The sequence below is a fragment of the Lagenorhynchus albirostris genome, chromosome 3 (genome assembly GCF_949774975.1).
Source record: "Lagenorhynchus albirostris chromosome 3, mLagAlb1.1, whole genome shotgun sequence".
Classification (NCBI taxonomy): Eukaryota; Metazoa; Chordata; class Mammalia; order Artiodactyla; family Delphinidae; genus Lagenorhynchus; species Lagenorhynchus albirostris.
In genome coordinates, this window is record NC_083097.1 from 39,870,737 (window position 1) to 41,024,169 (window position 1,153,433).

The window sequence follows — 1,153,433 nt, forward strand, 5'->3', positions numbered from 1 at the left end:
TTTAATATATGCTTAAATCAATTTTCCTTGATTTGTAGTAATGAACAAAGTTTTATTTACCAACATTAGCTAATAACCTCTATTTTCTTCCAGTTTTGTTTGTATCCATTTTACATATACTTCTATAATCCACCTATTTTAGATGATGAAATGAGCTCTGAGAAGTTAAGTGATTTGTGCGGATATAAGTAATAATTTATTAACTTGCAAACCCAGCAAATTCATATGCTATGAAGTAGGAATCTACCTGTTGTTATCATTTTTTATACAGCTGGTTATTTCAGTATAATTTATTAAGTAATTATTTCCACTGATTATGTAGTCATACTCCATGGTCATATACACTAGTTCAAGGCTGTTCTGTTCTTCTGATTTATCTTCTAATTTAACTACTAGTTGTAAACTGTGTTAAATATTTTAGGTTTCATAGCATATTTTTGTATTATGATAAAACCCCCTTGTTTGTCAAATTTATCTGGAATAGTCTTACTTAGTCACTCATATAAATTTACAATTAAATTATCATCATCCTAGCCTTCTCCCTAGACTATCCCCCAAAAAACTGGTTTTATGATCTAAACCTCTACATCTGAAGACATCCAAAGTTAATACATTTACCTCCCTTCCTTTGTAAATCATTTTAGGAGGAACTGACATCTTAAATACAGTCAGCTTTCCAAATATAAATATAATATATATTTCTAGTATATGTTGTTGAAGTTGGGGTCTTAATATATTTTTTAAAAATTAGATATTTAAGGAATTTAAATTGTGATATGAATCATTGTGATAATAATATTTTTGCTTGTATTGCTATAGTTTGCTATATTTCTGCCTATGTTATTTTAATCAACCCTCATAAAACCCTCAGGGGGTTTTGCCCTATTTTAGATGATGAAATGAGCTCTGAGAAGTTAAGTGACTTGTGCAGATACAAGTAATAATTTATTAAATTGCAAACCCAGCAATTCTGACTTCAAACTTTATTTTCATTGAGTATAGTCTGCTAAAGAGATATAAAGTTACTAAGTGTCCCCCTACTTCAAACAAGACTCTCCAATAAACACTAACTTTCTGTTTTATCCATAGTTTTCATTTAATAGGATGGGAAATATATACATGAGAGCTGGATAGAACTGCATTCAAGTTTAATGGAAGTAAACATAAAAACTTGAAAACCACATCAGCTTTTGCAGAAATGTTTGGCTTGACAAGTTAAGAATCGTAAACAACCTTTTTTTTTTAAACATCTATATTGGAGCATAATTGCTTTGCAATGGTGTGTTAGTTTCTGCTTTATAACAAAGTGAATCAGCTATTCGTATACATATATCCGCATATCTCCTCCCTCTTGCATCTCCCTGTCTCCCTCCCACCCCTATAGGTGGTCACAAAGCACTGAGCTGATCTCCCTGTGCTGTGCGGCTACTTCCCACTAGCTACCTATTTTACATTTGGTAGCGTATATATGTCCATGCCACTCTCTCACTTCGTCCCAGCTTACCCTTCCCCCTCCCCATGTCCTCAAATCCATTCTCTACGTCTGTGACTTTATTCCTGTCCTGACCCTAGGTTCTTCAGAACCATTTTTTTTTTTTTTTTAGATTCCATTATATGTGTTAGCATACGGTATTTGTTTTTCTCTTTCCGACTTTCTTCACACTTCACTCTGTATGACAGACTCTGGGTCCATCCACCTCACTACAAATAACTCAATTTTGTTTCTTTTATGGCTACTCAGCCATAAAATATTACTCAATATTCCACTGTATATATGTGCCACATCTTCTTTATCCATTCATCTGTCAGTGGACACTTAGGTTGCTTCCATGTCCTGGCTATTGTAAATAGAGCTGCAATGAACATTGTGGTACATGACTCTTTTTGAATTATGGTTTTCTCAAGGTATATGCCCAGTAGTGGGATTGCTGGGTCGTATGGTAGTTCTATTTTTAGCTTTTTAAGGAACTCCATACTGTTCTCCATAGTGGCTGTATCAATTTACATTCCCACCAACAGTGCAGGAGGGTTCCCTTTTTTCCACTCCCTCTCCAGCATTTATTGTTTGTAGATTTTTTGATGACAGCCATTCTGACTGGTGTGAGGTGATACCTCATTGTAGTTTTGATTTGCATTTCTCTAATGGTTAGTGATGTTGAGCATTCTTTCATGTGTTTGTTGGCAATCTGTATATCTTCTTTGGAGAAATGTCTATTTAGGTCTTCTGTCCATTTTTGGATTGGCTTGTTTGTTTTTTTGATACTGAGCTGCTTGTAAATTTTGGAGATTAATCCTTTGTCAGTTGCTTCATTTGAAAATATTTTCTCCCATTCTGAGGGTTGTCTTTTGGTCTTGTTTACGGTTTCCTTTGCTGTGCAAAAGCTTTTAAGTTTCATTAGGTCCCATTTGTTTATTTTTGTTTTCATTTCCATTTCTCTAGGAGGTGGGTCAAAAAGGATCTTGCTGTGATTTATGTCATAGAGTGTTCTGCCTATGTTTTCCTCTAAGAGTTTTATAGTGTCTGGCCTTATGTTTAGGTCTTTAATCCATTTTGAGTTTATTTTTGTGTATGGGAAACAACGTTTTTATTACTAGAATTAAATTTAACATATTGATTTCAGCTGTCCCCAAACAAATAATTTGATAAAATATCATTTAACTGCTCTTATTATTAATTTACTTTTAAGGTCCCTCTGCCATGTGGCATGGAGGAGCACAACAGATCTCTCCAATTATAAAAAAGTTTATTGGTGCATTGCAAGTGTAAGCCACTGGGATCCCTGGCAACAGTAAAATGGCATATTAAACCAAACCCATATGCAAGTCCAGGTGATTCACTGGTCAATGAGCATTTAAGAAGGGATGCCAAGCAAATAAACAGTCAGTCCATTAGTTAGTTATTGCCAGCCCTAAATGAATAAAACTCTTGAGAAAAAATCATGGCAGTGTGGCGACAATCTGTGTTAGGTTTGTCAAGTCCTATGGAGGTGGCTGAAATGTTCACATGGCTGCTGTGAAACAGAGGAATGTAGGTACAGTGGCCAGGCTTAAAGATGCCTCTTATTTGAGATCCGCTGATGAACTCCAGTCACTTAACGGCATCCTGAAAACAGCTGGCACCTAACCCTCAAATATTGATTTAGTATTTACAAATCTGGTGCCGTTTCTAGGCAACAGCTTATATAAACATAGTGTGCCATCTGGTTTTATGGCTCAAGTGTTTCAACGACACTTTTCCCCAGGTGTGAGGATCATGATTAATTTGAGCAATTTATACTATCCCTCCACTTCTTGTAAGGTAGTTAAGGACTGGCCTATGTTAGATACAAACTTTGTATTATGGAAGCATGAGTTTTCAGTTAATGGCTATTAGCAAGAAAAGAAATCACTGCCAGTTATTTACATGGCTCCAGTAAGAAGGTGATAGGTCTAAACCCTCTTGAGCATAAATTTGCAGGGCAAGAAGGAAGTGGATTTTACAGGCAGTGTGTACGTTTGTTATGCCACATTTACCACACATTATCAAAGGCAAACACGGGGAAAGGAGAGGTTTTGAAGAGACAAACAAGTTTTGCACCTTCTGCAAACAGCCATAGTGGTTCTAAGGATGGTAGCCAAGCAGAGACTAAAAGTAGAGTTGGGGTGGACCTCAAAGTGTGTGGAATTCAGGCAGTAAAAAGCACTGTCATTAACTTTGCATTCCTCCCTCACCAATCTGACTTACCTACAACACCGTCCTCCCAAGGTGGTTTGAGGGACTACAATTCAACAAGCTGTGTTTTTGCTTAACTGAGCCATGAGGTTCCTCTGTTATTAAGCTGTTAGGAGACATAATGGCTAAGTAGATGAAGCAGTTTTACCCTTTTTTCTCATATGACCTTCTACTCAAAAACACATTCATACTTAGTGTAAGCAAAAGAGTACAACCTACTTGTGCTACTGGAGTTTAGGTGTGTTTCTTACATAATCATATCACTCCTAGCTTCATCGTGCTTTTTTACTTTGTTCTTCAGTCATTTTTTCTACTTCAATGTAATTTATTATGCTCTATTATTAATCCATTTAAATTCTTTTTTTGGTAAACAATATGTATTATAAATAAATATTGCATGAATAACTTCATTCCAATACTTCCCCTCAAATCACTTCATCTTTCTTCCTGACTACACTGTGTATTGATGTATTTTCAGTATTTGATGGTTTGTGTTTACTAGTTTGTAGTAACAGTAAATAAACTGAGGGGAAGTTCTGAGTCAAGTTAATTTGTCTACCGTATCTTTGACTTTATACCATGAGACCAGCTTGGGCCAACCGGGTCATCAAAAATATTTCAGTTATAGTCTCTTTGAAGAGGACAAATATGAATATTTTATTTAGTTTGGCCATCTATCATCAGAATTACTTACTAAATAAGCAGGAAGGAGTTTATAATTTCTAAGGTAGAATTTAATTGCATTACTCTTAATATTTCTAGTGAATTGCTTTTTCCTTTTAAAACTACATTAGGAAAACTGGGATAAAATTAAGCAACCATACACTGGTAGTCCTTCTCTCCAAGCACTGTGTACTTCCAAAAACGGACTTTTATACATGGACACTATCAACAAAGAAGACAGTTCTCCAACTGTCGATCCACACACAGAAAATAGCTATTAATAAAAATGAAATCATGTAGTATAACTTTTTCACCATATATCCTAAGAAATGTGTTTGATTTATGCAAATTAATCATAACACCACAAGTATAATGATGCAGTCAGTCACTCAAACATTTGTTCAAGGCCAACAGTGTGCCAGAATCTTGGAATTGAAATGTTACTAAGACACAGTCTCGAGGACCTTAGAGTAGAATTGGCAGGTAAGGAGGCAGTTATAAAATGGTGTGATAAGTGAGAAGGCAGGTAAATCCAGAGGGTTAAGGCTTCCTAACTCAGCTTTGCAGGAGGGAGGTCACCTTCACAGAGAGGTGATAGTGCCAATCACATAGGAAACGTGAGCATTAACTAAGAGAAGAAGTGGAGATGTGCTTCCCAGGCAGAAGGAGCAGTGCATGGAACAGCCTGGAGAGCTGAGGAGTTCAAGGGGTTAAAGGTGAGTGAGTGGGATCCAGCATGGTCAGAGTTGAGACTGGAGAGGAACCCGGGGCCTGAAAAGCCAATGCTGTGCTTTAAACAGGATATAATCGAATTTGTGCTTCAGAAAGCACATTTTAGATGAGTAGAAGTAGCAAGCCTGGAAGCAAAGAGACCAATTAGGAAGTGATTACAGTAATCAAAGTGACCTAGTCTTTATACTGTATAAAATTCACCAGAGTCCAAAAAAAATATTTTAGATTGTTATTTTGCAATGCTCTACTAGAACTTTCATGTTGGTATCTGAGTTGAGACAAGAGGAGAAAATCAGTGAAGGAAAGAACCAGGCCAAAAAGGACACTGCATGTTCAAGTGTCCTGACTCTACTTACTCTGTGTCTACATCCTGGCTGATACTCGTCCATTATCTCTTCCAAGCCCTAAGATTACTCAGTTAACACAAATCTCTACATACACCCCCAAACAAGCACCATCTTCCTATGTATCCTTGGACACAGCTTGGAAAACCCAAGCAAAATGGGATTTTCAGAAAGAAAACCTGAGGAGAATCCAATAAACGATAATGATAAAATAAAAGCTACAGCACTTACACATTAAAGAGATTGCAAAGTACAAGGTTTGGATCCTATCTTTGATGTCTAGCCAAATATTAATTGCCTTGGCTGTAACACCTTTCAGGGCATCCTCTCTCCAATACCTTTACCTTGTGTCTACATTATAATGGCAAGGGTCTAAATATATACTTTATTTCAAATATCTTGGTTCTGAAAAAAATCACTTCAGTTGGTAAAATTCAGATAACTGGAAACAATTCCTCCCAGACTGTGATTTATGGACTATTCTTGTTTTCTTTCTGGCCATACCTCCTCTACCAGACTGCATCGTCCACCACCACTGCCGCCTACACACCAGTACATAAATGATGTCCTAAGCTGTCATACGTTCCCCCTCTTTTTCAGCAACGATTGGCCTCTGTTCATCCACCCAATCCTATATTATCTGGGTGAGACCACTGTTACATCAGCTCTTCTAACATGATATTCACAGATTACAGGGAATCCCTTCCTGACATTGTAATCACCTCCATCATCACACCCCTGCCATTCTCTATGCCCACTGGGTGCTAATTCAGGCTCCTGAATCTCTTTTTTTTTACTACTACAATTTTTTTTCATGGATTATGAATTTATTTTTCCTTCCAGTTTTATTGAGATACAATTGGCATATAGCACTGTGTACGTTTAAAATGTACAGCATAATAATCTGACTTACATACATCATGAAATGATTACGACAGTAAGTTTAGGGAACATCCATCACCTCATAGAGATATGAAAGAAAAATAAAACAACATTTTTTCCTTGTGATGAGAACTCTTAGGATTTACTCTCTGAATAACTTTTATATATAACATATAGCAGTGTTAATTATATTTATCATATTGTACATTACATCCCTAGTATTTATTTTATAACTGGGAGTTTGTAGCTTTCAACCACCTTCGTCCAATTCGCCCTCCTCCCACCACCCCCCCACCTCTGGTAACGACAAATCTGATCTGTTTTCCCCTGAGTTTGTTTTTGAAGTATAATTGACCTACAACACTATGTTAGTTCCCAGTACACAACATAGTGATTGGATATTTCTATACATTACTAAATGATGACCACCATAAGTCTAGCTACCACTGCAATTTCTTGAGTAATATTCAGTAGCTTCCTCTGGTAGGGACTGTTGTTGCCCTCCTATATCTCTCTTCCTCAGTTTCACTCATCCAGCAGCTGTGGGGCGCTTACACCTTACCTCCTCAGGAGAACTGCCCTCAGCTGAGGGGAGCTATCTCAACCAGGATGCCTACCTAGTAGCCAAGTACTACCCCTACCCCTTCCCTACCCACAGTAGCCAAGGACAGATGCATATGGGGCTACAAAATCCTAAATAATGCAATGTATGTATTAGCTAGAGGACAGACTTTACTTGAGGCCACATCTCTGTGAGAAGGTTTGTTCTCCTTCTCTATTAGGCTTCTCTTATTTTCTCTAAAGAGCCCTCGCTCCGAAAATCATGCACCAAAACTCTGTCTCAGTCTGCTTCTAAGGAACCTGATCCAAGGCATCTCATATCTGGGGAGTCCTTATCATTGCCATCTTCTCTTATTGTTCTAGGAAGTTCTCTTCAGCAGGTGTCTGTGTCCATGACAGAAATCTCAATGTTTCTAGAAACCCCTGTACCACATAAATAATTTTAGATGTTGAGAACCAGGCTGCCTACCTCTTTGTGTTCTATAAAGTATGTCCGGGGCTTCCCTGGTGGCGCAGTGGTTGAAAGTCTGCCTGACGATGCATGGGACACGGGTTCGTGCCCCGGTCCGGGAGGATCCCACATGCCGTGGAGCGCCTGGGCCCGTGAGCCATGGCCGCTGAGCCTGCGCGTCCGGAGCCTGTGCTCCGCAGCGGCAGAGGCCACAACAGTGAGAGGCCCGCGTACCGCAAAAAAAAAAAAAAAAGATCTCCTTGTCTGTGATTGGCTCACTATTACACCAAAACCACAGCTATCTGTAGAACAACCATGGATGAAAAAGACCGGAACCTACCAGAAAAGATCTTCTACAACTAAAGACAGAACCACGACAAAATAGCGGGGTTGGACTCTCGATGTAGTCAAGTTCCACACCCCCGAGTGGGCGACCCACAAACTGGAGAATAATTATAGTGCAGAGCTTCTCCCACAGGAGTGAGAGCTCTGAGCCCCACGCCGGGCTGCCTGGCCCAGGGGTCCTGCACCTAAAAGATGAGCCCCAAGCATTTGGCTTTGAAGGCCAGCCGGGCTTAATTTCAGGAGGCCCACGGGACTGTGGGAAATAGAGACGCCACTCTTAAAGGGCTCGCACAAAATCTCACATGCACCAGGACCCAGAGCAAATGCAGTAATTTGAAAGAAGCCTGGGCCAGACCTACCTGCTGCTCCTGGAGAGTCTCCCGCAGAGGCAAGGGATGGCTGCAGCTCGCCCTGTGGACCTGACAGCTCGTTCTCCCGCACGGACGCTGGTGCTGCTGGAAGCCTCTACCGGGACGCCATTTAACAGCTGACGACTTCGCCCCACCCCGTAGCCTGCAGGAGCCAGTGCTAGAACACCTCAGGCCAAACAACTGTTTGGGGAGACAACCCCAGGCATCGGCAGACAGTCTGCTAAACATCTCCAGAGCCTGCAGCTGCCCCTGCAGCTACCCCAGTGCACCAGCGCTGATCCCAGAATGCCCTGCTCCCCGGCCCTGCCCCCAGGAAGCCCGCTCTAGCCTCCGCACCAGCCTCTCCCACCAGGGGGCAGAAAGCACAATTCTGCCCCCTGCAGGCCCGGCCCACACACAGCAGGCCGGACCCTACTCTAGGACGGGCTGAGCCCCAGCCCTGCCCACTAGCAGGCCAACATAAGCTTTGGGACACCCCAGACCCTGGACCCAACTGTGTCAGGAACCAGCTCCCCCTCCCTGCCCCCAACCAACGTGATACCAGCTCTGGGGTCCCAGGGTCCTGCAACCAACTCTAGGACCCAGCTCTGCCTTCCAGTAGTCCAGCACTAACCCCAAGACCTGGCTCCACCCACCAGTGGGCAGGCAACAGTCCTGGAGTCTTCTAGACCCTGACTCCATCCACCAGTGAACCCCCCGTAGCCCTGGGGCCCCTTAGGGTTCTGCAGTCAGCCACCCTGTGACCTGGCCCCACCAACCAGCAGCCTGGCAAACAACCCCATCACGGACCAACCAAGCCTACTAGACCACCCACATAGTCAACCCAGCCCCAACAGAAGGACCCACGCAGCCCTCATAGGGGGAACCCCAGAGCGTGTAGCTTGGGTGACGAGAGGGGAGTGCACTGCTGGGATACATAGGACATCTCCTACACAAGGTCACTTTTCCAAGGTCAGAAAGTGTAACTAACCTACCAGATATATAAAATTACAAACAACTTAGGCAAACTGAGGCAACAGAGGGACATGTTCCAAAAGGAACAAGGTAAAACCCCAGAAGAACTAGGTGAAGTGGAGCTAGGCAGTCAACCCAAGAAGAGTGATCATAACGATGATCAAAGAACTCAGTAGAAGAATGGATGCACAGAGCGAGAAGTTAGAAGTTTTTAACGAAGTTAGAAAATACAAAGAACAATCGAATAGAGATGAAGAAAACGATAACTAAAGTGAAAACTACACTAGGAGGAATCAACAGTAGACTACATGATACAGAGGAGTGGATCAGTGAACTGAAAGAGTAGTGGAAATCACCGATGCTGAATAGAAAAAAAAAAAAGAAAAGAAATGAGGACAGTTAAGAGACCTCTGGGACAACATCAAACACACAAATATTCACATTATAGAGGTACCAGAAGGAAAGAGAAAGGGGCTGAGAACATATTTGGAGACATAATGGCTGAAAACTTATCTAACATGGGAAAGGAAATACATCCAAGTCCAGGAAATGCAGAGAGTCCCATATGGGAGTAACCCAAAAGGGAACACACCAAGGCACATTGTAATTAAAATGGCAAAAATTAAATAAAAAGAGGGAATATTAAAAGCAGCAAGGGAAAAGCAACAAATAACATACAAGGGAACTCCCATAAAGCAATGAGCTGACTTTTCAGCAGAAACTCTTCAGGCCAGAAGGGAGTGGCACCATATATTTAAAGTGAGGAAATGGAAAAACCTACAACCAAGAATATTCTACCCAACATGGCTATGCATGGAGAAATCAAAAGCTTTACAGACAAGCAAAAGCTAAAAGAGTTCAGCACCACCAAACCAGCTTTACAAGAAATGTTAAAGGAGCTTCTCCAAGTGAAAAAGAAAAGGCTACAACTAGAAAAGTTAAGTGATATTGCTCACAAGTATATGTAGAAGTCAGGATTCCAGAGCCCAGACTCTTCACCCATGGGCTGGCCTAAGTCTTTTCTAACCCAACTATCTGCTTCACCCACTAATTTCTGGTAAAAAAAAAAAAAAAAAAAAAAAAAAAAAGAGTGGGCTTCCCTGGTGGCGCAGTGGTTGAGAGTCCGCCTGCTGATGCAGGGGACGCGGGTTCGTGCCCTGGTGCGGGAGGATCCCACATGCCGCGGAGCGGTTGGGCCCGTGAGCCACGGCCACTGAGCCTGCGCGTCCGGAGCCTGTGCTCCGCAACGGGAGAGGCCACAACAGTGAGAGGCCCGCGTACCGCAAAAAGAAAAAAAAAAAGAGTATTATTACTCTATCATGAATATAAGTCCCGATTCTGCCATAACAAATGGCATGTGATATTCATTCACTTAACATCTCTGAGGCTCAGTTTTCTCATCTCTAAAATGGGATAATAGCAATACCTATCTCAGCAGCTGTCAGGACAATTAAATGAATTGATGCATCCGAAGTTCTTAGGCCAGTGTTTGGCATGTAACAAGCATTCAATATATGTTAGCCATTATTATTTCTCTTTATAAACTCCATTTCAGCTATTTTTTGGTTATAATGTTATTTCCTAGATAAATAATTTCCTACTGTTCATTTCCTACATCAACAGTAATGGATTCTACTTACAAATTTGGTTTACATTTCACTTTTACTCTTTCCCTCTCCCAGGTATCATGAGTATGATGTTCATTCCACCTGGAGTAAGACGTACTCCCCCATCCCCTACCCCACCACCATGATTCAATTCTTCAGTATCCTTCTTCAGATTGAGACTAACTCCAAACAGATTTCTTCCTTGAACTTTCCTATCCCACAGCTTCCAGCTGAGGCAGTGAGGGTATCAAGACTTCCATTATCTTGCCTGCAATTGGGTTGCCAGCCCAGCCTTGCTCTCAACATGGAACTATCTCTGTACACGTCCTCTGCCCCACAGCACTGATAATATGCTTCCAAAATCCATATAGAAACTATTAAAAAGAGAAACAGTAAGTTTCCCATGAAAGTCCAAAATTTCCATGGCTTCTTTTTGGTACGCGGACCTCTCACTGTTGTGGCCTCTCCCGTTGCAGAGCACAGGCTCCGGACGCGCAGGCCCAGCGGCCATGGCCCACGGGCCCAGCCGCTCTGCGGCATGCGGGATCCCCCCGGACCGGGCCACGAACCCGCGTCCCCTGCATCAGCAGGCGGACTCCCAACCACTGCGCCACCAGGGAAGCTCCCACGGCTTCTTTTTTAAACCACATTCTCTGCTCGACTTCAGAGCCAACTCCTCTCTATTGCCAGTGCTTAGCAGGTGTGGTTGGTTCCCTTGCTCACTAGGTGGGAAGAATTAAGCTTCTGGCCAAGTGATGCAGGAGTAATCTCTATTTACTCTTTGATTTCCCAAGCCCTCTCTTCTCAGGCTAAGTCTTTTGGTTTAGTAAAGCAAAAGTGATTTTTCAGGCTTGGCCAAATCTTCTTTCTTTGTGTCTGTGCTGTGAAAAGTAAACATCTTTAACTTATGGCCAAAGAAATAAGAGTCACTTTGAATTGTTTTCACTTTGAGATCTGTTGTTTGATGAGGTCCGCTTGCAGAAAAAAGAATATAAATTTACCTGGAGAGTTCTTAAGGGAAGTTCGGGCACAGTGCAGACTTGATTCTTCTTGTCCTGCAGAGTCAACAATTATTTGTTTCTCTCTTGAAGTTCCAGTAAAACACCATACAAGAGTCACAGGGTGCTTGTGTTTTTTTTTCCTCAGGCATCATATCTACTTTATACCTAAGTAAATTGTCCTTTTAGCTTTCCCTGTTACATAATTCCCTGATTCTTTTCATATGGTAAAAGCAGTAGACCGTGGAATAAAGGGAACCACAATTTCAGCATTTGTGCTTGGAATTCCCCAAAGCAGCCCTGCAGTAACCTTAAGCTATTCCCACCTGTAAGTATTCTCTAGTTGGACAACATGATATTGCTTTCCTCTCTCCAGTGACACTTTAAAATCTCCTTTAGGAGCTCAAGTTTACATTTTATTGTCATCTGCCTGGCAGCAGACAGTGCCGGTGGCAAATGGTGTCAGAAGGAAAATCTGACAGCGGAGTTAATTAGTAGATGGCACTGTGGAGTGTTGTCAAGCTGCCAGTGGGGATGGGAGGTGCTTTGGGTAGAAGTATGCAAAGATATTCTCCAAGGATCAAATATTTGTATTTCTCATATTACTTTTTCTTTTTGTTGGCATCCATACCTTCGGGAAATGCATTAAATTAATCAGTAGATGTTATTTCTAGTCATAGATGACTGGTGTTTTCACAATATCCACACAGTGTTTCATTGCCTTAACAACTTTTTCATGTGTGATCACCTGTTGGAATAGAATTCAAATAGTGCTTCAAGGATTTTCATATTATTTAACAGATCTTTTAAGAGAGAAAGGGCCCTTCATTTTCTGCTGGCTTATTTGGAGCTATACTTTTGAGCCAGGAAATAGTTTTCTATTTTGTCTAGAATTTTTTTTTCTCTCTTTGAAGTCTTTTCCCCTGAGGCTTTTCAATACAATTTTCCCATTAGATACTATTGCTAAAAAAAAAAAGAAGAAAACAATATTAATTTTCATACATCTCTTTAAATTTCCTAAGCTCATTATAGATGGATGGATGACTAGATAGATAGACTATAGCTAGATATACTTTATAGATAGATCATAGATTCCCGGTGTTTCTTGCTCTTTGTGAATAAATGAAAACATTATGGAAGAAATTGACCATTTTAACAATTTTAAAAGTTATTTCATACATATAGTTGATTTTGATACTTGTCTACATTGGCAATAAAGAGGCTATTTAGGATAAACTAAAAAGACCATTTTCTTCATTACTTCCAGAGATGTAAAATCTACATTAACCCTCAAACTATTTAAATAGTCTTTATACTCTTTTGGTAACATTTTCTGATAGATCATGGGTTTAAATTCTTCAAGCTATTAACTTGGCAGCATTATAAGACAAATCCATCCTATAATCATTCATTTGAAATATTTTACACAATATCATACAATGCATAACTTTGGCCATTACTATGTATTTTACTATACCAAATATTTTAAAATTAATGTCAATTGTCCAAGATAGAGATAATTACAATTAAAATTAAATAATGTTATTATTAATATTTTCATTTCATATACCAAGGTAGTAGCTAACATAAAATTTAAATAACACACTTTTTGGGAAAAAAGTTCATTTATCCCCAAATTATGTATTTTATGTTTTAGAATTCAATCAGTTCTTTACTAAATCATTGTATAACACGTTTGAGGCTTTAAGATCTTTTGGGATGGGGTATACAGCTTATACACATAAATGACAATATGGAATCATCAATATTTATTAAGTGTCTATTCTAGGGTAGTACTATACTGAGCTTTGGCCTTGAGAAATGACAGGCACAGTCATCTCAAGTAGTTCAGTTTGTTTAAGGGGAATCAGAAAACAGACTACTAAAAACACTGCAATAAATATTATGATAGAGGTGTGCTCCAGAAACTATGGGAACTCTAATTTAGATTGAAAGAAAAGGAAATTTCCCAAAGGATATGATACCGGAGCTGAATGTTAGACAGTAATAATAATAACAATAATGATGCTACCAAAATATATTGAATGCTTATTATAGAAAGCAATTTATTTACATCATCTCATGCTGTCTTTACATACTATCATATTGTAAAGATAAATGTAATGAGATACATTATTATCCTCACTTTATAAATGAAAATTAATAAACTGGCCTCGGCCATACAACTAGTCAGTGTCAGTGCTTGCTGGGGGAGGATCCAGGTCTGGCTGACTCTGTTATTTCTACTCTGCAGCAGAATCGGTATGACTAAAGCACAGAGGAGTGGAAAAGCGTGGAGTATGGGGGAACTTCAAGTAACTTAGAATGTGTGGACTCTTGGATAGGTGAAGGAACAGGGCAGAGAAATGAGGAGAGAGGGCCAGGGCAGTTCCAAGACCGTCATATGGGCCATGGTCAGGAATTTTATCCCACCAGCTGTGAAGAACCAGGGAAGATATTAAGCCATGGAGTGTTAAGATCAGAGGTGCTCTTTTGAACAATCATTTATTCAACAAGGAGTAATCAAGGAGTAGAGAGTAAAGAATCTAAACTGATCTTCAGATGTTTGGATTGGGGCAGGGGGCTGGGAAGTGGTGGTGTCCGAGAGACAGGAAGTACGTTAAGGAAAAATGTGGAGAGGAGGCAAAGAGCACTGCTTTGGAGACTTTGCTACTTATTTAGGTGGAGGTGGATATAGAGCTCATTTGCCATAATGTAAGTGCTGAGAGTGTATTAAGTGTATTAAGAATAAATGTTTAAAACAGGAAATGTTGGAATTATTTTAATACAAAAATGACAAACTTTGGAATCTGAATCTTCTCCAATTGAGCAGAAAAGATATTGGAGGTTTGAGATTACATATGTTTGGGAGATAATACCCATAGGAAAAGAATCAAGAGGGTAGTTTGACAAATCACCCCACTATTTGAAGTCCCTTTATTAACCTAACAATTTTCTCACATTGATTACTTTCTTTCTATGCTATTCTAAGCTATAGACTCGGAAGAACATTCTATAGATGAGCAGAAATAAGTAAAGCAGGAAATCATTTGAAACTCTGTTGAGCTCTCTTTAGTACATTTTATTTCCTTTATTTATTATACTTTACATATTATTGACATTAAATTGAGCAAATTGAGCATTTTGCTAAATTATCTCCTACAAATTCTAATTCCATATATATATGTGTGTGTGTGTGTGTGTGTGTGTGTGTGTGTGTGTGTGTATATATATATATATATATATATATATATATCAGCAAATGCTTTGTTTTTAAATCCAGAAACTGGGGTTTATGACTTTGCAGAAGCTATGTGGCTTGGGTATTAAGCTGCAACTCAACTGATACTTATTGAGAGTATATTGTGGGCTGTCTTCAAGGAGGTGACAATATTTTAGAACACTCTATTAAACTTTAATGTGATATAATTTACTTGGAGAGCTTGTTAGAATGTTTCCTTATTCAGTTAAGTCTGAGGTGGGGCCTGAGAGTCTTCTTCACTATCATAATCCAGGTTATTTCCACAGCTGTTGATTCGTTGCTCCTTCAACAGAAAAGTTTTAGAGAAAATCAACATGTATTTAACTTAGCACAATGTAATCTGAAGTCAGTATTAGAATGAATAAAACACTATGAAAGCTCCGAATTACAGATTATACTTCTTAGGTTTAGACGCATGCTTTGAAATGGGAGATGTGCACTTCTGCAGAAACCAGTGAATGGCTATGGACAGACTGTCCAATTATCTTCTGTATATGTTTCAAATCTTTAGCAAGAGGAATCTTCTTAAAAATTCCTCTTTAAGAATCAGAGTCTTAGTAAATACAGCCTTAAAAGTAACAGTTTCACAACCTTCTGCAGAAGGAGGTAACAGTTATAAAATGTAAACCTGAACTAAGTAAATTATTTTGGTGCTATATCACTAAAAACAATGGAACTAAATTTAGGAATAAATGACCACCCAAGAAAGGATGACAGAGAGTCTTAGACGTTTATTAATCCAAGCAATGTACCTTAATTTCAAATTGAGGATAAAAGTATTTTAGGACAAATCTAAGAATTGCCACGTAGCAAAGATTTCATTCTTTTTTCCCCATAATGAACATGGAAAGAAGCAAGGAGAGAGGGGTATGCTGTGTTTTTAAAGGCCGGCTGCAGTGTGGAAGAAAGCCTGGTGAGAGAGCCTCTGAGGTCTTCGGCCTGTGTTGGCTGGGGGTTGCAAGAAAATGAATTAAATGAAATTAACCCAGCAGCAGCTTTCACATAAAGCATAATTCAAGCAAACTGGAAATACCTGGAAGTGGAGCCAGCTTTGATAAACTATGTGTAGGTCTCTAGCATGCCAGCGCAAAGGAGACGTAAGATGAACTGAAGCAGCAACTGTGGTGAAACAGAGCTATGGAATCACCTCCAAAACATAATCTTTACTAACAGCCTTCTAATCGGATTCTCCGTTTCTCTTCATTTAAAGATATACAGTAATCATTCTTTAATCAGTCTTAGCAAAATCATATATATATATATATATATTTATACACACACACGTATACACACATACACACACATGGTTTATTCTACTTTTGTTTCTTCTAAATCAATTTTTTTTTTTAACTGCTACATGGAGGGTCAGAAGCACAGATGCTGAGTCTGTTTTAAATGGCCTAGAAAGCAAAGCACATGCTTTAATCTGATGTCTAGGATGCATTTTTAAAAATTGGATTGAAAAGGATTAGATTAGATTAGACCTTCTGGATTTAAAAATGTTAAAGCTCCATTTATGCTTTAACATAATCTCTTTCTACTCTCTGGAGCCATCAAGCAGAATGCAGTCTTGGGTAGCTTTTTTATTATTATTAAATTTTAGACTTTTTTTTAAACATTCCACTTTCATATTTGTAATAGAAAGAAATCCTCAGAGACTGAGCTAAAAATTCTTTTGACTTGCTGCTAGAGGGAAGGATGGGTACGTATGCCTTCCATTTTTTACAGTGAGTTTTGTGTATTTGTACATACACACAGACACGCATGTGAATATGAATAAGTAGCTTTTATATCCAAATAACAATGCATGCTTTTGAAAACTGTGCATTTTTATGAATTTATAGTGGCTAGTACAAAAATTCATTATAAAGCTTAAATGGAAAACATTTATAAGACTTTGTACACTGTACCCCAATTTGACATACTCAACCCCAATCTCTGTAAATAAAAAAGACAAATAACTCTACAACATTTTCAGACTACTGAGATTCTGGAATCAGACTTGCTGCCGTTTTCATGAATCATATAATAGAAAATACAATTATATTTGAAATTATACAAAGTATTCTGAGGTGGAAATTTGAAAAATCTTCTCTGCATGAGCAAGACAAAACTTGTTGGGCAGATATATGTTTATTTAATATTTAATTATTGCTTCTCTAAAACGCCTACACAAGCTAAGATTGACTTGTAAGCACTTGTAAGTTTTGTTACCACTGCACTTGGGTTATACATCTCACAATAACTGCAATTACAAATGATCAATTATATTCATGTAGCTTCAAAGATTTAAGATTTATGGCTTACCCCAAGTAAAGAAGTGCTATCATTTATCTAAGACGTAAACAACATATGTCTGAGATATTAACACACTTTTTAAACTAAACTTACTTTTAACTATATTTTTAAAATTGGAACATGGGCGGTCTTAGCAAAAGGAATATTAGTTTCCTTACTGTCCTCCATGTGAAGTTTGATAACCATGTGGTGTAGGCACCCTAGGGCTGCCTTATAGCCGGACTCAAAGGGTTCACATTCAGAGAACAGAATCTTCTAGAACAGTATAATTGACAAAGAAAGTGAGTTTTTTCTTTTAGAAGATTCTAAAATACACTTGGCTTCACCTTCTGAGGTCTGCTTTTGGGATTTTGGTAAAAACTTTAATCTTGATTTGGAGGAAAAGGAGAGTCATAAATTCTATATTTCCTTTTTCTCAGTTTAAAAAGGATCCCCTGGTGTTTAAATCAGTTACACTTTAATTTTTGTAACTATGAGACAGAATCTAGCTCTTATCTTTCCTTTTCCATAAAAACCGTGCCAATGGGTAACTAAATAGTTGATGAGAGAAAGTTTCTCTTAACAAGAATATTCCAGCTAATAAATAGAGAAGAAATTATAGAATTAGTATATCTCTATTTTGCAGCCCTTAATGAAAAAAAGGTGTCGGGGGGAGTGAGGCATGTAATGATCCCCAATGGCTGCTAGCAACACAAAATGAGAAATATCTAGTTATGGTGTTTCTCCTGATAAAATCCACAACACCACAAATGAAGATTTTGTCTTTTAAAAACTCAAATCTGAATCTGATCAAGCACTACCTACCACTTTGCAGAAAAGGTATGGAGCATGTTGAACAGAACATGTTAAATAATATAATTGGATGGAGTCAGCAAAACTCTGACTCTAGGAAACTCCACATTACAAACAACCCAGTTTTTTCAACAAATAAATTGCACAGAAGAGAGGGAGAGGGGGTGGGGGAAAGGGTAAAGGAGAATGAGGTCAGGACAGAAAGAAAGAGGGAAAGAGGGAGAGAGAAAGGGAACACATAGATTAGAAGAACTTAAAAGCTATATCAACCAATTGCAAAATATGAACCTTATCTTCTCCAACAAATACCCTGTAAAATTCTCAACCAGATGTGACAGTTGTCAAATTTTTGAAAGTTGCAATAATTGTTCTATTCTGAGAAGTACTTATTCTCACAAGACAATTTCACAAAGCTGCAAGTAAGTTTTCAGAAGTCCTTTTGCCTCTAGAGAAACAAAAATGGTGATGCGTTTAGTGAGGCCTTAAATTCAGCCAGGTTTCAATAGATCTTACAAGTAAGTCAGTATGTGACTGCCACTGTCACAAACCAAACCCTGACAAGTTAGTAAGCTTGGGCCAACAAAAAACATTATGCTAGATATTAGTAATATTTCATCTAGTAGCTAAGTATGGCCAGAAATAGGGTTTTTTTCCTGAGATAGCCAATTAGCCTTCCATATAGTAAACTTCATTATTTTATATTTATAGAAGAATGAAGACTTAATATTTAAAACTATAGCCAAGTTCTAACTCTTGAAAAGAAAAAACAGTAAGAATTAAGAAAGAAAATGAAAGCACTAAAATATAAATCTAAACAAAGGATATATGAAAGCTTTAATAAAGAAATATATTGTAAAAGGAAAATAAAGTATTAAAAAGATACAATTTGTACAAGGTGGAAAAAAAATCTTACAACAAAAACAAGGAAGAGAAATCCCAGTGCAATGGGAAATGAAATACTCCCACAACACATTATTCTAAAAGGTACTTATTTCATTTGCAACTGGTATTTATACCTTTTAATGTTGAAAAAGACCAGCAAGCAACACATTATGTTAAAAGGTACTTATTTATTTGTTATTTCTATTTAAAGAAGTAATAGCCATACTGTTACATATAGACTGAATGTGAATCTATATTATTAAATTGTACTTTTTTTTTTTTAGCTCAGTGATATACACTTAAAAAAAACTTAGGTAAAAGGAACTGTAATTATTTTGTGTATTTTTTTTTTATTTCTAAAATGTTGAGATCTAAGTCTTTAAAATAAAAATCAAATCCTTAAACCCCTGCTTCCAAGAAGGTCTCTGAGTAGCTAATTAGTTCTTTGTCATAGGGACTTAGACTGCTTTCTCCATTTGACCACAGTGAAATAGGCTGATGTTGTAAATCTCTTAAACATCCTAGGGATAGAACATATTGTTATATAACTGATATATAAAATTTTCTCTTCATCAGTATTAGAATGCATCTAAATGCTGGGGAGTTGTCAGCCTGAGATCATACCTACCAATCAGCAAGTTAGGACGGCAAAGTCACTCTGAAGAGCAATTTCAAATGTCCTGAATTGGAAAACAGTAGCAACAATGTGTTCTTGGCACCCCATACATTTTAAAAGATCATTTTCATACTGTAAAAATCACTATTTATTGATATATATAGTATTACCTAATATTGTGGGCTCTAAATGCTAACAATATTTTCTCAGCTTGAACTTCTTATTTCTAGAAACTAAATTAGACCAACAAAATTGAACATTTCTTTCAGTTTGAGATGGAGTATTGTTTTAAGCGATAACTATTCCTTTGCAAAAATCCTCATTCTCCTTTTGTTCATAGATTAGCACAATTTTAAGTCTGTTCTTTCTGCTGGATTTCTTCTGTATGCTAGATGTAGATATTTTACAAAAAGGAGCCCTACCATTACCAGTGCATCCCTTAATTTTCTTCACATTAAGTAAAGCTTCATGTCCCTGTTCAAATGTTTTTCAGTCAGTATACAATATTTAATATTTTGATTTGTATTATCCTTTATTCATGCAGACTACCTAATTATATTTTGAGATGGGCAAATTTTTACTATATTTCTCTGACTTTATTTCTTTTCTTACTAAAAGATAATAAAGCAGTAATTATATATTTCTAGAAAGAGAAACCCATAGGAATTTTCAAGCTATATTTGAAATTTCTTGTAGACGGCACGTAGTTGAGTCATTTTGTGTTTTGGTTTGTTTTTAATCCACTTTGCCAATGTCTGGCTTTTAATTGGTCTATTTAGAAAATGTACAATTAATGTAATTATTATTTGTTAAGACTTAAGTGTGCCATTTTATTTTTTTTCTCTTTTTTTCCTCTGCTTTGTTTTTACTGCCTTTCTGGGGACTACTGGAACATTTCTTTGTATTTCATTTTGATTTATCTATAGTGTTTTTGAGTGTATTTCTTCAGATTTTTTTCAGAGATCGTACTAGGTATTATATTACATATAGATAACACAGTCCTGTGGTATCAACATTTTATGGTTTCAAATGAAGTGCAGGATCTTTAACTCCCTTTAATTTCCTTTGCCCTCTCTTATTTATAATATAATTGCCTTGAATATTCCTCCTCATAGGGAACCACATCAGACAGTGTTATAACTTTTCCTTCAACCATCAAACATAATCTATAAAGCTAAAGAGATGAAGGAAGTTCTATTGTATTAACTCGTGTTTTTGTTCTTACCATTGTTCTTTCTTCCTTTATAATGTTCAAGATTCCTTCCTTTAGTCATTATTTTAGGGTAGCAATAAATTCTCTTAGTTTTCCTTCATCTAAGAATGTCTTGATTTCCCCTTCATTTAAGGATATTTCCTTTAGATACAGATTTCCAGCTTGACAATTCTTTTATATCAGTACTTGAAAAAGGCTGTGCCGCTGCCTTCTGAGCCTCTTTTCTGATGAGAAATCCAGTCATTTAAATTGTTTTTCCCCTATAGGTAAAGTGTCCTTTCTCTCTTGTTGCTTTCAAATTTTTTTCCTTGTTTTTAGTTGTCGGAAGTTTGACTATGCTGCGTCTTGGCATAGATTTACTTGGGTTTATTTTTTTATTATTATTATTTTTTTGCGGCACACGGGCCTCTCACTGCTGTGGCCTCTCCCGTTGTGCGTAGGCTCAGCGGCCATGGCTCACGGGCCCAGCCGCTCCGCGGCATGAGGGATCCTCCCGGACCGGGGCACGAACCCGTGTTCCCTGCATTGGCAGGCGGACTCCCAACCACTGCGCCACCAGGGAAGCCCTATTTGGGTTTATTTTGTTCGGGGTTCAACCACTTCTTGAATCTTTAGATTTCTATTACTTGCAATTTGGGGAAGTTTTCAGCCTTTTTTTTTTTTTTTCTTTTTGAGTACTTTTTCATTCCCTCTCTCTCTTCCTCTTCTCCTTCCAGGACTCCAAGACATGAATGTGATCTTTGCTTAGAGGCCCACAGGTCCCTGGGGCTCCATTTAATTTCTTTTCAGTCTATTTTCCCTCTGTTGTTCATACTAAGTTCTATTGTTCTATCTTGAAGTTCATTGATTTCTTTTCTCTGTCCTCTCTACTCTGCTGTCGAGCACATCCTTTTTTTTTTTTGGTTATTGCATTTTCCAATTCTAAAACTTTCCCTTGTTTCTTCTTTGAATCTAATTATTTGCTGAGATTTAAATTTTCATTTGTTTCCAACTTGTTTATAACTGCTCACTGAGACATTCTGATGACTGACCCTTTAAAATCCTTGTCAGATAATTATAATATCTGTGTCATTTCAATTTTGGCACCTGTTGTTTGTATTGTTACATTCAAGTTGAGATTTTCCTGGTTGTTGATATGACAAGTAATTTTCCATTGAAATCTTTTGATAAATGAACGTTTTGATAAATGAAACTCTGAATCTCCTTTCAGTACCCTGTTAGAGCAGAACTTCCCTGACAATGCTCCTATTGGGGGAGTGGTATACTGCCTTGTTACTATCTGCTGAGATGGAAGCCCAGTTTTCCCACTAGTACTCCACTAACACTACCTTGTCTGAGAGGGGCAGGAGTGTCTCATTACTGCTTTCTGAATGGCCTCCAGTGACCCAAGGGAGGGTGGTCTCCTTACTGCTGACATCACCCTATCAGGAAGTGTAAATAATGCTTCATTACTACTGGTTGAGGTAAAAGTTCAAGCTACTCACCTGATCTTCACTGACACCATGGGGTACAGGGCCTCCTTACCACCTGGCTAAGGTGAAAGTCCAGCTCCCCACTTGGACTGCTCTAAGGGTTTGGGGTATTTCATTACAGAGTGGCAAAAGTGGAAGTATAGGTTCCCCTATGGCCTTTGTTGCTGGGAATGGGAATAGCACTGTGGCGTTTTCTATGGTGTTTAGCTAAAGTAGAATAGTTATTATCTACAAGTTTTCTGTATTGCCAGGTTGCCCCTTTCCTGGCCGTTTTACTAGGGAGAGCTGAACTTTTCTTGAATTTTTTCCCTACTCTTGTTGGCATTTCTGGGTTGTCAGCTTCTCTAGCACCCAATCTAAAACGTTGACATTTTGCGGAATAAGGGCAAAAGAAAACCCACCAAACTCACTGTCATTCCATCGCTCACAATCCAAGTTCCTTAGTCAGTCTTACCTCTTTCCATCTTTCAGAGTCTTCCAACTTCTGTTATAGTACTTTAATACCATATCAAGGTGGTGACCAACGAAACTGAACTACCTAGAATAGTGTTTGTTTTGATTAGTTCTTGACTGATAAATAACCAGATGCTATGAAGGACTGTAAGTCAGGATAGTGAAGTGCAGACTTCTGAGACAAGGCTCTCTGAGTTTGAACCCTTGATCTGTATCTTAAAAGATGTATGGCATCCATAAAATTACTTAACACTTCTAGAACTAATTTTTCACACCTACAAAATAGAAATAATAATAGCTGCCTAATATGGAGGGTGTTCAATGCAACAACATATTCAACATAACAATACAAATGGATAGCGCCTGGTACAGTAAATGAGCGCTATTATAATCTTGGCATGTGCGTTTCTTTTTTAAGGCATCCTTATAGAAAATGATAAATAACTCCTTCCCAGAGTACTAACTGGTACTTTGCTGCCTTGAAATGGTGAAGAGGAATAAAGTTTCTTTGAAAAATATTTTCTTTTCTCTGATGCATCATAGGATCAGGTTACAGAAAGCATCTGAATTGTTTAACAACCAGGGTTTGCCACCGATGAGCACACTATAAGCTCTGAAAACACATTTGAAAGTATCTTATATTTTGGTCCATGACTCACTCCTTGACATTAATTCCTCTCTATAAGGGATTAATGTACTCAAGAATCAATATGCTTTCAGACAGATCCTACTTCAGTGAGTTCCTTTGCTGGTCAGTATTTTCATTATTAACAACTTATGTCAGCAATATTCCCTGTTCGTCTAACGGTATTTGAATTTATTCTCTCATTTTAGTCCTGATTGTTGAGCATTACTCTAAAGGTCTTTTATAACTTGATTTACCAAGAAAGCAGAGTAGAAATCTATATGAAAACTCATAGTGGCCTGCAAAGTGGAGCAATTAGGAAAAGTGTACGATTCAGCTCTACTTTCCAAATACATAGGATGAATATTTTAAGTTAGTTTGTATGTCTTGAGGTTTGCATTTAAAGAACTATATCCCGCAAAAATCCCCAAGTTATTCTACCCACATTTATTTTTTAGTGTTTTTTCATCACAGTGGACTTCTGTTATCATTTGCCCACCTGGATCCCATGTTTGGTTTATTTATTTAAACAGTATTTAATTATATTTGCACTAATCCTATGTTTTGACATTGTTTTTATGTAATGCTTAAGAATGTATGTTCTAGCCCAGATCTGGGTTTCTAAATGCCATTACCCACTAAAAGGAATCAGGATTCCTTGGAGAAGTAGCTGATTCTATGGCTAGGGCAGGGAAACCTGAGATGTGTCTAGAATATATTTTTGTTCCAGAAGGTAAGGAAGAGCTCAACACATTAGAGGGTTATGTAAAAATGACACTAGAGTCCACTTGAAAGTTTTCCTACAGGCCAAACCTGGAACAATTAAAGCATGACAATGAATAAAAACAATAATGAATTACAATCTACTAATTTAAAAAGAATCCATGTGTCTACACTGAGAGAATATACATGTATACATACATGTGTAATATATATATATATATATATATATATATATATACACACACATAAATGGGGGACCATTTGGGTACCCCAGTACCCCAAAATGTCACTGTATTTTGAGATAGGACCTTTAAAGAGGTAATTAAGTTACAATGGGGTCTTTTTTTTTTAACTTTGTATTATATTTAATAAAAGTTTAGGGAGATCTTTGTGATACATTAGTGATCATATTTGGGGAAACTTTAGCCATGTACATTGTGTTGGAGAGGCACCAAGAGTTCAAGAATTCTCACAATTTGAGTACACAACTGCTTTACATGTAGGCATGTTGACGCCATGTACATAACAATGATTTGGAGGATGTTGTATTAGTCAGCTCTTGCTGTGATAATGCTTTGGAACAAATTGTCCCAAAACTCAGTTACATAAACAAGAATTTATTTTTCTTGGACCTATGGGCTAGCTGCAGTGACTCTCTTTTACACCTCTAGATGGCTGGTTTTGCTCCATGTTTTGGGTCAGTTTGACATCTTTCCCACACATCTTACTCTGGAGCCCAACTGTGAGGCCGCAGCTCCCAAGCCCTGTGTTCTCACAAATTTCACTGAAATATAAGAGGTGAGCCCAACCACACAAGCCCATTTAAGGCCTCTGCTGCTCATTTAAGGCCATCATGTCTGCTTACACTTCATTGGCCAAAATATGTCACAAATCTAAGGTGTATTTAAAATATGAGTATTTGTTTAAAGTTGGGTGCTTTCACAGAAGAATATTGCATTTTGGACAGTGTTACCTTAGCATTTTCATTGTCATTTGCAAACGTGATAAACCTTGTGTGAACTTTTTCACCTTTGAGAACTTTTTGAAATTGTGGGACAATTTCTATGGGAAAAGAGGAAGGTACACTTTAGAACTCAACTCTCGTTATAGCATTGCTGGGAGAAGAGTTAATGATGATAAGGTCAATACAAATGAAAGGTTTGGGATTCACATATTCATTATTAACATCAGCATTCTACAGAACACTCCTGGAGGATTGCGATGCTAGCTTTAGGTGATTTCTATCATAAAGCATTAGAATTTGACAAAGTCACTTCAGTAAAACATACATTATACAGTACATCACATTTTAGTTTTTCCTACCCCTCCACCACTTATCATCAATACTGTACCATAACACAGAAACAGAAAGGGAAACGGAGTGAATTCATTGTTAGCAGACTGGCTTCACAAGAAATACTAGCGGAAGTTCTTCAAATGATAGCAGGAGTAACTCAAGCCATGAAAACAAAACAAAGAATGCTGACTAGAGCAGTTGTGTAGGGAATTATAAAAGATAATGTAATTTCAAATTTCTTCTCCTTTCATCTCTTAACTAATTTAAAAATTAGTCATAAACAATATGACTATATTTGGATTGTTCTGTATATAACATAAAGAAATATCATATATTTGATGATATGGCACAAAGAAGGCAGTGAAAACGAAGCTGTATTAGAATAAAAATGACATTAGATCATAACCTGAATCCACAGGAAGAAAGGAGGAGAACCAGAAATGGTAAATAAATAGATTAACCCAACAAACTCTATAAATATTTATTTGCTCCACTTTCTTCTCTAAGCTCCTTTAAAAGATAAGGTTGTGTGAAGTAATAATTATAATAATATGTTGTTAAGTCCGTAACATACATAACTGTAATAAAAACAAAAAAGAGGGGAAGAAATACAGCTCTATAAAAGTACAGTTTCTGTTTCTCACTGGAATGAAGCTAGTATAAATATGAAGAGATTCTGAGAAGATGTATTACATAAGCCCTAGTGCAGCCATTACTCAAAAAATGTGGTTAAAGATCATTAAAGGAATTAAATGTTACAGTAGAAAATATCCACTTAATATAAAAGGAAAATGGAAGAACAACAACAATAACAAAAAACCAAAAACATGAGACGTGGAAAACCAAAGGTAAAATGATAGACATAAATAAATCCTACCATATCAATAATAAAAACTAAATGTAAATGAATTAAACAATACAATCAAAAGGCAGATATTGTCAAACTGGGTTTAAAAAAATGTTTTCTATAGGCAATACCTTCCTTTGATTCAAAGGTCTAATGTGTACAAAGTAAAAGGATGAAAAAATACACATCATGCAAATAGCAACCATAAGTATGCTGAAGTGGCTATACTAATATCAGAAAAAATAGACTTTAAAACAAACAAAAAAGTTACTAGATATGAAAAGGGACTTTTTATGGTAAAAAAAGGGAAGATACAAAAATTATTAACATATGTGCCCTAAATAAGATAAAACCAGAATACATGAAGAAGAAAATACCAAAATACATGAAGAATTGAAGGAAGAAATAGATAATTTCACAACATAAGGTGGAGGCGTCAGAACTCCATGGTCAATAATGGATAGAACAATTAGGCAGAAGATCAACAAGCTTACTGAAGACTTGGACAACCCTATGAATTAACAAGACCTAATAAATGTCTATAGAACACTCAACCGAACAGTAAAATACACATCCTTGTTAACTACATGTGAAACGTTTTCCAGCATAGATGACATGATAGGCTGTAAGACAAGAGATTGAAACCCCCATACATTGATGGTGGGAATGTAAAATGGTGCGGCCAGTTTACAAAACAGCTTGACAGTTCCTCCAAGTGTTAAACATAGAGTTACCCTGTGACCCAGCAGTTCCACTACTAAATATATACCTAAGAGAAATAAAAACTTATGTCTGCACAAAACTTGTACGTGAATGTTCATAGAAGTATATTTATAAAAACAAAAGGTGGAAATAATTCAAATGTCAATCTGACAAATGAATAAACAAAATGTGGAATATCTGTACAATAGAATAGCGTTCAGCTATAGAAAGGAATGAAATATTGATCCATGTTATAACATGGATGAACCATGAAAGCATTATGTAAAGAAAAGCAGCCACCCACAAAAGATCACATATTGTACGGTCCCATTTATGTGAAATGCCCAGAATAGCAAATCTGTAGAGACAGGAAGTAGATGAGTGGTTGCCTAGGGCTGAGAGGGTTGAGGAGATTGAAAAAAGCTTGTTAATGTGTAATGGGTTGTTTTGTGGGGGGACAAAAATCTAAAATTGGATTGTTGTGATGGTGACACAAGTCTTTTAGTGGTTACACTAAGAACCACTGAATTATATATATTAAAGGGTTAAATTATGGTATGTAAATTACATCCCAATAAAGCTGTTACAATTATGATAATTTTATATTTATGAATTTGAAAATTCATCCAAAATTACAAATTCTTAAAACATGCAACCTAACAAGACTAACCCAAGAAAAAAAAAGGTAATTAAGTTTCAGTGGGGTCTTTAGGGTGGGCCTAAATCCAATATGACTGGTGTCCTTATAAGAAGAGAAGATTAGGACACAGACAACATAGACAGAAGGACAACCATGTGAGGATATGGTGGCCATCTGCAAGCCAAGGATTGAGACCTCAGGAAAAAACAAACCTGCCTCTGGAACTGTGAGAAAACAGATTTCTGTTGTTTAAGTCACCAACCCTGTGGAATTTTGTTATGGCAGTCCTAGGAAACAAATACAATAAATTTTTTAAATTACCATTATACAATAATAATTAATTCAGGCAAGAATTATCAGTGGACTCACTGGATTAAAGTTTGATGTGAACAATATAACTATATGGTATCATTGTATATCCTGCATATTACTTATTAGTTCCAAAGGGAAAAAATCATAACTCTACAGTGGAGAAACCTGGCAGATACCTCAACCAAATGATCAATGTTGACATCAGCAGCAATAAGACAAACTAAGTCCAGGTCCTTAAGCAGTAATAAGACAAACTAAGTCCAGCTTCCTGATGTTATTCACTGAGAAGGATACAGTTGTTAGGCATTCAGCGCTCTTAAAACCATATAACTTGAATTGAGTCATAAGGAAACAAACAGTTAAACCCAAATTGAGGAACAGTGTGCAAACTACTATCGTGTGTTCTCCAAAATGACAATGTCATAAGAGAAACAGAAAGCCTAAAATCTCCTTGCGGATAAAGGATTAATCTAGAGGCTATAAAAACTTTTATGGATAATTGGTAAAATAGTAGTTTGGACTATACATTAGATGTAATGTATGTAAAGTTCCTGAATTGATAATTGTACAGTGATCACAAAAAGAAAAGAAAATGTTCTTCTTAAGAGACATCTGCTGAAATATTTGGGGGTAAAGGAGCATAATATGTTCAACAATAAATATTATATATAATATACATAAATACAAATGGAGAATCTAGCTGAAAGATATTTGTGAGTTTACTGCATTATCCTTACCTGTATGTTTTGTCACTTTTTCCCCAAATTCCAAAGTTAAAATGTATGTTCTGGATAGAGACAGATTGAGTCTACTTGTTGGTTTTGTTACTTATGGTGTGACATTGGGCAATTTATTTAAATTACTTAAACCTCATATTTCTAATACATAAAACAAAGTAATATAGTACTATTCTTGCAGTATTGTGAGGTTTAGAGACACTACCAATAAGTCTCTCATCTTGATATCTGGAATTGAATAACCTCTCAAAAATATTAGTTATTAGCGCCATCTTGGTCCATTATAAAATAGTAACCCATCAACTTCAACTATTTAAAAAGTGAAGTTTCAGGCTTCCCTGGTGGCGCAGTGGTTGAGAGTCCGCCTGCCGATGCAGCGGACACGGGTTCGTGCCCCGGTCTGGGAGGATCCCAAATGCCGCGTGAGCGGCTGGGCCCGTGAGCCATGGCCGCTGAGCCTGCGCGTCCGGAGCCTGTGCTCCGCAATGGGAGAGGCCACAGCAGTGAGAGGCCCGCGTACCGCAAAAAAAAAAAAAAAAAAAAAAAAAAATGGAAGTTTCTTAAATTTTTCTAGTAACTATCATATATGCAAGCATCAAAGTACTGTTTATTGTTACTAGTTGATCAGCCTGCACTATTACCAAGGACAAGTCAGATAGTATAGTAGGCATATCAAGCTCTGTAACTCCTTAACATGGGGCTCCAGTCAGTATCTGGGTTTCCCAGTGAAGTACTAGAATTTTCTATTCTCAACAAATAAACTGCAGATATTCAGTGTTTCAAATAAGCCTTTCCTCAAGGTGTTGACATAATATCAAACTAGGGAAAAAGGAAAAGAAACTTTGTACTTTGAGCGGTTAGTTTATCACAGGTTATTCTGTGATTTGCCATGAGTTCTCTCATAATCCTAATTACAACCTTCACAGACTCCAGCATTAGTGTCCTAAGAACAAGTAAGGTATTTTGGACTGCATTAATGAAACAAGAATAGTAATGCATCAAATGGTACAAATAACAAGGAAGAATTCTTGCACTTGATATGAGTAACAAAGCTGAGTGTGTTTCCTTTTTCCATTGGTGATGAAGAAAATATTTTGGCAGGAGGCAATGCGCACATTTGTACGTAGAGGTATATAAACGGTTTGACCTTAAAGAGTGAGACTCTGGGTAAAACAGGCTTGTTTAGACAGGTGTGAAGTGGCAGCACAGATTGACATCTCTGGATTAGTCCCTTAACTGGAAGAATTTATAATTTAATGGAAAGATAGACCATATTAATAACCATAAACAGCAGCATTTAGAGCTATTTTAAGGAAAGCAAGTATGAAATTAATCTATACTAATATATAAACGACTGACTGTCTCTAGTCCATCTCCAAGAGGAACATGACCTTCCTTCCCACTGAAAGTTAACTTTCTGGCGTCAGAGGCACGTGTCAGAGTCATCTTTTTATCATTTGCAGCACTTAGTAGAGTGCCTTACACATATTAGGCACTCAATAAATACAGTTGGAATGAGCAACAATCATGGTTGGAATTTTGGAATATATAACAAAGTGAGGTGAGAAATTTACAGAAATATGAGAAAATTTCTGTGGTGACAGAGGTTGACTGGGATGACAAGTTCTGACAAAGTTCTGCTCTTCTAATTTTAACTTTATTTCATCATTCTATTCTTTTCTCCATTCATGAATGTGGAACTATAATCTCAACAACACATACAATGTGTACCTTGTCCTATGCACTTCTGACTTAGGAAGGCCTGTTTTCACACTCCAGTGATACTTCCAATGAGTGCAGTTCACAAAAGAAGACCTACACCACAAAACCAATGGAAAAATTGTACTGATGGAGCACTGAACACATCATTAACAATAGAAATACATTCCTGTTACCATTGCTAGTAGTATGTGAATAATGTATTTATAACTGCAGCTTTGAAATACTAAAGTGAGTATTCTTTCTCTTTATATTAAAAAATATGCCATAGTCATTCCAAGAATGCTCTTAAATTTAGTGGTATTTGACACATATATTTTAAACATCAGAATCCTTTTTCCAATTTAAACAAGCCACTTTGTATTTTTTAATTTTTCTTATTTTGATAAGAGCCATATCAATTTATGACTTTTTTTCTGCATTTGAAGACTAGTTCATTATTTTATACATGGTAACTTTCAAATAAATGTAGATTATTTATTTATTGTGTCCAATTGATCTAGTTTTAATGGTTTTTAGTTTTCCATTTATACAGTGTTTTAAAAGCTAAGCAGCTACTCTGTATTAATTCACATTGTCTTTGCATATATACATGCAAATGAGGAAATGATGTATGTGTGTGTATGTATACATATATATGAATTAATATTTATGAATATATTTCCAATGATTCAACACATTAGTCAATCCCAGAAAAAAAAAATGATCCTATTTTCTACTCACCATAACAGGGATTCATTTCTGTTCTTATTTTGTAACTTGTATCACTAATTCCCGTGGACATTGTTTTATTAATTGTCTTGAAAAAAGTTTAAATATCCAGCAGGTGATCATAAGCTTATATTTCTGCTATTGAATGGCATATAGCACTATTAGAAACATAAAATAAGAAGTCCTAATTTTCACTGGGTTGGCCAAAATAGAGGAAAGTATTGAATCACTGAAGTTCGCTTTTTTGAGCTGCCAAATTTTCAGCCTTAAGAAGTCTTTGACAAAATGTTTGCAGATGGCCTTGTTGATATTTTAGCATTTTCATTCCCCTGACAATAATGTCTTAAAATGTGGTGAAGTATCATGTTCATTTTTATCTTCTGTTTAACTGCCATTCTCCTATGGCAACTGGTAACTAGCTTTCAAAAAGTGTTTCTACGCCACACAATAAATCATGAACTACCTACTTGTTTTCTGTTTCATTTGTCTTCTTCCAATGTCCATTATTATTACATTTATTATACTTAGAAATCAACATACCTAATTGTTTCTCCTCTGCTTCTGGCATTTAATGAGCAATGGTGACACAGACTGTTGCATTTGTAAAATACAGATTACTGCATCACAAACATGTCAAACATAATATGTTCTTGAATTGATGTGTTGCCAGACACAGTCCAGCCCTCTTCTTGATTCCCTTGGCCTTGAGGAGCCCTGGTCTTTGCCCGTATTGCCTCATGTCCTAATACTATCAGCTGTTTCAGGTTCCCTGTGGGCAAGGGCCCCACTTTGTGGAAGCCTCCATCTCAGCCAGCATCACAGGAGCTGCAGCAATTCCAGGGCCAGGCAAGTTCAACCTTAGCTGACTTTCACTGCAACTGGAGGAGTAGGGGGTTGGGGGGAGTTGGGGGCTTGGGGTGGGGTTTGGGCAGGAATGGAGTGAGGGAGAGCTGGGTGACACAACCCCTGTGCAGGAGAGTTAACTTTGACCAAAGGAAAACAAGATGCAAGGAGAGGGACTATTCAAAGTTGTAGGGATTCCATAAGGACTTTCTAAAGATCTAGCAGCAGGTCTTTCTACTTGTGGAATTCTGGCCAGCTAGGTACGCACTGTCTTGTATTTGCTCTCCCTCCTTTCCTGCCTCTCTTCCTTTTATTCTCCACAAAGCACTGACTTGTGAGCTTTCTCTCCATTTTTATGCAGAATACAGGCTGATACCTAGATATTTCTAAAACAAGGAGTTCAAGTGACTAAAGTAAGATTTCTAAAATCTTTGAACATTTGTAAGCTTGTTGACCAATGTCACTCTTAACCACTTCATTAGATGCATGATGTGGAGGTAGTGATTTTTTTCTTTCATACAGCTAGTAAGTGGTATTACAGGGATTGATAGTAAATCTGACAACCAGTTAGATGTAAGTATAGTGTCTGCGGGAGTAAAAAGTTAAAATGGCACTGAAGTTTCCAGAGTGGCTACAAAATGATGGTTACATCAAAAACTTTGTCCAGAAAAAGATTTCTAGAATTGAGGTAACCTAGGATACCCTTTATAGTCTGGAAGCCCCATTAATCCTCATCGTATCTTAATAATGTTTCCTGTTCTTGGGCAATTAAAAAGATAGAAACATCAAATTATAATTGTAAATTCTTCTTGATTAACCCCAGTCTCTGTGCCCATTTTTGGAAATTCAATGCTACAGATGGAAATTCTTGCTACCAATGGAAATCGTCTGTAATTTACCTATGAATTACCCTGTAACAAAGTTCTTTTAAAACACTGTCAGCTTGCTTATTAATATTACCAGAAGAAGAGTGAAAGATTATCCCATTAAACTAGGCTGAAGGGCAGTCACTTCCACCTCAGGGAGTGACCTGCTAGCACGAAGTCTTCTTCAGGCTCTTCAAAGTGAACTTCTGACGGTGAGCAAAACTCTTTGATCAATACCCATCCTCCAAAGTGGGGAATCCAGTCTGCTCAGACTTCTAAAAGAATTAATAATATCCAAGAGAATGCATGATAAGAAAGATAAAACAAGTAGGTTAGCACCTCAATGTTGTATAATATTGTTTTGACTAGTAATTAAGTGGAATTAGAAGAAATCTTTTGCTTGGTCTATAGATCTAAAATTGCTGCCTTCTTGTTTAGAGAATCACCTCTGATTCTGGCAAGTGCCCATGGCAGATGACCAGTTCTATTTTGGACACAGTGAATTTGAGTTACCTAGTATAGTCTTTTGGTACGCTAACATTTTTAACATACCATGTAAATATTATTATTCACCAGGAGATTGATGCTTACTAAGAGTAATTAGCTGTAAATTACTATAGACAATAAGAGTCAGAGATAAGAATTAAAACTAAATCTATCTAAATTCTCTTTTCTCTACACCACACTAAATCCTTACCTTTTTGTTAAGTATCCAAACTCATTAGCTGTTTAAATAATGAGTATAAGGGTCATCTAGTTATGATGGGAAAACTGAGTGTAATCTTTTAGTAGTGTACAAAAATGGAAACATAACATAAGCAATTATTTTAATTGCAGACTTGATATGAACATATTGATAGGTTATTGTTCAAATGATTACTCCTCGTGGCTTCAGTCTGTATTTATTTTTTAAAAATACTATACATTTATTCTAATGCTACCATTTGTCTGTGAAAACTACCTTCATTCAAATTCAGCCACCATTAAAAATGTTTGCTAGGGAATTGTTTCCCTAGCAACAGTTACCATGTGCATAGACAGTTCCTCTCTGTTCATTCTCCAATCCAACAACTGGCATAAATGTTCATGTACAGCAGTAAGGTTGAAAATTCAAATTCAACACAAAGTGACAAGCTCAAAGTGAAAATATAATCGGAATTAAATCAAATGTTTACACCAACACACTGACCAGGGCAATTGAATAGACCATAAGACAAAATTAGGAAAGCATGCAACTGCCACTTAGGGGAGTTGAAAATGACAAGAGAGGATTTATAAAAGCTATCCTCCAGACCTCTGTGAGTCCACTGTTGTAGAAAATGTGGAATTTTTCTGATGATAAAGAAACTAATTCTAAAGAAATACATATAAGAACAGTTTAAGAGATAGAGGGGTCTGATTCATGTACACTTTAAAAATATACAAAGTCCTCTTTAACAATTTAGCAGATTTGTTAACACAGCTAAAATGAGACTACAACTGCAAACCACTTTGGCATTTACAGTGTATTGATCCTCATAAGATATTGGGCTCCTAAAACGAAGCATACAAATATCTCAAAAAAAAGAAAGCAAAATAATAGTAATCTGCAACCGAGTGCTTGTAAAATCATAGAACAAAAGAGGCCAAGTTAGGTCTAGATTACCATCTTCAAGAGGAAAACTTGGTGTGTCCATTGTGTTAGTGCAAAAAGAAGGGTGCTAAATGTGACCGCCCACTCAGACCCAGGGATGTGGAACACGGACTCACACATTCATTTGTCTGTTATTTATTCATCCAGTCACTTACTCGTTCAACATGCATTTATGGACCTCCTACTATGTGCCACACTGTACTAAGTATTGGATCAAATGTGTTAAATAGATCTGGAAAGAATGACAGCTTGGTGAAAAGGAAGACAGGTAGTCAGAAGAGGCAGCTAATTGAAGCAGAGAGATTGCCCAGGAGTCAGACATTTGAGCTCCTCTTGCATTTCCTATGTAAAGCCTGTGGGACTTTGGACAAACACTAAGTCTTTGCAGGTCTGTCCTATTTATCTTATAAGTGTCTATAAGAGACACAAAAGAATATAAAGTTTACATTCTCATGCAAAGTTTTATACATTGTAAAATGCTCCACACATATAAGTATAACCTTCCCACTGCAAAACAGCACTCCCTGGGAGCAGCTCCAATCTTATCCTTTTCCTCAATTGCACCTTCCAACCTGCTCTGTCCAGCTAGTTCTTCTCTGCCCCTTGTTTGAAATCTAGAATAGGTCTTAAACTTTGCTATACTCTGTGAGTTTCTCCAGTAACATTTAGTCATTTAGTCAACATTTAGCTTCTCATTTCACTAATTTTTAAATGCCCAGTTTTCTATGGTAAGAAATGATTAGCATGTCATTCAAATCCTGTCATGGGAAAGGGGGTGTGATTTGATTCTTGTCTATTCCATCCTGTCTCAAGTCTGTTCTCCTTTCTCTTTTCCACCAGACTACACCTTGTGCTTACTGAGTTGTAACTGGGGAAGGAGAGATAACAAGAAAGGTCTCAGTTGACAATGCTATTGGGTTCTAGCATTGGTGGTCTGAGGACATCCAGCAAGGGATCTTCCACACCCAGGGTGTTCTATCCATTCTTCAGGACCCCACTCATTTATGGAGATCTCTCAACTGAAGATCTCTTCTTGAGCAGGCACTTAGCTTATCCTCAGCCTCTGGTTTTGAAAGTCTAGCCCACAAAGAAGCTCCCGTTTGGGTCCCATCACCCCTCCAAGTGTTCCCTTTTGTCTGCATGACCTAATTCTGGTCCACAGAAAATCTCGGGCTCCCTTTGCTACAACAAATTCTAGGAGTGTAAGGCATTCCCAACACAGCTTTCTCTCATCTACCTAATGTCAGGCCAGCCCACTGGGTAGGATATTCACATTCATTTTGTCTTTCTTTTAGATTGTGCTGAACTTTACTAAAAACAATGGTAGGTAATGACCTGAACCCATAGGCTCACTAAAGTCATAGTTACTGAACCAGGTCAAGAATAATGATTTCAGTCAGCCACTCTTGTCAAAGTACCACAGATGGATTTAAAATTTTTCTTCCAAAAATATAATCTGAGTTATTTTCAGAATAATGAGTGCCAATGGGTAATATTGATAAATGAAATAGTAAGTTTCTAAATTTTTAAGACAGCATTGTATAAGAAATACAATGAGCCCTCATGGCTTGCCTGATTCCACGTTGAGGCAAGGATTGAAAGAGATGGGCTTTGTTTCAAACTAGTGTAAGCTCATTATTAAAAAAAAAAAAAAAAAGAAAGAAAGAAAAAAGTCTAATTTTCAGTAGCAATTTTGCTTGGCTTAACTAGTACATAAAAGCTGGAACTATAATGACATTGAAATTCAATATTGCACCACTAAAACTAAAGGCAGCCTTTTCTAATTGCAGGATGGATTCTATGTTGTCAACTCTAGTTTAATAAAATGAAGGCATCAAGGCAGATTTTTCCTCTATCTGAAATGTTAATCTTAGTTCAGCCCAACCAGAAAAGCTAAAGTGGATTTGATTCATGAAATAAAATCCACTGCTTTTATAGAGCTTTCACAAGGGTTTTTAATATCAGTTTTTCAAAAATAGTAGTTTGCTCTCTCTGGTGCATATACTATAAACACAGAGCCATTTTTGACAAGAAAACTAAAATTTGGAAATTTATCACTCTATTTCAGGGTGCCAATTATAGAACAAAAGTAAGTATGTGAAAAAAGCAAAAAGTTCACAAAGTGAGAGAGTGGCATGGACATATATACACTACCAAATGTAAAATAGATAGCTAGTGGGAAGCAGCCGCATAGCACAGCGAGGTCAGCTCAGTGCTTTGTGACCGCCTGGAGGGGTGGGATAGGGAGGGTGGGAGGGACGGAGACACAAGAGGGAAGAGATATGGGAACATATGTATATGTATAACTGATTCACTTTGTTATAAAGCAGAAACTAACACAACATTGTAAAGCAATTATACTCCAATAAAGATGTTAAAATAAATTTTTAAAAAAGCAAAAAGTTCTATGAATCTTTCATACAAACCAAAATAAATAGATGTAACCTCATTACACATGTACCTCTCCAAAAGATGAGAGCATTTAATGCTATCTCAGATTATCAAAAGTTGTTCTTTAAAACTGTGTTCTGCCTTCTTTATAATAAAAAGGTATCATCTTATTCAGACATAAGGATGACAGTAAATGTGCCACAGATGCATTTTTTTTTCAAAACATAACCTTCTACATAGGCCTGTGTACCCCAGTCTGACTGTATGTGATGTAGATTAGCAGGAATTAAACATGAAAACCTTAGTTTTCCCATGTTAGGTGACTAAACACAGGATATCTCTACATTTCCCTTGAAAGAGTATGTTCTAACTGAAGAATCGTCTTGCCAATAATAACATGCATTCCACGTTGAATATAGCTAAAACCATATCTTGCAAAGGAGTCATCATTCTTCAATAAAGTATTTACTGATCTGATTTTTTATTCTAAAAATTAATCTAAATCTGGAATTCATTCACTTTGCCTCTAAAATATGACTGGATTAGGAACATGCCTGTCATTTTTTTTTCCTTCAGTGTATATAAAATCATGGTCAGAAGTCCTCTTATTCTAATAAGAAATTATAAAGGTAAGGGCCCTGGTAGGTAATAAATGTTTCAATTCTATCAGTGCAATTTATGTAGTAGAAACGAGAAGGAGTGTAACCTCCTGTAGGATAATCGATTTCTCAGATGATCAGGACCTAGACATTCTTAAGTCAGGCTCATAACATCCCATCAGTTTATTTACTTGTGCTCAAGTCCATTATCTTATAAATGGAGAAAGGAGGAAGAAAAAGTCATAAACACATGTAGGTAAAAAAAAAAAAGTCATCCAAATAATCTTAAATAAGTTATCCAAATAATCTCAGTAGTTATCCAAATAATCTCAGTAAAAAAAGTCATCCAAATAATCTTAAATAAGTTATCCAAATAATCTCAGTAGAATCTCAGTAGAATCTCAGTAGAATCTCAGTTTCAACAAGAAAATTTTACTCATTTTTTTCCCAAATCAAGCTCATTTTTTGTGGTTCCTTAGAATCCCTGCTGTTCCCAGACCACAACTGTAACTAATAAAAGATTCTAAGGAATCACAAATAAATAATACAGAGTCTCTGCCCTCAAGATGTTCACAGTCTTAGTAGAAGATACAGATGCATAAAAAAGCAATTATACTGCAAAGTGAAGAATTCTGTCAGAGAAATAGAATGTGCTGTGGCACACATGAAGAAGCTAGCCCTTCAAAAGCCCTGTTTTGCTATTAAAAATGAAACTATATAGGAAAAGAATCTGAAAAAGAATATATATGTGTTTGTATTACTGAATCATTTTGCTGTACACCTGAAACTAACACAAGATTGTAAATCTATTATACTTCAATTAAAAAAACCTTACTTGCTAATCTTAAAAAAGAAACTATATAACTGATTTTATAAAAATTACAGAATATATAATAAAAAACAATTTATAAAATATTTATTACAAGCAAGTATTAACTAAACAACCTAGAAATCAGACAAAACTTTTCATTAGGAAAACAACCATTATTGGCAGCCTGTTTTCAAATGTTCATTTTGTGACTTCTTAATATAAATTCACCGCGATGAAGAGTGGCCCCCGCTTGCCACAACTAGAGAAAGCCCTCGCAGAGAAACGAAGACCCAACACAGCCAAAAATAAATATATAAATAAATTTATTTAATATAAATTCAAAGCCATAATGGAAAGTTCATATTTGAAAATCAACAGTTTACATTTGCATTGATTCGTAAATAAATCAAAGAAGAAAAAGAAAAATAGAAAACAGAATCAGTATCATTTTGCCTGGCTCAATTCTCAGGTCACAGAGAAATACCTGGAGGAATCAGAGACCTCCATAGTCCTCTGACAGCTACTGCTCCAAGAGAAAAGTCAGCACAAAACAATATGTATAAGACACCCAATAATAGAAATATATTGTAATAGATTGGCCTGTGGGCACTACCACTCCCACCTTTTTTTGGAATTTAAAACCAAACACCTATCTAAACAGAGGAATGAATAAAAACATTTAACCAAACCAAATCTAGACTATCATCATCAGAAAGAAAAACACTTCAGTGTTTGTTCATGATAAAAACGAGTCAGCATAATGATCTGGAGGGTAGAATAGATATATTCTGTATATGTGACTCATATAATCTATATGCTGGATTATTTTTGACTCTAATGCAAACTGGCATATGTGAAAACTCTTTACAAACCATAAGGTACAATGTAGCATGAGCTTATAATGATCAGCTTTAAGCAAAATGAAAGTTTCGCTGGAGTTAACTTAGTCTTAAAAAATTGGTTTTCTATTTAAGAACTAAGAAAGATGTAGAAGAGTGGACCTGAGTCTTAAGGAAAGGGGGGAAAAGGGTGTTGAACAACAGACAAGCATCAACTTGGTAAAACTTGGTAAACCTCTCAGATGGGGACAACTAACTTAGATCAAACCCAGAGCCCACTGGTCCCATGGGAAAGTCTTTCTGACTTTGGCCAACGATAACTATGTTCAATTTGAATCAGGTAGGCAGAGCAGAAAGGCACTGATCCTACCACTGCGGGAGGATGCCCCGTCTTCAATCACAAGGCAGAAATTTGAAGGTCAATGAAGCCTTTGCCGCATCTGTGCCTCTCCTATCAAACTCAAGAAGGTTGTTCTACATACAGTAGAATTTCCACATGAGGTGATTTCCTTTAGCAAATGATTCTGATCTGTCACCAGTTTCACACGGAGCTCTCCCCTCTATGCTTATTAGACTTCTCTTTATTAAAAAACTTAAGTGTATTACTCCCTGATAAATAATTCCTCCCTAAATTTGCATATGTTAGTGCAAATTTAGCAAGCATATCGGTCACACTGTCATGTTGAGTTTAACCTGCAACTTTGCAGAAGAAGAAGGAATGAAATTACACCTAAGTCTACTCTGCAGTTATCCTTAAAATGAAGTGACCCCTTGGAAAAAAAAAATAATGTCAATGTCATTCTGAAAAGCTGCATGATTCTGAGCACATCACTGAAGACTGATTTTGTACTTAAAGCTGAAAGAAAAAAGGAACAAACTTTGTGGCATAAAACTCATTACCTTGATGAGGTATAGCTTTTGATCAAAGAAAATGATTCACAGAATTTTGCTGTCTGAAACTCCTACAATACATACCGTATGGAAATATAAACTTTGACTTGTAAACAAGATTTAAAGAGGTTGAGCTGATACTGAGCAGTAAGTTTCTAGACGTCCTTTAGTCTTTTTAAATAATACTGTAGCGGGGTCTTTTCTAGCCCCTCCCCACCCCTCCTTCTGATTTGCTCTTAATTCTTTTAGTTGCTGAATAAATTACTGTTTATACATGCTTCATCGAGACTTGGAGGGGAATTTAATGTAATTGTTCTTGTCTATGATGAAACTCAGAATCCAGAAACCTAGGAGTACAATGTTAAGGGTACATGTCCACAATTTACAGTTGCTCGGCATACTGCAGTATCATACAGAACTTAGGTGAAAAAGAATAAAAGTAATCGGGCTTCCCTGGTGGCACAGTGGATGAGAGTCCGCCTGCCGATGCGGGGGACGCGGGTTCATGCCCCGGTCCGGGAAGATCCCCCATGCCTCGGAGCGGCTAGGCCCGTGAGCCATGGCCGCTGAGCCTGCGCGTCCGGAGCCTGTGCTCCACAGCGCGAGAGGCCACAGCAGTGAGAGGCCTGCGTACCGGAAAAAAAAAAAGAAAAAGAAAAGAATAAAAGTAACCAAATGCCAAAATAAGATGTTTTTACCTAGGCATCTCAGGATGAGAACATTTCAACATGCCCTCCTGATAGACAGGGAGAAGGAACAGGCATCTGATTCTGTTGAAGGTATCCGGTAACAAATCAGTCAAATTGAGAATAAAATTATATGAAGGAAAACGTCATGATTAAATACACAAGAGACTTTGAAAATAGAGAAATAAACAAAAACCACACAGCTGTGTGAAAACCTAACAGGACATACTGAGTTATAAAATTCTCTCTTGGTGAATGATTATAATTGCCGTATTGTGCAAAAGTGAAACTGACCCTAGAACACTTCAATAGAGATTCAGTTCTTATGGTGGAGCACTTATCAATATTAGTTCATAAAAGTAAAACGAATTGTTTTTATTCTGAGATAATCCACCTGCTCTTTTGCTTTATTTGAGGCTGCAAATATTCATTTAATAACAGAAACTGGTATGCAGACTCGAGTTTTAGTAAGCTAAGGATTTTCCAAAACTTCAATTTCATTCAGATCTCAGTAGATAAAATTCTGATCAGGCTATATTTTAAAGAGCAAAGCAACCACATTTCCATTCCTTAAAAACAAAACAAACAAAAAAAATCCCTAAACAAAAAAACTATTCGAGAGTTTTAAATAGCACAATGAAATTTTTTTCATCCTTTCCAACCTCTACATTCATTTAAATCCAATTATCCATCCACTTCACTCTAGATGGAGAACTGGGTATTTAAGGGAAACACTTGTTTTAAAAAAAGGTATTTTTTTCTATGTCAGAAATAGATTGGAAGCTTTTCATGCTTGATGAACATTCTGGGCTCCTTGAAGGAAAAAAGTGACGGCGCCGAGTATGGGGCCAGAGGACGCTTCTCTCACATCCACCTGTTCCAGTTTTTGATGCACTGGCCCACAAATCACCTCTTCGTCTTTGTCATCCTCAAAGCCTCTATTCATTTCCAGTGACCTGAGGCTGATACAACAAAAGGAGGCAATTCCAAAGCAATGTCAGAAGCCCTTTGCCACCAGAAATAACACCCTGCTAAAACCGGATAGCTAAAAATCTGAAAGGTAATGTTTGTGTTGTTTTTTTAGGTAAAGCATCTTAAAAATAAGACAACTGAAGCATCGTTAATTCAAATTCCGAGCTGCTAATCCAAGGAATGGGGCTATAAGTATTAAGTTCTATAGATAAAGCAGAAGAGAAACAGAATTATGAAGCTTATGGCTCCAGCAAGCAGCCTCAGAATCTCTGGCGCAGAAAAGCAGCACTGCCTCGCTAGCTGTCATTAACCCCATCAGCACGCCTGATTCCTGCTTCTTGGACAGCAGCCAGTTCATGTATCCTCACGTATCTATCTTTTCCTGTCTTTACAAAAAGTAGAGTTCCCTTCTACAGCATTTACACACATGCTGCTGCTGCCAAGTTTATTTGTGAGTATTAAAAATGAAATTTAAATTCCAAGTATTTAAATATATCCACATATAAATTAAAATATATATACAAAAAAGGAACTTGAAAATGCATTTCGATAATTACTTTGTTGATATAATTTCAAAAAGTAGGGGAAGAGCTCCCTGATTAGAAACAGTCAAATACTACTCATGGCCTCATAGTTCCAGATTTAAACGTTTTCTGATTTGTACAATTCGGTCCGCTGTGATTTTCACATAGCTCTATTTAATATTATTATAGTAATGTGGTTTTTTGCCTCCTATTTCTAAAGATACTGTGGAGATATAGAAAATCGCAAATCATTTCTAATTATTTTAAACCTATTAAGCACACAAAAGACTTGGCAATCTTTAGGAAGCTCTAAAGGTAGGCACAGAGGAATTATACCTATAACAACAGAAATCTACATATTTATTATTAACTATGTTCCAGGAATCGGGCTATACCCTTTCCATGCAATATCTCATTAAATCTTCCCAACTACCCCATGAAAAAGTTAGAATAACCATTGCAATCTGAGAAATGAGAAACAGGTTTAGGGAGTTCAGTAGCACACCGAATTTCTTATACCTGGTAAGGAGAGGAGTTGGATTGAAACTCCTCTAGTCTGAACACTTTTAAGTTTACAATTCAAAATAGAAAAGTGTGCACCTCTTTCCCATTTCTCCTCTTGCTATTTGCCAAGATATGTCTCCCCCTAGTTTTCTTTTTGCACCAGCTTCTGTCAAACACTGGAAAAGATCAAATAACAAAGGAACAAATAGCATCAAAGCCCAGCAACAGGTCACCCGGCCAGGTTTCCTTGTTATGGGAACAGCAAAGTCCTTTCAGCAAAACCATCGCAGATGGTTGCCAAAGCAGCCTGTCTAGACAACTTAAAAATCAAGTACAGAAACAGATAATAAATGGGATTTGTTTGGAGAATGAAAGTACCCACATAAAGAGCAGCCTTGTAGTAAACTTTAATCATTTATACCTGCTAAGAGCACAGTCCAAGGATCCCTGTAATCTTGCCATCATGGATGGTCTTTATCAACTGTACTATGAATTCCTTGAGGGCAAGAAGGAGTTCTTGTATATGAATGACCTGTGTATTCCCACTGGTGTCCAGCATTTATTGAATTAAACTAATTAATTTAATTTAATTTATCAGGGAGGATAGTAAGGCGAGATTGTTGTTAAATTCTAAATAGTTGTCTCAAGTTTCAGGTGATGCAAAAGGTAGCATTTCCCTGTAATTAATAACAAGATATTTCAGCTGAGAGAAAGATCAGCTATCATTCAGCTCAACCTTCTTCTTCTACTCTTCCTAAATGTTTAATCTTAAAAATGCTCTTTTTTCAGCTAGAAGACTACTTTTGCCACTTTTAGTATTTCTGAAATTTACCTAGGTTAACAGGTGGAAGCCTTTCAATTAGGTACTCATTTACACAGGGAGCTGGGATCAGTAAATTTAAATTAAGGAAATGGAAGTAGAGTGACCAGCTGACACAGTGTGCTCAGGACTTTCCTGGTTTCGCAACTGAAAGCCTATATCCCAAGAAACCCCTCAACCCTGAGCAAACTAGGATGGTTGGTCACCCAGAAAATTAAAAACAATTTCTATAAAATAAGAGTAATTTCGTTTGAAGGAACCAATGGACAGTAAATATTTTATGAGCCCCCAATTGTTGCTTAAGCTTTTGTCTTTGTATTTGTTTGCTTATATCTTTGTTTATTTGTGTGAGAACTAGGTGGATTTCTTAATCTCAAGACCTCTACAGTCTGTAGGCAAATAAATTCATGCTAAAATCAAATATTTATATGCTCAGAGGGACTTGGTGAGTTAAAGTTTGAACATCAACTGGCTGCATGCAAGCAGTGTATTCTAGTGCAGAGAAGAGACATATCTGGTTAATCAGAAGAAACATGATTGAAATTAAGCAAGGGAAAATTCAAAGAGGGTACCTAATGCACTGGTTTTCAGACTGGGGAACTGTGAAAAAGTACTCCTGCCTGGACCCCACCCCAGAGATTCTGATCCCATTGTTCTGGGATGGAGCCCAGGCAGGGGTATTTTTGCAGGTTCTCCAGGTAAATGTGATATCTATTCTGTTCTCTTCCCTTGAATTACTATATTCTTGTAGAAATAAATAAATTTAAGAGCAGAGCCAGAGTTGAAATTGGCCTTTTGATTAATAATTAATAATTTATATTTTCATATTATTATAAACATGAAATGTCTGCATATAGTTAGTTCTTCTTTTAGTCTGGTTAGGAGTTGAGAATTTTTAACACGTTGTTGATAGAAAGCTTGCATGTTGGCAGATTACTCGGGTGGCAATAATAACAAATGGAGGAAATGCCTCCATTCCATGTGTTGTGCAAAACGTATACCATAACCTATCTATGTATACATATGCATGCGTGCATGAAAGAGTGCATCCGAATTGATTTTTTAATCAGATAAGGAAAGGGAACAAAATATCATCAGTAAAAGTCCTTCTCTATAATGAAACCCAAGGACATGTATAAAGAGAAATGGACATTTGGAATCGGTAATAGGATATGAAGACAATGACCTCTTAAATGCTATTTTTAATTTTTTTCAGGTCAATAATAGACAAATGTTCTAATATACTGATTTCCCAGTGACCCATGTCAGTTGACTAGATAATGTCAGTCTTACTAGTGAAAAAATTAGAGACAAAATTGCATCAATGATGAGATATTTAAAAACTCAAATTGAGAAATACTTGTTTACATTCTGAACAATTTCTACTCTAAGTCTAAAACCCATCAGATCTAGAAACTCTAAAAATGTACATTGTTAATAAGAGGTTGCTTAAATTGATTTGTTCAGTAAGAAATACACACACAATAGCATAAAATTTAAGGCTTTAGAGATTTAAAGAGGAGTGGTAAACTGCGAATCTGTTCAGTGTAAATGGCAAAAGGAAAAGGAAAATTCAAGCCAGTTTTGGAACAAGAAATTGAAAGCAAACTGTGATTCTATTATAATGACTAGATCAGGGATAGGAATTTAAAGACTTATACCATGCTCTGTTAGACATTTCATTTTGCTGCCTGTGACCTAATTTTACATTAGAAATATTGACTTAAAAAAGAAAACCACAAAACTTGCTGTTAGTACTGTCTACAATGGTTTATATCGATCAGGTAATTAGAGGAAGGCTACTCGTTTGATTATCATATTGATCAATCAACTTAAAACTCTGAAATCAAAGGCTGAATTTACAAATTTGAAGAGCCATTTCTCAAATTTGTACTATTTATCATAATGAAGATGGCATACATCCTTCTATGGTCCATCCACAGCAATATCTTCATCCAAAGATTATACAATAATATGGGGTTTAAAATGACAAGTACTTTTCACATAAAATATCTTTTCAGAAAGAAAACCCAATACTTGTGTTTTTATAGTTGAAAAAAAAAGTACTTCAATAGAAAACATTTCCAAATAACCTTTCCTTCCATCTTTGCAGCTGAAATAAATATTTGGTTTAATGTTATTAAAATACCCAAATGCCCAGCAACTAATTCCAATTAACAATTGCTCTGTCACCAGGTGGAAATGGTTCAGCTGTTTTAGAAGAGTTCCTGAGCTGCAAACAGGTTTAGCCCTGATTAAGCAGTAAGAAAAGTAAATTTTTAAGATATTAATATATCTTGCTCTTTCTCAACCAACTTAAGGTTTTCAAAGAATATTATTCCTTTTCCACTTAGGTAATAATGATGTCATCAAATGTTGCAGGAAAACACATAATTCTATGTCCCCAGTCTTGACAGGTAAAGCCCTCTTATTTAACTTCTGTCAATTTTTTTTTCTCCCTAGAAATATGAAAGTTTCCAGCTGTCACATGAAAACTTTAGACAGAACAAATAGCTAGAGTTGCCAACCTTACTCGGTAAGAACTTTAGCAAACCATGAAACTCTTACTCAGAAAAGTATTTCGGGGAAGAAAAGGGAATGGTTTCCATCCGTTATTGGTATATTAGATATTACAGGTGTATGATATAAAGTAGCAATCCATGTTGCTCTTAGCAGTACAGGAAAGCCCAGATGGGCCTGCTAGGTCTTGAGCCAAGTGAAAATGCATGCTGCTCATACAAAAATGTACTGGATGTAAAAAAAAAAAATGGTGTAATATGCTCTGTTTTTCCCATCATATTGTGATTAGGTGACAGTCTTTGTAAGTTTTTATGAAAGACTTGGAGTGAAATATATATGGAAAAGAATGACAGGAGCTCAGCTTTGCTATTCTAAGAGACCCATTACTCCTAATGAAATGATCATTATGACTTAACAGCAGTAAAGCCAAATGAAAAAATATTGTCCCGCTGTTTGATCATAATTCAGAAGATGAAGTTAAACACTCCAACAAGGTACCTAGATTCCCAACTACTGCCAAGGAGATAGCTGACAATACAACACTGTAACACTTGTCCTATGTGCTAAAAAAGAAAAGAGAAAAGGAAGCATTTACCTGAGCTAATCCATGGTGCGATTCAGACAGAACACTTCACAGAGAAGTTCGAGGAAAGAAAGATTCTGTCTTTTTTTTTTTTTTTTTGCTGTACTTGGGCCTCTCACTGTTGTGGCCTCTCCCGTTGCGGAGCACAAGCTCCGGACGCGCAGGCTCAGCGGCTATGGCTCACGGGCCCAGCCGCTCCGCGGCATGTGGAATCTTCCCGGACCGGGGCACGAACCCGTATCCCCTGCATCGGCAGGCGGACTCTCAACCACTGCACCACCAGGGAAGCCCCAAGATTCTGTCTTTTGCAGCAGCTAATTCTACTCACCAATGTCCAAACTGCAGATCTTTGGTGATTGGCTGTTGGCTTACAATGTCTTGGGTTAGACAGCAAGATCCTTAATTTCTTTAGTATTTCAAATCTACCAAATTAATCGAATAGACAGTATTTTTTTATGGCAATGAAGCATTGGGACAAAAAGATTAATTTCGTTCCCAACAACAGCATTGATAAGAAGGCACAGAGGCATAAAGTTTTTCTAGTCTTCCTACACTTTACCTATTCAATGTATTCCAAGCATAATTCTTTTATTCTGTTCTTAACTTTAACCCCAATAAAAGAGGGGGATGTTAGGTAAATCATTGTCTCATTATTCATGTAAGTAAAAATCACTCACATCTGGTTCTACCCACTGTCACCTGAGAAAATACATATGCATACGTATATGTTAAAGATACTTCATATATAATATGCATTTTTGAAATACAAGTAATTTATTTTTTAAATAATTGTTCAGAGCTTTCACTTTTAAAAGCACACACTGTCATCTTCTTTAATCTACTGCATAATCTTAATTGAAACTAAACCAGGTAGTTATGAGATTAAAGAAATAAGCAAACAAAAAACAGAGGAACAGAGAGATTACAATTTGCCTAATGTCTCAAAAACAGTTAGTGACTGAGGCAAGTGATCTAGAGTCTGGGTAGCAAGAGATTAACTAGGTTGAGAGCAAATACTATTTTTCAGGATTTATTCCAAAATATCAAAGATGCTGATTTAGTAGAAATTTAAAAACAAAACAAACAAACAAAACAACATACAGATACAGAGAACAAACTAGTAGAGGCAAGGAGAGTGAGAAGACAGACAAAATAGGTGAAGGGGATTAAGAGGTACAAACTTCCAGCGGTAAAACAAGTCAAGGGGATGTAATGTGCATATAGGGAATATAGTCAATAATATTGTAATAACTTTGTAGGGTGATGGGTGGTAACGGGCCTTACTGCAATGATCATTTCATAATGTATAAAAATATCGAATTACAGGGCTTTCCTGGTGGCGCAGTGGTTGAGAGTCTGCCTGCCAATGCAGGGGACACGGGTTCGTGCCCCAGTCTGGGAAGATCCCACATGCCGCGGAGCAGCTGGGCCTGTGAGCCATGGCCACTGAGCCTGCGCGTCCAGAGCCTGTGCTCCGCAACGGGAGAGGCCACAACAGTGAGAAGCCTGCGTACCGCCAAAAAAAAAAAAAATCGAATTACTATCTTGTATACCTGAAACTAACATAAGATTAAATGTTACTTATAACTAAATAAAAAGTAAGGTGTTTACTAACAATATTGTTTAAAACTTCTCTGAAGAGGAAATTCAGACTCCAAAGAAATCCAAGTTAAGTGTTGGAATTTTATTTGAACTGAATTTTTTACTAATCTTGCTTGTACAGTACTATCATTTAAATTTTTAAAATCAAATATTATATCTTCTTCACTAGATTGTAAGCTCATGAAAGTCATGAAGAATAATCTTATTCAGGATCTCACTCTCCCAAGAAATATGCATACACTCAACAAGCACAGTTCCTCACACATAGTGGCAAACTCAGTAAATATTTGTTGAATGAGTGTATGGGTTTCTCAAATAATTGACCTAATAATTCCAATAAACATCTAGAATAACAGCTGACAATTATGTACTATTTCTGAGTTTATTCAGGATTTGGTTCATTTTCATCACTAGTTTATTCATAAATTCATATTTAGATTATTGGGAAACTTCTTATCTAATTGCCAAAACATGTATCCTATACATTCATATGACTTTTGATTATAAGCATCATTCACTAAACCAACTAAGATATGTCATGGACCACACAGGGTAATGGCTTCTCTCTGCCATAATAGTCCATGTTTCTTCCTCATTACTTCTCCTCTTACTCTCCACAGGGAAGTCAGATTGGGATTGGGATACAAAGGACTCTATACTGGTTTAAATTTTGTTAGAGGATATGAGAATCCCCTCTGATTCACCCAGTCTCTTCACCAAGAGTCATCATCAGCCTAATCTCAGAGAAACAACTGGGCAACTCAGACCCAATCAAAGAGTACACAATGACTAAAATAGCAACAAAGTATCACTGCATTATCAACAAATTCCTCAGTTTCATCACTGATATATCTGCCAAACCCATCTACTTCGTGCTATTTCAACCATCTCCATTGTCTGCACTCAAAATTATATAATCTCTCACCTAGACAATTAAAATACCCTCATAACTGATCTCCATAGATCCACTCTTATTCTTTCACCATGATGTTTCCAATCCATTCATCATAGTGCAGTCACAACAACCTTTGGAAAATTCAAATCACTCCTTTGACACTGTCAAGGCTTCCCTTTGCTGTTTGAATCAAAACAAAAATTCCTAACATGGCTTTGAAAGGCCTGCATTACCTGAAACCCACCTCTACGTGTCATCTCCCACGGTTTCAGTTATCTATTGTTGTGTAACAAGACACTGAAAACCTTAGTGGCTGAAATAACATGATCATTTATTTGCTCATAATATTGCAATGTGGGCAGGGCTTGCAGAGGACAGCTCATCTCTGCTGCATGTGGCATCAGCTGGGGTCACTCAATCAGGGCTGGAGGATGCACTTCCAAGAAGGCTCATACACGTCTGGAAAGTTGATTTTGTCTGGGAGCTCAGCTGGGGCTGTCAGCAAGGGGCTTCAATTATACTTCATATGGTTCCCCTCCTTGCTACTGATTGGGCTTCCTCACAGCATGGCAGCTAGGTTTCAAGAAGAAAATTGAAATTGCCTGTCTTTTTAAATTCTAGGATCAGAACCAGTACGGTATTACCGCCACCATACTTTATTCACCAAGGTAGTCACAGGCCCAGCTCAGATTCAAGTTGAGCAATATCTGGACTCACCTGTGGCAGCGAAGAATTTGTAACAATATTTAACCCCTCAAACCCATCATCTTCCTTCTTTCTTTCTTTGTTCCAGTCTCTTAGCACCTATCAGCATCATGGTAGAATTTGATATGGATAAACAAATATAAGAAAAATAGATCTAAATTTACATCTGTTCTCCATAATATTTAGTTCTCCAATTTTACATTGATGCCATGGCCATATATCCTAGATGAAAGGGTTTGTAAATTGTCCCTTAGTTTAAATTATCAATTATTGCTAATGATTTATTGCAAATATCAATTTACTGCAAATATCAATATATTGCTAATGAAGATTTACCTGAAAATACAGGCCTGAAGCATAACTTAAGTTTGCTCTTCCTGCCCTTTTTCTAAGCTTTCACACCCTGATACTCAGTTTGTGATGTACCTGGCCTCACTAGATCATCAGCCAGAGAATGAGAGAGGAAAGATAAGATACAAATAGAGAGAGGTGGAGGGTTGGGGGGGAGAAAAAGACAGTGAGGGAGAGAAAGAGGATACAGAGCCCTTAATGAAACGTAATTAATTCTGCAAAATCTCTTTAGCTCTACATTCACTTCAACTCAAATATATTAAATCAAACATAGTTATTTTGTAAAATTTCTTCTTCAGAGAAAACCACTAGCAATGTTTATATATGTAAAATAAATTATAATAGATATTTTTAAAAAATAAAGCCAACAAATACGACCATAAAAAATTATAAACATTTGGAAATTATTTGACAATATTTTTATTAAGAAATAATTTGTATCCAATTAATTTCTTTGAAAGCAGACATTACCAGAGAAATTAGATAGGGATTTGAGAACTATGTTATACTAAAAAGAAATTCAATTTGTCTTTTTTTCACTTAAGAGGGATTCAAGACTCACAGTATATGAAACTTTATCATGAATCAACATTGTACTTAGTAAAAATGTATGTGGGCTGTTCAAGACTATATATATTCTTGCAGCAAATTTCATACTGAATTAATAATCATCTAAGCCATTAAAATGCTTTATGAAACGTTATAAGCTGGTTCTCAATAAAACTGCACCAACTATGAGAGCCCAGTACAGAATATGAAGTAAATACAACATCGAGTTTTATTTACTATACAGGTTTTCTTATCCTAGATAGATAACTTTCCATATCATATTTCACGCGTATAACTTACATGTTACATAAAGAAGAACTAGAATCTTGTTGTGACACATAAAGATGCGCAATGAGGATATGGAGAACTTACAAGAAGAGCCAAACAGTCACAAAATTGGTTTCAGGGCTTCCGTGGTGGTGCAGTGGTTGAGAGTCTGCCTGCCGACGCAGGGGACACAGCTTCGTGCCCCGGTCCGGGAGGATCCCACATGCCGCGGAGCGGCTAGGCCCGTGAGCCATGGCCGCTGAGCCTGCGCGTCCGGAGCCTGTGCTCCGCAACGGGAGAGGCCATAACAGTGAGAGGCCCGCGTATCGCAAAAAAAAAAAAAAAAAAAAAAAAATTGGTTTCAGCTCAATTTTTTTTTTATTTTATTGGAGTACAGGTGCTTTACACTGGTGTGTCAATTTCTGCTTCACCTCAAGTTTTATACATCCTATGAAAGGACTGTAGGAACTAGGGCTCTGACCAGTCTTAAAGAGAACGAGTGAGGTCGCCTGTATAGGATTATTTTCTGGTCATTGGAAAGTCATCTGATCTTAAATAATTTAGCCAACATGATAGCACAATATGCAGAATTCACTAGAAAACCATTCCTTACGCTTTTCTATACAGTTTACACATTAGATTAATCTTCCTAAAACACGAATGATTTGCCACTTGCCTTTTTTTTAACCAGGGAGACTGAAGAGCATGAGGTTAGTGATCCTATAGTTGATCACGAGGAGGAAGAGACCAGGAGGGAAATGAGAGTATTTTACAAAGATGTGGAACACCTGTGAGAAAACCTTTATCTTTGTCACCACATTGCCTAAAACAAATCTATAAGACACAACCAATGAAAAACCATGTCTTTAGATGCTGCGAGGTTAAACTACAAGAAGTAACAGGGAAGGATAAAACCAAATGGCTAGTAATAAAGTGATGATTACATTATTAAACAGTTTACTAGATGGAATATTTTGGACTTGAAAATTAAGACATGAAAAGCATGAAATGAAGTTCAGTGAAAAAATATACATTCATAAATTCATTCTGCAACCATTCATACAACTATTACATATATATATTTATATATCACATGTATACACACATAAATATGATTATATAAATATATATTATTTATATGATGACAAGTGAGAATAGATGAACTTTTTACTTCCCATAATTTAAATTGTTTCAAAGCTAAATTAAGAAGTTGTGAATACCCAAATGACCATTTTTAGAGAAAATATAAACACTAAGAAGGAACTCGGGGTAAAATAGAGCATAAAACTGTAAACATAGGCAGCACTCATTCTTGTTCCATTCTAAGGAATAATAAGCAAGCTCTAGAAGGAAAAGGAAGCAAAAGGCTATGCAAATCGTTGGTCGAAGAGTTGGTCCAGGATACAGCCTATTAAGAAACTAAAACCTGATTTTAGCCATGATTGTCTGCATTAGTTGGTTTTCTTCAATATTTCCAAACTACTGTTGATCAAAATATCACATGACGTTTCCCATTGCGCTAGTATGAAACCATGTCAGCTTTCTTCTTCTTTTATCAGTCTACCCCTTATCTGAGTCTCAATTTCATGCCAAGGTGCTGACTTAGCAGAAACGCCATGCATAGTGACATGGTGACTTCTGCCCCAAACTATGAGACACTTTTCATTTATATTCATCAAGGAAGTACTCCACAGGCATCAAACCATGTACCCAGATCTCAGTTTGTTATTTGATTATCCAACTTAATCCCATTAGACACTGATCTTTTAAATAGCACAAAAACTGCTGACAAAAATGCCTCTGCAACTATTAAAAATTCCCTGTGTGCAGAGTATCCAATTCTACACTTAGCCTTCGTAAAAGCTGATGTTTACATTTTTTAAAATATTAATCAGGGATAATTTCAAGTAAACATGAAAAGAATCGAGTGTCTTAAGAAAAGAAAATCTTGCAGGACACAGTGAGACTTGGTGAGATAAGCTGACTACTTTCTCGTTTATAAACCTGGAAATTCTCAGGAGCACTTTCTCCATAAAAGGACAAATGGTTTACTTTCTTCAAAAACCTAGATTTAAAGTCTATTCCCTCTATTTAACTCACAGCATGAGTTTAGGAAAATATCATATTAATAATATGAGTATACAAGTGTACTTGTGGAAAGCAAAGCTCTATAAATGCTGAATTCTTTTTTAAATATATACCCTTTAACAAAATGATCAGGAAACACGGTAAAAGGAAAATTAAAAAGCACACTTCTACATAAAAGTTTTCCACAAACTTAACAGAATCTTTTTTCTAAAGACAATGTGAAGATGAAAAGTTTCTAAAATCAAAATAGTATATCAACAAATGGTATAAAATATTGACAATGTTGAGGAATTTTTCCATGTAAATTAGTAAATATTAACAATCCTCCTGAAAAGACAAATCCAAATTTTAGTTCTGGCCAAACGGTTTTGCCACTATTTCAGGGAGGGAAGAAAAGAAAAGACGTTTGGGGCTAAATTGAAGACATGCCCTAAATTGAATAAGAAATAATTTCTTCTCTTGCCCTTACTTCGTATCTGTATTTTTTTTTTTTTTTTTTTTTTTTTTTCCGATACGCAGGCCTCTCACTGTTGAGGCCTCTCCCGTTGCGGAGCACAGGCTCCGGACGCGCAGGCTCAGCGGCCATGGCTCACGGGCCCAGCCACTCCGCGGCATGCGGGATCCTCTCGGACCGGGACACAAACCCGCGTCCCCTGCATTGGCAAGCAGACTCTCAACCACTGCGCCACCATGGAAGCCCTGTATCTGTATTTTCTTGATGTTTGTCTTAACTGATACTTAAGCTGCTGTATATTTAATCATTTAACATTCACTGTGCACCTACCATGTACTAAGCTCTGAGGTAGGCATTTAAGATATAGTCCCTGACCTTGACGGTTCACTGCTCATTGGAGAACACCAGCAGATAAATTCTGTACAATAAAGTAGAAATACCCACTGTTGATGGGAGTGCAGATTGACACATACATTTTGGAAACAATTTGCCTTTTTCTTCTAAAGTTAAACAGGCATATATTCTACCACCCAATAATTCCAACCCTAGGTATACACACTAAAGTGATTCTTGCCCATGTTTATTCATGGAATGTTCAAGTGTGCTCTTAGCAACCTAATATTTAAAAAAATTGAGAAAACCCAAACATGCATCTTTAAGAGAATATATAAACAAATGTAAAATTGTCTCACAATGCAATACAATACAGTCGTGAAAATAAATTATCCTCAGCCCACAGGGAATAACAGGGAAGAATATTAGAAATAAAGCATTGAAACAAACTGGCAAAAGACTACATAGAGTATGATGCCATTTTAATAAAATTCAAAAACAAGAAGATATGTCCATTACATTTTTAGAGATACATGCATACATGGTTGCATTATTTTAGAACAAAAAAGAAACATAAGCCCCAAATTCAGCATAGTGGCTACCTTCAATTGCAGGCAGGATGGAGGCAGTGGGGACGCGCATCTGGGAGCTTCAACGGAATCGCCATAACCTAGTTCATAAGTTGTTCCATGGCCTCACAGTTAAATTTACTATCATGCTTCTTAATTTGTTATATGTTAGAAATATGTTTGTTTGCATCAAATTTCTCAAAATAAATATCAATTAATTAAAAGAAAACTTGATGTCAAGATATTGCACTAAGTCTTCTTGAAGGTGTTAGGGAAGGAGGCATGTAATTTCAACAGGGCTAGAAAGATGAATGAATTTTCCCGGAGAAGGGCAATCCAAAGACAGGAAACCTTATGAGCAAGGACCCAGAGATGTGAAAGAGCAGTGTATTGGGAAAAATGAGAAATATGTTGGGGCTGGAGCACAGGACACATGGGAGAAGACACAGAAGATGATATGACGAAGGACCTCATCACTTCGGTGGAGAGCCGAAGCTCTTGTAAGCAAAGAATGATGCTGATGTCCTGTTATCAGCATCTTGTAAGCAAAGAATCTTGTAATTATCTTGTAAGCAAAGAATGATGCTGATGTCCTGTTTTAAAACAGATAAGTTACACAAGATCATAATTTTTTAGAAGGATAATGATGGTGGCAGGACTATGGAAAAGAATTAGTGGAGGTAAGAAAAGTGTCAGTAATAGCAATGAAAAGCGTGATGCAATAGTCTATCTAGGACACATACATGAAGATTTCAATAAAGGTTTTAGCAGTAGAGGAGAAGAAAGGAGATGGGCTTAAAGACATTTAAGGGTCAATTGTACCTCAATAAAGCTGAAATTTTTAAAAAAGACATTTAAGGGGTAGATTTGGTAATTAAACAGATATGAAGCATTAGGAATAATTAAGAGACACAAACAACCCTAATTTCTGATATTTAATAGGCTGATGGATGATGAAGCTTTCAAGCAATTAATATGAGAGAAGAAATGACTTAGCAGGAAGATAAATTCAATTTGGGACTTGTTGGGGTTGAGAAGGTTTGGGAGATCTATGTGGATGTGCTGGTAGACACTTGAAAATACAGTAGCAAGTTGGTATAGAAAATCAAATTTAGGCACCCTAACTAGTAGTTGTGACCAAGGAATCCAATGGTGTCCTTTATAGAGTAAGTAGAGAGAAAGACTTGAGTACTAAAGATGGATGAAATTTTGGAAAATAGAAATAAAAAAAAAAAGAGATTAGAAAAAAAAGAGGTGGCTGAGAGCTCTAGACTCTAAAGCCAGAGTGCCAAGGTTCATAATAGTCCTCTACCATCCTTGAGCAAATTACCTAACTCCTTTCTGCTTCAGTTTTCTCCAACTGTAAAATGGGTGTAAGAACAGTATTTACTTCACAGGATTGTTTTGTGGATTAAATTAGCCAATGTGTGTAAAATGTCTGGTGTGTATTTCTTCTCCATTCAACAATTTATTAAAAGCATGTACTGTAGACTAGGCAGCTAGGTCTGGTTGTGCAGGACTGTAATTATCTGTTACCTGAGAAGTAATTGTACAGATGTTGTGATTTGAAAATCCAGAAAGGATATTTTGCTGCTGCTACCCACCACACTCCTAAAACCACCCAGTATATCTCCCATCTATGGATTAATTTTAAAACACTCTTACTGATGGCAAGACTTTTAAACCACAATACTAAGTAAGATTTAAGATGCAGCTATGGGAAAAGTAACATAATAGCTTAAATTTACAGTAGAAGGCTAAAAGACTAAACTCTGATACTGTCCTAAGAATGTATGTCGAAAATGGTGAGAAAAAAGTAATAAGGCACTGACCACCAGAAATGGAGTGAGAGAACCAGGCAGGGAGACAGGCTCTAGAAAGATGAGCCTGGGGGGAACCTTCAACTCCCTTATCTTGCACTAAACTAATTCCTCTTGACCTAAAAGTTTTGATGAGCAGTGCTTTTTTGGGATAACAAGGAGACGTTCTATCACTGAACTACCGTTTTCTTTTTATGGGTTAAGTGATAAAATCCACATAGCATACTTAGCATAGTGCCTGTCATATAATATGTGATCAATAAATGTTGTCTATGGCTATCTATGCTTCAGGCTGTACCAAACTCCGGCTGGCTCACGGGAATCCTATCCCATTCTCTCCCAGGGGTGTGCCACAATTGTCAAGACACACTCTGAAGGGATCTCTGCCTGGGAAAGAGATGATAGTTATAAAGGAATAACAACAACAATAATAATGTTAATAAAAAGTGTTTAGAGTGGGCCAGATACTATGCGATCACATTCCACGCAATACTTAGTACATGAAATATTTAGTCTTTGGATTTCCTCTTTCATTAACAATTATTACTACCCAATTTGGCTAAGGACATAGTTATCAATGAAAGATAAGATGTTCTAAAAATTTGTCAAGGTACCAAATTTAAAAATTAACTCAATAATAGAAAGAGTTAATATGGAAGAAATGTTTCATTTCATCAACATTACGATGAACAGCTGCACAGGATACCACTGTAATGAAGAGAGTAAGCTTCCATACTCTCCCTTTTTCCTCTTTATTTCCTTCTGTCCCTCTTGAAAGCACTAGTTATTGACCATAAAATTCATGTTGCTTCTCAGAAAGTCAAGTAGACATTTTCAGATATTTTGTAGCTCTCCTCTTACTTCTCATGAGTTTCAACCCCAAGATTTGTAAGCTATCTAATTGCGTGCTTGATATTTTTAAGATTAAACACTCTATACTAAGATGAAAGGAGAATTTTTCAAATGGCTGAAGGATAGAAATTCGAGTCAAAAAAAAATGTGTGTAAGAAAAAATATGAAGGAAAAAGCAGTCAGCTGCTTCCTCTGTTGGTACCAGTTCAGGACTGGATTTTTCTTGAAGGAGGAACTCAGCAAAATGAAGATGAACACACAGAAGCATGCTTCAACTTATCACCATTAGACCAGTTATTTAATGCACCTATACAAGGTTAGCCTAAAATCATACGTGATCTCTCAGTCAAAAGGTTTTCTCCATTTTTAGTGCCAAAATTTTATTAAAAATTATATTCCTCTTTTAAATCATTTTATCATAGAAGCATATTAATGCTTTATGTACAACTGGATGAAATTTTTTCAGTGATTACATACTCTAAGAAAAGAAACATAGAATAAATGAAAGACAAAACCATTTTTTATTCTGGTTTTAATTGATAAGAGAGAGACAAGAAAACCATAGCACTGAAGAGACTTTTCTCCTTTTGATAAATTACCTGCTTCCAGTAAAATCATGGGTTTTTAAATTTTTCTTCTAAATATTTTTCACATTAAACTTGTTTTTATTTATCAGATATTTATTTTCATTTACTATTTTGAGTAGAGGAATAGAATATCTGACTTTAAAATAAGAATGAATTACTCAAAAACAACCACTGACCAGGAGACATCAGCACACAGCAGAGGATTTATATAAAATAGACTTTTGCTGCCCTCTTTTGGAATAAATAAGTAAACAATATCAATTTGAGTCTATGCATTTTACTATTGTCTGTTTCCTACCACTGCCACGTTGCTTAGGAAACAAAGAGCCAGTACTCAATTATCAAATGCCCTGTTATTAAAAAATTGGAGATTTAATTTAATTTTATGGATGCAAAAATGTTATTTAGCAGAGGATTATTTAACAGCATACTGAATAAAAGTATAATTGTTTTGAATACAACATATCCAGATTAGATGATAACCGCACAAGCTAAAATAGTAATCTTATAATCAATATTTAGGGCTTCATGTAGCCTTATGAATAGTTATAATAACTTAAGTGTTAATTTCTAGTGTAAAATAAAAAAGTAAACAATTTAATTAGAAAAACATTAGAAAAGTTTTTAGTCTAGCATAATTCAGGAGAAGCACTGAGTATATCTTAGTTTCTAATACATTGATACCCATTTTGGCAATAATGTTGAAACTTGCTGGTTACACTACTATCATTCAAAGGTAGTACTCAAATCTTTGATGAGCCTGTAGAGATTTTAAAAATTAGATAAGTTCAGACAAAGCTTAGGTGTGATCCTACTATTCATCACCCTTCCCTTCTTTTACCAGAAAAACTACCAATAAAAATGTATGATCTCAAATATTAAACTTCAATAATAACTGTAAATTATATCTGACACCAAACTGAACAAAACAAAATCAACAAAATTAAATATATGCATGTGCTTTTGCTAAGATGGACCAACAAAACATCAAGTACAGTGTGTATCAAAAGTCATAAGAACGTTGAAATCTGGTTATGTTCTTTGGCAGCAGGAGCCCCTTTGGAGGGATGAACCTTGAAAATAGGACAAAACAAACATGACAAAATTACTGCATGTGATAATTCTAGGTAGGAAAAACCTAATATTTCAGCATCCTAGAATATAACACCAACACACGGAATGCAAAACAAAAGCAAACAAAACAATTTAGTGGACTTGGGACAAGACAAACGTGTGGCCAAAATCCTCATGATAAAGAACTATTGTTTTCTTGAGAAAAACTTGTTTTCGAGCATATAAAAACGTGGAGTTTTAGAAAACCTTATTCTTAAAATTAAATCCTTCCACTACAGTGTACAAATTACTGACAGCAGTTTCGCGTGTGGATAAAAGCCTTGCTATAATCATTCCATCTAAAGAGAAAATCAGAAAATTCTTGGCTACGATATAACACATCAAGGGCTAGGGTCAACAGTTTCAGGTGTTAGCCGGGATTAGTGCATTTTAGTATATTAATTTATTTTATGTACCTAAACTTTAATCAATAAAATATGTAATATATGGAATCATAATTAGTAATCTTCATTTCCTTTTAGGTATTTTTGCAACCCTACTCACAATTATTCCGTATTTAGATATCTAAATCAAAATACTTATTAACTGAATTAATATTTTATATTATAAACATGTATCATCATTCAAACCCCTATCTTATTTGAAAATTGCATAAATTTCACTTCAGTTATTACTATTCAAAAGTGACAAGATATTTCAACACAGATAACAAAAAAAATCATCAACCGATTGACAAATATTACATTATTAGAAGTAAGTAAAACTGGATAACCTTTGGGCTAGAAGGTCCCCCTGGATATGAGGTATAAATGAAGCTAAACTGTAGGAGTCAAAACATCCAGGTGCAACTAACCATATTGGATATTGTAGGGTAAGCCTAGATCTATAGATAAGTAATTTGTTTGATTTGGGATAAGAAAATTAAATAGACTTTGTCTAGACAGAATGACCTCACTGCATTCATTTGTTCCCACAGAAGCCAGAATCTAATGAAAATTCCAAATTACTTTATTAAATAAATGTCTTTAGCTATGCATGTATGTTGTTTTCTAGTGAGGCCCTGGCAATTCTACTGTGGCAGTAGCAAATTTTATACTGCATTAAAAATTGTAGAAAAGTCCTGACATGAACATAAAAAATTGACCACACTCTTATTTTTTACTTTTTTGTACTTACTGATTCCTGTTTAAATTCACTGCTATCAATGAATGATCATGCAGTCTCATAAGATCCTGCAGACTAAATCTGGTGATTTCAGGACATATTGTATAATTGTTAAACAAATAAGAATTGGCAAAAGCAAGAACATAAGGAAAATCCTAATTTGCTTTTATTGTCTATTTCTAAAATGGTGTGTGTGCATGCCTGCCTGTGTGAGTGTGTGCACATGTGTGTGTTACTTCGTTTTAAATTTCATGTAGTTTTTTTGGTTGTTCTTTTGACTGCTGTTTGCTAAGTTGGGGAAATGGAATATTTAATTGAAGAAATATATAAGAAGAGGTATGGATGGAGCTTTACAGTTAGGATTGAAACCCTTCCTTGATTGGCTTAAATTATTACTAACATAGCTGTCAGGAGAAGTTAGTAGTGGGAGGTATGCTGGCATCAAAGTTATATTTGGGCTACTCATATTATCTTTTTATATAACCAATATTTACTGATTCATGTCAAAATGGGGGGATGGGATGCTTACAAAACAAGTTAAAGTGCGGACAATTATTTGAGCTACTCTAAAATACAAACAAGCACAGCAATGAACAAATGGTCAGGGTGAATAATTTAAGGACGAGACAATGATTAATGTTGCTATTGGAAGACTGAAAAAGGTGTGTTGGTGTAAGTAAATGTCCTGTGATTTTACAGATTGTATAGATTAGCAGGTATCATGTTTATGAAGTGATTGCAGATTCTTAGAGCAACAGTAAATCAGTATCCATTGCTTCACAGTTTGTAAACTAAGGACAAAAGGTGAAATATAGCTGGTGAGATATAAGTACGTAGAAGGTGCCTTCATTTACAAACAAAATTTCTGCTGATTTTGCTATTTCCAGCAGAGCTGAAAAGTCTGTGGGTGGTCAGCATTTCAACATTCCTCAATATTATAGCTACTTAGTCTTTTTCCTTTCTTTCTTTCTTTCCTTTTTTTTTTTTTTTGTTGTTGTTATTGGCTGCTTCCTACAATCAATTCCTATTGCCACTGGCAAATGAACTTCCAACACATCCGTCTTTCAAGGCTTGGCATAAAAACCGAAATCTGACTTGGCACAGAGTGATTTACCAAATCCTGTTCTTTGTTGGGTGTAGGGGAAGAAGTGCAGAGACAAGCACAGGGGACCAGAGGCAGGCGGGGGATGAGGCAGGAGAAGGCTGTCTCTTACAAGTTCATGTGCATGGTGCCACAGGAAATATCATGATCAACCCCAAGGGAAATATGTGAACAAATGAAATGGGATAAATATTATATACCTTGATTCCCGCACCAATCCATACAGGAGGCTGCCACAATTTAACTCCTTTTCTGTGAGAGCTTGGGTTCCCTGTCTTGGGGCATCAGATTGATTACAGGAGTTCATGATGGAAGGTAGGGTTTTAGTGGGAAGAATGAGTGTTTAAAAGAGAGGGTATAATGCATGTAGGGCAGCAGCCGTAGAGAAGAAGGTAGTAAAAGTCAAAAGGTGCTCATGGAGCCCACCATGTGAAGGAGTTAAGGCAAGAGCCCTTCTGGTCCCAGCATGAACCACTGGTGTCTTTGAGTCAGTCTTAACATTTAAATGCAGTCCGTGCACCTATCTTGGTGTGGGCTGAGTTTCTTGGGTTTGTACTGGATGTCTAATTTCTGATGTTCTGAGCACCCAGTTACTTGGGTTACGTTTGAGAATATTGGACACTACCATTTACTTAATGTACTCTTCTGTTTTCCATCTAGATGGAGGTGGTTTCTTGAATGACACGGTCTCCAAGAGAGGTCTTAAGTGGGAAGTCTCCACTGCCTTAATGACGAATATTGTATAGCATGGACACTGGAGTCCATTGAGTGTGGCTTTGTCATATTTATCATCAAATAATAATCAATTAACCTCTATTACTTATTATTAGTTAATTATTAATTTTAATAGAAAAATGAAACACTATTAATGGTGACCAAGAACGCACTATTAACTATTGGTATGAAAAACACCAATAACTAATCATTATTAGCTACTTAATGTGAAATATGTTTAATATAATTGCTGACAAATGTTTCCTGGAACAATCATGCTGTCTTTGATTTCTTTACAGCAAAACTTGCTTCCTTATGGCATAGTATGTCTTCATAAAATTATTATTTTATTCTGAGGGAAAACTGTCCTAAGCATCAAATAGTAATTAATCAGTCACTTTTTCACTGAGTATACACTGTGTGTGCCCTGAGTTTACTTACTAGATTAGTGCTAGCTTTTGGTCGACTTAAAGATTTTAGGCAGATTTTTATCTACAAAAAGACTAGTTGAAGCCCTCTGATTCAGAATTGCTGAGAATGGGAACTTCAATAACAATTTCTAGCTCCATAAAGTTATGAGGTGGCCTAACCCATTTATTCATCATGAGTTGAGGAATTACTCTTTTCTAATGGACTTGAATTCATGTAATAACACTGCTTGAGCAATCAGTAATGCTTTTATTCTAAATTGAACAATATTTATTAAGAACGTTCTATGTACCAGACACTGTACTAGATCCTGGATGTATAAGGACAAATCATGGAGATCTGGAGACAGAGGTCTGATGTTTAGCAGCAGATATTTTAAAGTAATTTTTTGAAATTAAGTATAAAGTACATATAAAAAAATGTGAAACTCATAGGTATAGCTCAATTAATTTTTACAAAGTGAACCTACTCATATAACCAGCACTGGGAACACAAAATGGATCACTACCAACACCAGACACACCTCTCATGTTTCCTTTCACTCACTGTACCTTCAAGGGTGAATCCTATTCTGACTTTTCACACCCTAGGTTGATTTCACCTCATTTTAAACTTTTTATAACTGAAATCATATATGTTTCGGACTTTTTTTAACATCTTGTTTTTAAGATTCATCACGTTCTTGCGTGTAGTTGTAATTCAGTTATTCTTACTGCTGTATAGTATTTCACTAAATGAATACACCATAGTTTATATGTTTTACTATAGACAGAAATTTGGGTTGTTTCAATTGGGGGGTTATTATGATTATAAGGCTATGAACATTTTTGCTTGTGTCTTTTGAGAACATTATTATATATATTGGATATACATCTAAAAGTGGATTTACTAGATCGTAAAGTCCACATATGTTTAGCTTTAGTAAATATTGCCAAACACTTTTCCAAAGTGATTGTATCAATTTACGATCCCACCAATAGTTTATGGGAGTTCCACTAACTTCAGATCCTCAGTAATTGTTATTATTGATCATTTCCATTTTAGGCATTCTGGTATACAGTGGCAACTTAACTGAGGTTTTAATTTGCATTTTCCAGGTGATTGATGAGGTTGAACACTTTTTCATATGTTAATGGGTCATCTGGTTAGCCCCTTTTATAATACCTGTTCAAGTCCTTTGCCCAAGTTTTGTCCTACTTTCTTCTCTGGCCTTATTCCTACTGGTTTTTAGGAGTTCCTTATATTTTGTGGATATGAGTTTACCATCAAATATGTACTTTAGATACACCCTTAAACTCGGTAACTTGCTTTTTTACTCTCTTAATGGTGCCTTGTGATGATAAATTGTTAATTAAGAAATTCTCAATTTTATAATAGTTTGATTTTTCAAGACTTCTTTTATGGTTAGCACTCTTTGAATTTTATTTAATAAATATTTGTCTATCCCCTAGGTCATGAAGATATTTTATTTCTCTTCTAAAAGATTTATTTAAAAAAATTTTATATTTATACCTGGAATGGATTTTGAATATAGTTTAAGGTCAGGTTTCATTTACTTATTATGGATAGTAAATCAGCAAATACCATTTGTTGAAAATACTATTTTTTCTCCTTTGCCCTGCAGTGTCACCTTTGGCATAAACTAGATGCCCAATTCTGTGGGTGTGTTTCTACACTCCATAATTGTTCCATTTGTCTATTCATTTAACCTTAGATCAATACATCACTGAATCTTAATCACTATAACTTTGTAACAGCTTTTGATGTCTGCTGGTGTCAAGTATAGGAATTCAAGGTTTGTTAGTCTTCAAGATATTCTCAGCAATTCTTGGCATATTATATAGCAGACATTTCTTTGTAATACTCTGAGAGCAGGGTAGAGGGACTAATGAACTACCTTTAGGTAACATGAAGGTGACACAAAGGTGATATCTGAGATGGGACTTGAAGGCTGAGTAACATTTTGATAGGTATGGATATATTTTTTAAAGTACAAATGCATGATTATGAATTTGAAGCAACTCAGGATTCAGAGAGAACTTCCATTCATTTTTAAATAACATTCCCTAACAGATTTTGCCCTGTAGGTCTCTTCTAATATTACTCAAGCTAAAAAACTAGAATAAAAATGATCATTACAAATATGCAAAATGATACATCCTGCAAATGTTGAAGAGAAAATATTTCCTCTAACTTCATTCTTCCTTGGAATTGATAGCCATTGAACATTCAGATTCACTAACTTCCTAAAATTGAGATAATCCAGAAAAATGTGGGTGAAACAACAGTTTCTTAGTGACTAAGAGAAGACGTTTTATCCAGTCCTATACTTTCCTTGATTTGCTTAGAAATAAAGGAGGTGATCACTGAGTGTAAAAGGTGCAGAGCCTAGATAGTTACTGTTTGTTCCTACATACACAAAGAGTTTAACAAAGGCATGTGAGATTACAAAAGCATTAATCTGAGTTTTCACCTTATTTGTAGATGGGATGATAAATCAGGAGAGGTGTGATAAAGCCAAAAACAAAACCTTTACTGGAAAATATGCTGTAAATATTATTCCATTGCCAAGACCTGCCTTATAATATTAACCAGTCTTCTCATATAGGTTCTATATGGAAAGAGTCATTAGATTTTGATTTGGGCTCTGAGCACAGCACCAACTGTCCTTTCAGATTATATGCCCAGGCCCTGATTTTCATCATAGCTCTTGTCCAAGACAGGTTCTAAGAGTTGATGGGAAGATGATCAGTATATAATCTACCATTCAGTCAACACATTTCAATTATCTACAACTCTGGGATTGGAGGGTCACTTGAATACACATCAAATTCTGTACAATTTAGAAACTCTCAGAAAGTCTATTAAGAGCTTTGGAGAGGAAAGTTCAGATGTACACATAAGTCTGAAAGCTGAAGTTGTTTGTAATACCAACACTATTTACAGAATGTATTAAACTTTTGTAAATAAAGTTTTAATTTTCTTCACCAACCTAATCATAAATTACACAATTCATTTATCTAAAGTTATTCCACTTTAAATATACTATCAAATGAGGGACTGGGGAAAGTGATTTAATATACTATATAATTAAAAATTGGAACAAGGTTGTTATAAACTCTTTATAAGTAAGAAGATGAAAACTTTCCATGTTATTTATTTACAAGAAGGCTCTTCAACTGGATAAATCACACAGCTTAGATAACTGGTGTGTTCATATGCAACAATAACACGTAGAACTGGTATTAACATTTTTGAGCGTAGGAATAGAACTGTACTTAATTTATCACAAATTTAATCATCTTTAGAATTTGAATCCCATTTCCATGATAAAAATATTAGTAAACAAGCATAAAATAGGTTCAAAGCCTAGAAAATATATACATAAATAAGGAAAAGGTTGTCAGAGTTATTTTCTATGTTGTGAAAATCCAGTATTTTAATGCTTTACTATAATCTTGCTGAAATGTCTTTTAAAAAGTTGATTGGTGGGTGTGAAGCAGTAATAATATCACATTTACACTGTCCAATTAGAAGTTTAAATTTCCACACTGCAGATATATTTTAAAAGTAAAAGCATGCACACACACTCACACTCACACACACACACACACACACACACACATATACTGCACTCTGCTAGAATTAGTAAATAAATAGCTTTACAGATATCCGTATGCTGAATAAGGTACACATAATTACTAGAGATCAAAAAAATGATGTATATGGGTCGTGACTGTATAAAGCAGAAGTTTAAGGCCTGGGATTTTGAATATTCTTTTGTCATGGACTCACTTCATAGATATTATCCTAGCTGTGGTATTAAGCATTGAAGTATTTAGAAATGAATATAGCATAGTCTCTAACTTCAAAAACTCTCAAGTAAGTAAGCAAGAAAGATAAATAGAGATAAATCACTAGGCCAAGTGGCAAGTGATTTAATGGAATATAAACCAAGTTTTGCAACGACAAAGATAGAACTACTAATTAAACTTGGAGAGGGAACACTTCACAGAAATGTCATGTGAGCCATAAAGGGTGAGTAGTATTTGCAAAATAAAAAAAGAGGTGATAATTCCTGGTTCATAACAGAGGTTTGAGGATATAAGTTTGCTGTACTTACCTCCCAATATCTTATCCAAATGACAGTAAAATTATTTTTTTAAATCAGCAGACCAGAAATTTTTACATATTTCTGAATGATGGAAAGTTACTCCACTTATATTTCAGAGCAACATAGAATAAAGGAAACAACATTAGGGACTATGCTTGGCGAAAGATTTCTCCATAAGTAGGTTCTACCCTGGACTGACCTAGAAAATATCCACATCTTCTTGGGTTGGCAAGCATGGTGCAAAAAATTGGTTGTCAGGCATCAATGATGGTGGTTAATTAGAGAAGTGTTTAGAGAAGAGCTAGGTTGGCTACTCTTCCTCTTCTGCTGACAGATAAATTGACTGCAGTATTTATTCTTATTGGGAAATAGGAAGCAGGGATCTCTTTGGATAAGTGGCTGATGAGAGAGACAGAGTAGAGCCTAAGACAACTTTAGACTTCTACAATGTACCCAGGGGAACAAAAGGAAAGACATATCCAATTAGGAGTGGGAAACTCTTAGGTACTCTAACCCCAGAGTGAAGTCTTCCTTATTTTGAACTAGACTGCCTCTGTTTTATCATCAACAGTAACCATCCGTGTCATAGATTCTACCTCCTCTTTGGAAGAATGATATTTTTAGTAAACAGATCTCTCAACTGCTACTAAGGCTAATTAGCAAAGCCCGCCTACATTATTTTCTTTTAGATTAAAAATAAGAAAAATAAATAAATGAAAAGGAAATAATTTTTTAAAGGAAAAAAAGACAATAAATTTACAAATCACATATGAGAAAAAATCGATAATGAAAGAAATTAACAATAAAAACTGCTGACACCGGAAGAAATAGATTTAATGCAAGAAGGAAACAGAGATATTTTCAACTGATATCCTCAAAGAGATGTAAAAGGATAATGTATACAAAAAGAATAATAAGCTCTATGGGAAAGAAAGCAATCAGAGAAAAAAATTAGAAAAAAGGAAGCATTCCTAGATAATTTTAAAAGCACTTGTCATTTTTTTTTAAAGTTGAATTATAGCTTGTTCACTATTGGAAAATCCCTCTCAGAAAGTAAATCTAATTCTTGTTAAATGCCACAAAAAAGTTAGTGATGGGAATTTTTTTTTAGACATAAACTCTCAAGAGATGATAAAAGAAGATATCAACAAAAAATATTAGAAGTCTATAAATGGGTTGTGACAGATTTAAAAGATCTGATCCCTAAGCAAGGAATATGGGGAACCCAGAAGTAACCCTTTTGTACTCCAGAACCGCCCCCAGAAACTTAAGAATGGGTAGCAGAGTGGGGTTGTAGGTGAGGCTGACATATGAGCATTTGTTGTATATCTATTTAAAGAGCAGGTAATAGCTCAGATTTTCAATCCCATGCAGCTGTGAGATTGTCTTTACCTACTCAAAGTCTGAAAGTTTACTTCCTAGAGAGGGTGAAGCAGAGGAATTCTGAACTAGTGATACAGGGGCAACTGGTATCACTGCCCCAGGCAGCAGAGATGTTAACAATTGTCACTGATTATTTTCACCAAATTCCCTGGGCATATATTTCTTACTGAGGGAATTCTGAGTCTGGTCAGATAAGGACAATCCCAGAAAATGAGACTTTCCAGACTGCTACCAGAAGGGTCAAATAGTGGCAACTGTCTCTGTATGGGGTTTTGAGGAGACCAAATCCATTTTGCCCTCTCCAGTGGCAGACAGGCTAAACGTAAGGGTTCCCAGTCAAACAAACAGAACAGGATACCTACTTTAACTGGTATGCAGAAGCCTCTAAAAGGCTTCAAGATTACAAAATAGATTCAATGAAAGATTCATTGCAAAAGGCTAATGAAAAATTAAAGAAGCAAAAGGTACCCAAAACAAAAACTATAAGATTGACATGATTCCTACGACTCCCCTCTATCCTCCTTTGCGTGACTACTCACAGCCTATTAATCCTCTATCTGAATTGCTTTTCCACTCTGAAGAGACCACGAGGAATGGTTATTGCCTCATTTGTCTCGTTGTGTGCCCTGAGAACTTGTGTAGCTTTCTGTCTGTCAGGGCAGGCAAGTTTTAAGTTCTTGCATATTCAGGCAGCTCAGCTCTGGTTGGGGACACAAACATATGGTTACACAGAAACGTGGGTTTCACACCATTTGCAGCTAGGGCCCTAGGGACTGTTGCCAGCTCTCAGGGGAATCCTCTTTCTTACTTTTGGCTATCTTTGGGAGTGGCTCTGGATCTTGGGAGGATAGTATCTTTTGCACCCTCTTTGGGGAGCCTCTCTTATACATGGTGTCATTTAATACTGCCTACTTTAATGCAATCCAGTTCTCCTCCCTTAACAGGCATTTCTCAAACAACCTGCACTTCAGCAAGGTCACAAGACTAGGTCCAGGCAATAAGCTGTGGGTGGAAGTGACTTTGAATTCCAGGCTAAAGCACAGAAAAGCAGAGGCAAGACCATCAGCTGATTCTTCTGACATACATATATCTACAATGTGTCATCAAAGCATTTAATGGTATTTTTATGCCAACATTTAACAGAGGAGCAAATGATCAGTATTTTTAACTTTCTAAATCATTTCTTATGTGGGAAATATTTCCTGCATAAAGAAAAGAATGAATAATAAGAGTGATATTTGTCATACTGAATAGCATTATAGGTCTTTTCTCTGGGCAGATTCCAAGTTTGGACTAGGACTTGTTTGGTGTCAGTGGCAAAGTAAAAGCAGAACATAAGCCTGTAACTTTCTGCACAGGGTTTCCAAAGCCTGCCACCTTGCCCCAGTGTGTGGGAATACGCTCTGTTTCTCTCCAATTACGCTCAAGGGCTCAAGGGGTTAGCATAATGGGAAGGTGAGAGTCAAAGGCCACGAGTGGGGGAAGTGATCCCTGGCCATCAGCTATTTTACTATCAATTCTAGTTTCCTTAAGGGGTTTAACTGTCACTCTGTTCAAAGGTTTAAGTACTTACGAAAGCCTTGGGCAGCAAAAAGGTAGTCGATTTTCCACTATAATATTATAATAGCACTTGTGCTGTACTAAGCTCTACTCACATAAATTTCTGGGTCTAGTGGGATATAATTTCCAGTGCGGCAACTTTACGGTGACTGTTCCTAGCCTTAGCAGTCTTGTGAAATGTGAGATTCAATGTTTAGAAATGGTCTTTTCCTCACCCATCACAGTGATGGCCTTATTTTTTTGTTTCTTTTCATTTTAAATAAAAGCACGTAGAATACAGTTGCATCTATGAAATGTTTTAACACTGCTTAAGAAAACTGGTGAATAATGAAGGTCTATTATCTTCATAATAAATCACACGTCCTAAGATGCTGTGAAAGTTTATATATTCTATAATTTTCTTTTTTGTTTTAAAAGTTATTCATTCTGAGTTTTCATTAAAATATAAGAATGTCTTTATGAATTGACTGAATAAAATATACCTATCTAAATATCTGCATTTGCATTCATGGAGTTTTATTATTGAAATACAAATTATTATATACTTAAAGCTTATAAGCAATAGGCATTATTAACAATAGGCATTATTATATATTTAAAGCTTATAAACGATAAATATAGATGAACACATCTATATATCCCTGATAAATATCAAAGTGAAAAAGGAAAACAGGTATTTCTGGAATTAAATGTAGCTCATCTTAAAACAAAGGTGAAATATAATGCCAATTGGAAAAATTTAGCTTTCTCTAATAATTGGTGTAATCTGCATAAATAATTACAAATTACAAATTACTGTGATATTACAGTAATTAGTAATTTGTGATATAATTACAAATTACTGTGATATTACAAAACTGTCTGATAGTCTATTAAATATGTATGGTTTATAGTCACAGAAATGTTTGCAGGCAAAACAAGAAACAAAAAACATGTAAGAAATAATGATGTCATTATAAGAAGTTATAGCTTTCAGTTATAACATGAATAAATTCTGGGATCTAATGCACAGTATGGTAATAGTTAATAATACTGCATTGTATACACGAAATTTGCTGAGAGTAAATCTTAAATGTTTTCACCACAACACATTCACAAATGGTAACTGTGTGAGGTGACGAATGTGTTAATTAGCTTGATTGTGGTAATTATTTCACAGCATATACGTATATTAAATCATCACTGTTGTACACCTTAAAACAATCCCGTTGTATAATCTAAACATATACGCTTTTTATTTGTCAATCATACCTCAATAAAGCTGAAAAAAAACTATAATAAAAGAAGCTATGCATAATAAACATTCATGAAGGTTCCTGTGTGTTTTGAAAAGTAAGTCCTCCATATTAAAAAAAAACTTATTTACCCTGATTTGATAGTTACTAGAATAAAAAAATAAAAGCATACTAACTTTCCTTTGTCTAACTTTAGTCAACATTGCCTTCATTCTAATATACTTTTATAAGACCATATTTTAAAAAAACCAAAAACTAGTTATCCTAAATATCTGCATTTCATTTACATAAGAGTGCAAATCTATGGAATAGGTAGGTGGGCTGTTTTGTCAAAACTTTTATTTCATAAACTTTTCTAAAATGCTTATCTATTTAGATCAGACTACTTGACAGTAGTAGTAGTATCTGGGCAGGCTTTGTAAAGGCATTTACTAAAAGTAAATATATGTGAATAAATGCATACCACAACTATGCTTATCCAATCAGGGAAGTTGAAAGAAGGACTGAAAAGTGAACTGTGGCTCACAGAAAGTACAGAAATTATTAAAGCTACTTTTTCGAGCACGTAATTAGTTCCCAGACACTAGGCAAAGCCCTTTATTTTTATTTTTTGAATTTTATTTATTTTTTTATACAACAAGCTCTTATTAGTATCAATTTTATCCATATCAGTGTATACATGTCAATCCCAATTGCCCAATTCATCACACCACCACCCACCCCCCCAGCCACTTTCCCCCCTTGGTGACCATACGTTTGTTCTCTACATCTTTTTCTCAATTTCTGCCCTGCAAACCAGTTCATCTGTACCATTTTTCTAGGTTCCACATATATGCATTAATATACGATATTTGTTGTTCTCTTTCTGACTTACTTCACTCTGTATGACAGTCTCTAGGTCCATCCATGACTCTATAAATGACCCAGTTTCGTTCCTTTTTATGGCTGAGTAATATTCCATTGTATATATGTACCACTTTTACTTTGACTATTTGTCTGTCCATGGGCATTTAGGCTGTTACCATGACCTGACTACTGTAAATAGTGCTGCAATGAACATTGGGGTGCATGTGCCTTTTTGAATTATGGTTTTCTCTGGGTATATGCCCAGTAGTGGGATTGCTGGGTCATACGGTAATTCTATTTTTAGTTTTTAAGGAACATCCATACTGTTCTCCATAGTGGCTGTATCAATTTACATTCCCACCAGCAGTGCAAGAGTGTTCCCTTTTCTCCACACCCTCTCCAGCATTTATTGTTTCTAGATTTTTTGATGATGACAATTCTGACCGGTGTGAGATGATATCTCACTGTAGTTTTGATTTGCATTTCTCTAATGATTAGTGATGTTGAGCATCCTTTCATGTGTTTGTTGGCAATCTGTATATCTTCTTTGGAGAAATGTCTATTTAGGTCTTCTGCCCATTTTTGGATTGGGTTGTTTGATTTTTTAATATTGAGCTCATGAGCTGTTTATATATTTTGGAGATTAATCCTTTGTCCGTTGATTCATTTGCAAATATTTTCTCCCACTTTGAGGGTTGTCTTTTCGTCTTGTTTATGGTTTCCTTTGCTTTGCAAAAGCTTTTAAGTTTCATTAGGTCCCATTTGTTTATTTTTGTTTTTATTTCCATTACTCTAGGAGGTGGATCAAAAAAGATCTTGCTGTGATTTATGTCAAAGAGTGTTCTTCCTATGATTTCCTCTAGGAGTTTTATAGGGTCTGGTCTTACATTTAGGTGTCTAATCCATTTTGAGCCTATTTTTGTGTATGGTGTTAGGGAGTGTTCTAATTTCATTCTTTTACAGGTAGCTGTCCAGTTTTCCCATCACCACTTATTGAAGAGACTGTCTTTTCTCCATTGTATATCTTTGCCTCCTTTCTCATAGATTAGTTGACCATAGGAGCGTGGGTTTATCTCTGGGCTTTCTATCCTGTTCCATTGATCTATATTTCTGTTTTTGTGCCAGTACCATACTGTCTTGATTACTGTAGCTTTGTAGTATAGCCTGAAGTCAGGGAGTCTGATTCCTCCAGCTCTGTTTTTTTCCCTCAAGATTGCTTTGGCTATTTGGGGTCTTTCCTGTCTCCACAAAAATTTTAAGATTTTTTGTTCTAGTTCTGTAGAAAATGCCATTGGTAATTTGATAGGGATTGCATTGAATCTGTCAATTGCTTTGGGCAGTATAGTCATTTTCAAATATTGATTCTTCCAATCCAAGAACATGATATATATCTCCATCTGTTGGCATCATCTTTAATTTCTTTCATCAGTGTCTTAGAGTTTTCTGCATACAGATGTTTTGTCTCCCTAGGTAGGTTTATTCCTAGGTATTTTATTCTTTTTGTTGCAGTGGTAAATGGAAGTGTTTCCTTAATTTCTCTTTCAGATTTTTCATCTTTAGTGTATAGGAATGCAAGAGATTTCTGTGCATTAATTTTCTATCCTACAACTTTACCAAATTCATTGATCAGCTCTTGTAGTTTTCTGGTGGCATTTTTAGGATTCTCTATGTATAGTATCATGTCATCTGAAAACAGTGACCGTTTTATTTCTTCTTTTCCAATTTGTATTCTTTTTATTTATTTTTCTTCTCTGATTTCCATGCCTAGGACTTCCAAAACTATGTTGAATTATAGTTGCGAGAGTGGACATCCTTGTCTTGTTCCTGATCTTAGAGGAAATGCTTTCAGTTTTTCACCATTGAGAAGATAGTTGCTGTGGGTTTGTCGTATATGGCCTTTATTATGTTGAGGTAGGTTCCCTCTACGCCCACTTACTGGAGAGTTTTTTTTATCATAAATGGGTGTTGAATTTTGTCAAAAGCTTTTTCCACATCTATTGATATGATCATATGGTTTTTATTCTTCAATTTGTTAATATGGTGTATCACATTGATTGATTTATGTATACTGAAGAATCCTTGCATCCCTGGGATAAATCCCACTTGTTCATGGTGTATGATCCTTTTAATGTGATGTTGGATTCTGTTTGCTAGTATTTTGTTGAGGATTTTTGCATCTATATTCATCAGTGATATTGGCCTGTAATTTTCTTTTTTTGTAGTATCTTTGTCTGGTTTTGGTATCAGGGTGATGGTGGCCTCATAGGATGAGTCTGGGAGTGTTCCTTCCTCTGCAATTTTTTGGAAGAGTTTGAGACGGATGGGTGTTAGCTCTTCTCTAAATGTTTCATAGAATTCACCTGTGAAGCCATCTGGTCCTGGACTTTTGTTTCTTTGAAGATTTTTATCACAGTTTCAATTTCACTACTTGTGATTGGTCTGTTCATATTTTCTATTTCTTCCTGGTTCAGTCTTGGAAGGTTATAGCTTTCTAAGAATTTGTCCATTTCTTCCAGGTTGTCCATTTTATTGGCATAGAGTTGCTTGTAGTAGTCTCTTAGGATGCTTTGTATTTCTGTGGTGTCTGTTGTAACTTCTCCTTTTTCATTTCTAATTTTATTGATTTTAGTCCTCTCCCTCTTTTTCTTGATGAGTCTGGCTAATAGTTTATCAATTTTATCTTCTCAGAGAACCAGCTTATAATTTTATTGATCTTTGCTATGGTTTTCTTTGTTTCTATTTCATTTATTTCTGCTCTGATCATTATGATATCTTTCCTTCTGCTAACTTTGGGTTTTGTTTGTTCTTCTTTCTCTAGTTCCTTTAGGTGTAAGGTCAGATTGTTTATTTGAGAAGTTTTCTTGTTTCTTGAGGTAGGCTTGTATTGCTATAAACTTCCCTCTTAGAACTGCTCTTGCTGCATCCCATATGTTTTGGATTGTCGTGTTTTCATTGTCATTTGTCTCTAGGTATTTTTTGATTTCTTCAGTGATCTCTTGGTTACTTAGTAACGTATTGTTTAGCCTCCATGTGTGTGTGTTTTTTATGTTTTTTTCCCTGTAACTGATTTCTAATCTCATAGTATCGTGGTCAGAAAAGATGCTTGATATGATTTCAATTTTCTTAAATTTACTTAAGTTTGATTTGTGACCCAAGATGTGATCTATCCTGGAGAATGTTCCATGTACACTTGAGAAGAAAGTGTAATCTGCTGTTTTTGGATGGAATGTCCTATAAATATCAATTAAATCTACCTGGTCTACTGTGTCATTTAAAGCTTTGGTTTCCTTATTACTTTTCTGTTTGTATGATCTGTCCATTGGTGTAAGTGAGATGTTAAAGTCCCCTGCTATTATTGTGTTATTAGCAATTTCCTCTTTTATAGCTGTTAGCAGTTGCCTTATGTATTGAGGCGCTCCTATGTTAGGTGCATATATATTTATAATTGTTCTATCTTCTTCTTGGATTGATCCCTTGATCATTATGTAGTGTCCTTCCTTGTCTCTTGTAACATTCTTTATTTTAAAGTCTGTTTTATCTGATATGAGTATTGCTACTCCAGCTTTCTTTAGATTTCCATTTGCATGTAATATCTTTTTCCATCCCCTCACTTTCAGTCTGTATGTGTCCCTAGGTCTAAAGTGGGTCTCTTGTAGACAGCATATATATGGGTTTTGTTTTTGTGTCCATTCAGCGAGCCTGTGTCTTTTGGTTGGAGCATTTAATCCATTCATGTTTAAGGTAATTATCGATATGTATGTTCCTATTACCATTTTCTTAATTGTTATGGGTTTGTTTTTGTAGGTCCTTTTCTTCTTTTGTGTTTCCCACTTAGAGAAGTTCCTTTAGCATTTGTTGTAGAGCTGGTTTGGTGGTGCTGAATTCTCTTAGCTTTTGCTTGTCTGTAAAGCTTTTGATTTCTCTGTCAAATCTGAATGAGATCCTTGCCGGGTAGAGTAATCTTGGTTGTAGGTTCTTCCCTTTCATCACTTTAAATATATCATGCCACTCCCTTCTGGCTTGTAGAGTTTCTGCTGAGAAATCAGCTGTTAACTTTATGGGAGTTCCCTTGTATTTTATTTATCATTTTTCCCTTGTTGCTTTCAATAATTTTTCTTTGTCTTTAATTTTTGTCAATTTGATTACGATGTGTCTCGGTGTGTTTCTTCTTGGGCTGATCCTGCCTGGGACTCTCTGCACTTCCTGGACTTGGGTGACTATTTCCTTTCCCATGTTAGGGAAGTTTTCGACTATAATATCTTCCAAGATTTTCTTGGGTCTTTCTCTCTTCTCCTTCTCGGACTCCTATGATGCGAATGTTGTTGCATTTAATGTTGTCCCAGAGGTCTCTTAGGCTGTATTCATTTCTTTTCATTCTTTTTTCTTTATTCTGTTCTGTGGCAGTGAATTCCACCATTCTGTCTTCCAGGTCACTTATCCGTTCTTCTACCTCAGTTATTCTGCTATTGATTCCTTCTAGTGTATTTTTCATTTCTGTTATTGTATTGTTCATCTCTGTTTTTTTTGTTTTTTAATTTTTCTAGGTTTTGTTCTTTAATTCTTCTAGGTGTTTGTTCTTTAATTCTTCTGGGTGTTTGTTCTTTAATTTTTCTAGGTCTTTGTTAAACATTTCTTGCATCTTCTCGATCTTTGCCTCCATTCTTTTTCCGAGGTCCTGGATCATCTTCACTCTCATTATTTTGAATTCTTTTTTCTGGAAGGTTGCCTATCTCCACTTCATTTAGTTGTTTTTCTGGGGTTTTATCTTGTTCCTTCATCTGGTACATAGCCCTCTGCCTTTTCATCTTATCTATCTTTCTGTGAATGTGGTTTTTGTTCCACAGGCTGCAGGATTATAGTTCTTGCTTCTGCTGTCTGCCCTCTGGTGGATGAGGCTATCTAAGAGGCTTGTGCAAGTTTCCTGATGGCAGGGACTGGTGGTGGGTAGAGCTGGGTGTTGCTCTGGTGGGCAGAGCTCAGTAAAACTTTAATTCACTTATCTGCTGATGGGTGGGGCTGGGTTCCCTCCCTGTTGGTTGTTTGGCCTGAGGCAACCTAACACTGGAAACTTCCCGGGCTCTTTGGTGGGGCTAATGGCAGACTGTGGTAGGGCTCACGCCAAGGAATACTTCCCAGAACTTTTGCTGCCAGTGTTCTTGTCCCCACAGTGAGGCACAGCCAACCCCGCCTCTGCAGGAGACCCTCCAACACTGTCATGTAGGTCTGATTCAGTCTCCTATGAGGTCACTGCTCCTTCCCCTGGGTCCTGATGCGTGCACTACTTTGTGTGTGCCCTCCACGTGTGGAGTCTCTATTTCCCCCAGTCCTGTCAAAGTCCTGCAATCAAATCCTGCTAGGCTTCAAAGTCTGATTCTCTAGAAATTCCTCCTCCCGTTGCCGGACCCCCAGGTTGGGAAGCCTGACATGGGGCTCAGAACCTTCACTCCAGTGGGTGGACTTCTGTGGTATAAGTGTTCTCCAGTCTGTGAATCACCCACCCAGCAGTTATGGGATTTGATTTTATTGCGATTGTGCCCCTCCTAGCATCTCATTTTGGCTTCTCCTTTGTCTTTGGATGTGGGGTAAATTTTTTGGTGAGTTCCAGTGTCTTCCTGTTGATGACTGTTCAGCAGTTAGTTGTGACTCCAGTGCGCTCGCAAGAGGGAGTCCAAACCCCTTTACATAAACCATCTAATTTAATCCTTACCTGATAATAACGTACTATTAATCATATTTTACAGCTGATATTTATTAAGCATGATACATTTTTATTAACATCTGTTACTTATTTCTCAAAATCATACTATGGAACAGGTTCAATCACTTCATGAGGAATCAGAGAGCCATTTAGCCAGGTTCATTTACCCATGACTGCTGCTCTCCAAGAGAAGGACTTTGCTCCAACATTTCACATTGTTATTGCCAACAAAGAAAAAATGATCTGAAAGCTGAAACCCTGGTGACCAAACAGGTCCTTGTACTTACTCATCACTTTGAATTTAGTGGTAATTCAATTTCTGGTTCTAATTCCCACAAGACTGAAATTTTATTTTATTTTTTTGAGTCTGAAGACTATATGATAATATAAAAAAAATCATTAGTAAATAAGCAGAAAAGTACATATTTTCATGCTCTGATTCTAATGATCTCCAGGGAAATATACTAATTAAGGGCAGAGCAGCATGGGGATCCAGGGCCTGGGCCAGAGTCAGAACCCCCGTCTTCCTACTTTCCCCATGTGACCTTGGGAGTAAGTTGCTTTACTGAACTTTAGTTTTAATAGTATCTATATCATAGGACTCCTGTAAGGAATAAGGGATTAATCCATTCAAAGAACTTGGAATGGTGCTTAACCCAAGTGGGTCCTCAATAATTCTTCATGAGCATTGCGCAAGCAGGCAGACATACCAATACATGTGCCCAGCTTCTGGTCTCAAAAATATTGGGTTGGCCAAAGAGTTCATTCAGGTTTTTCCGTAAGATGTTATGGAACATTCCAAACTTTCTGGCCAACCCAATATTAGCAGGAATGATTGACTTATGAAACAACTTTTTTCTTTTAAACAATGTGATTAAATTTTAATGCTTCAAAAGACACCATAAAGAAAATAAGGACTTCCCTGCTGGTGCAGTGGTTAAGAATCTGCCTGCCAATGCAGGGGACTAGGGTTTGAGCCCTGGTCTAGGAAGAGCCCACATGCCACAGAGCAACTAAGCCCGTGAGCTACATCTATGGAGCCCACTCACCACAACTACTGAAGCCCGTGCACCTAGAGCCCGTGCTCCACAACAAGAGAAGCCACTGCAATGAGAAGCCTGTGAACCACAACAAAGATTTACCCCCGCTCGCCACAACTAGAGAAAGCCCCTGGGCAGCAACAAAGAACCAACACAGCCAAAAGTAAATAATTAATTAATTTTTTAATAAAGATAATAAAAAGATAATCCACAGACTGGGGAAAAATATTTCAAATTATATATCTGATGAATAATTTGTATTTGGAATATATAAAGAATCCTTGCAATTCTATAATAAGACAACCTCAAGATAAATAACTCAAGACAAGTAACTCAAAAAATGAGCAAATGATATAAACAGCCATTTTACCAAGAATGCCTAAGAAGAACATTAAAATCATGTTCAACAACATTAGTCATTAGGGAAATGCATATTTAAAACACAATGAGAGACCACTTCACACCCATTAGGATGGTTATACTGAAAAGACAAACAATAGCAAATGTCCAGGATACAAAGAAACTGGAACCCTCCTGCCTTGTTTGTGGGAATGTAAAATGATACAGCCACTGTGCAAAATAGTTTGACAGTTTCTTACAAAGTTAAATATAAATTTACCACACAATTCAACACTTCCACTCCTAGGTATCCACCCAAAGATTTTATGTGAACATTCATAGCAGCATTTTCACAGTAGCCCCAAAGTGAAATCAAATGTCCACCATCTGGTGAATTTATAAACAAAATGTGGTATATTTATACAATGGGACACTCTACAACAATAAAAAGGAATAGATTACTGATACTTACTAGAGTATGAGTGAACATGCAAAAAATGCTAAGTGAAAGAAGACAGATGAAAAAGGCTTCATATTGTATGGTTTCATGTATATGAAATGCAGGGGGGGAAAAAGTCAAATCTATGGAGACAGAAAGAGATCAATCTAGGCCTGGATGCGGGAGCAGAAACTGACAGATGAGACAAAGAAACTTTATGGGGTGATAGAAATGTTCTAAACTGGGTGATGGTGAGAGTTGTACAACTCTATATAATCTACTAAAATCATTGAACTATATACTTACAATGGGTGAATTTTACAGAATGTAAAAAAAATCTGTAAGAAATGTGGTAAGTACAAAGTTATACAAGGATATTATGAAAACACTGAGGCATATCATCTCACTGTATCCAGCTTCTGCACCAGATGGTGCCTGAAATGACTATTAGTGAACAAAAATCAGCAGCTGAATTGGAAGAAGGAAATCTAGGCAAGGAGGCAGGCTGAGCCACGGCACGAGGGTGAGAAATGGACACGCTGAGACACACAGAGGAGACTGGAGGAATCTCCAGGACATTGTGTGAACGCTGCCTATTGGGACTTTGCATCAGTTTGTCAGGTGAATGGAGGGATGAGGAAGAGTTATTTTTCTCTGTCTTTTGAAAGTAGGTATATTAATAATGGGACAAAAAAAAGAAGACTGCTTTCAGATGGTCCCATGTTGGAAAGTTTAGTACTACGCAGCTTAGGGTACTGAGGAGTCACAGGCACGCTGCTTTGAGCCGTGATACTTGTGGAATCCTAATCACAAATTAATAAAGAGCCAAGGCCCTCTCCTTGGCTTTTATGACTTTATTTTCCGTGTTGCAAGAATAACCCAATCAAAATGGCCTTATTTATATACCAAAGAGTGAGAAATGACTACCAACATGTTGACAGTATACGAATTTTTTTCTTGTTTTTTAATAGGAGTTTGGAATCTCTCAAGGAATACATTAGTGGTCTTTCAAATAATACTTTCTTGATGCATATATTACCTGAAATAATAATTCAAAAATATTTAGAGATATGCCAAAAAGAACTTTCTGTGGAGAAGCCTAGAGCACATTTTCCTTGGATCTAACCTACCCTGCAATGTTTTGATCACTATTATTTCACCAAACACCTCATGAGAACTGGCAGACCACCAAGAACCTTGGAGAATATTTGTTTTTACTTTTGTTGCTAACTGTGTGTCTCGTTCACTAGAATACATCTGTCAAACAAATATGGTCCACTCAATGCAGTGGGTTTTTATTAGAAACATGCTTAAATTAGAATGTATAGGAAATATCCTGCCTTCTTTTTGATAAGATATAAGCATTTTGAAAAGATATAAGACAACTGAAAAATTTATTTCAATAATACGGTAAACAAGCCTCAGGCATCTTGTGTGTCACTTCTCAAGCCTTAGGTTAGGCTCCAGTACGTAAATTAAAAAAGTCTATAAGACATGGTCAGTCTATTTCCCTACTGGGGTTTGGATAAAGAGGAGGGGGTCAGGGGATAGGCAGACTGACACTAAACTATGGCAACATGTGATAAGACACTCAGTGCTTTAGACACATTTTAGAATATCATGGATTACATGGACTAATTTTGCTTAGAGAGGTCAAAGAAAGTATCTAGGGATATAAGCTATCTGAGTTGGGCCTTGAGTAATTAAGTCCCTAGGAGTGGGGAATAAAAATGATTATACGCCTGCAATCATTTCTATATTTGGCAGAAAAATCAGGCTCAAGAAGCAACAGGGGTATCCTTTCCCTAAAACTGCTTTTGAAGACCATACGTGCTGTAGAAGACTCGGCCAGTCCCACCCTTCCCCTTGGTACTCAGCAAACCCTCTGCTTCTTGCTGCACCCACTGGACTCTTGTCTGAAGGCTTTCTCTAGGCTCAGGAGCACATTAGGCCTGTGAGTAGAACAGGCTGGAATGCTGAGTCTTAGCCCAGCAACAGCCCTCAACCCTGAGCTGCATTCCACTTGGCATCCAGAGGTCCCAGGGGAACAGAGGCTGACTTACCCACAGCACCTGCCTGTTAATGGAGTCTATATATTAACTCCTTCCTCTTCCTGTCCCACTTCCCCACTCTCCCACCAGTACTTCCTTTCATAACCATCTATGAGTTACCCGTCACTGTGTAACAGCTACCCTAAAATATAGTGGCTTGAAATGACACCCATTTTATTTCACTCACAATTTTGTAAATCAAGAATTCAAGCAGACCCCGTTGGGTGATTCTTCTGTTCGGCACTGACTGAGGACAGGCGGTAGTATAGTCAATTGGTGGACTGCCGGCTCTATAGTGTACAGGACTGTTTCACTTTCATGCTAGATGACTCAGCAAGAATGGCTAAAAGGCTGCACTCAGCTGGAACCATCAACCAAAATACCTAATTTTGGCCTCTCCAGCACGGTGGTCTCAGGGTGGTCTGGCTTCTTACCTGTCATTGTAGGACCTCCAGAGGGAGTGCTCTGAATGTCAGCTAGTGGAAACTGCCATGCTCTTAAGGCCCAGAAATTGCACGGTTACATCTGCAGTACTGATTTGACACAGAACACCCTGACAAAGAAAACACTACAGACCCCACCTAGGAATGGCAGGAATAGCAGAGTCAAGATCACCTCCAGAGAAATCAACCTAAAACACGTGTTCCAGATTAAGCACCGTAACGAAGCACCACCCCTCAGGGGTCACAATTCACCTAGCTATTAGAAAAGCACGTGCGGAGGCATGGAGATGGAAATTCCAGCCCTTCCTGAGGAGTCCAGCTCAGTGGGGCACACCCTGCTCCTATATAATCCCACCCAACGCTCTGGAGAAGAGCAAGCACACCTGTTTCCTAGTACACCCACCTGCATACAGTGCTTCCCCAGCCACGGGCCGGGCGTGTCGTGATGTCACTTCTCTCATTAGCCTACTGGTGGCTCTGAGAGACTCAATTCCCACTCCTACCGCAACTCTAAAGCTGATATTGTCACCTCATTTGAGGAGGCCCTTTAGTACTGCTTGTGGTTGCTCTTGATGTGGGTGATCTGGGTGTGTGGAAGTGGACAGAGTGCAGGCACCAGTGTTCACAGCTCACCCAGGCAGAGCTCAGCTGAGTATGGTTATTGAGGATGGGTAATAATGTTTTAACTTAATTTTTCTTCTTTTCTTTTTCTCTACTTCCTGTGTTTTTATGGGAACAAAGAGTGATTTCCCACAAAGGGATCTAATAGCTGACAAAGACTGACATGCTATACCATTTTAGGGGTATTGTATATATCACCCGAGCAAAACTTGTCAGTAGTTTTAAGCTAGATTCTTTTATTTTTTCCTACCTAACATTTTATTTATTTTTTTAACATTCTTATTGGAGTATGATTGCTTTACGATGGTGTGTTAGTTTCTGCTTTATAACAAAGTAGATCACCTATACATATCTATATATCCCCATATCCCCTCATCCCCTCCCTCTTGCGTCTCCCTCCCACCCTCCCTATCCCACCCCTCTAGGTGGTCACAAAGCACCGAGCTGATCTCCCTGTGCTATGTGGCTGCTTCCCACTAGCTATCTATTTTACATTTGGTAGTGTATATATGTCCATGCCACTCTCTCACCTCGTCCCAGTTTACCCTTCCCCCTCCCCATGTCCTTAAGTCCATTCTCTATATCTGCATCTTTACTCCTGTCCTGCCCCTAGGTACTTCAGAATCTTTTTTTTTTTTTTTAGATTCCATATATATATATTAGCATACGGTATTTGTTTTTCTCTTTCTGACTTACTGCACTCTGTATGACAGTCTCTAGGTCCATCCACCTCACTAGAAATAACTCAGTTTCATTTCTTTTTATGGCTGAGTAATATTCCATTGTATATATACACCACATCTTCTTTATCCATTCATCTGTTGATGGACACTCAGGTTGCTTTTGTGTCCTGGCTATTGTAAATAGAGCTGCAATGAACATTGTGGTACATGACTCTTTTTGAATTATGGTTTTCTCAGGGTATATGCCCAGTGGTGGGATTGCTGGGTCATATGGTAGTTCTATTTGTAGCTTTTTAAGGAAACTCCATACTGTTCTCCATAGTGGCTCTATCAATTTACATTCACATCAACAGTGCAAGAGTGTTCCCTTTTCTCCACACCCTCTCCAGCATTTATTGTTTGTAGATTTTTTGATGATGGCCATTCTGACTGGTATGAGGTGATACCTTGTTGTAGTTTTGATTTGCATTTCTCTAATGATTAGTGATGTTGAGCATCCTTTCATGTGTTTGTTGGCAATCTGTATATCTTCTTTGCAGAAATGTCTATTTAGGTCTTCTGCCCATTTTTGGATTGGGTTGTTTGGTTTTTTGATATTGAGCTGCATGAGCTGCTTGTATATTTTGGAGATTAATCCTTTGTCAATTGCTTTGTTTGAAAATATTTTCTCCCATTCTGAGGGTTGTCTTTTTGTCTTGTTTATGGTTTCCTTTGCTTTGCAAAAGCTTTTAAGTTTCATTAGGTCCCATTTGTTTATTTTTGTTTTTATGTCCATTTCTCTAGGAGATAGGTCAAAAAGGATCTTGCTGTGATTTATTTCATAGAGTGTTCTGCCTAGTGTCTGGCCTTACACTTAGGTCTTTAATCCATTTTGAGTTTATTTTTGTGTATGGTGTTAGGGAGTGTTCTAATTTCATTCTTTTACATGTAGCTGTCCAGTTTTCCCAGCACCACTTATTGAAGAGGCTGTCTTTTCTCCACTGTATATTCTTGCCTCCTTTGTCAAAGATAAGGTGACCATATGTGGGTGGGTTTATCTCTGGGCTTTCTATCCTGTTCCATTGACCTATATTTCTGTTTTTGTGTCAGTACCATACTGTCTTGATTACTGTTCAAGCTAGATTCTGAAGACCTAGAAATTCTGTATTCTGTTTCCAAGTTATTTGCTAAATGAGTGACCTTTGAAAGAAATAAGCCTTACATGATTTAGTTTCTCCTAACTGACACATTGCAATAATAATCCTTCTCTGACTCACTTCACAGGGTGTGAAAGCATTAAATAGAGGAAGAGACGTAGAAGTGATATGAAAACCAGAAAAGACCAAAATCTTGATTAAATGTCTCAATTCCTTGATAGCAAAGATTGTTACTATGCCTGGGTCATACTAAACATGTAATAATTACTGAAATGAATAAAAGCATTATCGTTAGTTCTGCAAAAAATTAATAGTAGTTTGTTAATTATACAGAAAAGATGCTTTGATCCCACAGAATAAGAACCAGCAAATAATTAGAACCAGTCAGTAATTAGCCTCTAGCAAGAAGTATTATGAATTGTCCCAAACGTACAAGTTCAAGGAAACTGCAACTTTTGCAACTTTGAAAAATACAAAGAATCCTGGCCTAATGCAATTCTAAGAAGAAAAATTTTGGTTGCATTGGAAAGAGTAAATAGTGAGGAGACAGAATTTTTCTATGAAGCAGATGGATTATTTTTTAGCTCTTAGGAAATATTGTAACCAGCCACCATAAAAGCCTCCAGCTGAGATGTTTAAAGGTGGGCAGTTCCAGCCTTCAACCAGGCAGTCTGGGGGAGTGGTGAGTCGCTGTGCAAAAGAACAGGGAGTCATGTGGTCCAACTGTAAAATAGAAAAATTGCATGTAATTATTTTACGAGCAGAGTGCGACGATGTGAAAGGAAGAACTAATGATGGTGCTCTCAGCTTGTTAGAGGCTTTTCGTTCTGGGGACCTCAAGGTTACAAGAAGTATTGCTCACTGGAATTTTTTTCTTCCTTTTCCCTGAATACAAAATGTTACAATAAACCCTGCACCGAGGGGGTTAATGCTGCAAAGGATGTTTTTAAATAATTTCTGTGACTAAAGCCGGAGATACAAGCCTGGCAATAATTCTCCCTGACTTCAAGCATCCTGTATTGATTGATTAATTATTCCACCAATGAACTAACAGGTATTGACCTTATCTGGTTGAGTAGCATTTAGCCAAAAGTCAGTAATCTAAATCGATCACTTAATGGAACATCAAAGCTCAGCATTCTGACAGGTTTATGTCATTCAGCAAAAATCTGTCTATGTTTTGCTGATACCTTGACCTTTTGTATCAAACAGTCTTTACAGAAAATGAAAAGCAATGAGAAAATTAAATCTTGGAAATAATGCTTTGTTATGTAAAAGGAAGTTCTTCTTGGACTATTACAAATAGCTTCTGCTAAGATTCCATTGAGCGGTTTCTTTGCAAACTGAAAAGAAGTTTTCTGCATGCTTGCAATTCATGATATTCTGCCGAAGCAAGAAATTATCAAAACAATGAATCCTGGACTAATTAACACTGCAGCAGAGCTTCACAGAGATAACACTGAACAAATTGGATTCTCTAGGGAGGGGTCCATATAAGGAGGACTTGGGCCAATGATTCAGAATGGGCAGACCCAGCTGCTGTCTTTGCCCATTCTAAGTTCCAGAATCCTGATTAAATATTCAGACAAATCCACTGATCCAATCCAATAACTATCTAGCTACCTCAAAAACTGGAAGAGTTTTTCACAACAGAAGGCTCAGTTGACAATACCTAAGCCCACCTTTACAGTGATCATTATATACTTTGGTATCAGATTTATGGACAGTGAATAGGAAAAATACACAGTAGATTCTTACTATCTATCTCCTCCTCATTAAGGAACTGGTGATGAAACCCTTAACAAACATGGCTCAGGCAATGGTCTCTAGAGCAGTCCTTCCAGAATACTCTTCTGTGGCTCCAGTACTACTGTTGTCCCATGAGGTCCGGCTGCATAAGGATGCTCACTTCTTACTTGAGAACTCTTATTTTTACGTCTTAATTAGTTCTCACGCACTTGACTCAAGTACAGTTACCGAGGACAAAGCCTTGTCTTCTAGGAAGATTCTGCTACCTTCCATCATGTGAAGACGGTGGTTCTACCCATGCAGCACTGTATCACAGTGCACTATGCTCTCTCTCTGTATCTCTGCTCCTAAAGGCTGCTTTTGGTCTGGAGGATGCAGCTTCTAATACGCTGGAGTGCTAAGTGGTAAGCCTATTCAGTTTAAAGCTCTTTTAGTTTGAAGCAGCTATTTCTGCTTGGAGCCTTACTTAAAATGCTTCTAACAATTGCCAAGCACCATTTCAGTTCATCACATGCAGTGCTCTCCATTTGAAGACAAGCCATGAGCTGTGTCTCCCTTACATTTTGATAAGCTTGTACACTCCATGTCACTCTAAAATCTAGGTCTATGTCTATGACTTGTTTATTAATTAAAACTAAAATTTATCTTTACCAACAATGCTTTCCAATAAATGTTGAGTATTTTCCACAGCTAATCTAATAATCACTGTTTAGAATAAAAATGGTAAACAGATTTCAGCCTGGATTCTACTCCTTCTATGCTTATTAATTATTTCTGTGGCTCTGGGTAAGTCACGTGTCATCAGTTTCCTTACCTGCAAAATACGGGTGTTGGCCTAGGAGAAACTTAAGATCAACTCTATCACTTACATTCTGTTATGCTCTACTGAGTAGTTATCAATCAGTTATTTCAGAATATGTTGATAGGAAAGCTCACACACACAAAAAATAATAACAATATGCTGGAGTAACTTTTCCTCCAAGCTAAAATGAAATCAGAAAAGGCATGAAATAGGAAAAATACATTAACCTTAAATGACCACATGGGGCAATTTGACTGATTAGTAGATAAAGTTCAATGCTTTTGAACTGAAAGTTGGTTTCATTAAGAACCTGACCTAACAGGCACAGCTCATATGGTATCACAGTCACCAAATGAAAAAATGCTGTAAAACATTTAGGATCTCTGAGGAAGGAAGGAGAACTCAGACTCTCATCTGGGCCTTCTGTGCTCTTGTGGTTCATTAACAATAAAGAGAAAATCTTAAATGGATAGTTTTCACATTAGAATTATTTTCCCTTTAACTCTAGAGTGATTAAATTGAATCAAGGCGGCTAGAAAAAAAATGTACATCTTTTATTATGATTCTGTAGAATGCATGATGTACTTTGTCTAAAAATAGTCCTTACTTTTGGTCAGAACATACATATTAATACTGACTGTGACTGACATATTAGTCACTTGTTTAGATTTTGTGCTCATTTTGTATAAACTGTAGAATTTTGTCTCCTTATATATTGTGCTCCATGATATAAACTAGTCAACTGAATTTACATTAATGCTTATTTATCTTCATAATATGCACAGAGACCCTATATACTAAGTAGAAGATACAAGTAGGAGATACATCGTCCTTCTGGAGACATAAAAATAAGATTTACTTTTCCAAAAGCACTAACCTTTGGATTTCATAATTTGAAGAAGGATACACATACCTTCTTGGTAGAAAAAGTTAGCAGAATAAACAGCCATACAATTGGACAGAACTTATTCCAGGCAGCTTGGGAAACAAGTGTATAAAACATTGGTGGGTATAACTAAATTAGGCAAACTAATACCAACTGTTAAATTTCTAGAAGTCCAAGTCATTGAGAGAATGAGGAACCAGGAATCTAGATATATGAAGTCCAGTGATTAAAATACAGACTCTGATTCATATAAGAGGCATTACTCACTCTACTGCAGTTCAGGGTTCCCAAATGTTTTGGCCTCAGGACACTTTTATACTCTTAATAACTATTGAGGACCTCAAAGAGCTTTGGTTCATGTGGGTTCTACCAACTGATATTTAACCACATTAAGAATTAATTTATTTTTAAAAGACAATAACAAACATCTTACATGTAAAACAAATAACAGTTTTAAGAAAAATAGCTACACTTTTCAAAACAAATTAATGGAAAGAATGACATTGTTTTACTTTTTTTTTTTCAAATTTAACATGCGTCTTATATGAAGGTAGCTAGACTCTCACATCTGCACTTACATTTAATCTGTTGCAGTATGTTATTTTGGTTGAAGTAATAAAGAAAATCAGACCTCACACAGATCTGTTGTTGTAAAAATATTTTAATAAATTTTTCATATAATTGTGGATATTCTTTTTGCTACTACAACAAAACTCACTAAGTGGTAGTTTCCTAAAAATCAGTTGCAATGCAGAATCTATAACCATATCAAGGAATTTTTGCATCTTAATTCATTAAAATTCTTTATTCTATCTTTTGTATGCAATTTTTTATTATGTATGGCATTTTGTATGGAATTTTCACCCATAAGTGATTTTTAATAGATTTTATTTTGGGGGAGAGTTTTAGGTTCACAGCAGAATTGAGCAGAAAGTACAGAGAGTCACTATATACCTCCTGCTCCCACACACGCATACCTTCCCCCCACAATCAACATCCTGCACCACAATGGTACAATCGTTAAAATCGATGAACCTACATTGACACGTCATTATCACCCAAAGTCCATTGTTTACATTAGGGTTGTTCTTGGTGTTGTACTTTGTATGGATTTTGACAAATGTATAATGACATGTAGCTATTATTATAGTATCATACAGAATACTTTTACTGTCCTAAAAGTTTTCTGTGCTTCACCCATTTATCCCTACCTCCCTCCAACCCCTGACAAACACTGATCTTTTTACTGTCTCCATAGTTTTATCTTTTCCAGAATGTCATAAGGTTGGAATTACATAGTATGTAGCTTTTTCAGGTTGGCTTCTTTCATTTAGTAATATGCATTTAAGATTCCTTCACGTCTTCTCATGGCTTCATAGGTCATTTCTTTCTAGTGATGAATAATATTCCATCTAGATGTACCACAGGTTATCCATTCAGCTACTGAAGGACATCTTGGTTGCTTTCATATTTTGACAATTGAATAAAGCTTATATAAACATGCATGTGCAGGTTTTTGTGTGGATATAAGTTTTCAACTCCTTTGGGTAAATACTAAAAGGCATGACTGCTGGATCATATGGTAAGAGTATGTTTAGTTTTGTAAAAAATCTGCCAACCTGTCTTCCAAACTGGCTGCACCATCTTGCATTTCCACAGCAATGAATGAGAGTTCACCAGAATTTGGTGCTGTCGGTATTTTGGATTTTCACCATTCTAATAGGTGTGTAGTAGTATCTCATTGTTTTAATTTGCGATTCCCCAATGACATATGATTTTGAGCATCTTTCTATATGCTCAAATTTTATCACTGGCTACATATACTTCCAGTCATTTTTTTTTTTTTGACAGGATCATTTCATTCGCTTTTCAGAAAGTATGTCTCAAATACAAAAATCTGAATAACTATAAGTTTGTCATCCATTCTTTAAAGAAAAAAAATGGTGCTTTGGGGGGAAAAAGGGCAACTCATTAAGCTCCTTTCTATTTTCAAATAACTGCACAAATGTTTTTCTTTGAGACAGCCATCATACTTCCATATCACCACAAATGATACCTTCTTCTCATTTTATCGCCCAGAATATTCAGAAGACATATACTCAGTGGTCAAGATTGAATAAAATTAACTTTTATGCTTCATCATCTGTAAGTTGAATTAGCTTTTTTTTTTAAACTGTGAGTGCATGGCCGTGAAAAATACACAGACTACAGTATAATTTCATGTAAGTGGTTTGATTTTGTGCTAAGGGGCCATCAGTTTTACCCACCCTCAAACTTGCACCATGCCACAGTGAAAGGCAAATAATGACTTAGCATTATTACATAAACAGTTTTGAACTTTGGACTCCTTAGGAGGGTCTTAAGGATCCCCAGGGTTTCATGAACCAGCCTTTAAAATCTGTGACAGCTGTGCAGTTTTACCTGCCAGGTACAGAAGTCTTGAGGAATTGTTGAAACTTGTACACCCCCATTCTAGACAAATGTACACATGCAAAAAGTTTTACACATGATTTTAGGGGTTCATAGACAACCAAGAGGCCACCCCTGGGTAACCAGACAATAGGTAATGAACTCTACTTAAGAGCCATGGGCTTTATTAGTTACCCATGTAGAATTTTCTACCACAAAATTCTGAGAAGCCTTAATGTTTAAGTGTCTACTTTCAAATAAAAATACACCATGTTTCCTACACACAATGTCATAAATAATTAAGAATAGAGTCACTTAAATAATAACAATGATGTTTCTATAACCAAGGTTTAGAAATGTGATTTCTGAGAATCCCTAGCTCTGTCCCTTTAATTTCTTCCCTATTAAGGAAACTAAAATAAATTATCTATAAAGATTGTTTAAATTTTGATGTAGTTGACCTTAAACGAACTGGTTAGATGTTTACTTTCTGATTATTTCAGTTTCATTTTGTTTTTCCCACCATTTGGACCTCTTGCTGCCAATGAACTCAGGAGAGTATCCCCTTTAACAGCCAGCCTCAAGTCAGTTTCAAAGGTATTCACAGAAGAATAGCCATACTGATGCTATACCCCTGGACCAGTGATATAGTAGACCATTACTGGTATCTGCAATTTTTAGAAACTATCAGTTTGGCACTATTTTACTCATACAAATAGAAACATACACCTTAATAGAAGCATTTTCTGGGAAAAGAGCAAGTATCTTTTTAGTACCTCATTGCCTATGAGCTGGGCTTTATGTACAGAAAGTTACTTTACACGGATAATAAACCTAACAAAAAACAGTTACTTCAGGCAGCTAATTTATCTTTATAGTTTATAGAGGTGTCTTCTTCACAATGGTACCTTCTGATTTTACTTTCCCCGAGTTCAGCAATCAGTGTATATTACTGCCGGTTTCCACAGAAATGAGACAACTAACGGTTTTTAAATCTTCATTCGTGGACTAGTTTTACAAACAATGTAGAGTTTAGAATGACTTCTTACTAAAGACATCATGATTGAGACAGATGCCAAAAATTTTCACCCTTCGAATGATGTTTAAAGTATTTTTGTGTAGTTTTTGCTAACAATAGACCCACATATTTAAACACAATGATCTATAGATCCAACACTAAGGGGATTAAGTGACCCTCCCCTAAAGGGATTTTGAATGAATTGTATAATATGGAAGCAGCTGTTGAGCAGTCGTGAAATTTGAGTTGTTAGTACACATTGGCTACAATTTGTCAGGAGCTTATTGTTCTTATCAATATTAAGGAATATCCAGATTTTCCTTAAAAAATTTTTTTTTGACATTTAGAAAAACTTTCTACACCCCTCCAAAAATTGCGAAAAAAATGCGAATCAGGTTAAGTTAATATTGTAAATTACTCGGCTTTAAAATGCATTCATGTTCTTAAGTAGTGATGCCAATTGTTGGTCCTTGATAAGTAATTGCTTATTATGCTGTCTTTGAACTTTCTGTATTTGTAATATAAATTTAATGTGTGTACCTTTTATAGTAGTCATTTTCTTTATGCATGCTACTGTGGATAATGCATTTCTAATCCATTTATAGTACTTATCAATTAATTTAGTAATTAAAATACAATTACTAAAAGCAACACAAATCAGAGTTCCTTCAATTAGTGTGGCTCATTAAAGCTGGGATCTTTTTCCAGCTCTGTAACTTCCCTCAAACCACTTGCCGGGTTCTAATTTTGTTTTGTGAGCATCGTGGAGATTACAGCTATAATGTGAGGCTTCCTATCATCTCTCCCATTAATAAGATACAAAGCACTAAACTTCATCTCAAACTGTCCAAGGGACTATGGGATAAAGTATTATCTGGTCTTAAAGAGCACTAGAAAGGTGAAACAGTACTGGGTTTCTGAGTCTTTGAACTCCATATCCATTTTGACTTGAGTTACCAATCAAGCTTCATATTCCTCCTTTTTTCTTAAGCACACTGTGTCACCTTTCCCATTTCTGAACCAAATCTGCTGGGGGCCCTCTAATATGGCGGCTCCTCACACTTCGTTGCAGGATATAACTTACAGTCATCATCAAGGGTGCTTTATCTGTGACACTAAAGTTAATCCAAACCTCACTTACCCTCAGAGCAGATTATGCCTCCATTTGCAGGTTTGGTCTCAAGCAGAGTGTTTGCATGACTGTTATGTGCCTCGGTGGGGTACTTGTCCCACATTTGTTGATGTCAGAAGTCTGCCATGGCTGGAGCTCACTTTTATCTAGCATTTCAAAGGCAAGTTAAAGAAACCCAGCAGGGCCCAGCTGAAATATGTTCTCTCAATATGCCCAAGCTGCAGGCATAAAACACAATAGCAAAATATACAATGGAACAAAGTAAAAGGCCTTTATAACAGATCTTTGTCATGCCACAGTGTGTACTTTATAACATCAGCTACTGTTTTTCTCAATTGACATCATATAGGTCTTAGTTAATGAAAAGAGACACGGAGCATATTGCATCAAATAGATGCTGGACAGGAAACAGAAAATGGATCATGAATCCAGGCCCCCTAGCTAAAGCAGTCAAACCTCTGAATAGCGAAAGGACTAATGTGTTTTAGCTGTTCTCCCTTCCAGCCATAAACTCAAGAGCAACATTGAAAGTATTTTTTTTCTAGGTTGCTCACCAACCCCCTAGCCACCACACCTCACCGTGAAAGCCAGTCAGCAAGGATGAAAAACATTTCCTTTTAAATGAATCATGGCAATCCAATAAAGATGCAACACGCAGATTATGTTCAAATCAATGACAGAACCATAGCCAGTATCAGCAGGCCTCAAGGAACAAAAATTGCTCACAGTCAGGGGGTGTCTGTCCAATAATGAGCTGTGGGGTTAAACACAGAGCCCATGCTATGCTCTGGGCACAATCCCTTGAGCTTCTACTGTTCTGGCTTCTTTAAGCAACACTGGACTGCTGTAGTATTGTCCTCTTTTGTACCTCCCCAGATGGGTCGTGATGGCTTAGCTTAGCTTTCCAAAGAGGGCCTTCAGTGACACAGTTACATCCGGGAAACAGGCAAACAACTGTAATGCTAATATCTAGAAATAAATGTTCATGTAAATAGGGGACAGGATGGATTTAAGAGAGTCAATTACTATGCATGATTATTCAAGAATCCTGAAAAATAAATACAAAGAAGATTCTTAAGTGTTCAGTGAGCTTGCCAGCAACTGCCTGTCAACTGTTTTTTGATTGCTGGAGATATTTTTCTATTTGAAAAGCAAAGGGAATAAACACATATTGCTATGTGTCTACCACACTTTCATTTTTTAAAAGTATTTAATAGCATCAACCAATCTGCAGACCTCTCTAATCTCCTTATACCTCTCTTCCCTGATACTCGCTATTGTTCTTTTCATGTAACACTGGAAGTTCATTTTCACATTGGCACAAGGAAAGCATGATGACACTCAGTTCAATAGGCTAAGGTATGAATGAAAAGATAAAAAGATAATCAAGGATCAAACAGTAAAAACACAGAATATATTTCAGAGACCCAAGTTTTCACTCCAGAGTAACATCAATGAGGTATAAGACTTCAGACAGGCCACTCACTCTCCCAGAGCTTTAGTTTCTTCATCAGCCACATCTTTTCAGCTCTAAATTTTCATTTGCAGATCTAAGAGTGTGCTTCCAATTAAGAGAAAAGAAACTCAGAGTCTTTCACATTTAATCAAAAGAAAGTTTATGGCCTTCAGTCTCTTTCAAGAGCATTTCATGTACTACATAGAGATTTGACAACAGTTGATCTACCATAGGCAATTTTTCTTCTTTCATGTTAAAGAAACTATTAATATGAGTTAATCCATTACCTGCTAATAGCCTCCTCTAGGATTAGCCCAAAGGTCTAAAATAATAACTAATAATCATCTGCTCATTAAAAAACTATCTCCTTCGAGGACGCTTCTACTTCCTCTAAATTCAATAGCCCATTGTATTTCACATTCATATTCCCAGGGTTTACTGATCTCTGAGATCAGTCAGAGCATATGGCACAGTTATCCTCTCTGGGAGGAGAGAATCAATTTATTCCAAACAGAAAGAACTTATCAGATCTAGACAGATTTCTAAAACACCTGTAAGATAATTTGGAATCACAGCAGTAATAAAATAACAAACAAATTTCCCTCTCCTGAAAATGATAAATTACTGTATTTCATTGAGCAGACTTCTCTTTATCTGATTTGTTTTAAAAATGATAAATATGTCTCCATAAATCTGAAGGCAACCCAGGAGTCACCATCTACCTAATTGAATCAGAGCTTATATGATTCAAAGAGATAAGAACACATTAAACAAATGAGGATATTTCACATTGCAAAGGTGGATATAAAATTCACCTTTGAAGAATACAAGGTGAAACATAAACACTCAAAACAGATGAAATATGAGAACTGAAGGATAATTAGTGGGAGCTGCCTCCATTTATGAATGGAGGCAGCTTGAAATCTCAATTTTACTTTTGCAAATATTCTGACCAGTTTTATTATGATTTCCTTATACGTTTACTCATTGATTACCCAGTTCCTTGCAGTTTATAATGAAATCTTTTGTCAGTAAATTTTCCTTTCTGTTCATGACCTTAGTGTTTCCATTATCAATGATTAAGTGTTCTGTGGTTTTGATTTTCATCTTTTCAGGAAAAAAATCCTCTTTCCGATACACATTTCTTTTGCAATTCTTGTTGTCAGCATTTAGCTTGCTTCCTGTCTCATTTTGCTCTCCTCTTGGGCTCTGCCTTCTCCCACCTTCTGGCTACCCTTAATTGAGACCTCTGCTTCATTTCCTCTTAATTCTTTGTCATTACTTTTGATTTTCTACTTTCTCTTCAATTCTTCTCAAAGTAAGGCTCTCACTCCTTCTCTGACTACTTCTGGGCAAATGTTTGGCTTTGGAACTCTGCTTCAGGGTCATTATTTCGGCCACACAGCAGGAGGATATCTGAAAACTCATGGTGACTTAAAGGAGAAGAGCTTGGTCTCCCTAGACAAGTAAAGAATGAGTTTTCCATTGATTTTTATGAACTACGACACTAATACCATTTAGAATCAGGAATCCTTGACACAGTCTCTCAAGATAGAAAAATAAAATCTGTCTTTGACATGAGAGTGGTAGGTAATTCATTTCATAACTGGAGACCTTTCAAAACACAAAAAAATTCTTTCTTTTCAGATGGCTTAAGTGAATACTAGATGAAATCAGTGAATCCTTTCCAGTTTATAAACATATGCATATATCTCTTTATTTTACTGTAAGTAAGAGAAAGACAAGAAAAAATAATGGGGTGAAGGAGTGCACGTCTGGACAAACTAAGGCATATGGGATACTGGAAAGGGGAGTTAGCCAGAGAAGGCTTTTGAGATCACAATACTCCCCAGATCAAAATCTCCAAGGGCTTCCTATCATATCTGAAATAAAATACAAACATCTTGTTATCATCTACAAGACCCTACCTTATCGGTCCTTGACAATATCTCCAGCCTTACACTTTATCACTCTCTCCACCCCCTAACCCAAACCCTGCCCCCAAATGATCCACTGGAGCTTCATATGCATTCTCTCAGTTTCTGGAGCAAAACAAGCTCATTTCCACCTCAGTATGGTAGCACTTCTTGTTCCTCTTTCTGGAATACTCTACCTCCAAATCTACTCAAGGGTCACTCTCTCACTCCTGCTGGTATATGACCTCCCCAGAGACATCTTCCCCAATTCTTCTGTTAAAAAAAGATCACTTTTCCTTACCGTTTTGCCCTAGACTCTTTTATGCTATATATTTTTTTCTAAAACACGATGGAAAATAGTGCCTAGCACAAAATAATAAAAAAGTATTTGTTAAATAAATGAATGGAACTATTAAGTTTAAGAGTAAAATGAAATAATGTATGAAGAGTACTTAGTACAGTGCCTGGCACATAATAAATGTTCAAAAATTATCTTCTACTATTATAACTTATTATTTCTACCGTTTCCCACCAGATTACCAAGTTCCTCAGAGCAATGACCATATTTTTTTTTCCCCTTACGACTCTATTCTCAGGACCTAGGACAGTTCCCGGCTCATAAGAAGTGACCACTGAATCTTTTTCTTTGAATGGATGGAAGAAAGAATATTATATGCTGGGCAACACATTCTAACATAGTTACTAATCAAACCAATAGTAATTCTCCCAACTCAATAACCTAAAGTATTAAATTAAGCAAACATTTAAATTTCCTTTGTTCAATTATATTTATTGAGAACCTACTATACACAAAACTTGATGCTAAATGCAGCAGAAGAAGCAAAGATAAACAACAATATATATGGAATCTAAAAAAAAAAATGGTTCTGATGAACCAAGGGGCAGGACAGGAATAAAGATGCAGATGTAGAGAATGCACTTGAGGACACGGGGAGGGGTAAGCTGGGACGAAGTGAGAGAGTGGCATGGACATATATATACTACCAGATGTAAAACAGATAGCTAGTGGGGGGCAGCTGCATGGTGCAGGGAGATCAGCTCAGTGCTTTGTGACCACCTAGAGGGGTGGGATAGGGAGGGTGGGAGGGAGACGCAGGAGGGCTATATGTATATGTATACGTATAGCTGATTCACTTTGTTATACAGCAGAAGCTAACACAACATTGTAAAGCAATTATACTCCAATAAAGATGTTAAAAAAAAAATAGATGCAGCCCCCACGAAGCTAAAGATAAGACTAAGAACAACTTACTTGATGTGGAAATGAGGGAGTTCAGTTAGACAATGATGTCACAACTTTAAATTTGTATATCTTGGAAAATTATGTATCAATAATTGAATGGAGAAAGAAAAATGAAGCAAGTGAATATTGAGTTATAATGTAAATAAGGGAGAAATGATTCACAGTCCATAGATCACATTTAATCTCATGGTTTTTTTTTTAATCTCAGGGTTTAATGGAGACATAGCTACAGTTTTAACAATTTCTTGATGAGTTACTACCACACAGCAAGGAAAATATACTCATGGCATTTTCTCTAAACTATTGTCTCCAAGAGGGTAACACTTTCGTGAAAATCCTCTAAATAATTAAGTTTAAATACAAATTTCCAGGTCATAAAAAACTGAGAGATAAAATATTTTCACTAAAAAAGTCTAAAGCTACAATTCACAATGTAAGAGACACAAATATATGAAAAATAATGATGATTTTTAGGGCACCAGGAATGAAATCTTCATACAGATATTATAACCTACTTAAAGACAGAGAGAAGAATTTTAAAACATTTTGTATGTTTTATTTTTAAAAGGTTGCCACATCAGTTTATAGCACAATAATGAATCCTAGTTCTCAAAATGTATGTGCTGAACTCCTGATTTTGAAGCAAGCTACAGCTGCAAAATTATATCAGAAACATGCACAAATTTTCCCTTTAACTACAATAAAAACACATAATTTTTGTCTTATACTCATCAATCTTTTCTAAATGTGCAAAAGCTTGAGGAAGCCTTTTCACAATAATGATCAACTCTTAAACACAAGAATCATTTTCTCATAAAATCAAGATAAATTAACTTTTTAAACTGCCTTTCTAAAATATGCCTCCCAGCTGATTACTACAATAGTTTCTTTTCAACTAGTTCTCTTTGAATTATCATATTAAATTATGTTCACTTGATAAATATGATGTAACTTTTAAATGTATTCACTGAACCTAAATTGAAAAGCTTCTTTAATTAGCTTAGAATTGGTATCTTTCTGTAGACGAGCAGCTAACTTGCAGCACTCCACTCTCTATAGTTCTAATTTAGTAAGGATTTAAAGTCATTAATATAAAACAGCTCTTTTTACAAAAAAAAAAAAAGAATTGCATACTTCTGCTTCTACAGAGTTCACTTACTTTATGGATGACTCTTACATCTGATATTATGCTCCTGTAACCAGTTCCACCAAAAATGTATTAGATAAACTAAAAAGAGAGAAAACATCTTATTCTAGTGTGATTAAGTATGTTTATTCTCATGTGATCTAGTATGTTTCACGCTAACTTTAAAGTATACAAAAGTCTTACTCCTTTGTCATGCTGATCGTGATAGTGAAAGAAGCAGAGTGCAGGTTACGGGGCTGCTCAGATGCGCAAGGGCTGCCGCGTACTGCTAGTTTCATTCTCACAGAGTATACCACTAGTTAAAGTACTTGAACTGGAATAAATCATTTCTCTTTTCATTATCTGAACTTCACCAAGACTTCACTGCACTAAAATAAAGAGGAAGATATCTTAATGGGAATAATTCATTTTTATATGTAAATTCAACTTTTTTATTGAAGTATAGTTGATTTACAATGTTGTGTTCATTTCTGCTGTACAGCAAAGCGATTCAGTTATACATATATATATATATACATATATATATACATATATATATATATACATATATATATATACATATATATATATATATATATACATTCTTTTCATATTCTTGTTCACTACGTTTTATCACAGGATATTGAATATAGTTCCCTGGGCTATACAGTAGGACCTTGTCGTTTATCCATTCTATATATAATAGTTTGCATCTGATTCACTTTTTTAAAAAAGAAACAAAACTCCTGCAGACTCACTTAAGGAACCAACACTTATATTAATAAAAATTAAAGATTTACAAATATGCCAGCTGGTGAAAATAATTGGCATGTTCCAAACGAGAGAAACACCTTCTAAACTGATACGACTGATATGTGCAAATACAGGCTAGTCCCTCATGGTGGACCATGTCATTAACCTGCAATTCCTCTTTGACAATGGTCCTTCTGGCCTCATAAATGACATAGAACAGAAAGAACTTGAGTATAAATACTGTACATATTAGCATATATTTTATGACTCATTTGAAGATTTATATTGTCAGAATACTAAAACACTTCATTTAATGTTATGTATTAATAAGATTACTGTATGATCTTATTACTTCTCAAAAAACTTTTTTTACTTGAATGTCACAAAAAATTAAAGAAAATGAATTTACAATGATTCAAATCCCAGAATTCTATCTATGGAAAATATTTCAATAATGAAGTGTAACCAATAGGTTAAGTAAGTATGACACGGACCTGTGATCAAAATGCATCTCTAATTCTCTCTCCAAGCATCACTTTAAACATTTCTACTCTTCCTCTGCCCCTGTATGAAAACTTTTGAAGGTCTGTGAATCTTCCACTCACTCTCAGGTAACAGACAATTCTACAGCCGCAATGGACTGCCAGCAGCCTCAAGGCAAAATTTAGGTTTTTCACTTCTCTGCAATAATGAAAAATCTAATCTCAGTTTAAACCTTCTCTTCTGCTGAGGTCTGAAACCTGAAGTGGGAATAGAATGCTTGCTTGTCTTCTCTCATCTCCCTGCTCGCTGTCTCCCCCTGCCTCTAACTGCTCTTGCATTCTCCCTAGAATGAACAGTAGGAAAGATAAGGATAGAACAGGTCTTGCTGAGTTTGACAAGTTCTTCCCTTCTGGTTCTGAAGATGTTACAGCTGAGTACATTTCATGGGGTGCTCTTGAGTCTCCTTGGAGATTCCTCTCTGCATTTCCTTGGACTAAGATAGACGTTTTCTCAGATCCTGGGCATCCAGGAAATCCAGCCTCTTTCCGCTGAGACTTTCTTGCTTTTTGCAGACTTTATGGAAGAGAATCCAAGTTGATCCCTTTCTGGCTACCTCTGCAGTGTGGTCCACATCTGCATGGGAAATACTCACGCATCGTTTGACACAACAAACTCTTGGACTGTTCTCAACACTACATCACTGACTGTCCTGGCTCTTCCAACAAAGCAGCTAAGTCAACCCTGCCCTTGCTTTTGGGTTTTTCAAGAAGATAGCATCCTCTCTGCCTCCCAATGCTCCCCAGGAGGCCTCTGAAAGCCCTTCTCACTGCACTGGGAGTTAGTGTAACTCCACCCTACCCTTTCCCAAAGATGGGTCAGGAGCCTCACAGTAGCACAACTACTCTCACCAAAAAATCTACTTGTCAGTCTCCCTTTCAATCCTCTGTTTGAGCCTCTTTTTAAATTTTTCTGATCTTGTAAAGAGTTTAAGAGTGATGGAACAGTCTCTCTCCTTTCCTGTTGTAAACTCTGCATATTTGGGCCAGCAGGGGTGGGGAGGAGACCTTGTCTCACAATACTTTGGTTTCTTGACATCTGTCACACTGTCACCTCAAATGAAACTGAAGCTAGTCCATATTGTGAGTTACGGTAATAGCTTACTTACTCCATATATGGGCAAATGGAAAAAAATAAGCAAGAAAATAATGAACTCTGATATCTGTATATAAATTGTTTTTACTCCTGAGCTTTTGTGCTATCTTAGCTTTTTAACATGAAATAAGTCTCCATGGTATTAACACCTCTGTACAGTCCATATAACATTGAATCAATTTTTCAGCTCTTTCCTTAGTGATTTGCATTAGAAGGGAAAGGATATCAAGCTTTCTGACATCTAAGCTTTGGGGCTGCCACTGAGGTTATTTTCAATTATGTATCAAGTAACAGCAACAATGCTGTGTTGCCAATTAAATGGCTTTGATTCCCCATTTAGTGTGAATTCAAAGCTCAAATACAGATATAACCAGGCATGATAGAGCTGAAATCCAACAGGGGTCCTGCGAATCATGGGATTTAGTTTAAATAGCTATGTTTTGAACTCTCCCTTCATTCTATTCAGCAATTAGTGACCATTAAAACCAAGAATCAAAATGTGCTAATACCAGGGAGTACAGGAAAATAAATGGAGACGTCACCAACATTTATTACAGCCTGGAATTATTTACTTATTTGATTAATTGTTTATTTCCTGTCTAGATCACCAAAATGTATATGCAAAGAGGGCAGATACCTTGTCTTTCTTATTCATCATGTATTTCCAAGTAATTAGAAGAATAATGTCTAGCACAGAGTAGGCATGTGGTAAATATTTCATTTGATTGAAATGGGTTGAATAATGAATAAATTAATGAAAAATAATTTTTTGAGTGAATACTGCAGTTAATTCTAGAATGGAGATTTAATTTTTTATGTTTTCCAGTTAATGACCAACTCTAAATCATCTAGACACTGATTTCTTTTTTTACTATAACCATAGAACTTTAATTTTTAATTCATTCCCAGAGCTTAAAAAAAATAGATTTTACTGTGAACAAAAGAGGAAAGAGAAATGAAAGGTGATTAAAACAAATACTTCTTTCACAATTAGCTGGAAAACAACAGCTAGAGAATAATAATGTCAGAGGTCAGGCACGGTAGCTGTATTAGTTTCCTAGGGCTACTGTAACAAGTACTACAAACCATCTGGCTTAAAACAACAGATTCTTATTGTCTCACACTTCTGGAGACTAGAAATCCAAAATCGAGGCATTGGCAGGGTTTGTGCCCTCTGGAGGCTCTGAATCTGTTCCATGCCTCTCTCCTAGGTTCTGTTGTGTAAGTAGCTCCTGGTGTTACTTGGCTTGAAGCTACTTAACTCTAATCTCTGCCTCCATCTTCATGTGTCTTTCTTTTCTCTGTGTCTCAAATTTTCTTTCCTTTCTCTTTTTTTTTTTTTTTTTTGCGGTATGCTGGCCTCTCACCGCTGTGGCCTCTCCCGTTGCGGAGCACAGGCTCTGGACGCGCAGGCCCAGCGTCCATGGCCCACAGGCCCAGGCACTCCGCGGCATGCGGGATCCTCCCGGACCGGGGCACGAACCCATGTCCCCTGCATCGGCAGGCAGACTCTCAACCACTGCGCCACCAGGGAAGCCCCCTTTCTCTTATAAGGACATCAATCATTGGATTTGGAGCCCACTCTAAATCCAGGATCATCTTATTCAAGATCCTTAGTTTAATAACATCTGCAAAAACCTTATTTCCAAATAAGGTCATAATCATAGTTACCGGGATTTAAGAAGAACATCTCTCTTGGGAAGACACAATTCAATCCTCTACAGTAACTTTCAGGTATTGGCCAATGGAAGCCAATACTAATCCTCTTCAGAACTATAAATCCAGTTAAGTTCACCTTTTTTCCCAGTCTTGGTCTCTGAACCAAGTACTCTGATTTCTCCACATATAGGTTCAGGTGCGTTCCAAATCCCTGACTAATCGAGGCATGATTTGGTCCTTCCTGTGAGACCGAATCCTGCCTGTGAATGCCTGACACACTGGGACAATGACCACTTGCCTTTCCAGCCGCCAAGTGTCAATTCCTGTCCTCTGGGTGCCATAACACTTCCTTTAGCATCCTGCCTAAATCATGACAGAGGTACGCTGAGCTTTGCTCACCTGTAGATTTTTTCCCTGCTCACCATCCCAGCCTGTGGTTCAACACAGAGGACACATTTCCTATGAGGTATGCAAACCCCACCTGCCCTGTGTTGTCAGGAAAAACCATGATGTCTTGTATATTCAACTGCCTTTAAAGCAACACACTGCCCTGATGTTTCTTCTTCATTGAGCTAAGAAGCTGCCTGAAATTCAACATTAAAGTGTTTGAGCCTCAAATGTGTTCTTAGAGAATATGTCTGCCAGAAGAGAGAGAAGAGTGCCGTGAGGAATCAGGGATAACACAAACCTGGGAACTAACTAGTGGACTCTAGAGGAGGATCTGCCTTTCTTAAGTGTTTTCCTACACCTGACCCGCCTTCAGTCCAGCCATTATCACTAGTAATTTTTAATGCCTTTTCCCTCAGTTATCTCAATGTGATGGTGAGCATGGAAGAGGAAGAATGGCAGTTTCCCCAAAGTTCAGTTAGTATTATTTTACTTCATGTATAATATTGCAGGCCCTATAGAAATTTTAGGATGAAAAATTGATCTAGCACATGTTCTTTGAGGTTTGTGGAAAAAGAGCCTAACAGATGTGAAATTCAGCTGGATGTGGATAGGCACCATGTTCTTCTGGTTAACACGCTGACCGGGGCAGGGGAGACTGGTCACTCTGTTCCGAGTAAGACACTAAACAGTTTTGTGAGTTCAGACTATTGGAAACTTAGCTTCCTCCATCAGTATAAACCAGCACAGAGATTAGATTCCTCTGAACTCTAAAAGGTATAGTTATAATTGTTAGACAGGATTCAACACAACAGAAAGATTCATCACAAAAAGAAAAGAGAATTGAAGTAGAGATTTGCTGACTCTACACAGTAGCAGTCATTAGTTACACTTCCCTATATGTTGACACTTGATGCTGGAATGGCCATTCTGTCACCAAATTGAAACTAGAACCTTGTATTCATTAAAGTGAGAGCTGAGATCTCAAATGCTGGTAGTCTGTCAGATCTTAAAAATTAATAATTTCACATCAAATTCCAGCTGTTCTTGAAAAATTAGTAAGTCCCCATTACTGAGCATGCAGTTTCATGAGGCATTAAACCACTGAAGCTGAATGCAACTGCCCGCATTAGACAGAGCACAGGATTTCTAGTTTGCCACAGTCCTCACCACTCCCTCTTGTTTCCCTGAGGCTGTAGCTGAAAATCAATTGCTATGCCTGTGCTATTTTTCCCACACTAGGCCTGTTTCAGGCAGTTACAATACAAACCTGGCCCCTAGAAATTTGCAAATTTGAAATTTGCAGCTGTGGTGTAACATCCCCAGAGTCCCCCTAAATGAAGGTATGTCCGTATTGGTGGTCAAGCATTTTCTGTGGAAGGATGGATCCTTTAGAACCTAGACTTCTAGAAGGAGGATAGACCTTGATTGTAAGCCTCTGCCCACAGCTCTAGATACTGAATTGTGGACTTCCATTCAGCAAGCACTTGGCCCATGTATGGAGCACTTCCTAGGTGCCAGGAACTGTGCGAATCCAGAATTTCTGTGTCAAAAAATTCCATCCATGAAGACTTTGATAATGCTCTGGAAACAACAATATGGGGCTAGGTAACAACAGGAATTTAGGCTTACCTTCCTCATACAGCTTCCTCTTCAACCTGAGCCTCTCCCCATCTTTTGCTCAAGACTGCCACAAGAGTAGAGGGCCTCTAGAGCACTTTGGAAATACACTTTGTTGCATATACTTACTTTTGTCTCAACTTAAGATTGGATCTCTTCTTCTGTGTTGTAGACGACGAAGCCCACGTCCTTTGGGCAGACTGTGTAACAACAGGTCACTTAGGCTTTTGCAGACTTTGAAAGATCAGGCAGGATTGATTGGTTTGCAATGCAATACCTCAAGCTGACCAAGGATAAAGTTTCACCTATGAAACAAATATCAAATCAATTTTTAGATGTTCCTTAGCTAAATCTTGCTTATAGCAGGCTTTTCATATTCTTTCAGCTCCCTCAGTTGCTTTTGAGATTTTTCCATACCAGGGTAGGAGAGAAGTAAAAACAATTCCAAAATCATGACTCAGAATGAAGCCCAGTTCTGCCCCCACATGAGGGGAGAAAGAAGGGAGGGGGCAATGAAGATGCAACATGCTGGGATAACTGGATACAATATAATCAGTTTTTTAAGAATTTACCAAGTTATTATCCAAGGAATGATGTTCCCCTTCCCTTGTGTGAACATTCCCCTTCCCTTGTGGGATGTTTCCCTTCCCTTGTGTGTCTACCATTAGTAGACACTTAAAATGGTGTACATATTGTATAAGTTATGAAGTTTTTGAGGTGAGAGCAATAGTTAGAACCACAAGACCTTGTTTGCACAGACAAATTATATGATGAAGTAAGACAGTTGTCTAAATGTACCATTTTAATGATTTGTATAGCTTGTTCAACTGATGGAGAGAATATTAGCTTCATAACCTGATAGAAGCATAGGTCAAAAAACTGAGAGTTTTAAAACAGCTGAAATGATCTCTGGCTTCATCAATATTCCTTTAACCTTTGCTGGGAAAGCTATATGATTCATCACAATCTAGAGAGTTTCCATTAGAATCAGCCTTTACCTTGAGACCTCAGACTCCTGGAATGTATCTGACTTTCTCTCCTATTTATTCTAAATAAACTTTGCTGATGAGAGAGATTATTAAGAGGACCTCTATTTGCTATTGTAATCAAAATTTCATCTTGGTCTACAAATTCCTAACTCAGCTATCAATTGTTCACAGTAGGCTTCTATTGGTCAAGCTATCATTGTGCTAATCTTAATTACCCCATGTGTCAAACTCCAAATACAAAATATATGTTCAGCCTGGGTCTTATTTAAAAAAAAAAAACAAACAAGCAGTAAACAAATATCAAACTCTAAATCAATGGTGCATGTGCAGAGGTGCTTACGGATGAAGTCTGAAACCTACTTTTAAGAACATCAAAAAAGATAATAAGATGGTCTGATGGATGGCTAGAGGAATGATGGACATATGTGTGATAAAGCAAATATAGCAAAAGATGAACTGCAGAATCTAGGTAGTGAGGATATGCAATGCACAATTCTTTCAACTCTTCTGTATGTTAAAAAATTATCATAATAAAATGTGAAAGGAAAAATTCACTTGAGGTATGATATTAGAATACTGAATAATTGGATAATATGGGCACTGACCAACCAGAACAAATGTTGGCAGGAACAGGCCAGTTATCTGCATTGAATCACCCCTATTATTTGTGCTGAAATCTAGGAATTCTGGGGAATACAAGAGATATAATTTTAAGATACTAGGCCCTGATCTCTGAGAACTGACACTTTTATGGGGGATAAAGGTGTAGACAGTAGCACAGTCACAAATAAAATTCACACAACATGAGTGCATTAGTCAGGGTTCTCCAGAGAAACAGAACCAATAGGATATATACAGATATATTTATGAGAGAAGATTTTTTTTACAGGAATTGGCTCACGTGGTTATGGAGACCAGGAAGTCCTACAATCTGTCGTCTGCAAGCTGGAGAGCCAGGAAAGCTAGTGGTGTAATTCAGTCTGAGTTCAAAGGCCTGAGAATTGAGAAGCTGATGGTGTTACGTCTGGTATGAGTCCAAAAGCCAAGAATCAGGAGCACTGATGTCCAAGAGCAGGGAAAGATGGATGCCCCAGTTCAAGCAAAGAGAGCAAATTCACCCTTCCTCCACATGTTTGCTCTAATCAGGCCCTCAGCCAACTGGATGATGCCCACCTGCACTGGTGAGGGTGGATCTTCCTTACTCAGTCTATAGATTCCATTGCTAATCTCTTCCTGAGACATCCTCACAGACTCACCCAGAAATATTTTATCCACTATCTGGGCATCTCGTAAACCAGTCCGGTTGACACATCCATCATCATGAGAAAAGGAAATTCTTTTGTTTTTAATTAATTTGTCTTTCCTCCTGAGCCCCTAAAATCGGTAGCAGGATAGAAACAATTTTCATCAGGTTTTTAACTTTATTGTCATCTGATTATCTTAATGCTTCCTTTATGATGGTAAAGCTCTTTCTTAGAAAAATAATAAGTTTTGTCCTAGACTTCTTGGTCTTCTGTCCATCTCTCTGGCTCCTCTACAAAATTATGTTTGAATGTATGTGCCAGTGGAAGGGAGGTGTGTGTCTCCCACCACCTCACAGTGGAGAGAATGAGCCAGTCTCTCTCCGGGCACTGCATCTCTGGCCCTCTGGTCTCCAAGGCAATGCTGTTATTTTAGTGCTGCCTGCTTTATTTGCATTTACAACTGAATCCAACAACTATGACAGCTTAGAAAATCTGCTCTACTTAGGGCTCCAAAGAGCTCCCTGTGCCAGTGGACCCCACACTGGCTTTCAGCTTCCCCTCAAACCCTGCGGTGGAGCCTGCAGTGACTACGTGGATTCACCCATGCACAGTGGAACCAACTGCTGCCCAGGAAGGTTCAACTTCAAGGCCTCCTGTCGCCTAAGCAAGTGACACTGCCAAGTTGCCTTTACCAAGAGATGATGCCCTGGCACCCAGGTAGGTAGAACATCCTGTGCAGAGACCTCCTTCGGGAGGCCCACCCTTTTCCAGCACGTGTCCCCTTCTGCCATCTGCAGCCTCTGAGGATCTGAAAGAGCGAGGAGACCAGGTATTGGAGCCACATGCTTTATTACCTCCCTCAAGCTTTTTTTTTCTCCTAGCAATGAGGGTGTATTAGTTTCCTATCACTGCTGTAACAAATTACCACAAACATAGTGGCTTTAAACAACATCCATTAATCATTTCATAGTTCTATAGATCAGAAGTCTGGGCACAGTGTGGCTTAGTGAAGACTTCCACTTAGAGTGGACTAAATACAGGTATCATCATACTGTGTTCTGTTCTGGAGGCTCTAGGGAAAAACCACCTTCCAAGCTCTTTCAGGTCATCGGTTAAATGCAGTTCCTGCTGTTGTAGGACTGAGGTCCTGGCTGGCTGTCAGCAGGGATGGTCCTTTGCTTCCACACGCTGCCTGCATTCCTTCTCATGGGTTCCACGTGACTTCCCTCCAGCAACAGCAGAGGGAGAGTTGCTCTCACACTTCAGATCTCTCCCCTTCTGCTGCATCTCTCTGCCTTCCTCTTCTGCTTCTAGCCAGGGAAAAGTTCTCTGCTTTTACAGGCTCGTGTGATGAAACTGAACCACCTGATAATCCTGGATAATCTCCCGATTTAAGATCTATAACATATTCACATTTCCAGGGATTAGTGGTTGGACATCTTTGGCAGGGAGAGGGTATTCTGACTACTATGGTGAGGGGTTATTAATGATTTCCTCTTCCTGGATGAACCTCTGTTAGGTAAAACACTTTGATCTAATTACCTAGCCTATTATTGATATATTATATGAAAACCAAAAAAAGATATTGGTACAACAGTTTTGACCTATTGCACATATAAGAAAAATGAGGCTCACAGAATTTAACTGTCTTGCTCTCACAATCTGAATATTCAGTGTCTGCCTGTGATGAGTCACATAAACAATATTCAGACCATTGTTTTTCCACATTCTCCCTCTTTTGGTATGTGGAGTCATTTTTTCAGTTCTGATGACATCCTGAAGACAGCCCCTAGGAACTAATGATGTCTCTTTTTAACACCATGGTACAAGATCAATCCAGTTAAGCAATATGGGCCTCTGGCAGGCACTGGCTTCTTAGGTTCCCACTTTACCTATGGTGCTGAAGTACTTGGGGACCTGGAAGATCTCTATCTATGATGAACATAAACATCAAAAAGTAAAGAGAAGAAAAAGAAGTCGTTTTAGCCAAGGCAGGAAAGTTTGTCACAAATCCAACTGTTTTCTTCCTGAGCTTCCTCTTATTTTAATAGAGAGGCATGCTATCCACAAGAGGCTGAATTCTAGAGCGTGAGTCCTGGTTTACATAATTTATCTCCTAACCTATTTTATAATTTTAGAGGAGTCAGGCAATATATAGAAAAATGTGACCAATTTAGACAATATGGCAAAACATGCCATTTGGTCTCATTTATCATAATAGGAATTTAAAAGGATACTCACGAGCCACTTAGAACCCATGAGTTAGCGAAGCAGAACAAGTGGCTTTGAATAAGACCTACCCTTAAATCATTTAGTGCCTTGCTGCACCATAAAAAGCAAATACTGAAAAAAAGAAAAACCTCTGAGAGTCATAACAATCAACTTCTCAGCAAAACAATTTCACCCCTGCTTAAAGGGCTTACAACGTCCAGAGGACCACCTTTATTCTAAGTTCCAATCCCTCTGCGATAGAAGGTGCATTTCTCCCCTGGCTCTATGACAGGGGAATGGAACCTGCTTGGCCACCTTCATCCTCCAGTGTAACAGTCTCCAGCTAGTGTGTTAACTAACTCTGGGCACTCTGTCCAGCAGAAGAAAGAAGATATCCACAGTCAATTTTGAGGCAAGAACACTGAACACAGAGTAAGAGCAAAAGGAGAGGGTCAGGTTTGTGCAGTGGGCGGGTCTGCACATTCGGACGCGTTCAAGCCCGATCTAGCCTTCTGCCCATGGGCTTCAAGCCCCTTTCATGGAAGAATACAGTGGAAAGGGAGTCACATCCCCCAACACGCCCCTCACAGTAGACAATGGAACTACAGACTGGGATCTCTTAATGGTTTATGAATCATTGTTCTTCTGTGAACAAAGGAGACTGAGACCTATAGTGAAGAGACTGTTTTGAACACCAAACGCAGCCGGCAGAACCTCTCCTAAGAGGCAGAGACTCTACTAATGGAATCTCTCAAAACCACTAAAGACACTGCCAGCATCCTACTTCAGGATCCCTGTGCTCACATTATGAACCAAGGGTACAGAAGGTATCAGTGGTACATGTGATTTCCACTGCACCACATCATCACGGCTACCATAACATCATTTTTGCTGACCACTGATACAGCTCTTGTCACAATACATCAAAATTATCCATTTAAATAATAATTATAATAAGTTAAACTTTATATATGTTATCTCAGTTGATCCACACAGTAACCTGAAGAAGTAGACACCATGATTGTCCTATGTGATAGGTGAGGAAACTGAGCACTGGTGAGGTTAAGTCATTCGCCTCAGATCACACAGCATCTGCTAATCCGGATCCACCTCCGGATCCAGCCCTTGAATTCTGTGCTAATAATACCTGCAGTGGCCTGCTTTTCCTGCCGGGCAGCAAGCTCACTGAGGGTGTAGGCTGCTTACTACACATCTCTGCATCCCCCATGACTGACATATAATAGCTGCTTAGAAAATGATAAATAAATGTCACATGAATAGTCCCACGTCTTGTCCAACACAGTTCACTGATCCTTCTGGCTAAAACATACTTTCTTTAAGGTCATGAACAAAGACTCATTCATAGGAAGAACAGACTGAGGAGATGGTAAGCAGAGTCTGGTCAAGTGGCCAATAACATTCCTTGATTTGGCTATATTACTGGCTACTTGCCCTTATAAGCTATTGGAGGTCAGGGTGACAAACTCATTTGGCAAAGTTTCCTTGACTCGGTATTATTTTATTATATATAACATACGAGTTATTAATCAATCTATAATTTACTTACATTTATACTGAATCAGGTAAGACCTACATAATCATTGTCTAACAAGTATTACTGTTTTCTTCATTACTCAATTGGGAGATGAAGTTGGGGGGAAAAAAATTCAAATATAGAAGTACACACAGGAAAAGATCAAATCCTCTACATTTTCTATGTTTTCCTCCCAGAGGTAATGACTATAAACAACTGACTATGTATCTTGCTTTGCATTTGTATACAACTTTTCTCCCAAATAAATGAGATTACATAAACTGTTGCACTGAAACTAGATTAAGTTCTGTAACAAAGTAAGAAAGAGGATGGAAGTATAACCCTGTGTCTCAGCAAAGACTGCTTATAGAGTAGGTGGAGCTCACACTCCCACCCTCCACTCCCACCTGTTCTGAGGGATTCCCCACTTCTCATAGACTTGGGGGACCTCCAAGCTTTGTGAGTCTTTGTAAGTCTCTATTAGGAAATTAGGAGCAGATTCGTTTGCTAATAAGCTCAAAATCTGGTGCATCCTTCATACTGATCAGTTATTGCTTAAGTAGTGAAAGTGACAGTAATTTTAATTGAGTGAGTCCACACTTTCCATTTTCAGACCAAGCCTTAAAGACGGGTGTTGCTTGGGATTGCTTGTTGATTTTTATTCAAAATAAATCTTGGACATCTTTCTATTCTTCTTAAAAATTGAGTAATATTCTCAAGTATGACTGTTCCATACTATAATTAGTATTTCCCTTTTGATGAAGGAGATTTAGGCTCTTCCAAGATTTTTCCTATTAGAAACAGTACTGTGATACATTTCTTATAAAAGTAGTAGGACTTACTGTAGAAAAAACGTTCAAAATGTGTATTAAAATACCTTAAAAAGGTAACTGTTATGTATGGACGGCGTGGTTGCATCCCCCCCAAATTCGTATGTTGAAACACCTCAAATGAGATGGTGTGTTAGTAGATGGAGCCTTTGGAGATAATTAGATTTAGATGAGGTTGGAAGGGTGAAGCCCCCACAAGGAATTAGTGTCCTTATTAGAAGAGAAAGATTAGAGCTCTCACGCATTCTCTGCCATGTGAGAATACAGCAAGAAGGCATTGTCTGCAAACCAGGAAGAGTGATTTTACCGGGAACAGAATGGACTGGCACCTGGATCTTTGCCTTCCCAGTCTCTAGAACTGTGAGAAATAAATTTCTGTTGTTTAAGTCACCTAGTCAATGGTATTTTTGTTTTAGCAACCTGAAATAAGACAAAAATCCCATCTGAAAAATATAATTGCTGAAACTATCTTAAAATATTTACTTATTTTGAATCATTTTCCCAAGTATATAAAATATTAGTTTATATGTTTGGCTAATGCTGTATATTTGATTGTGTATTGTGCTTTGTATTACACTTAACATTCTATCATAACATTATTTATTGTTAGATTTGATTTTTAAAGGTTGATTTTAAGACATGATTTTTAAAGGTTGCCCACTGCATCACATGTATGTAACAAAATTTATCTACCCTTTCTTCTATTTTGGCCATTTACACTGTTTCCAATTTTCAGTTATAAACAACGGTCAAATGAATATTGTAGTAAGTCAACCTGTAAGGTAGGTAATGTTTTAATGAACATTTTATAAATAGAGACCATGAGCCACAGGAAGGCTAAGAAGCTTGCTAAATAGAACAAGTATATGGAATAGAGAAAAAGAGGAAAGAATGATAACTGTTATTTCACACTATTTACCCTCTCTGCCTCAATTATTTTACTATCTCACAACAGGATTATTAGGATCAAATGAAAAAATGTTGAAATTACTTTGAAAGAGAATATTATCATGGAGCACTTATGATATCCAGATGTAATAGGGAATAACAAATCTGACTCCATATTAGATCTGCTTCTTTTACCTTAACCTTTGTTTTCTTTCGTTACAAGTTAATTGTAACGTTGCTTTCGTTACAAGTTAATCACTAAAGGGATGTTGTCTATAGCTTAAAGTACACATAAGCCTGTCTCCAACCCCCATGCCTGAACGTAAAACTAATATACCTTTGTTCAGCTCACAGGAAGCATCCTGACCCAGCCCACCTGTGAAGGGCTGCAGGAAAGGAGAAATTAACATATCCCCTCCTGGAGACAGGCCAAAACCAGGAGATATTTGCAACAACTTATGGCCTTTTTACTTTACCTCCTCACCTTCCCCTTTCTTTGTTCTATAAAAGAAACTAGCATTCAGACCTCAGGAAGATGGTTCTCTAGGACATTAGTCCACCATCTTCTTGGACTCCCAGCTTTTCAAATAAAGTCGTTATTCTTTGCTCCAACACCTCATCTCCTGATTTATTGGTCTGTCATGTGGCAAGCAGGATGAGCTTGGACTCAATAACACAGATATTAAGTTAAAAATGAAGGTGAAGCTCTACTCGGGGAAAAGAGTCAAATATAATGTAATGTAAATATTGTAAATATGTACATTATGTAAATATTACTTGTAATGTAATATTGTAAATGTAAATATTACATTTACAATAATGTAAATATTACTTAATGTAAATATAATGTAAATATTACTTAATGTAAATAATGTAAATATTACTTAATAATGTAAATAATGTAAATATTACTTAATAGCTACATAAACAAATTTGCATTGGATAGTTAGAAAATTGTGTGAAAATAAACAAATTTGCATTGGATAGTTAGAAAATTGCCTGTTCTTATTCTTATTTTATACTTCCTTGGTAATTCCTTTTTATATGTGAGTTGATTCCCTAGGGGGAAAAATTGTGTGCTAGAGCTCTTATCTGATTTATTAACAGTTTACTTTTTAAAGTGGAATTCATATTTGTATAATTGTGAATGACCTTTATGATTTTTAAATCTTTTTGCATCATTCATGAAAGATAAGTCTACGGCTGCATATGGTTTTGGTGGCTTAGGTTCAATAAGCTGTTGAACCTCATGAAACTGTTTCTTGTAAATAAAAAATATATCATGGAATTAATACAGAGTTCAACTTATTAACTATTAATACTAGGGGTAATACCAGGTAATACCTTTGGACTGCTACCTAGGGGCACTATTGTCTCATAAATTCAAAGAAACAGAACAAAAGGGAAAGGGAAGGAGAAAAATATAAGTTGAATAGAAAAAAAAACAAAACAGAATGAACAGTAAGGAGGATTAAAGAGGTAGACATAAATGAGACATTGCCAAAAATTTGCAGCAACTTACACTTAATGTAGCAAGGTTTATATGTTACCTATGTTTTTCAGTAAAGATTTCAAGAAAAATTTAAATTTGGGGTTGGATATTATAAAGCAGTACACTCAATACAAGCTGTATATTATATCTCTTCAACAAGTAAATCATGATCAATAGAAGATCTTACACATGTTTTATAATCAATATGTCAGCCCCACCTACCATAGCCATGAAAGCTATCTTTTCTCCATTCTACGGAGAGGAACTTTAGCAGAAAATTGATTCTGTTTAGAAGTGGTAACTCCACCCATTCCCCCAAATGGTGCTAGAGTCAGTACTTCTGAGGCTGAATATTCCACCTACCATAATTTGATTCTAACTCCTTATTCCAATTTCCACCCCCTTTCAACCATCATTCTCCTAATCAGAAATATCGTAAGAAATCAAAGCATTGCTGATGCCTTCAGAAATCCTGACATATCAAGTGGATTTTCTTCAGTTCCAAGGTACAGAAATCCCCGCTCAAACTAGCGTAAAACTGTAAAAGAAATCATTGTCCCATATTACTGAAGATCCAAAGGAAGTTCTGAATCCAGGAGAGGCTTGATCCAGGAGTTCCAAGGAAGCCACAAAAACTCAGTTCTCTGCACCTTTGTTCTACTATCAACGGTACCCACTTCATCCCTGAACTCTCCAAAGAGGCCTAGCAGTTTCTCTGGGCTCTGCTCTGGTGATAGCAAGTTTCCAGAGTTCCAAACCATGTGTCCTCACATTATACCAAGCATGGGGAGAGAGAAAACATCTATGCTCCAGAAATATCAGTAAACATCTCCTTGCGTCTCATGAACTCTGACTGGGTTGTTGCCAACTTCAGAACTGGCCAGAAGAATGAGATTTGTTGATTGCATTTAGTCACTTAGGACTCAAAGCCATAATTTGGAGTGGAGTGGACACTAGTCAAACACGTGACTGTTACTGGGACGTATTCGGTATCCCAAACCAAAGTTGAGCTTCTCTTATATAAAAGGGGGATTGGATACTAGGCAATAATAGCAACAACATTCCCACAGTAGCTGCTGTACATAATGGTTTAGAAGAGGGAAGACAGTAAAGGGAAAAAGGGTAATGATATCATGATAGCACATAAGATCCAGGAGTTGTTCTAAGGTCTGTACAACAGAACAGACCGAGAAAGAGTTAAATCATAAAACCTCACACATCAACAAATACAATCTTAGAAAAAGCACCCTAACTTTCACTTACCTGGGTTGCATATACCCATGAAAAATGTGTAATGCCATTTTCATCATCCTTACTGAAGTTAATCAATTTTGAAAGAGCAATGATTAAAAGTTACAAAAATTGGAAGAAAGATATGATCTTCAGAAAACATTTCAAACATACATTAATATAGCAACAAACCTCCTAAAAAACAGATAGTGATACATAATGCAGACATTCTTAGTCCTATGAAACATGAGAGGAAAAAAATTCAGGCCCACTCTAAATGGAATACAAATTTATTGTAGGAGGCAGATTTTACTACTACTTTGAGAGAGCTGTTATTGTCTATCATGTCAGCTCTCCCATCTACCACAACACATCTTTGTCACTGCACTGTCACTCAAAATATGAAAAGTCATAGACCTCAAAATAATTAGAAATCTGTAGTTTGTTGGCAGTGCATTAGAAGACAACATATTTAATAAGATCAGAAAATCCAACAAAAGTCAGTACTCCTCCGAATCAGAAAGCAGCAAGGTTTTCTCTGCAGGTACTGAGAGAGAGGTTGGCATCACACCAATCAACCCTTAGGCTCAGGTTCCCCCAAGAATTGACTTTCAACAATTCCAATCTATTACACTTCTCAGCTTCTATCATACCTTAGAAATCCGCCATCTAACCCAAGGGCCTGAAGGGTTCATGATACAAGTGCATAGGACTTAGCCTGCTGCCTCAGGGCACATTGACACAAGAAATTATGGACTAAAAAATATGTGACATTGACTGCAAAAGATATTTCAACTAACTTATTTATTTAATAGACAATTACTGAGTATATATTTGTGCCAGGTATTATGATATGCAATAGAAATATAAACCATGAGTAATAAAGTTTAGTGAAGGACAGTGACAAAACTACTGTGTGATACAGTCTAGATTTGTGATTGAGAATTGAGACAGGAGCTAGGTTTATGGGATCAGAGAGAAAGAGAAGCAATCTAGAATGGCCAGGTCTAGGGTCAAAGGAAGGAAGGAATGCAAAGAATGGGGGAGGCTGGAAAAAATACATTTTGATGAGCATGAACTTAAGATGAGTACTTCAAGCAAGTGTATTCAAGGGTCTTTGCAGTGTGGGTGGGGGTGAGGGATAAGTTAGGAGTTTGGGATTAACACATCCACACTACTAGATAAAAAAATGGATAACCAACAAGGACCTACTGTATAGCACAGGGAACTCCACTCAGTACTCTGTAATGACCTATATGGGAAAAGAATCTGAAAAAGAATGGATATATGTATATGTAGAACTGAATCACTTTGCTGTACACCTGAAACTAACACAACATTGTAAATCAACTATACTCCAATATAGAATAAAAATTATAATAATTTTTTTACAAAAACAGTCTTTGTAACTAGCTAATGTAAATAGGTATTTCCTAAAAGTGCACTTACAAACCTTTATGCCAATAATTGGAAACTATTAAGTACTATACCTAGGGCAATCATTTGTCAGTACGATATATACCTGCTGTTACAACAATATTTATTAATGGTACCCCCTTTCATCCTCAGAAGCATCCTGGTTTAGACGATAACTTGTATAGTTACCTTACTTTAACAAAATATCAGTGGGACCTTTTGTCACTCCATGATTTAAGTAAATTTGCCTAGAAGCCTCTCCCTTCCCTCACACTGTCTTGGCCTTTGGAAGCCCAAATCTCTCCCTGAGATTTTGACAAATTCCCTGGGTCTTACATTAACCCAGACTTCTGGGCTCCCATGATCCTGCATTCTCCCTGTGGGCTGCCCTCATGGCCCCAGGCAGAAAACGCATCCCTATACATTCCACAAAAAAATACACTCCCGCAATTAGCATCGAAATTCTTTTTTAGTGATGACAAGTGGAAAACAGAGCAGAGGTGTGCAACACTCATCACCCAGAAAACTAATTTCATCTGTAAAGTATGTAGCTGTCTTCTAATGGCAGTGGTTCAGCAGTTTCCATCTTACCTCTTCTCCCAGGTCATGTCCAGTCTCACGTTTGTTTTTTTTTAAAATAAATTTATTTATTTATTTTATTTTTGGCTGCCTTGGGTCTTCGTTGCTGCCGATGGGCTTCCTCTAGTTGCAGAGAGCAGGAGCTACTCTTCTGGTGGTGTGTGGGCTTCTCATTGCGGTGGCTTCTCTTGTTGCAGAGCACGGGCTCTAGGCACGTGGGCTTCAGTAGTTGTGGCTCGCGGGCTCTAGAGCACAGGCTCAGTAGTTGTGGTGCACGGGCTTAGTTGCTCCACAGCATGTGGGACCTTCCCAGACCAGGGCTCGAACCCATGTCCCCTACATTGGCAGGCAGATTCTTTTCTTTTCTTTTCTTCTCTTTTCTCATCTCGGCAGGCAGACTCTTAACCACTGCGCCACCAGGGTAGCCCCCAGTCTCACATTTTTCCAAATCCTCTCTCTACGCGTTTTCTTTTCTCCCCCCTTCTTTATCTTTTCCCCTTATCTCAAGGAGTCAAGTTAACCATTTTTCCCTTTATCTGATATACGTTCAACATGAGATCTTGGGATCTACTAACATCTGTTCTAACCCCCTGTGAGGGGAGAGAGGCAAGTTCTCTCTCTAGTTATAGTTCTAGTGCCAGAGGAAGCAGAGCTGGGAGTATGCGGGAAAAGGAATGGAGAATTAGAAGTAGTATGTCTTGGGGAAGAGTGGGACAAGAAAGATCACAGAGATCCAGGCAAATATGCAGGTGACTATTCTTATAGGTACTTTAAAAAAATAATTACCCTAAATACACCTAAAAGTCTCCTGCGCTTGATTTTCCTTTTATGCAAATTATATTATTCTGGGGAAAAAATCCATGACTTCTCAAAATACAAACAGTAAGATAAAGTACATAAAAGGGAAATATAGAGGAAGGAGGAAAATTTGGTTAGTACATTTTTAAAAAAACGCATTTCACGTGTGCTAGGAACAGGCTGCAAATTTGACTCAGTGCTTCCTAGAAATGAAAGCAAAGACAGAGAGAAAACCAGTAAAAAGATTCTTGATAGCTATGAGAATTCAAAAAAAAAAAAAAAAAAAAAAACCTCAGAAAGAGATGACTTTCTTATTACTAAGACCTGAGAAGAACTTCTCCCATGAGTTTTCTTTAAAAGTGTACTCTGAGATGTAATGAACCTCTTCCTCAGCCATGTTCCCTTAAGAACTTCAAGTTTCCTTCACATGGCTCCTTCTTCTTCCATGCAAGTTAATGGCATATGCCCAATGTAATTGATTAAAAACATTTTTAGAAGAGGCTAAAACTACATGGTAAAATTTGTAACATGGTAAAGACTTGTAACATTTTGATGGCTTGATATACATTTTTTTAAGCCATCTACAGCATTTGAGAGTTTGCCTAGCTTTCGGTCAATCCTCCTTGATTATAATTTCTCAAAACCAAGATTTTGATAGGAATTGAAAAGCAAAGAGTTCAAAATTGTATTCTTTGGCAAGAACTTATAGTGTTGATACTGTGTGCTGCTGATTAAGGGCAAATCCATGTTCCTTGGCAATCAGCTGAGCAGGTTTCCTATAGCAATTAAACAGCCTAATCGAGACTTGCTGCTGAATAGATGGCTACCCCATCTACACATGAGGTGGGTCAAGAAACTCCTATTGGCAGAGCGAAGGATTCCTCAGAACATAGCTCTGGGTCTGCTCCAACGCTTGGACAAATAAGCAATCAACACCCAAGAATTCTTTGCCATAGAGCATGGACATAATACAGCACCAAGAGAAGTCTTACGTTGAGCAGTATAACTTCCCACTGCAATCCAGTTCTAGTTTGCAGAATGCAGTATATGATATTTGATCTGCTAAATAGAATTTGGTGGTCTCAAGCTATTAAATATTGGGTGACATTTCCTGAAAATAGCAATTTAGGTTTTGAATCAGATTATCTTGAACCATTCTCTATAATAATCATTAGCTGACAGAACTTGCTTTAAGCCATTCACTACTTAGGACAGAAGAATAAGTTCCTATTTTCTATTATGAAAATAATAGAAATATTATTCCTATTTTCTCATAATGAGATGAAAGAAAACGAGATGTTCTTCCATAGGCTGAAGAAGAAGTGGGAGAGCCATGCTTGAAACACAGAGAGGTAGTGGCCTAATTCCACTGTAGACAGTGCAAGGCCTGGTTGGGGAAGCACAAAGCCACAACCTGGAGGCCGGGATCTGGGGTTCTAGTTGGAGTTCTACTATTTACATGGTGTGACCTGAGTCCATCACTTAACCTCTGTGGATCTTTGTCCTTCTTTTATAAAGAGGAAAAGGGAAGGCCCAGAACAGATTATGGTTCTTAAGTATTTAAAGATATAGAATTTCTTCAAATAATAAAAAATTTGTTTCTACATTGTGTAGTATAGGTGATTGCACTGTTGGCCTGAAACAAATAGACTGCCAGATATTTCTCCAGCAAAGACGAGTTTATTCAGGATCAGCAGAGAATTGCAATTTGAGGTCTACAACCATGGCAAGCCACATGCAAGTCCCTGCACGGCAAGGGAAGGAGAATGCTTTTATAGAGGAGAAAAGGAAATTGAGAGGGCTGGAATAAACAAAGAGTTCATGGCTCTTCATTGGCTGAGTCCTTGCCAGGAAAGGAGAGGAATCTTTCTTCTTCCTGCTGGGCTCTACTATCATCAAAGGGTGTGAAAGTGTCCCCTCCTGGTTTTCCAACTCTATTTAACTGAGGTTTCTGTTTATCAAATGTTTTTGCAGCACCAATATGCCTTCATCAGAGTGTTAAAGCAATTTTTCTGCTCCAAAATTAATGTCTTCCAATTTAGAATAATATGCATAATATACCTTCATCAAAAGAGGGCAATGAGGAGCTATAGATAATATATACAGTATCCTTACCTTTATACATGATACTCCAACAAAGGTATATGTTTTTCCTTTTCTTGTATATAGATTCTGTGGAATACAAATACGAGGAAAACTACCAAAATGGAGTTTCTAAGTTCTCAATAGGGGAAAATGTCAATCCAGAGTTTCTTCATTTATATATTCCTATTTTAATGAAAACCATTTTCTTTAATGTTATCTATGAATAAACTTAATTGTAAAACATCTGCATTGTTTTAGTTCCACACAGATCAATTTATACAAATAGCCTTCACAGGAAAGAAAAGTTGAGCTCATTTTTTCACCAAAGTGGACATCTGCCAACCAATAAGGCTATAGGGCTTCACTGGTGGTGCAGTGGTTGAGAGTCCACCTGCCGATGCAAGGGACACGGGTTCGTGCCCCGGTCCGGGAAGATCCCACACGCCACGGAGTGGCTGGGCCCGTGAGCCATGGCCGCTGAGCCTGCGCGTCCGGAACCTGTGCTCCGCAACGGGAGAGGCCACAACAGTGAGAGGCCCGCCTACCGCAAAAAAATAAAAATAAAAATAAGGCTATATATGCATGTGGCTTCCACATATTTCACTGGCAAATGGTTCCCTCTGAACGAAAGTGGATCCTTCAAATGCAAAGGAATCCGCCATAGATAAGGAGTCTATTTTTAAATAATGCAGGAATGAATGTGTGAGTTCCAATTCTTCTTAGTAAGACCGGACACTCCCATGTTAATATTCTTGAACAAAGTACGTGCAATATTCCAATATGCACAATGACAGGAAAAACACAATGATGATGATCATTTATAGATCTTAAATAACTTTACTCTTTTAAGTAGAGTTCCTCTTTCACAACTCTTTGAGTATATTTTCCAGCTAGTTAGCCTTCAATTCATAAAAAAAAAAGATAATTATTTAAAAAGTCAACCTAAAGTCTTAGATTTGATCATATACAATTCAAATCATGCCCAGTATTTCACCAGCCAAAGTGCAAATTTTAAACTATAATTTCTTTCTTGCTTCTATCCTCATAGATAAATATGGAGACTGAAGAGGAAATCCATCACCTAGAGAAGCATCATGACCACACAGAAGAGGATCAAAACTGATTCTGAATTTTTCAGAAGAAAACCTAGTTAGATTACAAATTCCCCAAGACATGTAACATTTAGCATCATTACAACTGATGTGTATTAAACCAATATGTGGTAAAACCACTCTGGTTACAGGTGAACACTTCTTATGTTCTACAAGGAAGTAGCTAAGGCAAAATACCCAATTCCTTCAGCAGTGTAACTAGAAAAGAAAAAAGAAAAAACTTAACTATAAAGGTAAATACTCCCATCTTGTGGCTGCTGTTGAAATAACATGTTTTAAATGAAGATTGTTTACTGTAGAAAATTTAATTCAAGAAATCATCACAAACATCACTGCTGTTTGTTGATCCTTCCTAAGTGCCAAGCACCATATTAGGTACTCTATGTACACCATCTTATTAAATGCTCATAGCAACACAAAATTTGAATGTGCCATTTACATTTTTCAGTAAGTCATGTCATTTTATAATATGAAAGTTACTTTTTGCTACTATAATTTCACTTTTTTATTTAGTTGTTGAGAATAACTGAAATCCTGGCTGGACTCATATTCATTGATTAGTCATTTTTTTCTAACAGAGCTTGTACCTCTTGGTTCTCAGTCTTGTGCTAAAATATCCCATTCCCTCTTGTAGTATATTATTCTCAGTCATATGTGAATGGCTCACATTCCATTCACACAGACCTCAAATTTAAAACTATAGTCATTATGATTGTCAAGTAGTTTTTTTTAATCAAAATAAAGAATATTAATTTCTTTTTTTTTTTTTTGGCAACTGAATACACTGTTACAATTGATCTCTTACAGGAAAGGGATTTTACTTTTAATGACCTAATGTTGGATCAGGTCAAAATACTATTTCTGATTGGTCAAAGGCCACCGAAAAACTTCCAGAAGAAAGAACAAGTACAATTAGTCTTCAAGTGCCAATTCACAAGAGAACATGACATGAAATTTCATGCCTAGGAATATATATTATTAACAAACTAATTTTATAAAAAGGAATTCTCAAACCTCCATGCCATGGAGCCCATTTTACGGTATCATCTAATTCTAGCGAAACTGATGAGAGGCAGAGAGAGAAACAAAGAGAGACACAGACAGAGTTTCAGAGATAGAGACAAAAAGAGATACCCATTACAGTCACATCTCTTTTCAAAATAAAGTTACACTTTTCTGGAATATTTGTTAAGTTTACTCTAAAGACTTCCTGGCAGATGCAGGAGACAGAAAACACAACATTACTGTAAGAAGTTATCCACTTCAGAGACCCTAGTTATTGGTTGCTGGTTTCGAGTCCTCTGCAATTAGATCATGGCAGTGAGCTAAGCTTAAATAAAGATTTCCAGTTTTTAAAAGCTTGCTTAAGCTTGGAAAAGATACGATTGGCCAGATAAAAGTTATCTTCTTAATCACTGTTGTTTGGTTATTTCCAGCCTGTTAACAATGTGTAAATTCTATTTTATGCCAGGAGTGGGAAACGGTTGCTACCTTACCCCCTGGCTCCACCCCACACTCTTTTATCATAAATTATTGGATCTATGGAAACTGAAGAGAACTTTCTTCCATAAACTTTTATAGGCCAGAAGGATGAAGTTTTCTGGTCTATTTTTATATTATTATTGGGAATATATACCTTTCCTTAGTTTAACTAATTTGAATAAGGTAAAACAAACATTTAAGTTAATTAAGAAACTAGTAGGACTACATGTTCTTATTCAAAAGAGACAAGAACTATACAAATGGCACATACTAAGTCTTAGGTGATAAAATTTGGTTTTTGAGTAAGAGTAGTGTTAAAAAAAGTATACCTGAATCAAAGTTTTAAAATTATTTAAAAAAATAATCTAAATAAAGTTTAATCTTTTTATATTAAAAAACTTTAAACATTAGGGCAGAGTTTCCAGTTCAGCAAAATATAGTCCCATTCTCCAAATACATGTAATACTATATACCATACCAAAATAAATAACCTGTTTTCATATTTTTTAAATAAGCCCAATTTTTAAAGTGAGCTCTCATTCTTGCATATTTCAAATGTGTAACTGAATCTCCAACTATTCATACAATATGAACGTAGTTTTATACCCATGTTATAGCTCCCCAAATTGCCGTCTTATGACTTCTGAAATAAGTTATATCCGGAGACTAGTATTGCAAGTTGAAAGCTTGCCTTAGAAATTGTGTGTATTCTGTCTGGTTGGCCAATAAGCAGAAGATCATGAGTGCTGTATAAATTAGCTGCCTACTAGAGGGAGAAGCATGTCAGCAACAAAGTACAGATGGTATAATGGTCTTCACATTAAGGAGCCCCTGAGGTCATACTTCAACATCTGTATGCAGTGACTTAGCACTTGAGCTACTGTTAAAATTGAGATACCAAGCTGGGATATGTACAATGACCAAATTAGCGCACCACTGCTTCTTGCTAATGTCAAATTCCAGGAGGTTTTCTTTCTCCTGAATTATGTCATTAACTCCTTCCAATAAGAACAGCAATCGAATAAAATGGAAACACAAGCAGATGGTATCAAATCCTAAAGTACCATTTAGATAAAGTTCTCTAAAATAACAGGATGTCTATAGGACAGTTTGAAAACAATATGGAGAGTAGTGAGGATTAGACTTAGAAAGGGTATATCCATCAATAAAGCCTGTGGATTCTTGCTCACCTCAGGGGAGAGACAGAATTCCCCTAGTTCTCCATTGCCCCCACACTTTGGAAAAAGAACGAAAGTAGCTAAGATATAACAGCGCTCTTACTCATCCCCCAGGGCCCTTCCTCTGAGAAAAGAACCTTCTTCTTCCCAGTGGAAATATAAACTCTACAACCTAGCCTCTGTAAACTTGACGGTGCTTGGGGCAAGCTGGGCGCAAAGAGAGAAGAGACATCACAGCATACATAGGACAAGAATGGTCTAGATAAAATATGTGGTCACACATATAATCTGATTCGAGGAACACCAAAGTGTCCTCAGAAGGATCATCCTTTCTCTTTGAAGACACTGAATTGCCAGCATTCTAGATTCATTTCTTTCATTTTAAAGCCAGAGAACTGTTTGACTTTCAGGAATTCTTTATTCAACGGCAATTTTCCGTGTGCAGGGTAAAACCCCTCTGCAGTTAACATTTAAGTGAGGATTAGTTGACTTTTTGCTGAAAAGCAGTTGAAGGAGAAGATAGCTGCTGGTTACCTACCAGCACAGAAACAGCAAAAGAAGAAAGCATGATTCTTATAAAAACATACTTTGTCTAGCATCTAACTTTTCCCAGCGCTGATTCTCTGCTCAAAATATCTGCTTTTGGTGGCTTCTCTAGTCATAAATAGCTATGAATTGTGCCTCTCAAAATAAATACGAAGGCTGTGGGAACATCTCACAGCCTCTCTAATTCACAGGCATAGGTTGTGTTTTGCATTTGGCAAACCTATATTCTGATTTCTATCACTGAGATGTCTACTAATCTGGTTCTCAAGAATATCACATAGGGATTTCCCTGGCGGTCCAGTGGTTAAGACTTCACCTTCTAATGCAGGGGGTGTGGGTTCTATCCCTAAGATCCCACATGCCTTGAGGCCAAAAAACCACAACATAAAACAGAAGCAACACTGTAACAAATTCAATAAAAACTTTACAAATAGTCTACATCAAAAAAAAATCTCTAAAAAAAAAAATCACACGGCTGAGTTGTTTTACTATAAAAGGGAAGTGCATCAAAAAGCAAGGGAGAAGTTACTGACAGGTCTGGAGCTCTTGGTTCCTACTGTAAGCTCTTGCTTCCGTTTTATCAATATATTTCTTAAATATGCATATTTTCATTCATCAGTAAACCTTTGTTCTCGAGGATTAATATGTAACATCTCCTAGTTGTCTGCATTCTAATTAAGTTGTCTGTCTTCTACAAATGTGGGAAGAGACCATTTGAAGTAATAGAAGGAATGCCAAATCTGGAGAAATGCACATGAAAGGTGAAACTAAGCCATCACTGGAGACTCCCTGTCTCCAAGGCCCCAAGTTTTCTAGGTTTGCCCCAGTTTCCAGTGACAACATAGTGCACTATCCTTAAAACCTTTCCCTCTAGGAAAAGCCTGACACTTAGCCAATTTCGAGGAGATAATCTATCAGACCTAACCAGGGCCCTAAAGTGAGAACAACCATTGGTGAAGCAAGTATTTTTTTTTAATATAAAGTTATTTATTTATTTATTTTTGGCTGTGTTGGGTCTTCATTGCTGCACGTGGGCTTTCTCTAGCTGTGGCACGTGGGCTCGGTAGTTGTGGCGCATGGGCTTAGTTGCTCCGCAGCATGTGGGATCTTCCCAGACCAGGGCTCGAACCTGTGTCCCCTGCATTGGCAGGTGGATTCTTAACCTCTGTGCCGCCAGGGAAGTCCAAGCAAGTACTTTTAATAAAAAGAAGAACAACTGCTCTCATCTGATTGGAGTATAAATTTCTTTTGGTATTAGCACCTCTGTACCAAATTACCTTTAATATCTTACTGTTCTCTTTGGGGAGTAGGTGTCATTGAACAAGTTTCTCTCTTCTCATAAAACTCCTAAATTTGATTTTAACATATCAACTTCCTTCATCTAATCCAAGTAAGAAAAAAAAGGGAAAAATATATATATATCTCTAACTCCTGAAATTCAGTTCATATTTCTTTCTTTTCCACTTTAGGTTAAAATATTTCCACTCTTCTTCAAACAGACTAAACCAGTTTCTTGCTGTGCCTTTTGGTGGCAGATAAATCCTGGACTGTATTCTTCAGGTTAAGAATGAAGGCCATAAACACTAATGTCCCATGTGTTAAATTTATAGAACTTTTTAAATAGGATGCTATTCAGATTAAGGAAAAACGCTGGACACTTCAAAGTTTGAAGCGTTTTGTAGATTCTTCCCGAAAGATAAACAAGAAACAGATAGTGAACATTAGACTGAGTTGATAAACATGTCTTCAAATAATGTAAAACGTATTTATCAAATTAATTTCACTCTGGCTGTGTGATGCTAAATTTGCAACGTTTTAAATTGTGGGTTCCTAGTTACAAAAGCACCCCACACACACCTTTGGTGCTCACTTTTGTTTACATTTGGCAAATGGTGTCTGCCTGCTTTTAGCAAAGGAAGGCTTAAGGAGGTTTATGACCACCTACACATCAAATAGTAGCTACAGACATTTTCCTTCTTAAACACAAGTTAGATACGTATGTAATAATTATAAAGTTGAACTAAAATGGTCAGAACAAAATGCAGGAGACCTGTTCAATAAACTCTTAGCTATTTGAAAGCTCTCTTGAAGTATTCATGAAATCAGAACTACAGCTGAATGCCCACTGCCTTCACATAAAACCATCTTGGCTATAAAAACTTGGCTTACCTCCAGGAGAGGATATTTAGTGGACCAACCCCAGAAATACATAGTGAACAAGCCCTGAACTTCATTCTCAAGGATTTTTGAAAGCCAGAGAGCATGCAAATCAGACTTCCTAAAACTTAAAATGATTTTAGTTGTTAAAAATGTATATACAAATCCATATAAACATTTAAATTATAATTATATGTACATATAAGCATTATATGGGAGTAATTTCTTATAAAGCTTGATAACAATTAACTCTATGCTTAAAATACGTTAAAACCTTTCATCTTTAACCCCCTTTTATTTCTTTAAAGTCTTTATTGAATTTGTTACAATATTGCTTCTATGTTTTAGTTTTTTGGCTGTGAGGCATGTGGGATCTTACATCCCTGACCAGGGATTAAACCCTCACCCCCTGCATTGGAAGGCAAAGTCTTAACCACTGGACCACCAGGGAATTCCTTCATCTTTAACCCTTTAATCTTCTGTCCTTCAGTTCAATACGCTTTTTAAACATCTCACAACGTATAGGTGGTTTCTGAAGTAAAAAATCCAAGACCTAACACCTATTCACTTAGGTCCACTTGGCTTTCCGCAGGCAAGTATCCTATAAAAAGGAAAAAAAAAATTAAATCAGATACTGTTAAGAACCAATAAACCAACTAAGTCTCAGGAGTAAGACTGTCACCTCTCCTACAGACAGTAAGATTGCCATCATTCAAACCCTGCACCAAGATGCTTTTAAAAATTAAACCAGGGCTTCCCTGGTGGCTCAGTGGTTAAGAATCCGCCTGCCAATGCAGGGGACACGGGTTCGAGCCGTGGTCCGGGAAGATCCCACATGCCGTGGAGCAACTAAGCCCATGCGCCACAACTACTGAGCCTGCACTCTAGAGCCCACGAGCCACAACTACTGAGCCCGAGCACCACAATTACTGAAGCCTGCACACCTAGAGCCCGTGCTCCGCAACAAGAGAAACCACTACAGTGAGAAGCCCGCGCACCGCAACGGAGACACAACACAGCCAAAAACCATTTATTTAATAAATAAATAAATAGGGCTTCCCTGGTGGTGCAGTGGTTGGGAGTCCGCCTGCCGATGCAGAGGACGCGGGTTCGTGCCCCGGTCCGGGGGGATCCCACGTGCTGCGGAGCGGCTGGGCTCGTGAGCCATGGCCGCTGAGCCTGCGCGTCCGGAGCCTGTGCTCTGCAGCGGGAGAGGCCACAGCAGTGAGAGGCCCGCGTACCGCAAAAAATAAATAAATAAATAAAATTTAAAAAATTAAACCAGGAAATTATGTCTGTGGGAATTGCAAACATTTCCATCAATCCCAACAGAAATGCAGAGGTCTGAGAAAATCTGAATAAATGAAAAAATTCAATCAAGCATGAGTTCAAGAAGCTCTGAGCATAGTGGGAGAGAAATTAATTCCAGGAAGGTCAATAGTAAAATCTAAAATCTATTCTCAACCAAAGAATTCATCCTACATCAATGCAATGAATTCTAGAACCTACAGTCATTTGGATTCAGCCTTAAGATGAAAAACTACCATGCATCCAAAAAGATGTTTTTCTCATTAATCTCATAACAGAACATCAAACACAGCAATCTAAAATGGACCAGCTCCAATCCATCTGCAGCAATCAGACTGTGGGAAAGGTTTCCAATCATACAGTGAAAATCAGAAATGAAAGCTTTATCAAAAAATATAGTCATCTCACAAGAGGAAGGAAGCCTCTCTCCCCCCTCCCCCTCCCTTCCACCCACTACCTCACCCCATGACTTCAAATAATCCCCAAATCTGGGCAACATTAGTAGAGCTGCTCCAGCTGATTCCCACCACTGTCTGCAGTAGATGAAGGTAGTCTCTGCGGTAGCAAATGTTAAGGTTTAGTGTAAAGTGTAACGTTCATTTCAGTCACAGAGATATTCCATATGAAATAAAGAGGCCATTGATAGAGAACTGCATAAATGTCTTACATAGAACAATAGCATAGAACAAAACAAGCACAGAACAATATCCTGGGTGAGGAAGTGATAAATAATAAGGCATTCTGACCACACCTGCTACTCGTTAAGAGACAGAAGCCTCTTAGACACCATTAATACTTTCAGCATCTGCCAGGGGAAATAGAGGGCTTTATAAAGGACAAGATGTTTTTAAAAGGTGGTGTTAGGATTGAGCAGATGTGTGTCTATTCGTTGATTACACTATAGCGGGATTTACTGAATAAAGATTTAATAATTAAAGCTGAGGCATAAACAACGTAGATCAAACGATTTATCTAAGGAAGTGAGGAGATTCAATTCAACTCAGAAAGACTTGGTTCCAGTACCGACTTTGCAGCTAACACTGTGTAATTAAAAGTTGTTTCTTAACTATTAGGACATCCCTCAGAATTTCCTTAAAATGAGACTTCTTCGAGATAGTTTTCAGATTTTTGGATTAAGGAGGAAATGAAGACTATAAACAGAAGCCAATCCTCTCTTCACAAGATGAGAAGTAAGTTGCCTTAAGGATCCATCGTAGTGACCTGAAGTGGCCTCTGGCACTTTGGCAAGGCCCACTGTCACTGGGGATGAAGGCAGCAGCTTGCAAACAAGTCCTTGCATTTTCTAAGCCCAAACACGGGAGCGACCCCAGGAACGGTCTCACAGTGCTTAGGGATGGGGGTACAGGAACCAGCAGAACTACAGACCTCTGGAAACACTGAAAACTGTATTTTTTCTACTACCGCCTCTCTCTTACTGGACCCAAAATAATGGAAGCTGCACTTGCAAATATCCACAAGGTTGGAGTTCTTTTATCCTTGGACACCTGCACCTAGAGAGTCTACCTCTAACCCTGGCTTGAGTGTGAAAAGGAAAAGGAGATTTGGTAGACCTACAGCAAGTTAATTTCTCTATTAGAAAAGCATTTGTTTTGAGTCCTCAGAGCCTGAGTTTCTGGGAGAAAATCAGTAGGAGCTATAATTCTTTAGCACCACTACGGGATAATTTAAACCATGACTGCTAAGCCGCTCTCTGGCCCGGAATCCATTTCTAGCAGCTTTGCAATGGGACTGACTTCTTCCCAGAGTCCGCCTGGGCACTGAGGGAAAGTGATTTGATAACTATTGAAACGTTGATTAAGATCAAATGTTCTCTCAGGGGACTTAGCCCTCTCTCAGCCATCTGATTTTTTTTTTTTTTTTCCTATCTCAATAGCTAAACTTGAAGTCTAACTCTTGAATGTAGTTTTTGCTATTTCAAGTTGCAACCACAAGATAGCAGAATAACTTAATTTGAGCTCCATCCGGTGAGGTAATGGATTCCAAAACTGATAAGAGCAACTCAGGAAACATGAGAAATATGATTATGATGTGGTACAGGACAATATAAAATTAAGTTAAATACATGTAAAATTTTTAAATAATTTTAAGAATTTAATGTATAAATATATTATATGTAATAATCAATCATAAAGGAATATTATAGAGAAGTTTACAAGTTGCACAACAAACCTAGTACTTATTAATATAATGATGGCCATTTATATTAGGACCCCACTTTCAAGTCATTACAGATTAAAATGATACATATGAATATATATATATCTGTGTGTTTCTAAATGATTCTCAGCCCTTATTATTTTGAATGTGTATCCATAAAATTCATAGATTAATTACAGAAAGAACATAAAAAGGAAAAGAATTTTGCATTAGCTTTTTTTAAACTACCACAGTAATAAAATATTCTCTAAGAATATTTAAATAGACTAAAATGTCTCAGCTTAATAGTCATGGATGATTCTTCACAGAGCTAAACTATAAACATGTCTCAAAAATCCTCGCCAGTCTCCAGAGATTTCGCAGAGCTTCTTTCACATCTCTCCCCAAGCGCAGAGCCTGAGAAAACAGATGGGTATTCCTCTGTGGCCCTGAGGCCAGCAGTCTCAGCCTCTGGGAATGGTCAAGGGGAAGAGTTTCAGGGCCAAGGGCCCTTCTCAAAAAACATTCCCCTTCCTTTTCCCCAGAATTCAAAGTGAGACTGTAATTCATCGTTGGATATGTTGCCTCTCAACAAATTACTAGATGTCACACCAGATTCAGTATAAAAGAAGAAAAGGAAAAGATAAACAGATATTGGAGAGTAAGCAAACCACTTACAGGATACGTTTGTTAGCAGAAGTAGTCAAATACTTCATAAGATACAGTGGTGCTATATGCTGTAATTATGGAATGAAGTAAAATAAGTATAAATCAAGCAACTTAGCCTTCAGAGAGAAAGTACTAAACTTTAAGTATGCTTGTAAGAATGAATAGTTAAGTACCACATTGAGGGCATAAGTATAAAAAATACACAACTCATGGGAAATGATGCAAAATATTAGTCTAGGGATTTTTGAAAAGTACTTGTGAGGATAGGTAAATCTCAACACCTAAGATGGAAACAAAGTAGGAACTCAGAAAATCACTTCTGGAAAGACTGTACCCATCTTAATTTCTGCCTCTGAAAAGACTTGATTTCCCAAAAATAAAACAAGAAAAGTTTGTGGCTATACAACATCTACACAACAGAATTACAGTCAAGAATAAGATGCCAAAAGATCTTATTCTGTTTCCATTAAAAAGGTCCCAAAATTATCACTATTTTTTAATACATTAATCCCCAGATATACACTGACACAGATTGTCTTCAGTTTTCAAATCATAATTAGAAAAGATTAGCATTTATTATGCTTACTCTAATAAATATTGCAATAACTGTCTTCCTTCAAAACTCTTCCTTCCTTTCCTATTTAGCCTAGAGCAGGAGAGATGAAATTAGTTTCTTTAAGCATGAATCTTTTTCTTCACAACATAGAAAAAAAATGACAAATCACTGAAAAGACCTGTTAGGCCTGTTTGTCCTTGCATTCTGTCCCAAAGAAGAGTCTGGAAAAATGTTTGTTTTCACCTGAAAGCTGATGAACTGCAAATTATATCTCCATCTCAGACGGCTCTCCTGACACCCATATTTCTGTGTTCAGCTGCCTTATGGACACGTCAGCCTGGATGGTCTAGAAATCCCATAAATTCAGAGAGTCCAAAACTTTAAGGAATGAATGAGTTCATACCCTTTCTTGCCAAAGGATTTCCTCTTTAGAACACCTTTTCTTCATTAATTCCATTACCATCCATCCACCAATCATTTATTGGATTCTTTATCCTCATCCTCTCTGCCACTGCCTTAATTTAGGACTTTATCTCTCTTGCCTGAAATATTGCAACAGATTTTTGAACCACCTGCTGCCTCCAATACTGAATCCTTCCATTGTCCTACCAAAGAGAAATAGCTGAAAAGCAAATCTAAAAATGTTACCCTCCGCCCCCAATTAAAACTCTTAATGGCTCCCCTCCAGTGGAAAGCTGAAACTTCTCAGGATGACTTACAAGGTCCTCCATGTATGCTTGAAGTTAAGGCTTCATGTCTACATCCTCCCTTTCTACTCCCCTCACTTCTTTATGTATTAATCACCTTGTGTTCTAGATACTCAGAAATGCTTGTAAGTTTCCAATAAATGTCATTCCATTTCACACTTCTTGGCCACCGCTCAAACTCTCCATGCTCCTTGGTTACTCTATTATCTTCACACTTTTGGGTAAACTCTTCCTTCAAGTACTTTAACATCCAGATCTCTCATGATATCTTGGCCTGCTAAAATTTCCTTAAGTCACCCACTCATTTGATTACTCCTTCCTTTGTGCTGGACTGTACCTAGAACATAAGAACATAATTCTAATACTATACGCATAACACTTTATTTTAAAATAACTTTCAGAATGTCTTTTCTACTAGACTTTGAAATCCTTATAAGAGAGAAGCATGTCCTTTCTTACCTTGTGTTCACAAAGCCTTAAAGAGTGTTTCGTATGAAAGAAGTAATAAAAATTAAATTAAAAAATAGCTAAGAACTGAATTAAAATTAAGTTCTATGATTTGGAAGTCATCATTCTAGGTATTGTGCGGGTTACAGCTACAAATAAAACAATGTTTTATACTTAAGGAGCTAATGGAAGTCGCAAGATGTGCATATAAATAAAAATATAGCAGGATAGAAAGCAATATAGCTGTGAGAAATTTAAAAAGAAGAGACTTTTTTTTTTTTTGAACCAAAAGGACTGGAAAGTTTTCATGGGGAAGAGAAAATGGATGTGAGACTTGAGAGTCATGAAACCAAAATTCAGACTGAAGTCCATGAGATTTAACTGGAGTAAATCAGAAGCCCTCAAAGTTTTGCAAGCATGAAAACGAATGTTCAGAGCAAGACTTCAAAATGATTAATTTGATAGCAGTATAGAGGATAAATTGGATCAATGAAGGCTAGATTCAGAGAGGCCAGTTAGAGAATTATTATAATATTCCAGGGAAACCATTCTGAAAGACTTTAGACTTGAATCTCAGAAATGAAACTGCGGCTGGGAAAGTAAAGAGGTGGGAATAAACTTGGGATGTTTGCAAGAAAGGATCAATGAAACTTAGCAAATGATTTCAGGGCCAAATAAAAAAGATACCCAGGAAAAATTAGAATTTTTAAATCTGATGGATTTGAAAGGATGGTGGTACCATTAACAGAAACAGGGAATATATTAAGAACAACTCTGAAAAGGAAGATTACTTCTGTTTTTGTCACATACTTGGAGACAGTGACACATCCAAGTAGGGATGTTTAGAACAAAACTGGAAAGTTGTCTAAAAAATCTGAGAAGGATTGTGACTGAAAGTAAAGATTTTGATCTTTCATCTAAAGAAAGTATTTAAAGATACAAGAATGAGTATTAATGACAAGGGATAAAAATACAGGAAAAGAAGAGGCTTGAGAAAGAAACTTGGGAACAACTTACAGACAGGAAACTGGAGGAAGAAAAGAACCCAAAAAGAGAGTAGAAAACAACAAAACAATCATGAGATCACAGTCATTGAAACTGAGGAAAAGCAAAGTGTAAATATGAAGAAGTTATTGACCAGATCTAATGACTTAAAGTATTGAAGTTGTGCTGTCCAGGAGGGTGGCCACCAGCTACATGTGCCTATTTAAATTTAAATAAATAAAATTTAAAATGTAGTTCCTTAGTTGCATTAGTCACGTTTCAAGTGCTTAACACCACGTGTGGCAAGTGGCTTCCATAAAAAATAGTGCAGATATAGAATGAATCCATCATGACAAAAAGTTCTTTTAGATGGTGTTGGATTGAGGGATATAAAGAGTGGAAGAAAAGTGAGTAAATAAGAGTGGTCTTTCAAGGCATTCAAAGACATTGGTATTACAATTAGATCAGAGTTAATTCCTCCTTATTCCACTTGGTGTGTCCTTCCATAACTCTTTATACCCAGTTTCTAGCGCTTACCCTTAGAGTTCTTTTCTAAGTGATTAAATGGTGACATATGATATTTACCACAATTCCTTGACCACTGTGAGTCCTAAATAAAGGAGAAATAGCAGCTGCATCAGCAGTGCAGTGCAGAGGGATGGAAGTCAGACTGCTGATGATTAAGAAAATAGGTGGTCAGTATGTGGATGAAGCAGGTCTGGATCAGAGCTTCAGGAGACAGAAAAATAGGAGGGCAGATTATGCAAGTAATAGTTTGGAGAGAAGTTATTATAAAGTAAGTGCCCTAGAGGATGCATGAGCATAAGGGGATGACAGAATACTTGAAGAGGGGACAGGAGCAAAGCTGGAAGGATATGTAAGTATCAATATATACTTTCTAATGGTTGAGAAAATGATTTTGTTTCCTGTCAATGATAATATCACATATCTGTGCAGAGACTGGATAGGGGAATCTTATTGGGGAAGTATAAGAGCAAGTCAAAATAGGAGCGAGAGGTGTTTCCCATTGTCACTGAAATGACCTATTATTAGGTCAGGGATTGGTTTTATTTCTAAAATCCAAGTCTGACTTCTTGGATAGTTACTGCCTCGAGTCCTAGGTTGAAAAAAGATTCTGAGGCTGTATTTGAATTCATTGGGAAAGAGAGCATGAATGAAGAGCATTTCTACAGGGACACAGAAGTCAACTCTGCACTTGACCCTGCTTCACATGGTTACAGGTGATTAAATGGTCACAGTCATAAAGAACCACCCTGGGCTTTTTTCCCCAGAAGGTCTCCTGCTTCTGGGACACGTGGACTAGAAGGGCTTAGATTCTGCCCCTGGAGAACTGTGCTCTAGGGTCCACATCCATGTATACAAAAAGCCATGTCCTATTCCTTCCTTCACCAAACACAGGATAAATTCTCCACCCCAGTCCTTCCTGTGCTCCAAGACTTCCTCAACACAAAATTCATCCCCACTTGCTCTCCAAGATCCCCTGAAGCACAACTGGTCCCCACGCCTGGTGAATGTTGACATTCTTTCCGCATTCCATTCACAGCCACTTGAACCTTGAAAGGCAGAGAGCAGTTACTTGAACTAGTTAAGGACACAGGTCATAAAAGATGAAGTTTGGGTGATACTGAGACAAACAAAAAGGGTGATACTGAGAACTTAACCTAGGTCCTTTTTTGTTTTGTTTTGTTTCCATGCAGGATTGAAGGTGATGAGCGCTGACCTGTTAGGAGGAAATGCATCACTAAACGTGATGACACAAACTGTGAACCTAAAACGGAAGTAGCTTAAAGATTCTTTGTAACAGGCTCCAAACACTATTCATTTTTGTCTGAACTTTGCGTATCGACCAATCATTAGTCGGTGTATCTGACACTGGTGATAAAATAATGAACAAGATGTCACTCCTGACTTCAAGGCAATTAAGGGCTTGCACATAGTAGGCACACAATTATTTCTGTTGTTTCTGAGTGAGTTGAGAAAGATAATGAGGTTTCTATTTGACTATTTGTAAGGGACATTAATTTCAGCCATTATGTGCTCTTTTATATATATTGGGCCTAAAAGTTTCCTAGAACAACAGCGAATATGCTCATCATTAAATGTATCAGAATAACTTAGAGATGTATTTGATTAGATAAATGAATGAATTTTTCAGATTCCCTTCATAATTTTTAACCATAGTCCAATACCATCCATACTTGAAAAAAAAGAGGAGAATATTGCTCACACCCTAGTTTTCAATCAATTAAAATCCCAGCAAGGCTCCTTATATCCTACCCCTTCTCACCCTCCCCCAACAAAAAAACCTAATTTGGGGAGAGAGGCAAATTCCTGGATTAGGTCAAGTTTTGCCAGAAATATAGTAGCCAGACATTACCACATGTTTAGTTGTTTTGCTTTAATATATTTTTCTTCATTAAATTGAATCATTTATGACAGGTTTATGGAGAAATCAGAGAAAAATGGAAGAATCACTTTGAATGATCGTGTTCAGTGTGGCGGGGTGAGGAACAATTGCAATGAAGCCTTTTTCCCCTTTACCTGAAGTATGGCTAATCCTTAAGGTTTTATTCTCCATGATCAAAATGACTTTGAAAAATTAAAGAATTGGGGAAGTGAGACAAGGAGTGTTTAAGCTAAAACAGAGACCTCTCAGAAGTGTGTTGAGCTATACCAAAAATATAGGGCAACGTGAAACTGAAAGAGGGCTTGCTCTTTGAGTCTCAGTGCCATCATACAGGAGCTCTGTGGCTATTGGAGCCCCAAAGAGCCTTTCATTTCTCTCTGAGGCAAAACGTTTCTATGTAGATACAAGAGCTCTGTAAATCAACCAAGCCCTCCAAATCAGTGTCTCAACTCTCTCTCTGTTTATATACACTAAGCATATGCTTCCTGTGACCACTTCAAAAGAAATATAACTTTCTTAAATATTATTTAAGTGCAGCTCTATGGCTGTGAAAGAGAGAAAGTATAAATGACTGAATCTTTTACTACATGGGTGGAGAAAGAAGGAAGGAGTGATTGAAATGTTACGCTGACCAGTCTAGGAAATGGGTAATAACTTGTGATTAAATGCAGATGTTAACCTGAAAAATTCAATTAATCACAGATATTAAACATGCCTGGAAGCTATAAAAAAAGCAGAATGTGAACCAATGAATAACCTTTCATTGAAATAGTATAGTGACACACACTTCACACTGGAAAAAAAAATAATGGACTAAATTTAAATGACTTTAACTTTTCCATCTTGTATAAATGTTTATGTACAAATGAACAGACCATTACATGGACTAGTAACCAGGGAACATTGGCCAATTGAATAAATCAAAATCAGAGTGGAAAGAGCCATGAATGACAGGGGTGTAAGTAGCACTTGGAAAAGAACAAGCTGAAAAATATTCCATTTGAGTAAGCATAAACCTCACTAGAAACAGTACAAATAGGTTTTAAAATACAGAATGACTGTTATATCTAAAGATAGTGCAGTAATTTAGAAAGCAGATCATAATTTGCCATGAAGTGGTGCTTGGAGATCACAACTAAGCATTTCATAGCTAATGCTCCCCAGCCTAGCACCGGGCTTGGCACTTAATTGACACTCCATAAATACTGGTTCTGATTTATTGTTAGCAGTGCTCCTCAAAATAAAATACCTGAATGTTATAGTAATAAGAGGACTTCAAATAGAATTCAAATAAGTCAGTATAATTGCTACTATAATATATATATTCACACATTGGACCAGCAGCCACCACTCTTTGCCATGTCCAGTAACCAATCTAACCTTGTTGAAAAGCACCTATATTTCACTTTGAGCTACAATGAGTCTCTCATTCATCATTTTCAGCTGCTGACTTATCACTTTCAGCAGCTGGTTCTTCAAAGCTCGGTTGAAAATGCAGTCACGAGTTTGGGGATCAAAGAGGAGAACCACAGGTTACAGACTGGCTTTTTTGAAAACAAAACAAAACTATTTCTTACCATATTTGCTTTCCAAAGCAGCTTCCAAGATACATTTTCACAAAATGTGGGGATATGCCATATCCCTTCATCAAATAAACATAGTCCTGAGAGCTGTGATACTGGTCAAATCACATTAGGAAGATTGGAAGAGAATTCCAAATTTGCAAATAGTAGAAAAGTGAAATGAAAGAGTTTGGTGTTGAGGAAACCACACGAGGTCAAAGTCATGGCTGTGTAAGTTAGAGCAGGTCAACTCAGAGTCTCTTGCCATGAGACATATTCAATACGAACTAGTCTACAGTTTCTGTGGCAGAAAGGGAGAGATGGAGAATGTGAGAGCTGAGAAGACATCTCAAGTCTCATACTTAACAGTGCTTAATAGTAATTAAGGAAGAAACTTCTAATGAATGAGGCTCATAGAGGTTCCATCAAATGTCATTTCTTGCCTTTTCTAGCATATGCAAAATCCCACATTTTCAATGGACCAATGTTTGCAAAGTTAGTAATCATTCTATTTCTACAGGTCAGTTTTCCTTACCACAGGAAAAATGCTCTACAGAACAGAGGCTGAAAAAACTGCAAAACAAATCCCAGCTCTTTGAGAAAATCTTAATATCAAAGAGCAAAGAGTCATTGTCACAACTGGAACTACACTATAACTTCTGAAGTTTCAGTTTCTCATTCAGTGATACATGCCGACAAACATGGAAATACAAGTAAATTTGTTCAGTTAGAGAAAAGCTATTTTGACATTGTCCTTCCTTTTTATTCCCCCAAGCACACTACTGAAATAAAAATAGAATTAAACTTATCTTCCATGATCCAGTTTAAGTTTAACATATAGTTGGATATATCCAGGGATGAACTAGTGAGAGTATTTAAGGTTAGAGATAGAGTCAGCGATCTCTTAAGAGTTTAGTGAAATTCCATCTCTTGTCAGTTGTGGTTCAGCCAAGCAGTTTTGCTTGAAGATCTCCAGTCCGTTTGATAAGGTGAGTCACTTGGTTTATCACAGGCCTTTTTACTTGTTTTTTGTTTTTTTGGGTTTTTTTTGCGGTACGTGGGCCTCTCACTGTTGTGGCCTCTCCCGTTACGGAGCACAGGCTCCGGACGCGCAGGCTCAGTGGCCATGGCTCACGGGCCCAGCCGCTCCGCGGCATGTGGGATCTTCCCGGACTGGGACACGAACCCATGTCCCCTGCATCGGCAGGCGGACTCTCAACCAGTGCGCCACCAGGGAAGCCCACACAGGCCTTTTTAAATGGAACATGTTTCCTGGTTCGTCAATACTCTGGTTCTATCACAAGATAGCTCACCATGTTCCTTCACCTTCTGAAATCTTTGTGGGTTTTGATACATATATATATGTGTGTGTGTATATGTATATATATATATATATATATGTACACATATATATATAGATTTTGGGGGGTGCTGCTCTGTACCACTTACGGGATCTTAATTCCCCAACCAGGGATGGAACCTGGGCCCCCTGCAGGGGAAACGCTGAGTTTTAACCACTGGATTACCAGGGAATTCCCTTTGCTATTTATTTTTAACCTTGAGGTTTCTTTACCTGAAAACAATGACTTTTTTGAAAGAATTGGAGTCCATTTAGATGCATCATGGCAAAAAATAAGAAGATACCCATGAAGCAGCCTACAGATATGAGCCAACAGAAACTGTAAACTCAGCAGCTCCTAGTAAACCAGAAATACTTTTCACTCAGGAAAATAAACTTCATTAAAGCTGGGAAAAATTTCATTGCCTGTAACTCCAGTGCCTACAGGGTGCCTGATTCATAATAGGTGTTTGATAAAGATTTATTGACTGGCAAAGTGAATGAATGAATGAGTGAAAAATAACTTAAGAATTATAAATGGATTTAGTTGAAGGATCCTAACGGATATAACATTTAATTTGCTGTACTCAAAAGCGGGGAGGCTATGCAGGTGCTGATGATTATTTGTGGTTTCGCCCAAGATTACTTAGTAGAAGATACAAAGTGAAACTCAAAATAGTCAATGATGTTTCTACTTAATGTCTTTTTTAAAAAAAACTTTTCATTTTAAAATAATTGTAGACTCACATGCAGTTGTGAGAAAAAATACAGAGAGATTCTGTGGACCTTTACCCAGTATCCTCCAATGGTAACATCTTGTATAATTGTAGCACAATAACACAACCAGGAAAGTTACAATGATACAGTCCATCAACCTTATAAATATATGCACTTATATAATATGCACTTATAAAATACTGACTGATTTGCACATATGTGTGTATTTAGTTCTATGCAATTTGATCACATATGTAATTCATGTGACCCACTTGGATGTCTCATTGTTTTTTTTTAATTTATTGGAGTATAATTGCTTTACAACGTTGTGTTAGTTTCTGCCTCACAGCAAAGTGAATCAGCCATGTGCATACACATATCCCCTCCCTCTTGGACCTCAGTTTCCTGCCCCCCGTCCCACCCAACTAGGCCATCACAGAGCACCGAGCTGAGCTCCTTTACACCAGGTTCCCACTAGCTATCTATTTTACACATGGTAGTGTATTTATGTCAAACCTAATCTCCCAATTCATCCCACCCTCCCCTTCCCCGCCCCATGTCCATATCCATTCTCTACATCTGCCTTTCTATTCCTGCCCTGCAAATAGGTTCATCTGTACCATTTTTCTAGATTCTACATATATGCACTAATACATGACATTTGGGGGTTTTTTTCTGACTTTATATGATAGACTCAAGGTCCATCCACATCTCTACAAATGACCCAATTTTTTATGGCTGAGTAATATTCCATTGTATATATGTACCACATCTTCTTTATCCATTCATCTGTCAATGGAAATTTAGGTTGCTTCCATGTAATGGCTATTGTAAATGGTGCTGTAATGAACAATGGGGTACATGTGTCTTTTTGAATTATTGTTTTCTTTCTTTTTTTTATTTTCAACATCTTTATTGAAGAATAATTGCTTTCCATTCTTGTGTTAGTTGCTAATATATAACAAAGTGAATCAGCTATACATATACATATATCCCCATATCCCCTCCCTCTTGTGTCTCCCTCCCACCCTCCCTCTCCCACCCCTCTAGGTGGTCACAAAGCACCAAGCTGATCTGCCTGTGCTATGCGGCTGCTTCCCACTAGCTAGCTATTTTACATTTGGTAGTGTATATATGTCAATGCCACTCTCTCACTTCATCTCAGTTTACCCTTCCCCCCACCCTGTGTCCTCAAGTCCATTCTTTATGTCTGCGTCTTTATTCCTGTCCTGCCCCTAGGTTCTTCAGAACCATTTTTTTTTTTTTAGATTCCATATATATGTGTTAGCATACGGTATTTGTTTTTCTCTTTCTGACTTACTGCACTCTGTATGACAGACTCCAGGTCCATCCACCTCACTACAAATAACTCAATTTCGTTTCTTTCTATGGCTGAGTAATATTCCATTGTATATATGTGCCACATCTTCTTTATCTATTCATCTGTCGATGGACACTTAGGTTGCTTCCATGTCCTGGCTATTGTAAATAGAGCTGCAGTGAAAATTGTGGTACATGACTCTTTTTGAATTATGGTTTTCTCAGGGTATATGCCCAGTAGTGGGACTTCTGGGTCGTATGGTAGTTCTATTTTTAGTTTTTTAACGAACCTCCATACTGTTCTCCATAGTGGCTGTATCAATTTACATTCCTACCAACAGTGCAAGAGGGTTCCCTTTTCTCCACATACTCTCCAGCATTTATTGTTTGTAGATTTTTTGATGATGGCCATTCTGACTGGTGTGAGGTGATACCTCATTGTAGTTTTGATTTGCATTTCTCTAATAATTAGTGATGTTGAGCATCCTTTCATGTGTTTGTTGGCAATCTGTATATCTTCTTTGGAGAAATGTCTCTTTAGGTCTTCTGCCCATTTTTGGACTGGGTTGTTTGTTTTTTTGCTATTGAACTACATGAGCTGCTTGTATATTTTGGAGATTAATCCTTTATCAGTTGCTTCATTTGTAAATATTTTCTCCCAGTCTGAGGGTAGTCTTTTCATCTTGTTTATGCTTTCCTTTGCTGTGAAAAAGCTTTTAAGTTTCATTAGGTCCCATTTGTTTATTTTTGTTTTTATTTCCATTTCTCTAGGAGGTGGGTCAAAAAGGATCTTGCTGTGATTTATGTCATAGAGTGTTCTGCCTACGTTTTCTTCTAAGAGTTTTATAGTGTCTGGCCTTAATGAATTATGGTTTTCTAATTCAATTTTATTTCAAGGAATTTCTGCCAGAGAGTAGATGAAGTGGGCTTAAGAAGAAGGGAAATGACTGAAATCAGAGAGGCTACTACAGAATCTGGGTATGTGAGTAAACATAAAAGACAAAGTGTAAATTGAGAAAGATACAAACAAGAAGAAGATGAGATCTTCCTGGAGTTACCTAATAAATTAGTAAGGGACACTTGAAGGAATCAGGTAAATGGCAGAATATGAGAGGGTAAGCACTGGAAATCTGCTTACATGAAAAAGGTAGGACAGATAGGAACAAATTCCAGATGTTGGTCAACATGGGAAAATATCCAGTGAAAGAAGGCTATGCATTTTTTTTCTGTAATATACATGTGTAAATTTTTATTTCTGTTTTTCAAGGTTATCATCTTCCTTGTCTCTAATAGTCCTTACTAATTTCATACCACATTCACTACCTGGTTAGGAAAACCACTGGGCATATTAAAATGTTAAGAATAGCATTTTATAAACTATGTGAGATATGAGCTATGGTTTTTTTTTTTAAGTTTTCTTTCACATACACACATCTACAAACTTGGAATGACATCTACTCTCCCAGGTAGAAAATAAACACGTCAGGTCAATGTCCTAAAGTTGACAAGTCTTATTAACATCTCTTTCCTTTATTTTCACATGCTTGAGAGGTAATAAGACAACTGCTATCACCCATAAAAAGGCTACAAGAACTGGAAGAGTGGTGTGTTTATAGAAAAACACTCTAAAACATACCTGTTCCCCATACTAAATTTGAAACTAAATAGTAGTGATGCCTCTTGAAATCTAAGCAAAATAAACATTTATCCTTTTGAGCTACATTTTTCTTTTTCATGAAATTACAGATTTATCTCTAAAGATTTGCCTATCTTGTTAATCACTTCAATTAAAGCTCTGAAACCATGCCATTCCTTAGAGTTTTTACAGTGTTCAGACATGACTTCCTTTTTAATCGTGCTCACTTGCTGTGTAAGAACTTCTGATATCCTTTCCCAGGAAATCTACTGGATTTCTGCCGACCCACCATCCTCCATGGTAACTGATGTAAAGAATTTATTAACATTTCATCAATTTCTTCATTCTTTTCTTTAATATTCTTTCCCTTTTTAAACAGCTCTATCACATACATACTTCTGATCTCCAACCATATTTATAATTAACTGTTCACATTCTTGAGGGATTAGGCATACAGATTCTTTGGAAGCTAGTAAACAGTGCTCTCTTTCTATTTCTGAGCTATGAATAAAGAATTCTTACGAAAATAAGATTTGGGACTGGATTCAGAAGAAACTAAGAGAGACAAAATGACATTCCAGGAGTGGTCCCAACAAAAAATAGTATATGTGTGTCCTCTTGATAACTTTGACTCTCCTGACTCTATACACCAACAGATTGCACCTATATATGCATAACAATACACACACACACATATATATATAAAACCTATGTATGTATAACAGCTTTCAACACAAAAGAAAAAGGGAGGAAAGTTGGCACTAAAACAAGATGCCGTTCAATTAATATAGGAAAATTAGAAATGAATCATAAACATTCATTTCAAAAACTATATCAGACAAGTAAATGTTCTTATGATTCAAGACAGCTGAACATAGGATAAAGTGGCTTACAGAAGAGTTATTTCAGTACATTAAACACTAAAACAGTGTGATTAAACATAGAAGGAAGCGACAAAATTGTATACACCCTTTCCCAACTTTCATTAAACCCATGAAACAAAGATTAGTTAAAACTTTAAATGTTATACACTAGCCTGGAAAAGCAGTGAGAATGCCTGCTGAAACCCAGAGCAGTAAAGAGGGGAAAAGATTTTAACAAAAAGATATCAGAACCCCAGTCTTATTCTCTATGTGAGTTTAAAATCTAATTTACACCAAGCAGAAAATTTATTATAAAAACTGGCCCACAATCAGAGAAACTCATGGGGATCTAGTGTAGATAAGTTTAAATCTACCCCTTAGAAATATTTCTACAGACCTGGGTACCAGTAACCATGGAATCAACTGGAGCTGAAGACGTAGCTAACTGCTAAATGCCTGCATTCTAGGCAAACATGGGGGAGCATCAGTGGGCTTAACAAGAAGGAAATTTTTTTTTAAGGATTTATTGATTTTTTTTAACATCTTTATTGGAGTATAATTGTTTCACAACGGTGTATTAGTTTCTGCTGTATAACAAAGTGAATCAGCTATACATATACATATATACCCATATCTCCTCCCTCTTGCGTCTCCCTCCCACCCACCCTCCCTATCCCACCCCTCTAGGTGGTCACAAAGCACCTGAACAAGAGGGAAATTTTGCACCCAAAAGACAAAAAGTACTTTTAAAAATCAGAAAAAAGCTTCAAATAAGTAAGTTTAAAATATTCCGGAAAATAAAGGAATAAAAACAGTAAGGTTCCTCCATACTAATAGAAGAATGTGAAAAAAGAGACTATTTGAAAATTACTAAAATGGAATATTTGGAAAGAGAAATACAGTTGACTCTTGAAGAAGATGGATTTGAACTCTGCAATCTGCTTAGATGAGGATTTTTTTCAATGGTATCTGCAGTTGTGCGAGTGCACCACATATGCAGAACCCTGGGTACAGAGGAACTAGGGATAGAGAGGGTTGATTATAAGTTATATGTGGATTTTCAACTGCTCAGAGGGTCAGCCCAGCCAGTCCCATGTTGTTCAAGTGTCAGCTGTATATTTTGTGTGTCAGGACTCCCCAAGACCACTCTCAGGCTCCAGGTTTCACTTGGAGGATTCACAGGACTCAGAAAGCTTTTAAATTCATAGTTACAGTTTGTTACAGTAAAAGGATACAAATTAAAGGGAAAGGCACTGGGGGTGAAGTCCAGGAGAAACTAGACTCAAGCCTCCATGTGTCCTCTCCCAGCAGAGTCACACAGATGTACTTAATTATACTAACAATGATGTGCGATAACACACGTGAACTGTTCTCACCCAGGGAAGCTCACCTGAGCCTTGAGTTCAGGGTTTTTATTGGCAGTCAATCACGTAGGCATGCAGCACTACAGTAAGCATGCTATAGGACTTAGCTTCTCAGACTCCAGCCCCACAGAACAAAAACAGAGGTTTACCATAAATTACATTCATTAGCATAAACTATCTGATTAAATTGGTACTGTGTTGGCCTCAGGCACACAAAAATGCTCTTATCAGAAAGAATATTCTGGCCTTTCTCACCTTCTGAGGCGGTCCACTCTGTCTGTGGATTGTGTGCCTCTCTAAATAAATCCACTTCTTACCTAAAAAAAAAAAAAAAATTCCAACGACTCAAAGAGCTCAACTTCCAGGAGCTGTCCAAGAGCTAGTTCTGAAAACAGGCCTTTCTTGGGAATGTGAAAGGTTTGAGCAACTCACACCTGAAGAGTTAACCCTTGCCTGTACATATTTATAAAATTAAAAGGAAAACAATCAGTTAGTGAGTGGTACACAATAACAGACACAAGGAAAACATAAATGAATATAAGTTGAAAGACTGATCCAAGGACATCTCTTAGAATTCAATACAAATTAACAAAGATAAATATAGAGACATGAAGGATGGAATGGGAAGGTCCAGTGGCCAAGTAGGAGGAGTTACTGAAGGAGAAAATAGAATTAGAGAAGGGCTCTCATTGTTCACAGACATGTAGAAGAATATGATCTCAACTTAAAGGAGCCCACCAAGTTAGCAGCAGGATAAGAAAAACAAATACAGACCCATCAAAATGTATCTGCAGGGCTTCCCTGGTGGTGTAGTGGTTGAGAGTCTGCCTGCCGATGCAGGGGATACGAGTTTGTGCCCCAGTCTGGGAAGATCCCACATGCCGCGGAGCAGCTGGGCCCATGAGCCATGGCCACTGAGCCTGCGTGTCTGGAGCCTGTGCTCCGCAACGGGAGAGGCCGCAACGGTGAGAGGCCCGCGTACCGCAAAAAAAAAAAAAAAAAAATGTATCTGCAGAATATCAAATAAAAATCTTTAAACTTACCAGAAAGAGATTTATTATAAAAGAAAATTAGATGATTAGACAATATATTTTGTGTCACTGGATGTCAGCTAAGGATAGAATTTTAGAGAAGCAGTTATTTTCCCTACAATGTATATTTTTCCATTACCTCTGGCATTCACTGTTGGTAGCTCTTGAGAATTTTCCAGTCTGAGAAACGTATTTATCCAATCAGTGACTCAGTTCATTTATGAAATGAAGATTAAAATTATAGTGTTTACTTTAGAAAATAAAGTCCAGACATTTTTAAATATACATAGATAAGGAGTTTATGAGTTGGTGATCCTTTGTTAAAAGATATACTAAAAGAGGTGATTCAACAAGAAAGAAATTGAAACAACAAAAAAAGAACTCAGGAAATAAAGACATTCTTAAGCTTGTTGGTAAGTATAAAAATAAGTATTGGCTATAAAATATGTTAATGATGAAACTGAGGGGCAATGTTAAAATAAGTTGGAATTAAAATACCAGACAACAGTAACATGGGGTAAATCAGAGTTAATTTTTCTAAGATCCTTGCATTATATAGGTATTCTGTAGGAAGGGGGCATAAAGATGCCGAACAACACTAAACATCTTTCTGTTAATATACAAGTTAAAATTTAAGATAAATCATTATTTTAAAAGTCAGGTGAAATGTATACCCTCTGAACCAGAAAACAAGAGAAAAGAGAGAAATTCTGTCAAAATAAAAAAGCAAGAAAGGAGTAAAATCAGAAAAAAAAAAAAGGAAGCAAGGAAGAATAATTATACTGTTAAATAAATTATATTGAAAATACAAATTAAGTTGTAATAACTATCCAAATATGGCAGTAATTACAAAGAATGTGAATGAATTAAATCTATCCTCAAAGATAGAATATCAGATTTGACTATAAATAAAATCCAGTTATATTCTGTTTATATGTAAGTTCACATGTCCCAGTTTGCTCAGGACCATGCTGGATTCACCTATTGTCCTAGCTTAATTATTAATAACATCCCTTTTACTCTCAAAAGTTCTGGCTTGGATAATAAATGACACATTAAAAACAATAATATACAAGTAAATTGAAAACAAATGGGTTAAAGCATAGACTGAACAAATATTTACCAAAAGAATGTTGGTATAGAAATATCAATAGCAAATAAAAAGGAATTTAAGATAAAAGTCATTAATAATGACAGAGGGGCATCTCATAAAACTAAAAGGAACAATCCACCAAGGAGATTAAACAATCATTAACTTGTAAGCCTTCTACATCATCCTAAAATATGGAAAGCAAAAAATGACATAAGTACAAGCAAGATGGAGAGCCTCATAATAATGGTGGGATCTTTCAATACAGTTCTCTGAGAAACTAATTGATAAATTAGAAAAAATAGTAAATACAAAAAGAATTTATACAACAAACTTAATCTTGGTTTCTACAGAAAATACATGTTGTTATCAAGTAACTAAAACAGTTATAGAAATTACCCATGTACTAGACCGTAAAGTCTGTGCTCCTCGATTTGGGGGCTACCTTGAGACTACTTTTGGCTGCACTAACTAGCTCTGTCCATTCCAAGCCCCACCTGTCTGTGCCAAGAGCTGAAGAAATCAACTCATTGACATACCTATAATCTATTCGTGGTTGACGCTCTATTCAACAAGTCCTGAAGAATCAGTGTTATATTAATATTCTCTGCCCAGTATGCAACCCATACTCCTAAAAAATGGATTGGAGAAAACCACAATAAAAATTATGAAATATTTAAACTGAATGACAATAGAAATAACATTTTGAAACTTGTGTGACGGAACTAATGTAGTAACTAGAATGTTATTTCCTTGAATGCCTTTTTGAAAAAGTAAAACTTTAAATAAATAAAAAGGACAGAAAAAGAAAATAGAATAAATAAAATGGGGAGAAAGATAATAATAAAGACAAGAGTAGAAATTAATAATATAAAAAAGCAGCCAAACAAAAAGAAAAATAATGATTATGAAACAATAGCTGGTTTTTGAAAAGACTAATAAAGTACAAAAACATGTAAAAGACTACTCCAGAAATGGAACACACAGACACACCCACATATATACACACAAATGCATCTTTTACATATTTACTAAGGGGTGTGTGTGTGTGTGTGTGTGTGTCTGTGTGTATGTGTATTAAGGATATTTATCCTTTAAAAGGTGAAGATTTGAAAAACTGTGGTAGATTGGTAGAATGAAATAATGCACAGATGTTTGAATAAATGGAGCAAATCTGTAAATATCATGAGTGAATCTTCATAACATAATAGAATGGAAAAAGCAAATTGCAGAATGTTATCTAGAGCATGGTATTATTTAAGTAAATATGAAAATCACATGAAACTATTGTTTATGAATGCATATATATATATATAAAATGTATAACCACTTGGGTTGACACCTAATTTATGATACACACCTAATTTATGATACACACCTAATTTATATACACACCTAATTTATATACACACCTAATTTATACACATCTAATTTATGATAATACTTTCCTCTGGAGAAAGAAAGCAAGAAAGAGGAAAAGAGGATTTCAGAGAAAAAAAAGACAGCTTCCACTAATTTGTAGGTTCTGTTTCTTTTGTTTTAAAAATCGGAAGAAATATGACAATCCTTTTTTTTTCCTTTTAAGTATGGGTGGTGGCTCAGTTTGTAAGGTATTAATGTCCTTTTCTAGATTCAAATGCTTCTCTATCAGCTCTTCTGGTACAAGGGATATCATCAGAAATCTGGGATTCAGATATATTCTGAGGTCAATTTGGTGATCTAGGGTATCTCCAATATTCCCTACACTATCTTTATGGGTTGTCATGAATCTCCTACAACAGCAATTCTCAATCCCACTATATGTAATACTCTACCATCTTCTAAACAAATAATTGTATAATATACTATCCTAAAATAAAATCATTAAATAACATAGCACGACTTCATGCAGTTTTTAAAAATCAATGCAGGGCTTCCCTGGTGGCGCAGTGGTTAAGAACCTGTCTGCCAATGCAGGGGACATGGGTTCAAGCCCTGGTCTGGGAAGATCCCACACACCGCGGAGCAACTAAGCCCATACGCCACAACTACTGAAGCCTGCGCAGCTACAGCCCGTGCTCCACAATAAGAGAAGCCACCGCAGTGAGAAGCTCGCACACCGCAACGAAGAGTAGCCCCTGCTCGCCACAACTAGAGAAAGCCCACTTGCAGCAACTAAGACCCAATGCACCCAAAAATAAATAAAATAAATAAATTTATAAGAGAAAAAATCAATGTATACCTAACTATAAACTGAAGAAGAAATAAAAGTAATTTAAAATAAAACAATATATATTTAAATATGTAAATGTTCAGGCACTATTGTATTTGAAATTATAATAAAATATTCAGTTACTTAAGCCTATCAAGCTATCAAACAGGTGGATACAAAAGGAGACCAATATATGTGTGTTACATAATACAGTCTAACACCATAAACAATGTGATTTTCTAAAATGATTAACATCTCTTGATAAAGACCTCAGCAAGGTATTGGACAATCTTCCCTCAACTTATACAGCATTGGCATCCTCAGAAAATTAGGTGTATACTATAAACTTTCAGCTCTAAGCCGAGATCAGTGGTTCTCAGCATTAATGTGCAACAGAAGGCTCAATAAATCATGGATTTCTTGGTCTCACCCGTGAGTTTTTGATTCAGTATGTCTGGAGAGGAGCCCCCAAATCTGCATTTAAAACAATTTCTCATATGATGATGGTGCTGCTGGTCTGGAGGCCGAACTTTAAGAACCACAACTTAAAAAATTTTAAATGTTCTTTTTACATATATGAATGCCTTATAGAAGAGTTGAAAGACATGTGTAACCATTTTTAGTTAGGCGTGACTACCCCATTGTTGCAGGAGGTATAGCATCCCTGGTACCCATGCACTAAATGCCAAGGTAGTTCACCTTCTTGCATGGTAGTTCAGAGTTCCAAGAACAAGCATTCTAAGAGTAGGAATATGGAAGCTATCAATCTTTTACAGCCTGAGCCAGAAACTGGCACTTTCATTGTATTCTATTATTCATGGAGTCAAAGACATTGCTCAAGGCCTAAGATCTTGTCACCTCCACCGGTTCCAGGTGCAGAAAAGGTTCCTCAGATACCTATTCCAGGTACAGCTCCTCAAGTGTCATTCTTCTCTATCTGCCCCTCACACATCCACCATACAATGTTGGGACAGAGATAAGATAACTTCAGCAGATACTACCATTCAAACAGAAAAGAATGGGAGACACACAGCAGATTTTGGTCCACAGAAATTCTGAAATCAATTGGTCATATGCTGCCAGTTTACCAAAGATTGAATTGTGTCCCCCACCCCCAAATTCATATGTTGAAGCCCTAACCACCAAAGCAATGAAATTTGGAGATGGGGCCCTTGGGAGATATGTAGGCCATGAGGCAGAAGCCCTCATCATGGGATTAGATATGATAGAATTTTCTCTCTCTCTCTCTGTGGCATGTGAAGTTACAGCAAGAAGACAGCCACCTGCCAGCCAGGAAAAGGCCTCTCACCAGAAACTCAATCTGCCTGTACCTTAATCTTCGACTTGCCAGGCTCTAGAACTGTGAGAAATCTTTGTTGTTTAAGCCACCCAGTTTATGATATTCTGTTACGGTAGCCCAAGGAAAGTAAGACACTGTTCCATGATTAGTGCCCAGCCCTGCCTGCAGGTAAAGGCTGTCTGCAGCTCTTGCTCTACTTTTCGAGTTCTTTATTTCAGTCATCCTTCCTTTTCCATAAAAAAATTAACTTATGTTTGCAGCCAGGTAACCCATGTCTCCAGCTAGGTTTGAGGTCTAAAGAGCTCTTTCTATTTTGCATTGTTCTGTTCCTTTAGTCCAAGCTGATGCTACTTCTTTTAAAACATTGTGGGTTTTTTAATATATCAGTTTATAATCAACTCCATTCAACAAAAGTCACACCCACATTTCCTTCCAAGACAAGTCTTTTTATACCTATTCCTAAGAAATCACTGTGGGATAATGCACTTAATATTCTTAAACATACTATCGTATAGTTGAGAAGGTCTAAAAAGTATGCCTTTAAAATAAGTAGAAGGTGTATGAGGTCCTGCCTTAAATCTTTCTGAGGCCTTAACAAATGGTCTTATAGCCACTTACATCTTAATTTGATCCTTGCCTTAAAGGAATTTCTTTGATTTTGCTTAGAGAAACTTGGATTAAAAACATCCCATTAAAACATGCTTGTTGGGCTTCCCTGGTGGCGCAGTGGTTGAGAGTCCGCCTGCCGATGCAGGGGACACGGGTTCGTGCCCCGGTCCGGGAAGATCCCACATGCCGCAGAGCGGCTGGGCCCATGAGCCATGGCTGCTGAGCCTGCGTGTCCGGAGCCTGTGCTCTGCAATGCAAGAGGCTACAACAGTGAGAGGCCCGCGTACCGGAAAAAAAAAAAAAAAAAAAAAATGCTTGTTTTAACTCAGCAAATCCTAATTCTTTATATTTTCTCTAAATTTTGCTCAAAATGTGACCAGTTCTGTTTAGCTTAGCTTATCTTTCTCTTTTTCCTATTTTATCTTATGCAGCTAAAATATACAAGTTGATGTTTTTGAGATTCCACTTAAAAACTTTATCTGATACACCAGTTCATTTGATACATTTTCTATTTTCCACATGAATGCAAGCAACGGCTTCACGAAACTTCCTGCCACTACATAACAACAGACTATTTCTCTAGCCTCTGGTAACATTTTTTTCATTTCCTTTAAGCCTCATCAACAGTCTCCTAAAGGCCCTTCCAACTTTAACTAATAGCCTCCTTGAGGCCCTTACAGCTTCTACTCACTGCCTCACCCTAGAGGCATGTGACTGAGACAGTCACTACCCCCAAATCTTGCATATAGCCTTAGCCAGGATAGCTAGAATGCTGAGCTCATGTGGGCATCTCTTCTCCATACATTCTGAGTCTTCTCACCTGGTCTCTCATGAGGTTTAGGCAGACTTCTTGTATGCTGGAGGAGGGCTCCACAAGTAAATACTCTGAGAGAGAAAAAGGGAAAGCCACTATTCTCCTAAGTCCAGGCCCCAGAGTCAGGTACACCTGCTCTTCTGGCAAACACTTACAAAGCCCACCCAGGGACGTCCCTGGTGGTCCAGTGGTTAAGACTCCGGCTTCCAATGCGGGGGTGTGGGTTCGATCCCTGGCTGGGGAATTAAGATCCCACATACTGTGGACTGCAGCCAAAAATTTTTTTTAAACAAGAAAAAACAAAGCCCACCCGGATTCCAGGGGGAGGAAACAGATCTCACCTTTCAATGGACAGAGTAGCAAAGAATCTGTGTCTATCTTTAATGTACCACACCTCCTATCACTATAGCAACCAAAAATGTCCTTTCCTTTTTCAAAAATTCTTCCCAGGGAAGAGGAGCACACTCTGTGAAATTTTTATTGAGAAGACTTGAATTTTTCAACTTGACTTTAGGAGAACTGCTATTCCCAAGAACCTGAGTTGTAATGTTCAGTTTCAGTGAAGAAGCTGATTTCTCTGGGGAACTGACCACATCCACAGAATTTCTTGATCATACTAGGGACACCTATGTGGGCTAGAAAGGACATTACAAGACTAGCAAGTGCTCTTTTCCTTGGGATTAATTTTGACTGTTTTCAAGGTGTTTCAAGGCAATCACCAAGTGCCTCTATTTTGGCCAACAAATGCAACCCTGGTTTGTCTCCAGGGAATTCCCAAAGTCAGTTTCCAATTTATAAGTAGAGAGCCTAGACTTAGAAATCTTTTTAGATTTCTTCTGGAAGAGGTAGGAACGAGATTCTCTAGGCTCTTACTGGCCTGGTCTGCTACTACAAACTTCCTTACACAGACTGTGTTTAAGTCCTTATCACTCTGCTCAGCTGGAGCTGCCTGCACAGTGTTAGGGCAGAAGAAAATAATTAAAAGGCTCAGGATTCAGACAAAAAGGTGCTGAGGGCCTAAACTTCTGTGGAGCCAGAGCTAATGCCATGGCCCAGGACTGAAGAGGCCATCTATAACCTATGGGTGCAAAAAATCTTCAGAGGAAGGACTCTGTGGTATTCTTCTGTGCAGTCTTTCAAAACTTCTGCTAAAACACAGACTTTCTAAACTACAAAGTGTGATGACAGACATTTGTGTAAAGCCAGAATCTTCAGAACTGAGGGCTTTCCCCAATGCAATCGCCTTTATAAACCACCTGTGACTAATGCTTCCTTCCCTAGCAATGAGCTGGAAGGATTTTCGAAGCCTCTTGCCTTTGTGTAAGTGAATAATTTCTTTCAACTTGGGGTTTGCACCTCTCCTACTGCTTAGAATTTCTTTACTCTGCTATTTTCAGTGAGCCATGAATAAATACCGAGGTCATCTACGGGGTCTCGGGTCATGAAGTTAAATGCTGTCGACCTTGCAATTTCCACTCCAGTTACATATAAATGATGCTTGCGAATAGTAAGCACTAAATAAATTTTCTAAGTTGCTTGTCAGTCTAGGATTCTATGCTACTTTGTAGATCTATTTCTCCTTTTTTGAAACTTACTAATTTCACATTAGTGCGCTGGTCAATATATTTCAAACCATCTCAAACCTATGTAGCCCCTCTGTACTCCTGATTTAGGAAACTGAGACATATAGAAACAACCCAAAGTATTAACATGTTGTCCGTTTTTGTCAGAGCTTTTTTTACATCCAGAAGAATTCAGCTGAATCACACATGTGGTCTATAAAAACAAACATAGGAAAACTATTGCTGATTTTAAATTAGTTAGAAGTGGAGAGAAGTTTCTTTTTTCCTTTTATCAAAGAAAAACCTTTGGTTTCCTTTCATAAATGCTTAATCATGTTCTAAGCAATTCCAAGCATGAGTTTATCACTGATGAATACAAACTACAATGGCTAATTTTCTTAGATTTGTTTGGGTTTTATAAACTAATTGATAGATTAACTGCATGAAAAGTGGAATGTTAAGTTATTTCTACTTTTTTTGGTAAAAGATCAGATTAATTTTTTAAGCCAAACCCCAATGAGGAATTTTCCAGAAAGTCACAGACTATAATTGTAATTTTGTAATGCATGGGAATTTTATCTGTGCTAATTGGAACTTGGAAGGAAATAGTATACAGTTACTTGTCTCTTTCTGCAGATCATGTTACAATGCTTCTCAAAGACTAAGCCAATATGCAGTGTGTGTTGTACAGTAACATCTACAGTGAGAGAAAGGGGGAAGAAAAGCTGAGCTGGTCAAAAGCAATGTCCTCTTTCATGAGGTCAGCCAATAGGAATTGTAACAGCTAATATCCTAGACAGTGGGAATGCAGTAAAGGATTTTTTCCCTTCTTTCCCAAGAGAAAAAATAAATATCAAGGCAGTCATTTTGAAATCCAGAAAAATCACAGCTGGAAACCCGAAATAAACCATCTTCAACTCTAAGATTCTGACATTTGATCTGTTACTTCTTTGGGAGTCCAGCTAAAGTAGGGATATTAACTTTACAAGGAGTTTCATCCTGATTTCTATTAGGGGATCCCAATTAGAGGTAACTTGCTACTTGGATTAAGGTTTATGTACACCTTTAAAGTTTAATACCACTTACAACTATTTAATATAAATAATTCCTATCCTTTTACACTCTCTTTCAGCAACCTGACGTTTATCATCTTCTTCACCAAGTCAGATAAGCCTTTATGAAGTCGAACCTGGATGCTTTCCTGAATCACAGATCTCACTCCCTTACACGTCTTTACATACCTGTCAGTCCCCATCCTTCCTACTTTGAAAGGTTCCATCCCAACTCTCATCCTCTTGCCTGATGAAGTGGGGATGGGATGTAGGATTCTTCAAAATCATTGCACAATCAACCAACTTCTCGCCACGAGCTGCATCTACTGCCCTAGCTACTTTATTTCTATTTGGAAACAAAAGGACAGCAAAACAAAACAAAACAAAAATGAGGGACCAAAGGATGGATATGTCCAGCCTTTTGTATTACTACTGGCTTCAGAGTAATTGATTGTGCATTTTATCCACATGGATCTTGGCCGTATACTGTGTCCAGTGAGGTTGGCCTCAGTGTAAAATAGATAAGGTAAAGACCAAATGGTAAAGCCAAACCATGTCCGTTGCCCATCTCACACCTTTTCTCAGCAACACCTGAAATTCCTCTTTAGCATATTCCTGTAAATTCTGTTAGATTAACATTTGTTAAAACTCTTCCTCTTCTAAACTATTGATGAAAGCTTATAGACAACGTTATAAACTCATTTTAATAAAATATTCTCTCCATAAAAATAGTACACAATTATATGGCACTTTCCATGTAACATGGCACCGTTCTAATATCTCACGTACACAGACTCAGCTAAGCCTCACCAGATCCCTGTGTGGTAGGTATGATTACATCCTCATATTACGGTATAGATGGGGAAACTGAGAGACACACAGGCTAAGTAACTTTCCTGAGGTTTCAGAGGCAGTAAACAGCAAGCAGGCCATGGGTTTGAACTCAGGAAGTCTTGATTCCATGCCCTTAACTACGATGGTATGCTGCCTCTCTGGCCGCCAGAGGTCAGCTTCCCTGAAGGAATCAAGATTGACTGAGGTGCGATGCTTTGCCAAGAGAAGCATAGAAGAGTCTGGGGATTCCCATCGTGTTTATAGCATGGGGCTTCTACACAAAAGAACGCTGGCAACAGATGAGAGATAACAAATATGCCTTGACTCAGAAATCTCCTGATGCAGTTCTTCTGAGGCTTGTTTGAAAGAAACATAAAACACTTCTGGGAAAAATGTACATTTAGAGGCATTACAGGGTACCCAGAGTATAGAGGACCAGAGATGTACATATATCATTTTTCTGCTGCTCGTCAAGTTAATTCTCCAAACATTTATTAAGCATCTATTATTCATAAGACCGTAGACTAACAGGGCAATGCAAAGATGAGTTCTGTTTGTTTGGAGTCTGGAATGAATGATCCTTGTTATTAAACCCAACTTGTAGAGCAAATGTTCTTGAACTTTGCTACATACTAAAACCACCTGGGGAGTTCTAATTAAAAATCCCACGAGAAAAATTCCAAAGACCCCAGACCAATAAATTCAGAATCTCTAGGGTGGGACAAAGACATGAAGATCTTTTTAAAGCTCCTCAGTTATTCCATTATGAAGCCGAGGTTGACAATATTGAGAACCACCGCTTTAGGGTATCCTTTGTGTCAGAGACTACTTGTCCTTAGTAAGCACTATGGAAAACAGTATGGAGGTTCTTTACAAAACTAAAAATAGAAAAAGGATCTCTCTTGTCCTTGCATTTTCTTTTCTTTTTTTTTCTTCCTGAACAGATAGGTAATAGGCTGTAGTTTCGTTATTGCATTTTATTTAACCTATTTAGAGTGCCTTTATCTGGAGCATTCATTTGCTTCTAATTCAACAGTGGCATCAGGAGGTGTGGTGTAGGGTAGGGGTGGCCACTGCTATTTGCTTTCCATTTTGGACTATGGAAGATTGTATGGGCAGTTAGATGGGAAGCAATATAATGTTGTGAAAAGGTCTGAGCTCTAAAGATCTTGGCTCACATCTCAGTTTTTCTATTCCGTGTTATGACCTTGGGTGAGTTGCTTAACTCTTAAGTCTTGGTTTCCCTTTTTGTAAAATAGTGATAATAATGTCTGTTTGTGAGAACTAAACCAAATAACTAATATAAAGTGACCGGTACAGAGTATGTGCTCAATGAACAGCATCTTCTCTGCTATAATTATCTTTCTAATTAAAATGAACTCTGTCCCTTTTAGATGGCTTCTTGCTAGTTTCTTTTATAACTTCCATGCTGTGTGATGGAGTCAAGGGGCTACTCTCCCCCATTCAGACAGATGTCTTTGAAACTGTCCATTTCCTTTAGCAGCAATTTCCCACGCTGGACTGCTAAAGTCACATCTTGGCTTCGCCTTAACAGTTTTTGATTCTTCGGATTCTTTTGTCTCTTTCATTTTTTTCCCATATCCTCAGACTTCCGCTTTAAAAGTGGTCTTTGCTCTCAAGATCTTTCTGTATAGTTCCTTCCTGTTAGCTTTCTCCTCCCTGTGATGAATCCCATTTTATCCCCTCCCCATGATGTTAGATATATAAAATAGACACTAAAACTCTTTTTATTCCAGCTTTTTACTTCAGCTTTTACTTTTAAGATTAAGGTTATAAACCCAATGAATATTTCATGTGGAACACTTCTCAGCCTTCATTTGCTGAGGTAGATGTAATAACCAGCAAAAAAGCTGTAATAAAATAAACTCAATAAAGATCACCAGACAGTACATATTAAGAGACCCAAATTTATGACTGTTTGATGAGTTGAATGTTCTAAAAGAAAATTTCCAAGTTCCCTTTTTATCTCACCTTCTTTAATCGCTTTTCTCAGTTTTCTCTGTTTAGCATCATCCTTTGCAATTAACCCCTACCAGCTTCCTTTTTAAATCCGTGAGCACTTTTTATTCCCTATTCTAAGTACTTTGCTTTCACTTTTACCAATTGTGAAACAGACTGAAAGCAATGATCCACTATGTCCCTCTTAGACATCCCTGAATATCACAACACTGGTCCCATTTTATGCTCCAGGTCAGCTTTCTTCTCATTTCTCATCTTTTCCACAAGTCTAGCCTAATGATAGATGGCTCTGTTCTATGCCTCCTTTCAATACATAGAGCAGAGTCTTCTGTGGAAGACTGACTTAATCCTGGTGCCTTCCTCTTTCCACCAACCCACCCATTGACTAAAGATGACAAACATGGATTTGTGCGGTGCCATGAGTGACAGGCAGCAATGAGCTCATATTCACTATTTTAAAGAAAGGTACATCATCAGCCTGCCTAATGCTAGTTGTTTTATCAATCTTCTCATTTCTAATTTAACAATTTTTTGCTACCTTCTGAACCTTTTTTTTTTTTTTTTTTTTTTTTTTTGCGGTACGCGGGCCTCTCACTGCTGTGGCCTCTCCCGTTGTGGAGCACAGGCTCCGGACGCACAGGCTCAGCGGCCATGGCTCACGGGCCCAGCCTCTCTGCGGCATGTGGGATCTTCCCGGACCGGGGCACGAACCCGTGTCCCCTGCATCGGCAGGCGGACTCTCAACCACTGCGCCACCAGGGAAGCCCTGAACCTTTAAATGTAGTTTGTCGCCTTCCTCTGACCACTTATATCTGTGCCTTTTATCCACTGTTGTTCTGCTAAATTAGCTTTTCATCAAGGCTGTGAGGTAACATCTTCAATTCTATTTGTCATAAATAAATATTAGAAGGGCTTTATTTTGTAGATGATTATTTTTAAAGAATCTTTCTGTCTTATCCATACTATCACTTAATAATTCAAAATCTTCTGAATTTTGCTGTATGATTTTTGGCCTTTTTCTCTTTTTTTGGAGGATTGAAATATGTATAAATATGACTTAAAAACAGACTTTCTTCAAGGTAATGCCTATTGCTCATTGATAACTGTGAGTCTTTCAAATAGGTACCAGTCTGTCGATGTTCTTTAAGTTTTTAAAGACTGTGAATCTTCCTAGTACAAAATTTGAATTATTTTTGAAACAGCTGCAATAATATTGACAAAATACAATCTCTAAAATCCAGAGATTAATTTACCCAAGGTTACTTGTTCTCTCAAAAAATTTTATAAATTGCACTGCTCCTTATACACCTAAGACTAAATATATTCTCTATATCTATGTGACACCAAAATTATGTGCTATACAGAGGAACAATAAAAGGTCTCTGAACAAGAAATCCCAATGTATTCAAGGAAAAAAATTCCAGTTGGGAAATCATTGCATCAAATAGTTGAATGTAGAAAAAAAAATGCCACCTTCTTAATTTATCCTAAATATTATGTTATCAAGCACAGAGCTAGATACACAATAGAATCTGCAAAAGTATGTAGTAACTTGTCAAATTTAGACAATAATATTTTAGCCTAAATAATATTTATCATCTAATCAGTTAAGTTGTGATATTAATATAAATATAGAATCAGGATTACTTACAAATAATACTTTTTTAAAAAATAACATTTGGGGCTTCCTCGGTGACGCAGTGGTTGAGAGTCCGCCTGCCAATGCAGGGGACGCAGGTTCGTGCTCCGGTCCAGGAAGATCCCACATGCCGCGGAACGGTTGGGCCCGTGAGCCATGGCCACTGTGCCTGTGCGTCCGGAGCCTGTGCTCCACAACGGGAGAGGCCACAGCAGTGAGAGGCCCGCGTACCGCAAAAAAAAAATAAAATAAAATAAAATGACATTTGAAGTCATCAAGCTCAGTCATTGAAAAACTTAAGTAAACAAAACAAGAGAGCCCTTTCTCCTAAAAAAGTCTTAGGAGATAAAAACAGTTTCTGGCTTGGAAAATGGGTGGAGTCCCACTGTCTAGGCTCATCTCATCCTCCTCATCCCATAAAGACTTGTATGAAGATATCTGATCTAGTTTAATATGTTTATCTATAAGTGGGGACACTAAGGCCTAGACAGGCTAAATATCTTATCCAAGATCATAGACCTCATTAGCAATACAGCATAAACAAGAACTGAACTCTCCCAATTTCTGGTCTAGAGGGCTCTGTGGTATGTCATGATGTCTCCTCCTCAAAGAAGTCCATTTTGAAAATCATACTATGACCAAAAAAGTTGTAATGGTGGAACATCTTGAGATTCTGCTCAAAATTGTGAAGTGCACATTTGAAGAAAACAAGCACACAGGCCCACCACTGTGTCTACATATGTCCTGTGCTTTCTGTACTCTTGCATTTATGTTTTTGAACTTATCATTAACAAATGGGTTGTACAGCAGCTTATAACTGAGAATTCTGAGGTTTCACATAGTATATGGGAACCTGTGACTACAGCTATGACAACGAAGATAGAATTCTATAAATATTTGTTATGGTACCATTCAGTTGTGTTTAAATTTAGGCAAGTTTTAATGAGTTTGAGTAAGAAATATTTTCAGCTATCTTCTATACTGATCACTTCCCTATAGTTATGACTCAGCCAGTGACATAAAGCAGCCAATGAACAAACAAATTTCTACAAACTGGATTTGTCTTGAGAGTGAGATGTCATCACAAAGCCTCAGGGAAACATTAATGGGACAAATCATGTTTATAAAAGACTATGAAAACTTCTGTATATTCTTTATTCATAATGAATAAAAATAATCTAATTAATGAGGCCCACTGAATTCAGAACCTATGATATTTATAATCAATATGCATTTTCTCAGTCAACTTGAGCCATAATAAAATACCATAGACTGGGTGGTTTAAACAACAGAAATGTGTTTTCTCACAGTTCTGGAGGCTGGAAATCCAACATCAGTATGCCAGCATGGTTGGGTTCAGGTGAAAGGTTTCTTCCTGACTCTGTAGACACTGCCTTTTCACAGTGTCCTTATGTGGCAGAGAGAGGGAGAGAGAGAGAGGGAGAAAACCACTCTCTGGTGTCTCTTCTTAAAAGGATGCTAATCCTATCAGATAAGGGTCCCACCCTTATGACCTCATTTAACCTTAATTCCTTCCATAAAGGTCCTATCTCCAAATACAGTCACATTGTTATGGCCTCAACATATAAATTTGGGGGAGACAAAATTCAGCTTATAGTATGCATAATTCTCATTTAATAAAAAACTTGGAATACATACCATAACATGGGCCTTTGATATTTACAGCATATATTATAAAATATTTTCTGTATTACATAATTATATTGAAATCCATATTGTATCTATTACTGTAGAGGGAAAACCATTTTTCAAACATCATGTGGGAATAAAATATTTAGTACATATAAATATTTAGTACATATGAATTTTCCAGATAAGTAAAAATTCCCATTACACCACCTTTAGCAAAATCATTAAGTACCATTGTCAAGAGAAAAAAAAAAAAAAAGTAAAAATTACCATTATAAGTAATGACTCCTTAATATTATAACAATTTCATGGAATCATCTGCAGTATGTTCATAAGTCTCCCTCTTATAGACAGCATATTTTAAAGACAATTCAAAAATATTTTCTTGACAATGCAAGGTCATCATTTAGAAGATCAAGCTTTATACTCTAACAGTGAACAATACAAGATGTGCAAAAATGTTTCCTTCTACTATAAGATACCCCAGATTTAACATCTCCATACTCAAAAAAAAAAAACAAAGCCAGAAAAATCACAATCCCAAATATCTCAGGTAAAGACCTTCTATTAGGCTGTTCTACACTGCTATTTATTGGGTAAACTGGTATATTAAATTGCAAATCTTCCTTTTACATTTAATTCTGAATTAATAGGAGGTAGCCTAAGGGCCTGCAATTTCATCCCTAGGAAAAGAATATGAACTCTGTAACTTTTACGTTTGTTGCTACATGTTCCTTATTTATTTGTGTGTGTGTGTGTGTTTTAGTTTATCTTAAGAATCAAAGTTATTAAAAATCCAGTGATATGTAAAGACTCATTATTTGAAAGAAATCAAGTTGCATTTAATTTAAATATCCTATAATTCAGGCTTTTCACTAAATGTATTTATAAGTATAAATTTGGATTAATTTAGCATTAAAGAAATGAATGGGAAATATTATACTGGCATGATGACTGCTACTGAAATATAATCATGTAAATACTTTTCAGCTCCATTGGGAGTAGCCTAAGTACTATTTTTAATGTATACACTTCCTTTTCTCATAGACTCTCCATATTTAAATAATTTAAACTAAATAAAAACAAATGTTTTTGTATAGTCACAAGAATTTAACTCAGCTTTCTCATTACAATAATACCATTTTATACACTTTCAATCTTGATTTCAATTCTACTGAGCTGAATCATAATTTTGTTAACAATGTTTCTAGTTATTTTGATAGATTTTTATTACTATTAGTGAAACTAAGCCCTAAATTTTATTTTGTATATACAATTTCATTTCTTTAAGTAACAGTCAAGTATATATTAAACATATAGCATGTCCCTGCACATTTTGGTGTTTTAGAACATATTTGTTCTCTTTCAAAATTCAATATGTACAGTTCCAGGGAGAATTAAAGCTATTGGTTATTAATATTAATGAAGAGATCAATTCTAGATAAGAATCTGGTTTTTTTTAAAAGAGAGGTTTTGCAAATATTCTATGTAGACATTTGACTAAAACTTCTGATTTCTTTTTTTTGTAAGATTACACTAGTGCTTCATTAAATGTTACTCTTGTTGAATAGAATTTGGCCTTGGTTTTTTCACTGCCAACCTAAGCATTCCAAGAAAATCACAAAGTAAGCTGTTACATAAACTTCATGGACAGTGATTTAAATAATAAAGTAGTTCTTTTAAAAGTCCTTCATTGTCACAATCACTGGCAAAAACAATGTGGTACAATAGAAAATTTAAACTTAGATGTTTTGTTGCAAAGGAATTTGGGAATATGTATCAAGAAACTAAAGTATTCATATACTTTGACTTAGTATTTTTCTCTAGGGGACCTATCATTTATTTATTTATTTTTAAACATCTTTATTGGAGCATAATTGCTTTACAATGGTGTGTTAGTTTCTGCTTTAAAACAAAGTGAATCAGCTATACATATACATATATCCCCATATCTCCTCCCTTCTGCATCTCCCTCCCACCCCTCTAGGTGGTCACAAAGCACCAAGCTGATCTCCCTGTGCTATGCAGCTGCTTCCCACTATCTATTTTACGTTTGGTAGTGTATATATTCCATGCCACTCTCTCACTTCGTCCCAGCTTACCCTTCCCCCTCCCCATGTCCTCAAGTCCATTCTCTACATCTGAGACTTTATTTCTGTCTTGCCCCTAGGTTCTTCAGAACCCTATTTTTTTTTTTTTTTTAGATTCTACATGTATGTGTTAGCATACGGTATTTGTTTTATTTGTTTTTCTCTTTCTGACTTACTTCACTCTGTATGACTGACTCTAGGTCCATCCACTTCACTACAAATAATTCAATTTCATTTCTTTTTATGGCTGAGTAATATTCCATTGTATATATGTGCCACATCTTCTTTATCCATTCATCTGTTGATGGACACTTAGGTTGCTTCCATTTCCTGGCTATTATAAATAGTGCTGCAATGAACATTGTGGTACGTGATTCTTTTTTTTTTTTTTTAACATCTTTATTGGGGTATAATTGCTTTACAATGGTGTGTTAGTTTCTGCTTTATAACAAAGTGAATCAGTTATACATATACATATGTTCCCATATCTCTTCCCTCTTGCATCTCCCTCCCTCCCACCCTCCCTATCCCACCCCTCCAGGCTGTCACAAAGCACCAAGCCAATATCCCTGTGCCATGCGGCTGCTTCCAACTAGCTATCTACCTTACTACGTTTGTTAGTGTGTATATGTCCATGACTCTCTCTCGCCCTGTCACAGCTCACCCTTCCCCCTCCCCATAACCTCAAGTCTGTTCTCTAGGAGGTCTGCGTCTTTATTCCTGCCTTACTCCTAGGTTCTTCATGACATTTTTTTTTTCTTAAATTCCATATATATGTGTTAGCATACGGTATTTGTCTTTTTCTTTCTGACTTACTTCACTCTGTATGACAGACTCTAGGTCTATCCACCTCATTACAAATAGCTCAATTTCGTTTCTTTTTATGGCTGAGTAATATTCCATTGTATATATGTGCCACATCTTCTTTATCCATTCATCCGATGATGGGCACTTAGGTTGTTTCCATCTCCGGGCTATTGTAAATAGAGCTGCAATGAACATTTTGGTACATGACTCTTTTTGAATTTCGGTTTTCTCAGGGTATATGCCCAGTAGTGGGATTGCTGGGTCATATGGTAGTTCTATTTGTAGCTTTTTAAGGAACCTCCATACTGTTCTCCACAGTGGCTGTATCAATTTACATTCCCACCAGCAGTGCAAGAGGGTTCCCTTTTCTCCACACCCTCTCCAGCATTTATTGTTTGTAGATTTTTTTGATGATGGCCATTCTGACTGGTGTGAGGTGATGACTTCATTGTAGTTTTGATTTGCATTTCTCTAATGATTAGTGATGTTGAGCATCCTTTCATGTGTTTGTTGGCAATCTGTATATCTTCTTTGGAGAAATGTCTATTTAGGTCTTTTGCCCATTTTTGGATTGGGTTGTTTTTTTTTTTTTGATATTGAGCTGCATGAGCTGCTTGTAAATTTTGGAGATTAATCCTTTGTCAATTGTTTCGTTTGCAAATATTTTCTCCCAGTCTGAGGGTTGTCTTTTCATCTTGTTTATGCTTTCCTTTGCTGTGCAAAAGCTTTTAAGTTTCATTAGGTCCCATTTGTTTATTTTTGTTTTTATTTCCATTTCTCTAGGAGGTGGGTCAAAAAGGATCTTGCTGTGATATGTGTCATAGAGTGTTCTGCCTATGTTTTCCTCTAAGAGTTTGATAGTGTCTGGCCTTACATTTAGGTCTTTAATCCATTCTGAGTTTATTTTTATGTATGGTGTTAGGGAGTGTTCTAATTTCATTCTTTTACATGTAGTTGTCCAGTTTTCCCAGCACCACTTATTGAAGAAGCTGTCTTTTCTGCATTGTATATTCGTGCCTCGAAAGGACTACTTTTAATGAGCTCTGGCCCAGCATTGCTATATCATTTGTCACAACTACAAAACTCAGAAAATTGTTACTTCAGCCTCTACTCGCCACTCTTTGTTTCTGTTCTATTTCTCATCCACATAGATATCTATCCTATATCTGAGTCTAGTTGTGGTGTTTGTGTGCTTGTGTCTGTGTGTTTAAAACTTTACCCATCATTGCTATGTGTTGGAAAGATTTTTGAAGCATAAATTCTCAGCATCATGTTAGCCTGAAAGCCTCCTTCTTTTTTCAAGCTTCTTGAAAAAGCAGTCCATTTTCAGCATCTCTATTCCTTCCTCACCAATTAAGTCCTTCACTTGTAATCAGGTATCTGCTCGCACAACATCAATGAAATTGCTCTTGCCAAAGTCACAGAGGACACCCAGTATCTCTCCATATTATCTGTTTGATTGTTGTCAGAAATTTCCCTTGTTTCCTGCTAGAGTTAACTAACTACACAGAGACAATTTCCTGTCTTCTAGCTCTGATAGCTCTGCAAAAATCCCCATAGTTAGCTGACCAGCATTTCACTCCTTTCCCCACTCCTCAGTGCTATGCACTGGATGTCCAGGGCCCCCAGACTGCTCTGAGACAAACCACAAAGAACCTCACCCTATGATGTGGTTTTGCCCTTCTCCCTCCTTCTTCCCATCTTTTGTCAAAATAGACTGAGTTGTTTTCAAGATTCTCTAGTTTCTCCTTTCTGCTTTTCATGATAATAATCAACTAAACCATCTCCATAATGGGTTAAAAATCTGTCAATGGCTTATCTATCCTGGGTAAGATGTGTGTATTTTAACAATGACTTCTTATAGCCTTAACCTAAAGAAGTAACTCAAATGGAAGTCATTTACTTTAATCTAAAATTATCATTCTATTATGTCCCTGATTACATGACAGACAGGGATTTATGGCGCCAAAGCTGATCAATGGGTCAAACAATTAAAGGTAGGAGGAACCTCCTATATGGCCTCTGCCCAACTATTACAAAGTCCCTCAAGGAGAAAGTGAGGATGGATGTGTGAAGAAACGGTGTGTCCAGGATTAGGTCCACAACCTGCCTGAGACACTGTGAAGTAAGGGTTTAAAGTGGCCAAACTTCTAAAATTATTACTTAGTTTCCATTTTCCAGGTAAGTTCAGGCAAACACACTGGGGAAGGGAGTTTAAAAAAAAAAAAAAAAAAAAGCTCTCTGTGAATTTAGTCACATACAAAAATATACCCTTAGAAATGAATGTAATTTATATTCTCATTTTCTTTTTTTTTTTTTTTTTTTTTTTTTTGCGGTACGCGGGTCCCTCACTGTCGTGGCCTCTCCCGTTGTGGAGCACAGGCCCTGGACGTGCAGGCTCAGCGGCCATGGCGCACGGGCCCAGCCGGCTCCGCGGCACGTGGGATCTTCCCGGACCGGGGCACGAACCCGTGTCCCCTGCATCGGCAGGCGGACCCTCAACCACTGTGCCACCAGGGAAGCCCTCATTTTCATTTTTACTTGTTAGTTCTTCATCTGGATGGATGTCAGGGAAGCTGCAATCGCGTCAGAACTTGAGCATACACTGTGATTACATACTCCAGGGTTGATAGCCGAAACACTGAATGGCCCTTTCTAACTGTATCAGCAGCACTGTTTCTCCCTTTGCGCCTGGAATCCAGGTGCTTGTGTTCTCCCATACTTATTACTTGACATTTGGAATGGGCTGGGGGGGTGAGCTATTTTTTTTTAAACTACTGATCATCAAAAGATTGCATCAATGCTCTGAACATCTTAGGAGGCCTGTTCCCATCTAAACTATTTGATCTTATGTAATTATAGGTTAATGCTCTATTTCAAAAGGCCTCGACAACTACCATTCGAGGCATTCACAGATGTACATGATTCATCATGCAGCACAGACAGTGTAGTCCTGGAAAAGCAGGGCTAATGAAGATAGACGGTGGACCGGAATATGGTTTGAGGGATAATAAGGTGCTGAGTGAAACTAAATGAGCTGAGGAAAAAACAAATAAACAAAAAACTTCCAGGACCTATTCTGCAGTAAGCTATCATTAAATTAATCATTTCCTTCACTTGAAAATAAAAAATAAATAAATTTAAAATAAATAAATTATTTAAAATATTTATTTAAAATAATTTATATTATATATATTATATATAATATATTATATTAAATATTTTAAATAATTTATTTAAAAAATAAATTTTATTTATTTAAAATAAATAAATTATTTAAAATATTTAAAATAAATTTTAAAAAATGAAAAGGCATATCAGAACTGAGGGAAATACATGCCATCAGATATGACTTCTTTCTGATTGTCTCTCCTGAATGGGTGTTTGCTTTCATCCAGAGACTGTAAATTAGTTCCTATCTGTCTTTATAGCTGTGGATTAGGGATAACGAGTCTCTCTTCCCCACATACACATCACCAATTATAACTTACATAGGCAAAGAGTCCAGCTATTTTTAAGAATATTTTGGCTGATTTTCTTTTGTAAAATATTAAGGAATGTATCTTAAAATCCACAGAAGAATTCTGGCAGGCATGCAAATATTTAACTCTGACTTAAAAAGAGTTCTCAGGGATAGGGCCCAACTCCAGATGTCCTGCATAATCTGATTAACAGGCGACAAGGCAGTCCTCTGAACTCTTCATCGTTTGGTTCAAAACAGCAAGCTCACCACTTAGCTTTGCAGGAAAAGGCTTTAGAGTCAAGTGTCCCTAATATTAGTGATATAAAGCTTTATCTGCAGATGCTTTGGGAAGAATTATAATATGTACCCTTGAGTAGGACTTTCAACTTACAACAGAAGTTCAGGAGGAAGGAAAGAGTCCCTTGAAAGGAAAAGGATTGGGGGCCTAGGGGTGAAAGAGATTTACTGTATCATTTACTTTGCAAAAGTATCAATATCTTTTGTATAAGTTCAGAAATAAAACTACACACACACACACACACACACACACATACACAAATATTTTTGACATTAATTCAACAGATAGTTCCTCATCACTAAGACCATTCACTTCAACATCTAATTATAGACGCTCATTAGAATTCAGCTCTAGGCACAATATTATCAATATTAAGGCACAAAGAACTATTCATCTTTTCCTGTCTCAGGAACTGGGACTAATGTTAAAATTTTATCACAGACAAAAATCAGTCAACTTTCAACTCATGCATTAAACAAACCAACCAATACATTTGAACAATTCTTTCCTTGTAATTTTCTTAGACCTGCCACAGCAATGAGATTTGCTTTTGCTTCCTTAGTTATGTGTAGGTGCAGCTAGCTAAATATTTCTTGAGGAAACTACCAATAGCATCCTTTTGCCATAACATGACTTGTTCAATATTCTTATAAAAATCATCAGTACTGCCATATATCTTGAGATAGACAAGCCCTAGAGAAACTTTAAGTCTCTGTGTACATGAATTTACTAGTTTCCAATAAATTAACACTAAAATCTAGAGGAGAAGCTCTCAGTGGATCTACATGAAAGTTTGAGTATTAATGGCAAAGCCCAAAGTTTACACAAATCTCAAATCATACCTTCATTTAATGCTCATTACGGAAATCCTACATTTTTCTCACACCTCTGTACTTCTATTTGTCTTTAAGACTGAACATGGAAGCGTTCAAATACCAAAGGCATTACTCTTTTATGTTATTTATGGCCTGACCAGGGCAGGAAGTATCACAAACCTCATGAGGATTCCCTCCCTTGCGTTATTTTCAGCAAAACATGTTTCATGTTTTTAAAGGTCTACATAGTTCAGAGGGCCTTCTCAAAAGCAAATGAACCTGAAACTTTTTCCAAAGCAAGTCCAAGACGTCCTCATAGTTGTATTCTAAAATTTTTGTAAGAGCTAGGAGAAATGTTTCCCAGACAGCTATTTCCTGACCTGTAAACTAGATTCCATAAAAAGCAAGAGGTTCATATATATATATCCCATATCTACGAATAAGCCCACGGACCCAGTTGAATACAGAGCATACAATATACTTATCCCTACTGCTATTTGACTAATAGCAAGTTTCTTTGATTCCATTAAAAACACCAAGTCATAAAGTTTCCACTGAAAGGAGCCTATGGAAGAGTGGAACCAGGTTTCACCACCAGAAATCATAAAGGCACAACAACAACTCAGCAAATGGATAATAAGGTGCAGTAATTCTAACCAAGACCACTGCTAGCGTCTATCTCCCCCTCTGGAGAGATGTAATTGAAAAGGCACCTCCACCAGAAAAGACACATTGGAAAGAGGATGCCTTTCCTACCAGAAAAGGCATTTGCATCCCAGGGTACATGACGTGGGGGGGTAGAACACAGGCTGAAGAATTGCCCCCACCTCCCCCTCTGATACAGCCTTTGTACCCAAATGCACAACCATAAAGCATGCTCTGCTTTGAATACACAGCCCTGACTACTGTCATAGTTCACAAGGCGCAAAGCCTAGAACCATCAGCAGGTGCTGGATTTAAATATTGCTCTCATTTAAGTCTTCCATCTTATGTTCATTGGGAGATCAGGAACTCTAAAGGTATGTCCTACTGGTAGGATCTGTATTCTCATTCTTCTGAGGTAGGAAGCATTAGAAAGAAGAGAGTAAAGGAACAGAATAGCACTTGTTTGTATAGGATTAGTTGAGCCTGCGTGAATTTTGTGGAGCAAATACCACTTTTTCAGGCATGTTGAATTTCATAAACGATTTACAAGGCTGACAAACGTTCAACACAAAAATCTCTCTTGACAAAAAGGCCTTTGTCAAAAAAACGGAGACAGAAATATTTTTGTCACATACATTATCGATGACAGAATCACACTGAATTATGTAAGAATTTCCCATCATTGTAGCCCCGCCAGAGTTATCATGTTTGTTCTGTTCTCTGTTCTAATTCAGGTGGTTGATGGGTAGATAGTTTGACAACTACTGAATGTTGAAAGACAAGTAAACAATCATGTCAAACCTCTCCAAAACAGGCTGACAGATGACATGGTGCACTACGTTGGAGAATACAGTATTTTGTGACCAGAATGCAAATTTAAAAGATTTAAGGCAACTCCTCTCATATGATATTCTTAGGTTGCCCATGGGGTGGACCACTGCCATTCATGTTCAGAGGGGAAGCACTGCCTAACACATTCAGGCTACAAGGCTCACTCGGTTTCAAGAGCACTTAATTTATAAACTCAGTGAACAGAGTTATGTTTAGACTTCTAGTTCCATTCTTTACTCAATGTGTCTTTGTTTTGGCCTTACCATATCCTAGGTACTAGAGTAAATGTTGCTAGGTAAAATGCAGAAGAAGATTAATTCTCTGTAGAGTTTATTAGTAACTTTGATAGGATGTGATATGTGTTACAGCATGCTTCAGTGGCACAAGAAATGAATCCCAGTCTTGCGGAGTTGGGGGAGGCTGCCCAGAGGGTGTGACATCTAAGGAAGATCTGAAGAAGGCATGCACGTTGGCCAGACAAGAAGAGGGGAGAATGAGGCATGGTGGGAGGGTTTCAGGAAATTGTAAGCATTTCAATGTGGTTGAAGTGTAAAGAGATGAAGCTGACAGATAAGCACAGCCAGATCATAATGAGGTTGGTATCACATATTTGATGTTTGGACATTGTCCTAAGGACAATTGGAACAACTGACAGGGATTAAAGAGAGAGACATGATCTGGTGTGCACTTTGGCAAGATTATTCTTTGAAAGATAGGAAAAAAAATTAACATGGACACTGGCAGATGAAGAGAAACTTTGTATACCCAAATAGGAGGCAGTTGCAAGAAAGCTACTGAACGAAGAGTGTGACTTAGAGTAAGGTGGTGAAAGAGGGGGATGGAGATAAATAGGAGATTTGGGAGATACTTTGGAGGTAAAACGGACGTGAATTGATCGTTGACTTTGATATAGTGAGTGGGGCCAGTATTCAAGGATGATGTCATTTTCCGGCTTAGGCAAGTGAGTGGAAGGAGGCACAGATAATGAGTATAATTTTGGGCACATTTTGAAGTCACCGTGAGACAGTCTCCTTTGATAGGAGGTTAAATATGGGCTTCCCCCTGCTCCTCTCTGCCCTCAGCCTAAGTCCAGACTGATCCCTCTCCATTAGCATTTGACTCGAACTATTTGGAATAAATAAGAAGTGGAAGAAGAGAATGAGCTAACATACATAACTACAGTGCAGCATATTCAGTTTTTCTCTCACCATCTTTTATGCCTCATCCAGGAGGAGGGTTTAGCTACACAGAACCAGGAGAAGAGGGAGTTATGCACTGGCTAAGAAAAGCATCTGCTCTAACAGGAGCCCTTTTGTTAAGAAGGGAGAAAATTTATGCGAAGAAATGTTTTTATTATTTATATGTGAACGTGATATTTAATTGTAGGCAGCATATTACACAGCATTCCAGTGGCTGGTTATGGAGTGCCATTTCAGCCCATATAATTTTAGAAGGTTCTGAGAATTATGTTTCTGGACATTTTCCCCCAAGAAAAAGTTAAATTCTGAGACTTGTGGCTCATTACTAGAGAACTTCCTCTGGACGGGTTGACATTAACCCACAAATGACTTTTTTATAAGGGGGGTGTTTAACCAGTTATGAATTCCCTAACAATAATACCAAGCGGTTCACACTTGTGCACAAGGATATCATGATGTATTTTTTAAATCCTTCCTCCAAATCAAGAGATACAGTGGCAATGCCTTCCTCATCTTTGCCTGTCCTAGTGCCCTATCAAATAAAGGAAGTGACATTTATTTAGCATGACTTGGTTGTTTCTGAAACTATGGGGCTTATGATAATTAACATTTTGTTTTTAGAGTGTGTGCAGACCATTGATTTATTTGTCCTGTCTAGAATTTTGTCTTGAACTATCTAGTTATTCCCTAACTTCCAGCAACCTCTGTTTTTCCCACTGGCAGATTATCTGCTAGTAACTCAGCATCATTTTCTCCCCCGGGTGCCCTCAACTGAATCAGAAGGCTGGAAAACCTGGGAACTATTTCCCAGAATCCCTGCCAGCAGTTTCCACTCTAGACATGAGTCACTCAGGTGAAAAGTAGAAGGGGAAAAAAAAAAAAGGCAAAAGCCTTATTTTTGGTCCTCTGAAGGCTAAGGTAGAAGACTCCCAGACTTCAGTAGACATGAAGTTATAGCAGCCTCTGCATATTTCCCTGAAAAGCACCTTTCTTCGTGCTGGAAGCAGCTGTGATCATTTGTCAGCCACTCAATTTACTGACTTCCCCAGAGCAGCAAACCTGAGATCTAGTGGTAAGCTTTCCTCCTGCCTTTCCAAAAGTCTTATAAGCACCTATCTTCTGTCTCGGGTTCTTTAATGTCTGAAAAACATAGAGTGGCTTCTGTTTTCCTGACTGATAAATTTCCCATGGAAAACAATGGAAGAGGCAGTACTGAATGGTAACTAGCAGTGTGGGCTTCTTTCTTTTAGCTTTTTCCATCAGAAACTTATTTTGCAGTGAATCAAGTAAAGTTATCTTTATCTACTATGTTCGTATGTTAGGCCTAAAGCTGGAAATATATCAGACATGGAAAAGGCACTCAGGACTGGTCAAGAGTGGATGAGAATAGGTATTTATATAAGAAAGGGGGGAAATGTCACGAAATAATTTTATTAGCAGTAATGGTGAAGATATTTAGTCTTTCAAAGGCAAAAAGAAACATGACATTTAAGAAAAGTCACTTTTTCTCAAAACATGGACATTTTTGACACAGACGTAGATGAACTACTGCCAGTCTCTTCTTAAAATGCCAAATTCGTCCAGAGAATTGTTAGCTGAACATTTCCGCGTCACTCTAATGAAAGTAACATTCTTCTCTGGAGTGTCAGACTTACGTCTTCATTCAGTGCATGGAAAAACAAAAATGGGAAGTTTCAGAGGAAACAGGGCAGACAAAATGACGATTCTCTGCTCTTTAATTTTACTTTCCATTCTCATATTCCCATTTTAAAAAGCAAAACCTAAGGGAGACTTTTTCTTCCCAACATTTATCTGCTTTTTCACATTAAGAAAAACTGCAAAATATGAAGGCAAATGGCTTACTAAGATAGCTGAGCAAGGTCACGTATTAAAAAAGCCCATAGTATGTTCTGTGGTTTTGGTTAACTCTGTTAATTTCCTCCCTAACCATCATTTTCTACTACTCTTCTTGCATCTTCTGTAAAGAAAATTTTTTTTCAGAAGAGAAAGCGAATACTAAGAATCAAAGACACCAAGAAGTGAACTTTAATTCTTGCTATTTGGTTATTTTTATTCTACTCTCGGATTAAATGAAAGATAATCTAGCATTTAGATTTGCTTGCTTATTTTAAAATAAAAGTTGAAGTTGTTGAACTTTATGTTTGTTTGGGCTAAGAGGCTTGGTATCTTTGTGTGTCCATTATTTCTAAAATAGCCATGTGGAAGAACCACATGTATTCAACTTGTAACAGATATTTATTGCCCACCTACAAGATTCAAGTCATGGTTATGGGGATAGCTTCTGGGTTGGATAAAAATATGAATAAGCCATAATTTTTGCCCTCACATTGCTCAGAGTTCATCAATCTAGGCAATAGATCTTACTGTCCCATGGTTCCTATGCCTTTTCTTCAGCAGCAAGGAGGGAAAGTAAAGCTAAGGGTGGGAAATTTTCTGGCCTAAAGTCACATATATGTAAAGAAAGGGAAGAAAAAAGCACTAGACTCTTCAAAGCTTTAGAGTTTTGTGGGGGAAACCTCTCAGCAGAAGATAACTGATGGAGGTAGTTAGCAAAACACGGGATATCCTGTCAGATCTTCCTTGCTGGCAAGGTTCCTACACACCTCACAAGAATGCATACGCTATTTGTTGGAGAGATGCCTGGCATTTCCTCAGGAGCCACTGACTGGCCTGAAATGTCCACTTCCTCCGGCCACACTGGCCAGAAGCAGGTGGCCTATTCTTCCCACACTTAGTCCAGCTGGAAGCACACAGCAACCAAGGGCTTTGGCCTTTAGGACGGATGAACAATTCCAGGACTGCACGTTGCACTTATTTTTATTTTCACATTCTGCTTAACCCATTACTTCCATGCCCATTTAAGCTATGGGGGCTATGGGGTTAAAGTAGCAACTTGTACTGCTCTTTGGTGTTTCTCCAAGATTCCCAGGAATCTCCATGCGGAGCTGATGGAAAATTCAACTTCACATGGATCAAAGGAGGAACCCCCCCCACCACCACCTCTCAAATATTGCCTTTCAATGGGACTTCTCCTACCTCCCAATTTCAAGCTGCTTCCCCAGCATTTCCTACCCCCTTTCCTACTACGTTTATAGTACTGACTGCTTTCTAACTGACTATAAAATGTCCTTCTTGTATATTAACTGTTTCTCTCCACTGGCATGTAAGTGGCACTTCTGTGTCTATTTTGCTCATTGCTATATCCCCAACCCTAGACTAATGCCTGGCCTGTTAAGAGTGCTCTATCAGTATTGCTCAATGACTTATAAGTAACCTTTACTGAACATCATTGTGGACATATAACATATGGCCCATGAACCTGGAAAAGACTAAATAACACTGTGGACCTCTTTCAAGAACACATTTGTTGGAGGTAGTGGCCTAGTGTAATGAACTGCATGGCCTATAGACTCAGACTATTGAGTTCAAGTTCCAGGTCTACTACTACTTGCCATATTACCTTATCCATACCTGTATTTTCCTTCTGTGAAATGAGGATGATGATGTCATCAGTGCCTCCGCTGTAGGGCTGTAGTGAAGATTAAATGAAATATGCATTGTGTGTATGATAATATTGCTACTTATTTCTACTTATTTCCACTTAATGCAGTCTCAGTGTCTGGCCAGGCTATATTTACGATAGCTCCTTTCATTCTGTAGGGCAAACATTTTACTAGGGAATCTGTCAGTTTTCACAGTGAGTGACAACTGCCAGACTGACACTTACATTCTGGGATTAGTGACCAAGCAGGAGGCCTCTTTCATGTTGTCTTTATAACTTCAGAAAAGACTATACTCTCTTTCTAGTAACCACTTCTCCTAAGCCACTTCTCCCACACCAAAAATCTAGAGTTATAGAGTCTCAGGGACAAAAGAAACTTCCTTTAGATTTCATCAAGTCCTCTCTCTCACCAACCACTGTTCTCACTCCCACCCCCAAACTGGATCCCTTCCAAAATCTCCCTGGCAAGGTGGTCATGCAGCCTCTTCTTCATCTCTTGCCTTCTACTGCTTTACAAAAAAGTGCATCTCATATTTGTACACTGTTGTTAGAAAGCCCTTCCTTATGCTGAATTAAATCTAGCCACTGGCTTAGTTCCAACCTCTAGAGTTACCCAGAGTAAGATGGCTCTACTTTCCATGTCCAGAAACCTCGATTTCTCTTCCCTGATGACACAGTGATGAAATACTCCTCGTCTTCGTGACCATTCCTCATATGGCAAAGTTTCCAGATCCTTCTTCATCCTGCCCCCCTCCTTTAAATTTTTTTTCACTCCAACAATGACCCATTGAATTATGATCCCCATGACATGCCTCTAAATTGTAAATATATCATGTCCTGGGCCCTGGAATTTGACCGTCCAGGATTTGAAAATTCAAGTTCTTTAAAGGCTTCAGGGGCTGGTACAGACAATTTTGGAAACTATGTCACACTGTTGCCTCAAAGTGAGGTTGTGGTCAAGTAAAATCCCCAAGTCTGTTCTGTGTGAGCTGCTATCAGGTCCGATTTTCTGGCTTCTTTGTAAACGTGGGTCAGTGCTCTGTTTTCTCCAGATGCTCCAGAGATGTGTGGACTCACACACGTGATTTTCTCTTAGCAGGCTGTGCACTAAGCTCCAGCTGCAACATCCTTCTTAAGAAGCCCAAGCCACAGGTTTGGTGTCAGGAACAGACAAAGAGCTCATTAATATGTTCTAATTATTAATAAGTACTCATGATCAAAAGGTGATTTGAGGAATCCTATCATACAGAAATATAAAGTTCAAAACTTGTTCTGTCTAGCTATTCTTATCCTTAAATCCATGTATGTACTTCAGGAAGTCAATGACCTTCCTCAAAGGCGTACAAAATTTAGTGCCAATATGCATTCATGAATTTTTCTAGGGAGAGTATCTATAGATTTTATCAGTCTTATATAGGAGCTCATAACCAAAAGAAAGATTAAGAACCTCTGTCAACCCCCTTATTTTAGAAAGGGTGCATTTGAGCCCTGGAGGTGTTAAGAAAATTACCCAAGGTCACATAGCTAATAGGTAATATAGTCTGAACTATAACCAAGATCCTTGAAATCCCAGCCCAAGCTCCCTCCATTGCCACATGTAATTGCGAGAAAGTGTTACTAAATAAAGGAAAAAAATATGTGTATGTATATTCATATATATGTAAATGAATATGTATATTCAATACATACTTGTCTTACATCTGAAAACATATATTGCTCTATTTTATATTAGTATATTCACATCTCTTATTGAGAAGGCTCTCAGGCATTGCTAAATTGACCGCAGATAAAGCTAAAAACGTGGCAAGTGATACAGTTAGGAAATAATGTCTTCTCATGGATGCTACGCAATAGCTTTCTCTGTGCTTTGTAACTCATGCTTTGAATGCTGTCAACTTCAAAGTAAAATCTGTACTTCAAAAAATCAAAGGAATTCACACCAAAAGAGTATTTAAAAATAATCAGCTCTGTTTCACTGTGTACATGGTACACAGTGCTGAAAACTATGAGAATAGATGTCACATTGTTTTAAGTCAAGGGTGGGTGCCTTTTCTACTAGGGAGGAGTGCATCACAATCGAGTAGTATTTGCAATTTATTACTTTAACAACCGTTGCTCTAAGAGAGGGTAAATTTTGTGTGTCTTGATTTTATTCTCATGCTGGGTTGAGTTTTTAAGTAACATATTAAGTTCCTTTGAAAACCTCATGTTTCCTAGTCCCCACTACTGATTCTGACTCCACTCCCCACTACACTTCTGTTCAGAGGAAACCGCCTTTCAACAGTCATCCTGGTTAGCATAAGAAAAGTACTAAATGCAGTTTTTCTGATACCCAGGCAAGTCAATACAAAGCCCTTTTCGTTTTATGATTTCTCTAAATTGAATCTGAAATCTGGAATTTTGTGACCATGCATACAACAGGAGGCTCCTCATGGCACAACTTTATCAGTGGTCAGACAGATGTATGTTCAACATACTGCTGATCGCCCCTAGTTGAGAAAAAGTGCAGTGGAGGAGCCTATGTATCGGTGATGAGGTGTTATCAGGAGGCAAGCAGCAAGCAGATGAGGACATCTGCATGGAGCAAATAACCCTAAATCATCCCCTTTTAAATGATGGAAATTTGATTGAAATTGACAAAGTTAAAGGATCTACTCACAAATAAGTCGATCCAAAAATCTTCAGGTAAAGTGCTTAATTTCCTAATGAATATGTTTCTTCTGACGTTCAATTAAAATACACACACACCAAAATGTCTTGAGCATACATTGGTAGTATTACTTTCACTTATTCTGGACAAAAATGTGTCTTAATCTAACACAGGAATCAAAGTATCTGAGATGTTAGAGATTCATCTTTTTAAAGCATTTCCTCTGATAAAAGTCCTATGGCTAATATGTGGAAGCATGTAACATTTGATGCTTAGTTCAACAGGGCTCTTTTGATAATAACATGGTGACTACTTCCAGTAAATTGTTGACCTGTTTTATTTCTCTTCATGAGATATAAGAACAAAGTGAGATGTTTTTTCATAAAGAATAGTAACCTTAACCTTTCTGCATACTCAACAGCAACTCTCCACTCCTCCAACTAACATTTTTTGCTCTCAGTGACAAGGCCCTGGACCCACTGGACAATTAATTAGTATTTGAGAACATATTTAGAAATGATCAATGTTTCTTCTTTTCCAACATCTTCTCTTGCAAACAGGTCCATTAAGTTTTGGGAGATGAACTGGTTGAAATCCAGAGATAAATGTAAAGAACATTAAACTATTAATTAAACTATTACTCCTTTTTCACTTAAGATAGAAAAGTAAAACACAGAATTGAAATATTTTCTCTTTCATTCATGGAATGAGTCAGGATTCTGAGGGTCCCAGACACAACAGCACACTGATGGAGACAAGATGTAGCTGACTGAAAACGCCAAGCATTTCAATCCTATTCAATATCAGTCCTTACAGACACATGTTTCTTCTGTGTGGGGAATTCTCTTGTCCCTAAGTAAGATCACTGTCCGTCGAAACATTAAACTAGGAGGAAAGAGGCTGGTAATATAATATGCAGGCATGAGAAGAAAAGGAATAGAATAAAGGTGGAGTCTGTGTAACAATATAAATATACAGCCTGGAACACTTTTAAACTTTAATGTAAGTCAGTGGAGCTTATCATCAGCCTGCATAATATGAGTACTCAAATACTGCAAAAGGATAAGTAGAAAGTTTTAAAGTTAGTGTTTACTCAGGGTAGAAGTGTAAGCAAAGTGTCTGACTTATGTACACATATGTTTGGGGCAGAGGGGTGGCTTATCAGAAGGAAATGGAATGCAAAGGCTAAAGAAAAAAGTACAAGCATAGGCAACAGCCATTTAAAGAACTGGCTGAGTATGACGGTTAATTTTATTTGTCCACCTGTCCACACTGTGCCCAAATATTTGGTTAAACATTATTCTAGGGGAAGGTGTTTCTGGATGAATTAGCAACTGAACTGGTAGACTGAGTAAAAGAGGTTGTCCTCCCCAAGGTGGGTGGGCCCCATCTTATCCTTTTTGGACCTAAATACAACAAAAAAGGAGTAAGGAAGAATTCACTCTCTCTCTACCTCACTGTCTTTCAGCTGAGACATCAGTCTTCTCCTGCCCTTGGACTCAGACTTGGACTGGAAATTACACCATCAGCTCTTCTGCCTCTCAGGCCTGGGACTGGAACAATACCATTGGCTCTCCTGGGTCACACCTCCCTAATTGTGTGAACCACCAATTCCTTACAACAAATCTGTACATCTGCATCTGTATCCATATATCCATATATACAAATAGAACTGCTTGTATAAATATATATATACATGCATATTGTAGTTGTATATGTATATGTAAATTATATATATATGTATATATATATACACACACACACACATATATATATATATATATATATATATATACACACAATGTGTGTATATATGTCTCCTATTGGTTCTGTTTTTCTGGAGAATCCTGACATACATGAGGGGACAAGAAGGAGAGATAAACAGGTGATCCGGGATAGAGGGTCTGAAATACAAGAGATAGGGAACCTGTTAGAATAAAAGCTAGTACCCAAGAATCACATCACAGGCTCCTCAGCAAACTGTTGAGCTGGTGCACCTAAGCTCACAGGAGTGTAATCCTATTCAAACCAAAATCCATGTGGTCCAGGCCAAGAGAGTTGTTTTCTTTAAAATGCATGAGGAAAATGGGAATTCCAATCTTTATTTTTAGCTCTCAAAAACATTTAAAGAGATGCTAGTGCACTGTACATTCACAGCAGTTTCTGTTAAATGTCTGGTCCTCACCTTTCTTTAGTCCCCAGAGACTCTCAGCTGCTTCACATCCTTCCCAGACAAAGTCAATGTATCTTACAATCATCTCTGAACAGCATCTTCACCCATAAAATAGTCACCCAACTTATTCAACATGAAGGGTTATTTTTCTTAAGAGAATCTACTGAGTTTTATTTGTCCTTTCTCTCCTCAAGGCCAGTTGTGTATGGGGTAGGGAGGGTGTTACGAATCTCCTAATCCCTATTAATGTCTGCTCGTTACTAGTTTTGACCAAGGTTGTAGCGGGGACTTTTTTTTTTTTTCTTTTTGGTACGCGGGCCTCTCACTGCTGTGGCCTCTCCCGTTGCAGAGCACAGTCTCCGGACGCGCAGGCTCAGCGGCCATGGCTCACGGGCCCAGCCACTCTGCGGCATGTGGGATCCTCCCGGACCGGGGCACGAACCCATGTCCCCTGCATCGGCAGGCGGACTCCCAATCACTGCGCCACCAGGGAAGCCCGCGGGGGCTTTAAGAAGCTAGGACCTGTTCCTTTTGAGAAACACTCATCAACCAGCGTCCATTTAGCCATAGTGGCTTAAGGCATGCATTGTAGGTGATGAATGAATTTATCTCCAATGCATCTGGAATGATACCAACTACTTCCATCCTTAGAAGAGTTGAGAAAATAGTCACTCAAATCATTTTCTGTACAGTTTAATTCTCTTATGGAACTGCTTGAGAAAGGCCGCTTTAGAAAGTAGATTAAGGTTAAAAGCAATAGATTCTCTACAAGATCCATGTCATCAGGAGTTACAACTATCAGATTCTCAGGGTCCTGAGTGCCCAGCACAGTGCACAGCATTCAATGAAGATTTGTTGAACTGAGGAATGAATGATTCAGTACTGGTGGATCTATCCAGATAAATCTAAGCCCTGAAACTCAGGGTTCTAAAGTAAACTAGAACAGCAGAGAGCACCTGACAAGGATTCAGTTGTACTTTAACTGAGCCTAGAAATTTATGAGTGATAACTTGCTTGTATTAAACTACATTGTAGCTACACTGTACTCCATCATTCCCTCTCTCTGTAGAAGGGTTTAGCTGTACATCTGGACAGTATGAGCTGGAACATCGTGTACCATATCAGACAAGGGATGCTTCCCAGAGAACAAAACACTTCCCCAAAGCCAGTGGTTTGCTTTTTTTTTTTTTTTTTTTTTGCGGTACGCGGGCCTCTCACTGCTGCGGCCCCTCCTGCCGTGGAGCACAGGCTCCGGACACGCAGGCCCAGCGGCCACGGATCCTCCCGGACCGGGGCACGAACCCGCGTCCCCTGCATCGGCAGGTGGACTCCCAACCACTGCGCCACCAGAGAAGCCCCAGTGGTTTGCTTTTGACATATACTCATCTTATTTTTAACACGGACCCCAACACATTGCAGTGGGGGCAAGGTCAGTGCTTGGCCTCATGATATTTATAAACCATTCGCTGCTTGCTGTGTAACCCCCCAACCATCAACTTCTTCCAGCAAAATTTCCTGTTGATTCATTTGTCACATGCAGCTTGATAAGAGCAAGGTGGGAAGTCAGGGTGGGCCTTGTTCTGCTTCTCATCTCTGCTAGATATGGATCTGTCTTCATACAGCAAACAGCATTACGTAAAACAAACCACAATCAAACTATCAAGAAGCTGCTGCAATCTTTTAACCTTCTGTATGTTGCAAAGTTCTCTCACCATATTTTTGAGTCAAGGCAATTAATATTTCCTTCCTTCTTCCTTTACTCCTTTTTTCCAAGTAGACTATGGATTCCTGAACCTTCAAGATGACATGGATCTGCAAGAGGGTGGACACCTGGGTTCTTGATCAGATTCAGCAACATCAGTAAGTACAGAAACAGAACATTCAATACAAGAAAGGGCATAAACAATGGGATCCTGGAAGGCAGCCAGTCCCTCAGCCTTGAATCAGTACTTATCACAGCATAACTCTCATAGCAGGACACAGGTGGAGGACAAAAGGCCCAAGCTGCCCAGCAGGGTCCCCAGGCAGCTGTTATCGTATCAGTTCAAGTAGGGCAATGTGTTCAGACTTTCTGGAAAGTTCCATTTCTGTACGGGACAAAAAACATATCAGTCTTTTCAAAGAGTAGAATAGACTACAGCTTAACAAATGAGTCCCAGCTGTTTAAAATTAGACTGCTAAGGGGAACTCCATATAAAAATATTCCCTAGGACTGTAGTATTTTCACTAAATTAGGACTTGAATGATTCATTCACTGAAGATACTGGCCTCTCCTTATTGAAGCCTGACATACTTAAAAAAGCGTTCCTAAGCATGCTGGTTGTGACCATGCTATCTCCATCACCTAAAGCGCTTACATTACTTACTTTTAAAGTTGTATATTTTTAAAAAACAAACTGCTTGAATCACCACCCAGAAGACACCGACCACACTGTTTGACTCATGGGAAAGCAAAAGAGTGTAAGCTGAAAGAATTCTGCCCTAGCCACAGGAAACCTGGGTGATGATCTCTGTTTTACCACTGTGAACCACATGAACTTGGGCAACTGTCTTCACCTCAGTTGTCCAACTGTAATATGGAGATGATGTGAATGTTGATGGAACATCATGGTTGCTTGAAGTCCATTCTAGCTCTCTAATGGACAATTCCATGACTTTCCTGGTTTGGATTGTATTTTTAATATATGTCTTTAAGTCAAACATGGGCACATAAAACTTGGCCCCTTAAATTGGTGTGGGTTTTCTCCAGGATGTGCCTTCTACATCTTTCCAGGCCTTCTTCATGCCTCCTTAGGATAAAGATCCTAATGTGATGAGATACTTTCTGGTTTCTCTTTCCCTGGTCTTCGAGTCTGCTCTTACGGCAATACTGGTCCCTTCAAATGACAAAACCTACCACTCTTCTATCATTCTTTGACATAGCAGTTCAGCTTATGATAATTCAGATTAACTCAGAGGATAATTCAAGCATGTTTAGTATTTTTGTAAGTTCTAATTATTTGTCAGATATTGTACAACATTATGCAAATATTATTTGTTAAATACTTGTACTTAGATATTCAGTACATAAAATTTCCATAAAATATGTATAATGCACATGGCTTCTCCTGAACAGAGTGACTAAAACATACTTCTTCTTCAAAAGATTTCCATGTCAAATGACTTGGGCCTGCCTACAAACCTAGACACCCGGGGTGAATCTAGAAACCACAAATAATTTCTTGTTATTCTTTTGCCTCTGTTTATCCTTAAAAAAAAAAAAAAAGCTCTCCCTCATCTAAGGCCATGTTTCTTCAACAGAAATAAACAGAAATGCATATAGGTACTACACATTGACAAAGGTGGTTCAAGCCAAATAGTAAGTCTGATACATCTCCTAGAACATCTCTTTTAAGATTTTTTTTAAGCTTATATGATTTTAAAAAATAAAACAGGAGACACAAAATAATTTTAAAATTTCCTATACACTGCTTGAGAATATGCTCCCAAACCCAACTTCTCTACAGATTGAAGATATCCATCTTACTCCTCTGCCATTTAGGGATACTTCAATGGACACTTCAGGTGAATAGTCCTAAGAAGATATGAAAGTGTCTCTTCTTTGAAATACAAAAAGACCTGTGTAATAGAAAATATACATATCCATTTTCTTCAACTATATAGATAAGTTACATTCAAGTTTATGTTTGAGGGTATATTTTGCAGTCCTTGGAGATTTCTTTGCCATCAACCTTTTTGCTGCCTACTCGCTTGTGCTGTTTCTCACCCTCTGACACCTTCCCCAATGCACCACCTCAGAGCCTTACAGGGCACGCTGATTCTGGAAAGAGGCTAAATGTTTCTCATCCGATATTTTCCATCTTTGCCAACTCCATCATCCTTATTTTATGGAAAATGCTACCCAAGTTTTGCCCGGCATTATCAGCAACATCAATTAACACTAGTTATAAAATGTATGTTTTACTTCAGGTTTAATTTTGTGAAAATGAAATAGGCAAAAATTTCAAACCTTTCTCTAGTTGTAACAATAAAAAAGAAAATAATATATCTCTTGCTCACACAAACACACACACACATTTCCGCACACAAAATAATTCTTAGAACAAACAAAAATGATCCTGAGGTAGAGATAGTTTCTGAACGGACGGGAGTAAGAAGACAGACATCACACTAGGAATTTAGCCCCTCCCTCACTGTCTACGTTTCATCATAAAAGAACTAGCTTCCTCTAAAATATGTTTTGTTCACAGAATGCTGGAAGAGGTCTGGTTTCCTTTTCACTCATCTGTCTTCCATATCAATAAAGCTTGGGTCACAGACTTTACATGGCCTGTTCTTTGTTTGGAAAACAACTTTAGGACACGAGGTATGGAGAGGAAAGAGGAGACCAGAAAACAGAGCCAGCTTCACTCTGAGTCAGAGACTGAGGAAAAGACTGTGGGAAAAACAGCTGGCCCCCAGGGCCTTCCAATCCAACCACTCTTCCAAGCCTCTCCTTTATCCCCGCAGGAAGGAGGGGGCAGAGCCCTGTTGCCACCAGAGAAGATCAATCAGGATCCCTTTGGACAGAGACAGCCACATCCCCTGGCCTACTAAAGAGAAAGGATAGATTTCAAAGGTATAGATATGGCAAGTCATCAACCAATCAAACCACATGTTGCTTTTTTACAGGGAAAATAGCTTAATTTTTTTACTAAAAAAATACCACATTTATCATATAAAACTCAGACAACACATAAAAGCACAAGGAAGAAAGAATGAGAAAACTCATCTGAAACAGGCATAAAATTTCTTGAGAATCTACTATGTGCCCAGCATTGTGTACAGTACTGCTAGGAGTAATGAAGACACATAAAATGCTCTTGAGCAGTTTATAATCTGGTGGAACCCTGGTATTTGAAGCAGTCTCAAACAGGATGACAAAAGAGACCACTAGATTTCCATATTTAAGCCCTCAGGGCATTTGTCCTGTCACAGAGGGTTGGCCAAACGCCAATGAAGAGAGGGCACTCTGGGCAGATCCGGAGGACAAAGACTTGTAAACACCGTGTTGCGGAGAGAGGGCACACCAGGCCCTCCCCCATCTACCTATTTTATTTTAATGACTTTGAGAAACACTGAAGTACTGACTCTGAGTTCAGATAATGACTCTGCCACATATAGCAGTGTGACTTTAGACAAATCTGTTAAAGTGTCTGATTATTTAAAACAAACCTAATAATGTCCACCTCACAGGACTGCTGTAACATGTATTAGCTCATTTAATCCTCATAACAACTCTGTGAGGTAGCTAGTTTATCATCACCATTCTATGTATGAGGAAAACAAGGCCCAGAAAAACCTGTGTAACTGGCCCAAGGCTACATACATAGTAAGTGGTGGAGCCAGGATTTGAACTCAGGCAGCCAAGCCCCAGAGTACATACTCTGTAGTCTGTAGCAGTAGTTGGTCACTACTGCCTCTGCATTTTACTAAATTTAGTAAAAGTCCAATCATGCCATTCGAATCAGAGTCTGGTGAAGACAGGAGGAGTGAATTTTTAGAGCCTGGGGACATGGGACCAAAGAACAGGCTTAATAAAATTTTAAACAGAGTAATAATAACAATAACTGATGTGCTTATCAGGTGAAAGGCATTATACCAAGTAATGTGGGGGGCACACCTGTGTGTGTGTGTGTGTGTGTGTGTGTGTGTGTGTGTGTGTATGTAAATGATCTCATTTAATCCTCACAATAATTTGTCAGTTATGACTTATATCACTCTACAAATGTGGCTACTGGGGCCATGAGGGTTTCTGCAATTTCCTGAAGTCGCAAAGCTAAAACATTACAATGCTCATGTCAGGGTTGAGGTCTCTGTGACCAGATTCTCAACTCTTGGCATGAATTTGTTGAGTCAAAATGGTATGCAGGTCCCGTGAAAATGAAAATAAATACAGAAAAGGGATGAAAAATCATAGATCACCTCCCCTACAGTGTGCAATAGTGACAGATAGTGAAACAGGACACCTGGGTGATGATTCTAAGTCAGCCATTAATGAACCACATGGCAATGAGCAAATCCCTCCGCGCCTGTGCTCTGGGTTTTCCATCTATCAAATGAGGAGGGTGAAATAGGTTTCTGATTCTCAATCCCTTGGTGATCATAAACCACTCTCATGAATTCAATGAACTCTCCCTCCAGAAAATTGCATACATGAACATAGGACATACAAGTCTGCATTCAATTCAGTAGTGACATCATGCATTATGTATTAGTTGCTAGGCTTTCCCACTGAAATGTAATATCCACGAGGGCAAGGGGCTTAGTCTTCCCCACATGCGTATCCCCAGTTACCATCATAGTACTTGGCACATCATAAGCTTCCCCACGCTATCAGTTGAATTAATAAATGGATTAGGGCTACTGGTCTCCTTGAGGTCAGTCCATATTAACCCCAGGTTAAGAAAACTTGGATTAAAGTATATCCAAGGTCCTTTTTCGTTCTGAAAGATCTAAGGTTGATCACATGAAATAGCCAATACTCCACTGCTTCTGATCCCAAAATGGCAATTTCATGTGCGTCAAGCTAATACGTTAATTTACAATTTCCCTGACTCACCTGGTAGTGACTCTGTGCATGTGCCCTTTGATACCTGGTGCTAATCTTTTAGTACTAATCGTGTTTATCTGTGACAGCTGTTACTCACCTTGCATTTATCACATGATGAAAGCGAGGCAAGCAGGTAATTGTGTAGTATTTCCTGCTTCTTGTAAATTGCCCATGAATGCAAGAAGAGCCCATTTCTGTTTAAAGTACAATTCAGTGGTAGTTTCTCCTTAAATTACATAATTTGAAATTGATCAGCACTTACATAATTCCAAATGCTTCCTTAATAAGGTAGCTACTGGATAGGTTAAGACTGGATTTAATATAAATAGGGCAGACTTCTGGAATAATTGTTCAAACAAGAAAACTGTTCAACCAGAAACTAAACTTTTTAAAATGCGTGCCAAGTATAAACTTCAGGTTGGTTAAAATGTAGTATAGCTATTCCATTCTATGACTTCTGTATTTGATCATAAAACATTGTGTTTAGCATTTATTCAGCATTCCAGGTAACCTATAACATCCAGTATCCACTATTCAAGCATTGTGCACTGTGAATTTTTAAGTCTGTGGATACTTACTTGTAGAAGGCTTTTGACATGAAACATTTTAAAAAGATTGCTGAAACAAATATTATAGAATACACTTTTATGAGTTAACTTGATGCAGTTTAACTATTGTGACAATGTTTCTGAAATACTCTACGGAATATGTTGCCTAGTTTAGTCTTGCCAACTCTCTACTATTGGCAATGGCAATTTATTTGGATTTGTGAGAAAAATGACAATATATGGTAGTTCTGTGTGTACTAAGACCACTCCGGCCTCTTCTTAACCATAAAGATTTAACAAGAGGTGTTTCAATGAAACCTCAACCAGCCTCTAGCTAAGCTGCCTTTTTTCTTCTCTAAAGAATGTTTCCATTAAGATGGGTTGAGGTCCAGTCAGGTAGAATTAAGATTAAAAGAATAAACCAGGGGCTTCCCTGGTGGTGCAGTGGTTTAGAATCCTCCTGCCAATGCAAGGGACACAGGTTCGATCCCTGGCCCGGGAAGATCCCACATGCCATGGAGCAACTAAGCCCGTGCACCACAACTACTGAGCTTGCACTCTAGAGCCCGGGTGCCACAACTACTGAGCCTGCGCTCTAGAGCCCGTGCTCCGCAACAAGAGAAGCCACGACAATGAGAAGCCACGACAATGAGAAGCCCGCGCACCACAACAAAGAGTAGCCCGCTTGCCGCAACTAGAGAAAGCCCGCGCGCAGCAATGAAGACCCAACACAGCCAAAAATAAAACACACAAACAAATAAATAAATAAATTTATATATTTTTAAAAAAGAATAAACCAAAGAAATTTCCTGCAAAAAAGGCAAAAGCTAAGAGGAGTCGAGGGCATGGTAATGCCTGCCAAATACCAAGGAAACAGAAATAACATGATAGGGATATAACGTTTAGCATGTATTCCCCTAAAGCATTCCTACTGTCTGTTATATTCATTAGGAAATCCAAAGTCGGGAAAAAACAAGTAAAAGGTTTTTTTGTCTTACTTTAATGGCTGCATTTTTTAAATATTTGACTTGCCCATTGCTAGTTGGAGGTGTCCAAAAAAATTATAGAATTGGATGAAAGAAATGAACATCTGAACCTTAATGTAATCCAAATTCCAGAATGTGTGTGTGTGTGTGTGTGTGTGTGTGTGTGTGTGTGTGTGTGTGTGTGTGTGTGTGTGTGTGTGTGTGTGTGTGTGTGTGTGTGTGTGTGTGTGTGTGTGTGTGTGTGTGTGTACCGGAGGGGGTACTAAACTAAAAGCAACATTGTAGGCAAAAAATTTAAAAATTAAATATATTGATTCTTGGGCTTCCCCGGTGGCGCAGTGGTTGAGAGTCCGCCTGCCGATGCAGGGGACACGGCTTTGTGCCCCGGTCCAGGAAGATCCCACATGCCGCGGAGCGGCTGGGCCCGTGAGTCATGGCCGCTGAGCCTGCGCGTCCGGAGCCTGTGCTCCGCAACGGGAGAGGTCACAACAGTGAGAAGCCCACGTAGTACCGAAAAAAAAAAATAATAATAATAATATTGATTCTTCAATCGAACTAGTAAGTAGCAAATTTATCACTGTTATGAAAAGGTACTAAATAAAAAGGAAACAAAAACAACGAGATTGGATCACCTAACCCAGAATTACCAAAAACTGTATCCTCCCTTATCATTCAGTCATAGGGAAGCAAACCTGAATCTATTTTCTAGAAAACGGATCTTATTGGCACACCACATAACTCTTCATGGTTATCTCTTTCTAAAAACAATATTATCACCCTATAGACTTAAGCACTCATGTTCTGAACTTTTAGAGGGAAATAAATTATAGAGGGGGAAAAAAGATGTAAATCAGATCTACTTATAAACTGTACTTGTAAAAAAAAAAAAACAACAGTAGAGAGAAACTTGAAAATATTGGATACAATGAAGTTTGAGAATTCTTTGTTAATTTTAATTTATTAAATCTATATTTACCCCCTTTTATCCCTGATAAGGTAGTTGTCAAACCCAATAAGGGTAAATGTAAGCATTATGTTCAGAGTGTAAAACTAAGGAAATGCCTTTCATAGTAGTGAGTAGAGTTCAGATTGTAAAATTATTAACTACTTTTATGGGTATGTGTTACCAAGTGTTTTGAAAACCAGTGGCCCAGAATTCCTTTCTAACCTCTATTCCTACTTTTCTCTGAACTCCTTAAGTCATCAGAAATTCTGGAAAAATACAATAAAATTTATTTTTTTCTTTTTGAGCATATCAACATTAAAGTAAGCTTAAAAAGAAGAAGAAGTAAGAGGAGAAAGAGAAAACTAGGAGAGAAAAGATATTTTTTTCCTTCCTGGAAAGGGCCACAAGGACCACGGAAGTTCTGCTTTTGTGAGGTCTTGTGTGAGAAAAGAAAGGGTGAGAAAATCCAGCATTTGCAAAATCAGGAGCCAGAGCCAGAGCCCATCTGGGACAGTGATGTCCCTCCTCATTATCTTATCTTTCAGTCTGAAAGGAAGCAGAAACCAGGCCAGGGTCCCTCCCTAACCAGTACCCAGAAAACCAGATGTAAAGGAGAAAAGACACAATTACCCTGAAGGAAGATTTTTTAAAAGATATTGCCCTGAGAGAAAGGTTACTTAACATTAAAAAAAAAAAAGTCTCAAAAGTATCAAAGAAAACAAGGGAGAGAAAAGAGGGTACTAAAACATAGAAAGCAATCATCATAAGCAAAAAAGTAAAAATTAAGTATGCTTATTTCTCAGTTGAACAAATGTATAGTGAAATTACAAAGAGGTCCTGAATAAAAGGGGAAAGAAAACACAGAAATAAAAAAAAATTAAAACAAAAAGCACATTAAGTCTTTTCCTCACAGTTGGATGGGAAAAGCTATAAAGTGGAAAACTGTAAAGTCTTAAAACAGCAAAAAATCTTCCACTTGAAATTGCAAAACTCCATGAGAGAGAGCATCTCAGGTTACACTAGGAGGCCTTCGCTGGTTGCCTGCAATTGTTCCAAGCTCAGATTGCCAGAAGGATTCGTAGGAAAAGGTTGCTCCTTGCCCCCAGATCCTGATAATCAAGGTAAGCAATAAAACACCTTTGTATTTGTCCAAAGAATGAGCAAAAGAGCCATTAACAGGAGCTCTCTGATTTACAGTGCATTAGAATCACTTAGGGAGCTGCTTAGGAATTCTGATTCCCATAATAGTTATCTGAGAATGAGGCCCAGGGATCCACACTTTTAATTAGCACCTACGGTGATTCCAAAACACATGGCCCTTGAACCTCACCTTGAGAAGCACTGCATTAGACATTGCTATAGGAATCTCTCTGCCCATATGCTGTCTATGTAGGTTGTGTTGGTGAAACGTAAGACATCTTGTTGGCTCCCTCATAAAAAGGGACTAGCACAAGTCTAGTTGCTCTCATATTTGGGTATGAGATGAAATTCAAGATATTTTCCAGCAACCTGTACAATTACGAGCAGGCCTTCTACTAAACCCAAAAATTTTGCTAAATTTATCAGACTACTGTCTTCATAGATACAAAGGCAGGCTGTGTTTGTAAGCCATTTTCAGATTATTAAGATTCCATAAAAACAACCTAAGTATATATTAAAGTACATTTTAGAGGAGAAATATATGCTACTTCTCCAGGTCACTAGATGGGGTTTTAAGTACAATTACTGACTTAATTTGAATGGAAAATTTTACAAATAGGATTTTAGAAGTTATCTCCAAATAATTAAGATCACAAAGAAAAAAAATGGACAGTCCTGTATTTCATTTCTTATAATGCTCACTTTTCTAAAGTTTCTTACTGCTCAATGACCCCAGACTTGGCTAGTAAAACACCCTTGAATCACAGTGGGTTGCCTACAAGTATTTATATTTGAGAGACTCTCAGTACATTTTTGACTGCAAATCAAACCCCCCAGAAAGTCTTCTTGCTTCACTGTCTTCAAAGGAGCTTCGAATAGAATGTTCCTTTTCAAAAGGGGCCTCAGGAGTTACTTTGCTCCTCCAGCAGAGTTAGGTTGTTTTATTTTGCCTGATACTAATCTACCTTTTTAAGGCTCAAAAATGACTTTATTATCACTCTTCTATGTTTTTTCAATTGTGGAATCTTACAGGGTTTTTTTTGAAGTATAGTTGATGAACAATATTATGTTAGTTGCAGGTGTACAACATAGTGATTCAACATTGAAATACATTAGGAAATGATCACCCCAGTAATCCTAATAACTATCTGTCTTCATACAAATTTATTGATATTACAGTATTATTGACCATATTCCTTATGCTGTATTTTATCAATATATCATTTTTCAGTACTCTATGATCCTTTGAGAACTCAATGATAGATATTTTCTATAAAATAAAATATAAACATTAGCAGATTAAAGTCTTTGTTTTTTATGACCACAGTGGCCTATCCAAGCATTTCAGTTTTTGTCTAACAGAAGATGTGTTACTTTTTTTTTTAATGTGGTCGTTGGAGCCATGAATCACATTAGTCCCTTTTGTGGGGGACTGAGGCTTCTATTTGTAAGTTAATTCTTAATGCTACACAAAATCACTCTTCTTGTCTTTTTTTCCACTCCAGAGTAACCGCAGCAACTGTTTGGCCTGGATATTCTGAGAGAGCCCTAATATTAAATACTTTTCTCCCATTGTCAGACTCTATATCATAATATCAAGCCACCCATGACAAATTTTTCTTTGGAAAATATAATTACAAAGTCAACACATGCCTTTAAAATGACTGACTTAATTTGAGCATCTCAGAAGGACCCTCTGCACCACTTACTCCCTCTCCTGCTCTTGATATCTGTTAGGATGGTGACTTGTTGAGGATGGCATTGATCTTAACCCTCAAGGCCTCTGGATGCTTTTGGTCCTGCTTCAGCAGGAAATAGACTTGTGGGGTTGACTGAATTTAGTTTTAAAGCTCTCTTATTTCTTGGACCTGTGTCTGCCGCTGCTCTCCTGGTAATTTTTCTAACTGCGACCTCATCTTGACCTCTAGTTTTCACTTATTCGCTTATCCTTCTTACTCAGTGACAATCTCCTGTTTTTGATCATCGGTTTCATCTATCCCCAGTACTCTGGCTCTTCTGGTCCAGGCTTTTAGTCTTAAATACCAACTATAGCATCCTTATCTGTGACTCAGCCTAACTCTACCATCTGCTTTCAAATTCTTCTCCCAGGCCTTCTCATGCCCTCTCTTTCCAGCTCGACAATATCTATTCCCTTCCTCGTAGCTCCTGTTCTAAACTTTAGTCTCCTCTTCCCTGCCACTTTCCCAGTATTGCCCTGGTAAATTTCTGACCATTGAAGCTACTAGTAACAGAAGCAGAGGTCCAGTAAGGAACAAGGGTCCCAGGAGGAATACATGTAAACCTGGGAGGAATACTGACATTGAACTTTGAGAGAAGTTAGAGTTCAACTTCCAAAAAAATGAAGGCTATACACATAGAGTTTTTTCATACACAAACCAGTTTAATTATTTTGATTTATTCTTTAGTAAAAAGAAATATCAAGTTAGTAAAAAAAAACATTAAAATTAATTATTCACTGACTTGAGGGGTTTTTAAACCAATGTTTTACAGGCAATTCGATCAGAACAGGCAAACTTGTTTGTACATATAGCCCAGTCTCAAAAATACATAGATAGAATAACCAAGAGTCTAATATAAGGGCGCTTTGGGTTTTTTTAAATAATTGCTTCTCTATTTTTTTTTATATACCTTTATTTACTTATTTTTGGCTGCATTGGGTCTTCCGTGCGGCGTGCGGGCTTTCTCTAGCTGCGACGAGCGAGGGCTACTCTTCCTTGTGGTGCGTGGGCTACTAATTGCAGTGGCTTCTCTTGTTACGGAGCACGGGCTCTAGGTTTGAGGGCTCCAGTTGTTGTGGCTCGTGGGCTCTAGAGCGCAGGCTCAGTAGTTGTGGCACACGGCCTTAGTTGCTCTGCAGCATGTGGGATCTTCCCAGACCAGGGCTCGAACCCGTGTCCCCTGCATTGGCAGGCGGATTCTTAACCACTGTGCCACCAAGGAAGTCCAAGGGTGTTTTTTGTTGTTGTTGTTGTTTTGTTTTTTGTTTGTTTGTTTTCGGTAGGTGGGCCTCTCACTGTTGTGGCCTCTCCCGTTGCGGAGCACAGGCTCCGGACGCGCAGGCTCAGCGGCCATGGCTCACGGGCCTAGCCGCTCCGCGGCATGTGGGATCTTCCCGGACGGGGGTATGAACCCGTGTCCCCTGCATCAGCAGGCAGACTCTCAACCACTGCGCCACCAGGGAAGCCCCCGCAAGGGTGTTTTTTAAACTATCAAATGTTAGGCAAAATTACCAGCCAGCAGTAATAATACAGGTACTTTCCAACTTTTCTAATTATAAATGCATTCCTATGTGCATATCCTGCTTATTTTACTAGTTTCATTCCCTAACAATGTCTAGCCTGACCTGCAATTCATGCTAAAAATACTAGTGCCAACCCCCATTACTTCACATACCACCATAGTTTTCTACAAGCCGTCTGTCAGAACAAAAAGTGACTGTTGAAGTAAGACGCATTACCAATGAGATAAACGACTCGTAACAATAAGGAAGCAAATTGCACTCAGAACAAATGAAAAGGAATCAATCACCTTGCCTTATTAGCAGTGTGCTGAATACACTGGTTTCATCTGAAATACATGTTTTTGGACTCGAGCTTTCTCTGAAGAGCTAGAACTACTTGGGAGGGGGTGGAGTTACAATATTAAGGTGGTAGTTGAAGTCATGGGGTTTGATAATATTTAAAGAGACACACAATATGGGACATTAAAAGAAGAATCCATGTTGGATTAGTAGGACATACATTTGGAACAGGCAGGGCCTTTAATATTCTTCATAAAATCTGGGCCAGCCTTTGAAGTCAAAGGGTCTGTCTCTAGTGCACACACACACACCAATTACACCAACCACTTGAATTACTTATTCACATAAAAAAAATATGGCAGGTTTCCTCAAGACTGCGAGACTGTTGAGGAAAGAGGCAAAGTCAAGCCATCATCAATATGGGTGGAGTTAGGAGTAAGCTCTTCTCAAAATCCCCATGGTGATCATGACTAAAATTTTTGAACAACATAAAAACCAAAAATAAATATTCTCGAATATGGATCTTTTTATGTACTCTGTTGGTACCACATATACACACACAAGACTATACAACTGTGTTCTTAGCTGTACACAGATTCTTTTTTAACATCTTTATTGGAGTATAATTGCTTTACATTGTTGTGTTAGTTGCTGCTGTATAACAAAGTGAATCAGCTATACGTATCCATATATCCCCATACTCCCTCCCTCTTGCGTCTCCCTCCTACCCTCCCTATCCCACCCGCTAGGCCTTAGCCCTTAGTAAAACTGTAATGTGGTTAAAACACATCCCTGGTACTTTAGAAACATGGAACTAAAACTATATGGAAGTCACTTAATCTAAAATATTAATTTTACAGATGAGGAAACTAAGAATCAGTAAGAGGAAAAAATATCACATCAACTATACCTCAATTAAAGAAAAACACACATGGGCTTCCCTGGTGGCACAGTGGTTGAGAGTCCACCTGCCGATGCAGGGCACACGGGTTCGTGCCCCGGTCCAGGAAGATTCCACATGCCACGGAGCGGCTGGGCCTGTGAGCCATGGCCGCTGAGCCTGCGCGTCTGGGGCCTGTGCTCCGCAACGGGAGAGGCCACAACAGTGAGAGGCCCACATACCGCAAAAAAAAAAAAGAAAAAAAGAAAAACACACAATATCTCAAATCTGTCACACAGACAATTGCTTCCTCAATCTCTGTGACATTTTCTTCTTGATGACAGGAAGTAGCTGTCTTTTGGGATTTTCTCCAGAGTGAAGGCCACATCTGCATGTGATTTGCATACGCTCCTCTAGCCTGGAGTGCTGGCTAATTTTAACATTCAGACTTGGTTTTCTAATGATAAGATGCCAAAGGTTAACATTTTTCTCACGAATGTAGCAGCATCTGCCATTTATTGAGCATTAAATGTGCCGCGCGTTGTGCTAGGCACTTCATTCATATTCCCTCATTTCATCCTTTCAACAGTCTTGTATATTGGATAGTGTTACCCTGTCTTACAAGTGAGGACAATGAAGCTGAGAAAATAAACATTATGCCCTAGATATTTTACTGAGTAGATAATAAAATCAAGATTGAAACCCAGGTCCATCTGATTACCAAGCATTTTCTGTGCTTCTTCCATCACTGGAACTCTATTACCAGGGCCCAGGGGGAAATAGAGGGGAGACAGAGAGCCAAAGAAAGTCAGAGTAGTCACAAGCACTGCTCTAGGAGGAAACACTGGAGGAGCCAGTCTGGCACTGATGCACAGATGGTTTTCACTGTCAGGAGAGCAACAGGCAATGCTGTTCCAGCACTAATAAACATGAGCTTGATGGGAAAGAGTGGGGAGACACTGGAACGAAGATTATTATTATCTTTATTATCATTATTATCTCATGATAATCAGTTTTACCAGAGTAGACTTCAGTGGCCTCCTCCAACAACCTGATGGGTGGAACAAAATAGGCTACCACAAAGTTCTGGTGATCTTGGAAAAGAATAAATATCAACTTGGGATATTGCCTTAGTGAAATGATATATCCTGATTTGAGTATTAAATCTAGTCCAGCTTGCGTTTCTGTAACAAATTCTCAAACCCCACAAGATTAGGAAATGTTATCTGCAAGGAGTTAGGGACAGCTGGAGAGAAATATCTGGGGCTTGAGCAAGTTCTTTGATATGGCCTGACTTCCAGGAGCCTTGAGAAGTAGATTCCACCTTAATAAATACCAGGTGTCAATTTTACACGGACTCTGGAAAGTAATTAAGACTAGGCAGGATCAGATCCAAGGAGTTATTTTACTTTCAGTAGGAGTTATGAATTTTAGTTTGCCAATATTCAAAAATAGACCCTGGAATATGGCCAAGGAAAGAGATGATGTTTGCCCTTCAGCCTTTCCACGGAAGTTCAAGAATCCAAGTCCCTGTGAGAACAGCCTGCCAGCTTTCATGGAAGGTTCTGTCACTCCTTGGCTTAAAACCCTTCAAGAGTTACCCATGGCATTTAGAATAAAACCCAAACTCTTAAATGCAGATTTTATGACTCTCCCTTATTGCCTCCTCTTTATTTTTAGACATCCACTCCTTCTATTGTCCAGTTACAGTCAATTTCTTTCTAAATTCTGTCCCTTCTCCAAGCCTTGGCTCGTGCTACTCCCTCTTGCTGGAACATTCCCTGCTGCAATGGTCCCCTCCTCCCACAGTCTCTCTATTACCCGCCCAGCCACTGCTGGTTGGCTGAGTCCCACTCATCCTTCACTCCAACATCACTTTCTCCGGGAGCTCTTCACTGACTCCCCACTTTCCTCTGTACTTATCATAGTTCACTATAATTTCTTATTACATGGTTTCTTTGCCAGCTGGACTGTAAATTCTATGATGGAAAAGACGTGTTGCCAGCTAGCAAATATTTGTTGAGTGTCCACTCTCTGCTAGACATTGGAGATAATGTGGTCCGCTAGATGTATAAGGTCCTATGTCTGCCTCACCCAGTGTTACAACCTAACATGAAGCAGATCCTTTTCCTCTCACGTAAGATGTATTTATGATATAGGTTGCCTGTAGGAATATCAAGGATCTTTTTATTCCCTGCATATATATGAGGCAGGACAACTTCCAGATGATGGAATCTTGCTCTCCTAGAAAATGGAATCAGAGTGATCCAGAGGGTAGCCATTAGAGACGGCCTCCTGCCTGGGCTAAATCAGGAAGTGCCAATGGTGGAATACTTTGGAGGATCTTTGGAACACTGTGTGGCAAGCCCTATTCTAGAAACAAGAAAGATGCTGCCTTTGTCCTCTTAAAGCCAACATGTCTCAAAATAGTCTGAGCAAGAATCCTGGTCATCTTGATTAATAATGAAATTATTAGCTAGCACTAACCCATCACAAAGTTACTTTGCTGTATGAGAGCTAATTTATTTACAGAACTCCTGGAATGTGACATGCCAAGCAATCAATACAATTACAAATAAAGCAGTGTGAGAATATCAACTATAGAAGGCTGCCATTTCCACCCAGAAAGTTTAAATTTTGCTGAAGATTCCCAGTTTAGACTCCATCTCTCTGGTCTTTTAGCATCCAGACTAAAGTAGGCATCTCATTTAATTACACAAATATATTGATCTGTAAATTCAGGCCATCAGTGAGAATGAATTCAGATAATAAATTAATCCCTCAGCATTCTGGACTTTGAAAGCCCTTTCTCTCCCTAGTATAATTTGTGCTGCTTTATCAATTCAGAAACTATTTCATTTGTCATAGATGTACTGAGGTGAGGGAAGTTATTAGAATTTAGATTATTGACTTTAATTTTCTATTACAGTAAGTGCAATTCATATATGTAAGAATCTTCACCCACTGAGAACATTATATCATTTTACATTTTTCCTTCAATCTAAGAACCACTTGTAAAATGGAAAAGGTTGGAAGAGAGGGAGAGATAGAAGCTGAAGAAAGAAAATTGTAAATTATTATATCACATGCTTGAGATGAGAATGAATGAGCCTACACTGGGGACGGCTTGGACAGAGATGCCTCTTGGTCTTGAGTCCACTAGAGAGAAATGAATGATTTATTAAGAGAGGAATTTTGGACTTCTGAATATGCATATTAAATTTCTTTTCTTTCCCAAATCTTTTTAAAATTCCAATGTAAGAAAAAAGTATTGATGCTATTAAGTAGATATAAGTCTGGTTACTGACTGAGTAAAGCAGAGGAAGTGACACCTTAAGTATCTGCATGGGAGAAGCCCCCCCACCAAGTGAATCATTTCACTCAGCAGAAACCTTGAGGGGCTCTGAGGTAGGGTCACCAAGCATCAGGGCAGGCAAGGCTTTGGGGGAGACACCAGGTTGAAAACAGGGGGATTATTCAAAGTCTACACACTAAACAGAGGTATCTTTCAAACAGGCAATTATTAATCATAGGAAAAGCCAAAAGTTGTCTGAGAAAGAAACTTAGAATAGCAATGGTTATTATTTACATAACCATAACAGTGTTGACATGCCTGTTTAACCAAAATGTGCTGTAGAACTCTAAGGGCAGGCTGATGAGAAGGGATGTTGGAATGTGGTGATGACAAGGGGGTGCTGGGAAGGATGAAATTTTTATCTATGACAATAGGAACTCAATAAATTATATCTAAAATGGATATATCAAGAAATATCAGGAATATTATTTATAAATATGGAAGAAGCAGCAGGGGGGAAAAAGTTCTAAGAGTTGAAAGTTGTTGCCTCTGGAGCATGGGCTAGAGTAGGGTAGGAGAAGGGACAGTTTTTCAGCAAGAAAACTTAGTTTTCTATGATTTCTTATATTCTCTGCATGTATTACTTGGATAAAAAAATTTTTTTAATAAGAGAAGGTCCTTTGGGTTGCCAGGATATTATGATTATTAGCCTGGAAGAAACCTTGATTCCATAATTTTACACACCCAGGATGTTGTGATCTCCTTGGTATGTATATAGGAGATACATAATCATGTCTGAATTGGTGCATCATTAAAGCCACTATAATTATTTACACTAAAAAGAAGATAGCACAAAAATTTAGGCCACAAAATGTCATACTGTGATTCTTTTGTAAACCTCAACACAGTGCCCAAGGGTTCTTTCCAAAGGACCATTTTGTGTCTTGTGAACTGCTATATTCCCAGTGCCTAGCACAGTGCCTGCTTAACATGGATCCCTTAGAAGTAGTTGTTGAAAAAAATGTACAGAGATTGCAGCAATGGTAGTTAATAAACCACTGTTGAATTAACTGGACTGGGTGGGAGGGAAGAGAGGAAGGAAGTTCTAAGGAAGACAAATTGCAAAAGGCCAAATATAATTGGGAGCCACGCCAAATTTTCTCCCCTTTTTAAGGAATCAAAACCAGGGTGAAGTCAAGGTCAAACCACTAATAAAGGGAGATGAGTAAAATAAGTTCAAGGTGGTATATTTGTGAATTTCATTTGCTTGGTAAGCACTTTGTGTATGAACGGGGTGGAGCTTATGAACTGAGAGGGCAATTCCATATCCTATATATGCCATTCAGGTTGATATTTTAAAATATGGAAAAATAGTATTTATCATTCAACTTGGATGGCTAAGAAAATGTGTAGAAGTCTATGTCATACACGACACAACCAATCAAGTTCAAAATACAATTTTGAAAAAGAAGAGAGGTCGTCTAAGTAGAAAAACAAATTTTATGTTTAAGATCATGTATTAGTTTGCTAGGGTTGCCATAACAAACTGTCACAAATTGGTGGCTTAAACAACAGAAATGTATTGTCCCAGTTGTGGAGGCTTGAAGTCTGAGATCAAGGTCTTGGCAGGGCTGGTTCTTTCTGAGGACAGTGAGAAAGACTCTTCCAGGCCTCTCCCCTGGCTTCTGGTGGTTCCTTGGTTTGTAGATGCACCACCCTAACCTCTGCCTTCATATTCACATGGCATTCTTTCTATACTCACTCTGTGAGTATCTGTGTCCAAATTTACCCTTTTTATAAGGATACCAGTCATATTAAATTAGGCGCCCACTATACTCCAGTATGACCTGATATTAATTATACCTGCAACAGCCCTATTTCCAAATGAGGTCACATTCTGAGGTACTGGGGTTAGGACTCCAACATATGAATTTGGGGGGACACAATTCAATCTATAGCTTTTTCCAGTCTAGGTTTTCTAGAATAATAATCTTTTTTTTCTCCCTACTACTTTGATTCTAAGTATAGCCTTTGTACATTTCATTATACCTCCCCAAATCTACCTTGCAAAGAGGCAGACTGCACAGAAGGGTGGATGGCTGGATAAACAGATGTATCTGATTGTGACTGTTAGGCCGGAGCCAGCCCGGAAGATGGTATGCATACTTGAGAACCAAAACTAATAGACCAAATGTCTCTTCTTGATGAAAGCTCCCCTAAGATGAAAGAGCAAAAAAGCCTACCTGCTCCCTGGGAATTGGGGAGGAAAAAATATCCCTAGAATTAAGCACAAGTTAATATCTCAATAGATTATCACTATAATTTTCAACTTCCATTAAGAAAGTAACATTATTATATTATAATTACATTCACTTCTTTTAATAAAGTAGTAATGATCTTCAGAAAATACCACCACGAGAGCATTCCTTGAATGCAATTCTGAAACAAGAGGTTCAATAAATTATCTGAGCAATAGCAGTATTATCATTGAATTTAATTCTCAAGAGTGATTTTGTAAAAGACATAGTTGTTGGTTCAAGAAAAAGTTAATTTCAAGTAGTTGATGTTGTCATGAATTATTTATTCATTAACTACTTCAGTCATTCCAATCATAAGTAGAATTCCTTTTCCTATCTCTTGGTTTTTATCTGAAATTTCCTTTTCCTTTCACCATTTCTCTGCTCAGCCCCTCAACGCCTGCACTTCTTCCAACACTACTTCTAGACCCGAAGACTGATTACTCCAATGAATGAATAATTATTACATTCCCCAAACAAGTAGCAGCAGGTTCCAAAGTTGGCCATATGGACAAAGGTAAAGAGGAATTATAGAAATAGAAACTATAAAACATTGTTGAAAGTAATGGAAGAAGATCTAAAAACTGGAAAGACAGCCAGTGTTGAAGACTTTATATTCCTAAGATGGCAGTACTTCCCAAATTGATCTATAAATTCAATAAATCGATATCAAAATTCCAACTGCTTTTCTTGCAGAAACAAGCAAGCTGATCCTAAAATTAATGTGGAAAGGCAAGGTCCAATATGTGGCCTTGGATTAGCAGTTTCTTACACATGACACCAAAAACCCAACAACCAAATGAACATAGATAAAGCAGTCTTCATCAAAATTATAAATTTTTGTGCTTCAAAAGACACTATCAAGAAAGTGAAAAGACAACTCACAGAATGGGAGAAAATAATTGAAAATAATGTATATGATAAGGGTCTAATATCCAGAATATATAAAGAATTCTCACAACTCAACAGTAAAATGACAAATAATCCAATATTAAAATGGGCAAAAGATTTAAATAGACATTTCTCCAAAGAAGATACACAAGTGACCAATAAGCACAATATGTCCACCATCATTAGTCATTAGGAGCTTGCTAATCAAAACTGCAATGAGATACTACTTTACACCCACTAGGATGGCTATAACCAAAAGAGAAAATAACAATAATTAACCTCTTTGGGAGTTTATCAAGATATTAAGATGTCCAGGTAAAAACAAAGTCAGAGAATAATAAAGCGTCAGAGAAAACTCTTGGGACATCTTGAGGCCAGACATACCCAGACATGTAAATGTAGACCATGCAAACTGTTAACCTGTGTGTGGTTGCCACAGGCCCCAGCACTGGATTTTACAGCCAGTGAAGCAGCTGCCTAAAGAAGCATTCAATAGAAGATCACTAGAAAGGGAGCATGAGTCAAAACTCAGAGCTGGGCTTCCCTGCTGGCGCAGTGGTTGAGAGTCCGCCTGCCGACGCAGGGGACACGGGTTCGTGTCCTGGTTCGGGAAGATGTCACATGCCGCGGAGCGGCTGGGCCCGTGAGCCATGGCTGCTGAGCCTGCGCGTCCGGAGCCTGTGCTCCGCAGCGGGAGAGGCCACAGCAGTGAGAGGCCCGCGTACTGCAAAAAAAAAAACACCTCAGAGTACAACTTCTATCTTTAACCTAGTTTTCTAAAAGCGTTGGTGGGGGAGTTAGACTGTATGGAAACAGTCTTGTCTCTGTATGGACTGTGCTCAGTGTACTTAATTTCAGTGTGAAGAAGTGAATTAATATCAATGTAGAATCCATTCTCTGATCAGTTTTATGTGTTAATATCTTAAAATATACAGGATCAGAAAACCATAGAAGACTTATTTAACACTTCCTTATCATTCTTGTTTGTTCCAGAAATGTTTGATATAGTTGTTCGGCTATTTTTGCTCTCCTCATTACAATATTTATTTCATCAAATAGATGTTCATTCCTTTCCATTCTCTGAAAGGCACTAGTGTAGTTTGTGCTCTTATGTTCTGACCTTTGAAATAATTCATAATTAGACTAGTGAATGCTTTTCCCTCACTTTCCAACCTCAAAGCTAGCAAGTAACTGCTAGAATAGTCTGTGACTTATAAGAAAGAATGCTAAAAAGCTTATAATTATTAGAGAACGGTACTGTTTTCTGCAAAGCAACTAAACACTGAATGTCTTGTTCCTGAGAAAGTAAATAATAGGAATAAAAAATGATTTCTCTATAAATTTCCCTATAATCCATGACTAAAGTTACACTTTAACTCAATCAGAAAATAGTTCCTCATTTTTCATATTTAATATATTCCTACTATCTGCCACATAATCTGATTAAGACAGAGATACAGAAATGAGTAAGCACCTCACAGTTTAGGGGTGAAGACAGACATATAAACAAAGTTAAAATCATTTTGATAATTTTAACAACAGAATCATGAACACAATATCAGAGAAAGGAGAGTTTAGTTCTGTAGAAATTTCAAGGAAATCTCCTCCTCAATGTCAAATTTCCTAATTACAGGCTCAGATAGTACCACAACTTTATCTTTGATAGAAGTTCTATCACGAATGCAATTTTCCATTTATCCAGTAAGCATCTGATTAATCCCTCTCTCCTCCATTAGTATGTTAAGTTTTAAATATTTGAGCATGGAGCATGTCTGTTCCTGCCCACTTTAAATTCTCAACACATAGATAATATGTTGATACTATAAATTAGTAACTCGTAAATATTGTTGAATATACGTAGGGAAAGTATTCATAAAGGAATACATTAGGATTCTTTACCTGGCTGTTGGAATTAGATTAGGAGTTTGCCAGGAGAACAGGCAAAAAGAGAAGGACATTGCAGGCAAGGGGTATAGCACTGTGTGCAAAGAGATGAAGGCACGTGTGCTTGATGCTGGGGTATAAAATCTGAGATGGGGTTTAGAGGAACATGTGATAGAGGACAAAAGAAGAAGGAGTGTGCAGAACATAAGACATGTCAGGCTGAGCAATTTTAGCTTTTATCTCAGAGGTATGAGACAGGGGTCACTAAAGCATTTTAGGCAAGTGAGAAACATGACTGGACTTTCTTTTAAATCTTAGGAAGACCAATTTTTACAGTTCTATGTTCATTAGGATTTTTAGGTGGCAAAGAACAGAAGTTCCCTTGGGTTCTATAGGAGAGTTTATTATAAGAATAAGCAGGGGGCTACCCTGGTGGCGCAGTGGTTGAGAGTCCACCTGCCGATGCAGGGGACACGGGTTCGTGCCCCGGTCCGGGAAGATCCCACATGCCGCGGAGCGGCTGGGCCCGTGAACCATGGCCGCTGAGCCTGTGTGTCCAGAGCCTGTGCTCTGCAACAGGAAAGGCCACAACAGTGAGAGGCCCGCGTACCGCAAAAAAAAAAAAGAATAAGCAGGAAAGCAAGGGAAATTTCTGACAACAATCAAACAGATAATATGGAGAAATACTGGGTGTCCTCTGTGACTTTGGCAAGAGCAATTTCATTGATGTTGTGCGAGCAGATACCTGATTACAAGTGAAGGACTTAATTGCTGAGGAAGAAATAGAGATGCTGAAAATGGACTGCTTTTTCAAGAAGCTTGAAAAAAGAAGGAGGCTTTCAGGCTAACATGATGCTGAGAATTTATGCTTCAAAAATCTTTCCAACACATAGAAATGATGGATAAAATGTTAAACACACACACACACACACACACACACACACACACCCCGCAACTGGACTCAGCTATAAGATAGATATCTATGTGGATGAGAAATAGAACAGAAACAAAGAGTGGCGAGTAGAGGCTGAAGTCACAATTTTCTGAGTTTTGTAGTTGTAACAAATGATATAGCAATGCTGGGCCAGAGCTCATTAAAAGTAGTCCTTTCGAGGCACAAATATACAATGGAGAAAAGACAGCTTCTTCAATAAGTGATGCTGGGAAAACTGGACAGCTACATGTAAAAGAATGAAATTAGAACACTCCCTAACAGCACATACAAAAATAAACTCAAAATGGATTAAAGACCTAAATGTAAGGCCAAATACTATCAAACTCTTAGAGGAAAACATAAGCAGAACACTCTATGACATAAATCACAGCAAGATCCTTTTCGACCCACCTCCTAGAGAAATGGAAATAAAAACAACAATAAACAAATGGGACCTAATGAAACTTAAAAGCTTTTGCACAGCAAAGGAAAGCATAAACAAGATGAAAAGACAACCCTCAGAATGGGAGAAAATATTTGCAAATGAAGCAATTGACAAAGGATTAATCTCCAAAATTTACAAGCAGCTCATGCAGCTCAATATTAAAAAAACAAACAACCCAATCCAAAAATGGGCAGAAGACCTAAATAGACATTTCTCCAAAGAAGATATACAGATTGCCAACAAACACATGAAAGGATGCGCAACATCACTAATCATTAGAGAAATGCAAATCAAAACTACAGTGAGGTATCACCTCACACCAGTCAGAATGGCCATCATCAAAAAATCTACAAACAATAAATGCTGGAGAGTATGTGGAGAAAAGGGAACACTCTTGCACTGCAGGTGGGAATGTAAATTGTTAGAGCCACTATGGAGAACAGTATAGAGGTTCCTTAAAAAACTAAAAATAGAACTACCATACGACCCAGCAATCCCACTACTGTGCATATACCCTGAGAAAACCATAATTCAAAAAGAGTCATGTAGCACAATGTTCACTGCAGCTCCGTTTACAATAGCCAGGACATGGAAGCAACCTAGTGTCCACCAACAGATGAATGGATAAAGAAGATGTGGCACATATATACAATGGAATATTACTCAGCCATAAAAAGAAATGAAATTGAGTTATTTGTAGTGAGCTGGATGGACCCAGAGTCTGTCATACAGAGTGAAGTAAGTCAGAAAGAGAAAAACAAATACCGTATGCTAACACATACATATGGAATCTTAAAAAAAAAAATGCCTCTGAAGAACCTAGGGGCAGGACAGGAATAAAGATGCAGATATAGAGAATGGACTTGAGGACACAGGGAGGGGGAAGGGTAAGCTGGGATGAAGTGAGAAAGTGGCATGGACATATATACACTACCAAATGTAAAACAGATAGCTAGTGGGAAGCAGCCACATAGCACAGGGAGATCAGCTTGGTGCTTTGTGACCACTTACAGGGGTGGGATAGGGAGGGTGGGAGGGAGACACAGGAGGGAGGAGAAATGGGGATATATGTATGTGTAGACCTGATTCACTTTGTTATAAAGCAGAAACTAACATACCATTGTAAAGCAATTATACTCCAATAAAGATGTTAAAAAAAAAACAAAGAAAAATACAACAACAAAAAAATGTAGTCCTTTCTTCATGGGGGAGGACTTGAGTTTCACTTTCTGCTTAGAATCATGGATTTGGTGAAACTCCCCCACTTGCAAAAAGAAGTAGGGGAACTCTAAGATCTATCAGCTTGCTGATTAGAGCTAAGAACATATAGAAATTGTGGGTTCAAGAAGGCATTGGGGGAAAAAAACATTTTCATTCTCTAAAACTGAGTCAAGCTGCCTTCAAGCTTCAACCTAGATTTGTCATATTTTCAACCAGTCCACAGAGGCAGTAACTTCAAACTGTGATTATAAAATCTAGCCCTACATTGGAGATTCAAAAGGTACAGAGGCAACTACAAAACCTAGACCAAGAGGGATGAGCAGTGTGTGTATACAGGGGCAGGGGGAAGGAGTGCATGTATGTGTATAAGAGGTGTGTGTGTGTGTCTGTGTGTGTGTGTGTGTGTGAGAGAGACAAAGACAGAGAGAGAATCAGAGAGACTGAAAGACAGAGAAATAGAGAGAGACAGAGACAGAGAGAGAAATAAAGTAGCATCAAAAATTCCAAAAAAAAAATTCCAAAACATATGAAGAAAATCTAATACTAAAAAACATGATCAATAATAAAAACATGATCCAATACTAAAAAATAAGATCAGTAATCGGTTAGTGGAGCTTTTCCATATGATATTTATTTTATAAAACAGTCTGATAAAGACTTTCTTAAAACATCAAGGATGTGAAAGATATAACTGAAGACAATTTTCATTTAAATAGAATAGAAAAACTGTTGAGCAAAAACAAACACTAACACATGTAGACCAGAGACAGATAGATAGATAGATATGCCAATTATAAATCTTGGAAATGTAAAATACAGTAATGAATTTGAAAATGCAATAGATGGGATAATCTCTAGACAAACCAACCCAAGAATGAATTAATGAGCTAACACATAAAACTGACGAATTCCAGCATGAAGAAACAAAGATAAATAGAAAAACATAGTTAAGAATCTAGACTGAAAGGCTCCAACATTTACAAAATAGGAGTTCTTAAGAAGAAAAGTAACTAGTGGAGATGCAGTACTTAAAGAAATAATTAATGAGACGTTTCCAGACATACAGAAGGACTAGGTTCTCAGGTTTAAGGGATTCCAAGAATCAAGAGAATTAAATAAAAATAAATCTACACTTGAAAACATTATAATAATTGACAGAGAGAGAGAGATGATCTTAAAAGCCAGCAGAGAGGGCTTCCCTGGTGGCGCAGTGGTTGAGAGTCCATCTGCCGATGCAGGGGACACGGGTTTGTGCCCTGGTCCGGGAAGATCCCACATGCCGCAGAGCGGCTGGGCCCTTGAGCCATGGTCGCTGAGCCTGCGTGTCCAGAGCCTGTGTTCCACAACGGGAGAGGCCACAACAGTGAGAGGCCCGCGTACCGTAAAAAAAAAAAAAAAAAAAAAAAAAAAATCCAGCAGAGAAAAAGAGTGATTACTTACAGGTAATGACAGTAAATCTAAGAGTAGATTATTTATCAGCATTATAGAGGCCAGAGGAAACGAGGTAAAACCTTTAAGTAGGCAAGGGAAAATAAGTGCCAACCCATAATTTTTTGCCCAGCCTAAAAGTCATGCAAGACTAAGAGCAAAATAAAGATATTTTCACATAGTCTACCCACACACCCACACATGCACACGCTTACACGCACAAACCCCACTCACACAGCCATGCTTATATACACTCACTCCCATTCACAAACACACTTGTACTAACACTTACACATACTACCCACAGTTCTTATTCATGACGTGTTTTAGCTGGCAGACAAATGAATCTGGAGGAAGGGCAAAAAAATGTGAAAAACTGATAAAAATAAGTTAATCAAATTAATTGACTATGAAAAACATTTTAAATGTTTTTTAAAAAGCATAAAATTCAAAACAAATATAATGACGTGACAGGGGTGGAGGGCTATTTAATGAGTAATTAAAACCTGTGAGAGATCTCATCATGATTGAGAGAGGATAGAAATATTGCATAGCAATAAAGTCTTTAGATAGTTTTATATTTAAATAAGCATCCTCAAATTGTAAGTGTAATTACTAAAAGAAAAAATAGAAATTCAATCATGACCCAGAAGAGATTTAGCTGAGATGGACCATTACCACCCATCAGCAAGATTTCTCAAGGTGGGCGTGAGGTTTCCTAAGGGCAAAGGGGTGGTTGGATAGTCCTCAACAAAACACTGGGTTACCTGCAGGGTGATGAGTAAATGTTTTTGTCAGAAGATAACAACCTTCAAGGGAGTGAATTTCTGTCTTCACCAGTGAATATATCCCTGGAACTTGGCCCTGGAGTGCTGTGATTGATACTGGATTCTTTGCAAAGACTGTACTATAAGTGCTAGAGTGGAATCTTTTATGGAGGTTTTTTGGGAGATAGGAATTCCTCTCCAGGCCCAAAGTTCACAGCTCCTTGGGATGAGCTCTTGGCTTTTCTTTTAAAGTCTATCAGTGCCCCCTGACAGTCTCAGAACACTAGGTCAGGACAGGACCAACACCTGCCACTGCACTAAGAAAAATTGTTCCCTACCATTCACCTGAAAGTCCATTTTCTCAGTAGAGTCAGGCTAAAATGGGTCTTTCTACAGCTTTCCTATCCCCAGACCCTCACATCCACTGTTCCTTTATTTCCCTTACTGGAGTCTACCCCGTGATTCCAGAGTGACATTCTGTCCCTGCCCATGCTGTGGTAGAGGGTCATACAGAGTGCTACAGAGGAGAGAAGAGCACAGCACGTCCCCAGCCAGGCTCAGGGAACCCCCTCCCTAATGGCACTGCTGGATCCAGCTGGTCCCAGGCACTGTCAGGAGACCTAGAACATTTTGACAAGTGCATGGGCTCCCTAAGGCACAGGGCCCCTGCTTTCCCAGGTCTAAGGTATGCAATGAGGACCCTGCTACAAGAATAATATTTAGGAATGAATTTGGTCCAAGTTCCGGATTCTGGTTGGGCTAACTGCCTCTAAGGCTCAGGCCTCAGGTTGGACAGGACAGCAGTACATCTGCTCCTCCTTGAGCCCCAGAAGATAGGAGATGATAAACAAAGCTGAGGGTTCGTCATGAAAAAAGAAAGAGGACACTTCTCCATTAAACTCATTGTCCTTATTCTGCATAATCAAAGGATGTTGATTATTTCAGTATTCATGTCCAAGACTCTACTGAATATAAAATAATTATTACCACCTCAATAGCTGCTATTTGGTTTCAAGAAATTTACAGGAAGATTTAATTAAGTAAGAAGGCTTGACAAGGCAAGGTATTTTGAGAAGCTGTAGCATGCTACAAATGGTGACATGAGGGAAAATACCAATGGTTTTATTCTCGAATGAACTGTAATAACTTCCCTGAAATGCACTGTTTGGAATTTGCAATTGTTATAAAATGGAATTTATAATTAAAGGAAGAAACTAACACAGTGTACTGGACTAGAATGGAAGTCTGGAAAATTCCAACTTGTTTTTAAGTATAAATAAACACAAAGAAGGGAATAGAAGAGAACCAACATTATCCTAAAGTCTGTTGAGAGCTTATTATAGATCAGACAGTATATTAGACAATTATACTTTCAGCATTTAAGTTAGCACTCACAATGGCATAATGAAGAATGTTCATTAAACAGGTAGGAGATTTCAGTATTAAAGGCACAGCAGCACTGTTTGCCAGTGAATGGATTTATCAAAAGGGGATATGGGGATAAATAACAGCAAGTACTTTCAACAGCCTCTGGCCAGACATTGGAAGACGTATCAAGGACACAGCTACTTATTTATAATCAGGCCTCAGGGATTACTATAACTCTTCCAGGTACCCTGTCAGCTTGTCCACTTTTGCAGCAGGTTCTATTTGCTCTTCCATTATGATGACTCAGATACACCTGGCCCGTTTCTAAGTCTCCTTTACAATAATTCAAATAACATTTTGTATGGGTTTTAAATTCAAAATCAAGGAAAAATTGGGGAACATTATAATCTATTAAAAAAGAGATCTGGCATCAAAATCAGAAAATTCCATGTGATCCTGCTTCTATGTATTATTTCTGATAAACCGAGCTTCAACTAAAAAATGAGAGTATATTACTATCTACCATGAAGAGTTGTTATACACGTTAGGCATAACTTTGTTAAATTTTTGCACAGTACTTGGTATAAGGCAAGATCACAACGTATGGTATCACTTATTTTTATTATTATTTTTTGGATCTGGTATTCTTGGCCAAATAACATCTAATACAAGGGGTGAATGTATATGCCTGGATTATTGGCCAACTTTTGGGCCAGTGTAGACCTATCAATGGTGACCAGAATAGTAGGGTCCTGGGATACACTACACTAGCAATGCCTATCTAGCTGCACTACTCCACAAAGTTCTGGAAGGCTTCAGATGTTATCCTAAAGTGAGTTGGCATGAGCTTGTAGTTTTGCCAGTTCACTGCGGCATCTTCAAAAGGACAACTGGTGGCAGGCTTGGCGAGCTACAGTTATTCCTTTGTAAAGAGTCTCAACAGTATATGTGGTCCCTAGTTAGCATAATAATTCACAATTAAATGTTTTAATGTAAATCTTTTAGCACTGCCCTTTCTCTTTTGAAAATAATTAGTCCATTAATTAATGGACTAATTAATTATTAGTCCCATGAATGAAAGAATACCCCTTGCCAAGTTTGACACCCTCTCCAAACCGACAAATCTGAGGTTTGAAGGCTAACTAAAACATGCAGGATTTTGTTATCATTTACCCACGACCAAACCTAACTTCCTATTTTGCAGGGGATAATTAATATAAACCCTCATTTGAAAATCCCCCAAGATTTTTCAGACACCGCAAGACTTCTTCAAATCAAAAGCTGGATGAACAAGCATAAATAAACCAAAACATGTGGGATTTGTTTCCTTTAAAATGTACATTATTATTTTTTTTAAGTTCAGGCAAAGGCCATTTGAAAAATTCTAAGAGTTGTACCAAGCTAAAGACATGTGAACCTCATGGGACTGTGGTCAGAGGGTTTTGATTTCTAGTGTGCACGTAAGTACACAACATTGTAATCGTACTCATCGTCTTTAAAAGATGCATTAAGGAATGAAGGTAATCGGAAAGCCCTTAGAGACCTAGGGTATGGTCATTAGTACAAGAAATCCCCATATATTTCCAAGTTGGTTAAGAAGGACAATTCACCTAGGGTGAAACCTAGGTCATCTGAATGGTACCTCTAACTTCTCACTTCCTCTCCTCTGTAATTAGTAATAAGATAGGAGACATTCTCTAGAGCTGTACTCTCCAATAGAACTGTCTGCAATAATGTACATATTCCCCATTCTGTGGTGTTCAATACAGTAGCCACTAGCCACACATGGCTATTGAGTAATTAAAACATAGCTGAGTCTGAGGAACTGAGTTTGTATTTTCTTTAATTTAAATTTACATAACTTCATGTCACTAGTGGCTATTATAATGAACAGTGCAGCTCTACAGAACAGGAATATACTACTCTTTGAATAAATCTCTATAATAATAATAGTAATTAGTAATAAAAACAATAAATACCTAACATTTGTGAAACACCTAGGGTTTTACGTGTTTATTCCTCACAGAGCCAGTTTCCCACCATCATCCATGCCCTGGGTGTTTGTAGACTTACTCTTGATAAGATCCTATCCTAATAGCTAGAAGCAATGACTCAGGTGATAACTATACTAAGCATTTGACTCAGGGGTATAGAGCACACCAGTTGGTAGAAATACTAGTGAATGGGCTCAGTAGACCAGATGGGGAACCCCATTCGAGGATAGTATAAAGCAGAGATAATTTTATGGACCAAATGGGGATGGTGGGCTCATTCCAGTCAGTAGACTCCTTATGAGATAACAGGCTGTAGGTCATCTTGATGTGGCTGTCAGTCCTTGCTCTAATGATCTTTGTGTCCTCTAAAAGGGAGGGAAGAAAATGAGCAATTCACAATGAACTCCAAGGAGTATATTATAATCACAGGCTCAGCAAGCTGTTGGGACTGGTATAGGAATATTTGCAAGTGAGGAAGTACTTGCCTTTGGTGATGCAGTGACTTTGGAGTCCTATCTGACTCCTCTCTTTCTCTCACACCACACATCTGATCTCTTCAGCAAATGCCACTGGCTTATCTTTTTTTTTTTTAACATCTTTATTGGGGTATAATTGCTTTACAATGGTGTGTTAGTTTCTGCTTTATAACAAAGTGAATCAGTTATACATATGTTCCCATATCTCTTCCCTCTTGCGTCTTCCTCCCTCCCACCCTCCCTATCCCACCCCTCCAGGCGGTCACAAAGCACCGAGCTGATATCCCTGTGCTATGCGGCTGCTTCCCACTAGCTATCTACCTTATGTTTGTTAGTGTATATATGTCCATGCCTCTCTCTCACTTTGTCACAGCTCACCCTTCCCCCTCCCCATATCCTCAAGTCCGTTCTCCAGTAGGTCTGTGTCTTTATTCCTGTCTTACCCCTAGGTTCTTCATGACATTTTTTTTCCTTAAATTCCATATATATGTGTTAGCATACGGTATTTGTCTTTCTCTTTCTGACTTACTTCACTCTGTATGACAGAAACCCTGCAGAAAGTAGGCATAGAGGGAACTTTCCTCAACATAATAAAGGCCATATATGACAAGCCCACAGCCAACATCATCCTCAATGGTGAAAAACTGGCTTATCTTTAAAATACATCCAGACTCTAACCACCTCCCACCACCTTCATGTTTGTCTGAGCCACTATCATCTCACAATAAAGGATTATTGCAATTGCCTTCTCACTACTCATTTTGCTTCCACGCTCCATTACAGTCTTATCTCAGAAAATCATACAGAGTGATTCTTTAAAATAAGTCAGATAATGCCACCCTCTGTCCAAAATCCTCCATTGGCTTCCATCTCTGTATAAAAGCCAAATCCTCTAAATAACCTGCAAGTCCCTACATGACTTGATCCCATCTTCTACCAATCTCAGCCTCGGTCAATCTACTCCAAACAGACTGGTTTCCTGAACATCCTAGGGATGCTCCTTCCTCAGGGCCCTTCTACTATAATTCTCTTACCTTGGATTCCAACATAGACCTTCTTCCCATCTTTGCTCAAACGGCATCTTTGCGGTGAAGCCTTGTCTGATTACCCTATCTTAAATTCACCACCCACAACCCCTACACACACTTCTCCCTCTATTCCTGCTTTATTTTTCTCCATAAAACTTATCACAATCTAACATAATATTTTTTGTGTTTTATTTATTTTATATTTCTCTCAATTAATATAGCTTCATTATGATGGGAATTTTCTTCTGTTTTGTTCATTGCTGTATCCCCAACACATAGAGATTTCCTAACCAAGAGTAGCCACCGAAATAAATGAATATAATGAATTAATGAAGCTTTCTGGATGAAGATATGATTAAACAGAAGTTTGATAAACGCTTAAAGTTTATGGCTGGGAAAAAAATGTGCATTCATTTAAACTGTTTTACTTGTCCTCAAATGTCTGTTTTTTTCCATTTCAATTAACAGAAAGTGACCCACAGCTATATTTCTTTTTTAAGAGAATTTCTCTGCAACTACAAGTTCATGGATCTTGCTTGACCACACTTGAAAAATAGAGATGCATTGAATGTTACAGCTGGAAGGGGCCTTCGGGAACCTACTCCAGTGGTCCGAAACTATGTTCCCACAATGGCTAAGCCAAGATTTCCCACTATAAAATTGAATAATGCAATATTTTTTCTAATTTGCAGAAACAGAAAGTTAATAGAAAAATTTTTCTCAATAAAATTTTTTCTTTCATAAATTTCTCTTAAGATGTTGGCACTGCAATCACTTAACAACTAACAAGTACAAACAGACATCAAAAATCAATAAACTAGAAGCAAACAGATGAAAATAGAAAAACCCAGAAATATTTATTGCAACAACTTGATTTATCATGTATGCATGGAAATGGTTGATTATATTTTGCCTCTATATAACCATATTTTCTACTAGTACAATTTCTCCTAGTTCGTCTGAAAATTAAAGATCACATATACATAGTACTCAACTAAAAATGTATATCTGGAAACAGAATTCCAACTGCAGGTTCTAATGTCAAACAAGTTTCAGAATTTCTGACCTTCCTCAGCCCCTTGTTTCCACAGATTCAGCAACTTACACCCAAGAGAAATGACTTGTCCAAAGTCACATAGTTAGTGAAAAAAATATATACTTGACAAATACTTTGTTTACCTCCTTTTCCCTTATTTCAATTCTCAAGGTTTCAATCCACTCTTTAAAAGTTCTCGGACTTCCCTGGTGGTGCAGTGGTTATGAATCCAATGCAGGGGACACAGTTTCAGTCCCTGGTCTGGGAAGATCCCACACGCTGCAGAGCAACTAAGCCCATGCACCCAACTACTGAGCCTGTGCTCTAGGGCCTGCGGTCCGCAACTACTGAGCCCGCATGCTGCAACTGCTGAAACCTACATGCCCTAGAGTCCACGCACCACAATTACTGAAGCCCACGCATTGTAGGGCCCGCGGGCTGCAACTGCTGAGCCTGTGTGCTGCAACTACTGAAGCCCACGTGCCTAGAGCCCGTGCTCTGCAACAAGAGAAGCCACCGCAATGAGAAGCCCACGCACTGCAACAAAGAGTAGCCCCCGCTTGCCTCAGCTAGAGAAAGCCCGAGCGCAGCAATGAAGACCCAACGCAGCCAAGAAAAAAAAAAGTTCTCAACACTTACTTTATTATGTGTTGTCAGATTATGTCAAAAGTCTGTCTATTAAGTAGGGTGGAGGTTTCCTTGCATCTAACTAACTCCCTTTCCATCCTCCAAACAATCCCATTTTTTAATCATTACATAAGCAATAAAAATTTTTTAAAAGATAGAAAGTTACAAAACTACTCAAAAATATAAAAAGAAAGGGAAATTTTTAACTTATCTTCTGCCAGACATAGTCACAAACTAGAGACCTTTGGACTGTTTGCAGTCCCCAAATAGGTATTCCTGGAAGAATTTCCATTGAAGAATTGGAAGAGAAGAGGAAAAAGTCAACATATAAAAGTTAGATGACTTCTAATTTTTAAACTTTCTAAATTTTTGACTTCTTTTAAAGCACTGGAAGATATCACTACATGAAGCCCATATTCTTGAGTGGTAACAATTATCAGGATCTATGTAGCTGCTAATCGCTTTATACAAAGCCTAGAGCTTCCTGTTCACCCCAATTCTCTCCACCTTTTTAACCAACAAGTGTCAGTTCCATTTATTATCTAATTTGACCTGCATTTTTATTTTATTATAGTAAAATATTTTTCTGTCCCCATGTCCCCATCAAACTTGAGGGAAAAAACCTGAGATGGTAATGAATCTAAGAAAACAATAAGAATCACATTTATTTTGTGGAAATGAAGAACACTCCTATCTATTTTAATATGCATATGATGTGTATCTCTATGAAAACAACTGAAGATGGATATTTTCATACTCCATGGCATGGCTTTATTTGAGTTTGTGATTTCTTACAGTCATGATTACTAACTCACTTCATAGATAGTAACTGAAAGCCTCTAGCTTCCTGTTTGCTTTTTCTTCTGAAGAATATTTATTACTTAGACTGCCACCCCATAGTAGACATGTGTGTCATGCCTGTCTCGGAAACTTCCTTGTTTATCACCTCACAAACACACACAAACACGCACAAACACCCATAAACTACATGCCCAGTGAAATAGCTCTAAGCTGTCCATTGCAGAAGAGTAGTCATTCTTTGTGACATTCCTGGGCACTTAACTGAAAGTCAATGCAACTTAGATTAGCTTGTGAGCCATAAAGTGGCCTATGTTTTCACTAAGGCAACCAGACTTGCTCCCTTTTGAATTTCTGCTTTTATAAGATTTTCATTTTTATATTTGTAAAATTTTAATTTTTAATTTTATGAGATTGGCCAGATAATAGTGAGAACAGAAGAGACAGCCTAGAGAAGCAGAGAAGTAAGATGAGACCACATAGGCCATAAGAAAAGGGATTAGTGATCCTTAAAGCTGCCTCTGTGGCCAAGTGATTGTTCCCTTTCAGAATATATTAGACTATGTTGTTATAATCAAAAGAGTCTTATTTACTTTTTTACATCTTAGGGACATCTCAGTAACTGTCTTATGCTGAACGGCTCCTACCTGGATCGGTGGCCCCTTATTCCATGTTTTTCTATTTTAAGTCATGTGGCCAGAAATTCCCACGAGTGGGCTGCATGACTCTTTTATTGATAACATTGGTAAAATATAACCCAATAAATGGGCAAACATGCCAAAGTAATCCAAACGTAGTTTCACCAATTTACTAAATATATATATTTAATTGACCAACTGCTACTAACTGATCAATTTTGATCAAGTAAAGAGAATGCAGTGTCAGCATATAAAGAAAGCCTAAAGAAATTTTTTCAGGGCTCATCCTAATTTTTAATCTAGGTTAACAACATCAGTAGTGACTTTCAGATATATTTTGGTAGGTTCTGCTAGGTGTTTGCCCAGTTTGGTCACAGAGCTGAATATTTCATTAGTTTTAAGATTTATATACACATCTCCAGAATACTTGGGTTCATATGTTAACTTGTTGAGAAAAGTTTACTTACAGTTTCATTAGTTTCTTTGGATATTGAGGCATGCAGGTATACCAGATTTGTGATTATCTAGAATGATCTTGAAGTTTATCTTGCAAGGATTTCTGCCAAAACTTAAAGTGTGTTTCATATTTCTTGTAACTTGAGAATTTCCTCTGAAATTGGACCTTCATTTACACCAACATATTTGTAAATATGGGCAATCTATGACTCTTTCCAAGCTCAGGGCAGATCAGAAAAAGGAAATGAATCTCCAATTACTCAACTCACAAGTCTGGTTTGAATCTGAATATTTCACTTCTTTAAAGAAAGAAGAGCTATCCTTATCTAGTTTGACTTTTCCTTATGATTAAGTTCAATCTGTGGTGCTATCTCCTAATATCTGTAAGGAAACACCATACCACGATCCCTGAGGGGTCTGACAAGTTGGTTCTTACAGATCTCCTTAACTCCAAACATTCCTTGATAGCAACTTGTAGTTCAAATTCTCTCCAACATCCTTTCACCTCCTATCCAGATGGCAGCACAAAAATAAGCAAATTGTCCATATTTTGTTTGTAATTTCTGCATACACTGGTAAGGTATGGTCATGAGTATAAAAACAATTTATAATGTTGATAATTTTCTTTGTCATGTCATGAAATGAACCCAACTTGGTAAGCTCACAGCAATACTTGCCTGACGAATCTGAACACTAGGTACACTAACATTCTTTTGGAACATGAATAAACTGTTGAAAGCTTTCCTGATCCTTTTCATCATAGTGCTCCATCCAAAGGAAGTAAAAACAATTTTCTAAAGTTTGATCAAACCTCTCAGCTTTTTTTCTGGCAAATATTTATATCATTATCCTATTTTTAAAATATTGCTAAAACTTTCAGGACAGTCTGCACTGGGAGTCAGGTGGCCACAGTTGATCTGCCTGAGAATATTTCTTTCCAACCTATTATTTCTCCCAAGCTTGTGTGGAACAGTTTCTTGCAGGCTGCCGTTCTTATGTGCCACAATATAATGTCACCCACCTACCTCATTCAAAATAGAAGCAACAGACAAAAGTGATACCTCATATGCAAATAATTTCCTATAACCTACACAAACCAGTTCCGAGAATTCTAGGCAACATAAAATAAACAGACATTAATACAACTTTGCCCACAATCTCTATTTGACTCATGACTGAAGTGACAGTTGGCGGAAACACTATTTTAAAATCAGCTCAGCTGGTAGGTTGCTCTGTGTGATCTAGGAGTTCTAAGCTCTTTCTTTGTATTTTCTCTGGGTCATGGATAGGACATGGGTCCTCTCCACACTATATTATAATGTAGAAATTTATCTCCTATGTTGGATCCTTACTTAATCTCTACTTTTTTTTTTCCTGTCTCTAGCTTAAATAATAATGTTTAATTCTCATTTCGTGAGTTTCTTTATCTTCTGGTCTTTACTATTCTTGGGTTCTCCTAACCACTGGACTCAACTCAAGGGGCATAGTTTTTAATTTCTATAATGGTCACTTCTAGAGACTCTATGGAGAAGATGACATTGGAAATGGACCTTAAGGATGGTTAAGATTCTAATGAGCAAAGATGGAGTGAATGCAGGTTGACTTTTCTGTTTTCAAGATCCCCCAAATCTGCACGGTTCCTGGGCTGCCAGGAAATGACCTTTTTTATCACCTATAAGTTTAACCTTGTAAACCATAGAACAGATATCTGACCAGTTTCCTGGTAGGGCCTTGTAGGCATTGGTTCTACATATGAAGTGCAATCCTTATTCATTAATGATGGACCTCTTGTACGTGATTAAATGAGACTATGCACTCCAGAAAATACAAGCAATTTGGTTGTATAATATTTGTTCAATTATATCATGAAAAAAAGGAGGATAATTATTATACGTATACAAATAACTACATTGTTATTAATATGGAAAAAAGGAAGCAAAAGAAAGAAAAGAGTAAGAGGGTTTATTTCTGAATTCTGAGGGTCAGTGAGAACAAGAAAGCATTGAAAGAATGTTCTACTAAATTAATGATTAAAGATTAAGAATAAAGAAAAAGGATGTTAAACTTAGGTCGTATCTTCCTTCATCATTTACAGATGGGCTTCTTAGGTCTCAGCTTTTACGTGTCAGCTTAGAGGTTTTAAGCTTCTGAGAAACTTTCACTGACCTGGACTGGGTAAGTGTCCATCACATGTGCTTTTATTGCACTGTTTACCCCTGATTAGGTCCATTAAAATATTGTTTTTAATAACGAAAATTGGAAATTACTTAAGTGACCAACAGAAGAGGACATGGTAAATCTATGTAATAAAATGTAATAATTAAAAATGATGATGTCAGTGTATAATCAATGGCATAAAAATGTGTTCATAATAAAAAACAGACTACATGGTGAAATTAGATAATGGAAAGATAGATGACAAGAACATAGTATGCACAGTATGATGATATTTTAATAAATATCTATGTATTCATGTATGTATCAAAAAAGTTTTAAAGCTTCTAAATGTTAGTAACAAGTTGTCACTTGATAGCAAGACTATGTATTACTTTATTTTTATTTATTGTCTAATTTGTATTTGTATAGATTTCTTTTTCATGAGGGGAACAATAAGGATTATTAAAGTAAACATTTCCTGAGCAAATAATTGGTGATTTAAACAACAAAACATGATTTATTCAACAAAAGCACACAAAGATGCTTTACTATCCATCACTCTAGATGTAGCACAGAGTTCTAAAATGGATTATTACAAGATTTATTTTTTTATGTCTAAGATAATGAAATGTCTTTCCCTTCCCCCTTTCTTCTGGAGTAGGCTAGACTAAAGGTAATCCTCATAAACAGACATTTTAAATTGAACCCACAAGTTCTCAAATTATTAATGAACTCTGCACTCCACTTCTGAAGGCCAGATATTTTTTTTCTGGACACTTCACATTAGTGTTCTGGATTCTGTCTGGAGCTGCTAAACTCAACTTCACTTGGCTGATTTTTCTGTAACTTAAGTTTATGTACCACAAACAAGAAATTAGAAACCAGTTGGCTCATAGATTTTCTTACTTGAGTCTTAGGCATTCCGTTTAATGACCAAATTTGTTTATGCGATTTTATTTTCTCCAATTTTAAAGAGCCACTTAGACACAACTCTGAGATGGAAAGTGTATCCTGACAAGCCTTGGGGATCCACGCTGAGATTTATCCAAAGGATAAAGGAGACACAATTTGGAAGAGAAACTGGTATTTTCATACCAGTACACTAACATTCTCCCAAAAAAATCAGTTGTAAAGGAAAAGACTCAGGATGTATACAACTAGATTGTTACCCATTCTTGTGGTTTAAAGAATATTTAACTCTTAGATACATATACCTATTATGATCTTTAAAAGTTACTTTCTATAATGTAGAATATAGTGCCAAATTCTGAATAAAATGATGCTACTAACTGTGGATGAAAATGACTTGAATTTTTTAGCCGTTCCCTCCTACGCCTACAAATAGCCCTTGCTACTTGGCCAAATTATCCTCTTGTTAATCCTTTGCATCCACGTACCCAGTGAGTAGAGAGATGAGAAATAAAAGGGAATTGTTGTTTAATTTTCTTGTTTGTCTCATGTTCTTCTTCCTACAACTTCAATGTATTCATGCCATGGTTCACTCTTACTTTACATTCACCTCTGCAATAACTCACCTGCAATGCAACTTAACTCCTGGATTTATTTTTCCAATGTCACTTTTGTTCCATATCTATCATCAGTCTTCTTAGCCAAAGATATACACATTTAAGTTAAAGTTTACTTTTGTCTTTTCATATAACTTAGGTTTACACTGTGCGAACTTCACAAGGCTGGCTTCTTGTCCTTCAAAAGACACATCAAATTTCATTTCCTCAGACAGGTCTTTTCTGACTACCCAAATGAAAGTAGTCACCAGCCACTCTATTATAATTATCTGTGTAACATTTATTCCTATGTGACATATTTCCTCATTTATTCATTTACTGTTTATTGTTTATCTCCTCCCAACAAATGATATGCTTCATGAGGGCATGGACTATGTCTACCCTATCTTCTACTTGAGAATGGCCTAGGATCTAGTAGGTGCTCAGTGAGTTCTGAAGACTGAATGAAGGAATGAATGAATGAATATAGGTACAAACCCTCCTACCTGAGAGCAGCAGTAACTTAACTAGCAGAATAGTCCTCAATGAATACAGCACATAAAGATAAATAATCTTAAATCTGTACCCAATCTTGCCCCACAATTATGGACTCAGTCAAGGACAACAAGAAAATAGGTATGATTAATCACTCGTATTAACTTAAGATCCAAAAAGCAAAACTCCATTGCAACATAGAATACAGTAGATAAAATCATGAACAGCATATAAAATCTTGGTTCTGAAAATGAAATTCAATAAAATAACAATACAATGTGACTTGAGGAAGCTATTAGGTTAAAATCTATTATTGCACTCCCACTGTCATCAACATCCTAAAGAAGTTCCTCTGTTAAATGGCAGCTCATTCTAGCAAAAATTATATTAGGAGGTAGTGATTAAGTGAGGCAGGATCATGGTCTTAATTCCAAATCACAGAAAGTGATTAAATATGCACCTAAATTATGAATGCAGATTTTTAAGCATAAAACTATCCTTGGCATGTATGAAATATTAATCTCTATGTTTGAATAGTTCCATAACAAAACCTTAACTTGTTTTTTATTTGACATCAATACATTCTATCTAGTTAAGGTCATTTGATTTCCTGTAAATGCATCTCTGTAGAGTAATCCAAATAATGAGCAACACATTCAGTGACTGCCAGTTATTTAGTGTCACACTGCATTGCAACAAAAGCCATTACATCCTGTGTGACAGGAAAATGGGGGGAGAACCTTGTATATCAAACTTCCAGAAGTCCTTGTTTACAAGGCTGATTTTTTGTGTTGGCTGTCCGAAACTTTTTCAGCAGGTCATGGCTTTTTTCTAGGGAAGTTATCTTTATAAAACACATTGATAATCCTTTCCTTTTGTATATAACAAAATACCTAGACACACACACACGCACACACACCCCAGCATGAAAGACTCTTATTCAATTAAAGGTTCTGAACTAGAGAAAAAATTGATACTAAATGATAAATATTTTTATAGCGGCTTATAATACTCGGCATATAGTAGGCATTCCGTTGGGTGTTTATTAAACCACTGAATCAGAAAGTGAAGCACAAGCGTCCCATATACTCTCTGCTGTTTAAGTTCTGAAGACTTCTTGTAGGTTCTTGAATAACAAATATCTTTCTAACAGAAGTAGCAGATCCTACTTATAACGACAGTTAAAGGAGATATATATATATATATATATATATATATATATATATATATATATATATATATATATTTAAACAAAGAAGTCCTTCTGCTCTCAGCTGCTCTGTGACCCTCTGACCTGTTCTGTGTTCCTCCCCTGGTAGTTCAGCTCTTTATCAACTTCATCCAAATGAAATGAAAGCACTAATTTGTCTTCTCCTTGCCCTCTAGATTTTTCACAATTGAAATAAAAGCTCCAGATTCCTACTCCTGAATGTGAACATTTCATAACCCCTCTTGTTCAGATACTTAGAAAACATACTCATTGTTCCTTACTTGTGTTCTCACAGCAGGTGGTGGGACATTTAGGCAGCACTGATCTCCATCTACTTCCTTGATTTGTCTGCTAAACATCCAGACCTCCCCTTAACATGCCCCCGCCTTACCCTGTATGTCCCTGTCCCTATTCCTACTCCAGCACTTAAAAGAGGGCCTCATTAGTATCTGTTGATAAATGAACCGAAACAATTTGAATTTAAAGACAAGAGCATTTCAGATATTTTGTGATCCTCCCCTATATAAATCTTGACAGACAAGATAATTTGGGGTACACTGAGCCATCAAGTACACCAAAATCTCAAGGGCAGCTCATTAAACAGCAGAATAATCTAATATCCTTATTTCCTCTATTTGTAAGTTTCAAATTTTCTTTTTACATATTCTCTTATTGTATTTTCTTCAACGTTAACACTGTATTTTTTGACATAAGAGGAAAACTATGGAAGGGCATTCTGCAGTAATAGCAATCATAGTGCTGGTCATAATTTTCTCCATATTTTGAAAGTCTTTAATTCCTAGAAGAACTGGATCTCATTGAATTAATGGTGTCATTCAGTAGAATGTAGCAGTTAATTGCCATGCATTGGCTACAGTTTTCTCCCTGACATCCTAGAGAGGTGAATTTAAGCAATCTTCAAAACATGAGAAAGTAAGATTCATTAATAATGTTCAATAATATTTAATTATCTTCATATTAGTCCACGTTTATACGATACCAAACAGATGCATTTTAAGGGCAACTTCAGTGCCTTTTGGCAAGTTTTCTTTCCTAAAATAAGAACCAGAGCGGCACGCAAATGTAACATAGGACACTTAATTCAAAGATATTTTTTCACCATACTGAGGAGTGTATATGGTCTGAACCTCCAGTGTTAATTAAGGTTGAATATTAAATTTGGGTTCAAAATATTTTCTCTTTATAGACACATAAAGTTTCAGAAGGACAAGGGCCCTTCTGGGCTGGTAAATTATCTGTCTGCCTGGAATATGCCTGCCAGCCCTTTGAGCACAACCAGAGTCCCTGGGCACCTCTGAGAAGCTACTATCAGCCTCAAGGTTTGGGCCAATATGATAATCAAAGTCCTGATCTAATTGAAGTCAGCTGAGAGGGCTGTAGCCTCCCAGAGCACATCAATACCAAGCTCTGTACAAGAACCCCCAGGATTCTCCTCCAAGATTATGGCCCAACTGTGATTCGTCCTCATAATTAATTCAGGATATGGAAAGCCTAAAATCAGACGGACTTGTTAGAAAACACTCACAACCCCCAATCACCATCACCAATAATGTGGAGTCTAGGGGTTGAGAACAGGGACAGAGAGAGGTCTTGTCTGCTTAAGTCAGGTGGTCCCACTGGTAACGCAGCATCCTCACCTTTTGGGAAGGAATGCTCACTTATGTAAGTATACAGTCAAAGCAGTGAGAGGTCAATTCACCTGGCAAGTTAGTAAGCCAGACTAAGAAAATGAAGCACTGGAGATGGAGGTTGGTTATTTTCCAGTTGCTCCCCCTGTTCCCCAGATACATTTTCTGCCCTTTTTCACTCTGCTCTGTGTTCCAGGGAGCCTAACCCCTATAGATGGCATCACCCAGGTCCCCTTGCCCTCTGAGAGTTAGGCCAACAGGAGCCTTTGGCAGGATACTCAGAGCAGAAGAAGGGAGAAGGCAGATGTTTCCTGGTGCCCTCCCTGGTTCCTTCTCACCCTAGGTTCTATCTCCATCTCCATCTCCACCCCACCCCACTGGCTGCCTCCTTCTATTGGACACCCACCCCTTTCCAAGACTCCAGCTCTCACTGGTAATGCCATCTCCTTCATTTGTACCTGGAGGACTAGGGGTGGGAATAATTTGTGATCAGACATGCCTTGCTGGTTTCCTCAGCCCTAACCACACATCTCTGCAAACTGCCCCTTTATTGATTTCTATTTGAACTCCTACCTAGTTGTAGCTTCTATTACCTGCTGGGTGATGGCTGACAGAGATAAATACATTCATATGTACATACAAACATACATGCATACACACACACACGTACGTTTATGTGTGTGACCAGAAAGACCTCATTCCTCGTGAGTGAGGGATCTTTGATTTCTACAGAAAGAACCAGAAAAATTCCCTTGAAGGAGGTGAGACGGGGAAGGAAGGGATAGAAAAGGAGATAGAGGCAATTTCTTCTTTGTCTTAGTACACTTTTTTTTAGTTCTTCATGTTTGATGTGTGTTTAAATAATAAGCAGATTCCACTTCAAATAAGGTAGACGTTTTCTCATCAAAGGAATTCTAATTCTCAAATCCTTCATTTAGATTAAGATCTAAACTAAATTACTTAATGTAGCAAATTAATATCAAAGGGCAAACCTCAATAAATTTTCTTCCAAGTCAAAAGTTTGTAACCTGCCCCAAATATAAGATTATTTAAAAGCTGTGCATCTATTTAGGTAGAACATGTGTTCTGGTGCTTCAACCACCTGTGTTACCCAAAAGGTAGAATAATATGTATTGCACACATACAGGCATCAATTTTTCACAGCATCATAAAATTTAAAAAACAGCCTGGGCAAGTATTTAAGAAATGTTAATATTTTTAAAAATCACTGAGTTCTTTGTTGAAACTCTTATTTATTGCTATTAGAAACCATATAATGTCAAGGTTTATTTCCTATCTGAATATATTCTAAGGTTTGCTTTATTTTATAAAAGCTTTCAGGAAAAATAATCAGTTCCCACATTACCAGTGAGAACTGAAAAATCTCATCACTGCTGCTATCGTCATTTCTTGAGGTTTTCAAATGCCACTTTTCATTCCAAAAGCTTATAATCTGATGTGCACAATGAACAGGAAACAGATGTGTCCTAGAGATTTACTCTAAATTGTGTATTTACTACAAACAGACAAAAATTAAAATACCAACTTAAAGCAAATTTTCTTTAAAAATTCTCTTTAAAATGTTCCCAGACTGTGAGTACACAGAATTAAAACAAAACAAAACAAAACGGAGTTAGTTTTCAGTCTTGGCATGTCCATTTATTGTGTGGCTCCAAATTTCTGAAAACTAAAGTAAATTAGAGATATCTAGTCAGCCTTCCTAATCGGAAAATTGTGAAATTCAAGTAAAAGACTAAATGGGAAAAAATATAATAATAAATGGACAATTCTCAATAATTATAAAACCATACGAACGATAACTGTTAAGATTTCCTTCTGTGAATGTTTATGAAGTGTCATAACTCCTCTTAAATTTCAAAAGAAACTAAATCTTTGCAAACAATGATGAAAGACAGTTATCACTTAGAAGTCTGTGAAGCTGAAATGTAAAGGCAATAAAGGAGCAAAAGTATAAAATAGTGCAAAGAGCCACATATATAACTAAGTAGGTAAGCAGTCTTAACCTCAGCTTGTGTTTCTGCAGAGACCAGTGTCATATTTGGATGATGTGCTAGGATGTGTGTGTTTGCATGTGGGTGCATGTGTGATTGCACACATGCTTATGGTTATACATGTGTTTTATATGTTAGGACACAATCATTCTCACTTAATTTACTCATTATTAGTTTTTGACTGGAGAACAGTCATCTTCCTTTTTTTTTTATTGTAAGAAAATCTTGAAATTCCCCCAGATATAGTAATTTCGAGTCTCTCTTTTATTTTTCAACTTTGAGTATCATTTAATTGCTTTATAAATAAGGGTTGAAAAAATTATTAAAATAAGCAACTGGAGTTAATTACAAACTACAGTTGCTTATTATTTCCAGTATTTCTTCCTGTTTTCAATTTTAGGACATCTGACTTCATTAAGATAGTTATAAGCACAGATTCAATGACAGGGCTGAGAGCAAGTGGACAGCATTTCCCTGTAATGCCCGCTTTGCCCATGGTTTCATGTTGATATCTAGAGCATTTTCTCAATGAATATGCTCTATACCTTTTGTTTTCTACTTCATGGAAGCATGTATATTCTTTTTGTGATCAACAGAAATATTCTGGGTGAATTTTATATTGCCTACCACTTTGTTCTAATGAGTAGACACTGTTGAATCAGTGCCTCAACCAAATAGGAAACCAATCATGATCATTTAAACGAACAAACAGTATTTATTTTGAAGAAGTCTGGTGGTTTGTTTTTTCTGTTTTGTAATCATTGCCAGTATAGTACTTCACGTTGTTCTCTAAAACTCTTACATGCATCAGGTTGAGTACTGAAAAAGAACATAATATTTTTCACTTGTTCTTGCATCTATATGTACAGCAGCCAAATTGCTACAGAATATTTTGGACTACAATTTATAATCAAGCTTTTCTGCTGTAAAATCTCTACACATTACCAAAGAGCATAACAGGCAGCAACTGTGAATCATTGATTATTCCTGATATGCCAGTGTAGATACCTGGCCTAATCAGTTCTATCAAAAGGTAAAAAGAATCCATTTTTCATTAATCCTACTACTGTGCACGCAGACTAGGCCTCTGGGTATCTCCTCACTCACTGTGGTTTATTAGCAGGGTATTATTTTTTAATAGCTTTATTGAGATAACATAAAATTAACCCTTTTAAAGCATACAATTCCAGTGGTTTCTAGTATATTCACAGAGTTGTGCAACCATCCCCACTATCTAATTTTAGAACATTTTTGTCAACCTAAAAAAAGAATTCCCTTACTTATTAGCAGTCATTCCTGATTCCTTTCTCCCTTCAGCCCCTGGAAACCACTTTCTTTCTTTACGGATTTGTCTATTCTGGACATTTCGTATAAATGGAATCAAACAGTATGTGGCATTTTGTGTCTGGCTTCTTTCACTTAGCATGTTTTCAAGGTTCACCCATGTTGAAGTATATATTAGTACTTTATTCCTTTTTATGGCTCAGCAATATCATAATATTTATCCACATTTTATTTATCCATTAATCAACACATGGGCATTTGGGTTGTTACCACTGTTTGGTTATTCTGAATAATGCTACTATGAACATTTGTGTGTAAGTTTTTGTGTGGATATATCTTTTCAATTCTCTTGGGTATTCTTAAACTGGCTGCACCATTTTGCAATCTATTGAGAGAGTTAATTTTTCCACATTCTTGCCAACACTTGTTATTGTCATAGCCTTCTTAGTGGGTGTGAAGTACTATCTCACTGTGGTTTTGATTTGAATTTCCCAATAACTAATGATGCTTAGCATCTTTTCATGTGCTTATTGGTTATGTTTATCTCTTCTTTATACAAATGTGTATTTATAGCCTTTGTCCATTTTTAAATTGGGTTATTTGTGGGGTTTTTTAATTGTTGAATTGTAAGAATTCTTTACGTATTCTGGGTACTAGACTCTTATCAGATTTATGATTTTCAAATATTTTCTCCCATCACGTAGGTTGTCTTTTTACATTCTTGATGGTGTCATTTGAAGCACTAAAGTTTTATGTTTTAATAAAGTCCAACTTATCTATTTTTTCTTTTATTACTTATGCTATTGGTGTTGTATCTAAGAAACCTTTGCCTAATTCAAGGTCATGAAGATTTGCTACTATATTTCTAAGAAGTGTTTTATAGTTTTAGCTCTTACATTTAGGTTTCTGACACATTTTAAGTTAATTTTTGTGTATGGTGTAAGGAAACTTCCTTCACTCCCTCATGACTGTCTCCTGTTTCGTTAAATAGATATTTTTATAATATACCATGGTAATTCCCTTGTTATTTCTCTTACATATTTTTTAGTTATTTTCTTCACGTTATCTGGTGATTACAATCAACATCTTAAAACAATCTAGTTGGGATTAATTTCAATAGTATACAAAAACTTTGCTCCAATATAGCCCCATTCCCTCTCTGCTTTTGTACTACAATTGTTATACAAATTACATCTTATTAATTGTAAGCTCAACAACACAGTTTTTACAATTATTATTCTACAAAGCTACTTTTAAATATGATAAAAGAAACAAAATGCATTTGTATTCTCTTTCACAGTTACAAATGTAATTACCTTTACTGGTGTTCTTTATTTCTTCAGGTGAATTTGAGTTACTGTCTAGTGTCTTCATGTAAAATGAAGGACTCCTTTAGTATTTCTTGTAGGGAAGGTCTGCTAGCAATAACTCATCTCAGTATTTCTGTATTAGGGAATATCTAAATTTCTCTATATTTTTTGAAGGATAGTTTTGCTGGACATGGTTAATAGCCTTTTTCTTTCAGAAATTTGAAAATGTCATCCTACTCTATTCTGGCCTTCATGATTTCTGAAAAGAAGTAAGTAATATTATTAAGAATCCCTTGTATATGATGAATACAGTAAGTCCCCTACATACGAACCTTCAAGTTGTGAACTTTCAAAGATGTAAACGTGCATTTGCATGTCCAATCACGTAAGTTAGTTCAGGTGTCTGGCGTACATTGTCACGTGAGTGCATCCTCTACAAGTGGTTGTGTACTTTACTGTACAGTACTGTATGGAGTACAGTAGTACAGTATCTTTATTTCAAGCCCAGGATGTCCAGAAGCAAGCATAAAAGCAGTGGTGATGTAGCTGGTACTACTTAAGAAGCACCAAGCAATAATGATGGAAACAAAAGTGAAAATAATTGAGAGTGGAGCGAGGCAAAAAGATGGTAGACATCGCTCATCCTCATAACATGAATTGTGCAACCATTGGCACGATTCTAAAGAACAAGGACAAGATCATGGAACATGTGAAGCCTGCTATGCCGGTGATGTTGACAATAACATCAAAGAAGCGTTGAAAAGTGATGGAGGAGATGGAGAAACTTCTCAGTGTGTGGATGCAGGATCAGCATCAGCGTTGAGTCCCGCTCAGCTTAATGCTGACTCAAGAGAAAGCTAAAAGCCTTTATGAAGCTGTGAAGAAGAAACACGGCAAAGAATCAGAGGACTCATCTTTTAATGCCAGCCATGGCTGGTTTCACCGGTTCAAGGCCAGAACCTTGAACCTTCACAATGAAAAGTAAGTGGTGAGGCAGCGGGTGCTGATACAGTATTGGCCTGGGAATTTCCTGAAACACTTTGAGAAATTATTGATGAAGGAGTGTATTTACCCGAGCAGGTTTTTAATGTGATTGAGACAGGACTGTACTAGAAGAGGATGCCAGACTGAAGTTACATCAGTAAGGAGGAAAAGTTGATGCCAGGCTATAAAGCAACAAAGGATAGGCTAACTCTGTTGTTTGGTGGCAATGCTTCCAGTGATATGAAGCTAAGCCTCTCTTAGTTTATCATTCAGAGAACCCAAGAGCCCTTAAAAACACAGCCAGGGGCTCTCTTCCTGTTGTGTGGAAGATTAACCCCAAAGCCTGGGTTGTTACATGGGCCATTTTCCAGGACTGGTTTTTCCACCACTTTATCCAGGAGATAGAGAAATATTGCTTGGAAAAGACGTCCCATTCAACATTCTTCTGCTGCTTGACAATGCTCTGGGCCACTCCCCTTTCATGGACGACTTTCATCCCAATGTCAAAGCAGTGCATCTGCCACTGAATATTATGTCGCTCATCCAACCTATATACCAGGGAGTTATAGGGACCTTTAAGAAAAGTTATTTACGTCACACTTTTCGTCAGGCGGTAAAGGCGAGTGATGAATCAGGAACCTTGTGACAATTTTGAAAGGACTATTACACCTACAAGGACATAAAAAACATTGACTTTGCTTGGCGTGAGGTTACGGCCGTCACCATTGATGGGGTTTGGAAGAACATTTGCCTGCAGTTTGTTTATTATTTTTGTGGATTTGAGAAGGTGGATGAGGAGTCCAAAGAGGTCTTTGGCCACTTAGTGACCCTCAGTGAGAAGTTGGAGCTAGATCTGCAAGAGGATGACTTCATTGAACTCCTTGCTGCACAACACAAGGAACTTACTAATGAAGACCTGATGGAATTGGAAGCCCAGAGAAAGGACAAAGAGAGAAAAGAGGAAGAAGAAGTAACTGAAGAACCAAAGAGATTCACAACACAGGAAATGGCAAGGGGATTTTCTTTATTTGAGGAGGCACTGTTAGTTTTTGACGCACAGGACCTGAACGTAGAACAGTACACGAAGGTTGCAGCAGCCATTCAGAACGTAATCCAATGTTACCGTGTCATCTATGACAAGAAAAAAAGAGCTACTACCCAGATATCACTGGATTGTTTTTTCAAGAGGGTAGATAGAATTGATTCCACCAAGAAATCAGAATCTGGGCCGTTAATGTCAGGCATGAGTGAAATGGCAGCTTGCCCTCCATCTCCTATTGCTAATGATCCTTCAGCTCTACCATCTCCCACCTCCTCTCCCTCCTCCAGTCAGTAACTCTTCTTGCCTGTTCACTCGATGCCAGCCCCTGGATGCCAGCTGTTGTACTGTACTACTGTACTTTTCAAGGTACTGTACTGTAAGATTAAAAGTGTTTTCTTTATTTTGTGCATTTGTTTACTATATATTATGTTTGAAAAGTATTATAAACTGATTGCAGTACAGTACTATGTAGCCAATTGTGTTAGTTGGGAACCTTGGCTAACTTTGTTGGACTTATGAACACACTCTCAGAATGGATCTCGTTCGTATGTAGGGGACTTACTGTACTTTTATTTGCTGCTTTCTTTATTCTCTCTTTTTCTTTGGCATTGAACAGTTTGACTATGATGAATCAAGGTGTAGATCTCTGGATTTTTTCCTAGTTTGACTCATCAAGCTTTTTGAATATGAATATTAATATTTTTCACCAAATATTGAAAGTTTTCAGGCATTATTTCTTCAGATATGCTCTCTAGACTCTCTTCTTGTCTCCTCCTTCTGGGACTTCCATCATGAGTATGTTGGCACACTTGGTGTTGTCCCACAGGTCTCTGAGGCTCTATTTATTTTTCTTTATTTTATATTTGTTGTCATTGTTCTGTTCCTCAGATTGGATAATCTCTTTAAGTTCACTGATTCTTTCTTCTGCCAGTTCAAATCTGCTATTGAGCCCTTTTAGTGAATGTTTTATTTCAGCTATTATATTTTTCAATTTCATAATTCCTAATTTTTAATAATATCTATCCTTTATTGATCCTCTATATTTAATGAGACATCATTCTCATACTTTAATTCTTTAGACATGGTTTCTTTGATTCTTTGAATAATACATTTTATAGCTGATTTAAAGGTTTTTTCTAGGAAGTCCAACATTTAGGATTCCTAAGGGATGGTTTCTATTGTTGCTTTTTTCCTGTGTTTTTGTGTCACTTTTGGTTGAAACTGGACATTTAAAATATTATAATATGGCGGTTCTGCAAACTACCTCACTTTCTAGGGTCTGTTGTTATTGTTGCTGCTGCTGCTGTTGCTGCTACTGCTGCTGTGTGTATTTGCTGAGTGATTTTCCTAGACTAATTCTGTAAAGTCTTTGTTTTTTATGGCTACTGAAGTCTCTGGTTGGTTAGCTTACTAGTCACTTAATGATTAAATACAGATTTCTGTTTAATACCTTGAAACATCAAGTCTCCCAGCCTTTGCTGAAGGGCTCTCTCTGCATGTTAGGGTGCATCTTCAACGCTCCACTGGGCAGTTTACAATTCTGCCTTAGCCTTTGCTTCCTGACTGCACAGATTCAAGGTCAGCCAGAGGTGAGAGATTAGAGTCTTCTCAGGTGTTTCTGGAGCATACAAATAGACCTGCACAAGCACATGTCCCATATTCTCAGAAATACGTAGAACTTTTTCAAAGTTCTCTATGAACATCTTATTCTCTAGTTTTTTCTTTTGCATTTTCATCAGCCTCTTGTTAGCCCTGACTGGTATTGCTGCTTCAAGCCACTGTTGTGTGAAACGATGGCCAATGATTTTTTTTTTTTTAACAAATGCCTTTGGAATAGGTTTACTTTCACAGAGCTAGCTCTGAATCAAGGCAAATAAAGGCAAATCTTGAGAATGGAACTTTTCAGGAAATTGCCATTCAGGTCAAATAGTAATGATTCTCTTGGGTTAGGGATTTTGGGGAGGTCCAAACCTGTTCTGCCACATACAGTGGCTGCTAGACTGCCAATTTTCAGTTACTCTAGTTATGAGGCCATTTGCTTTCAGAATACCACAGAGCTGGGAAGAAGGGGATGGAAATAGGGAAAATTAACATGCCACAGAGTTTGCTGTTTTTTTATGGTTCAGTTGTTTTTCTTAATTAAAAAAAAAATTGCAACTCTTTGTTTAATTCCAGAATGTGGAATAAGTTGATTTTGACAATTTTTGCCAAAGTTCTCATGGTCTTTATGAAGGAGCAGAATTTCTGAGATACTCTATAATTCCAGAAATACTTCTCCCTTCTTGTTTGTTTGAATATTGCACAAACATGCCTATTACTATAGTTCACACAAAATGAGTTTTTCATTAAGACATTTTCATGGAATAAAAATACCATTTTTACTCAGAAGAGTTAACTTTGATCACCACAAAGTAGAAAATTCTGATTCACTTTCCGTAACTTCTAGTGTTATAAAATACAACAATCTCAAAACTAAGTATTATGGAGATGATAAGGAAAATCTAAATATTGTTACTCTAGGTAGATTGAATTTATATCAAAATATCTTATTCTACTTGTATTTGTATGTTTTTGGCAGGGTGGTTATTGTAAAAATGAGTTATAAGATCGTAAGAGATTAACATTCTTTGTAGTCGTTCTAGGCCCTGTTCCACCACCTCAGGATCCACCAATTTCTCTGCATTCTTATATCCTTTACAACTCTTTTTTCATCCAAGGAGTTCAACACTTTCTGTAGATCTTATTTAAAGGAAAATTCATTCTTTTGGTCATATATTCTTCTTTTTTTTTTTTCTCAGCAAGCATTAAATTTAAAAAACTTTCAAAAGTCACTCCCAGGAAAAAATAAAAGAGAAGAAAACACTGAATTACTTCTCTATATATTAGGGGCTTGAGAGAGAAATTTAGTCTCATAAAAATAGTTTCCTCATTTCAGTGATTATGGAATTCTCCCCTGCAATATACACATATAATTGTTTAATTAACCTTATCATTTCTTTTTTAGCCTTACTAATACACTTAATATTACAATAACTTGTCCCATTACATTTTACGGCTCAGATACATTTAGCCGTAAGTCCATAGTAGGTACCTTTGTAGCACATTTGGACCAAAATGAAAGAAAAATCAGGGCAGATCCTGGTATTTATGGCCTTAGTTTTGAATTTTCTAAGCCTTCTGGTTCCAACCTTGCTCCACAATGCTTCTGTCTTCATTGCTTACTCACACTTAGCTGTTCCTTCTTGCTCTACCCCGGCAACTTTAGTGTCTTTTAACTCAAAATCTCTGGCTCCATCCTCTTGGCTGCCCACAGTTTCCTTTCCTGGAGGGGGATCAACTAGTCATGGCTATCTTTCATGAAAAGCCCCACACCTCCTCTTTCAGGGCAGGGCCTTTAAAAGCAGTCCTCACCCCACAGAACAAAGACTTGGATGATTAGGAGTTCATGGCTGCCTTCATTCCATTGATCTACTTTGGGACCAAAAAGATTAAAATGGCCAATATTGGTAGTATATCTTTACTAATATTTAAATGCGTATTATATGGTGTCCAACTGGAGTATTTAAAACTTCTTTTAGGCATCATGATAAGTGGCTTCATTTTCATCTTCTTCAAACTTTAAAAGAACCACCGAATATTACTCTTCTAGGCTATCCGTGTTGTTTTGTCAGACAAATGTCCACCTTTATCCTAATAGTGCATGTAATTGTATTTATCGATAATAAATAACAATAAATTTCCTTAAGGAAGGCACTGCATAAAAATTTAGGGGATAAAAGTTTCACAGTGTGCTTCATGGCTTTCATATATTTCATCTCCTCTAATATATTTCAAAATTAGATCAAATGAAGCCACTTCAGGAAACAAATAAGAGAAGAAAATTAGAGTAAAAAACATGTTTGAATATGTCACTCAGAACTATGAAAATATTCTATGCTTATAAGAATTCCATATTCCTTGGCATCCTTCCAAGATTCTTTCACATCTGGTCACAACCTCACTTGCCTTTCCTAACTTCTATTCCATTCTATTCATCCATTTCATGCTGCCTGTGTCTAGAATGACCATGACCCTTCTTCCATCTATGAAACCTTTGCCCATTTCCTGCAAGGCTAAATTCCAGTGCCACCATCTCTTTGAAACTCTGTCTTTTTCCTCCCGTTGACTTTACCCTCTATTCTAGGGTTCATCAGATGCAATTAGAAATATCTTTCTATGCATATATTTAGGTAGCTTGTGAATTTTCTTGAGGGTAGGGCCACACACTTCAACATCTCTGAATCTGCAGAACCCAGAAGACTTCCTGCTGCACAGAACTAATTCCATAAATGTTGGAATGAATGTATTACATGAGGGCAGATGTTTGCAGGCAATAAAAATGACTAATTGACTGTCTTGATATAGATTATAGTCTAGTAAAGCAGATGAAAAATAGCCACATAATTTGTAAAATAATTTACTTATTATTTCAGAGCCAAATAATAGACACTCTTTCTCTTGATGTATTTATTTTTATACATACATATCTAGTGACCCAGTCCTATTATAAGAAACACCTATCTTCCTGGTTTGATGACTAACTTATCATTTACTTGCTATAATCCTGGGACTTTAGAGTCCATCTCTGATTTAACTTTTTAGAAACTGGCTAAAGAAAAATATTTAAATCAAGTTGCTCAAATAATTCTAGAATTGCCTAATATCTTAAAATATAATTAACTCACATTTCAAATTAAGGGATCCAGCAACACAGCTAAAATGTTACTGCTCCTGAGTACTGGTTATTCTGAGTCAGAGAGTGCCACAAAGTGAATATTCCTGCCAGGGCACCACCCCGGCACTCCCTCTCCCACTGTAGTCTTACTGTCTCACTTATGTTGAAGTCTGCCAAGAAGTTTTAGAGAAGTTTCCTACAGTGTTAAGATCTGTCCCTCACCAGGATTCTGAAGTCAGACTTTTTTCGTAAGTACCCATTGCCCAAATGTCTTTGGACCAGGTTTCTGGCACAGACTTATCCAGGAAATAGAGCGGGAGGAACACCTATTTTATATTTTAAGTGAAAAAACATTCACACAAGAACATTGCACAATAACAACAAAAAAGACTGGTTGGTGATGAAGTTCAAGCCCCACATCATTGTCATCATACATACAACTTTATTTTGGCCAGAGAAGAAGCAATCATGGGTTCTTAAGTTGAAGCAGCAACAACTAATGTGGTAATTTCACAAGACTGCTTAATTTAACAGGCTTAAAATGAAACACATGAATGTTAGAATTGAGAACAAAACTGCCTATTTTCTGTTCCTACCTACAAGTGAAAAAAATTAATGGACAGCAGATTTTCAGTAGAAAAACAACCGTTCTACCCATTTTTGCCTCTGCAGAACATAGCCCTGGAGTCTGATACATAGCAGGAACTCAAAAATTATTGAACTAGATTAAGCTGCCCATATGGGTTAGCGCCGTGAGTTAGTATCATTGTCTTGGAGTACATTACCCTGAATACATACATAGTAAATTTTAAAATCTGAATCATCATGAAATCTTTGTAAAAACAGAAGCAGCTCAGGACAATACCACCTACCCTAGAATCCTCAGAGTCAAAGAGGGAGAATGAAAGCACACTTTGAGGATACCTTAAAATGTATTTAAGACCTCACATTTAACTTTTCAAAACACATCATTTTGTATTTTTCTTGTAAAAATGTTATTTTAACATACAGTAGTTTAAAAATTATTTATTATTAAGTAAAAGTGACACCACCCTCCTACCCAGATGGGGATACCTTATTTATGCTGTGGCCTTGGGAATCCATGATTTTACTACCAAAGAACCCTGGCTTACACCAGAAGCAGAACTCTAGACTCTCTTTTATTCCCAACCCCTTAATGAATTTTTTCTTCTCTTGTTAAAAAAATAATAAGAATAATCTTTTGACAGCCAGCTAATTTGAAAAGCAAATCCTTGCTAATGTCATAAAAGTTTCTGATATCTTAACGTATACCCATTTTATAGGGGTATCTTCAAGATAATTTCCTAATCCAAAGTAAATATTCTGAAGGTGAAGATTCTAGAAACAATAATAGGAATTGATGGAAATGTTTTTAGCCAATCACTAAAGTTCCCTTTCTGATGCTCATCCAATTACATCACTTCCTATAGAGCCCACCACACAGAGGCCCCACCCTATGTTTCCACTGTCAATCTAACACTAATTCTCCTACTACTGGGAAGAATGATTCATTTCTACTAAGCATTTACTGTACTTTAGGCATTGTGCTAAATGCTTTGTAGGCTTCTCTCACTTAATCTTCACAACAATCTTCAGAAAAAGGCAATATTTTCATCCTCATTTTCCTTCTGAGAAAACTGAGGCTTAGAGACACTAGATAATTCTTCCCAAATCACACAGCTACCACCTGGAACTATGGTGGTTCCAGGACTTGAATCCATGCAGTCTAACTCCAGAACCTACCATAATCTTTCTCATTATATTAGATTAGCTCCAAGGAGAATACTTTGGAATGAAGTATCTGTTTCTGTTTTTGAGATTATTGGTCAGTAACCCCAATTACTTTTGCCTCATTTCATAGACTCTACTTTCCAAATTCTTAATCAGTTCAGCCTCTAACCTCTCAGTGTACTTTTAATTTTCACCCATATTTCCAAACTCTAAAAGAGATCTGATCAGATTAGGTCTCACTTAAAATCGAAAAGTATACAGTATAAAGTCTAGAGCTTAGCATTAGCCATCAAGTGACCTTATTTAATTACTAGTTTGTGACCACAGCTTTTATCTTCTCTAAGTCTCAGTTCACTCAATGGCATGTCTTTCTGTTAGTCAGGATAAAACTGGTTAAGAAAATAGGTTTCCTGACACTGATTTGTGTTTAGATTTATTGAAATTCAGAAAATGAACACTTATTCTAAATTTACTTCTCCAGCAATACTTTTCTACATCTGCATTGATTTGACATGAAGAAGATCAATAAATATAGCCATAAGATTCATAACACATATGAAAATTAACTTCAGCCATATGTAAATCTGAGAGGAGATTTTTAAAATATTTAAATTCAAAGTATTTATTAACGCTCCCAAAGAAAGGTAAAGTTCACTGTAGTGAACTACAGTAACTACAGCCTTGATTATAAGTATGTTTTAATCCTACTTTATTTCAATAAGATATAATTTTACAATTTCTCTTTTCATTTTTTATAATTTAATATACTGCAATTTTCTATAATTCCATATACATACATGCATGTGTATATATGTGTACATATATGTATATGCACACATAGACACACACATACACTATTACCTGTTTTTGAAAACTCTGAGCAATTTGGAGAAATATTTTTAGGAAAATATGATTTTTTAACGTCTAAGCGTAAGTCAATTAATCAGAATTTACTGATTATTGTGCAAAGCCCTTTGGGTCATACTGAGAAGCATAAGACATAAATGAAACTAGAGACAGAGAGGTGAGATATACACAGGAAAGGCATTCTGTGGCAGAGCTTTCCCAGACAGGGGAGCAGCAGGAAGCACATTGATGATATCAAGTTAATGAAGATGGAGAGACTGGAAAGCCAAACTGGGGTACTGAGAGCACTGAATGCAGGCAAAGGAGCCCAAGTAAAGCCAAGTGGGACTGAACAGTGTCCCAACACAAGGCAATTTTTCTAGAGACTTATTTCTGCAATTTTGAAGACAGGACTAAGAAATGAAAATATGAGAGCTAGAAACAGGCGGAAACAGGGTTTTTAATATACTTACTAAGTAGTGAATCACTTCAAATTCATAAATTAGAAGAACAGTTCTTTGGCGGATAGGTCCTTTTCTGAGATTTGATGGCCTTCAACCTTTCACCTCTGCCCACCCTACTTCTGATCTTCATTAAACTTTTAAAATTTTGTCTTCTCCAACTTTTAGTCCCTGCAATCTTCTATTTGGCAATCTATTCAATCATCCTTGTGGTTTTCCTCTCTGCCCTTCCCTTGGATTCTCTGTACTGTGTCACCTGTACTGTGTTCCAGGCAATGAGTCCTCCTTTGGGTGGCACTCTTGTCCTGCCTAGCCCTAGACCTGCTAGACAGAAACTTTCAGTTAGTAATTAGTTGAATTGAATTGAATCGAATCGAGTTGCATAGAATTGAGTCCCTCCACCACCTGTAAACACAAATCCACTCATCCACTCCTTCCCCTTCTTTGAAATTCTCAAAACCACTAAAACACAGCTGATTTTATTAAAAACAGCAAGTATTCGGTCAAGCTAACATGTAGTTGTGGCTCTTGACTCAAAGGATGTACAACTCACAAGACAAGGGAAGCATTGCAAACTCCTAAGTGGCCTGGGTCTCCCAGCGTTTTGATGGGCCAACTTATCTTCCCAATTCTCAGTTCCCCAGAGTAGTGGGAGCGAGGAAGGAGGGAGTAACATGCAACCGACTTAATGCACTCTTACTTATAAAAGTCTGTAGCAACAAGAAATAAAACAGTGCCCTACATTCTTTATTAGATTCAACTTCCAGTGTACAAACATCCTAATTCAGATTAAACAAAATTGCCCACACACATTCCATTTCTAACGAGACTGTTTTCCTCCCTTCCTTCCCCTCCCGCTTCCCTCTTGCATTTCTTTCTTTCTTGTTTTCCCCCAGTCTTGGTTCTCCTTTCCCCCAGCTGATCACAGCCTTCCCAAAGAAAAGCCTCCCTGTGACCACGAATCGCCATAAAGGAAGGAAACCCTCCATAAGTGAAAGCCAAGCCCTCAGCGGGGCGTGTCGGGGTGGACGCCCCCACCCACTATTAGTGTGAGAAGGCTGGACAGCGAAGTTCAAGTGTCCACAGGAGAGGCACGGGGGTTACCAGATCTGCTCACTTGCATAAACGGACCTATCCCTTCTGCGCAATCGGACCCCAGGAAAGCAGCCTCCCTTTAAGGGCCTAGGAGCACGGCACTTTGAAAGTGCCCTCCTTGCCCAGACCCCGGGAGAAGTGAGGGGTGCGAAGGCGGAGCCACTGGGCTGGAGACACCCTCCGAAGGTCCGGCCCTCGGCTGCGTTCCTACTACCTTAGGGAGTTGGCGCGGGGAGCGGAATCACCCTGTCAATGAAAGGCAGATGTCCCTTTAAGGTTTGCTTCGCAGCTCGTGGACTTTAGCCTAAACAAGGACCCGCGAAGCTGGCTTTATTTGTCCATGTCTCGGACAGAGCCTGGGAGGCTGCCAGTGGGATTTCAGAGACCAAGAGTGCGAACGGCGGGGAGATGTGGCAATCCCTCTGGGATGCGAGAAGCGTGAATCGAACTTAGAGGGGCTGGTCGAAAACACAGGAAATCGCTGTACTGCTCCCAGGCGCCGGGGCCAACGGGGCCAGCGACTGAGACCCACGGCGGCGGGCGGAGTGGCCCAGAGCAACGCGGCTCCAGCGCGTGGTTTCGCCGAGTCCTTCCCTCCGATCCAGTGCGTCCCCCGGGCGCTGCAGCCGCTCCAGCTATGGACCCCCGGCGCCGCGCCAGCCCAGGGATCGCTGTCGCCTGCTGCTGGCTCCTCACCGGTGAGTGACCCTGCTTTTCTCTGAGCATATCCTGAGCTCGAGACTCGAGACTAGGGGCTTAAAGTGGGGAGGGAGGCATGCAGAGCTTCGGCCCGGAGGGGAGAACGGAGCGCGGATCCACTTTCCGGCGCTCCAGGTACTCTGGGCAGGTTGGAGTACAGAAAGCAGTTTCTGCGTTTGGGTTTTGTTATGAATTACGTTTGATGTCGTTTCAAAACCTTCCACCCCAATGTTAGGCGGGAGCTGTGCTGAAAACTTTACAAGGTGGAACTGACTTTTCAAATTAAAGTTGTTTTGACAATATACGTGGTATTTTAGGACTTTGCTGATAGCTTCTACCTTCCTTTTCTTTTCTTTTTTTTTTTTTTTGAGGGAGGTAACTATCGGACACCTGATTTATAATATGCAAAGTTCCTACCCTCAGGTTGCTCAAGAGTGGGTATTATTCATTTTCTTGCTGTCAGATACTCAAGATATTTTCTGCTACAAAATGAGGAAAGGGAAGAATGCAAGGTGAAGTTGCCTCTTGTCTCGAAATGATGTTTCTGTGTTAAGACCCAGGAGAAGGAACCTATTGAAATTGAGGAAGGAATAGTGAACATTTACTTTGTAAATATCACACAGCCGACTAAATTTTTAAATGCAAAATATCGTATTGTTACTTGTGCATAAATAGATATCTTTCAGGAGAGACAAACACAGTGGAGATGCAAAGTTACGTTCAATTTAGAAAAAAGGTTGAATCGTAGCATTTTCTAAGATTTTCCAAATGATTAACCCGTGGTCAGATCTTTTTTACCAGTTACTGACTGAGAGGGAAAAGTTGCAAGGGTGAAAGAAAGAGAAGGCAGATAGGGTGAAGCTTTGTGTGAAAAGGGCCAATAATCCAAACAGTGGCAACTTCTGAACCACTTTACAGCCAGTGAATGGTTGACCTTATCAGCCACCGTCACTACCCTTTACATGTGTTTGACCTATGACTCCTCTCCAGCTCAAATTTTTTGGAGGTTGTTTGCATTATTTTCTTGTTGTTGTGCAAAATATGAATGGTTTACTAACTACTCAAGTTGTACCTTTTTCATTTTACTAAATAAGCAGTCACTAATGCAGAAATGATCAAACGAGGTCTGCATATCCTCTAAAAAGACAATGAAACTTGAAAAAACAGAAACAAATTATAATTTCTTATACATATATATATATATATATTTTTAATTCAACTACTTTATTTCCCCATGCCTAAAACAGCCACAAGTTGTATACTGTGGGTTTTCTGCAATTGTTGGGGGGTAATAAACCTTGCTAAATCCAAGAAGGAACTTAAAGGAAAATAATGCATACACATTAAATTACATTTAATTCTCTTTTGTGTGTGTATATATGTATTATATCTATATCTATACACATATTATTCAATCATATTGAAATTTAGAGTTTAAAGTTATCTCAGAATCAACAGGTTCCTTATATGTGCTATATTTATGCCCATTTCACAACACAATAAGGATCTGAAATTTGACTTCTTCCTTTCCTTTGTTGGTTACCCTGTCAGTCATCATGTTGTCAGCTTCCTAACAAACTTCTCATCAATTCATAGAGTCCACAACTAATCTGGGGTCTTATCACCATACCCACCCTTGCACAGTACTGCAGAACTCATCATCTTGTCTTCATTCTGAACTTAACCTCTAATTCATCTTCCTAATACATAATTTTCATTATACCTTAGTCTTTAGTCAAAAATCTTTGGCGGTTCTTTGTTATCTTTCAGATAAAATCGAACATTCTCAACTGACCTTTCAGGGTCTGCCCTAATCCAGCACCCTCTGTCTCCTACTATGCCTCTATCAGTTTCCTATTACTGTTGTAAAAAATTGCCACAGATTTACTGGCTTAAAACAAGACAAATTTACTATCTCACAGTTATGTGGGTCAGAAGCCTCACTAGGCTAAAATCAAGATGCAAGCAGGGCTGCATCTCTTCTGGAGGCTCTAGGGGAGAATCCATTTCCAGGCCTTTTCCAGATTCTAGAGGCAACATGCATTCCTTGGCTTGCAGCTCCACTTTTCATCTTCAAAGCCACCAAAGTAGCTTCTTCAAATCTTTTCCTGTGACTCTGCTTCATCATCACATCTCCTTCTTCTCTGACTCTGACCTTATTTCCTTCCTCCTATTAAAATCCTAATTACTTTGGGCTCACCTGAATAATCCAGGATAACCTCCCCATATCAAGATTCTTAATATAATCATATCTGCCAAATCCCTTTTGCCATATAAGGTAATATATTTGCAGGTCCAGGGATTAGGAAATGAAGATATTTGAGAGACCATTATTCTGCCTACCAAAACCTCTGAACACAAACTGCCCCTGATAGGCAGTCCCACTTCCTTATTTCCCCCTAATCCTCATGCTCATCTTACTACTGCACACGTAATCTTGTTTTCTGCATCTAGAAGAGCACTCCACCCTTCTTTCTTACCACCCCCTGCCATCTAAACAAACTCCCCCCAGTCTTCAAAGCTGGGTTTACATCCCTACAACCACCTACCCAACAAACCATCCCAGTAAACTTCCCATTATATTTAGAACTGCCTTGTATTAGCTTTTCCCAACATTTAAAAATGATTCATCAAGAAAGATGCCCTTCTCTAAGTCCAAATGAAGTCTTTATTGTTAATTTTTAAGCTTTTTTAAAATTAATTTATTTTATTTATTTTTGGTTGTGTTGGGTCTTTGTTGCTGTGTGAGGGCTTTCTCTAGTTGTGGTGAGCAGGGGCTACTCTTCGCTGCGGTGCACAGGCTTCTCATTGCGGTGGCTTCTCTTGTCGCAGAGCACAGGCTTCAGGTGTGTGGGCTTCAGTAGTTGTGGATCTCGGGCTCAGTAGTTGTGGCTTGCAGGCTGTAGAGCACAGGCTCAGTAGCTGTGGTGCACAGGCTTAGTTGCTCCACAGCATGTGGGATCTTCCCGGACCAGGGCTCGAACCCGTGTCCCCTGCATTGGCAGGTGAATTATTAACCACGGCACCACCAGGGAAGCCCTTTATTGTTATTTTATATATGTCAAAGTCCCAGCAAAAAAACTAGTGGCATATATAAAGGATTTAACTGAAAAAAATTAAATCAAGGGACTGCTGGCAGAAGCATATAAAGGAACTGACAAAAGATGGCTGGAGCATGCAGAATGAGCAATAGTAGAAAGAAAGTACCTGAAGCAACATGAGAAGAAAAGCCACTGCCGTTCCTAGGCCTGAGAAGGCAGCGGTGTCAGCTTGACTGTGAACTCTGGCTATGGGAGGGGGACCACTGGACAGGAGCTGTGGCCATAAGAAGAAGAATGCAGCTAGTGCCAAAGTTGAAGCACAGCAGGGAGAAAGCAGGGGAAATGAATACCCCTGCTTTTCCTTCTACCCCCTAATGCCTTGCCTGGCCATCCCATTGGCCATGTCCAAATGGCAGAATTCAAACTCTCAGGGGACAAGGGTCAAGACAAACAATAACAGAGAAATACTAGCACAACTTATTGCTGAAAGGCACATATTTTCTGAGAATGTATTAGGTAAGAGGCCCTGTGCCAAGAATTTTGGACATATTACATTTTAATCTCAAAAAAGGGAAAATTCTGGAACTATTATCTGTATTTTAGAGATGAACAAACCAAAATACTAAGAGGCTAATTTGACCAAAGTCACCCAATTAATAAACCGCAAAGCCTGTTCAGATCTCTCATGCTCTGAAATAATATACCAGGCTGTCTAAATGTTAAGTCCATTTCTCTCTTGCTCAGCCCTCTAAATGTTAAATCCAAGCATAATTGTCTAAAAGACTTTGATAAAGATCTAATTAATGGTGAAGTGAGTCTGTTATTTCCATGACTTTTAGGTATATAGTGAAATTAGATGATGTCCCTCCCTACATTAATTGTAAGTCAAATAAGACTACTATCTCTGGTTATTAAGAATACAAATATAGAATTATCCCTAATTGAGTTATATATCTTTCCTCCCTAGAAACATTTTAGTTAGCCTGAAAGCAGGAGTCTTCTTTTGTGACTTTTTTCACAGGCAAGATTTCCTATTCTAAAAGAAGTGAGCTAATGGCTGGATATGGAAGGAAGTCAGCCACCTACCCATAACAAAGAAATGACCTCCAATGACACACAATGGAAGACAGTGAATATATTTAAGTCAATATATGATGTCTGTAAAGGCAGCAATAAATTCATAGGAATTTTGTTTGTTTAATAAATAGGCAGTGACAGTAGCAATAAAATATACATGCCAAACTAGTTTGCCTATTTTTCTTCCCTGCTGTCATGATGCTATTTTGATGCATGAGCTCTTGGACCACCACTTATAACTGTGGATCTTACTTCCTTAGATGGATGTTCCTCTACCTGTGTTCCAACACCTAAACCCAACAAACTTCCCACTGGATTAGAACTTGCTGAATTTTAATATGCCCCTTAAGTATTTCATAAAATAAAGGAGCTCATGTTTTAAATATATTCAGAAAATTAGGCATCAAAATGCTATTCTTTACCTACACTGCTCTTCTGTGGTATGAAATACAAAATAGTGTATCTGAATTCATGTTAGGAAATTGAGATGAAAGATATTTGGAACTGTTGTCACAATGCTAAAGTCAGAATACGTTGCCTATTCAGAGTGGTCTGTGACTGGAGAATTGTATTCGCTCTCAAAGCAAGTACAGTAGAGTATCAACAGATGTAAATGAGCTGAATATATTCTCATCCTCATGATTATTAAGCTTCTTTCAGCTCCTCTATTGTGCCAGCTCCTCTGCAGCCTCCAGGCTTTTGCATAAGCAGTTACACTGCTACTGGTCCTCAAGTCCCCATATGAATGTGATTTCCAAGAAGCCACTGGAGTAGATTGGACCCCTCCCCCAGAGATTTGTAGGCCCTTAGCACTTTTGCTTCTACAATATACCACATATTAAAATTAAACATCTAACTGTCTGTTTTCCCAGCTCCCTGTATGCTCTGTGAGGATAGGGTCTTTGTTCATTATCTCTACCATCTTAGAATAATAGTCACTTGAAAATTTGTTATTGAACGAGTCACAAAAGACTAGACTACAGACAAACTCATAAAATACTTAAGGGGTCAGGTTGTCTCTTTTAATTATATCCCCACCTGGAATATTTCCATCTACCCATATTTATATCTAACTGAATGGAAGACACCATCAACTGAATGCTGCACCGTTATTTTATGTACTATTAAGAAAGAAAAGTACTGCCAATCCAATTATAATTGCTAAATGGTTAGATGCCTCCAAGTTTCAAGAGATGTTGAAATGTGGGAAAATATACATCTGAAAATTATAATAAATAACATGCAGTATATCTACATGCAATTTTCTATCACGTTTCTTTGTACTTTTAAAACATGCATCATAAGATTTCAGACACACTCCTTCTAGGTACAAAGATATGAACATTGTCCCCCTTCTCAGTTCTCTTCCAGAGCCAAATCTGTATCTAATTGAGGGGATAATTGCTCCTCTGGCACCAGCAACCTCACCAGATCCCAAGAGCAGACCTTCCTCTAAATACTCTCCCTTTAAAAAGGAAGCTTCAGGAGGAGAAAGGTGACAGTAAAAGTAATAAAAAAATGTTCCAGGTCACAGGATCAATAACGCTAGTTTTGGCAAGCTTAACGTCTCTAATATTCTATCATATTGGTGGTTAGAGCTAGGGCCATGTATATTTGAAGGGACCTAATTTTTATCTAACGTCTTCTATAACTTAAAAGGAAGATGAAAAAGTCAACTAAATCTTAAAAGGAGATTACAATATATGTACTGGTTAGTATTAAGAATTCATTTTATGTGCAAAAGCATTAATATTGTTTTATCCAAATGTAGAGCTCTATAAACAAATTAAGTGAGAAATCTGATTTGAAAAATCATAATTCAAATATTAAAAGGAGTGAAGACATATGCTTTTTTCTATGAACTATCTGAGATCTGCTGAAATAAATGTAAATTCTTAAATTTAAATAGGACACTTAAATCAATCACATTAGAACCTCAAATGATTAAGATGAATGGTCTGCATATTTTATTATAAATCCTATACTATTAATACAAATTACAATGTACTTTCAAAATTTTCTTATTAACTATATACTTTTAGTTTGCCAAGTACTACAGTTTGAAAATGCATGGGTATTGACCAGTTCCTAAAATTATATATTTTATTGTAATATTTTTAATAAAATGATCCGGTACTGTACAGAGATTCATACAAACAGGAACATCCCCACACACACACTTTTGTTGATAAAATTATTTATTTGGTAGGAGCTTTGTATTGTTCTGTGACAGTTGCAAGTAAGTAGTTTTAATTACAGGAATTTAGATAGTAAGTGAGTACAGCAAGTTCCTTTAAAAAAGAAAAAAAAAAAAACCTTTCCCTTTTCCCTTTCACCATTTTGCCTGAATTCGCTGAATAGCCCTCCCTGTTGACCACTAACTTTGCCTGTGGAGGTCACATAGGCACCTTTGTACAATCTAAGGTTAGCACATTCTCTCTAAATAAACTATTGCTATTTTCACTAGATATTTATAATCAGAGTGCTAGCTATTTATTTTGTAAAGATCATTTTCCAAACCAAGTATAATAAAACTAATTGTCATCATACATTATTTTTGAACATTTTAAGACCTTTTCCTCGTTAAGATGTGTTTAAAAATTAATCATTTTCTTATCTATGCATGGATTATCTCAAAAAACTGAAAAAGGTTTACAGAAACTTACTTTAAGAGTAATCTTTTTAAATTGTTAGTAACATTATAAAACAGAATGTGATTTCTTAATTTTAGGATATCAGTGAGAGACAAATCAAAAACTCTGAATTAAAGGAGAAATAAAGCTTGTAAAGCCATGTCTTGGAAGCCTTGAATGCCAGGGAATTTGGATTTTAATTAATAGGGAATGAGAACCCCAAATAACTCGAAAGTGTAATGACTGATCTAGAAAGACTAAGTTATAACACAAAATCTAGGAGAAAAACAACTGATCATTCAACAAGCTCAAGTTACTAAAAAGAAAATTCTATTACAGACGTTTCATATTAAATGATAATTCTGTGAAAAGTTTTGTAGTATGTTCAATCACTGAAGCACATTTATATTTAAAAAGACAGCCCAAAGCAGTGTGCCTCATAATTAAAACAAACAAACAAAAGAACCACAGAATCAACAGTCTATGGGGGTTTCCCATAGATTCTCAATGTAGAAATATGTGTGTATTTTTCTAAAGTAGAATATTAGATCTTTCTCAAGAATTACAACGGTGACCTAGGCTGAGCAAAAGGAATATTACATTGAAAAGAATATAAGGACTGTTTTAAAGTAATAAAAGAGCAAGGAAGGGACCTTCCTTTCAAATGCCCTAGGTTGGTTCCTAAGCTGTGAGTCTTTGTTTAACTGGCAAAGGTGAGAGTTAAGGGGAAATGGCAGTGGGTAATAGCACATAATCTTTGGGGTTGCAGAGATGATTTCAAGCATCCATAAATGTAGAATTGTGTCAGTGGAAAGAGAAAGTGTGGAATTAAGCAGACCTGGATTTGAATGCTGGTTGTGTGATCTTGAATACATTTCTTAACTTCTCTGTAATTCATTTTCTTCATCTATGTATGAGGATAACAAATATTTACCTTACAGGTGAGGACCAGAAAAAGCATAGGAAAGTACCAGGTGAATATTCAGTAAGTGATAGCTCTTCAGTAAAAACCTAACATTTATTAAGGTCCCTGGGTGCCTATCACTGTGATTCTGTGGTTTTCGATCCTTGGCAGATTTTTCAAGAGGGGGATGATTATACTTAGAAAGGTGATCAAGGAGTATCTCAAAGCATCTCCTCCTTTCCCTCTCTCCCTCTCTCCCTCTCTCTCTGTCACACACACACACACACACACACACATTCACTCTACCAGTTAAGAATTCTTGTAGCTTAACAAGCACCTTTTAAAAAGATACATGTCCTTTGGAGACACAAGCCATACTCACACTTTAGTGTGATCAGTTCCTTGCTCAGTGAAAAGCTGCTGGGTTCTCCTGGAAGTAGAAGAAGGCAGTCTGAGTTAGGAACTTTGGAAGGGCACTCAGTATGATAGGAAGGTGGGGAAGGAAGGAGGTACAGAAAGAGAAGGAGGGAGAAGAGAGGCCACAAAATATTGGTTCTAATTTACACTAGAGTTTTGGAGGGGACCTATGTATCCCCTGACAATCTCTGAGGAAGTTAATTGAGATCTGAGTATCAAGACTTGTGCCAACATCATATTGCTCCCTTTCATCCCTGTCTCACCAGTTCAGGATGGTAAGCTTCCCTTTAAATGCCATACGCAATAAGATAGGAAGGCGAATGGGGAAGATTTGTGCCCTCTTCTCTCCAACCCATCTTAACTCTCAAGAAAACTTTGGTAGGCTTTTTCTATTCACTGGTCCTTTTAAGAAGAAAGCCCCACTTCCCAAACTCCCCCGCCTCTCCTTCCCCCCGAAAATGTTAAGTGACGTAAGGTTTTTCTTAGCAATGAATTCTGTAGCTATTCAATCAAGGTCGGTCATAGTAGAACAGTCCTTCCCTACTTCCCCAATCCTCAGCTCTCAGCTCAGCTTTGACAGTGAAGATCCCGTCCTAAACTACCGAGACCCAATTCCCCCCCGTAAACATTTCACAGGCTACTGAGCTGCGGAAAGCTGAGTCTGCCAACCTTGGATTCTGGGATTCTCAGGACATCAGATCAAGCAACTGAGAGGTCCATCCAGGGGTAAATTCCACAGATGGTTTCTTCTTTCTCTGGGATCAATGTTCTAACATCTGGGTTAATCAGATCATGCAGACTTGGTTAATTAAGCGCAGAAAACAGCTGGGCACGTTACTCACGGCCCAGACGCACCATGACCAGTCGTTCTTAAGAAACAGCTTCTGGACAGACCAGCTCCAAAAAGCGTGTGGCGTCTGAGTGCGGATAAGGCAGGAGCAAAGCGGGCCGTAGTTTGGACCTTGGGGCCAAATCCGCACTTTTCTGAGTTCCTTTTACTTTTCCGTAAGTTTTGAAATTGCATTTACCCGGCAGGAGAAGGTGTACCGTGGCAACCGCACACAGCTGAAAAAAATATATATGTTTGCACTCACAAACTCCCCAGATTCTTCACAAACAGGGGTGGAAGAGAAAACTTAGGACGTCCAAGTTCAGCATTAATACGAATGACTCGCCAGCAAAGATTCCGTACACTTCCCTCGGGTGGTTTATTCTCCGAGAAACAACTCCCAGCTTAGTGCGCCTGCGCACGCGCAAGCTGCGGCCCCGCCTCCCCGTTGCGGACGTAATACGTGCGCCGGGAGGCAGGACGTGGGCTGCGCATGCGCCCTTACTGCATCGGCCTCTTGATCTGTACGGCGGCTGGAACCGGGGAGAAGGTGTTCGTCGGTGTCTCTTGCGCCGGTCCGACGCGGCGCGCCCCGAGACCACGAAAAGGAAGGGCTAAAGTAAGTGTTCCCCCCAGCCGCTAGAGTCATATAGAAAGTGTTTCCTTCCCGCCAGGCAAGTGCCTGTAGGAACCGGACCCCGTCCCCTTCACGGCCTAAACTTTCCCCTCCCTACCCCTTTCCTTGTGGCGATCCCCTCGGTTCCTCTTGTTCTGGCAGTGAGCCCCTGCCAAGATCATGAAGCTCGTGAGGAAGGACATTGAGAAAGACAATGCGGGCCAGGTGACCCTGGTTCCCGAGGAACCTGAGGACATGTGGCACACCTACAATCTAGTGCAGGTGGGCGACAGCTTGCGCGCCTCCACCATCCGCAAGGTACAAACGGAGTCCTCCACGGGCAGCGTAGGGAGCAGCCGGGTCCGCACTACCCTCACTCTCTGCGTGGAGGCTATCGACTTCGACTCTCAAGCCTGCCAGCTGCGGGTCAAGGGGACTAACATCCAGGAGAATGAGTATGTCAAGATGGGGGCTTACCACACCATCGAGCTGGAGCCCAACCGCCAGTTCACCCTGGCCAAGAAACAGTGGGACAGTGTGGTTCTGGAGCGCATCGAGCAAGCCTGTGACCCAGCCTGGAGCGCTGATGTAGCGGCTGTGGTGATGCAGGAAGGCCTCGCTCATATCTGCTTAGTCACTCCCAGCATGACCCTCACTCGGGCCAAGGTGGAAGTGAACATCCCTAGGAAACGGAAAGGCAACTGCTCCCAGCACGACCGGGCCTTGGAGCGGTTCTATGAACAGGTGGTCCAGGCCATCCAGCGCCACATACACTTTGATGTTGTAAAGTGCGTCCTGGTGGCCAGCCCAGGATTTGTGAGGGAGCAGTTCTGCGACTACATGTTTCAACAAGCAGTGAAGACGGACAACAAAGTGCTCCTGGAAAACCGGTCCAAATTCCTTCAGGTAAAACAGTCTTACCCAGGGATAATTAAGAATGGGCAGAGGGGTTTATGTAAATGACTCCTAAAGTTTTAGAACTAGGAAAAGTACAAGAGGAGGAAGGTTTAACTTGACTGGGATTGTAAGTGAGATCATGAAATGAAAAGAGACTAGCAAATTGATATAGTAAACTTGGCTTAAATCCTTGAACATATAAAGCCTTACCAGTGTTTTTGGCTTGAGGTCATTGTGGGCTGTTTAATGGGTACTCTAAGAGATCTTTTGTCTTAACTTTTGTAATTGTGATTCTAGGTACATGCCTCCTCTGGACACAAGTACTCCCTGAAAGAGGCCCTTTGTGACCCTACAGTAGCTAGCCGCCTTTCAGACACTAAAGCCGCTGGGGAAGTAAAAGCCTTGGATGACTTCTATAAAATGTTACAACATGAACCTGACCGAGCTTTTTATGGACTCAAGCAGGTGGAGAAGGCCAATGAGGCCATGGCAGTTGACACATTGCTCATCAGCGATGAGCTCTTCAGGCACCAGGATGTAGCCACACGGAGCCGGTACGTGCGGCTGGTGGACAGTGTGAAGGAGAACGCAGGCTCTGTTAGGATCTTCTCCAGTCTTCATGTGTCTGGGGAACAGCTCAGCCAGTTGACTGGGATAGCTGCCATTCTTCGCTTCCCTGTCCCTGAACTCTCTGACCAAGAGGATGATTCCAGTTCCGAAGAAGATTAATGATTGGAACTAATAATCGAGACAACCTGTGTCTCACTCCTTCACTGTTAGATTTTCTCAGCATCCTTGTGACAGAAAGCGGCGAAAGTGGCACTTTGTGATTCTTACAGGGGTTTCTCATGTATTTGGTCACACTAGGTGATTTGTGGTTGGCAGGACATGTATTCAAACTGAACAATAAAAGGAAATAATCTCCATGTATTACCATCTTTATTAATTGGGATAATTTTATTTCAGAATTATGAGTTATTCGCAGTACTTAGAAACATTTTGTATATTTAAAACGAATGCCCGTATATTCTTTGGAATAGACTGTAAAATCCCATACTGCATGCTTTGAAGTAGTTTTCCTTAGGAAAAGCTTTTTAATATCTCATCTTCAGTTTACATTGTTTATTTTAATTCGGCATGGTGTTCTTACACTGGTTTTCTTAATGATCCTTTTCTCCCCATTTCCGCCCACATTCCATTTTTTTTAATTTTTAAATTTATTTGCTATTTTAAACGATAGCTAAATAATTAGAAGATTTTCTTGGGGACAACTTTAAAATGTGTTTTTCTTAAGAGACTTGTTAAACCAATCATGTTAAAAGTAACAAGGTGGGGGTTTTTTTGCTTTAGAACTAATCATAATTGCTTCAGAGGAGCACTTAGTTAGTTATTTTTAGGTCATTGAGCTTTGGTCTGCTAAGGATTCTCAGGATAATCTATTTAAGGTGCCTTTATTTTTAAAATGAGGCTAAGGTATGTGATTTGCTTATGGGCTATTAGTGGCAAACCTAGAAGTAGTCCCCAGTCTGGACTTGAGTTCTTTGCACTGCTACACCATTTATGTATTTATTTTGTGGCTTATCATAGTTAAATACTTAATGCTACCTTGAATTTGTATTTGCTTTTACATTCTTAATGGACTTTCTCTACGCCCTATTTTAGGGGTGAGAAAGCCTGTTCAGAAAGTTTAAGTCACATCATTAGTATGTGGCAGTTGATTTGTACTCCAGCTCTTTACCATACTTAGGGAATTTCGGCAAATAGCTGAGAGTTTTAAATATTTTCATTATTTTTTCCAAGAGTTAGGGAGGGGGCCTTGAAATGTAATTGCATCTTGACCTTTTACACATCTCAGCTTAGCAAAATAATTAGGAAAGGCCTTATGAAGAAAGAGTGATAATTCAGTCTGTAACTCCAGGATCAGTGGTGCCTTCTTCAAATAAGGACACTAAGTAAACTCTTGCTTGTCCTGTCTGTGTCTGAGCCTTTCTCCCGGTGTAAGTGCCAGGTTTGGGGATTATTTTTTTTAAACTTCCTAACTAATCTGAACCTTTTTATCTGTAGTTGGGGGTGGACACCTCCATATACTTTAAAACCACATTTTTATATGTCTATTGTACTTCCTAATCAAAATAATTCAGATTGTCGTTCCATTATAATTCATGAATATTTAAGATACCATTAAAAGTATGTTATTAATAATTTGGTAGGAGTGTAGATATGAAGTCACTAAGATTCTTAATGTTAGAACCTGATTGATAATGCATCATATTCTCAGGAAGAATTTGGAGATTTGGGGCCTCGTGCTCATAATCTATGCAGAACTGGTTATTCCTAGCTGTTATCCTTGGTAATAAAAACCAGGGGAAATAAAAGCTTATGGTAAGTCTGACCAATACATTTTAGGACATAAGTTCTCAAATTTAGCTGCCTCTTAGCTTCACCTTGGGAGTTTTAAAAACTCTATACCCAGACTGGACCCCAGACTAAATAACCTTACACCCCTAGCAATGCTGGAGTGTTTTTTTAAATTATTATTAAAGCTCCCAGGTGATTCCAATAGGCATCAAGGCTGAGACCCTTGATTCAGGCCTTGCTATTCAAAAGTGTGGTCCATGGACCAGCAGCATCCCCTGAGAGCTTGTTAGAAACTGGGATCCAGGGCTGTACACTAAACCTATTGAATTGCAATCTGTATCTTAACATCTCCAGTTGATTGCTGTGTATAATCAAAGCTGATAAACATAAGCAATATCTTATTCTCCCTGTGCTACTTAATCTCTGCCTAGGGTTGCCAGCCATAGAGAAAAAGATTTGAGTTTTAAGAGAGCTAAACTGCCAATATTCAATTAAATTATCTATAAAACTCTAAATGAAAGCCTGTTTATATGTCTATAACATATTTAAAATCTTTAAGAATTTGTATTTTTAAAAAGTTACATATTATACCAATACCATTATCAAGAGTATAAATCTTCCTAGATGCATAGGTGTAAATATCAAAATAGTGATAGGAGCATATAAAATACAAAATTAATTCAACTAATCAGTTTTTACTATTCTACAGAAAACAAAACGAACCATAGGTCTCTGGAAATCATATGCACTAGTTTAATTCCAATTGCTCTTCATTAATAAGGAATGACTATGGTAACAAATGGAAACACTGTCAATAACATACCTCTCACATTAATGCAATGTTGTACTGTAAGTTTCCATTTACCATAAGGTGCTTGTTGTAAACAAAGATTGCTACCCTCACTAGGCTCAATAAATGAGAAGTTTGCAATTTGTTTCATTTTGTTCCAGATATGATACATATAAAATTACGTTTTGCTATTCCTGGTCTATTATATGTTAAATATTTTGCTAATTTTACGTCTGGACAGTTGATGCTGGATTTCACTTTCATTACTCCCTTATATACAAGTTGGATTCCCCCCCACCCCCAGGTGCCACTAGAATAGCTTTGTAAAGCTAATTTTCTTTCATCTCTAGTTACTTTCAGTCATTAACTTTAGTTTCCTTTTTTAATCCCTGTAACCAGATATCAGACTCACAGTATCTTTAACAGAAGTGACTCATAATTTCTGCAGTTCATATATTCTGGAACTGAAATTCTCTTTGTTGCTAAAAAAAAGTACACGGATGAAATGGTGTATATGTGAATTCCGCAAAGTAGAAGCTGTTTGTTGGGAAGGTACTATTTTGCTTTTAAATCAGATGGTTTTCCAAGTAAATAAAACTGGCAGTTTGTATTCAGTATTAGGATATGTTGAATTACATGTTGAAAAGGGGTTTCTAAGGTGTTTCTTAGAGTTTGAGTAGAGAGAAATTCTTTCGCCTGTGGCCAGAGCTTAGATATGAGGCATCCATATTTATATTACACCAGTCATCAAGGGCAGTACATTTAATTTTATCCGTTCATTTTTTTAGTACCTGTTTGAACCCAGTACTGAGCTGGGTTTAGGGAAGAAACATGTAAACAAATCACTGGATAAAAGTAACTTGTAGAAAGTATGAGAGGGCACAATGTTGCAAGGGGTCGCTTTTCGAAGGAACTTTATAGAGCAAGAGCCAGTAAATGTACTCAAAATGATAAACCTGGAGAGGTTATCAGGAAGAGGAGGAGGGCGGGGCAAGTGTGCTAATCACATCAGACCCTCCATGCCACAATAAAGAGTAGGTTCGACCATTATGAGAAACCACTGAAAAGTTTAAACAGGAGAATGGCATGATAAACTTTGCATTTCACAAAAATCACTGTTTGGCAGCATAAAGGATGCATTGGAGGAGGCAAGATTGGAGGCAAGGAGACAGATTAAGAGAACACTTATTAGAAAAATTTAAGAGGAAAATGATGATGGTCTAAACAAAGGCAGTAAGAATGAACAGTCAAGAGGAGGTATTAGGAGATAGGCTCAGAGGGACGTGAGGTTTGTTCAGAGTTATGGAAGGAGTAGAGTCTAGGGGTAAATCTCAGGGTTTTTTTCTTGACTGGTGGGAGATATTAGGGCATAATTCAGACACAGGAAAAATAGGAAGAGAAGCTGACTTGCAAGGAAAAACAGTAAGTTCAGTTTGGAATCTGGTTTGAAGTGCCTGTGGGACATCTGTAATACTTTTCCACCAGACTGTTATATGCTTACTTACTCCCTTCAGGTTTTTGCTCAAAATATCACCTGCTCCATGAAGTCTTCCTAAACCAGCCTTTTTAAAAAATGTACCTTCTCCAAGATTCCCTTATCCTTCCTTGTCTTATTTTTCTCTGTAACGCTTAATTTCACTTAGTTGTTTTGCTTATCATCTATCTAGAATGTAAGCTCCAGGAAGGCAGAGATTATTGTCTATTAGGTCATTGCTATATCCCCAATGCTAAGAACAAACCCTGGCACAGAGTAGATGCTCGAAAAAAAAAAAAAAGATGACTAAATGAATGACCGAATGAATCAATCTCCAGAAGAAGGTCCCTTAGGCAGTTGTGCATACAGTTCTGAAGTTCAGGAAAAAGCATTTGGCCGGGGATAATAATACAAGAAATGTTCAGCATATAAGCAGACCTGAAATCATGGAGAAAAAAAAATGACCTAGGAAGTATTAGTAAAACTAGAAATAAAAGAGGGCCAGGCATCAAAGCATAGGGAAACAGCAATATTTAATCTCTTTAAATGCTACTTCATTCTCTGTATTATAACAAAGCACAGGTGTTTATAGATTTCAACACTTAATATAGTCAGATAATTATTTTTCCCCTACATATCTCTATAGTGTACTAGAGATATACATGTAGAATAGTTAAAGTATTGATTTCATAAAAAGCTGAATTTTTAAAAGTTCTTAAGATAAAAATTTCTAAGTCAGGGGGCAAAAACTAAATTACTTTTGTTTATGTTTTTTAAGTGGATCTTAACATACATGTACATTTACTAATTTAGTGTATGAAAAGTTAGTTTTAAAAAAAAGATATATTAGGGGGTGATGATTTAATTTATTAAAAGATTTTTCTCAGGATCCCCATAGTACAGGGATTATTAGCAAGCTCTGTTTCATTCAGGTCGAAGGGTTACTGCTATACGGCCCTTAGCCCTCATGTCTGCTACCCTAATCTGCATCTTTGATTCCCTCACCACTTCCTCTTTTACTCCCTGTGGGACCACAGGTGTCAGAGTTGTGACATAAACTTTGCAGAGTTATACCTGTTCTAAAAATTGATTTTGACCAGCCCATAATTTTGTTGATACACATTTTTCAGCAAATGAGTTCCCAGTTAGTGAAGAACAACTAAAATGGGGATGTAAAAGCCATTATAAAAAGAATAAACAATTTCAGATAAAGTTTTTAAAGCCCTAAATAAAAGTTTTCTTCATGTTGATGTTAGTGTATTTAAACTTTGTGCTGTGATTCAGTTTACGTATTTTAAAAGATTTAGTAGTTTAGAAAAGTGCTATTCAAGATTTTCGTAATGCATTGTGTGTATTGCTGATGAATTCTCAATTTAGAAGTTTAGTGCAAAAGTGTTACAGAAAAGCCAAAATGGTTTCTAACGGAGTTGAGATGCAAGTATAATACTTCTGTGTATCAAGGATGCCTTACTTAGAAAAGATTCAAAGTCAGCAATGCAGCTAATTAAGATGTTGAAGAATAAAGCCTCTAGTAATGGCCTAGAACAACTTGAGGAGTTACTTAACATCATCAAGTAGCAGGTAAACTTCACTAGAAATAAAAAAGAGATTGGCTAAGTTCAGGAAGGAGATAGTTAAATTAGAAAGACTATGAAAAGGCATTGGCAAAAGATATTTGTTAAGCTGAAGCGGAGATGATAAAATCTCATTCATCATGTTTCTTTACATGGCAAGAATTCTTCGTTTTTAGGAAGTGTTTGATACAGCATCACCATCTCTATTCTCATCCATATTTTAGAGTGTTCTTTGTAGATTTCCAAGTATACTAATTGAAAGATAGCCCATTTATTTTTCAGTATTTAATTTCTCTATCTTAAGAAACATGTTAGTGTATTCTGTTGTGGTAAAGAACACCGGGAAGGACACTGGGATATTGTGAATTTATTCGTTTAAATTTAGGAGAAGCTAATGTGTTTTCTCAAGGAAAATCCACTTTTGTGTGCAGCACTTTAGTTGTATGCAAGTCTGCTGACACTATCATTTTTGCTTTTGACAGCGAATACTTTAATTCTGTAACAATTGACATCAATATGGGAAGGTCTTATATTTCTAGATGCCAGTTGCTAAAGATTGTGACATTTATGATAAATTGTAGGGATTTGGATTACCAGTCTTCCTTTAGGTTCCCTTTCCTTCATCCCTTAACATTGCCCACATTCTTTAGAATGCCTGTTTTTCTATAAAGTAGGAGACCTAGAGGACTTAGAGCTTATTTCAACTTAGGCTGCCACATTTGGTTCCAGAATACCCAATACTGAGGCAGGGCAGTATCTGCCAGACAGCAAATACCAGAGAACAGTGTCTTTGCAGCCACATGCCTGGCCATGCACAGGGTTGGCACCACTGTCCCAACTCCAGAAATGGACGACCTGTTAAAATAAAAGTAACCACGTGCTTATTAAAGACCAGACCTGTGGGAAATGCTTTAAAAGGAAATATTTAATTCTTTGAAGAGTCCTATGAGAAAGGTTTCGTCAGTACTATTTTCAGGTAAGAAAACAAAAGAGGTTAAATAATTTGTCCAAAATCACATAGCTGGTGACTGTGATAAGGTGCCCAATCAGGCAACTCTCTAAAAATACAAGAATGCCAGTCCATTCCTCAATTTTCTGTTTGGAGTAGGTCAAATGTACCTAGAAATAGAAAAATGATTCGGTAACACTAAATTTTATGTAATTGGCCAAGCTTTGTTGCAGTCATTTTGTATGTTGTTTTATTTACCTACCACTGTTACTTTTCGTCTCTCATGAAAAATCAGGAACTCAATCATATGTCATTCTAGTCTGAAATACAGTTGAGGATTAGAAAGTGTACAGAAACTGTTGTAAGTCTATATATTAAACCAAGCCCCTCAAGCCTTTACTCAGCATCTGTTACTATTTCACACTTAGTTTTAGCAAGCTTGTCTTTTAAAAAAGTTTTAAGCCTACTATCTTAATTCATGCATTATTGTAACATAGTAGCATCTTAAGTAGCAGAAACTATGCTACTTCGGTATGCAAAGATGAATTAAGATATGTGTCCGTGGCTTTAATCAGCAAGTTAGATATCAAGGAGAGATGACCACAAATGGCCAAGCTGACAGGGAGGTGACTGCAGTGAGAAATGACAGCTCGGGTGGATCCTGACTCACCATCGAAAGGAAAAAGTCTAAGGCTTAGAGGCTTTCACTGGGGCCTGAGGACATTACTGTGTTATAATAGCTGGCGTTCATATTGAGGAAAGGATTGAATTACATTTGGTGCATTACATTCAGAAGTCAAGGAAATGGATCGTCTTTCAAAATTACTTTTCTCCAAAAATCATTAAAAGATAATCAAACTTAAAGAAATCTTTAGCTATCTGCCATACCTAGAATGGCAGTTCCAGATAGCCAGAGTTTTACCATACCTTAATAGTCTTAATAAGAAAACTTACATAATGGTTGAAAGATGAATACTTGTTAAAGAAAAACATCCCAATAGATTTTAGCTGTAAAATGTATTCAGAGGTAGGAGGTCCTCTGAGTTCAAGTCTAAGTTCCAGAAGTTTTATGTCTGGAATTTTTCGTCAAGTCCTAGTGTAAACATCAACTAGAAATTTTTGTTTGACAGCAGTGTGAAAAATTGCTCTGTGGATATAAAACATTTTAACCTTGTGGTTCAGCTCATTGATCCTGTGACCATAATTTAGAGTTTTTTCTTCCTCTCCAAGTATATTGTTGACAATGGTAGAAGTCACTTTTTTTTTTTTTTTTTGATGAGGTGAAGGAGAGGAAGATTGAAAATGCATTGTAGTACACGGCTCTGAATCATTTAGAATCATAAAAGGTTAATGATGTATGGAAACTTTTATGTCATCTGACCTACTCACTTCATGATACGGATGTCAGCCGAGGCCCAGAGAGTGTTGGTAACTCGCTCAAAGTTGCTCAAACGAGAGTTTTTCATAGAGTCCACATTCCTGTTTGATCCATCCTATTCCAATTTCTTACACATTTTCTTGTCACCAGTGCACACTGGGAGGCAGTTGGGGTAAGTGAACAAAGACCAATATGAGATTCTAAAAATGCCCTAAACCCTCCTTTATCAAATAATTCTTCATCTTGGGGCAAGACAGTTTCTCAGAAACATGACTGAGACTCAAACCCAGCTTTGAAGTCCATTTGTCCATTCTTCGAACAACTATTTATCTTCTGCTAGAGAAAGACTGCCTCCTGCCTTTCTTCTTCTGAGAATCATTTCGTTCTTCTGGCAACCACTTACTAAATACCTAGTATGTGCCAGGCAGTCTGCCAGCCCCCAGAGATATGAGGTGAATAGAGAAGATCACAGTCCCTTCCTTCAAGGGAAACCCAGTCTAGGATGGGCAAAGACAGAAAGAAAACAAGCAATCACAGCACTGCAGTAGGTACAGGAATAAGAACTGTGTGGGAATCTGAGAGCTCAAAGGGTGCTCTTAACTCAGCCTGGCTTCACTGAGGAGGTGCTATCGGAGCTTAAACTGCTAAATTCCAGAAGCTCACACTGATCTTGCATTGGTTTCTAGAGCAGTGAGGCAAAGGAAACTGAAAGCATTCCTCTCAAATATACTTGGTAAAATGTTTTTCTTCTAAGTATTGGTCCCTGTAATCCCTAAGCTCTCTCTAAGCTCTGCAGTAAAGAGTCAACAAACCTAAGAGACATCATGGAGAAAGGAGGTTATGTTGCTTCCTACTCTCAGAAAGAAGTGAAAAAGGCATCAGTGGAATCAGAAATACAAACAGGAGACCATGACTGAAAAGAAGAGAAAGATGCTAGAACCATTGTATTTTCCATATTTTTGTTATCTCCTGTTTCTCTCTCATGACTTAACAGCAAAACAATTAAACCAGAAAAGAGAGCTTGTTGCTCAGTAAGCCGGGGGCAGGACATCATGTCCTCTCCACAGCCATTCTTGGAAAAGAGGTTGTCCAGGGTAGAGTGGGTGGTGGTGGCCTCCTTGGGGAAAGGGAAACAGGCTTCTGGGCCTGCTGTCAAGCGGGAAGTGCCAGAGAGCTGACTTGGGCCTGGGGAAAGCCCAGAGGCTGGCCGGCAGGAAGACCTGGGGTCTTTCCTATCTCTTTATGCACCATTTTATCCTTGGTACAAAATTCAGGAAAATAACCTTCATAAACAACTTCTGTCCTAAGTAGTACATTTTACTAAATGGCCAACATGGATTGGGTGTTGTGGAAGGAAGGGGAATTTTCTGCAGAAGGGAGAAAAGAACACAGTCTATTTTATGAGGAGGAGTGAACTCTGGGAATAGTGCTCTGACCCTGTGTGTCTCAGCGGTATTCTCAGCCTGGGTGAAAGGAAGTGGAAGAATGTGTGGAATGTGGGGAAGTGGGAAGAGCTGAGACACAATTAGTTCTCTGCCTCATTAAATGTAGTAATATATTTTTAAGAAAATGAGTCTGTTATCACTGTAGTAAATTTGGGCCTAACTCCTTGCCTAGAACTTGACAGAGCTTAATAAGTGTTAGAATTTTTCCTGCCTTTCTGGGAATCATTTTCACCCTTATCTCTAGCTCTTATACTCTCTCTGGGTCACAGTAAAATATAGTGGGAAATGGTGTGAGTAGACAGGAAATGTGGAGAAAGACCCGGCCTTTTTATAACGGTTTGCTGTAGATTTTAAAGCTCTTAGATTTGCATTTGATGCATGGGTTCACATATGTCCTTCTAAATGAATTAGAAACTTTAATTGTCAGAATCAAGAAAGTAATACAGCCAGATTTTATACTTGAGACTATAAAAAGGATGTTGCACACCAAAAATTACAGTGTAATGTACATGCTGTTTGCCATAGTTACAAAAAAGACTGTGTATAAGCATTTGCAAAAGCATCGCCTTTCTGAATAACTATGAATCACAGAAGAAGTCATCTATGCCATTCTCAGAGGACTCTGGCTGTGGTAGGACAGACATGAGAACTGGCCTGTGAATCAGATCAGGATGTGCCCAGGCCCTACCGGTTGGTTGTGTGACTTGAAATCATTTCATCCTTTTGAACCTCCATTTCTTCATCAGTAGATTGCGGAAAGATGGGTGGGACTTGATTTCCTAGGCACTCTTGCAGATCCCTGATTCTACTTGGTGCAGTAGCAATAATTGTTTGTTATTTTTAAAAGTGGTATCTTGGGCTTCCCTGGTGGCTCAGTGGTTGAGAGTCCGCCTGCCGATGCAGGGGACACGGGATCGTGCCCCAGTCCGGGAAGATCCCACATGCCGCGGAGCAGCCATGGCCGCTGAGCCCGCGCGTCCGGAGCCTGTGCTCCGCAACGGGAGAGGCCACAACAGTGAGAGGAAGTGGTATCTTTCCAGCAAAATAAATCTTCAGTGACTCAGGTTTAAAAAGAATCTATTTTGCACCATATTCCAAAAGCTGCCAAATTTGGGGTTTGGCTGACTGCTAAAGAGAGCAGCCTGTTAGAAGGAGCAAATTCCAGAGCTGAGGGTCATGTTTTACAATGCTTTGCCAATACTCCCATATGTTCAAAGTTGTTAGGGGCCTTTAAACTTGAGCATCAGGAGAGAAACAGTTGTTTAAAACATTTTGTCAATAGGTACACAAAAATTTTCAACTGTACAAATATACTTGAATAGTTTGCCACATTCCAATGACATGCCAAGTTGCACAGTCCTGCCACTTTCCTCCTTGTTACTTTTCCTCCCCTATCAACTTTGCTTGCTGTCCCAAAGAACTAGGTAATGAGAAAACACAGGTCTTTATTTTTACCAGAATGTTCTTTCAGTTTGGCCAGTGGTTCTCAAACCAGGCAGCTAGGGAGTTTTAAAATCACATGATGACTGGCCCCACCCCAGGCAATTAAGTCAGAATATTTGGGGAAAGGAATCCAAGCATCTGTACATTTAAAAAATGCTCCCCAGGTTTTTCTTTCTTTTTTTTTAAACGTTTTATTTTTTTAAACATCTTTATTGGAGTATAATTGCTCTACAATGGTGTGTTAGTTTATGCTTTATAACAAAGTGAATCAGCTATACATATACATATATCCCCATATCTCCTCCTTCTTGTGTCTCCCTCCCACCCTCCCTACCCCACCCCTCTAGGTGGTCACAAAGCACCGAGCTGATCTCCCTGTGCTGTGTGGCTGCTTCCCACTAGCTATCTATTTTACATTTGGTAGTGTATATATGTCCATGCCACTCTCTCACTTCGTCCCAGCTTACCCTTCCCCCTCCCCGTGTCCTCAAGTCCATTCTCTATGTCTGCGTCTCAATTCCTTTCCTGTCCCTAGGTTCTTCAGAACCTTTTTTTTTTTTTAGATTCCATATATATGTGTTAGCATACGGTATTTGTTTTCCTCTTTCTGACTTACTTCACTCTGTATGACAGACTCTAGATCCATCCTCTAGATCCATCCACCTCACTACAAATAACTCAATTTCGTTTCTTTTTATGGCTGAGTAATATTCCATGGTATATATGTGCCACATCTTCTTTATCCATTCATCTGTCAATGGACACTTAGTTTGCTTCCATCTCCTGGCTATTGTAAATAGAGCTGCAGTGAACATTGTGGTACATGATTCTTTTCGAAGTATGGTTTTCTCAGGGTATATGCCCAGTAGTGGGATTGCTGGGTCATGTGGTAGTTCTATTTTTAGTTTTTTAAGGAACCTCCATACTGTTCTCCATAGTGGCTGTATCAATTTACATTCCCACCAACAGTGCAAGAGGCTTCCCTTTTCTGCATACCCTCTCCAGCATTTATTGTTTGTAGATTTTTTGATGACGGCCATTCTGACTGGTGTGAGGTGATACCTCATTGTAGTTTTGATTTGCATTTCTCTAATGATGAGTGATGTTGAGCATCCTTTCATGTTTGTTGGCAATCTGTATATCTTCTTTGGAGAAATGTCTGTTTAGATCTTCTGCCCATTTTTGGATTACGTTGTTTATTTTTTTGATATTGAGCTGCATGAGCTGCTTGTAAATTTTGGAGATTAATCCTTTGTCAGTTGCTTTATTTGCAAATATTTTTTCCCATTCTGAGGGTTGTCTTTTCATCTTGTTTATGCTTTCCTTTGCTGTGCAAAAGCTTTTAAGTTTCATTAAGTCCTATTTGTTTATTTTTGTTAACACTCTCCAGGTGTTTCTTATCTGCAACCAGGTTATACGTTGGCCCTTCATCACCTACTAGGCCAGTTGGCCCTAAAGTGTTGTGTGGCCACAAAACCAGTCAGGGTCTGGCTAAGAAAAAGAGATGGAGCATAGAAAAAATTGTGAAATTGTAGATTAATTATCCCCATTCCTGAAAAGGCAACTCTAAAAAGTTGATGAGGGCAGTGTATTTCTTTAGCTTTAATGCCTCGTTGCAAGGTTTGACTGTACCTTATGTATTTTGTCTTGCTATAATAAATTCATAGTTAGGATTGATAGTGAATATTTATTGATGTACATATATTGCTCAGTATAGTGAAGGGAGTTACAAAAAAGTAGCTCCTTGAAGGATGGAGCTTATAAATCTTGGGATGCAAGAATTATGTAAAATGGAACAAGATGTATATTTTACAGAGAGTGAAAGCTAAAATTGTTAGCAACAGGAAGATAACACAATTGGGTGGAATCACCTAAGAAGGTGGTATTTGAGTCTGGGTCACCTTCTGAATGTCTTCTTTCACTCAGTCAGCAGGCAGCAGCGGTAAGAACATTGGCTCTTAGCTGGAAAATCTTAGCTCTGCTACAGATGGGCTCTGTGACCTTGGGCAAGTCATGTTACCTTTTTGATCCTCAAATTTAGATTTATGAGGTTTAATCTGTAAAATGGAAAAAAATGATAAAACTTTCCTCATAGAGTTGCAAAGAATAAATAATATGATTTAAGCAAAATACCTGGGAATTAATAAGAGCTCTATTTAACTGAGTTTTATTCCTCCTTCCTATTGCATCTATTTGCCATACATACCACTTGGGCACCAGATCAGCCATGGAGGTGTGAGGCAAAAGAAGTACCTGAAGTTTCTTCCTGTCATAAATCCCTACCATCTGCCGAGGATGGTGTTATAACCAGAAAAAGTAGACCCACTCCATCCAGTTACCCTCAGCAAGAGACGGGCTAGCCGATCGTTCTCAGTCTTTATAATATTTTTATTTCCTTATATTAGGATACATAATGCATGTCTCACCTCATTGCCCAGAGGATGGAGGTGAAAACTGTACTTTTGTAAGTGATAACAAGCCAGTAAGGAAGAGGAACATAGAAAGGCACATTTCATTCTCTACCTCTGCGTCTTTATTTTAAAATAAATTAATATATTATTAATATTTAAAAAAGAAAAGCACATTTCACTTCATGCCAGGAACAGTAACCCCTTCAAGAACACCACTGTGTGCACACAAAGAACCATAACTACCCACCTAGGAGGTCCTGGCTCTGTGTACTGAACCACAGAAGCTCATATGGTACTGAGGTTGGATTTATATCAGCCATAACCCACCATTAAACTTCCAATCAAACAAAATTAATATTCTTAGATTGAACAATAGGTGCTGTCTTTTCTTCCATTTAGTCACCTTAATTCCTGTGGTACCTGTTAATGATTATTTGAATATCATTCTTCCACTGCTCTGCTTTCCTTGTCTGGGTGTTTCAGCCATATGTAAGTCATAAAAAAATCACAATTCCCTTACTACTTCTAAGTCAGTTGCAAACAACAGAAAGCAACTCTGGTAATGGAAGCAACAAAAAAATATCTTAGGAGAAGTTGAGGAGCCCTTAGATAGGAGGAGAAAGAGGAAGGCATAGTCAAATCTCTGCTGCAGAAATATCTGTGTAGGACAATGCAGCCGATGGAATCACCACCCCCAGACAACCACCACCAATCCACTGGACTTCAAACTCAACCAGAGATTCTGAGAGTAATCTTTAATGTGCAGAAACATCAGGTTGGCCATCCAGAGGTCACATGTTCACCTTCCCTGGACCAGGAGGCAGGATGAAGGACTGTTCTATACTCCTTCACTCCTCTGTATCCTAAAATCCCACCCCTTCCCCCAGCTAGGAAGAGTGTGGATGCTGGAGAGCTAAAAGAAAAGAAAATATCCACTGACTATTGTAGAACAGTAGGAGTAAGAGAACTAACATTTACCACATCCCATACAAGGCAGACTCTATACCGTGTTAGAGGCACAGGCCTGCAGCCAGATTGGCGTTGTTCAGACCCCAGCTCAGCCATCTATCTGCTGGAAGAAGCAAGGGTGATGCTGAGCCTGGAACCCATGTCCGTCCAACTCTAGGGCCTGGTATCCCATCACTAGTTCATCCAGTCCAGTAGGTTTTAACTCTTACATTCTTCATCAGAGCAGAGATGCGAATTAGCTAGGAAAACCTTACCCTGAATCCCTTTCAGGCTTCATATCTGCTTGGAAAAAAAAAAAAAAAAAATTACCTAACCATATAAAATAGTTGAATAATTGGCACATTTTTTTTTTCTTTTATGTGACTACTTCCCTTAAATCTTGACTTCAGTCTTGCTCTTGGGCTCCTGATATCCCGATGGATGTCTGATTCACCAGCAAGAACTTAAGAACCAGTCCTACTGCTAGATTTTAAATGGTGGCTTATTTAAATAGTCCAAGTCAGTCAGCGGATCACTAAATTTTTAGACTGGGCAGTTCTCAGTAGGAGATTCAGTATGAGTCCTGAAGCACAATGGAAGTTCAGGAGACTCAGGGAGCACCTGGCTTCCACAGTCACAAGTCTCGAGGTCACCTCAGGCCACTTACGTTTCTTATCACTGCTTTTCCCCAGCTGACATTTGGCTCTGGAGGGAAATGGCAGCCAGGAAAGAGGAAGATGATATTGTACCTCCCCACTCCCAACACACACTGGTCCTTAGCCTCAGCATTGTTTTCCAATCCGGCTGTCAGACTTCACGCATGGAAGAGGAGGAACTAGCAAACAAATCCAGATTTCCTCTTGGGCACCAAATGCTAAGCAGGGTTGGCCACAAAAATTTTAAAGAACAAAACCCACCAGCATTTTTGCTCTCCTACAGTGAAGCCATATTTAGAGGTGAGCCAAAGTTAAAAATATAAAACATATAGTAAGTGCTTCTCTTCCACCTTCCTATGGTTGTCAGATTTAGGGGCTGGGGGAAATAATGAACACGACAGACTTATTCTAAATGATTATTCATTGCTTACCTGAAATTCAAATTTAACTGGCTGTCTAGCAACCCTACACCCCCATGTTCATGTCTCTTTCACCACTGGCCATGATTGGCTTTGGTTGGAGAGATCTTTGCTTGGGTGGAAGTTGGGAGGAGGACTAGTGAGTGTATTCCTGCCCAAGATTGGTCTTGGCTCTAGTTTTAGAGCATTTGTTGGAAGAAAGGAGAAGGGCTGATCTCTTATGTGTTTGAAAAACACTGACCGAAGCCTTTCAACAATAGCATTGGATGTAAATAAATGTCTACTTAGCAGTCACCTTTTCCAGATGATCCTAATATCCTAAAATAAAAAGGTTATTACCTTTCTCAGTCCAGTCATCTGAGACTGTTACTCCAGAGAGGTGCCTAATTGCAAGATGTCTTTACAGTAGTACTAGTTAACGTTTATGATGCAATTTGATAATGTGAGGTTATCTTACAAAATTAAATTGGTAATTACAAGTAGGCTTATATTCTTGATAAATTAAGGAAGATTAATTTTAAATGTATCGCCAAACATAAGTCACAATAACTCCATAAAGGTAGGAACAACGTACAACAGGGAGACTCTATTAGGTGGTACTTAACAGAAAGGCTCTGGAGTTAGACCTCCTGAATTCAGTATCTCTAGTAAGGACTATTTCAGTGACTGACTTCAGTGTCCTCACTGGTAAACTAAGTGCCAAACTAATAGGGTTTTTTTGAACATTAAGTGAGGTTTTTGACGTCTTTTATAATGATTGGTCCAGAGTAAATGCTCAACACATTTTACCTGCTTTAGATGGTATATTGAAAAATTTTCTCCTTGGGACTCAAAACATATCCATGAACACTGAGCACATTTTCAGTTCTGAAAGGAAACCAGTGTGCCAGCAGAAATAGAAGCAGATATCCTTGTTTTCAAATAAAGACAATTTCTTTATGGGAAAGAGGAACATTAATGATGCCTTACAGACAGTTGAACATAGCTACTCATGGTCAGGAGCTTATACCATCACGTTAGTGTTTATTTCTATTAATCTAAAATAATTTTTCCTGAGTCGTGGCATAAACTTTTCATGTTTCCTGCCCGCCGCCACCATAAACACACTAGAAACTATCATTCTTAGGCAGGGATAGGGAAGCTGGGGGGTATTGAAGGGACTGTTTTGTGAATTAGATAGTCAATTAAGAAAGGGCTCGCTCACAGACTTGAAAGAGAGTTGACCCATCAGCGGCCCAGGCCAGCTCAGAGACCAGGGTCCTGGTTACAGAGAGGAAGGACCCTGAGGCCACGTCCAGGAGGAGCAGTCCTCAGAGCCTAGTCTTGCATATCTCCTCCTAGGGTCTTGGAGGCTTAACCCTCCCAGAGAGATGGCAAAGCTCTTTTTCCAATACTCTGCATTTTTGGAAAGTGGTATGTTTATTCCCTCCCAGGCCTTTTCACTTTTATTCTGAATCACAGGAAAAAATCATACTAGTAAAATCTGTCTGTATTATGACTGGTTACAGCAGATGGGGATTTTCTTCGAAGTTTTCAAGGAGTGTCCCCTAGCAGCTGGGTTCCTTTGCCTGGATAGAATTGGCTCCCTAAAAGCAAAAAAGAGATGGAAGCACTTGGGGTGATAAACTTGTGTCAGTTTGGAATCAGTCTAGAACAGTTTAAAACCTCTCAAATCCAACACATTCTAAAGCTTTAAATGCTATCCACTAAGAAATCATATCTGAGGAATTTTTTCCATTAAACATTTAGTCTGGTTCAGACATAATAAGATACTAATCTTTTCAAAACTTGTTTTCCCTTATTTGGCTTTCTTACTTTTTCGAAAAAGTAAGAGTTTAATATACTAGAAGTGCTGAATACAAGGGGTGGGGTAGAAAGTACCCTGGCTTGGTTTCAGGAGAACTAGGTCCAAACCTGGATTCCATAACTAAGTGATTTTATGACCTTGGGCATCACTAAGCCATTGTGAGCCTCATCTGTAAAGTGGGGATAATGCCACCTGGAAATGTGGGGAACACTAAATTATGGAACCTTTATGTAAGCGCTCAGCTCACATAGTAGGTGCTCAATAAATTTGAATCTGTGGCCATAGGGGGATCTTGTCACAGGCATCGTTAGAGCTTCTTCTTTAATTAAGTGTGAAATGAATGTTAATTTTAAAGCTTTTATGTCCTGATCAAATAGAGATAATGATCTTCTCGAAGAAACTAAAATAGTTTGAGAAGACAGACATCATTCTAGGGTAATAATAGAAATGCAGAAATGGACAATTGTGCTTTAATGCATCAGAGATTAAAAACAATGCAAAGTCAGAATAACATTTGTTTCATCTGCCAGAATCTTACCCTATCTCTTACCTTCGATTTGTTTAAGTGTAGGACATTAGGATGGTACAGACTTTTGAAGATCTAAACTATTTGTAAATATGTATCTTTGCATATGCAAATTATAATATACATATTTTAAAAGGTTGTTCCAACTTTATTTGTAGCAGAGGTCAGCAACCTTTTTTCTGTGAGATGATGTATATTTTTAAGACTTTGTAGGCCTCAGAGACTCCTTAGTGATTGCTTAACTCCCACAGTCTCCTTAGTCGTTACTTAACTCTGCCATTGTAGTGCAAAAGTGGCCATAGACAATAGTAAACTAAAGGACATGGCTGTGTTCCAGTAAAGCTTTATTTACAAAAACTGGTGTTGGGTGACATTTGGCCCATAGGACAATTAGCTGACCTTTGGCCTAGAGCATGATATAGAGTCTATTTACAAATTAGGCATAAGTAAGATAATGTATCCAAGGAGAAAATGTGTATGAATATATATTCATAAGTTATTAATTCAGCAGTTATATAAAAATTAACCTTATTATATACATTTATTTCTTTAGCATCATGGCTTGCTGAGTTTAAAAAAATAGTGTGGTTATCTAATATATTCAGTTGAGATGCTGGTATGTAAATCACGTTGGAATCAGCATTTCACCAGTACATTTCTATTTTAACATCTTTATTGGAGTATAATTGTTTTACAATGTTGTGTTAGTTTCTGCTGTATAACAAAGTGAATCAGCTATACATATTCGTACATCCCCATATCCCCTCCCTCTTGCCTCTCCCTCCCACCCTCCCTATCCCACCCCTCTAGGGGGTCACAAAGCACCAAGCTGATCTCCCTGTGCTACATGGCTGCTTTCCATTAGCTGTTTATTTTACATTTGGTAGTGTGTATATATGTCAGTGCCACTCTCTCACTTAGTCCCAGCTTCCCCTTCCCCCTCCCCATGTCCTCAAGTACATTCTCTGTGTCTGCATCTTTATTCCTGTCCTGCCCCAGGTTCTTCAGAAACTTTTTTTTTTTTTTTTAGATTCCATATATATATGTGTGTTAGCATACAGTATTTGTTTTTCTCTTTCTGACTTATTTCACTCTCTATGACAGACTCTAGGTCCATCCACCTCACTACAAATAACTCAATTTCATTTCTTTTTATGGCTGAGTAATATTCCATTGCATATATGTGCCACATCTTCTTTATTCATCTGTCGATGGACACTTAGGTTGCTTCCATGACCTGGCTATTGTAAATAGTGCTGCAATGAACATTGTGCTATATGACTCTTTTTGAATTATGGTTTTCTCAGTTTATATGCCCAGTAGTGGGATTACTGGGTCGTATGGTAGTTCTATTTTTAGTTTTTTTAAGGAACCTTCATACTGTTCTCCATAGGGGCTGTATCAATTTACATTCGCACCAACAGAGCAAGAGGCTTCCCTTTTCTTCACACCCTCTCCAGCATTTATTGTTTGTAGATTTTTTGATGATGGCCATTCTGACTGGCGTGAGGTGATACCTCATTGTACTTTTGATTTGCATTTCTCTAATGATTAGTGATGTTGAACATCATTTCACGTGTTTGTTGGCAATCTGTATATCTTCTTTGGAGAAATGTCTATTTAGATCTTCTGCCCATTTTTGGATTGTGTTGTTTGTTTTTTTGATATTGAACTGCATGAGTTGCTTGTATATTTTGGAGATTAATCCTTTGTCAGTTGCTTCATTTGCAAATGTTTTCTCCCATTCTGAGGGTTGTCTTTTCATCCTGTTTATGGTTTCCTTTGCTGTGCAAAAGCTTTTAAGCTTCATTAGGTCCCATTTGTTTATTTTTGTTTTTATTTCCATTTCTCTAGGAGGTGGTCAAAAAGGATCTTGCTGTGATTTATGTCATAGAGTGTTTCTGCCTATGTTTTCGTCTAAGAGTTTTATAGTGTCTGGCCTTACATTTAGGTCTTTAATCCATTTTGAGTTTATTTTCGTGTATGCTGTTAGGGAGTGTTCTAACTTCATTCTTTTACATGTAGCTGTCCAGTTTTCCCAGCACCACTTATTGAAGAGACTGTCTTTTCTCCATTGTATATTCTTGCCTCCTTTCTCAAAGATAAGGTGACCATATGTGCATGGGTTTAATCTCAGGGCTTTCTATCCTGTTCCATTGATCTATATTTCTATTTTTGTGCCAGTGCCCTACTGTCTTTATTACTGTAGCTTTGTAGCATAGTCTGAAGTCAGGGAGCCTGATTCCTCCAGCTCTGTTTTTCTTTCTCAAATTGCTTTGGCTATTTGGGGTCTTTTGTTTTTCCATACAAATTTTGAATTTTTTTTGTTCTAGTTCTGTGAAAAATGCCATTGGTAGTTTGAAAGAGATTGCACTGAATCTGTAGATTGCTTTGAGTAGTAGAGTCATTTTCGCAATATTGATCCTTCCAGTCCAAGAACATGGTGTATCTCTCCATCTGTTTGTGTCATCTTTACTTTCTTTCATCAGTCAGTGTCTTATAGTTTTCTACATACAGGTCTTTTGTCTCCTTAGATAGGTTTATTCCTAGGTATTTGATTCTTTTTGTTGCAGTGATAAATGGGAGTGTTTCCTTAATTTCTCTTTCAGAGTTTTCATCATTAGTGTATAGGAATGCAAGAGATTTCTGTGCATTAATTTTGTATCCTGCTACTTTACCAAATTCATTGATTAGCTCTAGTAGTTTTCTGGTAGCATCTTTAGGATTCTCTATGTATAGTATCACGTCATCTGCAAACAGTGACAGTTTTACTTCTTCTTTTCCAATTTGGATTCCTTTTATTTCCTTTTCTTCTCTGATTGCTGTGGCTAAAACTTCCAAAACTATGTTGAATAATAGTGGTGAGAGTGGGCAACCTTGCCTTTATCCTGATCTTAGTGGAAATGGTTTCAGTTTTTCACCATTGAGAATGATGTTGGCTGTGGGTTTGTCATATATGGCCTTTATTATGTTGAGGTAAGTTCCCTCTATGCCTACTTTCTGGAGAGTTTTATCGTAAATGGGTGTTGAATTTTCTCGAAAGCTTTTTCTACATCTATTGAGATTATCATATGGTTTTTATCCTTCAGTTTTTTAATATGGTGTATCACATTGTTTGATTTGCATATATTGAAGGATCCTTGCATTCCTGGGATAAACCCCACTTGATCATGGTGTATGATCCTTTTAATGTGCTGTTTCACCAGTACTTTTTGAAGTGCTGACCTGGAGACATGTGTACTTGCACAATAGGCTTTACTGTTTCCCTGTGGTAGACAAATTTCAAAATTCGACTCAAACACATTACACAGATGTCCAGGACAGGATTTCCTTCTGCTGCACAAGAATATTTTGTGAATTTCCTGAGAAGTACATTCAAGGATAGCCTACCTGAGAGTAACTGAGCCATTGTGTTGTAAGGAATTTCCTGCAGGGATTAAACTGGTTAGCTTAGACCTCAGTTTTTTATAACTATTTCCCACATTCACCTTTAACAGTGCCTTTTAAGAATGTTTTTCTGTGATTCCTTTCTCCAGGAAGAGATTGAAGGTAATGAAATACCTAGACCATCAGAGAACTTTGAGAATTAGAGAAGGCTAGAGCATCCCCTTTTGGCCGTAATAATGAGAAGCCAGCTCAATCCTCAGTGCCTTAATAAATCATCCAACATTAACATGCACATCAGAAAGGCAGCCAGTCTCTCACCATTTAGAGTCTAATTCTAACTTTATAAATTGTAATTCTATTGTATTTTGAGATTATCTAGGAATCGGAAGTTTTATGCAAGGATAATAACAAGGTAAATACGGTTAGTTGTCAGAAGACCCCAAGATATCAGTGTCTTAACACTGACTTTATTTCTTTCACATTTCTCAGTCCAGTGTGTGTGGGGTGACCCCGCTCCATCTTGTACTCTGCCATTGGGAACACATCCCTCTAAGATGACAGCAGAAGAGAAGAGAAAGGTGTTGGTAGGAAACAGCATACCTGCTCTTACCTGCCTTGGCTGGAGGTGACACATTGTCACTTCTGCTTATCATTTATTGACCGGAACCAGCCCTTATGGCTCCCACCTCACTGCAAGGGGCACTGGGAAATATGGAGTAGCACATGGATGTTTGGTCATAATTGGTGAGGCCTGCCACAGGACAACATTTAAAGCACTTGGTTCTTGTGCTGAGTCGAAAAAGCAATCAGATAAGGACTAATAAGAAATTTATTATCTCAGTTTTTATTTAGTTGGTTTTGACAAAGACGCAAGGTGATAGGATGTTTGCTGCATTCTCTGATTATTTTCCTATTTTAAAATAGTCTGCTGTGTTTACATTTCTCTACCCCTTAACTTAGTGGACAGATAAAGCTCTTGTCTAATTATGTAATCCTTAATATCTGTGTCATTAAATTGATACTTGTCATATATTTCTTTGTAGTGATAGCCTACTTTCTAAGTGTGTGTGTGTGTGTGTGTGTGTGTGTGTGTGTGTGTGTGTATATCTTATTTCTCCAGTTATAATCACTACAGGAAGACTATCAGTGTGTACTCAATAAATGTTGGTTGATTAATAGATAAAGACAATTTTATAGACACCAGGGAATATGGAAACTTATATTCAGTAAACACTGGTACCACCAACAGCATTAAGATTAAGGGTGACTGCCTTTAGTTTACATTTCTAGACTGCTTAGGGATTTTAGTTTCTCAAAGTATGTCCAGTGAACTAAACTGTGAAGTCTATTGTGGAGTCCAGGAACCTACACTAGTAAAAAAATATATGTTTTTAGGCTGCTTTTTCCCCTATTCTGAGTGAAAGTGGTCCTTTTGAAATCCATAGAAAAAACTAGAGTATTCTATTCGGGTGCATGTTGCTGTAAACACATTACCTCATACATAATTGGTAAATGGGGCAATGATGTCACTCTAACACTCTAATGCAGTTTTCCCCAACACCTTAATGTTTATGCCACCAAGTACCAGCACCTGAATGCCAGTTACATTAAGAGCTGGACACAGCACACATGGACTAACACAGTATGTACACAGTGCCCATTCTCCTCACATTCTTCCTCTTGGCTTAGTTTTTCCATGTACGTGATTTCTTGGAAGAATTTATTACCTGGTTGGCCCCAACTCAGTTCATTTTCCCCTTGTTGCCATAACTTTGCAGCCTCAACATTTTCTTGCTCCCCTCCATGAAAGACCCATATTTTGTGTAGCATTTATTTGTTAGGAATTTAACATGCCTTTCGTATTTTTAGTATTTTTTTTGTGTTGTTATTGGTGTTATTTGTGCTTTGGCCAAAAAAATTGTGTAGGTTTTGAGTAGGTTGCTCCAAACCTATTTTTACTGTAAGCTCTATTATTTTCACATTTGACTTTGTACACGACATGAGGTCACTTGTAGGAATAACTGTATTACATTATAGTAGACAGGCCTATATTCTTACAACTTCAACTGCATATATTTTATGGAATAAAGAATGTCAGTAACAAAAATGGCACTGCGCCCATTTGAGATGTTGCCATGTGGAGACAGTTTTCTGACCTTTTATCCTTTATGTGTTATAGTGCTTTAGAATTCCCAAATGGTGTTCACATGCAGAATCTTAGTTCAATCTCAGAACAATACCACAGAATCACTATGAACATTAATACTTGAAGTCTTGGAAATTGAGGCTCAGAGGAGAGAAATAGTCTGCCTAAGGTAGATTGGTGACAAAGTTCTGGTTATAATCAGATATTCTACTCAAATAACTTTTTTTAAATTTTATTCTATTTATTTTTTGTACAGCAGGTTTTTATTACATATTTATTTTATACATATTAGTGTATACATGTCAGTCCCAACCTCCCAGTTCATCCCACCATCCCCGGCCCCCACCTCTTTCCCTGCTCGTCTCTATTTCTGCCCTGCAAACAGGTTCATCTGTACCATTTTTCTAGGTTCCACATATATGCGTTAATATACGATATTTGTTTTTCTCTTTCTGACTTACTTCATTCTGTATGACAGTCTCTATGTCCATCCACATCTCTGCAAATGACCCAATTTCGTTCCTTTTTATGGCTGAGTAATATTCCACTGTATATATGTACCACATCTTCTTTATCCATTCGTCTGTTGATGGGCATTTAGGTTGCTTCCATGACCTGGCTATTGTAAATAGTACTGCAATGAACATTGGGGTGCATGTTTCATTTTGAATTATGGTTTTCTCTGGGTATATGCCCAGTAGTGGGATTTCTGGGTCATATGGGAATTCTATTTTTAGTTTTTGGTTTTTTTTACATCTTTATTGGAGTATAATTGCTTTACAATCGTGTGTTAGTTTCTGCTTTATAACAAAGTGAATCAGTTATACATATACATATGTTCCCATGTCTCTTCCCTCTTGCATCTCCCTCCCTCCCACCCTCCCTACCCCACCTCTCTAGGTGGTCACAAAGCACCAAGCTGATCTACCTGTGCTATGCAGCTGCTTCCCACTAGCTATCTATTTTACGTTTGGTAGTGTATATATGTCCATGCCACTCTCTCCCTTGGTCACAGCTTACCGTTCCCCCTCCCCATATCCTCAAGTCCATTCTCTAGTAGGTCTGTGTCTTTATTCCTGTCTTACCCCTAGGTTCTTCATGACATGTTTTTTTCTTAGATTCCATATATATTTGTTAGCATACGGTATTTGTCTTTCTCTTTCTGACTTACTTCGCTCTGTATGACAGACTCTAGGTCCATCCACCTCACTACAAATAACTCAATTTCGTTTCTTTTTATGGCTGAGTAATATTCCATTGTATATATGTGCCATATCTTCTTTATCCATTCATGCGATGATGGACACTTAGGTTGCTTCCATCTCCTGGCTATTGTAAATAGAGCTGCAATGAACATTTTGGTACATGACTCTTTTTGAATTATGGTTTTCTCAGGGTATATGCCCAGTAGTGGGATTGCTGGGTCATATGGTAGTTCTATTTGTAGTTTTTTAAGGAACCTCCATACTGTTCTCCATAGTGGCTGTATCAATTTACATTCCCACCAACAGTGCAAGAGGGTTCCCATTTCTCCACACCCTCTCCAGCGTTTGTTGTTTGTAGATTTTCTGATGATACCTATTCTAACTGGTGTGAGGTGATACCTCATTGTAGTCTTGATTTGCATTTCTCTAATAACTAGTGATGTTGAGCAGCTTTCATGTGCTTCTTGGCCATCTGTATGTCTTCTTTGGAGAAATGTCTGCTTAGGTCTTCTGCCCATTTTGCATTGTGTTGTTTGTTTTTTTAATATTGAACTGCATGAGCTGTTTATATATTTTGGAGATTAACCCTTTGTCCATTGATTCGTTTGCAAATATTTTCCACCATTTGGAGGGTTGTCTTTTCATCTTGCTTAATAGTTTCCTTTTCTGTGCAAAAGCTTTTAAGTTTCATTAGGTCCCATTTGTTTATTTTTGTTCTTATTTCCATTACTCTAGGAGGTGGATCAAAAAAGATCTTGCTGTGATTAATGTCAAAGAGTGTTCTGCCTGTGTTTTCCTCTAAGACTTTTATAGTGTCTGGCCTTACATTTAGGTCTTTAATCCATTTTGAGTTTATTTTTGTGTATGGTGTTAGGGAGTGTTCTAATTTCATTCTTTTACATGTAGCTGTCCAGTTTTCCCAGCACCACTTATTGAAGAGACTGTCTTTTCTCCATTGTATATCCTTGCCTCCTTTGACAAATATTAGTTGACGGTAAGTGCGTGGGTTTATCTCTGGGCTTTCTCTCCTATTCCATTGATCTATATTTCTGTTTTTGTGCCAGTACCATATTGTCTTGATTACTGTAGCTTTGTAGTACAGTCTGAAGTCAGGGAATCTGATTCCTCCACCTCCATTTTTTTCCCCTCAAGATTGCTTTGGCTGTTTGGGGTCTTTTGTGTCTCCATACAAATTTTAATATTTTTTTGTTCTAGTTCTGTAAAAAATGCCATTGGTAATTGGATAGGGATTGCATTGAATCTGTAGATTGCTTTGGGTAGATTAGTCATTTCCGTAATATTGATTCTTCTAATCCAAGAACATGGTATATCTGTCCGTTTGTGTCATCTTTGATTTCTTTCATCAGTGTCTTACAGTTTTCTGAGTACAGGTCTTTTACCTCCTTAGGTAGGTTTATTCCTAGGTATTTTATTCTTTTTGTTGCAATGGTGAATGGGATTGTTTCCTTAAGTTCTCTTTCTGACCTTTTGTTGTTAGTGTATAGGAATGCAAGAGATTTCTGTGCATTAATTTTGTCAAATAACCATATTTTGAGCGTCTATTTTATGCAAGACACTGGAGATACAGAGATAAATAAGATGAAACCCAGCTCTCCTCCAGCCCACTCCTTCCACTAATGTGGGGACTCTTCACCTTGGGCTGGGTGGGCCGCAGAGAACTGACTCAGTCCCAGAGAGGCAACAGCATTATTAGTTTCTTAGAAGAGCTGGCAACTGAGTACCCTGGCTGCTTTGTGCAAGGCTGTGGGACACTTGGGTGGCTCCTGGCCAAGGGGCCTCAGCCTGTTACCAGCTGGAAGTCTGTCACGTGACTCTGCTCCCTCACCAGTCCCTATTCTAGCCTCTACACATGACTTTGATTTACCCAGTGGAAACACAGCTGCAAGACTGCAGAAGTCCTATTGCCTTTAATCTTTCTGCTTTGTATGAGCTGTAATTTCATCCATGGATACATTGTGAAGATGACTCATCATTGCTTCATGTGCTTCCTCGTCTGGGACAGTAGACAGGGAACTCAAATAAGATCAAGGAAATTGTTTTCTCCTCCTGGTCGCATAAGTAAACCAGCCGTGGTATCTTAAGCAAGGTATTTCAACTGCTTGGGCCTCAGTGTCCTCATCATTTAAGGACACTCTCTAATTAGATAGTCTAAATAAGGCCTTTCCCAGATGTTGCCTTCTGAGATTCCTCAAGGGTACACTCGGGTTTACTCAGTGTGTGCTCAGAGGAGGGCTCCAAGGAGCCAGGTCCACAGAGCTTTATAGAGAGTGAGGTCTTGATAGTGCCCTGACTTTCCTGAGATCGTTCTGTATCTTAGAGAAGCCTCAGAGCTAGTTACAAAGTGATCTATTCACAATGGCGACACCTTATGTGTATGGAGTATTTAAGCATTTTAAATGATCATGTATTTTTTAAAAACATTTTAAAAATCTATTATAGAAAGTACAGACCTGTTTAAGATACAGAGACATTAATGAAGAAGATAAATATGTTTGAGGGCAATTCAAATTGTTTTTAACAAATAAAATATTGGAGAAAGTAATCATTTTCAAAATTAATGAGAAAGACTCTACAATATTCATATTACTATCAAGTTCACTACTTGATTACAGATATTTAAATCCTAAATGAGCATTTAAATGTATGTACTTAGAGTGAGTGACATTTAAGGCTGTCTTATTCTCTCTGACACCCCAATCTTTTTCTGCTTTAGGAAAATGGAGGTCACCTAATTCCTGAGATCCCTTCTAATTGTAGTTTTGATTCCATGATCCTACTTAGGCAGAACCCACAACGTGTTAAATGTTTATTTACTTTGTCTGTGCTTAGACTGTGGTTGGGCATTTAAATATCCCAATGGAGACTGAGAAAGCAGAGCAGAGAATGGTGAAATACAGGCAAAGGAAGAGAAAGAAATAACTGGAAACCAAAAGAAAACAAGGAGAAAGAATTGAATGGTGCTTTTACCATATCTTTTACATTTTTCCCACGTGCTTCAAAAATAGAATAGGTTTTTGTATGCTTGTGGTAGTCTTACAAATAAATTAAACATATCATCAGCACTTGCCGATTTATTTCACAAGTATACAAAATCTGGTTAACATGTTCTACCCTCCCCAGATAGATGGTATGTCAGATGTTTGAAAAGTTATAGCTTGAAGTAAATGTACCCTACCTTAAGAGTGCGATATTTGTTTTATATTCTCATACTTAATGATCTGTGACCTAATTTCTTTCAGCCCTGGCCATGCTTTGTTCTATGGGATTTTTAACAAAAAAGAAAAATATATATGCACAATTATAGATCACTTATCAAAGGAATTAAATATGGAAATACATTTGAATATGTACATGGATCATCCATATTTTAATATCTATCCTTATTTGTGTTTCCTTTTGTCTCCCATGAAAGATAAAATAACTTGGAAGGGTTGTTTTCTCTTAATGGGCTGGTAAGTAACCAAGTAAAACATATTGTACTTTTACCCAGTGCTCATGGCAGGAAGCCCAATTTGCAGAATTCCCAATTACACAATCCTATATAGCCACCAAAGAGAAGGGTTATTTTTTTAATTTTAATTTTATTTTTTAAATAGGAAAAACAAGGACCTACGAGTCTTTAAAAAGCAAACTGCATAAAGGGTGCATGGGAACTCTTTGTATTATTTGGCACAAATGCATGTGAATCTATTATTACCTCAAAATATAAAATTTAATTTAAATAAGACATATTCTTGGGAATGCCCCGGTGGTCCAGTGGTTAGGACTCCGCACTTCACTGCAAGGGGGCACAGGTTCGATCCCTGAACAGGGAGCTAAGATCCCGCAAGCCACAAGGCACAGCCAAAAAAATTAAAAAGACATATTGTTGTATGATTATATTGGTGTGGACAAAAAATATTGCCTGCCATATCTGTAAACAAAGGATGTTGCGGCCATCAGGCCATCAGCCACTGTAGCTGCCCCCGACTGTGCACCCTGAGGGGATCCAGGGCAGAAACAAAACAGGATGCTGGCCCTAGATAGTTAAAGTGCATATCAAAGGAAAGATTTCAATGAGCCCAGACTCTTGCATCTTCCCATACAAAGAAAAGCACTAAATTCATTAACTTGAGGTGTCTGGTTTTCTTTAATGAACAGTAATCTTTTGATGTTCAGACTGCCTGGTTTTCACTGCAAAAACTGTATATCCTGGCTCCTCCCTCACCTCTTCAGAGGAGTCCCTCACTCAGAGCTATCGGATAGGCTGTGTCCCAGGCTGAAGTCCTCGGGAAGTCTGCCAAATAAAATATAATTCTCAACTTTTAGGTCGTGTATTTTGTTTCAGTCGACAGTGGCTAATTGAGCTGCTTTGATTTTTTTTATTTGTGGTAAACTATACATAAAATAAAATTTACCATTTAACCATTTTAAAGTTACAATTCAATGGCATTAAGTACATTTACGATGTTGTGCAACCATAACCACTGTCTAGTCCCAGAACTTTCCTACCACCCCAGAGAGAAACTTCATATTCATGATGTGATCACTCCCATACCTCCCTCCCCTCAGGCCCTGAAAACCACAAATCTGCTGTTTGTATGACTATGCCAATTCTTTATATTTCGTATAAATGGAATCATACAGTACGTGGCCTTTTGTATCAGACTTTTTTCATTTTGCATGTTTCCAAGGTTTATTCATGATGTAGCATGTATCATTTTTTCCTTTTTATAGCTGAATAATATTCCATTGTATGGATATATTATTTTTTGTTTAACAGCTCATCAGTTGATGTAATATTTGGGTTATTTCCACCTTTTGGCTGTCATGAATAGTGTTGCCCTGAACAGTTGTGTACAAGCTTTGTGTGAACATATGTTTTCAATTCTTTGGGTATTAAACCTGGGTTTGGAATTATTAGGTCATATGGTAGCTCTACGTTTAACTTTTTAGAACCACCAAATTGTTTTCCTTATCGGTTATACCATTTTACATTCCCTTCAGCAATGTATGAGGGTTCTAATTACTCCAAATGCTTGCCAAAACTTACTTTCTGGTTTGTTTTAATGATCATCCTATTGGGTGAGAAGTGGTATCTCATTGTGGTTTTGATTTACTTTTCCCTACTAATTAATGACGTTAAGCATTTTTTCATGTGTGTATTGGCAATTTGTGTAGCTTATTTGGACAAATGTCTTTTTTTTTTATTTTTCGCGGTACGCGAGCCTCTCACTGTTGTGGTCTCTCCCGTTGCGGAGCACAGGCTCCAGACGCGTCGGCTCAGCGGCCATGGCTCACGGGCCTAGCCGCTCCGCGGCATGTGGGATCTTCCCAGACCGGGACACGAACCCGTGTCCCCTGCATCGGCAGGCGGACTCTTAACCACTGCACCACCAGGGAAGCCCTGGACAAATGTCTTTTAAAGTCCTTTGCCGATTCTCTAATTGGGTTGTTTGCCTCTTTGTTATTGAGATGCTTCTTATTTTAAAAGGAACTGGAGATTTCAGTTGTGCTGGAAATGTCCTTTTACTAGACTTGGGCGGTAGTTACATGGATGAATTCACTTTGTGATCATTTAAGCCCTTGTGTACATTTGTCAAAAATGAGGATATGTGCCATTTTCTGAATGTATTAGCTTCCTAGGGCTGCTGTAACAAATTCCCTAAACAACAGAATGTATTCTCTCATAGTTCTGGAGGCTCAAAGTCCAAAATCAGGATGGTGGCAGAGCAATTCTCCCTCTGAAGACTCTAGGGGAGAATTCTTCCTTGTGTTTTCTAGTTTCTGGTGGCTCCTGGAATTCCTTGGCATTCCGTGGCTTATAGGCACATCTCTCCGGTCTTTACCTCTGTCTTCACATGGTCTTCTCTTTGTTTCTGGTTCTAAGTGTCTCACATCTCCCTTTCCTTTCTCTTATAAGGATAACATTCATTAAATGTTGGGCCCGCTCTAAATATGGGATGATCTCATCTGAAGATCCTGAATTACATCTGCAGAGGTCCCATTTCCAAATAAAGTCACATTCACAGATACCAAGGGTTGGGACTTGGACATATTTGGGAGGAGGCACAATTCAACCCACTACACTAAATATATGTCATGCTTCAACTTTTTAAAAACAGGATTTTAAGAAAAAATATGGTAAACAATTTTAGAAAAATGTGGTAATCTGAGTTTCTGAGTCAACAAATCTGTAGGTTTAGTGAAACAAGGAAATTTGTACAAACTTGCCACCCTATAAAGGAAAACTTCTTAATCAATTTTTGAAAATGTTTTTACTAAATACGGTGCCAAAAATAACGTTTTCAAATAAAGTTTTCAAAGGACATTGATGTGGGGTTTTTTTCTTTTTTTTAAGAGAAGCTCATGAGAACAGTAACATATGCACATATAGAGAGAATATCTTTTAAGACACTAAAGAGTTTGGGGGTTTTTATGTTGTCAAATGCAGTACTCTATTAAAATGTCCAGAAAGAATATTTTTGTGTTCACACTGTTACCCATAATGCACTCTTTTTTTTTTCTTTTGTCCTTTAACCGTCAATAATGTTGAGATTTGGGCCTTTTGACCATTGTGATCCTCAACTTTGGTCTGGTTTACAATTGGATAAGATTCAGATTATAAAAGGAATATTATACCTGCCACTTAACCCCAGCACCATTGTATTTTAGTATGACATGTAGTTGGACATGACTAGCTTTATCAGGGTCTCATTTCATGGCCAGTTAAATAAATACGTAAATGAAGTAATCCTTTCTTCTCGAGAATGACGTTTGATTCAATATATTAAAAGTTATTTGAGTTCCTAAATATAAAAAGCTGATAGAGTATAGTAGTTCTGTGAAAGGCTGTTTTAGTTTGAGAACATACATACAAATTTAAGAATTCAGACAATGGCCTTATTCAGAAGACTGAAAGCTTAGAAGACCATTTTCTGGACCCCAGTGCATATTTGCAGTCTTTTTTTTTTTTCTTGGGTAGTGCTATCTGTTAAGAAATAAATGACAAGGCTTTGATTCACCACATTTGCAAATTGTCTATAAACAATAGACAATTGTCTATAAAATATGTCTTCAAAGAGAAATTTTGGAAACTTTCATATGTAGGATTATATGAAGGTTTTGAATAAGTCCTATTTATTTCACCAAAGAATATATCATAAAACAAAAACAAAACTTGTTTTTATTTTATTTGACTCGTATTTTTTTAACGAATCTAACAGTCATTTTTAAGTTGATTGGAGCTCATCCAGAAAATCACTACTTGCTGGTAAAAGGTTAAAACTTAAATTTTAAAAATTGGATTTCTTTTTCACAAAGCTCTTCTTATACTTTTAGAGTATTCAAAGGCAAGTATTTTGTAGAAAGTGTCAACCCAAATTACTGATCTTTCATCATAATATGGAACAGTAGTTGCACTCAAGAGATGAAGGGAAAATATGCTTTAGGGTTTGGCTGTGAAATAACTGACATACAACAGAATCACTCACCCCCGTAGTTTTTCACTCTAGATGCCAGGCAGGGGTGTCAGTTTGTGGATCATTCATCTCTGCCCTCGTACTAAGACCAGCCTGACACAAAGCTGCAATTATTCGGTGGTGACATCACCACCATACTGCCCTTTCGCTTGTATTTAAATAAATTGTTCTTACGTTGCATAACGGAAGATTTCAACTTTAAATCTGACCTAGCAATGAAAGTCAGTGTGAGCTCTATGTCATGTTTTCATCCTTCTTTATTTTCACCTTCTGGCAATGCTTCTCACATAGACATAACATCCTGAAAGCAATTTCCAACTTGAAATGTAGAGTCCTCTCAGTAAATTTTTATATTTAATCACCTGTCTAAAAGAGGTGTTATACTTTTTCATAATATGTAGACGATCACCCCAATTAAATCCCAGTATATATCTATTACCAACTCTCTTTTAGATAGCACAGACCTTTTTAATGATTAGTTAAGAAAGAAAAATAACTAAGATTGTTAGGATTTATAAAATTGGCATTAAAATTACAAGAGTCACAATTACAGTAATCACTTATGGCCCTTGAATTTTTCTTTTTTTTTTTAACTCTTTTTCTAACTTTAACTTTTTTTTAACTATTTTTAATGTTTATTTTCCCTTTAATCACTCATAGCTCTTCCCCATTACCTTGAACATGGTGGACCTTTATTAATGTTTGCTGAATGAATATCACATATTCATAATGTAGTCACATATATGGATTTATTTACATACTTGTGATCTACATATATAGCAGGCTCAATAACTTCTCTCTCTTACTCTCAGTCTTTTTTAAAATTTTTAATAGCTTTAGGAGGGGGCTAGGGAAGTAAAGGACATATTGATTGAATCAAGTCATTATAGCCTTTCTTAGCTACCCAGCATCCTTCTTCCCCATCCCTCCCCAAGTCACAGAGCAACAATAAAGCTGACAGGGGAACCACTTATTGAACTAGACAATCTCTCAGCTCCCTTCCATATTTTAGAACTCTCTCCCTCCCTCATCTCGACTTCACTCCCTCACACTATGAACCTGCCTCCTGGCAGAAATTTCCTGAGCCCCCGTCCCATGATCTTCTCCAACAGAACTGGAGCCTATATAAGGTGCCAACCTGAGATCAGAGAGCTGAGTACTGTGATTGGCCCCCTTGGAATTGATCAACAGTGGCCAGGAGGGTGGGACACTCACTAGATGGCTCTTTTTAGATCTGATGCTCATTCTTGAACCAGTCAGTTGTGGCCTGGGAGGTGGGATCACTTATAAACATGGCAGCACCTCTGGAACCCCTGATTGGAGTAAGATAGGTCCCAAAAGTAGGTCGTTGCTGGCCTCTGATGAAATGGAAAGACCAAATTAGACAATAGCTAAGCATCTCATACCTTCCAATTACAAAGTCCTGTGGTTTATCACTATAGCAGTCAAATATTAGGAAGGTATAATTAATTCCATGAAGGTTCTCCTAAATTCAATAGTTTGACCTAGGATCAGTCAAATGGATTTCTCTTGCAGGAATTACAATATATAACCACATATTACCTACACTATGTTAAAATAGAGAATAAAAATTATCACTAGAAACCTGGAAGCAGATTAAATCCTGATAAATATTTTAGGTATTGAGAAGACTCTTTTTATTCTAACAGAAATATGTGTGTGTGTGTGTGTGTGTGTGTGTGTGTGTGTGTGTATAAATATATACACACACATTTTTTTTTTCTGATGCCATTGCTTAAAAGAGTTTAGTTTTGTTTGGTTGTTTTTTCTTAAAAATTTTTATTTAGTTTTGGTAAGTTGTCAAAAGTTTTAAAATTAGAGTGTTTGTGTAGTATCACTAGACAGAAAAGGAAGACTTTGAAAAGACAGTCAAATGACCTTTCACTAGGATAAACTACTACATAGCACCCTCAGGAACCTGACTGCTACCTCATAAAAGGGTGCATCCAGTCTAATACCACTTGATTATCCATACATTTTTATAAGATGCACTCTTTCTATAACTCTATAAGTCTTTTTAAAAAACTCTTTATAACATTATAGAATAATTATGGGCTCCATAATATAGCAATATATTTTCTGGAAAAATGTTTCCTAGTAAATGTGCATATCCCAGACATTTTACCTTTCTCTTAAATTATTTCATCTGACTTTACTATTATCTTGGCCAGAGTTAAGAGTTTTCTGAAAGCTTATTCAAGACACACTAATACTTCTTTTTTTGGGCTATTGTTGTAGGTATTGAAGTTTCTTTTTTATGTGGTCATGAAGTTATGGTTTAGAATAAGGTTATTCTGTTGCAAAAATTTATTTTAAGAGTAATATTTTTAAAGTAAGTTGAAGTTGTTATGATAAATGTATATATAAATTAAAATATAACTTTAATCTGTTATTTGGCCATTGACTTAGTTTAGCCGAATTGTACCAATGAAGACCAAAAAAAGAAAAAAAGGAAAAAACAACAATGGCTAGGTAAGGTAGCACAAAATTGCACATTTACATGAGATGATAATTAGACTCAACAAGAAACATTTTGTAAAGGATATTATTTATATTATATATTCATTCAGCCAACAAGTTTTATGGAACACTTATTAGGTACCAATGAATTCGTTATTAGGTTTCCCTGTAACTAGCAGAACTGTGACTTTAAGTAATTTAAGTAATATAGAACAATGCAGAATAACATATAACATAAAAAAGTCCATATGAGTGTAGTTCAGTGCTAGTGTGGATGGCTCTACTATCATTATAATCTAGTTCTTCTATCACATCATTTCCATTCAAGTTCATGTCATAGTCTCACATGACACTTGGAGTTTGTATTAGTCTGCTTAGGTTGCCATGACAGAATACCACAGATTGGGTGGCTTAAACAACAGAAATTTATTTTCTCATAGCTCTGGAGACTAGAATTCCAAGATCAGGGTGCCCTCAGTTTTGGTTTCTGGTGACGCCTCTCTTCCTGGCTTGTAGATAGCTGCCTTCTTGCTGTGTCCTCACATGGCCTTTCCTCAGTGCGTGTGTGGAGCGAGAACTTGTGGTTTCTCTTCCTCTTCTTATCAGGACATCAGTCCTATTGGATCAGGGTCTCACCCTTATGACCTCATTTAACCTTAATCACCTCCTTAAAGTCCCTATCTCCAAATAGAGTCACACTGGGGTTAGGGCTTCAACAGATGAATTGGGAGGTGCACAATTCAGTCCATAACAGAGCTCTACCTGTTATGTAGGAATTTATAATTGAGGGAAGGAGATAGGAGAAGGACAAAAGAAGGAGAAAACAGAAGGGTAAAAAAGGGCAAATCTTGTAGATGAGTCAGTTCTACTTAAGGAGCCCCCTGGATGTCTCCTGCAACACTTCCACTTACTGTTCATTGGTCAGTATTTAGTCACAGAACTGCACACAGCTGCAAGTTGTCTTTAAGCCATGTGGACTGGTACCCTGATTAAAGTAAAGATTTTATTACTAAGGAAAAGGAAGAAATGGATATTAGAATTCAACAAGCCATCTTTGTCATGTCTAGAAATCGTGCTAGGCATTGAGGATGAGAATATGAGTTCCTAACTTCAAGTAGTTTATGGTTCAACAGGGAAATAGAGCATGTAAACTAATTACCTGAAATATAAAGTAATATGTCCTCTGGGATAAATGTGTAAACGTTCTATGGAAATGTAGAGAAAGAATGAGTATCGGCAGGGGTGGTGACCTTGAGATAGACTTTGAAAGATGGATGGAAGTTCATCAGGCTAAGAAGTGATTCAGATGAGAATACAAGGTGTTTCAGGGAACTGCAAATATTAAAGGGTAGCCATAACTTGAAGTTCTTAGATGGAAGTGGTAATGAGATTGGAAAGGTGGAATAAAGCCTCATTTTAATGGGTCTAAAATGCTATGTAGGAAGTGGGACAGCATTTATCAGGCTCTGGAGAGCCAAGGAAAAATTAGACAGTATTATAACCAGATATGTTTTTTTTGTTTGTTTTTTACATCTTTATTGGAGTATAATTGCTTTACAACCCATCCATTCAAGTTCTTTTGTTTTGTGCCTCCTTGCAGCTCCAAGAAACAAGAATGGCTTTGTGTTTGTTCTAATATCTTTGTTTAAAATTATGAAAATAGAAAAAAATTAATGAAATTTAAAAGAATTAGAGCAGTTGTATCTGTCAAAACATCTTCAAACATATAATGATAATTACACAGAGAAAATTCATAAGCTTTTTAAAATTATGAAATAGTGCAAGCAAACAAGAAAATTAAAGGAATAACGTAACAAATACAAATGTACCCAATACCCAGCATTGTGAAATCTAAACATTTTTCCCAGTATTGTTTATTTTTCATAAGAAATAAAACACCATTGGGTTTTTTGAGAAAGCTCAATAATGAGCAAATCTCTTTATCACTTGAGGTCAGAACCAATTGGGAAATGAGAAAGAGTCAGAATGGAACACGGCTGATAAATGAAATCCCCTCTATTTACCCCTAGATGAAGCTGACTTATCAGCACCAGCTCAGAGCCTGACACTGGATCAGCACCAGCTCAGAGCCTGACACTGGAGGAGTAGAACAGAGTATTTTTTTGGTTTTTTGTTATGTTTCGTTTTGTTTTTTGTTCTTCTGTAGGCAGGCTCACTTCTAAGAGAAACCCAGGCAGTTTCTCCTTCCAAACTCACTGATCAGTTACGTGTGAAATGTGGGGCAGGTACAGAAATAGACAAAAAATATTACAGCTTGTGAAGCTCCCTCCACATAGAAGGAAACATCAGGAATGGGAAGTAAGCATTTTCCTCTAAAACATAAAGTTAAAGCCACATTTTTATCTCCTTTTGGATCCTATTCTCTTCCTTACCTTTCCTCCAGTGCAGAAGTAACCTCTACCTGAATTTTAAGATTCTTATGTATAACAAGTACTTAGTCACAAGAATTTTGATCTGCTTCCATTTAAGGAAAATATTGGCTGCCAGTTCTTAGGAATATTGACTATAACATCTGTATTTACTTCCATTTCAAGATACCCTAGTAGTCTCAGGGAAAGAATATAAAAGATGATGCTACTAGATAGGAATAGAGTTTGGATCCAAGGATGTTACTGCTCAACTAATGTTCTAAGTGCTGAAAGATCATCGTGGTCTTAGCAACAATATAGCTAAGAAAACAAAGTTTAGAGCTATCCCAAAACAGAAAAGAAAGCATCAAAAAGTTATCTCTTTCCCCTGAAAAGAAAACAAGCATTCTGCTGACCCTTACCTTCTACAATACTTCAACATTCCAGGCTACTGAGATTTTTCTTCATCTCTTATAAACAAGCCCCAGTGTCCTTTAAAATATTTTCTGATTTATTTCCCAAATTTTTCTGGGTGAATAACAAGTTATATTTGTTTAGCTTACATTATTTCCTCTTGATAAACTAGACAACTTTTAAATTGAACAGAGGTACCAAAAAGCTTCTGAATGAAAAGAATGTTTGGTAGTGAATGATATAATGGAAAATTGCTATCATAAGTAGCTAAGAAGGGAAAAAATTATACAGAATAATTTTAGTTTAAGTGGTGGTATATTACTAGGGGCAGAGCTGAGCTGTCCAGAAAAATGAGCCTATTAAATGGAATAGGAGAATCAATAATGGCATCTCTTAGTATCTGGAATTTGAAATTGCCAGTTAAAGCTACTAGGTAGCTCTAGGATGAGCAATTATTTTCTTACAGATTTGGGGTTTAGTTGCAGTATACTGTTAGAGTTTGCACAGTATTTCATTTTGTTGGTTACCTTCATGAAGCCCTTAATTTATTAATATTAATAATTGACCACTTGTGTGTCAAACCAGAAAGTATTTAGATAACTGTATTCCAAAAAAAGAATATTACAAATATTCTTATATATATATGTATATATACATATATACATATATATATATACTTTGCCTCCTACTTTTGAGCAATATAACAAAGTTTTTAAAAAATGAGACATTAAGGCAAGCTAAGTCTAATAGCCCTTTGTGACCCACAGCAAAATAAAATATAGGTAGACTTCATTTTATGTGTTGTGTTCTTAAGCCTTGCATAAAAATCACATTTTTAAAAGTCTAGGCACGCTCACTCTTTGAAAGAACATTATAGCTGACTCACCATGCCGATAATTACTTTCCAATCTAAATAATCACAACCTAATTAAATTGATTTTTTTCACATGTTGGAATTTCACTAAGCGAAGAATGTCTGTTAGATTTTATAGGTGATACCGTAATGCAGTATAAACAATCATATTTTTTAAAAAGCACTAAACTTTCACTCTTTAAATTTCAACAATCTAAATAAATGTTTCAAGTAAGACATATATTTGAAGATTTTATGATTATTCTTTTACATTTATTTCTAATTTATTTTTTGTTACACACAAGTGTGTTTTCAATTTAAAAATTTTAGTTCTGAACTCCAATTGTACAATTAAGAAAAAGAGAATGGTTTTTCACTCTTTTTGTATTACTTGTACATTAAATAACTGGACAATCCTTTTTTCACAGTTTTGAGATGTCATTGGTTCAATCTCAGGGTCCAGTCTTAGCCAGCTACCATATGCATTCAGTCCATCGATGCCTTAGAAGAAGGAGCCTGAATAAAAAGTTGTACTTTTATTAACAGATTCTTTTCAGTGAATTTTATTAACTCACATATAGTTTCTTCTCAGTGAAATTTATGAGCCAGTAACACGTTGCTAGTACTAAGGTTGTTTTTGCTAGTATGTACAACAGATAGTTTCATGGGTCAGGAAATCAAGGAAGTAGTATATGCAGTTATATGAATGATTTTCAATTTCCTAATTTTCATTGGAGTTATTAAACATATAAACAATCAAATAAGTAAAAAAAGAAGTGGCACAAACTCATTGTCCCCAGAGAAGCAGTGGAAGTATCTGATAGTAACCATGCTTCACACACTTGGACATGTATATGGCCTTCAATAGCCAACACTGAAGCCATCCAGAAAAATTGTCTCATTAAATGATATAGGAGAATCAATATGGAATCTCTTAGTGCCTGGAATTGGATATTGACAGAGCTACTAGGTAAATTGAAAATAATTTATTTTATATTATATACTACCTCTTTGCTCTTCTGGCCCTGAAAAGTACTTGTTGTGCCTACAAACAAAAATAACCTTAAAACTGGCAATGTCTTACTGTCTCACTGAGAAGAAATTATTTATTAATTAATAAAGTTCATTGAAAAGTTTTCATTAACAAAAACACAACATTCCCTCAGATTCTTACACATCTAAAGACTTCATATGTCATATATCTGGGTAAACACTTAAATAGGGTGCAACCCTACTCTGTTTTGAATTGCAATACGCCTTTCCGTATGCAGCTCTCCATGCTGTGTAGTCACAGAAAGTAATGAGTTCAGCTCCCAGGACACCAGGGCAGCTGGAGAACAGAGTTCTGTGCTCATGTTGCTTGCACAAACATACAAGCTGTGTTTCCCACAGTGGGATCCAGGGACCCCTAAGGTTCTGCAGCTTTTTTATCCTGTAAAACACAGAGCCAGAAGACGATGCTTGTAGGGTAGAGGCACTGGGTTCTGAGAATGTTTAAGAATTTCAGGAGAAGGCACAGTCTGAGAGGAGCTGGCAAAGAAGGCAATTATTTGTGGTGGGAAGATTTTGGGGAAAAAACAGATGTCTGTAGATATTATAAAAATTTATAAGGATTTTTAACAAAGGATGTTTGGGAAACTCTCCATTGGAGTTTAATATTCTGGGCAGCACTTATGGAAGGAGACAAATTCTTACAGCCAGAATGACCTTTATACTAAAAACTTCATTTCTCTGTTTAGTCCATCCTGTTCCATTTAACAAACTTGTATTAAACACCTACTGTGTGCCAAGAATTAGACCTCCTTGCCTCTTTCCTACCAGTCATATACAGATATGCACATATACACACACTCACTTTGAAGTTCAAATACCATTCGTAGTAACTGGAGGCCCACAGGACGTTAGTACTGAAAGTCAAAACAATTCCCTCACTACAGCAAGCTGAAGTTAAAAAGCAGCTTCCCAGGATGAAACTTGGAAAATGCTTGATCATCGAGGTGTTTATTTGGATTGGCTTTTCTGGGCTTGCTCATGGAGGTTGATATCTTGCTGACATATTACATCATTTCTGTTGAAAGGACTTTGAATGGTGAGATTGATTAAGCCAGATTTTCTTCTTACATAACTGTATAGGGAAGCTCCACTTGTTTGAAGGAGACAGTGAGTTAGGTATGGTGTTTTTTCCAGAAAATATAGATTTTCTGTATTTGAGATTATGACGTCATTTCCAAACACTTGTGTTGATTCTATACTCTGTGCTCAAGGCTTTAATATTGTCTTATTTTCATTCTATTTTTACTTCCTGTGTCTTCACCACTGGAGTTCTTTGGCTCTCAAGATTGCAATGCTATAAAAGTAATCATCTCAGATTTCAACTAGAATTATATAGTGCTGTCACTTTTGTGGACAAATTCACTTATACTCTTGATCAAATTTTATCTTTTAAGGCAACATGTACACAAAATTGAGTTCCAACTCACTTAAACTAATTAAGATTTCAGATCCACAGTATGAATACTTTAAAGATGTTTTGTTATATATTTCAAGGTGAGGAAGGGCCTTCCATCTTTTACCAACTTTTATCATTAAAATGTTTTTCTTCCAACTGCTGGAGTGCCTCAAAGTTGAATATATTTTATTTGAATTTAAGGAGTAAAAAAATTAAATTTGGAGTAATAAAATACCTGATGTATCACAGAATTAGTTATAGTGAGTATATATGATTTGGGGAGTTTATATCCATTCGAGCAGTGGTGGATGAACTCTTTGCATCTGAAGGCTTTGGTACAACAAGAGATAAGGATGTACCAGCGCTCAGGTTTGGGGAGTACAGAGGAGTCTGCTGCCCTGCAACACAAAGCTTGCATTCCTAGGTGTGCTCTCTCATTCTCAGGTGGCTGAAGACGGTGACTCAGTGTGGCCTAAATGTATTAGAAGAGTCACTGCAGGCTCATCCTGTTCTTAGAATAGACTTAAAATGTTTGAAGTCAGTTAGAGGGGAGTAGATTGTCATTGGAGTGAGAGAAGCCTCAACTCGCCGTTGGCTCAGAGCCTGGGTGACATCAGCAATATGCATCACCACTTGGGGGACTGAGATGAAAATCCAAGGGATCTAACTGAGAGGACAGGATCACCTGCCCTCCTCCTCAGCTAGCCCTTCCACTTGGAAGGCCTGACACCCTCATCTTAGATTTTCTTTACAAATGTCATTGCAGCTAGGTTTAGAAACAGGAAATTTGCTACTGAAATGAGTCAATGAACCCACTGTCCTACCCCCAATAATATAACACATCTGTATCACTTTTCAATATACAAATTGGTTATCAGAATGGAGGGAAATCCACTTCTAAAAGAAAACTCAAATGCCAGATGGTAAACTGACTCTTTGGATTCTACCTATGAAAGCAGTTAACTCACTTATGGAGCATTCTTTATTGCCACATGAATAATTTGTATATCTCACAGCAGCCAATACCTGGAAGATATTTATAAGCTTCTTTTAAATATGATAAACTGGGGTTCACTTGCCATTTTTTTTCTCAGCTAGGCTATAAGATCTGTGAAAACAGGAGCACCATCTTTTTATGTCTGTATCTCCAGGGCCTAACATATATCCAGCCCAAAATAAAGACTTGATTAAAATTTGTGGAGTAGTTTAATAAATGTGAATAATTGAATAAATAATATAAGTGAAAGTGTTAGGTTTATGCCCAGGCTCATATATCTCTAAAGATCACCATCTTTCTATACTGTCAAGGAGTTTGTTCTAAAAACCATTAATTAACTATAATAACACAATTACTATGATTTCCTATCTCATTAGTGTATCATCATTTCACTCTTTATATTAAAAATAATAAAATAATGTTAATTGCATGATTTCTATTATGTCTAGATTGGATAAACATGTGTAGGAAGTTGTTGAAAGAAAGCAATAGCATTTTAACATACATTCCTAGTCACCAATTATTTGATACCCTCTTGCCTTGGGCTTGGAGTTTAAAATATTCAGAATTCCATTGGCTATTAAATACTCCAGTCTGGATATTACCAGGTCAAAATTTCTGGACCACCCTATGAAAGACAGCCTTTTTTCATTAAGAAGCAAACAATCAAACAGGCTTCAGTGACTTTTTTTGGAACTCAGAGGATGTGTGAAGGAGGGGGATCCTCCTTCCACAAGAAAGTCAATGCCCACTAGAGATGCCCAGACTTGTCCCCCTTCATTCAGCTTTTCCTGCCAATCTTACACTCAAATGCTTCAAAGCTACAAGATGATTCAGAGCTCTCACAGGCCATTTGAGATTTTATTGAGCTGGGTTGTTATTTTTTTATTTTTATTAATCTTACTAACTTAATAGCACTCTGGTCATAGTGAGTCTATGATTTGACCTCAGAAGACCAATGTTGATGTCTTATCTCTGCCACTAGCACAGCCTGATCTTGGACAAATCACTTAACCCCTCTAAGCTACAGTTTCCAGCATACAAAAAGACAGTAATGACTGCTATCCTCCTAGCCTCTGCAGTTTGCTGACTAGCTCAAAACCTTTGTTTATATGAAAATATTTGTAAGCAGAAAACATTGCACAACAAATAGGTTGTAGGTTACTTCTCCGCCTCTTTCTCTCTCTCATTTAGTTGTCTTACATATCATATTCCATCCTAGAGTAAAGAAATTGCACAAAATGATCTCTTTCACAAGAGCTATCCTTCAATACCAACAACCTCATCATCCTCTTCAGCTTTTAGCCCTTAGATATATAACTCATATAACCATATTTGAAGGGGAGCAAGCCTTTCCACTTCTTTTCTACCTAAACATATGTGTTTTAGCTGAAGTCCCAGTACAGCTTTATCTAGCTGGGTAGCCATGACTTATCTCCTTATGACAACCTTCCCCTCACTCCCAGCATCCTCCCAGCCATTGCCACTGTGGAAGAGCCTCCTCCCCAAATTACTTCTCAGAAGATGGAATTACATGGACACATAGTAGCCTCTCTTCTAAACTCATCCCCATGTCACCTTCTACTAAATCTTCCCAGTTTTAGTGCTAAGATATAAAAATGGGATTAATGTAAATGATTTGGGAGTCCTGAAGAAATGTAGGCAAATTTCTCTATCATCTTAAGCCTCCTTCTCCTATTCTGTCCAATGGTAATAATAATGGTATTTGATTGTAGGCTTGTTAGCAAATTAAATGAGATGGAGCATGTGAGGTATAACACATAGTAAGTATACTATATAGATGTTAATATTATTAAAGGAAAAACTCTCTCTTTTGCTGGTACATATGAAATCAGGATTTACTTTTTTTTTTTACATCATTATTGGAGTATAATTGCTTTACAATGATGTGTTAGTTTCTGCTTTATAACAAAGTGAATCAGTTATACATACACATATGTTCCCATATCACCTCCATCTTCCATCTCCCTCCCTCCGACCCTCCCTATCCCACCCATCCAGGTGGTCACAAAGCACCGAGCTGATCTCCCTGTGCTATGCGGCTGCTTCCCACTAGCTATCTATTTTATGTTTGGTAGTGTATATGTGTCCATGCCACTCTCTCACTTTGTCACAGCTTACACTTTCCCCTCCCTATATCCTCAAGTCCATTCTCTAGTAGGTCTGTGTCTTTATTCCTGTCTTACCCCTAGGTTCTTCATGACATTTGTTTTTCTTAGATTCTATATATATGTGTTACCATATGGTATTTATCTTTCTCTTTCTGACTTACTTCACTCTGTATGACAGACTCTAGGTCCATCCACCTCACTACAAATAACTCAATTTGATTTACTTTTATGGCTGAGTAATATTCCATTGTATATATGTGCCACATCTTCTTTATCCATTCATGCAATGATGGACATTTAGGTTGTTTCCAACCCCTGGCTATTGTAAGTAGAGCTGCAGTGAACATTTTGGTATATAACTCTTTTTGAATTATGGTTTTCTCAGGGTATATGCCCAGTAGTGGGATTGCTGGGTCATATGGTAGTTCTATTTATAGTTTTTTAAGGAACCTCCATACTGTTCTCCAGAGTGGCTGTACCAATTCATATTCCCACCAGCAGTGCAAGAGTGTTCCCTTTTCTCCACACCCTCTCCAGCATTTATTGTTTGTTGATTTTTTCTTGATGGCCATTCTGACCGGTGTGAGATGATATCTCATTGTAGTTTTGATTTGCATTTCTCTAATGATTAATGATGTTGAGCATTCTCTCATGTGTTTGTTGGCAATCTGCATATCTTCTTTGGAGAAATGTCTATTTAGGTCTTCTGGCCATTTTTTGATTGGGTTGTTTGTTTTTTTGTTATTGAGCTGCATGAGCTGCTTATAAATTTTGGAGATTAATCCTTTGTCAGTTGCTTCATGTGTAAATATTTTCTTCCATTCTGAGGGTTGTCTTTTGGTCTTGTTTATGGTTTCCTTTGCTGTGCAAAAGCTTTGTAGTTTCATTAGGTCCCCTTTGGGTTTTTTTTGTTTTGTTTTGTTTTGATTTGTTTTGCTGCACGCAGGCCTCTCACTATTGTGGCCTCTCCCATTGCGGAGCACAGGCTCCGAATGCACAGGCTCAGCGGCTATGGTCATGGGCCCAGCCGCTCCATGGGGTGTGGGATATTCCCGGACTGGGGCACGAACCCGTGTCCCCTGCATCAGCAGGCAGACTGTCAACCACTGGGCCACCAGAGAAGCCCCCATTTGCTTATTTTTGTTTTTATTTCCATTTCTCTAGGAGGTGGGTCAAAAAGGATCTTGCTGTGATTTATGTCATAGAGTGTTCTGCCTATGTTTTCCTCTAAGAGTTTGATAGTTTCTGGCCTTACATTTAGGTCTTTAATCCATTTTGAGCTTATTTTTGTGTATGGTGTTAGGGAGTGATCTAATCTCATACTTTTATATGTACCTGTCCAGTTTTCCCAGCACCACTTATTGAAGAGGCTGTCCTTTCTCCACTGTACATTCCTGCCTCCTTTATCAAAGATAAGGTGACCATATGTGTGTGGGTTTATCTCTGGGCTTTCTATCCTGTTCCATTGATCTATCTTTCTGTTTTTGTGCCAGTACCATACCGTCTTGATTACTGTAGCTTTGTAGTATAGTCGGAAGTCAGGGAGACTGATTCCTCCAGCTCAGTTTTTTGTTCTCAAGATTGCTTTGGCTATTTGGGGTCTTTTGTGTTCCCATACAAATTGTGAAAGTTTTTGTTCTAGTTCTGTGAAAAATGCCAGTGGTAGTTTGATAGGGATTGCATTGAATCTGTAGATTGCTTTGGGTAGTAGAGTCATTTTCACAATGTTGATTCTTCCAATCCAACAACATGGTATATCTCTCCATCTCTTTGTGTCATCTTTAATTTCTTTCATCAGTGTCTTATAATTTTCTGCATACAGGTCTTTTGTCTCCTTAGGTAGGTTTATTCCTAGATATTTGATTCTTTTTGTTGCAATGGTAAATGCGAGTGTTTTCTTGATTTCACTTTCAGATTTTTCATCATTAGTGTATAGGAATGTCAGAGATTTCTGTGCATTAATTTTTTTATCCTGCTACTTTACCAAATTCATTGATTAGCTCTAGTAGTTTTCTGGTAGCATCTTTAGGATTCTCTATGTGTAGTATCATGTCATCTGCAAAGAGTGACAGGTGTACTTCTTCTTTTTCGATTTGAATTTCTTTCATTTCTTTTTCTTCTCTGATTGCTGTGGCTAAAACTTCCAAAACTATGTTGAATAAGAGTGGTGAGAGTGGGCAACCTTGTCTTGTTCCTGATCTTAGTGGAAATGCTTTCAGTTTTTCACCATTGAGGACGATGTTGGCTGTGGGTTTGTCATATATGGCCTTTATTATGTTGAGGAAAGTTCCCACTGTGCCTACTTTCTGCAGGGTTTTTATCATAAATGTGTGTTGGATTTTGTCGAAAGCTTTCTCTGCATCTATTGAGATGATCATATGGTTTTTCTCCTTCAATTTGTTCATATGGTGTATCACGTTGATTGATTTGCGTATATTGAAGAATCCTTGCATTCCTGGAATAAACCCCACTTGATCATGGTGTATGATCCATTTAATGTGCTGTTGGATTCTGTTTGCTAGTATTTGGTTGAGGATTTTTGCCTCTATGTTCATCAGTGATATTGGCCTGTAGTTTTCTTTCTTTGTGACATCCTGGTCTGATTTTGGTGTCAGGGTGATGGTGGCCTCGTAGAATGAGTTTGGGAGTGTTCCTCCCTCTGTTATATTTTGGAAGGGTTTGAGAAAGATAGGTGTTAGCTCTTCTCTAAATGTTTGATAGAATTCGCCTGGGAAGCCATCTGGTCCTGGGCTTTTGTTTGTTGGAAGATTTTTAATCACAGTTTCGATTTCAGTGCTTGTGATTGGTCTCTTCATATTTTCTGTTTCTTTCTGATTCAGTCTTGCCACATTGTGCATTTCTAAGAATTTGTCCATTTCTTCCAGGTTTTCCATTTTACTGGCATAGAGTTGCCTGTAGTAATCTCTCATGATCTTTTGTATTTCTGCAGTGACAGTTGTTACTTCTCCTTTTTCATTTCTAATTCTATTGATTTGGGTCTTCTCCCTGTTTTTCTTGATGAGTCTGGCTAATGGTTTATCAATTTTGTTTATCTTCTCAAAGAACCAGCTTTTAGTTTTATTGATCTTTGCTATTGTTTCCTTCATTTCTTTTTCATTTATTTCTCATCTGATCTTTATGATGTCTTTCCTTCTGCTAACTTTGGGATTTTTTTGTTCTTCTTTCTCTAATTGCTTTAGGTGCAAGGTTAGGTTGCTTATTTGAGATGTTTCCTGTTTCTTAAGGTAGGATTGTCTTGCTATAAACTTCCCTCTTAGAACTGCTTCTGCTGCATCCCATAGGTTTAGGGTCGTCGTGTCTCCATTGTCATTTGTTTCTAGGTATTTTTTGATTTCCTCTTTGATTTCACTTCGTTATTAAGTAGTGTATTGTTTAGCCTCCATGTGTTTGTATTTTTTACAGATCTTTTCCTGTAATTGATATCTAGTGTCATAGCGTTGTGGTCAGAAAAGATACTTGATACAATTTCAATTTTCTTAAATTTACCAGGGCTTGATTTGTGACCCAAGATATGATCTATCCTGGAGGATGTTCCATGAGCACTTGAGAAAAATGTGTATTCTGTTGTTTTTGGATGGAATGTCCTATAAATATCAATTAAGTCCATCTTGTTTAATGTATCATTTAAAGCTTATGTTTCCTTATTTATTTTCATTTTGGATGATCTGTCCATTGGTGAAAATGGGGTGTTAAAGTCCCCTACTATGAATGTGTTACTGTCTATTTCCCCTTTTATGGCTGTTAGTATTTGCCTTATGTATTGAGGTGCTCCTATGTTGGGTGCATAAATATTTACAATTGTTATGTCTTCTTCTTGGATTCATCCCTTGATCATTATGTAGTATCCTTTTTTGTCTCTTCTAATAGTCTTTATTTTAAAGTCTATTTTGCCTGATATGAGAATTGCTACTCCAGCTTTCTTTTGGTTTCTATTTGCATGGAATATCTTTTTCCATCCCCTCACTTTCAGTCTGTATGTGTCTCTAGGTCTGAAGTGGGTCTCTTGTAGACAGCATATATATGGGTCTTTTTTTTGTATCCATTCAGCCAGTCTGTGTCTTTTGGTGGGAGCATTTAATCCATTTACATTTAAGGTAATTATCGATATGTATGTTCCTATTCCCATTTTCTTAATTGTTGTGGGTTTGTTATTGTAGGTCTTTTCTTTCTCTTGTGTTTCTTGCCTAGAGAAGTTCCTTTAGCATTTGTTGTAAAGCTGGTTTGGTGGTGCTGAACTCTGTCAGCTTTTGCTTGTGTGTAAAGGTTTTAATTTCTCCATCAAATCTGAATGAGATCCTTGCTGGGTAGAGTAATCTTGGTTGCAGTTTTTTCTCCTTCATCACTTTAAATATGTCCTGCCTGTCCCTTCTGGCTTGCAGAGTTTCTGCTGAAAGATCAGCTGTTAACCTTATGGGGATTCCCTTATGTGTTATTTGTTGTTTTTCCCTTGCTGCTTTTAATATGTTTCCTTTGTATTTAATTTTTGACAGTTTGATTAATATGTGTCTTGGCGTGTTTATCCTTGGATTTATCCTGTATTTGGCTCTCTGTGCTTCCTGGACTTGATTAAGTATTTCCTTTCCCATATTAGGGAAGTTTTCAACTATAATCTCTTCAAATATTTTCTCAGTCCCTTTCTTTTTCTCTTCTTCTTCTGAAACTCCTATAATTCGAATGTTTGTGCATTTAATGTTGTTCCAGAGGTCTCTGAGACTGTCCTCAGTTCTTTTCATTCTTTTTTCTTTATTCTGCTCTGCAGTAGTTATTTCCACTATTTTATCTTCCAGGTCACTTATCCGTTCTTCTGCCTCAGTTATTCTGCTATTGATCCCATCTAGAGTATTTTTAGTTTCATTTATTGTGTTGTTCATCATTGCTTGTTTCATCTTCAGTTCTTCTATGTCCTTGTTAAATGTTTCTTGCTTTTTCTCTATTCTATTTCCAAGATTTTGGATCATCTTTACTATCATTATTCTGAATTCTTTTTCAGGTAGACTGCCTATTTCCTCTTCATTTGTTAGGTGTGGTGGGTTTTTATCTTGCTCCTTCATCTCTGTGTGTTTTTCTGTCTTCTCATTTTGCTTATCTTACTGTATTTGGGGTCTCCTTTTTACAGGCTGCAAGTTCGTAGTTCCCGCTGTTCTTGGTGTCTGTCCCCAGTGGCTAACGTTGGTTCAGTGGTTTGTGTAGGCTTCCTGGTGGAGGGGACTAGTGCCTGTGTTCTGGTGGATGAGGCTGGATCTTGTGTTTCTGGTGGGCAGGTCCACGTCTGGTGGTGTGTTTTGGGGTGTCTGTGGACTTATTATGATTTTAGGCAGCCTCTCTGCTAATGGGTGGGGTTGTGTTCCTGTGTTGCTAGTTGTTTGGCATAGGGTGTCCAGCACTGTAGCTTGCTGGACGTTGAGTGAAGCTGGGTGCTGGTGTTGAGATGGAGATCTCTGGGAGATTTTTGCCGTTTGATATTATGTGGAGCTGGGACCAGTGTCCTGAAGTTGGCTCTCCCACGTCAGAGGCACAGCACTGAGTGCTGGATGCAGCACCAAGAGCCTTTCATCCACACGGCTCAGAATAAAAGGGAGAAGAAAGAAGAAAGAGAGAAAGAGAGAAAGAGAGAAAGAAAGAAAGAAAGAAAGAAAGAAAGAAAGAAAGAAAGAAAGAAAGAAAGAAAGAAAGAAAGAAAGAAAAGGAGGGAGAAAGAAAGGGAAAGAAAGAAAGAAGATAAAATAAAGTTATTAAAATAAAAAATAATTTTTAAGAAAAAAAAATTTTTAAAGAAAAAACGGACGGATAGAACCTTAGGACAAATGGTGAAAGCAAAGCTATACAGACAAAATCTCACACAGAAGCATACACATACACACTCACAAAAAGAGGAAAAGGGGAAAAAATCGTAAATCTTGCTCTCAAAGTCCACCTCCTCAATTTGGGATGACGTTGTCTATTCAGGTATTCCACAGATGCAGGGTATATCAAGTTGATTATGGAGCTTTAATCCGCTGCTTCTGAGGCTGCTGGGAGAGATTTCCCTTTCTCTTCTTTGTTCTCACAGCTCCCAGGGGCTCAGCTTTGGATTTGGCCCCGCCTCTGCGTGTAGGTCGCCTGAGGGCATCTGTTCCCGCTCACACAGGACGGGGTTAAAGGAGCAGCTGCTTCAGGGACTCTGGCTCACTCAGGCTGGGGGGAGGGAGGGGTACGGAGTGTGGGGCGAGCCCGCAGTGGCAGAGGCCGGCGGGACGTTGCACCAGCCTGAGGCGCGCCGTGCGTTCTCCCGGGGAAGTTGTCCCCGCATCCTGGGACCCTGGCAGTGGCGGGCTGCACAGGCTCCCCGGAAGGGAGGTGTGCATAGTGACCTGTGCTCGCACACAGGCTTTGTGGCGGCAGCAGCGGCCTTAGCGTCTCATGACCATCTCTGGGGTCCGTGCTGATCACCGAGGCTCGCACCCGTCTCTGGAGCTCCTTTAAGCAGCGCTCTTAACCCCTCTCCTCGCGCACCAGGAAACAAAGAGGGAAGAAAAAGTCTCTTGCCTTTTCGGCAGGTCCAGACTTTTCCCCGGACTCCCTCCCGGTGGTGCACTAACCCCCTGCAGGCTGTATTCATGCCGCCAACCCCAGGTCTCTCCCTGCGCTCTGACCGAAGGGTGAGCAGACAAGCCTCTCCGGCTGGTGAGTGCCGGTCGGCACCGATCCTCAGTGCTGGAATCTCTCTGCTTTGCCTCCCGCACCCCTGTTGCTGCGCTCTCCTCCGCGGCTCCGAAGCTTCCCCCCTCCGCCACCCGCAGTCTCCGCCTGCAAATGGGCTTCCTAGTGTGTGGAAACTTTTCCTCCTTCACAGCTCCCTCCCGCTGGTGCAGGTCCCATCCCTATTCTTTTGTCTCTGTTTACTCTTTTTTCTTTTGCCCTACTGAGGTACGTGGGGACTTTCTTGCCTTTTGGGAGGTCTGAGGTCTTCTGCCAGCGTTCAGTAGGTGTTCTGTAGGAGTTGTTCCACAAGTAGATGTATTTCTGGTGTATAATAGCGAGACATGTATGCAAGCAAAATGTCTATGTACAGATGAATGGACAAAGAAGAAGTGGTACATGTACACAATCGAATATTAGCCATGGAAAAGATGAAACAATGCCTTTTGCAGCACCACTGATGAACCTTTTCTGTTTAATGAAGTCATATCTCACATGGCACCCATCATCACCAACAGAACGTGCCTGCAGTTGGAGGCCTCAGTTTCTTGCCACATGGATCTCTCCTGAGGGCTGCTTGAGTGTCCTCATGACATGGCAGCTGGCTCACCCCAGGATGAGTGATCCGGCCCGCCGTCCCCACGATTGTCGCGGCTTTGGCCACTGGGGCCCCTCCAGAGCCGGCAGCCTCAGTGATGCCGCCCTCCCCTCGGGCTCCGGGGAAGTTCCGTGACGGCGGAGGGAAGAGACCCCGAGCTGGGAGTTCCAGCTCTGCGGAAACGCAGGCTCCGTTCTCCAGGATTTACTTTTGACATCTGATTATTGTCTATGTTTCCCAACATTTTCACCCTATGTTGCCCCCTAAAGCCACCTCGGTCTGTTTGCTCTTTTTTTTTTTTTAACTTTGATTAAGAATAAGTATGACAAAAAAAAAAAGAATAAGTATGATTTTGCTTTACTTCCGGTACATCAAGACAACTTAATATAACAACATGAACATTGAACTAAAAGTTATGGGAAGCTGCTTTTACTGTGTATGTACTCCTTTAAATCAAAAGAACAAGATGTAAACCTTTTTTATTTACGTCATCTTCTGTGCTTCAGGCTCCTTGGTGTCTTAGAAAACATGAAAGAGGCTGATTTACAATCACTTTGGGCAAATTGCCTGTGGAATTCTGAGGACAGGAAATGAAAAAAAGTGCAGCACACACCCCCGGACATTCCACACAACATGTAGAATAAACAAACAGGCCCCAAATAGGAAACCAAAAGCTCTTGGTCTTATGTTGAGGAGCACCATGAATGCCCTTTGGGAAAGCATATATTAAAGATGATGAAGTTCTGGGAAAACCCTTCAAGAGGGGTGAAGTTGACCCTGATTAAAGGGTCAACTTCCCCCTTATGTCTAAAGTACGGTGAGTAGTTTTAATGTAGGTAAATTCTGTTACCTGCATCAACATTATGAGAGAGGAGTACCATATTACAGACCTGTGCTTCTCAGACCTTAACAGGAGTCTGGTTCTCTGGGGAACTTGTTGTGATGTAGATACTGATTCAGGAAATCTGGGGAGGGATCCCGTACAAGCTCCCAGGTGATGCAGTTGCTGCTGGTCTGCAGGCCACAGTTGGTTTTCAGGCACCTTCTTCAACAAAATCATTGGTGGTGGTTTCCTGCTCTTTATCTATAATACAGTGGTTTTCAACTCTGGGTGATTTTAGCCCTGGGGTAAATTGGCAGTGTCTGGAGACGTTTTTGATCTTCACAACTCAGGGGGGCTGCTAACATCACATGGCTAGGGCCACAGATGTTGTCAAATGCCCTACAGTGCATAGGGTAGCCCCTGGTAACAAAGAATTTCCTGACCCAAAATGTCAATAGTGCCAAAGTTGAGAAATCCTGCTGTAGAAGTACTGTTGTGTGTATCTCTCGTATCAAAAATAATCTGTTGAAAGTGTTCAAAAAAAACTGTGAGGAAAGAGTAGGAACATGTACTATTTAGTTTGGAGTAGAGAGTGAACAGTGTTTAAAACTGTCTTCAAATATATGAAAGGCCATTATGCAGAAGATGGTAACCAGCTGTTCTCCATCATCCTTGAAGAATGAACAGGAAATGTACATAAATGGACTTCTGCTACCCATCCATTCTTTTTCTGCATCTTCCACGCCAGCCAGGCAAATCTCTCCATGATCTTGCAACCATATTTGTCCCGTTCTGTATCTTATTACTTGCAGAGACTCTCCCAAATCCTTGGGACATATTTTCCTCTCACTGCCAAGTTGTATCTCTCCCTCTCCTTAAAAATCTAACTTAAAATTTCCAGCTCCATGAAGTCTTCCTTAACTAAGATGACATAGTTTCCAGTTCACTTCTATCTACCACTGGCCCACTTTCTCCTTCAATGTATTATCTTTCATTCTATGAATATGTTATTGCCCACAAGGAGCTGTGCTAGATTTTGAGGAAGGATAAGGAAGATGAGTAAGAGAGTCCCTGCCTTTAAGAATTTTCCAGTCTAGGGGAAAAAAAAATCTCACACAGGTAACTACAACATAGATAGTATTTAATAATTATTTCTCTGAGGGATTTTTTTAAAAAATAAAAGAAGAGGGCTTAGTAGTTAAAAGATTATTTCCAGGTGGGGAGATCAAAGGAAGACTTTATAAGTAGGTATACAGAAGTATCTTTTTATGAAGAATAATTTTCTCTAAGTTGTGTAAAATTTTGTGCATCAAATAAGCATTTAATGTTGTTACCAAAATTTGAAGGTTATTAATTAGAGCATGGAATGAGTTGGAGTCTGAATTTAGACTGTACTTATGGCAGAGTTTACAGTGAATAAGGAAAGAATTTTTTTTCTGTTTACACGTAGCTATATATCATGGTTTTAACAGAGGAGAGTGAATTTAATCACCTCTGAATATACCTTATGATGCTGTGTGATTTTATAAGGGCGTACTCTTTGGGAAGAATTTTTAGTTACATCTAGGAGGGGAATACTTTGGAACTTCACAAGTATGCTTTAAAAACCAGTACCAGAGATGGAATTTGGCACCATCCATTTGAGATAATTTGGCACCATCCAGAACACTTTCAGGAGAGAATCTCACCTATAAAAGATTTCCATTACCTGAACTACAAAGAAATTGAAGAGATTTAACCCTCAATGAATATGTAGTGTGTGCCAGACATTGAGTAAACTCTTTAGATATATCATCTAATTTAATCTCAACAGATTAACCTCTCAACCTGTGAGGCTATCACCACCACCAACACTAGAAGGAGACGTCAGTGCTAAGTATAAGCTTCCACCCACTGCTTGATTCAGAGAGGGAAGCAGAGCAAATCTCGAGCCTGCATAAGCCAGCTCTGGGTGGAAACAGTCAGCTTGCCTTCCCTTTCGTAGCAGCAAGGAGAAAGCTACCTCTCGAGGCTTAAATGGTCTGCTTGTATCCTCCGTTGTCAAAACAGGAAAATGAAGCTGTTTACATTTCATAGTGGCCATGGTTTGCTGTAGGGATCACTACTGGAAAATTATCCGTGACTGCATTAGTCATGTGTGAGCATGAGTTTCTGCCAGCTCCTTCCCACACATTCTGAAATCTTTAGTTCTGGGAAGGGTACAGATACTGAATTACTATGGGATTTTGTTTGAATGTTAATACCTATGTTCTTCAAAGTCATTATGTTGATTTCCAGTCAGTAATACAGTTAACATTGCAGACCTTTCTTGTTCCCATTCTTTGAGTGTCATTGCTCTTTTTAATAAGCGCTCAGCTTTGAATGGTAACCTCAAGAATGCCTTCATAATTCAAAACATAGTGGAATCTTAGTTAACTCTATGTAACTGGACTTTGTTTTCCCTCTTAAAGTTCTAGGCTTCTGCATATCATTCAATGTTGATGTGAAAAACTCATTGACTTTCAGCGGCCCAGTGGAGGACATGTTTGGATATACTGTTCAACAATATGAAAATGCAGAAGGAAAATGGTAAGTTAATGGGTTTTGTTGTTGTTGTTTAGTTTTCTTACAAGGTAATGGAAAATATTATTTGGTTACAGTTCGTTTTATGAATGAGACTTAGAATGAATCGTTTATGGTAGGAAATGCAGTCTGATCATTTGGTAATGGAAACTGAAAAAGTGAAAAAGGAAAAATTCCTTGGCAATATTAAAAGACATGGTTAGTGACTCTGTTGAAACCTGGGTTGACCTCAAGGAAGATCCTTATCCAAAATAGTCATTGTTTTGTAAGTATGTTATTCTGGCAAGAGTTCTTTAATTGTTCTCATTTTAGCATGGCTGAAATTCAGCAGGAGGTATTGGGAGGCAGATGAGATCACTTCCATAATATAATATTGGGCTTATATTTTTGGTGCTTTACTGACCTACTGAGTTTGGTCTATTACTTATAATGAACCTTACTGAATTTCTTTTATACACTTTAAAAAGCCTTTAATATTGGTTAAGTTCACTTTAGTATGTTTTTTTTAAAGCATATTTAACTTTTGAAAATTATACAAAATTATTAGAGTTCTTTTGCTTTATATTTAACATAATTTTTAGGGAGTCTTTTTTTTTTTAATTGGACCTTGTAGAAAAAGAGAACAGGAGTTAAACTTTGCTTCAGTTTAGTAACTTAAACTAAAAAAGCCCATTTTTCTAGTGACTACAGTAATACAAACAAAAATGGATCTATATCTATTTGGAAAACAGTGAGCTATCTCTCTACTATATTTCACAGATGAAAAGATGTGACTTTTCGATATTTCACTTTACCTTCTAGACTTGCTTAATTTGACAATAATCCTCTAAATAGTATCAAAGTAAGAATTTGAGTTCTCACATTTTTCAAGTACAGATATTGTATCCTGGGTATAAACTAAAATTTGTGGAGGTGCTTCACTCTTCTTCTCTCCCTATAAATATCTCAGATAAGACATCTAATAATAGAGTATGAGTTTTTATATCCTCTGTCTTTCAATCCTATGCTCTCACTTTACCACCCACCTCCTTTTTTAAGGTTAAATGGATAAAGTCATCCCTCTAGACACCAATTTTATTCTTTTAGGCATTATGTCTGCAATTCAGGGAGTTCTACCTCTGGGAGAATAATGTGAGTGGGCCAACTGGTCAAGCTTCTCTTTGTGCATAAGCTAGAATAAACTGACACTCAGTGCATGTTTTTCTTAAAAAGCTTAACTTTTACATAAAACACATATTACAGTGAATTTTCACTTATTACTAATAATTACATAAATTTTAAAGAGGAATAGCAAAACTTAAAGTCTTAAACCACCTACTTAAAATGAACTGTCTTTTTAAAAAATAGTCAAATAACAGTCAGCCCTTCCTATTCAGAGGTTTCGCATTCGCTAATTAAACCAACTATGGTACCAGAGTTGCGGTGGGCGGACTGTACCAGGCCGTTTTATATAAGGGACTTGAGCATATGCGAAGTTTTGTAGCCACTGGGGGCCTGGAACCAGTCCCCCACGGATGCCGAGGGATGACCGTATTGTTAGCAGATTTTATGAAAGTCTGGTTTTCATTCTCTGATAGTGAGGAAAGCCTGTAAGCTTCCTCCCTCATCCAGTCCTGTCTCTCTGATTTTAGGGCAGTCTGCTATCAGAAGCCCTGAATTATCTGAATGAATCTTAGTAGAGTAAGAAGGCATTCATATTTCCTCTTGGGACTTTAGTGCACCCATACGATTTCTTCAATTCAAGAAGGAGTAAGTGATGCTTGATTCTTAAGCTGAATCTTGAAAGATGACTTACCTTTCAATAACATCAGAGATGTCACTCTAAGCTGGGAAGCTACATAAACAAGGGCATAGACCTGAGGATAAGTGAGAGTGTTGGTAAGCAAACAGATCTGATGTTGGGATGATAGAGGGGAAAGACCTTAAAAGCCAGACAAAGGAGCTTGTACCTAAGTAGAGGGTACTGAGAAGCCATTATAGGTTGTTTTATGAAACTTAGTTTAGGAAATTATGTATAGATTGGATTGGAGAAAGGAGTGCCTGAAATCGGGGAAATCCACAGGCAAGCAAGGACAGCAATCTGCTTAAACAATGAGGCCTGGACAAGGAGGGCGAACTGCAGTGAAAGAATAGTGTACCCAAGATAAATGTAGGTGAATAATTAAATCTTAGTGGAAGTCTGGGAATGGCAAATGAAGGTGTAGGAGGTGTCAAACACATTCCAAAATGTCTGCACTGGATTACCGGGAAGTGGGTAGTCATTCAGAGACAAATGTACAGGAAAGGAAAATCAGTTTTATCAGGAAGTTGATGAGTATGGTTTTAGACAGCTTGAGTTCAAGGTAATGTCTAGGTACTTGGAAACTTCAAAATGGAAAACAGAAAGAGGGAGAAGTTAGTGTATTAGGGGACATGTTTAGAAAGCAAGAACTGGTTTTGGTTCCCGCTTGCAACCCTGTGCATTGCCCAGCATCCGGCACAGGACCTTAAGCATAATATGCACTCAATAATACACTCCACTCAGTTGGCTGAACAACCGAATCTAGTTTAACTTCCTGTCCTCATTGATGAAAAAACAGAACACATAAAAGAGTAAGGTTAAAAGTGACTCTCTCATAACTATTATCAAAACAAAGTGTTGGCAAGTATGTGGAGAAAAGGGAACGTTCATACACGTTAGTGGGACAGTAAATTGGTGCAGCCACTATGGAAAACAATATAGAGGTTCCTCAAAAGAACTGAAAATAGAGCTACCCTGTTCTGGGTAAATAGCAAAAGGAATTGAAATCAAGATCTCAGATATCTGCATTATTCACATGTTCACTGCAGCATTATTCACAATAACCAAGACTTGAAAGCCATCTAAATGTCCATTGTCAGGTGAATAGATTTTAAAAATATGTTATATACATACAGTAGAATATTATTCTGCCTTAAAAAAAGAGGAAAAATTTTCCATTTGAGACAACATGGATGAACCTGGGGGACGTCTTGCTAAGTGAGATAAGCCCGATGCAGGACAAATACTACATGACTCCACTTATATGAGGAACCTAAAATAGTCAGACTCGTAAAAGCAGAGCATAGAATGGTGGTTACCAGGGGTTCAGAGGAGGGGAAAACAAGGAAGCATTAGTCAAAGGGTACAAAGTTTCAGTTAAACAAGATGAATAAATCCTAGAGATTTACTATACAGCACAGTGCCTATAGTTAGCAATACTGTGTTGTACAGTTAAAATTTGTTAAGAAGGTAGATCTTAAGTTGTGTCCTTATCACAAAATAATAATAATAAATAACAACAACCACTACTAAAGAAAGCAGGAGGAAACTTTTGGAGGTGATGCATATGTTTATGGCATAGATTGTGGTGATGGTTTTAAGGATGTATACTTATCTCCAAACTCATCAAGTTGTATACATTAAATTGGTACAGCTTTGTGTATGTCTTTCATACTTCAATAAAGTGTTTTGTTTTTTGTTTTTTTTGCGGTACGCGGGCCTCTCACTGTTGCGGCCTCTTCCGTTGCGGAGCACAGGCTCCGGACGCGCAGGCTCAACGGCCATAGGCTCAGGGGCCCAGCCACTCCGCGGCATGTGGGATCTTCCCAGACCGGGGCACGAACCCGTGTCCCCTGCATCGGCAGGCGGACTCTCAACCACTGCGCCACCAGGGAAGCCCCGTTGTCGTTGTTGCTTTTTTTTAAAGTGACTCCCCTAGGGAAATATAACTACTTGGGGCCAGAGCAGAAAATAGGGCTCAAGTCTCTCCACTCCCAGTCTAGGACTGTTGTCCTTATTAGAACTATATTAAAAAGTAAATGTTGATAGTAACTGTATCTGGCGTATAATACTTTACATTTTAATATGTGTGTGAGAGTTTGTGAGCATTTGAATGTATATATGGATATCAGATACTGTGATTCCATTCTGACATTCCATATTTACAATGATTTTATGGAAAAGGTGTGAAAAATCAGGGAAACAAAAACAGTGTGGTCAATTGAATTTAAAAGTAAATAAACTACAAAAATCTAAATGTCCAAATCTTTAAGGATGGCATGGTAGCAACATACCATTCTAAAGAGATCCAGGCACTGGTCATGCAAAATAAATTTTAGTAATATGTTTGGATATTCTGTAAGTGTTTATAAAATCAGGATGCAGACTTATTTTAAGAAATGGACTATGAAATAATTGACATATTTGGGAGAACATGAATTTTGTTATTTAATTTTCTCCAGAGGTGGGAATCTGGAGATATTTTTTTTAATTAAAAAAAAAATTTTTTTTTTTAAATCATCCTGACGCATCTTACATCTTGCTGAAGTATGCGTAAAGGAGTACTTGTTGACCCATAACAAGTGCAGTCTGTGTATTTGAAAAGCATTAGTTTAAATCTTTGGAAAGAGTAAACAGTTAACAGAAAAGGCGGCCTATGCCCCCCTTTATGTTTCAGAAGTTTCCTGTGGAGTACAACCTACTTTATATCTTTGGCTCGGAAGCCACATGTTTTTTCAGTAGCAGAACACATTATGCTTCTGATTAAATTCAGCTGTTGTTCATTATGATTAGCATGAGCTGGAGCATCCACATAACTGCAACGTGGTTCAGAAGAATCACAAAGAATACAATTGGTTTAATAATTTTGCTTTGAAGAGAAGAAACTCAAATGTGCTCAGCATTGCGCAGCCTTCCAGAGTTAGTGGTAATCACCAGTATAGCAGGGCTCTGCCAGATGGGAAAAAAATGAGATGCTGGTGTGGGACTTTCCACTCTTTGTTGTTCTTTGCTTCCTTTCTTCCAGCATGTGCACCCACCCCTCTGAGTGCTATCTAAGCATCCATTCTTAGGGGCTTCGGTGACTTCAGTGGGCCTGTCTTTTCAAAATAGATTCTCATGATGCAAATACTTCCCTAGCCAATCCCCAACCCAATATATATCAAAATGTACTGGTTTCATGCCTTTACCCTAGAGGACCCTGCTTCGTGCCAGGTAAGGTTTACTAGTGGGCTCAAGTGACTGATGCCCGGTTTCCAATGTATGTGTGTTTTAAATAAAGCCTATTCAAGCTTGGGGTGAAAAGACTTTTTAAAAGTTTTATCAAATTTTCTCTCACATATTTTAATATAAAGTTTATTTTAAATTGCTTATAATATCTTTTGAAGTTGAAATTTCCTCTTTGCCAAACGTCAGTTCTTTGGTTCATCTCATTTCTACCCCTCTACCTTTTATGACTGAAAAGCACAACAGCTCATGGGGCCACTGTATAACTTCATTCTCTAAGACGACCAAACACTCTGTTGGTTTTTGTTTTTTGTTTTTTAATGCCTGGCAGGAGGTACTTGGCACTCTGATACAGACTTCGGCTTGGAGATCAGGAAAGAGTTAGGTGAAAAGAAATAATGTAAATATGAGACAACAATCTCCAGGAAACTATCTTTTACAGAAGAAAAACATATAAATATGAAACAGAGCAGTCAGAGGCCAGCTACCCTTCAAATAAATATAATAGCAGTCATATTGACAAAAATAACTATTATGAATAGGAAGCATTTCTCAGTTTATTAAATTTTATATTTGGAGCTTTTTCATGGAGAAGAAGTGTTTCTCTCACTTTGATGACCTTTGAGTTCATCAGGTGTTTCTCTAGTGATCAATAATGAGACCCAGAACATTCTTTAATCCTCAATCTGCATACAAATCATTGCAATAATATCATATAAAAAGCAGAAATTTAATATAAATAAAATTTAACGAGTTAAAGCAAACTTGCATTAAAGTTTAAAGTAACAATATCCATCGTTCATGAAACAATGTGCTTTGGGTCTTCACCTTGACCCTGTGTGTTTGAGTGAATATGACTGTTATCCTCATTTTCTAGACAGGAAGCTGGGACTCAGAGAATGAATTGCCAAAGGTTTAACACAGCGAGTGTGACAGGGCCAGGATGTGGAACCCCAGCCTTATGCCTTCAGCCAGTTTGCTCCTATAACAGCAAGGATTCTCTACAGCCTTGACCTGTGGAAATGCCTGCTGTGTCACCCAAAGGCATATATGGTATTCTGCTTAAGCAAAATATCCAGCCTCTAAAGTGAAAAAAAAAAAAGACTTCACAATTAGGACCTCTTAGCTGGTCACATGAATGACCAGGTATTCCTTATTCAGATTCTTAGAGCATTTGATGCAGTCATAATTTATTCATTCAATAAATATTTATCGAATGCTGATTTTTATATCTGGCTCTGTTAGAGTCACTCAGGATATATGAGTGAATGAATAGGTGAAAATTCCTGCTGTTGTGGAGTTTATATTCTATTGGGGATGGACAAACAAAAAACAAATAATAAACTTAATAAACAGGTAGGTTATATGTCAGAATGTAATAAGTGCTGTGAGAAAAAATAGAGCAAGATAGTGGGGCTTGAGAATACTGAAGATTCCTAAAATTCCATAAACTCTATGCTGATATTCTTCTAGGATCTTGTCATTTTTATGCAGCTTGGGAAAAGTGAGGCTTTCTTAGGATTAAGGGGTGGGATATATTCCAGAGTTGCATGTTTGATGTCAGAAATACACAAATTTGTTTTATATTCTACGTCCTGTGTCCTGCTTACCCATTCTTTATCACTGATTCCAACTCTCAAACTCCCTGTCTCAGTCCTAGCCTACTACACTCTACCGTTTTCTGAGTTCTCACACCCCAGGCTTTACTTATCCAGAATATACAATAGGCCATGGCTCCAGCTGCTATATCAGGTTATTTCCAATTATCATCATACTCTAGAGGTTTCTGTTGGCCTAGAGTTCAAATATAAATTCCAGAACCTTTCCTTCAAAGTCTATTGCTTGCCAGTCTCAACCTTCCTACTCCAGGTTATACAGAAGCTTTCTGCTGTGTTCCAGTCACCCATACTTCCTCATTACCTTCCATTTTCAGCCCTCGTGCTCCTGTTTCCACATTTTTGCCTGGGATATCTGTGATCTCTCTTGTCTCCTGCCTTATAACCTAATAACTTTATTATTAACATACTGTTCAGAACTCACTTTTTTATAGATTGTTCTAGATTTTCCCCAGTTAATGGTTCATGTTTTCCAGCTAATTAGTACTCCTCCATACACTTATAATTTGTTCTATTCAGATGATGGACTCTTAGAATTGGAAGGGTCTTTGGAGGCCTGGAGTTTGCGGCATGTGGGCTCCAGTTAGGTGCACAAGCTCAGTAGTTGCAGTGTGCGGGCTTAGTTGCCCCGCAGCATGTAGGATCTTAGTTCCCCAACCAGGGATCGAACCTGTGTCCCCTGCATTGGAAGGTGGATTCTTTACCACTGGACCACCAGGAAGTCCCACATCCCTCTTTAAAAGCTTCAATAGTTCCCAACTCTCCCCTCCATACAATAAATCCAAAGTTCTTAAAGTGCACTGTAAGAACATATGTGATCTGGACCCTATTTACCTTGCCAGACTCAAGTTCCACTCCAGCTACCCTGAGTTACTTGAACTTACCGAAAGAACCATGTGCATCCCTTCTTGCTTCTAAGACTTTGCTGAAACTGCACCAAGTTCAGAACTATTCAATATGGTAATAGAACATTTATATTTTTGCTTCTCCCCTAAGTTTTAAGCAACCTTAAAAATTGTGTTTTATCCATTTTATATTCCCAGTGCCTGGCATTAATGCTGAGCATGTAGGATTTTCTCTATAAACATTAATCAATCTGTCTAGTCTCAACTTAAATACTTTCATAACATATCCACTACTTTTCTCCAAACTGTTTTAACTATAAAGCTTGTTTAATCAATCACATTACAAAAGGTTTTGAAAAATTGGGGAAAAAAACCTTAAAGCCTAACCATAATTTCCTTAATAGAATTTGTTTTTTGGTGTACTCCCTTTTAATCTATGTTCTACATAGATAGAGTTGTCCATCATCTGAAAATATGTATATAATAATAAAAAGAACCAACACTTAGATAGCACATGTTATAAGCCAAATACTGTACTAAGCATTCTATATACATTAGCTCATTTAATGTTCATGATGATCGTGTCAGGTAGCTACTCTTATTATTTCCATTTTACAGATGAAGGAACTAAAGCACAGAGGATAACTGGCTTGTCCTAAACCATACAGCTAAGTAAAGGGTAAAACCATGATTTGAACTCATGAAGTCTGGCACCAAAGTTCATGCTATATTTTATGGAGAGGATTAAATTACTTAGGACATGGAAAACACTTAAAACAGTGTTCTGCACATGGTATAAATTCAATAAATGCTGGCTGTTTTTATCATTGCTGTTATAATAAGTACATTGAATATAATTTGGTATCTTTCACTTCAAATTGTCATAGGTTTTCAACAAATTAGGTAGGTTTTTACTTTAAATTAGGTCATCACTAATTTTTTATCCTACCATGCAGTCTTATGAACTATTTTTTTATGACTGCACAATATTCTATGGAATGAACCTACAATAATTAATTAGTCTTGCTGTTGATCACACTTCTTTTAAACTTTTATGATTATATATACCACTATAAGCATTATATCTTTATGCATTAAGCTTGTTTCCTTTAATTTAGGTCATTTTTTTAGGATAGATTCCCAGAAGAATTATGCGTTAAGGGGTTTGAACATTTTTATGGTTATTTATGTATATCAGAAATGGCTTTGCAGAGGCATTATATCACAACTATGTCTTAGGGAGTCTGTTCAACAATTCAGTATTTGCAATTGTTGTAAAACTTATTTCCATAATACTAGCTTTGTCCAAAGGACTTACACAAAATAAATCCCATCCCTTTTCAATATGACAAACTTTCAAATTTTGAAAATTTTTAAAAGGAATGCCCAATCCACCTGCACTCCTTCACAACCTTTCAAGTCTCCTTCAGACATTTTTTTCTCCATGCTAAACGTCCTCAACTTTCCCTCAAGCATCTCTGGTCTGACAAAATTACCAGAATCTTAACTATCTGAGTCATAGTCTCCTAAATACATTCCATTGTGCCTATGTCCCTCTTAATTTGGAGATTCCAGACATGGCCCGACAGTGCAGAGCACAGAAGGGCTATCACTCTCCTTGACCAGGGCATCTATTTCTAGCAATGATGCCTAAGGTCACATTACCATTACCATTTTTGGCACTAAAATACACTGTTGGCTCATGTTTTCTTGCTGTCAACTAAATCCTCCATGACTTTTTCACACGAACTTCTATTAAGTCAGGTTTCCGACATTCTGTACTGATGTAGATAATAGTACACAGTTAAGTGAAGTTGTTTACATAGTTTCTTATTAAACTTTACTAGTTCAAGTTTCTTGTTCCAGAATGTTGACACTTCTGAATGCCCAAATTGGTATTTTGATTTACTTGATGAGTACCTTTATGCTTTCTGTGTCTTCACTTAAGTCATTAACAAAGATATAGGCTAAGTCAATCCCAAGTGCAGTCTTATGGTATATAATTAGAGTCCTTTGGTTGCTAGTAATGTGTCTTTGTTTTTTTTAAATTTAATTTAATTTATTTTTTTATACAGCATGTTCTTATTAGTTATCCATTTTATACATATTAGTAATCAGTGTGTTTGGATATAGCTGTTTAGCCAGCAATGAATCAGCAGCTGTGGATCCCAACAAGTACCTTAACATTCAACCACATTCACCCATCCTGTTCCTGAAGATATCATAGGAAACCTTGTTAAATGGCTTGCTAGGACTAAAATAAATCATGATTATATTTTTTCCATTAATTATTATTAGACTGATTTCATACTTCTGTCTAAAAAAAACAATAAGTGATTTTAAACCTGAGTCTCATAACTATCCTTATTTTAAGTGCCTACAAACTAGTATATACTAATATTAAACCTTATGATATAATGTTTATATTTCCTGACCTCTCTATGACATTATCAATTCCTCGTGGGAAAAAGTCATTTATACTTCCATGTGTGTTTTGTAAATTAACACAGCAGCAGGCTTAACCAATAATTATGATTTCAGCCCCCAAATAAAAAAAAAATGTGTTAAAGTAACATATAATACAAGAAACTAAAATATTCTCAAGTCTCTCTCCTATATATTTTACTGTTTTTTAATTTAAATCAATCTGCAGTTTGAAGAAGACACTCTGCTTATTTTAGATAACATTAAGTTACTAACTGAGGATGACTATCTAATTATGTCTATGGGAGCTACTGTCAATCGTCTTCGAACTAGTCATACAGTAACAAAAATAAAATGTTTCTCATTATTCAAAAATGTTAATTGAGTTATTTAATTTCCAGGGTGCTTGTTGGTTCTCCTTTAGTTGGACAACCCAAGAACAGAACTGGAGATGTCTATAAGTGTCCAGTTGGGAGAGGTGAATCATTACCTTGCATAAAGTTGGATCTTCCAGGTATGTAAAGTCAAAATATTAAAGTCTGGGGCTTCCCTGGTGGCGCAGTGGTTGAGAGTCCGCCTGCCGATGCAGGGGACGCGAGTTCGTGCCCCGGTCCGGGAAGATCCCACATGACGTGGAGCTGCTGGGCCCGTGAGCCATGGCCGCTGAGCCTGCGCATCCGGAGCCTGTGCTCCGCAATGGGAGAGGCCACGGCAGCGAGAGGCTCGCGTACCGCAAAAAAAAAAAAAAAAAAATCTGATCCTAAATTATGCCCAGCATTCTCACTGAAAGTGAATTTCAACCAACTCAGGAAAAGATTAGAAGGAATCTATAAACATTCTTCCATTTTTATTATTCAGATTTACATAAAATGGCATTTTGATGCCTTCTGCCCTTCATTTGCTTTAGAAATTCATCATAGAATATCTATAGATATAGAAGGTCTTACTAGTTTTGTAACTTGTAACCACCTCCATTGTTCAGAATCCTTTGTAAAACCAGTGGTAACATAAAAAGAACTCTTCTAAATAAACCTATCCATCACATTTCCTCCACAAAATTTAACTTAGTGTTTGTTTTTTTTAAAGAAAATAACATGAGAAATATAAATTTAAATTTTAAAAAGAGAATTGCAAAAGGTAAATTTATATTGAGATGTATGTGTTTGATAGAAGTATCAGCATAGTTAGAACATGACTAGAAAATTCCTACTAGAACTGTCCAGGAATTGGAAACCTGTCAGTGTTCTGTGCAATATTAAGTACCATGGAAATGACTCATCCTCTTCAGGTTTATTTAAGATATTGTATTTTTCAGTTCTCCTTTTTTTCAATTTCCTACTTGTTTATTATGAGCATTTTTTTCTTTACATTCAAGAGGATAGCTACTTTAATATGTCTTGCCTGATAATTCCAACATCTGTAATATCTCAACATCACTTTCCACTTATTACTTTTCTCTTGAGGTTAGGTCATATTTTCCTGTTTCTTCTTATGTTTATTAATTTTTTATTGTATCCTGGATTAAACTCTTGAGTTTTAAGTGTGGAGATTCTAGATCTGTTATGTGCCTTTGAAAAGTCTTAACTTTTAGTTTTAGCAGGCAATTTACTTGACTGAACTCAGTTTCCAAACAACAGTGGGAAGCAGTTAAAATCTCTATTCAATTCTTCTAATTTTTTAGCTGGGCTGTGTGACGTTTACCCCGCACATGTACAGTTCAGGTCATTCAGATGTTTGGAAAGAATATCTGTATATACTCAAACTCTCCTTTTGTGGCTCTACTTTCCAAGATACCCCCCACTTCACTTGGCACTGCTGTCATTGCCCCATTCTCTGTCCTCTGTTTCTTCTAGACAGGAAGACTGTGAGGTCTATCTGAGGTTTAGCCACTGACTCAGGCCTTCCCTTAGGGGAAAACAAACAAACACAAAAACAGGAAACTCATCCAGTTCTAATCTCTTCTTGCAAGTATAGACTCCCTTCCAGTTTCTGCCTGCTCTTGGTTGCTTTCCAGTGCCTTCAGACGGTTGTTTCATACATTTTTTTTCCCTTTTCCTAGAGCTTATAGTTGTTATTTGCAGAAGAGTTGTTCTGATAAGAGCAACTCCTCCATTACTGGAAACTGGAATAGAGTTTTAACATTAGTGTGAAGATGTTGGCTACACCGAGAACAGTACGGAAGTTTCTGCTGTAGTCTCTCATGTCCCAGGAATGCTCATCCTGTGTCAACGGTAGTATAAAAAATTCTAATCTAGATTATTCAAGACCAGTTCCAGATGCTTTTAAAGCAAACCAGACTGGATTCTGGGACAAAGACCAATGCTCAGTTTAGGAGGTGATTGTGACCTTTCAGGAATCTCTGCTTCCATTCCATTAAATCTACATGTAATCTTAAGGTAAGAAAAACTTCTAGGCATGAACAGTGAGACAAATCTTTCTTGAACTTGAGTTTTGTCACTTTCAATTATTTTAGCGCTCTGCTAAGCAGGGTTTAGAAGCTTTTGCCTTTCCTGTCCAATCTTTTTTTTCTTCTTCTTTTTTATTGTGAGTGAGTGGAACTTCTTTTTGCCAGGTTGGCTTGCTTTAGGGCTCAACATTCTTATTTGTTCTGTCAGATGTAGTCCCTTCATTGTGTCTTTACCCAAACTTCCTGACCACTGCTCTAATCTTGCTCCAGTTTTCTTTGTAACCCTCCTGATGTCCCTGTGATGGTGAAACTAATGGTCAAAATCTTGTGTTTGAGTTTTCTTCTCTGGCCTTCTACCCATTTTCCTCCTTCCTGCCAGAAATTATGTTTCATCATTGGTCATATATAACATGTAGATGTAACATGTTGGATGATTGTATAAGTTTACTTTGCATCTACAATATTATGAGACTAACTATTTTATTTATTTTAGTTAGCAAAAATATGTGAAAAGCTATCCCATGTTCTCATTGCCCTGATAGTTTACAGTTCAGCGAAAGTATGTGAGACAGTGATCCAGACAAAGTTTCTGAGACAAAAGCCAGAATGTTTTAATGAGAAGACACTTAATTTTACTTTGTTTTCCACCGTCATAAACGTTTCTTCTATTTTTAGTTAATACATCAATTCCCAATGTCACAGAAGTAAAGGAGAATATGACATTTGGATCAACTTTAGTCACCAACCCAAATGGAGGGTTTCTGGTAAGAAAAGGAAGAGTCAAGATAGTTAATGAACCAAGAATTATATTACAAATCTTTATAAAATCTGTTATATAATTTTTAATCTTATGACTTTAATTTTTTAAAAGGCGTGCGGGCCCTTATATGCCTATAGATGTGGACATTTGCATTACACAACGGGAATCTGTTCTGATGTCAGCCCCACATTTCAAGTCGTGAACTCCATTGCCCCTGTACAAGGTACAGATTTTATGCAATGTTTGTGCAGTGTTTGAAAAGAGTAAGCAATGAATGAGACATATATATACACGGGAGCATACCAAAAAGCTTGAAGTATTTTCTCGGCTACCAGCATTACCAATTTAGGTAAATGTTTGCTTTGCCAATATATAACCAAACCTCACTGCTATTTTGGAATTGATGTTAGTGTAAATAACCTTTACAGAGTCATGTCTAAACATCAGAGCTAAAGCTTTCACATTGTTTTTATTTAAAGGGTGAGTTTCTTTGAGAAAAGTAACCTCATTTGAAATATACACAGAATGAGAACTGTATAGAGAGTTCATATTGAGAAAATTTCCAAAGATAACTCAGACAGTGTTAATTAAAATTAAGTAGGTATGGGTTTCACTTGATGTGAATCCCAAACCAATTGTTACTGAATGCAAAGAGTATTTCTTATCACTCTTCTTCTGATTTAAAAAACTCTTTTTTCTGATTTTAAAAGTAATGTGTCCACTTTGTAGGATGTCAGTTCATCTTTTAAAATGAGTTCCTTTTAGCTGCGAAAACATTTCATATACCTCTAAAGATAGACACCAAATTTGCACGATTGAATCTTTTTCTTGCAGAATGCAGCACTCAGCTGGACATAGTCATAGTGCTGGATGGTTCCAACAGTATTTACCCCTGGGAAAGTGTTACAGCTTTTTTAAATGACCTTCTTGAAAGAATGGATATTGGTCCTAAACAGACACAGGTAAGGCTTCATGTTTTGATTTCTGTTGTCCTAAAGATACAAATGCATGGAGTTTTAATGACAAATTCTTCTGAAAATAAATCAATAAAGCTAAAATTTAGGATGAGCTTTGTATTCCATATCCCTGTTCATATTCCTGCACGTTACTGGCAGGCTGTTTATTTTCTAAGCAGAAAGTATTATGAAAGCTGCATTTTCAATGCTCTGAGAAAATATCCCCTATAGATATCTATAAAATCATACTTTAATTCTTAATTATTAAATAAGCATAGCCACCTTTGGTAATATCAGAGCAGGGTTTCAGAATTTGTAGAAACGATTCTGATATGCCATCATAGTGTCTTTTCTCCTGTTGTACAGATAAATTAGGAATTGGCCACAGGATACTGCTGTAAGTCTATTTTCCCCTATATTTAATAATTTCTTTTCTTAAGTAAAAGGCAAATGCTCCAGGCTTTAGCTGCAGTAAGTTGAATAATTGGGTGTTTTTCTCCCCGTGAGTCTCTGTTTCTAAACACGTCCCCCTTTATTGCCACTAAATAAAGTGGAACTTCTCACATGGCTCTTCCACTTTAGACAGTGAGTTTGGGTTTAATCAGTCTAACGTTCATTAATATTATATGGCCACATGGCTTAAAATATGGATAAGACGCAATGGATAATAGGAAAATTAAATGTCAAAGTGAGGACAGTGCCTTGAGGGTAGGAATTAACACTAGAATCAGAGTCAAAAATGGCTGTTGCAGAGTCTGGGGACCTCAGGAGAGCACAGGAGACAACTGGGCTGCACACGCAGTCCAGTGTTCTTTTCTTTTTCTCTGAGAGCTCTACTCTTGGAAAAATTTCTGGGACACTGAAAAAGTTGTATGACTGCATTAATATTTGTCACACCTGCATTAAAATTGGGATATATGGGCTTCCCTGGTGGCGCAGTGGTTGAGAGTCCGCCTGACGATGCAGGGGACACGGGTTCGTGTCCCACATGCCGAGGAGCGGCTCGGCCTGTGAGCCATGGCTACTGAGCCTGCGCGTCCGGAGCCTGTGCACCGCAACGGGAGAGGCCACAACAGTGAGAGGCCTGCGTACCGCAAAAAAAAAAAAAATTGGGATATAAATAGACACACACATCTATATACACATATATGTATGTGTGTTTATACCTATGTATACACACACATACATATATTATATTCATGCATATGTACATATACATACATGTATCTGTATATATATTTTTTATATTTTTGTATCTGTGTGTATATATATTTTTATACCTTTATGTTTTTTAAATATGTAACATAATTTTATTTTATAATATATATTTATATAACACATATTTAAAACATATATATTTTATTTTATTTATATATATATATATATATATATATATATATATATATATATATATATATCTCATGCATTTTCCCAAAAGGATGGTAGTTGAAAATTGCAAATTAGAACTCAAACTTCAAAGTGAAATGTCATATGGCTGTATTCCAAGGTTGAATGGATCTCTTTAGAGAGCTAGGTGAGGGGTAATGTTGTGTATATCCCAGTGGACAATAGGGAACTTCTTGAAATCAGAGTAAAATTATTATACAAAATTGTACTTTTCTTATAATCATATCACAAAATGTCAGTTTTCCTCGATGCAAGCTTCTTATCTGCAGTCATCTTCCCAAGTGGATTGCTGGAAGTTTGGAGAGGATATTATCCTTCTTCTTGCCACAGGGCATCAGGTGGCCTGCATCCTTTAGAAGACCACTCAGAATGGTGACCTGCTCCTCCTTTCTGTACAATACGTGTTCCACATGGACCCTTTTCCCTTCTGAGAACTTCTCTCCCTTCTTCCTTTCCTCTCTTCCCTTATCCTTTCTCTCCTTGGTCAATAAGATTTCATAAAGCCATAAAATTATAGCTGGAAGGGGTCTTAGAGGTCATTTAGCCCCAAATCTCAATTGATGGAGGGGACCTGAGAAGCTAAGTGACTTGTGCAAGGGTCTCTTGCTTGTTGATGGCAGATTTGAACACACAGCTCTCCAACTGCAGTGCAGCTGTCTTTCCTTTCTGAGACCTCTACTTCTAGAGAAGTTTCAGAGCAGGTGCCTCTGATGTCCCTAAACTGTGGTCTCTAGTCCTTTGTCCCTGTGCCTCCTCGGCCAGCCCCCTGGTTGGAAGCAGGCCCGGACTCTTGGTGCTCTGTTGCCTGCACTGACATACCGAAATTCAAACTGCTGATCACAGGTCTCCCCTCTCTCAACACGTTCCCCACAATGAGTTTTCCTCCCTTCCACCTGTTTTATCCACCCCATTTTACCTTCTTATCCAATCCTTTCTTTCCAAAGCTAATGACAGTCTTGGAATATTTTAAAGTTTGTATTCTTTTTTAGTCATCTGAATATTTGATTTTACTTTTAAATTTATCTATTACACTATAAAAATTAATGTTTTTGTAGCTACTTGTGGAAATTAGTGCAGCTGTGACATGTTTGAAGTTTCTCCACAGCTTCAGGAAGCAAACCTACAAGGCTGTTTTAGAGGGATAATCACTGCTTCAGTGGAGATCTATGTCTGTGGCTCAGTTTTGTAAAGAAATAGCTAACAATCAATTGCTTATATACTCAACCCATTCTGCTGCAGTTTTGATGTTTCCAGCTATGAGAACTATAATTAATTTTACATTTCAGTAGTGAGAGTCCCAATAGAGGAGCTATTCTGTCCAGCACCAGTGGAATTCCAGCCTTCCAGAGTGGGCTTCATGGAGTTTTATGTCTCTCTGGGAGGAAACAGTGGCTCTATTCAGAGGAATGGGGACGATCCCTGGGGTCTAGATGCTGCCAGTGAATGAGAGGGACACAGACTTACTCTGAGAAGAGTCAGGTCACATTTCCTTGGTTCCATGACCCCATTCCTCAAAGAGGAAGATTTCAGAATGCAGCCCTGTGCACTGAGTCATTTGTAGCATCTGCAGATGAGCTGCTTAAATTGCTGAGTTTTTATGTCACATTTTGCTTGTGTCATTCATTATGGACCTTAGCCAGACTCGTTCATTCATTTATTCACTTGTTTTTCCTGAGGATTTACTATGTACCAGGCTCTGTGTGAGGGCTTGGGTAATTGTGGAGAATAGACAGATGCGGCCACTGCCTTCATGGAGCCCCTGTAAAAAGCAGGTGTTTCTCCAGATGTGGCTCGTGGAATTCCTCCTTCTGAATCCCAGAGGTACTTGGGCTGGACCGCAGACTTTAAGAATCAGAATCTCTGAGGGTGGGGCTACAGAGCCTGCATTTAAAGTAAGCAACGCACATGATTCTTAAATAGGTTAAATTTGAGAAACAGTGGATTAAATGCATTATTAAATTGATGTGTGTGGTGTGTGTGTCTGTGCTATGCTGCACCCTCCAGATGACAGGGACCTCAAGACTGAAGCCTTTATATCTCTTTTTATCCTTGTCAGTGGCCAGCCCAGTGCTCCGCTGACATAGTGGCCCTTTAATGAGCACCTGATGAATAAATGTGTGTATCATAATGAATGTATTTTTGTATTTTTCTCTGATAGGTGAACATTTAATGAGACTTTTTCTATAACTGGCATTTTAGTATTCTTTTAAGTATATTATTCATATGTTAGGCTTTAGTGTTTATACTTTAGTAATTTCTAATCTTTTTCCATGTTGGTTTAAGTTGCATTAATGACTAGTTTCATAAGTAACTCTCTAAACAAAAGGGATTGAGAAGGACATTTACTAAGCCATCACTTTTGCCAAACTGTATTTAATAGTGTTTTATGTACAACACATTTAAATACCCTTTAAATTTGACCTTCCTTCAGTGGAGTCAGACAAGAAATTCATTCATAGAAATTTGGAAAGATACTTTCACTTCAGAGAAATGCTTACTAAAATGTATGATTTTCTTTCATGTGGTCTTACAGTAATTCTCTCGAAAAACATAGACAATTTATTTTAACAATCATTTTTTTCCTGATTTATTGATAACATAGTTTAAATAAGGTTTTTTTTTTTTTTTGTCTTTTGTTTTTGTTTGTCTTCAATTGAAGCACCCAATCCTGCCCTAAGATTGGCAGAATTAACTTCTGGAATTTTTCCTTCCCCTACTTAAATATAAAAATGAATTTCAAGAGATACTGCACAGAAGAAGATGCAAAGATGGAAAGTTACGAGCTAGATACAGGACTCTTTAAACTCCTCACCCATATCAAGGATATAAAAGCATTAAGAATGAAGTTGACAGATTTGTGAAGTGGATTTCTCTGTAGAAAGAGCCTAGTGAGAAAGGCTTCAGTGAGATCATACAGTGAGATTGGCGTGTGTCTATGAAAGTTGGGACATGCAATTGATGAGTGTCTGACTCCTGCCTGAAATATCTAAAGGGCAAGATAGCTGTCTGGCTGCTGACGGGGATTGTCAGTGGGCAGTGGGACTGGCCTCACACCCAGAGTTGTCGGTACAAAGAATGTGTTTCCCATGGATCATTATGGAATCAAGTTAGCTCCTGTCCACAGAATCTCCTGGAAGTAAGTGGAGGCCTCTGCACAGAACAGCCGAAGCTATCCCTGATTCCTAGGGACCACAGTAGTGAGATGCATTCACTCACGCAAGGATGCAGGTGAAGGGAGATCTCCAAAGAGCCCACCAGAAAGATAACACCTGTTAGCACCTACTCCATCTTAGGACAGCACCAGTCAAGTACGAATTTCTGTACCCTGTATTTATCTTCCCTCCCTCCATCGGTGGAGATGTCAGATATTATAGTCAGCAATCTGAGAGAAGAGGGGCAGAGAAACAAAGAAACAGCCAATCATGCCCCTTCCTCAACTACAGGCTTCTCACCTCCCATAAGCTTTAGTAAGGGGAGGAGAGAAGATTTAACTATAAATCAACTTTGATATTTTGTCTTATTGATTTTGTTTTAGTTTAGGTTGAACCATATGAAATTGTTGCTATTTGATCCTTTTTTGACCTACAAATACAGCACTTTCATGTGGTACAACCTAAATTAAAATATAGAGCTTTTTTTTAAACAGACATTTTAAAACTAAAAATAATAGAAGTCATAAGACATTTATCTTTCCATCCAGTGAGAGTAGAAGAATTTCACCCTAAATAAGTTTTAAAGGGATCATGGGCCAAAAAAAAATTTACATTCTAATTATACCTCATGAGTTCTTGTTTGTTATATCGATATTAACTACAATTATTCACTTGATACAAAAGGTAAAGATCAAATATTATGGCCTACTTTCTGCAGTCACAGATTTTTCATTTAGTAGTTGCAATTATTGGAAAGGAGTCTCAAAGATATGGAATGTTTCTGGAAGTAATTTTCACCTCCACAGCAAAAAAAAAGGAAGGGGGAAGGAAGGAAGGAAGGAAGGAAGGAAGGAAGGAAGGAAGGAAGGAAGGAAGGAAGGAAAATAAATTTTAAAACTTTCATTAAAATTTCCATATGACAATTAGTATACATTAGGAAAATGCAATGCAAGTGACAAAAACATTCACCCTAAATAGTTACTCAGAGTTTCTCCCATGTTTCTGTGTGGTCCCATTAACACTTTTTGCAAACATAGTCAAGGAACTTTTGCAAACCAGTTTTTTACCCAAGACAGAGTAAAGGCTATAAAATTGTTTTGTAAAAAACCACCTATAAAAACAAACCTGAAACACTCTGAGCTTGCCATAAAAGATATGATGGTATAAACATTATGGAGGTCTTATTGATCCTCAATACCTAAACATAACATTGCTTTTAATAGTAAATGAGAATGATATAAATATGCCATATACAAGTACATTACCCTAAATAAAAGCAGTAAATTGTGAGGCTTGATATAAAAGTGAAATATACTAATGGAACAATGTCTAGACTGTTCCTATCAAGAGTATAGCATAATATTAAACCAGGCAAAATGAAAGAGGGAAATTAATTAAATTTTAGGAATATTATTTATCTTTCTTTTTACGACACATTTTATGGCCATTTCCCTAGGAGCCTAAACTATGAGGATCCTAATAGGTTAGGCTAATAGCCTAAACTATTCACTGTTTGGAGGTCTGAGAAGAAACCTGTCTGAGCTGTGCAGCCGTATCCTTGTCAGTCAGGCTGTCGTTTCTGAAAGTGATGTTGTGAATGTGCTGAATCTTCTTGCTCACTAGCGTCCTGGTCTCCGTTGTCCTCTACCTCCATTCATCACTCATCTGAGTTATTTTTCCCATGTAGAGTCCAGATCATGGAATTTCCCTGAATAAAAATCTCCTATCCTTGCCTGTGGAATAATACCCAAGCTCTCCAGTGACTTATAAGACGTTCGTCACCTAGTGGCTGTCATTCCACTGTCTCCTGCCTCCTTCCCTTCTTGCCCTGTAGCCACTCCTACCCTGGCCTTCCCTGAACACGTTGCTCTATGCTCTCATGATTCTCTCTGCCCGGAAAGCCCTTCTCCACCCCAGGCCCCATGTGCGAGGTAAACTTCTGAGACTCAGTTCAAGCGTCACTTTCTCTGTCCTTTTCTGTGGTTATTCCCCCCACCCTTCCCAAGAAAAATCCCTTCCCCTCCATATTCCCACAGCATTTACACACCCTTCGTCCACTGCTCTCATCACTCAGTGGCATCGCTTTTTGTTTCGTGAGTGCGTCTCTCCTGGTGGAATGTGAATTCCACAATGACAGCATTGTGCCTTAATCCTTTTATTTATGGAATACAGTTCAGTGTTTCCTGCATTGCCTAGCACATAGGGGGCAAGTCATTTATGTTGGAAAAATGTAATTTCTGTAATTTTTAATTTCTCCTTGTGTTAAAAATCATTATTGTACTGACCACCATCTCTCACTCTGCTTCATGAAGTCATTGAGGTAGAAGGGACTTGTTTGTGGGGGACACCCCAGATTCCCCTTTACATTGTGTTTCAGGCTTTTCTTTGCAGGTGTTCAACACATCTAGCCCCATTCACCGTCGGCCCTGATTTCTCCCATAGTCTTCCCCATTTTAACATCTTCTAGCCTTACATTTTTGAGCATGGGTCAATTTCATTGCAGTATCTTCCATCAAGCAAGAGACCAGCTAAAGACATCCTTTTCTTAGGACCTACATCTTTTTTTTCTAATAAATTTATTTATTTTATTTATTTATTTTTCGTTGCATTGGGTCTCCGTTACTGCGCAGGGGCCTTCTGTAGTTGTGGTGAGCGGGGGCTACTCTGCATTGCAGTGCGCGGGCTTCTCATTGCTGTGGCTTCTCTTGTTGTGGAGCACGGGTTCTAGGCGCGCGGGCTTCAGTAGTTGTGGTGCACGGGCTTAGTTGCTCCACGGCATGTGGGATCTTCCCGGACCAGGGCTCAAACCCATGTCCCCTGCACTGGCAGGTGGATTCTTAACCACTGTGCCACCAGGGAAGCCCAGGACCTACATCTTTAATTTACCGACTTTATTTGTGTTTCTGAGGAATCATTTCATCTACCTGTGAACCACTCCTGTTCATCCCTCTCCATAGTGACAAAGGTTAAGCCAGGTTTCAGCTAACACAACCTTGAATGGTTTGTGTTGACAGCTGATTTGGATTGCAGCCTGTATTACCACCACATTCATACTCTCATTTAATTGCAGTAGAAGCATGTTGTAGGGCAGGGCTTTTGCACCTTACTTTGGTAAAAGGAAACATAAAATGACGAGATGCAAAGTCTGAGCTCTTATCAGATTAAGCAACTGTGTATCCTACAGAAACACAAAAAGCTTTACTGTGCTTCCCTGTCATTACACCCCTAAAGAAGCTATTGATTGGATAATGTTAGTTGTTGAATGAAAACCCAGAAACTTAGCTCATTTTGGGCATTAAAATTTAGGCGCTGGTGTTATAACTCTAACTTAAGAATACAAGGTAATCGTATAATTCTAAATGAGGAAATAATTCCATTCATTCATGATTCTTTGACTCAGTATACTTAATAGCTATTTTAAACATTTCTCTTTTTTTAAAAACTCCCTTGTCATTCTGTTGTGACTTTAAGTTTTATAAGAAAAAATTAGTGATTTTTGTGATTTCTAACAACATCATTCCTTCCATATTCCTCACACTCACTTTCCTCCTTGTTCTTTTCTACCCTCAAAAGAGAAAAAGCCATTTGGATAATTAATTCAGTTTAATTTAGCAGATATTTATGAAGTATCTTATGGGTCAAGTATTATGCTAGATGTGATAGCAATATAAATAACAGACTCTAATACTTTGTCCCTAATCCTGAAAATCTTCCAACTTAGAAATGAAGCAAAGTCTTGTATTTGGATAATTGCAATGCATGACAGTGTGACATAAATATAACAAGGGTGAATAAAGCAGAACAATTAATTGATCTTTACGAGTAGATAGCTCAATATTAGAATAAAGCAACGTTTTCCAAGCTATGTTGTTTGAGGTGTTGAATATGTTCCTTACAAAAAAATATTCTCTTAAATAAAAATAAAATACATCAGGTCTTCCAATTCATGATTCACAACACATGTTTTCATATTAAAGATTCTGGGAGCACTTTCAAAAGAATCCACTTATGAGTCAGAGTAGAGCAATGCAGGAGTGAGAGAAAGCCTTGCTCTTTTGCTCCATTTGAAATTTGTGGCATTTTTTTACTTAATATAAATAGCAGAGGGAGACAGACAGACAGAGACAGAGAAAATGTTATACTTTGTATTAACAATTGCTTTCCAAGATTATTTGATCATGGACTCTTTTTAAAAAATCATACCTAGCAACTGAGAAAGTTAATATTCCCTGGAAAAGGGGTAAGGGAGTACTAGTTTGGGGCTTATATGAAACATGATTGCAAATTTTATGTTTAAGTGGAAAGTTCTAAGTGTTACAAACCTCTTGTTCATGTAACAGAATCCTCAGCCAGTTGTGTGCCTGGTTTATGCTATAATGTGGATCAGCTCTTACTTCTCTTTGGACTTAGATTGTAATTACAACTGCTTCATCAAGAAGTTCAAACTGCATCTCCCCAGGAGCTAAATGTGTCCCTTACAGTTGTCTCTGAAAAGTAACTTTTCTTTCTACTGTGGTTTATCCCCCCTTTATAAGAATCTACTGTTACTATCTTCATCTACTCTTTACTGATGCCATAAGCTGCTCTACCCATTCTCCCTTAAAGAAAGCCCACATTTAACCTATTCTCCTTTTAGCTGCCATCTCTGCCTACTTTTTTGCATTTAGCAAAAATGCCTAGAACCTTTCCATCTTTACTATTCCTCACCAGCTCTCTTCTTAACTCCACCCTCTGGGTCTTGTACCATCCAATGCAATTGGCCACTTCAAGTCAAATATGGTGATTATTGATTGTTCATCTTTCCGCAAATTCTGGAATGCTTTAAATGTCTTCAATGATCATCCTTGACAGATTTCCCAGGCTCAAGCCTGCTTTGCTTCCTCCCATTCTACTATCATACTCTGCTGTCTGTTCTTTACCTGGGTAGCTCGTTCAGAAATCTGGATCCTCCTTCCTCCATGAGGGCCTTACAAGTGAGACAATAAATGTGCTTGTGATTCTCTCTCCCCCTGTTTCCTCACCATGTGTGTTCATCACTTTTTATCTCATTATTTAATTCTCATACTTATTTGACTCGGTTGTAGATGCATGTATACCCATTATGCTAGTACAAATCTGTTTCACCTGCCTTAAATTATAAACTAAGCTGGGACTGAAACTATTTCTACTAAAGTGGGTCCCACCGGTACTCAGCAAAGCATTACATATGTCTTGTGATTTGAGCATTCTCCCATGATGAAAATTAATAAATGGCACTCTTTTCTGGGGAAGACATAGCTGACCTTATTCTATCTGGTTCCTAAGGAAATAAGAACCCCTGTGTCAGCCAGAGACCTACACTGAATGTCATTTTCCTAAGATGTGAGTTCCCACTGCCCACTCTTCTAATTTCCCACACTTCTTTATGTCTCCCTTTTTCTGTTTATCATTATTTCCCTACTATCTCAGTTTTCTACTTGCCTATGTGAAATGTTATAGTCATCTAGTAAGAATGTATGAGGGTCAACTGTGAGCAAAGCAAAACAGTGGTAGAGGATAAGAGAATACCAGAAGCTATGATGTAGTCCATACTCTTTACCCCTGCTTGCCCCTTCCTAACTTATAACGGAGTTGGGAGATAAAGCACGCATACAAAAGTTGAGAAGAACGCAGGGCTCACAGGAGCAGCACAGACAAGTTTGCTTCACAGTTTGAAGAAGGGGAAGATCAGTGTGGACTCTCGGCAACTAGGTGGACAAAGCTGCAGAGAAAGTGAAACTTGAATTGAATCTTACCGAATGGTAGACTTAGCTTAGTTGGAGGGAAAAGGAAGGGCATTTGGTCTGGATAGAGTTCATCCTGAGGAGTCCTGAAGATGAGGATGAATAAAGAAGGTAGGGCCAGACTGTTGAGTGGCTGAAAGTCAGGAGGAAAAAACTGGATTTTAACCTACAGGCCTAGTATTTCAAGAAGCAGCTTGAAGCTTTATCTACTTTCTATTTGAATTAGAAATACAATTCTCTTTTAAAGTATATTTCAAGATCCTTGATGTAGGCAATGAAGAGTTATTGGAGTTTTTGAACTAGGAAGACACATGATAAAAGCAGAATTTAAAGACGGTTAATCTACTAGTAATATGTAGAAGGATTTGAGGAAGTGGAAATGGAGGGAGGGAGATCAGCAGTGGAAAGACCCGTGACTGCCGTGGTCCAGGTTCAAGGCAATGATGCCTGGCCTGGGCTGGAGAAGGAATGAAGAAACATAGATAATAGCTGCCTTAGATCCAGTTCCCCAGAAGCAAACTCTGAGAGGAGGAGTCAAGTGATAGCAATTCATGAAGGGCGTGCTTCCAAAAGAAAATAGGAAGGGATTTGGGGGAACAAAACAGAGCAGCCACAGAGGACAAGAAAGCATGTGAGGGGCTTCCCTGGTGGCTCAGTGGTTGAGAGTCCGCCTGCCGATGCAGGGGACATGGGTTCGCGACCCGGTCCGGGAAGATCCCACATGCCGCGGAGCGGCTGGGCCCGTGAGCCATGGCCGCTGGGCCTGCGTGTCCGGAGCCTGTGCTCCGCAACAGGAGAGGCCGCAACAGTGAGAGGCCCGCGTACCGCAAAAAAAAATAAAAAAGAAAGCATGTGAGTTCAGGTGAAGTCAAGGCCTCAGCCTGATCTGGAAGGGGCTCCAAGTTAAGTCAAGGGGCTGGTCTTGCATTTTCCTGCACTCAGGCATTACCTATGATCAAGGCAAGGGGTGAAGAGGGAGAAAACTCCCAGGCACTTCTGACTCTTTGAACCTTGGGGCAAAGCAGCTCTAGCAGTCCAAGGACAATCATCTGGGGAAAGTCTCAGGTGGAGCTGTTAGAAGCAAAGTGTACAGAAAGGGTAAGGGAACAGGCAGTTATAAGTCCTCTTATATCCTAACATTTACAAAAAATAAGCTTATGAAAGTGAGATATATGTTAAGTAGTAAGAGAGATAGATGATAGAGAGATAGAAGATATAAAGCACTGATCTCTGACATACCAAGGTGTTACATCTTCTGCTGTTTCTGGTGTGAAGATAATTTTTCCAGATAATCCAATTCATAGTAATCAGTTCATAGTATGTTCTATGAGATATGGAAAGTGCGTTGTAAATTTTACATCACAAAGCAGCCTTATTTAGTTGGCATGACTTCCATCTCTTCTCATGTGAACTCCTCCCCATGTATAAATGAGAGGCTATTTTTTTCCTGAGGAGTTAATAGCTTATCACTAGAATTTGATCGACGGGAACAGTACACTCATTAGTAAAAAGTAGTAGGATTGTTGGGCAACCGCATTTGGGATTCATGAGCAAAACTTTAAAGTGAGACCAGTCTACAAGGTATGTGATTTTTGTCTAACAAAATTCAGTGTCATAGGATCACACACAGAGAAGGAGATATTTGGACTTAACCAGAGTTGGAAGTTAGCCAAGTTAGTTAATGGCGGGAAAAAAGGTTAAAGTAGTTAAATGTTTGCAAGTAAATGATTATGGTGGTGGATCATGGAATCTAGGCTGGGTACAAAAAAAAAAAGATAAGATCTGTGAATTAATTAGACATCTTAATGTGGTCAAGGAATTGATGAATTGGATATACGAGGTGAATGAGCTGAAGTTAATGATCAGAGAGAAGAACACCTGACATTGAGATTGAGGTGCTGCAATTTTTCCAGATGACAAGGTGAAGGCTAAGACCTTGGAAGTGGATGACATAGGCAAACTAGAGGAAAATATTACTAAAGCCAAGGAAGTCAAAGAAATGAGAGACTAGGGTGTTCAACAGATTCATCCAGGTAGTAAAATGTCCAAGAATAATGACAGGAGTGACAGTTTTCAAAGTTCTTTAGTCTCCTGCTTAATCAAATCTAAACAGAGAGAAATAAAAACAAAACCAACTCTGTAAGACACCCTGAATGGATGAGCAATTAACTTCCACAGCAGCATTTATTCACCTTGGTACCATAAATTAGGTATAATGATTATCTAAGTAAGAAAATCATTTTACTTTTATTTACCCTGAGCATTTATATACACAAAGACAATGTCAAACCTACATGGTTTCCCTTAATAATTATTCAGTGTCTCTCTGGATTACTAATTAAAAGCTGTTAGGGTCATTGGGAAAAGAATTTTAAATCTATTCAGAGAGTAACAGATAACTGTACATAACATTTAATTGTCAAGGAAATAACCTGAATTGGAGTCATGGGAGACTAATAATTGTCTTTTTCTAATTATAACAGCACATAGTCTTGGAACAGATGGTGACAGATATTAGGTGAAAGATACAGTCAAAGAGCAAACCTAACCTGAACATGGATTGAGCAGATTTTGTGTTTATTCAGCTTACGGTGTACCTTCTCTTATACTCGCATATGTTCTCTAATTATTTCTTATTTATCTTATACCTGATTCAGCAATTCTAAGGAAGGATTCGTATACTCTATTTCTTTTTTTAAAAATATGATCTATTTACTTGCTTGTTTGTCTGTTTTATCGTATTTCCTAATGTACCTCAGTTGGCTAGCTAGCTGCCTGAACTCACTGAGTGGCCGTGACGTGGCAGCAACATTTAGCAAAAGCTGAGGTGATTAGAAAATGGGGGGAAGTCAGCTATATGTCAATTTTTAAAAAAAGAAAAAAAATTTAATTTAAAAATAAAAGAGGAGACTTAAGTGGGAACATAATTCTATGTGCTGTAACAAGTGAGTTTACACCTATGAAGATTTAACACGAGCACCTAAAAAAACAAAATATGACTAGAAAAAAAAAAAGAAAGAAAATGAGGGGATTTGGGCGAGGTAAGTTTTTACTGAGACAAAATAGAGAGGTGAAGGATACCACCCTAGACTAGGCCTCCTTCTGCCCCTTCATTATGGAAAGTGAGGTTTTTTTAACTCAGCTTCTTCATTTATAAAATGTGACACTAATTTCTGTTACTATAATTTGAATAAGTTAGGAAAGAAAGCTAAAAAAAGCAGTAAAAATATAGGATAGTGTTCAGGCATGGTGGCATAATTGCTCCAGGTTGTCTAGTATACTCCAGAAGGTGGCGCAGAGACGATAAAGATTATGTTTAATTGGGAGTTCTCTTATTTGTTTCTGCAAGTACCAGGGTATGCTTTTGGTTTCCAAAAGGACCAAGCTGTAGAAATGTATCTATAAATCAGACAAATAATTAAGCCTAAAGATTTCTGACAACAGTGACATCAAGGGAGGTACAAGGTAGACGCTGATCATTTATGCCGTTTGGAAATAGGATCAGACTTGGAAATAGGACTGGCTGAACAATGGGCAAACTAGACAACTGCCTGGAAAGAAAGCAGCCCTTTCTCAAATTACTTCCCCTACCTAAGAAACGAAGTGCCCAGAACTCCTACATTAAAAAGACATTCCTTTGGGTAAAGGATTCTCTGAGTCCCTAATTTTGGGGTAGGAAGGTTAAACAAAAAGTAACGTCAGGCACAATTCTTGATATAGATTAGTTTATTGGTTCACATAAGCCTTCAAAGGAGGGTGTAGAAAAAGGATAAGGAAAATGGGCAAGGGGTGGGAGAGGGTATGGAGCAAGGGAAATCGAAGCAGTGGCACTTAACCTTCTAATTCCTTTTCCTTCATGATGGCTCTGCTGTTAGCTGCCTGCATTATCCAACCTGTAAGAAAGAAAGAATGAAAGGAGAATGGCAGTAAGAGAGGGAAGACAGAGAACAAGAAAAGAGAGGGAAGGGCTGATTTAGGAGATGTGACGCTACAGCTGAGCTACATAAAGCAGGAAGCACATGTGTGTCTTTGCCAGATACGTGCCCTGCTTATGCTTCCAACTTCATCTTGTCCCTCTCTCCCCTCCTAGCTTAGCCCAGACTCACTGACTTTCTTTCTGTTCTTAGAGCACCTACCACTTTCCCAACTCAGCTTCTTCACTTACACAGTTCCCTTTGTGCGGACCTCATCCTCCCTCTCAGCCACCATCTGAACAGGTCTCCACCCTTCTAGCACATGTCTTTTAAGTCTCAAATATCACTTCTGAAAGGCCTTCCCTGAGCCTTCACTTTAAATTAGGCTCCTAGGTTATACTTGCCAATAATAGCTTTTCTGTTACAGCCCTTTTCACAGTTTGCGATTGAACCTGTATTTAAATGATTCTTGTGTTTAATCTGTCTCTCCCTCTAGTTTAGAAGCTCCCTGAAGGCAGAGGCCATGTCAGTTTCATGTTCTACCCCCTCCCCAAGCTTACCAGAGTCATTCAGTAAACACTGTTGAAGAGATAAGCCAGTCCTTTGAGAGGTTTAATAACAACACTTTCATTTGTGTTCTTTGGCATCCACAAATGGCAGTGATCATTACTGTCAAAGTAGAAAGACTTGTGTACTGATAGAGTTTTAAACTCATCTGAAAGACTAAAATGTATTACTACATCTGATGCATATGTTTAAACGCAAAAAAATTGAAACAGGGAAGTCTGCTAGATGGATAACTCACAGTGGCTTGGTATTTCAGGTTGGAATTGTACAGTATGGAGAAAATGTAACCCATGAGTTCAACCTCAATAAGTACTCATCAACGGAAGAGGTGCTTGTTGCAGCAAATAAAATAGTCCAGAGAGGTGGCCGCCAGACGATGACAGCCCTTGGAATAGACACAGCAAGGTATATGGATAAAAAAATAAGCCAAAGTAAAAGACTGTGCAAAAATTACTGCTTATGATCTAGCCCTTTGGAGTATTAATTGAACAGTTGCCTTAGCAATATTTAAAGCCATTTTGTTGAAAAGAGAGTCAACTGATTAACTAATAGTTATAGGATCAAATTTTTCTATATTACAATCTCATCACTCTTCTTATCTTTCCTCTTATTCCAAGGCTTTGACTGATGGAGAATCAGTCCAAAAAATCGCTGTAGTCTACGGCATCACATTCTTGGGTACTAAGACATAATATTAGATAATATCTTTTCCTTTTATTCTTTGTTTTCAGCCTCTAGGAATCTCAATCTAAAAAAATGGATTAATATCAGTCCGCTTCTACTCAATATATATCTATACCCTAATATGTCTATAATTTTACAGCATTTTACAGATTTAAATTTTACGGATTTAGGGTTATTGAAGCTCTCAAATAAGAGGTTTTAAGAGGGCAAACTAAATGTTGTCTTATTTGAAATCATTTTCAGTGAAAAGATTGAAAAGAAGTGGAGGGACTTCCCTGGTGGTCCAACGGTTGGGACGTTGTCTTCCAATGCAGGGGGTGCGGGTTCCCACATGCCTCACGGCCAACAAAGAACCAAAGCATAAAACAGAAGCAGTATTGTAGCAGGTTCAATGAAGACTTTATAAATGGTCCACATCAAAAAAAAATCTTAAAAAAAAAAAAGAAGTGGAAAGGATTTCATGATTCGTGCTCTCTCTCTTTCTTCCTTACTTTCTCCAAATTCCCTCTAATTCACATCCCTCCCTTCCTCCCTTCTGCAGTTTCCTTCATGGAGCACACATAACCCACCCTGTGGTTGAATTTCATTCTATAAGAACCTACAGAACTGTCCTTTTCTTACAATGTTCAGCTCCTCTTCTCTGTATTTTTTCTGATCTCCCTCAGCTCTTATCTTTTGCTGTTTTTCCCCTTAATCATCATGAAAGCTTCTGAACAAAAACTAAGCAATACCAAAATCACAGGAAATCTAATGGTCAGTTTGACTAATGTTAAGGATCCTTCTCTTAAGTGCCTTGAACTTCTGGACACTCAACTGATTCTGAAGAGTTGATTACCCATGGCCTCACTTCACCTGCCTGCTAAGATCAGTGTTTTGAGGGGGCTGAAACAGTTAATATGGATACTCCAAAGAATGGATTGGATTTTCAAAAATTTAAAATTTCATGTGCAGCTTTTAGACTCATAAATGTTAGAAAAGCATGTGGTTCTAGTTATATGGGGCCCATGAGAAAAATAACCACAAACAGATGGGGTAATTTTACATTTACCTGCCCGTAGATCACCAATTTGCATGCACAGAAGTGCACACGTTTAGGTGTGCTGAGTGTGCATTCTTAAATAATTGACTAAGTGTGACCGCACATTCAAAGTAAATCAGAGCGTTCTTTGAAAGCTCTGAGCCTGTAGGGAACTTTGTTTTCCAAAGGCAACCGCTTAAGATGAATATTCATTTTTGAAAACTAACTGAAGAAATATTCTGGCTGCTTTTGCTCCTGCATAAATACCACTCTAAATACCTTGTCCCTATATGGTTTTTGCCTATGTGTTTCACAGAGGGTCTAGCTGTAGGACACAGAGTTTATTGAGTTTTGTATATAAATAAGACTCCATAATGATATTACTAAGTACTCTTCTTTTTTTTTTTTTTTTTTTTTTTTTGCGGTACGCGGGCCTTTCACTGTTGTGGCCTCTCCTGTTGCGGAGCACAGGCTCCTGACGCGCAGGCTCAGCGGCCATGGCTCACGGGCCCAGCCGCTCCGCGGCATGTGGGATCTTCCCGGACCGGGGCACGAACCCGCGTCCCCTGCATCGGCAGGCGGAGTCTCAACCACTGCGCCACCAGGGAAGCTCTTAGGTTTATTTTTAATTGTTCTTTACTCCTTTCAGGCAGGACCAGTTGTAAATAATATTTCTAAATTTTTTAGAATCCTTTACCTCCATTTTCAGTGTCTCCCAGTTCAAAATATTTTTGTGTCCCCTTAACCCTATCCCAAATTTTCTTTCTTTTCATTGCTTCACAGTGTTTAATCATAAGGCCTGGATTCTCCTGTCCCAAGGAAAGGGATTCTCCTGGGATATGTTAATGTTTAAAAACATGCAGGGAAGTCAATGCTTATTTTAAAGAAAGAATACTGGATGGTGGTAATTGGGGGTCAAGGGCAATTTGCTGAAGATATTTGAAACAGAAAGGGTATACTCAAGAGCTCTGCCATAGAAAGCCAGCCCTAGCTACCAGATTTTCTTTAAGGAAGGTGGTTTAATCATCTCCTTCAGCTGATGTTCATTTAGTTATGACCTTGATCTTCAAGAGAATTAGGAAGTTTTGGTGATCCTCTAAGGAATTAAAACTGTAAAAAGGATTAAATCTTATCCATGTCCAAACTTCATTTAGAGACTAGCCTTTAACATCTATTTTTCACCTTTGTCTGTACATAGAAAGAACTCAGAGAATCTGTTTGTGTGGTGTAGAGGACAGAGACACACAGTTTGCCAGCGATCAATATATATTTTTTAAATAGCTTCTTTTTCTCTTTTGAAAATTTTAGGAAAATTTTAAAATGTAAAAAACAGTACAACAAAATCCTATGTACACATCAAACAGAATCAACAGTTGTTAACATCTTGTCATATTTGTTGTTAGTCCTTTTAAAGGAAAAATAAACACAGATAAAATCGCCTTGCTCACATCACAAGGATCCTCTCTCCCTGCTCACAAAATACCCACTACTGTGCATTTACTATATATCTACAGTAGAGCCAATGTGTACTGTGGCGAACTGTTGGAAGGTGAAAGACAGGTGTTTCTTTGGTATATCTCAGCTGCAGCTGTTTGTCCTTATGACCAAAGTAAAATATTTAAAATGATTATTCAGCACAATGATTGCTGCATTTTACACCAAAATCTAAAAAATATTATATGAAATCCATTCACTGTTTCAGTCCTAAGTAAAATGTACTCTTCTTTTCGAAGGCTCCAGAAGGGAAAGTAGTTGAGTAAAAGAAAGTAATGGAGGGAAAGTGTGCCTGAGTGAGTGTGTGTGTGTGTGTGTGTGTGTGTGTGTGTGTGTGTGTGTAGAAGGTACAAAACAAACAAAAACTGTCAGTTTCCTGTATCTTCCATCTCTTTCCATAAATGCTTGTTGAATTAAATCAAAATTCCTTTCTTTGAAGTTAGGTTATAGCATTTTTCCTTTCTCTCCATGCCACCTCCTCCCACCTCACCCCCAGCAGCTTGTGTCCTAAAACCTAGTTCAGACTTTCATAGCTATGCCAAACGCTCCTTGCCCCCCAAAAGCCTACTCTGTCACTGACTCAGACCACTGCCATCTGCAGTCTTTAATTCCTATGTCTGAATTTTTACCCCACATCCAAGCGCACTCTCAATCACTCACAGCCATACAAATACTGTTTTCTCCCATGCCCCCTCCATAGCTTACAGGATGTCCAAGCTGTTCTGTGAATGTCAGAGTAGGTGGGGGAAGTGAGGACCAAAGCAAAAGCTCTGCCAAAAGCAGAAGGAAAGAGGCCTGTCAAGCAAGAGAAGGAGTGTTTACAGAAAAAGGAGTGACTGGGAAAGTATTTAAAATCTGACCTTCTGTAAATCTGCTGTATGCTTGTCACACTCTCCCTTTGAAGTTTCCAAAGAATGAAAGACTGTTGCCTTTTGTTAATGGGATCTGTGGTGACTGGCAAAATGGTAACCTCTCCATCATCTGGAATAAGTCTTAAACTATTACAAACAATAAGCATCATGCCTCCCAGCTTGAACAATGGGCAACAATGTTGATCTTGGAGGGAAAGCACTGGGCTACCTGGAGTTGGCAGTGTTTTCATTTTGTTTACCACTTTGCCTAACCTTGGGCTGGTGTTTTATTTGCTGCCCTTTTGTCTGTGATTATTTCAGGAAAGAAGCTTTCACTGAAGCCCGGGGTGCCCGAAGAGGGGTTAAAAAAGTCATGGTAATTGTGACTGATGGAGAGTCCCATGACAACCATCAACTGAATAAGGTCATCCAGGACTGTGAAGATGAAAGCATTCAGCGGTTTTCCATAGCTGTAAGTACAGGGCTAGAGATGGCTTTCAGGCTGTGGTGTGAAGAGAAAAGCTGTGTGCATATCATGGTTATTTTATGAGAGTTACACAAACAAGGTTGAAAAACAGAAACTTCTCCATTTGGAAGTAAACTCTATGGGGGCAGGTTTGGGTCTTGCCCCTTTTGTGTCTTCAGCACCCGACACAGTGCTAGGCAAATGGAGACTCAGCAAACAATCACTACAAGAAAGGAAGGAAGAAAATAAGGAAAGATAAAAGGAGGAAGAAGGGAGAAAATACATAAGAAGAAGGAAGGAAGGGTGAGAGAGAGAAAGGGACAAAAATAGGGAGGGGAAAAGAGGAAGGGGAAGGGGGAAAAGATGGAGGGATGGAGGGAGGAAGGCATATGCCTCAGTCTAGGGGGAGGGGAGTTTCTTAAAGTGATTTTTTAAATAAGTCAGAGAACAAAAGAGTTCAGAACTCTAAAAGTTCAACCAAAATTGTTTTTCAACAAAATCCCTTTTATTTATAGTAACAACAGATATTACCCACAATTGTTTTTCAGCATTTAATCAGGGATATTTCCTTTTTCTCTTTCAAAAGTGTGATCAGTGAAAGACACTCCACCAATAGTAGGTAGGGAAGAAAAATAGATTCATCCCTGATGAAGTCCCAGAACACACAATTGATTCACTTCTTCCCTGGGGCAAGGTGACTGTACTTCTTATTTTATAACCAAGATAACTAGGTTGTAAACACTTGCAACATTTTCTTTCTCATTTGGGGTACAAGATGTAAAAAAAAAAAAAAATTAAAACATCTCATTATTTCTCTTTCCCTTTGTTGTTACTTCGGTAAGTTATCTTTTGCCAACTGTTATTCAATCGATTATTACCTCTCCTGTTAACTATAGCTATTTTGATCTTTTCGGTGGTTGAGAATAATTCCATATGGCTCAGCCTTCACTCAGAGATACTGTCCACAATTAGAGTCTATGCTCGGTCTCTTTAGTATGCAAAGCCAGTGCATGCCCAGTTTGTCCCACACAACCGGGTACCAGAGGTGCCATCATTTGTTCACTTTCTTCCCAGAGGATATAGTCTAGCATTCCAGGCCCCGTAGATGCAGGCCATGAGCTGAATTAACCATCAGCAGCATTAACAACGTTCGGGAAACTTCAGTGGAAAGAAAGTATCTATCAATGGATTGCTTCTTAATTTTAAGGGAATCTTATATCACTTTTGCATTGTATCTGGCTACATAATCAGTATTTCTTGCCCTTAAATCTCTATTTCCCTTTGTTGTATCCCTGGTTGATCATTCATACTTTGCCTTTTATCTGATCAAAAAGAGGTCTCATGATTGCATTAATCTTCCTGGAGAACCATAAACTCATGAGTTCCTTTCCCATTTTAATCAGTGAATTAGCGTCAACTTGATCTTTGAAATGGTATAAACAAAGTATAGGAAACTTTCACTTTAGCAATAATTATTTATTTTCCTAATTCATATTTTTTCCTCAGTGAACCTTATATTTTTTTTTAGTTTGTGCCAAACTAGGAAATAAGCCATTTATTTTACTTTCTCTCTTTGTTTATTCACACAGAAAGGTTTCAGACTTTTCTCCACGTCTATTCATGATGCATGAGATCAAATGTTTACGGGGGTCTGTAGCCCTGTTATGTCCTGGACTGTTCCTCCTACTCCATCTTTTTTTTTTTTTTTTTTTTTTTTTTGCGATACGCGGGCCTCTCACTGTTGTGGCCTCTCCTGTTGCGGAGCACAGGCTCCGGACACGTAGGCTCAGAAGCCATGGCTCACGGGCCCAGCCGCTCCATGGCATGTGGGATCTTCCCGGACCGGGACACGAACCCGTGTCCCCTGCATCGGCAGGCGGACTCCCAACCACTGCACCACCAGGGAAGCCCCTCCATCTGTTTTTTCCCCACCATTTGATCCTGAACACCAGAGCCATATGTTTTGGGGGGAGACAACACTCAAAAAAGGTTGATTACCGAAACTATAAGCACTCTGTGATAAAACTGCACACATTTCCTGTGAAACATCCAGATTTGGTGAGGGTGCTAAGCTGGTTGGAGACCCTGTTACATGGTCTCTATTCTGTCACTTGAGGATATTAGACATTGCTAGCAGGAGACTGGTGGGGTTTTTTTTGGGGGGGGTTTGTTTGTTTTGTTTTTTAAGTTTTCTTCTTTTTTTTTTCTTTTTACAAATTTATTTATTTTTGGCTGCGTTGGGTCTTCATTGCTGCACGCGGGTTTCTCATTGCAGTGGCTTCTCTTGTTGCGGATCACGGGCTCTAGGCACGTGGGCTCAGTAGTTGTGGCTTCTGGGCTCTATAGCGCAGGCTCAGTAGTTGTGGCACACGGGCTTAGTTGCTCCGTGGCATGTGGGATCTTCCTGGACCAGGGATCGAACCCTTCTCCCCTGCACTGGCAGGCAGATTCTTAACTACTGTGCTACCAGGGAAGGCCAGGAGACTGTTTTATATTCAGATTCTAATCTTAGAAGATAATGGCTGTGAAAGTGTATCACCTACAGCATTCAAATGAAAATAAGCAACTTAGAAAGTATCTTAGAATTTCATTCATTTGCACACAAAAGGCACTGTGCTACATGTAAATGAGCTTTACACTTTACATTTGACATATTTGCCTCAAGGGAGTTTCAATTCTGAATGTCTATTCCAGGTAAATATTAGCAGAACACCAAATGCCTGGGCTTGACGTATTTGTATTAAGTGAAACAGAAGTAATTTTTAAGTATTATTTTGTATCTCTTTTGATTCATGGAAAATAATGTTTTTACCAGCTACCAGACCCTTGGGTGAAGGATCAAAATACATTTCTCCCTGTTTTCATTTTCATTCTGTGATGCAAAATAGTTCAAACTGGATGCAAGTGATAGTAATTCCAGGGAATTCTTTTCTCTTATAGTTTCTTCTAAATATATGCTCGCATATTACATTTATACATTTTACTTTTATTAAGTATGTCAGTTGGGCATCTTCCCCATTGAACTTTACCCATTTGTCTCTGTCCTGTGACATAGAGCACTAAATATCTGACAATGTTTACATCACAGTTAAGAACCTAAATTACACATAGTCCAGGAGCCTTTACAATTTTTGTGTATTTTCAACAACATCAACTTGTAAGTGAAATGGAAGTTAACATGTCAATTCAATAGTGAATCTAGAATATGGTAAATAGGAACCAAGGAGGAAAAATAGTGATTTTTCAGCCCAGGATGTCATATATATAACTTACAGAATAAATTAGGTAAATCAATGGGGACTCAGAAGGCTTCACACCATACGGAATTTGTATAAGTCTAAAAGAAATCCATGCATAGCAAAACTACTGACAAAAGAGGAGTCTGCCAGTGTGTCCAGAGGAGAAGACCAAGCAGAGAGTGAGGTGTTGAGCAAGGCCCCAGTGATCCTGAAACCCACACCATGGATGGAATGGAGGCTCCAGAACTCGGAGACTGCCTTTTCCATCCTTAGTCTAGGGCATGTACATCCAGCTCTGGTGAGATACCCAACTATAGGAAGAGCATCTTAACTGTTTTTAAATGAGAGAGGATTTGTTCAATGTAATAAGAGCAAGTGGCCCTTGGGTTTTCCCTCTCTATTTGGACAATTCTCTACTACCATTCCATTAATTCTCTTACCCCTCAAGCAGCTAAAGTGGGAAAAGCACTAGTGGCCTCTGTTCAAATATAAACCACTTCTGATGTTTGGCATTTGCTTTTCAGCCAGATAAACAAGAGCTAAGTTTTTGTGTTCTGGTTCGATTTGTAAGCTGCTGGTATAGATCTTCCTACATAAATCTGGACGTAGTAGTTGAGAGTAATTTCAAAAATCAAAAAAGCTCCCCAAACAGTATGCCAATTGTCTTAGAGCCACCTCTAGTTTTCCTAAATAGTGCGCTTTCTTCAAAACAGCTCAAAGTTAGTCACATACAATGAGGCATTTTGCCTCTAAGAACGTTTTACAGATGTAGGAGCTACGAAACTGACAAGGGCACTGGAGTGACTCCGCTGTGGTCCTGGAGCTTAGGAGGGGGTTCAGATGCTGCAGTACTTCCTCTGGGCTCCTCCAGCAAGGGGAAGGAGCCAGGAATAAATCCCCCACCCCCTTCTCACTAGGAAGGAAAATTTGAGAACCAATGCACTTGCTGCTTGACTACTTGGTGCCCAGCTCCTTTTGTCACATTAACATTTAGCGTACATTACAGTGATTCAGTTGTTGATCTTAAACCATTATGCGTTTTATGATATACAAATAAACGAGTATGTTGTAGGTTATAAACAACACTGAAAACAATAATTTTAGTTATTGTTTTTCTGCAAGTGAAAATCTGTACCCATCTTAATAAAAATGTCAGTTTTTAAATCTACCATTCTAAATCTAACATTAAAAAATACGTGTAGGGCTTCCCTGGTGGCGCAGTGGTTGAGAGTCTACTTGCCGATGCAGGGGACACGGGTTCGTGCCCCAGTCCGGGAAGATCCCACATGCCGTGGAGCGGCTGGGCCCGTGAGCCATGGCCGCTGAGCCTGCGCGTCCAGAGCCTGTGCTCCACAACGGGAGAGGCCACAACAGTGAGAGGCCCGCATACTGCAAAAAAACAAAAACAAAAACAAAAAAACAATAGAAATGTCCTATCTACACATCGAGTTGGGTTTTTTTAATTTTTTGCATTTTTAATTTACATATTATTTTTATTATTTGTTTAACTTCTTTTTGGCTGTGTTGTGTCTTCATTGCTGTGCACGGGCTTTCTTTAGTTGCGGCGAGCGGGGACTGTTCTTCATTGCAGTGCGTGGGCTTCTCATTGCAGTGGCTTCTCTTGTTGCAGAGCATGGGCTCTAGGTACTCAGGCTTCAGTAATTGTGGCTCATGGGCTCTAGAGCGCAGGCTCAGTAGTTGTGGCACTGAGGCTTAGTTTCTCTGCAGCATTTGAGATCCTCCCAGACCAGGGCTCGAACCCGTGTCCCCTGAATTGGCAATTGGCAGGCGGATTCTTAACCACTGTGCCACCAGGGAAGCCCTACATATTATTTTTAAAAGATTTTTTCATTTACTTTAACTTGAACATTTTCATATTTATATACATTTCTAAATATTAAGAAATATTTACATTAACAACTAAATTTTTCAGAAGAAAAAATGCAACATAAAAAAAATTAGTTGGACTTCATCAAAATTAAAAACTTCTACTCTTCAAATGATCCTGTAACAAAAGGAAAAGCCAATATATAGACTGGGAGAAAATATTTACAAAACACATAAAGGATATGTATCCAGAATATTGGGTTGGCCAAAAAGTTCGTTCAGTTAGTGAATACATTGTTCAATAAAATTTTTGGTGAAAATTTAAAATTTGTCTTTTATTTTTACTTAAAACCAAACAAACTTTATGGCCAACCCAATATATACAAAATCTCATGACTAAATAACAGGAAAACAAACAATCCATTTTCTTAAAAATTGGCAAAAGATCTGAACAGACACCACACCAAAAATGGAAATACTATGGCAAATAAGCAGGTCTTAATACCATTAGTCATTAATGTAAATTAAATGAGATACCACTACACACCAATAGAATTGCTAAAACTGAAAAAAAAAATGCTAAAAAGAAAAAAACTGATAAAACCAAGTGCTGTCAAGGATGCAAAGCAACTAGGTCTCTCACACATCACTGGTCGGAAAGGTAAAATGGCAAAATGGAACAGTTATTCTGATAACCATTTTGGCAGTTTCTTATTCAGTTAAACATACACTTACTATAGAACCCAGCACTCTCATTCCTAGGTCTTTACTCAAGAAAAAATAAAACATAAACCTAAGTGCAAAAACTTACAGCAGCTTTATTCATAATCACTTGAAACTGAAAACAACCCACATGTCCTCAACAAATGAATTGTGCTTCTATATAGTAGAGTCCTACTCAACAATAAAAAAGACTGAATTACTGATACATGTGACAGCACGGATAACTCTTGAAAGCATTATGCAAAGTGAAAGAAGCCAGACACAAAAGACGACATGCTATTTGATTCCTTAAATTTAACGTTCTGGAAAAAGCAAAGCTATAAGGACAGAAAGTAGGTCAGTGTTTGCAAGGAGTTAGAGGGAAGAGAAGACTGACTACAAAAGGACAAGAAGGAACTCTTTGGGGTCATGGAAATAGTCTAATCTTGATGTGTTAGTAACACAACTGTGTAGGTTTGTCAAAATTCATAGAATTGTACATCTAAAGAGGGTGAATTTTATTGTATATAAATTATATCTCAATAAACCTTACTTTAAAAAATTTAAAACTAAATGTTAGAGAAAACCCGCTAGAAGATCTAAATAATTATGGTTAACTATAGTAGATAATTCCTGCCTCTCTCTCTTCTCTATTTAAAAGAATGCCCCCGTCTTGAGCATTTTGTTTCAGACAGGAATGTCCCAATTGTTTATTTTCTAAATTGCCAAGTTAGACTACTACTTAGTCCAACATCTGTTTAAAAAATATACGTGTCTGACTTCCCCTTGGTAAGAGTTTCAGGAAGTACTGCCTATTTGAGATCAAGCAATTCACTGGCTAATTGCTTTTGCCAGCAAATGGTGATGTCACTGACTGGAATAATATCAGAAACACTCCGAAACTGTAACATTACTTTTGAACTATCAGACTTTAAAGATACAGCTGTTGATAAACAGGGACACAGGAATGCCAGAGAAGAAACTTTTGCAAATATACAAGATGCCCTTTATATTTTCCTACAGCAATTATAGAATATAACAGTTAATATTCTACAGATTCTGAAAATTACCCTTCTAAGAATGTGGAAGTACATAAAAATTTCATTATGCCACAGTACTATACACTCTCTTGTTTATTGACAAAATGCTTGAGATTCTTGTTTAACATATAGAATTTAAAAGATATTCTTGCTGTTTTTGTCGTCTTAGATTCTTGGCAGCTATAATCGAGGAAATTTAAGCGCTGAAAAATTTGTGGAGGAAATAAAATCAATTGCAAGTGAACCCACGGAAAAGCATTTCTTCAATGTCTCTGATGAATTGGCACTAGTCACTATTGTTGAAGCTCTGGGAGAAAGAATCTTTGCCCTGGAAGGTATGACTAGTTCTCATAAGCCTGAATATTCTCTCTACAATTCAAACTCAACGAAATTGATTTTGGTATTTATTTCTACCACGTGGCTAATGCGTTTTTACTGTGTACAGTAGCCACCATGGAACAATGTCCTCTTATATAAATCTGTCCATAGATGGCTGTTTCACATAGCACTGTGTCTGCTGGCAGCTCTCTTTGTAAGGACCCGGCAGTACTGATGTGAGGGCCAGATGAAGACAATGGTCAATGTAGACACACAAGAACAAAAATGTGCCCATGTGTTTTATTCCTTTTCTGTGACACAGGTTTAGAAAATGGAGACACTAACTCAAGTTTTGTTTTTGTCTTTGTTTTTCCTTTTGGGCTTCTGTGGGACAGTTCTTATATAATAACTTCTTTGTTCATTTATTTTCTCCTATTTTTCTCCTTGTCCATTTTAAAGGTCTTCATGGAACCCTGCCTCAAGACCCATGGCAGTGAAACATTGGTTCACTGTATTTGTCTGAGTCATGTTACTTCTTTGTAAATTTTTTCTTTGATTTTTCAACGGCAGCTGGCCATTGGGGATAATGAGTCATGGCATTCCCTCCTCTGCCTTAGGTAGACAATGTCAAGGAACAATGTACTTTGGAACTAGATCTTCCCTGACAAAAAAAGAAGTCTTCAGAATTGTTATGCCAGGCAAACTGAAAAAGCCTCTTCCTTCACATTCTCTGATAATCTGGAGACTCAGAGAACATGCCTTTTTTTCTCAACCTAGGATGAGAAACCACCAGACGGTTCTGCTCTTCTGCTCTGTCTGAATCCTACTGACTTTGTCCTTGTGAGGACAGGACACACTGAGGACTGTTGTTTTTCATCTTAAACATAGAAATTTACAAGCACCTTCTCAGTCTCCCCTTGGTGTCCATACATTTGTTGCTTACATCTGTGTCTCTATTTCATTTCTAAAGCTCATCTTAAGTAAGCAAGTAACTATAACCTAAGACTTGTAGAAATGAATCCTGTAACAGCTATCAGGTGGAGGAGGGATCAATTTGCCTTAAATGACATTTTCAGATTCATTCTAACCTAACGACACCATGAGTTAAAGGTTATACATTGAAGTACCTACATACCCAAGAAATGTCTCCATATTTAAAAACAAAATCATTTTATGAGGAACTCCACAGATTAAAAATGTCTCCCATATCTTCATTGCTGCACTTTCAGGACTAACCAAAAGCAGTGTTTTTACTAGACTATTTATGACTTTTTTCACAATGAGATCCAAAAGGGCTTCATTTCCTTGTTACTTTGGAAATCTCCATTTCCTATCAACATTTATCTTTAGATGACAACTAGCAGCAATTGTGAAAACCATGCTTGCTGAAGGACAGTGCCACCTAGTGAGGTGAGCGTACCAGCTATTTGCCCATAAAATCAGGAAACTACTGTCTCCCGTTCCCATCAAGCACTGGGAAAAATGCTGAAATTCCTAACCAGAAGCTGGTCAGAGTAGATATTGCAACACCCATGAACAAGTCCAGGGAGGAGCTGACATTAAGAAGTTCCGGCATGTACACTGTGCTTTGCCAAGATGCCAATTCAGCAGGCAGAATTTCACAGAGCTTCCTTCTCTCTGTTCTCAGTTGTTCTCTCTGTTCTCAGAACAGCGGCAGGGGAAGGTGCTGGAACTATGTAGGTCTCCACTACTGCATTCTTATAATTGATCTTGCAGAGATAAATGAGAAAGCACCTTACACATTGTGGGCCTAAAATAAAGGTTCAAATTAAAGTAAAAGTGCATCTCAGTCATTTAAATTAGAGGGCAATTTGTATTGAGATTAAAATGATATAGTTGAATTCTTGATTGATTTCCTCATTTAATCTAGTCCTATAAAAAGGCAATTACTGATGTATTTGTTAACAAATTTACGCAGGTAAATAACTAGTAAATAAGTTTGGTTTCACAAATTTGATTGTTCTCATGCCTCAGTGAAAGAGTAGTTTGACTTTTAAAAAATTATGTGCTATTTTTAACTTATCAGCAAGGCCAAATAAATCAGTAACTCCCTCCTGAAAGCAAATTAATCAACATTCCCTTAATCCCCTTAGGAGGCTGTGGCTTTGGCTTGGTGAATATTCTGAGAGCAGCACACTCCCATAGAATGCTCTGGATTATTTCTGTGTTTCAGTAAAGAGCTTCAAAATGGGCACAGGATCTTTAAAAAAAAAAGTGTGATTGCACGGCATGTGGCCTGGAGCCCTGTCAGAAAGTCCCCTCCTGATCTGTGAGTGACACCCACAGCCAGAAATCAGAGCAAATACCAACCCAAGAATCCCTAAACCCTTTATCACACAATGGAATTCTGAGATTGATATAGGGCAGGAAATGCAAGTGAGGCTGGTAGAATCAAGAAACCTCTTTAGGGCTTCCCTGGTGGCGCAGTGGTTGAGCGTCCGCCTGCCGATGCAGGGAATGAGGGTTCGTGCCCAGGTTTGGGAGGATCCCACATGCCATGGAGCGTCTGGGCCCGTGAGCCATGGCCGCTGGGCCTGCGCGTCCCGAGCCTGTGCTCTGCAACGGGAGAGGCCACAGCGGTGAGAGGCCCGCGTACATAAAAAAGAAAGAAAGAAAGAAAGAAACCTCTTTAAATATGTGAATCAAATGTTATTATCCCTGTGACATATCAGGTAAGTTTAGCCTAATCTCAGGAGGATTCCCAGGGCATGAGGGTGAGACACAGAGCTTTCAGCCACGTTGATCCAAAGCTCCGTAGGATCTGTAAGAGTGCTAGAGTATAAGAACAGAAGAATGAATTCAACTCCTCCAGCCAGGATGGGGAAACTAACAGGAATGTGAGACACAGCCCTTCTGCTAACCCTCTCCGTCCTCCACCCAGCCCTACCTAGGAATTTTGAGTTTGAGAAATGTGTGGCTGAAAATGCCCTAAAGATGCTAGAAGTTCTGGTTGGTCAAGACCACAGACTGTACTAGGTCTCTGTCTTCTGCAAATCAGCAGCGTGCTAAAGGCAATTCTCCTCTGTTACAGCTACAGCTGACCAGTCGGCAGCTTCTTTTGAGATGGAAATGTCTCAGACCGGCTTCAGTGCTCATTATTCACAGGTACATTGACCACTTGGTAGAAAACTTTTTTTTTTTTGAGGTTTCCTTTGCCAAAGCCAACACCCAGACGTCAGCATTACAGGTGCAACTTGCCCCTCATGGCATGAGCAGTTATTCAGACCATGTTGTTTCTAATCCAAATAGGAAACAGCATTTCACAGGCTTCTTATTAGGAAAGCATGTTATCATACACAGCTCACTACATTGTACTAATAATTGTGAATCAGACAGTTTGATGTCTGCCTTCTATAATTATACATCTAGCTAAATAAAATATTTAACATATTTGCTAAAGATACAGAATGTATCTTTTTCTTGGTGTCAAGGTATTCAAGGGTCTTGCTAGAATTCCATGTTCAAGACCCAGGCTTCTTAGCAGCCATAAAGCAGAAAGGCAAGATTAGAAAATATATCCTTTGTAGCTGATGGGAGAAATGGTACCGTGGTCCCTGCACAAGAATATTGACATTTCAGTGTGTAATTGTACTGTATGACCTAGGGAAATTTACTTATTCTGCCTCAGTTTCTTCTGTAAAAGAAGTGGTAATAATGGCATCTAGCCCAATGGATTATTGTGACGATTTTATGATTTAATATATGTAAAGCACTTCGAACAGTACTTAACATATTGTAAATGCTATGTAAGTGTTTGCTCTTGTTAAATATCATTGTCTTCTCTATTTGGATATAAGGACTGGGTCATGCTTGGAGCAGTAGGAGCCTATGATTGGAATGGAACAGTCGTCATGCAGAAGGCTAATCAAATCCTAATTCCCCAAAACACAACCTTTAATGTTGAGTCTACCAAAAAGAATGAACCTCTTGCTTCTTATTTAGGTAAAGTTTGTATGTAATTGAGAGAATTTGTTTTTTTTTTTAATTTTTGTGTTTTTTATTTTTAGTATTATTTGCTTATATTTATATAGGCATATTTTGTAAGAGAGATCACGTCTAAGAGTTAGATATTTTAGATGTTAGAGACCCATGATGGCCTCTGAGTAGCCTTAGCAAAAATAACAGAACGTGGAGGAGCCTTTCTCAGAAGGGCTGCCTACACGGGGAGTGATTTGGGCTGAAATGCACATTTTTTTGAGGTCTCTCTGTGTCTGGTATTCGTGTTAATGTCAAGAAGTGCTTCAGACCCAGTGGACAGGAAACAAAGGTAGAAAAAAAAACCTTGACTCGGCCTATCCTGAAGATCAGACTCGCATATTCTCTTAAATATCCTCTACCATTAGTTTCTCTCTATGGGTCCTAATTTTGGAAGGTAAACTTTTAACTTGTTTTGTCATATGACTTCTTTAATACCTCTGTTCACAATCAGATACATAGTGAAGTGAAACGCAGTAATGTAATGATTTTCCAAAGACTTGCCTAGAACGAGGAGGTGTGTGTCTGGTGTCACTTTATTCTGAATCTGTGTCAGGCTGGGAGCTGCCTGGGGGATAGCTGGGGACTCTTCTGTCACTGGTCGAGCTCAGTAAACACTTGGGAGAGACTAGGATGGAAAGGACCCTCAAGGTATGTTTTCTCAGCTCTCTCTCTTCACTCAACAAATATTTTGGGAGCATCTCTCTTGCCCCAGGCATTGTTCTTGGTGCTGGGGATACAGTGGTAAAGAAAGCAAATACGTGCTGTGTTCATATTTTAGCATGTTAGCAGTCCTGTCTGGGATCTTTATGTCCTGGCAGTCTTTCTCTCTCTATCCCAGTTTCTTTCTGTTTTATAGGAAGGTGGCAGGTCTTTACTGGCACAGCCATACATCTTATTCAAGGCCACGTATTAAAGCTGTAGAGGCAACAGGATTTAAGAAGAATAAAGAGTCTAAGTAGTTTCGATAATTAAAAATATAGTGGTAAGCAGCAGGTATAATGGGAGTGCTAAACCCCCATAAGACATGTTAAACTGCAGTAATGGAAGTCTAGTCTATTTCTCATAAAAGTCCTATTTCATTCTGCCCTAGTCGGAGAGCAGCTAAAGTATTCTAAGCATTGTCCTAAGCATCACACATTACAAAAGAAAATGTCAAACTAGAATTGCCAGTAAAAAACTATCTGAAGGATACAGATCTAAAAACAATCCCCATCTACACATCCCTCTCCCCACCAAACCTGAAAAAACTGGTGGTTAGAAAACAAAGTATACACTGCATGTCTTTTAAATATTTGGAGGATTGTGATATAAAATAAAGGGGTTGGCATTAAAATTCATATTGAGTTTTACAATTAAAAGAGATCTTAGAAAGCGAATGGTACACATCTAATTTGCCAAATTAAGAAATTGAGGAATAGAAAGATTATGTCGCAGCTAACTGTGGCAAATCTGAAAGTAGAATCTAAGTTTTTTGATTCTTATTCCAGTGTTCATTTCGCCATGCTAAAATGCCTGATTCTGGGTTGATCAAGGAAGCACTTATAAATAATGAGTACCTGCAGTGTGCCAAACATTCAGTTATAACTTGAGGATAACAAGATAAATAAGGGATATTTATCCCTGTATTGATGAAGCTTACCTTTCTGGATAAGAGACAATAACAGAACCAACCAAATCCTGTCAGTATGACATCAGCTGTGACATAGGATGCCTAAAAAAGAGGAAAGGGGGTTAGGTTGGATAATTTCTTTTTTTAATTTTTATTTTTTTATTTTTTTATACAGCAGGTTCTTATTAGTTATCCATTTTATACATATTAGTGTATATATGTCAGTCCCAATATCCCAATTCATCACACCACCCCCCTCCCCCGCCAGCCACTTTCCCCCATTGGTGTCCATACATTTGTTCTCTACATCTGTGTCTCCATTTCTGCCCTGCAAACCAGTTCATCTGTACCATTTTTCTAGGTTTCACATATATGCGTTAATATACGATATTTGTTGTTCTCTTTCTGACTTACTTCACTCTGTATGACAGTCTCTAGATCCATCCATGTCTCTACAAATAACCCAATTTTGTTCCTTATTATGGCGGAGTAATATTCCATTGTATATATATACCACATCTTCTTTATCCATTCGTCTGTCAATGGGCATTTAGGTTGCTTCCATGACATGGCTATTATAAATAGTGCTGCAATGAACATTGGGGTGCATGTGTCTTTTTGAATTGTGGTTTTCTCTGGGTACATGCCCAGTAGTGGGATTGCTGGGTCATATGGTAATTCTATTTTTAGTTTTTAAGGAACCTCTATAGTGTTCTCCATAGTGGCTGTATCAACAGTGCAAGATGGTTCCCTTTTCTCCACACCCTCTCTAGCATTTGTTGTTTGTAGATTTTCTGATGATGCCCATTCTAACTGGTGTGAGGTGATACCTCATTGTAGTTTTGATTTGCATTTCTCTAATAATTAGTGATGTTGAGCAGCTTTTCATGTGCTTCTTGGCCATCTGTATGTCTTCTTTGGAGAAATGTCTATTTAGGTCTCCTGCCCGTTTTTGGATTGGGTTGTTTGTTTTTTAATATTGAACTGCATAAGCTGTTTATATATTTTGGAGATTAATCCTTTGTCCGTTGATTCGTTTGCAAATATTTTCTCCCATTCTGAGGGTTGTCTTTTCATCTTGATTGTAGTTTCCTTTGCTTTGCAAAAGCTTTTAAGTTTCATTAGGTCCCATTTGTTTTTTGTTTTTTTTTTTTTTTTTTGCTTTTCTTTCCATTACTCTAAGAGGTGGATCAAAACAAATCTTGCTGTGATTTATGTCAAAGAGTGTTCTTCCTATGTTTTCCTCTAAGAGTTTTATAGTGTCCAGTATTACATTTAGGCCTCTAATCCATTTTGAGTTTATTTTTGTATATGGTGTTAGAGAGTGTTCTAATTTCATTCTTTTACATGTAGCTGTCCAGTTTTCCCAGCACCACTTATTGAAGACACTGTCTTTTATCTATTGTATATCCTTGCCTCCTTTGTCATAGATTAGTTGACCATAGGTGCATGGGCTTATCTCTGGGCTTTGTATTCTGTTCCATTTATCTATATTTCTGTTTTTGTGCCAGTAGTATATTGTCTTGATTACTGTAGCTTTGTAGTATAGTCTGAAGTCTGGGAGTCTGATTCCTCCAGCTCTGTTTTTTTCCCTCAAGACTGCTTTGGCTATTCGGGGTCTTTTGTATCTCCACACAAATTTTAAGGTTTTTTGTTCTAGTTCTGTAAATCTGCCATTGGTAATTTGATGGGGATTGCATTGAATCTGTAGATTGCCTTGGGTAGTAGAGTCATTTTCACAATATTGATTCTTCCAATCCAAGAACATGGTATATCTCTCCATCTGTTTGTATTATCTTTAATTTCTTTCATCAGTGTCTTATAGTTTTCTGCATACAAGTCTTTTGCCTCCCTAGGTAGGTTTGTTCCTAGGTATTTTATTCTTCTTGTTGCGATGGTAAGTGCAAGTGTTTTCTTAATTTCTCTTCCAGATTTTTCATCATTAGTGTATAGGAATGCAAGAGATTTCTGTGCATTAATTTTGTATCCTGCAACTGTACCAAATTCATTGATTAGCTCTCATAGTTTTCTGGTGGCATCTTTAGCATTCTCTATGTATACTATCATGTCATCTGCAAATAGTGACAGTTTTACTTCTTCTTTTCCAGTTTGTATTCCTTTTATTTCTTTTTCTTCTCTGATTGCTGTGGCTAGGACTTCCAAAACTATGTTGAATAATAGTGGTGAGAGTGGACATCCTTGTCTTGTTCCTGATCTTAGAGGAAATGCTTTCAGTTTTTCACCATTGAGAAGGATGTTTGCTCTAGGTTTGTCATATATGGCCTTTATTATGTTGAGGTAGGTTCCCTCTATGCCTACTTTCTGGAGAGTTTTTATCATAAATGGGTGTTGAATTTTGTCAAAAGCTTTTTCTGCATTTATTGAGATGATCATATGGTTTTTCTTCTTCAATTTGTTAATATGGTGTGTCACATTGATTGATTTCCATATATTGAAGAATCCTTGCATCCCTGGGATAAATCCGACTTGATCATGTTGTATGATCCTTTTAATGTGTTGTTGGATTCCATTTACTAGTATCTTGTTGAGGATTTTTGCATCTATATTCATCAGTGATATTGGCCTGTAATTTTCTTTTTTTGTAGTATCTTTGTCTGGTTTTGGTATCAGGGTGATGGTGGCCTCATAGAATGAGTTTGGAAGTGTTCCTTCCTCTGCAATTTCTTGGAAGAGTTTGAGAAGGATGGCTGTTAGCTCTTCTCTAAATGTTTCATAGAATTCACCTGTGAAGCCATCTGGTCCTGGACTTTTGTTTGTTGGAAGATTTTTAATCACAGTTTCAGTTTCATTACTTGTGATTGGTCTGTTTATATTTTCTATTTCTTCCTGGTTCAGTCTTGGAAGGTTATACCTTTCTAAGAATTTGTCCATTTCTTCCAGGTTGTCCATTTTATTGGCATAGAGTTGCTTGTAGTAGTCTCTTAGGATGCTTTATTTCTGGGTGTCTGTTGTAACTTCTTCTTTTTCATTTCTAATTTCATTGATTTGAGTCCTCTCCCTCTTTTTCTTGATGTGTCTGGCTAATGGTTTATCAATTTTGTTTATCTTCTCAAAGAACCAGCTTTTAGTTTTATTGATCTTTGCTCTTGTTTTCTTTGTTTCTATTTCATTTATTTCTGCTCTGATCTTTATGATTTCTTTCCTTCTACTAACTTTGGGTTTTGTTTTTACTTCTTTCTCTAGTTCCTTTAGGTGTAAGTTTACATTGTTTATTTGAGATTTTTCTTGTTTCTTGAGGTAGGCTTGTATTGCTATAAACTTCCCTCTTAGAACTGCTTTTGCTGCATCTCATAGGTTTTGGATCATCGTGTTTTCATTGTCATTTGTCTCTAGGTATTTTCTGATTTCCTTTTTGATTTCTTCAGTGATCTCTTGGTTATTTAGTAACGTATTGTTTAGCCTCCATGTGGTTGTGTTTTTTATGTATTTTTTCCCTGTAATTGATTTCTAATCTCATAACATTGTGGTCAGAAAAGATTCTTGATATGATTTCAATTTTCTTAAATTTACTGAGGCTTAATTTGTGACCCAAGATATGATCTACCCTGGAGAATGTTCTGTACGCACTTGAGAAGAAAGTGTGATCTGCTGTTTTTGGATGGAATGTCCTATAATTATCAGTTAAATCTATCTGGTCTATTGTGTCATTTAAAGCTTCTGTTTCCTTATTTATTTTCATTTTGGATGATCTGTCCATTGGTGTAAGTGAGGTGTTAAAGTCCCCCACTATTATTTTGTTACTGTCGATTTCCTCTTTTATAGCTGTTAACAGTTGCCTTATGTATTGAGGTGCTCCTATGTTGGATGCATATATATTAATAATTGTTCTATCTTATTCTTGGATTGATCCCTTGATCATTATGTAGTGTCCTTCCTTGTCTCTTGTAACATTCTTTATTTTAAAGTCTATTTTATCTGATATGAGTATTGCTACTCCAGCTTCCTTTTGATTTCCATTTGCATGGAATATCTTTCTCCATCTCCTCACTTTCAATCTGTATGTGTCCCTAGGTCTGACGTAAGTCTCTTATAGACAGCATATATATGGGTCTTGTTTTTGTATCCATTCAGCGAGCCTGTGTCTTTTGTTTGGAGCATTTAACCCATTTACGTTGAAAGTAATTATCAATATGTATTTTCTTAGTTGTTATGGGTTTGTTTTTGTAGATCCTTTTCTTCTCTTGTGTTTCCCACTTAGAGAAGTTCCTTTAGCGTTTGCTGTAGAGCTGGTTTGGTGGTACTGAATTCTCTTAGCTTTTGCTTGTCTGCAAAGCTTTTGATTTCTCCATTGAATCTGAATGAGATCCTTGCTGGGTAGAGTAATATTGGTTGTAGGTTCTTCCCTTTCATCACTTTAAATATGTCATGCCACTCCCTTCTGGCTTCTAGAGTTTCTCCTGAGAAATCAGCTGTTAACCTTATGGGAGTTCCCTTGTATGTTAATTGTCATTTTTCCCTGTTGCTTTCAATAATTTTTCTTTGTCTTTAATTTTTGCCAACTTGATTATGATGTGTCTCGGCGTGTTTCTCCTTGAGTTTATCCTTCCTGGGACTCTCTGTCCTTCCTGGACTTGGGTGGCTATTCCCTTTCCCATGTTAGGGAAGTTTTCAACTATATTCTCTTGAAATATTTTCTCGGGTCCTTTCTCTCCCTCTTCTCCTTCTGAGACCCCTATGATGTAAATGTTGTTGCATCTAATGTTGTCCCAGTAGTCTCTTAGGCTGTCTTCATTTCTTTTCATTCTTTTTTCTTTATTCTGTTCCACAGCAGTGAATTCCACCATTCTGTCTTCCAGGTCACTTATCCGTTCTTCTGCCTTAGTTATTCTGCTATTGATTCCTTCTAGTGTATTTTTCATTTCAGTTATTGTATTGTTCATCTCTGTTTTTTTGTTCTTTAATTCTTATAGGTCCTTGTTAACCATTTCTTGAGTCTTCTTGATCTTTGCCTCCATTCTTTTTCTGAGGTCCTGGATCATCTTCACTATCGTTAATCTGAATTCTTTTTCTGGAGGGTTGCCTATCTCCACTGCATTTAGTTGTTTTTCTGGGGTTTTACCTTGTTCCTTCATTTGGTACATAGCCCTCTGCCTTTTCATCTTGTCTGTCTTTCTGTGAATATGTTTTTTTTTCCACAGGCTGCAGGATTGTAGTTCTTCTTGCTTCTGCTGTGTGCCCTCTGGTGGATGAGGCTATCTAAGAGGCTTGTGCAAGTTTCCGGATGGGAGGGACTGGTGGTGGGTAGAGCTGGCTGTTGCACTCATGGGCAGAGCTCAGTAAAACTTTAATCTGCTTGTCTGCTGATGGGTGAGGCTGGGTTCCCTCCCTGTTGGTTGTTTGGCCTGATGTGACCCAACACTTGAGCCTACCAGGGCTCTTTGGTGGGGCTGATGGTGGACTCTGGAAGGGCTCACACCAAGGAGTACTTCCCAGAACTTTTGCTGCCAGTGTCCTTGTCCCCACGGTGAGCCACAGCCACCCCCCGCCTCTGCAGGAGACCCTCCAACACTAGCAGGTAGGTCTGGTTCAGTCTCCTATGGGGTTACTGCTCCTTCCCCTGGGTCCCGATACGCACACTTCTTTGTGTGTGCCCTCCAAGAGTGGAGTCTCTGTTTTCCCCAGTCCTGTCGAAGTCCTGCAGTCAAATCCTGCTAGCCTTCAAAGTCTGATTCTCTAGGAATTCCTCCTCCCATTGCTGGACCCCCGAATTGGGAAGCCTGACATGGGGCTCAAAGCCTTCACTCCAGTAAGTGGACTTCTGTGGTATGTGATCTCCACTTTGTGAATCACCCACCCAGCAGTTATGGGATTTGATTTTATTGTGATTGCACCCCTCCCACCATCTCATTGTGGCTTCTCCTTTGTCTTTGGATGTGGGGTATCTTTTTTGGTGAGTTCCAGCGTCTTCCTGTCAATGATTGTTCAGCAGTTAGATGTGATTCCGGTGCACTTGTAAGAGGGAGTTAGAGCACGTCCTTCTACTCCTCCATCTTGAACCAATCTCAGGTTAGATAATTTCTAAAGGTTCTTCATGTTCTAAGATTCTATGAGACTGTTCTATGTGAAATACCTTGAAATCAAGAACCAGTTTAACCTGAGGTTTCTTTCCATCCTAGATAGAAGAATCTGGGAACATTTGTCCTCATATGTAACAGTGGCATATAAAGTAATATAACTTTTTAGGAAAGTCGTTTGACAGTGTGTATCCAGAGCCATAAAAATGTTTACACCACCTTGACCTCGAAATTTCATTTCTGAGGATCTAACCTAAAGAAAAAATCCAATTACTTAAGAATGCCAAGGGAACAGTTGTTTTCATAGTATTTTATTGAGGTAAATGGCATATCCTTAATGTTCAAAAATAAGGGAATAGTTAAGTAAGTGGTAAATAGTAAATCCACTTAATGGAACATCATGAACCCATAAAAATAAAAATTATAAAGCTGCTGATCCCATAACACTTGAAGTGACTTGAAGTGGTTATGGCACTGTGTATACAGTCAGACAGTACAGAGATACTCTTAGATCATAGAATCTTGAGTTTGTTTTCTGACTCTGCCCCTGACTTTAGACAAATTGCCTTATTCCTCAAAGCCTCAATTTGCTTATTTATTTAAAAATATATATAAAATTTGGGTTGTTATGAAAATGAGATTAAATAATACCTGTAAGGTACTTAGTGTTGTGCTTGACAGACAGCTGACCCTCAATAGGTATTGTCTATTGTTGTATATTATGTAATATTGTATAGAAAACATTCCTCTTATTATTAGTATTATGATAGGCAGAACAATGCCCTAAAGATGTCCATGTCCTAATCCCAAGATCCAGATCTTATATGGCAAAAGGGACATTGCAGATGTGATTAAGTTAAAGATCTTGACATGAGGAGATTATCCTGAGATACCTGGCTGGGCCCAATCTCATCACATGGGTTTTTAAAATCAGAGAAGCTTTCCTGGATGTGGACAGGGGATGATAGAACTATAGAAAAATGGTCAGAGATATGCAATTTTGGCTTTTAAGATGGAGAAGGGGGGCCACAGCTAAGGAATGTGGGTGGTCTCTAGAAGCCACAGTGGGCAAGGAAATGGATTCTCCTCTACAGCATCCAGAAGGAACCCAGCCCTGCCAACACTGTGATTTTAGCCCAGGGAGACCTAGGTCTGATTTCTAACTTTAAAAGATAATATATTTGTGATGTGTTACCATCAAGTTTATGGTAATTTGTTACAACAGCAATAGAAAACTAATACAGGTGTATTATATACCTACTAAGAGTAGCTGACGTTAATACTACTAATTAGTATTGAATAGTTACAACATTAAAGACATTGCCCACAAAGACATTGAAGTCCACAAAGATGTGAGTGACATTGTCACTTCTCTAAGGAAGTTCACACACTTTAACACGATATTTAATAATATATTAAATAATAATGTTATTTTATAAATAATACTATAGTGATTTTGGTATTCTGAGTGATTATCATTGAATTCCTTAAAAACAAATAAACTTAAAGAACCCTAAATCTATTATTCTCAAAAACCTTGGGTTAATGATTTGCTTAGAGCAGACTTAGAGAATTCAAGACTGAAAGATACTGCTGTAAGCAAAAAAAGTTAAGACAACCTTCATTTCTGACCACAGTATTTATAATACATGACTCCTGTGTGCCCAGAAAAGGAAATTTGGGGGTATGTTGTCTACAGTCTGCTCAGATGATGTGTTTTTTTGGTTTGTTTCAGAAATCCTTTCATTATCTTAGTCACAGGTTGGTGCTTTAGACATTTTGCCAACATAAAGTCTATTATATGTAAGATTTCTTCCAAAATAGAAAAGCACTCAGAAAGAGGTCAGGGGAGAAAAATAGCTTTTTTTCCCCCAAATATTACTGTAAATCTAAAATTAAGCTTTCAAAATGTTTCCTTGTATAGGTTACACATCAAGAAGAGTTTGAATGTGTTCTCCCAATCCATGTGGATTGAAAGTTGTTAGACTATGGAAATTCTTACTGAAGAAGAAAAGTGAGAGGTAGACAGTTTATTAAAAAATCCCATAGTAACCAATAATAATCAGAAAGAAGCAGGAACTGAAGCTGTGCAACCTCCCTCAGGATGGAATCATCCACCTGTCTTTCTGTAGCCCAGTAACTGCCTTTTGCCAACATGCATTCGGCAAGTGGGTTTGCTGGTGAGAATACAGTCGAGATCCTGTTCCCTACCTCCCCCACCCACAGTTTGCTGATTTCTAATCACGCTAGACTGATTCACGAGGAAAAGTGAAGATGTGAGGCCAATTCATGACATCAAGTCAGATCCTACCTGTTTCCCCTTACCTCACCAGATCCTAGCACTTTTCCCAAGAAGTGAATCGTGAGAGCTGACAGGATTTACTCTTTATAAATCTACACACAGAACCATGCCATCAATTTTCCTTTCTCTTCAATCGTGTGCCTTTCCTTTTCAGAAAGTGATATTAAGCTTTTAAATCTTTATAATGATTATCCTTCTATTACGACTAGACTTTACTGGGCCCTTGTTCTCACTTTCTCTTTATTGTCTTTAGATGCCTGAGCTTCAACCAGGACTACCTGACTGGTTGTTATTGTCACTGTGAAGATTTCAGCTAATGGTTTAGTAATCAATTGCGCATCATCAAAGTCAAGTAGATAATCACACAACTCCAAACCTCAGACATAATTTTCAACTTATTTTTTAAAGGTTCTTTTATCAGTTTGCATTCATAGCTCTGAAAATTGCAAAAAAAAAAAATCACTGTGTACTCTCACCCCACTCACCCCACTCTCTTCTTAATATTTCTAATAGAGCTGCATGAAATACAACAACCTTTGTTTTGCAGTCTTCCTTTCCATTTTATTTATGTATAAACATGACCGTAAAGTTTTTATTTTTTAAGCAATACTGTGGTTAGTAACATAAAAATATAACACATTACACATTAGAAAAAGAATATTTTACAGTCTCTATTATGTATAGTAAATTTTTTAAAAAGCTCTAAGTTGAAGAAATGAAAATGTGAGAAAAATATTCATGAAAGGGAATATGGCTGAGGAATTGTGTTTCTTTAGGACTTGTAAGAATAAACATATTTCAGTACAAAACTTCTGTTCCTCTTTTAAAGTTTTGCAAGAAAGTGGAACTATTATCTTATGGTAAAATACTTGGTAAGTAAGTTATCAATATAATCTTTTTCTCAGTAAAAAATGCTATTCTGTGGCATTTGGAAAAATAATCTGCCTTCTACTCCAATGATGGACAGTTCTGGTTATTAGAACATTTCTTCCTTCTGTAGAGTTGAAATCTCCACGTGGTAATTTTTATCTATTGATTTAGCTCTGTTCTCTAGAGATACAAAGAATACATCTAATTCTTCACTCAAAAATTAATAATAATCTGCTTTAAAGACACAGTTTAAAATTTTAAAGGTCATGAAGGCCCAATTAAAAAGAGGAATAATTGTGAAAAACTGTTCAAGCTTACTTTTAATCAAACAAATGAAAATTTAAATCACAGCAAGGTGATATTGTTTAACATTTATTAGAGCATCCACAATTTTAAATAATAGTAATGTACCTAATGTTTGTAAGAATTTGGTTAAACTACTCTCTCCAGTGGCTGTTCATGGAATGAATTAGTACAAATATTCTGGAAACAATTTGTCAGATATTATAAGAACCATTAAAAATTTGCTCCAGTAATCTATTCCTTGAAATTTGTCATCAAAAAAATCCAAAAGAAAGAAAAAAATTAAATACTCAAAGATGTCTTTGCAGGCTTAAGTGTAATGCCAAAAAATTTTAAAAAACACCTAAATTCCACCATTCCAACAGGGAATGGTCCTATGGTATAAACACAAGGCATTTATACCTTAACTGAGAAGGAAGCTTCAACCATTTAAAATTACAATTAAAAACCTAGGCAGCAATACAGAAAACGTTTACATTTACTGTGATTACAAATGTATAAAGTTATGGATTTCTATGGCACAGACACATGCATCCAAATGAAATACAGTTGATTTATTTCAAAGGGGTAAATTGAGATTGCGAGAGTTTTGTATGTGTGTGTGTGTGATTTCTTTTCCTGTCAATGTTATATCATTTGTGCTTTTAAACAATGAAAAACTGAGGTTTGGGGAAAAATACCTTTTCAGAATGAAGCAGTTGTGGTAGATAATTAGGGAGCACACTAAAAGCTTCTACCTAAACAAACTTTCCTGCATTAAAGTATATATATTTATTTTCAAAAAAAGAGAAGTCCATATAAACATATAACAATGATTCTCCCAACCGTTTAAAATGGATCTTAACTTATTCCATGCAAACTCCAAGGGGCCAGTGAGTATATCCAGCGTCTGTCTTTCATTAGGTTACACAGTAAACTCCGCCACTGTTTCTGGAGATGTGCTCTACATTGCCGGACAGCCACGGTACAATCATACAGGCCAGGTGGTCATCTACAGGATGGAGGATGGAGACATCAGGATTCTCCAGACACTCCATGGAGAACAGGTAAACTTCAAAATCGTTGTTTTCAATTAATCCATTCACACTCTATCTATGTAAATTGAACTGTCTGTTGTCCTAAACTTTTTAAAAAACAGTACCCCCATATTCAACATGCACTGTGAACAGGGCCCCGTGTTAAGTTCCTCGGAGGAATCTAAAGTGTCTGTGTCTTTGGCATCAGTAATATTTCAGCTGGATGGAGGTAGGTGTAGGATGTGTAGATAATGATGTAGATACAGATGTACAAACAAAGAAATCTAAAACATTAATAAGCATGAAAGTGCCAGGGCCACAGACAATAAATTCAGAACATAGATTCTTTTAAGCTAGGATGGTACAGAAAGTCTTAATAAGAGATAAAATGTGGGCTAGTCTAGAAGAAAGACAGAATGTAGATAGGTAGAAAGCACAGTGAAAGAGCCAGTGGGGCCCAACTGTGTGAGGTTTTGAATGGTAGACTAAGGAGTTTGGATTTTCCCCTGGAGGTGATGGGAAATAATTTGTAATGTGTAAAGTCAGAGAATTCTCATTAGATAATATTGAATATTAAAAGTCGTTTAAGAAATTATATATGCAATATGCAAACATAAGTATATATAAGTCTTTTTTAAACTGAAAGAAACATCTGTGCTGTTGTTGGTTATTATTAAATGGTGATAATTTGGGTAATTTTTATTCCTTTCTTCATAGTTTTCTGCATTTTCCAGGTATTCTAGAATGAGATTTTATTCTACATTCCTCATAGGATGGGGGCGTTCTTGGGCTTCACTAAACATTCCAACTCACTAGACTACCCCCCCGACACACACTCACACAAACTACTCAGAAGGGCAGGGCAGCACCGGCCTCCCTCCCCTGTAGGAGCCCTGGAAGCAGCCCAGCACAGCAGCACAGCTGAGGTGCCAAAAGACAGACACTTAAAGCAGGTGCAGGAGCTGCCCTGGCTTTGAAGCCCTACAGGAGCCAACATCTTTTATAACAGCACCATAGACATAGCTTCCCTGGGTCCTGCTAAAGGCATGCAGTTAGAAGAGTCACTGCAATCTAGGAAGCCCAAAATATGTTATCTCCATCGGATGTTTATAGTTCCACCCAGCCTAAATGCAATGTTCCAATCAGAGATTTTTTTCACCACACTCCATGTTGCTAAGTGTTATAGCTGAATATGATGATCATATTTCCAGGGGGACAGAGTTAGAATAAGCCAAAGGTCAGATTCTCTTTTACCAGCTGAGGGGGTGTTATTAGCCCTTTGACAACATTTATAGTCAGAAAATGCATAAACAATAAAAAACAAGGCTTTTGTTGGAGCTGAAGGATGAGGCGAGAAGAACCTGAAATGGTAGATCAACAATAAAAATAGAAAAGGAAGGGATGTGGCAGACAGAAATAAGGAAGAATTGACAAGATTGTAAAAGAAACCATTTGGATGACATCTGAGGCCCATTATCACTCTATTGATTGTCTCTAAGACAGGAAGTGTAAAATTTTGTGAAAAAAATTGCTTATGAACGCTTGAGGAGAGTATCACGAATAATGTAAATCATGAGTGATTTGAGTTTCAAGCCTGGGAGTCTGGGAGAAAGGGCGCCATGATTAGAATGTCAGCAACTCATAAAAACAAAAGTAAACAAATGGGACCTAATGAAACTTAAAAGCTTTTGCAAAGCAAAGGAAACTACAATCAAGATGAAAAGACAACCCTCAGAATGGGAGAAAATATTTGCAAACGAATCAACGGACAAAGGATTAATCTCCAAAATATAGAAGCATGCAGCTCAACATTAAAAAACAAACAACCTAATCAAAAATGGGCAGAAGACCTAAATAGACATTTCTCCAAAGAAGACATACAGATGGCCAAGAAGCATAGGAAAAGCTGCTCAACATCACTAATTATTAGAGAAATGCAAATCAAAACTACAATGAGGTATCACCTCACACCAGTTAGGATGGGCATCATCAGAAAATCTACAAACAACAAATGCTGGAGAGGGTGTGGAGAAAAGGGAACCCTCTTGCACTGCTGGTGAGAATGTAAATTGATACAGCCACTATGGAGAACAGTATGGAGGTTCCTTAAAAAACTAAAAATAGAATTACCATATGACCCAGCAATCCCACTACCGGGCATGTACCCAGAGAAAACCATAATTCAAAAAGACACATGCACCCCAATGTTCATTGCAGCACTATTTATAATAGCCATGTCATGGAAGCAACCCAAATGCCCATCGACAGACGAATGGATAAAGAAGATGTGGTACATATATACAATGGGATATTACTCAGCCATAATGAGGAACAAAATTGGGTTATTTGTAGAGACATGGATGGATCTAGAGACTGTCATACAGAGTGAAGTAAGTCAGAAAGAGAAAAACAAATATATTAACGCATATATGTGAAACCTAGAAAAATGGTACAGATGAACCGGTTTTCAGGGCAGAAATTGAGACACAGATGTAGAGAACAAATGTATGGACACCAAGGGGGGAAAGCAGAGGTGGGTGGGGGTAGGGGTGTGCTGGATTGGGCGATTGGGATTGACATGTATACACTGATGTGTATAAAATGGATGACTCATATGAACCTGCTGTATAAAAAAATAAATGAAATAAAATTCAAAAATTCAGAAAAAAAAAAGAATGTCAGCAACTCAAGCAGTTTAGATATTTTTTAAATGGTGTTTGGTTTTAGACATGTTTTCTGTAACAGTGAGCACAAATCCAAATGGTTGCAGGTGGCAGGGAGGTAAACAAATAAAAAAGCTGCTGGACAGAAGACAATAGAAAGTGGGAGCCATGGGCTGGGCAGCTTGTGAACCATCCATGGGCTTAGCCCCTGCTCAGCTTCAGTCGGCTATTGCCATGTGGGAATGAAGACCCAATATTGCCAGATCTTACAACATTTTATTTAACATTTGTAATTAATTCAACCTAAAAGCAAAGGCCTTTTAAACCTTTCATAAGCCTGTGAGAAAAGGACATTCAAAAAATCAGTGTCTAGCAGCTGTCTGGCAATCTGTAGAAATGTAGAACTGGGAGTCTTGAGAAGGAAGATGGAGTGCATTTGCCATTTGAGATAGTGGGAATTGGTAGGGGAGAATTGGTCATCTAAAAGAAGGGAATGGTTGCAGGCCTGAACTCAGGGGAGGCCAAAATCTAGGGAATGGAAGGAGAGAAAGGAGCCAGCAAAATGGAAAGAAAGAATGGTCTGTGATACAGTGGCAGAATCAGAAGAGCAAAAGTAAAGTCATGGAAGACGACAGGAAATTTCAAGGATAAAATTATACAGCACGTCGAATATCAGACACAGGTCAACATTTGAGAAAGTTATTGCACCTGGATGATGAAGCACAAGTACCCTGGATTTCCCTAAAATTCATCCCTATCATTAAAGAGAAAATACAGTCCTGCTAGAGGATGGTCCCCCAGCAATCCTTTTATATTTCTCTATCTCTCATAGCTGCTGGGACAAGACTTAGCGATTTTGTTGAGTAGACAGTCTTCTAAGACTCTAAGGTGAAATATGTTGCCCCACTGTTGCGAGATAATTCAGTTCCTCATGGTGTATTTAAACATATACTGAAGCCATTCAGGAATGCCTTCTATTGTTTATTTCATTTATTTCCTTAAAAAATTGTTGTATTATTACTGATCTTTTCTGATTTGTGGAGAAGAGAGGTTAGGGTGAAATACAGAGGAAATCCTTTCTCTTATTCTCAAGTTACAGAATCTATGACAACTGCTCATCCCCCAGGATGGACCTAATATTCATTAGCTTCATGCAAGAGCAAATAAAGAGCTCTCAGGTAGCATCGGTTTCTATATTTCATTTCCTTTGTCATCTGACTCCCAAACACTCTTCTCAATTGGTATAAGTAAGAGAAATGCAGGTTTTTAGTTTCCTTGAGAATCTCTGATGTTCATCAGACTGTTTTGTTCTGTTTTGTCTTGTGTCCTAGATCGGTTCCTACTTTGGAAGTGTTTTGACGACAGTTGACATTGATAAAGATTCTAATACTGACATTCTTCTAGTCGGGGCACCTATGTTCATGGGAACAGAGAAGGAGGAACAAGGAAAAGTGTACATCTATGCTCTGAATCAGGTAATGGTAACCGTAACCTGATAACTTTGGTCGAAATCTGGGAGAATCTTTCTTTCTTAAAATTTCAATTAATAATGTTGTTCTAATTTTTCACTTGCTTCGGCAAAAGGAGCAAAGAAGCTTTCAGGGCCAGCCTACCTCACTAACTCCTCAGTCTCTAAACGAACATTTAGAATTCGGATAAAGTAGTTCAAACTGTTAGATATTTTCTGCTTGTAAATGTGAACTTTTTAAAGAGTATATAGAATAAAGATAAATAAATCACTAAATTGCTAAATTCACAGAGCAACCATTCATGAGCTCTGGTCTAGAGGTGGGTCACATTAACAGTTCAAGCTCTATGTGTGTGTGTGTGCGCATGCACGTGTGTGCATGTGTGTGTGTGTGTGTGTGTGTGTGTGTGTGTGTGTAAAGGGGGAAGGGGGAGAGACTGTGGAGAAGCAGTGACTTTTAAGGCAGTGACACCAAAGACTTTGAACAAACTGCTATGGTCTTTGGAATACTTCACTCTGCTACGGTGAGATTTTGTTTTTCTGATCCTAACTTTAGACATCATTTGCTAAGCGAAATAATTCTTGATTTCTTCATTAGAAGAATTTTTTGATGTTTACAGCAAAGTTGGGATGTATCTATTTAGCTTGTTAAATTATTAGAGTCTTTCCCATATTAATTATTTTAAATCATAAATTACATATCTTTCTTCCTATCATCTTTTCGATTCCTCCTGTCAACATTTTTTTGCCCCTGTGCTGTTTTTCCCTTTTTTCCCAAGAAAATCTGTTCCTGTTCATCATTGCTAGCGCTTGCCATCCTTTATAGGGGAGAATAGAGAGAGACTTTCCCAAAAAGCACAATAATGGGTGAAGAAAGGATAGTGACACGAATTGAGGATTTTAAAATTCAGCTCTTCAGCTTTAAAAAGCTGCTGTGAGTTACGTACTCACTTGATTACATTAAAAGGAGAATCCATTAAAGTCCTCAGTACATCATCTTTCCCACACTGCTACAGTCTGTTCTTTGAAATCTCTAACTTTGCTCTCAGATAGACACACTTTTTAAGAAATTTTACAAACTTTACCATTGAGGTACAAATGGTTTTTAGTAGCGCTGATTTAGTATGTACTTAGAAACTTCGCTCTGCTGTAGTAATGACAGAAATCCATAAGTATCCTGTTTATCTTTCTTCCAGACAAGGTTTGAATATCAAATGAGCCTGGAACCCATGAAGCAGACTTGCTGTTCGTCTCTGAAGCACAATTCATGCACAAAGGAAAACAAAAATGAACCATGTGGGGCTCGTTTTGGAACAGCTATTTCTGCTGTGAAAGACCTCAATCTTGATGGATTTAATGACATAGTGATAGGAGCACCCCTGGAAGATGATCATGGGGGAGCTGTGTACATTTATCATGGAAGTGGCAAGACTATAAGGGAAGAGTATGCACAAGTAAGAAATTAAATCTAGAGATCCTTTTATTTAATTATAATTTAGTGTAGCAGGAGTGAATGTTACTGCAATACAACAGTGGTGTATTGTCATACAATCAGTGGCAATATATGGGGTTTTTTTAGCTTTATTATTCATTGAGATAACATTGGTTTATTATATTACACATATATTTCTGATTCTGTGATTCTTGCCCTTAAGTGATAAGTGGGTTCAATACCAATGTCTTGCTTCATGAGTTATTTAATTTTTTTCCTCTGTCTCTTGGGAAACTAGATTTCTAATTCTAAGTTTTCTTTATAGAAGAATTACTTGTAATTTTATTCTTTTATCTAGTTTTTTTTTTTCTGTTGTTATTTGCCTTGTCTCCATGACCTGATCTTTTGAAATGGTAAAAAAAAGCAAAACAGGGGCTTCCCTGGTGGCGCAGTGGTTGAGAGTCCGCCTGCCAATGCAGGGGACACGGGTTTGTGCCCCGGTGCGGGAAGATCCCACATGCCGCGGAGCGGCTGGGCCCGTGAGCCATGGCCGCTGAGCCTGCGCATCCAGAGCCTGTGCTCCGCAACGGGAGAGGCCACAACAGTGAGAGGCCCGTGTACCACAAAAAAAAAAAAAAAGCAAAACGAAAGAACGCTTTTTAACAATGCTATTTAACATCTATAGTGTGCCTGATCATAATCAGAGGATACCCCTTTCTGAGTAAGAGAACAATAATTACATGATTTAGCCAATAAAGGAGATGAAATTGTTTTTATATTCAATACCCATGTTTTTATAATAAAATCACATTAAGTTTATATTTATGAATTAAATTGGTATATTTTCATCAAATAAATTTGGGCTTCTGAAGGTTTATAATTTTCTCCCAAGTAATCCCTCTTGGAAAAAAAAAATCTGAATAAGTAAACTTAACCTGCAGGGGATTTCTTTTGTTCTTGTTTTAAATTTATTGTCAGTTAATGGCTCTAATACATAAATGTAACTTTTTCCTACATGAGAAAAATGTCCATTTACAGAAGTGTTTCATGCATTATAAAAGTAAAAGAGTTTAAAGGAATTCTTCTAATGTAGCTGTCTGTTTTTACGTAACCATAGTTAATTAGGCATTGAACAGCTACTTGTAAACAAAATAGAATTCACTACTTTTCTAGCTTACATAACATGAAAAGAAAATCAGAACATCAATTATTTCTCTTTACAGTTGATTGTTCTTCGGTTCTGTTGTCAATAGAATTCTCAAAATATATTCATGTCTTGCGAAGTTGTGCTTAATTTTTCATAAAGTCATAATGACCTTAATAGTGAAACAACAAAATAAAGGGCATATTTCCGTAATGACACTGCTATCCATTTAATAAGTGATTTGCTTCTGTTAAAAATCGTCATGGTTTTTTGTAACTGGAAATAGGCTGTATTAACTATGGGGGCATGATGGAATCAGGAACTGAAGGAAGGAATTTCTTGTGTTCTACCCCTTTATTCATTCAGTTTCAATCCCTCACATTTAATGGAGTGGCATTTGCAGTAGAAAAAGAAGGATTTTTAAATCATTAGTAGGTAGACTAGATTGCCATAAGCAATTAATTTTGTAAAATGGTGGTAAATCAAGGTGCAGCTTTAAGCAACAAAAACAATAAAGAATATTAGAGTTGAGTTTGTTTAATTATTGGCAAAATGCTTTCCCAAGAATAGGTGAGGATGTGCTCATTCATTTCCATGGTAACTGGAGGTGCTGCTTGTGTATGGAATGGTCCAGAATCAAACTGAATCAAGTCCTCCAGCAACAGTGGGGCTGATAACTCCTGATTTTTTTGCTGAAAAAATAAGGAAATAATTTCCACTGAGCCACAAACATTTAAGCATGAAAAATGTTTCCATCTGGTTTGCCTTATTTTGCTTCTTATTTTATGATATTTAAATGGAAAAACAGGAGGATAAGGAGATCCCGAGTTTAGGGTGTGTCTGTCAGTCGGGTTTCCCTGCCATCAGGTTCTATTAAAATATTATCAGCTTGAACCCAAGCTAAGTCAGGAGGTACAGATGTCAAACATATTATGTATGGTAATGGGCACAGATCAGTCTTCGAGAACTCCATATTCATTGTGCCTTCCCAACATTGTGGATACATGTGAATGAAACTGAGTCTATTATGCTCTTGACTTTCAGAACCACTTTTGTCAGACAGTAAAGATTGCATATTGAAAAATGTATTTGATAGCATGTATTATTTATACCCAGCCTCAAAGTTCAGTGAACCCCAAACTGACCCTAGGATAATTTTGTACTCCCCCTCTTGCTTGTATGATGTGTTTACAGCACCTTTAAATATCTCTGTGTAATGGAATTGAACAGGAACTAGAAAGTAGAGCCAACTACTCATAATGTTTTCCTTGAGGATTGGACAAGATGACGTTATTATAATATTTTCCCCTCTCCCTGGTGTCAATAACCCTGAAATGATTTTGTCTGCACTATAAAAAGAATATCCTTTGGGAATATCTGAGTAATTCCTCTTGTCTCCACATGAGGGGCCTCTTGGGCAGATCTTCCAAAAGATCTCTAATTTTAATTTTTTGTTAACCAATCCAAGTTCTCAGATTTATTTGAAACTGTTTTTGAAGAGACTCTTCTGACATTAAAAACTCTCTGCTGGGATTTTCACAGCGTATTCCATCAGGGGGAGATGGCGAGACACTGAAATTTTTTGGCCAGTCTATCCACGGAGAAATGGATTTAAATGGTGACGGTCTGACCGATGTCACTATTGGGGGCCTTGGTGGTGCTGCCCTCTTCTGGTATGTATTTGAATAACATCCAATTAATATGATAATATTTTCCAAACAGTTCCAGAGCTCAGAGTATGATAAGAATTTATATACCAAATGTCTGTTTCTTTTTGTGCTCCATTATTCAGATAAAAATTATGCAGTTTGGGAATCTGAGAAGTTGATAAATCTTAAAAATAGAGAAACCATATTAAAGGAACAAATAGAATCAACACTTAATTGGGGTATCTATTATGTAATTGTCACTAAGATAAGTATTCTGCTTGGAGGGAAGCATAGGGGAAAAGTGAGCCTCATACAGGATGTATATAAACAAGAAACTTTCCCTAAATTTAAGTTACTTACAAGCTGTTAGCTCTTCATTCATTTACCTAACACATAGAACTAGACATTTGTGCACCATTGTCTGATTATGTTTACATTGTTGGTCAAGCACAGAAGCATCTACAGTAATCTCTTTTCTCAGCCTTTAAAATGCCTGCATCCCCAAATTAATTTCAGTTAACTGTAAAATCCTCATCAATCGTCAGATATATTCATTAATACCATTTTATTAATCAATTAACTTATTAATAAGATAATTTATTAATTAATAGCATTAATAACTAGCTTTAACTAGTTAATAAGACATGATTTCAAAAAGGTTCTATTTGAAAAAATGTGACTAAAAAATGTCAATAACCTTAACGAGAAATTTGTGTGATAATTTTGAAATGTGTTGCAAACTTTGTTAAGACATATAAAGGAAGGATTTAATAAATAAAAAAATATTTATGCCATGTGCCTCAATGGAAAGTCCACATGTTGATTCTTTCAAATTAATCATTAGTTTAGTGCAATTCAGATAGTCTTTTGCCAAACTTGTATGTAGAAGGATAGTAAAGAAAATTGTGAAAGAGGTGAAGATAGAAACTGGAAAATATGACTTTGTCATAATTTAAGATAATCCTTAAGAACTAATGGTCAAATAAAAGTTGTACACTAAACTATACAGAGTAACCATTATGTTTTTTAAAAAATATTTTTAACTGTACAGTAGAGGGAAAGGAAAACTGAAAGGTGATGCCTAGGAGGGGAGAATGCTGGGCAGCAATGGCTGTGACTTTCGGGGGAGCCCACCCGAAACCAAGGCTCCAGACCAGAAGTCACCAGTTTCGGGAACAAAGAAAACATTTAGTTTTTGTTCGAACTGTTAATCCTGGATTAATTCATTAAGATAATCTTTACCCAGGAATATTTATTGTATTCACCCCTGTATATTAAAAAATATACATAGGTTTTTTTGTTTTGTTTTTTGCGGTATGCGGGCCTCTCACTGCTGTGGCCTCTCCCGTTGCAGAGCACAGGCTCTGGACGCGCAGGCTCAGCGGCCATGGCTCATGGGCCCAGCCGCTCCGCGGCATGTGGGATCTTCCTGGACCGGGGCACGAACCCGTGTCCCCTGCATCGGCAGGCGGACTCTCAACCACTGCGCCACCAGGGAAGCCCAAAAAATATACATACGTTTTAAGGACGATTTTTATTCTCCAGTTTTGTCTCAAGGGCTTCTTACAAAGCCCTGAAAACTTGTTTCTGGCCTTTCCTGTCCCCAGTCAAGGCTTTATCATCGAGGGGCCAGAATGACAGACTTGGGTCCCTGTTGTCGCCCAGCAAAATGGACTAAACCAGTATACTGCAACGTGAAAACCAAGATTTTCAATGCTGAAGGAGGCATTGAGAGTGGATATGGATGGCAGGTGATAAACATAGGCCCACCCAGCAGTCAGGGACATCCAGGAGCAGATGGGAGAACCCCATCCTGTGGGTAGACTGAGCCACAGACACTGTGAAGATCTGCGTGGGGCAGAGAGGAGATGTGGGTAGGGGAGTGGTCAAGGCAGCCTCATGCCCAGAGGATCCAAACTTCCAAGCAGGAAACTAGACACGCTCATTCACTCATTCGTTGCTGGTGAAACAGTAAACTGGTTAAAACGCATTAGCAGGCATTTGTCACTGAAGTGTTAAAAAGCCTTAAAATGTTCATACTTTTTAATTTTACCTCCTAATAATTTTTTAAAGATATAGTCTATGGTTAAAGATGTATGGTCTTTAGACTAATCACAATGCTGTAGGTTATAGATATTTTTTTGAAGAAGGTAAGATAAATATCCAGTAAGAGAGGTTTGAGTAACTAGATTATGGTTCATGCATATGTTGGAATCGTATACTGCCATTAACAATAATGTTCTCAGAAAAATAGAAATATTGGAAGGTTGTTTATTATATTATGTTTTTAAAGTACTTATGCTTGTATATGTATATGGGCCAGTGTGTGTGTGTGTGTGTCTGTGTGTGTGTATACTTATGCATGTATATGTGTGTATGCATCTCTCTATATACAGACGTACATATATATGTATATGAATGGTGATTATTGTTGAATGATAGAATTACAACTGATTTGTATTTTCTTTGTTTCCTTTACTATATCTTCTTTGTGTAAATTGTTTTAAAAGAAAAATAACTATAATTTTTCTTTTCAAACGCAGAAGCATAAGCAGGGACCTATGTATTCACAAGATACCTAGCTCTAAAGAGCCAGTCTGGTTACAAGGCAGAAACCAGATAACAGTGTTCAACAGTTATGCTGGCTTTATTCTAAGGCATTAGCGTCAAGCTCCGTATACTCTGCCTAATTTTGTATTACTCTGCTCTCACTTCAGATTACTGGAAATCACTGGGCTTTGGAACTAAAAAGACTGGGTTTAAAATCCCAATTTTGCCCTCTGAACAGCTTTTGACCTTGGATAAAACATACTTGATCTCTCAGAGCCTCAGTTATCTCACATATGAAAGAGAGATAATAACATGTCTTGTTATGAAAGTTAATTTAAAATTTAAATGAATAATAAATAGCATGTGTGCCTAGCACAGCGCTTCAAATGCTATTCTGCTTCTCCTTCTCAGAAACAGGGACAAGGCTGAACCTACAAGAAGAACAGACAAGTATTAATAGTGCAGAAACGATGTCCAGGGGCCTCTGGACTCTTTCCAGATTGGGAGCAAACTCAAAAGTGCCGAAAATACGGTTTTGGTTCTAAGGTTGCACCTGGTTGCTTGGTTTTATCTCTTTTCTATCATGGGCAATATGGGTCTTTGGCCTATAAATTGTAGGGGATGAAAAATAATTTTGCCTTTACCCTTCTGAGTTCTTGGCTGAGATGACTGTAGTAAAAGAAGACAAATAAGAAAAAAAAAAAAAAACCCAGAAGTTTATTAACACGTATACCTCATGTATACATGGGAGATCCCAGGGAAAAATGAATAGCTTCCCCAGGTAGCTTAGCATTCACACTTCAAAATCATCTTAATAGGGAAAGGGGAGGGGGCTGTAGGCCTCAGGGGAGAGTAAATGATTTTTTTTAGGAAAGATGAATAGGCCCTCAGGAGAACAGATGGGAGGTAAGATGGTTTGCAACAAAGTTTGTCTGGGTGTGGTGTCCACTGCAACCTCCTCTCTTGTAATGAGTCGATTTTCCCTGGTTGATGAAACTCCTGGGTAGAGATTTATGACAACTGAGTTTCTTTTGGAGGATCTGTCTTGAAGTAAGTAAGTAGAGTCCAGAGGAAGCCTCTCCCTGCATGTTTTGGGTTTTAAGTGCCTGCAGCTCAAAATCAATATCCCAAAGCGGCGTGTTTGGGGGTGGCCTGTCCTAAACTCCTATAGCCGTATTTTAGGGTTGCATATTCTGCTACCCTTCAGAAACCAAAGCCTAACATGGTTCCAGAATAGCCTGGGTGCCTTCAGAACATCGATTCCAATGTCTTCTATATCAAAGATTCAGGAGAGAAGGGAGTCCTGAGAGCCCACGCTGTACACCAAGAAGAATCCTCTTGGGTGCCCTCACTTTGCACTGCCAAAATGATGGCATGCATTAAATGTAAAAATGTGTGAGCCATCACCATGGCTTATGTGTTTGCAGGTCCCGAGATGTGGCTGTAGTTAAAGTGACCATGAATTTTGAACCCAATAAGGTGAATATTCAAAAGAAAAACTGCCGCGTGGAGGGAAAGGAAACAGTATGCATAAATGCCACAGTGTGTTTTGATGTGAAATTGAAGTCCAAAGAAGACAGGGTTTACGAAGCTGGTAAGTGTCGTATATACAGAAGCACTTTGGGGCAGGAGGACAACGTATTTGCTCCATGATGAAATCCAGTGAGATATTTTTTTTTATTTCCCTCGATGATAGGAATCTGCACATCACCTTTGCCCCTGCAAACAGGTTGAACCTTGAAAAAAATTCTATTGCAGAAGGAATAGGTTATGGAACCCAGTAAATTCTGGAGCAGAAACTACATGCTTATATTTGGTGGCCTTCCGCAGCTGGATTCCATGTTTCCCCTCTGGCTCTCCTATTGACTGTGAACAGTCAAGTGCTAAGGAGAAAGAAAGAGACACCAGTTGAGAGGCAGAGTTGGAAACTGGGCTCTCTCCAGTAAGACTGGTACTGCAGAGGACCTGACTGCCCAGCCACCCTATCTTCCTGAGATTCCTTTGCTCCAGTCAGGAGGTGACCCTGGTTTTTGAGTGTCAGACAGATTCCGTGTGTGTTCTCAGGCACATCACGTCAGCCTGGGTATCCGCCTTTTTCCTGCACTCTACAATTTCTAAAGCGGTTTTTAATGATACTGAAACGTGTTGGAGTCAAAACTATGAAGGCCATTGGCTGCCAAAGAGTAATTTACTCTGCAAACCAAATACAAGTAGAATGAGAAAAAACCCTCATCCTTAAAATCTATTTTTCTAAATTTTTTCTACATGTGCATGTTTATGATCTGCAGTGGACCTCTGACTGGAAGATAAATGAGGTATAGGAATGTAAAATAACAATTAACATTTTCATATGCAACATTATTTGTCTTATTTTTGTGTAGTAATTAAGCAATCAAGTAAGAAAGATTGTTGCCTTCATAGAAAGTATAAGGTTTCACTTGTTTTGCTCGTTGTGGTATGCTTACTTTGTTAAACTTATTTATTAGGCTTATATTATTATATCCTTTGAACATAGTCTAAAATGACATTTTTTATAAAATAGGTTAAAATGTCACTAATGTATTTTTTTCTCTATTGAAATACAACATAACGAATATTCTAATCAGGGATCCAACATTTCTACACTAAAAAAAAAAAAAATTAAGTGAAAACCCAGTAAACATAGGCATGGACAAGAAATTAGGTGGTATGTAGGGGGGGTGTGTGTGTGTGTGTAAACATACATATACATTTTAAAATAAGCGTAATTAAACATTAAAAGCCTTGTGAACTCAGAAAGCAGTTCTATAGAGTTCCTCAAGGTTATCTTCGTGACTGCAAATACATTGTATTACAGTAGTATGGATATGCTGAATAACAGAGAAATTTTGTCGACTGATTGCCCAAGAGATTTTTCTGTAATGTTAATTTAATGAACTGGATCATATGAAAATCACCTGAAATGAACATATCTGTCAATTATTCTTTTTTTATTTTTATAGATATGCAATACCGTATCACACTAGATTCTCTAAGACAGATATCACGGAGTTTTTTCTCTGGAACTCAAGAGAGGAAGATTCAAAGAAACATCACAGTTCGAGAATCAGAATGCACTAAGCATTCCTTCTACATGTTGGCAAGTAAATCATATATAATAGCTGCCTTGTTCCAAATCAAAAATGAAGTATAGATGTCTTATTTCAAGTCAGTCAATCTTACTTTTATTTCAAAGTGCAAATCATGAATTAAACTTTGTTCACTTTTATCAGAAAATCACAGGTCTGATTTTCTAATTTCCAAATACATTTCATAAAACCATCTTTCATCTTCCCTGTGTATGCTATCAAATATCCCTATATTATGGAACATCAAAAGGCACAGTACACCAGTTGATAGAGACCTTGTATTTCATTCATTTATTCATTTCATTCATTCATTCTTTCTTTCTTTCTTTCAACTTGAACTTTAACAATAAGTTAGAATCTAACTCGTTGAACTTTTGTGGGCCTTGTCCGTCAGAAGTGCTTAAATGCCCTGAGGGGAGACTGTTGGGCCATATGCATTCCAGGGTCTGTTCTTGTCCACTGAACTATGTGTTTCACTCTTTGACTTTAGATTAAAGGAAAAAGATCTGGTATTTTCTATCATCTGTAGACTTTGTGCTACCTGTCCCTGGATGAGGGAGCCTTGGAAAGCAAATGATGAGCCTCTAGAGATGGCTGATAAGCCAGTTTGAACCATTTTAAATGTATTTTATCGGGTCGCTGTGTATGTGGGACAGGAGTTTCTTAAACATTTTCTTAAAAGGTACATGACACTAAAGAAGAAGAAAAGAAGAATGGATGTACTGAGAAAACACTGATTTTGTTAACGGAGCCTGAGACTTACAGACTTGAACATGATCTTGGAATTTTAAATGAAATAGGCCTATTTGCCCCACCTCTGACTTATTTCTGTACTCTTGATGCATTCATCTTCCATATTTTGAAAATATTGTAGTCAGGGGCAGGAAAGTGACAGAAGACATGCATGCTGGTGTGCCATGTTTACTCTTCCTCAGTGATTTTCAAGTCAATATTCCCCATGACATATGTCAAAACAAGCTTATTTGGTCAACATTGAAGTCAATTTATGATTAGAAAAATAAAAATGGAGGGTTTTTTTTAATTTGTTTCATCAGAATTGAACATTTAGGAGTTAGAACTGGGATAAGATTTGAAAAGCCATGAAACCAGATTTGGCAGTGCCTCCAACCTGCTAAAAAAGCACTGTAGTATATGTTTCTCCAGAAATTTAGTATCTAGCTATATCTAGGCACTGGGATTAAAAGGAATGAACTAGTTTCAAAATTTCCAAAATTCTTCTGGATTTTAATGGATACTTTAACATTTGTTCTGGAGTCAGCCAGGATGGAATTTGTATCCCAGCTTCCTCACTTTCTGAGTAATTTTGACAAAGTGGTTTAGTCTCTTAGAGACTCAGTTTTCTATCTGTAAAATAAAGACTGTAATTAGTATGCATCTTGGAGGATTGTTGAAATAATTCTCAATAATGTGTATAAAGCTCATAATTCTGGATATGTCATGAATGATGGCTGTCAATGATGATAGTATAAACAATATTCATCACATCCATATTATTTTCATATCATTTCACATATAAAGTTCTTACAACTCAAGGTATATATTATATTAATGAAATGCAACTCAATTTAAAGAAGGGTTGCTCCCTTGAAGTTGAAAGACTTTCCTATAAGTATTACACAGTGATTTTTAGCTCGAGGTCTCAAGAGAAAGGATATTATTATGTAAGTAGCTTTGAGGGGTACATCCTGACATGGCCAAGAACGACCTATCCATCATTCCAGCAGGCCCATCTGAGAAGCTGGACGTGAGTCAACTGGTCGCAATAGGAAGCCTCTGCATTCGTTCTAGCAGCGTCCCTTGTCAAGGTAGAAGGGCAGTCTCTCTCCAGTGAAGCAAAAGCCTGATCAGGCCATATGTCAGATCAGGTACACAAGAATGTCCAGTGAGCCTGGCCCACAGGGCAGAAGAAGGAAGCCATGACAAGGTCAGAACATCCAATTAATATGATGCCGATAACATATTTTATGTTTTCACCTCTAGGACAAGCATGACTTTCGGGACTCTGTGAGAATAACTTTGGATTTTAATCTTACCGATCCAGAAAATGGGCCCGTTCTTGATGATTCTTTACCAAATTCAGTACATGAATATGTAAGTCAGATTTTTTTTAATTCAGAATACTTATTTGTGGATATATTGGGGAAAAAAACTGAAACACATAAACAGATGTATACACAGAAGCCTAAATCAATTATATTATATAAAAAAATTTAAAAAAGAATTAGGGCTTCCCTGGTGGCGCAGTGGTTGAGAGTCCGACTGCCGATGCAGGGGACACAGGTTCATGCCCCGGTCCGGGAAGATCCCACATGCCGCGGAGCGGCTGGGCCCGTGAGCCGTGGCCGCTGAGCCTGCGCGTCTGGAGCCTGTGCTCCGCAACGGGAGAGGCCATAACAGTGAGAGGCCCGCATACCACACACACACAAAAAAAATGAATTAGACTCTTCTAGACTTTTCCCAATTCTTCTAACTTCCTACTGTTGAAGTTTAAGGGAACTTATAAATGACACCTATTTTTATCGCCCCAAAATTTAGGACCAATCGAAAGAAAGACATGGGTTGGCCAATTGGAACTCCCCTTTATTATTAATGAACACTAGGTTGCAGGGCATGGTTTGGGTATAATAGGTGTCCTCCTACGGAGCCAGGCATAGACCACAGGTGACCAAATAGGTCATTAGCAGTGCTCAGCAATCTCAGGCCAGCAATCTCGGGCCTTTCCGGGGGCCCACCTTGTAAAACTTGCAGAATGGAAATGTAGATGTATGCTTCCCATGAGCTCACCACCGCCCCAAGAGCAGAAGAGACAGGAAGGGACTGAGCTGTGTTCACCTAGTTTTTGCTTCCAAATTCACAGAGTCTACTGTCCCACCCCTGAGAAAGAGTGAGTGAGTGGGTAAAAGGCTGGGATCACAAGTGTGGCACCAATGGAGGAATCACTAGTGGTGGAGAATTAGCTTTCCCCCGCACCTATCTTCTGCTTGCCCTTCTCCCTTCCAAATATATTTACTGAGTGTCTTATATATACCAGACATCAGAGCTTACTGTCTAACCTAGGAAATAGGTATTAGGTAGTAATTAAAGCACATGCTCTGGAGAACTTCCAGAGCTCAACGGAAACTTCTGCTAGACTGAAGTGTTTCAGGGCCACTCCCTGGAACTTATGACATTGCATTTGAGACCTGAAGCCTAGGAAGTGGAAGAGCAGTGGTCCAAGCAGAGGGATATGTGCAAAGGTTCTGAGGCATAAAAGGAACTAAACTAAAATCACTAGCATGGCTGGAGCTGAAGAGCAAGGGTGGAAGGTCATGTGGGATGAGGCAGGAGGCACAGGCAGGAGCCAGATCACCAGGACTTTGTGCCACTGCACAGATTTTAAATGTTTTTGAGGAGCCATGGAACGCCATTGTTGGTTTTAATTGGTTCACTGATAGCACTGGATTTTTTTTTTTTTTTAAGGATGACTTCAGCTGTGCAGTGGAGAATGATTGGAGGGAATCAAGAGTGGGTGTGGGAGACCAGTCAGGAAGCTGTTACTTTAGTCTAGGGAGGAAATAAGATGGGTTGGACTAGAGGTGGTGGTGGAAATGGAGAGGCAAGGAGAGCTGTGGGAAATATTGAGAACAGCGGTAGAATGGACTGTTCTTGGTGATGGATTAGATAAGGGGAAGGGCTTAATGAAGAAAAGGAGTCAAGGGAAGCTCCCAGTTATGTGGCTTTCTCATTTTCTACCCTCTTGACTGAGATATTATGATCCTAAGTATTTGATTCTTTTAAATAGAAAATCTCATAATCAGAGGTGAGTGTTACAGTGTTCTCTCGTAACTTTGGATTGTAGAGTACTTGACTTATTTCTTTGAAACTGTTCTACTCTGGCAGACGAAAGGCATTGAAAAACATCTGTGAAAACTGTGCATTCCTTAAAGGAATGGAAGAATTTATAACCAAAAGTAAAGGTTATAATTTTCCCCTATCAATTATAGGAACAACTGTAAAAATTCCTTATGATTTCTGCAGTGAAATCTATTCTCTTTATGATTTTCTTCTTTTGGCAGTATGTCATTTCTTTTATGCAAGTTCATAGGTAATTTTCAATAATGCCTAGCTAAAGTTTGAAAAATGTTTTTCTGTGAACATTTCAGATTCCCTTTGCCAAAGATTGTGGAAACAAGGAAAAATGTATCTCGGACCTCGCCCTGGATGTCTCCACCACAGAAAAGGGCCTGCTTATTGTCAGGTCCCACAATGATAAGTTCAATGTTAGCCTCACAGTCAAAAATAAAGAGGACAGTGCCTATAACACCAGAACCATAGTGAATTATTCTCCAAATCTAATTTTTTCAGGAATTGAGGTAAACTTTTAGTTTTACATTTATTTATTCTTGTAATACTCACACATTGAACCTACTTTTCATACTACTGAGGTAAATTTTTATTACATTGATTTTAGAATAGAAAGCATTTTGTACAAAATTAGTACTCAATGATGGTGAAAGGACCAAGATTTTTTTAAAAGCTTTGTCTGGATATATTTCTTTAGAGCTCTACGACTCTTCTTGGATTCAGTATGAGGAGAAGATCTCTGATATACCAAAACTTTATGCATGGGCTTCCCTGGTGGCGCAGTGGTTGAGAGTCCCCCTGCCGATGCAGGGGACACGGGTTCATGCCCCGGTCCGGGAGGATCCCACATGCCGCGGAGCGGCTGGGCCCATGAGCCACGGCCACTGAGCCTGCGTGTCCGGAGCCTGTGCTCTGCAACGGGAGAGGCCACAGCAGTGAGAGGCCCGCCTACCGCAAAAAAAAACTTTATGCTTCACAGAAGGCTTACACCACTGAAACTGAGACTTGAGTCAAGAAAAAAAATAAACATAACACTCAAAGTCAAAACAGTTTAACAGAAGGGCAGAGAAGGAGTAATACATGTGCTGAACAATAACAAAATATTTACATGCAAAAAAATCGATACCATTCCCTACTTTTTCTATGCACAATCCTTAAACTGGCAAGAGAGTTGTATTAAATGATTATGTCTCATTGTCATGACAGAAGGTTGTTTTAGTTTTTGTTTGTTTTTTTTTGGCCATGCCACGCAGCTTGCAGGATCTTACTTCCCTGACCAGTGATCGAACCCAGACCCCTGGCAGTGAAAGTGCCGGGTCCTAACCACTGGACCACCAGGGAATTCCCCAGAAGTTTTTTATTATTTTGGCAATAACATACAGCTGCCTAAGATGCTCTATCAGGATTAATTAATACTTCCAAATTTGAACTTTGCTTTTAATTCTGATCTCTGAATGAATTCCCCTGAATTAAAATTCAGTATATATGAGTTAGTAATAGATATAATTCATATTAAAAGCAAATACACTTATTATATACAATATTAAACACTTTAATTGTCTAGTTTCTATAAATTCAGATTTTCACTGACATTTCTCTCCATTTATTAGGATATCACTTAGGGACATGATACTAAGATAGGCTTTAAAAATGTCCTATATTACTACCACCTATTTTATTTGATAATAATAAACATTTATTACTGATATGTACTATTCTAAGTTCTTTACAGTTTTTTATTTTATTGAAGTATTGTTGATTTACAATATTGTGTTAATTCCTTCTGTATAGCAAAGTGACTCAGTTATACACATATATATACATATTCTTTTTCATATTCTTTTCCATTATGGTTTCTCACAGGATACTGAATACCCTGTGCTATACAGTCGGACCTTGTTTATCCATCCTATACTACCACCTATTTTAGATTCAGGAAAGAACGTTAATTAAAAATCCAAATGTGCAAATTGATGCTGGGAAAATATTACCACTGAATTCTTCTCAGAAAAGAGGACTATATTAAATATCATCGTATCTTCTTCAAATGACTTCATGGCCTTGGCAGCGAGGCAGAGCTATGAAATCAACAAGGCCTCTCTTCTCCTATTAATGACAACAGTAGTAATAATAATAATAGCAGTCTTTTCTTGAGTCATATTATGTGTCAGAAACTGTTCTACAAGTTCTACTTATTCATAGTTATTTAACTCATTAATTCCTTTGTACGTAGGTATTATTATACTACAGAGATTCTAAGATCAACCCCTTTTTTCACAATTTAACATTTCTGTAATTGCATTTTACAATTGCTGTGTTAATTTAACAGGCAGCATTATTGTTTCCTTCTTATTGGTATGTAAAATACTGGTGAGTCTCATATTCAAGGTCATTTTCAATTTGATGAGATAGAGTTCGACTAACCCCACCTGACAGAAAATCAGGCCGAGAGAAGTGAGGAGTCCTGAAAAGGATGAAGCTAACAGTGGTAGAATCAGAGTTTAAATCCTGGTGTTTCCAGGTCAGAACTCAAGCTGTTACCCACTCCTCCAGTGACGACGATTCACTGTGGGCTTCCATGTGTCGGTCCAGTATGTGTGGGTTATTCAGCCACCTATTCACCCTGTGAGGTAGATGCTGTTAGTACTCCCATTTTTCAGTGGAAGATCTAGACAGGCTGGTGTGATGCACTTCATCCTACAGCCATCCTTAACCGAAGTGATGTTTTCACATTGCCATGGGCTGTGGGACAAGTGATCCCAGAATGCTGTGACTCTCACAACTATACTGAGAAACAAATCCTAGCAAAGCAGTCTAAGGCTCAGCTGGGAAAATTCTAGACCATCAAGGTCAAGTATTTCACCTGCGTGTCTGCTCTAATTCTGTTTACTTTCTCCTCCTAGGCTATCCAAAAAGACAGTTGTGAATCCAATCATAATATCACATGTAAAGTTGGATATCCTTTCCTAAGAAGAGGAGAAATGGTAAGCAGATTATAGAAAATACGTGTGGCAGTTGGATATGAAAAATAATCTGCTCAAAGCCAAATATATAAATCCTTCTAGTGGTAGTTTAGGATGACATAGATGAACAAGATTGAATTCAAAATTGTGAGATCTTGAAATCAAAAGGCAATTGCGGCATGGGTCAAACTCAAACACCAGGACAAAATTAAGAATTTTTACTCTACAGCTTATATGATAAATGGAGCTGGGAAATTCTGGTATTAGTGTCGCCTACATAGTAGGCTTTTCTACTGTAGGAAAAAGAATCTTTCAAACCAGTTGGTTTAGAATTTTGTATAGAAACTCTACTTCCATTTCTCTTTTTTTAAAATAACCTCACTGAGATATAATTCACATTCCAGAAAATTCACTCATTTAAAGTTCAGTGGGTTTTAGTATATTCACCAAATTGTGAATTGTGTACCATCACCACAATGGATCCTGTAACATTTTCACACCCCACAAAGATACCCTGTATGCATCACTAGTTACTGCTGTTTATTTGCTCGATAACGCCTCCATCAATCCCAGGCAATCACTTATCTACTTTCTTTCTCTATGGATTTTCCTATTCTGACATTTCATATAAATGGAATCATACGATATGTAGTCTTGTGTGACGGGCTGACTGGCTTCTTTCACCTAGCATAATGTTTTCAAGTTTCATCTATTTATCAGTAATTCATTTTTTTAAAATTTCCAAACAATATTCCATTGTATGAATATATCAAATTTTATTCATTTATCAGTTGATGGGCATTTGGGTTTTTTCCACTTTTTTGCTGCTATAAATAATATTTCTATGGATATTTGTGTATAGGTTTGGTATGGACACACGTTTTCAATTCTCTTGGATATAAACCTAGGGGTGGAATTGCTGAGTTATATGGTAACTAATGTAACATTTTGGGGAACTGCAAAACTGTTTTCCAAAGTGACTGTACCATTTTACATTCCTGCCAACAATGTATGAGGATTCCAATTTCTCCACATTGTTGCTACCTGTCTTTTTATTATAGCCATCCTGGTGGGTGTGACGTAGTATCTCATTGATGTTTTGATTTGCATTTCCCTAATGGCTAATGAAGTTACATCTTTTCATGTGCTTATTGGCCATGTGGTTTTTTTTTTTTTTGAGTAATGTCTATTCAGATCGTTTACCTATTTTTTAATTGGTAAAAATAGGTAAACGGTTGTTTACCTATTATTTTGATTATTCGGTTGTAAGAGATCTTTGTATATTCTACATGCAAGTCTCTTGTCAGAAATGATTTGCAAATATTTTCTTCCATTCTGTAAGTTGTCTTTTCATTTTCTTGATGGTATTCTTTGGAGTGCAAAAGTGTTTACTTTGATGAAGTCCAATTTATTTATTTATTCTTTTGTCATTCATACTTTTGGTATCATATCTAGGAAGACTTTGCCTAACCCAAAGTCACAGTTACTCCTGTTTTTTCCAAGGGCTTTACAGTTTTAGCCCTTATATTTAGATCTATGATCCATTTTGATGGACTTTTGTGTATGGTGTAAGTAAAGAGTCCAACTTCATTCTTTGTGGATATTCCCACACCATTTATTGAAAAGACTATTCATTCCCCCATTGAATTGTCTTGGCACTCTTGTTGAAAATCAGTGGACCATAAACACATGGGTTTATTTCTTGTATCTTTGTTGTATTTCATTGATCTATATGTCTATCTTCATGACAGTACCACATTGTTTTGATTACCATAGCTTTGTTGTAAGTTTTGAAATCAGGAATTGTAAGTCTTCTAACTATGCTTTCTTTTTCAAAATTGTTTGGCTATTCCATGTCCCTTGCATTTCCATTTGTATTTTAGAATCAGCTTGTCAGTTTCTGCAAAAAAAAAAAAAAAAGCCAGCTGGGAGTTTGGTGGGTATTACATTGAATCTGTAGATCTATTTGGGGAGTGTTACCATCTTAAAAATATTAAGTCTTCTGACCCATGAGCATGGGATGTCTTTCCATTTATTTAGATCTCCTTTAATTACCTTCAAAACTGTTTTGTAGTTTACAGAATACAAGTTTGCATCTCCTTTGTTAAATATATTTCTAAACATTTTATTCCTTTTGATGCTGTTTTAATGGAAATCTTCTTTTAATTCATTTTCAGATTGTTTATTGCTAATGCATAGAGATACATTTTTTTATACTGATCTTTTACCCTGCAATCTTGCTGGAATTATTTATTAGTTCTAATAGTTTTTTTTAGAGGATTCCTTAGGATATTCTATATATAAGATCATGTCATCTGCAAATAGAGGCATCGTTTCCAATCCAATGCCTTCTATTCCTTTTTCTTACCTAATTGCCCTGCCTAGAACCATACAAATTGAATAGAAGAGAGAAGAGTTCTTTCATCTCTTTTTAAAGAAATATTTGTGGGCTTCCTTGGTGGCACAGTGGTTGAGAATCCACCTGCCAGTGCAGGGGACACGGGTTCCATCCCTGGTCTGGGAAGATCCCACATGCCGAGCAGCAACTAAGCCTGTGTGCCACAACTACTGAGCCTATGCTCTAGAGCCTGTGAGCCACAGCTACTGAACCCGCGTGCGGCAACTACTGAAGCCCACGAACCTAGAGCCCGTGCTCCGCAACAAGAGAAGCCACCACAATGAGAAGTCCGCGCACTGCAATGAAGAGTAGCCCCCGCTTGCCACAACTAGAGAAAGCCCACGCACAGCAATGAAGACCCAACACAGCCAAAAATAAATTAATTAAATAAATAAATCAAAAAATAAAATAAAATAAAATAAAGAAATATTTGTTTCCATGAACAGCAGAGAATAATTATCTCATTTAATGATAAACATGGTATTTGCATGTATTTTCAGTGAACGTTGCTTTTCGGTATGAATATTTGCTCCTTATTCACTATTGAGTTAAGGAGGGAAATCTTTAATTAATCAAAGTGATTAAAATAAGAAGGTATTTTATTTACTTGACATAGACTTAAACAAAAAAAGAGAAATACTATCCCAATATTTACTTCAACTTTCTTAGATTATAATATTTTTATAAGACTTCAAAATAGATCCCTGACATCTTTAACACACATCCTAAAAAGTTGACAAACACTGGTTTGGACATCTGGAAATGGCAGATGTCTATCTATAGTGAAATCCTTAATGACAAATTATCGATAATGAAATCTTTTAGCTCTTCTTTTTGCAAATGAGAATTCAAAAAAGCCTTTCCCCTTAACACATGTGGCATGGTTACTAGTGATTTAGGATACAAACCACAAATCATAATAATTATCATTAAATTCAATAAATATTTTCTATGTCCATTTTAGCTTATAGAACTAACTAGATGTACCAATTTACTTTTGGAACCCCATCATAAAGTCTGTTCTTGACTATCTCAAATGAAATATACTGTGAATTTGCATTCCTTCCCTACAAATCTATAAAATACACATCACTTCTGAAAAAAAAAACACTCCTAATTCCTCTAATTTGACATGGAAATAAGGAATGTCAACTCATGTCTACTCCTTCCTTTGACCACTTCAATTAACCTTGGAATTATCTCTATTTCCTAAAGAATAATGATATACCCTCTGTTATATCCCAATCATTGGAGACATTCATTGAAATCTTAATAATTTCTTAACCATCTCTTCCTTTCTTTAGCAATTCTTTGGTGCTTAGGGCACAAGCTTTACTCAAAGTGTGTCATTGTCATCAGTAGAGAGATGGAAAGATAACGTGCAAGTAATTTTTACATGGGCTTTACACTTAGAATATATTTTTAGATTTGCAGTGTAAGCATTTCAGAATCAGGTCAATATGCATAGGCAGCTTCTTCAGCCCCGCTTCTCTGCTAGTCTCTTCCCTCCATCTGAAGCCTCCTCGGGAATGCCAAGACAAATGTCCAGGCCAGTCAGAGGGCTAAGGACAGTCAGGGAAACAGGAGCTTACTGAGAGACTCTGGCAGTTGGACCCACCCAATAAAGCTTCTGCTGGAATTGTGATTACTATTTCAAAGCAAGAAGAAAACTATAGAGCTTCAGATTCTTAGAAGAACTATTTTTTTAAAAACTAACTCAAAAAAATATGTGGGAGAAGAAAATTCCACACATTAGAGTGTACGACCATGCAAATCTCAAGATCCCTGAATTCTATAAATGGTGCCTAAATTGAATAAAAGAGCTTTAAGTATCAAATCTTGTCTAGTCACAAAGATAAAATTTTAGGTAGCATTTATTAATTGTACGTTTTGAACTATCAATTTTGCTGGCCCAAATTCCAAAATACCTCAGCACATTATTGGGTGTGTAAGCATTATTATGAGGCCTCTTGGACTAGAATTCTGCTGATGACATATTTCTTCAATGAGTAATCTAGTTTTTGTTCTGCCTGTTGGTGTTTATAAAGAGCCATGAATTACATGTGTTCAGGCGTAGTTTCTCAAAAGTAAGTTACTTCCTGTATTTGAGTGTCAGTAAAACAAAAACATTTTCCAGCTTGTCTTGGATATTGTTTTAATTCTGCAATTTATAAACAAAACTCATGCTTTTTAAAGTTATGATTCTTATAGTTTACTTTAAATGGCCAAGCCTTTTATTTTGTTTTATATTGTTTTTGTTATTCCTTAAAGGTCCACAACTTTTTTATACTATCAAATCAATGGAATTCAGTATGTGTTCCCCTATTTTATAATGGATAGATATAGATGGTTGCTGGTACTTGAAGTTTCCATTTTAAAGAGGCTTTAATTATGACCATTTCATAATAACATTGTTTATGATTGTGATCTGGTAGACAATGGTAATATGATAAAATATCATTTATATAATTTAATGTTTTAATCAAAGCAAACATTCTACTTCTTTATCTGTTACTAAAGGTATTTTTATTTTATAGGTAACATTCAAAATATTATTTCAGTTTAACTCATCTTATCTCATGGAAAATGTGATTATTCATTTAAGTACAACAAGGTTGGTTCCTATGTGTGCATGAGTGTATGTGTATGCATGCATATAATTTCTTTCATGTATTTAAAATATGTTGTTTTATAGACTGACTAGAACTTCTTACGGCTTTTATGGGATCAGTAGAAGTAGAAGGCAGTGAACCCCTTTGCTTCACAAAAACATCCTTATGAATAATCAGCAAAATAAAGAAATTTTCATTTAATAGACATAATACACCTAACTGGATTAAATCATTCGTTCTATGAGCTATAAAATATGTTGTAATCACACGTCACTTATATCTGCCAAATTGCATTTAAATCCGTTTAAAATTTTACAGGCTTTTCTAATTTAAAAACTTTTACTGACTGCCCATCGAGGTCAACTGAATCATTAGAGGGACTTAAAGTTTTATGATACCCTTTTGTAGTTTAATAAATTTTATTCAAATCAGTCAAAGCTTCTGAAATGGCGTAGAATACACAAACTAAAAATAACAAAAGTCTAATAAGGAAATTGAAATAGCGCTTACCTTTCTTCTAAGTATAACTATCCACTGGACCATCAGCAACTTGAGATAAACTTTTATCATTTGTTATTTTATTCCCCAGTAAAAAAAAAAGTCTAATAATCACTAAATAAATGTAGAGTGAGAATGAATGAATTAGTGAGTAGTGAATAAGTGAGAAGATGAATTAATAGATGAGTTAATTCTGTATGCTCAATTCAGTTCAATTCAACAAATATTTATTTGAGATCTATTATGGACAAAATATTGAATTTGTCACTTAGGGAATATAAAATTAAATAAGGGCATGAACCTCTTCATGGGGTGAATATTACAGTAGGGGACTGAGACTAGTATTTAAATTATTAAAATACGGGATAGAACAAGGAAAATTCATTAGAGAATTATAAGCCGTGTGTCAGAGACTTAATGGAGGGTGAAATTACATCTGCTTGGCAATGAGAATTCAAGAAAGCTTTATCAAGGAGGTTATAATTGAGAAGGACCTTAAAGGGTGGGTAGCAATTCAGAGAGGTTGGTCGGTAGTTAGATGGAACATTTCAGGCAAAATTTACAGCTTGAGCAAAACCTCAAAGGTAGACCACTAGATCTATTGGGGGGAATATTGGCTGACCCATTTTAGTGCAAATATAGAGAATACATAAAGGAGTAATGGAAGATAAACACGGAGTGTACATCTTACTATGTTACAGTGAGTGTACATCTTACCAAGTTACAGGAAGTATTGAATTTCAAAATGAGGCATCTTTTCTTAGTTGAACAGGCCATGAGGAGCCAGAGAAGTTTTTGAGGGGTGAAGTCATAAATACAGAGCTGTTTCTTTGAAATATTAACTTAGCTGCATTGTGGAACGGGACCGTTCACAGCAAAAGCCCAATCACACATACATCTATAGCCCAGGGCAGGGAGCTGCCTTCACTGCCCCATCATGCATACCAAGCCGCTGATACACTTGGGAATAAGCAAAGCCATTAATGGGTACTCTTTGCCCGTTCTGTGAGACAAAATGCTAGGTGCTTAGTCACTTGGTAGAGAGGTGTGTGTGATAATAATAATGAAATCTAATATTTATTGAGTATGTCCTAGGCACAATGTTAAGTATTTTACATTGGTACTCACCATTTATTAAGAATATAATGGTAGGGCTTCCCTGGTGGCGCAGTGGTTGAGAGTCCGCCTGCCGATGCAGGGGACATGGGTTCGTGCCCCGGTCCGGGAGGATCCCACATGCCGCGGAGCGGCTGGGCCCGTGAGCCATGGCCGCTGGGCCTGCGCGTCCGGAGCCTGTGCTCCGCAGCAGGAGAGGCCACAACAGTGAGAGGCCCGCGTACCGCAAAAAAAAAAAGAATATAATGGTAAAACCCCCATTTTATAGATGAAGAAACCAAGGTACAGAGAGATTAACTAACTTTCCCAAAGTGGGTCTATGTCCAAGAGCAATTTCATGCACTCTGGCCCCAGAGCCAGTGTTGGTTACTATTATATTATTTGGACGTACTCTTTTGTAAGACAGAAGAGTATGAGATACGTGTGTGTATATGTACGTATAAAATATATGCATGCATTTACATAATATATAATTGAAACGATAACTAAAATCAGGGGAATAAGTGCTCAACAAATAATACAATCATCAAGTACAAGGTGTAGAAAGACTATTAAATGACAAAAAATTTCAGATTTACTCTCAGCTGTGTGATCCTAGGCATGTCTCTTCACAAGGGCCTCATCTGTGATAAATAACAATCACCTGTGTGATTTGTATTAAAAAACACAAATTTATGAGTCCTAACTCGGACCTACTAAATCCGTATTTTTCTAGGAGAGAAGCCCCAAAATCTGTGTATGTAACCATTGACCCAAGGACACTTATCATTATTCTCATAGAAGTTTGAGAAACCTCATTCTAAATCAGTGTGGTTTTCAACCCTCGCTGCACTTCAGAATCACCTCGACAACTTTTAACAATACCCATCTCTGATCTCCCTCTCCACACTGAAATTTTTAAAAAAATCAAGGATCCCACACATGTTGTGTGTGTGATTTATTTAGCTGCCAAAATAAGCTTCTCATTCAAATGCTTAGAAAGGTCTATAAATAGTCAGTGGTTTAATGATTTGTCCAACTGTGCTGTATGTTTTCTAGTGACAGTGAAGAGCCACCTGAAGCCCTTTTCGATAATGAAGTAAACGTTTCCATCCCTGTAAAATATGAAGTTGGTCTACAGTTTTACAGGTAGGAGAACACTGCACTTTCATGTTGTTGCTTCCTATAGCCGGGTGGATCTCAGCTTGTGTTCCCTGGCCAAGGGCATCAGAATCACCTGGGAGCTTATTAGGCAGATTCTCTGCCCCACCCTAGACCTACTGAATCGGAAATTCTGGGGGGGTGGGAGGGGGCCAGAAATCTGTGTTAAACTCTCCAGGTGATTCTGGTGCACTCTAAAAGTTGAGAATCAGCATCCCAGATAATCTAAACTGTGAGGTGCTAATGATACTGGATTGCATTAGCAGTCCCGTCTTAACTCCGAAACACAAGGTGAAGACTCAGAAATCCGTCACAAAAGGCGATGTTCTTAGAGGTCACCAGCATATTTCTTGGCTCTTGTTCTCATTGTATGGGATCTGATTAGCCTGCCCATTCTGGACATTCAAGTTTAAACTATTGCTCATTGACAAGAGCTATTTATTTCTCCCATTATTCATAAACCATCCTTTTTCCTAAGAACTTCTGATCTATCCAAACACCACACATGTTGGCAAATTTGTATAAGCAGGACTCAAGGCTTTTGCTAGATACATGTGCACAATGTACAAAAAGTACAAGAATCTGTGGCAAGTTTAGTCTAAGAGTCTTGTCACATTATTCATTTATTCCCTATGGCACTTTCCTTTTGCTGATGACAGATGACAAAAATGAAAGGATTGTATGATATACATGTAGATTGTGCTTCTATTTCTTAGCCTTTAATTCTATTGACTGTTTTCTATTTTTCTGCTTCCACTTCTCTTGGTACACTGACTTCTCCCAAGAATTTTTCATTTATTTAAACTAATAAATATTTCTTATTTGTCTTCTCTAAACTGAAGTACTGCTTTTAAATATGTTTATGTTACATTTCATTCTACCAAGTTCATCCAAAGAACATGGAGAAGTTGTATGAAAAAGACTGAACTTTTAAATTTAGCAGTAAATATAGAACTTTAAGTTGTGAAAAGGTAACACATTTTTTAAATCTATTTAAATTCAGCACTATTAAAAATACCAAGTTTTAGCCTGATTATTCACTAAATGTATATGATATTAGTGAATTAATGAAAACTTTTCACTTGGTAACAATGAAACTTTTACTTTAAAAACTGTACATATTTTAGCATCAGTAACTATGGAATTAAATTATAATCTTTCGCACCCTCCTCAAAGTTTTAACTTTAGATTTCGGGGTAAAAGAATTTGCCTTTGATTTGAAATCTGTATAAGTACTTTTTGTGGAATTACCTGGTATAAAGAAAGAAAAAGAGTGAGGTCAAGTAAAAGTTAAACTTTGTTGTGTTTTACTTTTCTTTTTCCAATTAATTCTTTTAAGCTCTGCAAGTGAATACCATATTTCAATTGCGGCCAATGAGACAGTCCCTGAAATTATTAGTTCTACCGAGGACATTGGAAATGAAATTAATATCTTCTACTTGGTAAGAAATTACCTCTAAATTAGTATTGTAAAAGAGTTATTTGTAAGCTTATAAGTTAAATAAAAGTATTAACAGACACATACAGACATGTTTGTTCAACAGTTAATCTCTATGTCCTAGCATATTTTTCTTTATAATTTCACTAATTTAAAATAATTTTATTGAAATTGATAATTATACTTTTAAGCTACTTTAAAGACTCAAGTCCCTAATTTCCTTATGACACAATTAATTATCATAAATTCCTAGAAAAAATAGGGAACCAAGTAGACACTACCTATAAACATGTAGACTTTATTTGCATTTTTTAGTATAACTGAGAAAAGCACTTTTTAAAAAATAACATGACTATTTCAGAAATTGATTATTTCAGATTGTCTTGGTAATAATTTCCCTACTCAACAAATAAATTTGTATCTTATTCTACTCCTTGCTACCTTTTGTATGTATTATACCATAACTTACTGGTGTTCCTACTATCGACTCCTTAAATGATATTTTCTATTTTTGATATTTCTATTAATGATATTTCTATCATTTCTAAATAGAAATTATATTTCTAATTTTGAACTCTTCATAACAGACTTTTCCTAACCATTATAATAAGTAATTATGGAGCTGAGCCAGGCTGTCATTTTAGGTACTGCCTACTTACAGACACAGACTCAAGTTAATATTATGCAAGTAAAAGAGAGTCCAATTCAAACAATGGATTTAAAACTGTATTCAAAAGTATGAAATAATACAGCATTATTAGAGGTGAAGATGGTCTCAATCTCTTTGGGAATTGGCAACGATGAAAAAAGGGAATTCTCTTACAAAGTGGAAATAAATGAATACTCTCAAGAACATTTCATTGTTTTTATTTGTGCCCTTTGCTGAAATGCCTATGCAACTTATACCCAGGAAGTTAGTATGAATGCCAATCACTCTACTACTGGGGTAAATTTTTGAAATGTAGGCTACCCAGTTTTTCAAGTCCCATTTGCTTTTCCTGGATTAGAGAATTCAGCAAACAACAAGGAAGAAAGGAAGGAAAGAAAAAAAGGAAGTCAGGAAGGAAAGAAGAAAGGGAGGAAGGGAGGGAAAGACTTTGAATGTTGTAGAACCCCATGAATTGTCACTTTTTAGGGTCCAGACTTGAAACAGTTACTCTCAAACTATTATAAATAATATCGATATAAATAATATTGTTAAGAATATCCCTGAACATAAATCTTTTGTATCTCTGATTACTTTGCCAGGGTAAAATCTAAAATTGGAGTAATGGAATTAAAAAAAAAAAAAAAAAAGAACACTTTTTAGGTGAGACCCAGTAACTCTACTGCTAGAAATTTCCCATAGGAAATTATTGGTGGTATGAACAGATTTATACCCAGAGATACTGTTAACAATGTTATTTATATTAGTTTAAAAATTAAAACCTGGGCATGGGGAGACAGCTATTATAATGGTTGAGAGGGCACCTTTTGGAGTTGAAAAAGAAAAACCTAATTCTGCTCTCTACCAGCTCAGTGACCTTGGAAGTCTTTATTCTCATTCTAACCTTATTTCCTCATAGATAAAACAGGGATAATAAGAGAATCTACCTCATAGGGCTGTTAACGGGATTAAAGGGAATAATGCAAGTGAGAAAATTAGCAGTGTCTGGAACAGTCAACAATAAATATTGATGTTGTGGTTGTCATTAAGCAGCTAATAAACATCATATTCTCAAAGAGTCTCTAAATTTATGGGAAGATGCCATGACATAATAAATTTTACAAATGGGACACCAAATTTCATATTTTATATGATACAAATTTTATAAGATACATAATATGCAAATATAAAAGGTAATTTGTGCACTAAAATGTTACCAATATAGAATTGTAGGAAACTTACTGTTTTTCAGTATTTTCCAATATATCTATAAGGAACATTGTTTTTAATCAGAAAGAATAAGTGTGCATTACAGAATACCCAATTTCTGACTAAATATTGAAAAACAATTGGAATTAGACCGGGAGGCCATGCCAGGCAAGCCCAGGGCATATTACAATTAGAAGATAAGAGTCAGGGAGCATGGTTAAGAGACCAGGCACAGGTGGTCAGGAATCTCCAGAATTCCAGGGTTAAGGGTTGCATTTAATCTTCAGCAACCACAGAAAACAGCTCCAGATCTGAATAGCTCTCAGTCTAGAAGGCTCAGGTAGCGAGGCCAGTTGGACTTCCTGGCATCTGTCTCTCTAGATTAAGAAGCACCCTGCTCGGCTAAGAATTCAGCACAGAAGGGCCAAGGAGACGGCTGAGGACCTGGAGAAGAGGGGGTGGGGATTGCACCTGGTTGGCCCAGTTCAATGCACTTCTCCTAAGCAGGCAAGGACTTCTGGACAGTGAGTCCAGCTTCCTGCTGAACTTCATCTCACCCAGACTTCCTCCCCTATGCACTTCATCGCCATTGATGGCAGGATGTGATGTGAAGTGATAATTTTAGGTTAGTGGATAAAAGAGATGGGAATTGAAATGAGAGTCAGTCTGACTCTCCTCGGACTGGATTACCAACAGCCAGGGACACAACAACCCTAGCTGGGGACAGGATTATGAAGGGAAGCAGATGGCTGTCTGGTTTGCCTGTACCATTGTGGCAGATACCATCTAGCTGGGGTGAGAAATGACTTTGTGGGCTCAGAGAATTATAGCAAGCTGGGTTGAGGCAAACAAAAATATGCTCACCTGTTCTGAGTGAATCAGGTAAGTGTTCTCCCTCCTTTCCACCCCCAAAAAGACTGGTGTGTTGAAAAGTACAATGAGCATGGTAAATTGACTCAAAAAAAATTAACTCATTTTGGGAAGGTGAAGGACCAATATATGATTTTAGCTGCTGCATATGACCACTGACCATGAAACATCTTTATTTTTTGCTTGTTTAATTATGCCAATTCTCTGTACAGTGCCATAAACCCTCTGCATTCATTTTGGCTTTCAAAATATTTCATACCTTAATTCATCAATTAAGAACCAAAATCCTATGTAAGACAGAAAAACTGCTGTTGAAAGAGGAAGAAAGGATTACATTTCTTTTTTTCCCCTGTAGATTAGAAAAAGTGGGCATTTTCCAATGCCAGAACTTAAGCTGTCAATTTCATTCCCCAACATGACATCAGATGGTTTTCCTGTACTGTACTCAAGTGGGTGGTCATCTTCTGAGGTAAGTCATGTGTGCCTCGGAGTTATGTCATTATGTTATCTTCTTCAGTTTGTATCTAAAGCCTTTTATTCTCTGTGATAAATAGATTTTATCAAAGTAACATGGAGAGGCATTTAGAAAATTATACTACTACTACTAGTAGTAATAATAATAATGACTTCCACTAGTTATTTAGTAGAGGCATTAGTTCCTTACCGCTGCTGTGGTAACAAATTACCCAAAACAGGGGGCTGAAAACAACAGAAATTTATTCTCTCACAGTTCTGAAGGCCAGAGTCTAAAATTAAGGTGTCAACAATGTTGGTTCCCTCTGGAGGCTCTGAGGGACCCTTTGTTCCATGTCTCTCTCCTAATGTCTGGTGGCTTGTGGCAGCATAACTCCAATCTCTGTCTTCACAGGGCCATCTTCCCTGTGTTCCAGTGTCTTCTCCTCTTCTGTTTCTTAAAGCACACCCTTCAGTGGATATAGAGCCTGCCCTAAATTTAGAATGATCTCATCTGGAAATTCTTAATTTAGTTACATCGGCAAAGGGCCCTATTTTCCAATAAGGTAATATTCACGGGTTTCAGGTATTAGGACTTGGGCATATCTTTTGGGGCTCACTATTCAATCCACTGGAGCAGATTTTAGATAACTAGTTGTTGACTTATGCCTGAAGAGTTTGTTGCACCTTTAATTTGCTTGAAGTGATCAAACCACCCTATAAAAAGACTTATTCGCTGCTCCTGAGCACAGACAGCTGCACCCAAAACGGTACAATACTACTTACTCATCCCAAGAGTTAGCAATATCATGCCCCCTTTGTACCTATGGCATTGAACGAGTCGATATGGTAGTTTATTTTTATGGTTTAGGTATCTAAAACATAGAAAATCACAATAAGTATTGAATTAATGCATGCATTATTTCAGCATTTGACAGTCTCTTCTTTGCAGAGATTTTAAGTTAAGGTATTCTCAGAAATCAAGAAATAGCAACAGTGGTGGTTGACTTGTAATATTTAAATGTTTTCCTAAAGGCAAGGAGAACATAAACCTCTAGCATTTACCTCTAATCCGAAAAAGTAGGTTTGTGGGAACCTAGAAAGAATAAAATTAGACTTGTCCTACTACTTATGAACCTTCATCCTTATTACCTTTTATCAAGGGTGTAGAGAGTCCTAGGGAAGCAAAAGGTTTACTAGATTAATTCTAGAAAAACCATCCAAGAATCAGCGAACTTATAAACATGGCATTTTAACATCGATAGGGCCACTTTCTTACATCTCCCTCCCACACACACTGTGTCTTACCCTGGTGTATAGGGACTCCAGAAATATTATTGGATGAATACATAACTACAGACAAACGTCCCACTCTGGATTTTTTGGTTTGTTTATTTTATAAACCATTATATGAGCCAACATATTGACTAACAGATGCTAACCTTTTTTTTTTTTCCTCAGTAGAGTTAATTTTTTTTCTCTCTCTATTTTATGGGACTCTACAAACTAATGTTTGATGAAAACAAATTAATGTATTACTTATGTAATAGTAAGTTCTACTAGCATCCTTCCTTTTCCATAACAACTCACTGCTATCTATTACAATTGAAAATGGTAACAATAATTATTATCGGGGGTGGGGGATAGTACATGTATATGGCTGGTGCAGAATAGCTTCTTCCATGTTGCACACTTACGAAGATGGATCTTTCAGGTATGGCAATGGCTGTCATTCACAGCTTCTTCACATTATTGCACCGAGTCATTTTTCCCTCTGACATCAGATGTTGTCTGATAAAAGACATATTTTTATTTCTTAGAATGTCAACTGCAGACCCAGTAACCTCCAGGATCCTTTTGGTATCAACTCTGGGAAGAAAATGATAATATCCAAATCTGAAGATCTCAAACGAGGCACCATTCTGGTAAATTCAAATGACCAAGACAAGTACTAATTTTATCTCATGCTTTCCAAGTGAATAAATTCAATACCAACCTAAAAATAACTATGTTGTAGAATATTTTAATATACTATCTTTTATCAAAAGGCAAGAATACTAATTTATACCTCTGGGCATTTAAACAGGACTGCAGTGCATGTAAATTTGCCACCATCACATGTAATCTGATTCCTTCTGACATGAGCCAAGTGAATGTTTCACTTATCTTATGGAAACCAACTTTTATAAAAGTAAGTGATTGTATAGTTCTCTGCAATAACTGAATAATATAAACACATATTTGTTCAACACTTAATAAAAGCAAAGCAGAGTGCTTCTCTAGAAAGAACACAAGACTGGAAGTCTGGAAAAATGTGGTCCAAGCCCAACTCTACTAAACCAGCTATTCGGGTGTCATTTTCTGTCTGTTAGTAACTAAGTTATCTCCAAGGTCCCCTTTCATGTATATGCTTCTTTTTAGTCTCTCTTGTTCTTTCCTTTACACTTCAAGAGATAAACACCTATACAATAGCAAAGTTTGCACTTATCTTAATACCTTAGAACTCAGTTAAGAGACAAAGAATTATAGAGAGACAATCCTTGACAGCATTAACGAAGAGTAGAGCTAACATATATTATAGACTCATTGTATTAGATCAGACTATCTATCTAGCTATCTGTCTATCTGTCTATCTATCTATCTATTTTGGAGGACATTTTTAACCCCTAATAAAGTCAGATCCATCTGACAACTAGCTCTTTAAAACTTAATCCATTGTATTTTATATTATTTGTTTCTCTGTTAGAAGTATTTTGTTAATTATATGAAATTTCCATTTTTAGATTTAATCATATTAAGTTGCTATTTTCATAAGTCACAAACTGTTGAATATTGGTAATTTCATGCTTAATCCTAAACAGGCTCCTATGTAAACCTCATTACCAGAGAGTAGCTATTCCATATCCAGCTCCATGAAAGGAGGACAGGGTTTGGAGTTTATTTTGCAAAGGATAAATCTTAACAGAAACTGTGTTATTCAGAAAAATTCCCCATTCTATAACAAGGATCTAAGTGAGAATTTGAGTGCAGAGAGGAATGGTGGGTACACAGTCATCATTTCACACCATCAGTTCCATCTGGATGTTAAACCAGTGTTTCAATCCGTCAGAAAAATTTTAGTTTGAAAAATTGCACTAAAACATTACTAGCTCTCAATGTGATTAGCTCAATATATTGAAAGTAGTAAATCCTGTTTGCTTTTCAGGCACATTTTTCCAGCTTAAATCTTACTCTAGGGGCAGAACTTCAGAGTGAAAATACATCACTAGTTTTAAGTGCTGGCAATCAAAAAAGAGAGGTAAGTGTGACTCCAAGTTTTGAAAACATTATGCATTTCACTCTGTTTGTAACATATGTTTTATATTTGCTTATAGTCCCTAAAGCAGTGACTAGCACTGCTCTCAATAAGTGACAGACACTTTCTGCTTCAAATTACACTTGATTAACTTCAAGTGTGATTTCAGTCTCATTCTTCTTGGTAAGAAACTGGGAAAAACCATGATATTTACAATTAACATGCCGTGTTTAACTTGATTACTTATAATTATCACAGTAAATTGATGTTTTTACTCTCACCTTGATAACAAATGATGCATTAGTAATTTTCCTACTTAAAAACCAATATTATAAAATGTAGTTGACATCTGAAGAACAGACTAGAAAACACAATTTCTTTACAAAAAGTGTCTTTATACTGTATAGGAATACATGTAAAATTTAAAAAGATTTCTTCATTTAGTCATTGGGAAATTTGAAACAAAAATGAAGTACTATTCCCCAATACAAATTCACGCTGGAGTCCTAGGTAAAAATAAAATGGTGTGCGTTTTTTTCTCATCCTGTTATAAAGTAAGGCCAGAATACCTGTTATAGATGTGAGCACTTCAGCATAATTCCCCCTTTTATCATGAGAGTTTAAATATTTCATGTGGCTATCATGAGTCATAAAATTCTATTTGGAAGCTGCCTAACCCTGATGTTTTAATTTTTTTATTTCAAATTAGTACCTATTTTAAATAATTCCAGTGACCTCTGATAAATATTTACCTTTAAAGAATATATACATAGAATATCTGGATATAATGTTTACTTACTTTATAAAGAGCACTTAACCCAATAAATGAAAAGTTATTCCACATGTAGAGAAGCTAAAATTTCGCCAGTAAGCATCAAAAAATATGAGTATATATTATACTGGAAAAGAGTATATTTGATTCCTAAATATGCATTGTTAAAATATTACAGTTAGCCTTATTTCCCCTAAATGTTAGTTTAAAATTCCTCATGGAGCTTTTTATTTTACATTTTATCCTAAAGACAAATTATACTTAAATTGTTAAAATCACTAAAAATGATCATTTTGTAGTTCTGTGATCTTGGGGAAGTCACTGATCCCATCCAGATTTCCCTTTCTGCACCTCTAAGTTCAAGGAAATGTTTTAGATGTGTTTAAAGTCTATCGTCAAAGGTCTGATTCTCTGTACATCTATACTCCTGCCAGCTCTGTTTTCCGGATGCATGAGTAGTGACCTACCCGGAGCCATTTGAGGGGTTTGGATCAATATCCACTGCATGCAAATATCTCCCCTGTTAGTTTCTTTTTTTTTTAACCCCTACTCTTCCCCTCTAGGTTAAGGAATTGAGATGTTCCCCATTAAACGGAGAGGCAGAACCTTGAGCTATTATTGGTCATTGATAGCTACCCTGACTTAGTTTTTTTTTCTCAGAAACCTAAGGGATGGGATGCAGGGCAGACAAGTTTCATTGAGGTTTGGGTGCGACACTGAGAGAGCTTGAGTAGCTGGAACTCTAAAAGCTGTCTCCTTCAAGATTTACTTCAGTTAAGACCTAATTTAAAGATGCTAAGAGTATGTCAGCTGGAATAGACAGTGTGGTATAATTAAAAAACACACTGGGGCGATGTACACATGAATTCATTTATCTGTACATTTGAGATTTGTGCATCTTACTATATGAAAATTATACCTCAATTTGTAAACAAAAAATAAAGCACATTAGAATTAGAATTAAAGTTACAATTAGAATTAGAAGACCTACTCAGGTTTATATGTCAATAACCTGTGACAACGTTCCAGCCCCAACTTATGCTATTGTGATGATGCACTAACGGCTACTAATAAATCTTTAAAACATATAATACTGTTGGTTCTCCCTGAGTTAAATTCACCTCTACCATTGAGAATTCTGATTCATAGATAGTTTACTCTTCATGTATAAATTTCTGAAGGATAAAATTATAAAATTGTTTTGGTAATAATGAATATGACATGGTTAGAGATTTAGAATAGATGAAGGGCATTTTAAAGTATGAACTCATTGTTTTCTCTGTATGTAGTAATGAGATTAAGTACACTGTTTGGTAGAAAATCATAGCCTGAAAGAACTCAGTGTACTGGGAGTTCTAATAGATGTTTATCAATGTTAACAATCATGTTTAATAATTTTCAGCTTGCTATTCAAATATCCAAAGATGGGCTACCAGGCAGAGTGCCATTATGGGTTATCCTGTTGAGTGCTTTTGCTGGATTATTGCTATTAATGCTGCTCATATTAGCACTGTGGAAGGTAAGAACCGAAGTTCCTTTGACTTTTCTACTTCAGTTGTCAACAGCATATTGGTGAAACAAATTGTGATTTATCCATGCTGTGAAATATAGTATCACACAGCAATTGAAATGATAACCAAGACAAAATTAAAAAGAAAAATGCATATCTCATACATTGTGCACAACTTGATCCCATTTTTGTACAAGAAAAAAACTAGACATATCCAGAAATTATGGAAGATCTCTCTAGAGGTTAGGATTATAGGGGATCTTCATTTGTCTATAACACTGGAAATTTTAAATTAAGTATGCATTACTTTTATAAACAGAAGAATGAAAACTCTCTTTTATAGAAAAAACAAGAATGAATTCCTATGTCAATTTAAGAATATATAGCAGCAGAATTATGGTTAAGATAAGCCCTATCCTAATCACATATCTCTATGTATCTTAAAAAGTATATGCTTCTTTACTATATAAAAATACCACATTTTATGCAATAGTCTCATGCCTGAGTGAGAAATGAGAGATTTATTCAATTAGTCGATGAAACGGAAATCTTATAGTTGCATAGACTCCTGTTTCAAATCCTCCTGTAAAACTGAGTAACCATCTATTTTCTGTCGGGTCAATCTCTATATTTACATAGATGTTTTGCTTAAACTGAGATATGCAAAATTTTTCAAACACTTAGCTGTATCTTTTTCAAATTAAGCAGAACTGAAATGATAGCTTTTAGGATAAATTTAATAGAGCATAAAATCTCATAAAAAGTTGAATTTAATATTTTTCTAGTTAAATATCAAATTGGCATTTATTCTACCATATATCACCCTATATTTTACTTATCGTCTTGTTTAAAAGCTAAGCTATGTTAAAACTACAGATTGCGGTTACATATTCATTTTTCTGATGCCTGAGCAACAGAATTATCTTTTAATCAAATAGTTTAAATAACAAATTTCTCTCCCACCAAATTACCAACTGTTCCTATCCATTCTGACTAACATTAGTTATAATGACTTAACTTCCTCTTTGGGGGGGTTACTCTCAGAGAAGATGAACAAAGCCATGTATATCAGGAGCATTTAGTTCAGTAAATAGAATCCATTGCTTTTCTCCAGCAAAGTCTCCAGGACAGAATTCTCCACCATCTCAAACCTCCAGCTCTTCCTCCTACTTTACAGGGTATCCGTGCTCTGTCTGTAATACCTGGCTTTGCCACACTGTGGTACCCAAGGCCCGGCTTAGTGGTGTCAAGGTTGTGCTTGAAATGCAGAATGTGGTTTCTTTGTTCATATGCACCTGTAATAGAAGATTTTACTGTTGGTTTCTTTCAGTATGGTCTTCTAAGCACAGCACTTGCTCGTATAGTTTCAGGACACCGCTGCCAAGAGAAGAGGAAAGCCAGAGCTGACTATTTGGATAGTCTCTCTAGTTGTATACCTCTTTTTAAAACTAACAAATAAGTTTCAGCCACCTGTTTTTTGGTCATCAGTCTGAAAAAGCATAAGTATAAAAACAAACACATTCTTCCATCCAGGAGATGTTTTGATGACACATTCTGATTGCTTCTTAGATCTTCTTTTTAAGCCCAAAGAAAGACCATTTAACAGCCTTTGGCCTGTCCTGACCAGTAGGTGTAGTTAGTTCAGCAGACACATCACTGGGAGCTCCAGCAATGAGAACGGTGATTCCACAGTAGAAGGGAGGGGAACTAGCACTTACTGAGTGTTTACTATATACCAGGAACTGTTTTAAGCTTTTCCACTTAGATACTAACGTCAACCCTATGAGGAAGACACTATTATGGACCTCATTTTGCAAGCTAGGGAGCTGAAAAATAGAAAAGTTAAATATGTTTCCCAAGGCCACATGGTTTGTCAGTTTCAAAGTAAAGCTCTGAATCTGGGCATTTCACTTTTGTGTCAACACTATTAGCCCCCCCACTCTATGTTCTCTCTTGCTTCTATTCACTCTGTTTTCCTTACAACCTCTTCAACTAAGTATTTTAACTACATTTTACCCTTGGGGACACTGAAGCAAACAGAGAGTAACTCTCCCAAGAGTTACCAGCTAGCAAGGGACTGTGTTCAAGCAATGCTCTATCTGCAAAGCCTACCCCTTATCCAATATGTCCCACCGCTGCAGGCTATGAGGCAAGGCTCTTCACTCTGGAGCTCCAGGAATTGGGTTTTGTTTAAGAGGGTCATAAACTCTCTGAAATGTATAAAAATATTTGGTACTGGAGTGAGAACCCCTGGTTGGATTCAGACTTTCAACAGCTCCATTATACTGAAAAGATTAATTGGCCCTGCTCCAACCTCCCTGAAGAATTTGGTCTGCGGTAGGCTCAGAAGAGCTACTCTCATCCCCAGGCATCTATTTTTGCGGTACGCGGGCCTCTCACTGTTGTGGCCTCTCCTGTTGCGGAGCACAGGCTCCGGACGTGCAGCCTCAGCGGCCATAGCTCACGGACCCAGCCGCTCCATGGCGTGTGGGATCTTCCCGGACCGGGGCACGAACCCGTGTCCCCTGCATCGGCAGGCGGACTCTCAACCACTGCGCCACCAGGGAAGCCCCCCAGGCATCTTTTTAGACTAACTAGATATGGAGCAGAAACCTCAGAACTATCCTTTCTTCCTTCTTCTTCCAAATCCCACCAGTCTGGAAGTTCATCAAAATTCTCAGTCTGAGACTTTGTGCAGGGAACAGGCTAAAGCTTCCTCCTAGAGCTGGAATTCCATTTCAAAAGGCACAGTCTTTATAGCTTTACCTTCGTAGCATGCATAGCAGAGATTAAAGCTTGACAAAATCTTAGTAGGTGCTTAATATACTTGATGTTGAAGGGAGAAGGCTTGTAGAGGACACAGGTTTAAATAGGTTGGGAAACATGTCCTGAAATATGGTACCACACACTAAGGGAGATGCCCAGTCAAGTCAATATAGCCAATAGGATAGAATGAGACTCGGTCCACAGAGGATCCCCGAGAAATCAGATCGTTCCTGTCTTTACTTGATCTCATACTGATGTCTGATCCACCCTTGATGATTTATTTACTAATCCCAAAGCTTTGTTCCTCATGCAATATGCATATCCTTAGGGAGTGTGGATGGGGAATAGCACTGCCACCTATTAGTCTTTTATATGTTAATTTATATTTATTTATATTCACATATAATATAAATAAATTAATTTATATTAATTTATATTAACATTAACATTTATATGTTTCATTCAACATTTATTCTATATTAAAGTCATTGAGTGTGTATTTCTGCCAAGGACTGTTTAATCAGACCTTTGCCACAGGGTTTTGAACTAGGGGGACACAAATAAGATCATTAAGTAAATACAAAAAGAAAAAGAAGGAAAGAGAAAGCTACCAAGAAAGTCTGGGTGCTCAAAACAAACTTAACTTGTTGCAAATGTTGGCTAGTATTGGCCCTGTTCAGTTTGAAGCTATAAACTGTATTTTCCTAATCTCCACTCTAATCACCCAACTTCCACTGAAAACCCAATGTTAATAGAATCAGTTGGGTGGAAAAGTTCAGATAACAGAAGTTAAGCTTTAAAATAAAGCATTTAACATGTGAAAGCAAAGGAAGGTTGAAAAGAAGCAAAAAGACTTGAGGAAGAAGAAGAAAAGGTCAGGAACTGGGCGAGGCAGGAAAGAGAAAAGTCATGATTCACCACTTGCTTTTGTAAAAGGCTTGTCTGATTTATTTTCAGAACATGCAGGTACAAGTTAAAGGGCTTAATGGTTTGTGAATCCAGAACTTTTGTAGTTGGCTCAAAGGAAAAGGCTTGATACATGCAGGAGAACTGGCATTCTAAGGGAGACACATTTATCGTTTCTTCATGTTCATTTGTTGTGTTGTCACCTTTTCTGTGACGTCTACCACCAACTAGATCCTGGCATGGAGAAAGACATAAAGCCCTGAGTAAAATTTCTCTAATTTAAAACTGCATATGTTTGACCATTTATGCCCTCGAAGCCCTCAATTGTTCAATATAACTATTTTTTAATATATAATTCCCTTGCATAATTTACCCTAACTTCATGATTTAAATGACATGAAAGTACCACACTTTCAAAGAATTAACTCACTGTCTTTGCTTGAACTATTATAATCCACTCTCAAATTAAAAAAAACAAACAAATACAGATTTAAAAAGAGAATACTTCTCTAGGACCCTTTTTTAAATTTCTTTTTTTTAAATATCCATTTTTGATTAGAATATTGCAAAGGTACCTTCTAGCTCCTATCCTTATTTTTATTAAACTCTTTAATTGGAAATAATAAAGCACTTGTAATTTTTATGATGCCCCATATCACAAAGCATAATGAAAAGGGACCCACATTCACCACTACGTGAAATATTTCATATGTTCAGTGACTTCATTTTCATATCCAAATGATACAGGGTGTTTTCAAGAGACTCTTTATGTCAAGCCTATATAGACAGATGTGCTAACACATTTAAAGTTAATCCAGAAAACTCAGAAATCCTCCCCAACCCCTTAGCCATAGTGTACCTACGAGATTCACCATCAGCAATAATTACCTCAATTTATGACAATCAGTTACTTGATGGAAATTTCTCTGCCACATCCCTGAAAAAGAAAGATGATGGCAAAGTAGAGACAGTGCCAGCTAACTGCAGTTTGTATGTCTCCCAAAATATTTTTCCAAAACCCTTTAAGTTAGTTTGCTACATATACTAGTTTTTACTAGGAGACATGATATATTTAATTTACAAAAAAGTTAAAAATGAAATAGTAATTTGATAAATGACATTTCTGGACATTCAGTATTATTTAATAGATCAATGAAAAAAATACCTCTTGATTATATTATTTGTATGCCCACAATTGCTAACATTTTACTAAACTAAATTTTATCTGAGATTAGTATTTATTACTTAAATTCAAATAACTAATTGTATTATGTTTGGTATTTTCTCAACAGATTGGGTTCTTCAAAAGACCACTAAAGAAGAAAATGGAGAAATGAAATATTTTAGAAGAAATAATTATTCAATGATCTATCCTCAGGTTTGCCTCAAATATGTGACAAGAAATTTATAAATACAATTAAAGACATAGTCACATAACTCTACATAATCCATCAGGGATTAATCATTTAGAAAATGACAGATCAAGCAAGATCCAAAAACAATACATTAAAGCTTTATTTTATAAAATGTTGAAAAATATTTTTAAATAATTACTCATTTTTGTTGAGTATTTAAGCAAAATTACAAAGTGTTTTGAAGATGAAAAGTAACCTGTACAAATATGTTTATATATTAAATCACCATTCCAAGTATTTAAGAAATACATAAAAAGATTTTTATGATCATTGAAACATTTACTTTCAAAATAATATAAATTAAGCTTTTTCCATTGATTCCTGATGGATATCCACATTCAGCATGATGGTCAATATTTGTAAATGTCAAGAAACGAATTTTACCTGAAAAAGATCACTTCCCCCCATTTAAATGAGAAAAATTTCCCAGATGGAGTCTATATACAATATGGACTGAAAATAGAATTAAATCACAGAGAATATATTCAGCATCTTTGTGTTGGGTTCTATACTGGGAAAGTTTTCTTTCCAAAGTGTTTGAAAAATAGTACAATTGAGCTGAAATTCTATCTAGGGTAGAAAATCAAGATAGACTTGTTTAAAAGCAAGTGCACTGAAGGGATTAATTTAAGCTTTTACAGAACACGCCTAGTTTTGGTATTGAACTCTAAAACTCAAAACTCTTTTATACTGAAAAAGCACAGCAGTTTTATGTGGCATAACAGTGATTTGTCATGAAAAGTCACGTTGTGTGTGGGATATGCTAAAATGGTTTCTGAATGGAACTGACAATGTAGATGGATGCCACAGAAATGCTGGTCATCTTTTGAACGTGAGGGGGTCCCAGGATGTAACCCAAAGTAGGAATTGTCTCAACTCCTTGGTACATGGTTCATTCAAACCCTCAAGCTGTGAGAGTATGTTTATTTTTAATATTTTAAAAGATATTTAATTTTCCCAACGTGGTTCTTCTTTTTATGAAAAAGCAGTATTCCATTTCAGTATTGCATTTTACCAACAAGCCACTGCTTTTTGAGTGTGGCATATGAATGTTTAAATGGATCTTCGGAAATGTATTTTAAAGAATTTCAAGTTTGAAACCTCGCACCAACAGAAAGACATCACACCTTTGTATGAGCTTCTTTGTTCTTGAAGTAATCACCGTGGTGCATCGGACTCTACTGTAGCATAAGCTCCTAGGTTGTTCCATTTCTTAGGGAAAGAACAATGAATGAATGTACATGTGAACTACTGCTGTAAAATTTTCTGATACTTCTGCAACTCTATCTCTCCACCCGATTGACCATCACAAGATCAGAACCTGTACTTATCTGGAAAGTCCTGGGCTCTACTTTTCTCAGAAAGCAGCAAATCAATGGAGAAATTGAATGCCATACATTTAATTTTTAAAAACTAATTTCCAGGGAATTATCTGTGGACTCAGAGGCAGCCTACCTCATGGCTCTCTACATCTACATCTGAGATCCTGATGGTCAAAGACATGCACCTGGGGAGTGCTGAGGTCCTCAGTAGCTAGAAGAAAGGCTAAGTTTTTCCAGAGATTTGGCATCCTCTTCCTGGCCTGTGGTTGCTCAGAAGTGTCCAGTTTTAGAATTTTCTTCATTCCTGCTGTCTATCTCCAGCTTCCAAAATCATTCTTTCCACCTGTTCTTTCTTTGCCCAACAAAACTCAGGTCTCTCATATTCAGTCACCATGGTACACAACTCCGGTGCACAACCTGCTCAGCAGCTCTGATCCAGGCTCAGCACATTCTTAGAAATAAATCTAATAGATAAAATTTTTAAAAATTCACACTTGTCCTCTGACTCCTAGGCAAAGTATTTACTGAACCAGGAGTATGCACATTTCAACTAAACATGTTGTTAACGTAAAGGGGAAAAATAGAAAAGATGGCATTTTTAACATTTTAGAAAAGAGAGTAAGAGCTGTTTGGCCAAATCAAATAGCTGCTTATAAGCTCAGCACAGTTTTTACCATAATTCATTCCTGTTTTTTAAGTAGAATATTAAATGAGCCAGATATCCTATTTCCTTAATATTGTGATTTGTTGAGGTTTATGTATGTATGTGTCTGTGCATCTGTGCGTGTGTGTGTAGAAACACACATGCACACACACACGCATGCATGCATGGACACAAATTGGAGAAAAAATACCTCAACACCAAATAACAGAGTTTACAAGAAATAAACACACAAAAGCGACACCACAAGAAAAGTTTGATTCATCCACTTTGCATATAGTTTTCACTTTCATTAATATTTAACTTTAGCATACATTTATGTAACTATCTAAAAATCATAAGTGTATAATTATTATTTTGACTAAATTAATAAGTCAACAGATGTCCCAGATTAGCTTTGTACAGATATCCTAAAACAGAGACAATGATTAAGAAATATACTAAACTCTATTATTTTATTTTAAAACGTTTAATAAGAAAAGTGATATTTAAGACAATTTATGAGCTTATTCATTAAATTAAATTGCAAAATAGTTTCTTTTTTTAACTTTGGTATTTTTTTAATTAATTATTTCTTCCACTGTGGACTGAACTACGTATGAAGTCCCCTTCCTTACCAAGCCTACAATGGTATATTGGTAAATTATTGAACAACTTGGCTCTCCAGGAGGAAAAAAATCCCTGATTTGTGTCATTTACCAGTTTTCATGGTCTAAATAGTTTTGTCACGGCCATTTTCAAGCTACCAACATAGCCCTAACCAGCTTGCAGAATTCCTGAAAATGTATTTGTCAGTTCTCAAGAACCAGTATGAGCTAACTTCAGTGCACCATTGAGATAGATTAGATGACAATGATAGATAGAAGATAGATGATAGATAGACAGATGACAGATGATAGATAGATATAGATGATAGATGGATAGATAGATATAGATGATAGATAGATAGGTGTAGATGATAGATAAATAGAAATGTAACATGAATATATATATATATATACACACACACAAACATGCACAATACAATCATATTTCAAATTATTCTTAAAACGTTGATCTCAAACCCAGCAAAGTGCTACATAGTTTCCCATTCTTCAATTTCAATTTCTAAAATTAGAGTCTTCCTTTAATGTTAATAAAATGATACGAACTTGCAGGAAAAGGAGTTGAAAGCAATATATATATATATAAAGGGTGACACTGAAAATCAGAACTACACAACCACAAAGAAGCTGCTTCACTTTCTCTCAGAATCCAGAGCCCTGCAGCCATACTGTGAAAGGTCATCCTTTGTAAATATTTGTAATTTCTATGACCCAGTTTGAACTTCAGTGATCCAATTTGTTCAATTATTTTCTCCGAGCACTAGATTCATGGGCAATTTAATCTCTGAATATTTTTTATGTCATAACTGTGCTTGAAATGAGGCTGTGGGAGGACATATTTTACAAAATTTGATGTTTACTCAACCACAGTAATTTATAATTTTACCTCTTATAAAACCAATATCTAGGCTCAATTAGAAAACAAATATCTGCACCAAAGCAAAAGGTGGTTGCGCAGTGCTTGAGTAAACCTGGGTGGAAGGAGAAGCTGAGAGAAGGGCTGGCATGTTCTCTCCAGGCGGCCCCCCGAAGGGCCACGGTTTGCACTGTATGAAGGCTGCCCGCCAGCGTCTATGCACTGCGCTTTCCTACAGGATATCTTCTCTGTCAAACATGTTGTAATCTGCTCCGTGTGAATTAACTGTCTTGCTTTGCACAACAGTGAGAAAACTAAGAAAGACCCAGGCTCAGAGCATGGTCCGTGTGCCCAGAACAGTCACAGTATTGTTCAAATAAAGAGGCTTCTGGCAAATCAGCCTTTTAAAAATAGTATCCTATGTATCCTTCATTGATTTTCAACACTTCTCAAGTCTCCCTCCATTAGATTAGTCTTCTCACCCAAGGAAGATTTTCAAGAAGACTACTAGAGAAAAATCTTTTTAAAACGTGTGCTCTGTTTGCTACGAATACCACCTTCTGTGATTTGATCATTTACACAGGATGTCAGTCCTCTGTTCTGTGGCAATCTAAAGGGTTGGTATGGTAAATGTAATAGGGACAGAATGAAAGGCTTGAAGAGATGAAACAGCTTGAAGAAATTTACAGACTGTTATTGGGACACTGTCAGCATCTACTCCAGTGGAGAGCTGGCAGGATTTAGCCCTTTGGTGGGTCTCCATCAGCAACCCCCCAATCCCCATCCTCACCCATGGAAATTATAATCTAAAACATGATGGGCTTCCCTGGTGGCGCAGGGGTTGGGAGTCCGCCTGCCGATGCAGGGGACACGGGTTCGTGCCCCAATCCAGGAAGATCCCACATGCCGCGGAGCGGCTGGACCCATGAGCCATGGCCGCTGAGCCTGTGCGTCCGGAGCCTGTGCTCCACAACGGGAGAGGCCACAACAGTGAGAGGCCCACGTACCGCAAAAAATAAAAAAGAAAGAAAGAAAAGAAGAGCTTTAAAATCCTGGAAATGATGCTACTTTCTAACTAAAATTTCCAATTTAACTGTAAACAGCAGGCATTTTAATGCAAACACAACTTCCAGGTGAATCCACTAGACAGCCCTTCCAATCAGACTGCTGTCTCTAAATACCTCCTACCCAGAAATTCTGAAACCGCCACTGGAAGTGAACTTTGCAGTGCATTACTAAAGGCTAAAGGCTGCCGTTTCAATGGGAGCACTGTTGTGCAACATCTTAAGTAGAACGATAAAAAGAGAGTTAAAATCTAACATTGTAATCTGGTGAACGAGTATTTTTGATCCTCATGTTAAAATGTAACCTTGAATTTAGCAATTCCAAGTAACAGCCTTTAACCATCAACCTTGAGGAAAAGTAAAGGAGCATGTGCCGGCTCTTCAGCCCCAGGTGCATTGTCCCCTACAACATGTGGTGCCCAGGAGGTCCAGTTCCTAACTGATGAGAATGGATCCTCTGCTGCTGTAAATGGCCTAAGCTCCCAAATCCACTACATCCCAGGATCAGCCCTCCCACATCAGACACACACATATGCACGTGCTGAAATTTTACCATACTGAAAAATATACAAGGATAAGTTCTCACTTCTAATGTTGGACTCCTTGCTTTGAGATCAGCTTTTTTTTTTTTTTTTTCCTTTTAAAATATATTAAAGGCTTTCTCCCATAGCTAGTGACTTCAGAACTTTACACAAGACTTCCTTGCATTTTCCTCCCATTACAGGCTAGAGAATTTCAAAACCATGAAGACTGGACAGTAGGACCCAGGGCTCATTTGCAGGATCTCTCTGCTTTCTGCCTTCCAGTTGGCTGTTTCTCTTCTCAACTGTACAGTGGGGATGTTTGGTCTTAATTTGGGTCTTCTTGGCAAGGCCATTCTAAGCCTGGTACTCCTTGCAGGGCCTTGAGATCTAGATGTTCTTTACTGGTGAATTGAGGCTTGGAAAACCTTTAATTATCTGACACACCATGGAAATCACGGCAATATACTAGGCAGATACCAGTGACGATCATAACTATGATTATGTTTGAACTTACCATATTTGAAGTCACATCTTGATGAAAAACGACTAAGTCTGGAATTTCAGGAGCTTTCCTGCAAGAGACTGAGACTCAGTGTTTAACCTTTTATTTCAGTTTGATCTATACATAGAGATTGGGGACAAAACTTTTAAAAGAAATGTTCCAAATGACAAAATAAAAGGCAGGATTCAGCAATCTCCTACTGACAGTCCCTGTCCCCAGTCCTGTTTTTCAAGAAGCGGAAAGAGGATTGGATGGGGAAAAGTGAGTATCATAATTGTTTCTTTCTGCTACATATTGCCAAGCAGAAGGAAGTCACCACACGGCACACTAATTGTGGCTTTCTGAGAGATCTTAGCATCATAGGTCCAATGACAGGTGACGGTCTTCCTGCCATGCCCCCGAGGCATCTTGCATTTTGAGAGACAGAAAAAAAAATGTGGGGAGAGGGAGAGGGAGGGGATGAAGCTATTCATCTTCTATGTACACACCATTACTCCTCAAAAATACTGTAAGCTTCCTTAGCCCACATCATACCTGGCTACAAGACTAACACATGTACTTCACACAAGTAAACTGTTGATTAAATAAGAGTAAAAGTATATTCTTACCTGTCTATTAACTAGGGCTAATTTCCTGAAGTTTAACATGCTTTGGCTCAAGTAAAAGCAATCATTTGAAGTAACAACAGCTCAGATCTTCTTCTTCGTTCCAGAAGCATTTCACACAGTACATCCCGATACTTAGTGTTTAATTGAGAGACACCACTGCCTTTATTCAGGTTACAAGAGCCACCCTGTGCGTTCCTTATCAGGAGGACCAGCCTGAAGGGAGATTGGTGTACTGTGTGTTACTACTATTAGGTTGTAAAATTGATAAGAGACAGTGTAAAAAATTGTGTCCATTTTATTAAAAAGTAAAACACTGCATATAATAACTACTGCCCTGAAGCATGTATCATACTCACTCCAATAAACTTTTCTGCATGGTCTAACATAAAGTATATTCATTGCTTTATTATTATTATTATTATTTATCTCAGAATAAACTCATTAAAATGAATAGCTTAAGGGTGTGTGCATTTCTACAAGACTTTTATTGGACCAACTCGTTAGAAGAAAATATTTTGATTGCATTCAAGAGCAAAGAAGCACGAACTTTGTTGATTCTAGTAATCTATTAAGTGCCTAATTTCAACCCATTTGAAAAAAGAAATGGTCATCAGATTACAATGATTTAAGTTGATATAATTAGAAATAGCTGAGAGAGTAAAAGAGTGCTTTGAATGTCCTATGTATGGTGCATCCTGTATACTGATTTGAGGTCAGAGGTTTGGTATTTTTGTATAATTCTGTCTTATCTTGTGCATCAGCTGTGTATTTTACGTCAAGGTAAATGAGCATCCTGTTTTATATGTTAAATTTAAAAAGATGACTTTTTAAAAGAAGAATGTGACTGCTGTGATTTTAAATACACAAATTTTATCCAAGATTAATATTTCTTCCAATGCACCAACTTTTTTTTTTTTTTAGCTCCTCGGTAGGCTTTCAGTTTGATGCTCTAAAGGGAAAAAACAGAAAGCAAATTAAGTCTGTCTATGGTGTTTCCTGTACACAATATAGCAATGTGATTAGTCTTTTGCAAACTTGAGACAAAAACCACAGAATCCATTATTACTACATATCTTCTTCTAATGAGATGTTTTATTAATAAATTGTCTGCTATACAATAATAGATTGGACCACATAGTATAAAACAAAAATATACTAAGAAGTAAAAAAAAAAGGTATTTTCTCTATTCAGCTTATAGTTTAAAGAAATAAACTTATTTCATGTATAAGGGCTAGAAGAAAATGCAGGAAGAAGTTTGAGTAGTAATAACATGTTCATTTTGGTTTTTTAATATTTATTTATTTATTTATTTTATTATTTTTGGCTGCGTCGGGTCTTAGTTGAGGCAGGTGGGCTTCACTTTAGTTATGGCGTGGGCTCCAGAGTGTGTGGGCTCTGTAGTTGTGGCACACAGACTCTAGTTGTGGTATGTGGGCTCAGTAGTTGCAGCATGCGGGCTTAGTTGCCCCAGCATGTGGGATCTTAGTTCCCTGACCAAGGATCGAACCTGCATCTCCTGCATTGGAAGGCAGATTCTTAACCGCTGGACCACCAGGGAAGTCCCGACATGTTCATCTTGTAAAAGGTTTTATCCTCAAACTATGCAGTATGGTGAGTGAGGGAGGTATTTTTATGGAAGACAAAGACTGAGTTTTGAAGAGGTTATTTGTAAGGTCCTGTACCAAATTTGTGTCAGTACATGGCCCCAGTGTGCTGTCTTTTCTCTCTTACTGTGAGGTAAGTAATTCTTCTCCCATTTCGCCATTTGCCCAGGAGGAAAATGCAGTGCAGGTACTAGAAAAAATCTGGATATATTCTCTGTAAAATAAATGACATATATAGAAATTTATTATTTATAAGTCTGGAGCATAGACACAATATTTGCTTTTCTTTCCCTTCGTGATGTCTGATTATAAAATTAACGTGACAGTCATAAGCAGATTTCAGTAGCGATGTTCACCAAATACAAGTGAACATTAAAAGGGATGGAGGTGATTCTGTTTTCTTCTTTAGAATAGCTATATTATTTGAATTGTTTTTAAATAAATATCAATTTTTAGGTGAGAAAAAAATCATTTAGGGTTAAAGGGAATATATTCACATTGTAAAAAGTTTGGAATTCAGAAAAATGATTGTAAAACAGTCATTACACCAGCACCAGAAATTACTAACATTAAGTTGTCTTGTTTCTGAGCAAACATGTTTATTTTTTCCATATTTCTATTTTGACATACTTGAAATCGCAGAGAATATGGTTCCCTGTACTTTAAAAAATTTTAACATTACATTTCTTAATTTTTCTTTCACATTAAAAGGGTGATAGCCATCAAAGTCTTTCCCTTATTCTGGAGTTGACAACAGGGAGGAAAATTACTCCCACATTCTCTCAAGTTAATAACCATTATACACATATACACATGCCATACTAGAATTCTCCATAGTCCAAGTGTCAAATAATTACTTCTTTAACTACTTCTTCAAGCAGCAGTGGGACAGGGTAGAGAACAAGGAGTAGATAGGGAAAGATGGGAAAGGTAATCTCACTAAGAATAATAGCAAATGTGGTCCCATTTATCATGCAAAACCAACTGGGTTATTTTTTAAACAAGCCTAGAAAAAGAAAGAATTTTTGCCAAAAACAAGGCCTGGCATCAGTATCTTACAAGCCTAATAGAAAGAAATCAGTGAAGGGGAAACAGAGGAACAAATGAACTAGGAGACAGATAGAAAACAAATAGTAATATGGCAAACGTAACTATGAACATATCAATAATTACATTAAAGGTAAATGGTCTGAACACTCAAATCAAAAGTCAGAGATTGTCAGACTGATAAAAGAATAAGGTCCATCTACATGTCCTCTAAAAGAGAAAGATTCAAAAGCACAAATAAATTGAAAGGAAAATTATGGGGAAAAGATATACCATGCAAACAGTAACCATAAAAAAGCTGGGGGTGGCTATCTTAATATCAAACAAAATGAACTTTAAGATGAGTGCGATTCCAGACTTGGGAAGATTCTATCCTTATGAGGGAGAAGGAGACCCCTGGAATCCCTCTAAGTATATAGAAATCCTAGATTTATACTTGAGTTGACTTTGTTGTCTTGCAGGTTTTCAAGGACCCATTGGTGCCTGAAATTAAACTTCTGTGTGGATTAGAGCCGAATCATGGAGTCATCTCACTCTGAGACTTGAGTCTTAAAAGTGTGTAGCATCCCTGACCTGCACAGAGTTTAGTTACAATGGTCCAATTCCTTCCTCATTTCAGAAATAATAGGGCAAGCGCCCAGGCTGCCAGCCACTTCACAGATGAATGCTGTTTGGTCATGTGCCAGAGATCTAGTTAGTACTCGACTGGCAAGTACTGGCTTGAATTAATAAAAGCAGCATTGAAACATCTGCAGGTTTGGTCTTTAGCTGCCATTTCACCCAGATGTTTTTGTTGTTGTTGTTGTAGTATCTTTCAACTGAGTATGTGTGGCATGAATTCATTTAGATATCAGAATCTCAAATGGCATTCCAAAGGCAAGCGTGGAAATGCCCCAACCTGGAAAATAAAGAATAGCTCCAGAATTGACCATTAGATGGTAATTAGTGGAGCTGGAAATTAGCCATGCCAAAGAATCTAACCGTCCTTGATGAAAGGCCCAGGGCTTTTTAGTTTTACATGCTGAGTCTCTCGTTTGCTATTTTCTTCCTTTACTCTCAGCCTTTTCTATTCTATTTGCACCCAAGTACCATCTGTTGTTCCTTTTCACACACTTTTCAAACCTTTCTTTCACTCCTGCCCATTCTGCATACCTCACCATTATAAGGTGGGTAATTGTGCAAAGATTCCAATTAGTGTATTGTTTGACAGCACCTCAGTTTTCTACCATCTAAGATGGACCACATCATCATGAATGAAGACTGTATATTTAAATGGAGTCATTTGTATTCTGCAAGAGATTTACAGCTGGGACATGCAATCAGGTAGTTTTATTTTGTTTTGTTTCCTAATAATTTTTTTATTGAAGTATTGTTGATTTACAATATTATATTAGTTTCAAGTGTAGAGCATAGTGATTCAGTATTTTTACAGATTATACTTCATTATAGGTTATTACAAGGTAATGGCTATAATTCCCTGTGATATACATTATACCCTTGTTGCTTATCTATTTTATACTTAGTAGTTTGTATCTCTAAATCCCATACCCTTAATTTGCCCCTCCTCTCCTCCCTCTCCCTATTGGTAACCAGTAGTTTGTTTTCTATATCTGTGAGTCTGTTTCTGTTTTACGTATACATTCATTTGTATTATCTTTTAGATATCACATATAAATTATACAGTATTTGTCTTTCTCTGTCTGACTTATTCCACTAACCATAATATTCTTGACGTCTATCCACTTTGCTGCAAATGGCAGAATTTCTTCTTCTTCTTTTCTTGATGTGATATATATCACATCTTCCTTATCCATTCTTCTGTTGATGGGCATTTGGGTTGGCTATTGTAAATAGTGCTGCTATGAACATTGAGGTCCATGTATCTTTTCAAATTAGTGTTTTCATTTTTCCCAGATGTATACCCAGGAGTGGAATTGCAGGATGTGAAGCAGGTAGTTTTGCATGAAGCTGATGAGGCTTGGTGAACTTTCCCATTTTACTAAGAGGAAAGGGGAAAAAGGGAGGACACTGACATTTATTGCCTATATCTCACATGCCAGGCATTGGGCTAAGGAATTTGTCAACATTATGCTTTTTAATTCTATCAATAATACTAAGTGGAGATTGACAGCAAAGGGCCGTGAGAGAAATTCTTTAGCGCGAAAGAAGAGTTCCCCATTGTGTTTGAGGTAATAGTTGCATGATTATATAAATTTGTCCTAACTCTTCAAATTGCACACTTAAAATTAGTACATTTTCTTGTAATGACATTATATCACAACAAAGGTAAGAAAAATAAGAAAAGATTTTTAAATGGAAATTATAAATATCTAGACTGATGGAAAGCCAGCAACTCAAATGATGGTGAAGCTGGGTGACAGAAGCAGATAGCAGTCTCGGGAACAACAACAACAAAAATACTGAAAAGGAAAAGACCCACTATGCATATAATATTTAGAGAGATGGAAAGGTAGAGATGAAAGTAGAAGCAATAATCAAGGAAATAACAGAAGGAAATTTCCCTGAACTGAAAAAAATTTAGAATTTTCAGATGAAAGAGGCTCACCAAGTTCCAGTCAAGATTGTTTTAAAAAGGCACAACCTTAAATATGATCTGAAGAGAAAATCTTGTAAGGTTCTCAAGAGATGAAGGCATTAGGTACAAATAACCCATCTCCAGCTCTTTCTGGAATTCCCCAAAAGGCTGTCTCATGCTCAAGAATACAGCTTCTGGGCTTCCCTGGTGGCGCAGTGGTTGGGAGTCCGCCTGCCGATGCAGGGTACACGGGTTCGTGCCCCGGTCCGGGAAAATCCCACATGCCACGGAGCGGCTGGGCCTGTGAGCCATGGCCGCTGAGCCTGCGCGTCCGGAGCCTGTGCTCCGCAACGGGAGAGGCCACGACAGTGAGAGGCCCGCGTACCGCAAAAAAAAAAAAAAAAAAAAGAACACAGCTTCTTTGTTATCAAGGGGCATCTGCCATTTTCTTCCTCTAGTTCTTGCTCCTGGCATGTCCTGCCGCTGGCATCCTCAGTACAAAGGTGCTGTGTTGTCTTTACTTCTGAAATGAGGATGAGGGGTGGGAGAGAGGTTCAAGAGGGAGGGGATATGGGGATATATGTATACATACAGCTGATTCACTTTGTTGTACAGCAGAAACTAACACAACATTGTAAAGCAATTATACTCCAATAGATATTTTTTAAAAAACACATAAAAAAAAAGAAAAGAAAATATTAAGTCTATAGAAAAGGAGATTGCAAGAGTGTGTGTGGGTTAAATTCTAGGCTCCAGAAATGACATCTGGGGAAGGAGCTGTGGTGGACGTGGACTTTAGGATGCAATTTAAGGAAACTAAATGCCAATATTAATGCCACAATGTCTAGGAAAGGAAAGAAGAGAGACTAATTATTCATATTTAATCACATCTTTAAAAGGTATTTTCAATCTAGGCCCATATGGCTTCCTTGACTAGAAACTGATGAAACAGAACGGATATTTCTCTTACATATTTACCTGTACTGACCAGGCTGAAATGTTCAGATCCTAAATGCTGCAAAAACGACCTAATACATTTATGTGATTCTTTTCCCTATAATGCAGTTTTGAAGAGTGTAAGCTGGGATTTTGTATCTCAAAGTGTAATTTGGTCCTGCAATATACTGGAAAGAGAATGGATTTTGGAGTCTGGGGGGCTTGGGTCCACATCTCCGTTCTGCTGTTTACTAGCTGTGCATTCTTGGGCCCTGTTTCCTGACCTTGGCCCTCTAAGAATAAGCTTCTTCACTCACACAATGGACATCATAACAATAGCTCATAAAGTTGTTATGAGAAGCCAAAAGAAAATAAACTTAACATAATAATACATGTGGCATGTCATACATTCTTAACACATGGTAGACAGTCAAATAATTATCTCACTGCCCTCTTCTTAGTGAGATATATAGATTTTAAATTTCTGTAATAACTTAGGACAACAAGAAAATTGTTTTTCCTTTAGATTCCAAGTAACTTTTTTAAACTATTTCAAATGTAATTCCCACTGTAGTTGACATTAACAAATATTTTTTTAGTCAAAAATAGACACATTTTCTTTTTGCCACAGTTTATAGAACATACATCTATAATTTTAAGTATATAGAAATGGCAACAGTTAGTTTTGGTTTGGGTTCAAGTTAAACTGTGTGTCAATGGATGGAAAGTGATTCAGCAACCTGTTGATCTAATCTTTTCTAATCAGCACTGATGCTTGTCACCGAACTTCCCCTCCATCCTCATGTTCATCTCCGCAGCCTACAACTCAAAAAGAAATGCAGGAAGTTCTGTTGCTTTGCTGCAATTACTGAGAGCCAGTAAGAGGAGTATATAAGGAAATCCTACTTTGGGGCTGGGGGTGGAAATAGACTATAAACAAAAACAAAAGGCAACTTACATGCAACAGTGCATACAGGCGTACATCAGAGATACTGCAGGCTCAGTTCCAGACCCCCACGATAAAGCAATAATGCAAGAAAGCAAGTCACACAATTTTTTTGGTTTCCCAGTACATATACAAGGCATGTTTACACTATACTATAGTTTATTAAGTGTGTAATGCAATTATGTCTCAAAACCCCTCATGTACATACCTTAATTAAGAAATACTTTATTGCTAAATAACGCTACCCATCATCTGAGCCTGCAGCAAGTCATAGTAGTAACATCAAAGATCACAGATCACAACAAACATAATAATAATGAAAAGTTTGAAATATTGTGGGAATTACCCAGATGTGACACAGAGACATGAAGTGAGCAAATGCTGTTGGAAAAATAGCATCGATAGACTCACTTGGCACAGGGTTGCCACAAACCTTCAATTTGTAAAAAACGCAAACCTGTGAAGTGCAGTAAAGAGAAACGCGATGAAATGAGATCTGCCTGTAATATACCAAGCATTTGTGTGTAACCCTTGGGTTCTCAGGCATGAGAGCAGTTATAGAGGCATACAGTCAATGGATTGGAGTTTTACAATAAGATTTCTCTGAATCAAGTCCTGTTTAGAGATGTGTAGGACCCCCAGACCTAAATCTTTCCTCTGATCTTCTGTGGGTCACTAGAATGTAGATCTCACAGATATCAATCAACAGCAAGACTGTCCTCATTTTCCTTTGCTCCTCTTACTACGAAGATGGTCCAGACTGCATAGTATGGTGCCCAGGTCATAGTTGGCTTCTTCTGCTTTTGATATTGATCATTTGGATATGCTTGGTGGTGTTAGCAGGGAGGAGGGTGCTTTCAAGAAAAGAAAAAGCTGAAGTTTATTAACATGTGCATGGAGCATATATATGGGAATCTCAGTGATGAGTAATTCAAAGGTGTTGGTTCGCAAACTGGTCCCTTGCCATTTAGGAAGGCAAGGAGAGACCGAAGAAAGAGGCAGGCCACTTCAGATTGGTAGGTGGCAGATTTAAAAAGCAAGGGAACTTCCATTCAAGGCTTGTCTTGGGCCCCTGCAAGATGAGTAGAAATGCAGTCACCTGCCAGAATCATCAAAGTTTATATAGAGGCCTTAAAGCGGTTCAGTCACATACACAGTCTAGTTGGTCTCAACAGCACATTAGTCTCTCAAGGCTGTATCCCTGAAGGGGCTCCTAGTGTGGGATAAGTGGGTGGAACACACATTCCCAGGACAGGGGATGAGGTGAGGAGCCTCCAGTTGCCTGTCCAGCTTGAGGGTCAACCACTGGTCACATCTGCTAGATGACCTTCTCCAACAGGAGGGGTGGTTAGAACTTGGGGTTTTATAGCATCTTAACAAAGCACAATAATTTTGTAGAGAAATGACAAGACAAAGGAAAAGTAGTTTAGGCTTTTATGGGTTGCAAACCGTGGAAAGGTAAATATACAGGGAAACGAAAGAAAAGGGCTAATTAATAAGGCTTGTCATATAGGTTTCTCTGGTGCCCTCTCTTGGTTGGTAAGTCTAGAGCTATCTCTGGTGATTAAGAATTGTCCTGCACTTCCTGGTAGAGAGGAGAAAGCAGAGTCTTTCTTGAGTCTGTTTATTCTCAATTGCTTTGGACTCAAAATAACCTTTATGTCAAATTGGCATGCTCTGTGGTGGCACACTCTGAACCACTTCTGTGGCTTCTAATTTGTAGTCAGTCCCTCCTCTTGGTTCATAATCCAGTCTGTGTTTGCTGAAATGAGGAAGCTATCTACCACACCACTTGTGGTATAACTTAGCCAAAATATAGCACTATCTTTTACTCTATTCCTAGTATGATACTACCGTTTACCATTCTCTCTGTAATCCTTTTAATATGTCCCCCCCCACCCGCTGCTCTGGTATTTAGAGCTGACACCTTGCTTTACTCAAATTAATATCTCCCCCTGAAAAACCCCTTGTTTCTTGGATTAATATTTCACACCTGATTTATGTCCCAGGGATAGTTCCTCCCCTGGATGTGTGGGTCTGTAAGATTAGCCCTCCAGACTCTGGATCCTCAAGTTAGCTTGCCTCCTGTGAGTACATCCTCCTCGCCCTCCAACCCCACACACAAATATTCACACATGTGGGAGCACACACTCACACGCATACACACACACTCCTGCGCAAGAGTGTTGGTACTTTAAAAAAAATTTTAATATTATTTAAAAGTTTATTCAAAATATAAATATGTAATGCCAAGACTTATCAAATCATATAACTTAAGTATGTACAGTTCATATGTCAATTCTGCCTCAGTGCAATTATTAAAGAAAAAACAAATATAATCACTATTATAATTTTCTGCTTAAAATATATATATATATATAAAAGTATATGGCAGGGGTTTGTGCTCGGGTTGGAGCTGAGATTTAGTCATATGTGTCATGTGGAATTAGGTAGTTGGGGAAGGAGAAGGCGGAGAATGGAAAAGAACAGAAGCCAAGATTCAAGGAAGTATGATGGAAAAAATGCTGAGCCAGACTCAGAAACAAAGCCAAGGATCAGGAGGAAATAGCGTTTCTGCATATAATGTGGTAATTTGTCTGAATGCTTTGAAACTCAGCCTCCCAGGATGCAGATATGCACCCTGGGGGAGGGGGAAGGAAGTATGGCCACAGGTGAATCTCACTGGCTCTGGGTATCACACTGGAGCAAAAGAAAGCCTTTTGGGGAATCCCTCTAAGAAAATGTCAAATTGAGAGGAGGTTGCAGCCTCCTCATTTTTAGGCAGATTCATAAGCCAGTGTGGCAGCATGAAGTCTGAAGTTATCACAAGAAGGAAAATGGAAAGGGATCTACACACACTTGGTGGTTGAGGAGAGAACCACTCTCAAGCTGTAGGGGCCAACAGCAGTCGCAACTGATCTCCGAGCACAGGTGTGTAAGTCACAGCCCAGGGACTCAAGAAGGGCCCTATACAGTGAGAGGAGGACATCTGGGTATTTGCATGAATGGGATCGCATTTGTACTCAGAGACTGGCAGCTGACAAATTTCAGTTTACAACCTCTTTGTACATGTCACGGGTGGCGACTCTAAGAAGAAAAGGAATGGCCTTACCCTAGTGTAGCATGTGAAAATGTATTGTTTTAAGGGCTTGAAAAATGTTAAATCCCCTCAACTTTAAGCTTTGAACCATCTGCATTGACCTTCAGATTTAGAGGTTTTCAATGGTATAAGCCACCTCTCATGTAACTATACCTTTATAAAGGTTCATACTGAATCTAAAGAAAATATGCCTAAATGTTCTTTCATTGAACTGAATGGCATACACCAGACTGAACTTCCGTATCCTCTGCTCATATGCTTCATATAATTTCAGCTAGAGCAAGACTCTAAGGACAATATTTGGGAATGAGATTTCAAGTTCACTGAGGACAGGCAGTTAACATTTTGGTCCTCACCACAGTACTGAGCCCATTACTTTGTGCATGGTAGGTGCTAAATAAATGTTAAGTGAATGCGTAAAAGTTATTGCAAGATTCTCAACTTAATTCAAGTGAAAGATCATGTTAGAAACTATAAGAATTTATAAGAAAGAGAGAAAGTCTGGAAAAGAATTATACAAGAAACTTAGAGGCAAATATTACAAGACCATGAAATGGACCAAAGTTTGTGAGGCAGGAGTGTAGCTGTTGCTTTCTCACATAGCATAATAGGGGATGTAGAAGCAGAAAAGATTTAGATTAGATGATTAAGACTGAGATTCCTGGCAAAATTTAAGTTCAAAATCTTTTGAGGCTCTCCCATCTTCACTGTTTTCATTCTTTTGATGTGTAAACAAAACTCACTGGCCTGCCAGTCAGATAAATCCTAATGGCAAAATTGGCTCTGTCTGACTTTTTGATGTTAAACATTTGAAATTCATTTCCATCAAAAAGGATTGACTCCAATCCAAATGGGACAATCAAAGTTACTTCAAATAAGATAGGAGTTAATGTCACTCATAGGATGCATTAAAAGTTAAATTGCCAAATGGTTGAGAAAGGAGGGGTCTTGGTTTCAGAAAAAAATAAAAGCTACCTAAAGAATCAAAGATTGGCAGAGGACTTTAAGAAAAAAGAGATCGTGAATGGTTTATGAGTGTGTCAAACTAAAGAAGACCGTGTATTGAGTTAAACTTAGGTCTCATAGAATCGGGACTAGAGATAGGCCATGGGAAGCTAAAGGTACTTGCTGGGTGAAGTTACAGGACACTGGAAATGATGAGTAATTAAAGAGGAAGTCAGTCTACAGAGAGGAGAATGGAGGAAGGCAAAGCCAAGAACTCACACAATCCCTAAAAGTTATAGAGTGAACTGTGTTCTTGCCTTCCCAGTCTCCACTTTAGGTCCCTAAGACCAGGCTGTAATTCATGTCTTTGGGTTCTCTGAAATTTCCTCATGTCCATTCAATTAACTATTCTTTGACTTAGACCAAGTAAGATTGATTTCTTCCCCTCTGAAAAACAGCTGATTTCTAACTGAAACATCTAAGTTTTCCCGAGAGAGCAGAACAGCAGAGAGCCATACAGCTGGCTGGATCCATGATATGACGCATTTCTTTAAAAGAATCTAAAGTATACATGAATAATGTTTCCCCTTCATTGAGCTTTTCCTAAGTTCTAAGAGATAAACCTAACTCCTTTTCTCGGTTTCCCTTAATAAATTAAGATGTTAGTCCTTAGTTGAGCAAATGTACAAACATTTATTATGCATCAGCTCTATGCCAGGCCCTGTTTTAGGGACCGTGAGTAAAAGAAGTTAGTGAGACGTGTTCACTGTCCTCAAGGATTTCCCATTGGAGAAACACATATGCCTTAAAGGTAAGCTAGTGCTAAGCATAGAAACCTACTCAAACCAGATTAAAAGAAAAAGAAAAAATATTAGGAGGATACTGGGGCATTTCATGGAAATAAAGTTTGGAAGGGCAGGCAGATCTCACAAATGACTGGAAACAGAAAATAGAAAGAGGTAATAACTAAAGCAATCTCTCACTTCCCACTCCCTCTCTCCCTAGCGCATGTGTGCTTCCGTTTCTAGGCCTTTCATCTCTGCATCTCTGTTTTCTATGAATAGCTGCAGACTGGCTTTTTCTATACTCATTAAAGAAAATGGTTGCCCCGGGTGAGCATGAATTCTAGTGCATGTAGTCAGCAAAGTCTCTAGAATCTATACCCTGAATACAAATCCCTGGGAGACAGTCTGATCGATCAGCTGGGGTCAGGTGTCTACCCTTATCCCTAGGAGGCAGGCAGTGACTTCTGGAGGAGAGTCATGGCAAACTCAGAATGACCTACAGGCAGAGCTGACACTTTGTGCATCTAGCACACGTATGAAGACAGATACGGACAATCTAAAATGTGTAGGTATATTGATAAGTGCAGAGAACTGAGAAACAGAGAAGTCTAAAATGTGTAGGTATATTGATAAGTGCAGAGAACTGAGAAACATACAAGTCTAAAATGTGTAGGTATATTGATAAGTACAGAGAACTGAGAAACAGAGAAGTCTAAAATGTGTAGGTATATTGATAAGTGCAGAGAACTGAGAAACATACAAGTCTAAAATGTGTAGGTATATTGATAAGTGCAGAGAACTGAGAAACATACAAGTCTAAAATGTGTAGGTATATTGATAAGTGCAGAGAACTGAGAAACATAGAAGTCTAAAATGTGTAGGTATATTGATAAGTGCAGAGAACTGAGAAACATACAAGTCTAAAATGTGTAGGTATATTGATAAGTGCAGAGAACTGAGAAACAGAGAAGTCTAAAATGTGTAGGTATATTGATAAGTGCAGAGAACTGAGAAACATAGAAGTATTTTACTTTTGCTTATTTGTTTTGTTCGTTCTTTAGTTGAAATGTCTCTTACTTTTGGACATTATGCAACTCAACCAGCACCTGGACACCCATGGTGAGTCAAACTCAATGGATTGTGAATGTCACTCAGACTTGTCATGGATTTACTGGGTGACATTTGAGGAGCCACTGGTTACTTCATTTCAAATTTTCAGAACTTACATAGAATTTCACATTCATTACCTTTTTCAGGACTAGGGAGAGGAATATCAAACTGTCAGGGATTTCATTTCAATTTAGTAACTATTTTTAGGAACTTATTTGCCAGGTATAGGAGTAGACTCTTGTGATATAAACATATATTTAAGAGATCTAGCATTTAAGTGCGAAGGTGGAGTATACACATGTAACTAAATTCAAGTCACACCATAATACATACAAAAGAAAGATTTTTTTTTTAAACTGTGGGAGATGGGAGCCAAGAAAGAATAATTCATTATGAATAAAGGGGATGGAAAGGCTGGGCAGCTAATACACAATTCTACTGGAGCCTTGAAGTAGAATTTTAAGAAATGCAGAAAAGGGAGAAAACTATTCCAGGTGGAAAAAATAGCTAAGGAATTAGCAAAGAAGGGAGAGGTCAGCCAGTGAATGGGTGAATTTGCCCTAAGTGTAGGGAGGAACCATGAGATACGGCAGAGGCAGGTTGGGGTTCAAGTGGGAGCTTAAATGCTAAGGTGCTTGAACTTCTTCTGGTAGACGTCCAAAGATTTTCAGCAGACCAATCCTGCATTTTAGAAAGAAAACTGTGATGATGGTATAAAAAGTGGTTTGGAAACAGGGATGGAGAAAGCACAGAGAGATGATTTAAGAGACTGTCTCGTGGTACAAGATCAAAAGGGCTTTAAAGAGAGTAGCAATGGAACAGAAGGTAGGAGATGACATCGATAACCAGGGTAGAGGGTAAAGAGAGAATTGATACAGTGCGGTGGCCGGGAGGCCTGGTGGTAGCTCTGAGGACGAAAAGCAGAGGTTTGTGGTTTAAGTGAATGTATACATGGAAATGAGATAAGCAGAGAAGAGCCTGATATGAAGCTAAAAAAGATCAGAAGGGAATGCTGGGAAAAACTCATCTGAGCCTCCTCTTTTTTTTTTTTTTGGCGGTACGCGGGCCTCTCACTGTTGCGGCCTCTCCCGCTGCGGAGCACAGGCTCCGGACGCGCAGGCTCAGTGGCCATGGCTCACGGGCCCAGCCACTCCGCGGCATGTGGGATCTTCCCGGACCAGGGCACGAACCCGTGTTCCCTGCATCGGCAGGCTGACTCTCATCCACTGCGCCACCAGGGAAGCCCTAAAGACCCTTTTAAGTGATCAGTAGGTCAAAACTACTTTTATAATAATACTGAGACATTAGTTGCATTTTTCACTGTTTTCACGTTTGCCCTGATGGTGCAATGGGATGGTGCCCTGATCTTGCATTGCAAGAACAATGATCAGTAAGAGTAATCGTTGCATTCTTCAACCCTGAGCACTAGCAGAGAGAGAGAAAGAGGGCAAGAGGGAAAAGGGAGAGTGGGGGAGGAAGAGGGAGGGGGGGAGGAAGAGGGAGGGAGGGAGGAAGAGGAAGAGAAGGGAAGGGGAGGAGGGAGGAGAGAAGAAGGAAGGAAGGAGGGAAGGAAGGAAAGAAGGAAGGAAGAATGGAAGGAGAAGGAAGGAAGGAAGGAACGGAGGGAGGGAGGGAGGGAAGGAAGGCTAGTTTTACTTGAGAATGTCCTTGACAAACCCGTAAAAATTATTACTTTCATTAAATCTTGACTCGAGTACATGTCTTATATTTTGCATGAGGAAATCGGGTGGTAGGTACAAAGCACTCCTGCTGCACACTGAAGTTGAACGGTGGTCTCAGGAATGCACATGGAAGCCCAGTTTTACTTGAAAGAGCAACTGGTAGACAAACTATGATTATCCAGACTTGGGTATTTCACAGACATTTCTCAAAAATGAACAAAGTGGGCCTTTCATTTCAAGTGAAACAACTGATAGTCTATTTTGCCAATGATAAAATTCAAGCTTTCAAATGAAAATGAGAAGTTTGGAAAATGTGTATCTGCCAGCATGAGTTTGACAGCTTTCTGATATGTAAAGACTTTTCTCATGAGATAGGTGGCGATATGATTTTTTTGATATCGTATAAAGAGATGTATCAACAAAGAGTTGCATCACTCTATGAACTAGTGTTTTCCGAATGAACAATGCAAGCCACAATGGGACAAAATCTTGCATGAGATCTAGTCAAAATACTCAACGGACCAATGAAGTTTAGTGCACCAGGTGCTGGAGGAGGTCACCGAGAGGATAACTGTGAGCTGGACCAAGGCAATTTCACAGGTTTTCCCTGCCCCCCAGTACCTTCTACCCACTGTTCCCACAGCAGGAGTCACTCCAAGCCTTGAGAGAGTAATGTTACTGAAACCATCTGAACTGTACATGTGACTGAATGCTATTAAGGCCTCTATATAAACTCATCATCTTGCAGGAGGGCACAGAGATCCACTCATCTTACCCAAGACAAGCCTCATATGCAAGTTCCCTTGCTTATTAAAACTGCCACCTACCAATCTGTAGTGGTCTGCCTCTTTCTTGGGTCTCACCTTGCCCTCCGTGTGCTGACTGTACGTGCATGCCCAGCTGAAGGATCAATGTTCCTATCCAGTCTCAACCAGCTCAGCTTAGACTGGACACAGCAGACTCTAAGTTTCTAGAAAACAACTCACTGGGGCAAACATCTTATGGTTTAGGCTACGTGCAGCTTGGAGGGCATGCAAGTCTTAAAAAGACTTTGATGAGTGAAGGCAGGTGAAATGGATTTAACCCACAGTTTCACAACTAGTCTTTTAAAAACACCACTTGTTGAATCTTGGTGCAGTATCAGAGGAATAGCCACAAGTACGTTCTATTTTTCCAGCTATAAATCTGTGCAATGACAGAGTAATTCATATAATTTCACCAAAACTATGTATCTACAATGATTGACTGCAGAAGCAGATAAGAGAATCCAAGTGTTTATTTTTTAAGCCAGATATTAAAAAGTTTGGCAATGTAAAACAATGTCATTTTCTCGTGAATTCTTTTATTTTGGGAAATAGTTATTTTTCATAAAATGTATTATTTATGTTAACATGTAATAGTTTTATTGTTATTTTAAGATGAATTAACACAAAAATATTGAAAAATTTATCCATTTCAATTTCTTCCATGGTAAACATTGATAGAAACAATTCACATATACAAAAGTTCTTTGAGATCTTCAATATTTTTTTCCAGCTCTATTGAGGGGGTAGTTGACAGTTAAAATTTATGTACATATTTAAAATGGACAAATTAAGTTTTGATACATATACATTGTGAAATGATAAGCGCAACCAAGCTCATTAACATATTCATCACCTCATAATATTTACTTTTCCTGTGTGTGTGGTAAGAACACTTAAGATCTATTCTCTTAGCAAATTTCAAGCATATGAGACAGTATTATTAACTATAGGCACCATGAGGTACATTAGATCTCCAGAACTTAGTCATGTTCTAACTGAAAGTTTGTACCATTTGACCAACATCACCCCATATTCCCCACACCCCAGCTCCTTGTAACCACCATTCTACTCTCTGTACAATAAGTTGACTTTTTAAGGTTTCACATGTAAGTGAGATCATACAGTATTTGTCTTTATCTGGCTCATTTCACTTAGCATAATGTCTTTTAGATTCATCTATGTCACTGCAAAGGGCAGAATTTCCTTCTTTTTTATGGCTGAATAATATTCCATCATATATATAATCACATTTTTTTATATTCATTCATCCGAGGGATCCTGAGACCAAAGAGTTTGAGAAGCCCTCCCTTAATCTTATTTCCAGCTCAGAATGTGGTGTCCAGAAAAATTACACTTAGGCAGGATATCTCCTAGGAAGTTTAAGGCAGAAGTTCTCAAACTGTTTTGTGTCAGGAACCCTTTACACTCTTAAAAAGTTAATGCGGGGGGCTTCCCTGGTGGCGCAGTGGTTGAGAGTCCGCCTGCCGATGCAGGGGACACGGGTTCGTGTCCCGGTCCGGGAGGATCCCACATGCCGCGGATTGGCTGGGCCCGTGAGCCATGGCCGCTGAGCCTGCGCGTTTGGAGGCTGTGCTCCGCAACGGGAGAGGCCACAACAGTGAGAGGTCCGCGTACCGCAAAAAAAAAAAAAAAAAAAAAAAAAGTTAATGCGGGGCAGGAGTTGGCTCTTTGTTTCTTGAAATTTGAAATTGTTGCCTGCTCTGGAAAAATATAGCTCCTGATTTATTCTGTACCTCATGCCAGGATGTTAATTTGTCTGGTTCTGAGCACAAAAGCAAAGAAGGGTGCATTTTCCTCTCCAGCGCTCTGAGACAAAGCACAGATTCCTGTCTCACATGAAGGGAACTCTCCTGCCTCCCAAGCAAGGGTCTGTTCCAAACACTTACTCACATTTCAGTGAGTCAGAAGGAAACAGACAGATATTCATCTCCCTGAAACCTGGCTGACTTCCTGCAAGAAGTCTGTGAGGAGAGCCACGATTGGGTGTCAGGGTTAGTGAGCGGCCACCTACAAATTCTCAGGTGTTATATGGAGTCTTAGTCAGCAGGTGAGTACCATCCACAGCGCAGGAAAAAAATGCCTTCAGGTGTTTGTCAGGATTAGTAAGTAGTAAGTGACAGATAAGAAAACAGGAAACAACCAGGGGCCATAGATTTTGGTTTCAAATGTATTGAGTTTATAGTCATGATTTATAAGCAGTAGCATCTGATGAATACCAATTTAATACTTTAACTATTTGAGACTCCAGCCCTAGCTATGGTAAAGGGGAGCATTTGAATTTTTACCAGTTACGTCCTTCCCATCTTGAACCACTTTGCTTCCTAGGGGCAGTATGCCAGTATGCTAGTATCCCATCCTCCTGATAGTACCTGCTCCATAAAGATTTGGAATGGTGATAATAATAATGACTAGACCAGCAAATCCTTAAGTTTAGTGTATTAAAACTTTTGATTACTTCATAAAAGTAGTCACTGGAAGGATTCTGGTTTCAACAATGTGCTGGGAATTTGTGGGTGAACTTTCGGAGGAAAAATCAGATTTAGAGAAAAGTGAATATTCTATTTCTTAGGTTGGGAAGTAAAAATCTCAGAAGTGGTTATGGAATGTTCTCTTTCCAGAGCTGAGCCTGAAATAATGGAAGAAAATGCTCACGATGTAATGTAGACAAACAAAGAATCACGAGTTCATACGGGGGTTCTCACTCTTCTGTGTGTCTTGAAGTAAATCGCTTAAAGTTGGCAATCAAATCAGCTCCTTATTTGGAGAGGAAGGTATGAGGATTTATAACACACACACACACACACACACACACACACACACACACACACGGCGCTCTTGCAGCAGTTCTTGCTTAAATATCACTTCGGGATAATCATAACTTGTGGGCAGATCTTCTTTCCTGTCGAGTTAGTTTCTAACCTGGTCATTGTGCTTATTTTTGTCCGTTTTTCCACCCACTTGGGAAAGGCAGAGAAGGCATGCACCGCGCAGCCCCTGAGAACTGTGGCTGAGGCTCACGGCTCCCCCCCAGCCCTCCCACCCCTGCCAGGAGCCGGGAGCCGGAAGGCCTGCATGATGACCGGGGCCGCTCGGGGACCCTGGTCCCCCACGGGCCAGCGTCAGGCTGTCAGGGGTGGGGTAGCAGACCGGCGAGCTTTCGCCCGTCTGCTGCGCCCGGCAGGAAAAGCCCCCAGGGGCGAGGTTCCCACCCCCACCACTTCCTGGATCCCTGGGCTGGGAGGGTGTGCGGGGGTGGAGGTGGGGTCTGCGGGGGTGTGGAGGAGCCCAGGTGCAGCTCTCCGGGCGGCGGGGCGGAGCTGGGGCGGGGCCGGGGCAGGTCGGGTGTTTGCTGAGGCGAAGGGGCGGGCCTTGGCGCCCCGGGAGCTGCCCGGCAACTTTTTCCTGCTCACACCCGGGCGCGGGAGAGAAGACCTCGGGACGGCTCCTGGGGAGTCTCCGGGTCCTTGGGTTCCCGTGCAAACCCAGAGCAGCTCCACTGCCCGGGGCGGCGGGCTCAGGATGTGGCCAGGACGGACAGGCGGCACACTGCTGCGGCTGGTGTTAGTGCTCAATCAAGGTAAGCGACGGGTTTGCTCCGCATGAGTTGCAGGAGGAACTTGCGTGGGTCCTGGGGGCGAAAGCGAGGAGTTCTGCGCCAGCGAGGCACAGGTGGCGCGCGTCTCTGCTCTGATTCCACGTGGACCCAGGCGCCTAGCCATCCCAGCAGGATGGAGAGAGACTCCCCATTCCCGCTCTCCCTCGCCTGGTGTCCCCATAAGGCACGGCTCACCCTGTCTGTAAAGCACCTTTCAAAGTCAGCTCGATACGCGCTTCGCTCTTAGGCACACACGCACGCGCACACATGCATGGGGGAGTAAAGGTTAGTGGAGCGCCTGGAGATCCAGAATCCTGCTGCCGGGCTCAGACAGGCGCCCCGCCAGACGCGGACCCGGAGGTTCTGTGCGTCCCGGGAATCCGGTCCTAGGAGACAGCCTGCCCCTCAGGGCGATGCCTGGTGGCTTTGCAGGAGCCTGAGAGCCCAATATGCTTATTTTTCAACCCCAGGGTGTGAATAATGTCCCTATTTCTTCAGGACGCAGCACGGATGTTTCTTCCCTTAGGGGACGTAGGAAAACCAAGCGCCTCTTCAATACTTGGCAGAGGGGAATTCTTCACGCCCTTCTGCCTTCTTCTTACTGTTGTAACGTCGTCTGTTCGACGGATGTAAACTTAGGCCAGGAAAAGTTCTTTTCCGCTTTCTGGATCGTAGGCGCCGCAACGAGAGATTTACCCGCAGCTGCAGCTCCAACGGCAGGGCGTTGAGAGCCGGGCCCACCCGTCGCCTGACTCCTTTTGCACGAAGTGGGGAAATGAGGCTGGGGATACCCAGCTGCGGCGCAACCACACTCCATCAAGAGTACTTTCCCCAGGGGACTTCCCTGGCGGTCCAGTGGAGGGAGCGCGGGTTCGATCCCTAGTCGAGGAGCTAAGATCACGCGTGCCGCCAGGTGCGGCCAAAGAAAAAAAAAAAAAGCTACTTTCTTCAGATCATTTTCCAGAGCCTCGTGTGTGCTTACTTCAAGAACTTTAGTTTACTTTTGGGGTTAGGTGGGGTGGGGGGAGTCGCATTTGTATATCATAGGTTGAATAGCTATCAAAGCAAAACAAACAAAAAAGTGGTCTCTGATTTTCAAGTGTTTTTACCAAGAGGAGAAATCTTTCTTAGACTGCCCTCCTATGAGGCATTTAACCAGTTGTTATGAAAGAATTCTAATGCAGAAGACCCTGTAGCATTTTCTCCAGGTTAGAGAAAGAGAAATAACACGACCCCAGCGGAGAATAGGCATCGTTAGTTTTCCTGTCTAACCCTGGGTCTGGTGCTTCACAGATATTCTCTCCTGGGACCCCAAGAGTGTTTTGAGGGGCCATCAACCCTAACTTAGGGGTTTCGGAGAAAGTTGGATTCACCTTGAGAATCAGTTCCTGGACACCACCACCTTCCCAAGAGCTAATGGACATTTCAATGCAAGCCTTTCATCACTCTTTAATTACCCATTATTAACAGAAGCTATGGAAATATAACATCATTTTCTTATCTTTGAAGTGTTGAGGCTTGTTCTGTAAACAGCAGTGAGAAATACTTCAGAGGAATGTAGTGCCGCAAGGCATGAATCAGGTACAGAGACTTTACCTGGAGTTGGTTAACAAGCGCAACTCGCTGCAAGCCAGCAGAAGTGATTTAAAATGACATCTGTCCAAATAGTTTGTATATTTCCTCCTTCCTCCTGCTGCAGATATTTACATACTCAGGGAACAGGTTTTCTCTTAATTCGGGGTAATCATAATAAAACTTTGTCATTTGTTATCTGAACCCAAGTTCCCAGGGAAACAGCATCATTTTTTGATACCATGAACATCCAAGATTAAAATGAATAATTGAAAGCTCTAGGCTTGTGACCGCTGCAGTTTTTTATGGCATGACCCTATATCTGTATAAAATTTTGAGTACTCATCATGACTAAACAGACACACATGTAGTTGCTTATAAGTTATATCCATATATATTTGTGTAATATAAATACCAAAACTTAAAATGTAAAAGGCGCATGTGTGTATGCGTTTCTACATCTGGCACCACACCAACCACTGTAGAAACTTAAAACCATCAAATCTCACTTTAACACGTAGATTCAAATTCGCTTTCTATAAACATTCTCACAGGTATTTAAGAAAAAGCAGTGCTCATGGTTTGGTTTCATATTTATCGCTTTTCATTGATCATTCCTTAGTTTAAGTGCTCGCAATCATTGAAATGGTAACCGGCAGGTTGAGGATGGAAAAGAAAGACCATAAGAGGCCTGCATAATCCATAAACTGAGTAATAGGTCCATAGGGAAAAGGGAAATGTGATTTTAAAACGCACGACGTCACTTACACTGTCTAGTGTGTTGCTTGGCTAAGGTTAATCCTTGCCTAGCCTCATCTCTTGTTATCTCTGGTGCCCTGCCCGAATCACCCCCAATTTTCAGATCCCTAATTTCCCCTCAGGCGGTACATATTCTAATTTCCCTCTTAGTAAGCAGGTCCTCCTTTAGTGTGTAATCTGGCAGCTGTTTCCTCCTGAAGCACCCTCCACCCCTGGCTTCTGTTCTCCCTGTTTGTCTCCTATTTTCCTGGCTGTTCTTTCGTAGTCTCCTTCCCAGGCTCAGCTGTTTGGCCCGGTCCTTGTTGGTGTTTGCAGAGTTCCATGCTGGATCCTCCTCTTCATTTTACCAGTTCCCTCTGGGCCTGCTCCCCACTCAAGTCAGCATCTCCAGCCAGACTCCTCTCCTGAGTTCCAGATCAGTGTTTCCATCTGTTAGCAAATATCTCCACCTAGATGCCCTCTATGCACGTCCAACTCCACATGTCCCCAACCGAAGTAGATATCTGTCCTCTGAAATTTTTTCCTGCCTTGTCTATTATTGTTTAATGGCAGCATTATCCTGCAAACATGGAAACCAGGGATCTCTTCCCTTGTCTGCAACCTCACAAACTGTCTCTAAGTTCTGTCTGCTCTCCCCAACTCGTGTGCCTTCTGCTACTGCCCAGTTCAGGCCCTTGCTTTTTTGTGTCTGGACTCCCACCGTCTTTAAGCTGGTTCTCCTGTGTTTGTCTCTTATCCCTCCAGTCCATTCTCTGCTTTGTCACCAATGGTATCTTTCTAAACACTTATCTATATCCAATCACCCCTTTGCGTCAAACGTTTGGTGGCTTCCCAGCTCACGTGGTGCACGGTCCAAATTTTGTGACACGTCAGAAAAAGTCCTTCGCCATCTGGTCGCAGCCTGCCTGTTCAGCTTCTTCTCTACCACACTCCCCCGTGCACACTTACACACAAGCACACACACTGCACATATGCACACTCACAATACACACACCCCAGAGCCATGGACATGCACCTATACACACCCTTCTGTGTTCTGACTGCACCTGACCATCCCATATTTGGTGTTAGAATATTTTCCAGACTATTTTCTTGGCCTTCACTGCCTTGATGCTTTTTCCCTTTTTTTTTCTCATCCCTTTGCAACTCACCATTGTCCTATGTTAAAAGAGATGACCCCAAGTAAAATTATAAAGTAGGGAAGTTTTTATAACAAAAAGGGAAGTTTGAGGTAATCTCTCATTTCTGGGACCCACCCTCAACGACCTCTCTCATCTCAGCCCCTCAACCACCTTAGACCACCAGCTGATATGGTAACTCCCCTCCCCCATGGCTCTCCAGCTACACGGGCCCAACCTCGACTAAGCTTTGCTTTCCTACATACTGGTTCACAAGCCACTGTTTTGATTCACATTAATAGATTGGGGCTCTGGATTCAGTATTTAAAAACAATTACTCATACGTTTCTGATGTGCAGCCAGGTTTGGAAGTAACTGCTTAAATATTAGCGCTGCACCTTCTCTTTCCTAGCAAATTAAAATTCCAGAATTGCCTGTACCACCTTGTTTTGTGATGACCACCAAGTCAGGTGTATTCCACCACCAAGAGTCAGAGAATGCGTCAGTTCAAGTGACTTCCTTCTAAAGTATGTGATGACTGCTCCTTTCTTAGTGTGCTGAAAGCCATGGGTGTATAAAAAGGGAAAAGCCTGTTAATGCAAAGAGATGAGCTGCTAATGGTGGAATTTCAGACATTCAGCAAAATAAAGGCCATTCAGTCTGTGTGTTGAAAATAAAGAGTTTCAGGAAGAATAGGAAAGATATTTGGGACCGAAAGTGTCATCTTGACATCATGTAAATGTTACCACTAAAGTCACTATCAGCCCTGCTTAACTTGGGACATTACAGAAAGATCGAGCACAGCATAAGAGAAAGAACTATGGAAAGCTGTTACTCCAGTCAATAAGTCAAAGATGTGGAGGGTGTGTGTATGCGTGTGTGCTTTTGTATCTTATGGTAACTAATGATTTACCTGGAGGAACACACAGAATAATGACTCTTAAAGAGAAGAATCTTGATACCGCAAATCCCGAGACAACAATAGGTCCCCTGTGTGAAAGTGACCCCTATGATTCTCCCTTCTGATGATACATAGGTGCTTTGTTGCTCTGGATACAGTGAATTCCAGAAAACTAGTTTTTGATCGTATCTTTATGCAACACTTGCTTTATGTAAGGCAACGTGCTGGATCCAGTGTAGAACCACTGGAAACTTGAAATGTGGTCCGGAGAGGTTGCAGTCCATTTGGAAACAAGTCCACACATGAGGGAAAGACATTGTCTCAGTCCCTGGGGGTTGCCTAACCAATTTCATACCCTACCATCCTCCTTTCTGACAGAAGCCCAAGTACTGGGTTAACCCCTCCTCTGCACAGCTAGGAGATCCAGGGAATGTTGAACGGTAATTGGACTGAGCCAGTGCTGGTGGTCCCAGACCTCTCGCCAGTGTCTGATTTAGACATGGGCATATAATGGAATTTTGACCAATGAGATATGGAGTGACATCCGCTCAGGGACTTTGGGGCAAGAATTTTTCATTCCTAAGGGAGATGCTAGTTAATAAACATACTGTCAGGTCTAGATGTAAATCTTGGAGCAGCTATAGCCATCTTGCAACCATGATGTCAGGACTAGCTTGGAGATAAAGCCAGGACACTGGCCTAGTGGAAAGAGAGGAAGAAGAGGGTCCTTCATATTGTCTTTTATTGATAGTTACTGAAATTTCGAGCCATCATACATCTTGGTGTCTTGAAAAATTTCCGTGTAATTTACAACTTGTTGTTTTGTTCCTGTTATGTTGTTGTGTTGTCTATGCCTATAACATAAAGATGTAATGTAAATTTCTATAACATAATAGGTGTCATATGGTCTCATGCAGTTAATTGCTGAATGAATGATACAGAACTAGTTGAGTTCAGAGCATGGAGAAATATCACTGTGACACGTTTAAGTATCAGGCCTCTAGAGAGGCCGTCCTGGGGGCAGGAAGTAATTGTTACCATTCAGATATACTGTGAAGGGCCTTAGAGATCAAAGTTCAGTTCTTTGTAAATGACTGTAAGTGGTAATACAGTAACGTAATCACTAATAGGCCCCAAGTCTCCTAGTTCCTGGGGCCAGATGTTTGAGATACTTAAATAGGAAAGGAGAAGGCCATTATGCCCGGAACACATTACTCAAGGTATTCACAGAAAGTGAGAGCTGGGAGGTGAGTGAGTGCCCAACCGTGAAAGGCCTTGTAAACCCTGGAAAGGAGCATGGAGTTTATCTGGAGGACAGTGGGAAGGCTCTGAAGGTTGTTAAGGGACAGTGACATGCTCCGGTTGGCCCCTTGACAGATCACTCTGGCAGCAGGGGGGATGGTGGAGTGAATGGAAGCCAGACTGAAGGCACCAAGACCACTTAGGAAAGAACTGGGTCTAGGTTTGGTGTTAGAGATGGCGGTGGTTCAACTATACTCCAGTATAAAAAAAAAAAAAAAAAAAAGGTGGCAGTAGGGAAAGATAGCTGAGGACAGATGTGAAAGGTGTTAAGGAAGAATGGACAGGATTTCGTGATTGATGTACGAGGGTGGCAGGGAGAGAGGAAGAAGGTTAAGACCGAGACCTGGGTTTCTGATGTAAACAGCTCGGGGGATGCCATTCACCAAGACAGGAGCACTAAAGGACAGCAAGGCTAGAGGAAAAAGAGAGCAGTTCAGCTTGACAGGTTGAGTTCGAGACATCCACGTGAATATGTGTAGTTACTAGATGGTTATGTGTAGCGGTGTTAGGAGCAGGAGTGAGAGCAACATGGGGATAGAGATTTAGGAGTCGTGGGCATCTGGAGAGGGATTGAAGACATGACGTTGATGAGTCAGACGAAGAGAGACTAGAGGATGACTTTGGCTGCAACCTGAGGAGCTACCTTAGAAGGTCGGGTGAGGAAACGGAGATGCCAAGGGAGAGAGAAGATGCAGCTGGAGGAGGAGAAAGAGGACAGCGCAGACTGGGGCACCGCGGAAGTGTTTCGAGAAGGAAGAGTCGGTCCACAGGATCAAACTCTTCACAGAAGTCAGGCAGGTCTGACCTCCTGGGTGAGCGCAGTCTCTGCTGAGGGGAAAAAACAGAACCAGAGGGGAGCCAGCTGAGGAGTCAATGGAAGGTGAGGGATGGGGACAGTGCCAGGAACTTTGGCAGGAAGGCAGGAGCTAGAGGGATGAGGTGGGAGGGGCTGCTTAAAAACAAACAAGCAAACAGTGGAGAAACTTGCATAAACATTATTGTGTTTTTTTTTTTACTTCTGTCACGGTACTGCATGGTACTTGTAAGTTTTGAAATTTACATTGAGGCATCCGTATGTGGCAGGAGTCCGTGACACGAGAGAAGCAAAGAGGAGAAAAGGGGCACGCGTGTCCATGGAAAGGATGCTGTCAGGGAGAAAGAAGAAGGAGGGGGGAAACTGGATGACCCACAAGAGCAGCAGCTCCGGACAGATTAGAAACCACAGGTGATCACGTGAAGGAAGTCGAAGCAGGTTCTGGGCTATGAAATGGAGAGGATATTAATTGATGAGAGAAAGGTGAAGCTGACCAAGGCACACAGAGAGAAAACTCAAAACAAACTTTTCAGAAATCACAGTCCCATATAGCACAGAGAATTAGTGTTGTCTTTGAAAGGTTCTGGTCATAAAATATTAAAGCCTTTTATTCTGCATAACAGTGGGTTTTTTTCAAGGCGTTTTAAACATTTCTATTTAATATAAATTAGAAAAGAAATTAATGTCTACTCTTAATTTTGTTAGTTATAATTAGTTCAAGGTACTGTTCAAGTGTTTTATCCAGTCTATGCCTGCTGACTCTTGTACACGTAAATTACATTTACTAACCAGTATAAACTCGAACTGCATATTTTTGTAATGTTTTCAGGTCCATTGAATATTGGAACTGTTCATAATTTTCAAATACATTTTTTCCTCCTTGGAGAGAATTGTCTGTTCTGTTGACCAAACAGTTCATAGAAACTGGGCAACTTTGTCAATGAAGATTCCTGCATTATTATTCCATGTTCTGAAAGGGTAACTGCAATTCTTCCTTTTATTAGTTTAAAGGGACTAGAGCAGTTTTTACTGCAGAAACCGTACATAACTCCTGATCATTGAAAGGCTTTCTGTATAAAAATGAGGTTAATGTTTAAATGAGCAAAGGGGAAAAGAAAGAGTGATGGACACTGTATTGTCAGTGTAAGAGATGATTTCATTGTGTTCTGAAGAGCGTGTACAAAGCTATTGTGCCCCTGCATGCCTTGAACATTGGCAGTTGTCATTCTCCTGATTCATTCGAAGGTGGCCTTTGTTTGTCTTTGTGTAGGCCTGATCTCATTTCCATGGATACCGTGTAGAAATGCAGACTGAATGCAAGCTGGCTCTTGGCCAGTTCAGTAAGATAACTCTATTCCAAATTGTTTACCAGTTTCCTTCAGGTCCTTTAACCAAATAGCTTCTTGGACGCTTATTAGAATATGGACAATGAACCTTCTGAATTGTATAACCTTTGTGTAACCATATTCTGAATACTAGTGCATAAAATAGATATTTCAGAGAAATTGACTTAGTTTTCTGTGTACTTATTGTTTGGGGGGGTGGGGAGGGAGGACATAGCCTTGGTAATTGGGATACTTTTATGTGATCTTTATTTTCCTTTCAGTATAAAAATGTAATAGCCCAGATAAAAAAGTCTTAATGCAAAGTGGAAAGATGGTTAAATAATTTATGTAAATGTCGTAGTGTCGTAGTTCTTTCAGGCTGCTATAACAAAATACCGCAGACTGGTTGGCTTATAAACAACAGAAGCGTATTTCTCACCGTTCTGGAGGCTGGGGAGTCTAAGATCAAGGCGCCAGCGTGGTCGCATTGTGGTGAGAGCCCTCTTCCTGGTTCATAGCTGGTGCCTTTTTGCTATGTCCTCGTATGGTGGAAGGGGCTAGGGGTCTCTCTGGAGCCTGTTTTATGAGGCACTAATCCAATTCATGAGGGCAAAGCCTAAGCACCTCCCAAAGGCTCCCACCTCCTAATACCATCATCTTTGGGGGTTAGAATTTCACCATATGAAGTTTGACGGAACACAAACATTCAGACCATAGTATGTAGTAATTAAGAAGTCCCTTTTATTATTACAGTATCTAATTTTTGCCCCCAAGGAATCAGACTTTAACATATTAGTATCATTTTTTTTTCTTGGCTGTGGTTCCAGTGAAATATGACCTTAACCCTTTTTAACAGTATAGTCCCTTGGTCTCTTACCTTAATCTGTGTTCTCTCTTTTTAAAATACAATTTAGCCCCCAACCCGTATTCTATACATCCTTTAAGTAAGTCTCAATTTCACTGAGGCTTATGCACCCCAGGAAGCCTTCCCAACCACTAATCCAATTTAGTTGTCCTCCTCACGTGGACCCTTTCATAGCAGTTGTCACATTCTACCTCAATGATATGTTTACTTGGCTCTAAATCCTATAGATCGCAAACTCTGAGAAGACGGGGGCCATGTCTTCTTCACTTGTGCCAAGTTGAGTTTTGTTGAATGAATGAAACATGTATGACAGCTATTGTAACACGGGTTAAAGGCACACTTTCCGAATGAATGCCAAGCCAAAAACCTCCTAGTTCTTTCCAACTCGTATATGCCAAAATGCTTCTATTTGCTAAATCCAAATTTGCTAAAATATTCCTTTAGTTGATCAATTTTTTTTTTTTTAACTTCCTTGAGAGAGTTTGTTTGCTTTTGGGCTATTTCTCCTTTGTCTTGAAATGTCTAACTAGGATAGCGCTATTGACAAGTAATAAGATGAATAAAAGTATTAGGACAGTGCAGACATCTTTTTTTCCTCTAAAAAACCCTTTCTTGTTCCCCTCTTCTGTCCTCATAAAGCAGTACCATAATTTATCTTCAGCTTGACTCTCTCTCCCACTGAAGACATTTTTAAGATCACCTTTCATCCTATTTATCATTGTATTCTCAACACCTAGCATATAGTAAGCACCCAGAAAATGGTTGGTAAAAAAATTTTTAAATAAAAATAGAATTTTGATGATATGAGGTAAGTATGTTCATCAAAGTACTAAACTTGATTAATACTTTCAGTTTATAGCTTTTTTTATAAAGCAGAATATTTCAGTATCCTTATAGAAAATGACATATACTAACATTCTCGTAAACAGAAAAAATATTTATATTTCTTCCTTTTGATGTTCGTAAGTGTGGATGTAAATTTTCATAGATATACTTGCCATTTATATGAAAATGACTCATTTACTTTTTTCACTTGGTATCTTTTGTATATACTTTTCCCTGTGGCCCTCATATTTATAACTTTACATTAATACATCCTGCCATGTCATGGTTAACTATTGTCCCATTGTTGTATATTTAGGTTGTTTCCTGTGGGGTTTTTTTCCCCCTACTGCAAGTAATGTGGCTATAAATATCATTATACAAGAAGCTTTTTCTTTCTTTTTTCCTTTTGGACAATTTCCAAAAGCAACATTACTGGATCAAAGATTATCTGTATTTTTTAGCTCCTGTTGCATACTGAACACTGTGGTCATCAGTAATGTGTGATTTTTACCAATTTTACCAACATTAGATTTTAATTTACTTTTTGTACTTTTTTTTTTAACTTCTTATAGGTTGATGAGTGTAGCCTGGTGCTTCATATTTATTTTAATTCTCATGCTTTATATTCATCAGGGTGCATTTCTAAGTTACAATTTTAAAATGCCTATCTTTTGAAAAATATATGTAGAGTAGGATATTCTAGAATTTAGGCCTAGAAGAAACCTCAAGAGATCATCTAGTAAATGCCTCATTTTTACAGTAACCAGCTTTTGAAAATGACTAAAGCCCAGGACTCTAACCTGCAGTCCATCATTTCAAGATAGCCTTCAGAATTTCCTCTGAAAATCTCTTTGACAAACTTCTCCTTGTCAGCTATTTCCCACAGATTGATCAGAATCATTTTCATTTGAGGAGTGGCAGTCCTCTGGTTAAGATTTCCATACTTCCGTGGGTCAGAACCTTTTAGGGGGAAAGAGAAGACATTCTGTTTGCCGGAGCACTTGACTTTGAGTCTCCAAATCTGGAGATTGTTCTGGTTAACTATTGCCATGTAACCAATCACCCTAAAACTTAGTGGCTTAAAATGACGCCCATCATTTGTTATCTCTCCTGGTTTCTTGCGTAGGACTTTGAGAAGAGCTTGGCTGGGCAGTTCTGGCTTGAGATCTCTCATGTAGTTACCTTCAGAGGGTAGGCAGCTCTCCCTCTTCACGTGGTCCCATTAGGGGTCTCTTCAGCATGGCGCCCTCTGGGTGGCCTGATTTCTTGCAAGGCGACTCAGGGATTTAAAGGCAAGTGTCCCCCTCAAAACTGGCAGAAACTTGCACGGTCTTTTCTAACCTAGACTCAGAAATCATACAACTACATCTATTCATCAAAGAAATTACCAAGCCATACCTAGATTCTAGGGGAGGAGACTTACTCAGCATCTTGATGGGAAGAATGTCAAGTAAGTCCCAGACATGTTTTGAAACCACCACAGTGACTTAGTCAACTTAATGGTGTTTACAAGACTGTTGCTTGTTTATATCATAGTTGTTCAACTCCGACATTATTGACATTTGGGGACTAGATAATTCTTTTGGGGGATGGAGCAGTGGCAGTGGCAGGAGGGGCTGTCCTTCGGACTTTAGGATGTTGAGCAACTTCACTGGCCTCCACCCACTAAATGCCAGTAGACACTCCCCTTCCCCGCAACAGTGTGACAACGAAAAATTTGTCCAGACATTACCAAAAGCCCCCTGAGGGACAAAATTGCTCCCAGTTGAGAAGCACTACATTAAACAAACATGTATTAATGTTCATGGCATCCTGAAAGGAACTCTAGCTCTGAAGAGTAAATTTTAATTTTAATGCCATTTTTCTGGCTGACTTTAGATAAGTCATAGGCAGACTCTTCCCTACCTTGCTGGGTCATTGGGAGGATCAAATGGAATTATGAATGGAAAAGTATTTTGTGCACTGTAAAAGCGTATATAATGTTACTTTTCAAAATTCATATCCTTGGTATTCATCCATTTTTATCATCATTCATTATTTTAAGGGACCTCAATGGAGTGTCTATCAGAGGGTAGTAGAGTGTCAGACATGGGAGGAACTGGAGGATTCAAGGCAGTCCCTCCAGGAGCTCTGCTTTCCATTTCTAATGTTACCTGTGGAGGAGAATCTAGATCCTTACTGAATGTAAAATTTAACACTCAAAACAAAGACTTTTAAGGAAAAGTTGCATTTTTCTTTCTTAATAAAAGCAGGAGAATGTTATGCTGCTATATTCCAAACGCAGTTTTATGCTTTTGGCTTTTGCACTACTTTTATTTTTTCTTTTAAGCACTATAGCTGTAAGCCAGACACTCTAGAGCTTAAATCTGTATGTACAGTGAATGTGTGGTTCTTTTCAAAGGGCCTACAGTTTCTAAGTTTAGTTGCTTTATTTTTTTTTGAGAGGAGGGGGGATGGGCTTTCTAAATTATTTCTGCAGTATTGTCCTTTCAGCATGAAGACAATGCTATTGAGAATGATTTCCTGTAATTTTGTACATGTTCAAAGGATCTAATGCAACCTATGACCATTTTCTGTTGTACATATTCTCGCTAATGATTAGCTACACTTGAGAGTTCGAAGTCTGTTTTCTTTTCTCCCTAATATACTGTTACTTATTTATTTATTTATTTTTGGCTGCATTGGGTCTTCCTTGCTGTGCACGGGCTTTCTCTAGTTGCGGTGTGCTGGGGCTTCTCCTTGTGGTGGCTTCTCATGTTGCGGAGCACGGGCTCCAGGTGCATGGGCTTCAGTAGTTGTGGCTCACGGGCTCTAGAGCACAGGCTCAGTAGTTGTGGCTCACGGGCTTAGTTGCTCCGTGACATGTGGGATCTTCCCAGACCTGCATTGGCACGTGGATCCTCAACCACTGTGCCACCAGGGAAGTCCCATGAAGTCTGTTTTCTTAGTTTCAAAGTCAGGGTCTGAGTAACCCCATTTCCTGCGTTTGTGGTTTCCTGGAGGGTCCATGGGCTGATAATGTTTTCTTGGCTCTCATGGTGAGTGTGTCTCAGCAAAATGTAGACATGCTGTCCTCCTATCCATTGCACAGCAGTTCTCAGAAACTTAAATGGAAACTTATTTAGGATATAGTTTTTTATGTGAGAGGTGAAAGTAGGATCACAAATTAACATGCCTTTTACAATTTCTCAAAAAGTATGCCATTATCAGTAATATATAATGATATGAATAGTAAAAGAAAATAACGAAAACAAGCTGTCTTTACTGAGTGCTCATCATTTGCTGGACACTGGGTTAGGGTTTTATATATACTGTCTGATCACAATAAGGTAGGCTCATAGATTAGGTCTATTTCACGGGTGAAAAAGCAGTGGCTTATATAGGATGAGGATCTTGTCCAAGGTCACAGAGCTATTCCAACCTCAGAGGCCAAGCTTTTAGGCTCTACGAGGTACTGTTGGTCTTGCCCGGTATGTGGATTTTTCAGTTAAAAAAAAAAAATCCTTGTACTTCCAGTACTGGCATACTTCTGCCACTACATCACCCCAAAATATAGGGTTCTCCTAAAGCTAGATAAAGAGCAAAGTTAAATGTTCTCTAAAATTCTAAATAGAAAATAAAATGTGTGTATATTTTTATATACATATGTATGTACATATTTATTAATCTTTTAATCTACCTCTATAGGTATCTTCTCAGTAACCTGCATTCAAGCATCTTCCTTTGAATCAGTCCAGAACTTATATTTATTGACAAACCTGGTCTTTACTGATATCCCATTATATGTATAACTTATTATTATGTGGAAAGGTGAAACAATCAGCAGTCCATCTGTTAATTCAGTTGATTATTGATCTACAACCATGTAGATACTCTGAGTAGGGGGGATATAGCAGTAAACAAAACAAAGTCCCTACTTTTCGGGACAAAGACAGATTTACCATAAAACAGGGAAGCTTAAGCTTCAGGCGCCCTCACTCTGCAGGCCTCTTCCCATGTATTCACATGCCTGATATTTTTAGTAAATATGCAGAAGTTCAGATCATTGTCTCTTCTATACCCTAAAATAACATATTTCAACAAAGACATCAACAGCAAACTGTTTGATCAACGTCATCAGTTCAAAAAGTTTCTGGATTAATCCCTTTAAAAGAAAATTTGAGGTACCTTGAAATATTATAGCTCCTGTATGATACTGGAAAACAGTCCTAAACATTTACATGACATTACAAATAAGGTGTTATGAAAATGAAAGAAACTTTCCTTAAGTGTAAATAAGAATAATTTTAAACATTCAATTTATCATGCCAAAAAAATTACTTTTTAGAGAGTATGATTTTATAAAGTTATCAAGTAAAGAGGTGATCAAAAGATATAGAGCTGGGCTTCCCTGGTGGCGCAGTGGTTGAGAGTCCGCCTGCCGATGCAGGGGCTGCGGGTTCGTGCCCCGGTCCGGGAAGATCCCACATGCCGCGGAGCGGCTGGGCCCGTGAGCCATGGCCGCCAAGCCTGCGCGTCCGGAGCCTGTGCTCCGCAATGGGAGAGGCCACAGCAGTGAGAGGCCCGCGTACCGGCCAAGGCAAAATGTATTACAGAAGTATGTCAGGCAATCAGTAAAAGGTATGTTTTTTAAAAAATATATTTTTCAGGTTTTAAAACTATTTATTTGCTAGGATTACTTTTCTCATTCTAAACAAAAAGTTAATTTTATACCTGAATTTGTTTCACAATTTTATAATTTTTTCCTTAAAGAGACATTCTGTCCCAAATTGTAGACCTGTCAATCCCTACAAAACTTAACTCTTCTAATACAGATTCTAATGAGGGTGGAAGACAAATTAAAAACATAAATACATCACATAAGAGGTAGCAATGCACAGTAAGGGGTTCAGAGAATGCTAGGCAGGGAGTGGGAAGCAGGAAGATATTTTTTTGCTTGGGGTTATATTATATCTATTGCTATATAACAAATTACCACACGTGGGGTAACTTAATATACATTTATTATCTTACAATTTCTGTGGGTCAGGAATTTGGGCATGGCTTCACTGAGGTCCTCTGCTTCAGGTTCTCTCATAAGGCTGCAACAAGGTGTCGGCCAGGGCAGGGGTCTCATCTGAATTCTTAACTGAGGAAGGATCCACTTCTGCTCATTTTAACTGTTGGCAGAATTAATTTTCTCCAGGGCTATTGGACTGAGGGCCTCAGTTCCCCATTGGTTCTCAGTGGAAGGCTGCCTTGAGTTCCTTGCCCTGTGGGCCTCTTTGCTTCATCAAAGCCAACAAGAGAAGGCATCTACTAGCAAGACGGACGTTACAATCTTACGTAATGTAATTACAGAAGTGATACTCTGTGATATTTGATTCTGCATTTTGAATCTTCATTTCTATTGGTTTGAAGTCATAGATCCTGCCCTCAAGGAGAGAGGATCACACAAAGGCATGGATAGCAGGAGAGGGGGATCCCTGGGAGCCCCCTGACCACCACAGGTAATGAGGAATGGCAGCTCTGATGGGTTGATGTTTGATGTAGAAACAGAACACTCTCTGGGAAGAGTGTTCCATGCAGAAGAAACAAATGCAAAAGGTTAAGGTCAGAGTGAGTTTAAGGAAGAGCCAGGTGAGTGAGCTAAAAAGATAGGATAGGAGGTGAGGTCAGGCAGGGTGGGGAGGCAATGAGTATGCAATTATCAAGAGACAAAACGTACACAAGAGAACAGTAAGTAACATTTCGAGGTAGTACATCACAATAAGAGATGCAGATGGTGAATTATAAGATGGGTGCGTACAGGCTAAAATGATAGGGGAAGACCCAAACCAAAAGTTTATAGAGAAGTGGCCTGTGAACAGAGATATAATAGAAGAAATACTACCTCAGTTATGTCTATTGTTTCCATACATGGCCTTGAGATGTGTCAGGCATATCTGGTTAATGAGCAAGCTATTCAACAGACGCTGACTTGCTAAATGCACAAAAATGCTATTCTGAGAGGGAGAGGAAGAGAGAGGAGTTTCTCCTTTCACATAAAAGGAATTTAGGAAGATACTGTTAAAATAGAAAGTGAATTGATGAGCTGGTATTCCACTCCTTAACTCCATCCTCTCGGCCATTGGGAGCCAGTGAGTCTGCCAGATGGCAACTCATCCTCCAACATCCTCATGAAAAAAAGAGAAAATATTGAGCTGCTAGGAAGCACTGTCATAATAAATGGACTTCAGAAGCAATTGCTATAGACTTTTGAAGATGTTCATTGCCTGCAAGATCAAAAGTTGTGAAAGGGCATCAAAATCATCCAACAATGTTCGCAATACTCTAATGCTTGATGTAGTTACTTTGTCACAAAATAACGACTTGTATTTTTTTCATACAAAATGTGAACCTTAAATGATATAACTTGAATTAGTATATATCTCTCCTGTGTTTATATATGCACATCTGTATATTGACAAGCTTATCTTTGAAACGCAGCATAGTAAATTGAAAATTTCTGATATTATCCAATTTCCCCCATCTTAGTCTGCTGGAGCTGCCGTAGCAAGACACTACTGAATGGGTGGCTTTAACAACAGAAATTTATTTTCTCACGGCTCTGGAGATAGTAGTCCAAGATCAAGAGGTCATTAAGGTTGATTTCTGGTGATGCCTCTCTTCCTGGCTTGTAGACTGCTGCCTTTTGTCTGTGTCTTCATGTGCCCTTTCCTCTGTGTGTACATGCAGAGAGAGAGATCTGGTGTCTCTTCCTCTTTTTATATGAACACCAGTCCTATCAGATTAGGTTCCCACATTTATGACCTCTTTTAACCGAATTACCTCCTTGAAGGTCCTATCTTCATATATAGTCACATTAGGAATTAGGGGTTCAACATGGGAATTGGGGGAAGATGTAATTCATCCATAATGCCCCTTTAGGCTTAACTACATAGTAATGCATTTATTTCTGCATGGAAGTGAGGCACATGTTTCTTTAATATGCATGCAGAGTAAATGTCAAATAAATGATACATGCACACATCATTTTTAAAAAAGTGGTCATAAATTACGAAGCAGAACAAATTATGAAATCATTACCCAGATATTAGCTGTAATCTCTTTGCTTCTTAAAATTGAAATATAATTCTTTTGAATCCCTATTCCACCCTTATAGGAAAATATAGTGCTCTCCCAAGATTTCTCTGAACCCCCAGGAGTTATCCATTTGCATTGTCATTCAGCCCTCAATACCCAGAAGGGGGAGTTTTTGTTCTCCACCCTGACAAGTCTGATATTTGATTTTACGCTCTGTAAAAACTAATACATTAGCTCGTTACAGTTTCATGGATGCTGACAAATGACATGAGGTGCCTGAGTCAGAGACCAAGGACTTTATTACTCATAGCATGACAGGTAGCACGAGCATGTTTACATCCGTTTCCCTGCGCTTCCCCACAAAGTATCATGAGGGCAACGGGAAGGGATCCAAATGGAAGCCTGCACACGTTGAGTAGGTTGCATTAGGAGAGAGGAAAACTGAGTTTGGTGACCTGCTGTTTCACAGCAAGAATTCAGCAAACCCATTCTTTGTCCTGGAGGTGAGATTTACCTTACCCTCAAGCTTTCTTGCTGCAAACACAGCCCTGAAAAAATGGCCCAGGTAAACATCGGGCAGGATCTAACTTTACTGGCATACCCGTCATATTGAATTGAATGGTGGTCCCCCAAAGATATTTCTATATCTCAGTCCTCAAAATCTGTGAATATTACCTTATTTAGATAGAGGGGCTTTGAAGATCACCTTGTGGAAACTGTTGGCAGAAACATGAATGTTGAAGCCACTTCCAGTGAGGGCTCGGAAGGAAATGAGGAACATGTTGTTGGAAACTGAAGGAATGGTGATCCCTGTTATATAGTGGCAGAAAGTTTGGCCTAACCGTGCCCTGCTGTTGTGTGGGAAGCTTTCAAGCAATTAACTTAGATATTTAGCTGAGGAGATTTCCAAGCAAAATGCGGAGGGTGCAGGCTGCTTTTTTCCTTGCTGAAGGTAGTAAAGTGCAAGAGGAAAGAGATAAATTGAGGAAGGAAGCATTAAACAAAATAAGAACAGTAAGAACAGTACTTAATGATTTGAGAAATCCTTAGTCTATCCAGATTCAAAAAAAAAAGAGCAAATATTAGGGGACTCATTGTTAGGAAAGTGTGCTCTGAAGGGAAGGCCGAGAGTGTGGTTGGAAAACGTTTTGCTGAATGGATTAGGCGTGTGATTCCTGGATCCTCTCAACCGTCTCCGCAGAGGCCAGGAAGAGAGAAAGAGTTATCCAGGAAAGATCTGTGGAGAGCTCTCTTGTCAAATGGCACAGATCCCCATGACATACACAGGAGACCTACAAGGTTTTTAGGAATGTTGTCTCAGCAGAAATGCTGCTCTTGAACTGAAGGGGACAAAGAAGAAGAGGCCAACAGAGCTGTTGCAGGCCCAGAGGACAGAGCCTTGAGCAACAGAGGATTATTTTCAGGCCTGAAAACCTAATGGAATTTGACCTGCTATGTTAAACTTTCTTGGTACCAGCGACTCCTTTATTCCTTCTAATCTCCCTTTTAAATGGAAATGTCTCTCACATGCCTGTCACACCATCCTTTTTAGAAGCAGAGAAATTATTTTCTAGGTTCACAGACCCCCAGATAGGGAGAAATTTGCCCCAAGACAGATCATACCTGGAGTTTCACCCATCCCTGATTTAGATGAGAGTGTTTCTCCTGGACTCTTAAGCACAGTTCTTCTGGGAACCTTTGCTATCCCCTAAGAGAGTTCCCCCATGTCTTGGTGATAACTGGACCTTCCTGCTCCCCTGCCTTTGCCAATACCTCTGCAGCTTCTGAGGACCAGTCCCCACCAGCCATGGGATAGAGATTTGCTCCACATTCTTAAATCAGTGACACCCTGTGCTTGCACTTTCATAGACATTCAGACCTTAGAGTTCATGTATATGAGTAATTTGGATTTTATTTTATTTTTTATTGAGATATAATTGACATATTATATTAGCTTCAAGTGTACAGCACAATTAACTTTAAGAATTTTTATTGGAGTATATTTGACTTAATCTTATGTTAGTTTCTGGTGTACAGCAAAGTGAATCAGTTTTTTATATATATATATATATATACACACATATATATATATATATATATATATATATATCTCCATTCAGATTCTTTTCCCATGTAGGTTATTACAGAATACTGATAGAGTTCCCTGTGCTAATCAGTGGGTCCTAATTACTTATCTATTTTATATATAGTAATGTGTATATGTTAATCCCAATCTTCTAATTTATCACTTTCCCCCCACATTTCCCCTTTGGTAACCATATGTTTGATTTCGAGATCTGTGAGTTTCTGTTTCATAAATAAGTTTATTTGTATCATTTTTTATTAGATTCCACATGTAAGTGATACCATATGATATCTGTCTTTCTGTCTGACATTACTTAGTATGATAATCTCTAGGTTCATCCATGTTGCTGCAAATGGCATCATTTTGTTCTTTTTCATGGCTGAGTAATATTCCATTCTATATATGTACCACACCTTTTTTATCCATTCCTCTGTTGATGGACATTCAGATTGTTTACATGTCTTTCCTATTGTAAATAGTGCTGCAGTGAACATCGGGGTGCATGTATCTTTTCAAATTATGATTTTCTCCGGATATATGCCTGGTTGTGGGATTGCTGGATCACATGGTAGTTTTATATTTAGTTTTGTTTTTGGTTTTGTTTTTTTATGCCTGCGTTGGGTCTTTGTTGCTATGTGCAGGCTTTCTCTAGTTGCGGCAAGGGGAGGCTACTCTTTGTTGTGATGTGCGGGCTACTCATTGCGGTGGCTTCTCTCGCTGTGGAGCACGAGCTCTAGGCGCACAGGCTTCAGTAATTGTGGCACACAGGCTCAGTAGTTGTGGCTTGTGGGCTCTAGAGCACAGGCTCAGTAGTTGTAGCATACGGGCTTAGTTGCTCCATGGCATGTGGGATCTTCCCGGACCAGGGCTTGAACCCGTGTTCCCTACATTGGCAGGTGGGTTCTTAACCACTGTGCCACCAGGGAAGCCCTATATTTAGTTTTTTAAGGAACCTCCTTACTGTTCTCCATAGTGGTTGTATCACTTTACATTCCCAGCAACAGTGTAGGAGGGTTCCCTTTCTTCACACCCTCTCCAGCATTTATTGTTTGTAGATTTTTTTTGATGATGGCCATTCTGATTGGTGTGAGGTGATACCTCATTGTAGTTTCAATTTGCGTGTCTCTAATAATTAGTGATGTTGAGCAGCTTTTCATGTGCTTCTTGGCCATCTGTATGTCTTCTTTGGAGAAATGTCTATTTAGGTCTTCTGCCCATTTTTGATTAGGTTGTTTGTTTTCAACACAATGATTTGATACATGTATATATTGCAAAATGATTGCCACAATAAGTCTAGTTAACATCTATTACCACACATAATTGCAGATTTTTTTCTTGTGTTGAGAGCTTTTAAGATCTATTCTCTTAGCAACATTCAAACGTACAATACAGTACTATTAACTATAGCCACCATGCTGTACCTTACACTCCCCTGACTTATTTTATAACTAAAAGAGTTCTTGTATTTTTGTTTACTACTTAACAGACATTTCCTCCCGAAAATGCCAGCATACATCTGCAGGAATGGGCTAGAATGCAATAAGAGAGTCCTAGTTAAAAATACTCCTCTCTTCCCAATTCTACCTCTTGCTTTGGGCCTTAATTCTCTTCTCTTAACATGAATTTTTTTCCCCTTTAACTCTCTGGATCTTTTTGCAAATGAACCCCTTCCGTGAAAAGCCAGCCCCACCTGCCCTTCAACGTATGTAGATATGCTTAAGTTTTGCATTAGCCACACAAATTAGACTTTCCTACCATCTTCTACTACAGATATGTGTCATTGAGCTCTGACAGTGATATCATGGAAATCAAGACACTTCCTGACAAAATCTTGTGTTGAATATAGAATGATATATTTTGTTTAATACATTTATTTCTGCCCTTGTTTTCCAAAGATTTTGTTCCTTTCTGAGCTTCACTACATATTGAGAACAAAACTGGGTTAACTATATCTCATTACCAAACATATATTTATTTCTCTTCTGAATTATCTTATAATTTAAAATCAGGTTCCAGAATGAAGTGGGAGAATGAACTCCATTTTTACTTAAACTAATTCTTAATTATTAAAGTTTCCCAGAAATCTGTTTCAGAGATGCGCAGGAACTCTCAGGGCAGGAGGTACTATAAAATTTTTAAATGAGTGGAAGAAAAAAGAAGTTTGCATTAATCAGTGTGTGCTTAACTATCTGGTTTGCCTGTGGATATAAAAATGACAACAAGCCAGGTTATAATCAAGGATGAAACACGACACCCTTTTAATTGTGGACAGAGAGGAAATTAGTTAACCCTCCAGGACATACATTGCTTATTTTTGCAGTAAAGTTTCGTGAGATTCACTGAATACTTGGGCTCGGTTACTATCAACAAATATACAGCAAGGTCACCTTGGATAGTACTTTGCTGCAGTACTTGGAAACTTGGTCACCTTGGAAAGTACTTTGCTGCACTATTACTGCGTTCACAGGCATCTGCATGAGGACAGGGGGGAAGAGTTACACTCTGACATGACCCTGACAGGACAAGGCTGAAGTCACCTTGAAACTCACTGCATCTAATATAGACCTGGAATGTATAAATTAATAATCTATGACTTGCTGGGCCAGTTTCTCACCGTCCCCATACTCTTCTCTTTCACTTCTCCATAATACTGAGCAGGATGTTCCTTGGGCCTGGAATGACCTTGGCCTTCCTCTTTATGCAGTGAATTCCAGCTCATCCTCCAAGGTCCATGGATTGCCACCTCTTCTATGAAGGCTTCAAACTCAGATGTACCCTCTTCTCAACTTTTGGATCAGGGTTCTTTTAGCTTTCTGAAATTTAATGCTTATCCCATGATGATATAATTGTTCATTATTTTATTCCAGTTACAAGAATGAAAGCTCAAAGACAGCAGAGATCTTGTCTGTTTTGTTCATTGCTGTATCTCCAGGACCTAGGAAAATGCCTCGCACAAAGGAGTTGGATAAATATTTTTTGAATGATTCATTTCTTAGTGTGTGGGCATGTTTGGGGGGTAAGGAAACACAATGAACCAAATAGGGTTGTTATTTTCCATATGATTCAGTTAATTTATGAGAACAGACATAGGAACACATTACTATGACCAGTGGGATTGTAAAGAGGAAATAGACATTGAATTAGACCGAATACTTACATTAAATTTATAGAAGCTAATTAGCTATCATAGGCAAAGTGTGAAATGGTGACATAGTGAGTTTTAAATATATATTTGAGAAAAATAAGTATAGTGAACTGAGACTGTCCAGATTTATCAAAAGTGGCAGGCTCTTGAGGGAAGGATTGAAGTACAGGAAAGAAGAGATTTAGTATCAATGGAATGAAGGAGTGGTGATGGAGAAGGACATGTTTTGTGAGAAAAATGAGCAGACCGTTTATGAACGGAAATTCTGGACAATAAGTTTGAGAAGATGAGCCAGACCAAGACTCAGATATCAGCTACCAATTGTGTGACACTGAGCAAGAAAGACATCTAATCTCCATGAGTTGCAGTTTCCATATTTGTACATTGGTAATAATAGCTAGATTTTGCTGTTTCACAAGGTTGGTGGGGATCAAATGAATCAAGATGATTCTGACACAGGCGGACAAACATAAGCATTAAGAAATAGTAGGCTACAAATTGGAATATACATTATGGTTTAAATATTAGAGGGAAAAAATACTGGAAGGAAATTAACTGCACTTGCATGAGAATGATATGATTATGAGTGATCTTTCTCCCCCTAATTTTGTCTATATTCCATATCATTATCAAAGAACACATATTCATTAAAAATTCATTTCATTCAACAAATATTATCCTAGGTGCTGGGAAAGTAGGAGTGAATAAAAGAAATAAGATCTGAGCTCTCAAGTCACTTAGATTTTAGTAGGCAGAGAGACACAGAACAATACAGATACATAAGATCACTTCAGATGATGAGTGCTGCCATGTTGGGGTAATGATGGAGAAGGATGTTGCTGGTAGAGGAGTGAGGGGAGGTCTCTACGAGAACAGCAGAGACTTGAGCAAAGACTTAAATGATGAATAGGTGGCAGGACACAAATACCGAGTGGGGAAGAGTGCTGTAGGCAGTGGGTCAAGCCGCTGCAAAGGCCATAAGCAGAATGAACTGGATGTGTTCAAGGGACAGAAGGAGAGCCAGGGTGGCTGGAGCACAGTGAGCGAGGACAGTGGTGGAAAGTGAAAGTCACCAGATGCACAAGGGCCAGATCATGAAGGGCTTTTGAAACTGTGGTAAGGAAATTGGATTTTATTCTCAGACATTGGGGTATTTTAAGCAGAGAGATGAAACAATATGATTTACATTTTTTAACTAATAGTTTATATATGTATGTATATACACATGCATATATGTATGTAAACACATAGTATATACATATAAGTATGCATATACACATTTGTGCGTATATATAATAGAATTTAACTGCTACGTGATAAAATGGACTCCATTGTGATTTCATGTCATGCCATGATCTGCCAAGGTCTAATTAATAGGGAAAAAAATGAGGTCATTATATATATAACCATATGTGGTCTTTCTAGCAAAAGATATTTTAAAAGAGGAGACAGTTTGATATCACCTCCCCAAGCTTTTACTAGTTTGTTAGATAATTGGTAACGTATTTAAATAGGATTTATTGAGTTCTGCACTATGGGGTAAAGTTAAACTGTTGATTGGAAACATCAATATTCTGAATGTCAGTTCTGGTTCTCTGCTTACTTTGCTACATTATTTTCATTTGCATTTTATTTCGTGAAAAGTATAAAGAAGCAGTGGTGCATATCAAAAATAGATATTAAGGAGAAAATGTGCACATGTGAAGCCGTGTAGATTTTGCTACAGAGTATTTGAAAATTATGATTTGTCCTTCTCTTCCTGGCAACACATTTATTTCTAAAAAATAATAGTGACCTGAGCGCTCTTGAGTGAACAGATCCACAGTAGAATGATTTTGGCAGGTAAAGAGGCACGTCAACTACTTTAAGTCCCCAAAGCTTCATCACTGACCTCATTATTCCTTTGGAGCACATTTCAGAATCTGTCCCCAGAAGTACACGGGCATAATGGAAGAGCCAGCCCTTTTCCTCCATCCTTTCAATGCCTGAAACAATAGATTTATGAAATACTGTGCACTTTCAATGTGGCCCAGAAAGTGGGTTATTCCTTTGTGAAAACACATATTGATGGAACTTCGATGTCAGTTTTGAAAAGTCCACTCTGCCTTCAGTGTCTGCTAAGGTAACTCCTGATCTCAAACAGCTTGAAGTCTGTTCCCATCTCCATAGAGAATGTTAATATCCACACAATCTTCTTTCTCTAGAACATAGGATGACCAGCATTAATGCTATCAGTGTCAGAGGGGGAGACTTCATCAACTTTACTCTTTCCCCTCTTTCCCTTTCCATCACAAACAAGGTTTTTTAAAAAGGTCTATCCAGGCTTTATCCTATCAAGGCCTTTGTTGTTTCTGAAAATGAATATGATTTCTCGAACACTCAGAAAGAAGCATCAAAAAGCAAAACCACTTTTGCAGTTCCTGCTGGAATAAAAGATATGACCCCTTTCCCTTACATTTCATTCTCAGAAATGATCCTTTCTGAAAAAAATGATACAATTTTCAAGCAGCTGTGATTTTTTTTTTTTACCTCCTTTGATGTATTCAGCAATGCTCTTTCAACAGACATTTCATATAGAGTTCGTGTCAAGGTCTTCAGGGAGATTCAGAAGAAATAGAAGATAACCTTCCAACCCTGCCCTTGGGTGGTTTAGAGTCTTGCATTAGGAAGGACAAATAGAACTGAAGTTACTTAATCCCTAGAGGTAATATGTTGTTTAAGAATTCAAGCTCTTCAGTCAGACAGCCCTGTGTTCAAATCCTGCCCTTCCCTTATCACTTTCTACCTGTGAGACACACTTATCTCCAGGAACCTCAGAAATTTCTGCAAAACAAATATAATATTAGCAATCAGGGAATTCCCTGGCTGTCCAGTGCTTAGGACTCCATGCTTCTGTTGCAGCGGACACAGGTTTGATCCCTGGTTGGGGAACTGAGATCCTGCAAGCCGTGCTGTGTGGCCAAAAAAAAAAAAACCAATCATATTTTAGGATTTCTATGAAGATGAATGAAATAATGAATCATGGAAGTAGAGTACTTAGCATGGTGTCAGGGCCCCAAATTAGTACTTAAAAATCAGTAGCCACTATTTCTTGGTAAACATTGATAAAGAGAATAATTATTACTTCAAACACTTTTTTTAAGTGGCCTTTGATAATTATATTACAAACTTTTATTCACAAATTGTAAATATGGACTACGTTTTCATTTTTCCTTCATAGGCATTTTAAATTGCTGTGTGGCGTACAATGTTGGTCTCCCGGAAGCAAAGATATTTTCTGGTCCTTCAAGTGAACAGTTTGGCTATGCAGTGCAGCAGTTCATAAATCCAGAAGGCAACTGGTAAGAATAGTCTCTTCTTTATGACTTCAGTAAAAACACTAAATAAATTTAATATTTGACTACAATTGCTTGTTCAGATTGGTGCATGTATATGTTATTAATGGGTAGTCCTCAAATATCCTTAAATGAAGGATTTTTCTTTGGGAGTCGGTAACTCTCAGATTAATAACTGATGGGATGGCATAAAGGTACTTTTCTTAAACCTAGATAGAAACTTTTCTATAAATATTCCATAGTAAATTCATAATACCAGGTTTTGACCATTTGATGTTAGATAGATAGATAAATAGATTTGTCTTCCTTTCTTACTCTGTAAACTGATATCCATTAGGCTTTGTAAATGCTCAGCTGGCTAGTGCTGCTGCTGGACCATTTCTAGGTGGTAGAATTGTTCCCTAAATTTTCTCCTTGAGCAAAGCTTTGTCTACTGGCTTCATTCTAAGTCAGCATTCCCTACTCCAGGTGACAAAGGGTCCTCACAAGCATTCATGCTCCCTTTTGCAGCAGAAGGCTCCAGACAGATCCTAGCTCAACTAGAACTCTTTCCAAAGAATAAATGGGCTGTTGTTGGCTTATCAAATAAGGGCTATAATTTATACCTGTCAACTAAAAAAATTATTCACACCCTAAAAGATGAGAGTTATGTTTTATCTGGTGGAAAATTTTAGGACTTCAAGCCCTGGAGGCCGCATCTCAAGTAACCCTGAGAGCACTGCTCCCAGGAGGCGAGGGGGCAGCCAGGATATATAAGAGTTTTGCAACAAAGAGCAGGTAGTCTGAATGTCAAAAGAAGGAAAAGAATAAAATATATAGGAATAAACCTATCTAAGGAGACAAAAGACCTGTATGCAGAAAATTATAAGACACTGATGAAAGAAATTAAAGATGATACAAACAGATGGAGAGATGTACCATGTTCTTGGATTGGAAAAATCAACATTGTGAACATGACTCTACTACCCAAAGCAATCTACAGATTCAATGCAATCCCTATCAAACTACCACTGGCATTTTTCACAGAACTAGAACAAAAAATTTCACAGTTTGTATGGAAACGCAAAATGCCCTGAATAGCCAAAACAATCTTGAGAATGAAAAACGGAGCTGGAGGAATCAGGCTCCCTGACTTCCGACTATACTACAAAGCTACAGTAATCAAGACAGTATGGTACTGGCACAAAAACAGAAAGACAGATCAATGGAACAGGATAGAAAGCCCAGAGATAAACTCACACACATATGGTCACCTTATCTTTTATAAAGGAGGCAGGAATGTACAGTGGAGAAAGGACAGCCTCTTCAATAAGTGGTGCTGGGAAAACTGGACAGCTACATGTAAAAGTATGAGATTAGATCACTCCCTAACACCATACACAAAAATAAGCTCAAAATGGATTAAAGACCTAAATGTAAGGCAGCCCAGAGATAAACCCACACACATATGGTCACCTTATCTTTTATAAAGGAGGCAGGAATGTACAGTGGAGAAAGGACAGCCTCTTCAATAAGTGGTGCTGGGAAAACTGGACAGCTACATGTAAAAGTATGAGATTAGATCACTCCCTAACACCATACACAAAAATAAGCTCAAAATGGATTAAAGACCTAAATGTAAGGCCAGAAACTATCAAACTCTTAGAGGAAAACATAAGCAGAACAATCTATGACATAAATCACAGCAAGATCCTTTTTGACCCACCTCCTAGAGAAATGGAAATAAAAAGAAAAATAAACAAATGGGACCTAATGAAACTTAAAATCTTTTGCACAGCAAAGGAAACCATAAACAAGACCAAAAGACAACCCTCAGAATGGGAGAAAATATTTGCAAATGAAGAAACTGACAAAGGATTAATCTCCAAAATTTATAAGCAGCTCATGCAGCTCAATAACAAAAAAACAAACAACCCAATCCAAAAATGGGCAGAAGATCTAAATAGACACTTCTCCAAAGAAGATATACAGGTTGCCAACAAACACATGAAAGAATGCTCAACATCATTAATCATTAGAGAAATGCAAATCAAAACTACAATGAGATATCATCTCACACCAGTCAGAATGGCCATCATCAAAAAATCTACAAACAATAAATGCTGGAGAGGGTGTGGAGAAAAGGGAACACTCTTGCACTGCTAGTGGGAATGTGAATTGGTACAGCCACTATGGAGAACAGTATGGAGGTTCCTTAAAAAGCTACAAATGGAACTACCATATGACCCAGCAATCCCACTACTGGGCATATACCCTGAGAAAACCATAATTCAAAAAGAGTCATGTACCAAAATGTTCATTGCTGCTCTATTTACAGTAGCCAGGAGATGGAAGCAACCTAAGTGTCCATCATCGGATGAATGGATAAAGAAGATGTGGCACATATATACAATGGAATATTACTCAGGCATAGAAAGAAACAAAATTGAGTTAATTGTAGTGAGGTGGATGGACCTAGAGTCTGTCATACAGAGTGAAGTAAGTCAGAAAGAGAAAGACAAATACCGTATGCTAACACATATATATGGAATCTAAGGGGGAAAAAATGTCATGAAGAACCTAGGGGTAGGACGGGAGTAAAAAAGACACAGACCTACTAGAGAATGGACTTGAGGATATGGGGAGGGGGAAGGGTAAGCTGTGACAAAGCGAGAGAGTGGCATTGACATATATACACTACCAAACGTAAAATAGATAGCTAGTGGGAAGCAGCCGCATAGCACAGGGAGATCAGCTCGGTGCTCTGTGACCACCTAGAGGGGTGGGATAGGGAGGGTGGGAGACGCAAGAAGGAAGAGATATGGGAACATATGTATACGTATAACTGATTCACTTTGTTATAAAGCAGAAACTAACACACCATTGTAAAGCAATTATACTCCAATAAAGATGTAAAAAACTTAATTAAAAAAAAAGATTACTGTTAATTAAAGAAAGCCAGATGTGTCAAGTTAAAGAATTTAGCGCTTTTCTATGTAGGGAAGATGCAAGAATCTGAACTCACTGAAATCATTCCTTTGATGTGCACCTCAGCTATCTGGGGCCAGTATCCTGTGTTTTCGTACCCTGAGTTTCCTCAGGGCTCACGGAAGGGAGTGGCTGCAGTCTGTTGGCTGCCAGATGGCAGGTGTTCTTTCCTTCCTGTGCCCTCAGGGCTCATCAGCTCATCATCGGCTGTGGCTGCAATGCTGATGACTGTGGCATCCTTTGTTTACTGACATGGCAGGCAGTATTCCATCTTTCATACCCTTTTTCCTGTGTGAACTTAATGTAAAAAATGGAATTCAAAGAAACACTTATCCACATTTTGAAGCGTGCCTGTCTGTATGATGGGGAAGCAAAATGAAATTATCACTCATACGGGTAGTGTGTCACAGAAGACATCTTGGAGGAGGTGAATCATGAGGTGGGTCTTAAGAGTGGAGATGAACAGGTGGGAGAATATTGTGAGCTCATTCCTGCTTCAGAGCTTCGGTGCACACGCTTTTCTCCTGGAAGGGACAGTCTTCCCAGGATTTTGTCTCTTATTTCTCAGTTTTGCTCAAATGCCTCTTGCTCAGAGAGACCTTTCAGAGCCAGCCTGTCTGAATTAGCACTTCACAACACCTCCCAGTCACCCTCGAGCCTTTTATGTTGGTTTTTTTCCTAAATAGCAGTTAGTACTATCTGAAATTATCTTTATATGTTTGTGTGCTCATTATGCATCTTCTGCTCTGTCTCCGAGGATAGGGACATTGCTTTGTGCATTGGCACGTGCTCAGAACCCAGAGTGCCACCTGGCATCGAGTAGAGGGGTCACTAACTACTTGTTGAATTACTGAATGAAAGCCCTAGTCCCCACTGATTCACCCGAGGTAGTCTACAAAGTGATCTCTAGCAGACAGACTTACGTAGGCGCTGGACAAGACCTTCAGACGCACTCTCATGGTCCACTTCATAAGTGTGGCCTTGCTGAGGACAACCTGGCATTAAACTTGAGGTTATTCTTTTTAAGTAACAGTTTTTCTGGGACAGAGAAAGAGGCACCATTAGCAATAGATGCTGTTAGGGATGATAAGTCTGTCAAGGATTGTAGGCAACTCAAGCACTGGCCACACTGCAGGTTGGAAGTTAAGACCAAAAGGGACAAAGTTGACAGGAACCTAGCAGGCAGAGTCCTGGCAAAGTGAGCCATATCTCCTTTCTCTTTCCAGGACTCCCTCTAAGCGCACAAAGTGTTGCTAAAGGACAAATATATTAACGGTTTATGGTGAGATTCTGGTGCTGATGGTGTTATGTCAAGACCGGGGACACCAGGCATTTCTAAATCCAGCCTTGACCTTCTCATGACATTCTGGAAAGATACATAAACACAAGACAATGGTTAGTGGCCAGCAAGGTAGCACTCTACTATTGGTTGGGCTGGTGCTTTTAGCTCCACTATAGAGCTTTCTGGTTAGATGTAGTATGAGGCTTACTGAGGCCTTCCTTCCCTCAAGCCTCCGTATAACCACCAGCTGGTATGTGCATACCCCACCCCCAGGAAGAAGAGAAGGGAGCATCTTACCTGAGGGCTACAGCCTGTGAAGGTGTGAAGCAGAAGGGAAAGAGAATAGAACTTGGCCTGGCATGCCAGCCTGGGTCCCTCACTGATCTGGCCTTGTAACATCCAAGTCACGGACATGATTTTCTAACGCACCACGGGCTGGATGCTATGTGAGGTGCAGGAAGTACAAAACAGAGACCTTGACTTTAAGGCACGTGGAGTCGAGTCAGTGAGGAAGATGGATGTGCAGAGCAGGCAGTCGTGAATAGCGCCAGAGGCATAAGTGCCAACCCCATAGTCAACAGCATGTGTGTGCCTTTAGTGTCACTTGCTATATTAACTTCCTATTAAAAGCTCCTTTTCTGAAAATGAAGCTAAATTTTCTGAAGATCTAGCTTTCTAAAGAAGCTAAATTCTTTAACTTGACATATCTGGTTTTCTTTAATGAACAGTCATCTTTTGACGTTCAGACCACCTGCCCTTTGTTGCAAAACTCTTATATATCCTGGCTGCCCCCTCGCCTCCTGGGAACAGTGCTCTCAGGGTTACTTGAGATGCGGCCTCCAGGGCTTGAAGTCCTAAAATTTCCCACCGGATAAAACATAACTCTCATCTTTTAGGGTGTGAATAATTTTTTTAGTTGACAGGTATAAATTATAGCCCTTATTTGATAAGCCAACAACAGCCCATTTATTCTTTGGAAAGAGTTCTAGTTGAGCTAGGATCTGTCTGGAGCCTTCTGCTGCAAAAGGGAGCATGAATGCTTGTGAGGACCCTTTGTCACCTGGAGTAGGAAACGCTGACTTAGAATGAAGCCAGTAGACAGAAACCAAGGCCTGGGACACTAAAGGGACAGGGTTCCGTCCTGACCTCTCTCGCTAGCTAGCCCTGCCAAGGTGCCTTGCTTAAAGGGCAGGGATGAGCACGATCCAGGTGAGTGGGCTTTCCCGCTCCAGTGCTGGGGTGGCCGTGGGTAGGTCCAGCAGCGTTCACAATCCTGCGGCTCAAGGAACATAACACGAAACTTGGAATCCAGAGTTGCCTGTTTGCTTTGACAATTGGCACCGTGCCCTTCCCCACTCCTAATTTATGACAATTGCACAGACATTATGGGAGTAGCAGATGTGGGAAAGACTGTTTAAACATTAACTTTTCTTCTGATACTAATCAAGTTAACCTCGGGCACAGAAAGTGATTTTACTATGAATTTCTTTAATAAACTGTGAGTGTTTTTCCCTTAGACTTTATATATGTAGTACACACTCACACACACATCCCTTTATTTTTTTTACTCCTTACTGCCTGTTGTGAAGCTGCTGTCTTGGCCGTGTTTTCCTCTGATCGCTTGGACTTTCTTTACAATCTGTCTTGTTGAGCCCCGACTCTATCTTTCAGCCCTTTCCTGCCTTCTGACAACTCGTTTAGAGCTCTCGTCTGAGTTTTCTTAAATCGCACTCCACTATTTTTAAAGTACAGCTTTAGCTGTTCCATATGTCCCATTTTTCTAAGAATTTATAGGCATATTTTGCACTGGGATCTACAAGATTTTAACAAAATAATCTTGACTCCTTTGCTAGTTTTATTTATTATACTTTTATTACACTGTGGGCTTTTAGTCTAAAAACAGTAGTAATACGGCTTTGCAAATTCTTGAAACTTTCTCATGGTCTCCCATGAGCTGGATGACTTTAAAAGCAAGATTACCTCACAAATAGAGCACCAGAGCACTCTACCTGTGTGGAAAGCTGTGGTCTCTTCTCCCCTGAGTGAGACCCACAGAGGGTCATTCCGCTTTGGAGCCCTCGCTTTATACACAGGATGTCCGAATGTAGGTGATGCAATCCTTATCACGAACAGTTACACAAAGGATCGTGATATGGTTAGAGTCATTTCCTGGAATCTTGTGGTGATATGCACTCTTTCTGTTTGTCTCATCTGAGGGCCTGTCCCAAGAACCGTTTGAGCTCATTATATGACTCAAAAACCTTAGGACACTGTAATCGCTTGTGTGACGAGGACTGTCTGGGAATTGAGGGTATTTCCAGTTGTAGAAATGTATTTTCTTGTTCTAGTGAGGACCAGTGCATGCTTGTTCTTTAAGAGGAGAAATATAATGAACAAGTGCCATAGCAAAAAAAAGAATACCTTCCATCTATATATAGTATAGCTTTTACTTTTTATAAATTTATTTATTTATTTAATTTATTTTGGCTGCATTGGGTCCTCATTGCTGCACATGGGCTTCCTCTAGATGCGTCGAGCGGGGGCTACTCTTTGTTGAGGTGCATGGGCTTCTCACTGTGGTGGCTTCTCTTGTTGCGGAGCGGGCTCAGTAGTTGTGGCTCATGGGCTCTAGAGCGCGGGCTCAGTAGTTGTGGCTCATGGGCTCTAGAGCGCAGGCTCAGTAGTTGTGGCGCATGGGCTTAGTTGCTCCACGACAAGTGGGATCTTCCTGGACCAGGGCTCGAACCCATGTCCCCTGCATCGGCAGGTGGATTCTTAACCACTGAGCCACGAGGGAAGTCCCCATTTTTACTTTTTAATTAAGAAAAATTGTAGTAAAGCATTATGTGTGTTACAAATATAACAGATTGTACAAAATATCTCTTGTAGAGAATTTTAGATAAATAATAAAGAAGTAACATTCAATTCTGCAACAGACATCAAAGATTATGTCGTATAGTACATTGGTAATACCAATATTGGTAAATTCTTTGCCAAACACCTAATACTCATGATGAACCTTTAAGAACTTTGTCAAGTAATTACCCATTTTACAAATGAGAGGAGAGGAGTGAGACTTAGAAAGCTTTATTAGTTTGCCTAAGTTTACAGAGCTAAGAAGTAATAAGCATAGGATAGATGAATGCAAACAGAGGTAAGGTGTTCCAAGTGGACATATTTTTATAAGCAACCAAGGAAGAAAGTGGCAGAATGTAATTGGCATTTATAAATAATATTTAAATATAATTTTCATATAAACTTTATAAAGTAAGATAAACTTCATTTAGCATTTTGAATGAAAAATTGTTACAGAAAAGGGTTGGCTGGGATGACAGTTCCCATCTGACTTTTCATCCTCTCATAGACAGGGATTTGTCATATAAGTCAAGAGCCAGAACAGAAGGGTTTTACCCTCAGCTTCCCCATCACTAGCTGGGTGACTTTGGGAAACCTCTCTAGAGCACAAAGAAAATGCCATCCTGACCAAACCAGAAGTTTTTAGCACCTTGTGAGAGAATGAAACACTTCAAAAACGAAACTACTGTGCACGTATGAGGTACTCTCATTAGCTCCTTGTAAAAATATACAGGAGGAAAATCAGGATTTTAAATAACTGGTTCCTCCCCACCTCCCCGCACTGCCCCATCCTCAGCCATTTCTCATCTGTCACTTTAGCTTTAGTCCATTTCTTCTTCTTCTTGGCCAAGGATGCTATTCTGATCCCTTTTCCAAAATAATCATGTCTTCGTCTTTCATTATGTAGCCTTTAAATGTTAGCCAATATCCTCCTTTATGTCTCTTTCCAAAGGTAAAATTCTCTTGACAGGTTTTCCTGGTAGTGCCATTTAACATGGTTACATTGCTTATTCACAAGGTTTGCTTTTATTTTAAATCCATGACATATGTATTCCTTTCTGTTCTTCCATTACATTTTAGTTATTTTCACCAACTTCTAACTTAGTCATATTTTTGATTCTGCAAAGGCATTAGAAGTCTGACTGTAATATATCCTTGCAGTTTTAAGTTTAAAAAACTTACTGTTAACATTTTTATAACTAATTATTATGCTATTGTCATGTACTTAAACCAACACTATTAATATAGGTATACAAAGTGGCGTGTTTCCTATCAACAATGGCTTTCCCTTGGCTGGGAGTAGGGGCAGGGTAAGTAGGGAACCAAGTACCTTTTAGACCCCCATGGACCACTCTAGTTGAGTTGATTCTAGTTGATTCACCTACCTTTGTCACATCATAGTTGTTAATTTTTTTCCACTAAGTTAAAGTTATCTTTATAGCTAAATTTTTTAAATGGTTTGCATTATAGTAGAAAGGGCACTTGAAATGTTCCCTGCTGTGGACACAAATTTGCCCATCTTTTGTGACTTGCATGTGGAATAGATCTGCTGCTCCGGAGTATCTGGAGACCTTCAGTGATCTGTGAAAATCCTCTGTGCCTCACCAGCTAGTCTTATCATTTTAAGCTTTCCTCTGTGTTAATGTCTGAATGTCTGTTTTTAGAATGAGTTCATTCACGGTGGTGCTGGGACTCACACACACACACCTTCCTGGCGGCTACTTGTCTGAAACTTTTCCATCCATCAACTCCGTCCGAAGAAGGATCTGGTTAATGCTAAGTGGCACAGGTGGAACCTATTTGTTAATTTACTTAGGGCCCAGGTGACAGGACAACAGTGAGTAGCTCTCCTGGAAGAGTTCTAAGTCAGCTTAATACGGCAGAAAGAATTGGAGGTTTGCAGTGAAAGGGCAGATCTGGACTTTGCTGCCCATCAGACAGAGTCAGTTTCTTTATATGAAAACAGGAGTAGTCATAATATTTGATCTCACAGAGTATTTATAAGGATCAAAGAAGATCCTTATAAAATAAAGGATAAAATGTGCTTTATAAAGTGTAAAGTAGTTTACAAATATGGTTGCTTTTCCAGTTCTAGGCATTGATAGCCATCTGCCGAAGCACCTATTTAAAAGGTACTATCTCATGGGCTTTGACTTATAAAAATGTGTGACCTTACAAGCATTCCTTTCCTCCCCACCGGGACACAAGAATGTGGAATTTATACCATCACAAGACTTTAAATGGACTATTTTGGCTTTTGAGTTTAACTTCAGGAAAACTGCATGTTGGATGAGTCAACGTAACAGAATCAGTTTTTATGGATTCAATTGCTTCCAGTGCAAAAGCTAATTTCCAGGATTTTTGTGAGACAGAACAGTAGGCTTAAGATGTTCTAGCAGTAATGAAGTCGGTGGACTTCGCACTGGGGAACTGAAAGACCTTGAGAGTGTAGCCGTCCCACTGTTTGAGGAAGTGATCTGGCGGCCACAGAAGTCTGAGGCAGCATGATGAGGCCAGGAGACTGAAACTGCCTTTCAACATATGCCAAAGAGTTTAGATATTAAATTGATAATTGCAGTGTTTCCCAGCCAAGAGCTGAAAATGAACTCTCTTACCCATCTTCTCCCTTCCTAGAGATGTGAAGTCTTACAGGTGAATTCTTCCCATCACCAGCTCCTTTTATGTTCCAAGCAGGTAGCCATATGGAACTCAGCGGACTCCTTGTGTTGTCGATGGCCTGGAATGAAATATAAGGAATAGTATTTATATTTATAAGCTGTAGGCTTTGAAATTTCTCATCTTAATGTGGGTATTATATGTAGTAAGCTTCTAATGGCAAACAAAATACCACCATGGATGGCTGATAGACATCGCCAACTGAAAACACCTCCTCCTGACCTTCTGAGCTTCTCTTGCCTCAAAATCTTGCTCTACTGACCGTATCCCCCTTATCTGATGATGACCGCTCAGTTGCTTTTAGTTCTAGCTGAAAACCTTGGGGTCATCCTTTGAGTTTTTTTTTTATTATTATTCAAACACTAACCTCTCAAGAAATCCTGCTGGCCCTACCTTCAAAATATATCTGAAATAAGGACACTTGTCACCACCTTCCCTTCTGCCAGCCCCGTAGGAGCCTGGCATCACCTCTTGCCTGTATTATCCCAGGTGCCTTCTAAGCGCTTCACCTGTTCTGCCTTTACCCCCATGCAATCATTCTCAACAGAGAAGCCTTCAAAATCCTTCTAAAATATGTCAGATCATACCGCTACTGTGCTCAGAACACTCCAATGACTTTCTTTCTCATAGTTCACTCAGAGGGAAAACTGAGTCCTTATGATTTCATACAAGGCTCTGCAAGATCTGGGCCCATTACCAGCATGACCTCATCTCTTACAGTTTCCCCCTTGTGCATTCTGGTCCAGCCACAGGGCTTTTGCACTTGCTGTTCCCATAGCCAGGACTATTCCTGGCTCTTACGGTTTTACTCCTTTCCCTCCATCTACTCTTTACTTAAATGTCACCTCAGTGAGGCCTTCCCTGGCCCTCCTAATAAAGATGATAACACCCTCCACCTCACGCTCCTAACTCTATCCTCCTCACTTTTCCCACAAAGCACTGATCACTATCACCATATGTTTTACTTACTTATTACGCTTATTGTCTGTCTTTTCCCACTAGAATGTAGCCTCTGTGAGGCCATAAATTTTTGACTGACTTACTCTCTAATATCTCCCCAGTGCCTAGAATTGAGTCTGGCACACAGTTGGCCTGGCCACCAGGTACAGCGTCACAGGTTGTATACTGCACAAGACCAGGGCACACCATGCATGTGGGAATGGTACCTGCTAGAGCTGTGCAACATGTCAGCCCCCAAAGATCTTAAAAAACATTTATTGAATCAAACAAAACATGCTTTGCCCTAGTCAATATTTTTAAGTGCACCTCTGTCCATAATCTCTGGAAAAGTCTCTAGTATCGAAGGAACGCTTGGAGAGTTTAGAAAATCACAGACCAAAGGAAGATATTTATAACAGCCCCCGGATTGTGGGTTTAAAACTACCTACACCACCGTAAATACTGTTTACTAACTAAACAAAGTATTTTGAATTCCACTGGAGGTGGGCAGATTGGCTATGTTTTGGAACTCTATATAATCACTATTTTCCCACAAGATAATTGAACAGTAAGTGTTATTTTTAAGTAGTCTTGGAAGAATTCCCAGTTCCACTGTAGGAAAAGAGGAGTTTATATCTTGGGATTTTGTTTTGTTTTGAGAATCAGCACGCACGACGGTTCACGCAGCTCTTTGTCTGGTTGTGATTAAATTAAATCCATGACTTCAAAGAGGCTTTGCCACATTTCAGCAGGGTTTACCTACCAACGTATCCTATTCCACACCTTTATAACATTCTCTCCTGGCATGTTTCTTCCTGCTACAGCTGATTACATAAAATTTTATAGATAAATATATCTGCCTCCCTCATCTTTCTGTCTGATTAATTTGAGAGTGTCACAGTTCCCTCGGAGTAACCATGGGTGATGTCATAGCCTTTCCTTGTGAGGGTGAGTTGTCAGGAACAAGGATTTCACTGGGTGCAAGGGAGGAGGAGAATCTACTGGAAACACTTCCAATAAAGGAGGTGAGCAATGGTTTTACAAACATTCTCTGTAGTCACTAGTATGACCTGTGACTTCCTAATGTGGTTCACAGTATTTAAAGAATGAATCATACACGATGAGGATATCCTTGCTCTTCTTCAGCAGTCGCCAAAATGGTCTGGTTGCCACTGTCCTCCATTGTTTTGGGTTAAGAGTTCAACGTGGCATAACGCTGCCAGAGATTTATGTGTTCTGTGTGAGAATCTCAGGTCCTTTCATAAATTCCTTGTTGAGGGGCACCCAGCTGCGCAGATGCTTGCCTTCTCTTCTTCCTGTCTGATGAATGGGGTGGGGGTGGGGGTAACTTTCACGGTGGTGGTGGAGACGTCATCATCTCCCAGAGCCTCGAGGTTGTCGAATCATGAATTCTGGGAGGGGATAGGAGGGGGTGGGGGGAGAGTGTCCAGGGAATGTCGATAGGAAACAGCAAGTGGGCTTTTGAGCTTTCTCACTGAGAAAACAGGTAGCTAGTGATGCAGCTTTACTGCTGGAGGCTCTGAGGAACAAAATGGTTCAATTTTAGGTGAGAAACACTAAACTTTTGTTTCTCAGTGTGTTTCTCTGGAATATGCTGAGGGTGGGTGGGAAGGGTGCACAGCAGAAGCCGCACAAATGACCACATTTGGGACCATCTGAACATACGCTGCTCTTCCCTGTCTGTAAACAGTACGCCCCCCATCTCGTAGGTGTGGCCTGACCCTCAAGTTCCAGTTCCTACTCCTTGATGATTCTGGAGCCCAACCCATCTGTTCAGACAGTTTGCCCAACCCGGGCCCTTTGCCAGGCCTTCTTGCCCCTAATAGGAAAGGGTCAAGAGCTTGGGCGTCAGAATCAGTTACGCTTGGCTCTCACGACCGAGGTGAATATGAGTAAGTTGCTCATCTCTCTGTGTCTCAGCGATTCTGTATGGAAAATGGAGATAACATAATCTCAGACTCGTTTTGCACAGGAAGTTAATAATGTTCAGAAAGACTCTCATTCAGTACCAGCTGTTGTAAGATTTGCTGTAATTAATATCAATTCCCAGCATGTAAAGGGGCAAAGCCACACTTCCTATGATAGTCTCTTGCTATCAGGTGCCATGTTGTTCCCTACAGACTCCTCAGTCAGCTTTTGTTTAAAAAATAAAGACACAAGTTAGACGCATCATGGATATGTGGAGACTGAATCAGGAACAGCAGACAGAGCAGTGACCATATAATGCTTTCCTCTCAACTTGGTGGAGTTTTTTCACCTCTTGTTGTTTGTCTGTTTTTTCTTCAGTTTGGACAGAAAGAAATGCTCCTCAGTAAAAACAGAACTAAAAATTTTCTACTCAACTTTTCCTCAAGTAAGAGAATTCTCTTAGGTAATAATGTAGAATCAACACAACATTGTAAATCAACTATACTCCAATAAAAATTTTTTAAAAATAATGTAGAATCATCCATTCGTTTGTTCACTTGTGTTTTCATTCATTTGTTCAACACCTAGTCACTCAGTGCTATAGTCTCAATTCCTAGTCCCCATGGGCTTTTCCTCTCTAGGGGGGATTTAATCAGGAGGCAAGTACTTCCAGGGTAACGTGATGAAAACTGGGACAGGGAAAGCTCAGAGGCTATGAAAGTCTTCAGGAAATCCACCTTGCTCAAATGTGGAAGAACCAGGGGACTTCCTGGAAGAAGTGGTTGTCTAATGGGAGACATAACTAATGAGCAGAATTTCCCAGGCAGGGAACAGCGTGTGTGAAGGTTTAGAAGCAAGAAGAACTCAGCTCCTCCACCAGATCAGAGTCTAATGACTAAAATACAGAATTTCAGGAATGTACCAGGAGAAAACAGGGCTGGAAAAGTAAGCAAGGGCCAGATTATCTCTTTCTTTCTTTATTAAAGAAATTTTTATTGATGTATAGTTAATTTATAATGTTAGTTTCAGGTGTACAGCTAAGTGATTAAATATATATGTGTGTGTGTGTGTGTGTGTGTGTGTGTGTGTATGTATATTCTTTTTCAGTCTCTTTCTTTCTTTCTTAAATTTTAAGATGTATCCTGCACACAAAGATCAGAGGTAATACTGTGTATTTCCACTATGGAATGAAGACCAGAGATTTGTACAAATGGAGAAAAATCGAGCTGCTGGAAGATAGTTTTTTTTTGTTTGTTTGTTTTTGTGGTACGCGGGCCTCTCACTGCCGTGGCCTCTCCCGTTGCGGAGCACAGGCTCCGGAAACGCAGGCTCAGCGGCCATGGCTCAGGGGCCCAGCCGCTCCGCGGCGTGTGGGATCCTCCCGGACCGGGGCACGAACCCGTGTCCCCTGCATCGGCAGGCAGACTCTCAACCACTGCGCCACCAGGGAAGCCCTGGAAGATAGTTTTTACAATACAGAGTTTTCATAAGTTTCCTAACTTCCTCCGAGTTGTCATGAATTTGAAGAACATCAGATATGTTCAAACATGCACTTCAAATCCTGCTCTATGATTCTCTCCCTCCATTAAAGTGAATATTGGGACGTACTAATAGCCAATATTTCAATCCTATTTCTATTTGTGTTTCAGGTATACAGATTGTAGTTCACAATTTTTAAAGGTTATGTTCCATTTATAGTTATTATAAATTATTGACTATATTCCCTGTGTTGTACTATATATCCTTAATAGCTTATTTATTTATACATAGTAGTTTGTGCCTCTTAATCCTCTACCCCTATATTGCCCCTCTTCCCTCCCCTCTCTGCACTGGTAACCACTAGTTTGTTCTCTGTATCTGTGAGTCTGTTTCCTTTATGTTGTATTCACAAGTGTGTTTTACTTTTTAGAGTCCACATAGAAGTGGTATCATACAGTATTTGTCTTTCTCTGTCTGACTTATTTCACTAAGCATAATACCCTCCAAGTTCATTCATGTTGTTGCAAATGGCAAAATTTCATTCATTTTTTATGGCTAAATAGTATTCTAGTGTGTGTGTGTGTGTGTGTGTGTGTGTGTGTGTGTGTGTGTATACCACATCTTCTTTATCCATTCATCTGTTGATGGACACTTAGGTTGCTCTCATATCTTGGAAATTGTAAAAAATGCTGATTTGAACATTGGGGTGCACATATCTTTTCAAATTAGTGGGGGTTTTTGTTCTTGTTTTTGTTTTTTCCCCAGATAAATACCCAGAAGTAGAATTGCTGGGTCATATGGTAGTTCTATTTTTAGTTTTTTGAGAAACCTCCATACTGTTTTCCATAGTGGCTGCACCAATTTACATTCCCACCAAGAGTGTACAAGGGCTCTCTTTTCTCCACATCCTCACCAACATTTGTTATTTGTGGGGTTTTTGATGATAGCTATTCTGACAGGTGTGAAGTGCTATTTCATTGTGGTTTTAATTTGCATTTCTCTGATGATTGATGATGTTTAAGGATCTTTCCATGTGCCTATTGGCCATCTGTATGTCTTTGGAAAAGCGTTTATTCAGGTCTTCTGCCCTTTTTTTCTTTTTAACGTCTTTTTTGGAGTATAATTGCTTTACAATGGTGTGTTAGGTGCTGCTGTATAACAAAGTGAATCAGCTATACATATACATATATCCCCATATCCCCTCCCTCTTGCGTCTCCCTCCCACCTTCCCTATCCCACCCCTCTAGGTGGTCACAAAGCACGGAGCTGATCTCCCTGTGCTATGTGGCTGCTTCCCACTAGCTATCTATTTTACGTTTGGTAGTGTATATATGTCCATGCCACTCTCTCACTTCGTCCCAGCTTACCCTTCCCCCTCCCCGTGTCCTCAAGTCCATTCTCTATGTCTGCGTCTTTATTCCTGTCCTGCCCCTAGGTTCTTCAGAACCATTTTTTATTTATTTATTTATTTTTAGATTCCATACATATGTGTTAGCTTATGGTAGTTGTTTTTCTCTTTCTGACTTACTTCACTCTGTATGACAGACTCTGGGTCCATCCACCTCACTACAAATAACTCAATTTTGTTTCCTTTTATAGCTGAATAATATTCCATTGTATATATGTGCCACACCTTCTTTATCCATTCATCTGTCAGTGGAAACTTAGGTTGTTTCCATGACCTGGCTATTGTAAATAGTGCTGTAGTGAACAATGGGGTACATGACTCTTTTAGAATTATGGTTTTCTCAGGATATATGCCCAGTAGTGGGATTGCTGGGTCGTATGGTAATTCTATTTTTAGTTTTTTAAGGAAACTCCATAGTGTTCTCCATAGTGGCTGTATCAATTTACATTCCCACCAACAGTGCAAGAGGGTTCCCTTTTCTCCACACCCTCTCCAGCATTTATTGTTTGTAGATTTTTTTGATGATGGCCATTCTGACCACTGTGAGGTGATACCTCATTGTAGTTTTGATTTACATTTCTCTAATGATTAGTGATGTTGAGCATCATTTCATGTGTTTGTTGACAATCTGTATATCTTCTTTGGAGAAATGTCTATTTAGATCTTCTGCCCATTTTTGGATTGGGTTGTTTGTTCTTTGATGTTGAACTGCATGAGCTGCTTGTATATTTTGGAGATTAATCCTTGGTCAGTTGCTTCATTTGCAAATATTTTCTACCATTCTGAGGGTTGTCTTTTCATCTCCTCTATGGTTTCCTTTGCTGTGCAAAAGCTTTTAAATTTCATTAGGTCCCATTTGTATATTTTTGTTTTTATTTCCATTTCTCCAGGAGGTGGGTCAAAAAGGATCTTGATGTGATTTAAGTCATACAGTGTTCTGCCTATATTTTCCTCTAAGAGTTTTATAGTGTCTTACATTTAGGTCTCTAATCCATTTTGAGTTTATTTTTGTGTATGGTGTTAGGTAGTGTTCTAATTTCATTCTTTTACATGTAGCTATCCTGTTTCCCCAGCACCACTTATTGAAGAGGCTTTCTTTTCTCCATTGTATATCCTTGCCTCCTTTGTCAAAGATAAGGTGACCATATGTGCGTGGGTTTATCTCTGGGCTTCCTATCCTGTTCCATTGATCTATATTTCTGTTTTTGTGCCAGTACTGTACTGTCTTGATTACTGTAGCTTTGTAGTATAGTCTGAAGTCTGGGAGCCTGATTCCTCCAGCTCCGTTTTTCTTTCTCAAGATAGCTTTGGCTATTTGGGATCTTTTGTGTTCCCATGCAAATTGTGCAATTTTTTCTTCTGTTCTGTGAAAAATGCCATTGGTAGTTTGATAGGGATTGCACTGAATCCTATAGTATAGTCATTTTCACAATGTTGATTCTTCCAATCCAAGGACATGGTATATCTCTCCATCTGTCTGTATCATCTTTAGTTTCTTTCATCAGTGTCTTACATTTTTCTGCATACAGGTCTACCTAGATAGGTTTATTCCTAGGTATTTTATTCTTTTTGTTGCAGTGGTAAATGGGAGTGTTTCCTTAATTTCTCTTTCAGATTTTTTGTTGTTAGTGTATAGGAATGCAAGAGATTTCTATGCATTAATTTCGTATCTTGCTACTTCACTAAATTCATTGATTAGTTCTAGCAGTTTTCTGGTGGCATCTTTAGGATTCTCTATGTATAGTATCATGTCATTTGCAAACAGTAAGAGTATTACTTTTTCTTTTCTGATTTGGATTCCTTTTATTTCTCTTTCTTCTCTGATTGCTGTGGCTAAAACCTCCAATATTATGTTGAATAATAGTGGTGAGAGTGGGCAACCTTGTCGTGTTCCTGATCTTAGTGGAAATGGTTTCAGTTTTTCACCATTGAGAATGATGTTGGCTGTGGGTTTGTCATATATGGCCTTTATTATGTTGAGGTAAGTTCCCACTATGCCTACTTTCTGGTGGGTTTTTATCATAAATGGGTGTTGAAGTTTGTCAAAAGCTTTTTCTGCATCTATTGAGATGATCATATGCTTTTTCTCCTTCAATTTTGTTAATATGGTTTATCACATTGATTGATTTGCATATATTGAAGAATCCTTACATTCCTGGGATAAACCCCACTTGATCATGATGTATGATCCTTTTAGTGTGCTGTTGGATTCTGTTTGCTAGCATTTTGTTGAGGATTTTTGCACCTATGTTCATCAGTGCTATGGGCTGATAGTTGTCATTTTTTTGTGACATCTTTGTCTGGTTTTCGTATCAGGGTAATGGTGACTTCATCGAATGAGTTTGGGAGTGTTCCTCGCTCTGCTCTATTTTGGAAGAGTTTGAGAAGGATAGGTATTAGCTCTTCTCTAAATGTTTGATAAAATTGGCCTGTGAAGCCGTCTTGTCCTGGGCTTTTGTTTGTTGGAAGATTTTTAATCATAGTTTCAATTTCAGTGCTTGTGATTGGTCTGTTTATATTTTCTATTTCTTCCTGGTTCAGTCTCAGAAGATTTTGCTTTTCTAAGAATTTGTCCATTTCTTCCAGGTTATCCATTTTATTGGCATATAGTAGCTTGTAGTAATCTCTCATGATCCTTTGTATTTCTGCAGTGTCTGTTGTTACTTCTCCTTATTCATTTCTGATTCTGTTGATTTGAGTCTTTTCCCTTTTTTTCTTGATGAGCCTGGCTAATGGTTTATCAATCTTCTTTATCTTCTCAGAGAACCACCTTTTAGTTTTATTGACCTTTGCTATCGTTTCCTTCATTTCGTTTTCATTTATTTCTGATCTGATCTTTGTGACTTCTTTCCTTGGGCTAACTTTGGGGTTTTTTTTGTTCTTTTTCTAATTGCTTTAGGTGTAAGTTTAGGTTGTTTATTTGAGATTTTTCTTGAGGTAGGATTGTATTGCTATATACTTCCCTCTTAGACTGCTTTTGCTGCATCCCATAGGTGTTGGGTTGTTGTGTTTTCATTGTCATTTGTTTCTAGATATATTTTGATTTCCTCAGTGACCTCTTGGTTATTTAGTAGTGTATGGTTTAGCCTCCATGTGTTTGTATTTTTTACAGATCTTTTCCTGTAATTGATGTCTTGGCTCATAGCGTTGTGGTCAGAAAAGATCCTTGATACGATTTCAATTTTCTTAAATTTACCAAGGCTTGATTTGTGACCCAATATATGATATATCCTGGAGAATGTTCCATGAGCACTTGAGAAAAATGTGTGTTCTGGTTTTTCTGGATGGAATGTCCTATAAATATCAATTAAGTCCATCTTTTTTAATGTATCATTTAAGGCTTGTGTTTCCTTATTTATTTTCATTTTGGATGATCTGTCCATTGGTGAAAGTGGGGTGTTAAAGTCCCCTACTCTGTTTGTGTTACTGTCGATTTCCCCTTTTATGGCTGTTAGTATTTGCCTTATGTATTGAGGTGCTCCTATGTTGGGTGCATAAGTATTTACAATTGTTATATCTTCTTCTTGGATTGATCCCTTGATCATTATTTAGTGTCCTTGTCTCTTGTAATAGTCTTTGTTTTAAAGTCTATTTTGTCTGATATGAGAATTGCTACTCCAGCTTTCTTTTGATTTCCATTTGCATGGATTATCTTTCTCCATCTCCTCACTTTCAGTCTCTATGTGTCCCTACGTCTGAGGTGGGTCTCTTGTAGACACCTTATATATGGGTCTTGTTTTTGTATCCATTCAGCCAGTCTGTGTATTTTGGTTGGAGCATTTAATCCATTTGCTTTAAGGTAATTATCCATATGTATGTTCCTATTACCGTTTTCTTAATTGGTTTTGGTTTGTTGTTGTAGGTCTTTTCCTTCTCTTGTGTTTCCTACCTAGAGAAGTTCCTTTAGCATTTGTTGTAAAGCTGCTTTGGTGGTGCTGAATTCTCTTAGCTTTTGCTTGTTTGTAAAAGTTTTAATTTCTCCATCAAATCTGAACGAGATCCTTGCTGGGTAGAGTAATCTGGTTGTACGTTTTTCCCTTTCATCACTTTAAATATGTCCTACCACTCCCTTCTGGCTTGTAGAGTTTCTCCTGAAAGATCACCTCTTAACATTATGGGGATTCCCTTGTATGTTATTTGTTGGTTTTCCCTTGCTGCTTTTAATATTTTTTCTTTGTATTTAATTTTTGATAGTTTGATTACTATGTGTCTTGGCATGTTTCTCCTTGATTTATCCTGTATGGGACTCTCTGCACTTCCTGGACTTGATTGACTATTTCCTTTCCCATATTAGGGAAGTTTTCAACTATAATCTCTTCAAAATATTTTCTTAGTCCTTTTCTTTTTCACTTCATCTTCTGGGACCCCTGTAACTGGAATGTTGGTGCATTTAATGTTGTCCCAGTGGTCTCTGAGACTGCCCTAAATTCTTTTCATTCTTTTTCTTTATTCTGCTCTGCAGTAGTTATTTCAACTATTTTATCATCCAGGTCACTTATCCATTCTTCTGCCTCAGTTATTCTGCTATTGATTCCTTCTAGAGAATTTTTAATTTCATTTATTGTGCTGTTCATCATTGTTTGTTTGTTCTTTAGTTCTTCTAGGTCCCTGTTAAAACGTTTCTTGTATTTTCTCCATTCTATTTCCAAGATTTTGCATCATCTTTACTATCATTACTCTGAATTCTTTTTCAGGTAGACTGCATATTTCCTCTTCATTTGTTTGGTGGGTTTTTACCTTGCTCCTTCATCTGCTGTGTATTTCTCTGTCTTCTTAATTTGCTTAACTTACTGTGTTTGGGGTTTCCTTTTAACAGGCTACAAGTTCATAGTTCCCATTGTTTTTGGTGTTCCCCCCCAGTGGGTAAGCTTGGTTCAGTGGGCTGTGTAGGCTTCCTGGTGGAGGGGACTGGTGCTTGTGTTCTGATGGATGAGTCTGGATCTTGTCTTTCTGGTGGGCAGGACCACGTCCAGTGGTGTGTTTTGGGGTGTCTGTGACCTTATTATGATTTTAGGCAGCCTCTCTGCTAATGGGTGGTGTTGTGTTCCTGTCTTGCTAGTTGTTTGGCATGGGATATCCAGCACTGGAGCTTACTGATTGTTGAGTGGAGCTGGGTCTTAGCATTGAGATGGAGATCTCTGGGAGAGTTCTCACCGATTGATATTATGAGGGGCCAGGAAGTCTCTGGTGGACCAGTGTCCTGAACTTGGCTCTCCCCCCTCAGAGGCTCAGGCCTGACACCTGGGTGGAACACTAAGACCCTGTCAGCCACATGGCTCAGAAGAAAAGGGAGAAAAGAAATAAAAAAGGAAGAAAGAAAAATTAAAAATAAAGTTATTAAAATAAAAAAATTATTAAAATAAATAAATAAAAAGTTAAAAAAAAAGAGAGCAACCAATCCCACAAACAAATGCACCAATGATAACAAGCACTAAAAACTATACTAAAAAGAAATGGACAGAAAGAACCCTAGGACAGATGGTAAAAGCAAACCTATACAGACAAAATCACACAAGGAAGTATACACATACACAATCACAAAAAGAGAAAAAGAAAAATATATATACATATATATATATAAAAGAAGAGAGCAAACAAATCAGTAAACAAATCTACCAATGATAATAAGCTGTAAATACTAAACTAAGATAAACATAAAAGTAGAAACAAATTAGACACAGAAAGCAAACTCCAAGTCTACAGTTGCTCCCAAAGTCCACCGCCTCAGTTTTGGGATGATTCGTTGTCTATTCAGGTATTCCACAGATGCAGGGTACATCAAGTTGATTGTGGAGATTTAATCTGCTGCTCCTGATGCTGCATGGAGAGATTTCCCTTTCTCTTCTTTGTTCGCACAGCTCCTGGGGTTCAGCTTTGGATTTCCCCCTGCCTCTGCAGGTAGGTCGCCCTTTGGCATCTGTTCTTCACCCAGACAGGAGGGTGTTAAAGAAGCAATGATTCCGGGGCTCTGGCTCACTCAGGCCAGGGGAAGGGAGGTGTATGGTAGTTATAACTGGAATGCAGGGTGAGCCTGCGGTGGCAGAGGCTGGCAAGACATTGCAACAGCCTGAGGAACGCTGTGTGTTCTCCCAGGGAAGTTGTCCGTGGATCACGGAACGCTGGCAATGGCGGGCTGCACAGGGTCCCAGGACGGGAGGTGTGGATAGTGACCCGTGCTTGCACACAGGCTTCTTGGTGGCTGCAGCAGCAGCGTTAGTATTTCATGCCCGTCTCTGGGGTCCATGCTGATAGCTGTGGCTCATGCCTGTCTCTGGGGTTCATTTAGGCGGTGCTCTGAATCCCCTCTCCTTGCACACCCCGAAACAATGGTCTCTTGCGTCTTAGGCAAATCCATACTTTTTCCCAAACTCCCTTCCGGCTAGCTGTGGTGCACTAGCCCCCTTCAGACTGTGTTCATGCAGCCACCCCCAGTCCCATCCCTGGGATCTGACCTCCGAAGCCCGAGCCTCAGCTCCCAGCCCCCACCCGACCCAGCGGTTGAGCAGACAAGTCTTTCAGGTTGGTGAGTGCTGGTCGGCACTGATCCTCTGTGCGGGAATCTGTTCACTTTGCCCTCTGCACCCCTGTTGCTGCGCTCTTCTCCATGACTCCGAAGCTTCCCCCCCTGCCCACCCTCCATCCCCACCAGTGAAAGGGCTTCCTAGTGTGTGGAAACTTCCTCCTTCACGGCTCCCTCCCACTGGTGCAGGTCCCGTCCCTATCCTTTTGTCTCTGTTTTTTCTTTTTTCTTTTGCCCTACCCAGGTATGTGGGAAGTTTCTTGCCTTCTGGGAAGTCTGAGGTCTTCTGCAAGAATTCAGTAGGTGTTCTGTAGGAGTTGTTCCACACGTAGGTGTATTTTTGATGTAGTTATGGAAGGAAGGTGATCTCCGTGTCTTTCTCCTCCACCATCTTGAAGTTCCTCCCTCCCCTTTTTTTTATTGTTTTTTTTTCTTTGATGTTGAGTTGTATGAGCTGTTTATATATTTTGTATATTAACCCCTTATCAGTCTTATCATTTGCAAATATTTTCTCCCATTCAGTAGGTTGTCTTTTTGTTTTGTTGATGATTTCTATAGGCAGTATTTTAACAGGTAAATTAGGTAAAATATCTGCTCAGAAGAAGACAAAAACTTTCAACTGTAACCTTAATCAAAGTTAGCTGTTTTAAAGTATTCTAGGAACTTCCCTGGTGGTCCAGTGGTAAAGAATCTGCCTTCCAATGCAGGGGATGCATGTTCAGTCCCTGGTTGGGGAACTAAGATCCCACATGCAGCCGGGCAACTAAGCCCTTGTGCCACAACTACTGAGCTTGTGTACCTCAACAAGAGAGCCTGCGTGCTGCAAACCACAGAGCCCATGCACCCTGGAGCCTGCACACCACAATTAGAGAGAGAAAACCCGCATGACACAACTAGAGAGAAGCCCGCGCACCGCAATAAAGAGCCCATGCGCTGTAACGAAAGATCCTGAATGCCTCAGCAAAGATCTCGTGTGCCAGAACTAAGAACTGACACAGCCAAAAAAATAAAGAAAATATATAAAACGAATATTCCAAAAAAGTATTCTAGAATGCTCTGTAAAATATTAGTTTGAAAATAATTGTATAAGATGAATAAGGGGAGAAGACTATGACTGAATCATTAACTCTCTTTCAAAATAATTTGTATTTTCCTCTTTCCATGATTGTTCATGGTGTTCCCTCTGTTAAGAATGCTGACTACCAGCCTCATCCTTTGATGTCCACTTTTGCTTCCTTAGACCATTTTACTTTTTTTCAGGAAGGGGAACTTATTCATATCTTCCTACTCATTTGTATGATTATTATTTTTGTTTTGCTTTGTTTTGTTTTGCGGTACGTGGGCGTCTCACTGCTGTGGCCTCTCCTGTTGCGGAGCACAGGCTCTGGACGCGCAGGCTCAGCGGCCATGGCTCACGGGCCCAGCTGCTCCGCGGCATGTGGGATCTTTCCGGACTGGGGCACGAACCCGTGTCCCCTGCATCGGCAGGCGGACTCTCAACCACTGCGCCACCAGGGAAGCCCGACATGAAAGAATTTAAGTTTCATAGATCAATAATCTAATCCTTCCCAACTTTGACAAGGAAAACATGTTGAGTGAAATACGCTTCCTCAGTCACTGCATGCTGCTGAGTAATTAACATACAGGAGTTTCTAAAGATCAGGCTGTTACATGGACTCTTTCTGTCCATTCTTCTGTGGCCAGAAATGTCGAGTGAGTGGTTCTACAGGGAAATGCATAGTCTCTTACTGGAAAAATTCTGTAGGGAGTGAACTAACCAAAGGGAAGATGTTAGCACCCGTCTCTGACCTCAGTGTTCTGTATTCCGGCTATAAACAGTACACTTGCTCTTTATTTTTGCTGAGGATTCCCTTATATAGACGGTCAGCATAAAGCCATTTAGATAGCTCATCTGCTCCCTAAATAACATATAAAAGTGCTTAGGGCATAGAAAGCACTGGACAAATATTAGTTTTCACTTTAGCTTTTAATATCGTTTCATTCTTTAGAGCTATGCTGACCAAAGAGCCACTGGCCGCCCGTGGGTACTGAACACTTGAAATATTACTTGTCTACATTGATATGTGCTCAAAATATACACACTGAATTTCAAACACTTAGTATGGAAAAAAGGATATCAACTAGCTCATTAATAACTTTAATTTTGATTGCATGGTAGTGTGGATATATTGAGTTAAATAAAATATATTATTGAAGTTAATTTCACCTGTTGCTTTTTTGTTTTATTAATGTGGCCACTAGAAAACTTAAAATTACGTATGTGCCCACATTTATGGCTTGCATTATATTTCTGTTGGACAGAACTGCTTTAGAGAGACTCCCAGGTGTGTGGCAAGACAGCTGTACTGTAGATGTTCATCAAGGATCTTGATCATCTAAGAGGAAAAGGAGAGCAAATTATAGCTGAGCAAATAGAAACTGTTCACTTATTAAAAATTGAAATTAAATTTGTTTTTTTTTTTACTGTTTTGTGGTCAGCTTTATCTTTAAGAAACTATAGCTAACATTTTATGTCTAATGGAAAATAAAATCCCTATTTCTAGGTTACTGGTTGGTTCACCATGGAGTGGCTTTCCTGAGAACCGAATGGGAGATGTGTATAAATGTCCTGTTGATCTATCCACCACTACATGTGAAAAACTGAATTTGCAAAGTAAGTTATAATTAGCAATGTGATTATTTTACACGTAACAAAATCTCATTTGTTATATACCCAGCTGAAAAAGAACAACAAAACCAATCATAGTTTTGTGTTTAAGGAATATAGACAGCTTTTGTTGCCTTTATGTCTGTAGTCACATGGGGCCCAACTGTATTCAAATTTCCAACACAGTTTGATGACCTGATTAAGAAAGATGGCTGCATGGGAAACGTGCTGCCTCCTGGGCCATCTATCCCCAGACTGTGGACCGGTTTCCACCGACATGTAGGATTATTTTGCTGGTTACTTATAGAAATCTGAGACTACCCATACTTCTCTCCCTCCTCAAAACAAACCATTAAGTATAGAAACATCAGTACTAGGGCTGATTTGGGGCGTGCTGAGGAACACTCTTTATTTCTGGTCATGTCTAAATGATTTCATTCTACTAAAAAAAATTCACAGGTTGGAATTCTTTGTAATTGTTTGCAATTGCTGTTTTAATTATCCACAAAAGTAGACCTCTGTTTCCAGAAGTTAAGTAGTGAAGGAGAATTGGGAAAATAGTTGGATAAGGTAGCAGAGTTAAGAGACAATTTTTCTAATAAAAAAGAGATGATCCTATTTGTAGGGAGAGTGGAAGGAGGCAATAAAAAGGGAGTGACTCCTGGTCAAGAATAAAGTTAACTGGATGGAATTAATGTCTCTGGTACCTGGGAAAATGAGTCTTAGGAAGAATGCTCTCTTCTCTGAAACACAAAGGAAAGAGAGGAGTCAGAATTCTAGAAGGACCTTTAGGTAAAGATGAGAGAAGTTGAGATTATCTTTCAAGTGTGATTATCTTCTTTGCAGTAGAGAGTGATGGGATCTGGGTTGAGTTTGGAGGCTTGAGAAGAAGGGTGAAGTTTTAAAACAGGTATCCTGGGAAATGGGGCATAAACTATATAATAAAACTTTTGAATACTCACGCCTAATATATATTTTTTTATTATTTTAGAAATTTTATGCATATGTATATATACATATGAGCAGATGACTTAGCATAATTTATGTGTATACACATATACATAAACAGTGTAATTTTATGTATATGTATACCTGTATGTGTACATATATGTATACACCTTGGCAGAGATTAGAGGATATGAGAAAATAATGATATTATTGAGAAGAATTTCAGTGTTCAGTAGCTCAAGAATGGATACAGCAGATGATGCCCTATTTGAGTGGGAGAGAGAAGGTTGGAGAGATTTATCTACTACTCTACATGCTAGTGTCATGATTTCCTCTTAAAGTTCATTCACTATTGCTTTGAGCCAGATTCTACCACACGGCATCCTTTGATAACACTTTAAGGATATTTTTTTCCGATCCAGAATAAAGCTTTAGCTGGAGCCACCATGACCTTTGCAGACTCCACCCCCTAGGATCACATTCTGCAGATGTGATCACATATTTAAATGAGCTGCCAGATCACTGAAGGCATCTCATTTCCATACACTTCATTATATAACACGAGCACTAAATTCAATGCTACATGTAAACCTGAGTGTACGTTGAAAAAAAATGGCTTTAAATAAATGATGATTTAACCACTCTTAAAAATCTTCTCCCCTTTGAAAGCTTCCACGAGCATTTCCAACGTTACTGAGATGAAAACCAACATGAGCCTTGGCTTGACACTGACAAGGAACGTGGGAACGGGTGGATTTCTCGTGAGTGTTTACTTTTCAAATCCTCATTCCTCTCAAGAAAGTATGAAGTCAGTGTCTTCTCACCATCCCTCCTAGCAAGCCAGATCTTGAGGTTTAAATGTTGGAGCTTGATTTTGGATAAGACATGCTAGATGGAGAGCCAACATGAAAGAACAATATGTTGATATGTAGATGTCTTAAGATATTTAGTAAAACCATTGCCACAGAATGTTTTGGAAAAAGGGATCAGAAGGAACACCGATTCTTTACCCTTGAAAATGTGCTTTGTATTTGTTGATAACAGCAGAATTCTAGCTCTTATTTCTCCTTCCTGTAGGAACATTCAGGATAGGTACTGCAAATTCAGAAAGTAGGTTTCAAAGCTACAAAGTACTTTTATTTTTAATCGTTTCTGATAATCATTGACCAATCTGATATTATTTAAGGCATGGCTTGATCTCATCTTATTTTATGTTAATGTGTACTCTCATTTAGTTTCGAGAAAGCTGTGAAAAGACCACCACAAATCCGTAAAAGAGAATGCCTTATTTAACAAGAGGTCTGGGGACAATTAATTGGTGAATAACTTGCATATCCAAATATAATTCTGAGTGAATTAAAAAGTTAATATAAAAAACTAGAAGAAAATGGAAGTTTTCTGAAAGAGAGAATAATTCCTGAGCTTGGGACTAACAAAAAAATAACATAGAAAACTGTTGAAAAGATGCAACTGTAAAAAAATGAAAACCATCACACACCAAAAAAAAAAAAAAAAGTGTTTAAAGGCAAACAAAAACCCAGTCTCATTTGACATTTCTGCCAGTCCATGTAGGTGTAACCTAGTTGTATAGCCCTGTTGAAGTAGTCTTAGAAAGTTTACTTTAACTTTACATTGGTTACGACATGCTACATTGATATGCTAACTTAAAAGCCTGGGTGTATAACCAGATTGCTCTAAAAATGTAATCAATTTTGAACAATATCATTCTGTTTTTACTGAGAGATATTAGAGAGACCTTGGTACCACTAACTGAATTAAGTGTTGCTTATAATATGTGTTAGATCAATGCATAAATGAATATTGCAATGAATCTTCCTGTTTATGATCTTCTGAAGTCTTTATCATAAGGTTGCTTTTGTCTTTTTTTTTAAGTTGAATAAATTAAGAAAGAAAAACATTAAGATACAGGGATTATAGAATGTGCTTCAAAGTTTTTAGTCTGTAACTTCAGATTTTTAATGTGTAACTATAGATTTTTATATGCAAAATAAAACATTTTGTAAATCTTATTTATAAAATAAAATTGCAAGAGAATTTGAGAGATTAACAGTCAATGTAGCAAGTAGAAGGAAGGAGGGAGGGAGGGAAAGAGAAAAAAAAAGAAAAGAAAAAAGCCAAAGTCTTCTTTCCATACCTAAAAGGTCAAAATCTTAAGATACTCTTAAGAATTCTGTGGAAAAGACTGACAATCATCACTTTTTTTTTTTTTTTGAACCTTCTTAAGTTCCGGGCTTAAAGCAGGAATGTTGTTCTGGCATTAACAATTGGCATATTCTAATTTCAACTCCTTAATGCTGTTTTCCATTGCTTTTAAAACAAAAAAATCTTTTTTAATACTTCATGAGTTAGTATTTTTAAGGGTGATTAAGATAAACCAACTTGGGGGTGGGGATATAGGAATCAGTAGTTGGTATCTTATTCGGTATACTAACCCAAGGCATCAATGGTGATTTCTCCCTAACTAATTGCAAAATGAACCAGTTTTATAAGGGAAAAACTATGCCTTGTTCATTGAGCATGAAATATGACCACAGCTGCTTCTCCTTTGAGCTACCAACAATTAAAGTGGGTCAAATAAGTTCCCTTTCATTCTTCCAATCACTCTTTGCAAGTCCACACTTTTCAGTTAAGTTTTAATAATTGGTCCACAGCTTTACATAAGGTTAAACTGTATAGATTTGTTTTTAAGATCATCACTAGACTTCTCTTCGCCATTTTTTCTCCTTTCACATCTAACGATTTGAATATTATTTAATCTAATGTTTCCCACGTGATTTAATCATGATTTAATCAGGAGTTCTTGGCATTCAAGGGCTGCTGAAAGGGAGAGCTTTGGGGTCAGGTCAGTGGAGATATTAATAGTTGGAGTATGATGTGCACAAGAAGACAAACGCCAGCTTTGATAACTGAAGGTTCTAGGGGCCAGAAGTATGGGGTTCTGAAGTCCTCAAAGAAATACTTTGATAACCACAGAGTTGAAAACTGGCGGTTCATGAACCTCCTTTGTGTTTGTTTAGCATGTAGAGTGTTTCAGGTTTTTGTTAACTATAAATTTTCACACAAAATTCTCTCTTTGACTCTCCTTGAGAATTTGGGAGGTCTGGCCACACGGGGCCTGTTGCACACCAGCCCACGGGCGGGAGCCACAATGGTCTGCCCTGCACAGAAAGCGTGGGCTCTTCATTCACCATGGTGTCTACACCTGGCTGGAGCTCTCTTCCAGGCTGCCTGCCTGGCCCATGGGGACATGAGGACTTAGGGTTTCTGCTGAAGAGTATAAATGGAAGGGACAGGAGGAGACCTATGTTCAAGGAATAACAATGATAATGATGCTGGCTAACAATTATATATCCCTTGCTATTTACCCAGCACCGTTCTAAGTGTTAATAGCTATAGACTCATTTCGTCTTCACAGCAGCCTTAAGTTAGGAGGAGGTCTGATCATCCTCATTTTACAGATGAAGCAGCTGAGACCCAGGTATCTGAGAGACAAAAAATGAACTTTGCACGCATTTTTCTCCTGGGTGTTCTCTGGAAGGACAGCACCCCTTTTGTCGAGCTTGGTGGGTGACCTGATGGGCTCCTCCCTACACTGACAGTCCCAGTGCTCCGGTCCCCAAGACGCCTGACACCAGGCACAGCACATCTGCCACCCTCTCCCTCCCGTCTGTGGGCTCCAGTGCACTTTCTCTCAAAGGCACTGTTGACTTGTTAGTTTCAAGAGTTGACGATTCCTAGAGTCTTATAAGAGAATAGAAATAGTCCTGAGTTTCACAAATGGCGAGGTGGAGGGTTAACGTTTTCCATGTGTTTTGTCATTGTTTTCATTTCTTTTAAGACCTGTGGTCCCCTGTGGGCACAGCAGTGCGGAAATCAGTTTTACACAACCGGGTTATGCTCTGATGTCAGTCCCAATTTTCAGCTCCTGACCAGCTTTTCACCTGCAGTTCAGAGTAAGTTATGAATGTGCAGAGGGTCTGAGCAATGCCTTACCTTAAAGGAGGGGAAAAATTGTATCAACAAGTGCCATCCTTTTTTACTTTGTCTCATTTGTATGTGGATGTGATTTTGCCTTACCTATGGATATATGTTTCTTTCGTCGTTTCCTGTGTAGCCTGCCCGTCCCTCATAGATGTTGTGGTTGTATGTGATGAATCAAACAGTATTTACCCCTGGGATGCAGTAAAGAACTTTTTGGAAAAATTTGTGCAAGGCCTGGATATAGGCCCCACAAAGACACAGGTATGGACATCCATTATATATACACTAACCCACGGCTTTCGTTCTGAGAAAATATTATTAGAGATGAGGTCTTTATCTTTGCATTTGTCAAATCCCCATATTAGAGGGCATTTAATGGTAATCTTGAAAGTTAACTGAAATTTGTGCTACACTGAGTTATTCTATCTATGACTTCCCCTAATGCTAGTCTTTAAGTTTGGATTTCTATTCCTGATTCAGGCATCAGATATGTGTATAGCATCTTAATTCTCTTTAGATGCTTATTTTTTCCTCCACTAACTCATGAACTAATCAATACATTTAGAAATCCAGTATGTATTTTTTTTACACACGCTTGGACTAATGATGACTTTCTTTTACTTTTTACTGGTGAAAAAATTATCTTTGAGTTTTTATAAGTAAGTTCATAGACAGCATAATTCTACCATTTATTATTTTATAGTCTTTTGTCATATTCTAGTCTAGCCTTCCATTTTTCACACAGGACAAGTCTTTTCAATACCCTTGAATAACTTTTTATGTTTTAAAGAGTCTTTAATTTGGTTTTCTGTCTTCCTGAGGTAGGCAAGCAAAACTCAGGAGCAGAAACGTCATGCTTTTATAACGCTGAATAGCATTTTTTAAGTTTCAGGGTTTTTTCTTTCTTTCTTTCTTGTTGGATCTGCTATTTCGTGGGCCATCCTGATTGTAGCAGGACATTGATCCAGTATCAACAGGAATCAATTCACAGAGTTACTAGTTTCTGGGTTGCATCTGGTGCTCCAGGGGCCAACAATTGTTGGAACACTTTTCTGAAAAGCTTTCCAGTTATCTATATTGAAATTTGCTTTTCTGCTTCCCTATACAGTATTATAAAATATTGTTATATATTTTCCCTATTGACATTGCTTTTCAATACCAAGAGGACATTAGTATTTGTCAAAACTTTGGAGGTTTCACTGTGGGCTTTCACCAGAAAATAAAATAAAATTTCTGTTAAATAAGACTAGGTATAGTACTGGTTTCTGGAGAGCATCACTGTTAAGGCCCTCATAAGAGAAGTTTTCATCTGTATCTGCTTATTTTCTCTGTTTCTGAATGGGTTTCCCCCGTAACGTGACTTATTGTATTTAATAGTCTCTTGTGTGGAATTCCTGGCCTTCCTCTTCTATCTTCCAATCCCGATGCACCTTCTTCGTCTCTAGAGGTGGTTTTACTCAGTATCTTCTCTTCCGTTCTAAATGTGACCTTTCTTTAAGCCCTACTATACCACATTTCTTTAAATCTTCTCTTCCACCTTTATCTTTTGCACATAGAAGTTATGGGGCTGTGTCAGGGGGTCACCATTCTCTTCCTATCACCTTAGATTTTGAAATCCTTAGAGTTATTTTTGATCGTTTCCTCTCTCAAATCTTACATCCTATCCTAAAGAGGAGGGTTCAGTAATATATTTTTTGTCATTTTTCCAGTGCCTAGTTAACTGCCTTCCTAGAGAAAGTAGCTGATTGAACTCAGAAATCCAGGCCTTGCCCTTCCCGTCTTCCTTACACATTGACCTCTATTTCAGAGACCCCTTACCACTGATCCCTCATCACCATTCCTATTCTGGAAGCCCCAAATCCTAGGCATAGAGGGTGATCTCAGTGCTGAGAACAAGGACATTAACAGAAGTGTCTGACCTCCTTGATCTGAAGGATTAGGGTATGTGCCCAAACATCTTGGTCAGAAGTTGTTCTGCCTCTCGGCCCTCTCAAATAAGACTCTCTCCAATGGCATTTTCCCTGAAGACCAGAAACTTCCTGCCCTAAATGCACATAGAGCAGCTTTCTTTCTAACGTCTGTGATTAGAGGAAATCCAGCACAACAAAAACATTCATGTTGACCGCATTGATTAGCACATCACTTTTTCTTGTATTCAACTACAATTCTTTGTTTATTATATAATCATCCTCACTTGATGAGATGTTCTGTGCCGTCCATGACTGCTTATAATTGTTTACATGTTTATATCCATTGGTAACTAGAAAATCTATTTATATCATTTGAATCTTCCTGTTAAGAACTTAATATTCATCCATATGGCAGTGCTTAAAAATCTACAACTATTACTCTTGAGAATCAAATGGTACACAAATGGCACATTATCTTGCTTGTCAGTAAGTAAGGCTGCCCTGCACTGATGGCCTCTGACCAGGAAGTTATTCCACTGGAAGAAAAATAACTATTCTTAAGAAAAAAGTTGGAAATGATTCCCTTAAGCTATCAGCCCATGTCTAAATGCACTTTCGATTTTTATTATATTGGTTAAATAGGAGTGATTTATAACTTAATGGCAAACCTGTAATAAACTTCTTTTCTCTTGAAGGTGGGCTTAATTCAATATGCCAATTATCCAAGAGTGGTGTTTAACCTGAACACTTTTAAAACCAAAGATGAAATGATTAAAGCAACATCCCAGACATCCCAGTATGGTGGAGACCTCACAAATACATTCAAAGCAATTCAGTATGCAAGGTAAGTTATGTTGCTAATAGGCTAATATTTTGATAAAATAGAGGTGCTCATAAGTACTAAAAAGGAGAGACGAAGAAAAGTAAATATGTGGTACCTACACTTAAATCAGAACTAGTAGAGAAGAAAAGTCTGAACATTCTGTTACTTGAATACTTTGAGAAGGCAGTAGGGGATGACGTTTTTAAATCTTTGATTTCTAGAACTTTTATAAGATATTACATAATTTTTTAAGATTTTACATGAAGTAAGTACAGTGAAATTAAAAGACCTTAGTTTAAGTTGGCAATGGAGCAATCTGCATTTATTTGTTAATGTTTATCAAGGCCACAGACAACTTGAGCTACTGGAGCACTTCACGCAAATTTAGAAGGGCCATAGATTCCTAAGTGTTAATGAACTAGAAGTCTGAATTGAATTGAAGGGCTCATTCTACTTATAACAGGCTGGGGCGGTGTGAATTTCACAGCTGTGTAACATTCTCCTAATTCTTTGCTCAGTGTCTCTTATTTTCTCAGCACTGCTGACCTTCATCTTCACTCTGCTTTAATCAGATACCTTTACAAAAAATGCTAACTATTCTCCTACTGTTAAAAAGGAAATGAGAACTGTAGGTTCACCTTCCCTTAAACCTACTTCCTGCCCTTTTTCATCGAGTTGTGAGTTCCTTCCTTCCACTGCCATAACTCCTTGAAAGAAGTGTCCATGCTCCCTTCTCCACATCCTTGAAACCTATGGCTCTGCCATCAGGTAAACATGGTCCTGCCTTAAGCCTCATCCTCTTTAGCTTCCCTGAACATTTGACAATAAGGAGCACGCACTGCTGTTTCTACTCCAGTTGCCATGACACCACACACTTCTAGAAAACCTGCCAACTTTTTGTCAACAAGTTTGCATCTTCACTGGCTCCTTTTCCTAATTTTTCTTCACCAAACAGAGCCCGCTCTTTTATAGCCCTGTTCTCTTAGGCATTGTATCCATTGTATACACATGAGCCATCAGCCCTGCCCGGGTGACCCCATTGCTTTGTCATTAGCCCTGACCTCTCTCCTACAATGCACACAGGCATCCAGCTGGTGCTGAAAATCCTTATTTGGAGTGTTGGCTCACTAATCAAATTCAGTACATTCGAAACTGGCCTTACTCTTTGCCCTGCCCCTCCTCATGACTCTGCCATTTTGATTCATGTGTCCACCTTTTCCCCTAGTCATTCAGACTAAAAACTTGATGGTTTACTTTATTCTTTCTGCTCCTTCTTAGGTCACATATCTGGTCAGTCACCACATCCTGTCCTTTCTTTTTCTGAATTTCCTATTTTATCTGTCCCTTCTTTTTTTAGTATATTCTGTGTTCTAGTTGCTGCTTCTATCAACTGCCTACTCTCCCTGTATATCTCAAAAGTAGATTCCCTATAAGAGAAGATATGATTGGTTTGGTTAACCTTTTTTGTCCCTATTAAGATGTCCTTTGGAGCCAAGCCATCTCAGAGGCCGCTGGCCAATTGCCATTATGTGAAGTACCCGTCCGGTTCCAGTAAAGTAGACTTAGGGGAAGACTAAGATGACATAGAAAAATGGCCTCGTAGGAGTTAGAAACAGCAAAGGGCCTGTATTTTTCGCAGGGAATGTGGGTGTTGCATTTTTCCCTGGTAAAAGCCCTGGGGCCTGGCAAGCTTCCTTCTCAAGGAGAATGGCCACTTTCTGTTAAAATGGGACCCATATGGCTTTCATGATCTTTTCAAAACTTTTTCTCCCCAGCACCCCTGTCTCACCACAATTTCCTGAGCTAACAGGACTCTTTCCATTGTTAGGAGAGTCACCTAACTTCTCACGCCTTCTGGAATTTAATTACTTCTATTTTCTTTCTCTTCTTCTTCTTCTTCCTCCTTCTTCATCGGTTTCTTTTTTTTTTCTTTTTTTTTCTTTTTTTTTTTTTTTGCGGTACACGGGCCTCTCACTGTTGTGGCCTCTCCCGTTGCAGAGCACAGGCTCCGGACGCGCAGGCTCAGCGGCCATGGCTCACGGGCCCAGCCGCTCCACGGCATGTGGGATCTTTCCAGACCAGGGCATGAACCCGTGTCCCCTGCATTGGCAGGCGGACTCTCAACCACTGCGCCACCAGGGAAGCCCTTCATCGGTTTCTTTACAACAACAAATAGCATTCCGATACTCTTTTAGTAAATATTGCCATTTTCCATTGATCTTATCTGAGTGCCTACACTTACAATTTACTGTTCCAAGCCCTGCAGGGAATCAAAACTAAATGAGGCATAGTTTCTACCCTCAGCAAACTTATAATCCTACATGAGCTCTACTGTATGTCATAAAGAGTATAATTCACTCAAAAATTATTTGATGTGAGTACAAGAATTCAAATTTGGCTGAGAAATATTTTTCCATATGTCTATATTCTGCTATATAGAATACAAAAAAAGCTTTAGGAAATAAAATGATAGTCTCAGTTTTACACATGTTGAATTTAAAGAGCTCCTTATACTTTCAGGTGAAAATATTCAATGCATTGAATATACAAACTTGAAGATAGGAGGGATGAATGGAAGCAAATACAGACTTTAAATTGTCATCATGTAGGTGGTGGTAGTGAACCTATATGATGACACCAGAAAGAATGTGCAACAAGAGAATCCAACAGACAGAAAAAAAAGTTGTTGGACAACTTGTTAAACATCTAAAAACAAAATAAAGCTGAATCCCTGCCTCACTCCTTGAATCAAAATAAATTTCAGCTGGACCACCAATTTAAATCTAAGAAAATGAAACCATTAAAAGACTATGAGAAAACTTGGGTGATTAAAGAGAAAAGTCTTAGAGATAAGTCCTTTTAAAATACCATGTCAAATATAAAAGATACACACGCAAAAGTTAATGGATTTGATTATATCAAAATATAAAATTTCTGTACAGAATTAATATCACCAAACTTCAAACAGTGATTAATGAACTGACAATTATTTACAATATATATGACAAAGGATAATTTTCTTTATTAACAGAAGTCTTACTTGTCAGGAAAGTGATGAAAAACAAAGAAAAGTGGGCAAAGATAAAGAAAAATCAAGAGTTCATGAAGGAAGAAATATAAATGGCTAATAAACATATTAAAAATACTCATCATCCTTCATAGTGAAAAAGTACATATTAAAATAACAATTATATATTATTTCTCACTTATAAGAATATCCCAGATTAAAAAGTTAATAATTCTCATTGTTATGGAAAGGAGGTGGAGAAAATTGCATTCTTGTACACTGATGGCAGTATAAATTGGTGGAATTATTTTTTTTATAAATTTATTTATTTATTTGTTTGTTTTTTACTTTTGGCTGCATTGGGTCTTCATTGCTGCGCACGGGCTTTCTCTAGTTACAGCGAGCAGGGGCTACCCTTTGTTGCGGTGCGTGGGCTTCTCATTGTTGTGGCTTCTCTTGTTGCGGAGCACGGGCTCTAGGCACACGGTCTTCAGTAGTTGCAGCATGCGGGCCCAGTAGTTTTGGCTTGTGGGCTCTAGAGCACAGGCTCAGTAGTTGTAGCACACGGGCTTAGTTGCTCCATGGTATGTGGGATCTTCCCGGACCAGGGCTCGAACCCGTGTCCCCTGCATTGGCAGGTGGATTCTTAACCACTGCGCCACCAGGGAAGCCCTAAATTGGTGGAATTTTTGAAGAGCAATTTAGTATTTTATTTATCAAAATTTGAAATGTGTAAATACTTTGTCTAAATAATTTTTCTGCTAAGATTTTATCCTACTGACACATTCGAAAAAGTATGCCAAGATAGATACACAAGGACATTCATTATAGCATTATTTGTGAAACTCAAAATGGCCTAAATGCATAATAATGGGAATTGGTTAAATAAACTATGGTTCCTCAAAATAATGAAATATTATGTAGCCATTAAAAAAGGAGAAGTCTAAACTAGTGGTTACCAGTGGTGGGGGAGGGGCAACATAAGGGTGAAGGACTAGGAGGCACAAACTACTGGGTGTAAGATGGGCTCAGGGATGTACGCTGTGGGGAATAGAGCCAATATTTTGTAATAACTGTAAATGGAAATTAACCTTTACAAATTGTATAGAAATAAAATCAGAAAATCAAAATCAAAGACAAAGAGGAGAGTTCTATATGTGCTGATATGGAAAGGTCTCCATCAAAATGAAAAACAGCTGCAGAGAATATGTTCCCATTTTTATAGAAGTTTAAGGAGTAACTTTTGCATATATTTCTCTAGATGAAACATTTTCTAGAAGGAAACATAAACTGATAATAGTGATTACCTTTGCAATAGTGGCTTAGTGTGAAATTTTTGTTTTACACCTTTCCAAATGCTTTGGATTTCTTTTACCACATATATTTGTTACCTTTTAAAAAACAATTTACTGTTGAAAAAAATAAATGCAGATCCAATGAGTAATATTTTATGACAGGAATGAATATCTTTACCCTGTTGATTAGTTTTAATGAGTTTAATCTTATTAGCAGAAGATAATTCTAAGGATTCCTGATGTAAATACACACACACCCACACACCATGGAAACCATGGAAGTTATTTTTAATGCCAAGCAAGATTTATATTTTTATATGTTTCTCTACAAGCTACGAATAGAACGTAGTTCAGAAGTCACCAGCACTGATAGAGAAATTCTAAATCACAATAGGTTATGCTCAAAGAAGTCAGTTTCATATTTATATTTCTAACCAGAGGTCCACATGTTTAGTTTATTTTTTGATTGAGTTTTTCTTTTATCTGCCACAGAGATTCTGCTTATTCAGCAGCTGCTGGTGGACGACCAGGTGCTACCAAAGTCATGGTGGTTGTAACTGATGGTGAATCCCATGATGGTTCAATGTTGAAAGCCGTAATTGATCAATGTAACAATGACAATATACTGAGGTTTGGCATAGCAGTAAGTGGCTTTTCTTTTTACTTGTCTTTCAGTTGATGGGTAAATATTCCTTTATAACATCACTTCTGAAGACTGCACTTTCTTATTGGTTGTTCATAGCTTAATATAAAAGAATATTTTTACTCTACCTTTGCTTCTTGCTAATTTGCAGTCCTGTCAATGAAGAGGATATGGAAGTGTTACTTGATTTACTTCTCTAGAGGGCCTATTGTGTTCAGAAATAGCCTAGAAAATACGAATAGGAAAATTGAAGTACAACACTAATGGCCTTCTCCCCTCTTCCTCTATTTTCAAGGTTCTTGGGTACTTAAACAGAAATGCCCTTGATACTAAAAATTTAATAAAAGAAATTAAAGCAATTGCCAGTATTCCAACAGAAAGATACTTTTTCAATGTTTCTGATGAAGCAGCTCTACTAGAAAAGGCTGGGACATTAGGAGAACAAATTTTCAGCATTGAAGGTAAATGAACTCCTTCTTTCCAGAATTTTTTTCAAATTTTTTTCAAGAAAACAAACTGATGTTTACCAGGTTGTAAGGGGGGGAGGGATAAATTGGGAGATTGGGATTGACATATATACACTACTATACAGTATATAAAATAGATAACTAATAAGGACCTACTGTATAGCACAAGGGACTCTACTCAATACTCTGTAATGGCCTATATGGGAAAAGAATCTAAAAAAGAGTGGATATATGTATATGTATAACTGACTCACTTTGCTTTATACCTGAAACTAACACAATATTGTAAATCAACTATACTCTAATAAAAATTAAAAATAAAATAACATGTTCTTCAAAAACCTTAAAAAAAAGAATTCTTTATTACCATACTTGTTCTATTAATGTTAACTTATATACCTTATACAAAGAGAACTCCTAAATAGCATCAGTAAGAAAAATAGACAAAGAATGATGAATAAGTAGTTTATAAAAGATAAAATACAAATGGCCAATAAACATAAGAAAATATTCCCAATTTTAGTAATTATTTTAAAGTATAAATGAAATCAATGTTACTTTGTGTCTAAAAGATAACAAAGATTAGTAATGTTTAATCTTGGAGAGATTATGGGGAAGCAAAAAAGCTCATACACTATAAGATTATAAACTGTATAACCTTTTGGGGTGGCAACTTAGTAATATCTATTATAATCGTAAATAGTTTTACCTTTCCATATTGTAAACAGTTTTTGTAATCATAAAAAATGGTACCTTTTTACACTGTTACATAATTTCTGAAATTCTTGAATTTGTTTGCAACAAACATGTCTACTTTTAAAATTAGAAAAATACAGTGAAGATTTTTAATAGTTCAGATTTTGAGGAAATGTTTTACTTACCAGATCTACAATAATTTACTTCTATGGCCTTGGAAGGGCTAGTCTCTATAGAAATATCATGTGTTCAAGAGCTCACTATAAGCAGGACTAGAACACAATTCCCAGTTGGTAAAAAGTCCCACATGACCCAAATCCTGGTTCCTGATGGTTAACCCAAATAACTCTCATATTTTATTGAGCACCTACTATGATCAGGTACTGCTTCAGAAGCTGGATCCAAGGGGATTGTGTAAATTAAGTATTAATCCCTATAGTCAGATCTTTATCTCCCGATTATCCACTGGAAGGGTCTATCTAAAAACTTTTATTCTTCTCTACATTAATGTGGCAGTCCAGAAGTTTAGCTTCCTTTTTGCGAAGATTAGTGAAATGTAACCGCTTTGGCCACATGTATGGAAAATGAGTTCTAATTGAGTCTTATGGTGCTAGTGTCAGAGGCAAGCACATATGTAGAACTTGGACCAACTTGCCAATTGGTAAAATTTCTACTCAGTCTTGAATCCTAGTTCCTGAAGCCTAATCCAAATATCTCTCAGCACAGTCTTCACTACAGAGCAATTGCCTGGCTCCTCCAACTGCATCTGAGATATATGTGCATTTATTACTACAAATATTTAAAGCTAAAAATTCAGTTAGGTTCTTAGCAAGTAATGATAATTTTCTTAAAAAAGATAATCATGTCAGTTTTCATCTTACCTCATCCCCTATGCTGAGTGTTCTCTGATATCAGAAATTTCATAAGTATGCCAACAAATACATTAATGTATGATCAAGATTAATGCCAACTTCAGACACTACCTCAGAAGCATTATGGATTTCTACATCTGTTAGAACCCTTCCTTAGAGATTCCTCTCTCTCAGAATCTGCCAGCTCTATATTTTTGAGTGGACATCAGAACACTGTGTGTGTGTGTGTGTGTGTGTGTGTGTGTGTGTGTGTGTGTGTGTGCGCGCGCGCGCACGCACGCGCACATGTGTTTCAAAATTTTATTTAAGACTGATAACAGTGATATGATTTTTGAAACTGCTTCCTAGGTACTGTTCAAGGAGGAGACAACTTCCAAATGGAAATGTCACAAGTGGGATTCAGCGCAGATTACTCTCCTCAAAATGTGTGTATATCAGATAACATTTGCCTTAATACTTCTGGGTGCAGTAACCACCATACTAAAGTGGGAAAAACAGCCATCTAGTGATCAGCAATGCTCATTTCTAGTCACAGTCATTTAGCTTCTTTGCTCTGCTGGCTTATCATCTGAAAAACAGGGGTTAATAATGCCTTCCCTTCCGTATTTCACAGGGATTTTTTTATGGGAAGAAAAATGATAATATACAAGAAAGCTTTTGAGTGCTCCAGGGAACAGGCACTATATTAATTCAAGGTATTATCACTGCAGGAGTTTTCTTTATATCAATTAACTACTGGAAAAATTTGCTAAAAACACACACTCTTGTCATCACTGTTGTTGAATTCTGAGTTGCCGGCGTATCTTTTTTCTAAGAGCAGAGACAGAAAAAAATAGTTGAAAAAGTAAGGAGTTAGGAAAAGAGTGAGATGGGACATCTTCTTAGCTCAGGGAAGTCCATTCTTTCTTAGAAACATCCATCTCGCAGGCCTCTGATTCTAATTCTACTCAGGATATGAGTGCAGTAGTAATAATAGTAAAAGAGGAAAAGAGGTGACACTGGGAAATGCTCGGGGAACAGAATGAACTCAGAGGATTTGATTGGCAGAATAAAGGACCAGGATTACCTTATTTCTCTCTATAATAAAAGGTGTACTAACCTTTTCTGTATCAATTGTTAGAGATTAAAGTTACAGGTCTTTCCCTCAGAAAAAATCTAAGTGAACCCACGCAGAGAGAATTTTTCACACAATTTCTTGAGGTTTTGTACACTCCCTGAAGCCCCTTCCTGCACCCAGATTCAGAGTCCTGGATTTATGACAATCATTCACATAATTTCATGGTCTCTTATCCTCAAAATGGGACACATTATTTCCCTGTTTGCTATGTTTTTAATGGCTTTGTATTTTTCATTCCAAAATCATATCTTGATAAACCATAATGGAAAAGAAAATGAAAAAGAATATATGTATAACCAAATCACTTTGCTGTACAGTAGAAATTAATTCAACATTGTAAATACTTCGATAAAATAAGTTTAAAAAAATTAACCAAAAAAACCCCCAAATCGTATCTTTGATGTTTTCTAAGATCTAAGATCAAAAACTTAAAAATAAGAAGTCCCATCCTGACCAACCCTACCTTCTGCGATGACTTGTACCTTCGAATATTCAGATTGGGTTTTGAGTCAATCCCCAGTGGCCTGTCCTCTTTGGCCCCTCCCCACTGGTGCTGACCAATGGCAGTTTCTTCTCATATCCAGTGTCACAGCTTCAGGTTCCTTTTGTAGCGGTGCCATATTCAAATAATCTATTATTTGATAGGATAGAGAGGATTAGAGGAACATTTGAGAAGGAGTAAAGAAGAGAAAGAAGTTGAAGATAGACCGGGTCAGAAGAGGGCCAGCAGGACGGGTCTGGGGTAGCAGCGCCCACCTCTCCTCCTCTGGCAGCAGCACTTCCTGTTTCTGGAGGATGCCTCACATCCTGAGCTCTTCTTAGGAGTATGTGAGGCTGGAGGCTCGCTTCTGACTCCTTTCTAAATGCTCACAACTGTTTGGCATTTGCAAACATGTGCCTTTGCATGGAAATTTGAAGATGGCTATGTGCCCCTCCTGTGCCGTGGTGCAGATTTATCTTTAAAATGTGTTGTACTAAACGAAGCCCAAGGTAACGTAGCCCGTGGGAAGGCTTTTTTTCCGGCACAAAATGTGTCAAAACAATTCAGAGATATATCAACACACAGTCTGTTAAAAAAACCAAATTCAGCTGAGTGAATTTGAAGATCTAAGCAGCTTTATTTAGTGATTCATGAATCAGGCAGCGTCCCATCTAACAGACAGAGAGGAGCTCCAAGGAGCTGTAGAAAATGGAAGGCTTTTACAGGCGGAAGGGGAAACAGTTGGTTCAGGCAAGTTCGCCTTCCTGTAGGGGACAGAAGGGCTCTATCGGGTGGATTACCTCACTAGTGCTGACCAGGAAATTCCAAACTGACCCGTTAAGATCACATTCCTGGGAGGGGGGCATTTGAAACTGCAATTAGGTTCGGTATTAAGTCTGGGTTTGGTGATGTGGGCTTGGCACAAGTGTTTCCATTTTGGGGCTGTTGTCTCTTTTCTTCTTAGCAATTCCTATACATTTTATTTCATCATGCTTAGTTTTTTTCCTTTAAATTTAGACCATTTGTTTCAGTGTTTGGCACACGCTACACTCTTACGCTTTACAGGTGATGTTAATGCTTTCCATTTTTCAATTATTTTAGGATATTCTGATGCTGGGTGCAGTAGGAGCTTATGACTGGAGTGGGACTGTTGTCCAGCAGACACCTCATGGACATTTGATCTTTCCGAAACAAGCCTTTGACCAAATTCTGCAAGACAGAAATCACAGTTCATATTTAGGTAAGGCCTAGCAGCCTTTGGCTCAGCAAATTTAAATCCCATCCTTTAAACGAGCGTCTTGTTGAATCTCAGGGTCAGTTCGGCAAAGTGCTTGAGCTATCCTCTAATTGTTGTATTTGTTGCACATATTTCTGTTGCTTCTTTGCCAGTCAGCCCTTAGCCCGTAACTACTTAATGAAACGCTGTGTATTTGACTCATTAATCTCTTCTGGCTGTTCCAGCAGTTGCTATTCCTGGGACATGATTGTGTTTCTCCAAAATAGAAATAGTTCCTAAGAATCAATACGGTAAGTGGTAGTCTATATCAATTTGGAGTTTCTAGTCTTTTTGTTCGTGTAATAAGCAGCCACCAATTTCGAGCACCTACTACGGGACAGCTCCTGAGTTGGCTGTTCTATCTACGTAACATTTAATCCTTCCAACTACCCTTCTTTTTTTCTTGTGGTACGCGGGCCTCTCACTGTTGTGGCCTCTCCCCTTCCGGAGCACAGGCTCCGGACGCGCAGGCTCAGCAGCCATGGCTCACGGGCCCAGCCGCTCCACGGCATGTGGGATCCCCCCAGACCGGGGCACGAACCCGCGTCCCCTGCATCGGCAGGCGGACTCTCAACCACTGCGCCACCAGGGAAGCCCCAACTACCCTTTGAAGGAAATATTATTATCCTCATTTTACCTTTGAGAGCCAAAGAGGTTAATTACTTGCCTAAAGATAAAAAACTTACTAAATGGCAAGTCCAAAATTTGAAGCTGGGACTGTCTGACTCCAAAGCTTATGTTCTTTCAACTGTGCAAATTTCCACCTTTTAAAATTCATTTAGTTATTCATTCAAGAAATATTGGTTGAGTGTCAGATTCATGAGTGGCTGATGGGGACAACCCAGAAACTAGGGCCAGCTTTATAGGGAGATGCCCTGCCTCCACTGGGCAGTGCTGGTGGCCAAGGGGCAGAAGCAGTTTATCTTAGAAAAAGGAGGATGTGCACTCAGGATCACTAGCAACTGTGCGTCACACTAACGAAGAGGACCTCTGATCATCTCTGCTAGATTCACAAGCCTATCTGGCCGAGATATTCAGTAGTACCTACTCTGTGACCCCTTCTCTCCTAGGTTACTCTGTGGCTTCAATTTCTACTGGAAAAAGTGTCCACTTCGTTGCTGGAGCTCCTCGGGCAAATTATACCGGCCAGATAGTGCTGTACAGTGTTAATGAGAGTGGCAACATCACAGTTATTCAGTCTCACAGAGGTGACCAGGTAAATTCCATTGTTTAAGAAGATGAAATTAATTTCAGGGACAACAGGACAGGTGGGGAGTTAGTAGAAATGGAAACTAACATTTATTGAGTGCCTATCCTGTAGCTGGCTCTGTAATCTGTGTTTACTTGAATATTCCTTAAATCTTCACAACGGTACTGAGATCTACCATCCCCTTTTGACAGGTTACTGAGGGTTTAACTACCTTTCTAAGGCCACATAGCTTTCATGGGGTGAAGCTGTCATTAAAGCCCAGTGATGACAGGCACCTAACCAGCGCTTTGTAGGTAAGCCCCTACAAGGAGGAATAAGGAGAAGGGAGCAGGATAGCATTATAAAGACTGAGCTGCGACATCTGAGCTTGTCGAGGTGTCCTGTGGCTTTGACATTTCTAAAAGTAAAACAACTCCCTTCTCTGCCACTTTCTTCTGATGTGTGACGGTTTGGTAGTCAGAACCTGTGACGCCGCCCAGTCATGGCCCACGAGAGCAAAGGCCAGCTGATAGATTCCTATTTCCTTGTGACGTAGTTTTGACTCATGGACTTAGCACATATTTGAAATGAGCATCACTGAACTCTAACAGCCAACAGAAAATTTTCCTCCTTAAATCAGAGAAACCGACTATCCACAGATTTCCCTTCTCTGGGATTAAAACTGATCCGCTGTCTCTATGGACTTTCCAGGAGTAAGAAGATCTGAGTCTTTGACTTCCTTGACCACAAACCAGCTATGGTCACATACTTTTCCCTCCTCTTTAATATTTTAAAGAAGGGTGCTTTTATTTTGAGAAAAGTAATGCAAGTGTTATGGAAGGACTCATTTCTGATTCATTTCTGAATCCTCAAGAGGCATTCACGTAGGCATACGTTGAACCTCGGTTGGATGGAATGATGATCATTCAGATTCCCAACCTCTCATTTCCTTTCATCAGCAACTAGTTCTCCAGCCCAATCTATCTGGGAACTACTCCACTGTCCCAGACCATGCCATGGATGCTTACGTCGCTCGTGCTTTCCCACTCCACTCCACCTAGCAACTTCCTTGCCATCTTCTAAGATGCAATTCAAATAATACTTAATCTTTCTAAGCCTTTCTGACTCCTGTGCACTCTGATCACACAGCATTTGCTACTTGCCTCTATTATCATATATTTTACCATGGAAGCACAATTATTTGCTCCGCCTCCCTCTTCCCCTCCTGCCTTTGTGTACAACCTCTCACAAAGTTTCTAAGTGTTGCTTAAATGTGGTCTTTTACCCACCAGCATCAGAAGCACCTGGAGTGCTTACTTAAAATACTGTTTTCTTGATCACCCCATGGACATGGTATCAGAATCTCTGGAAATGGGTCCCAGGAATCTGTATTTTACAGATACTTTTTTGGTGATTTTTGTGCACCCTGAGGTCTAAGAACCAAATGTTAGATTGTGATACAACCGGAGAGGAGGGGCTATGTTATCCATCTTTAGGTACCTAGCGCCTTGCAGGCAACGAATGCTCGAGTTTTGCTTGCTGAGTGAGTACACAGAAGTTCAGCGTGATACTAGGAGTATAGGAATCCTAAGGCCGATATGCTTTGTTACTCCAGATTGGCTCCTATTTTGGTAGTGTGCTGTGTGCAGTCGATGTGGACAAAGACACCATTACAGATGTGCTCTTGGTAGGTGCGCCAATGTACATGAATGACCTAAAGAAAGAGGAAGGAAGAGTCTACCTGTTTACTATCACAAAGGTAAAAAAGAAAAAATTATTAAACTGACTTTGTTTGATTTGCTTTAGTATGGGTAAATAAAAGTTAATCTACATTCTTGCAGAATTAAGAAAATTTATTATTGAATGATAATTTTCATATAGAGTATGGTTTATTTATTGATAAATTTATGTATTTGGGGCTGCGTTGGTTGCTGCTCACGGGCTTTCTCTAGTTGCGGCGAGCGGGGGCTACTCTTCGTTGTGGTGCACGGGCTTCTCGTTACGGTGGCTTCTCTTGTTGTGGAGCATGGGCTCTAGGTGTGTGGGCTTCAGTAGTTGTGGCCCACAGGCTGTAGAGCGCAGGCTCAGTAGTTGTGGCGCACGGGCTTGGTTGCTCCGAGGCATGTGGGATCTTCCTGGGCCAGGGATCAAACCTGTGCCCCTGCATTGGCAGGCGGATTCTTAATTGCTGAGCCACCAGGGAAGTCCTAGAGTATGGTTTATATTCCATCATTTTGAGGATGTCACCATTAAGTTATAGTGTTAAAAATCACATTGGGGCTTCCCTGGTGGCGCAGTGGTTGAGAGTCCGCCTGCCGATGCAGGGGACACGGGTTCGTGCCCCGGTCCGGGAAGATCCCACATGCCGCGGAGCAGCTGGGCCCGTGAGCCATGGCCACTGAGCCTGCGCGTCCGGAGCCTGTGCTCCGCAACGGGAGAGGCCACAACCGTGAGGCCCGCGTACCGCAAAATAAATAAATAAATAAATAAATAAAAAATCACATTGATAATCATAACTTAGAGCTTAAAGTATAGTGCCCTGCCGTTTTCCACGAGGTCTTTGAATACATATTCTCTTTACAAATAAAGTCATTATAAATGCACATTGTTTTTTGAAATACACACACACACACACACACACACACGCACAAACATCTGAGTATTTCCCAAGTATCTCATTCAATTATTCTACTTTGCTATAAAGGTATATCAATAACAGGGCAAAGCTACCTTGTTAATATTTTACAGTGGTAAGTACAAATTTTACCAGGCACTTTAGAAACCTCCATATATTCCTGGATGCTTTCTACAGTAGTTTGTCAGGAAATTCCATTGCTTAGTGTAACATTTAGGTATATATCCAAGTCTAGGAAATTCCAGTTCTTGCACATAAAACTAAGCATACTCTAACATGGAAAAGCCCAGTTTTTCCAACTTGCAGACTGAACTCTCTAAATCCATGCACATAAGTATAGAGAACTTAGTGAAACCTGAAAGAAAACCAAAATTAAAGGCACAGGTTGACATAGAAAATTAGATGACCAGATACAGAAAGGATGGAAAAAGAGAAGCTAATATTAATACAGTAAATATTATATTTATCTGTTGTGATAGTTTGTCCTACCTTATTTATTTAAATTAATGTAAGAGTTAGCCCTTTATCAGAAGCAGTTAAAACAACTTTAAAGCATATAAAGAATGTGCAATTGAGTATTTAATAAGGGAAGAGCATATCTACTAGTTTGGAAATTTAACAAATCCCCAGTTTCTTAAATGTTTCTTGCTAGTCAGTCTGAATTATCATTAATTGTTGAAGGTGAGAAGATCTTCCAGTATTTTACCAGACTCAGCAACAAATTGATTTCCATAAGGTTATTAGAGAGGAGAAGGAATCAACACTGACCCAGTTTCATGGGTGAGAAGCATTGCTTTCTTGTGAAGTCATGAAATATTTCCATTCTTGATTTCAAAATCTGAAGGAAAAAAACCACACGACTGTGTCTTTCACAAGAAAATGTCTTTTCTTTGGCAGAATTATTCAGTGTGTCTTATAATGGGATATTAACAACCTCATTTCTCACTTTCTGTGCCATTATAATTATACCTCTGTTGTTCAGTAGTTTTTAAATAAGGACTAAATTAAGATACTGTGTTCTATTTTGTCTCTACCTTAATTTTATTGAAGCGATTAGTAGATTTTTACCAGAAAATTTTTAAATCAAAAAATTTGGAAACAGATGAGTGAGGATTCTAATACTAAGGGGGAAAAAAGACAAAGAAATGGACACTTTTATGTAGGTTGTGCAGCCACGGTAAAGAGAGTTGCTTCCTTTCACCTTGCTTTATGAGCAGATCGATTGCCTATGACCTTACTTGCTAAAAAAATACTTTGTATGTCTCATCATAAATAGAGAATTTTGAATTCTAGGTTTAAAATCCTATCCATTTTTAACGGTTTGCAAATTGGTTTGGGCATCATTTTCTGTGAATTTTAATTATAAAAATTGTAAGTTTTTCTCTTTTTTTAATTGAAGTATAGTTGATTTACAATGTCATGTTAGTTTCAGTTCAGCACAGTGATTCAGTTATACATATATAAACAGATATAGATATATTCTTTTTCAGATGCTTTTCCCTTTTAGGTTATTACAAAATATTGAGTATAATTCCCTGTGCCATACAGTAGGTCCTTGTTGGTTATCTATTTTATATATAGTAGTGTGTATATGTTAACGTAAGGTTTGCTTTAATTGTCCCCTTTCCCCTTTGCAAGGGCGTTTTGAATTGGCACCAATTTCTGGAAGGCCCCGAGGGTGTTGAAAATGCTCGGTTTGGTTCAGCGATTGCAGCTCTTTCAGACATCAATATGGATGGCTTTAATGATGTGATCGTTGGTTCACCTTTGGAAAATCAGAACTCTGGAGCTGTGTACATCTACAATGGTCGTGAGGGCACCATTCGCCTGAGGTATTCCCAGGTAATCCAGTTTCGTGGTGATTATTTACATGTGAGTATCATTCCTTTAGAGCTAGAGAGTATCGTGCGGACCATCCAATCCACCCCTCTTGTTTTATAACTTCATGCACTCATTCATCAGATGCTTGGTGAACCTCTGCTGTGTGTCAAGTGCTGATAAGTCTCTGGGAATGCTGCGAAGTACCGGACAGACAAAATTGTGCTCTTTGTAGATCTTCCATTTTTGTGGAGGAGACGGGGAAAATGAGATAAATAAGATAAAATAATCCAGATAATAATAAATGATAAGGAATTTTAAAAAACTAAAATAGGGAATAAATTTTCAGGGCTGGGAGATATCAGGTATTTGAGTGGGTGACCAAGAAAGCCTCACTGAGAAGGCAGCTTTTGAATAAAGACCTGAAGGAAGTGAGCGAGGAGAAGAGTCAGGACCGAAACTTGCATCAGCTCCTTCCCAGTCCACTGATCTTTCACTGCTTTGTTGTTTTATGTGAGAGATTCATGCTATTTCTTTGAAGAAAATGTGGCTGCAAGAATGATAATCAGATAAGATGTGATTGAAAAGTCAATGGAATTCTGTGGAGAATAAAACAACCTGAGAAACGGCCATATAAAGAACATACCAAATACCGTATGCTAACACATATATATGGAATCTAAAAAATGGTTCTGAAGAACCTAGGGGCAGGACAGGAACAAAGACACAGAAGCAGAGAATGGACTCGAGGACACGGGGAGGGGGAAGGGTAAGCTGGGACAAAGTGAGAGAGTGGCATGGACATATATACACTACCAAACGTAAAATAGATAGCTAGTGGGAAGCAGCCGCATAGCACAGGGAGATCAGCTCGGTGGTTTGTGACCACCTAGAGGGGTGGGATAGGGAGGGTGGGTGGGAGGGAGACGCAAGAGGGAAGGGATATGGGGATATATGGGTACGTATAGCTGATTCACTTTGTTATAAAGCACAAACACACACAACATTGTAAAGCAATTATACTCCAATAAAGATGTTAAAAATAAGTAAATAAATAAATTTTAAAAGTATGATTATTCTTGTAATAAATCTAAAGTATAAAATTTTTAAAAAAAAGAACCTACCAGGGCAATGTCGATGCTGCCTTTTTTCTGTTTCAGTGGTCATGCACTATGATTTCGTCTCAAACTTGCTCTTTTAGAAAATCTTGGGGTCTGATGGCGCCTTTAGGAGCCACCTCCAGTACTTCGGGAGATCCCTGGATGGCTATGGAGATTTAAATGGGGATTCCATCACTGATGTGTCTGTTGGTGCCTTTGGACAGGTCATTCAGCTCTGGTGAGTCAGTGAGAGGCAGACACAAATTAGCTACCGAACAAATGGGCTGCTAAGTAGAGAAGATTGCTGTGCCAGTATTATTGAAACGTCACGTGCGTTATAGAAGACTCTAAGGCATTTATATGTCATAGTTTGCATAGAGGAAGGAATGTGTTCTTCCTGGTGGGAGGAAAAAAATATTTGCTTAACATTAGAATCGAGTTTCTCTTCTCTAGTGAGCAGGAACAGTACAATGAAAAGACAAAGGTCTTGAAATGGTATTCAGGATATTTCTGATTACTACCTTCCAAATAGCCTTACCTCAGCTTGCAGAAAAGAATTCTCATGAGAATGCTCTAAAAATACTGAACACTGAGACCACACAAGTAAAGTGCAACTTCTCATGTGGTTAAAAGGTGTCTTTTACAATTATTGGTCATAAACAAGAAGCCATTATTTAGGTTTAGCTGACCTCTCGTTGACCTCAGGAGGAGTTGAAGAGCATGTGGGGAACAATAAGGGATTCAAGGTTCCTGTGAGTCAAGGACAAAAATAAATACATTGGGCTGGCGAAGGACTGGAATCAAAAAGAAATAGAGAATTTGATCAAGAGTCCCCAAGAAAATATAGTTCAATTATCCATTCTTGTCTGCTGAAAAATGTGCTTTTTTAAATGTCCAAATACATCAAGAACAGAAAAAAAATTACCTATTGAGTAAATTACAGTGAGTTCAATGAAGCTATTTACAGTATCTCACTTGTGCTCTTAAAGGATGAAATGCATTGTTTTCAGCGCAGCATTGGTTTTTTTTTTTGGCTGCACTGTGCGCGGCATGTGGGATCTTAGTTCCCCAACCAGGGATCGAACCCATGTCCCCTGCAGTGGAAGTATGGACTCTTAACCACCGGACCACCAGGGAAGTCCCTTAGTGCGTCATTTTAATGAAAACTTCATGTGGAAAAAATAAAACTCAAGGATAATATTTAAGACTTTGAAAAAAAGAAAATATATTTACTGAATAAAATCAGTTAAAATCAGTTAAAAGTAGCATTAAAGTAATACAAGGTATGATTACACATAATTATATGGCTGATTTGTAAACAATTTTGTAAGAAATCATACCTTTCAGTGAACATCACCCTGTAGCCACCTTGGTTGGCCTCATGCTTGGTAGGCTATATACTTACTATATTATGACATTCCCTTTTTAGATAGTCCATGGTGGCCAAACTTTTTTCTTTGAAGGTGAATTTGATTCTTCTAAAAAGTCAAGACACATGGAGTCAAATCAATTTATTGAGGGGATCAGTTAAGCTAGGTTAATGCCGTTTTTTGGTCACATTCCTATAAGGTGCTAAGACTGGTTTTTCTGGGTAACTTCCTGAGAATAACTTTTTTAACATTTATGTCTTTTAGGTCACAGAGTATTGCTGATGTATCTGTAGTTGCTTCATTCACACCAGAAAAAATCACTTTGCTCAACAAGAACGCTGAGATAAACCTTAAACTCTGTTTCAGCGCCAAGTTTAGACCTGCTAAGCAAAACAATCAAGTGGGTGAGTAAACCTGAAATAATCTATACAACAGATAGGTTTGCTTATAGAGTTTTAGTCCTGAACATAACCCACACTTTGGATTTGGAAACCGAAAGAAATAAGGGTCTTGCAGACATTTGAATTGCCACATATTTGAGGTGCCTGAGAACGGTTAATTTGGCGTGGAAGGTTTGTTTAGACCTTCGTCCGTCATCTCTAGAACGTAACATTCTGCTGCTGAAGGTCATAATTTCAATGACATAATCATAGGCTCACCCAATCTGTCCTTTAGGTCTCTCTTACCCACACCTTCCTAACTGAAATCCATGGGCACGCACAGATTACACTGAGCTCAAGCCCGTATTAAATGAGTGCACTGTATGTTGGCTTTGCCATGATCTCGATAGAGTGTGTTCAGTACAAGGATCAAATATTCCTATTCTTAAAAATTTAATAAGCATGAAATAATGAGAAAGTATAAAACAATATATAATTTGTGCCCAGTGTTTTACATTTTCTAAATAATCCAAAGGAGTGAGTGAAAGTCTGAAGCATGTCCTGTCAGCAGGAGAGAGTAGGGAAGGCTGTGTGCAGATGTCAGCAGAAGCTGTTGTTCTCTCTCCCTGGATGGGTCCAGTCATCTTCCAGGGCCTGACTGAGGTCCCACAAGTTCTCTGACGTCTTTCTAACCACTGCATCTCACCTCCATCTCTCCTGCTCCAATTGTCTCAGCTCCCTCAATACGTAGCCATTGATTTAGCACTTGATCCAACACTACCTTCTTTCATTTGCTACTGTTTCATGGGTCCTAATCCCCCTTCATCAGATTTTGGCTCTAAAATTTAGAAACCCGTAGTTCCTACAGCTATTTCATTAGGTGGTGAACAAATAAACTAGCTTAAAGGGTAAAAACATAAGAGGTAGGTTATTTGTCACGATTCATACCAAGAAATAAGTAGCTTACGAACAAAAAAAGTTAGATTCACATCTTGGCATGCTTTCCATATTTCCTACTTTTCATATTCATCTGGCATTTTTCCTTTCAGGTGTTCAAACACAGACCCAACTCTGACTAGCACATCTCACAGACCTGCCTTGTAGCACGTCCATTTCAGTAGCCGTGATAGTTGAGTCAAAAACCATTACTGTATAAACATGAAGTGGCTAGATGGAACGTAGAGCATCGTGATTTTCATTAACAATACTGTATTGTATATTTGAAAGTTGCTGAGAGAGTTTAAAAGTTCTCGCCACACACAAAAAAATTGTAACTGTTTGAAGTGATGGGTATGTTAACTCACTTTATTGTGGTAATTATTTTGCAATATATAAAATCGCTATGTTGTATACCTTAAACTTACACAATGTTATATGTCAATGATATTTCAATGAATCTGGGGGAATAAAACATTAAATATAAAAGATTAATTTGGAAAATCTATTAGTTGCCAGAAATGACTGGTAGGTCACCTCTCCTGGCCCTGAAGCATGGATTTGTCTCATGTATCTTCCTCCCAATTTTTTGTTTGTTTGTTTTTATTTTTTGCGGTACGTGGGCCTCTCACTGTTGTGGCCTCTCCCGTTGCGGAGCACAGTCTCCGGACGCGCAGGCTCAGCGGCCATGGCTCACGGACCCAGCCACTCCGCGGCATGTGGGATCTTCCCGGACCGGGGCACGAACCCGTGTCCCCTGCATCGGCAGGCGGACTCTCAACCACTGCGCCACCAGGGAAGCCCTTCCTCCCAATTTTTGACTGTACTTCACCTCTTCTGTTGCCACACACTCAAAAAGGGCGTTCTGCTTTGAGAATTTCATTCCCTTCCACCCACTGTCTAGGGTCTCCTGCTACTGGGCATCTTTCCCTTTGAATCCTTCTTCTTAATGCCTTAGGTCCACACAGTCATGATCATTTGTCACTTAATTACCTGGCAATAATAGTATGTAAGACAGGAATCCCAACTCTGTGACTTTGAAAAGTGAATTTATAAAGCATGTGGCTTCTATTATTTATTGCGTCAGGTGCACACTCCAGTTTAAAGCGAATAACATTAAAAGGATTATTATATTGCCTATGTGACAATGTATCATTTTTACCAAGCTGTTGGAAAAAAAATAAAACAGTATAATTACCACACCTACTAACTTTGTCCTAGCCACAATCACTTCCCCAGCATAACTTGTCCTTTGCTTTATTTTCACCATTTATTTTTAGTTCTTGATTCCTTTGTGTTTTATCTTTGTTAACCTCATTAAGTCATCGGAGCAAGAAAAATTATACATCACTTCTAACAGATAACAGACAAGGTAACGCATAGAATGCTTTTGGAAGTATATTCAACCTTTAAAATAGTGGAAGTAATAAGACAGAGTACTCTCAAATAAGGCAGTTGATGCTATTAACCTCATTAAGTCATCGGAGCAAGAAAAATTATACATCACTTCTAACAGATAACAGATAAGGTAACGCACAGAATGCTTTTGGAAGTATATTCAACCTTTAAAATAGTGGAAGCAATAAGACAGAGTACTCTCAAATAAGGCAGTTGATGCTATTAATAGTATCAGATCTTCTCTCTCAGTTTTGGACGTGTAGCCAGCAGACTTTATTGAAGGTTCTGATAGTTTGGACATTGGCTACTGACCTCAAGTTTTATCACATTTCTCATTTCCATTTCCTTAGGTTAGTATTATCATCTCTGTTTGATAGGTGAGGAAATGGAGGTTCAAAGAGGTTAAGCAAATTGCCTAAAGCTCGTAAATGGTGGGATTAGGATTCAAAGCATCCGTCTGATTCAAAACTTGTTACTGCAGTGTTACATGCCTTCCCCCAAGTAAGCATCTAGAATATGCCAGGCACTATACATGTCCCCTTAGAGCATCTAACTTCATCCTCAAATAACAGTGAATCCTCAAAACTGCATAGAAACAGCAGGAACATGGGATCTGATTTCCAAATTACCCAAACTTTATTTCTGACCATGCCCTAGCTGTATGAACTGAGGTGAATTATTTTGAAAAATAGGATCATATTCTGCTCATAATCTGAAAAATAGGATAATAATATCCACGTTCCAGGTTTATTGTAAAACTTGTATAAGATAACATATAAGAATGTGTTCAATTGTAGGCACTCAACAGTTCCTTTCCTTTTCACGTCACCACTTTATGGACAATGAAACCGGTATTTGAGGAAGTAATTTGACCAACTTCATTCAGTAGATTTCCTGGGGGCAAATCTACTTTTCCTTCCACTGCATCAAGCCATGTTTCTTTGAATCACATTTCTTTGCATCCACAGTCACATATTGACACATCATACCAGAACTAGAATTACAAATATCATAGGCCATCCATGGTTCACAGGCCATCAATAGAAAGACTGGTTTTTGTTTTCTTGAAGTCAAAGACTTTACCCAGTAAGACACGATAAAACAGGGATGCTTTTTCCTTAGAAGTTTATTTGTAATAACATTTCTTTATGACTTTTATTACAGCCATTGTATATAACATCACAATTGATGCAGACCAATATTCACCCAGAGTAACCTCCAGGGGATTATTTAAAGAAAATAATGAAAGGTGCTTGCAGAAGACCATGATAGTAAATCAAGCAGAGAGTTGCTCTGAGTACGTCATCCACATACAGGTGAGGCCTCAGTCATCCCTTTCATCTCATTTCTTCTTAAAGACTAATGAATGGCGAAAGCCTAAAATGGAAGCTTATGGGTTAGATAAATGCTTGTTCTTCTAGTTAATGCTTTTCTTACCTATGAACAGGAGTGTATTTCCTTTATACTAGTATATACGGTCACATTCTATTATTGTGTAAGTTAGTTGCATTAAATTTTATTTGGGATTGCAAGTAAAAGGGCTGAACATAAGATTCTTAAAGAAATCAAGGACAGTGCTTTCTTAACTGTTTAACAGGAAGAACTTTTAGTTGACAATAAATTTTATGTTGACATTTTCATATGAGGAGAAATTTTATTTATTTTTAAACGACTGAAAAGGACAATTCTAATTGTCCTTTCCATTATTGGATTAAATTGATATAGGTGAAGGATGGTAGATTATGAGGTAAAAATTATTGGCTATAATCTTATGCCATAATTACTACAGTTCACATGGATTTTGAAACTCTCCCAAGTAGGAAAAGTGCTTCTCAGGAGAAAACTAAAAGAAAATCTATTTTATAAATTACATGAATAGTTCCCCCTAGAAACCATGTAATGGTATTTGAAAGTGTAATTTACTCAGGAAACTTTTTTTTTTTTTTTTTTTTTTTTTTTTTTTCGGTACGTGGGCCTCTCACTGTTGTGGCCTCTCCCGTTGCGGAGCACAGGCTCCGGATGCGCAGGCTCAGCGGCCATGGCTCACGGGCCCAGCCGCTCCGCGGCATGTGGGATCTTCCCGGACCGGGGCACGAACCCGTGTCCCCTGCATCGGCAGGCAGACTCCCAACCACTGCGCCACCAGGGAAGCCCTAGGAAACTTTTATAAAATGGATATTCTGGAACCCCACCACCAGAAATTTGGGTTTGAAGGTCCAAGGAATGCGTAGGTCTAAGGGGCATCCCCAAATACTTCTGATGTAGATGGATGGTACAGAGATAACATCTCAAGAAATGCTAAGTATAAGAGTTGGAAAAACAAAGTTAATGGTCGGATGGACTAAAATCAGTTGAGTTATTTATATTCACGTTGAAGGTTTCTTCTTTGTGAAGGCCTGGACTTTTTTGTTGTTATTAATGTGCCAATTATACAGCTTCTTTAAAGGAATAAAAGCCAGATTCCATTTTCTCTTACCCTTGTGCTAATTGGTGGATCAAATTAAATGTGTAATCCATTGTGGGGGAATGAAGACAGCCAGGCTGTGGTGTATGTATGTATGTGTGTATATAGATATATCTCCTGTTCTCTGACATGTATATTGGTGAAGTTTTTACGAGATGTGTGTTATTGTGGTCAGCTAAGACCACAGGTGTTCCACGTAACACACCACATTTGCTATCAATACCAAAGTCCATCCTATGTGCCAACCCTGCAGCCAGCCGAGGACACATTTCCTTGTAGTCAGGAAGCCATTGTAGTGGTCAGGCCCCTCCAAAAGGGCTCAAGATAGGAGTAAGTCCTGCCTGTGAATGAACTAAGAGATAATAAAGACACCACTTCTAGGAAAATGCAGACTTCATTTTTAGTGCTTACCATTGTACAGACATTGTTCTTTCTTGAAGAAGAATGCTAGATGGCATTTGCAACCCTGTTTTAGCATTATTTTCATTTTTCAATAGACAGGAAACCTCAAAAACCAGAAACGGTCCAGGCCTCCTGGAACACTGCAAATCCTCCACTGTTTTTACTAAAGACAAAGAGGAAATGTACTTGTAGCTGGACAGTGTTGCTTTTAATGTCTGTAGAGTGATACGTGCATCATCTTCTATGTGCAAAGAGCAGTTCAGCCACTAACAGTCAGCTAGGCCAGAAGTTGGGGAGCTTGGTTTGAAGTGTGGGAAACACTTTATCTGGTTTTGTAGAGACTAAAGTTAGGTTCTAAGGAAGGGAGTCCCCTTGTCCATTTCTGACAGCCAACCCTGGGCACTTCTTTCCCTTGTAGGTCCTAATATTCTCTTCCAGAGATTTGGTCAGGACACCTAAGGACTCCATAAGTCTTGGCAATAGGAATTGGAAGAACATGGCCAACAGCCCCAGAGCTTGGTAATGACAGAGGGGTCTTCTGAGCATTTAAAACTGGACATCTCATCTAAATATTGATAATTACTTGTGTATAAATAATGAGATTACTGATGAGCTTAACTAAGAATTATTGCTTCAAATTTTTACTGAGCCCAGGTTTTTAAGTCTCTTAGAAGTGGAGAGGCTAAGAGCAGACTTAGAACAGAATTGAAGAAGCAAGACCCTTGAAAATTCAAAACAGAGCTATTCTGCATGATTGAGAGTAGACTGCGTCCTTAATCATGAACACATTTGTGGTTGTTTTCTTGTTTTGAAGCTGCCGTGCCCTAATCAACTGACTCTGTGCATGTGTGTGTTTAGGAGCCCTCTGATGTTGTCAGCTCTCTGGATCTGTGTGTGAACATCAGTCTGGAAAACCCTGGCACTAACCCTGCCCTTGAAGCCTACTCTGAGACAGTCAAGGTCTTCAGTGTAAGTGTGGTTTGCCCTTCTTGGAATTCAGACTAGCTGACAAAGTTTCACAGTCACTGCCTTAGTGTTTGAAGGATACTTAGGACATAGCCTTTAAGTTGTTAATTTTCTAATTGAAATACAGTTACTTATATGTAAAGTTTACCAGCATGTAATTTCCATGAAGGCAGGGATTTTTGTTTTCCTTGTTCCCTGCTCTATTCCCAGCACCTTGAGCAGTGTTTGGCCCACCACAGGTGCTCAATAAATGTTTGTTGAAGAAATAAATAACAATAAAGTGAACACCTTGTGCTCACCACCCACTTAAAAAAAATAAAATGGTACCAATACCTCTGAAATTCTCTGTATCACTCCCCACCCCATCATACCCACTTTTATCTTGTTCCCCTAAAGCAAATCATCATCTTGAATTTTGCATTTATCAATGCTTTTCTTTCTGATGTTGCTAAACATATATATATTCCTAAAACATTGTTTAGTTCTGCATGGTCTTGAACTTTATGTAAATGGAGTAATACTATATGTGTTCTTCCACAATTTGCTTTCTTAACTCAAGAGTAAATTTCTGGGATTATTTTTCCTTTTTTGTAGATCCCTTTCTATAAAGATTGTGGTGATGATGGAGTTTGCATCTCTGATCTAGTTCTAGATGTTCAACAGCTGCCAGCAGCTCAGTAAGTTTTCCTTTAAAGTTCAGTGAAAACTGTAGAAATAAAAGACACATTAGATTACTTCATTTGGGTGAATGTTTATAGAGATTTTTTTCTATAAAAGAAACATCTATAACTCTTAAAAACCTTTAAAATCTAAATTTCAAAGTATCTAGGAATAAACTTAACCAAGGAGGTGAAAGACTTATACTCTGAAAACTATAAAACATTGATGAAGGAATCTGAAAATGATCCAAAGAAATGGAAAGATATCCTGTGCTCTTGGATTGGAAGAATTAATTTTGTTAAAATGTCCATACTGCCCAAAGCAAACTACAGACTTAATGCAATCTCTATCAAAATGCCCATGACATTTTTCACAGAACTAGAACAAATTATTCTAAAATTTATATGGAACCACAGAAGACCCCAAATTGTCAAAGCCATCTTGAGAAAAAAAACAAAGTTAGAAGTGTCTTCAGACTATGCTACAAAGCTACAGTAATTAAAAGAGCACGGTACTGGCACAAAAACACATATATAGATCATTGGAACATAATAGAGAGTCCTGAAATAAACCCATGTATTTATGATCAATTAGTCTATGACACAGGCAAGAATATACAATGGAGAAAAGACAATCCCTTCAATAAGTGGTGCTGAGAAGGCTGGACAGCTACATGTAAAAGAATAAAATTAGAACATTTTCTCACATCATATACAAAAATAAACACAAAATGGAGTAAGGACCTGAAACCATAAAACTCCTGGAAGAGTACATAGGCAGAACACTCTTTGACATAAATTGTAGCAGTATTTTTTCTGTCTCCTAAGACAAAAGAAATAAAAGCAAAAATAAATAAATGGGATCTAATTAAATTTAAGGGCTTATGCACAGCAAAGGAAACCACTGACAAAACAAAAAGACAACCCACTGAATGGGAGAAAATATTTGTAAATGATATGACCAATAAGGGGTTAATATCCAAACTATATAAACAACTCATACAACTCAAAAAACCAAACAACTGGGGCTTCCCTGGTGGCGCAGTGGTTGAGAGTCCGCCTGCCGATGCAGGGGACACGGGTTCATGCCTCGGTCCGGGAGGATCCCACATACCGTGGAGCGGCAGGGCCCGTGGAATATTACTCAGCCGTAGAAAGGATAAAATTCTGCCACTTGTAATAAACACAGATGGACCTAGAGCATATTATGCTTCATGAAATAAGTCAGAGAAAGACAAATACTTTATGTTCTAACTTATATAGAGAATCTAAAAAATAAAACAAACGTATATAGCAAGACAGAAATAGACTCACAGTTAAAAATAATAAACTAGTGGTTACCAGTGGGCAGAGGGAAGGAGGAAGGGGAAAGACAGAGGTAGGGGATTAAGCGATACAAACTACCATGTATAAAATAGATAAGTAATAAGCATATATTGTACAGCACAGCAAAATATAGCCATTATTTTGTAATAACTTTAAATGGAGTATAATCTCTGAAAAGATTGAATTGCTATGTTGTACACCTGAAACTAATATAATATTGTAAATCAACTATACGTCAATAAAAAAAATTAAATTAAAACATAAATTTCAATTTCTCTCATCCATATAGAAGTAAAACACTAAGAAATATAAAACCACTTGTATTTGGATGGTGCTTTTTTCTGCAATGTAATTAAAAGCAACAAAAAAAAATCCAGTAGCATTTAGTCATTCATTGTCAATATTATTTTACTATGAAGATAATTTATGATTAAGCAATTTTCTCAGTCCTCTAAATAGTAAATCTAAAGAGTTTTTTTTAATGAGTAAAGTATTTGAATACTAGCTTTTTAAAAAAAAACTGTAATGACTTTCTTTTTCTCCTTTTTACTTTTAACAGACAACAGCCCTTCATTGTCAGCAACCAAAACAAAAGGTTAACATTTTCAGTAACACTGAAAAACAAAAAGGAAAGTGCATACAACAGTGGGATTGTTGTTGATTTTTCAGAAAATCTGTTTTTTGCTTCCTGGTCCATGCCGGTATGTGAAAGCACCCTGTGTTAACTGATCTGTTTCCTACTTGTTGTCAATTACCGTCTCCCTTATACTCAAATCTCCTCTGTGTTTTCTGAAGAAACACCTTAACCCTGAGCATGATCAGTCCTGACTTGTGGCTCCCAACTAGTTTAACCACTTGGGAACATATCCTGGCTGTGTATCTAGACCAATTCTGCTTCACAGCTGGGGTCAGTTTTCCTTTGCCCTGACACTTGGCAGTAGTAGCCAGACTCTACCATAAACTCTCCTCAAGCCATCTGTGTGATGAGGCTTCCTCGGTGCCGCACAGATGCTGGGAGCTGCACTTGCTCTGAGAAATTAGAGTCCCACAGCTCAGCCAGAGCTTAGTAACCACAGGTCTTGCTGCTGCCAAGATGCCGCATTCCAATGAGATCAGTTAATCATGTTGACTTGATCGCTATAGCAGGAACACACTTGCCCATGAATGTCCCTCTGGTCCCTCCTCTGCCACCAAGCAGTGAAAAGGAGAGAAGGAAAAAGCTGAGATTTTCCAAATTCACTGTTTGATGAAAGGATTAAAAAATAGTTTCATCCAGTTTAAAGTCAATGTGAACTTAATAGATTTAGTGTTCTAAACCTATTCTGACTTAAGTGTTTAAATTTCTTGTGCCAAATGACAACTTATTTTAAAGAGAAAAAATCCTGAGGAAAACTAAAATGATTCTTTAAATTATTTAAGGTATAAACAAAAACTGTATTTGTCTTTCTCTTGAAACTACAACTTTGAAAATATACTGAGAGAAAAGTATGCATTAAAGACAGCATTTCTAAATACTGGATTAAAGTTATTTTGTGCTTCTAAAATATAAGAAATATAATTTATTTCTGGGTAAAATTCCAGTATTTGACCTCTCCTTTGTCTTGTTGGGTGTCCTCCTTAGCAATAAAAAATAGTATGTTAGGGGCTTCCCTGGTGGCGCAGTGGTTGAGAGTCCGCCTGCCGATGCAGGGGATACCGGTTCGTGCCCTGGTCTGGGAAGATCCCACATGCCGCGGAGCGGCTGGGCCCGTGAGCCATGGCCGCTGAGCCTGCGCGTCCGGAGCCATGGCGTCTGAGCCTGCGCGTCCGGAGCCTGTGCTCCGCAACGGGAAAGGCCACAACAGTGAGAAGCCCGCGTACCGCAAAAAAAAAAAAATAGTATGTTAGCCACTTGGACAATTCATATAAAATTTTCAAGTCTTGGTGTGAACCAACCTTTCTGCTGGAATTTCCAGGTGGTTTATACATCCTTCAGCATGTATGTGTGTGCGCATACACACATTGCATACTAATTGATCATTGTTTCCTTGGTCTCATTCAGGTTGATGGGACAGAAGTGACATGCCAGATTGCTTCATCTCAGAAGCCTGTTACCTGCAATGTGGGCTACCCTGCTTTAAAAAGGGAACAACAGGTACACCTTGCATTTTATCTTTAAATCCATGCTGGCCCCTCCTTGCCATTGGTGTTAACCAATGAACCATCTTTATTAGGTATCGTCATTTGATAGGCACCACAAAATAACTGCCTGCATGTGTTTTTTTTAATTTATATTTTTTATACAGCAGGTTCTTATTAGTTACCGATTTTATACACATCAGTATATATATGTTCATCCCAATCTCCCAATTCATCCCACCACCACTGCCCTGCCGCTTTCCCCCCTTGGTGTCCATACGTTTGTTCTCTACATCTGTGTCTCAGTTTCTGCCCTGCAAACCGGTTCATCTGTACCATTTTTCTAGGTTCCACATATATGCGTTAATATACGATATTTGTTTTTCTTTCTGACTTACTTCACTCTGTATGACAGTCTCTGTGTCCATCCACATCTCTACAAATGACCCAATTTCGTTCCTTTTTATGGCTGAGTAATATTCCATTGTATATATGTACCACATCTTCTTTATCCATTTGACTATCAATGTTGCCTGCATATTTAGAGGAAGTTTTTAAATATCTGCATGTTTTCTTTAAGTTATTAATAAAAGTGGGATTTTCCCCTGTGCAGTTCATTCCCAAAGGCACATACGATATAGAAAGTTCTTTATTTCTGAACACATTGACCAACACTGGTCAAAGTGCTTTACAGAGTCATGGATATCATTTTTAACCCCTGGTAAGCAAATTTTACATCAGCACAAAGCCTTCAAATTCAGATAAGTGTAAGTGCCTGTGATGTGTTGTATATATATGTCAGGTGAATTCAGTTCTATTCTGAAGGTAAGGCAAGGTGGACAAATACATAGATATTCTACAAATTATAAAGCTTAAGGTTTATAAAATTCAGAATCAAATGGGAGTGAGTTTACTTTTATGGGCCACTTTTTTTTTTCATGTTGGTCCCGGAGCACAAAGCGTCATAGATTGATGAATTTTCATTTTGTGTATAGGTGACTTTCACTATTAACTTCGACTTCAATCTTCAAAACCTTCAGAATCAGGCCTCTGTCAGTTTCCAAGCCTTAAGGTAAAACATGATGAAGTCATGAATTAATGATGGGAGGCTTTTCTAATATTTCTCTTTCAGTAATTTCCTCATGTTCCTTTCAATAGTGAAAGCTACGAGGAAAACAAGGCAGATAATTCAGTCAACTTCAAACTCTCTCTGCTGTATGATGCCGAAATTCACATAACAAGGTAGGTCAAACAGTGGGCAGCCTGTGAACATGGACATCACTCTGGCTCTTAACATATTTGGTTCATGACTGAACAAGTCCTCTATATGCTCATTCTTAACTGGGGAATTTGAATTAAAATATTTCCTCCTTGTCAACTAAAACAGAAGTCCAGGGACAAACTGGTGCCTAGGGGAATCTTGAGGGACCCTTTAGGTTTATTGACTAAGAGCAACACCAGAAAGACAAAGGAATAATCCTCTGTCACATGCCAAGGGAAACTCCCCCGCAGGCCCTTGGACAAGCTGTCAAAGCAGAACTCGCAGGGCCCCGAGGAGCTGCCACCACTTCCTTCTCCACGCCTCTGTCCTACTGTCCACGTGAGATCTCAAGCAATGTCCCCACTCCTGGACGTTGAAGCCCCAAACACAAATACTGAATCTAGTTACAGAAAATTAGTTTCTGGTTGGAAAATTCCTGACATAGCAGACTAGGGGTTTCTTCCAGCCAGGAGAAAATTAGGCATGTTTCAAAATGGTACTAGTTGATACCAGTTATCTTGAATTGTTCAGAGACCTGTGTCTTGAAAGGTGAATAACGTATAGACACCACAGGTGCTATAGGATCACCTTCGAGAAGGGAAGTGGGTTCATGGGCACAGACACATTGGGGCACAGCTATGCAGGTACACAGGCTGCAGGGGACACCCATTTCCGAGCCTGGGAACCAGAGTTCTCTACCTGCTGAAACACTGAGGCAGCTTCGCAGCACAGATCAGTGACCCCTGGAAAACACGCAGCAGCGTATCCCCAAGGAGCCACACTTCAAAGTGTCCAGTGACCGCAGATTTCTCTAACATCACTCCAGCCCCTACAGCATGGAATATGTAGATCATCCAACAGATCCCTGAGCAAAAACAAAAAGGAAAATATGTCATTATGTCTAGAGCTAGAGACACATGAGCGAAGGTGAAAAGAATGCTTCCTTATCGAGTGAGTTGCAAACAGCAAAAGCAGAAACGAAGTATAGCCCAAGTCATCCATCCCTGAAAAAGTATTCAGTAACTGCAGATTTCAAAGGGCCCTCAGCTGCTAAAATAAGTAACTGAAAACAGATGCAGCCAAAGAGATTGATAGCACCACATTACCTGATTCTTTTTCTTCCTACCTTTAATGCTTCTTTCTCATCCTAAATGCTTTTTGTTAATAGAGCCTTTTTCTAATTCCATTCCCCCACCATGGCCAATTTTTTCAGATTATTTTAAGATGAAATAAATAAAATACTGAAGTGGGACTTCACTTTTACTAACATCTTAGCTATGTATTTTTTGTGATGGTAAATTGGATTCTCAGACATTCTCATATTCTTTTAATTATATCATGCAGTTAAAAAAAGTATGGAGAATTATAAAGAATAAAGCTAAAGTGGCTCCTAATCCTACCTCTCAGGTAATTTCTCTTAATGTCTTTTGTAAAAAAAGATATTAAATGTACATGGATAGAAAATCCAAACATGACAGAAACGTACACAACGAAAAGTGAAGTCATCCCTCCGCATCTCCTCTGGTCATTCTGTAGATGACTAACTTGACTGTTTTCAGAATACCTTCCAGATACAGGGTTTATTTATCTACCAGGATATATGTAACACACACACACACACACACACACACACACACACACACACACACACACACACACACACACACACACACACACACACACACACACACACACACAGTTTACTTTTTTTGAAAACAAGTCCTACCCAATTATTGAGTATATCCCTTAGGAATCACTTCGATACTGTCTAAGTGTGTAATTATTTTGTGCAAATATGATGGATGGAAATAGATGACAGTAGAATTACTTCTAAAACAAGATCCGCCTAGTATAGCTAACTGCTAATATAAATATATTGATCAATATTTAAGTAACTGAAGGAGCACTTAAGTAACATGGAAAAATACTGGATCTCTTTAAAATGCAAAAACAGAGCATATTAATCAATTTAAAAACTGGCCATACTTAGGGGCTCGCACAAAGATCTTCTGGAAGGCAAAGGGAATAATTCATGGACATACAGCCAGACTTTCTGTTTTGTTTTCTTTTATTGTAATTAATTTTTATTGGGGTCAGGCTTTCTGTTTTAAATCCTAGTCCATTTTCCCATTTTCCATGTAAGGCTGACAAATCATTGTTTCCTCTCATAGACATAACCTTGACAACTACTACATCTATTTAAGTCCCTATGGCATATTTTCCTTTTGAGAATTTGGGAAAAAATTCTAAGGCATAAAAAAAGAAAAAGGCAAGATTTTCAGTAAAGAAACCAAACAACTCTATCTCAGAAAATATCCAGTCCAATTTTTTTTTTTTTTTAAGGAAATAGAATCAACATCCTGCAGTTAGGATAAATTCTGTTGGGAATAAATATTGCTTCTCAGACTCCCATCCCTGCTATCTACCCTCCACCCCTCAATGAAGCTACCCTAGTTGAAATCCATCCTCAGATTCCCAGAAATGAGTGAAGAGAGGGAATGGTATTCAGTTACCTTCCAGTCTGAGTGGTCCTGTGGGGTTCCCTCTGGCCTGGTCATCACTTCACTTGCAAACCCTACTCAGCAGCCCCAAGCAAAGAAGTCCAATTAGGCCAGTGCCTCTAGGCCTAGTCTATTAAAACTCCTGGGTCAGCCACCTTAGAGATGGTCTGTATGGTCAGTGGTGGAAACAGACTGACCAACCCCGATTCAGACCAAAGTGTCAGAGCTGGTTTGGAACTAGGGAAGATAGGGAGAAGGAATAATAAATAAAATGTATACCCCGTTTCACAGGCATCCGGTGATGAGTAGTGTAGGAGCTAATGCCCGATATCGTATCATGGTATTTCAGCCATCATACCAAGTGGAAAATCCTCTGCCTTATAAATCCATTCATCCAATCAATAAGGACCAAGTGTCCACTATATTAACACACCTGTCAATATATCTTGACATACCTGTCAAGATATAATATCTTGAGAAGAGTTTCACTACAAATTCTTAATACATTTGTACTTATTTTAGAAACTTTACAACTGATACACATATAACACAAAGAATCTCAGCAGAGTGATCATTAAGGGATATGTTTTGAAAGGAACTTGTTTTAGCCTTAGAAATGTATAACTGGATCATAAGTCCATAATAAGCATTTGTTTTCATTTAATGTTTTGTACCTAAATGTAAACTTTCACTTGTAAAATAAGCTAGAAGATATTTAGATAAAAGAAATATTAAACTTCAAGAACAATAGCATAACTAAAATATTCGGCTTTACAAACATCATCCAACAGATCTACCAACATAAATTTTTATGAAGTCTCCTCGGATGGGAATATTCCTTCTATTGTGAACAATTTTGAAGATATTGGTCCAAAATTCATCTTCTTCATTAAGGTTGGTAAACCTGACATAAGAATGGAAAATCAAGAGAAAGGGGGAAAAAAAATGAGGGCAGGAGGAGAAGAAGAAAGTAAAAAGAAGTTGAAATATACCAGTGGTTCTCAAACTTGAGCACGCATTAGAATCACCTGGAGTCTTGTTAAAACACATGTCACTGGGCTCCATCTCCAGTCTTTCTGATTCAAAAGGTCTGGGGTGGACCTAACAATGTGCAGTTCTAACAAGTTCCCAGGTGACGCTGATGCTTCTGGTCCGGGTGCCATACTTTGAGAACTACTAAGGTAGACCACTGATAAGTAAACAGGTGGGCTTTGTACATAGTTGTGTCCTGGGTAAGAGATAATTGATGTATTTTGAAAGCAAATGTTGCACATTAATCAACAAAGCAGTAATATAATGATATTACTATGGACAAAAGTCTCTGAAATATAATCAGTATGCCAATTTATCCTTGGAAACCACTTCTATTTGAGAAGCTCACCATTTGTATACAAATATTTATTTTGTACAGTCATGCTAAGTAGTATATAAAAATATTTTAAAATCAGTTTCTATTGGCTATTAGTAAAGTACAAATTTAAAGTTTGTTTTCAGTTATATAAAGAGAAATGAATTTATGAGAATGATATTTTATAATAACATTGCATGAACTTTGGAAAATAAAAAGGGAAGAATCCATGCACCACCCTTAGTCATTACCACTTTATTTTTGTACATTTCCTATAAGTCTGTCACATGGTTGCAACTCTATAATTCAGTGATTTAAAAAGTTCTTAAAGGAGTCTTGATTTGTGATCCAGATACTGGAATTTATAAAATGTACACGGCATTTGGCAACTACTTCTTTAATGAAACATTTAGTCAATTAGTAGTATATAATATTCAGAGAACATGTAATAAGTATCCGCCTTTGTATGAAGTGCTTTATGTATGTTAACCCATTTAATTCCCAGATCAGTTATGAGATTGATAGGATTATTATTCCTATGAGTGTTCTTTAAAATGTTTAACAACCAGGAGGGCATGAGCCCTGGACAATCAGAACAGACTTTCCAATAGCGAGAACAGAGGCTGTATCTGTGCATACCTACTGATATGCCAATTATCTTTATTTTACAAATGAGAAAACTGAAGCATAAAGAGGTGAAGTACCTTGCCCAAGCCACACTGCTAGTCAGGGGCAGAGTGGGACTTCATGCCCTAGCAGACCAAACCCACAGATGGTAGGTGTTTTTAATCATCTCCTGAGTCACAAATTATTTACCAGTTAAAACTGTAGATGTTGAGATTCTTCCAAGAGGTAAAACACAGTGAGCCAAAGAGTGACCATAAAGTAAGGACTCACTTTCATATGGACTCACTCTTACCACTTAATAGCTGCCCTTCATCAACACTGGGGTTATTGATCCCATTCCTTCCAACGTGTGTATGATGTAGCGGCAATCAGAGTGTGTTCTTACTACATAGGTAACAACAGGCAGTGTTCCAGTCAGCATGGCATCTGTAATCATCCATATCCCTCAATACACCAGAGGCAAGAACCCGCTGATGTACCTGACTGGGGTGCACACGGACCAGGTACGTGCAGCCAAACTGCCTATAAGAACGTGTACCTTCCATACGGAAATGTTCCATGAAGTGGGGGTGGTCATGTCTGCATCATACAGACAAGAAACTGAAAAGATAACCCCTATGCACCCTGGGTGCTAGGAAACAAGCAGTTAATTTCATATTAGAAGTAGGATATTATTATAAGAAATGTCTGAGTCTAGGGATGTACAGATGGCAGAAATTATTACAACCTCCTGACCAGCTGAACATCTGACTTTGTCAGAGCCCTGTTTATAGAGAAGTTAGTTGGCTGGGAAGTGAGAGGTTGAACCCATAGTGGGAGAGTAGTTGGTCTACACAGCTGCAGTCAGTAGCTGGTCTTCAAGCTGCCAGCCTGGACTTTCAACTGGTAGTTGCCAACCCTGGTTGCTCATTTAATCACCTGGGTTGCTTTTTAAATACGTGATGCCCAGACCTACCCCAGGCAATTAAATCAGAATCTCCAGGGCTAAGGCTGTAGGACCCGTGTTTTTCTTTAAAAGCCCTCTGGGTATTTCTCTAAAAGCCCTCCGGCTACAGGGATGCTGTAGGCAAACCCCTGACAGTGGCTCAGCCGTGGTCTAGCACTTAGCTAATGCTACAGCAGTGTTACTTCTGCGCTGTTTATAGGTGACCACAGGAAAGCAAAATCCTAAACTGTTCCACAGGAAAAAACCCTGAATTAAATAAACCACTCACAGACAACTGTTATTACAAATTTGTGTCATCACATGTGGGCTGCAAGAACCAGCGCCATGCCATCGAGTCACGCCAGGAGGATCTGAATACTTCAGGGTTTACATTAGTGATGAACAGAAGTGTGGCCAGGTCAGCACAGTGCAGAGAATCCTGGGAGCCCCTCCCCTGCCCCAACATGTGACAATAGGATTTCCTAACGAGTAAAAAATAACATCGTAAACCATCTTGCTTCCTAAGACTGATTTGATGTCCTTCTTTGTAGGCTGGTGACATCAGTTGCAAAGCCGAAATAAATCCACTGAAAATAGGACAGACATCTTCTTCTGTATCTTTCAAGAGTGAAAATTTCCGCCATGTAAAAGAACTGGTGAGGACAGGTTAATGGGGTGAAAACTTCCTTTAGTGATTCATTGTTTGTTTTACCTGGAAATTGAGGCACTTCTTTCTTCCTGCCACCTCAGGTGGTAGAACTTTCCTATTTTGCCTTTGATGATCTGTGTGAATCAAGAAAATACAGGCTGATGGGCTTCCCGGGTGGCGCAGTGGTTGGGAGTCCGCCTGCCGATGCAGGGGACACGGGTTCGTGCCGCGGTCCGGGAAGATCCTACATGCCGCGGAGCAGCTGGGCCCGTGAGCCATGGCCGCTGAGCCTGCGCGTCCGGAGCCGGTGCTCCGCAGGGGGAGAGGCCACAGCAGTAAGAGGCCCGCGTATGGCGTATGGCAAAAAAAAAAAAGCTGAAATCTAGGTTATTGGAATTATTATTTATGCCATTATTATAAAATACATGTTCCAAATTTCATGATATTAACAGGACTCCATGTCCAACTGGTTTTGTGTCGTGCACAGTGGAAACGTTGCAAAGAGCTGAGCGGGAGCTGGGCATGTGTGGGAGGTGAAGCCCCCCTCACCTCCTCCACATAATCACTGACGTCTTTTATTGAGCTGTTAAATTTGACTCTCTGACCACCCTTCTCTGTTTTCAATATTTTCTCATCTCCTGCTCGAGAGTTATGCCACTGTTTTGGGAAAGACACTTGTCTAGCATCTAGCATGGCGCTTGGCACATATGAAGTATTCAAATAAGCAAACATTTAGTAAACAGTAAAACCTAACCCAACCTCAGTTCTCCCCTATGAACAACATTGAAATTCTCCTGTTTTTCTTTTATTGCAATTATTTTATTTCATGAAGGATGGGAAAACAGAATGAACAGTTTCTTATTTAAGTAACTATAGTGTAATTACAGTGCAAATGTGGTCTAAATGTGAACAGAGGTATGTAAAAATGCTCAGGAGAAACTCATCTCAGGGTATGAAAATGTTTTGATTTTGTAAAAAAGGCAACTTCTGTGAACAATATAGAGGAAACATAAGACGAAAAACAAAGAAAACACTAAAGTTCTCCAGAAATCTAACAGCGGGCCACTTAACATTTATGAACATTCTTCCTTACCTCTAATCATTAACCTGCATATAAGCACATGTACACTGTTACATAAATGGACCAAGCTGCCTTTTTTCATTGGCCGATATGTCACAGATCTTTTAATAGGCTTTATTTTTAGAGCAATTTTAGGTTCACAGCAAAATTGAGTTTAAATTACAGAAATTTCCCATATACCTCTTGCCCCACTTACCCACAGCCTCCTACACTATGAACCAGCCCCCCCCCCCGCCCAGAGTGGTACATTTGTTTCAATTGATGAACCTACACTGACGCATCATAATTACCCAAAGCCCATGGTTTACGTTAGGCTACCCTGGATGCGTGTTCTATCGGTTTGGATGGACGTATGATGACATGGATCCACAATTACGGGGTGCAGAATAGTTCACTGCCCAGAAACTCCTCTGTGCTCCCCCTATTCATCCCTCCTTCCCCCCTAACTCTTGGCAACCACTGACTCTTTTACTGACAACTTTTTTAAAATTCAAGGAATGCATCTGTATCATGAGGTTACTGACTAAATTGTACTACATTTTGTGTGTGTATACTCAGTAATTTACTTAACTAGTACACTGCTGATAAACACGGATTGTTTAGTCTTTGGAGTTTTTTTTTAATCTTACACTATAGTTGATTAACAGTCTTGGCGAGGGTTGTTGTTTCTCTTTAACTCTGATAAACAGTAGTTCAATAAACAGGTGAACTCTTGTTCACACTTCTGCACACACTTATTATCTCCTGAGGCACACACTTATTATCTCCTGAGGCCTTCCACACAGATGGGCAGGGGCAAAGGACATGCACTTTTTACATTTCGAGGCAAAGTGCTAAAATCTCCAGAAGAAGGGTTGTAACTACTACTAATAGTTCATGAGATTGCTCATTTCCTTAGTTCCTTCCCAGTACTGGGTTTTATCTGTCTTTGTAAAATTTTGGTGTTTATTTTTTAAAGCTTGTACTAACTCTCTCTTCTTTTACCCTTGACTCCAACCCGAAAGAACTGCAGAACCGCTTCATGTAGTAACATCACCTGCTGGCTGAAAGACCTTCAGGTGAAAGGAGAATACTTCCTTAATGTGTCTACCAGAATCTGGAACGGGACTTTCGCAGTAGTAAGTATCAGCTTTGTTTATTCGGCTCATTGATAGCATTGAAACATAAGCCTTCACCGTCAATAAGGTCGCGCCCTCTGACAAAACCAGCATTCTGACTAATGTCAGCCGTGCCCAGTGACCCAGAGCAGTCTTACCTTGGAAGGCAGTGTGCTTCCATCCCTTTCCAAAGCTTGCCCATCCGGGCTGTGCCTCAGAATCACCTGGGCTGCTGGTAAAGCATCTGCTTCTTAGACTCCATGCCAACCTACTAGAGCAGAATCTCTGGAAATGGTGTCAGGATCCCCTCAGCTGCCTGGGGTGCAGTGGGCCACCTGCTCTGTCTTCCTCCCCCTGCTCTTGACTTTTCTGACTTATGGTCTCCACCACACCCAGATCAAAGCGCCTCCATTCCCTGTGCTCCCAGGTGACTGTTGATTGATCTCAAACTACCTGGTACATGAATCTAACCTAAGAATCCATCGTCCTCTATTAGAGCCAGGTGTAACCACTCTGCTCTCCTGTTTTTAATCCCTTCTCTGGTGAAAGCCCCAGTGTGCTTACAGTTTTTTTTAAGTCATTTCGGTCTCGCAAGTTTGAGGAAAGTGCCAGAACAGTGTCAGAGTGTTTTTCCAATTGGCAGGTGTGACTTGGCTGTAGTGATACCTGCTTTCAGCAGAGATTTCGGTAGCCAGAATGTCAGCCTGGCACGGGAAGAGTAAGGGTGGACAGAGCTCCTTAAGTCTGACTACATAAGCGGCGAGCTGTTCATTTTACTAACACTGGCTGTGATCGAGGCAGCAAAACAGAAATTAGTTTGAAACCTCCAGGGGGCCTTGTGGCTCACAGTGAATTTTTTTTAAACGCATAAATCAGTCTTCAAGGTGCTTACCAACCGTACCCTATTCCCTATTTTCTAACCACTTCATGATCTCTCCAACAAACCCCTCCCTGCTGTGGAGTTCTATGTCACATCAGAGAACTTGGCTCCCTCCGAACTTGGCCCCGGAACCAAAATATAAGCAATATTCTTCGATAAAGACACAGTAGAAAGAGGAATGGTGAAAGGCAGGTGAAAAACTAGAGAAGTGGAGGAGTGAGGAGTTGGGTTTTCTCCTTGTTTGCCTTTATTTGGTTTTCTTGTTAGTTGCATTTGCTTTCAAGCCTTCAGGATGCCTCTAAGTCCTGTAAGACTGCAAAGCAGGCAGTTATACCATCATCCCAGCTGCTGCAGTTTGGCGCTCAGTTTTACGCATTGGATCTTGGCTCCTTGGATTTGAGGAACAAATGTTTTCATAGTAACCTTTGCCAGCTGGGAAGGAAAACTCACTGTTGCAAATCAAAAGGCAATCACCCCGGCTCTGTAAAAAGCATCTGGTTTTTCTTGAGTTTGTTTAAAGCTACATCATTTTAACTGTAAGACTTTTTATAGTACCTTCCCCAAGGTTTTCAGAAGCAGCAGTTTCATTTCTGGAAGCAAAATTCTGAAGAAGTATATTATTTATACTTTTTCAACATGGTTATTATGATAGTTAAGCTGAAAAACACCCATGAGAGTTATTGCATATCATGTCCTACACATCTTCCTCCTTCATGAAAGGTCAAATGTTTATCCCCACCTTGTTTTGAACCCTTTCAACAGTGGATGTTCTCAGACCATCTAGGAGATCCAGTCTGAAATACGAATCATACTGCCTGTATTAGAGCCCATGAATATACTACCTTTTGCCCTTTTTCTGAGGCAGTGCAAGTCAACATTTCAAGTAATTTCATCACAAAGTGATTGCTCAGGCTTCCAAATCAGTGGCATTGTTGGTTGCCCTTTGTAAGGAAAAGGCTTGTTGAATGCCAGCAGGTGTGTGACTTCAATCTCCTGGGTGTGCATGGTACCCCTACCGTTACTTGTTAACCCTGCAGGATACTGCGTACCCGTGCAAAGGGCCAGACTTAGGAGGGCAGATATATCAGTGTTGTAAGGAAATTCTTTCATCTCTAGTCTGCAGGGACTATTAAGTAAGAACATTCACTTAACTGTTACTCCTTTTTAAATTTAAACCATCATCAATACTCCTAATGTTCCCCAAATAATGTATGTTTGAGACACCAGTGATCAGGGTTAACTTCTACTGCAATCTTCCATCTTGAGAAAATTAAGGCTAATCAGAGACTGAGCCAGTGGAAAGGAAATAAATTGCTCACTTTTTGGATATGCATTCTCTCTTTCTGGCTCCTAGATATAGTTTAGCAAATTACCTCATGGAGTGTATTGAATTATGTGCCCTAGTAACCACAAAAACTAAATCCTAGTAGCCAGATCATGTGAAGGCAGTTCTCAGATCTGGGCATTGTATTCCATCTCGAAGTAGTGTCAGTCCCAATACTTGATTATAGAGAAAACAATATACACATCAGTAATGTATCCACTGAAAAAAAGATTATTTTTCTGTAACTAGATTCAGGAATGCATGTAAAATTATTTCATTTTTGGAGGTTACTAATAACATCAGCATAAAATGTATGTCCTTCCTATATGCCTGCCCCCAATCCAGTATTTTTTATAAAAATGCTTAGATTAGGAAAGCTGAAATTATTACTCATGTCATCTAGCACGGACACAAGGTTTAGGATGTCTGCCACTGACATGCATGGCCTTTAAACAGTATTATTTTACACATGTGTACCCAGAAGAGAAATTCTCTTCCTTTTGAATCTGATTTCACATTGTTTTGTGATTCAGGTAAATATTTAAAAACACCAAGTTTTCAATTTTCTCTCATGTCACAAACTTCGTTGTTTTTAAAAACCTAAACTATGATCTTTCCCAATTAAAAACTTCGTTTCTAAACCCTTGTTTTTCACCCCTGTTTACAAGTTAGAGTTACCGGGAGAGACACTTTAACCAGCTGGTATCTAAACCCCACCCCCCAGAGACTTTTTTTTAAAACATCTTTATTGGAGTATAATTGCTTTATAATGGTGTGTTAATTTCTGCTTTATAACAAAGTGAATCAGTTATACATATACATATGTTCCCATATCTCTTCCCTCTTGCGTCTCCCTCCCTCCCACCTTCCCTATCCCACCCCTCTAGGTGGTCACAAAGCACCGAGCTGATCTCCCTTTGCTATGCGGCTGCTTCCCACTAGCTATCTATTTTACGTTTGGTGGTGTATATATGTCCATGCCACTCTCTTGCTTTGTCACCGCTTACGCTTCCCCCCCCCCTTATCTTCAAGTCCATTCTCTAGTAGGTCTGTCTCTTTATTCCCGTCTTACTCCTAGGTTCTTCATGACATTTTTTTCTTAGATTCCATATATATGTGTTAGCATACGGTATTTGTCTTTCTCTTTCTCACTTCCCTCTGTATGACAGACTCTAGGTCCATCCACCTCACTACAAATAACTCAATTTCATTCCTTTTTATGACTGAGTAATATTCCATTGTATATATGTGCCACATCTTCTTTATCCATTCATCCGATGATGGACACTTAGGTTGCTTCCATCTCCTGGCTATTGTAAATAGAGCTGCAATGCACATTTTGGTACATGACTCTTTTTGAATTATGGTTTTCTCAGGGTATATGCCCAGTAGTGGGATTGCTGGGTCATATGGTAGTTCTATTTGTAGTTTTTTAAGGAACCTCTGTACTGTTCTCCATAGTGGCTGTACCAATTGACATTCCCACCAGCAGTGCAAGAGTGTTCCCTTTTCTCCACACCCTCTCCAGCATTTATTGTTTGTAGATTTTTTGATGATGGCCATTCTGACTGGTGTGAGATGATATCTCATTGTAGTTTTGATTTGCATTTCTCTAACGTTAGTGATGTTGAGCATCCTTTCATGTGTCTGTTGGCAATCTGTATATCTTCTTTGGAGAAATGTCTATTTAGGTCTTCTGGCCATTTTTGGATTGGGTTGTTTTTTTGTTATTGAGCTGCATGAGCTGCTTGTAAATTTTGGAGATTAATCCTTTGTCGGTTGCTTCATTTGCAAATATTTTCTCTCCCATTCTAGGGTTGTCTTTTGGTCCTGTTTATGGTTTCCTTTGCTGTGCAAAAGCTTTTAAGTTTCATTAGGTCCCATTTGTTTATTTTGGTTTTTATTTCCATTTCTCTAGGAGGCGGGTCAAAAAGGATCTTGCTGTGATTTATGTCATAGATTGTTCTGCCTATGTTTTCCTCTAAGAGTTTGATAGTTTCTGGCCTTACATTTAGGGTTAGGCCAGAAAGCTTTTGACAAAATTCAACACCTACTTATGATAAAAACCCTGCAGAAAGTAGACACAGAGGGAACTTTCCTCAACATAATAAAGGCCATATATGACAAACCCACAGCCAACATCATCCTCAGTGGTGAAAAACTGAAACCATTTCCACTAAGATCAGGAACAAGACAAGGTTGCCCACTCTCACCACTCTTATTCAACGTAGTTTTGGAAGTTTTAGCCACAGCAATCAGAGAAGAAAAGGAAATGAATCCAAATTGGAAAAGAAGAGACTTTGTTTAATTTGCTACGGCAGGGCCCAGTCACCCGCACGGTTTAAGTTCCCACATGGGGTCCCAGCATATCGGCGATTTAAGCACACGCAGATGCTTGGGTCTTCAGAGTTGGCATTTGCTCTTGTCACTTTCCACAAGAACATAAATAAGGAACATGCCAAGTTTTATACATTAACTTCTGCTAGGATAAAATATACTCTTTATTCTTCTTATGTTCCAGTCGACTTTTCAGACAGTACAGCTGACGGCAGCAGCAGAAATCGACACCTATAACCCTCAGATATATGCGATCGAAGAAAACACCGTCACGGTGAGTGCATCACATCCCTACCTGTGGGCGCTGGAGTCTCTGACGGGCATTCCATTTCTGACCATTTACAACGGTCACGTTCGCATCTACACGTATATAGAAGTATCTTACTGAAACTCTGAAAGGCTAATGTTTATCATGCTGAGTTTTTGATAAGGGTGTCTGCTACTCAAAAAAGGCCCCTGGTGTACTTGCCCTCCCCCTCGTGCCCACGCTGGCAAAGCTGGATCAGAAGTGATGATCTGACAGGAGGCACAAGGGGCCCCATCTTGCTGTGGCTCCCTCCTCCCTGCTCCAGGCGTCAACCAGCACCATGGCTCCTCCTTTCTGCTCATGCTTCTACAAAGCAGTTTACATCCTCGGTCATGAAATCTAAGTTATGCTCCTTTGAATCATACATAGTATTTTAGAGCATTTTTGAAAGTGCTTAAGTGTGCTTAATAAATAAGGCATTTATTAGAGGGCTTTTTCTTGTTTTTAGCAGTACTCCTTAAAACTAGACACTAACACTGTGAAACATCCATTCAGTCATTAGATCTTCAGTCTAGAAAACTATAAATGCTTCTCTTGATTTTTAAAAAAAAAGCGTTTGGCAAAGAAATGTACGTTCACAGAAAACAAAGGCTCACTGTTCCAACAGCTGGCACGGGACAACCTTCCTTTGCACTGGACTCTGGTTAGAATATGCCATATTTAGATATAGCAGGATTTCCATGCTCAGCTAATCTGCTGGCAGAGCCCTGGGCATCTTCCTCCCAACGCTTTTGTTAGGAATTGGAAGCCAGTTCAAGGCTCCACCCCGAGGACAGCTTGGCAGCTGGCCCCAGGCCACTAGTCCACTGCTGCAGTCTATGGACTTGGCTAAAAAGCCAATGGCCTTGTGAACTCTGGACCTCTCTCGATGCCTGAGAGTGGAGCTCACAGCCCTGCTGTCCCGCTATTGCCCCAGCAAAAATGATGCCACACAGAGGATGCTGCTCTGCTGCTGGTTTAGGACTATCAGCGAAGGCCCGCACCTTCTCTTCAGAGGCTGGGGTGCGGAAAATCAGAAACGGAGCCAAAGGAAACGTGGCCTTCAGATTCAGAGTGCTATGAACTAAGCCTCGGGGGGGGGGGAAGTACTATAGATATTTTAAAAGTTCATTTCAGAAAAATGTAGTGTTCAGACAATACCTGGACCTCTGCTGAAATCTGGGTTTTTTTAGAAAGCAGTATTAAATAAATGCATTAATTAAAAATTCAAGTTAACAATTTCAGTGAACCTTTTGGGAGATTTTTCTTTTCATGGTTTTCTCTGAGCAATATTGATAAGTAATAGAGGCCAACTTTTTTTTTTTTTTTTTTTTTTTTGCGCTATGTGGGCCTCTCACTGTTGTGGCCTCTCCCGTTGCGGAGCACAGGCTCCGGACGCGCAGGCTCAGCGGCCATGACTCACGGGCCCAGCCGCTCCGCGGCATGTGGGATCTTCCTGGACTGGGGCACAAACCCGTGTCCCCTGCATCGGCAGGCGGACTCTCAACCACTGCACCACCAGGGAAGCCCAAGGCCAACTATTACTTGTGTCTATAAAAATATTTTTTGAATCCAAATAAATTAAATAAATTTTAAAATTATATTTTGGAATCCAAATAATAAATTGACCTATCCCTATAGGTAGACAAGTGATTCTTAAATTTATTTGAATTCCAAGCCCACTTAAAAAGCCGATACAAAAATCATGTACTCATAGTTCCCTAAAGATCCATGGAGCCTGGATTAGGAAGTTCTAGAATAGAGAGAAGTAAGGATATGACTGCCACTAAGCAGTGAACTACATGAGTCTAGTTATTTTATTCCTAAATTTATAAAGCCTTAGTTTAGCTCTTAAAAATCCAAATGAGAAGAAATATAGTCACCAAAAGGCCAGACTCAAGTTTAGCCCAACTCATAAATTCTGTGGTGAAAAGCAGCTTATCTGCCACTGTAATTCAGTGTTAAATCAAGTAAATAAATTAGGTTTTCTCCCCTTGTTTGGCTCCAAAATTAACTCTTTAAAAATGGTTGTGATTCTTTCCCCAATTAAAACAACAAAAAAAGAATATACAGTTTTATTGTTAGAACTCTTACGGCAGCCGTGCTATTACAAAGCCACAAAGACTGCCAGGAAGTGGACGTTAAGAATCATGTGTAACCTCAAGGGCAATTTATCACTGAAAAGGTCACCTTGAGCCCTGAGACATTACTTCTACTTGTTAACAATCCATATCAAGTAAATCAACATTTTAGGAGCCCAATTCAAAGTAGTTGTTGTTGTTACTGTTTAATCACAAGGGATTTGTGTTGCTAATTTTTTGACTCGCCTCCCCAAGACTGGGTTCCAAATGCTTTCACTTGATGATGAGGCTGGATGCCAGAAACTAAAGTTCCAAGTTTCATAAGTGATTAAAGCAGCTGAGACTGTCAGAGATGACATATCCACTAAATACTGATGCAGTGCAGTTAAAGGAAGGAAATGGGAAGACTTGCATGCCTTGCCTGTATTTGCAGGAGCATTTTCTCTCGACATTGTACTGTACAATATTTAACTGAGGAACGTGATCGTGAGGAAGTCACATCCCCTTTCCAGACCGTCACTTATAAAATTAGAGGATTTGACCATCTCACTTTTTTTCAGTGCTAAAATTAACGCAATTGTTTTGTATATACACTTACAGATTCCCATTACCATAATGAAACCCCACGAGAAAGCTGAAGTACCAACCGGAGTTATAGTAGGAAGTGCAATTGCTGGAATCCTTTTGTTATTAGCTCTGGTTGCAGTTTTATGGAAGGTAAGAAATGTTTCATATTTAAAAGATACAGGGGTCCTGAAGACCTCTGTCTTGAATTTCCTTATCACAGAGCAAACCTGTTTTATATGGTACCTCCTCGTCTATCATAAGAAAAAAGGAAATGCAAGTTTATTTGCAAATTCTCACTCATGTTCTTGAAAACAATCAGTAAGGATTTTATCTCCTTGGTCTTGGTCCCTTTTCTCCAACCTTCTTTCATCCAGACACTGAATGTTTTGTTCACCTGCAAGTAAGCAGACCCTGAGAAATTTAACTTTATGCAATTCATTTCAACTCTGGGTATTAATCTCCTCACTGAAGGGCTGATGCCAGGTCAATACTCTGCACACTGACCTATCCAGCTCCCCACGATTCCCAGAGGTGCAAGGAGGGGAGAGTCTGGGTCCATTCAAAATAAGCCAGAAGTGGTAATGTTTTTACATCATCATCTTACAGCTTGGATTCTTCAAAAGAAAATATGAAAAAATGACCAAAAATCCAGATGAAATTGATGAGACCACAGAACTCAACAGCTGAATCAGCCAGCAGTTCCCACTGCAGTGGGAAGGGGCAGCATCACAGCCAGGGTTTACTATTCGCATGAATGGGTTTCTTAAAAATCCCAGTGTAACTTAATAATGTAATAGGTAAACTAGAACTGCAGGTCAGTTTGGAAAGAAACTGTGAGGGATTTGGGAGGGCAGGAGTATAAAGGGTAAAAGACTATTTTATGTTGGGGGGAAAGTGATCTTTACGTTGGCTGGTCCAGAGTTTACATGAAATGCTTCCTAACAGGAGAACTCTTAAAGAAAAATATAACCTTTCTCAGAATATTTTTTGGGGAAAAGCCCAGTCATTTAAAATGATTGTTTTTAAACAACAGAAGTGGAAGTACTCGGTATAGGTATATAATTAGCTTGGATATATTGATGCTGATGGGCAAAAAAACCCCACAGGTCTTCAACTTAATGCTGCTTATCCAAAGTTGCCACAGAGGATATTTTCAGTGATAATTTTGTTGATACACTAGGTAAAATTTGCTGTTGTCAGCCCACAGCTGCTTCCTTCGAGTCCCTTTCTTGAGATGATGTACTTATCAAAACATGCTTGATGACTGGTAGGGGCCTCCTGCAGAGGAAATCTCCATTTCACTGGGGGAGGGTTAGGGGCCTAAAGGACTTAGAGGCCAAAGCACAAACTTTGGTTTAAACTCTGTAACATCATTTATGGTAGAATCTTGTCTGCTGGAGGCCCCGCCTGGAAGGAGGAGGAAATTTTCCTCCTTTAACTAACTGGCTGACCCTGACGGGCTGCAGGGGGGCCTTGTGAATTTTTGAAAGATGAGTAATTTCTTTGGAATCCTTCCTCCTTCCACAATGAACCCCTCCCACCTCCTGATGCCCCCATATTCTCGATGCCTGCTGCTGCCCGCCTTCCTCTCCAGGAGTCCGGAGTTTTCCACCCTCCTTGTCCAAATCTCCCACTCCCAGGGCAGCTGCTCTTCTCCAGGTGTGAGAAGGAAGTCATCTGTTTCACTTCCACACTTGCGTGAATTACTGTATAATCCCCTTAACTTCAGGGAGCTATTTTCATTTATTCCTAAATATGCAAGAAAAGCCCAAGTGAATTTCTAATTGTTGAGATTTCAGGCAGGGTAAACAAGGCAAAGTATAAACATCTCAGGAATTTGCAAGAAGTTACAAGGAGACATTAGAAACCACCAAATCAGCATGTGCACCTGCTGTGCTTGTCTGTTTCTGGAGAACTTACACTTCCAGAAGGACCTGGGAGTTTGCTCACCTGGTAGAGTCTCACCCCCCAATTCCTCAGAGTCTTATTTAGTCATCAGATCGGGATGAAGCCTGGTGACCTGTATTTTACAAGCATCCCGGTCCTATGATGTAAATGGACCACTGTGAGGACCACCACCCATTTCTCCTTCTGCACCTTTTCTCTACTTCTGAGCCCACCTATCCTCTAGGAGGGACTGGGAGAAAAAGGGCAGTTATGTCAAAAAGTACATACCTAAAGCTTCAGACAAGTCACTTAGCCTCTGTAAACTTCAGTGTCCTTGTTATAAAATGGGGAGACTGGGGCGGAGCTCAGCAGCGACGCTTTTAACTTTAAAAACCTACTATCTGGGTTTCTTATAACACAAATAGACAATCCTCCAAGAATCTGACACTGAAAAGAATTCGGAGGAAAACAGGTATTTTGCCCATGGGTGCCTGTGATGGCAGTGCAGGGCTGTCTGCACAATGACAGAATTTATTTTGCATCTGACAAAGGGGGGAAAAAAAACACAATTAGAAATAAAACATCAGGGGTTTACAGCAAAAACAGCATGGTATTCTCTAGTTACATGTGCTAGAGCCCAATTCTTTTAACAGCTTGATTCAAACACTGTTTCATTCCAAGAAAAATTGTTTTAAAAAAAGAGTGGAGGGGAAACTGGTCATTAAGTTGATAAAGACTATTTAATAAACTGGGTAACTGCTGTATATATTTACTAGTTTTTTAATGTAATATACTGAGAACATTGGAAGTCATCCTTTTATTTTACTCTGCCTCCCCTTCCTTAGATGATAAACCCTAATCTGAGGTCACATACTCACAGGGAGCTTGCGAGCTCTGGCAAGCCTTGCCTTGGATGAGCCGCCTTGACGGCACTGTTTCCACGAAGGAGTTGGATTACTATAAACTAAAAAATTAGCCATTTGTCTCTGCACCATTGATCACACTGGGGCAGGGTTTCTCAGCCTGGGCACTACTGACATTTGGAGCCAGGTAATTCTTTCTTGCGGGGGGCCTGACCTGTGCATTGTGGGACGTTCAGCAACATCCCTGGCCTCTGGCTATGGCCTCTACCTACGAATACCAGACGCTCCCTCTCCCACTCATCGTGGTGATCAAAAAGTGTCCCCAGACATTGGCTAACGCCTCCTGGAAGGCAAAAGCACCCCGACTGAGAACCACTGCACTAAGCAAGTGGCCTAAATATACAACTTCTGTTACCAGATCACAGATTTGAGGCAGAGGCTCTAGTGAGGAGTATTTCTCAAGCACTTTTAAGCAAAGGTTGAGTATTCATCCAAGAAATTAAAAAATTATTTGAGAAAAAAAGCTCTGTATTCCTATTCAGCCATACTTTTATTTTAAAAGTAAGTAGAATATGGGGCTTAAAAGATGTCATCTTTCAAAGTTTCCATTTCATAAATGGTGTATAGACAATATGTATAGAATGTGATAAGAATTGAGTTGCTTCGTGCATGGCTGCCACACAAGCCTTACAAAATACTAAAGTAGAAACAGCCTGTGAAAAAATTGCATTGAGATTTGAATTTGTGCATTGTCCATTTTAGCAGCAAAATGAGAACTGGACAGATTCCTAGCTGGCTGTGCTATTTTTATAAAATAGTAAAAGTTATTAAATGTGAAAAAACTAAAACCATTTTATCATAATCACACAAGTGATTATACTACAAGTTATTATAGAAGGTATAATTTTATAATCTATTCTGATATACAGCTATAATGTAATATGACAGTCCCATAAATTAAGACATCATTAAGCAGAAAGCATTAAACAGGATTCCTCAAACTGAGCTCCCTGGTCCATCATGAATACAATTTGCACACAGTAAATAATTATAGACACAGCTCTTAGGACTATGCCCTCATTAACGCATACTCATTTCAATCAATTCGAAAGACTAGACCTCTAGAGGTAAAAGGTATACATGGGGGTAAAGTTTGAAACAAAAATATTAACTATTTCTTTGAACCTTAAAGAATGAAAATGTAGCCATTATGTAAATATTAAAAAATGGTTTCATTCGTACCTGATTTATTTTGGCAGATAAAGTCAAAATGTAAATGTATATATTGCGCAACTATGTTAAATTGTATTATTTTTTTAAAGACAAATTGTCTAGGATAGTTTCCTTCACACATAATGTATAAATCTTTGTTAAGTATATTTGCTTTTTTGATAAACTGGGTTTTGTCTTTTTTCTCTCCACCAAAAATATAAAAATGAATATGCATGTTTGTATATGAAGTTTCACAATTCGTTTGATTTTTGAGAAGCAAAAGATCAAATTGGAACAGTAATCAACAAACTAGTTAAGAGCTTTTCTCCTATTAAAGTATAAGAATCAAACAGAAAAGTTATTATTTAATTGTAAACCCCTCTTTAAATACCACATTACTGAATACAATTAAAATCATTTTGAAAATAAAGCTATTTACTTTGGAATTTGAATTTTACGACTTAACGTATTTCACTGTATTTATCTTATGCACTCACTGTGCTTCAGAACACATTCAAGACTCAGTAGAAGAGTGAGGATATATCTAACCTCTTCCGCCAGTAGCAGTGGCCACAAGGATGCTTTTGCAGGAACCTTAAACCGCCTTCATAGCTTAGAGACTAGGTGTAAAGGCTTGCTCCTCACAATGTGGTCGATGGGTAGGCAGCGCTGCATCACCTGGAGGCTGTTACAAAATGCAGATCTCAGCTGCCACACAGAACTGAATTCCAATTGGAAGTTTAAGATCACCAGATGATTCATATTATGTTAAAGTCTGAGAAACACTACTCTAAAGCACAACTTACCTCTAGATATAAATATGTACTTGGTATAGAAAAAAAAAATCGGTCAAACCGCTGCAGCCTATATGAGTAGTCACCTGCATAGTTTTTAAAAAAATTTTAATAGTGAGCTAGAGGGTTTATATCTGAAGGATTAAATATGCTGAGATGAACGTGCTGAAATTATAAAACAAGATACATATCAGGCTCATAGACTGGCCCTCATTCTATAGCTGGTATATCAGTGCAAAGGTTGCTGGGTACGTGTCGCCTTTCACACCTATGCACAAACACCTCCAATTCCTACCAGGTGAACTCCCACGTGCCTTCCTCAGTTTGACCCATCTCAGTTCTGGTGAAGCACATCATAAGGGCAGCTGATTGCAGAACCACCACCAGTAAGCGTATCTGGTATGCTTCGTACATTAAAATACAACTCTGAAGAAAAAGAACATTCATTTTTCTTTGGATTGTCACAGAGTAGGTTAAAGACCTGTATCAAATCTACCATTCTGTCCCAAATCGGAAGTTTTATATTTATGTATTTTTAAAAAGTAATTCCTTTTATTCATTCTATATCATCTTTTAAAAACTACACAGAACATTTTAAAAAAATTCCTCATCCTATCATAATCCTTTAATATTTTAAATTAAGATACCAATTAAAGATTGGAAATAATCTTATTCAAAAGGAGGGACTGATTTTCATCTTAGGACCACTCCAACCTAACTAAAAGAAAAAGGCTACTAACTAAACTGAACTTCTTGATTCTGTGCAAAATGAAGGTAAAAAGCTAACTTAAGTTGTTCTTACTATAGCCCTAGCTCTACTGCCCTCTGCTGGGTGAGCTACCTAACTACACCACACAAATCATTACTGCCTTAAGAGAGGCCTTTACTACAGCTAGGTGCTCAGGAACTATGTAGGAGAGACATTGCAGGATGGGAGTGAGGAAGAGAGTGCAGAAGAAAAAGCTGCACCTATCCACTCATTCATCTAGCCAGATACTTTTACACATCTGTAATCACTACAACTACACACACAATACTTAACACGGACAGAACTTCTGAGCACTCTTGAGTGCAAGTCATGGTTAGACACTGTGGTGACGGAGACAAAAAATCCCTGGCCTCAGGAAGCTGACAGTCTAGTGATGGAGATAAACGAACAGATGGAGTACATGAGGTAGTGGTTAAGTGCCACTGCAAGATATAAAGTAGAGCAAGGGAAGGGAACAGGAATCCAGTTTTAAATAGGGTAGTCAGAGAAGGCTCTCTGAGGAGGTGACACTTAATTAGGGAGGAAGTGAGGAAATAAAGTGAGGAAGCAGACTATAGGAATTCCTGGAGGAAGGGCATTCTAGACAAAGAGACTGGCAAGGACTCTTAGGGAGAATAAGCCTGCCACAAGGCACCATAGCAAAGCAGGGAGCCTGGTGCAAGAGAGGAGGTGAGAGGGGCAGGCAGGAGCCCAATCATGTAGGCTGTAGGTCATGGTGAGAACACTGAAGTTCTAGGATGTGATTACCTATCAGAAGGTTCAAGTAGGATGACGAAGTGACCTAAGTGGGAGAAGGAAGGGGGACTGTCACCAGGCCACAGCAACAGTCCAAGAGAAATGGAGTGGTGGCTTGGATGACAAATGTAGCAGCGGAAAAAAGAAATGAGTGGATTCAAAAGATATCCAGGAATTGTTTTCTAATTCTCCAGTAGGTTCATTCAGGGATCTAAGATCAAGATTCAAACTTCTGGCTCCTTAATCACTATTTCTCAAAACATGCTGAGAATACAGTGGCTCAACATCATATCTAAAGGACAAAAATATCCACAAAATCCCAAAACACTTCATTTGTTGACCATCTGCTGTTACTTTCATTCAAAGATAAAATTCTTTAAATTTTGCTACCTGTTAAAAAACCTGAAACACAAGTAATCTGAGTTTCCTACTTCTTGGGTGAATTTACATAGGCTGTCATACAAAGCCACAGTTCCAAAGTGACTTTAAACATTACAATCCACGTAAAGGCCGATTTTTTTAGGTTACTATTCTAATTAGTGAAGCAACTAAGTTACAGGTATAAAAAGGCTGTGTCAAAGTGATGCTAGCCCCTTATTACCTCACCACCAATTAACACTGCCACACCTAAGAAACTGGGGATCAAAGACCCTATTTAAATCCAGTGCAATGCGCTAAAAACTGTCAGAGATGTTCCATCCCAGTTTTAGCATGCCCCAGATTAACTCCTTAACCTCTGTACTGGAGACTTAAAAGCATAATATAATAGTCTGTGTTCCTGACTTAGAACAAAACCTACTCAAAATTAAGACATGATTCTTTAATAAAACATGCATAGAGAATACTTTATGTTCTTTAAATATTTAATTACCATCAATAAAGATCCTCTAAATATTTGAGTAGAAAAATCCTGAAATCCACATATACCTCATACAGACATATATGACATAATAAACAACATATGAACAACATGGGTGCAAAATCCCGGGAGTATCTGGTGGCCCAGTAATCTCATGATACTGTGCTTTCACACAGAATGTAACTGACTGTCGTCCAACCACCAGCCCCTGTTCTCAAACAGGAGCAGGACAAAGTTTGGTGGGAGGGAGGGAGGGAGGCAGGCAATGGATTCAGAAAGGGTAAGGTTGAGACCAGGCAGACAACCCCATCTCAGTAAAGGAATAGTTGGTGGAGGATTTGTCAGCCTTCCCACGATTCTTCTGGTCCAATGTCTGAATAGGTGAAGGAATAAACACCAAATAAGCAGGAGATTCCTAGTGTCCATAAGGCTGTTCCATAGGTCCCAGCCAAAGACAGGATGCAGGATCTTCCCCATGGTATCTAAAATTGGCAGACAAAGACCACTGGTGGGTGCCTGGCACAGAACAGGCATTCAGTATTTGTTGAATAAATGAATTCCTTAGGTAAAAAATGCTTCGCTAGATGTAACTAGTGATGTTACTGAAAAAAAAATCTTTGGGTATGAAAGTATAAGTCTTTGTTCCCAAAATGCATAATGAAAATTTTATGATGATGTCAACTGCCCAAAATTATGCCAATATATTATTACTTTAAAAACTATATGGAGGTCAGATCAAGATGCCAAAGTAGGAGGACATGGAGCTCACCTCCCCTGACAAACATATCAAAATACATCTACATGTGGAACAATTCACACAGAAAACCAACCGGAAACTTGGCAAAAGAACTCCTATACAACTGAAATGGCAAGAAAGATTTCCACATAACTGGGTAGGATGGAAAAGAAGCATAAAGTTGGGGCCTCCGCCCGTGGAAGGGATCTGAAAGGAAGATAAGGTCCGCACAGGTGAACCCTCCTCCTGGGGTGCGAGCAGGCTGAGCCACAGACTGGGCATCCCAGTCCCGGGGTCCTGCCTGGTTGGTTGCTGGGAAAACTGCTGGGGCAGACAGAAGGGCTGGAGAAGCCTAAACTCTGTTCTTGAGGAGTGCACGCGTGCTGGCTTGCCAACAATCAGGGTGGAGAGGGCCTTGCACCGGTGGCTGCCGCCTCGCTGCACTCCCCAGTCCAAGCAGGGTGAACACCCTGGGCCCTGCTCACTCCACATCACATCTTGGCACAAGAGCTCAGCCAGCCGGACCCTGGGAAAAGATTCATTCTTGCTATGCAGAGACAGTCCGGGGGTCCAGGGGTGATCCAGGTGGGGCAGCAACGGCCACTGTAAGCACATGCACAGGCAGTGCCACTGGAGCACGCTGCAGTCAGTCTCCCGCCCGAGCAAGCACCCTGGCCCCACCCACTCCACAACCTGGCACTGGATCTGGGGCAGACAGGTCCTGGGAAGACTGCCACTGAGGCAGCCCAGACCTCTGGTGGCAGAACAGCCACCTCAATTCCTGCAGCCACACGCCCCAACCTCCAGCCCCAGCTTAGCAAACGCTCCGGCCCCACCCACTCCAAGCCACAGCCCTGCACCAGATCTGGGACAAACACAATGGGGGAAGAGACGGAACCTTGGGCTGTGTGTGAGCAGAGCCACAGACACCTACACAGACACCACCTCTGTCCTCTCACTTGTTTCAGCACTCCCCTCCTCTGGGGCAGAGCACACACTCAAGGGGAAGGGAGCCTGATTGAGCCTGACCCTCAGAGCTTCTATTCCAGCAACTGGGGGTCAGACTCCACCCTTATCAGTGTGGTGATGGCCACAGGGCAGAGAGGAAGTCCTGCCTCACACCCTGCACAGGCTTTAGATCCTCCGACACCAACCACACCCCCATCAACGTGATAGTGGCCAGCACACTCTGAGGGAAGACGTGGCTGGCATCCATATCAAAACCAGCCCCTACACCCAAGACTTTGGACACAAACAGTCTACACAGGGGTGCTCCCACATAAAAACACCCCTTCAAGACCAAAATAGATAACTTTCTCCTAAGTTCATAGAGACAGAGAAAGTTAAGTAAAATGAAAAGGCAGGGGAAGTAGCACCAATTAAAAGAGAGGAATTCCCTGAAAGAATAAATAATGAAACAGAGTTCATCAGTCTACCAGACCCTGAGTCTAAAAAGTTGGTAATAAAAATACTAACTGAATTAAGACAGATTATTGCTATACACACAGAACACATTAAGAAGGAACTAGAAACCCTAAAGATGAACCAATCAAAAATAGATAATTCAATTTCATAGATGAAAAACAATCCAGAAGCAATGAATAGACAACTAAATGACACAGGAGAACGAATAAGTGATCTGGAAGATGGAATAATGGAAATCACCCAATCAGAACAGCAGACAGAATGAAAAATTTAAAAACATGAAAGCACCATATGAGATCTATGGGATAATATAGAACAGGCCAACCTACACATAACAGGGGTTCCAGAAGGAGAAAAAAGAGAGAAGGGGACCAAAAATGTACTTAAAGAAATTATGGCTGAAAAATTCCCAAACCTGAAGAAGGAAACAGATATCCAGGTACCAGAAGCATGGAGGTTCCCAAACAAGATGAACCCAAAGAGACCCACACCAAGACATGTCATAGTTAAAATGGCAAAAGTTAAAGATAAAGAGAGGATTCTAAAGGTAATGAGAGAAAAACAGAGTCAGTTACGAGGGAACCCCCCCCCCCAACATCATAAGCTGATTTCTCTGCAGAAACTTTGCAGACCAGAAGGGAGTGGCATGACATATACAAATTCCTGAAAGGGTAAAACCTGCAACCTGTGATACTCTATCCAACAAGACTATCACTTAGAATAGAAGGAGAAACAGAGAATTTCTCAGACAAGCAAAAACTAAAAAAATTCAGCAATACTAAACCTACACTATAAAAAATACTGAAGGGTCTTCTCTAAATGGAAAAAAAGAATCTATAGGAAAGGGAAAATACCAATAGGAAAGGCAAATATAAAGTAAGGATTGAAGATCACTTAAATAAATCAGTACATAGATTAAAAAACAAACAGAAAATGTAAAAGCGATTATAACTACTATTTTACGTCTTTATGCTTATTCTTTTACTGCTTATATAGTTCTTACTCCCCTCCTCCACATTTTGTGATTAAAATCACAAAATGTGGAGGAGGGGAGTAAAAAATGTAGATCTTTTAGAATGTGTTTGGACTTGAATAACTTAGTTTAAAGCAAGTAGATATAGTTATGGATCAACATACATGAACCCCATGGTAACCACAAATCAAAAACATACAACAGATTCACAAAAAAGCAAAAAGAAAGGAACTCAAGCATACTACAAAAGAAACTCACCAAACCACAAAATGAAAAAGAATAAAGTAGAACTGGAAAACAAGGAATAAAATGGCAATAAGTATATACATATCAATAATTACCTTAAATGTCAATGGACTAAATGCTCTAATCAAAAGACATAGAGTGGCTATTGTATAAAAGAACGAGAAACTGCAATATGCTGCCTAAAAGAGACTCACTTCAGGGCAAAAGACATACCAGACTGAAAGTGAAAGGATGGAAAAAGATATTTCATACAAATGGAAATGACAAGAAGCTGGGGGTAGCAATACTCATATCAGACAAAATAGACTTTAAAACAAAGGCCAGGGGCTTCCCTGGTGGCGCAGTGGTTGGGAATCTACCTGCCAATGCAGGGGACATGGGTTCGAGCCCTGGTCCGGGAAGATCCCACATGCCGCGGAGCAACTAAGCCCGCGCACCACAACTACTAAGCCTGCGCTCTAGAGCCCACGAGCCACAACCACTGAAGCCCGTGCGCCTAGAACCTGTGCTCTGCAACAAGAGAGGCCACTGCAATGAGAAGCCTGCTCGCTGCAACAAGAGAAAGCCCGCCCACAGCAACAAAGATCCAACGCACCCAAAAATAAATAAAATAAATAAATTTTTTTAAAAATCAAACAAACAAAGGCCATAAGAAAAGACAAAGGAGGGTATTATATAATAATAAAGGGATCAATACAAGAAAAGGATATTACACTTGTTAACATATACACACCCAATACAGGAGCACCTAACTATATAAAGCAAATACTAACAGACATAAAGGGAGCAATTGACAGGAACACAGTAACAGTAGGAGACTTTAACAGCCCACTGACATCAAAGGACTGATCATCCAGACAGAAAATCAATAAGGCAACAGAGGTCCTAAATGACACAAACGACCTGCTGGACTTAACTGATATGTATAGGACACTACATCCAAAAAAAAAAAGCAGAAAACACATTCTTTTTAAGCATGCATGGAATGTTCTCTTGGCTGGACCACATACTAGGACACAAAACAGCCTTGAAAAATTTAAGGCGGTAGAAATTATATCAAGCATCTTTTATGAACATAATGGTATAAAACTAGAAATCAGCTACAGAAAGAAAAACGAGAAAAACACAAAGATATGGAGACTAAACAACATGCTTTTAAAAAAAACAGTGAGTCAATGACGAAATCAGAGAAGAAGTAAGAAAATACCTGAAGACAAACAACAATGAAAACAACCTTACAAGATTTATGGGATACAGTAAAAGCAGTTCTAAGAGGGAAGTTCATAGTGATACAAGCCTTCCTCAAGAAACAAGGAAAATCTCAAATAAATACTTATCACCTAAAAGAATTAGAAGAAAAACAAACAAAGCTCAAAGTCAACATAAGGAAGGAAATAATAAAGATCAGAGAGGGAATAAATAAAATAGAGATCAAAAACAATAGAAAAGATCAATAAAACCAAGAGCTGGTTTTGTTTTAAAGATAAACAAAAGTGACAAACCTCTAGGCAGGCTCACCAGGAAGAAATGAGAGAGGACTCAAACAAACAAAATAATAAATGAAAGAGGAGAAGTAACAACTGATACCACAGAAATACAAAAAAAAAAAAAAAATCATTCAAAGCAATCTACAGATTTAGTGCGATCCCTATCAAAATACCCATGACATTTTTCACAGAATTAGAACAAAAAAACCCTAAAATTTATAAGGAACCACAAAAGACCCAGAACTGCTAAAGCAATCCTGAGAAAAAAGAACAAAGCTGGAGGTATAACCCTTCCAGACTTCAGACTATACTACAAAGCTACAGTACTCAAAACAGCATGGTACTGGCACAAATACACACAAATAGATCAATGGAACAAAATAGAGAGCGCAGAAAGAAACCCACACACCTATGGTCAGTTAATCCACAACAAAGGAGACAAGAATGTACAATAGAGAAAAGACAATCTCTTCAACAAGTGGTGTTGCAAAAGCTGGACAGCTATATGTAAAACAATGAAATTAGAATATTCCCTCACACCATATACAAAAATAAACTCAAAATGGTTTAAAGACCTAAATATACGACATGACACCATAAAACTCCTAAAAGAAAACATAGGCAAAATATTTTTTGACATAAATCTCAGCAATTATTTTCTTAGGTCTCCCAAGGCAAAAGAAATAAAAATAAACAAATGGGACCTAATGAAAGTTAAAAGCTCTTGCACAACAAAGGAAACCATCAACAAAATGAAAACCTACGTAATGAGAGAAAATATTTGCAATGATGCAACTGACAAGGTGTTAATATCAAAAGTATATTTATAAACAGCTCATATAATATCGAAAAAACAAATGACCCAATCAAAAATTGGGCAGAAGACCCAAATAGACACTTTTCCAAAGAAGACATACAGATGACTAACAAGCACATGAAACACCATTAATTATTAAAGAAATGCAAATCAAAACCACAATGAGGTATCACCTCACTGAGTTATCACAGTCAGAATGGCTATCATCGAACAGTCTACAAGTAATAAATACTGGAGAGGATGTGGAGAAAGAGGAACGCTTGAACACTGTTGGTGGTAATGTAAACTGGTGCAGCCACTATGGAAAACAGTATGGAGGTTCCTTAAAAAACTAAAAATAGAAGTACCACATGATTGAGCAATTCCACTCCTGGGTATATATCCAGAAAACATGAAAACTCTAATTCGAAAAGATACATGCACCACAATGTTCACAGCAGCACTATTTATTACATAATAGCCAAGACAGGGAAGCAACCCAACAGATGACTGGCTTAAGAAGATGTGACATATACACACATACACATACAATGGAATATTACTCACCACACACAAAAAACAAAATCACCATTTGCAGCAACATGGATGGATTTATGGAATCTTATGCTTAGTGAAATAAGTCAGACAGAGAAAGACAAATGCTATATGATATCACTTATATATGGAATCTAAAAAAATAACACAAATGAATCTATATACAAAACAGAAACACTCACAGACATAGAAAACAAACTTATGTTTACCAAAGGGGAGAGGATGAAGGGGAAGGACAGATTACGAGTATGGGATTAACAGATACGAACTACTATACATAAAACAGATAAGAAACAAGGATTTACTGTACAGCATAGGGAATTATACCAAAATCTTGTCATAACCTATAATGGAATATATTATGCAAAAACCCCCAAATCACTATGCTGTACACATAAAACTAACAAAATATTATAAGTCAACAATACTTCAATTAAAAAAAAAAGAACTATCTGGAACTTATATACTAAGATCTACCAAGATAGTATATAGGTCGACCAAGCAAAAACTGGACCATTATTTAGTATAAAGATTTTGCAGAAAACATAACTTTATTAATGATAATGTTGCTTAAGCTAAAAAAAAACTATCTGAAAATACTTTACCAAATAATCATATAATTTCCCCTTTTAATTGGTTGTGGGTACAATTTTATAACTAACATTATAACACAAAGCACCCTTTCTGCTAGTCTGCCTTGTTTTACAATTTTATGCTAATTTATATATTGATACAATACTAATAACTAATAAAATATAAGTATTATGGTAAGATTATTGATTCTGAAATACTAGAAAGCTTCATATGATGAATCTTAGGTATTATCACTGAATTTTTAAAAACAGGATATTGCTTTTAAACTTTTAAAATCATGTTTATTTAGCTTATTTTAAAAATATATAAATTCTAAAAATATATCATACCAAGAGTAACCGATAAGGACTTTTTACACCTTCCAGTTCTGCCTACATTCCCAAAACGCATCCCTGACACCAATGATATCACTGGGCGTAGGGGGTTGGGGGCAGCCTCTGAGACAGTCACTGAGGAGGGGCCACACCTCAATGTGAGTCAAGTTACAGTTAGAGCTTAGTCTTAGAATAATATGTCTACCACAGGCATCTTTCCTTAAATTTAAATTATTCTTCCATTTTTTCCCTAAAGCCTTTCTTTCCTCTATCTCTAGTTCCTGAATAAGCCCTCATCCTAAACACTCATTTATTTATTTTTTTCTCTCTTGTTCCACTGGTGTAACATAAGAGTTTATGTTCAGTAAACTATCTTCTGGAGAAGAAAAATCAAAACATGATCAAAGAATTTACCAAGTTCAAATTCTAAGACTCTAAAAACCTAAGTGGTTTAATCATCGGTTGCCCAAAAGCATTCTTTGTTTCTTTTCCAAGATGATGATGATTCTTCATACATTTCCTAAAAAGCAGAACGATAATAACAATTTAAAGGAGAGCATTTTAATAAATGCAAATATATCTGAATAAATCAGGCAAATGAACATCACAACTATTTATATCTGCTCCTCTTTTAACAATCCAATGGCCATTTGCATAAGGCATTAAGAGCAAACAAAGGAATAAACGTGCTCCCTACACTCAAGGACTCAGTCAAGTAGGAGAAACGACAGATAAGAAGCCTTAACAAGACAAGGGGCAAACACAGAAAGGAATAAACAATTAATTCCACTTGGGATCATGACAGGAGACAGCCTGGGCAAGGTTATGTACGGAAGATGGAAGGTCTTTCAACACTTTTTTCTTTCCAGACACACCTACTACTTCCACATTTCTAAATATGCGTTTCCAAAGGCCAAAGGGATATTTCCATTAGCTTTGAAATTAACAGACCACCCCAAAGGTTCCTAAACAGGTCTGAGCTGCGTGCTGTTGGCAAACACCCTGTAAGTGCGTGCCCTACCCACCTGCCCATCCCTTGCCTGTATCACAGATGATCTCAAAGCACAGGCTGAAACCAGAACCAGAATAGAATTCAGATAATTTTTGGACAGAAGGGGAATAAGAATATATCACTTTCTCTTCTCACTCTCTAGTCAGGTTCTATTTCTGCAGGGGTAGAAATCCAAATTCAGTTATCCTCTGAACACCTGTACACCCTCCCACCCTCTACACACAGAGAAGTAAATAGAAAGCCCAGCCAGTTCTTGAAGCACCACAATGAGTATACCCCCAACTCCTACCCACTCCCTTATTTGGGGGGCCTACCGTCTCATCTACCTTGTCAGCTCCAAGGCAAAGAATCTCTTCCAGCCAGGCTCACAATTCATTCTGGAATACTTTTCCTACCTTGCTCTCTCCAGGGTCTCATGGTCTATCAAAATTGTGGCAGCCTTGTTCACAGCAAAGCAACCAGATATCTGAGCTTCACTAAGACAGATTCCTTTTACATATCCTATCCTCTAATCCCTAAGTATCCCCTTATAACAATGGGTTTCAGTTTTTATCCAGAAAATATGGTCACTAAATTTCACAGGTGCTGGTTCAGAGTCCAATTTGCTCATCTCACCACTGGTCCTTCACTCTGGCCTTCTGCTGTACTGGGCAGTGAATCCATTCCTCAGCTTTGCTATCAGCCACAATGTTGTGGGCAATTTGAGGCTCTTAAGTGTAATTACACATTTCTGAGAATACAGAGTGATCCCACTGCTGAGGTTACTACACCAAGGGAGAAATCAGGGAGCTGGGCCTTTTCCTATCTTCAGAATGCTCTATTTAAGCAGGCACTTGTTTGCTTTTATTGATGGGTTTGATGTATGGATGGAAAACAAGCTAGAATTTCCTACTTAGGTTTTTTAAGTCCACTTACTATGCATTTTCTCCAAGGAGGGAATATCCCACTTTTCTTTTCCTAAAATGAAGGAGTTCTAGGAGAAGGCTCTTTTGCCTTGAGAAGTCTCTATTTTAGCCAGTGACTACATAGCCATGCATTATTCCTGCTCTCCAAAGGAAAGACCCTCTAACTCAAGGGAATTCTAATATAAGGGATAATACTTCATATATGAACCACTGGAACGTTCTAGACTAGGAATTCTAACTGTTACCACTTGTTGAGGTCTTCTCCAGGCCATGCATTCTTTGGGGCACATATTTTTCATGCTTAATAAACCCTGGAAAGGAGATTATTACATAAACATCCTATTTCCTAGAAAAAGAAAAGAAGATTCTATAAAGTCAGGGAAGTACATACTCTGTATGTACTCTTCTTCCTTGTTCTTTAAAAATTCCTGAGAAAAATCATGTCCAAAGACAAAATTAGATATTTTCCTAACTTACCTTTTTCCATATGGGCACCTTGGCTTTTAAAGTATCAATGGCATAGCTCACAGCTTCGAGGGATGCAGTCCTATGGGCTGAGGACACAGCAATGATAATGCTTGCTTCTGACACTGGAACTAAGCTTTAACAAAATGAAGGAAAAAATTCATCATCTCCTCTGAAGCTACATGTTAAGAAATCTACTAGACATGTGAAAAAAAATAAAAATTCCAGTGAAGCATTCCTAGAACTAAATATCCACTTCTGTTTTACCTGAACATCCCATTTAGTTAGAAAACAGTAATTCATCCCAGTTGCATTTAGCAGGAAGTGCCAAGCTTGAGACTAATCTGTAAGCATGTATCCACTAAATTTATCGAATGGGCAACAAGATGAAAAGTACCTCACTGATTCAACAAATATCTCATCAAACAAACAAGGCACAGTGCCAGGTAATGCCTAGAAATACAAACTAATCGCATGATGAATATAAGGTAGAATTTAAAGTATTAAATAGCAATGAATAGTAAATAACAGAATTGATAACATTAATAAAATTATAGTTACCAGTAACTAATAGATGATAGATTTAGTCCCATTGCTGGGTTCTTTTCAAAGCCTGGAACTCCACTCTTCTTAGTGATACAAAACAGCAAACTAATCTAATGACCTTAAAAGGCTTTTACATCAAAACAATCTCAGATTGTCATATAAACAGGGTACAGACTACAAAACAGTTCTGAAAAGGTCTCATGGCCTTGAACACACATCAGCACAGGCTGTTGGGCACAGGGCCAAAGAATCTTGCACATTTGGACTTTGTTACAGCATCAGCCATTCTCCAAATGTTACAATGTAACAAGCAGCCTTAAAGGCACTGTCTGCCAGAATGATAAACAAACCTCCCTCTCAGGGTAACACAGGATGCCAATGAAGCAGAATCAGAATCAGAATTAGTACAAAGGCGGAAAACGACTACACTTAAACTTTTAAACTGATAAAGGAAATCATACCCAAGCCGATGGAACACTGCTATGTGTTTGACTGGCCATTTCTGTCTAATGTCACTACAAATTTTTCTGACTTCATTTTCTGCCATTGGTAGATATGCTTCATACTCTAAGCTAATGACTTTTTTCCCTTCGAAGTTATTCCTTGTAGTTCCTAAAATTAAAAAAAAAATTACAAAATAAGCTTTCTTCCTACAGTAGAAAAAGCACACTAATAGAATAAAAGGATTATTTTTGAATAGACAAGTAGCATACCAATTTGTATAAAAATTACTTTGAAATTTTCTAAACACAAAAACTTGATTAGAAAATCAAGATAATCATCACAAAGATGAGGAAATAAAATGACACTGATTAGCCAGGTTTACTGAAAACATTCAAATGACAAACCAGTATATATTCCCTCTGTAACAATTAGAATTTGACCCTTAAAAGGAAAATATTATGTTCCCAGGATTACCAGAATTCTCTCTGCTAATAATGACTTTTAGTCTACTTTTTTTTTTTTTTGCCTTTAACATATGTTAATTTGAAGATTACTAACACAAAACAAGAACTAAAAAAATTTCTACTCACCACCATGGGTAATCTTGGCTAACTGCTCCGTATCTTAAAATCCTCTTACTATTAACACTGAACATGAGAAACACCTGCTAATTTCTACTGTCCTGTATAGTCAACAGATGCTATGAAAATTACAACTCACCTACAAATAGGGATATTGCACCACAGAATGGAGAAATCACCAGCTGTGAGACTTCATCTACTGAAAGTTGCTCAGATGTGAATTTTATTATATCTTTTGATTTCTCTTCAACTTCACTTATATCTTTCCTGGAAATAAAATATTACCAAACCTTAACATTGGTACTAGAGTAAAAACACCCAACTTACAGGCTATGTTTCAATTTATATATTTTTTCTACATTAGATGCGTTAGGAGGCATGATTTGATCTGAATGATAAAAATAAGCAAGTGTAAAGTTCGAGCAAAACTCAGTAATTTTACAAATATCCCTAACGAATCAAGCATGATATAAAAAGGAACTTACCATTAACATGATCACTTAAAATGAAATCTATTTCATTTGCCAACATATTCCAAACTCTGGAATTGCTACTCTTATCTCCTGCATCCACACACACATCACCTCTAACCACTGGATTACCAAGCACCACACCCAGAACTGCCTTTTTCTTTACCCAAAAAAGGAGGGCAAGAAGAATGATGACTCCACAGGAACTGGGTTCATTTCATAATCAGGCACAACCTCAGCTAAGTAACTGAGGAAATAAAGGAATTGACTGCACGCCTATTCACCAGATGCTGTAGAAGTCCTTTGCCATGCATTTCTCATTTCATTCATCAAGCGTTTATTTCGTACTCACTAAGGGTCAGAGACTAAGCCCACACACTGGATACAGACCAGGGAACAAAAGACCTGGCTCCTGTGCTCAGGCACTTATGCTAGAGGAGGAACAAAGCAATAAATAGGAATTACAAATAGGGATAACTTATGGAAACAAACAGCGTTCTAAGACACAGCATGGGGGCTGGGGAAGGTGTGTTTAAGATAAGAGGACCATGCTACTGAAAAAAAAACCATTCAGATGCTACTGGATTCCAAGATGCTTCAACCTCCTGTACATGTCACCTGAGCTTCTTCCAATTCATCTTGCAATACAATATAGGTAACCCAAACATCGTCTATGAACTTCAGACCACACTGAGTTCCCACAACTTGATTCTATAATAACATAGATTCTAAAACTGCATGTTACAAACCCTGTCAAACACACTCAAATCATACACAATGTTGCTCAGTATCTTCCTAGTCTTCCCAAAGAACAGCTCTAACCATCACACACAAACACACACCTATGGCAGCCCATTGTTTTCTGAATAAATTACAAAATCAAAAACAATAGTATTTTTCTATATCATGGTGGTGATATGGTGACCACAGTTTCCAAATAAAACTGAGATACATATCTAATGGAGAATTCTATTATTTCCAAATAATAGGACTAAGAAAATCCAATCTCTATCAATGCCAGGCAGCTGGCTTTACAATATTTATTCTTCACTTCTGAGGCACTACCCTCCAGAAGAGTGGGGAAGAAATGGGTGAAAAAAATAAATAAGCATCCTTGGCTTGTTCTTTTCTTTAATAAAACCGAAGTTTTGTCATCCAATATGATATTTACTTGATTTTGGAGAAAAACACTATCAAATTAAGGAAGTTTTCTTTCATTCCTAACTTAAAAGAGTTTTCAATTAGGAATGATTATTAATTTCTACATTATTTATTTCTCAGTTGACAAATTAAGCCTCATTCTGTCTGCCTCTCCAGACCATACTAAGAAATGTTCCTCAGTGTGGAGGAGACTTAAAAAACTAAAAATAAAACTACCATACAACCCAGCAATCCGGCTACTGGGCATATACCCTGAGAAAACCATAATTCAAAAAGAGTCATGTACCACAATGTTCATTGCAGCTCTATTTACAATAGCCAGGACATGGAAGCAACCTAAGTGTCCATCATTGGATGAATGGATAAAGAAGATATGGTACATATATACAATGGAATATTACTCAGCCATAGAAAAAAAAACGAAATTGAGTTATTTGGAGTGAGGTGGATGGACCTAGAGTCTATCATACAGAGGGAAGTAAGTCAGAAAGAGAAAAACAAATACCATATGCTAAAACATATATATGGAATCTAAAAAAAAAAAAAAAGGTTCTGAAGAACCTAAGGGCAGGAAGGACAGGAATAAAGACGCAGACATACACAATGGACTTGAGGACACGGGGAGGGGGAAGGGTAAGCTGGGACAAAGTGAGAGAGTGGCATGGACATATATACACTACCAAACGTAAAATAGATAGCTAGTGGGAAGCAGCCACATAGCACAGGGAGATGAGCTCGGTGCCTTGTGACCACCTAGTGGGGTGGGGTAGGGAGGGTGGGAAGGAGATGCAAGAGGGAGGAGATATGGGAATATATGTATACGTAGAGCTGATTCACTTTGTTATAAAGCAGAAACTAACACACCATTGTAAAGCAATTATACTCCAATAAAGATGTTAAAAAATAAATAAAAATAATAATGGGTTAAATTTAAAAAAACAGAAATGTTCTTACACATTATCCTACTCAGGCATGGCTTACTTTATTTGGAAAGATGGAAAGATGACATGGGTCTTAGAGCCACTAGCAATATAACTATAATAATAAAGCTGTTTTTTATACCTGGAAAATGGTAAGCGTTTTTCAGGAAGAGTGATCTTTTTACTTTCCAGCTATGCAATTTTTCTACATTTCTCTGTGCCCAGGAGAGCTATTATCCAGTATTAACAAGCATATTTGTGGAAAACTACACAGAGTCCAATAATAATCTGAGTTCAAATGTTGGCTCTGCCACTTATTAGCTATGTGATCTTAGACAAGTTTCTTAACTTCTCCCTCCTGCAAAATAGGAGTATTAAAACTCCAGGGTCTAGCACTGTGCCCGACACAAAAATCTCAATAAACCATGTTAAATCAATAGAATGAACAAATCAAGATGACATTAAACTGCTTACAACACAACTGATGCAGAGATGATAGGTATTTATGAGTCCATCTGCACCAATAAAGAGTTGCTGCTTTACCAAGAGTTGGTACAGACAGCCTGACAAAGAGTATACAGTTAAAGGAAACCATATATAAGTTATTATCTGTATGATCCTTCTCCACGAGACTGGCTAAGAAAAACCTCTCTCACATACCCAGGTGGCTCAAAAGCACTATCCTCCACTAATGGGGGGGATAATGGCAATTTCGTCTCCTGACTGAAGCAGGAGGAGCTGATCTCCAAGCTCGACATATTCTTGACGAACAGCAAATATCACCTGATTTCTGACGTCAGCCAATCTGAAGGGAAAAAAGTATAATTAGATGTATCAATGCTGTTAGACCCCAAATCTCCTCAGCTAGCTGCAATCAAAATTACATAAATATTACTTTATGAAGCATCATCTGCAAAATCACTAATTAAACTCATATTTTGCAGAGAAAGGATATATCCACTGAAGAACATACTTATTCACCACAAAGAATACAGTAAACTGCTAACAACTCTTTACTGGATGTTGGGTGTCTTGGGGAATTAAAGAAACAAACAAAAAACACTAGACTGGAGACAACATTCAGACCAGGTCAAAAAAAAAAAAAAGACAATTTCTTAATCAGTACATGCCCTCCCCAGGAGCTTTCCATCTAAGCATACAAGTATACTAAGTATACCCTGAAAGGTTCCAAAACACCAGGTGCCTCTCAGTAGGTATAACGTTAAAGGTAAAGTAGGAAGAGGCCCCACTACGTTTCATTGATTATCAGGGCATTTTAAGAACTTAAAAAGATATGAAATCAAGAAGGAATAATTTTCTTTATGAACATACATTGTGGGCTGTCTTTTACACAGCACTAAGACTTCCAAGTTAAACATTCACACAATTTAAGTGACACTACTAATATACCTTGAACACGTTCAAACAAGCCACTTTTATATTTTGTTTCAAAAAAGGCTCATTGAGGTACGAACAACAGCAGTAAAATGATACATTTTCAAGAACCAGAAAAAAAATCAAATATTGTAAAAACTCAAATTCAGCAGCAGCTGTTTGTTATCTTTCATTTTTCTTTCAATCTTAAAAATTTCTATTTTGAGTTCTCTAAAGAAGGGGCAGGACATCAAAGTTTAAAGCACACACTTTTAACAGAATACGTAACAGTTTCATTTAATGTTACAAAAATGCAGAATCTACATTTTCAGTATTTTGTAAATTATAAAAGCAAATATAATCATGTCCCTTTGGGAGTATCACAGCTCACTGTGCATTTTAAGTAAAATATCTTTAACCTTTATTAAGGAATTTTGCATTTTTAAATACTAGAACTTAAGTTTTCAGGAAAAAATACAACTAATGATCCTTTGGACATTAAACATGGAAATCTAAGTTAACTTTTTACTTTTATCATTTACTCACACATTTTTAAATATTAAAAAGTGTTAATCATATACATTCTGCAAATTTTTAACTACCCAGGATGACGCGTTTCTATCTCATTCCACAGCTGCAATGCTTTTATTTCTTGTGGCACAGAAATGGTCTCTGAGCGAATTCCTGTTATTTCAGCACTTTCTGCAAAATACAACACTTCCACCTGAAAAGAAAGGATATGTTTTTAACAATAACAACCCATAGTCCTTTTCTGACTGTCCACGCTGGGTTTTGTTTTTCAAATGTATTACTTTAATCAAAGACACTTTTTATAAATTAGAAAAAATTTAAAGTGCCCATAAAAATTTCAGCATACCTACAAGCTCAAATTTTGAAAAATTTTTATGTTTTAAGTACAAGTCAGACTAATTTCCAGATGCTTTTTAGTTTTATAAATGTTATGTGTGCCACAACTAAAATCCTAACAATATCTTCTTAGAAACCATGAGGTTGGCCTTTAACTGACATAAAATTATAGCACCTTTTATACTTAAACAGTGAACAAATGTCTGACTCAAGAGATGAATTACACAAATAAATGACCAAATAAATGAAAGACACGTCCTTCACGGTTGTCGTATGACCTTTGATTCCAGTCTACATTACATTGAACCCAGCTGTCCAGGATTAAGTTATGCAACATACAAACCCTGATATTTACAAAAGCAGATGAGTCTGAAATACAGGATAAACTTCTATTTCCTAGGACAAACCTATGCAGACAGCCTGGTATCTAAGCGATCCGACCAAGTAAAATAACCCACCTGTGAATGAAAGCAAATCATTCTCTACGAAATAATCAGAGGTCTGCAAATAATCAAGGGTTCGCAAATGCACAGATGGAGCACATTTCATCAAAGAATGCTTAGTTAAGGGCATTTCTTTCTATATTGAAAACTTGTCTTAGAAACGAACAATCTGAGAAGCAAGGGCAAATATCAAGGGTGATTTAGAAACCAGCTGGTCTTCCAGGCCGTCACCTGCAGAACAAGCGTTCGCGTTATGGACTTGACTTTCGCTGGGGAGACCAGAGCAAAGCCTCCGAAGTCGGGAGGGCCTACCGCGGCGGTGGCGGTCGCCGGGGTCTGGCCGAGCAGGACCGGGTCTGTGGAGGGAAAAGGCGAGGACAGACACAAGCCCGGAGGGCTTCCCCATTCTTACCTGGCACCGCGGCACCATCCCGCCAGCGAACCCTAGGCGGGTATCCCGGCGCGGAAGCCGAGGCGTCTGATCGACACAGCGCGCAGGCGCAACCTGCCTGCCACCGCCCCCCCCGCCCCGCCCACAAAGAGCATGCGCAGAGCTAGCTCCTCCCCGCTGTTCTCCCCGCTTCGTTTGCTAACCAGGCTCCTAGAACTTGGTGTTCACTCGCGGAGATGGGTCGCGGTGGCGGGCGAGAGCTGTAGGTGTCGCTAAATGGGAAAAGGGCTGGCCACGCATGTCTTTACCCTCAGCTGAGAGGCTGAAGTGTGAGAGAGCTGACCCCGGACTCTCCTGGACACCTGCCACCTCCCTTATAGAAGCTCGACTGTTTTCGCCGCTCAACTGCAGGGTTCTCTTTAACACTTTATCTACCCAACCTTCTGCTTAATGATTACTGTTCCCTAAAGACTTAAAGCATTCAACGTATCTGAGCACTCGAACTGTATCACATTTACACTTTGCCTGCTTAGTAATTTGTCCACACGCCATCTAAAACAGCGGTCCCCAACATTTTTGGCACCAGGGGCCAGTTTTGTAGAAGACAATTTTTCCACGGAAGGGGTGTGGCGGTGGTTTCAGGATGATTCAAGTGCATTGCATTCATTGTGTACTTTATTTCTATTATTATTACATTGTAATATATAATGAAATAATTATACAACTCACCATAATGCAGAATCAGTGGGAGTCCTGAGCTTGTTTTCCTGCAACTAGATGGTCCCATCTGGGGGTGATGGGAGACAGTGACACCCCAAGTGTGTTGCTAATGTCCAGTCTCCTCTGTGATCTCGTTTTCGTTGCTGTCACTGCAGAAAACCCTGCTTCACAAAGACAGGATGTTGGAAATGCAAGCAGGCTTTTCAGTGCTTTTGTGGCAATCTCAGGATATTCCACCTTGACTTTAATCCACAGCGTATGGAGATTTGAAGTTGTCTCAAACATAATTTTAAGGGCACCGTCATTTGCGATCTCAAGCAGCTGATCCTCTTCTAGCACGGACAAAGTTGATTCACCTGGTTTATTCACAAATGGGTCTCAGATCCATTCCTTCCCAGTTCGGGGGTCTTTTGTGGTTGGGAAGTAATGCTCAAACTCTTGAAAGCTGAGAAGAGTGATCACGCACCAGCTGGGAGAAAGAAGGCCCTGGATCAGTCTCTCAAAATCTCCGCTAATGTTTGAGACATGTCAAAAATCCCAATGTTCACTCATCGCCCCCATAATTCCAGTTTGGCTTTGAATACAGCCACGTTATCTGCTGATTTGAACACAGTTGTTGTTCTCCCCTGAAGTGACAGGTTGAGTTTGTTGAGCAGGTTGAATGTGTCACACAAGTAAGCAAGTTTTGCGACCCATCTGTGTCACTGAAATGTGCTGCCAGGGGTGACTGTTATTCTAAAAGAAATCTCTGGAGTGGCTCTCATAACTCAGAAACTCTGGCCAGTGATCTACCTCTAGAAAGCCATCTCACTTCTGTGTATAAGAGAAGACGTGTGTGCTCTGCGTCCTTCTCCTCACAGAGCTGCATGAACAGACATGAGTTAAGGGCATGTACTTTAATGTGGTTCATAATTTTAATCACATCCTGCAAAACGTTGTTAAGTTCAGGTGACATTTTCCAGCTAGCCAGCATTTCTCTGTGGATGACACAGTGCATAGACTCACATTCAGAAGCGACCTCTTTGACCCGAGTAGTGAAACCAGAAGGCCGTGAAGTCATGGCAGCAGCTCCATCCACGCATATACGGACACAAAATGACCAATTCAGTTTTCCTGATATGTAATCATTCAAAGACTTGAATAGTTCTACAGCTGTGGTGTTGGCAACAAAAGTGCACATAACATATCCTCATGCACATCCTCCTGAAAAATAGATTACACAAAAACAAGCATTGTTGCCTTGTTGTCAACATCAGTAGACTTGTCAACCTGGATGTGTACCACAGTGACTCATTAATCCTAACAATTGTGCCTCAATATCCTCTGCTATTTCATCAATTCATCTAGTTACGGTGCTAGCCAGAAGAGGAATACGTGTCATTTTTTGAACTGCAGCCTCTCCTAAAAGTTCACAACAGATGTCCTTAGCAGCAGGCAGGATCAACTCTTCACCAATAGTAAAGGGCTTCTTAGCTTTAGCAATGCGGTTAGCCACTAAGAATGATGCTTTCAGGGCAGACACATTTGATGAACTTCAATAATTCCTTCTGTTATTTGTGTTCACGCTTTTTTTCTTTTTGAAAAACTCCACAGGCTTGTCTTTTAATGCAGGATGCTTGACCTCCACGTGGTGAAGCAGTTTTGAAGGTTTCACGGCTTCCTTGGATAGCCAGTCGCCACATATTATACAAAGCTGGCTTGGAGAATGTGAATCACCTGTGGCAATGAACCTGTAATTTACGTAGGACTCTTGGTATTTTCTTTTAAATGCAGCTTTCTTTTTGTTGGCAGTCTTAGAGTCTTCTGCTGTGTCATCATTGGGTCTTTCCCCCTTTTCAAAGAAGCTCTCCAGTGATGTTTGTTTTTTACACATTTTGGGTAGGGTTAGCTTGTGGGCTTACCAAAACTGGAATGAGACAAGTGTGCAGTGCCGGAAAGAGGCGCAGATGGAAGTGGTAAATAAAATAATGGGCGGGCCAAGCGCAGACTAAAATAAGTGTCGGATTCTGACTTAAAGCCTGCCACCAGATGCAGCTTAATTGTCGTCACTTGCCACTCACTGATAGGGTTTTGATGTGAGTCTGCAAGCAGTTGATTTATTATGGTCTCTGTGCAGTCAAACCTCTCTGCTGATGATAATCTGTGTTTGCAGCCGCTCCCCAGCGCTAGCATCACTGCCTCAGCTCCACCTCAGATCATCAGGCGTTAGATTCTCATAAGGAGCTCGCAACCTAGATCCCTCACATGTGCAGTTCACAGTAGGATTTGCGCTCCTATGAGAATCTAATTCTGCCGCTCATCTGACAGGAGGCGGAGCTCAGGCAGTAATGCGAGTGATGGGGAGCGGCTGTGAATACACATGAAGCTTTCTTCTATCAGCTCGCCCGCTGCTCACCTCCTGCTGTGCGGTCCGGTTCCTAACAGGCCACGGACCAGTACTGGTCCATGGTCCAGGGGTTGGGGACTCCTGATCTAAAATCTCCAATATTTTACCAACATAAACTCTTTTATTTATTTATTTTTTCCTCATTAAACTTTTTTAATGGGTCTCAAATTCTGTGACAGATTTTTGGTCAAGTTGTTTCCATTAAAAAGTACTGATTTTAAAAACTAATAACTTAAAACTGCCACACACAAGACAAATGGTCCACAACACATTCTCCTTTCCTTTTGAAGGTTTTACAATGCACTGTTATCATTAACCAGTCTTTTGCTATTAAACTTAAATGGCCAATTGAGACAAACAGCTCTGAGACCATTCTTCCACCACTGATTAAGACTGGGGTGGCAGGTATTGGGGATAATATTCATTTAGCCTTCTGAGCTTTCTGGGCAGACTTGGTGACCTTGCCAGCTCCGGCTGCCTTCTTGTCCACTGCTTTGATGACACCCACAGCAACCGTCTGTCTCATGTCACAAACAGCAAAGCGGCCCAGAGGAGGATAGTCAGAGAAGCTCTCAACACACAAGGGTTTGCCAGGAACCATATTAACGATGGCAGCATCACCAGATTTCAAGAATTTGGGGTCATCTTCCAGCTTTTTCCCAGAACGACGATCAATCTTCTCCTTCAGCTCAGCAAACGTGCAGGCAACGTGAGCTGTGTGACAATCCAGCACAGGTGCATAGCCAGCACTGACTTGGCCTGGATGGTTCAAGATAATCACCTGAGCTGTGAAGCCAGCTGCTTCCATCGGTGGGTCATTTTTGCTGTCACCAGCCACATTGCCACGACGAACATCTTTGACAGACACGTTCTTGACATTGAAGCCCACACTGTCCCCAGGAAGGGCCTCACTCAAAGCTTCATGGTGCATTTCAACAGACTTCACTTCAGTTGTCACGTTGACTGGAGCAAAGGTGACCACCATGCCAGGTTTGAGAACACCAGTCTCCACTCGACCCACAGGGACAGTGCCAATACCACCAATTTTGTAGACGTCCTGGAGTGGCAAACGCAAGGGTCTGTCAGTTGGGTGAGTTGGTGGCAGGATGCAATCCAGAGCTTCAAGCAGCGTGCTTCCACTGGCATTGCCATCCTTACGGGTGACTCTCCATCCCTTGAACCACGGCACGTTAGCACTTGGCTCCAGCATGTTTTCACCGTTCCAGCCAGAAATTGGCACAAATGCTACTGTGTCGGGGTTGTAGCCAACTTTCTTAATGTAGATGCCGACTTCCTTTACAATTTCCTCGTATCTCTTCTGGCTGTAGGGTGGCTCGGTGGAATCCATTTTGTTAGCTCCAACAATTAGCTGTTTCACACCCAGAGTGTAGGCCAGAAGGGCATGCTCATGGGTCTGCCCATTCTTGGAAATACCTGCTTCAAATTCACCAACACCAGCAGCAACAATCAAGACAGCACAGTCAGCCTGGGATGTGCCTGTAATCATGTTTTTGATGAAGTCTCTGTGTCCTGGGGCATCAATGATGGTCACATAGTACTTGCTGCTCTTGAACTTCCATAGGGAGATATCAATGGTGATACCATGCTCTCGTTCAGCTTTCAGTTTGTCCAAGACCCAGGCGTACTTGAAGGAGCCCTTCCCCATCTCGGCAGCCTCCTTCTCGAACTTTTCAATGGTTCTCTCGTCGATCCCACCACATTTGTAGATCAGATGGCCAGTAGTGGTGGACTTGCCCAAATCTACGTTTCCGATGACAACGATGTTGATGTGCGTCTTCTCCTTTCCCATTTTTGCTTAGGTTTAGCGGTGGTTTTCACGACACCTGTATCCTGGCGGCAAACCCTTTGCGAAGAAAGATAAACTCTTTTAAATTGCATAGTTATGTGGGTATAAACTAGGTGGCACTCCCCTTGGAGCTCACAGTCCTGGATGTGAGACAGTCATAAACCAGTGATGGTAGATCAGTGCACCAAATGTAATACTAGGGGTACATGTTACATTTCATAGGGGTGGAAGGGGAGAGTGGCCGGTCACCTGAGGAGTGTGCTCTGGAAGTCCTCATGGAGGAGAGAGTTGCTTGAGCTAAATCTGCTGGAAAGAGCAGCAGCAAACAGCAGAGTGCAGGGTAGGGATGAGGGAATTTTACTAGCCTGTGCCAAGCCAGAAGAATATTAAAGCAGCATAACGAGGTCACAGAAGGGCAAAAAGTTGGCAAGGTGGGCAAGCCCCCTGCAAGGAAGTAGTGGGAAATGAGGCTGGAGATATCAAGTAGTAGCCCACGGCAGAAGAAATTGACAAGGACTAACACGAATGTATGTTCTGGCAAAGTTGTCAAGGATAAAGAATTTTCTTCCCATCCAGACAGAAAAACAGGGGAATGATGACAACGAACTTAGACTTGTCTGAAACATGTGATGCCAGAAGATGGTGGTGTGAAATATCTTAAAAAGGCTGAGAGCAAAAGCATGACCCAAATTATTACATACAGCCAAGCTGGTGTTGACAAAGGGCAAACTGACATTCCTAAACCCACAAAAACTCAAAAATACAATAACCAAGAGCTCTTTTTTAAAAATCTCCTTCAGCAAAAATCCAGTCAATCAAGAGGGTAATCAAACTTTAAAACTCAGTGATAAGGAAGTTAATGGTAAAAAACAAAAACAAAAACAAAAACTGGAGGTGAGATTTTAATCCCTTTAAATATAAAACAAAAACAATTGTGGGATTATGGTTATGGAATAAAATGTAAGTGACATCACAATATTAAAAAAATAATAATAGAAACGGCCCCAAATTGGAACATGTAGTTAACAAAACATTGGTTCAAGCCTCTTAATAGTTCTCACAGTCTTGTTAAGTTTAGAAGGGTATTTTAGGGGTGACTATGTCTTGTGAGTAGATAATCTGATGATTATTACTTCCTTCAGTTTCACTTCAGTTATTTTGTTGTAAATAAACTAAAAGTAAAAATAAAAGTGAAATTAGAGTAAAATTTGAAAAGAAGAAGTGTATATAGTATAATTGCATTACATATATATTATATATATATATAACTTTAATGCCCAAAGAAAAGGGATGGAATAACATTCACCAAATAACAACAGTTACTGTATCTGGGTGGTAGAACTGTGGATAATATAAAAAAATATTTTGCTTCCTCTTGTAAATTTCTTTGATTTTTAAAATATATTGAGGCCACCATTACCCTGACACCAAAACCAGAGAAAGATGTCACAAAAAAAGAAAACTACAGGCCAATATCACTGATGAACATAGATGCAAAAATCCTCAACAAAATACTAGCAAACAGAATCCAACACACATTAAAAGGATCATATACCATGATCAAGTGGGGTTTATCCCAGGAATGCAAGGATTCTTCAATATATGCAATCAATCAATGTGATACACCATATTAACAAATTGAAGGATAAAAAACATACTACAATATCAATAGATGCAGAAAAAGCTTTCAACAAAATTCAACACCAATTTATGACAAAAACTCTCCAAAAAGTAGGCATAGAGAGAAACTACCTCGACATAAAAAAGGTCATTATATGACAAACCCAAAGCCAACATCGTTCCCAATGGTGAAAAATTCCACTAAGATCAGGAACAAGACAAGGTTGCCCACTCTCACCACTACTATCAACATAGTTTTGGAAGTTTTAGCCACAGCAATCAGAGAAGAAAAAGAAATTAAAGGAATCCAAATTAGAAAAAAAGAAGTAAAACTGTCACTGTTTGCAGATGACATGTTTTTTTTGCAGAATCCTAAAGATGCTACCAGAAAACTACTAGAGCTAATCAATGAATTTGGTAAAGTAGCAGGATAAAAAATTAATGCACAGAAATCTCTGGCATTCCTATAGAGTAATGATGAAAAATCTGAAAGAGAAATTAAGGAAACACTCCCATTTACCACTGCAACAAAAAGAATAAAATACGTAGGAATAAACCTACCTAAGGAGACAAAAGACCTGTATGCAGAAAACTATAAAACACTGATGAAAGAAATTAAAGATCATACAAACAGATGGAGAGATGTACCATGTTCTTGGATTGGAAGAATCAACATTGTGAAAATGACTCTACTACCTAAAGCAATCTACAGATTCAATGCAATCCCTATCAAACTACCAATGGCATTTTTCACAGAACTAGAACAAAAAAATTCACAATTTGTATGGAAACACAAAAGACCCCTAATAGCCAAAGCAATCTTGAGAAAGAAAAACGGAGCTGGCGGAATCAGGCTCCCTGACTTCAGACTATACTACAAAGCTACAGTAATCAAGACAGTACAGTTCTGGCACAAAAACAGAAATATAGATCAATGGAACAAGATAGAAAGTCCAGAGATAAACCCACACACATATGGTCACCTTATCTTTGAGAAAGGAGACAAGAATATACAGTGGAGAAAAGACAGCCTCTTCAATAAGTGGTGCTGGGAAAACTGGACAGCTACATGTAAAAGTATGAGATTAGAACACTCCCTAACACCATACACAAAAATAAACTCAAAATGGATTAGAGGCCTAAAAGTAAGGCCAGACACTATAAAGCTCTTAGAGGAAAACATAGGCAGAACACTCTTTGACATAAATCACAGCAAGATCCTTTTTGACTCACCTCCTAGACAAATGGAAATAAAAACAAAAATAAACAAATGGGACCTAATGAAACTTAAATGCTTTTGCACAGCAAAGGAAATCATAAACAAGATGAAAAGACAACCCTCAGAATGGGAGAAAATATTTGCAAATGAAGCAACTGACAAAGGATTAATCTCCAAAATATACAAGCAGCTCATGCAGCTCAATATCAAAAAACCAAACAATCCAATCCAAAAATGGGCAGAAGACCTAAATAGACATTTCTCCAAAGAAGATATACAGATTGCCAACAAACACATGAAAGGATGCTCAGCATCACTAATCATTAGTGAAATGCAAATCAAAACTACAATGAGGTATCACCTCACACCAGTCAGAATGGCCATCATCAAGAAATCTACAAACAATAAATGCTGGAGAGGGTGTGGAGAAAAGGGAACCATCTTGCACCGTTGGTGGGAATCTAAATTGATACAGCCACTATGGAGAACAGTATGGAGGTTCCTTAAAAAACTACAAATAGAACTACCACATGACCCAGCAATCCCACTACTGGACATATACCCTGAGAAAACCATAATTCAAAGAGTCATGTACCACAATGTTCATTGCAGCACTATTTATGATAGCCAGGACATGGAAATACCCTAAGTGTCCATTGACAGACGAATGGATAAAGAAGATGTGGCACATATATGCAATGGAATATTACTCAGCCATGAAAAGAAACGCAATTGAGTTTTTTGTAGTGAGGTGGATGGACCTAGAGTCTGTCATACAGAGTAAGGTAAGTCAGAAAGAGAAAACCAAATACCGTATGCTAACAAATATATATGGAATGTAAAAGAAAAAACAAAATGGTTCTGATGGACCTAGAGGCAGGACAGAAATAAAGATGCAGACAGGGAGAATGGAGCTCAGGACACGGGGAGGGGGAAGTGTAAGCTGAAACGAAGTGAGAGAGTGGCATGGACATATATACACTACCAAATGTAAAATAGATAGCTAGTGAGAAGCAGCCGCATAGCACAGGGAGATCTGCTCACTGCTCTGTGACCACCTAGAGGTGTGGGATAGGGAGGGTGGGAGGGAGGGTCAAGAGCATGGGGTTACGGGGATATATGTGTATGTATAGCTGACTCACTTTGTTATACAGCAGAAACTAAAACAACATTTATAGCAATTATACTCCAATAAAGACATTTTAAAAAAGTAATATGTTTATTCTATAAATATTTATTGAGTGTTTATTGTTATTTAAGCACTGGGGATACACTGTGAACTATAAAAATAAAGTCCTTGCATCACGGAGCTTGCTTTCTAGTTAGGAAGACAGACTATATGTAAGAAAACAAATAAGGGTAGTTTATGATGAGTGATATGAAGGAAATGAGAAGGGGAGGAGCAGGGTGCACATTCGTTAGGATCAGAAGGGAATGAACATTGAGCTGAGCTGAGACCTGAAGCAGCAGAGGAGCCAGCCTGTGCAGTGCTGGGGGAAGAGCATTCTGGACAGAGGCAACCTGGCTTCGGGGTAGGAAAAGACTCAGCACATTTGAAGAATAGAAGAGAGGCTAGTGTGTCTGAAATATAAGGGAGAGAGCTTGGTGGGATGATTTTTAAGAGATTAAAGGGAATCTGAACATATAGAACCTGGGAGGTCCTGAAAGCCAGTTTGGATTTTATTCCACTTTCATTAGCAAGACACACACACACACACACACACACACACACACACACACACACACGTGCTTTTTCAGATATGACTGCATCTGCTTGGAGCCATTTTTGAGGAGCCTGAGCTCAAACAGTTCTGAAAAGGAAGCCAACAAAGCCTCATCCCTGGACACTTCACTTATGCAAGATAATAAATTCCTTATTTTGCTCAAATATTTTCTGTCATCATTTTCAGCTATTAAATGGTATCTAGCCCCAGGTAACTTGTCATATGTTTGGGCCCATTATCAGGAACTCTCCATGAAATGCTACTTAGCTTCAGTGACTTTAAGCAAGTTGAAGCCTGTATGCTATGTTAAAAAAATAGAGGAAATAGATTTTCAAATCTCAGTCCACATTTACCTTTTTATTAAGTGTAGCAGAATTTATGGAAAGTGAAAATATCTATGAGGAAGTTTGAACTGTGTGGTAGGAGATCTGTAGACATTTGACTCATATCTTTAAGATATTTTTGGTGGTATTTGAATTTCTCATTAAAAATAGATGATGCGGGCTTCCCTGGTGGCGCAGTGGTTGAGAGTCCGCCTGCCGATGCAGGGGACTCGGGTTCGTGCCCCGGTCCGGGAAGATCCCACATGCCGCGGAGCGGCTGGGTCCGTGAGCCATGGCCGCTGAGCCTGCGCGTCCGGAGCCTGGGCTCCACAACAGGAGAAGCCACAACAGTGAGAGGCCCGCGTACCGCAAAAAAAAAAAAAAAAAAAAAAAAAAGATGATGCAGTAGTTATTGTGTAAATTATTAGTTCAACATAAACCCAACTGGAATTGCTCATTTTAACAAATCACCCAATATTTCAAGCTCCTTTCTATATATCTGGCTTGTAAAGACCGATTGTAGCATCTACTAACAGCCTAGTGGAGAGCCTTGCACCTTGTAGGTGTACAAAAAAATTGTTGATTAGGCTTTGTGATTGGATAGAATTATTTACAAAATATCACATTCTACTCGTGTAATTTTTTTTTTTTTTTTTTTGCGGTACGCAGGCCTCTCACTGTTGTGGCCTCTCCCGTTGCGGAGCACAGAGCTCCGGACACGCAGGCTCAGTGGCCATGGCTCACAGGCCATGGCTCACAGGCCCTGCTGCTCCGAGGCATGTGGGATCCTCCCAGACGGAGGCACGAACCCGCGTCCCCCGCATCGGCGGGCTAACGCTCAACCACTGCGCCACCAGGGAAGCCCTCTACTGGTGTAGTTTTATTCACTGGTCACAAACATAAAACCCAGCATAAACTATATGTATTTGTTAGTTTTATTGAAGGAAATGAAAATCAAAAGAAACACTCCCCCTTGTGGTTAATTATTCCAATTGCAAATCCTTCACCTTACAAGTGGAAAGAAATTAGATACAAAAGAGCTTTTTGCAAATATGTTCTTTACCGACCATATTCTGAAACCAATATAGAATCTCCCAGTTTCAGATGGTAGAGGAAAACCAGATCTCAAAGTTTCATTACTGTAAAGTCTAAGACATACACAACAAATTGGTTAAAAAACAGAGAAAAATGCCCCCAATAAGGGTTGATAACCAATGAAAAGCAAAGCTCCCTTAAGGAGCGCGGTATGGGCTCTAGGACAGCTCCTAGAACTCACTTTCTGGAGTCATTAAGAGAGGGGGCTGAGGGAAACAAAAATCTGAAAAACATTACCAAAAGGGATTTGGTGAAGCAGAAACCTATAGAATTGGAAGACCCATGCCCTCAGAAATAAAAAAGAGATCTGAGGCAGTTGCAGGTGCAGGGAGTGGCTGAGCCCAGAGTCCTTGGTAGACAGGCCAGGAAAAGTCCTCCTCGTCTTAAAGGCGCTCAAGAAGGGAGCCAATTCAATTTTCACACACCTGTCAGCAGTATGAGAGTAGAAATGACTGACGCCTGAATACCCGGCAAGAGCACAAGCGGGGCTGCATTTCCTTAAAAGTAACAAAAGTTCCAGAGGCCCAAATCCAGCTAGAGGTTGAGGATGATCTGAAGCCCGAGTTTACCCCTAGACGTAAGGAGGACACCCCTGGCATTATGAAGTAAACCCGGCTGAAGACCTTTAATAAAGCCCCAGAAGAGAGAACAGAGCCTGTTCTGGCCAATGAAGGTTGCAGGCAGGCCTAGCTGAGAAAAATCTCTTCCAGCCCTAACTGACACCCCACCTCATGCCCTCAGGCTACACATAATTTTTCCTTCTCTGTACCTCAGGGGTCAACAAACTTTTTCTGTAAAGAGCCAGATAGTAAATATTTAGACATCCCAACCATATGATCTCCATTACAGCTGCTCAACTCTGTTGTCGTGCAGCCGGTGATAATATGTAAGTCAATGAGTAGGGCTTGTTTCAATAAAATGATTTGTAAAAACTGGAGATGGGCCACTTTGTCCCTCAGGCCATATTTGCTGATCCTTGCAGTGTCACTTATAAAGTAAGGAAAAAAGAATGGAGTGAAGGAGAATTCAGCCACATTAAACAGCTCTCTACAGGCACTAGATAGAAAGGGCTAGGGTCCTTGAGGGAAGGAAAGCACATGTGGTGAGCCTCACTTTAACTCCAGCTTTCTCTTTGAGGGTGTTCTCCACACCCTGGCACAAGGAAATAGAGCTCAAGAAGAGAACAGGCAAATCAAAAATAAAACACTAACTAGAAGAAACCTGGTGTGACTATATTCACATAGAACAAAATACAGGGCACGAAGTGTAAGAACTGAAGGATAATACATCATAATAAAAAGGTCAATTCAAGAAGAAGGTACAACAGCCCTAAATTAGTATATATCATATAACATGGCTTCGAAATACATAAAACAAATATTGACAGAATTAAAGCAAAGGTAGATAAATCCACAATCATAGTTGAGGATATTAACCCACGTCGATGAACACAAGTCTATCAACTAATAGACAAACGAGCAGACAAAAATCAGTAAGCATAGAGATGATTTGGATACAAGTTAATCAATTTGATCTCATTAACATACAGAACACTATATCCAACCTAATTCTAGGTTGATAGTTATTTTTCTTTAGGTACTTTAAAGACATTTCTCTACAGTGTCTTGTTTTTATTTTTGCTTGTTACTTTACCTTTCTTCCTCTTTACCTAATTTTTTTTTTTTTTTTTTTTTTTGCCTCTGTCTGCTTTTTAGTTTTCTCTGCTTTACTGTCCTGAGAACTGTTGTTTCATATGTTTTGTCCTGTTTTTTAGCTGTTTCAATTGGAAGGATAAATCTTGCCCATGTTAATCTTAACCAGAAGAAGAGGGTTTTTCCATACCATTTTGGTATAAAAGCCAGAGAGGTATCAATACATTCCAGTTTGTTTCTTGGGGCATGACAGTCTGGCTGCCTGGAGTTCTGTGCATACAGAGGGTGTGGTGGCTGGGAATTCAGGGGTCAACTTTCTAAGTATATATTTTAATTTAAAACTCTAGTTTTTCTCTCTGTTCTCATTCCCACACACCATTTTCTCCAGCTCCAGGTTTCTGACGCCCAATCTAAACCTCCTCAGCTGTATCTTTCTCACTTTTCTTTACATTTGCATGCACTCAGCCTGCCATACTGACAAGACCTTGCCTTTATATTTTTAATGCTGGTCAATTCTTTTAGCACTCTATATATTTATTTTTACTCAGGGAATCAAATTATTTAACAGAGTTCTAAAAATAGCAAAGCAATCTAACGCTCAGTTAACATTATCCAAGTCCGGACTTCGTCACGTTTCACTTAGCTTCAGGAGTCCATTTAATCATTTTACATATCTTATGCACTTTTATACACATTTTATGCACATTTGAATTACATGCATTTGAAGTCATCCAACTAAATGACAGTAATAAAGTTTCACTCTGTAAAATATTTGAAATAACAATAATGTAAATGAAAATAAATTAATGAAAATCCATTAATTCAATTATCAAAATGCATGAATTAAAATCAGTCCAAGATTGCTACTCTTAGAATTGGCTCTGAGTGCATGCGATTTTTGCTTTTGCCACATGATGGCATCACTTTAGCTAATAATTACAAATATCATTCTCCAAAAGAGTTTTGTCTTAAATTATGCATCTTCTGAATGCTACTATCTTTGTAAATTATCCTTTTGTATATATAAACTGTGATCGCCCAGTTTGTAGGCCTGACCAATCCAACAGTTTGACTTTGAACTATGGAATAGTCCGGGCTAATCTATCAAGGTTCTCCACAGATCCTTCACTGTGGGGACCTGAAGCTGTTGATTCCTAAAAGTTTTTGCTGTCGAGTTTAGAGATGTCCTTATGAAAAGCCCAGTGAGTTATACAGATTACAGTGCCCTGCTCTTACCGATATATAATTAAGTCAGATAAGAGTGCTTACTGTGTGAATCCAAATGCTGAGAGATTAAAATGTGTCCCAGTCAATAATCAAAGATAAAATATCAGGGAAGATGGAGATAGTCCCCTGATTCATAAGGTAAGCTTATCAGGGATAACCAATGAACACAATTTAATTATATACAGGAAACACTTCAGTGTGCTTTCTCCATGCTTATGGGGCCTTAAACATCAAGGACCCTTTCTGGCTATGGCTCCACCTTTTGTATTGTTTCTGTCCCTTAATGAGAATACCTAGCATTTTTTGAGAGCCTTCTACATGCCATGCTCAGTGCTTCACATTTTCTTATGCCATTTAATTCTTACTGCAACCCTGTGAGGTAAGCATCATAATTCTTATATCAATAGATGAAGGAAGCTCAGACATTTATCTGGGGTCATTCATCTAGTAAATAACAGAGCCAGGGTTTGAATCCGGCTCCTTTGTGCTCCCAAACCCACACATTCAAACCTTCACTCAGGATGCTTAACGTTTCCCTTGAATATGTGACCCTACACCTTCTACCATTTCCCTATCTTAACTGGCATCCACCAGTTATTATGCTTGACAGTTTTCTGCTAAAAATAACTTATATATTCCATAATTATTTACAACTGTTTAAAAATAATGGTGAAAGGGCATCATATGTCTATTATGCTCCAGTGCCCTGATTAATGTGCACTTTGAATGGTCCTGTGGAGGTTCTGAGAGTTTACTTGATAGAGTAATTCCAGAGGGACATATAGACCTGCAATGAGTGGGTTCAAATCTGCAGTTAGTTCATTCAGCAGGGCTGGACATCACATTACACAGAGGAGCTTTAGAATCTCAGAGTTAGAAGGGATGACGAAGATCACTGAGTCCAAATAAATGACCTTGAATGCACTCTGCCGTGCGCCTACCAAGCAGTTGGCCACCCACTCCTTGAATACCCTGAATACCAGAGAACTCTGTAGCCCAAGAGTTCCTTTCAGTCTTGGACCGGTGTGACTGTTCTTCTTTATGTTCTGACATATAGCAGGGATAGCCAGCTGCTAAGGAGATGGAGGTGGCCATGGCAGCTAAAGTTGGCAGAGGATTTCCCACTTGATCGAAACTGGTTCAGATGCTGGGTCAAAACCTATCTCTGGAGGAGGGCCATCAAGAGAAGTTTTGGCAGGGCAGATGCTGGACAGAAGTTTAAAGCTTGTGAAAAGTATTTTTATTTTAATGTACCTATCTGGTTCAACCTTTTGAGGTGAAATATAAATGTACATAAACCAGGTCTGATGAAGGTTCTTAGAACAGCTGAATCAGATGACAGATCAAAATCTACTTAAGAAAAAAACAGTCATAATGTAAATCTGCAAAGACCATCATTACGCTACATATTAAAATCTCCTCCTGGACTTCGTGTATAAACAAAACTATATGATTAATCTGAAGTCATCAAAAGTGCCTGGAAAAAACACATTTATGACAGGTATGCCTTAATAATTGTGCTGATTTTCCTTTCTAACTAAACACCTAAAATAATAATAGCTAAAATAATCATTTCCACAAGAGGGCGCCAGTAGCTATCTTAATCTCAACAAACGGGAGCTCAGTTTTGGAATACAAAACGGGCTGTCACATTTTATATTTACGTAGTCACACCATATATTTCAACGTAATTCACATATTTTACTTGGGAAATTACCTCCACTGTTGCTGTCTCTCAAAAAAATAACATTTTACTTTTCAGAAAGGTGCAGTTCCTAGTTGACATTAAAAAAATGTTCTCTCACCTTTAATTCCAGTATTGTTTAATTCTTTAAGCTAAATACAAAATGCATTTTACAACTGAATTCATGTTATTAATATTTTTACAATTTCTTTAAAATATGAAATTTGGGCAAGATTGCTTTGCTTTAAATGACAAAACAAAAATGCCTCAATTTCCCCCATTTTATGGACAAATCTAAGAGGTCTGGGCAATGTCTAGGGGTGTTGCTAAATTCATAGGTGGCTCAAAATTTGGCAGGTTCTCCAAAGCGCCCTATGTTGCTCTTTGGAAATGATTAATGAATCTCTGGTAGTTACTCCTAGCATAAGCTTCCTAGTTCTCACACACACACACACACACACACACACACACACACACTCACACTGATGCTTAAGACATTTCATATACTTAGTTTTCCCCCACCCTCCATCTTTCACATTGAGTCCTCCACTTGCTGCATACAAAGAATAACAGGAAAATTGACAGGAAAATCTGCTTACTCCCTGGGACAACAGTGTCAAATTGGTCCCTTCTAGGAAATGCAAGGAGAATCTTCATAATTTAGTATGTTTTTCCATAGTGTTGGTCTCTGTCCACAAAGGAGGAAGTTCTTAGCAATAAAAATAGTATTTATTGAGCACCTAATTGTGTCAGGCATTATAGAATAATAATCATACAAGGCACAATTTATTTTATCCTCTTAACAACCCAATGACTTAGGTATTATTAACACTCCCATTTTACAGCTGGGAAAACTGAGAAACTGAGTCTCAGAGAATTTAAGTACTTGGTCACGTTCCCTTGCTCTGGTAGAGCCAGGATTTGGATCCAGTTCTATCCTATTCCAAGGTCCTAAACTTTAAACCATTATTCTTCATACCCCTCTGAAATGTTTGAACAAGGGTAGATCTGGAAAATCTATGACCTCCTTTGATGGATGTCATAGGATGTGGGAGAGATGGAGGAAGGTCATTTCCAAACTTCAGGTGGATCTGAGTGGCATCAGCCACCTTTGGCAAACACTGTTACTGGGTCAGGAATGGGCACGTGACCTAGGTCACATTCCAGGATTTTTGTCTGAGCGCCTGGGAAAGTGAATTCTCCTCTGCTGGCGTCTGATGAGGTGAGCCTTGCGTGAGCCTCCATAAGGACCCCAAGACTCCTCCATCTACCATTTCTCACCCAGAGAAAACACAGTGGAGCTGGGGACCTAAGGACACCACGTGAACCAGGAATCAATACGAGCCGAAGTTAAGTGACACAATACACTTCCTCACTGGCAGAGCCATCTTGGGTTGAGCTTTCTGCCTCTCATACCTCGATGTGCTTGAGCTGATTCATCCAGCTCAAATACAACAGTGCAGCAGACACTGAGCAGACTTTCCCAAGCTTGGGAACAGAAACAGAAAACAGAAAACACCACATGTGAAATCATGAAGTGCCTGCATTCTGAAGACAGCGGCCAACAATGGACCAGACAGTTCCCGCAGGGCGCACGAAGAGTCCGCAGAACTGACCCACCCACACGCGACTGTCCCCAGCCCTCCAGTCTGGAGGGCAGAGGACTGGGGAGAGGAATGGGTGAGAGCCAATGGATTGCTTGTCCTCAGGGAAACTGTAGGGTTTAAATGAAAGATGATTCTTCCCCTTCCCCAGGGAGAAGGGGAGGGTACTCCTGTCACCAAGACAAGTGAGAGTGAGGCTGCAAGAGAACAGCTCAGACTGGGGCCTGCATGACTCACACTCTCAGCAGAATGGATGGATGCCCTGGTGAGATGTCTGCCTAGGCAGTGAACTGGCTGATTTGTCCCTGTGCCTATCTGGGTCAGGGACCGAAAGAGAGACAGCAGAAGGGAGAGAGGGGGCGGTCTCCTCTTCCACTGTTTGGTGGCAAAGATGAGACGAGTTGACTGTGGGTCAAGTGGGTACCACAGAAAGTAGCCAGGTTTTAGGCATCTTGCTCTGCCCACAGTGGTGGCCTCCTGGCAAGGGGAGTCCAGTAACGAGAAGCTGTGGGGTGTTGGCACCAGCAGATGGGAGGTGGGAGAAGTGGAGTGAGAGCTGGATCTCCTGGTCAGGGAACTGTGGAGTGGACAGGTCCTACAGGACCCTCTGAAGGACTCATCCACGGACCACACAAGAAAGATTACAAGGAAGGGATGGGATTTAAATCAAATTTGAGATTGATGCTTTAAAATAAATGAGTTTTAATGACTCGAAGTGACTGGAAATTTATGTGATCGATCCCAGATGGTATTAAGTGACAAGAAATGAAGAATGAATGAGGCATAGTTCAAGGCAGTGACTGGAAGAAATAAACTCTTTATAAATTTCCACTCCACAGAGTTGAGACTGTTCAGAAACTCTAATGCGATATTGGAGAATTCCTCCCTCACCATACAGACATCTGAAAACGGACCAAGAGGCAATAGAAACTTTGGCATTAGGTCAGAAGTGGCCATGGCAAATGCGGCACCAATATCTCCGTCCACGGTTGCACTGCACTGAGGGTCTTCCTATAAATCCTATTTCAGAAGACTTTGCTAGAACAGATTTGGGGTGGGGAAGGCTAGGCCAAGGGGAAGGTCAAGGTGTATATCCAGTGGCTACCCAGGTTGCATTAAACTGGATAAGGCCAAAATCTATTGAGACTCATTTTGAGAAGCCATAAGAAATCAGCTGCTCTTTCCTATGTGAAAGTTGTCTCTTATTTTCTATATTTGGGGATGTGTTGTTGTTGCTTTTGTATAATTTTAAAAGATTACTCTCATCCTTAAAAATTCTGCATGGGCAATGGGAACCTCTAGAATAATTTTAAAGGCGAGTGGGATCTGGGAGAATGAGAGCACGGACCAAGGTTTTGCACTCAGATATCTAGAGGAACCACCAAGCAGGGAACGTGGCAGTGAAAGGGGCTGGGAGGGGCACAGTGCGCATGCCTCATCCTATGACGCAGCGGCTGCTGAACTGCAATGTGGTGTTGCCATGTGAGCGTGCATACTCAGTTTGGCCAAGTCTAACACTTTTTTAAGAGAAATGAAAAATTCAGGTTATTATATAAATCTCATCATTTTTAAGTATAGGCAATTATTCAAAAAATTTTAAACAGTGCTGTATGGGCCAAAAGAAACCTATCTATGAGCTGATATGGCTGGTGGGCTGCTAGCAACCTAGGCCATAGGTAACGTGAGAAGGTGGTCGGAACTGAAAAAGGAATGAAGGCTCAGGGCCTATCAATCATTATTGCTCCTAAAATGAGTTCTGGACCAGAGGCATCTCTCAGACTGGAAATAGGAATTTTGTAGGAGGTCTGAGGGGTACAGGAAAGCAGGAGAAATTCTGCTAATGCTAAGAATGAGGCACTAGTGCCCCTAGCACAATGTCATCTGCTGCAAATCAGCTACTGACTAATTTCAAGCACCACTCAGAACAGGTGAGGAGACTGAGATCCAGCTAAAGCTAGAACCTGCTTTGGTAACGTATAAATGAATGCGCTGCAGATAAGACCAAGAAGATTTTTTTTTAAATGGACCAAGGGATGTAAGAGAATTTCTCAAAGATAGAGGTATCAGAGACACCCTGGATGGTACAAATAAACTTATTCACAAAACAGAAATAGAGTCGCAGATGTAGAAAACAAACTTATGGTTACCAGGGGGGAAAGGGGAGAGGGATAAACTGGGAGACCGGGATTGACATACACACACTAGTATATATAAAATAGATAACTAATAAGGACCTACTGTAAACCACAGGGAACTCTACTCAATACTCTGTAATGGCCTATTTGGGGAAAGAATCTAAAAAAGAGTGGATATATGTATATGTATAACTGATTCACTTTTCAGTACAGCAGAAACTAACACAACATTGTAAATCAACTATACTCCAATAAAAATTTTTAAAAAAGACAAAAAACACATTACCCAGAAAAAGAGGGGGAGAGAGAGAGAGAGAGACACCTTGGAAGAGGAGAAATATACAAATGCAAAGTTCCTGCAAAAACATCTGAAGCACAGAGGAAGAATCTTTGAAAGCCCAAAGGCCAAATGTCTTCCTCCCCCAGGAGAGCGTCACAGAAGCTGAATGTGGTGTAGGCGGATAGGGGATATGTACAGCAATGAAATCAGAGCGCGTTATGAACTGTTCTGAGAAAATGCTATGCCCAGACGCTGGCCGTGAGGTGAGCATCTTGGTTAGACATCTAACCCAGACAAGGCTGGAGTCATAAATTTCTAAGACAAAAGCTCATCTAGCATTTGAATTACTGTAATAGACTCCTAACTTGTCTCCCTGCTTATGAACTTGGTCCTCTACAGTCTGTTCTCAACATAGCAAGCCAAAGTGATTTTTTAAGACTTAAATCTGATACCACTCTTCGAAAAAATCTTCCATTGCTTCCCAGTCACTTGGAATAAACGCCAGAACACTTAAAATGGACAACAAGGCCTTGATCTGGCCTCAGCTCTCTCTTATTTAATGTCACTTCCTCCAGCCCCACACACCTTGCCCGTTCTGCTCTAGCCACGCTGACCCCCAGTCATTCCCTGAACACACCAACACACTCAGGACCTTTGCACATCCTGTTTCCTCTGCCCGAAGGGCTCTTCTCCCAGATAACTAAACTGTGCACCCCCTCACTTCCTGCTCAGCGTGCACTCTCAGAGCAGCCTTCACTGACCACCCAAGGCAAAACAGCAGCCCTCCCACCTAGCATTCTCTTTCCCCATAAATCTGCTTATTTTTCTTGTATCACTTATCACTACCTGGTATATTGTTTTTCATTTATTTGTTTATAATCATCTCTTCCCACTAGAATGCAAACTCCATTAGGATTTTGTCCATTGATGTAACCTCAGAGTCCAGAACACTGCCTGACACATAGTAGGTGCTTGATAAAAAGTTATTGAATGAAGAAGTGAATGAGTGAGTGAACAAAGTAGGGAAACTTCCAATAACATCTGAGAAGACTGACAGTCATAGACGAGGAAATGACTTAATTCTGAAAGAAATTTGGAACCTTTGGGCTGTTTCCAAATTTAAAAAAACATGATTACCCTTGTCTATTCCTCCACTGTGATGACTAATGTTAGTGACACGAAGTTGAAAGAATGGGTGGTTCCTTTCTGGAAAGAAGGAAGGCTGACTCCTTGAAAACTGTTGAGAGATCTGAAAGGAGCAGATAGAGTTCCAGGCTTGCATGAAGAAATTGGCTCTGAAAGGACCCATATGTGGGTTTACAACTCAGAGGACATTATGTCTAAAAACTGTTAGTGAGATTGCGCCAGAATCTGTAATCAGGACCTGTGACTTTTCTGGATTTCTTAACTTTAAAAAAAAAGTCCATGATTTAGATATATTGCTTCAGAATGCTGGCTGTCATCAACACCTAGTAGTGACAGCAGTCTTTAGGGAGTGCTAGTGGGCTTTCCTTATTTGCTAAGCATTTTTTCCTCTGTAATACATATTTATAAAACATGATGGGGAGAGAGAGGCAAATATTTGAAATATTTTCTCCCAAAGCTTTTTTTGTCTACTCTCTCTCTCTCTTTAAGGCCATAGATATGTCTGTCTGTACATATGTGTAAGTATATTTATTTCCCCTCATGGAATTGTTTATCCTCATCCACACTTTGCTTCTAGAAGTGGGTGGGAAGGGGCTAGGCACAGGATGAGTAACTTAGTTCATTACCCAATATTAGGCATTTAACATCACTTTAATCAAATGGCCTCAACTAGAAAAGACCAAGGGACAAAAATAACTCTCATGTTGCTATAATAAATGTCTATATTTGATATGGGAAAGGCCTTATCAATTTTAAGATTTATATTTGCTTAATGTTTTGAATTTTAACTTTATTTAGTTTCAAAAGTTTTTCAAGCTGCAGTGTAGGAAACAGCTTTGTTTTTAGAATAATTTCTTTTAATTCAAGTTTAATAAACTCAAGATGGGGAAATGACTCAAAAACAATAAAATGTGTTTTTCTAAGCAAGCATATTAGGTTATAACATGAAGAAAACATGTGAATAAAACCTCAAAGAGTATAATTTTTTATTAGAATATTTTATGGGCCCAGTATTCCTTGTAGCATATATAGAATTATGTGCCCTAATCTCATTACACGTAACAAAAACAATGTACGAAAGCACAACCACTCAACAGTTAAAATGGGCCTCGAGACACAAGAGTTGCTTCATTCTTTGCAATCGATGAAAACCTCATTAGGTTGTCCAGAAATGGATGGAACTTTTCATGGCCTCTTTACAGTAAGCGAATACTCTACTCTTCGACTCTATCTATGAAGTCCCCTCTATTTCAAAACTTCTGAATTTCTGTTGCTCCCAACCTACTTTACATGGTAGACACCTAAAATCCATTTCCTTTATTCACTGATCTACTCATTTAGAAAAATAAATAAACACCTACGTTCAACCCATTCCCAAGGAGAAATAATGACATATAAGTCAAATTTTAGTCAAGGATTACAATTTAGAACATAAATAATTATATTCTGGGGCTTGGTATGATCTTTGTTGTACAGAGCCAAGTTTCAGAGGAATTCAAGAAGGAAGCTATCACCTCCAGGAAGAGCAGGAAAGTTTTCATGGAGGAGGTGACATGTAAGCTGGATATCCAAGACTATACAGCAAGATTAGAGGCAAAGAAAGGAGGGCAGTGTTGGTAGAAGAATACAAAAAATGAATTCCACATGGAAGAAATAACATGAGCTAAGTCACTGAAGCAGGAAAGGCCAGAGAGTGTTCAAGAAATGGGAACAGTGAAGATTCTTCTGAAACATGGTGATCAAGTAGCCAAGAAAACACAGATGTGTATGGAAGGACAACTTCAAATCAGATAGTGTAAATGTTTGAATGCAAAGCTGAATTAGGAATAATGTCATCTGCAAGAAACAGAAAGTCTGGTTAAAACATAAAGACAATTTATTGTTTTCTTAACAATAAATCCAGAAGTAGGCAGCCTCAGGGTTGTGTCAGCAGTTCAACAGAGTTCTCACAGAACACAGTCTTTCTACCACTCTGCCATCTGCAGGGACTTTTTATCCTTATATCTGTCTCCTCATGGTGGCAAAATGGATGCATAATCTATATGCATTATAACTATATTCAATATAGGAAGCAGGGAGAAAGAACAGCAACAACCACATATGTTCTTTTTATCAGAAAAGCAAAGTCTTTCCAAGAATCTCTGGTAGTCATATCTCATTATCTAAAAATGAGTCAATGGCCACTTGCAAGGGAAACAGAGGCAGAGTAAAAAAAGTATCTGCTTTCCAACTTTTGTAGTGGGGTGGCGAAGAAGAAAAGTGTTGGGAATGGCTGTTGTTTTAGCAAGCCAACCTGCCCAAGCAAGGATGGATTCCGTGGGTCTTACTGGCAATAGACAGTCATTAAAGATTTCAGAAGAAAAACAACACACAGGCTTTAATATGATTGATCTGGTGGTGGTACGAAGAATGGAGAGAAAGCTGAGAGACTGGAGGCAAAAAGAAAAATTCAGAGCACACCCCATTTTAAACATGTTGAATTTGAGGTCTTTTTGTACACACATACATACATGCACACATATGTACATGTATATCCATTCCCAAGTGGAACAGTTTGATGATGGGAGTGGATTTGTGTCAGTTTGTGTCTCCTGCCTTTGACTGGGTTTGCACTCACACTTCGTCCACCACACTGTGCTGTAGGGCGGCATCACTGGACCAAAGTTACAGATGCTTACCTGCCTGTCTGCAGGCATCTCCACTTGAATATCCCACCAACCGTATCCAATTTATTACTTCCAACAATGAATTTAAATGGCCACTATGACTAAAATAATTCGTGGCCAAAGGTATATTTTTGTATTGTGTTATAGCATTTTACATTATTAGAAAGAATAGGAAGTCTGTTTGTATTATTTTAGAGAAACATGAAATAGACACAAATGACTCTAAGGCTAAATTTGAATTGGAATAAACTGTATTCATTCGTTGTGCTATCCACAATTATAATGTGTTTAAATTCAAAGATAGTATTTCGATTATGTACAGTGCAAAAAGTTCAACACGCTGTTTATACTTAAATGACATAGGAAATTTACCATTCACCATATTAAAAAAATAGACAATTACGAAGAGTCTCTGAAAATTTGCATATTACCTTCTGAATCTGGTTGGCAAGCAAATTTTGAGGCAATAAAAGTTATAATTTCCTTACCACGACTATGCCAGTTATTAGAATGCCTGATGGAAGCAAGGTGTCTTCCCCATCACATCACTTATTCTTTATGTGATTATGCTGTATAATTTGTATAAGCTGCTTCAAATTGGTTTTAGATTGAAATGGAGATAATTAAGTAAATAAATAGAACAAGATATGCTAGAAAAATGGTTACGGGATCAGAAGCCTGGTTTTCATAAAAAAGGATGACGGAATCTGATGCCTAAAATGTAATCTGTTGAACCTCGGCACTACAACAGCACTTGTCCTGCTCCCTGTGTGTCGGTAGAGCAGAGTGGTGAGCAGAAAGGCTATGGCATCAGAAGGGCTGGGTTTGAATTCTGGACCCATTACATTATGGCTGTGTGACTCTGGAAAAGTTAGTTAACTTTTCTGTGACTTAATTTCCTCATCCATAAAGAAAATGATTACTGTGAGGATGCAATGAGATTATCCACAGGGAGCCCGAGGAACAGTGCCTGGAGCAGGGTGCCGCTGCTGCTGCTACTACTGCACAACTACCACAACTACCGCTACCACTACTACTAACATACTACTGCTACTAACACGGCGCTGCTACTACTACACGACTACCGCTACCACTACTACTAACATACTACTGCTACTAACACGGCGCTGCTACTACTACACGACTACCACTACCACTACTACTAACATACTACTGCTACTAACACGGCGCTGCTACTACTACACGACTACCACTACCACTACTACTAACATACTACTGCTACTAACACGGCGCTGCTACTACTACACGACTACCACTACCACTACTACTAACATACTACTGCTACTAACACGGCGCTGCTACTACTACACGACTACCACTACCACTACTACTAACATACTACTGCTACTAACACGGCGCTGCTACTACTACAGAACTACCACAACTACCACTACCACTACTGCTGCTACCACACTACTACCCCAAAACCACCACCACCAGCAGCACTGCTACTACTACTGTTACTACACTGCTACTGCTATTACATTACTATTACTACACCACCACCACTACTACTATTGCTACTAGTGCTGCTCCTGCTGCTGCTGCTACTACTACCACCACTACAACCACTGTTATATTACTACCACCACCACTACTACAACTACTACTACCACTGCCACTCCTGTGACAGCCAAGGTGAAAACATTTCTTGATAGAAAAAATAACAAGAGAATCCCAAAGCTTTTTTTAAAAAAAAATCCTCCAATGATCTGGCTGGCAATGACCTCAGGTGACCTGTCAGCAGATCCGGCGTAGTCCTTTCCTACTCCTCAAATCACTGTCTTCTCTTGGCTTCCAGGACACTGCACTCTTTTGGTCTGTTTTTCCCCCATATCACTGGCTATTCCTTCTCAGCCTCCATTATTGGTTCTTCTTCTTCTTCCTGAACTCCTAGTACACTACAGTATTAGTATTTGTATTAGTGTATTAGTTCTGGGCTCAATAGTTGGTTCTTTCGTTGTATCTGTAGTCATTCCTGAAGATATATTGTTCAGTCCCATGGTTTTAAATATCAGCTATTTGCTGAGGACTCCTGCCCAAACCTCTCTCTCAAATGTTAGCCCTTTAAAAAATTTTTTTTAATTGAAGTATAGTTAATTCACAATGTTGTGTTAGTTTCCCATGTACAGCAAAGTGATTCAGTTATACATATATAGATTCTTTTCCATATTCTTTTCCATTATAGTTTATTACAAATATTGAATATAGTTCCCTATGCTATACAGTAGGACCTTGATGTTTATATATTTTATATATAGTAGTTTGTATCTGCTAATCCCAAACTCCTAATTTATCCCTCCCCACCCCCTTTCCCCTTTGATAACCATAAGTTTGTTTTCTATGTCTCTGTTTCTGTTTTGTAAATAAGTTCATTTGTATCATATTTTAGATTCCACATATAAGTGATATCATATGATATTTGTCTTTGTCTTACTTCTCTTAGTATGTATGATATCGCTAGGTCCATCCATGTTGCTGCAAATGGCATTATTTCATTCTTTTATATGGCTGAGTAGTATTCCAATGTGTGTGTGTATAAGTATATATATATATACACACACACACACACACACACACACACACACACACACACACACATATAAATATAAATACTACATCTTCTTTACCTATTCACCTGTCAATGGACATTCAGGTCACTTCCATGTCTTGGCTATCGTAAATAGTGCTGCTATGAACATTGGGGTGCACGTGTCTTTTCAAATTGGAGTTTTCTCCAGATATATGCCCAGGAGTGGGATTGCTGGAGCAAATGGCAACTCTATTTTTAGTTTTTTAGGAACCTCCATACTGTTCTCTATGGTGGCTGCACCGATTTACATTCCTACCAACAGTGCAGGAGGGTTCCCTTTTCTCCACACCCTCTCCAGCATTTGTTATTTGTAGACTTTTGGATGATGGCCATTCTGACTGGTGTGAGGTGGTACTTCATGGTAGTGCTGATTTGCATTTCTCTAACAATTAGTGATGTTGAGCATCTTTTCATGTGCTTACTGGCCATCTGTATGTCTTCTTTGGAGAAAAGTCTATTTAGGTCTTCTGCCCATTTTTTGATTGGGTTGTTTGGTTTTTTATTATTAAGTTGTGTGAGCTATCAAACATTAGTCTTGATTTCAAACTGCTTATTTCACATTTCAACTTTGATGTCTAACAGACATTTGAAATAATATGACTAAAATGAAATTCCTGATCTCCTCCCAAGAAATCTGCTCCACACACAATCTTCCCTATTTCTGTGTATGGCAACTCCATCATTCTAGTCATTCAAGCCAAAAACCTTAGACTGATCCTTGACTCTTCTCCGTTCCTCTTCTCCACCCTACACCTGTTCATCAAGAAATCCTGTTGTCCCAACATTGAAAGTAGATGTGGGCTCTGACCAATTCACACCACCTCCATGCTACTACCTTGGTCCAAGCAACAATCATCTCTCACCTGGACATCCGAAATAGTCTCTGTGGCAGATGGTTTGCCAAAAGGCAGCAATTATTTCCCTCACTATATCATACTCCTTCATAATCTGTCTTTGTAGCTTTTCCTATCAAGATGTGTAATCTGCTCCTTCTAATCCTTCAATCTGTGAACACCCCATGACTTGTTTCAACTAATATAATATACCCCAAGTGATGGTATGTCAGTTTTGAGCCTAGACCCCAAAAGCCCTTGAACACTTCTGCTCCTTCTCTTGAAATCCTGCTGCCATCATGTGAATAAGCATATGGTCCAGTCACCCTCATTGTCCAAGCCAATAGCTAGGCAGCTCCCTGAAACACAGACACTTAGCTGACCTGTAGCTGACTGCAGACAAGACTAGAAGACTGCCCATTTGAGCCCTGTCTAATTTGCCAATCCAAGGAATTGTGAGCTAAATAATGGTTCCTGTTTTCAGCAACTAAAAAATAGGTGAGGGATACACTTTGCTAACACATGCTAACACATGTCCCTGCTACTACCCTTGGGCTTTAAAGTCTATTCTCAGTACAGCAGACAGAAATAACTTTTCTAAAAACATAAATCAGAATCACAGGGTTTCCCTGGTGGCAAGTGGTTAAGAATCTGCCTGCCAATGCAGGGGACACGGGTTCGATTCCTGGTCCAGGAAGATCCCACATGCCACGGAGCAACTAAGCCTGTGCACCATAACTACTGAGCCTGCACTCTAGAGCCCATGAGTCACAACTACTGAGCCCATGTGCCACAACTACTGAAGCCCGCGTGCCTACAGCCCGTGCTCCGCAACAAGAGAAGCCACTGCAATGAGAAGCCCGTGCACTGCAATGAAGAGTGGCCCCCGCTCGCCGCAACTAAAGAAAGCCTGCGCGCAGCAACGAAGACCCAACACAGCCAAAAGAAAAAAGAAAAAAAAAATCAGAGTCACATCTTGCTTTGGCTCAACGCTCTACAATGAACCTGTAAGGCTCTACTTCACCTGGCTTCCTGTTACCATGCTGCTCACATCTCCTACTACTCAACCCTTTGTGCTCTCCATTCCAGCCACACCAGCTTCCTTGCTGTTACCTGAACACACTCCTGCATTAGGATCTTTACTCCAGTTGGTTGTTCTGCCTGAAATGCTCTTTCTCCAGAGAGCCACTCGGCTAACCCTCCCAGTATCTTCCAATATTCTCTCAAATCTCATCTTCTCAATGAGGCCTCCTCTATTTAATAAAACAGTCTTATTCCCATTCCCAACATTCCCAGTCCCCCTTATCCTACTCTACTTTCCCCACTTTTCCTTTCACACTTACTATCTTCTAATATAGCATATAATTTACATATATATATATATATATATATATATATATATATATATATAAGGAGTGACATAGAGAGGAAGATTTATTTTAAGAAATTTGTTCATGTGAGGTAGGGGCTAGCAAATTTGAATTCTGCAGGGTAGGTTGGAGACCCAGGGAAAATTTGATGTTGCAGCTCAAATCCAAAGGCAGTCTGGAGACAAAAACGCCTTCTTTCTCAGTCTTTCCCTCTTAAGGCCTTCATTTATTGGATGGGGTCACCCAAATTACAGAGGGTAATCTGCTTTACTCAAAGTCTGTCAATCTCATCTTAAAAACATCTTCACAGCAATGTCCAGACTGGTATTGGGCCAAATATCTGGATGCCATGACCTAGCCAAAGTAACATAAAATTAAGCATCACACTCTTTTTACTGAAATATAGCCTCCTCGAGGAAAGAAATCTTTATTTTGTTCAGTAATATATCTCAAGTGCCTATAACTAGGCCTAGCTTAAAGTTGGTGCACATGTTAGATGACTCAATGAATGAATGTCTGAGTCTTAAAAAGTAAAGCCCAACAGGAATATTGTGAGAGTGACTGAAGCTTCGTGGGGTTAGTCCACAAAGCTCCCCAAAGGATGTGTGTTTTACGCAGCGTTTTGAAAGGAGCCTGGGATGTAATTTGGCAGAAGGAGGAGTGAAGAAACTCCAGGAAGTCAGAGTGATGCGTATGCTGGCTCCAAGCAGGAAGAAAGCAACGTGTGCCTCTAAGATAACCACGTCTTATGTAAAGAAGAGGGACGGCTTTCAATTATCCCTGAAAAACTAAACACTTCCTTATTATCTCTTGAAGTTCCAGAGCGTCATTTGTCTGTCTATAATAATCAAAAATTGTGGTCTCTCAAACACTTGAGCTTTTTCCAAGTGAAATAGAGCATTTATACAAAGCAGATGCACGCAACATAACCTTCGCCCGTGATTCTCCTGTAGCCACAGTAAGATCACTACAAATAGGAGAAGCCATGCCTTAGGTCAAACCAGCACTTAAAAGTCAAGTCCAATTTGACGACAGTATTACGGGTACCAGCCAAACCTGGGCAGTTTTCTGTAGAGACTAGCAGAATTCCTGGTGCAGAACTGCAGCCAAGTTCACTCAGGTGCAAAAGTCTCCTAACATCTGATACCAGTGAGGGCATGGGAAAGTCCCAGGCACCTATTATTTCTACTAAATACCAGAAACTACAGATTGGCTGGAGAAGGTATTCTTACAAATAATTTTTTCTCCTTGTGGTGAATTTAATCAATATCACAAAAATAAATTCTGGTGATCTCTGTCCATTTATGACTCTCTCTACCTACCTATCCACCCATCTTTCTCTATTAACTCTATCATGTTCAATGTTTTACACACTAAATCCATCCATGGGCATCCAAATTCTGATATAAATGCAAGTCACCCTTCTGCTCTTTGAGTCAAGGTCAGAATGGGCTGCCTGCTGGAATCAGAGTACAGAGAGCCTGCTAATCAATTCAAACTGCCCTTCAGACTTGAGTGGTTGCAAATCTCTCTGTGACCACAGTTTAGAAAGTGGTCTTTATTTTGTTTGTTTTTGAGAGACTGCAGAGGCCTTAACCTTCTCATGGGATAAACTTCCAGAATTGTATATAACCTTTGAGAATAAAAATCTCCCAAAGTCAGGCTGTCCAGGGAAGGCAATGGCCATCTCCGAATATTTGTTGTTTTCTTTCGATAGTAGCACACGATACTGGAGCAGATTATAAGACTACAACACATCTTTTTTTAATAAGATACAGAGAGCCATTCATTCAGCCTTTCTTTCATCTATTCATGAGATGTTTTCATTTAAATTATTTATAGATTTTTCTTTAAAAATTTAAATATTAACCCATAAGCATATACTTAAACATTAATTCCCAACTCAGGTAGTTACACTTTGCATGGAAGGGAGCAACTCAGGACATACTGATTTCCATATGATACTCAAATGGATTTAAAACATATTTTACAGAGTTGATTAGTATCATCTACCAGTGATTAGCAACTATTTTATTGCTAATTGTGGGGAGCAACAGTAAGTGTGCGAGAGCAAGCAGGTACCTAAGGGGCTATCTGGAGATTTTTCTATAACTCAGTAAAGATGTCAGCATATGGCAGTAATGTATGCAGGGTGTTAGTTACCTACTGGTAGCAGCGTATAATCCAAGTTTATTCCAGAATCCCCAGAAACCCAAGATATATTTTCTGATCCTCTGGGTAGTCTAAGCTTTTAAAATAAATTCCTGTCTGACTTCTGCAATTCATCTCCATCTTTAGAGCACATGACATTGTTGATCAACATATCACCAGAGTCAGAAAAATGATTCTCAGGGACAAAAAAAGTAAAAGAAATCACACTTAAATTATCCATCTTAAAAAGAAGGGGGAAATGCTCAGTATTTTACTGGCACTTATAATAAGTTTTCTGTTTTTTCTTTTCATCTTGCTTGATATCAGGTATCAACTCTGGTAATCCTCTTGCTGGAAATTTGTTTTGTATAACAGAAGAATATCACCATCAATCCTTTAGAAATAATTTACAGGCCCACAAACCCTTATAGTGTAATTTGTAGCTTGGTGGCCTCCCCACCCAACACCCTTCTGAAGAAAAGCAACCACTTTCACAGACTTTAGGAGTTCACTGTGACAGGGTTTAATTTCTTTCCAAGTTAACTTGTGTTTGGATTAGTTTATGTTTTCATCTACAGTCAGGCTCATGCTGGGTATTTCTTTTCCTTATTGGGCAGTTTTAGCAGGCTAAGAAATTTTTTTATAGTCAGGGTAGCTTGAATATCAGTGGGGGTAGTGATATTTCTGAAAGGCTTTATGCCATTAGTGAAATGATATTCCAGAAAGAATCCATGCTTCCTGCCCTAGGCCTACACTAAGTGGTTGAAGAAGAAAGAACATTTATGATACTATCAAAAACATCTTAATATAATTTGCCCTGAATTTGGCCTTTTCTCTGAAAAGCAGAAAATATATAAAGCTAGATTCTAAACTCATCTACCCCATAAAAATACATATAACTTGACTCTCCTAGTGGAAAATCAGAGGTAATGAACTAACTATGCTCCACAGTTGATCAGAGGATGCTAAAGTTTCAACGGTCCTTATATATTGTTTGCTTTATTCTCTTCATTTTTCAGATGTTAAAACTGAAACCTGGAGGGATGATATAACTCGTCCAAAGTCAACAGCAAGTGAGCTGCAGAACTAGGGCTTCAGAGGATAATTATGATGATCAATCTCTTAATCCATCGCTATTTATTATGTACCTTGCACTGTCGCAGATAATAGAGCTTTAAATATATATAATGTAGTATTGTATTTTAATTTCCATTTTAACTAGAGCATTCATATTGTGCAAGTGAAAAAATAATACAAGAATAAGGTAAAACCAAAGTCTTTGAAGTGCCCTTTTTATTTTCTCAAAATATAAATAAGATCTGCCAACAAATGAACAAATAAAAGGAATATAGGCAGAAGGCAACCATTAACATCCACAAACTTGTAGATAGATAAAAGCACAACCTATGGATAAAAACTCCACATGTCAGGCCATCTCAGCAGGAATGAATTCAACAAATGTTTGTGACTTACCACATCAAGAACTGCTGGGTACTGCTGGAGAAACAAAGATGGCTAGAACAGTCTCTGGCCCCAAGGATTGGACAATCTAGTTTGAAGAGATGAAGAAGTATAGAAACACTTAGCTAACTCTGATTCATGGCACCTGAAATACTTTCTAGAACAAGATGAGTTATAAATTATTTTTAACTCCATAAGTCAATTTAATTTCATATCTTTAACTCTATAAGTTAAACATAATTTAAAATAAAAGCATAAATAACATACCATGAGGTTGTCTAAACAATGCTCAACAGACATCACAGCCTTTGTTTTCTGACCCTATGTCTGTCTTCTACATCATTTTGTTGTCAACCAAGTCCTAAATGAACCTAGAAAATAACATTCTATGGAATAAGAACTACATTAAGAAGATGACATTTTCATATAATAAATCTTATTTAAAGAAAGATAATCTTAAAAAATTAAATACCAATGCAGAGACTTCAATTTGTGGTTGGGGAAGTTGGATCTCTGGTGGGGGTAATGTAAGATAGTCAGGCTTTAAAGCCTGACCCAAGTTCAACCCCAACTCTCTTCCTATTATATGTGTGATTTGAGCAAATCTCTGAATATATTAACTTTCCAGAGGTTTAGCTTCCTTTTCTATAAAATCCGGATAAGACCCCTTCAGATGTTGCTGTAAAAGGAAGTATATATTAGGTATTCAATAAATGGAACCTATTCCATTCAATTTACTTCCATAAAACTCTCAAAACAGGGGACTTCCTGGTGGCACAGTGATTAAGACTCTGCGCTCCCAATGCAGGGGGCACGGGTTCCATCCCTGGTCAGGGAACTAGATCCCACATGCATGCCACAACTAGGGAGCCAACTAAGAGTTCGCATGCCAAAACTAAGGAGCCCACGAGCCGCAACTAAGGAGCCTGCCTGCCTCAACTAAGACCCGGCTCAACCAAATAAATAAACAAATAAATATATATTTTAAAACTCTCAAAACAATACCAAGTGGCAAAAAGGTTTCTGTGTAGAAAGAAAAAACTGCATATATATATTTATATATACATATATATGCATATATATGCATATATATACTGTGATATATCACATTTCCTTTATTCATTCATCTGTAGATGGACACTTAGCTTGTTTCCATGTCTTGGCTATGATAAATAATGCTGCAATCAACATGGAAGTACAGATATCTCTTGGAGATACTGACAATTTCCTTTAAATATATACCCAGAAGTAGGATTGCTAGATCGTATGGTAATTCTGTTTTTAATTTTTTTAGGAACCTCCATACTGTTTTCCATAATGGCTGCAAACCATATATACCATAATGGCTGTATCAATTTATGTTCCCACCAACAGCGTGTAAGAGTTCCTTTTCCACCACAACTTCACCAACACTTGTTATCTTTTGATTTTTTGATAAAAGCCATCCTAATAGGTGTGAGGTGCTGTCTCATTGTGGTTTTGATTTTCATTTCCCTGATGATTAGTGATGTTGAGCATCTTTACATATATCTGTTTGCCGTTTGTATATCTTCTTTGGAGAAATGTCTATTCAGGTATTTTGCCCATTATTAAATAAGGTTGTGTGGATGTTTTCGATTTTTTGTTTTTGTTTTGCTTTTTGGGTTTGGGTTTTTTTTTTTTTGCTATTGTGTTGTATGAGTGACTTATATATGTTGCATATTAACCCCTTATCAGATATGTGGTTTGCAAATATTTTCTACCAATAAAAAGGTTGCCTTTTTATTTTGTTGTTTCCTTCCATTATTGTTATTATTATTATTAAATGGCTCCCCACCCCTCTTTTTTATCCTACCACCTGGATTTATCTTCTTCCTTCTCTTCCTTTTCCCTTCTTCCTATGGACCTTCCAATAACACATACTCATGAACATTTCCATGAACATTTTCCTAGTTAATCAGCTGGGATTAAAAAGTTTTCTGACCTTGGCGAAATCTCAAGACTTTTCTTTCTAAGTCCACAGTAAATACCCTTGAACATTATGTTGGTCAGTTATTGGAGCAGGATTATCATTTATTAGGATTTATTTCTGATCCCCTTCGGCCTTTGGTTACTGTTCCTGGGTCAGAAGAGGCCGACCCATCCCTCAGCTAGCCCTGCAGCTTTGCTGAGAGTACTCCTAATGAGACAGAAGGCATTATGACAATTTCATAGACTGTACTTTTTGGCTTCCTTTAGTCATCGTTTTTCTCTTTTTTTAAAGGAAAGGAAAATAAAATAGGAAAAAAAATGGAAATAAAGTCCTGTTGAATATAATTCCCCAGGATCCATAAGATATTCAAAAGTGATTTGTACCCCAGTGCTCGTATTTCAGAACTAGAAAGAGATGAGCTCATTTCCTGTTCTCTCACATAGCATGTGCTACAACACTTTGGCACACATGCCCCTGATTCACTTGAAGCGAGAAGCGTTTGTCTTTAATTTGTCTCTAAGCTGGCTTTTCATGACACTTTAATGTCATCCTTGTGTTTTTATATGTATTAATATTTATAAATACTGGGTTGGACAAAAAGTTCTTTCGGGATTTTCTGTAAGATGTTACAGAAAAACCCGGATGAACTTTTTGGCCAACCCAATACAGAGGCTTATTTATGAGGCCCTTTGTTTTCCTATTAGCTGTAAGAGAGGATCTGAGTAATTTGGGAAGGAGAGGTTTGTTTAGCTGGAATAAGAAGGGAAATGGTCAAAGATGAAATTGTTTAATTCTTTCTTGCCGAGTAACTGCAGAATTACAGATGTTTCTTGAATACAATAAATTAATTTCAGTCATGCTTGCTTATTTGTAACATGTTGCCAAAGTAAAGACATAATCCAAAAACTAATGATTTGAGAATCCATTGGGTATTCTTTTGGACCCAGTTCCATTAATTTTCACATGAACACGTAGCCAAACTCTTCTACAGTACAATATGTAGCCCCCTGAGTGATCGATTAGGCAGCTAATACATATCAAGGCACAGTTAAACTCACATCTTCAAGCTAAGGCAGAGTTCAGCTACTTAACTGAAGTCATCTTTTAATATAATTAAGTCTACTGGGCTCCAGTTATGTGGAACCAGAAACTAGAAAAGTTGGGTTACTCAATGGAAATAACAACTGGTTATAATCTACAGACAAAAGTAATAAAAGTATTCAAGGGAACAAACTTTTTGTTAAAAAGAATCAGATGCTGTGCTATTGACTTTTTAAAAAGTATAACAAACTGTTTCATAATTTGCCAAATAATATCCACCTACGTAAGTTAACAGAAGTACCACTGGTTAGTTTCAGGGAATATGATTAGGGAAAGGGTTGAAAGTAATATGCACTTGGTAACAGGAGATTTCCTCTTCATCACACTATCTTTTATATGGTTATCTATCCTGATACATAGGAGGGAACACCAGCATTTTCTATGTGTGGAATGTGTGGAATCATCAATCAGTAAATTAAAAAAAAATTTTGGAGTACGGTTTGTTGCCCTGTAAATTGTGTCAAGAAGGTTATTACTGTTATAGAACTGAAAGAATCAATTTGTGACAACTCATTTGCCCCTTGCCAATTCCTATAACGATAATAGCTATAATTACCTTATACAGTGAAGTTTTCTTGCCCCTATAGAAATTTTTTATTATGCCCTCACACAGCATCCTCAGTCCACCCCTCTCCCATTTAGTTAGGCTAGATAAGAGGACAGTCAAAGTAACAGGTTTGTAAATTGCCCTCTTAGTGACAAAATGATATACATGTATGCTTTCAATCAATAAGAACAAAATTCTTACTCACAAAGAAGGAAGTTCCTTTGCATTACCAAGTGAATAAAGAAACTGTTGACACCTAAATATAAGACCAGAAACCACAAAACTCCTAGAGGAAAACACAGGCAGAACACTTTTGACATGAATCATAGCAATTTTTTTTGGATCTACCTCCTAAAGCAAGGGAAATAAAGCAAAATTAAACAAATGGGACTTAATTAAATTTAAAAGCTTTTGTAGAGTAAAAGAAAGCATTTATAAAATGAAAAGACAACCTACTGAATGGGAGAAAATATTTGCAACTAATATGACCAATAAGAAGTTAATATCCAAAATACATAAACAGCTCATACAACTCAACATCAAACAAACAAACAACCTGATTAAAAAGTGGGCAGGGCCCTGAACCAAGATGGCAGGGTAGAAGGACGTGCTCTCACTCCCTCTTGCAAGAACACCAGAATCACAAGTAGCTGCGGGACAATCATCAACAGGAAGACACTGGAACTCACAAAAAAAGATAACCCACATCCAAAGACAAAGGAGAAGCCACAATGAGATGCTAGGAGGGGCGCAGTCACAGTAAAATCAAATCCCATAACTGCTGGGTGAGTGACTCGCAGACTGGAGAACACTTATACCACAAAAGTCCACCCACTGGAGTGAAGGTTCTGAGCCCCACGTCAGGCTTCCGAACCTGGGGGTCTGGCAACGGGACGAGGAATTCCTAGAGAATCAGACTTTGAAGGCTAGCAGGATTTGATTGCAGGACTTTGAGAGGACAGGGGGAAACAGAGACTCCACTCTTGGAGGGCACACACAAAGTAGTGTGGGCATCAGGACCTAGGAGAAGGAGCAGTGACCCAAGGGGAGACTGAACCAGACCTACCTGCTAGTGTTGGAGGGTCTCCTGCAGAGGCAGGGGGTGGCTGTGGCTCACCGTGAGGATAAGGAAACTGGCAGCAGAGGTTCTGGGAAGTACTCCTTGGCGTGAGGCCTCCCAGAGTCTGCAATTAGCCCCAACAAAGAGCACAGGTAGGCTCCAGTGTTGGGTTGCCTCAGGCCAAACAACCAACAGGGAGGGAACCCAGCCCCACCCATCAGCAGTCAAGCAGATTAAAGTTTTACTGAGCTCTGCCCACCAGAGTAACAGTCAACTCTACCTACCACCAGTCCCTCCCATCAGGAAACTTGCACAAGCCTCTTAGATAGCCTCATCCACCAGAGGGCACACAGCAGAAGCAAGAAGAACTACAATCCTGCAGCCTGTGGAACAAAAACCACATTCACAGAAAGACAGACAAGATGAAAAGGCAGAGGGCTATGTACCAGATAAAGGAACAAGATGAAACCCCAGAAAAACAACTAAATGAAGTGGAGATAGGCAACCTTCCAGAAAAAGAATTCAGAATAATGATAGTGAAGATGATCCAGGACCTCAGAAAAAGAATGGAGGCAAAGATCGAGAAGATGCAAGAAATGTTTAACAAAGACCTAGAAGAATTAAAGAACAAACAGAGATGAACAATGCAATAACTGAAATGAAAACTAAACTAGAAGGAATCAATAGCAGAATAACTGAGGCAGAAGAACGGATAAGTGACCTGGAAGGCAGAATGGTGGAATTCACTGCTGTGGAACAGAATAAAGAAAAAAGAATGAAAAGAAATGAAGACAGCCTAAGAGACCTCTGGGGAAACATTAAACGCAACAACATTCACATTATAGAGTTCCCAGAAGAACAGAGAGAGAAAGGACCCGAGAAAATATTTGAAGAGATTAGAGTCGAAAACTTCCCTAACGTGGGAAAGGAAATGGGCACCCAAGTCCAGGAAGTACACAGAGCCCCAGGCAGGATAAACCTAAGGAGAAACACGCCGAGACGCATAGTAATCAAATTGGCAAAAATTAAACACAGAGAAAAATTATTGAAAGCAGCAAGGGAAAAACGACAAATACCATACAAGGGAACTCCCATAAGGTTAACAGCTGATTTCTCAGCAGAAACTCTACAAGCCAGAAGGGAGTGGCATGATATACTTAAAGTGATGAAAGGGAAGAAACTACAACCAAGATTACTCTACCCAGCAAGGATCTAATTCAGATTCAAAGGAGAAATCAAAAGCTTTACAGATAAGCAAAAGCTAAGAGAATTCAGCACCACCAAACCAGGTCGACAACAAATGTGAAAGGAACTTCTCTAAGTGGGAAACACAAGAGAAGAAAAGGATCTACAAAAACAAACCCAAAACAATTAAGAAAATGGTCATAGGAACATTCATATCGATAATTACCTTAAACTAAAATGGATTAAATGCTCTAACCAAAAGACACAGGCTTGCTGAATGGATACAAAAACAAGACCCATATATATGCTGTCTACAAGAGACCCACTTCATATCTAGGGACACATACAGACTGAAAATGAGGGGACGGAAAAAGATATGCCATGTAAATGGAAATCAAAAGAAAGCTGGAGTAGCAATACTCATATCCAATAAAATAGACTTTAAAATAAAGAATGTTACAAGAGACAACAAAGGACACTATATAATGATCAGGGGATCAATCCAAGAAGAAAATATAACAATTATAAATATATATGCACCCAACATAGCAGCACCCCAACACATAAGGCAACTGTTAACAGCCATAAAAGAGGAAATCGACAGTAACACAATATAGTGGGGGACTTTAACACCTCACTTACACCAATGGACAGATCATCCAAACAGAAAATTAATAAGGAAACAGAAGCTTTAAAAGACACAATAGAGCAGATAGATTAAATTGATATTAATAGGAAATTCCATCCAAAAACAGCAGATTACACTTTCTTCTCAAGTGAGCATGGAACATTCTCCAGGACAGATCACATCTTGGGTCACAAATCAAGCCTCAGTAAATTTAAGAAAACTGAAATTATATCAAGCACCTATTCTGACCACAATGCTATGAGATTAGAAATGAATTACAGGGAAAAAAATGTAAAAAATACAAACACATGGAGGCTAAACAATGCGTTATTAAACAACCAAGAGATCACTGAAGAAATCAAAGAGGAAATAAAAAAATACCTAGAGACAAATGACAATGAAAACACGATGATCCAAAACATATGGGATGCAGCAAAAGCAGTTCTAAGAGGGAATTTTACAGCTATACAAGCCTATCTCAATAAACAAGAAAAATCTCAGATAAACAATCTAACCTTACACGTAAAGGAACTAGAGAAAGAAGAAGAAACAAAACGCAAAGTTAGCAGAGGAAGAAAATCATAAAGATCGCAGCAGAAATAAATGAAATAGAAACAAACAAAAGAATAGCAAAGATCAATAAAACTAAAACTTGGTTCTTTGAGAAGATAAACAAAATTGATAAACCATTAGCCAGACTCATCAAGAAAGTGAGGGAGAGGACTCAAATCAATAAAATTAGAAATGAAAAAGGAGAAGTTACAACAGACACCGCAGAAAACAAAGCATCCTAAGAGACTACTACAAGCAACTCTATGCCAATAAAATGGACAACCTGGAAGAAATGGACAAATTCTTAGAAAGGTATAACCTTCCAAGACTGAACCAGGAAGAAATAGAAAATATGAACAGACCAATCACAAATAATGAAATTGAAACTGTAATTAAAAATCTTCCAACAAACAAAAGTCCAGGACCAGATGGCTTCACAGGTGAATTCTATCAAATATTTAGAGAAGAGCTAACACCTATCCTTCACAAACTCTTCCAAAAAATTGTGGAGGGGGCTTACCTGGTGGCGCAGTGGTTGAGAGTCTGCCTGCCGATGCAGGGGACATGAGTTCGTGCCCCAGTCTGGGAAGATCCCACATGCCGTGGAGCGGCTGGGCCCGTGAGGCATGGCCGCTGAGCCTGCACATCTGGAGCCTGTGCTCCACAACGGGAGAGGCCACAGCAGTGAGAGGTCCATGTATGGCCAAAAAAAAATTGCGGAGGAAGGAACACTCCCAAACTCATTCTATGAGGCCACCATCACCCTGATACCAAAACCAGACAAAGATACTACACAAAAAGAAAATTACAGACCAATATCACTGATGAATATAGATGCAAAACTCCTCAACAAAATACTACCAAACAGAATCCAACAACACATTAGAAGGATCATACACCATGATCAAGTGGGATTTATCCCAGGGATGCAAGGATTCTTCAATATACACAAATCAATCAATGCGCTATACCATATTAACAAATTGAAGGATAAAAACCATATGATCATCTCAATACATGCAGAAAAAGCTTCTGACATAATTCAACACCCATTTATGATAAAAACTCTCCAGAAAGTGGGCACAGAGGGAAGCTACTTCAACATAATAAAGGCCATATATGACAAACCCACAGCAAACATCATTCTCAATGGTGAAAAACTGAAAGCATTTCCTTTATGATCAGGAACAAGACAAGGATGGCCACTCTCACCACTATTATTCAACATAGTTTTGGAAGTCCTAGCTATGGCAATCAGAGAAGAAAAAGAAATAAAAGGAATCCAAATTGGAAAAGACGAAGTAAAACTGTCACTGTTTCCAGATGACATGATACTATACATAGTATAGTATAGATGCCACCAGAAAACTACTAGAGCTAATCAATGAATTTGGTAAATTTGCAGGATACAAAATTAATGCACAGAAATCTCTTGCATTCCTATACACTAATGATGAAAAATCTGAAAGAGAAATTAAGGAAACACTCCCATTTACCATTGCAACAAAAAGAATAAAATACCTAGGAATAAACCTACCTAGGGAGAAAAAAGACCTGTATGCAGAAAACTATAAAACACTGATCAAAGAAATTAAAGATGATATCAACAGCTGGAGAGATATACCATGTTCTTGGATTGGAAGAATCAACATTCTGAAAATGACTATACTACCCAAAACAATGTACAGATTCAATGCAATCCCCATCAAATTACCAATGGCATTTTTTATGGAACTAGAACCAAAAATCTTAAAATTTGTATGGAGACACAAAAGACCCTGAATAGCCAAAGCAGTCTTGAAGGAAAAAAACGGAGCTGGAGGAATCAGACTCCCTGACTTCAGACTATACTACAGAGCTACAGTAATCAAGACAGTATGGTACTGGCACAAAAAGAGAAATATAGATCTATGGAACAAGATAGAAAGCCCAAAGATAAACCCACACAATTATGGTCAACTAATCTATGACAAAGGAGGCAAGGATATACAATGGAGAAAAGATAGTTTCTTCAGTAAGTGGTGCTGGGAAAACTGGACAGCTACATGTAAAAGAGTGAAATTAGAACACTCCCTAACACAACACACAAAAATAAACTCAAAATGGATTAGAGACCTAAATGTAAGACCGGACACTATAAAACTCTTAGAGGAAAACATAGGCAGAACCCTCTTGGACATAAATCACAGTGAGATCTTTTTTGACCCACCTTCTAGAGTAATGGAAATAAAAACAAAAATAAACAAATGGGACCTAATGAAACTTAAAAGCTTTTGCACAGCAAAGGAAACTACAAACAAGACGAAACGACAACCCTCAGAATGGGAGAAAATATTTGCAAACGAATCAACGGACAAAGGATTAACTTCCAAAATATATAAACAGCTCATATAGCTCAATATTAAAAAAACAGGGAGGGACCTTGAAGATGGCGGAAGACTAAGACGTGGAGATCACCTTCCTCCCCACAGATACAACAGAAATACATCTACACGTGGAACAACTCCTACAGAACACCTACTGAATGCTGGCAGAAGACCTCAGACCTCGCAAAAGGCAAGAAACTCCCCACGTACCTGGGTAGGGCAAAAGAAAAAAAGAAAATACAGAGACAAAAGAATAAGGACGGCACCTGCACCAGTGGGAGGGAGCTGTGAAGGAGGAAAAGCTTCCACACACTAGGAAGCCCCTTCGCGGGCGGAGACTGCGGGAGGCGGAGCGGGGAGCTTCGGTGCCGCGGAGGAGTGCACAGCAACAGGTGCGGAGGGCAAAGCGGGGAGATTCCCGCACAGAGGATCGGTGCCGACCGGCACTCACCAGCCCGAGAGGCTTGTCTGCTCACCTGCCGGAGCGGGCAGGGCTGCGAGCTGAGGCTCGGGTTTCGGTTTCGGACGGAGCGCAGGGAGAGGACTGGGGTTGGCGGCTTGAACATAGCTTGAAGAGGTTAGTGCACCACGGCTAGCCGGGAGGGAGTCCGGGGAAAAGTCTGCACCTGCCGAAGAGGCAAGAGACTTTTTCTTCCCTCTTTGTTTCCTGGTGCGCGAGAAGAGGGGTTTAAGAGCGCTGCTTAAAGGAACTCCAGAGACGGGCGCGAGCCGCGGCTAAAAGCGCGAACCCCAGGGACGGGCGCAAGCCGCAGCTAAAAGCACGGACCCCAGAGACGGGCGGGAGACGCTAAGGCTGCTGCTGCCGCCACCAAGGGGCCTGTGTGCGAGCACAGGTCACTCTCCACACCCCTCTTCCGCGGAGCCTGTGCAGCCCGCCACTGCCAGGTTCCCGGGATCCAGGGACAACTTCTCCGGGAGAACGCACGGTGGGCCTCAGGCTGGAGCAACGTCACACCGGCCTCTGCCGCCGCAGGCCCGCCCCGCATGCAGTGCCCCTTCCTCCCCCCCCACCCGGCCTGAGTGTGTCAGAGCCCCCGAATCAGCGGCTCCTTTAACCCCGTCCTGTCTGAGCAAAAAACAGACGCCCTCCAGCGACCTACACGCAGAGGCAGGGCCAAATCCAAAGCTGAGCTCCTGTGAGCTGTGAGAACAAAGAAGAGAAAGGGAAATCTCTCCCAGCAGCCTCAGAAGCAGCGGATTAAAGCTCCACAATCAACTTGATATACCCTGCATCTGTGGAATACCTGAATAGACAAGGAATGATCCCAAATTGAGGAAGTGGACTTTGGGAGCAAGATCTATGACTTTTTTCCCTTTTCCTCTTTTTGTGAATGTGTATGTGTATGCTTCTGTGTGAGATCTTGTCTGTATAGTCTTGCTTCCACCATTTGTCCTAGGGTTCTATCCGTCCATGGCTTTTTAAAAATTTTTTTCCTTAATAATTAATTTTAATTGTAATAACTTTATTATACTTTACCTTCATTCTTTCTTTCTTTCTTTCTTTCTTTCCTTACTTCCTTCCCTCCTTTAGACAACGAATCACCCCAAATTGAGGAGGTGGTCTCTGAGAGCAAGATTTATGATTTTTCCCCCTTTACCTCTTTTTGTGAGGGTGTACGTGTATGCTTCTGTGTAAGATTTTCTCTGTATAGCTTTGCTTCCAACATTTGTCCTAAGGTTCTATCCGTCCCTTTTTTTTTCCTAAATATTTTTTAATTCAATAACTTTATTATACTTTATTTTATTTTTACTGTATCTTCTTTCTTTCTGTCTTTTTTCCTTCTTTCCCTCCTTCCTTCCTCCCTCCCTCCCTCCCTCCTTTCTTTCCTTCTTGCCTTCTTTCCTTCTTTGCTTCTTTCTTCCTTCCTTCCTTCCCTCCTTTCCTTCTTTCTTTCCTCATACTTCTACTAATTCTCTCTACTTTTTCTCCCTTTTACTCTGAGCCGTGTGGATGAAAGGCTCTTGGTGCTCCAGACAGGAGTCAGGGCTCTGCCTCTGAGGTAGGAGAGCCAACTTCAGGACACTGGTCAACAAGAGACCTCCCAGCTCCACATAATATTAAACGGCGAAAATCTCCCAGAGATCTCCATCTTAACACCAGCACCCAGCTTCACTCAACGACCAGCAAGCCACAGTGCTGGACAACCTATGCCAAACAACTAGCAAAACAGGAACACAACCCCACCCATTAGCAGAGAGGCTGCCTAAAATCATAATAAGTCCACAGACACCCCAAAACACACCACCAGACGTGAACCTGCCCACTAGAGAGACAAGATCCAGCCTCATCCACCACAACACAGGCACTAGTCCCCTCCACCAGGAAGCCTACACAACCCACTGAACCAACCTTAGCCACTGGAGACAGACATCAAAAACAGCGGAAACTACGAACCTGCAGCCTGCAAAAAGGAGACTCCAAACACAGTAAGATAAGCAAAATGAGAAGACAGAAAAAAACACGGCAGATAAAGGAGCAAGATAAAAATGCACCACACCTAACAAATGAAGAGGAAATAGGCAGTCTACCTGAAAAAGAATTCAGAATAATGATAGTAAGCATGATACAGAATCTTGGAAATGGAATAGACAAAATGCAAGAAACACTTAACAAGGACCTAGAAGAAATAAAGATGAAACAAGCAACGATGAACAACACAATAAATGAAATTAAAAGTACTCTAGATGGGATCAATAGCAGAATAACTGAGGCAGAAGAACGGATAAGTGACCTGGAAGATAAAATAGTGGAAATAACTACTGCAGAGCAGAATAAAGAAAAAAGAATGAAAAGAACTGAGGACAGTCTCAGAGACCTCTGGGACAACATTAAACGCACCAACATTCGAATTATAGGGGTTCCAGAAGAAGAAGAGAAAAAGAAAGGGACCGAGAAAATATTTAAAGAGATTATAGTCGAAAACTTCCCTAATATGGGAAAGGAAATAGTTAATCAAGTCCAGGAAGCACAGAGAGTCCCATACAGGATAAATACAAGGAGAAATACGCCAAAACACATATTAATCAAACTGTCAAAAATTAAATACAAAGAAAGCATATTAAAAGCAGCAAGGGAAAAACAACAAATAACACACAAGGTAATCCCCATAAGGTTAACAGCTGATCTCTCAGCAGAAACCCTACAAGCCAGAAGGGAGTGGCAGGACATACTGAAAGTGATGAAGGAGAAAAACCTGCAACCAAGACTACTCTACCCAGCAAGGATCTCATTCAGATTTGATGGAGAAATTAAAACCTTTCCAGAAAGCAAAAGCTTAGAGAGTTCAGCACCACCAAACCAGCTTCATAACAAATGCTAAAAGAACTTCTCTAGACAAGAAACACAAGAGAAGGAAAAGACCTATAATAACGAACCCAAAACAATTTAGAAAATGGGAATAGGAACATACATATCGATAATTACCTTAAATGGAAATGGACTAAATGCTCCCACCAAAAGACACAGATTGGCTGAATGGATACAAAAACAAGACCCTTATATATGCTGTCTACAAGAGACCCACTTCAGACCTAGAGACACATACAGACTGAAAGTAAGGGGATGGAAAAAGATATTCCATGCAAATGGAAACCAAAAGAAAGCTGGAGTAGCAATTCTCATATCAGACAAAATAGACTTTAAAACAAAGACTATTAGAAGAGACAAAGAAGGACACTACACAATGATCAAGGGATCGATCCAAGAAGAAGATATAACAATTGTAAATATTTATGCACCCAACATAGGAGCACCTCAATACATAAGGCAAATACTAACAGCCATAAAAGGGGAAATCGACAGTAACACATTCATAGTAGGGGACTTTAACAACCCACTTTCACCCATGGACAGATCATCCAAAATGAAAATAAATAAGAAAACACAAGCTTTAAATGATACATTAAACCAGATGGACTTAATTGATATTTATTGGACACTCCATCCAAAAACAACAGAACACACATTTTTTTCAAGTGCTCATGGAACATTCTCCAGGATAGATCATATCTTGGGTCATAAATCAAGCCTTGGTAAATTTAAGAAAATTGAAATTGTATCAAGTATCTTTTCTGACCACAATGCCATGAGACTAGATATCAATTACAGGAAAAGATCTGTAAAAAATACAAACACATGGAAGCTAAACAATACACTACTTAATAATGAAGTGATCACTGAAGAAATCAAAGAGGAAATAAAAAAATACCTAGAAACAAATGACAATGGAGACACAATGATCCAAAATGTATGGGATGCAGCAAAAGCAGTTCTAAGAGGGGAAGTTTATAGCAATACAAGCCCACCTTAAGAAGCAGGAAACATCTCGAATAAACAACCTAACCTTTCGCCTCAAGCAATTAGAGAAAGAAGAACAAAAAAACCCCAAAGCTAGCAGAAGGAAAGAAATCATAAAAATCAGATCAGAAATAAATGAAAAAGAAATGAAGGAAACGATAGCAAAGATCAATAAAACTAAAAGCTGGTTCTTTGAGAAGATAAACAAAATAGATAAACCACTAGCCAGACTCATCAAGAAAAAAAGGGAGAAGACTCAAATCAATAGAATTAGAAATTAAAAAGGAGAAGTAACAACTGACACTGCAGAAATACAAAAGATCATGAGAGATTACTACAAGCAACTGTATGCCGATAAAATGGACAATCTGGAGGAAATGGACAAATTCTTAGAAATGCACAACCTGACAAGACTAAACCAGGGAGAAATAGAAAATATGAACAGACCAATCACAAGCACTGAAATTGAAACTGTGATTAAAAATCTTCCAACAAACAAAAGCCCAGGACCAGATGGCTTCACAGGCGAATTCTATCAAACATTTAGAGAAGAGCTAACACCTATCCTTCTCAAACTCTTCCAAAATATAGCAGAGGGAGGAACACTCCCAAATTCCTTCTACGAGGCCACCATCACCTTGATACCAAAACCATACAAGGATGTCACAAAGAAAGAAAACTACAGGCCAATATCACTGATGAACATAGATGCAAAAATCCTCAACAAAATACTAGCAAACAGAATCCAACAGCACATTAAAAGGATCATACACCATGATCAAGTGGGGTTTATTCCAGGAATGCAAGGATTCTTCAATATACACAAATCTATCAATGTGATGAACCATATTAACAAATTGAAGGAGAAAAACCATATGATCATCTCAATAGATGCAGAGAAAGCTTTCGACAAAATTCAACACCAATTTATGATAAAAAACTCTCCAGAAAGTAGGCATAGAGGGAACTTTCCTCAACATAATAAAGGCCATATATGACAAGCCCACAGCAAACATCATCCTCAATGGTGAAAAACTGAAAGCATTTCCACTAAGATCAGGAACAAGACAAGGTTGCCCACTCTCACCACTCTTATTCAACATAGTTTTGGAAGTTTTAGCCACAGCAATCAGAGAAGAAAAGGAAATAAAAGGAATCCAAATCGGAGAAGAAGTAAAGCTGTCACTGTTTGCAGATGACATGATACTATACATAGAGAATCCTAAAGATGCTACCAGAAAACTACTAGAGCTAATCAATGAATTTGGTAAAGTAGCAGGATATAAAATTAATGCACAGAAATCTCTGGCATTCCTATATACTAATGATGAAAAATCTGAAAGTGAAATCAAGAAAACACTCCCATTTACCATTGCAACAAAAAGAATAAAGTATCTAGGAATAAACCTACCTAAGGAGACAAAAGACCTGTATGCAGAAAATTATAAGACACTGATGAAAGGAATTAAAGACGATACAAATAGATGGAGAGATATACCATGTTCTTGGATTGGAAGAATCAACATTGTGAAAATGACTCTACTACCCAAAGCAATCTATAGATTCAATGCAATCCCTATCAAACTACCACTAGCATTTTTCACAGAACTAGAACAAAAAATTTCGCAATTTTTATGGAAACACAAAAGACCCCGAATAGCCAAAACAATCTTGAGAACGAAAAAAGGAGCTGGAGGAATCAGGCTCCCTGACTTCAGACTATACTACAAAGCTACAGTAATCAAGACAGTATGGTACTGGCACAAAAACAGAAAGATCAATGGAACAGGATAGAAAGCCCAGAGATAAACCCACGCACATATGGACACCTTATCTTTGATAAAGGTGGCAGGAATGTACAGTGGAGAAAGGACAGCCTCTTCAATAAATGGTGCTGGGAAAACTGGACAGCTACATGTAAAAGTATGAGATTAGATCACTCCCTAACACCATACAAAAAAATAAGCTCAGAATGGATTAAAGACCTAAATGTAAGTCCAGAAACTATCAAACTCTTAGAGGAAAACATAGGCAGAACACTCTAGGACATAAATCACAGCAAGATCCTTTCTGACCCACCTCCTAGAGTAATGGAAATAAAAACAAAAATAAACATATGGGACCTAATGAAACTTCAAAGCTTTTGCACAGCAAAGGAAACCATAAACAAGATCAAAAGACAACCCTCAGAATGGGAGAAAATATTTGCAAATGAAGCAACTGACAAAGGATTAATCTCCAAAATTTACAAGCAGCTCATGCAGCTCAATAACAAAAAAAGAAACAACCCAATCCAAAAATGGGCAGAAGACGTTAATAGACATTTCTCCAAAGAAGACATACAGATGGCCAAGAGGCACTTGAAAGCTGCTCAACATCACTAATTATTAGAGAAATAGAAATCAAAAGTACAGTGAGGTATCACCTCACACCAGATAGAATGGGCATCATCAGAAAATCTACAAACAACATATGCTGGAGAGGGTGTGGAGAAAAGGGAACCCTCTTGCACTGTTGGTGGGAATGTAAATTGATACAGCCACTATGGAGAACACTATGAAGGTTCCGTAAAAAACTAAAAACAGGGCTTCCCTGGTGGCGCAGTGGTTGAGAGTCCGCCTGCCGATGCAGGGGACACGGGTTCGTGCCCCGGTCCGGGAAGATCCCACATGCCGTGGAGCGGTTGGGCCCGTGAGCCATGGCCGCTGAGCCTGCGTGTCCGGAGCCTGTACTCCGCAACAGGAGGTGCCACGACAGTGAGAGGCCCGCGTACCGCAAAAAAAAAAACAACAAAAAACAGAACTACCATATGATCCAGCAATTCCACCACTTGGCATATACCCAGAGAAAACCATAATTCAAAAAGACACATGCACCCCAATGTTCATTGCAGCACTGTTTACAATAGCCAGGTCATGGAAGCAACCTAAATGCCCATTGACAGATGAATGGATAAAGAAGATGTGGTACATACATACAATGGAATATTACTCAGCCATAAAAAGGAATGAAATTGGGTTATTTGTTGAGACGTGGACGGATCTACAGACTGTCATACAGAGTGAAGTTAAGTCAGAAAAAGAAAAGCAAATATCGTATATTAATGCATATATGTGGAATCTAGAAAAGTGGTACAGATGAACCGGTTTGCAGGGCAGAAATTGAGACACAGATGGAGAGAACAAGTGTATGGACACGAAGGGGGGAAGCGCCGGGGAGGGGGTGTAGGTGGGATGAACTGGGTGATTGGGATTTACATGTATACACTGATATGTATAAAATTGATGACTAATAAGAACCTGCTGTATAAAATAATAAATAAAATTCAAAAAAACAAAAAACATATGCTAATAGAAAAAAAAAAGTGGGCAGAAGACCTGAATAGACATTCTTCCAAAGAGAACATGCAAATGGCCAACAAGCACATGAAAAGATGCTCAACATCACTAATCCTCAGGGAAATACAAATCAAAACCACAATCAGATATCATCTCACACCAGTCAGAATGGTTATCATCAAAAAGAACACGAAAAACCAATGTAGCAAGGATGTGGAGAAAAGGGAACCCTCCTATACTATTGGTGGGAATGTAAATTGGTGGAATCACTGTGGAAAACAGAATAGAGGTTTCTCAGAAAACTAAAAATAGAAATACTGTATGACCCAGCAATTCCACTCCTGGGTATATATCTTAAAACAAACAAACACTAATTTGAAAAAGCACATGCACCCTAATGTTCATGGCAGCATTATTTATAATTGTAAGATATGAAAGGAACCTGTGTCCATCAACAGATGAATGGATAAAGAAGATGTGGTGGAGGGGGGAAGATGGCAGAAGAGAAAGACGCAGAGATCACCTTCCTCCCCACAGATACATCAGAAATACATCTACACGTGGAACAACTCCTACAGAACACCTACTGAACGCTGGCAGAAGACCTCAGACCTCCCAGAAAGCAAGAAACTCCCCACGTACCTGGGTAGGGCAAAAGAAAAAGAATAAACAGAGACAAAAGAATAGGGACAGAACCTGCACCGGTGGGAGGGAGCCGTGAAGGAGGAAAGGTTTCCACACACTATAAGCCCCTTCGCAGGCGGAGACTGCGGGTGGCGGAGGTGGGGAGCTTCAGAGCCGTGGAGGAGAGCGCAGCAACGGGGGTGCGGAGGGCAAAGCGGGGAGATTTCCGCCCACAGGATCGGTGCCGACCAGCACTCACCAGCCCGAGGGGCTTGTCTGCTCACCCGCCGGGGCGGGTGGGGCTGGGAGCTGAGGCTCGGGCTTCGGTCGGTCGGAGCGCAGGGAGAGGACTGGGCTTGGCGGCGTCAACACAGCCTGCAGGGGGTTAGTGCACCACGGCTAGCCGGAATGGATTCTGGGGAAAAGTCTGGACCTGCCAAAGAAGCAAGAGACTTTTTCTTCTCTCTTTGTCTCCTGGTGCGCTGCTTAAAGGAGCTCAAGAGATGGGCGCAAGTCGCGGCTAATACCGCAGACCCCAGAGACAGGGCATGAGACGCTAAGGCTGCTGCTGCCGCCACCAAGAAGCCTGTGTGCGAGCACAGGTCACTTTCCACACCTCCCTTCCAGGGAGTCTGTGCAGCCCGCCACTGCCAGGGTCCCGGGATCCAGGGACAACTTCCCCGGGAGAACGCACGGTGCACCTCAGGCTAGTGCAATGTCACGCTGGCCTCTGCCGCCACAGGCTCGCACCGCACTCCGTACCCCTCCTTCCCCCCGGCCTGAGTGAGCCAGAGCCCCCGAATCAGCGGCTCCATTAACCCCGTCCTGTCTGAGCCAAGAACAGAGGCCCTCCGGCGACCTACATGCAGAGGCGGGGCCAAATCCAAAGCTGAGCCCCTGGGAGCTGTGAGAACAAAGAAGAGAAAGGGAAATCTCTCCCAGCAGCCTCAGGAGCATCGGATTAAATCTCCACAATCAATTTGATATACCCTGCATCTGTGGAATACCTGAATAGACAATGAATCATCCCAAATTCAGGAGGTGGACTTTGAGAACAAGATTTATTATTTTTTCCACTTTTCCTCTTTTTGTGAGTGTGTGTGTGTATGCTTCTGTGTGAGATTTTGTCTGTATAGCTTTGCTTTCACCATTTGTCCTAGGGTTCTATCTGTCCGTTTTTTTTGTTTGTTTTTTTACTTTAAAAAAAATTTTTTCTTAATAATTATTTTTTTTATTTTAATGACTTTATTTTATTTGACCTTACTTTATTTTATTTTATTTTATCCTCTTCCTTCCTCCCTCCCTCCCTCCCTCCCTCCCTCCCTCTCTCTCTCTCTCTTTCTTTCTTTCTTTCTACTTTTTCTCCCTTTTATTCTGAGCCGTGCGGATGAAAGCCTCTTGGTGCTCCAGCCAGGAGTCAGTGCTGTGCCTCTGAGGTGGGAGAGCCAACTTCAGGACACTGGTCAACAAGAGACCTCCCAACTCCACGTAATATCAAAAGGCGAAAATCTCCCAGAGATCTCCATCTCAGCACCAACATCCAGCTTCACTCAACAACCACCAAGCTACAGGGCTGGACACACTATGCCAAACAACTAGCAAGACAGGAACACAACCCCACCCATTAGCAGAGAGGCTGCCTAAAATCATAATAAGTCCACAGACACCCCAAAACACACCATCAGACGTGAACCTGCCCACCAGAAAGACAAGATCCAGCCTCATTCACCAGAACACAGGCACTAGTCCCCTCCACCAGGAAACCTACACAACCCACTGAACTAACTTTAGCCACTGGAGACAGACACCAAAAACAACGTGAACTACGAACCTGCAGCCTACAAAAAGGAGACCCCAAACACAGTAAGATAAGCAAAATGAGAAGACAGAAAAACACACAGCAGATGAAGAAGCAAGATAAAAACCCACCAGACCTAACAAATGAAGAGGAAATAGGCCGTCTACCTGAGAAAGAATTTAGAATGATGATAGTAAAGATGATCCAAAATCTTGGAAATAGAATAAAGAAAATGCAAGAAACAGTTAACAAGGACCTAGAAGAGTTAAAGATGAAACAAGGAATGATGAACAACACAATAAATTAAATTAAAAATTCTCTAGAAGGGATCAATTGCAGAATAACTGAGGCACAAGAACGGATAAGTGACCTGGAGATAAAGTAGTGGAAATAATTACTGCAGAGCAGAATAAAGGAAAAGAATGAAAAGAACTGAGGACAGTCTCAGAGACCTCTGGGATAACATTAAACACACCAACATTCGAATTATAGGGGTTCCAGAAGAAGAAGAGAAAAAGAAAGGGACTGAGAAAATATCTGAAGAGATTATAATTGAAAACTTCCCTAAATATGGGAAAGGAAATAGTTAATCAAGTCCAGGAAGCACAGAGAGTCCCATACAGGATAAACCCAAGGAGAAACATGTCAAGACACATATTAATGAAACTATCAAAAATTAAATACAAAGAAAACATATTAAAAGCAGCAAGGGAAAAATAACACACAAGGGAATCCCCATAAGGTTAACAGCTGATCTTTCAGCAGAAACTCTGCAAGCCAGAAGGGAGTGGCAGGACATATTTAAAGTGATGAAGGAGAAAAACCTACAACCAAGATTACTCTACCCAGCAAGGATCTCATTCAGATTTGATGGAGAAATTAAAACCTTTACACACAAGCAAAAGCTGAGAGAGTTCAGCATCACCAAACCAGCTTTAAAACAAATGCTAAAGGAACTTCTCTGGGCAAGAAACACAGGAGAAAGAAAAGACCTACAATAAGAAACCCAAAACAATTAAGAAAATGCGAATAGGTACATACATATCGATAATTACCTTAAATGTAAATGGACTAAATGTTCCCACCAAAAGACACAGATTGGCTGAATGGATACAAAAACAAGACCCATATATATGCTGTCTACAAGAGACCCATTTCAGACCTAGAGACACATACAGACTGAAAGTAAGGGGATGGAAAAAGATATTTCATGCAAATGGAAACCAAAAGAAAGCTGGAGTAGCAATTCTCATATCAGACAAAATAGACTTTAAAACAAAGACTATTAGAAGAGACAAAGAAGGACACTACATAATGATCAAGGGATCAATCCAAGAAGAAGATATAACAATTGTAAATATTTATGCACCCAACATAGGAGCACCTCAATACATAAGGCAAATACTAACAGCCATAAAAGGGGAAATCGACAGTAACACATTCATAGTAGGGGACTTTAACAACCCACTTTCACCCATGGACAGATCATCCAAAATGAAAATAAATAAGAAAACACAAGCTTTAAATGATACATTAAACAAGATGGACTTAATTGATATTTATAGGACATTCCATCCAAAAAAACCAGAATACACATTTTTCTCAAGTGCTCATGGAGCATTCTCCAGGATAGATCATATCTTGGGTCATAAATCAAGCCTTGGTAAATTTAAGAAAATTGAAATAGTATCAAGTATCTTTTCCGACCACAACACTATGACACGAGATATCAATTACAGGGAAAAATCTGTAAAAAATACAAACACATGGAGGCTAAACAATACACTACTTAATAATGAAGTGATCACTGAAGAAATCAAAGAGGAAATTAAAAAATACCTAGAAACAAATGACAATGGAGACACGACGACCCAAAACGTATGGGATGCAGCAAAAGCAGTTCTAAGAGGGGAAGTTTATAGCAATACAATCCTTCCTTAAGAAACAGGAAACATCTCGAATAAACAACCTAACTTGCACCTAAAGCAATTAGAAAGAAGAACAAAAAAACCCCAAAGCTAGCAGAAGGAAAGAAATGCTAAAGATCAGATCAGAAATAAATGAAAAAGAAATGAAGGAAACGATAGCAAAGATCAATAAAACTAAAAGCTGGTTCTTTGAGAAGATAAACAAAATTGATAATCCATTAGCCAGACTGATCAAGAGAAAAAGGAAGAAGACTCAAAACAATAGAATTAGAAATGAAAAAGAAGTAACAACTGACACTGCAGAAATACAAAAGATCATGAGAGGTTACTACAAGCAACTGTATGCCAATAAAATGGACAACCTGGAAGAAATGGACAAATTCTTAGCACTGCACAACCTGACAAGACTAAACCAGGGAGAAATAGAAAATATGAGCAGACCAATCACAAGCACTGAAATTGAAACTGTGATTAAAAATCTTCCAACAAACAAAAGCCCAGGACCAGATGGCTTCACAGGTGAATTCTTTCAAACATTTAGAGAAGAGCTAACACCTATCCTTCTCAAACTCTTCCAAAATATAGCAGAGGGAGGAACACTCCCAAACTCATTCTACGAGGCCACCATCACCCTGATACCAAAACCAGGCAAAGATGTCACAAAGAAAGAAAACTACAGGCCAATATCACTGATGAACATAGATGCAAAAATCCTCAACAAAATTCTAGCAAACAGAATCCAACAGCACATTAAAAGGATCATACACCATGATCAAGTGGGGTTTATTCCAGGAATGCAAGGATTCTTCAATATACACAAATCATCAACGTGATACACTGTATTAACAAACTGAAGGAGAAAAACCATATGATCATCTCAATAGATGCAGAGAAAGCTTTCAACAAAGGCAACACCCATTTATGATAATAACCCTCCAGAAAGTAGGCATAGAGGGAAACTTCCTCAACATAATAAAGGCCATATATGACAAACCCACAGCCAACATCATCCTCAATGGTGAAAAACTGAAAGCATTTCCACTAAGATCAGGAAGAAAACAAAGTTGCCACTCTCACCACTCTTATTCAACATAGTTTTGGAAGTTTTAGCCACAGCAAGCAGAGAAGAAAAGGAAATAAAAGGAATCCAAATCGGAAAAGAAGAAGTAAAGCTGTCACTGTTTGCAGATGACATGATACTATACATAGAGAATCCTAAAGATGCTACCAGAAAACTACTACAGCTAATCAATGAATTGGGTAAAGAAGCAGCATACAAAATTAATGCACAGAAATCTCTGGCATTCCTATACACTAATGATGAAAAATCTGAAAGTGAAATCAAGAAAACACTCCCATTTACCACTGAAACAAAAAGAATAAAATATCTAGGAATAAACCTACCTAAGGAGACAAAAGACCTGTATGCAGAAAATTATAAGACACTGATGAAAGAAATTAAAGATGATACAAATAGATGGAGAGACATACCATGTTCTTGGTGGAAGAATCAACATTGTGAAAATGACTCTACTACCCAAAGCAATCTATAGATTCAATGCAATCCCTATCAAACTACCACTAGCAATTTTCACAGAAGTAGAACAAAAAATTTCACAGTTTGTATGGAAACACAAAAGACCCCGAATAGCCAAAGCAATCTTGAAAACTAAAAAAGGAGCTGGAGGAATCAGGCTCCCTGACTTCAGACTATACTACAAAGCTACAGTAATCAAGACAGTGTGGTACTGGCACAAAAATAGAAAGACAGATCAATGGAACAGGACAGAAAGCCCAGAGATAAACCCACACACATATGGACACCTTATCTTTGATAAAGGAGGCAGGAATGTACAGTGGAGAAAGGACAGCCTTTCAATAAGTGGTGCTGGGAAAACTGGACAGGTACATGTAAAAGTATGAGATTAGATCACTCCCTAACAACGTACAAAAAAATAAGCTCAAAATGGATTAAAGACCTAAATGTAAGGCCAGAAACTATCAAACTCTTAGAGGAAAACATAGGCAGAACACTCTAGGACATAAATCACAGCAAGATCCTTCTTGACCCACCTCCTAGAGAAATGGAAATAAAAACAAAAATAAACATATGGGACCTAATGAAACTTCAAAGCTTTTGCACAGCAAAGGAAACCATATACAAGACCAAAAGACAACCCTCAGAATGGGAGAAAATATTTGCAAATGAAGCAACTGACAAAGGATTAATCTCCAAAATTTACAAGCAGCTCATGCAGCTCAATAACAAAAAAACAAACAACCCAATCCAAAAGTGGGCAGAAGACCTAAATAGACATTTCTCCAAAGAAGATATACAGACTGCTAACAAACACATGAAAGAATGCTCAACATCATTAATCATTAGAGAAATGCAAATCAAAACTACAATGAGATATCTCATACCAGTCAGAATGGCCATCATCAAAATATCTAGAAACAATAAATGCTGGACAGGGTGTGGAGAAAAGGGAACACTCTTGCACTGCTGGTGGGAATGTAAATTGATACAGCCACTATGGAGAACAGTATGGAGGTTCCTTAAAAAACTACAAATAGGGGGCTTCCTTGGTGGCGCAGTGGTTGGGAATCCGCAGGCCGATGCAGGGGAGATGGTTTCATGCCCCGGTCTGGGAGGTTCCCACATGCCGCGGAGTGGCTGGGCCCGTGAGCCATGGCCGCTGAGCCTGTGCGTCCGGAGCCTGTGCTCCACAACGGGAGAGCCCACAACAGTTAGAGGCCCGTGTACTGCAATAAAAAACCAAAACAAAACACTACAAATAGAACTACTATATGACCCAGCAATCCCACTACTGGGCATATACCCTGAGAAAACCATAATTCAAAAAGATTCATGTACCAAATGTTCATTGCAGCTCTATTTACAATAGCCCGGAGATAGAAACAACCTACGTGTTCATCATCGGATGAATGGATAAAGAAGATGTGGCACATATATACAATGGAATATTTCTTAGCCATAAAAAGAAACGAAATTGAGCTATTTGTAATGAGGTGGATGGACCCAGAGTTTGTCATACAGAGTGAAGTAAGTCAGAAAGAGAAAGACAAATACCATATGCTAACACATATATATGGAATTTAAGGGAAAAAAATGTCATGAAGAACCTAGGGGTACGACAGGAATAAAGACACAGACCTACTAGAGAATGGACTTGAGGATATGGGGAGGGGGAAGGGTAAGCTGTGACAAAGTGAGAGAGTGGCATGGACATATATACACTACCAAACGTAAAATAGATAGCTAGTGGGAAGCAGCCGCATAGCACAGGGAGATCAGCTCAGTGCTTTGTCACCACCTAGAGGGGTGGGATAGGGAGGGTGGGAGGGAGGGAGACGCAAGAGGGAAGAGATATGGGAACATATGTATATGTATAACTGATTCACTTTGTTATAAAGCAGAAACTAACACACCATTGTAAAGCCATTATACTGAAATAAAGATGTAAAAAAAAAAAAGATGTGGTATATATATACAATGGAATACTACTCATCCATGATAAGGATTGAAATTTTGCCATATGCAACAACATGGACAAACTTGGAGGGTATTATGTTAAGTGAAATAAGTCAAATAGAGTAAGACAAATACTGTATGATATCACTTACATGTAGAATCTAAAAACTACAACAAACTAGTGAATATAACAAAAAAAGAATAGAGAACAAACTAGTTACCAGTGGGGAGAGGGAAGGAGGAGGGGCAATATGGGGGTAGGGGATTAAGAGGTAGAAACTACTATGTATAAAATAAGCTACAAGGATATATTGTACAACACGGGGAATATAGCCAATATTTTATAGTAACTATAAATAAAGTATAACCTTTAAAAATTGTGAACCACTATACTGTACACTTGTAACATAATATTGTACATCAACTATACTTCAATAAAAAAAGATTTAAAAAATAGAAAAAGAAAGAAACTATTGACAAAGTTGGATATCATCACAGCTATGATGAAGTTTTAGAGTTTAGAAACATGATATTTTAGAGTTGACAAAATAAAGTTTTGTTTAGGCCATGGCTTGGTTGACTTGGAAAGGCATTCTATGTGCTATCTCTTGGTTTTCTATCCATTATTTGACTTAAGTTGTAAGTTTTGACTCCTAAGAAAGAGTGATTAATTTGAGTAATTTCTTTGTGGTCTCTTAATACTGAAAACTGCAGAAAGGACTGACTTTCATTTTGGGGTCATTATGGTGTAGGATAAAGGTGATGAATGAAAAATCTAAGAGTTAAGGGAGGTTTAGAAGACAGAAACCACCTGTGGATTAGCAGACACTCTTGGGAACGCTTTGAATTCCCACAGATCATGGAATTTGGAAGGTTCAAGCAGCAGGGAGGCTCTTGATGACATCTGAGTCACATGATTGACACCTCATCTGCACACTCTACTGTTGTCTTTGGAGAATTCACAGAAAAATGACAATTTTACACTTTGAATATTTAGGGAAAAAAAGATCAGTGTACTCGTAGTTGCTGGGCATGGTGGGGGTAGCAGTGGTACTGTCCTGGCCTGTTACAGAGCTCAGGAGCTGCTCCTGGAACAATTTCATGAGCTTCATCTGAGTCATGCTGAAAGTTACCTACCCAATACATTCTTTCTAGAATTCAGTATCTTTTCAGATTAATACGATAACTTTTTAAAATAAGACAAGAGCTAAATAACCTTATGGACTCTCCACTGTGCCTTAGGTGCTGGGATGCTCAGAGCTCAATTACTCGGTGTCATCAGCATCTGTATTTAAGATTTATTCAACCTCTATTGACTTCCTCACTTTTAATAGTTTTTGAATTTGTTGTACTTCAGTCACAGACTACCAGGGCTGGTGAGCCATAAAAGGCTCTTCTTCACAGGATACTGGTACCTCAGGTAGGCATTACCATCAGTTGGAAGTGAATGACCTATGAAAGCATGAACTCTGGTATATCAGTAACTGACCATAACCTCTCATCTCGCCATCTCTTTCACTCCCTAGCTTCCAGAGCTCTTGGTCTTAGACATCTGGGCCCTCCCTCTTCTTCCTAGACTGTCACGTCCTCATGGTTTCCTGTCCTTCCCACCACAGTGAGTCACACTATAATCTCACTTGCCAGCACCCTGAACATTTTTGGTCCCATTTTTTCCACTACACTCACAGTGACAACCTTTACCTTTATATCAATTCTTAGGCCAATCCAACCATATACATTCCAGCCCCCCACCCCCGGGAGTCAAGCATCCCCAGAGAAAAAGTATATAAATGATATTGATTGGTGCCAGTGCTGATTTGTGGACTTCAACTTTGTCTTGGCTTCATGCCTACGTGATGATCTTTATATGTGCACATAGCTGGCTATCTTTCTTATTTTTCCGTAGCAGCTAGTTTAAACCTATACTACTTTCCTCTATATGTATCACCTTATCTGTTCTTTTCCCATACTAGTATGATGCTTTAAAATTCAACTAACGCTCACTGTATCCCTTTCTTCAGTTCCCAATCACATCTCAACTTCCATGCGCTCTATCTAGTTTGCTTTGAAATTGGTCTCGCCAATTTTTTTTAATGTCCTCTTTGTTGCTAAAACCAATGGATATTTTCTAATCCCAATTTTACCTGTCTATACCTTTTTCCCTATAAAGCTCTCCTCCTTTGGTTCTTCGTTTATTTTTTTTCTAACTTCTCCTTTTCGGCCTCCCTTTAAAATTTATCTCCCTTGGCCTGCCCTTTAGCAGGCCAAGGGAGATAAATTTACCTATTGTTACTCCCTAGGCTTTACCATCTTCTCTCCCCCATAACACACTAATCCTATCCCAATAAGTACTAAAGGTATACCACCAACCTACACTTCTTTCCTAAGTTCCAGACCATACATCTAATAATTCACTGGGGACTCACCATTAATCTTTGTTGCTAGCAAGAGTAGTTAGTTCAGCCTTGAAAGCTCATGTTGTTGGGCCCATGAATAGCCTCCATCCTTGCCAATGTGGTTACTCGATTCACATGTCCATTATGATAGCACTGGGGTGGCCAATGACACAGTCTGGCTGATGTCTACTGCCAAGTCCTTTTGATTGCCTAACAGTTTAGTGCCTCTTCTGTGAGAGATGCTCTCTGGTAGACAGCAACATGAACTCCAAAGATATTCACCCTTTATGTCCATTCCCATAGGTCCACTTGTCTCTGGCTTGAAACTTTCTCATTTCCAGCTTCCTACAGACTGAGGCAAACCATTTGACACTGCCAGTAAGTCCATGTATACTGTGTATACTCTAACCTCAGGCTACTTCTCCTTCTAAAAAAGGTGGACCTGCTGCCTAAAGTTCTGTCCATCATGAAGATTTTCCTTTACCACTGACTTTCAAAGCCATGCCCGAGTGAGGCTATAGTGTAGCCACCATCCATTTTTGGCTTATGCTCACATTCCTAACCTGATTTATCCATGAACCAAGTTTGGGCCTTTATTCTCCTTCATTTCCTGGCCATAAGGAATTCCCCCATAGGTGCAAACCAAGGAAGGCCCAAGTGCAACAGTGTTAGATGACATGGGAGTCTGGGCTACCTGCTCACAATGCTTGCACTTCCTCTACTGGTCCCACTTGTGCTTTATCTTGGAGGTACCACTTCCATTTTAAGACTGATTGATACTGTACTCATTTGACTCTCAGGTTTGGTAGGCTTGATAATACTTACGAGAGTAGTTCTGGTGATGTGGCTATTTGATGTCCCATGGTCATGTGCTCTGTCTCTACCAGGGCTCAACAATAGACCTTATTTTTTGAAAGGTATATAATTTTACACTGCAGATGGCATGGCTTTGCCCCAGAACTGAAGAGATCTGTATTATGAATCCCCCATTGAAGTTTGCCATAAACTCTAAACAGTGTCTGTTCCCACCAGCTATGCTTCTAATAACATAATGTCTTACTGATCATATGATTAGAGGAGGAGATCTCCTTGCACTGCAACCTGGAACTGATGCCGAGTCTTTTCCTGCTCTGGCCTCCCTCAAACCTGTCAGTCTTTTTGTCACCCCCTATATTAGTTGAAGCAGTATTAATAGGCATGGTATTGCCACTGGGTGGGAGCTACAATAATCAATAATGTGGCTTTGACTTTGAAGGGGATGTCCCAGCATGCCCCAGACCACTAGCAACCTAAAATGGTGGTGGGCCCCTGAATTTTTGTTAAGTTTCATCTCTCTCCCTCTGTAGTACATGTATTTTATGAAGGCCTTCTACTTTGTACTCATAGGGTCTGATTTGCATGATGCCCGTATGTGATGTTCTGCAGGGTGTCTAGTAAGCCCAGGTCTCTTTATATTATGATAAAGGCCAGGAGAGTTGATATAGCCCTGAAGCAAGACTGAAGATGTATAGTGTGGTTTGTTCCAAATAAATGCAAAATGATTCTGAACTTCTTTTCTGATAGGGATGAAAAAATAATGCATTCACAAAATCAATGGTAAATTATCATGTTCCTGGATTTGTTTATCTGCTCTAGCAAAGATAATAATACAACCAGCACAGTAGCTTCAATAGGGGCAACTATTTGGAAGATTCCATAGTACTCTACTGTTATCCTCTAGGATCTGTCTGATTTCTGCAGGAGCCAGGCTCCTGAATTAAACAGAGATACGATGGGGACCACTACCCCTGCAACTTTTTTTAAAAAATTTATTTCATATTGGAATATAGTTGATTAGCAGTGTTGTGTTAGTTTCGGGTGTACAGCAAAGTGATTCAGTATTACATATACATGTATCTGTTCTTTTTCAAATTGTTTTCCCATTTTGGTTATTACAAAATATTGAGCAGAGTTTCCTGTGCTATACAGTGGGTCCTTGTTGGTTATGTATTTTAAATATAGCAGCGTTTATGTTTTTAAGGGTGGCATTGGTTTCTGTTACAACCCCCAGATGTATTATTTGTGATTTACTCTCTTGGCTTAAGCTAAGGTAGTTTCAGAGGCTCCACTTGGCTTTCCCTACTATGACTGCTCTTACCCCAGAGGCCCAGGAACCAATATGGGTTGTGTCAACTACCAATTTGTTTATTTCAGTTATGCACTTGAGACCAGGTAAATGGCCACGGATAGTCCATGGACCCTAAGTAGACCCACTGGGAACCAGATGTGGACCAGGTCTCCATTTATCACCTGCCCCTTACATGCCCTGACTTTAACCAGGGCCCATAAAGCCACCTCAGATATCAATGTCAGCTCGGACACTGTATCCAAAAGTCCTCAAAATATACGTGTATTACTCTTTCCCCAGAATATATTTACCTCAGGAAATGGCTGTAGGTTCCTTTGGGAAAGATTAGGGAATTATTATTGTTTACATTGTTTGCAAAGCCTTCCTCCTGGGTACCTGATCTCTTCTTCAGTCAATGGATTCTAGTTCCGAGAACAGCCCCAGATGTGAAAACTGGGAAACTGCCCAGTTTCTTGATTACCCATCCTGGATTTTATCTGTCATTAAGGACACCATGTTCCTTTAACCATATCCGTAACTCTCTGTGGGTTAGCACCCTCCTTGCCCCTCATGACAGTCATTTCAACTACTAGGATTCTGTTGGTAAAGTGATCTATCTCACCTATATTGTTTCAGAGTCCTGTCATCCACATCACTATTTTGGATCTAATTCTGTAATGGCATCACCCACCATCCCCCCAGGCTACAAAGGGGTACTATTGATGGAGCTTTCGAGTGACGCTGGTGCTCCTTTCACCAGTACATGCTTTACTGCTTGAGTAAATGGTGTATCTTCTGGACATTCCAGTGCAACACAGTCTTGGTGGGTTTTTTGCCTGATGGTATATCCACTCCAGCATGCCCACTTCTCTGAGCCTTTCAATCTCTTCTCTCCCCACAAGCCATGGCATTTTGACCCTTCTGCCTCACTTACTGTGGGCCATCATTTTCCCCAAACTCTTAAGGATTGTCCTAGTAACTAGTGTACACCATCTCCTGGATGTTAAATGCTGTATCTTAGGAACACAATCCCAAATTGATAATCTCTCTCTTTTCTAAACCTATGCTCCTCCTCCCTTGATCAACAGCCTCAGAATCCAGCCCAATGCATACGCTCCTGGCTCAGGACCATCGTGGGTGACCCAGCTCCAAAAATCACATCTCAGCATCTGCTTTCTCAGAGCCCTCCTAGCACCAACTACTGAAGTTTGTGTTCTTTGGGAAGCAGACCCTGAGTCTAAGATTGGCAAATAGGATATTATTAGGTAGTGCTCTTGGGACCAAGACCTGTGGAAAGGAGCAAGATAGGTCAGACAGAAAAGCTGAACTGGGATATAGTCTCAAGAGAAGCCTCAGCTGATCCTCTAGGTAACTCTGAAGATGGGATCCTCCCTTAGCAATAAAAAGTTGGGGAGAAAGGGCGAGGCCCTTATCTCTTCGCCACATTGAATGTTGACCACCCTAGGAAGGGCATATGGCACTGAGTGAGGCTGTTTTCTTCAGCTGAGGCAAACTTGAAGGAGGCTAACAGCCAAAGAGTATTTTTGATAGCACACCCAGCAGCTAGAGTAATAAATCCTTCATTCCTGAAGGGGAATCTGGGTGGGGCACCACAGTCTCCACACACAGTGTTAGAGTATACTCATACTAGACAAGGCATGTCTGCAAGACCTTCCATTTATCACCGTTCCAAAATTAGATGAGGTTGAAAAATCTCTGGAGGGCATCCCAAGATCTGATCCAAGAGCTTAGGAATCAGGGAAATTGATACCAGTTAAAAGAGTATGACCATGTTTAGGCCATGGTCTATTTCCAGAAGCAGAGCTGCACAAAATTTTTCTTCAAACAGAATACTATGTTCCTCCCAAAAGTGGTTGGGACCTCAATGAAACTCTGTTAAATTTGTGTCAATGCACTTGCGAAGTCTAAAAGAGTTTGTATATCTTCTTGCCTTGAAGATGGACCCTAAGTCAATCACACAGTTTTATTCATGATGAAAATAAGGGCAAGGCGACCAGCATTGGGGAATATGCTTCCTCATAAGTGGCATGTTTGTTCACAACCTATGGAACAGAGGTTGCATGGGGCTTTGTGGGAGAACCTAGTCCATGCTAGCAGAAGTCTGAAAAGAAGCAGAAAGGGTAGCTCATTTACAAGAAGGTCAAATCATGGACCTCTAGCCAAGCAGGTGAAGACTGAAGTACGGTGTAGGGAGTATGTGATCAATGGTCCTAACATCTCAGGATTTTCCTCGCACCTCTCTAAATGGATGTGGTCTCCTGGGTCACTAACCCAACCATTAGTGAAGTATATCCCAAATGCTACAGTCTTGATGTAGACAGTCAGCCTGGACTAGCAATCAAAGTTCAGCCCATGCCAATGTTTCTATTGTCATAACCTGGAGCAAACCCCCATCTCCTGGAAATCCACTGGAACTGTAACTCCCCCTTCAGGGAGTTGAGGCCTAGCATGCAACACAAGTGGCTCCAGCTGCAGAATCTGGTGGGGGGGGGGGCAGAATCCCCAGCATCAAAGCATCTTCTTCCTCTTGGTATGGATGGAAGAGGTGGTGAGCAAAACGTGATACTTCTGCCAGTCTCATATCTGACATCAAGGCAAAGTTCATCAGCCCGTAGAAGTGGGGTTTTCAGAGCTTTATTATGTCATTGCATGGACAGTTCTAAGTCTTTCCTAGAGCAGCAGTCAACAGAGCTATATTTGGGCAAAGAAGCTGAATTATGCAATGTGGTTGGGAGCTGACCTCAGTAGGACCCTCAGTTAGTACTGGTATCCAATTCACAGAGATGTTGCTGTGTGACTTAGTGTGGCTGAAAGACACCCTGATCCTTAGTACCCCTGCCAAACACAAAGCCACTGTGGCCACATATCCTTCTGGCTCCCACGAGCCCAGAACTTGCTTCATCCTGAAATAAGTACATCTTCAGAAGGGACAGAAGGTTCTTCAGGTTACCACCATCCCTCTGAGGTTGACAGTAGCAGGGAGCAGGGTTTTGAAGAAGCTGGCTGACATAGTATTGAAATGGGTGGTGGCCTCTCCCTAGGTTTGGTCTATGGCACTATAGTCAAGCCCAAGGCCTTAATTCAGTGACTTCCAAAGTGGGAGCTTGGACAGATTTCCTGTGGCAACAGTACCCTGGGGTGGGAGGGAGGCAGGAAGAGGGACTTTTATGTCTTGTCCACCTCTGAACCCCTTGGGGAGAGAGGAGAAAGTTAAGGGCTCTGAATAGATTAAGATACACCAAAAAAAAAAAAAAAAAGGTACATCATTGTCTTAAAATTCTTCACAAGGTCCCAATCTTCCTCAGCAGTAGTTCTTAATCTTCCTATTTTTATAACAAATATTTTGCAATGTCCTTTTCATTACCCTGAAATAAAATTTATAGACAAATAGAACCTTCCAGTACCTATTTAAAACAAAACAATGCAAAAACCTAGAATTTTTTCTAACGGTATTATGAAATAGAAACATAAAGAAAGTACTTATAACAAAATAATATATATTTCAATAGTCAAAGCCCAGACACCAAACACTAAAAGACATAATAAAGCAGACAGATGTTTACATCTATGTGTTCAGCCATCACATGTGACAATTATATATGCCGACTGATACAGGCATACATATTGGAATCATGAACACCAAGAGTCACTTTATGGTAGCAACATGATTTTCTGAAATTCTGAATAATGTTTAGACATTTAAAAAAATTTTTTTTTCAATTTACAGGTAGTGACATTCCTGAAAATTTCAATGTATATTAAATTATATAAAAACACTAGGTATTTTTGGGTAAAATGGAGATTGGTTCTGGACCCAGAAAGGATAAACATGTTTTTCACCTACATAAATGTCTGGTAGATGTGGGACATTTCTTCACTGCATGGGAATGTTCCATGAAGCAGAAAACACCTAACACCATTGGCCCCTACTGAGTAAATGCCAATAGCACCTGGCAATCACTGTAACAGTAAAAACAACAACAACAACAAAAAAAAAACCCTATCTCAAATTTCCAAAATGCCCCTGGCAGCAGTTCTTCCCTGCGAAGAATCCTGGGTCTGCAGGATGAAGTCCAGACTCCCTTGCTACCTTAGTCAGCTTGGGCTGCCATAACAAAATATCAGAGGTTGGGTGGCTTAAACAACAGAAATTTATTTTCTCACAGTCCTGGAGACTAGAAGTCTAAGATCAGGGTGTCAGCAGTTCTATGAGTACATTCTTCCTGGCTTACAAAAGGTTGCCTTCTCACTGAGCCCTCACATCGTGGAAAGAAAGAGAGGGCAAGCCCTCTAGTGTCTTTTTTATAAGGTCACTAATCCTATTGGATGAAGGCCCTACGCTTATGACTTCATTTAACCTTAATTACTTCCATAAACGTCCTATCCCAAGTACAGTCACATTGTGGGTAAGGCCTTCAACATATGAATTTTGGTGGAGACACAATTCGGCCCATAGCACTAGCACATCACATAAGGTCCTCCACTTTCTGCCCTCTGAGGGCATCCCTGCCTTCCAGGCTCATCAACACCATGCTGCTCATAGCTCCTGCTGCATTTTTTGTGAGTTCCTTGAAGACACTGTGTCTTCTTGGGGATTGAATCTTCATCACCAAGCACAATGCCTGGCACTCAGTGGCTCTCACTTTCCATGTGGTGGAATCTTGAGCAGTTAGACTCGTGGAAGTGGATGGATTTACAAAAGAAGTGAGTGATGAGCAGGAGAAAAAAATAGCTCATTTCAGTGGTAGCATGGAGAAGGAATGTTCACATAGGATGAAGGAGAAAGAGAAAATTTCAGTGTCATTCAAAATTATGGGAAGAGATATTCAAGGAATATATAGCCAGTTGGTTTCTGGCTATATGTAGAAAACTGAGAGAATTAAGATAAAAGAACATCAGGTCTTTAAAACAGACAAATCATTGGTGAGATTCAAAAGAGAGTTCCATCAGAGTGGGGTTGAAGAGGAACAGAAAAAGAAGAGGTTGATGACATAAATCACAGCAAGATCCTTTTTGACCCACCTCCTAGAGAAATGGAAATAAAAACAAAAATAAACAAATGGGACCTAATGAAACTTCAAAGCTTTTGCACAGCAAAGGAAACCATAAACAAGATGAAAAGACAACCCTCAGAATGGTAGAACATATTTGCAAACGAAGCAACTGACAAAGGATTAATCTCCAAAATATACAAGCAGCTCATGCAGCTCAATATCAAAAAAACAAACAACCTAATCCAAAAATGGGCAGAAGACCTAAACAGACATTTCTATAAAGAAGATATACAGATTGCCAACAAACACATGAAAGGATGCTCAACATCATTAATCATTAGAGAAATGCAAATCAAAACTACAATGAAGTATCACCTCATACCAGTCAGAATGGCCATCATCAAGAAATCTACAAACAATAAATGCTAGAGAGGGTGTGGAGAAAAGGGAACCCTCTTGCACCGTTGGTGGGAATCTAAATTGATATAGCCACTATGGAGAACAATATGGAGGTTCCTTAAAAAACTAAAAATAGAACTACCATATGACCCAGCAATCCCACTACTGGGCATATACCCTGAGAAAATCATAATTCAAAAAGAGTCATGTACCACAATGTTCACTGCAGCACTATTTACAATAGCCACGACATGGAAGCAACCTAAGTGTCTATTGACAGATGAATGGGTAAAGAAGATGTGGCACATGTATGCAATGGAATATTACTCAGCCATAAAAAGAAACAAAATTGAGTTATTTGTAGTGGGGCGGATGGACCTAGAGTCTGTCATACAGAGTGAAGTAAGTCAGAAAGAGAAAAACAAATACCGTATGCTAACACATATATATGGAATCTAAAAAAAAAAAAGGTTCTGAAGAACCTAGGGGCAGGACAGGAATAAAGACGCAGACGTAGAGAATGGACTTGAGGACACGGGGAGGGGGAAGGGTAAGCTGGGACGAAGTGACAGAGTGGCACTAACATATGTACACTACCAAATGTAAAATAGATAGCTAGTGGGAAGCAGCCACATAGCACAGGGAGATCAGCTCGGTGCTTTGTGACCACCTAGAACGGTGGGATAGGGAGGGTGGGAGGGAGACGCAAGAGGGAGGAGATATGGGGATATATGTATACGTATAGCTGATTTACTTTGTTATACAGCAGCAACTAACACAACAATGTAAAGCAATTATACTCCAATAAAGATGTTAAAAAAAATAAAGAAAAGAAAAGAGATTGAATTGATGAGAAATGGAAGTAGATGCCACAAACAGCAAGCTCAGGTGTTCTATAGATACTCGAAAGTTTGCTCTACATTAACATTTCTCAAAATACAAGTCTGTCTTTTTTAGAGTACAAAAGAATTTTTTACTTAAACTGTTTAAGCCATACATGAAAAGTTCAAAGAGAAAGAAAAAAATCATCCAAAATCTTACGACCTTGAGGTAAACACCTTATTTTTTGGTAAGCATTCTCCTAGTCACCTTTCCATGCAATTATACATTTTTATGAAAATAGGAGATTATTTCTCTTTTTCTAGTTTGCACACTTGATAGTTTATGGAACTGTTTTTAGGATCCAGTGATTGCGAAGTATTTGCATAATTTTTGAAACATTCAGCATCTCATTACTTCATGTGTTGCAGATCACTTAATTAAAGGATAGAGAGATTTCACTGGTAATAGAAATTGACATAATTTACTCTGGGAAACTTGGCTTTAAATGACATGCATTTGATTAAATAAAGTACAGACTTTTCTTTGTTTTTAGCGCTTTTGTGAATAAACAACTCCGCAACTCTCTTATGCTTTGCGGGGGACATGTCCCTTCAGTGTTTGCCTCACCTGTATTTTCACTGAACTCTAAGCTCTGAGAGATGAACCAGGGTGGGAGGTCATGGCCACTTGTCTTACCTTCAAATTGTGAATTAAAGCCTGATGAAAATCCAAGGACAAAGTCTTGTCCTCTGGCTTTGGAGGTGGGTTGGTTGGCCTTGTCTTCCCTACCCATGCCCCAGAGGTGTGGAGGGTGTCTAACACGTTGCTTTGTGCCTCTTGCTGACCCACTTGTGGGAGGCAGGCCCCGGTTCCTGCTCCAAGTGGAATTTAAAGGCAGGCCCACCTCTCTGCTATGAACTTTTGCCTCTCCCTCTCTAGCATGCAGAGGAAAGTTAAGAGCAGTTAGCTGTCCTAAAATGAGGGACTGGATAGTTGACCTTCAAATATCCTCCCTGTCTAAAATTCTGTGCATCTCTAAGGCAGAAGCTCTGCAGAAGCAAGGAAGTTTCCATTTTATTGTCAGGAACCTTTAGGAGCAAACTTAAGGTTGAATCTTCCAGTCCAGGGTATGTGATGTAACTCCTCTGTTCTGCAAATAACACTATTGGCAATTCCTCCACTTATTCCCTATAGTTTGGTTCCAGAATCAAATATTTTCTGCTCATGTACCAAGAAAGCCTGAATCCCCTAATCTAGTACTGCAGAAAAAAGACACAGAGTCGTACAATATACAAGTTTGCTCAGACTACCTCAAAGGAATATTGTTTGTTCTGATATAAAAACTGAAGATTAAAAGAAAAAAACCACACATTTAGATGCCACATTGGACATTAGAAATAATTTTGACCCACCTAGACACTTCATTTATGAAGAAACTGAGACTTTATAAGATCAGTTATTTTAAATTGGGTCAAACAGTGTCAGAGCCTGGTGTAGAAGAGAGATCTTGCGACAAACTGTTCAGTGCTTTCTCTCTTTTGTGGTTCCTCTTCGCACACCACCATATGCTCTCTCAGACAAGCATGTCTATGAATGTATACAGAGAGATTCACATATATATGCCATCAACCATTTCCAGCATTTATGCACATAATGGGGTGCCTGGAAATATTTTACTTTTCTCTTCCAAAGTGCCCACATCTGCTTATTCTAAACATCTGTAACAATGGAACTCTAAACAAAATACAGTGTGCATAATGCCAGGCACACTTAATCCCTCTTTTGAATGAATTACCAAAATTAGTGTAAAGGAAAGTATTAAGTAGACCTGATAGAACCGATCTTTGATATCACAGCTAATATACTACAGCACAAAAATCTCCCTTGAAGTAGATTTATTCGTATGGAAGCCCTGTCTCATGGGCTGGAAACAAGCCATAGTATCACATCCAAAAACAGTGATAAATGGCCATCCCCAGACAGGGGAAGGTGTCCAGTAAGGCCTCTATACTACTGGAGTAGAACCAGGTTAATTTGATATCTTTATTTGTTTTTGGTAGAGGGTGGGGGTAAAGTGTATCCCCTGCTAGTTTGATAAATGTGTTAAGTTGGCAGCTGTATGAACTTGTAACAATAGATGATATAATGCACCATGGAAAAAAGAGGTTAGAAATATGGCAGAAAGTCGTGAAATGAGATTCAACTTGGAAATATGAATGCCCATACAATTGGGAATTATAATATAAAACAGGGAAACTGTCCAAAATCTGGTCTGAAGGGAGAAAATGGAGCACGTAACAAAAATCACAATACTTTGCATTCCCAGATAGGATCTGCCACTTCACATATTTGCAAATATTTTATGAGCCAGAGTGTGTAGCTGAGAGCGTTGTAGCAAGACCACAGAAGGGCACATCAGGTCAAGAACCATGTGAGGCCACTCTAATAGCAACACAGAATGAGCTGGTAGCACTTCCAGAAAAGCCAGAATTGCATTAGCAAATCTATTCGATAGCCTCAGCCTTTCCACACACAGTAGAAAGGTTTTCGGACTCCGGGAACATGGAATAGGTAGCAAGTGACAGGCATTTTAATGGTCTGCCTATGACAATCAACCTGTGTGCAATTAAGACTCAAAGCATTAAAATGGATGATACAATCCCTTAAATAGAAGGTAAAAATAACATGCTAATGCCACAACTGCTTAACTATGACCAACAGGCAGAATCCAGTCGAGTAAGTTTTATTTTTTTATGATACAAATGGTGCTGCTCATGGGAAAAAGTGCTGTGGAGGTCTCAAGTGTGAAACCTGAGATGAAAGGACTTGCAGGAGAATGAAGGAGTTCTTCCGAAATCTCCTCTTCAGAAATTTTAAGTTATTTGGGGGGCATTATTTATTTTTCAGATTATTTCCCATAAGTATCAACTCTGAATGAATCAGATTTAGGTTCAAATCCTAGTTCTACTACTTTCTATGAAGGCATCACTGAAAGTCTTTTATCCTTGATTTCTTCATCTGTAAAAGGTGAATTATAGTTATTACCTCTTTGGATTGATTTGAGGACTCAATGTATTATGAGTAAACAAGTCTTTGCCTAATACCTACTCATAGGAAGCACTTACAATTGAAGCCATAAAATTCTATCAGAAGGGGTAAAGTACAGTAGAGAAGAAATATCTAGTTCAACCCTCAGTTCTTCCCAGATCTTTGATTTGGAGCAAGTCATTTAAGCACCCTGTGCCTCTGTTTTCAATTATTTTAAGTGCAAAAGAGCAGTAGTAACTGCAACCTGGGTGGGGGGATAGTGACTGGAAGAGAGAATGAGGGGTCTCCTTGGATGATGGTAATGTTCATTTTTTGACTTGGATAGTGCTTTCAATTTGTAAAAAATTATTGAATTGTACATCTATGATTCTGTACATTTTTCCATATGTGTTATTTCAGTAGAATATTTATTAAAAAAATAATAGTAGTACCTGCCTTTCTACATCATGTTTGTGAGATTCAAATGAGAAAATATATGTAAAGCTCTAGTGTCTAGCACATATCTACTCAAAAATATTAGCTACCATAAATTCATATATTAATGCAAGAGTCTCTAAAGTCCAAACATAAAACATAATTGATTAGGTCATTTGTATTAAATTTCATTTGTTTTAGCTGGTAAACCCAAATGTCATAGGTGCTGTTTACATGATAGGGTATCTGACCTGTAGTGATTAAGAGCATGATACCCAGTGTCAGGTTCAAATGCTGGCTCTGATTCTTACTAGCTGCGCCAGTGTGGGCCTGTGAGTTAACCTCCTGAGATCTCAGTTTCCTCATCTATAAAAGGATTATCTACTTTATGGGGTTGTTGTGAAGATTCAAGGGACTAATGCCCATAATAAGAATGGAAGGGCACTGCTGGAAGTTGATACCCTTCACTGCCTACCACCACAGCCCCGGGTCCACAGAGTTGGAGAGAGCTGAGGAAATCTCTCTTCTATTCCTCTCATTTTGTTGGTCAGCGTCTTCTGACTAGTTCCTAAAACTGGGACTAGTTCCAGGGACAAGCTGCAGCTGAGGACAGAAAACAGAACTGAGAACAGAAATCAGGGACAGATGAGAGACATAGCTGTGGGCAAACTCAGATCCTCGTGGATGGAAGTTTGCTGGACCTGGTGTCATTGGGCAATGACCATAGGAAGGAACAGACAAACAAGAAACATTGCATGGTCTTAAAGACACAGAAAAAGCCTCAGAATCAAAAGAAAGGACAAGGTGATTTTTATGAGTGGGTCTGTGGAGAGTAAAGGATGAGGGTGGCTCTGGAGAGATCATAAATACTCAAAATGCTGTTTTCATTTTGTCACTAAGGGCATATGAAGTATGACATGGTTTTTGAACCACTGCTATTCCTTAATTAACTACTTGAGGGGTTTACCCATTCATAAAGCACTGATTTATCATAAATGAAATCAATCCAAAGACATTCTTTTCATTTTCCAAAGTAATCAAGTTTTATTGTATACTGTCCAAATTAGAAAGTCCAGATGAGGTCGTAGAATAGAAATCTTTTCACATTAAATATTTCTCCCCCACAGAACAGTTTGTTTCCTCAGTCCACTTGAAGGGAGAAGAACAGATATAAATTTTGTCAAAAGAAAACAAAATATCTCCCTTAAAAGGAGTTAGAAAACTACAAGGATAACAGAGGGTTCTACAAACAGTGGATGTGTAGTTGATGTTATTAATGATGGATGACAAAGTTAGATATAATGGAATAAAATTAGGCAAATTAAAGTAACTCTAACACTGTAAATCAAGATCCAAAATATGAACAGTCTATGAAGATATTTATTCATCCATTCATCTTCTGATCTATAGAGTGGGCCCCCACACAGATCAAAACCAGTAACTTCCTGTTCATAAATTACTCCCTGGGAGTCAGCTGGGCAACTTTAGAAAGTTTTCAACTGCAATGTCATTTGAGAGCTATTAGTGAAAGAGTGAATTTGCTAACTGACACCCTGAGGAGCTTATAAGAATTAAGATGCAAGTGACTTCTGTACTTGGAGAATTTGGCCAAGAGTAAGACAAATAGGGGGTAAGACAGATCCTTTTGTGACTCGTGCAAGTCAAAAGTAGGGTCATGATTTACATGCACTTCTCTAGTGATTCTCAATCCCAATGAATTACAAGTGAGACAGAAGAGCCTTTCTCTTGACTAGGGCTGTAGATTCCCCTGTAGCCCTCTAGCAACTTCCTTTGAGACAAATTTATTCATGAGGACCCAGCAGAGCAATTGTACTCCCATGTGTTTAGTTTGTCATCAGAGTATCACTATGTATCTGACATACATACAACATTTATAACTTTTTTAGCAGAGTACTTTATCATTATTAAAGTAATCTGGTTTGATCACAGAAACTTTCTACTGACTAAAAGCTGCTATCCTTGGTACAATTTTTGTTAAAAATTTAATAGGTATTTTTTAATGGAACAGAGTAGCTCGTAATTATAGCAATATTGTACTAATTTGCGTGATGATCAATTAATGTAATGTCCCATCACTCTTCCATTCAGTAGGTGGGATTCATATTTTGAACTAACTTCTGTCTTAGACCATCAGTCAGCGCATGCTGGCCAAGACGTGGTAGTGCTCTACCCTGACTGGGCAAAGATTCTGTCTTGTTACTTATCTTTATATCTACATGTACAGCAAGATATCTACACAGAGCACATAGTAAGTGTGCAACTGATGTTTGTCGAATGACTAAATGATGTTTATCACTTCTGACACCTCGATAAACAGGAAAACTCTGCAAAGCCCCCACGAAGCCTAGCTTTAATCACCTATTCAGGAAATCCATACAAGAAATTTACCTAACATTCTAACATTCTTCATTAAACCAACTTAATCTCTCTTGTCACATTTCATAATATAACTTGAATAGTCACATGTTACATTGTTAGGTAATTATTCCCTTTGGAGACAGGGGTGTTAAGGTAATCAAATGATAAATTCAGTAAGGTAATTGCTGCCCTGAAAAAATTTTCAGCATGCCCATCAGGATATTACTATGCTCATACCTTCTGAACAGCTAAAGTTAAAAAGGGAGCTCTGTGGGCTTCCCTGGTGGCGCAGTGGTTAAGAATCTACCTGCCAATGCAGGGGACACGGGTTCGATCCCTGGTCCAGGAAGATCCCACATGCTGCGGAGCAACTAAGCCTGTGTGCCGCAACTACTGAGCCTGTGCTCTAGAGCCCGTGAGCCACAACTACTGAAGCCCATGCACCAAGAGCCCGTGCTCCGCAACAAGAGAAGCCACCACAATGAGAAGCCCACCCACGACAACGAAGAGTAGCCCCTGCTAGTCGCAACTAGAGAAAGCCCACACGCAGCAACAAACACCCAACACAGCCAAAAATAAATAAATGAATAAAATCTATTTTAAAAAAAGGGAGCTCTGGTTCCTATGCATTGGGGTCCCATCCAATTTCCTCTGTTACTTCCTATGGGAAAAGCAGAAGTGGTGTTTTGGACATAAAGAGCCTTCATAGCAACATTCTCACTGAACTGGAAATTACTTTAACTCTTCCTGAAGGATGAATTCCCTTAACAAAGCAAGCCTCTGCCACCAAACTATCTTATTTAAAAACTCGCCATGGAACAATATACTGGTTATCTCAATTTTTCCTTTTTTTTTTTAACATCTTTATTGGAGTATAATTGCTCTACAATGGTGTGTTAGTTTCTGCTTTATAACAAAGTGAATCAGCTACACATATACATATATCCCCATATCTCCTCCCTCTTGCGTCTCCCTCCTACCCTCCCTATCCTACTCCTCTAGTTGGTCACAAAGCACCGAGCGGATCTCCCTGTGCTAGGTGGCTGCTTCCCACTAGCTATCTATTTTACATTTGGTAGTGTATATATGTCCATGCCACTCTCTCACTTCTTCCCAGCTTCCCCTTCCCCTTCCCCGTGTCCTCAACTCCATTCTCCATGTCTGCATCTTTATTTCTGTCCTGCCCCTAGGTTCATCAGAACCATTTTTTTTTATTCCATATATATGTGTTAGCATAAGATATTTGGTTTTCTCTTTCTGACTTACTTCACTCTGTATGACAGACTCTAGGTCCATCCACCTCACTGCAAATAACTCAATTTCGTTTCTTTTTATGGCTGAGTAATATTCCATTGCATATATGTGCCACATCTTCTTTACCCATTCATCTGTCGATGGACACTTAGGTTATTTCCATGTCCTGGCTATTGTAAATAATGCTGCAGTGAACATTGTGCTACATGTCTCTTTTTGAATTATGGTTTTCTCAGGGTATATGCCCAGTAGTGTGATTGCTGGGTCGTATAGTAGTTCTGTTTTTAGTTTTTTAAGGAACCTCCATAGTGTTCTCCATAGTGGCTGTATCAATTTACATTCCCACCAACAGTGCAAGAGGGTTCCCTTTTCTCCACACCCTCTCCAGCATTTATTGTTTGTAGATTTCTTGATGATGGCCATTCTGACTGGTGTGAGTTGATATCTAATTGTAGTTTTGATTTGCATTTCTCTAATGATTAGTGATGTTGAGCATTCTTTCATGTGTTTGTTGGCAATCTGTATATCTTCTTTGGAAAAATGTCTATTTAGGTCTTCTGCCCACTTTTGGATTGGGTTGGGGTTTTTTTGATATTGAGCTGCATGAGTTGCTTGTAAATTTTGGAGATTAATCCTTTGTCATTTGCTTCATTTGCAAATATTTTCTCCCATTCTGAGGGCTGTCTTTTGGTCTTGTTTATGGTTTCCTTTGCTGTGCAAAAGCTTTGAAGTTTCATTAGGTCCCATTTGTTTATTTTTGTTTTTATTTCCACTTCTCCAGGAGGTGGGTCAAAAAGGATCTTGCTGTGATTTATGTCCTAGAGGGTTCTGCCTATGTTTTCCTCTAAGAGTTTTACAGTGTTTGGCCTTACATTTAGGTCTTTAATCCATTTTGAGCCTATTTTTGTGTATGGTGTTAGGGAGTGTTCTAATTTCATTCTTTTACATGTAGCTGTCCAGTTTTCCCAGCACCACTTATTGAAGAGGCTGTCTTTTCTCCACTGTATATTCTTGCCTTCTTTATCAAAAATAAGGTGACCATATGTGCGTGGGTTTATCTCTGAGCTTTCTATCCTGTTCCATTGATCTATATTTCTGTTTTTGTGCCAGTACCACACTGTCTTGATTACTGTAGCTTTGTAGTATAGTTCGAAGTCAGGGAGCCTGATTCCTCCAGCTCCGTTTTTCTTTTTCAAGACTGCTTTGGCTATCGGGGTCTTTTGTGTTTCCATAAAAATTGTGAAATTTTTTGTTCTAGTTCTGTGAAAAATGCCATTGGCAGTTTGATAGGAATTGCATTGAATCTGTAGATTGCTTTAGGTAGTACAGTCTATCTCAATTTCTTAATCAATAAAAATATGAAAATGCCTATTCAACATCTTTTTAAAAGCACCTAACATACAAGTGATTTTAAGAACTTTTGAGGTAAGTTGCAAATTCCCTCCCTTTAAATACTTTTTATCAGAGGTTTGAACAATGACATTGATAATGTAATCACAAGGGTGGAAGGGACACTGAGGAACATTCTAGTCCATTCCTCCTCTTGAGTACTCAGGACTCCTAACAAACTGCCCTTGATACATAAGAATCAGGGTGATTCCACAAAAATAAAACAAAACAAAACAGGAATAAGGCTGAAAATTTAGAGTCCTGCAGACCATAAAAACTGTGGTCTATTCTGTTGTTTATTTCCAGCCTCAATTCATGATACAATTTGTACATAACGTGGAAAGGTTATCTGTAGCATGTTAGTAATGTTTCTATGCAATGGTTATTGTTACTTGATATCACTCAAGATATTCATAGGCAATTTCACTATTTCACTATAGTCATCTCAGATCAGATTTTGAACGAAGCTTTTTTTTTGCTGGGTTTAGAGTGGAAAACATTTTTAGCTAAAGTTCCACACCCCACCCCTCTCTCCCAGGACAATTCAGTTCATTCTGGGTAAAGCATCCACCACACTGAATGATTTGCACAATGGTATCCAGAAGGATGTATGGTCTCCAAACCTACAAACTGGTGCCATTGGGGCACATCTCCATTGGGTGGCAGTACATGTTCAGAACAACCTAACACTGCTAGTTTAACATATTATTTTTTAGATGGAGTTTGTACTTCATTTTCTTAAATTCTAATAACAATCTCTTTATAAAGGCCATTCATTGGCCATATAACTGATGAAAGATGATCAGGAATGAAACTATCTTTCAGATGTTTTTATACATTTAATCAATGATTGCAGAGACCATATATATTTTATTTATGGATATCTAGTTCAGTGCCTGGCAAGTAGTGGGCATTCAAAATGTTTTTTAAAAACACAACTTTCTGCCAATATAAAAATCTAAAGATATGGGCTTCCCTGGTGGTGCAGTGGTTGAGAGTCCGCCTGCCGATGCAGGGGACACGGGTTCGTGCCCTGGTCTGGGAAGATCCCACATGCCGTGGAGCGGCTGGGCCTGTGAGCCATAGCCGCTGAGCCTGCGCGTCCGGAGCCTGTGCTCCACAAGGGGAGAGGCCACAACAGTGAGAGGCCCGCGTACCGCAAAAAAAAAAAAAAAAAAAAATCTAAAGAAAAATTCTGAGTTCAGAAAAATTATTATTCCTGTCTATTCAACCAACTGTCCAGGATTTCAGCCTAAACCATCTAAACTGTAGTAAATTCACTGATCATTTTTATCTGGCACTGCTTAGAGAGATGTGCAAGATACTGTTTTTAAAACTGCACAGGTGGCAGCCGTTCAAGTGACCATGTCCCATTAAATCATGTATACAGTCACACAATCAATTTTCTATTTTTTTATACGTTTGTATTCTAGATTAGATTTTTTTAAAAAAAACTAGGACTAGTAATGTGGGAACGGCCATTTATGATGCTCTTAGGGGTTTTGATTCTTGTTAATCTCTGTTTATTTTATTAAAGATGCTTTTTAAACTAGTTTATTAAGCTAGGGTGCATTCTGGAAAGTGTTTTTGGCTATAGACAAATACCATCTGTAACAAAGTAAACTTGGAATTATTTGTAAGAAGAAAAGATTATTAGTACTAACCAAAAACAGAAAAAGATCCCAAAATTGGTCCTTCGAGAAAAGCTAGAATATTCAGGTTTTGTTGACAACCTTTACAGCAAGTGGATTTTTCAACTACATAACTGTCATTTACAATTGATCAATCCACAGTAGTAGTTTTAGGGCAATGTAACTCACTAAATAATTGCTTAAATGATTCTTAATGATTTTAATAGAAAGAAAAATTATAGTCCATTAAAAAGAAGCTAAATTTAAATAAATGTATACATTATAACATACATACTCAAGTTTTAAAGGTTCATGTTCATGTGTAAGTAAATATTTTTATATATCTCTTGATGGAAAATGTAAGATTCTGTTTGATTGTAATACTTACGATTGAACAGATTTTCAGAAGTATTCTTAAAAGTCTCTTCCAATTTGCCAGTAAAGATCAAATTAAACCACAAATACAAATTAAACCACAGAAAACTAGATAAGCAATTACTCTATTTATCATTTGTGTAAGTACAAAATGCAATGTAAAGAAACTTAAATTTTAATTTTCCTTGGCCATTACTTAAAGAAACCAACCCATTTCCTGGATATCAAAGGAGTATGACTTATAGAATCTATCAAACAAGAATACAATTTACCCATTGGTAACAGAACATACAGTGTGCATTATATTTGTATATTTCTTTTTTTTTCTATTGAAGTATGTTGATTTAAAATACTGTGTTAGTTTCAGGTGTATAGCAAAGTAGTTTCAGGTGTATAGCAAAGTGATTCAGTTATATATATATATATATGTATTTTTTTAGATAATTTTCCATTATAGGTTATTACAAGATATTGAATATAGGTCCCTGTACTATACTGTATATTTCTTTTTAACAAACAACAGAATCCCATGCACTGTAAAGATATTTAAGATAATTTTTTAAAGATACAATTCTTGATTAGAGGATTGCTAAAAAGTAATACCGCAAGGTTACATGAAGAGTCTGAGTGAATTAAGCTAAGACTTCAAGCCTTTAAAGGCCTGTCTTCAAAGGAACACTGCCTCGGGCCTGAACTCAACAAGATGCTCATTTATAGTGCCCTGATGTTACTGTTGATAATTATGCCATCAGAGGAAGGAAAGAATGAATCAAACACAAACCATGTCTACTGTTGTACTTAGTAGTTCTCTCTGTTCACCTCCCTGTGTGGAGATAATAAAAATGGGGTGTGGTTGAATAGATGTGGAAGGATTTCAGTGTTTCACATTCCCCATTCCTGCCTGGAGCACGTCTCAACCATAATCTGCTGGGCACTGATGCTTGGTAAAGAGTGGGAAACTACAGCTAAAATCTTCAACCGGTGCCCATAAGAAGTCTTTGCCAACATGTGATGTCAAATATTTTTCAGTTGACTTAGAAAGACTGAGATTAAGAATCTGTGTAAACATTAGCCAACGAGAACTTTAGAGCTTTCTGAGGCATCTTCCTTCACAGTGGAATTGGGTAATGCTTTAAAATCACCATCAGTGGAGCAGGCATACAGCCACTGAAGACTTATTGAGACATCCCAAGAAGTCATTCTTCACTGAGGTGACTTTTAAGTGAACCGGTTTCAGTGAGTAGTAGTGTTGGTTTGGGATGGAAATAAAGCTGCAATTCCCATCTGCCCATAATTAGTCTCTTTGTATTCTTCCTGACCTTGTCCAAATGCCAGTTTCAAATGCTGGTGCAGTCACTTTTGAATACAAATCTGAAGACGAGAGGTTTGACTGTAAATTCTCACCACTGACAGGCTAGAAATAGCTGGATTTATTTTTTTCTCCTGATAACCCGAAATTCTAATACGTGAAGGTGTCCTATGTCCATAGTTCCCCCCACCCACGATGCTCTTTTCCTCATTCTTCATGGTTGGCTCCACCCCAAACCTCAGATCCTTAGATGCCACCTCTACAAAGTGCCCTTCCTAATCCTTGATATGGACTGAATTGCGACCCCCTCCCCAAGTTGAAGCCTTAACGTTAAATGCTTGGTAAAGTTCACCAATGAAAGAGTTTGTAAAAATATGAATCGAATTTATTTAATAAGTACAGGTCTATTCAGATTGTATATTTTTTTCTTGAAAGAGCTTTGAGAATTTGTGCCTTTAAGTGGATTTATACTTTTCTTCTAAGGTGTCAGGTATATGTACATGAAATAGCAGAAATGGAGAAGGTAGAAAATAGTCCCTTATCATCCTTTAAATGTCTGTAGGATCTATACCAACGAATTCTATTTCATTCTTGAGATTCATAATTTGTAAGTTCTTGCCGTTAACTCTTTTAATATTTCTTCCACACATTCTCTATCTTTTCTCCCTCTGAGACGCCAGTTACTCATGTCAGCCCACTTGATGGTGGGCACTGTTCTACCTTTTTTCCTGTTCCCCCCCACTTTGTATTTCAATTTGGATAATTTCTATTGACTAACCATGTTTTCTTTTTCTTCAGCTGTGTCTGCTCTGCTAATTAACCTGTCAAAAGAATTATTCAACTCTAATAATCCAACTATTCCTAGGATTTCCATTTGACTTTTTAAAATAGTTTCCATCTCTCTACTGTAATATCTTATATGTTTGTGCATTTTGTCTATCTTTTCCACCAAGCCTTTAACATGTGAATTATAATTATTTTAAAGCCTTCATTAGATAATTCTAACATGGAAAGGAGAGGGGGAAGATGGTGGAAGAGTAAGACGCGGAGATCACCTTCCTCCCCACAGATACATCAGAAATACATCTACACGTGGAACAGCTCCTACAGAACACCTACTGAACACTGGCAGAAGACCTCAGACCTCCCAAAAGGCAAGAAACTCCCCACGTACCTAGGTAGGGCAAAAGAAAAAGGAATAAACAGAGACAAAAGAATAGGGACGGGACCTGCACCAGTGGGAGGGAGCCGTGAAGGAGGAAAGGTTTCCACACACTAGAAGCCACTTCACGGGCGGAGACTGCGGGTGGCAGAGGGGGGAAGCTTCAGAGCCGCGGAGGAGGGCACAGCAACAGGGGTGTGGAGGGCAAAGCGGAGAGAGATTCCCGCACAGAGGATCGGTGCCGACCAGCACTCACCAGCCCGAGAGACTTGTCTGCTCACCTGCCGGGGCCGGCGGGGCTGGGAGCTGAGGCTCGGGCTTCCGTCAGAGCACACAGAGAGGACTGGGGTTGGCGGAGTGAACACAGCCTGCAGGGGGTTAGTGAGCCACGGCTAGCCGGAATGGATTCCGGGGAAAAGTCTGGACCTGCCGAAGAGGCAAGAGACTTTTTCTTCCCTCTTTGTTTCCTGGTGCGCGAGGAGAGGGGATTAGGAGCATTGCTTAAAGGAGCTCCAGAGAAGGGCGCGAGCCGCGGCTAACAGGGCGGACTCCAGAGACAGGAATGAGACGCTAAGGCTGCTGCTGCCACCACCAAGAAGCCTGTGTATGAGCACAGGTCACTATCCACACCTCTGTTCCGGGTAGCCTGTGCAGCCCGTCACTGTCTGGGTCCCGGGATCCAGGGACAACTTCCCTGGAAGAACACACGGCACGCCTCAGGCTGGTGCAACGTCCCGCCGGCCTCTGCCACCGCTGGCTCGCCCAGCACTCCGTACCCCTACCTCCCCCCGGCCTGAGTGAGCCACAGCCCCCGAGTCAGCTGCTCCTTTAACCTCGTCCTGTCTGAGCAAAGAACCGACGCCTTCAAGTGACCTACACGCAGAGGCGGGGCCAAATCCAAAGCTGAGCCCCGGGAGCTGTGCGAACAAAGAAGAGAAAGGGAAATCTCTCCTAGCAGCCTCAGAAGCAGCAAATTAAATCTCCACAATCAACTTGATGTACCCTGCATCTGTGGAATACATGAATACACAACGAATCATCCCAAATTGAGGAGGTGGACTTTGAGAGCAAGATTTATTATTTTTTCCCCTTTTCCGCTTTTTGTGAGTGTGTATGTGTATGCTTCTGTGAGAGACATTTTCTGTATAGCTTTGCTTTCACCATTTGTCCTAGGGGTCTATCCATCCGTTTTCTTGTTTCGTTTTTCACTTTTTAAAAATTTTTTCCTTAATAACTATTTTTTATTTTAATAACTTTATTTTATTTTATTTTATTTTACCCTCTTTCTTTCTTTGTTTCCTTCTTTCTACTTTTTCTCCCTTTTATTCTGAGCCATGTGGATGAAAGGCTCTTGGTGCTGCAGCAAAGAGTCAGTGCTGTGCCTCTGAGGTGGGAGAGACAACTTCAGGACACTGGTCAACAAGAGACCTCCCAGCTCCACATAATATTAAACGGTGAAAATCTCCCAGAGATCTCCACCTCATCACCAGCACCCAGCTTCACACAACGACCAGCAAGCTACAGTACTGGACACCCTATGCCAAACAACTAGCAACACAGGAACACAACCCCACCCATTAGCAGAGAGGCTGCCTAAAATCATAATAAGTCCACAGAGACCCCAAAACACACCATCAGATGTGACCTGCCCACCAGAAAGACAAGATTCAGACTCATCCACCAGAACACAGGCACTAGTCCCCTCCACCAGGAAGCCTACATAACCCACTGAACAACTTTAGCCACTGGGGACAGACACCAGAAACAACGGGAACTATGAACATGCAGCCTGCAAAAAGGAGACTCCAAACACAGTACGATAAGCAAAATGAGAAGACAGAAAAACAAACAGCAGATGAAGGAGCAAGATAAAAACCCAAAGACCTAACAAATGAAGAGGAAATAGGCAGTCTACCTGAAAATGAATTCAGAATAATGATAGTAAACATGATCCAATATCTTGGAAATAGATTAGAGAAAATGCAAAAAACATTTAACAAGGACCTAGAAGAAGTAAAGATGAAACAAGCAATGATGAACAACACAATAAATTAAATTTAAAATACTCTAGAAGGGATCAATAGCAGAATAACTGAGGCAGAAGAACAGATAAGTGACCTGGAAGATAAAGTAGTGGAAATAACTACTGCAGAGCAGAATAAACAAAAAAGAATGAAAAGAACTGAGGACACTCTCAGAGACCTCTGGGACAACATTAAATGCACCAACATTCGATTTATAGGGGTGCCAGAAGAAGAAGAGAAAAAGAAAGGAACTGAGAAAATATTTGAAGAGATTATAGTTGAAAACTTCCCTAATATGGGAAAGGAAATAGTTAATCAAGTCAAGTCCAGGAAGCACACAGTCCCATACAGGATAAATCCAAGAAGAAACACACCAAGACACATATTAATCAAACTGTCAAAAATTAAATACAAAGAAAACATATTAAAAGCAGCAAGGGAAAAACAACAAATAACACATAAGGGAATCCCCATAAGGTTAACCGCTGATCTTTCAGCAGAAACTCTGCAAGCCAGAAGGGACAGGCAGGACATATTTAAAGTGATGAAGGAGAAAAACCTACAACCAAGATTACTCTACCCAGCAACGATCTCATTCAGATTTGATGGAGAAATTAAAATCTTTACACACAAGCAAAAGCTGAGAGAGTTCAGCACCACCAAACCAGCTTTACAACAAATGCTAAAGGAGCTTCTCTAGGCAAGAAACACAAGAGAAAGAAAAGACCTACGATAACAAACCCACAACAATTAAGAAAATGGGAATAGGAACACACATATCGATAATTACCTTAAATGTAAATGGATTAAATGTTCCCACCAAAAGACACAGACTGGCTGAATGGATACAAAAACAAGACCCATATATATGCTGTCTACAAGAGACCCACTTCAGACCTAGAGACACATACAGACTGAAAGTGAATGGATGGAAAAAGATATTCCATGCAAATGGAAACCAAAAGAAAGCTGGAGTAGCAATTCTCATATCAGACAAAATAGACTTTAAAATAAAGACTATAAGAAGAGACAAAGAAGGACACTACAGAATGATCAAGGGATCGATCCAAGAAGAAGATATAACAATTGTAAATATTTATGCACCCAACATAGGAGCACCTCAATACATAAGGCAAATACTAACAGCCATTAAAGGGGAAATCGACAGTAACACATAGTAGGGAACTTTAACACCACACTTTCACCAATGGACAGATCATCCAAAATGAAAATAAATAAGGAAACACAAGCCTTAAATGATACATTAAACAAGATGGACTTAATTGATATTTATAGGACATTCCATCCAAAAAAACCAGAATACACATTTTTCTCAAGTGCTCATGGAACATTCTCCAGGATAGATCATATCTTGGGTCACAAATAGAGCCTTGGTAAATTTAAGAAAATTGAAATCGTATCAAGTATCTTTTCTGACCACAACTCTATGACACTAGATATCAATACAGGAAAAGATCTGTAAAAAATACAAACACATGGAGGCTAAACAATACACTACTTAATAACGAAGTGATCACTGAAGAAAACAAAGAGGATATCAAAAAATACCTAGAAACAAATGACAATGGAGACACGACGACCCAAAGCCTATGGGATGCAGAAACAGCATTTCTAAGAGGGAGGTTTATAGCAATACAATCCTACCTTAAGAAACAGGAAACATCTCAAATAAACAACCTAACCTTGCACCTAAAGCAATGAGAGAAAGAAGAACAAAAAACCCCCAAAGTTAGCAGAAGGAAAGAAATCATAAAGATCAGATAAGAAATAACTGAAAAAGAAATGAAGGAAACGATAGCAAAGATCAATAAAACTAAAAGGTGGTTCTTTGAGAAGATAAACAAAATTGATAAACCATCAGCCAGACTCATCATGAAAAAAAGGGAGAAGACTCAAATCAACAGAATTAGAAATGAAAAAGGAGAAGTAACAACTGACACTGCAGAAATACAAAAGATCATGAGAGATTACTACAAGCAACTCTATGCCAATAAAATGGACAACCTGGAAGAAATGGACAAATTCTTAGAAACGCACAACCTGCCAAGACTGAATCAGGAAGAAATAGAAAATATGAACAGACCAATCACAAGCACTGAAATCGAAACTGTGATTAAAAATCTTCCAACAAACAAAAGCCCAGGACCAGATGGCTTCATAGGCGAATTCTATCAAACATTTAGAGAAGAGCTAACACCTATCCTTCTCAAACTCCTCCAAAATATAGCAGAGAGAGGAACACTCCCAAACTCATTCTATGAGGCCACCATCACCCTGATACCAAAACCATACAAGGATGTCACAAAGAAAGAAAACTACAGGCCAATATCACTGATGAACACAGATGCAAAAATCCTCAACAAAATACTAGCAAACAGAATCCAACAGCACATTAAAAGGATCATACACCATGATCAAGTGGGGTTTATTCCAGGAATGCAAGGATTCTTCAATATATGCAAATCATCAACGTGATACACTGTATTAACAAATTGAAGGAGAAAAACCATATGATCATCTCAATAGATGCAGAAAAAGCTTTCAACAAAGGCAACACCCATTTATGATAAAAACCCTCCAGAAAGTAGGCATAGAGGGAAAATTCCTCAACATAATAAAGGCCATATATGACAAACCCACAGCCAACCTCATCCTCAATGGTGAAAAACTGAAAGCATTTCCACTAAGATCAGGAACAAGACAAGGTTGCCACTCTCACCATTCTTATTCAACATAGTTTTGGAAGTTTTAGCCACAGCAATCAGAGAAGAAAAGGAAATAAAAGGAATCTATATCGGAAAAGAAGAAGTAAAGCTGTCACTGTTTGCAGATGACATGATACTATACATAGAGAATCCTAAAGATGCTACCAGAAAACTACTAGAGCTAATCAATGAATTGGGTAAAGAAGCAGGATACAAAATTAATGCACAGAAACCTCTGGCATTCCTATAAACTAATGATGAAAAATCTGAAAGTGAAATCAAGAAAACACTCCCATTTACCACTGAAACAGAAAGAATAAAATATCTAGGAATAAACCTACCTAAGGAGACAAAAGACCTGTATGCAGAAAATTATAAGACACTGATGAAAGAAATTAAAGACGATACAAATAGATGGAGAGACATACCATGTTCTTGGATTGGAAGAATCAACATTGTGAAAATGACTCTACTACCCAAAGCAATCTATAGATTCCATGCAATCCCTATCAAACTACCACTGGCATTTTTCACAGAACTAGAACAAAAAATTTCACAGTTTGTATGGAAACACAAAAGACCCCGAATAGCCAAAGCAATCTTGAAAATGAAAAAAGGAGCTGGAGGAATCAGGCTCCCTGACTTCAGACTATACTACAAAGCTACAGTAATCAAGACAGTATGGTACTGGCACAAAAACAGAAAGATAGATCAATGGAACAGGATAGAAAGCCCAGAGATAAACCCACGCACATATGGTGACCTTATCTTCGGTAAAGGAGGCAGGAATGTACAGTGGAGAAAGGACAGCCTCTTCAATAAGTGGTGCTGGGAAAACTGGACAGCTACATGTAAAAGTACAAGATTAGAACACTCCCTAACACCATACACAAAAATAAGCTCAAAATGGATTAAAGACCTAAATGTAAGTCCAGAAACTATCAAACTCTTAGAGGAAAACATAGACAGAACACTCTAGGACATAAATCACAGCAAGATCATCTTTGACCCACCTCCTAGAGAAATGGAAATAAAAACAAAAATAAACAAATGGGGCCTAATGAAACTTCAAAGCTTTTGCACAGCAAAGGAAACCATAAACAAGACCAAAAGACAACCCTCAGAATGGGAGAACATATTTGCAAATGAAGCAACTGACAAAGGATTAATCTCCAAAATTTACAAGCAGCTCATGCAGCTCAATAACAAAAAAACAAACAACCCAATCCAAAAATGGGCAGAAGACCTTAATAGACATTTCTCCAAGAAGATATACAGATTGCCAACAAACACATGAAAGAATGCTCAACATCATTAATCATTAGAGAAATACAAATCAAAACTACAATGAGATATCATCTCACACCAGTCAGAATGGCCATAATCAAAAAATCTAGAAACAATAAATGCTGCAGAGGGTGTGGAGAAAAGGGAACACTCTTGCACTGCTGGTGGGAATGTGAATTGGTACAGCCACTATGGAGAACAGTATGGAGATTCTTTAAAAAACTACAAACAGAACTTTCATATGACCCAGTAATCCCACTACTGGGCATGTACCCTGAGAAAACCATAATTCAAAAAGAGTCATGTACCAAAATGTTCATTGCAGCTCTATTTACAATAGCCTGGAGATGGAAACAACCTTAGTGCCCATCATTGGATGAATGGATAAAGAAGATGTGGCACATATATACAATGGAATATTACTCAGCCATAAAAAGAAATGAAATTGAGCTATTTGTAATGAGGTGGATAGACCTAGAGTCTGTCATACAGAGTGAAGTAAGTCAGAAAGAGAAAGACAAATACTGTATGCTAACACATATATATGGAATTTAAGAAAAAAAAATGTCATGAAGAACCTAGGGGTAAGACAGGAATAAAGACACAGACCTACAGGAGAACGGACTTGAGGATATGGGGAGGGGGAAGGGTGAGCTGAGACAAAGCGAGAGAGAGGCATGGACATATATACACTACCAAACGTAAAGTAGATAGCTAGTGGGAAGCAGCCATATAGCACAGGGATATCAGCTCGGTGCTTTGTGACCGCCTGGCGGGGTGGGATAGGGAGGGTAGGAGGGAGGGAGACTCAAGAGGGAAGAGATATGGGAACATATGTATATGTATAACTGATTTACTTTGTTATAAAGCAGAAACTAACACACCATTGTAAAGCAATTATACCCCAATAAAGATGTTAAAAAAAAAAAAGATGAGGCACATATATACAATGGAATATTACTCAGTCATAAAAAGAAATGCAACTGAGTTATTTGTAGTGAGGTGGATGGACCTAGAGTCTGTCAATCAGAGTGAAGTAAGTTAGAAAGAGAAAGACAAATACCGTATGCTAACACATATATATGGAATCTAAGAAAAAAATATGTCATGAAGAACCTAGGGTAAGATGGGAATAAAGACACAGACCTACTAGAGAATGGACTTGAGGATATGGGGATAGGGAAGGGTAAGCTGTGACAAAGTGAGAGAGTGGCATATATACACTACCAAACGTAAAATAGATATCTAGTGGGAAGCAGCCGCATAGCACAGGAAGATCAGATCGGTGCTTATGACCACCTGGATGGGTGGGATAGAGAGGGTGGGAGGGAGGGAGACGCAAGAGGGAGGAGATATGGGAACATATGTATATGTATAACTGATTCACTCTGTTATAAAGCAGAAACTGACACACCATTGTAAAGCAATTATACTCCAATAAAGATGTAAAAAAAATAATAAGAATTCTAACATGTAAGTCATCTCTTCATCTGGTTCTATTGACTACTTTTCTCTTGACTGTAGGTCAGGTTTTCTTTTCCTTGCTTCTTCTTAAATGTCTGACAATTTTTTTGTAGTACAATATGTTGGTTATTTTGTGGGGGAAAAAAGCAGTAGAGACTGAGGTCAATAGTATATACACCTGGAAAAGGAAACATTTCTTCTTCTGAAAGGCTGTTAGTATAAGGAGTTGAGTCAATCTACTCAATTCCTGAGCTGAGTTTGGATTTGCCATTGACTTAGTTCCTTTCAATGCACTCAGACTTCTACCTCTTCCTCAGTGGGAAGACTAGGGGAGAAGGAGAGTTTCCTATCTCTCCATACTGTCCTGTGGGTTTTACTCCTACCCTTCCCCCATAGGTGTTAGATCTTCTCCTGGCCTAGTGTGTAGAAGTATTTCCTTGCACTTCTATGGTGGCTTGCAGCTTTTGCTTCTTATGAGAGAAAGTTCTGGGGATGAGGAAGTGGTTTTATGTCTGTGCACTGCCAAGGAACTCTCAGCTCTCCTGTCCTGCCCCCAACCTTTCTCATGAGAACATGGTAGAGACCTGGCATGGAAAAGAGCTGACAAGTAAGTGCAACTTTCCTGTGTCTTGGGTTTACAGGACTCTAAATCAGGGATCAAAAAACATGTTTTGTAAGGGGCCACACAGTAAATATTTCAGGCTCTGCAGGCCATATGGTCTATTGTAACTACTTAACTCTGCCATTGTGCAAAAGCAGACACAGACAAAGCATAAACAATAAGTGTGACTATGTCCCCAAAAACTTTATTTAGAGACACTGCAATTTGAATTTCATATAATTTCCATGTGTCACGAAATATTATTTTTTGAGTTTTTCCCAATAATATAAAATATTTTAAAATGCAGAAAGCTGGATTTACCTCATGGGTCGAGGTTTGCTAACCCTTGCTCTATACTGTCATGTTAGCCTGGACTCTACCATGGAGAATTTGTTGAATTTTCAGCCGTTTCCTTCTTACCCTCTTTTATGGTTCCTGACTCTTCCTCCAATGCTCTGTCAAAGGTGAAATAGTTCCTGTGTCCATCTTTTATAAGAGGAGCTTGTCACCCACTGGAATTCAGTCCACCTGGTTGCCTTGCAATCTCACTCCTTGATAGGCCCCAGAAAAGTTGTGAGTATGTAGATTGTATAGATTTTACCTGTTGTTAGGTTGAGATCAATGTTCTCCTGCATCTTCCTACATCCTAAGTGGAAGTAGAACCTCCACTCACGTATTTTTGTAGAAGTTGCAGAATTAAGACATTTTAATCAAAATCAGTTAAGATCACTGACTCTTTCCACTTTACTTTCCCCACAGTCTTACTTAGTTTGCTAGGGCTGCTATGATAAAATACCACTGACTGAGTGGCTTAAACAACAGAAATTTATTCTCTCACAGTCTGGAAGCTGGTAATCCATGATCAAGGTGTCGGCAGCCTGGCTTCTCCTGAGTCATCACTTCCTGACTCTCAGAGCAGATGGCCACTTTCTTGTCATGTCTTCACATAGTCTTTCTTCAGTATGCACACGAGTATCCCTGCTGTCTCCTCCTCTTCTTATAAGGACACTAGTTCTATCGAATTAGGGCCCAACCCTTAGGACCTCATTTAAGCTTAATTACCTGTTTACAGGCCTTATTTTCAAGTACAGTCATGTTGGATGTTAGGGCTTCAAGATACGAATTTGGGGGAGACACAATTCAGTCCATGACACCCTCTGTCACATTTACCCTTGTGTTACATGGAGCAGGGGTAGTCCTGGGCACACCTGAGATCTAGGTGAAGTGAACCCAATCTGGGGATATATTTAGTTAGGGTTTAGTGATATATAATTAGGAAGTTCATAGTCACTTCGTGAGTACTATTCACGGGAAGGTCAATTTCACATACTTCCAACAGCAGTTGGAAGTATTTGGACAATTCAAGAGAACCCAGAAGCTAGTCTGTGGAAAATTTGTCTCATCATCATACATGTAAATTGGAAGCAGAAGATTTGGTTCTCTTTGATGCTTCATCAAAAGGGAAGTTCTTTCCTTTAGGAATATATTAAATAATACAGTGAATACAATGATAAATGCACTGTACTTTTGAAAGTTTTTTGATGGAAATCATGCAAAACAAAATTTATCAGAATTCCTGTGTCTATAGGGCTCACCAGCAGCAATGCAACAAAAATCAAGTATATCTGTAACATTTCACATGTGAAAGAAACTTGATAGGTATTTTCCCAAAGTTGACCATGGTCTTAAACACTTGCACTGCATAACCAGTAAGTTTTGAAGCTAGAAATTTTCTAAACTCTCAATAATAAAAAATAATTTCAATCAAATTTCTAAACAATTTCTGCTAAAAACAATCATAGAATCACAGAATATTTGAACAACCAGGACGTTTAGAAATCACTTCCTAGTCTTATTTTACAGATAGAGAAACTCAGAGGTTAAGTAATTTGCCATAGGTCATCCTGCTAGTTAATGGCAGAGGTAAGCCTATTTTAGTGTTTTAAAGGGTCAATATTACTACCCTGCTCTTAACCACTTAAGTTTAGAACCAAGTGAGAGATAGACTTAAGAGTTATGCAGATAAAATGTTAACTTTATTAATGATGAGAATCTTTGGGGAAAACAAATCTTAAGCATAAGACCAAATGGGCAGGCCAATACTTTTGTTCCTGAATTAGGAATCTCACCTAGTCATTGGGTGAGCAACTTCAGGCCTCCTCCTCTAGGTGAAAGTCCCTAATAGGGACTTTTACCTAGAGATGAAAGAGTAGACCATAAAACATTGTCTCTGCCAGTAGGCTGACCCCAAATGGAAGACATTGCATTAGATATGTCTGACTTTTTCTTCCAAATTTATAAATCAGATTACAACCTCATCACCTGGGGTAGGCACTTCTTCCTCATCCTCCTCATTCAATACTCTATACCCATCACTTAACATAGTGCCTGGCACATAATAGGTGCTTACTAAATACACAGTGAATACCTGAATGGGTTGTAAATCCTTAACTAGTAATCTGCACACTAAATGGTGAGTCAATGTGGTACCTAGCCTTAAGAAATTCATAAAGTTTTGAGAAACCAATATATAAACAAAAAAGTAAAATTGGTCAATCATCTAAAAATTTCAATTCCTGGGCTTCCCTGGTGGCGCAGTGGTTGAGAGTCTGCCTGCCGATGCAGGGGACACGGGTTCGTGTCCCGGTCTGGGAAGATCCCACATGCCGCAGAGCGGCTGGGCCCGTGAGCCATGGCTGCTGAGCCTGTGCGTCCGGAGCCTGTGCTCCGCAATGGGAGAGGCCACAACAGTGAGAGGCCCGCGTACCGCCAAAAAAAAAATTTCAATTCCTAAATTTACTCTTCCATATATTTACTACTTATGTAGCATATTATTTCTAGCTTGGAAATATTATGTTGAAAAAAGATGCTTTTGTCTGCTCTACTTCCCACATAAATAAATGTGTTTGCAAAGACTGGTGTGTGACCAGTGCCCTGGGTGTAGTCATAGCTCTCATTTGACTCCTACTTACATTTGCCCATGAGTCTGTGGTGATTTGCAGACCTCTCTTTCTTGTAAGCAAAAAGAACGAATTTGGCTCAAACTGGGTCACCGACTGTAATGTTAATCATGTGTATCCACTGCTGCTCTGCAAGTAAAGTTACCAAAGTAAAAGTTATATAGTCATGCTTTGGTATTATTTTTGAAAAGCTAACTTTTAAAACTAGAAAAAGTTACCAAAGAAGAGAAAATTTTGCCAGTCTTGAAAGGAAAAGGCATAATCTTACTTTTGTCTATCATAAAGAAAAACACATTAAACAAACCATTCATTTGAAGATAAGGGTAGGCTTCCACATCTATCATCATTCAAATACTCCTATATCCTTTCTCTGTAAAATATGCTGAGATTATCTGAGGCAAAGTCTCAGACTCTTTTTTTTAAACTCCAAAACTCCTCTTTTTTAAAAAAAAATTTAACTCTATTTGCGGGTGTCAAGGGTTGGTGGGGAAAAAACTATGGAGAAATGTACCTTTATACATTTTGAAGAAAGAAATACTTTTAATTTTAACCAGTAAATTTTACCCCGTACCAAAGTAACTTAATTTGCTAGAAAGACAAACTTTATTATTTCAGCCAACTTAAAATAGCCCTCCTTGAAATCTGAAAATAAAAGCATACTGCAGTATTTGTTTTTCCTCCTACCATGAAGGTAAAGCTTCAGGGGTAGGAACTTGGATAGGCATTATTTTGATGATGTACAGAGGTGAGTAGATAGAATCCAGGTCACTTTTGTATGGACTCCAAGGCTAACAGTTGAACAACTTGTGTTTGGGGTCAACATGTACTGTCAGAACATGCACGCAACCCTCATTGATGTTGCGTGTGAGTGAATGAGGACATTGGTTGGATCACTGTCAGTAAACAGATGTGATCCAGAGACACACGGGGAGCTGCAGATATGGTTCAGTAGGAAGGTGACATCTTGTACAGAGTCGCTTTTCTAACTCTAATCATGTTCTCAGGTTAATGTGGCCAAACACGGGACATAGAAGTTTAACAAAATCAAGCTGGTCTCAGATGTAGTGAAATATCCCATCAGAAGGGATTAAAGTCATTCAGTGAGCAATTTGTTTTTTAAACACTTTGGCAGTTTCTTTTTTTTAATATTTTTTAATTAATTAATTAATTTATTTAATTTATTTTTGGCTGTGTTGGGTCTTTGTTTCTGTGCAAGGGCTTTCGCTAGTTGCGGCAAGTGGGGGGCCACTCTTCATAGTGGTGCGCGGGCCTCTCACTATCGTGGCCTCTCTTGTTGGGAGCACAGGCTCCAGACACACAGGCTCAGTAGTTGTGGCTCACGGGCCTAGTTGCTCCGCGGCATGCGGGATCTTCCCGGACCAGGGCTCGAACCCGTGTCCCCTGCACTGGCAGGCAGATTCTCAACCACTGCACCACCAGGGAAGCCCCAGTGAACAATTTTAAATACCCAAATCATCTTCAAAATGATTCCCATGTTAACATGGTATTTCTGAGATCCTAAATTAAGCCAAAATAATCCCAAATATTTTTGTTTAACCATGCTACCTCCTCATTGGTTCAGGGCAATGATTCTTTGCTGTTTTAGAAGGAAGCATGCTATTTGATTTTGTGACCTTCTATTTTTAATCCCAAATATTGTATGGCATTCCTTTTTTAAAATGAAATTTTACTCTGTTTCAGAAATCATTTCTAGGACTTTCTTGCTTCATATTGGAATAATTGGAGACATATTAGATGACACTATGTCAGGTTTGAGGATTGACAATACTGTCTCTAAAATATCTATTTTTTCATGGGATTTTAAGATTAAACAGAAACAAAATGTTGTGTGTTACAACAGACACATAGATCAATGGAACAGAATAGAGAGCCCAGAAATAAACCCACACACTTAGGGTCAATCACTCTATGACAAAGGAGGCAAGAATCTACAATGGAGAAAATAAAAGAGTCTCTTCAATAAGCAGTGCTGGGGAAACTAGACAGCTACATGTAAAAGAATAAAATTAGAACATTCTCTCACACCATATTCAAAAATAAACTCAAAATGGATTAAAGACCTAAATGTAAGACCAGAAACCATAAAACTCCTAGAGGAAAACATAGGCAGAACACTCTTTGACATAGATCACAGCAATATTTTTTTGGATCTGTCTCCTAAAGTAAAGGAAGAAAAGCAAAAACAAACAAATGGGACCTAATTAAACTTACAAGCTTTTGCACAGCAAAGGAAACCATAAGCAAAACGAAAAGACAACCTACAGAATGGGAAAAAATATATGCTAATGATATGATTGATAAGGGGTTAATATCCAAAATATACAGCTCATACAACTCAACATCAAAAAAACAAACAACCTGATTAAAAAATGGGCAGAAGACCTGAACAGACATTTTTTCCAAAAAGGACATGCAGATGGCCAACAGGCACATGAAAAGATGCTCAACACTGCTAATCATCAGGGAAATGCAAATTAAAACCACAATCAGATATCACCTTACACTGGTCAGAATGGCTATCATCAAAAAGATGATAACAAATAACAAATGTTGGCAAAGATGTGGAGAAAAGGGAACCCTCCTACACTGTTGGTGGGAATGTAAATTGGTTCAGCCAGTGTGGAAAACAGTGTGGATGTTCCCAAAAAAACTAAAAATAAAACTACAATATGACCCAGCAATTCCACTCCTAGTTATATATACCAAAAATAATCCCAAGACAAAAACATTAATTTGAAAACATACATGTACCCCAGTGTTCAAAGCAGCATTATTTACAATTGTCAAGATATGGAAGCAACCTAAGTGTCCATCAACAGATGAATGGATAAAGACAATGTAGTGTATGTGTGTGTATATATATATACACACACACACACACACACACACATACACACACACACACACACACACACACACACACACAATGGAATACTACTCAGCCATAAGAAAGAATGAAATTTTGCCATTTAAATGACATAGATGAACTTAAAGAGTATTAATGCTAAGTGAAATAACTAGAGAAGACAAATACTGTGTTATATCACTTATATATGGAATCTAAAAAATACAAGAAACTAGTGAATATAACAAAAGAGACACAAATTCGCAGATACAGAGAACAAACTAGTGGTTACCAGTCGGGAGAGGGAAGGGGGGAGGGGTGAATAGGGGTAGGGGATTCAGAGGTACAAACTATTAGCTATAAAAGAAGCTACAAAGATATATTGTACAACACTGGGAATATAGCCAATATTTTATAATGACTATAAATGGAGCATAGCCTTTAAAATTGTGAATCACCATATTGTACACCTATAACTTATATAATATTGTACATCAACTATAGTTCAATAAAAAACAATGCTGCGTGTCATTCGAGGCTTGAACACCATATCAATTTCTACTACTGAAAGAAGGTTCACATTTTATATCATTAATTTACTTGAGAAATATGTATTAAGCTCTAAGTACGTGCAAAGATCCGGTGGGTAAAGAAAAGATGGATAGAGCTTGATTTGGACAGTTTAAACTTTCAAACCAGAGATTGTAGATCCAAGAAAACAGCCCCAACCTTCTAATTTAATGTTTACTCTGTAGATATTTACATGTAATATTCCTGCTTCGAATATGACTTTGGGCAAAAATAATGACCATACAATATCTGTTTTCCATAAGACAAAGGCTATAAGTGTGATCAGCACAAATGGCCGCTCATGTGATTTCACTCGTTTATAATATATTAATAAGAGCAAAGTGTGTTATAGGGGCCGAAGGTCAGGATTATGTAGACTGGTCATGGCTTATTAAGTGTTTAGATAACTCTGATGAAAAAGTAATGTCTGAATACAAAAGCAGCTGCATTTCCAGTTCATGTTAAGAATCTGAAATTACAGCAAAGGTGAGGTTGACCAGGCTGCCTTCCACTTAGCATCCTAAGCTAAGGAATGCTGACAAACCAGCACTGTCATTGCAAGTTGCCTTCCTGAAGCCTCGGGCTCTGCTTGGCTTTATTTGAAATGTTGTTTGCATCCTGAATTTACTTTTTATGTGTACTATAGACTGTGAGCTATAATGTCAGACATGGACGTTCAACCTTTTAGATTTTTTGATACACAACTGTGCCTACAAGCTAGTAAGTGATGGCAAATCCAATAAATATGATAAATAAGTAATAACCATCTCATTGTCTAGAATGTCTAGCCTGGCATGCAGGCTAAATTTTCTTTTCTGAAAATTCATCTTCATGTTTCTTGTGTACCACTTGGAACCATAGCTCTTGTACCATAGCTCCTTCAGAAACAGTCTGGTTTAGACTTTTGGTCAATACTATAACCTTCACGGTTTTCAAATAAAGCCAACAACAAATTTATAAGGTCAGTGCATATGGAGCAAGGTAGTATAGTCTTACTGTATTTATCATCTACATGATAAAGCTACAAGATAATTTAATAATATCACACACACACGGACCTATCTACTGTATTTATAGAATCAAACTTTCAAGTCACACTTTACTACCCCTACCCTATTTTGATTCTTTGTGTTTACATTCTCCTCTCTTTATTCATCCTCCAGTGAAAAAGTTAGGGAAGAAAACACTGGCATCGTTGTAAGTAAAGTAAGAAAAATTGAATAAATTATAGAGAAGACAAAATTGCCGAAAAGTTACCTAAGTTATTAGATCTGTTGCTGCTTTTGTTGTTGGAGGCAACTGAAAACCCCTTTGAATCTGGCTTAAACATTAAAGGGAAATTATTTGTTCATAGACTTGAAAAGTCCAGAGGAACTTCTGGCTTCAAATAGTGCTTAATGCCAGGGCTCAAACATCGTCTCTATGTCTTAGTTTCTCTCTCTCCATTTCTCAACTCCACCTCCTCAGGCAGCCTCACACCTTGAAGGAGCAGGACAACTTTAACATGTCTAAACTTTGCATCCTTTTTGCTTTCAATCCAGCAAATAAGAGCAAGCCCAGCAATTTCAGCAAAAGTCTCATTTCATTGTAACAGCTCTCACCGGGTCACGTGCCAATACCAGTGGCCAGGAAGCACCATGCTCCGATTTTCATAGGCTCGAGCCACATGCTCCACCCCTGAGCTGGAGGAAGCTGAAGCACCAAGGCTGAGGGGAGAGAAGTCATTCTTGAGAGGGATTTTGATCTGGTTATCAGAAAAAGGGCAAATGGATGCAGAGTGGCAGACACAATTGATGTCCACTATATTACCCCTCCTTCAGATCCTAGATTGAAACCCATCCTTTCCAGGTAAGCTTTTCTGAACATGCAGGCCTGAAGGACTCTATAATGAACCCCCAAATATACTTACTGTCTCTATCACTCCTTTGGCAATAACTTCTGCACAGTATGCGATACCCTAGCTGTCATAAATTACTATTTATACTTTGTACTCTTAGCTTCACATGTGGGTATTAGATATTGTGCCCAGCTTCATGTTCTCACGGCTTACCTTTTCAGACCAGGCACTGGTGCAGCCATCAGCTATGGCCAGTATAACCTGGCGGCACCTCATGCATCTCAGCTAAATGGACTAACTCACTTTCAGCCCCACGGCCCCTTTGCCATGATCACTCTGGATCCTTGCAGCAGGGACCCACTCAGCCATCCTGATGTCAACATGGAAAGTGCAAGGGATCCTTGACCAACAGGGGACAGCAGCCAACACATAAATATCCCCCTTTACTGTCTCCTGAGCCAAAAATTCCAATGCACATTCTACATGAATTCTCAGCTGGTTCTAAAGAGGATTGAGCCCCAATTGCCCACAGTAGTAACCAGCTGATCACAACTCTTGGACTGACTTTCCCTCAGTTCCTGTTTTAACTTCTCAATGCCTCATTCCTGCTCCTTGAAATCAGCTGCCCAAATAAACCACTTGTCCTCAAGCCCCTGCCTCAGCTTCTATTTTCAGGGGAAAATCAGGTTAAGACTAACTGTTCTTCAGAGGCAAGCTCAACATCTCTAGTACGTGAGGGTACCCAAGATATATCCATTGTTATAATCTGAGTGAAAGGAAAAAGTGACCGATAAAGATGACTACTAAAGTGGGACAAGTATGTGGGCAGACAAATGTGTTAGATGGTACAGTTCTGAGTAAACAGATGACTATTAAAGCGCTAATGTGGTGAGTTAGGCCCACTGGCCAAAGTAAAAGAATTTCAAGTCAGCCAACCATTGGAACCTAGAATGGATCACATCCTTGACATATATATTCTTTTAGTCATTATTCATTCCAGATACCCAATTGTTTTTTATTCCGTTAACAGTAATTTTGTAAGTGAATTCAAATTTTTACTTTTTCAGGGCAATGAATATTTTATTTCAAATCCTTGAGATTTTCCCTCTTGACTTAGGATTGGTGAGTTATGAAAATATTTGTCTCTTTGTCAAAATAAATGTAAGAGTTGATGAGTCTATAAAGTTGAGCAATATCCCAAAGTTCATAGCCAAGGGCTATGACTCTTAAATTGCTCCTAAGTGCTACTTGACCTCTGCAGTGACTATTCTTCCCATACACTGACAGGCAAAGGAGAATGAGTAATGCTTAGAGAAAAAAAGATCAATATACAACTACTCTAAATTGTACACAAAGCCCATTGCCGTATCTGGCAAAATGAAGCCTGGAAGAGAAGCCCTCTCTGAAATGTATCACTGGGTCCTCAACACAATAATCTTAATAGTTTAGACTTCATTAGCACAACAAACAAAATTATTTCCTGCATTAACATGAAGTTATTCATCTTTGTGTTCTTTTTATTTGTATAGCGACCAGACTTGTCTAGAAGACCAAGCTGTCTATCCCTTGCTTAGAAATAGAAAGGCCAGCAGATATGAAGTCTGACCATTGAGATTAAGGCCCATCAGTGGCCTAGCGGACGCATAATAGTGGGACAGTAGGAATTTGAATGTATGAAGGACCTCTGGTTTGCCAATATCCTTTACATATTGGAGGAGGCTGAATAGTGGCTCCCTAAAGAATCAGATTCTAATCCCTGGAACCTGTAAATGTTACCTTATATGGAAAGAGGTCTTTGCCCACGGAACTAAGTTAAGGATCTTGAGATGGGAAGATTATCCTGGATTATCCAGGTGGGCCCTAAATGCAGTCATAAGTGTCCTCATAAGAGAGAGGCAGAGGGAGATCATACCAAAGATGATAAGAAAATGTGGCCATGGAAGCAGAGATTGGAGTGATGCAGCCACAAGCCAAGGAATGCCAGCATCCCCAGGAGCCAGAAGAGAAAAAGGAATGGATTCCCTCCAGAACCTCCAGAGGGAGTGCAGCTCTGCTGACACCTTGATTTCAGCCCAGTGATAGTGATGTCAGACTGCTGGCCTCCCCGAACTGTAAGAGGATAAATTTCTGTTGTTCTAAGCCACCAAATTTGTGGTAACTTTTTATAACAGCTACAGGACACAAATATGCTATTGCACTTATCCTCATGACCTTTTGTGGTAGCTACTATCCCTATTTTATAGATGAGCAAACTGAGGGTCAGAATAAGTATCTGAAGTCACCTGACACATAAGTGGTAGAAAAGTCAAGTTTAGTTGAATTCCAAAGCTGAAGCTCTTTTCTCACACTCTATATGCCAGCCCCACAGACTTATTCAAATGCATTTTCCCATCTCCCCACTATCCATGTTTTGCTCCCTGCACCAGATGCCCTCTCATATGTGACCTTAAAGACATATGTCACTTCACCCTCTTTCCTGACCCCCACCCCTGGTTTGAGGTTCCCATTTACATGCTCTTTTACTCTGGTCTCACTCATGCACTTGTCTTTTGGCTCGTCTTTCTCCTCGCTAGACTATAAGCTCTCCTATGGCAGGGTCTGTGCCTTTATCTTTGATCTCCAGCTCTACCTAGTGTCTGGTAAGTGTCTGTGCTTAAAAATATTTGTAGAATGAATGAATTATGTCACATTAACACCTAAATAAACACAAGAATAAATAAGCTTACATTAGTGAGAGTGAGGGTCTTTGGAGTTCCATGTTCAAGCAAGGTGAGATGCAAGATGGGGAGTCATCACTTTTCATTTTTTATACTGCCTCAGTTTCCTCATAGGTAAATGGGTATAGTAACAGTATCTACTTTCTAGAGTTAGTGTGACTATTAAATGAGTTCATATATGTAAAAGGCTTAGAACTGACACAGAATCAGAACTATGTATTCTCTATTTATAATTTTTCTCAACTCCTTTTTGTTAGTAAAGAGAGAAGGCTTTTTTCTGGAAAGTAAATGAATAAATTATCTAAGAAGCTTTAAAGCTACAATTAATTTTTATAATTTTGTGATTTGTTAGAAAACAGAACCAATCTCAAGATGACAAATTTAACTCTGAAATAAATACTTAACACAACGTTAGCAGTAAGATAAAACTGGAAAGGTCAGTGCCTTTACAGTCTCTCACTTAAACCTAAAGTGGGAAAAATAGCATTTCAGAAATACCAATATACATCATTATGGAAAATCTCAAGTGAAATTCCCAGGAAAGGAATCTTATTGACTCTGAGTCCTAATGTTGTATTATTCTTTCAGTACTTTGATATTCCTAGATTATCCTCTGCCAGGAACTCAGTCTACTGCTTTATTTCTCACCGATTGAACAAACTGGACTAATTTGAAACATGTGGAGAAGAAAGAACGATTCTTCTGTTTACATGTGTGAGACCTGACGTTTTTAATTGATTCACAAGTTTTTATATAATAAGTGAAAAACAAGGCCTTTCAGAAGACATACAGATGAAAGAATAAACACACTAAAAAGTTTTGAGGCTGGTTTTGTTTTATCTTCATTTGTTGCTCGTCTCACAGAGCAAACACAAGATTTTTTTACAACGAACACTTATTTCAGGGCACAAAGATGCATGGCTTAAAACGTAAGATGTAGAAAGCATTGCCTGAACTTAAGTAACCAAAACCCCCATTGTAACTCATGGACATTAGGAACTTGGAAACAAGTGATACTAGTGTAGTTTTGTAGCTTTGCTGCTATCCCATCATTGTTGTCCTTGGTTGTAGGTAAGATGTTGGTTGCACTACAGGAAACGTACCAGCCCATTTCTTCCCTCAATAGGTTCACTACACACCAAATCCCCTGGACCAGGGCCTCAAAGATGCCTCTGTATTTTATTTAAGGGAATATTTTTTGGTTGGCTGAAATATATCATGACTGCAGACTCTGAGGCAGATGGTCACATCAGAAAGGACCAAAATACCTGGCCCTTCCCTTTGGCAGTGCCAGGTTGTGTACAGCACTGCCAAAGGGAAGGGCCCAGGAACATCTACTGATCCTCTCTCATAATGAGCCATAACTGGTATAGAGGTAATATACTGTTGATAGATTGGAAGAAGAAGAAAAATGATCAGGATCTGAACAGGGCAGAAGACTAGCAGCATTCTAAATGGAACGGTGGGGTGGATTCAAGAGGCATTTTAGAGGAAGAATCAACAAGATGTGTAAACTGATTGGATGAAGAAAGTATGAAGATTCAATACAGACATGTGTTAGAGATGACCCCAAAGCTCCCAGTTGAGAAAAATGGCCAAGAACTAATAGAGGAAATGCAGGATGCAGAGGACAAGGTGAAGGGAAGCCCCATGGGAAGGGAAGATAGAATTTGCTTCCGAAAATGTTGAATTTAAATTGCCTGGAATACAATGGTGTGGAGATAAGTGTCCAGCAAGTAGGTAAAAATTCAGAATTAATGGTGAGGAGAGTAGTTGGGACTATAGCTTTAGATCTGTTTTCCTTGGTAATATTTAGAGTGATGTTTTTAATAGTTCTGTACATCAAAGTACATCCTCACCATTTTCACATTTTACCCACACTACAGTTCTACAAGAGTAAGCAGAACAAATTTTATTTCCATTTTACATGAAAAGAAACCAACACTCAGAGATGTTAACTAATTTGCCCCAAGGTCACATTGGAAGATAATGCTAAGACCAGAAATAGACTTACACCTTCTGAATTATGCTGATATCTGCTAGACACTGAGCACTGGGAAACTGGAATTTTTCATTTATTGTTTGCAAATATATAGATTGGATCTACTGCAGAAAGGTGACACGTAAAACTGTGCAAGCTGATAAAATTCCCCTGGGGACTATATTAAATGTGCAGCTGGGGGAAGAGGAGCTAGGAAAGAAAAAAGAGAGAAAATGGCTAGAGAGATAAGAGGAGAAACAGGGAGAAGGAGAGTCACAAGAAAAAAGAGGAAAAAATTTGAAGATCAAGGGGTAAGGGGCTGTCAACAGTATCAAAGATTGTTTCTTTCACAATTCCTTCCACTTCCCATGCCAGTCCCATCCAAGAGTGTGCATAGATGTGGTCCTCTCACAGTCAGATGCACCAGAAATCCTGCCCCCCACATGAAATACCTCTGCCCATGTGTAAAGAACAAGTACATGTTTCTATCTCCAGCTCTTTGCCTCCTATCTCTAAGATTCAGCTTGAGGGTTACTTGAATGGATTTTACTCTCTACCTCCCCGTCATAAAGCCATCAGTAAATTTTACAAGATTCCACATGTAACCTTTAGTCATAGATCAATATGTAATAACATACTTTTAAATGTAGATCACATCGGAGAGGCCATGTCTACACAACAGCAAACAGATGTTTTGGCAAAGAGAGGAGTCTCCATATGTTTATTAGTGGCAGTATCTCATGGTAAGAACCAATTCCCACCCTTTCCTCATTTTTGTTTTCAGTTTTATGTTAAAGCATTCATTTCTGATATACAGAGGTAAGTTTTCCAGACATAAACCTGACTTTCAATATGTCAGGTTTCCTCTTAATGTAGGCAAATAATATACAAGGGAAAGCAAGGCAAGGCAAACTACTTAACATATTTAAGGCAACAAATAATTATTGACTGTTTTCCACATATACAGCACTATGCTTGGCACTGTGGGGATATAAATACACAATAATAGAGCCCTCAAGGATCTTTTCGTTAACAGAGAAAATGGTGTGCACCCTATATTTGATCTGCTCTGCTGCATTTATCAGCCTCCCTGGAGTTAGGCAAGACCATGTGGTCAGCTCTGCCAAAGATCTGTGAGTGGAAGGAAGGCCAAAGCATAGAAGAGCTGGCTCATTACTTTCCCTGTTTCTCTTCCCCTTCCTTGACAACCAAGAAGGCTGTTCTAGATGGTGCAGTTCCACAGTAGAGCCTTTATCAGCTGGAATTTCGAGTAACTGGATAGATGGGCTCTTCCCACTGCCACATGCTGGACATATAGTATGATAAATAATCTTTTTTTTTTTTTCAATTAAGCCACTGACATTTTGGAGTAGTTTGTTACTGAAGAATAAACCTGACCTATCTTGACCAACACACTTGCCTTTCTGGAGCTCACATAATAGTGAGAGCAAATAGTCACACATCTAAAAACTTCCAATTGGCTGATGACACATCTCACTTTTTTCAAACTTGTTATATATTCATTCACACCTGTTAATTATTTTTAGCACATCCTTTCACTTTCAGAAGTATATTGGTTTGGATGATAAATTACACAGTTACCCTACGAGAGAAGGTATGATAAATAGTACAGGAGACACATATGGCATTGGGGAGATATAAATAATCCTACTAACAGGATTTGATCATTGGAACTAAAACTTAAAATACAGTGTTCTGCTAGGGAGATAGTGGGGCAGGTGAGATTTGGGGTGAAGTGCATTCCAGTTCTGAGTCTGAGCAAAGATCCAAGGTAGAAGTATGACATTTTGGAGATTAGTAGGCAGATTAAGGTAAGTGTGGTAGGGGTTGGGGGGCAGAGCAGTGGAGAGAGCAGAGAAGCAGAAGGAAGACTGACAGGATACATTATTGAGGGCTTTGAAGACCCACCTGGGGAGTATCCATTTAAGGAGTTCACTTGGAGGAGCAGTGCACTTGACTTCCCTGATTAGCTCTTCCTCTTACCTTTGACTTTCTAGCCCAAATCTTGGATATCCCAATTCATAAAACAGACAAATATACATATGGGTGAGATAGAGGATTCTTGATAAGCTTCAAATAAAAATGTTTTTAAAAAAGGAATATCCCAGGTAGAATATGATAGCTGTTCACCTGAGCATCAGTCATCGATGGTGGTGGATGCTTATTACATTCCATATATGGAAACGGATACCCTGCCAAACTCTAAAATATTGTACAAAGGAAAATAACTATAGATATGGCAGATGTGAGCTGCACTTCTCACTGTGCTCCACATACTTGTTCATGCCTATAGAATCCCCTTTTACCCTCAAAAGGATCTCAGCTAGGATGATAAATTCTGTGGTCTCCCTTCCTATGACATTCACGATGGAGGTAATTTCACCTTCTTTCATTTTCCTTCTTCTCTCAGATTTAATTGAAACCAACTTGAATGTGATTCTGACAAAAAATTGATGTGAAGTTCAGGATCAGTCATTTGAGAGCCCTTCTCCTCTTACCTTGGACAGAATGGGAACTTCATGGGTTCATGTGTCAAAGCCCCCTCAAGCTCTCCATGCAGGCCAGCAACACCCTTCAGCCTGGCTGAGCATCACCTTCCAACGGCCCTTGTACAGGTTGCCCAGGCTTCAGAATTAATATATAATTCTTGCCCATACTCCTACACCGAAGCTTTATTCCCGCTCGGTAATAGAGATATGAATGGAAAATATATGTGGGAAAACAATATATTACAAATAACCAAGAGATAACTGAAGAAATCAAAGAGGAAATTAAAAAATACCTAGAGACAAATGACAATGAAAACACGACAATCCAAAACTTATGGGATGCAGCAAAAGCAGTTCTAAGAGGGAAGTTTATAGCAATACAAGCCTACCTCAAGAAACAAGAAAAATCTCAAATAAGCAATCTAACCTTATACCTAAGGAACTAGAGAAAGAAGAACAAACAAAACCCAAAGATAGCAGAAGGAAAGAAATCATAAAGATCAGAGAAGAAATAATGAAATAGAAACAAAGAAAACCATAGCAAAGATCAATGAAACTAAAAGCTGGTTCTTTGAGAAGATAAACAAAATGGATAAAACTTTAGCCAGACTCATCAAGAAAAAGAGGGAGAGGACTCAAATCAGGAAATTAAAAATAAAAAAGGAGAAGTTACAATGGACACCACAGAAATACAAAGCATCCTAAGAGACTACAACAAGCAACTCTATGCCAATAAAATGGACAACCTGGAGGAAATGGACAAATTCTTAGAAAGGTATAACCCTCCAAGACTGAACCAGGAAGAAATAGAAAATATGAACAGACCAATCATAAGTAATGAAATTGAAACTCTGATTAAAAATCTCCCAACAAACAAAAGTCCAGGACCAGATGGCTTCACAGGTGAATTCTATCAAACGTTTAGAGAAGAGCCAACACCCATCTTTCTCAAACCTTTCCAAAAACTGGGGAAGAAGGAACACTCCCAAACTCATTCTACAAGGCCACCATCACCTTGATACCAAAACCAGACAGAGATACTACAAAAAAAGAAAATTACAGATCAATATCACTGATGAATATAGATGCAAAAATCCTCAACAAAATACTAGCAAACAGAATCCAACAACACACTGAAAGGATCATACATCATGATCAAGTGGGATATATCCCAGGGACGCAAGGATTCTTCAATATATGCAACTCAATCAATGTGATACACCATATTAACAAACTGAAGAATAAAAACCATACGATCATCTCAATACATGCAGAAAAAGCTTTTGACAAAATTCAACACCCATTTGTGATAAAAAAAAACTCTCCAGAAAAAGAGCATAGAGGGAACCTACATCAAAATAATAAAGGCCATATATGACAAACCCACAGCAAACATCATTCTCAATGGTGAAAAACTGAAAGTATTTTCTCTAAGATCAGGAACAAGACAAGGATGTCCACTCTCGCCACTATTACTCAACATGGTTCTGGAAGTCCTAGCCATGGCAATCAGAGAAGAAAAAGAAATAAAAGGAATACAAATTGGAAAAGAAGAAGTAAAACTGTCACTGTTTCCAGATGACATGATACTATACATAGTATAGTATAGATGCCACCAGAAAACTATGAGAGCTAATCAATGAATTTGGTACAGTTGCAGGATACAAAATTAATGCACAGAAATCTCTTGCATTCTTATATACTAACAACGAAAGATCAGAAAGAGAAATTAAGGAAATAATCCCATTCACCATTGCAACAAAAAGAATACCTAGGAATAAACCTGCCTAAGGAGGTAAAAGACCTGTACTCAGAAAACAATAGACACTGATGAAAGAAATCAAAGATGACACAAACAGATGGAGAGATATATCATGTTCTTGGAAAATGACTATACTACCCAAAGCAATCTACAGATTCAATGCAATCCCTATCAAATTACCATTGGCAATTTTTACAGAACTAGAACAAAAAATCTTAAAATTTGTATGGAGATACAAAAAGACCCCAAATAGCCAAAGTAGTCTTGAGGGAAAAAAAAAACAGAGCTGGAGGAATCAGACTCCCTGACTTCAGACTATACTACAAAGCTACAGTAATCAAGACAATATGGTACTGGCACAAAAACAGAAATACAGATCAATGGAACAGGATAGAAAGCCCAGAGATAAACCCACACATATATGGTGACCTTATATTTGACAAAGGAGGCAAGAATATACAATGGAGTAAAGACAGTCTCTTTAATAAGTGGTGCTGGGAAAACTGGACAGCTACATGTAAAAGAATGAAATTAGAACACTCCCTAACACCATACACAAAAATAAACTCAAAATGGATTAAAGACCTAAATGTAAGACCTGACACTATAAAAGTCTTAGAGGAAAACACAGGCAGAACACTCTTGGACATAAATCACAGTAAGATCTTTTTCAACCCACCTCCTAGAGTAATGGAAATAAAAACAAAAATAAACAAATGAGACCTAATGAAACTTAAAAGCTTTTGCACAGCAAAGGAAACTATAAAACAAGACGAAAAAACAACCCTCAGAATGGGGGAAAATATTTGCAAATGAGTCATCGGTCAAAGCATTAATCTCCAAAATATATAAACAGCTCCATGTAGCTCAATATTAAAAAAACAAAAAACCCAATCAAAAAATGGGCAGAAGACCTAAATAGACATCTCTCCAAAGAAGACATACAGATGGCCAAGAGGGACATGAAAAGCTGTTCAACATCACTAATTATTAGAGAAATGCAAATCAAAACTACAATGAGGTATCATCTCACAACAGTCAGAATGGCCATCATCAAAAAATCTACAAACAACAAATGCTGGAGAGGGTGTGGAGAAAAGGGAACCCTCTTGCACTCTTGGCGGGAATGTAAATTGATACAGCGCTATGGAGAACAGTATGGAGGTTCCTTAAAAAACTAAAAGTAAAATTACCATATGACCCAGCAATCCCACTACTGGGCATATACCCAGGGAAAACCATAATTCAAAAACACACATGTACCCCAATGTTCATTGCAGCACTATTTACTATAGCCAGGTCATGGAAGCAACTTAAATGCCCATCGACAGATGAATGGATAAAGAAGATGTGGTACATATATACAATGGAATATTACTCAGCCATAAAAAGGAACGAAACTGGGTCATTTGTAGAGACGTGGATGGACATAGAGACTGTCATACAGAGTGAAGTAAGTCAGAAAGAGAAAAACAAATATCGTATATTAATGCATATATGTGGTATTTAGAAAAGTGGTACAGATGAACCAGTTGGCAGGGCAGAAATAGAGACACAGATGTAGAGAACAAACGTATGGATACCAAGGGGGGAAAGTGGTGGTGGGGGGAGGTGGTGGTGGTGGGATGAACTGGGAGATTGGGATTGACATATATACACTAATATGTATAAAATGGATAACTAATAAGAACCTGCTGTATAAAAAATAAATAAATAAAATTAACTTTAAAAATTAAAAAAAGAAAAGAAAATGTATGTGGGAAAGATATAAAGTAAATGTTAACTCAAAAGATCACCAATAACAAACAGGACCTAGGAAGCCTTTAAGGGCTTTGAAAAACACTTGAGCTCTTTTTATGTATGTCATCATTAGCATGTGTAGATGACATGCTCCACATCTGTCATATGTACACAGGCTTATCTTGTATTACATGCCATAACTACATCCAGTTTAGTCTCTGTTGACCTCACGGAATAACAAGCACATGACCGATATGGATACCAGTCATGTGTTACTGCTATTTTTCCTCCATTCACAATACCAATATTTTAACATAAGTCCTTCAGTTTGTGCCAGAACTACTAGTTCATAAAGTTACTTGCTGAGCCTGTAGGCCTGCTGTGAAGTGTAAGACTTGTGGAATCAGCCCTAGTGAGTCCAGGCAGGGTGGCCACGTGGTGATACCTGTGGGTGCTGCCCCAGTTTGAATTCAGGATCTGCCATTTACCAGCTGGTGACCCTCAACAAGTTACTGAACTCTTTTAAACTTCAGTTTTCTCATCTGTAAAATGCAGATGACACGAAAAGCAGTTTCCTCATAAGGGTATTGTGAGGATCACGTGTATGTTCAAATGTATGTTCAATACTTAGCATCATGCCTGGCACATTTCTTGATTTTCTCAGATTTAATTAGAACCAGCTTGAACCTCCATCTGCCAAAACGTGGTGGAAAATCCAGTATCAGTCATTTGGAAAGCCCCTTCCTTCTCCCTTGGAAAGCACATGAACCTCAGGAGATCCTACGCTTTAGAAAGGGGCCTTTGCTTCTCAACAAGTGGTAGCCAGGGTAATCTTGAACCATGCTTAGCAAGACCCAAATGGACTTCCATGTTTTGAAATGAAATCAAAAGCTCTTACTCAGAGTAGAAACCCACTCTTCCCCTCCACTGTTTTTATTTTCTCCAGGTTTCCACTCCAAGTTCATACCACATTATCCCACATTTAGTTACACACCACAGGGTATTCTAGCTGTTGCCTATCTATCATTCTCCCCAACTGCAGTGAAGACTCCTGAAGGGAAGATAGGAACAAGGCCCTGTGTGTTCCTGGTCAGGTCGTCCCATGCAGGCACCCAGATGAGAGCTGAGTGGAGGCTGAAATCTAGCTGGTGCTCTGCCCTCCAGCCTTGGGCCCTGCGGGGCTGTGGCTGCCAGGGGAAGGGGCACCTTTTTCAAATTTACACAAAGAATTTTTATAGGCTGTGGGCAGCCCCAATAGGAAACACATGTTTTAATTCTACTACATTTTTCACAGCATCTAACACAGTTCCAAACAAACTAGAGGGGGGTGGATCTCCAGAGAGTACCTCAAAAACAACAATCTTTGTTCTTTGAAATATTTTCCGGTGAAGAGAAAAAAAAGTAGATGTATAGGAGACTACTGTAGAATAAATGCTTGTGTGTCCCCTCCACCCTCAAATTCACATGTTGAGAACTAATCTCCAATGTGGTATTTGGAGGTAGAGGCTATGGGAGGTGATTAGGTCATGAGACTGAAGTTCTCATGAACAGGATTAGTGCTCTTATAAGAGACCCCAGAGAGCTCCCTTGTGAGGACACAGCAAGAAGACAGCCATCTATGAACCAAAAAGGGGACTCTCACCAAACAAGGAGTATGCTGGCATCCTGATCTTGGGCTGCTCAGACTACAGAATAAATGTTTCTTGTTTAAGCCATCCAGTTCATGGTATTTTTGTTATAGCAGCCTGAACAGACTAAGGCAGGGACTGAAGACACAGTACTACAAAAACAGTGGATTTTTGTACTCAACTCTAATGCACAGAAGACAGAGAAAAGCATTCAGGGTTTTATGAAAAAAGCAAACTAAAAATGTGCAATAATATAAAATGTGTTTTTATGCATTTCACATCTGCAACATATAAGCTGACCACTGGAATTGTAAATTATTAAGGGCAATTAAATGATTTGCTACCTAACATGACATTACCATATGATTCACTGTTAGAAAAGCCTTTGTAGGCTTTCCTGTCAACACTGAGTCAGCAGCAGTACATGAGTTTGCTCTCTTTTTATGTCAGTGTTCTAGGAAATGAAATATTTTCTCACTGATTAAGTCAATCTTTTCTTTCCTCTTCCCTCCATGATCACTGATTATGGAGAGTAGGAGGTTCATTTCCCTCAACTTATCTGGAATTTCCCTGCATGCAAGAAAGGGAAAGGCAGAGATATGGTACCGTGACATCGAGTGAAGAAATGTTATTCTAACTTAGCAGATGTAATAAAAGTCACATTTTTTTTTTAATTTATTTTGGCTGCACCGGGTCTTAGTTTCGGCACGCGGACTCTTAGTTGCAGCATGCATGCAGGATCTAGTTTTCCAACCAGGGATAGAACCCAGGCCCCCTGCATGGGGAGTGCAGAGTCTTACCCACTGGACCACCAGGGAAGTCCCAAAAGTCATATATTTTTAAATGTTGCCTTTTGCACATGAAAAAAACTTAATAGGTGAGTGATTTCTATTTGTCATTCAATTTCTCCATTCTCAAACGAGTCTCTAACAATCTTTCCATGCCCTTTAAGGCACATGCTCCCATTACAATTCAGCCCACTAACAAATCCAAGTAAAATACTTAAGTAAAATTCAGCTTCAAATGTCCTATGGCAAGCAAGTGTTCATTGGCAATTTTTTTTTTTTTTTTTTTTTTTGTGGTATGTGGGCCTCTCACTGTTGGGGCCTCTCCCGTTTGCGGAGCACAGGCTCCGGACGCGCAGGCTCAACGGCCATGGCTCACGGACCCAGCTGCTCCGCGGCATGTGGGATCTTCCCGGACCGGGGCACGAACCCGTGTTCCCTGAATCGGCAGGCGGACTCCCAACCACTGCGCCACCAGGGAAGCCCTCATTGGCATTTTTGATCTGTATTTAATCAATATTACCTTTTTATTCTCTCTGTCATGATACATTTATGACTATCACAACTACATGTATTGTAATTAGATGAATAAGTTTATAGTAGACAAAACTGTCTTTAAGTTCTATTTTGTCAATATTTAGGAAAGTTTCAAGCACAAAGAGGAATGTACACTCTAAACTGATTTATTATTTTTAAATTTTGAAATATTTTAAATGAGAACAGACTGCTGGTTAATGAAAGTTTACAAGTAGTCTGGAATGCAACAGTAATGGCTATACAAAGGAACTAGTTGGTACAAAATGTAAATTGGGGGAAAATATAAGTTTTTCCTGTTGAAGATGATTTCTTCTTAAGTATCAGAGGCATCTGAGCTAAAAACAAAGACACGTGGGCTTCCCTGGTGGCGCAGTGGTTGACAGTTCGCCTGCCGATGCAGGGGACACGGGTTCGTGCCCCAGTCCGGGAAGATCCCACATGCCGCGGAGCGGCTAGGCCCGTGAGTCATGGCCGCTGAACCTGCACGTCCGGAGCCTGTGCTCTGCAACGGGAGAGGCCACAGCAGTGAGAGGCCCGCGTACAGCAAAAAAAAAAAAAAAAAAAAAAGACACATGAAGTCCACACCTAAAGAAATAAAGTGAAAAAAGTGATGCAGAGCAAAATCTGCTGCAAAGAAGGTGTAAAAAGCCTATTATCTGGCTTAAATTATATTCCATACTGTAAGTCCATACTGTGATTTTGGCAGTCTTGAATTTGAAAATAAATCTGTTTTAGGGGCTATTTTAAATGACTGTGTGCATACTGAACCTACTAATGTCCAGGGTATGTTTGAAATAAAGTTTTAGAAAGCTTAATAATACTTCAAAATGTAATATGAAGATTTTATTTATGCATGCATATTTGGTGTTCAATAAAATAAGGAAAAGCCTATGTAAAAGACTTGACATTTGCGGGCTTCCCAGGTGGCACAGTGGTTGAGAGTCCGCTTGCCGATGCAGGGTTCGTGCCCCGGTCCGGGAAGATCCCACATGCCGCGGAGCAGCTGGGCCCGTGAGCCGTGGCCACTGAGCCTGTGCATCCGCAGCCTGTGCTCCGCAACGGGAGAGGCCACAACAGTGAGAGGCCAGCGTACCGCAAAAAATTAAAAAGACTTGACCTTTGCAAAGACACCAAGCATGGTTATAAAGAAAAAGATTGTGAGACTATTTTGAAACCAAAACAAGTATCTCACTCTTTGGAACATGAAGATTACCACTGAAGAAAATTCTGTGTAAATCATTTCAAATGAAGCACAGAAGGAAAAAAATTATAAATAATAATTTGTGAGTTATTGTTTGAGTTTTCCAAACACAACAAGAACATCAAAACATACTGTTGGAATGAAGGAGAAGAGGGAGAAAGGGATAAAAAGAGCACAGAAGTAAATGGTCCTTCCTTAGCTCACCAAGTCTTTTGCACATCAGTGAGAAGCCTGTCACAGTATCACTCAAATTCGCAAGGAGTCAGTTACTGAAGACGTAAAGCAGATGTATCATGACTGAGACACATCCTGAAGAGCTCATGCTTCCAAAGATCTGGGATGTTCTCAGAGCAGCTTTTATTGGCTTCATTTTGCTTTTCTTTCCAGTCCTATTAAAGGTATTGGTATTTAGGTGAGAGGATTCCTGGACTGGCTTATTATGATTTCAAAAGAGTTGACGTGTAGGTTGTTGGCATTTCTGTCTACACTCTACTCTACTCTACACTCTACTCTACATTCTACTCCCAGCTTAAAAACAAAAAAGAGAAATAAAGAGACAGAGACAGAGGGAGAAACAGACTTAAAATTCAATCACCAAGTGATTGAAAGCAAACTTGAAAGCAAAATAAAGTCCATTCTCTTAAATACCTACTATGTGCATAAACCATCTATTAATTGATTCGTTGATTGCTTGAAACTGATACTCTATGTGTGAACTGTGGTGGTGACCATAATGCATCACCCAGATGCCCCTTCAATGAGGGACCTACTGCCCCAGCTGCTGGGGGTTCTGTCAGCAGACGCTTATTGCTGTCAGTCTTTTCAGGGACTGTCTTAGCTGCAGTGACCCCACCCAAGGTCACCTTTTCCCAGGACAACTGACACCTAATAATTTATTGATATGGGAGTATACGGGATTGGCCATCCTGGCTAAATGGGGAACAACTTTGAAGGGCCATTCTAGCTCCAGAGCGCCATCAGGGTCAACCATGACTGTCCCTGGGCTGCATCACAGCTTGACTTCTCCCTGCCATGGGTGTTGATCCCAAGGCACTCCTCAGTAAATATACCACACACCAAACTCAGTCTCAGAGTCTCCCTCCAGAAAGACCAAACATGTGATTATGTTAGATTCACATTTAAGCGTCCTTTATCTTACTAAACCAAATAATGTGAAAAACGTAAGTAAAGAACAGCCCATCTTTCCCTATAAAAATTGTCCAATATTCTTAAACTCATTGGCCACTCCAAGCTCCCAATGCCTCTGCTTTGTGTTTCTGTTTGGATAATATAACAGAGAAAGTCATTACTGTGACTGATTTAGTTAAAGTGAGAGAGAAAATGGTGATGCCTTTATCACTACCATTATAATAAAAGTTGTAAGTAATTTAATATAATACAGCAAGGGATGAATCACCCTGATATATATGGAAACCTACACTGGGGAGTTTCTGTATATACGGCCTCACTCAAGTTGAGCTATGCTGACCAAAAAATAAAGGAATTAATGAACCTAAATCCAATCTCTGAATTTGAGCTAATTAGGTGACAAGCACAAATCTGCATGCACAAGAAAGAGGGAGAGAGGAAGGAAGGAAGAAAGAAAGAAAGGGAGGGAGGGAGGGGAGGAGAGAGGAGAGGAAGAGAGAGGGAGAAGAGAGGAGGAGGGAAGAAAACAAAGAAAAATAGAAGGAAGAAAAAGAAAAGAACTAAAAATTCTGATAAACTCAAATTTTCAAAAAGGTCATAAATTCAAATGCATATAGAATCAGAGAGTTGCTGTAAATGTATGACATGGAGGGGAATGTGAGATGCAATAGGGAATGGCAGGGACTGTGACAAATAGAGACTGAAGGCCCCATCCAAAGGGAGCATCCACCTCTTAGCTCCAGTCTACTATTTCCTTGGAGAAAAATGAAGTTGGCAATGCCAAGCCTTCTAATTTTTTTTTGAGAAACTAGAAATTCAAAATTTTTATGAAGATTTTTGATTTACAAAATGTTCTGCAAATCCAAACCAAACACCTTTGCAGGCCAGATATTATTGCTCAGAAGCTGCCAGTTTGCAACTCCTTTTAGAAGACCAATTATAGGGACTTCCCTGGTGGTCCAGTGGTAAACAATCCGCCTTCCAATGCAGGGGACGTGAGTTTGATCCCTGGCCGGGGAACTAAGATTCCACATGCCGCAGGGCAACTAAGCCCGCGCCCCACAACTACTGAGCTCGCATGCCTTAGTGAGAGAGCCCACACGCTGCAATGAAAGATCCCTCATGCCTCAACGAAGATCCAACGTGCCACAACTAAGACCTGACATGGCCAAAAAAAAAAAAAAAAAGATCAATTATAATATAGTGGTGACCTTTTTGTCACATGTCTTAAGGTACATCCAAATAAATTTTTGTGAATATCGTTATATTTTAAATCACAATAATCTCACTGTTTAACGGAAACATTATGAAAAATAAATGACAATAATTAATCTTAAAGATTTACCTATTTTATAAGCATTTTTTTAAAGGAAAAAGTCATATTATAGTGGGATTACTTGGATAGACTAATCTGAAAAGATTAAATTACATGTGATGGAAGTATAATATAAAATCTGCACAGTGTGTGTGTGTGCATGTGTATGGGGGGGTGGGGGCAGGGTAAGGGAATATTTAACAAACCAAAGTTTACCTTCTGCAGAGCATTTCCCGCATTCTCTCATTCTAGGTTTAACATCATCTCCAAAAATTCACTAACTACAACTCACCAATCTTGAACTAAAGCCAGATTATCTAATGACTTGAAGCACCATAATGTATTTCTTAAATTGAGATATAATTCACATATCATAAAATTCACCCTTTTAGAGTACAGAAGTCAGTGGTTTTCTGTATTTACAAAGTTGTGCAACCATCACCACTATCCAGTTCCGGAATATTTCATCACTACCCCCCAAATTCATGCTTATTAGCAGCCACTCCCCACGTCCTCTGCTCCCAGCCCCTGTAAACTATCTACTTTCTGTCTCTATAGATTTGCCTATTCTGGACATTTCATGTAAATGAATTCATACAATATTTGTCCTTCTGTGTCTGGCTTCTTTCACTTAGCACAATTTTTCAGGGTTCATACATGTTGTAGCATTAATCAATACTTCACTCTTATTTATGACAGAATAATATTCCATTTTACAGACATACCACATTTTATTTATCCACTCATCAGCAGACAGATATTTGGATTGTTCCCACATTTTGGCTAGTATCAATAACTTGCTATGAACATTTGTATAACTGCTTTTTTATGCACCTAAATTTTCATCTCTTGGTGTAGATTTTTTTAGGTCATATGGTAACCCTAAATTTAAATTTTTGAGAAACTGCCAGACTATTTTCCAAACTGACTGCACCATTTTACAATCTCACCAGCAGCATACGAGGGTTCTAATTTATTCACATCCTTACCAACATTTGTTATTTTTTTTTAATTATTATTATTACAGTCATGCTAATGGGTAGTGAGTAGTACCTCACGGTGGTTTTGATTTGCACTCCTCTAATGACTAATTATGTTGAACATCTTTTCTTGTGCTTAATGGCTATTTGTACATCTTTGGAGAAATGTTTATTCAAACCCTTTGCCAATATTTTAATGGGGTTATTTGTCTTTTTATTGTTGAGTAATGTATTGTTTTAAATGAGAAAAACTGACCTTTTATTATCCTGTGAAGGGTCACACACGTGGACGGCCTTCTTGGTTACTTCTCTTGAGAGCAAGAAGATGCCCACTGCCCCATGATTCGCTATTACAGAATCTTTTTGAACTCCATCAAGCCTGGTACATCATGTGAGAGCTGGTGTGAGAAGTCAGTCATGGGGGATGTGGTAGATCCATTTCCGGAATGAGTCCCGAGGCTTTTAGGGTGGAGACTCCAAACCTGGTTTTGAAGGTAGAGGGAATTTTTAAGAATTTGATGTTTACACCTCAATTTCCCTGATCTTGGGATCATGACTATTCATTTTACCTAATTCTCCTTGCATAATTCAATTTTCCTAACTAATGAGATTTGCTGTCAACCATTCTGTTTTCCTCTGATTTAAGAATAGCATTTAAGTGAACAAGGGAAGGTATTCATGAGTCCTACATCCTGCAAAGGAGGTGCTGCTAATTATATTCCTCTATCTTTTAGCTATAATTTGTTATAGGAAAAGTGCTACCATAGCCAAAGTACCAATCATCACAATTTTATCAAGTATGACACATAGATTACAATGGTCCCTCTTTGTTAAGAATGCTGTACATTTTCTATAGCCTTTCACACTTCACTGATAAATATCTTAGGTGTATAGATAAAGGGAATAGAAAGCAAGATGAAACAGTGCTAGATTGCCAAGGCTGATTTGTGCTTAGTGAGAGCAGAACTCTCCTGAAGTATTAAGATATGCCCACAGCTTTGGGATGAACTTATCTAAAGGTCACTTTAATTTGCCTTTTATTTTCAGTGACTAAGTGGGGCACGAATTGCTTTCTGTTAGCCCCTTAAATTCACCTTCCTTGCTGAAATTGATTTTAGACATCCATTTGCTGCTGACACTTATGGGTTCAATGGATACAGTCTAGGCCACATGTTCCCAGAAAATGAGCCTGAGTATGTCTAACACCCAAAGATTTCAGGAAGAAAGTGATGAGCCTCCAAGTTGGTGAACTCAGAGATCTCACCACTTATTTAACAGACTCCAGGACAGTAATGATTTTCTAAAGGTTTGGTTGAACATTCTGAACCTTCCAAAAATATCAATAATAGACAGTGTATCAGGATGTTTCACAGCTTTACCAAAATTCCCATATATTAGTATTCCAGTGAACCTAGTGAAACATTTCAGGATATTTCTACTTATGCACAGAAGAACCCAGCTCATGGAGGTGACCCCAGTGCAAGCAAAACCAAAGGTCTCTGTCAAACCTGGTGAGTGGTTCTCCAGTGAGCATCAACTACCTTGGGAATCATCAAAATCTGCGTTTAGGGCTTCCCCGGTGGCGCAGTGGTTAAGAGTCTGCCTGCCGATGCAGGGGACACAGGTTCGTGTCCCGGTCTGGGAGGATACCACATGCCGCGGAGCGGCTGGGCCCGTGAGCCATGGCCGCTGAGCCTGCGCGTCCGGAGCCTGTGCTCCGCAATGGGAGAGGCCACAACGGTGAGAGGCCCGCGTACCGCCAAAAAAAAAAAAAAATCTGCGTTTAAACAGGGACCGTTGCTATGATTTTCCAAGCAGTAGTTTGGGCATATAACAAACACAGAAGTTCAAGAAAGGGTCATGCTTGGCTGTTTGTGGTTTCAGGATCAGTAGAGTACTAGCACTCTTCACTGGTGACGTAGAAGGTAACACAGTTCAATCTCTCTGCTTTGGACTGTCTAGCACATTTCCATGTTATGGGGCCTGATCTCACAGGTGGTTAGGTACAGGACTAAGCAATTAGCATGAACGAATTCTGCTCTAATTCCTTCAGGATGCACCAAATTTCCCCCTTTTTACTGTTTTTGAATGGGGGAGGATAGTTATTAAGAATTAGCCTTTGCCTACTTTTGGGTACTTCACTGGTATATGACACAAATTAGCACATGCCCACTGTTTTAAAAGTAAACTCACTCAGCTCCTCTGAATGGTATTTTTCACCCCTAAATTTTGTATAACAACACAGACCTTGAAATATAACTAAGTCTACAGCAGTGGTCCCAACACTGTGGGCTCTTCACACAATCCCAGTTGTTTGTATTTGTGCTCCACTCATAGACAACTTTTTTCAGACTTGCACATTTCTCTTGCTATGCAGCCACGTCTTCCACTTCACTGGTGCTCTGCTCAATCCGGATATTCTGTTTTTGAAGGCAAACATGCCTCCAAACTCTGGAGACTTGGAATCTACTACCTGCTGGGATCCATGGTATTACTTTCTGATGTTACTGTTTAGCAGTGGTTCTTGATAAACCATACTCAGAGGGTCCTAGTCTTGAAGGGATTGAGCATATATATGAGATTGGACATCCCAAACACGTCTCCCTGAGGTTGTCTATTATTCCCATATACCCATATGCCATGGATGACACAAAGGACATTAATATTGGTTACCACATCCTAAGTTGAATACAGCAATATTCCAGAAATAAGCAAAGCTTCAAGGTAGTGTCCTCAGTGTGCTGTGGCTGGAACCTCAGATACAGTGACTTACAGGGTCACTGCTTTAGTGTCTATCATAATAAAATGAGGACTTCTGGTGAATCCTACAGTTATGATTCCACCTCCTTCTTCTGTAGGGGAGTATTAAGTGTTTCAGTTTGTTCTCTAAACTTTACTTGGGACATTCATATGCTATTGTTCATGGTGTAACAAAATGTACGGTTTGCATCAGAAAAAGCATACGAGCATTTGGGCTGTTTCAGACTAGGCTTAAAGCTTTGTAAGGGATGATTCCCTTGCACTTGCCTTGTGCACATTCAAAGGTGGCGTGTCACAGTGGAGACCAGAGAAGGCAGCCCAGTTTGAGTTGTTATTGTTGTTTTAATACAAAACCTTCTCTTGGCTCTTTTTCCCCTTTAAATAACTTCTTATTTCTGATTTTAAAAATACTATATACATATCAAATATTAGAAAATCTAAAAAAGAAAAAAATGAAATAATACTCAGAATTTCACATGCCAAGGGAACTACTTTAAACACTTTAAAGTATGTTCTTCTGGACACTTTCCTAACATATTTAATGGCTGGATAGAATTCTATTTTATGAACATACCAGAATTAAGTATATTGGTTACAAAGGGAGGCAGGCTCTCTGGAATCAAATCTTGATCCTACCCTTTACCTAAATCTTTGGCCAGATACTTCACTTATCTATGTGGCAGTTTCCTCATCCACAAAATAAGGGTTATAATAGTTCTTACCACTATTGTTAGAACTGTAGGATTGCTGCATGTATTAAATGCATTAATATATGTAAAGTATTTAGAATATTGCTGACACATAATAAATATAACTCTCATTATCTTTGTTATTACTATTATTGTTTTACATTCAAATTTATAGTTTTCCTCTCTTATAAACATTATTAAAATAAACTTCCTAGAAGTTAAATCTTGAGCACATCATTTTTAGGGGGAGGGGACATGGGAGTTCCAGTGGGAAATAAACATAATTGACATTGGTTCAAAGATAATTTAATCCAAAATTTGCAATTTCAAAAGCCTATAGGGACCAGGCGAGTACATAAATGTTTGAATCAGCCTTAAGACAATAAGGAATCGTGGGGCCAGTGTCTGAACTGGCCATCTTAAAGGAATTAAGATTAAGAAATTTAATACAACCCACTGCCCAAAAAAACCAAACCAAACCAAAACATGCAGCCTGTGGGCTTCAAGTGTTCCTCAGGCCACCGATATGCAATTTCTGATCTGTTCTACAGCCTCATTTTTTAAAATTTCATTGAGATGTAACTGCCATATTGTACTAGTTTTATGTGTATGACACCTAAATGATCTATGTATATGTTATAAAATGATCACCACAATAAGTTTAGTTAACATCCATCACCACATATAGTTACAATTTTTTTCCCTGTGATGAGAACTTTTAAGATCTACTCTCTTAGCAACTTTTAAATGGACAATACAGTTGAGGGCATCCTTATGTCCTTAGGATAGATTCCTAGGAGTTGAACTGCTGGCTCTACAGCATATTTTTAATGCTTTAGATACATATTACCAACATTCTTTCCCTAAAGTTGGTACCTCTTGATGTTTTCAAGACCAGTAACCTGAGTGTCCATTATTTTTTTTTATTTTTTTATTTTTTTCAGTACGTGGGCCTCTCACTGCTGTGGCCTCTCCCGTTGCGGAGCACAGGCTCTGGACGCGCAGGCTCAACGGCCATGGCTCACGGGCCCAGCCGCTCCGCAGCATGTGGGATCCTCCCAGACCGGGGCACGAACCCATGTCCTCTGTACCGGCAGGCGGACTCTCAACCACTGTGCCACCAGGGAAGCCCCATTATGACTTTTAAATTCATAATTTCAAAATTTTTGACAGAGGCCAAAAAGAAACATATCTTATTGTAAATTTAATATATATTTTTTATTACTGTTTAGCACTGTACTCTTGGCACTTAGAATGTCTGACACAATGTAGATGATTGATAAGGCACAAAAATGTATGTTTGAGCTTATTGAATATATGCATGTATATATATGCTCATGTTTACATACACCAACACACACACACACATATACAGAGTACATGAATTGTCAATTTTCATGACTCTTTTTAGCAGTGGACCTGCCAGAACTTTAGAGCACCAGCTGAGCAGCTCTAGCTTCAGCAGAGGAAACAACTTACTCAGAATTATTCATAAATAGCTGCCATTAACCTACTTACTGTTTTTATGTTTGTAGTTTTGTATAAATGTTTGTGTCTTGCCCTGTGGTTCATAACAACATCTGTGTCCATTACCACTGGAGTTCCACACTGAAAAATATGTTACCTATATCTAAGTCCCACACAGCACTTACTTCTTGTATAATCTTAGGCAAGTAAAGTATTTCCTTGGAATTTCCGTTTTCCTATCTGTAAATGAGGAAAACAACATTTGACCCACCTAGGTCACAGGGTTGCTGTGAAATGAAAGAGTCTTGGGAAAGTGTGAACTGCTTTAGAAATGTAGAAGAGCATCCCTAGGGTCACTAATTATCTTTGCATATTGCTTCATTTAAGGGCAGCGACAAAGTCAGATACCTTCTCTTCCAAATTGCCTATCGCTGGCCAGGCATCAAGTGTTAACAAAAATAATAACATTGAATTGGGGACTTCCCTGATGGTCCAGTGGTAAGACTTTGTGCTCCCAATGCAGGGAGCCCAGGTTCGATCCCTGGTCAGGGAATTAGATCCCACATGCTACAGCTGGGAGTTCACATGCCGCAACTTAAAATCCCGTGGCCCACAACAAAGGTCCCATGTGCCACAACTAAGACCCAGCGCAGACAAAAAAATAATAAATAAATAAATATTAAGAAAAAAAGAAGAAGAAAAAATATTAACATTGTACTGAGTTAAATGATTCTAAAGGTTTGGCATTTTATATAAAAACTCCAGGACTTTGACCTAAGCTATTTCTAAGACTTAATTTTTGTTACAGTCTAATCAATAAACTTGTAGCCAGATATTCACATTTCAGTCTTTTTTTTAACCTATATGCATTTGACCATTTCCGTGTTTCTAAAATTTCAAAAATGAAATACAGAGGAACTAAGCAGTATAATTTTGGGGATGGAGGAATGGGAAATTACAGGGGAAATAATATATTGTCCAAGTTTCTACTATTAACTTTAAAAAAAAAATCATGCTGTAGCTTGTCATATCACCATAGAATGTTGGGAATTAATTTCATTTTCCTCTTATATATATATTTTTAAATATTCCTCTCTAAGAAGTACTCAAATCTGGGGCCATGAAAGAATAAGATAGAAAATCTGAGACAATTCCAAACTGACCTAGTTTGCCCATTCTTTATGAAATTATATTTTGACCTTTTAGTTATTGAATTTTAGTCCTTTTAGCTATTGAATTTTAGCCAGCTCCACAGTGAATTACAATTAAAGTTAACAAGGAGTCTTAAAACTACAAAACCTGGTAGTTTTGAGAGGTACACTCCAAGTAGGTTTCCAGGGACCCCAAACTCCCTGGTGTAGAAACATTTTCCATCATGTCTTTGTTCTGTGGCAGGTCTTAGGTAGAAAACGGGGTTTTGCTCATGAAAAAAAGAACAAGCAAGATTTTTCATGAAGTGAGTAGCTCTGTTGTATTCGCACATAGGCTCCTTACTCAGGCAAACAGGACACATCATCTTATCATTTGTTCTCCACCTGAACGGAATGTCCTACTATCACTGAGCTGGACAGTAGGGGCAATACTACTGACAGCTGTCATGCAGCTGCACACTACAATGGCAACCTCAGAACATGGGATTACGGAAAATCTTCTTCCCCTTGCCTCCTCTTCCCCACTCAATTTTCCTATTGCTAGCCTCTTCTTGAAAACCTATCTAAAAGAGAGGAAAAAATTAGCAATACACTGTGTTCTAAGATTATATTTCCTTCAGTTTGGCTGACATCCTAATACCTCAAGCCATGGGCTGTTCAGAATGGATCAACTAAGAAAGGTCAGTTCTGGCCAATATTGAAATGAGACTCATCCAACAACAATAGAAATGTGGCCTGGGGAATTGAGTATTCTTGAGATCTAGTCCATATAGCAGTGTCTGGGGGCACTGTATTATGGAAGGTACTGTCTTTCCAATGGGAGTAAAGAGCAAAGTCATGGTCACTGGAGGGCTTTAAAAATTACAAACATTTTTTCTCAAATAGGGATAAGCCCTAGATATTTAGAAATGATACAATTTCCCTTTTTGTACCAGATAAGATTCTTAATCAATCTTTCCTGAATAGCAAACTAGGTTTTTTTGTTTGCTATTGTTCTTGTGGCAGGAGCAGGGCTGGGGGTGGGAGGAGTCCGCTTTCCAAAAGCATAACGCCAAAACTTTGTGGTTTCATTAGGAATGACTTATAATAAGACAACCCAAAAAAGTAGAAAAAAATTATCAACATATTTGCAGAAGAAAAATGCTGTTTTTCTGTGATTTTTCAGTTTGAGTACCAGGAATTCTTCAAACCTTCCAATAAAATTGAGGTTCTTCCATACCAGGTCTAGTTTATGACCCTACCCAGATCTGCTTGGTTCACCCTGCCCTCTGGGCATCAACTCCTCACTCAATGAAGCACCTCAGCTGTTGCTGTCTTGGTTTCATGTACCAATGCTATGTCTCAGGATCCCCTGGGGTGAGAACTGGGTGTCAGCACCACCTTCAATCAACCTGCTGTGTCAGCACCTATAGCAGATATAGTCCAGCAGACCGAACCCATGATAGGCCCTGGCTTCTACAACTTCCACACTCGGATGACAAGAGGGAGATCTGCCCACAGAGACCAGATAAATTAACCTGGAAAGAAAGAGCTTTGACCAGTGAGAGTCAAAAAACAGGAAGGAACCAGTGGATGAACTCCTTTGCCTTCATGTTTCTGAAAGACTGTACGTACTGGCAGAGTGTGCAGAAGAAGATGCCCTGTATGCCTGAGTAGCCAGCTGTGTGTGTGTGTGTGTGTGTGTGTGTGTGTGTGTGTGTTTTAAGCTGTGGCCAGCTCAGAAATTTACAATCTAGTATTCGTTTTTCTGTCTTCCCTGCTTCACTTCTTTTTTTCCCTTACTCTTGTTCTGAGGTTTCACCTCTCAGTAAAGCCAAAGAACTTAATCTCTGTCTCCAGTTCTATTTTCTAGGAAACCCAGACTAAGATATCCTCCATATGACAGTATTTTCGACTTCTGCATTATAAGAAAACACATATTGCTAAAATATATTAGATTCAATTATGTGTTTAAGTGAATTAGTGCTTTATATAAGCTAATAGTTAAAAATGAATAAGGTTGAATCCTGAAATTGCTAATATTTGCAGGTTCTCAACCTCAGTCTAAACAAATGGCAGTTTCTTATGGTTCAACCTAATAATATTTATACTGGAAGTAAAGGACTATGGTCGTTAAGACCTCAGGAGTCATACTGACAGTTCTACCACTTACTACCTGTTTGATACTGAACAAGTTACTAAATCATTCTAAATCCCAGATATCGCATTCATAACATGGGGATAATATCTAGGCTTGTTGTTAGAATTAAATTATATAATCCATGTAACTATTTAATAAGTATTAGTTATTTTAATACAAATTAATATATTTATCACATCTATGGATAATGTCAGGTGTATATATGAACTTAAGGATCATTTTCTCTAAATCTCTCTGCAACCCCACACCTTCAGACCAGGCATCCTTGGCCCTCAGGTCAGAAACCACTGACAAAAATACATATTTACCTGTCACAGAGAAAAATAAGAAAAAAGAAATATTTGTTAATAATTACTATTATACTTCCATTTCTGAATCATTAATTTCAGTTCTATTGCTTGATCTGTTTTTATATATGAAGATTCAGGATCTCCACTAATTCTCTTAGGTTATTATGTTACTGGATTTTTGTAAGTCACTTTCAACAATATTTAGAGGACAAAAATTACGTGGCTTAAAAATGTTGAATTAGTCCTTTCTCAAATTTTTCAGGGTTACTTTCCTTCACATTTAGGCCAAATTTATTTCTACTTCTCATGTTATCACTTGACTAAAAGCAAAATTGACCAGAGGTAGTAGAGTAATACCCATCTACATAGCATATTAAAGAGGTTCTAACTAAGGATCCTATCTGCTCCCAAGTACCTCCTACACCGTCCTACCTAATATTCGCCCTCCTTAAATTAGGTTTCCAATAACAATCATATAATATTTATATAGTTCAATATGGTTTACAAAGTATTCCAAATATTATAGCTTAATACTCATAGCACATCTTAGGTGGCTTAGTCAATCCTCTTAGAAGCAAATAACAGAAATCAATGTCAAACTTTAAGAAAAAAAGACATTTTATCATCATCATCATTTCATAAAATCCAAGGGGCAACCAGCCTCAGGATAAGGCTAGAACAAGGACCTGGAAGGCCAGGAGGAATGAAGGGCAGTACTTGTCATCACTTACTCTGCTTCTCTCATACATCTTTTTCATTGTGTCCAACCTGACCATCAAGACTCCCAGTTTACTTATCCTCTGATCAAGAGACCAGTCCAGCTGAACTACAATTACTTGGTCTTACTTCCAAGTTCCCAGGAGAGCGTAGCTCTGATCAGCCCAGTTTGAAAAGATACCCCTTCCTGGTCCAACCGTCTTTGGCCAGCAGGGTGGGGCCTTGTACTGCAAACATGGCTGCCAAGGCCCACCTGTGGGCAAGGAGCAATTTCAGAGCAATTGGATTGTAATAAGTTAAGCAGATCATCCCAAAATGTGTCCACTACATTTGAGGCAAGTGTAAGTGTTCCTGGCTTTTTAAATTTTTTATTTTACTGTGGTAAGAACACTTATCATGAGATCTATCCTCTTAACAGATTTTTAAGTGTGTGATACAGTATTATTATCTATAGGCACTATGTTTTACAACTTATTCATTTTGCATAACTGAAATTTTGTCCCTGCTATTAGCAGCCTTCCATTTCCCCCTCCACCAGGCCCTGGCAACCACCACTCTACTGGGCTTCTATGAGTTTGACTATTTTAGGTACCTCTTATAAGTGTAACCATGTTGTATTTGTCCTTCTGTGACTGGTATATTTCACCTAACATAATGTCCTCAAGGCTCAGCCATGTTTCGCATATTACAGAAATTTCTTCTTTCTGTTTCTATTTTATAGATGAAAAAACTGAAGTTCTGGAAGGTTGCCTCCTTAAAGTAGAAAAATCAGCATTTGACCCAAACATTTTGGCTATAAATTCTACATTTTTTTCAGTTTGACCACATTACCAGTCTGAAAGCTGATGTAAAGAAGGTCATCATTAAAATTCTGCAAATTTTAACTGGAAAGGGTAATGCAATAAAATATTAATGTTGATTAAGGTAAAGTAGTCAGCTTAAGTTCTTTAAAAGAGCCTAGGGCTGGCCTTTGAGGAAGCACATTCAGTTCTCTACGTTTGGAAGCTAGAACATAGCAGAAATATCCAATGAAACTTGGTGAAGGGGAGATAAAAAGAGAGGAGGCCTGTCTTAAAAAAAAAAGAAGTAAAACAAAACATCATATATTTACATTTAGTGGATCCTAGTCCAAGGAAATACTAGTATCTATGGGATTCTTCCAAACATAAAATCCCATGTTTAGGTGATGAAGAGAGGCTACTTTATTAAAGTCTCTAAGGCATGACACCTGATTTCCATTAAGCGCATTGCCTGATTCCTTTGAGTTTACAATGATCATTTATAAGCTCTGTGCAAAGTCAAGTCCACTGTGGACCAATGCTTATTTTCACAGTTGGCATAGACCATAGCTACCTGATTTCAAACATTGGGATTTAAGGGTTCTCTACAAAAATATCCAGGCATGTTAATGTATAATGGCAAATATCTGGGTATTTGGATATATTAGCTGATTATTTTAAATTTTTGGTTTTCAAATATTAGAAAGTCATTAATATAGTCTCTAAGGAAGTGCCCTAATTCATTTTTCAAAACTGTTTGAAACACATGAGCAACAGCCTCAGATTTGGTAAACAGGATTTTGGCTGTCAGCGCTTTGCATGCTAAGACAGTACTGGACTAAACTGCACCTCAGGTTTGTACACTTATGGAGAACATACTCGTTACTATCTAAAAACCAACTGGTCCTCTAAAATCTGTGTGCTATGTAAATCCATATCACTCTTCTAAAGATACAAATACATGCATACAACATGTATGCATACATACATACACATACACACTTGAGTTGGCCAAACTCCACAGGATGCTAGAACAAGACATGAGTCCTACATTCTTTTTTTTCTTTTCTTTTCTTTTTTTTTTTTTGTGGTACGCGGGCCTCTCACTGTTGAGGCCTTTCCCGTTGCAGAGCACAGGCTCGGGGCGCGCGGGCTCAGCGTCCACGGCTCACGGGCCCAGCCACTCCGCGGCACGCAGGATCCTCCCGGACCGGGGGCACGAACCCGTGTCCCCTCCATCGGCAGGCGGACTCTCAACCACTACGCTACCAGGGAAGCCTGAGTCCTACATTCTTACTAGATCTCATCTTAATAATGAAGTTGGACTGCCCTCAAAACAATGAGGAATATTGTTTTCCCTAATATCTCATATTAGGGATAAAATGTTGAGTGAGCCTTCTGCCCTCATTTAGGAAGCCTGGATGGTGATTTCTCCACAAGAGAGAGTGAATGAAAGACATTCCAAGCTGAGGATTGAAATATTGCAGGGGTACAGATTATGAGAGCAAACTGCCTTTCAGAGGCTTGTACCCTAAGACTGGTTAAAAGAATGCAAGTGAGCAAAAATAAATGCTTTGACAGTAAGATGCTTCTTGACACTATTGAACATGTCTGAATTCAGCACATAAGGATTAGTGACGAAATTTAAAAGGGCAGTATTATTTTGAGAATCCAAAAATTTCTCCTTTTTTAGATAAAAAAGACTTGGTTTTAAAAATTGAGTCACAAATGTGTGATATATTATGGCATACTTATTGTTGTTTAATTTATAAATTGAACAGCTAATAATCTTATGCTCGCCTGCCCCTCATACAGTTGTTTTTATAATCAAGTCTACCTTTAATAAAATATAACAAGGTGAGTGGATGCCTAAGGTTATACAGCTGATTCTACTAGCAATACTATGTAGAGTCTTTGCTTTTAGAATTTTCTCCTAATTATAGAGATAGGATTGCACACAAAGACAACACAATGTTAGTTATGAGTAAAAAACCACAATATAAAAGAATGTTTTTCATTTAAATTGTTTTCCTTTTTAGACAGCTTGACTTACTCAAAAGCAATGGAAGACCCTTGACTTCATTTCTATTTCAAAGCACAATCCCCACTTAACATCTGTTTTTCTGGGCAGTTGAAACTGTCTTTCTGACTGCATGACTTCAGATGAATGTTTTAAAAACTATCCAGTAATGTGCAATTTCATTTGAGACAGGTACTATCATGTCAGTTTGAAGCAACTGTGAATAGTCCTTCCTAAATATTTCTAATGCCATTTGATAGGTGTCATTGAATTTTATGAAAACTACTGAGCCACTTCCTTTTTTGACCATGTTTGGAATTACTGTACAGATCTCTTTCCTGGCCTTTGGCAGAGACTTGTGATATAAATAAGTTCATATGGCTGGCTGCAAAGGAAGAAGGTGTGTATTACTAGACCCAGTACATCAAAGGGGTGTGCATGGTTTCAACAAAAATTAAGAACAGGAGTGCCTTAGAGAGATACCTCTGAGAGATTTCCGCAGATCATGGCCTGCCTTGAAGAGTGCTTTTTCTCCTGGTTAATACACTCCTTCCTGTCTCCACCTCCACCCCCATTCTAAAAATGTAGTGAAACTAATGTTAACTATGAAAATAGTTATGAGAAAGTTTTGAATAACCGGGAAAGGAGATCTGAGTAAAGGGGAGGATGACACATCCATATCACAAACACAATTCTAACAAACTTTATTTACATAGAAGCCTCCATATGTCACCACTGTGTAAATTCTCCCATATGGACAACTTTATGCCTTAAAATCTTGCCTTTGACAGTTTCCTTCACTATGAGATACAACAGATTTTCAGTACCTTTCAATCAATATCTTGCAGAATTGACATGGTATATGGTCTGATTCAGGTCTGTGCAAAATTGAAGTCTGGTGTTCACGGAAGCAGTTATTTAATTCTCAACATACTATTATTACAGAAATACTTAACACAGAAGATGAAAACCTCCTAATCCTTCCACCCAAAAGAGAACCACTCTCAACATTCACTGCATATCACTATTTCTCACCCAAAATATGTTACACTAACATATATTATAGTCTCTACAAAATTATTCTTTGACTACAATTTTTATGAAAAAGCCAGAGCACAAGGCTATTTTCACCCTTCCCCATTCAATTTTCAAACAGGGAGAGAACTGCCACATTCTTTCTCTTGTGCTTTTTTCCCTTCCTGATCTGATTCCTTTGTTTGATGGAGCAGAGTCTTTGGTGATAGAGTTCATAGAAATCTCCTAACATTCTCCAAAAATGCCATTCAATTTTAAACTATAGCATCCATGACTGGCAGTTCATTTTTCATTTGGGAAATGTTAATGAATATGTTCTAACAAAAGTTTGCGATAAAGAAAATTGTTAGTGAGAGGCCCGTGTACCACACACAAAAAAATTAAACATGCATACCAAAAGATTAGCATTTTGTGAAACCTTTAAAATTATATTAAAAAGAAAAAGATTGATTTTGTAATTAACATTGAATAATACTCAATATCACATCATGAAAAAAATTATATATTGACTAGTTTGCTTCTATTGAGATTTTTAAGTAAGAAATGCTACTACAGTTCTCTACCTAATAATGCTTCCAAAAGCATGTCATAGATAGATATTTACTAAGTGTGCCCTTTAGAATTTATCACCAACAAAGTAGAAAGTGAGCTGGACTAAAGGACAGGCTCTCTGGTTCTGCTACCAGCTATTTACACTTATGTGAGAAAATAAGTTAACTTCCAAGACCTTGATTTCCTCACCTGTAAAATTAGAAGCATAGATGCAATTTTTTTAAAGGTCACTTAAGTCAGTCTGTTTTGGATTTTGGTGAAAGCTACTTGAGCAGGCTAGTTGTTACAAGGAAATCTCCCAAATTCAGAGGCTTAACGCCAGAGAAGTTTATTCCGTATTTATTACATGACCAGGTTCAATGGGCATGTTCCAGGTAGCTTTCTTCCATGTGTCAATTGGGGAAGAGAAGTTTCCTCCATCTTATGGCTTTACCATTCTCTAAGCCTTGGATTCCTCTGCAGCTGATCCACAAAGTATAAAGAAGAATCAAGGAAAGGACACCCACTTCTTAAACACATTTGCCTAGAAATGACACATTGTATTTTCACTCGTTTGTTTTCCACTGGCCAGAATGATCCCACCTAGATCCAAGGAGACTGGGAAATGTAGTCCCTGGCTGGGCTGACACTGGAAGGGGGAACACAAGTTTTGGTGGAAAATCCAACAGATTTTCCTAAAGGAGACAGTGGCTCTATATAAAGAAGTAAAGATCTTGGGAAAATTCGATAAATATCAATATAAGCAAATGGCCCCTATACTCAAGCAATGCCCCATGCTGCAACTGATGAAATGGTTCATTTCCCAAAAAATGTGAAGTTCTTTAAATACACTGTAGGAAGTCATGGTTTGAGATAAAATCTGCCATACTATAGAATCCTAGAGAGATTCTGAGTTCTGCAGCACTTTATCCACCCAAAGTAATTCCATCATTCCTAGCGGTAAAGCATGTTGCGTCTATTTATATCTTAAGCCTGAATCAGTTTTAGCTCTCCCTCCTTCTAGCAATGACATCTCACAAACTTCCCTCCTGGAAGCTGGCTACGTAATTTGTGAGTCCCAGTGCAAAATAAAAAACCAGGGCCCCCTGCTCAAAAATTAGGGGGGAAATGCTATTGAAGGTACTAAAATATAAAGCTTTGTCCTTTCTTCCAAATGATCTCTCTCAACTTGCTGTGTTGTTTTTTATTTGCTATTTAATGTCATTCTAAGTAAAAAAAAAAATTTTTTTTAATTACTGGCATGAATACTACCATCCATTTATATTGTGCAGTGCCAGTATTACATGGAAATATTAGAGATTTAACTGGTATGGGGAATCACCAGAATTATCCAATTTGTATTCAGTGATGCCTCCCCAGTGGCCCTCTGAGCTGACCAGAAGAAACAAACACAAGTCAGACTCAGGAAGGCTGGAAGTAGGAAGAGTATGCCCAAAAGCACAGAGCTGGTCAAGGGAGTACTCCAGGCCACAAAGATACCTGCCAGGAGACAGCGGACCCCAGCCTAGTCCCACCCCCAACCCCAGGCCCTGGGGATCCGGCCCTGTGACGTGGAGCACAGCGTGCACTCCCTTGGGTCTCACGCTGCCAGGTTCTCCCTCCTACCAGCTATCCTGGAGGAAGTCAGGTCGGGCATTTCCCCTTCCCACTGGCCCAACTCTGGGCAGACCCCGAGGATCTTTAAACTTCTGCACCAGGAATCACTCAGTTTCTAGATCACGGTGGGCAAGCAGTTAAACTCTGTTGTGCCACCTAGTGGCTCTAGATCTCAGGCACTGGGACCAAGACACCATGCCCCGCTCCCAGAGGCTGCCTGACCGCCACCAGCCCTCTTTTCTCTACACTCATGCTCCAATGTCCCATCAGACTTCACTCGCAAGACACAAATTCATACATCATAAATTTATCAAGAATTTCACACTACAGTTGGCAAACATGGTGTCCTCTGAGCACAGGAACCTATGTTGCTGCACTGACCACATGCCCATGAAGACAGCCCTAACCCTACTTGAAATGAATGTCTTCAGGAACAAAGTGTCTCCTCCAACTGTGATCCCAAAACCCCGGGGCTCCAAGTGATCCATTCTTGCCAAGGTGTCTTGCTCAAAGAAACAGTACAGTAAAATAACCAAGAGTAATTAAGAATAATTCCACTCTTTGCTTGCATTATGCAAAGACTAATAAGGAGAACCTAATTCATAATTCAAAGCAAGAATTTTTAAGCTCCTGGTTTCTGTTCTCCAGTCCTCCTGCATAGAAGCTGATGTAGAGTCTTATTCTTTGTTTCTCACTTACCATTTTGCATCAAAAAATGTTCTCCCTGACACCAAGCCCATAAAGCTTTTTCCTCGCTCCCCCCACTTCTCCCCCAGCTCTTGCATAAATCAGTTCAGCCTCTTGGATTTCTGTTCCTTTTTTCCTCTGCTTTGCCCATTACTAAGGTTCTCTACCCCAAAGGGGAGCCCAGAAGCTAATGCAGAGGGTAAGAATTTTTTCCTCTCATGAGAGTGAGAGGAGGGACAGACTACAAAAACAATGCTTTGTGCCCCAATTATATATTAATAATTTTATTCCTCTTATAAATCAAGGGCTACTCACTTGTGTTGATTTCATTTATCCCTCAGAATAGCTCTTGATGCTGCAGCCTCTCTTAGTTAACTAAACAGTGGCTCTCCCTCTGTTGTGTAGAAGCTAAAAGCACCGGCACCTGTTATCTGTGGGACACTGGATGAGTCATTTAATCTCAGCCTTCCGTTTCCTCTGTAGTGTATATAAACTGTGATTTGGGGGTAATCCAGAGTCGGAGGAATGACCTCTTTCTCAGTCCCATGAATTAATGACCTGATTACGTATAAACGAGTAATATATAATTGATCTTAAGAAAATATGTATCAAGGAAAAGAGGGTGGCCTGCACTGGAAATCCTTGGAAGAAACATTGGGGTAGTAATAGTTCATCAAGGTTTTCTGAATTTAGGTAAAATATCTCCAAACAACTTTTCTTTCTATTTTCCAATTACATATTTCTGATTAATAGCTTGATCCCCAAATATATTTATTCCAGGAGGGAGAAAATAGTTTCCAAGGATGAAATACACAAAGGTATGGTCATTGGGAATAGATGTGTCCTATTATAAATTAAAATTTTGGCATTCTGGATTATTTATCAGACTTTTGTGGATTTAGGTGGTATAATCCTGATCATTTCAGAGTATATTAAATTGTATAGATTATTAATTTGTTAAACTGAGTACACATCCTGAAATGTAGTGACCCATTATTCAACACCTCCAACTACATGACACTCAATATCTTAGCAATATGTGAAATTAGATGACTAAAAACTATCTACCAGGGTGTTATAAAAATTAAAGAGAAATGTATGTATATGTAAATGTATGCAAATGTAAATGTACGTGAAAGTCTTGAGCACAAGGTCTGACTTATATAGTTTCTTTTTTTTTTGACTTATATAGTTTCTTAATTAAAGTTTTGTTTATTTTACAGTAGGTCCTTGTTGGTTATATATTTTAAATATAGCAGTGTGCGTATGTCAACCCCAAACTCCCAATCTATCCCTCCCCCCACACTTCCCCCACTGGTAACCATAAATTCATTCTCTAAGTCTGTGAGTCTGTTTCTGTTTTGTAAATAAGTTCATTTGTATCATTTTATTTTAGATTCCACATATTAGCGGTATCATATTTGTCTTTCTCTGTCTGACTTCCTTCACTTAGTATGATAATCTCCAGGTCCATCCATGTTGCTGTAAACGGCATTATTTTATTCTTTTTAATGGTTGAGTAATATTCCGTTGTATGTATGTACCACATCTTCCTTATCCATTCATCTGTCGATAGACATTTAGGTTGCTTCCATGTCTTGGCTATTGCTAACAGTGCTGTAATGCACATTGGGGTCCATGTATCCTTTCAAACCATGTTTTTCTCCAGATATATGCCCAGGAGTGGGATTGCTGGATCATATGGTAGCTCTGTTTTTAGTTTTTAAGGAAACCTCCATACTGTTCTCCATAGTAGCTGTACCAATTTACATTCCCACCAACAGTGCAAGAGGGTTCCCTTTTTGCCACACCCTCTCCAGCATTTATTGTTTGTAGATTTTTTGATGATGGCCATTCTGACTGGTGTGAGGTGACATCTCACTGTAGTTTTGACTTGCATTTCTCTAATAATTAGCTATGTTGAGCATCTTTTCATGTGTCTCTTGGCTATCTGTATGTCTTCTTTGGAGAAATGTCTATTTAGGTCTTCTGCCCATTTTTGGATTGGGTTGCTTGCTTTTTGGATATTGAGCTGCATGAGCTGTTTGTAAATTTTTGAGACTAATCTCTTGTCAGTTGCTTCGTTTGCAAATATTTTCTCCCATTCTGAGGGTTGTCTTTTCATTTTGTTTATGGTTTCCTTGGCTGTGCAAAGGCTTTGAAGTTTCATTAGGTCTCATTTGTTTATTTTTGTTTTTATTTCCATTATTCTGGGAAACAGATCAAAAAACATATTGCTGCAATTTACACCCAAGAGTGTTCTGCCTATGTTTTCCTCTAAGAGTTTTATAGTATCTGGTCTTACATTTAGGTCTTTAATCCATTTTGAGCTTATTTTTGTGTATGGTGTCAAAGAATGTTCTAGTACCATTTTTTTTTACATGTTCAGTTTTCCCAGCACTCTTTACTGAAGAGACTGTCTTTTCTCCATTGTATATTCTTACCTCCTTTGTTGTAGATTAATTGACCATAGGTGTGTAGGCTTATTTCTGGGCTTTCTATCCTGTTCCTTTGGTCTATATTTCTATTTTTGTGCCAGTACCATACTGTTTTGATGAGTGTAGCTTTGTAGTATAGTCTGAAGTTAGGGTACCTGATTCCTCCAGCTCACTTTTTCTTTCTCAAGATTGCTTTGGCTATTCAGGGTCTTTTGTGTCTCCATACAAATTTTAAGATTTTTTGATCTAGTTCTGTGAAAAAATGCCATTGGTAATTTGACAGGGATTGCATTGAATCTGGAGATTGCCTTGGGTAGTATAATCATTTTCACAGTACTGATTCTTCCAATCCAAGGACATGGTATAGCTCTCCATTTGTTTGTGACATCTTTGATTTCTTTCATCAATATTTTATAGTTTCCTGCATACAAGTCTTTTGCCTCCTTAGGTAGGTTTGTTCTTACATATTTTATTCTTTTTGTTGCAACGGTAAATGGGATTGTTTCCTTAATTTCTGTTTCTGATCTTTTGTTGCTAGTGTATAGGAATGCAAGAGAGTTCTGTGTATTAATGTTGTATCCTGTGACTTTACTAAATTCATTGATTAGCACTGGTAGTTTTCTGGTGGCATCTTTAGGATTTTCTATATATAAATTCATTGATTGGCACTAGTAGTTTTCTGGTGGCATCTTTAGGATTTTCTATATATTAGTATCATGTCATCTGCAAACAGTGACAGTTTTACTTCTTATTTTCCAATTTGGATTCCTTTTGTTTCTTTTTCTTCTCTGATTCCCATGTCTAGGACTTCCAAAACTACGTTGAATAAAGATGGTCAGAGTGGACAACCTTGTCTTATTCTTAATCTTAGAGGAAATGCTTTCAGCTTTCACCACTGAGTATGATGTTAGGTGTAGGTCTGTCATATATGGCCTTTATTATGTTGAGGTAGGTCCCCTCTATGCCCATTTTCTGGATAGTTTTTATCATAAATGGGTGTTGAATTTTGTCAAAAGCTTTTTCTGCATCTATTGAGATGATCATATGGCTTTTATTCTTCAATCTGTTGATGTGGTGTATCACACTGATTGATTTGCAGATATTGAAAAATCCTTGCATCCCTGGGATAAATCCCACTTGATCATGGTGTATGATCTTTTTAATGTATTGTTGGATTCTGTTTGCTAGTATTTTGTTGAGGATTTTTGCATCTATGTTCATTAGTGATACTGGCCTGTAATTTTTTTTGTGGTATCTTTGTCTGGTTTTGGTATCAGGGTAATGGTGGCCTCACAGAATGATTTTGGGGTATTCCTTCCTCTGCAATTTTTTGGAATAGTTTCAGAAGAATAGGTGTTAACTCTTCTCTAAATGTTTGATAGTTAATTAAAGTTTTTTGTATGAATAGACTCTTCTATTTACTCAATTTACACTGAATTGTCTCAGTTTGTAATCATTAAGACTACAAGCATCACTTGTATTTAATCTGTGCTTCTAAAAGAAGGAGAACAAAATACCCCATGTCTGTGCTCTAACCAGGAAGACGGAATCTTGTCTAAGCTTTTGATCATGTTAAAAGAAAAAAGTGAAATTTCACAGCTTCTGCTAGTTTTTTGTTTATCTGTTTGTTGTTTGCACTGCTAAATTTTAGACACCCACAACAGAAAGTCTTCTAGGTTAGCAGAGCTCCTTAAAACTTTGTGCTGTGAAATGGTAGTCACACACAACAGAATGTCTTTTATATTAAAATGTGCTCAATCATAGCGTAGCTTAGAGTAGGGGCAGAAAGCTAAATTATATTTCATAAAAAACTAATGGGATTTTGGGGGCTGGAGGCTAGCAGGTACAGTGGGACCAGAGACAAAAAGATGAAGGCAGTCAAAACTTAAGGAGGGCATATAGATAGGAAAAAAATGTGGAAGGATAGGAAATTGCTAATGAATGTTAGAGCAGTGATGATTAATATTCTATTTCTTGTTTTGTCTCCACAATTATACTGTGTAATCAACTCCATTAATCCATTACTGTCTTAGTTTGGGCTGCTATAACAAATTACCATAGAGTGGGTGGCTTAAACAAATACTTATTTCTCATTCTTCTGGAGATCAGGGTGCCAACATGGTTGGGTTCCTGGTAAGGGCCCTCTCTTCCTGGCTATGTTCTCACATGGCCTTTCTTTGGTGCACGCATACAGAGAAGAAGCAAACTCTCTTGGGTCTCTTCTTAAAAGGGCACTAATCCCAACATGAGGGCTCCACCCTCATGACCTAATTACATCTTCAAGGCCCCACCTCCCAAATACTATCACATTGGGAATTAAAATTTCAAAATATGAATTTCATGGGACACAAATATTCAGTCCATATCAATTACCTGCAAAGCAAAACACACTCAGCTTTGTGTTATTGGCATTTTGGGGAACTGAAATAATCAAGGCCATGTCCAGAATGGGGCAAAGTGGTATGGAGAAGAGAGAGAGCAGCAGTCACATATGGCAAGATTCAGAGCAGAGGTAGTACTAATGAGAAGAAATAGCACCCCCCAGAATCATTACAGATTTCGGAGATAAGGAATGTAGTCGAGGATGTTGGTTTCCCGGCTGACATCAAGACTGCACAGGGTGACCTCAGTACTGGAAACATCCAAGCAGCTGATATTTGTATCACACTTGTGGGGGCTCAACATCCCAAAATGTACAGTGTCCTTATTGCCCAATGATGATGATGGTGATAATGAGAAAGGCTGAAGAGCCACCAAGCCAGCTGTATGTTCTTGCCTGTGGGCACCCTGGTTTTAAAATGACAAACCTATATATGCTTATCTATATGAAACTGGGACAGATACTCCTGGCCTATTCAAATCAACACACATTTTAATAAATCATCTTTCTGATATGCAAAACTGTAAAAATTATTCATGGGCTTTATTTTCCGAGAAGATACCTGCACAGACACACTTCAGTGTGACATAACAACATTCTGTAGGATGTATCTATGTTGAATTTTTTTATCTCTGTGAAACATCTCACTTCATAACTTGGATCTGCAAATGTTGCTCTGAAGGTGACAATGCTCATTTTATCATAATGCTTGTAACCAAAACACAATAGTCCCAATGTATCTGATTTTACCTCTTTTCTCCTGCCTAAGCCTGTAGGTTTATAATCTCTTCTCCGTTTTTATCATATTAAATTGTTATCAAGGCCTCCGTCGTCTCTTTCAAAATCTATTCTTTCCTCCTTTTACCAAACATAATTCTAGATGTGTAGTCTACAGCTTAGGCAAGAACCAATCCTCTTAAAATAAATGGAAATAAAAGAAAAAGCAATGTTACTCTTCTTTTATGAATGGTATGGCATTTGGGTTGACTGCTTCTTTTAAATTTTTTTAATTTTTATTTTAGGTGATGAAGTGCAGGAGAGCTCAGTTTTAAAGAGGGATGATATTGGATGAAGGGGAAACTCCTATAATAAAAAAAAAGCATTGCTCACATAATGTAGTAAAAACATCTTTAAAGAAAATCTATTGATATATGCCAACAGCTTCAAAAAACATCTTAGAAGAGAATGGAAATTTTTGGTATTCCAGTGCTCAACTCTGACATTTAAATTGCTTCCTAAAAAAAAAAAAAAATCCTTGATGAAACGACAAAAGGCTGTTGTTGTTAACTTGCTGAAGAAACTAATTAGAATACAAAACATAGTTACTGTATTACTGTACATATGGTAATTTCATTACTTTTAGTTTCTTGTTATCTTTATCCTTATCTATCCTAAATTTCTGTCGCTAAATACAGATCTTTATCAGCACCCAATCCCTACCTTCACTTACACTTACCAGTTCCCTTCCAATAATCCAGTCACTGGAGTTTACTAAATTATGCTTATTGCCAACTCAAAGCAAAGCAATTAATAACCAAATGTCTATCTGTCCCTAGCTGAAATGCTGTGTGCACATTTACACACACACACACATATTCACATTCCTTTGCATCCTATTCTCTGCCCCCTCCCCTCAAGGCTTGCTGCATACGACAGGGAATAAGAAGCAAAAACAGTCTGTGACAAGGTACACGTAAAGTTATTTAACAAATCATAATCTCTGGCTCTTTGTGCTATGGACTTTGCTAGACTAAACTAATCAGTGGAAATTCATACAACTTTGCAGTGTCTTGGCAAAATGGAAACAGTTATAAGGTGTAAATTTGTATTAAATTCTCACTACAATAACACATCCTAAATTAAAACATATAACCTCCCCAAAACACGTGTATGTACATGGTCTTCTGGGATTCACAGTGTAGCACTCAGTATATGCTTATTGCTTTCTTTTTCTTAAAACATGATCACATTGTATGAGATATTATTGTACTGTAGTTATTTATTAACAAGGTTTTTTTCTCAAACAAGCCTCAGAGGCAGGACCAGCTACATAATTTTCAAGGTCCAGTTCAAATGAAAACGCAGGGCCCCTTGTTCAAAAATTTTTAAGAATGTCAGGACAGTAACACCTGAGCATCAAGCCAAGCATTGGGCCCCCTAAGAGTGGAGCCCTATGTCACTGCAAAGGACGCATACCCAGGCAGCCAGCCCTGCTCTGAGGGCAACCATCTATGTCTTATTCACATTTGTAGCCCCAAAGCTTATTGCAGTGTCTGAGAATAAACACTCAGGAAATGAATGCTGAAAGACTGAACCAATAAACAATTAGACCCTACCATTTTCCAGTATCTTATAGAGAAAAGTATAATTCATTTGCAATGAAAAATAAGAATGTGCCATTTTGTATAGTTACTTTACTTGGAATTTCCAGTAGACGAAACGAGGGGTTAATTAAATCAATTAGAGGATGCTTGCTACCTTCACATCTACAGTCCTCTTTTCTATTTGTTTCAGAGGCTTTTCTTTTTTTATGTAAATTTATTTATTTATTTTTGTCTGCGTTGGGTCATCGTTGCTGCACGCGGGCTTTCTCTAGTTGCAGCGAGTGGGGGCTACTCTTCGGTACCGTGCGCGGGCTTCTCATTGCGGTGGCTTCTCTTGTTGCAGAGCACGGCTCTAACCACATGGGCTTTGGTAGTTGCAGCACGCAGGCTCAGTAGTTGTGGCGCACGGGCTTAGTTGCTCCGTGGCATGTGGGATCTTCCCGGACCAGGGCTCGAACCCATGTCCCCTGCATTGGCGGGTAGATTCTTAACCACTGCTCCACCAGGGAAGCCCTGTTTCAGAGGCTTTTAAAAAGTTAAAATTCATATGTAAAAGAGGATCCCAACAGATGTCAATCTCCAAGAGACTGGATTCTGATATGTCGTTAGAGAATTAGGGGGCTTATAGCAAAGGTATACTTCTTCCACACTCAGGCCCCTCTTCGCCACCACAGTCTCCCTTTTCCCACACCCATCACTCTTTGGGGAGTCATCTGTACCCAAAGGGTCCCATCTATACCCTTCGCAGTACAATGTTCCACCTTCACAATCTGGCCTTGTCTTTTTATTCCTGTATGTTCCAAAACTGCAAGCCCAGTTGTTCTTCACATTTCAGAAGACAACTTAAATCTTCAGCTGGAGTGTGTTTCTTGGCTGTTTACTCATGACTAAGGATTTACAAGTCTACGTACATGTGCCAGTTGAGATTCCTCTATTAAGAGTTCCAAAATGGCTCACTTGAGACAGTTGCTCCTCAGCGGAGGGATGACTCTGGTAGAGGCCCTCAGCTAGATGCCTGTCATAACCACCACCTGTGCACATCTCTTCATTTGCTAGAGGGATAAGGCAACCAGCTTACAAAAGTTAAGAATAACCCCCAGCATCTCCTAGATCAGAACGTGCACAAAATTCTCTGGGCTCTTCCAAAATGGTCAATTACTTTCTTTTCTTCCAATGTCTCTCCCTTCTGAGTGTTTGGCTCTTGGCCAAGACCTAAACTGGCACTGGATTAACTTAAATATAGCAAGAAAAGCTGTTCTCATGACATTTATGACCTGAGAGGAAACAAAGGACCAGAAATTTCATGGGAAATCATCCTATTGTAAGATTTCCAGTCCAGATTTGCTGGCTCTCAAGAGCATTTTGGGTTCAGAGAATTGTCCATCCTCTTAGGTGCTTCCATAGACCTGAGCGCCAAGTCTTTTGATGTCAGCTTATCACTTGCTTAGATCATTTCCTGTCCAGATTCCAAACCTCCAACCCATGCTGGATGACTCAGGACAGGGGTTGTGTTATCTGAGTCGTTCTGCAATAGAAAAGGAAAGCCTGCCGCAGTGATCTTCCTGAGTGATATTTTCTTGGTCAAGTTTGTGAGAAACAGTCAAGCAGGAAGGAATAACAGGGCAACCACATACAGCTGAACTTGGAGGAAATGCTATTTCAAAGGATTTCAAAGATATGAAAGAAATTCCATCAGGCCCTTAGTGAGTAGAATCTATAAAGACTGCAACCCATAACTCCTTTTTTGTGCTGCAAATTTTCACCCTTCTAGAGCAAATGTTCAGACATTGTTCTCCCGGCCCCCTTCTCATACCTATGGAGCCTTCTGATTCATGCTCTACACCAGCCATTCTTTGACATTCTTTTCATCTGTTCTTCTCATCCTAAGTAACTTGGTTGGTAAATCCCCCAAAGGATTTGAAGAATCTCTGCCTTCACAGAAAAGAACCTGAGCAATTTTCATTTATTATTAGATAAAATCAAATGTCTCAGTTTTCTTTTGGTATTCTTGGCATATGAGAGATTGCTGACAAGGCCAACTTCAAAATTAAATAGTTAATGAAACTAAACTAAATGTACTAAAATGTTGGGCCAGATTCATGTTGACGTTTATCAAATATTTCAATAACCACACATGTGGCTTCAGTAAAGCTTCTAGCATGCAAATAAAGCCGTTTTTTATTTGGGACAGTTTTCAGATTCAGATCTTCTGATCTATCTTGTTTATTCCTGCTGAGATGTCGACTTTTGCAAGTCATTGAGTATCTTCTCTTATCATAACTTTTAAGGTATACATGTATCTGTGTCAACAGGGCACATGACCTTATTCTTTTCACTTCAGCTATTTTAAAAAGTATTGTATTAATGTAATATCTCTAATTTCAAACATCCACTTATATCCAAGTCCAAAGAATTAGATCCAGGCCTAGTTTAATGGTCACAATTATTGCCTAACATAAAATCTTCCCAAAGTACATTGATAAATCAAAACTACTTCACCTGTGCTCTACTCAGCAGGCCATGTGCTTACTGGTTCTTTTCCAAGACATGCGATTGAGTCATGCATTCATCCCAGGCACTCCCATGCAGGCATACAGCCTACATTCCTTTCTAAGAAGAAGATACAAGTGCCCACAAGTCCCTAAAACAAGCATGCCCACCACTCAGGATTTGAGCCTTTACTTTTCCTGGATGCTAAAAGGTAAAGGTTCCCAAGCCATTTGGGTGAGGAGGACTTTGGCTTATTCACCCACTGAAACATACAAAATATCTGTGATTTATACACACATACACCCATCTGTATACACACATACGTGTGTGTGTGTGTGTGTGTGTGTGTGTGTGTGTGTGTGTGTGTGTGTGTGTATACAACTCTCTGGGATAGCTGCTGGATCAAACTTTCCTTTATGGAGAAATCCTTCTGTTATAACTGTGCTTGAAATTAGTAACCAGTAAGATTCTTGGAAGTTTGCTTTACACCTAATCCTAGGTCAGGTTCCCTAGAAAGAGAGCCTGTGATGCGGATTCTTATGCAACAATTTATTGAGAAGGTGATGTCAGGAGACAGAGAATAAGGCATGCACTGTAGGGCAGATGATCTTACCTCTCCTTTTCATTTCAGCTCTTCACAAATTATTATATCAATGTAATAGCTCTAATTGCAAAATTCAGGGGGTGAGGGGAGGGCTAGGTGGTTTGCTTGGTGGGTCCTCATCCCTAAGAATAAAAGTTCCTAGTGACCATGTCCTTATCAGGCCGGGATTGCTGTGGTTGCATTTACACTTAGAACTGAACATGGGAAAACCCAAAATGCCAAAATTGATTAACTTAAGACAAAAGTATCTTCATGCTCCCATTATGTAGCTGCAGTCCTACCTCCTCATGACTATAGTCAGTTATCCTACCATTATGTAACTATTTCCTTAGCCTGATGATCTACTGGCATTAGAAGCCCCAAAATGACCATATAACAAATGATTATTGGGATTCTTATTGTGTCTTCTGGAGGAAGAGTCCTTCCTCTGGGAAGCAGGACCTCCAGACCTACAGAGCTTATAGTTTCAGGAGTGAGAAGCACAAGTTCCCCAAATGGGTCGATGGAAGTGATGGTAAGTATAGCCATCAGTACATATGAATATTTTATATATATATACATACATGTATATATAATACACACACATACATGTATATATAATACACACACACACAGAGGACAGCCATCTCAATGCTTCTTAAAGATACTGGTTCTCCCTCACCAGCACATTCCCTATTGTTTTAATAAATAAAGTCTCCTTTAAGACCTCCCAAGGAATAGAGTCAGATGGTGGCTTTTCCATTCTTATGTGATAGGTCCATTCTAGCATGCCTACTTCCTGAACCTTTTAATATATTGCTTCATCGTCTGCCACAGAAGTGTTGGCACCTCTATTTCATTAACTGTAGAGCAGCAGTTGGCAAACTATGGCCCTTGAGCCAGATCCAGTGCCCTTCTTTTTTTGTAAATAAAGTTTTATTGAAACACCCAATTTGTTGGCCACACTTATTTGTTTATATATTGGCCATATGACTCTGAAAGTGTAAAGTATTTACCATCTGGCCCATTACAGGAAAAGTTTGCTGACATTTGACATAAGGCATTGCTTTTTCTAATCTTTTACAAGCCATACGCATAGAGTATTAAAACTGCTTCTTGGGTCCCTTGCCAGAGTGTCCCCATACCAATACATTGTCCCTCATCCAGCTGTGATTACTCCCTGCTAGCTGCAGGATCTACTCCCAGGCACTATCTCTTTGATCCTCCCAGTACATGTTAACTAAATCCAGTAGCTCTTTTGGTATTTAGCACCTCTTCTCCCTTAGGAGTCTGACACTTCCCCAATCTAATTTTCCCAAAATTTGACCCAAGTTATGGGTCTGGTAGGCAGGGAGAGAACAGCTCATGAGGAAGATTTTCCTAAAGATGCTTGTCTCCTTTGAGACCTCTACATGGTTTTATAACAGGGAAGAGGAAATTTTATCTTCCAATGAAAGGTAATAGTCAAGTCCAAAGACCAAAAAGGTTCAGGGAAATCTGGAGTTTCAGGTACTCAAGTGCATCTACCCAGATATCCCCACCTCAGTCTCCCACTCCTTTCCTATCAGAGTTTTAACTTTAGCTTAGGAGACTTAACCTAGGCTGAGAATTCAACTTTCTCTAAAGTTTTCTGCCACTTACAATTAAGTCCTATTCCAAGCCATCAGCTTTGTCTGCCCTCCATCTATGGAAATTAGGAAATTAGAAATTAGCGTTTCTTTAAATGCTACCAAGGAGGATCTCTGACGCATAATTTCCTTTAAAGATCTTTTTAAAAAATATTTATTTATTTATTTATATAAGCCACACCAGGTCTTGCAGCATGAGGGCTCATAGTTGCAGCATGCAGACTTCTTAGTTGCAAAATGCATGCGGGATCTAGTTCCCTGATCAGGGGTCGAACCTGAGCCCCCTGCACTGGGAGTGTGGAGTCTTACCCACTGGACCACCAGGGAAGTCCCAATTTCCTTTAAACTTGATTAATAGACTGAAGATTATCATGAACTCTCCTCAACACATAAATGCCATTTAGCAAAAGCAAACCACTCCACAGTCCACAGAGTTACTCTTTTCCTTGTACCTTTCAAATGCCAGAGACACAGAATCAGTTAGTGCACCTGCTTTCATCTATATCCCATGCCAGTTTACCATTGGTAAACATTTTATCAAGTGTACTTCTACAGTATGTCAGGAACTACCGGGGCTTCACCTAGCCAGGATGGGGTTTTCACTGCCACCTGGCCAGAGATCCAATTTTAGAATCCCATCTGTAGCATTTGCTTCTTAGAACTATTCCTAGTACCAAATAACCTAGATGCAGAGCCTGAGATGAAAATTCTTATAAGAATGATTTATTGGGGGATTACTTTCAGGAGAAGAGGAGTAAAGGAAGCAGGAACTGCCATGGTAAAACTAAACAAAGATGTAGTCTCAGTTGCAGACCAACTTCGCCTGATTTATAAGGAATTCTGGAGCATGAATATATCACAGATCTTTTCCTACCTCCAGGCAAAGGGTCTGTGGGCTGCCTTCTTCAACACCCCCACTCCCTCCAGGGGTATAACATCCAAGGTGAAACAGCTCCCATTAGTCTGAGAGCAATTCTTTAGAGAAGAAGCCTGCTGTGAGTTGCTAGGGGCTAACACTCATAGTAGCTGAAGGATGGGTATACACTAGCATGGTAAATGGGATCTGGGTGGGTACCAAGAGTCTACTACATATCTGAATATGCTGGAGAAATAATGCTAGTTAAACTGAGCAGCAGTCTCCTAGGGGCTCTGATTCATGCCTTTTAGACCCTGTGTCCTATTAAACACCGGGTTGTCCTTAATTGCCATTTGGGACAAGGATCACCTTTAAATGTAGGAGAAATGGAGGTTTGGTTTGGATTTTAGGAGTGCTAACTAGTCTCTTGATTATTCTAACGTAGGTATTCATTTGTTTTGGCTAAATCCAAGGGCCCTAAAATGTAAACTTTCTAGACAGGATCAAAGTCATTAATATTTTATTGTGAATTCTGTTATCAGGTATTTCTAACTGGACCAGTATTCGAACAGATATTCAAGGAGAAATGAGGGAGAAGGAGGGAGATTTGAGACACAGACAATAACTTTAGGATGACAGGCCCTTGAGGAAGATTTAGAAAAGCAAAATGTAATATGAGGAAACCACATCTTTGAAAAAGGTTCATCATTAGATATATCCTTGTGGGAAGGCAAAAGGAAGTCAAAAGTAAACCTCACCAGATTTTCGACAATAATTCATTTGTTTTTTACTTTGGTAGGCTGGACTCAGAAGGAACCTCAGTTCACTCTGGAGGGTAAGAATTATTCCTGATATCTGATAATTATTCTTAGTTTTCCTGTAATATTGTTACCAGGAAAGAAAACAGGTTATTCCAGGTTATAGCGCCACCAAGAAAAAAATGAAAAATGTCTTTATATAGCTTTTATTTCAAATCCAGGGAACTAATGCATCCACTCTATCCCAAAAAATGAAACAAAGTAGCAGTGCTGATAAAACTGAGCCCAGATAAGAGTAAAGTGTTGTAGGTACTCAGGGAAAAGAGGTTTTTCTTTTTTTTTTCAAATGGGCAGATGAAAAAAATCATTGGTCTCTAAGTTACAAAAACGTGTTGCATTCAATACTGCGTAAGCTCAGAGGAGCTGTAGCCGTTCTGAGGGTCCCATCAGGTCTCAAAGTAAATAATACTGAGGGCTCTTGGTGAATTAGGAAATTCTGTGGTCCTGTGATTGATTTTGAGAGGGGATATGACGCAGAGGCAAATAAGCAGAGCGTCCAAACAGTCTCAGTGCTGGAGCCAGTACCAGATTCTGAACTTTCTTACTGTGTGGCCAGTGCTGTTTCTGCTCACACCCTTCCCCTATTCCCACATTCCCTGACATATAACTGCCCTCTCTTCACAGTTTGAATGACTCTGCATGGAACCTAGTCCTACTTGTTAACTCGTTAGGAATACAAAGTCAAAGCCATTCTCCCAAATGCTCTCCATGACTACCTATCATTGTCTATGAATAATTTACTAAAGCAACTTCAGACAAAGAGACTAAAGAGAAGTTGTCTCTCCACATAAAGATGTTTTTAGGCTAATGGTCTGACCACCTCATTTAAGGAGATACAAATGTAAATTAATCATTGATCTCACTTTTCTCAAAGGTTGTCAATACTCAAGGCTTATGTATTTACATCCACTCAGCAAATACACTTTTAAATAGGACCCATACAACTACTTGTAACTGAAATTGTCTGTCTACCTGCTATTTCAACTTGCACTACATCCAGTGCTTTCTTGTCAAGGAGCCATGCCATACAGAGATGAGGAAGAATTAGAGATATTTTCTGCAGTCCTATATTTGTTTCTTTCTGTAAGTTCCTAGAGAGCAAAGTGAACATTTGAATTGAGTCTTCAAGCATATTGATGATTCCAGGAGTCAGAGAAAGGATTAAGGATGGTCTTCCAGACTGAGAAAATAACATGATCATAAAAGTGGAGAAGGAGAAACACAGAATATGTACGATGGTCAAAAAGTTTCTGTAACCCAGATGTCATCTAGTTCTTTCTACTCCTTTGGATAGATTCAACACCTGAGTCCACATCGTCTAGAAGTCCAATGCTCTACTCCAATAAATCTTTGAATTTCCAAGATAGTAACAGTAGCATGGATGATCTGAGTCTCTATTTCTTTTAAAGTAGCTGAGTTTAGGGATTTTTCTTTCCAACCTGTGCAGGTTACTCCCCGGTGCACATGTTATCATCCAAGAGTGTTATTTAGCCCCTTCCCATAAATTCTACCAAAAACAACAACAAACACTTATGTCAAACCTATATGTATATTTATCTGGATGCATGTATATGTTAGGTCCTTGCTATGTGAAGTGTGAGCCACAGACGAATAAAATCAGCCTTGCCTGGGAGTCTGTTAAAAATGCAGAATCTCAGGCACCAACTCTAGCTTACAGAATTAGAATTCAATTTATATGCACATTAAACTTTGAGAAGCATGAAGGGTACGTGGCGGCGAGAATAGATAGATAGATAGATAGATAGATAGATAGATAGATAGATATAGATAGATATATAGATATGTACATATAGCGAGAGAGAGAGAGAGACGGAGAGAGAGAGAGGGGTGTGCACGTCCAAAACGGTGGGAAGATCTAGATGACCTCTGGGTTACAGAGATCTTTTTGAATATTACTCATGTTCTATGTTTCTTTTCCTTCACTTTTATAATCATACTATTTTTTTCAATCTGGAAGACCATCCTTAATCCTTTCTCTGACTCCTAGAATCATCCGTATGCTTGGTGACTCAATTCAAATGTTCATTTTGCTCTCTAGGAACTTACAAAAAGAAACAGCAGATATAGGACTCCAGAAAGCATTTCTAATTCTTCCTCATCTCTGTATGTCATGACTCATTGACAAAAGAGCACCAGATGTAGTGTGAGTTGAAACAGCAAGTAGATAGACCATTTCAGTTACAGGTAGTTGGGAAAAGATGTGCAGTAGCACACCATAATATAGTATTTCCACCGTACAGATATATTAAATATAAATAACCTGAAGAGTGCAGATCATAGTAAAATGTAGTTAAATAATTAGGAAATGATTATTCTTGAGTATTTTTACCTTTGTGTTTAATACAATTTATTTATATTATAAATAAGCTTACATAATTTAATTTTTAATAATGGCTGTATTTAACAACCAGTTTGCAGAATTCATGAAAGTTTAACACTGGGCTCTTGTGAGCCCATACAAGCCAGTTCCAGTATACCACTGCCTCAGTTTTAAATCATGTCAGTTATTTTATTACCAAGGGCTGAGCTAATTAGTTTTTCGTAGTGTCTGAATGTCCTCCTTCAAGTTTAAAAATGTAAAACCATTTCCTACATTTGCATATTTCCATATTAAATAACTTGCTCATAAACTCTATAGTCACTGCAAGTCCACCGGAGGAAATGAAGTGAATAAGCCTTCAGTTCCAAGGACAATTTGAAAAGAAAACCAATAAACACGCTTCCATTTCAGTCTGTAAAACAAACACTTGCACAGTGTATTGATGGGTTTTCAGAGGCTCATTTGAGATTGTCTTCATTTGTGATGCTTATCCCCATTGTGTCTGGCACCTGGATTCTCCATAGATTAAGTGGTCTGGGCTGTCAGATTTCATTCTACCTGAGCCACTCACTAACCTTGTGAGGATGACAGAAGAAGTCCTGTGACCTCTTGGTGTTTTCTGAAGTATAATAAGATAAACAATGCAGAGTAAAACTCACATGATTGTGTAAGGACTTCTTATATGATTGCCTAGAATTTCTGCAATGGGACATATATCACTTGCCCTTTGAGATAATAAAAACACATTATAATGTGGGTTTGTTTCTTTTTATTAAAAGGTAAAAATTGTGATTATGTTATATGTAGTGTTCTAGAATAGCACTGATCTATGATTGAAAATGTTCCATATCTGCACTGCTCAACATGGTAGACTCTAAACATACGGGGTGGTAAATGTGAACAATGAACTAAATTTTTAATTGTATTTAATTTTAATTAAGTTATATTCAATAAGTCACAGATAACTAGTGGTTACTGCTTTGGACAGTACATCACTGCAAGGCAATGGATGTAGGCTCCACCCTTAGCTGCCCGATATTTGTATTTTGGAATCTGCAGTAGTTGCACAAAGGTCTATTTGATTAATATAAATGTACATAAGGAAAGTGGTTTTTAATCTGGATCCATATATAAATAGGTTTTATGGACTGTAACCAACCCCTAAACAATTCTGAGACTAATGAATAACCAAAGTGTGATATGTAGGACATGATTTACCTCCTTTGGCAAGTGAAACATTGTATGAAGGTTGTTCTCTGGAGGTTTTTAGAGAGAGACAGAGAATGGCCTAATGCCCTGAAATTTAGTGATTAAATTGGAAGTTTGAAAGTACAAATAAGAAAAATAAAAGCAAAGTAACTATCCAAAGGAGTCATACTAAGTGCTATTGGAAAAAGAAAATTCTAATTTCAACTGAACAGGTTGGTAAGGAGCAATGTGCGCTCAGCAGAATCTCCATGATAAGATTTTTAACAACAAAAAATAGACAAACCGGGGCTTCCCTGGTGGCGCAGTGGTTGAGAGTCCACCTGCCGATGCAGGGGGCACGGGTTCGTGCCCCGGTCCGGGAAGATCCCACATGCCGCGGAGCGGCTGGGCCCGTGAGCCATGGCTGCTGAGCCTGCGCGTCCCGAGCCTGTGCTCCGCAACAGGAGAGGCCGTGACGATGAGAGGCCCGCGTACCACAAAAAAAAAAAAAAATAGACAAACCCTTAGGACAAAAGCTGCTATTACCCTGCTGTCTTTTGAGAGCTGTCAAGGGTCTGTTTAAAAAGCCTCTGGTACTAAAATAAAGGACTTTGGGTGTTGAATTCGAATCTTTGACTTTCAGGTTCATGGCAAGCATCTGAACTGGTCTTTGATAAATAAGTAGGATTGCAACTTCCCAAGGTCCCTTTTATATCAGGAGTGACACAATGAACCATTGTTATCTGTTGGACAAGAAATCTAGGACAAAACTTTAGGGGGGGCATCAAAAGCACTAAATCATGTTATGACCAACTGAAGGGCAAAACCTTGGGACCCCACAGAGAGTGGAAGGCATAATATCCTACCGGAGCCAATGGGTGCCTGGAAATATTTTTTTAACTCTCCTACCCATTTTTCTTCTGGAACATTATTGAATTGAGCTACAGAGCTATTCTCCCTAGGAAAATCTATTCACACAGCTTCAACATGATACAATAGAAGATTCATACACAAAAGCAACATCAAAAAAAGGGCTTCTTTTTTTTTTTCTATTGTTTCCTCCAACAAGAACCACTTACAACTACCAAATACCTTCAAATTTTCTATTCCTTTACGAAGAGAGCCTTTAGATGCATTTGACAAGCAAATACCCAATGCTTTGCTGAGAATGGCACAATGGATTGATAAATCTAAATTCGGATTTAGTCAATACTTTTTATTTTTCCAATATGTTGCCGCTTTTAAAAATAATCTCCATTCAAGAAAGCATCCTGTAGTTAGCATTGGCAAGTACAACACCTGTCTTGAGCAGCTACAGCCATGCTTTGGCTATTCTTTCAAATTAAGCCTCTCAAAAGGGAACCCTCCTACACTGTTGGTGGGAATGTAAATTGGTACAGCCACTATGCAGAACAGTATGGAGGTTTCTTAAAAAACTAAAAATAGAGTTCCCATAGGATCCAGCAATCCCACTCCTGGGTATACATCCAGAAAAGACAAACGCTCTAATTCAAAAAGATACATGCACCCCAATGTTCATAGCAGCACTATTTACAATAACCAAGACGTAGAAGCAATCTAAATGTCCATTGACCAAAGAATGAATAAAGAAGATGTGGTAATTATATATATATATATAAATATATATATAATGGAATATTACTCAGCCATAAAAAAGAATGAAATAATGCCGTTTGCAGCAACATGGATGGACCTAGAGATATCATACATACTAAGAGAAGTAAGACAGAGAAAGACAAATATCATACGATATCACTCATACGTGGAATCTAAAAGAATGATACAAATGAACTTACAAAACAGAAATAGACTCACACAGAAAACAAGCTTATGGTTACCAAGAGTGAAAGGGGAGGAGGAATAAATTAGGAACTTGGGGTTAACAAATACACACTACTATACATAAAAAGGATAAACAATAAGGACCTGTACAAAACATATAACTGAATCACCTTGCTGTACACCTGAAACACTGTAAATCAACTATACTTCAATAAAAAATAAAAAATTTTAAAAAGGTGAAAAAAAACAAATCCAGCCTCTCAGATATCATTCAAGTGTTTTCTTATTTGTACCCATTTGAATACCAAGGAATACTTCTCTCTTTGAGATCTAGTTCCTCATATACCACTTGAGACACTTTACAAATTAAGTGACAACCTTCGTACGTAAAATCAGTAGATTAAGGAAGAAGTTTAAGTTCCCAGCAACTATTAGTTGCCACTTCCTATATTGGGAATTTGTACAACTGGACATTTATATTATATTTTGCTCCATTATATTCCCAGAGATGCTGAAATTGTCTTTAAAATTGGATTCTGATTCAGCATTAGAACGATTACCCATCTAAATCAATCCTCTGAAAGCCCTAAGACCAAAGTGTTTGCTGAGCTGCATTCCTTAGATATCAGCAGATTATGCTACCCAATCCTGACATGTACTGGAAGGCAATGCTTTATCATCTGGAATAATTAGATCTCAGCAAAGTTCTTAGAGAATTCCTGGCTTGCCTTAAATACTTTTCACTCATTTTGAAAAGTTCAACAGAATTAAAATCCATGGAATGTGGAGAGGGAATTCAAGAGAGTGTGGAAAGGGTTCATGAAGAATGCAGTTCTAGGATCAATGCACAGGAAAATGTGCACTAGACGTGAATCCTTTGGCAGGAGGTATATGGCAATAAAAGCCAAATTTTATTAGTGAATTCCAAAGACAATGGAAATGTCTCTGTTTTGCATTGAATGTTGTTTGAAATAAATGGGCCATTGGCCAGGGGTGTGGACATGCTTTTTGCTATGTACCTTTCCATTCTAACGACATATTTTATAATGGGATTTGACATGTAATATGAACATAGTTCCCAGCATCCATCTCAATTACTAACAATACAAAAATTGATTTCATTGTTTTCGCCATTTTAAATCTGTGTACTGCCATACCAATAGCCACTCATTGATTTTCTAATGTTAATAATGATTTCTGTTGGATGACTAGTTATGAATATCAATTTTTATTTTTAGCACCTAGGGACATTTTTATTGGAATGTAGGTTGCTCGAAAAAATGTAGTGGGCTAATAAAACTAGATGTCTATTTATAAGATTTGGCAAGTTTTCCTGAATGCACAAAATAATGCAGATAGAAATTAAAAATATTCTAACTTATCCATTTGAGAAAAACAGAGTAGTTGAATGGGTTATACATGAATTTAGGACTTTAATATTCTGACCTCAATTTTGAATGCTTTGATTAGGTGACATCCTATATATAAACTGCTGAATTCATATTCTAACCATTTTATTCAAGAACACAATTCATGCCCTTTACAGGTACAAATATTCACAAAGGAACTCATACGTAAAGGGTGATGACTTATTATTGCCATTCACTAGGTTTCATGTATCCTAAAAACCAAGCGAACCATGGTTCAGAGCATTCTTGTGATACATCCATGAACAATGTAATCATGTGGCAACTTACCACCCATCAGCAAATATGCATCAAAGAAGCTCTATGGTGAGGAATGGGGGTAGAGCGTATCTACTCATAGTGAAGATGAATCTATTGTACCCTGTTAGAATTTAAGGAGGTAAATAAATAAATAACACCCCTTCAGTTCCGCACAGGTGTTCAAAACCAACTGAGAGATAGACATCAGACAGAGGAAAAGCAAAATGTAAGTTTTATTACCATTAAAGCTGATGTTGGAGAACATGGCTTAGATGTGCTACAAAACTGATTTCTGAACTCCATAATTAGAGCGGAAAAGCACAGGTTATCAAGTGGGCAAAGGTTAGAACATGTGCTCTCTGCAGACAGGCAGATCTCAGAGAAAGATAGGGAGAGGTCCTTCTCCCAAAATATACCAATCAGATAAGAAAGTAACTTCTCCTTCCCTGGGGAAGAGTGAAGAAAAGGGCAGAGAGAGGCCAAGATTATTTCCATAGAAGATTCTTTCACATGAAAAGAAATAGCAGAAATGAGAAACAAATGTTTACCCCTAATAAAACCTAATGCAGGCTCTCAATTTCTGTTACTGGAAGATTATACATATATCAATGGACTATCTAATTTAAAAGGGGGATTGGGAAGCAGGTGAGACACAATATAAGCAAATAGGATTTTTGAAATCCAGTTAATCTAAGCTGTTGACACACGATTTTCACTTTAAGAATCAGATCTTGGGATTATACAGATGTATCTTTTACCTGATTTATGCCACCCTTAAAAACAAATAGATTTTTAAAAATATAGATTCAATTTAGGAAGATGAAAAAGTTCTGTAGATGGCCAGTGGTGATGGCTGAACAATTATGTGAAGGTACTTAACTGCCACTTAACTGTACACATAAAAATGGTTAAAATGGTAAATATGTATTGTATATTTTACCACAATAAAAGGAATTTAAAAACTAATGTAGAGAGGGAGCTTCAAGATGGATGAGGAATAAGACATGGAGATCACCTTCCTCTCCACAAATACAACAGAAATACATCTACATGTGGAACAACTCCTACAGAACACCTACTGAACGCTGGCAGAAGACCTCAGACCTCCCAAAAGGCAAGAAACTCCCCACGTACCTGGGTAGGGCAAAAGAAAAAAGGAAAAACAGACAAAAGCATAGGGACAGGAACTGCACCAGTGGGAGGGAGCTGTGAAGGAGGAAAGGTTTCCACACACTAGGAAGCCCCTTCGCGGGCAGACACTGTGGGTGGCGGGGGGGGGGGACGCTTCGGGGCCACGGAGGAGCGCGCAGCCACAGGCGTGCGGAGGACAAAGTGGAGAGATAACCGCACAGAGGGTCGGCAACAACCAGCACCCACCAGCCCGAAAGGCTCGTCTGCTCACCCGCCGGGATGGGTGGGGGCTGGGAGCTGAGGCTCGGGCGCTAGCCGGGAGGGAGTCCGGGAAAAGTCTGGAGCTGCCGAAGAGACAAGAGACTTTTTCTTCCCTCTTTGTTTCCTGGTGCACAAGGAGAGGGCATTAAGACCGTGACTTAAAGGAGCTCCAGAGACTGCCGCGAGCCGCGGCTAACAGCGCAGACCCCAGAGACGGGCATGAGACGCTAAGGCTGCTGCTGCCGCCACCAAGAAGCCTGTGTGCAAGCACAGGTCACTATCCACACCCCCCTTCCGGGGAGCCTGTGCACCCGCCACTGCCAGGGTCCCGTGATCCAGGGACAACTTCCCTGGGAGAACACACAGCACGCCCCAGGCTGTTGCAACGTCACGACTGCCTCTGCCACCGCAGGCTCCCCCGCATCCGTAACCCTCCCTCCCCCAGGCCTGAGTGAGCCAGAGGCCCCAAATCAGCGGCTCCTTTAATCCTGTACTGTCTGAGCGAAGAACAGACGCCCTCAGGCGACCTACATGCAGAGGCGGGGCCCAATCCAAAGCTGAAGCCCGGGAGCTGTGAAAACAAAGAAGAGAAAGGGAAATCTCTCCCAGCAGCCTCAGAAGCAGCAGATTAAATCTCCACAATCAACTTGATGTACCCTGCATCTCTGGAATACCTGTATAGACAACGAATCATCCCAAAATTGAGGAGGTGGACTTTGGGAACAAAGTCATGTTTTTTCCCCTTTTTCTCTTTTTATGAGTGTGTATGTGTATGCCTCTATGTGTGATTTTCTCTGTATAGCTTTCCTTTTACCATTTGTCCCTAGTTTTTTTGTTTTTTTTTTTAAGTATACTTTTTAGCATTTGTTATCATTGGTTGATTTGTTTTTTGGTATGGTTGCTCTCTTCTTTTTTTCTTATTACTTAAAAAAATTTTCATACTTTTTTAATAACTATTTTATTTTACTTTATTTTATTATATTTTATATTCTTCTTCCTTTCATTCTTTTTTTGCTCCCTTTTATTCTGAGCCGTGTGGATGACAGGCTCTTGGTGCTCCAGCCAGGCGTCAGGGCTGTGCCTCTGAGGTGGGAGAGCCAAGTTCAGGACACTGGTCCACAGAGACCTCCCAGCTCCACGTAATATCAAACGGCAAAAATCTCCCAGAGATCTCCATCTCAACGCCAAGACCCAGCTCCATTCAACGACCAGCAAGCTACAGTGCTGGACACCCTATGCCAAACAACTAGCAAGACAGGAACACAACCCCATCCATTAGCAGAGAGGATGCCTAAAATCATAATAAGTCCACAGACACCCCAAAACACACCACCAGACGTGGACCTGACCACCAGAAAGACAAGGTCCAGCCTCATCCACCAGAACACAGGCACTAGTCCCCTCCACCAGGAAACCTACACAACACAATGAACCAACCTTGGCCACTGGGGACAGACAACAAAAACAAGGGGAACTATGAACCTGCAGCCTGTGAAAAGGAAACCCCAATTACAGTAAGTTAAGCAAAATGAGAAGACAGAGAAATACACAGCATATGAAGGAGCAGGAGAAAAACCCACCAGACCTAACAAATGAAGAGGAAATAAGCAGTCTACCTGAAAAAGAATTCAGAATAATGATAATAAAGATGATCCAAAATCTTGAAAATAGAATGGAGAAAATACAAGAAACGTTTAACAAGGACCTAGACGAACTAAACAGCAAACAGTGATGAACAACACAATAAATGAAATTAAAAATTATCTAGAAGGGATCAATAGCAGAATAACAGAGGCAAAAGAACGGATAAGTGACCTGGAAGATACAATAGTGGAAATAACTACTGCAGAGCAGAATAAAGAAAAAAGAATGACAAGAATTGAGGACAGTCTCAGAGACCTCTGGGACAACATTAAACGCATCAACATTCGAATTATAGGGATCCCAGAAGAAGAAGAGAAAAACAAAGGGACTGAGAAAATATTTGAAGAGATTATAGTTGAACACTTCCCTAATATGAGAAAGGAAATAGTTAATCAAGTCAAAGAAGCACAGAGAGCCCCATACAGGATAAATCCAAGGAGAAACACACCAAGACACGTATTAATGAAACTATCAAAAATTAAATACAAAGAAAAAATATTAAAAGCAGCAAGGGAAAAACAATTAATAACACACACGGGAATGCCCCCATAAGGTTAACAGCTGATCTTTCAGCAGAAACTCTGCAAGTCAGAAGGGACAGGCAGGACATATTTAAAGTGATGAAGGAGAAAAACCTAAAACCAAGATTACCCTACCCAGCAAGGATCTCATTCAGATTTCACAGAGAAATTAAAACCTTTACAGACAAGCAAAAGCTAAGAGAATTCAGCACCACCAAACCAGCTTTACAACAAATGCTAAAGGAACTTCTCTAGGCAGGAAACACAAGAGAAGGAAAAGACCTACAATAACAAACCCAGAACAATTAAGAAAATGGTAGTAAGAACATACATATGGATAATTACCTTAAAAGCAAATGGATTAAATGCTCCAACCAAAAGACAAAGACTGGCTAAATGGATACAAAAACAAGACCCATATATATGCTGTCTATAAGAGACCTACCTCAGACCTAGGGACACATACAGACTGAAAGTGAGGGGATGGAAAAAGATATTCCATGCAAATGGAAATCAAAAGAAAGCTGGAGTAGCAATTCTCATATCAGACAAAATAGACTTTAAAACAAAGACTATTACAAGAGACAAGGACACTACATAATGATCAAAGGATCAATCCAAGAAGAAGATATAACAATTGGAAATATTTATGCACCCAACATAGGAGCACCTCAATACATGAGGCAAATACTAACAGCCATAAAAGGGGAAATCGACAGTAACACAATCAGAGTAGGGGATTTTAACACCCCACTTTCACCAATGGACAGATCATCCAAAATGAAAATAAAAAAGGAAATAGAAGCTTTAAATGATACCTTAAACAAGATGGAGTTAATTGATATTAATAGGACATTCCATCAAAAACAACAGAATACACATTCTTCTCAAGTGCTCATGGAACATTCTCCAGGATAGATCATACCCTGGGTCACAATTCAAGCCTTGGTAAATTTAAGAAAATTGAAATTGTATCAAGTATCTTTCCTGACCACAATGCTATGAGACTAGATATCAATTACAGGAAAAAATCTATAAAAAATACAAACACATGGAGGCTAAACAATATACTGTTTAATAACCAAGAGATCTAAAGAAGAAATCAAAGAAATCAAAGAAGAAATCAAAAAATAGCTAGAACAAAAGACATCGAAAACATGATAACCCAATACCTATGGGATGCAGCAAAAGCAGTTCTAAGAGGGAAGTTTATAGAAATACAATCCTACCTTAAGAAACAGGAAACATCTCAAAGAAGCAACCTAACCTTACCCCAAAAGCAATTAGAGAAAGAAGAACAAAAAAACCCCAAAGTTAGCAGAAGGAAAGAAATCATAAAGATCAGATCAGAAATAAATGAAAAAGAAATGAAGGAAATGATAGCAAAGATCAATAAAATTAAAAGCTGGTTCTTTGAGAAGATAAATAAAATTGATAAACCATTAGCCAGACTCATCAAGAAAAAAAGAGAGAAGACTCAGATAAATAGAATTAGAAATGAAAAGGGAGAAGTAACAACTGACACGACAGAAATACAAAGGATCATGAGAGATTACTACAAGCAACTATATGCCAATAAAATGACAACCTGGAAGAAATGGACAAATTCTTAGAAATGCACAACGTTCTGAGACTGAACCAGGAAGAAATAGAATATACAAACAGACCAATCACAAGCACTGAAATGGAAACTGTGATTAAAAATCTTCCAACAAACAAAAGCCCAGGACCAGATGGTTTCACAGGCGAATTCTATCAAACATATAGAGAAGAGCTAACACCTATCCTTCTCAAACTCTTCCAAAATATAGCAGAGGGAGGAACACTCCCAAACTCATTCTACGAGGCCACATCACCCTGATACCAAAACCAGACAAAGATGTCACAAAGAAAGAAAACTACAGGCCAATATCACTGATGAACATAGACGCAAAAATCCTCAACAAAATACCAGCAAACAGTCTCCAACAGCACATTAAAAGCATCATACACCATGATCAAGTGGGGTCTATTCCAGGAATGCAAGGATTCTTCAATATATGCAAATCAATCAATGTGATACACCATATTAACAAATTGAAGAATAAATACCACATGATCATCTCAATAGATGCAGAGAAAGCTTTCAACAAAATTCAACAGCCATTTATGACAAAAACCCTCCAGAAAGTAGGCATAGAGGGAATTTTCCTCAACATAATAAAGGCCAAATATGACAAACCCACAGCCAACATCATCCTCAATGGTGAAAAACTGAATCCATTTCCACTAAGATCATGAACAAGACAAGGTTGCCCACTCTCACCACTCTTATTCAACATAATTTTGGAAGTTTTAGCCACAGCAATCAGAGAAGAAAAAGAAATGAAAGAAATCCAAATTGAAAAAGAAGAAGTAAACCTGTCACTCTTTGCAGATGACATGATACTACACATAGAGAATCCTAAAGATGCTACCAGAAAACTACTACAGCTAATCAATGAATTGGGTAAAGTAGCAGGACACAAAATGCACAGAAATCTCTTGCATGCCTATACACTAATGATGAAAATTCTAAAAGTGAAATTAAGAAAACACTCCCATTTACTACTGCAACAAAAAGAATAAAATATCTAGGAATAAACCTACCTAAGGAGACAAAAGACCTGTATGCAGAAAATTATAAGACACTGATGAAAGAAATTAAAGATGATACAAATAGATGGAGAGATATACCATGTTCTTGGATTGGAAGTATCAACATTGTGAAAATGACTCTACTACCCAAAGCAATCTACAGATTCATTGCAATCCCTATCAAACTACCACTGGCATTTTTCACAGAAGTAGAACAAAAAATTTCACAATTTGTATGGAAACACAAAAGACCCCAAATAGCCAAAGCAGTCTTGAGAAAAGAAATCAGAGCTGGAGGAATCAGGCTCCCTGACTTCAGACTATACTACAAAGCTACAGTAGTCAAGACAGTATGGTACTGGCACAAAAACAGAAAGATAGACCAATGGAACAGAATACAAAGCCCAAAGATAAACCCAGGCACATATGGTCACCTTATCTTTGATAAAGGAGGCAAGAATATACAATGGAGAAAAGACAGCCTCTTCAATAAGTGGTGCTGGGAAAACTGGAGAGCTACATGTAAAAGAATGAAATTAGAACACTCCCTAACACCATACACAATAATAGGTTCAAAATGGATTAAAGACCTAAATGTAAGGCCAGACACTGTCAAATTCTTAGAGGAAAACATAGGCAGAACACTCTATGACATAAATCACAGCAAGATCCTTTTTGACCCACCTCCTAGAGAAATGGAAATAAAAACAATAATGAACAAATGGGGCCTAATGACACTTCTAAGCTTTTGCACAACAAAGGAAACCATAAACAAGACCAAAAGACAACCCTCAGAATGGGATAAAGTATTTGCAAATGAAGCAACTGACAAAGGAGTAATCTCCAAAATTTACAAGCAGCTCATGCAGCTCAATGTCAAAAAAACAAACAACCCAATCCAAAAATGGGCAGGAGACCTAAATAGACATTTCTCCGTAGAAGATATACAGATTGCCAACAAACACATGAAAGAATGCTCATCATCATTAATCATTAGAGAAATACAAATCAAAATTACAATGAGATATCATCTCACACCGGTCAGAATAGCCATCATCAAAAAAATCTACAAACAATAAATGCTGGAGAGGGTGTGGAGAAAAGGGAACCCTCTTGCACTTTTGGTGGCAATGTAAATTGATAGAACCACTCTGGAGAACAGTATGGAGGTTCCTTAAAAAACTACAAATAGTACCACCATATGACCCAGCAGTCCCACTACTGGGCATATACCCTGAGCAAACCATAATTCAAAAAGAGTCATGTACCAAAATGTTCATTGCAGCTCTATTTACAATAGCCAGGACATGGAAGCAACCTAAGTGTCCATCAACAGATGAATGGATAAAGAAGATGTGGCACATATATACAATGGAATATTACTCAGCCATAAAAAGAAATGGAATTGAGTTATTTGTAGTGAGGTGGATGGACCTAGAGTCTGTCATACAGAGGGAAGTACGTCCAAAAGAGAAAAACAAATACCATATACTAACACTTATATATGGAATCTAAGAAAAAAAAAATGGTCATGGAGAACCTAGGGACAAGACGGGAATAAAGACACAGACCTACAAGAGAATGGACTTGAGGATATGGGGAGGGGGAAGGGTAAGCTGTGACAAAGTGAGAGAGTGGCATGGACATATATACACTACCAAACGTAAAATAGATAGCTAGCGGGAAGTAGCCGCATAGCACACGGAGATCAGCTCAGTGCTTTGTGACCACCTAGAGGGGTGGGATAGGGAGGGTGGGAGGAGGGAGATGAAAGAGGGTAGAGATATGGGGAGATATATATGTATGTATAGCTGATTCACTTTGTTATAAAGCAGAAACTAACACACCATTATAAAGCAATTATACTGCAATAAAGGTGTTTAAAAATAAATTATTTATTTATTTATAAAAATAAGCAACATGAAGCAACAATAGTCCCATCAAATATTTTTTAAAAGTTGTAAAGCTATAATAAATAAATCAGTGTGGTAAAAAAATGTAATATATAAATGTATCAAATCAACACATACACCTTAAACTTATGCAGTGTAATATATCAACTTTACCTCAATAAAAATAAATGCAATGAAAACAGTTTTAAAAAATAGAACTATCTTAATGATTTTTCTGATTACAAATGTAAAAAATGCTCCTGATTTTTAAGAAAGTCACCACACTACCATTAAAAGACGAAGTGATATTTCTGTGGATAAGCACATGTGTACTGAGATGGTTAATTTTATATGTAAACTTGGCTGGGCTATGGGGTGCCCAGATATTTGGTCAAATATCATTCTGGATGTTCTGCAAGGGTGTTTTTGGATGAGATTTACATTTAAATCAGTGGACTCCAAGTATTAGTTTGCCATCCACAATGTGGGTGGGCCTCACCCAATCAGTTGAAGGCCCGAAACAAACAAAAGGCTGACCTCTCTGGAGCAAGAGAAACTTCTCCACCAGACCGCCTTTGGACTTCATCTGTAACACTGGCTCTTCTTGTTTCTACAGCAGACTGTCTTTAGACTCAAACTGCAACTCCTTCATGAATTTCCAGTCTGCCAGCCTCCCCCATCAGATTGTGCAGTCACCAAGCAGCCACAATTGTGTGAATCAATTCCTTAAAATAAATCTCATTGTGTGTGTGTGTGTGTGTGTGTGTGTGTGTGTCTGTGTGTGTATAAACACATATCCTATTTGTTTCTCTGGAGAACTTTAATACACATGCATATATGTGTATATAGACAGAGATAAACACAATTTATAATTTATGTACAAATCCATCCTGTATTCTGCATTATTCCCTCTTTATCTATTATGGACAACTTCTTTTGTCCATACACATAGCTTTAGTTCATACTTTCCAATGTCTGCAGAATATCCTATTCTACGGACTTACTCAGCCATCTCCTGTTGACAGAAATGGATTTGAATTCAATTTGTAAGGATTTTAAAGACAATGACAATAAATAATATTGTTCATATATCTTACCACAGTCCTCCAATTTCTTATGATATAGTCTGAGAAATTAGATTATTGTTTCAAATGATATACATATTTAATTCTCAGATTTACTGAGATATGATTTACTAACAATAAAATGCACCAATTTTAAGTGTACACTTCAATGAGTTTCAACAACTGCATTTTGACAAATATACCCACGTAACTATAACCACAATCAAGATATAAAATATATCAGTATAAAAAGTTTCTTCATTACCATTTACAGTCAACCCCAACCCCACCATCTGCCCTAGAAAATCACTAATTTTTTTTCTATCAGTATTTACCTGATTTCCTTTTTCCAGAATTTCAGAGGAGTGAAATTATACAACATGTACTCTTTTGTGTCTGACTTTTTCCACTCAGCATATTTTGAGACTCATGCATCATTGCATGTATCAATGGTTCATTCTTTTTCTGACTGAGTCTTCCATAGTATGGATATAAACAAAATTTATTTATCCATTTACCTGGTCACGGAAATTTGTGTTAATTCCAGTTTGAGCTATTATGAACAAAGACATCTTTATTCACAGACAAGTCTTTGTGTGGATACATAGTTTCATTTCTCCCTGTAGATCTCTTGCAGTGTAATAACTGGGTTTTGTTGTAAATATATCCATATTTTATAAAAATCTGTCAAACTGTTTTCCGAAGTGGTTTTATTGTTTTTCATTCCTACCAGCAATGTGAGAGTTTCAGTTCCTCGGTATCCTCACCAACTCAGTATTGTCCGTCTTTTAAATTTTAACCACTCTAACTGGGACATGGTGTGTAGTGGTATCTCACTGTGCTTTTATTTAGCATTTGCCTGATAAACAATGTTGTTGAACATTTTTTCATGTGCTTATTCATCATTTTTATGGCTTCTTTCTTGAAGTGTCTATATATTTTTCCCCATTTTTAACTGAGCTGTTTGTCTTATTATTGAGTTGTAACTATTCTTTATATATTCTGGATACAAATCTTTTGAAAAGTATCTGTACTGTAAAATGTTTCTCAACATGTGACTTGCCTTTTAACTTTTTAAATTAAGTCTCTCATAAAAAGTAAATTTTTATCTTGATTATTACCAATTTATAATTTTTTAATGGGTCATGCATTTGGTATGCCATTTAAAGAAATCTGTGAGGGGCTTCCCTGGTGGCGCAGTGGTTGAGAGTCCGCCTGCCGATGCAGGGGACACGGGTTCATGCCCCGGTCCGGGAAGATCCCACATGCTGCGGAGCGGCTGGGCCCGTGAGCCATGGCCGCTGAGCCTGCGCGTCCGGAGCCTGTGCTCCGCAATGGGAGAGACCGCAGCAGTAAGAGGCCCACGTACCGCAAAAAAATAAATAAATAAAAAATAAAAATAAAAATAAAAATAAAAAAAAACTCCTCAAAGAAATCTGTGCCTACCTCAAAGTCCTGAAGGTTTTTTTTCTTCCTGCAGTTGTGTAATTTTAGCTTCTATGTTTAGGCCTATGATCCATTTTGAGTTAATTTTTATGTGTGGAGAGTAAATTTTGTGCATGGTATCAAGGTTAAGATTCATTTTTTTTCCCATATGGATATCCAGTTTTTCCAGCACTATTTTTTGAAAAGATTACCCTTTCCCTATTTAATTACTTTGGCACCTTTGTTGAATATCAATTGACCAATGGGCTTCTCCATTCTGTTTCACTGACCTATATATGCATCCTTATGCTAGTAATATACTGTCTTGAATTGATGTTGCTACAGTAAGTCTTGAAACAAAGTTGTGTTGTGTTTGAAAGGTTTGTTCTCTTTTTAAAGTTTGTGTTAACAATTCTAGGTTCTTTGCACAAATACATATATATATATATATATATACACACACACACACACACACATATATATATATATATATATATATATATATGTATGAATCCATCTGTGTACTTCTTCCAAAAGCCAGCAGGGATTTTGATTGGGATTAGGTTGAATACACAAATCAACTTGGGAAGACCTAACATTTTAACAATATTGAGTCTTCCAATCAATCAGCATATTTCTCTAATTATTTAGGTCTTACTTGGGTTTTCCTACCCATGTTTGGAACAGTATACAGGTTTAGCACATATTTTGTTATCATTAGTCCTAAATACTCCAGATTTTGAGGCTATTAAAACTTAAATTTTTGACATTTCATTTTCAAAATTTTTATTGATAGTATATACAAATGCAATTAACTTTTGTATATTAGCCTTGTATCCAAATACCTTCCCAACTTTCCTTCTGGTTCTGGTGTCTGTGGATTCCTTAGTATTTTCTACTGATACCATCATGTCACCTGAAAATAAAAGTTTTTGTTTTTGTTTTTTTTTGCGGTATGTGGGCCTCTCACTGTTGTGGCCTCTCCCACTGCGGAGCACAGGCTCCGGATGCACAGGCTCAGCGGCCATGGCTCACGGGCCCAGCCGCTCCGCCGCATGTGGGATCTTCCTGGACCGGGGCATGAACACGTGTCCCCTGCATCGGCAGGCAGACTCTCAACCACTGCGCCACCAGGGAAGCCCTGAAAACAAAAGTTTTACTTCTTCTTTTCCATTGTGTATGTCTCTTCTTTCATTTTCTTGCCTTTTTGCACTGGTTAGGATCTTGAATAAAATGATAATAGGAGTGGTGAGAGTGAATAACCTTGCCTTGTTGCCCACCTTAGGAATCAGTCTGTAATATGATGATTATAAAGTTTCATAAATTTTTCATTTTGAAGGATTATCTTCTATTTATAACTTGCAGACAATTTTACCACGAATAAATGTTAAACTTTGTCAGATATTTTGTCTGCATCTATTGCAATCATATTGTTCTTATATTTTATCCTGCTTACATGGTGAATTACATTTACTGATTTCTTAACGTTAAACCAATCTTTTATTTCTGAAATAAACTCCATATGGCCATAGTGTATTGTCCTTTTCAGACATAACTGGATTCAATTTTCTCATATTTTATAAAGGATTTTTACAGCTATGTTCATGAGGAATATTTGTCTATAGTTTTCTTTTTTTTAATGTCAAGGTAATGCTGGCCAGGTAAGATGAATTTGGAGATATTCCCTTCTACTCTATTTTCAGTTGGTAAGATTGGTATTATCTCATCCTCAAATATTTGGTAGAGTTCATCAGTAAATCTACCTGGGACTGGAGTTTTCTTTACAGAAAGGATTTAATTATTCAAATTTTTTTACTAGGTATAGGACTATTCACATATGAAAGCTTCTTTTTAAAGCTGTTTTAATAATGTTTCTTTCAAGCTTATCAATTTCACTATGTTGTTGAATTACTGGCATGAAGTTGTTTTAATTTCTATAGCATCTGTAGTACTATCCTCTCTTTCATTCCTGATATTTGTCATATGTGTCCTTTCTCCTTTTTCCTGATCAACCTAGCTAGAATTTTATCAATTTTGTTAATGGCTCCAAGCATCCAGCTCTTGGTTTAATTGATTTTTCTCTATTTGTTGTCCATATTCTATTTCATTGATTTCTATTTTATTTTCATTATTTCTTTTCTTCTACATTGCCTTTATTATTTTTCTACCTTCATAAGGAGGAAGTTTAGATCATTGTTTTTAAAACTTTCTTCATTTTAATGTGAACATTATTAAGCTATAAATTTCCCCTAGCATGGCTCTAGCTGCATCCAACAAAACTTTATATACTGTGTTTTTTATTTTCATTAAGTTAAAATATTTTTAATTTCCACAATGACTTCTTCATTTTCATTTGATATTTTTAAAAAGTGTTTATTAATTTCCAAATATTTAAGAATTATCTAGGCAATATTTTATTATTGACTTCTAGTTTAATTTTGTTGTGGACAGAGAACATATTCTATGATTTCAATTATTTTAAGTTTACTGAGACTCATTTTATGTCCCAGCACATGTTCTACCTTATGAAGTGTTCCATGTACACTCGAAAATAGTGTGTAATCTCCTATTGGTCTATAACATTATAGTATTCTATAAAAGTCTATTAGATGAGTGTGAAACTAGATATCAATGACAGGAAGAAAACTAGAAAGTTTCCAGATATGTAGAAATTAAACAGCACACTCTTGGACAAGAGACAGGTCAAAGAAGAAATCAAAGGGAAATCAAAAGGTATCCAGAAATAAATGAAAATGGAAACACAACATACCAAAATTTATGAAATGCAGAAAAAGCAGTTTTAATGGTAAGAAGAGAAAGGTGCTCGCTCTTACCACTTTTATTCAACATAGTATCAGAACTCCCATCCACAGCAATTAAGCAAGAAAAAGAAGTAAAAGTCATCCAAATTAGAAAGGAAGAAGTAAATTGTCTCTGTTTGCAGAAGACATGATCTTACATATAGAAAACTCTAAAGACTCCACCAAAAAACTGTTAGAATAATGAAACAAAGTCAGCAAGGTTCATATAGAAATAAACATAAAAACCAGTTGTGTTTCTATACACTTGCAATAAACTATCCAAGAAATAAATTAAGAAAACAATCCCATTTACAACAGCATCAAAGAGAATAAAATACCTAGGAATAAATTTAATCAAGGAGATGAAAGATCTGTACACTGAAAAGTATATGACATTGATGAAAGAAATTGAAGAAGACACAAATAAATGGAAAGATATCAAATGTTCATAGACTGGAAGAATAAATATTGTTAAAATGTCCATACTACCCAAATCAATCTACAGATTTAATGCAATCCCTATCAAAACTCCAAGGGCATTTTGCACAGAAATGGAAAAAACAAACCTAAAATTCATATGGAACCACAGAAGACCCTGAACAACCAAAGCAATCTTGAGAAAGAAGAACAAAGCAGGAGGCACCATACTTCCTGTTGCCTCAACTACCATGAACTCGTATCTCTGTTTCCTCAGCTCAGTGAATGTGACATACTTTTCTGGGATCTCCTCCCTACACAATGATCCAGAAAGTGCCACCAGGCAGAAACCACAGCTATCACAGAGCTCACTTCATTTGTTTCCCCTATCTTAGAGATCAAGCTTTGTACTGCCTGAAAACAGATACTTCACATATTTTCTCAATTTTCTAATCATTTACAGAAGAAAATAACTGTCATAAATAACAGGGTTAGGACTAGGGTGAAGTCTTTGGCATCTTACTCTTAAGGAGGCATTCACTTTCAGGGTCATGAAAATGCAGGGTGTGATAGCCTTCTTAAACCTCTCACCCTGGGCATCTCATTTGCTTTACCCTAGTTCCAGTATTAATAGATAAAATTAAGAAACAAATTAGAAATTACAGAAAATATTTGTAACATACATGATGAACCAAAGAATGGTATCTGTCATATATAAGGCTCTTATAAGTCCAAAAGGAAAATATAAAAATATCCAAATAGTGAAAAAAAAGAAATGCAGTCACTATTATTCCATCATGATGAGAAGTAATAGTCTGTGTATTTAAAATTGTGATAATTTATGCTAATATATCCTTTAAAAAATATAGTACCGATTTAAAGTATCATTAGCCATAAATGAAAGCACTCAGTCTTTTAAATCTTATCCAAATTTGATAGGTGAAAAAAATCTATTGTATTAAGTTATACTTTTGAGTTACTGCATGGACTGCTTTTTTTTTAATGTTTATTAGCCAAATATACTTCTTCTTTTGAGAGTTGCCTGTTTATAATTTCTAGCCTATTTTTATAATTCATGGATCTGTAGGGAACAAGATTGGAAGTTTTGGGACAAGATAGTTTGGTGAAAAGCTAAGTGAAGGAAGTGGGCATGGACACAAAACACTGTCTACCAGAATTCTTGGCAGGGCATTAAATGCTGTATCAACAGAGAATGCTCCTTTATCCAATCACATGTTCTACCTTCCTTCATCCAGCATCTTCAAGTTTCATTCCAATGTAATCTTTTCCAAACGTGCTGGCACGTATTCTTCAGCTTCTTCAGCACAGTTTCTCTCTTCTCCTTTGTCAGACCAGCAGATTCTAGCCTGGCTCTGTTGGGATTTGACTCTGGTTGCATGAAGGGGAATTTGACCCAGATCCTGAGGAAGACAAGTGCTTTTAAGCATCTACCTCATTTGAGGCCTTTGCATTATCTTAAGCCAATAGAGAGTCTCTATATTCTGATGGAGAGAAGAACCACTTCTGAAGCTCAAGGTTCTGAAGTAAATCTACTCAGATGTCCCCATCCCAAGCCTCAGCATCCCACTCCTTCCCTATTTGCACCCTGACCTTGACGTAGAAGATCTGCTAGAGATAAGAATTCAACCTTTTTCAAGCCTTGCTACTCTAATGATTAGGCCTGAGTCTGGTGCTCCACTCTGTCCACTGGCTGCAGGGGATTAAAGGTTTCCTTGAATGCTCACAAGACAATCTGGCTTTCACGTTTTGCCTTGATTGGTAAATAAGAAGACAATCTGGGGCTTCCCTGGTGGCACAGTGGTTGGGAGTCCGCCTGCCGATGCAAGTGAACGGGTTCGTGCCCCGGTCCGGGAAGATCCCACATGCTGCGGAGCGGCTGGGCCCGTGAGCCATGGCCGCTGAGCCTGCGCGTCCGGAGCCTGTGCTCTGCAACGGGAGAGGCCACAACAGTGAGAGGCCCGCGTACCGCAAAAAAAAAAAAAGAAGAAGACAATCTGGCTTTCACATTTTGCCTTGATTGGTAAATAATCACTTTATGTCTGTCACCATTTCTCCCATGATTCAGTGGTGTTCAGGAAAGCCAACCAATTTCATAGTCATTAGAGTAACCTACTTCCCTCATACCCCTCAAGTGCCAAAAATATCGCATCACTCAGCGTGTCCCTTTCCACCTGTATGTTCATCTCTGGTGAAAGTTTTAACAACTACACATCATCTGCATGGCAGGGATTACTGACATTCCACTTATCACCAGTGATGGGGTCCTCAGTGCCAATCTATCATTGAGTAATCCATCTCCACAATTCCATTTTAGAGACTGCTTCCAGGATCATTCCTGTTCCACAGGTTTGCATTTATTTCCTGGAAACAGAGATGGAAAGCTGCATGCAGGGTGGTAGGGGAGTGCTCCTGTGAGATACACCTGTAAGCAAGTAAAGAAGGCAGGAGTGGCAGGAAGGCCTCTAGAGGGAAGAGCTAACCTGCAATGCAGTTTTAATCAAGACCTCAGACAATCCTATGAGAATCTCTGAAGCCAGCATGGCTCTTCAGAGTTTTCTCAAATTGAGACAATAGTTTTGGGCTTAAATGCCCAGACACTGACCGTGGGCCATGACACGGGAAAGAGAGCAACCTTGAGGAGGGAGTTTCCTTGGCTCAAGGGTAAATCCCATGCACAATGCAACTGTGAGCCTTCAAAAAGAAATTCAGAGCAGCTGGTGTTTTGGCCTTGAAGCGGGGATCTGAATGCTCAATCAGCAATCACAGAATGCTCCCCTTTTCCCTAATTCTTGCCTCTCCGCTACTCAATTATATAGTAGCATATAAGTCTTTTGTCTCAAGGTCTGCTGTTTTAAGAACCCAGGCAAAGATATGGAGAAAAGGGTGGGCTATACTAGTTATTTGGCTATTGTCTCTTCAAATACTACCTTCTATCCTGTGCTCTATGGTGCTGGCATTGAGACTCTGCAAATATAATTCCCAAATTTCTTTGCCAGTTTCTTTTGGTACTTAGCCTCATTGCATCTCTTCAGGGGTACTGGCAGCATCTATATCATACTCCCTCCTCGGAGGTCTGAACTCTAACAGCCCCTCTTATAAGCTTCTAGATTCAATACCCCAAGTTTTCCTTTTGTTTCCCCAGTCCCAAGAGAAGGCAGCTGTTTCTTAGTTATTTTCTCTGTAGTACTATCTCCCCATTTCCTTTCTGCTTTTCCAGCTTTTTAATTTCTCTGTAACCATCTCCTATATTCACCTTCCTCTGTCAAAATACCTACTGTGGTCTCTTTTCTTGACAGACTCTGCCTGATATAGTCACCCAAAAGAAAGGAAGACAGCAGTGTGCCTTGTGCTTGAGAAGAATGATAACAATTTGGAATAGCTCCTTTGGTGAGCTAGTGCAAGAACTAACAAAGGATGTGAAAAAACGTGTTGCACTAAACTGAAAATTATCTATAAATTTTCAGTAGCACCATTTTGTGCAATTGTATTCTGGCTGTATTCTTCTGGCAACCAATTTGTAGGAGGAGCACAGGCAACATCTGAGTTGATTAAATGTGTCATGAATAGATGCGTGTCAGAAGGGCAAGGGGGCAATGTTATTGAGGATTCTGCCAGGAGAGTTTTAAGTCAGAAATCACCCTGAATAAGGTCCAGTACATAATAAACTTTTTTCCCAGAGAAATTTAACTATGTAAGTCATATAAATAGAACTCAATATCAAAGCCATCTTATACTAGTGTTTAGAAGTGATAAGAAGACTATGCTGTTCTTTCATACCTGTCTCAAGTTTCAGTGACATAATGTTAAGTGTTATCATATGATCAAATATTCCATCAAATCTTTGCAAAGCAAAACTAGTTCATTGCTATAGAGTCATTATTTGGATTCTGTTTAGGTTACATTTAGTTAATAAAGAAATAAATAGTTCAACTTTTTTTTCCCTTTTATATCCCATTCTCTTTGCCAAATACTCAAGGCGTAGGAAGGGTCACTTCAGCACAAACTGTTGCAAATTTCCAGAATAAGTGCTGATTCTGTATTCTCTTGTTGTGTAATAAGACTCTGAAGAACTACCTTGTTAGAGTTAAGGCTGCCTCTTGCAGCAAAACTTTCTATTTATTGCAAAACATGATTGAAGACAACTCATAATTTGGAGGTACACAATTAAGGAAACTCTTTAAGATGATTTTCCTAAGATGACAAACCCATGATCCACCCTTACCTACACCTCAGTTACTTTAAGAAAGTTAAATCACTTTCATATGTAGGAAATTATAAGACACAGCCAAGTTGTTCCTCCTCTAATACAAAACTGATCCTTGAAAGGGCTGCTCTCCGCTCCATCCCAACTACACTTAGTCTTCCTTTGACATCTTTTACCACTTATACCTCAAATGGAACTAGAGATATTTCTAAGGGCTGTTCACACTCCTAATTAACTGCTCTACAGGGGGAAAAAAATAAGTCTTGTCTTTTGTCATACTGAGAAAGCATGCCTCCTTGTTGGCAACAAACAATTCTTCTAATCATTTAGGGACATTCCTGTCTGTCTGTGACCTTTCTAGCTGGAATACAACAACTGCATTTAAATAAAACCAAGAGGAAAATTACAACTTGGTGTGGGCTTTTTCACACTCCCTGAAGATCTCCCCCTACACCAGAGTATTTCTGGTCAAGGAGTGTTTGCTGAAACTGGGAAAGGTAAGGAAGCAAGAAGGGGCACTAGAGAACTACAAAATCTTCTTCTCCCCAAGCCATGAACTCCCAGGGGGATAGTAAAATGACACACCCTGTGAAACAGATTTTCCAGGTGAACGGACTGGCTTTGTGAAGGAACGTGGACTTGGATGGATATTTAACCCAGATGTTTGTGTTATCTATTACTGTGTAACAAACCACCCCAAAACATAGTGATTTAAAACAACAACTATCTATCTGCTCATGATTCAGCAGACTGGGGCTGAACACAAACAGCAGTGGTCTTTTTGTTGGGTTTATCTAGAGTCTCTCAGTCTCTCAAGCATCTGTGACTGGCTGGAAAACTGAATGAGAAGGAAAATCCAAGACCTCACTCATGCCTCTGGGGCTTCTTTTATCAGTGAATCTTCACAGACTCTCCATTAAACTTTCTTGTAATCATATCTTTCCTCTTGTCCTTCTTCCCTACTTTCATTTAGGTGAACTACTTCAGCTGGGCTATTTTTATCTCCTGTGTACTCTCAAAGCACCCTGTGCATTGTCCCTCATCACCCACATAATAGCGGCACTGTAACTGCCTTTTAACCTCTCTGTATCTTAACTGCCCACCCATCCTACTCCTGCTTCAGCCTCACCACCCACTTCCACTGCTAAACACACAGATTAGACTATCAGTTGCTTCAGAGCAGAGTCTTCTTGCTCATGGTTTTATTCCCAGTGTCTGGCACAGTGCCTGGAACAGAATAAGGGATCAGAATGTACCTGTTGAGGAAGTATAACTAAATAACAAAATCATAAATTGAAAGTAAAAATAAAAATTGCATTCCACCCCACTGGAATTTCCACAAATAAATAAAAGAAGTCATTTAAGGGGGCGTAAAGTCCAGGGGTTGGAATGGTGAGTCATTACTATGAGGTAATGGCAGTGTTTGATAAATCCATTGCTTCATAAGCATGATATGCGACTAAACTAGGTTGTTCTTAATAAAAACAGAATCAATACAGAATAAATCATTTAATAAAGAGATATGAAGCAATAATGTCAGGGTACAGTTTTTCACTAGTTCTGAGTATATGAAATGCCTAAAAAAATCATTTTAGACCAAAGAGATTTTTTTCTCATCTAAGTTTATTTTAACCACTATGTGATCACAAAATGGTCTCCAATTCTTATTTTCTGGACACACAATGTATAAACCAATAAATAGAAAAACATACTTACTGAAACAAGGGAAAATAAGTATCCAGAACAATCTTCTAGTTCTCTAAACCCACAAAGTTCTCGAAGAATTCCATGTTTTGCACTAGGAGCCCTTGAAGCTGGCAACATCTTTACCCACCTGGCTAACTTCTTTCTTCAAAATTCCGCTAACTTGTTATAATTCCAAGAAGCATTCTAGAAATCACTCTGACTGTCTTAGATGACATGCCACATGGTACCCTTGTATTCACCATTCCCTTCTATATAGTAACACATCGTTAAAATTGTACGGTTGCTCACCCATTAGACTATAACCTCCTTGAGTGTAAGCAAAGTAGACACTCAACAAACATTTGTGGAAGAAAAGACTGATGGGAGGAGGAATTACCCACTTTGTATATACTATATACGGGCACTGATAATCATCAAACAAAACTGGAAGGATGTCTAAGAGTCATTACTTTCACTCATCTTACCTGAGGCAGGACATTGCCTAAATGTAAATGTGTCACTTTTCTGCATTCTCCCATCAGCCATCATGGCCCATGATTCTATGTTCTTAATGAATTCTATGTTCTATGTTCTCATCAGGACGGGGAAAGCAAAAGCATAGGGAATAAGAGGAGTAAGGAGTATTAAAAAAGGGTGGAAAACAGCAAAGGAATCATCCTTTCCCATGTGAAATTACTTCCAAATCTTAGCAATGATAATAAGTTAACATTGATTTATTGAGGACTTCTGTAACATACACTGTGCTAAGGATATGCCCTGTATTACTTCTTTTCATCCTCTCAACATACATAAGGGAAACAGTGTTCAGTTGCATGATTTGAGAAGGGGCAGATCCGCTTCAGTTCTGGCTGAGTCCATAAGCTCATATTCAACTTCAACCACTATACTGTGTGGCTCCAGTGTCCCTGAACCATTCCATCAAGGAAGTTCTCTTGTCTTCCTGCTGAAATCTGTCCTCTGAGACTAGTAATGGCAACTGTGAAAGTTCTTTCAAAGATTAGAATTGTTACTGTATTGTTGGGTACTAAATTTTTTTTTACAGCAAACACATCCTCAGACTTTGAGGTCTATTTGAGAGACAAGACAAAATTCTCTGCTGCAATTTTACTCTATTTCCATTTCAGAAGGCAACATCAGAGTCAGATGGTCATCAAACTGTTACCATGTTATTGGTACAGAGGCACTGGAGAACGTGGCCTGGAGTCAAAAGTTTACACCCCAACCATGTACTGAACTTACCACCCAGTCACTGGAAGAACAGCCAAACAGCCATGGAACTCTGATCCCTCTGCTGGTTTAGCCCACCTCCTCATCTCCGCCCACTCCCCAAAAAGGGCTATGTTAGGCTTACCTGTTAGCCCTTTTCCCAAATAAAGGGAGGAGCAAGATCAGCTACAAAATTTGCAGGGCCCTTTACAAAATGAAAATGCAGGGCGCTTTGTTCAACACCAGGGAAAAAGTGCTGACAAAGATAATAATATACAAACACTTTTCCTTTCTCCTGAGACCTCATTCTCAACTTGTCATGGTGTTTTTATTTGCTACTTAATGTCTTTCTAAGTAAAGAAAAACTAAAATATTAAATTATTAGCAATGCCAAATATCTCACTACCAAAATGTATTTTGATCAGCTGACAACTTAAGACATCTTGAAATTTTGTTGAAAGCAAAGAATTAGAAACACCTGGCTTGCAAAATCTATTACCTACATACGTGTCATTCAGTTTCTCATAAGCAAGATTTATCAAATAATTATTAATTATATCTGTTACACTTTCAGTTAGAAGCCTCTTGTAACATATGCTCAGAAAAGACTGAAAAATTGAATTATTGTTCATTTTATTACATTTTTTCCAAGTAACTTCTAAATGAGAATGTTTTATGTGCTTCAAATACATTGTGTTATATGTTTGAAGCTGCAGATTTACCATTTTCATCGTATCACTTATATAGAAAGTCTCTGTCACATAACTTAATTGGAAAAGCCAGTAATGGTTCTCAATGCATTCAGATAAGTCAAACTTACTTTCTATCATGAAAAACAAAAACTAACTTTATTTTTAAGTAAAACATGTTAATATGAGTTTTATAGACTATGAAGCTATGGAGAAGTATATTTACAGAGAACATACTATAAGGTAGATTCCTAAAAGCAACAAAGTCAAGATTATTATGATATACATCTAATATAACAAATGTATCCACTCGTAATGTGTTATAAAAAATAATAACCAATACTCTTTCTTATTAATTTATAATAAAGGTAATGTTTTACATGACTAAATCATAAGTTATTCATTATTTGAAGAATACTATAAATACATGCAACAGGCTTCAGTGTTTCATTTTAAGGAATGAATAAGAATTGTTTATGAAAAGCAGAAATAACTCTAGTAATTTAATTACACATCATGATCAAAACATACCTATGTGGTGATGAAAGAAAAAAGTATATACAGTTAAAAACTATTAAGACCAGTACATAGCATATTTTTTCCTTAATAAGGGATTAAAAACATAAAAATATTAATATATTGAAAATATAAACTGAATATCACTTAATATATTAAATTAATGTCAGTTAAGATATTAAATGATACTTATCATTCCATAAGATGAAATAAGACAACTGGCTAATTGGAATAAATATTTTATGATAGGACTTGATGTATAAGTTAACTACTATGTTAAACAAAATACACTGAAACTGAAATAAATCACACAAAATTTTCATCTCTGAATTTTAGTCAAGATACCTGAAATATTTCTGGTAGTTTTTTAAATATTTCTTTTACAGTTACATGAATCAGCAACATTAACATCTTTGGTTTTGGGTATTTACAGATACCTTTCTGTGGAAGTAATATCACATCCTAGAGATTAAAAACTGAGAATAGTTCAAAAATAATTGCTTGCATTTGGGGGATTCCTTTCATAAAAACGTATGCTCCACAAGAGTAGGGACCTTTGTTTTGTTCACGGGTGTATTTCAAGTGCACAGAAAATGACTGATATTTACTAGCCATTCAAAACACATTTGTTGAAAGAAAGAAAAGATGTCTTTATTTTTCTATTATTGAAATATAGTTGATTTACAATGTTGTGTTAGTTTCAAGTGTACAGCAAAGTGATTCAGCTAGGAGAAACCAAGATGGCGGAGGAGTAGGAGGACGTGGAGTTCATCTCTTTCCACAAATGCATCAAGAATACATCTACAGATGGAACAATTCTCACAGAACACTGCCTGAACACGAGCAGAAGACCTTGGACACTGGAAAGGACAAGAAAGATCCCCACGTAACTGGGTAGGACAAAAGAAAGAAGGGAAAAAGGAGAGGAGAGGAAGCGAAAGGGGATCTGCACCCCTAGGGGGGAGCTGAGCAGAGGAGAGGTTCTCGCATCTGGGGAAGCCCCCTCACCAATGGGGAAATCAGTTGGAAAAGAAGGAGAGCATCTGAGGCTGTCAGAGGAGGGTGAAATGGCCGGTCTGTGGCAGACAGGATAAAGTGAGACCTACACAGACAGTCCATGCCCCAGCACTGTGCGCCCCAGACTGGGACATATGTCTGCCGGTGCACACAGGGCTGAGAGCTGGAAAGTGGGGATTGGAGAGCAAACCTGAGGGGAGGAGTGCTGTAGGCTGTGAGGAGACCACCTGAGAGGACTGGAGGGAGGAAATCCACAACGAGGAAGGCTTTTGGAGGAAACCAAGACTGCCATAGAAGCAAGACACCACTTTTGAGTGGCATGCAGGGGGCGGAGCTGCCACTGCAGCCTCTCTCTCCTGCTACGCACCAGCCCCCGCCCCTCCAGGCACTAGGAAAAGCCCCCACCAGGACTGACCTTCTCACACCGGGTGCCAGATGCTAGAAAAGGCTCCCACTAGGGCCAGATCTCTCATGCCCATTGCTACCAGCTTTCCCACGCACCAGTCACCACCGGTGCCCCCACTACCCAGGCAGTTGTGCCACCTCTGCTCCCTGTCCTCACCAGGGCAGACCTGAGCACTCCAGGGCAGCCTAAGGAGCAGACTTCTGTGGGTGGCACACATGCAGAGGTGCGGCTAAAACCACGGCTGAGCCCCAAGGCAGGGCGACTAAGGAAGAGGAAAAAAATCTTTCTATGCAGCTGCACAAACCACAGATTAAATCCCTGTGATCAGCTTGGTAAACCCTGTATTTATGGAATATCTGAATGGACAATGAGTGTTGCCACCACAGAAACCGGTCTAGCTCTAGCAGCTGTGGACTTTGGGGACTAGTGCATACGGGAGTTGGGCCAGGTCAGAGTCTGAGCTGCCCCCACAGTGCTCACAGAGGGACCAGAGACCTACCTAGAGGTTTTGGAGGGCCTCCTGGGGAGGCAGAGGTTGGCTGCGACTCATGGTGGGGGCGAGAACACTGACAGCTGAGACCCCAGGAAAATACCATTATTACTATTTTCTTTATGTTTTGTTTTGTTCTATAGCTGCTCTTTTATTATTTTTATTTAGTTTTTTAATATTTCTATTTCTACATTACTTTTTTGTTGTTCTGTGTTTTTTTCCTTGATTTTTTTCTTTACTTTGTTCTATTTTGTTTTTATCTTTTTTCTTTCTTCTATTTCTTATCTTTTTTTATCATTTTGTGTGTTTGTTTTCTTTCTTTTTCCTTCAGTTTGCATTCCGCTTTTGTTTTGTTTTGTATTTGTCAGTTTTGTTTTTAATTGTTTGATTTTGTTTTGGGATTCTTTGGTTGTTGTCGCCTCTTTTGTTTTTGTTTCTTATTTTGTACGTTTCTTAGTTTTTTTTTTTGTTTGGTTTTGCTTTTACCATTTGTCTGGGGTTTTGTTTGTCTGTTCATTTGTTTGCTTTTAATTGTTGCTGTTGCTGTTATTTTGGTCTTTGCTATTTGTCTTGGGTTTTGTTTGTCCGTTTGTTTCCATTTGTTTTCTTTCCAGCCATTATTTTTCTTTTTTCTTTTCCTTTTTTTCCCCCTTTTTTTGCTGAGCCATGTGGCTTGTGGGGTCTTTGTTCCCAAGTTGGGAATCAGGCCTGAGCTTCTGGGGTGGGAGTGCTGAGTCCAGGACACAGGAAGCTGGAACATCACAGAATTCCCAGCCCCAGGGAATACTGACTGGCAAGAGCTCTCCTGGAGGTCTCCATCTCAATTCTACCCAACTGCCTGCAGGCTCCAGTGCTGAACACCCCACACCAAACAACAAGCAAGACAGGAACATAAACCCATCAGCAGACAGGCTGCCTAAAGACATACTAAACCCATAGACACCCCAAAACACACTACCTGATGCGGCACTGCCCATCAAAGGGAAAATATCCAGCTCCACCCACCAGAATGATGGCAACACTCAGTCCTTCCCACCAGGAAGCCTGCACAAGCCACTTGACCAACCTCACCTACTGGGGTCAGACACCAGAAGCAAGAGGAACTACAACCCTGCAGCCTGCAGAAAGGAGACTGCAAACACAGTAAGTTAAACAAAATGAGGAGACAGAGAAATATGTTGAAGACGAAGGAGCAAGGTAAAAACCCACAAGACAAAACAAATGAAGAGGAAACAGGCAATCTACCTGAAAAAGAATTCAGAGTAATGATAGTAAAGATATCCAAAATCTCAAAAATAGAATGGGGAAAACACATAAAAAGGTTTAACAAGGACCTAGAAGAACTAAAGAACAAACAGTGCTGAAAAACACAATAACTGAAATTTAAAATGCACTAGGAGGAATCAATAGCAGAATAACTGAGTCAGAAGAATGGATAAGTGAGCTGGAAGATAGAATAGTGGAAATAACTGCCACAGAGCAGAATAAAGAAAAAAGAATGAAAAGAATTGAGGACAGTCTCAGAGACCTCTGGGACAACATTAAACGCACCAACATTCAAATTATAGGGGTCCAAGAAGAAGAAAAGTGTCTGAGAAAATATTTGAAGAGATTATAGTCGAAAACTTCCCTAACATGAGAAAGGAAATAGTCAATAAGCCCAGGAAATGCAGAGACTCCCATACAGGATAAACCCAAGGAGAAACAAGCCAAGACACGTATTAATCTGACTATGAAATATTAAATACAAAGAAAAAACATTAAAAGCAGCAAGGGAAAAGCAACAAATAACATACAAGGGAATCCCCATAAGGTTATCAGCTGATCTTTCAGCAGAAACTCTGCAGGCCAGAAGGGAGTGGCAAGATATATTTAGGAGCGGCAAGATATATTTAAAGTGATGAAACGGGAAAAACTACAGCCAAGATTACTCTTCCCAGCAAGGCTCTCACTCAGATTTGATGGAGAAATCAAAAGCTTTACAGAAAAGTAAAAGCTAAGAGAAGTCAGCACCATCAGACCAGCTTTGCAACAAATGCTAAAAGAACTTTTCTAGGCAGGAAACACAAGAGAAGAAAAAGACCTACAAAAACAAACCCACAACAATTAAGAAAATGGTAATAGGAACATACATATCGATAATTACCTTCAAAGTAAATGGATTATGAGCTCCAACCAAAAGACATAGACTGGCTAAATGGATACAAAAACAAGACCCATATATATATTGTCTATAAGAAACCCACTTCAGACCTAGGGACACATACAGACTGAAAGTGAGGGGATAGAAAAAGATATTCCATGAAAATGGAAATCAAAAGAAAGCTTCAGTAGCAATACTCATATCAGACAAAAGAGACTTTAAAATAAAAACTGTCATAAGAGACAAGGAAGGACTCTACGTAATGATCAAGGGATCAATCCAAGAAGAAGATATAACAATTGTAAATATTTATGCACCCAACATAGGAGCACCTCAATACATAAGGCAAATGCTAACAGCCATAAAAGGGGAAATCGACAGCACCAAAATAATAGTGGGGGACTTTAACACTCCATTTACACCAATGGATAGATCATCCAGATAGAAAATTAATAAGGAAAGACAAGCCTTAAATGACACAATAGACCAGGTAGATTTAATTGATATTTATAGAACATTCCATCCAAAAGCAGCAGTATACACTTTCTTCTCAAGTGCACATGGAACATTCTCCAGGATAGATCATATCTTGGGTCACAAATCAAGCCTTGGTAAATTTAAGAAAATTGAAATAATATCAAGCATCTTTTCCAACCACAACGATATAAGATTAGAAATCAATTACAGGGGAAAAAATGTAAAAAACAAAAACACATGGAGGCTAAACAATATGCTACTAAATAACCAACATATAATTGTTCAAAGAGGATATCAAAAAATACCTAGAAACAAAAGACAATGAAAACACGATAACCCAAAACCTATGGGATGCAGCAAAAGCAGTTCTAAGAGGGAAGTTTATAGCAATACAATCCTACCTCAAGAAACAAGAAAAGGGCTTCCCTGGTGGTGCAGCGGTTGAGAGTCCGCCTGCCGATGCAGGGGACATGGGTTCATGCCCCGGTCCGGGAAGATCCCACATGCCGTGGAGGGGTTGGGCCCGTGAGCCATGGCCGCTGAGCCTGCGCGTCTGGAGCCTGTGCTCTGCAACAGGAGAGGCCACAACACTGGGAGGCCCGTGTACAACAAAAAAAAAAAAAGAAGAAAAAGAAACAAGAAAAAGCCCAAATAAACAACCTAACCTTACACCTAAAGGAACTAGAGAAAGAAGAACAAACAAAACCCAAAGTTAGTAGAAGGAAAGAAATCGTAAAGATCAGAGCAGAAATGAATGAAATAGAAACAAAAAAACATGATAGCACAGATCAATAAAACTAAAAGCTGGTTCTTTGAGAAGATAAACAAAATTGATAAACCATTAGCCAGACTCACCAAGAAAAAGAGGGAGAGGACTCAAATCAATAAAATTAGAAATGAAAAAGGAAGTTACAACTGACACCACAGAAGTACAAAAAATAATAAGAGACTACTACAAGCAACTCTATGCCAATAAAATGGACAACCTGGAAGAAATGGACAAATTCTTAGACAGGTACAACCTTCCAAGACTGAACCAGGAAGAAATAGAAAATATGAATAGACCAATCACAAGTAATGAAATTGAAACTGTGATTAAAAATCTTCATACAAACAAAAGTCCAGCACAGATGGCTTCACAGGTGAATTCTATCAAACATTTAGAGAAGAGCTAACACCTATCCTTCTCAAACTCTTCCAAAAACATTGCAGAGAGAGGAACACTTCCAAACTCATTTGACAAGGCCACCATCACCTTGATACCAAAACCACACAGAGATATCACAGAAAAAGAAAATCAAAGGCCAATATCACTGATGAACATAGATGCAAAAATCCTCAACAAAATACTAGCAAGCCAAATCCAACAAGACATTAAAAGGATCATACACCATGATCAAGTGGGATTTATCCCAGGGATGCAAGAATTCTTCAATATACAAAAATCAATCGATGTGATACACCATATTAACAAATTGAAGAATAAACACCATATGATCATCTCAATACATGCAGAAAAAGCTTTTGACAAATTCAACACCCATTTATGATAAAAACTCTCCAGAAAGTGGGCACAGAGGGAAACTACCTCAACATAATAAAGGCCATATATGACAAATCCACAGCAGACATTATTCTCAATGGTGAAAAACTGAAAGCATTTCCTCTAAAATCAGGAACCAGACAAGAGGGCCATTCTCACCACTATTATTCAACATAGTTTTGGAAGTCCTAGCCATGACCATCAGAGAAGAAAAAGAAACAAAAGGAATCCAAATCAGAAAAGAAGAAGTAAAACTGTCACTGTTTGCAGATGACATGATTCCATATATAGAAAATCCTAAAGATGCCACCAGAAAACTACCAGTGCTAATCAATGAATTTAGTAAAGTCACAGGATACAAAATTAATACACTGAACTCTCTTGCATTCCTATACACTAACAACAAAAGATCAGAAAAAGAAATTAAGGAAACAATCCCTTTACCATTGCAACAAAAAGAATAAAATACCTAAGAATAAACCTACCTAAGAAGGCAAAAGACCTGTATGCAGGAAACTATAAAATATTGATGAAAGAAATCAAAGATGACACAAACAGATGGAGAGAAATACCATGTTCTTAGATTGGAAGAATCAATATTGTGAAAATGACTATACTACCCAAAGCAATCTACAGATTCAATGCAATCCCTATCAAATTGTCAATGGCATTTTTCACATAACTAGAACAAAAAATTTTACAATTTGTATAGAAACACAAAAGACCTTGAATAGCAAAAGCAATCCTGAGAAAAGGAATCAGAGCTGGAGGAATCAGGCTCCCTGACTTCAGACTATACTACAGGGCTACAGTAATCAAGACAGTAATGGTACTAGCACAAAAACAGAAATATAGATCAATGGAACAGGATAGAAAGCCCAGAGATAAACCCACACAACTATGGACACCTAACCTATGACAGAGGAGGACAGAATATAAAATGGAGCAAAGACAGCCTCTTCAATAAGTGGTGCTGGGAAAATTGGACAGCTACATATAAAAGAATGAAATTAGAACACTCCCTAACACCATACACAAAAATAAACTCAAAATGAATTAAAGACCTAAATGTAAGACCAGACACTATAAAACTCTTAAGGGAAAACATAGGCAGAACACTCTTTGACATAAATCACAGCAAGATCTTTTTTGACTCACCTTCTAGAGTAACGAGAATAAAAATAAACAAATGGGACCTAATGAAACTTCAAAGCTTTTGCCCAGCAAAGGAAACCATAAACAAGACAACCCTCAGGATGGGAGAAAATATTTGCAAACGAAGCAACTGACAAAGTATTAATCTCCAAAATATACAAATAGCTCATGTAGCTCAATATCAGAAAAACAAACAACCCAATCAAAAACTAGGCAGAAGACCTAAATAGACATTTCGCCAAAGAAGACATACAGATGGCTGACAGGCACATGAAAAGATGCTCAGCATCACCAATTATTAGAGAAATGCAAATCAAAACTATAATGAGATATCACCTCATACTGGTTAGAATGGCCATCAACAAAAAGTCTACAAACAATAAATGGTGGACAGGGTGTGGAGAAAAGGGAACCCTCTTGCACTGTTGGTGGGAATGTAAATTGATACAGCCTCTATGAAGAACAGTATGGAGATTCCTTAACAAACTAAAAATAGAACTACCATGTGACCCAGCAATCCCACTACTGGGCATATACCCAGAGAAAACCACAATTCAAAAATACACATGCACCCCAATGTTCATTGCAGCACTATTTACAATAGCCAGGTCATGCAAGCAACCTAAGTGCCCATCGACAGACGAATGGATAAAGAAGATGTGCTACATATATACAATGGAATATTACTCAGCCATAAAAAGGAATATAATTGGGTCATTTATAGAGACGTGGATGGACCTAGAGACTGTCACACAGAGTGAAATAAGTCAGAAAAACAAATATTGTATATTAACACATATTTATAGAATTGGGAAAAAATGGTATAGAGAATCTTATTTACAAAGCAGAAATAAAGACACAGATGTAGAGAACAAACGTATGGATACCAAGGGGGAAGGCGGGGTGTGATGAATGGGGAGATTGAGATTGACATATATACACTATTGATACTATGTATAAAATAGATACTAATAAGAACCTACTGTATAGCACAGGGAACTCTATTCAGTGCTCTGTGGTGACCTAAATGGGAAGGAAATCCAAAAAAGAGGGGATATATTTATACTTACTCACTTTGCTGTACAGTAGAAGCTAACACAACATTGTAAAGCAACAATACTCCAACAAAATTTTTTTTAAATATGATTCATCTATACACACACACACACACACACACACACACACACACACACACACATTCTTTTTCAGATTATTTTCCATTATAGGTTATTACAAGATATTGAGTATAGTTCCCTGTGCTATACAGTAAGTCCTTGTTGTTTACCTGTTTTATATATAGTAGTGTGTATATATTAATCCCAAACTCCTAATTTATCTCCCTCCCTCCCATCCCCTTTGGTAACCATAAATTTGTTTTCTATGTCTCTGAGTCTATTTCTGTTTTGTAAATAAATTCATTTGTATCATTTTTTTAGATTCCACATATAAGTGATATATGATATTTGTCTTTCTCTGTCAGACTTACTTCACTTAATATGATATTCTCTAGGTGCATCCATGTTGCTGCAAATGGCATTATTTCATTGTTCTTTAAGACTGAATAATATTCTGTTGTATATATATACCATCTTCTTTATCCATTGATCTGTTGATGGACATTTAGGTTACTTTCATGTCTTGGCTACTGTAAATAGTGCTGCTATGAACACAGGGGTACATGTATCTATTTGAATTAGAGTTTTTGTCTTTTCGGTGTATATGCCCAGGAGTGGGATTGCTGGATCATTGATAACTCTATTTTTAGTTTTTTTAAGGAACCTTCATACTGTTCTCCATAGTGGCTGCACCAATTTACATTCCCACCAACAGTATAGGAGGGTTCCTTTTTCTCCATACCCTCTCCAGCATTTATTATCTGTAGACTTTTTATTGATGGCCATTCTGACTGGGGTGAAGTGATACTTCATTGTAGTTTTGATTTGCATTTCACTAAAAAATTAGTGATGTTGAGCATCCTTTCATGTGCCTGTTAGCCATCTGTATGTCTTCTTTGGAGAAATGGATATTTAGGTCCTCTGCCCATTTTTTGGTTGGGTTATTTTTTTTTTTCATTTACAGATTTTTATTTAGCCCAGTCTCTTTTCCCCTGGTGTATATGGCAAATGCTAGCTTTTGATGACAAAAAGGATCAGTTGAGAGAATAAATTTGACTCAGTTAACTCATCTCTTCAATTGGGAAACTGAGCATACTACAGACAGCACTTTAGTAACATCATTTTTAGCTATATAGAAACTTGTCTTTGTAGTAAAATCATTTTTAGCTATATAGAAACTTGTCTTTGTCTTTGTTTTTCTGATATTAAGCTGTTTGAGGTGTTTGTATATTTGGGAAGTTAGTCCTGTTTAGGTAGCATCGTTTGCAAATATTTTCTCCCAGTCAGTAGGTTGTCTTTTTTTGTTTATTTATGGCTTCCTTTGCTGTGCAGAAGCTTTTAAGTTTAATTAGGTCCCATTTGTTTATTTTTGTTTTTATTTCCATTACTCTAGGAGGTGGATCCAAAAAGATACTGCTGCAATTTATGTCAAAGAGTATTCTGCCTATGTTTTCCTCTAAGAGTTTTATAGTGTCTGGCCTTACATTTAGGTCTTTAATCCACTCTGAGTTTATTTTTGTGTATGCTGTTAGGGAGTGTTCTAATTTCATTCTTTTACATGTAGCATGTCCATTCTTTTACATGTAGCCGTCCATTCTTGTCTCCTCTGTCATAGATTAACTGAACTGCATGGGGTTATTTCTGAGCTTTCTATCCTGTTCCATTGATCTATATGTCTGTTTCTGTGCCAGTACCATACTGTTTTGATTACTGTAGCTGTGTAGTATAGTCTGAAGTCAGGAAGCCTGATTCCTCCAGCTCCATTTTTTTTTTTCTCAAGACTGTTTTGGCTATTCTAGGTCTTCTATGTTTCCATAGAAATTGAAAATTTTTTTGCTCTAGTTCTGTGAAAAATGCCATTAGTAATTTGATAGGGATTGCACTGAATCTGTAAATTGCCTTGGTAATATGGTCATTTTAACAATATTGACTCTTCTAATCCAAGAACATGGTATATCTTTCCATCCGTTTGTGTTATCTTCAATTGTCATCCTTCAAAGAAAGGATGTCTTTAAACAGTATATATATTATTTCCATGAAGTCAATTCTTAGCAGTGAGATCCTGGTCCCCTAGAGTTATAAGTCATTTACATTTTATATTAATAGAAATAACCAAAATTTTTAAAAGTTTGTACCAGTTTTCCCACATCTTCTTCAACACTTGGTATTCTCATTCATTTAAAACATTTTTGCCAATCCCACAAGCAAACAAAAAGCATCTTACTGTAGCTTAAATTTATTTTTCACTACTTATTAATGATGTTCATCATACATATATATATATATATATATATATATTTGTATTTTTTCAGCAAATTATCTTTCATGTCCTGTTCTGTTTCTTAATGTTTCAGAAGCAGTCTTGATATAAAGATTTTATATATTTAGGTATAACAAACCTTTTTCTGCCTATAGATTTGGTCTTTATTTTGTTTACAGTTTATTTTGTGATACATATGTTTTAAATACTGTGGCATGAAAGGTGTTTTCTCCACTCCCCTTTCTTTTCTCGCTACATTCCCTTCTCTTGGCTTCATGGGACTGACTCTTTGATTAGATCAAGAATACAAAGACTGTGTTAGAATAAATAATTCATCAAAATTACGTTACAAGAGATTGCCAATATTATCACCGGAAATTTGCCTTAGCTATTTCAGTCTCGAGGACTTTAAGCAATTAAGATCTCCACCAGCAATGCAGAAGAACTGAAGAACCTGAAATTACCTACCCCCAACTCATCTACCCTACACTATGGATAGAAAAATTAGGTGAAACCGACTGACTGTATGCTGCAGGGTTGCAAGGGTATAAAGAAAGTGAAAGAAATGAGGGGTATGTGACAAAGAACAGGGAGAGATATCATAAAGATGGGTGTTGTTCTTGTTGTACTAGTAGGAGAAATATAGATACTGATCAACTCTAGCTATTGATTTAACTTAAGGCTAACCACTAAGAGGACATATTACTTCCAAATCATTTAGAGGAATAATGGAAGAGAACTAAATCACACAAAAAGCAGTAAAGAAAAAGAAACACTAAGAAAGCCTACAATAGAGAAACCATAAAATATGATTGCAGGAACATGTTCTAGTATATCAGTAACCATGATAAATGGTCATGGATTAAATTCATGTATTAAAAAAAAAACAAAGATTCTCATATTGAGGAAATATTACAGCCATACATTCTTTTCCAGAGATCCAAGTATAGAGAGGTTAAAAAATAAAGAAAGGCAAAAAGGTATTTAAAACAATGTTAACAAAAGAATAGCAGAAAGAGTTTTCCATAGTGGCTATACCATTTTGCATTCCCACAAATAGTGTGCGAGGGTTCTCATTTCTCCACATCCTCACTGACAACTGTCTTTTGTTTTTTGATGAAAGCCATCCTGACAGGTGTGAGGTGATCTCATTGTCACTGTGATTTACATTTTCCTGATGATTAGAGACACTGAGCAGTTTTTCACATACCTGTTGTCCATTTGTACTGTGGCTTTGGAGAAATGTCTGTTCAAGTCCTTAGCCCGTTTTTTAACCAGGTTATTAGGGGTTTTTTTTGTTTGTTTGTTTGTTGTTTTATATTTTTTGTTTTTGCTATTGATTTGTAGGAGTTCCTTGTATATTTTGGAGAATAATCCCTTATCAGATAAATGATTTGCATATATTTTCTCCCACTTCATAGGTTGCCTTTTCACTCTGTTGATTGTTTCCTTTGCTGAAAAATTTGTTAAGAAGGTAAAACTCATGTTATCTGTTCTTATCACAATAAAAAAAATTTTTTAAACAGCAGGTATAGTAACATTAATATGAGATAAAATAGAATTCAGAATAACAATTCTAAAGAGGACAAAGATGGATATTTCATATTAATGAAATATAAAATCTATTAAAACTTTGTTAGGGTCCTGCGTATTTATGCTCTTAACAAGTTAACTGTGACATCAAAATCTTATAAAAATACAAAGAAAAACTGACAGTTCCACAACCACAGTGGGACATTAATGCATGTATCTTTAAAAATTAACAAATAAAGATATAGAGAATTTGTAATACAGAATCAAACTGCTTAATCTATAAATTGTTATACAACTTTGTACCCAACAAACAGAACAACATATGGAACATTTACAAAAATTTACCTTGTATTAGGAAATAGAGGAAATGTTGACAAATTTTCAAAGCAAAGTCATACAGATCATATTACATGATTAAAATAAAAATGTTATTGAAATCCAATAAAATAAAGTCAAACTAAAATTTAAAAGTTGATTTCAAAAGGTCAGTGACCTAAAACGTAACAACAAAAGGTCAACAGCAGTTCCTGAGTATCAACCAGGAAAACCAAAGTCTTCTAAATAATATTTGGATTAAAAGAGAGATCAAATGGAAGTTGAAAACTATTTAGAAAAGAACGTAGCAACCTATATAGCTAAATGTAGGTGAGATTCCTAAGCGAATGCAAGATCCTCTTAGGAAGTGGGAAAGAGGAAAAGGCAGAGCAGATGACCACTGGATGAGCACCTCTGCTACACAGCCAAACTGACACTCAGGAAAACCATGCACTTAGGAAAAAAAACTCTCATAAAAACTAACTAAGCCTCCATCTCTAGAGGTTAAGCAGCAACTAAATAAACAAAAGAAAGAATTTAGAAATTAATAAAAATTAAAACAAAAAATTGATGAAATTGACAATAACAAATACATTGGTAAAATTATCAATAAAATCAAAAGCTGATTCTTTAAAAAGACTAATATATAATACAAGCTAAAGGTTAGCAAGTTTGAGAGAGAAAAAAAGAAAGAGAGAAACCAAATATAAGCAACCTAAGAACCAGAAAGGGAATATAACTACAAATATAGAGAGAGAATTTTTTAACTTAAAAAAAACACTCTCCCAAATTAATATCAATAACTTGAAAATCTAACAGAAATTAATTTAGAGTTAAATCAGAATGTTAAAGTGGCACTTCTTTTTAATTGAAGAATAGTTGATTTACAATGTTTTGTTAGTTTCAGGTGTACAGAAAAGTGACTCAATCATACATATATATCTATTCTTTTTCAAATTCTTTTCCATTATAGGTTATTACAAGATATTCAGTATAATTCCCTGTGCTATACAGTAGGTCCTTGTTGTTTATCTATTTTATATACAGTAGTGTGTATCTGTTAATCCCAAACTGCTAATTTATCCCTCCCTCTGCCCTTTCCCCTTTGGTAGCCATAAATTTGTTTTCCATGTCTCTGAGTCTATTTCTGTTTTATAAATAAGTTCATTTGTGTCATTTTTTAGACTCCACATATAAATGAAATCATATGATATTTGTCTTTCTCTATCTGACTTACTTTACTTAATATGATAATCTCTAGGTCCATCTAAGTTGCTGCAAATGGCATTAATTCATTCTTTTTTTAAGACAGAGTAATATTCCATTGTGTGTGTGTGTGTGTGTGTGTGTGTGTGTGTGTGTGTGTGTGTGTATGTGTATATATATCTTTATCCATTCAGCTGAAGACTGACATTTAGGTTGCTTCCATGTCTTGGTTATTGTAAATAGTGCTGCTATGAACACTGGTGTGTATGTATCTTATCGAATTAGAGTATTCATCTTTTCTGGATGTATGCCCAGGAGTGGGATTGCAGGATCATATGGTAGCTCTATTTTTAGTTTTTTAAGGAACCTCCTTACAGTTCTCCATAGTGACTGCACCAATTTACATTCCCACCAACAGTATAGGAGGGTTCCCTTTCTCTACACCCTCTTCAGCACTTATTATTTGTAGACTTTTTGATGACAGCCACTCTGACTGATGTGAGGTAATACCTCATTGTAGTTTTGACTTGCATTTCTCTAATAATTAGCAATGCTGAGCATCTTTTCATGTGCCTGTTGGCCATCTGTATGTCTTCTTTGGAGAAGTATCTATTTAGTTCTTCTGCTCATTTTTTGATTGAGGTTTTTTTTTTTGATATTGAGCTGTATGAGCCATTTATATATTTTGGAAATTAATCCCTTGTCAGTCACGTCATGTGCAGATATTTTCCTCCATTCTGTAGGTTGTCTTTTTGTTTTATTTATAGCTTCTTTTACTGTGCCAAAGCTTTTCAGTTTAATTAGGTCCCATTTGTTTATTTTTGCTTTTATCTAAAGTGGGACATTTCTGTTACAGTTTTGGCAGAGGCTCCAAGAGGCATAAACTAAAAGAACAAGTGCAAATACTCGCAATCTCCAAAGTGAGATGTTAACTGATCTGTGCAGATCCTGTAATGTGTTTCCTATCTGCAGCCTACTACCCAAGAAAGGCTGAAAAAGGGTTGAAGTTGTTAGAAATTAAAGGGTGTTGGCTCACTGGCAGTTCCTACTCCCCCCATGGGGGAACGTGTGTCCCCTGCAATCTAGGACACACAATGGACTGCTACCTAACTCACATGGAAAGCAAAGCTGGAAAGTTGCTGCTTTCCAATTTACCAATGGCAGATTAAAGATTCATTAATCCTGGAAACCTGAATTGGGAAAGTCATGATGGAGTCATCTCAAAAGGGATTCTGTCCATGTTAGTTTCCTAGAGCTGCTATAACAAAGTAGTACAAATAGAGTTCTTAAAATACAGATTATTCTCTCCCAGTTCTGGAGGCTGCAAGGCTGAAATCAAGGTATCGGCAGGACCATGCTCTCTCTGAGTCTATACATAGAATCCTCTGCTTCTTCTTAGCTTCTGGTGGTGGCTGTCAGTCCCTGGCACTCCTTAATTGCAGTTGCATCCCTCTAATTTCTGCCTCTGTCATGACATGGTGTTCTTTCTGTGTATCTCTGTCTTCTCCTCCTATAAGGACACCAGTCATATTGGATACGGGTCCACTCTAATGAAATCATCTTAAGTGAATTACATTTACAAAGATCTTATTTCCAAATAAGGTCACATTCGCAAGTGTCAGGGGCTGGGACTTCAATATATCTTTTAGGGGAACACAATTCAACCAACAACAAACACCACCTAAGAGATTATTTGCCAGGAAAAGAAAGAGATTTAAGAGGTCATGTGACCAGCTGAAGGCAAGATTCTGCCTGAATCAAGAGAGGTATACCAGATGCAGTGGCATCTCTGGAGAACCCACAGAGCACCCCCAGGGCAAAGAGTTTGATTTAAACAACTCCCTCAGCAGAGGAACTCAGTGTCAGATTGCTGCTGTGTCCTTCAAGTATAACTCTCCTGGCCCCATCTTTCCTCCACTTTGCAGGAGCCAAAACCACATGGGAATTAGGAGTAGAGGAAGAGAAGAACAAGGCAGGGGAGCTAGAAAAGCCATCAGCCCTCCCTTGGTCCTGCAGGCTGACTGAAGCAGGCCTAAGTCAGGGAGAAACCAAGCTTTGATTTGGACTGAGGCCCAGCATTTGTTTGTCTTTTAATTACTACAACAGGCATGACACATTCATTCCAAAATGAAACTCTTCTTGTAACTGAAAGGGAAAAGATTCCTAAGAGGGAATGGTAAAAATATGGGGCCAGGGGCAGGGAAAAACTAGATCCACAGAATGGGTTTGGATGGGAGCATGTGGAATGATAATGTTGGTTTTCATTATAACCAATGAGTCCCTATTTTCAATAATCTGGCAATGTAAGCTATGTTACCAAATTGGTCAAAAGGAAGTTGAGATCCTGTAGAGCTTTATAATCCTAGAAGAAACTGAAAAAGTTTCCAAAGAATTGGCTTATGTACTACATGTTTTTAAAAGAAAAATTAAAAGTAAATTCTCCTTAACTGTGAAAAATGAAAGTGCTGAGATAGTAATGGTGAGTAGTAACATAAAAGACGTAGAGTGCCTTAAATTTGAGGTTGACTCAATGAGTAACCTCCCCAGTCTCTAAGGATAATATTGTGACACTTAAACATCAATGGAGATTACACAGCCTTTGATTTCACACCAGTAAAACACTCACTCTAGAGCCTTCCAATAATCCATTCATTTATTCAGTTAGCACATTTCTCTCTCACAGAGCCCAAGCTGCTTCAACTCTTTTACTAGTATGTTTATGAAAACAAACATAACCTATGTTAAGATGGTTAGATAGGAAAATTAAAGAATTCTGGCCTAAGAGAGTTTGACAACCAAGTTCTACATCTATAAACAAACAACAGTTCAGTCCCTAATGCCACACAAATGAATCTGGAGCAGAAAAAGGAAGCTAGTTTGATGTCCACTGTGGAGTTGCTGTGTAAAAACTCATTTCTCACTCACATACTATACGCTTTAATTATAAAAAGCATAAAGTGATTGAAATAAGTTTAAAGGACAATATATTCACACTCAAACAAGAGTATGAGAAACTCTGCCAGTATTCATAACCACTCTTGTACTTCTTAGGTCCCTACAGGAATACTGAAGATCGATTCCAACACTTCCTCTAGATGAACTCAGGTTGGTAGCCTGGAACCTTATCAAAAGAGCCACGTGGCACCAACATGTTTCCTAGAAGTGCTCTCACTTCTTAGTGGATGTATTTCATTATAACCCAGGATCCATCAATGATTCAGAGTACTGTGGTTTTGAAATGATTAATATGTAAGGGTTGTAATAATGTGAGTCATATGAAGGGGAAAGGATGTGAGGAAATAAAAACATTATAGGAAAGTACGCCACAAATCTGCGAACATGGTTAGTCATGAATAAGAGAGTATATAGAGTACACAACCCTGGTCATTCACATTTTCTCCTCATCTGGCAAATGCAGATTCCTAATCTCAGAGGATACATGTAATGAATCACAAATGAATATCATCATGGATTTTACTTTGCATTATTCACTCAACAGACATTTATTGAATTCCAAATATGTGCCAGGAATTGTGCTAGGTGCACAATTGAATAGAGAGATGGATGGGTGATAGATAGGTAGATAGGTAAGTAGATAGATAGACAGATAGATAGGCAGATAGACAGATAGTCCTGACCCTCAAAGAACTCCCAATTCAGGAAAAGCATCAGACAAGTAAACATTTTTTACTGACTAAAAGCCAAAACACATAACCAAGTATTCTGGGCCAGAACATGGAGTTTGCATTACACTTTTTTTTTTTTTTTTTTTGCGGTACGCGGGCCTCTCACTGTTGTGGCCTCTCCCGTTGCGGAGCACAGGCTCCAGACGCGCAGGCCCAGCGGCCATGGCTCACGGGCCTAGCCGCTCTGCGGCATGTGGGATCTTCCCAGACCGGGGCACAAACCCACGTTCCCTGCATCGGCAGGCGGACTCTCAACCACTGCGCCACCAGGGAAGCCCCAGAACATGGATTTTGAAACTCTCCCAGGTAATTTACATGCCCACACCATTGAACTGGATTAGCTCTTGATATATTTATAGCACTCAGTGTCAATTTTTTCCCCTGAAGCACAAAATAATATCAAGTTCTTAAGTTCCTCAGGGATAACTTACTGCAAGTCGGTAATGTGAATTTAAAATATTCCCTCATTTTATTTGCCTCTAAAATAACAGGATATGAGAAAAAAATACATCTTTTATAAAAGTTCTTTGGCATAGTTAAAACGGCAAATTTCTAGGCAAATACATTCAACTCCTTACATGTACAAGACCCTAGATTACTGAACAGCATGATGAGTTATGTTTCCTTTTTCAAAGCTGGTACATAGAACATTGCAATTTATCCCCAACTTAGGGGCCTCTGCAACTAAGGTCACTTAGAGCAAGAACTGTATCTTTATTCAACATGGTAGACCCTGCAGCACTTAGTACATGTCTGTCTTACTTAGAATAGGTACTGGATAAATATTGGTTGCATTGAGTAGTACTAAGAGATCATATGACTATGTCAATTAAAATGATATTTCACAGATTTTTTAAGAACTGGCTCTTCAGGGTTTCCATTTCTTTTATTCATTTGTTTGTACCTTCCTCTGTTAATATATTAATTCATTCAATCCACTGAGTGAGTACCTATTGCATGCAAAGTGAAGTGCTGTGCATTGTGAAGGAAACAAAGACAAATCATACAGGGATCATGTCCTTAAGAAGTCTATAGTTTAATAACACATCTGTAGCATTTACAGAAATACTTCAAACACAGGACACATCTCAATGTCACATGAAAGGCAGACACTTGTGCTGACTATATGGTAGCTACCGACCACACGTGGCCATTGAGCACTTGAAGTTTGGCTTGTGTAAGTTGAGATGTGCAGTAAGTGTAAAGTACACATCAGACTATGAAGACATAATATGAAAAAAGCAATGTAAAATAGCTCATTAAATAGTTTATATTGATTACATGTTGAAATTATAACATTTGCATCAATAAAATATTTAAAGTATTACAATTAAATAAAATATTTAATTAAATAAAATATTTAAATTACTCAGACCTGTTTCTCTTCAACATTTTAATGTGGCTACCAGAAAATGGAAAATTACTTATGTAGCTAATATTGTATTTCTATTGGACAGTGCTAACACAGATAAGGGAGTATAGATGTTTAGAAATCTTAGCAATTATTTTCAGCATTGAGGTGGTGGGGGCAGGGAATCAAAGGAGACTTAATGGAGGAGATGGCATTTGAGCTGAGCTACTTTCACGAGCTTAGACCCGTATGAGAAGTGCAGGTAGAGGTTTCAGGAGGAACAACCTTGAGCTAGACGTTATCCACAACCACTTCCAACAACCTGATCAAGATCTAGCTTTGTACTGCTTGAGGGACTCCAGCTGATTACAACATACTTACTTCCCATCTTCCATTTATTTGTATGTATTCATCTTCAAAGCATTCTCATTAAGTCTCATTTTCACATTTGGTTTTTATAGTATCACCATAGACTCTATGGCCTAGAGTATTCCCTCCATTTTAATGATGAAAAAACAACATTTAGGAGATTATTGGTAAAACACTCAGGTCACAAAGCCAGTACGTGGTGGAAATAAGATTAGAACACAACAGTTCAGATTAGTTTTCCTTAGGCTCTTTCTCATATATCATACTGCCTTCCTCTCAAAGGATCCCTCTCTCTGAAGCAGTCTTGTAACCAATCCAGTATCCTAGGAGTCCTCCAGGTGGAGTCCATTTTGGGCCCAAGCACCTGCTGTGAACCCCTGAGATAGAGCCAGCTACTACAGTGGCCCCAGCTACCCTGAGACAAACCCAAGCTGCAGGTCCAAGGCAACTATTACCAAGAAATAAGAGAAGAAGGAAAATGTCTTTAACTGCCTGCTGCATACAAAGCACTGTGCTTGGTACTTTGTATACCCTATCTCATTTACATTTTGCAGCAACCTTTGGGAATAAAATATTATTAAACTGTTTCAGGATTGGAGATTTCCTGCAACACCTCATATTGCTGACACTAACTGATCATCCACCATGCTCAAGATCTCACTGTTTTCCCAGGCTCATGAAATCCTCCTGGCAGATAATCCTCAGAATCTCCTTGGGATTAATACCTATGAAGTCTGAGCTATAGTTTCATAGTCTAAAATGGTAACTACCTCATCTATTTAAATGCATAACAATATCATCACCTTACATTTATTAACAGTTAACTATGAACCAAGCAATATATCAAGGATTTTCTGTACCCACATAACCACACCATGAGGAAGGTTCAATTATTTTTACCATTTTATAGATAAGCAGACAGTTGAAAAAGGTCAGGTGACTTGCTCAAGGTCAGGCAATGGTAAACGGCAGAACTGGGATTCAAACGCTTGACCATCTGTCTCCAAAGCCCAAGTTCTTTCCTACTGTATTATGCTGATTCCTTCCCATTATTCTGCAATACCCTGAGGAAACTGAGAGCCACTGAAAAGGACCACAGAATCCATACCAAGTAGATAAATCTGCAGGAATGCCACTCCACAGAATAAAGACAGTTGAACAGCTGGTTTATATTATCATCCTCTCACAACATTTTAGTAGGGAAAGTGGGACTGAAGAGCCTTTGCTCCCTACTAGAATGGTTTGTTGATCTGTCCCTTACAACCCAAGGACTGTGGAATGAGACTTCCTAATTTTGCTTTAATGCTTAGTCTGAAGACTATTTGCAACCATATAGATAGGACTCTCAGTGTATGCTCATCTACATATAAAGAAACCAAGTAACTAGCTGCAGATGACACCACAGGTTAGTGACAAAAGAATGATTAGAATTTTCAGCCCCGACGTTAGTGGCCTGTTGCCCAGCCTACAGTACAATATTACTTCCCCAGAGATCAGAAGGCAATACCTCTGTTTCTGATCCACCATATGCTAGACAATCCTGACAATCTACTGTGGTTTCATGCCCCAACTGTTCTTATATTACCATCGACCCTGATGATTGCATAGGGAATGAATTTTGTGGTAATGACATGTTCCAGACCTAGGAGAGGATAAGTAATTCACACCACCCCCATATGTGGGTTCTGGCTTCATAGGATAGCAGGGGAGTTATCAGACTTTATATGATTTTACACATGTTTCTGCTGACTCAGAAATGGACATAAAATATAGAATAGCATGCTGGGACATAGCAGAGTTTTTGAAACTCCCTCGGGGAGTCTTTGTTCCTAAATCAATGACTGGATGCTACATGCTCACGCGCAAGTGTATGCTTGTGTATGTGTGTACAAAATGCACTGGTTTGGGTTATAGAATAAGTCATTTGGAAATCACTCTAGGATAATCCCATGTAATTGCTAATGTGATATTAAAATAGTGCTGATTTCATAATGCTTTTTATTTGACTTAGCTTTCTCATACCATTATGCTTTAAAAAAATAAAGCCCTAGTGAAATTTATGGCCGTACTTGGCTTCTTTCCCTGTGTCTGTGATGCACATAACACTGAAATTTACATTTACCTGATCTTCCATGAAGCTAGACATTTACCAGTACATCAACAGACCTTTCTCAGTAAATAGATGACAGATATTACTTAAACCCTGCTTCTAGTAGAACTATAATAATAATTGTTTTAATAAGGATAGCTTACGTTTACTGAGCACTTACCAGATACCAAGCACTGTGAGAGGCACTTTACAGGATCCTCAAAACAACCTTATAATCTGGATGTCATTAATAACCACATAACACTAATAAGGAAATAGAGACCTTATAAGTAGTAGTACCAGCTGACAAAATCAAGCTAACTCCAGAGAACATGCTTTAAATCACTATGCAAAATTTTCAAGACAGTCATGGCCATGTTATTTAGTCTCTTAGAAACAGATAAAAGGGGAACTGGATTTCTGGACTTAAAATGTATTAAAATAAAATTGCAAGAATAATTCCTATTTGGGCATGAGCTATGCTCCATCTTGAAGATCCAAAACTGCAATACACTCTGATGTGATGAGCACAACTGCAAGCCTCCAAGACAGAACACACTGAGAACCATCATTGAGACATCTCAATTGAAGGCTCAGATCTTACATCATATGCTAAAGAGGCCACTACTGCCCTATAAATCATGTCTGAAGAAGTCTATCAGCTGCACATGTCCCACACAACCTGACACAATCCTGCACAAACTGATTTGTTTGCACACAGGAGTGAAATATAGCAAACAAAAGCACATACACCAAAAGTTAGGGTCATCAAATTAAAACACACTCTGTTGGGGACTGGTTCAAGATGGCTGACTAGAAGGACGTGCTCTCGATTCCTCTTGTGAGAACACCAGAATCACAGCTAACTGCTGAACAATCATCGACAGGAAGACACTGGAACTCACCAAAAAAGATATCCCACATCTAAAGACAAAGGAGAAGCCAAATGACACGGTAGGAGAAGCGCAATCACAATAAAATCAAATCCAATAACTGCTGGGTAGGCGACTCACAAACTAGAGAACACTTATACCACAGAAGTCCACCCACTGGACTGAAGGTTCTGAGCTCCATGTCAGGCTTCCCAACCAGGGGGTCTGGCAACAGGAGGAGGAATTCCTAGAGAATCAGACTTTGAAGGCTAGCGGGATTTGATTACAAGACTTCGAGAGGACTGGGGGAAACAGAGAATCCACTCTTGGAGGGCACACACAAAGTACTGTGCGGGCGTCGGGATCGAGGGGAAGGACCAGTGACCCCATAGGAGACTGAACCAGACCTACCTGCTAGTGTTGGAGGGTCTCCTGCAGAGGTGGGGGATGGCTGTGGCTCACTGTGAGGACAAGTCACTGGCAGCAGAAGTTCTGGGAGTACTCCTTGGCATGAGCCCTCCCACAGTCCACGATTAGCCCCAACAAAGAGCACAGGTAGCCTCAAGTGTTGGGTTGCCTCAGGCCAAACACCCAACAGGGAGGGAACCCAGTCCCACCCATCGGCAGAGAAGCGGATTAAAGTTTTACTGAGCTCTGCTCACCAGAGCAACAGCCAGCTCTACCCACCACCAGTCCCTCCCATCAGGAAACTTGCACAAGCCTCTTAGATAGCCTCATCCACCAGAGGGCAGACAGCAGAAGCAAGAAGAACTACAATCCTGAAGCCTGTGGAACAAAAACCACATTCACAGAAAGATAGAAAAGATGAAAAGACAGAGGGCTATGTACCAGATGAAGGAACAAGGTAAAACGTCAGAAGAACAGCTTAATGAAAGGGAGATAGGCAACCTTGCAGAAAAAGAATTCAGAATAATGATAGTGAAGATGATCCAGGACCTCGGAAAAACAAAGGAGGCAAAGATCAAGAAGATACAAGAAATGTTTAACAAATATCTAGAAGAATTAAAGAACAAACAAACAGAGTTGAACAATACAATAACTGAAATGAAAAATACACTAGAAGGAATCAACAGCAGAATAACTGAGGCAGAAGAACGGATAAGTGACCTGGAAGACAGAATGGTGGAATTCACTGCTGTGGAACAGAATAAAGAAAAAAGAATGAAAAGAAATGAAAACAGCCTAAGAGACCTCTGGGACAACATTAAACGCAACAACATTCACATTATAGGATTCCCAGAAGAAGAAGAGAGAGAGAAAGGACCCCAGAAAATATCTGAAGAGATCAGAGTCGAAAACTTCCCTAACATGGGAAAGGAAATAGCCACCCAAGTCCAGGAAGCACACAGAGTCCCAGGCAGGATGAACCTAAGGAGAAACATGCTGAGACACATAGTAATCAAATTGGCAAATAAACACAAAGAAAAATTATTGAAAGCAGCAAGGGAAAAACGACAAATAACATACAAGGGAACTCCCATAAGGTTAACAGCTGATTTCTAGGCAGAAATTCTACAAGCCAGAAGAGAGTGGCATGATATACTTAAAGTGATGAAAGGGAAGAAACTACAACCAAGATTACTCTACCCAGCAAGGATCTCATTCAGATTCAATCGAGAAATCAAAAGCTTTACAGAAAATTAAAAGCTAAGAGAAGTCAGCACCATCAGACCAGCTTTGCAACAAATGCTAAAAGAACTTTTCTAGGCAGGAAACACAAGAGAAGAAAAAGACCTACAAAAACAAACCCACAACAATTAAGAAAATGGTAATAGGAATATACGTATCAATAATTACGTTCAATGTAAATGGATTATGAGCTCCAACCAAAAGACATAGACTGGCTAAATGGATACAAAAACAAGACCCATATGTATACTGTCTATAAGAAACCCACTTCAGACCTAGGGACACATACAGACTGAAAGTGAGGGGATAGAAAAAGATATTCCATGAAAATGGAAATCAAAAGAAAGCTTCAGTAGCAATACTCATATCAGACAAAAGAGACTTTAAAATAAAAACTGTCATAAGAGACAAGGAAGGATAATACATAATGATCAAGGGATCAATCCAAGAAGAAGATATAACAATTGTAAATATTTATGCACCCAACATAGGAGCACCTCAATACATAAGGCAACTGCTAACAGCTATAAAAGAGGAAATCGACAGTAACACAATAATAGTGGGGGACATTAACACCTCACTTACACCAATGGACAGATCATCCAAGCAGAAAATTAATAAGGAAACACAAGTTTTAAAAGACACAATAGACCAGGTAGATTTAATTGATATTTATAGGACATTCCATCCGAAAACAGCAGATTACACTTTCTTCTCAAGTGCACAAGGAACATTCTCCAGGACAGATCACATCTTGGGTCACAAATCAAGCCTCAGTAAATTTAAGAAAATTGAAATAATATCAAGCACCTATTCTGACCACAACGCTATGGGATTAGAAATCAATTACAGGGAAAAAAACATAAAAAACACAAAAACATGAGGCTAAACAGTACTTTACTAAATAACCAAGAGATCACTGAAGAAATCAAAGTGGAAATAAAAAAATACCTAGAGCAAATGACAAAAAAAACACGACAATCCAAAACCTGTGGGGTGCAGCAAAAGCAGCTCTAAGAGGGAAGTTTATAGCTATAAACGCCTACCTCAAGAAACAAGAAAAATCTCAAATAAACAATCTAAACTTACACCTAAAGGAACTAGAGAAAGAAGAACAAAACCCAAAGTTAGCAGAAGGAAAGAAATCATAAAGATCAGAGAAGAAATAAATGAAATAGAAACAAAGAAAACAATAGCAAAGATCAATAAAACTAAAACCTGGTTCTTTGAGAAGATAAACAGAATCGATAAACCATTAGCCAGACTCATCACGAAGAAGAGGGAGAGGACTCAAATCAATAAATTTGAAATGAAAAAGAAGTTACAACAGACACAGCAGAAATACAAAGAATCCTAAGAGACTACTACAAGCAACTCCATGCCAATAAAATGGACAACCTGGAAGAAATGGACAAATTCTTAGAGACGTATAACCTTTCAAGACTGAACCAGGAAGAAATAGAAAATATGAACAGACCAATCACAAGTAATGAAATTGAAACTCTTGAGGAAAAATCTTCCAACAAACAAAAGTTCAGGACCAGATGGCTTCACAGGCAAATTCTATCAAACATTTAGAGAAGAGCTAACACCCATCCTTCACAAAGTCTTCCAAAAAATTGCAGAGGAAGAAACACTCCCAAACTCATACTATGAGGCCACCATCACCCTGATACCAAAACCAGACAAAGATACTACACAAAAAGAAAATTACAGACCAATATCACTGATGAATATAGATGCAAAAATCCTCAACAAAATACTTGCAAACAGAATCCAACAACACATTAAAAGGATCAAACACCATGATCAAGTGGGATTTATCCCAGGGATGCAAGGGTTCTTCAAGAAACACGAATCAATCAATGTGACACCCCATATTAACAAATTGAAGAATAAAAACCACATGATCATCTCAATAGATGCAGAAAAAGCTATTGACAAAATTCAACACCCATTTATGATAAAAACTCTCCAGAAAGTAGGCATAGAGGGAACCTACCTCAACATAATAAAGGCCATATACGACAAACCCACGGCAAACATCATTCTCAATGGTGAAAAACTGAAAGCATTTCCTCTAAGATCCGGAACAAGGCAAAGATGTCCACGCTCGCCCCTATTATTCAACAGAGTTTTAGAAGTCCTCGTTATTCAATAGCAACCAGAGAAGAAAAAGAAATAAAAGGAATCCAAATTGGAAAAGAAGTAGTAAAACTGTCACTGTTTGCAGATGACATGATACTATACATAGAGAATCCTAAAGATGCCACCAGAAAACTAGTAGAGCTAATCAATGAATTTGGTAAAGTTGCAGGATACAAAATTAAGGCACAGAAATCTCTTGCATTCCTATACACTAATGATGAAAAATCTGAAAGGGAAATTAAGGAAACACTCCCATTTATCATTGCAACAAAAACAATAAAATACCTAGGAATAAACCTACCTAAGGAGACAAAAGACCTGTTTGCAGAAGACTATAAGACACTGATGAGAGAAATTAAAGATGATACAAACAGGTGGAGAGATATACCATGTTCTAGGATTGGAAGAATCAATATTGTGAAAATGACTCTACTACCCAAAGCAATCTACAGATTCAATGCAATCCCTATCAAATTACCAATGGCATTTTTTACAGAACTAGAAGAAAAAGTCTTAAAATTTGTATGGAGACACAAAGGACCCTGGATAGACAAAGCAGTCTTGAAGGAAAAAAACAGAGCTGGAGTAATCCGACTCCCTGACTTCAGACCATACTACAGAGCTACAGTAATCAAGTCAGCATGGTACTGGCACAAAAACAGAAATATAGATCAACGGAACAAGACAGAAAGCCCAGAGATAAACCCACGCACCTATGGTCAACTAATCTATGACAGAGGAGGCAAGGATATACAATGGAGTAAAGACAGTCTCTTCAATAAGTGGTGCTGGGAAAACTGGACAGCTACACGTAAAAGAATGAAATTAGAACACTCTCTAACACCATACACAAAAATAAACTCAAAAGGGATTAGAGACCTAAATGTAAGACCGGACACTATAAAACTCTTAGAGGAAAACATAGGAAGAACACTCTTTGACATAAATCACAGCAAGATCTTTTTTGATCCACCTCCTAGAGTAACGGAAATAAAAACAAAAATAAACAAATGGGACCTAATGAAACTTCGAAGCTTTTGCACAGCAAAAGAAACCATAAACAAGACGAAAAGACAACCCTCAGAATGGGAGAAAGTATTTGCAAATGAATCAACGGACAAAGGAGTAATCTCCAAAATATATAAACAGCTCACACAGCTCAATATTAAAAAAAAGAAACAACCCAATCCAAAAATGGGCAGAAGACCTAAATAGACATTTCTCCAAAGAAGACATACAGATGGCCAAGAAGCATATGAAAAGCTGCTCAACATCACTAATTATTAGAGAAATGCAAATCAAAACTACAATGAGGTATCCCCTCACACCAGTTAGAATGGGCATCATCAGAAAATCTACAAACAACAAATGCTGGAGAGGGTGTGGAGAAAAGGGAACCCTCTTGCGCTGTTGGTTGGAATGTAATTTGATACAGCCACTACAGAGAACAGTATGGAGGTTCCTTAAAAAACTAAAAATAGAATTACCATATGACCCAGCAATCCCAGTACTGGGCATATACCCAGAGAAAACCATCATTCAAAAAGACACATGCGCCCCAGTGTTCACTGCCACACTATTCACAGTAGCCAGGTCATGGAAGCAACCTAAATGCCCATTGACAGACGAATGGATAAAGAAGATGTAGTACATATATACAATGGATACTCAGCCATAAAAATGAACGAAATTGGGTCATTTGTAGAGACGTGGATGGATCTAGAGCCTGTCATACAGAGTAAAGTAAGTCAGAAAGAGTAAAACAAATATCTTATAGTAACACATATATGTGGAACCTAGAAAAATTGTACAGATGAACCGGTTTGCAGGGCAGACATGGAGACACAGATGTAGAGAACAAACGTATGGATACCAAGGGGGGAAAGTGGCGGGGGGTGGGGTGATGAATTGGGAGATTGGGATTAACATATATACACTAATGTGTATAAAATGCATAACTAATAAGAACCTGCTGTATAAAGAAATAAATAAAAGAAAATCTGGACCAAAAAAAAATCTGTTAAAGAGAAAATAAATAAATAAATAAATAAAATACACTCTGTCCTGAAAGTTTCTGAGTTTATGGTTCTAGCTATAACTAGCTTACAAATAACTTCTAAATTTCAGTCACTTGTTGGAGGAAAAAACATATACGTAAATAGCAACCAACAAGATATATTATAGTTTATGTTACAACTGTAGCACCATTTATGAGGTGGTACATGTGAGGGCATCTATGCTTGTGTTTGAACACACATGTATGCATTTTCATAGGCTGTATTTATAATCATAATAACTCATGAACATGTTTTCTCAGATCTAGGACTAGGAAATGCAACCACTCCACTTACAGCCAAATCTGCAGCACAGATGTGACCCAAAAAGTGGGCAGATTAGTGTTAATTCTGTTGTCCTCTTAATATGCAAGACTGTTCCTTTTCTGAAAAATAAAGTCAGAGTCCACAGTTCGTAGTCCTTGCCAAGGTTCTCTCAGTACAAACAGCTCCCAAACTAAGTTACACAAAATTCTGAACATCCCTGTTTACCTCTAATAAATGTCCTCCCAGGAGTCCATTGGTAACATGCATAAAGCAATATTCTGTTTCCTTTTCTCTTTTCCAAATAGTTTTGTATACATGAGTCCTATTGTGTTGCTGTTGTGATATTAACTCTGGAAACTGTGGATGGATGTTTGACCACCTTATAAAATAAACAAATTAAACTTTCTGCGGACTGTATCAAGAATCAGTAAGCTACTGTTCATTCCTAAGGGTAACTTTCAATATATTTAGATTGGACAAACTACTGGTCTCTAGGGTTCTGCCAAAGCATTCTACTTGGACTCCAGGCAAAAAAGTTGAGATAGCAGAGACTCTTCTGCCCTAATTTTCTGGCCCCTCTGGCGCCAATCTGGAGAGGTCTAAATGAACAGGCCTGAATTCTCAAAGGATCTACACCACTGCCATGTTTCCAATCCCTTTTTGTACATTTTTATATCATGGCTTGGCCTCATATAATAAAGAATTTAACCACTTCAAACCACTTCTCCATCTAGGTCCTACTAGATCTTTCATTTTTTTCACCAGCAGACATCCTCAAAAAGCAACTACTATTCTTTTACATGTAGCTGTCCAGAGAGTGGCATGGACATATATACACTACCAAACATAAAATAGATAGCTAGTGGGAAGCAGCCGCATAGCACAGGGAGATCAGCTCGGTGCTTCGTGACCACCTAGAGGGGTGGGATAGGGAGTGTGGGAGGGAGGGAGACGTAAGAGGGAAGAGATATGGGAACATATGTATATGTATAACTGATTCACTTTGTTATAAAGCAGAAACTAACACACCATTGTAAAGCAATTATACTCCAATAAAGGTGTTTAAAAAAAATAAAAAATAAAAACTGAATACAAAAAAAAAAAAGCAACTACTAACTTCTCCAAGTGTTTTGACTACACTGAAAGATATTCACGAAGATTACAGGTTTATTTCACCAAACATACTCCTTGCTGTAATTTTCATATTGTTTTCACAAAACTGACTGACTATACATATTACAAAATCATGCTGATAGTGCTAAAATCAAAACTCTTTGAACAATAATGACCAACATACATCCTCGATTAATATCATGATTTAGGCAATAGCACCAAAATAATTACACAGGGCTTCATTCACTCATTAATTCAATCAACAAATATTTCTTAGATTATGTCTCATGTATTATGCAATATTCTAGAAACAAAAACAAATTACTGATTTTTGTCTCCTAAAGATATATAGAATAAAAAGTGATATGTAAATAAATAAATGCAGTGAAATGTTACAGGTGTTATGACTAATCTTCAGGATACAATGAGATCCCAAAGGAGAAAATAATCAGTCTCATCTTTAAGAGAGTAACGATATAACTGAAAGTGAAAAACAAACAGTCACATCTCCTCTGATTAGGAACAGATTAAAAACTTGATATGGCCCAATTTAAGAAGAAACTATCACTTCAAACGTTTTGCCAATTCTTTGTATAAGCAAAAGAGGATGTCAGAAGATAACCCTGTTACCCATTCATACTATTAACCTAATATCTTGTGCAAGGCAAGACACATAGTATATGGAATCCAAACTTTAGAAAAGGGGACTTGAATGTTCTCTTCATGATTACATAAAGTCCTACAGGCAGATAACATTGACTTGACGAAAATCTTTCTCTGTTTCAATAGTGAATTAGAGTATACCATCTCTGAGAATTATGATTTGATCAAGGAAATGTGTGTGTGTGTGTGTGTGCATGTGTGTGTGTGTGTGTGTTCTATCCCAAGTTGCAAACAAGAAGAATTCAAGAAGAATTGGGGGAGGAAGACATATCTTTATCACACACTAGCAGAGAGGCCCTGAAGTGTGCCTAGATTGGGACACGGGATTGCCACATATGGTGATGCAGGCTGTGTAACACAAAACTCCAGGGCTTGCTTTTCATGATATGACATCTTTAAAGTGATGGAAGAAAACAAGTGTCAACGTAGAATTCTACATCCAGTGAAAATATTTTTCAAGAATGAAGGCAAAATAAAGATTGTTGGGACAAACAAAAGCTGAGAGAATTCATCACCAACAGAGCTGTACTACAGGAAGTTCTTCCAGCAGAAGGAAAATGATACCAGATGGAAATCTGGATTTACACAAAGGAATAAAGAGCACCAGGAATAGTAAATGTGAGAGTAAATATAAAGAAATTTTTTATCTTTTAAAAAAATAAAAGTTAAAGCAATAATGATAACAGTGTATTGTAGGTTTTATATATAGAATACCACAAAGGATGGGAGGTGAAAATGTAAGATTCTTGCACTAAACATGAAGTGGTATAATATTATTTGAAGGTAAACTGTGATAAGTTAAAAATGTGTACTATAAATTCTACTGCAACTGCCAAAAATATGAAACAAAGAGTTATTATCAATAAATCAATGGTAGAAAAATGCAATCATACAAAATAGTCAATTAAAGAAAGAAGGCAACTATAGTATAGCTGACTCACTTTGTTATAAAGCAGAAACTAACACACCACTGTAAAGCAATTATACTCCAATAAAGATGTTTAAAATTAAAAAGAAAGAAAGAAAAAAAGGGAAAAGGGAACAAAGGAGATACAGGATAAATAAAAAACGAATTACAAGGTGATAAATTTAAACCAAACTACAACAACCAGATTAAATGTAAATGGCCTAAACATTCCAATTAAAAGGCATAGATCATCAGATTGGGTCATAAAGGTAAAACCCAATGATATGCTGTTTCCACAAAACTCACTTTAAATAAAAGACTCAGATAGGTTAAAAAGAAAAGGATGGAAAAATATATATTATGCAAACAGAAATCATAAGAAAGCTGAAGTGGTTCTATTAATATCAGAGAAAGTAAACTTCAGAACAGGAAATATCAGGGATAAATAGGAACATTTAATAATGATAAAGGAGTCAAGAGGCCATATTAATCATAAATATATAAGCCTCTTAAAAACAGTGTTTGAAGATACGTGGAGCAAAAACCAATAGAACTTAAAAGAAGAAACAGACAATCCACAATTATAGTCAGAGGTTTCAACATACCTTTTCTCAATAATTGATAGAACAAGTAGACAAAAAATCAGTAAGGATAAAAATGAGGGGAAGTAAAATATAAAATTCAAGAGTGTGAATTTGTCTCATAAAATAATTGAGGAAGACAGATCAGTTGAATGGGACAGTAACAGGTTTAGTTACCAGATGAAAGGCAATCCCTGGAGTTTTGCAGTACACAGCCTACAATGCCATATGTGACATACCTATTTCCCAGTCTAGGCCCACTTCAGGGTCTCTCTGGTAGTGGGTAATAAAGATATGTCCTCCTCATTTTCTTCTTAAATCCTTTAGTTTCTCATTGGTAACTTTGAATACACACACACACACACACACACACACACACACACACACACACACACACACAGGTTTCCTTGAGCAAACAGTAATTTTCAGAGATGGTGCAGTCTCTAACCAGGGCAAGCCATAGTACATAACAACTCATAGCAGTGATTTCCCAAACTCTGGGTTTTAGTTTAGCATAACACCACAGAAGCCTCATCAAAAAGGCCCAAGGTGAACAGTGGATTTCTAATCACTGCTTGATACAAGGATAAAAGGCCTAGCCACCTTGCCTTGATTAGGGACAGTTTTAAAGAGCTGTTCAAATTCCAGAGCTCTACTTGGAGGCAGCTGTGCCCTCTGTAATAATGGCATCCTGCTTCCTTCACTTTGTATTGTTCCTAAGAGCACTCCCCCAACAAACTTCCTACATACAAACCTCTATCTTATAATCTGTTTCACAGGGAACAAAACCTAAGATACAGGGAAATGATGGAGATATGAGAGAACAGCCAAGTCAGAGAGATCAAACACACAATGTTTGAGGAGTGGGTGAGAGAAAAAGGGACAGAAAATATATTGAAAGGGAAAGGCCAAAGAGAGAAAGAAGAAATAGTGTCAAGCAAAAGAGAATTATAAGAAGACTCTGATATCTGACTGTTCATTAGATAATTGGATACCAGTGTCAGAAATGGATAAGCCTGGATTTGGGAGTTTCAGCACAGAGATGTGACAAGATACCATGAGAAGTTAAAGTCAGGAAAGAAGAATATTAAAAAGAATGCATTGAACTCTAGTCAATGACATGCACTCTTAGAAGTGAAGTACACTGAAGCTTGCAACTTACTTTGAACTGGATGGATTGATGGATGGATGGAAGGATAGATAGATAAAGAAGATACAGTCAAACATTATTTTTAGAATTTAGAGGTTAGGTATATGGCTAGAACCATGCCCTGTATAGTTCTTTTAATTTTTCTGAATGATTGAAAATTTTATAAAAAATATTGGAGGCGGGAGGATACATTGACTTTGACGTTGGGGAAATTGATGCCCTTTCCAGAAAAGTGTTAGTGCAATGTGGAGATGTGTGTAGGAGACAGATTGCAGTAGGCTTAAGAATGAGCAGAATGCCAAAAAATGGAAACTGTAACTGTCAACACTTTTTTCCCAAGAAACTTGACTGCTAAGAGAAAGAGACAGGACTGTAGATAGAGAAGGATGCAGGATTGAGAGAGGTGATTTTTGTTTGCTTTCTTGTTTTGTTTGTTTTATTTTGTTTTTAGATGAGAGACTTGCATATTTACAGTTTGTGGGGAAGGAGTCAGTTGAGCAGCAAGTTATACACTTTTGAAGGTAATTTCATCAGCCTTTCCTAATCCTTAAGTCAGAGCCTTTCTAAAGACAATACACTGCCAGTGACATTTATTATTAGGAAAAGGAACAGATTTAAATAATATAGAGAGGAGCAGTTCTGTGTTTAGCTCTAACAAATCTATAGTTCTGGGAAAAACCCCTAAGTTAGGTCTGGCTACAAAATCAGACCCAATAATGCCCACCCTCTAATTCATAGGTATGTTAAGAGAAGAAACATTTATTCCTAGACAGAACTTTATATAAATCTTGAGTGTTTCAATCTGGCAGGCTTGATGTGAAGCACCAGTTCCACAATATACAGTCATGTGATTTGAGGCAAGATATTCTCTAAGCTTCAGTTTTCTCAACTACTAAGTGGGAGCAATAATAATACCTCCTTCAAAGGGTTGTTATCAAGATTAAAAGACAGGATGTATGTAGAGCTATTTAACCAGCTCTGGCACATATGAAGTTCTCAGTAAACAGTGACAATTACAGAGAAGTTTCTAAACTCAGAGTTCCCATTGTCTGATGTGAAACCAGGAAGGGACTTTGTGAAGACACATGTGAATGGCTTGATAGAATACTTGGCACTGGAAAATGAGGTACCAAATTGAAAATTGCAGATACCCAGACACTATTCTTCTCCTCAGACATAATTAACTTGGGCTGGGTTGTGGCTTCTGCCAAGAAAAATGACTACAAGTTTCTCCCTGTCTGTTCATCCTGAAGGTGTCAACTAAAGCACAGCCTGCTCAGACTAGTTACCTGCCCAGACTAGTACCCAGAGGCTGAGATGGGACACCCTGAAGGCAAAAGTATCCTTCTAACCTCCTTCGGCCTCACAACTCTGATGAGGATCTTTGTTTCGAAGAATAATCGCGTTCTCTGAACACCCTGCTCCTCCAGGAATGTTACAGCTGACCAGATTCTTTCAAAGCAGCCTCTACTTCACAGACAGCTTATGTGAAGCCCCCAAATCAGACATGCTTTTACAGCCATGAAGTAGCAAGAAAAGACTTTTATTCCCCAAGACTCCCAGAATATGAACTCCAGATGAGATCAAAGGTAGCTCTTTGGGTGGGAATTGCAAATATGAGCCTGGTATCTTCAGCATTATGTTGTTAATACTCCAGGAGCAATGAAAAGCCACATGTAAAAACAAATACTCCCATTAAAATAAAAGACCCTAACGGGTTGCCCTCTTTCTATAGCCCACCGATGCCTTCTCCCAGCAACTTGCATGAGTCTTAGTGAAAACATGATTAGATGTGTCAATTTTAATTTGACCCTTAAGAGGGCAACAGACTGTTGCGCAATATTAATTGTGCGTTATTGTTCCTGGTGATTGGGGTGGCTGAAACTGCACCACCATACACACACACACGAATGGCTTCACAAAAGCCAGGATTTCAGGGGTTTTCCCTTTATAGTGAGAAAAGGGAGAAGAGACTAAGCTGGGTGAGAGAGATGTGAAATATAATCTACAGTCCTTGGCTTACAACAAAAAAGGCCCACTAGCTTGAAAAATACTGAAGTCTTCCCCAGTTCCTGGGGAGATTTTACACATATTTCTTCTGACTTAGGTCAAGGTATTAGAAAGACTTTCTGAAAGAGTGGAACTGATTAACTCAAGCTCTTACCCAGACTGATCCAGGACAAAGGATAATGATACAAAAGAACAGGTTGCGATGTTAAGTAAGGAGAGAGGGCAAGGCTTACGGTTTCATGGTACCAATAAGCTTAAGGCTTTTATTTTCATCTAAATCCTTGAATTTCTAAGTTTAGAAGTTCACCAGCTTGCTGGTCCTGGCCAAAGGGAATGTGATGAATTTGTTAACATTTCCCCAATTCTGCAAAATCAGACAAGTTTTTTCTCTTTATGGTAACATTTTACTTTCAAACTTACAAAAGAAGTTGCAAGCGAAATTGCTTTATCAGTTACTATCCTATGTGTGTATATTATTCTTTATGAACAGTTTAACAGTAAGTTGCCCCTTTCCTCCTAAATACTTCCATCTATACTTCCTAAGAACAAAAGCATTCTCTGACATAACCATAGTATGATAACTAAAATCAGAATTTAGTTATCATTTTATTTTCTAATCCAGAGTCAAAATTCCAGTTTTGCCATTTATCCCAGTGACATTCTTTACACAATTTTTTTCAGTCCAGAATTCAATCTAAGACCATTCCTTGCATTTAGTTATCATGTCTCTTTAGTCTTATCAGAATTATCTTTAATTAGGGTATACCTCCTTTTCAACTGGGAATCTGACATGTCCCAGTGTAAGAAAAAAGTTTTCCAAATGAGACTTGATATTGCCAAGCCTTGGTGTCTATAGCTAGAATTTGTGTTCGATGGCTAGAGACTCCTGGCTGCTCTCAAAAGCCAGAATTATTACCCTCTCTAGTTGCTCATTGAATGAACCTCTCCTTCCTTCAAGTCATCCAACAACCATTTGTCTTAATCAGTCACAGTCTGTTACAGTCACAAAAGTGCTGACCCATAAAAAACAATCTACTCAAAAATCAGATTGTTTTCCTTTCAAAAACCATCAACACGCTTATTATGTAAAACAACATATCTGCTTATTTGGCCAGAAAGGAAAGTAGAATAGAACAAAGACATGATTACAATTCTAACACTAAAATATCATGAAATAAAATGTTTGTTTCTGAATAAAATTAAAGTCACTCCCAGCTTCCCACAGCCCATGTATCTCTTTGGATGAGTTAAACAGCTAAACAGACAAGTTCAACATTTGATTCTTCATTAAAATACTTGGAAACACATACTCTTCCCATTAAATAAAAATGTGTATGTAAGGTTCTATTTCCTGAGCTCTTCCCAATGACTCATAAATTCATATCATAGCGTTTAGAAAACAATTAAGAAGAAATTGTTAATAGTAATCATAAATGTAACATATTATAATTCTATAGGTAAACCATTAGTTTAGGGAATTTTTTTAAACCAGAAACCAAATGGTATACCATAAGATCACAGAATATAGAACTGGCAGAGATTATAAGGTGTCAAAGACCCCAATGTCCTCATTTACAAATAATGACCATGAAACTCAGAAAGGTTAGGAGACTTGCTCAAGGACACACAGCTAACTAATGGAAGAACCAAGACAAAAACATAAATCTTCTAACAGACAACATCGGACCCTGGCCACTGTGGGATGCTGTAGAAGACAGGTATGGTCCATTAAAACTAGGTGAAAAACAAGTTTTTGAAGATTAAATCCTATTTTGGATCCACTAGAAAACATCCCAAGTAAAATGAAAAGCAGAAAATACTCTTTTATTCAGAGAAGGTAACTTATACAGTGACTTTTCTCATTTATTTTTTATAAAGTTTATATTTTCAGGTCATATAGTTCTACAAAGGTGAAATCTTAAATCTTTAGAGCACTTTACCCTAGTTCTCAGAACACTTAATAGTTTAGAAAACCTTAAAAGGGATCACCAGCAGTTCCTTAATTAGCCACTACCTTAAACCACTGTTTGACTACAACAAGGCAGGCCAGGAAATTCTCTAAAGGCTTTAGAAAGACAGAACAACCTTTGGAACTACACCCAACCACTAAACACAGGAGTTTAGAAGACAAAATGCAAGGGCCAGACAGGCAGTTACCTAAACATTCACTTTCAGAGAGTGTCCCCTGTGTCAAACCTCTTCATCTCTGTCTTCCGTAACTGAACTGATGTTTTCCTTGACATCCTTGGGTCTCTCACTGCAGTTGGAACTTGGTACCAGAGCTATCAATAGGCCCCTCATAAATTTATCTGTGGAATAAAATGAGAGCAAGCAGTGTACCGATGAGGACAGATACTGGAAAGAATAAAATTTCATATATCCACACACTTGGTTGTGAAGCCAAACCAAAAACTATGGTCTTTCAACTCATCTATTTCCCCAACCTCCTGTTACAAGTCATGCTGCTTGGGTTCCGAAGCCAGGCAGACACAGGTAAGATTCAAGGCCTAACACTGCCTCTTGATAACTGTGTGATCTTAGAAAATTATTTAACATCTCTCAGGCTTAGTTTTTGTGGTAAAATGGCAGTGAAAATATCTATCCTACAGAGGTGTAATGAGGAATAAATTTCCTGCTGTTAGGAGATACTTAACAAATGTAGCTTCATGAAGCCTGGACTCTATAACAGGCTTTTCCTAAGGTTTATCAGAGACCAGGGAAAGGAGTAAAAGAGCTCATACAACATCATGTAATGAGTCAAAATGATAGATGGGATTGTCACTCTGCTACATGAAGCATTTAACTCTCCCCTTGTACTGAAAATGAGACTTCCCACTTTCCATTTTAGAAAAATCCTCTTCGATGATTATGTCATTAGACTTCTGTTTCTGAAGGGAAAATTATAAACTCTCTGAAAAAGCTAATTCTCACTCCGTAAGTCACAACCTTAATAAGGGGTTAACAAGTTCAATTAAAATACTGAGTAAGACTTACATCTGGGGGGCAGCTAGAGTCGTGGAGGAGAGGACTAAACATCTTCTTAGCATTCTTTACTCCATAAAGCATTTATCATCCCTGAGGTTCAACGACCCCGGAAGTAATCTGCACACACTGGGTTTCCATAAGCACCTTATACTGCCTACAGGGCCCACTGGCTCTAAGCCAACTGGGAAAACTTCAAGTTACTACAGAGATTGGCAAATACTGGGAAATTGTTAGATAGCTGAATACCTGTGATTCATACCTGTCTTCTCAGAATATGCAAAAGTCTAACCACAAATGAAGAGAAATTTGATGTAATATTATCTGATACTAGCTGGTATCAGTTACTAACCAACAGTATAGAAATACATGCCTTGTCAGGAAGAGTATCGATGCTTGATAATTGTCTAAGGAAATTTATCTTGACTAAGACATGTTCTTCCACGTATGTGTTCCAAGAAGCAATGGGATGAATAACCTCAGGAATTTTTCTCCTAGAATCTAGGGCTCAATGGCGGGATAGGGGGACTTCTCAGAAGACTAACTTTCAATTAGTCTTGCCCAGACAAGTTGACTGATTAGACCTTTGAGGATGTTGAATATCTACAGGATGTGGTCTGGTGACTGGATTTTAGGTCAAAGTTCAGTTTTATCCATGGTTTTGTCAACTAGTCAGTGACCTCAGGGAAATTTCTTCAGCATGCCAATCTTCAATTTCACTTTCTACCAGTTGTCAGTTCTGACCTGTTGGATCAGATTCTTCCTGTCTTCCCATCTAAGATTCAGGTCAGTCTGTCACAAGCTTCTACCATTGACCACATCCTCTGCCAAGACACTCCTCCCTTGGCCTGCCCCAGCCTTGTTTCAGCCCTCCAGGTAAGGTAACACCTAGTTATAAACTAAGTGTCAAACTATTGCCTGTCTGAAGGGGATATGCCTTTGCTTGTTGGGACACACCTTTTTCAGGCACCCTGAGGCCCAGCAGCCAGGTGGAAGAATCATTGCCACTAAATTCTTGGTGGTCCAATCAACTAGACTCATGTGTAAGGCATCCTTAAGACAACATATGCACCTACAGAGGGATGAATAGATTGTACTTGCTAAATAATGCCTGAAGAATGATTTCAGTCCTGAGAGAAAGATAATGCATAAACACAAGTTATAATATTCTTAATATCAATCTACACCCAGGTCTGTAGACACTGATATGCTACATAAAGATCCTCCGGCTGAAGGCCAAAAGAAATGAGTAATATCCTGATGGGTAACTAATTTTCTATTCAAACTGATGTTTTTGATCAAGATGAAAGATGACATGAAGATGCTGAGAGTTGGTGAGCAGAGAGGAGTATTTATACCATATGGGAAAAGCATCAAGGAATGAAGAGCACAGACAGCATGAAGTTAGAACTATAACAAGAAGTGAGGCCTTCCAGAAAGGCTATTTGTGGAGATGTCTACTGTTTTGTTTAACAAACATTTATCGAGTGCCTCTCATGTGCCCAGCACAATGCTAAGCACTAAACACCAAGGTAAATAAGATGTGGTCCCTGCCTGGACAGAGTTTATCCTCTTATACCATGTAGTTGACACTTTGCTAAGTAGCCAACTCACCTGGCTCTTTGTTAAAACTAGAGATTCCCATCCCCACTGGCCAGGCCTTGGATTAAAGATTCAAGGATGAAGGCTAGGAATAGTTATGTTTTACAAGTGTCTCTGATGATTTGATGATTAGCCAAGTTCGGGGAAACACTGGTCTAGTGAAACAAACATCTGATGATTATGAGAACAATTTTCTCTTTGATCATAAATAATAATTATGCGATTTTTCAGCTAAGTGGAGACCACTCAACTCTTATCTCCCACATACAACAGCTGAAGGCTCACCTCAATCTTACACTTTCTTTGGTCCCCCGTGCTTCAAACTGTGCAAAGAACATAATCAATAAGTATTTGTTGGGATTTCCTTGGTGGTCCAGTGGTTAAAACTTCGCCTTCCAATGCAGGGAGTGCAGGTTTGATCCCTGGTCAGGGAGCTAAGATCCCACATGCCCTGTGGCCAAAAAAAAACGCAAAACATAAAACAGAAGCAATATTGTAACAAATTCAATAAAGACTTTAAAAATGGCCCACATCAAAAAAATAATAATAATAAATCTTAAAAAATAAATAAATATTTGTTAAATAAACACCAAAGTAGGTAGATAGAAAACTAAATATAGAAAGGAATTTTCCTTCAAATTATCACATTAAAAAAAGTTCATATCTATTTCAGAACCACAAATGCTAAGTCACATACTTTGATCTTTTCTGTAACAACCTTTTGAATCTTTCAAGCATATTCTCTTGGTAACCTTAAATCATTTTTGAAAAAATGAAAGCTATAAATCAACACAAAAATAAACAAAAAAATTCCTGAGGCTGTCTATCAGCGCCACTTGCCACCATAAAGAACTTTTACTTAATGATTTTTTTAGAGATGGAGGATTTTGTTCGCCTTTTGCAGAGAGTAAAGATTCCTTGTCTCTCTGAATTACCAAATAAGAGATATAGTTCTATCATTTCTGTTGCTTAATCTAAACCTGATTTCTTCCAGAATTAGGCAGATATCTTTGCCAGTAATCTTTTTAAATGTTTCCTGATGACTTATTTCCTTCAAAATGTCATAATTATATTACAAGGAAATTGTAATGAAAGCATCCAAACTTTGTTCAGGAGAAAGCTTGATAATCTGGCACAGTTAATGGTAGAATGCAAGAAATATACTTTATTTACATGGAACTTGGGAGAGGGGAAGAGACATTCAATGTGCATATGATGTCTTTAGTGATTTTATATTTGAAATCCTTGCAACATTAAAAAAATGATGTTTTGAGCTCTAGTTTGGTTCAGCTTTTAATTGGTTGAATCCATGATAAACATATAAGGCAAAAATAAAGCTATGAAAGCATTCTTAGCAAGTATCCTTGCATTTATTGCTGAAGCAATCCATTTATCATTGTTGAGAAATGGGGTCAGTAACATCATTTCATCTTTCCTGGGGCGACTAAGAAGCAGGCTTTTCAGGAGCCAAGAGAGATAGCTGTCTCATGAGTTTCATTTTTTTTCAAGTCCCTTGTTGCTACAATTTTGAAAAAAATGTGTTTGAGGTCACTTAGTGTTCATGGCAAAACAAGAGCATGTAACAAAATGAGTGAGCTGCACTACGGTGAGCAACAGTTTCACCCATTCATGATCCAAGACTCAATAGAAATGAAATTTAACTGACCCTGAGTCAGGTGAGAAGTAGGACTCTCAGGACCCTTTAAGCACTTCTGCTTGGAGCACTCATCAACCAAAGAACTATTTTGCTCCTTTGGATCAGCAAAGTTGCTTTCTTACTGATTTCACAATGTTCCTCCTCAGGCACTAATCTTGTTTCTGGATATTGCCCAGAACCATGTCTCAGGAGGCCAACCAGCTCTCAATGAAGAAGCAAAAAGCTTATGTATATTGGAAGAAAAGAAATGAGTATATTTCCATATTGTTTGTTTGTGTGTTTGTTTTTGTGCAAGAATTAGAGACAATCAGAGAATGCCCTGTAGAGAGAGCTCTGGAGACTCATGAAGTTTGGCAGTGAGGCATCTTATTATCGGATGAGGTCCATTTTAGTGGCACACCCAAGTTTAACCCCACTCTTTGCCTGAGTAAACTGACTAAATACATTGATCTTATCTAACAGTTTCTGACTGCCATCATCTCCAACCTAGAGTGAGAATATAAACTTTAGGGAACCATAGCCCTATGGAAAAAGAACAGCCTAAAAAAAGAAAATATGGCAATATATGTACTGAAGTCCAAATGTGAGAATTTGAAAAAACAATAGCAAAACATGATTTAGCATATTGTTCATCTGAACTTTTCCCTGAGTATCTCATTATCTCTACTTTGGATCTTACTGCCAGTTTGTAAATTAGGAATATCACTCTTTGAGGTATCCCATGAAAGAGCTTTTTAAAATGTTACCATTTGTCCATCTGGCATCACTTTGTAATTATGCCTCACCTTTACTAATGGTATTATTAATGATAAATACTGTCAATCAAAACTAAACATCTCTTTGGGAACGTACCCTACCTCCTGTTTCAATGTCAAATTCTAGTGAAGTCACTGCTAACCAATGAGGCTCACACTGGTGCCATATCCTAGCTGATGATAAGCTTCAATTGCCTCGACATTTATGTTCCTCAGCCGCTTTCCTGATTTCTCTTCTTACTTTACTTTGCACACTCTCCTTTGGTGACTTCAACCACACTCACTTCACCTTGGTATATGTAGATGATTTACAATATATGTTCTCTGCCCAGATAATTATTCCATAAAATCAAATGCCCACTACTAGGCTCTCCCTTTATGAGTTCTGCCAAGAGTCAAGCCATCAAATTGTATATGGAGCCACAGAAGTCCCTCTGAAGATGATCTAATATTTGAATATATCATCACTGCATAGTGAATGTGCCAACTTCCTTCAGGATTTTTTCTCTTTGAATATGTTATTGCCTTGGTTTGGAATGTTCTTCCACTTTATCTTTTGTGCATTCAGTTCATCCTTCAAAATATAATCCAAACACAGCCCTGTAGGTTCTGAGACTAGGGAGGATTTGATGACAAGACAGAGGGTTCAATAGTCAGAAAAGCCAAAAGCCAGTAGCAGATGTGCCCTAGAGACTACCCAGAGTTAAAATTATCAAAGCCGAAGTTGCCACCAAGTTCAAAGGCAATCACATGGAGATAAATCCAAAAAGATCAGAGCAAGGGTGATATAGTGAACAGTGATGAAACAAGTCATGAAGAGCAAAGGTAGAAGTGAACAAGTGGGCCAAGACGGCTACCTCCAAAGGGGGCTGAAAACTCTGTGCTTATTTTTACTGAGTATGGGCTTCATGGTTGGCTGTATGTAAAGACATAGTATCAAGATAAATTCTGTACATTATTTATATCTTTATATGTCTGTCTCTCATAGCAGGAACAATAAACAGTAAAGGCAATACACTCCTAAAGAAAGAGACTTTCCTTTATGTTTTCTCCGTAACTCCAAAGAGAGAAATATAACTTGAGTGAATCCAGTCATGCCACATCACACTGACTGTGAATTGGTGAGTATCATTCAATTATAACCTGAAGGGGTCCCTAAAGGTTGTCTATTCTGACTCTCTTTTATCATAGAGATGATATGACTGATCTTCTTCCCCCTTTGGCCTCAAGCAGTTGTCCTTATCACTATCTGGTAATCCATTATGCACCATCTGCAAGAGTCTTACGTTAACTTTTAACTTGCTTTTTAACTGTTTATGTATAATGCAGCTGTAATCTTCTTGTGGGTAGTGCTTATATGTGAGTTTATTTTGGTCTGCGGTTCATTCCAAGTGACCAGAAAATCTGGCATTGATTTGCATGAGACTTTTTGCTCAAAATATATTTTGGAGGCAAAAACAGAAGAAGCAAAGCATAAAAGTTTTTTGGGTTTTTTTTAACTATGAATTCAACTTAGGAAAGCCTCAAAAAATGTTATGAATTCCATTTCTTTCTTCCAGAATTGGTTGTTTTTATGAATGAGAAATATGTGAAAAGTTGATTGTTTTCACAGTTGAATGTGGGGCAAGAGATCTGGATGTGCCAAAATGCTCCAGGAGATCTTCATACACTTTTTCCCAAACTTTAACTTAATTACTGAAAAACTGATTTTCAAAAATATGTTTGTGACAATATGCCATTACTCGTGGCATTAGTAATATAACGTGTGTGTGTGTGTGTGTGTGTGTGTGTGTGTGTGTGTGGTGTGAACTTATAACTACCTTAACTTGCTTTTATCGTATTAGATCATTTTGACTATTTAATTTCATCAGTGGTACAAACTAATTCTATGAGAAACCTAATCACTCAGTATCTGGTAACTCTTTTTTGTTCTGCAACAAACCTGAGACAAAGTTACTGTGACTAAAACAAAAGTAAACACAAGTTAGTAATTACTGAGAAAAAAAGGTGTTTTCTTGTTAAAAACAAAAAAAACAAAACAAAAAAACACCATTTTAACAAGAAGCAAGACCACCAGCGTACACTTATAGTTCTGCCTTGGGCAGGAAAATGAACTAAGTGACCTCTTTCCATCATTTCCAGCCCTGTGACTCAATCAGCAAAAGGCTTTCAGAGTCGTGTGATAGCATAAGCCAAGACTGCTGGTAATTTCAAAGTCTTTCAACTATTTTCCCAGGAATTTTATCCTCTCTGGGCTATAAGCTTCACTTCAGAAATATGGGAGGTGACCATGATAAAGCAAAGAGGCATCCCTTTGGATCAACTTGGAAGGCCACGTGCACCTGTGCAGTGACACAGTGCAGTCACACCCTGTAAGTGCTGTTGAACATTCACATCATGACTCAGTCCAGGTGCTCACTCACTAATCCATTTCAGGCTCCGGAAACACAGCCAAATTTCAACCAACTTAGATTTCTCACCTTTGGTAGTACTTGACAAGTTTGGCCAACTATGTCTTACAATGCCCCAAACAGGTAAGTTTTTACTGGATTCTAATTTCACTGTGTCATCTCCTTTTGTTTACACAAGCAACACATGATTCAAGGTGGGAAAAAACAAGCTAACTACATTTTGACTAAAATGAACTTTGACCTTGTCTACATAAGGCAAGAACTTTCTAACATAATGTATTTATAACTCTCCCACCCCCATTCCTAGCCTTCATTCAGTTTGGGTTCTATACACAGCTAGAAATAAAAATGAAAGGGAAAAATCTGGAAGTCAGTAACATAGTGTTCGATTTAGACTTTTGGCAATCCAAAAACAAGAAGTTCACAGATACATTTCATATGCTCTTCTAACAAACAGAAGACCCAGACTAATGTTTGTGGAGAAATACACCCTATTATTTCCTAAGAGGCCCCAGCAAGTCCCCCAGGAAACCCACGAACTATTATATCCTGAGAGGCCTTTTGACAGTTCTTGATCATTCTGTTTGGCTCTACGACAGTCAAAAAACCCTTTGTCCCCAGAAATATTCCTTTAATATAATTAAGCAAGAAGAAGTTCAAAGCAAAAATTTGCTGTTTCCTCTGCCTATCCAGTCTTTCCATCAAACTGCTAATACAATGATGAACAATTCATTTGCTATGAAATGATTCCACTTTTGCCATAGCAAGCAGCCTAAAGAGGGATATATTTCACAAGTATATGTATCTATTCCCTAAAAATGATGAGGCTCATTTACTGAGGAATAAAAAAAAGCAAGCCGCACACCATGTACCACACAATCCCATGCTGGCAAGCTATACCTTTGTATGTATAAATATAAAAATACACTGTAAGGCTAAAAACTACTGACGTAATGCTGATTATCCCTGGATGGTGAGATTATGAACATTTATGGTTTTTTCCTTATATGTCACTGTCTTTTCTGAAATGTTTGCAGTAGCATGCGTGACTGGCTTTTTTCCTGCCTGTAAATATAATTTAAGAATATAAACATTTACTAACAATCATAAAGGAACAATAAAGCTATTTGCATTTTTTTAATAAAATGAAAAGATATTAGTCAAAATAAGTCTGCACTAATGTGGTAATTTATTCCTTTCCCTCAATATGAACTGCACCCGGAATTTAGAGTTCAATCTTAAATTAGGGAGTTATATACTAAGAGCCCATAAGGCTTATTCGTTAAAACATTTCTATACAGTTCTTCTGCATCCTGTAGGGGTGGCAATGAATGAATAAAACTCACACCATTTTCAGCATCTCTCAGCCTCTAATCATTTGCATTACTTTTCACAACCAAAAAGTATACCACTAACCAAATCTCAAGCTATAACTCTATCCCAAAAAAGGAGATGTCACAAGTCACTTTTAAGAAATACAATAGGACTTTTTTTTCTTGTAATGAACGCTGAAAGGGAAATGTTTTACTTGTCCTGACAATTCTAGCAAGCTATAGCCCCAAAATATGAGTAGGACACGGAGCCAAAAGCTTTTCTAAGGCTAGACAAATACTAGCGGCATTAATAAAGAACCAGAGACACCTACTGCAGCATTCTTGGGGTTTACAGTGTGATTATTGTTTTATGAGAAGAGAAGCTATCTTGAATGCTATGACAATTTTGTTTCCTAGGAGCTAGAAAAACTAGAAGGCGAGAGGGGTGAGGGGGGACAGTAACTGATAAGGAAAAAGTACAGTGGCCGAATGCCGTCTCAAGGAGGTATTTATGAGATCTTTTCCTCTTTTATGAGAATTTTAATCTCCGGAATCAGAATTCTGTTTGAGATGTATGTAAGCCCTGGGGGAGTTTCTGAGGTACTGTCTTCCAGGAGATACCCTAATGGACAATCTGCTCTGCTTATGATGATAAGACTTTAGTCCAAGTTTGGTCTTTCAAAACGCAGCACGAATGTGCCAGCATCTCTCCCTTCCTCATGAAACACTTTTCCTCTATTTCAAATTCATTTAATGGCAATCCATGCTCTACCTAACTATATAGAGCAAGCAAACCGCAAGGTCCAAAATGAGTGCTACTCTGTTCCTTTATCAAGGTTATAACTGGTGGTTAAATATCATTCTCCAACACCCCCACCAGCCTGCCCATATTCGGGCTCGGGCTGCAGAAGATGGAGGACCTGTCGCTTGACATGCCAATGTTGAGACTCTCTTCCTTGCTGGATGCATTCAGCTTACTACAGGTCTCCCAAGTTAACAAGTACTGGAACAAGGTGGCTGAGAGTGAGCAGCTGTGGAGAAACCTGTGTCTGAGGAAATGGAGCATCCTCTTCTAGCAGTGCCTGGGTGCACAGACATGGAAGCAGTACTTCCTCAAACAAAGCGGAGCGTCGAAGACGTTGGCACAACCACAGACCTCTGTCTACAAAGAAGAAACTGGGAACCTCAATACAGGCAGGAGGTACCCTAGAGGTACCCTCTTACCCTCTTCTTCCTAAAACTTGCTGTTTTAGGAAGAAAAAAGAAAGAGGAAGAGCAGCAAGGTAAAGGGGGCCTGAGAAGTTCAGGCTGTCTCTCCTATCCATGACTAGAGCTTTGTGCTTTCCTCTATTTCCCTGAAAGTTTGGCTTCTTCTGACCTTACTACCCAAAGCAGGACAGTTAGGCCAACAGAGAGACAGAGCCTGCCTCTCCCCATAACCTTGGATATTCTACCCAATGCCCAAAGAACCTGACTTTTTTCCTTCAAACCAAGAAATAGAGTTTTTGTAAAAGTTGATTTCTTGCCGATCTTTCCCTTTCCCCAGGATTATACCAGTGAGGAAGAACAATTAGCAGGTCACTCCCAGAACCAGTGGTGCCCTGGCAATGCATGGTATACATGATTTGTATGTCTAAAAGGAGGCGCTGCTGACAATGGTGGAGAAATCCAGAAACCATCTGGGAAAATCCCTGACAAGGCATGCCTTCCTTTCAGCCTCTACACCAGGTGTCACACACACACGACCAAGAATCATCTTTCATGGCCCAGTACAAACTTGTACCCTGGGACCTAGGCCAAGCATGATCCCTTTGGGCTTACCCAGTTCAAACTTGTAAAGTGTGTCCCTTCCACTCTACCCCCAACCAATATAGTCACACACATGCACATGCCATCTCAGCCCAGCCCCTATGTAATCTCATCAATCATAAGGGAAACATTTTATTTTTAATTCTAAAACTGTGCTATACACTGCAGACAGTTTTGTAAGGTTTGGATTGTGGGCCCTAACACTTGTCTTATGCAATTGATATGTCTGAGTTCTTTCCTAGTGTAACAGAGCTACAAGGGTAACACTTTTTTTTAATTTATTTATTTTATTTATTCATTTTTGGCTGTGTTGGGTCCTCATTGCTGCGCGCAGGCTTTCTCTAGTTGTGGCGAGTGTGGGCTCCTCTTAGTTGCAGTGCTTGGGCTTCTCATTGCAGTGGCTTCTCTTGCTGTGGAGCACGGGCTCTAGGCGCGCAGGCTTCAGTAGTTGCAGCACGCGAGCTCAGTAGTTGTGGCTCGCGGACTCTAGAGCACAGGCACCATAGTTATGGCGCACGGGCTTAGCTGCTCCACGGCATGTGGGATCTTCCCGGACCAGGGCTTGAACCCATGTCCCCTGTACTGGCAGGTGGACTCTTAACCACTGCACCACCAGGGAAGCCCAAGGGTAACACTTTTAGTAAGAGTATGCTAGCTTCCACATTTCTCCATAAGTCAAGACTCTGGATAGAATAGGCTTTGAGCCTGAAAAAAAGGGGGGAGGGAGGGAATTTTTTTTTTAAGTAATAGTTTTCTTGTACTAAAACTGATATCGGCCTGACTCTATTTTAATACTCATAGTTAAACCACTGAAGTAATTATATGGTGAATCTGACAGCAGCATTCTTCTTGTCTGCTCTACATTGTCTGACTTTTTAAAAACTGGAAGACTCAGAGGGAATCTTTGTTTCTTTTGGAATCTGTTGATGTCCTCCTGTTTGGGGCTGTTACGTGGGCCTTGCTCAGTGGACACTACTCTGTGCTGCCCAGACCCCCTTTAGGAGTTGCTCATCCCCCTGCTGCTGTGAGTGTTAGCTGCTGGGACTAACAACTAAACGCTTCTCCGGGAACTGCCCTCAGCTGAGGGAGAATGACCCACTCCCTGGGTGCAGCCTACATCCAATGCCTGATCGAAATGAGGGGAGAAAGGTCCAGGCCCCTTGCCTCAACTGGAACAACTCCAAAGGTCCATCCAAGCTCCAGAACTCCCCATAAGATCATCTGAAGCTCCTGTCACAATTGCGTTACAACACAACTTCTCCCTCTGCCTCCCTTCTTCCCTCACCTCTATGCAGATATTTCTGAAATCATACCTGGAGGCACCTATGAGCAAATCTCCATCTCAGAGCTTTCCTCGTGGGGAACCAAACCTCAGACAGCTCCCAGATGCTGTCCTGGGAACTAGACTCTGAAAGGAAATTTTGGAGCTGGATCCCTCACTGACTGGTCAGCAATGAAGACTAGTGGTAGGTGGTGCACTGATTGCCCTTAGCATGCAATTCAACCGCAAAACAACTTCACAGTGGTGAAAGGACCACCTATGTAATTTGCAGGACCCAGTGCAAAATTAAAATGTGGGGCCCCTTGTTCAAGGAAAAAAAAAAAACCCAGGAATAAAAAATGCTGCCAGAGAGTCTTTATAAAGTTTTTCCCTTTCTTCTGCAGTCTCTGACTTCTCATGGGATTTTAATTTGCTATCTACTGTTGTCCATTAAAATTTTTAATTATTAACTTGAGTCCTACCACTTATCTTTATATTGTGCAATATCAGTTTTAAATGCAGATATAAGATTATTTACCTCGTATGCAGAATCATAGAAATGACACAATTCATAGCTCCTAGCTTACACATGAATATATACTTCGTTCTTAGCAGAACAGTGGAAAAACAGCACAAAAATAACCCAACTGTTAGTTTCACTTCTTAATACACACATTCTACCAACACTATCTTTGGCTTATTGATGAGTAAAGAAAGACTGGAAAGAAAAGAAATTATGTCCTATCTTTCTCTTTCCTTGCATCATTCCAGTCCCCACCTCTCACTCAGTTACAGTCTTACTTACCTTGTCCTTGCTTTGCATCTCCCTGAACTCCCACGTATGCTGGAGAATTCTGAGTTCATGGAGCACAGTAAATGCTTTGCACTAATGGAATGGCACAGAATGGTGGACACGCATGGTGCACCTATCTCTGCTGTTCATGCACAGGTTCCACTGCCCCATCAGACTTCATTTACAAAATACAGTGAAAAGATAAAATTATTAATAATTTCAAGATGGTGTCAGCATAGTATTAAACCAAGTGTGGGACATTTCTAAGCACAAGGCCCTGTGCAACTCCACACGTTGCAAACCCATGAAGGAAGCCCTGAGTATGAACTGGGTCAGGATATTGGGAGAAGGAAATGCACTAACAAATATAACACCTAAGGCATCTGAGAGGTTCACAAGGACTATGAAACTGGATGGCTGTTGCTCCAGACAATTGAGACCCTGGAGAAAGACAATGGAAGGCTGAGGGTGATTAATCACCAATATAAGGTGAAATGTGAAAAACGGGGCATTTTGGCTTCCAAAGAGATTCTCATCTCCTACAGCCAAAGGGCAGAAAAGACTGAGGATCACACTCAGTACTTAATGACTGCAGGAGCACAGGTACTAAGAAAGCTGAATTCTCAGCTTTAGCAGGCCTGTGTTACCAAGGCCAAGGTCCTGATTGGGAAAAAATGGAACCCTGAAAACTGAGATGAGAACATTTGAGTAGATCTGGTCAAAAATCTGGAATCTCTGAAAAGAGACATGCACCCCCAATGTTCATAGCAACATTATTACAATTACCAAGATATGGAAGCAATCTAAGTGTCCATCAATAGGTGAATGGATAAAGAAGATGTGCCATACACACACACACACACACACACACACACACACACACACACACACTGAAATACTACTCAGTGATAAAAAAGAATAAAAATTTTGCCATTTGCAGTGACATGGATGGACTTGGAGGGCATTATGCTAAGTGAAATAAGTCAGACAGAGAAAGACAAATGCTGTATAATATCACTTATATGTGAATCTAAAAAATACAACAAACTAGTGAATATAACAAAAAAAGAAGCAGACTCACAGATACAGAGAACAAACTAGTGGTTACCAGTGGGGAGAGGGGAGGGGGAGGGGCAATATAGAGGTAGGGAATTAAGAAGTACAAACTATTAGGTATAAAATAAGCTACAAGGACATATTGTACAATACAGGGAATACAGCAAATATTTTATAATAACTATAAATGGAGTATAACCTTTAAAAATTGTGAATCACTATACTGTACACCTGTAAAATATAATATTGTATATCAACTATACTCCAATAAAAAAATCTTGAATTTCCAAATTTCCCTGAGCCAGGGATCAGCCAGCTTTTTCTATAAAAGGCCAGATAGTAAATATTTTAGGCTTTCTGGGCCATGGGGTTACTATCACATCTACTCACCTCTGCTGTTGCATAAGTAACATGAAAGCAGACATAGACATAGACAGTAGATAGTGAATAGGTGTGGCTGTGTTAACAATAAACCTTTATTTACAAAAGTAGGCCACATTTGTTCTTTCAGACCAGTCAAATCAAAGTTATAAGACAGAAGTGGAACGTTAGAGACCAGGCACAAGCAGGGCCAGAAAGCACAAGTAAACTGCCTCAACAAACAGCCAAACCCCATGTCATCCACAATTTTTGCACCCAAGCCCGTCCCTCAGCTTACAGCTTTGGCTGCATTAGGAGTGGGGATCCCTTCTGAGAAGGAAACAAATGAACTTTATTGACAGAGGAGTCAACGTGGTGTGTGGTACAAGTCAACATTGGGTTATTGCTTGAGCTCATACCTTACTCAAAGTGGGGAGTAATCCTTCCAAAGGACAGGATTTCAGGCAGTGCTGGTCACCCACTTTGAGGAGAAAGAAACTGGCCCAAGGTAAGAGTATATGCAGAATCTTAGGTTGAGGAGGACAGGTGGGGGAAAGAATTTGTGACTGCTCAAGTGCTTATAAGGAGAAAGAATGTGAGACTGGATTCGAGGAAGTCTCAGAAGGAGGCATGTATATACACCCCAGAATCTCAGAGTCCATTTCCTAGGGATCACGACCTACCACCGCTTACCTTGTCCTTATATTTATTCAAGTAACCTTTTATTTCCTACTAGTGTGCCGGTCACAGTAGTAAATGATGAGATTACAAAGGTAAATTAGACTAGGTCTCTATCCTCAAGGAGCTCACTGTCTAAATGAAGAAAATAGGCATGAATACAATGGGATCAATGACACTCTATTTAAAGTAAAGGACAAAGTACCATAGGAATCCAGAGAAAACAAATGAGAGTGAAGAGAAACTTTGTAGAAGATGGACTGTTTGAATTCATGTAACACGTGAAGTATAATGTTAAAAAAAAAAAGGTATGTCCTTTCCTTCCCACAGGCATTAATCCTCTTCCTAATTTTCCCTTCCCACCCAATAACTATTCTATACTTTTTCCTTACTAACAAAAATCAAAAATGCAGAGTGGCTATATTACCACTTTAAAATACTTCCTTCAACTCCCTGTAGCTAGCTGTGGTTATGTGACCCAGTTCTGGCCAACGAGACATAAAAGCAACTCTATTACAAGAGAATCTGGAAAATGTTTTTTAAATTGTTGTTGCTATTATTACTATTATTATTATTAAAAAGAGACAGAGTAAGCTCACATGTGCCTTTTGTTGTTTGCTTTTGTCCTTAGTCTGAAATTTGAACATAATTCCTAGAAGTAGAACTTAAGTCCATGAGGATGAAAGCCATATATTAAGGATGGTAGAACAAGAAACAAGAAAAAAGAAGGATCCTTATTTCTCATTGACATCCTTGAACAATGACACTGGATTACCTCCAAGTCCCTGCTAAGTCTGAAAACTCAAACCCTGTTTGGCTCACCACTGTAGTTCAGGTGTAAGCTGCATGTGGCCAAAGAAAATCTTAGCCAATAAACTATACAAAGGGTAAACCAAGAGGTCTACCATACTGATTATTTTTAGTCTGTTTATCTTCCAGGAGCAACACCATGAATTTCATTGGCCTCTCTTGACGTGACATCAGTTGTGTGTATTTTTATGCCACTTCTCTCCATGCATGAGGAACCCTGGTATTTCAAGTTGAGAAAACATTTCACAACAGAAGCTAAATACTCTGAACTTGCAAGCAACAAGATGAGAAACATGATCTCTCTGTTTCAGATTCACAGATACTTTATAGGTAATTCAGAACTTTTCATAAACATCCTCAAACTAGACTGACAATTTAACTTTTACTTTGTTCCGTGTGATGAAGAAGGTTGTAGTGCGGGGCAGAACCCTTATACTCTAACACTCTCTCCCCTCTCAGCGAATCTCTGAACCCTGTAAAGAATATCATTTCCACCTCTGAGTCTAGATGATTATACTGACACTAAATGAATGATGTCAGAAACCAGGTCTTTAACATCACCACACAAAGAAATATGCTATTGTACGATCTACTTTCTTCATTTTTCTGACTGTGATTAACCCCAACAATAACCACAGTAACAAGGAAAGGCAAGAAACCAATGCTGCTGAAAGTAGCACTACGGAGAGGAACAGGAGCGTAAGGCGCTCAGGAAGAGACAGTTAATTTGATAACTGAAAAGCCTCACCGCAGTTTCTAATCTTGTTGCGAGGGCTTTTCTAAGATTGTACTTCAGTATCCCCTTCTGTAAAACGGAGATCATACCATGCCTTACAGACCATGCTCTGATGTTCTGAAGATAAAAATCTTATTTTTTCCACAGTTATCCCAATTTATTTTCTCAGACTATGACATTTCTCAAAAGAAGCACAGAGATATTTTTTCCCAGATCTTTTGTTCAGGTTGGTAGCTCTAATTTGAATTTCAAATATAATATGATATTATGCAAAAATTAGGTCTTAAGCAACAAACCTGCAGTAACTTTTCTTACAAGTTTATTAAATCCTGCCTAAATTCACTATGTCTTAAAAACATGATTTTCTACACCTCTGAAAGATCCCAAGAGGGGACAGGATTTTGTTTACTCTCACACAGAGGCTGATTTATTTTTCCCACATGACTTATTTTAGGGACCATCTCAGAATAATACTCTTCTTGAGGTATAAACGGCACACAAAAAACTGCATATGATTTAATTACATAACATGGTAAGTTTTGCCATATGCGTACACTCATAAAGCCATCACCACAATTGAGAAAATGAATATAGCCACCGTTTCCAAAAGTTTCTTCTTGCTTGAGGATAAAAATCTTAATCAGTGTTAACATGCATTAAATTTCCAAAGGGTCAGGTGTGCATGTGCGCACACACACACACACAGGCACAGTAATAGTATCACTGGTCTTTAGTCAGAAGACACTGGTAGAGGGCAAGTCCATTTGACCTTACTTCTTTGTAAAGTATTAAAAGAAGTTGCATAAAATTGCTGTGAGAAGGGAGAGTTCTCACAGCATTAGGAACTGAGAGTTCCTAATGTGCTTTGGATTGCTGTAAAACATTTCAAGGATTAAAAAAAATTGTCAAGGGAAGCTAATGATTCTGGAAACAGCATAGGACATGGTGGGGGGAAGTACAGAAACAAAACCAAACCCTCCACAGCCTTAGAGTCTGGAAAAACATCTTGACTTTTTATTTCAGATACACCTGAGTCTTCTGGGGCAACAAATGGGAAATCACAGCTCTACCAACAGGCACCAACTTGATATTTTAGAGGCTTGCTTTTTTTTCTTCCTACAACTCAGACAGGTTTTTTTAAGTCTTAGCAGAATGGCTAGACTAGGTAATCCACATAAGCAGCTGCTGCAATGTGATCTTTTTCTAACATTTTAATGTAGAGCTGTGAACTTTTCTGGCTTTGGGCTATGTTGGGAACATTTGGAGTAAACTTACTTGATTTAAAGGTTATTACTGTTAGGACTCTGTCTGATCTGCCTCAGATGGAGGGTTTGCACTGAACAATCACCCATGATATCAAACTACAATTGAAATGGGAAGCAGCTGATGTGTGAATGATCTTCAAATACTGATCCTATGCACTTAAAAAAAAAAACCTTAAGATTATTTCCTTATTTTTAATTTCCTTAAGTGTAAAAGAATTTTATTTTCTAGATCTCAGATATTTACTTATATCCTGCTCATCAGCCTCTTGAGGGATAGGACTGGATGATCATCAGTGTGTTGTAGAAGGAAAATTCTCAAGCTTTGACATTCAACTACCTAGGTTCCAACCACAGCTCTGTCACTTACTAGCTGCATAAGCTTGGGCAAATCACCTCATCTCCACCTTTCAATATCATCATGTGTGAACTGGGGATATAATTGTATCTAATTGGTAGAGCTGGTGCCTGGATTAAAATACACAGAAAGTGTTTACTATAGGACGCCTAGTAGTCACTCATTAAATGTTTACCTTGGGTGCTAACATCAATATAATAGTTAATACCAATCTTAGAAACCAATTGTATCATATGCTGCATTTACTGATTATTATTGTGACAGCTGGAAGAGAGGGAAAGAATTTGACCTGAGGCTTTTAACACATACCTTTTTAAGATAATGTAATAAAATTTTGGCCATTTTGCAAATGTGCCTCAAGATCACATAAAGGCCAAGTTTCCTTACTTTAATAAGGAGTAGGGTCTACTACGTGATAAATTTTCCCTACTTATAAGTAGGGTGAGATTGAATATTCTCCCCCATATCTGACTGACATTGACAGACATGCGCTTCTAAAGGAGAGCTCTGGGTATGGTTATTGTAGAACACTTATCATAGAGTTCTTCTTGCTTTTCCCTTTTGCTGGGGGCTGGCTGGGGGTGGGTGGACCCTCAGGACCAGATCTGGGGCAGAATCCCTTCCTAAAACAGTAAGAGATACTAATTACAGACAGACAGGCCAAGTACTCAGAAACTTGCAAACAAAAACATTGTGAGCATTGTTTTAATCAACAACTACATATTGATACAAATTTACATGGCTTAAGACAGACTGGGCTGAGAGGAGTTATGAAGCCCTTGTATCGGGTCACATTGGTTAGCAGGAGGCAAGAGTTGGGTTTTATAGTGAATGCTAAGATATGCCAGATCTCCCCCTCAAGACTAACTCACTCGTTCTAGCTGTAGGGAACGCTGGTTGCCAATGGCTCAGAGCTGGGTGCCTCTCTGAGATGTGTGCTCAGCCAAAGAAAGCTGCCTTACCCAAGGTTGTACCCCCTCCTCAGACAGCCTGGATCCAGTGCTTAGTTACAGCGAGGCCCCCTTTCCTCCAGGGTGCTCACAGCTCCAGAGCTCTGCCTGCCTTGGCTGAGGCCTTTGTTGCCACTGTGCTGAAGCTTACCTCCTCCCCTTACCAATCCTGCTGCCCTCACTCCTTTACAGATAGCATTCCTGAAAGCACTCCCAATGAATCTCCTGCATGCAAATCTCTAGCTCAGATCTGTTTTCAGGGAGCCCAATCTTCCACAGATTCTTACTAATCCTTGCCACCCAAGTTCCCTGGGTCAGTCCTCTGCAGGCTGACACAGTTCCCGCCCATCCAAAGACTAACTCCGCTCTACCCGGGCATGAAGCCAATTTCAACCTCCTTGATACCCAGAACATGCTCCTATTTCCCAGTAGAGATTTCTACAACAATGGGGAGAAGGAGGAGGAAGGATTTTCTGACATCTGGATCAGTTCCAGGAGAAAGCTTCTTGAGCTTCTCTGCTCAAAGCACCCTGTGCACACTTGAAAACTCTACATCTGCCTTGCCGGCTTTCTACACCCACACATCCAGGCAGGCCAGAGACACCCTGAGGTTGTTTGCAGCCATCTTCCTGGAATCTTACTCACACTAGTTTCCAAACACCCACTTCAGTCCCACCTACCACTCTTATCATCAAGTAGAGCTGGCCTCTGGCCCTTGAGTTTGCACTTGGGATAGAGACTTCCCCAGACAGACTTGGTTTAGCTTATCTTCTTGCTCCAGGACTCCAAATTGCCTTTCAGAGGAATTGTGTCCTCCTTCAACAGTCTTTGGGAAACCAATAGCAGTCCAAACACCTTGCCAACATCTTAAGAAGGCTAGTATGGACTCAACCTTGAGACAGGATTCATAGGAATTACCTTGCTTAATTTTTCATTTTATCCTTGTCACAACCTTGCTAGGTCAGCACACCTGCATCTGGCTCAGAAGAGGAAGGAGACTTGACCCAAATCACATTGGCCTGTCTGTGGATCTGATACTTGTGTTCTTTTCACTTTGCCACCTTGTTTTCCCCACATTAGGCTGCCTCCTGATATTCGGGCCCAGAGACGGAGAAGGTGCCTTCTAGGGACTTGCGTTTAGTAGATGTTCAATAAATATTTGCTGACTGGAAGTGACCCTGGAAGGTGGAGGTCAGAGTCTCAGGGTTCCTATCAGCTACTGATTGACAGTATGGCTTAGTCATTTTAACTCTCTCAGTCTTTTTTTATTTATTTTTTAATTCATCTTGGGTACTAATCCCTTTCCTACATCCAATAACAACCACTATATCAATTAGTATGCTTTGGCCACAAGTAAAATACCCAACCATCAGTAACAAAACAATAAAGATATTTAACTCTATCACATAACAAGAATCCCAGAAGTCGCATTTTAGGGTTAGTTCAGTGGCTCAGCCAGGATATTCTGCCAATCACACCTCTCCACTATTCTCAGTGAAATGGCCTTTTGTCCTTAGGCTTGTCACAGGTTGGTCACAAGATGATGGCCTTAGCTCTACGTATCATATAATAGTATCCAAACTAAGAAAAGGAAGGAAAAGGATCAAAGGAAAAGACCTCATCTTTTATATCTCTCTTGGAAACCCCTCGCAGACTTCACCTTACATGTGATAAGCCAGAACCGGGTCACACAGGGCTGGAGACAAACCACTGGCAAAGAGGAATGAGACTGTCAAAATGAGCTTAAGCCTTGCATGAGGTATGTCTTATTAGTCCCATTGCAGAGGTGATCATGTAAGGATCAGACAGAAGTAAGTGGCAAATCTGTGAGTCAAACTCTGGCCCATATGACTCCAAAGCTGCCCTAGTCGTTATTATTTGCTCAGAAGTTAGAGAAGCTCACTTTGGAAATCTTTTTCAAATAAGTACAAGAAAATGTTAAAATAAAGTTTGGGTGAAGGCACCAAAATACAATAAATATTGCATTTCAAAGGAGGTATGAGACTACATAAAGAATTTACAAAGAAGTCATACATAAACATGTTACATGATGCTTATCCATGCTGATGGTATAAAAGAATAAGCGTATCAAAAATTAGGAAGATGTTTATAAGGAGGATTTCTTTGGAATGAACTGTTCTGTGTGTCCTTTTGTACCTCGTTTTGCCTGCTCTCAAGTCCAGGATGAGGAATTTTCTTCAGTGGAACCACTCAGAGGGCTTGATATATGTTTTCTGCAGTAACAGAGACACAGTGAACTGATATTTGAAATAAACTGAAAAACTCTAAAAAGTCAGTGTGGTAGATTGCAAAATATGACCACAAATTCCTCTCATCTTGATATTTAAGCTCTTTTGCATTGTGATTTTGTCACTTCCTCCATCAAGACATGGTTTCTATTGCCTTACCCCTTGAATCTAGGCTGGCCTTGGACTTGCTTTGACCAATAAAATGTAAAACAGTGATGTTATGTGACTTAGAAGTCTAAGCCTTAAGAGGTTTTGCAACTTCGTGTTGTCTCTTGAGGCACTGTACCAAGCCTACCACTTAGGAAGTCAATTTCACTTGCTGAAAGACACTGGCAGGTGGGTGAGGTGGGTTGACAGAAAGAGAGACATCCCAGGCAGAAGCCAGCATCACCTGTTAGATGTATGAATGAGGCCATCTTGGGCCTTCTGGCCCAGCCAACCCTCCAGCTGAATGCAGCTCATGAGTAAACCCAGGCAAAACAGGCAAAGAAGCCACCCAATCAGCTCAAAACCATTAGAAATAATAAATCATGGTTATTTTGAACCACTGTATGAGTTGTTTGTTACACAGCAATAGATAACTGAAACAGCTGGCTAGCTAGTCCAAAGCAAAGAGAGTGTGCTTTGTACTATGTAATCTGCCTGCATTCCCAGGATTTGCTGAGGGAAAAGGAGGCATGCGTGTAAGCATAAAAGGAAGGGAGCCTTTGATTTGATTTGAAACCACTTAAAAACTGCTTAAGAGGATCACACCTTAATCTGTGTGGAGTGATCCAGCAAAGAAAAAAGGTTAAAAAAAAAAAAAAGGAAAAAGAAAAGACAGAGAAAGATAAGAAAGGAGGAAGGGAAAGAAGGAGGGAGGACAGAAAAACATGGGCCAACTAGAGAAAAATGTATCACTCATACCACAAGATATGCCATCACATGTGCCCAGTGGCAGTTTCTGAAGAACTGACTAAAGAATGTCAAACCATCCTAAGTAGTACCAATCAAGTAAGAACTTTCCTGTCTCTCTTGCCCTTCCATGTCCCCTTAGTTCAATCCTGGCAGGATAAGAAATGGTAGTTATCATGCTAGGAGATGAAGAGAAATGCCAGATGTGGGAGAAGAGGGAGAAAGGCCACTGTGAGCAGACAGCCCAAAGCAAAGCCTAGCTGGGGAAAAGGGAAGATTGAGTTTTAAATCAAGTTCAAAGTTTTGATTATTACATGAAACCAGACACAGTGAATGACTCCATTGAGAATGCATTCTTTTACTTTAAAGGACCAAAATGTCATGGAACTGCACAAGTTTTCATCTGGGGCAGGAAAAGAATTTTCCCTAATTAAATACTTTTAAAGGGACAGTGGGAAAGAAAAGATTGCAGTTGGTTTTGCCTCATCCCTACTCAGACTCCTGTGTCCTGGGACTTCGCACGAAGTGACTTTAAAAGGGTCACCTGGTGAGTAGGTGAACGGCTGGCTGGCTGGCTGTTGCATTAGTGATGCGATGGATGTTTGCCGAGGAGGCTTCCCCTCCCTGCAAACAAATCCTTTGTTCCAGTGGCTAAAAGTCCACCATTAGAGAGCCAGTCACTTTTAGGTCTACTGTACTATCCTCATCAGTCCTGTGTTTAAAATACACAATCTAGGATGGTCAACAAATCAAGTCATGGACACATTAGTGTAAATTCATAATAAAATACATTTTGGAGGACTGAAATAACCACCACAGGTGCTGGAAGCAGGGGAGGAACAGGGAGGAACAGTCAAACATCTCTGAAGACAAAGCCTCCTGCACAATTCTGCCTGAGGTACACCCTATACTTCAGGCCAGTGGTTCTCAACTTTTCACAAGAATTACCTTGAGAGCTTGGAAAAAATGAAGATTTCAGAGGCTAGGCCCTAAAATTCTATTTCACTGGTTTGTTTCGGAGCCCAGGAATCAGAATTTTTACAAGCATCCAAGGTGATTCTGAGGCAGTGAGTTCACAGACCATATTTTAGAAATACTACCTTAATATGAATAGATAGGAATAAAAGACCATAGCTGCTCACAAAATTCTGATATGGACTTCTCCACAAAGTATATTCTTGCAATGAATGAGATAATATGAGAAAAATTTCAAAACTCTTATAAAGAAACATTCATCTATCATACTTCCTCAGGGCTAAGCTGATTATTACACATACCATCAATTTGGAGGAAAACTGAAGAAAAGTTGATACACTAACCCATTAGAAGCATACATCTATTAGAAAATTAATTGACAGAATTTTGAAAATGTAAAAAACTAAGACTGAGAAAGATATTTGCTAGACTGGACTTTAGTTAAAAATAAAAGACTTCTTATTTATATTCTAAGGTGAAAACGTCATTTTGTTAGCATAACCACCTATGAAGCTCATTTTCATACTATTTTATCCCTTCATATATTCAACCAGCACTGAATAAGCACTTGTTATGGGGAACACACTATTTTCCTAGAAACAAGAAGGGTTTCTAGAAGTCGTCCAAGCTTCAACTTCATGAACACAAGCTTCAGGTAAACCGTTTCAGTATGACAGATATAGTCAGCCTGTTCTTAAAGGCTTTCAAGGTTCTTAAAAGCTTTCCATAACTTCCCATGGAGTAAGCACTCATTGCAGAGACTCTGAATGTTATTGTTACAGGATCTAATACTCAAGCTCATATACAATATAAAAACCAGGAAGAAGTAAAAAGAAGTCATAGAGAGCCACTTACTACTTGCCATCATTCCCCAGAATTCCATCAACCTCCCATAATGAGCCAACTCTGATCAATTCCTAAGAAGCACCTCTAATACCCATATACAGAAAGAGACACAGTTTGGCGGGAGTTACAAGAATTTTCTAAAACTTGAACACATTTTATCATACATCTTGTGGAATGTTTTCAGAAAACTGAAAACTAAGGCTTTTATAACAGATTGATTCACATCTCAGAAAGTGGAAAAGAAAGGAAGTCATTTTGTCAACTAGTATAAGAAGAAAAAACAGCAGATAAATCTCTCTAGGCAGAGAAATTGTTGGTCCTATGAATTTAAATTCATAGACTAAAAATCTGTCAGCCTTTTCCAGACTCTTTCACAGCATCGTGCCTCCTCTATATCGTTTAAGCACTAATTGATTCATTTTATGTTTTATTGGATTTAAAGTCATTTTAGTCACTATTTTTAACTGTTTTCTCATTTATGTTCCTCCTCCCGCCATTTGCTTCAAGCTTCACATTAAATTATACATTCTCTCACATGTCTCATTATCTTACATTTTTTCTGTCATTCTGCAGCTGCTCTCCTACATTCCTGCCTCAGCTTTGTTTAGTGCCAAAGAGCTGTTTTTTCTAACACTTCAAAAACACATGGCATTTTTTATGGGCACAAGTATCTTCACTTCTGTCAAATAAAAAATTGATTCATAAAGAAAACATTTTAAGTATGTAGGTGTTTTGAAAGAAAATGAGTAACTCATTAAAAAAAATAATAAGTATCTCTGAGGAAAGAATAAAACCATTGCCTGAAAATTGAACATAAATATCTTTGCTTTTAAGAATATTTGCATATGCAAAGATTCCCCCAGTTACCTTTTCTTAGTTCATTTTTACCCTTCATGTGATTACTTTTTAGAGTATACTCATTTATAATATCCTGGACACCACACACAGAGCAGACAACTTGTGCCCTAAGGCTGTCCCTGCCTTATATAAAAAATGTTATACAGACCTCAGAGGGAATCTAAGTTCTACATCATATTAGATAATCTTGGTGCCTTTCCCATATCTCCTGAAACTTTGTTAGCAATCACATTTGAGGATAAGAATTGCTTTGGCTTGACAATGACATTTGGCTTCACTGGTGAGTCCTGGAAAGAGAGTGGCTGCTTTCTAAGTCTAATTTACCATCTTTCTTCTCCCCGTGTAAATTTAAGTTGACAGTAACTTAGCCATTTTCACAAAGTATGGTAGGGTGCAGCAGAATGGTGCCCCACCCAGCTCTCCTCAGATCTCTTTCCACCATGTTTGTGCACCATTCCCTTTTGGGTATGTTTTCACTTCCAGCAGCCAGCACCCACTCTTTTTAGGAAAACTGCCCTCAGTCCACTAGAGTCCCTTGGCATTCATGCCTGGGAAAAACCAGAAGTTCAGGGACTTGAGTAGAGAGGGAGCAGGGGAAACAAGGTGGCCCTTAACAAGTGATAGGGGTAGAAAACCCAGCTCCCTTGCCTCATGTAACGACACCTCTGAGGCACAATTAACACTCCAGAGCTCCTTTGTGGATAAGACTGATAGACATTCTACAGAACTTTGCCTAAGATGAATCTTTGTTTTGCTTTCTACTCTTCCTGTCCTGCTTCCCATTCATTTACTGATCTTCCCTGTGACACCTCCTTTAAAAATCACTTGCATAGGAATCTTTGTCTCAGGGTCTGCTTCTTGGGAACTCAACCTAAGACAGCTGGTGAGGTCCTTGAAGTAAAGGTTTACAGATGGCAAAGATTTAAATCACTGAATCATAGAATTGTAACATGTCCAAACCAAGAGGGTCTCCTGTGTATCAGAGAGGACAGTTAACTGGCCCGAGTTCTCACAGCTGAGATCCAGCAGGGTGAGTCCAAGAACCCAGGCCTTCCGACTTAAAAGACCATTGTTCTTTCCACCGTTTGTGCTTTATTTCTGAGTTTCCTATCATGACTACTGGACTCTATATATACACAGTTAGAGCTGAAATAAGTTAATTCAAGATTGCAATTTTTATTTCCCATATATCTCATAGAAAGGCACAAATTTAAACTCAATTCCAAATTTAATCCAGAGTTTTATTCATGGTCTCTGTCTCTCTATCTCTCTCCCCTTCTCTCTCCTCTTCTCTATCCACATATGTATACCACAACAAACAATATCACTAAAGAAAGAATTCTGAATTGATTTAGAACACACCCATCCACAGAGAAACATGTTTGCTTGCTGCATCAGCACAAATGTCGATGAAAAAGGGTAATGCAGTCTCTCTTTTCCGGCGTCAAACTGCCCTCTTTCCCAAGAAACCCCAAAGGATACAGGCAAACTTCCCTGGGTGCTCTCACAGCCAAAAGGGGAAATAAGTACATACATATGAATGAGCCTGACTAAAATTACTTATAAATAATAAAGGAACATGCAACACTTTCTCCCTCGTCACATCTTTCCAAAACATATGCCGAAACGGCATCTGCTTTTTTAGTGTGATGTGAAGGGCACTGAAAAGTCAGCCTGGACCAAATTAGTGTCCCTCCCCCAAAGATTTACCAACTGTCAGGACTTCTCAATACTGTAGTCACTCCTCTGGGTGAAGCACAATCTTCAGGGAGCCTCTGTTAAATATATAAATGAAATTTCCTTGGAATAACAACAAATTGACTCATTCTCAGCTCTTAATCCATTAGCAAGGATTTATTTCTTAGAGGAGGGCTCTGAAGAACATACAACAACTCAAGTTTTGAAGAGAATGAGATTAGGAAAGGCCATCCAGGTACACCATATGACTCCTGAGGCTTCACAGCTAGAGTGAGCACTGTGATGAGGCCTGAGGGCACCAAGACGATGCACTGAAGACACTGGGCACCCAGCAAGAGGGTGTGGGGAAAGGCTGCCTGGTTTCAAATCTGCTACATGTGTGCTGCGTGATCTTGGGCAAAGGAACTTAACTCTTTAAACCTCCTCATCACAATCTCCTTGTCTGGAGAATGCAAGAAATCATGGCATCTACTTTATAGGGTAGTCATGAAGATTCTGTGCAGTTCTGCATACAGCACCCTTAGGCTAATGCCTGGCACAAAGTAGGGCTTCCCAATGTGTGAGCTACCAAAGAAGACATACAGATGGCCAACAGCTGCAAGAAAAGATGCTTAGGGGCTTCCCTGGTGGCGCAGTGGTTGAGAGTCCGCCTGCCGATGCAGGGGACACGGGTTCGTGCCCCAGTCCAGGAAGATCCCACATGCCGCGGAGCGGCTGGGCCCGTGAGCCATGGCCACTGAGCCTGCGCATCCGGAGCCTGTGCTCCGCAACGGGAGAGGCCACAGCAGTGAGAGGCCCGCGTACCGCAAAAAAAAAAAAAAAAAGAAAAAAGAAAAGATGCTCAACATCACTAATTAGAGAAATGCAAATCAAAACTAAAATGAGGTACTGGTCAGAATGGCCATCGTTAAGAAGTCTACAAATAACAAATGCTGGAGTGGGTGTGGAAAAAAGGGAACCCTCCTACACTGTTGGTGGGACCTACACTGTTGGTGGGAATGTAAGTCGGTGCAGCCACTGTGGAAAACAGTATAGAGGTTCCTCAGAAAACTAAAAGTAGAGTTGCCATATGATCCAGCAATCCCACTCCTGGACATGTATCTAGACAGAACTATAATTCAAAAAGACACATGCGCCCCTATGTTCGTAGCAGCGCTATTCACAATAACCAACACATGGAAACAACCTAAATGTCCATCAATAGGTGAATGGATAAAGAAGATGTGGTATATATATACAGTGAAATATTTCTCAGCCATAAAAAAGAATGAAATAATGCCATTTGCAGCAACATGGATGGACCTGGAGATTATCATACTAAGTGAAGTAAGTCAGACAGAGAAAGACAAATACCATATGATATCACTTATATGTGGAATCTAAAATATGGCACAAACAAATTATCTATGAAACAGAAACAGACTCACAGACATAGAAACAGGCTTGTGGTTGCCAAGAGGGAGAGGGGGGTGGGAGTGAGATGGATTGGGAGTTGGGGTTAGCAGATGCAAATTATTATACACAGAACAGATAAACAACAAGGTCCTACTGTATAGCACAGGGAACTATATTCAATATCCTGTAATAAACGATAATGGAAAAGAATATAAAAAAGAATGTGTATGTATGTATAATTGAGTCACTTTGCTGTACAGCAAAAATTAACACAACATTGTAAATCAACTATACTTCAATTTAAAAAAAGAAAGAAATGAAAAAAAAGAGAAAAGTATCTGGGTAAATCTAATGTTAACATAACATTAATAGTAATAACATTGTTACTGTTACTAACATTACTATTAACAATAATAGTAAAAAGAGTGTAACATAGAAGTCAGTAGAAAGGAAAAAATGGAATAAAAAATGCTTAATCAAAAAGAAAGGGGGAAAAACAGGAAACAGAATAGAAAGGCAAATAGAACACAAATATATTATGGTACATGTAGACCCAAACATATTAATAAGTACATTACATTTTTAAAGTGTTCTAAATTTTTTTAAATGTGTGAGCTATTTTTATTGCTGTTGATATTACTAACCTAACTATTTGGGAATAAAATGATGAAAGGGATGAAGATGCTTTTAGAACAAATTTCAATGATCACAATTTTGCTTAAGTCTGCCTAGTACTTGACCACAAAACAGGAAGAAAAGGCCAAAACAAGACAATTAGACAGAAAACTAAGCAACTAGCATACCAAAATATTCAAACACATTATCAGAATAAAGTGCTATATATAGTCTTGTTTCTTCTCTCTTTTCCCCTTTGCCTCTCTTTTTTTCAATCTTCCTATATTTTATTTTCTTTTATTCATAAAATGTCCCTTTGTTTTGCTTTGAAGTATAGGTGATACATGTGTAAGTCAGAGATTTAAGACTATCTATTAAATTGTTGGATTTTCTACCAGCTTTTAAAAATTGTATTTATTCATTCATGGATTCAACAAATCATGTGTGAGTCCTCCTCTGTGCTGGGGCACTGTGTTGGGGGCTGGGAGACGGTGCTAAATACAGCAGATGAATATCTACATATGCAGCAGGTACATTTTAGGTTACAGTTCCTGAGGAGTAACCCCCTCTCAAGCTCATTCCTTTCTTCCCAAAGGAAACTTGATGGATTTTACAAGAGATAAAACCCCCTCTTGGACTAGAGGTTCTAAAGTTAAACCTGGAGCAAGTGGAGTGATAGGCATGCTTGCTCCTGGATGGAATTCCAAAGCTGGAACTGGCTCCTGAAAGGTCCATTAAAGATTCGAGAATTCCAAGTTTTCATTCTTCTTCAGTTATGCCTCTGGGTTTAAGAGGTATTAATAGAGTAGCTTTTGGAAATCAAACAAGGGAATTCTGAAATACAGAAATAAGTCAGGCCAAAGAGGAAGACATAAGAATACTAAACTCTGAAGCTTGTAAAAGAAGCCTGTTGAATTTTAATCGTCTTCACTAGAATGTTTGTAATTGTTGATCTTGTATGGAATCTAATAGTTCTAATGAAAAATGTGTTAGGCCTTGGGTCCAAGGATATCATCATTATAAGTACATAAGTGCCTAGGACAATATAATTCCCCCTACGGTGCTGCTGCTGTGGCCTTTGATCCATGATGTATTACTTACTTATTTATTGATTTATAAAAATGAGCTGTCAAGCTTTCCCTAAGAAGTCCAAGGGCACATGAACAAAATGTAGGAAATATACAACCACAAAAAATAAACCACGAATTATAAACCAGATCCCCTAAGGTCCAGGGCACTCTGCCTAGGTGAGTAGGATAAATCAAAAATACACTTTTTAGACACAACCTGAATGTCAACAAACAAGAACTCTGTACAACCCAAAGAAGAAAGTTATATAATAAGAGCTTATATGAGACATAATATACATTGGCAAAACCTTAATCTAAACACTATGAATTTATTTACATTTGGCCCTTCTTCAGAGACGGGTCTGAGACTCTCACTAGAAAGTATGAAGAGTATGATATCTTAAACACCAGCAAGTCCAGAGGTCGTGTACTTGGCTTTCAGCATTTAGTATTATTTTAAGCCAATTAAAATAATTTGGTTTCACAGTGGAAAGATTCCATTAAATAATAGCTTTGTTCACTATGAATGTGGGTTGTGTGGTTCTTTACTGAGTAGGATAGAACTGGAGAAACATAGAAGGCAGAGATTTAATTCAGGGCAAAGACAGGGGGACTTGTCTGAAATCACCTCTGCTCAATGAACACAGAATGGAAATCTGGTGAACTGAGTCTGTATCATCAGCCATTTCTATTGACATAGGTCAAAAGATGCATATTTATTATTAATTTTTCTCTATGACCTAAAATTTTAGAACATGGAACTTCTTTTTTTAACACTAATTTTCAATCAGTATTTAAGCACTTAGTGCCAAAAAAAGTTACATGTATATTGTTCTTCACCCTTCCTTTTTAACTCCAGCTGAAACAGAAGGGATTTCATGATTTCCCTAAAAATGACTCTATGTCGTTGTGCTAACGATAGTCCCTTGTCTAAAAGCCCGTGATCTGTTAAATCTGGTCTGTCACAGACAGCCCATTCAGATTGGCTGAATAGGCCAAAAAAAATCAACTTGGGTCCAGAATGATCCCATTTAGCTGTTGGCACAGAATAATTTACCAGATAATTCCTACACTCCCCACTTAAATTTGGCTGTATAGTTCAATGTTTTTGACAAAAATACCAGAGTTTGCACACAGTGATTGAATACCCCAAATTTTCTGCAATCTGATCGCTTTAAAGGTTCAGAGATATGTTAGGATTATAGCCCAGTGGATTAAGGCAGTAATCGGCTAACCCACATACGGGGTTGAATTGAACTTTGAATGTAGCACCACTGCTATGTCACTAAGGAGGCCTCCCTAGAAAGTGAGGGCACATCAGGATGATTCAGCTTCTTACTAGCCCCACTTTTTCTGTTGTTCCTATAGCCTCACAGCTCTTGAAAGTCCCAGCATCTTTTGTCATTACTCTTCACTAGATGCATGCCCATGGGCACTTTTTCTTGCTCAGCTTATAAAACACAAAGCCACTAAAGTCTACAGCACCATCAAAAATGACTCTGTTCAAGTGGTGACAACAATTCAAAGCAGGGGAGCAGCAAAGGAGGTGATGAGAAGTTGTAGGCTTCTAGATCTATTATAAAAGATACGTGGCAGAACTCTAAAGGAGGTCAAAAACAGAAATGTGGACGTCAGTTAAGGGGTGTTCGCAATCACACAGAAGTGAGCCACTCACTATCTAAAATATAGTAATGGCAAGTGGGATAAAGAAAGCAGGACAGAGTTAAAAGTTATTAGGAAATTAGAGGACATAGATAAAAGTTTGGCTAAAGGGACAAGAATGAGGGGAGAATCAGACTGATGTCTGTCCAAATGATGTTAAATTACTCAAATATCATACAGTTATTTCAACTATCAACTAAAAAAATATTTCTTGAGCATCTACTACAGGCAAAGCAGTATGCAAACACTGGGGATACAGACAAGAATAAGGCTGTTTTCTTGGGATTTATCACTCAGTGTGACAGGGAAAAGAAAGAGAGACGTTGGAGAAACCTTTGCTGAGGAGGTGATATTTGAACTGACTGGAGAAATCCTCCTAACTCTTAGTCAGACTGAAAGGGAACAGGCAGTGGTGGGGTGTTCAGGCAGGATCATCAAGGTCCTTGTGTTTCAAGTTAAGGAGTTTTGATTTTTATCTTAAAAACAAAGGGATGCCATTGACTGCTCATATGGAACAAGGCTGCAAATTCAAGTCTCATCACCTCTCCAGGTATTGGTTTGATTATGGGAAAAATAAATAGTTAGGCCTGGGCATCTTTAAGATTCCCTTCCAGTTTTTAAACTCTGATTCTTCGGTAATAAACATGAAGCTTTGGAATAAGGTAAACTGCTGATAGGGATAACTCAGAAATTAAAACCAATTTAATAGAAATCTGTGCATCATCAGTTATATTAATGAGTTGGATGACCCTCTTCCCCTCTGTTTTTTTGTAATAGGTGGATACAGTAATGCCCAGTAAGTTCAGACAAATTTGTAACAAACTTTACTGTAACTTTCTCATCTTTTTCATTTTCTCAAGTATGAAAGAGTACCATGTTCACATTTCCTAAGTTCAGCTACCAAATTTTTTATTATGAAAATTAAGACTACATGAAAGCTATTTGGATGAATAAATTTCTCATTACATCCTCAATAAAACAACCTTTGTGGAAAAAAAAAAAAGACTCTGTTACATCCTCCATGTGCTATTCAGTTAAAATGCTCTTACCCACTCACCAGTTGAGATGTTGATAGACTTTGCCCACTGCTCTTTTCTGCCTCAGTAGAGGAAAAAGCTAATCCCCAAAGTTATGCAGTTTTATGCTTAATTCATTAGCTGACTCCAGTCTGGTAGACATTCATTACCTCCAAAGGAGGAAAGATGTCCAAGTCCTCTCTGGGTGGACTGGCTGATTCATGCACACATGCTCAGTTTTTGCTCTAACCTTCCCTATGGCTATTCTATTGCCGTCACTGTGCCTATTCCCTAAATTACTAACTTAGCAGAAGAGCAGAAGGCTATTCAAGTGTACCCATCTTAATATTTCATCCCCTCGGAGAGAAAATCCTAACTCTCTATATTCCTCAAACAATCCTCTCCTCGCAGTTCCTGTTTTTCCACCTGCCTAAGATGAATGTACATATAACTGAGACATATATTGTGACCTTCACATCACTATCCCCCAAAGGGCAGTCACATTCACAAAGACCTATTACCATCAAGTACACACACTTCGTGTCTTCTCAACACCCATGTATCAGTCAGGGATCCCGCAAGAAACAGATGGTACAATCAAATGACTAATTAAGAAAAGTATAATGATGCAACAATTTACAAAACTGTGGGTGAGATTAAGTTACCAATGAAGGATGGTGAAACATGCAAGGACTAGCTACTAGAAAGCTTTTACTCCCTCTACACTAAATGAGACAAAAAGATGATCATGTTACCCAGTGAGAACCAGAGCCATAAGAGCAGTGCCAACTAATTAAAAATAGCTGTGACTACAGGTAAAAGAGAAACAGAAAATAAAACTCCATCTTTCCTTATCTCGTGTCTGCTAATCTCCAGCACTGCTGAACACAAACGGAAACCACAAGGCCTGAGAGCTTAGGTGGTACAGCCCATAACGAGGTCCAGCTCTTGAGAAACAGAGCTGGGCAGAGAAGGGCAAAGAATGAATTTGGAGCAGTAAATGAAGTGTTATTAGTGTTCCATATCAGAAGGCCCTTACTGGAAGATGAATATCCTCTGGGCCAGAAAAGTAAGACTTACCAAGTTTTAGGGTCTCAAGAGCTGGGGACAGGGCAAGAGGAAATCCCACCCCATGTGACTGAGATTGAAAAGAGCCCGAGGAATGAGTTTCAACCACAAAGGGTGACAGAGCTGGGAAAAGCACAATGAGCTGATATGTCCAAGAACAGCAGATAGGTCAAAACTGGGAGATAAGTCAAGGATCAAGGGCAAGCCGAAATAGGGCCAAGTCAAAAGCAAGATGACTTTGGCAATTTGTGCCTAAAGGACTGTCATGTCTGTGGCTTATCTGGTATCAAATGATACCAGAAGGAAAAAGCAAAGATTAGTATGAAACTAGGAGCAGAGCAGAACACCTAGCACAGAAAAGAGAAGAGCTAGCCAAAGAGCCAAAGATCAAGGTATCACTTACTGTACAACATGCTTCCTTCAGTGATCAATCAGAAAACCCAAAAATAAAGGAGGCAAGGCCATGGAATGAATGGCAATAGAGTACTGATGTGTTATGAGCTGACTCTGTCCCTTTAAAGTGTGCCAGAACATAAAAAGCCAGTGCACTAAAAGATGTCACGTAACCTGGCAGATTCTTCTAATCTAGAAACCCCCTCATCCATTCTAACAATTCACCAGATAAAAAACTATTCTTTAGTACAATTCATCTTCCCTTCCAACAGAGAGACCAATTTGCATTTATCAAAACATAACTGGTGAATATCTCTGAAAAGAGAACAAGCATTGTACAGAGAAGACAAATTACCAGAACAGTTCCCTTGGTGGCTGATACCTGAGTATCAAGAGGAACCGTATTCTGCCATAATTTTCACTGCTAATTGTCATGGAAAACTGAAGTCCCATGTTGTAAAGTGCTGGTTGTTTAAAGCAGATGCAGAGCTGAAGGAGACTGGGAAATATAAATGAAGAGCGAAAACCAGGGACAGAGGCCAGGGTGGAACATGAAAGAACAGTCATTCCTATCTGCCAAACTGGAGGAAAACCAGGAGCTTTCAGTTTAGTGGCTGAGTCACTGGAGGAATCTGGTGGGAGGCAGTGGTGCAGGCAGTAAAATACAATGGGTATAGAGCCACTCAGAAGTGGTGGTCCAGCTGGAAGTCCAATGGACAGTAAGTTGATCCCAAAAGGGGTTTTATCTGCTGAGCCCAGCCTCTCTCAGGTCAGCTTGTTCCCAGCTTAATCCTTCTGTTCTTGTGGACAGTCACCTGAGCTTGCAATTTCTAGTTAGGAGGCTATAACTGATTTTTAAAGTGTAAGGTGCGAAAAGTTGACACAGGGTGGTGGCTATGGGAATGTTAAAAAATAAATGGGTATGAAAGATACAGCGAAGTATCGTAAGATACAGTGATATGTCAGAACATAGCCAGAAACAACTTTTAGCAATAAATCAATAACATCTGTTCAGTGCATTCTGGCCCAAAACAAATCAGGACAGCAGAGAACATGTTGCCATCCCTTAACCAAATTTAATAACCTCTGTTTCCCTCTGCAGTTCCTTCTTTGCCTTATTTCATGTAATTGTCTATGCCAAGGTGATATGAAAGGACTAGCTGTTAAAAGCTTGCCTTTCTTAACTTATTCCCACACTCAAGCATAAGAATGAAGTAAGGTTGCAAGAAAAGGAAATGGCATTTGTGAAAAATAGTGCTAAGTGAAACCCAGAGTACTGACGAATTTTGTCACAAATTTGCAAAATTGATACATTCTTTTGTGTTACATATAATAGATATAAGCTAATGAGTTGAATAATATCATAAAAAGACTGACATGGAAAGCAACTACATTCATAATACGAAAAAGTCATGCTTTGGTGTTTGTTTTTATTCCCTTGAATTGGGTACTTAAATTCAAAGAGTAAGACTGACTGAAATTTTTACAGAAGCCATGTGTCAAAGCAAAACAAAACACTATAGTAACAAAAATACGATAACGCTCTTTAGGGAAAAAAGTAGTTAAACGTTTCTTCCATATTTCTTTACCCAACATGTGGCTCAAAACACAAGTGATAAGTGCTCTGAGAATAAACTAATGTGGAAGTATAGAAGAAAAATCCCAAATATTTTCCATTTCTTCCTCTGGGAATGCTTAGGAGCCACTGTGGTAAAGAGAGGCTGGCCTCATCCCAGAACACTATTGGGAAGAGCAGTGCAAAATCAGAGCTAAAATAGGGCATCGGGTGACCCCAGAGAGGTCAAATAGCTTTTGTTGATCCAGGTATCTATGTAGCAGAGATGCTATAAACTGACAATGAATCTCTTTGTCCTGGAAATTAAACCGGAAATCTCAAGACTGTGTTTTCAGTGTTTCTTGGCTTTCATTCTGTTAGAAATCCTGCCACATTTCAGTATTTTCATTCTTGTCCTGGATGAAACCAGAAATCAGAGAGGCACTTGAGAATACTGTTTTTAAATAAAAGTAAACACTTCCAAGTGACTTTAGGTCTCTGTTTAGTATTTTTGCGACCCAACTACTGAGTTTATATGTTCCACAGATGTCATATTTCTTTGTGGCACAAGTTTATTGAGCCAAGATCAGGTTAATATTAATAAGAATGTTAATATGTGTCTGTAAGGTGTTTCATAAGCATTTCATATCATACTTTTCAATGCTTGGTCAAGAATTGTGCAAAAAGTGGTTTTGGGGTTTTGTTTTTTTATTTTCCATGGTGACTGCTGAGAACTCCCGTGAATAACTTATGTGTTTGGGCACCTAGGGCAGTGGTTATTCTGTTTCATTCCTCATCATTTGGGTGAAAGCTATATAGATGGCAACCCCAGACTTTTCTGAACCACCTTTATCATGCATCAAATGAATTATTCAATAGAAAGTTAGGCATTTCCTAAAATATATTGATCCTTTCACGTCAAAAAGACCCAACTAATTCTAAGAGAACAACTTTGGAAAAGAACAGTTCTTGGATTTATTTTCCTACTGATATCTTACTGGAGTATATTTTTGTGGTGGGATCTGACTTCTAATAGTAACATCACCACTAAAAACTACTGGTCACTCTGTCACTGGCTCCATGCTACAGAGAAACTGTTACTTGGTGGTTCCAACTGACACACAAATGAGGGTCTCAGTCTATTACAGGGCAAATGGAGGATAATTAAATTCAAGCAGTTGTCTACATGACCTTAGGTACACTGTGAAAATTTCCCTGTTCTTGCTTTTATCCCTTCTGTGCTTCTTTAAGGGTTAATGCTTGCAGAATAATTTACTTACCAGAGTGAAATTTAGAACGCTGATCATTATTGTATCTTTGTTTCATGGTGTGACAAGCAGGAATTAATACCTCCATTATTATAACGTGCTCTTCAGTGGCCAGAGAAGAATAATGTGACTGCGGTGTGCCATTATTATAATACTTTTCCTTTTTCCTTAGCCACTTTCATTGAAGATGGCAGAAACTCCCCAATTTCAAAACCAATCATCTGGATTCAGGAAAAGGCACAGAAGTGCAACTTGTCCATAACTTTTGGAATGTTGTCACCAGCAAACTGACTAGAACAACTGCATAGTTTTCCATGGTACAGAAACTGGTATCATATCTTCAAGACCACTTAAAAGTTATCACAAGCAAAAATAATCCTTGGATTTTGTTTGTTGCCTCCATCTCTGTTTGTCTGTTGCCCATAACTCTACCCACTGATATCAAAAAAGACTATCCCTATGGAATCTTTTGTCAACTTGGTGCTGAAAGGGTGAATGAGGCACAAACAGAGAGAAATATATATGTAGGAAGATAACAGCTTTCAACTCTGCCACCTATTTGGGGGCTCCTCATTCTAGCCCACGGACATCTCAAATGTACTATACATGTTCCACATCTATTCTAGGCAAAGTAGTAACTAACTCTCCCTTAACAGAAACTGTGAACTCCCTCCAAGTCCACATAAATAGCTATAAAATGTGCTCTGCTTAATCAAGTCTAAGAAATTGGGAGAAGTAATAGTTACTCCAACTAAAATCTAAAATCTAAAATTTGGTGGTTAAACATAACAGATAAATTATCTTTTTAAAAAGTATCATCTTTTACTGAAGTCAGTGAAATCAGAGAGGCAGGCAAAGAGAATTTGGGTTAAAACTTTGCCTTTGAAAAACACTGTTATAAAAAGAAGTACAGCACTCTCTCCAAAATGCCTCCTAACTCCATATTAAGTTGGTCAAAAGATTGGGCAGCCTTCCTGGCAAAACTCAACAAGAGAACACTAATTGAAAGTAATTCAATGACAGGCCATGTATAATAGTTTCAGAACGTAAAAAGAATAAACATGAGCTATGACTAAACATTGTAGACTTAAGCAGAAATGTTGAGTTTCATTGTAGTAGAGGATTTCCGGATGTTAATTCAACCCAACGTATCTGCTGAAACTGATTAGAAAGGATGGTAATGGTAGTTGTAGTGGCAGAATTCTGAATTCCACAGCACTGACTGTACGTCAATTCCGTTCCTGCGAAACCAAACTGCTTTTATCTGCCTAATTTCTTCCTTATTACTTTTGACTCTTGATGACAAATATGCAAGGAATGGTGCCAAAATCCAGCTGGCACTTCATTATCTGAACTTGTTCCATGATGCCTAAGTTTTAAAGTATTTGATTTTCTTATAGTAAAAAACAAAAATTGTGACTAAAACTCATGAGAATGTTAGGATAACATGAAGATTAGTAAACTGAAAACTAAAAATATCACTAACAGTGTTTCATTTTCTGCTTATCCTACTAACTCAGTGAATGTTAGGAAAATTATTCAGTCTTTCTTAAAACTTCTTTTCAGTGATTAAGCAAAAGTAATGTTCACCTGCAAATTTGCTGATGAACAGCTAATAAATACATGAACTAAAGATATTTCCACATCTCAAGTGCTATTATACAGTTGCACATAACTACAAAAGGAACAAGAAGCGTAATTCAATACATTAATCTAAAAACAGTATGTTAATCTTAATAAGCACAATTAAGCTGTGATATGTATTTAAAATTTTTCACTTAATCAATGATCTATATACACGTGACTAAACACATGGCTACACACACAAAAAACACACAAACAATTACACCCTCCAGTAACCAGCTTAGTCTTGTTCTTCTCTCTATTCAACCCTACATTTACTGGGTCCGAGACCTGACTTGACAGCAGGGAGAAGGAAATCGCATGTTACCTATAGAGCATTTTAAAACTCTGACTTTATTTTTTAGCTTTTTTTTTTATTATTTTTTTTTTTTTGCGGTGCGCGGGCCTCTCACTGTTGTGGCCTCTCCCGTTGCGGAGAACAGGCTCCGGACGCGCAGGCTCAGCTGCCATGGCTCACGGGCCCAGCCGCTCCGCGGCATGTGGGATCTTCGCGGACCGGGGCACGAACCCGTGTCCCCTGCATCGGCAGGCGGACTCTCAACCACTGCGCCTCCAGGGAAGCCCATATTTTTTAGCTTTTTATTACAAAAAGTTTTAAATGCTAATAAAAGTAGGCAGAATTAATAATGAACTCCTATATACCCAGGACTCAGATTCAACAAGTATCAATCAATGGTTAAATCTTAGTTCACCCATACCCCCATCTACTTCTCCCTTCCACATTATTTCAAAGCAAATCTCAAATATCATATTATGTCATCTACAAACATTCCAGCATCTCTATCTAATAATTACACTTTTAAAATAGCCAATATCATTATGCCAACTAAAACAATTAACAATAACTCTATAATATCAAATGTTCAAATGATGTCTGTCTCTTTTTTTTTTAACAGTTAATTTGCGTTATTTTTGCAAAAGTGCTAGGACATTTTCAGCCTTCTTCCTTTCCTTAACTTGAGCATTCATATGAAAGTCAATACGGACAGAATGTGATTTAGATCACAGAAGAAAGCTCAATGTGAATATATGGTATCCCTCCCTTTTAAATGATGTAACTCTTGGTTGAAGGCTTGCACACTATATGAATTATTAGTTTCTTCTGGGAAAAATAAAAAGAACATATAATACACCTCTCTTTCTATGACTGGGCAAGAAAAATTCAACAAGCTTTGTGGAAAAGAGAATCTTCAAGCCAAAACCAATGGATGTTTGACAATGCAGACCTTCACTGGGGCCATCTGTCACCAAAGGAGTGTGGAGGACCAAGAAAGGAGGAAGTGCTGGTCAATGGCACACTCTCTTCCCAGACCTCGCACACCACTGCCACCTTTCTCCTTCAGATCTCATCCAACAGCATACCAACAGCCTTCCTCCAACAGTATACCATAGTTTTCAAGGTGAATTTCAACCAAAGTGTTAGAATTTGAAATTGATTTTAAGCACATCAGTTTGGAAGCACTGCGTAAATAATCAATAGACTAACTGAAATCCAAAAAATAAAGATTTAAAAGCCCAACTCTAAGATTCTTTTTGGGCCTTGGTTTTCTTTCTTTTTTCTTTTTTTTAAATTTTTCTCAAGCTGAGCATCTTTTTTCTTTTTTTTTTTAACATCTTTATTGGAGTATAATTGCTTTACATGGGCCTTGGTTTTCTTCCTCTGTAAGTAGGGATATATAAACTACTTCCTTAAATATTAATTACTAGCATGAAGCATATATTATTAATAAATGTTTGTAATCATTAATATCCTACATATAATCAAATTAGTCACAGCTATTTTTACTGCCCTGAATGTTAAGATTGTGCACTGCTTGAAAATTCCAAGTCAGGTCTTGGACCTAGAAGGGACAACAAAGATCTACTGTCCCTGGGACTAGCCTAGTGTCCAACATATATGAGGCTTTCCTGTCTGCTTTGTATGGTAGGGAGTTCAAATGTGACCCAGTCAAATACAAATTGTGAGAGGTTCATCAACATAGCCACAAGAGTGGGAAATATGCTCTATTCATTCTTCAAGCCTCTGATTCCTTCTTAAAAGGATAGATGTACTAGAACATAGGATATGAAAAGTTTCTGCAATTAAGCATAGCATGTAGGTTATATGTTTCCTAAAATAAGGAAACACAGATTTCTTTTTCTTGTATATACTTATACAAATTTAGAAGCTTTTAAAATACCTTCAAATTATTTTAGTTTGGAATAATTAGAAAAGTTTGACATAACTGATGAATTTATGTTTATTCTAAACCTGAATTCCAAGATAATCAGTCAAAATTTATTTTCTTTCTTCAAAAATATCAGTAATTTCTTGGTTTTACTAATATCCCTATACATCTGACCTTGTTATTATAATAGGTCACTTTATTCTTATGGCTTACACTCAAAGTCTTTCCAAATGTTCTTGGGTTATATTGCCATTTACCATGCAAATAACTGATTCATTTCGTTCCTTATCTCGGCCATAGTAGTCTAGGTCATTCTCATTTTCAAATAACAAGACTAACAAACTCTTCAAAATTGTTTAATTTATCCAGAAATGTGTTTTAAATGTAAATATGTGACAGGTGATTGAAGGAAAAGTATCCTCACAAGTTCATGAATTATGTGTTGATTATTGCTATGCTGTTCTAAAAATCTCAATGTATTAATAACATGTAGTCAAATGCCTTGGGGTCGCATGGAACAAAAGTTTAATTAAGCTCCCTAAAAATCAAATAAATAAAAGAGTAGGGAAGGTGTGAGGGAGGGGAAACATGGCATCTTGTTAGGCACATGGAGCTCTCCCAGAAATGAAGTTCAGCTGGGTTGGATGGGACTGGCTCTCCTTACTCTTCAGAGACAACCAGCACCTCTCTCCCTCCCCTTCTTTCCTGCCTGTAGGGTTTCTTGTTTCTACTTCTTTCTGACATCTGCTCTATTCTCCTCTGCAGAATGGCTTCCTCTGCAGACCCTTGAATTTTTGTCCCTCATAAATTGAGCTTATGGGTAGATTTGGCCTGCTATGCCACAGATTCTGGGCCTGATTCTCCATGACCTTTTTTGGTCCAGCTCCCTACCACTGGTTGGATTACACAGAGTTCCAACACTTCCTGTGGGTGTAATCACTCCTACACTTATTCACTTAGGAAGAAAACATTCTTGAGGTACCTACCACAAGCCAATAATGTAGCAGGGGCTGAAGATTTAGAAATCATTGAGGTAGTTCCCATTCGAAAAGAAAATGAGCCAATGATTAGGATTCAAATGATATGTGTGTATGCAGGTTTAGTGGCTTAACGACTATGAGAGTACTAGTGGGGGGCCTTTGGCATCATGGAGGGAACAAAGAATACTTCTGTTCCTCTTGCATACCTTACTGTGACCTGTGCATAGGTCTGTAACTAGCTCATTTGTTTAAATATCTATCACCCACAGACTGAAAGCTCCTCCAGAGCAGGGACCATGTTTTACTCATCTTTAAATCCCCAGTGACAATAATGCTTGATGAATAAATAATAGATGAAATGGTGCTTGAACTGAAACACCAAACACAAGTAAGAAATGGGTTGTAAAAAAAAAAAAAAGGGGGGGCTTCCCTGGTGGCACAGTGGTTGAGAGTCCGCCTGCCAATGCAGGGGACACGGGTTCGTGCCCCGGTCAGGAAGATCCCACACGCGGTGGAGTGGCTAGACCCATGAGCCATGGCCGCTGAGCCTGTGCATCCGGAGCCTGTGCTCCGCAACGGGAGAGGCCACGGCAGTGAGACGCCCGCGTACCGCAAAAAAAAAAAAGAAAAAAGGAAGGGGAGGCATCTTACAATTGCAGAGACGTGATAGACCACGGTATGTCCCAGCATTGCAAGCAGTTCAGAGAAGCTGGACTTACAGGCTTGCTGGCGAATGGAGGACAATGGGGCTGGGATGCTGACAGGGCTTGACTTGTGAAGACCTTTCAAGTCTCATCAAGGAATTTTAGCTTTATACCGAAAGCAATGAGGAGCCATTATAGGACTTTAAGTAATACTGACTAGAGCAGAAATGCATTTCTTAAAGTGTATTCTAGCAGCCACTTGCAGATGGGCTGCACATTGGTGGTACATTGGTGAGCACAGCTAACTTCCAGATGGGTTGCAGTGACAAGAGCACAGGGTCAGGAAGATGACTTCAGAGGTCCTTGCAAGATACAGGTAAAAATAGACAAGTCAAGTCACTTCTGGTCCAGACCACAACTCCTTCCTTCAGCACAATCTAAAACAGCTCCAATAGTGAAAGTCCCTCTTAGAGTGGCCCACTCCCCTTGCGGTTAAGATTCCTATCTTAAGAACTGGTATCTACAATCAACACAATTGCCTTCTCTCACATGCTTCTTGATCCACCCTCACAAGATCTTTTGAATTTTAATCACCTAAAATTCCATTCTAATATAGGATTTCCCCAATATCCTGCTCCTTGGAGGTCTTGGAAGAGCAAGCCATCTAGCCTGCACTCCTAGAAAGGTCTTGCTGTTTCTATTCCCACTTTCCTGGGGGAACAAAAGCAAACACACATGGACAAAGAAAGCAAGATTAGTAATTCTCACACTGGGTGCAAGACTATAAGGATGTTCATGACTGCATAAAATCTGTCCATTCCCGTATAAATTTCCACCCCAGTGATAAAACGAAGTTGAACTGCATTTTACATTGTCCCATTATCTTCATTATGACTTCTTTTATCAACTTAAAACACTTTATCACAAACAGTCTTTGGGCTTCCCCAACACTGACAACAAATTCTGCCTTTAAGTATGCTTGCATTCACTAACTATCCTCTATTCAAGTAAGTCACCAGGTACAACTATATAGGGGAAAGAGCCCCTGACACGGCATCACACCCAGCTCTTGAAGGCCTCTGTAACCTTGAATGTCTCTTGGTGTGGCTCCTCAGCATCAGCTTTCTTATTTGTAAAGGGGAAGAAAGATATATATTAATTCTAAATGATGGTCTTTAGCATCCCTCTTTACTCTTTGGTTCTATGATAAATGTCCACTGAAACCTGAGATCCAAAATGGCACATGCTTGATATCGCATGTGAGCAAAAGCCAAGTTCTTGCCTTAAATTGTATCTGCAGAAAAGTTCATGCAAGTATCCACCCAGACGTTTACCTTAAGTTCTGAAAAGCTGCAAACATGTCAGAAGCCAAACCACAATAACAACAAAAAAAAATTTCTCCTAAAACCAGTATGCCCATGCTTCCTTTTTAAGTCAAAGTAATTAGGCAGAATTACTTTGTCCTCTCCCTTCTCTTTGTCTTTATTTGTAGCTACCTCTTTTGTATTTTTTATTTTTGAATAGATAATACACAAACATTGCACAAAGTCCAAAAGTGTGTTCAGTGAAATATGTCTCCCCCTTCCTCCCTCCCCCTTTACTCTCGATACCCAGTTTGCCTGAGGCAGCCACTGTTCCTAGCCAGCATTATTTTTGCTATTATATATCATCAGAAATCTCTCTTTTATTAATGCAGAAAGAATTCTTAGTTGCATTACCAGTGCCTCCATTTAAGCAGGTGATTATAGTAAACATATAAGGCATGTGGGTCTATTTGTTTGCTCTAGCTCCTATTTAACTACTTCCTTTGGCTTGAGTGCTTTGAGGTAAATCTAAGGTCAGAGTGTAGCTGAGTCAATGCACAACAGTGACACAGCAATACATTTAAGCTATCTGGTAACTAAGGCAGCCAGACAGGAAGAGTTAAAAATGGGAATTTCAAAATCATTCTTTACTCTAGCCACAGTTCTTTAGATTGAGAGGCACCTGCTTGAAATATACAACCTTTAACAAGAGCCACTGACTCAGAAAGGTTTATCTCCCAAAAGAACTTGGTGGACCCAAGTATAAGTCTATGGAAATCACTTGAAACCTTCCAGTGAGGAAATTGGCTTTAAGAGAAGCTTAGTTGGTTTTTACTAGATTGCGACTCTGTGGACTACAACCTAATGTTAAAATAGCACTAAAATGGACTGTTCCCCATCTTAGTGGAGACCAATTAAGAGCCAAATTTCATCAGGGACCAATTGAGACCAGACAAGGTGCAGGAATTCCAGCACAAAGGGCAATAAAACTGGCTAAATATAATTTAGAGTCTACTGCATCCCTTAGTACCTACTCACTGATGGTGTGAATGACATCCCCTCAGGGAAAGAATTTTCTACCTAAGAAGAAACATAAAAACTAAACTTTAAAGATTAAGCAAAAGATGATACAGTGTAATACAGTGAAGCAAGCCTTCAAAAGCTTGAATTGTTAATATTTTGGCATTGCTTTTCTGATGGGCTGAAACACATTATGAATAAAGCAGGTCTAGGTGATGTAAGAGGATGCAACTGATCACATACAAATTTCAAGTCATGTCTGTTTACATTACATCCACAGTGCCAGTTTTAGAGATTATTTTTCAGTCTTTATTAGGGCAATCTAAAGACATTAGACTGTCTGTTGCAGTGGTTTACAACAAACCCTCTTTTAATGGCTATTAGTATTGAATATTAAAGAGGAGATAGTAAGGAAACCTGAGATTCAATGATAAGATCCAAAGAATGTTTACATAATTTAAGTTTTATTGACTCCAAGTGTTGAAATGAATAACATTTGATATGCTCCAAACACTCACTAACAACCTCACCAGAGCACCGCCAATCATCAGCATCAAGTAGACCATTTTCAAGTAGCTCATATAATCTTCCCATTCTCTTTTCTTTGATTGTGCTTTTCCAGGGTTGTATTCATGCATAAGAAATCAAGTGGAAAGACTCTTTCTAGTTCCTCCCAGGAGTACTATATGTCCCTTTGACTTGGAGCACTACAGACCTGCAGTGAAATCCTGGTGTGACCCTGACACTTTAGAAATTTAGAAGCTTTAAGATACACCAGCCTGAGCTGCTGCAGATTCCAAAGAAATTTAGTTGAATTGAAGACTGTTTATAGATTTAATAGTTTTTCTGGATCTCTTGAAAAGGGAGCTATTATTTATAGAAAATTATTTAGAATTTTGCAATGTATACTTCTCATTAAATGATTTATACAAATCAACCTAGCTGACCTCTAGTTTCATCAATGTACACAATCAATCAAAACTTAAACTTAAATTCTATCACCCAAAATTATCACAGATCAATGGCTTGAAACATTCTACCATGAGCAAGAGTAAGAAATCTATTTTACATAATTTTTGCATAGTTTTACATAATTACTCAGACCACACAGACATATGTACTCACATATATACACATATATATGAAACAAAATGTCACATAATAGAACTTTTACCCACAATGTGAAATATATTCTGATATTTTCTGTTATAAACTGTATAGTCGATTCTATAAAGTGTTCTGTAATGTCACTGGGAACAATGAATTAGCAAACACTAAGCCACTGTTTCCAGGGAAAATACAACATTAAGTTCCCTTGGTCACCATATTTTCATCAACCAATCAGTACACAACCTTATTTTATGTATGTTTCTCTTAAAAGACATCGAATTTAACAGGTATTGTTGATTCATTAACACTGAACTCAGGCAGACAGCACTATGACTCATGCCTGGACAGAGCTTATTGAAGACATATATTTTCTCCATAAGGCACACCACAGCCTTCTTGCCTCAGGAACACTAAACAGCACTTCAACACTATGCTTGGGGGCCATGTGAAACACTGAGATCACCAACGAAAATGCATAAAAGATGGTACTAACTAGACTGCAAAAAGGATACTTCCAGCTCTCTTACAGTATGAGAGCTGAAACAAAAAGGTAGACTATAAAGGTAGAGTACTGCCTTGTTTGATCTCAGTTAGGACCATGTGCCATTGGCAGATTCAAAATTTTTGATGCTCTCCGCATGTCTGCAAATGACTGCAAACGCAGCATTAGTATTGGTTTTGGGGTTACAGATAAATTTTAGGGAGTAAGCAAATTCACAAATACAAAATCCACAAATAATGAGGACCAACGATAAATACATATGTGTACATGTGTAAATGTGTGTGTGTGCACGTGTGCATGCATGCATGTGTATGCATCCCACTAATAAGATTTTATTGCAAACTAATGTTTTTTGACTGGCAGCTTGAAAAACCCTACAATAAGGTAAGAAATTTAAATGTCAAGATTGTGACTTGACCACCATTTTATCTCCATATCTGAATGAATGAAAAATTATCAATACCGAGGATCTCATTAAACAAGACTACTTACATCAGAATAATGTAGAAATCGTGAAATCAGCAACGCATTTTCAACATTACACATATGCTTAATGACAGCAACAATGAGGAAATCCTTTGGTATGCTAATTCAAAATAAGAATTTTTTCCCCAAGGTTGTTCACTACACCAGTGCTTGTATTAATAAAAATAAAAAAAAATTAGAAACATCCTTAATGAGCATCATCAACAAGAGAATGAATGAAAAAATCACACAATTTTCATACAATTAAATTATAGCAATGAAAATGAATAAACTAATACAACATGGAAAAATATCAAAAATATATAGTTAAGTAGAAAAAAGGTGAAACTGTATATGGTATGTGAACATTTATATAAAGTTAAATATACAAAACAATATTACATATTGTTTAAGGACACATGCCAAGTTAGTAAAATATAAAAACATGCATAAAAACTTAATATCATGGTTACCTCTATCAAGGAAGAAGTATCTGAAAAGTCCTATTTCTTAAGCTGGGTTAGGAGAGATGGAAGTCTATTTCATTACTTTCTTTACTTATTTTTTTTAACCTGAAATGTCTTACTGAAATACTTAAAGCACCTATTTATATATATGCAAAAAACTACACCATCTCCTCATCACAGAAAAGACAACAATTCATTAGTGATATTAGTATAACTTAGTACAGGTTTTAACTGATGAGAGGGAATTTATCAAGGTAGATATGTTACATCAATCAAGAAAGTACACACTGCCATCAGTCATGAAGGACGTGTGGCACACACCTGCTATGGAGGCACTTTCCTCCCTAAATATTGTTTTTAATTTTTTTCTAGAAGATTCAAAATAGACATTGGAATCAAGTTATTCAGGAATAAAAGTTACATGAACTGATGTGGCTCAGTACTACCACCATGCCAGAGTCCTTCTAGGTCAGCTTCTAAAATAAAATGTCAAAACTGTGCTCTACCACTAAGCACCCAGGATGGCAGTTTCTAATGCCATCCTCCATAAAAAGAACCAGAACGCTTTGGAGAAAAGGATACTTCTAGGGTTGAAGCAGGGACAAAAAAAATTTGAACTTCTTGATCTCTTAGTGAGGCTGATTATCTAAAATCTGAACTCATAAATAAACCTACTTGAAAGGTCCTCTGAGAAGGAAGTATCACAGACTTGACCAGAAGCAAATTTCTTCTCAATTTTTTCCACCTTCAGTAAGGTACACTGTGTTACCCAGTTTATGCAGAGAAATAACTCTAAATCAGGAGTTGGAGTTAGATGCAAGCATTAGAACCTAATCTTGTGAACCAGTGGTCAGACATCACTGGTCTCAAAAGGAAGAAAAACATAGATCAGCGAAGACATAGAAAAACTCATCAAGATTACAAGCCTCAGAAAAAGGTCTTGCTAGACCTAAACCCATTGTGACCTGAAATCATAAAGTAAGATCATTCTACTATCAAGACATCAGTCCCTCTAAATTTTTACCTAGAGGATAATTAAACAAAGGGCTTAATTTGTCCATATTGGCCATAAAGGTCATGGCACCAGGGACAGGCTCATAGTTAAATACCAAGTATAACCTAAAAGTCCATTAATGTAAGAAAACTATAAACTTTCTAGGAAGTAAACTACTCATTCCTTTGAAAAGAAACCAAAGGAAATCAGGTCAACCTGAACTGTTCTCTTCAAATTTAGGTACAATTTATTTCTAATACATTAAATCCACCACAAAACCAGACCTATTAGCAGCAATTATTAGGGATCTCTTATTGATCAATGTCATCTTAAGGCATTAATTCACCAGTTTCCTGAAATTATCTGTATGAGAAGTATTTCAAGTGGCAATGTCAGCTGCCAAGGAAAGGGGAGACCAGATGCTTCACCAGGCAACTTTTTTCCAGATCTTTGGCTCCAAAGGATGTGGAACAGGGACAGAGAAGGATAGGGGTTAGGGAGCATGTAAGCAAAAGAGAAAAAAAAAGTCAGAAGGGAAATTATAACTGACTTCTAAGAAGATGTATTTATTTTGCTTTCTGTTTTGCAGAACTGCTAGCTGGTTATTTTAGGGAATCATGTTTAAGTCTTCAGATCTCTCAGAAACAATTCCTTGGGTGAAAAAAGAAAGAAGATAAATCTTGTTTCATTTATTTCAGTCATTTGTACATGGGTTTTGTTTCACTTATAAAGTGGTTTTATTTAATAATGAAGTCACCCCCAAGAAAAGAAGAAAAGAAAAACTGAAGGGATTGATTTCATTTTATTCTTTGGTCTGAAAATAAAGTTCTAGTTCATCTTTAAGTCAACAATTTTTCTTTTTTTTAATAAATCAAGAAGGTTCAAATTCTGGCTCAAAGCTACAATATTGTTATTGTATGTGTTGTACTAGAAGAGAGATTACAATTTGGCTTCTACTAAGCCTGGCAATGAGGATTCATCCCATCAGATTCAGGCAAAGATGAAAAAAAGAAAAGAAAAGGAAAAAACTCAAAGGAAAATTTCCAAGGAAGACAGCATGCACTGCAGACCTGTTTTGTGACAAGTGTCCTCAGGGAAACAGATTGCAAAGAGCATGGCTGGCATTACCTAGAGTAATTTTTAAGGTCATTCACAGAGGTGAAGTGAGGGTAAAGGAACTTCAACGTTGGCTTGTTTCTCCCATTGTTTGCCTTTTGAGTAACCTCAGGCATATAGGTGGGGCAGAGATGTCAAAAACAGAACATGGTGGTGACCTGAGTATTCCAGCACCTCTGCCCATTACATCTCACAGCTGAGTGTTCATGCCTTTAAAATATGGGAGAATTAAGCTAAATGTTGATGGAGTGAGGCCATGATCCGGAATCTTGCATCCATATTACTTCTGAAGTTTTTTCCAGTAAAGTATTCCAAATATTCATTACAATTGTTTTCAACCAGTGGATACATTCAGATTATCAACTGATTAAGAATAGCAAAATATCATAAACTTTAATACATAAGTAAAAGGCAACACCCTCTCATCAATTTAAACTCCATTAATTTGGAATTGGTGGTATCTGACTTTGGCTTCCTTTGCAATATTTGTAAAGAAAGCAACTCATGTTAGTTAAATCTCTCTGATGTAAACAAGGTTTCATGGGGGTATGGTTGACCTACTTAAGAGAACAAACTGTTTTCAAGCACTATGTAACAGGCATTCATTTGTATATAAACAATTAATGTGTTATTTCAAATGCCATCTTATCTATTCACCAAAACACAGCAGGCCTTCTCTCGCCTTAACAAAGCTTTGTTTACAGGTAATTCAAATTATTCTGTGCCTTTGAAAACTGATGCTTTTCTTTAACTCTAATGTTTGAACTTTTCAACAATTCAGACTTGCCTCCCCCACTCCAAGTAATTCAACTTTTGTATAACTTTTTCACATAAATGATGGTACAAGCTGTAATTATAGGAAATCAGGACTGTGATATTTTTTCAGTCCAAGAAGATTTTTGGATAGTAAACAATATTTGTGGGGAGCTGAAAGCAACTAAGTAAGAGGGGTTGAAATTCAAATCCCAGAGAGGTAGTTGAGCTGTACATGACTTTTTCCTGAACAGAATTTGAAATTGTCTTCCAAAGGGTAACAATTTCCATGACTTCACTAACTTTTACTTTCAAATGGTTTCCATGTTCTATATTTTAAAAAATCTCTCCTCTGGAACTTCTCTGTCTGTTGCAGCCTTACTTTTTAGTAAGTATCCCTCTCACAATAATGTCAAACGTAATCAAACAGTTGCATAAAATTCGACCCCACTCCTTTCTAAGTAAATTTGCTTAAATCAAGATACTTTGAGCATTTGCTTTAGATGTTCCCAAGGCCAACTGTTTATGTTGCTGAGAAACTAGTTCTCAAGTGTGACAGTCTCACATTTTCTATCAGAAGAATTGAAGCCACTCAATTTAATCTATTGTCAAGACTACTCTGGGCTCACGTAGATCACCTTACACATCATCACAGATTTAATAGCTACATTATAGACTGTAAATGGCAAAAATTATTTTTTAAGAAGAGAAAGAAAAATTTTTAATTCATTATACAACTACAGGAAAACAAATTTTGCAGTGTTAGAGTGAAAGATCAGAAAAAATATGCACATAAAACTATCATTTAGAATATACCTGTGCCACATTGATTTGTAAAAGAAATGTCATCCACATTCCACTCTCCATTTTGCCTTCCCTGTGTTTCCACATAGCTTCAGATGAACATTCTCACTTTGTCTTCTAATGCTTATGGCACTTTTATCTTCTCTTCTTGTACTAATCACTTTCTATTTTAAATTGCAGTTATTTACAGCATTATAGCTGGAAGACATTTTTTTTAATGATAGCATTATACATACCTTAATTTCTCTATTAGATTATATTCCTTTTATCTTTGAGTCATGAGCACTTCGTAAGGTACTTTACACAAACTAGTGCTCAATATATGTTTGAATAATAATAACCTTAAGATTGCTATCTCAATACCCTTGGCTATATTCCAAGTTTATGGCTTTTCAAAAGGTGAGTAGACCTTAAATATTGATCTAGCATTCACAACATTTCAACAAACTTAACAAATCCTCTAGGTACCAGGAGAAATTAATTTTGTTTAATTTTCACACACACACACACACGCACATGCACACACACACTTTGAAGTATATATTTGCATATTATGAATGTGGAAGCATACTCAAACAAGTTAGATCATTTCCTCAGACTGTATATCTTAAGGACTAGAGGACAAGTTTAGTGTTCTTTCCAATACATCTACCTTTATGCCTTACTCAAATCTGTTCCTTCACACAGGGTCAATCTCCCCATGCATCGTATAGTTTAGTGGACAGAAGCAATGAGACATAGACTCTTGTCACAATTTTCTTGGACCACCTTACTCTGTTACTGGCCTCGGTTTTATTTCCTATTCCTATTCCATTTTTTACCCAATATACTACCATTTTTATTCTTGAAGCTCGTATTTATCCTTTAAAATCAAAAATATTCTACTTCTTGATTCTGGCATGAGTTGTCCTAACCCACAGGACATCAGCCCAACCCTGGCCAGACTCACCAGGAACACAGTTCAACTTTATCCAGCCTTCTGTAGTGAGGAATCAGAAAAAGGAGAGAAGGAATAAAGACTTTGCCAGCCTTGGGAATCACTAGGCTTCATATCTCTGAATGCTATGCTAATAAGTTGACTGCCATTTTTAGATGTGTACTGTTAGAGGTAAGCATTTTAAAGAATCACAGCGATTTTTGAGACATTGCTAGAGGGCAGTACTTTCATTATTCACTCCAGGTTTTTTTTTTTAATACCCTGTGCTGTACAATATATCCTTGGAGCTTATTTATTTTATACATAGTAGTTTGTACGTCCTAATCCCCTACCCTTACCTTGCCCCTCCCTCTTTCCCTTTCCCCACTGGTAACCACTAGCTTGTTCTCTGTAGCTGAGTCTATTTCTGTTTTGTTATATTCATTCCTTTGTTTTATTTTTTAGATTCCACATACAAGTGATAACATACAGTACTTGTCTTTCTCGGTCTGACTTATTTCACTTAGCATAGTGCCCTCCAAGTCCATCCATGTTGCTGCAAATGGCAAAATTTTATTCTTTTTTATGGCTGAGTAGTATTCCCTCGTGTGTGTGTGTGTGTGTGTGTGTGTGTGTGTGTGTGTGTGTCTGTATACACACACACATACCACATCTTCTTTAACCATTCATCTGCTGCTGGACACTTAGGATGCTTCCATATCTTGGCTACAGTAAATAATACTGCTATGAACATTTGGGTACATGTATCTTTTTGAATTAGTATTTTTATTTTCTTTGGATATACACCCAGGAGTGGAATTGCTGGATCAAATGGTAGTTCTATTTTTAGTTTTTTGAGGATCACTCCCAGATTTAAAGTCTTTAAGCTAAAATCTAAACACTTCACATTATAAATGTATATTGGACAGTTGAAATATCCAAGATATAGTTAACTAACAGTGAAACCGGTATTTTCACCCATTGCAATTATTTGTAACTTCCCTGCACTCTGACTCTGATCTGTTCATTCACACATTAATTCATTTATTCAACAAATATTTATTAAGTGCCTTTTCTGTGTTAGGCACTGTTCTTGCACTTGCAGTTTAGTAGAGGGCACAAGGTCACTGCCCTCCTGGAGCCTACATGGGGCAGGGTATGAGGACAGACTAGAAATAAACATTTAACAGAGTTTTAAGTGTTATGAAAAAAAGTGTGATGAAAATAAAACAAGGGAAGAATCAGGGAAAGGAAGTGACAGTGATATTTAAACTAACGCCTGAACAAAAAGAGCCAGCCAGGGCTTCCCTGGTGGCGCAGTGGTTGAGAGTCCGCCTGCCGATGCAGGGGACACGGGTTCGTGCCCCGGTCCGGGAAGATCCCACAGGCCGCGGAGCGGCTGGGCCCGTGAGCCATGGCCGCTGGGCCTGCGCGTCCGGAGCCTGTGCTCCACAACGGGAGAGGCCGCAACAGTGAGAGGTCCGCGTACCGCAAAAAAAAAAAAAAAAAGCCAGCCATTAAATATCTGAGAAAAGAAACCTGAGAGAGTAACCAAGAAAATAATGAAAGATCAAGCCTTATACAGCTCTTTAATCCAAGAAAACCAAGAAAAATAAAAATATATACATCTAACCAAAAGCAATGGTGATTTAAGTCAGGGCCCCAAAGATGTGTCTCAAGCTTAGAGGTTTAAATAGTAATTGCACAATTTTACTGAAATTTTTATTTGGATTAAAATTCTCTCCTCCCTAATCCTCAAAATAAAAAATTCATTAAGCTTATTTTATACTATAAAGTTACAAAGTTCTAACCATGGATCCATTTACCCAAAACAACTCAAGAGTTCTGACCTATCCTTGTTGCTACAATGTAACTTACCTTCCTTCACCATTTTAAAATGTCCATCTGTAATTGTGATAAAACAGTGGGAAAACTGGGGTGGTTTTGTGCACCTTGTGAAGTTCATCAAAGCACAAACATAGAGAGTATATTCCTTGTATTTGTTAATGCTAATTCCATGAATGTCCATAAAGTAGACATCTCATTGCTTATACCTACTCTGAGGTTTACAATGACCGTGTTATGTTGGAAAAGTTTATTCTTACCATCCTTATTCAATCCAACCACCAAATACCACCACCTCTTCAACATGATAACTATGATTCTAGATAGATGACTTTTATAGTATGGTTCCTGGCCTACCAGATAATTCTAATGAGTCAAGAATAAACCATAAAAATGAAAATCCCATATTAAGAGTGAGAAGATAAATTCTTTTGACTTCCATTTTTACACACCTTATGACTAAGAGGCATTACCTTATAACTAGTAAAAGGACTAATCAAAGATACTGAAATTATATATTCATAGTTAACATTAACTCATGGTTAACAGCTTCCTGAGGACCTTTTTTTTCTATCAAGTCTGACTATCATTCAATTTTTGGAAATGTTGAAATTTTTCTACTTTGCATGCAGACGCGCAGAAAGTTAGAATTCCTGCAGTTTCGGCAATCAGCGTATGTTGTTGACACGTAGGTTGTGTTTTCTCTTTCTTTTTCGGTACGCGGGCCTCTCACTGTTGTGGCCTCTCCCATTGCGGAGCACAGGCTCCGGACGCGCAGGCTCAGCGGCCATGGCTCATGGGCCCAGCCGCTCCGCGGCATGTGGGATCTTCCCGGACCGGGGCACGAACCCGTGTCCCCTGCATCACCAGGCGGATTCTCCACCACTGCGCCACCAGGGAAGCCCAGGTTGTGGTTTTTTAAGTGCTGCTTTTCTTGCCATTTAAATATAAATTAATGTTAGCTTAGTTTCATTATGTTTGAATTTAATTTCTAGTGAGTTGTTTAGTTAACTCAATGGTAAATATACCTCCAAATAATTGCTTTTATGGAATACAATTTTCCAATATAAAATATAAGACATGAACATGTTCTAAAGCATTTTTCCATAATATAGGTCTGCAATCCCTCGTCCAAAACTTTTAGGGAAATGTGTTTTAGCATTCATAAACTTTCAAATTTTAGACAGGTAATACAGGTATGGTGCCATATACACATATAATGGAACACTAATGTCGGAATCTGGAACAATACCCCATAATTGAGCACATCAATATTTCTGCAGTGACATGCATGAATGCTTACACTAAATTGATAATGAAAGACTCTGAAAAGCCTCACATTAGCTGCAGTTAGGTTCTGCATCCAAATGAATCTGCACCAAACTTGCAGAAAAAAATTCAGTTTTCAGAGCTTTTTGGATTTCAGAATTACAAAGATTTTGTAAGGCTGTATACATCATTTTCACTCCCTAGTAGAGTGAATGTAATGGGAATTTAAAAACAAAAATCCTAGCTTAAGAGCTGGTCACAGTATTCTTCATTGGGGTACAGCTGTGTTCAATTAACCCAACACTTGATGGCTATTTTATTTGTGGGAAAAAAAAGCTTTTGGAGTATTCGCTGGGAATAAGATAAGATTATAACTAAACTCCTTTGCAAATGAAATGAATAATACTTTTGAAAGGTCAGTGAACTAGCTAGAGAAAATCTGAAGAAAAGGGAGCAGAGTAACACAGAGAAGTTCTGATAGAAAGAATGATCTACTAAAACTGCCTAATACTGGGAGAGTGGTGGGAATAACCAAAGGATTTACAAGAAAAGAGAAGTTTGCTGTTCGGTTTTAAGTTACTATCTTAACAGAACTTCTTCCTGTCTTACTTATTCCCACTACCTGAGGATGCTGGGGCAGGTCTCACCTAAATAGAGTAGAATCAAAAAAGTTACAGTCTCTATTCTAGACGTGCTGCCAGAAATATGGTTTCTGGCTGGATTTTGAACATGGACAACCCAGGATTAGAGACCAAACCTCACTATGAAAGAGGAGAAGGAGATATGGGAAAAAATAAAATCAATATTTATTTTTGCTGCCCAACATTTTACATGTCTCAATTCATTTAAGACTCCATTTTATTGGTAAGGCAATGGAATTTCAGAAATTAAGCACTGTTTTCATTGGAAGTCACTGAGCTGTGGTACATATTAGAGACTCTGGCAGTAGAAGCCAGAGGCTGAGAGTATTCTGTTTTCAGTATGGTGGAATACATTCACAGCATACAAAAGTACCTGAAAATAACAAACATAAATGAAGGATGAAAACAAAAAAATAAACAACTACTTCAAAGCTCTACAGAGTTAATAAGACCAGATATTGGAAAGGTGTTAGAATTTGGAAGAGGGGAACAGTACAGGGTGAGTCTTCTATTTGTGTGGTTTTATTCTGAGAACAGGTTGCTGTCATGGTATATTACAGAGTGGCTAAAACTTTGTTAGAAAACCCTCTTTCTTGTCTGAAGAACCAGAGGACAGAGCCAAAGCAACCAAAGACACTTGAAAATAAAGGGGAAATCCTGGAAAGAAGAGACTGAAAGAAGGGGTACCCCAAAGTCTGTATATAAACTTGCCCTAGTCTTTTGCTGACCTCTGAACTATGCATGTGCATGGCAGACTCAAAGTAATCTGCAGCTAAAGCTAAAAGAATAAAACTCATGATCTGCCACATATCACAGGAAGGACAAAGTTATTCTCAAAGTTTATTGAGAACACCAATAAAATGGAGTCTTTTTTAACATTTATTTATTTTTGGCTGTATCAGGTCTCAGTTGCAGCACACAGGATCTTCGTTGCAGCATGCAGGATCTTTTGTTGGGATACACAAGTTCTTCGTTGCAGTACATGGGCTTCTCTCTAGTTGTGGTGCGTGGGCTGCAGAGCACACAGGCTCAGTAGTTGCAGCACACGGGCTTAGTTGCCCCGCAGCATGTGGGCTCTTAGTTTCCTGACCAGGGATCAAACGCATGTCCCCTGCATTGGAAGGCAGATTCTTAACCACTGGACCACCAGGGAAATCCCTAAAATGGAGTCTTAAATGAATTGATTACTTGCATCTAACCAAGTAAACTGTCTGCTAACATAGAAACATGAATAACATTTGGAGAAATATAACAGAATTCAGAGTATACACTATATAATGTTCATGGTATTCAGGATATAAACCAAAATTACTTAACATATGAAGAACTAGGGAAATCTGACCCGTTCTCAAGGGAAAAAACAATAAACAGAAACCAACCCTGAGCTGAACCAGATGTTGGAATTATCATATGAGTAATATAAAGACTAACAATGCCCAATAAGGTAAAGGTAAATACACTCCAAATTAATGAAAGAATAAAAATCTCAGGAAACAGAAACTATAAAAAAAAAAAATAGAAATTCTTGGACTGAAAAACACAGTATCTAAAATAAAAATACACAAAATTGGCTTATAATAAAATTAAAATGGTAGAGAACAGTGTTAGTGAAATTGAAGATAGTGAATTTGAAGAACTACAAACCACACCAGGTATGCAAGGTTGGTCCAACATTTAAAAATTAATTAATATAATCCTCCACATCAACAAGCTAAAGAAAAAAAAATCACAAGCTCTTATTAACAGAAACAGAAGAAAGAAAGGAGAAGGGAAATAGAGCAGAAAAAATATTTGAAAAAATAATAGTTGAAAACTTCTCAAATTTGATGAGAGACATAAGTCCACAGATTTAAGAAACCAGTTAATTCTAACAGGACAAATGCAAAGAAAACCAAGAGCCAGCACATTAGAGTCAAAGTGCTGAAAATCAAATACAAAGGGAAAATACTGAAAGTAGCCTTAGAAAATCCAGATTATTCTTACTTCTCTTCCAAAACTGTGGAAGACAAAAGACAATGGAACAAGATATTTGAAATACTGAATGCAAAAGAACTCTCAACCTAGAATTCTATATACAGCAAAGAATCTTTCAAGAATGAAGATAAAATAAAGACATTTCAGAAGAAAAACAACTAAGAGAATCAACTGCCAACAGACCTGAAGTGACAGTAAATGGATCTATATCATTACAATGAATCTATATCATTACCTGAAGTTACATAACACTAAATCAAAGAAGATGGTAAAAAGTTTAAAATGTATATTGTAACCCCTTACAACCACCACAAAAAAGAAAAGTATAGCTAAAAGTCAATATAATAAATTAAAAACACAATTCTAAAAATATTTAAGTAATCAAACTGAAGGTTAAAAGGGGGGAGGGGAAGTGAAAAACAAAAGCAGTAAAGCACAAAAGAATTTTAGGACTGTTAAACTATTCTGTATGATACTACAATGGGAGATACATGTCATTATACACTTGTCAAAACAGCAAGAGTGAATGAACCCTAACATAAAATATGAACTTTGGGTGATAATAATGTGTCCATGTAGGTTCATCAACTGTAACAAATGTACCACTCTGGTTGAGGATGTTGATAACGGACGAGGCTATGCTTGTGTGAGGACAGGGGATATATGAGAAATCTCTGTGCATTCTCTTCAGTTTTGCTGTGAACCTAAAAATGCTCTAAAGGATAAAATATTATTTAAAAAAAAACAGAGGGGCAACATCAAACAATTAATAAACTGGTAGGCCTAAATCCAATCACATCAATAATTATATTAAATGTCATTTGACAACTTATAGCTTCAGCTCCAACATGTAAAGAGCTTGAAAGTCCACACTGCTGCCATTACATCAAGGAAAAGGTGAACAACTTGAAAATCAATGACTTTTCTTGGACCACCAGAGAACTAAACTTGCAAGGCAAACCACCACTACCCCAAAATCTGGAAAGACAGAAGAATCCTGAAAGTCACAACTGAGATCTGACTACCTGGAGCAGAAGCCACTGGAGCCATAAACTTGTAGAAACACTTAAAAGGAAATTTAGATGAACTGCTGGAGGCTGAGTGTGGACTACCATAACAATAAAAGTCCCCTGAAAGCCTCATCTTAGAGGTGCCTCCAAATTTTCATGGGCTTTACCTATAGGAGCCCCACCAGGTTATCACAGCAAGGATCCCAAAAAGATCTCTTCATGGCTGTGGCAGGTGGGAATGGGGTAAGACTAATAATTATGAAATATGCTCAGAGCCTTCTCTACAACAAAGGTCTATTTCCATGGGAAAAGACTTTCCTAGATCTTTATCCCATCTGGGGTAACTACATTCCTCCTAACATAGTCCCTTCTATCCTTCCTGTCCCCACTAAGGTGGGAAAAAAGCTCAGTCAAAACAGGTCGTGGCTTCAAGGAAATAGATGCTACATCTAGGGAAGGGAATTCAAGGAGGGCTATACCACTGGAGAACAATTTGTGAAGGTCACAGCCCATAGATGCACTAAAGGAAGGAGATTTAATTTCAAGATTATAAAATGCTACTTCTCCTTCACACCTTTCCACCACACCACGAGGCTCCAGTATATCAGTGAATTCAGCTCAAAGAGCTGCAAGATTGAGACTTTATCTAAGGAGTCTATGGGAAGTTCTGAGGGAACCCTAAAGGCAATAGGAGAGACAAAGTCAAAGACATAAGGGGAATTAAAAGCCTTTGGCACCTACAACTACAGTAAACATTAAACGCAACCCAATCTAAGCCAGATTAACAAAAAACCTCACATTAAAAGGCTCATTTCCTATTACCCAATGCATTATGTCTAGATTTCAAGAATAAAACTACAAGTCATGCCTAAAAGGCAAGAGAAAAACACAGTCCATAAAGACAAACCAAGCATCAGAATCAGATTCAGATATGACACAGATTTTGGAATTATCAGACAAGGAATTTAAAATAACTATGAGTAATATGTTAAGGGCTTTACATGGAAAAAGCAGAAAGATGGAAACTCTAAGAAAGACTCAAAAAGAGATGTTAGAAATAAAAAGAAAAAACATTCTAACAGAAACAAAGAATGCCTTTGATGAGTTCATCAGTAGACTCAACATGGCCATGGGAAAAAAATCAGTGAGGTTGAAGATCTGTCTATCAATATAAATTTCACAAACTGAAACATGAGTAGAAAAAAGAACAGAAAATCCAAGAACTGCAGGATAATTGCAAAAGGTGTCACAAATGCATCATAGGAATATAAGAAAGAGAAAAGAGCAGAAGAATTATTTGAAATAATAATGGCTAAGAATTCCCAAAACTATGACAGACACCAAACCACAGATCTAGGAAGCTCAGACAACTTCAAGCAGGATAACTACCAACACATACACACACACACACACACACACACACACACACACCCCTAGGCTATCATATTCAACTACAAAAAACTAAAAGGCAAACAGAAAACCTTGAAAGAAGCCAGGGGAGAAAAAAAACATCTTATCTCTAGAGGAACAAGGACAAGAGTTACAGTAGACTTCTCATAAATTATCTTAATAAGAGAGTGGAGTGAAATATTTAGTGTTGAGAAAAATAAAACTACCAATGTAGACTTCTACATCCAGTAAAGTTATTATCCTTCAAAAGTGAAGGAGAAATAAAGATTTTCTCAGAAGAAAATAAAAGCTGAGGAAATTCAATAACAGACCTCCTTAAAAGACATGTTAATAGTAGTTCTTGGGCTTCCCTGGTGGTGCAGTGGTTGAGAGTCCGCCTGCCGAGGCAGGGGATGCGGGTTCATGCCCCAGTCCGGGAGGATCCCACATGCCGTGGAGCGGCTGGGCCCGTGAGCCATGGCCGCTGAGCCTGCACGTCCGGAGCCTGTGCTCCGCAATGGGAGAGGCCACAACAGTGAGAGGCCCGCGTACCGCAAAAAAAAAAAAAAGTAGTTCTTTAGGCAAAAGGAAAATTATATAAGGTCAGAAAGTTGGATCTAGACAAGAAAAAGAAGAAGATCAGCAAAAGAATAAGTGAAAGTAAAAGTTATTTTTCTTATACTTAATCTAAAAGATAGCTGTTTAAATTAATAATAGTAACAATCTATTGGATGATTATAGCATATTGATAAGTGAAATGAATGATCCCAATGTCACAGGCAACTGAAGAGGAAAACTGGAAGCACAGTTATAAGGTACCAGTAATACCCCTGCACTACACATGAGGTGGGCTTAGATTAGTTTAAAATGTATCTATTGTAAATGCTACGGCAACAACTCAAATTTTTTTTCAAAAGAAGTATAATTGGTTTACTGAAATAGAATACAGAAGAGAATCATATAAAATAATAAGTTTAAATCAGGGGAAGAGGGAAACAAAGAACAAATGCAATAAATAGAAGATGGTTACAAACATAGTAGATATTAATTCATCTACATCAGTAGTCACTTTGAACATGAATGGCATCTATACACCAATTAAAAAACAACTGTCCAAGTATATAAAAAAAAATACCCAAGATCCAACTATATGCTGCCACACAAAACCCACTACAAATATAAAGACTCAGGTGACAAGTAAAAAGATAGGCAAAGATATATCACACTAAAACTAATCAAAACAAGCTGGAATACCTATCTTAGGTAGGTAAGTTGATTTCAGAGCAAGGAAAATTATCAGGAAAAAAATGGATATTACACAATAAAAAAGGGATCAATTCTCCAAGAAGACATAATCCTAAACATGTACACACCTAACAATAGAATGTCAAAATACATGCAGCAAAAACTGATAAAGCAGCAAGGAGAAATCAACAAATCCACTATTATAGCTGGAGACTTTAATACACCTCTGTCAATAACTGATAGATCAATCCAGCAGGCAGAAAAGCAGTAAGGACACAGTTGAACTCAACAGCACTATCAATCAGCTGGATCTAACTGACATTTATAGAATATTACATCCAACAACAACAAAATACATTCTTTTCAAGCTTACATGCAATTTTCAGCAAGACAGATCACATTCTGAGCCATTAAATACACCTTAACATGCTAAAAAGAATAAAAATCATACAAAGTATGTTCTCAGACTACAACGGATAAAGTAGAAATCAACAACAGAAAGACAGCTGGCAAATATCCAAATATTTGGAAACTGGAAAACATACTTCTAAATAACACATGGCTTAAAGAAGAAATCTCAAGAGAAATTAAAAATATTGAACAAAATGGAAATAAAAATTCAATTTTCCAAAATTTGTGGGATATAATAACAGCAGTGCTTAGGAAACCTAGTGCATTAAACGTCATAAAAAGAAAAAATATCTAAAATCAATAACTTAAGTATCTCTTTAAGAAACTAGGGAAAGAAGAACAACTTAAGCCTAAATCAAGCAAAGGAAAATAATAAAATTAGAGCACAAATCAATGAAATTGAGAATAAGAAAATAACAGAGACAATTAGTGAAACCAAAAGCTGGATCTTTGAAAAGATCAATTAAATCGACAAACCTATAGCCGGGTTTACAGAGAGAAGACACAAATAACCAATATCAGAAATGAAGTAGGGGTCCTCATTACTAATCCCATGGATTAGTAATAAAGGGTAATAAAGGAATACTACAAACAACTCTATGCCCACGAATTTGATAACTCAGGTGAAACTGACCAATTCCTTGAAAGATACAAAACTATCAAAACACACAAAAATAGATAACCTGAATATCCCTACATCTACTAAATTAAAATAAACAATTAATAAACTTTCAAAAAAGAAAACACCCCAGGCTAAGATTGTTTTACTGGTGAATTCTATCAAACATTTAATGAAGAAATGATACCAATTCTTCACAATTACTTTCAAACAGTAAAAGCAGAGGGAATACTTCCTAACTCATTCTGTAATGCCAGTATTACCCTAATACCAAAGCTAGATAAAGACATTATAAGTAAGGAAAGCTACAGACCAATATATCTTATGAATATAGATATAAAAATGCTCAAAAAATATTAGCAAATCATATCTAACAATATATGAATTATATGACACAACAAAGTAGAATTTATATCAAGTGTGCAAGGCTGATTCAACACTCAAAAATAAATTAATAAATGTACCACCACATCAATAGGCTAAAGTTGAAAAATCAAATGATTATATCAACTCACAGAAAAGCATTTCACAAAATCCATAATAAAAACTCAAAGAAAATGAGAAATGGAGGAGGAACTTCCCCAATTTGATAAAGAACATCTACCAAAAACTAAAGCTAACTTTATACTTATTTGTGAGAAACTGGATGCTTTCTTCTTAAGATAAGTCCATAAAGACAAACCAAGCATCAGAATCAGATTCAGATATGACACAGATTTTGTGAACAAGGTAAGGATATCCTCTTTCCACCCTCCTATTCAGTATCTTACTGGGAGTACTAGCTAATTATACTAGTTAGACTGGTTATATTCCTCATTTCAAGGTTCATTTTATTTGATATTAACATAGTCGCTCAAGGGGCCTTCTTTTTACTGTCTGCATCACATATCTTTTTCTATCCACTTACTTTCCCAACTTATCTAGTATTTATATTTAAGTGGGTGAGTTCCTAAAAGAACTTGCTTTTTAAATTTATTCTGGTAATCTCTGCCTTTTAATTGGAGTGTTGAGCCCATTAACATTTTCACCTTCTGGAGACAAGGGATTTGATTTATTCAATATTAAAATGTCACTAAAGAAATTCTAACCAAGGAGATTTCAGTTTTTTACTTCTAAAAAACTTTTTTATTTTTAGAATAGTTTTAGATTTACATAAAAATTGTAAAGATAGTACAGCAAGTTCTCATATACTCCATACCCAGTTCTCCCTATTATTAACATTTTAAAACTCTATGCTACAGCTGTAATAATTATTGAACCATATTGATATATTATTATTAACTAAAGTCCATACTATTCAGATTGCCTTCGATTTTACCTAATGTCCTTTTTCTGTTCCAGAACACCATATTACATTTAGTCATCAGGTCTCCCAAGACTCCTCTCAGCTGTGACACTTTCTGAGACTCTTGGCTTTGGTTACCTTGACAGTTTTGAGGAATACTGGTAAAGTATTTTGCAGACTGTTTTATCAGTGGAGATCTGTCTGACGTTTCTCTCATGATTACACGGGGGTTAGGGGTTTTGAGGAGGAAAACCACACAGTTGAAGTGCCATTCTCATCACATCATGTTGAAGGTACATACCATCAACATGACTTTCACTGTTGATGTTAACCTTATCACTTGCCTGAGATAGTGTTTGTCAGGATTCTCCACTAAAGATACTCTTTTCCCCCTTTGCATATTGTACTTTCAGAAGGAAGTCATTATAGGCATTCCAAACCAAAGAACGAAGGTGTTATCCTCCAACTCCTTGATGGTGGAGTACCTACAGAAATTATTTGGAATTTTTCTGCAGAGGAGATTTGACCCTTCTCACATTATTTACTTATTCAGTCATTTGCTTATATCAGTATGGACTCGTGGATATTTATTTTATACTTGGTGTTATAATGCATTTCTACTTTATTTTGCTGCCCAAATTATTCCAGTTTTGGCCACTGGGAGCTCTTTCAGTTTGTTCTTATGTCCCTTTGACAGACCCTTTTTTTTTTTTTTGGCTGCGTTGGGTCTTTGTTGCTGCACGCAGGCTTTCTGGCTTTCTCTAGTTGCAGCGAGCGGGGGCTACTCTTCATTGTGATGCGTGGGCTTCTCATTACAGTGGCCTCTCTCTTGTTTCGGAGCAAGACTCCAGGTGTGCGGACTTCAGTAGCTGTGGCGAACGGGCTTAGTTGCTCCACGGCATGGGATCTTCCTGGGCCAGGGATTGAACCCGTGTCCCCTGCATTGGCAGGCGGATTCCTAACCACTGCACCACCAGGTAAGTCCCTTGACAGACCCTTATCATTGTGGTTTTTTAATACTCTGAGAACTTCCTTACTTTCTAGCACTGCAATATACTCCAAAGCTTATCTTGTGTATTTCTTGCCCCAGTCCTAGAGCCAGCCATTTCTGCAATGAACCCTGGTTCCTCTTACTGGAAAATTATATTAGAAACCAACATCTGGGTGATAGATGTGCTCACTGCTACTGAGATGCCTTTGCTTCTAGGATCTCTCAACTGACAGAGCAAGGAAATATGTGTCTATAGTAACCTGTATGTATATACACATAACTGTAAATATTTCTATATGTAACCATCTGTATATATACTAAGCTAAACATGAGCTCACACCAGTGTCTCCAGTTCTAGGCCATTACCCATGAATAATTCCAGTCTCCTTCCCTTGCTTATCTGTAATCTCCAACAGTAACACACCTTGTTCCCACCATCTGTCATGTATTTATTTGTTAAACTCTAATATACATATATAGTAGTTTCAGAATTGTTAACCTGTACCCCTGTAAGAAATAATTTTATCAACTAGAGTAAGCAGCTTAGTACAGTCCTTTTTAGCAAACTACACTCATTTCCAAAGTTAGTTAGGTCAGCACTGTTTCCCCCACCCCCTCTGGTGAGACTGTTTCATACATTTGCAAAGCAATTAGATTGGTTTGTCACATTCTGTATTACATCTGGGATCTTCCAACTTTCCAAATGATTTTTTTAATTGTATACATTGTTTCACTCTTTGTGCTATAAAGTTCTATGGGTTTCGACAAATGCATAGTGTCACATATTCACCATTACAGTATTATAGAAAATAGTTTCACCCCCTAAAAATCCTTATACTTTACCTATTCAACCGCAACCCCAAACTCCTTGCAACCACTGATCTGTTTATTATATCTCTAGTTTTGCCTTTTCCAAGATGTCATATAATTCGAACCATACAGTATGTAGCCTTTTCACACTCACTTCTTTCACTTAGCAATATGCATTTAAGATACATTCATGTCTTTTCATAGTGTGATAGCTCATTCCTCTTTATCACTGAATAGGTATGCTGTACCACAGTTTGTTCATCTATACACCTACTGAAGGACATCTTGGTGGCTCAGTTTTGAGAAATTATGAATAAAGCTGTTATAAACATTCATGTGAAAGTTTTTGTGTAGATATAAGTTTTCAACTCACTTGGGTAAATGTCTCAGAGTGCAATAACTGGATCATAAGGCAAGACTATGTTAAACTTTGTAAAAAACTATCAAACTGTCTTCCATAATGGCTTTACCATATTTCATTCTCAGCAGCAATGAATAAGAGTTTCTGTTGTTCCACACATCCTTGCCAGCATTTGGTGTTGTCCGTGTTTTGGATTCTTACCATTTTAATAGGTATACAGTAATATAGTGGTATATTACTGTTTAATTTGCATAAATTTAGTGACATATGATGTTGAGCATTTTTTCATATGCTTATATGCCATCTGTATATTGCCTCTGGTGAGGGATCTTCCAAATCTTAGGCCCATATTTTTTTTTTTTTTTAATTTTGCGTTACACGGGCCTCTCACTGTTGTGGCCTCTCCTGTTGCAGAGCAACAGGCTCCGGACACGCAGGCTCAGCCGCCATGGCTCACGGGCCCAGCCGCTCTGCGGCATGTGGGATCTTCCCAGACTGGGGCACAAACCCGTGTCCCCTGCATCGGCAGGCGGAGTCTCAACCACTGCGCCACCAGGGAAGCCCTTAGGCCCATTTTTAAATTGAGTTGTTTGTTTTCTTATTGTTGAGTTTTAAGTGTTCTTTGTATATTTTGGATACAAGTCTTTTTTCAGATATGTGTTCTAAAAATATTTTCTTATAGTCTGTGGCTTGTCTTTTCATTCTCTTAACAGTATCTTTCACAGAGAAGTTTATTGTTTTAGTGTAGTCCAACTTATCATTTTTTTTTCTCATGTATCATGCTTTTGGTTATGTATCTAAAAAGTCATCACCAAATCCAAGGTCACCTAGATTTTCTCCTATATTATCCTCTAGAAGTTTTGCAGTTTTACATTTTAAATTAGGCCTATGATCCATTTTTAGTTAATTTTTGTGAAAGGTGTAACGTCTGTACCTATATTTGTTTTGCATATGGATGTCCAGTTGTTCCAACACCGTTTGTTGAAAAAACTATCCTTTCTCCTTCAATTTGCCTTTGATCCTTCATCAAAGGTCAGTTAACTATATTTCTCGGCTCTCTATTCTGTTCCATTGATCTATTTGTCTATTCTTTTTCTAATGCCACACTGTCTTAATTATTGTAGCTTCATCATATGTTTTTAAGTCAGGTAATGTCAGTCTTCAGACTTTGTTCTTCCTCAATATTGTGTTGGATATTCTGAGTCTCTTGCCTTTCCATATAACTTTATTTATTTATTTTTAATTTATTTATTTTTGGCTATGTTGGGTCTTCATTGCTGCGTGTGGGCTTTCTCTAGTTGCGGCGAGCAGGGGCTGCTCTTTGTTCCAGTGTGTGGGCTTCTCACTGTGGTGGCTTCTCTTGCTGCAGAGCACAGGCTCTAGGCCTGCGAGCTTCAGTAGTTGTGGCTCGTGGGCTCTAGAGCGCAGGCTCAGTAGCTGTGGCACATGGGCTTAGTTGCTCCGTGGCATGTGGGATCTTCCTGGACCAGGGCTCAATCCCGTGTCCCCTGCATGGGCAGGCAGAGTCGTAACCACTGCGACACTAAGGAAGCCCCTCCGTATAACCTAATAATCAGTTTTTCAGTATCCACTAAACTTGCTGGGATCCTGATTGGGACTGCATTGAATCTATAGGTCAAGTTTGGAAGAACTGACTTCTTAACAATATTGAGTCTTCCTATTAATAAACATGGAATATCTCTACATTTATCTAGCTCTTCTTTGATTTCTTTTATCAGAGTTTTATAGTTTTCCTCCTATAGGTCTTGTATATATTTTGTTAGATTTATACCTAAACATTCAATTTTTGTTATAAGGTAAATGGTGTTGTGCTTTTAATTTCAAATTCCAACTGTCCATCTCTGATACCTAGGAAAGCAATTGATTTTTGTATATTAACCTGTACCCTATGACCTTGCTTTAATCATTTATTAGTTCCAAGAGTATCTGTTATCAGTTGTTTGGGATTCTGCAAAGACTATCATATCACTTGCGCACAAAGATAGTTTTGTTTCTTCCCTCCCAATATGTAAATTATTTATTCATTTATTTGTCTGTTAATTATTTGTTTGCCTTATTACATTAGCCAGGACTTCCAATACAATACTGAATAAGAGTGAGAGGGGGGACATCCCTGCCTTGTTCCTAATTTTAGGAGAAAAGTATCTAGCTTCTCATCATTAATTATTAGCTGTAGATTTTTTATAGATGTTCTTTATCAAGTCGAGGAAGTATCCCTCTATTTCTAGTTTGCTAAGAGTTTTTATCATGAATGGGTGTTGGATTTTGTCAAATGATTTTTCTGCATCTATTGATATGACCACAGAATTTTTCTTCTTTAGCTCACTGAAGCGATGAATTTCATTAATTGATTTTCAAATGTTGAACCAACCTTGCACAACTGCAATAAATCCCACTTGGTTGTGGTCTAAAATTCTTAACTTGATCTGCTAATACACTGTTGAGATATTGGTCTGTAGCTTTCTTTCTTATAATGTCTTTGCCTGGTTTTGGTATTAGGTAATGCTAGCCTCAAAGAATGAGTTAGAAAGTGTTCTCTCTGCTCCAGTTTTCTGGAAGAGATTGTAGAGAACTGATACCATTTTGTCCTTAAGTATTTGATAGACTCCACCAGTGAAATCACCTGGGTCTGGTGCTTTCTCTTTTGTAAGGTTATTAATTATCAATTCAATTTCTTTACTAGATATAGGCCTATTCAGATTAGCTATTTTTTCTTGTGTAAATTTTGATAGATTGTTTCTTTTAAGAAATTGGTCAACTGCACTAAGTTATTACATTTGTCAGTATAGAGTCTCTGAACTTTTTGATTCATTCCTCCACTGTCTGCCATGGCAGTTTTAATGTGGGCCATAACTTTCCATAGGGTTCCAAGAGCAATCCAGCAGTTTATCATAATTATCTCAGAGGTATCTAAGATATCTGAATGTCTCACATATTGGAATTTATATGTTAAATTCTGTATCACGGGACAGTAGTCTCATGTTGAAAAATCACCCTTCATACTCCTCCATATATTACTCCTCCACCCTTGATCCAACATCCCCAGGATCTATTCCAAGGAACACTCTCCTAATTCCTATCAGAACATAATAGTTAGGTACTGACACCCTTTTAACATCTAATCACTGCTTCCATTAGTTTTCCCAGCACATGCCTAGCTGGTTCATGATGAAATTGAATAGTAGTATTGCTCTGGCAGTCAGGAGGTGAATTGAGGGCAGATCCTGAGGAAAACCAACATAATACTGCTACCTGCCTCACAGTCCTCAAGAAAGGGAGACTGTATTTTCCTACAGTGAGAGTTGGTGCCACTTCTGAAAACCCGGAGAGCACAAGGGAATCTGGGTGCTCAAGTTCATCTACCAAGACAACTTCATATCAGGTCTTAGAGTCTCAATCCTTCTCTACCAGGGACTTATCTTTAGCATAGAAGACAGGGCTAGGCTGAGAATTCAGCCTTTTCCAAAGTTCTGCCACGCTTAAAAAATTAGGTCCTGTGCCTGATCTTCATCTCTATCTCTGCTCCACTGGCAGAAAATGAGGTCACTTTGAAGGTTAAGATGCCCCCTAACTTTCACGCTTTGCTTTAAATTTGTGATTGACTGTCCTGAGCCTATGACTTTCTATTTTCAATGGCAATCAACAATAGCCACCCAATTTCACAGTCCTTGTAACTATTCTTTCTCTGCTACCGCCCACATGCCAGAAATAATATATACACAAACCAGAGCAGATTCTTCCACTGTATCAATCCCAGTTCACCAGAGGTGAAAGCCTCAGCAATTGCACTTCTATTACATATCATAATAGACTATCAGAACTGATGACGAGGTGTTCTGTTATACTGCCAGAAAGTGATACAACCTGGGATCTCATTCTTAGAGTCTCCACCCCACGAGCACGTCTAGAAACAACTGTTATTAGGTTGGGTTACCTGGAAGCAAAACCTGAGAGAGGGTTTATAGCATACATGATTTACTGAGAGCGTGCACTTTGGAAAAAATTCTATATAGGAAGAGAATGAGGCAGAACTGGAAAGGAGAAAGAGCTAAACAAGGGTTAGCTGGCTACAAATTAATCCATAGGAGGAAGCTCAGAAGCATAAACCACACAACAGGTTGACCTTTCTTGAGGCAAGGAGGCCAGCCTTTTGCACCCTCACATTAGTCACTTACTAGCTGAGGAATATCCCCAGAGGATATTTAACTGCCCAGGAGAGGTAGCCCAATTAGAAGAGGACCAATTCTCTGAAGAAGGTGAGCAGCGTGAATTGCTAGCAGTTGTCACTCACAGCATCTGGGGGCATGGGTGCACTGGCTTGGTAAATGCGAATCTGGGCAAAACACCATTGCTCTACTATAAGTGTTGAAAAATGGGTCTTTTCAATATATAATGCTAGGTCAACTGGATATCCAATGACTAATAAACACATGAAAGGGCTCTCAAGTTCATTAATCATCAGGAAAATCTGAAACTACAGAGTGGCTAAAAGTAAGAAGACTAACAATAGTAAGTGCTGGCTAGGATGTGGAGGAACTGGAACTCCAATACACTGCTGCTGAGAAAGTGAGCTGTTCCAGCCACTTTGAAAATGGTTTAGCTGTATCTACTGAAAGAGAACATATATCTACTCAATAACATAGAAATTTCATTCTTTGGTAAATACTGAACAGAAATGTGCACATATGCAAACAAAAGGACACATATAAGAGTGTTCATAGCAGTGTTATTCATAATAGCTGAAAACTGGAAACAATCAAAATGCCCTTGAAGAGTAAATAGATATATTGTTGCATATTCATACAATGGAATCCTATACAATCATAAAAATGAACACATTGCTGCCACACACAACAATATAAATTAATCGCATAGAAAATATTTTTTGTACTATATAAGTCCATTTATATGAATTTTAAGTTATCTCTGGGGAAAAGGGAGGGGGTAATGATTAGGAACCAGCACAAGAGAATTGTCTGAATGTGGGTTATGTTACATTTCTTGATGTTCATTTTTGAACATCAAGCTGCACAATGAGGATTTATGCCTTTACCTGTACATATTTTATACATCAATATATATTATTACTTAGTAAAATGGAATTACAATCAGTAAATTGTGATTTTTCTGATTTAGCCCAGCAATACAACCAAATGTTTCAGGTCTAATGCTAGCACTCATCCTAATTACAATCAGATAATTCTTTGTAGTTTACAAGCCTGTATGCATTACCTTTCAATACTGTAATGGTAAAGAGTAAAGCAGTATTTGAACATATATGTAGTGAAAGGGACCCAGAGCCCAGCTATGCCCACACAAATTTGTATAAAGTTGTCTTATGGCTTGAGAGGGAAAATGAAAGAGATGCAAAATCTGTATTTTGCTCTCTTGTTCCCTAACAGAGGCACCCTGGGGCATCCACATGCTGAAGCTGGCAAGGCTGCCAACAACCTAGATTCCTGAATGACTGGGTGAGGGAGGGATACTGCCCACCTACTCACTTGCCCAGCACTTGTATATGGGCAAGAAATAAACTTGTATTATATTTGAACTATTATACATTTTGGGGTCTGTTTGTTAAAGCAACTGACCAACCCTAACTGATATGAAGTAATTCCAGAATCTTTAGTAAACAAGACTCAATAAATTATCTTTCCGAAGTCTTAGGCTTGATAGGTTATAAGGTCTTTGTAACTATACTTGTATCGAGAGGAGACTAATTTTTCCATTCCATGGAACGTTATTAAGTGTGTTCTTCCTCACAGAGTCTGCGCACTGAAATGAAACACAGCAGTTGTGTGTCATATCTACTGTTCCATCAAGTAAAAAAAGAGAAAGCCTGGAAAATGCCAATTAATTCTTGTAGCCCAAATAAAGAAAAGGTGCTGTATCTTTCTCCTTAATTCTACATCAGTAACTTCACTAAGTGAAATGGTTGTACCAATAGACCATCAGAGTTCTCTGCAGAGAGTGCAAGAGTTGAAAATGATGATGGGACTTAGCGACATTTCATTCAAAAATACAGTGGATTCCTGAAAGCCCCCAATTTAGAATTTTATGATTTGGAAACCAGAGACGAGGCTTATTTTGTAAGAATTTCTATTTTTAAAACAAAAAGAAAGAAATATTGAGTGGTTTGGTAAGTGTTCCACTACCCAAGCCTCCTTCTCAGGAAAACAATGCCAAGGAATTCCAGTGGTCTGGTGCACATGTGGCTTGGCAGGTGCTTTATACTTAAAGGCACATGAGGCTTTGTCAGATTGGCTCAAACTGCTCTAATCATAACCTTGGAGAACCAGTTCATGTTTACCTTAACTCCATCCCAGGGACATCTGGGAATCTCCTGAAAAATTCATAATGAATTGTGTGGAGAAATCTGATAAAGTACTTATAACATTGGCATTAACACCAAATCAGTCTATCATGATTAACTTTACTCTAATAAAAGCCAAAGGAATTAGAAATGATTTAGTCTAGTATTTTAAACCATCATTGACTTAGGTCAAGGTACCCCAAGGGCAAAGTTTTAATGAATACAATGTTTGTTATGAGGCCACAAAAATGATAGCATGTAAAGTGTCACTGATCTCCATTTGGCATTTTAACAGTTCCATTGTTTATAGTCCAGGGCTTTCTGATCACGTGGTGGGGTACATTCCATAGCTCCCTCTGACTGAATAATTCCAGTGTGTCATTTCAGAAGAATATTGAACTAGACCCTAACTTGGCTAATACTTGAGTACTCCAAATTCCCAAGGGGTTGCTTTTGATGGGAATCTGGCCCTAACTGCTCTGAAATGTTCATGCTTAAACTCTACAACTCAACCCAAGAACTATCTAATCCAGATTTTGTGTTTACTCCAGCAGGTCATCCTGGGCTAAGAAATGTGAGGATACTCTGGTGAAGAAAACAGATTAACTGAGACGGAGGACTATAACTTCAGGTTAATAATCCTCACTGAAAGGTTATGTTGCTCATACCTCAGGGCCACCATGTCTCCATGACTGTAGGGATTGCCAGTGCCCACAGAAAGCCCTTCACATGCCATCTCCAGTAAGTATTTATTTGCAACACATTTTTAATAATGTTCATTGTATAGTTCAATATTATATTGATAATCCTTATCTAACCAATGTGCTAGTGTTGAACTTTAGGTCATTTCAATTGGATATATTTCCAATAAACATATAATAAAGAATTACTAAAATCACAATCACACTGTCCTACTTCACTGTCCCACATTTAACCTTTTCAGTAGAAGAGGAATGAGAATAAACCAGTGGACGTGACTAAGATGAGGGTTTAAGATTCAGTAATTTTGTTTATATCTTATATGCTGTATTAGGGTTCTCCAAAAAACAGAACCAATAGGATATTCTCTAGAGAACCTTAATACAGTATATATTAGTCTATATATAGAGAGATACATATATAGAGAGATAATACAGCATATATTAGTGTGCATATATATACACAGAGAGAGAGATTTATTATAAGAATAGGCTCACACAATAATGGAAGCTGAGACGTCCCACAATCTGCCTGTACAATTTGAAGAACGAGGAAAGCTAGTGGTGTAATTCAGTCCATGTCCAAAGGCCTGAGAACCAGAAGTTCCGATGCCCAAGGGCAGGAGAAGATGGATATCCCAGCTTCAGCAGACAGCACATTCACCCTTCCTCTGTCTTTTTTGTTCTTTTCAGGCTGTCAATGGATTGGATCATGCCCACCCACATTGTTGTGAGGTATCTTCTTTACTTAGTCTACCAATTGAAATGTTAATCTCTTCCAGAAACACCCTCATAGACGCAGGAGAAAAATGTTTTACCAGCTATCAGAGCATCTCTTAACCCAGGCAAGTTGACACATAAAATTAACCATCACACATGCATTTAAGTAAAAATTACTAGGCAGAGGATTCAGAGGTACATCTGAAAACGTCTCCAAGAAAGATTTAGTTTGCTGTAAGACTGGTTTTGCACTTGAGTCAGTCAATATATATTTAATGCTATAAATACTAATCCTTATATAAATTAACATGCATAATTACATGAACCTAAATTCTTATAGATTAATCTAAAAAGAGATTTAATCAGCTGTGGGTTCTCTAATTTTTTTCTAATAGATTTTGTAAGAATTAGTTTTTGTGCATTAATTTTTTGTAACAAGACGACAAGAACTCTTGTGGCCTGGTGATATGGCAAAAGAGGAGGAAATGGATCTATCCAGAAATGCCTACTAGTGACTTTGTTCATAGCAAGTGGGACTGGTAAATGTGTTTAGGTAACTCAAAAATGCCCTATCCAAAAGCTCAAGAGGATGTTTTAAATTCAGGTTTTTAAAAGGAAGTTTCTTCTCTGTTATTTAGGAATTTGTTCCTCTGTTACTCTGTCTCCACTTCTTCCTAGTTCTAAAGTCAAAACAGAGTCCTTATATATTTCAAAGGAAGGTCAATGCTAAAAGGAAGAGAGGAAGAAACTGTCCCCAATCAACAAGAAAGGGCTTAGATAAAAGGTTTCTGTGATTTTGACTAGAGAATATTATGATAGAATTTGAATCCTGTGAAGAAAGGCTCCACATCTCTATGAAAAAGCAGTGTCTCCTCCAGCCTTAGAGCCAGGACCAGGCAACATACAATTGCTTCCTACTCTGAGGAAACGTTGGGGAAATATTACCCCTAGCCCTTAGCCCTGGGCTTACCTCCCTAGGCCTTGAGGTAAGCAACAGACCACAGGTCAACAAAGTCATCACTGTCTCCAACTCGGCATACCTGATCACTGGCTTAAGGAACGAAGCCTACATCCTTAAACTGTTGCATTATTAGGAGGAAAAGAAATCTCCTTCTTCCTTATTTTCCTAAAAGGCTTTCAAAGTATCTGACAATATCTGTCCTCCACCCAAATAGAAAGATGAGGGACAATAAATATCATTTATTACAAGTAGTTATCACTGAACTAAAGAGTGAGGTTTCAGTAGAGTTAATGGAACTGACTGAATAAAAAAGCACAGAATAAATGCACCTACTGTCCAGCCCTGCTCAGATTACACTCTGCTTCAGTAAAATGCATAATATTTTGAGGTTAACCCTAGACATCGAATGCTGTTTAACTGTGCTCGGTAAACACTGTGAAAATAAACCACATGCATTTATTCAGAACATTTTAAATGTGGGCTGAAATAAAATCCTAGAATCTTCATTGGTACTACATCCATTTTAAGATGGTAAACAGAAAGAAGCACCTATAAACACCCCCCTCTCCTGAATATTTCTAGCTTTAAATCCAGCATTCTTGGCTTCTATTTTTCACTGAAATTTTTTGTTGTACCACACGAAATGTAGGTCAAGTTGTTGGTAAGTGCTGGATAAACCTGTTTATATCAAAAAGTAGATGTTAAAATCCTTCCAGTCTGACAGAGTTTTTTTTAAAAAAAAGTATTCTTGCCAATGTGCTATTCAGGGTATCCCCAATAAATATGAGGAATGCTTAACATGGGCCTCTCTGGATGCCAGATTTTAATTACAATTATACAACTTTCCCTTGAGGGCAAATTCATAAGCATTGAAATTCACAAGGCCCTCTACTCTTGGGGACCAATAATACGGAGCACAACTGAACTCTTATTCAAGTTCTTATGCTTTATATCCAGTGAAGTCACTGGGAGACTCCACATGCAACTAAGGGCAAGAGGTGTGCTATGGACTAAATGTGTGCTTAACCCCAAAATCCAGATGTTGAAGTCCTAATCCCCAATGTAATGGTATTTGGAAGTGGGGCCTTTGGGGTAATTAAGGTTATATGAGATCATGAGGATAGAACTCACATGATGGGATTAGTACCCTTATTAAAAAAAAAAAAAAGGAAGAAACCAGAGCCCTCTTTCTCTACCATGTGATGGTACAGCAAGAAGACAGCCATCCGCCATCCAGGAAAAGGGCCTTTACCAAAAACCAAATCTGGCAGCACACTGATCTTGGACTTCCAGCCTCTAGAACTTTGAGAAGTAAGTGTCTGTCGTTTAAGTCATCCAGTCTATGGTATTTTGTTTTGGCAGTCCAAGCACACTAAGGTGAAACTCCAATACTGAAGACAAGTCAGGCACACAAAAGCCACCACAAACTCCAGGTGGCATTCCCCTAGGTCATACTAGAGCCTATCAACACACATTGCTTTCTAAGCAGTGACTTTTTTAAAAACAGCATACATGAACACCTCAATGTTGTAGCAGTAGCAGAGAACATGGTAGCAGTCCAAATCTTAGTTCTTTGAAATCTACAGAAGAATTGTTCATCAACTTTTGGTCACTGGAGAAGACGTTCCAGACCTTTCTTCTGCTTGACTTTTTGTTCATTTTCCTACTTTACATATGTCACACAAAGGATGAGGGGAAATAAATGTCAACCACACTATCAGGAAACCTGGTTTGGTGAAAAGCAGTAAAATGAGATGTTACAAAATGTATTGACATTATTGTGCCTGAAATAAAAAGCTAGCTCTTCTTATAGATACTCTGAAATTTTCAGAAAACCATAAACTCCCATAGTACAAACCAGAAGTTCCTTCAGCTGTTGCCTCAATGGCTGTCCCTCAGTCAAGGACCAGTTATTCTCAAATCACCTAGAGTAGCAGGTAGGGCTACTAAGGGCTACTAAGGGAAGGCAAAAATAGTCAGAGGCAAAAGTAGTTTTACAAACTCAGTCCCTGTAAAGACATTATATATATACACAACCCTCCAGCTTGAAAATAATTTTTGCTAATCTCACTCCCAAAATAAGTTTTTATCCAATGTCCAAGCAGATACATGCAGTAATTTTAGAGAAAGAAGGGACTAAATTACTTAGTTACCAAGGTTTATAACAACCTAATAACTATCAATGTTATTGCTTAAATTATTGTCATATATAAGCATTAGAACACATGGAGTGGGATTATCCAAGTGCCAAGGCATGGGAGAAGGGTGTTTAGAAGAACTCTAGATCCTGCAGGAGACCCTCTTCTGGATGAACTCCTCTGGTTTTAGAATAATCTTGACCTGAATTAAAGAGTACTTATCTGGCAGTACTCTTTTGGTATTCCATAAAGGAAAAAAAAGTATCCCTGAAGTAAAGCACCTGCTGACATAAAACAAAACAATGAATGAACCACAAAAGAAGGGAATGAAAAACTATCAAGGCAAAGGATGTGAAGTTTAGAATTCTACTAAGAGGGCATTAATCTGAAGTTCATAGATGTACAAGGCATGCTCTTTAGGCTTCTCTGACTAAGCACCCATCCTCAACTTCCAATCATTCACTTCTTTTTTTTTTATAAATTTATTTATTTTATTTATTTATTTTTGGCTGTGTTGGGTCTTCATTGCTGTGCACGGGCTTTCTCTAGTTGCGGCGAGCGGGGACTACTCTTCATTGTGGTGCACAGGCTTCTCATTGCAGTGGCTTCTCTTGTTGTGGAGCATGGGCTCTAGGTGTGCAGGCTTCAGTAGTCGTGGCATGTGGGCTCAGCAGTTGTGGCTCGTGGGCTCTAGAGTACAGGCTCAGTAGTTGTGGTGCACGGGCTTAGTTGCTCTGCAGCATGTGGGATCTTCCCAGACCAGGACTTGAACCCATGTCCCCTGCATGGGCAGGTGTATTCTTAACCACTGCACCACCAGGGAAGCCCCAATCATTCACTTCTAACAAGTCAAAACCACAAACATATTCCTGTTGAGAGTAGGACTTTTGTTACTAAATGACAACAGCTCCCCAGAGTCCAAGGACTCTGCCACGGACTACATGAGCTAAAGTTTTGTTTTTCCAGAAATATGATTGACATAACCAATGTATAAGTTTAAAGTGTGCAACATAATGATTTGGCTTATATACATCATGAAATGATTACCACAACAGATTTAGTGAACATCCATCATCTCATATAAATACATTAAAGAAACAGAAAATACTTTTTCCTTGTGATAAGAACTCTTGGGGTTTACTCTCTTAATAACTTTCATTTATAATGTACAGCAGTGTTAATTATCTTTATCATGTTGTACATTACATCTCTCATACTTATTTATCTTATAACTGGAAGTTTGTACCTTTTGGCTACCTTCATCTAATTCCCCTCCCCCCACCCCCACCTCTGATAGCCACAAATCTGATCTCTTTTTCTAGGAGTTGATTCATGTGTTTACTTGTTTTTGAAGTATAACTGACCTACAATAGTATGTTAGTTTATGGTGTACAACATAGTGTTTTGATATTTATATATATTTCAAAATGATCAAAAGTCTAATTGCCATCTGTCACCATACAAAGATATTACATAATTATTGACTATATTCCCCACACTATACATTTCACACCTGTGATTCATTTATTCTGTAACTGAAAGTTTGGACCTCTTAACCCCCCTTCACCTATTTCTCTCCTTCCTCCTACCTCCCTCCCCTCCAGCAACCACCTGTTTGTTCTCTGTATCTATGACTCTGTTTCTGATTTGTTATGTTTGTTCATTTGTTTTGTTTCTTAGATTCCACATATAAGTGAAATCATACAGTCTTTGTCTTTCTCTGTCTGACTTATTTCACTTAACATAATACCATCTATGTCCATCCATGTTGTCACAAACAGCAAGATTTCATTCTTTTTTATGAGTGAGCAATATTCCATTGTATATATATACCACATCTTCTTTATCCATTCATCTGATGGGCACTTAGGTTGCTTCCATATCTTGGCTATTGTAAAAAATGTTGCAATGAACATAGGGGGGCATATATCTTTTCAAATTAGCATTTTTTCTTTCTTTGGATAAATACTCAGAAGTGGAATTGCTGGATCATATGGTAGTTCTATTTTCAATTTTTTGAGGAATTTCCATACTGTTTTCCATAGTGGCTGCACCAATTTACATTCCCACCAACCGTGCACAAGGGTTCCCTTTTCTCAACATCCTCGCCAACACTTGTTATTTACTGTCTTTTTGATAATAGCCATTCTGACAGGTATGAGGTGATAGTTCATTGTAATTTCTATTTGCATTTGCCTGATGATCAGTGATACTGAGCCAATCTTTTCATATGCCTGTTGTCAATCTGTATGCCTTGTTTGGAAAAATGTCTATTAAGGGTCTCTGCCTATTTTTTAATCAGGTTGTTTGTTTGACATTGAGTTGTATGAGTTCTTTGTATATTTTGGACATTAATCCCTTGTCAGATATACTGTTTGCGAATATCTTCTCCGGTTCAACAGGCCTCCTGTTCATTTTGTTGATACTTTCCTTCACTGTGAAAAAGCTTTTTAGTTTGATGTAGTCCCATTTGTTTATTTTTGCTTTTGTTTCCTTACCTGAGGAGACACATTCAAAAAAATATTGCTAAGACTGATGTCAAAAAGCCTACTGCCTGTGTTTTCTTTTAGATGTGTTATGGTTTCAGGTCTTACATTTAAGTCTTTAAGTCAATTTAAAAACTTTTTTTTATATAGTGAGACAAAGTAATCCAGTTTGATTTTTTTGCATGCAGCTGTCCAGTTTTCCCAACATCATTTATTGAAGAGCTATCTTTTCTCCATTATATATTCCTAACCTACTTTGTAATAGGTTATTTGCCCATATAAGTGTGTGTTCACTTATGGGCTCTCTATTTGGTTCCATTGATCTATATGTCTATTTTTGTCCCCGTACCATACTATTTTGATTACTGTAGCTTCATAGTATAGTTTCAAATAAGGGAGCATGATACCTCCTGTTTTGCTCTTTCTTAAGATTTGGCTATTCAGGGTCTTTTGTGTTTCCATAAATATTTTAGAATTATTTATTCTAGTTCTGTGAAAAAAGCCATTGGTATTTTGAAAGGGATTGCACTGAATCTATAGATTGCCTTTCGCAGCATGGTCATTTCAACATTAATTCTTCTAATCCATGAGCATGGTATATCTTTCTACCTATTTGTGTCATCTTCAATTTCTTTCATCAGTACCTTATAGTTGTCCAAGTACAGGTCTTTTATCTCCTTAGTTTGATTTATTCCCAGGTGTTTTATTCTTTTTGATGTGATTATGAATGGGATGGTTTTCTTAATTTCTCTTTCTGTTACTTTGTTGTTAGTGTATAAAAACACAACAGATTCCTGTATATGAATTTCATAACTTGCAACTTTACTGACTTCATTGATGAGTTCTAGGAGGATTTTTTTGTTTTGTTTCGTTTTGTTTTGCAGTACGCGGGGCTCTCACTGTTGTGGCCTCTCCCATTGCGGAGCACAGGCTCCGTACACGCAGGCTCAGCGGCCATGGCTCACGGGCCCAGCTGCTCTGCAGCATGTGGGATCTTCCCAGACCAGGGCACGAACCCGTGTCCCCTGCATCAGCAGTCGGACTCTCAACCACTGTGCCACCAGGGAGGCCCAAATTCTAGTAGTTTTTTGGTGGTATCTTTAGGATTCTCTATGTATAGTATCATGTCATCTGCAAACAGTGACAGTTTTACTTCTTCCTTTCCAGTTGGATTCCTTTTACTTCCTTTTCTTGTGTGATGGCTCTGGCTAGGACTTCCATTGCTATGTTGAATAAAACTGGTGAGAGTAAGCATCCTTGTCTTGTTCCTGATCTTACAGGAAATGCTTTCAGCTTTTCACCACTGAGTAGGATGTTAGCTGTGGGCTTGTGATACGGCCTTTATTATGTGGAGGTATGTTCCCTCTATACCCACTTTGTTGAGGGTGTTTACCATAAATGGATGTGGAATTGTGTCAAACACTTCTTTTTTTGCATCTATTGAGATGATCATATGATTTTTATTCTTCAATTTGTTAATGCGGTGTATCACGTTGATTGATTTGTGGATACTGAACCATCCTTGCATTCGTGGGATAAATTCCACTTGATCATGTTGTATGATCTTTTTAATGTATTGTTGCATATGGTTTGCTAATATTTTGTTGAGGATTTTTGCATCTATGTCCACCAGTGATACTGGCCTGTAATTTTCCCTTTTTGTGCTATCTTTGTCTGTTTTTGCTATCAATTTAATGCTGGCCTCAGAGAATGAGTTTGGAAGCATTCCTTCCTCTGCAGTACTTTGGAATAATTTGAGAAGGATAGATGTTAACTCTTCTCTAAATTTTTGGTAGAATTAACCTGTGAAGCCATCTAGCCCTGTACTTTTGTCTGTTGGTAATTTTTTAAATTACTGGTAATTGGTCTGTTCATAATTTATATTTCCTCTTGATTTAGTCTTGGGAGATTGTACATTTCTAGAAATTTGTCCATTTCTTCTAGGTTGTCCTTTTTATTGGCATAAAATTATTCCCAGTAATACCTTATAACCCTTTATATTTCTCTGGTGTCAGTTGTAACTTCTCCTTTTTCATTTCTGATTTTACTGATTTGGGCTCTCTCTTTTTTCCTGATGAGTCTGGCTAAAGGTTCATCAATTTTCTTTATCTTTTCAAAGAACCAGCTCCTTTTCAGTGATCTTTTCTATTGCTTTTTTAGTCTCCATGTCATTTATTTCTGCTCTGATCTTTGTGATTTCTTTCCTTGTACTTATTTTGTGCTCTGTTTGTTCTTTTTCTAGTTCCTTTAGGTTGTTTACTTGAGACTTTTGTTGTTTCCTGAGGCAGGCTTGTATCGCCTTAAACTTCCCCCTTAAAACTTCTTCTGCTGCATCCCACAGATTTTGCATCACTGTGTTTTCATCTTTATTTGTCTCCAGGTATTTTTTTATTTCTTCTTTGATTTCTTCAGTGACCCATTGGTTGTTTAGTAGCATATTGTTTAGCCTCCAAGTTACTGAGTTTTTGCAGTGTTTTTCTTGTAGCTGATGTCTAGTCTCAGAGCATTGTGCTCAGAAAAGATGACTGATATGATTTAAATCTTCTTAAATTTACTGAGTTATTTGGTGTTCTAGCATGTGATCTCTTCTGGAGAATGTTCCATGTGCACTTGAAAAGGATGTGTATTCTGCTGGTTTGTGAGGGAATGTTTTATATATATATCTATTAAGTCCACCCGTTCTAATGTGTCATTTAAGGCCAGTGTTTCCTCATTGTTTTTCTGTCTGGATAATCTGTCCATTGATGTAAATAGGGTATTAAAGTCCCCACTATTATTTTGTTACTGTCAATTTCTCCCATGATGTCTATTAACATTTGCTTTATGTATTTAGGTGCTCCTGTGTTGGGTGCATATATATTTACAATTGTTATTTATATCTTCTTGTTTAATTGATCCTTTTATCATTTTGTAGTGTACTTCTTTGTTTCTTGTTATAGTCTTTGTTTTAAAGTCTATTTTCTTCTGATATAGTATTGCTACCCGAGCTTTCTTTTTCTGTTTGCATGGAATATCTTTTTCCATGCCTTCACTTTCAGTCTGTATGTATCTTTAGATATGAGTCTCTTATAGGCAGTATGAACATGTGTGTGTATCTTATTTCTGTACCCATTCAGCCACTCTGCCTTTTGATTACAGCATTTAGTCTATTTACATTTAAAATAATTATTGATATGTATGTACTTATTGCTATTTTGTTCATTGTTTGGGGGTTTTCATGGTTCTTTTCAACTTCTTTTTAGATCAGCTAAAGTTTTAAGTGAAGATGTCACTAGTGCTAAGAAAACAGCACAACAGTGAGACTTTAAAAAAGGAAAGACAAAAAAAGTTCTCAGTTGCAGTATTTCTTCCTAGGGCTTGTCTAGGTTATGAGCAAAGTAAATTGGAGACCTCTAATTCAGAGAACAGGAAGTGAAGAAATTCTGCTCTTCTTATAAAAATAGCATCACATCCTTCCTGTGCATACTTTAAAAATAAATATTTTACTTGTTTATGGTGATTTAAGTGCCTTTCCATATATTCCTTTGGAATAACTCTTACCGTGGGCTAAGCCACCCTCTCACTGATAAACTTCAGCACTCTGACTCTCTATGTTCTCTCAGGGCCTCAACCTGGGTGGCCAGGGAGCAACGCAATCACCAGATCCAATCTAGAATAGGATCAACTAGGAGCTGAGGCAATACCAAATTATGAGTCAAGATTAAGAGTCCCATTCTTTCAGTTCAGAAGCGCTCTGAGAAAATCCCAAGGAGAGGGGCATCAGGGAACTTCCCATTGGAGTTGAGGCTATGGAGCTCCCCATTCTCCACCAGTACAGTATGAAAGGAGTGAAGCCCAACCCTGAGGGAATATACCGGAGATGTAACATACAAGAGAAAAAAATCTAAATCTTAGTTCCTGCAGTCCTTGGATATCTTCTACAGCCAGGCACTGTGCTAGGTGCTGAGGAGAGACAGATAAATGATGAATGGCGGTATGGGTCCTTACAGCCTCAAGAAGTTTACCATCTGAAATGTTTCATTAGATTTTCTTACATGTTTGCATTTATGAATTTTATAATTTTAGCTCTTATATTTAGGTCTCTGATCCATTTTGAGTTAATTTTTGTATATGATGTTAGGTAAGGGTAGAAGTTTATTTCTCTGTACACATCTATCTAATTGCTCCACCACCATTTGTTGAAAAGATCATTCTTTCCCCCACTGGACTACTTTGATACCTTTTCTGAAAATTAGTTGGCCATATATGCGTGGGTCCATTTCTGGACTTTTTATTCTGTTCCATTGATTTACTGGTCTATTTTTACACTAATACCATGTTTTCTTGGTTACCAGTGCTTTATCATAAGTCTCGAAATTAGGTAGTGCTGGTCTTCCAATTTTGTTGTTTTTAAAAATCTTTTTGGTTTTTCTAGATTCTTTGCATTTCCACATAAAGTTTAGAATCAGATTGACCAAAAACAAAACAAAAAGTCTACTGATATTTTGACTGGGTTTGAGCTGACTTTATAAATCAACTTGGGGAGAATTAATATCTTAATTCAATATTGACTATTCCCATTCATGAATATACAAAATTCCTTTTTCACCCCATGCCTGTGTTATCAATCTTTCTAAGTATTTTTCTTGGAAATTTTTAGAATCAGTATCTCTGAAAGACTCTGTTTATTAGCATTCAGTATCGAGCAAATAAATGATGTCTAATAAATGTTAAAAGTTAATAATACTACCCAAAAAATTATATGAATGCATATTATTATTATAACAAATAATAGAAAACCTAAGTTTTATATCTAATTTTGCTAATAAGATTTTTACTAACAGGCTTTCTCCAATTGTTATGCTGTTTGGTCTTTATGTATTTATTCTCCTTGGCTGTGTAAACAGACGTCTAGTTTCACTTTTACTTAAAGGACATTCTCCTTCACTTTCAGTCTTTCAGTCCCTGAAAGGGTAGAGCCTCAGCTCTGACGCAAATTGTTTGCAAAATTTAATCCTGAATAGCATAAAATCGTGAAACCTCAAGACTTCACATCCAGATTCTTCCTAATAGAAATAAGAAAGGACTACATCTCTTTAGATGTGCAAGTATGACGTATGGGTACGATTAAAAGTCAACAAATCCAAACAGAAAAGACCTAAACAATCAGAAAGGATGACCTCCAAAAATAAACCATAGAGCAATTTTGTTGCAAACAGACTGAATATAAGCCCTGTTCACAGACATAAAAACAAATTTCTCTGTGTAACTTCAAGTGTCTCATAGGAAGAGAGCTGAACTTCAGTGAAATTTTAATGTAGACACAAGTTGCCTTCAACTGCCCACTTTTATTTTCTGAATCTTGAGCAGCCTCAGGCAGTTCCTCCTGCTTCCCAGAGACCAGCATTGCAGTGTATTCTCCTCCCCACACCTAGAACAAACAGTTCCATGATTCTAATATTTCTCTCCAATAAATCCTAGAATTACAAGCTATCAGTGCTCAGAGGGATCTTAGAAATCATGTAACCCAATCCCCTTGTTTCACAACTGGGAAAACAGAGGCCTAGGAATATAAAATTACCTATACAGTTATACAGTTTTTTGCTAATGCAGAAATTGAACTAGAATTCGACCATTTACCTTCAGAGCTATCCAGAATACCATATCATAGAAATTAGTTTGAACTATTACGTTAGGGTACTAATTATCCCAAGACAATTCCATTTATTTTTTCTTTTTAATTAAAGAAGTAATATACAGAAATTCATTTTTTTAAATATCAGATAATGTAGGTAATATACATTGGTCCTATAAAATCCCACTCTTGGTCCTATAAAATCCCACTCCTGCCCCCGATGTACTTTTAATTCTCAGATTGATCTATATCTTTTTTCCTTCATATTTACATACAAATATTTCTACATGTAATTTTGTTTTTAATGTGATTTTTAAACAAATAATATTAGAATTACCTACTGTTGGCAATTTGGTTTGTCTATTTGTTGACTTACCATATAGGAGATCTAACACATAATATTCAACAGTGTGCCAAATGGTCTGTTATCCACTCAATACCACAGCTTCCTCTTTCTAAGTCCTTACTATCACAAGGGAAAAGCCCAAAAATACATTTCCCAGAATCCCTTTTAATTACAGTTCCGGGTTAAATTCTGTCAGTAAGAGGTACTACTGCAAGACTAAAAAGGAAACAGAGGAGAGCCAATATTTTCTAGCAATCATTGCAGACAGACATGTGGACAAATGGAAAAAGATGAGAGTTTACAGCAGTTTCTGGGAAAGCTCCTGAAAATCACCTGCTGCCCAACATTAAAAAGCCTCACAAAATGGCTTCATTGGGGAATACTACCAAACACACAAAGAAGAAACTATACTAATCCTTCTCAAACTCCTCCAAAAGACTAAAGAGGAGGGAACACTTCAAAAGTCATTCTGTGAAGCCATCATCACCCTGATATCAACACCAAAGACACTACCAAAAAAGAAAATTACAGGCAAATACCTTTGATGAATATAGATGCAAAAATTCTCAACAAAATATCAGCAAATGAAATCCAACAGCACATAAAAAAGATCATACATCACGAATTCAACAAGGCTGAATTCATCCTAGGGTCACAAGGATGGTTCAACATACACAAATCAATCAATGTGATATACCACATTAACAAAAGAAAAGACAAAAACCAAATGATCATCTCAATAAATGCAGAAAAAGTATTTGATAAAATTCAGCATCCATTCATGATAAAAAAAAATTTTATCCAAGTGGGTATAGAGGGAACATATCTCAACACAATAAAAGCTATTTATGACAAACCCACAGCCAACACAATACTCAACAGTGAAAAGCTGAAAGCCTTCCTGCTAAAATCTGGAAAAAGACAAGGATGCCCACTCTTCACAACTTCTATTCAACATAGTATTGAAAGTCCTAGCGACAGCAGTCAGACAAGAAAAAGAAATAAAAGTTATCCAAATTGAAAGGGAAGAGATAAAACTGTCATTACAGGCAGACGACATGATACTATATATAGACTCACACAAAAGCTACTAGAAATGATAAGTGAATTCAGCAAGGTAGCACAATACAAGATTAGCATACAGAAATCAGTTGCATTTCTTTACACTAACAATGAAATATCAGGAAGGGAAAGTAAAAAAAAAACTCCCTTTTTTTTTTTTTTTTAAAACTCCCTTTTAAAATCACATCAAAAAAATAAAATACTTAGGAATAAACCTGACCAAGAAGGAGAAAGATTTATCTGTTGAGAACTATACAACATTGATAAAGGAAATTAAAGATGATACAAAGAAATGAAAAGATATTCCATGCTCTCAGACTGGAAGCATTAATAATGTTAAAATGGCCATCCTACCCAAAGCAATCTATAGATTTAATGCAATCCCTAACAAATTACTAATTTGGCATTTTCACAGAACTAGAACAAATAATGCTAAAATTTACATGGAACAACAGAAGACCCAGAATTGCCACAGCTGGAGCAATAACCCTCCCAGACTTCAGACAATACTACAAAACTACAGTAACCAAAACAGAGTAGTAAACATAGGAGCACCTCAATACATAAGGCAAATACTAACAGCCATAAAAGGGGAAATTGACAGTAACACAATCATAGTAGGAGACTTTAACACCCCACTTTCACCAAAGGACAGATCATCCAAAATGAAAGTAAATAAGGAAAGACAAGCTTTAAATGATACATCAAACAAGATAGACTTAATTGATATTTATAGGACATTCCATCCAAAAACAACAGAATATACTTTCTTCTCAAGTGCTCATGGAACATTTTCCAGGATAGATCATAGCTTGGGTCACAAATCAAGCCTTAGTAAATTTTTAAAAATTGAAACTGTATCAAGTATCTTTTCTGACCACAACACTATGAGACTAGATATCAATTACAGGGAAAAAATCTGTAAAAAATACAAACACATGGAGGCTAAACAATACACTACTAAATAACCAAGTAATCACTGAAAAAATCAAAGAGGAAATCAAAAAATACCTAGAAACAAATGACAATGAAAACACAATGACCCAAAAGCTATGGGATGCAGCAAAAGCAGTTCTAAGAGGGAAGTTTAGAGCAATACAATCCTACCTCAAGAAACAAGAAACATCTCAAATAAACAACCTAACCTGACACCTAAAGCAATTAGAGAAAGAAGAACAAAAAAACCCAAAGTTAGCAGAAGGAAAGAAATCATAAAGATCAGATCAGAAATAAATGAAAACGAAATGAGGAAAACAATAGCCAACATCAATAAAACTAAAAGCTGGTTCTTTGAGAAGATAAACAAAATTGATAAACCATTAGCCAGACTCATCACGGAAAAAAGGGAGAAGACTCAAATCAACAGAATTAGAAATGAAAAAGGACAAGTAACAACTGACACTGCAGAAATACAAAGGATCATGAGAGATTACTACAAGCAACTCTATGCCAATAAAATGGACAACCTGAAAGAAATGGACACATTCTTAGAAAAGCACAACTGTCTGAGACTGAACCAGGAAGACACAGAAAATATAAACAGACCAATCACAAGCACTGAAATTGAGACTGATTAAAACTCTTCCAACAAACAAAAGCCCAGGACTAGGTGGTTTCACAGGCAAATTCTATCAAACATTTAGAGATGAGCTAACACCTATCCTTCTCAAACTCTTCCAAAACATAGCAGAGGGAGGAACTCTCCCAAACTCATTCTGTGAGGCCGCCATCACCCTGATACCAAAACCAGACAACGATGTCACAAAGAAAGAAAACTACAGGTCAATATCACTGATGAACATAGATGCAAAAATCCTCAACAAACTACTACCAAACAGAATCCAACAGTTCATTAAAAGGATCATACACCACGATCAAGTGGAGTTTATCCCAGGAATGCAAGGATTCTTCAATATATGCAAATCAATGTGCTACACCATATTAACAAATTGAAGGAGAAAAACAATACGATCATCTCAATAGATGCAGAAAAAGCTTTCGACAAAGTTCAACACCCATTTATGATAAAAACCCTCCAGAAAGTAGGCATAGAGGGAACTTTCCTCAACATAATAAAGGCCATATATGACAAACCCACAGCCAACATCATTCTCAATGGTGAAAAACTGAAACCATTTCCACTAAGATCAGGAACAAGACAAGGTTGCCCACTCTCACCACTATTATTCAACATAGTTTTGGAAGTTTTAGCCAAGGCAATCAGAGAAAAAAAAGAAATAAAAGGAATCCAAATTGGAAAAGAAGAAGTAAACCTGTCACTGTTTGCAGATGACATGATACTATACGTACAGAATTCTAAAGACGCTACCAGAAAACTACTAGAGCTAATCAATGAATTTGGTAAAGTAGCAGGATACAAAATTAATGCATAGAAATCTCTTGCATTCCTATACACTAATGATGAAAAATCTGAAAGTGAAATCAAGAAAACACTCCCATTTCCCATTGCAACAAAAAGAATAAAATACCTAGGAATAAACCTACCTAAGGAGACAAAAGACCTATATGCAGAAAACTACAAGACACTGATGAAAGAAATTAAAAATGATATGAACAGATGGAGAGATATACCATGTCCTTGGATTGGAAGAATCAACATTGTGAAAACGACTATATTAAAACAATCTACAGATTCATTGCAATCTCTATCAAACTACCAATGGCATTTTTCATGAAACTAGAACAAAAAATTTCACAATTTGTATGGAAACACAAAAGACCCCAAACAGCCAAAGCAATCTTGAGAAAGAAAAACAGAGCTGGAAGAACCAGGATCCCAGACTTCAGACTATACTACAAAGCTACAGTAATCAAGACAGTATAGTACTGGCACAAAAACAGAAATACAGATCAATGGAACAGGATAGAAAGCCCAGAGATAAACCCACACACATATGGTCACCTTATTTTTCATAAAGGAGGCAAGAATGTATAATGGAGAAAAGACAGCCTCTTCAATAAGTGGTGCTGGGAAAAACTGTACAGCTACATGTAAAAGAATGAAATTAGAACACTCCCTAACACCATACACAAAAATAAACTCAAAATGGATTAGAGACCTAAATGTAAGGCCAGACACTATAAAACTCTTAGAGGAAAACACAGGCAGAACACTCTTTGACATAAATCACAGCAAGATCCCTTCTGACCCACTTCCTAGAGAAATGGAAATAAAAACAAAAATAAACAAATGGGACCTAATGAAACTTAAAAGCTTTTGCACAGCAAAGGAAACCATAAACAAGATGAAAAGACAACCCTCAGAAGAGGAGAAAATATTTGCAAATGAAGCAATTGACAAAGGATTAATCTCCAAATTTACAAGCAGCTCATGTAGCTCAATATCAAAAAAAAAAAAAAAACTAATCCAATCCCAAAATGGGCAGAAGACCTAAATAGACATTTCTACAAAGAAGATACACAGATAGCCAACAAACACATGAAAGAATGCTGAACATCACTAATCATTAGAGAAATGCAAATCAAAACTACAATGAGGTATCACCTCACACCAGTCAGAATGGCCATCATCAAAAAATGTATAGGGCTTCTCTGGTGGCACAGTGGTTGGGAGTCCGTCTGCCGATGCAGGGGACACGGGTTCGTGTCCCGGTCCGGTAAGATCCCACATGCCGTGGAGCGGCTGGGCCCGTGAGCCATGGCCACTGAGCCTGCGCATCCAGAGCCTGTGCTCTGCAGCGGGAGAGGCCACAGCAGTGGGAGGCATGCATACCGCAAAAAAAAAAAAAAAAAGTACAAACATTAAATGTTGGAAGAGGGTGTGGAGAAAATGGAACCCTCTTGCACTGTTGGTGGGAATGTAAATTGATACAGCCACTATGGAGAACAATATGGAGCTTCCTTTAAAAACTAAAAATAGAACTACCATACAACCCAGCAATCCTACTACTGGGTGCATACCCTGAGAAAGCCATAATTCAAAAACAGTCATGTACCACAATGTTCATTGCAGCTCTATTTACAATAGCCAGGAAATGGAAACAACCTAAGTGTCCACCGACAGCTGAACGGGTAAAGAAGATGTGGCACATATACACAATGGAATATTACTCAGCCATAAAAAGAAACAAAATTGAGCTATTTGTAGTGAGATGGATGGACCTAGAGTCTGTCATACAGAGTGAAGTAAGTCAGAAAGAGAAAAAAAAATACTGTATGCTAACACATATATACGGAATCTAAAACAAAAATGGTTCTGAAGAACCTAAGGGCAGCACAGGAATAAAGACGCAGACATAGAGAATGGACTTGAGGACACAGGGTGAGGGAAGACTAAGCTGGGACGAGGTGAGAGAGTGGCATGGACATATATTCACTACCAAATGTAAAACAGATAGCTAGTGGGAAGCAGCCACATAGCACAGGGAGATCCGCTTGGTGCTTTGTGACCACCTAGAGGGGTGGGATAGGGAGGGTGGGAGGGAGACGCAAGAGGGAGGACATATGGAGATATATGTATATGTATAGCTTATTCACTTTGTTATAAAGCAGAAACTAACACACCATTGTAAAGCAATTATACTCCAATAAAGATGTTAAAAAAAAACACAACAGCATGGTATTGGCACAAAAGCAGACATATCAATCAACTGAACAGAATGGAGAACCCATAAATAAACCCACATACTTATGGCCAATTAATTTTCAACAAAGGAGGCAAGAATATACAATGGAGGAAAGACAGTCTCTTCAGCAAGTAGTGTTGGGAAAGTTGGAAGCTGCATGTAAATCAGCGAAGTTATAACACTCCCTCACACCATATACAAAGATAAACTCAACATAGCTTAAAGACTTAAATATAAGACTGGACACCATAAAACTCCTAGAAGAGAACATAGGCAAAACGTTTTCTGACATAACTCATAGCAATGTTTTCTTATGTCAATCTCCGAAGGCAATAGAAAGAAAAGCAAAAATAAACAAATGGGACCTAATCAAATTTACAAACTTTTGAGCAGCAAAGAGAACCATAAACAGTGAAAAGACAACCTACAGACTGGGAGAAAATATTCACAAGTAATGCAACTGACAAGGGCTTAATTTCCAAAATATACAAACAGTTCATACAAGTCAGTAACAAAACAACAATAACCCAATCAAAAACTGGACAGAAGAGCTAAATAGATATTTCTGCAAAGAAGACACACAGATGGCCATAGGCACATGAAAAGATGCTCAAAATCATTAATTGCTACAGAAATGCAAATCTAAACTACAGTGAGATATCACCTCACACTGGTCAGAATGGCCATCATCAAAAAGTCTACAAATAACAAATGCTGGAGAGGGTGTGAAGAAAAGGGAACCCTCCTACACTATCCGTGGGAATGTAAATTGCTGCAGCCACTATGGATAACTGTATGGAGGTTCCTTAAAAAACTAAAAATAGAGTTGTCATATGATCCAGCAATCCCACTCCTGGGCATATATCCAGAGAAAACTCTAATTTGAATAGCTACATGCACCCCAATGTTCACAGCAGCATTATTTACAATAGCCAAGACATGGAAGCAACCTAAATGTCCATCGACAGATGAATGGATAAAGATGTGCTATATATATATATATATATACACAATGGAATACTACTCAGCCATAAGAAAGAATGAAATAATGCCATTTACAGCACCATGGATGGGTGTAGACATTATCATACTGAGTGAAGTATTCAGAAAGAGAAAGACAAATACCACATGATATCAGTTATATTTGGAATCTAAAATATGATACAAATGAACTTATTCACAAAACAGAAACAGACTCACAGACATAGAAAACAAATTTGTGGTGACCAAAGGGGAAAGGGGTGGGAGATGGATATATTAGGAATTTGGGGTTAGCAGATACAAACTATTATATATAAAGTAGATAAGCAACAAGGTCTTACTGTAGAGCACAGGGAATTATATTCAATATCCTGTCATAAACCATAATGGAAAAAATATGAAAAAGAATATATATATATGTATAACTGAATCACTTTGCTGTACACCAGAAGCTAACACAACACTGTAAATCAACTATATGCAATTAAAAAAAATTGTTTAAGCACCTTATATTTGGGCATTATAAACTGACATTTTAAAAAAAAAGCCTCATGAAGATCAAAGATATTAATGAAGGACAATTTAAAGGGCAGAATTTCCCACCATTTCTCCAGACATAGTTTTTACTTCCTGGATCAAGCAGGGCCATCACATCCCATGTCCTACTGTCAAGCTGTACCTTGCACTCTCACTTTTTATTTTTTTTCCTAAGATTTGTTTTGATTCAGTGTCCTTTTAATCTACAGGCAGCATTGTAAATCCCATTCTGATATTTTCTTAGGGCTATTGCTGAGGACATTGCTTCCTATTTGAAGCAATTTCAGATTGCTTTTCACTGAGCAATTTCACTGAGAAATTTCAGAACTAATCATCAAAGGAAACATTTGCACATATAAGAAACTGATGTATTAATCATTTAACTAATCACTTTGGTTAACAAGAAGATCAGTTAACTTACACTCAATTTTCAGAAACTGTGTAGGACACAATGGCTTGTATGTTGTATCGTCATTGGTTCTTTATCTTTCACATTAATTTATACTTTCCCTGGCCCATATTTTTAATTTACTTACATTTTCCCATTTTATCATGTATACATTTGTATTTTATACTGCCTCTCCCAATTAAAAAATGTATGCTTAATTATAAAATTTTTAAGACTATATATAGCTCAAGCTTCCTCAGACCTCATCACCATGTGGATACAAATGGGGTAACTTGAACAGTAACTAAAATTTTACTAGTTTATACTTCTATTTATTAATGAAAGTCTTTGGGTTCCTAAAAAACATGCCATTTCTGCCCCCAACCAAATGTTTCTGGAAGTCCCCAGTGGGTGTATTACATGGATTTCCACACATCTGTTGTCCCATCAGGCACCACCATGGTTAGCTGAACATCACAGGCATGTATTTCTTCCAAGTGACAGTTCTAGATGAGTACTCAGGTCAGCAGAGCAACTCACCTCTTCATGTCACTCATGAACCTAAGCTGATGGACATGCTGCCATTTTCAACATGTGACTTCCAAAGCTGCCCTGAGTATTGACATTCTAGTCAACTCAAGGTAGTTAAAAAGAAAAAAGCAGGAGAAACGTGGGAGATTTTTATAAGTTAGCCCTGAAAGTGGAATACATCATTTATTTCACATTCCTTTGGAGAGAACTTAATCACATGGTCACACATAACTGCAAGGAAGGCTAGGAAATGTAGTGTGGCTATATACCAGGAAGAAGTAAAGAAGGGATTTTGGTAAATAGTTAGCAGTCTCCTGTATGGTGTATTTTCTTCTATACTTTTTGCTATATTTTTTCAACAAAATTAGGATCACACTTTATTCTGCTATATTCACTTAAAAATATATTGAGCATTTGCCTGTCATAAAATTATCTTCAAAAACAGTTTTAAAAGACAATATATTATTTCACCTCATATACAGCGTAATGTGTTTACCTATTCTCCTGCTGCTGGATATTTAACTTCTTTCCAATTTTTTATTTAATAAATCAGGCTGAAATTCAAATATTATATATAAATCTTTACCAGCTACTCCAAAATTTTTCTTAGGATAGGTTCCTGGCAAGTGGCATTATAGGGTCAAAGGACATATACATATATAGAGGGCATGTTTTATTCCCATTCCACTTGGTGAGGGATGGAGGGGTTGAGTTAGCCCTGTTTAGTCACACCCCAGTATAGATGCAAGAGATTTTCCTTCCCCACCATCACCCCTTTAGGTGTTGAGGGCCCCACCTTCCTTCTCAGGGCAACTAAGAGTATTCTAAGCCATTGAAAAGAGGGGTTTCTTTGCCTAAAGTCAAATAGGAATTGAGCATAATCTCTCTGAATGATCACTGGGAGAGATGCTGGCTACTGGACCTGGAAGGCTTCCCCCAATGTCAATAGGGAGGGCATCTAAGTAGGTCCTCGGCACAGCCTATGTTAAATATTCAGTGAAAGGGAAACAGAATGGTCCACAGTCAGTGGTTTTGCTCCCAAGTTATTCCCTGGTGCTAGCAATGGATGCACTCAATCTAGTGTACACTGGAGCTGACTTTATTCCTACCCACAAAATCTCAGCAGGTCCCAGTGACCCTCTAACCTGCCATATGCATTTTTAAGCATTTAGTGTTACATAAATTCTTATAAATGGCTTCAAACATTGTGTAATGCATTGATCTACAAACAAGCAAATAAGAAAAATTACACACTATAGAACAGGAACTGGCAAACTACAGTCCACAGGCCAAATCTTGTCTGCAGCCTGTTTTTGTAAATAAAGTTTTACTGGAACACAATTATGTCCATTCATTTATGTGCTATGGCAGCTTTCTACTGCAACTGCACAGTTGAGCAGTTGTGACAGAAACCTTATGGCCCCCAAGCTTAAAATATTTACTATCTGGTCCTTTATAGAAAAAGGTCTCTAAGTCCTGCTCTAGAATCTCGGCTACAACTACTGAGCTAGCTACTGTATTCACATACGCCCCTACCCATCTGTCGAGCTTGCCCAGCGCCACATAACCTTCTTACTCCACTTATGAATGTCCTGCACTATATTAGGGCATTGTTAATGCAGCTGGCCTCCTTAACTTCAGACCACCTCATCCACTTGTCATAACTAATTTTTAAATTTCACTCCTCTCTTCCCACTCAATTTTGGTTCACAATTTCTGTGTACATACTATGCTTCAGTCACCCAAATTTAATAATGAACATGCTAGTTGGCATTTTTCTCTCTGGAAATGAAGGACTCAAGCATTTTCAAATGCTTGGTGAGCAGCACTATTGATATTTCTTTTTCTCTTATTCCTAGTAAATATTATGCTGTGTCTGTGTGGTCATAATCCTTTCCATCACAAAAGACTCTACAAACCCAGGATTACCTCATCCCAATAGAAACAAAGGGGAAAAGGAATGAGGCTGAAGGGAAAACTAAAGTAAAACCATTTTCAGTGATATCAAAAGGACTTAGAAATAACAAAGTATATTTCTTACAAATAAATACGCCCTTCTTTCAAAAGGCTTTTGTGGCATAGAAAACTATCTTCAGAGTCTTAGAAATTGCCATTAAATGTAAAGGAAGATAGAAAGGATCATTAAAATTAAAAATCAATTAAAGACATTCTAAAATTTAAAATATTTGCCTAAGTCAAATTAAATAACACAAAAGAAAACACACAGCTATTTCAGAACTACATATAAAATTTCAAGATACTCTTGTCTCCCAGTTAAACAGCTAGTTAGTTAATCACTGTTTCCAAATGACGTAACACGGATGTACTTGCGTGTATTGTTTACAAGACCAAATACATGATTAACAAAAAGACACAGTTTAAAACACCCTCTTTAACTGTTTTTGTTACACAAGTGGACCCAGATTTGTGATTAAAACTAGTCAGAGAAGCATGTGAAAAAATGGTATGAATCATTACTGATTTCCTGCCTTGCCCCTCTCCAAAGAACCTCATGCTTTTCCCCAACTAAAAACACAGAAAACATTGACAGTTATAAAACCACTTAGAAAGAAAGTTAATTTGTTTTAAAAAAAAAATTGTTTTTGAATCTCTAATACAAGGCCTTCTTACCTAAACGCTCATATGTCACTTAAGTCCTTCCTGGTGTTACAAAAGTGATCCATAGTTTAATATAGTTGTAGATAATTTTAGAAAGAGCCCTTTTGTTTAAATGAATGTGAAACTTTTTGTCAGGCTTTGGAAACTGCTGCTTTCATTGGCATGTTGGCTTTTAAAAGGTGAGACAGCCTTTGGTGGCTTTAACTAGTGTCTTGTATGGGAAAAAAAAAGAAGGCCTAAAGGATCTCTAGAATTTTTTTTACCTCTAATACTATGATCATACTGTTTGATGAAATCCAAGAGTTGCTCAAGTAAAAATCAATTTTCAAAACTTCACAAAGCGTTGAAAGATAGATCCATTTGCAAGATTTCATATTCAGGCATCCTTCCCAAACTAATGTCCATCCTTTAGCCTTTTTTTCTTTCTTCCATGTACTGTGGTAATTGAGTATTAAATTCAATTTCTCCTCCCCCACCACCATTCCCAGCTCCATCTCTATATACCCTTTATGAAGTGTAAACAAGTGTCTGCCTTTGACCTTTCTGATGTTATCTTTCAGTATCTCCCTCCTTAACTTTGTTCTTTTCTTCCAGGAATCTAGCAGCATATGCTGGGCCCTGTATTAGTTATCTATTGCTGTTTAACAACTTACCCCAAAACTTAGTGGTTTAAAACAATAAGTAATTATTACTTCACAGAGTTTCTGTAGGCCGGGAATTTGAATGTGCATTAGCCGGGTATTTCTGCCTGCAGGTCTCTCAGGACATTGGAGTCAACAGTCTTCTGAAGGCTTCATTTAGGCTGGAGAATCCACTTCCAACATGCTTCATGCATATACACAGCTAATTTGTGCTGATTGTTGGCAGAAGGCCTCAGTTCTTCACCATAAGAAATTCTCTATAAAGCTGCTTGAGTATCCTCACAACATGGCAGCTGGCTTTCCCCAGAATGATTGATTTAAGAGTGAGTAATGCAGAAGCCTCATTGTGACCTAGCTTTGGGAGTCATTTCCATAATGTCCTATTGGCTACAAATTAACCTCAGTCAAAGTGGTAGAAACAACACAAGTGTGACTAACAGGAAATGAGAACCACTGGGGGCCATCTTGGAGGTTACCACATACCCTAACTGCCCAAGGCCTCCCACACTGGCCTGCCTGCCTGCATTTGTCCTGGCCATCCTCTCCAGATGGCCTCCCCAACCAAAGCAAATTTTTAGTGTGTTTATCCTCTTACTTCTCTATTCTTTACTAAGTGTAGCTTTGCTGATTTGGTAAGCTAATTTTTATTAATGTGTTCAGAGAATGCTACAGGGGGAAAGTATTATTCCCAGCTCACATTCTCCTTCATCAGACGATAAAAGAGCTAGTCCTTGATAAGCACTAACTCTAGTGGTGGAAACATCGGGTATACTACAAACAGATGGGGGAAATGCCTTGAATTAAGTCCTGGAAAATCTCACCATGTAGGCATATACCTGCTTCCACAACTCCGAAATTCAAGTTTGTAGGGACAATACAGACAATAGGATAATTCTAGTCACAAGTTCTTACTTCTGCTCACTATTGGCTGAAATTAAATAGACCATGCTCTAATCCCTGTGCACACTTGTGTATCTTCAGAGCCTGCCAGAGAGTAAGCATCCAATAAATACCAGTTCAATAAAAGAAGGAAGGTCCAGACAGACTTGATTTCTGAATAAATGATAGCACTGATTAGTTACCCACCTGCTTTCTAGAAACTCAATAGGTACAATTTCAGTAAAGAGGAGCAAAGAAAAAGAAAAAAAAAATTGTTCAACACACTTTAAATCAACGTAACACAGTTACTGTTAGACAAGAACAATTAGAAGCAGAGCTCTCTGAAAGCAAAAAAGCCAGGCAGGGGATGACTTCATTTGAGTTATGTATTTAAGATTAAAAATTACGGGCTTCCCTGGTGGCGCAGTGGTTGAGAGTCCGCCTGCCGATGCAGGGGACACGGGTTCATGCCCCGGTCTGAGAAGATCCCACACGCCACAGAGCGGCTGGGCCCGTGAGCCATGGCCGCTGAGCCTGCGCGTCAGGAGCCTGTGTTCCGCGACGGGAGAGGCCACAACAGTGAGAGGCCCACGTACCGCAAAATAAATAAATAAATAAAAATTACAAACAGTAATTATGAGAGACTAACAATAACTCCATTTACTGAGCATCCAAATTGAGCCACACACTCTGCATGCATTAGCCATACCTTCTTCAACAACCCTGCAGGACAGATACTAAGAACCTCATTCCAAGAGAAAAAAAAACATAGGAGGCAAATGGCTAGTTAGAGATAGAGAGGTGGACTTCAAACCCAGGTCTGTCTGCCTCCAAATCACAAATGTTTTCTTCAGTGCTATGCTGACTAACCGGTTGCTGCCTCTAATCAAAAGCCAGGCTCACTGGTTGTTACCAATGGAAACACTGGAGGAGCCCTTGGCTCCTCTGTCATCTGCCTGGGCTCATGTGTACCAGTGTTGTCAAACGGGCTTGGTGCAATTGTGGGCTTGCCCAATAGGCAAGCCTGCCAGAGCCAGGCACTTTATAGGGTTCATCCCTGATTGTACAACTTTCTTGGGGAGTACAGGAAAAATATGACTGGGTTAAGGCTCACCACAGCAATGAAGCCTATAAACTGTGGTGCTGTGCATAAACTGATTGGAGGAGGACAGAGAAGAATGCAACATTTACACTTCCTGAGAAACAATAAGTTAAATTTATTTTTTCCCTGGTGACATATAGATATACACAAAGGGTTGATTTTTCTGTATATCACTACTTTTTTATTATGTAGCAACATTCACCTCTGCATGAGAGTTCTAAGCTATAATAAAGGATTTTAAGGAAATATATAAGAAAAGGAAATTATTCTCTAGGCTCACATGTGGCCATCAAGCACCCAACTTCCAAAGAAAAAAATAATCTATAAACTACAGATTTAGAGTTTCAAAAACATTGGGAACATAGTGTGCTGAATTCTATCATCTGATTACTCAATGCTAAACAACACTAAAATCCTTTAAAAAGGAAAAATGAAGAAATTCTCATTAAAAGGATTATTAATAAACTTGCAAACTATTTAATCCTCCATGATAATCCAGTAAGAAATAGTAGCTTTTTATTTCTTAAAATTTCATTTAAACAAATCTTATGTTTTCATCCTCTTCTTTGGATGTCATTGAGAACTTGTCTCAAAATTCAAGTTATCTAGAATTTTAATAACTTCTGTATTTCAGCTTTGTCCTGGCATTGTGCAGGATACAAAGAAGTACAAGATTTGTCTTTTCCTTTAAAACAGTGGTTCTCAAATTTGAGCATGCAATCCAATCACCTGGAAGAAGGCTTGTTAAAATACAGCTGGGACCCACACCTAGAATTTCTGATTCAGCAGCCCTTGGTAGGGCCAAAGAAATTACAGTTCTAACAAATTCTCAGATGATACTGTTACTATGCTCCAGGAACTATACTTGGAGAATCACCACTATAGAACCAAGTCTCTCATCTAGATAAGGAGGCAAGGCATAGACCCCTATGAAGTGAAGGAATTCTACACAGTAGCATCAGATCAGACACCAACTTAGAAGGACAAGTGGTGCAAGAGAGAGTGATGAACTCGAAGGAGGGAGTAACAGTACAGGCAGGAGTCATCAGAAAGGAGTTGAGACTAGGATTGGTTCTCATTGAATGAGTAAGAGGAAAAGGAGAAAGGACATCTCAGATCTACCTACAAATCTTGTGTTTCACAAAGCAACCAAGCCACTCTGAGAAGAGATTCTCTACTGGTCAGTACTGGCTGATGGGTTTGAAAAGTACGCTGGGGTACTTGCCTGGTGGTGCAGTGGTTAAAAATCTGCCTGTCAGTGCAGGGGACACAGGTTTGATCCCTGGCCCGGGAAGATCCCACATGCCGTGGAGCAACTGATCCTGTGAGCCGCAACTACTGAGCCCGCACGCCTAGAGCCAGTGCTCTGCAACAAGAGAGGCCACCGCAATGAGAAGCCCGTGCACCGCAACGAAGAGTAGCCCCCGCTTGCCGCAACTAGAGAAAGCCTGCGCGCAGCAATGAAAACCCAACTCAGCCAAAAATTAAAAAAAAATAAAAAGTACGCTGGGGCCAGTGAATGCAGAGAAGCGTTGAACGCATATTAAAGTATTCATGGGCTTTAGGAACCACTGACAGTTCTCTAACAGGAAAGCGAGAATTTTAGGCAAGATTTAATGAGGAGATTCTGGTGAGGATTAAAAGGCAGCAACATATACATCTGATTGGTGCCAGGAGAGACTAGACAGAGGGAGGCACCAGCTAGATGATAAATGCTGTGATCTAGACCTGAGGTGATAGAAGCCTGAAAGGGCTGAAGGCAACAGAAATCCAAGAGAAAGAAGCAGATTAAAAGAGGTAGAGAATTTAGTGACTTACCTGATACAAAGCCCAATGCAAAGGAGAGAGAAGAGAGTCAAAGTTTATTGAGGTATGAACCCTATGACTTGGGAGAAAACTATAACAAAATATTTTACTCTGTTGGACAAAACTATAACAAAATATTTTACTCTGCTGACAATATAATATCAGAAGGTACTGACATTTAGGGAGGAATGGCAGAGTCTATCTTGGCAAGTTTCAAACTTTCCCTAATCTCACAGGGTCAGGATTTCAAGTCTGAATCTCATTTGTGTCCAAACTCATTTAAACTCTTTAAAAAGTGATTTCCTGTTTTAAAGAGAAAAAAATATATATATTTTTTTCTTTTAAATTATTCAAAGGGCTTAAATACTTCTTAGACATCAAACAACTCTTAAGAAATAATATTTTGATGATTAATCAAAAGCATATGGATTGAATTTCCTTTCAAATACACATCGTGTTTAGAAATAAGGGTTAAGACTGCTTCATAAAATGAGTTTGCTCTTTTATCAAACCCAAAATGGCTGAAAAACTCTTCAAACATTCAAATTCCAGCCAGATTTGTCCTACCCTGGTTTCTGTATTATTGCATATCAGAATCTTTTAGGCCATTTTACTTTTTTTAGTCAATGAATCATGACATTGGTTTCCACAAGACATAATATTTATGGACTGTTTTGACATGTACATCTGCAAAATAGGTAATGCAGTCGAATCAGCTGAATGCTCCAGTGAGAGCTTTCATACACATCCAAGAGTGCCCACTGCTGTCAGTAACCTATGATGGTGGTTTTCATATTTGGCAAGAGAGACTGTTCTTCTGAGTAAACTCTCCTCCCTAAGGAGCCATGTGGAAACTCACTAGCTTGCTAGCTGTGGCCGACTCAGCACCCCGACTATCAACCTACACACACACACACACACACACACACACACAAGCAAGCAAAACTGCATGGCTTCTGTGTCTTCCTTGTACATTCTGACTTCCATTTAGCACAAACTCCGTTACCCTCATCTTAGATTCTGTCATCCCCCACCCCCATTACTGATCTTCCTATACTCCTATCTAACACCTCTCTGATTCTTACATTGCATTCGTTCAAAGCCCCACTCCTCTTCTACAAAAATAGGTAATAACAGGCTATTCAATGGATAAACAAATCCATAATTTTTTTACACCTGAGGCGTAGGAAGAACCTCATGGGTCACTGAGTTTAGCCCCCTTGTTATCAGCCAAGTAAAGAGAGTTCCCCTGTGAGACACAGCTGGTCAGGAGCCAACTCAGGATTAGAGTGCAAGTCTCCTGATTTCCTTTCCATTTTTCTCCCAATACATCACATTACCTCTTGGACACCTGCTTTTTACAAGTGACTGCATGACTCCTAAGTGACTGTCCTTTTCTCTAAATCAAAAAAGAACCATTTCCCTGGCTGACTGCCCAGTCATTTGCTCTCAACTTTCTGTAACTATCCCAGCTAACATGTTTATGGTCAGCCTTCCTAGAAGATGCTGCAGTCAGGGGAGGTATTATTAGTCAAAAGGGCATTTCCAGGGTGCTCATATCATATTTCATTATTTAGTACTGCTGACTCAACTCATGCCTAAAACCAGATCTGTTCCACACAAGTATGCTTAGTTTAGGGCAGCAACTCCAACTTTTGCACCCCAGGGAAACTTTGTCAATGTCTGAAGACATTTTTGGTTTTCCCATCTGGGGAATGCAACTAGCATCTAATGGGTAGAGGCCAGGGATGCTGCTAAACCTCCTACAATGCACAGGACAGCCCCCTACAAACAAAGAATTGTCCTGCCCAAAATGGTAATAGAGCCAAAAACTGGGCCATGGTTTAAGGCTGTTGTAGAAATCAATACAAGAATTTCTAGGTTGTGAGTAACAGCTAGACCCTCTGTCTCAGGGCATTCATTCAGCACCTACTATGTGCCAGGCATTGCACTAGGTACTGCTGCCAAATTTACATTAGAAACAGAATGCTGCAGTCCTGCAAGGTTCTAGATTCAGCGAAAAGAAAGTCTTCAGGCAGATATGTTCCTAAGCATGCCACATTACAGACAAATAAAATACCAAACCCTTTGTAAGGCATGATGTGCCTCACCCATTCCTGGGATCAATCAGCCACTTGGACCTGGTGGAGAACATTCAAAAGATGAATATGGTGTCTGTGCACTGAAGCCATCCAAGAACAACTAGCATCTGCAAAGAATGCTTTGCAAAGTGAAAAATGGCCACATGGTTTCTTTTGTTGTTGTTGTTGTTGTTGTTGTTGTTATTCTGCCAAGTGAAAAGCAAATTATGCTTTAAATATTTCACGAAAGAAAAACCTCCCTTTAATAACATGTCTTAGTCACTTCCACCAAAATGTCATCCTGTCAGACTGGGTGCTATCCAGGACATATCGACAGTCTCTTTTATCAGTGTTATTCCTACTTTGAACACATTCCTTTAACTTAAGTCAGTAAGACTGGTTTGTATTAAAATATTGGAAAGGTTTTGGGTTTCAGACTGATAGTAAATCCATAAAAAAGCAAATGGTTTTTCCATTTCCGGGAAATCTAGTTAAGTGTTGTGAAAACAAATGGGCTCTAGTGTGATAAATAATGGAATAATATTGAAGAATCAATATTGAGTGTCTGTCGTTCAGTAAGCTCTTTGAACTCAGAATAATGTGAAAAAGATGCCTTCCCAAGCTAGGGGATCTGGAAACAAGGAGATAAGAATGACAAATGCTCCCTGAAAGCTACTCCAGATCCTCCATGCTATAGAAACCTCAATCAAATTAAGGGACGACCTCCTCTACAGGTTCAGCTAATATAGCTCTCATGCCAGGTGGCAAATTTCATATCTGAGGGGTTTTATCTCTCCTATAGTCTCTACCTCAGGTGAGGTATCCTCAGGTGAGAAAAAAAATTTGCCTATGGCTTTTGTCTCCCTCTCAGCCCCTCCCCCTCTATCACCACCCCACACTCAATGTGACTTGGTAATGGTAGACCCCAAGATGGCGGTCAGAGTTTATATCTGTTTTCAGTGCCTATCCTGACAAAATATTTGTGAGGTTCAGTGGTGCTTCCATGGGATCTCTTCAGGGGTGAGGGTACATGTGGTGTTGTAGTGACCCATAATCTACATTGCTGCCTTTCCTACCAACCCACATACAATCTTAACAAAAATAAGATATTTGCTATACAAACACAGCTTCGAGGCAAGTTCTGTTCCAATCAGATTGCTGCTTATAAACTCATTCTGTAACTGAACATCAAAGCCCATGGTTGGGATTTATACTTTTACAGAAAATAATATAACTGTGACTAATGTCACACAATTTACAAGCTATTGCATGTACTATCATATTTCATGGTTTATCATATTTCTGACACCCTCCCCCAAACACACACAGTTACAGAGCCCGGAAGGAGGCATCATGCACTTTCTCTGTACTGACCTGATCAGTAATTCTGCCCACCCTCTTATCTTCTTTCTGGTCAATCTAACTGGGATTGTACTTAAAAAGAAATAAGACTACCTACTATTCTGCCTTCCTAACTCCACAGGGAGCTTGATGCCAAAAGCTTGGCCTCTGCACCAGTGCCGAATCAAATCTCGGGGACAGAGTTTTGGGTGAAGTAGAAAAGAATAGCTTTACTGCTTTGCCAGGCAAAGGGGGCCCCAGAGGGCTCCTGCCCTCGAAAACTATGTGTCCCAACCTGGGAGGATTTGATGAAGAGTTTTATAGCAATAGTTCAAGGGTGGGGTTGCTGACAGGACTAGGGTGTGTGCAGGGCCTGTGATGCCTTAATCTTGTCTCAGGTGGTCTCATCTCCTAATCTGGATGAGCTTCTCTGGTCCCTTTAATCGCCTCAGGTGGTTTCTTGGCTGCTCCTCCCTTGATTAGCAACTGTTCAAATCTGTCCTTTGGAACTCAGGGAAGGTCATGGAGGCTGGAGTCTTGCCTACAACAAATGGGGGGACAAAAAAGGCATGCCCAAGAGCCCCACAGGGTCCTTCTCAGTTTCAAGTTCACTCTCAGTAAATCTGAACCACTGGTCCAGCTTTTCACTTGAAGAAGAGAGTTAATTGTTGGTAACTTTTGTACAAAAATGATGAGTTTTACAATTTTCCATAAAGATATACAAACATTAACCCTCTCCCTGGACATAAGTAAGGCACTATCTTACTAACTTACTCAGGTGTCTATGGTTCTTAATAAACTGCAGCACTGATGTATTAAATCTGCTTTGCTTTAAATGGCAAATAGAGATCTCATGAATGTGGGCCTCCCCAGCTGGCCTTTCCTCTTCAACAGCATTCCAGTCACCAGCATCCTGTCTAGTACTTTCTCATAACGCCACTTGGCTCAGCTGTGTCTGTGTGACTCTGTTTGTATTTCTGCTTAAATGTGTACAGTGGAAGGTCATGGAAGCTATCAAAGGACTCTGATCTAGTTGACTGAGAACATCATTGCAATTAAAGATACAGAAAAAAAACTATATTGAAACATTAAATTACTTCAAAGAGCCTTTATTCTTAGTTCTCTGGCCTTCAGAACTAATACAGCATAAGCAATAACTGCTGAGTTAAATATGTAAAAAGTCTCATTTAAGGGTAGAACAGCAAGCTAAAAAATAGTAAGCAACTTTCAATACATTGTGAATTTGCTACTAGAGGGATGAACTGTTATGCCAGTTTCAATTTTTCTCCCTCTGAGATGACTTATAAGCAACTGCCCACAACCAAGTTATTCTTAAGTACGCAGTCTGTCTAACATGACAGTTTTAACACCTTATTGCATTTATTTTCTTTACAAGTCTGTATATCCTCCAACCCACCCACCATTAAGAGAGCTGGTATTGTATATTGTATACTGTGTTGTATTCTCTGAAATCCCAACACCTAGCATTATGCCTATACAGTGCCTGTAGTTGATAAATGCTGTTGACAAGATTAAGCAAATGACTATGAAAGCTCTTCTAAATGAAAAATCAAAAGTTTATAAAAATGAAAAAAAAAAAAGTTTATAAAAATGGGCAAAAGATATAATTGATACATACATATATGTATATATCCACTAAACAAAATGAAAGATTCTCATCCACATTATATATCAGGGAAATGCACACCAAAACAACAATGAAACATTTTTCATCCATCAGATGACATTATTAATTTTATTTATTTTATTTTTTTAGAGCTTTTTAAAAAACAACTTTATTGAGATATAATCCACATTACCATACATCTACTTAGAGTGTCCAATTCCATAGCTTTTAGTATAGAGATGTTCAACCATCACCACTATCAACTTTAGAATATTTAGAACATTTTCATCACACCACCCTCTGAACCCTGCTCATTGGACGTCACTCTTCTTTACGACATTATTTATTTTAAATAATTTAAAAATTATGTCTTGACAAGTGGAGACAAGCACACTCCAATAGTGTGCTTGATTAAATTTGACAATATCTATCAAAATGTAGAATGTGCTAACTCTGATGTAGCAATTCCACTTTGAAAAACCCACACAGAAGACTCAATATGTGCACAAAAGTAGGAGGTTCAACAAAGCATAGTTTGTAATTGAAAAAAAATGGAGAAGCTATATTTCCATTAATAGAGGAATGGTAAATTAATGATAGTATTGATACATCCATATTATGAAGCACTGTGACATCAAGAAGAATAAGGTAAACTTATGTCTTTCATGTTGAAAGACTTCTGAGTCTCATTAAGAAGAGCGTAGTTACAGAACAAAAAGAAAAACACTGGAGGAGCAGAATGTGCCACCCCAAAATATGCCTCTATGGCATAAGGATTTTTTTGAACTGGTTACTTTTCTAAAAATCAGCAGACATGGGAGAAGCTCTGAAAACCAAGTAGAAGTTACCCTTTGGTTAGAGACATTTACATTTTTTTTTTTACTGGAGTAAAATTGCTTTACAATGTTGTGCTAGTTTCTGCTGTACAATGAAGTGAATCAGCTATATGTATACCCTATATCCCTTCTCTCTTGGACCTCCCTCCCACCACCCCCTATCCCACCCATCTAGGTCATCACAGAGCACCGAGCTAAGCTCCCTGTGCAATACATCAGGTTCCCACTAGCTATATATTTTACACATAGTAGTGTATTTATGTCAAACCTAATCTCCCAATTCATCCCACCCTCCCCTTCCCCACCCCCATGACCACATGTCTGTTCTCTATGTCTGTGTCTCTATTCTTGACCTACAAATAGGTTCATCTGTATCATTTTTCTAGATTCCACATATATGTGTTAATATACAATATTTGTTTTTCTCTTTCTGGCTTACTTCACTCTGTATGACAGACTCTAGGTCCATCCACATCTCTACAAATGACCCAATTTCATTCTTTTTTATGGCTGAGTAATATTCCATTGTATATATTTTACACATCTTCTTTATCCATTCATCTGTCGATGGGCATTTAGGTTGTTTCCATGTCCTGGCTATTGTAAATAGTGCTGCAATGAACATTGGGGTACATGTGTCGTTTTGAATTATGGTTTTCTCAGGGTATATCAAACTACCAATGACATTTACATTTATAAAAGATATCTCCATTTGTTAAGGGTGTTGTCCTCTCTGTACCAGGAAGTGGAGGTTGAATCTAAATCTCTAGACAACCATACTCTTGTTTTTACTGTGATTTTCCTGGTAACCTCCCCTAACTGGCCTCCCCCACTGCCTCCACCCCACATCTTTCTTTCTTTTGTCTTTAGGTGGAGATAGTATTTAAGGTGGTGGCTTGGGCCATTTCAGTGAGTTACTCAGTCTTCCTGGATGTCTCCCATGTACACAGGAGGTATACACATTATTAAACTTCTATTTGTTTTTCTCTTATTAGTCTATCATTTTATTCTAGGAGGGTCTCAGCCAAAAACCTAGAAGAGTAGAGGGGAAATTATTTTTCCTCCCCTACAACATGATTTCATTTTGGTCTTTTTTCTTTTTGCTTTTGGGTCTTTGGTGTTTTTTGTTTTGTTTTGCTCTGTTTTGTTTGTATGTCCACATGTATGTGTGAAGTAGACTTTATTGAAGAGTGCTTTGGGTTGGGCACAGAGAAAGCGGGCACTATAGCACATCAATTTGGGGCTAACTATGTTATTCTTCTTCTCCTTAACAGTCCTACTAGGGTGTTTTTACTGACTGCTTTGCCTCACATGGTGGCCCCCACCATGTGGCCCTTATGCCTTCTCAGTGGTTTTTCTCTTCCTTTTTTTTTTTTAATGTGAGTACATGTACATATACAGCTATGAAATGCATAGAGGGGGTAGTAGAGAAAATGTACATCTGATTTGATAATGGTTTCCACTGGGAGGGGAATGGAAATGATGGCAGAAAGAGTTTTTCATCTTTTATTCTTCATTTTTTCAAACATCTGTAAGGTTTGGAATCTAAAACAAGACTGTATCAATGTATTACTTGAGTAATAAAAGAAAATACAAAAGAGGGAGCAAGACACATTATGAGTGATTTTTTTTAAACTTTCTCTTATACATAATCCTGAATTGTTCAAATTCTTTTTAAGGTACTGGAAAGACTCAGTTTCCCTAAATATGTCCTTCATATCAATTCCAGCACCAGAGATTTGTCATCCATTCAATGAATATTTTACAAGGGTATGCTATAAACTAAAGTCCATGCTAAAATTCTTTTCTTTCTGTCTTTCTTAGTTTCTTATTAAAATGCAAATATCTCCCTCTTCATTGCTAGGGCTGAGGTGTAAAATCTATTTCAACCAAAACCTTGGGAGATTCTGGTAGATAAGAAAAAACAAATGGGGCCTGTTTTTGTTCACTTATCCATTCATTCATTCATTCCGCCTTTATTAACTGAGAATTCCCAGTCACTGTTACAAGCTGAAGATAGTATAACCTCACAGCCCTTTAATGTAAGAACAAGGCAGACAAAAATAAGCTAATTTACAGAAGGAAGAAAGAAAGGAAAGGAGGGAGGGAGAGAAGGAGGAAAGGTAGAAGGAAATAGATAATTACAAACTATGATAAGTGCCATGGAAAAAAAAATACAGAGAGCTACGAGTGCCTTTAAAATGTTCTTAAATCTCCGAGGGGAAGACTTCTCTAAAGGAAGTGACTAAATAGAGATCTAAAATTTGTACTGTGTTGTTGGGAAACTGGTGTTGGACTGGTGTTATTTAACTAACTTGTGCTAACTGCAATTCATACATATAGGGAACCATGCAAAGTGAGGACTACTTGTATATATGACCTCCCTCTACTCTCTTGGGAAATTGAGTCTTACTACCTTCATCCTCAGTGTACTGGGCTTTCACATTTTTGAAAAACAGTATTTCATAATGGATAGAAATATACAAGTGTGAGGACAGAAGCTGAGATTGACTGAAAGGTCTAGAGTTGGCAGAAGGAAAAGCAGAGGATAAAAGAGGAACTTGGAAGAAGGGAGAAAGACAAGCCTAGAGCTAGAAGACCAGTTAGGTAGCTGGTAGCCAAATAAAAGAAGGTGGTAGCTAGCAGTGGAGACATACAAAAGTAGAAAGACCTTGAGAGACATTTGGCAAGTAAAATGGAGGGGCTCTGATGAGGAATTATGTAGGAAAAGGGAGTATCAAGGATGAAGCCTAGGTTCCAAGGGTTGCATAGGCAAATAGACTTTTAGGGGTGACTTTGGGGGTGACTTTCCCTGAGCCAAGGAGCACAGGAAGAAGAGAATTGGGGGTGGATAATAGGCAGTGGAGTTCTTGAGGTCAACCTTCAACATGTCTAGATTCAATGGTCTTTAAAACAGCCAACAAGAAAATGCTGAGTAAGAGTTCAGAAGAACGGCCTAGGCTGGATATAAGCGTGGGAATAAGTGTGACATATAGAAGTGTAGGTGATGAAAGTGGGACAGACAGATGCTGAATAGAAACAGAAATGAGTGTTGGTCAATGGCGAAAATTACCCAGTTTGAGGGTATCAGATCTGATAACCATAAAGTCCACTGAGATAAGGCCCAACTGCCCTCTAGTGGAATCCAAGCCATTTTAACAGCCGGCACAAAGAAATACATTGAGCTGATTTTCAAATGACTGCGAGCAGAAACACTGCAGGCTTCCTGTAGCGGACAGTGGACCCCAAGGCAAGCGACCTGCCTCCCTCCACAAGGCTCTGGATAAAATGAGCTTTCTCTCTTCTTAATGAAATCCAAAAAAATAAAGCTAATTAATAATTGTGTCTACAACCCTTTGAAAATACCAGTCTACAACCCTTTTTCCATAACTCAGATAACGAAAAGTTTCTAAAAAGCAAAAGTTTTTTTTTTTTCCTAAACTTTTTTGGTGACAAACCTAGTTTGATCTGAAAACTCATATGGTGGCAAAAATCTGACCTGAATTTCCATGAGGCTATTTCCGTTCTTGATTCGTCCCTCTTGGTATACATACCATGCATTTCACTGCAAAAACCTGGCTGACTGTGGATGCTGGTTCAGACCCGGATGACAGTGTTACATAACCTAGTAAATACACCTCATTGTCTTTCAAAAATCTAAAGTTTAAAGTCTAAAATCTCTAAAAAACTCAAATCTAAAAAGTCCAAGTTTCAAGTGGTCCTGACGTTTTTAGCTAAAGGATCAGACAGATTACAAATGGCAAAAATGTCCTAACGTTTCAAATTTTAATAATAGGAGTGTTCAAAGAAGGAAGATTACCACTAAGTAATTTAAGCAAAGACATATGTAAGCTCTAGTTATGTAAGATTCAACATGAGAGCAACAAAGAACCTTAACAAAAGGCAAAAGCACACACTCAAGTTTCACTTTTCCAACAACAAGGTTAGCCATCAAATGAGCTGCCACTGTCCTGATAACGTGTGTATACATGTGTCTATGCATGTGTGGGTGTATCATGCCTATGAATCAAGAGACAGGCATAGACTGTAGATGCCTTCACCTCCCCAAGCTGAAAGCCAAGACCAGGGATCTCCCTGCTTTGAAGTCTCTGGGCAATATACAGTGCAGTAGACTAAGAAATCCACTAAATCTATATACATCCTATATCTTCTTCTCATAAATCTTAAAAACTGCGATTCAAATAATCTAGATGAAGAGTCTATACAATGATTTTCCCTTTAAAAGTACGTAACAGGGCTTCCCTGGTGGCGCAGTCGTTGAGAGTCCGCCTGCCGATGCAGGGGACGCGGGTTTGTGCCCTGGTCCGGGAGGATCCCGCATGCCGCGGAGCGGCTGTGCCCGTGAGCCATGGCCGCTAAGCCTGTGCATCCGGAGCCTGTGCTCCGCAACGGGAGAGACCACAGCAGTGAGAGGCCCGTGTACCACAAAAAAAAAAAAAAAAAGTACATAACAAATAGTAATAATCACTTTCCACTAAAACCATGCCTAGGAAAAAAACACTGTGTACTCTGAAAGGCCGTAAGTACTGATATGGAAAAATCTATGATAATCTGATTCCTTGTGCTCGTCTGATAGTTCTATGGCCCAGGGCCAGAAACAAGTCAAGCCAGAAATATTGTCAAACATTTTTATTTTATCTTATGTTTAATAAAAACAGATTAAAGTACAACCTCCTCTCCCAGAAAGCAATATCTTAAATTCATTCAGAATTGGAGAATTTTATATGATGTTTATTCATTTATTCAACATATATTTATTGTGTGGTTACTAGGCACCAAGCCTTAACCTAGATATGGTGAACAAGGCAAAGTCCTGATTCAGGTGTGGGATGAAGAGGCCAGAGAGTATTATCCCCATTTTACAGATAACAGAAATAAGACTGAGAGAGTCTATGTGTCAACAATAAAAGTAATAAGAGCAGAACTTGCCTGCAGGCGCTCTGCCATAATTCACTGTCTACTAACTCATGACCCTCCACCTGCCCCACTGCCCTGCATACCAGAGGCCAAGGCAGACATCAGAGATAAAGGCTAGAGCAGTAGCAGAGGTGAGCACAGGGGGAAGTCACAGAGCCAGCCAGAACACACACATCTAAGCCCCAAAGTAAGCAGAACAACACAATGGCCCCAAAGAAGTCAAAGAGGAGGGTGATCCCAAAGCCAAACACACCAAAAATCCAAATCTATATTACATGTAAGTCTTTTCCTAGAATGGACAGAGTGGAAGAACTCATTTATGGCTAGTTTATTTATTATGATTTTCCTCCAGCGCTGCCTTAAGATGAACATTCAAGAAGAGTCTTCTACTAAAAAATAGGAAATAATCCCAAGAACAACATACCTTGATTTTAGAGGGCTTTTTTTCCTGCCACGGACCTCAGAGCACTTTGTGAGGGTACCAGGTTTCCAATCAGCAGTAGCTATATAGGAGGTGTTTCCACAGCCTCTTGGAATTTCCTAAAGAAAGAAATAGGCAAAGAAGGGGTCACCGAAGGCCACAGACACACTGCGTAAAGTCTGTATTCACACATATTTTATAGACAGGTATGGTAAAAGCTCGAGATGTTTCAGTTCTGTAAGCTTTTGGCTCCCGAAGGATTGAGACTGGCCAAAAATGCAAGTAAACAAAATACCAGTTGAAAACTCCTCTGCAAGAATGCTTTGGAATATCACACCTGGATTTTGGCTTCAAGCCACCACAAATAGAGTATGTGGGCTTACTGGCGTTGGAACAAGAATATCCATGGGAGAAATCAGGGGAGTAGATGGCTTAGGGGTCTGATAATGGGAAATGTTTTGCCTCTTATCTTCTGGCTCAGATTCAGCCCAGGTGGAAAGTGACTAAAAATGGCTGCCTTATTGTGGCCTCTGGGCTTGGATGTTTCCACTTGGGTCCTGGTAAACAAGGATCCACCTCCCTCAAACAAAAGGCCAAAAAGAGAACCTTGGAGCAAATGTATAACAAATCTGCCAAGAACTCAATGGGCCATAAAGAAGGAAAAAATTAATAATAATAGTAATACTAATAAACAGGAGAAAAAAAATGGGGGAGAAAAACTCCTTCACCTTAATAGGTGGGTAGAAACTAACTGTTCCTGTGGTAAATCCATGTGGGGTCTTGAAGGAGGGCTCATGTAAAGAAGCAGTCAGGGGTTTCCCTGGTGGCGCAGTGGTTGAGAGTCCGCCTGCCGATGCAGGGGACGCGGGTTTGTGCCCCGGTCTGCGAGGATCCCACATGCCGCGGAGCGGCTGGGCCCATGGGCCATGGCCGCTGGGCCTGTGCGTCCGGAGCCTGTGCTCCGCAGTGAGAGAGGCCACAACAGTGAGAGGCCCGTGTACAGAAAAAAAAGCAGTCAGTTAAGGCATGAGGTCAGTTACTAGAATACAATGAGCAATGCCTCAGCCTCACGTAACTCTCAGGTGGAAGATGAGACAGCTAGATTTAACTGAACACCTAACTAATAAATGAATGTTTGAAGTCACTTCATTATCTTACCCATAAACTTGTCTTTCATTGCCAACTTCCTGAGCTACAACCATCCTCCTACATCAAGGTTTCTCAATCTCAACACTATTGCAACTTTGAGCTGGATAATTCTTTGTGGCTGTTCTACGCATTATTGAGAAGCACATCTGGCCTCTACTTACTACATAGCAGTAGAAGCCCCCACCTACCCCATAATTATAACAACCCCAAATGTCTCTAGACATTGCCATATGTCCCTAGGGGGCAAAACTGGCCTCAGTAAAGAACCACTACTCTCAGTTAAGGGGCCAAATGAGGTAATAAAAAGAGCATGATGAGCTCCAGAGCCAGCTCCAAAGTGTGGTCTGAATATCACTTCCTATCTGTGTGGCATCAGACAAGTTATTGACCACGCTGAGCCTCAGCACCCTTGCATGCACTGCTGCTACCCTGCTGGGGTACTGGAAAGATTAAATGAGATACAGCCTGGCACATGGTGGATATTCAATTTTCATTTTCTTCCCTCCTGCTCTCTAAGGCCCTCTAAAGGTATAGACACCTTCCATTATTATTTTAACCTCTCTCCCACTCCTATGCTCCAACGAAGTCCCTAATTGTTTCTCTGATCTGTCCATGTGGGAGCTGAAATCAGACTTGGGAATTATGCCTCAGCTTTGCACTTACTGGCTAGATGAACTTGGACAAGTTATTTAACCTCTTTTGGCTTCTCTTATATTAAATTGGTATCATCACCTTGGTATCTACAAAACTGCGTGAGGTTCTTACTGCCCTGTTAAGAAGCCTGACCTGGCCCACTATCACTTTGTGAGCAAGGAAAACATGGATTGCAGGCTCCCTTTACTCAACCAAGTATATGTCTTATTAAACTGATTCTCAAACATGTATATGCATTAAGATATCTTGTGAAGATTTTCAAAACAAAACAGAGACTAAGGACACCACAGCAGTGGTGTCTTATTTAAAGGTCCAGTGTGGGATTCAGGCAGCTATCGCTTTTTATAAACTTTTCAGGTGATGTTGATAATGGCCAGGATTAAGACCACAGTCCTCCACTCAGACTCTCCAATCCAGTTAAGTGCACCTGCTCACCATCCTTAATTCATGACTAACTCCCTCCCACCTCCAAGCTTTGCACAATTACTGCCCCTACCCGAATTGTTTCCCCAACTTTTCTCCGCCAGTCCTTGGCTTTTCCTTCTTTCAAGACTAACTTCCTTAAGGAAGCCTTCCCACTATTCTCTAGTACTAGGACTTGTTCACTCATGAAAATTCTTAGTACATGCATGATATATGATGCTTAGGAAATGAAATTTATTTTCAAACAAAAATGAGCATTATACAGGGTTGTTTTATATAGTACTGTCCTTCAGAGGAGAAGTTCTGGAAGGACTTCTACAAAGAGCATCACTAATCAGAACATTAGTTTGAATTCTTACTTAATGGCTGTCAAAGACAGTTTATGAGCCATACAAGAAAGACCAAGTTGTTAGAGTTACAAAAAAACTCTACAGTTCATCTTCATCAACACACCCTACTCACCAGACTTGGCTTTAAATATCTTTTAGAGATTTCTAAATATTAAATTCCCCATGCAAAGGATGACTTATTATGCTGGGTAGTTATTTTTAAGTTGTACTACAAGATCTGAAGACAATTTTTTAAATGTTTTGAACAACAGCAGCATTGTTGGAATAAGAGTGTCGTCTTCCCAGTAGATTACTTGCGTAGAAACACTTTCATTTGAATAAATAAATTATGATATGTTTGCTTTGAAATAAGCTGTCACCATCAATCAAAACATCTTATTACTCCAAGTTTAATTACTATTACTGGCTTGAAAGCTGTTTAATTAGAATGGTAGTTCTCAAGGAGGGGACACTGGGCAATGTCTGAAACATTTTTGATTGTCACAACTGATGGGGGCATTCTACTGGTCAACAGTACCACACTTGAAAACACTGGATTAGATGTTTCTGTGGCTCTGCAGCACGTTTTTCTCCTATATTTTGATCTGCCTGGTCCCCCTTTAGAAGAAATTTCTTCCTCATCATACCTCACAGGGCAGAGTAAGTAGATGAAAGTAACAGGGAAAATACTATGTGACAGGCTAGCAATTTTTTTCTAGAAATTGGAAATCCCCATTAATCAGGAGTCATTATCCCAAGAAGAAGGTGTGACAGACAACAGCATAATGTGATTGCAGGTGTTGACTCTGGAGGTTAACCTGCCTGGGTACAAATCTCAGCTCTGTCATTTACTAATTATGTGACTTAGGAGAATTTATTTAACTTCCCTATGCCTAAATTTCCTAATCTGTAAAATGGGAATAATACTATTTCTTATCTCATTATTTTTATAAAAGTAAAATAAACTATAAAGTATTTAGTGCCTGGCAAGAAGTGATCAATAACAGTTAGTTATTATTGTTAGTTATCACTTTTACTGTTATCATCATCATTTTAAACATCATTGCAAAGATTAAAGCGCTAGACATTTGCATAGAGTGCAAACTCAAGTAAACTCAAATTCACGATTGGAACTGACAGGGCACAAGAGCAGTGGCCCTCAACCTTGGCCGGATATTATGATCACCTAGGGAGCTTTTAATAAAACCTCAAAGCCCAGGCCACACTGCAGACCAATTCAATCAAAATTTCTGCTGACAGGACCCAGCTATCAGTATTTTTTTAGGCTATCCAAATGATCCCAATATGTAGTTAAGGTTGAGGACCACTGCATTGAAGTTATTAACAAAGTTCTATATCAGTGGGATGATAAAAAGAGGGCATATTAAGAAGAGAAGCAAGGTATGTGAAAGAAGTAAGAGATGGTTAATAATTTTTGAGTTAACACATACATTAAGATTAATAGAGTTACAGAGGTAAACATATAGCAGTTCCTAACCTTTGAAGAATTTATAATCCCTTTACCAATAAAATATATAAGGGGCTATGGGAATGGGAGCAAAAAAGCCCTGAAATGTAGCTATATGGGAAGGTGACTGTGAAGCAATTTATACAGAGTTGAGAGAAAAAAGAAAAGCTGTGTAGAAAGTTGAGGAGGTAAGAACACCCAAGATAGTTTAAGACTGGAGACAATGTCACCCAGGATAGTGTAACAAGATTTTGAAAATTTAAAAGCAATCGTACTGATAGTTCAATAAGGAGTTCTGAATAACCAAGGAAAAGTTATTTGTTGTTGATATTTTTTAAAAAGTTAATTTCACAGAGATGAAGTACCTTAGTGCCTCATCCCAGAAAGTGCAGCAAACCAAACATACTATCTTAAAACTGGTCTACTTTGCTGGGCCCATGCTTCAAAATATTGTGCCAACAATATGCAGGATGACAACCCTCAAAGAAACTCACACCCACCAATTTAAAAGCAGACCACTAAATGACCCACACACAATCAAGTGACTTCATTAATGAAAAGGAATGGACACTTTCTATTCTTACTGCAAGAGTCAGAAAATATATATATACACATATATATGTAATATTTTTTATATCCAGAAGACTAACATTCAGGACCAAATCAACTTTTACAAGCAATGACACCAAAAAACCCTATTAACAGAAACTTATATCCTATTGACCTGGTTGTCAGTCTCTGCAACACCAGAGGTTTGTGGGGTTTTTTCCTTTAATTTTGCCTTCCACTGCAACTTAAAATAAAAGCACGTGCAATCCTCATTTGTAAGTGCTAAAACAAGTGATTCTATATACTGGAAGAAGTTTTCAGTTTGTACATTTGCCTCTCCAAAGGCCTTTTAGACAGATCAAAACCAAACTGTGGGAGCAAAGCTACCCCCATTCACTGGAACCAAGCACAGACCTTGATATCTTTTGTTTTTCTATGTGCATCCTATTATGGACCTATGCAACAATGCAAGACCACCACGCAGGGTGCAGAGGGACTTGAATCATAACAGCTGTGGTCTCAATGCAGGAACCGCAGCACACTGAAATTCTCCATAGCTCTGGATCACAATTAGAGTAACACGTGTGCAAAACAGGTTTCTTCTGATCCCCTAGAAAGCCCTCTATCTTATGCAGGCCCAAACTGTGTTTGTTGTTCTTAAGCCAGTTCTCTGTCTCGGAATTTAGAAATGGTTCAACTGCTCATTTCATTGCTCTAAAGCAATCCAGAGTTCATGGGAGATATATCAATGAGTCAGTTCATTCCTGCCTCACCCAACCCTTCTCTATGTGATTCCCTGGGCAAGATCACTTTTACAAGGATGAAAAAGAATATCCTTTGTCTAGGATACATAAAGGCTTTTCATGAAGTCAAACCTTCCATAGTCTTGACGGCATGGAGGAAGACTGAGGGAAGGATGTGACTCCTCCATTCTGCAGGACCTACTCCACAAGTGAAAGAGGCACAACTGTATGCCCCCAAGGAAATGGCTACCAAAACTGAGGCAATCGCTTACACTAGAAATTTCCACAGTCGCTGCTTAAAAGGAGTCAGAAGAATGTCATTCTTGGACACTATTGAAAACGTGATTAAGACAACTCTATAGAGGTCCACAATAGGCAGGAAATGTCAGCATCAAATTTTCAGGCTCAATTATTTATCTCATAAATAAATTTTGAAGATGGATATGTCTTATGAAAGTTGAGAAATACAGTGTTTAGCAATTATGCAAACCCTGAAGACTTGGCTCCCTGAAATCATTTCTGTTGGTCTTGGAATGCTCTCTGGATCCAAGTAGCTGACAAAGTTTCTTATTATTATTATTAATAACACAAGGCTTTAAGAAAGGTATGAGCTCCTTAAGTGAGTAAAGAGACTCTGGCTTAATTCCATTTTTCCAGTCTTACTACTGACCAATGGTTGCTGATTTTCTAATTATACTTTGCTCTTATGTCTTTTCTAGCAATAATAATTCATTATTTAATTCAGGATGAATTCAAAGTCAAGATGCTGGGTTCCTTAGCTTTATGGCAATATTTGCACAAAGGAAAATCAGTTAAAATCTCAGTAGGTAATAACTGTAATAATTGTTCCCCTGGCATGTCTGGCCACTGGGAGTACACCTACAGAACAGCTCATTGCTGTTTCACATCCATCATAAAGTATCAGAGCTAAGCACGCATCCCATGTAAACTTTTAATGAGGTTTCTAGTACTCTCATGGCCTTCATTGTTCAATACAGCCGAACAGCCTAAAATGTGTGAAGCCCTGTTTAAAAAACAAAAAAAAAAACACCCAGAAGCCCTAGGCTCTGCCCTCTAGGGGCTTACATCTTTAATCAGTAGACCACATTTGCACATGGCTAGTAAGAAATGTGTTTAAATGAAATGCTTGCTATGCACTCACCATTGTGCTAAGTACTGCGGAAGTTTTAGAAGCATAAAACATGCCTCATCATCAAAGAGGATGCAGTGGAGTTAAAGACAAGATAAATGCTAGAAAGGAGATCAGCAAGGACTGGAAAGATCAGAGAAAAGTTCAGGAGGACGTGTGCCTTTAGCTAGGACTTGAAGGATGGATAAGATTTGGGTGGAAGAAAGGCATTTAGGCAAGAGGCTAAGATAAACAAAGATGTGAAAGCAAGAGTATGGCAGTCACAGAGGATTCCCAAGGGGGTTCCCCCCCCTCCCTTTTTCTTTTGGTCTTCTTAGATCCATCTGACAGGGACAAGGTTAAAATTATTTGAAAGAATTTTGCCTCATCTACATGGACTTCCTATGAAAACAGCGAGACAAGGACACCTTTGAATGAGGGAACTGTGATAACTCAGTGGAATGGAAGTGTCTGTGTCTGGGGAAAAAAAGCAGTCAGAAGGATAATTACAAAACAGTGTGTAAAGTGCTTCCATGGGAACATACAGTCCTGGGGCAGGAAGATTCCCAGGAAGACATGACTCCATTTATTTAGCTAGGTGACCACACACATACACACACACACACACACACACATACATCACAAAACTGGTTAAACTTGGCTGCCAATTATACAGACTGTGAGAGTGCAGAACATTACAGGTAATGTCCAGTTTTCTCATCCTTCTCCCTGGCTTCATGCTCTCCAGTCCAAGTGCTCCCATAATTCCACACAGAGTCTCCTCATTGGCTGCCACCAAAAATCCACTCCTGCTCAAGCATTTCTTGAATGTATTACCTTGTTACACAGTCATGAAGAGAGTTGCATTATAGAACATGTGACTTTCCGTCATTTGGGTGGATCCACCAGTACTAGTCTCTCCTTTCCTCCCCTCCAAGAAGTGAGAAAGTTCTTTGCTTATCTAGCTCAAAAGAGTTCCACACATATCGTTGGAATCTTGTTCTAAACCCCAAATTTCCTAAACAGGACGTTTGTCTAAGTGAATTCTAGTGAATGTAATTTTCTCCACCTTATTAAAATTCCCCCTAAGTGAAGGTGAAAAGGGGAACATTCGCAGTCTTTCAGTTTTTACCAAGTTCTCCCCCAAAGGAAAAGGTAAGGAGAAGACAAAGCATGATGACTACTTAGCACTCCGTTCCCCTTCACACCACACCTACTTCACCACACAGGCCTAACTTCCCCCATTCTTCTCCTCTGGCCTTAGAGAAATCCAGGCTCTAAAGGTCTTATTGGAATCCTCTTCCAGCTTTGCCTCTTTATTCATTTGAGGGGTCTTGCCGACTCAGCCCAAACAGACAAGGTCTTCTCTGGCAGGTCTAGCAGGTTCCAGCGGTCTCCAAGAAACCTGGAGAGAAGTCTGTGAATGTAGCACTATTGTCAATACAGTGAAAACAGCACTAGGCTTAAGGGAGCCCCAAGAAGGGGGTGAAACTCCTAATCTAAACCTTGTGCCACATTTTCTTCATACTCAGAGTCAGAGACCACCCTGGATATTATTAAGTGGGCACCCTGCCCTCTGCTGCACCTCCCTCTAGAGCCTCATCCATGTACGAGAAAGGGTTAGGTGTTTATAGGAGCACCTTTGCTCATAGTGCTGTAGCAGTTCACCTCTTTGACTTCTTTCCCATTTCCTGACCTGAATTTCTGGAAAAGCAACGGTTTTTCCTGCTAGCAGGCATTTGCCACAAAATGTCTCTTCTCTCCATTAACAAAACGACACTGCATACCAGGAAGTCCTATGTATGTTTTATACCGACAGATGTTACCACCCATCTTGTTTGTGATTCAACACATACCTACCTTCTTTCTGAAATAGCCAATATTAAACAGTGTACTTTCCCCAAAGGCTGTACTGCCTATCTCAGAATGGTTTCCATAACTTTTCTTTAAATTTCAATGGAATTTCCAAAATCATCAAAATTTTTAGCTAATCCAACAAATCCCTAATCGCCCTGCACAGTGTACCGCCACAGTTTGGAAGTCATTACAAGGCTGTACTCCTGGTTCAGCTCTGCCCCTTAATTCAAACGACACTGGACAGGACCCCAAATGAAACACAGATGTCAAATAGGGAACCTGGAGATCTATTTAAACTTGGACAGACCCGAATACTATAGGACTGTGAAAAGCAGAATCCTCCCTGTGATTCTTGTGAGTGGTCAGGACTGGCTTCCTTGAGCTTCTGCCTCTTTGCTCCCACACATCAAACCAGGCAGAAGGCCCAGTTTGTTTACCAGTTTCTACAAAAATCTACTTATAACCAAACATTTTTGAGTTTAGAATCTTTAGGAGGATTTGGGGAAGAACCACACCTCATCGTTCTCCATCTTTCTTTATTCTTCGTCTCTCGCTCTCTCTCTCTCTCTCTCTCTCTCTCTCTGCAGAAACAATAGAAGAAAGGAAAAGAAACATGAAGGCAGAGAAAATGGGCCCCTTAAAGAGGAAACAAGGGCATATGGTAAATTAGTGGGGTAAAGCTGAGTCTCTCCAATAGAAGTATTTGGGGGAAAGAGTCCTGGTCCTAATATTATTAGCTGGAACCAACAAAGGGAAATACATGACTGGTGATTGAACTTGAATCTATTAGGTTGAATCACTTGCTGTTGCTAATATTCAATTGTTTTTCTCCTATGGAAATAACAATGCCATATGATTCAACCAAACCTAAATAACCAGACAAATCAGCAGATGATTACTCAACCTGAGGAGAATGGTGGGAGATTAACTGTTTGTACATGAGTCATTTATTTCTTGCCTAGTAGTTTTAAGTTAATGAAAATACAAGCAGAGATTAAAATTACCACTAAAGCATGAAAAAATCAACTGTATTTATTTCTTTGCATCTTTAGTATTTGTATGCATATATTCAAATATATACTTTATATTAAATGTGTATGCATATTTTAATTATGAAATCAAATGTACTATCTGACAATCGCATTAATAATCAAGCAAGTGGCTATTAGGAGGGCCAGGTAAATTTCTGTAATTTGTATATATATCCCACAACATGTCCAAGTTCTATGGAGGACAGAGTGGAGAGATGTCACAATTGTCATTCAGCCAAGGCCAGGGAATAAAATAACAAATGAGTCCCATATCAGATCTTTTTCTTTGCCCTAAACTGAAAATAAGGTGGTGGGAACTGCCAGAATTCAGCATTGGAAAACTGGTAGATGGAATCTGTGATCAACTGGAAACACAACTCTTATCAGAGGAAAATACTGCCCATGGAGGCACAGACATTGTTATTCTTCAACACAGCTCACGAATGGAATGGGATTCTGTGCTAGTGAGTATAAAGTATTATACTACCATAACTATATATATGGCTAGCTTGAGAATTTCTGTTTTGCAACTTCACTTGCTCCAAGAAATGACAAATTGAAGTTTAACGAATCCAATAATTTTTGGTCTTTGTTTATTTCTTCTTCAAAGAAAAAGAAAGAGCAGAAACTTCACAGTTGGGAATAGAAAATACCTTGTGGATATGGATTTTACTGCAAGCTATGCATCTGAGTTAAAGATGTTAATGCCAAATTCGCCCACCAAGATCAAAACTTCTACAAAACTCTTCCAGCTGCAGCATTTATGGCTCCAGGTTTTGTTTCAGAGAGTGAGGAATATGTTCCAGCATTATGACCTTATTTCTCTTTCTTGCCTGTTGTAAGTATAACCATAGTGTGCTCTTTTAATGCTATGGAAATGTTCAGTTGGCATTGTTTTTTCGACAACCATGGAAACACCTGCTTCCAAATTAATTTATAATCTACTTTGCACCTATGGCGGCAAGCCACATTCCAGTTTATTTTTTTAAGGATTTTGGTATAAAGCATATAAGAAAGTTTATAATGTCTGCTCTTTCTCTTTTCTGCTCCTCATGACATAATGTTGGCTTTTACACTATTTTAATGTCCAGTTTTTTAAGATGTTAATAATGTGTAAAGATATGTGATATGTTGGAATATATGTAAAGTTTTTTCTCAGTCTTTCAAATCATATCCCAACAGATACTGTACACAACACATACTTTTCTTGCATCTTGGTCCCAATTTCTCTTTTTATTTGGCCAGAATAAACCATGCAGTAAAGTATCTTTGGAGTTACTTTAATGAAGAAAGAAATCTCAGTGTGCCCTCAATTTCACTAACTTCAAATGTGATTGACTCACTTCTGTAAAAATATTTATTTCCCCTTAGATTTTATGGTAAGGAAAAGGGAAGATGTGTTTAATACATTCCAGATGATCCTATGGAAGAAGGATTATGAAAATCAATTTAACTACTGTTTCCTTGGCTTTGCTTTGTTGTGTTTAAAAATTACAGGAGCACAGAATTTAATAACTAAAACAACATTTAAGCTATTTTAAATATTATGCTAAGACTTGTATCGGGATTAACATTAGTATATGTTAATTTTTGAATATTTTTAAATACTTTATGAAAGTAAATATTCCTTTTTCACAATACAGAAAACAACAAAAAACAAAAAACCAAATCATTCTTTTTTTGCTGAACCAAGATGGCGGAGTAGAAGGACATGCTTTCACTCTCTCTTGTGAGAACACCAGAATCACAACTAGCTGCTGGACAATCAACAGGAAGACACTAGAACTCACCAAATAAGATACCCCACATCCAAAGACAAAGGAGAAGCCACAATGAGACGGTAGGGGGGGCGCAATCACAGCAAAATCAAATCCCATAACTGCTGGGTGGGTGACTCACAGACTGGAGAACACTTAGACCACAGAAGTCCACCCACTGGAGTGAAGGTTCTGAGTCCCACGTCAGGCTTCCCAACCTGCAGGTCCAGCAACGGGAGGAGGAATTCCTAAAAAATCAGACTTTGAAGGCTAGTGGGATTTGATGGCAGGACATTGACAGGACTGGGTGGAACAGAGACTCCACTCTTGGAGGCCACGCACAGAGTGGTATGTGCATCAGGACACAGGGGAAGGAGCAGTGACCCCAGGGGAGACTGAACCAGACCTACCTGTTGGTGTTGGAGGGTCTCCTACAGAGGCAGGGTTGGCTGTGGCTCACTGTGGGGACAAGAACACTGGCAGCAGAAGTTCTGGAAGTACTCCTTGGAGTGAGGCCTCCCAGAGTCTCCCATTAGCCCCACCAAAGAGCCCAGGTAGGCTCTGGTGTTGGGGTGCCTCAGGCCAAACAACCAACAGGGAGGGAACCCAGGCCCACCAATCAGCAGTCAAGTGGATTAAAGTTTTACTGAGCTCCGCCCACCAGAGCAACAGTCAGCTCTACCCACCACCAGTCCCTCCCATCAGGAAACTTGCACAAGCCTCTTAGATAGCCTCATCCACCAGAGGGCAGACAGAAGAAGCAACAAGAACTACAATCCTGCAGCCTGTGGAACAAAAACCACATTCACAAAAAGACAGACAAGATGAAAAGGCAGAGGGCTATGTACCAGATGAAGGAACAAGATAAAACCCCAGAAAAACAAATAAATGAAGTGGAGATAGGCAACCATCCAGAAAAAGAATTCAGAATAATGATAGTGAAGATGATCCAGGACCTCGGAAAAAGAATGGAGGCAAAGATTGAGAAGATGCAAGAAATGCTTAACAAAGACCTAGAAGAATTAAAGAACAAACAAACAGAGATGAACAATACAATAACTGAAATGAAAACTACACTAGAAGGGATCAATAGCAGAATAACTGAGACAGAAGAACAGAGATGTGACCTGGAAGACAAAATGGTGGAATTCACTGCTGCGGAACAGAATAAAGAAAAAAGAATGAAAAGAAATGAAGACAGCCTAAAAGCCCACTGGGACAACATAAAACGCAACAACATTCGCATTATAGGGGTCGCAGAAGGAGAAGCGAGAGAGAAAGGACCAGAGAAAATATTTGAAGAGATTATAGTCAAAAACTTCCCTAACATGGAAAAGGAAATAGCCACCCAAGTCCAGGAAGTGCAGAGAGTCTCATACAGGATAAACCTAAGGAGAAACACACCAAGACACATAGTAATCAAACTGGCAAAAATTAAAGACAAAGAAATCTTATTGAAAGTAGCAAGGGAAAAACGACAAATAACATACAAGGGAACTCCCATAAGGTTAAAAGCTGATTTCTCAGCAGAAACTCTACAAGCCAGGAGGGTGTGGCATGATAAAGTGATAAAAGGGAAGAACCTACAACCAAGATTACTCTACCCAGCAAGGATCTCATTCAGATTCGATGGAGAAATCAAAAGCTTTACAGACAAGCAAAAGCTAAGAGACTTCAGCACCACCAAACCAGCTCTACAACAAATGCTAACGGAACTTCTCTAAGTGGGAAACACAAGAGAAGAAAAGGACCTACAAAAACAAACCCAAAACAATTAAGAAAATGGTCATAGGAACATACATGTCGATAATTACCTTAAACGTGAATGGATTAAATGCTCCAACCAAAAGACACAGGCTTGCTGAATGGATACAAAAACAAGACCCATATATATGCTGTCTACAAGAGACCCACTTCAGACCTAGGGCCACATACAGACTGAGAGTGAGGGGATGAAAAAGATATTCCATGCAAATGGAAATCAAAAGAAAGCTGGAGTAGCAATACTCATATCAGATAAAAAAGACTTTAAAATAAAGAATGTTACAAGAGACAAGGAAGGACACTACATAATGATCAAGGGATCAATCCAAGAAGATATAACAATTATAAATTTACATGCACCCAACATAGGAGCACCTCAATACATAAGGCAACTGCTAACAGCTGTAAAAGAGGAAATTGTTAGTAACACAGTAATAGTGGGGGACTTTAACACCTCACTTACACCAATGGACAGATCATCTAAAATGAAAATAAATAAGGAAACAGAAGGTTTAAGTGACACAATAGATCAGATAAATTTATTTGATATTTATAGGACATTCCATCCAAAAATAGCAGATTACACTTTCTTCTCAAGTGCACACAGAACATTCTCCAGGATATATCACATCCTGAGTAACAAATCAAGACTCAGTAAATTTAAGAAAATTGAAATCATATCAAGCATCTTTTCTGACCACAACGCTGTGAGATCAGAAATGAATTATAGGGGAAAAAATGTAAAAAACACAAACACATGGAGGCTAATCACTACATTACTACATAACCAACAGATCACTGAAGAAATCAAAGAGGAAATCAGGAAATACCTAGAGGGCTTCCCTGGTGGCGCAGTGGTTGAGAGTCTGCCTGCCGATGCACGGGACACGGGTTCGTGCCCCGGTCCGGAAAGATCCCACATGCCACGGAGCGCCTGGGCCCATGAGCCATGGCCGCTGAGTCTGCGTGTCCGGAGCCTGTGCTCCGCAATGGGAGAGGCCACAACAGTGAGAGGCCCACGTACTGCAAAAAAAAAAAAAAAGTAATACCTAGAGACAAATGACAATGAAAACACGACAATCCAAAACCTATGGGATGCAGCAAAAGCAGTTCTAAGAGGGAAGCTTATAGCTATACAAGGCTACCTCAAGAAACAAGAAAAATATCAAATAAATAATGTAACCTTACACCTAAAGGAACTAGAGAAAGAAGAACAAACAAAACCCAAAGTTAGCAGAAGGAAAGAAATCATAAAGATCAGAGCAGAAATAAATGACATAGAAAAATGAAAACAATAGCAAAGATCAATAAAACTAAAAGCTGGTTCTTTGAGAAGATAAACAAAATTGATAAACCATTAGCCAGACTCATAAAGAAAAAGAGGAGAGGACTCAAATCAATAAAATTAGAAATGAAAAAAGCGAAGTTACAACAGACACTGCAGAAATGCAAAGCATCCTAAGAGACTACTACAAGGAACTCTAGACCAATAAAATGGACAACCTGGAAGAAATGGACAAATTCTTAGAAAGGTATAACCTTCCAAGACTGAACCAGGAAGAAAAAGAAAAAATGAACAGACCAATCACAAATAATGAAATTGAAACTGTGATTAAAAATCTTGCAACAAACAAAAGTCCAGGACCAGATGGCTTCACAGGTAAATTCTACCAAACATTTAGAGAAGAGCTAACACCCATCCTTCTCAAACTCTTCCCAAAAATTGTGGAGGAAGGAACACTCCCAAACTCATTCTACAAGGCCACCATCACCCTGATAGCAAAACCAGACAAAGATACTTCAAAAAAAGAAAATTACAGACCAATATCACTGATGAATATAGATGCAAAAATCCTCAACAAAATACTAGCAAACAGAATCCAACAACACATTAAAAGGATCATACACCATGATCAAGTGGGATTTATCCCAGGGATGCAAGGATTCTTCAATATACGCAAATCAATCAATGTGATAGACCATATTAACAAAATGAAGAATAAAAACCATATGATCATCTCAATAGATGCAGAAAAAGGTTTTGACAAAATTCAACACTCATTTATGATAAAAACTCTCCAGAAAGTGGGGATAGAGGGAACCTAACTCAACATAATAAAGGCCATATACGACAAACCCACAGCAAACATCATTCTCAATAGTGAAAAACTGAAACCATTTCCTCTAAGATCAGGAACAAGACAAGGATGTCCACTCTCGCCCCTATTATTCAACAGAGTTTTGGAAGTCCTAGCCTCGGCAATCAGAGAAGAAAAAGAAATAAAAGGAATACAAATTAGAAAAGAAGTAAAACTGTCACTGTTTGCAGATGACATACTATACATAGAGAATTCTAAAGATGCCACCAGAAAACTAGTAGAGCTAATCAATGAATTAGGTAAAATTGCAGGATAAAAAATTAATGCACACAAATCTCTTGCATTCCTATACACTAATGATGAAATATCTGAAAGAGAAATTAAGGAAACACTCCCATTTACCACTGCAACAGAAAGAATAAAATACCTAGGAATAAACCTACCTAGGGAGACAAAAGACCTGTATGTAGAAAACTATAAGACACTGATCAAAGAAATTAAAGATGATACCAACAGATGGAGAGATATACCATGTTCTTGGATTGCAAGAATCAACATTGTGAAAATGACTATACTACCCAAAGCAATCTACAGATTCAGTGCAATCCCTATCCAAATACCGATGGCATTTTTTACAGAACTAGAACAAAAAATCCTAAAATTTGTATGGAGACACAAAACACCCCGAATAGCCAAAGCAGTCTTGAGGGAAAAAAACGGAGCTGGAGAAATCTGATTCCCTGACTTTAGACTATACTACAAAGCTACAGTAATCAAGACAATATGGTACTGGCACAAAAGCAGAAACACAGATCAACAGAACAAGATAGAAAGCCCATAGATAAACCCACGCACCTATGGTCAACTAATCTATGACAAAGGAGGCAAGGATATACAATGGAGAAAAGACAGTCTCTTCAATAAGTGGTGCTGGGAAAACTGGACAGCTACACGTAAAAGAATGAAATTAGAACACTCCCTAACACCATACACAAAAATAAACTCAAAATGGATTAGAAACCTAAATGTAAGACTGGACACTATAAAAGTCTTAGAGGAAAACATAGGAAGAACACTCTTTGACATAAATCACAGCAAAATCTTTTTTGATCCACCTCCTAGAGTAATGGAAATTAAAACAAAAATAAACAAATGGGACCTAATGAAACTTAAAAGCTTTTGCACAGCAAAGGAAACCATAAACAAGATGAAAAGACAACCCTCTGAATGGGAGAAAATATTTGCAAACGAATCAACAGACAAAGGATTAATCTCCAAAATATATAAACAGCTCATGCACCTCAATATTAAAAAGAAAACCCAGTCCAAAAATGGGGAGAAGACCTAAATAGACATTTCTCTAAAGAAGACATACGGATGGCTAAGAAGCACATGAAAAACTGGTCAACATCACTAATTATTAGAGAAATGCAAATCAAAACTACAATGAGGTACCACCTCACGCCAGTTAGAATAGGCATCATCAGAAAATCTAGAAACAATAAATGCTGGAGAGGGTGTGGTGAAAAGGTAACCCTCTTGCACTGTTGGTGGGAAAGTAAACTGATACAGCCACTATGGAGAACAGTATGGAGGTTCCTTAAAAAACTAAAAATAGAATTACCATATTATCCAGCAATCCCACTACTGGGCATATACCCAGAGAAAACTACAATTCAAAAAGACACATGCACCCCAATGCTCATGGCAGCACTATTTACAATAGCCAGGTCATGGAAGCAACCTAAATGCCCATCGACAGATGAATGGATAAAGAAGATGTGTTACATATATACAATGGAATATTACTCAGCCACAAAAAGGAACAAAATTGGGTCATTTGTAGAGATGTGGATGGATCTATAGACTGTCATACAGAGTGAAGTAAGTCAGAAAGAGAAAAACAAGTATCATATATTAATGCATATATGTGGAACCTAGAAAAATGGTACAGATGAACTGGTTTGCAGGGCAGAAATTGAGACACAGATGTAGAGAACAAATGTATGGACACCAGGGAGAAACCTGTGGCGGGGGAGGGGGTGGTAGTGTGATGAACTGGGCGATTGGGATTGACATGTATACACTGATGTGTATAAAACTGATGACTGGGCTTCCCTGGTGGCGCAGTGGTTGGGAGTCCGCCTGCCGATGCAGGGGACACGGCTTCGTGCCCCGGTCCGGGAGGATCCCGCGTGCCGCGGAGCGGCTGGGCCCGTGGGCCATGGCCGCTGAGCCTGTGCGTCCGGAGCCTGTGCTCCGCGACGGGAGAGGCCACAGCAGTGAGGGGCCCGCATACCGCAAAAAAAAAAAAAAAAAAAAAACTGATGACTAATAAGAACCTACTGTATTAAAAAAAAAAAAAGAAAAAAGATAACATTCTTTTCTCCTAGTTAATGTTTTCTCTTTTCTGTTAATTTTCATGGCATGGGATAGCAGGCCTATCCTATATTTACAACACTGCTTTTCCAGTGTTGTCTGAAGAGCCATGTTTTGGAAACAGTACATCTGAACTTTTTTCTATTAATATAAAAGTCCTTGTATTTCAATAGGGTAATATATTCTACTTATAGCTATTTTAGTGTGTTTTTCTTTTCAGTCTCTTCACGTTTTTCTTTATTAAAATGTCATGTTTATTTTCTTGTATATTCATTCCTCCATATTCATGCATTAAATCATTTAAAATATTTATTAAGCAAAAAATAAAAGAAAAGAAAGATGCTCAGCATCACTAAATATTGGGAAAAATGCAAATCAAAACTACAACAAGGTATCAACTCACACCAGTCAGAATGGCCATCATTAAAAAGTCTACAAATAATAAATGCAGGAGAGGGTATGGAGAAAACGGAAGACTCCTACACTGTTGGTGGGAATGTGAATTGGTGCAGTCACTGTGGAAAACAGTATGGGGGTTCCTTAAGAAACTAAGTTACCATATCATCCAGCAATCCTACCCCCAGGCATATATCTGGAGAAAATTCTAATTTGAAAAGACACATGCACCCCAATATTCATAGCAGCACTATTTACAATAGCCAAGAAATGGAAGCAACCCAAATGTTCAACAACAGATGAATGGATAAAGAAGATATGGTGTGTGTGTGTGTGTGTGTGTGTGTGTGTGTAATATATATTTGCATACGTATACACACAGAATGGAATATTATTCAGCTATAAGAAAAAAATGAAATAATGCCATTTGCAGCAACATGGATGGACCTAGAGATTACCATATTAAGTGAAGTGTCAGATAGAGAAAGACAAATGTTATGTCATCACTTACATGTAAAATCTAAAAGAATGATACAAATGAACTTATTTACACAACAGAGATAGACTCACAGACCTAGAAAACAAACTTACGGTTGCCAAAGTGGATAGCGGAGGATGGGAGGAGATAAATTAGGAGCTTGGGATTAACAAATACACACTACTAGGTATGAAATAGATAAACAACAAGGACCTACTATATAGCACAAGGAACTATACAGTAAGTCCCCTACATACGAACCTCCAAGTTGCAAACTTTCAAAGATGCAAACGTGCATCTGCATGTCCAATCATGTAAGGCATGAGTGAAATTGCAGCTTGCCCTCCGTCTCCTACTGCTGATGATCCTTCAGCTCTGCCAGCTCCCACCTCCTCTCCCTCCTCCAGTCAGTAACCTTCTTGCCTGTTCACTCGATGCCAACCCCTGTATGCCAGCTGTTGTACTGTACTACTGTACTTTTCAAGGTACTGTACTGTAAGATTAAAAACGTTTTCTTTCAAAAAAAAAAAAACAACCAAATCAACTTTAGTAACAGAAATATCTAGTCTGACAAAACTAAATCAGGCAACTAAAATCAATGACATCATACTGTCTTCAAACATCTGTCATTTTTAGTTCAAGAATGATGAAAGTATGCTTACTATCTATAGAAAAATAAAACTTAAAAAATGTTCAAGTGGAAAAATATTTACTTTCTTTCAGTCTTGAACTTTATAGGAAAAAAGAGCAGAGGAGAAGGGGGGAATGGAAGCATTTGCTTCCAATAGCAAAACCTGAGCTTGCAAATCAAAGATAATACTATTCGACCATTCCACGTTCCCAAACTGGAGATGAGTCATCATTCGTGAGCATCAGAACTAAAGTTGATCCCTTACTTCTTTCCATTTCTGAAAGATGGTCTGTGTAACGTAAGGATAGAAACAAATATATTCAGCCTCTAAGAATTTCATGTGGCATTATTATAAGATAAGGAACTTTTCTTGCAATCACTGCCATCATTTGTGATTATTTTAATTCCCCTACAAGTTAATGACTAGAACAAAGAGGTAGTAAATTAATTTTTTAAATTCGTGGCTTAGGGGCTTTTGATCAATATTAAATGTTATTTATTTTTTCTTATTAAATGTCCATGCAGTTGAAAACATACTGATTTTAAAAAGAGATCATTAATATTTAAATTTTTTATAAAGTGAGATGTAGATCACAATCATTTAAAGTCTCCTGAGTTACGCTGTTCTTGCATCACTGCTGTTTATCATACCAGCCTGCAAGTTCACACGGGAGTGTCAGCAGAAGATGCCTTTACAGTTCACAGATAAAGACTCATAACTCAATCCCTCAGAGTTAGAGCATTCTTTGCTTCATTTGCCTTTCTTAGTAGCCTTTTAAATTAAAAAGAAAAAGATTCTAACGTGGAGGAAAAAAATAACAGGTACATTAGCAGCCTTGACTTTATAGGAAGGGATCAGTAATATCACCTCGTAAAATGGTGAGAAGCTATTGCCTAATTGGTAGGCCATTCCCTTCAGACCTCAGTATTAGTCACCTATTTATTTACTTTCTGTTTCATGCATTATACTTGCTTACTGGTTTTCCCTGTCTAAAAAGGCTTTCATGTCCTGCCACACTGGTGCTGTTCACGCTAGATTGTCAAATCTCAAGATCGGGGCTATGGCATCGAGACGCACATTATAACAGTTTTACAGAGGATGAGAGGATGGGTTAGTTGTGAAACAAACACATCTACAAAGTCTTTAATACTCATAAGGTACTCACTAATCAAGGCACTGTCATTTTAATGGTGCATTTTGGTGTTAAGATAAAAATGAATTTTACTTATTTATCCATTTCTGGGCAACAAACTGGTTCATTGCCCTTTCAGTCAACAGTCTTCCAGATACTTGCATAACTTCCTTAAGACATTACCAGAGGGTGATGAATACTGTGTATATTGGAACACACTTTTGATAAGCTTGTACCTTTCAGTTATCACCCACATAAGAACAATAAAAACAACCTTAAAGGGTCTTCCCTGGTGGCGCAGTGGTTGAGAATCTGCCTGCCAATGCAGGGGACATGGGTTCGAGCCCTGGTCTGGGAAGATCCCACATGCCGCGGAGCAACTAGGCCCGTGAGCCACAACTACTGAGCCTGCGCGTCTGGAGCCTGTGCTCCGCAACAAGAGAGGCCGCGATAGTGAGAGGCCCGTGCACCGCGATGAAGAGTGGCCCCCGCTTGCCACAACTAGAGAAAGCCCTCGCACAGAAACGAAGACCCAACACAGCCAAAAATTAATTAATTAATTAATTTAAAAAAAAAAAACCTTAAAAAGCAAGTTCCAGGGCTTCCCTGGTGGCGCAGTGGTTGAGAGTCCACCTGCCGATGCAGGGGACATGTGTTCGTGCCCCAGTCCAGGAAGATCCCACATGCCGCGGAGCGGCTGGGCCCGTGAGCCATGGCCGCTGAGCCTGCGCGTCTGGAGCCTGTGCTCCCCAATGGGAGAGGCCACAACAGTGAGAGGCCCGCGTACCGCAAAAGAAACAAAAAAAAAAAGTAAGTTCCCTTCCTTTCCTGCCTCTCTTTCTAATCCCGGTAACATGTGAGTACTGTTCCTCCCTCCCTGGGTCTTATTCCTCTTCCCAAGGAATTCTCCTAAAAAATGGTCAGCCTCCAGGATTGAGACCTCAGGCTTTCATCAAATCCTGCTTTTTCAAGAGTTCTCCTAATATAAAAGCCTCAATTACTGCAGCTATGCTAGTGCCTTCCAAATCTACATTCGCAATCATACCTCCCGTAAGAATTATTGACCTACGTTTCTCAGAAAATAATGCCACAAAAGTGTCCAAATCCCACCTTTCCCTGACAACTAGCTTCTTTTCCAACACCGCCACTTCAGTTATTTATCGGTGTAACCTCTTTACCTACCCCTAATTCATTATTCCCCTTCTCTGCTTTATTTTTCTTCAAAGAACTTAGCAGCAGCTAATATGCTGTATATTTTACTTGTTCATATTTTTAATTATCGGTTTCTCCCTCTCTTGAATGTAAGCTCCATGAGGTCAGGGAGTTTTCAATGTCTCTTTTCACTGTATCCCAGTATGGAGAACATAGTAGGTACTCAATAAATATTTCTCAAGTAAGTGAAAAGATAAATGGAGAAATGAATGAAGCCATAATTCTCCAAAACCTCTAGACTAGAAAAATTAGAATTATATTCAGTTCTGATCTCACATCTGTCCTGAATATCAGTTACGAGCCCTATGATTTGTCCTTTCAACATTTCCTCTCCACCAAGTCCAAACCTAAATGCTTCACACATGGATTTAAAACAAAAAGTCTCCAGGCTTTCTCCATTTCAATCACTTCCTTCAGATGAGGCTTTTTAAAACTCTAGTTTTCATCACTCTACAGAACATATCTCTTGTCCTTTATAAATTAAGAACAACCTCTTCGTGTAGCCTCTAAAATCCTCCATAAACTGACCCCACTTTACTGATACATTCTAATTCCCAATTGCTACTCATCACTCTTCTTTTTCTTTCCCTTAGGCTGAATTCCTGACTAACCCCCCTTAGATAATACAATGTTCATTCCTACCTCATGCCTTTACTTAAATATATTCCCACTGGCTAAAATGTCCTTCCTTCTCTCCATCTATTCAAGTGCTATATGTTTTTTGAGATCTGAGTGCCAGCTATGTTCCATTAAGCTCTTTGAGACCTTCACCAAAAACCACAGCCCACATTGATTCCTGCTTTGTCTGATCTCTGGAAACACATATTGTCTGCACCTCACAATCCATCACTCTGTTTGCCAGTGGTTTCACGGCTTCATTTTGGCTCTCCAATAAGATAGTAACACAGAGCTGAACCACTCTTATGGCCAGTCTTATATCAGTGCTGTATCCAACAGAAGCATAAGTCCAAAACCCAACATACACTTTAAAATATCTTAAATTTTTACTGAAGTGCTTCTGTTTTCATTTTTGTTTTTTGTAGTTGGCCACACCGCATGGCTTGTGGGGGACCTTAGTTCCCTGACCAGGGACTGAACCCGGGCCACGGCAGTGCAAAGTGCACGTCCTAAACACTGGACCACCAGGGAACTTGCCAAGATTTTTCACAGACAGGAAATATCATGAAGATCCTCTTTTTCCATCATCATCTCTGAGGTCTTTTATAACAGCTGCTTAGTAATCACTCTTCTCTCTCCCTCTCACTTAGATTCTCTACCCTTAAAACTCTAGCCCATACTTCTGTTTTATTTCTCTCATATTCCCTTCCTTCTCAATCTATTATTCTTCCTGAATAGCTCTCTACCCTGTCTCTTGGATATCAATTTAGACTTTTGGGGCTCCTTCCAACATTATACCCCAGACATTAACCAGAACAAAATCCCAGTCCCTGGGACTATTGAAGCAAAGAGGACTCTTCCTCCTTCAAAGGTAGAGAAAGAAGAAAAGGCTAATAGTATTTACCAGGTTAATTTTTTTGTTCTTTTTTGCCTCCCCTTAGTTAAATCTTAGTGGGTCTCTACAAAGCGGGGAATGCTACTTGTTCCCCAGAGGCATTTCTCATCAGATCCCAAACCTCTCCTACCTCTCGCCTTCTCTCATAGGGTTAGAAGATTTGTCTTAACAGAAAACACTATTATGGGTGGACTGAGCCAGACAGTGGACTCTCTAGCCTGAAGTCCAGCTACAATGCCTCCAGCAATTTCCATGCTTCTGACTACCACACCACATGTAAGAGCACATCAGATGAGTGCCCTGCCCACGTCAGCCCTTCCCTCCAGATTCTTTGTCCTCTGCTGGAGAAAGATCATCTGGTCACCAGGTTGCTTTTCTCACAGATCCATGACACTGCTACACAAAATAGGTCATGATGTAACAGTGAAGCAGCAGCAGTGCCACAAGGGCTTGCACAGCTCAATCCCTGGAGACATCAGCAGGCAGAAAAATAGATAGCAGCAGACCAGGGGAGGCAGAAAATGGTAGACACAATGTGGCAAATGGAAGGGCAGTGGTAAATGCAAAAGTTATTCTCATGAGTACATAGAGGACACCCCCAGACATTTTCTGTAATAATCAAGTGGGCTTTGGAAGAACTAAGGTCTGTCAATAGAGACAGCTTAAGTACAGAGTTAGGAATACGATGATACTATTTATGTGATTACTATTATACTCCTTAGCTTCTAATTGGGAAAACAAGGAATGCATGGAAAATGAAATAAGCCCAGCTACCTCAAAGGGCTTTTGTAAAACTTACAAGGTGTGAAAAGTGTGAACATAGGGCCTGGTACAGAGTAGGAACATAACTGATAGTTCTCTCCCTATTCTTCTTTTCAACTCCACTAAGAACAGGCTCCATATTTTCCAAAAATTTATTCGTTTAAAAAATATTCATCAAACATTTATTAGGCATTGGAAATACAGTGGTGAATAGGACAGAAGTAATTATACCTTATTGGAGAGTTGAGCACAGAGCAGGTGCTTAATAAATATTTGTGCACTGACAAGACCAATCCCTAGTAGTCTCATCTCAGACAACCCTCCACTGGAACCGTCATACCCCAGAGAGCTCTAACCAGGGTCTGCTGTCACAGAAAGTAGTTAATATTAACTTTATGCTTAAGAATAACCAAAAGAGACTGTCATACCAAGTAAGTCAGACAAAGAAACACACATATCATATGATATCGCTTATACGTGGAATCTAAAATAAATGGTACAAATGAGGGACTTCCCTGGTAGTCCAGTGGTTAAGAATCTGCCTTCCAATGTAGGGGACACGGGTTCGATCCCTGGTCAGGGAACTAAGATCCCACATGCTGTGGGGCAACTAAGCCCGTGCACCGCCACTACTAAGCCCGCACACCACAACTGGAGAGAAGCCCGTCCGCGTGCCACAACAAAAAGCCCACGCGCTGCAACGAAAGGTCCCACATGCCACAACGAAGATCCCACATGCCGCAACTAAGACCCGACGCAGCCAAATAAATAAATTTTTTTTAAATGGTACAAATGAAAGTGTTTACAAAACAGAAACAGAGTCACAGATGTAGAAAACAAACTTACGGTTACCAGGGGGGAAAAGGGGGGGGGGATAAATTGGCAGATTGGGATTGACATATACACACTACTATATATACAACAGATAACTAATTAGGACCTACTGTATAGCACAGGGAACTCTACTCAATACTCTATATTGACCTATATGGGAAAAGAATCTTAAAAAGAGTGGATATATGTATATGTATAACTGATTCACTTTGCTGTACACCTGAAACTACACCTGAAACTAACACAACATTGTAAATCAACTATACTCCAACAAAAATTAAAAAAAAAAAAAGAATAACCAAGAGATGGAAATAAAAATAGGTCCTGGGGAAAAAGAAATGGCTGGGAAATCTAGCTTGAAAACGAATTGCTAAAATGTCTATCCCCATCAATAGGAAGAAAATCTGGCAAATTCCAGAAGGGAATATATCAATGTTTGTGTTACCAGACTATGCCAAAGTCCATCATAAGTCAAAGCAGGAAAGAGTCAAATGAAAATTTTTACTGCTGAGATTTGCAATAGCTGTGTGTGTTATCATTCAAGGTATACATTTTAATTATCATAGATGATAATAAGCTTTATAAGGGGTCAGTTTACAATTGGATTCCACTTAAACAAAGGATATTGAATAAAATTTAAATAAATTTTTAAATATATCAACAAATTACTATAATAAATTATGATTTCTTAAGATCTCAAAATTTTATGATACAGATTAAATATATATTACCATATCTTCTTGGATCTCACATTCCAAGAAAACATTTTCTTAGTCAACAAACATTACTGAATGCCTGCTTACCTCTTAACATGTACCCTTCTATTCTCTGGAGAGACAATAATGACTAAGACAAAATGTCATGCAATGTGGAATTTATAGACTAGTGTGGAGAAAGATAAGGAAACATAAACAATGTAACCAGTACTCTGATAGAAGGCGGACAATGAATGAACTGTAATTCTTGGGGGATGGAAGGTGATCAAAGTGTCCCCCCCAAAAAAAATGATCCTTAAATTAAGTCCTGAAAAATAAATAGGAGTATGTCTGGTGGATGTGGGTAGAGGTGAGGAATAGAAGGGAACCCCAGCCATGACAAAGAAATATGAGGGTGTGGTAGATTCTGGGATCCACAAATAGTAGCTATGTATGATTGTTCCAAGGGATGAATCCACCATTAGACAAGGACAAAGGAAGTACTCCTCATTTACCATAATATTTCCAACAGATCCTCTGGCATACAGTAGGTGTTCAGTAACTATTTGTTAAATGAATAGGTCTCAAAGAGTAGACAGGTTCCAAATTACTAAGGGTTTTATATGTTGTGCTAAGACCTGATCCTCTGTGGGATACCCTAAAGAATTTTACAGCAAGAGAAGGATATGATTAGGTTTGAGTTTTAGAAAGTTTCCCCTAACAGCTCTGCAGAAGATGGACTGAAGGAGAGTAAGAAAGAAAGTAGAGAAACCAGGTTAGAAGTAACTGCAAGAAATGGTGAGCTGGACCACGGCATAGCCAGGAGTTGGAGAGGAGAGATCACTTGGGAGAATCATTTGGGAAACAGAACTATAGTGCCACATGACTATTTAGACAGTGGGGAGGAGGAGGGAGGGCAAAGAGGGCAGCCTCGCCTCAGAGAGCTCCCAGATGCCTCACATCTACCATTAGGAGAATGCTGTTGCTGTTCAACAATACAAGAAATATGAACAAGTATCTTCTATGAAACTGTTTATTAAAAACGTATTCACATATATATACAATAAAAATCATGGACTAGATATGAAGATACACGTTGGAAAAGTTGGGATTGTTTCATGATCTACTTATTCATTCAAAGAATATTTAATGAGCTCCTGCTCTGTGTTAGTGACTAACTATACCAGTTAGTCACTGGGGAAATAACTGCAGGGAAAAAACAATCATAGTCCCTAATCTCATTGAGCTTACAGTTTTGTGTAGGAAATAGGCTATCAATCACATTACAGAGAGACAGGGGACAAATTATGTGAGGCTTAAAAAGCCAAGTTAAAGAAGTTCTCTTTATCTTAAGAGCTATGGAGGGCCACGGAAGGGTTTTAAGAAGTGAGGGGAGGAAGGAGTACAATTTGCACTTGAAAAACATCACTCTGGCTATTGTGCAGTAGATTAGGGTACACCAGAGGGTCCACTTAGGAGGCCTTTACAGGGCCCAGGCCAGAGGCAACTGGACCTTAGATTCGCAAGAGGAAGGGTGACCAGTATGACTATTTTTGGTTATTTATAAGCAGTCAGGCTCCATCCTGATAGGTCAGTGCCTTGTGCCATATTAGTTATTAAATATTTTGAATATAAACCCTGCTATGGAGGTGATGGTGGAGATGGAAAGAGATGGATGGATTCAAGAAGTTTCCGCGAGGTGGAAATGATACCCTTTCAGCATGCCAACAGGCTTTATTTTACCGCTGGTCACCAGCTTCCTCTGGCTGTTGACCCTCCAGAGGTAGGAGGTATTGAGAGTACAGGAAGGAGAAAGAGCCCCTATTTGCCAGCAATAAAAAACCACACTGGGAAGTCCCCATCCCCTTTTTTAATCTCTATTTCCTTGGCCATCTCCATCTCCAGGGACAGCACCACTTAGCCTTTTGGTTCATAAATAAGGAAAAGTGGGCATTAGAAAGTATCGTTCCCAGACTAGTTCTAGTTTATCATGAAACAAATTGTCAGACGCTTATTTCCCCGCACAGAAAGGTCAAACACTTGTTCAGTGATGCACTTAACACATGTTGCTCTCTGGCCAACATAACCAGATGAAAGCTACCTATCCTGTGCGGATCCTCTGCTTCTCCTTCACTCTGACTTGTGTTCCTTATGCTATTCACGGTAGCCAAAGCAAGCAGAGTGAATGAAACTCACCAATTTGTTGCTTATGGCAACTCAGCTCAGATAAAAGGCTCAGTTGATAGGGGAATAATTAAACCCTTTGTTCTAAGTGAGCTTGTATGATTATCTCTAGATTTTTAATTCTCCGTGCCACCTTTGTCCTCAGGTGCCACACATAATCCCATGTTGGCTAGAAGCAGGACTTGGCAAGCAAGAAAACTGTGAAATATAACTAAAGCAAAAATCAATAACCAGTCAATAAATTTTTATTGAGCAGCTGCTTTTTGGAAATCATTGTGCCTTCTATAGAGGGTACATGGGGCTGCGCCTTCAAGAAGCATACAATCTTGCTAACAACAACAAAAAAAAAAAACCCAGCTACTAAGCAGTATGTGATCTGCATCAAATGAAGCACAAACAATAAGTCTTTGAGTGTCCTGAGGAGAAGTAGTGTTTGGGACAGTGGCTAGAAACACAGGGACAGAACTGTCAGTGCTGGGCAAGATGATGTAAAAGGGAAATTCAAGCACAGTCCAAGAATGGATGAATAGAGTCTAGCAGAGCAAAAAGTGGGATGGCGGGGGGTGCTTTTTGGCTTTTGGACAGTTTTAGGAATTTGAAGAGGAGGTTGGATATTTTGTTTCTTCGGTTGGTTGGTTGGTTGATTGGCTTTCAGATATACTTATTTCAGCTTTACTGGGATGTTTGGGGGAGAAGTAAGAAGTAGAAAGGAAAGGCCTGTACTGTCTACTCTGGTAGAAAACTTAAGCATTTTAAGAAATATTTTTCTTATTTATTTTTGCTTTTGTTGCTTGTGCTTTTGGTGTCATATCCAAAACATCATTGCTAAAACCAAAGTTAAGGAGCTTTTATACTATGATTTCTTTTAGGAGTTCTACAATTTCAGGTCTTATGTTTAAGTTTTTGATACATTTTGAGTTAATTTTTGCAAGGGGTGTGAGACAGAAGTGAAATTTCATTCTTCTGCATGTGATTATCTGGTTTTTCAATACCATGTATTAAAGAGACTATCCTTACCCCGCTGAGTATTCTTGGCTCTCTTGTCAGATATTAATTGACTGTATAAGCATTGGTTTATTTCAACAAATGGGACTACATCAAACTAAACAGCTTCTGGATGGACCTAGAGAGTATTAGGCTTAGTGAAATAAGTCAGACAGAGAAAGACAAATACTCTGTTATCATTTATATGTGGAACCTAAAAAATAAAACGAATGTATATAACAAAACAGAAACAGTCTCACAGATACAGAAAACAAGCTACTTGTTATCAGTGGGGTGAGGGAAAGGGGGAAGAGCAAGATAAGGCTAGAGGATTAACAGATACAAACTACTATGTATAAAACAAATAAGCATCAAGGATATATTGTACAGCACAGGGAAAGATAGCCATTGTTTTGTAATAACTTTAAACGGAGTATAATCTACAAAAATATTGAATCACTATGTTGTACACCTGAAACTAATACTATAAATCAACTATATTTCAATTTAAAAAAACTAAACAGCTTCTGCTTAGCAAAAGAAACAATCAATAAAATGAAAAGACAGCCTACAGAAGGGGAGAAAAACAGAAATTAACAGCAATGGGAAAGCATACTAGGAGGCTGGAGAATTGTGTTGGCACCAGAGCCAGGACACAACAAAAACCCAGAATATGGTGGGGGCTCCATGGCCCCACTGGACAGGTCCTGTTGGGACTCCAAGGCTTTAACTCAACAGGAGGAAACCATGTGCCCTCCAGTCAAGGACCTCTGGGGATGGCTTGTGCTTAATTAAAGAAAGAACATCTTGAACACTCAGGCAAAGACAACCAGGGGCCTGGTCCTAAGAGAAACCTCTGCCTGTGAGTGGGCAAATGATAGCTTCCTCCTGCTCATGAGTCCCTTTATTCTTGCTTCATGTGGTTAAAGGCTATATATCCTAATCTCCTGCTTCTCTTGGAACCCCAAACCCAAGAAAATCTACACAAACACAAAGGAAGAAAAAGCACTGTACTACAGTAGAATGGAAAGTTTTCATACAAAAATAATATGCATAGACAACAAGGACCTACTTATATAACACAGGGAACTATATTCAATATCTTATAATAACCTATAATGGAAAAAATCTGAAAACGAATACATATATATATATAAATATATATATATAACTGAATCATTTTGCTATATACCTGAAATACGATAAATCAACTATACTTCAATAAAAAAATAGTAATGTATAAATAATAATAGCTACCATGAATTGAACGCTTATTGTTATAGGTGCTGTGCTTGGCATATTTCTAATTAAATTTTCAGAACACTACGAGAAAATTATTGTTTTCAGAGCTACCAATAAGTAGCTAAGAGAGGATTCCAATACTAGCCTTGAGTCTGAAACCCATTCTCTTCCTACTGAACCCTAATATTTCTGTTCAGGAAAGCTACTTAAGTACTTAGTATGACTTGATATAGAAAATAACGGGAAGAAGAGATAAGGATAGACCAAAATGACCCTGGGGAAAAGCACAAGGCAAGTCTAGATGAAGCAAAAACACAGAAAAGGTGAGACTACAAGGTTAACTGGCAGTTTTTGAGTACCCACAATAAAGAGAATAGGATGTATAGGTGAACATGTGAATGGACTGATGGGCTTTAGGAAGATAAGAAAGAGTAGAAACATAGTCAAGGGAGATACTAACACAAAGAGAAGTTGGTGAGTGTCCCAGGGCTGGGTTCCAACATGAAAGGCATACTTGGCTTGACAAACCGGAAAGTGCCTGAAAGAAGAAAGCCTGGATGGAGATGAAAGGAAAGAAACAGGCACACCCACCTGCTGGAAAATAGAAATGGACCTACAGCAACAGCAGCTGATACCCTGCATTTTCAAACAGGCTGAGCTCTAACACAAAGGAGTGACAGATTGTCAGCAACTGTTTTCAAAAGAAAGACTGTGATCACAAGACCCAGGACGTATCTGGATCTGCACCACATGTCACTGGGGCCAGCACAAATGAAAAGCCTCTACCCCGAGGGGCTCAGTTAAGTTGAGGAAGTTTATCTCTGAGAATTCTTTGTATTTCAGGCTTTCTTGTGGGCTAGTCCTACCTTTGCCAAAAGAAGGTTTTCATGTCTCCCATTTTCCTGATGAGGGAGATAAGTCATAGAGCCACTGACAATGGCGATACTAACTCTTCTGGGGACTGGCCTTGGACAGAATCATGAAGAGCCCAAAGCTCAAGCTTTGGTGTCTCCCATTTGCCCCATCTCTGCTCTCTCCTTCATCTTGGCATATTCTTTCCTTCTCCTCAGATGCCTACCCTGTACTCTAAAGAGTTTTGCTCTCAGAGGGCTTTCAACTTATTTCATTGATTCTAGAACTTCACTAGGTATAAGATTCACCGGGCTCATCCATCTTCCCACCCAGTAATTCTGACCAAACTGGTCTGGAGTGGGACCCCTAAATCAGTGTTTTTAACAGACCCTCCAGGTGATTCTGAAGCAGATGGTCCACCAATGGAGAAATACTGCATTATGGTGTTTATTGGTAATTAAAGTATTCATTGATAATGGCTTAGGTTTTAACAAAGAACTCCCGACTAGAAGTATTTAGAGCTAAAGATATGTATCTCCAATGGTGGAATGCTGGCAAGACAACGGATATTTGAAATGCAGAAGATCATCTTTGGTGCTCTCTCATTCAACATCATTCATCTTATAAACAGGGTTCAAGTCAAACCCTGTAAGAGATAACTATTCCCCTACAATAAGGTAGGGATCCTTGGAGCTTCCCTCTCATGACCGATACATACTTGCCTTGATCGCCAGGATAAATTCACAGAACATCTGAACATTTCCAAGCTACCCACAGAGAAACATAATTATACAGAAAATGGAATATATTAAGTTTAAATTTAAAGATGTTGCCTTTTTCCTCAAAGTCACAGTCAAAATCAAACGTGAAAACCAGTCACCACAAAGTAAATGACCACACCTCTATTCTTCACAGGGTTAATTATTCTGCCCACACCTTTTAATTTTGATTTTTTCAATTTTATTTTGGGTTATAACATCTTTTTTATGCATTTATAACTACCTTGAAAACACAGGCCTTACTAACATGAGCTGATAATCAAAAAGAAAGAAAAATAATAAATGCATATTCTATAGGTCACATTTGACCTTTACTCTTTCCATTCTAAACTGCCATTTCCATCAATGCTTTCAAGAAATGTGAGAAACAATATGGAATTTCATACAACCCTTAACCCTAAGACACTTCTCTATTGGAACCCTCCAGTCCTAAATTTCAATAAGCTCCATTAGAGGGCAGTTTTACAGGTTCCTGCAGGGTTAGATTTAATCTGCCAGAACTATTTCTAATTGACTAGTTACCCCTTTATAAACATTTCCCAGAGTTGGGAGTAAAGAGACCATAGCAGGGAAGGGGTCATAATTCCAAAGGAAGCATTTTCAGGCCTACCAGTCATTGATATAAGTACCATGTTCCAAATTTGAAAATTCTGGTTATTATCCAAAAATCTCTAAAGATCAAATATATGACATATGTATCACATTCTCCTCTGAAGCAGAATGCCCTTTTTTTAAAAAGTCAATACTTTATAAAGCCAATCATGAATCATTTAATTGAACACAATTAATACAAAGGAAAGCTGACGGTTATCATTTTAAAATAATTTCTCAATAGAGTTCATTTCAAATAAATAAACTTGATATTCTAAGACCTACTCTTTACTTTTTAGAAAAGCTGTAAACATTAATAAAACATACTCCTAGAACATTATTCTTTACAAATTCAGGGACTTACGGTTCTGCTTAGGGGAGCTGGTAGGAAGAGCAAAGACTCTGGGACATTTCTGTTCCCCCTTTTTACAGACTCCAGGGAGTCTGAATGAGTGCAAGTCTTAAAAGATGCTAAGATTCTCTAATAGTGTATTCATTTGAGAAAGGAAACACTGTGTCAACAGAAAATCAAGAAATCTTTAATATCTCTTTGAATTGAATCAGGGTTCATTCACTCATTCAACAAATATTTATTCATTACTTCCTATGTGCCAGAATGATGTAAAAGAATCCACAATGCATTAATCAAACAAAATTGACTCCATCCTCATCTTAAACTGGTTGAGAAAGAGTTTGGGACTGTGATCAAACTAATTCTGAAACTAAACGTTCATAGGTTAAAAAACATTGTACTTTTAAAATGTTTTGTCCTCTTGGAAGTAAAATGAAATTCTATAACATGACTTTGGTTAGACACTGAAAGTTTAAACCACGACCCCACACTTTTTATACCTAAGCTTTTTACTCCAAGGCAAAACCATTCATCTATCCTTGGAGATGTTATAAAAATGAACTGTGACAGGGATTCTAATATATTTGAAAGGAACTATAACGTATTATACAATTATTTCTCCCAATTCTCAGGGCCGAGCTCAAACTTCATCTCATTGTTGAAATCTTACACAAATTTCACTAAACTCTTACAAATAACCTTTACCCTTGGGAGCTCTAAAGCATTTACCACATGCTCCCTTAGATCATGATCCAGGTGTGCAGTTGTGCATTTGTTTACCTTTTACTGAGTACCTAATATGTTTGAAGCAATGCAGTGCAGTGGTTGAGAGTGAGGACTCTGACCCAGATTTCCAGAGCTGACTCCCTTTTCTGTGTGACCCTAGTCTTAGTTTTCTCATCTTTAAAAATAAATGATAGAAAAAAATATATAAATAAAATAATAATAAAATAAATGATAGGGACTTCCCTGGTGGTCCAGTGGCTGAGACTCCATGCTCCCAATGCAGGGGGCCCAGGTTTGATCCCTGGTCAGGGAACTAGATCCTGCGTGCCGCAACTAAGACCCAACGCAGCTAAATAAATAAATTTTTTTTTTAATAAATAAATAATAATAGTCCTACCACATGGAATTATTGTGATGAGTAAGAACACTACTATGAACTGTCACAGCAAGTAGGAGCCTAGTGGTAATATGGTATACTGGATGGATTCTAGAACAAACAAAAAAAATTAGGTAGAAACTAAGGAAATTCAAACAAAGTATAGACTTTTGTTAATAATAAGGTTTAATATAGATTCCTTAATTATGCAAATGTAATACTAATGTAAGATGTTAAAAATAGAAGAAATTGAGTGTGGGGTATATGGAACTTTCTATACTACCTTTGCAACTTTTCTATTAATCTAAATCTACTCTAAAATAAAGTTTTTAAAAAGTAAAAACTAGAATTAGAAAAAGTTTCAAATGTTACTATACGTAAAGCATTAAGAATAATATATAGACTTAATATGGTCAAAATGTCCATACTATTCAAAGCGATCTACAGATTCAATGCAATCCCTATCAAAATCCCAATGGCATGTTTTAAAGAAATAGAAAAATGTTCTACAATTCATATGGAACCACAAAAGACTACAAATAGCCAAATCAATCTTGAGAAAGAACAACAAAACTGGAAGTACCACATTTCCTGATTTCAGAATGTATTATAAAGTACAGTAATGGTAGTGGCATAAAGACAGACATGTAAACAAATAGCACAAAATAGAGAGAGCCCAGAAATAAATCCACACACGTATGGTCAACTGATATTCAATAAGGAAGTCAAGAATACACAATGGCGAAAGAACAGTCTCTTCAACAAATGGTGTTGGGAAAACTGAATATCTACATGTAAAAGACTGAAATTGGATGCTTATCTTACACCATACACAAAAAATCAACTCAAAACAGATTAAAGACTTCAACATAAGACCCAAAACTGTAAAATTCCTAAAAGAAAACATAGGAGAAAAGCTTCATGACATTGGTCTTGGCAATGATTTGACAGCAAAAGCACAGGCAACAAAAATAAATAAATAAATAAATGAACAAGTGGGACTACATCAAACTAAAAAGATTCTACACAGTAAATAATCAACAGAGTGAAAAGGTAACCTACAGGATAGGAAAAAATATTTGCAAACCATCTATCTGATAAGGGGTTAATATCCAAATTATACAAGGAGCTTCTACAGCTCAATAATTTAAAAAAATAATAATGCAATTAAAAAAAAAAAAGGGCTAAGAGGGACTTCCCCGGCAGTCCAGCGGTTAAGACTCCGAGCTTCCACAGCAGGCGGTGCGGGTTCGTTCCCTACTTGGGGAACTAAGATCTCACATGCCATGCAGCGTGGCCCAAAAAAAAAAAAAAAAAAGGCCTAAGATCTTGCATAGATATTTCTCCAAAGACATACAGATAGTCAACAGGTATATGAAATAATGTTCAACATCACTAATCATCTGGGAATTGCAAATCAAAACCATAAGGAGATAAAACCTCATACCTCTCAGGATGACTATTACATATACACATAAATAAATAGAAGCGTTGGAGGATGTGGAGAAATTGGAGCCCTTGCACACTATCGGTGGTAATGTAAAATAGCGCAGCCGCTATGGAAAACAGTATAGAAGTTCCTCAAAAAATTAAAAATAAAACTACCATAGGATCCAACAATCCCACTTCTGGGTATTTTTCCAAAAGAACTGAAATCAGGATCTCAAAGAGATATTAGCACTCTTATGTTCACTGCAGCACTATTCACAATAGTCAAGATGTGAAAACAACCTAAATGTCCTCAAGGCAGATGAATGGATAAAGAAACTGTGGTATGGAATACTATTCAGCCTTAATAAAAGAAGGAAATTCTACAGTATACAACAACATGAATGAAACTTAAGGACATTATACTAAGTATAATAAACCAGCCACGAAAGGACAAATACTATGTGATCCCACTTATATGAGGTATCTAAAATAGTCAAATTCATAAAATCAAAGAGCAAAACAGTGGTTGCCAGGGGTAAGGGTGAGGGGGAAACAGGGAGTTAACTAATCAATGGGCATAAAGTTTCAGTCAGGCAGGATGAATAAGCCCTAGAGATCTACCGTACAACACTGTACCTATAGTCAGCAATAATATACTATACACTTTAAAATTCGTTAAAAGGGTAAATCTCATGTTAAGTGTTCTTTCCAGAATAAAAAATTTCTTAAAAACCCCTGAAACAGAACAAAACCATCTGGCCCATAGCAGGCACTCAATAAAAGGTAAGTAGCGGAGGGCTTCCCTGGTGGCGCAGTGGTTGAGAGTCCGCCTGCTGATGCAGGGGACACGGGTTCGTGCCCCGGTCTGGAAAGATCCCACATGCCGCGGAGCGGCTGGACCCATGAGCCATGGCCACTGAGCCTGCGCGTCCAGAGCCTATGCTCCGCAACGGGAGAGGCCACAACAGTGAGAGGCCCGCATACCGCAAAAAAAAAAAAAAAAAAGGTAAGTAGCAATTGTGTGTAGCAGCAGTAATAATAGTAGTGGGAAGCCCACAAAAGCTTTTAAGTAAAACTGTGAATTTCTTATTCCTTATGCTTTTTGTTTTGTTTTTTGTTACTGCTTTGGGGGTTTTCTTTTTCATACAACATTTACAAAAAAGCTATAACTGTAAAGAAAATTATTATTTAATTTTTCTATTTTATTGTTTTAGCACTGTATAGGAAAGGGTTTAGTGTGCCAAAGACTGTATACATTATAATGTCTTTTGGTCATAATCATATGTTGTGTGACTAAACAGACAGGCCTGAAATGTCAATAGCACCTGCTTGAGAAGCTATGAACTTATTTCATAGGCTTGCCATCTGAACTGTTGGGGTTTTTTGTTTGTTTGTTTTTATTGTCTGATTCCATTTACATGAAATGTCTAGAACAGGCAAATGGAGACAGAAAGTAGATTAGTGGTTGCCCAGGGCTAAGGAGAAGGGGGAATAGGAAGTACCTGCTAAAAGTCACAGGGCTTCCTTTTAAGATGATGGAAATGTTCCGGAATTAGATAGTGGTGATAGTTGCACAACACTGTGAATACTTGAAAACCCACTGAATTAGGCACTTTAAAATGGTGCATTTCATGTTATATGAATTTTATCTCAATTTAAAAATTGCTTAAAAGAGAAAAAGCACACGTAAAACGCTTAGAACAGGGCCTGGCCTTGAGTAAGAACTCAATAAATGTTAGGTATGATTAATACTAAAACTTCCAGCACAGTTATTATTTTCTTCGTTGTAATAAAATGACTCCTTTTAATGTCTGACTACTGACAGCTTTTAAGCCTGGCCCTCCCTCTTCCCCACCCACCCACATCTGGGCAAGCTGGTAAGAAAGCCTGGGTATTCCCTTCTTTGGTGCCTGTGGAAGATTCAAACTATGTGAGGCCCTGGCCCATGTGCTGGAACCCTCACCTCAGCCCCAGCCCTTAACCACAATAAAAACCAGACCGGGTTCCTTCCCTGTTCTCTCAAGGCATTTCAGGACTGTTCTCCCCAGAGACCTCAATTTTGCGAGCAATAAATATTTCACACCCTCTTGTTCTGTGTTTGAAATCATCGGTCTTTACATCCAAACCAAATTTGGGGTGGGATGCGGGTCCATCCTATCTCTGCAGGGTGGCTACAACGATCATCATCATCCGTTATCAACCAGCCACACTGGGGCCTGCACTCCAACACGACAACAGTAGGTGGAACTGAAGAAACGTGCCCTCCTTATACAGGGCACATGCTCTCCATTTGGCCACAATCCCCACCACTCGCAATGGCCCACTCTCAGACTCCAGCCATCATTTACTCTATCTTCCTGGCCCCTGTAGGTGGGTAGGTTTGCAGTCCCGAGTCTAAGAGGTTGCCTAGAGGCGGGTGCGCAACTGGGATATGGTTTTCATTCCCATTCTCAGAAAGGGGTCCCCCTCCCCTTGCCCTGGCTCGAAGACGGCCCCGCCCAGCCCAGCCCCTGCCGCTTGTGAACAGTGTACCTTCACAGAGAAAGCCCTGGTCATCCCTGGTCCGGAGGGATCCCAGCTTCCAGTGCTGCCCACTTTTGTGTGTCAGCACCGTCCCCGTGGGCAAGGCCTAAAAGCGTGGCGGCTACCGGGCTCCACTTCAGCGTCTGAGGGCTTCACCTGGTCGTATGCGGGTTTGAGTCTCTCATTGGGACTGCAGGTGTTTTCAGACCCAGAACTGTCACGGTCTGAGAAGGTGGTTAATGGGGGAGGGGTAACAGGGCTGGCCCATCTCACTTTCTTGCAAGAGGTTTTCAGAACTGGCATTCGGCTCTCCTTGAGCCTCAGAAGCATGCTCCGAGCGGTCTGACACAAAGGTCTGGGACGCCTCACGCTCCTCTGTAGGCAAAGGTTCTCCACAGTCGGAGCAGAATTTGAACGCTTTGATATTTCTGCCATGGTCTGGACAGAGGGTATCATGCTTTACCGGGCCACAACCCGGCCCTCAGATCCAGCGGGCTGGAAACTCCACCTTAGCGTCCTCCCCCGCTGCGCCGCAGAAACTTCCGCTGAGGGCGGAAGTGGGGAGTCACTGCGCGCGCATACTCTGCCTTGAGGCAAGAGTGCACCTGCGCAGGCGCAACTTGTTTTAATTTCTGAATTATAAGTGTATACATATATATATATATTTTTTTTTTTTTTTTTTTTTTTTTGCGGTACGCGGGCCTCTCATGGTTGTGGCCTCTCCGGTTGCGGAGCACAGGCTCCGGACGCGCAGGCTCAGCGGCCATGGCTCACGGGCCCACCCACTGCGCGGCATGTGTGATCTTCCCGGCACGAACCCGCGTCCCCTGCATCGGCAGGCGGACTCTCAACCACTGCGCCATCAGGGAAGACCTGAATTACGTTTTTTTATGTGTGTCATAGTAACAATTACAGATCTAGTCCTGACATACGGCCTTTAATGGCTCTACATTGTTTACAGGATCAAGTTTAAATGCCTTAATATGTCATTCTAGGACCCGCACAATTTAATCTTTCCAGACTCATCAGCTACAGTACCTGCCTCACAATCCTAGACGTCTCATAAATTTGTGCTATTTCTTCTGCTTTTACCTGGAATATCCATGTCTCCATTCTTCTCGTAATAAAATAATTCTCTTTTGAGGTATTTTCCATATATTATGATCACTTCTCTGACGTCTTCAGAAAATTTAATTACTGATTCCTCCATCCTTCAGTAGCATTTTATCTATAAAGTTTATAAAAATTATTATCTTCTGGGGAACACTAAGTATGATTTATTAATCTTTATATTTATTTTTTGAATTGGATTTATTTCAAATGATCCTTTCCTGGAAACATAATGATTGTTATCGGCTAAACAGATCCACACAAAGTATTTTCCTATCTTGAATTCCTTTAGAAATTATGTATGCCATGTGTACCACATGGTCATTAACTTGCTTTTAGGTTGCTTTGGGATTAGTCCATTGCTGATCAGGTCTTCACTCTCTACCTTAATTAGACAATCTTTAAGAAACGAGATCACATCTATCTTTTCTTTTGTTCCCTTGTTTGTCAAAAACATCAGTCACAGTGGCTGTGTATAATAAAGTGAATAGCCCCATATTTATGGGCACGGGCAACCTTCATTCGTTATCCAAATAATTTAACTCAGTGTTTATTCTCTTCAATTTTATCTCTGAGGATTGCTGAACCCCAATACTCAGAGTTCTCACATCTGACCAAGAGTCTGCCTGCATATATCTTTTATCATAAGGCACCTAAGTGTCCATAACAATGCTGCTTCACTTTAGAGAAGGCTGGGGTTCTCCTCAAAGTAACCAGAGTTGACCGATAAGCATATGTATATTTTTCTTTGCAAAATTAATATATTGATTACAAAAATTTAAATACCTAAAAGTAAAAAGGCAAATCCTTCCTTAATCCCCCAATATTTCAATTTATTTCATAATGTATAAAACACTCATTTCTGTCTCCACTAAATGCTTTGTATGTTAAATATATACTTTCTCTAATTTTTACACCCATAAATCATTTTATATCAACCACTCTACTTAATAAATAATAGAAATCTTCCTATATCTATATAGGAAGTATATATCTATACTTCATCTCTTTTATTTTTATTTTGACCAAGCCATATAAACCTATTTTAAAAAGAGTAGTTTCGATAAGAATCAAAATATAGAATATGGAAATGAAAACAAGAGTCCAAATGTCACACCTGTATACAGAGAGGCTTTTTTTGTCAGTGAAGCAAAAGAGTCAAGTTCTGTGATATCAGAGATGATCCTCAAAAAGCACAGAACTTAATTCCTGAATTTGAACTTAATCCTGACCCACTTCATTTCTGCATCTTTGATACTATTGGTTCAATGTATTTGTGAGCCTAACTTGGACACTTACACCAGAGTCTTAACAAGTAGGTATCTTGACAAGAAGATTTCCATGAACTCCTAAAATAATGATGAACCCAGCATGTTAGATTTGGTGGCAGACTTTACTAAAGCTATGAAATCTGCTCTTCACCACCAGTTGAATTTGGGTACATCTATTTGTGCAGTGTGCTAGACAAAACCGTGATTCTAAAAGCCAGAATCAGACTATGCCCAGCATCCTCTTAAAAATCAAGCCAGCACAGAAGGCAGGATCATGCAACATTGGTGCAATCATTCAGGAGCTTCTCTATATTCATTGACTGTACTTCTAAGCCCAAAGCACAAAAAAATACATGTGATTCCACGGAATTATGTCCTAGGTGATGCAAAAATAATATCAATGCAAAACTGTAATCCAAAGCCTGAGGTGGTGTTGCCATCCTCACAGAGGAAACTTCTAGAAATCCAGTGGGGAGAGCTAAATGCAAATGCTATCTCCTAGGCAACTTGTTGTTCAGAGATGCAAGGGCAGCCTTAAAAAAAAATCAGGGGCTTCCCTGGTGGCGCAGTGGTTAAGAATCAACCTGCCAATGCAGGGGACATGGGTTAGAGCCCTGGTCCGGGAAGAGCCCATGCAGCACAACAACTGAGCCTGTGCTCTAGAGCCCGTGAGCCACAACTACTGAAGCCTGTGCACCTAGAGCCCGAGCTCCGCAACAAGAGAAGCCACCGCAATGAGAAGCCCGTGCACTGCAATGAAGAGTAGCCCCCACTCGCTGCCACTAGAGAAAGCCTGGATGCAGCAACAAAGACCCAACGCAGCCAAAATAAATAAATAAAATAAATTTATTTTTAAAAAAAAATTCAGGGTGCTTGTTCAAAAATGCTCTCTTCTGGTGGCCATCCCCCCAAAAGACCAAGACATGGCGTCAGGCAATCAGCCAAAGTAAACCTCTGCACTGTATATATCTCTCCAGAGGAAGAACGACAGTAACTTGGATTCCCACCTGCTTCCTCCAGCAGTCTCCACAGCATCACCCATGGGCCATAATTAACATCAGTGGAAACTCAAGAGTGCCGAAAACAAAGATCCAAAGTATAGTCACTCCATCAGCATCTTAGCTCTGCTCACTGAATCTCTGCCTCTGGACATGTGCACTAAACCACAGCAGCTGCACCCACCACAAGCCAAAGGGGCTTGATTAGAAGGAGGGTCAACAGAAGAAAAGTGGGAAGAATGTGTAGAAGCTCAACAGTTAGCCATGCAGCATATCCTCTGACTCTGGGAAACCATAGCAGTCAGCAGATTGGTGCTGCATTCTTCAAACCTGGAGAAGCTCTTTGTTAACTGAGACTTCATGCAGCCCCAGAGGTGAAGAGGGAAAGCCACCAATGGTGACAGACACCCTGTCTACATGTGTACTTAGACAGGATTGAACTGTGCATCATTAATTGGTCCGTTTTGAGCCCCACACACACACATTAATAGTAATGCTGTCAGTGGCAGTATCTCCTAATACCAAGGACAAAAATAAATACTTAATGTGAAGTATAGGTACAGACCAAGACAAGCCTCTCTTGAGTTTTGAATTCTCATCATAGACTAAAGATGATTGATGGTGATGGTGCTGCGGTTAATGGACGTATTACTGTATTTCCCATCACTTTTCCAGTATATGGCTCTGATCCCCTTGATTATATTCAGCCTTCACAAATGTTATCCTTCCTGAAATCCGCACTCTGCATTCTCATTGCCTCTGCTAACCAGTTGTTTCACTGAGCCATCTGTGTTCTCCCTTTCCTTTCTGTCCGTGTAGCATATAAGCTTTCATTGTTCAGCTACCTGGGCATTTCTCCTTTCCCCAGCACCCTCCCCTACCATTTCACCCAGACTGTACTAGTCTATCAAGATGAAAACAACACTATGACACTCAGAACAAACTTCTCCTGTCAGATGCACACAGGGACCCTCTGTTGCACAATCTGCACTCGTCCCTCATGCAATAGAGATTCAGCTCACAGATAAGAGATCCAGACTGCAGATCAGAGGGGAAACTGACTTCTGCCCTTCATTTGGGCCAAAGAATACTTATCTCCTTATTTCCAGCTTCTTCTCAAGTTGCAGCTAGACCTGGGGAGATGTAAATATGTAAGTAAAACCCAAGACCATACTCACAGGTTATCCTTTTCAAAATGCCAGCGCTTCTCAGTTGCCTTATCACAGGCTGATTCAACTCCTTATTCATAAAGGGCCAATAGCAAGAAAAGGCATCGCAGTGTGCTGGGAGGACCGCAGAAGTTACCACCATATACTGATCTTTTTGTTCTGACACATTGGTGTGTGGGATTGGGCTGTGGGCAAAGTTTCTACGTCTCTCTTTCTTGCAGCCCCAGACTATCCTTAAACTGTAGCTCTGCTGAAGAAGTCCTTTCTGGGATGGACATAACACAGGAAACTTCACAGTTGTTGTTAGTGTTTAATATTTATTGAAAACGCACGATTGGACCAAGCACTCTACTGATGTATAGCTTGTATCTTATTAAAACTTTCTAGGAAAAAAAAAAAACTTTGGCTGAAAGCTAAAAGCTGTCTAGCTATTGTAAGGGCAACAAGAATACACATTTCTCGAATATCCCTAATTGCTTTCCATAACGCAATACAATTTTCTGCTTCTTCCATTAAATTTTTCATTAACATAATATACTCTATGAGCAAGCTCTATGATACTTTTAAATATTCAACTAAGCCCACTAGTGGCTTGAGCCAAGAAAAAAGATACCATATTAAAACATATTTTTAAAGACTTCTTCTTTCAGAAAATGTGTATTATAATGAGAAATAAGACTCATTTTCAACCTGCACAATGTTAGTCTTTGCCTTCGTTGCCTGCCTTTGTCTTCCTCAGAACCCAAGGTGTCAGAGCCTCTGATGAGCTCCTTCAATAGAAGCCAAGTCTATCCCCTTTCCTAACAGGAAAAAGAGGTACAGAGTAGCCATAACCCTACCATTCTTAAAAAGCTTGGCAACAGGTCAGTTTCCCTGGACCCAGGAGCCTTGCATCCAGTCCCCTGTATCTTCTTCCTTGGCAAAGAGATCTGGAACCTTGCTTGAAACTCAATCTGCAAGCTGAGAACCCTGAACCTTGTCTACATCCTACCAGTCTTCCTTCCCAGAGATAGACTCTGCATGTTGGCAGGAATCCTGAAAAGTAAGAAATATTTCCAGAATACCTACATCTTTGTTGGCGCGGTTCTGCTTGCCCAAATGGACTGGTATTGGTGCTCCTCTGAATCGTTGCTTTTATACATAGATAAAAATCTGGATGAATATACACCAAAGCATTAATAATCATTATCTGGATGGTAAGGAAACACATGATTTCAATTTTCTCCTTTACTGTATTTTCCAAATGTTCTTTATTACTTTTGTACTCAGGGAAAAAAAAAAGTTTTGTGTTTTGCTAAGTTACCAAGACATACCATTACCCTTCCCTTGTGTTTCTGCTTCAGTAAATTCTCTCTTCTTTTTTCCAAATGCAGCCTGATGAAAAAGAACTTTCTCTCCACAAAGAAGGCCAAAATCTAAAGAACAAACTCTGAGAGAAAACATTTTTTAAAAAGGTTTTAAAATCTTTTATAACATTAAAAAGCAAGGTTTTGAAACCATATCCTTTAAAACATAGAAAAAGGAGATTAAGTAATTTACTAATGATATAAGAAATCAAGATTTTCATGGCACCATGAAAATTATAAAATAAAAATTTAAGTTAAAAATCACAAAATAAAAAATTAAATTAACGTAATGTTAAAACTGAATTGGAAAGCGTGACTCAAAGCCACAAAGAGAGAGAAGCAGGACATGAGGAATTATGCCTTAGACACAAAATCAAATGACCTTCAGCTTTGGAAATTTACTCTTCCCCTCTCTCCCCCCATTCCACCCAGTGCTTTAGTAGCAAGACTTAGATCTTTCTGTGTTGATGGGGAGCTGTCTTCTTGTAATCTCACAGTTTTTCACCCTACCTGGGAAATGTGTTCTCTTCCTTAATTGATCATTTATGTTGTGCTGCAGGTTCTATAAGCTACTTTCCTCAGTTGCATGCATGAGTACAAAAGTTCTCTGCTGTGCGTTTGAATTTCTTTACTTGAAATGTACAGGCTTCTGTCATTTGTTTCCTTATTACAAAATCTCTTTATATGATTTAGCTTCAAGTAGAATTTATTACTTTTGGAAAAAAAAAACATGAGCTACCACTTCACATCTATTAAGATGGCTATAATCAAAAAGACAGTTAATAACAAGTATTGGCAAAAATGTGGAGAAATTAGAACACTCATACTTTGCTGGTGAAATATAAAATGATATGACAAAGTACTGTTTGGAAAACAATTTGGTAATATCTCAAAAAGTTTAACATGCAGTTATCTTATGATCCGGTAATTTCACTTCTATGTATACATTTTGTTTGTTTTGTTTTGTTTTGGCCACACCAGTGTCCCCTGCAGTGGAAGCGTGGATTCTTAAACACTGGAGCTCCAGGAAAGTCCCACTTCTAAGTATATTTATATGTGATATTCCTAGGTACTCAAGGTAAATGAAAACATATGACACACAAAAACTTGTATGAGTATGTTCACAGCAGTATTATAATAGCTAGACTGGAAACAACCCAAATATTGGTGAGGATATACACATATCGACATAAATGTCAATTCCCCATCAGTCATTCATCTAATGGTTTTGCTATCAATCGTTACTCAGTTGTACTCAATTAATTCTGTTTACAAAATAAATATTGTTTAATGTATGAATAAACGTCCAAGGTAGCTGAAGATGGATTGCTCATCTTCTACTCATTCCTTCCCCTCTCCAGGAACTAGATCCTGAATGGCAATGCCTTCTAGAGACTGGAATCGGTTTACACAAGACAAAGATTCCCACATGGTTGTATATCTTAAGAGAGTGCTTGGGCCCCTTTCATCCTATCCTCATGTAAGTTTTATATATTGAGTTGCTGCTATACTTTAAAGTTAGTGCTTAGAAAGTACATAGGGGAATATTTTCTTGTAACTGGTTTATGAAACAACCACCCATTCTCATTCATTTGTTTGGTTAGTTCATCCCAAAGTGTTTTGCATTCTTGGTTGTAATTGGTCATATCTAGGTAGATGTGCCTGTTTCCAGGGTCAGAAAAGAAGACTGTCTTGTGTTAACTGTAATAGATTTATTCATAAAGATGACCCTGGCAATTCAAGGCATTCAGAATTTCTTGAATTCCCACAGGCTCCTTAAAGACAAGTCCCAAACAGAAACCTGCTCTTCCTCTGTTATTGTTTACCTCAGGAAATGATACCACCACCCACTCACTTATTCATACCAGAAACCCAAGAGCCATCCTCGTCTCCTCCTTTTCCCTCATCCCCCTCATTCAATCAATCAACAGAACCTATCAATTCTACCTCTTGTCTCTTGAATCTATCCTCCTCTTCAACCCAAGTGTCACCCCCGCTAGAGTTCCGCTACTGGGATGGCATCCTAAAAGATAGCCTTTCACCAATGCTAGCGCCTTGCAAATCTATCTCCACAGTTCAGGCAAAGAGAGAATTTCTAAGTGAAAAATGGCTCATGCCCCCCCCGATTATAATATTCCCATGGATTTCCTCTGGAAAACCAATGAACCCATGGTTTTTATAAGAGCTTATATAATCTGCACCATCAACTTCTCCCATTACTCAGTTTCCACTTTTCCTCTCAAAGTAAGTGCTTTGGTCATTACTAAACATCTTTTGGTTCCTCAAATGATTTCTCTTTTGCCTCCTGGGCTTCACAAATACTCTTCCACCATCTCTCCAAGCACCACCTTCTTCTGGCTAACTCTCAAACATAAGGTCTCAGCTAAATGTCACTTCATTAGGAAGACCTTACCTGGCCATCCTCATCACAGTTTATAATATGGACTTATTTAATATCTGCCTTCTCTGTTATCTCAGAAGTTCTAAGAAAGCTGCAATTAGATTTGCCTTGTTTCCTTCTCTATCTCTATCACAGAGTCTGGAGAATAGCATAGATATTTAATAAATATTTATTGAAATTACGTTGAAAATTAAGCCACAGAAAGACTATGGGCTATTTGTGCTAGCATATTTTGTGTGCCTCAAAACTGCAGATTTTATGCATAACAGTAGAAAAACATTATCTGTAAAAGTATGTTATGTTGTTTAGAATATAGTAGTAATTACAGAGCTGTTTCTTTTGCTCATTACCCCCTGGAATGCCTAAAGTACAATCCCTTCCTAAATGCTAGGCTATAAAGTTTTCCTGGCTCAGCATTGTCCAGTTTTGTGGAGAGATCTAGGAAATGGTGATAATAATATCTATCTGGAAAAGAAGCTAAGAAAATAGAGATGATATATTTCATGCTCCTGGCATGGAATACGTACTCAATACATGGTAGCTATTATTAAAGGGCAAAATAATAGCTAGATGCATACCAGTGTATGTGTGTGTGTATGTGTGTGTGGGTGTGGGTGTGTGTTTTGAACTCTCTCAAGACAATTGCTCTATTGGTGACGCTGGTTAATTTTGTAAAACACACTAATATATGGAATTATTCCAGGGAGGACACTCTAACTGAGATCTGAATGGTACTTACAAAGCAAGTAGACAGATTGGAGTGTATTGGCAGAATAATCGGAACACCTAGCAATTGTATCTTTCAGAATCAGGGGTCTTGATCAGGGATCCATGCATGGATTTCAAAAGGCTTAAGACCTTCCTAAAAATGGATGTAAAACTTTGTGCAGGTGTATATGTATTTGTGTCTGTGCACTATTCTGGGGAGGTGGTTCATATCTTTCAACAGCTTCTCAGATGGACTGCAAATAAGAAAAAGTTAGGAATCATTGCCTAAAGGTTTCTTCAGGAAATCTGGTGCTCTGGCAAAGATGAAAATGTTGACAGTGTGATGGTTGTGTCATTTGGCTGGCCAAAGCAATGTTTTCTATTAAAGCAAAGATTAGAAGTCTTGGGGCCAAAATGATCTCAACTAAATAGTTCTTCTCCAGTATGTTTCCATCTGCCCAGCATGTGAGCCATTAACACATGGTTCCTCTTGATGATTTTCATATACTTATTTGCGAGGAAATCACACTGAGGCCAGTTCAGAAGAATCATTTAACTAATGTATTGGAAAACCAAATAAATGAGCCTCCTATACATACTAACAATTTTATATTGCTAAAAGAATGACTATTTATTGGAGATTAAGCACACACTGACCAAAACTACCTCTAAGTCATTCATCTACTAGTCTTCATAATATACATATTCCTATTCTAGTCCAAAAAAAGAGCAAGGCTCGCCATGTGTTGAAATAATTTATTTCAACACTTAATGCATCATCTGTTCTGTATTTCCACATGTTGTGTCATCATCATTTGACCTCAACCCATTGTTAAATATTTAATAGTACTGTTGGATAAACAATACAAAGTATAGTTTACTTTTGAATGTAGCATTTACATGAAAAAAATAAGCCAATATATGCTTCAAAAGGTACAGTTTTGGGTTATAGTGCTAATCCTTCTGGTGGATGGAAAATGAGTTATAAGAGGAAAGGAAACCACAGGGAGGATGAATGAATCAGGGAGAGCAATGACAAACGAAAAGATGACATAACTCTCCAGTAAAGAACACAAGCAGAAAGTAACTGCCACCTAAATGTTGGCACAATGGGAACTGCATATTTCTACCTCTCAAAACTTAAGCATGATGATGGATTGTTTTGAGTAGGAACCTAGTCACATGAAAATTATGAAATACTACCCAACAAAACACTAACCAATAAAGGATACTTTTAAACTCTCACTGGGTATAAATTTCATGGTGACAGAAATTATTCATTCAAAGGACTATCTGTGGTCTGAAAGAAACAACAAAAGAATGCATGCAAGAGATTTTGATGAGTTAGCACACCACTCCTGAAAAGTGTGCTCAATACATTCTTTTTGACTGACCATAGATAATCAGCCTTAGGAAGTATGCAAACATAATCCTGCACCAGGAAATCTTTATAACTCATCGAGTTCCTCTGAGATAAAGAGCTGGAAACTGCATTTATTATCCTACTTCAGCAAGTTTTTCAATGACAGTTAAAATACAAAATGGATCTACACACCACAGTTGAGAGAAATTAAAGAAAACCTAAGTAAATGGAAAGATATACCATGTTCATGGTTTTGAAGACTCAGTATCCTTAAAAGTTCAATTATCCCCAAATTGATCTATCCCAATCATAATCCCATCAAGCTTTTTGTGTGTATTTATAGAATTCAACAAGTGGATTCTAAAATTTACATGGAAATGCAACTAGAATATCCAAAGCAATCTTGAAAAAGAATAAAGTTGGAGGAATTACACTACCTGACTTCCTTACTTACTATAAAGTCCCAGTAGTCAAGACAATGTGAGACTGACATAGGGTCAACAAATAGATCAGTGGAACAAAGCAGAGAACCCAGAAATAGATCCACACTTATAAAGTGCAAAGGCAAAGTACAAATTAGATTTGGAATGAATTCCCCTTTCAGGAAAGATGATTAATTAAAAATCTATAGGAGGGCTTCCCTGGTGGCGCAGTGGTTGAGAATCCGCCTGCCGATGCAGGGGACACGGGTTCGTGCCCTGGACCAGGAAGATCCCACGTGCCGCGAAGCAGCTGGGCCCGTGAGCCATGCCCGCTGGGCCTGAGCGTCCGGAGCCTGTGCTCCTTAACTGAAGAGGCCACAGCAGTGAGAGGCCCGTGTACCACAAAAAAAAAAAAAAAAAAAAAAAAAAATCTATAGGAACTTCCCTGGTGGCACAGTAGTTAAGAATCACCTGCCAATGCAGGGGACATGGGTTCGATCCCTGGTCCAGGAGGATCCCACATGCCGTGGAGCAACTAAGCCCATGTGCCACAACTACTGAAGCCCATGTGCCTAGAGCCCGTGCTCCTCAACAAGAGAAGACACCACAACGAGAAGCCTGTGCACCTCAACTAAGAGTAGCCCCCGCTCACTGCAACTAGAGAAAGCCCACGCGCAGCAACAGAGACCCAATACAGCCAAAAACAAATAAATAAATTTTTTAAAAAGAAAAAGAAAAGGGCTGTCCATGATTGACTGACTCTATATAACATAAAAGCACCATCGAAACGAGAAAAGTTCAGGTAATCAATTGATTGTTTTCTTAGTACTATATTTAAAAAAGACATATATTCTAATGACATTTTTAAAAACGTAATTACCTGATGGTTTGGACCTCTTGGATAAACATTGCTTTTATGTACTCACATTTCTTAACTTTTTAGTTCTGCAACAATTCAGCCAATACAGAACTATTACCCCCCACACAATCCTCATCTAGCCCATGAAGTTACACAACACCAAAGACTATGACGCATTAAGTAACCGGTTTTGTACCTAGAAGAACAAAATCTGATTTTAAAAACACTTCAGCGTATTTCTCCAGTGCTTAAATTCTGTCGTTTAATCAAGATTGATTGTTTGCATTTGAAATCTTAGTATCATTTTGGAAAATACCTAACTTCAAAAAAGTTTGACATTTAATTTTAAGGCAAAAAAGTAAAAGCTACTCACTTCCTGACTTCCAAATTGTCCATATGTAACCTCACCCACCCTTTCCATATTCTTTTTTTAGGGACTAAAATTTAACCAGGTCAGTTCTGGTTCAAACAACAATTTCATATGATTTCAAATAGGTATCTTGGGAGCTAGAATGAATCATTTGCTAAACTCTAATATTTTAAATTTATAAACTTTAGAAGGAAGATAGCTTTTGAAGCTGACAAAAAAACAATCAGAGAACAGCAGTCCTTTTGTGTGCTGCCCAGAAATTCAGTTACAAAGTGGTCCTATTGTGTTTCTCATAATTTACATTTACTTTTTTGGCAGAGCAGAAAGAAAAAAGAAGTCCAACTTGGAAGCATACAACAAAAATGAAAGAAGGCATTTTTATTTTAAAATGTCTCCTTGACATTTATACATCTACAAACCCAATATTTAACATTTACAGGAGATAAAACAGTAAAAGAAATAGCAGCTGTTTTTCTGTGATGTCACTGAACAGGTGTGATACCATTTCATACCCCAGAAATGGGATGGATCTCTTGCTGATGCTCACAGGAGGCCCATATGAGACCAATATTGACCTGTGTCTCATTTCTTCCAATTGGTCAGAAAACAAGCCAGGCCAACAAGAATCCTGATGACTGATCTGTGCCGATTCAGGGCAGACATTTTCCCAAACAGATCAATACTATCCAAGGTGCAGCTGAAAAACAGGATGAGCTTATATCGCTAAACAAACACCAAACTGCTTATTCACAAAGGCAAAAGCAACACAGCACTTATGTTTTCCACATTGTGTTTGCCTGTGACCTCAACCCTGACCCCTTAGAGCCACTCTCTCTGCAGAGAAAAGTAATCCTGTATTGGGTCTGCCTCTGGTACTCCTCTGGTACTCTGGGTCACTCCTGTGAGTGGTGGCATTTTTACAATGAGAGCTACTGTGTCTGCTTTGGCCTAGCCTAGAAAATCACATGATGCCAAAGCAACTAGTCAATGCAGTCAATTTAGTCAAATGACTGGTCTGAGCACTTGGCATTATGTAGACAGATAATAAAATAGCAACAGAATTTTTACTTTTTACCCATCATCCTGGAATTGTGTGGTCATACCTTGGATTAAGTTAATTCAGAAAGTTCTGTGACATGAGTTGTTTCTATATACACAAACTAAAATAACTATCTGAATAAACCAAAAACTCAAAAGTCCAGATAAAATATTCTTTTGATTAAACCCTCAAAATTGCCTTTATTCTAATTTTCACTTAGCCACATGGACCGCTCTCCCCCCACGCCCCTCAAAGTCATATCGGGTATGCTCTTCTTATATCAATATATTCTAAGTGCACATGCAAATGAATAAGTTAAACCATAATGAGAACATGCAGGTTACATCACTATTTTCATTGCTATATGGTTATAAAATATGAGGATTTTATGGTCTTTAAAACAATCTTCCCAAAAGTATTGAGAAAATAAACTATGCATTAATATATGACCCCACGTTCCTCTAGGCAAGATGACTTCATGTACAACCAGGCAGGAGCAAAATTTAAATGTTTTGTATGGTCCTAAAGTGAGAAATTTCAGCTTGCAGAGGCTACAGAAGACTCAGGACCAATAAATGTATTTAAACTGGGGACAATATAAAATCATATAATCACATTTGGGTCTTAAAATGTTTAATGGCTATTGGTAACACTGCCACGAAATCCAACCACCTACCATCTAAGATAATTTGTGTATTTAGAATATTGAATTTATTTTCCAACCCTAGATACACGTTTGATAAACTTTGATAAAACAGAAGCTGTGTCTCTTGCTGCTATTAAAAGACAAATCTATACCGCCCCCCCCAAAAAAAAATGGTCGAGTAACAATAATTGTTAGCTTTCCCCTTTCCTTCAACTAAGTTTTCCCTGGGAAAGAGGATTTGAAAGGGAGAAAACAAACTTTCCCTCAGCACATTACTATATAAGCACTATATCCATCTGCCTGAATAAAGAAGAAATAAATTCAACTTTGGAACTCTGCCATGGAGTGTCGGCTCCTGCAAAGGGGACAGTTTGCTATTAATTGTTAATGTCGTCGGCCATTAGAGGGCACTAAACAACTCTACATTAATGCTGCATTGGAGGGAAGAGTGGAAAAGCAAGAGGGGAGGGAGAAGGGGAGAGAGTACGAGCAGAGTCGGGGAAGAGGGAGGCAAAGAGAAAAGAGGAGAAGGGTTGGGCGGACGGGAGGGAAAGAGAGAAGAGGGAAGACACAGAGAGAGAGAGGAAGAATAAATCCGAAAGATTAAGAAGGATGTGGAGCCCCCAGAGCCGTCTGAAGTGAGCAAAAAGCCAGCGCCACCCCGCCCCGACCGCCCGCGCCCCTCCCCTCCCGTCCTCAGGACGGTAATTATAAAGCGAAAAGCAGCGGCGAGGTCACCCGTTTTTACCAGCCTGCTGCACCGAATGCGCGCGGTGCAGGTGCGGCGGCCGCGGGGCTTTGTGATTCATGCCCACTTTCAAAGGGGGGCTTGGGCCCGTCTGAGAGGCACCCAAACAACTGTCTTCTAATATTAGCACGGCTGTATTTCGGGATCTATTATAGTCTGTCCAGACAGATCCCATTGTAATGGGATCTTTTATTAAAAGATTAGCACTATCTCCTGCAGTTGGTGGAAAAAAATCTGTTATCACTGAGTTATTTGCAGTTGTGGAGGGGGTGGGAGGGGGTGGTGGAAGATGGGGGGTGGGAGGACGAGAGAAGGCGTGGGGGGCGGCGATCTGGCGGGGGGAGGTTGGGGGCGTGAAGAGGGGCGGATTTGAAATCCGTAGGAGAACAAATCCCAGTGACCTGCGAATGTCCAAGAATTTTGTCTGCATACTTCGCTGTCTGTTGTCCTTCGGGCTCCAGAAGCGAAAAGAATAGAAATTTAAAAGGCAGCTTTGGAATAAACAATATAGCATTTTCCGTGAAGTAATCGTTTTATATAAAAGGAAATATCGCCTCCTCAGTTTCATTCAGCGGTGCCAAAAATGTTATAAATGAGAGACCCGCCAACTTTCAGCGAAGAATGCCAGGCACTGTGCTTAATAAACTGAGGCTACAGAAGTTCATTATCGATGTTGCAATCTTTTTTATTCCGCGAACGGAGAGAGGGAAAGAGGGAAAGAGGGAAAGAGGGAAAGGGGGGGGGATGCTGAGAAGGAGACTGGGAGAGACGGAGACACACAGGACGGAAACTGGGGAGCCTCCGAGCCGGGGAAGGGGGGTAGACCGCCGACTCCAGAAGCGGCGAAGTGAAAGGGGAGAAAAGAAAACGAGAGGGTCGAGACTGTGACGCGGGGGGAGAGGCCGGGGCTGAGGTGTTCAACATTTTTGTTCGCTTCTGACTCGTCGAGACTCAGGGCCGCGTTTCGGCCCGGCTCAGCCGGGGTGGAAGGTGCCGGGGCCGGGGTTCCCAGCCACACCTCTGGGCTCCGGGTGGCCGCAGCGCTCGGCACGCGCAGACCCAGAGACAAAACGTCTCGGGGTCCCGCGCCCAGACTGCGGGGGCCTAAAACGGCAGCGACCCGACCTCAAGCGGGATATTTCAGCAGCTCAGGGCTCTTCGGGCGTTTTGCAAAGTCTTCCTGGAGCGAAGGAGCGCCGGTGCGGAGACCAACTCCCGCCCAGCCGCCCAGCTCCGCTCCGCCCGCCGCCGCCTCCAGAGCCCCCAGCGCGCCCCCACCAGACACACACACACACACACACACACACACACACACACACACACACACACACACACACACACACACACACACACACACACACACACACACACACACACTCACTCACTCACTCACTCTCTCTCTCTCTCTCTCTCTCACACACACACACACACGCACGCACGCACGCACGCACACACACACACCACCCCCGGCGCGCCGGCGCTACCAGCGAGCGGCGGCGTGCAGGACTTGAAGTGGGTGTTCTTCCCCACTCCCCCGCCCCGGTCGCCTGCCCCCTCCCTCTCGCTCCTACGCAAATAAGAACTCGGCGATTCCCCTCCTGCAGCTTTGATTTCGGGCACCTCCACCAGATAATTGGGAAGGGTTTCCAGAAGGTGGGAAATGTCACCTGATTCACACTGAACTTTTAGAAGCTCCCCACCCCCAAGGAGCCGCGCACACCCTCGCTCGCGGCCGCCCTCCCACTGCCCCACACACTGGGAGACCGCCCACCGCAAACCGCGGAGACCCCCGTCTAGATTTAAAGCGCGGCTGCGCCCGGCTTCTGACGTCCATTGAATCGCGCGGGCGGCCGGCGGCGAGCGCGGGGCTGCGCCGGGATCGCTGCGCCCTCCGCCGCTCGCCTCTGTGACGCGCGCCGCTTGCCCGAGCCACCCGCCGCCGCGCCCGCTCCCCGCGCCGCCGCGCTCCTCGCCCCGCGCCTGCCCCCAGGATGGTCCGTCCCAGGCACCAGCCCGGCGGGCTCTGCCTCCTGCTGCTGCTGCTCTGCCAGTTCATGGAGGACCGCAGTGCCCAGGGTAAGCAAGGGGGGATGCGCTGGGAGGTTCGGCACAGGGCAGGGGTTTGTACTTTTCGGTCGTTTCCACTGGGTCTGTTCTGAGCAACGCTGCTCTCGGAAGATGTTGGACCAACTTAGCGAGTCCGGGATGGAGAGGAGTGGGAAAACTAAAGGCAGTGACACTTTAGGACCTGAAGCCGAGTTTGGAGCGCGGTTATCCTTTAAAAGGAAAGGGGGTGAGCTGGAGTCTCTCTCAGTAGGTAGGGTTAGATGCTCCAAGTTCTGGACATAATGAGTTCAGATGTTATCTCCCCTGTTTGGCTCTGAGGAAGGGGACAAGCATCAGTAGCCTGGAGATTTCAGTCGACCCATTTGCAGTCTAACCTCCCTCCCTCCTACGTCTTGTGGATACCTTAAAAAAATGACTGGGTGGGGAGGGGGAGATACTGAAATTTCTTCGGTGGCTGGGGGACGTGGTTTCAGAAACTTTGCCCAAACTTGGAAATGTGGGTGCCGAAAATTTTAGAGGGAAGTAGCTTTCTGCCTAGTGGATGCTTCTTCCAACCCCTCCCCCAACCCTGCAAAAAAAAAAAATTATTGCCCCGGACTCTTTTGAGTAGTTTACAGTTTTTTCCCCTTTGCCTCATTCCTCTGACTGTTAACTTTCTGTAGAACAGTGAGGAGCCCACAATTGATTTAAATTCTGAGATGCAAATTTCTAAAGCTTTTAAAAATTAGGTTTGTTTATTTCAATTAGTCTTTGGGCAGAATTTTTTAAAATAATAATAGCAGCTTGCGATCCAATTATTGTTAAAGTTATATGGATGATTCATGAGAAATCTTCCTGACCAAAATCCGAACATTAAAAAGGAGGAAGGGGGAGAAATTACTTGCAAAGATTTCTTGGTAGGTATGAGATAGGGGTGTGTGTATACACACATACATGTATATAAAACCATGAAACGGTAGGAAGTTCCCCCCCCCCTTTTGTTTCCTCCCCTACTCTTTTCTTGAGGCAGACTTGTAACTTTCCTGGCTTTAGCGTTAACATTTTGTGTGTGTTGTAAACTGTCCCCCGGGCACTGTCCCTAGCCGTCTGCGACGCGCTACTCTGAGTTGCCCGCCTTTCGGGACGAGGCGCTGCCGGGGTGCCGGGGAAAGCAGCCCTGGGAGATTTCGAAAGATCGCGGTGGCCGCGGGCGTCCTCTGGGTCTGGCGGATTGCAAAACGGCCCGTCGGGCGGGCTGCGCCTCGAGGCCGCGCGGGGCAGCGCCGGGCAGGGCCCGGTTGCTTTTTTGCTTTCATTTTTCACAAGTGCCTTTTGCTTGATCTGTTCGTGTGTGTGTGTGTGTGTGTGTGTGTGTGTCTGTCTGTCTGTCTGTCTGTCTGTCTCGGTCTCTGTCTCCCCCTTTCTTTTTCTTTCTCTCTCTCTCAAGTTCTCCTACTTTCTTAACCCCTGTCACAAATAATACTCGTACCGCCTACATGAATGCAACATGTAAAAACACCCGTCGCATCCTGTTTTTGTCAGGTTCTTTAATCTGCTCTTCGAGTCGCTGCAGGTTATGAAATGGGACGAATAAAAGTAAACAGTCTAGTAAAAGTCAATGCAAGCTGCACGTGTTGTGTCTGGGTCACTGGTAACTGACATTGATATGGCTGGGGCGCTCTGGCTTCTCGCTCTCTCCTTCCCTCCCCCTCGCCCACCTCCCACCTCTTCAATCTGGCTTTTTCCCCCTCTTTCTCCACCCCTTCACTCCCTCCGATTTGTTTCCTGCTTTTCTGCTTTTCTCTCCCGTCTCTCCTCCTCCACGCTCACTCCCTCCCCATCCCCGCCGGGTCTCCTTCCCTTGCCGGCTCGTCGCCTCTCTCCCCCTACCCCGCCACTGCTCACTCGCCCACCTCCCCGCCCCTGTCTCCCCGCAGCTGGGAACTGCTGGCTCCGCCAAGCAAAGAACGGCCGCTGCCAGGTCCTGTACAAGACAGAACTGACCAAGGAGGAGTGCTGCAGCACCGGCCGCCTGAGCACCTCATGGACCGAAGAGGACGTAAATGACAACACGCTCTTCAAGTGGATGATTTTCAATGGGGGCGCCCCCAACTGCATCCCCTGTAAAGGTAGGGCTCTTCCTCCCCAATTTGTAGGCCCTCAGTAGAGGGCGTCTTACCCTCCCAGTGCCCAGCTGGGGTTTGGGACTGGGAGACCTTTGTTCGTGGGATCCACCTAACCACCCCCAGCCCTGGTAAGCCATCCGGGTTTAATCTTGGGTGTCACATACTACAGGCAAAACAAGGTCGACAGAGGTTCTCGGACTTCTTAGCCAAATGTGGTGGTGAAGCCAGCCAACCCGTGCACTTTGAGAGAGATCTGGGTATGGGATGCAGCCCACTGTCCCCCACACCTGCCCCTCCTCAACTTCTGGGTGAGAGCCCGTGGGCTCGGACTGCTGGCAAGCACGATTGCGCGAGGCACCCGCAGCCCTCCTGGCTGACCTGCATGGTGCCTGGCCCCGGTTTTAATCCCTGCATCTTTCCAACTGCTAGAAACGTGCGAGAACGTGGACTGTGGGCCCGGGAAAAAATGCCGAATGAACAAGAAGAACAAACCCCGCTGCGTCTGCGCCCCAGATTGTTCTAACATCACCTGGAAAGGCCCAGTCTGTGGGCTGGACGGAAAAACCTACCGCAACGAATGTGCACTCCTCAAGGCCAGATGTAAAGAGCAGCCGGAACTGGAAGTCCAGTACCAGGGCAAATGTAAAAGTAGGTCTTACCCGGCCCCTCCCCCAGCTTTCTACCTGAGATAGACCCACTGCAAGACCCCCAGGGGATGGTGTAGTCTGCAGTAATAGCCTAATAATAATAAGGATGATACCAAATAAAGGAACCCGTTCTAACTTCTGAAGACTCCTTAAAACACTGAAGGACCAACCTAGAATCATAGTTTTCTTTTGAAAACCACAGGGCTCCCAGAGTACGTTTCTGAAAGCTGGATGCTTCATGATTTCCTTGATACTATCAAATGCTCAGTCCCTAAGGACCAGAAGATGCCTATTAATGTGTGTTTCCCTCTTTGTTTCAGAGACCTGTCGGGATGTTTTCTGTCCAGGCAGCTCCACATGCGTGGTGGACCAGACTAATAATGCCTACTGTGTGACATGTAACCGCATTTGCCCAGAGCCCACCTCCTCTGAACAGTATCTCTGTGGGAATGATGGAGTAACCTACTCCAGTGCCTGTCACCTGAGAAAGGCTACCTGCCTACTGGGCAGGTCTATTGGATTGGCCTATGAGGGAAAGTGTATCAGTAGGTATTCTGGATTGAGGAAGGAAAAGAAAAAATACAAAAAGAGAAAGAGGCTAGAACTGGTGTTAAAACTATGAGGTTAACCAATAAATAAGGCCAAAGCCTCCCCAAACACATAGCTTCACCAAAGAGAGAAATACTCTCCAGTTTGGGTAAACTGGCATGACCACAGCATTCCTTAAGAAAACCATTGTCTTCCGGAAACACTAGCATATATATTGAAATGCCAGCAAGACACAGGAAACAATTTTCCTCCTTAGAAACCAAAGAACTCACTCAATTTTACACATTTTTTTTTAAGTGCTAGACTTGCTGGAAGCAAGAAATAATTACTTAACAGTTCCTAAAATCTGTTATCAGATTCTGATAACTGATAGAATTCTTTCTTTTTTTAAAAGATCCCACTTGTGGGAAATAATCAAATACATATTTAACTCAAGGATACTGTGAAATTCTGTTCCAAAAAAATGCTACAGTATTTTCATGTACTAATGTAGTATTGTAGGAAACTGGGGGGGGGGGGGGGGGGTGTGTGTTGGTTTTATTTATAGAGCATTTTTGCACAATATCTCCATTACCCCCATGAGTGAGTAATAAGATATGTTATATGTTTACATTTATTGATAGGAGACTAGAGAAAGGGGGCAAGGGGGAAATGGATTTACTCATCACAGGTGTATTATATCCTAGAAGCAAAGTCCTGTGAGGATATCCAGTGCACTGGTGGAAAAAAGTGTTTATGGGATTTCAAGGTTGGCAGAGGCCGGTGTTCCCTCTGCGATGAGCTGTGCCCTGAGAGTAAGTCTGAGGAGCCTGTCTGTGCCAGTGACAATGCCACCTACGCCAGCGAGTGTGCCATGAAGGAAGCGGCCTGCTCTTCAGGCGTGCTGCTGGAAGTGAAGCACTCCGGATCTTGCAACTGTAAGTGCAATTTCTAACCTTGCTGCAATTTAAGGCTTTCCCAGGCAAGCCCTAGGGAATGGAGACGTAAAAAGCACGAAAACCTCCCCATATAAGCCCACTTCTGTTTAAGTTAGGTAGCTGCTAAATTTTACCAGCAGTTCGGCGATCCACAGAAAAACTGCCTGGAATGTTTCTGGGCTTTTAGGATTTGTCTGATGATCATCAAGGGGGTCGCCTCTGAAAACCTATTTCCAGTCATTTGCCCCTAATTTCTTTTGCTTTAGTAGTGTGCTTTGCTGTTTGCTTTATTAACACTTGAATCTAAACTAACTGCTTCAAAGGTTTTTTTTTTTCTTTTTCAAAGACAGCTTTCTATTATCACACAGGGGCTGCTGCTTTGTGCAGCTGCTTCTACTAACTCTGAATTAAGGACCCAAAGCAGTTATACCTAGAACACAAGAGCGCTTTTTATCTAATTTCAGGAATCTGCCCGTAAAACCTGAGCCATTGATTCTTCAGAACTTTCTGCAGTTTTTGACTTCATAGATAATGGTGTTTTTTTTAAAGTTTTTTTTAAACTTATTGCATAACAGCAGATGCCAAAAACAAAACAAAAAAAGCATCTTACTGCAAGTCACATAAAAATGCAACGCTGTAATATGGCTGTTTCAGAGGGCTTTGAAAACGTACACTGAGCTGCTTCTGCGCTGTTGTTGTCCATATTTAAACAGCAGCTCCCCTGTATTCCCCCATCTAGCCATTTCGGAAGACACCGAGGAAGAGGAGGAAGATGAAGACCAGGACTACAGCTTTCCTATATCTTCCATTCTAGAGTGGTAAACCCTCCACCAATGTTCAGTGTTGACATAGCCTTTGGGCAAAAAAAAAAAAAGAAAGAAAAAGAAAAAATATATTGTCCATACTGTAAATAAGTGTATGCTTATTTATTTGGGGGGAAAACTATACATAAAGGACCTTTGTCCTAAAGCTCTCTCCCAGGCCACCTTGTTACTCATTGGACCCGGAGAGGCAGTCATTGTGAGGTCTACTGGATGAGGCCCATAGTTGAGACTTGTAGACATTTATTTATACTGTGTCATGTTTTATAATTTATACATAAAATGTCTGGTTGACTGTACACCTTGTTTTTGAAGAAATTTATTCGTGAAAGGAAGAGCAGTTGTTATTTATTGTGAGGTCTCTTGCTTGTAAAGTAAAAGCTTTTTTTTTTCCTTGTAAACCATTTAAGTCCATTCCTTACTATTCACTCACTCATCTGTCTCCCTTCATTTCACTGTTATTAGACTCCTTTCCATTATAACAAACTTGCATGTCAGTTTCTGTCATGTTTATTTATTGGATTCTCTGCTGCCTGTTCTGTACATACGTGATCCCTCGGGTTTTGTTTACAAGGAATCTTGACTGACCAAAAGGCATTATAACTCTGACTCAGATAGAAGGTACAGAGGATACATCTTTGAGGAAATTCCTACTTCCGTTCTCTTGTTGTGATGAAGACATTTGTGAGAGGGGCTGATAGCAATGTTGGGTTTCTAATAATGTACTTTTAAGATGTTACAGATCCAAAGAAATTGAGTGATATGGGTGTCAGGAGCCTGAAGGAAGGGGAATGCTACACATTCAACCTTTTGTTAGGTGTTTCCTTTAAGCTAGTCTGCTGTACCTTTTAAATTAGTCCTTTTCACCCAATGTGTCATGAAAAGTTATATCAAAGCTTTATCAGTTCAAGTTTCTTGCTTTTCATAATACTTTTTTCTGATGCAATTTTATATTTTCAAACATGGCAAGTTAAATATAAATTCATTTAAATATATAGTTTTGTACTTTTCTACCATGTAAATGTGCAATGTATATAAAAGTTATAATGTGTATTTGTAAATAAATGATGAGTGAAAAAATAAAAAAATTTTAAAAAGCCAATGGTCTCAATTGCTGATGATGTAAAAGAAGTTATGTGGGCTTTTGAGTAAAAATGTATATGATACATTTGCTGAGAAATAGAGTTATCACTGAAATTAAGTGGCCTGGGCAGTAGGAACTCCAAGGTAAATTACAGATCACCTCAGTGGAGCTCAAAAGATAAAGGAATCTGAGGTCCAGACACCCCTTTGTAGGAGTGATGGCATACCTACCACTCAGCCCTGGAGGACACTGTAGATGTTCTTCCCTGCAATGTACCAAGCCTAAAGTTTCCTCTTTAAAAACACCATCTTAGCTATCCTTGTTCCAAACTCATCTCCATAGCCAGAGGTGCCCTTTATCTTTCCTCATCTAAATACAGTGGATCTTAGATCTTTAAAAAACAAAGCACATCACAAGGAAAAGTGAAAATGGACTAATATATGACAGCACATCCTAGAAGTCAGAATATCAACTACAGAAATAAAGGCAGTATAGTGTTGGAATTCTAGAGACTTGGTGAAGTAAGGGTGGGGCAGGGGTGGATTTCCACAATGATGTCCATGGTTCATGGAGAGTAAATAATGACACTTTCCAGGTAAGAGGACATGTATTAATATTTTGCAGTTTACATTAGACAGCCAAGTCACACTATCAGAGTCTCAGATTGGCATCTGGGGCATCAATTGTTTGTCCCTGTAATACATTGTACTACATAGTGATACTTAACTATATAATCACAAGTTTCCAACTCGTGTGCTAATTGATTGCCTAAGTATATTAGAAAATATCAAGTACAAGATGCAAAGAAGTGAGGATTGGGACTGTAGGAGGGCAAGTGCAAACAACAGTCAATATTGCAAACTTTGCTAAGCAAATATGTTCTTTCTTTCAAAGACTGTGACCCAAGTTCTTTTCAAAAGTTTATCCCTTTTGTGAAAACCCTCTTTAATATAAATAATTATTAAAAATGACTGTAGGAGACTGTTGGCTCTCAACTGTGGTCACCAAATGAGAAATTTGGTGAAGGCAGAGGGGCCTCTTGGGTGGGCAGAGTTTGTATAATGATTAGGAGCCTGTTGGGTTCATTAGCCCTCTACTCCCGGTTCCCAGAGAAAAGGGGAAAAGAGGTGCAGAAGACAAACAGGCCACCATTAACCGAGGAAAGACAAGGATGGTAAATTCTGTAGTGCCCGGAGCTGCTGGCTTGCCACTAGGGTTGGGCTCTTGGGTAAGGAAACAGCAGGCAGACATGGTTTCACATCTCTTCCTGGGACAGATTTATTACCTCATCCTGGGATGCTACTGATGCTTTAAAGCTGCCATTGACATCAGAGTAAAAACGTCAAATTTAACAGGCACCAATGTGTGTCTTGGCAAGGGGGAGTGATAAAATCAACAGCTTGCCTTTTGAACAACATCCGGATTATTTATTTATAATTTTTATTTCATACTTGTCAGCATCAATCATTCCTCTCAAACACCAGACAGTATCTCATTTTCCTTCTTGGGGTTTCCGACTTTTCCAGTAATCCTGCGTTAGGCTAATTAGTACCAAAAAAGAGAAGTCTCTTTTAAAATTAAAATTAGATTAATACCATTAGGCTACTGTTAGAATTTCAGCTATGACTCAAAAGAATCTAATTCGTTTAGGTATATAAAGTAATTAATAGAAACAGTTGCTAGTAACTAGCTTTAATTAGTATGAGTTCATCCTAATCATCATTAGGAATTGCAAAATATCAAGTAATAATGAAAAATCTATCAGGGGTCTAATTTTCATCAGAGGTCCACTTCAATTAAGATTTTTACATGCTGTATGGGTATAGCAAAAACAAAATCTGGCATAATTAGAATCATTCTCAAACAATGCAGCTCAGTGTAGTACCTGGCCTTAGACTGGATCCTGTACCCAAGGGGGAAAGCCCTGTATATAACATTATTGTCCAACTGACAAAATTAGAACACTGTCCATAGATGAAAGCATTGTATCAAACCAAATTTACTGAAATTGACTACTGAAATATACAAGTAAGAGAATATTCCTATACTTAGGAAAGATACACTGAAGTATTTAGGGGGAAAGACCAAAATGTATGTAATTTACCCTTAAGTGATTTAGAAAGAAAAAATATAGCTTTATATAGGTTTTTTTCCCCCATATGTAATCAGAGAGAGCACACAAATGATAAAAGAAGTAAAATGTTAATTAACAATAAGTGAATTTGAGTAAAAGGTGTATGGGTATCTTTAATACTATCTTTATTTTTGCAACTTTTCTGTAAGTTTGAAATAATATCCAAATAAAAAGTTTAAAGATTTAAAAGTCATTCTCAAGGAGAGGTGCACAGTAGACTGCTTTTCCCAATCTCTAGGAAAGCAACTGAAATAGAGTCATTTAAAAAATCATTTTGGGGCTTCCCTGGTGGCGCAGTGGTTGAGAGTCCGCCTGCCGATGCAGGGGACACGGGTTCGTGCCCTGGTCCGGGAAGATCCCACATGCCGGGGAGCGGCTGTGCTCCGCAGCGGGAGAGGCCACAACAGTGAGAGGCCCATATACCGCCAAAAAAAAAAAAAAAAAAAAATCATTTTGTATGACCAAAAGACTGGAAAATAATTCCGGTGACTTCGCAAGGGCTAAAGAATCAAAATTGGCAATGAGAGAATTTCTGACACCTAAACCATACCTGAACTGAGAAACAGCCTTTTCTTTTCCATAACCATCTTAAAATTTAGAGTAATTAGTAGTTTTGATAAAACACTTCAAACACCAAAACCCCAGTTCTCCCCACTGCTTGCTATATATTAATTAGACAAGGAATTTAACCTCTCTAGGCCTCAGTTTTCCCATGTATGTAACCAGGATAATAAAAGTGTCTCCTTCATAACAGTGTTCTGAAGATTAAAAGAAATAAAATGTGTAAGGTGCTTAGATCTGTGCCTTGCACATGAAAAACAGCCAGTGAATAAGTGTCCTCTAGGACTGTAATAATTGTTATTAATTAAAGAAAAAAGAGGGACTTCCCTGGTGGTCAAGTGGTTAAGACTCTGCTCCTCCACTGCAGGCTGCATGGCCTGAACAAAAAAAAAAAAAAGAAAGAAAGAAAAAGAAAGAGTGAAATTGTAGCTCATCAACCAGCCTCTACCTTGAAAATGCAATGAATAAGGAGTGGCACCAATCACGACCAGAAGCACAAGTGTAAACAATTTATTTTAAATTTTAAACTATTTTAACCACGTTAATATTTAACAGAGCTTCAGGAAGATCTAGGTGCTATAGCAAAAGTTCACAGTTCAAATAACAAATTGAGATACATTATTTTTCATGGAAATTTAGAAAAAAATCAGTCACCAACATTTCCAAAGCCATAAGACATGCATTTTGTCTTTTCATTCACACACCCAACACAATCCCTGGTAGTAAACTAGATTAAATCTGTCTTTAATTTTGATAGGATTTCCTACATGAGGGCTATAGGTTTCTAAAGATAGTAATAAATTATTTCCAAACTAGCAAAAATCCTAATGTAAATTGTACAATTACCAGATACAAAAAGGTGATATATTATTTAATTTATAAACTCATTTATTAAAAAACATTTTTCAAAACCTGCATACTAAGACAGACACATTTCTCTTCTTCCCATTCCACTTTCCATTCAGATCAACAAACAATCATTCTTCAGCCAAAAGTTGTCATGTAAATAGACTCCAGGCATGCCTGCCCTGAGTATTCAGCAGACCTGCCCGGACATGTCCAAATCCCAGCTTCTGTTTAGCTGGAATCCCCCCATGAGTACTGGATGGTCCCTGGGTTTTGCTACCCTTGGACCTCAGATATCTTGGCTGGTACCATCAAGATTCCTGTGGCTGATTCCTTCAGACACTTAAACACATATTCTCTGGATTATACCAAATGTAGCCCTGGCAGAGCTATCATTTATTTTTCTATTTTAAGAATATGGCCCGGGAACCAGCTGGTACAGTCAGGAGCCAGATATACTGCCACCAAAAGTCTCTTGTATTAATTCCCTAAGGACTCTCTCTGGCTAAAGAACAAGTATAAGCTTTTCTCAGTGATTTTGGGCAAGCAAGAAATCAGAAGCAAAGTCACAATCCTGGTGAATCAGAGTAGCTGTACATCTATTCGAGTTCTAAGAGATCTTCATATATCTCTATCTTTTCTGGCACAAAAAAAAAGAAATTGATGGGATGCTTTCCTGGTCATGATGCATCCCATAAACAGTGGTGGCAGTGAAAGACCAAGGCACTGGCCAATCTCTATAGTTTCTTGAGATTGCTGTGGACTTATGGGCCAATGACAAGGGAAGAATTGGATTACTCAAAAGGCTACCAATACTTGAAACTCCTAGAGTCTTTTGTAGACCCAGTGACCGAGGAAAAGTTATCAAAATAGATTGAGAGCACTTTATTTATTAGCTATGCGGAATCAGGACCCAGTCAATAAAATTCCCAAATATAAACAGTGCTACTCAGTGTGTAGTGCCTAGACCAGCAGCATCAGAATGACCTGGGAGCTTGTTAGAAATACAACTTTTTGAGCACTACCCCAGAACCACTGAACAAAATTCACCTGGGGTCCAAGAATCTGTGGTTTAACAAGCTTTCCAGGTGATTCTTGTGCATGCTAAAGTTTGAGAACTACTGCCTAGAATCAATTCAAGCTCTGAGTGAGCCCTGGCTCCCTGATGTTCCAAAGGCAGCCAGAATACCCGTACATGGGTCTCTGGTAGGGCTACACAGAAACCGTGTTCAACTCTGTTCTGCCAGCCTCACCTGGCCAGAATTCCCACGCATAATTGGCCTTATTTTCAGGAGTTTACCTGCTGGTGGTAAAGGTACTTGGCCATAGACATCACAAGGCACATTTTTCCTAAGAATATTCTCAGCCTTCACTATCTTATGGGAGATCTTCCCAATGAGACTTAAGCTGGACTGGCTAGGAGTTGTGGACTTGCCTTTACCATCCCTTCCAGGCATCTGTATTGAGTGGTAAGTTTATCAAGAAGAGACATGAATTTTAAATGAAGATAGTGACATTCCAACCCTGGTCCTCCCTTAAATTGACATTTGTTCCACTTCCCTTCCCTAGCACTTGCCTACAACTTCTTCCAGCAGTTCTACATCATCTTCTTAGAGAGTAGAACTTCCAACTTCATCCACTGGTCAGGAAGCCAAAACTGCTACTAATCTCATCCACCTCTTCTAAGAACAGGGAGCTCTAAGCAACCAGATGAAATAGACGTGCAGGCTCAAAACTATAATAAGTGATATCCTCCTAGGAATGTATCCAGAGACAACAACATCCCAAGGTCCATAGGCTGAACCAAGATTGAAAGGGCCTCTCTCACAATGTTTTGACATTCTATTCCTCCTGGCCTCGTATCTTTTCCTACCTCAATCACCTCAATGATTCTCTCACTAGAACCTCGGTTCTATGAATTCCTGTCCATTTCCCCACACTCTTTGGCCAAAATCCTAACTATGGATCAGTGAAATCCACCTTCTCTACAACTATACCTATGCTGCTGAGCAAAGATGAAATCCTCAAAAAGTACTACTGGGTGCCCTTACACAAGTATGGAATCTAATCTCAGTTGGGTTCTTTAAGAGCAATATTTTATACATCTGTCTTTTCCCATTTCCCTCTCTGGCACTTCCAAACCACGCCCACTCTCCTCACTTTCAGTGAACTTTATCTCATCTACTCAACTAGATAATTGCTGCCATCAGGAAAGAATTACGTCAGCTTCCTCCACTGCCATAAGTTTGCCCTATTCCATACAATTTGTAACAACCTTCCCTCCAACCTCAAAGAATCTCATTTTCATTTCTGTGTTTTCCACCACCCCCCCTCCCATCTCTTCCAGAAATTCACTCTATGAACAGAACTTTCCCTCCATCATTTAAAATTTTTCCCTCTATGGTGGTTTTATTAACCTGAGCCTATAAATATGTTTCTTAAAATGTTTCTAAATAAGGATAGGAAAATTGAAATAATTAGTAAAGTTTGCCTAATTCAAGACACACACACACACACACACACACACACACACACACACACACAAATGCTTCAGCCTTGGCTAGTCCTTTAAAAAAAAAAAAGCCTTCTTGTGTCTTCCTCTAGATACAACCTGTGGCGTAATCTCCATTCTATCTCCACTAGCTCACCTCTCCCTCATTCCTCAACCTTCTGCAATGTGGTCTTTCCTCCTATTCTTCATCTAAATATGTTTGGTAAACATTATCAATGACTTCCAAGCTCCCAGTACAATGGACACAATGGATGACTCCGTCCTTACCTAATGAATCACTCTTTGATTTGTACATTGTCAACTGGACTCTGCTCTTCTCAATTCCCCTGGTTTTTTAATTTCCCCCACCCGTTATCACACCATTCTTATGGGACTTCCTTATGCGCCGTGTTCTTCTCACCAGTAAAGTAGGATCAAAAGCTGGCAACCTATGGACTGTATCCAATTTATATTTTATTTGATCACCCACACCTGTAAAATAATTTTGAATTAGTTAACAATATTTTAAAATTAGGAAATCCCACCCCAAAATCTGGATTTCTACTTTCTCTTGAAAAATCTGAGAACCAGATATCACTGGGCCTGTGATCCCACACAATCACCAGGAGCAGAGCAGACATCAGCAACTCTTTCTTTCTTTTTTTTTTTTTAGCAACTCTTTCTTTAGATGGGTACATGCCCCCTAGTTCACTGCACCTCCCATGTCGCCTGTTGTCCTTCACCTGGTTTGTTTCACTCATCTACCTGATCTGACTGCCCTTTGTTGGCCAAGAGTTCCATCCTCCACCCCCTCGCTTTTCAGTCTGCACAGTCTTCTATGTATTCCACAATATTCCAATGTCATCAGATTGTCATGGTTTTCACTGCAATCCAAATGCTGGTGACTGAAAATTGCTATGACCAGCCCTGACATTTGATTGAGCTTCAGATCATTCCTTTTCTTCTACAGTCAGGAAATTGCCCCTTTACCTACTGCCCCTAACAAAGGGATGCCCCTCACTCTGCTTGTTTCCTCACACAGATTCCTTCCAAATCAGAATCTTATAGGAATAAATCTGATTGGTGAAACTAAGTCCCCAACAGGGAAGCTGGGAAATGCAGGGTTAAATTTTAAATTGGGAAAGTATAATTCAGCATAAAGTAGAGGGAGTGTCCCAGAGATCTTGGCAGCCACAATGACAGGTAAATACCACGAGATAATCTAAACAAAGATAATTATAAAGTTGTTAAAAGTAGAACTGCAAGTGGCTGAAGCCAGAGGGAGAGTATAGAATTCATCAACATCAGCAAGGTTCAAGAGTATTTTCTCAGAAGCACTCAACAACCAGGAAGCTGTTCCCAATCTACTACCAGTCAAATACTCCACCCAATAAAATGGCTGCTGCCAAACACTCTGCGTTATACCAACACAATTCAGAGGAACATGGGAGGGCAGAGAAATAGAACAGAGAACAACAACATCAGACAGAGAAGCGATTTCCCAAATAATGAACAGCAATCAGCATTTAGCAGAATGTTTTGCAAGGGAAAGCTTTCTGTCCTCCAGCCTCTAGTGGACCAGAGCAGAAGCTCATACTTAGAAATATGTGACTGAGGAGTCTGAACTCAACCTCAAGCAAAGACTGGTGGAAAACTAAGAATTCTCTGACATTAGCAAAGATCCTTATATGGGAATGTCCGATCTCCAGCACTGATGACATGGGACAGAGATCTAGGTGACAAAAGAAAAAGGACCAGATCAAGATACACATTTCCCTTCACCAATATCTAGGGGCAGAGGGAATGAATATAAACTAAATCAACATTTTGAAAGTTGTTTTATTTGATTTACTGATTTTTTAATCTGTTAAAATTCTCCTGAAGTGCTTTCCATTTTACGGGCCAAAATTACACCTCAACAAAAACCCACAGGTATCATTTATTTATAGTTGGGAATCAACTATAATTTTTTCAAAAATCTTATATATGACCTCAGTATTAAATTAACACAAAGTTCCAATAATTAATTAGAAAGAAAACAGAAACAGATTTATATCTATATGTAATAAATCAATATAAAATTCAGAATTTGTCAGAGAAATATTGCACCAAGATGTCCAGAATAGATAAATATATAGAAATTAGCCAAGATGTCCAGAATAGATAAATATGTAGAGACAGAAGGATTAGTGGTTGTCCAGGACTGGGGGAATGGGACATAAATTGGGGGGGCAGGGGGTGACTGCTAGTTGGTACAGGATTTTTTTGAAGGGATGAACATGTGCTAAAATTGATTGTGGTGATGATTGCAAAACTCTGTGAATATATAAACACCACTGAATTGTACACTTTAAATAAATGAATTGTATGGTATATGAATTTTATCTCAATGAAGCTGGGTTTTTTTTTTTTAATAACTTCCAAGATAATTTAAATGGAAGAATTTCATAGTTTGGCTTACTTTTAAAATTGTTTTAGGGACTTCCCTGGTGGTGCAGTGGTTAAGAATCTGCCTCCCAACGCAGGGGACTCGGGTTCGATCCCTGGTCAGGGAACTAGATCCCACATGCATGCCACAACTAAGGAGCCTGCGAGCCACAACTAAGGAGCCCACGAGCCACAACTAAGACCCGGCACAACCAAAAATAAATAAATAAAATTAAAAAGTAAATAAAATAAAATTGTTTTAGTTTTACAAGAATCGATTTTAAAAGATACACATTATTACATCTTTACACATTCTAGTTGTGTACTCATATTTACTCTAGATTTCTATGCCCTTAAATATCAGTTTTGATGGTGGTAAATATAAACCAAGTATTGAAATTATAACTCTAGAAAATTTAGTCATTTTAGCTTCAGTAGAAATCTTTTCATGAATTAATAATACTCCATACTTTCATCCCAGTTTTATTGCCATAGAGATGGTGAGAAATGGAGTCAGAATTCTATGGGAAAAAAAGACTTAATTTACCAATGCAAGTTTCTTTTAACATTACTAAGAAAATTCTAGACTTGGTAAATGATAAAAATCCCAGTCTTATCATATCCTACTTTTCACTGAAAACATTTAAGATAAAATTAAAAGAACAATAATTAATAAATTTATATAAAAACTTATATATATATTCTCCCAAATATATATATATTCTCCCAATATATATATATTCTCCCAAAGAGAGAATAATTTTGGTTCCACCTGGCTACTAACACAGTCAAACAGTCTTAAGGCAAATAATTATGTTATCACATGTTTTTATTGATGTGCTGCCAATTTCTATAAGCACAGAAGTTAATTTTTTCCCCTTTTGGGTGTAAAGTGATGCTAGAAAAGAGAATTACTAGTATACAAGAGTTTAATCTGTAGTCATATTTTAGTGTTGCTTATTATACTTCATCTTGGAAATGAAAAGCTTGCAACTTCTTTGGCAAATATATTTATGCACACTCATTCTTTCCGATTAGAGCAAATTGTTCCTTAAGAAAAATTCTCACTCCGCAAATAAATATGCTTTATTTTCCACTTAGAAATTCAGTGTAAAATTAGACTCTACCATCTGAATGCTAGTTTTCTTTAATTAAATGAAATTAAATTGTTTTTCACTAATTACGGTTTTAAAATTGCAGCTTTCCCTTTCAGAATGTGAAAGAAGGAAAGAGTTAACTATGTCTTTTCTCCTTTATACGATCTTGATCTTTCATAAAATCCTCCAATCTTAACTCAGATTCTTATTCTTTAGTTAAAGTTGGTGTGTGCTTTTTTTTTTAAAGATTTTAATTTGATCATTCGATTCCTTTGGGGAGAGGGACTTGAGACTTTATGCAAACACTTTCTTGTTTATCTAGAATATTAATTATATATCTCAAAGTATGATATACAACATACTATGGCAATGATGCTTATGCATATATAATGAGAGACTCTTCCCTTAAAACTCTACTTCAATTCACATAGGGTTCCCATAATCACCCAAAGCTAGTTGGGGTTTGGCCAGACAAAGGTTACTAATAGCTTACCTGTCAAGAGAAACACTTACACTTTTTGCTCTATCTTGGAATTTGCCCGGAGGGTTTTAAGGCAGGAAACACTAAGTATGCTGATTATTCTTTTTGCACTTCCACTCCCACCCATTCTCCATCCTTTTCTCTCCTGCTCTGTGTCCTGGAAGGCTGAGCCCTACAGAATGCCCCTGTGGGGGCTGGTTTACCTCTAGGTCTGGCCAGGTCAATGAGAAGAAAGCAGAGGAAAGAGATGTGGGGTACTGGTTCCCTGCTCGCTCCCTGTTTCAGCACCAACTCTCTGGTAGTTGCTGCTTCCCTCCATGACCATCCAGGAGAAGGAGGACGGCCCAATCTATACATTTCCAGTTCCCTTTCAGTCCAGAAACTCTATTTCTTGCCCTCATTCTTCTCTAAGGAAAGTAAGGTCTTCCTATTTTTACTTGTCTAGGTGCCATTGCTTGCTTATTCCCTTACCCCTGCAACACCACTGTGACGAGTCCTATCCTGTGTGAAGGTTCTGATCAAACTCTCGGGCCAGGGACCGGGCATGGATTCTCTCTTCCTGCCTCAACCTGACAGACATAGGAGTCTTCTAAGACTTCCTATTCAGACCTGATTTTTGGTTGATCAATCCTGAATTCATATAGGAAAAGGGGGGAAGAAAACATTCAGGAATGAGAAGAGTTTCTCTACCACAGCCTGATATGACTGCTTCTCAGTTTGATCTGCCTCATTTCATTGAAAAACACTGCTTTTGCTAACACTGCTTCTAAACTTCGGATCCTTACTCAATACACGTGAACGTGTGCATTTTTAGGGTACATAATTCAGTGAATACAGCAATTTGACACTCTCAAATTGGAATAGCAGCAAAGACAGGCAACTTCCACTGAAAACCAAAAGCGGTTTCCTGAGTCCTCTTCACTTGTTATATCAGCACACTCCAGTTTCAGGGCTAAAGCAATCTATTCCACCACCCTCTCTGTCCAGACTTGTGTCCAGGACCATGGCACCAATCTGTTTGAAAGCACAAGTTTTTCAGTTGTGTTTTTGATAATGAGTCTGCTATAAGCACTGCTTTATTTCCTTGCTCAACTGAGGAGAAAAGCCTAGACTCAGAATCTGCTACATTTTTGGATTAACAAAGGAGCTTATCTTATTTAAATAATGGAAAGAATCATTATAATAAAACCAGTGAGGTCATAGTCAATGTATTAATTACCACAAGTAGGTTAAATAAATTCAAATTACTAAGACAAACGTATTTATTTCTTTAAGTGAATAAATGTAATTTTGTATAACAAATATTCTAACACATACAGTTTCTTAAACATGCCTGGAGATTAACATAACCTGTAGTTTATAGGTTACAATTGTTAACCAAAAATCTTTTATATTTGGAAGCTGCATATCACAGAAGATTTCCTTATAAATGTTAATGACATTTATAAAGAAATATAATTGTGCTTAAAAGAGACAAAATTGGTACAAATTTAAAGTGGAAGAGCTTTGCGTCTCCTCCCACCCACACTAGGTTGAAGGTTATTTGTACCTCATGTTCTTGAAACCACTTAAGCACTTTTTTTTAAAAAAAGTCATGTGTGTTTGATTCGAATAAGAAATGCATACACGTGTTAGTAAATTCAAAGGGAACAAAAGGATATCTAGGGAATTGAATGTTTCTCTCCCACCCCTATATCCTGGTCACCAAGTTCCCCTCCTCTGAAGCAATGAATGGTACCAGTTTCCTGTATATTTTTCAAAAATACTCAGTGCATAAGCAAGCATGTACTGTATTTTTGTGCAGTTTGCTTTGTCCACTTCTTATATCTTATAGGATATAGATTGTTCCATATCGGTATAGAGCTGGCTCATTTTTTTAAAAAAGAAGATAAAGTGTTAAAAGACATAGATGTGGGCTTCCCTGGTGGCAAAAAAAAAAAAAAAAAAAAGACATAGATATACCATAACTTAGGCTATTTTTTAAGACCTTTCTTGTTTTGGGTATCCTGTGCTAGCTACTCATCAACACTTTATTTTTCCTTCGCCTTTTATTTCCTAGTCACCTTCTTGATTTATTTGTTCGTTTTCACTTATATAGCAGAAAAGGTAAGAACAAATGTGATGATGATGATGACATAAGGATATAGGAGGGTGAAGAGACAATTTGCTTTCATGAGGATTTTTCAGTGGTGTACTGGGAAGTGTGATTTAACAATAAGTTTTCCAGGGATAAAAAGCCCTGCTTGGTGGCATTTGCTGATCATTGTATCATAGTCAGTTTCAAGCTACCAATGTGATGCCACTGAACCCAGAGTTGGAAAGAGATATGTACCATTCTGCAGTATTTTTTCTGAACAGATACAAGAGAATTAACCTCATCATTATAGATAATAGTAAAATGATTAGGAAGTGATGGGTTTTAAAATATGTATTACTTTTGTTTTGGTATAATTTAACTAATACACGTATACTTACATAGCTTAATTTTGAATAACAGCTTGTTAACTTCTAACAATTGGCTTACAAAATTCCTGAAAATATTACAATCAGCTCTTGTGAGCTGGTATGCACCAGCTCTAGCATGCCTCTAATTGTGTTTATCCTCATTGAGCAGGTACCTACATTAGCATATGTCTAAAGATATCTTCTCTTGACTCATAATCATCTCAAATTTAATATGTCCAAAAGCAAAATCCTGATTACCCCCTATGCTCAAACCCCTTTCTTCCAATTGCTCCAGTCAGAAACCTTGGAATCATCCTTTACTCTTTTCTTTCATACACACTACATCTAATCTGTCTGTAAATCCTGTTGGCTCTTCTTTCACAATAATGTCCAGTATCCAACCACGTCTCATCACCTCCACTGACACCACCTTGGTCCCTCTTGTATGCCAACACCTAGGATGTTGTCTAGCACATAACTAGAACTGAACAAATATTCATTGAATGAATAAACGTCTGAATGCAAGGCAGAATATTTTGAAAAAAAGTAATCTCATTTTTATGTGGTTTAACTTTCCTTTGTCATTACCCAATCAAAAATCTGCAATGGGCCCTTATTTTCTAGAAAACTGCAATTTGTAAGCCACTGACTTTTCACAGATCCACATACTCACCGAACATTATAATATGTCTGCTAACAGACGAACATCCATTTTTTCCCTATGTCTGTAGATGCTTTGGTGGTAAGTAGAACACAAATCTATTTTAAAATACTATTAACTTTATCGTAGCTTTTTTGTCATTATACAGTTTTTCAGAAAAATCCCAAAATTATGATTACAAAGGAGTCCTTGTACTGGAAAAAAAGAAAAAGAAAAAGAAAAAGCTAACCTAGGGGAAGAAGTCCAAAATCAATTGCATTTAATTTTAAAACTCACTAATTAAAATTGTGCTGGGTGATACTTTGTACTCAAAGAGGTGTGCCTGACTTTGTGAATGATAACAACATGAATAGGACATATTCTTGGTCCTATAAGAATTTTAATCTACTTGGGAGATAGACACAATTCAAAATAATTCTACCATGAGTTCTACTGTGAAAAGAATACAAAGTACTAGGCGGCTATCTGAAAAAGAGATCAATTCTACCTAGAGGAAAAAGGCTTATCATCAAAAGAGGTGGAGACAGTCTGAGCTGGGCCTTATAGGCTGGCTAGCTAGAAGGTAGAAACACATTCCAGGCAAAGGGAAAAGGTTGAGTTAAAGAATGGGCATGAAAGTAAAGAGTTTACTCAGGGAAGCCCTGTAGAATGATTTTTATGGCTAAAGGTATATAGTTGTAAGGCGTGGAATGGTAGGATAAGCTAGAAAGATAAGTTGTAATCAGATTGCTGTGGGCGAGGCTGATGAATCTGGTCTTTGTTCTGCAAGTGAAAAGCAGCCATTAAAGTTTTTCAATTGCATTCAACAAATATCTATAAGTACCTAATATGTAACTAGCCATGAGCCAGGTACTAGAGATGCAGTGGCCACCAAGAGAGATAAGATATTGTCTACCCTCAGCCTTTGAGCAAGAGAATGATGTCACCTGATCTATATTTTTGGAAGATAAATTCACAGAAAAGATTGACTAATTTCTTAGTTTTTCAGTCACTTGTAAGGGAAATTATTTTGGACAGATAAAATATATTCACTATAAACAATTCCCCTCATCTGTAATTCCCTCCAACTCCTTTTATAGGGAAGATAGAGTCAAAGAAGAGTTTTTTCTTATAGAGAGGAATGAGGAGCAGGAAGCTTGTTATGAGTTGAATTGTGTCCTCTAAAAACTAATATGTAGAAGTTCTACTCTTAGCACCTCAGAATGTGACCTTATTTGGAAATAGGGTCACTGCAAATGTAATTAGTTAAGATGAGTCCATTTAGGCGTGGACCCTAATTCAATATGACTTGTGTCCTCATAAAAAAGGAAATTTGGATGGAGATGCACACCGGGAGAACACCATGTGAAGGTGAAAGCTGAGATTAGGGTAATGCTTCTACAAGACAAGGAATGTCAAAGATCGCCAGCAAACCACCAGAAGCTAAATCCATGGAACAGATTCCCCACCACAGCCCTGAGAAGGAACCAGTCCTACCCATACCTTGATCTTGGAGTTCTAGCCTCTAGAACTGTGAGACAATACATTTCTGTTCTTTTTTTTTTTTTTTTTTTTTTTTGCGGTACGCGGGCCTCTCACTGTTGTGGCCTCTCCCGTTGCGGAGCACAGGCTCCAGACGCGCAGGCTCAGTGGCCATGGCTCACGGGCCTAGCCGCTCCGCGGCATGTGGGATCTTCCCGGACCGGGACACGAACCCGTGTCCCCTGCATTGGCAGACGGACTCTCAACCACTGCACCACCAGGGAAGCCCTAAATTTCTGTTCTTTAAACCACCAAGTTTGTGGTATTTATGTCAGTTCTTACAAGCTTATAGAAGGATGAAGGCTATAATGTTCCACATTAGAAAAGGAATAGCGAAAGATCTCTGTTGGCTTGGTGAAATCAGAGTGGTGAAGGCTGAGTCTGTAAAGCTGGACAGGTTTCTTGAAAGGTAAAGGGGGGGACAACACACTAAAAAGGAACTTTGAGGGGAAGAATAGAAAAGTCTAATAGGAATGTTCAGTAAAACTTTGCTGTGTGGTGTGTGATGTCATTCTCTTCTCCAGCTCCCCTGAAAGCATTCAGTAAAATCTACATTATTCACGTTCTTAGGTGATTTAGATTTGAACTTTTAGATGAAGCAAAAACCATGTTCACCTGGTTCAAGGTAAACAGTCAATGATAAGGTTTCCCACTGAGCCCTCTCATAACTACAACAGAGCCTCATTCATTTCAGAGATATTGATTAAGCACCAACTCTGTCAGGCACACTGCAGGTATTTAGAATTCAGTAATAAACAAGAGAGGCACAATCCCTGCCCTCATGGAGCTTAAAATCTAGTGAGAAAGAGACAATAGAGATTTCCCTGGCGGTCCAGTGGTTAAGACTCTGTGCTTCCAATGCAGGGGGCACAGGTTCAATCCCTGGTTGGGGAACTAAGATCTTACATGCTGTACTGTGCGGCCAAAACATTAAAAAAAAAAAAGATAGACAATAAATAATTCATCATGTTTCTATTAAAATTACTATTGGTTTGAGTAGTTTCACTTATACAAGTAGTATGTGTAAAGGCAAAGTATAGGATACTGTAATAATATGTAGCCTAGGGACTTCCCTTGTGGTCCATTGGTTAAGAATCCGTCTTGCAATGCAGGGGACGACAGTTCGATCCCTGGTCTTGGAACTAAGATCCCACATGCTGTGGGGCAAGTAAGCCCACGCACCACAACTACAGAGCCCACGTGCTCTGGAGCCCGTGCACCGCAACTAGAGAGAAGCCTGTGCACCACAATGAAGAGCCTGTGCCCCGCAATGAAAGATCCTGCGTGCCGCAACTAAGACCCCACGCAGCCAAAAATAAATAAATTAATTAAAATAATAATGATAATAATATGTAGTCTAACCTAGGCTGGCGAGCCGCTAAAGCTGAGACTTGAAGGTTGAGGAGGAACTAGCTGGCAGTGGTAGCCTGGGGAGGGCTGGAGGTGGTAATGAAGATTTTCCCACACAGACGGAAACAGTGATACTCTGAAGGATCACAGAGCTTGGTTTATTTGACAAACAGCAAGCAGGTCATTGAGTTTGAAACTCAGTGGGGAAGGCAGCGAAAGGTAGAAAATGAAGCTGGAGAGGTGAGTGCCAGATCATGCAGAAATTTGTAGGATTTTAAACTTTATCTGAAGAGCAATCGCAAACCTTTAAGGAATTCAAGCAGGTCAAGGATACCATCAAATTTCAATTTTAAAAATTCTATTGTCCACAGAATTGGGGAAGAGGGATAGAGGAAGAGGGAAGAGAAAGAGGGGAGAGGAGGGACATGACCACTGTTGGCTTCTGCTTTAGGTTATTTGAGGAAACCCCACAGCCTCCTTGTGTTCTGCCTACATAGGGATTGCTGCTTCCCATGCCAGCCATACTCTAAGATGCTGAAGAAACTCCTTGCTTGTTCTCTTTGGAGAAAGTAAAAACAAGGAAAATATATTAAAGAGTGAGATCTTTCTTGTAAAGTCTCCTTATTCTCCTTTGTGTTTTCTTTCCACACCTAGGTCGTGATTTATGCCATTTCATTTTCATTGACTGGAGAACATTGCTTATTAGACTCAGATCTAGTTGCCTTTGGTAAGGACAAACAGTTGATGTTCATTTATTTTTTATTATACCCTTATACCCTTACTGATGTTCCTTCCATTTGCCTTCTTTATTTTTTTCAAGATTTGATTCTAGGGGCTTCTCTGGTGGCGCAGTGGTTAAGAATCCACCTGCCAATGCAGGGGACACGTGTTCGAGCCCCGGTCCAGGAAGATCCCACATGCCGTGGAGCAACTAAGCCCGTGCGACACAACTACTGAGCCTGCGCTCTAGACCCTGTGAGCCACAACTACTGAGCCCGCGTGCCACAACTACTGAAGTCCGCGTGCCTAGAGCCCGTGCTCCACAGCAAGAGAAGCCACCGCAGTTAGAAGCCTGCTCACCGCGACGAAGAGTAGCCCCCACTTGATGCAACTAAAGAATGCCCGAGTGCAGCAAGGAAGACCCAATGAAGTCAAAAATAAATAAATAAATTTTTTTAAAAAAGAAAAAAAAGATTTGATTCTACATAGACCATTATCTAAAAACAAAAAACTTCAAAGCAATAACTTTTGCAAACGTGGCAATTCTTCTTTAAAAAAATTCTAAACGTTTACATTTGTTCTCTGTGCTGACTTGCAACATGCTTCAGATTCAAATGAAGGTCATATCCACAGTTTATCTGGACTATAAAGAAGATTATAAAACTAGCAACACTCTTAAGAGATACTTGTTATCTATTTGCTGTATGGACATAACATGCTCCCTCAACCTCATATTTGATCCTAGTCAATATCTTAGTTGTCCGAGGGTATCAAAGAATCAAGACTTAAAAAAAAAAATCTCATGTTTTCTCAATACTTAAAAGTTTATCTAAGTTTCTAGAAATGTGTGAAGGATGAGATATGAAAAGGAGTATGCACTTTCCCCAAGCCTAATTTTGACAGCTTAAAAAAAGAAGCGTCTCTTATGAAACATTATTTAGACTGAAAAGGAATCTAAACAAACCTTCAAGCCATCAGTCTGCACTTTAAACCCCTAAACTAGCCAAGGACTTGAGATTTTATGCTTCCTTTGTTGTGAAGCTAAATATTATGGGATGTAATATTATAGGATGTAATGTACCTGACTCAAACCTTCATTTCCATTTACATGGAATTTGAAAAAGGAAACTAAATTGATGTTTTATTTGCCGCACTCTAAGGAACATTGCATGTACCAGCAAACCTCCGGTCACCTAAGATAAGAGTAAGAACTTTATTTCTCCATTCAATTATCAATATATTAGTATCTGCTAAATTCTCAACTCCCAAGTTTAGGAACAATGTCTGTCTTTTTTTGGCCTTGCCACGTAGCATGTGGGGATCTTAGTTCCCTGACCAGGGATCCAATCCCTGCCCCCTGCAGTGGAAACGTAGAGTCCTAGCCACTGGACCACCAGGTAATTCCCTAGGAACAACGTCTGTCTTGTTCGTCACAGCTAACCTACCATTTAAGAAACTGCTGGCACATAGGAAACCCTCAAGAGATATTTGTGAAATGAATAGCTGCATAACATAACATAATTAACTATTATGTTAATAGTCTTAACATACTCCATTTTATATATATATATATATATATATATATTTTTTTTTTTTTTTTTTTTTTTTCCGGCACGCGGGCCTCTCACTGTTGCGGCCTCTCCCGTTTCGGAGCACAGGCTCCGGACGCGCAGGCTCAGTGGCCATGGCTCACATGCCACCAGGGAAGCCCTATTTTTTTGTATATAGTTCTTCACTCCAAAACATTGCCATCTACCTGCCTAATCTACTAGCCCATATTATTCCCCATTGTTGAACCCACATAAAGAAATTATTCAGCTTTTAGGGACTTCTCTAGTGGCCCAGTGAGTAAGACTCCACGCTCCCAATGCAGGGGGCCCGGGTTTGATCCCTGGTCAGGGAACTAGATCCTGCATGCATGCTGCAACTAAGAAGTCCGAATGCCACAACTAAGACCCAGCGCAGTCAAAATAAAGAAATACATATTTTAAAAAACACATTTAAGGGCTTCCCTGGTGGCGAAGTGGTTGAGAATCTGCCTGCCAATGCAGGGGACACGGGTTCGAGCCCTGGTCTGGGAAGATCCCACATGCCGCGGAGCAGCTAGTCCCGCGAGCCACAATTACTGAGCCTGCACGTCTGGAGCCTGTGCTCCGCAACAACAGAGGCCGCGGTAGTGAGAGGCCCGCGCACCGCAATGAGGAGTGGCCCCCACTTGCCGCAACTAGAGAAAGCCCTTGCACAGAAACGAAGACCCAACACAACCATAAATAAATAAATAAAAAATTTTTTAAAAGGCAAAATTCCTTTTTTAAAAAAACTAAACACATTTAAAAGAATTACTCAGCTTTGAAATAATTCCTGAAGCCTCTGAGAAGTTCTAACTCTGTGGATCTATAGATATCACAATTACTAAAGTATCTATTTCTTTGACCAAGCACAGTTCCCTTTGAACTGAATTCCCCATCTAAAGTGTACAAGCCTTTCTAGTCAAAGAATTATTATTTCAGCACACACACAAAAATAAACAGCATAAAGATGATTTTAAATGACAGAATATCGACATCAAAATTCTCAAGATGAAACGAGAAAAAGCCATGTGCCTGACAAATGTTAAAGGGCTATGATTAAAAACAAATGATAAACTCAAGGTTTTGTGAAGTCATCCAAAATCAGAACTGAGGCTATAAACTTATTTAGATATCTTTATTATCTTACAATGTGCCAGGAGGACTTAAACGACTCCCCAGAGTATTAGACGCATACTTCCTTGAGCACTGCTTTGAGTAGCACTGCTGTATTATAGCACTGTTGTCTCTGAAGTATTTCATATTAAAACATGTGTGTGTGTGTGTGTGTGTGTGTGTAAAACACATGGAATATTGCTTTGGTAGGCATATTTCTCCTGATGAGTCACTTGTAATACATCATCTTACGCCCTACTTACTTTGCCTCCATTTGCGTGGGCATGACAAACTCTTTCTTTTCTTGAGCATGGTAAAAGTGAAGACAGGAATTCCCTGGCAGTCCAGTGGTTAGGACTTGGTGCTTTCACTGCCTTGGCCTGGGTTCAATCCCTGGTTGGGGAATTAAGATCTTGCAAGCTCTGTGGTGTGGCCAAAAGAAAAGTGAAGCCAAAAATTGGGAGTGAGCCTTTATTTCATATTCTGGTGAATAGTTTCAGCCCATTGTCATTGATAAAAGATGTGCACATTGTAGTACTGGAAGTGATCCCATTGACTCATCAGGAGAAATATACCTACCAGAGCTGTACTCATTCGGATATTAAAATACTTGAGGAGGAAGGGCACATTTTAGGAACTAGTGGAAGAAATAAATGACAAAGAGCAGTATCATTTACGGATAGTGATCATTTTTTTTTCTCACTGCAGCTAAGAAGAAATGATCAACAGTTTTATGAACAATGGTTGGAAGAATATAAGTCAGGAGCTTTTCTCAACTCGGGATATTCAAAGAAAATAGAATCAAAATTGTCTCTGCAATGCCCAGAATATTAATTCCATATAATTATCTGTTTGCAGTTAGCACTCCCCATTCTGTAAATGCATCTCTATGCTAAGAGGGTATGACTATATTTGGCTACTTCAACTTTCAAATTGAATCATCATAGACTATTTAGTTGATTCAGTTCAAGCAACAAGTATATTTTGAGGATTAATCTCAAGCCCAGCACTTTTTGAATGCATCAGATATATAAAAGAAAGGTAAGTTTCTTCCCCTAGTAGATCAAGAATTTAATGGTGAGATGAGAAATTCACAAAGAAAACAACTAGAAAATAATACAAAAGAGTACATAATTAAGAGCTAAGCCACTTAATGTGAACCACACAATAAACTTTATTTAAATTGAACAAGTCCCAGCATGATTCATAGCAAGGAGAGAACATACATTGGTTTGTGAAGTGTGGATAGAATCAGGTATCAGAGGTATTTGAGACAGGGAACATGGAAAGTAAAGGCAGAGAAGAGAGAGCCAGCCTGGTGGGTACAACACCGTAGTAAAAAAGGCTTAGAGAAGAGCTTTTCTAAAGCATTGCATTAGTGCTGTTTGAAATCATATTAGTTATGAAACTTCTGTCCCACAAGGAACCCCATTCCCAAAGATCATGACTTGCTTGTAATGACCAGTGTTATGTAGTCTTGGCTTTAGGTTACAAGCATCTGGAGGGTTCAAGCAATACTTCCTTACTTGCTGTAGAACCATGCCTAAATCCAGTGAGATGAATAGTGACTTACTTTTTCAATATGCTTAATAAGGTCTAGGTTCCCAGACAGTAAAAACAATTCTCCAAACTTTTGTAATATGGGTTGAAATGTACCCAATACTACTTAGATGTACAGCAGATTATACATTTCTTTATTTCAAATAATCTCCTCTTGTCTTTGAGTCCCCACTGCCACTGATAATTGAAGAAAAACTTAGTCTCTAGATAAAATTAGAAAACCATAATTCAAAAAGGCACATGCACTCCAATGTTCACTGCAGCACTATTTACAACAGCCAGGTTATGGAAGCAACCTAAATGTCCATCAACAGAAGAATGGATAAAGAAGATGTGGTACATATACCACATCTTTTTTTTTCAAAATGAGCATTTATTTCACAGAAGCCTTGGCACAAAGAGGCTGGGGTGAATGTGGTTTTAGTGATTGTTCTTGGTTGCCTCCTTTACTGCAGCAATCAGTGGAGTGAGGCTGGAGAGGGGCTTGGCAATCTTCAGGAACTGATGCTGCAGCATCTCTTTAGCTGAACCTCTCTTCTCCACATCCATTTCAAGACAGCGGTTCAGAAAGTCTCGGAAGATAGCTGACAGCTTCTCTGGGTTCTGAAGCTCTGGGGTCCCATTGGTGGCGATGAGGTGCAAGGCTCTCAGAGGACTTTCACTGAGGTATGGGGGCTCCCCTTCAATCATTTCGATGGCCATGATGCCCAGGGACCAATGTCAACCTTAGGCCCATAGGCCTTCCGTGTCACAACCTCTGGTGCCATCCAGTACGGTGTTCCCACCATGGTGCTCCGTTTGCTCCGCTCTGGGGTGATCTGGGCACAGAATCCCAAATCAGTTAGCTTGACAGAGCCATCCATTCCCAACAGGATGTTGTCGCTCTTGATGTCTCTGTGAATAACTTGGTTCGAATGCAGAAACTCCAATGCTGCAGGCACTCACGGCCCACAGCTGCAATCTGGCCTTCATCCATGCAGGTTTCTGTTACCATGTCTGTCAAAGGACAATGGAATATTACTCGGCCATAAAAAGGAACGGAATTGGGTCATTTGTAGAGATGTGGATGGACCTCGAGAGGGTCATACAGAGTGAAGTAAGTCAGAAAGAGAAAAACAAATCATATATTAACGCATATATGTGGAATCTAGAAAAATGGTACAGATGAACTGGTTTGCAGGGCAGAAATAGAGACACAGATGGAGAGAACAAATGTATGGACACCAAGGGGGGAAACAGGGGGTGGGGGGAGGGTGTGTTAGGATGAATTGGGAGATTGGGATTGACATATATATACTAATATGTATAAAATAGATAACTAATAAGAGCCTGCTGTATACCTCACTGTACAGTAGAAACTAACACAACATTGTAAAACAGCTATACCCCAATTAAAAAAATAAATAAAAAAGAGACCCCAGAGAGCTCCCTGCTCCTTTCACCATGTGAGGACACAGCAAAGAGTTGGCCATTTATGAACCAGGCAGTGGGCTCACACCAGACAGAGCCTTAATCTTGGACTTCTCATCCTCTAGAACTGTGAGAAATAAAATTCTCTTGTTTATTAAAAAAAAAAAAAAATTAACGGTTACCTCCAGTTAAAAGTCTCTTAATCAATCCATAATTTTAACTTCCTATCAAAGACATTTCTTACAGCCAGAGGGGTCTCCTCTCCCCGCTCTTCCTTGCCAAGATTGTTGCTGAGTAGAGAAGGAAGCTTCTATGTATTAATGATGGCGGGAAGAAGGGCCTTTAGTCTACCTCCTATTCTCTTGATCTGTGCCATCCAACACAATAGTCACTAGCCATGGGTGGCTGCTGATCACTGGAAATGTGGACGGGCCACATGGAGCTGTGCAGTAAATGTAAAATACATACTGGCTTTCCAAGGTGTAGTACCCAAAAGTATATACATAAACTATCTCTTTAATATTTTATATTGATTTCAAGTTAAAATGAAAATATTTTGGCTTATATTGGGTTAAATAAATGTTAACTATTCAACTTAATTTCACCTATTTTTAACTTTTTTAGTGTGGCTGCTCGAAAACTGTAAATTGTATGTGTAGCTTGCATTATAGTTCCATTGGACGGGCTGCTCCGGGTCTGCTCCTACCTCCAGTGTAGTGTGTCCTCAGTCGTCAGCCCTGGCATCTGCTGAGGACTGTCTGGTCCTGCATGGTAACTACTAATGATGGCTACTGTGCCCATCGCGGGGACAATCCTCCAGGTGTAAGTTCTTCACCAACTACAGCTTTCTTTTCCCAGCCCAAGCCACTTTGATCTTTCAGTCTGTGATATTGTGATTTATAATAAGAAATACGTATTTGTTCTTTGTCCTGTTTCTGGCACAGAGCTCCTAAAACCCTTGGCATTTCCTCTGACGAGAGCAGATACAGGTGTGTCTTGTTATGTTAATGAGGTGACTTTGGGGAAAGCACTGAAGGGTGGGGCTGGTTGCCAGGGAACCAACCTTGTGAGTAGAGGGTTGGAATTCTCAGTCCCCTCCCACCCCCACCCCCGCCTTTCCCTAGAGGCTGGAAGTTGAATCAATCACCAATGACTAATGATTGAATCAATCATGCCTGTGTAATGAAGCATCCACTAAAGCCCCAAAGGACAGGGTTTAAAAACCTTCTGAGTTGGTGAACAGGTGATTTGAGAAGCGTAGTGGGCTCAGAGAGGGCATGGACTCCGAGCCATTTCCCCATAACTTTCCCTATGCATTTCTTCCATCTGGTTATTCTTAAATTGCATCATTTTATAATAAACCCGTAATCTAGTAAGTAAAATGCTTCTCCGAGTTTCATGTGCTGCTCTAGCAAATTAATTGAACACAAGTGGGGGCGGGGCATGGGAACCTCTGATTTATAGTCAGAAGTACAGATGACAGTCTGGACTTGCGACTGGCATCTTAAGCTGGGCAGAGAGTTGGTGTGAGGGACAGTCTTGTAGAAATGAACCCTTAACCTGTGGAATCTGACACTGTCTCCAGGTAGATAGTGTCAGAATGGAGCTGAATTGTAGGACACGCAGCTGTGGTCCAAGGATTGTTTGCTTGTGGGTGTGGTAAACTCCCCCGAAAACATGCCCACATTCGAATTTGGGTGTAGAATGTTTACAGTCCTTGCAGCATCTCTGCTTTCTACCATTTAGTAGCATATAGGACTTCCCTGGTGGTCCAGTGGTTAAGACTCCATTTGCAGGTTCCATCCCTGGTTGGGGAACTAAGATCCTGTATGCCACATGGTGCAAACAAACAAACAAAAAAAAGTAGCATATGAAGGTCATAGGTTTTGAATAATACTGTATCTCAGGCCCATTGCTCTAGAATCCTCCCAGGGCCCTTGTTAATTTATCATTCCAGAGCTATGATAGATAAAGCCATGAGGCTGATTACAAGCCTGGATGTTCTCAAATTCTCCCTCAAGCTATCTGGGTTTACTATCGTCTTGCTACACCCTCCTTTGCCCAAGGCCGAGAATGATGGCTCATCAAATTCCTATTCCAGGATTCAATTATGCTTATCTTCTCTCAGGTTGCAGCCCTGCTAATCTGTCTCATTTTCTCTTATCACGTAAAACTTTCTCTTTCCTCTTCCTGTCTGAAAGGTCTTTCCTATCCATCCTGTTCTGCATGCTCCTTACACTATGCGTGACGGTAAAACTCTATAATCTGAGTTCATGAGATTGGCTCTTGATATTCAAAGGACAGCGTTTAGAAGACAGACTATAGAGCCACTGAGCTCTATTGGAGATCATCACTAATGTCGGGGACATAAATGTATGAGTTCCAGTTTTACCTGCACTGTCAAGGATTTGCTGAAATCCTGTAATTCTCTATATAACAATTGCTTCTAACCTTCACATAAACTGTTTCATTTCTTCCTTTATAATATGTTTCAAAAAAGCTGTACTTTAAGTAATTACTATACTTACAAGTATCTACAAAATATATATATTTTGTAAAATTACACATATTCGCTTTAAAAATTCAAAAATAAAATAAAATTAATTAAAATAAAAATTAAAAATTCATACAGCACAGAAAAAGCCAAATAAGAATAAAAGTACCCAAAATACCCAAAAAATGATAAGTGCTGCTAACAATTTTGTGACTATCTTTCCAGATACTGTGATTCCAGATTACTATGCTTAGTAATCAATTTTAAATCAATAGGATTATTCTATACATGCTATCTTTTTCACTGAGAGATCGTGTGCATATATTTTCACATGAATTAATGTAGAAACATATATTAATTTTAATGGCCACAGAGTATTCCACCATAGGATTGTATCTTAATTTTTCTGTCTAGTCCCATATTAATGGATTGGGAGGGGGCTAAAATAAAGAAAACAAGAAATGGACATCCTAACAGATACAACATTTTTCATTTGTGCAATTACTCCTTACAATAAATTCTAGAATTGAGATTGGTGGGTCAAAAGCTGTATACATTTTATATTTTGATACAGTGTGTCAAATTGTCTTGTAGAAAAGTTGTATTGATTTATATACCCACAGTAAATTAGAGGGTCTGTTTTCCTTCACTTCCTACAATAATGGGTCATTTCAATCTTTCACAACTTTATAGATGTGGAAATTATATTTCACAGTTGTGTTTGGTATTTTTTAGTAGAATTTTTTTTTATTTAATTTTTTGGCCACACAGCATGAGGGATCCTAGTTCCCCAACCAGGGATAGAGCTTGCGCTACCTGCAGTGGAAGCGCGGAGTCTTAACCACTGGACCGCCAGGGAAGTCCCTTTCACAGTTGCTTTTAGTTCATGTCTTTGATTATTAATAAAGCCAGAAGTTTTTTGTTTTGTTTTGTTTTTTTTTGCGGTACGCAGGCCTCTCCCGTTGCGGAGCACAGGCTCCGGACGCGCAGGCTCAGCGGCCATGGCTCACGGGCCCAGCCGCTCCGTGGCATGTGGGATCTTCCCAGACCGGGGCACGAACCGGTGTCCCCTGCATCGGCAGGTGGACTTTCAACCACTGCGTCACCAGGGAAGCCCCAGAAGTATTTTTATATTTATTTACCAATGTGTTTCTTCATATATCATTGGCCTGTTAAAACCTATCAGATTTTTTTCCTATTGAGTTGTTAATTTTTTATAGATTTATTCATTTGTACATTATGGCTATTAATTTTTTGACATGTGTTATGAATTTTTCCTAAATTTTTTTTTTTTTTTTGCGGTACGCGGGCCTCTCACTGCTGTGGCCCCTTCCGTTGCGAAGCACAGGCTCCGGACGCGCAGGCTCAGCGGCCATGGCTCACAGGCCCAGCCGCTCCGCGGCATGTGGGATCTTCCCAGACCGGGGCACGAACCCGTGTTCCCTGCATCGGCAGGCAGGCTCTCAACCACTGCGCCACCGGATTTTTCCTAATTTTTTAATGAATCTTTTAGCTCGTTTATGGTATTCTTTGCCCTAAAGATGTTTTAAATTATAATGTAGTTTCCAGTTCCTGTGATAATTTCCAAACAACAAAATATAAATATATACACTTAGATTCCCTTCAAGTTCTTTTACATTTAAATCGTTGATTTATCTTAAAGTTTACAGGTATCTAAAAGTAGGGGTTTAACTTATCTTTTCTAAATCACTAGCCAACTGTTCAAGAATATTATTTGATGAATAATTCATCTTTTGTGCCACTAGTTTGAATACACCTTTACCATATAATGAATGCCATATATTAACTTGGTCCTATTTTTAGACTCACCAGCTTTTTCTATAACCTATTTCTGAGCCAATAATGCACTGTTTTTCTTTTTTGGTAGCTTTATGGTACATTTTTACATGTGGTAAGGCATATTATAATCCTCCAAATTCATTCTTCCCCACCCTACTCTGTTCCTCTGGCTTTTGGTTGGGTTTGGCCAACAAAGAAAAGGGAAGGATTAGGGATTGTGAAGTCTAAGTATTTATTCTCCCAGCTCACCACTTGTGGGTCCCTATGAATGGAGGTGTCTCTCATCCTATCAAAAGTCCCTGTTCCTAAAAGCCAGCCTCTCCACTCAGCTTTCTAAGTTTCTAAGTTACTGAGTTCCAGTAACTTTCCTCTTTTTCCTACTTCGGTCCTGGGAGTGGTAACAGTGTCCTGGGTTACTCATCCTGGGGTGTTGCACTAGATCTTCCAATTTCCCTTATATGCTGCCAAAACTTCATCAATATTCCCTCTCCTCTCGGTACCCCGACTTGATTGTGTCATTTGTCTCTGGCTGGGAACCTTACTGATACAAGTGGTAATAGTGAATATCTCTATCTTATCCTGGCTTAAACTGGAATGCTTCCAGTGTTTCACCATTAACCATCCTTCACTACAGTTAACATCAAACCATCTCTACTGTCCTTGAACACACTCTATCACCTCTTCCTTCCCTCTCAGCACATGGTCTCACTTCCTACTATATCTGCAAACTTACATGCAGTCCTTTCTTCCTTCCCTCCTCTCACAGTGTGAGAGTGATTTCTCTTTTTGTCTCAGCTGAATTCCTCTGGCTATCAAGCTCAGGATTCCATCCTTTCATTTTTCTCAGGGATCTTGGAATATCACCCCTTCCACTCACTCAAGTTACCAGATCGAAATACTTCATGACTGTCAATTCTTTTTTCTTTCTTCTTCTTCTTCTTCTTTTTTTTTTTTTTTGGTCACACCACACAGCATGCAGGCTCTTAGTTCCCCAACCAGGGATCAAACCTGGGCCCCCTGCAGTGGAAGCTCAGAGTTCTAACCACTGGACCACCAGGGAAGTCCCCATGCCTATCTATTATTAAAGTGAAGTCCCCAATGACTCGAGTCCCACTCGTTTCTTCCCTCGCTCTTCCTCTTCACCACTGAGTCTCAAACTTTACTGGGCATTTATTCCTCAACTTCCTCGAATTCCATGGAAACTTCTCCTGCAAGATCACTGTGTCAGAAGTGGACAGAGTGAACAGTGCAAGAGGTTTCTTTGGGAATAGCACCTGTGAAATATGAAAGGGGAGGAAGCAGGATTTGAGCATAGAAGGCCTTCAGATGGTGATGCAAATCTGAAAAATTCTTGGTCAATCCAACAAGAAGTCCTGGGGCAAAAATTGTTCCTTAAAGGAGCCCTGGGCTGGACAGAAGTGTCCTTAATTACTCAATGTTCTTGTTAAGCTCCATCGTTTGCTGTGGGCTGTCCAGGAAGAGCTTGGCCTCAGTCTGAAAGCTGAAGCAGATTTGGGAGGTACTAAAATCTGGAATCTGTCGGCTCAATGACATTGATCATTCTGTCCTTAAAAACATCCTCTGATTCTTCCCTGTTACTCTCTCAGCTTCTTCTCAATCACATTTGAAAGACTCTTTCTCTGACCACCCACTTACGCTGTTCCTCAGGGTTTGGTCCCAGGTCTTGTTTGTTTTGTACCCTGAATACTCTATATAGAAAAGACTCACACATGTCAATAGCTTCAAAATGCTGATGGCTTATAAATGCATGGCCCTAGCCACGATCTTTGTCCTAAGCTCTAGGCCTGTGTAGCCAACAGCCCAGGAGACATTTTCATCCGCATGTCTCACAGGCACCTTAAGTCTTCCTAACTGAATTCTTTACTTTTCCTCCAAACCTGCTTCTTCCCCTCCAGCATTTTCTATCTCAGTCACCTACCTGGTTGTCCATTATCCTCATCTCCTCCCTCTCCACAATCTTATGCAATCGCCAAGTCTTGTCTTTTTAAAACTTGAACTACCTCTCCAATCTGTGCTCTTCATTCTCACTCCACTATCTTATCTCAAGCCAGGGTATTTTTCTCTTGTAAAATATTGCAGCAGCCTCCAAACTGTTTTTTTTTTTTTTTTTTTTTTTTTTGCGGTACGCGGGCCTCTCACTGTTGTGGCCTCTCCCGTTGCAGAGCACAGGCTCCGGACGCGCAGGCTCAGCGGCCATGGCTCACGGGCCCAGCCGCTCCGCAGCATGTGGGATCCTCCCGGACCGGGGCACAAACCCGTGTCCCCTGCATGGGTAGGCGGACTGTCAACCACTGCGCCACCAGGGAAGCCCCCAAACTGGTTTTTTTACCTTTCTGCTTTCTGTCCTAGCTTCATCCAACCTTATTATTCATTAAATAAATAAAATTTTAAATAACCATGTGTCTGGTGAGGGAAATGCAGGTTAAAGCAACACTGAAATATAATTTTGACCAGTTGTATTCACTTCCTGTACTTTTTTCTCTAAGAAATCACCACAACTTGGTGGCTTAAAACAACAGCAATTTACTCTCTCGCAGTTCTAGAGCCCAAATCTGAAATCAAGGTATTGGCAGGACCACATTCCCTCTGCAGACTCCAGGGAAAATCTGTTCTTTACCTCTTCCCTCTTCTGGGGACTGCCAGCATGGCATCCCTGGCTTGTGTCCCCACCCTCCCATCTCTACCTCTGTCTTCACATTGTCTTCTTCTCTGAGTGTCTGCCTCAAAACTTCCTCTGCCTCTCTCTTTCAAAAATACATGTGATTTGGACTTCCCTGGTTGCACAGTGGTTAAGAATCTGCCTGCCAATGCAGGGGACACAGGTTTGATCCCTGGTCCAGGAAGATCCCACATGCCTTGGAGCAACTAAGCCCGTGCACCACAACTACTGAGCCTGTGCTCTAGAGCCGGTGAGCCACAACTACTGAGCCCGTGCGCCTAGAGCCTGTGCTCCACAACAAGGGAAACCACTGCAATGAGAAGCCCTCGCACCACAACGAAGAGTAGACCCCACTCACCACAACTAGAGAAATTCCGCACACAGCAATGAAGACCCAACACAGCCAAAAAAACAAAACATGTAATTGCATTTAGGGCCCCCTGCATAATCCAGGATAAAACCTCCTCTCAAAATCTTTAACTTAATCACATCTTTTGCCATGTAAGGTAATACTCAGACTGTTAATATTAGGATGTAGATTTATCTTTTGGGGAGTCTACCATTCAGTCTCACTACACCTATCAAATTAGCAAAGCTTTAAATAGAATGAACATTCAGTGCAAGCAAAAGAGACAAAAAACGGTATGCATACACATCCACAGCTGGTGAGCCTATAAGTTGGTATAAATCTGTTCAAAACAATGTAGTAGTATGAATTAAGGCCATTAAAAATATTCATACTCTTGGACTTCCCTGGTGGTCCAGTGACTAACATTCCACGCTCCCAATGCAGGGGGCCCAGGTTCCATCCCTGGTCAGGGAACTAGACCCATGTGCCGCAACTAAAGAGTTTGCATGCTGCAACTAAAGATCCGGCACATGGCAACAAAGATCCCACCTGCTGCAGCTAAGACCCCGCACAGCCAAATAAATAAATAAATATTAAAAAAAATATTCATACTCTTATCTAGTAATCTCACATCTAGGAATTTGTCTTAGGCAAATATATTTAAATATGGACAAACAGAAGATTCAAATTTATATATATATATACATTTATATACATATGGAGAAAAGACTAGAAAAAATGCATCAAATGCCTGTCATAGTTATCTCTGGATAGTAACATTATGGATATTCTTATTTAAATCTGCCTAGGATTTTTAAATATTTTAGGATGAGCATGCATTACTTTAATAATCACTTAAGTCTATTTTCAAGTTTAATCATATGAAATTGTGGATTGGAGTTTGATTCACAATGAAAGAATATATGACCAGCCACAGAAGACTTGCGAATTACTTTCCAAAATATTTAAAAGCCTATTTGGCTATACCGCAGGAGCCAAAGCAAGGCAATAAAAAATGGATTCTGGAAGTCAAACTTTTGAGATTTGTGATTATACACCCAAATATTCCAGGGTTCATTTATCTCTGGAGAAATTTTAAAATAAGAGAGAGATAAGTGAAGCTGGGATGGCTCTATTATGAGGCTAAAGGGGACGCAAGAAGTCACCTTGTTTATTTTACCACCTGAATCAAGCAGCCGCTCTAGGGAAATGTAAAGGTCTCTGTTTTTAAAAAACGTATTCTAAAAAAATATATATATATATTCTATGTCCTGGCTATTGTAAATAGTGCTGCAACGAACATTGTGGTACATGTCTCTTTTTGGATTATGGTTTTTGCACGGTATATGCCCAGTAGTGGGATTGCTGGGTCTTTTAAAAACCAAATTTTTAGTTTTTTAAGGAACCTCCATTCTCCCTAGTGGTTGTATCAATTTACTTTCCCACCAACAATGCAGGAGGGTTCCTTCTTCACCACACCCTTTCCAGCATTTATTGTTTGTAGATTTTTTGATAATGGTCATTCTGACTGGTATGAGGTGATAACTCATTATAGCTTTGATTTGCATTTCTCTAATAATTAGTGATGTTGAGCATCTTTTCATATGCCTCTTGGCCATCTGTATGTCTTCCTTGGTGAAATGTCCTCCTTCCATTTTTTAATTGAATTGTTTGTTTTTTTGATATTGAGCTCCATGAGCTGTTTGTATATTTTGGAGATTAATCCTTTGTCCATTGTTTCATTTGCAAATATTTTCTCCCATTCTAAGCATTGTCTTTTTGTCGTGTTTATGGTTTCCTTTGCTGTGCAAAAGCTTTTAAGTTTCATTAGTTCCCATTTATTTTTCTTTTTATTTCTGTTACTCTAGGAGGTGCATCAAAAAAGATCTTGCTGTGGTTTATGTCAAAGAGTGTTTTTCCTATGTTTTCCTCTAAGAGTTTTATAGTGTCTGGTGTTACATTTAGGTCTTTAATCCATTTTGAGTTTATTTTTATGTATGGTGTTAGGGAGTGTTCTAATTTCATTCTTTTACGTGTAGCTGTCCAGTTCGACAGATGAATGGATAAAGAAGATGTGGCACATATATACAATGGAATATTACTCATCCATAAAAAGAAATGAAATTGAGTTATTTTAAGTGATGTGGATGGACCTAGAGTCTGTCATACAGGCGAAGTAAGTCAGAAAGAGAAAAACAAATACTGTATGCTAACACATACATATGGAATCTAAAAAAAAAAAAATGGTACTGATGAACCTAATGGCAGGGCAGGAAAAAAGGCATAGACATAGAGAATGGACTTGAGGACGGGGTGCTGGGGGGGAGGGCAAGCTAAGGTGAAGTGAGAGTAGCATCGGCATATGTACACTACCGAATGTAAAATAGTTAGCTAGGGGGAAGCAGCAGCATAGCACAGGGAGATCAGCTCCGTGTTTTGTGATGAACTAGAGACGTGGGATAGGGACGGTGGGAGGGAGGCTCAAGAGGGAGGGGATATGGGGATATATGTATGCATATGACAGAAACTAACACAGTATTGTGAAGCAATTATACTGCGATAAAGATCTATTTTAAAAAATTTTAAATAAAACAAGGCTTCATGTGGGAAAAAAAAAAGTATTCTAGAAAGAGAAATCCTGTATCTCCATTGCGCTTCTATGTTCTTAAATATATCAATTATATTTGACAAAGTTCTGCAGGTTAAGTAAATGGAGGAGAGATGTGAGTCTAAGAATTTTCTTTTGGGAACAATTAAAGAAACAAAGGAGAGACTGTTCCTTTGATTCTATGCTAAATCTAGCTACATACAACACAAAGTTATTTTATGATTTTTTAAAATAACAGTTTCCTGTATGAATTACAATTTAAGTTCCAGATATTGATAACAAAATAATTATTAAGCAAAAGGTTATGTATATGTAAAATATCATGAAAGAAATTCCCCCTATAATAAAAAAATTTTTAATGTGCCAAATCCAGCTAGAAGTAATGTATTCAACCCACCTCATCAACTGAAGAAATCACTTACTTCAACAAGACAAATGCCTTTTTCATTATGAAATGTTATCACATACCATTAGATATAACCTGAGGGCACCAAATAACCTTAAAATATAGAACTTATTTAGTATACGGTTATTTAGTAATAATTAACTTTGTCTATTCAATGCATTACTCAATAAAATCACCGAGAGGCAAATATCTTGCAGATCCTGTCTCAGGAAGCCTTAGAAGAAACGATGGCTTCCCATTCAGGACACACAAAACATCTTAAGGATTAAGACAATTGTAGTAAAAGGACTGTCCTCTTCCATTATGTACAAAGATCCTCAAAGCTTTTAACCTCAAGAGATTATGCAGAAAATGTGCATACAGTTTCCCCAGAGGAAATTTAGTTTGGGTGACTAACTCCATGAGAAGATGAAGCACATAGAAAAGGACAAGAAAAACCAAGAAATACTTGCCGAAGTTGTGCAACTATACTGGGAATTAAGATCCAGTTAGGTGTATTCATTCTCAGGATAGCGGTTACAGTTCTGAAAAACATCTTTCAAAGGAAATGACTATGTTATCAGCAGGAAACTTACATAGGCTTGATTTGCAAATAACCTATTATTTGATGAAATTGGTAGATATGTGCATTTTCTTATAACCTGTGAAAGAAATAATTTTAAATGCAGAGACAAAAATAAATAAGGCAAAAATAAATACATGTCAAGCATACATACGTATTTCAAACAGATATACATATGAGAATATATAAACTCATAAACATGTACAAGGACTGCCTTTTGCATTCTTCAGTCGAAAAATCATTAAATGACAGAAATATTCATTTTTGGAGTAAACTTGAGAAAATTTCAGTATCAAGAATTGGTGTAGGGATGAGAACTGAAAAAGGCCATAATAATGGTCAAGTAACTAGCACTGCATAGAGAAATACTATACAACTATTAAAAATGGTGATATAGATATTTGTTGTCTGTGATGTACTTTTTATTATAAAGAAGCAAGTAATAGAATAGCATGTATGGTATGTCCCTATTTATGTAGAATTGTGTGTGTGTGTGTGTGTGTGTGTGTGTGTAGGAAGATGTCTCTGTCATACAGTGACCATTGAATACATATTTTGTTAAATGAACAGGGTTAATCTCAGGGCGATAAGACCTGAGGTGAATTTTAGTTCCTTCTTTTTCTTTTTCTATATATATATTGAAACAAATATAGTTGGAAGTAGAAAAATATTCTCACATTTAAAAAAGGAAATAAACAGAGAAGAAAACCCATAATTACTTCCCTACATGTGACTCGGTAAGGCAACTATCCTTGAAATCCCATTCATCACTCAATTTGGATTTCAATAGAATTCATGCTGCTGTTCCAGGTCTTCTCTAGTTCAAAAGTCCTGACTTCAGGGGGCTTCCCTGGTGGCGCAGTGGTTGAGAGTCAGTCTGCCTGCCGATGCAGGGGATGCGGGTTCGTGCCCCGGTCCGGGAAGATCCCACATGCTGCGGAGCGGCTGGGCCCGTGAGCCATGGCCGCTGAGCCTGCGCGTCCAGAGCCTGTGCTCCGCAACGGGAGAGGCCACAACAGTGAGAGGCCCGCCTACCGCAAAAAAAAAAAAAAAAAGTCCTGACTTCAGAGCCCGGGGGTTTTCAGAGATTGAAGACTTTGGATGAGGAAAACTCATTGAAAATAATGGTGTATATATGCACTACCATAAAGTTAGGAAAAGAAAAAAAAGATTGCCCATTTTTGTGTGTTAATTCAGTGTTTTTCACACTTCTCTACTTGGGCACCCTAACTGTGGAGAAAAGAATCTGGAAGGCCTTCATAATCTTGAAATTTCTTTAAAGTCTTATATTTGATCCAAACAATCATGAGAATTTTGCATTGTATCCATAATATATCTGTAATTTTAGTGCAAAATGAGGTTTAAATTTATTTATCCTAGAGTAAAAATGATACTGCATGAAAAAGCTGGTCACATTTTTTCTTGCGGTTTTAGTGCCTGGTGGGCTGAGTGTGCGGGGGAGGAGTAACATCCCAGCAGAGAGGAATTCAGTCTAGAAAGCGCTCAGTTCCTATAATCAGTATCACTGACAGACCAGCTGCTCTTGCGAAATAAGCCTCCAACTTTGCGCAGGGTGTCTCAGCACTTGATGGAAATCACAGAACGCCGAAGAAAACACGTGACGCAAATGTCATAGGACGCATTGGATCGTACTGTTACTTTAAAAAACGTTCATTTTACCAGTTCTCTTTAAATTTCAAGTCCTAAAAACTAAAATAGTATTTAAAAAAGTAAACTATGGACTGGTAATAAAGTAAGACATATTTACTAAGTACTCATATCAGCACATCAAAAAATCGGATAAAGCTAAAATAAAGATTTTATTTCAAAAGGTTTTATGTGTGTAATAATCTTATTAATATTCTGACAATAGTATACCTTTACTACATACGTTTTGTAAAATTTAAAATGTTTACAGATGCTTATTAGAAAATGAATAAGCCCCAGATGTTCAGAAGCCACTCACAATGTCAAATTTAATTTTAAAATAAACTGTTTTTTTCTCCTCTTCCAGGACAACAAAAGAAAATTTATAGTACGTATCTATCCTCTGGATAATAATGTTATCGTTTAAAATGTGGTATTTTTCTCTCTTAAGAAAACTGTTCTGACAATCCTTGAACTTAAGAAAAACTGTTGATAAGCATTAATATTTCCAAATTTATTTATCACTCTTCTTGTTTATAAAGGAAAAATATAATTACCCAGTGTATCTCAATAAGAGGGAGGCATGGAGTAATAAAGATACCAACTGATGAAATTAAAACCATGTGGAAGCTTGGCAAGAAGATCAGGACAACCAAATTACAATTTAAAAATTAATCTTTTCGGAATTTTTGGTAATTGAGTAATCAAGAAAAATAAATTCTATGTTGTTATAAACCAGTTCCTGTTCAAAACTTTAAAATAATGTCTTTTTGCAAGAGAATGTTGCTGGAGCTGACAAGGTCTGGGACGGTTTTCAATGTTAAATGAAACTTAAAAGGCTTCTTTTTCTTTTGCAATTATTCATTTCTTGGGTTCAGTGAAACGTGTTGGGTCACAAAGAATGATCTTATTTTATTTTCCTTTTACCTCCAAAACATAGTGTTATAAAATAAAAGTTACAGAAAAAAAAATCTACTTCTACAAAAAGGGGCATTTTAAAAAGAGCTACAAGTAGTTTTTTACATTAAAAAGAAACTCAATGAGTAAATTACTGTATCTGAATATCTTATTTTTGCACCACATTTAAATCATTGGAGCCAGGAAAAGTAAATGCCAACGCTTGATTCAAAGAGATATTTATCACATTCTCTAAACTGATGGGAAGAATACACAGACACAATAGGGATTACAACTCTCTTTGATGAAGCCTCCCTGATTTGAACCTGTTTTTTCCTCTTTCATGGAACAAGAGACAATCTCCCTGAAATAAATATTTCCCCCTTTGAAAAATGATTCAAACAAAAGATAACTGGGCAAAATAAGGTGCCGAACACATAGTTAAGGTGGGAAATAATAAATAAATATAAACAGATAAAACACTAAGATTACATCTCTCTACCGTATTTTCTAAAGAAAAAATGTAATGAGCAGACAACCACTTGTAATTTACAAGCTGAAGTCTTCCTTTGACAGCCCACGGATCAATTAAATCCTCTTCAAATTAGTTTTGATGTGTTAATGTGTGAGTTCCCCACCTCCCCAAGATTCCATGGACCATTACTGGGGTTTTATGTTGGCTTTCCTTTGAATTGTTTCTAGTGTTTTGTTGCATGTTAATACGAGGTCATTTAAAGCTATGTAAATACAGAGAAAAATAACTCTAAAGCAGATTATTCTCTACTTTGCTTTATTTTCTCTCACTACGTTATGTCTTCTAGCTAAGAAAAGATAGAAAATATTTGAGCCTTGCTTAGTTTTTCTCTTTGATAGCTGCATGTGTAATCTTTAGCAATACTTAGATTATCAAAATACAGCAGTGGCCATATCCCAATTTCCACAACCTGTTCAAAAACACCTAGATTCTCAAAATTGTTAACCTTAACCTGTCACAGATACTTAACTCTAATACAGAGTGACTAACAGGTAAAGAAAGAAAATTTTAAATTTATGACTGGGTAATTCCTTTCACATATGATGGGATCCAAAACAATACCTCAGTTTTATCTGACAGGGAATTACTGTCACGTTTGCCTCCCCAATGCTTCCTGTTGGGGGTGAGTGGTCTATTCTTCAGCATGACAAAGTCTGATTTCTGAATGGCTGGTAGTGTCAAAGGGCCATTAGTATGCTAAGCCTTTTAGTGGCATGGGATAGCTCCATCCTGCTTTCCTCAATTGTTGCAATTGGGCCACGTGACTAACTGATGATTTCAAGGCAAGCTTTGGAATCTTGCTGTCTTCCAGAAATTAATATTCCTTCTGGTAATATAATCTATTGACTCCTCTTGCCCAATTCTTTAATGCCTGAAGGGAGGTATAGTCCTAGTGAAACTCCCGAGCAATGAGAAAAAAAGAAGACTCAGCAAATAAAATCGCTAGATTCGCTCATGATTAGATTTTAAGAGTTTAAAAAGACAAGTCTAATCTGTTTGGAAAACTGTTGACAGCTTTTATCATCTCCATTTAAAAAATTCTACAAATAATGGTGACAGAATTTGAAAGCAATTTTTCAAAACTGAATTAACTATAAAAATGTTTATAGATCTTATTTTATTTTGTTTAGTCAACTCTCTATTGCCCAGCACTGAAATTTCTTGAAAATATTCTTTTCATGCTTATTAACTGCCAACACCCACAGAGAGGATGGTAGAATAAACACAAAATAATCATCTGAAAATTAAACAGTGGACCAGATGATTTCTGATTCTATACTGACTAGCTACTTATTTTATTATGTCTTATGCTTACTCAACAGTTAGCCTGCAAACCAATAAGGAAGTTTATTGAAATACCACATTTAGCTCCAAAGAAGATTTGAAAGATGGTATGCTGTAGATTTGTCTTTCAATAGTTCCAGAGGAAGAGCTGAACGGGGGAGACTAGATAACAAAACTGATCAGTTTCTTGGCCTTGCAAGAATGAAATCTATGTAGTGCATGTTATTTGATTAGAGGGGCATTCCAAGAATATCAGCCACATACATATTCAAATGCAGAGAGAAAATAAACTGCCGAAGTCCAATGTACAACGTGTTTTAGATTATTGACCTATACATTATCCACACATTTGCCTTTATTTCTAAAGGGTGAAAAACTGAAAACTATGAATATCTTGTCACTCTGAACTGGTATAGCAGAGACAGCCTGGCTTTTCAAAAAACTTTTTTTCCCCTAGGGCACAAAGCTAGGCCATACATCCCTGCCTCCCTTGCAGTTAGGTGTAATTATTTGACTGTGTTTCAGCTGTAGGATGTATTCAGCTAATAGGATGTGCTTCACTGCCAGGCCTGACCCATGAAAGTCTCCCACAAATGATCTTTTATACCCTTTCTCCACCTGCAGGCCTGACTCAGAGCATGGTGACGTTGAAAACTTATGATGAAGAGGGCAGACCCACAAGATAGAACTAGCCTCCATTCTAGAAACACTGCTTACAGGAAAACTCCACACCAATCAAGAATACTTTTATTGAACTTTACATGAGTTAGAAATAAATATATGAAGAAATATTTATTGTTTTCAATAAAGAAGTAAGTATTGTTTTTTAAGCCATTGCACTTTTCATACTGGAAGTGGAGTACAGCTGAAAATGACAACTCCACATTTGTGACATTGGTTTAGTGGTTGAGCATCAAGCAGTAAGGAAACTGATATCGGAGGCTGGAAAGATAGAGAATCATAATGCCTAGAAGCAAAACATATGATAAAACTGTCTTCAGTGATAGTTTAAAGTGTTACCGCTCCCCACATGTCAGGCCAGTACATCGAGAGATGAGTTGTTAGGGCAAGGAATAACAACTTTATTTGGAAAGACAGCAAACCAAAAAGAGGATGGACTCGTGCCACAAAGAAACATCTTGCCTGAGTTAGAATTCAGGCTTCTTTTATACTAAAAGGGAAGGTGTAAAGTCAAACATTTCCTGGTTCTGGTCTGCCTCTGGAGGGTATATGTTAATTTCTTCCTCCCTGTAGTCATTCACAGGTGGGTTTGGTCAAGATGTTTCCTGTGAAATAAACAAAGGTATTTTAGCTTAATGTTCATTACCTGGGAGGCAGGGTTCCCAGAGATGGGCCATTATGTATAATTCAAGCTTATAGGCAACATCCATTTAGTGATTAACTTGTAATAGAATACAAAAAGTTCTTCCCTATTACAAGAGGAAGACCATATAACCTCTGAACCTGTGGAAGTGACTGGAAAAAGCAGAGATAACTGCTTTCAGCAAGCTATCACAAGAAACTGATGTACTCAGGGGAAAAAAATCACAGTTTCCAAACAGAGATGAAAGGGAAGAAAGACAGTGCAGAAACTTAGTTCCTCGAAGAATTGGAAAAGTCAACTGCTTCTAAATCCTATGGAATAGGAAAAAAGACTGAAAAAAAAGTTTTCGGCAAAAAAGGGCTACACAGCAACTGTATGTTCCAGTTTTCCCAGGATAGTCATGTTTTATGCCTCTTGTTTCTGCCTAAATATTAATACTATTATTATGACTCATTTTGGCAAAAATAAGATTACAGATGTAGCCTTCCTAACCAAAGTTCAGGTGCCCTGAAGGTAGCTGGCTAGATAAGAGAAAAAAAAGGCATTGCATTATGTAGTTATCTACTGCTGTGTAACAATCCCAAAATTAGTTGATTAAAACACAACCATTTACCTACTCATGATTGTGCAATTGTGAAATAGCTCAGAGGGATGGATGTATTATCTCTGCTCCACAAGGAACCAGGTTGGGTCACTCAGTAGCTGCATTTAACTGAAACAGTATTTATCATAAGAGGCAAGGAGGCAAAAAATAAATGAGGCTTGAGAGTTATGTCTAGGAAGGACCCTTAGGTGTGGTTACTGACATGGAACTAAAAATACATCAATCAGAAATCTACTATGATTTTGAAGGAATTGAACTATCAAACACAATTAAAAGCCCAAACTTGCACGTTGAGAGCAAGCAGTAAAAACTGGGCAGTTCCCAAGAAGGGCATACTTCAGATGTATCTATGGAGAATAGATATTTGGTGATCAGAAGAGCAGACTGGGGGGCTTCCCTGGTGGCGCAGTGGTTGAGAATCGCCTGCCAATGCAGGGGACACGGGTTTGATCCCTGGTCCGGGTAGATCCCACATGCTGCGGAGCAACACAGCCCGTGTGCCACAACTACTGAGCCTGCAGTGTTGTAACTAGTGAAGCTGGCGCGCCTAGAGCCCGTGCTCCACGCAAGAGGAGCCACCGCAGTGAGAAGCCCGCACACCTCAACGAACAGTAGCCCCTGCTTGCACAACTAGAGAAAGCCCATGCGCAGCAACGAAGACCCAACGCAGCAAATAAATAAATAAATAAAAAGAAAAAACATACAGGGAACTCTGGCAAATTAAAAAAAAAAAAAAGAAAAAGAAAAGCAGACTGGGTTAGAGACATTTATGTGTTAACCAAAGTCCATTTCCTTTTCCTTCAGAGTACATAGATATGATACTATTCCCAGAATTCCCCTTGCAGTTAAGTGTAACTGTATGACTGAATTATGGTCAATGGAATGTGGGAAAAGTGCTGTATGCCACTTCCAAGTCTGATCCATTAAAAACTTTCCACATTATCTGCATGGTATCTTTTCTCATCCACCTATTGAAGGCAAATTTCCCTACGGATCTTGAGAAGAGTGGAGCCTGGGTCCCTGGTCTGACTGGGAACACCGTATTTTACTGATATGTGAGAAATAAACTTTTATTTTGATGAGCTTCTGAGAACTTAGGGTTTATTTGTTAAAGCAGTCAGCATTATTTTAACTAACACAAGGAAATTAAATGTACCAGAGATAAATGCTATTTGATTCACAAATTACTATACAGTCAGCCTTATTTATGATCAAGAAAATGAATTGTATTTATTGTAAAAATATATTTTTAAGTTTTTATTTTATTTTATGGGTTCAGGAGGAAAATAAAGCCTATATTTCTTAGGGAAAAGTTGGGATATCTACCTGGCTCACACACTTTCCTTTAGAATTTGGCTCTTCTGAAGGGATGGGCATAGGCAGCCATCTCTAGTCCATGTAACATGGCCACCCAGTCCAGCTGATTGGCAGGGGTGGAGATCTGACCCAAGATGGACCAATCTGATTCTTCTTTCATAGGAATTTGGTACTAGGAAAATACTAAGTAAGAATTGAGCATAACTGAATCATTTTAATGGTGGGATTGTAGTGTGAACTCTATAAACTTCTGTTGATTAATAAATAAAATAGATGATGGGATGTCCAAGATTTGTTTTAAAATACTCCAGAAAAAAAAATTGAGTAGGACGTGTGTTTATGGGTTTTAATGTTTTTTAAATATCAGGGTAGTATAATAAATTCCCATGTAATCATTAGCCAGTTTCTACAATTAGCAACATTTTGCCACTCTTGGTTCTATGTGCACACTTTTTAAAAGCAGTATATCTCTTGTATGGTTAAAAATTTAGATTCTGAAAGAGATCTTCAAGATGGCGGAGGAGTAAGATATGGAGATCACCTTCCTCTCCACAAATACATCAAAAATACATCTACATGTGGAACAATTCCTACAGAACACCTACTGAACGCTGACAAAAGATTTCAGACTTCCCAAAAGTCAAGAAACTCCCCACATACCTAGCCTTGTGGCTGACAGGGTCTTGGGTCAGGACAGAGTCCTACAGCTGGGTGTCAGGCCTGAGCCTCTGAGGTGGGAGAGCCAAGTTCAGGACACTGGTCCACCAGACACCTCCCGGCCACATGTAATATTAGACGGTGAAAGCTCTCCCAGAGATCTCCATCTCAACGCATAGACCTAGCTCCACTCAACGACCAGCAAGCTACAGTGCTGGATACCCTATGCCAAACAACTAGCAAGACAGGAACACAACCCTACCCATTAGCAGAGAGGCTGCCTAAAATCATAATAAGTTCACAGACACCCCAAAACACATCAGTGGACATGGTCCTGCCCACCAGAAAGACAAGATCCAGCCTCATCCACCAGAACACAAGCACCAGTCCCCTCTACCAGGAAGCCTACACAACCCACTGAACCAACCTTACCCACTGGGGGCAGACACCAAAAACAACGGGAACTACAAACCTGCAACCTTAGAAAAGGAGACCCCAGTAAGTTAAGCAAAATGAGAAGACAGAGAAAAATAGCACATGAAGGAGCAAAGTAAAAACGCACCAGAAAAAACAAATGAAGAGGAAATAGGCAGGCCACCTCAAAAAGAATTCAGAATAACAATAGTAAAGATGATCCAAAATCTTGGAAATAGAATGGAGAAAATACAAGAAATGTTTAACAAGGACCTTGAAGAACTAAAGAGCAAACAAACAATGATGAACATCACAAAAAATGAAATTAAAAATTCTCTAGAAGGAATCAATAGCAGAATAACTGAGGCAGAAGAACGGATAAGTGACCTGGAAGACAAAATAGTGGAAATAACTACCACAGAGCAGAATAAAGAAAAAAGAATGAAAAGAATTGAGGACAGTCTCAGAGACCTCTGGGACAACATTAAATGCACCAACATTTGAATTATAGGGATCCCAGAAGAAGAAGAGAAAAGAAAGGGACTGAGAAAATATTTGAAGAGATTATAGTTGAAAACCTCCCTAATACAGGAAAGGAAATAATCAAGTCCAGGAAGTGCAGAGAATCCCATACAGGATAAATCCAAGGAGAAACACACCTTAAAATTTCCTTAAAAAACTAAATATAGAACTACCATATGACCCAGCAATCCCACTACTGGGCATATACCCTGAGAAAACCATAATTCAATAAGAGTCATGTACCACAATGTTCATTGCAGGTCTATTTACAATAGCCAGGACATGGAAGCAACCTAAGTGTCCATCGACAGATGCATGGATAAAGAAGATGTGGCACATATATACAATGGAACATTACTCAGCCATAAAAAGAAATGAAACCGAGTTATTTGTAGTGAGGTGGATGGACCTAGAGTTTGTCATATTGAGTGAAGTAAGTCAGAAAGAGAAAGACAAATACCGTATGCTAACACATATATATGGAATCTAAAAAAAAAAACTTGGTTCTGAAGAACCTAGCGACAGGACAGGAATAAAGACGCAGATGTAGAGAATGGACTTCAGGACACAGGGAGGGGGAAAGGTAAGCTGGGATGAAGTGAGAGAGTGGCATGGACATATATACACTACCAAATGTAAAATAGATAGCTAGTGGGAAGCAGCCACATAGCACAGGGAGATCAGCTTGGTCCTTTGTATCCACCTGGAGGGGAGGGATAGGGAGGGTGTGAGGGAGACGCAAGAGGGAGGAGATATGGGGATATATGTATGCGTATAGCTGATTCACTTGGTTATATAGCAGCAACTAACACAACATTGTAAAGCAATTATACTCCAATAAAGATGTTAGGGGCTTCCCTGGTGGCGCAGTGGTTGGGAGTCTGCCTGCCGATGCAGGGGACACGGGTTCGTGCCCCGGTCCGGGAGAATCCCACGTGCCGCGGAGCGGCTGGGCCCGTGAGCTATGGCGGCTGAGCCTGCACGTCCGGAGCCTGTGCTCCGCAACGGGAGAGGCCACGGCAGTGGTAGGCCCGCGTACCGCAAAAAAAAAAAAAAAAAAAAAAAAAGATAAAGATGTTAAAAAAAAGGAATTTAGATTCTGAGATGTGATGGACTAGGCTTCATATGTTGTTTTTGTCACTTTCTAGTAGTATCTAGGTTGTGCAAATTACTTTTTCCTCTGTAAAGTGCAATATTCTCACATGCAACAGAAAGAAAATGTAGTACTTCATAGGGCTGATTAAGATTAAATGAAACATGTAAAGCACTTAGCACATTATCCAGTACATAGTAGGTTTGTAAGATTTTACTTTTTAAGTTTTAATAGTGCCATAGCAGAAATTTGTACAAGGTAGAGTAGTGGCATAAAGACTGATATCTACGCTTTGCATGGTGGGGGGAGGGGTGACTTCAAATGAAAAAAGAAACTAAGTTGGATCTTGAAGTTTGCACTAGACATTTCTAAAAGGATAAGATAGTATAAAGGGTATCCAAGAGAGAAAATTCACAGTAGTTTTGGATACATACAAAGATACAATGAATGCTTATAATATTTTTGGCTGCCCAGGCTGTAAATCTCCTTTGTATGTTTGGGAAATTACTACCTTCTGAATATTGATGAAAGGTGGAGACTGCCTTTCACCAAGAAATCTGAAAATAACACATAACCTTTCCCAGCCCTCTGTGCAGCTAGGATATAAGCATGTGACTCAGATTCAGGTATTCAGACACATTTGCCCTGGATTTTGGAGAGGAAGTCATTGATACCAAGAGCCCAGGGCAGTGGAGAATCCATTACGGAGACAGGTGGCAGTACTAATGGCAGGGATACCCAGTTTTCATGAACAGCAGTGGCCATGGTTCCAGCAGTGGGATCTAGTCTCCAGTGATATACAAAACAGCTGTGCATCTGTATCTATCATGGCCATGGTAGGGTCCTCAGCGGGCTAGTTTCTGCGGCATGTTTTTCTTTGGTCCTGCTTTCTGCCTAGTTTCCTGTGCTACTGCCCCCTTTTAATTGAGCTCAGTTCTCCAGGCCTCCTGTGATTCTATCTGCTACCCCATATGTTTTCAACAATTTCCTCTTCTAAAGTCACAATAGGTTTCTGTTGCTTCCAACTAGGAATCCTGATAGACAAGACCATAGAGCAGGGTAAGGGGGAGTGTGTGGTAGATGCGGGGTTTGGGATCTTGAAATTTTAGAAGTGTGGTATGCTGAACTTTTTCCAGCTTCTCTTAGATTTCTTCCTTGACTTCCCTGCTCTGCCATTTCATAAGGAACAACCTCTCCGGGGTTCTCTTGACTTCGAGCTTCCAGGTGGGTTCAGTTAATGGGAGGTACTGGCAGACTGGAGGGCAAGTTGGATATTTATCTGCCTCCCTTCTCCAGCTTGGGGGGTGATGTCTGGCACTTTTTCCATCATTCTGTTCCAGTTCCCGTTGGATTATCTATCCCTCCCTGGTCCCAGCTCCTACTCAGCCTCCCTTGCTATGGTTTCAAAGCCCATGGATCACCCCAGCTTTGGAGCTCTGGTCACACCACTTACTCCCTGTGGTCCTTAGCCCTAGGGGTGACAGCAGCTCCTGCTGATTCTGATATCTGAGTTGTCTCATAATCTCCCTTGTTTGGCTCCTCAGCAATTCCATCACCTGTGTAAACAATTCCCTGAATTAAATTTCCTCTGTTTGAAACAGTGGTTTCTGTTTTCCTGGCAGGACATTGACTGATATGTATGTCAAGGAAAACCTCCTTGAAAGGTGACATTTGATCAAAGACTTATGAGAGGAGGGAGTTAGCCATGTTGATATGTGGCGGTGCGGGGGGAGTGAATTCCAGGCAGAAGGAACAATCAACGCAAAGGTCCTATGGTGAGAAAATGCCTGGTATGTTGAAGAAAAGAGCAGAGTGAAAGAGAGAATACTAGTAGGTGAGGTAGGAGAGGTAATGGAGCCCGATCATCTCTGATGGAGGGTTTCGATCAAGGGCGTATCATGAATTGCCTGATATTTTAAAAGGACCATTGTGGCAACTGTGTTGAGAATATACTATAGGGGACAGAGACAAAAGGAAGTCATGCTCAAAGACTCTAGCAGCATTCTAGGCAAGAGATGATGGTAGCTTGGACCTGTGAGCTAGCAATAGAGGTAGTGAGAAGTGATTATATTATAGTTATACTTTGAAGGCAGAGCCAAAGGAATTTATTAGGATGAGAGAGAAAGAGAGGAGTGAAGAAGGACTGTAATGATGTTGCAATGTCTAGCTAGTGATATACAAAGCGACCAGAAGTCTTCTGGCATGGCAGTGAGAAGTTATCTGCCTGTGTTTCTCTAATAGCTACACAAATTTATTTTCCTTAGGTTCTTCTGGACCTCTTCCAATGTCAATGGACATTGAACAGTTGTTCAGCTGTTGTTGAATCTCATGTAGAGGGACTTTGTGGCCACTCTGTAGTATGGAATCATCTTTCAGAAAGATTCCAAGATGTTTCAGAACTAGTGTTCCAAAGAGAGAGAAGGGAGTTAAGAATAACTCCATAGTTTTTAGCTTGAACAACTAAAAGGATAAGGTTGCCATTAGTTAGGATGGGGAAGGCTATCAGATTTGGGGGGGAGATCAAGAATTCAGTTTTGGACATTTTTAGCTGGTGATATCTATTAAACACCTAAGTGAGAAAATCAAGTAAATAAGTGGAAATACAAATCTTTAATTCATGATAAAAGACTAAGCTGGAGATAAAGGTTTGGGAGCTATTGGTAAATAGATGACATTTAAAAGCTATGGGACTGAATGAGGTTGTCAAGGGAGAAGAAGAGAAGACCGAGGATTGAGTCCTAGAACACCCCAAACATTAACAAGTTTGGGAGAGAAGGAGGAATCAGGAACTGGAGCCTGAGAAAGAGCATATAAATGAAGTGGAAGGAAAACCAGGACAGTGTGGTGTCCTGGAAAGCAAGTGAAGCAAGTGTATTGAGAAATGAGAAATCAATTGTGTCAAATGACATGAAGTCTGAGAATTGATAATTGGCCTTAGCAACATGGAGGATATTGGTGATTTTGAAAGAACAGTTTTAGTGGAATCAAAGCATTGGGAGAATAGGAGAACTGCAGACAGTGTGTAGAGACAACTATTTAGAAAATTGTTTCAGAGATGTGGCAATAGTTGGTGGGATAAATTGAGTCAAGATAAGTGTTGTTTTTGAAAATGGGAGAAATAACAACATGCTTGTGAACTGAGAAGGATGTTCTAGGATATAGTGAAATATTTATGGTGTAGAAGAGAAGAGACAGAATTACTGGGGCAATGTCCTCAGGTAGATGATTCAGGATGGATCTAGTGCACAAGTCAAGGATCACCTTTAGATAGGGGCAGGGATAGTTCATCTATGATAACCAAGGGAAGGCAGAGTATGTAGGTGCAGCTGCTGATAAGTGATATGTTGATGGATATCTGGAGAATGGCTCTTCTGATTAATGAAATTTCTCAGTGAAGCAGGAAAGTCACCAGCAAGAAGTGAGGATAGGAGAAGAGTTAACAGAGGTTTGAGGAGAAAGAATAAGGTGTAAAAGAGTAAATGGGTTAAGAATACATGAATATAGAACATAGGAAAGTTTAATATGATTGGCAAGTAACATTAAGAGCCAACTTGAGGTTTGTGATAAAGTGAGACAAATCAGTATAGGTTGGTGCTTTTCCCCAGTTGTGTTCAGTTGTGTGCAGGGGCAGGATAGAAAGACAGGTGAATTTAACTTAGGTGGCAGTTTTGCTGAGTATAAGAAATAGAGAGGGGCAAGGCAGTTGTGAGTGTAAGCAAGAAAATGGTCATAATAATTGGCCGTGGAACTTAATCTGGATAAGGGGGGAGAGCCACGATCAAGGGAGTGGTGATAGGATCAATGGATCGGCAGTTCTTATGGAATCAAAGGATGGTTGGAGTATCCAGGTTCCTTCCACCTCATTATTTGCTCACCATAGGGCTCTTGTTTCCATGGTCTGAGTCTTCACATTTGCATCTACATAGCAGGACGATAGAAGAAATAAAGAAAAAGGGGGAGGGTGGGGCAAAGAGGTACAACTACTATCTATGTTTAAAGGAGGTTACCCAGAAATTGTCACATGATACTTTTTTCTTACGTTTCTTTGGTCAGAACTTGTTACATGGTCATTCCTAGCAATAAAATAAAATCTTTATTCCAGAGACCAATAAATAATGGCTTCTATTACTAATGAAAAAGAGGAGGAAATAGGTTAGGCGATTACTATATTTCTTTGCTTCTAAAATTTGCATTTCCCCACATTTTACCTCTCTGACATCAGGATATATAATATAGTTGGTATTGTGTCATGGTTTAATTGTTGCATTTTTTTGTACTTAATAGTACAGAAAATAACGATACATTTTACAGTTGATGACATCCTATATTGGAGGAAAGATAGGAGTATTTTGCCAAGACAGAGAATACTGGATGGGGCAGACAGATTTGCTCTAGGTGAAAGAAAGGGAAGAAATATAATTTGTTTGGTTTTCTTCATGTTAAGTTTGAGAATGACCCATAAACAGTTGAAAATTTAGGATTGGAACTCCAGATTGTGAAGAGACATGTGATCAAATTTATATGGGAAAATTCCTCCAGTTTTTTTGCATTTTGATTGTTTGTACCCTTTGATTTCCAAAAATAATTTCAAGTGGTATTTCTTCACTATAGGTAGAAATTATTTCATTTGGTGCCAAAGCCTCAGCAACCCTGCCAGATGTCATAATAATTTTATAAGATGATAAGGTATTAATTCAAGATTTCAATTAAATTAGCAGTGAGAAATAAAATGTGATTTAAAATATTAGTTTGTAGCCAATAAATGATGGTGGAATTTTTTCATGTCTATAGTGATTGCATGTGAAACTTCTGATAGAAATGTCTGGTTTTAATTTAGTTTCTTCTGGATGCTTTATTGAAGACCCATGTGTAAAGGGAAAAAATTAAAACCAGACAACTTCAGATCCACTGTAAATTTCACATGGCCTCAGAAAGACTAAACTAAATGTTTCTTTTGGCCACCATGCTTGAAATGCAAGCAAAAAGTAAAATCAATTCATATTTTAATACTCCTATTTGAAGTAATAAAACAGTATTTGGACCTAGATATTTATTAAGCCTAGTGGTAGAACCTATGGTTTGGGTGAGATTGTTAAAAAAATAAATGCACACAGCAAATTATTTGTGTTCCAAGCTCAGACCTATATCCTGTATTTGAAATGTGAGAAATAAGGAAATGAAAGGGGTTATTAAAATTCTTTTTTTAAATGCAAGCCTAATAAATGGTAGATTTATGGTTTCAAGTCTTTTGCCAGCAACACTGGGCCCCGACCCCTAACATCCCACGAAGGTCTTCAGGAAATGGCACTTGATCAAAGGTGAAATATTAGAAACCAATAAGATCTGTAGACCTGAGTGAAAAATCCCTTAAAAGCAATTTGTACAAGCTTTTTATGAACAAAAATAGCAAAAAGAAAAGGCTCTCTCCCCTGATTTTTGATATATATTTTTTCTTTTTTTTGATATATATTTTTAAAATTTATTATTTATTTATTAGATTTTTGATATTTTTAAAGTTCCAATTATTTTCATTCATTCATTCACTCATTCACTCATGTATTCTATGCTTTCTTTGGGTCCTACTGTGTGTCAGGAACTAGGCTAGGTACGGGCAAAATGATTAGCAAAAACAGATATGACCCTTGTCCTCAGAGAACTTACTTTACATTCTAGAGAAAGAGATGATTACATTGCATTAAAATCACAGCATGCAATCCAATCCAAAAATGGGCAGAAGACCTGAACAGACATTTCTCCAAAGAAGATATACAGATTGTCAACAAACACATGAAAGGATGCTCAACATCACTAACCATTAGAGAAATGCAAATCAAAACTACAATGAGGTATCACTTCACACCAGTCAGAATGGCCATCATCAAAAAGTCTACAACAATAAATGTTGGAGTGGGTGTGGAGAAAAGGGAACCCTCTTGCACTGTTGGTGGGAATGTAAATTGATACAACCACTATGGAGAACAGTATGGAAGTTCCTTAAAAAACTAAAAATAGAACTAGCATATGACACAGCAATCCCACTACTGGGCATATACCCTGAGAAAACCACAATTCAATAAGAGTCATGTACCACAATGTTCATTGCAGGTCTATTTACAATAGCCAGGACATGGAAGCAACCTAAGTGTCCATCGACAGATGAATGGATAAAGAAGATGCAGCACATATATACAATGGAATATTAGTCAGCCATAAAAAGGAACGAAATTGAGTTATTTGTAGTGAGGTGGATGGACATAGAGACTGTCATACAGAGTGAAGTAAGTCAGAAAGAGAAAAACAAATACTGTATGCTAACACAGATATACGGAAAAAAAGAAAAGGTTCTGAAGAACCTAGCGACAGGACAGGAATAAAGACGCAGACAGAGAATGGACTTGAGGACACAGGGAGGGGGAAAGGTAAGCTGGGACGAAGTGAGAGAGTGGCATATATATGGCATATGGACATATATACACTACCAAATGTAAAATAGATAGCTAGTGGGAAGCAGCCACATAGCACAGGGAGATCAGCTGGGTGCTTTGTGTCCACCTAGAGGGGTGGGATAGGGAGAGTGGGAGGGAGACGCAAGAGGGAGGAGAAATGGGGATATATGTATATGTATAGGTGATTCACTTTGTTATACAGCAGAAACTAACACACCACTGTAAAGCAATTATATTCCAGTAAAGATGTTTTAAAAAATGCATTAGATAGAAAAGGAAAATAAAAAAATCACAGCATGGGAGGTGCTCTGAAGGAGAAAGATATGGTGCTAGGTGGGTCTATAAAAAGAGGAATTGACATGGTGACGGAAGTCAGAGAAGTAATTCTTGTGTAAGGGCATCAGTAACAATATTTTTGGTTGTAGGATATCTAACAGATGTAGGCTTAAACAATTAAGCCACTTTATTTCATATAACAAGAAGACTGGAGGTGTTTTGATCAGTGTTGATTCAGAAGCTAAACAATGCCATTAAAGCCCTAGGCTTGTTCCCTTTCTCTGCTCTTCCATCCTTTCTTGTTGACTAGGCTCTTATCTGTCTCCTTTTGCTGAGATTCCACAGCTCTAGGCTTTATGTCCTCATTCAACTGCATCCAAATGCAGGATAGGAGACCTTTTCCATTGCGTGTCTCTTTTTTTCAGAAGCCTTTTTTTCCCAGAAGGAGTTTCAGATCCCTTGGCCTTGGACATGTCCATGTGCTAGCTTCAAGTTGATGGGAAAGCAAGTATACAACATTTTTTAGTCTCTATAGTAGGAATGAGGCTCTATCATCAAGGAAGGGGGAGGTGGGAAATGCTTATAAGATACCTACATTTTCTACCACAGGGAGTGACTCTTAGGCTGTGATCTGAAGGGCAAGGAGGATGACTAGAGAAGAGGCAAGGAAGAGACCATTTGTGAAAGGCTCTGGGACATTACAGAAAGCCAGTCAGTGGGCTAGAGAGGAAGGAAGGTGGGAGACAGACCATGTGGAGCCTGTCAGATCAGGTGAAGGGATTTTGTCTTTATCCTGAGGACAATGGTAAGCCACTGGATTCATACAGGTGACATGACATGTGTTCACTTCCAGAGTGGATATAAATTGGAGGCCAGAATGAATGTGGTAACCCAGTAGGGGCCATTGCAGATCTCCAGGTACAAGGGAGAGTAAAATTATATAGTTCACTAATTATTGTAAGCTAAGTAAAAATATCTTCATTTGATTAATTGCAGAAATAGAATAATTGTTCCCAGAAACAGTACTGTGAAGGTAAGAAAAAGTTTGTGACCATAAGTGGAAGGAGATTGACTTTATTTACTGGAGGATTTTCTCCCATATTTTATAATTCATATTTATTATAAGAAGTTCATAAAGTGCTGAAACTTACAAAAATGCTAAGGAGGAAAAATAAAGTGGGGAAGACATATAGAAAGCGTTGGGGTGGGGTGAAAAGTTTAGACAGGGTGCTCAGGAAGGACCTCACTGAGAAGGTGACATGTGAGCAAAAACGTGAAGAAGGGGAGAGAGAGTGATAGAAAGAGAGAGATAAGATTATTCCAGATACAGGGAACAGCATTCTAGCCACAGAGAACAGCAAGCACAAAGGCCTTGAGATAGAAGTGGGCCTGGTGTATTCTGAGAATATCAAGGAGACCAATGGGTCTAGAATGCAGTGAGTGAAGGGACAGCAGTAAGAAGTGAGGTTAGAGAGACTTCAGGGTTCCTAGTATACAGGGCTTTATCTGTTATAATAAGGCCTTGGCTTTTACTCTAATTGAGATAAGAAGTTCCTGAAGGGTTCTGAACAGAAGAATGGCATGATTTGACTTTTGTTTCAATAGCTTTGATTGCTATGTGGAAGCAATTAGAAGCCTTGTGCAAGAATCCATGAAAGAGGTGATGGTGGCTTGGATCAGAGTATTAATAGTAGAGGAAGGAAAAATAGTCCAATTCTGGATACATTTTAAAGATTGAGAGACTTCCCTGGTGGCACAGTGGTTAAGAATCTGCCTGCCAATATAGGGGACACGGGTTCGAGCCCTTAGTTGCCACGAAGCAGCTAAGCCCATGCACAACAAGTACTGAGCCTGCACGCCCTAGAGCCCGTACTCTGCAACAAGAGAAGCCACTGCGATGAGAAGCCTGTGCTCCACAACAAGAGTAGCCCCCGCTTGCCGCAACTAGAGAAAGCCCAGGTGCAGCAGCGAAGACCCAATGCAGCCAAAAATAAATAAATAAATTAATTAATTAATTAATAAAAAAAAGATTGAGCTGAAAGGTAAAAGAAAGAGAGGAATTAAGAATGCCTCCAATGTTACCACATGATCCAGCAATTCCACTTCTGGGCTATATCTGAAGCAAATGAAATCACTATATTGGAGAGATATCTGCACCCTCATATCTATTGCAGAATTATTTATAATAGCCATGACATGGCAGCAACCTAAGTGTTCACCAATGAATGAAAGGATAAAGAAAATGTGATACACACACACACACATACACAATGGAATATTATTTAGCCATAAAAAGATAGAAAATTTTAAATTTATTGCCATTTGTGACAACATGGATGAAACTTGAGGGCATAATGCTATGTGAAATAAGTCAGACGGAGTAAGATATATACTGTATGAAATCACTTATATGTGAAATCTAAAAAAAACAAGGGACTTCCCTGGTGGTTCAGTGGTTAAGACTCCACGTTCCCAACGCAGGGGGTAGGGGGCAGATCCCTGGTCAGGAACTAAGATCCCACACAGCGCAGGAAAAAAAAAGATAAAAATAATAAAAAAAAAAACAAAAAAACCGAACTCAGAAACAGAGTAGATAGGTGGTTTCCTGGGGCAAGGTGGGGCTGGTGAGAATGGGGGTGAGGGTGGGAATGGATGAAGGTATTCAAAGGGTACTAAGTAAACTTCCAGTTATAAAATGATTAAGTTCTGGGGATGTAATGTACAGCCTTGTGACCATAATGAATGATATTGTATTATATATTTGAAAGTTGCTAAGAGAGACGATCTTAAAAGTTCTCAGCACACACACATACACAAGGGTAACCGTGTGAAGTGATACACGTATTCACTATTGTGGTAACTGTTTTGCAATATATGTGTATATCGAATCGTCACAACGTATACCTTGAACTTATACAATGTTGTACGCCAGTCATGTCTCAATAAAGCCAGAGGATAAAAGTGACTCCAAAGATATTATGAATATCCAAGTCTGGAATATTAATAGCATGGGATCAATTTTTAGAAGCATCTGTTAAAGTCTTCCACAATTAGTATTCTCCCCAGAATATCATTTGGTAAATGAAGTAAAAGACATTGAGTTAAAAGCTATGCCAAACTATTGAGGAGTCAGATAAGGTTAGATAGTGAGTACTCGCTGGTAGTAAAACAAGTGTTTTAGGTTGCTATTTTGTGTAGCAATGATGAGCAGCTCAGGAGAATTCTGGTCACCATGCATGAGATGCCAGCAAAAGTTACCATCAATTCATATTTTAATACTCCTATTGCAATAATAAGATGGCATTTGGACCTAGACATTCTATTAAGCTTAGTGGTAGTCTATGGTTTAGGTGAAATTGTTTTAAAGAAATGCACACAGCCAGTTATTTCTATTCCATTCTCAGACTTATATCCTGTATGTGAGGTCAGAAAGAACTCATGTATGGGCGGATGAGGGAATCCAGCAGCAGGTCAGTAAAACCAGAGATTCTATAGGAGTGTATTATTGGCAATGCTGGTTTTGGATCATGGGCTGAGTAAAAAGGCAAAAAACGCAGACAGTGGGGTTTTGCTGAGGACTGCAAGCTCATAGAAGGAAAGGACTGGAGTAGGTGGTAGGTGGAGAGGTTGGCTTTCTATCAATAGGACTAGAAGCAGGACTATAGTAAGTTGTCCTTATGAACATTCGGACGGATCGTAAGTTTCTCCTTAAAAAAGAAAACATATTTATAAAAATTTAATCTAAAATCAAAGCCACCTTGGCCTTAAAATCCCCCCAAATAGAGAACCCAGAAATAGCCACACATAAGCTTGGCCAACTGATTTTTTGACAAAGGTACAAAAGCAATTCGATGAGAGAAGAACAGTCTTTTCAACATATATTGCTGAAACAATTCGATATCCACAGGTAAAAAACTGAACTTTGACCTAAATTCACACCTTATTAACTAAAAACTTAACTCAAAAACGAACTCAGAGAGGATCATAGACTTAAATGTGAAAGGTGAAGCTAAAAAACCTTTAGAAGAAAACATAGGAGAAAATCTTCAGGACCTAGGGTTGGTGAACAGTACCTAGACAAGACACCAAAAGCACAATCCATGCAAAAGAACAAGAAACAACGTGTTGGCATGAGTACGAAGAAAAGGGAATCTTTGTGCACTGCTGGTGGGAGTGTAAATTAGAAAGCCACGGAAAACAGTATGGAGGTTCCTCAAGAAACTAAAAATAGAACTACCATATGATCCAGCAATTCAACTTCTGGGTATTTATCCAAAGAAAATGCTAATTTGAAAAGATACATGCACCCCATGTTCACTGCAGCAAGATTTACAATAAGCAAGACATGAAAGCAACCTATGTGGCCATCCATAGATGAATGGATAAAGAAGATGTGGTCTATATATACACAGTGGAATATTACTCAGCCATAAACAATAATGAAATCTTGCCATTTGCAATAACATGGATGGACCTGGAGGGTATTATGCTAAGTGAAATAAGTCAGACAGAGAAAAACAAATACTATGTGATTTCACTTACATGTGTAATCTAAAATACAAAACAAATGCACAAACAAAACAAAATAAAAACAGACTCATAGATACAGAGAACAAACTGGTGCTTGCCAAAAGGGAGTGGGGAGGGGGAACAGACAAAATAGGTGAAGGGGATTAAGAGGTACAAACTTCCAGCTATAAAATAACTAAGTCAGGATATAATGTACACATAGGGAATTTGGTCAATAATATTCTAACAACTTTGTACAGTGACAGATGTTAAGAGGTCTTCTTGCTATAATCATTTCATAACGTACAAAAGTATCGAATTACTGTTACACACTTGAAACTAACATAATATTATATGTTAATTATAATGCAACAAAAATAAGTAAAACATGGAAGCAAAAGAAAGCATAATCCGTAAGTTTAAAAATGACTAAACTGGACTTCATCAACGTTAAAAACATTTACTTAGCAACACACCCTGTAAAGAGGATGAAAAGACAAGCTACAGATAGGAAAAAATATTTGTGGACCACATATCTGATGAAAGACTCATATCTGGAATATATAAAGACAAAATGTAACAGTAAAAAACAAATAATGCAACTAGAAAATGGGCAAAATGAGATATTTAGCTGAATAGAATATTCATAAAGGCAAATAAGCACATGAAAAGATATTCAACATCATTAGCCATTAGAGGAATACAAATTAAGACCATGATGACATATCACTACACACCTATTATTTATGTTAGGTGAACTGAAATTAAAAATAGTGACAATACCAAATGCTGGCAGGGATATGGAGAAACTGGATCTCATACATTGCTGGTGGGGATGAAAACTGGTATAGCTTTTCTGGAAAACAGTTTAACAGTTTTCTTAAAAAACTAAATATACATTGCAGTTTTGAGCATTTATCCCAGAGAAATGAAAATTTATGTCCACACAAAAACCTGTACATGATTGCTCATAGCAGTTTTATTTGTAATAGCCCCAAATGGGAAACAACCAAAATATTCTGCAACAGGTGGATGGTTAAACAAATTGTGGTAGTCCAGATATATATACTATTAGTTTTGTTTTTTGGCAGCATCTGGACTAATACACCATGGAACACTACTCAGCAATAAAAAGGGATGAACTATTGTTAAATGCAGTAACTTGGATGGATCTCAATGGCATTATGCTGAGTGAAAGAAGCCAATTTCAAAAAGTCATATACTGCAAGATTCCATTATATAACATTCTTGAAATACAAAATTATAAAAATGGAAACAGTAGTGGTGGCCAGGGATTGGGAGGTAGGTACTACTGTGAAAGAGTAGCACCAGGGAAAATTTTTGTGGTGATGGAATAGGTCTGTATCTCGATTGTGTTCGTGGTTTCACGAATTGACACATGTGATAGAATGACACAGGACCATATAAACACTTTATATATCAGTGTCGGTTTCCTAGCTTAGATACTGTACAGCAATTATATAAGATGTAATCAATGGGGGAAACTGGGTGAAAGGTACACAAGATCTCCCTGTACTGTTTTTGCAACTTCCTGTGAAATCTATTTCAAAATTAAAAGTTTAAAAGAAAATTCCCTCTGAGACATCTCTTCTTTCATCTTTCTGTGCATTTCCTCTTTTCCTGGACATGGCTTTCTCTCTCTTTGGTGCTAGGTGCTATGGTGCTCAACCTCTTTCTTTTCCCCTTTTCCCTATGTATTGAGTTTTCTTTTAATTGGCCTTAATGCAAAACCAAGGCATTCCCCATCCTCCTGTTAATCCTATTCTTTTAATAAAGGTTATGTTTTAACTTGCTTAATTTTAAAAGCAGCAACGTTCTAACTCTTTTTAAAAAAAAATCTTTTAAATAACAAACCCCACAAAGTAGTCTGCTTTTCATTTTATAATCCACAGTTAATCATTGTTCTTAAGGTCAGTAGCCCACAATACAAACATGTTTCCAACAATCGCCTCAGAAGATAATTTTTGTTTTATATGTCTGGTATCTATGGATTATGATCACACATTCAGGATTTACTGGGAAAAGAGTGATATAAAATATTATGTTCCGTTAGTTTGTCATATAAATACACACGTCAAAAAATAATCCTTTGCCAGGTCATGTGTCTAGATTTTTCATTTGGAAAATATGATCATTATAACTATCAACTACAGAACACCAAACTGAATACAGCCCTTTCCTGAGGTCTTGCAAACTTAATCTGGCAACACTTTGGAAAAGTACTACTTAAGGTTCTCAAGAACCCAACGAGCCCTCTGGCTCTTCCAGTGGGCTCAGCCCTAAATATTGAGTCCTTTGAAAAAATTATGAGTTGCAGGTGTTTAAACTTTCAAGTGTTTTCTTTTGGTCTCTTCATTAACTGCTAAGTAACCAGCCCTTAACAACAAAAAAGGATTTTACTCTGAGGACGATCTTTACACTTAATGCACTTCTGCATTTTTCTTCCGTCCACTTTCCTTCTTATCTCTTTCAACCAAACGTTTCACCTCTTTTCTAAACTCCATTATTTAACAAAACACCAAACAAGGATAAAATTAACCAAAAAAACCCACTCCGTTGCATTGCGGTTCCATTGGCTTGAAAACGAAGGAAGTTTGTCCCTTGCGGTGATCCGTCTTAGTGTTTGCCTGCAGCAAGATGGCAGCGGTCTCAATGTCAGTGGCGCTGAGGCAAGCGTTGCGGGGGAGAAGGGCAGCGGCTGTAGCTGCCGTTTCCGTTTCCAAGGTTCCTACCAGGTAACAGCATTGTGAGGCTTCTTCAAGCTTCTCGGGTCTCTCCACTTTTGCGGAGGTCTCTGCTGCTGGGTCCCGGAGAAGGCCTCGGGAAAACGTCCTCTGCTGACCCTTTCCACGGGAGAGGGCGGGCGGATTTGGGACTAGCTGCGACCTGGGGAAGCTTGGCCAGGCCAGCGGGGGCGTGAATGCGGGGAGGGGGGAGGAGTACCTCTGGTTTCTTGGAAACTTGGACTGCTGCTGTGAGGGGTCTGCGGAGTGGGGCTGTCTCCGGAGCTAAGAGCCGAACCCCCAGAGAGAGAGGGGGCGGAGTCTCACTCATTTTTCTCCTCACTTTCCGCACCCCTCCATTTTTTTACCTGTTTGCCCATCACTCCAGTCTTTACTGGAGGGTTAAATCACTCCCTCCCCTTCCACGGCTTTAGGTGATATTGATTGGGTTTCTGCACTGGAAGATTGTTTTATTTATCAGGCTGCTTGGGAGGAAAACTTGGTTGGAATTCAACGTTAGTAAAAATATCACTGCTAGTAGTACTGGAAAGTAATTTTTAAAGGACTGGTGGTAATGCCGGGAGTTTTCCCATCCAGAATTTTATTAAAGCCTCACAGTGATACAGTAATTCAGAGATTGTTGTCGTTCATTGTTTTGCCTTGAAGCATTTTTCGGATGGTGATTTCTTTTTCGACTTCGTTACTTAACCCTCCATTTCCCTATTTTTCTGAATTTTCCTGACTTTCTTACAGTACTAACACAACAGCATGCGCGCGCCCGCGCGCGCACACACACATTCTAGCATTTTTGTCTGCGAAGAGTTATTTTGTTTCATTGCTATTTTCACAGCTTGTTAGTATAAATACTAACCAGGGCTTATGTTCAGTATCTTCTACATGAGTGCTTAGAACAGCGATGGAAAGACTGGATGGACAGATATGAAGGGGTGGGAGGAATGGGAGTGGTTAAAAATTGAAAAGAGGGTCTAGTGAAACGCTAATTAGTTTAGTGTTATATTAAACATAAAGGGAATACAGAGAGTTAGAACTAGAGTTAATTAGAAAGGATTTTTGGAGGTAAGTTTTATTAAGGTTTTAAATAGTGGATGATGGATGGGAAAGATGATGTCAGTGGCTTATGAAAAGTCTTGAAGGCAATAATAGAGCGATGTATACATAATATAGTGTCATTGAAAAATAAGAATTGTAAGATTGGGGAAAGGTAAGTTTGTACAACAGTTAACTGTTCTACACATGAGTATTTCTCTAACGTAAGATGCTCCACTGGTTGACTTACGTCTAGAATAGAGGTGACCAAGGTTAGTTCTTATTCTTCTAGATATTATGGGCATTAATTTTGCATTCCCTAGAAGTTCATGGTATTCCTAGAACTGAGAACAAATTTGAAGGGTCCCTGGCTAATCAAAACATGGATGTATGTCTAAGTCACAGCCATTTTGTTAGCAATTTATAGTTGTCGAAGTTAAGATACTAGATTTTGGAAACTTTGCTAATTAGTACTACTTATCCACATTTAAAGAGTTTCTGCTTGCAAATGTGTTAAAAGAGATTTGAAAATAAAATTTTAAATCATGTAAGATGACCTTTGTTTCAGACTTTAAAAAACTTAAAAGCCAAGGAAAACAAATTTTAAGCTCAAGTGAAATGATACATTTATTTGCTTTCTTTACCACCTTTTTTACCCGAGGAGCTTTTGTTGTTCACTTCACCTTGAGAGAAATTTATGGCACTTCTCTCTTAGATATTATTTGCTTTTCGGCCTTAAGCACTCTCTTCACATTATGTTTTGAGAGGAATGAGGATCTGAAAAGGTAGAGCGTGGAAAGAGAACCAATTATTGGGGACATCTGCATCTAAAATTCATTTTATTGCTTAGAAAATATTTGCAAATGATGTGACATTTCAGATCACTTCAGTGAAATGAGGGGGGATAGAATCAGTAAGGCCCTCGATAAAGAAGGGAGTAGTGAACAAATATAAATACTGAAGAAAAGGAACTATCAGCAGAAGGAAAGAAGCAGTTAACTGCTACATTAAATTTTATGAATTTAACTTCAGTATATCTGTAAAAACCCAAAGAGCAAACCAGAAAAACCCAACAATGTGTACACATAAGAAAGAGGAAAAATTGTTTAAACAGTGTAGTTGATTCAGCTGATCTAGTTGCTGAGATCCTGCTTTAGAGTGAGTCTGTTTCCACATGCTTCTTACTTGCCTGGGCTGAAGAGAGGGGGGACAACCCCGGATATATGGCCTACATTTATTCTTACTTTCCCTGACTTTCCTAAGGGATTGTCCAGGGTAAGTTTAACTATTTAGGATATTAATCTAAAATCAGATAAAATGGCACTCTATTTCAAAATAGCAATACTTGGGACTCAGGACATTTGATACAGTGTTTTTGTTTTTGTTTTCTTTAACCTATTCATGCATACTTATCTCACCTAGCCCTGTTCTATCACTTCTCAATTGGACTGAGTCTTGTGTTTACCTCAAATATAGCTCCTTAGGGTCTTCAAAGGGTGTTAATTAATACTGGTGGGGACTGAGTGTTTGGGACCTTTTTGTGAGGCCTATTTTGTGCTCCAGTCTCTGGCTGTATTTTGTTGCTATGTTTCCTTTTTCAGCGTTAGATAAGCCAGTATGAATATGAGTCTGTAGGAACCTTCAATGAGTAAGAGGCACTAAGTTTGATAAGAGTTCTGTGTGTATTACACCTTGCTAAGAAACTGTCTCAGCCCTAATTTGAAAAACATTTAAGACATTTAAAATCAGTAGGTTAGCTTCTGCTTCAGATAAGCTGGATAAACAAATTCCTCTGAAGGGCAGCTACTTTTTGCTGTCTGGAACATATCAAAGCCAAGTTTTGTGAGCTTTCAATGTTTCTAATGTGTTTTCTAATAGGTTTCATTGTTTTGTTTATTTTCCTCATTAAAAAATACCCATAATTAGTTGGTCTGTTTTCATCAGTAGCAGACATCTTTGTTTATTTAAATATTTTAACACTAGTAAATATTAGAATAATGTCTTGGCACATAGTAAACCTTACCTAAATAAATGCTGATTTTATTATTGGTTTGAATAGCCTGAATATTTTTCTTTTCTTTAGTCTCGATGGTGGATATCGTGGTAGATGGTATTATTATTTATAATATTAATTTCCATTCCCTGTGACAGGATTATACATCACCACTCCATTGGCCAAGTGACTTGTTTTGACCAATGAATTTTTTTTTTTCAAGGGGACCATCTCCTCTACCCGCCATTTTTTTTTTTTTTAAATATTTATTTATTTATGGCTGCATCGGGTCTTAGTTGTGGCACGGGGGATCTTTCATTGCGGCGCGTGGGCTCGCTCCTCTCTAGGTGTGGTGCATGGGCTTCTCTCTGGTTGTGATGCACAGGCTCCAGAGGGCATGGGCTCTGTAGTTGTAGCGCATGGGCTCTCTAGTTGTGGCACACGGGCTCAGTAGTTGCTGCACGTGGGATTAGTTGCCCCGTGGCATGTGGGATCTTAGTTCCGGACCAGGGATCGAACCCGTGTAATCTGCATTGGAAGGCAGATTCTTAACCACTGGATCACCAGGAAAGTCCCTTGACCAATGAAATGTTAACCAAGAATGTTATACCATGTCAAGCAGAAGCTCCAAGAGCTATCCCATGTTTTGCCATGTCATTTTTTCCTCTGCTTCCCTGGTGGGGTCTTTTCTTTCAGCCTAGATCCTGGAATAAAGATAACATGGAGGAAAGCAGAAGCTGATTCTTATAGGTTATATAAAATGTAAAGTGACAGAAACAAACTTTGTTATAAGCCACAAAGTTGTTTGGATTGTTGGCTGCCTCAGCATAACAACCTATACTGACTCTTCTACACACAAGTGAGCGTGCACACACACACTTGAAAATGAGCAGGTTATTTTTTTCTTTAATAAATTTATTTATTTATTTATTTTTGGCTGTGTTGAGTTTTCGTTGCTGCGTGCGGGCTTTTCTCTGGTTGTGGTGAGTGGAGGCTACTCTTCGTTGTGGTGCACGAGCTTCTCATTGTGGTGCCTTCTCTTGTTGTGGAGCACAGGCTCTAGGTGCACGGGCTTCAGTAGTTGTGGCATGTGGGCTCAGTAGTTGTGGCTCATGGGCTCTAGAGCTCAGGTTCAGTAGTTGTGACGCACGGGCTTAGTTGCTCTGCGGCATGTGGGATCTTCCTGGACCAGGGGTTGAACCTGTGTCCCCCTGCATTGGCAGGTGGATTCTTAACCACTGTGCCACCAGGGAAGTCCCTAAATAGATTTTTTTTGTACTCAAGCACTTCTTTGACAAGTGTCCTGATTCCTCTTTTGTTTTCAAATTTAAAACAGAGGTGGAAATGAACTTAATTTGAGAAAGGGTACTCACAGAGCATGAGAGCTCTTTAGGAATAATAGTAACTAAATGTGATTATTAGACTTGCTGTGTGCAAGCTACTTTACATGAAGTTTTTAAAAGTTGATAATACATGGGACTTAATGAAGAAAGATGGGGCAAATTGATTCCTGTATAATACATTTTAGAGAGGTCTCTGGGTATGGGGTGAATGCAGAATAAGACCATTTCAAATGGAAAAGCTTCTAAAATATACCCTTTGGTGAACATTGAGAATCATTTTTATGATGTTTATTCTGAGTACAAATTAATAATGGCAGCTAACATTTATTTCTCACTGTGTATTAGCCACTGTGCCAAGGACGTTACCTTTGTTATCCCATTTCTTACAGTAATCCTACAACTCACATGTTTTTATTCTCATTTTTCAGACAAAGAAACAGATTTTAAGTTTACATTACTAGGAAATGGTCTGACTTAGCAATTTAAAGGAATATGTTGACTTTTGCAGAGAGAAATATTATATCTGGTAATAGTAAATTAAAATCTCAGTGTCTTCTCTGTTTTCTTTTTAGCAAGGTATATATATATATATTTTATTTTGTGTTGGAGTATAGTTGTTTAACAATGTTCTATTAGTTTCAGGTGTATAGCAAAGTGATTCAGTTATACATATACATATATCTATTCTTTTTCAAATTCTTTTCCCATTTAGGTTATTACAGAATATTGGGCAGAGTTCCCTGTGCTATACAGTAGGTCCTTGTTGGTTATCTATTTAAATATAGCAGTGTGTACATGTCAGTCCCAAAATCCCAGTCTGTCCCTCCCCTCAAGGTGTATCCTGTATTTAAAAGACTATCTGATGCTCTTTCATTCCATTGTTCCTTTTATACAGCTAGAGTCTCCAATTGAGGAATTAGGGGATTTTGTGGTTATTTTTGTGGTAAGGATTTTTTCCCCTAAATTTTGTAATTATTTTTGATGAGAGACTTTGTATAGGTAACTTGATTATTATACTTTCTTACACTCTTAAACAAAATACATGTAAGGTATGAATTAAACAAGGTATACTGAACATATTTTTCTTTTTCTTCACTCTAGTGATCATTAGGAAATAGAGTTACCGTATTCTGCTGCCTTTAAAAACTATCAAGTGTCTGCTGTGCTTTCTGAGTTCTTGTGTCTACTTTTTTTTTTTTTTTTTTTTTTTGCGGTATGCGGGCCTCTCACTGCCGTGGCCCCTCCCGCTGCGGAGCACAGGCTCCAGACGCGCAGGCCCAGCGGCCACGGCCCACGGGCCCAGCCGATCCGCGGCACGCGGAATCCTCCCGGACCGGGGCACGAACCCGCGCCCCCACATCGGCAGGCGGACTCCCAACCACTGCGCCACCAGGGAGTCCCATGTCTACTTTTTAATAGTGTTTTTGTATCCTTCCTTGACTGGTCTGCTCCCCTTTAGCAGTTCCACTGCCACTTTTCGTTTATCATGGATTTGAATACCAAGCAAGTAAAACCTGGTAGAATTTTGTGTAAAATGAAGTAGGCTTAATAAAGCTTTGATAATGGCTGAAATTTACTTTGTTGTGATTAAAGCCTTGAACTTTTTTTTTTTTTTTTTTTTTCCTGTACACGGGCCTCTCACTGTTGTGGCCTGTCCCGCTGCGGAGCACAGGCTCCGGACGTGCAGGCTCAGCGGCCATGGCTCACGGGCCCAGCCGCTCCGCGGCATGTGGGATCCTCCCGGACTAGGGCACGAACCCGTGTCCCCTGCATCAGCAGGTGGAGTCTCAACCACTGCGCCACCAGGGAAGCCCAAAGCCTTGAACTTTTTAAAGGTTGACAGATAATACATATAATACATGAGCTCTTATTATAACTTTTCTTTTTTTCAGTTTGCAGTATCCAGAGACCCTGATGGAACCTTTGCAGTGATCAGATTCTTCATAACAACTTTCATCTAAATATTTGGATATTTTAGCAAACTATTCTAAGACTTTTGTCCTTTAAGTAATGGCATGAGAACAATTCAGAATTTCTGTTTCAAATTTTCTTTCTGTTTGTTACTGAGTATTTTAGTAGGTGTATACAACCTTAGGTTCTTTAGAACTAGTTAGTTGCTCAAATGTGACCTTTCCTCCTTGTCTTTACTCACTAGACTTTAATTTTTCCTCTATGGGATCATGCTCCAGTTCAGTTGTTTTTAAAACCTTGCTGTGCATCAAAATCACTTGCTGTGTGCATAAATAATTCAGATGCCTTGGTCCCAGTATATATTGGTTCAGTAAATTTATGTTGAGATCTAGCTCTATAGTGATTCTGAAGGGAAGCTAGGGCTGAAAACTACTGTTTTTGGTTTTTTTTGTTTAATAGTTTCCATGCTATGTCTTGAAGGACTTCAAAATGCATTTTGCCTTAGGCGGAGGAGATTTCCAGAAACAAATGCTTCTATTTTTGCATGTTTTCCTAATCTAAGTTTTGTTTTTCACCCATGTATTGTATAGAGGCTTTTTCTTGGAGAAACTTTCCTTTGAGGCAAAGCAGGCATTTTGATAATTTTGGAGAAAGCAGGCCATGTTACTCGCTCTCCAGAGACTCTTGTTCTTCCTTTTGGAAGGGCTCAGGTTTAATATAGCGCAGCTGTTGAACTTTGCCCTTCAGAGTTTTAAGAAGAAAGTGTTTTATCCTTTAAAATGGAAATGCCTTTTTTAGGGAGGTGGTCTTTGGCTGGATGTAGTTCTCTAAGAAAGCTTTTCTAGAGTTCTTTTGTTTCAGTGATTTCTTAGAATTGTTTCAGATGTTGAGAGCACTGTCTCTGAGAGTAAAGATCTGGCTGCTTTTCTAATGTGTTTTGCTGTATCCTTAACAAAGCTAGATGAAGAGTTTATTTCTTTGTGTTTTCTAGGACTTAAAAATATGTTCTTTTCTTTATTCAGCCACTCCATACATGAGTAAATGGTCCTTGAATAGGGTTTACTAGACGAAAGATCCTGTTCTAGATGACTGTTCAGCAAGCCATATGCTTCTCCTAAAAATGTCAGTCTGTCTTGATGAGCTTTAAAGTGAATACAGATGTTTTGGCTCTTTTGAGGACTACCACCCTTTGTGTGGAAAGAGTACTTATTTTTCAAGAAATTTCTTCAATATACTTATAGAAGTTTGCATGAAATTTATAACTTTTGTCTTTTAAGTCTAATGAAATTAGATTTAATTAGACATTAGTAATTTGAATTTAATTGTCATATCCTTAGTACAAATGAGATTTGGAGAAATAAACTGGGTCTTAACAAGGCTTTTGTTAAGATTTTGAATTTATTTGGTCTTTTTAAAAATTTGGAACTTAGAATGCTATTTAATATTTTTATGCAATGAAAGGTGATATTTTGGCAGGAAGGGATACCTTTTTAGATGTTTGGTGTCTTCTACTTTGGTAGGTTAACTGTAGAAGTTATAGTTCATATAATGTTTGAGGTGGAAGAAAACTCTTGGATCATCCTGTCTGACCCTTTGTTTAATGCAAGAATCTTCAGAACTTCCTGCTTCTTGATCATCTAGCAGTTGAGGAATATATGGTGAATTACTGGTGGCCCTAGAAAACCCTCTGTATTTTTAGGCTCACTGGTAAATGAAGTTTCTCTTTAATATTATATGGAAAAATTCTAACTCTCGTGCACATGTCAGCTCTTCAGATAATTGAAGACATTTGTCATCGGTCATTCTCCTTCTGAGTCTGTGCTCCAGGCTTAGCATGTCTAGTTTATTTACCCCTAATTAATGACCAGATTTATTACCTCTTGGTACTCCTTAGGATGAATTTCATTTTTTTAGTATCTTTCTTTGAACTATATACTGTATTTTAAACTAAATGAGATGATCAGAAGTGGTAGTCTAGTGAATTTAAACCAAATTAAAGAAAAGCTATTGACTCTCAATATTGACTGTTGACTCTCAATATTGACTATTGACTCTCAATTGGATTTAACATTTTTTAATTTTTAAAATTATAAAGAAAAATCCACTATTTTCCTTTTGGTGAACAGTTTTTAGAATTATAACAAACATATGGATTTATGTAACCATCTCAATAATCAGTGTACAGAATACCAAAGGACTTCACCCCAAAGAGTCCCCCCTTACCCCTGTAATCTCTGGCAACAAATAATCTTTTCTTCATCTCCATAGTTTTGTAATTTTGAGACTGTAATATAAATTGAGCCATATGGTATACAACCTTGTGAAGATTGGTTTCTTTCACTTAGCATAATGCCTTTGAGATTCTTCTAAGTTGTGTGTATCAGTAGTTCATTCTCTTTATTGCTAAATCATATTCCATTGTTTGGATATACCACAGTTTATTTATCCGTTTACCCCTTGAAGAACATTTCAATTTTTTCCAGTTTTTTTTTTAAAATTAATTAATTATTTTTGGTTGCGTTGGGTCGGTTGCTGTGTGTGGGCTTTCTCTAGTTGCGGTGAGCAGGGGCTACTCTTCTTTGCGGTGCATGGGCCCCTCATTGTGGTGGCTTCTCCCGTTTTGGAGCACGGGCTCTAGGTGCGCGGGCTCTAGAGTGCATACTCAGTAGTTGTGGCTCATGGGCTTAGTTGCTCTGTGGCATGTGGGATCTTCCTGGACCAGGGCTCGAACTTGTGTCCCCTGCATTGGCAGGGGTTCTTAACCACTGTGCCACCAGGGAAGCCCTTTTTCCAGTTTTTGACCGTGGTAAATAGAGCCACTTTAAACATCTGTGTACAGGATTTTATGTAAACATGATTTCATTTCTCTAGAGTAGATACCCAGGAGGAAGATTTCTGGGCCATAGGTAATATACTTCAACTTTATGAGGTACTGCAAAACTATTTTTCAGAGTAGTCATACCGTTTTGCTTTTCCAGCAGCAATGTTTGGAAATTTAGTTGCTTTGCATCCTTATTAACATTGGTATTGTCAGTATTTTTAAATTTAGCCATTTTAATTGGTGTCTAATAATAATTCATTGTGTTTTTTATAACAACTTTATTGAGATATAATTACCATATAATTCATTCATATAAAATATATGATTTGATGGTTTTTAGTATATTCACAGAGTTGTGCAACCATTCAAAATCAATTTTAGAACATTTCCATCACTCCAAGAAAAAATCCTGTGCTCATTAGCTGTCACTCCCTGTTTCTCCCTTCCCCTAGCCCTAGGCAACCACCAATCTGCTTTCTGTCTTTTAGGTTTGCCTACTCTGGACATTTCATACAAAGAGAATCATATGTGATCTTTTGTGACTGGCTTCTCTTAATGTTTTCAAGGTTTAACCAAGTTGTAGCATGTATCAATACTTGATTCCTTTTTATTGATGAATAATGTTCTGTTGAATGGACATATCACACTTTATCCACAAGTTGATGGACAGTGGGTGTGTTTTCACCTTTTGGCTAGTATGAATAACATTCCGTGAACATTTGTGTACAAGTTTTTGTGTGACACAGGTTTTCACTCTTTTGGGTATATACGGAGGAGTTGAATTGCTGGACAATATGATAACTCTGTGTTTAGCCCTCTGAGTAACTGCCAGACTCTTTTCAAAGTGTCTGCACCACTTTACATTCCCACCAGCAGTGAATGAGGGTTCCATTGGCTTCACAATCTTGCCAACACTCGTTATTACCATCTTTATTATAACCATCCTAGTGAGTATGAAGTGGTATCTGGTGGTTTTGATTTGCATTTCCATCATGGATAACTCATGTGGTTTTAATATGTATTTCTCTAATGGCTAATAATATTGAGGTGAAGTGTTTGTTATGTCTTTTGCCAGTTTTTAAGTTGGGTTGTTTATTTTCTTATTGTTGAGCTTTGAGAGTTCTTAAAATATTCTGGATATAAGACCTTTGTTAGATATGTAGTTTGCAAATATTTTCTCCCCATCTGTAGCTTTTCTTTTCATTCTTTTAACAGTATCTTTCAGAGAGTAAAAGTTTTTAATATTGATAAAGTTCACCAGTTTTTTTCTCTTATGGATTGTACTTTTGTTGTCATATCAGAGAACTCTTTGCCTAACCCCAGGATATGAAGATTTTTTTCCTCTATTTTCTTCTTGAAGTTTTGAAATCTTTTTATTCAGATCTGTGATCCATATTGAGTGAATTTTTATATAAAGTGTGAGATTTAAGTTGAGCTTAATTTTTTTTTGCAAATGGACGTATATTTGTTCCAACCCCATTTATTGTAAAGACTATTCTTTTACCACTGAATTGCTTTTGGACCTTTGTCAGTAATCAGTTGACTATATATATATATATATATATATATATATATATATATATTTTTTTTTTTTTTTTTTTTTTTTTTTTTTCCTTTTGCGGTACGTGGGCCTCTCACTGTTGTGGCCTCTCCCGTTGCGGAGCACAGGCTCCTGACGCACAGGCTCAGCGGCCATGGCTCACGGGCCCAGCCACTTCGCGGCATGTGGGATCTTCCCGGACCGGGGCACGAACCCGTGTCCCCTGCATCGGCAGGCAGACTCCCAACCACTGCGCCACCAGGGAAGCCCAATCAGTTGATTGTATTTGTCTGGGTCTGTTCCATTTATCTAAATCCATTTGCCAATACCACATAGCCTTGATTACTATAGCTTTATAGTTAATGTAATTGAGGAGTTGTGATTTTTCCAATTTCATACTTGTTTTTCAAAATTCTTTTAGCTATTCTAGTTCCTTTACCTTTTTGTCTAAATTTTAGAATTATTTTTATCCATATCTTTGAAAAATCCACCTGAGGTTTTGATTGGTGTTGTTTTAGATCTATAGATTAATTTGAGGAGAGTTGTCATTTTTACTATGCTGAACCTTCCAGTCCATATATATGGATGTCTCTTCATTTATTTATTGATTTCTTTCATCAGTGTTTTGTAGTTTTGAATCTGCAGATCCTGTATGTTCTGTTAGATTTATGCCTACGTATCTCAATTTGGGGGAGCTGTGGTAAATAGCCTTGTTTTTAAAATTTCAGTTTGTAATTGTACATTGCCATATATAGAAATAGGACTGATTTTTGTGTGTTTGACTTTGCAGGCAACCTTGCTATATTCATTTGTTAGTTCTTTATGTATTTTGTAGATTCTTGGGGATTTTTTAAGTAGGTAATCATGTAGTATGTGAATAGGGACAGTTTATTTATTCTGTCCAATCTCTATACCTTTGTTTCTTTTTGGTTTCCAGAAGTGTTAAACAAGGGTGGTGACAGTAGACATTCTTGCCATTTACTGATCTTAAGGGAAAGCTTTCAGTTTTTCACCGTTAAATATAATGTTAGCTAAAGATTTTTTTGGTAGAAATGCCTTTTATCAGATTGAGGAAGTTTCTACTCCTAGATTGCTAATAGGTTTTAATCATGAATGGATGTTATATTTTATCTAATGCCTTTCTGTATCAGTTGATATATTATTATGGTTTTTCTTTTTTAGCCTGTCAGTATGTTGAATTATGTTGATTTTTCAAATAACTGAAGCAGCCTTGCATTCTCAGGATAAATCCCACTTGGTTGTGTTATTTAATTCTTTTTATATACTTCTGTGTCTGATTTGCTAATACTTTGTTGAGGATTTTTACATCTATATTTATGAAGGATATTGGTTGTAGTTTTCTTTTTTTGTTCTATTTTTGTTTTGATATCGGTATAATACTGGACTCAAAATGAGCTAGGAAGGACTTCTTCATCTTCTGTTTTCTTTTGAATTGCTTTAGTTCCATCCCACAAATTTTGATATGTTGTATTTTATTATCTTTGGGTTCAAAATATCTTATTTCCCTCCAGACTTCCTTTTTGATACATGGATTATTTAGAAGTGTTTTAATTTCCAAGAATTTGGAGATTTTTCCTCTCATCTTTCTGTTTCTGATTTCTAGTTTAATTCCATTATGTTCTGAAGACCCGATTCCATGGGGTTTCCCTTTTTAGTTTCTGTCTAGGAACTTGTGGCTCTTGCTACCTTGTTTTGTAGTGCAGTCCTACAGTTACGTTTGCATCAGGGGCTAAGGGGTGGGAGGACAGAGAGAGGAAAAAACCAAAAAAGCAGTAGGTGTTGGTCCTACCTTCTTAAAATCACAACTTCAATGAATGGAGAAGAAGGTTTCCTTCCCTCTAGTTTTTGGCTCTTGCAGGTTTCCATGTATGGAAGCCATAGGATTGCCTACCATTTGGTGCACGAGAAAACAAAGAAAAGAGAAAAAAATGGGTGATTTCCCACTCAGACATTTCTGTTAGTTCCCCTTCTAGCTTCTTGGGACAGAATGCTTCTCCTTCAGAAGTGCTCATTTCTAGGTTTCCAGTTGTATTAAGTTCAGGCAAGGGCTACTGGAGGGAAAAAATATGGTAAACTCGTCTCTGGTTGACTGATACTTTGAATTCTGGTAATCTTCCCTGATCTGCTTGCTATTTACTTTTCAGTGTTCAAATAGCTTTTCCAAGCATCGTGTCCAGAATTTATGGTTGTATTCAGTGGGAGAGACAGGATAGAGTGTGCTTACTACATCTTACCAGGGCCAGCCAGCCTAGGATGAATTATTTAAAAGCTAAATTCTAATATTTCTTGCATTTTAGTACATCTGAATAGGTTTAAAAAATCTGAAAGGTGACCCCCCCAAAAAGTTCTTCATAGAATCAGATTCTAAACCATTGATTCTCAACTGTGGTAGGAGGAAGAAATTTAGAAATGGGCCAGAGAAAGGGTTTAAAAGAAAATACATGTGCATTTGGTTGAAAATTATGACATTTAATAAAAGATGGAAATTTGTTGCCCATGTAAATGGGCAGAAAAATACATTGAGTCACTGTTTTAGACCACCAACAAATAAATCTTAATTTCTTTGAGAGGATGTAGGAGTCAGACATTTATTTTGAGTAACTGATGGAAGTTTTGGTGACTTCCTTCTAGAGGTGTATACACTCAAATATATAAAATCAAGAGTTACATTTCCAGGGGATTCATGGATCCCAGGCTTTTGTAGCCCTTGCATAGAGAGCATTAGATCTTATACAACGTTTTGTTTATACTAGCTCTTGTGTTAGACCGTTCTCAGTTGCAAGTGACAGAAACCTAGAAACTCAAATGACTAGCATAGACAAGAAGATGGAATTGGTTTATATTGGTATTATCAAGCAATGAAAAGGGCAAGGGTACTGCTAACTGGTCCCAGGGATCAGAGCTAGAAAGCTACTAGGTTCTCTCTCTAATTTGTCTCTGCCATTTGTCAGCTACTACTTCAGCTTGTTTTTTTTGATGTGGTAGATATCATAGCTGTTGGAACACAATAGTGTTCAGCTATTTAACACTGAAAAACTGAAGTTTTTTTCAGGCTTATATCTCATAGCTTTATCATGAGGGAGGGACTGAAAAACCCTTTCTTTGGTACCAAGCTTTAAAGATCTTGGGGGAGGGCTTCCCTGGTGGCGCAGTGGTTAAGAGCCCGCCTTCCAATGCAGGGGACACGGGTTCAAGCCCTGGTCCGGGAGGATCCCATATGCTGTGGAGCAGCTAAGCCCGTATGCCACAGCTACTAAGCCTGCGCTCTAGAGCCCGTGAGCCACAACTACTGACCCCGCATGCCACAACCACTGAAGCCCACACGCCTAGAGCCCGTGTGCTCCGCAACAAGAGAAGCCACCACAATGAGAAGCCCGCGCACCACAATGAAGAGTAGCCTCCCGCTTGCCGCAACTAGAGAAAGTCTGCACGCAGCAACGAAGACCCAATGCAGCCAAAAATAAATAAATAAAATAATTTATAAAAAAAAAATCTTGGGGGAATACTCAGTTGAGTAAGATTAAACAGACTAAGGGTTTACTGTGATATAGTCATTGTTTGTAATTGTAGTTATGCTGTTGTATCATATGCATATAGGTTATAGAAACTCTGGAAGTTGGTTGTAATGAAAGCTGGGCCCCTTGAACAAAAATTAAGAACCAAGAATATTTTATTTATTCATTTATTTTTTGGCTGCGTTGGGTCTTTGTTGCTGTGCGCAGGCTTTCTGTAGTTGCTGCGAGAGGGGGCTACTCTTCGTTGCTGTGCGAGGGCTTCCCATTGAGATGGCTTCTCGTTGCAGAGCACAAGCTCTAGGCGTGTGGGCTCTAGATAGAGCACAGGCTCAGTAGTTGTGGCGCGTGGGCTTAGTTGCTCTGTGGCATGTGGGATCTTCCCGGACCAGGGATCGAACCCGTGTCCCCTGCATTGGCAGGCGAATTCTTAACCACTCTGCTACCAGAGAAGTCCCAAGAACCAGGAATATTTTATATTGCAATATCTTTAGGGAACAAATAATGTTTGTATATATTGTATAGACTGATCTCTTACCTGTTTCTTAACTCTGGGATTTTGCTTGCTAAGTTTGCTCACTCATTCAATAAATGCTTGTAGTTCTTTTCTAGTCTCCAAGACTGCAATGCTACACTTTAATAGGATGTATGCCTTTGGAACATCTGCTTTGAGGATGAATGTGTTAGGGTAAAAGTGTTCAATCCAAGGATAGGTGATCATTTCTTAGGATCTTGTGCGTGGGCTTTGTCTTAGATTGGCATTTCCCAAAGAAGAGTATGAGACCAAGACATGGGTATAGGTGGTTTATTTGAGAGTTGACATAGGAACTAGAAGTGAGGAGCTCTGGAGTGAGACTGGGAAGGAAGGAAAAAGGGTGATAATTGAGATTGCTGCAGTGAGCAAGCAGTAGGAGGCTCAGTTCCACTGGAATCTCCTAAGCATACAGAATGCCTTTCAGTATTATCCATTTGAAAGCTGGAAGGCTTGAACATTTATCTACTGGTTCTCATTTCCCTTTGGTTGGAGGTGTTAGCTCTTCTGTACTCTGAGCTATACTAGTGCTCCTGAAGACCCTCAGGCATAATGAGTTCACTTCAGGTGGGATACTGGATGATGACCCGAGTCTGAGCTTCTGTAGCTGTGGCTGAAAAGAAAAATGGGTCAAAGGAATGTAATGTGAGCACCAAAGGTATCGGTTATAGGCTTCCTTATAACTCAGGAGTCTCTGCAACCTTTTTTGGGGAGAGGGGAGTTGCTAATAAGAATTCTTTTAATTTATTTTTTAAAGTTTTTATTTTTTAACATTTTAATTAATTTATTTATTTTTGGCTATACTGGGTCTTCATTGCGGTGCATGGGCTTCTCTGGTTGCGGCTTGTGGGCTCAGTAGTTGTGGTGTGCAGACTTAGTTTCAGTATGTGGGATTTTAGTTCCCCGACCAGGGATCGAACCTGGGCCCCCTGCATTGGGAGTGCAGAGTCGTAACCACTGGACCACCAGGGATTGTCCTAAGAATTCTAATATATATAATTTATTGAACACTTAGGCACTGTGGTAATTGCTTTATGTATGTTATTTCGTTTCATGAAAGTGAATGATCTCATTTTAGATGGTCTATTGATAATTATAGTTTAATCTATTCCTAGGGTTGTAAATAACTCATATTTATTAGAATTTGCTTTATTCACCAATATTCTGAAGGACATGACAAAGGATCAGGACACTGAGGTCTTACAACTCATTCAACTGTAAATAATAATAGAAGTTCTCTAGGGAAGAGAACAATTCCATGTTTAAAGAATTCATGATGGCATAATACTCCCGTATTGTGTACCAGTTGACCAGTGACTGTAACATCCCAGCAGACAAAGGTCAACCTACAGAGTTTTCTTTGAATTTGAGAATGTAACAGGTACTAGTGGCCAGTAACCTAGTTGATCTCATTCTCTGGGTGAGCATATATTTTCCTTTCACTGACACTGTCTAAATGATTTAATGGTAGTTATGAGAACTTTTTTCTACTGCTATCTTTTTTTTTTTTTTTGCGGTACGCGGGCGTCTCAGTGCTGTGGCCTCTCCCGCCACGGAGCACAGGCTCCAGACGCGTAGGCTTAGCGGCCATGGCTCACGGGCCCAGCCGCTCCGCGGCATGCGGGATCCTCCCGGACCGGGGCACGAACCCGCGTCCCCTGCATCGGCAGGCGGACTCAACCACTGCGCCACCAGGGAAACCCCTTTACTGCTATCTTTTAGGCTCTTGCTCCGGTCCCACTGTCTTCTCTGATTACCTTGGTGGTAGCCTTGTTGTCCATCTTATTAATGTGTTTCAGCATACCATGTTAGTGCATAGTTAGTAGTGGTATGGATACAATGTGCATCTGGGGTTATTTCACAAATTTCAGTTTTCTTTTCCTTTAGTTGAGACTTAAAACATTGGTATTCTGCTGCTGCTGAAGTTAATGGTTTAAGTACATCTTAGTTACTGCTTGTAAATGGCCCCTCTTTAGGGCTCAAGTTTTTATTTTGGTCCCCAATTTAATCTTTTGGTTTTGAGTTCAAACTGTTGATGTGGCCAACTCCCTTAAAATCTCTTTACTTAGTGTCCTTGATATTAGCTTTGGGAAGAACTGCTTTCCAGAGATTTTCTTTTAACTCCTGATATTAGCCATGCTGCCAGGCTAATTCTTAGTTTCTTAGCTAGTTAGCTTCTGGCTAATTCTGCCATTCTTAGCTTTTTCATACTTGAAATACTGTATTGGCGCCATCACATCAGTTAATACAGTAGTTAGGAGCACATGTTTTAGAGTCAACTACCGACATTTGAGTGCCACCTCTGACATTTCTTGCTCTGTGTCTACTTTGTGCCTGTTTTATGTTCTGTAAATTGGACATAATAATCTGTTTCATAAAGTATATAAAGTGCTTGGGGCAGTGTGCAGCATATGCTAAGGCCTAATAAATTGTAACAACAAAATTATCATCATCATTAACATCATCATTATTATTCTTTCTTTTGTGGCTTCTTTCTTTTAGTTTTTATTCCTTCCTTTCTTCCCTACCTCTTTTCCCCGCTCCTTTCATAAGTCTTACCTATATTCTAGTTCCTCTTCCTGGATTATTAGAGCATCTTAGATTTTGTCTGTTTATTTACAGTATTTTATTCACTAGTATGTAAAAGATTTATCTGCACCTGGCTTTTTCCAGATCGTGACCTCCCATGCACTCCTCAGCTCAGTGTAATCTATTTTTGTATCCACCATTCCACTGAAATAGCTTTCATCAAGGTCGACAGTGAACCTGTTGCTAAATGAATAGACTCTTCTCAGTACTTATCTTACATGACCGTTGCAATCCAAAAGGATGACTTTCTCATTCTTGAAAGATTCTTCCTTTCACTTCTATTTTGGCTTTCCTCCTCAGTTCCCTTTGAATGCCCATCACCTTTTGTCCATTCCTTGAACTGCTAGTGTTTCTCAGAGTTTGATTTATAGTTCTTTACTTTTATAAAAGTGTTTTACATTATATATTTTATATACACATGAATGTATGTAACATATATTTATGTTAGGAAGCATAATGGCAAAATGAATTGACGTGGACTCACCATTCAGTTGAAGAACTACCAATACCTTTATTCTTTGCATACTCTCTGTGATAGGCTGAATGATACCCATTTGGCCTAAAATCTCCATGTCTTTTTTTTTTTAATATTTATTTATTTAGGTTGCACTGGGTCTCAGTTGCAGCTTGCTTGGTCCTTAGTTGCGGCATATGGCCTTCTTAGTTGCAGCTTGCTGGCTCCTTAGTTGCGGCACATGGGCTCCTTAGTTGTGGCAGGTGGGCTCCTTAGTTGTGGCATGCGAACTCTTAGTTGCGGCATGCATGTGGGATCTAGTTCCCTGACAAGTGATCGAACCCAGGCCCCCTGCATTGGGAGCGTGGAGTCTTAACCATTGTGCCACCAGGGAAGTTCCCAAAATGTCCACGTCTTAATCCCCAGAACATGTGAATATTACTGTTACCTTGGATGCAAAAGTGACTTTCTAGGTATGATTAAATTGAGGCTCTTGAGATGGGAATTTATTCTATTGGGCCTGATGTAATCAAAATGGTTCACATAAGAAAGACACAGGAGGAGTCAGAGGAGAAGGAAATGTCACCGTGGAGGCAGAGACCAGAGTGATTTGACCACATGGTAAGGCAGCCTGTAAGAGCTGGAAAAGACAAGGAACAGATTCTCCCCTGGCACCTTCGGAAGGAACCAGCCTTGCTGACACATTGATATTAGCCCTGTGAGACTCATTTTGGACTTCTGACCTCCAAAACTGTAAGAGAGTAAATTTGTGTTGTTTTAATCCACCAACTTTGTGGTAATTTGTTACAGCAGCAATAGGAAACTAGTACACTCTTCCTGTATCTCATTATCTAATGTGATTTCAGTTACCATCTATTTATATGAAAGCTTAAATGTATATAGTTCATTGGCATCATATACATTGTTCACAGAAGAAAGTCAACCCATATACATGGAAGATAAGAGTAGAAAATGTTTTAAAAGCATTTAAAAATTCAAGTTGGATCTTTCATGTTCTACTTAGTGATCATTTAGTACTCAACCAAAGAAACAGCGGTTTGTCCCAGTGCTAGAGGACTGGCTTATTAAGAGATGGTATGTGGGTCTCCACTGTGAGGTGAAAGGGCTTCCTAACGAATTTCCAAAGATAATTTTTACTGTTTGCAGTTTTTGCCTAACACACTGACTTTAGGACCTACTTTCCATCTAAGATATGACTCTGCATCTTTTTCTTGAATTCTAGACCTTTAGAACTAACCACTTGGATTTTCCACAGGCATCTTAATCACAGCATATCTGAAACAATTTGATAATGATCATCTCTTCCACCACTTCATTCATTCTCCCTCTTAGTTACTGTCACCAACACCCAGCCAGTTATCTGAGCCAGAAACCTATGTATCATTCTTGTCTCCTCCCTCTCTTAGGCCTCCTATCAATGTCATTCAATCCTAGTATTCATTTTCCTAACTCTCATTCAATTCCATCCTTACTGCAACTGCAGTTACTATCGTCCAGCCTCCTAACTGGTCTGCTTGCCATTGGTATTAATTTGTTCTTCATGTTGCCTGGAGGATAAAGTCCAAACTTCTCAACATGCCACAGAGGCCTTCATATTCCCTGCTCACATCTTCTGTTCATTTTTTGGCATTCATCCTCTCCTCAGTTCCCTTCTGGCCCAATCTCCAGCCATATACAAATTATATTTTGGTGTTTCTGAACTACTTGCTATCCCTGTCTCCTGGCATTTGTATGCTCTCTTACTCTCTCCTATGTGATTACGGTTCTGTCTGCTTAGACTGTTTCTTCTGCTTTCCCCTCTGTCCTTTCCTTCCCTTACTCCACCTCAACACCCTTTGCCCATTTAAGGTCTATTTATCCTTCAGGTGGCACTTTAACCATCACTTTCTCTAAGGAGAACTATTTGAATTCACAAGCTTAGGTTAAATACCAATTCTGTGTGGTCTTAAAGTGCCTTGTTCTTATGTCTTACCTCTTTCTAGTAATAGTTGTGCTTCATTATGATTGCCTATTTCCTTGTCTGTGTTTCCCAGTAGTCTTAAGTTCTTTGAGAGAAGGAACTATTTTCTTCACCTTTTTGCTTTCACAGTATAACACAGAACTTAGATTCTCACTAAACATCTGTGGGCTCATTTGATTATGCAATAGTATAGAAAATTTAAAATATTTCATAGCAGCATCTCCTTAAGCAGGATAGCATTTTAGATTTTTGTTTTCCTTATGAAATAACTATTTGGGTTTTAAATGTAAGCATCATGGGCAATGATTTTATAGATTACTGGAAAAATGATGACTTTTTTTCATTTTATGATGTGTCCTTCTTCCTTATATTGAATAATAGTATTACATATTACAGACTTTATCTTTTTTTAATCCTTTTTTAAAAATTGAAATATAGTTATTTACAGTGTTTCAGATGTACAGCAGTGATTCAGTTATACATATATATCGATTCTTTTTCATTATATGTTATTACAAGGTAATGAATATAGTTGTCTGTGCTATACAGTAGGTCCTTGTTGTTTATCTGTTTTATATATAGTAGTATGTATCTGTTGATCCCAAATTCCTAATTTATCCCTCCCTCCCTTTCCCCTTTGGTAACCGTAAGTTTGGTTTCTATGTCTGTGAGTTTATTTCTGTTTTCTAAATAAGCTCATTTGTATCATTTTCTTAGATTCCACGTATAAGTGATGTCATATGGTATTTGTCTTTCTCTGTCTGAGTTACTCAGTATGATAATCTCTGGGTCCATCCATGTTGCTGCAAATGACATTATTTCATTCTTTTTTATGGCTGAGTAATATTCCATTGTGTATATATGTGTGTGTGTGTGTGTGTGCGCGCGCGCGCGCACGCACGCCACATCTTCTTTATCCATTCATCAGTGGACTTTTAGGTTGATTCCGTGTCTTGGCTATGGTAAATAATACTGTTACGAACATTGGGGTGCATTATCTTTTGGAATTAGCGTTTTCTTCAGATATATGCCCAGGAGTGGGCTTGCTGGATCGTATGGTAACGCTATTTTCAGTTTTTTAAGCAACCTCCATATTGTTTTCCATAATGGCTGTACCAATTTACATTCCCACGAACAGTGTAGGAGTAGGAGGGTTCCTTTTTCTTCACACCCTCTCCAGCATTTATTATTTTACAGACTTTTTAATGATGGCCATTCTGACTGGTGTGAGATGATACCACATTGTAGTTTTGATTTTGCATTTCTCTAATAACTAGTGATTTTGAGCATCATTTCCTGTGCCTGTTGGCCATCTGTATGTCTTCTTTGGAGAAATGTCTATTTAGGTCTTCTGCCCATTTTTTTTTTTTTTTTTTTTGCAGTACGCGGGCCTCTCACTGTTGTGGCCTCTCCCGTTTCGGAGCACAGGCTCCAGACGCGCAGGCTCAGTGGCCATGGCTCACGGGCCTAGCCGCTCCGTGGCATGTGGGATCTTCCCAGACCAGGGCACGAACCCGTGTCCCCTGCATCGGCAGGTGGACTCTCAAGCACTGCGCCACCAGGGAAGCCCCAAAATATTTTAAAGTTAAAACCTCTTTGGGAATTCCCTGGCTGTCCCATGGTTAGGACTCAGTGCTTTCACTACTGGGGGCCCGCCCAGGTTTGATCCCTGGTTGGCGAACTAAGATCCTGCAAGCCTTGGGCCAGGTATGGCATTGTGACTTTGTTAACACTATATTGCATGTTTGAAAGTTGCTAAGAGAGTAAAACTTAAAAGTTCTTATCGTAAGAAAAAGGATTTGTAACTATGGTGGCGGTGTTAACTCGACTTATTTCTGCTGATCATTTCACAGTATATGTAAATATCAAATCATTATGTTGTACATCTGGAACTAATACACTGTTCAATTTAAAAAATCTTTAGGTGAATATTTTTAAAAGATAGAATGTTATTATGAAAAGTCTATGGAAATTTTGTTCATGTCTCATTTGTTTTGTTTTTTAAATAGGTCTTTATTGGAGTGTAATTGCTTCACAATACTGTGTTAGTTTCTGTTGTATATTAAAGTGAATCAGCCATATGCATATATATGTCCCCATATCCTCTCCCTCTTGAGCCTCCCTCCCATCCTCCCTATCCCACCTCTCTAGGTCATCGCAAAGCACTGAGCTGATCTCCCTGTGCTACGCTGCTGCTTCCCACTAGCTAACTGTTTTACATTTAGTAGTGTATATATGTCGATGCTACTCTCACTTCACCCCAGCTTTCCTTTCCCACCCTGTGTCATCAAGTCTGTTCTGTATGTCTACATCTTTATTCCTGCCCTGGAACTAGGTTCATCAGTACCTTTTTTTTTTTTTAGATTCCATATATATGCGTTAGAATACAGTATTTGTTTTTCTCTTTCTGACTTTCTTCACTCTGTGTGACAGTCTCTAGGTCCATCCACCTCACTACAAATAACCCAATTTCGTTTCTTTTTATGGCTGAGTAATATTCCACTGTATATATGTGCCACAGCTTCTTTATCCATTTATCTGTTGATGGACATTTAGGTTGGTTCCATGTCCTGGCTATTGTAAATAGTGCTGCAGTGAACACTGTGGTACATGACTTTTGGAATTATGGTTTTCTTAGGGTAAATGCCCAGTAGTGGGATTGCTGGGTAATATGGCAGTTCTATTTTTAGCTTTCTAAGGAACCTCCATAGTGTTTTCCATACTGACTGTATCAGTTTACATCCCCACGAACAGTGAGGGAGGGTTCCTTTTTCACTACACCCTTTCCAGCATTTATTGTTTCTAGATTTTCTGATGATGGCCATTCTGACTGGTGTGAGGTGGTACCTCATTGTAGTTTTGATTTGCATTTCTCTAATGATTAGTGATGTTGAGCATCTTTTCATGTGTTTGTTGGCAATCTGTTTATCTTCTTTGGAGAAATGTCTATTAACGTCTTCTGCCCATTTTTGGATTGGGTTGTTTGTTTTTTTGATATTGAGCTGCATGAGCTGCTTGTAAATTTTGGAGATTAATCCTTTGTCAGTTGCTTCATTTTCAAATATTTTCTCCCATTCTGAGGATTGTCTTTTCGTCTTACATATGGTTTCCTTTGCTGTGCAAAAGCTTTCAAGTTTCATTAGGTCCCATTTGTTTATTTTTGTTTTTATTTCCATTTCTCTAGGAGGTGGGTAAAAAAGGATCTTGCTATGACTTATGTAAAAGAGTGTTCTGCCTATGATTTCCTCTAAGAGTTTTATAGTGTCTGGCCTTGCATTTAGGTCTTTAATCCATTTTGAGTTTATTTCTGTGTATGGTGTTAGGGAATGTTCTAATTTCATTCTTTTACATGTAGCTGTCCAGTTTTCCCAGCACCACTTATTGAAGAGGCTGTCTTTTCTCCATTGTATATTCTTGCCTCCTTTCTCAAAGATAAGGTGATCATATGTGTGTGGGTTTATCTCTGGGCTTTCTATCCTGTTCCAGTGATCTATATTTCTGTTTTTGTGCCAGTACCATACTGTCTTGATTACTGTAGCTTTGTGGTATAGTTTGAAGTCGGGGAGCCTGATTCCTCCAACTCCATTTTTCTTTCTCAAGATTGTTTTTTAGTATTTGGGGCCTTTTGTGTTTCCATATGAATTGTAAAATTTTTCTAATTCTGTGAAGAACGCCATTGGTAGTTTGATAGGGATTACACTGAATCTCTAGATTGCTTTGGGTAGTATAGTCATTTTCACAATATTGATTCTTCCAATCCAATAACATGGTATATTTCTCCATCTGTCTATGTCATCTTTGATTTTTTTTTTTTCTTTTTTGCGGTATGCAGGCCTCTCACTGTTGTGGCCTCTCTCATTGTGGAGCACAGGCTCCGGATGCGCAAGCTCAGTGGCTATGGCTCACGGGCCCAGGCGCTCCGTGGCATGTGGGATCTTCCCTGACCGGGGCACGAACCCATGTCCCCTGCACCGGCAGGTGGACTCTCAACCACGCCACCAGGGAAGCCCATCTTTGATTTCTTTCATCAGTGTTTTATAGTTTTCTGAGTACAAGTCTTTCACCTCCTTATGCAGGTTTATTCCAAGGTATTTTATTCTTTTTGTTGTGATGGTAAATGGGATTGTTTCCTTAATTTCTCTTTCTCATTTTTGGTTGTTGGTGTGTAAGAACGCCAGAGATTTCTGTGCATTAATTTCGTATCCTGCAGTGTTACCAAATTCATTGGTTAGTTCTAGTAGTTTTCTGGTGGCATCTTTAGGATTTTCTATGTATAGTACCATGTCATTTGCAAACAGTGACAGTTTTACATCTTCTTTTCCAATTTGTATTCCTTTTATTTCTTTTTCTCCTCTGTTTGTCATGCTTAGGACTTCCAAAGCTATGTTGAATAACAGTGGCGAGAGTGGACATCTTTGTCTTTTTCCTGATCTTAGTGGAAATGCTTTCAGTTTTTCTCCATTGAATATGATGTTTGCTGTGGGTTTGTTGTATATGGCCTTTATTATGTTGAGGTAGGTCCCCTCTATGCCCATTTTCTGGAGAGTTTTTTATTATAAATGGGTGTTGAATTTTGTCAGAAGCTTTTTATGCATCTGTTTAGGTGCTCATATTGGTGTTTTTTTTTTTTTTTTTTGCGCTATGCGGGCCTCTCACTGTTGTGGCCTCTCCTGTTGCGGAGCACAGGCTCTGGACACGCAGGCTCAGCGGCCATGGCTCAAGGGCCTAGCCGCTCTGCGGCATGTGGGATCTTCCCAGACCGGGGCACGAACCCGCATCTCCTTCATGGGCAGGCGGACTCTCAACCACTGTGCCGCTAGAGAAGCCCGCTCATATGGTTTTTATTACTTAATTTGTTAACGTGGTGTATCACAATGATTGATTTGCGTACATTGAAAAATCCTTGCATACCTGGGATAAATTCCACTTGATCATGGTGTGTGATCCTTTTGATATGTTGTTGGATTCTGTTTGCTAGTATTTTGTTGAGGGTTTTTGCATCTATGTTCATTAGTGATATTGGTGTATAATTTTCTTTTTTTTGTGATATGTTTTGATGTCAGTGTGATGGTGGCTTAATAGAATGAATTTGGGAGTGTTTCTCCCTCTGCAATTTTTTGGAAGATTTTGACCAGGATCGGTGTTAGCTCTTCTCTAAATGTTTCATAGAATTTGCCTGTGAAGCCATCTGGTCCTGGACTTCTGTTTGTTGGAAGATTTTAAATTATGGTTTCAATTTCATTAGTGGAGTTTGTAGGCTGTTGGGTAGAGCTGGGTCTCGTTGCTGATATGAGGACCTCTGTGAGACCTCACTCTGATGAATATTCCCTGGGGTCTGAGATTCTCTGTTAGTCCAGTGGTTCTGACACGGAGCTTCCACCACAGGAGCCTCGGGCCAAACCCTGGCTCGTGAACTAAGATCCCGCAAGGTGTGTGGGGTGGGGAAAAAAAAATAGAGCGCAAAAACAAAGTAAAAAATAAAATTAGACTAGGCAACTAATAGATATGTTAGAAAGAATATAAAAATAAAAATATACGTGAATCAACAACTGGAAGGTACAACAGTACCACAGTAGTAAAAAAGAGGAGGTAGAAGCGAAAAAAAAAGGTGGGGGGAAGCCTTGGCTGTGGAGGGCGGGGCCTAAGCAAGGGCAAGGTTTGGGCAGTCGGTGAGGCCTATGCTTAGGACCCACAGGGCTGGAAAAGGCCCTGGGGGCTGTGAGGGGTGGGGCTTAGGCTCAAAGAACGGAAGGGGCCCAGGTACGCCCCCCACCCTTGGTCTCAGAGGGTGAGGGACCTCACCTTGTAGCCCAGCAGGTTTCCTGTGCTTGAGTGGTCGGGGCAAATGCCCTCCTCTCCTCTCCTGCTCCTCCGTCCTGGAGGGCCCCTCCCACCTGCCTCTCCTGAACTCCCCTCAGCCTCTTTCCTATGCCCCCAGGACCAATGCGGCCAGTGGGAGAGGGGACCTCCTTCCTGTGTCCCCAGGACCAATGTGGCCGCGTACCCTTGGAGGGCAGGGGACCAGCCTGGGAGTCAGCAGGCTCCCCGGCCCAAGTGGGCAGGGCAAACGCCCTCCACTCCTCTGCCACTCCTCCCGGATGGCTCCTCCCACCTGCCTCTCCTGAGCTGCCCGGCCTCCCTCCTGTGCCCCCAGGACCAATGTGGCTGGGGTGAGGGGGGCCTTGGAGGGCAGGGGACCGGCCTGCGAGCTCAGCAGCCTCCCCAGGCTGCATGGGCAGGGCAAATGCTTGCACTCCTCTCCTGCTCCTCCCGGAGGGCCCCTCCCAGCTACCCATCCTGATCTCTCTGGCCTCGGGAGCCCCAATCCTGTCTGGCTTCCACTTCTCCTACCTGCCCTGTCCCCGCATGTTCTACCAGTTCACTTGGGGGTTCCTTCCATCTCCTTGGGCATCAGGGTCCCCCACCAGCAGCTGGCAGATGCCCTAGTTGTGGGGAGATGCTAACTTGGTGTCTTCCCACACCACCGTCTTGACTCCACCCCCATATCTCATTTTCTTATTGACTATATCAGTTTTGTGATTGAAATGAAATTGCATATACAGACCTGAAAATGCTTCTAGTGTAAAAGTCATAGACTTAAGCATTTAGTTAAGTAATTTATTTAGGGAAATCATTGAGAGTTCTAAGTACTCTGTTCGGGTCTAGTAGTCTATTATTTCATTGGATTTGGATAAATTAAGAAAAAATTTTCTTTTTTTGTTGAAGTATAATTGATTTGTTATATTAGTTTCAGCTGTGCAACATAGTAATTCAGTATTTTTATACATTACAAAATGATTAGTACAGTAAGTCTAGTTATCATCTGTCACCATACAAAGTTATTACAGTATTACTGACTATACCTCCTACACTGTACATTATATCCGTATGACTTACTTATTTTATAACTGGTCATTTGTACCTCTTAAATATTTCTTAGCTATTTGTCTCATCCTCCTCATCCCCTCCCCGCTAAGAACTACTGGTTTGTTCTCTGCATCTGTGGATCTGTTTCTGTTTTGTTATGTTTGTTAGTTTTGTTTTTTTAGATTCCACATATAAGTGAAATCATACAGTATTTGTCCTTCTCTGCCTGACTTATTTCACTAAGTATACTATCCGCTAGATTCATCTGTATTGTCTCACATGGCAAGATTTCATTCTTGTTTATGGTTGAGTAATAGTCCATTGTTTATATACACTATATCTTCTTTATTCATTCATCTATGGATGGATACTTAGTTTGCTTCCTTGGCTATTGTAAATAGTGCTATGGTGAACATAGGGGTGCAAATATCTTTCTGAATTAGTTTTTGTTTTCTTCAGAAAAATACCCAGATGCAGAATTGCTGGACCATATGATAGTTCTGTTTTTAAATTTGTCAAGGGGAACTTCCATACTGTTTTCCATGGTGAGTGTACCAATTTACATTCCCGCTGATAGTGCACAAGTGTTGCCTTTTCTCAACATCCTCCCTAATGTTTGTTGTTATCTTTTTGATAATAGCTATTCTGAAATTTGTGAGGTGATATCTCATTGTGGTTTGATTTGCATTTCCCTGATGATTAGTGATACTGAGCATCTATTCATGTGTCTTTTGACCATCTGTGTATCTTTGGAAAAATGTCTGTTCAGGCCCTCTTTTGTCCATCTTTTAATTGGGTTGTTTGTTTGATGTTGAGTTGTATGAGTTCTTTGTACATATTTGGATATTAACCTCTTATCAGATATTTTGTAAGCAAATATCTTCTCCCATTCAGTAGGTTGCCTTCTCATTTTGTTGACAGCATCGTTTGCTGTGCAAAAGCTTTTTAGTTTGATGTAATCTCATTTGTTTATTTTTGTTTTGCTTTTGTTTCCCTTGCCTATGGAGACATATCCAAAAAAAAAAAAATTACTAACACCAGTGTTAAACAGCGTACTGCCTATGTTTTCTTCTAGGATTTTTATGCTGTCTGGTCTTATTACATTTAACTCTTTAATCCATTTTGAGTTTATTTTTGTGTACAGTGTGAGAATGTAGTCTAGTTTGATTCTTTTGCATGTGGCTGTCCAGTTTTCCCAACATCATTTATTTAAGAGGCTGTCTTTCCTCCATTGTATATTCTTGCCTCCTTTTTTGTAGAATAATTTACCGAAGTGTTGGTTTCTTTCTGGGCTCTCTAGTCTGTTCCACTGATCTGTTTTTATGCCAGTACCATACTGTTTGATTACTGTAATTTTGTAATATAGTTTGAAATCAGGGAACATGATGCCTCCAACTTTGTTCTTTCTCAAGATTGTTTTGGCCAGTTGGGGTCTTTTGTGTTTCCCTATGAATTTTAGAATTATTTGTTCTAGTTTTGTGAAAAATGCCATTGGTATTTTGATAGAGATCTCATTGAATCTGTATTAGATTGCCATGAATAGTATGGTCATTGTAACAATATTAATTCTTCCAATCCATGAACACAGTATATCTTTTCATTTATTTGTGTCATCTTCAGTTTCTTTTATCATGGTCTTATAGTTTTTCAAGTATTGGTCTTTTACCTACTTGGTTAGATTTATTCCTAGGTATTTTATTCTTTTTGCCATAATTGTGAATGGAATTTTTATTTTTAATATCTCTTTCTGGTTGTTTTTAGTGTATAGAAACACAAGAGATTACTATATATTAACATTTTGTCCTGCATCGTTACTAATTCATTTATTAGTTCTAATAGCTTTTTGGTGGCATCTTTAGGATTTTCAATTTATAGTATCATGTCATCCTTAAGCAGTGGCAGTTTTACATTTCCTTTCCAATTTGGATTCCTTTTATTTCTTTTTCTTGCCTGATTGATATGGCTAGGACTTACAGTACTATGTTGAATAAAAGTGGTGAGAGTTGGCATCCTTTTCTTGTTCCTGATCTTAGAGGAAATGCTTTCAACTTTTCACCGTTGAGTATGAGGTGGGCTGTAGGTTTGTCATATATGGCTTTTATTATGTTGAGGTATTTTCCCTCTACACCCACTTTGTTGAGAATTTTCTTTCCCCCCCGTACGCAGGCCTCTCACTGTTGTGACCTCTCCCGTTGCAGAGCACAGGCTTCGGACGCACAGGCTCAGCGGCCATGGCTCACGGGCCCAGCCACTCCGCAGCATGTGGGATCTTCCCGGACTAGGGCATGAACCTGCGTCCCCTGCATCGGCAGGTGGACTCTCAACCACTGCGCCACCAGGGAAGCCCCGAGAATTTTTATCATAAATGAATATTGATTTTGTCAAATGCTCTTTTCTGCAATTTTTCTTCTTCAGTTTGTTAATATGGTGTATCACGCTGATTGATTGGCAAATACTGAACTATTCTTGCATTCCTGGGATAAAGCCCACTTGGTCATGGTGTATGATACTTTTAATGTATCATTGAATTGTGGTTGCTGATATTTTGCTGAGGATTTTTTCTTTTATTTCATCAGTGATTTGGGCCTGTAGTTTCCTTTTTTGTGATGTCTTTGTTGGTTTTGATATTGGGGTGATGCTTGCCTCATAGAATGAATTTGGGTGTATTCTTCCCTTTTCAATTACTGAAACAGTTTGAGAAGGACGGGTGTTAACTTTGCTTTAAATATCTAGTAGGATTCACTTGTGAAGCTGTCTGGTCATGGACTTTCATTCGTTGGGAGTTTTCTTTTACTTATTCAATTCCATCACTATTATTTGGTCTGTTCATATTTTCTGTTTTTCTCATTCAGTCTTGTAAGATTGTACGTTTCTTGGAATTTATTCATTTCTTCCAGTTTATTCATTTTATTGGAGCATAATTGTTCATAGTAATCTCTTATGATCCTTTTTAATTTCTTTGGTGTCAGTTGTAACTTTAATTTCTGGTTTTCTTTATTTGTGCCACCTCTTTTTTTTTTTTTGATGAGTCTGGCTACAGCCTTATCAATTTTGCTTATCTTTCCAAAGAACCAGCTCTTAGTTTCATTGATCTTTTCTACTGGGCTTTCTTTTTTTTTGTCTTATTTCATTTATTTCTTCCCTGATTTTTATTGTACCTTTCCTTCTACTAAGTTTGAGTTTTGTTTGTTCTGTTTTTTCTAGTTCATTTAGGTGTAAAGTTAGATTGTTTGAGATTTTTCTTCTTTCCTGAGGTAGGCTTGTATTGCTATAAATTTCCCTCTTAGAATTGCTTTTACTGCATCCCATAAATTTTGGATCATTGTGTTTCCTTTTTCATATCTTCCTTGATTTCATCTTTGATTTTTCCATGACCCTTTGGTTGTTTGGTATCCATGTGTTTTTGTTTTTTTGCAGTTTTTTTCTTATAGTTTTCTGACCACAATCTCATAGCATTGTGGTCAGAAATGATACTTGATATGAGTTAAGTCTTCTTAAATTTATTGAGACTTGTTTTGTGGCCTAGTATGTGATCCATCCTGGTGAATGTTCCATGTGCACTTGACAAGAATGTGTATTCTGCTGCTTTTGGATGGAGTGTTCTATATGTATATCTGTATTAAGTCAATATGGTCTCACAAGTTGTTTAAGGCCAGTGTTCCTTTATTGATTTTCTATCTGGATGATATGTCCACTGATGTAAGTGGCATGTTAAAGGCCCCTACTATTTTTGCATTACTGTCAGTTTCTTTATGTTAATATTTGCTTTATGTATTTATGTGTACCTATCTCAGGGGCATATATATTTACAATTGTTTTTTTCCTTGTTGCATTGATTCCTTGATTGTTAATACAATGTCCTTCTTTGTCTCTTGTTACAGTCTTTGTTTTAAAGTCTATTTTGTCTGATGCAAGTACTGATACCCCAGCTTTCTTTTCATTTTTGTTTACATAGAATACCTTTTCCATCTCCTTTTACGTCCTTTAACACTTATTATAAAGCCTGTTTGGCAGTGCTGAAACCTTTAGCTTTCCTTGTCTGTCTTTGTCTCTCTTTCATATCTGAATGGCAGCTTTGCTGGGTAGAGTATTCTTGGTTGTAGGTTTTTTCCTTTCATCATTTTGAATGTGTTGTGCTACTCCCTTCTAGCCTGCAAAGTTTGTGCTGAAAAGTCAGCTCATAGTCTTATGGGAATTCTGTTATACTTACCTAGTTGCTTTTGTCTTGCTGCTTTTAAAATTCTCTGTTTTTAGTTTTTGCCATTTAATTATAATGTGTCTTGGTGTGGATCTTTTTGGGTTTATCTTGTTTAGAACTTTTTGTGCTTCCTGGACCTGTATGTCTCTTCCCTTCCCCAGTTTAGAGAAATTTTTTTTTTTTTAACATCTTTATTGGAGTATAATTGCTTTACAATGGTATGTTAGCTACAGCTTCACAACAAAATGAATCAGTTATATACATACATATATTCCCATATCTCTTCCCGCTTGCGTCTCCCTCCCTCCCACCCTCCCTATCCCACCCCTCCAGGCGGTCACAAAGCACCGAGCTGATCTCCCTGTGCTATGCGGCTGCTTCCCACTAGCTATTTACCTTACGTTTGGTAGTGTATATATGTCCATGCCTCTTTATCGCTTTGTCACCGTTTACCCTTCCCCCTCCCCATAACCTCAAGTCCATTCTCTAGTAAGTCTGTGTCTTTATTCCTGTTTCACCCCTAGGTTTTTCATGACATTTTTTTTTAAAATTCCATATATATGTGTTAGCATACGGTATTTGTCTCTCTCTTTCTGACTTACTTCACTCTGTATGACAGACTCTAGGTCTATCCACCTCATTACAAATAGCTCAATTTCGTCTCTTTTTATGGCTGAGTAATATTCCATTGTATATATGTGCCACATCTTCTTTATCCATTCATCCGATGATGGACACCTAGGTTGTTTCCATCTCCGGGCTATTGTAAATAGAGCTGCAATGAACATTTTGGTACATGACTCTTTTTGAATTATGGTTTTCTCAGGGTATATGCCCAGTAGTGGGATTGCTGGGTCATATGGTAGTTCTATTTGTAGCTTTTTAAGGAACCTCCATACTGTTCTCCACAGTGGCTGTATCAATTTACATTCCCACCAACAGTGTAAGAGGGTTCCCTTTTCTCCACACCCTCTCCAGCATTTATTGTTTCTAGATTTTTTGATGATGGCCATTCTGACTGGTGTGAGATGATATCTCATTGTAGTTTTGATTTGCATTTCTCTCATGATTAGTGATGTTGAGCATTCTTTCATGTGTTTGTTGGCACTCTGTATATCTTCTTTGGAGAAATGTCTATTTAGGTCTTCTGCCCATTTTTGGATTGGGTTGTTTGTTTTTTTGTTATTAAGCTGCATGAGCTGCTTATAAATTTTGGAGATCAATCCTTTGTCAGTTGCTTCATTTGCAAATATTTTTTCCCATTCTGAGGGTTGTCTTTTGGTCTTCTTTATGGTTTCCTTTGCTGCGCAAAAGCTTTTAAGTTTCATTAGGTCCCATTTGTTTACTCTTGTTTTTATTTCCATTTCTCTAGGAGGTGGGTCAAAAAGGACCTTGCTGTGATTTATGTCATAGAGTGTTCTGCCTATGTTTTCCTCTAAGAGTTTGATAGTTTCTGGCCTTACATTTAGGTCTTTAATCCATTTTGAGCTTATTTTTGTGTATGGTGTTAGGGAGTGATCTAATTTCATACCTTTACATGTAGCTGTCCAGTTTTCCCAGCACCACTTACTGAATAGGCTGTCCTTTCTCCACTGTACATTTCTGCCTCCTTTGTCAAAGATAAGGTGACCATATGTGCGTGGGTTTATCTCTGGGCTTTCTATCCTGTTCCATTGATCTATCTTTCTGTTTTTGTGCCAGTACCATACCGTCTTGATAACTGTAGCTTTGTAGTATAGTCTGAAGTCAGGGAGCCTGATTCCTCCAGTTCCTTCTTTCGTTCTCAAAATTGCTTTGGCTATTCGGGGTCTTTTGTGTTTCCATACAAATTGCAAAATTTTTTGTTCTAGTTCTGTGAAAAATGCCAGTGGTAGTTTGATAGGGATTGCATTGAATCTATAGATTGCTTTGGGTAGTAGAGTCATTTTCACAATGTTGATTCTTCCAATCCAAGAACATGGTATATCTCTCCATCTATTTGTATCGTCTTTAATTTCTTTCATCAGTATCTTATAATTTTCTGCATACAGATCTTTTGTCTCCTTAGGTAGGTTTATTCCTAGATATTTTATTCTTTTTGTTGCAGTGGTAAATGGGAGTGTTTTCTTGATTTCACTTTCAGATTTTTCATCATTAGTATATAGGAATGCCAGAGATTTCTGTGCATTAATTTTGTATCCTGCCACTTTACCAAATTCATTGATTAGCTCTAGTAGTTTTCTGGTAGCATCTTTAGGGTTCTCTATGTATAGGATCATGTCATCTGCAAACAGTGACAGCTTTACTTCTTCTTTTCTGATTTGGATTCCTTTTATTTCCTTTTCTTCTCTGATTGCTGTGGCTAAAACTTCCAAAACTATGTTGAATAAGAGTGGTGAGAGTGGGCAACCTTGTCTTGTTCCTGATCTTAGTGGAAATGCTTTCAGTTTTTCACCATTGAGGATGATGTTTGCTGTGGGCTTGTCATATATGGCCTTTATTATGTTGAGGAAAGTTCCCTCTATGCCTACTTTCTGTAGGGTTTTTATCATAAATGGGTGTTGAATTTTGTCAAAAGCTTTCTCTGCATCTATTGAGATGATCATATGGTTTTTCTCCTTCAATTTGTTAATACAGTGTATCACGTTGATGATTTGCATATATTGAAGAATCCTTGCATTCCTGGAATAAACCCCACTTGATCATGGTGTATGATCGTTTTAATGTGCTGTTGGATTCTGTTTGCTAGTATTTTGTTGAGGATTTTTGCATCTATGTTCATCAGTGATATTGGCCTGTAGTTTTCTTTCTTTGTGACATCCTTGTCTGGTTTTGGTATCAAGGTGATGGTGGCCTCGTAGAAGGAGTTTGGGAGTGTTCCTCCCTCTGCTATATTTTGGAAGAGTTTGAGAAGGATACGTGTTAGCTCTTCTCTAAATGTTTGATAGAATTCGCCTGTGAAGCCATCTGGTCCTGGGCTTTTCTTTGTTGGAAGATTTTTAATCACAGTTTCAATTTCAGTGCTTGTGATTGGTCTGTTCATATTTTCTATTTCTTCCTGATTCAGTCTTGGCAGGTTGTGCATTTCCAAGAATTTGTCCATTTCTTCCAGATTGTCCATTTTATTGGCATAGAGTTGCTTGTAGTAATCTCTCATGATCTCTTTTATTTCTGCAGTGTCAGTTGTTACCTCTCCTTTTTCATTTCTAATTCTATTGATTTGAGTCTTCTCCCTGTTTTTCTTGATGAGTCTGGCTAGTGGTTTATCTATTTTGTTTATCTTCTCAAAGAACCAGCTTTTAGTTTTATTGATCTTTGCTATTGTTTCCTTCATTTCTTTTTCATTTATTTCTGATCTGATTTTTATGATTTCTTTCCTTCTGCTAGCTTTGGGTTTTTTTTGTTCTTCTTTCTCTAATTGCTTGAGGTGCAAGGTTAGGTTGTTTATTCGAGATGTTTCCTGCTTCTTAAGGTGGGCTTGTATTGCTATAAACTTCCCCCTTAGAACTGCTTTTGCTGCATCCCACAGGTTTTGGGTCGTTGTGTCTCCATTGTCGTTTGTTTCTAGGTATTTTTTGATTTCCTCTTTGATTTCTTCAGTGGTCACTTCATTATTAAGTAGTGTATTGTTTAGCCTCCATGTGTTTGTATTTTTTACAGATCTTTTCCTGTAATTGATATCTAGTCTCATGGCGTTGTGGTCAGAAAAGATACTTGATACAATTTCAATTTTCTTAAATTTACCAAGGCTTGATTTGTGACCCAAGATATGATCTATCCTGGAGAATGTTCCATGAGCACTTGAGAAAAATGTGTATTCTGTTGTTTTTGGATGGAATGTCCTATAAATATCAATTAACTCCATCTCATTTAATGTATCATTTAAAGCTTGTGTTTCCTTATTTATTTTCATTTTGGATGATCTGTCCATTGGTGAAAGTGGGGTGTTAAAGTCCCCTACTATGAATGTGTTACTGTCGATTTCCCCTTTTATGGTTGTCAGTATTTGCCTTATGTATTGAGGTGCACCTAAGTTGGGTGCATAAATATTTACAATTGTTATATCTTCCTCTTGGATCGATCCCTTGATCATTATGTAGTGTCCTTCTTTGTCTCTTCTAATAGTCTTTGTTTTAAAGTCTATTTTGTCTGATATGAGAATTGCTACTCCAGCTTTCTTTTGGTTTCCATTTGCATGAAATACCTTTTTCCATCCCCTCACTTTCAGTCTGTATGTGTCTCTAGGTCTGAAGTGGGTCTCTTGTAGACAGCAAATATATGGGTCTTGTTTTTGTATCCATTCAGCCAATCTGTGTCTTTTGGTGGGAGCATTTAGTCCATTTACATTTAAGGTAATTATCGATATGTGTGTTCCTATTCCCATTTTCTTAATTGTTTTGGGTTCATTATTGTAGGTCCTTTCCTTCTTTTGTGTTTCTTGCCTAGAGAAGTTCCTTTAGCAGTTGTTGTAGAGCTGGTTTGGTGGTGCTGAACTCTCTCAGCTTTTGCTTGTCTGTAAAGGTTTTAATTTCTCCATCAAATCTGAATGAGATCCTTGCTGGGTAAAGTAATCTTGGTTGCAGGTTTTTCTCCTTCAACACTTTCAATATGTCCTGCCACTCCCTTCTGGCTTGCAGAGTTTCTGCTGAAAGATCAGCTGTTAACCTTATGGGGATTACCTTGTGTGTTATTTGTTGTTTTTCCCTTGCTGCTTTTAATATGTTTTCTTTGTATTTAATTTTTGACAGTTTGATTAATATGTGTCTTGGCGTATTTCTCCTTGGATTTATCCTGTATGGGACTCTCTGTGCTTCCTGGACTTGATTAACTATTTCTTTTCCCATATTAGGGAAGTTTTCAACTATAATCTCTTCAAATATTTTCTCAGTCCCTTTCTTTTTCTCTTCTTCTTCTGGAACCCCTATAATTCGAATGTTGGTGCGTTTAATGTTGTCCCAGAGGTCTCTGAGACTGTCCTCAGTTCTTTTCATTCTTTTTTCTGCTCTGCAGTAGTTATTTCCACTATTTTATCTTCCAGGTCACTTATCCTTTCTTCTGCCTCAGTTATTCTGCTATTGATCCCATCTAGAGTATTTTTAATTTCATTTATTGTGTTGTTCATCGTTGCTTGTTTCATCTTTAGTTCTTCTAGGTCCTTGTTAACTGATTCTTGCAATTTGTCCATTCTATTGTCCATTCTATCTCCAAGATTTCGGATCAACCTTACTATCATTATTCTGAATTCTTTTTCAGGTAGACTGCCTATTTCCTCTTCATTTGTTAGGTCTGGTGGGTTTTTATCTTGCTCCTTCATCTGCTGTGTGTTTTTCTGTCTTTTCATTTTGCTTATCTTACTGTGTTTGGGGTCTCCTTTTTGTAGGCTGCAGGTTTGTAGTTCCCGTTGTTTTTGGTGTCTGTCCCCAGTGGCTAAAGTTGGTTCAGTGGGTTGTGTAGGCTTCCTGGTGGAGGGTACTAGTGCCTGTGTTCTGGTGTATGAGGCTGGATCTTGTCTTTCTGGTGGGCAGGTCCACGTCTGGTGGTGTGTTTTGGGGTGTCTGTAGACTTACTATGATTTTGGGCAGCCTCTCTGCTAATGGGTGGGGTTGTGTTCCTGTCTTGCTAGTTGTTTGGCATAGGATGTCTAGCACTGTAGCTTGCTGGTCGTTGAGTGAAGCTGGGTGCTGGCGTTGAGATGGAGATCTCTCGGAGATTTTTGCTGTTTGATATTATGTGCAGCTGGGAGGCCTCTTGTGGACCAGTGTCCTGAAGTTGGCTCTCCCACCTCAGAGGCACAGCACTGACTCCTGGCTGCAGCACCAAGAGCCTTTCATCCACAGGGCTCCTTAATTTGGGATGATTCGTTGTCTATTCAGGTATTCCACAGATGCAGGGTATATCAAGTTGATTGTGGAGCTTTAATCCGCTGCTTCTGAGGCTGCTGGGAGAGATTTCCCTTTCTCTTCTTTGTTCTGACAGTTCCCAGGGGCTCAGCTTTGGATTTGGCCCCGCCTGTGCGTGTAGGTCGCCGGAGGGCGTCTGTTCTTTGCTCAGACAGGACGGGGTTAAAGGAGCCGCTGATTCGGAGGCTCTGGCTCACCCAGGCCGGGGGGTAGGGAGGGTCACAGAGTGCGGGGCGGGCCTGCAGCGGCAGAGGCCGGCGTGACGCTGCAGCCTGAGGGCGCCGTGCGCTCTCCCGGGGGAGCCGTCCCTGGATCCCGGGACCCTGGCAGTGGCGGGCTGCAGAGGCTCCCCGGAAGGGCGTGTGGCTAGTGACCTGTGCTCGCACACAGGCCTCCTGACGGCGGCAGCAGCGGCCTCAGCGTCCCATGTCCGTCTCTGGGCTCCGCAATCTTAGCCGCGGCTCGCGCCCGTCCCTGGAGCCCTCTCAAGCAGCGCTCTTAATCCCCTCTCCTCGTGCACCAGGAAACAAAGAGGGACGTAAAAGTCTCTTGCCTCTTCGGCAGGTCCAGACCCCTCCCCGGACTCTCTCCCGGCCAGCCGCGGCGCACCAACGCCCTGCAGGCTGTGTTCACGCCGCCAACCTCAGTCCTCTCCCGGCGCTCCGACAAAAGCCGGAGCCTCAGCTCCCAGTCCCGCCCGCCCCGGCGGGCGAGCAGACAAGCCTCTCGGCTGGTGAATGCTGGTCGGCCCGATCCTCTGCGCTGGAATCTGTCCGCTTTGCCCTCCGCACCCCTGTTGCTGTGTTCTCCTCCACGGCTCCCAAGCTCCCCCACTCCGCCTCCCGAAGTCTCCACCCGCGAAGGGGCTTCCTAGTGTGTGGACACTTTTCCTCCTTCACAGCTCTCTCCCGCTGGTGCAGGACCCGTCCCTATCCTTTTGTCTCTGTTTAGTTTTTTCTTTTGCCCTAACCAGGTACGTGGGGGGTTCCTTGCCTTTTGGGAGGTCTGAGGTCTTCTGCCAGCGTTTAGTAGGTGCTCCGTCTAGAGAAATTTTTAGCTTTTATTTTTTCAAATAAATTCTCAGCCCCTTTCTCTCTTCCTGTTCTGGGACCTCTATACTGTGAGTGTTAGTATGCTTGATATTGAGGTCTCTTAAACTATCTTGGTTTTTTTTGGTTTTTTTTGGCGGTACGCGGGCCTCTCACTGCTGTGGCCTCTCCCGTTGCGGAACACAGTCTCCGGATGCGCAGGCTTAGCGGCCATGGCTCACGGGCCCAGCCACTCCATGGCATGTGGGATCTTCCCGGACTGGGGCACGAACCCGTGTCCCCTGCATCGGCAGGCAGACTCCCAACCACTGCGCCACCAGGGAAGCCCCTACCTCGTTTTTTAAAAATTCTTTTTTCTGGTCAGCTTGGGTTAATTCTACTTCTCTTCCAGGTCCATGCTCTGTTCTTCGGTATCATTGTTGATTCCTTCTAGTTTATTTTTAATTTCAGTTATTGTATTCTTTGGCTCTGTTTGGTTTTCCTTTATATTTTCTATGTTTTTGTTAAATTTCTCACTTCATTCATTCTTCTCAGAAGTTTGTTGAGATCTTCATGATCATTACCTTGAACTCTTTATCAGGTAGATTGCTGATCTCTACCTCACTTAGTTGTTCTTCTGGGGTTTTGTTCTTGTTCCTTCGTTTGGAACATATTCCTCTTTCTCCTCATTTTGCCTAAATTTCTGTGTCTATTTCTATGTGTTAGATAGGTTGATTACATTTCCTGAGCTTGGAGAACTATGCGTATAGGTTACATCCTATGGGGCCCAGCAGCACACTCCACTCTGGTCACCAGACCTATAAGCTCTAACGCTGCCCCCTGTGTGGACTGCATGGGCCCTTCTGTTGTGGGACCAACTACTGGGGGTGCACTGGTAAGCAGGGCTAGCTCTCAACCTGGTTGGCTGTGAGGCCCTGCCTTTTGTGGTGGCTGCTGGCCTGCTTGTGGGCCGGGTCGGGTCCTGGTACAGCTGGCTGTACCACTAACTGGGGGCTTCCATGGTTGGTGCCAGCCTGCTGGTGGACAGGGCCAGGGACTAGGGTGGCTGGCTGTAAGGTGACTAAGGCGACTTCAAGCTGGTACTGGCCCACTTGTGGGCCAGTAAGCCCCCAGCACTAATCAGCTAGTGGGAGGACTCCAAAATGTTACTTGACAACACCAGTGTCCTCATGGTAGGATGAGCACCCCAAAATGGCTGCTGCCAGCCTCTGTGTCCCCAGGGGGAGTCTCAGTTGCCTAGCCTCTCTGGGAGGCTTTCCAAAATCAATAAGTAGGTCTGACCCAGGCTCCATTCAAATTACTGCCTCAGCAGTGGGACTTGGATGGTGTGAGATTTTATATGCGCCACTTAAGAGCAGAATCTCTGTTTCCTAGAGCCCTCTGGCTCTCTTGTACTCAAGCCCTCTTGGCCTTCACAGCCAGCTGTTCTCCTCTTCCTGGTGCAGGACCTTTGGGCTAATATATCTCATTTAATCTTCTCAGTATTTCTATGAGGTTATACCTCGGTTGACTAAAGGTAGACGATTACAAATTCTTAGGATAGGAATGATCTGCTGTCCAGTCAGGTTAGGTAGTAGGGTTCACTATGAAGAGATAGTTCACAGGCCTTATGATGAGAATCTTGGTTCACTAAAGATAAACAATAGCAGTAGTCTGATGGCAAGACTGGTCAAGTCAGGCAGCAGTGGGAGATCCTAGGTGCAAATAGAGCTTTAGACCTTGAGTGTTGTTCTAAAAGTCTAGGCTACTGACCTTGCTAGATTTTAAACCTTGTTCAGTGGTGCACACGCAGTTTTTGTAGACAGTCATAAATTTCAAGTACCACCATTTCATCAAGGAAAAAAATTTCAGTCTTGATTTATGCCAATCAAAAAATTCCTTTGTGGGGCTTCCCTGGTGGCGAAGTGGTTGAGAGTCCGCCTGCTGACGCAGGGGACACGGGTTCGTGCCCCGGTTCGGGAAGATCCCACATGCCGCGGAGCGGCTGGGCCCGTGAGCCATGGCCGCTGAGCCTGCGCATCCGGAGCCTGTGCTCCGCAACGGGAGAGGCCACAACAGTGAGAGGCCTGCGGTACACAGGGCAACAAAAAAAAAAAAAAAAAAAAAAAAATTCCTTTGTTATAAATTTTGATAATCAGTTTTGAAATTCGTGTCTGTAAGTAGCCACTTCTGGAGTGTATAACTAACCATTCCTAGGGTGTAGATTAAAATTAAGTTGTATACATTAGATGGTATTATTAATACTGAAGTTTTTGTTTGTTTGTTTTTGGCTGTGCCACACGGCTTACAGGATTTTAGTTCCCCAACCAGGAACTGAACCTGGGCCCTTGGCAATGAGAGTGCAGGGTCCTAACCACTGGACCGCCAGGGAATTGCCAAGATTTTTTTTTCTTACTTCAACAGCTAGACTTAGCTAAAACATTTATTGATCCTTGGCCAAGTGCCAAGCACTTACTAAGGCTTTATATATGTTGTCTCATTTAATCCTCACAGTAACCATATGCATTGAGTAAAAATATGGTCAACACTACTTTCTAATGTAATATTTTGAATTGATAATACAGTCACAGAGTTCTGTGTTTATAAAATAAATAGCATGTAAGGGTCTTCCTCTCATCTCCGTTCCCCATTTACCACTGCTCTCCCCACCCCCACCCCCAAGAAATCATTGTTATCAGTTTCTTATGCTTGGAATTTGTCTATGCATATTTAAGCAAATACATTCTTATTTCTTTTCGATTTTTCCATAGATGAAGCATGCTAATTGTAATATTATAATATTTTCCATTTTGTTTTCAATTTTACAACTTTTTATAAAAATCTTCACACATGCAATAGAGTATAATGAATCCATAAACCCACCACATAAATTTAACATTGTAAATATTTTGCTGTTTTTTGCTCATTTTGCATTTATGTATTATATGTATATAGAAAAGAAAAATACATGTATGATTATATATGCATATATATGTATATGAGCAAAATGCACATACACATATAGTCTTTATTATCTAATCTATTTGAAAGTAAATTATAAATATCGTGGTACTCCATTGTTAAATACTTATATTTTTAAAAGTAAACTACTACCAGCCAATGAAGGATTTTAAGCAAAGGAGTGGCATGATAGGATGTAATTCACTGATGATGTGGAAGACGCCTTTAAGGAAGATAAGACTAGAGTCAGGGAGGCCAGTTAAGTGTTGGATGTATTAGTCCAGCTGAGAGGGAATAAGGACAGAAATAGAGTAATGGATTTTGTAGTATTTTGTGGTTAATTAGACAGAAAAAGAAGTTAGCTGTTTACATTTCTTAGGGAAAATCTGAGAAATATGTGTTTGTTAATCCTTTGTAGGGTTCCTTTTCCTCTCTTGCCACTAAATGAACTGGTTTTATTTGTTATTGGAGGGAAAGGAAAGAAGATTTATTTCTTTCTACACCAGGCCCTCCATGTCAATTATTTAACATGTTATTTAATTCTGACAGTCATCCTGTGAGGTATTATTATCCTTATTTTTGCAGATGAGGAAATTGAAGTGCAGAGTTGTGAAGTAATTTGTTCAGGATTGTTTTGCTCTTAAGTGGCAGATACGGAATTTTAACATGGCTCTGACCAACCCTGAAGTCACTATGTGACCATTTTTCACTTAAAAAAATGAAACGAATATGAATGTTAGTGATTTTTTTCTTCTCAATGTATTTGTAATTATTCTTAATCATGTAATCGTCAGCCTTTAAGAAATAGTGTGCCTAAGTGTACCAGATTTCCTGATGGACATACACTCCATCTTTGTGAAGAGTAAGCAATACCTACCAACTAGCTTTCTCTTTGGTGTAACATTGCTAGATAATGAATGCTGTGCTGTTCAACTATCATGTGTTACAATTTCTACATACGATTCAAACCAATCCCTGATCGTTTTATAGTGGTTAAAAGTTTTAAAGTAAAGATTCTTAAATTGAAGCAAATAAGCAACAAGTTCGAATAGTTCAAAGTGAAGATAAAAGAATATAAAATACATAGCCTTTTTAAAAAAAAGTTAGATGGGCTGTCTATGATGAAGCAGTAGCATTAAAGGTGGTGTGAAGCAAATCATATAACGACTTTTTGACCCCTTCTGAGCTTTGGAGGCACAAGTAAATAAATCATGTTGACCTTAAAGACCAAAAATGGGGGCTTCCCTGGTGGCGCAGTGGTTGAGAGTCCGCCTGCTGGTGCATGGGACATGGGTTCGTGCCCCAGTCTGGGAGGATCCCACATGCCGTGGAGCCTGCGTGTCTGGAGCCTGTGCTCCGCAACGGGAGAGGCCACAACAGTGAGAGGCCCGCGTACCGCAAAAAACAACATTTTTGGTCCTTTTTTTTTTTTTTTGTGGTATGCAGGCCTCTTACTGTTGTGGCCTCTCCCGTTGCGGAGCACAGGCTCCTGATGCACAGGCTCAGTGGCCATGGCTCACGGGCCTAGCCGCTCCGTGGCATGTGGGCGCCGTGGCATGTGGGTTTAACAGCTTCAATTTAGTCTTCTAAAAATTTGTAGAGATATGAGTGATTGATACATAGAGAGTACTTCTACATACATACATGGAGAGACTTTCTCTAGGCAAAACTATAAATCTTTGGCTTTGACAAACTTTTGTTTGTATGTTTCTCTTTATTGGTAGTGTAAACCAGGGTTCAGCAGTTTCTTCACAAGGCATAGTCTTTTTTTTATTAATTGTAAAATATACATAACACAAAATTTACCATTTGCACCATTTTAAAGTGTAGTTTAGTGACATTAAGTACATTCATACTATTGTGAAACCGTCACCACCATATAGCCCTGGAACTTTTTGTCATCTTCCAAAACTGAAATTCTGTACTGGTTAAACAATAACTCGCCATTATCCTGTGTCACTAGCCCCTGGCACCCACCATTCTACTTTCTGTCTAAGAATTTGACTACTTTCGGTACTTCATATGAATAGAAATCATGCACTGTTTGTCCTCTGACTGGCTTTATTTCACTTAACATTTCTTCAAGTTTCATCCCTGTTGTAGCATATGTCAGAGTTTTCTTGCTTTTCAAGGCTGAATAAAATTTCATTGTACATATATACCACATTGTTTTTAATCCATTTATCCACCAGTGGACACTTGATTTTTTTCACTTTTTGGCTACCGTCAATAATGCTGCTATTAACATTTGGTGAACAAAAACCTTGTTGAGTCCCTGCTTTCAATTATTTTGGTTAAATAGCCAAAGTAGAATTGCCTGATGATATGGTAATTCTATTTTTAATTTTTTGAGGAATTGTCATACTGTTTTCCATAACACCTCCACCATTTTACATTCTAACTGGTTTCAATTTCTCCATATCCTTGCCAATACTTGCTCCTTTCTTCCTCTCTCCCTCCCTTGCTCCTTTTGCCATCCTAATGAGTAAGATGTAGTATCTCTTGGTTTTAATTTACATTTCCTTCATAATTAGCGATATTGAAGATCTTTTCATGTGCTTATTGGTCATTTGTATACCTCCTTTGGAGAGATGTCTATTTAAGTCCTTTGTTCATTTTTGAATTGAGTTGGTTGTTGTTTTGTTGTTGAGTTTAACTAGTTCTCTATATATTTTGCATATACCTCGTCACATAAGTGGTTTGCAAATATTTTCTCCAGACCATTTCTTTTCCTTACTAAATTACATTCCATTGTATGGTTCTACCACAGTTCACCAGTTTACTTATTGAAGATGACATCTTGGTGGTTTCCAGTTTTGGGCAATTATGAATAAAGCTGTGATAAACATTCCTGTGCAGATTTTGTGTGGACATATGATTTCAGTTCAGTTGGGTAAACCCTAGTAACACAGTTGCTGGATTGTATGTTGAGACTGTTTAGCTTGGTACGAAGCTGCCAAACTGTCTTCTAAAGTGGCTCTACATACCATTTTGCATTCCTACCAGCGTGAATGAGATGTCTTCTTGCTCCACATGCTTATCAGTATTTGGTGTCAGTTTTTTGGATTTTAGTTATTCTAATTACTATGTAGTGTCATCTCATTTTTGTCTTCATTTTCAATTCCCTGATGACATATGATGTTGAGGCACTTTCATATGCTTTTTTGCCATCTATATATCTTCTTTGGTGAGGTGTCTATTCAGGTCTTTTGCTCCCTTTTGATTGGGTTTTCTTATTGTTGGAATTTTAAGAGTTCTTTATATATTGTAAATAAAAGTTATTTATCAGATATGTGTTTTGCAAATGTTTTCTCCCACTCTGTGCTTGTCTTTTCTTTCCTTAAAGTGTTTTTCACGGCTTCCCTGGTGGTGCAGTGGTTAAGAATCTGCCTGCCAATGCAGGGGATACGGGTTCAAGCCCTGGTTCGGGAAGATCCCACATGCCGTGGAGCAACTAAGCCGGTGCGCCACAACTACTGAGCCTGTGCTCTAGAGCCAGTGAGCCACAACTACTGAGCCCACCTGCTGCAACTACTGAAGCCCGCCTGCCTAGAGCCCGTGCTCTGCAACAAGAGAAGCCACCGCAATGAGAAGCCCGCGCACCGCAACAAAGAGTGGCCCCCACTTACTGCAACTAGAGAAAGCCCACATGTAGCAACGAAGACTTAATGCAGCCAAAAATAAATAAATAAGTAAATTTATTATTTTATTTTATTTTATTTTATTTTTTTACGGTACACGGATCTCTCACTTTTGTGGCCTCTCCTGTTGCGGAGCACAGGCTCTGGATGCGCAGGCTCAGCAGCCATGGCTCACGGGCCCAGCCGCTCCGCGGTATGTGGGATATTCCCGGACTGGGGCACAAACCCCTGTGCCCTGCATCGGCAGGCGGACTCTCAACCACTGTGCCACCAGGGAAGCCTGATCAGTGATCTTTGATTTACTATTGCAAAAAGATTATGATTTGCTGAAGGCTCAGATGATGGTTGCATTTTTTAGCAATAAAGTTATTTTAAAATAAAGGTATGTACTTTTTTAAAAAAAGATACAATGCTATTGTACACTTAATAGATCACAGTGTAGTATAAATATAACTGTTATATGCTCTGGGAAACCAAAACATTTGTGACTTGCTTTATTGCTATATTTGCTTTATTGCAGTAGTCTGGAACTGAACCTGTAATATCTCCGAGATATGCCTGTAGTTGTTTTTCAAAATTTTCTTGGTTATTTTTGTGAATTTTTTCTTCCTGATAAGGATCATCTAATTTTATAAAAATTCTGCTGGGTTGTTTATTATTATTATATTTAATTTGTAGATTAAAAACTGACATCTTTATGGTAAATTAGCTTCCAATTATTTATAAGACATGACAAAGTACAGCAACTCAATTCCTTCCTTTAAGGCGTTCCAAACCAGTAAAGTTATTCTTTAATGGCCAGTGTAGCTCAATGATTTGACCTTCCTAAATATGAACTTTTCACATATATTTGTTGTGTTTTGTAATATAATTATCATCACCATGACACCTATATCTCTTATTCTCTTTGTTTTAAGCTCATGTATATTTATTTTGATATCCTGTTGGTATAAACTTGGGTATATTTCTTTCTCCTTTACATTTTCCATCATGCCCTCCAGTTTCTTTGTTACCACCCTGTGAAACCTTGCCCACATTCTCCTCCTTATTACTCTTCAGTTCCATTCCAAAGTCTGGTATGTGAGCATAATTACTCTTATCCCTCTTGCACAAATCTCCTTAGTCTGTTGGATGACTCTCAAAGGATTACTTTAAGGTTTTGGCTTGAGCTGTGTCCAGAGGCACAACAGCTATAAGATCCTGCTACAAGTTCTACCTGGCTCAGAAGAAAGGGAAAATATCTATGAGCAGGATATTATAATTTTTACTGACTTGACCAGTTGAACATTTTAAGATAATATTTAGTACTTATGTAAAGATTAAAAATTATTGCAATAAATCTGATTTAGAATTAAATAACTAATTTGTGAATAGATTATAAACTGTCATCACTGTTATTTCCACTGCATTAACCAAGTTTATAGGATCTTTGCCTTTCCTTTTATTCTACATATTTTCCCAGAATATTAAGATGGTCTCCTGACCTCCCATCTTTTTCCTTTTTAAAAATTTATTTATTTATTTATTTAGGCTGCATTGGGTCTTCATTGCTGCACACAGGCTTTCTCTAGTTGCGGCAGGTGGGGGCTACTCTTCATTGCGGTGCGAGGGCTTCTCATTACAGTAGCTTCTCTCGTGGAGCACGGGCTCTAGGTGCATGGGCTTCAGTAGTTGTGGCACGTGGGCTCAGTATTTGTGGCGCATGGCCTTAGCTGCTCCATGGCATGTGGGATCTTCCTGGACTAGGGCTCGAACTCGTGTCCCCTGCATTGGCAGGTGGATTCTTAACTGCTGTGCCACCAGGGAAGCCCTTGACCTCCCATTTTTATTTTTTCTGTTAACAATTCATTCTTTCTTGCTTCCATCTAGTGAGTACAGTATGATGAAGACAGTTTAAATTTTCTCTATAGATTCAAGATTTTGAAGAGCTTTAAGATCATCAACTTGAAGGTGACTGACCCAAATATCAACATATTTTAAGCCTGAGATAGTTATTGTGGCACAAAGTATATGGATATATTATTACCTTATTATTTCTGCTAGAACTTTTAGTAATATTTCCTTATGTTTTAGTATGGAACTGAACACTTTCTGATTTAATGTGAATTTGGGTTAATTCAGTTTGCGGTAAATTGACAACAAGCATAATTGGTTTTAGTCAAAAGGCTGAGGATTCATTGATTCATTAATAATTTTTATAGGATTAGGAATTTTACTTTGTCTATAAGTCCAGCAGATCATTTCTGGTCCGTAGAAGTTACTGGTTTAATTTTAATGTTTTTAAAACCATATTCAGTTATTTGTAAGGATGTTTTTGTTTATCTATAGTTGAACACAAAGTACCCCAATATTCATTTGCTTGAAACAGCAACAGTCATTTGTTTTACTCAGAAATCTGAAATTTGGGCAGGGCTTGGCAGGGAAGCTTATCTCTGCTGCAGGTGGTGTCTGCTGGGATGGCTCAACTTGGGCTAGAGGATCATGTCTAATAGCTCGCCCACTTGGCTAGCAAAGTGGTATTGGCTGTTGATTCCTCTTCACATGGGTTTTTGTGGGGCAGGCTGGACTTCCTCACAACATGGTGGCTGGGTTCCAAGAGAGAATATCCCAAGAAACAATGTTATAAGAGACAAGAAGTGGAAACTGTTAGCTTTTTAAGGTCTGAGCCTGGAAATATGCATAGCCTCACTTCCATATTATATTGATCAAGGTGTCACAGGACTAGATTCTAGGAATAGGGAACATAGACCTCCAGCCCCTCATGGGAAGGAGGAGTGTCAAAGGAATTTGGAGCCATGTTTTCAAACTGCTACAATAATATGGGAGTTTTACTATTCTTAGTTGATAAAGTTAATTTGCTTCAGGAGGAGAATAGTGTTAGTACTTGGAGTCAGCAATATGATTCTTATTCAGATACTATTTTTACTGCAAATGATTTCTTTTTATCTTTTCACCATTAAGACTTTTTGAAGAGTATATTTTGAAGTATTAAAAAAGTATTTGTAAGACGTCTATGTAGAAAACCACAAAACTTTGATGAAAAAAAACAAAGAAGATCCTAATAAATATACATGGATAGGAAGATTCAATATTGTTAAAATGTCATTTCCTCCCAACTTGATGTATAGATTCAGCACAGTTCCAATCAAAACCCCAGCAAGCTACTTTGTGGATGTCAAGAAACTGATTATATACTGGAAGGCAAAAGACTCAAAATATTCAATATAATAGTGAAGAAGAATAACAAAGAGGACTGACACTAACTGACTTCAAGATTTAGTATACAGCTGCAATAATCAACACAGTGATCAGCAAATAAATCAATGGGTAGAATTGATAGTCCAGAAATAGACTAGTCAAAGATAGGTAACTGATCTTGGAGGAAGGAGCAAAGGCAATCCAGTGGAGAAAAGATAATCTTTTTAATAAGTGGAACTGGAACATAACCACATGCCAAAAAAAAAAAGAATCTACACATTGACCTTACACCTTTCACGAAAATTAACTCAAAATGGATCATGGATCTAAATGTAAAGCAAAACTCAAACTTCTAGAACGTAACATAAGAGAAAATCTAGGTACCTTGGTTTGGGGCTGAATTTTTAGATACAACATCAAAAACACCATCCATGAAAGAAAAATATAGATGAGTTGGACTTCATTAAAATTAAAAGCTTCTGCTCTTTGAAAGACACTTTAAGAGAAAGAAAAGCACAGGGTTGGAGACAATATTTGCGAAACACATCTGATAAATAATTTTTATCTACAATATACAAAGAATTCAAAATTCAACAATAAGGAAAAAAAATTCAATTTAAAAATAGGCAAAAGGTCTGAACAGATACCTCACCAAAGAAGATATGTAAATGGAAAATAAGCATATGAAAAGGTGCCTCAACATCATATGTCATTAGGGAATTGAAAATTAAAACAACAGTGAGATGCCACTACACACCTATTAAAATAGGTAAAATCCAAGAAACTGACAACACCAAACACTTGTGAGAATGAAGAGAACAGGAAGACTCATTTATTGCTGGTGGGAATGCAAAATGGAACACCCACTTTGGGAGACAGTGTGGCAGTTTTTTACAAAGCTAAGCATAGTCTTAACATATAAGCCATGAGTTGTGTTCCTAGGTATTTACCCAAAGAGTTGCAAACTTATGTCCTCACAAAAACTGCATGTGAATATCTTTAGCAGAAACAACCCAAATGTTCATCATGAAATTAATGGATAAACAAATGTGTATATGCTTTTGAAAGTTGTAACTCCTTAGATTTTTAAAGAAAATCAGATTATGAGTTGAGTAGTTATTCCATAGCATTTTCATAGGGAATTATTAAAACAAACTAGAACTATAATCAATTCCACTTATTAGAATCACATAGACTCTTCAGTAGAAAAAGAAGAGAGGAACAAGTCCTCATTTTACACATTTACAAAAATGAAATCGAGATGCAGACACGTTAAGTGATTTGCTCATAGACACAACAGTAAGTAGTAAAATTCAGAGTTAGAAATAAGATCTCTTAATATCCATTTCCAGGATACCTCATTGTCTTACAGGAAACTTATACAAAAAAACTAAATAGAATAAATTGTTTGTATACTCTAATAATAATTGATTAGTAACAGTCACAGCCCTTTGGGCTCAGAATTAAGATTGACACTTAAGAAACTTGGAAATGTGAACAGACCAGTTAAAACAAATGGGTAGATAGCAAGGCAAGTTCATGAAGCAAACAAAATTTTTAAGTTTCTCAAAAAATGGGTACTAGGGACTTCCCTGGTGGTCCAGTGGTAAAGAATCCACCTTCCAATGCAGGGGACATGGGTTTGATCCCTGGTCTGGGAATTAAGATCCCACATGCCACAGGGCTCGTGCGCCACAACTACTGAGCTCGTGCGCCTCAATGAGAGAGCCCACGTGCTGCAAACTACAGAGCCCATGTGCCCTGGAGCCTGCACACTGCAACTAGAGAAGAGAAAACCCGCACACCACAACTAGAGAGAAGCCTGTGTGCCATAACGAAGAGCCTGTGTGTGGAGACAAAAGATCCCGCACGCTCAATGAAGATCCTGTGTGCTCCAACTAAGACCCAATGCAGCCAAAAAAAAAAGGGGAACTAAATAGCAAGATAAAATTACCATTTATTTACTAATCATTACATATTAGTCATTTCTGTATGTACACTAAACTTCCTAGTATTATGATACATGGCCCAATAAAATATGATTATTAATATTTGACTGTTGGCTGTTGCTAATAATGCTGCTATGAATATTACACATATCTGTTTGAGTCCCTCCTTTCAGTTATTTTGGGTATATACCCATAAGTGGAATTGCTGGATCACATGTTAATTCTGTGTAGTTTTTTTAGGAATTGCCATACTGTTTTCCACAGCAACTGCATTTTACATTCCCACCAGCAATGCAGAAGGGTTCCAATTTCTCCATATTCCACCAATGCTTATTTTTTCCTAACTATCCTAATGGGTATGAAGTGATATCTCATTGTAGGTTTGACTTGCATTTCCCTAGTGATTAGTAATGTTGAGCATCTTTTCGTGTGCTTATTGGTTATTTGTAGATCTTTAGATAAATGTGGCTTCAAATTCTTTTTCCATTTGTAATTGGGTTGTTTGTTTTTTTCTTGTTTGACTTCCTCCTTTGAAACTCATTATTCCTGTGTACCGATTTGTAGGAGCTCTTTTACTTTTTTTTTTTAGCCCTGTTGCGCAGCTTGTGGGATAAAACCTGGGACCCCAGCCGTGAAAGCACTGAATCCTAACCACTGGACCGCCAGAGAATTCCCTACCTATTTTGGATATTGATCCTTTACTGTTTTGTGTTGTAAAGATTTCTTGTTTGTTACCTTATTATTATTATTATTATTTTGTGTGGTACGTGGGCCTCTCACTATCGTGGCCTCTCCCGTTGCGGAGCATAGGCTCCGGATGCACAGGCTCAGCGACCATGGCTCACGGGCCCAGCCGCTCTGTGGTATGTGGGATCTTCCCGGACCGGGGCACAAACACGTGTCCCCTGCATCGGCAGGCGGACTCTCAACCACTGCGCCACCAGGGAAGCCCTACCTGTCTTATTCTTAATTTATCGTATTTTGGTTTAGAAGTTTTTTTGTAGTAGCTTCTGTCATTTTTTACTTTATGCTTTCTAGGTTTTATATTTTGTTTAGTAACGTTTTTATACTCTAATATGACTAAAAATATTTTCTTTACTTATTCCACTTCACTGTTGTGGTGTTCTTTACAGGCTAATAAACAAAAAGATATTTGCTATATAGTTCATATTTAATCTAAAATTAACTGTAGATTATATTTTGTAGGTATAATTAATTAAATGCTGTGTTCGTAATTGACTCTAGATCTGTGTTGCTACCTTAACTATCTAGAATTGGAGGAAAATTTTTCTCCACATCTGAGGTTTGTTTTTTAAGAATTGCTGTCTCTGTGTTTCAGGAGTAGCTACTTAGCACATGACTTAATATATATAACCCATATGCACATATATATACATATATACATTGTGTGTTTTTTACTTAGGCAAATTTTTCTGAAATAAATTATATGTGAATATATTGTTTCAAATAATAAATAAGAATTTCTACTTATAATTTCCTTGCATTCTGGCCTATCTTTTTCTTACAAAAATTTTTTATTTTATTTTTTAAAATATTTATTTATTTATTTATTTTTGGCTGTGTTAGGTCTTCGTTTCTGTGCGTGGGCTTTCTCCAGTTGCGGCGCGTGGGCGGTGCGCTGGCCTCTCACTGTTGTGGCCTCTCCCATTGCGGAGCACAGGCTCTGGACGCGCAGGCTTAGTGGCCATGGCTCACAGGCCCAGCCGCTCCGCAGCATGTGGGATCTTCCCAGACCAGGGCTCGAACCCGTGTCCCCTGCATTGGCAGGCAGATTCCCAACCACTGTGCCACCAGGGAAGCCCTATTTTTATTTTTAACTCTTCTGGTAATATTATTTTACTTAACATCTTTTGTCTTTTATTGTGTTGCCTTTTACATACAGGCTGATAAAATATAAGCATAATTTTTCATCTGTGTATTTGTTTATAATAGTTATCTGTTTACAGAAAATGGCATACAGCTTCATTCTTATGATTAGTTGGAGATCAATCTAAAATTATTAAAATATATCTACCATTAAAGTATATATACTTTAACATTTTAAAAAATTTACTTTGGGTTACAACTAATGTACAATAAGATTTTAACATACAATTTAAAAGAAAATTGTTTAAATCAGTCAAACCTACTGTATAATTTTAAATTACACAGTTTGTGGATTACAGAGTTTTAATCTAATTTCCACTATTTTGATCTAACACTTCTATTCATTAGAGGAATTAGGTAGTTCCATTTTCTTGAAATATAGCTATATTTTCTTTTCCTTTTAAAATATTTATTCGGCTGTGTCGGGTCTTAGTTGTGGCATGAGGGATCTTTCGTTGTGGTGCGTGGTCTCTGTGTGTGGCATGCGGGCTCTAGAGCACGCAGGCTCAGTGGTTGTGGTGCATGGGCTCTCTAGTTGTGGTGTGTGAACTCAGTAGTTGTGGCCCACTGGCTCTAGAGCACGTGGGCTCATAGTTGTGGTGTGTGGGCTTAGTTGCCCTGCGGTATGTGGGATCTTAGTTCCCCGACCAGGGATCGAAGCCGCGTCCCCTGCATTGGAAGGCAGATTCTTACCCACTGGACCACAAGGGAAGTCCCTACATTTTCTAATACTTCTAATATTTCAAGTTTTCCTGAGTTCCCTTATCATTGCCTCACTTTTTTCTTGCAATATATGGATTTATTTATAAATACTCAAAATGTTCTTATTGTCATATTATTGCTCTTAGTGATTTCCAGAGTAAATAGATTTTAAAAGGTACTTAATTATACTTCTTTAGTATTATAACAACTAGAACATATATTTTAACTGTTTGTATAAATAATTTAAAATAATATCCATGTAGGTGTATTTTGTGTGGATATATTTCTGAGCAAGGTATTTATAGTGATAATGAATTGTATTAATTAGGAGAAATAATTGATATTTTAAAAAAATATATGTTCATGAAACAAAGCCTTTTGTATTATGAGTTATCTTTATGTTATTAGTAGGTAGATTTTCTATAAAGCTGTGTACAATGTAGCTGTTGAAAGTTGAACATTTGGCATGAAGTTTTGCATGAATTATTGGTGATTATATTGCATTAAATAAAAGAATTGAATACTCTATTCAGTTGGTTTGGAAACTCAAGTCAATTGTGTATACTAACTTACTTTCTAAAGAGAAATCTACATAAGATGGTTTAATATTTTGGAAAATTCTAAAATGCTAAATTGTCACAATCATCGATGGCTATTGCATTCATTAGTATAAACTACAGTGTGTACATGAAATAAAAAAAATCTGTTAGCTTTTCATAATTTCCTTGGGGTGAGAGTGGGACCATGCTAATACAAAGGAGTTAGATTCTGTGCTGATTTTATTTCTGACTTAATATTTCTATTTCAGCTATTCAGACTTTATTCAATTCTGTGAATGGGTCACAGGATTAAACCAATAACATTGGTTTAAATGATCATGCAAATCATTCCTATTTAAACTTTTGTTTTGAAATTAGAGTGAAGGAACTTTTTGTTAACATTATGTAATTAAATTCTACAACTTTTACTTTAGTCCATTAAGAATATGATGGAGATTTTTCTTTTTCTTTCTGATGCCATCATTTAGGAATCAGCATTCCAGAAGTGTTGATATAGCTTTGCATTTTTCTTCCTTGTAATGACAAACTAGCCAGTGTGCATTCATAGAGAGCAGAACAGTTCTTGTCACTGGCGGCCCTTCTATGACAGAGAGCCTATAGACTGCCATAAAGTACAGCCTGTTGTGAACTGTCAAGTGAGAGTCTGCCAGAAACTCAGCAGACAGAACTAATTGGGGAGAAAAAGGATTTTTGTGCCCTCTTCTATTTCTTTCTATTCTTTTTGTTTTATAAGACAGATACTGTTAAAGTAGCTGGTTTCTGTAAGATTTGTCTGCCTCTCTATTCTCATTGCATGGATCACTTTTTAACTTAAAGTCTTTCACTGCAGGTCGCTGAGCACTTCCACATGGAGGTTGGCACAGGACCAAACTCGAGACACGCAACTCATAACGGTTGATGAAAAATTGGTAAGAATTCTCTACTATACACTGCTAGGATTCTGCCTTCAGGGTTATTTTTGTACAACAGATTTTTCAGATGGTGTTCTGGGTTCTTCTAGGAAAAGTGTATATAAATTTTAAGAAGAAATAATCATTACAAAAAGATAATTTGTGTTAAGCATTTTACACAAATACATACAAACATTAAAATTACAAAAGGCTTCCATTTTTGTGGCATTTATAAGTAGAAATCAATATTTTTATTTTTGTAATGAATATATTATTTTTAATTTTCTCAGTTACACTCCTATTTAAGTTGTAAGAACTTACCAGTACTATCTAAAATTAAGTATATTGGGTTTTTCTGGAGCCAATTATTGTAATTGTTACTGTGTATATATATGTGTGTGTACACACACACATCCTATTTCTGCATTATGAATGAGAGATTACAACTAACAATACATGAGTAAGGTTCTTCTGTTAATCAGCAGCAGTTATAGAATTTTTCAGTGAGTAGTGTTACTTTAGATGCAACTTGTTATTTATACCTATATTGTACAATGGCATAAATTTTGTAAAGTTTCTAAGACTTCTAGTAAAAATGTGTAATCATATAAACATGCTTTTCATTTTATATCTGGTTTACAATTATCAGATATACGGGTATGTTTCTTGACTACTCCCTTTCTAATTGTACATTCTTTTGTCACTTAATTTTCAACCTGTAAACATAATTTAAATAATGGGTAACACTTAAGTTTCTGTTTGCACCATTAAAGATATAAATAGATAAATAAATAGATAAGTACAGACAATTTGGAAGGCTGGTTATGCCTAAGACTGCTTGGTTTTGTCTTTAAATTATCTCTTAGATCTGCCTCCTGACCTTGCCATCATCCTAGTCAAGGCTACCATCATTTTTCACCTAGATTGCTGCCCTGTTTCTTAATTGATCTCCATAGATACTTTAATCTTCCTCTAATTCACTTTCCACAGATAACCAGAATGGTCTTTTTAAAATGCTGGTTGTGTCATCCTTTTGTGTAAAATCCTTTGGTGTTTTTTACTGACCTGAGAGTAAACATTAAAATCCTATCATGGCCTTTGAGGTCTTGTGTGATTTAACTCCTATCTTTCTAAGTTAATCTTGTGCTTCTGTCTTTTACACTCTGTGCTTCAGCCACAGCAAGCCTGGAACTTGCTGTTCTTCTTTCCTGCTTCAGGGCATTCAGATTTCAGTTAATTATGCCCAGCTGCTTTTTACCAATTCCCTAGCTCTTCATCCAGTTACCATCTACCTGTTCATCAAGTGTTAATCAAATGTCACTTGCTGGGAGTTCCTTGATGGTCCAGTGGTTAGGACTCCATGCTTCCACTGCAGAGGGCCCAGGTTCTGTCCCTGGTTGGGGAACTAAGATCTTGCATGCCACGTGGCTCAGCCTAAAACCCCCCAAAAAAACCAAACAAAAAAACCAAATGTCACTTGCTTAGTCAAGTATAAGAGAAATGAGACAGGTGTGTGTGTGAGAGGAGGAGGATTTACACATGCCACATGTTCATTAATTAATGAGGGTACTATTATTTTACCTTTTCCAATGACCATCTCTTTTAAGCCCCAAAAGATTCCTTTCTTGTTCCAGTATTATGAGGTTTACTGTCTATAATAAAGTTTCAAATTTTAGAGAGTTTGTTAGTAGCACTTGTAAGTTCTTTTCTTACTATTCAGTTTGCAAAATGAATAAGTCAGCCAGCAATCTATTGCTCTAAAAAGGTGCTATGAAGCATACCAGAGAGGTATACAGACTGCTTTGAATTTTGTGTTTTTAATGATATCCTCTAAAATCAGTTGTATAGTTTTTAATGAATTTTGTTGCCCTTTTTAGATTTTCCCTAGCTTTGTTATGTCTTTCTTGAAGTATAGTAGTCAAAATGTCAGTGTGATATTCCAGTTGAAATCAGTTGAAGTCTTATGTATAATTATTCATAGTTCTTCTTTTTTTTTTGGTACACGGGCCTCTAACTGCTGTGGCCTCTCCCATTGCAGAGCATAGGCTCTGGACGCGCAGGCCCAGCGGCCATGGCCCACGGGCCCAGCTGCTCTGTGGCACGTGGGATCCCCCTGGACTGGGGCACGAACCCGCGTCCCCCACATTGGCAGGCGGACCCTCAACCACTGCGCCACCAGGGAAGCCCTATTCATAGTTCTTGAAGTGATACTTAATATGGATAACTGAAACCCATAGGTAATTTTCAAACCTAAGTTTTTGCCATTCATTTAGTTTTATATTAAAATGAAAGTATTAAGTAATCAGATAGGTAACATAATGCCAGTAGGGGTTTCATGTCTTCTTGTTCCTACACACTGTTGGATGGAGAGTTTAATAAGTAGCATAATGACAAGACCAGGGGCTGAAGGGTACTTCCAGAAATATTGAGCAATTGGAGTTGATTATGCTTGCATTTTGAACAAAAAATGATTCTAAAAATGTATATATCAACATTAATGATAAAAATATTTCAAAATGTGAAGTAAATCCTCATGAGTGTTTTAAAAGGAGATGTGGAAACAGCATTTTAATGTCACTATTATATAAGGTAAACCTATTTGTTAACTTAGTATACCATTTTTATTAATTACTCAACACTACTGTTATAGACTACTGTTATATTTGTATCTGAAATTGGATAGAAGCTTGAATCTTAATTGGAAGGTAAGGAAACTAGCTATTATGATTTCTATTGAACACTGTTATATAATATATTTTTAAAATTATTACAGGTATGCCTATTAAAGCCCAGTGATTAAGCATATGGACTAAACTTAGTTGGGGACCAATTTCAGTGGTTATTCTAGTTCTAGAAAATGGATCTTAAGAATTTAAAACCAAAGGATAACTTTAGATGTTACCTAGTTATATTACTTCATCAGGTTGTTTTTCATCTAAAAAATTGTTTAACATTTTATTCAGGAGAAATCTGATGTGGGAATTCAGTTAGTAATAAACTAGATAAAAGCTGAACTGCTGGAGGGTGAGGGTTGAGAACATGAGGGAAGAAGACCTGTAAGTCTTCCCTAAGACATGCTCCTCTCGGGACTTCATAGAGTGAGAGTTGGAAGGATAATTTAATGTTCTGCCCTTTTTTTTATTGGACTGAACAACTGGTTCTTAAACTTCTGTTTTAAAAATTTCCAGCTGATTCTCATTTCTTTTGAGGCTGTTCTTTATGTTACTGATCAGTCATAATTATTAGAATGGTGTTTCTTATGTAGAAAAAAATAGTCTTTAAAACAAATGAAGGGGCTTCCCTGGTGGCGCAGTGGTTGAGAATCTGCCTGCCAATGCAGGGGACACGGGTTCGAGCCTTGGTCTGGGAAGATCCCACATGCCGTGGAGCAACTGGGCCTGTGAGCCACAACTACTGAGTCTGCGCATCTGGAGCCTGTGCTCCTTAACAAGAGAGGCCGCGATAGTGAGAGGCCCGTGGATCGCAATGAAGAGTGGCCCCTGCTCGCCGCAACTAGAGAAAGCCCTCGCACAGAAACGAAGACCCAACACAGCCAAAAATAAATAAATAAAATTTAAAAAAATATATCAAAAAAAAAAACAAATGAAGATGGAATAATTGTATATCCAAATGCAAAAAACCAAAAAATAACAAAAAACTTCATTCATACGTTGCACTATACTTAAGAATTAACTCAAAGCCCTAGATGTAAACTCAGAGTCTGAAATATAAAACTGAAAATTGTAAAACTTGTAGAAGAAAATGTAGGAGAAAATCTTTGTAACTTTGGTTTGGATAAATAGTTTTTAGCTATAACACCAAAGCATAATTTATTTTTTAAAAAATTATGAAGTTGGACTTCCTCACAAATAAAATTTTCTTTCAAATTGCTTTGAAAGACATTGTTAAAAGAATGAAAAGACAAGCCATAGATTGGGAGAAAATATTTGACAAACATGTTATCTGATAAAGGAATTGTATCTGAAAATAAATCACTTATAACTAAATAATAAGATATTAACTTAAATGAGCATACACTTTACCCAGAAGATACTCAGATGGGAAATAAACGCATGAAAAGATGCTTAACATCATTAGTGATTATGAAATTGCATATTAAAACTACAATGAGCTCCCACAACACACTTATTTGAATGGCTTAAAAAAACTGACCATACCAAATGCTAGCAAGGATGCAGAGCTACTAGAACTCTCATAGGAATGCAAAATGGTACAACTATTTTGGAAAATAGTGTGGCAGTTTTTTATAAACATATGCTTACCATATAATCCAGTAGTCTCACTTCTGAATATTTACCGAAGTGAAATGAAATCTATGTTTACACAAAATCCCGCATGTAAATGTTTTTAATAGCTTTATTAATAATTCCAGTAACTGGAAACACTCTGTCAGTGGATTTCTGCACACTGATTAGGAACAAACATGCTTCTTATTAGCATGCTTATTAGCATGCTTTATGCTAATAAGAAGCCAGATTCCAAGGCTACGTACATACTGTGTGATTTCATTCATTTGACATTTTAGAACAGGCAAAACTCTAGGAACAAAAAACTGATGAGTGGTTTTCAGGATTGGATGTGGGAGGAGGAATTAACTATAATGGGCATTAGAAAATTTTAGGGGGTGATGGAGGACTGTTCTATATCTTGATTGTTGTGTTGATTTTTTGGTCAAAACCGATATTTTTTGTGATGCATTTGTTAGAAAAAAACAGAACTGTACACTATAAAGAGTGGGTTTTACTGTTCATCAGTTTTTTTAAAGGGAAAAGGTTGTTTCTTAATTTGGTGCTAAGCTGTTTCTTTATAAATAATGTCCATTGGTTCAAGATCTGCCCTTGGGCTTCTCTGGTGGCACAGTGGTTAAGAATCTGCCTGCCAATGCGGGGTACACGGATTCGATCCCTGGCCTGGGAAGATCCCACATGCCGCCAAGCAACTAAGTCCGTGCTCCACAACTACTGAGACTGCGCTCTAGAGCCCAAGAGCCACAACTACTGAGCCCGCATGCCACAACTACTGAACCCACGCGCCTAGAGCCTGTGCTCCGCAACGAGAAGCCACTGCAGTGAGAGGCCTGTGCACCACAATGAAGAGTAGCCCCTGCTCACCACAACCAGAGAAAAGCCCACACGCAGCAACAAAGACCCGATGCAGCCAAAAATAAAATAAAAATAAATAAATAAATTTATTTTAAAAAAAAAGATCTGCCCTAATAATACATGGGGCATGCCATTTTCTACATGATAGCTTTCTGTATATTTGAAAACAGCTCTTTGGTCCTAAATCAGTGGTTCTCAAAGAGTGGTGGGGGGCTGAGGGAGCAAAACCCTTATAGAAGGTCCACAGAGTCAAACTATTTTCATAATTATTCAAAGACTTTATTTGCCCTTTTCAGTGTGTTGACTTTGACACGTATGTTACAAAAGCAACTGTGGCAAAACTGTTAGCACCTTAGTGTAAATAAAGGCAGTGGCCCTAACTGTGCGACCTGTCATTGTATCCTTCACTTCCCTGCATTTGAGGTTTCTTAAAAAAGAATCTAGTTTCACTTAATGTCTTTGATGAAGCAGTGAAAATTATTAATTTTTAAAAATCTCAATTCTGCATGTACACCTTTTTTATGTTCCATGTAGCAAAACAGAAGTATGCGTAAAACTCTTGGGCATACTCAAGTACAGTTGTATCAAGGAAAAACTTGTATGGTTGAGTTGCCGTTGCAAACTGAACCTAGTCCTTTTCTTCATGGAACACCTTTTAGGTGAAAAAACAATAACAGATGACAGACACATTATGGTTATTCAGTATTCAGTACGTGGCAGACATCTTTTCAGAAATAAACCTGTCACTTACAGGAAGTGTTGCCCATGATAAACTTCAAGCTTTGGAGTGAAAATTAGAATTTTTGTAGAACTTGATTCTGCCACTGATCTGAATGAGCTCGACAACTTCCCAGTACTTAAGGACTGTTCTAATGGGACTGGTAGTGATATTAATGAATGTGACTTTTAAAATACTGTGTAATGAAATATGTTAACATTTGGAAGATCTGCATACTTCTGTGAACCAGTATTTTCCGTAACTAACATATGATGGTTATAAAATCATGAATGGGTAAAACTTTCTTTTTCTTTTTTTTTTTGTTAAAGAAATTTGTTTATTTTGGCTGTGTAGGGTCTTCGTTGCTGTGCACGAGCTTTCTCTAGTTATGGCAAGCGGGGGCTACTCTTCGTTGCAGTGTGTGGGCTTCTCATTGTGGTGGCTTCTCGTTGCGGAGCACGGGCTCTAGGCTCGCGGACTTTAGCAGTTGTGGCACACGGGCTTCAGTAGCTGTGGCTTGCAGGCTCTAGAACGCAAGCTCAGTAGTTGTGGTGCACAGGCTTAGTCACTCTGTGGCATGTGGGATCTTCCTGGGCCAGGATCGAACCCATGTCCCCTGCATTGGCAGATGGATTCTTAACCACTGTGCCACCAGGGAAGTCCTGGTAGAATTTTCAATTAAAGTGCAAGAACCAACCATGGATTTAATGAGAGAATGAAAATATTAAGGTTATTAAAATATTGCGCCCCCCTCTAATTACATATCTGTGCGGGGATGAGTTCTCTTCATATATAGTAAGCAAGACAACTTAGCCAACAGTTTGAATATAAGAACAGAAGTCAGAATTCAGCTGTCTTCTATTAAGCTAGACATTAGAGATTTCAAAAGTGCTACTCTTCTCAAATTTTTAGTTTTTGAAATATACTTTTATAATATTTATATTAGTATATAATCGATTTGTTATTATTTTAGACTAAGTTTATGTTTAAATTTCTCTCCATTTTAATTTCTTGTATGATAAATATCTATAGGTATATCTCATATAAGCAAAATCTCATTGGGGTTCCATAATATTTAAGAGTGTAAAGGAGTCTTGAGACCAAAATGTTTGAGAATAATTTTCCTAAGTCTTCTCTTTTCTGGCTTAAACATCCCCAAGGCTTTGGTTCATTTTACATGAGTTTCAGTTAATTCATCATCTTGATTACCTTCCAGTTTGACTGAATCCCTTTTAAAATGTTGCCAGGATTTCTCATGATACTTCAGATGTATGGTGCAGGATATGGTGGGGATTATTACCTCTGTTCTCTTATTTTTTATTTATTTATTTTTTTTGCGGTACGCGGGCCTCTCACTGTTGTGGCCTCTCCCGTTGCGGAGCACAGGCTCCGGACACGCAGGCTCAGCGGCCATGGCTCACAGGCCCAGCCGCTCTGCGGCATGTGGGATCTTCCCAGACTGGGGCACGAACCCGTGTCCCCTGCATCAGCAGGCGGACTCTCAACCACTGCGCCACCAGGGAAGCCCCACCTCTGTTTTTTTTAATCTTAGCAGTCTAGTAAGGCAACTTAAAGCTTAGGTCCTCATACTTCTTCTTATGTGGATTTCATGGAGAGCTAGAACCTCAGACCCTTTTTTATTTGTCCCGTCATGTTTCATTTCTTAAATCTTAAGTATATACTGCTTATTATTATTATTTAAAAAAATATTTATTTCTGGCTGCGTCAGGTCTTAGTTGTGGCACACAGGATCTTTCGTTGTGGCTCACGGGCTCAGTAGTTGCGGCACGTGGGCTTAGTTGCCCTGCGGCATGTGGGATCTTAGTTCCCCAACCAAGGATCAAATCCGTGTCCCCTGCGTTGAAAGGTGGATTCTCAACCACTGGACCACCAGGGAACTCCCTATAATGCTTATTATTTTAAACTGTTATTAGATTAGCTCTAGGGGCATGTCACCAAGTAAACTTTAATTTTCTTTCTTTCTTTTTTTACTGTTATATCTGACAGGCAGAATTTAATATATATAACATAACAAATTAAAGGAATTTTTATAGTGTTTTGTGGATGTCGATACCATACAAAGAAAAAACGTTTTATTCTGCGCATCAGTTGTATATTGACAACTTGTATCCTATCCTTTCTTTTAGGAATAGAATGTAGAGGAGTAAAGTCTGCTTAGCATTTTCTAGTGTAAAGAATTCTATTCTGTCATTTTAGAACTATACCTAATGTTCACATTGTTAGAAAACAAATCTTCAGAGAATAAAATTGTAGTAATACCTGGATTACTGCTAATAATGAATTTTATGTCAGAGCACATGGTAAATTTTTAATCAGTCATTCTTAATATCTCCTCTCGTGTATAAATTGCTAACTATGCTTTTCATTTATTCTTGCAACTAATAAAATGTTAAATATCAAAAGAGGTGATGACAGTGTCTTAGAATAATCTTGTTGATTTATGTAGAAGCACAGTGTTTAAAAAAAATTTTGCGTGATGCAACTTTCGTGGGTTGCACCATTATTATTTTCAAATATGTGATACTTCTACAGATAACAAGGAAAGCTAACAAATGGTTGTTTGCTAGGCCCTTGTTTTTTGTGGCAGGAGCTGCTGTGCTGTGGAGGTTGGGTGAAGAATGTCTTTGCCTTTGTGCTTATTAAGAGAGTAACTTTTTTTTCTTTATGCCACCCCACCCCAGTCTCCTTTCAGTACATTTGATGAATACACAAGTCCAATGAACACATTGTCTTTTTATATTCACTTGTATTATACAAAAGAGAGAAGTTAAATTTTCAGTACTCTTTGAAGAGTGAGGAAAGGCTCCCCCACAAAGCAACTAAAGCATAACTTAGACCTGCATAGGTACATTTTTGATTTGCTTTTTAATCATTTGTATTAAGTGTTTTAAAAATACTAATTCCTGTTTTTCACAATTACCTTATATTAGCTATGAACTGCTATAGTTAATCTTTTAACATACAAAAATAAAAAACTACCCCGATAAAATAAGAATTGATTTCAGTTTATTAATAAAAATAATGTGAAAAAAAGCCTTAATAGTTTGACATTAGTATATTACTTCCATAAAATTATGTTATATGCTATCTTTCCTTCATTCTTCATTTATTTATTCAGTAAATACTTACTGAGCACTTAAGTGTGCCAGGCACTATCCTTCAGTGTTTATATTGATACGTTCAGTGGTTTGTTTTCATTTAGGTACTTGGTTATTTTATCTAAAAACTATTAAGCACCACCTGTTTTAAATCTTATAAAGGTGTTACACTTAGTTATACATGCAATCTCAACATACAAGCATGTAAGAAAGGAAACTTTTTTTTTAGCTATCTGTAAATCTCAAATCTGTGGCGTGGGGTGTGAATGATGGCTACGATTTCTAAACTTTTTTTTTCTTTTGAAAAATTACATGATAGTACACACTATTAATGTAAAATCCTAATATTTTAGATGTTTTAAGTAGTCTGTATTAATATCTTTATTTAAAAATCAGGTGTGCATATAAAATAAATAGAGTCAGTGTTTTGAATATTGCCAATTTTTTGTTTGGCTGTTTGACAGTTACTTCCAAATAGCAATAACACAGCAGTTAAAGGTTTGTTACTTGTTGATACTTGCAATAATTAATTGCTACTTGATTAAGCACATGTTATTAACACATTCAGCCAACAAATATTGCTGTTTTAGAATGTCTGCAAGCAGCAAGTTATTTAATATAAATTTATTGTCACTTTAATAAGTTTTGAATTTTTTCATTGCTTGTATTACTGTAAGAAATTTTAAAAATGAATGATTTTTGCAAGTCTTTAAAAATAAATCCATATTTGCAGCACCAGTATTTGTTTTATGTTATTTTTGCCTCCTACAATACTAAAAGTTTATAGATGAAAACTTTTTATAAGTCTGGAAACTTGAATTAAAAAATCGGTCATTAAGAGGTGACCTGCACAAAAAGATAAACCTAAGTTAAAGGCTTATATTTGCTTTGACTGCTTGCTTTTTTTTTTTTTTTTTAAGGGGTCAGTTTTCTTTTGGTGAGATTACTTTCTTTTGGTGTATGGCAGCGCTATCTCTGCTAGATTATTGGAAGGAGTAGTGTCTGCGATTGGGGTTATACAGCCTTCTAGCATCTCAAGTGTCTGTTTTGTCTGGACTTTCCTCACGCAGCATTCTTGTGCAAAAATTTCAAGGCTTTAGTCTGGAGTACCGGGTCAAAGGATATGTCTCTTTGAAGGGTAGACAGGAGTTTTTTATGTTTTATTCACTAAGTAGTATTTCATTTTACATCAAAGAATAGTAGCCTTTGAGAACCTTCCATGGTGGCAGTTTAGTATGAAAGTTTTTTTTCTTTAAGACTTGCACTAAATATGGAATAATGTTTTTTCATGTTTTTTACTTTGCAGATGCTTATTTATATTCTTGTATTTAGATGAGACTATTAAAAAGAAAAGTGTTGACTAAATATAAATGTTAGTTTGCAATATAGTTTTAGGTTTTAAAAACAGCAATAGTTTTTTACAATGTACTGCTCTCTGTTGGTTTTACGTTACCCACGAACTACTGAAGAAAATTGGTGAATAGCTTTTAAGATTGTAGCAATACTATTGCTTAAAATTCTAAGGAAGAAGTAATGACTAATGATTTTGGTAGTGTAAATTTTATAGTGAAATGGCCATTCTTTAATTGGCCTTTTTTCAAGTACTGGTGTGTGTGTGTGTGTGTGGAGGGTGGGAGGGCATCGATTTTGGAAAATATAAAAAATTCAAGTAATGAAAAATGTTAAGACTTAGTATAGCTAGAAATAAATGTGTTTCCTTCTGCACTTTTGGTATAGGTTAATCAGTAAATGTATTATGTACCAGTAGCATTAATCCCCATAGTAAGTGATTGCTTACATGTTTAGAAGATTATTAAATTGTATATAATATTCCTGTTACATGACATAATATACCTCAGCATTTGAACTTATATTAAAATAGCTTGTTTTATGTTTGTGGGTAAAACATGCTCTTAAATTACTGAATTCTATTAAATTAATAGAATTAATCGATCATTTAAATAGAAATATTTGTACTCTTATTAATGACATGTCATTAGTTTTAAAACAACTTCAGTTAACTCTTACATTTAACACTGATTAAAACAAGTCAGATCAATTATTATATAGTTATTTTAAATAAAATTATATTGGTAAATACAGAACTTTGTGTTCTAAAATATACTCCCAATTAAAATAAGTTATTTTTGCATACTGTCAAGCTATATAAAACTTGTACTAACTAAATACAGACGAAATGAATGTTATAATAGTTTTAATATGCAGACAGGAACCATTTAAACTTAAATAGAGAATGATCTTTCTTGATTAAAATTGTTTAAGGAACAAAAGATCTTTCCTCTGCAGTATTCAACCATCTCTATTATCTGTGATTCTTCAGCAATTAAAGCAGATTTATTTTCCTCTTTGTTCCTACTTGGAATACTTGAACAATGCTGGAGAATTGAACTGACTGGAATGTTTTATCTTTCAAAAGCTTTAAAGTTCTATGTACCAATTAGTAAAATACAGTAAAGGTTTAAACTGTTAATAGCCACAACATCTTTAATGCATAGATCTGTAGTATGCTAGCGCTGTATAACAGTTCTCTATTGTATGTCTCTTTTAAGGAGAGTAACTGTGTCAGTTCTTTTCTTGCTTTGCTACCTGCTGTGTATGGAAATTGTGTATAGTACTTGACACTTGCTTTCAAGAATTTAAAATTCTTGCATGTTATTATGTAGGAGCTTTGGCCCTCAATAAAGTAGAATTGATAATATTTTACTTGTTTGGATTTTACATTAAGATTTTTTTGGCTATATTTTAGAGATTATACAATTTATATGTGAAAATACATCACCTTTTTTAAAAAATGAATTCAAAGTCATAAGCTGTATATTATCCTCTTAAAAATTGGTTGTCTAATTTTATTTATTTAACTGAATATAAACTAATCATCAAGGTTTATATCAGAGTATGTAGATATATGATGCTTTATTTTATACTGTGAGTGTAGGTGGGACTTTGTTGTTTGTTTCTTTGGTAGTAGAAAGAATATTTTGTTTTTAGAGTTATAGCTTTTTTCATTGGCCAGCTTGCCAGATAATTTCAAAAATTAATTCCAAATACCCACATTAAATTTGTTAAAAGCCTCATGTCCATCATCTTATAGTAAGTTCTTAATGAAGGCAGGAGTGAGAAGAAATGAAGAAAACAGGAGTAACATCTTGTAGTGACAATTATTTTTTCTCTTTATATCATGTATCTCCGGGAATAGAATTCGAGCAAAGGAAAGGAAAGTGCAGATCTTGGAATTTGAGACTAGCAAACATCGAATCTGTTTCTGTCTTCAGGCTTTCTAATCTTATATGACTTAATCTGTGCTCTGATTTTACTCTTTAGGAGGCCACTTGAAAGCTTGTAAATATCATTCATGTTTTACAAGATGAGGAGGCTTAAAATGGAGGGTAGTGATATGGAAGCTTTACTGCTTGCAGTGTACTATGTGTCCACAAAACTCTCTCTTTATTAGGAATACTTTTCAAGATATGTGTGAATAGGCATTTTGTTCAGTTCCTGTTTCATGTTTAATATTTTATTTGTTTCAACTTTGAGTTTATTGCATGTTAGTTAATGAGGGTCTTTTTAAATTTTAATGCTTCCAATAAAATAGGTATAAAAAATGATCTTGGCTTTCTCTAAGCAACATATAGGACACAAATATACCAAAACATTGGGCTGAGAATGCTAATTTAAATTCAAGAATTGAGGATCTGATTAGTGTACTGATTTGCATCTATTACAATGACTACTGAATATGTATTGTTATAATTAAAATCTATCAATTAAAAAGATTTTTAAGCCTAATTCAGTAGTTAGAAATTTGACATCCAAAAATTTAAAATAAGGTTCCTGTTTTAGTAAGCTTTATAATGTATAAAACATTCATACCATGGCCGGTGTGGCATGTGCCTAGAGTGTTTGGAGACTAAAATTCCTCTAGGGCTGGGAGTTTTCAACTATGACAATCTGTAGCTGTTTGTGAAGATCCTTCAAGGGATTTTTTTTTTCTTACTCATCCTTTATTTATAATATAAAATCATATTGTACTTTTTCATTTGTTCATTCAATTATTTGAGCACCTGCTATGTACCATATCCTAGGCCCTGGGGATATAACAGTAAATAAGGAACAGCATCATTCCCCTTAGAGCTAATATCAATATTTTCATGTGTAAGCATATGCCAACTTTATTTCTAAATGATTAAAATACTTGCATAGATTGATGAATGTTATAGAAAAAAAAAGCAAGGTGATAGGATAGAGAATACCTGGGGGTTTGGGTAGAATAAGTGTTATTTATAGGGCAATCAAGGAAAGACACTTTGAGATGATATGAAATACGAACTAAAATTTGAATGAGGAGGAGCCAGCTGTGTGAGAAGCCAGCGTAAGAGCATACCAGGTAGAGGAAAAGGGTAAGGCCTTCAAGTGTTAACTAGCTGGTGGTAGTAGTCAAAGAAGAGAAGGAAAGCTATGTGACATAGTGAGAAATGGGGAGAGTGATAGGAAGTGAGGTCAGAGACGTAGGAAGGAGCTGGATTAGGTAAGATTTTAGGTCCATGGTAACAAATGTGAATATTGTCCTAATTTTAATGGGAAGCCATTATAGGGTTTTAAGTAGGAAAGTGATTTGATCTGATTTACTGCTCAAAAAAGCTTGAGAATTACTTAGCTATTACAGTTAAAGATTACTTCAAAGAAGCTTAAAGGAAGTGATTTGTTTGTTGCTGTTTTTATTTACTCATATGCCTTTTTTGGACATTCATGAAATTTTTATAGTTTTCACAAAGTTTTCTACAAGCAATTGAATTTTTAACAACTACTTTTTAAAAAGGACCACAGTTTTTGTGCATTTTAGATTTTACATATGGTATAACAATTCACTGATTTGTCTATTAAAGAATCTTCTGATTTTGAAATTGCTTTTTTATAAAGTTCGTATTGTGACCTGGAGTAATAAATTCATCTTCTTCCTCTAATTTTCCACTCTCCATGGCCCTCCTACACTGACTCCCCTCCACCCCCACCCCCAAAAGGGGCGGGGAAATAGTGGAGATTTGTCATCAGGGTGAAGAAAGATAAGAAATTGTCTGAGCTGCTGTCCACCAGATTAGGTGCTGACAAAGCCCCAGATATGTTTGTATTACCCACTGTTTGTATGGCTTTTTCCCTCTGTCTCTGTGACTCTCTGTTCCTCTTTTGCTGACTATGTAGCTGATAGTCATCTGTCTCTCTTTCTCTTTCTGGCTGCTTGTGTTTCCTCCTACCCCTGTACTGTCCCCTCCTTTCAATGGCTATTTCTTTCTCCTCCTCTGCACTTTCCACCTCTGTCTCTGTCTGGCTTTGACTCTTTGGCCAATTCTTTGGCTATCATTATTCTTTTCTTTTTTTCACTCTTATGTGTCTCTTCTGTTCCCCTTGTTGTTCTTCCTCTCTTGCTCTTCTTTCTCCACACTTATGTGCCTTTTGCCCTTTTTCTTCTTTCTTTGTTTCTTTTTCTCTCTCCTTCTTCCAAAATGATGGAAGAGCTACATCAGATATAGAGAGGAGAGACAAAGATGACTCTAGCCTCTAACTGCATTTTTCTTTCATTGTCTTATTTCCCCCTTTGGGAATATACAGGACTTTTGAAGACATTTACTAACTGTAAGAAGAAATACCATGACTTGTACATTATATTACTTGAAATTTTCAATCTAGTGAGAAACCTGGGTTACTAGAAAGACCATGGACTTATTTACAGATATAGCATTAGATCTTTAAATCCCTTCTTTTAGCTGTGTGACCTTGAGCATGTTGTTTAACCTCTGTGAATGTCCTCATAAAGTGAAAACACTTTTAGAGTTTTTTTTTTTGTTTTAATTAATTTATTTATTTCTTTATTTTTGGCTGCATTGGGTCTTCGTTGCTGCTCATGGGCTTTCTTTAGTTGTGATGAGAGGGCGTTTCTCTTCGTTGTGGTGCACAGGCTTCTCATTGCGGTGACTTCTCTTGTTGTGGAACATGGGCTCTAGGCATGCGGGCTTCAGTAGTTGTGGCTCACAGGCTCTAGAGCACAGGCTCAGTAGTTGTGGCACATGGTCTTAGCTGCTGCGTGGCATGTGGTGTCTTCCCGGACCAGGGCTCGAACCCGTGTTCCCTGCATTGGCAGGCAGATTCTTAACCACCGCACCACCAGGGAACTCCTTAGAGTTGTTTCGAAAGTTAATTGAGAATACCTACATTAAACAATAGGAGAACACAACATCTTGTTTATTTCATCATTCAGTAAAAGTACCCCCCCACACTTTTTTTTTTCCTGTTTGGAGTTATTAGTCTGAAAAGAAAAGCAAACTGAAATTATAACCCTTATCCTTAATTGAATCTGAATTAGTTGAGAAGACTACTGTTCTGAGTCAATTTGCTATTCAGGTATTGAGTTTTTGGGGATCTTGGAGCAAAATATTGGTCTCAATTACAGTGGTCTTATATTAGTGAAGTGTGTTCATTTGTGTATGTCAATGTATGTCGAGTTGGTATTTAATGATTTTTGTCATGTAACTTGCCTTTTCTTACAGCCTATGGCATTTTACTAAATAATCTGTGATATTACTATTTTTCTTTACATAGTTTCTGCCGATCAGTTGTGTAGATGTATTGCTGTATGATTATCATTCCCATGAGAAACTTCTTTAGTCATTTATAACCTATTTTTAACGGTGCGAATTTTAAACTGTATTACTCCAAAGAAGTTTTTGAAGGCATTATTCATGGTATTAAACTTCATATTTGGTCATTAAACTGTATGTAATTAAATTTTTTTTTGATTTTAATAAACATGTACATTGTAGAAACATTAACTTGGAAATATTAACATAAAAAATTAAAATCACCTTTAATGTCATAGTCTTGGTGAATTTACTTCTTTTTTATATGAATATTTAAACACAGCCAACAGCCAACATACTTATATAAAACACAGATTATGCTTTATAGTTTGATGTCCTGTTTTTTTCACTTTATTTGCATTATGTTGTGAATATCTTTGTCTTTAAAATTATTCAAAAGAATGATTGTAAATGGATATATAATCTCCCATTATATGGCTATACCTAATAACTTCTCGTTATACTGCAGTTTGTTTACAATTTTTTGCAATTATACACAATGTTAGAATGAATATCTCTATTCCTAAGTCTAATCTTTGATAACATCTTTATTTTAGGATTGATTCTTTGAAGTGGATTACTAAATCAAAGGGCTTATTTAGTATTAATATTTTAAATATTTTTGATACCTAAAGATAATTAATAACCTTCTTGAGAGGTTTTTACTAATGAGCTATATATAATTTTAGAGATATAGCTCTTCATGGGCTGTTTTTTTTTCTAGTATACATTATCCAGTTCTATAGATGCCTTTCAAACTTTGACACATGGGGTTTAACAAGTTTGGTACAGTAGATAAATACTATACATCTAAGAATTAGAAAACAATAAAAATGCATAGTACTTAAATGATGTACCATTGAATTAGAAAGTACTTCAAAGCTTAATACATCCTGAGGATCAGCATTATGAACTTAGCTATCACCGTACTATCAATTTGTGGGCATGCAGGTTGATAAATTTATATCATAAATAAATGTAAAATATTAGGCCACTGCATAGCAATTAGTACTACTGCTATTACCATTTTTTATAATGCATTGTAACAGGGTTTGTTATATAAAGAATGTATCTGAGAAATATTCTCCAGATCTTATGTGTCAGTCTATATTCTTTCTTGTTACAAAGCCTTCCAGAACAATGCAAGGTGATCATCCACTAATATATCTACAGTATTATCTTCATCATTTATTTGGTGAACTACATTATTTTTGATTTCTAATTTAATTTTATTGTAGTCAATAACACACTCTTTACGATTTCAATTTTGAAATTTTTTTAGACTTTTTATTTTTACGGCTCAGAATATGGTCTTTTTTGATTAATGTTTCATGTACATTTGGAAAGAATGCGTAGTTTTTTAGTTTTACGGTTTGGTGATCTATAAATTTCAGTTAAGTTTAGGTTGGTTAATAGCATTGTTCAAGTTTTCTTTATCCTTACTGATATTTTTGTCTTTGTCTTCTGTCAGTTACTGAGAGAGAAGTGTTAACATCTCAAAATATAATTTGTTTCTTCTGTTAGTTGGATCACTTTTTTGCTTCAATGATTTTGAAGCTCTCCTATTAGGTACATAAACATTGAAGATTGTTATGTGTTCTTGATGAAATGATGTTTTTTGTTTGTTTGTTTTTGCGGTATGCGGGCCTCTCACTGTTGTGGCCTCTCCCGTTGCGGAGCACAGGCTCCGGATGCACAGGCTCAGTGGCCATGGCTTACGGGCCCAGCCGCCCCACGGCATGTGGGATCTTCCCAGACCGGGGCACGAACCCGTGTCCCCTGCATCGGCAGGCGGACTCTCAACCACTGTGCCACCAGGAAAGCCCTGAAATGATGTTTTTATCCTTATGTAACATCCCTCTTTATCCTGGTGCTAATCCTTGTTCTGAAGTCTACTCTGATGACATTAATATAGCTGCTTCCATTTTCTTATTCTTAGTTTTGCATGGTGCATCTTACTCCACCTTTTTACTTTTAACCTATTTGTGAGCTTATATTTAAAGTTTGTTTTTTTAATTTATTTTTTCTTTTCTAAATTAAAAAAAAATATATATATATATCCCCGTATCTCCTCCCTCCTACGTCTCCCTCCCATCCTCCCTATCCCACCGCTCTAGGTGGTCACAAAGCACTGAGCTGATCTCCTGTGCCATGTGGCTGCTTCCCACTAGCTATCTATTTTACACTTGGTAGTGTATATATGTCCATGCTACTCTCACTTCGTCCCAGCTTACCCTCCCCACGCCCCGTGTCCTCAAGTCTGTTCTCTACATCTGTGTCTTTATTCCTGTTCTGCCCCTAGGTTCTTCAGAACCTTTTTTTTTTCCAGATTCCATATATATGTGTTAGCATACGGTATTTGTTTTTCTCTTTCTGACTTACTTCACTCTGTATGACAGACAGACTCTAGGTCCATCCACTTCACTACATATAACTCAATTTCATTTCTTTTTATGGCTGAGTAATATTCCACTGTATATATGTGCCACATCTTCTTTATCCATTCATCTGTCAGTGGACACTTAGGTTGCTTCCATGTCCTGGCTATTGTAAATAGAGCTGCAATGAACATTGTGGTACATACCTCTTTTTGAATTATAGTTTTCTCAGGGTATATGCCCAGTAGTGGGATTGCTGGGTCATATGGTAGTTCTATTTTTAGTTTCTTAAGGAACCTCCATACTGTTTTCCCTAGTGGTTGTATCAATTTACATTACCACCAACAGTGCAAGAGGGTTCCCTTTTTTCCACACCCTCGCCAGCATTTCTTGTTTGTAGATTTTTTGATGATGGCCATTCTGACTGGTGTGAGGTGATACCTCATTGTAGTTTTGATTTGCATTTCTCTCATGATTAGTGATGTTGAGCATCCTTTCATGTGTTTGTTGGCAATCTGTATATCTTCTCTGGAGAAATGTCTATTTAGGTCTTCTGCCCATTTATGGATTGGGTTGTTTGTTTTTTGATATTGAGCTGCTTGAGTTGCTTGTAAATTTTGGAGATTAATCCTTTGTCAGTTGTTTCATTTGCAAATATTTTCTCCTACTGTGAGGGTTGTCTTTTCGTCTTGTTTATGTTTTCCTTTGCTGTGCAAAAGCTTTTGTTTCATTAGGTCCCATTTGTTTATTTTTGTTTTTATTTCCATTTCTCTAGGAGGTGGGTCAAAAAGGATCTTGCTGTGATTTATGTCAAAGAGTGTTCTGCCTATGTTTTCCTCTAAGAGTTTTATAGTGTCTGGCGTTACATTTAGGTCTTTAATCCAAGATAAAGGTGAAGTTTGTACCTTGCACACATTTATGAGTTGAAAAAATGTGCCATTTTGCATTTTCATCTACTCATTTGAAGTATTTTATACTTAAAGAAATATCTGAACTCTTTGCACTAGCTGATGTCACTAGTGCCTTTATTTCAGGCTTGATGATGCATAGGTGTGATTGTAAAATCATGAAATGGGTAAAGGAGGGAGAAGCCCCCAAACTGCTATGGGGACATTTTATAATCTCTATGCTGCACCCACTTACTCTTCTGTGGTGTTTTGTTTATTGGTTTTGAATAATTTCAGCTTCTATATATTATGTGTATATAGTTTTGTAAAATCTATTTTGGGAAAAAACATATACAATGTGTGTGTCTCTTTTTTTAAAAATTAATTTATGTTTTGGCTGCGTTGGGTCTTTTTTTGCGGTACACAGGCCTCTCACTGTTGTGGCCTCTCCCGTTGCGGAGCACAGGCTCCGGACACACAGGCTCAGCGGCCACGGCTCACGGGCCCAGCCGCTCCGCAGCATGTGGGATCTTCCCGGACCGGGGCACGAAGCCGTGTCCCCTGCATCGGCAGGCGGACTTTCAACCACTGCGCCACCAGGGAAGCCCCTGCGTTGGGTCTTTGTTGCTGTGCACAGGCTATCTCTAGTTGCGGTGAGTGGGGGCTACTCTTTGTTGTGGTGTGTGGGATTCTCATTGTGGTGCCTTCTCTTTGTTGTGTAGCACAGGCTCTAGGCACGCAGGCTTCAGTAGTTGTGGCACGCAGGCTCAGTAGTTGTGCCTCGCGGGCTGTAGAGCGCAGGCTCAGTAGTTGTGGCACACGGGCTTAGTTGCTCCGCGGCATGTGGGATCTTCCCAGACCAGGGCTCAACCCTGTGTCCCCTGCATTGGTAGGCAGATTCATAACCACTGTGCCACCAGGGAAGTCCCTACAATGTGTCTTTCTTTTCAGATTTTTACCTTTATGAAAAAGAAAACACTTTAAATGTTCATCAGGACCTAATGGACTAGGACAGAAATAGCATCATGTGGCTTTGCAGCTCTTTGTTCTTTTCATTTTATTTGTTTATCAGATATAAATAAATGGGAGAATTTTCTCCAGATTGTTTTTCTTCCTTCTCCAGCAGATATCCCCAGCAGTCAGTTAATTAGATAATAAGCCATTATAAAACACCTAAATTAACCAATCTACAATCTTTACAAGTTTTTTTTTTTACTGTGTTTTTAGAGGAATGTACAATGAGAAATTCAACATTAATAATTTTGGATTTTCTTATCACAAAAAAATAAAATGAAGGACCTCAACCACAAGAAGTTTATCAACCAGTTTGAATCTAAAAAGTAATAAATGTATCTTCCATGAGACATGTATAAAAAGAACTTCTATAATTGTATAAATTCCTTTGATGTATTTTCCTCTCAAGATTATCAACTGTGTGTTTGACAAGTGAAAAATAAATCTGTAACCAGTTGAAATTTGGGTTTATAAACATGTTATAATAGGGACTGTTTCACAAACACAATATGTAAAGCAGTATTAAAATCTGAGGAAACGGGTGTTCTGTATCTACTTTAATAAATGGTTATTCTTTTTTGCCAGTGTAAAAAACAAAAGCTCATGCTTTTATTTCATCTAGTTTGACAATCTCTGCCTTTTAATTCCCATTTGATTTCTTTTCTCCTCTTGCCTACCTTTCTCATCTTCATTTTGGATTGAGTACATTTTTGGAAACCCATTTTATACTCTCTGTTGATGTTTTAGCTGTATCTCTTTTTTTTTTAAGTGGTTGCTTTAGGGACTACAACATGCATTCTTAACTTTGTACAGTCTCCCATGAACTAATAATATATCACTTTACATGTAACGTAAGAATCTTGAATCAGTGCTTCCATCTGTCTCTCTAGTCCTTTGTGTTAATGTTGACAGATTTCACTTCCACATATTTTATAAAACTCATAGTAAATTATTAATATTGCTTTAGATAATCAGTTATCTTTTAAAGAAATTAAAGAAACAAGAAGAAAAATATTTTATATTTACTTAAAAATTTACCATTTCTGGTATTCTTCATTCCTCTTTATAGATACAGATTTCCATCTTGTGTCTCCTTCCTTCAGCCTGAAGAACTTCATTTAACATTGTTTGTAGTGCAGATCTATTGGGACAAAAACTCTTAGCTTTTGTTTATCTGGAAATGCCTTTATTTTGCCTCTGCTTTTGAAATACTTTGTCTTAGCTCAGGCTACCATAACAAAATACCATAGACTGAATGGATTAAACAGCAGAAATTAATTTTCTCATAGTTCTGGAGGCTAGATGTCCAACATCCAGGTGCCTGCGTGGTTGGTTTCTGGTTAGGAATGTCTCCCTGGCTTGTAGAGATGGCTGCCTTCTCACTGAATCTTCACATGGCAGGAAAGAGAGAGAAAGAGGATTCACCCTGGTGTCTCTTCTTTTTTTTTTTTTTTTTTTTTTCCCGGTACGCGGGCCTCTCACTGTTGTGGCCTCTCCTGTTGCAGAGCACAGACTCCGGACACGCAGGCTCAGTGGCCATGGCTCACGGGCCCAGCCACTCCACGGCATGTGGGATCTTTCCAGACCGGGGCACGAACCCGCGTCCCCTGCATCAGCAGGCGGACTCTCAACCACTGCGCCACCAGGGAAGCCCTGGTGTCTCTTCTTATAAAGGCACTAATCCCATCATAAGGACCCCACATCATGACCCATCTAACCGTAATTACCTCCCGAAGGCCTTGTCTCCAAATACCATGATATTTGTGGTTAAGGGTTCGGTGTAGGAATTGAAGGGCAGGGGGACGTTGAATGTTATGGACATACAGTCCATAACAACCTTTTCATTGGATATAGAATTCTAGATTGATGATTTTTATTTTAGCACTTTAAAGATGTCATTCCATTTTCTTAAAAAAAAAAATTGTAGTGAATATACCTAACACAAAATTCACCATTTTAACCACTTTTAAGTGTACAATTCAGTGGCATTAAGCACATTCACAGTATTGTGCAACCATCACCATTATCCATTTCCAGAACGTTTTCATGACCCCAAACAGAAACTCCGAACCCATTAAATAATAACTCCCCATTACCTCCTCCTCCTAGTCCCTGGTTACCTTTATTATACCTTCTGTCTCTGTGAATTTGCCAAATAATGTATGATATAAGCAGAATCGTACAATATTTGTCCTTTTGTGACTGGCTTATTTCATTTAGCATAATGTTTTCAAGGTTCATCCATGTTGTAGCATGTGTCAGAATTTCATTCCTTATTAAGGTTATGTTGTATATATGTGCCATATTTTGTTTATCCATTCATCCATTGATGGACATTTGGGTTGTTTCCATCTTTGCGTGTTGTGAATAATGCTGCTATATACCTGGATGTACAAATATCTGTTGTAGTCCCTGCTTTCAGTTCTTTGGGGTATATACGTGGAAGTGGAATTGTTTGGATTATATGGTAATTCTATGTTTAACATTTTGAAGAACTACCATACTGTTTTCCACAGTGGCTGTTCCATTTTCACATTCCCACCAGCAATACACAAGGGTTCCAATTTCTCTACATCCCCACTGGCACTTACTTTCCATGTTTTAGATAATAGCCATCCTAATGGGTATGAAATGGTATCTCATTGTGGTTTTGATTTGCATTTTCTTAATGACTAGTGATATTGAGCATTTTTTCATGCATTCATTGGCCATTTCCATATCTTCTTTGGAGAAATGTCTATTCAAGTACTTTGCACATTTTCTTGTTGAGTTGTAGGAGTTCTTTATATAGTCTGGATATTAATCCTTTATCAGATATATGTCCTTTGGTGAACAAAACTTACGAGTTTTATAGTTTTAAGCTTTTACATTTAGGTCTTTGGTCCATTTTGAGCTAACTTTTGTATATGGTATAAAGTAAAGGATCCAATTTTATTCTTTGGCATTTGGGTATGCAGTTTTTCCAGCACCATTTGTTGGTGCTTTCCCCATTGAAATGGTCTTGGCACATTCCCCCCTACCCTTTTTTTTTTACTATGATAAATCCAGTTACTATCTGTTACCATACAGTTATAGTAGTATTATTGACTATATGGTGTACAGTACATCCCTCTGACTTATTTATTTTATATCTGGAAGTTTGTAACTCTTAATCCCCTTCACCTATTTTGTCCACCTTCCAACCACTGCTCCCTCTGGTAACCACCAGTTTATTTCCTGTATCTATGAGTCTGTTTCTGTTTTGTTTTTTAGATTCTACACATAAATTAAATCATATAATATTTGTCTCTGTCTTATTTCACTTAGCATAATACCCTCTAGGTCCATCCATGTTGTTGCAAATGGCAAGATTTCATTCTTTTTTAGGGCCGAGTAATATCCCATTGTATTTATACATACATCTTCTTTATCCTTTCATCTATCAGTAGATGCTTAGCTTGTTTTTATATCTTGGCTATTGTAAATAATGCTGCAATGAACATAGGGGTGCATATATCTTTTAAATTGGAATTATTTTCTTTATTTCATTTTCATATTGTTCATTGTTAGTGTGTAGAAACACAACTGATATTTGTTGTGTGTTGATTTTTTTTTTTATCTGCCACTTTGCTGACTTGTTCATTAGCTCTAGCAGGTTTTGTGATCGTGTGTATAATCCTACAAATCTGTGAACAAAGATAATTTTCCTTCTTCCTTTCCAATTTGGATGCCTTAAATTTATTTTTCTTGCCTAATTGTTCCTCTTCAGAACTCTGCCTCACAAATGTTAGTAGCCCTGAACTCTAATCCCTACCTTCTCTGATCAGTGAGACTCCGGTGTTCTGCTTGGGCTCCATCATGGTCTAGAATGTGCCTCCAGGCATAAAGCTGGGACATTTGTAGGACTACAACATGAATTTTCCTTCTTTCAGGGATGACAGTATGATGCTGCCTATTATCCAGTTGTCTAATATCTGAAAAAAGTTGCTTAACTCTCCCAGTTTTATAGTTTTGCATGGCAACAGTGGTAGTCTGGTATGTGTTGCTCCATCATGGATCCCAATGAAAATCCATATACTACATTGTGACAATCTTTTACAATAATGGCTTTAATGAATCTTTAATTTTTTAAACCAACCTTTAACAATTTGCTCTGTTATTGACGCTCTCAGTTCTTTCTGTAAAACATCCTTACCAACACACTACATACTATGGCTTAATTTAGGTTTCATTTTAGTATACTACCAGACTTCAGCTCTCAGTAATGAGTCATGTTTACCAAGACTCAGCTGTGCTTGTTTCCACACCTTTCTATGCCAGTTTTACTTGCCATTGTAATTACATAATTTAATTGGATAGTACAGTCTGAATGTTGCTATATGGGGGACAAAGAGTTCTTTATATGACAGTCTTTTTAATACTTTGAAAAGACAATAAAGGTGAATTTCTAACACGATCTTTGTCAAATTAGGTGGAGTTGAAACAATTATATTAAAGGTTGTGATGTAAAAGCAAATCTAGACAGATTTTGGACTCATGTTTCACAAGTGTCTTTGTATTCTCACTTTGCATTTAAAAAACCAAAACTATAAATTGTAGATATGCAGTTTCTTGGTAGTCTGTGGAAGAAACAACAGTTGGAATTCTTACCACTGGACTTACACTCAAAGGAAGGGTACTGGCCCTATATCAGAAGAGTATTGAAAGAATGTACATGTATGCTTTTTAAGTTATAATACAGTGTTTAAAGTGTGGCTGTGTATGCGTGCATGTGTGTATTTACTTAATGATCCTCTGTTTTCACTAATATTTTCAGTTAACTGAACAACTATCAGTTCCTAAGTCAGAAAGGAGACTTCTATTGCATAGCTTAACTTCTATTCTTATGCTAAATTAATGAGGGATTGTCTTATACATTTTGTGTCTCCTTGAAATCTAGTTTGACTTTCACAACATTGCCTCTTGAGTATTGCTTTATTAAGCTAGAAATATTCAGCTTTAGATTCATTATTTTCAGCTTCCTTTCCAGATTTAACTAATTTCATTTATTGCTTAAACCATAACTTGATTTCCAGATGTTTATTTACCTTCTTTTCCTTTGCCCTGATGTTTATTCAACAGTTATTTCGTATTTAGTTCTCTGCTGTTGTGGCTTTTGTTCTCATAATTCTTAATTTATGTTGTGTGTATGTCAACTTTTTAATTTATTACCATGGTATGAGGAAGGCTATTTGATTAAGAAATAACAGATTGGATCTTTTAAAAATATAATATGCTATATAAGTTCCAAGTGTTTTGTGTCCAAAATTTTTTTCCCTTTATTTCAGCTTCTGAAAAAGCTATTATGTGACCTAATATAGCTACATGAGTTAGTGATTTAAAAATCAAAAAAATTCTGGAACATTGGATTAAAAAGCAAAAGGGGAGAGGGGTTTATGTATTAAAAAGTTGATCATTATTAATGTTATATCTTTCTCTTAAGTTTAAAAAATTATTAACTTAATAACTTTCAGAATGCTTCAGTGAAGCATACTGGTTTTCAATGAGGCAGTATTGACTGTTCATTTATTTATTAAGCTTTTTTTTTTTTTAAGTAACTTTCAGTTGTTTCAAAGTTAGTAGAAAATGAAGATTCTTTCAAGTGTTTCCTTATAAAAATGAAGGAAGTCTTCCAATGGAAGACTTTTCCTGATTTGGGGAAAAAAGTTTATTTCTGTATAATCTTTTTTAAATTATAGAATTCCAGGGGCATTCCCTGGTTGCTTAGTGGTTAGGATTCCAGGCTTTCACTGCCGTGGGCCGGGTTCAATCCCTAGTTGGGGACTGAGATCCTGCAAGCCACGTGGCACAGCCAAAAAAAAAAAAATTATAGCATTCTGTCTTAAAATAGTTGTTTAGTAGACTTGATTTGGCTATGCCATATGTCAAATCATGTACTATAACTATGTACAGTATTTCAGAATATGAAAATATTCACCATCCTTACACCATTACAAAAAGATTATACATCTCTCTGATGTTCCAGAGTTATATTTTGAACAGTTAATTAGATTTTAGGTGTTACCTTTTCCCACCTGTTTCTACTGGTATTAGCTCCTATAAAGTAATATCATTAGGATCAATTTTGAGGATAATGTTTTTACAAGTCAAAGATCAAACTCATCTCTTTTATAGTTTTGTATGGAAGAATACACAATAAATAAATTCAATCCAATTAATATATACCTGTTTCTCTGTGCCTTTAGAGCATAAATGGAAATTGGCCCACATGTGGTTGGCAATATAAAAATTTACCACCCCTTTGGAAAGCAATTTGATAACATCAGGAACCATGGAAATTATTATAACCTTTGATCCAGTTAGTATTACCCTCAGTGACTAACCTTAAAGAATTAGGCTACTGAGATTTTCATTGCAGTAATCTGTACTTTAAAAGAAATAATAACAAAACAATTTGATTTTTTAATAATGAATTGACTAAGAAATTGTGGCATATCAACTTCATAGATTGTCAGTGAGGTCATTAAAACAAGAAATATGAAAACTGGGTAACTACATGGAGAAAAGAGTAAGTGATGTGATACTTAACAATAATGCAAAATAATTTTATTATTATAACTATACACAGTGGATATGTATATAGATAATTATTGGTAGGTAATATGCATAAGAAAAGCAGTTGCTAGGGTTTTAAACATATGGACATATTTTTAAAATTTTTATTTAATTTTTTTATAATGTTTTAACTGTATCTTCTTAAAATCATAAGTATCCTGAAAGAATCATCTTGTCTCCCTCTTTAGTCAGAAAAAGTATTTTCTGATACTTTTGCACCTTTAAAACCAAATGCAGTCTTTCTTTTATTTGACGCCCATGGCATTTATCACATTTTACTTCATATCCTGACTTAATCCTTCCAAATATTGCTATGAGGTAGGTTTTGTAGTGCTTTTTTTTTTTTTTTTGGCTGAGCTGCAGGGCTTGCGGGTCTTAGTTTTTCCACCAGGGATTGAACCCGCACCCAGTGCGGCAGTGAAAGCGCGGAGTCCTAAACACTGGACTGCCAGGGAATTCCTTGTAGTGCATTTTTTTAAAGGAGGAAACTGACAGAGTTTAAGCAACTTATCAATACCGCATAGGTTGCAAACGGTGGAGCTTGGGTTCTTCGAGATTTATATGAATCTTAACTAATACTGTATTTTACAGTAATGATTACTTAGTTTTCCCCCCTCCTTATGGGTACACAGATTATAAACTTTTAAAATTCAGGACTAAAGTCTTATTTTTATATTCTCTTCAGTCCGTGGCATAGATAACTTGGCATAGTACGATCTATCCGTTTGAATTGAAATGAACAAAGATAAATTATACCTTGTTCCTTTTGTTGTATTTTATTTACTAACTCATATTCTTCAAAGAAGATGGGAGTTTTTTTCATCTTAACAACAGCCTCCTGTTACTTGTTCACTCTGTCCTTTTTGAAAAGTCAAATAATACTTTTCATGAGAATGGAGATCATGTCTATACTATTGAGCATTGTGTCCATTGTCTAATACATAGTAGACATTAAATATACATGGGACATCTCTTTATTGCCCAAGCACTTTACATACATTATTTAGTCCTCATTTTACTTTGTTTAATTGATCCTTATAGATGATGATTTAGGAGAAGTCTATTAATTTACCCAGCGTAAGTTGCGATTCTAACCCAGTTTTGACTCAGCCCTTTGCTTTTAGCCGTTGCTCTACCCTATCCTGCTCAGAAGGATCTGGGAGTAATGAAAATGGTTTGAGATTGAGACACGTGTCTCTAATTCTTAGTTTTTTGCTCTTTATATGATTAGCTGCATCATTTGCTTGATCCATTGTTAATATCTTAACAACATTCCATTTAAAACTGAACTTTTGGTTTCATGGTAACTTTGCCCGATATGCAAGATATAATGGATATCATATTTCAACACTTGTTTCATTACCTGGTTAGACTCCTACATCAATATGTTGCTTTAACAAACAAACAAAAATTGGTTCTGCTGGCACACTTCTAATGTATTTTTACAGTTTTGATTGTATCTTGAATCGATGTGGCCACTAACTTTTTAGAAATGTTTATAGTTCTTCCATGGTAAGTAAATACATATGGTTATGCTATCTGCCAACTCTTTGTTAATTTTCAAACTGTAAAATTTATTTTGTAAAATGTCCTTCATTACTTATGAGACCACTTAATGAGTTTCTTGTGTTAAGTTTCTGTAGGGCACTTGAAAGGAAGTTTTTATTACAGATCCAGGATTGTTTTCCTTTTAACATCTTTCATGGTTGAGGTAGAATATAAACACAATCATCAAATTTAGATCAGTTTTAGCCCTAAAATAAATTTAAACACATAATTGGTAACTAATAGCCTGCAATAGAACAAGTTTCTATGAGCAATATTTGTACTTAATGTTCCAATATGTACTCTATTAAAACTTTTCAACATTGATCCATAATAACATGCAATTTAGTCAACTTATTACCAAAAAGCCTGGTAAAAATTTTGGCTGTTCTGGGTGTACTTGAGAGATCTATCAAAAATTCATCCAAAGTGGTGAAAACCTTTTTCATTAATTTCTCTTTATGACAAGTGTAAAGTATTAAGGTTAAGTGGGTGGGGCAACCGGAAGTAATTACTAAGGCCAGTGGCATTTTTGTGGTTTAATAAAGGCAGAAGCTAATTATTCAGTTTTTATTTAAGTGAAATGGTGCCAAAAAGGAGGTTCCTGCAGAGCAGCTGCACTCCTTCAGTGTTACCCTAATTTACCAAAGACACAACTGTCACAAACAAAACTTTTAAACTTGATATATAGCCACAAAAGTAAGGAGGCTTTTGTTTGGAATGCATGCAGAAGAACTCCTTTATACAAATCAACTGGCAGATGACGGACAATGATGAAAATTTGATTCTTTGAAGTCATAATAGTCATTGAAATGTGTGAAATTCTGGTATTGAAAAGAGAGCGGCCAGCAAGACTCTAAATCCTGGGTGGTTGCAAGAAGCTTGCTGGGAGGTTTTTCTGCATTTTGACACCAACTTCCCATTGCTTGTTCCCTGCTTCCTTTGTTTAAAAAAAAAAAAAAAGTTGAATTCACACAAGATAAATGGGGACAGTTGATAACCGAGTCATACAGTTTTTGTATGGAAAACTAATATTTTATAATGGAAATTGGTGTTTGAAAAAATAAAGTTCATTTACATATACTGGCATATACTTTCTTAATGATTTTTTAAATTCCTCTTCCATTTAACTAAACTAGACTTGTGAAATGGAAGGTCAGCTATCAGCTCTTCTAGAATTTAAATTGTGGAAGAGATGGTACTGAAAGAGTAGAACTTTGGAACTTATGATATGCTTCTTCTCAGTGGCAAATTTTTAAATTTGAATGCCCTTTAATCTGTGAATCATGATGAGCTAATTAGTTACTATTTCTTAAAAATAGCTTATTGTACATAAGATTGTTTCCAAAACTTGATTGAGATAGTGACATTCTTTAATAATATAAATATAGGTTTCAGGCTTGACCCAACTGTTTAAAACTAAGTTTTAAAATTCAGTAAGTCTGTATATATTATCTATAGGGTTACTTGTTTTTTTAGAATTTATAGATAATAACTGGTGAGTCTTGAGGTTCTTCAGATGCCAACTTGAAGGCTTCTTGTATCTTACGTGATTTAACTTTTTTGTAATCATAGAAAATTTATGAATTATTATTTATAAATTGCCTATTTTACCAATCAAATGAGAAATCTGTAAAAGGCAACATGGGCATCTTCAGAGCACTTCTATCTTTTGTAAATGGGTTTTTTAAATAATCACAGATGATCCATATTGCAATAGAGAAGTAGAAATCTAGAGAGAATATCATTAGTTCAATATAGTTTAAGTAGTTTGCAGATTATTTATTTATTTATTTATTTTCAAAAGTTGAGTCACAGGTAGGTGAGTGACAACTTTGAGGAAAGCAAAGCATTGAAGACACAAGTAAAAAGTTCAACATAGTGCCTCATAGTTCTTTTCAAGTATTACATTGTTTTAATGGAATCTTGGAATGGGAGCTTTAGCCCATTGAAATGTCGCTTAAAGGACATGTTCTTCTGTCACTAGCTGAAGCTGTGTGGATGAAATGATAACAATAGAGTGTTGTGATGCATTTAAAAAGTGTGAGAAATCAGTTTGTCTAGACTGAGAGTGTGCCTAGAGGGACTAGGAATTTTAGAGCTTCTGTGCCCTTTAGGTGTCAAGTATGTGAGAGATGCCAAGCCTTTTTATTCTGTCTTTGGCAGCAGTTCAACTCGGCTGCAGTACCTTACATGTCTTCTGCAGGCAAAGACAGGGATTCTATGTCAGAACAACTTGGGCTTCAAAATTTGGAAACTCATTTGTTCAAATGCCAGCTTTATTGGGGGAAGATATCAGTAAATAATTGCCGTAATTTGAGGGGGCATGGAAGCACTGGCAGCTAGGAGCTTAGCAATATTTTGTAGCCACTGATTTTAAAGAGGTTTTCCATCGTTAAAAAATCATTCTATCCCTTTCTGCTTTGATAGTACAAATCAAGAGATACTCTTTCCATTTTATTAAAGCTTTATTGGTTTTCAAATTACTTTGGCATATGCACATAATATAGACATTTATTAAGAAAAAGTAAGTCTGTTTCCCATGATCTTATCTTTCTGAGGTAACTGGTATTAAGAGATTAATATATTTCCTTTTCTATAAGTCTTAATTAAAAGAATAGCTAACTTACAGCTCCAGTTTTTATGATCTCAGCTCAGAATGGAGGGGTTGCTATGGAGTTTGACAAGGATGCCTCACCCCATAATTTTGTAATACACTTATATTGTTTGTTTATACTTTGCTTCGACTATAACTGAAGAAATAGGACATATTAATATGAAGATATATAGTATTAAATAATAAGTTAATATGAAAGATTACAAATACTGTAGTGAATTCAAAGGGGGAAATAAACACTAAGGACTTCCCAGGAGCTGAGTCTCTTTCAAGCTCTTGAGTAGAAGAATATGCTTTAGAAAGTCATTAAATATAATAATACCTGAAATTACTTTTCTTTGAGGTTTAACTTGACAATTAGAAGTTACTAATTAAAAGTTATATTCATGTCTTTAAAAATTATGTACCAGTTGTACTTGTTTTGTTTTTATTTTATCCTATAAGCAAAGAAACTTTTAAAAAATGTAGGCATATACTAGAAGTACTTTTTTGTGTAAATATTTGTATGGATCATTTCAATAGTTTCTCCAAACAGACAGGCTGTGACAAAGTAACCACACCTAATTATTGGTACAGGTGGAAAGGTATAGTTGCCAGCTAAAATAACTAAAGAATTTGTTCTTTAATCTGTGGGTAGAAAGCCTAGTCCAGTCAGAAATACATTTAGTTTTTTCACAGTACATATTGCAACTAAGTACTTACTTATACTAATTCTTTGGTCCAAAGCATTGATTAGAGTGGAACCACAAATAAACATTAGCCTTCATTAGAGGACATATTACAGTGAAATTAAAATTGACAAAATGGGCTATATTTTCTAGTTTTCACAAGTTTGGTATACTCATTTCCAGGTTAAACCTGTTGTTTTTAACCAGTTAAAATTTACCTTAGTAAGTGAACCATGATTTTAAAATGCTTCATTTATAAGAATAATATAGTTGACCCTACTATGTTCTTATGTTGATAAAGTATTTTACCATTACTAAATGGAAACTTAAATTCTGAATTACTTTGTTATTTTGCGTCCTGATTGCTATTATAAATTGATAAATATATCTAATCTAGGGCATCAAAATTGTATACATTCATCAGTTGAGCATTTGTTACTGGATAGAAATAAAGAAAAAGAGTCAAGAAAGTTACCATTGTTTTCATCTCATGTTTCTGCAAAAATTGTGCAGATTTTTTGGCTCTGCTTTGCAGAATAGATTTGACATCTATCTGATATCATTTTCTCTTCAATAGGTTTCACCAAAGGGAGATAAATCAAAATGCTAGTTAAAGTTGTTAATTGATTTTAATTGTTTACAAACAGGGTCAGGCCTTCCTCTGAAGGGAATGCCTTGTTGTAAGCAATTTGACATAGAAACCATTGGTAATAGATTTTTCTATTTAAAATTTAGTCACTTTTTATATTTCATTATTTTTAATATCCCTTTACATTCTTTCTCTGCTAACTAATTAGCAGGTAATTACTTGCTTATGAAGTAACAGTCTATTGTATACAGGCTTTTCTACCAGCAAAATCTTCAGAAATTACCAGTGCTTTGTTGTACAGAAGGGACCTAATTTTTTTTTATGAACCCTTCCCCACTGTACCCTAACACTCCCCCAGTATATCTTTTCCAAATATCAAAATAGCAGTTTACATGGTAAAATAACAAAGTAGTGAATTAAGTCAGAAAGCTTAAAAAAATTTATAAATAAGTACGAATAGAATTGCAAGATACAAAAAGCAACAAAAACACATTAGAGTGTATGTGGGCTGTTAGAAACACGTTTGCTTGTTTTTCTGTAGGATATTACTGCTTTAACTGGTATTCCAGAAGAGCATATCAAAACTAGAAAAGTCAGGATCTTTGTTCCTGCTCGCAATAACATGCAGTCTGGAGTAAACAACACGAAGAAATGGAAGATGGAGTTTGATACCAGAGAGAGATGGGAAAATCCTTTGATGGGTTGGGCATCAACGTGAGTACTTTGGTTTATTTGAATATTCTCAGCTCTGTTTTTCTGTGTAGGTTTTCCTTTTAAATACACTGATTTTCAGACTCTTCTGTGTACAGAATGCTTTTTTTTTTTTTTAATTATTTTTGGCTGTGTTGGGTCCTCGTTGCTGCACACAGGTTTTCTCTAGTTGCGGCGAGCGGGGTCTACTCTTCATTGTGGTGCGCATGCTGCTTATTGGGGTGGCTTCTCTTGCTGTGGAGCACGGGCTCTAGGTGCATGGGCTTCAGTAGTTGCAGCACGTGGGCTCAGTAGTTGTGGCTCATGGGCTCTAGAGCACAGGCTCAGTAGTTGTGGCGCATGGGCTTAGTTGCTCCGTGGCATGTGGGATCTTCCCGGACTAGGGCTTGAACCCGTGTCCGCTTCATTGGCAGGCAGATTCTTAACCACTGTGCCACCAGGAAAGTCCCCAGGATGCTTTATGACAATACCTTTTGAGATAATTTGTGTAGATATCACTATGGTCAATGATATAGATGTATATATTACATATATATAACATATATATAATGTTCATATAAGTGTGGCCCAGCAAAATAAACCATAAAAACAGTCTTTTTCAGAGTATTATTTATTGGATAAAAATGGCTGACATTGTGAGCACTCTTAGCATGGTCCCCAAGCTATATATATTAGTTTAAGATACACTGTATGAATAGTGTTAATAATTTAGTGACACTTTTACTTGTTTATAAAATAAAACTTATAAAGTATTTTTTTTGTTATTTATAAGAAGAGATTAGATAAGTTTAGAAATTGGCTGTTTTGAGGGAAACTTGTAAGTTCCTGAGTGAGAACTTGTGATTAATAAGTTTACAGGCATTGGAATAAAGTAGTCATAAATTCTGTGGCACTAATGAAATCAGTGACCTGAATCTCTATGGTGGATAAGGCCCAAATGTTAAAGAGCAGGACTGCCTCTAGTTGAATGAAAGAAGCTGCTACTAGAGAAAATAGCTAGATATTCAAGAATATTATCTTTCTTACTGAGACTACTGGAACATTGTATTTGTTCAGTCTCCAGTTGAAGGTAGTTATCAGTTTAAATTATGTCTCATTTTAGAAAAGTATGACACTTAACATCTTTTCCTGATGATGTACCTGGGAGAATTTTTGTTTAAAATATCTGCCATGTTGCAGTTTAAATAGAATTATATTTTATTTGGCAGAATGATACATAGGCACGGTTTTTCAGGTGTTTTGGTATCTTTAGATTTTATGTTTCATGTAATATATGGAGTGTTGTTGTAAATCACACACTCATAGAGACTAAAGAAATTTATAAGGAATAACTTCGTCTATGCCCAATGGTTGAAATGTTAAGATTACTCATTTTTAAATAAGTCACATGATCTTTTAATGTGTTCATCTATACACAAGGTTCATCCATTGCACTGTCTATTGATGGCATCGGGTAGTTTTCATTTGGGGTTATTATACATAATACTAAAATGAAAATTATTGTACATATCTTTTGGTGAATGTATGACTTCATACTAATAATATGCTAATTAATCCCTGAAACATTAATTATCAGTTAATAAACCAATTTATATTAAGAAATATCAACAATCTATTAATTCTCCATCCCTTATGCTTATATAGTTAATGACAGTTAAATTACTGATAGAAAACCTTGAACTTGTGGAAGATATATTTTATGCTTTATTAGGGTAGGTCTGTTGCAGTTTTACCCCTCTTCTTAATCCTGGAACATAATCTGGAAAAATAAAAAGGCATGGCCTTTCTGAGGTTTTGATGGAAAGCACAAGGTGTTTACTAACTCCTTCTAACTCTGTGGAACTCCAAACTCAGTCTCCACTGTAGCAAGTGGACAGCTGCTGAAATCTCTGTTGGGTTCTCTCAGCCTTCTCAGCTATTGTTTTAAAGCCTTGTCCATTCATGTGCAATTCAAAAGTTCTCTGTTCTGGAGATTCCTCCTTTTTACTGTTTTTGCTCCTAAATTTCCAGCTTCTCTGGGAATATACTAAATTCCATCTCCAGACTTCTTGTGCTTACAAGACGGGCTTTCTGCTTGAGTGCTTGATGCTCCTAGCTGTCTGAACTAGAGAGCACCTTTAGGGGAAAAATTGTATAAACTTGGATCAAGTCCACTGTGGTTCCAGTTTTTCAAAGTTTTTGAGTTGGACAGTGAATTTGGGAATTGAACTTAGGAAGGTTGATCTGGCATATAGGGATCTTACGGGAGTCCCAGAATAGTAACCATTTTGTACAAGTTGTGAATCTTCAGTGAGTGCTATTTCCCATATATTCTCTTCTGTGTATATCTCATATCTTTACACTCTCCAAATTACTTCCTGAACCTTCTTTTCTATAGTTTTTATTCCATGTATCTAAACGATGTTTCACAGAATGAATGCTATACTTGGCTTAGAGATTCAAAATAAATATTTGTAGCAAAACAGTCTTTTAATAAACATGCTAGTAGAAGTGACATTTCTGAAATTATATGGTTGTTTTGTAAAGAGTCTATGTAGATTTGTAAACATTACCACTATCCTAGTTTGAAGAACTCAATTAGATGTCAGATCTTAGAGCATTATTTTTTTAAAGTGGCCGAAAGCTGAAAACAGTATTGTCAGTATGATGTATTCTAAAGAGTATTCTCCATAATGATGAAGGTTCATCAAGAAGAGTAGGTGGTGTTGCCATCTATTTGGGGCAGGGAGGCAGTAATGATATTAGTAGTAACTGTTGTACTCAGCAGTTTTCTTGATACTAAATTTTTTAAATTGAGGTATAGTTGATGTACAATATTCTGTTAGTTTCAGGTGTACAGCATAGTGATTCAAAATTTTACAGCTTATACTCCATTTAAAGTTATTATAAAATATTGGCTATTCCAGTGCTCTACAATATATCCTTTTTTAAAATTATGTATGTGTGTATGTAGGTATGTATTTATTTATTTATGGTGGTGCTAGGTCTTTGTACCTGTGAGGGTGCTTTCTCTAGTTGTGGTGAGTGGGGGCTATTCTTCCTTGCAGTGTGCAGGCTTCTCATTGCTGTGGCTTCTCTTGCTGCAGAGCACAGACTCTAGGCACGTGGGCTTCAGTAGTTGCAGCATGCAGGCTCAGTAGTTGCAGCGTGTGGGCTCTAGAGCTTGTGGGCTTCAGTAGTTGTGGTGCATGGGCTCAGTAGTTGCAGCTCGTGGGCTCTAGAGCACAGGCTCAGTAGTTGTGGTGCACAGGCTTAGTTGCTCTGCGGCCTGTGGGATCTTCCTGGACCAGGGATCCAACCCATGTCCCCTGTATTGGCAGGTGGATTCTTAACCACTGGACCACCAGGGAAGTCCCTACAATATATCCTTGCAGCTTATATATTTAGTACATAGTAGCTTGTACCTCTTACTCCTCTACCTCTATCTTACTCCCTCTTCCCTCTCCGCACTGGGAACCACTAGTTTGTTGTCTATGAGTCTGTTTCTGTTTTGTTATATTTATTCATTTGTTTTATTTTTTTAGATTCCACATATAAGGGATAACATAAATATGTATTTGTCTTTCTCTGTCTGATTTATTTCACTAAGCATAATACCCTCTGGGTCTATCCATGTTGTTGTAAACGGCAAAATTTCATTCTTTTTTTGTGGCTGAGTAGTATTCCATTGCATATGAATACCACATCATCTTTATCCATTCGTCTGTTGATGGACATTTAGGTTGCTTCCATATCTTGGCAACTATAAATAATGCTGCTGTGGACTTTGGGGTGCATGTATCTTTTCATATTAGTGTTTTTGTTTTTTTCTGGATATATGCCCAGAAGTGGAATTGCTGGGTCATATGGTAGTTGTGTTTTTAGTTTTTTTGAAGAACCTCCATACTGTTTTCAGTAGTGACTGCACCAATTTACAATCCCACCATCAGTGCACAAGGGTTCCCTTTTCTCCACATCCCTGCTAATGTTTGTTATTGTGGCCTTTTGATGACAGCCATTCTGACAGGTATGAGGTGATATCACACTGTGGTGTTGATTTACATTTCTGTAATAATTAGGAATATTTAACATCTTTTCATGTGGCTATTGGCCATCTATATGTATGTCTTTGGAAAAATATCTATTCAGGTCTTCTGTATATTTTTGATAGGTTGTTTGTTTTTTTGATATTGAGTTGTATGAGCTGTTTATTTTAGATATATCAGGCATATCATTTGCAAATATTTTCTTCTATTCAGTAGGTTATCTTTTCATTTTGTCAGTGTTTTTTTTTTACTTCTTTGCTGTGCAAAAGCTTTTTTTTTTTGTGTGTGTGGTATGCGGGCCTCTCACTGTCATGGCCTCTCCCGTTGCAGAGCACAGGCTCTGGACGCGCAGGCTCAGCAGCCATGGCTCACGGGCCCAGCCGCTCCGCGGCATGTGGGATCCTCCCGGACCGGAGCACGAACCCGTGTCCCCTGCATCGGCAGGCGGACTCTCAACCACTACGCCACCAGGGAAGCCCTGTGCAAAAGCTTTTAATCTGATTAGGTACCATTGGTTTACTTTTGCTTTTGTTTCCTTTGCCCTAGGAGACAGATCTAAAAGAGTATTGCTATGAATTATGTCAAAGAGTGTTCTGTCGATGTTTTCTGCTAGTTTTATGGCTCCTCGTCTTACATTCAGGTCTTTAATCTATTTTGAGTTTATTTTTATATATGGTGTGAGGAAATGTTCTAATCCCATTCTTTTACATGTAGCTGTCCAGTTTTCCTGGCACCATTTGTTGAAAAGACTGTTTTTTTTCTCCATTGTATACTCTTACCTCATTTGTCATAGATTGATTGGCCATTAGTGCATGGGGTTTATTTCAGGGTTCTGTAGTCTGTTCCATTGATCTATGTGTCTGTTTTTATGTCAGTACCATACTGTTTTGATTACTGTAGCTTTGTAGAAAAATCTGAAGTCAGAGAGCATGATACCTCCAGCTCTGTTCTTTCTCAAGATTGCTTTGGCTATTTAGGATCTTTTGTGTTTCCATACAGATTTTAGAATTATCTGTTCTAGTTTTGTGAAAATGCCATTGGTATTTTAATAGTGATTACATTGAGTCTGCACATTGCCTTGAGTAGTATGATCATTTTAACAATATTAATTCTTCCAGTCCATAAACATGGTATATCTTTCCATCTGTTTGTGTCGTCTTCAGTTTCTTTCATCAGAGTCTTACAGTTTTTCAAGTCCAGGTTTTTTAACCTCTTTTGTTAGATTTATACCTAGGTATTTTATTCTTTTTGATGCAATAGTAAATGGGTTTTTTTCTTAATTTCCCTTTCTGATAATTAGTGTATAGAAATGCAACAGATTTCTGTATATTAATTTTGTATCCTGCAAGTTTACCAAATTCATTAATGAGCTCTTGTAGTTTTTTGGTGATGTCTTTAGGATTTTCTGTATATGGTATCATGTCATCTGCAAAACAGTGAAAGTTTTACTTCTTTTTTCACTTTGAATTCCTTTTATTCCTTCTTGTCTGATTGCTATAGCTAGGAGTTTCAGTACTATATTGAATACAGGTGGTGAGAGGGGGCATCCTTGACTTGTTGCTGATCTTAGAGGGAATACTTTCAGCTTTTCACCATTGACTGTAATGTTAGCTCTGGGCTTATCATATGTGGCCTTTACTATGTTGAGGTGTGTTCCCTCTGAACCCACTTTGTGGAGAGTTTTTAACATAAATGGATGTTGGATTTTATCAGAAGCTTTTTCTGCATCTATTGAAATGATCATATGGTTCTTATTCTTCAGTTTGTTAATGTGGTGTATCACATTGATTGATTTGCAGATATTAAATCATCCTTGCATCACTGGGAAAAATCCCATTTGATCATGGTAGATGAACCTTTTAATGTGTTGTTGAATTTGGTTTGCCATTATTTTGTTGAAGATTTTTACATCTGTTCATCAGTGATATTGGCCTGTAGTTTCCTTTTTTGTGTGTGATATCTTTGTCTAGTTTTGGTATCAGGAAGATGCTGACCTTGTAGAATGAGTTCAGAAGTGCTCTTCCCTCTGCAATTTTTTGAAATAGTTTGACAAGGGTAAGTGTTAACTTCTCTAAATGTTCGGTAGAATTAAACTATGAAGCCATCTGGTCCTGGGCTTCCTTTTGTTGGGAGTTTTAAAATTACTGATTCAATTTCATCACTGGTAATTGGTCTGTTTATATTTTCTGTATCTTTCTGGTTCAGTCTTAGGAGAGTGTACATTTCTAGGAATTTGTTTCTTCTAGATTGTCCATTTTATTGGCATATAGTTGTTCATAGTAATCTCTTATGATTCCTTGTGTTTCTCTGGTGCAGCCTGTAACTTCTCCTTTTTCATTTCTAATTTTGTTGATTTGGGCCCTCTTTGTTTCTTGCTGAGTCTGGCTAAAGGTTTATCAGTTCTGTTTATCTTTTCAAAGAATCAGCTTAGTTTTGTTGATCTTCTGTATTTTTTTTTAGTTTCTGTCATTTATTTCTGCTATCATCTTTATGATTTCTTTCCTCTACTAACATTGGGTTTTATTTGTTCTTTTTCTAGTTCCTTTAGGTATAAGGTGAGGTTGTTGAGATTTTTCTTGTTTCCTGAGTTTGGCTTGTATCACCTTAAACTTATCTCTTGGAGTGGCTTTTGCTGCATCCTGTAGATTTTGGATCATTGTTGTTTAGTAGCATATTGTTTAACCTCCATGTGTTTGTTTTTTTGCAGCTTTTGTGTGTGTGTGTGTTACACGGGCCTCTCACTGTTGTGGCCTCTCCCGTTGCGGAGCACAGGCTCCGGATGCGCAGGCTCAGCGGCCATGGCTCACAGGCCTAGCCGCTCCGCGGCATGTGGGATCTTCCCAGACCGGGGCACGAACCCGTGTCCCCTGCATCGGCAGGGGGACTCTCAACCACTGCGCCACTAGGGAAGCCCTGCAGCTTTTTTCTTGTAGTTAATTTCTAGTCTCATAGTGTTTTGGTTGGAAAAGATGACTGATATGATTTCAGTTTTCTGAAGTTTACTGAGTTGAGACTTGTTTTGTGGCCTAGCCTGTGATCTATTCTGGAGAATGTTCCATGTGCACTTGAGAAGAATTTGTATTCTGTTGCTTGTGTTTGGAATGTTGTTGTGTGTGTGTGTGTGTGTGTGTGTGTGTGTGTGTGTGTGTGTGTGTATTTATATTTATACAAATGTATAACTTTTAAGGCCGTTTGTCTTGTCATTTAAGGCCAGTGTTTCCTTATTGATTTTCTGTCTGGATGATCTGTTCATTGATAGAAGGAGTGTTAAAGTCCCCTTCTATTATTGTGTTACTGTCAATTTCTTCCTTTATGTCTGTTAATTTTGCTTATGTATTTAGGTGCTCCTATGTTGGGTGCATATATATTTACAATTGTTATATTTCCTTCTTGGATTGATGCCTTGATCATTATGTAATGTCCTTCTCTGTCTCTTGTTGCAGTCTTTGTTTTAAACTCTGTTTTGTCGTTTTTGCTTTAATATAAGTATTGCTACCCCAGCTTTCTTTTCATTTCCATTTTCAAAGAGTACCTTTTTCCATCACCTTACTTTCAGTGTGTCTTTAGGTCCAAAGTGAGTCTCCTGTAGGCAGCATATATATGAGGCTTGTTTTTATATCCATTCAGCTACTCTGTGTCTTTTGATTGGAGGGAGCATTTACATTTAAAGTAATTATTGATAGGTATATACTTTTTGCCATTTTGTTAATTGTTTTGGGTTGTTTCATAGTTTTTGTTCCTTTTTATTTTGTTCTCTTCCCTTGGGATTTGATGACTATCTTTAGTGTTATATTTGGATTACTTTCTCTTTTTTGTGTATTATTATAGATTTTTGGTTTGTGGTTACCATTAGGTTTATATATAACAATTTATATGTTTGTGTGTGATTATTTTAAGTTGCTTTCTTAATTTCAAACTCATTTGAACAACCCTGTATTTTTACTCCCTTCCCCCTAAGAATACAGTTTTTGACATCATATTTTACATCTTTGTTATATGTATCTTTTAACTGCTTATGAGGACATATATGATTTTACTACTTTTGACTTTTAATCTTCCAAGTAGCTTTCTACATGGTTGATTTACTACCTTTAACATTTCCTGTAAAGCTGATTTGATGGTGCTGATCTCTTAGCTTTTGCTTGTCTGTAAAACTTTTGATTTCTCCACCAAATCTGAATGAAAGCCTTGCTGGGTAGAGTATTTTTGTTTGTAGGTTTTTTTACTTGTATTATTTAAAATATATTATGCCATTCCCTTCTGGCCTGCAGAGTTACCACTGAGAAGTCAGCTGGTAGCCTTGTAAGTAACTTGTTGCTTTTCCCTCTTAATTTTTAATATTCTCTATCTTTAATTTTTGCCATTTTAATTACAATGTGTCTTGCTCTGGTCCTCTTTGGGGTGATCTTATTTGGGACTTGCTGTGCTTCCTGGACCTGGATGTCTGTTTCTTTTTCCCAGGTTAGAGATTTCAACTATTATGTTTTCAAATATGTTCTCTACCCGTTTTTTTCTCCTTTCTTCTTCTGGGACCCCTATAATGCAAATGTTCGTATGCTTGATGTTGTCCCGGAGGTCTCTTAATCTGTCCTCATTTCTTTTTATTCTTTTCTTTTTTTTTTCTTTTTTTTTTTTAGCTTCAGTGACTTCCACTACTCCTGACTTCCAGCTCACTTACTCATTCCTCTGCATAATCTGTTGATTCCTTCTAGTATACTTTTTATTTCAGTTACTGTATTCTTCAACTCTGTTTTGTTCTTCTTTATATCTTCTTTTTGTTAAACTTCTCAGTGTGTCATCCATTTTTATCCTGATTTTTTTGATCTTTACAATCATTACTTTTAACACTTTATTGGGTATCTCCACTTCACTTAGTTCTTCTGGTGTTTTATCTGGTTCCCTCGTTTGGAACTGATTTTCTTGCCTCATTTTGCCTGATTTGCCCTTTTTGTTTCTATGTATCTGGCAGGTTAGTTTTGTTTCCCAACATTCAAGAAGTGGCCTTTTGTAGATGTCCTATGTGTCCTAGCAGCACACTCCCCTCTTGTCACCAAAGCTATATGCGCTAAGGGTGCCGCTTGTGTGGGCTGAATGGGTCCTTCTGTTGTGGCAGGTTGACTACTGTGGGCAGTCAGATAGATGTGGCTGGCCCCTGGTCCAGTTGTTTGCTAGGCCTTACCTCGTGTGGAGGAGGCTGGCTGCAGAAACCCAGGGTGTCACAGGGCTAGTGCTGGCTCCCTAGTTGGCAGAGCTGGGTTCCTGGATCTAGTGTCAGCCTACTGGTCGGTGGGGTCATTTCCTGACATGGCTGGCTGTGGGGTCTGTGGTGTCCTAACACTAGTGCTGGCCTCATGGTGTGTAGCGCTGGACTCCAGGTCAGCTGGTTTAGTAGTCCAAGATGTCTCAGTTCTGGTGTCAACCTCCTGGTGTGTTGGCTGGATCCTGGATAAAGCAGGCTGTGGGGCTGCAGTGGTCCTGGGATTGGGACCACCTGCTGGTGGACAGGGTCTGGTTCCGGGGCTAATTTCCTCCCACTGTTGCATGAAGCTAAGTCCTGTGGTCTCTTGCTGCAGGGTCCAGGGGTCCTAGAGCTGGTGTCAAACGAATGGTGAGTGGGGCCAAGGCCAAGGGGTTCTGGGGCTAGTCCCGGCTCACTGGTAGGCAGAGCTGGGTCCTGGGATCTCTGGCTACAGAATCCTGGGGGTTCCTGCTGAACTGCTGTTGTCCACTGCTGGGTGGTACCAGGACAGCTGAGGGAGGTGAGGGATTGTGAGGGATCCACGATCCACGGTGTCTCAGAGCTGGTGTTGTCCTGATGGTCCACAGAGCCAGGGCCTGTGGGGTCCCAGGGCTGGTACTGCCTGTTGGTGGGTAGGCTGGGTCCTCTATGGCAGGCTGAGGGTCTGCTGTGGTCCTGGGGTCTCTGGCTGCAGGGCCCTCTGGTGGAGAGGGCTGTGTCCCGGGGCCACTGTGGGCTCAGAAGTTCTTAAGGCAGCCTGCCTGCTGGTGGGTAGAGCTGTGTTCCCACCCTGTTAATTGCTTGGCCTGAGGCACCTCACGATCGGTGCCTACAGCCTTGTGGTTCCAGTGGTAATAAGCTATTGGGAGTGTTCCAGAATGGCACTTGCCACTGTCCTTGTGGTAGAATGAGCTCCCCAAAATGGCTGTTGCCAGTTTTCTACGTCCCCAGGCTACAGTTGCCTCCTGCCTCTTCTGGAGCCTCTCAAAGATAAGCAGGTGAGTCTGACCCAGGCTGCCTTCAAATTACTCTTCTGCCCTGGGTCCCAAAGTATGTGAGATTTTGTGTGTACCTTTTAAGAGTTAGTCTCTACTTCCCACAGCCCTCTGGGTCTCCTGAAAGTAAGGCCCATTGGCTAAAGCCAAACGTTCTGGGGGCTCGTCTTCCCAGTGCAGGATCCCTGGGCTTGGGAGCCCAATGTGGGGCTTAGACCCATTGCTTCTTGGGCAGAACCTCTACAATTGTAATTATCCTTCTCTTTGTGGGTAGCCCACCGTGGGTAGGGATCTCCCTCTCCCACCTGTCTCATTGTGGTTCCTTCTTTATATCTTTAGTTATAGAAGATCTTTTCCACTAGATTCCAGTTTTTCTCAATAGTTGCTGTGTAAATAGTTGTAATTTTGGTGTGTCTGTGAGAGAGGTGAGCTCAGGGTCTTCCTAGTCCACCATTTTGGCCATGTTCCTTCTCATTTTGATGAATTTGTAAGGTTTAAAGAAAAACCTAAGAGGATTCTCATTCTCCTCTAGTTTTTTTTTAAGTTTAATAAATGATTTTATTTGAGATTGCTGAATATCTCTACAATTGTAAATTTTTTAATTTGACAATACATGTTAGAAAAATCAAATTTAACACAGAAAAACATATTCAAACATTTAACAGTTTTAAAGAAATGATTTAAAATAAGTAATTTTCAGCCAGAGGTTAATGTTAAATCCTGGAAAAAAATTGTTTCTTACAGGGCTGATCCACTGTCCAACATGGTTCTAGCTTTCAGTACTAAAGACGACGCAATTGCCTTTGCAGAAAAAAATGGTAAGTTTGGTTTGTTTTCGTTTTGCTTTGACAAATAAAATCAAGATATGATTTTATGTTCTTAACCTTAATCAGATACTATATCCCTAACTGGCATTAAGTTGAATGAAATCTCTCAGTGTATCTAATCCAGTGGTTTTTAGATTTTTTTGTTTTTTACAACATGAGAACATACCCCTCCAAAAAAAAAGATCTAAAAGTAAAATGCACATGTAACATATAAGTCAAACTGCTCTAAATTTGAAGTAGAGACAGGGAATAAAAACTACTTGTCTAATTCCTATCTTGCTTATGAATTCCTCTGCAAAATCATTGACATTAGGTTTTTAAACTCCAATTAAACATCTCATAAGGCAACCTATTCCAGTTTTGACATCTGGTTATTATTTTCTTACTTTGAGCCAAAATCTCATGTCTGTTACTTTACCTAATAGCTTTTCAATTATTTGAAAATAGTTATCATTATCATACTTCCTCTAAAATTTCATGTAAGCCTAAATGTCTACATTTGCCACTTTTATTGATATGTTGGGCCTAGTACCAAGCATAATCTCATGTCTACAATTATATTAATACAGCCTCAGAGTATATTATACCTCAAAACTACTGTAGCCCTAAAACTATTGGCCTATGTTGGTCTTGCTTTCAACAAAAATACAGAATGTCTTTTTTTCTCATTTCCTGCTGTTAAGCCATGCAACACAGTAGTGAAAAGAGGCTTTGGAGGCAGACCATTCTGAATTCTAATCCTTATTATGCCACTTGAAGCTACATGATTTTGGATTAATTTCATCATGGACTTAATGTTTCTTCATTGTTGAAATAATGGTACTTATCTTAAGGTGTACTTATCCAGTACTTGATACATAATAGACGTTTGGTAACTATTAGTCCTGTTCCTTACCTCCCTCTCCATCTGTTATTTCTGCTGTTTCTCTCGGATTTTAATGCAGTACTGTGCATTTGTATCTAATGCATTCTGTTGTCCTAGTTGGTCAAATCGAATTTGTATCTAATTTAGCTATCTATTTGAATGACATACTGTCCATTTAAGTATGTTATTACTATAAGGCAATATATAAGTGTAAAACATTATTAGCATTATCTAACATTTGATATAAACGTGAAAGCACTGTAAAGGTTATTATTATCTGAAATATTTTCTTTTCATCCTAAGTTCATATTATATACCTTATGATTAAGAGTCTAAAGCCAAACTGCCTGGGTTTGAATCCATGTCGGATCGCTGTTTGACTCTGTACAGGAGGAAATGGAAGTACAATGGAAATTGTTGTGAGGATTGAATGGGTTAATTAAAGTGCTTAGAACATAGTTAAGTAAGTATGTAATAGTATATCAGTTTATTTACTTAGTAGTAGACTTTTGAAATTAAAAAAAAGATTTAAGTATAATTCCTTATTAATACTTTCTTGGCAATTTCCAAATTTCTGAATTACATATTTGTTCTCAAAGTGGTTATAGTCTTTAAAATATTATTATGATTTAACATTTACATTGCTCTTTTTTAAATTAAACTGTAATATAGCTTATCAGCAACAGTTCTATTAATGTTTTTCATCTTTGCAGCCTACCGTATTTCATGTCTGACACTTCAAAAATGTCCGTACTGTGAGTTTAATGACAGGAAATCTAATTAAACTCTTATTGCTGACTAGTCTCTGAGTGGGCACAAGGACTGCCTGACTATAGTTGCCATGTGATTTGCAGGTGTGAACTAACCACTGCTGCTGTTAAAATCGAGTGCCTTTCCATTCTGATTTCTACCCCCAACACCAGAATGAAAATTGAGGACCATTATCAAAGTCAATAGACAGTAAAACTTGAAAAAGTTTAGAGGATATTACCTTATAAAACTGTAAGCTACCAGTGGACCCGGCGAGTTCCCTGGTGGTTGAGTGGTAGGATTTGGCACTTTCACTGCTGTGGCTCGGGTTCAGTCTCTGGTTGGGGAACTGAGATCCCACAAGCCATGTGGCACGGCCAAGATAAAATTAAAAAAACAAAAACAGAAAAACAGTGGATCAGGAATTCTAACCTACAATGTAGCAAGAGTTAGGTACATACTGGAAACAAAGCAACATAACACAAAACCTATATAATGGACACTTGCTATGTGGTGAAATTATTGACTTTCTAAAATATTTTCCTCTACTCAAGAATTTGAAGCCACTTTCATCTCCTGGGGAAGTCCTCAATGATTATTACTCATTCCTCATTTATTTAACATTTAGCATTATATGTCTTTAAATAGATAAGTCCTGTTTCTGCAGCTATCGTGGCAGCAAGTCTAAACAAACACCATTGAAATGGTACAGAATCATGGGGTGGAGAATCTTTTCCAAATTGCCCAGCATGCCCTCTATTCTGATTTTGCTCTCTTGGGTAGGTGCATAGTGGGGGGGGGGCATACAAACGGATGCCCGCTTCCCCTCCACACCAAACATCATTTTGTTGTAAGCTAGTGCTATTGAAGGTTACGTGAACCAGTGTTCTGGTAGGTTAAGGCTATAAAAAGAAATGGTTCAGAAGCACTAACATGAAAGACTATTGGATTAAGAGGCTAGAAACTAGGATTCTCATTCTGTAATTGCCCCACAGGAGAGCTTGAGCCAGTCATGTTTCACTATAGCCATTGATAAACATGTTTCTTCATCTTTAAAATAAGTTGGATTGAGTAATGATAAAAAACTATAGACTTAAGGATGTCAAGCCCATGAACCAGCTCATATATATCTTTATTTCTTTACTGTCTAACCCAGTGCCTTATTCATCATATGCTCTAGAAGGAAACATTTGTTTTTGTTGACATAGATAATTCTGTGTTGATAGTAAAATCTGGCAATCCAGTTATGAGCATTAGTTTGCCTTTCAGTAGTGTCTAGAAATAGGAGGTTAGGGTAAAACTACCACACAAAAAAAAGATAATTTGTACACGAAGGGAACTGTTCTGAAAATAAACAATCTACCTTTCATCTCCTCCTTCGTTTTCTAATTTCCCTTACTTTTAAATGGTTTTCTAAAAAAGTCATGACCATCATTTCCCTTGACACAAAAGATTGTACTGTAGAGAATCAGTACAATGAAGAACAAGATTTACAGATTCCGTTGCTTTCTAGAAAACATTTTTAATGCCTATATATCAGACTCAGTTAATGGGTATCATCATAACATAAAGCTAACATTCATAAACACCAAGTCATGAGCTAGTCACTATGCTAAGTGCTTTTCATTCTAATTTAAATTCTCACTACAACTCTGAAGCAAGAACAGTTATTCTCATTTTACAGTTCAAGGAAGTCGAGGGTTTAGAGATATTATAACATTAACAAGGCCACATACTTATAAGGGGGTAAGTTTTATTTGAACACAGGTATGTTCATTCATGTAGTGTCTGTGACCTCTTTTCAGCTATAATAGTAGAATTAAATAGTTGTAATAGAGACCTTATGGCTCCCAAAGTCTAAAAATATTTTCTACTTGGCCACTTACAGAAAATATTGCCCGACCCCTCATGTAAACAATTATATGTATTCCCTCAATACTGAGACCCTTTCTTCCCTGACATTTTTATAAATCCAAAATATTCTTTATTCAGACACTTCAAAAGGCCTGTGCTTAATAGACACACTTTTCTCAATTGATAAGTTAGTGCTTATATTGTGAAGAACTTGAATTATCACTCAAGTACTAACCTAACTTTATATTACTATGCCTCAGCTCTTCTTCCTGCCCTTATCCCCAAGCCTGCTTTAGTTTCTAACTTCTATAACCTCTTCCTCATTCTGTTCCCTTTCTCTTCTTTTTTCCTGCCTGTGAGCTCCAACCTAGTCTTCAAAATACATTTTAAATGTTATCTCCTTCCTGATCCCTTTTCTTATTTCCCTTTCCCACCTCCATCTCCCACCTCCAAATAGATGTGCCCTCTCTTCCTTTTAACTTCCACAATGATTTGTTCCTTTCTTACAGCTCTTATAGTATGGTATTGTATTTTACTTCTTTTGTATTGCATTCAGTCATACATATGTTGAGTACCCTGTCATATGCCAGCAGTGGTGGCTAGGTTCTGGGGATCATTAGTTAATAAGGCATAGTCCTCTTACTCAAACTGTAACACTTTACCCTGCTTACTGAATTATAAGCACCTACCAGGGAAAACACCCAGTCTCATTCGTCTTCATCTTTTAATATGCTCAATAAAAATTGGTAAATTCAACATTATATTTAGTGATGTTATAAATTATTCTCCAGATCATGTTTTAAACTTTTCCTTAAATCACTTTAAATTAATTTGGCTACTTGTTGTATCTTTCAGAAGAACTGTTAATTCCCTCTAAGTAGAAACCTGAAGAAACAAAATTATAGTAGAATGATTAGCAATTTCTTATATTTTAGTGTGTTTGTAAAATGCAACCAGTAAACATTTTTCTGTGAAGTTAATTTGCAGCTTATCCTTAGTTTAAGAGTTAGCACCCTAAAGTATATTCCAGTGTACTTAAGATGATTATTTCATAACTTTAGAGTTATTTCCAAGCTGTATGCTATTTGTTCTAAACTTTTCTTTTTAAAGGATACTGAGACCTAGAGAAGTTAATAAAACAAGACCAGTATCCATCACATAGCTCCCAGCTGATAGGGCCCAAGTTTCTAGGTTCCAAGTCCAGTGTTTCTTCTAATACTATGCTGCTGGTAGATCTTAAAAAATCAGTCATCTAGATGTGCACTGTCCAGTATGGTAGGCACACGTGGCTGTGTAGCACTTGAAATGTGTTTAGTTGGAATTGAGTTGTGCTGTTAAGTGTAAAATATACATTGGATTTCAGCGACTTAGTATAAAAAAGCATTAAATATCTAATTTTTATATTGATTACATATTAAAATGATAATATTTCACATATGTATTGGGCTAGGAAAAAAAATGATTAAAGGCTTACCTGTTTCTTTTTAGTCATTTTTTTAAATGTTGCTCCTAGATAATTTAAAATCATATGTATGGTTCACACTCTGTTTCTGTTGGACAGCACTAATCTAGAATACTTCAAGCCAAACAAGATATTCATTATACACATATTCTAGGTGAATATTAAAAAAAACAGGAAAACTTACCCAGTTTTTAAAAGTTCACATTTTATTACTTAAGAAATGTGGGGAATTCCCTGGTAGTCCAGTGGTTAGGACTCAGCACTTTCACTGCCAAGGGCCTGGGTTCAATCCCTTGTTGGGGAACTAAGATCCCACAAGCTGCACTGCTTGACCAAAAAATAAAAATTTTTAAAAAAGAAATGCAGTTCTGTTCTTCAGACACTCTTACCCAATATCAATCAAGGATAATAGTGAAATAAAATAGCTAAAAGAGACCTATATTATATTACATCATAAAACCCATGTTAATCACCTATTTTCAATTTCTTAATCAAATAAGGCATTGTGTAAGTCCATCTTTTTACCTAAGAATGCCCTCATCTCTAAGACTAAAAGTTTTCTTCTTCCTGCTATTGATAATTCCAGCAACTACCTCTCTGCTCCTCTTTTTTGCCTAGGTCTCCCTTCTCACCATTCCTCACTTCCTGTGGAAGGCTGGTTCTGTGAACTGGGGATTGGGATAGAAGAAAAGACTGAATGCTTTCCCATGGCTTCTTTTTCCCCCTGCTTCCCACCTCTTACTTCTCCCTCCCCCAACATACACAAAGTAAATTACAAATGCCCCTATGTCTTTGGGTTTTAACTCCAGAGCCTCATCCTCCTCATCCTAAAGGTCCCACTTTGAACGCAGCATATATTCCAGAGGAACTCTTCAAACTCTTTTCTTTTTACAAAGAAAGGTTATCTGAGGTTTCCTCTGAAATGTAGATGAACCTTATTTTAGTTCTTTGTGTACAGAAAAGACCCACCTTTCTCACCCATGTGGCTTTTGTCTTTTCTTGTTTCATGTTGGAGTCAAAGGGTGGGGGAGGAGAAGGAAGCATCCTTGGGAGAGGAGGTAGAAGCTGTGGAAAATTTCCATAGCAAGCTAGCATCTACTACCATTTACATGCTAATGGCACCAGAATGGCTCCCCCCACCCCCATTTGAGCTGATGTGAAACTTTGTGAGTTTCCTCTGGTATGTCATTTTACCCCCTGTGTTTTTCTCATTGCTGTTAGCTGTAAAAACTCTTTGAAATTCTCAAAATAGAGGAGGGTTTCCTTCAGAAATAGGAAGACAGAGAATAAGCATTGAAACTGCTGTAGTGGTCTCTTGGGAAGGAAAACCCACCTCTGAAGTAATAGAAGGTGGAAGCAACTAAGGAAGCAGACAGGTTAGGCCCTGGATTCAGGAAAATAAAGAGATAATTGGAGTTGCAGCCCAGAACGTAGAATTACCCCAGAAGTGGACACCATCAGCAAGGTCTGGATTTCCGCCTAATTTAAACCTTGTAATGAGGGTCTCAACCTCACATCCATATATCTATTATTAAAAAAACAACTTTCAAAAAAATAAAACGAACAAGAAAAGACGACTTTCAAAACAAAAGTAAGAATTATGACTCTCATATAGATATAAAATGCTTGTTAAAGGATTTATTTTACTCTGTAGGGGAGCAGAATTTGCCACCCCAAAATACGTTTCTTTGGCATATTATTTTAAGCTGATTATTTTCTAAGAAACTGCATACTTGGAGGAAAGTAGGAGTTACCCTTTGTAAAAAGCATTTACATTTATAAGGGAAATATCGATTTGTAAGGGTATCTCCCTGGTGTACTTGAAAGAGGGGGATGACCTTATCTCCGGAAACTCTTATAAGTGGAGAAGGCAATGACTTAAATCTGCATAACAATCTCACCCCTGTTTACTGTTTTTTTCCTGGTGATCTCACAGAATTGACTTTCCCTATCCTCAGTGTTCTCTTTTGTCTTTAGCTGAGGATGGTATTTAAGGTGAGGGCTTTGGCAGTTTTTAATTACTTACTTCTGCTGGATCTCTCCCATGTATATACGTTAGGAAACTTTTGTTTGATTTTCTCCTGTTCATCTATCTCATGTCAATTTAATTCTTAGTCCTTAAATACGGTCTTCAGTTAAAGACAAGAGATATTTTGGGTGGGGAGTGAGTTATGGGAGGTTATCAGGCAAAGTATCATAAACAAGGGTATGGTTGTTATGCAGATTTAAGTTCAAGCCTCCTCCATTGATAAGTTTCTAGAGTTTTAGTCATCCTTTCTCCTCCTGCTACAGAGAAGGAGACACCTTACAAATGGAAATTTCCCTTATAAATGTAAATGTCCCTCAGAAAAGGGCAAGTTCTCTGTTTTCAGAGATTTCCTGTGTTTACTGTTTCTTAAAAATAACCAGCTCAAGATAATCCTTATTGCCAAAGAGGCATAGTTTGGAATGGCATATTCTACTCCTCTTTACCACATAAGCTTTCTTACGTTTGCTTTGCTGAAAATTTCATAAGGAATCTCAAATTGGGTTTTTCAAACCGTTTTAAGACTAAGAAGCCAAGCCAATAACTTGCCACCAGATTTCTCCTGCAGTACCTATTAAATTGGGCGAATTCCTCCCTTCTCAGGGTCCCCAAAATATCCTAAGTTTCCTTAATACCTTAGGGAACTTTGTAAGCCCTAGTGCCATGGAAGGACTTTGGAAGCATTGCCTCCATAAAGTCAACTTCAGTTCCTTACAAATGTCTGGTCACACCTGAGTAAATGAGCATCATTCTCAAGTATGTCATTCCAGGTAAGGCCTTGGTTGCATAACCATTGTTTCTGTTAAATTGTAATGAGTTATAGATACCTCAAGAGGAGAGGGAAAGAACTTCCTATATGTCCAGAAAACAGAACGTTAAAACAATGTCAAAAATATTCTCCCCCAAACCGTAGAATTACCTCTCATCAATTTTTTCAGTCCTGTATAACTAATTCTTGTTTCACTGGATCATAAATGTATTTGCTTCTTAACTAGAGTTCTGGAAATTTTGACTGAGTCCACTGATACGGTCTTATAATTATTTAAGTGATGCCATCGGAAGCCTATACATATTCTTCACAGGGCTTTGAGACAGTCTTTCATTGTTGAAGGTAAAGCTCTCTGCCTGTAGCTATTTGCAAGAACTGTCAGGGAAGCAGTAGAGTAAAATTTAACAATCTTTTCGTAAATGATTAAAGACTTAAAATGGATGTAGTTAACATTACAGATAAATTTCAAAAGTGAAATAAATGATAGGAGTTAATAACAAGAATAATGCAATTTAAAGGCATTCCAAAAACTGTTACAGGCAAAATATCTGTACACAATTAGGTAAGCCTGTTTTCAAAGAAGACAGTGACTGTTCATCTAATTTATGAAAACAGATGAACATACTCTTTGCAGAGAAAAAAATCTTAAGACAAAGTAATCCTGAGACATAATATACCATGACTATACCAAACATATAGTAAGAATATGTCAAAAAATATATCAAGTAAAAATATCCAATAAGTCTAGGGTAGGTCCTAAACATCTGTATATTAATAAAACTCCATAGATATGCGGTATGGATTCCTATTGACATATAGTGGCCTAGAATATAAAAGATCTAAACTAAAGAAGTAAAGATGCAACCAAGTTAATGTTTTTAAAATGAACTGAAATTGTGACTGATAACCTATACCATTTTCTGATATCAGGCAAAGCAGCACCAGAGATCAGATAGATAAAACCTATCATAGACAGTGAGGGTATTGACAAATCTCTATACTTAGCATATAGCATACAATTTGTGAAATGCTTACATTAATAACATTTTAGCCATACAGATTTAACCTCAGGATGGTTAAGCATCTCTTCTGACTTGACAGCTCTTCCAATGTAGCTCATCAATAGTAACATATCAAATAAATCTAATTGTTTCTAGCACTTCTCGTTTTACAAAGTTGGAAGCACACATCTTTGAGATTCCCCAGAGGGCCTGTGGAAGATCACAAAGATAGTTTTAGATGCAAAGATACGCTGAATATTTTACATTTAGGATTTGATTTCTGGGAGGCAAAAATAAAACATTTTCAATAGATTTGAACATTTAGGAAATAGAATCACATGTGCCTGAGAAACAGTATTTGACTGCTCATGTCAAAGTGACAATTAAACTTATAAACATAGAGGTTAGCATAACTGTGAAGAACCTGAGCTCTTACATAAGTCATCAAGTACTTAAAGTCAACATAAAGCATATAAAGTTATTCTGTTAAGCCACAGAATCTTTGCAAGCTAGGCAGATTAGACAAAAAGAATAACCCTTCATTTTGTAGGTGAAAGCAATAAACAGTAAACTAATGAAACAAGCCCATCAAAATGGAGCAGACTTTGCAAGGATTTTAACACATATCATAGCTTTTCAGACTTATTTTCCAGACATACTGTAATCTAAAGCAAATAAAATCTACTTTTTCCAAATCTTACATAACTTTCTGTACCCATTCAGGTTTTGTCCTTCATAATTCTCTTTCTCATTCTGGAACAGCCATTTTACTTTAGGACCTAACTATTCTCTTTTCCCCTTGGTAAACAAAAACACATCTCATAACCTTGCATACAAAGTTATACCCTTTGCCACCATCACTCCCAGTGGAGTTTCATTTCTGTATATTAATTCTATGAAAGTTACTTTGATTTCATAGAGAAAATAGACATAAGTTGAAAACTCTTAAACACCAGCATTTTAGTAGACAAGCAAAGGTCATTAATACACGTAACACAACTTTCTACAACTGTGTGCATTTTTTATTAACATCTTTTTTGGAGTATAATTGCTTTACAGTGTTGTGTTAATTTCTGCTGTATAACAGAGTGAATCAGCTATATGCATACATATATCCCCATATCCCCTCCTTCTTGCATCTCTCTCCCACCCTCCCGATCCCACCCCTCTAGGTGGTCACAAAGCACCAAGCTGATCTCCCTGTGCTATGTGGCTGCTTCCCACTAGCTATTTTACGTTTGGTAGTGTATATATGTCCATGCCACTCTCTCACTTTGTCCCAGCTTACCCTTCCCCCTCCCCGTGTCCTCAAGTCCATTCTCTACGTCTGTATCTTTATTCCTTTCCTGCCCCTAGGTTAATCAGAACCATTTTTTTTTTTAAGACTCCATATATATGTTTTAGCATATGGTATTTGTCTTTCTCTTTCTGACTTACTTCACTCTGTATGACAGACTCTAGGTCCATCCACCTCATTACAAATAGCTCAATTTCGTTTCTTTTTATGGCTAATATTCCATTGTATATATGTGCCACATCTTCTTTATCCATTCATCCAATGATGGACACTTAGGTTGTTTCCATCTCCGGGCTATTGTAAGTAGAGCTGCAATGCACATTTTGGTACATGACTCTTTTTGAATTACGGTTTTCTCAGGGTATATGCCCAGTAGTGGGATTGCTGGGTCATATGGTAGTTCTATTTGTAGTTTTTTAAGGAACCTCCATACTGTTCTCCATAGTGGCTGTACCAATTCACATTCCCACCAGCAGTGCAAGAGTGTTCCCTTTTCTCCACACCCTCTCCAGCATTTCTTGTTTGTAGATTTTTTGACGATGGCCATTCTGATTGGTGTGAGGTGATACCTCATTGTAGTTTTGATTTGCATTTCTCTAATGATTAATGATGTTGAGCATTCTTTCATGTGTTTGTTGGCAGTCTGTATATCTTCTTTGGAGAAACGTCTATTTAGGTCTTCGACCCATTTTTGGATTGGGTTGTTTGTTTTTTTGTTATTGAGCTGCATGAGCTGCTTGTAAATTTTGGAGATTAATGCTTTGTCAGTTGCTTCATTTGCAAATATTTTCTCCCATTGTGCAGGTTGTCCTTTGGTCTTGTTTATGGTTTCCTTTTCTGTGCAAAAGCTTTCAAGTTTCATTAGGTCCCATTTGTTTATTTTTGTTTTTATTTCCATTTCTCTAGGAGGTGGGTCAAATAGAAACTTGCTGTGATTTATGTCATAGAGTGTTCTGCCTATGTTTTCCTCTAAGAGTTTGATAGTTTCTGGCCTTACATTTAGGTCTTTAATCCATTTTGAGCTTATTTTTGTGTATGGTGTTAGGTAGTGATGTAATCTCATACTTTTTCATGTAGCTGTCCAGTTTTCCCAGCACCACTTATTGAAGAGGCTGTCCTTTCTCCACTGTACATTCCTGGCTCCTTTATCAAAAACAAGGTGACCATATGTGCGTGGGTTTATCTCTGGGCTTACTATTGTGTTCCATTGATCTATATTTCTGTTTTTGTGCCAGTACCATACTGTCTTGTTTGCTGTAGCTTTGTAGTATAGTCTGAAGTCAGGGAGCCTGTTTCCTCCAGCTCCGTTTTTCGTTCTCAAGATTGCTTTGGCTATTCGGGGTCTTTTGTGTTTCCATACAAATTGTGAAATTTTTTGTTCTAGTTCTGTAAAAAATGCCAGTGGTAGTTTGATAGGGATTTCACTGAATCTGTAGATTGCCTTGGGTAGTAGAGTCATTTTCACAATGTTCACTTTTCCAATCCACGAACATGGTATATCTCTCCATCTATTTGTATCATCATTAATTTCTTTCATCAGTGTCTTATAATTTTCTGCATACAGGTCTTTTGTCTCCTTAGGTAGGTTTATTCCTAGATATTTTATTCTGTTTGTTGCAATGGTAAATGGGAGTGTTTTCTTGATTTCACTTTCAGATTTTTCATCATTAGTGTATAGGAATGCCAGAGATTTCTGTGCATTAATTTTGTATCCTGCTTCTTTACCAAATTCATTGATTATCTCTAGTAGTTTCCTGGTAGCATCTTTAGGATTCTCTATGTATAGTATCATGTCATCTGCAAACAGTGACAGCTTTACTTCTTCTTTTCTGATTTGGATTCCTTTTATTTCCTTTTCTTTGATTGCTGTGGCTAAAACTTCCAAAACTATGTTGAATAAGAGTGGTGAGAGTAGGCAACCTTGTCTTGTTCCTGATCTTAGTGGAAATGGTTTCAGTTTTTCACCATTGAGGACGATGTTGGCTGTGGGTTTGTCATATATGGCCTTTATTATGTTGAGGGTAGTTCCCACTGTGCCTACTTTCTGCAGGGTTTTAATCGTAAATTGGTGTTGAATTTTGTCGAAAGCTTTCTCTGCATCTATTGAGATGATCATATGGTTTTTCTCCATCAATTTGTTAATATGGTGTATCACGTTGATTGATTTGCATGTATTCAAGAATCCTTGCATTCCTGGAATAAACCCCACTTGATCATAGTGTATGATCCTTTTAATGTGCTGTTGGATTCTGTTTGCTAGTATTTTGTTGAGCATTTTTGCATCTATGTTGATCAGTGATATTGGCCTGTAGTTTTCTTTCTTTGTGACATCCTTGTCTGGTTTTGGTATCAGGGTGATGGTGGCCTCGTAGGATGAGTTTGGGAGTGTTCCTCCCTCTGCTATATTTTGGAAGAGTTTGAGAAGGATAGGTGTTAGCTCTTCTCTAAATGTTTGATAGAATTCGCCTGTGAAGCCATCTGGTCCTGGGCTTTTGTTGGAAGATTTTTAATCACAGTTTCAATTTCAGTGCTTGTGATTGGTCTGTTTATATTTTCTATTTCTTTCTGATTCAGTCTTTGCAGGTTGTACATTTCTAAGAATTTGTCCATTTGTTCCAGGTTGTCCATTTTATTGGCATAGAGTTGCTTGTAGTAATCTCTCATGATCTTTTGTACTTCTGCAGTGTCAGTTGTTACTTCTCCTTTTTCATTTCTAATTCTATTGATTTGAGTCTTTCCCTTTTTTTCTTGATGAGTCTGGCTAATGGTTTATCAATTTTTTTTATCTTCTCAAAGGACCAACTTTTAGTTTTATTGATCTTTGCTATCATTTCCTTCATTTCTTTTTCATTTATTTCTGATCTGATCTTTATGATTTCTTTTCCTTCTGCTAACTTTGGGGGTTTTCTGTTCTTCTTTCTCTAATTTATTTAGGTGTAAGGTTAGGTTGTTTATTTGAGATGTTTCTTGTTTCTTGATGTCGGATTGTATTGCTATAAACTTCCCTCTTAGAACTGCCATTGCTGCATCCGATAAGTTTTGGGTTATCGTGTTTCCATTGTCATTTGTTTCTAGGTATTTTTTGATTTCCTCTTTGATTTCCTCAGTGATCTCTTGGTTATTTAGTAGTGTGTTGTTTAGCCTCCATGTGTTTGTATTTTTTACGGTGTTTATCTTGTATTTGATATCAAGTCTCATAGTGTTGTAGTCAGAAAAGATACTTGATTTCAAGTTTATTAAATTTACCAAGGCTTGATTTGTGACCGAAGCCATGATCTATTCTGGAGAATGTTCCATGAGCACTTGAGAAGAAAGTGTATTCTGTTGTTTTTGGATGGAATGTCGTATAAATATCAGTTAAGTCCATCTTGTTTAATGTGTCATTTAAAGCTTGTGTTTCCTTATTTATTTTCATTTTGGATTATCTGTCCATTGGTGAAAGCAGGGTGTTGCAGTCCCCTAATATTGTGTTACTATTTCCCCTTTTATGGCTGTTAGCATTTGCCTTATGTATTGAGGTGCTCCTATGTTAGGTGATAAATATTTACATTTGTTATATCTTCTTTTGGGATTGATCCCTCGATCATTATGTAGTGTCCTTCTTAGCCTCTTGTAATAGTCTTTAAAGTCTATTTTGTCTGATATGAGAATTGCTACTCCAGCTTTCTTTTGATTTCCATGTGCATGCAATATCTTTTTCCATCCCCTCACTTTCAGTCTGTATGTGTTCCTAGGTCTGAAGTGGGTCTCTTGTAGACAGCATATATACGGTCTTGTTTTGTATCCATTCAGCCAGTCTGTGTCTTTTGGTTGGAGCATTTAATCCATTTACATTTAAGGTAATTATCCATATGTATGTTCCTATTACCATTTTCTTAATTGTTTTGCGTTTTTTATTGTAGGTCTTTTCTTTCTCTTGTGTTTCCTGCCTAGAGAAGTTCATTTAGCATTTGTTGTAGAGCTGGTTTGGTGGTGCTGAATTCTCTTAACTTTTGCTTATCTGTAAAGGTTTTAATTTCTCCATCGAATCTGAATGAGACCTTTGCTGGGTAGAGTATTCTTGGTTGTAGGTTTTTCCCTTTCATCAGTTTACATATGTCCTGCGACTCCCTTCTGGCTTGCAGAGTTTCTGCTGAAAAATCAGTTGTTAACTTTATGGGGAGTCTCTTGTATGTCATTTGTTGTTTTTCCCTTACTGCTTTTAATATTTTTCTTTATTTAATTTTTGATAGTTTGATTAATATGTGTCTTGGTGTGTTTCTCCTTGGTTTCATACTGTATGGGACTGTCTGCACTTCCTGGACTTGATTGGCTATTTCCTTTCCCATATTAGGGAAGTTTTCTTCAAATATTTACTTCAAATATCTCTTCAAATATTTTCTCAATCCCTTTCTTTTTCTCTTCATCTTCTGGGAACCCTGCAATTCAAATGTTGGTGCTGTTTACTGCTGTCTCAGAGGTCTCTGAGATTGTGTTCAATTATTTTCATTCTTTTTCCTTTATTCTGCTCCCTGGCAGTTATTTCCACCATTTTATCTATCAGCTCACTTATCCATTCTTCTGACTCACTTATTCTGTTATTGATTCCTTGTAGAGTATTCCTAATTTCTGTAATTGTGTTGTTCATCACTGTTTGTTTGCTCCTTAGTTCTTTTAGATCCTTGTTAAATGTTTCTTGTATTTTCTCCATTCTGTTTCTGAGATTTTGGATCATCTTTACTGTCATTAATCTGAATTCTTTTTCAAGTAGGTTGCCTATTTCGTCTTCATTTATTATTTGGTCTTGGAGGTTTTTACCTTGCTCATTCGTCTGTAACATATTTTTTTGTCATTTCAATTTTTTTGTTTGTTTTGATTGGTGGTGCTGTATTTTTCTCTTACTGGTTGTTTGGCCTGAGATATCCAGCACTGGAGTTTGCAGGTAGTTAGTTAGATAGAGCTGGTTCTTAGTGCTGAGATGAGGACCTCCAGGAGGCCTCACTCTGACTGATATTCCCTGGGGTCTGAGGTTCTCTGTTAGTTCAGTGGTTTCGACTCGGAGCTCCCACCAAAGGTGCTCAAGCCCTACGTCCGGCCTGGGAGCCAAGATCCCTCAAGCTTCGTGGCAAAATAAAAGAAACAGGAAGGAAGGAAGGAGGGAGGGAGGGAGGGAGGGAGGGAGGGAAGGAAACAAGGAGCAGTACAATATCAAAGAATAAAAAAGAAAATAAAATTAGAAAGATAAAAAATATATTAGGAAAAATAAAACTATAATTGAAACAACTGCCACAAGGTAAAATAAATCCAGAGCAGAAAAAAAGAAAACAACAAAAAGTGGGGGGGTGTGGGGAACAAGCCAAAAGGAGAGATCATTAATAAAGTATAAAGAATAAAATAAAATTAGAAAAATAAAAGATTAGGAAAAATAAAGATATATAAGAATGAACAACAATGAATCAACAAGGTATAACAGACCTCCAATCTAATAGAGAAAAAAGAAAAGAAAAGAAAAAAATCCTTGGCTATGAGGGCGGAGCTTAGGCAGGGGTTGGAACTTAGGCAGGGGCAGGGTTTAGGGTGGGGCAGGGCCTAGGCTCAGTACCCACATAGCTGGGAAAGGCCCTGGGGGCGTGGCCTAGGTGGGGCGATTTTTAAGCATGGGGCAGGGCCTCTGCTTAGGACCTGCTAGGAAGGGGAGAGGCAGTAAGTGGAAAGGAAGGGCCTCTGGAGTGTGGAGTTCTGGAGTTAGGAGGTAAGGCCCTGGGTGAGGGTGTGTGGCTGGGGTTTACGCCCAGCGCATTGGAAGGGTTCTCCGAGTGTAGAGGTAGGGCCCTGGGTGGGGGTGTAGGGTTGGGCTTGGGCTCTGTGCAGCAGGAGGGAGGCTCTGAGGGCAGAGGATTAGGCCCAGGAGCCCAACAGGCTTCCTGATGCCTACGTGGCCAGGGAAAGCCCTAGCTGTGTTCCCTTCCATTACTTCGCACCCCGCCAGGGAAAGCCCTGGCTGTGTTCCCTTCCATTACTTTGTACCCCTCCCCCACCATCTCCCCCAGGGTCTCCCCCGTTGCCACTGGACCTCTAACTGTGGGTGGGTCTCACTGGGTGTAGGAACTCCTTCTCTCCCCCAGCCATCACTCAGGGGTGCCGGTCCCAGAGGTCCGGCCTTTACTTTTGCACCCCCTTACCTCCCTCCCATTCCCTCAGGACCCAGGCAGCTGGAGAGGGCCTAGGTGGGCAGAGAATTTGGCCCAGGATCTCAACAGGTTCCTGGGGATCCAGGTGGGCAGGGGAAACCTGGCCACGCTCCCTTTTGATCCTCTGCCCTCCTAACGGTTCACCAGTTTCCCCCTTCCCAAAGGGAAGGCTGGGATCCCTTCCCCTCCCAAAGCCACCCCTCAGGGGTGCCAGTCCCATCCCCCCTCCACTTCTCCTCCCCCTTCACTCCCCACGTCCTACCCAGTCGTTGGGGGTTCCTCCCGTCCCCTTAGGTGACCGTGGTCACCCACCAGTGCCTGGTAGGTGCCCTAGTTGTGAGGAGACGCAAATTCCGCGTCCTCCTAGTAAGCCATCTTCGTATGCATTCCTTACAGTCCAGCTTATCCAAGTGGCAAAAATGAACGTGTCCATTAACAAACCAAAGATACAGCCTCCCTGTAGCATATAAAAGAAGCAAAAGTACATAAATTTAAATTTTTGCTTAGTAATCAATTGTTCAGTATTTTATTGTAGAAATTATCTAGGTATCTAATAAATATTCATTAATATCATTTAAGGTTTTAGGTTACCTAAAGATCCTGGAAATTAATTTTAAAGATGACATATTGCGAAATGTAATTAGTGTTGAAATAAGATTGTTAGAATAACTAATCATTGTAGATAAACACAAATTTATATTTTGTAGGATTGTAAAACATTGAAAAGAAGTAATGTTAGCTTATTTGATCAGAAAACTTGTATAAGTTTAGAAAGACTGTATTCAGGTAGAATAAAAATCTATGCTTGTGTTATATTTAACACTGATATATTAGAGAAAACATAGCTGTTTTTATTAAACAAAAATTCAATTTGCCATTTGCCAAAATTTACCTATATTACCTGAATTTAAATTCTTAAATGTTTGTTAGGTCCTGTAAGAATACTTTTTAAACCTAGCACATTCAAGGTATTAGAAATTCAGTTCCCTCATTTTAGGAATATTCCACTTATACAAGCACGTATTTTCTCTATACCCAGTCAGAACAGAGCCCCTTAATGATATTTTATAATCTAATTCATTAATTCCATCTGGAGGTAGAAAAACACTAGCCACACACATAATGAGAAGTAAAGGCATTTCTGAATTAATAGGTTATGTAGACAGACACATAGTCACACAAAGAACTTATAATTTCAATTCTGAAATTTCAGCCATGGGTTAATAGTAAACATAGAATTTTAATATTCACTGGTCGACACTAAAGAACTGTTCTCTACTCAGTGATTACAACTTCTTCATTTATTTGACCTCAAATACGAAGGACTGACAAACCAGATTTTCTGTCTTTTCTCATCTGAGAATGGATTTCTAAAGGCATTAATCCATTTTGGTTGTTTTAAATTAATTTTTAAAAATGTTATTATAATTTTTTAAAATTTCTTTTTGGCTGCGTTGGGTCTTTGTTGCTGTGTGTGGGCTTTCTCTAGTTGCAGTGAGCGGGGGCTACTCTTCGTTGTGGTGCGTGGGCTTCTCACTGTGGTGGCTTCTCTTGTTGCAGAGCATGGGCTCTAGGCACGTGGGCTTCAATAGTTGCAGCACAAAGGCTCAGTAGTTGCGGTGCACAGGCTTAGTTGCTCCACGGCATGTGGGATCTTCCTAGACCAGGGATCAAACCCGTGTCCCCTGCATTGGCAGGCAGATTCTTAACCACTGAGCCACCGGGGAAGTCCCCATTAATCCATTTTAAGGGAATCATTAAATGATCAGACCTTTAAATCAGTTCCCCAGATTAGTAGAGAACAACATTGAAATTTGAAAAACGAGAATCAGCAAAGTTCTCTTACTTTCAGAAGCCAAGAAAAGATATGCCTGAGCTTAAAATAAGGTACACAACTTCTGGTGAAGAAATTTACTTGGTTTTGGTTGGTGAACCTATTGGGCATCTCAGTAGTACCTCCAAAATTGTTAAAAGAATATCCTGAAAAAGATGAGATTATGATTTAATATAGATATAAGTAAACATGTGTTGAAGAATTTATTTTACTCATGAAATAAGGGAGCCAGGCAGGCGTTATAACCAGTTCAAAGGAAAAGTCAGTACAGCACAAATTTATATAGAGTGAAAGAATGAGATGAATTGCAAATAGAAACAAAACTGGTTTTTCCAAGGCCTAGGGAGTCGCCAGGCAGGACAGAATTTATATATCCATCAAGTACAGTTGATTCTCATTATTCATGGTAGTTATGTTTTTTTCGTTTGTTTGTTTTTTGCGGTGCGTGGGCCTCTCACTGTTGTGGCCTCTCCCGTTGAGGGGCGCAGGCTCCGGACGCACAGGCTCAGCGGCCATGGCTCACGGGCCCAGCCGCTCCGCGGCATGTGGGATCTTCCCGGACCGGGGCACGAACCTGTGTCCCCTGCATCGGCAGGCGGACTCTCAACTACTGTGCCACCAGGGAAGCCCGGTAGTTATGTTTTATAAAGTCACCACAAACACTAAATTAGTGAATACTGAAATATCGCTCCTAGGGAAAATGATTCCTGTGAGACTCTGATCACAAAATTTTGTCAGCCAGTCAGTACACCATCTTGTTTTTATGTGTGTTTCTGTTTAAAAGTACCTTATTTAATGTACTTTGTTGATTCATGAACATTGAACTCATGGCCAACAGCATTATACCTTATGCCTGAATGACGCTTATCTAACACAACTTGGCACATAACAGCCTTCTTGCACTTAGAAACACTAAACAGCACTAAACCACTACCCTTGGGGGTCATTTTAAACAGTGAAATTACCAACAAGAAGCACAAAAATGCAAAAAACGTGGCTGTGAATAGACTACAAAAAGGATACTTGTTTACAGTGTGAGAGCTGAAACAAGAAGGCAGAGCATTACCTCGTTTGATCTCAGCTGGAGCATGTGTGTTGGATGACTCAAAACTTTCATTGCTCTGTGCATGTCATGAATGACCATGGAAGCATCACAAGTATGCATTTTGGGTTTACAAATGAATTTTAGTGAGTAGGCGAATTTGAAAATACAGAATCTGCGAATAATGAAGATTATTTGTACATACAACGTTTGGAATTGCAAAGTAACTCAAAGAAGATTAACAGCTATGATCTGTTGTTCTATAAACACTGCGTCGTCTCTACTGAAGCACCAATTTTTTTTTCTACATAATTCTTTCTTCCCAATCCCCAGTCCCAGTACTACTGACTGTCTTGTGGCTAGGGAAATGTTCCGTTTGGCTGCTAAGGAGAAAGACAGACAGACAGATGTGAATTCTTTAGATTCCCTGTTGGAAGTCTGAAATAATTTTTCTCATAGAGATAGTGTTATACATGGGGGCTTAGTGAGGTTCTAGTATATTTTGGGTTATATAGGATTCTGGAAATCTACAGGATTCTGGAGATCCCTACACACAGACCACACCCAGACCAATTATGTCAAAATCTGAGTGATTTTCTTTTCTTTTCTTTTCTTTTTTTTTGCCGTACGTGGGACTCTCACTGCTGTGGCCTCTCCCGTTGCGGAGCGCAGGCTCCGGACGTGCAGGCTCAGCGGCCATGGCTCACGGGCCCAGCCGCTCCGCGGCATGTGGGATCTTCCCGGACCGGGGCACGAACCCGTGTCCCCTGCATCGGCAGGCGGACTCTCAACCACTGCGCCACCAGGGAAGCCCCTAAGTGATTTTTGAAAATCTACCTTTGTTGTATAGTTTCGTTCTCTAGAAAAATGTGTTGTAAATTTCTAATGACTGATTTTCAAATGTACTTTTGGAACACAAACCAGTTTGTTTTGTGGCAACTTCTGAATAATGTGGCTCCAAAATAATAATACTGTATAGCAAATATATTATTTGAACAGATAAAATTTAAGGGAGCATTAACTGTCGTATCAAAGGTTTTTTTTTTTTTTTTTTGGTCTTTGCAGCTGTGGCAGGTGTAGGGTGTTGCTAATCCATCTTACATAAGTTTCATGGAAAGAACTGCTTTGCCAGTGTATCCAAAATACATTTCTCCTCTATAATATTTTCTCAAAGAAGATCTAAGATATTTTTAAATTATTCTGAACCTCTTCCTCTCCCCCAAAATATTAGATACGTGAGAATTTCAAATAGGGGTACTTTTTTGGCCACATCACGCGGCATGCAGGATCTTATTTATTTCCCCGACTAGGGATCAAACCGGCGCTCCCTGCAGTGGAAGCACAGAGGCTTAACCACTGGACCACCAGGGAAGTCCCAAGGTACTTTTGAGTGCCTGTAAAGTTACTTTTCTTCCTTCTCCCCTTCCTTCCTTAAATTATATTTTAAGTTTATGCTTTGCTTTTACCTAGGCGCATAGTATGGGCCCATGGCCTGGTGGGGAATCTTGAAACTTTCTAAGTATCAACATACCTCTCAAAGTCTTTGCTATTCTGATCCCATGCCTCTGTTAGCAGTGACTGCCAGATATGTCAGTTTGTGCCAAATTATGTGATCGTTCTTACTTTGTACACAAATGGACAGTAGGAAAAATCATTAAACCGTTCACTTCCAAATATCAGAGTTTGCGATTAGGTTATTAGAGGAGAAAGACCTTTAACAGGACTTGAACCAAGGTTACTAGAGGTAACATATTTCACAAGCAGTAAAAACACTGATGAATGTTTCTCTGTATTTCTGCATTACTGAACCATAAATAAAATGGTTCTGTAAATTTAAATGAATGGGATTTTCTTTTGTCTCATACACGGAATTCATAAATTATTGGGGTCTCGTTTTGTTCAGAGGCTTTTCTGTTTTTGTTTTTTGGTAGTATTTGAAAAGGTTACACCAGACATTCATATCATAGGACGTAGAATATACCAGCCACAATCTGGAGGTCAACAAAATAAATGGGCATATTTCTGAAGAAGAAATTGAGCATGGGATATCACAGATCACATTTTAAGTTTATTGGTGCATTTGCCAGAGGTATTTCTCTGATACTAGGGCTTAAAGTTCAAATATCTTTGTGAAAGCATTCCAGTGTGTGAAACAGCAAAGGGAGTCAGCTTCTCATCATTGGGGTGCTGTTGGTTGGATTTGTGGTTAATCCATGCCATATGGCTGCTCTCCTCAGTGGGAAGTGACGGCAGCCCTAGGAGCTTTACCCCATCCCTGGGCAGCTGCCTTAGACTCAGTTGCTTTGATCTTCTTCTGTTGCACAGCTGGGAGGAGCAAGGGCTGGTTTTCAGAACAACCAGAACAACAGAACAACACATGAGACCATTGTCATAGACTACACCTTGATTTTATACAAGCATTCTTCAGAGAGTGCAAGCATTTTCACTTTCATAATCTCATTCAAAAACTCGTTTGAGTTATTTCTTTAAAAAAAATTTTCAGGTTGAAAAAGAATTCCTGTGGAAATTTAAACATTTCACAAATAAGATTCCATTCTTAAAGGTCTATGTTTTATTTCCCACAGGTTATATTATCTTCTATCCTTCTAAGAAAAAGTTTCAAATAGGAAGTAGAAAAGATGAGTACAATTCATGTAACATACTCATTAAGTACAAATGTTCAATGTCCTTTCAAGTGCTTTTACTCTTGTAGTTATCTTGTCTTTTTAGTTTAAGCTACAGCTTGCCCCAGTAGCCTTTATACTGCTACAATATTACAAAAATAATTTTAAAAGATTGTGGTATGAAGTTTTTAGTGGGACCAGTAAATTTGTTCATCCAGGCACTGTAAGGTAAACACTTTGTAGAGGGATGCTTGGAAATGTGGTCAGATTCTTAACAGGGTTCCAGAAAAGGGCAAATTTTCATTGTAACATCAGTCCTACATAGTAGAAAACTGCTGAAAAATCCAAAGGGAGATTTTACGTAGACTCTGACTTGAGTTTCAGTCTTTGTGAATTGTCATTAGACTTCCTCATACCCTTCTTTGCTTTTACTTAATCAGAGAAACACAGTTGCTTGTGTCGCTTTGGGAACAGAGTTTTCCGTAGAAAAATCACTGGTGGCTGTGATAAAGTGGAAAGTAATAGCATAGAGATGGATGCCGTTAGCAAACGCAGGTTTCTTCCATGGGTGTTTCTGTTTGTTTCACAGGGTGCTTTGCCCATCCACATTCCAGTCCCTATAATGATACTTCTATTTATTGTTGTTATCACTATCAACAGCAACTATAATCTGGCTCACAATTCCCAAGAGTCAGCTCACTCCTTAGTTACCAGGAGAAAACCCAAACCAGTTGTTCTTTTATGTGTACAAAACCCCAGTCTTCTCACATTGCAGTGACCCTGACAGCGTTTTCAGACTCCATGGACAGAACAGATAATAGAGCTATGTCTGCATTCTGATGCAGTAAAAAAAAATTCTTTTTCTCCCTCGTGGTTGAAGGATTAACTGTAATTGAGAGTGATTATCAAGTATGTGTGTGTGTGTATAGTACCAATTACTAAATATTTCTAAGTGCTTTCTCATTTCTTCTTCAGTTCCTCTTAGTGTCTTTATTGGGCTGGAGAGTGTGTGTAGGAAGGCAGAGGGGGAGGGAACGTAAGTCGTCTCACCCATCATTTGGCAAGAAAAAGATCACAGAGTCTTGGGTGACTTACCAGTAATCATTACAATAACCAGACATAGAATCCACACTAGAAACGATTTCCTTTCTTCACAACTATGGGGGGACATATGGAGGACGTAGCCTTACTTTCCAGGGATTCTTAAAACCGTCTTTTCAACTCATTTACAAAAATAAACAGAAAAAAAAGTTAGGAAATCACACAGGTTGAAAGGAGATGGGTGAAATAGATAAAAATTGCAGTTACAGGGAAATGCCATTTTATTATGAGGTGGTTAGGTGCATAGACTTAACCTGAATTAAAATCCAGGCTTTGCCACTTATTAGCCATGTGGCTTTAGGCTGCTTGTTTATGTTCTCTATTTTTCCTCATAATTAGATATAAAATCAGGGTATTTATAATGCCTACCTCATAAGCCAGGCAACCTATGAACTCAATTTTAAAACTCAGTGCAGGACCTAGAACACAGAATACCAGGCGCACTCCTGAATGGAGGCCTTTGTACTTGCATTCTTTTTGCCTTCAAGCTCTCTTTCCAGACATCCACATGACTAACTCTCTGATGTCCTTTATGTCTTTGCTCAAATGTGATCTTCTCAGGGACGGAAGGTGCCCCTATCTGCCCTCTCTAAAATGTTTTCTCTTTAGTACTCATTAGTATATAATATATATTTTTAATTGTACGTTTTACTATATTAGCACGTAATATACTATGCATTTACTTATTAACTTCTCCTCCCCTACTGACTTGAAGTTTGGAAATTTTTTGTTTACTGCTTTACCTCTGGTGTCTAAACAGTTCCTGACACAGAGAAGGCAATTGATAATATTTGTTAAACGTATAACAAATGCTCAGTAAATATTATTGTTATACCTGCTTTACTGAATTGAGTATTTTATAATTATCAGCACCACTTGCTGATTAATGTAGGAAATGCTTGAGAAGTTTATAATGTTAAAATTATACTTAGTTCACAGTATTAATTTGCTTACCAAAACCCCTTTCTATAGTTAATAACTAGGCCAAATTATGCCTAACTAGATTCAAAGCATCATAAGTTCAAAATTAATGGGTTCCAATATGACAGATTTTATTCACATTAATACTTCATATAGAAGATAAGTTGCTAGGAAGTTGCAAATCAAACTTGAGGGAGAAATAATAGCTTTACGTTTATCAAGTTCTTACTGTAAACCACAAGAACCAGTAGAGTATGGTTAAGGCACAGGCTCCAGAATCAGACTGTGTTCAAATCCTGCTTCTGCCCTTTCCTAGCTGAGTGACCTTGTGCTAGTTACCTAACCATTCTGTGCCTCAGTTTCCTCAGTTATATAAAAGAACTAATATTAATTCATATAAAGGTTTTAGAAAAATACCTTTCTCATAGAAGTTAATGAATGCCAGGACTTTACATGAATTAGCTTGTTTAAACCTCATGACAACCTATAAAGTAGGTACTATTCTTATGCTCTTTAGTAAATTTTTTGAAATTCAAACAACCACTTGTTAATATACCAGTATTTGGGGTTCTGTGAAAGTAAGATGTATTTTAAACCATTTGTTTCATTTGCATTCCTCCTCCATTTCCTTCTAGCAAATGGGCTTTCTTTGAAGATAGTGTTCTAGCAGTGGAGTTATTAATTATTTCCCCTTTTTGGGCACTGAAATAGGCATACTAGCAGTATACTTTGATGATTTGAGTTTCATAGGCTTCACTTTTACGGCAAAATTGAATTCAAAAAGGCTTGTTGAAACGTAAGCTTTGTGGTAGCAAATACTATACTCACCTAGAGGCACTAGAATTCATAACAACTCTCAAGATCAAGAAGCTTACTTAATTAGACTACAGTATTCAGTTTGGACATTTTATATATGACTGCATGATTCAGCCATGAATCAAATGTTTCAAGATGAGTTATTTGAAGAAAGTTCTAGAAGAGAAGAATGACAAATTACAGAGATGGGAAATGGATCTAATGAAGAAAAGTGAGTTATATAGATAGGTTGCTTGGACTAGGGAATAAAAGTATGACAATTATATTTTCAAGGAGGAGTGTGTTTATTTGGTTTTTCTCCATGTCTTAGAAGAACTGAACTATACTTAAAGCAGAAGGTATAGACATATATAAATCCAGTTTTCAAAATTGTGAAACACTGAGAAGGGCTTTGGAGAGAAGGTGTAAACTCTCAGAAGGGAATAGACAGTTTAGACCAGTGGTACTCAAATTTCTATGCATAAAAATCTCCTGGGATCAATTAAGTACAGATTCCCAGGTCCCCACAAGAGATTCTGATCCAATGGATCTCTGGTCAGGCCTAAGAATTTGCACTGTTATCAGATACTTCAATGGGAGTCTAATGTAGACAGCCCTTGAAACAAATGTTGAAAAACTTTTTGAGTTTAATCTGCCTGTCAAACTCCAGGGAGCTCAACCAAGTAATCTCTTATGGTCTCCTCTAACTCTGATTTATATAGTTAGTTCTGTACATGTTTCTCTGTATCACTTCAAGTGAGCTCCAAACTGTTATAAAGGCACCAGCTCTTAGAAAGCAGTGAGATGGGTTATATTGTTCAGTATTGCTCATTATAGCTAAAGAAATCACATATTAAACCACAAAGAGGAATGGAAATTTTTACATAATACATAACTAATGGATATTTGAACAAGTAATATTCAGCAAGGAGAAATTAAATCATGGCTTACACCTTTAAGATATGGTAAATCATCTTCAGGCAATACTTTAGACCCTCTCGTTACACAGGATTACAAGGGAACGCATTACTAAGTATTTATATTTCAAATGTGTTGACACATACTCGTGATAAATGAACATTAAATTTATGAAAGTTAGCCTCTGCTCGCTGTGTTCTTCAGGTATCCTCTTTAATTCTGTTCTTGTGTGTTTATTTTTGTTTTTGTTTTCTAGGATGGAGCTATGATGTTGAAGAGAGAAGGGTTCCGAAACCCAAGTCCAAGTCTTACGGCGCAAACTTTTCTTGGAACAAAAGAACAAGAGTATCCACAAAATAGGTTGGCACGGATTATATCTCTGCTTGTCTGTGAATAAAGTCAGCTGTTCAGTATTTATAGTCCGTGTATATTACACCTCAATCTCCTAATAAATTTGACCTTTAAACTACAGATACATTTTGTGGTGTCATTTTAAATGTTTTTTGATGTCTCAAATTAAACTTGTTATAATTTCCTTTATAGAGAGACATTTTCAGGTGATCATACCTCTAGGAAATTTCGGCACTTAAAAATCTATTAAAAGGAGTACTTGAAATCTGCAATATTGAAGTTTTATACTTGCTTTTTATGACCATTCTCAAGTTAATAATATTTATAAACTACCAGCCATCATTATCAAAATGCTGTCTTAGAAATTTTCCTTTTATCATAGGTAAAGAAATTCATGATTACGTTGCAATCTGATAAACCTAAACCCAAATCTCCTTATTGTTGAAATCCTCTTCTTTAATTAGAAATATTCTCTAAGTTTCTTTGAGCCTGAATGAATTGTGTTCCATACTAAATGCTGCCCACAAATCAACACTTCATGATTGTGAGGTCCAGGTAAAGATTTTATATTCTTGTGCGCTCTTTATATTAAAAGACTCAGAAAATAAAAACCAGTTCTTTGTTTGTTAGAGATGATTAGTATTCACTGTTATTTTTAGAAAATATAAATATATGCTTTTGTTATGTGCTAATCATTTAGGTCATACAGTATGAGTTACCAAACACACACTGACTATATCATGTTTTCTCAAGACATTTTTCATATTGTGGCATATAATACACAATTTAAACCTCTGGTTTTCAACGTTTTGATTTTTCCAGTTTTTTGCTTTTATATTTAAAAACATATAACTCTTACCTCCCTAGCCAGACTGCAAATGACTGAAACTGTAAGTATTGAAATTTCTTTCTCAATGTCTTCAACAAAGGCTCACTCGTGGGAAAGCACAATAAACAATGATTAGTTTGACTGTTTCAGTGATTCTGAATACAAACCAAACCTGGTCTGTCTCATTCTCTTCTAGTTTTCAGTTGATATGTCTTTGAAACTGTTAGTGGATATTTACTGGGACGCTATTCAATAGCTGTTCAAAAGTTGATGTTATTTACACTCATCTAAGAATTACACTGACCACTCAAGAGTTAATTTTAAATGGATTTTTTAAATTTTAGAACTCAGATTTTTTAAAAATTTTATAAAACAATCTTGTTTTATCTTAAATATTGTTAAAATAATCTCCCATATATTCTCGAAAACTGAGGAAAAGTTAATTAAAGTGGGTTTTTTGGAAGATAAATATTAAACCTACATGGGTAATGAAGATTAAATCACGAAATTAGAAAAAAATAGATTTTCAAATTGTGATTTAATTGATTACCCATAGATGTAGACATGATTACGCCTGTGCTTTGGATCCTGGTTAGGGGTAGATCTAGGCTGAGGAAACTGAATGCTGGAATATATGGCAACTCTGGGAACCTAATGAGAAGCTCCAGTGTCTCTCCAGTTGTCAATTTAACAAGAATAAGTCCAGGAGATGTCATTATTTATTGTAGGAAGCTCATGATGATGATTTTGTGACCAAAGCCTGCCAACAATGGTATGTGATCATAATAATATATTATACTGTAATAGATTTTCTCCTAATCTAAAGATCACTGATTATATTTTAAAATTTTTTTCCTTTTCACTGGGATTTTCCACAAATTTTTATTATAAGAAAAAAAGGTTAAAAATTAACACTCATATACCCTTCACTTAAATTTACTAGTTAATATTTTGTCACATGTATTCTCCCTCCCTTCCTCCCCACAATCTTCATTTAAAAGTAAGGTGCAGGCATAATATCATCTCTAAATACTTAGGGAAATATCTCTTTAGAAAAAAGACATTATTCTATATTACCACAATATTGTCACAATTTTAAAAAATTTGTTGATAGTTTAACAATTGTCCATATTCAGGCTTTGCCAGGTTGCCCCAATATTGTTTTTTACACTGATTTATTTCAGTCCAGGATCCAATCAATAATTATATATTAAATTTAGTCTCCTTGATCTTGAACAGTTCACCTGCTTTTTTGTTTCTTCCATGACATTGGGTGTTTTCAAAGAATTCAGGCTAGTCCTCAAAAAATGTTCCATAATTTAGCTTTCTCTCGTTGTTTCCTCATGATGAGATTAAAGTTAAACATTCCTGGTAATAATCCAAAGAATGCTAAAACAATGGTGAAATTTTGTTGGGAAGCAGATTTATGCAATCTCAAAGTGTCAACCCATACATTATGTACTAACTAAAAGAGATAAAAGTACTTTATGATGGAGAAATCTGGCACGTATCACCTCAACCAAGTGATCAAACTTAATATCACCAATAATTAGTAATTTTTTGTTTTTCTCAAAGAATCAGTCCTGGAGGCACATAAAATCACTGTCCAATTATTGGTGATGTTAGTGTAATCACTTGGTTAAGGTGGTACATGCCAGAGTCTCCATCACAAAGTACTTTTATCTCTTAATTAGTACATAATCTATGGTTTGATACTTTGAGGTTGCATAAATCCTGTTTCCCAAGAAAACTTTACCAAACTGTGTAAGCACTTTTGGACTGTCCTTACCTGAATCAGGTATTACACCAGAGACTGCAAATGGTAATTTTCTAGTTCTGTCAATTCTCCATTTACTAGCTAGCCCCACTGGTTTGCTGTTGTTATTAATTACTGTTGTTGATTTATGGATTCTTTTTTATTTAGTATTCATTATTCTCATTATATTTAATGTCCCAGATTTCACCTTTGGGAGCTCCCTCAAGCTGGCTCCTCTGTCCCTTTTGGCATATCTTTACCCCCTTTTTAACACTTCCTTGATTTCTGGAACAATATATTTTAGGTTTACTTTGTACATTCCCCCCTCAGACCTGGAATCAGTCATTTCTCCAAGGAGCCCTGTTTCCTTTTAGCGGAAAGTAATATTTAGAAATCAAGGTTAGGCTCTCACCCCTATGTTCATAGCAGCACTATTTACAATAGACAAGACATGAAACAACCTAAATGTCCATCAACAGATGAATGGATAAAGAAGATATGGTATATAAATACAATGGAATATTACTCAGCCATAAAAAGAAGAATGAAGTAATGCCATTTGTAGCAACATGGATGGACCTAGAGATTATCATACTATGCAAATTAAGTCAGAAAGAAAGACAAATACCATATATCACTTATATGTGGAATCTAAAATATGACACAAATGAACATATCTATGAAACAGAAAGAGATTCACAGAACTAGAGAACAGACTTTTGGTTGCCAAGGGGGAGGGGGGTGGGGGAGGGAAGGATTGGGAGTTTGGGATTAGTAGATGCAAACTAGTATATATAGAATGGATAAACAACAAGGTCCTACTGAATGGCACAGGGAACTATATTCAGTATCCTGTAACTGAGTCACTTTGCTGTACAGCAAAAATTAACACAAATTTATAAATTATGCTTCAATAAAAAAAATTTAGGGTACTATATAGACCCATGTAAGTGGGCAGAGTTTACACACATGCTCATATTTTATATCTTGATAACCTCCAATTCCAGTCCAGTAGCTCAGAGTTCTTTCTCTGCATCTCCCTCCTCCTCTACTCTCCCTCACCCCCATTGAATATTTTATCACCCTTCTCTCACAATGAGAATCCTGGTTCCTAACATCAGTGTATTACTCTTTTACTCTATCCTACAATACACACAAAATGGTTTTGAAATCACTAATACCACCAGTAACAAACTACAAGGTAAAGTTCAAGATTTCTTCACAATTCTTATTCAGAAAAAAGGAGAGAGAGAGTCAGGGCACTGTTTCCCAAGTTCCTTGAATTAACTCTTTATATTATCTATTTTCATATACAGTTAGGTTCATTTGTTCCTTTGTATTCATGTATAGCATTTTTTCTTTCTTATTGATTTATTTTTTAAACATGTAAAATTTTAACCTGGTTCAAAAATCAAAATTGTACTAAAAAGTTGAAGGAGTCCCATTCTTACCTACCCTCTGTGGTAACCAATTTTATTACTTACTGATTTTATCTTAGCTGTGTTTCATTTTGGAAATTAAGCAAATGTACATATTCATATTTCTCCTTTCTTACACAAAAGGAAGCATACTATATGTACTCTTTTTTCTTAGTATACCTTAGGACATACTCCATATCAGTTCTATACTTAAATTTGGTAGATCTTAGTGAATGTAAATTATACCTCAATAAAAGTTGATTTAAACATAAAGACAAACCTCAGTGTGATGTCAGAGCAGCACTTACAACGTGCATGGTCCATGAGCATTTGATATGGCTTATAATGGTTAAACAGAAAAACAACTTTATATAAAGTTTTTGATGACTGAGAAGATGAATGTGTTAAAATTCATATACAGAATAATCTAAAAGTCAGATTTTCCATTCCTGCAGCATTTGCACCATGACTAGGATGGTCCATGTGGAACAAGGCAAAGTGAAGACATATTGGAAGAAATATTACTCAAAATTGACATCTGCAAAAACCAAAAAATTAGATACTTCTCTAGTTTTCCATTATTGTGTAAAACAAAGCAAAACAAAATTCTTAACATGCCTTATTTGATGAAACATTCATTTCTGGTATTATTTGGTTTTCTGTTTATAAATCTATGTGTGGGAAGATGAATTCAGTTTTAGTTACAGTGAATGCAGGATGCCAATGAGCTATAAAAGATAGCTATCAAAGATTCACAGCCCACCATTGGAAATGTGGGTCTGGAGCTTAGCAGATGGGCCAAGAGCATTGGCTGGACTGTAACAATGACAGCTCTGGCAATGAATAGAGTAGTGAGTATAAAATTATGAAGAACAGAGAGGAGGGTCACAGACAATTCCTTAGGGAAGGTATTTTCAGTAAACAAAAAGGAAGAGGTAATAAATAAGGAATTGAGGAGGCCAATAAAGGATTTTTTAAATGAAAAGAACTGTCTCTAAGCTCAACAGCTACATACCTCCTTAGACGTTGCTATGTGCTTAGCACCAAAATTACTAGAATATCAGAAATGGAGATTGAATAAAATTAGATGCAATTTCATTAAGAAACTGTGGTTCTAGTAGTAAATAAAAGGTTGTTTAGTCTTTGTATTAGTTTCTTATGGTTTCTGTGACAAATTATCACAAATTTATTGGCTTAAAACAACACACATTAATTCTACAATTTTTGAGATCAGAAGATCAAAATCAGTTTCCCTGGGCCATAATTAAGGTGTGGTCAGGGCACTCCTTCCAGAGGATCTAGGAGAGAATCCGTTTCCTTGCCTTTTCCAGATTCCAGAGCTACATTCCTTGCCTTGCTTGACTTGCAGCCCCTTCTTCATTTTCAAAACCAGTAACATTTTTTTTTCATTTTGGTCGCTCCGTGCAGCATGTGAGATCTTGGTTCCCCGACCAAGAATCAAACCCACACCCCCAGCATTGGAAGTGCGTCGTCTTAACCACTGGACCACCAGGGAAGTGCTGCCAGTAACATCTTGCATTAGGTATTACCTTCTTCCCCTCAGGTCAAATTTCCCTCTGCCTTTCTCTTATAAGGACACTAGTGATTACATTTAGGACTCACCCAGATAATCCAAAACATGGGAATAATAAAGCTATGAAAAATATCCCAGAGCCACCTCACTCTTTAAACTGTCAATCTGTCAAGTGTGTTTAGCAGTACACAGTTATTGGTATTTACAAGAAAGATTAGTTTAGAAGGGCCTTCAGAGATAATAGTAGATATAATTTAAAGTTGTGGAAGAGGGAGTCACTTATACAAGTTGACAAAAATCAGTCTTTTAATTACAATGAGGTTTCATAACTGTCTCTCCTTTTGAATGGTTCCCTAGAACAATCACATGCCCATTATGACCTATGATGAAGTTAGGCCTGCTTGAGCCAAGAAAAGTTTAAAATAAGTAAGTAAATAATTAAACTTATTGGATTTAATATCCCCTTTGGAAGAGAAACTAAAGCGCAGTATTCTTTAGTACGACAACCCTTAGATCAAGTGTCAGATGTGCCACTTGTACTTGACCTCTCTAATACCTTAGTGTCCTTATCAAGTGTGATTGAATAAATAAGCACCTAGTATATACTTAATAAATGTTGGGCACTCTGCTTCATGAAAATTCACATCATTCATTAAATATTATTTGTGGCCAGGCATATGGCTAAATTTATGTGTGCCTGCTAGGATCTCTAAGTAATTTTTTTAAACTTTAATCATAATGTGAGAAAGATAAAGCAGGATGCCTACAGATATAAATAGAACTTAGATAAAATAATGAACAGACGGACTTCCCTGGTGGCGCAGTGGTTAAGAATCTGCCTGCCATTGCAGGGGACATGGGTTCAATCCCTGGTCCGGGAAGACCCCACAGGCCACAGAGCAACTAAGCCTGTGTGCCACAACTACTGAGCCTGCACTCTGGAGCCCGTGAGCCACAACTACTGAGTCTGCGTGCCACAACTACTGAAGCCCGCATGCCTAGAGCCTGTGCTCTGCAACAAGAGAAGCCACTGCAATGAGAAGCCCTCACACCGCAACGAAGAGTAGCCCCCACTCGCCACAGCTAGAGAAAGCCTGTGCACAGCAACAAAGACACAATGCAGCCAAAAATAAATAATAAATTTAAAAAATATAATGAACAGTTTCTTTTAAAGTTGTACTTAAAATGGAGAATAAACAGGACTTAGCAGACCTGTGAATACTTGAACTAATTAATGGTTTTATGGGTAAGAAATAGAAAATGCTTGTGAGTACAGAGTGATAAAGCATAGTTAATTTTGTTGTTAATATCTAACTCAAATTTACTCTTTAATGAATATCCATATCTAGAGAAAATCACCAATAGTAGATTACAATGTAATATCTGCTGACATTTTTCATTATGAATACACACAGCTTGATCCTTATCAGCAGCCCTGCCCTTGAACCACTGCTGTAAAACTCCTCACCAAATCCTCTCAGGTTGGGACACATAGTTTTTGAGGCACAAGCCCATGGTATCCACCTTTGCCTTGCAAAGCAATAAAGCTATTCTTTTCTACTTCACCCAAAGCTCTGTCTCCGAGATTCAATTTGGCATCGGTGTACAGAGGCCAAGTTTTTGGGATCAATATAGATTTACAGTTCTTAAAATGGAGGAAATATTTTGCACATGTAACAATCATATGATTTTTACAAAGGGATTTCCATGTGAGTCTAAAGTAATATATACCACAATTAAAGCATGCTTTAGTCTTTTAAAGGTGGCAATTCACCTAAGAGGACACAGTGCAGTGCACTTGGGAAATATAAATTATAAATTTGCAAGACGGGATGATTGATCTTTACATAAGAAAGAAGAAAATTGCTAACAATGAGAAGGAGATGAAGGATCATAGAGAACCATAAGATGAATAGGAATTAAGTAAGTATGTAACAGTGTGGAAGAACCCTGGGGAGTACCTAATGCAATTTCACTGTGTATTAAACAAAGGATAAATTGAGGTAAGTGAAGAATTGCTTCAGTTAAATTTCCAAAGGATCAAATACACACTGCATTTTGCTTTAGGTTATACCACTCAAAGAAATATATGGAGAGAATTCCAAAGAAGAAAACAACAATATCCAAATGCCAAAATGTAAATCATATAAAAAAATAAGTCTTGGCACATGTCAACTACTGGGAGCCATTCAAAATAAAATAGGCTACTTGGACAACCACAAAGGTTTGACAGACAACAGAGAGCTAAGGCAAGGTTAAACAATGAGATTAATCTCCTACACAAGGCCACTTCCTTCAAGACTAGGAGAGGTGGCTATTTTATTTAATGCAAAGAAACCAACATAGAAAATGAAGCAACGGAGGATATGTTGCAAGCAAAAGAACAAAATTAAACCTTTGAAAAGTCCTTAATGAAACAGAGATAAGTGATTTACCAGATAAAGAGTTCAAAATAATGGCCATAAAGATAAAGAGCAAACTTGGGAGAAGAACAGATGAACACAGTGAGAACTTCTACAAAGAAATAGATAATATTAACAAGTGCCAACAGAAGTCACCAATATGAAAATACAATAACTGAACTGAAAATTACAGTAGAGGGGTTCAACAGCAGACTACTTGAAACAAAAAGAAAGGATCAATGACCTCCAAGCCAGGGTAGAGGAATTCATCCAATCAGTGCAGCAAAAAGAGAAAAAGAATTTTAAAAAGTAAAGACAGCTTAAGGGACTTATAGGACAACATCAAGCAAAATAGTATTCACATTATACAGGTCCTAGAAGGAGAAAATTGAGAGAAAAAGGCAGAAAGCTTATTTGAAAAAATAATGGCTAAAAATCTCCCTAACGTGGGGAAGAAAACAGACATCCAGATCCAGGAAGCCTGGAGAGTTACAAATAAGATGAACACAGAGAGACATTAAAATTAAAATGTCAAAAGTTAAAGACAAAGAGAGAAAGCAGCAAGAGAATAACAATGCATTACATACAAGGGAACCCCCATAAGATTAGAAGCAGGTTTTTCAGCAGAAACTTTGCAAGCGAGAAGGGAGTAGCATGATATATTCATAGTGCTGAGAGGAAAACAAACAAAAATTTCCAACCAAGAATACTCTACTCAACAAAGTTGTCATTCAGAATTGAAAGAGGGTTAAAGAGTTTTCTAGACAAGAAAAAGCTAAGGGAGTTTATCACTACTAAATCGGCCTTAAAAGAAATGATAAAAGGACTTCTTTAAGCTGAAATAAAGGGTGCTAATTAGTAATAGGAAAAGATATATAAGTTTAAATCCCACTGGTAAAGGTAAATGTATAGTAAAGGAGGTGGATTAATCACCTATGAAGCTAGTATGAAAGTTAAAAGACAAAAGTAGTAAAAATAACTATAACTACAATAATTAGTTAAGGACTACAAAAGATAAAAAGATGTAAAATGTGACATCACAAATATATAAAATGAGGGAGGAATAGTAAAAATGTACAGATTTAGAATGTAATCAAACTTACAGCGAGAAAATAAATAAAATGGCAATTAAGTTCATACCTGTCAATAATTACTTTCAATGTGAATGGAATAAACTCTCCAATCAAAGGACAGTGGCTGGGGCTTCCCTGCTGGTGCAGCAGTTAAGAATCCGCCTGCCAGCACAGGGGACACAGGTTCGAGCCCTGGTCCAGGAAGGTCCCACATGCCGCGGAGCAACTAAGCCCATGCACCACAACTACTGAGCCTGCACTCTGGAGCCCATGCTCCGCAACAAGAGAAGCCACCACAATGAAGAGTAGCCCCCGCTCACCTCAACTAGAGAAAGCCCGCCTGCAGCAACAAAGACCCAACACAGCCATAAATAAATAAATACATACATACATACATACATACATACATACACACACACACACAGTGGCTGAATGTAAAAAAAAACAAACAAGAGTTAACCTAGCTTTAAATAAATGGGCTTGTATTTGAAAAAAGAAAAAGAACAAGACCCGTATATATGTTTCCTACTGGAGACTCACTTCAGAGATAAGGACACACACAGACTGAATATGAAGGGATAGAAAAAGATACTCCATGCAAACGGAAACCAAAAGAAAGCTGAAAGTGCTATACTTATATTAGACAAAATAGACTTTAAAATGAACACTGTAATAAGAGACAAGGGCATTTCATAATGATAAAGGGGTCAATCCAACAACAGGATATAACATTTGTAAATATTTGCACACCCAACATAGGAGCACCTAAATACATAAAGTAAATATTAACAGATGTAAAGGAAAAAACAGACAGCAACGCAATAATAGTAGGGGACTTTAATACCCCACTGACATCAATGGATAGATCATCCAGAGAGAAAATCCATGAAAAAACATGTTGGCCTTAACACATTAGACCAGATGGATTTAACATTTCATGAAAAAGCAGCAGAATATATATTCATCTCAAGTGCACATGGAATGCTCTTTGGGATAGGTCATATGTTAGGCCATAAAACAAGTTTTAATAAATTTAAGAAGATATCAAATAACTTTTCTGAACACAATGGTATGAAAATAGAAATTAATTACAAGAAAACTAGAAAATTCACAAATACGTAGAGATTAAACAACATTCTACTAAAAACAAATGGGTCAAAATGAAATCAAGTGAGAAATTTAAAAATACCTTAAGACAAGTGAAAATGGAAATATACCAAAACTTATGGGATGCAGCAAAAGCAGCTCTAAGAAGGAAGTTCATAGTGATAAATGTCTACATCAAGAAACAAGAAGGAGGGCTTCCCTGGTGGTGCAGTGGTTGAGAGTCCGCCTGCCGATGCAGGGGACACAGGTTCATGCCCTGGTCCAGGAAGATCCCACATGCTGCGGAGCGGCTGGGCCCGTGAGCCATGGCCGCTGAGCCTGTGCTCCACAACGGGAGAGGCTGCAACAGTGAGAGGCCCGCGTACCGCAAAACAAACAAACAAACAAACAAGAAGGAATCTCAAAAAAGCCAACCTAACTTTATACCTCAAGGAACTAGAAGAAGAAAAAAAATGAATCCCATAGTTAGTAGAATGAAGAGAAATAACAAAGATCAGAATGGAAATGAATGAAATAGAGACCAAAAGCACAATAGAAAAGAACAACAAAACTAACAGCTGGTCTTTGAAAAGATAAAGAAGATTGACAAACCTTTAGCTAGACTCACCAACAAAAAGAGGGGACTCAAATAATAAAATTAGAAATAAAAAGAGATGTTACAACTGATGCCACAGAAATGCAAAGGGTCATAAGAGACTACTATGAACAATTTTTTAAAGTTAATTTTTATTGGAGTATAGTTGATTTACAATGTTGTGTTAGTTTCTGCTGTGCAGCAAAGCGAGTCAGTTATACATATACATATATCCACTCTTTTTTAGACTTATTTCCCATATAGGTCATTACAGAGTATTGAGTAGAGTTTCCTGTGCTGTACAGTAGGTTCTTATTAGTTATCTATTTCACGTATAATAGTGTGTATATGTCAGTCCCAATCTCCCAATTTATCCCTCCCCCCATTCCCCTTTGGTAACCATAAGTTTGTTTTCTACAATTTATAAAACATTCCTGAAAGACAGAAAAATACACTTAAACAAATGAGAAGATATCCTTTGTTCTATGATAGGACATCTCAACATCATGAAGATGTCCGTTTTACTTAATTTATGCATTTAATGTAATCCCAGTATAAATTCCAATAAATTTGTATATGGATCTAGGTAATTTCATCCTAATGTTTGTATGTAAATACAAACACAAAAGAATAGCTAGGGGAACACTGAAAATAAAATAAAACAAAACTCTGAGTGGGGTCTACCCCTTCTAGATATTTAAATATATGAAAAAGTCTGTATTAAAACAATTTGGTACTGAACATGAATCAACATGACAATGGGATAGAATAAAAAGTCCAGAAATAGATCAACTACATATAGAAGTTTAGTGTATAATAATGGTGATATCTCACATCAGTTGGGACAAAGATGATGTTTTTAATAAATGGTATTGGGACAACTGAAGAAAAGAAAACTATTCATTCCTCAAGCCATACATAAGAATAAACTCCAAATGGATCAGAGATCTGGAAGGAAGGGAGGAAGGTAGGGAGGGAGGGAGGGAGGTAATAGTTCTAGAAGAAAACATGGGTGAATTTCTCTTTTTTCTCTCTTCAGTAGAAAAAAGGTTTTTAGCTATGATTCAATTCTTATTAATTATAACTCAAAATCCAGATGCAATACAAGAAATGTTTGATAAATTTGACTATATAAAAAATACAAATCTTTGGGATGATAAGAAACCATAAGCAGTGTTTAAGACAAATAAATTGGGAGAAGATATTTGCAAACATATCACAGTTAACAGCTACTCCCAACTATACTAAGGACTTTTAAGAATCGAAGGGGAAAAGGACTAAAAATCCTATGGAAAGATGTGCAAAAGTCATGAACAGACAATTCACAGAGACAAAAATGACCCTGAAACATACGTAAAAATGTAATTTCAAGCATAATAAGGGGAAATGCTAATTAAAAGCACCCTGTGATAGTTTGTTTCACCCATCTGATAGGCAAAAGCCAAAGCTTGCTAATTTACTTTGTTGAGGCTGTGGAGAAACAGGCACTCTTACACTGCTGAAGGGAATGTTAAATGGAACAACCCCTATGGGGAGGAATTCAGCAATTCTAATAAACTATATAAGTATTCATGGACCCAGTAATCACATTTCTGAAAATTTACCTTGAAGATATGCTGCAACAAATATAAAAATATATATGCCCAAGGTTATTAATCCCAGCCTTATTTGTAATTTTAAAATATTAGAAACTACATAATTATTAGAAACTACATAAATATCTAGGTATAGGAAATTGAATGAATGACATATGGAACATTCACACAATTGGGTATAATACAGCTTTTAAGGAGAGTGAGGAAGATTTGTATGAACTGATGTGGAGTGATTTCTAGGCGATATTATTTACTGAAAAATTAAGTACAAAATAATATCTTTTATAATTAAGGCTGTGATTAATAACCTATATATGTATGTGTATATATATATTTCCATATACATGTATACACATACACACACATCCTTTTGTACAAAAAGGAGAGAAAACTGGAAAACAATGAAGTACTTTACCTACAAGGGGTAAATGAATACCATAACTACACTAAAAGGGAAAAAAAAGAAAGAACTTATCTAAGTTACTTTGAACATAGTATTTGATGATATATACCCACATTCTTGGATGGGGTGGAATGGTGGGAACAAATTGCAAACACATAGATCTTTTTTTGATATGGTTGTTTTACATAGTGGTATGGGCAATGAAATTTTGAAACAAATTTGGATGTATTAGAATAGTGAGCAAATGAATAAATATACTTATGTTGTTCACTGAAGAAAGGACATACAAATATAGAATGAGGAAAGGGAAGAAATAACTTTGTGGGATGAATAGGAGATATCGATGCAAACATGATTTCTAAAATATGTATGTTCGTGCATGTATATGTATGTATACATATATGTGTGTATATTTACACTTAGCATCAAGATTTTGGTCTGTAATAACATTTCTTAATGAAATATACTAGGGCTTCTCAGAAAAATGACTGAGTCCAGCACTGGGACAGGGTAAGTACAAGATGAATCTAGAACACCTTGCTATCCCAGAAAGTGAGAAAACATTACAACCAAATGATGCCCAAAATACAGAATCCAGCTTGAAGGGACCCCCCACTGATCAAAACTGGACAAACTGAACAGAAAAATTACTAAGTACAGTAATAAAGTATAAACCATTAGGAAAAAGAATAGTAACTCATGAATCCATACTGATGATAAATATAGATAAATAATGGAGGAGAAGGAAGGGCTCTTGCTTATAGTAGAATGCCAAGTGCTGAGTGGTGGTAAATTTGGAGAGAACGCTGCTGGAGTTGGAAGATCAGCAGTTTGCAACCATCATAGTCAAGATTTGACTAGGCAGTGGGACTTCTGAAATGTCTACATGAAAAGCTTGATAGATTGTCTCCTCAGAGAAACAGAGATAAAACTGGATAAGTACATAAATTAATATTTTCTAAATGTCTCTGGAATTTGACCAAAGGGCATATAATCAATTAAGAATTTGCTTAAGAAAATCTATGCATCTCTGTAAGAAATGTAGGAGTCTATGTCATTTCAGCCAGGGGATGCTCCCATTCTCTTCATCTCTATGTTTTAGAAATTCTACACTGTGAAGGTAGGGCAGCCTGTAAGAACTGATAGCTCCCATCCTCCCTCACCAGCTCCCAATTTGGGACATAGATTCCACTTCAGGAAAGGATGGGGTATCTTGGGAGGACCAGTGGCTCCTATCTGCACCCCCAGGGCTCTGGCCTTGTGTTGTGGAGGTTCTGCTCAGAGTGGGCATAGCATGTCATGAGGACTGGTAGCTGCTTGGCCCTGCCTGAAGAGGCTTACTTTACTTGGAGATGAACATGGAAAAACCATATCCAGGAACGCTATCAAAAACAGTAGATATCAGTGCCAAATAATCACGGATGGTTAGTGTCTCTGTACTACTAGTAATGGTAAACAAAATGGCATTACAGTAAGTCCCCTACATACGAACCTCCAAGTTGCAAACGTTCAAAGATGCGAACATGCGTTTGCATGTCTAATCACATAAGTTAGTTCACATGTCTGGCGTACATTGTCACGTGCGTGCATCCCCTACATAGTGGTTGTGCTTTTGTGTACTTTACCGTACAGTACTGTATACAGTACAGTAGTACGGTATCTTTATTTCAAGTCCAGGATGTCTGGAAGCAAGTGTAAAAGTAGCGGTGATGTAGCTGGTACTGCTAAGAAGCACCAAACGATAATGATAGAAACAAAAGTGAAAATAATTGAGAAAGTGAGCGACAAGAGGAAGAAGAAGTGACTGACGAACTGAAGAGATTCACAGAGCAGGAAATAGCAAGGGAATTTTCTTCATTTGAGGAGGCACTGTTAGTTTTCGAGGCACAGGACCCAAACATAGAACCGTACACAAAGGACTGCAGCCGCCATTCAAAATTCAATCCAGTGCTACCATGTCATCTATGACGAGAAAAAAAGAGCTATTACCCAGACATCATTGGATCATTTTTTCAAAAGGGTAGATAGAATTGAATCCAGCAAGGAACCAGAACCTATGCCATCAGCGTCAGGCATGAGTGAAATTGCAGCTTACCCTCCGGCTCCTATTGCTAATGATCCTTCAGCTCTACCATCTCCCACCTCCTCTCCCTCCTCCTGTCAGTACCTCTTCTTGCCTGTTCACTCGATGCCAGCCCCTGTATGCCAGCTGTTTTACTGTACTACTGTACTTTTCAAGGTACTGTACTGTAAGATTAACAATGTTTTATTTTCTGTGTTTGCTTTTTATGTATTATTTGTGTGAAGAGTGTTATAAACCTATTACAGTACAGTACTATATAGCCGATTGTGTTAGTTGGGTACCTAGGCTAACTTTGTTGGACTTATGAACCAACTGGACTAATGAACGTGCTATTGGAACAGAATTTGTTCATATGTAGGGGACTTACTGTATCAGAAATTTAAGAGGGAGATCCAGGGAAAGAGATAGCCAAAAAAAAAAAAGGCCTTGCCAAGCAAGGCCTTGCATCCCTGCAAGGCCTTGACCAGGCATCCCTGGTCATTTGAAAAGCTGTATATATGAGCAAGACTGCATCTAAGTAACAAGAGAAGTTGCTAGTTCCTGACTGAACATGGGGAAGACTTGTAACCGACTCCTGAACTTTGAAAGCATTCCCAACACTATACACAGATCCACCAACAAAAAGTGGAGGCATTAAAGGCTCAGGGGGCTTAAAACAACCTCTGATCAAAACAACCTCTGATCATTGGACGCTGAGCTATGCTGACTCAGGGGTGATGCCTAGGAAGCCTAAAAATAAAGAAGGAAAACAAACGAGTAGTGACATACATCAGAGACTGCACACTGCAGAGGAAACAGACTTCACAAAGTTTGTTCAATGAAATCACTAAAGAAAGAAACAAAAAATGGCAACAAGCCTGGAGTGCGGACACAGAATAGGGACTGAGAGTTGCTATATTATCTGAAATATCCAGTTAAACAACAACAAAAATTATGAGACATGAAAAGAAACAGGGAAGTGTGCCCCACACACAGGGGAAAAAAATCAGTCAATAACATTACTTTTGGGTGCACCTCAAAGCAACTACCACAAATATGCTCCAAAAATAAAAGGAATCCATATTTAATCCATTAAATGAAAGTATAACAATGACTCACCAAATAGAGAATATTAATAGAGATAGAATCATTTTTTTAAAATCAAGCAGAAATACTAGAATTAAAAAGTACAATAACTAAAATGAAAAACTCACTAGAGGGGCTCAAAACTAGATTTTAGCTGGCAGAAGAGATCAGGGAACGTGAAGATAGATTAATAGAGATTATCCAATTTGAAGAGCAGAAATTAAAAGAATGAAAAAAAATCAGAGATCTATGAGACACCATTAAGCATATCAATATATACATAATGGAAGTACCAGAAGAAGAGAAAGGAGCAATATTGGTTTACTATTGGTGCCACAACAAATTACCACAAACTTAGTGGCTTAAAACAATACAGACTTTTATTCATTCATTCATTCACTCACTCATTCACTGACTCACTATTTTATAATTCTGTAGGTTAGAGTCTAACATGGGTCTCAATGGGCTAATTAAGGTGTTGGCAGGGCTGCATTCCTTTCTGGAGACTCTAGGGGAAAATCGGTTTCCTTTCCTTTCCCAGCCTCTACGGATGCCCACATTTCTCAACGGATGGCCCCCATCCTCTTGAAAGTCAACAATATTGCATCTCTCTGATCATCTTTTGTAGTCACATCTCATTCCAACGTTGACCTCAGCCAGGAAAGGTTCTTTTTAGCACTTGTTATTAGGTTGGGCCCATCTGAATAATCTAAAATAATCTCCTCATCTCAAGGTCTTTAATTTTGATCACATCGGCAAAGTCTCCTTTTCCATGTGAGGCAATATATTCATAGGTTCCATAGATTATGACATGGATGTCTGTGGGGTGGTAGTGGTTGGGGGGTGCATTATTTTACCTACCACAATAGCAGAGAAAAATATTCAAAATAATAATGCTGATCATCTCTCAAATTTGATTAAAAAACCAATCTAAACAACAAGAAGCTCAACAAAATCCAAGTAGGATAGAAAAGGAAAAAAACAAAACAAAATCAAACTTAGACACATCATAGGCCATTGTTGAAAGACAAAAAGAGAAACCATGAGAGCAAGAGACAATACATCAGATACAAAGAGACCATAATAAGATTAACAGCTGATTTCCTATTAAAAAAAAATAAAACAACTTATGGAGGCCATAATACAGTGGAATGACATATTTAATGTGCTGAGAGAAAAAAAAAATCCTACATACAGCAAAACCATCTTTCAAATACGAAAACAAAGATATTCCCAGATAAACAAAGACACAGAATCCATTGCTATCAGATGTGCTTTAAAAGAAATATTAGAGGAAGTAATGTCACAATGATGGGAGCATAGGTTATTCTTGACTTTGCTCCGCTTCACAGGGAAAACAACTAACAAATATTCATGGACAAGACACCACTGAGAAATCCTAGAACACAGGGGTGAGGCTGAAGCACCTCCTGAATCACAGAGAAAAAGATGGACAACATTAGAAAGCTAATAGGAGGGTTACATGCTGAGCACACTGCCCCTTTCCCAGGCTGGTGCAGAACCATGCTGAGAGGTCTCCCCTCAACCTATGGTTCCTGCAGTGGGAAAAGAGAGTGTAGGGTTGACATCCAGCTCCCCTAGCACTGTGGATCACTTCTTGGGAGCCCTCACTCCAGTACTGTCTCATAAAGATTACAGGGGAATCTGTGGGTCTTGACCACTGGGAATCTGATGGTGATGGAGAAGTGGGGAGGGGCTTGTAACAAGCAGCACTTGGATCTTGGCAGATCAAGTTTCTACCTATAGCACCCAGGTAGTGGTCCCAGCCAGTGGCTTTGTTCATCTGTAGAACCAAGTCAGCGACACAGTCTGACCAGGGAACTTAGCAGGGTTCTGGTCTGCCTGATTTGGGTCCCCAAATGAAGAGATTTGCTAGCCCTGGAGCTTGGTCTGCTCCCACCCAGCCAGTGGAGCTAAGTCATAACCCCACTAACTGCTGAGTGTAGCTCCTGGCTCCATCTGACTAGAAAGGCTGGCAAGAACACCTGGAAGCTACATAACCCAGTAACACTCAAGCAGAGAGTCTGGCAGGCAGAGCTGATTACCCGCAGAGCAAAGCCAGTGCTGGGCTTAGATGGTTCCCTTAATCCACCCAGGCAGGGAAGCTAATTCCTAGGCCTACACACTGCTGAGTGAAGCTCCTAGACCTGGCCAACCAGAAAGCCTGTCCAGAACAGCTGGAAAACTGTATAGCCCAGCAATGCTCAAGCAGGGAGTTCAGCAGGCAGAACTGATAGACTGCAGAGCCAAACCAGTGCCCTCGTTTGGCCAGATTACTTGGGGCATTGGTCAGCTTGAGTCAAGACCACAAACAAAAAACCTTTCTGACTTGGAGCTGTTTCCCCGGCTGTGCCAGGCTAGGAAACTAATGTGTAGCCCCACCCATTGCTGAATATAGTTTTCAGCTTGCTCAAGCAGGGAACCTAACCAGGGTACTTGGGAAGCTATGTAGCTCATCTAATAGCCCTGCTTACAGTGACACTTTAACAAGAGAACACAGCCCATGGATTTCCCTGTCTGCACAGCAAAACTGGTGGCCCTCTTTGGCCAGAGAATTCAGTGCACAGTTTTGCCTAATTTGGGTCCCCGAACAATGGGCTGGATAGGACCTGGGGCCTGTCCTGATATCCCATCAGGACAGAGAAGCTAATTCATAGTACTTCACTGCTGAATGTAGTACCCAGTCCTGACCATCTAGCAAGCCTGACCAAAGAACCCAGGCAACTGCAGAGACCATCCTACAGCCTTGCTTAGCCAATGAAATAAACCAGGAGTCCTATCCAACTGTTCTCAGCCAGTGGCACCTCCTTCCTAACCTCAGAGCTTGGGCAGTGATCTCACCCCAAAATAGACCCTGATAGCAAGCCCCCTCCTGCCAAGGACTTGACCAGCAGACACATCCAGAAATGCAAACTGAACTGACTGGTGAAGAACTGTCTCTGCCAAAGGAAACCTATAAAGTCTGGAAGAGGAGACCCCCTCACTGAAATGTGAAATACAGTGTAAGGAATCAAGGACCATGAAAAGATCTGGTAAACATCACACTACAAAAGAAATCAAATAAAGCTCCAATAACTGACCCTAAAAAATGGAAATCTATGAACTGTAAGACAAAGAACTGAGAATAATCCTCTTGAAGAAGTTTAGTGAACTACAACAACACACAGACAACAAAATAAAATTAGGAAAACAATGCATGAACAAAATGAGTTCAAAAAGAAATAGAAACCATTAAAGCAAAAACAAACAAATCTCAGAGCTGGAAAATATGACGACTGAACCAAAGAATTCAATAAAGTGCTTCAAAATCAGACTCAGCCATGCAGAAGAAAGAATTAATGACCTAGAGAAAGGACATTGGAAATTATCCAGTCAGAGGACCACACACAAAAAAGAATGAAAAAGAGTGAAGAAAGCCTGTAGGACTTACAGGACACAATCAAAAGAAATAATATCCACATTATGGGAATTCCAGAAGGAGAAGAGAAACAGAACAGGACGGAAAGTATACTTAAAGCAAAAATGGATGAAAATATCTCAAACCTGGGAAGAGAAATGGACACCAAGATCCATGAGGACCAAAGAATTCCAAATAAGTTCAACCCAAATAGGACTACATTGAGATACATTATAATTATCAAAAGTAAAAAAACAAAGAAAGAATTTTGAAAGCATCAAAAGAGAGAAAATTAGTATAATAGGACGCCCATAAGACTATGGGTAGCTTTCTCAAGAGAAATGTTTCAGGCCATGAGAGAACAGGATGACATATTCAAAATATCGGGGGGGAAAAATGTCAACCAAGAATTCTGTTCTCAGCAAAGATGTCCTTTGGAAATAAAGACTTTCCAAAAAAACTAAAACTGAGGGAGTTCATCACCAGTAGACCTGCCTTACAAGAAATGCTAAAGGGTGTTGTGTGGAAGTAAAAGGACACTAATTAACATCATAAAAACATAAAAAGGTAGCATAAAACTCACTGGTAATGGTAAATATATAGTCAAAGTTAGATTCTATAATATAGTAATGGTGGTGCATAATTCACTTACAACTAAAGTTTAGAAGTTAAAAAGAAACATAACCATAAATACAAAAATCTGATATTAGTTACACAATATAAAAAATATATAAACTCTAACATCAATAACCTAAAATGTGAGGGGGAGAAGTTAGTATAGTTTAGGAATCTTACTGAAGTCAAAGATTGTTATCAGTTTAAAATAGGGTGCTATAATTTTAAAATATTTTATGTAAACCTCATGATAATCATACAGGAAAAATCTGTAGTAATTACAGAAAAGAACATGATAAAGAATTCAAGCATAGTGATAGCAAAATATATCAAAACACAAAAAAGAGATAGAAAGATAAGAAACAAGGAATAAAGAATCTATAAAATGGCCAGAAAACAATTATGAAATGGCAAAAGTAAGTCCCTACCTATCAATAATTACATTAAATATAAATGGATTAAATTCTCCAATCAAAGGACATAAAATGGCTGAATGGATTAAACAGAAAGATCTTATGATATGCTGCCTACAAGAGACTTACTTTAGCTTTAACGATACAGTATTTTGAGACTGAGAGTGAAGGGATGGAAAAATATTTCAAGAAATAGTAACTAAAAAAAGCAAGAGTTGCTATACTTAGACAAAATAGACTTTAAAAATGGCACAAAGGGACAAAGAAGGTCACTATATAATGATAAAGGGGTCATCTATCAAAAATATATGACAGTTTTAAATATTTATGTGTCCAACTTGGAGCATTTAAATATACATTTGGTCCTTGAACTACATAGGGGTTAGACCCACCATGCAGTTGAAAATCCATGTACAATTTATAGATGGCCCTCCATATAAGTAGTTCCTCTGTATCCATGATTCCTCCATATCGACAGTTCCAAATCCATGTATTCAACCAACTGCAGATACTGTAGTACTGTAGTATTTACTATTGAAAAAAATCTGCGTGTAAATAGACCCTCGCAGTTCAAACCTATGTTGTTCAAGGGTCAGCTGTAAAAGCAAAAACTAACATAGCTAAAAGGAGAAATAAACAGCAATACAATAATAGTTGGGGACTTTAATAACCCACTCTCAACAATGAATAGATCATCCAAAGAGATATGCAATTAATTAGGAAAAAGCAAGTATGAACACTATAGATTACATGGACCTAAAAGATATATACACACCTAAAGGATATATACAGAATATTCCATCCAACAACAGCAGAATACACATTCTTCTCAACTGCACAAGGAACATTTTCTAGGATAGACCATATGTCAAGCCACAAAACAAGTCTTAGTAAATTCAGGAAGACTGAAATCATACCAAGTATGTTCTCAGACCATAATGGTATGAAACAAGAAATCAATAATAAAATGAAAATGGGAATATTTAAGAATACATGGAAATTAAACAAGACTCTCCTGAACAAACAACAGAGTTTTTAAGAAAATTAAAGGGGAATAAAAAAGTATCTTGAGACTAATGGAAATGGAAACACAACATACCAAAACTTTGGGGATGCAGCAAAAGCAGTTCTAAGAGGGAAGTCCATAGCAATAAATGCCTCCATTAAGGAACAAGAAAGATCTCAAATAAACAACCTAACTCTGGCTTGGGAACTAGAAGAATAAGAACAAACTGAACCCAAGGTTAGTAGAAGAAAGGAATTAATAAATTTTAGGGCAGAAATAAATGAAATAGAGAACAGGAAAACAATAGAAAATACTAACAAGACTAAGAGTTGGTTCTTTGAAAAGATAAAATTGACAAACTTTTAGCTAGGCTAACCAAGGGAAAAAGAGAGAGGACCCAAATCAACAAAATTATAAATGAAGAAGGAGGCATTACAACTGATACCACAGTTATACAAAAGAGGCAACTATGAACAACTATATGCCAACAAACTAGACGACCTGGAAGAAATGGAAAAATTCTTAGAAATATACAAGCTACCAAAACTAAATCAGGAAGAAATAGAAAATCTGCATAGGTCAATTATTAGTAAGGAGGTTGAATCAGTAATCAAAAATCTCCCAAGGAAAAAAAGCCCAGGATCAGAACATTCCATTGGTGAATTTTACAAAAGATTTAGAGAAGAATTAATGCCAATCCTTCTCAAACTCTTCCAAAAAATCAAAGAGGAGGGAACACTCCCAAACTCATTTTATGAGGCCAGCATTACCCTGATACCAAAAGCCAGATAAGGATACTACTAGAAAAGAAAACTACAGGCCAATATCCCTCATGAATATAGGTGAAAAAATTCTCTATAAAATTCTAACGAACCAAATTCAGCAGCAGATTAAAAGGGTCATTCACCATGATCAAATGGAATTTATCCCTGGGATGCAAGGATGATTCAACATACACAAATCAATCAATGTGATACATCACATTAATACAATGAAAGAAAAAAATTATATGGTCATCCCAATAGACACAGAAAAAGCATTTGACAAAATTCAACGTTCGTTCATGATAAAACAGAAACCTCTTACCAAACTAGGAATGGAAGGAATATAACTCAACATAAATAAGGGCCACATGTGACAAGCCAACAGCTAACATCATACTCAATGGTGAAAGGTTGAAGTCATTTACCTCTAAGATCAGGAACAAGAAAAGGGTTCCCTCTCTCATCACATTTAACATACTACTGGAAGTCTTAGCTAGAGTAATAAGCAAGAAAAAGAAAAGATATCAGAATTGAAAAGGAAACAGTAATATTGTCTCTATTTCCAGAGGACATGATCATATATATATAAAACCCTAAAGACACCACCAGAAAACTGTTAGGTCTAACAAATGAATTCGGTAAGGTTACAGGATACAAAATTAACATGCAAAAATTGTAGCATTTCTATATGCTAACAACAAATTATCTGAAAAAGAAGTAAAATTAACTCTTTTACAATAACATCAAAAAAATAAAATACTTAGAAATAAATTTAACCAAGGAGGTGAAAGATCTGTACACTGAAAACTACAAGATGTTGATGAAATAAATTAAAGTAGATGAAAATAAATGGAAAGGTATCCTGTGTTCATGGACTGGAAGAATTAATATTATTAAAATGTTAATACTACCAAAAGTCATCTATAGATTCAATACAATCTCTATCAAGATTCCAATGGCATTTTTTACAGAAGTAGAAAAACAATCCTAAAATGTATATGGAATCACAAAAGACCCTCAATAGTCAAAGCAATCCTGAGAAAGAAAACAAAGAGGGAGGGATCACAGTTCCTGGTTTCATTCTAGCTGTATTATAAAGCTAGAGTAATCAAAGCGCTATGATACTGGCATAAAAACAGACAAACCAATGGAACAGAATTTAGAGACCAGAAATAAACCCAGGACTATATGGTCAACAAATATTTGACAAGGGATCCAAGAATATTCAGTGGAGAAAAGACAGTCTATTCAATAAATGGTGCTGGGAAAATTGGATAGTTACGTATAAAAGAATAAAACTATACACTTGTCTTACACCACTCACAAAACCATAAACCATAAAACTCCCAGAAGAAAACATAGGGGAAAAGCTCCTTGACATAGGTCTTGGCAACAAATTTTTGGATATGATACCTAAAGCACAAGTGACAAAATCTAAAATAAACAAGTAGGACTATATCAAACTGAAAAGCTTCTGCGCAGCAGAAATGATCAGAAAAATGAAAAGACGACCTAAGGAATGGGAAAAAAATATACTTGTAAACTATATGTCTGAAGGGTTAATATCCAAAATATATAAAGAACTCATACAACTCAATAGCAACAAAACAAACCCCCCCCCCCCAATAATCCAATTAAAAACTGGGCAAAGGCCCTGAATAGACATTTTCCCAAAGATATATGAATGGACAATGAGTACATAAAAAGATGCCCAACATCACTGGACATGAGGGAAATGCAAATCAAAACCACAATGAGGTAACAACTCATGCTTGTTGGAATATTTAGCATCAAAAATGCATGAGAAAAAAAAAATGCATGAGATAAATTCTGGCAAGGATGTGGAGAAAAGCAAACCCTTGTGCACTGTTGGTGGGATTGTAATTGGTGCAGCCACTATGGAGAATAGTATGGAGGCTCCTCAAAACACTAAAAATAGAGTTTCCATATGACCCTCCAATCCCACTCCTGGGCATATATCCAGAGAAAACTCTAATTTGAAAAGATACATGCACCCCAATGTTCATAGCAGCACTATTTATAATAGCCAAGACATGGAAGCAACCTAAGTGTCCATAGATGGATGAATGGATAAAGAACTGGTGGGATATATACACAATGGAATATTATTCAGCCGTAAACAGGGGGGAAATCCTGCCATTTGCGCCAAGGATTAACCTTGAGGGCATTATGCTAAGTGAAATGAATCAGACAGAGAAAGACATATACTTTATGATCTCACTTAAATGTGGAATCTTAAAAAGAGAAAGACAAACAGACAAACCAAACTCATAGGAAGAAAGATCAGATTTTCTGGTTACCAGAGGCACGGTGTAGAGGGAATTGCTGAAGGTGGTCAAAGGTACAAACTTCCAGTTATAAGATAAATAAGTACTATGGATGTAATATATAACATTATGACTATAGTTAACACTCCTATGTGATACACATGTAAATTGTTAAGAGAATTAATCCTGAGTCCTCATCACAAGGAAAAAATATTTTTTTCCTCCTTTTTTGGTATCTATATGAGATGATGAATGTTAACTAAACTTACTGTGGTAATCATTTCACAATATGTGTAAGTCAAATCATTATGCTATATGCCTTACAGTTATATAGTGCCATATGTCAATTAAATCTCCATAAAACTGGAAAAACACCAGAAAACAAAACTAAACTCAATTCTGAAGTTAATAAACATTTTTTGCCTTAAAAAAAAGAAACAAATATTAAATACAGTTCTCCAGGCTGAAAGGAAGTGATACCAGATAGTAGTTCAAATCTACACAAAGAGCACCAGTAAAGGTAAATTTGAAAGTAATTACAAAAAGCAGTATAATTTTTTTCTCCCTTTTTATCTTAACTGATTTTTAATATGAAGACAAAAATTATAAAATTGTATTTTTGGCATTGTATAAAGATGTAATATATATGACAAAATAGAACAAAGGAGGGGGCAGAGAATAAAATTACACTGGAGCAAGGAAATGACACTGGTCAGTAACTTGAATCTATGGAAAGAAGTGAGGAGTACCAGAATGATACATAAGTAAAGTATTTTGTAAGTAAAATATATGGCAGAGCCATAGAGCAACCATTAACAAAACGAGTTGGAATATGTTTTTTAAATGAATAAATGAATTAAAATGGTACACTAGAAAATAACCACATAATATAAAAGAAAGCAATAAAGGAGGGATAGAGGAACAAAAAGACATGAGAACTACAGAAAACAAATAGCAAAATGGCACACATAAATCCAACTATGTCAATAATAGCATTAAATGTGAATGAGTTAGTAAAACAACTATATCCCAATTAAAAAAAATGCAAATTAGTTAAACACACCAAAGAAAAGGCAGAGATTATCAGACTGAATTAAAAAACAGGTTCCAACTATATGATGTTATAAAAGACACACTTCAGCTTTAAAAATACATGCAGTTTGAAACCAAAGAAATGAAAAAAGAAATACCAAGTAAACAGTAGGTATAAGTGAACTGGATTGGCTATCCAACTCTCAGACAAAATAGACTTTAAGGTGAAAACTGTTACTAGAGAAAAAGAAAAACATTTTATAAAGGATCAATTAATTGGGAAGATATAACAACAAGTATATATTATTTGTCTGACAACAAAGATCTAAAATACATGAAGCAAAAGCTGACAGAATTGAAGGGAAAAATAGATAATTCAACAATATTTGGAGACTTCAATACTTTAATCTTGATAACGGGTAGAACAACAAGACAGAGAATTAGCAAAGATATAAAAGACTTGAACAACATTATCAACCAACCAGACCTAACTAACATCTTTATAACACTTTACCAACAACAATAGAATGCAAATTCTAGTCAAGTGCACATGGAATATCTTCCAAGATAGACCATATGTTAGGCCATAAAACAAGACTCAATTTAAAAGGATTGAAACCATACCAAGAATGTTCTTTGACCACAGTGGAATTAAGTTACAAATCAACAACACAAGAAAATTTGGGAAATCCACAAATATGTGGAAATTAAACAACACACATTTAAATAACCCACAGATCAAAAACAGAAATAACAAGGGAAATTAGAAAACATTTGGAGCTGAATAAAAATAAGAACACAGTGTGCCAAATGTATGGGATGCAGCTAACACAGAGTTCAGAGGGAAATTTATAGCTATAAATGCCTACATTACAAAAGTAGAAATATCTCAAATCAATAACCTAACTTTCTATATTAAGGAACTAAAAAAATGTGAAAAATGTTATAAAGGGTATTATTATCAATCTGATAGAACTGGAATACAGATAGATTAGGTAAAAATATTTTAATTAAGGTTAAATTTACGACTGTTGACATATGTACTATGGTAGTGAAAGAGAATATCCATATTTGTGGGGAATACAGATTGAACTACTTAGGAATGAAGGTTCAGAAACAATCAACCAATCTCTTTCTTCCTCCCTTGCCATCCCTTACACATACACAACCATATGCCTCTGTGTGTGTGTGTGTGTGTGTGTGTGTGTGTGTGTGTGTGTGTGTATGTACAGGGAAGGAGGAAGTGATCAGCCAAATGGGATAAAATGTTAATCAGTTGAATTTACATAATGAATATATGGATATCCTTTGTATTAATGTTATTCTTGCAGCTTCTGTGTAAGTTTAAAATTATTTAAAAATTTTTAAAAAGCAATAGAAAAGATCAATGAAACTAAAAGCTAGTTCTTTGAAAAGATAAATAAAACTGATAAACCTTTAGCCAGAATCATTAAGAAAAAAAGGGAGAGGGCTAAAATCAGATATGAAAAATGAAGTTATAACCAACATCACAGAAATGCAAAGGATCATAAGAGACTACTGCAAGCAACTATATGCTCATAAAATGGACAACCGAGAAGAAATGGACAAATTCTTAGAAAGGTACAATCTCCCAAGACTGAACCAGGAAGAAATAGAAAATATGAACAGAGCAATTACCAGTACTGAAATTGAAGCAGTAATTAAAAACTCCCAAAAAACAGAAGTCCAGGACCAGATGGCTTCACAGGTGAATAGTACCAAACATTTGGAGAAGAGCTAACGCTTGTCCTTCTGAAACTATTCCAAAAAACTGCACAGGAAAGAACAATTCCGAACTCATTCTATGAAGTCACAATCATCCTGATACCAAAACCAGACAAAGATATCACAAAAAAAGAAAATTAGAGGCCAATATCACTGATGAACATAGATGCAAAAATCCTCAACAAAATACTAGCAAACAGAATCCAACAATACATTAAAAGGATTATACATCGTGAACAAGTGAGATTTATCCCAGGGATGCAAGTATTTTTCAGTATCCATAAATCAACCAACGTGATATACCACATTAACAAATTGAAGAATAAAAACCATATGATCATCTTAATAGATGCAGAAAATACCTTTTGATAAAATTCTATATCCATTTATGATTAAAAACTCTCCGGAAAGCAGGCATAGAGGGAACCTACCTCAACATAATAAAGGCCATATGTGACCAACCCACAGCTAACATCATACTCAATAGTGAAAGGCTGAAAGCATTTCCTCTAAGATCAGGGACAAGACAAGGTTGTCCACACTTGTCACTTTTATTCAACATAGTTTTGGAAGTCCGAGCCACAGCAATCAGAAAAACAAATAAAGGAATCCAAATTGGAAAGGAAAAAGTAAAACTGTCACTGTTTGCAGATGATATGGTACTGTACATAGAAAATCCTAACGACACTACCAGAAAACTACTAGAGCTCATCAATGAATTTGGTAAAGTTGAAGGATACAAGATTAATATACAGAAATCTGTTGCATTTCTATACACTAATAACAAAAGAAAATAATCCCGTTTATCATCATATCAAAAAGAATAAAATACATAGGAATAAACCTACCTAAGGAGGCAAAAGACCTGTACTCCGAAAAGTATGAGACACTGATGAAAGAAATTGAAGATGACACAAACAGGTGGAAAGACAAATATATGATATCTCTTACATGTAGAATGTAAAAAAATTACAAATGAACTTATTTACAAAACAGAAATAGACTCACATAGAAAACAAACTTATGGTTACCAAGAGGGAAAGGGAGTGGAGGGATAAATAGGGAATTTTGGATTAACAGATACATTCTACTATATATAAAATAGATAACCAACAACAACTTACTGTATAGCACAGGGTCTCACAGCCAAAAAAAACAGAACATAAAACAGAAGCAATATTGCAACAAATTCAATAAAGACTTTAAAAATGGTCCATATCAAAAAAAAACATAAAAAGGAATATAAAAAGTAGCATATTTTTAATTAACTCTATAAAATTGTTAGAAATAATGGTAAAACTGAACTTTTGACCTTCAGTAAATATAATCTTATAAAATAAAACACTTAATAGGCAAAGAAAAAAAAAAGAAAAGATATGTATCCCCATGTTCACTGCAACATTATTCACAATAGCCAAGATATGGAAACACCCTAAGTATCCGTCAACGGATGAATAAAGAAATTGCAACACACACACACACACACACACACAGACATAGAGGAATACTACTCAGCCATCAAAAAGAAAGAAATCTTGCCATTGACAACATGGTTGGATTTCAAGGGTGTTATGCTAAGTAAAATAAGTCAGAGAAAAACAAAAACTGTATGATCTCTCTTATACATGGAAGCTGAAAACAAAAACAAACAAAACCCAAAGATACAGAAAAGAAATTGGTGTTTGCAAGAGGTTGGGGGAAAGGGGTAGGAGAAATGGATGAACTGTTTTTCTTTTTTTAGTTTAAATAAATTGAATAAAAATTTTAAAGAAAAACCATAACTAAACTGACATTCTTTGAAGCATAATTAGACTAATTCCTTTGCCAATCATTCTTTCTTTTCTTGAAAAAAATGGAAGTTGCAGTACAAATTGATTTCATAATTTTCTTTTGCTTATCACTGTGAATCTGAGTCAGTTTTTAGAGAATTTAGTCTAACAGATGATTTCTTTTCTACGTTATTTTTTGTAATTTTTTTTTTTTTTTTTTTGCAGTTCACGGGCCTCTTACTGTTGTGGCCTCTCCCGTTGCAGAGCACAGGCTCCAGACGCGCAGGCTCAGCGGCCATGGCTCACAGGCCCAGCTGCTCCGCGGCATGTGGGATCTTCCCGGACCGGGGCACGAACCCGCGTCCCCTGCATCGGCAGGCGGACTCTCAACCACTGTGCCACCAGGGAAGCCCTATTTTTTGTAATTTTAAGAATACATGCTTACTTTAAAAATGGAAAAGAAAAAATATATAATTTTATTTACAGATGGTACAAAAAGTGTTTTCCTGTGTTTAAAAAAATTGCTAATTGTGACAATGTTTGAATATGCTTCACTATATGGGAAATCTATTTTAACACTTTGTCAAACAGCAATTTCCCTCCATTGTTTTTGTACCATCAGTGCTAATAACAACACAGTGAAAAAGGCAAATAATATTTTTATTATGAAAAGAGTTTGACTTAATAGATTTCCTGAAAGGGTCTCAAAGAAACCACTTGTTTCCAGAGCCACAAATTATAATGGTACTTGTTCTGTATCTACATAGGAAGCAGAATAAAATGTAATGAGCATAAAATTTATGTTATGTGTATTATGAATTATTAAGAAGTCCAGGTCAGTTTTCAAATAGACTGTCCACATTCTGGATTTGTGTCATTGCTTCCAAATGGTGATGTTTATTTCCTTCCTTGGTTTTTCATATTTCTTATAAACTGAGATTTGACCTTAGGTTGGGTAATATTCAGGTGCAACATTTTTAGCAAGAATACATCATGGTGGTACCACCATAAAGACTTTCACAAAAGAAGGGAAACATCTACTATACGTAGGATTACACAGATTTTCTTCTTCAGAATCTATACAGCCCAATCCTAGAGGTGGAAAGATATAAAAGAGTACCATAGCTCCATGGTCACCTGTTAGAAGTGGAAAACACCTTCACGATAGAAATCTAAGGTAATTGGCTTACCCAAAGTCATGCAATTGTTGAGAGGAATTTCATGAGATTTGCCCAGCTGTGACCATTAAAAAAAAACAAAAAGCAAAGAATCATTTTCAAAATCAGAGTTACTGTTTTTTTTTTAAATCACTACCCCACCCAAGTATCCTAAAAAATGGTAATTTGATGATTTTTCCACTTCACTAGGAAATATCTTTCAGTGATGGATAAATTGAGGAACTTCAGAGTTTTAAAATTTATTTATAGAGCATTTTAGTACCACTGCATGAAAGATTCTTTACCTATGTTGTGACTGCGGTTTTTTGTGACTGGGGTGTTCACAAGGTTCTGATTTAATGATCTTGGTTAAAATAAATATAAACCAAAACCAACAAAGTGACAAATAGAAAGCAGGATCAAAGACTATGATGGCATTTCCTGGTAGTGTCAGTATAATTAAGATTCTATTAGTTTTCTCAGAGGTTAATAATTTCAGTGAAAATATGCTCAGGGCTGAAACTTGGCATGCAAATATTTAGCCCAGAGCAATTCTTTTTAAGGAAAATCTAATTAAGTTAGTCGGTGAAGGAGACTTAAGAATGGCTGCTCTGAAACCACAGAAAGAATTTTTCCCATTTTAGAAGTCTTGTCATGTCTGGCAGTGGTGAGAAGGTAAGTGAGTTCTCTGGAATTTACTACTAAAAAGAAAAGAAAACTGTCATTTCAGTCTCCCCTTTCTATACCAATCCTCATTTCCTGATAGAATACAACCATTCACGAATAATACCTTTCACGATGAATTTGAAAGACTCCAGCAAATGTTAACTGGGACCTAGGTGGCAGAAGCATTAGATCGTGCTGTAAACATCTGACATTGGTGGCTACAAATAATTTAACTTGAGAATTGCATTTTTGTCACGTAAGTATCAAATGGAAAAGAAACACCGTCTCAATGAGACTGAAAAATTATCGAACGTTTCTGTGCCACTCGTAGTTTAGCTTAGCTTGTAGCTTCTACTTAGAGTTGTGACTTGAAGCTGAGTTATGCTGCTTTTGCAGAGTTTCAATTCTAGAACCAGTGATTTGCTTCCGTGGCCCCAGAGAATCATAGCCCAGTTTAGAATCACAAGGAGGGCAAACCTCTGGCCAGCAATCTTTCAATATCACAAGCAGAATTTCCTGGACTGTGGGGAAGGTGAGTGAGTGAGTTCATGGAAACTGTTTGTTTCATTCTAGAATTGTTGAATCTGGATTCACTCACAACAGACACATACTTTAAGTCCAAAGGGAGGTCGCCCCAGGCCCCTGCTTTGCTTAACTCTTCTTAGTAACCCATATAGGCTAAAATTAGTGGCAAAATAAGCTTAGCTTTCAGGAAAATAATAAAAATCCCTTTTCTGAAAAATTCAATGTGCTTTTATTTACACAATTTTATCAGCAGGTAGAATGACTTTCCTAGTTTTACAGAGAGATTCAAGCACAGAGACAATAGCTCTACAATAGCTCCAGGGGCAGCCGTTCTCATCATAGGCTCTTTGTGACTGGGGGCCCCCTGCTGTTGTGCAGTGCACAGCCTGTGCAGCCCTATGCAGTGGCCCTGCACATCAGCAGACATACTCCCCTTCAGGAATGTCAACCAGGCAGACCCAGTCCTGCACAGGGCATCAGCCAGGGAGGGCCAGGGAAAATAAGTTCAGCTCTGATGAACTTATCCAGAATGTTGCAGTCGGGATATATAGAAACAGTAATTTATAGAAAATATATAGAAATATTTATAGAAATGTATAGACATTATAATTTCACATACATATGTTTGTGTTTTACAGTCAAATATTGTTTTTACTTTTATTTCCAGTGCTTAAGCCTCTGAAAGATCATAATCTAGCCCTGGTGACACCCTTTCATCTTCTCTTTTGTCAGCCTTCCCTTCTCTTTACCACTTACCTACCTACCTACCTACTTTCTCCCCAAACTAACCTTATTCCAACCCCTCTCACCAGGAAAACAAAAAACATCTGCTCAGCCACTTTCCGGTCAATCTTGACAGTCCAAAATACCCCAGCCTGGGCTGGCTTCTGACAGTCCAGTCTGTTTCCTAAGCTAGTAACTCACGGTGGCATTTCAGGCACTGGGGTAAGTGGAGCGGCATGTTTAGGAGTTTAGGCAATTTGTTTAAGCAGATTTTAAAAACACTTCGCAAATCATACCACACATCTGTCTCCTAATTCATGAATGTTGATGGAAAATCTAGTTTCTACTTATTACATAGAACTAGTTATCTGTGTTTATTTAGAACGTGTGTTCAAACTCACCCCCCGCCATAGACGGTGTGTCACAAAGCAAGATAAAAGACCTTTCTCTGAGGAAAGGGTGGCCACCTCCAAGCTAGATTAGGTGATGTTGCATTGTGAACAAATTACAGAGGCAAGAGGCAGACCGTGTCATCGGACTGGTCAGTGCCCTGGAGAGCTGAAACACTCCAAAAAGTGAGAAATGTCATTTTTTTTCCAATTGGCTCAGGCCTTGGAGACCATTAGGTGTAACCCATCCGCCCTTGGAGTCAAGGATTATATCAGTTAGTCTTGTGAATTCCTGATCCAGGAGCATCTTGTAGGTGTCTCAGAAGCAATAAAGAGAACTATGACAGGGTTACTGAGAGTCAGCCCTCAAGGAGAAGCCAAGGCACAACCAGGGGGATCAGGAGGTAGAGTGCAAATGAGAAGGAAGAGCACGGCTGGGACTGACCGCAGCTCCCGCCACAGGGCACTAAGCAGCGCAGACAGCTGATAGGAAAAAGCAACCCCAAGCTGAAGGCAATTCCTGATTAAGATGGAATCTTCCTGTTCTTTACAAAAAGGAGAGCATTTCCTCTTGCATGCAAATGTGGTGTTCCCACATGAAAGTACATCTACCCCACAGATAATTTACTAAGGACAAGTTATCGGCAAGTACTCAGTTCTAGCTACGCAGAACCAGCACCAAGTCCCATTCTGGTCTTAGAACAAAGAAAGTAGAGTTTTTATTTTCCTGGCTATACTTAATGAAAAGCAAATCACATTCCCTGGGGCAGGGCTGGGGAGTGGGAATGGTTCAACATTCTGAAGAATAGGCAAGTGTTGACCTATGGTGAAAACAGTTCCTTAGTGGTAAACTGACTGGACAGAATCTAAATGCCTCCGATCTGGGGAGGGGAAATATAAATGTCTATACATATGTTAGGTCTGATGTCCATGTCCAAGGACAAGTTAGAAATCGGGTTCTTGCTCAAAAAGTTGCTATTCAAATATATGCACTTAAAAGCAGCTTTCCTCACTGGTACACTGGAGCAGTCTCTACATGAAGAAAAGAACACCCACCTGTTTTTATAAAATTTTCGGACTTCCCTAGTGGTGCAGTGGTTACGAATCCGCCTGCCAATGCAGGGGACATGGGTTCGAGCCCTGGTCTGGGAAGATCCCACATGCCGCGGAGCAACTAAGCCCGTGTGCCACAACTACTGAGCCTGTGCTCTAGAGCCCGCGAGCCACAACTACTGAAGCCTGTATGCCTAGAGCCCGTGCTCTGCAACAAGACAAGCCACCGCAATGAGAAGCCCGCGCACCGCAACTAGAGAAAGCCCATGCACAGCAACGAAGACCCAACACAGCCAAAAATAAATTAAATTAAATTAAAAAAGTTTTTTAGGGCTTCCCTGGTGGTGCAGTGGTTGAGAGTCTGCCTGCCGATGCAGGGGACGTGGGTTCGTGCCCCAGTCCAAGAAGATCCCACATGCCGCGGAGTGGCTGGGCCCGTGAGCCATGGCCGCTGAGCCTGTGCGTCCGGAGGCTGTGCTCCGCAACAGGAGAGGCCACAACAGTGAGAGGCCCGTGTACCACAAAAAAAAAAAAAAAAAAAATTTAAAATTTGTTAAACGATTCTCAGTGACTTATTATTTTAATTTCTACAAATGTTGAAAATTGTTTAAATTTATCATTTTAACCCTTTTAGAATAATACTTGCTCAGTGAAGAAGGCTTTCCATGTGATTTTTAAAATAGAGGAATAACTGAAGCGCTTTTAAGCATATCTGGATACAGTGTTGATACATTCTGTCACAAAAGCAAATCTGCAGTATGTATAGTTCAGGCTGATTGGTGGAGCAGTTCCTTTTCAGTGTTTACTTGCTTGAATTGTATTTTGCTTATTTAGGTTAAATGTTACACATTAATTGATACAATACTTTGAGATAAAAAGGAAAGGGGCTTGTATTAGTCAGCTAGGGTCCTATAACAAAATACCACAGACTGGGTGGCATGGAAGTAATTTATTTTCTATCAGTTCTAGAGGCTGGAAGTCCAAGATCAAGGTGACTGTGGGGTTGGTATCTGGTGAGATCTCTCTCCTTGGCTTGCAGATGGCTGCTTTCTCACCATGTCCTCACATGGCCTTTTCCCTGTGCATGGGCTCATGGTGTCTTTTTCTCTTCTTAAAAGGACATCAGTCCTGTTGCATCACGGCCCCATCCTTATGACCTCATCTTATCCATAATTATCTCCTTAAAGGCCGTATCTCCAAATGCAGTCACACTGAGAGTTAGAGCTTCAACATACGAATTTAGGGGTGGGAACACAATTCAGTTCACAACAGAGCTACAATAACAAGAGTATTTAGGTTTGAGGTGCTTATTAAATGCTTAAAGCCCTTCCTGCTATGTTTTTATGAAACTAAATCTTGATCTTATTTCCAATGTCTTAGAAATAGACTTAAACCAAAGAAAAAAGAATTACGTCTATTTTCCAGGGAAAAGAAAAGTTTCCTTAGTAATGGGAGAGGAAAATACCCGTGATGTTGAAAAGAATAAGTAGTGTTTATTCTCTCAAAGCCATAGTAATATTTTTGTCTTATTTCACGTGCCACATGTTCTCATCACCACAGGCTGCTACACACAGAAAGTTTTCTTGTTTTCTATTGTCCATGCACACTGCTAATTTAGACTGAATCTCACAAAGTAGACAGCTACACATGCTTCATTTAGTTCCCCAAAACATCCCATATGGATGGCCCAAATTAGGAAGCTATTGAATAAAAAGAGAGCTTAGTATCTAGTTGATAGGTGGCATGATTATTAATACATAAAAAATTATTTCCAAATTATTTCCCCATAAACCTATTGTTTCCCAAGATTTTCTAAGCTGCCTTCTCTGTTGTGCCTAAACACTTATTGGGAAGAAGTGCTTAGAAAAAGGCATACGCTCTTTGAAGTTTCTTCCACTCTCATCTTCATCTTCAACCCCACCCATAAAGAGTATCCAACTTTGCTTAGAACTTTAAGGGCAGGTGTGGCTTAAATAAGAACTTCAACTTCAACCCACTTCATTTATCTCCTCAATGGGCTTGCAGTGTTGCCCAGCCCTAGTTATCATGCTCTCATGAGTGCAGAACTTTCCCAGCTTTTCCCTGTCATCCCAGCACCTCATAAGTTTACAATCCAAGAAGCAATAAAGAAAAGAAAAAAAAACCAATCACACTAAGGACAAGTGGGAAAAATTTTAAGTGAGCAAGTAGATGGATGTTAAACTACAGTATAGAGTGTCCGAGTTGGAAAGAATGTTAAAGATCATCTCTAATTTTCTCATTTTTATCAAAGAGAAAAAAAGCAAACACAAAAGCACATTAGGAAGCTCCTCTGTGGAGATCATGGAGTGGAGCAATGACCACAGGGGATCATAGGAGCATAGAGTAGAGCAAGGGTGAGTTGGCTGAGAGAAGGGAGAAAAGCTATGGCCAGTCTAACAAGGCATAGACAGGGCACCAGGCAACAAAGCCCCATGGTTAAGATCATAAGCTCTGGCATCACACAGACCTGGATTTGAATACCAGCCGCCGTCGCTCAGTAGCTGTTCGACCCTGGAAAAGTTGTCTGTCCTCCCACTGACTCACTGTCTTCATCTGAAAAACAGGATAATAACAGTATGAATTAAGAGAATTTTTAATTCTCTGGTAGAATTTTTTTACATGGACTATGTATAGTGCTTAGACTAGGGCCTGGTCCATAATGCTCACTGAATAGTAGTGACTTATTATGTCCCCTTTGAACAACCTAGAAATACTTCATAGAGATTTAGGAATTTCAGGAATAGTTTGAATAATAGGTATGAGGAAAAGGTAAGACTCATACAAACTCAATTATGGGATTTTCAGTTTCCACAACATATGGATTGAGGTCATATAAACTCCTCTTCAACTATAAACATATAATCAAGCCAAAAAAAAACATAAAAAACCAGAAGACAAAAATATTAACTACATAGTTGAGTGAAGAGAAGCAAGTAAGTTCGGAGCCAGAAATGAAAGAGGAACTTAGCTAGAGAGTTGTTGGCCATGGCTGGGATGAGGAGGTGTTAATGCCCATGTGGGAACATCTGGGACCATGAACTTGCAAATGATAGAGGTCTAGAACTGAAACCCTTCAACCCTGCCTTCTCTGGCAAAGAATGATCAGAAGAGGTCTATCCACTAACCTAGAGAAGCAGCAAGAAATTTGTCCAAGGATCTAGGGGAGAGCTTCCATGAGAAGTTATTGTTAAAAGGAGTCCTGGAAACTGAAACTCCTGTTACAGTAATATTTCTACAACCTACGCATGGTGAATTTCTATACACACACACACACACACACACACACACACACACACACACACACACACACACACACCCCACAGATCACTGATATGGATGTGCTCATAATGAAAAGCCAGGAGATAAGGTAATAATATCTTTAAAATGCTGATGAAATATATTAATCTAAAAATTCTGACTGAAGTGAAATGAATACACTTTCAGGCAAAGTATGAGAACAGTTTTCCAAAAGAACCACTAATGCATGGCTTTCTCTAAGAAGGAAATTGAACCAAGGAGGAAGGAGCAGGTAATGACGAGGAACAAATTTATAAACCTAAGTATATGTGAACAAGCATTGGTCGTTAAACACAAACAAACTGCAACAACAATTCCTTTCTCTCCTGCAGGAAGAAGTGTGTGGGGAAAAAAACAGGAGTGGATTTTGCTGGTCCTAGAGCCATATCTTATATTAGTTCCAATAAGAACATCACGTCTATCACTGGACAGGCAGTACAGCCAAACTATAATAAAAGAAACTGCAAAAACATAATTTCAGGTGAACATAAACAGCCGAAGTAACCCAGAGGTCAACATTGTCCAGAGCAAGGAAGTTGGAGATGGACAACTAAAATACTTCAGGGTATCTGGCTTAGAAAAAAATTCTACCAGCACATATTTATACAACCATGTTAAGTGAAGACAATATGTCTGGAGCTCTTCACTGGAAAGAAAATGCTCATATACATCTGCTGTTTCATAGCATCATTTATTTCACTTCAGAACATCAAGAGAGTTCCATTTATATGTTTTCATCCCTTTAGAGAGGGGAAAAGGTATTCAGGTAGACTTAAAGCTCAGCAGGCAAATCCTTATGAGCTGGTACATTCCCATCGTTTGGTGAAGGTTACTCCATCCGTACTCCACACAACCCCACATCTCTTTTACTTGACAGGCTGCCTCTTTGGAAGCGCCCAAGAACTTCATGTGGCTTTTTAGGAACGCAAAACCAACCCCGACCCTTACTGATGACCAAGGAAGTATATGGGGGGGGGCTTCTTTTTCC

The 1,153,433-nt window shown here is 38.3% G+C and overlaps 7 protein-coding genes, 2 long non-coding RNA genes, 1 other non-coding gene and 1 pseudogene across 19 annotated transcripts; 5 read left to right on the plus strand and 6 right to left on the minus strand.

The window, feature by feature from the left end:
• Nucleotides 1-49,210: 49,210 nt before the first annotated feature.
• On the minus strand, nt 49,211-246,177 carry LOC132516808 (uncharacterized). Of its 3 annotated transcripts, none has more exons than XR_009539469.1 (4): nt 245,605-246,177; nt 244,901-244,948; nt 103,488-103,663; nt 49,211-49,473 (listed from the first exon to the last, which is right to left on the minus strand). It is a non-coding gene; the product is annotated as an uncharacterized LOC132516808 (long non-coding RNA). The 3 variants fall into 3 exon arrangements; XR_009539471.1 differs by lacking the exon at nt 49,211-49,473 and adding an exon at nt 84,192-84,269; XR_009539470.1 differs by lacking the exons at nt 49,211-49,473; nt 103,488-103,663 and adding exons at nt 239,509-239,856; nt 240,071-240,178.
• ITGA1 (integrin subunit alpha 1) lies at nt 236,663-402,647 on the plus strand. Its single transcript, XM_060142938.1, has 29 exons — nt 236,663-236,862; nt 301,940-302,057; nt 312,343-312,455; nt 315,024-315,112; nt 315,220-315,331; nt 315,943-316,070; nt 331,123-331,271; nt 335,235-335,385; nt 342,357-342,522; nt 345,558-345,631; nt 346,324-346,468; nt 358,527-358,669; nt 362,634-362,777; nt 363,967-364,224; nt 366,889-367,019; nt 370,973-371,139; nt 372,527-372,663; nt 374,654-374,764; nt 376,816-377,025; nt 379,420-379,500; nt 384,415-384,491; nt 387,142-387,231; nt 388,583-388,685; nt 391,762-391,875; nt 393,680-393,784; nt 393,946-394,050; nt 395,065-395,157; nt 397,329-397,445; nt 402,401-402,647. The coding sequence occupies exons 1-29, from the start codon at nt 236,802-236,804 to the stop codon at nt 402,443-402,445; spliced, it is 3,537 nt and encodes a 1,178-aa protein (XP_059998921.1). The 5' UTR covers nt 236,663-236,801; the 3' UTR covers nt 402,446-402,647.
• On the plus strand, nt 245,056-248,207 carry PELO (pelota mRNA surveillance and ribosome rescue factor). Its single transcript, XM_060142939.1, has 2 exons — nt 245,056-247,286; nt 247,575-248,207. The coding sequence occupies exons 1-2, from the start codon at nt 246,561-246,563 to the stop codon at nt 248,004-248,006; spliced, it is 1,158 nt and encodes a 385-aa protein (XP_059998922.1). The 5' UTR covers nt 245,056-246,560; the 3' UTR covers nt 248,007-248,207.
• Nucleotides 402,648-427,703: 25,056 nt separating the features above from the next.
• On the plus strand, nt 427,704-532,128 carry ITGA2 (integrin subunit alpha 2). Its single transcript, XM_060142940.1, has 30 exons — nt 427,704-427,761; nt 452,777-452,897; nt 477,512-477,621; nt 479,233-479,324; nt 482,423-482,537; nt 482,699-482,826; nt 485,171-485,319; nt 490,093-490,243; nt 490,539-490,704; nt 492,627-492,703; nt 494,978-495,116; nt 496,223-496,368; nt 497,957-498,100; nt 500,615-500,818; nt 501,996-502,132; nt 503,529-503,668; nt 507,143-507,294; nt 509,703-509,813; nt 510,405-510,487; nt 512,355-512,496; nt 513,837-513,929; nt 514,909-514,985; nt 515,072-515,155; nt 518,467-518,569; nt 520,043-520,153; nt 521,127-521,231; nt 523,310-523,423; nt 528,128-528,217; nt 530,911-531,027; nt 531,484-532,128. The coding sequence occupies exons 1-30, from the start codon at nt 427,704-427,706 to the stop codon at nt 531,562-531,564; spliced, it is 3,540 nt and encodes a 1,179-aa protein (XP_059998923.1). The 3' UTR covers nt 531,565-532,128.
• LOC132516812 (uncharacterized) lies at nt 514,618-518,617 on the minus strand. Of its 2 annotated transcripts, none has more exons than XR_009539474.1 (3): nt 518,477-518,617; nt 515,874-516,039; nt 514,618-515,077 (listed from the first exon to the last, which is right to left on the minus strand). It is a non-coding gene; the product is annotated as an uncharacterized LOC132516812 (long non-coding RNA). The 2 variants fall into 2 exon arrangements; XR_009539473.1 differs by lacking the exon at nt 518,477-518,617 and adding an exon at nt 517,955-518,043.
• A 1,093-nt stretch (nt 532,129-533,221) lies between the features above and the next one.
• Nucleotides 533,222-553,724, minus strand: MOCS2 (molybdenum cofactor synthesis 2). Of its 2 annotated transcripts, XR_009539472.1 has the most exons (8): nt 553,603-553,724; nt 552,287-552,431; nt 549,215-549,342; nt 548,512-548,662; nt 547,517-547,640; nt 545,537-545,642; nt 535,929-536,059; nt 533,222-535,524 (listed from the first exon to the last, which is right to left on the minus strand). XR_009539472.1 is itself a non-coding variant. In XM_060142941.1 (7 exons), the coding sequence occupies exons 2-6, from the start codon at nt 552,382-552,384 to the stop codon at nt 545,574-545,576; spliced, it is 570 nt and encodes a 189-aa protein (XP_059998924.1). In that variant the 5' UTR covers nt 552,385-552,431; nt 553,603-553,724; the 3' UTR covers nt 533,222-536,059; nt 545,537-545,573. The 2 variants fall into 2 exon arrangements, 1 of the variants encoding a protein (XP_059998924.1); XM_060142941.1 differs by having other exon boundaries at nt 533,222-536,059.
• A 4,217-nt stretch (nt 553,725-557,941) lies between these two features.
• Nucleotides 557,942-559,666, minus strand: LOC132516813 (elongation factor 1-alpha 1-like). The gene has a single exon (XM_060142942.1). The coding sequence runs from the start codon at nt 559,615-559,617 to the stop codon at nt 558,229-558,231; it is 1,389 nt and encodes a 462-aa protein (XP_059998925.1). The 5' UTR covers nt 559,618-559,666; the 3' UTR covers nt 557,942-558,228.
• Nucleotides 559,667-928,049: 368,383 nt separating this feature from the next.
• Nucleotides 928,050-935,193, plus strand: FST (follistatin). Of its 3 annotated transcripts, none has more exons than XM_060146064.1 (6): nt 928,050-929,071; nt 930,979-931,170; nt 931,597-931,815; nt 932,135-932,359; nt 933,050-933,280; nt 933,745-935,193. In XM_060146064.1, coding segments are annotated over exons 1-6 (954 nt in total). In that variant the 5' UTR covers nt 928,050-928,986; the 3' UTR covers nt 933,747-935,193. The 3 variants fall into 3 exon arrangements, with proteins under 3 accessions (XP_060002047.1, XP_060002046.1, XP_060002045.1); XM_060146063.1 differs by having other exon boundaries at nt 928,054-929,071; nt 933,053-933,280; nt 934,020-935,193; XM_060146062.1 differs by having other exon boundaries at nt 928,057-929,071; nt 934,020-935,193.
• A 21,390-nt stretch (nt 935,194-956,583) lies between these two features.
• LOC132518305 (serine/threonine-protein kinase PAK 1-like) lies at nt 956,584-964,243 on the minus strand (annotated as a pseudogene).
• Nucleotides 964,244-992,637: 28,394 nt separating this feature from the next.
• NDUFS4 (NADH:ubiquinone oxidoreductase subunit S4) lies at nt 992,638-1,115,844 on the plus strand. Of its 4 annotated transcripts, XM_060142946.1 has the most exons (7): nt 992,638-992,753; nt 1,046,185-1,046,263; nt 1,078,689-1,078,861; nt 1,089,862-1,089,935; nt 1,091,523-1,091,564; nt 1,107,991-1,108,025; nt 1,115,630-1,115,844. In XM_060142946.1, coding segments are annotated over exons 1-6 (468 nt in total). In that variant the 5' UTR covers nt 992,638-992,655; the 3' UTR covers nt 1,107,993-1,108,025; nt 1,115,630-1,115,844. The 4 variants fall into 4 exon arrangements, 3 of the variants coding, with proteins under 3 accessions (XP_059998929.1, XP_059998928.1, XP_059998926.1); XR_009539475.1 differs by lacking the exons at nt 1,091,523-1,091,564; nt 1,107,991-1,108,025 and adding an exon at nt 1,091,113-1,091,272; XM_060142945.1 differs by lacking the exon at nt 1,107,991-1,108,025.
• TRNAG-CCC (transfer RNA glycine (anticodon CCC)) lies at nt 1,008,361-1,008,433 on the minus strand. The gene has a single exon. It is a non-coding gene; the product is annotated as a tRNA-Gly (tRNA).
• Nucleotides 1,115,845-1,153,433: the final 37,589 nt, after the last annotated feature.

Bases quoted from the DNA above. Each gene is read 5' to 3' on its own strand.
- ITGA1 (XM_060142938.1), top strand. From the start codon at position 236,802: ATGGACCCCCGGCGCCGCGCCAGCCCAGGGATCGCTGTCGCCTGCTGC. The intron at 372,664-374,653 runs GCAAGTAAATCA...TTTCACCTCTAG, and splicing joins AGCATTCCTTCTACATGTTG to GACAAGCATGACTTTCGGGA. The intron at 384,492-387,141 runs GTTGGTTCCTAT...TATGTTTTCTAG, and splicing joins ATTCATTTAAGTACAACAAG to TGACAGTGAAGAGCCACCTG.
- PELO (XM_060142939.1), top strand. From the start codon at position 246,561: ATGAAGCTCGTGAGGAAGGACATTGAGAAAGACAATGCGGGCCAGGTG. The intron at 247,287-247,574 runs GTAAAACAGTCT...TTGTGATTCTAG, and splicing joins ACCGGTCCAAATTCCTTCAG to GTACATGCCTCCTCTGGACA.
- ITGA2 (XM_060142940.1), top strand. From the start codon at position 427,704: ATGTGGCCAGGACGGACAGGCGGCACACTGCTGCGGCTGGTGTTAGTG. The intron at 510,488-512,354 runs GTAAGTTTTCCT...TACTTTTAACAG, and splicing joins CAACAGCTGCCAGCAGCTCA to ACAACAGCCCTTCATTGTCA. The intron at 513,930-514,908 runs GTACACCTTGCA...TTTTGTGTATAG, and splicing joins CTTTAAAAAGGGAACAACAG to GTGACTTTCACTATTAACTT.
- MOCS2 (XM_060142941.1), bottom strand. From the start codon at position 552,384: ATGTCGAGCTTGGAGATCAGCTCCTCCTGCTTCAGTCAGGAGACGAAA. The intron at 547,641-548,511 runs GTATGATTTCCT...ATTTTGTTAAAG, and splicing joins GCAGTGTTCCATCGGCTTGG to CTTAGTTCCAGTGTCAGAAG. The intron at 545,643-547,516 runs GTAAGTTAGGAA...TCTGCTTTTTAG, and splicing joins AGGTGCCCATATGGAAAAAG to GAAATGTATGAAGAATCATC.
- LOC132516813 (XM_060142942.1), bottom strand. From the start codon at position 559,617: ATGGGAAAGGAGAAGACGCACATCAACATCGTTGTCATCGGAAACGTA.
- FST (XM_060146062.1), top strand. From the start codon at position 928,987: ATGGTCCGTCCCAGGCACCAGCCCGGCGGGCTCTGCCTCCTGCTGCTG. The intron at 932,360-933,049 runs GTAGGTATTCTG...ATTATATCCTAG, and splicing joins CTATGAGGGAAAGTGTATCA to AAGCAAAGTCCTGTGAGGAT. The intron at 933,281-934,019 runs GTAAGTGCAATT...TCCCCCATCTAG, and splicing joins GCACTCCGGATCTTGCAACT to CCATTTCGGAAGACACCGAG.
- NDUFS4 (XM_060142943.1), top strand. From the start codon at position 992,656: ATGGCAGCGGTCTCAATGTCAGTGGCGCTGAGGCAAGCGTTGCGGGGG. The intron at 992,754-1,046,184 runs GTAACAGCATTG...CTTTCACTGCAG, and splicing joins GTTTCCAAGGTTCCTACCAG to GTCGCTGAGCACTTCCACAT. The intron at 1,089,936-1,115,629 runs GTAAGTTTGGTT...TTTGTTTTCTAG, and splicing joins TGCCTTTGCAGAAAAAAATG to GATGGAGCTATGATGTTGAA.